The sequence below is a fragment of the Poecile atricapillus genome, chromosome 2 (genome assembly GCF_030490865.1).
Source record: "Poecile atricapillus isolate bPoeAtr1 chromosome 2, bPoeAtr1.hap1, whole genome shotgun sequence".
NCBI lineage: Eukaryota > Metazoa > Chordata > Aves > Passeriformes > Paridae > Poecile > Poecile atricapillus.
In genome coordinates, this window is record NC_081250.1 from 8789909 (window position 1) to 9895419 (window position 1105511).

At 38.5% G+C, this 1105511-nt stretch overlaps 6 protein-coding genes and 1 long non-coding RNA gene across 13 annotated transcripts; 3 read left to right on the top strand and 4 right to left on the bottom strand.

Annotated features, from left to right (window-relative positions):
* The first annotated feature begins 10800 nt into the window (after nt 1-10800).
* On the top strand, nt 10801-82322 carry UBE3C (ubiquitin protein ligase E3C). Its single transcript, XM_058830816.1, has 23 exons — nt 10801-11138; nt 21449-21502; nt 24215-24289; nt 24937-25083; nt 25725-25840; nt 27290-27447; nt 29465-29618; nt 30399-30619; nt 30900-31054; nt 32926-33113; nt 40116-40202; nt 40813-40970; nt 41524-41756; nt 45530-45634; nt 46451-46538; nt 49835-49932; nt 53172-53304; nt 54067-54314; nt 66618-66830; nt 74000-74188; nt 74286-74352; nt 75214-75344; nt 78825-82322. Exons 1-23 carry the CDS (start codon nt 11073-11075, stop codon nt 78993-78995), a joined length of 3255 nt encoding a protein of 1084 aa, XP_058686799.1. The 5' UTR covers nt 10801-11072; the 3' UTR covers nt 78996-82322.
* An 8112-nt stretch (nt 82323-90434) lies between these two features.
* DNAJB6 (DnaJ heat shock protein family (Hsp40) member B6) lies at nt 90435-176795 on the top strand. 4 transcript variants are annotated; one of them, XM_058831911.1, is made up of 16 exons: nt 90435-90583; nt 99431-99539; nt 100245-100354; nt 103034-103093; nt 103479-103589; nt 115309-115443; nt 116258-116402; nt 117848-117918; nt 139336-139542; nt 151162-151187; nt 163186-163407; nt 165559-165626; nt 167970-168188; nt 172145-172236; nt 173880-174152; nt 176734-176795. In XM_058831911.1, the coding sequence occupies exons 2-16, from the start codon at nt 99475-99477 to the stop codon at nt 176778-176780; spliced, it is 1851 nt and encodes a 616-aa protein (XP_058687894.1). In that variant the 5' UTR covers nt 90435-90583; nt 99431-99474; the 3' UTR covers nt 176781-176795. The 4 variants fall into 4 exon arrangements, with proteins under 4 accessions (XP_058687894.1, XP_058687897.1, XP_058687895.1 ...); XM_058831914.1 differs by lacking the exons at nt 163186-163407; nt 165559-165626; nt 167970-168188; ... (1 more) ...; nt 173880-174152; nt 176734-176795 and adding an exon at nt 151983-152282; XM_058831912.1 differs by lacking the exons at nt 151162-151187; nt 163186-163407; nt 165559-165626; ... (2 more) ...; nt 173880-174152; nt 176734-176795 and adding exons at nt 146696-146781; nt 147431-149042.
* LOC131575875 (uncharacterized) lies at nt 104243-120865 on the bottom strand. Of its 2 annotated transcripts, none has more exons than XR_009276875.1 (3): nt 120244-120865; nt 115143-115196; nt 104243-104393 (listed from the first exon to the last, which is right to left on the bottom strand). It is a non-coding gene; the product is annotated as an uncharacterized LOC131575875 (long non-coding RNA). The 2 variants fall into 2 exon arrangements; XR_009276876.1 differs by lacking the exon at nt 104243-104393 and adding an exon at nt 113308-113415.
* Nucleotides 176796-239143: 62348 nt separating the features above from the next.
* PTPRN2 (protein tyrosine phosphatase receptor type N2) lies at nt 239144-874460 on the bottom strand. Its single transcript, XM_058833496.1, has 23 exons — nt 874252-874460; nt 808181-808231; nt 712592-712705; nt 651945-652062; nt 647001-647163; nt 633669-634155; nt 627136-627387; nt 625770-625810; nt 623896-624269; nt 604920-605006; nt 589349-589428; nt 475912-475976; nt 345035-345247; nt 324447-324641; nt 301086-301233; nt 293595-293668; nt 285388-285465; nt 273468-273587; nt 272154-272320; nt 266456-266509; nt 264384-264448; nt 248489-248562; nt 239144-243864 (listed from the first exon to the last, which is right to left on the bottom strand). The coding sequence occupies exons 1-23, from the start codon at nt 874370-874372 to the stop codon at nt 243793-243795; spliced, it is 3213 nt and encodes a 1070-aa protein (XP_058689479.1). The 5' UTR covers nt 874373-874460; the 3' UTR covers nt 239144-243792.
* Nucleotides 874461-892380: 17920 nt separating this feature from the next.
* On the bottom strand, nt 892381-935056 carry NCAPG2 (non-SMC condensin II complex subunit G2). Its single transcript, XM_058832290.1, has 28 exons — nt 934941-935056; nt 934119-934213; nt 930722-930913; nt 929600-929714; nt 928967-929124; nt 928138-928272; nt 922360-922454; nt 921438-921507; nt 920674-920760; nt 918413-918508; nt 914062-914187; nt 913086-913265; nt 911972-912124; nt 910129-910351; nt 908718-908848; nt 908078-908251; nt 905756-905826; nt 905354-905507; nt 905011-905184; nt 904412-904522; nt 904161-904304; nt 903273-903372; nt 902799-902983; nt 901865-902008; nt 899925-900028; nt 896682-896779; nt 896357-896462; nt 892381-892519 (listed from the first exon to the last, which is right to left on the bottom strand). The coding sequence occupies exons 2-28, from the start codon at nt 934191-934193 to the stop codon at nt 892468-892470; spliced, it is 3453 nt and encodes a 1150-aa protein (XP_058688273.1). The 5' UTR covers nt 934194-934213; nt 934941-935056; the 3' UTR covers nt 892381-892467.
* Nucleotides 935057-944937: 9881 nt separating this feature from the next.
* On the bottom strand, nt 944938-1026315 carry ESYT2 (extended synaptotagmin 2). Of its 3 annotated transcripts, none has more exons than XM_058832044.1 (23): nt 1025818-1026315; nt 995289-995330; nt 994566-994700; nt 992882-992958; nt 987096-987168; nt 986143-986232; nt 974971-975026; nt 970103-970223; nt 969291-969467; nt 968782-968864; nt 967476-967524; nt 966737-966826; nt 966106-966201; nt 958511-958573; nt 956546-956620; nt 955817-955903; nt 954932-955081; nt 953515-953903; nt 951266-951364; nt 950597-950728; nt 949166-949271; nt 948197-948246; nt 944938-948076 (listed from the first exon to the last, which is right to left on the bottom strand). In XM_058832044.1, the coding sequence occupies exons 1-23, from the start codon at nt 1026169-1026171 to the stop codon at nt 948031-948033; spliced, it is 2640 nt and encodes an 879-aa protein (XP_058688027.1). In that variant the 5' UTR covers nt 1026172-1026315; the 3' UTR covers nt 944938-948030. The 3 variants fall into 3 exon arrangements, with proteins under 3 accessions (XP_058688027.1, XP_058688026.1, XP_058688028.1); XM_058832043.1 differs by lacking the exon at nt 958511-958573 and adding an exon at nt 963127-963228; XM_058832045.1 differs by lacking the exon at nt 958511-958573.
* Nucleotides 1026316-1034235: 7920 nt separating this feature from the next.
* Nucleotides 1034236-1061012, top strand: DYNC2I1 (dynein 2 intermediate chain 1). The gene is made up of 24 exons (XM_058833538.1): nt 1034236-1034333; nt 1036857-1036910; nt 1037749-1038169; nt 1038695-1038747; nt 1039328-1039654; nt 1040972-1041030; nt 1042801-1042858; nt 1044371-1044448; nt 1045611-1045806; nt 1047434-1047536; nt 1049663-1049792; nt 1050332-1050443; nt 1050815-1050909; nt 1051233-1051359; nt 1052237-1052409; nt 1052965-1053127; nt 1054332-1054445; nt 1055498-1055559; nt 1056601-1056652; nt 1057866-1057926; nt 1058184-1058280; nt 1058543-1058674; nt 1058969-1059192; nt 1059704-1061012. Exons 1-24 carry the CDS (start codon nt 1034319-1034321, stop codon nt 1059873-1059875), a joined length of 3078 nt encoding a protein of 1025 aa, XP_058689521.1. The 5' UTR covers nt 1034236-1034318; the 3' UTR covers nt 1059876-1061012.
* Nucleotides 1061013-1105511: the final 44499 nt, after the last annotated feature.

Sequence of the window (1105511 nt, forward strand, 5' to 3'; positions counted from 1 at the left end):
GTCTACCAACTTTCAACCAGAGAAGACAGAAGCCAACGCTGTTGCAAGAATAAATGGACACAAACTGGCCATGAACAGAGCTGGGCTGCAAGAAGAAGAGTGGTTTTAGGCTCCATGCCAGCCAGATTCTGCAGTTTCTAATGGGATTAGTCAGGAAAATGGGAAAGGCATAAACACTGAGGGACACCCAATAAACACTCAAGTAAAAAACTTAGAACAGAGACCATAACTTTTTCACCCACAGAGCATTTATAAGCATGCAGCAGCAGGATTCTGATGTTGGAGGATGGTACAGAGGCCATAAAGATAAATGGCCTCAAACAGGGAATGGCCAAACTCCTGAAGGAGAAACACATCAGTCTCTGCTTCCAACAGTCTAAGTATTCCTAGAATGGAGCTCCATAAATTTGTGCAAAGGATTATATGTAAGGAATGTGTGGTAGCAGGGAACCAGAATGCATGATGCAGGATGCCTTTTCATGTCCTAGATCCAAAGTGTATGGATCACTGCAGAGGCAGATGAACCAAATTCCATGTTCTATGTTCCACAAAAGACAAATAAGCATTCTTATCTGGCCAAAATATTTCCTTGCTTAAGACTAGGGTATCAGATAGTGTAAAACAAACACAGCTTGTAGGCAGGTTTTCCATTTCTCAGTTAAAAACATTTCACTTTTATTCTTCACCATCCATCACTTTGCTATTATTGATTTCAAATTCTGTAAAGACTAATTGGTAAGCACAGAACATTGAACTGATGGAAGTGAGTATTTAATACAAAATCCAGTTTTATAGATCTTATATCCATTATTTGATTCAAGTAATTTAATTTTAATATTACAGGTTTGTGTTCCAGAGATAAATAGCACACAAGATCTAGCAAATGGTTGTACCTCTGTTACAGAGTTCCACAAAATACTACATTGCCAAGCCAAAATATTCAAAAATTTTGAATCAGATTCCAATAATCAGGACACATCCTTAAAAATATATTTCAAAAGGAATCAAGAAAATTCTGACTACATTGAAGTCAATGACAAACCTTTTGTAAAGTCAATGACAAAATCCATATAGGATTAGTTTTAACTGCCTTTTGTTTTTTTATGAGCCTTCAGGACTCACCTACTTGCCATTTCCAGTCTCTGTAATCAAAAAATTAATTTTCCGCTTTAATTGACTGATGGAGTTTTCCCATAGTATAATAAGTCCAGGAGTTGAGGCAATAAGAAGAGGACAAGTTATCATAAGGTTTGTGCTCTAATTGTCTCCAGTCAATTGGAGAACAAATTTTTCTTTTAAACTCACCCTGCAGGAAAAGGGTAGTGTCTCACAGGGTGATTTGATTAATTAGACAGGAGTGCTCTGGAATTAAAGGCTGTGAGTGTAGCCCAGACAACCCTGAGAAGGTGGAAGGACCAAGCTGGGAGGAAGAGTGGGGTGCAGATCCCAGCTGAGCTGTCCCTACCATTGTGCCTCAGGGGAGAGGTGGGTGGCAGCAATGATGTCTGCTTTTGAGACTGTCCACCTCCTTCCTTGCTGCTGCCACCTTTTCTGCCCTGCAGAGGCAGGAGCTGCTGGTCCTGTTTTGCAGATGGCACAGGCAGGGGTGCAGTGGGAGAAGAGCTGTCAGATTGTGACTTCATCTGTGCCTGGTGTCACCCCTGCCTGCTGGGCTGCATGTGGGATGAAAGCAGAGGATTACCCTTGGAAAACGTTTAATTTCAGGCCACTTGTGTTCAGTTCAAGCTTGACACCTCAAACAATGGCAGCAGATGATGCAATTTACAGAAGATGGATGTTCACTGACTTTATCTTTTAGACTTGACTGGCTTCATTCCTGGGAGCTGCTTCATACAGGAATGGTGATAATGGAGGAGTGAAAACTTCTCTTGAGGCTGGAAAAACCCATGGAAAATAGCTGGAAATATCTGCTTGGAAGATAAGAGCTTAGCCTAAGACGGGGAAAAAACCCACCAAATCTGCAAGAAACAGGAATGACAGGAGGGGGGCCAAGAGGGACAGAAATGTTTTAAACTAAAAATAAACCTCAATTCTGAAACTTAAATATATAAAGCTGTCTATTAAAAAATAGTACCAGATTACATCTCTACAGTGCCAAATAATTAATAACTTTTAATAATAATCCTTTTAACAATCCTAATAAATTTGGATTTCATCAAAATCTTGTTGTATATCATTGTTTCAAGCAAGGACTGTGAGTTCTTAAGGGAGACCAGCACCTGTGTTAAAATGTACACTGCTGACATCTTTCCCAGGTACATCAATTATAATTAAAGTGTAATAAGAATGCCAGGATGGACTTCTCAGGCACTTTCATGCTGGAGCCCTAGCATTTAAAATTAAATCCATTAATTGTAACTACTGTACGTTTGTGATCTCTCAGATAGCGTACAAACTAATTCATTGCTTTTGCAGACATGCCAGTCTTTGTTAATTAAGGTTTGTGATTTATTTAATTTGAGCAGGAATGTATCAGAGTGCCCCAAACTGGACTGATAAAAGTTCATTAGTTCGTACTGTTTAAGACAATTTGGAATCTGATAATGAAAAATGTTTCTAGGCGCCTGACAAAAATTGATTAGCAAAGTGGGCTCTAATTGTTTAAAGGAATGCTCCATATTTTCTTCAACCCACCCTTCTGAAAGTTCATATGTTAAGAAGCTTTTCTCACTCTGAAGTGTCTCTGAAATACATTTGAAGATAAAAGGCTGATTTAAAATTATTGTTGGCATTGCTTAGGGGAGGAGGGAGCCACTGTGCTGTCATCATCTGGAAGGCTTTATTTCTTTCTTTTTCCATGCACAGCAGCCAACACCACAGTCTCTCAGTGTGAGTCAAATATTAACAAAACTGTTCCTCCAAAAAAGTATTAAGGTAGGAGTTTCTCTGCTTTCAAATGTGAAAGAGAGCTGAAGCATGTGGGACTGATATGACCAAGTTGTGGCTTAGAGAAGACACCCCTTTGTCATCAGAAAGATCTCAGCAATAGAGCAATAATCCTGACCACAGACAGGTGAGTCTCATTGTGAGGTTGGCACTGGAAGAGTCACAACTGATCCCAAAAGGAGCCCAAAACAACCAGATGAGGTGCAAACAACCACACTATAGCCAGTAGTTTGGTGAACTTAGTCACAGTTAGAGAAGAGCTGGGGCTGGAAGGGACCTGTGGACAAAGCAGGACAACAGATTGCTCAGCACACTGTGCAGTATAGGTTTGCATGTCCCTAAGCATGGAGCTTTCACAAGGTATCTCTCTGGGTCCTATCCAGAATGTTTCACCACCAGCAGCATGAAAAGTTTCTTCTTAGTATCTAGCTGAAAATAATCTAAATTCCCTCATTGTTGTGTCCTTGCAACTTGTGCCCATTGCAACTTGTGTCCTCAAGATGAGTTTGGTTCCACCTTCACTATACACTCCAATTAGATGGTAATAAAAATGCAGAGAGGTCTTTCCTTCAGCTTCTGGTCTCAAGGCTGAACAAATCAAATCCTTTCAGCCTCTCTTTGTATCATACAGTCCAGTCCCTCATTGAGTTGTCAGTCCTCTGATGATTTCCTCCAGTATTTCAAAATCTTTCTTGCCCTGAGGAGTCCAGGTTAGTGGAAGTACTTGGCATTTAAACTACATCCCCTGAATCCTGTGGCAACTTCCTCTCTTCTTAATGGCACTTTGAAAATCCAAATTTACTGGGAGAGATCAAAAGAAAAATGTCATTTCTGTGTCTTTTTCTAGAGTAGATGTTAACTACAGTCCTTAGAATTGGCAAAATGAGAATTATTCAGCAGTCTCTGACACTTTTCTCAACATCCTTCTGTGACACTAATAATAATCCTGAATAATTTTATTGCTCATTTGTCATTTAGGTCTTAAAATCTGTTTAGAAGTGCCTAAGCATCATTGTTCCTACTTTAAAGGATAAACTTTTTCTTTATTGTTTTATTTTCCTTATTTCTTTATTTTCTTTACTGGCTTGTTTTCAGTTGCATGGAAAGTGAATTGACTCCAGCTAACTTCAGTCTTGCACATGGCAAGTGCCCAACCTCATAATGAACTTTATCAGCACATCAGTCAATCAGCACATCCAGCGACCTGAACCCTGTATGAGGGAGGAGTTTAGAAGAGGAAGGAAGTGGCTGTCTGTGTGGAGATGTCTAGATGAAGAGGTTAGACCAGATGCCTAATATTTAGACAGCTAAAATTAGATTACACTGAGGTCATGTATAAAGAAATATAAGAGTAGGTAAGAGTAAAATTCAGGAACTTTACTCTAAGGCAGCATAAACCATCTTTACTCCTACTGAATTCTGTGTACCCATGCTCATTTTTATCAATGGCAAACCTAAATGAATGGATCTGAGCCATGCAAAATCTAAAATTAGAAAAGAACCTATACAGCTCATATAGGATTAAGCCAAAACACCCATGCAGAAAATTAATCTGAATAACTTGAATGATACACAGATGTAAATCAGAACAATTTTTCAGGATCTCACAGCTAGCTGTAGTAAATTCTCCAGAGTAATTTTAAATATCAGAGTACTATTGTGTTTGGGGTTTTGTTTGTTTGTTTGTTTGTTCCATTTTTTGTTGTTTTTTCCTTTCTTGTAATTATTTTCTGCCAGATCATAATTTGTGTCCCTTAAACACCTTTTGAACAAGCCTTCAGAATATGAATTTATTGTCTGCTTTTAATTTCAAGCTGCTTCCAGATGAAGACCACTTCTACATCATAAGAACTGGTTAGGGAAAATCTTTTAGGAAAGTTTTTAGGAAAATTTCTGAGTGGACATGGTACTGACAGGTGTTTTAATTTTTTTGAACTGTTACAGGAGCCCAGGCCTTGTGCAACAAATAACCCATCTGAGTATTCATACTTAATGAACAAAGGTTGGGGTGTACTGGGATCTTCTTCAGACATTCAAGACTGTTGAATTTGTAATTATGAGTAATTTCTTATGAAGGACCTCTTTAAAGTCTTTTGTGTATTCCTGCATGAAAACAGATCCATAAATCCTTGTATCAATACATGCACATGTATGTATGTGTGTGTGTATCTGCTTTTCTGGATCACAGGGAAGCTCAGGTGACCTAATTTGAAGAAATAATCTGGTCTGTTTTTTCTCAAACCACATAAAAGATTTTACTTCGACAAGGTTCTTGTTTACACGGGCACCAGGGGAGGGTGAAAATACTCCAACCAATTTAAATAGGAAATTAAATGGAACATGTTTTAACAACAGCTAGATGTGTACTCACCCATAGCACACGTGTTTCTCTCAAGATAAAATCAACATGTTGGAGTTGCTTGGAATGCCAATTTTTATAGTGCTTATGTTTAGGGAAAGCTTCCAGGTGTATCAAAGGTGAGCCAAAGATAGTAAGGTAAATATGAAGTTATGTTTGTGTTCACTTGAGGGTAATTATTCTTTAAAATTGGACTTTCAATGACATGTAAGAATCCTGAATGCTGCATTCCTATTAAAATAAATAGTTCAGTTTTAGGCAGACTTGAAAAAGATGATCCTAATCTTTACTATTTAGCTGAACATCTTTGCAGCAATAGTATTCAAATTAAATATGTTTATATTTTTAAATCCCAGAAAAGGAAATAGGATTTATGGTTAACTAACATTTGCCAAATAACATAATAATGCCTCACAACTATAGCTCTAAAACTATAATGTGCCCTTACCCCCAATGCTCCTCAGAAGACTGGATTCTGAAAATAAATGATCTTGCTCCATCAAAAGACGTGAATGAAATGTAGGCACCTCTGGGGGTGGAATTTTGTTATGTAAATGTCATAAACAAGCTGAGACCATAGGCTAATAACATCTTTCATCTTAGAAACTGTGGACATAAGGTTCCTCATCTCTTCAGCTCAGCATGCCTTTAGAGGAATAAGGTGTCAATGCTGAGAAAGGTAGCACTTGTTTGACTTTTTTACATCCTTAAGAGTAGGGACAGCAGGCAACAAATAGGTATTTGTAGATTTCTAACTGAAACCCCCAAAATCTCACTGAACCAAGCCAAGAAAACATGGAATGACAGCCCAAGACTGGAATCCAAATGCATCACTGTAGTTTGCTGATGTGATTAGCTTTGTAGTACAGGATGGAGCCTGTCCATTTTACAAAACTGGGCCAAAGCCTTGAACAGTTGTTTTGGTAATGTAGATGAGCCTTCAGGTCTTAATAGTTCCTACAATTACTGCTGAATCTGGCCTTGGCTCAGGAATAAACTCCTTGTATTGAAAAGATTTACTATCCTAACTATATCTGTATCTCAATTTAATGAAAATGTTAAGGATAATTTGATGGTTTCTTGCCAGTGTAATTTTAAATAAAATGTCTTCATTCCTTGGCAGTGTCTATTGGCATTCAGGTTTAACTAAAGGAAGTGCTTAAGTGAAGTGCTTTTTACATTACAGTCTTGCCAGTATCTTCTCTGATAGAGTAGATTTAATTTTCAGTGTTTTACCTTGAGTAAATAAATTAAAAAAAAAAAAAATACCACCCACTGTCATTCCATATGGTAGCAAACCTTACTAAAAGCATTACTAAAAATCAAATATTGGCCTATCACAGCATTTGGACTCATCTCAAGCCTCATCTCCTGTAAATTAAAGTATTTCTAACTTATTTACTGTTCATTTTTATGCACTCCTGTAAAAAAAATCTTTCTGTACCTTGGGAAATAATGTAGGACATAATGAGGCGCTGTCAGTGCATCTTAGATTTTCATCTGAGTTCAGCAAGTCAGCAAAAAAGTTTAGGACACCTTATTATAATTGCATAGGGAATGGAAAGTAATGGTAAGGTGCTGACAATTTGGCCATCATACCCTACAGAACTTAGCAATTGCCAAATGCAGTCTTGATTGTTTACCCTGTCTAAATCAGGAATGTGTCTACAGAATGAGGCCCAAAGGACAATGCATCAGAACTTAAATTGTTTGGGGATAGTCTGAGAATAGAAAAAAGATTGTAGATATAAAACAGTGTTCATTAAAAGGGTAAAACATGTGTAATATTTATTTTCCTTCTAAAATTTAAGTGCCATTGATTTGTTTTAATATGTAGAAAGAGCATTTACAAAAATAAAAGAAATCTCCCTGACAGAGACAGAGTGTGCTGATACTTACATTAAGGTACCAGGAGCTCATAATTTTAAAAGTTCATAAGTCACCTCAGTAATGTTATCCTTGGCACCCAGCACAACAACTCAAGATCTTTGTCACTGCTGGGAAGGAATGATTTTTCTCACTATTATTGCTACCCACCAAATCTTCATTCCTCTTTTTCTTCTGCTCAACAAGAGACATTCAGAAGTGTCAACAGGAGACTTTTAGAAGATGGTTTTGCTCTGAGCCACTCACAGTGAAAAAGGAAAAACTTACAACAGCCATATGGGCACCACAGATTTTTCCTGTCCCTAGGTAGGTACCTAGAAGCAGGCCCTGGAGACACTCTAGATAAGTTTCTCTGTAATGTGGACTGAATCACACTTTACCCATATTTTCTACAACTGTGACTGTCTTTGTGTTGCTGTTTTAATTTCTGTGGTGTGCATTTACAAGAAAAAAGTGGTATTTGCACACACTTGGGAAACTTGATTTCAGGGAGTGAAGAAAATACTGAGGGATGTTAAAGATTATTAAAAAGATGTCATTAAAAGATGACATATTTTAAATAGACTGCATCTGATAAACAACTGGACCAAGCCACCTGTACCTGGGACTAGTGTGTACACATGTGTGCAGAGGCAATCACAGGGCACAGAACTGTGACTAGGAGAACACAAAGTCTTGTGGAATGTGTAATAAAGAGATGAGAGGGAAAGATTGGAGCAGGTGAGGCAGGTGAGTTAATACAGCACACATACAAGAGCAGTATTCCTACATCCTTGAGTATGTGTTTGTCAGGGCCCTGGATTGCTCTGAACAGCTTCATCTGGGGCCTGCTCACCCCACTGCTCATCGGTCCATCCAAGCTCAGGTGTACCTGTCTCCAGCCCTTCCTCCTGGAGGAACTGTGGACCTACACCACTGTCTGGCCTGTCAGGACTCATCCACTCACCCTGCCTGGGGCTGTCAGTGAATCCTGTGTAACCACTGCCAGGCTCTGCCCTCTCTCTCTGGATCCTGTGGAATTATGTTCTGACCTGGGAGGGCATGGCCTATGCTGGGGTCATGCTGGGGGCATCCGCTTTGCTTCCTTCATGGAACAACCTGTTCTTGCTGCTCCCTGAGAATAGTAAACCAGTCATGGCCTTGAGGGCAAATCACAGAACCACAGGATGGCTTTTGTGTTGGAAGGGACCTTAAAGATCATCCAGTTCCAATCTGCCTGCCATATAGGGACACCTCCCACTAGACCAGGTTGCTTGGAGTCTCATCCAGACTGTATTTGAACACTTCCAGGGACAGGGCATCTGCAACTTCTCTGGGTAACCTGTGCCAGTGCTCACCACCCTCACAGCAAAAATTTCCTTCTAATATCTAATCAGTACCTACTATTTTTGGTTGTCCTGTCACTGCATTCCATTGTAAAAATTTTCCTTCCATCTTTCTTGCAGGCTCCCTTCAGGTACTGGAACACAAGGGGGTCACTTCAAAGCCTTCTCTTCTCCAGGCTGAACAACCCCAGTTTTCCAACCTTTCCTCAAAGGAGAGGTGCTCCATCCCTCTAATCATCTTGGTGGCCTCCTCTGGACTCAATCCAGCATGTTAATATCCTTCCTGTGCTGAGAATGCCAGAAATCATCAAGACTCAGATGCTCAAAAGTTGGGCCTGTGTAATTTACCAACCACTTCTGCAGAAGGTAATGGCCAGGGTCAGAAGAAGACCTTGTGTCCTTCTGACACTGAAGCTGGAACGTGTCAAATGTATTTCAGTGAAAACCCTTCTTCAAAGAAACTCTGTTCTCTGTAGTTTCATGTTTCTTTGGCTTCTTACATGAGGAGGGATTGAATCACTAAGTTGTCTTTGGTACTGATAAAGATGGCACAAACTCATGACCTAACAGATTCATTCTGTGCTAATCAAAATTGATTAACTGCTAGGGTCACCTAGACTAGTCCTTTTTTGTAGGAGTCTTACAAAGTTTATCAAGGCCAAAGCCAAACTGGAAAGAATCTTGTCATGTTTGGAAAAAAACCTTACTATGTACTTCAATACAGAGTGGTAGGATATTTCATCAGCAATGCAATGTGTTGAAACTATGAACAAACATTTGAGTGGTATTTCACAATTCCCTAAACCCCATCTGCATTTGTAAACAGTATTTAAGGCAGCCAGGCTTGCTTACACTGAGACAATGTTATCTGGGGAAATCCCAGGTTGATGCTTACTCTTGCCAAGCACTCATTCCCATACAAAAAGTCTGAAATTTTAAAATTTAGACTCTTCTGAACCATCCAAATCCAATAAAATCTGAATAAATATTTCATTTGCCAATCAGCTTACAGTTACAACAGTTAAAGAGCATTGTGCTCTTGGTATGAACTGCAAAGTGCATACATCCTCTCCTTGCCATTTGTTTGCTGTAATATGCTGATGTGAGAATTCATGAGCTAGAGCTTGTGAAATCAGATTTCCACTGAAGGGAATGAAAGCTGGATTTGGCCACCTATATTTATTTACCACCTTGAGCTGCAGACTGAGAAACTGCTTTTTGTTACTGCTGTTGTCTGTGCCACTTTTGTATCTGGAGGAATGCAGTCACTATGTTGAAAAAATGAAGAATGGGCTAAGAAATGTAAAGCAACCTCAGGTGTAGTTTCACCATTCAGGTCTGGTGCTTTTACATTATAGCCTTTTTCCACTCGTCAGCTGAGGTCCCTGAGCAAACCTCTGTCATGGAATTTTTGGGTGTATTTTCATGTATGTATTGTCAGGACTACACAGAAGCCTGTATTGGTGTGTTCAGTGTCCAGTCTTCACCTTGATCACGAAGTCTTTGCAATGGGGCCATGTCCATCACATGCCCATCTCTTCCTGGAGAAGAGGAGGCTCGGGGAGGACCTCATCTCTCTCCCTACAACTCCCTGAAAGGAAGCTGTGGCCAGAAAGGGTTGGGTCCCTACTCCTAATACAGAACGACAGGAACCGTCCTCAACTTACACCAGGGGATGTTCAGCTTGGGCAATAGGATTTTTTCACAAAAAAGGGTGATTAAACATTGGAATGGGCTGCCTAGGGAGGTGGAATCACCGTCCCTAGAGTTGCTTTAAGAACTGGATGTGGCACTTGATGGAGGTGTTTGGTCAAAAATTCGACTCTATGATCTCGGGGGGCTTTTTCAACCTTATTTACTCTGTGATATGCTTTTGCTACTAAAAGTAAAAATTACATATATATATTTACATGTGGGTGTATGTGTGCAACAAGTGTGTTCCCATAGCCAAATGACGCTGAGGAGGGCAGCCCTATGCCAAAGCCCGGCTGCACCCTCAGCTCGGTTCTCGCCCCCAGCGCGGCCCGGGCAGGATGCGGCACCACAGCACAGCCCAGCCCCAGCCGCCCCTGCACACCCGCAGCAGCTCCCGTGGAGCCCGAAGCAGGGAAGTCTCCCGTGGAACACCCGCAGCCGAGACAGCCCGCCCAGCCAGCCGGGCCAGCCAGCCGGGCCAGCCAGCCGGGCCAGCCAGCCGGGACAGCCAGCCGGGACAGCCTGCACAGCCGGGCCAGCCAGCGCCGCTGAGGGCCGGCGCGCCGGGGGCGGGGCGGCGGGCGCGGCCGTGTGTCGGGAGCGCGCCCGGCGGGCGGCGGGCGGCCGCCATCTTCTCTGCGCGGCCGGCGCGAGCGCTCTCTCTGCCCCCTCCTCCGCTCCCTCCTCCTCCTTCTCCCTCCTCCCACTACGCTCCGCCGTGGCCGCCGGTCAGGAAGAGGGCGACCGGGACAGCGAAGGCCGCGGGGAAGGCGGGGGACGGGGGAGCAGCCCCGCGGGGGCGGGCGGGCCGCGGGGCGCCAGCCCGGGGGGTTCGTGCGGCCCCTCCGCTCGCCCTGCCGGCCGGCCGGGCCCCGCTCCCCATGGGATAAGCTGTAAACATGTTCAGCTTTGAAGGGGATTTCAAAACAAGGCCCAAGGTGTCCCTCGGAGGAGCGAGCAGGAAGGTAAGGAGCGGCGCCCACCCGTGCCCGTGTCTGTGTCGGTTCCGCCGCCCCCCGCCCTGTTATCGGTGCTTTTACCGTCGGGCCTTCAGAAATGGGAGCAGCGATGACTAAGGTTTAATCGAGGGGAAAAACCCTCCCTTCCTGATGATGTGTTTATCTCTGATCTCCGTGCCTCTCTGTTATTATTTTTTGTATAATCAGGCCACACCATCCCAGGCTTATAGTGTAGTAAGAATTGTGGGAAGCGAGGAAATGTCTCCTTGGCTCGTCCCCCCGCAGGCAATCGATCGATCCCGGGTGTCGTGGCCGGTGGCACCTCCCGAGCAGTCGCTCTCCAGATCTTCCCTAGGGAAAGGACTCGGGAGACTTTCTGTCATTTCCCTCCAGAGGGAATGTCTGGCGTGGACCTGCCTCGCCGGAGGGATGTGGGACACACACAGCCTCAGACAAGCCGAATTTCTGGGGGAGGTTCATCCACGTGAGCCGGGGCTGCCGGGTTGGTCTCTGTCAAGTTTAGGTTCAGTCAATTTGTCGTGCGCAGGGTGAGTAGCAGTTAACTGTCAGACTATTTGATCTTCTTGTGTTTATTGATGGGAAAGAAGCAGAATTATTTATTCAGATCTTGCTGATTTAACGTGGTAAGCAAATGTTTAGTTCGAGCACTGAAGGGCACAGGACTTTGGAAGAATGACAGAAAGGACAAAGTGTTTTTAGAAGCAGCCTGATCTGTAGGGGTCACTTTAATTCACTGTGAAAATACTGTGGCTCCCCGTTGTCATTGGAGATAACTGTGTGGGAAGCTGATGAGTGTTTCCATTAGTGTTTTTGAATTTTAATGGGGTAAAAAGTCTTAAGTTTTTATTACTGTGCACTAAAAGCAAGTTTGATTCTTGGAAACTTTTAAGGTTTGGCAGTACAGTGAAGAAATGAGCAAAAATACTGCAGTATGTGATACTAAAATCACAGTGAAGTTTGCATTTGGGCATATTGACTAAATATGAAGAGATTACTGTATTTAGATTATGTAGCTTTTCCTCTGATTCACCTTCAGTTTATCTTAAGACATTTCTTTTCATTAGGCCACGTAAAGTGGCATTACATGAGTCAAAATGCCATAAATACTCCCCAGCTTAAGTAGGAGTTGGCAGAACATGCCCTGGTCCTCCTCAACTGTACACTTCAGCTACTTTGCAACTTTTGACCCTGACTTGCTCATAGTGTTTCGTGCTGAACATGTTGCCTCCTACAGAAGTAAACAACTGTCATACCATTTTATTTTACACTTAACAATTCATGAAAATGTATCAGAATTATGTCTATTTTAATTATATGGGACAAAATTATTAATGTTATGCAGGCATAAATTTCCAAGGGCAAATATTAGCATGTAAAGGACTGGAAACTGAAATTGATGCATAACCTTCACTCTGTGCAGTAGAGGTTGTGGTTCATGATGTGATTGATACTGACTGGTGCACAGATTTTGTGATTTTACATTGGATCACTGAAGTGCTTGTGCTGCATCAGTGCAAATCAGTTACACACAGCTTTGGGCATCATGGTTACATAGACATCCTAGAGTGTCCTTGAAATAGCTGCTTATTTTCAGAAGCTGTGTACAGTACTAATGAAAGAATTTATTTAAACAGTACTAAAACCTACTAAATGCGGTTTACCTGAATTTCTGTGAAGACATACTACAACAGAGATTGCTGTGGGAAGTGTTTATGTGGGTTACATGTGATGCCTTAAGATTTTAGCTCTTATATTTTTTCAAATCCTATACAGCATTAGTGCATAGCTCTAAACCCCATATAATTGTCTTCACATTTTGGTTAGACAAAACAATCCCTTTGGGCCTGTTATTGAAGGACACCCTAGAGCCTCAGGCCCTGAAAAGTACAAACAAAAGTTATTTCCATGGAGGGAACAGACTAGGGGGAATATGACTTTATTACTTGAAGCTGTAATTGGAGGATTAATGCCTAATATGTAAATAGACCAAACTTATATCTGTCTGAAAAACTTGTGACCATCATCCATTTTGGGTGTAGTCCCTTGGAGAGGCTTCATCTGCCCTTAATGTACCTGAAGGCCCTTCAGTAAATAGATCTGCTGTTATCTTTTAACTTTGTCTGGTTTCTGTTTCTAATTCTGTAAGCCTGCATTAGGCATCACGTGAGTTTCTCATTATTTCACATCATAGGCTCCTTGGGGTCATGTTTCTCATATGTATTGGCTTCATTTTTACAGAAAGCTGAATTATAAATTATTTCCTTTCAGCTTTTGGTACATATACAAAAAAACCTCATTTTTTTGACAGATGCCCTTGCCCTCTCAAATTGTGTATAATTTTAGAAAGATCCAACACTGTACCTCTACTATGCTTTCGGTAGCTAGCTGGATACTTAGTGCTGCCTATTGTGATTCCTTTGGTAGAAGGCACAGAAACACTGGGGCCATGCAGGCTGCTTAAGAATAACTCTGTACCCAGTTTGGGGAAGTATCCCAAATGTGGTTGCACCACTGCAGAGCAATGACAAACCCCCCTGTACAGACATGGGGACGCTTGTTTGAGGAGCCAGTCAGTGCTGAAGATGCCAGTGGAGCCTGATGTGAGTATAACTAGACCAAAATAGTGATCAGCAACACTATTAGAAGTGTGGTTTTGCTGATGGAACTGCAGGTGCAAACAGTAAGTGTGTTGGTCATGGCTCACATGTGTCTGTCTGGCACTGCCATGTGTGTATGTAGTGTTCCCTTAGGCCTCACAAGGGACTGACTTTAGTAAGTTCTATCAGTGGAAGCACAATGATAGAAGTAAAATTGGGGACTTGCATAATTGTGACAGGCACTGAATCTAGTGTGCCTTCTCATCACTAGCTTGTATGGCATTTTTAAATTACAAAAACAGCTTTGGGTCTGTTTTTGCACTGTTGGCATTTTATATTCACGTGTGTTATGGTCTGAATTGTGTATGCTCTTGAGTGGCACTTCAGTCCACCCATATCAAGCACCACTTGTTTTTGTTCTAGTCACAGGCTGCAAATTAATGTTCTCAAAATTACTATCTCAGTGAGTGATCCTTTCAGAATATTACTGTAGCATTATGATAATACATTGTACAAAAGTGTAAAATTGTCAGTGGTATTGTCAGTGCTTGGGCTTTTCCTTCCATACCTACTTTCAAGAATCTGCTGATTCATCTGGACTGTTGGCCCTGTGTTTTAGGGTGTAGATACAGGATTTTATTTACACTGTGACAAGCTAATTTTAGAGGAGTTTATTTATTTATTTTTATTTTTGGGGTAGTTTATCGTCACGTTTAAAACATGGTTCTTTGCTTTATGAGGCTCTTCAAAAGAAATTTTCAAATTTAGTTTAATTGTAACTGGCAAACCAGTTACAATTACAATACAATATTTTTGTGCTTCTTAAGTAAAGTACCCTCCAAAAATGGATGCTGTTATTGGAGTTCAATACGGGAATGTCTTGAGTTACTCATGGACATTTTGTACAGGACAGTAATTGTTGCCTGGAAGGCTGTGGCTGCAGAGTCTGTGGTGTGTTAGGCAGGAAATGCAGAGCTGTGGATGGCTTGGGGTGCAGCTCAGATTGGCCTCACAGCCCAACTGTGCAAGGGACTGGAGCAGATGGTCCCTTCACCTGGCAGCTTCCCAGCCCATCCCCCGTGTCCCGTGCAGTGAACATATTTCTGCTAGGTGGAGTATCACCACGCCTTCTGGGGACACCTGGCAGCTTTCACTGCTTGTAGCATGACATTCAACACAGCACAAAATTGATTGAGCTGCATCAGACTGATTTGGGACAGTCAAGCCTAGTGTTACTTCATTCATTTCAGTAGTATTAAGAAAAATCTGAGGTAGCAATGCTTTACTACATCCATGCAGGGGATCCCCAGGCCAGTGCTGAGATGTATGAGGGGCTCCACATTGTGGGGCTCCACATTGTTTGATCATGTTGTGAAACATATGAATGACACCTTGGAAGTCTAACCGGAAAAATGGGTGAAAGAATATTAAGTCAAACGTATAGTATCACTTGAACTATCTAAACCATGCTTTTACATATCATAAGACTGTTTAAAATAGAGTATTTTTAAATTATAATGTATTATGAGATGATTTTAAAAACCCTCTCCTTTTTCAGAATTTATAATACAGATGAATTAGCATGGTCATGAAAGTGAAAGTGAAAACAATTGAGTTTGGGGTTTTTTTGATCTTTGGCTTTTTTGTGGAAGCCATAGAAGCTTACTAATGAGCAAATATTGATGACTCCAACTGTATTTTAAAAAGTCTCAGTAATTTCTCTTAATATGGACATTTTTACTAATCAGAGACCTTCAATTTACAAAGTTTTTTTTTTATTTTAATTTAGTAGTTACTGATTTGCTTTCTTAAATTAATAGCGTGACATTAAACATTAGATCTTGTTTATATTTCCCCCTGCTTTCAGCTGAACTGCAGAGGTAGAACTCCAGAAGCACTTTGTTTGCTCTTTGTTGTCTGTATTCTGCACATAAAATAACTTCTTGTGGAACTAAAATTTTAATTTTATGAACATTAGGCTGTAAAATTGCCAGTGTATGGAGAGAGCTACCCATGTTTGGATTGTTGTGGTAGATGCCTGTAGGATGTAAGTATTGATGGGACAGTTAAAAAACAGTTTTGTTTCTCTCTTACTGTTTGATTGATTGATTGATTGAGGAAAATAGTTAATAATTTTAGGAAGGAAACATTTTTGCTTTATTATAACTTGTTTGACCCTACACCATGCCATAAAGGAAGTGAAATGATGCTAAGGGTTTATAGCATGGGAATTCTAGATTGGAATTACAAATTGAGTGTTTATTTTTGAATGGTAGAAAAGAATTTCAGTGCTTTGCTCCCTAAGAGCTTTGTCCCGTCACACAGGCACACACATAGCTCTGTGTGCAGGTACATACTCATTCTGAGTCAGCCAGAATCTTGCAGTGTCACAGCATAAGTCTTGAAATACTCTCAGAATTTCAGATCTGTGGCATGGAAGTATGGGCAGACCATCATGTTGTAAAATAATGACTGCCTGTCATTATTTAAACTGCACAGTTAGTGCATCCTTTATTCCTAGGCATTTTTTCTCTCTCTGTAACATTTGAAATTCTCCTCATTTGAAAGCAAACCACAACAGATGGAGTTGTAGTTAGCTGACAGCAGCGATTATGCTGTTGTTTTCAGTTACATGCTATTTTTTTTACATTCAAAACAAAAAGTTTCTGCTTTTATAAATACATTATCCCTGCTTGTTCCTGAGAAAATGATGAGTCACAGAATGGTTGGGGCTGGAAGGGACCTTAAAGATTACCCAGTCCCAACCCCCCTGTCAAGGGCAGGGACACCTTCCACTAGAAATGCTCACCAACAGCTCTGTGTACAATATACATCTTAAAAATCCTGATAGGGACAAACTGAGCATAAATGTAAAAACAACTTTCTCGCATTTCATTTGGCCTCTAGAGCCTCCAGTCAAATTCTGTTTCCACCCTGTGTGGTTTTGTGGGTACCAAGGTAGAAGAGGTTCCAGATCCTCCCTACATCCCACAGTAGATTTCAGCTGAAATGCCGAGGTGTTTTCTAGTAAGCACTGTGACATTGACTTCAGCAAGGCCAGGCTTTGCCAGGTCAAATGCCTTCTCCTGGGCATAGATCAAACTCCCTTCTGCAAGATTGTCTGCTCTACATATAAACATAGCTCTGATTATTTACATCATTATTAAGAAGAATCACAAATTGGTTAAAAGCAAAATATTTCATGCTGCTGAGCATACTCAGACATGTTCAATGGAATTTAAATTATTGAGGTTCATTTCAAGACACTGTAAGCCTTTTAAAACGCAAATTTCTTTTACTATTCAGATTTAAAAAAAAAACCCAATTAGAGTTCATCTTGTCTAAAATAATAATTCAGGAAATAGAAGCATTGTTGAGAAGGAGGGGATATCTCCCAGTGGCCACATTTGTTCTGTAAAAATAAATGTTAGAAAATTTTCCATTTATTTGCTGGAGTTACTGAATACTTTGTTGAAAGGAATTTTATTCCATTAATTGCTTAGGTCACTTCATTTGTTTTGGGAATTTGGTTACTGATTTTTATGTGGTTCAAGTTAAATTCAGCTGTAAAGTTGAGTTCCTCATTTTAAAGGAAGAAAAAAAGATTCAAGTTCCTGGAATTTGTAGATGAAAACCATACAAGTTTTTGTAATTGTCTCCAAAAACTAAAAGATCAAGTGTTTATTTGTTTTTTAAAGAAAATTTCATATAAAGTCATGCCTTGTACTTTGCATGACCTCTTGTAATGTGAAATACAAAACATTCTTAGCTACTAACCAAAGTAAACCCCATTCATTTATAAAGAAGCATCAAACATTAATTAATTATTTTTTTTTGCTTCACTGTGTTATTATTATTTTTTTTAAATATCAGTGTTTAGCTAGTACCTGAAAATAATTACTCAGTTTCATCTTTGCATCTGGGAATGTTTAGATTTCAAATTTATTTGCTATATGATAGCTTGATTAACATAGCTGTCCAGGAGTGTTCAATTTCAGATTTTAAGAGTCATAAAATATTAGAGATGTTGAAAAGGATTTGATTATATACATTTTGTTTTTCTGAATCTGGATTTTGAGCCAAGAGGGCTGAAAGTTTATTTCTTTCAAGACAAAGTGTTCAAATGCAGAAGGAAAAGAATAATAGTTTCTGTATTTGTGTACCTTATTCAGTCTTTGTCTAGGATATGTGAAAGCTAGGAGTTGTGCAAATATACTTTTGCAACCACAGGGTGTATTTCAGCAAAACAAGGATAAGAAAACAACTTTAATTCAATTTTTATTTTTTTCATTATGGATTGAAGTGCTGTTTTTGAAGCACTGACATTGACATCGTTCCACTGTCAGATGCGGCTGATCTCAACTGCTGCCTTGTAGCAGTTCTGCCAGCAGGAGCTTTGCTGTGCTGAATAGTGTGCACGGAAGTGTACGTTATCCCCATCTGCAAATTTACATTTCACATGTTACCCAACATTTCTTTGGTGGCACCCACACGTTTCCCTCTCTGGGTACTGTCCTCCATCTGCTTCCCTGTTTTCACCTCTTTCCTCCTTCTGCCTTACCCTTTAAGTGATCGTCTGTAATGTCACACTGTATCGCTGTCACATAGGCTTTCTCTCTGCTTTCTTTCTTTTGCCGTGCCTCACAGAAAACTTCTCAAATTGGGTTTTCATGGTGCTGCAGCTCACACGCTGGAGCAGAAGGTCGGTTGTCTTTTCTTGGTTGGAGAAAGCATCAGGTGGGAGAAGGACTGCCACATGTCTCCCACATTGTATGAGAAAACACATGGACGGTCTATTCCTCTTCTGCACTTGGGAGGGCAAGCCCTGACGGAAGGAAGACCACATCATAAAAAGTCAGGACTATGATTCAGGGAATGACTTTTCACTCCTTTTAAGGTAGGGGTGACAGAGTCAGGAGAAGCTCGTACCTTGTCTGCCTGCCTGCCTTGAAAGGAAGACTCAGCACCTGATGTGTGCCTGTCTGGCAGGTGGAGAAAGACGGTGGCATGAGCAGCACAGGATCAAGGAAGGTGGGGAATAGGAATGAGCCTGGAGTGATTTTTGGGAATTGCATCTCCTACTGTGAGGAGCACTGCCTGTCGGCAGCAGGAGAGGTGCTGGAGCTGCTGCTGTTGCTGGCAGCAGTCAGGAGGCTCTGGGTGGGAGATGTCAAACGTGCGTCACTTGAGTAACGCTGTTGTCATTCACAACCAACCACAGAACAACAGCTACTGAGTCTGGCTCCTTTTCACAGGGCTGGTTGTCAAAGGCCAGTTCAGGGAGGGTTTCAGAGGTGACTGCAGTTAACACTCTTTAAGAAATTATTTTGGTAGCATGCCCTTTGTATTGGAAGATTATTTCATGGTTTTTTCATCTCTTTCCTACTGCAGGTTTGTTTTCTTTTGCACATGCATGGTTACTTTTTAATTTATGCAGAGACATTGTATTCCAGCTTGCTTTAGTAACTCTTTAAGGGGTTATATTTTACTTGAATTTAATTTAAATGTGTTCTTTAGTCATAGTTATGATCTGTATCATAACTGTGTGTATCTTGTGAACATGAGTAACAGTATTATTTTACACATAATAATTAGCTATAGGTGGGATGTGCATACCTGAATATTTTATTGTCTTAGGACAGTTCTTCTATTTTATTTAATTTATACTTTAACAAGTTGGTGTTTTTCTTTACAAGCACTCAAAGCAAGTATGTGGCTGACTAAAAGCTTTTGTTAGTTTCAGAGTGGATTCGATAAAAGACTGATTGCTACAAAGAGATTCAGTTCCTCATTAGTGAAAAGCTGGTGATACACTAAGGATATGCTGCCCTGTTATATCTCCCTCCCTCTTCAAAGATTTGAAATTGTTTCTGTTAAACCCTCTGGACAGTTATTTTCCTTTATCTACTAATAATACGTGTTTTCTGTCTTTGTGTTTTTTCATACCATTCTCTTCTCTATTCACACGTAGCAGTTTATTTTCCCTTACCTGTATTTTGTTCTGCTTTTTCTTCCAATTCTCTCTGAAGTGTAAGGACAAATTACAAAATGTTGTTTCTAAGCAGAAATGCACTTTACATGGTGCTGTCTGCAGAGTGATCACTTCTAAACTGGGACATTTTGCCAGCTTCTTTCAGGTATCATCTGTTGAAAAATACCTGAAACTTTAAGCCATTTGTTGATTATTAATTTAGTACCTTGTTTTGTCTTTGTGTGTGCCTTTCTGTACTGCTTGAGTGGAGATACATCATCCTTGTGTATGGACTTCCTTAGGTTTGTTTGTACTGTGTTTAACATGTGGAACAAACCCTGTCTTTAGAGGGCAATAGCTGTAGTTAGTGGTGTCCTTGGCCATAAATACTGTCTTTAGAGGAAAGATGGTTAACCTTCTTGTGGGATTTTTTTCCTTTTTCACTCTCTTGGTGGTCTGTGTTAGAGTATTTTCCATGGCAAAGAAATGAAGAGAATCATGATTTTGCTTTCTCTTTATCATCAAAAAAGAAATTCAGAAGAGTTTTGCTATAATTTTTTTTGTATCTGCTGATAGACATTGGAAGTATTTGAGCGCAGTTGTTTCAGTTGTAGTTGAGTATTTTATAAACATTTGTTTGCCAACTTCAAATTGATTTTTCTGTATTAAAATACAGTACATTTTCAGCTTAAGTGTTTTTTAATTTCTTAGCTTCTCCAGGCTAATAGGGGCATACAGAGAAAAATGAAGTTGTCATATGTGTCATGGTGTCAAAAATTGAAAATAGTTTCCTTAAATCTGCTGTGTGTTTTTGACTGGATTTGGGAAGGTGCCAGGGTGCTTTCATCCCCTGTTGCCTGCAGTGGAAACTGAATACTGTGCATCAAAATTGAATTATTTTGTATATTTCCTGGGAAATTACCCAGAACTGTCCAATAAGAGACTCTTGCAGATAAAGCTTTGATTATACGTTGTAATCTATGATCACTCATATAAGATTGTGGTATAAAAGCTAAAGCAGGGGATTTTTTTGTTGTAATAATACTGGGTCTTGAGGCCTCATAAATAGTTTAGGGTTCTTGTCTTGGTGAGATCACTGTCCTGAAAGTTTTGATGCGTAGCCTTAATTTGGGTAAAGAGTTCAAAATTTTAAAAGAAAAAAATCCTGTCGTTTATGCTGCGTTTCTCTTGACATCTTTTCTAGATAAGCTTTGAGAAAAATGATAAGTAAATATTACAGCTTCATGCTTTTTTGCAAGTTAGACAAAAGCGTGGGGCTTTGGAAGAGGATGTGATTGCTCTGAATGTGCCACAGCTTGCTGTGTGCACCTGGGCCAGGGATTTTTGTACCCTCCAGGCAAGGAAAACACTCAGACCTCTGGTATGATCTGGTGGGACTGGGACCTTACTGTGCACCACCTCTGGCATTTGTAAATGGGTGATGTTTGCAGGCATGCTGAGATCACAAACATGGACAGGGATCAGTACAGTTTGCTGCTCTTTGCTGGTCCCTTTTCATAAGGACATAACTTCCCTCCATCACTGTTCTTTTGGGAGGGCTGCATGCCATGTGTTTGTGAATTCAGAAAATGATTAACACCTACTTTTCTCTGTGATTTACGTGTTATGCATTTTGAGCAATCCCTGAAGTCTGCATTAAAAATCCTGAACACTGTTGAAGCACGTTTGAATGAAAATGCAGTAGTATCTTTATTTGTGTCTTATAGGAAGAAAAGGCTTCTCTCCTTCATCGTACTCAGGAAGAAAGGAGAAAACGAGAGGTAAAGTAACCTGTAAGCGTTTGCCTGCCCACTGGATTTTTCTTTGGTGTTACACTTACAGCGCACAGTACTTCTGCTGCAGTCGTACTTAGTTCAGCAATGTTTTCTTTCAGTTTGCAAGTTCTGCGTAGTCTTAAAGTGTGCTTTACTTGGCAAAACAATTTGAGAGCTTTAAGATGTTCCTTAGAAGTGCTTTTCATCTCAAAAGAAGATAAGCATACACTGGCTGCAAAGGGAAGTTTCCCTTCTGTTTTGGTGTTTATTTGATCTAGTCTTTGTTGAGAAAAGATAAAGATTTAGCTAATAAATTGCAAATTTTACCTTCTCCATAATCTACTAAGGGCTGGTCTCAGCAAACTTTCTTCTGCTTCTGCTATGGTTTCTTGGCTGACCTTTAGTACTTCACTTCCCCAGTGTGTGCCTCAGTTCTGTGAAGGTAAAAATCAGAACAATGATTCTTGAATGCTTTGAAAGTGCTCAAATGCTTTGAAATCAGTTGATAATTAAGGAGTGGTGAGAAGCTGATGTGTGAGGCTTTAAGCAACCTTAATACTGATTTGTAGTGGAAGCTTATTGCTCTGGAGAATTCAGTCTGGAATAATGCAAAGGAGGAATAGGCACTGAAATGAAGATCCCAAAATTTAGTAGTATGGAATTTGAGTCCATGTTAATTTTGTTATTTTTCCCCCACCACTCCCATATAAATTGAAAAAAAAATTAGTGTTAAATACTGATTTAAAAATATAACTATGCAGGTTTCATGCTCACAAAGAAAACAGCTCTTTGGCCCTTAAAGATGTGTTTGACCCATGCTAGATTAAGCACAAGTTCTGCAGTGGCTCCTCAGTTTTAGTGGACTGCTTTTTTTGCTCTCCAGCTTGGGTGTGCAGTTATGGACTTAGTCCAAGTCTGAATGTACCAGGATTTCACCTGTTTATTTAGAATTCCATGTTATGAATCAGCTTTATCATCAACAAGTCCTTAACAACACATGTAAAAGTTCTTCTTTGTGGTCCATAAACCCATTCATTTGCCTGTCTCTCTCCTTGGCAGTGCCGATGCAGAGCCATACCCTCATCTCAGTAGAGGTACACATGCACTCAGTGATTTGCTGTGGTATGGAGCACATTTTTACCAAATTAATGACTCCTCTGAGAATAAAATCAGCTATGGCTTTTTAAAACTGCCTGTAGCAGAATCTTAGCAGTGACCTCAGACTTAAAACCTTTGCAATTAGGAGTCTCTAATAAACAGTTATGTGTTCTGAGATAAAATCAGTACCTAGATAGAAGGAAACGTTATCTGTGTTTCAGTTGAGCCTTACATTATGGTTATGAAGAGACACCACCTCTCTGAAACTCTCTTCTGATTGCACTTTTACTGTCAAAACTTTGGAGAAAGAAATACCCTTTGGCTTATCAAAATTTTGATTTTGGCCCATGATTTAGAGGCAGTTTGAGTCTTCAAGAATCTGCTTATTCAGATAAGTTGCTTTAAGAACCCAGGTTTTCCAAGAAAAATAAATTAGGCCTTGAGTAGCAATTTTGTCTGGTGTTCTCTCTGGTCAGTTCAGGTTGTGCTTTTAAGTTGAATGTGTCTTTATAGGACAATAAATTGGAAATCGAGGTTTTGGGACTTGGAAGTTTATGTGAACTTACCAAAAGTATTTTAATTAAATTTATGAAAACATTTTGGTGTTTTGTTTTGCCTGGTGACCCTCAGAATTACAGGTTCAATATAGTTTAAGGATTGATTAGGTTAAAATATCTCTTTTTAAAGCTGGTTTCTTAAGCCTTGTACTTTTCCTTTAACCAGAAGTTGAAACCAGCTTTGTAGCTCTATGTTCATGAACAGCTCTTTATTTCCCCTCTTTTATTCCCTAACAAACCATATGGACATGGTTAGAAATATAATTACAGTAGCCATTTCCCATAGATACTTCTTGTAATGGGATATGCCTAGGGTGTTGGCAGGGAACCCTCCAAGAACTCTTTCCATAGCATCTCAAGCTGGCTTTCAGTTCCTCCAAGCCATTGTAAAGGGGTGATTTTTGCTACTCTTTCCACCTACTGAAGAAGATGTCATAAAAGGATTCACTAAATATGTCTGGTTTGGAAAAGAGACTAAGAATTTTTATTAATTTCTATATTTTGCTCCTGGGCCACAATGAACTTCAAGCCTCATTATCCTTTTGACAGAGGTATTGTCTCCAAATAACTGATTTTTTTGATGGTTTTCGCCACATCCAAACTGTGCCAGAATCATAATGCTTTTATATTATTTGAATGAAAACAAATAAGTGGGTTGTCAGTGTTTGCTGCTCTATGCAGAAAGATGAATGGTGTCACTGAATCTGGTGAATCCTTCAACATTTTTCAACATAGTATTAAGACACTGTCTAATGAAATGCATTAACAATAAAGTGATGCAAAGTAATAAAATATTTATGTTGATTTCTGTAGTATTACATACTTACTGAGTATTACAGATTATTTTGCAATATTTAATGGTAAATTTGCATTTAAAAGCATAAAAAGCATTCTCACTGATTTATGTGTATTGGGTACAAACATTAAAATAATTTATTTTTCTAATCATTACTGCATAATTTTCATTAAAAGGCCATATTGAATACAAATATATTTGATAAAATGGTAGAAATGAGAGTCAGTTCTGTGGTGTTGATTTCAGTTTTCTTGCTTTGTTTTACAGGAAGAAAGGCGGAGGCTGAAAAATGCAATAATAATCCAGTCGTTTGTAAGAGGGTACAGAGACAGAAAACATCAAGTCAGTACCTGGTTATTTAATTAGAAAGATGCTAAATAGTTTTTCTGAAGATGAGACTTTCTAGTAATAAATAATTTCATAGAAAAATCACTTTGAGTAGTTGAGAAAATGGAAGTTCCTTTTTCCCTCGTGACATTTTCATTTCAAACTCAATATTTTAGTAAAGAGATGTATATTCTGCAAAGCATGGATGTGACTGGACCTGAGTGGGATCCTGCAATTTTTTTTAGCTGATAAATTGGATAAAAAACATTAGGTATTAAGGGCTTTCACCCACCAGTGGAGGTTTTAATTTTTTTTGCAATATGGCTAAGGTGGTAGTTTGAGTCAAAAAGTTGTTCTAAGTTGGTGTTGGGTAGATTCTTCTGATAAAGAGTTTTGTTTAAGTTTGTTAATTTGAGTAAACTAGACTAAAATGTTTGATGTGATGATGCTTGATAAGCAACAGACTTGTTGCAACTGTACTTTCTGAGTTACAGAATGGAGTTACGGCTTCAACTATGGTATGTGTATATTTTGATCTCTTAACAAATGTGTTATATCTGTTTTACTACTTTGCAATCTCACTGGATGGGAGGCTGAAATTTTATATCTCTGTTTTAAATCATAACCATTGCTGATACATTGATGCATGTTTTGTTTTTAAGTACTCTATCCAAAGAAGTGAATTTGATCGCTGTGCTAATTTGGCCCAGTCTGGAGGAACCTTTTCCACTGCTAATGGAGCAAATTTGACTCTTTTAGTTCGCCAGTTACTCTTTTTCTATAGGCAGAATGAGGATTCAAAGCGTTTGGTGAGTACTGTTACATACTTTGATCCATAGTCCTTGCATTTCTTGCACTTCTAATGTAGTCTTTCACTTGAAAGTGCAATTTTCACTGCACTCTGCTGTTTGTCATTTTGTCACAATAACTTAAAATTAGATTTTACAACACATAGTATGTGAAATGAAGTCTTGAAAAAATCCTATGTGTATTATTCACAGTAAGTTTTTAAAAATTATATACTTCTATTAGGATTTTAATTTTTAGACAGTCTTTCTGCTTAGCCCCATGGTCATTCCCAGGGTGTTTGGGTGATTTTTTTTTTCTCACTGTTCAATATTGCCAGCATACTGCCAGCTTCCCTAATGTATGAGTAAGTATGATTCATACTGGCGGTTAATAATGGACAGGAAAGACTTATGGCTGTTTGAAAACAAAAAAAAACCCACCAGGTGTTGTAATGCAGTCTTTGAAAGTTTAGTACTAGTGGTCATGGAGTTTATAATGACTAACAATTTTTTTTTCTCAGCTGAACATGATTCAATCTGTGCTTGTGTTTTTTAAGTCGTCCAAAGTTATCCACAACAGCATTGAAATATTACTGTCTGAGTTGCCATAGATAATAGAACTTGTCATTATAAACTGTAAACTTGTGCATATCTTGTTGCAGGTATGGATGTGTCAAAATTTAATTAAACAGAGTTCTCAGTTTGTTAAGCAATTGGATGGTCCAGACAGACTTACTTGCTTATTCCAAATAAAAAGACTGTTGGGGCTGTGTTGCAGGTAATTTCTTTCTTTCTATATGCTACTATGTAAAAAGTGTTCAGAAACTATGCTGGGCACTTTTTTGTTTCTTTTTGCAGCAAGTGAAGTATTAAGTGCGCATTAATTTTATGTGGAGGACTGTTTATATTAAATATCTGTTGGCCATGGTATAGGATACCTGTTCTTTTGTAGAGCAAATCAAATGTTCTTAGGCTCTGTTGACTTTCAAGTTCAGCATGTGCTTAAGGGATTCTCTCCTAGGAGAGGCCTGAGTATGCTCTTAACTGTTTTTGTATAGTGATAACGTTGGCAATATTTGTGGAAACCAGGTTTTCGTGGGAACTGATAGTGTTTAGGTATTATTATCTGAAGTAGACTAATGTTCCGAGGATATGCTTTGGATAGATGTTATTTTAAAACTAATATAATTTAATATGCCTTTCCTCGCTATTTTGAGCTGAGGACATATTAAGCAGTTACATTATTGGCTTTAGCATTAAATTTATTATTTGTAGTGGGAGGATCGCAGGAAGGTAAATCTGTTAAGGTGACTTGAATATCTGGCAGCTATTATTATTATTATTATTATTATTATTATTATTATTATTATTATTATATGTATTTGTTCTTAATAATAGGGACTAGTTACACTCTGCAGAGCTTTAGAATACTTGCTTTTTAGAAAATTGTTTCATTTAAGTCACTGAAGCTTGTGTTGTTATAAGTGTGTAAACTCACAAGTAGGATAAACCATGACACAAGATACTAAAGAAGATTTGGGTGTGGGCTTTAATGTCCATGTGCAATGGGACACAGCTGTGGTGTACAATGGAATTGTACATTTTCACTACAGTGGAAACTGTGTTTGTAATTGCAGCTCTTAATATGGGTGGGGAAGAAAGCACATTGTTAGGGCAAGTTAGGCCATACACATCTCACACTAAAAAATACTTTGAATTCTGAACAGGCTCTTAATCATCAGAATTTCTGTGCTTACTGGTAGCTGTTACATAAGTAACTTGTTAAAAGGGTGGGAATGGTTGTAATTTTAATATTTCAGTCTGTAATCAAAGATGTATTGTGAGAGTTATGCACATGATGTTCCCTAGCACCTATTCCCAGCCTGTGTTGCTCTGGGGCTTTCACGGCTTCACTTGTAATATGGCTAGTGGTACATGTTGGTAAAACATGTATTACTCTTTGCTTCTCTTCCAGTTTATGCAGTAAACCTCCAAATTTTCAGATCACTCAGAGCAAGAATTTAATAGGATTTAAAGGTAGAATGCCATATTTGTAGATACTCTAAAATCAGGTGTTATTATAAAGATGCCAAGATGCCATCAAAAAGATGTAGCTAAACCACTGACAGCATCTGGAAACCATGTAGATAGAAATAAATTACTTTAAGGTGAATGTGTGGTGAAATACAAAAAATACCTTGTAAAATAATTGTAATTTCATTTATAGGCTACTGCAGAATTGCAATGATGACAGTCTGAATGTTGCACTTCCTATGAGAATGCTTGAGGTATTTTCATCTGAGAATACGTATTTGCCTGTTTTACAAGATGTCAGCTATGTGACATCATTAATTGAACAAATTTTGCACTACATGGTTCAAAAAGGTGAGTAGCTAGAACCAGAAGTTCTGGAAAAAAATCAAAAATTGAGCACCTGAAGCCTATATTGTTTAATCAAATTTTGTCTTTACCACAGACATGATGAATAAAGTGCTGCATTCACTGACCTATACATTAGGTGGATATTGTCCTTGTAATGAGGTCATGGCTTGAGAAATTACTGCTTGATTTCTTTGGAAATTCTGTTTATAAATTGAATATTCTACTAAGTTATTTATACAGACCTGTAACACAGATTTTGAGAGTAGGTGGATATTGCCTAACAAAAGCTTTATTCCAGTACCTGTATAACACTCTCACATGGACACACACACTGTGGCAGATTTAAGCTGCAGTTGTGTAGAAGCTGGCCATTGCGTTGCAGTTCTGTTCTCTGTAAATGTTAATATTTGTTATTATTCTAGATTGGCATTACCTTTTCATCCTGCACCTTAGCAGAGATGTGGCCTGGCTTTTATTTCTCTCCTACCATCATCAGCAAAACTGTTCGCTAAACTGCAGTCAGTTTGCACACCTGTGCAAACATACCAAAATTGGATAATGAATTGGATAGCTGGTACCAAAATGATGTTTAGTTGCAAAGAAACGTTATTATTTTGGAAATGTCCAAAATAAATTATTTTGCCTTTTTGATATGGTGGCTTGAATTTTCAAAAATTGTGGATCATGAGGAAGGACAAAAACATTTTGAAATAAATCTCTTGGGTCCAGCCTCTTTAGTATAAAATGCAGAAAGAGCGTCTTCCAATCATTGGTTGTTGGAATATGTCTGTATAATATTTAAAGTACAGTCAGTGGACTTGACTACCTAATCCTGTTACTAAGGACTGTATGTTGAAGTTACTATGAGAAAAAAAATTACTGTTTTTGTAGCACATTTATTTTACTTGTCTTGGCATAACAAAAACTGTATGTTTGTCTCATTGATTTTTATATAATAAATATGTCTTCCAAAATGCATGTATTTGTTCTTTTAGTATAATAATCTGTCCTCACAAGTGATATATAAAGTTTGAGTTTATAGAATCATACATGTTTTACTAAAATTTACCTTTCTGATTACTTATAATGAGGACAAAAAGAAATGGTTTTGTGCAACTGCAAATGTTCTATCTTCTAATTATATTTGATGCTTGACTTGTAAAGAATCTGTTACCAGTTTTCATTATTGTATGTTTTTGGATGTAATTTGCCTTCCATGTGTTTCTGGTCAGCATTGCTGAGTTATTCCTTTATGGGGACTGCTACTGTGACAAGTTAGGTGGTCCCTGAGAAGGGTTCTTAGACTGGGCTCTCAATGATGTGACACCGTTTATGTGTTTACAGTGTTCCTGTAATTGTGGAACTTGTGTCTTAGTTTGGGAGTTCATTGAGCATGAAGGAAGTTGGTTTAAGAAGAATGAAATCAGTGGTTTCGTTTGTACTTCAGTGAGACAAAAATAAATTACTCCCTATGCATGTCTTTATGGCATGGGTGATAAAGCATTTTATTATTGTCTGAGAGAACCCTGTTCTGGAAATAGTGATTGTATTCTTCAGCCTGCTAAGGCAAGGTGGTCACAGAATTGGGACATTCTGCCAGCAGACTTCTTGCCTGTATGATGCAGTCATGTTTTGGAGTAGAGTGGAAAATTGTTCATTTCTGGAAGAGTGGAAGGACAGCATGACTAGAGTCACTTAAAGGAGAAAGAGAATATCTTTTTCATAAATCATTATTTTAAAATCGAATTATTCACTTCATCAGCAAGAGTTGATTGATCTTTGAAAATCAAACTGACTCTGAATATGGTTATTTGTGAATGATTTTACAATGTGATGTTTCCAAAGAGATTGCTCATATAGCCTGTTATGTGAATATGAATGTGATTTGGACAATTGTAAAATGTCTTCCTAAGCTTCATGTAATGAATTATAAAGTATTTCTCAACTTAATTTGTTTTATTTTATATGGGAAAGAAGAAAAATAATGCTGTGTTTAAAAATGAATTTTTTTCACTTGCAGGCTACTACAAGTCGCTTTATTTGTTAATTAACAATAAGCTTCCCTCGAGTATTGAGTATTCTGATGTTTCTCGTGTCCCTATTGCAAAAATACTTCTGGAGAATGTTCTGAAGCCATTGCACTTTACATATAGCTCCTGTCCAGAAGGTGCAAGGTAAATAAAGATAATATTAAACATTTGTGTACTCATTTGCTATAGTCAGAGGTGCAGTTTGTTGTTGTCTGGTGTCCAGCCATTCTTTCAGTGCAGTTTGTTGATTCATTTGTACAGTAATGATTTTTTGGTAACACTGTACATCACTGAAACAATGTAGTTTCAGGTGTGTTTAAGAAAAAGGCAATAAAATGCTGAATGCTGCAATAAACAGAGCACAGAGAATAGCAAGTATCACAGTACATAGGAATGAGGGTGTGGAAAAGGTAGATGAGAGCAGAGATGCAGCTAAGGGTAGATGAAAAGAATTTTAGAGTTCAAAAGAACTTCGTGACAGATGGGCTGAGGTTTATGGAGAGAAATTACTAAGGTAGCTTACAAGCAGAAAGAGTCAGGTATGTAGACAGAGGGAACATAAATTCAGGTTGTATCACATGCAGTAGTGTGTTTTGTTAGAGTAAGATTTTGTGTAAAAGGGGTTTTTCAGATATATTTTTTTTTTCAATATTATAAAAAATGTATTTAACTTCAGAATAGTTTTCTTCCAGTTAATGAAGAGTTTAAAGGATAAAATTGCATCTATGATCATCAGGAGGAGGATTTAGTGTAAGGAGTTAATTTTTGAAAAATCTGATGTAACAGGATGGAATTAATGGAGAACATCTTTGCAGTCCTCTTGATGGATGTGTTCATACTTGCAAAATGATCTATTATTCCATTGGTATAATTGTAGGAATTTTTGCCTGTATTTTCTATAGCAACAATATTTCTTCCTTTCAGGCAGCAGATTTTTGCAGCCTTCACAGAGGAGTTTCTGGCAGCACCTTTTACAGATCAGATATTCCATTTCATCATTCCAGCGCTTGCTGATGTGCAGACCATTTTCCCTTATGAACTCTTTCTGAATGCACTATTATTAGCAGAAAGTGGATGTTCAAGAGGAAGTGATCAAGCCCCATGGCTCTTCTACTTTGTGTTAACAGTTGGAGAAACATATTTGGGTGAGCAAGCTGAGTGGGCAGTTCATAGTTTTTTTCGTATTGGAATTGATATGTTACATATTTTCCCAACATGTCTACTTCCAAGTAAAAAGGACAGTCTGTGGATAAAAGTGTTGGAGAGATCTGTTCTGTTGCCTATTCTTACCTTTTCATTATAAAAATGCACTATTTTGGTAAGATTTGGCATAACTTGTTTTGGTCAGGTATTTCTGGTAAAATACTTTTTATGGCACAGTGTGATCTCACTGACGCTCTTTTGTTTCAATGTATGGTGTTCTAGGATCCCTTTCAGAGGAAGGACTTCTTGTGTATTTGAGGGTACTCCAAACTTTTCTCTCTCAGCTGCCTGTGTCTGCTGCTGGTACAAATTGTCAAGATGCAAACAGTGATTCTGAAGATGAAGATGAAGAGATCAGTAAAATGACAACTACACTGGTAAGCAGTGCAGAATTCCTGTGAATGGATTTGTACTGCAGCAGCAGCAACAGCAGATAGGCAAAAACATGATCACTCTTAAGTCCACTATTTTTCCATAGGTGTAGAAGGAACCCTGTTTGCTTCTTAAAGATTGATGACTGTACACTGAAAGCAAATGGAACTGATTATTTACATTTAAGCAAACTCCTTACTGTAACAATAGACCCTAAATTACAGATAGCATGTCTGTGGAACTAGAAAGCTTTTATTTTAAATAAGGCTTAAAACTGCCTTTTCACATTCATATTTTACAGAGATTTTCTTACTCTGTATTCTGTAGGTCCATGATGATGCTGAGATATCATGAAATACACTGATACTTCCATTTAGTATTTTAATTTTTTTTTCTCGTGGAAAAAAAGCTACAAGTTCAACTAAAGTCTTTATCCTGTAGAATAGATCTGTATATACCCATTAACTCAAAAGTCCTCAAAGGGAAACACCTGCTTCCTGTAATAATACACAGAGACACTGTTATAAATAGAATTTCTTCACTATAGTTTAAACTTAGAATAAAGCTGTGCTAACTTTAGCCTCCTACTACTCATATCGAGGCTTTGACTAACCAAAGTTGGACAGATGTAAATTCAGTAGTTTCTTAGTGGCCTTTACAATCTTTCAGAAGACACAGCCAATCAAAGGCTGACTTAGTGTGCATGCTTTCCTTCTAGAAAATTGGTGAGAAATTTTTACTATGTTTAAAGTTCATTAAAAAAGAACTTAGGAAGAGCCATGTTGCCAGGGAGTACCTGCAGCACTTTACTTGAGTTTTTTTAGATGCTGCATGTTATTGTCACACCAAAATCTTTACCAGTGTAGTATGAATAAAATACTTTAATTTGCCAGGTACACACACTGTGTGCAATGTAAATATTGGAAGATTCTACTTGTGGCTTACAGATTGGTGATGCTTAAAGATGTGATTAGATAAAAACAGAGCAGTAATTTCTGTTCACAGATAACGTACACTAATTCATAAATTAGAAAAAAAACCTGCTCTGAGAAGGCTTTATATAAATTTTTATATTTATATAATAAAGGCTGAGGAGGCTTTATATAAATACTATTTATTGCAATATAGTTTTTTATGTGTTTTTCCTGTGATTTTTTTGTATATATTCTATGTTTTCATGCATGCCTGTCTTAGGAAAAAAAAATAGAAAGTGAGTGGGTGGGGAACCCCTCTTTCTTAAAAATTTATAACTGGTTAACTTATGTCCTTCAGTGAGCCTGACTGCTTTGCTCAGCTGGGGGCAAGATAATGATAGGAAATTAGGAAAAGCAAAGGTTGAGGTGGACTCGGTTGTATGCCAAGAGAAAGCATTCATCTTCACACACTGCTGGTATTACCCAGACATGTACTGACCACCCTGAACTTTGTTTTCATTTGTTAACCCAAGAATTATGAATGTGAAAATACTCCTTGTAAAGAAATTGAGTCAACATCCGTTTCTGGGTTTCATGTCCAATGCTGACTCATGTCAGTGGAGAAGAGATGATTGTTCACATGTTTCATGCCAGTAAGTGATTTTGCCTCATTGTATGTAAGTGTTGCAGAGCATACTTATAGTAAAGGCAGTATTTTCACTGGCCTCAGTGAAGGATGGATACCAAAGCACAACAGTTAACCTTCCTGGGGCTTTAAGTTGGCTCTTGGGTCTGATATTTTTAAGACCTGGATATACATATGTGCTTTTGTTTCATTTATTGTACAAGAAAACTTCATTCTACTTAAATTTGAAAGTTTTTTGGTTTTTTTTTTTTTTTAATAGAAAAGGAGATATCATTAAAAAGAATTAAAAGTAAACTTTCCTTTGATGTGTTTGTAGGGTGATGGGAGAATATCAGTCCAGTACATAACTGAGGAGTGCCTGAAGAAACTGGACACAAAACAGCAGACAAATACTCTGCTGAACATGGTTTGGAGAGATTCAGCTAGTGAAGAGGTCTTTACCCTGATGGCATCCATCTGCCACACACTAATGGTACAACACCGAATGATGGTGCCAAAAGTCAGGCAAGTAGAAATAATGGTCATCTTGAGCTGTAGTACATACATCTAAAATTAGTTTTCTTTGATAGACTTGTTTTAAATTCCTTGTGGAGTTTTTTCTATGTTTTCTTTTACAACAAATTGAAGTAAATTAGTATTTTGGAATTTAAACAGTAATTCCAGGTAAACCGAAGAGTAAGTTCTTTGTTTCTTACTTTTCTTACTGTTCACTGTGCCCTCTCAAGATTATTGGAAGCCTTTTATTTGTTCTCTTGCTCAGAGGCAGTGGTGAGTGTCATTCTAGTAGAAATTTGACTACCTTGTTTTAAAACATTCAGTGCTATGAATTACCCAGTCTCTCTGACTAGCTGAGCACTGAAACCAACTTGTTCACACCCCTCTTTAGTATATGGCAAAATCTCTTGCTACAAATTAAAATAATTCCTAGCTATTGGTAATCACTATTGCTTGGGGGGGGGTTGGCACCTGAGATGAAAATAAAGGACATGTTCATTTGTGCAGTTTGTACAAAGATTGCAAACCACAAATGTTGGAACAACAGGAGAAGATTCTTGACCTTTTTATTATCAAACTGAGACCCATAAGTATTAACACTGTTCTGGTGCAAGTAGTTTTGAGTACCTATGTCGTTGCTGGTAGTAAAGTAAGTATTTAGGGAATGTTGTAAACATAATTCAAACTGCATTGTAAACAGCGATACAGAAAACTAATTAGGTGCTATCTTAGCCCAGTGGTGTTTATAGCTGCTAGAGGAAGTAAGATGTCAGTGAAACTGTGATTGCTCGATTAGGGTAATTAGTTCTTTGTAGACTAATTGCATTAGAGCAGGATGTGAGACCTGAAGATCATAGCAGCGGTTGAATTAGTGTGCCAGCTTTATTGTTGCAAGTAGTACATTGCCTTGGATAGTAATTACTGAGCTGAAATGCATCACTGCTTTGACTGGAGGCTTGCTGGTGAACTGTGTGGAAAAGGGTGTTTAATGAATAAAGAAGTCACCGAACTTTAATTGTATGAGTATGGCATCTATTTCCTCTGAGAAGCTGTGTTGGGTCTTTGCACTTATTTGTGATAACAAGCTATTTACACATTGGATAAATTCAGGAGTTATGAAAGTCCTACTCACTATCTTCTAGTAGAAAATAAATGACAAATTGTAACCTTTGAACAGCTGAATTTTAGAAGTTGTAGATAACAAGATTTCTGCGATACCAGTGCATTTACTTCCATGGTCAAAATGAACTTAATTTACACAGATATTTGGTAAATCAAAATAGGCATTTAATTACTGGTTCTGACTTAGAAGTCAGCCGTAAGTGCTGGGTTTGCCAGGGATCATCATTTCAGCAGATGTCAATCTTTTGTCCTATTCTCAGTGCATTTTAGACCTGGCCTAGGTTACCAAGCAGCTATTCTAAACATAATTTTTGAGTGTTTTTTGAAGGACAGATAATGCTTATTTGTGGAATTTAAAAAGATAGTTAAAAGACTTTTTGTCATAAAGCTTCATTTTTCTTATGTGTCTGGTGATTTTTTTAATGCCCATATTTTATTAAATTTAATTATAGTCTTTTGGAAGAAGCTACACTTGCTTTGGAACTTTTACATTACTTAACAGAGTGAAGTGTATCTACTTAATAAAACAATGTAGAAATAGGTAAGAAAAAATAATTTATCTCAAATTATTTTTAATATATTCTAAAAGCTTAGTAGTGCTCTTTTATTTCATGTTTGAAATCATACTGGGTCAAATGGCTTAAAATAGGAGTTGTTAAAAAGACTTATATTATTTAACAGCATATACATCTGTAATATAAAATAATGATAAAAACATAGGAGCTTCAAATCTGAAAAATGGGATGATAGAGTAATAATTGAAAATAATTTTTCAGTAATAAAATTGGACTAAGATCAACACAGGCTTTAGAAGGGAGCAAATGACAAATATCTCAGTATTGTTTTAATAGTTCTGTGGGTTTTTTTTACCTTCTTAGGCAAAGATGAGCTTTTCAGAATATAGACTTGTGGCACTCAGTTAAATCTGAGTGCGTTTTTTTTCTTGATGTTTCTCAGTATTTCTGTGATTTGACTGATGAAGGTGATATTGTGTGGTATTAGGAACATTGGTGGTCTTGAGACAACTCGTCATTTTCCTTGGTTTTGCAGCAGAGACCAAGACCGGAAGAAGATACCCACAAGTATAATGTAGTTTTGAAAGGAGCAAGCCTGTAAAGTTACTTTCTGATGCTCTAGACAGGGTGGTGAGATCCAGAGTTGCATAAATGAAAAAAAAACATTGCTTTGGGTTAATTATTAGGAAATTTGGTGGACACTGAATAATTCAGGGAATATGCAGTCAGGCTGAATTAAAGAAGGTCACAATACAAGAGAAACCTGACTGTAGCCTGTGTTCAGCAACCTGGATTGGAGGTGTAAAATAAATCCTGATTGTAAAGAGCCATTGGGAGTTCTGCTTCTTTTTAAAAAGGCTTTAATCTTTTTACTATGAACTTGATACATATTACTGAATACGGTTAGTAAAAAAAAAAACCCAAAGAGAAAACTTTTGTCTTGGACTGTAATTCTCATAGAGACTTGCAAGACTTTTTTCATTAAAACTATACTTCAAATAAATAGTAAGTTCTGTTTCTGTAAAATATTTTTGACTTCTTTTTTGTTACAAATATTAGACTTTATTACAGCTGAGTATTAAATAGTGATGAGAGCTGTGCTGATACTGAACGTCGGTCGCTGTCAGCTGTCTGATCAGTGCCCCTGGGTCTGCTTGCCTTGGGTTAACAGTTCCATAGTCACTGTTTATCACTACTGCTTCCTTACTGTGGCATTGCTCATCTTAGCCTGTGGTTCAGAATTGTTTAGCAGAAGCCACTCTGGTGTGATCTGAGCAGTCTGTCTTCATATGTGTGCTGAGATACCCAGGCTTTACATGGGGCTGGTGGGGTCATGCTTTAGGCAATGTTCTGACACTGCTGTGTTTTGCTTAAAGGCAAAAATCATTGTATATGCAGTTTTAACCTTCTTTTTTTAAGCTTTGCTCTACATTCTTGGTCCAATACAGAAAGAGACAGAAGCATAAAGCAGCCTAAAGGGCAAGACAGTTCATTTAGCAGTGGCTGTGCTGCTGTCTCATACCTGTGACACCTCACAGTTCTGCAGTGACAGAATCTGCAGCCCCAGCAGCAGTGACCTGTCGCAGGCTGTGTGAGCTCCTCTCATTCTGCTGTATTCTCTTCATTAACTTAAATGGTCTCAGTGGGAAACTGGGCCCAATTTATGACCTAGACTGAAAATCTTGCCTTTAACTAATTAACTTGTAGTGGTGCCTCAGCTAAATTAAGCTTAATGGGTCATTTAATCTGTCCCATTGCACAGGAGGAATTTGACACTTTTTTTAAACCAGAGGTGCCCAAAATGCTGTTCTGGCAAGTAGACATAAATCATATGGCCTTTGTGGACAATTAGATACCTAGAGAGAGAAACAAGGTTCTAAATAAATGATCGTTATGTACTTACTTTTGGGAACAGATAATTTAATTTGGTATGATTAAAACTGATACTTAACAGGAATCACCAAAGTGAATTTAACTCTATCACAGCCTGAGGCTGAGGCAGTGTGTGTTTTTCCACTTGAAAGTAGAAGAGAAATAGGTTTTTTTTTTCTGAAATGACCATGCTAAATCTTAATGTTGGGCTTTATAGAAAATCTGTTAATGAATCCATTACGTAAAACACGATAATAATAATAATAATAATAATGATTTCATAATAAAGAAGTTGGTGGCATTCAGTGAGATTTTCAAGAAAATGCAAAACCTCATGGTTGCAATGAGGAATTTAAACTGCTTGGCTTGTTTTTAGAATAATGCAAATATCGAAAATGAAGAGTTAGATTTTGCAAGCTTAGCTAAAAATCAAAAAGTCTGTAATCTTTTTTATTTCTAGAGTGGTGTTTTTTTTTGTGTGTGGGTGATTTAGTTTTTTGTTTGTTTTTTTTTTTTCCTTTAAAGGAAAAAGTGGTCAAGACTATATAGACACTCAAGCTTTATATTAGCTGATCTCTAAACTTTGTGTATTCATAAGGCTTTTTCCTTAGGATATATAAGCCATCCCTATACTCTTCTGCAGTTTATCAGGAATTCTTGTACTCTGTCATTTTAATGTAGCTCTACCTGGAAAGGCTGTTTTTAAGCAGATGAACGTCTTTTCAAAGAAGGTAGATTTTGACCTATTTTGATTCTCCAGGGTTTTGTTTGGTTTTTTTTTTTGCTTTTTCACAGTTCTTTTTTTTGTCAACGTGAAACCAAAAATTTTGAAACTTTATTACAGCAATTTTGTGTTGATACAACTTTTCAAAGCCATCCTTGCATTTTGGCAAGGAGGTGGGTTTTTTTGGTATTTTTTGGTTACAGTTGTCATTTTGAATGTGGAAAGCCAATTTCTGTACTTGGAGTGGGAAGGTAGCAGGTTTTTTCTGCCATCTTTACTTTTGCAGTGGATTAAATTTCAAGTGAATCTAGTGATACAAATATCTTTTAACACATGGCCCAATTCACCATTCTATGTTCAGTTTGCAGTTCTGTGTTTGTGTTCCAGTCACAGTATGGAAACTTTAGAATGGAAGCTTTAGAACTGAAGAATCAACTTGCTTCATATTTACAGTTATTTCATACTAATGAAACAGGCTTTAGGGTACCATCTCCTACCAAATGTGCATTTTTGTACTTAACCAGATTTTCAGGAAAGGGAAATGTGAAAGTTGAATGCATTCAGTATTTCTGGAACTGAGCCATGAAACAGAGCAGTTGCTGCAATTGACTGCTTGAATCACGGATATGGAATAAAAATGTCTAAAACTTAGGCAAAGGTTATTATTATAAGCTCTTAAGGTTTGTCCTTTTTTCCCCTTCATTACTGCTGAATATTGCTAGACTGAAAAAATGAATTACATTATGATAGGTTCATTGTCCATAATGTTTGTTCATTTCTGCTCAAACTGTTACATAATTTTCAGGGATGATTGTGAAATTAACAAGTTTTTACTTGGAAGCTGCATGAGACCTGAAGGCAAGGTGCCAAATTACTTTTAGTTTTTAATATGAAACTGAAAACTGAAGGTCACTGAGGAAGTTTCTCATTTCAGAAACCAAGATATCTCAGTTATCGTTCAGATACTTAAACATTAAAATACAAATCCTTATTCTAAATCAGCTAGGATGAGACTGTCCTTACATTTTAATGCATAATTTTCACCAAATGTCACAATAATGTGACTTAGAAAGGAATAGAATTCTCATGTATCAAATTCAGGTTGATTTTTTTCAAAAAACCACATAGTTAAAGTAGAATATAACAGCAAAGCTTATCTAAAACTGGCATTAGCTGCAGTTGTTTCAAATTTGATTCAGACTTGGTAATGTCCCCAATGTGCAATTTCTTTGAAACAGGTGAAACTCCCATCTCTTTTTAAAGGTGCTGATCTATGCATTTAAAATTCAAAGAGGCACTCTGCAAACTCAAGGTTGCTTGTTTCATTTCCCATTGTTCTGCATGGCCTTACTCTATTTTCAAAAGTCCCTGTACCTGTGAAAGGGTCCTCTGTACTTAGTGAGGAGTTCTGCCCGCCTCGTGCTGCTTTACCCTGGCACAGATCCGTGTCCATGCAGCTGGTTCTGCTGGGGGCAGGTGAACTGGGAGCCCGAGGAAGGGACCAGCTGTGGGGTCAGGTTTGAGACTGTGCTTGTGGGAAGGCAGCAGGAGGAGCAGCCAGTGAGCCAGGACCCAGGGGTGTGTGGCACTGTGCCCTGGTTTGTGAGAGGGTGTGTAGGTGTTCTTGTGTGGGTGTTACACCATTCTCCAATGTTTTTAAGTCTTTATTGATACTTCAGTTTTTATCCTTAATGAAATGTGTGCTTCTTTTCCTTTTGCCATCTGGCAAATTTTAATTTCCATGTGGTCCACAATAAATTGTTTTCTGCTCCCTGCTCACACTTCCCAGCCTCCTATCTCTTGTATGCCTGGTCACAGAGAATTTTGATGCTGCAAAACTATTGACCACTGAGAGATGTTGTGTGTTTTACTTACTTCCTAATAGCAATTAGGAGACCTAGGAAGGTAGCATCTTGAAAAATTAACTGAATACCGTTCTTTGATGCCTGAAAAATGTCTGCTTGGTCAGTGAAATCCAGTTTGGTTCCTAGAAGACATTGTTTCAAATGATTTTATCTTACATGTTGTTTCCTGCAGTGGGAAGAAAATACACTAGGGGTGACTTAGTTTCAGCAAGTTTTTTCTTTCTCATTTCTATAAAAAGTTTATCATACTGTAATCCTGTCTGAAATAATGTGATAAGGTAAATTCTCTATATAACTGACTTGTGAAATTACATATTTATTTTTACTAATTAATAAAAAAAATTCGAACAAACAATAAACAATTTTCACTCTACATATGGGTTCATTTATGTGTAGCTGTTCTGACATTGTTCCATTTATGTTTGATTTCTCTCTGCCAAGCTGAGTATACCAGTAAAATTGTTAGTAATTCTAACATTAATGAAGGTATTTTAATCTGCCTTTTGCAAAAAAATTTCTGTGTTTCTTACTGTCAGAAGAACCGCAGAAGTGACTTGTTAACTAGTTTGGTGTAATTAGAATTTAAAAAAATCTCAGATCATTAATTCAGTGTTACATTACTTTTATTAATATCTGTTGAATTCTGTGAACAACTGGAAATGTGGGTTTATATTGTATTATTTGTAGTTGATTTAATGAAAATCGTTATTTTTGGTATAAGGTTTTGTATGGCTGGTTTTCAGCTTTTGGGGCTTTCACCAGATTTAATCAGAGTAAGGCCTGTCATCATGAAAATGTAAATTTAAGTTGTTAATTTCTGAGAGATGCTTGACAGAAAAGTTCTTATAGGAACACTGTGTTTTGTGAATACAGTATTTTGGAAGACAGAACTAAATTGAACTTCTTCTTACAGGCTTCTTTATAGTTTAGCCTTTAATGCCAGATTCCTGAGGCATCTTTGGTATTTGATATCTTCAATGACTACACGAATGATTACAGGGTATGTATTGTACTATTTCTGGAACTGATTCTTTGTTAAAATAGAGCATATCTAGTGAAAAGGTAATTGCTAGTGATTACTAATCTCCTGTGATTTCATAAAACTGAGGAAAATCTTGGGAATCGGACAGAAAAATACTTCTTGTTTTAAATGAGTTGAACATTTTGTAGTTCTTGGAGTGATTACAAACACTGAAGCCCCAGGTCATTCATCCCAAGTGTGTGAGTTTTATCTGACATGCTCTGACTAGTTCAGAAAGAGATGGTGGCAGAACCACTTTCCTGGGAGCTGAGGTACTGGACCTACAGATGTGTTCAGTGCTGACATGCAGAGAATTATTCTTTTTGCTTTGTGTCTCCAAAGTATCTGCAGTCTGTATTCGTTAATGCCCAAGTTTATTTGTCATGGAGACACTGAGGTACCAGTGACAAGAACTTGAGAAAAGTAACCTTATTTTCCAAGAATTGTAAATAATAGTTATTTAACTGAAAACACTCTTTTTATATTGCTGTTGGAGCTGATACTACATTATTTTACTAGAATGCTGAAGATAGAACTTTCTTAAAGTATTTTATTAACCCTCTCTTTTACACTGCATTTGTATTTCAAGGTCTATGGTGCCACTCCTTCAAGTGATTTCAAGAGGCTCTCCAATGTCATTAGAGGACTCTAGCCGAATTATCCCTCTCTTCTACCTTTTCAGTTCTTTGTTTAGTCACTCACTTATTTCTATTCATGATAATGAATTCTTTGGTGACCCAATAGAAGGTGAGTTTTGAACATACTAAATGGCAGTGCTTTGTAAAATGTTTTTGTGCGAGTCTGGAGAGTTCCCTGGGCAATGATTTGCGGACATCTGGGAGGAAGGATCTTCTGGGCTGGCTTGCTGATGGTCCCCTGAGCACTCAGCTGTCAGCTGGCTCTTTTATGGTGATTGCACTTAGGAAAAAGAGGGAAAAATTAATGGTCTGCACCTTGGGAACCCTAGCTTTACACAGGGTCTGATATGGAAGTTCTTAATCATGATAATTTTAATGAGTTAGTGAAGAAAGTGAACTTCTTCTGGACTGAACCTGTAGTTTAATGTATAAATTTAACATAGCAGGAATCACAAAAGAGATCAAGGGGATATAGTAATTAAAATAATTGTGACTACAAACAATTTGAAGATTTGATCTCCTTTCTAAATTTTACTCATTCTCTTTTTGGGTGATGTTTCTTTTCTCTACCTTTAGATTGTGTTTGTGAATATTAAAGTTTAATTAAACAAGTGGGGTTTTTAAAAGTCATTTAAGGAAACTTAAGCTTGTGTTTCATGTAGTTGTAGGTCAAAGACAATCATCAATGATGCCTTTTACACTAGAAGAGCTTGTAATACTCTCCCGCTGCCTTCGAGATGCGTGTCTAGGAATCATAAAGTTGGCTTACCCAGAAACAAAACCAGAAGTTCGTGAGGAATATATTGCAGCCTTTAGAAGTGTTGGAGTTACAAAAAACGCAGAAATGCAGCAATGTATACAGACAGAACAGAAAAGGTGGATTCAGTTATTCAAGGTAAATTGTGTCAATTTTCAGAATGTAGCTGAATAAATCTTCATGATTCTGCTGAAGATATGAAATTGGATATTTTTTTCTCTAATTTTATTGCTGTTGCAACAAGAAATATGGATTTGGGAAGATTGCTGTTTGGCATATGTGCTAAACTTCAAGTAACTAAATTCTGGTAACTGTAACAAATTATTTTTTTTCCTTCTGTCAGCTCTCAATTTTCTTCTTGTCTTGTTCATGAAACAGTTACTGTGTAAAATACGGGGTTTGACTCCGACTCCCATTCAGCAAGGTGCTTAAGCATGTAGTCATAATTTTGTATAGGTGTGAAATTCTAACAAAATCTAATGATTACTCAGGTATTACTGTATTAGAAGTCTGTAGAGACTTCACTGTATTGGTACCATGCTGTATTAGTTTTGTGGGTGTTCTAAAACCTTTTGGTGTCCCCTCATTTTGGGTTTGCTGGAATACTAAAGGGAAGGTGACTCTAGCTTAGGAAATGTGAATTTAATGTATATTCTTTCTGGATCTCTACCAGTGTTTTTCTGCTGGTTTCATCCTAGCTAAGACATGAGTTAAGAAAAGCTGAAAATGTTGGTGGGAAAAAAAAAAGCCCTAATATAACTGTTGCTGAAAAAAAGGAGTGCTTGACTTGTCATGAAAATTCTGCAGCAAACACATCTAGTCAGCTAAAATTGCTCATTAAAGAAGTGGGAGCAGAAGAAATGCATTTTCCAAATTGAATGCTAGATTTACAGTCTGTTTAATACTGGCGACCTCTCGCACACTAATGTTCAGTTCGAGTCATCAGCTGTCCCTTTAGGTCTTTTATCACTGCTTTTGTCAAGCTATCTATTTAATTGAAAGAAGTTAATTGAATGAAAATGATCAACTAAGCTTGTATTAATATTGCTAATGGAACTTTCTTCTTGGCCATGTTTGGAGAAAGATGTCATGCTAGACTTTAGGAAAGGCCCATTAAGGCTTGCACTTAACCTGATGGGCTAATTAAGGAATGCTTATTCATTCTACAAGTCTAAGGTAGCCTCTATCCAGCCTATTCTGCCTGATTTTACAACACATTTCACTTACGAGCATAAGCATTAATAGCAGGGAGAGTAACTGATAATGTTTTGATTGCATTGAATACAGTCCTAATGCACCACTGAATTTGTAATTTGCACAGATTTATCTAATATATGTTTGCACAATATAATTTAATTCCTTGTCTTTAAGTTGCCAAATAAACTTTTGATTTAAAGGTCACTGATGAAACCCCCAATATATCTTTTTTTCTGAGAAAGATGTCAGATTGGGGGTATTTTTATGCATGCAGTTCATATCATGCCTCCTTCTTTCCACTTGTTTTAGTTTGTTATGCTTAATCAATCTTTGTGTAAATTGGTGGATTTCAGGTGAATTTGATCATATTTTGCTGTCATTCAGAAAGCTGTAAAATCCTGAGTTACTTTGTCCCACTTTGGCTGTCAGGAATTATACTCGTAGTGGAACTGTCAAAACTGGGTGTACTCTTACTATGTTCAGGAGCCAGGGTTGTCTTCCATCAGCTGAATTGGAAATAAAAGTCTTGGGGATATCTGAAAGGCTCCAGTTCTACCCAAAAAATACTACCAAAGTTTCCCTTGTTTGCTTCTTCAGAAGCATGTTTGTTGTTACAGATAAAAATTGAAGGCTAAAGTTAATGTCATTGAGAAAACTACTGTTCATAGCACTGAGTCTTTCCTGAGGGCAGCAGCAAAATTGCTTCCTGCCAGTAAGCAGGCAGCAGTACCTTCTTCCAAATCATTAAAACAAAGCTAAAGTAGTTATAAATTCAAGTAGAAAATGCTTTTTCTTTCTTTTGCACTATATCAAATATATCTATCAAATATATAGGATTGATCTTTGCTAAAGCTTTTGCAAGCTGCTGGCCAAAAAAGGGCACATTCCTTCCTTATCAGTTGTGCTTTTAATTTCTTTTTCCTTTTTTCTTTTAACTCCTCACTTCTTTAGCGTATTTTCCATGTCTGGTGTTTAGTGAAATACGTATGTGTATGAATGAATACGTATGTATATAGAATGAAATATGTATGTATATGTAGACACACGCACATATATGTATAAATATAGGCTTTGCTTCTGCAAGGTAATGGTAAATCTGGAAACAGGCTACTGACAATGATGTGCATATTTGCTAACAGATTGGAGGTCTTTGGTTAGATTTACATGTGCAAATGTCTTCATTCAACAGAATCACCCATTTTTGGCTTGGTAGAGTGATGAGTAGTGTCAGCTGTTACAGATTCCATAGAAAATCTTAAATTAATCTGAGTACATGAAAATGGATTTAGTTGAACAAAAGAATTATTTCACTAATATTAAGCTAATCCTGTGAAATCAAGTTTCTAATTTTGTTGAGTTTTAATTTTAAATGCTGCTTGCACTGGACGCTTTATTGGAAGGAAATCCCCATTTTAATGTTTATTATTGTAGTACATCTTCTCTTTCAATGGAATACATACTTATGAAAATTTTTACAAAGAATTGTTGAGTTAGGGTGGCAGCTGAGGTAGTGTTCTCAGTACCCATACATTCTGCAGGAGAAACTTCAATTTCACCTACTCTGATTCAGCTTCCTTTAGGGTTTCTTTTAGCTGCTTGTAAAATATTGTATTTTACATAGTCTTCATGTGAATAGTCTTTTCTGATCTTACTTTCCTCTTTAAAAACGTTTGCCTCACTTACAGTGGTAATGGGACCAGAGAGCTTCAGTGACTCATGTAACCTGCACTGAATTTTATAAGGGAAAGGTGATGAAAATTCCCATGTAATCAGACAGTTCCTTTAATAGCATTCTTTGTTCTCTCTTGAATAAAGACATTACCTTAAAAACTGGATGTTAAAAGCTCTTTTGTGTAGCATCTAGACACAGAATCCTTTAGAAGACCCATTAAACTTTGTTACTCTTGACACCTGTCTATTAAGACTGTCTTTTAGCAAGATTATTTCAGAAAAGCTCTGTGTACATTTTTTTCTTATTCATTTTCCAAGTGCCGTACTTTAAAGTTGCCAAACAGATGGCTGTTCATTGTAGCAGTGATAATGTCTTTTTAGCTTAGTAATTTACTATTCTATTGATTGCACTTAATTATGTTTTATGTAGTGGTGAGCGAACTTGATTCAGCTTTGGGCAGAAGGCATGCAACCAAGTATGGCAGTTCTGCTTGAGGTGGAGAACTTGTTAGCTTGGTTTCTCTACTTTTATTTTTTTTCTGTGTTGGAGGAAACTGCCAGGAAAAACACTAAAATTGCAAAGATACCCTAGTGACCATGAAAACAATTTTTCTCAGCCTCTCAGTTTTGCTAGGAAGATAAAAGAACGTTATATACATGCATAATATACATTGTGTGTATACTTGGTTAGGTGTTATTTTCTTTAAATAAATAGTTTAATGTTGATAATGATTTGTTTGGGCTTCCCTGAACTGGCATGCAGCACTTTAGGTGTGCAGTGCTGCTAAATCCTATGTAGTCTCAGTTTCTAGATTTTGGAGTGAGACTGTAATAAGCCAGTTTTTTTGATGTCTTGCAAGTGAACCATGATTACTTAATTTCTCTCTAAGGTATTTAAATCTAAAAGCAAGTTTTTGTGAGTTAAAAATAAGTGGCAATTTTATACTTTACTGATTTTTTTAAAAGAGCTTCTGCTTTGTGAATTACGTAATTTCATGCACAGTGCTAAATGTGTATTAAATGTCTATGTTTTTGACACCTAGGTCATCACAAACTTAGTGAAAATGTTGAAATCTAGGGATACAAGGAGAAATTTCTGTCCACCAAATCACTGGCTCTCAGAACAAGAAAATATTAAAGCAGATAAGGTAAGAGTCATATCCTTTTCCACAAAGCCTTACAGGGGACAAATCATCAGTGGTGAGGTGTTTGATTCCTGACAGTATTAGTGATGTTGATGTTGCACAGATTGTGTGGTTTGAAACCTGTAATAGTGTTGCTTTTCTCTGATGTAAGAGTCTTGCATCTGTTAAGAAACTTGTGTGTTAAACCATGTTTCCAATCCAAAAAGGGGAACTTGCCCTACAGTGCAAGAGTGTAAATCACTTGCATTTATAGCAGAGGAGAATTGGAAATCTGGTAGCATTTAGTTGCATCTTCTCATAATAAAAATGCTGAATGAAAGAATCGCTCTGTAGTGGGGAAATTTCTCTTCTGAAATACAAGAAAATTCTGCAGCGTTTTCTGTACTTAGCTCACCTAGAAATTACTTTTTTTTTTCTAGAAACTTTTGAAAAAAATGACATTGATCCCAAAAACTGTGTATGTGTGTGCAAAAGAAAAAGCTAATACCTGCTGTGGATTAGATTTCTTTGAATCGTGACACATGCTCAATACAAAATAGACAGAATATTTGACATCTCAAAATTCAAAGTCAGCTTCTTTAGCATCCTAAGTATCAGCACTGAATGTAACATTGTGTGGTATTTTTAAATGATCCGTGGGATTTATATTGTTGTTGGTTGTGCAGTTTGCCTGTAAGGCACAGGGAGGGATCAGCAGAAATGAAGATGTTAAGGTGTTCAGACAAACTCCTGCATGTACTCCATGTACTTAGCATGCAGTAGTAAATTGTAATGTGTAATTAGGTGCTGTTTAACTGTGAAATCCTGTTAATTTGTGAGGTCACACAGCTGTATGTGCCATCAGCCAGACACGTCTGGAGAGTCAGGAGGATGGGGAGAATAGGACCGCTGCAATCTACTTTGGATGGTAAGACACTGTCTATGCAATTTCAGCTTTGCTAAGTCAAAATGAGACTTTGCCTTATGCAAAGAAATCTGTCTTTCCTAGAACTCAGTTTTGTAGTAAAGTCTTGGCAGCCAAAAGCAAGACAATCTTCAATAGTTTTGGTTAAGATATTTTTAAAAATTGTGTACTTTTATGCATGTGTGTATATCTTTAGAATATTTAATGTTATTAATTTAATAATTTCTTTGCCCAAGCTTCTGCTGGCATTGATAAGGGAAAGGATGAGGTGGAGAAATTATGTGTTTTTAAAATAATGTGTTAATATGTATAAAAGACAGTTGCATAAAATAGAAAATTAATATGGTTGCAGAAGATGTAAAACATTGAGATTTTGCTTTTATTGTATACTATAAAGAAACATTTTCATTATGTATTAAACTGTAGCAAACAGTCTTTGCACGGTAAATATTAATTCTCATTTATAAATATTGTCTCTAATTAGATAAGGCAGAAACTTAAACCTCTGAATTACTCAAAATATCAGAATTTTATGGAACTTGCAGAGAAAGATTAGAGAATGGGACAAACTTAGCAATCAGGGTAAATTTACACTAGATTAGTTGTGCCAATATGCTTTCTCATGTAGACAGTCTGTTTTTGCCAGCTTTTCATACCTTTTCAGCTTTGCTATTCTAGAATTTTACCTCTCTGTGATCAGGTAAAATAATCATTAAATCACTGGCACTTGTGAAAAATTAAGAACTAATTAAAAATATGGCCTTTAAGTGGCAGAATGATTCATCTACAAGGGTCTTTACTTTCTTTCAAGATGATGCAATCTGCTTGAGTTAGTTTAGCCAGATACAGTAGATCATGCAGAGATTGTAGCCTTTGAATGTGGCTGTAGGGTTGTACAGAATTAAGAGCTTTGTCCAGGGTTGAAACCTAAAGACTTCTAGTGATAATTTTTATTTGAGTGGCTATGATGGTGAAAGTTCATTTTGATTACCTTATTAGTGTAGTTGCCAGATAATAACTAGTTGGCACAGTTTAAGTACTGCTGAGAATTTTTAATTACATATTTTTTCAGTTTAGTTTCATTCTTTGGAAATCACCTCTTCTTCACATCAGCAATCCTTGTTTCTTCCACTCACCTATATGACTCTCCACAGCTGTTCATACTGTCTGGATATTCTCCACTGTCAAACCTATTCCACATTTATCACATTCTCCTGGTCTCCTTGCCCTCATACCTACAGTACCTTGAGCTCTCTACTGGGTCTTCCTTCCCCAGATGTCCCCAGTTCCCTCCATTTTGTGCCTCCCATGGTGTAGGCAGTTGGGGGATGAGGATTGCCTGTGCTGTGCTGGTGTGAGCAGCTGTGTGCCCTCCTTTTCCTGGCTGGCTTCAGGTCAGCTGGCACACTGAGCACTGCTTTCCTGGCTGTGCCTGTATTCAGGGCGCTAAAAGAATTTCTCCTCTCTGGCCCATTGAAAATTTTCTGGACTTGGTATTTTTGAATCTCCTCTGTCAAAGTTGAAGTTCAGCTGATGAACTCAAGAGGTGTGTTGGAGGCAAGATGGTGAGGGGAGGTGACAGTGTGTTCTTGTAAAGCTCGTTTTCATATGAAATCAGGCTAAAAAGAAAGTGCAGTCAACATGAATGTGTGAAAACAAGCAGTAACCTTGTGCACATGACTTGTTTAATCCCTCTTGACTCCATATGGGTTAAAGCCAATTAGCATGAAAGTACTGCTGAATCACATATGGTCATGTTTATTTGTGCTTTTTCATTTACTTAAATGGCAGACTTGTGAGTTCTAAATGCCCTCTGTATTGATGACTCCATCCCATATTTCTCTTTAAAGAAAGAAGCTGTGATGGAGAAATGCAGATAAAATTGACTAATTGACTGAAATAATTGAACTGTCGAAGTCATGTAGTAGTTTACCTTTGCTGTACATGCACTTTTCATTTAAAATGCTTTTAACTGTTAGCTTAATAGGCTTCATACATTGACTTTAATTAAAAATGTTTACTAAGTAAACTAAAGGTAATCACAAATAAGCATTTTATCAGGAATTCCAAAGGCTTGCGATGTTGAAACGTGCCCCCAATGAATATATATCAAGAATAGGGATGTTTAGGGTCATATCCTATTAAATTGGTGCTTAAAATATCCCTTCTTAAAGTGCTTTGAGAATTCATAAAACCAACAAAAAAGGACATTGAAGTGGTCAGTCCATTTGCAGAAGGGCAGCGAGATGCTTGTCACCATGGGTAGAAGCCAAAGAAAAAAATCTTGAAACTGTCATCAAAAAATTCCAGAGAGGGTATGATGCGAAGCATTTACTCATTTTGTAATACACTCTATGAGTAGTCCGGATTCTGGAGTCTTTTTTCAGAGAGGTGGTTATTAAACATGAAAATTAAACAGCCAAGGAACTGTGGGTGGTGTTTCTTCTGTAGACTGAAGCCAGGTGGAACTTGGCCACAGTTGCTTGTCAGTGAGCAATACTGAGTGCACTTAGTTAATTTACAGTCAGATATGTGCTCACCAGCTGAGTTTCCTCCCATGAAGTTAGAGCAGGATTATCTTTTCTACTGTGCATCACCAGAAGTTGAGTAGTTTCCTAAAAATGCCCTCTGTGGGTTCAAAGGAGCTGCACAGTAATTTGGGAACTGCATGAATGAGCCTCTCGGCTATGGCTTCTCGAATTCTTCTTCAAGATTTTTGTCTTAAGTACATTATACAGGTTCTTGGTGATGTTCTCACTGTTTCTGCAGTGATTGTGATTTAATGTGGTTACTGTGCCATTGCTATTACAAGAGAAACCTCATTGAAATAAATACTATCTTTCTGTTGGTTTCCTTAGATTACTTTAATTCTTAAGGTTTTTACCTAAAACAACTTGATTGAAGGTAGATGACATAGTAGAAAGCACAATAACTGTAAACTATTTTGAGCATGGGAGTAGGAATATTGTATATTCCTGCAATGAAAATTCTAAATCATCACAGTTAGTAATTGTCTTCTATCATGCATTTTTTCTTAATTCCTAAGCTAAAATGTCAATAAGAAGTATTTTTTTCTAAATAAAATACAGGTATGGAAGTATGTGTTTTTATATGCATTTTGTTGTCGTGTGTAGCAACTGATGTTTAAAGAAAGGTAAGGCTTTGAGTGAATATGCAGTAAATAAACTATTTTAATGTATATATTTCTGTACAAAGTAGATTGAGTCACTTGATACAAAATAAATTGTTTAAAAAAATGTTCTTTCCAAAATTTTTAAAATTATTATTTCTATTTTAAGTGGGTTTGGAACCAGCACCTCTTTCTGTATCTGAAGAACGACAACTTGCAATTCTGACAGAGCTACCTTTTGTAGTTCCTTTTGAAGAAAGAGTAAAGGTACCTAATTTCTAATTTAATATGCAATTGGTTTTTTTAGCTTTTTGTTTTGAGTAAGAAGAGCACTTAGTGAAGTAGAAATTGGGTTGATTCCCTACAGAAGGATATGGCAGTCTGCACTGTTTTTCTTCAGCACTCATGCTGCAGCTGAACATTTGAAGTTAATGACTTCTCCCTTACTTACTTATATTGCCCTTAATAATATTTGCATTATAATTAGAAACATTTATTCCAAGACAGATGAGAGCAGTTTGCAGTCCCTGCTCAGAGATGGTTCTGCATGATTGCACCCTCTTGTGGTGGCACAGCACCGGCCGGTTGTGTGTCTGTACCAGAGGGCAGGGTCACAGCTGGAGACTTGGGAGCACCGAGTGGGTTTGCCCCAAATGAGATAATGGATCTCCATTTTGGGAAATTAACACCTAGAGTTCCTGCATTCATAGCTGAGTAGCTGAAGTTTAATAGAGTGTATAGTTTAAAACTAGCAAGGTTCTTGTACTTGATTGATTGAATTTGCTTTTAAATGTTTTTGAGATTTTATAAATGTAATTGTTAGCTCTATTACCTATTTCAGTTTTCATCATGAATATTATTAAATATTTTTTTCTGTTAAGCACTTTTTTTTTAAGCTGTGTTAGTTTTCAACAGTATCAATTAATTAAAAACTGATCTCTAAATTGTCTTGGAAATGCTACGTTTCAAGACGCTGTCAAGGGAATGAAGAGTAATTCTATAGGGAAAGTCAGTCTTTATTTGTCAAAACAGATAGAGGCAGCTTTGGTAGATAATGTGTGTTTTTTTCTCAACCTTCTGTGAAACAGTTGTTGTAACAAAACATCTTACTACTGAATGGCAATCTGACACTAGGATTACAGGGAAATGATAGGAGCTGACCTCAAGCAGGGATCTCTGTGTCATGGCTTAGTCACTGCCTTCCAACTTACGGACTTCCTAAAGCTGTGTTGAGATGCATACATGTTATGTTTTTGGAATTTATAAAGCCTTTTTTTGTGCAATTGGAATTCATAGAACCTTGTGTGCTTTTATCACAAAAACTGAAGTAGCAATGTCTTGAGAGCTCTGAGATAAAGATGAAGCTATAACTGAACCTCTGTAGTTCAAAGAGGAGATCCTGTTACACTGTGTTTTGGAATAAGTGTGTATGGTCCTTTCTGTATAATAGTGTGAGTCAGCATTCCTTTGGAGTCTCCCACTACCTCCACAGAGCAAGTTGCAATAATTTGCATACAACCATAATAAGTTTTTTTTTTTCCCCTTTTGGTCAGTTGCTGTCTATTTCTCTGTAATTTAATATGGTAAGCTCAATGCTGCTTGTGTGTATGGGTTGTTCCATAAGCCCTTTCATTTTCTGAGGTCCTTATGCTATATTTACCTTGACTTACCAGATAACAGATACTCCTACCAGCAATTGCAGAGTCCAGTTCCATGGTAGGCTCTTCAGCTTTCTGGCCACAGGGAGTGTTTTCCCCTTCAGCCTTAAGGCACATTGGGGTGCACCTTTCAGTCTGTGGGAGATAATGAATCCAATCTGTAGCAAGTGCCTTAGTTCTCACCTCCTTAGGCCATATTTTAGTCAGATTGCCTATGGTGATGCTATTTCCCATGGTGTGTGCTTCAGTCAGTTCAAATCAGTTGCTTGTTTTTCTGTGTCTGTCTGAAGTTGTTGCAAATGATTCAGTTGTGCATCAGAGTTCTCATTTCCAGGACTAACATATCCATGAACATTGGGTTATGTAGGGAGTCAGAGTCAGTACCAAAAAGAGTTTTGCTATGAGATGTAATACCAGGTGATGTTTTGCATCTAGAGTTGGGTAACAATAATTAATAAACTGTATGTAGTTTATTAATTTATTAATACTTCAGGAAGGAGAGTGGTGCTGAGCATACTCTCATGCTCTGTACATAAAGAAAGGTACCTGTGGCCACATGTCTTGATGCTACAAAACTGCAGAAAAATTTAGGCCAGAAGGGACCTCTGGTGGTACTCATTCCTCACACATGAATAACTTCAGACTCAGGTCAGCATCCACAAGGACTTGTCCAGATGAGTTTTGTCTATCTCCAGAAATGGAGATTTCACAAACTCTCATATAACCTTTTCCAATACCTAATCACTTCTCCTACGAACTTTTCTCTTTATGTCCATCCCTTGTTTCTCTTTCTGCAGTTTAGGACTATTTTCTCTTGTTTTTCTGCTGTGTACCTTAGGAAAGTCCTGCTTTGTCTGTACTGTAATCTTCCTGGCTGGAAAGCACCGTCTCCACTAGCAACAGTTGCCCATAAAAACAGTAGATTTGAGACCTTACTCTGCCTTTGTTTGGTGTGGTCAGATTTCCTGTTTCATGGTAAATTTGTTGCTTTTAAAAATCCCTGCAGACTCTTATTTAATCTTCTTCATTATAAAATGGCCTGACATATAACTGGAGATTATATTCCTTGGAAAATGAACTAGACTATTTATTGAATGATGCCAAGAGAGAATATAGTAAACATACACTCCCTGGATAGAGGGACTATTATTATACATTGGGCAACCCCCTCCCATGCCACATCTTGGCATAGAAGCACAGTTAGCTAGTTACTCTTCAGAGGAACAGATTCCTGGTGGGAAGATTTGAAATTGAACAGTGTTAAGCTCAATTTGCACTTCACCTGGCATAATTGCTTTGACTTTTTATGATGCTCTGGTTATTTTTTTAATATGGCAGTAATATCCATGATTTTAGCCTGAATTATTTGTTCACTGCTTATGCAAGGGGAACAAGTACCTATATTCTTATTACTGAGAATGTTCCTCACCATTTCAAACAGCAACAAAAAATTATTTACCAGTATTGAGAATAACCTCTCTGTGTGTGAAATAATCATGGGACTTTTTTCCTTTGTTTTTGAATACTTTGCATTTCAGAGCTCTGAAAGTTAGGGAGAGGAAACTGGAAGCACTGGCACAATGTCTGCAGATGTGCCTCTTTATGTAGAGAGAACTGAGGATGGTATCTTAGCACAGAAAAGTTCTTCGCATTTCTGTCCCCCTCCTTCCCTTCCAGGGGTCACGGCTCTGTATTAAGTTTCTGCAGCTCAATGAGAGAGAAGACAAATCACTTGAAAGTGAGTGCCAGAGGCAGCTCAGAGGACAGTAACAGTAGTGAATAACCATCTCTTGTTGAATATTTAGATCTGCACAATTATGTGATTGCTCTTTTCACTCATTTTAACAGATTTTTCAAAGACTGATCTATGCTGATAAACAAGAAGTTCAAGGAGATGGGCCATTTTTGGATGGAATTAATGTCACCATCAGAAGAAATTATATTTATGAAGATGCTTATGATAAGCTTTCTCCTGAGAATGGTAGGTTTACAGTTATCAGCTTGTTATAACACTTCATTGTTCTTACCATGTAGTTCTATATTTGTTTATTTGACTGGTATGCTACAGGTGTATCAGCTCTGAGATGTGAAAGTTCTTAAGAGTTAAATTCCCTTGTTTTTTACAGAAGTAATTCTCACCCATATTCTTTATGATTATTACAGCCTAAATAATCTCTTTACAACCTATTTTTACAGTGCTTTTGTTCCCATTTGCTTATCCACATAATTGTAATTTGTATATTTTTCTATGTAATTCATTAGATATCATCTGCTTTGGTAATCTTTGCCAACAGATACATATGGACTGAACAGGATTTTCTAGGTACAATGTGTCTGATAATAGTGCAGGGCTCTGTTTAATGATGGGATGTAGTACTATGAATTTTACTACATTGAATTAAATCACATGTTCGTGTGAATCTTGCACTCACAATATTTTATATAAATAAATTTTTCAAATTATTCCTGAGTTTCTTTTAAATATTTTGTAGGATTTTTTTCTTCCCCTGCCTATGGTCTTATCCCCTTCTGTTTTTTATGTCTTAAAACAAGACTTTTTCTACCAAGTGAGTGTTGCACAAACTGAATATTCCAAAATTCAAGCCAGTAGTAAGAGTTCTGCTGCTATTTACTAGGTCAATTTTTATTCTAGCATATATAGTTTGTGTGTGTAGTTACAGGTGTTTTTATGCATACAGAACTGAAGCACACAATTGCATTTGTCTCTCTCCTTTCTCTGCAGAACCTGACCTAAAAAAGCGCATTCGTGTTCACTTGCTTAATGCACACGGCCTTGATGAAGCTGGTATTGATGGTGGTGGAATTTTCAGAGAATTCCTGAATGAACTCCTCAAATCAGGATTTAACCCCAACCAGGGTTTTTTTAAGACCACCAATGAGGGACTGCTTTACCCTAACCCTGCTGCACAGATGCTCGTTGGAGACTCATACGCCCGACATTACTACTTCCTTGGAAGAATGCTTGGAAAGGTAAAATCAGTGTTCTGTAATACAAAGCTAAAGCAGTACTGAAATTACTCAGTGATGCTTTTTCCTGATTAGGAGGAGTGGATGGGAAAAACAAAAGATTTTCCCAGACTTGAAAGATAATAACTTTCAGATGTTGGGTATGAACATTACCACTGAATTTCTGGTTGATTTTAATAAATTATATGCTTGGGAAGTACAGGAAATTTGTGTTATCCTGACTGCCAGTTGAGCAAAGTTTGCACATGTTTGCTTCTGTGTATATCCTTGTGCTTAAGGTTAAGTTGATTGAAGCCACCAACTCTACTCTGCATGTAGTGATTTTCAACCTGGAGCTTTTAGGAATAGGACTGCAGTTGCATTTCCCTCATTTGGAATGTATGAAATGGATGTTTTAAACAGTTGTATGAGGTATGCAATTCTTGGTAGCATTTAAAATTTGCCATCAGCATTTACCATATTTAAGAGCCACGTGCAAATTACTTTTCACAAATTCTGTTTGGTGTTTTGTACCTTTTGCATATTTCTTGAGTTTTAGTGCTTGGTAATTTGGTGATATGAATGTTCAAAGGCTAATAGATGCTTGTTGAGCTAGATGAAAAATGAAGAGCGAGGAGCAAAGAGAGAAACCATTACAAACATTAATTACATTCAATTTTCTTTTATGGGCAGGTTTAATACTGAGGCTATTTCATTCTAAGCACTTGAAATAATTTTTATAAAGCTAATAACTGTGAAACAAAATTTGGAATACAGATTCCATTTCAGAAAAAAAAAAGTATTAACTGCTACTTAGCTGTCTAATACTGAAGGTATTTAAGATATAAAAAGTCCAATTTAACTGCCTGAAGCATTTTGGAGACTAAAATCCTGCTGCTGCCTTGCAGTGAGGTTTGATGTGCAGTTGGATGTCTTTGTAGTGTAGCTGGAAGCAGTTTCAAGGGATGTTGTTGGCAAACAGCGAATTGTTGGAACAGTGCTGTGCTTGGGAGTTGCCAGTCAACTGATATAGATAAAGCTGCCTCTTTGTAAGCAAATTCCCTGCTCATGCATCCCAGCTACTGCCATATCCAAACTTCTTAAATAATGGAAATTACAAATCAGCCATTTCAATAAATAACCTTTGAGTGATGTTTCCACTCCTGTCAGGAGATGGATTCACTACTAATACAATAGTTGGTAATTATGTCTGATACTACATATTCAAGCTTCATTTTCTTTCTGCATGTATAGGTTTTTAGAGTGAGATAGAAAATAGTTGTGGTATTGTTAAGGAAGCTACTTCACCACAAAAATGTTTTGTGTGTATCTAGGAAGGAGGCAGGGTTCAACTGTCATGAGAAGTTTAAAACATTATTTTAAAAAAAGATTGTAATTTTGAGTCTTCAGTTTCCTCTGTCAAAACAACACATTGCCTTCTGTAATTGAATTTCAGGTATTAGCATAGAGACAGAAGCTGCAAAATGTGTTTTATCTCACAGAGTACTACAAGTAAAGTTGTTTGTCTTTTTAAAATCAGAGAATCTATTATTTAACATTTTGAAAGCATAAATTGTTTTTGTATTTGCAGTATGTTTAGATAAGGTAAGAATTGACAGTGCTACTTAATAATTACCCTTGCCCAGGTGCACAGACACCTTTTTAGTAGTGTATTTAGAGACTTGATGAATTAAACAGAAAGATAAGGCACGACCATACTATTCAAAACCTGCCAGCATTGTGATCTTGGTTAGGTTATTGAATACCCACTCATCCGTTTTCAAAAATGTGTCCATTTTATGCTTTGCACAGGGCTATTTGAGAGCAATAGTGAGTTATTAAAAGCCCCTTTGCAAACAAAATAGATATAATGCAAAGGAAGTAATCGGGCATCTGCAGCAATTTCTTATTTGTGGAAACCAGTATGTAAAGAGTGCTGCCACCGAAAACTCTCACGTAAGAAGCTTCAACGTTATCAGAAAACAAATACATTAAAATATAATAATTTATAGAAATTCTCTGTCTCTTAGTAACCACTTCATACTGATATCCAAATGCATTTAACTTTCAGCACCATAAAGTTACACCTAATTCAATTTTTCTTCTCATCGGGAAGTTTCTAACAGCTTGGCATCTTCTTTGTTAATTAGTCAGTTCAGAAGCAGAAACATCTAAAAATTTAAAACATCTTGAAAAATGGTACATCAGAAAATATAAATAATTTTAATGCTGAATAAATTACTGACTTCTGCATGTATTTTTCTAGTTAATGAAGAAATTTAAATCTGTGTACAAAATGCATAGCTTGTTCATGCAGCTTTTGTAGTCACTGGATGAGCAAAAGGTCTTGTAGAAATAATACTGCGTGATCATGTAATTACATATGTTGTCTGAAATCATCCTTAAAATAAAAAAACCAACCAGAAATGAGTTTGCTTAAACAGCAGCTACTCAAACACTTCCAAAGTTTACATTTCTCAACTGTCAGTGACTTTACTCTGAAATGTAAATATTACCCTAGCACTGGTGCCTTTTAAGCATTTTCCTTTCTTTTCCTTACAAGCTAAAGCTCAGCTTGCTGTGCACACCTTTGGTGAGAGTCTCCAGCTGCCAGAGGGGTTAGGAGCTTGAACCTCTCAGTGGTGCCTGCTGGAAGCACAGCGGGGATCCTCTGGGTCCCAGGCTTTGCTTGGGGGCCAAGGCTGTCCTGGGCTGTCAGGAACGCTCAGGCAGAGGAGTTCTAGCCCCAAATCCTCTCTGGAAAGTGAAGTTTTCTCGTCCCAAGTGGTGTCCCAGAAGGGTGGATAGTCCAGATGCTGTGATTCTTTTGCTCTCCTGGTAGTTTTGGGCTGTGGGCAGGCTTCTGGCTTGGTTCTACTTCCTTTCAACATGCATTAATTGTTGTTCTGGCTGCACTAAAAATCTCCCCACGTGCAGACTCTGCTGCTGCAGGTTTGGCAGTGTAGTGGAATTTGCTCAGGACAACACAAAAGGTGCTTTTTTGTCAGGCTGCCAAGAAACAACAAAGCAAGGAAATTTGGAAGCAACACCTGAGAATATTAAATGAGGGATTTTCTCCATGATGATTCTTGAGTGGTGTGCTGCAAACCTGAAAAGAGGGAAACACCAGTTAACCATCCAGCTGAAACAGTGCTTGGTAGAACAGTGATGGAGAATTAAAATTTGGATTTCACCATGTTCTGACCTAAACTCAGTCTAATATGCACCATATTTCTCCATTTCCAGTTTACATTTGCATTTATTCAATGATGTTTCTGTGACAGATGTTATGGAAAAGGACATTATTTGCATTTGGAATTCTTTGACAAGCTGTTAATCAAGCTGTTAATTCTTAGGAAAATTTACTTAAATTTCATGAAGTATCAGCATTAGATAAAGAATATGGCAGGAAATCCATAGATAGATTAGTATGATAATTTTTATGGTTTCCTCTTCTTCCCTTTTGACATAAACCTGCTAGTTCTTGCATTTATTTTGTTTTGCAGTGACTGTCTTTGCATGTTAAACAGACTGACTCTGACAGTAGAGATTTTTGTATAATACACTCAGTGTCTTTGAATTTACTGAATTCTACCACCTCTTATTCCAGAATATTAAATAACACTTGTGAGTCACACATTCATGTTGCTGAAGAACATCTATTTTTGAAATATAATATTAAGTCCCCTTTTCTAAGCAATAGAACCTGCAGTCCTTGGAAGACACTAAGGTTTTCTGGAAAGATTTAGATTTATTTTGCCAAGACCCAACTTCTGTCTTAAATGATAGGGAAAGCAATATGGAGAACAAAATGACTTTTGAGTTGTTTTGAACTGAGTCCTTTGAGGAACCAAGTGAAGAAGTTTCATAGAAGAGGCAGAAATGATTGAGAAAAACTAACATTCTAATAATAACTAGCGTTATTTTGATGATGGATACAATCTAGGTTTGGTTCTTTGACCATTAATTTTAATGGTATATAGGAGGTCAGTAATTTGGATGGACTTGTGGATATTATATTGATGAAAGTCAGAGCTGTTCATTTTCCTATGAGTTTTTGTAGTTTACTAATTTAAGATCTAACAGACTGTTCTTTGCATGTATCTAAATGCTATTAAATATATATAATTGGAAAAAAAGAGTTATAAAAAAGTCCTTGGTTAAAATGAAGGTTTAGAAGAGTAATAGTAGATCAAATACAGATTTTACAAGTAAGTGTGGGACCTAGTTATTGATTATTTTTCTTTATATTAGAGAGTGTGCCTTACGGTTACTGATTGTAACTTTGAATATTATGCCTGTCTGGAAGGTACAATTCTAAGATGAGCAGTATCTGTAGAATCCCTTCTGCAGAAAAACTAAATTAGTTCTTAATCATTCTCAGGCTTTATCTAAGAAGTATTGAATCAGGGGAGTCTTTTCACAGCAAGATCTGCATTAAATCCTAAACTCTTAAATTATAGATAAGCTGCACATATGGAGTCAGAACATTCAAGGAAAGGTTTCTAATAACATATTTGAGTGCCGTTTGTGCACCAAAAGCCTGTGGAAAGAAAATAAAGCAAGAAAGCTGCACAATGAGAACTGAATTTCACATACTTGATTATTTGGTGGGATGGTGTGTCAAGCACTGCACTGCCACTCTGACTGTTGGAGGGTGGGGTTTTTTCCTTCTGATTTTTAGGCTGCCCTTTCCTTTTTCTTATTGTTCACTTAATTAGATCCACTTTGGCTTGGTTTAAGTCAGTATAACCTTAATCGGTTTGTGCTGCAGCTACAGTTGATACTAGTAGTACCTGGAACGGCAGGTATGGGATTGGTGATACTGATTCAAAGAGGAGGTAATTGGTATAAACTCTTTGTTTTATTAATTTCAGTTACCTCACACATGATTTTGTAGATTCAGCATTTTGCTTAAAAGCAAATTAGCTGATGATCATTTGTCTTAGGAAATCCTGAATCATCTGATATGGAATCAAAACATGAATTGACCATAGAAAGTGAGTGGCATGGTCCTTTAATAATAAACTTACAATGCAGAAACACAATCCTGAGAGAGCAGAATTGATACTTTATGGAAGTTGTTTCATGATTTATGAATGCGGATGTAAACTAATCAGAATCTATTTTCTGACACAGTTCTTCAGCTTGACAATTCCTTTGTGTACTGCTGCATTTAACAAAACCAATTATCTTTTGATTACAAATAGCAGTGTTAGTAGTAACCTTGTAAATATATGTCTAGTGCTAAAAGACTACTGAAATGTGGTATTTTAACTCTAAATCTTGAGGAAGGAAAAGTGTTTATTGATGGATTGTGATATTTATTGGGTCATAATGTATTTAAATTTTCTTTAATGCATATGTTAGTGATTGTTTACCGTGATAAAGTGCATAGAGGTCTCTGCAAGGAGTTCTGCATGGAAAGAATTACCTCATGTCAGTGGTCACTCCTCAATTAAAAGTTCCATTAGCAGATGATTCCTGCTTCTGGTTTGTGTACTGATTGCATTTTATTGCCTCTAAATCAGGTTCCTAGACAGGGAATAAATAAACAGTTAGAGTGTGTGGTAATGGTATCCTGATCTTTTTTCACAGTTAGGAACACCTACATCCATTTCAATCAGTTAGGTCTGGAATATTTACTGAAATTCTTAATTGGTTTGAACTTTAAAAATTGCTAGTTTCACTGCTATTAAAATACAGATCTATCTTAGAAGCATATCCAGGGGTTAGGTATGTAGTATTAAGTGTTTCAGTATGTCAGAAGATTAAACTTAAATAAGGAGAAGTTTTTCTTCTACCTTCAATTCTTCCTAAATTATGTTTAAATTTGAGACAAGAAAAATCTATTATGCCTTTAGTGGAACTTTAGTAATGAGTGATAACTATCAGTTATCCGGTGCATCCACAGGTATCTGTGGTGCTTTCCTCTCTCATCCCTCAAAACCCCCCAAATGACATCGATAGCAATTTATATCCTATTTATGACATAAGTTACAGAGGTAACTGTTCCTATTAAATGAGAAAGAAAGTATCAAGCTGATGAAATGGTAGTTTTCTGCATGTGCTGGCATTTCTGAAGCACTCTGTTTTGGTAATAAATGTTAATGTAATTAAAGACATCCTAAATTGCTAGAATAAAAATACTAGCATGACCTTTCATTTTTAAATTAAAAATTAACTCAAGGTTATTAAATAGTATATTGATGATATTGATATTATTGATGATATTGATATTATTGATATGATCCAGTGAAGTAGTTGTGAATGGATCCTTACATTTTCCTGGTCCTGTGTTCATGAGTTAGGAGCTTGGTCTGTGCTGCCACACCCCTGTCATCCATTTCAGAGATTTGCACCCACTGCAGCACCTGTGGCAGGCAGGTGCTTCACACCTGAGTCTTGCAACACCAAATGTCTGAAACTTCTATAAACTTGTACTTATTAGCCTTCAAATTCCCATTGAGTGGGAAATATGAAGTAAAACCAATTTACAAGAGGCATTTTCTATAAAAATAATAAAAATAATTTTAAAATCTGATGATATTCACACTGTTACAAGGGCTGTTAAAGCTTGGAGAAGCCAAATTACAGGCATCAAGCTGTGGAATTTTGGACTCCTGTTCTTTTAAAAGACAGAAAAAAGGCAAGCTATGAATTTTCATAGTAATATAGGGAAGATAATGCACCAGATTTTCCATTACTATGATGATACATATGCATCTAGACATCTGCTATTGCTCAGAGGCTTGGAAACAGTGACTTAGAGTTCCCAGGTAACAGGACACATTGCATTGAGACACATGCCTAGGATAAATAATTTTATTTTACCAAAATGGCTTTAGAAACAATATAATTTGGGGTTTGTTCACTTTAAAGCACATTATTAAGCATATATTAAGAAATTATTTCATCTAGAGATTGCTGAATGTTAGCTCTAAAAATTCTTCAAAAATATGAGTACATGTTAATTTTAATTTAAGTTAAATTTTTAGTTTAATCTTTTTCATTAGGGTTGAAAAGACTCTGCTGCCCCCAAAGGCTTTGTGAGTGTGATGAGATATTTCTAGGATATAAATAATAAGGTCGAAGGAAGTTCTAATGGTTTTGCTATTTTTCGATCATTTTTATTAATGGTTCTGTTACAGCTTTGAAGATCTATTGCACTCTGTAAGTGCTAAGTATTATTTAATAGTAACTGTTTAAAATTACTGAAATAGAAAGGGTTATGGTCTTGGGGGCTGATTATGGAAATAACTGAATTTAAGTCTGGTCATTTATTGCCTTATCCCAAAAGCTGTGCATCTTTGTAGGGATATGACTTTAGCATTGTTTATGCTTTAAAATACAGTTCTGGGTTGTGAAGGATTAATGGAAATTAGAAGCAGTGACAGATTATTTTTCTTAAGGGAGATTTTAGTTTAAATAATAAATGAGAGAATTAGTTGTAGACCTGAAAGTGTAAGTAAAGGCACTAAAGCTGCCTTACAAGGGAGGGAAGTTTAATTAGTTCATCTATGAATTTGTTTACGCATTTTGGACCTCATTCAGCACATTGTAGTGCTGTTGTAACCTCTGCTGTGTATAGCTAGTCTGGCTGAAATGACTCTAATACTTACATTTTGTCCAGATTTAAAACATGGTCTTCCTTCTGAAGAGCAGTTTCTTAAATCTTGGGGTCATACCTGAACAATACTTTGTATGACTACATAGTACTTAAATGATACCTTGGTAATTACCATCTCTTGTCCCTGTCTGGCTTATTCTTATTTTGTTGAAAGAAGAAGAGTCCTCATTGTCCACAGAACTGTCATCCTTCTCTTTCTGACACTATGTAGAGCTGTCTTTCAGCCCAGATCCTTCTTCCATAATACATTACAGATACTAATTGCATGCCTGTATTCTGAAGGGTGCTTGCCTTAAAGAACTGTTTCTTGTTCCTCCACATCACACATGTGTAGTGAGTGCATTCAGTATATTTGTGTCTGAGCATCATCCTTGTCATCCCTTCAAATGCCCACACTGTGATCCGTGTCACCAAACTGAGTAAAGGCCAGTCCCTGTAGCAGTCAATTACTGTGGAACTATACTGTAATCACAGGTAGCTGAGATTATTTAAAAGAGGACAACAGACTTCAGATTGTGTGTGAAGTGAAAACTTACTGACCACAGTAGGCTTTCTGTTACTTTGGTGGTTTTTAATATTCTGGTGTATTTTGCAGGCATTCACACAAAGGGGGAGACAGGTGGGTGAAGTTACTTTTACTGAATGCTACCTTTTCCGTAGTGAAATAATTGCTCTTGGCCTTTTAACCAGAAAAAAAAAAAAAAAAACACCTTATTTTAACCATCTCTTCAGATTCATTACTAAAATACAATTTTTTTTTTGTTTAGTCATTTCAGAAGCTTTTAAGTTATTTTTTCATATCTAGAGATGTCAAATTTAACTGAAGAGCATCTTTATCTACATGAATTTGAAAGAGTGCTGGGAAATCCAGGTTGGCCTTTTCAGCAGATACTACTTTTTAGCTACTTGGGAATGTCACCCTGTGAGCATTACAGTGCTTGTGGGGTTGCTCTTGATGTGAACATCATTGTCTCTGCTTCAGACCCTTGCCCCAAGCTTGTACACGCAAATGGCACTTCTGTGCAGCTGGAGTGTTCATATCCCAGCCTTTCAAGGAGGCAGAGCTCTATGGGATTGGGTCAGGTTGTTTGTGTTGACCCCCACATCTGAATGTTAAAAACTGCAAGTCTGATGCCATATGTGACCACTTCCATGACTTCCCATCTGGACTTTTTGCCTTATGTAGGCCTGCTGGAGTTCATGGGCTGCAGGGTAGAAACAATGGAGTCAGGGGCTCAGATGGGAAAGCTGGAATGGGAACTGTCAGAATTCATCATAGAAAGGCATTGGTCTCATCTGTGATTACCAGAGAGTGGAAGAAACTTGTGGAAATGTGAGAGTACTTGAAGTTCGAGAAGATACTAGTTTTAAAATAAACATTGGTTAAGGTTGCTGGCTTTGGTCTCCTGAAGCAGTGTATGAACAGGAAGCTCTAATTTAGCCAAACAGAAGTAGACATCTCTGTCCAAGGGCAAGCCAGTTTCTCCCATCAGTGTTGTTGCTCATTTGCTGTGAGAGGAAGGAAGAGGACAAGTTCTGTGTGGAGAGCATGACCATATATTGTATTAAAGGACTATATAAGTATACTCTAATGACGCAGCTTCATGCTGCACTGATTAATCTGGCAGCTGCTTTCCTCTGGTAGAGGTGGTCACCATTCCCTTGCCTATTGCTGATGCTGGGCTCCTGTCTCCTTGATGCTGATGTTGCAGAAAGCCAATTCAGAGAGTTCAGACAGGCAAAAACCTAAGCTTAAAATAGGGTAACTTAGAGCTCCCCAAGGCAGTTCAGTGTGGAAAAACAAGGAAGGAGAAAAGTCTCCCTCTTGGTGATTAGATTAACTTTAGTGAGAAAAGTCCCCATCAGGGTGGGCTTCCATGGGCAGCTGGCAGCTCCAAGGTTGTGCTCCTAGTGAAACAAATGATCCTGCAATTCCCACCCCGTTTCAGCCATGGCTGTGAGCTGGATCTTACTCTAATTTAAAAGAAGCTTCAGTGTCCATGCTGTGGCCACCAACACCCACCCACCCTGCAAACCCCAAATCCAACAGCCCGGTCAAAGCACAGCACAAATAATGTGCAAGTTTTGAACCTTATTCAGGTTGTAAGGACCTCTACTGTACAACTGCTCTGCTTGCAAACAAACTCAGGGGAATCAGCAGCTGATTGGTTTCATTGCCTTGGCAGGAATGTGTGGAAATCACATTTTTTAGCAACAACAGGTAGTATGGTCAGTGTATGCTGACTGAGAAACAGAAAGCTTAGATGAAATCCAGAAAATAAAGTTACAGTTTATTTACTCATATTGTACACAGCGTTTCTCAGCATCTTTGCATGGTGCTGGGGCTGTAATGGTGGCATTCACCTCTTTGAAACAAAACCAGAGTTCATCATGACTTTATTCACCGTAGTTTTAGTGCATTTTTTATTAAACTTTATTAGGATAGCTTGACTTTCAAACTAATTAAAACACTACTGTTTGTCTTCTTTCCAAAAATACTTTATTTTGAATATTGCAATCACTTAGCTAAGAGAAGGAGTAATTAAAGTTATTCTCAAGTTGCACAATTTAGTTTATTTAAAAATGCTTTATATAGTTTTTAGATGAAGTTATAAATGTTCACTTTGGAACTACCTTAAGATTAATAGTGATGCATTTGAAATGCATTATTTTTTTATTGATTCTTAATGTAGTAAATTACTGAAGTTATTTGGCAGCAAACAGAAATAGCCAGTGATGTTGTTCACATTTATTTTCCTGATAGCATCACAATTTGCATTAATTGCATTGCAGCTGCACTCACTTATATTAAAAAGCTTCTACCATAATTAATCCTTTTTATTTCAAATCATTTTGGCACAATTTCTAGCAATAAACACTCATAAAAGACAGACACTTGAAAAATAGCATACAAGTTTCTTCAATATACCTATTGCTGTTTTTTCCTGACAAGGAATTATTGATAGGCTTCTAGGATCAAGTGTTGCAAGTGGTGAAGACTTAAGACCAGTTTGAAAAATGCTAAGTGGATTATTTTGCATAAAAAATAGACAGGTTTTGAATTTGTGTAATTAACCTGTGTTTAGAAAATACCTTGATTTATGTCTACATTTGTATTTCAGTTGCATACATTATGGAAATTTAATTTATAATCCATTTAGCTGATGTGATCATAGTTTTTAGTGCTATCATTTATTAGTCCTTGTATATTAAATGCTCTAAAGGCTTAAACCTGCCTTGTGTAAAAAATTACACCTCTGCATTTACATTTTATGAGTCATAGATGGAATTCCATTTTAAATTCGGGTAGCTTTGATATATTTAAGGAATTACAATAGCTTTATTGTTACTAATGCAGGAACAGCAAACACTGACCTTACACATTGCAAATTAATGATTTATCCCTCTAGTTTGCTTTTAAAGTCAACTATACAAATGAGGATTTTGACTTCTACACCTTGAATAAATCATGGCTCTAAATATAAAGCCCCCTTTGGCTTTGAACTCGTTATTCTCAGGTTTTTTTGCAAGGTCTAACTCACCTCATAGAAAAACGTTCTTTCAAAAGTTTAAGGAATTGTGTATATTTTTCTTCAAGTCTTTGTTGGAATATCATTGAATGATTAGAGCTACATCTATTCGTCTTTTTTCAGTTTTGGTTTTTTTTCCCCCCTCAGTGGGATTCCTTCTCTAAGTTTGCAGCAGATTATGGAGGAATTAAGCAACACTGCTCTTGGGGAGTTAAAAGGGAGCGAACAATGATGTTACAATGATGTTATGTTGGTTATGCTGCCTTTTCTGATCAGCCTGACAGTGATATTAATGTTCTGTAAGGATTCAAGAAGTTGGTACTGACTTAATAAAAAATATTGCAGAGATACTTTGCATTACATGGAAATGTGCTCATACAGTAGATGAACCTAGAATGGTGTTGCTAAAGTTTGAAAATTCTTGAGGATAATTTGAAGTTGCAGTCAAAAAACATCTTTTGTGAGTGCTGCAAATGTAGGTCAGGTACATGTTTGTTTCAGTAATTTTTTGACATCTGTAGCAGTGTCAAACATAGAAAGGATTGGACCTGTGATACAGTCAGAGCTGCTAAACTCTTGGCTTGGAAGTGAAGGTGTTTTGATTAGAGCTGTAGAATTCACCAAAAATGAGACTTAGCAATGAGTCTATATAACATGCACGAGATAGTTTTTATTAGTATAAAATGTACTGGATTTACAGAATTATTTTTAAGGGGATGAGGGGGGTGACAGTTCCACGTGTTTCATCATTGATATGAATGGAATAATACTGCTTGTGATGGTGCTGATGGAAGTAGAGATGTTAACTTTGTTGTAAGACATTCTTGATGTAGTTGCATTGTCCTTTAGCAAACATTGCTTTTCCTGAAAATCTGCAATTTGTATAAGAAGAGTAACGACAGATAAGCAATGACGTGATTTTAAATTACATCATAATTAATTTGTGATATTTGAGACCTTGATATTTCACAAGAATATTCATATTTCAAATTTTGGATGAATATTCTTAAATTTATGCAGCATCTGAGCTATTTCAATGCCAGAAGAACCTACTCAGGCACCAGATTAAGACAAAATTACTCAAGATGAGAAGTAGACAATAACCTTCTGAATTCCTTCATGTACAACAATAAAATCTAATGTGCTTTTAATTGCTCTGTTTTTCAGGCTCTTTATGAAAATATGCTGGTGGAGCTGCCATTTGCTAGTTTTTTCCTCTCAAAATTACTAGGGACAAGTGCTGATGTTGACATTCATCATTTAGCTTCACTAGACCCAGAAATGTACAAAAATTTGCTTTTTCTCAAGAGTTATGAAGGAGATGTGGAAGAACTTGGACTAAACTTCACTGTGGTAAATAATGACCTTGGGGAAGCGCAGGTAAGAGTGGCTTTGATTTTTTTTTCTTTTATCTATGACAGAGGAATCTTTACTATCCTTACTAATTAACTTTTTAATTTAAATGTGATACAAAATAACTGTTAAAGGTGCTGTGAGGCATGAGTTTGGATGCTGACTCAATATTTGGAGTAGAGATGAACTAACTGTGTACTTAAAATAACATTTTGATGATTAATTAAAGGTAAACAGCAGTGATTATTTTCTAACAGTTATGCATATAAAGTTGTATTGCCTGAGAATGTTTCTTGAACAAAAATATGTCACTTCCTCAATTGCACTTGTAATATTAAAAGTAATAAGCAAAATCTAGATTATACATAAACTACAGAAGTACTGCCTGCTTTTAAATTGCAGTTAGCTGTTTTAGAGGTTTTAAATAATAATAATAATAATAATAATAATAATAATAATAATGTTAGTAAAGACCTTGTTATTGTGAGATAAGCATTGTCTCCCTTATCTGGAATTTTCTAAGGAAGAGAGCTTGAAGTTTGACCAACCTTAATTTATTATTTTTTTTAATCCTTGCCCTTTTTTTTTTAAGGGTTGAGATACCAGATTAGTCAAAGGTGATAAATGGTGTTCAGTGCTTCTGAAAAGTAGTTACTTAGGTCCTTAAATCTAAATTTTTAGCACAGTTGCACCATATAATTTGATTACAGCTTTTTATTTGCTCTGTGTGCTAGTACTACCATAGTAGAAAATAAATGTCACTAGAGCTCTAAAAGCCTGCCTTAGGATGCTAATGCAGGTAACCTCCTAGGTAAAATCTTCTGTTAGGCTTCCTCTTTCATTTTTGAGAATTTAAAATTGAGGATTTCAAACTTACACTTGATTATGGCATATCATTGGATGAGAAAAGTAGACCTGACCACACTGTGATGAGCAGCAGCATCTGAATTCAGCCTCCTCTCATGAGGAAGAAACAGATTCCAGAAGGGGGTGAGCAGCACTCTGGGGTTTGCTGCTCAGGGAATGTGCACATCTCCAGTGCAGCAGCACCACTGAGATGCAGTAACTTGTCCTGGAAATTCGTAGCTTGAATTCTCTACTGCTGCTTAAGTCATAACAAGTCTGCTGGCCAAGACTTCTGCTTGAAAAGTGTCAGGCTTGGATTTTATCTTACTCTTCTGTGTCAATTTCCTGCTGTTTTGGAAGATTCTAAAATTTGGATTGCATTAAATTTTAAAACAGTACCCTCAGATCTGGGGTTCCTAAAGCATACTAAAGGGGAGAGGCAACAGTTGCCTGATGGAAGTAATGTTTAATATTAAACATGTACCATATGCCATTTTCCTCCCTGGACTACATTCCCAGTATGAAAATATCTGACCTGCACTCTCTAGAAAAACACTCAAACACTTGAGATAAAGATGTGATACAGAGGTACCCAAAAGCACCTTCTTGGAGTGCCTGCTCAGGTACCGTGTGCTCTGTGTGCCTGGTACTGAACTGAGGTCTGTAGCAGCCAGAGGTTGGGTTCTGGGGGGCAAACCACACCAAATGGCAATTTCCAGTATTACCTGGGATTTTTAACAAGGGAGGAAAGTCTGAATTCTAAAACTGTTTATTTAACTCTGCTTAAAGTAATAGCTTTGTCGGTCACAGCTAACACAAATCCAGTTTAATACCTAACTAAAATGAGGGCTATGGCTGCTCTTTTCAAGACTTCTGATTTGTAGTTGTTTGGCATAACTTCAGAAGCAAGTTTTAGTGTATTAGTGAGTTACTGAGTGACTAGATGAAATGTAAGTTAAAATAAATATTCTGATGCTGATTTGCTGTTTTTATACTTGAAAAGAGAACATTTAACCATGAGGTATCGTCCATCTTTTTATGAGGCTCAGTGCATATTAGTGTAGTTCAACAGAATCCATTGGTTCTTGTCACTGTCTTCTGCCTTTCAATGCAACAAGTCTCTTTTGATACTTCATTTCATTACCTTAGTAAACCTCATATGGATAAATACATTTTGTCTGCTATTTGACTTGTAACCATTGCATACTAATTGACTGTGCCAAGGTAAGGCTAATTCACTTTGGGAAAAGAGCTTAATTTGCACTCCTTATGTTGAATGTACATTATATGTAGTTTTCAGCTAAACAGCCACTTTAGTGTTTAATGAATTAGTGCCTAATAAATGCATCATAAATCTATCATTGTAAATAGCTGTCCTCATGACAGTGTCCATCCACCAATTGTGGCACAAAAGCATTATCTGCAATGAAAGACACATTCAAAAGGGGCTCTATTGCCTCTGTCAGTAGTAGAAGGTAGAAATTCTATTATCAGTGTATTGATTCCAATCCTGTAATGTGCTTTTAGACCCCATTAAACTATTGTCAAAGTGCATTCACCAGAAGTTGAAAAAGGTACTTAATAATTTGCACATTAGACCTGCTAATTAGGGGAGCTATGCCATCAACATATCTTCCAACCCCAAATAGCTTTTGATAAAGATCTATCTAATGCAGTGATACCAGCCTGCATTTCAGCTCTTGGGTCTCCTGCAGAAAATGGTGGCCAGTAGCAAAGTCTCAGAGGAGGTCAGCCTGTGGTTACAGGTCTGTATATTGATTTAATTTTTCCTTCTGTCTTGTAGATGAGATGGTTATGAAAGGTCTGTAAGAATAAGGTTAACAAGTTCAAGAAAATACCTTATCTTCTTAGACCTTCCTCTCTCCCCTTTTCCTGTAAGGAAGGCGAGTTTTGTGGCTGTCCAGGGCAAGAGGGAGATGCAAATACTCATTACTCTTCCTTCAGAAGTGTGGGATGCTGTACTCGAGAAACTCTGTTTGAGAGTATCAGTGTCAAACACTGATATGTGAGAGTACGTGGATCACAAGTTGACTGTGACCAGAAGATTCCATAAATAAAGTGTTAAAGCACAAATCCACAGATGAGCTTTTTAAACAGGTGTAAATGCCATTGCTATCACTGAAAATAGGCTGACTCACCAAAGGGGAGTTCTTTGCCTTTAAATTTCTTTGGGGGAATATTTTGAATTCTTAAGAAGAGTTTTGAAGGTTTCGGTCTTGCCAACCTCTTTACTAGTATATAGTAGCCTAGATGGATGACTTTAGAGGTTTTTTAGCAGCAAAGTAATTAAGCTGGGGCTGAGCCTTCTCAGGCAGACTCATAATACTTACAGAAAATGCATTCTTAAACATTCATATGCAGTCTGATACCTGGAATTCCTGCATGAACATCTAGAAAGCAAATGACAGGGCAAGGTAAAAAAAACTTCATTGACTTCTTTTCAAAATGAGGAAAAACTGTAGGGGTGGTGTGAACAAAAGTGATCAGAACCCTAGAGAAAAGATAAAAGATTCTTATCTTGTAGGAGTTCTTGAATATCTATAAGAGCTTTATGAAATTGCACTGGAGGTTCTGTGATTTGGAAGAGATACAAGTCTCGTGTCTTCATACAGGACTTTTCTGTCGCCTTTTGGTATTTCCCTTCATTTTGAAGATGCACTTTGTGAGTAGGGCATCAAATTTGTCTGAATGATCTGAATACTTACATAAATGATATCTATGGTTTTATTGCCTTTAGTACATGCGATTTTGATTACAAACCAAGTTGAAATGCTTTTTGTTTGTTTAAACTTAGATGTACAGGATAGAGACAGATGACACAGGGCTGCAGTTTCCTGTGGGACCCGTCCCGGGTAACCTGGGTTATTGTCTTGCCCCATCTAGTGGCCAAAACTGGATGGATGAAAAATGAAGCTGATAAAGTGTTTTAAGATCTATTAAGTTGTGCTATGGCCTTTTTGGAAAGGAACTCTTCAACAGTAATTCCTAACTTTTAGAATTAAGTGGGAATTCTACAATAGTTCCTTTAATGCCATGAAAATACTGAGTGCATCTACCTTTACTTTAGTCCTATGCTTACCAAATGTTACTGTTTTCTGTTTTACATCCTTCTTAGCCTTTTTGGAATAATATATTTATTATTTGTGTTCTGTTATCCCTTTTGTTTTGGTCTTGGATGATACTTTGACACAAGAGTGGTAAAATTAACCTCACACTGAGTTCAGTCTCTGGAAGACCCCAGGAAATGCACTTAATTGAGTGCTGTACTTGTACTTGTGGCAGTGCAGGGCTCTTGGGATGAAGGGGAGCTAAAGAAATGTTGCTGGATCAGAAATCAAGATTTGCTACTTATATATATATATATATATATAGGAATAATAGGATTAAAAAAAAAAAAAGAAACCAAAAACCTTTGTCCTGTTTTCTAAAAATAGGAGTCAGAAAGAATGTGACATCTTTTTTTACTTTGTTTTGCTGGAATAACTTTATGGGGAGAGAACAGCTTTTTTTTAATAGAATGAATACAGGTTTCCTGAAATCCCTAGGACACTGTGGAGACAGTGCTTTTACAATGCAAATGTAAATTAATCTGTGTCCTTATTCCTGTTTGCTGGCCTGCAGGGAAGTTGTGACATTTTACTTCACCTAGTGCTGGGATGAATCTTAAAATACAGAAGTTTTCTAGAATGCCCTGCCATTAGTTCCCTTTGGCTGTTTTAGGAAGGAGGTCAGTTCAAGCATCTTTTAGTGTAAATACTGAGCTCAGAGAAACTGTTTTATGTACATGGAGTGATATCTCCTAGTATTGCTGGTGACCATATTCTTAAGAGATGCTTGATGAGTTAGGTGATACAAATATACTTTAATGCATTTTAATGTGGCTTAATTCAGTGTGTCCATACCTCAGAGAGAGGGATTGTATTAAATGGTGTCAAAAACCCAAGGGATTCTGCAGTTCTGAAAAACAAGTAGAGAAGGTTTGTAAGAGGGCAGATAGTGAAGGATTAGTAATATTGAAGTCACAACGCTGATCTGTTCATGTGGAACACCACTGGTTGCTCTGATCTTGTAAAGCTAAAGAGGACAAGAATTTAAGAAATAAGAGCTTTCTGGTCTTGTTAGGCTTTGTAAAAGGTATTTTATAAGAGAAAGTTAGAAAAACTGTCTTTAGTTCTGTGTAAAAGTCTCTGGGAAGATTAATGAAGTTGCTGCCCATAAGTAATACATCATGGATATATTTGAGGAGGAAGGAAAGAGCTGATTAAGCTCTTCAACACTGAAATAAGGACAATGGGTATGAACAAACTTTACCCAATTACCATTGGATTTGAAATGAAAATTAGAATGTTTCTTATAATAATTGGATTAATCTGATGATTAACTTTCCAGTGTCAGTAGTAAAATTACTACAGTGGGATGAACACAGAGAGCTCAGCAGTGCAGGGGCCCCTTCCCATCAGCTGTTCCCACTATGTTATGGAACATGTCCCACATTTCTATTAATATTCCATGTGGACTTTACCAGTAAAAATACCCTCACCCTCAGGCCAGCCGGTGGCCCCAGGCACTGGCTGAACCCTCTGGAAAGGGTCCCTGGCTGTGTCCCATGCCAGGCTCTGCCATGGGTGGATCCCAGAGAGAACCCTCCTGGGTCTTGTGTTCTTGTTGAAGGGAGCAAGATAATGTGTACAGGGTGTGAAATGGTGTCACCTACACTGACACCTTCCTTTTGCTTAATTCTTGCAGGAGTAGGGTTTAAGCATAATCAGTACCTGCATACAGACATAGTGGATTATTGATGAGTTTTTTTACTGTAGGCTCTAACAAAAGCCAGAAGCTTGCAGCTGAAGGATTAAAGTGGGAAGTAAGACATATTTTTAACACCTATTGTAATTCAGGTTGCGGTAGCTTATCAGAGAAAGTGGTAGATACTCCATCACAGGATTGCATGTCTCTAAAAATGTGCTCTAACTCATCTGTGGATTTATGGAGTTAAATCCAGGAATCTCTAGACAGAATCCTCTGACCTGTGTTAGCTGGGAGGTCAGAATTCAGAGATCATAATGGTTTCTTTTGCCTTAAAGACCTATGAATCAAGAAAAAATCTGAATGCTCAAAAGCACTATGAATTTTTAATCATACCATTTTGTACTTTTTGCTTAGTAAAAGAACAGCTCGCATTATTAGATTATTAGTGTGTTAGAAGAAAAGCTATTCATGTGTTTAATTCTCTGTGCTCTAAAGATGTCACCATTACCACATACTGAAGTGCACAGCTGGTTTAAGTGAAGAAATTGCTGACTGACAGAGTGTATAAAAAAAAGAAACAGTTTTTGGAAGAGTTCTGAAGGTGACAGTATCTCAGCTTTTCAGTTTTTTTAATTCTTCTCTTAAGTAGTCTAATAATACCTTCCAATTGGGCTGCTGCTTAACAAAATTAACCTTATGTAGTAAAGAATAGAATGTGTGAAGGCCTATAGTGTTCTAATAAGAGCTATTTTTGAACCTGGTTTATATCTTAATGCAATTACAGTATCATTAGTTTGGGGGTTTTTCTTTTAAAATTCTGCCATACTGAGGTACCATGGTGTGCTTGAAGTAAAAAAGTTGAGCTTTACAGTAGAAAAACAGCACTTAGTACATTCAATTAAAGTAATAAAACCAACCAAACAAATCAAGCCTAAGTATCTACAACAGTACATTTTTCACAGGATGAATTGTGAATGCTGAGCATTCTGCAAATCAGGCTTGTGTCAGACTTCATATTTTGACTCAGGGGACATTGCTTTTACCAAAAAGTGACCCTGCAGAATTCACCAGCAGCAGTTAGGGAAGAACCCAGCCAGTCAAGCACAGCTTCCCTAATCTATCTGCAAGGAGAGAGTTCTTTTGTGAGCTCTGTGGTATTACAGGCTACTCTCCCTTCCAAGGCACTTAGTGAAGCTGGGGGAGGCTTGCCAAGGAGGGTATTTTCACCTCAGTTCTTGTCTGACTCGCATTGGTGAATTTGGTGTTAGAGACAGCTCCTATGAAAGAGCTCTGCCTGTGCTTAATCTGCTTTCTGGTGATAAACCGTGGGGCTGTGTGATGGAGCTGCACTGGCAGCTGGAGGTCTGGATGCACAGAATGTGCTCTTACACATAACCAGAAAAATCACCTACCTTTTAACTCCTCGTAATCTTCTGTCTTCCTTTGAGGTGAATATTCCTGAGTGTATTCTAGTCAACTTCAAATGGATACATCACTTACTAGAACGTTTTGCAGCCCCATTTCACGGTTAGAGCACAGAAGTGCAGTTTGCCAGGTGATGAGAATGGCTGTGTTTGTAGGTGGTTGAGCTGAAGCCAGGTGGAAAGGACATTCCCGTCACCAGCGCCAACCGGATCGCGTACATCCATCTGGTGGCAGACTACAGGCTGAACAAACAGATCCGGCAGCACTGCCTGGCTTTCCGTCAGGGGCTGGCCAACGTGGTCAACCTCGAGTGGCTTCGAATGTTTGATCAGCAGGAAATACAGGTACTTCTGCTTACAGCTGCACAAAACAATTGCTCTAAACAGAGATAATTGCTGATTTCTGCCTCTAACATAATGGTCTAATTTCCTTTGCTGTTAGGTTTTGACTTCTGGTGCACAAGTTCCTATTAGTTTGGATGATCTTAAATCTTTCACAAACTATTCAGGTAAGCATATTTTGCTTAAGTAAAAAAATCTGTTATGGCTGACTTGGGAATAACTGAACTTGCTTTTTATCCTGCCTTTTAAGAAAAAGTTGCAAGGTCATTCGTGTTACCTTTGGCCAAATTTGGTGGATGTGCCTGAATTTCAGAAAATTGGTTAAAATTAGAACGCAGTTTTATAAATGGTGGGAAATTAAGATTTTTATTAAGTTCTGCAGTTTATTTCATTCACATGCTCAACTGCAAGTTTATAGCCAGATAATTCAAGGGTGTTTCTTTTCTAAATTAAAGTTAGTCACTGACAGATTGTTCTGAAAATAAGTCTGCAAATGACTTTGGAATAGTAGTTCCTACTACCCCATTTAGATATTTACCATTTCTCAGATAGTCTGAAAAGAGAGATCGTATATTTTCCTTGTGAGAAATGCAAGGTATCTTCCTTCATTTGTCCCCTGCATTTATCCTGAATATAATCAAAAAGTAGCTGCCAAATCATCAGGTCACCTCTGGGCTTACCTCAGGATAAGCAGGTTCATTCAGTAACATCCTGGGTCTTGCACACTCTTAGAGTGAAAGGCAATAATCTGAAGTTACTGTCTAAATGCTAAACTAACAAAAAATTAATTTAAAGTAGGATTCAGTGAAGAAAACTGCATTTAAGAAGCTGAGGGGTATAGTAGCCATAGGTAAGCAATGAAACTGAAATTGCAATGATGACAGATCTGTAGGTATTGGAAGTTAGCAATACAAGTCTGCTGGTTACATTATTTTCCCCAAACCTTCAAGATGGATGCTAGATTTTCTGAAGAATTTATATCTTACATAAAACTATTCTAGCTGTAAATCATTTAAATCTCATTGTAGGTGGCTACACCGCAGACCATCCTGTAATTAAAATATTTTGGAGGGTTGTAGAAAGCTTCACTGATGAAGAGAAACGCAAACTACTCAAATTTGTAACGAGCTGCTCTCGACCTCCCCTTCTGGGGTTTAAGGTATGTCCTCTGACTTCCTGGCAAGCTTTTAGAAATGCTGCAGATGTTGGTACAAGTTTTACTTGTCTAGGAATCTACAGTCTGGGAATACTTGTCCGTGACTACAGAAACAGCTTCAATGTTTGCATTTGCATGTATAAGAAGTACAGTTTTAAAATATGTAATGAAGTGTTCTGTTGCTTTCTATTTTAACTGTGAAATTTGGTAAGCCTGCAGATCACTGATTAGAGCAGTTGCTGTGTGTGATGGAAGGTCCTTGCTGCCATTTCATGTTGTGCAGAGGCAGAGTTGCTACCAGTTTCAAGCAGCAAGTTAAGTTACGCCTAGTGCCTCCTAAGTCACACAAAAGAGAATTTAGGGTATAAAGGCAGTTACAAAATTATATTTTCTTAAATTAACTACTTGAAGCAGGACATGTACTTTCTTTTCTTCTAATTCTTGTTTATCTGCTTATAGCTCACAGCTCATTACACTTAGCAGCAAAATATTTAGCTGCAGTCTCCAGATTGCTATTTACAAGGATGCTTAAGTATGAAGAAAAATCTGCTGTACTGCTGATAAAACTAAAGAGAGGCCAAGGCAAGGTGAAGACATTTTGAAACTAAATTCTGGGGTTGTTCTACCCATAAATTACAGTGGACTGCAAAATTTTGGCTAAAAACCAGCCATCACATCATTTCCTCTAAAATGTGGGAACATTCAGTGCTGTGTGGTGCTGTTACCATGTGGATGGGCAACATCCTCCATCTTCAGTATCTGTAATCTATAGCTCAGCTACACTTCTTTTATAGACATGTAGGATTGGAACTGGCACTTTCAGTTGGTAATTGGTCTGACTGTTCCATGTGTCAACTTCAGGATTAAATGAGTCATGTCTTAGACTCACCAAAAAATGCTAACCAGATCCCCTTTAACAGTAAAGAGTGTCCATATATCTAGATATGGAGACAACGGAATATGGCTGTTGAATCACATGAATCCTGGTATTTGTTGATTGATCTATGTGATTTCTTATTAAAAGTCTGCAGGCTTTTCTCCTAATTCCCCCCCCCCCCCCCCCAAGTCCATGCAAATATCACTGTACAGTACTGTAGCAATGAATAGGATTTTACAGGACAGCAGGAAAAGTGACTGGAAAACTCCAGCATGAGACCAAGATAGAACAGTGCACATCAGTCACATGAGGGAGAATTGGGAAACAGCTGGGGAAACCAAGTAAGCAGAAGTTCCCATTTGTTGTCATCCTCTTTAATTACAAAGGGAGAGGAAGAAATGCAGATGTAGGTACTCAGCTTTGAGGTAGCCGGTGTGACATTTGAAGAGATGGAGGAAGTGAATCAAAAGTCTAAAAATATTAGGGCTGACAGTGACACACTCGAAAGAAGCTAAATGTGGAAAGCTGCAGTTTGTGTGTTCACTTGGGATATGGGCCACAAACTGCCTGTAACATACATGGCTAGGAAAAAATGAAAGCAAATTAGTCACCCAATTTTCAGCATGAAAGCAGAAGTTAAAAGGTGAGTTCACTGTACAAGGGGCTTGCATGCTCAGCCACACGCAGCAGTGTTGGCAGAGAAAAGGAGCTGAAAGGGCGTTAGAGCTGCTCCGCTGAGCAGGGACCTCAGCAGTACCACAGGGTGGCTGCAGCAGGACCTGTTGCTCTATTAGGAATGGTGAGAAGAACGACACAGACTCTCTCAGGACTCAATCAGGAGAATTTCTCTTAGTTTATTGCTTCAGATCATTTTTATAGATACAATACGTGGAAAGTACAGAAAAGAAACTCTTATTGGTTAGTAAACTAGCACATCACCATCATTGGTCAGTGTGGCACACCACCCCTCGACCTTCTCTTGCCAGAAAACAAGGAACAGACAAACAGCACCTGCAAGGCTGTTTTCTGTCTCTGAGGATTGTTTTAATTCCTCCCCATGAATTCTCAGGCCACTTTCTCAGGCAAGACTGAGAAAGCTATGTGGCCTGCAGTTTCACATGCTCTCTGTTTCAGAGTTAGCATCCATACAGGACCTGTTAACAGGGATTCTCCAAACCAGGGGCTTGCCAGGAAGTGTCTGCCAGAAAAGGCAGTGGGTGACTGGTATTGTCATCAGGAGTGTCTTGGTAGCCCGTGACAGTGCATTGTTCAGAGCTTTCAAGGTGCAGAGTGTGAAGCCACAGAGTGCTGAGTATTACCAGCCAAGTATGCATGAGAATGTGTTTATATTGATGGGAGATGTGAACACAAACCATCTTCAAAAATTGTTTGCACTTTGTGCGTGTGCTGAATTTTTCTAGGAGAAACACAATTTCTGGTTCTCACTCTGAAATTTTTTGTTTATGCATTATACTGTGGGACCAGCATGTTTTCTTCAAGTTATTGCATGATGATTTAAGATTAGGAAATATCTTGACAGTATCTTATAGATAACATAGTCTAGCTTTGCATCATTTAAAAATTTTAAACTTTGATTGCCAGAGTCAGGTACAGAATAACATTTACTAAAGCTAATTAAAGTTTAATAAGTTTAATAAATGTGATTGTTACAGACAAAAAAAAAAAATCATTAAATAGTGGTTGAAAATTGTTAAGTTCCAATCAGGTCACATAATAAATTGATTATACTTTTCCCTTCCAAACTATTGCAGTTTCCCGCTGTACAGTATTTAATTATGCAACAAATGGTGCCCTTGGCGTGACATTTCAATTTAGAACTCCATTTTCCCATTTTTAAAGCTAGAGTAGGGGAATTCAATTAGCATTTTGAAAGGAACACTAAAAATGCAACATTTTAGCTATGAAATACTTTTAAGGCCTCCATTTGAACAATAATTTAGCTTAGAATCTCATTGACCTTTTGCCTTTGGAGCTGGAATTTTTTTCCAGTTTCTAAAATCAAACTTTTTTACCTTAGGCAAGCATTTGATAAAATGAATACTGTCTTGCCAGCCAAAGCAGTGCTTTGGAGGTAACAAATAAATATATTTTTCACTAAACTACTTCTTGGAAGAAGATAAATGGGTATTACTAAAACAATTAAATATTACATACAAAATGTCTTTAAAGTGTGTTCTTCAGATCCGTAGTTAACATATCAGAAAAATAATCACAGGGTTTGACAAGTTTATATCATTACAGACTCAATATGCACATTGATTATGCTTTTGTAGCATTGTAAATTCGTACCACAGACTGTATGAACAATAACAAGTCCTTGTATTTTCCTTAGAATCACATAAATTGCTTTGTGTATTCCAAATTAGTGGATCTTGTTGGGAGGAGGCAGAGGGAGTCACTGCACAATTCAAGAGTGGTTTTGGTGCTAGGAGGAATGAAAGAAATGCCATTTGAATGTCATTGTGACAGGTTTTCATCTAGTGATTTTCTTCATGGAAATGTGTGCCAGCTACTGAAGGGTAGGTTTTGGCTGGTATACCTTTCTTTGATATGTGATTGTTTTTTGTTTTGGTTGCATCTTCCAGGAGTTATATCCTGCATTTTGCATTCACAATGGAGGATCTGATTTAGACAGGCTGCCTACTGCCAGTACCTGCATGAACTTGCTGAAGCTTCCCGAGTTTTATGATGAGAACCTGATGCGAAGCAAGCTCCTCTATGCCATTGAATGTGCTGCTGGATTTGAACTCAGCTGAGTCCAACTGATGCTTATTTGGATGATCTGCAGAAGAATGAACCAGTGCCTACTCTATAAGCAGCACCCATACCCAAGCAGTTTTAAGGGATTCTATCTACATTTCTGCAGTTCTTGTGTCTTACCAAATGCCCTCAAATAGGTTTCATTTCTAGACACGGTTTCTTAGTTAGCTTCCATTACTGAATATTGCATTGACACTGCTTTATGACTCAAAACAATGAATGCTGTGTGCAGCGTGGCTGATTTCTGTGTTTATGTGAAGAAAGAGCACATTTAAAGAGCAGTGACATCTCAGTGAAATTAACCAAAGATGAAGCTTTGGCTTTGTGCTGTTCAAACATAAATAATTTTGCAAACTGGCAATAAAGTTGTGTACTGTGCGGTGCATTGGGATGAGACAGGGCTAACATTCTGTAATTAATCTTTTAGAAAGAAGGCAAGCAGATGTTTGCAGATATGCCAGAACTGAGAGGATGAAAATGCTCATTACTGACAACCTAACACATTAACTTACATTGTAGAGTTGTTTACAAATCTTAGAGAGATGGGCAATCACCAACCCCATGAAGTTCAACCAGGGCAAGTGCTGAATTCTGCACCTGGGACAGGGCAGCCCTGGCTGTGTGGACGGACTGGGGAATGACAACCTGTAGAGCAGCTCCACGGAAAGGAATCTGGAGGGTCCTGGTTGATGGCAAGTTGATGAGCCCTGGCATCCAGAAGGGCCAGGCGTGTCCTGGGGGCATCAGGGACATCATTGCTGGTCAGGCAAGGGAGGGGATTGTCCCGCTCTACTCTGGGCTGGGGCAGCCTCACCTTGAGTCCTGGGGGCAGTTTTGGGTGCCACTGGGTAAAGACATTGAGCCATTAGAGAGCATCCAGAAGAGGCCACAAGGATGGTGAAGGGCCTGGAGGGGAAGCCATGTGAGGAGTGGCTGGGGGCACTTGGTCTGTTCAGCCTGGAGGAGACTGAGGGGAGACCTCAGTGCAGTTACAACTCCTCGTGAGGGGGAGAGGAGAGACAGGCGCTGATCTCTGCTCTTTGGTCAGCAGGGTTGAGACCTGAGGAAACAGGATGGAACTGGATTGGGGAAGATTCAGGTTGGGTATCACAAAATGGTTTCTCACCCAGAGAGTGGTTGGGCTCTGGAACAGGTTCCCCAGGTCAGTGGTCACAGCCTCAAGTCTGCCAGAGTTCAAGAAGCATTTGAAGAATGTTCTCAGACACTTGTGATTCTTGGGGTGTCCTGTGCAGGGCCAGGAGTTGGACTGGATGATCCTGATTGACCCCTTCCAGCTCAGCATAGTCCATGATTCTATGATAGTTGCAGAATTGATTTTGTTTCACACTACCTTCCCTCAAGATGGTAGGCACTGAGATAGATAAAATTGGTGTAATATTCCATTTGTGCTTTCTGAAACACTTTGAAGAAAATGGATTTGCATTATTTTAAGTTCAATCTTTGCTGCATCATTATCACTTGGATACTGTTCTGAATGGATGTGACTTTCCAGGTTTTTTCTGTCCTGCTTCTGTCTTTTGTGCCTGTACAGGTTTGTTGATTGGTTGGTTGGTTTTAAATGAATCAGTCTCCTATTGCATACACAGTACATACAGAAACCACCACTTTGGAAAAATATACATGTAATAATTATTAAAGTTATTTGAACCAAAGTTATCAGGCTTTATCTTTTATATTTGAAGCCTGTGGTGTTCACATTCCTTTTCTCTGTCATTTCTTTCCATCCTAAATGCCATATCTGTGCTGTAGACACTAATGAAATTAACTTTTTTTTGTGATTAAACAGCTTTTATATACATTTCCCTGCAGTATTTCTGCTGAGAAAAGTAAGTGGGAATATGCTGCTTAATATAATTTGATATCTGGGGAAAAAATTGCTCTTGTATGGAAGGAGCTGATCCTCTAGTAGTAGGCACATCGTAGGGTTTCATATGCAAACTCTAGTCTAGAGTTTAAAAAAGGAATTATAGTTCAGACTGTAAGATTCATCAGTCCATCCCTCTGAACTTTACTTTTATATTTTAAATTATCAGAAAATACAATCAAATTTGTATTCATCTCTTATGCAAAAAAATACTTTGCTGTTACTGGAAACTCTGCTGGATTTCCTATTTAATAAGCAGTTACCAGCAATATCCTTTTAAATGTGGGGAAACTGAGTGGTTTTAAGATGTTTACTAGTAACCATATAAAAATGTATAATTTCCTAATTTGGGTAATAAACGAAGTGTTAAAATACTATTTGTAGTCTTGATGTACAGAAATAAAATGATTGGTTTTCTTTTTGGTTTTGCTTTAGGCTTTTTATTTATGTTAAATGTTACATACTCAACCTATTCTTTATCCCAAATTCTTTTCTTGTATATTTTTCTACATAAATTATGAAACTTGTAAAGAAGTTGAAAAAGAGATCAGTAATAGTGAAACTGCCTCCTCCTAATTGCAAAACCTGAACACTTCTTTTAGATAGCATTATTTATTTTAGAACCTAATGCTTTAAATATTTTGAAATTATTTTTCAATTCCATTATTTTGCTACATTGGGTAGTGTTGTATTTGTATTTTGTAAAATTAAATTAAATTTTTCTATTAAATATTTGTATTTTGAAGATTGTGTTGGAGTCATGCCAAGTACTGGTGACTGGTAACGTCCACTTTGTACTTTAGAAAAGGAGCCAGTGCCCACTATTGCTGTCTGTGGCCAGGGAAGCAGCGGGTGCCACAGAGAGGGTAGGCTGGGGGAAGTGTGACTTGCACAGAGCTGTAATTGCAGGCATCACAGAGCTGCAGAAACCTTCAGGAGAGAACTTGAGTTTGCTCAAAGTACTCTGATGTTTTATTTCTTCCATCTGCAGCGCTCGGTGATGTTTGTGTATCCTGTACATGAAGTGTGTCACTGGCACAGGCAGGGCATCAGAGCAGCTGTAGCCCAAATTTCACTGTGCACAGGCTGGAGGTCGGTGCAGCTTCACCACCTTCAGAATCCAGGCTGGAGTGAGAGGAGAATGGGGCTTCCCTTTGGCAACCAGTGCTTCCAGCTCTGCCAGCTGTGTTCAGAGAGGCAGGATTAAGCACGAGTACCTGCTCAATGGTATTTCAAGGCACAGGAGATAAAGGTGTGAGAGGTAACAGTCATGTCCTGAGAAGCGGCGGGTTGAAAAGATCTCTCGTAGCACTTACATAGCAAGAATTGTTTCTATATGAAGCTGGATTTTCTGGATTTTAAAAGAAAAGCAAACTGTCCCCCAGTGGTGTCGCTCCCAGAGTTTAGGTAGGCAGAGGCAGGAGCACTCTGCATGCAAGCAACCTGAAATATTGTTGTAGATTTTATCATCAGAATTATAGCAGTAATAGTTATGAGTTTGGGGTTAGTTTCTGTACAAGATAACCCTTCCTTAAAGTAAGTTTCTGTACTACAGTGTTTCTTCCTCCTAGTTCAGTATTTGCTTTTTGAAAAAGCAAGCGATTTCTGATTGGTTCTTGTTTTCAAGTAAGTTTGGGTTTGTAATTTTGTAACCTGTTCTACAAACATTTTTGTCAAGGTCTGTATGATGGAAGAGTTCACAAATTTTTCATCTCTACAAAGATCAAAGGCGTTAAAAGTGGAATAAAGAAATAAAGTTAGCACTTGGTCTCTTTATTTCAATGAGAGTTGCATGGGGGTTCAGTCCTATTAGGTGGATAAAAGAAAATAAAGCACAGCAAACCAAACCAGGAGTTTACTTAATCTCTGTTGTCTTCCGTCATGGTCTTGAAAGCCAGACTTGTATAAGTGTCACAAAACCAATTTCTAGGGAACATTTATATATCTTCAAAAGAGGAAAGATTTTCCTCCAGTTTAATGCATAAACACTGAGCTAACAAAGTTTGATTTGAATAAGAAGGATATCTTCAGGTATTTTTTGGGGGAGGTGCTCCATAAAAATAATAAAAAATGGGCTTCCTGATACTATTAGAAGCAATGTTGACTTTTTTTTTTTTTTTTTTTTCATCACTTGAATAATAGAGCACAAATGTCCTCATTTTATTCTATAAAGGGGTTTGGAATTCAGAGAAAACACTTTAAATGCAGTGAGTTCATACATTTCAATTTTGACCAAAACCTGCCAGTTAAATACCAGTGAGCACATATTCTTACCACCACTGAAAAATAGTTCTGCACAAAAGAAGGGGAAAAAGAGCAATGTTCATTGGACCTGTAATATTTGCTCATATACATTAATCTGTGTTAATAATGGTTTGTGATGTAAATGCTTGTTACTTTTTTTTCCATCATGCTTTTGCCTATCACTGAAGGAGAGAAGAAATTAACTTGTTCTGTAAAACTGATTAGGATATCTATATTTTTATTGACTTCTGCTTTTGTGAATAAAATAATTTGAGTTTTCTTGAAACTCTTCAGAAACACTCTTTCATTTTTGCAGTAAATTGGGAATTCTCTTGTTGAAAACTCATAGTACTAAACAGGTTCTAAAAGATTCTGGTATTACCTGCTTGTTGGTCTTGAAGTTAGTCGTTGGGACTGGCCACCCATGGCAGTGATGGAGTCACCATTCACAGAGGGATTTAAAATTCCTGGAGGTGTGTCACTGAGGGATTTGCTTCAGTGGTGGGATTGGCAGTGCTGGGTTAATGGCTGGACTCAATCATCACTGAGGTTTTTTCCAGCCCAAACACTCCTGTAGTTCTGCTGCTTCAGGATGGTTATACCTTCAGCTTTTGAGCTGTGATTTCCCACTCTGCCAGGGAAGCTGCAGCTCTGAGGTTTACCTTTGTTTCAGGGTGTCTTTCAAAGAATGCACTTGCTCTGCTTTTTAAAGACTTCTTCAGAATCTTTGGAAAGAATAAAACTCTATGAATAGAAGTCTGAGAAGCTGTAATTCATAGTGAAGGATGCCACTCTGTCAGCAAACACAAAAATTTCTCTTTCAGCTGCTTCTGGAATTCTGGCACATGTGGGCCCCTTTGAAGGTGCAATTTAGTTTTTCTCTGCTTTGATAATTAGATTTACCTGCTTCTCTTTGCCTATTTATTATTTTCTTTGCTAAATACAGTTTTAGTTCTACTTTAATATTTATAAAGTTAGTATTGTGCGTATTTATTTTTGAATGCTTAGAAATCAATATATAAGCTTCAGTTTACCTGCTACTAAAAATGTGGTAAACACAAAACTACAGAAAACTCCCCTGGTAGGGCATTTCCTAATTTGTAACATTAATAAAAACACAAATGTTCATGTATCTGACCTGTTTTTCAGTGTGTATCTGGTAGTCTGGGAAGGACATTCAATTTCTCTTGTGTGTAGAGAGACAAAACAAGGCAAAAAGTGATCATGAAGTTAAACAAGTTGAATCCATTACAGAGAACACAGAATGGGTGAAGTTGGGAGGAAAGTCTGGAGATCACCCACCCTCAACTCCCTGCTCAAAGCAGGGTCACCTACAGCAGGTTGTGCAAGATCTTCACCTGTGGAGTTCTGAATGTCTTCTTGGATGGAGAATCCACAGTTTCTCTGGGCAACCTGTTTCCAGTGTTAATTAACTTCATAAAACCTTTTTAATCCGATTTAAACATTTCTTGTATTCCAGTTTGTGCCCGTTGCCTCTTGTCCTGTGGGGCATCTGGTACGGAATCTGAGCCTTCTGCAGGGTGAACAACATCAGCTCTCTCAGCCTCATATGACACAGCATCCAAAACCTTAATCATTTTTCTCTCTGCCCTGCTTGTTAGTGAAGCCAGCAGCATCTTCAAAATAACTTTTGTGGACTTTGATGTCTTTGATGGGGTCTGAGTTAAGTGACAGTAAATCTCTTCCTTGTCACATTTCTGTGGTTGTTAATCAGTGGCACTTACCAGGTAGGGTTGGATTCAAGATTTTGTGGCTTTGCTTTTTCAATTTCCAGTGCTGCTTTGACTTTCCAAGGATTTTGCAAATCTCTTACCAATGCAAAATAGCAGACTTGGTAAAAACTGAGCTCTGAATTATTTTCACAATTTTTTTATAGATAGGATGCTAAACTTTGATATAAAAACCATAGGACTAATGTTAAATCACCTAAATATGTATTTGTTTTTGTCACCAACAGTATCAAACACCCAAGTCCAAGCTTTTTTTCAAACTCCTGTATTTTGACTGTCTTCTGAAGGTGGAGTAGCCCAGAATTCAGCAAAACACATCAGACAGTCAAACAGGAGAAACATGGGAATTCTAAATGGCAAAAAATGGGACAAAAAGGCAGGCACAGATGTCCTGCAGCTTGATTTCACACTGTCAAGGGATTAGCTCTTGTGTGATGCTTAAGTCATTGCTACATTTATTGCCAGAATAGGTGCTCTCCAGTCTGGGACTAAGCTTCCCTGTCCACAGCTCTGCAGAATCATACGTTCTATTTGCAAAGTTGGTTCATGTATTTATAGGAGCAGCATGCTCAAATTTCCTACTATATTTAACATCATTCTTTTCTGCATTCCCAGAGCAGCTGTTTGTTCATTCTGTGTAACATTTAACTGAAAAGGAGTTTTACATTATTTCTGTTTTATTCTTTGTTGATAGTTACACATAGTTCTTGATTGCTGAAGAAAGAAACAGGCATTCACCAGATGGTGTTATTTCAGATCCTCCTGCTACTGCTGCTTGCCCAAATGTTAGACCTGGGAAAAGCGTCTCTCCTCAGTTGCTATGTAGTTTTGCTGTATGTTGTCAAACAAACCTTCTGAAGGAATTGTTTCCTCCTAGCCCTTGTATCTTTACTTAAGAATAATTATTTTCATTACAGCTCTATTTTTCTTTTTTCCCCTCTTCACTTTCAGACAAACAGCAGCAGAGCTCAACGTTCTGCAGAGATATTTTAGGTATAATTATCTGGTAGATCTATCTGGCCATTGATGAAAAATTACATAGAATTAACTAATATTTGGCATTGCTGCATGGACAAAAAAAGCATATCCCTGATCAAGTTAATGAACATAAATGCTGATCAAGCTGTCTTTGCAAAGAATAAGCACTTGGCATAAGCTGTGAGATCGTCTGACTGCCCCAAATAGTTCCTGGGTTGTGTGCAGATCCCAAATAATCAGCAGAATACATCTGATATTTCAGGAGGAATTAGCGAAAACATCAACTATGCTGAAGTGGTTTAACCACTTTGAAATGCATCCACTTAGCTCAGGCTTCTGCACACAGAGGAGCCCAGATAAACTTGCAGTCTCTAGATTACCTAATACACACTGTACTGATGAAAGCTGAAGTTGTGCTCGGCAGGAAAACACTGGAGAATGCAAGTGAAAATGGGTTATTTTGTGCTTTGAATGCTTCTACTGAAAGTTTTAAACTCTAGGTGTATTGCCTGTATTTCAAGTCTAATTGTTTCTGATAAGCTATCAGCAAAAATTTAATGCTTATATTTAATTAAGTGGCACTTTCCAGAATTAGTTTGCCAGCAGTACTATAATTAGATGACGTGAGAATACTTTGATACATATGCTCATATTCTTTGTTAACACCAAAAATAGAATCTGTAAATCTGTAAATAGAAAAACTGGATGCATTAAGCAGCAGGGCAGAGCAGCAGGCTGGGAAGGCTACAGCCATTACCACCTCAGAAGGACTAATATTAATGTCTCTCTAATGCAGCATTTTTAAGTGTTTCTTGTGTTCTGATGGGCTTTATATAATTGACCTCCATAAATCATAAAAGATGGTTTAAAAAAGAATCTGGGAACTATGTGAATTGCTAATACCTCCTGGAATGCTGCCACATTATTTCCATCATTAGGTTATAGCTACCAGTTAGACCTGAATTCATCTCACTTAACTTCAGGCATCTGTGAGGTGGCTGTCGAGGTGCCTGGGGAGAAAAGGCAGCCCCGGGACAGAGCTCTGGCAGGCTGTTCCTTCTTTATTGAAACACATCTCCAAAGAGGGTGGAATGAACTGTGCCCTGGAAGTGCCCTCTCCTCCTCTCTCTCTTCACAGTCAATGGACTCAAACTGGATGTTTGAGACAGCTGAAGTTAGGTGAAATGACAGACCTCTCCCTCTTGTTCCCAGAGGAGAGTTGAAAATTCTTAAACAATTAAGATTCTTTGATAGCAGCATTTATTCTGACTCAATGATTCAGCACTTGGATATCAGCCTGGATCTCTGATACCAGCTTTAACAGACCCACCAGACCTTCTTTTGTTATTGGAATGTTGATGCTCTGCCAGCAACATCAGATTTAATGCCCCTTAACACAGTGCTCCAGGCTTCTGCTACAAGCAGCAAGCCATAAAAACATAGGACACTTCATACTTTTGCAAATACCTTTGAAGGTTTTCTGAATCTGTAAGTTTTTCAGTTTTATTAGTCCTATAAATAGATCTAATTAAAAATGTTCATGAGCCAGTTATGTAATCCTTTTGGATTTCACTAAAACTTTCGATACTGTCTCTCCCAGGACCCTTCTGGACAAAATGTCCAGCACACAGCTGGACAAACATACCATGGGGTGGGCGACCAGCTGGCTCATGGTCAGCACAAAGGGTTACAGTGGATGGGGTTACACCAGACTGGGGTCCTGTCACTAGTGGGGTTCCACAGGGCCCCAGCCTCAGCCCTGTGCTCAACATCCTCATAAATGACTTGGATGCAGGACTGGAAGGGACACTGAGTATGTTTGCCAAGGACACTAACGTGGGAGGAGTTGCTGACTCCCTTGAGGGAAGAGAGGCCCTGCAGAGACCCAGACAAATCAGGGGGCTCGCCAATCACCAACCATGTGAAGTTCAACCAGGGCAAGTGCTGGATTCTGCATGGGACAGGGCAATCCTGAATGTATGTGCTTCAGTATCCCCTGCAGTACCTCTTCTGGTGGGCTTAGCCACCTGCTACTTTAATTGAAATCACCTGCTTTTCCCTGTAACAGAGAACAAAAAATTAAATATCATGTGCACAACATAAGCAAACCTCTAAAAAGTAAATAATTCATGTTATTGTTCAGTGTTAGAGATAATCTGAGCTATCAAAGATCCTAAGTTAAAAAAAAAAAATAGGTGCCCTAATAAATGATATTTGTAATTGGTGGCTCTGTAAACTGCCCGTTATGCAAACTCTTGGGAAATGTCTTCATATCTTCTTCAAAGACAAGCATAAACTAATATATATATATATATTATAATTACACAGTCCTCTGTTTTCATCTATAACTTCATTAGGAAACATTTATTTGCATTCTTAGTATTTTGCTGTAGAAAATGCCAAACTGCCCTGCCCTCAGCTATGAGCAGGCACTTTACCTTCTCATACCTTCCTTTCTCCAAATGCAAAATTGGTCTCTAAGCCTTCTCAAATATTATTCCTATATCTGAAGGATACTAAAGCAGGCTATGCTGTCTAGAGTCAGAACAGTGTCAGAAAATCTCCAGGCAGATTAATGTAATGGTAACAATTGTGTTAAAGGAGCCATGGTCCTGATTGCATTGATGCAGGCAGTGTTTTGATTCCAACCCTCTAGATCTACATAGAATCGTGCTTCTTTGCCATGTTCTGTTTGCTTGGATAAACAGAAAGTTTTATGGTTGGCATCCATCATACCTTAACTGTAAATATAAAGTCTGCTCTTTAAATTATTAAACCAAAGAGACTGCCTTGTGCAACTTCAGTCTTGCTTACTGCAGCTCAGGTTTTAGGACTCTTCACAGTTTTTTCTCCCCTGTAATCAGTTATGAAAGGTTGGGGAAAAACCTTTCTTTCCACATCAAGAAATGTTTAAAGGATTAAATCAAAATTTTATATGGTCTCCTCCCACACTACACAGTACTGACCTGCCTTTGCATTTACCAGGCTGTGAAGCCTCTGAGGTCTGAACCTCACCCATTAGGAACAGCCAGTCTAACCTACTAATCCTTTGAGTTTTTTTTCTTTCCTAGTGGATCAACAACTTGGACTTCACAGCTTCTTGCTGATGAGAAACTAATAATGGAGTGAAGCATCTCTTTGCTCTGATTTTGAAGAATTGTTTCCACAACCAAAACTTTGCATCAATAATCAACAATATTTCTTTTGAAGCTTGCATTTCCCCAAAGCACCAAGCCTATACTTAGGGTTGTCCTACTACTTGTCCTTCTGATTTGTTTTAGGTTTTCCTCTGCCTTATTTCAAGCTGGCTTTTGTCTTTTTGAACTGACCCCACTCCCACACAAACCCTTCCTAAATAATGAGTAGCCTTTTAATTGACTTTATTTGGGAAGCATACATTTTAGACATGGAAACTCTCTAACTTCACTTTGGTGATCTAGAAATTAATGCCTCCACTTTTTAAATAAGGGGCAAGAAATATAATTTTACAGCAATTTAAAGCATGATAAAGTCCATATTTTAAAAACAGAATAATAACTTTGCTGCCCTATAGTTTGTTCTCAGCCATGGCACTCAGAAAAGCACATACTTGAATATAACACAAAGGATACCCTAATGCATTCACCCAGTGCAGGGCTCTGTCCAGGTGCTACATGTGGGGAGAGGAATCTGACCTCAAAGGAATTGTATGCCAGAGTTACAATTTTTGAGACTACAAATTAAATACACATGGGGGAAAATATTTTGTCATCTCACCTCTAGCCACCGATCTCACCTATTCAAAGAGTGTTTCTTAAAATTATTTGTCGTTTTTTCACCTTTTCCTACAGCACCACACCCAAGCATCACTTTTTGCATTTTTCTTCACAGAACCTAGACCGGGTCGGGTCAGAAGGGATCACAGTGGGTCATCTGCTCAAGCAGGGTCATCCCAGAGCACGTGGCACACGATCGCATCCAGATGGTTCTGGAATATCTCCACAGCTCCTCTGGGCAATCTCTTCCAGTGCATGGTCACCTGCACAGTAAAGTTCTTTCTTATGTTCTGGTGGAACTTATGTGCCTCAGCTTCCCCTCATTGCCTCGTGTCTGTTGCTGGGCACCACCGAGCAGAGCCTGGTACATCCTATTGGCACCCCCAGTTTTTGACAGTAAAGACACAAAAGAGGAAGAAATTTTGTCATCTCACTTCTACCAGCTAAACTCACCTATTCAAAGAATGTTTTTCAACATTATTCTTTTTCCTTCTCCTTTCCCCTGAGCTGCACACCTGGGCAGCTGCTTCACAAAATCACCTTGTCAGGTTGGAAAAAACCTGTGAGAGTCCAGCCTAGGACTGAACACCATCATGCCCACTAGACATCCTGTGATTCTACGGAGCAGAGAGCAGACATCGCTGGTAGGAAACGTGCGGCTGCACGAACACACACCGGGCCCGCGCCGCCCGCAGCCGCCTCCCCTCACGAGGCCCCGCCCCCAGAGGTCCCGCCCCCTCACGGAGCCCCGCCCCCGCCCCGGCGCAGCGCCACCGGCCGCCCGCAGGGGGCGCCCTCCGCTCACACGGGACACCCGGCGAGGCTGTTCGAGAAACTTCCGGAAGCGGCGGGGCGGAAGTGACGGCGCGCGCTGGCGGCGCTTCCTGTTTGCGGCCGCTGCCGTTTGTCCCGGCGGGAGCCGCGGGAGGGGACGGGCGCGAGCGGCGGCCGCGCTGAGGAGCCACCGGCGGGTGAGTGCGGGGCAGACGGGCCCGGGGCCGGCCGGCCGCGGCCGTGCGGGAGGTAGGGACAGCGGGCAACGGGCGTTTGGCCGGGCCGCGGTGCTCGGCAGCGGCGTCCCTAGTACCGGGGCCTCGCGGCGCGGCCGGCGCAGGCCCCGCAGTGCTGGAACGGCCCCGGCTGCTGTGGAGGCTCTGCCTGGCCTTGGCGGGGCTCGCGGATCGCAGGGAGTTCGGGGAGGGAGCGGCTGCCCAAGGCTCCCTCCGGGACTCGGAGCGGGACAAATCCCGGGACGTTCGGTCCCAGCTCCCATCGGCGCATGTTTGCCGCAAGGGGAAAAAAAAAAAATAATCCGAATTTCCATTTCTTGCTCACGGTGGTGTCAGTTTCCAGAAGGTGAGGGCGAGCCTTGGTTCATTAAACAGGCCTTGCTCTTAAAGCGCTTTTCGTCGCAGGATACTGCCTCGGCGGCTTGTGAGCATTATTGTGTCCTCCTTTTTTCCGTTCTCTACAGCTCCGTGAAAGGAGGCTGTAATGAGACACGGGTTGGACTCTTTTGCCGTGCCTGCAGTGAGAGAACCAGAGGAAGTGGCCTTGAGATGATACGGGAGATTCAGATTAGATAATGTAAAAAATGTTTCACATTTAGGACGGTTGGAAGTTAGGCTGGAATAGGTCGCCGAGGGAGATGGTGGAGTCACCAGTGTAAGGAGGTGTTTAAGGAGCGCCTGGATGTGGCGCTGGGTGTTGTGGTTTAGTGGTCAGGGGACACAGTGGCGGTGTTGGGGGAGGATGGTTGGACTGGATGATCTCAGAGGTATTTTCCACCCTTGATGAACCTAAGCCGAACGCGCTGTTTTTCTCCCCCGAAGGAAGCGGTTTAGTTACGTTCTGCTCGGTGTTTGTTACTCGCGGTAGGGTCGGGGGCAGGTTTGTTGTGGTGAGGTCGGCAGAGGTCGGGTGTTTTGAACTCACTGTTGCCAGGTTCCGGGCTGAGTTGAAAACTGACGCTGCCAGGTAAGGAACACTGTTTGTCGCCAGTATTTGCTGCTCTTCAGAGAGGGCAGTGGGCTGGGTTTCCGATCCGCGTTCCTGTTTGCACCAACACTTTTTGTTGTATTGCTGTCGGAGCTGAAAACATGTGCTACAGCCTTCAGCCATGTTAACAAAGGTGTTAGAAATGATTCAAAATACTGAACAAATCTGTTTTAAATTGTGATGATGATAAATTGCTATTTCTTTAGACACGGTAACATAAAAGCTAATTTTATAACCGTGTTAATGTGCAAGTGGTCAGGCTTGTGACGTTGTGTAGTCAGTGATCAAACCCAAGAGTTTTTAGGGTATAAAGTGTTAAAAAGTGATTAGAACAAGGTGTTGACACAAAGGGAACAACTGGGATGAAGCAAGGCTGTGTCTCTTCAGTCGTACAGCAGAGGTTGCAGTCACTGCTGCCTGCTGACCTTAATTTCTGTTTACTCTTTGGAGATCCTTGTACTCCAGTTAGGGATTTTATGTTCAGCTGGTGATCAAGAGCCTGGTAGTTAAAATACCATTTAGTTTGATGGATTATATTGTCAAAGAAGATTTGTTTGGACCAATGAGTAAATGTATTTACAGATCTTGTCTCTCTGATTACTTTTTTTTTTTTTTAAATTGCGCACAGCCAAAATTTTAACTATTGCACAACGCTGGTCTAACTTTGTGTACTCCCCTTGGCTCCTGTGCTGACTTCTCAGCAGAGAATAAGGGTGTGTTGAAAATGGAATTTAAATTAGTATTAAATTTTCTTAAATAATCTACTGGAGAGGAAATTTACATTGCTACTTTTATTGGCAGCACTATTTAGGCTGCAATACTACTAATAATGTCTTTATCTGTAAACTGTTCCCCTTGTTCTCCATCAGACTTGTCTTTTTAGTACTTGTGCTTTTAGACTACAGCAGATTCCTACCCAGACAGCTTCTCTCGCTGGTGTTTTCTTTGTCCTTCCCAGATCCATGCAGTTGGCTGATTTATCGTGGCTGGGCTTGGGGAGAAGGCATGCAGGGATTTAGTTCTGTGAAGTTATAGTTAGAGGGCTAATGTGTTTTGCTACTGATTTTTTTTTTTTAATAGATAAATACATGTCTTTACCGACTGTATTCTTTCCTTTATCCATTAGAAGTTTTGGAATGTATGTGGGGAGAGGGAACGACTTAGGTTAAATCATCATCTTATGTAGGATGTAGGAGTTCCTAACAGTACACGGGCTGTCCTGAGGAAATAAATAGCAGAGTTTTGGTTTGTTCTGCATCTGTGCCGAGCTCATTGGCGCTGTGAGGTCTGTGAGCCGAGCTTGCGTGGGACGAGGCCGCCGATTGCTTTGTCGCCGGTCCAGAGGCGGTCGCGGCCTGGAATCGATGGAAATGTCAGCGCGGGTTGGGCGCCGGGCGCAGCCACCCGTGTGAGCCGGGGCCGCTCTGCCGCCGGCTGTGGAGGAGGTGCAGCCCGGCCGAGCCACTGCGCTGCACTCGCGCCCTTCCAGGGGCACATCCACCGCTTCTTCACCGTGGGGTGATGCTCTGAAGGGAATTCGTTGCAGTAATTTTCAACTTAGCTGTGTGAGGTTTATGTTTAAGCATTGTGCTCCTTAAGTAGGAAGTGCTCTATTTCTCTAATAGTATTTGTAAAGAACCTCGTCACTTGTGTCCTGGAAACATTTTCTGCCAAAGCTTTTCCTTTGTCTTATTCAAGAGATGGAAGGATTAGTGTGAAATTAATTAGCTGTGTCAAAACTTGTTGGATCTTGCATATGAGGATTGTTTCTTTCAAGATAGATTAAAAATAAAACTATAGTTGAGGGTATTAGTAGGTTTAAATTATATTTTCTTTTGAATGGATGTTAGATTTTCCTTACTTTAGAATTAATGAAATCATTCTGCTTTATTTATTTAACTGCTGGGGAAGAAATAATTCATGCATATGCATTTCACTCCTACAGTTACTAGTTGTAGGTTTTATGTTTTCTGTTTGTTCTGAATAGAAATCTCACTGATATGAGTGAGGACTCAGTACTTAAAGAATCTTAAAGGCCATATAATAAGTCTGAAGCCATTCATAGCTACATTACAGCCAGTTTTTATTAAAAGTTTAATTTTTCTGATTAGATTTTTTTTCTGTCTTGAAATGTAGTCTGAATCTGTGACACCCTGCCAACACTCTGAGAAAGAACTTGATCTTTGCTTTAATGAAGATTTTTTTTTTCCCCTAAATCAAGCTATCATGACTCCAAAAACACTTCAGGGGAAATGTGTAGAAACTTTAAACTATTTTCTTTTCCTTAAAGGATCATCTGATTACATGCAATTATTTGCCTAAAACTTTCTGGGCCTTGTCTTTCAGTTGAGGCTTTCACTGTTTTTAATTGCTTAATCATACACAGATCATACTTTTTTAAAAATAAGACACGAATTTTACTTTGAACAATATAGCCTTTTATGGTTAGTTTTAGGAGAGTGACAGTGTTCCAGATATTTGTGACACTATTCCAAATTTGGACACCTGAGTTGTCGTGTTTTGGAAAAATGCTCCTTTGCTTTAAGGAAAGATCATGAATAAGTCCCTCTTTATCAGAGATCAGATGGATAAGCAGGAGAGTCTCAACCAAGGGAGTGCGGGTGCCCTATTGAGTGACGAGCATCCTCCTCTCCTGTTTTCTGTTAGCCAGTTTACATTTCTTTCACGGATGAAGATTTTGGATTTCTTCTATTTCCATTTTTGGTTGGTTCACTCTTTTTTTAATAGTTTCTTACTTGTTGCCCTCTACAGGCTCTCCACGTGCCAGGCAGCAGTACAGACCAAGTCCTGTAATTTGTGCCAGAGTTGTGTCTTGCTGCCCTTGGGGAGGAGAGCAGTGGACAGGGTTCTTTGTGATTTCCTGCCCTCAGGCGTGAGGGTGTCCTGTACAGGTGTCTCTTGTTTGGCTGTGCTGGAGTTTTATTGTTCCTGGCTTTTCTACAAGGGAACATGAACTGCAAGGTAAAGCAGTCACCCCAGCTGCCTTCTCCCTGTATGAACTGGTATAATAATAACTGTATCCAAATACACTCTGCTGTCTGACATACAAGCAGGATGTTTGCTGTAAACACGAGATTAAACTAAGCTTTTTGGAATGTTCATTTTATTAAATTCATCTCTTGGGGATGCTGAGGGAGTACTAAAATAATGAGCATAAACACGGCTATTTAAGTACATTTTATTAATTTTAATTATATGGTAAATTGACATTTTTCCATGAAACAATAAATTTCAGGAGCCTGTGAAGTTAAACTGTGACAGCTTTTCTAAGCTTAGGTAAGTAAAAGCTTAAAGTATTGAAGTTGTTAATATGCTTTAGTCTGTACTGCACTGTGCATGTATAAGCAGGAGGAACAGATTAATGCTGGTGCCTTGTTTAAATGTATTTGTCAGGTTTATTAATTTTAAAACTTACACAAGTTTTCTTGCTCTGTGTTCCTGCACTCATAAGTAACTTTATTTGCTCCTTAGCATTCTTACTCTTTAAAATTTTTTTGTAAACTGTGGGAATTTTTATGTTAGCACAGTGGATTTTTGTGAATTCAATCCAAGTGAACTGGGATTCAGAGCAGGGTGTTTGTTCCTCCAGAGTTGCCAGCAGGATGCAATCCTTTAGGTAAGTCCATGGAAGGCAGGCAGGTGCTAGGACCTGGGTGGCTGTGGGACTTGCAGAGGATGTTTATGACTGCCTGCTCTGTGAACTGCATGAATCAGGAGTTTGGAACTCCATCCCGCTCTCCAGGTGACTGCTGTAGTCACTGAGCTCAAGCTGTTATGGCATCTTTGAGGGCTCTCTGTGCTGCCCATTGCTTCATGGCCAGAAATAGATAACTTTTTCTGACTAAGCTGACTGCAAAGGTCGCATGCCCCTTGCTGTCTGAATTCCCTCCTGGCTGCTCTAAAGAATTTCTTGTTTGGATGCTTTCCTCCGTTCTGTATTTAGTTAGGGGTGCTGCTTTGTCATCACTGCTGGTTGTTTGTCTGATTATTTGCTTTTCTCTGTCATCTGTTCTTATAAAAGTTTAGAGCTCTCTACATATGTTTCCAGTAATACTTCTTGTGCTATTTTTGTAGCTGAGGACTGTGCTGTAAAGAGAGTTTTTGAGTCAGGTTTTGGGTAACTGGCCGAGTGCTGGGCTGAGCTGTGCAAGGAGGGCCTGAGCTTGGTCATGTGGCCCTTGTCACTTGCCTTGAGTTCAGGGCCACTGCTCCATAACCCAGAACACAGCTGCCTTCTCCTGTGATGACTGAGAAATCTATAAACTATGGAAACCTTTCATATAAACATTTGTCTGTTTGGTTTTCATGCCCCAAAGAAGGAGTTGGAGTAGCTGATAGCACACTGTAAACAGTGCAGTTCCCAGCTCAAGGAACTATGGATTTTTGCAAGCAGACAAGGCCATGAAACGCCTCCTTTCAGCTGTTTTTGTTTTTTTTTTTTGCTTGTCTTTTCTTCTGAAATTTTGTAGATTTTCTGTGGATGGAGGGAGGAAATCAGCCAATGTGGGCTGGATTCTTCATGGCTTTAGAGAAAACTCTAAAGTGCCTAATTAATGAGCCTTGCTTGTATATTTGGAGACAAATTGTTTTGACCGATTGGTTGTTCGGAGAAGATTTTTGTCATTTTGGTTAGGACAGTTGAGTGGTTTCTAGAAGGGAGGTGTGTGGTTTGCATCTTTGAAACATCTAGGCATTTTTACCATGCATGTTCCTACTAGCCTTAAAACTACTGTTTTATTTGTTTTTAATTTGCCATCTTCTATTTTCTAAGTCAGTGGTTATCCATATTCTGCTTTATTATAAGCTGATGGTGGCTGTTTTCTTGAGTGAATATTTTAAATCTGTCCTGAAAAGACTGCAGATTGAGGTCTTTCCTAGTTTGTGAGTATTGTTGGATTTTTTTTGGGGGGAAGGGGGTTTTGTGGATGTGTGTGGTGTTTTTTTGCTCAGTCTTACTGGCTGTTGAGGGGCTAAATATTAACTGACATTTTTTCTTAAGCTGGACAAGAAAAGCTGCAGATGAATTTTTTTTTCTTGTAAATATTTTTAAAACCTTTTTACATACAAAAAAAGTTCCTATGATAACTAAAATTTCAGCAATACAGTTTATATTTTATAATAACTGGCAGATAGAAATAACAGTATATCAGAGATGAATTCTTGCTGTCACCTGACTGTGGCGATACTTTGATTAGGAGAAGGAGAATAATAAGAATTTGTTTTCTTTAGATAGTTTCTGGCTTGTTTTAATTCCAGACTTTATACTAGTGGCAAGTAAAAACTGAACAAAAGCACTTACTAAAGACAGAATATGCAATCCCCAGACATTTCTTTGAAACAAATAATTTCTGTCTTGAAGGAGTTGCTTTTTAGGGTCAGAGTCATCGGTTAAGACGTTGTCGTGTTGCTTCAGCTCTGTTTTTTTGTCCCAACTTTAGGTTTCTGTCATCTAGCATATATGGTGTTTGTATTGAGTTTAAACTTAACAGCTCTGCAGCATTGCTTTTAAACAAGCAGGAAAGTTTATAAAAACATACTGTGTTGAAATCAATATGACTACCTGTGTGCACAAAGTTCTTTAGGAAAGGAAGTGACTTATTTTTTACATCTTAATTGCTTTTCCTACATGCTTTTTCTAATTAGAAGCTTGATTTTTTAATTCTCCCTCTAAGATAGGTACCAGAATTGAGAGGAGAGCTAATGAAAGCCTTGTATGTAAGAAAAGGAGAATATAGAAAGAACACTTAGTGTTACGCTATATGCTCCTGTCCTGCTCTTGCTGTTTGCTTACTAGTTTTAGGCTAATACCTCTTGTTAGGAGGGACTCTGACCTCCAGCCTTAAGCTTGACTCATACTGGATTCCCACCTTCTGATTTCTTTTCGTAAACTATACCTTCCATATATTCTATTGCTCATAAGGGTGGCTATGGGATTTGATAACATACTTAACCCATACTGACTTTGCTCCTCACATCTGTGTTCACAGAGCAGTTCTAATTGTTGTGTGGGAAACAGCAAAACTAGAGAGGGCAGCTGATAGCAAATATCCTGGGATATTTTTGGTAATCTGTATGTTTGCATACTGAACCCTGCCATTAGTGTATTATTACTGGCATTCTTAATGTTAATTTTGATCCACATCCCCCAACTTCCTTTGGTGTTGGTCACAGTATTAACTATACCCTTATGTTTTTTTTGATGTGGAGATTTCTTCAAAGGGCTATTTACTTGCTACAGTTTAATTTTGTGTTTGTGGACTCTGTGGTTAAGTAGATTGCTAAAACCACCCAAGTTTTAAACACGTGGGTCCTCCAATGCGTTTGCTTCTGTAAGTAGTTTGGAGAGGGAAGGAAGCATGGCAGGGTATCACTTAAACTGGTTTTGCCATTTGAGGAAATGTATGTATGTAACCACAATCCATAATTAAAGTTAATTAAGCTTTAACCTACAGCAAGAACATATTTTGAAGATGTACCGATTTATTTTAAAAGGAAGTCTTTTTTCCAATGTTTATATCCCAGGATGTTGAAAGATACATGCAGAAGTAGTACAATAAATGAATTTCAGATTATTTAACTAGGCTACATCATACTTGGTTCTTTCTGCATTTATGGGAAAGAAAAGGAAACTGAGACTTTGCCTAGGCTAAAATGAAAAACACTGAATGACTTGAGGGGGGAAAGGGTATTTCAATGAATTTTTGTTCTTGCTGCATGAGATAAGAATATGTGACTAATAAATTGCTGTATTGTTATGTTCTGAGTATATTTAGGTGACTTTCCCTGCAACAAGTTGATAAGTACTGGAAAAAGTCACTTGTTGAAAAGTTTCCTTGTTCATTAAACTTGAAACAAACCAGCAGTGGTAGGATGGAAAGGAGGTTGGAAATTTTGCCAGAGTGGAGACTTTTTACAGTAGTGGAGGGAAAGGCAGCATTGCATGAAGACACAAAACATTTCTTGAAACTTTTTTGGAAAGGTTCTTTCATCTTAGTGGTCATTTAGTTGGAGTAAAGATCAGTGTAACTGTACCTTGTAATTATTCTCTAATGTTGACAAGAAATGGTCAGTATTCAAATTGCTTTTTCAACTTCTAGGTTTCTTAGGACTCTCATACTAACAAACACTAGGTGCCTCTGCACTTGAGTTGGTTGGTTACCTTGCAGTTGGAGCTAGCTTGCATAGTTATGTTCCTCTCTTGGTAAATATAAATAAAGGAGGCAAATGGTATTCAGTAGCTTTGGCAACATGCATGTTTTTTGTCATAGTCTGAGTGCAAGAAAGGCTTATTTGACTCAGTAAGGTTGAGTTTTAAATTTGCAAGACTTGCACATACGTTGCTGTTCTGAAGGGAGCATCTCAGTGGAAGTAATGTACTGAAGAAGAGATGTGAAAGATGGGTCCCTTTGTTTATGCCCATATGTGCTTAAGACATGACAGGTTATAGATAACAGGTGAACTTTTGCATTCAGTTACTAATATCTACATCAAAACTGATCCAGATACACTTATTAAAATACTGAGTGAATTTAGCTTATCAGTATAATCTGTTTCAGGAACTGCTGTACATCTCTGTGTTTGTGTACTGTGTTTCAGTGGGATTAAAGAACATAAAAATCTGAATTAAAGTAATTGTTTGATCTCTTGACTTAAAGTGGTTTTATTTTTTGGGGTTTGGAACATTTTAACTTTGTCTTTCTTTGATCAGGTTTGGTATAAAGCAATACTAGGCTGTTACCTGACTTTTATGAAGTAGCAATAGCTGGACAAGCTTCATTTACAAGTTGTTGCTGTTACAGGACTTGAAAGACTTGGCTGCTGTTACCAAGACAACTTGTGAAACATGGTGGATTACTATGAAGTTCTGGGAGTGCAGAAACATGCCTCAGCAGAGGATATCAAAAAAGCGTGAGTGTCACTGGTGTAGATGTTAGGGATTTTAAGGGACAGATACAATTACGTGGTTTCTGGATTCACACTTTGTTGCCTTCCCATGTTCTTTTGCAAATTCCTGCACCCTACTTTATCAACTCAAATGGTTGAACTGTGATCTTGGATGATTGCAAGACACCTCAACCTAAGTGCACGCTTAGCTTTGCCCCTCTAAGTAAGAAGTGATGAACACTTTGCCTGAAATGTTTCATTCGAGGATAGGAATTGTGTGCAGGTGTAGCTGTCAAAGAAGGCATTGATGTTAGGATGTCGCAGTCAGTGTATTCTTGGAGCTTTATCAACTTTTAGCACATGAGATCGTTCTTGATACTTCCCTTGGTTGGTTGTAGTACTGAATAATTATAGAGCTCTAAGGAGAAGCCCACAGCAGAGATATTTTGGAATGTTGTGCTTAGGTTGATCATCAGAAATGCACAGGAGTAAGTAAATTCAGAGTAAATAAAGAACCCCAAACTTACTTTGTAATTTAAAAGATGAGTAGGTGGTTCTTAGTGTACCTGCAGGATCTGTTGATCCCGACATCTAGATGCAAGATACAAAGCATCAGGAATTTCTTACTTCAATCCCTGACAGCCTGTTGAACCTGACAACATTGTGTTTATCTGTATAGCATATCCCATTATTTCAGAGTAAAATATCCTTTCTTTTCCTTCCATTCAGGTACCGTAAATTGGCACTAAAATGGCACCCCGATAAAAATCCAGACAATAAAGATGAGGCGGAACGGCAATTTAAGCAAGTAGCTGAGGCCTATGAAGTCTTATCAGATGGTAGGTATTTTAAAAGGACTCTTGAACTGCCTGCATCTGTTCTGGGGATCAGAGTGAAAATGTTGATCAATGGTGCTTTGAAGGGATATTGTAATTTTGGTTCACCATCCAACTTGACTATTTGTTTTCAAAAGAAAGAGAAAGAAGCTTGCAGCTAAGAAAAATCAGAAATTTTGAAACAAAATTGCAGGATTTCCTAGATATGTAACCAAACTACTAGAATCTGAAAATCAGTGTCTGCCAAAAATTTCTGTAGAGATTTCTGTGATTCCCAAGATAAAATTAATCTTAGCAGGTGCGGCCGGTGTTACGATCAGTATAGGGGTATTGTGTTTATGCTTTAAAGTCAGGCTGGACCAGCTCTGAAGTATCCAGCGCTGGGCCTACAGCTTCTAGTTTTTATAACAGTCAACTACTCGTGACAAAGCCCAAGCATACTGTAAACCTTGGTGAAAATTTGAATTGCCTTTGAGTGAGTTCTGTAAATGCAGTCAGCTGTGACACTAAAGATAATGTTTATTTTGAATTATTCTGAAAGAGGTGGTTAGCCTGACCCATGTAGTGTAGGAATGCATTTTTACAGTTCACTCATGTCTTTTTGCTTGAAGAGTATCATTAACTTTTGCCAATGTTCTGACAAAAGCAGCCTGAATCATAACAAAGCGATTTAAGCTACTTTGATTATTTTCTTCTGTAATTGACTGCAGCTGTCTATATGCTATTTCTGAAGTGTCCTTGATTTCACCTGAGACAGTGAGCATGGGAAAGCTATATTTAAAGCACTAGCAGCATCTAGATTACCTCTCAGAGTTCAGCCTGATTTAGTGAGCTACAGTCCTGTACATTGTGTTTCTTTGCTTGGTTTTGATACTTAATTGACAGGGGAGAAAAAGAACTTAATTTATCATTAGTTCATTGTAGTACTTATCTTCTAGAGTACTTTATCCTTCTTAAGCTTATTTTTTTGAGCAGGATAAAAATAGGATACTGGTCTGGTTGTTAATATGGATCTCAAAGTTCTTTGGAAACAGTACACTGCCAGAATTTTAGAATATCTTCTAAAAGGGCTGCCAGGTTCTGGATGTAGGCCAAATCCTAAGTTACTAGTGTCTTAACAATGGTTTGTGCAGCAGGGATACCAGAATCCTGAGCCCAGTGGTTAAGAGGCAGTCAAATATTCTGCAAACCTAATGAAATTTTCTGACACCATTACAGGCTTGAATGGTGACAGATTTTTGGCAGAAAAGTAGTTTTGTAAGGGATTACATAAGCAAAGAATATTGAAATTGGGTGATCATTGAACACACTTCCCGTGTGGGAAACCTTGTGATTTCAAAAATGGAACATTTTTCAAGATGAATTTTGGTTTTTGTGAGCCTGCAAGGCATCTTTGCTGTTTCATGCCCATGACAGTTTGTCTACCTTCCTGCTTCTTCATAATTTGATGAGTAGGTTAGATCCTTTCTTTAAAAACTGTTCTCTAGAAAGTCAGTACAGATAATGTATCAATCTTTGGGGATTTGTCTGCTTGTGAACCTAGTGCAAGCTCCTATTATTTGAGATGATAACTATTATATAAAATTTTAATTTGTTACTAAGAATTTTTTTTAATTTCCAGCATCTCTTTGAGGTAACTGCATGTTTTTTCAGTGATAATCTTTAAATTTAAAAAACATCTTTCACTGAAGAGATTCCATGGGAAAAGCATGATAATATTAAGAGACTAAAATCAGATGCCCTGATTGGTTTTTTACTAATACTTCCACACCTTTTGCACCTTTGCAAGCAAAATGAGCTGTCTTTCTGTCTTTTCAAGGTCTTCAGGTTCCCTTTCAGTACTGAAGTGCCATCTGATCTTGTGCAGTAATGTAGACTAATGTAGACTTCATTTTTCTCTCCTTTCTCATGAATACTGTAAGGCTGGTCTGCAGCAAAATTAACAGTCATTCCATGCCTTCTAAAATAATAGAGAGCAAGCAGTTTGAGTCACATCCTTCCGTGGCATTTTGGAGCATCACTTCATTCTCCATTAAGCTAGCAGAGGTGATTATAATTAATTTTAGGGGATTTGCAGTCATTCATGTAAACACCGGTCTTCTTTTCTCATAACTCTCCCACAATGAGCTCGGTTTTGTGCAGTAAAAGGAAAAGAGGCAATGGTCAAGGTTTGCAAGTGGGATAGAAGGAAGGGAATGCTTGAGCAGTGGAACTGTTCTCCAGAGAGCCTGTCGAACCTTGCCTCAGAAGTTGATGCAATTGCAGCTTTATTCAGGCAAGATGTGACCAACTCCACAATTAGGCTTGTGTGGAGGAGCAGGTTGAAGTCCAGAGGTCTTTCACAGCCTTAAAGATTTTCATGGTAACTGTCCAAAGAAGAAAACTGCCATATTCTTCCTAAAGGCAAACTTTCATGTGAAATTTGTCCTTAAACCAAACTTTTTCTCACACATCAGGACCAGACCTTGTACAACTTAATAGTTTTAAGTTTGAAGTTCAGTAACTGTCCTTTCTGAGCTAAACTGCTTTGGCAGTCCTTGTTAAAGATGTTCAGCAGTTATATGCCAGAACTTCCTGGAACTAGCTTTAAGATGCTTAACTGAGAATACCTTTCAGAATACTGAAAGGTTTCACCAAACCAGCAAATTTGTTTACTGAATAATGTACAACTTCTCCTTACAGCTAAAAAACGTGACATCTATGACAGATATGGAAAAGAAGGCCTAATAAATGGAGGTGGAGGTATGTTGACAATCAGCAGTTCTTTGCTTTCTCTATTTTCTGTAGCTTTCTTTTCAAGACAGGACTCTGGAAAGGTTTGTACTAAAGCCTGAAATTTAGTCTTTTGAAAATTGAGATTACAATTGGTTTACAGTTTTTCTAGTTATTATAAAAAGTATTACTGTTATCTGAAAACAGAGAAACTAATTTAAAAAGTAGTGAAGTAATGTGTGTATTTAAGTTGAATGATATCTGAAAGAGAAATTTTGGAAATAATTTAAGTTTTTAGATGATTCAAGTACCTTATAGGCCTTAACTTTCTTATTAGTAAGAATATGTGAAGGTAACAAAAATTTAACTTATTTTTTTTTGTGGTTTTTTTTGTTTGTTTGTTTTTTGTTTTCAGGTGGAAATCATCATGATAATCCATTTGATTTTGGATTTACATTCCGCAACCCAGATGATGTCTTCAGGGAGTTTTTTGGCGGACGGGACCCCTTTTCATTTGACTTCTTTGGTAAGTGATCCCCTGGTTTTTAGTTATGTGTATCTAAAGTTTGGCTAAAACTTTACTCATACAAAACAAACATAGCTAGTGTACTTGTATTAGAATTAGTTCTGAAAATTAGGCAAACAACTGGTATTTTGCATAATATTTGGAATCTTTGTTTCTTCATACCTGCTTCTTGATTAATTTTATAGTACAGAAAAGATATGGCTTGCCAATTCATGTTTTGTTGGAAGGCCTGGTTTGCCAAACCACCAAATGATATCTTCAGTGTCTCTCTAAGTTGAAAAGAAGTAATGTTCAACAGAAAAAATGCATACTGGAATTTCTTCTTGAGAATTTGAGCAGGCTAACTAAGTCTGTTGGATTTCTCTTTTTTATCTGTAAATAAATTAAAAAATAAAACTTCGAGAGTTTCTGAATGGGACAGCTTAACTGTAACTGTTACCAGCATAACTCTCAATGTGAACTTGTATGTGAACTTGTGTCCTAGGAGGACTGATTTTCTTCTATCAGAATAGGAGCAGTTGCATACATAATCTAAACATTCTCCCAAATTCATGTCACTTGTTTGCTTGGGGTGTAGAGCCCCTAGAGACTCAGATAAAATAGTTCTTGAGGCCTGAATTCTTCATGTAGGAAGCATTCACTAAGGGAAGCAATATGTGATAAAAGTTGTCAAAGTAATATTTTTACCCTCATGCTGAAGGTCTTCTGGCTTGTGACGTTGTTTGCTGTAGTGAAGGTCTTTTCAGGGGTGCTGGGATTCTTATGCAATCTCTCTGTGTATGTTCAACTCAGCAAAATGCTGGCCTATAAAGCAGAACAGATCCTGTGTTCAGTATTTACTGTGAGAAAGTTTCATACTGAAAGCTGCAAGAAATGTACTTGAAAAAACAAGCTTTCTTTCTGTTCAGTATGTAGATATTGATTTATCTCTGTAATAATGTTTGTAAATGTTTTAATATTTTTAAAAGTAATTTATTATCTTTGGCAACATTAAGGGGTAATTCAGCTCAGCTTTTAATTATATCTTTATATATAATCGTTTGCTATTTCAGGATCATCAGCTGTTAGATGACTAATGAAGGATTAGAAAAGAGGTTGAAGGGCTAGAGGTTGAATGCAGTAGAATGCTAGTTGGTGAATTAGATAAGTAGCTAGAGGAAAGGTCTGGTAGGAGATAGGCAGCTGAACTGGGCAATTGGATCCAGTGTGAAATCAACTGAAAATAGGAAAAGGAAGATTGGAGGAAGCATCTAGCAAAATACTGATGAGTGAAACGGGTGGGTATGGATGCTGAAAGCAGGCAGGGAACACAGAGCCTGTGTGAAACTAAGTCACACAAGGTTCTCACTCTGGCCTGAGAAAGCATTAGGAGGAATCCAGACAGTCCTTAGAGAAGGACAACAACCTTGCAGGTGCTGTTTGGATCCTTGTTGTTTACTTGCAAGAAACAGTCAAAGGGTGTAGTTCCTATTTGTCCAATAATAGTGATGTGTTGGTTTAATGACCAATGAGAGTTTTACCTCTCGAAACTATCTATAAAATAAGATCTGGAATAATAAAACTTGCTCTCTTGGGCAGCCCAGCTAAGAGAGCGTGTGTCGTACTTTGCCATTCCTAATATAGTGCAACAGGTGGGCTCTGAACTGGGTAGGTGCAACTTCTTCACTCTAGGCAGTAAAATAAGAATCTTAGGAAGTACTAGAAAAGAATTTCAGTTCAGATGAGTGATCTCAGCACTGGTTAGGACACATCTGGAGTACTGGGTCCACTTCTGGGCTCCACAGTAAAAGAAACAGAGCTACTGGACAGAGTCCAGTGGAAGGCCACTAAGATAATTAATTATAAGAGCTTCTCTCACATGAAGAACAGGTTGAGAGATTTGCTGGAATTGTTCAGTATAGAGAAAGTCCAGGGTACGAGTCTCATCAATGCATTGGGAAGGGAGAGGAGAGATCAGAGGCAATGACCACAAATGGAAGTACAGGAGTCTGCCTGATCATAAGATAGCACAGCTGTACTGCGAGGGCAACAGTGTTGGATCAGGTTGTCTAGAGAGGTTGTGGAATCTCCATGTTTAGAGATAGCCAGAAGGCATCTGGAGTGGTCCTGGAAGTCCCGCTCCAGTTGATCCTGTTTGAGCAGGGGATTGGACCAGATGAACTCTACAGATCCCCGTCAAACTCAGTTGTTTTATGATTGTGTGATAGAAAACCTGGAAAAATCTGAGCAAGATGTTGAGTAGGAAGCTAGTGTGAAGAAGATGGGAGAGAGCGTTCAGTTCTTTTGATTATCTTTGATTGAAAATCTATTAAACAAAATAGTTGGTTCTCAATCAAATGCCTTTATCACAAATTGTATAGTTGAGATGTTCTAGCTGCTAGTGGGAGACTGACATTGACTCTGTTTGATTTTGATTGTACTTCATCAATAGTGGGAGCAGACTTAACTTGGTGTCTCTGAAAATGTCAGTATTCATGATTAACCTTAAAGCCACGAAGTTTAGTTCTGCTGTTAAATAAAGTATAGGCTTAAAGAATACTGAGGCCCTGCCCTTTGGGTTCCTTAGAAGTAAGGTTGTACAGCACAGTGCACAGAGCTATCCAGCTTATCAAATGGAGGTACCACTGCTGCCAGTGTTTCCATGGGATACTGCAGCTGCCATAGCCCCTCCTGTAGAGGCAGTGATCCATCTTGCCTTGGGGCACCAGTGGACTTAACAACATACCTCTGCACTAATGACCTAGAGAGACATTCTTCCTCTGTTTAACACCCAGTTTTATTTATTTATTCAAAAGCAGGTTATCTACTTCATGCATTGATCGCTGCCTTTGTCAGCTTGAAGTTAAGAGTATTGAGCACAGGCTCTGCTTCTTCCCAAGGTGCTGGCAGTGTCAGCAGTGTTACGTGCATGCCAATTAATGAAAACTAATAGTTCCTATGCTGCCTCTCTACTTTGTGGATAGTTGCAGTGTCAGTGACCAGAGGCCTAAAACCCTCAGTTAAGCTTTGGATTTGAGCATAAGTTCTTGAGTTTTTTCTAGTCAGAAGGTTCCAAAGTAAACACTTTTTTTTTTCTTTTTTTTTTTCTTTAAGATGTTTAAGACATTCTTTAACATGGGTAGTTGTGACTCCAAACTATTTTTTTTCACAAATTCCTGTAAAAAGTATTTGAATTAATCTTTGCACATACATGAATATTTCAAGATAGTACAACATAAAAATACGTGTGCTTTCAGCTGAACGTAATGCATTTTATCATTCCTAAAGCAGGCAGTAGAATTGCGTGTATAGCATGCACATTTCTGTTGGTGAACTGCAGCCCTTGTAGGTTCTGCTGTGTTGAAACACTAGTGTAACAGTTCTGTCCTGAATAATAAGAGAATTTATCTTCTAAAATGGCGGTGTTTTCAACTTGTTGCTGAGTTTTCTGTGGAACTAGTAACTTCTTAAGGAGGTACTCAAGTTGTAATTGATATTTTAAGCCAACTAAGGACTGAGGTCAGGTTTTCTAAAAATGTGCACTGGTAGAATCAAAGATGAAATTGAATAAATACTTTAAAACATTTGTACTTTTTATACAGTTTGAAGTGGCACGTAGTGAAGCCCACAGAATGCAGGTGGGACTCTATACCCTGATTGTCATTGATTATGTGAAGAGCAGCATTCATATGCATAATTCCTGTAAATTTATGGATGTGAAGAATTTTTGAAATTGTGCTATGAATTGAGTCTGTTCAACTCTACTGAGCTATACTGCACTGCTCTTGCAGTTACAGAAAGTTTTCTTTATAAACAGAGGCACCTTAATTCATCTGTAGAAAAGAGGAGAATGTATTAAGACTTCTGTGGCAGCTTTAAAATGATGAGTGCCTTCAGACTTAAAATGAAAATCTGTAATACTGTTGGAAACAGCTCTGAACACTTCCAAATGGAGCAGAGTTAATGTTATGTGCTGTGTGTTGCACTGGAGACAGTCACAGTTTCTTTTCACTGTTTTTTTAAGGAAAATTCTTTGTAAAACTAGGGGTGCATGAAGGCAAGTACTTTTTAAAACTTGATCTGGTACTATGACAAATGCTAAACTTACTCTGGGATTTGTGAGCTTGCTTTTTGTGAAATGCATGATTACAGCAGAGTGTGTATTCGTGGTGAGCTCTCCTAGGGGTAGGTTTTAGCCTCTAACATACAGATGAATGGTGATCCTTGTGACAGGAAGAAAAGTTGGTGCTTCCTATGCAGCGCTACAGTTTGCATTGCAAAGTACTGCCTTGTTACAGCAGTGTCTGGTGATCTGGTGTTCAGTCTGTCCCATGGCTCTCTGACCATTCTTTGACGTTGGAACTCACTGTTTACTCTTAATGTAGGCATTGGTTTCTCATGTCAGTATACTTAAACTTTCATACTTCAGCTATATCCTACTCCATTTATATGTAGTGCTTGCCTTGATTTGGTTTGAGTTCCTTGTGTTTTATTTGTATTTTACTTGTAAACTTTTCAAGGACCTCTTTTCTTCTCGACTTCAGCAGGAGGGAAGGATCCCAGTGTTACCACTGGTAATGGAGGTGTGTTGATTAAAGACTGCTGTTTCACGCTGAGGAACAGAAATTGATGTGCTTTGGTGTAGGGTGGGCTGTGTTTCTGGGCTCTTAAAGAATTGATTTGGTTTCGGTTTAGAGGCTTTTCAGATTCTCACTTCAGGAGTGGGTTTTGTGTTGGAAGGTAGTGAGGAGTTACTCTGAAAGATGGAGTTGGTATAACAAGGTCATAACATTACCCAACAGAAACTCTTTAAGGAGTTAATTGTTTGGTTTTTTTCTAGACTCAAAGCTTCATGCACACTTCAAACCATCTCAGCTGTCTCCAGATGTATCAATGATGCTCAAGTAATTTGTGTAGGGGCTAGGAAATGCAACTCAGGGCCTACAGCAGACCAATATCCTCCTGCAGCAGTATCTAAAAGCTTGACAGGATGATTTAGGGCATTTCAAACTGCTTCCAGTGCCTGTGTGTGTAGTTAAATGAATCCCACAAGGAACCAGGCTTTTCTCCCTGGTAGAATGTGTTACTAATGTGACACAATAAATTGCTCCTGGTGGATGCCCCCTCTAGACTTTTGTGTCCCAAGAGACATCTCTTTGTGGGATCTCTTTAAACATTGATTATAGTCTTGACAGTTTTGCTGTGGTTCCTAAACACTTTATTTTTCTCAGTGTACATTTGGAGATGGTAATGTATAAATGTCCTAAATATTTTTTTAGACCGTGAAGTAGAATTCATGATGTACTTTCATCTAATGCATATAAACCCATAGGGATTCTATGGAGTTTTCCTTTGAGAATTCTGGTTACCTTGTTTAGGTGATACTTCAAAATCTATACTCTTGGAAATGAAAGGTAAAATGAAACTTAACACCTTTATACAGTTAGTTAGATACAAATATTTGTCACAGAGAATGTCAGCTAGCTAGTTATCTTGTAGGTAGCTTGGTTCCATCAAAGGTCAGAATTACTTCAGATTGACTACTGTAATATTGATTATATAAAAAGAAGCAGTACTGTTCTGGAAAAGTACAGTGAGTTACTTTTAGTATCCAGGCAAGAGTCTGAACCTGACAAGAGAGGGGAAATTTTATGTGCAGTAATCATTGCAAACTCTACATGATACATATTTTAGGATGTTTTTCCTGAATGGGACAGCTTCATCAAACTTTGTCTCAAGGATAGAAAGTTGTCTTGCTGTGGCAAAAGATTCACATAAGAATCAGATCATGGTTTTAATTCACATACTGTCCCATTTCTGGTAATTGGTTGTTTAAATGTTCTAAGGCAAAATGCATTTGTTAGTAAAATGGGTTATTAAAACTGAAAATGGAGGTGGCTTTCAGTTAAAGTTGTCTTGAACAGCAGTGCTTTTTTTGATAATTATTCTTCTTGTTGACGTAAATTTGCTGCTTTTGGTCCAGTTTATGAAGTGCTCACAGATTTGTGTGTGCATTCATTGCTTTGGTATGAATGTGCAGTTTTATTTCATAACCATCAGTCTTAGGTCATAATTATCCACTGAATGATCCAAATCTCACTATTAATTTTTCTGAAATAACTTGATAGGTTGAAGAGGGTTTTTGAAATACAGGAATTGTTTTACCCAGACAGCATTATCAGAGAGGAGAAGGTAGTGCTGTGGCTCCTTGGCCAAACTAATAATAATCCCTGCTGAAGGGAGGAGGCCTTGCTCCAAATTCTTATGTCTATCTTAAAACTTTAATATTTTTCTAATGTCCCATTAGATAGACTGAGAAACTGTTTGATAGCGTACCAGCAAAAGTTTGTCTTGGGAATCCCAGTCTAATTGAGGATGTTAGTCGCCAAGACAATGTTTTGATTTGGTTTTCCTGGACAGGTAGCTGGTTAAATTGGTCAGAGCAAAAATGCTGAACATTGCCTAAGGAGTGCAGGTCATACAGAGGCAATGGAAATTTCCTCCATTTTTAAGGTGTGCCTGAACATTTGAGCATTCATTTAATAAGTATGAAATGCTGATTACTGTACTCTAACATCTCTGTAATTACCATATAGATGTCATGCAAAGGTGATGTTTTAGGTCTCCTTTTCTAGAAAATAACGAATCCCAAGATCTCTGCTGTGTATCATTAGAAGGACTTCCAAACGCTTCTTCTGGTAATTTATTAAATGAGTGGGGCAAACAGATCTATTTGACGTATAATTTATGAAAGTGAACAATTACGAAGACCGTGCTGTAACATTAGGCTGGTGAAGCAACAGTGCTTGCAACACCATCTTAGTGTCTCCCCTCAGTAAGGGGCATCAACAGTGTGCTTACTTTCTAAGGAAGAAAATATTTCCATGCAAAAGTGCTTGCAGGTTTCTGTAGCCCCTTCAGTTCTTACAGTGTGTTTTTTAGTGCCTGAATGCTCTCCAGAGCTGTTAGCATGAGGTTCTGTGTGTGTTTACTGCAAAAACATCTACTTTTTTCAGATAAGGATACAAGGTATAAAACATCTACTCCAAGAATTCTGTTGTATTGTAGGTATTGTATCTGTAGCCCTTTGCATAAACGCATTGTTCAGACCTACATTTGAGATTCTCTTCTGGCAGGATGTATAAAGTCATTACAGGATGCTTTTGATATAAAGAGAGGATGGGGCAGGCAGCCCTTGCTTACTGCAGCAATGCTCAGTGCCCTTGTGTTTGGCTGTGCCCTTCCATGGTGACTGCACAGTGTCCTTTATCCTTTCTCCATTATCCTGTGTTGCAGGGAGTGCCACCCTCCTGCATCTGCAATAGGAGCACTTGGCTCAGGTGTTGTGTTTTGACACAGGCAGTAGTGAGGCTCTGGTGGCAGAGCATAAAGGAAAGAAGGTCCACTGGTTGGGAAGGTGGTTCAGTGAGTGGGGCCTGAGCAGTGGCCCTACTTGGACAGGGTAATTCCCTTTGCACACTGTCCCAAAAAGATTACCAACATCTGATTGTGACAGTACATGCATGGGAGAGCATTTGCTGACAGCTCACCTTTTATTTCAACACCTTTGATTCTTGGAGGTGAATGATGGCATTGCAGTGGAATGTGGTCAGCAATAGCATCCTTCTGTGACTGAAAGAATCTTCTTGAGCTGCCTTTGTCCCTTGGGCACTTCTGCTCCTGCCTGCCTTGTAGCCAGCACAGTTGCTTTTATAGCCACACTGTGAACTCTAGCAAAGAATTGATGTGGCTGAACTTGCTTTCATCTGGAGATGCTCTTTTCAGCATTTCAGTTCCTGATCGAGTTCCCCAAGCATCAGCCAGGATACAGGGGTCTTGGTAGAGGTGACTGCCATAGGAAAGACAGCGTAGTGACTGCCATGGGAAATGTGATGCTTGTAGTTTAGCTGAAATTACAATACATGATAATGTCTTACATTGCTATAATGAATTTTGAGTTTTAACTGCATTGTGGACTGCTTCAAATTGTGGGGTTTGCCTCCTTTCCTCCCTTCCCCTGTTGTATGGTGCTTTCCTGCCCATGTTTTTCCCGAAGCACCAGTTGTTCCAGTGCTGAAAGAGATTATTAGCTCATGGTGCAACAGAAAGTAACAACTCAGTGTTTTCTTTTGGATCAGTGAATTAGTGCAACTTGTTTGGTTCCATGATCACAAGGCAGGAAAGGAAAACAATCACATCTTTTAAGCAGTATTCTGCCATGAACTGAAAGGGAAAAAATCCTGTTTCTGTGTTACAGCTGGGGGCTCCTCAGAGTAGAGAGATCATGACCTGCCTTATTTTGAGCTGCAGTGAAATATTTATTACAGTAGTTGTTGTTATTTGACCTGTTTAGAGGTGAAATTCTTTTCCTGTGGCTACAGAAAAGCAAGGTAATACTGCATGGTTTGCAGGTAGCAAGTTTAATGTTTTACCCAGAGGAACAAGACAGTTGTTGCACTTGAACTAGCAATGATTTATCTAAAGAAAGTAAATTTTCCTGGAAACATTACCTCCAATACAATTATTTTCAGACAGGTTTGTTAGTATACAATCTTGTGTGTTGCTGGGGGTTTTCTGTTCCAATCTGTACATTAACTTCTTGACTTCCAGATCTTCAGTCTTCCTACCTAGTAATGGCAAGAGTCCTGAAGTCCTTCATTTTGCCTGATGTTTTGGCAATGGGCTACCATGAGTTCTTTGCTTAAGCATTTGCCTTTTTCCAAAATGTTTTGTGTCATCTGCTGTTGTTGATAGATAAGAAGTCTTTCTCACTGGCATTCGGTATTAGAAGTGTACTTCAACATTTTTATTGAAACTGAATCTAATACTCTGTCCTCCCATAAGCTTCTGGTAATACCTAGATTATAATACACTGAATTTATCTCCAACCAGTAGATAGTAATACTCTTTAAGTATCACAGGTTTAGCATTTTGATTTTCTGAATCTTGGAAGTTATATTTATGTATGTATTTTTGCCTTCTTAGAAACGGCTTTGTCTTTTTTTTTTTTTTTTTTTTTTTTTTGTGTTTTTTTTATTTTTATTTTCTTTTTGCTGCTTAGGATTCTTAATCTGATATGCTGCTCACATTCAGTAAAAAAAATGGACTGGAATTACCAAAATGACTGTAATAAGAGGAATAATTAAACTCCAACACCTTGCATTTGAACTGTTTGGAAAAGGCCTTTTTTGTGCAAAGGTTATCAGGGATGCAAGGGTTCTGCTTAAATAGATGTACAGGGCTGAAATGTTATTATTTTGCTGAGTGGTGCTATTAATCATCCTGATTTAGGAAGTAAAAACATAAACAGGGTCTGAGTAGCTGTGAGGTTGTATTAATGTGTATTTGTTGCTAGAAACAGCAAATGATAGTGCAGCAGCCTTCTGCTGCTTTCTCTCAATGTGTTTGATATTTTTTTTCCTTCTGCCTGCTGTACTTGGCTGTCAAAATCATAAAGGAATAGTTTCTCTGACAAGTCCTGCCCCTTTTCCTGTCTGGGCATAATCCATCTTGCTGAGCATTCTGCAGTGCACTGCGGAAGAGTGGTTGGTCTGTCTCACTTGAGCGAATTACAGGGAGAGCGCTGGAGGATGTTCCCAGGGCTGCTGACAGCAGTCACCTGACGTGGTCACACGTGCTGATACCAAGTGTTGACCTCTTCCTTTGCTGTGTGGGCTGATAAGGCATGGCCAAGTCTTGGTTAGGCTTTGGTGTGGCAGTAATCCACTGAGAAGCTGGGTTGATATCAGGGATCTTTAGGAGAGTCCGTGTTCTTCCCTTAAATAACTTTGTTTCTGCAGCTGTTGTGCCGGGGAGGAGAGATTCACTTGCAGAATAGGCTGATACACTGTGGGAGATTAAAAACTCAGAGTTTACATGACAGGTTGTTTTGTTTTTATTCCAACTCCAGGTAACGAGAAAATTTGGATTATAAATAGAAAGCTTAACAGTGGGAGTAATATAGTATAGATCGTTTGTACACGTGAATGAGTGACCTTCATAACTAACCTATGAGTCATTCCTGTGAGAATAAATTGGACTACAAAACAATTAACTGCTGTGGTTGTACTTGCTGGTTGATATGCTAGACTGACAAAACTGGCCTTTTTAAAAAATGGACATAGTGCTTGTTTTGGAAATTATAATAATTCCCATATGTCCATGCTCAAGTGTTGGTTAACTTCTATAAAGGTACTAACAGGTCATCTTTAAATTGGGAAAAACTTGCTTTACTTGGAAAAAAACTAGGCTACAAAAAGTGTCTGAGGCAGGAAAAAATCTTGCTTGCCAGTGCATGTAGAATAAAAGTTTGGTCCTGTGTTGTTTTAATAACTATGGATGTTAGGAGAGGGGTAGGGGTATTTTTTAGCAGCTGCCCTTGTTCAGCATAAATACATTGTGACATTTCACATTTAAGTAATTGCACATAAACCAGATGGTAACTTATATATTTTTATTACCATATTGATTGCTTAATGATGCTTAATTCATATTGCATTAACTTGGTATAAATTAGATAAATTACTTATCATAAATCAGCTTGGATTTTTGTGGAGGTACCAGAAGTGCATTCTGATACAAATACTGCATTTCTGATCTTCTTTGTCAGTTGTAGTTCTGAACAGTCAGGCAGTCACAAGTCTCTCCTTGCTTTCATCACTATGTTGCTGCTATCACCAGGTTCTGCATTTTTCTTTAAAAGCTTATTCTGAGCTTTCAGTACTGAGTCAGTATGTGCAAGACTTGGTGAAATCATTTGTGTTCTTAATAACACTCATTCTGGGAGAATTGTGATTGATGAAGAGAGTGGTTCTAGTTCCTAAACTTTTCTGGTTTTAATCCAAGTATTATGTTTATTGACTTTCTGGTTTATGATTGCAGATTTCTTCTGTTGCTCTTTGTCTCAAGAGAATTAGAAAAAAGCAGTTTTCTGATAATTCTAGTAAATAAAGACTGCTTGTATAGGTGCTGGTGTTGTACCCCATGGCCCAACACCTCCCCCATCTTATTTGTCCTTTTTGGAAAGAGACTATTGTCTTCCTGGTGGGATGGAACAATAGCTCTTCTGAATGACATAACAGTGGAACTTGAATTTGAAATAACATTTTATCCATGACCCCCTTTCTCTGTTTTTGCCCTCTTCCTTCTGCTTGATACAGACCGAATGCCTCTTTGGGACACTGTGTGTAAACCTCCATACTTTGCTGCTAAATGTGCATCGGAATACGTGTTTGGAGTATCTAATGTGGCAGGTGCTAAATTAAACACTTGGAACACTTTAGGATTATGAGTCATCAATCCCTGGCTGCTGTTTTTAGATTTCAATAATTAATACAACCTATCTGGAAGTTACTTTTCAGATCATGGTGATCCACAATAAATCTTAAATAGAAATAAGCTGGAAAGTTCAGGTACCTGTATATTGCATTATAAATAATGCAGTATTTTCCATTAGGTTTAATAGTTTTTAATGCTAAACAGATAAAATAAGGAAATCAACTATTTTTTATATATAAAATTACTTTTAGGTCCAGAAGCAAGCAGAATTTAGACCAGAAGGGGCATAGGAATTACCTTTGGGGGAGTCTTAGTTCAGTAGCCTCAAATATTTTAAAGGAAGAATCTTACCTGTTAAAGAAAAACGTTTTGTTTGGTTTTTTTTAAGTAAAGAATCCCTAATGATTAAACACAGAATCACTCAGTAATATTGACCACTTAAATGTTGTCTTCTGTTTTGTAGAAGACCCTTTTGAGGACTTCTTTGGAGGCAGGCGGGGTCCAAGGGGAAGCAGAAACAGAGGCGGTGGAGGATCATTTTTCTCTGCCTTTGGTGGATTCCCTGCTTTTGGAAGTGGTTTCTCTCCATTTGACGCAGGTAAATATAAAAACATTTAAGAAAGAATGCAATGTGGGCTCACAAAGCATTGCAGTATAATAACCTGGCTTCTCCATTCATGCAATTCTGTGACTGATTTTTTTTTTTCCTTTTTTTTTTTTTTATTAAACTGTTCTCTCTAAGGTGTAAATGTAAATAAAGCCATAGTTAGAGTATTTGGTATTTCATTTCATTTTCCAATTTCATTTGGTATATGAACTGAAAGTTCATAAAGAGTGAACAAATCTCTAAGAAATAGAACTTTCTGTTTTCTTTATTTTGGTGCTACAGTTTCTTTATGGCTTTAGAAATCTTTTGTTCTGTTTGCTTTCAGGAGTGTGATGGCTTTTATTACAGGTCCTGAAAAACATGTACCTAAACCCCATGGTACTACTTAGTCAGTTTGAGTGCTGGGAATCTGGGTATTGGTTGGGATGTTACTGACACAGGACTTGTTCTGTCAGCTCGGGGCATCCCAACATCTGCACTAAAGCTGATGATCAGAGTCATTAGAGTTGCTGGCTTTCCCCTGAGTGCAGAGGGTGGATAAAGGCTGAATGCCTTTTCAGGAGAGGAGTTGACAGATGGTTTTTGGGCAATGCTGTGCATTTGAAAATTGAACTGTGGGTCCATATGAGAGAAATGGATGGGGCTGGAGCTGTGGTTTTATTCTCATGCTGGTGTTAATGCCATCTAGTCACTGATGCTGTGTGATGCAAGCAGCTGAGGGCTTCCTTAAAAGTAGGATGTAGTCTGAGTGGATCCCACAGTCAAGCAAAATTGCATTTTATTCAAATGCCTTCTTTTTCAATAGGTTTTACTTCGTTTGGCTCACTGGGACATGGAGGCCTTACTTCATCGTTCTCCTCTACATCATTTGGTGGCAGTGGGATGGGAAACTTCAAATCAGTATCAACCTCAACTAAAATAGTTAATGGCAGAAAAATTACTACAAAGAGGTAAGTGATATAAATATGTTTATATGAAACTATATTTACATGCATATAAATATACTGTATCTTTGCGCACACACACATACAGTGACACATGTTTTTGTTTTTTTACTTTTGTTACTACGTTCATCATATTATTTGGATTCCTCTGAATGCTTAAAAACATTTTGAAATATTTTATTGGGTTCTCTGTATCTTCTTGGCATTGTTGAGTTACTTAGTGCTGGAGCTCTTTCAGGCTTCAGAACCTGCTGTGTAGTGCTGCACATTTTACTAAGACTACTTGACTACTGTCTGCCCAGTCAGCTTCAGCTTCTGGAAGGAAAGTGTGCTTGGTGTCTACTGGTTGTGAAGCTTTTAGCTGGGAATTGGGAAGGATTTTAGATTTCCAGACATTATGAAAGAATTTTCCCTAGCATCTGCTTAGTGTACTTTCCTAGGCAGTGTTTGAGTGAAGTAATTTTTTTTTCTGTCTGTTAAGTGAAATAAGCAACTGAAGCCTGCTTTGGAGAAAAATGTGCCTGTTTGTTGGAAAGTGAATTTTCAAGTCCTGTGCACAGTGTACTTTCTCTCCATTTCATGCTTGTGGTGGGGAAATCATTGCATTTGGGAAACCCAAGTCTTAGTTATAGAATAACGTACATGGAATATTATAATCAATATAGGAGTACTGAACAAGTAGTTCAATGTAATTTCATTACTTAATAAAAAATTATGGAAAAGCAAGGGAGGATGGATTTTTGTTTGTTAACTTCTGTCCCATACTTTTAAGTGCAAGGTTCTTCTGTGAACTTTTGTGCTGGAGAGCTCCTATCATCTTGACCACTTAAAAACAGCCTCTGGATCAAATGGTGGTGTGGTCATGATATTTTTCTGTGAGTGTATTCCAGAAAAATCTGAAAACTCAAAAGCTCTTTAATAATCTCTCTTTTCAGTCAGGGATACTTGAATTTTATAACATACATGCTGGTCATAACGTTCGTGTATAGTGGGTCTACAGATTACTTGGTCCAATCAAATTGAAAGTGGATTAAAGTCTGTCTTGTGTTCAAAATTGTGATTAGTTCTGCAATATCATACATTTAACAAATGGCTAGGGACTAAATGCACTGACAAGATTGTGCAGTTAATCTGTCAGAGCATTTAGGCCTAGATAACAGTGTGTAGTGTGAGCACAACTGTGACAGTGTATGAGGTGGCAGCTGTAACTGTGAACTCTACATCCTGGAGGATTCCAACTTCCAGAAGGCAATTTTCCTGACTAAGCAGTGGGGAAATGCAGATGGTTACTGGTGACAGCTCCAGCACTGGTAAATACCAAAGCTTGCCAAGTACAGTTGCATTAAGCAGGTGGTGCTCCCTTACAGTTTGTTATCTAAACCCAGGGTTTGATGTGTGTTTAAAACTGTCTGCAGTGCTCTAAAATGGCTCATGGTGTTTTTGTCCTGCAGAATTTTTGAGAATGGACAAGAAAGAGTAGAAGTTGAAGAAGATGGCCAGTTAAGGTCGCTAACAATAAATGGTAAGGAGCAGCTGCTACGCTTGGATAACAAGTAATTCAACGCACGCATTTAACAGAAATTTTAAGCTATAACAGCCACCATTTGAGGATTGACAGGAACATTTTTTGAAGATTTCAAACGAATTCAACTTTCTGTATATCCGTACTCAATCTTAAGTAGTATAAGTAGCTCACAGAAGCTCGTATTTGTCATAGACTTTTGAGTTAATTGTTGGGACCACATCAATCGGACCATTTTTTTGTCCTTAAAATTGTTGTAAACTTCTGTATGCACTTTTCTTTTCTTATCTGTGATCAAGGTGAACCATGATCCTTCAGTAGTGCTAGGGCAAGATGTACACTAACACTAGCATGAATCTTGCTTTTTCCAATTTGAAATGTGAGCCAATTAGTAGTTCAAGTCTGCTGTGAAGTTAACAGTTCCAGGATAACCTTTTTAATAATTTCAACTTTTATTTTTAATTTTTTTTTTTTTTTTAATGTTTAGTAGTGAACAATGTTAATACATTTCTGGTAATGCATTTCTGGTTTAAATAAATTAAGGATGTTTTCTAGTTGTGCATGAATGCAGACAACTTTAGTAAGTTTTGACAAATGTTTAAATGTGTAATGTAAGCAAAAGGTAAACAAAAGTGAAGCCAGTGAGCTGAGTCTTTTGTCATTTGCTAAAAAAAAAAAAAATTCAAAATGAATAAATGCTGATGTTTGTGGTGCATTCTTTCATGAATGGCATTTGTAACCTTCCTGTGTCTGTGTGTGATTTGGGCAACTTGGGAAAACGGTGCTTTTTTTTTTTTTTTTTCTCCTTACCATCTTTTTCTTCAATCTTAAGGATGAGGGCCTTTTTTCTTCGCAGATGTTTTCTTCAGTGTGACTGAAAACATGGTTTTTAATTTCATTTCTAAACCTGTATTCAAAGCACCTATTTTTAAGAAGCATTCAGAGGCTGACTCTCTAACTCCATCTTTTGCCCTAATATGTAATTATTTTAGGTCTAGCCCTAAAGCAACTCTATTTTAAAAAAGCTTTCTGAAGTTATTCTGAGATCTGCTTCAAAAAATAATCTGTAGTAAATATAAATACACATTTGATAAATTTATTTATTTAACATTTAATAATTACAAAAATGCTTTGAGAATTATGAGATTTTTTTTTTGCTGTTTTGAAAACAAATAGTAATTGTTTTGAAGATTTGGACACAATTATTAGGATTATGATATCTCGCTCTTATTTTTAGTCCTCGACCAAAAATCAAAAGATGGATTAATGCCCTTTGTTAAATTAATGGAGTGAAGTAAAGTGTTTATTTTTAGCTAAGACCAGATTTTCAAAGTTTAGTGAAAGATGATTTGGTTTTGATGTGAGAAAGCATGCAGATAACTAATGGTGTATGATAACACCTGCCAGGTTCTGGATAGTTCCATGCAGAGATCATGGATGTGCAGTTTTCATCTGTGCACCAGCTTTGAACATCTGGCCTTCCAAAACTTCAGGGTGGCTTAGTGGGTTTTTTTTTAAAAAAAAAAAAAAAAAAAAAAAAAGCATGGTGTTTTCAAATGTTCACATAATGCCTTCCTGCTGAACACCATCTGCTTTGTACTAACAAATGTGTTGATTATTAAATACATTGAAAAGATATGCTCTTGTTTTTCATGCAGGAGAAGCATTTCAACTTAAGCCAAAACAAGCTAACAAACTGCTACAAGAGAATTTGTATTTGCAGTAAAGTTAGTATATTGTACTTTTGTCCCTCTACCATTAATGCTAATTTGATAGAACTGAAAAAAATAACATGTAGAAGAAAAAATTAATATGTACTTTGGTTTTGGGACTAAGCAGTTATATACCTTTTCAAGTTCTTTGCAGAGTTCCTGTCACTTCAGTGTTGTGTTTTTGATGTAGAAGCACAAACTTAGTTTAGAACTAAACAGTGTTTTCTTGTTAATGCTGTTTTTTCCCTCCCCATGTATGTTACTTCTTGATCCAGATAACTAAACATGAAATTTATTTAAAAATTTGGCTTTGTTGTGATGTCTTGAGTTATTAAAAATGTTAATTTATATTTATAGGATGCAATGTGCTCCTTTAAATTATGTAAATTGTAAAAAATGCTTTAAAATTGATTAACCAAGTCAAATAAAATTAGGACAATCTGGAGTTGAGTTTGAATGCCTTCCTCTGGATACACATAGGCTTTATATTAAAGTGCCAAACTTCACCTTCTAGGTTTATTCCAAGTCATCTTCTTTAGAATTTAAATTATCTTTCTTAGGTTAAGAACACAGTTAGGGTGGCAAATCTGTACCCACATGTTTATCTTCTTACCTAGGAAAGTGTGGTCCTTCTCACAGTGTTACACACAAACAGGTCACACCAGGGTTCTACAGTGAAATTTTTTTAACACTAAATGTGCTCAAGATCCAGTTTTTTGGATAGTCTCTCTTCTGCCTTCAGATCCCCAAAGCTGCTTGTCAGAGCTGGCCAAAATGCAGCATTACAATGGCAGTGCTGCATTTCCTTGGTAGGAAAGCAAAACACAAGGAATGAGTCAGCAGAAGGCAGAATTTGGCAGATTCCTGCAGGAGTGAGATACCCACACACCAGCATTTCCATAAACTGGTGGTTGAACTGGATATGTGGTCTTGATCCAAATACATCATTGGACCAGCAATTCCAGTTCCAGGTGCAAAAAACAATTCCAGCTCCAGGTTTCTGTCATCATTCACTTGACCTAAACCTAACAGTCTCCATCTCTTTCGGTGTGGTTTTTGAAATAACATCACAGTCAACATTTTTTTTTTTTTTGGTGCAACTTCTTGCATCCAGCTCCTTTTCTTAAAACACAAAATAAATCCACACTCCATGTTATATTCAGAATTTCTTCTGATTAATTTAGTTATTTTCTCCTTAAAACCTACTTGCTAGGTTGCTTTTAAGAAAATTTCATGTTGTTCCTTTCTAATACATAATTTGCATGGATGTACGAGACCTGTTTATTGGAAGTGATAGGTCATCAAGGGCTGCACATTTCCTTAAACTTCAGTTTTGGCCAAAATAGTACAAAATAATAACAGAAAACATTTTTGATAGCAAATGCTAGGTACAAATGTACAGTGGGATGAGGCAGCTTTCAAAACCAGGTTCTATTGGATTAAAAGTTCCATCTTTTCATACAGGAGGGATTAATTTTGTATGTTTAGGGACACCATCCCATTTAAATTAAGCTTCCTGGAAAAACAGCAGTTTGGAAAAACCAAGATGGAGTTTTTGAACCTGCTACGTCATTTACTCTTTCATGCTCTGCTTCAAAGTTCATTGGTGGATACAAGAACTTTGTAATGCTTTCTCCTGGTGCAGCCTCTTTCGGGTCCCTTGTGCATGGCAGTAATTCCAGTGCAGCACACTAACCCCAGTTTCTCTGTAGATTGCATGGCACCTACCCCTTCCACTTGGCTTTACTGAAGGAGTTTGGAATTTTGTGTTAGAATGCTTCACATTGTAAAATGGCTGCACTCCTGCAGTGCTCAGCTGTCACAATACCTTCTCTGCTGAGAATCAGAGGGGTTGATTTGTGGTGTAGGTGGCAAAGCTGCTCTGCAGAGAATGTGTACGTAGCATTTGTAAGGTGGATCCTGTATCAACTTGTGATTAATTGATGAGCTGAGTTAGAATGCTGAAAACAAGATTGTAAAAGATTTAAAAACCCATCATCTCTAAGCCCAGAGGGTTTGTATCTCTTCTCAGTGTTTGTGTTTGGTTATCCTGTTTCCTTGACTCCTTCAGTGTTTTGGCATTAGGTGTAACTGGAGGTGTGTCTTTTGTATTTAGCTGTGCTGTGTTTCAGACCATCTGTGGGATGGTCCAGTGATAAAGTTAGATTATTTTTTTTATTTTTGGAAATGTGAGTTCGTGAATATGCTTCTGTTCTGAGAAGTGAGCTTAATACCTCCTCTTTGCCTGAGTTTAATCTGTGATTGTAACAGGATAGTGCTTCTGATAGATGGTTGTGTTGCAGAATGAATGCTACAGCTGTTTGATGCTTGTGGTCAGAGAACCTTTGAAAAGGGTTCAGTACTTAAAATACTTGTTAACCTTTTTGTGGAAATGTTTCTTAGTATTTTTGGAAAATCTGCCTCTTTGGTTATGATTTTCAGATGTTCTGGTATTTAGGCTTATTTTTAAGTCTTGGTATTCTCATGGGCTAGTGGCAACATGGACATCAATAATTTGCCAGTCAGCAGTAACCAAGAGTTGAAACTTTCCTTTTTTAACATAAGAAAGCTTGTTTGCACTATCTGCTCCCTCAGGGCTTGTTTACTTTAGGATTGAATTGTGATCACAGACTTGTTTTGCCTAGTACTCAACATAGACAGTTTGGGTTTTCTTGTTATTATTTGTCAAGTGGTTGTTGTTGGTACAGAACTTCTTATCTTCCACCTGAATGCTGAAATGGTCCTTACATTGCACTAGGGATGGAATGAAGAATGTTGACTTTGTAAGTGTTACCAACTGTACCTTTGAATTTATAATTCTAATGGGTTTCCTACTTGGTTTTGAAAAAAATATCTTGGCTAGAGTTGGTTGTTGAGTGAAGTGCGCTGCTGAAAGGTTAGAGCTGAGCTCTGCTGTATAGGTCATACATTCACAAAATAATAAACCTCATGTTTGAGATGCTGCTGTCAGATTAAAAAAACCCAAAAGAATTAAAATTTTGTGGTGATCAGAGCCATAACCCTGAACCTCTGCACACTGTGCTGATTTAAACTCATGGAAACTTCTCTGAAAGCTCTGTTCTGGCAGACTCAGTGCTGCATTAGGTGTTATCTCACTTACAACAGCTGGTAGAAAGTTAATCAAAACCCCACATGAGTACTCTACGCTCTGTCATGCTGCTGTGGCCAACAGATACGCAGGAGTTTGGAGGTGATAGTGCCCAGGCCTGAAAGCTGGGCTCTCCTGGTGTGAGGTAGTTGCACTGATGGCCTGACTGCTAATTACCTTTTAAATAAGGGACATGGAAGACTTTCAGATGTTGTCAGCTTCAAAATGTTGTGGTGGGAATTAAAGTATGCTTAATTGAGAAGATTAGTAGAACATTTTACCAGAAGGACACTGTTAAATAGAATCTCTTTCATTTCTTTGGCTTTACAATAAAGTTAACTTTGTAGCTAGGTAATTTTTGAACCTGACTTAAAACTGACAGTCAAGAAAATGTATTTCTAGAAGCTTCTGGTAATTACTCTTAAAATTTAGCTTTGGCCTATAGCTTATCCTTACCTCTGAATCCCAGATGAGGGCTCTTCTTTCTCTTCTTTTCAATGCAACCAACTTCAAGTGAATTTCATAAAAATAGGAAAAGCAAAAGGCTGTAGCTGCTAGAGATTAAATTGTAACACCTAATTTGTAAAAGCTCATGTGAGGTTGCTGGTCTGTTACATGATAAAACATAACATGGTACATTGAGAACCCTTCAGTTCCTCCTTTTTTTGACTGTTAAAAGTAAAATTTGAAATTTCCTGTGTTGTTTCTTACTTGTAAATTTATTTGAGTTACTAGAATGAGAGAGGAATACAGTCTGGGTGACTGGTCATAGAATTCATATTGTGGAATGCACATTCTTGATGGCCAGAAAGGAGAATTACTCAGCTGTGTCTGTAAAAGTTGCTTGAAGGTGTTACTAAACCAGCTGAAAACACAAAGAAATAGCTCTGGAATCTTGTGTCTTGGTTCCAGTCACAAGCTCGATTGAATTGTGGTACAGGAGGGGAGTTTACCTCCCAGTAATAAAAAAAGTCATCAGGCTTCAGAGGCTTAGAGACATCTGATAGAGAAGCTGGGCAGCCTCATCCATCTTTGGGTTTCCCTTCAGAAATACATGCCAAGTCTGTGTTAATATTTGTAACTGATAAATAGAGTAAGATTAACTTGCTTATTTATACACATTTGCATAACTGTCACCATAGCCACCTCTGGCAAAGTTTTCTCCTAGACATGTAGTTGGAGGCTGCCTTTTACTCTTTACAGGAACATTTTTCATCCTGTTGTGATACTTGTCATACTGAGCAATGGAAATATTGTGCTTTGCTTTTGTGAAAGAGCATTCTGCAGTATCAGTCTCCGTCATTCTCCTTCCAGGGGGAGCTGGACTGTGGATGTTCTAAAATTGTTTTGAACTTCTCTGTGAGAGTATTTTTGGAGGAAAATGGAGAAAACTCACATGGCCAAGGCTCAGCCTTTCCTGCAGAGTTTCTTAGCCAGAGGACTAGGCCTTCTGTCTCCAGAGAACTTGGCCAGGCTTTCTGTAATAACACTGCCTCTCATCAGAAGGCACTTTGGTGCTTTGAGTTGTTTGGACATCTCCTGTTAAGTAGTCTCTCGGACACCCCTGAGAATTACTTTGCTAATCTCATTTCTTACTGCTGGGTGCCTATGGAAATACAGTCAGGTCCTTATCACCAAATGTACTGCACTTTGATAATGAAAGGGCATTATTCATCTGTTCTACACAAAGTGGGAGCTGGGTGTCCAGGAGAGCAGTAGAGAGCTAGAAATTCACTTAGGGCTATTTCGGGTGTATCAGGTACTGTGTGCAAGCAGGCGTAGAATTCACAAACCTCCTGCCCTCGGTTTTTGACTGAGCTCCTGAGTAATTGCAAAGAAGTAGATTTTTCTCTTGGGGACATTCACCTTGAGAGTTAGGACAACCATCAAAATGTTTCTTTTATTAAACACCTCTAGTGCTACTTCTGTCTTTTCTGGAATTGGATGGTTTATCCCTGAGACGAACAGCAAATCTTAAGGTCCCTGAAGCCAGTAAGGGAGAAGCAGGAAAACAATGAGCTTGTTTTGTGCTGTTGACATAAATTTCAAGGACTTTTCTCCTCATTTGGCTTTTGCCTTTCTCATCAGGAAAACACGATCACGAGTTACCACAGTGAATGCAGAAGTGGTGGGTGTTGGTCTGTGTCTCCTCCTCCAGTGAACCCTGCCTGTTCTCTACTGCCCGGGCTCAGGGCTGCTCTGGAGGCTGTTCCCCTGCTAGCACAAGCAAGGGAGGTGCTTCTGCAGCCTGAGGATGGTGTGCCAAATTCCACTTTGATTCTAAAAAAATGTGTACACCAGTTAGAAAAAACTGTTCATATCAAAGGTTGCCTTGTTTGGAAGAAGAGTATAAATATTTGTATCAGGCTAGACAAATTCAAATGAGAAGATAAACATACATTTTTAACACATGGATGATTAAACGTTGGAAGAAGTTGCCAAGAGCAGTAGTTTCTCTGGCTTTCAGTGTCTTAAAGACCAGCTTTCTGAAAAATACCTCCTAGTGAGAAGGGAGTGCTTGGGCTTTACAGAGAAGTAGTGGGAGCTCTGGGAGCCTGGGGCGCAGGGCGAGATGCACCATAGAGCACAGTGTTCCTTCCAGCCCTCCTCCATGATCTGTATCTTGGCTTCTTCCCTCCTGATGTGTTGACATTAATGCACAGGTTATGTTCCCTTACTGTGGTTTTGAGACTGGGGGATGCTTTTGTGATGTGGGGGCCGCTTTGCCTCTCAGGAGGTGCTGAGGAAGCAGGGGAGCTGGGAAGAGAGGAGTCAACACCACCTGCATCTGGGGCAGCCTGATGACTATTGCCCTAAAGCATCCAGTCTGGGATGTGCAGGTGCCAAGAATGGACTTCATGTGGGAGAAGACATTCTGGATCTGTTCAGGTAAGTTGCTTTATTGTAATGAATGAATTGGATGTTAAGTGAGGAGGAGGAGGAGGATGATCCAGGGCAAGGTCCATGATGACTGTGCCAGGGAATTTGCAATACAGTGAGCCCTTGTGTATGTCCTGTCTTCTCACCAACTGCTGACTGCACACCTGAGGCAGCCTAATTCCAACTCCTGATTTGAAGATTAGGAGGTCTCTTGTTAATCAATGTAATGATACAGCAAAGATCCACATTTCAGAGTAACCTTTTCTTTTACTTGCATGTGGGCAATGTTTTGATGATCTGAAGTTTTTTATTTTTAGTGTGCATTAAATCTCATGGCTAGCAGTATGTGTGTTTTGAATTTTAAGTGACTGTGATGAAAAGAGCTGGCTTTTTGTTAATGGAGTCACCTTTGGTAGTGTGCTAAATGCCTAAGACTGCTTTATGTCAGATAAATAGTTCTACAGAATAGCCAGGGAAGTATCCTGCAGGGCTTATATGTGTGAAAATCCTCTCTGTGGATGCTTTTTGGGTTTTGTATATACCCAGAGCTGTGTTTGTTAGGTTTATGTCTAAGAGAAACTTAAGGAAAGGCAACTTACTAGAATTACAACTTGGCAGCATTTGGATCATATAAGCAACAAACATAGTTTGTAACAAAACTAAAATGTAAGCTATTGTGTGGTAAAATCCTGCTATGTCTTAAGGTTCTTCCAGATTTTCTGGGAAATGTGTCCTGGTTGAAGAGTGCTGAACTCCAGAACATTAGTTTTCAATGGTCAAATGAACCATATTTTGAGATCTAAGTATTCAGCCCTGAAAATAGCCTTTGTGCAGTCTCCTTTCTGAGCAAGTAATAAAAACTGTAAAGCTTTTGCCAGTCACCAGCAAGCTCAGAACCAGCTATAGTGACACAAGGAATCTTGTTAATGGAAAAGCAAACAAGTGTACGTGCTGTACTGCTCTGCCCTTCTCTGGCCTAAAAGGAGGCTCAGACAGAAATATTTCTGTAGTTTGCAAAGTGTGTAACCAGTGTGCACCTTGAATGTTCATTAGCAGTAAAGAGCTTCAAAACTAATTGTTTTTAAATGTACCAGAACTGGAACTTGTGAAAGCAAAACAATTCTATCAATTTTATCTATATTTTCCAAGGACCTTCAAAGATTTGAGTTGCATTCTGTGTGTAACCTATTTCAGAGGTGGAAAATGTAGTTCTGATTGCTGTACAATTCAAGTCCTCTGTTACGTCACTGCCAGAGTCACTGCCAGGTGTTCATAGACATTCATAAATGCTGTTTTCTTTTGGGAAGCAACTAAAAAATGACAACTAGATGATTGGTTTTACCACTGTTTAGTAAAAAGTAAATGGTGTGTGCTTTACTATGTATTTTCATATTTTAGAGGTGTTACATATCAATGTCAGCTACTGCTATATAGTATCTAAATTGCAGGATCTATTGCAAGGGGGGGGCTGTATAAATAATTTTGAAAATACTTTCAAAACATGGCTGTTGCCCTATTTTTGATCTATATTGAAAGGATTAGCCTGAAAGAATTGGAAGAAAGTCATATTGGTTAAAGGTTAAAAGAAAGTAGAATAATTTGTCCTGAAGCTTTCTCATAGCAGTTTCGTAGCCGTTAATAATTTATTTATTAATAGCTATAACTGTCTTGAAAAGTGTCATAGAACAGAAAGTGACTTTTAAGTGGCTTCTAACGCAGTGACTAATTGAGAAGATGCTTCTTGTAATCACTGCTAAAAACAAGAAGCTCAGCTTAGGGAAATAAAACATTTTTCTGAGAAGACACAGGTGTTTAAACTTCCCTGCTCTTCTTGATGAACCAAATTGAGAACATAAGATTAATTGATTACTCTTACGTGGTTTCCACTCTTCCCTCTCCTCTAGCACTTGCTCTGAGATCACATGTGCTTTTGCCCTCAAAATGTTTATAGAAGATGGTGACTACATCCCTGGTAACCCTTTTTGTGGAATAAATCACAAAGCTGAGTGCATGCTCATGCTGCTCTGTTGCAGGGGAGGTGCTTGTTGCCCTGCACAGAATAGTTTCCAGTAGTGGAAAGTTCTTTTATGAGAGCTGTTTGTGGGGGGGAATTTTGCTTTGTGCCTCCCAGCTCCCTCTGAAACCAAAAGCTTGCCCTTAGTTCACGCTGGCCTCTAGACTGAGCTCACTGTTGTTTTCTGGGTGTGGTGGCAAAATTACCCAAATTGTCAGTGTCTCTGGTGTTGAGTTTGGGCCTGTAAGTGGCACAGAGCCAAGCTGGCAACTTGCAGTGCAGCTTTCACGTAGGTTAGATGATAGATTGTTAACAGAGGTCAAAGCCTCTTGGGTTTTCTATTTTCGTGACAATTTTGGCTAACCTTTCCTTAAAATACAGGTCCTCCAGATTTTCAGTTGAAGCTGGGGTAGAAGTGGACACTCGGGTCCTAGCTGAACTATTTATTGCTGTTACAACAGCATGGTTTTGTTTATCGATTTACCTTCTCTATTGAATTCAGTGCTTTGAAGGCTTTTGCAAGCAGATTCCATCTCCTGGAAGGGAATATTGCTGCCCTTTTGGCTCCAGTTCTGTTTCCAGTCCACTGTTCAGTCTTGACTAAGCAAGTTTCTCCTTAGAAAAACAGTTCATGATTCTTTTATTTAATATTTTTAAATATTACTGTAAAAGGAGATTGTTTCTGTAGAGATATGAGGCTGTATCCAATACCAGCAGTTTAAGCAAGGTCAGAATTTTAATTGGAAAATGATGAAGTGTTTTCTAATGTGCAGAGTCTGGGACTGTTTCTGTCAGTCACTGACTTGCATGATAACAAGTGTTAGGTGAACATCAGCCTTACCTGTTGTGCATCTGTTCCAAGTTTCCTTTCTCTGTCACCGTGCTGACCTCAGGACATTTCCAACCCTGCAAAAGGAGCCACACTGGTTCACAAGGCTGAAGAGAAATTCTTTCATGTAAATGAAATTTGACACCTTCATACTTTGTAAAACTCCTGCCAAATGTTTCTGAGAAGATTCTGAGCTTGCTGGTATTCAAGGAGGAGGTGGAGTAGCTCTGCTGGATGCTGCACTTTGGGCTTCCAATACAAAATTGTACTTACACAGCTCAAACCACAGCAGTTTTGATACTTGTTTTTATAGTTTTTTAAATATTTATACCATGATATAGTGAGCCCACTGACAAATAGTCACTTAAACATTCTATCATAAAGCTTTCACTGCCATTAAGGAATTACAGGAGATGAGGGTACATCTTTATCCTGGGTGATTTTGAGCAGAAGCTGGTTATGGCAACTTCAGGTGTCAAGTTGTTGTTCAGCTGTGCAGTTTTGGTGGGTGCAGCTCTCCCCAGGTCACATCCACCTCTCCAACAAGAGCCAGTGGGCACTCCAGTGTGTGTTCTACCCTTCTGGAATGTGGAGTGCTCCAGCTTCACTGCCTTTATGGTAGTCCTTAAGTACCCCCTTTTTTGCTTATTTTGGTTGGAAATGGTTGTTACTGTCCTTGGTGCTTCGTCCCGTGGATCTCAAAGGTGTGTGAGAAGAGGAGAATGTGGGGTGGTGCCACTGCAGCAACACAGGATGGGAGCAGCCCTCGCTCCAGGCATGGGCAACCCTGGGGTGGCCTTTCTGGGAGATACACAGCCTTCCTGGGTGCCCCAAAAGTTACTAATGTCACCCTTCAAACTCCTCTTTCCAAAACTCACAAAGCTCTCTTGGTAAAATCTTGCCTGCTCCCACTGGATCTCTGCAGAAGGAGCGTATAAACTGACCATACTGCTTCCAGGCACAAAAGAGAATTGTAAGTATTGTTAGTGTTGGGTGGTAGTCATGTTCCTGGTTTGGTGTTTGGGGTTTTTTCAACTGAGATCTTTGTTTCTGTGCTCTCTTTATTGGCTGTTTGGGTCAGAAGTTCAGTTTGAGAAGCAAACATGGAACAATTAATTTTTGTCTGTTTAAATACATGCATGTACATGTGTGTATACATTTGCATTTATAAGCATTGTTATTGATAGGATTTGAAAAATTAGTTGTATTTCTAAACTGTGGTGGGTTTTAAGGCATAGATCTTGACTGTGGGTGGGAAAGGAAGAATGTTTGAAAACTTAGAGAGTTTTGTGATGGATTGGAGACGCCAAACAACAAAAGGTGGTGCAGCTTGGGAGTCATGTCTCCTGTAAGGCAAATTTACAGGTTTCATAATTAAATATAGTATTTAGTCAAAATTACCATGAAATGTCAACTTGAAACGCTGTGTTTTTAAATTCAGGCTTGTCATTTTTGGGTCAGAAATTGAACAGCAGCTAACAACTTAATGTTCCTGTTGTTGGGAAGATGTCAGAAATGGGACTGCATTTTGTAATGAAGGTTCATGAAACACTTTGAAACCTAGTGAGCTGTCAGAAGAGATGTCCTGTTACTGTGAGCATGTGATGTTTTCAGGGTCATTTAAAAGATTATGGTCTCTGGAGCTCTGTAAATCAGGGATGTGTGCTCACACTGGATGATGGGATTTGCTTGCTCTAGTCCTAGTATTACAGGAATAGATGGATGAAGAATAAATTGCACATTGCGGGGGGATAATTGGAGACGGCAGGTATCTCTTCTTTTTTTTTATAATTAATACATGGAACCCTTAGTGTCAGAGCCATAGTGGCATATTTAAGCCTCAGGGTAGAGAGGAGAATGTTTTTCAAATGATTAACCTGAAAAGATGAGACCTTGCAAACTGAGCGTGGACAGTGCAATATGAAATGTGGAGCTTGCACTTACTGTCTCACGTCTGTGATATTTCAAGAGCACTAATAGCCATTTGATGAAAGTATAAACTTCGTGATTTTGTGCTTTTGCCAAATTACTATGGAAGTGTTGACAAAACAGCTGGGGAAGTCATTCATCACATTTTTCTGAAGTCACACATGAGATTCTTTTCTTTTTAAATTTAACTGCATGGCTTTTCCTTGATGTATCTTCTTTTAGGGTAATCTGGGTTTGCTGTGCATTAAGGCTTTGAAGTCTGGTTTAAAGCTGATAATCAATGGAAAAATGTGTAACACAGCTGTACAATGTGCAAATTAGGGCTTACTCAGAACTGTTCTGGAGATGATCCTTTAGTGGGGGCTACTAATGGGAACAGAAGATGACATCTTGATACTTTGACTCATTTAAGATTTATAACAATCTGTTGCAAAAGTAGAAGAGCACTTTCCCTCTGCTTGTGCTATTTGAAGAGCTTTTTAATTAGAAGCCAATTTTCCTTGACCTGGTGGTGGTAACTCCTAGAAGGGCTGAAGACAAGAAGCAAAGTTTTGTCTTTGGAGGCAGTGAAGGAGCTGTTTGGTCCAGAATTGGGAGGGTCTGGAGAATAAGTGTGAGAGGTGTGAAGGTCCATGGGCCTCTGCTTGGTCAGAGGAAACACTGGTGGGGAGGCACCTTGTGTCTGGGTACACTGTGGAGGACCTGGCAGGGCTGCAAGTAGTTGCACTGTGGAATTTTTTTTTCTTTGTTTTCCTCTAGTAGTGAGTATTAAGTTTCATTATAAGGACTGGTTCCTTTTTTTATTTATTTTTTTTTTTTTATTGCTCAGTAGGATTTTGGTTTGCCCTTCAAATACAATTTCAAAGTGAAACTTGGGCTGTGAGGCTTCCTTGTGGTAGAGATGAAACCCACAGGGATTTCTGTCTGAGGTTGAAATGTAGCTGAGATGGAAAACCCCTCTTTGTTTCAGGACAATTTGAATTGGAAGGGACCCTAAAGATCAGCCAGTTCTGACCCCCTGCCATGGGAAGGAACATCTTCCACTATCTCAGGTTGCTCAGAGCCCTGTCCAACCTTGAACACTTCCAGGGACAGGACAACCACAGCTTCTCTGGGCAGCCAGTGCTAGGGCCTCACCACCCCCACACTAAAGATTTCTAAATATCTAATCTTAACCTGCTCCCTTTCAATGGTTTAAAGCCATTCCCATTTGTCCTGTCACTATCTGCTCTTTTAAGCATCAAACCAAATCAAATAATTTGATGTCAGTGATACAATTCCTGGAGGAAGAGGAGCCATGTAAGAGACAGGGACAGTGCAGTGTGAGCTCCATCTCAACTACTTGTTGTGTGAGGTGTGTTGGAGAGAGATGCCCCAGGAGTAGGAGCCCCTGGTACAGGTTGTGAAAGGGGTCTGGTCACTTCATTGTAGTGCTGTTCAATGAGACTTGCAGGAAACTGGGGTAGACCTCTGACATGACCCTGAAAAGTGTAGAAAATACTATCTTTTAAGTAATCTTGATTTCTTTTTAAAAATCAGGTCCATTAGGTCAAGCTCCGAGCTTGAAATCTTGCTAATTTGTATTTATATACGTCAAGCTGTGAAGCTCATCCCTCATTCTTTGCTTCCTTTCAAAATTCATGCAGAAATGAATAAAAGGCCCCTGCTTGATAAAGTCTTTTAAAATTAATAAAATTCCCTTTGAGCTGCAGCATGCAAATTGGGTCATCTCTCTGCTTGCTTGAAACATGAGGATTCATGTTACCTCCTGCCATTTGTATTTCCAGCATCCCAGATCTTTAAGATGAGAGCAACTGGCATTATCCAAATGGATGCCCTGGTGTGCTTTAACAGAAGGAAAATAGCTGCAGAAACCTGGATGTGCTGAGCCTGTGCCTTCTGTCTTGCTTCAGAAAGAATGTAGAACAATTCACTGGGCTTTAAAAGGTTCTGATGAAGTTTTTGCAGGGAGAAGGTAACTCCAGACTCTCCCAGCAGCTCCTTCTCTTTAAGCCAGGCTCCAGAGCTCGATCTGGTCCAACAGGAGTGGCTGTAGCCATTGATCCCTGATAGCCACCATGGGGAACAGTGTGATCACATTTCCTTTCAGAGCAGCCATTGTGGTTGATGTGTGCTGAAAAATCACTTTATTTTACCAGTTTGTTGCAGATTGGGGAATCTTTGTGGTAAAATGTTGCTTGTGATGTGCTGGGAATGCAGGATTCTTGTTGGTACATGCTGAGCTGAATGCAGGATATAATGGGGTTCTTGGGTGTGGATGGGGGTGGAAGGTAAAATCCACCTAAAAAGAAAAATCAAAAGTTTGAACTTTCTAAGGGAGCTACTGGAGGGCAGGGAGGGTGAGCAAAGCCAGCGTGGGGCCTTCCCTGCTCTGGTCTGTGCCGCAGGGGTACAGCTGGGCAGGAACAGTGTGAGCTGGCACTGGAGCAGATGAAAACGAGGGCAAAAATAAAAGGAGCAAGTTCATTGCCAACTTTTAAAGCCAGAAGGGCAGAGGGTTGCTCTGTGCACTGAGCAGAAAGCATTGAGCCCTGCCCTTTCCTGGACACTGGACGTGCTGCAGCCAGGCCTCTCCTGTGACAGAAATAGCACTCCATCAGTCTGCCCCTTTTCCCAAATCCCACACCCTTGTTTTTTCCATCACTTCCCAGGACTTTGCCACCTCCCCTGCCGTCTTCTGTCACTTCTGGATTTTTCTTCCCCCCTTGCAGGAAATGCCTGGCTTTCATGGCAGGCGAGATAGCTGGTCCTGGCCTGGGAAAGGCCAGCCCAAATCCCCTAATTATAAACTTATTATGTGTTTTTTGGGTTGAAGCAGGGAGACATTACCCATTATTCAAGTGCAGTGCCGTCGGTGCTGAGAGAGCTGAGCTGTTAGAGCCAGTGCAGGGTGAGAGATGGGAGAGGAGGGGGTGGGACACTGGGAGCAGAGCAGGGCATGGATTGGGAGCTGCTGGCACCTTCATTTTCTACCCAGCTGAGCATTCTAGGGACCACTTTGGATAAATATTTCCTTGAATTTTGCAGGACAAGAGTCTCAGACAGACACCCTGAATCACCTTGTGTTCTCTGTAACCCTGAGTGCATTTGCTCTGGAAGGAAAATGATTGCCAATAATTGGTGAAAGTCACTGATCTATAGGAGCTGACTCAAAACCTCATTGTTTGTCCTGTGCTTTGGCTGATAAACCTCACTGTTAAAATAAACTCCCTTTACAGTTTACAAAAGCGATGGTGCAGATGGGGCAGCTGCTCCAGCATTCCCTGGATAGTTTTGGAGTGATTTCAGGCTCTTTCAGCTTTCAAAACTATGTGAGGATTTTAAAATGGCTGCTTTTTCTTGTAAGCATCACATCAAATAGCAAGAGAAACAATTTTAAGGGCTGTCACTGTCAAACTCAGAGATGTTTTCCACAGAGGGCTTGATGCAAATTTTGGTTTCTATCAAGTTTGATAAACCCCACTGAGCACAGGCTGAAAGAGGTTTTTATAACTCCTGCTAAGCGTCACAGTGTTAGTGTATAGTGGCATTTAGAAACAAGTTGAAGAACAATTAATCAGAAGAGCTTGCTCAACATAGCCTCTAGTCATGGTGAGGGAGTATTTTCTTGGCTGAGCATGTTGTCTACAGTTTCAGAAGAGGTGAGGGGTGTGTGTGCACACGTGGTTTTGGAAAATACCCTGGGCTGGGTGTTTTATAATGAGCATCCGTCATTTCCAACAGGAATTAAAAGAAAGTGATGATTTGGCAACTTTCTGAAAACAACTTTCAAGGTGTGGCCCCCCAAATTAGACCATTTGTGTTTTTTAGTAGAGTCACCTTGTCTCCTGCTGTCTTCTCTGTGCTGTTATACATTAGATATGAAGCTTTCATGAGAAGAAACAAAAGATCCAGTTAAACTCCAGGAGTTTTTCAGCCCAGGGTAATTCAGGCCTGTAGACAGATCTGTTAGATGAGCTCTCAGATTGAACTGGTTCCTGTAAAACATAAAGTTTCCCAGCAACTGTTGGACTTCAGTCCAGGCAGAACCCTGGTAGCTTCTGTCAAGGTAAATATTAATATGGGAGCTGCTGTAACAATGGAAAAGTTTATTGGTAGAAAAATCTTATCAACAGGTTACAACGACCATAGTGTAATTGACTTCAGATAAATGTGTATAAATGGGGATTTTTTTTCTTTCACTTTTGATTGCTCCTTCCGTTGCAGTTCAGCTCTCTGCAGCAGCAGCAGCGGATATAGTTGAGTCATCAGAAACTCCAGTGTCCTCTGTAAGCACAGGGTAAATTCCAAACCCTTGTAACAGGAGGGGTTGAGAAATTCAAGAAAAGTTCTCCCTGTCCCACTCTGCTTTCTGCACTGTCTGTGATGTCAGCGTGCATCAGGAACAGCTCAGGTGAACCTCAGACTTCCAGCTGAAGCAGCAATATGATGCCTTGCTCTGAGTTTACACTGGCCCTTAGAGTCTTGGAGTACTAGAAAGACACTTTGCAGGCCATCATTCAAGGAAGATTTGAATGGAGGAAGCTTCCTTCAAGCCATCCTTGAATGACTGGGTGGCAGGAGCTTAGCTCGGAGCTGTTGTGTCATTAGATACAGCCGGATGTCCCTCACCGGGTGCATCTCCTGATGCTGCTCACGGGACCAGGGGCTCTCTGGTGTTTGTGGCCTCAGGGATGTGTTCCTTTGGACTGAGCAAACTGGTGCACCTGCTTTTTATTTCATAGGACAGGGGAAAGCCCCGATTCTAGGTGTATTCCTTCGGTGAGGTGTGTAAGAACACAGCAGGCAGCAGTAGGGCTGCCGTGCGGGAAGTGAGCTGGTAAATGCAAATGAACAGCTCCGTCTCCTCAGGATGTTTACCCTTGTTTGTTCTGCATAGTTCTGTCATTGCTGTCTTACCATTAATTACTGCCAATTCCTGCTAGGATTTCAGTTCAGTTCCTGGACATACATGGAAATTATTTAAACGTAACACTAAATAATAAAACATTTATTAATAATTTAATTTAATAATATATAATATTATATATATATATATATAATTTAATAATAATAATAATCTAAATAATAATGGTAGCCCGTGCAGCACTGCTTTTGGTGTGAAGTGCTCCAAGACTTACCTGTCCCAGCTCACCTGGCTCATCTGCCGCTGTTTTTAATCCAGTGTGTTATCTTCATTTTCCAGGATCACGCACAGACCCTTTGGTGTAGCTGGTGGCTCCCCTTAGCCCCCACCTAGTCCAGCTTTGGACAGCCGTGCAGAATCGCTGTGTGACCGCCCCAGTCCGGGCTGGCAGCGGCTGTTCCGCCAGGACACCTCGCCACAGCCAATATTGCCCTCTGCTGGTTTACTGCAGCTCCAAGGAGCCCTGCTTCCCACTGCCAGGCAGCACCACTTTGCTAGAAATTGTTTTCCAGCCCTTCTTGCTTGGAGCAGAAGGCAGCTTTCAGCACTAACACAGCTTTTCAGGATGCTACAGCTCATGTTTGGTTTTTTCTTCTCTGGAAGCTGCTGATCATTTTGGAGAACCTGGTGCACCAGAAAACCAAATCTTAATTATTGTTTTTAAATGTTACGGGTAATACCAAATCTGTAATTTTCAGAACTAACCTTTAGAAATATAACTTCTCCAAACTGGTTTTGCAAGTGAAAGAACTGCTAAGTTTTTAATCATTATTTGCATTAGTAGAATAAGTTCTTTTGCATAACACCATAACCTGGATGCTGATTGCAGCTGCCCTCGATAATTTCCCCCTTGCCTGCCCCAGCTGGGGTGGCTGCATGATGAGCTGGCTGCAGGCCCCGAGCCAGGTTAAAAATAAGCTGGCAAAAGGAATTATTTTTAGCTGGGGTCAGTCCCTGCTTGGGGTCATGGCGTGGCTGCCCAGGCTCTCGCATGGGTGTGCTGGCGTGGGGGCACAGGGGACGGCAAGAAGGAGGTGCTGGGGGAACTGAGGGCTGTTTAAAGCCTGAGCACTCCTGGAAGGTGCTCCTTGGGTGAATATTCAGAAAACTCAGGTATTCCACACCCAGCCCCCACCCCCAATACCAGCTGTCTTCCTGAAAGCCATTTCTAGGACAAACTTCACTGCTGACAGAGCTCTAGCAGAATTTAAGCACTTTTTGGTGGTGATGTCCTTCGTGGCTAAGTTGTCTCAGAGTAAATTCTATTCAAGTTTTATATTTGCAGTGGGATCATCTGCTCAAGTGTTTCAAATATATAGAACAGGAGAGAATAATTGTCACAAATGACACTTTAGTTTTGCTGTGCCAGGTGTGCTAAAGGTGGAGGATCAGAGGAAGATCTGACAGCTCATGCCATGCATAGCACTGGGGTTGATTCAGTGTTTAAATCACAGCTGACATGATATTAGATCATTTAACTAATTTCTGGTGCCATCCTGCTTTCCCACAACTCATAAGGGGGGAAAAGTTTGGGAAAATTTTGGGGTCTACTTGTTGAACTAAAATTTGCCTTTGCTTTGGGGATATGGAAGACTGAAGGATTCTTACATGATCAAGATGGATCTAATCCTTCCACATACTTGAAGTGAGCTAATAAGAAAGATGGAGACAGACCTTTTAGTAGGGCCTGTAGTGACAGACAAGATGTAGTGGTTTTAAACTGAAGGAGGGTCAGATACAAAGACGAAATATTTACAATGAGGGTGGTGAAACTCTGGCACAGGTTGTCCAGGGAGTTGGTAGGTGTCTCATCCCTGAAAACATTCAAGGTCAGGTTGGATGGGGCCCTGAGACATCCTGATCTAGTGGAAGATGTCCCTGCTTATTACAGAGGGGTTGGACCATCTGAGCTTTAAAGTTTCCTTCCAGCTGAAGTGTTCTATGATTCCAAAGGTGTGCTGGTTCCCTGAGCCCAGTACTGAGAAGCTGCACGAGTGTGCCTGCTTGGGGTGTCTCTGTGATGCACAAACACACCCTGAGTGGCCTCAAGACTGGCCTCAGCATATTTCCCATTCCTGTGTCTATTTGCAAATGTAAATTTTAAAAATACATTAAGCAAGACTTCTCAGATGAAAAAGAAATCCATGCACTTTGTGTTTCCATGGGAGAGGAGGGATCTCCTATTTCTGGTGTACTGTAATTTGTTAGGAAGTGAACTCTCTTGACCAGTTTTTGTATGTGCAGCTGTTGTAAATAAGTTCCATGTGCCTTGGCATTTTATAGGCTTACCTTCACAGACCTGGTATCATCAGCCTGAAACCTGCTTCAGTGCTGTTTGGATTGTGTATAAAATCCTGTAGCCTCTTAAGGGTAATGATGACAGTTCTTCACCTGTCATTCCCTGAGCTTTTCCTTGCCCTCTGCCTCTTGTAGCTGAAGTCCTGGTGCTCTCCTGGCAGCCCTCTCCTACTGCAGGAGAGCCATACACCCAGGGTTTTACACTAGCATGATGCAGAGACTAAATGCAAAAATCCTTGTCTCTCGTGTTTTTGTGGCATTTGCTTGTGCCTTTGGAAGTGTGGGAGACTCCAGGTTACAAAAGCAGGAGTGTTGAGGTGGGAATGGGAATTTAACCACTCGGGAGGGAGCATCCTCTGCAAACACCCAAGCACAGCCTGTCGGATGCTCGGGCAGACAACACGAGGCACATCCTGGAGTCCTCCTCTGCTGCAGGGCCTCTGCTGCCTCACTGCACTGTGAAATGACTTTTTAAACATACCTTGCCTCCTTTTCCTCATGCCCTCAGAAGCATCTCCCCGTGTACAAGGTAAAGACAATGCAGCCCGTTGTGTTTGGAAGCGGCGGTGTGGCGCACACACAAAGTGGGTATTCCTGCTCTGTCCCGTGTTGCGTACGTGGTGCCTTTTTCATCTTCAAAGCATTTTCCAGCCATGAACTAAGAGCACACGCCAGAGCTGAGAGCACACACCCCTCCCTGAGCAGCTGATGCTGGGCACATCCCAGGAAAAACTTCCAGAATATGACACACAACTTTTGATGAAAATAAAATGATGCCATATTTCATCAGCTCTATTAGATGTACTTAAGTAATTGAACTAATGAAACTTTAAGAAGCCTTTAAGAGATAAATGTGGTACACACCTTTGTTCCCAGTCTTTCCCCCCTTCCCCCCTTATTTTCCTTGTTGAACATTTTTTGTTGACTTTTTGGGATCTGTTTGTTTTCCAGTGTGTGATTTTGCTGAGTTTTGTGTGTGTTATGGTAGTGGTTTCTCTGCTTTGCAGCAGTGGTACTATTACAGTTTCTGCAGCAAAGGAAAGTGTTCTCTGCAAAACAGCATGAGTATGATGGGAATACATCATCTTTCATACCGGTTTTTGCAAACACTGGGTTTTATTTCCATTGTGTTCATTGGCCTGTGCTGTGTGTGCTTGCCTTGCCTCTGGCATGTTTACCTCTCACAGCTTCAACATGATTTCTTGTCTTCATGTGTTCCTTCACACATTTCTACCATCCTTCCAGCTGTGATGTCCAACATCCAGCCCCTCTGAACCCATGTTAGCTTAATTCTTGTCCCACCACCCCTGTAGCCAGCTTGGGCTTATCTCTCCTTTCCCTTTACCTTTCCCTTGAGCGGGACAGTCCAGGTGAGGTGGGATGTGATGACATGCTCTGCACAGGACAGAAATCCTGCCCAGGGCCATGTGCTCAGCTCCCTCATCCTGCCTTTTGGAAAAAAGGGAACAATGGCCCCTGACTCATGATATCTGGTGGACTTTTTTGGGTGGTTTCAGTGTAGTGACCGGCCACTGATGGAGCTTTCTGCTCCAGACACTCCTCAACCTGCATATACACAGGATTGTCTGTGACCAACCACAGCCAAGACATTAGTATTGTGACCCCTAACATCCAGCCCATTTCTGAGGCTTTTTTTCCAGGCTAAATTTATGCATTCTGGGCTAAGCTTACTTTTCTTGCATTTTTTGCTTTTTGCAGGGGAGGCAGATGAAGAAGCGTTTGCCGAGGAGTGCAGACGGAGAGGACAACACGCGCTGCCCTCCCAGCCGACCCCCCTTCGCCTGCTGAAGTCTCACAAGTCTGCCAGCTGCCCCCGCTTTGCCAGCCATTACAATAGTGATGAGGTGGAAGAACAAGATAAAAGCCGGGTTACGAGCAGCTTCGAGGCCCCTTTTTATTTATCAGGTGTGCACAAGCGTGTTGGTGAGAAACATGCAGAGAAGGACCCATCACATAGTCAAAAGCCAAACCCAAAAAGCCAAGCGAGCAGTTGGTGCTGTGTGTTGACTTAATGTTAGTTCCCTGGTAGATAATAAATAGCAGCTTGTTTGCCTTCATCCTGCTTTAGCTCTGATCTTCCATTTAGCCTAGATTCACTAACACCCTGGGATATTTAAGGATCCATGGCAAATACTGTTGTGCTACTGAAGTGCCTCTGCTCTTTGTTGTTAAAAGTGAAGGCATTTTAGAGGTTAACTCATCACAAGACTTTGCACATTCATTTACTTAAATTGTGCTTGGCTTCATTGTCCAAGGAGAAGTTCAGCAAGTTGATACTATTTCTGGAAGCTGCAATTTTAGGCAACTAAATCCTAATAGAGGAGGCTGAGAACGTTCAGGCTAACGTGGCAGTGTGGCAATTGTTTGGGTTATTTTTGGAAGTAATTAGTCCTTTGATATATTCCCAGTCTGTAATTTTTTGGCAATGTAGTCCAGAGGCTATCTTGGACAATGAAGTCCTCATAACCACTTGATTTAATTGGAACCTGTGGTCAGAGATTATCCAGGACTGCGAGGACAGGTTTTTCTGATACGTGAAGGATGCCTTTCTACTTGGATGCCCAAACCAAGGGCCCTTGTCAGTAGTGTGAAATCAGGTGAAGTGCTGGGAGGTGTGAGCTTATGAGGCTTCTCAGGGTAAACACAGCACATGAAAAACATGCACTGTATCCCAAAACAGGCACTCATGCACTCCCAGTGCTGCACCAAATTCCACTGTGTTTATGAGCCTTTAAACCTAACCCTGTCTTTTGTATGGAAGACCTAAAGGTATTATGATGGATTACAGATTGAAAAAATTAGATTATTGTCTTCCTGCTAAATTGCTGGAAGCTTTGTGTCTTTAAAGATGGCCAAGCTGAATCTTTTGTTTTAGAAAAAAAAAAGGGGAAAAAAAATAAATAAAAAATTACAGAGGCCTGAATGTAACCTTTGGGCTGACGTCGTGAAGCCTCCCATGCAAGGGTTACAGGTACGGTCTCCTGTGCCTGTGGCTGGCAAAACAAAACAAAACAAAACATTGTCTCTGCCTTTGGACTCACAAGGGTTTCTGCAATTGCAGTATTTTGCAATGGATTCAAAGGCGCAGCTGAGTTTGACACACACCGTGCAATTTTTGGAGCAATTTTTAAGACTGCCTAGGACTTTTTGCTGTGAATTTATTTATGCTCCAAGACGCACAAGTTTGCAATTAAAATTAATTTCCAGAAGTATTAGTGCAATCACAAAATGTTCTCTTCTAGCAGTAGATTGTGAGTTGCCAAAAAAGACTCAGGGTGAAAATTTGATTGCAGTTAGACTAAGATTTTACTGTTGCTTTAAATATTTTGCCTGCTGTTCCTCTGATGGACAGGGCTGCTGAAGGACTGGTCGAGTCAGTCATAAAAACCTATGTGAGTGTCTTAATCCCTTCCTGGGGAGTTTGTGCACGAGCCCTGGCCAGTAATGCCATTCCCCTTCATGGGTGTTCACCTCTGCCGACTGCCTTGCCCAGCAAGCAGCTTCACCAGCACAGCTCTGTAATTACTGAGACCACTTTACTCACTTGGCTTCTCATCGATCACTGCCGTGCGTACACGGGCTGGTGTTGGGAGAGAACGGCATCATTTCTGCCTTGCTCCAAAGGCCTCTTAATTCTCTGGGAAATAGTTAAGTTCAATGGCCTCAAACCAGGTGCAGTTCCACCTTGAATCTGATGTTTTTGCCATCACCAGCGTGGGTGAGAAAGGGTCCCCCCTGACAGTGGGACCGTGCAGCAGTTTTAGATGTCCCAGCTGGAGCATCTCAAGCAAACCCTCAGTCATTAATGATTCACCTGCAGTGAGGTGGTGTCTTTTTCCCAGCTCTGCAAATGTTTGAATTTTGATTTGTAAGTCCATAGGAAATTTAAATGAACGAGAAGGAGATAGGTTTCATCTTGACTATGTGGTGGGAGTCCCTTTGGAAGTGGCATCTTTCTGATGTCCAAGAGGAAAGGCTGGCCAACTCCTTTAGACTGGCAATATCCAGAGGAGAGATGAATCCTCTTCTTAGTCAGGATTGCCAGTTATCACAGTGGGTATTCAACAAAACAATGAGAGTTTAATTTAATTCTCCATCTACCATTGACACTTCATGTTTTAGTGGAAATTGCTCTGGAAACTGTTCCTGGTTTCATAATGGCCTTTTAGAATAAAACTTCACCTCTTGTGCTCTGAAGTTGCTGCATATCTGAAACAGTTCTCTAGCTCCAAACAAGGAATTTCTGAAATAAGAACTCAGATAGTGCCAGTGATGTGCTCCCCAGTAGTGTGATACACGGCTGACTGGTGGGACCTGAGCTGTGTCAAAGTGCTGGTAATGCCAGCAGAGACCTGGGCATGGCAGCTGTTCATGACAGAGGTAGTGGTAACTGCTCCTTAAAAACTACTGCTTTGGATTTGAGAGTTTTGACCTTTATCCAGCAAGAATGATTGAAATGTTTAATTGTTAAAATAGTGAAAAAATATACAAATTTCATTATTTGGAAGATAATATTGCAAGGTTTGCTCTTCCTTTTCAAAGAAATAGCTTTCATTAACCTATAACTTACAACAAAAATAATTAATTTTTTGCTGCATTTTCATCTGCTGGCATCTGTGAAGAGGAAACCATTCTAAAAGAACTAGCTTAACTAATCTTGATCCTTTCCTGGCATGGATTCCTCTGCTGGAAAGTTGAGCTGTTTGTACTTCATTTCATCTTTAATTCAGTCTCTGTTCTTTTTACCAACATGCAGTTTCCTGAATTACACTTTACTAACTAGTAACAGTGATGTGCTTTGTTATCCAAACTAATTACTTTATAATTCCATCATAAACTTCCTTTTTGGGCATGTAACAGAAAGAGAAAGGAAAGCAAAGCCACTGGTTTTTGTGGAAATCTAATACATGAGGAATGCTGGAGGTGCAGAGATGGAGTTCCCCCTCCCTTTGCTCCACATCCCCTGGCTGTAACTGTGCAAGTGGGATGGACCTGTGTGGGGCAGGGGCTGGGAAGGCTGGCTGGTGGATTTGGAGACTGGCTGGTTGCCCCCAGGCTCAGCCCAGAGCTGCCTTCACGCATGGTGTTTTGGATGCTGGTACGAAATCATCCTGTTACCCATCAAAGACAGCTGGGCTGTGTGTGGAAGGGCTTTCATGGCTGCATAGCCTTGCAAGCTTTTGCTTGCCATTTGGGAGTAAAATCTTGGAAATCTATTCAGTGCTGGTGTTACTGTAATTAGCAGGAGGCAAACAGGTGGTATCTGGCTTGGTATGTTCTTGGTATGCTAGGCAGAATTGGTAAAGAAAACGGCATGGTGAGCAAGCATGAAGGAGGGCCCCTGCAAGTTGCTAAAGCTTTTCAGTCCCCTAAAACATCAAAGTTGGGATTACATCACTGGGCTGGCCAGTGAAACTGGAGAACTCACCCCTTAGATTTAACAGTGTGGATAATTGAACAGTGGAACAGCATACCTAGACAGGGTGGGATGTTTTGTCACCCCAGTCTTGACTAAAGGCTCCGTCTCCATGATGCTCCATGGCACAGGCAGGAGCTGTGGATGAGGAGAGGGAAGTAGGTCAGGTTGTGCTGTGTGCTGAGCAGTGGCTGGGGGGAGGGGATGTGAAAGTGTAAAGTTGTAATTGCAAATTGAGTCACCCATGAAATTATACTGAAGCTGTGATCTGGGGTGAATTTTTACAATGGCATATGTGAGTGTGGTCAGTCTAAAATAACAGAGGGTGGCTGCAACTCGGAAATAAGCCAGCTGCCTTTGAAACACCAGTTTATTGTTTTGACTAGAGAGACATTTCTAAGAGCAGAAAATTAGAAAGAGCACTGCAGAACCCAGCTTGAAAGTGCCTCACTGCCCTTTTAAAGCTTTGTTGGGGCAAAGGCTGCTTCCATGCTTTGAAGGAAGGCCGCAATTTTAGCAAAAAGTTGGTAGATCTTGGAGAACATTTTCTCTCAGACTTGAGCAGAAATGTGAATCCCTCCTACCCCCAACCTCAATGTTTCACTCTGAAAGTGGAAGGAGGCTCCTTCAAAGTCTTCACCCTAGCAGATCTCATATAAAAATCAGGCTGTGGCCTTTATTGCTCACTGATGTGGGTCAAGCAGCAGCAATGCTGTGTGTTAATTGTCAGCTGTGCCTGGACACCTCGTTTCCTCCTGCTGACTCCTACGCTTCTCTGTGCCGGCAGAAGGAAGCTGGAGCAGACCCGTGGCCGCTCTCTGCATCCTGGTAGGGCGGGCAGGTGTCAGGCAGGGCAGGAAAAAGCAGGATACCAGAAATGTGTTGGGTAGGAGTGTCTTCCCAAGGGACACTTGTGCCTTTGGATCGGCCGCCTGATGTGCACACCCCCCTTGCAGCTGCCACCCAAGAATGTGATGAGTTTCACGGTCAGTGACTGAACAAACTCGTGACTTTGCCAAGTGCAGATGGCAGGGAAGTAGAAAGCCAGAAGGAAAGTCAATCTGGGACGCAGCAGAGAAGCTTCCCAGTTTGTTTGGGTCCTTGCTGAGTGATGGTTGAAGGAGCTGCACCTAAGTGTTTCTGGAAGTTGTTTTCAGCCTTCAGCAGCTTTATGAAAGCTGGAATAACTTCTGTGCTCCCTAGAAGTAGAAAAGAAGGGGATGAAATGGAAAGAGTGGGTTAGCTGATGCTGTTTGTTTTAGACAAGAATTATTCTAGTAGTAAAGCAGATGTAATTCCAAATGGTGTGGATTCTTGCTTCACCCATCTCTGCTCCTGGCAGCTGACAAAAGCAAGAAATACCAACTTAGGGAGATTTCTATCTGCATTTGAGTGGATATGTTTTCCAAACGTCACAGCTTGGGGAAGCTCTTGGCAACCTGTTCTCCCTCTGCCCCCTGAGGCATTTCTAGAGTTTGGGTGGCTAAAGATTGCTGCTAAGGGTGGAAATTTGAACAGCCTTCTCCAAGGCCAGCACTGTTTGGCTGAAGCCAGTTCAGCCTGGCACTTGCTATGGGAAGTTTCTGTGGACACTTTGGGATGCTGGCGACTCGCCAGGACATGGGCTCACTGCAGTGATCAGTCATGGGGCTGCTGCTTTCTAATTCAGATTTTGTTGTCTCATGACTTTGAGGCTAGTCTTGTAACCAAGGCAGCTAAATATGCTTTTAATTAGTGCTGGTTGAAGTATTTGAGTGAAATATGCACCGAAGGGTTACATCTTCAGTGTGCAATTCTTATTTATGTCAGGAGCTGCTTCACTTGTTTGGATCACGTTTTTGGCTGTTATCACCCAGCATAGCATCGCTGGAGCAACAGACTGGCAAAGTTTGACCTATCCTTTCTTCTTAGGTGGGGGTAGAAAAGGAAATGGCAGACAGTGAAATTATTTATCACAGCAGGCTCAAAACAGAAAAGACCTGACAGTTTTCTCTTGAGGAATACTCTGTGTTTGTGTGTTATCTCCTACTCTGGGCAATCTCTTTCTGTGTGTCAGTGATAACGCTTGAAAGATTTCCACTTTTCAGCCTTATCATTCCAGAGGCTGGTAGGAGACCATGTTGTCAAATGCCTAAATATCTTCATACCACAATATTTTAACATTTGAGTTGTTTCATTTATAACACAATAGATTATGTGGTATTCACTCCTAGTCATAATTTACATTGACTCAGTATTTTTAAGAAACAGTTGCTAGAATTGCTTTCAAAATCTCAAAAATTTGAACAAAATGGACTATTGAGAAAAAAAAAAAAAAAAGTATTAGATATAAAATAGCAGCATCAGATGCTATCATGCCTGGATGTGGAAACCTTTTAGACATACTAACACTGTTTTAAAAATGAAAAATTAAAAAAATTATGAAGCTAATACCTGCTAGGGTTTAATGATCCTTTCCCAAATATCTGTGTTATTGTTTCAGAGTTCTTACATGAGCTGGTTCTGATCAGCTGAAATGATGATGTTCTTCCCTCCAGTAAAGGGAGGAATTCTTTGAATAACACCCCCCCAGATGACTGATTCTCAGGAGTCAGCATGTCTCTTCCATCTCCATTGACCTCCGTGGGAAAGCAGGGAGATGCTTGAGCCCTTCAGGGATGGGTGCCTTACTCAATGAATTGAATGCAAAAGGATCCTATTTTTGGTGATGTACAGGGCTGACGTGGAAGGAAACTTCCTGGATGGATTTTTTAGTGAGGAGATGTTCACACAGTGACTCCAGGGACAGGAGTTTATCTCAGGGGGTGACAGAGTGCAGGGAAAACCCAGCATCGTCTGCAATTCTGCTAAACACTGCCAGTTTTTCTCTTCCTTAAACAAGAAAACTGGTTTCCACTCCAACTTCGTGCAGGCTGATCACTCATGGCAGAATTTCTAAATAAATATCCTGCCTTTTGACTCAGATGATTGCAAAAGATGAAGTCATGCTGTGGGTACAGCACAGGAGCTAGAGTGATAACCTAGAACAGTTTCCTGTTGCTACAAGTGAGTGTATTTCCTCTAAGCTTTTGATAATGTCTCAAATGGTTTAAGCTGAAAGACTTACCTCGTGGTTCTCCTCAAGTCTTAGACTGAAGAACTTCAGCTCTGCTGTGGGCACATGTCTAATTGTGCTTGGGAGGAGCTCTGGTGAGGAGCAAACTGCAGCCACAGTGTGGCTTTGTGCTCCCCTGGCCTCCCACCACTTCCTTTTCCCATCTTAATTTTGCGGTTGATAAATCGATGGAGAACCAGGTGCACTGGTGAAACTGCTTCCTTGGGGTCATCTCTGCCTGCCCACTGACAGAGCAGAGGAAAAAAACAGATTTCCATACAGGCAGAGCTGTGCCTTTCCAGGGCCATTCCTCTGATGCCAGCCCTGCCTCTCAGCTGGACTCAGGGCCCGCTCCGCTCTGTGCTGGTCCCGGTCACTGGACTGTGCTGATTTCCAGTGACAGAGCACCACTGAGCTGAAAGATCCCTCCAGCTGTCTCAAAACATCACAGGATGATTGTCTGAGCAAAATGTTTACTGGCTTTCAGTTTAGATTTATGGGTGCACCTGGGTAGATGTGGTGTTTTACACAGTTCACTGCCCGTGCAGGCTGCCAGCAAGTTGGATTTTACTGCAAGTTTGGAGGAAAAGGTGTGATGCCGAGCAAGAACTGCTTTTCACACATCTCCGTGGGGGTAATAAACCATTGGAATGATGATCACGTGGCTGGAAGCTTGTGCCTACTGAACTTGTAGCAAATAATTGTTGCTTGAACTCAATGCTTTCATGCACCATTGGGGCTGCAGTTGAATATAACCTGTGGTGCATAGTTAAGCATGAGCAGGCTGATGACCAGCTTATAAAATATATATTGGTAAACACTGAGCACCTTCTTATTTACTCAGGATTCTTGGCATTCCCTAGTCTTAAAATGGAAATGCAAATATCGTGGTAACTCTGACTACCGTGAGCAGGAAATGCTAGTACTTAAATTGCTCCTGCTGCATAAGTCTTATTTATTGCTTCCTTTTTGAAAATTATTCTGGTTTTGCATGTGCTCTAATTTTGAAGCTTTTCCTGAATGGCTTTGAAGGATTTTGAAAGTTCTCTCAGATCTTTTCAAACTTCAAAGTTTGCTAGTATTTTCTTTCTATCCTATGTCAGGGATATAGTAGAATTGGGGATATAGTGAAAATGGCAATTAAAAAAAACAAACAAACAACACATTAGGAAGCCAGACCTTTTCTTTAATATTCTTTAAACCATTCAGAGAACATGTGCTTTTGCTAGAGAGAAAAGTCCATAAATGCTGTGAAAAGTGTTTTACAAGCCATGTTTCCTCAGGATACAAAGAAGGCAGCAAGAGGAGGAAGCAGAAGCAGAGAGAGGAGCTGAAGAAGAAGAAGTCAACCAAAGCGAGTTACTAAAATGGACTTCTCTGCTATGCCAATACCTTTATAATAATGACAACTTCATGTTACCTTCAAGCACACCTCTTTTGTGTATATTTTTTGATTGTTCACACTGCTACCAAGGAAGTGACTCATGTTTAAAACTGTACTAAAATTGCACTATGTTATTCCTTTTAGTTTCACGGAGTGGCTTTCTTGCCCGTTCAGGTTAGGGAATTCAGACAAGGCTGGTCGTGGTTAGAAGTGTGTTGTTTGAAGATTGGAAAGTGTTACAGGATTTCTTACCTCTTCCTTCCCTGGGACTAAGACAACACTAGTCTAGTATTTGTTATTTGTCCTGTAGGATATAAAAGGCAAATGCCTGCTTGTTTGGTCACTGGCATCAACATCAGGTCTGTTGAAAGCAGAGTCCTGTTCACTCATGTTATTGGGAGTGGGACTGAGATATGAGCTCTTTTAGGGTAATTTATGCAAGATTAATAAGTGACTTTTATGGTTGGGTTTTTTGGTTTTTTTTCCCCCAGGCTGGGCAGTTCTGCCCCTGCTATTATAATGTTCCCTCATATTAAGTTGTACCATGAAGTTATATCCTCTGATTTTAAGACATGTAGTGTAATGATGGTCTCCTGTAAGCACTCCTACTGATTTTTCTAGGCTTAGTTGACTCCTGATGAATCATTTAGTGAAATCATTCCTTATTTTAAAAGTTTATTTTCAGAACCTAGAGACAAATCATCCAAGTGCTACTTTAAAACTGCTCTTGGTTTCTTCTGAGTAGGTTTTAGATAACAAACATTTTTTCAGCATCCATTTTAGATTTTATCAACTTGTTTCTGCAAAAAACTTATACCTTTATGTATGAAGGCATTTTACATCGGTTTTATTGCAGGACTAATTTTTTTTAGCTTGAAAAGATGTCTTAGATCTAAAATAAATACACATTTCCTGGCAAGATGACTTCCTTGCTTCCCATACTTGTCTCATGTGCATGACACATTGCTTCTCATAACCTTTTAGTGTGTACAGAGCCCCTCTGTTGCCTTAAGCATTTACCTGCATGTTTCTTGTCAGTGTGTTGTCTCCTTTTTTTAACCTCCAGGTAGGAGTTAGCAGCTTATGGTTTTGTTTTGTTTCTTTTGTCTTCCTCTTGCCAATATGTTGTTGATGTAACAGCCTTAAACCTGGCAATATTGAAAATCCACAGTTCCTGGAGAAGCTCACTCATCCTAACGTTTCAAAGATGTAGGAATGCACATAATTGTGTAAGAGAGGAGCTAAACAGAAAAAGCCAAGTCTGCATTCTAGCATGGTTTGATATAACAAATTCTGGTGTCTCTGGTATTGGAATGGTTTAGCTTCAATTCCCCAATGTAACCCTCTGCAGGCACCACATAACATGCAATAACCATTTGTGAACTCTCTTAGGGTCTGTAAATTACGGTTAAGATCAAGTAAGGACCGAGTACCGGTTTTCTGTCACTTAAGTACCACTTTTTTTTTGTGGAGTGTTACTAATATTTAAAAATAAAGAAAATCTTCCTTTATACTTTGTCCTCTTGCACTGTACTGTAGACTGGCATTTGTTTTTTGTGGTTCATTTCCATTAAAGTTCAGGCTGTAAGCACAGGGGGCGAGTCCTCATTCACACAGCGCTCACAAGCATTCCAGGTAATTCCTTTTGTAAAATCCATGAGCAAGTCAATACAGTCCCTGTGTCAAATGGCTGATACTGGAAAATGAGTGTTCTTTCTGGCTGGAAGCATCACTGTGATGAGAGTATACTTCGAGCAGAGCTTGCACATTTGCCACACAAGGAATATTCATCCTGGATAATGCACAACATTGAACTGCATCCTGGTTAGGCTGCTCTCCATACTCCAGGAGAAATGCCCCCCATACATATGTTAGTTCAAAGCTCTTACACTGCTCATTACTTGCTGGGGACACGGTGCATGCTTTGGAAAAGCAGCAGAGGTGGAGGAAGGGAGAGGTGACACCAGCACAGGGCTGTCCCTGTGCTGTGAGCAGCCTCACGTAATGGGACAGAGTGGCTCCAGATCAGGAATGTGCCTTGAAGAGTTAGAGCAGACAGGGATTTGGTACATAAATATCTCCTTGACTCAATCCCTGTGTTAGGCTGGATGGAGGAGGGTAGAGCATTAATTAGGAGACCTGCAGGCAGGCCCTAAATTAGTGAGGAAAAGCCTGTCTCAACAAAGGCACCCTTATCCCACTGGAAAGGTGCTGCTGTGCTTGCAGGTGGCCTCCTACACCCAGCACCTTCCACTGGGAGAAACTCCTGGGAAACAGAGTCCCCAGAGGAGGGAACCACGGGCGTCACCTCTCCCACAGCTACCTAGAATCTGTCCAAGCTTGCCCAGAAATTAAAGAGATGTGGGCCCATGGCCACTGAGCCTAATTCCTTCTTTCTCAGCCTAATTATTTCTGGATTTTAGCTGAAGGGGAACTGCTCAAGTATAGTGTGGCTGTAGCACTGTGTTCATGGGGCTGTGCTGCTTCCAGGACAGCCTGGAGCTGGTGCTGTGTCTGCAGGAGCAGGCACATGGTTCTGTATCCCAGTGCATCCATCTGCCACAGGTGAAGGCTGCCTGATGATGTGGGTACTTAAATATGTGTCGGGGTAGGAAAAAATGCAGGTGGGTGTGAGACACCACAACTGATAACAGATGATGCTGGCCCAAGGGTTGCTGTGAATAAATGTATTGTGAAAGTTGGGAAATGATTCCTGCCCATCCCACAATACTCCCGTGGAAGAGCTGAGAACAGAAACAGAGCTAGTTTAAATATGGGGCCTAGTGTGATGTATAAAATGTATTGCAAAATTATTCTTTATGGAGAAGATACCTGGGCTCCAAGACCTGAAATGTATCCCGTAGGAAAGTAAGTTTACTAGGGTAGATAACAGTGGAATGTCAGGATAGTTAGAGACAGAGATACTGAAAGGTATCCCTTAAAAAGATAAACTGAAAAAACCCCAATTTTTAGAGATGGCACAATTGCAAACAAAGACAATGCTGACAGATAAATGTTCCTGCTCCTTGGAAGCTGCCACTATGAAAATAGTTTAAATTCAGTTGTTTTTCCACACCTTTCAGAGATGTGCTGTCTAGCCTTTGAACCAAGATTTTGTAAGACTTTGATTTGAAATAAATTATCTCATAGTGTGTAGGTGTCAGAACGACATAAAAGTATTTTTCAGGTTTTTCCCAATCTCTGCTCCATGCTGGTGCCACCTTCATGAGCAGCTTGCAGACCTGTACATCCTGCTCCTAACAAAGCTCTGTTTCCTTCTATCAGCTTGGCTGCCTTTACAGCGACTTCCCTTTTCCCCAAATGTCAAACTATCTCATGAGCCTTTGTATGTATTTCTTGAAATAACACACTGAAAAGATGATGAGTCAAATATCTAGAAAATGCACAGTAATAATCAGGTAAGCACTAAGCTGCTTGTTTTCCCAACCACATCTGAAATGTGTGACTTGTACCCACTTGCTCTTCAGGAATGTTCCCCATCATGTGCCACCAAACTGGTGCCTATCAAGTGGTGGGATTAGCTTGTTACTATATCAAATGTCATTGTTTTATTCTACATGTAAAGAATTCTATTAATTCCCATTTTTCCCCTTTTGTTTTGTGTGCTAGTTGCACAGGATTCCCTGGATGCACAGGTTAGTCCTTTCTGCATTTCAGATCCTGCTTATCTTGTGCAGTTCTGCTCTTTTATGTCCAAGCTGAGCTCACATTTTAGGGTTCTCTCATGTTTCCTTGCCCAGGGAGCACCTAGATGCCCTGTAACCCACACATTGATGGGAGGCTGGGGGTGGCATATTAGCCCATGATTAGCTATATTTAATTATCTTCTTTCCAAGGGGGAAGTTGGTCTTAAGAGACTTTTTATCACTCTTTGCAGAACTTTTCTCATTGCTACCTGTTGCACTAAAAACTCTAGGCAAGGCAATTTTCCTCCTCTCAGATGACAATTAAAAGAGGGCTCTTACAGCCACATACAGATCTCAGTAAATATTATATTTGGAACTATGGTCGATTCACCTGCCCTGTGTCAGCACACTTTGTCTCTTCACAAGCTCTTCTAGCCAAAAAGGATTAGGTGGGGTGTTAGGAAGCATCAGATCTATTATGTACCTTGGTGCCCTATTAGCCACCAGCTGTTAACTCCTGACAGCAGGAGAAACATAAAGTGGCTGAGCTGACAAGAGATGATGACATTTCCAAGCAGGGGATAGGTTACCTCGCTGCTCTCATCATGACAAGAGACTGACCATGTCATTTGGCATATCTTGAACTACAGTTTCAAGTATCCCAGACTTGAGATAGGCAGGATCCTGCCTCTTCCTGAAGGCCTCATGCTGTCACTGAAAAACCAGCCCAAAAAGTAAGATGTGAGTATGAGAGGGAGATTAAAACACCTGCACTGATAATGAGTCTGAATGCTTTGATTTCAGGAAAACGCCTCAATATCTTCCTGGAAGCGATCATGGATTTTCTAGGATGTCTTCAAGGAGGGACTGGGACCTCACTGTGCTGGCTGGATGTCTAATTGCTCTCTTCAGTGTCTGTTTCCATTGGCACACACATGCACCTTTCTACTGAAATAGCAGTTGTCATTTTTTCCATCCCTTGCTTGGGAAGTGCTCATCCTTTGGTCAATGCTGAGCAATTTGCCTGTTCTTCAGGCTGCTGGTGGTTGAAATTTAATGAAGTCTTATATGGCAGGTGTTATTTTTACATTATTTCAGTGTTAAGAGATTGCAGCTGGGAAAATTTCCTTTAACTTAAAAAACAAAGCTTACTTTTAGGCTTTTGAGATGAAAGCTGAGATGATAAAATCGTGGATCACACCAAAGCTTTTATGCATATACACCCGTTACATGTAACGGGGTTAAACCTATAAAATATGTGTTTCTACCTTTTTTTTTGGGTTCAGATGTGTGGCATTTTTGGACTGTTTAATATGTTTAGATGAGCAGTGCTATTGCTATTGCTACATCAGACCAGGAGGCTCTTTGCAGCCTCTGTAACAGACTGCACACTCAGAGCCAAGGAAGGGAAGGAGCACTGAGGAGAGGTTTTGGAGCACTGAAATAAACACTTCCCACGGTACCTGGAAGGGACATTCACCACAGGTGGTTGACTTGATCCTGGCAGCAGGGACAAGCTAGAACCTGCCATACTGGTGGAGCTGTGACAACACGGGTTTGAGCGCTGCGGGATGCGAGGGGAGCAGGTACCGCGCTGGAGCCTTCCCTGGGCTGTGAGTCATGCTTTGTACCCATGAAAAGGATTTGTCAGCTGCCTGGCCCACTGTCCTGTCTTTGATAGTGACTAATGGTGGCTGCCTAGGGGAAAGCACACGAACAGGCTAAACGTGTTGTACCTCACCAAAATGTTTTCCCAGCCGTGGCACTTTAGGGGTCAGAGGCTCCTGGATCCAGAAATGGCCTTTTTGTTACCCAGTATTTTTTTCCCCATTGACTTGTTAACCTAGAAAGCTTCTCAATACTCATTGTCCTATGACAAGGCATTCCTCATGTGACTCCACTGGGTAATGAGATAGGTGCTGTGTTTTAAAGCTCTCTCCTGCATCTTCCTTTGCTTCCTCCCCTCCTTCATCCCATCATGGGAAGAGACGCTGCCCACCACATCCTCACTCACCTTTTCCATGGCACTCATGATTTGACACATCTCACTCATGCCAGCCTTTGGTTAACTCTTTTGTGGCTCAAGAGGTTCAGCACATTGAGCCATTCCTTGCAGAAAGCCTTTCCCACCTTAGATCACCCTCTCAGAATGGGGAAAGATGGTTAAATAGTGGCTCAGCTCCATGAATTGTGCTGACCATCTGGACAAGCATGAGTAGCAGGTTATCAGCTTGCTAATACTCCACTGACAGAAAGAGAAGTGGGCCATGCACAGCCAGGAGTGCAGGGAGGGCAGACCTGGGGCCTGGCTCTGCTGTCCTCAGTCTCACCAGGCTCTCAGAGGCTCTGGGGTGCGAACGCATGAGCTCATGGCAGTGATGGTATCTCCAGAGCGTGGTCCCACACACCTTCCCTCCCCCTCAGCTGCAATCACGTCATGGGACATTCCTTGGCAGCGTTTGGGATGTGCTCCTCCTGACTCAGGCTCGGCTCCTGCCACCACTCGTTGCTCCTCCAAGCGTTCGCTGTCCGTGCCTCTGCCTGGCCTGGGGGTCTGTGGCCACTGCCAGGCCCTGCTCCCACAGAAAGCTGGCACTGGCTGAAGGATCAGCCAGGGAGGTGAGCCCAGTAACCTCGGGAAGGCACCGTGCTCCTGGTGTCACACATCCCTGCAGGCAGTGCCGGGAGGCCTGGGCGGTGTCACCCCACGTGTCCCCGATTTCTGCAGCACTGCCCGTGGCACTGCAACAGCTTTTCCACTGCCAGCCCCTTCTTGTCCAATATACAGAAGGTATTTCCCATCTGTAGCAATCTGCGCTGTGAGTTTCCCTGTTCCTGTCAGCATCTTTTGTGCAGGGACAGCTGCATGCAAGTGTTCACTTACTGGGTTTTTGGGTCATCCACGTCATCTGGGAAATCTTAAATGTCTGAGGAAATAGTTATGAGGAAACGTCAGTGATGGGAACATCCAGAGAGATGGGAGGGTGCAGGACAGCAAACTGATAGTTAAAGTGCAGAGGCAAAACCAGCTCACTGATCTGAGCCCCCAAAAGGTTGTGCCAGGACCTGTCAAAGCCCAGAATGTGTCTGGCTCTGCAGTTCTGGGTCAGATCCAGCTTCACTGTAACTGTGATTTTGCCCAATATGTTTTTGCCCTGAGTGCAGACAGACTCAGGTGCTGGGTGACCCCTGCATGCTGTGCCTCTGCTCCAGCAGACAGCCCTGCTGGGGTGTACAGGGAGGAGGTGTTTGGGTGCACCTGAGCCCCTATTTTCTCAGCAGGACTCAGGTTTGGTGGTGGCATTTTCTTTAATCTAAAAAATTACTTCCCTTAGAACCACAAATTTTTCTATCATGATTTCTTAGGAAAATATTATTCAGCTCATGTAATGCAAGTCTGAGGTTGCATTATGAGATGGATGTGATAGAACACGATGGTAATGAGTCACCTCATATCATGTTTTATTGTGATGTGTCAGCTGAGAAAGGTAGAGAGCTATAGGTGTTTCCACCAGCCCAATTATGAAATAACCGCTGGTTGCAGGAATTAGTAAGTTTTTCCTAGGTTAGTTAGCAGATAGGTTTTGTTTTTTTAATGTGTTTTTTTAAGTTGCTAACAATGAGCTGCCTCAGAATCTATTTTCCACCCATAAAAATCATCGGTCTCTTGCTAGAAAGGGCTCAGAAACTCCAGTCATCAGGATGAGACTGTCTCTCTTGGCAGAGGGGAAAGGTTCTGAGATGGCCTTTATTTTAGAACTACCTTCTGCTGGCATTGACTAGAAGGGGGTGATGATGCCATCACCTGTTGCTGCTGAGAAGTGAGACTACAAAGGCATGATTTGGAAAACCAGGAGGTTACAGGACAGGCCCTGTTCTGAGTTTAATCCAGAGAGTGACAGACACCTGCACACAGGCAGAGGTGTTCAAAGTAGGCTTTGTATTTCTGTCCCTGCTGGCTGTGTTCTTGGTGGTCATTCACAAGAACAAAGGACATTCCTTCAGGACATTGCAGAAGTCTGAGTGTGAAATCATGTCTGTGGGATGTGGATGGAAGTGGTGGAAACCAATAGGTCTCGGTCCCTCTCCACCACTGGTCTGGTGAGACCTTCAGCCAGGTGTTTTGCTTCCACCTGAAATGCCTATGGATTTGCCAAGGCTGCACAAGCAGCCTCTCAGCTGGGCAGTCAGGAAGTATCTGGTCATAGTGGAAAAGTATTTATTCTTGTAGAAGTTCAGGTAAATGTCAAGAATAAGGATGTGTATGTTCAGCTATTCTTGTTGTGCTATTTGTTTTGACTACTATTGGACTCAGTGGAGGGGGCCTGTAGTTTCCAGCCCCCTACACAGGGGACAGGTTTGGGGCAAGCATAGGTGTCTTCTGCCCCACAGCCCTGTGCCTTCTCCTGACCACAGCTCTTCTGCAGACCCCCTCCCTTCAGCTCTGCATCTTTTTGCAAAAGGTCAATTCAGTGAAATGCTCTGGGGCTTTTGCTGTGACAACAAACAGAGGCCAGGGCAGGACCTTTCCCTTCATTTTTGTACAGTGCTTTGAACTCCCCTTCTAAAGTGTTGGTCTCACACCATTAACCCCTTACGGCCCTAGTTTGAGGAGAAGGTTTCCTAGTGGGGTCATAAATACTTCAGAGGAGGCATACAGGGAGGGAAGTTGAATAATGGAAATGTTAACAGACCTTTCATTACACACCCAATACATCATTACTTAATTTCTTTGCTTTTGGCTCCTGTTTTTATAGTTTTTTTCCCCCCTCTGATCAATAACATTCATCCTACTCAGTGAACAGTTTTGATACTGTTTTTATGGCGTGAAAATTACTGTTGCTTTGACTGGCTCCTATTACCAGGTGACACTGCTTGGCAGAAAACAATGAATCTTCCTATTATTTGGAAAATAAATGTGATTTATGGGAGCAGCAATTGATAGTGGTCTGTGTTTTGCCATCAGCGTGCTTGCTTTCCTGAAATAAGGCTTTTACCTTTGGAGCGTGAAGGCTGTTTGTCTAGTGCTGCAGAGCAATTATATATATATATATTTAACCTCAGCTTTCATGAAAAGTTTTAAACATATGATAAGGAAAACATCTGTTGTTGTTTTAAGGGTTGGGTGCCTATGCAGGAAGCATAGGCACCAAACCTATGTGTAGGTGTGAAGATAAGCAGGCTGGCAGGGAAGGACGTGTTGTGGATGCTGGAGATGGTGGAAGGAGGAGGAGAAAGGGAAAAGCTGACCTGAGCACCTGCTGTTGCTTCCTTTCTCTCATGGTAAAGATGATGGCCAGCCCTGAGGATTTATTATTAAAATCCTATAATACTGATAACAAAAAATGGATGAATGTAACTGCAGGGAAGGAGAACCTCTTCCCCTAAGAGCTGTGCAAGACATTACCCAGAAATGTCTGGGGAGATCTGTGAGGCTGTTTCTGTTTTTTCTTTCATTCTTGCCCTTTTCAGCAATCTTTGCTGCCAGCTGGTTGGCCTTGGCTGTCCTGGGCCAGCTTTCCCCCAGCCAGAACAGAAGTGGGCCCTCTCCTTGTTAATGCTGAAAATGTCTTGTTCTTCTTGTAGGACAAATAAATAAGGGTCTCACCTATTTGGGAACACATTTTTTACCTTTCATAGGGCAAATGAGCTAAGAAATCCCCTGCATCACTTTGGATTTTTCTTAAAATTAAAAATAGCCGTGGTGTCATGGGTTGACCCTAGCTGGATGCCAGGCACCCACCAAAGCCATTCTGTCAATTCCTTCTACAGCTGGACAGTAGAAAATACAAGGAAGGGCTCATGAGTTGAGATAAGGACAGGGAGAGATCACACAGAGATTAACAGCCAGGCAAAACAGGCTTGACTTGAGGATGTTAATTGAATTTACCAATCAGAATCAGAGCAGGATAATGAGAAGTAAAAACAAATCTTAAAAACACCTGCCCCGCTCCCTCCCTTAAAGTCCCTCCTCCTGCTCCTTCTCCCTGTGCTCTCTCTACCCCCTGCCAGCTCTCAGGAGATGGACAATGTGGGTTACAGTCACTTCATCCACATTGTTTCTGCTGCTGCTTAGGGAGAGAGCTTCTTCCCTTGTGTGAGGTCTGTCCCAAGGGAGAGGGTATTCCATGAAATGCTCCAGCTCTTGGGTCACTCTTCCATGGGGTCACTCCTTCAGGCACAGCCTGCACCAGTCTGGGTCCCCCACAAGGTCACGAGTCCTACCAGGAAGCCACTCCAGCGTGGGCTCCTCTCTGCACAGGTTGTTAGGTCCCTGCCAGGACCCTGCTCCAGCACAGGCCTTCCATGGGTTCCCAGGCTTCTTTTCAGGCATGGGTCTCCTCCTCGACCTCTGCAGTGCGTGAATCGCCATGGGCTGCAGGGGCAGAGCTGCCTCACCCTGGTGTCACCATGGGCTGCAAAGGAACCCCGGCTGTGGTGCCTGGAGCACCTCCTGCCCCTCCTTCTCCACCAGCTTGGTGTCTGCAGAGCTGTTGTCCTTACATATTCTCACCCCACTCTTCTCTGCCCACAGTTACATCTGCCCAATAACTTTTTTTCCCCTTCAAAGAAAATACGTCATCCCAGAGGCATTATTATCATTCCTAACTGGCCCAGCCTTCGCCAGTGGCACGTCTGTCCTGGAGCCATGTGGCATTGGCTCTGCTGGACACAGAGGAAGCTTCCAGCAGCTTCTTACAGAAACCCTCCCTGTAGGGTGGGAATTCTCACCTTATAGGAATCAACAAATCAGTCAACAACTTCTGTTCTACAATGCACTGCATAAGGGGCCACATTTTTTTGCAAAATAAAGGTAAAAAAGCTCCACATCCAAAGAGTTTCATCTGCATGTTTGCACAGGAGAGGCTGAACACTGAACTCATTACCACTGCACAAAGGAGCAAAGACACAGGGACCAAATTATTCCCCTATACAGAACTGAGCTACACAGAAAAACAGTTAATCAAGATATTTTCATTAAGGTATTTTGACAAAGATGAATGTTCCCAGAGGAAGCAGGTACATCAGACAGGAAGAGTTTGACCATTAATTTTAAAAAGTCAATTTTCTGTTAGGTGAAGTTGTATTTTGGATTGGTTTTACTACTCCTTCCTGCCTGCCTGCTTGCTTTGCTTTGGGACCAATTTCTGCTCAAGCTGAAGTGAATACCTTAAAGTTGTTTCTTTCTTCACAGAAATAAATATTCAAGCATACACATCCACATGTAGATGGACCTTAAGCATCTTTGGGATGTTTTTACCTACTTTCATTAGGCCAAGAAGATGGATACTGTCCTAGTATCTAGGAAGCTGAAGCAAACTGGAATTGTCTTTATCAATCCTAAAGCAATAGAATCAACAATTTTCTGAATATCTTTGAGCAGAGCCTTTATTTTTCAGGGCTCTGAGTTTATGTTCAGGTAGTGCTAAACATTGGTGTGATCTAAGCCTGATTTGGGATTCCTCAGTGGAACTCCTTTGTTTTATGGTCAAGAGGAGAATATTAGGAAAATCTGATCTGCCACATTACATGGGACCAGATTATTTCACTTTATGATTCCTGCATTGAAGTTATGATCTCATGGCAAGCCCAGAGTGTATTTCACAGAGAAACACTCATCCACAATTGGAATACGTATCTCTTTTAAGCATCATCCCATACAGAAGGCACTTCAGTTTGCTCAGTTCCTCAAACAGCAGCTTCTTCTACACAACTGTCAGACACAAACAGTATCTGTCTGGCTGCAGGGTCTTTGCACAGGTAGGAGCATCTCTGGCCAGGACTAAACACGGGGTTTGTCCTGAGTTAGCTACAAGGAATGGGTTTTAGTGGGGGGAAATGGCATAAATACAGCTTCCAGGGTAGCTGTAATTACACAGACTTTGATAAATATAATTACACTGTTGTTAAGGGGATTTTGGTGTATTTTATTTCTTCCACTTGCAAGAGCTGGATAAGAGATAGAGAGCTGTCAAAGGGAGTGCACAGTTTTGTTTCCTTATCTGAAATTAGAGCCCCAGGACACAGCTGTATTCTTGCACTTTGAAGATTAATTTAAAATAAATACCATGCTTTTTATAGCAGACCCTTCCCTTCTGTCTGGGATTTCTGTCACATGGATGCATTTCCTGCAGGTGCAGCTTTTCCCACTTTGCTGCCCTTTTTTGGAGGGGATGTATGTGTGTGTGTATTTGTGTGCTCACCTGGTGCAGGACTCAGCACTGTGTGTTTTAGCACTGCATTTCTAGTGATAAATACCTTTACTGGAATAATGACACGTGAACTTAAAGGCGTGTTCAACATTAATTATACCAACACAGATTCTGGAATTATTTAAGGCTTCTTGTATGTAACATAAAGTGTTGTTATGTGCATCATTACGTTGAATCTCACTCTTAAGGATATTTTATTTTGATCAGAAAACAGAGAAGCCAAGTAACAGAAGTACCATGTTGCAACCTCAGAATCCAGTCATAATCTGGTGACATTATCAGGATGTGTCCTCTATGAAAGATCCCCAAAAGGTCTTCCTATTTAAATTAAACCTTGTGGAGTGCACAATGCTTTTCCAAATGGAGCTAACCATTGCTTAATTTAGTCCTGGCAGCTGCTGTGTTATTTGCACTAATATATGCTGATATTCAGTGAATTAAATCTTGATGCAGCCCTTCCAAGTGCAGTGGGGAAGAAATCCCATCAAGGCACTTTAGCCTAAAGCAGCCTTCACCAACTGATTTGTATCGCTCCAAACGTGGAGCACTTTGCTGTGATGAGTGAACTCCAATACCCACAGTAAACCCCCAGATCCTGACACCATTTATGAGCCTATAAGGAGCTTTGCTCCACCAAGCTTAACGTACTCCGGTCAGGTTCCTGACTTCATAAATAAAGCAGAGGTCTGCCTTCCCCCTGGGAAGAGGTTTCTGTGTTCCTGACTCTTGTCAAACAGAAACCAATACTGAAACAGTTTTTTGGCATCAGCCAAGTGCTTTCTGCTTTGTAAGCTACTACCTCAACCTTGTTTTTGATACAGCTGAATTTCCCAACATATTGGCCTGATTTATCAGCTTTGTAAAAAAAACCCAGTATCTATTTCTTTAGAGTCTTTCTGGTTTTCTGCAATTCCTTAGCATTTGGGGTTGCTGAACATATTATTCTGGAAAAAGCTTTTTTTTTTTTTTTTTCTGGAGGAATTTGCCCTTACAGACATGAAAACAAAAGCTTCAAATTTGCTTGAGTGAGGCAGAAAGTGGCTTGATGTGTGATGTGCAGCCACATTACAAACAGAACTCTGTCCTTGACAAGGTGGTGTTCTAGGTTAAGAGACCAGAACTCAGAGGATTTTCATACAGTTCCTGACTCTGCTCCTGATCTCTTGAGACAATCTTAGAGTGGTTACCAGTCAGCCTCTCTGTTCCTCCTGTTTATCTCTTGCACTTCATTCAGTGCATTTAGCTAATTAAGTTTTCAGGAAACCAAAAAAACTGCTTCACAAGGCAAACAGACAGGGAAACAATGTGGAATAATACAGAATAAACAGCCTTGTTTCAGCTTATAAAGATGAAATTAAACCCTACAGGGTATTTCTCCTTAGAGCCAGCACTGAGACAGCACATTTTTCCCTGTCCCTGAAATCTAGAAATACCAAAGATGGAGACGGGTGAGGTCTGCTAAGTGCCCTGCTCCACCCTGTGCCTGTGGCTCTCCTTGCATCCCCTCTCATTCTGAGTAATTGTATTTGCAGTGCAAGTATTTGTACAACCAGTCACATCCGAGGGCTTTCCCACAGATAAGGGGCTCTATTCCACTTCCATCCATAGCTATCTGCAATATAATGTAATTAATTTATCTCTTGTTTGTCAAGAGAAAACAAAACTGAACAGCTGAAATGGTATTTGGAGGAGCAGCACATTCCTGCCCTTTGGCATAATTTCTGTGACCCTTTGTCCAGCTGGTCCTGTGCCGTGATGTCCACCACTCTGGGATGTGACATGGAGCAGCACTATGGGAAGACATCATCTTGATTTATAGGAAAACTTCAGCACATCCATTACCTATAAAGTTATTAAACTCCTTCAGTTACTTATCTTCTGTATTTGTGACCTGTCCTTTTGTAGGCACACGTGTTTTGGGGGCATGGGCTAGTGCAGAGGCAAAGTACCCAGCTGTCTTCTGTCTCTCCCTCAGCTCTGCCCCAGCGCACTGGAAGTGAGTCCCACTGGAGTGGAACAGACCCTGGGACTGTTCTTTCTGAAGGGTTTAAATACATTTTCCTGCTTGTTAGACAAATGTAATGGAACTCTAACTATCCAAGCCAACTAGTGTGGTAAAAAGATGTGTAAAATCTCAAGAATCCAGAGCAAAAGGAGGAATGTTTAAAAAGACCCTCAAAGCAGCTATCTTTAATGGAATTAGATATCTTAGCTAAATAAATAAGAAGCTATTGCTTGTAAAAAGCCCTCAAAACCACAGTGATTTCCCTTGAGGTAAAATCAGTAGAGCAAAAGAAGGAAAAAAAAAGGACTAAAAAAAATTCCTCACCATAAACCCCAAAGGGACTTGTCAGCTCTACAACAGAAATTGGAGAGACTACTCAAGCAAGAAGAGGATTAGGCTATCTCCTATCAAAGCACCCAGGGACTGGATTTTTACAGCAACTTAAATAGAAAGTGGTGGAGTTTTGGGTTTGGATTTTTTTATCATTTCCAGCTGTGGCAAAGACTGGAAGAAAAAATATACACAATATTACCCCTAAAGTGATGTCTTTCCAGCAAGACCAGTGCCTGTGTCCTCTTTCTAGGTCCATCAACTTTAACCATTTTAAAAGTGCTTTGCTTTGTGCAGTGACCAAAGGCAGCATGAAACATTTACACCTTTGGGTAAATCTCTGAGGAGCCATGTCCCACGCTGCTGAACACGAGAGTGAGCTGGCCTGGCCCTGAGAAGGACAAGACACAGTTGGTGATGAAGGGTCCTGGATGCTGCCTGCTGCAGGAGAGCTGGAGGCAGCCACGAATCCTTCCTGCTAATCCTCTCTGACCTGGGCTCCTGATCCCAGACACATCAGTGTTCAGCTATTTGAATCTGCTCAGGCTTCCAAAAATACCAGGCATGGCCCAAGCAGACCCCTCTAGCACGGATCTGCCTGGAGAACATGGTCCAAGCTTGTTTGCTCCGTGCAGGAGCCCCACACTCACCCCCTGTGCCCCTTCCTGCCCCACAGGACAGCCTCACTGCATTTAAAAGTAGCAGAAATTGGGCAAATTATCACCTCAGTGTGAAGAGATTATTCCTTATTACAGCTCAACACTTTTTCACTCAGCCCTCAAGCTGGAGACTGTGCCTCTGCTCATGTGTGTCCTTGAGCCCAAGTGGAGGGAGAGCATTGGTTACATTGCTGCTGTGGAGTCCTGCTCTGCTCTGGCACAAGTCCTCTCCTTACTCTGATCCTCTCCTTTACAAGGTGCTTCCTAGGACCATCTCCTCTAGGCTCAGCCCAGCTCCAGCCCTCTCTTCTTCATTTCTGCAGCTTCTCAGGTTGGGCTGGTGGCAGCTTCCAGGGACACAGAGAGGCTGGTGCATCCCTTATCTTTATTGTTGTATGGCTTCTGCTGTGATTTGATTGTAAACTGTGCCGGGGCTGCATAACTGAGCATCTTCACCTGCCCACACTGAAACACCTGTGTGTTCAGTGACTGGTCCCTCACCATCCCTCTGAGGTTCAGTCCTGCTCCCACCATCTGCTTTGTATCTTTAACCAGTTTTCCCCCTAAAAAGAGAACAGAGAGGGTATTAATTTGTAGTCTACTTTTGGGCTTTCAACTTGCTCTTCTAAAAGTTATTAATTCCAGGACAAACACAATTTTCTCTCTCTTTTTCAGCCTCAGATTCTGGTGCTGTCGAGGTAATGTGTCTCTGTCTGTCTAGCCTTATATAACTGTCTTATTTTCTCTTTCTTTCTTTTTTTTTTTTTTTTTTTAAATTTTCTTTGCCACTTTATCAACAGCTGGAGAAAAAACTGTTATCTCTTTCCTACGGGCAGGGCACGAAAGAGATAAAAAAGCAATTCCAAAGCCAAAGCTCTAAGTCTACCTGCCTAGCCTTCAGCCACCAACCCTCCTTGGCTAAATCTGACAGTGTCCTAAGCCTGGGGCCTCACCAGGTTCTCCCTGGAGATTGCCTTCAACACACCCCTACACGTTCTGCATGGAGAGACACACAGCACGAGGTGTGTGCAGCAAGCTGTGCTCCTGCTGGGGGTCACCACTGAAGTGTTCTGTGCCCATTCTCACCTTCAGAGCCACCCTGAAAAGGCCACAGACCTGAAGGTGGTCTCAGTTTATGCTCTGGGGATGAAACCTCCTGCTGGGGTGGAGTAGTTGCAAGTTCACCTCCCTCAGCAGCCTGAGGGCTTCAACAGCATTATCTGCTGCTCACAAGGCTCTGCAGCTGTAGGGAAAGAGTAGCTGGGCATATTTCAAACAGTAATTCCAGGATTTCATAAATGTGGGAATGCTTGACCTTAACATCTGGCATCAGTGGAGTCCTCTCCATTGGAGAGCTTCATATGGAAGTGGTGTTTTTAGCCCCTTCCCCTGTACCACTTTGTGAGGTCAGTTTACCTTATCTCGATGCCATTCCTTAAGGTGTTTGACTTGCAACAGTGCTCTTTTAAGGTATTGGAGAGCTCAAGTTTTGCTTATAAATCTAAGTAACTCATCCAAGTTAAAATAGGAATTTATTCTAAAGCCATCAATCCAATTGGAATTTACATCGCTTCTTTTTAACCTCAAGACTTCTAAAAACAATTGCCTCAATATATGAATATTATGTTATCAAATAATTCTCAAGGATGCTATTGGTCTAGATAGGGCTGTATCAAGGCAAACTGTATCAAAGAATCCACTGCTCACTGCTCAATGTGTGATTAAAATGGATTCCATATCTTTACAAGTCTACATGTTTAGCTCCAGGCATTTTATTATGACTGGCACTAAGGATAACCTTCCAAAATAAACATATGTGTATTGTTCCATATTGTTTGTAAAGTGATTCTAATCCCTACTGCTCCTAATTTTCCTGTTTTAAAAATCCTTCTAACTGGGATTTTGCAGACCAATACTGTCATCCTTGAATTATTTCAGATAAATAATTTTGATGGCAGGGAAATATTTTACTCACTCTCTGGAAAACCCATTCATATTTTAAAATCTTAGAAGGAAAGCAGAAATTTGCCAGTTCCCAACTGTCATTTGCTCATTATAGCCTACTTTTGGAGTGTTTCCAGAAGCTCTCATCAGTCTGCTCGTGATGTATACGTGGCTCTTTCAGCATCACGTATGGCTGGGGACAAGAAATAGACACACGGAAAGGACGGCTGCTGATTTCATTACAAAAATGCTCTATTACCTTGACCCCTGCCTGGAAACCACAATATTGTTAATTCAAGTCTCATGTTGTCTTTTCTAATCTGTGTAGGTTTTATTACTAAATAGAGTTTACAGATTTCACTAACTCGGAATAAAATCACGCTGTTAGCGGGGCACCCCCAAAGTCTGCCTGCCAGGGTCCCCATGGGAGCTACTTACTTTTTGCACGGCCTTGGAACCTTCCTACTGACCCAGCACAGCAGCAGAGCTAATATTAGAAAGCCCTAAATTCACTTTTAGTGTAGAATAATTGTACTTAAAACCATTAACCTGAATACCAATTGAATTAATTTGGCAAAACATGTGTCCTTGGAGTAGCACAGATACCATTATTTTGTGTGTGTGATAGCACAGATTCTTGCTTAGGAAGATTTATCTGATATAATGACATAGCTGCATTTAGATTGTGTGAAGCAGTATGTGTCATAAACTGCTTGAACACTCGTTAAACCTGATGAATGAAATAACCCTCCTGGGCTGGAGAGAGATGTTGCTGTTATAGATTATGATACATCATATATCACATCTGGTTGTTATTGTTCTACCCAGGTTATTTCATGTGTAAAAGGGATAGCACCAGCAGGAATAAGTCCTGCTTATTTTGGAAGAAACACATGCTCTGCAAACAGGAGACAGAGGAAAAAACTTAGAAATTGGGAAATCTGCTGGGAATTGGGAAATCTGCTGGAAATCTCTCTGACAGAGGAAATGCAGGAGGACTTGGCTATATGGAGAAAACCTAAAAAAACATGACTATAGATCAGTTATTATATTGTGGGTTGGTTTTATCCTGAAGTACACCAACTCATATTCTGATTTTAATTCCTTTCATTCTGAGTGCTCAGCCTCTGGAAATGTTGCCACAGGGGCTGCTTATCCCTTGCTTGGGTGTCTCAGGCTGGAGTCTGGTACTCGATGCTGCTGATATGTGTCTCTTCTTCTGTCCCCAGGGTGCACTAGACTGGGGCCCAGATCTGCATTTCAGTGTCTCTCTAAACTGTCTAAGTCTTGGACAAAGGTAAATCCTCCTAAAATTGCAGGCCAAGCACTGTTCTCTTTGTGTAATCTGTATAAACTCATTTTTTTATTAACTGGTGGCACAATTCTTCCAGTTCTCAGGTTTACACTTTTGGTTGGCCGTGTATCTGTTGGCAGGCAGGGAGCAGCTTCTTTCAGCTGGAGCCAATTCCCGATGGAGTCAACGGGTTCTGAGCCAGGCCAGCTGCCCTTGGCTGTGAACTGTAAGATAAATATTTCTCTTAAACACAGAGCATCTTGACTATTCCAAGAATGTCTCAAAAGCCGATCTAAGCTATGTCAGCTCTTCTTCATATGCAAAGGGGAAAAATCCCTTCAGAACTGAGGCATGGGAAGTATGTAACACTGAGATGTGTCATTGTCTAAACTCTGGGCAGGGTGGGATGTTAGGGAAGGTTTCCAGGGAACCAGAAAAACTTTCACAAACTTACTGGCTGACATCCATGGCAAATGTCATTCCAGATATGGCAGAGAATAAGCAGCTCTAAAGCAAAGTAAAAGCACATCCAAAAATAAAAATAATAAAATTTATATATTAATGTTGAAAGCTAAAATATCAAGTGCTATAAAAATTAGTGAGTGTAGGGAAAAGACTTACAATATCTGGTAGTATTTAAATGAATAATTTTTTGTGGTTATGATTAAAAACAAGTTAAGTTTTTAGATGCATTCAAATGTATGAATTGTTTCCTGGCTTTCAGAGGGACCAGTTTTTAAGTTGCATGCAGTGTGCTTCACTAAACTGTGGTCAAAACTTCTCTCACCTGGCCAGTGATGGGTCATGCTGTGATGTAAAAACAGTGTCTCTAGCTTAAAGTGTCTGTTTTAAATCTAATAAATAGATAAACAAAGCAAGCAAACTAATGAAAGCTGCCATTCAAAGAAGCCCACCTCGGACTCAAAAGCTTCTCACTCAAGCTACATAAAATTTTAGAACTAAACATTTTCCCTTATTGATTCTCCTGTTTTACATCCATTTGCTTCTTCATAACCTCTCTTTCCAGTCCTCTCTGGGGCATCACTGGTTTTGATAGCAGTATCCTCTCAATGCTGACAGTATCTGGATTACTGGGTTCCTTGGGTGGAAAGCACCATAGATAGCTGTGTCCTTGGAGCTACTGCCTAAGCACCTACAGCAGACAGTGGAGCTCTGGTCAGGGCAATCCACTCACCCACAGGAATATTGGAGATCATCCTGAAGTTCTGACCTGCCTTTGGCCACATGATTGCCCCTCTGGGCTCCAGAGCTCACACTGACAGTGACTGTAACAGGGCCCTACACACAGCCACCCGGGCAGATCCCTTGGATTCTGTGTCCTAAGCAGGATCTGAATCTTACATTTGCTGTCCAGACTAAAGACTCTGGCACATCTTTGTGATTGGTCAGTAGCTTTTTGTTCAGTTTTTAATCTTTCCTCACAATGTTTCCTCCTTTCCACATCCCTTCCTAATCATGGCAGGTGCTAAGGCTGTCACTCAGGCTCCCAGCCCAGCCATTGTATGAGCTGGGATTTGGCTGAGCTGTGATTACTGAAATCTCAATGCTTCTTCATTTCTGACTTCTCTAGCAGCCAACCCTTCCCAAACCTCTCCTCCAGGCACCCCATTTTCACACTTAGATCCTTGCAGGTTTCTTTCTGTTACCCTTGAGAAATTCAATCCTACCCTGCTCCTACCCACAGGCTACAAAAGGTCATTCTCCAGCCTGGGCTGCTTCTCACCTTTCTTTTTCCACAATGACACCTTTTTCTCAGACACTGAACATCAGCCTCTTGCCTTGGCTCTCTGGGCACTGCCTGGCTAGCTCCTGACCTGCCTCAGCCTCCACTGCCTGCCAAGGCACTTCTCCCTGCCAGGGTGCCTTCATTCCTGCTTCACTTTTCCAACAAGAACATGGATACTTTCTTCCATAGGCCCTGAGGCTTGGGAGAGACATCTTGCAAACAGCCACACACTGACATCACTACCTGCCTTCAGAGCTCTTATTTTAATTATACTTTGCCATAAGGCTTAAGAAAAAAACTCCCACTTTTGACATAGTACATTATATAAATATTTTATTATACAGAATAAATGTAGTTGTTAATGATTTCTTTTATTTCCTGTAGATTTTGGATTATAACCTCCTTGGGGTATGAACTGCATTCAGGAGTTTGTTATCAGAGAAAACCAAAGTACACCATTAGGATAACTTAAGGGGGGGAATAACTTTTTCATTCAACAGGACAGGCCTAAATTTCCTCTTAGTTGGATACTTTGAGCTCCCTTTGGACCCGTGAATGTTGATAACAGTTTGCCTCATTCATTGGGGTTTTTTTTCTAGGGTAACAGAGCATGGGGTTAGCTTTGGGAGTTGTGAGAACACCTTATTTCAGTCAGCCTTATTTCAGCATAAAATCCCAGCTGCTTCTTCAACGCTGCACTTCTTGGAGAAGCCACTGGAGGGAAACCTCCGCTACAAAACCAAACCCAGCTGCAACCTGCTCCAGCACTTCCAGCCTCGTCCCTCCTGCTCCCTCTCGGATGGAAGACTCCAAACAAGGTTGTTATTTTTCCGGTTGCAGATTACTTCTGGTTTAAAAGCAAAGAACTAACATGACATATAGTTATTAGTTCTAAAGACACAGGAGTAAAACAAAGAAAGAAAGGAAAAATATTTCTGTCACTTTGGACCACTGCTAAAGCTCACAACTTTAACAATGGGGAAACAATGCTGGAATTCCTGCTCTGGCAAAGCCCTGCTTGCAAAAACCTGTGCTGACACAAAAAAAAGAATCCAAGACTGAGTGGAGAACAGCCATAGCTTGAGTCTGCAGCCACCAGACACATGTAGGCAACCAAATAATCTCTGATGGCCAGGCTGCTCCTCCTGCTGCTGCGGGTTTTGTGAGTGATAGCCACAGCAAAAGTGAAATTATCTCATACTGGGTCCTTGGAAAGCTGCAGAATTTCACTTTTCTGCACCAGGTCTACTCCTGCTATTGAAATCACAGTTTCTCTAATCTAAGTGAAGCAGTATTTATGGCTATCTGCTATTTTTCCAGAAAAAGTAATAGTCACCAAGAAAGTGGCAATCTGGGGAAAATATGCCAAATGTGTCTAAAACATATCTCTGTGCAAACATGATTCTATTTTTGTCTGAAACAGAAGGCAGGAAGCATTTATGTTCCTGAGTACCTAAATTTATCTGAAAAGAATATTTATTAAAGTCACCATAGAAACAGAAGTTTGGAAGTATTAGACTTATTCCAGTTGTTGCAATTACTATTTCCTCCACAGCAGGATCTGTTATATTACAAATAATGAACAGTTCAAGATCTGTTATAATCTTATTCTAGATATTCTTGCTCTTTAATGGAAAAACCCCAACTTTTTTGACATGAAAAACTTCTCTTCCATGTCCCTGCTTTAATTCACTGATCAAAAAGAGGAAAAAAATCTTGAAATATTTACTTGGAAGCAAAGATATAAGGAAGAAGTTTGCACGTGCAGTGCACGATTTTTGGGCAGTATCCAGGAGTGTTTTTCAGATTTAAAAATGCTATTTTTTTCTGACTGATAAGCAAGGTCCATGACTGACTGTACACAGAACAAAGAATGTGCTCAGCCTGGTGGCCCAGTGGTCACTCTAAATTGTGTCATCAGTTGTCACAGCTGCTGCTTGCAAAGCCATTTTAAAAATGACCCCATTGCTGGCTCGCAAAGGCCATTTTTGTAGGCTGACTTCTTTAACCACAGCATCCCTCAGCTGACCCAGCCATGAGCTGCAGCCCACGCTCTGGCCATGCTCAGAACATTCCCTCTGGTTTTCCAAGGGGATTTCACACCCCACGTTCCTGCCTGATTGCCTCACACTGACCACAGCCGAACCAATGAGCTCCATTCTGGAACTATCCATTAAGAAGCATCCTACAAATGCCAAATTCTGAATCAGCTGGTTCTGTGTGCTAAAAACCAACTTAAACCATGAAAAATGTTAAGTACAAAACAGTCTCTGCCCTCATCCTTACTTTGTGCTGCTTTTCACACCAGCTCCTCAGTGCAGTGGCTACTCCAGAGTTCCATCATTTCCAGTATGGATGTCACAAATGTCCTATCATGGAAGCTTCACCTTTTCTCACTGGATGTATTTTCTAGAAGCGACAATGTAATCCTGTATGCACAGGTTATATTTATCACAGCTGGCTTAGACAGCGACAGAATTAATTAGGAAGTGTCTCAAATGTCAGATCATTAAATGAAATTGTAAAAAGGTAAATTGTAGTCTTCAGCAAGCAGAGATCTCAGAAAATGATCCTTGAAACAAATTGCAATTGCCGTAAAATATTAATTTCTTCTTTACAATAGGGACAGTGTATATGGTTCCACATAAACACTATAACTTTCTAATTTGATGTGAAGGTCAGTATAGAGGTCATGATGAAGAATTTCTTTTAGTCTCTGAGGAATAACTAAACACCAAACAAATATTTAATTTGCATTTTACATTACTATTGAATAGACTTTTCTTCTTCAAAAAATCCCTGTAGAGCTTATTTCAGTTCCTGTCAAAAATTTACAGGATTAAAATGGAAAAAAAACAAGATATACAACAGCTAACAGTTGACAAATTCTTCCTTTTTTTACTATTTTAATAACAAAAAAAGAGAATGTAATAGTCAAAAATGGGAAAATGCAGCATATTTCTCTCTCTTTATACTAACATGCAAAATTTTCTAGCCTGAAATCAATATTTAGACTCAGTAGTAATACATTTTAAATGGCGAAACTCTTATAATATAGTTTTAAAATCATGGATGTGAGGTCTGTTATTTAATGCACTCTTTGATTCCAGGGACTAATAGGAGATTTCTGTATCAGGATGCCAATTCTCACCCACATTGCTAAAGGTAGCAAATTAAGACAGAAAACAGCATGTGGGGAACAACACATTATTTTCCTCCCTTTTGCCTCTTCCCAAGTCAATCTGTTTGGACTGTGTCAGCTGTGGTGTCAGAGCAGTGTGTTATGAAAAGGGATGCTTTGAAGGGGCAGCCTGTATTATATTAAATTTTAACATAGCTTCTGTAAAGCAGGGGTCTGAAATATGGCAGGATTTATTAAAGGGTCTTGTTTCTTCTTAAGATTACCCCCATATCCACAGCTTCTGTGTGGGCACCCATCTGCCTGGCCTCACTGTGTTAAAATCTGTGGTGCTTACACCTCCCACACTGATAACTGATAAGAGGGTCTTGAGACTGGCCATCCTCACGGGAACCCTTCCCTGGAATTTCAGCTCAGTTGGTTGCAGGGTTGGTCTCTACTCCCTCTCCTCTGCAGAACAGTTTGGACAACCTGTTCCTGAACTTAGTGAGTGCTTGGAAAGTGAAGCCTCTTAAGTGGAAGGCCTCCAGTATCTTTTCTCTATAAAACATTTTTGACAGCAATGTTGCTGATCCCTCTACAGTCCCAGAAGAGTTTGGAAGAAGGGAGTTCTCAGCAGAAAAGTGAACATAGATACCTGTATTGCTGTCCCTGTCTCCTCTGCACAGTGATGGAGAGGGGAACTCTTTTCCATCTGTTTTCCCGGCCCCAAATTCAGTAAGCGAGAAGTGAGCGTGGCCTGGAGCACAGATGTGCCTCTCCACATCACTGCCTGGGGCTGTGCTGGACATGGCAAGGGACAAAAGCAGTCAGTGGTGACACCTGCAGATATGAACCTGGATAACTTTGAAATTCAGGTTTCAATGCTGCCCTTGTGACTCATCTTCGTTAAACTGCATCAGCACATGAACATTCTGGAGCAAGTCCAGAGGAGGGTGATGAAGATGATCAGAGGGCTGCAGCACCTCTCTCATAGACACAGACTGAGATAGCAGGGGTTGTTCAGACTGGAGAAAAGAAGGCTCCAGGGAGTCCTCAGGGCACCTTCCATTGTCTAAAGGGGCTACAGGACAGAGAGAGACTGCTGACACGGACATGAAGTGATAGGACAAGGGGGAAGAGGTTCAAACTAAGAGAGCAGGTTAAAAAGAGGTATTAGGAAAAAATTCTTTACTGTGATGGTGGTGAGGCACTGGCACAGGTTGCCTAGGAAAGTTGTGGATTCCCCATCTCTGGAAGTATTTGAAGCTGAGTTGTATGTGCCTCTGAGCACCCTGGTCTGAGTGGAAGGTGGCCCAGCCCATGGCAAGGACTTCAGAACTTGGTGGTCTTTTAGCATCCCCTCCAACTCAAACCATTCTGTGCTCCTGTGATATTTGTACCCACAGACATGAATGGCAGCTTCACCTAAGCTATGACACATCCACAACCTGCTGTAACAGAGGAAGTGTTCCCACCTAGAACTTGGCAATTCTCCACTGCACCACCAGACTCACAGAGCTCAGTGAGGCTGGCAGAACACGGCAGCCAAAATGTCTGTGTCCCTAAAGGAACCCAAAAGTGACTGACCATCAGTCTCTAATCCTCCACCAGTCCTGCAGAATTTCCTTCATTCAATCTTCCTTGTGTTCTTAGCTGGTATCACATGGATTCCTTTATGCATGCTCCTCCTATTGAAAGCACAAGCCTTGGTCATCTGTTGGGAGGGCACAGTGAATGTTACATGAGTAAGTTCCTGGATTTTGTTTTCTTTGTGAACTGTTAAAGTTGCCCCTGGAGGACTTAAATGTCTTTTCTGATGCCTCTGGCCTCATTTTTGGTGCTGAGGACATTCAAAAAGTACAGGTCATGTTTCATAGGATGTAGGAAGCTTAATGTACAAATCACAGACCTGTTTCATTCATAAAGAAATAATAGGAGATTTTGTTGTCTCTTAAATAAATCTTTTGATTAACAGGAGGATGATGGGCATTTTTTAAAAGGAGATAGCCATAATAATAAAAAGGTCTGTTTGCTTTTTGTTTCATATTATACAATGATTTGCCTGAAAGAGATATCAATTATATTTGTATAAGAACATTTTTTCCTCACTGGTTTTAGTCCTGTGTTTTGCACTGATTAAGGGGAATTGATCTTTGCTGCCACAAGGAAATGGGAAAACAAACACGAGCTCAGTGGTTGTATAAGATGTGCTTGAGGGCCACACTTTGAGCCAAGAGGAACACTTTGTGGCTTAGACCATGCAGACAAGTCTATCAAATGTACAACGTGTCATATACAGATTTCTGTTTAGTGGACCTTTCTGTCCCAGCCTCCACATTTATCACTGTCTCCCTGACAGGAGCTCTGCCCTGTTATCCTGACTTGTATGTCATTTATCAGTGTTAAGTACAACAAAAGAGTATCTCTTTAAACCCCCTTTACCCTTTCACATGCTTCTACCCTTGAATAATGATATCTGTCTCTGCAGCCACAAATATTCCATTTCACCCTTTCCTTTGTATTACATTAGTTGCTCAAAAAATGATTAAAATGGCATTAGTGCACTGTAAAACGAAAATTATTATATTATTGTTGGAGTCATGTGTAAGAGAAGAGATAAAAGCATTTGGGTGCTTTTGCCCCCTTTTTAGGCCTGTCAAGGCAGAAGAATTTTGTATATATATATATATACATAAAACCCCCATCCAGAAAGTCAAAATTTGCAATGCCACTTCAGCCCAAATCACGCAGCCCCAAGGCCAAAGCTGAATTTTCAGCTGTGGATATGAATACTCTGTCCAAAGGAAAAAAACATAAATTATGACATAAACACAGGCATTAAAATAACATTAACAGTCTTTGAACATACTTTCACATATGACTGTTGCATTTATTTTATTCAAGAACAAAGACAAAAGAGATGAAAATGGGCCACAGAAACCTTACAAAGGCTACACAAGAAGTGTAGCAACACTGAAAACATTTGCTAGAAGAGATGTTTTCAAGCAGCATTTCATAGCCATGCCTGCTGCCATGTTTTATAACAACAGACTGCTTTTATAGGAAGTTGGTAACATGCTGGGAATCATAAGCTTCACAAAATTTATGTTTAGCTACTGCCTTGCTAGACATTTTATAGAGATGTGTTAGCAACTCTCTATTACAGGTATGGTTCAGGCTCAGGTTATTAATTACAGCTTGGAGATTCAATTTATAATCAATAAAAAACCCAAATGAATTGCCAGTTTGAAACTTTACTTCTCATTTTCTTGTGTGTACATACGCATAAATCATCCAGTTCTCACACCTCCTGCTCTATTTCCCAGGCTTATTTCCCAGTTCTCTTTCTGAAAGGCAGAAAACACCTCATCCTTCATGTTTTTCCCAGCCTCCTCATGCTCCTGCACTGGTTGGGTGTGCTCCCTGGCACTCCTCATCACTGTGCTGGATCCTTTCAGACACCACTTACAGGACAGTGGGACCTGCAGTCTTGGGCACAGCAGTGAAGGAATATCTGCAGGGGGAGAGAGCACTGCATGGCACAGCTCCTGCAAAGTGATGGCATGGGAAAGGATGAAAGGATCCCTCTCACTACCCCAGATCCAGATCCTGAGACAAACCATTTGTGCAGCACATGGCAAAGCCTCTGTGACAAAGAGGGGTAAGTTGCTGATGCTGAAGGAAATCCCAGGAAAGAATTATTGGATAAAAAACAGGTCACCCACTCCTGAAGCTGGTTCAACACCTGAAATACAAGGATACATGGAAATGGGGGAGAAATTTGGAAGGGAGGGTGTCTCCAGGAGCTCTTCATTCTCAGGTCTGGTAGCTGAAGAGGCTCTTGGGGTGTCTAGGAGCTGGAGGCTTATTGCTATCCCTGAGTAGATTTGTCTTTTGTAGTTGTATCCTTGTGACCATTTGCTTTCAATGCAGTAATTAAGAGACTGGACATATATCCTGCTAATTGCCTTCTCTTGTTTTGCTATTGAGTTTACTTGATCCCTTACATACCCTGGTCTTAAATACACTTAGCTGAAAATCACTACATTTCTACTGTGTAGAGAAGGCAGGTTCTGGGCCAGGTTTTCAGCTGAGGGGAGAAAAAACCCCAATAGGTTTACAAAAAGGACCATATAATGGTGTTTGCAGCAGTTGTGTGCTGGCATGGCAGACTCTGGATTCTGTTTCTCCTTGACGAGATCTGGGAGATAGCCTCTCACAGAATCTGCCAACTGGCACAATACATTTTCCAACTGGCAAGCAAGTCCCAGCACCTGACTGTCCCAGGAGCATCTCTGGAGAGCTGTGAGGCAGCCTGAACCTCCTTTCTCTGGCTGCTCTGCAAAGACACCAAAAGATCCATCCTGGTGTGACCATCACATGTGTGCAATGCTTCAGATGAGCTCCTCTCAGACAAAACCTTACTCAACGCCACTATGGTAGCAGTTTTCTAAAAATGGGATAAAATGACCTAAGAGCCACTTCCCAGTAGATCTGTGCCTACTCTTTTCCCTTTCCCCTATCGCTGCTCTCTGTTACACACTTGTCATTAACCAAGTGGTAGGTATGTGGCTCTCTGAATGCCTCTGCAAATAGAAGCAGCTCATTCACTGAGAAAAACCCCATTTTTTGTTCTTTGGTTACCAAAAGTTGCAGGAGACTGGACTGACAGGCAGCAGAAGACCATGAGAAGGGACCAAGAAGAAGAGTGCACAGGAGATAGTGGGAACAGTGTCTGAGTGCAGGAAAATGGCACAAGGCTCATGTCTGTTTTTAGGGCAGGAGTGAGTCATTAGACCAGCCCAGAAGATCATGACTTTTACCTTGATACATCCTTAGCTCTCCTAGGAATTTCACTCCTGGTACAGCTGAAGGCAGCCTTCTCACAACTAGGGCTGGTGGCTCATGGCTGCCACACAATCAGCTCCTGACCTTTCAGTCTTTTCCAATGATGAGCTCCCATCTTATGGGAGCTATTTTCTGGGTATTAGTTCCAAATGTATTAGTTAATATTTTGCACCTTGAATGAATTTTACTGTTTCCATTATTTCAGTCCGAAGCACCATGCAACCCCTCCTTGTACCACGTATCAGTTTTTCTCTGTTGGGAACACCTCCCAGCTTTGTGCCATCAACACACACTATCAAATGCTCCTGACATTTGTGCCAACTCAGGGTTTGCATTTAGGATATGTTTTCAACAAACCACATGCTACTTCACATACCCTGATGGAGCATGGCTTAACCCCACGTTGTCACTTAGTGAAGCCTTTGATGCTAACACCCTCCTGGCAAGATTGTTATAACTCCCACTGAAATCACATGGGGTCTTGGCAGGGATGAGAGTGCGTCAGGCCACTGTGCAGAACAGGCTGGAAAGTTTGGGACCGATAAGTGTAAGTTGTGAAGAAAACAGTTTGAATATGCCAGTGTTTTTTTAGAGTAAATTTTGTAGCTTTTTATTGATCGATACAATGGAACACCCCCCCCCCCCCCCCCCACCACCACACACACACACACCCTGTGTTTAAACAAAATTACAGTGAATTGCTCAAAGGCAAAACAAAATTCTCTGCTCAGCTGTTTGGCTCACATTCATCTCCCTTTACTCCTATAGAAGTGACATTTTAATTAACTGTGTCAGGTGGATGTGTAACATCTCTGCTGAAAAGCCTGTATCTGCTCAGCTGTGTGTCATAGTTTCTATACCACCAAGATCTACTAGAGGTCACGCTTTTGTGGCAGGAGTATCCAAATTCTAAACAAATACTTCCTAATACATAATCTGTCTAAGCTTTTCTTCTACTTGAACAAATGTATGGAAAGTAGTGATTTACATACACAATTTTTTCTAAAAGCAAGCAAAAAAAATTCTATAGCAGGATCAAAAAACAGTTCTTTGTGGGTAATAAACAGTTTTGCATGGGACTGGCTGGCTAAATGGTAGTGATTTTGTTCCTCGAGTGAGTGCTTTTAGCTATGAATACCTAAGTGTGCAAATGTAAACCGCTGCTTCTGCAAATATATGTGCAGCTCTGAGGTTCACTTTCTGTGAATGTTAATGGACACAGAATTCAATCACATGAATATTCAAAGAAAGTGAACACAAAAGCAGCACAAGGGTGGTTGAAGCAAACAGATGTAAAAATGTTAGCCCAGAATCATGGTTTCCCCCCCATTGCCAGTGTGAGTGCCTTCAACTTTGAGAGCTTTACAGTATTGACCAGATTCTGAATTTTTCAGGTAAATATAATGCAGTACAAGCCATGACACTCCACAGAGTCTTGTGAGGAACATATCGGTTGTGTCAGGAAGTCTGATTTGGATCTGAAGCTTTCCTAGTCAACTGTCAGCTTAAACCTACATGGGAACTGTGTGGTGCAGGAAATACTTCTGCTGGGATGACAAGGATATGGTCAAAGAAGAGGATCAGGAGCTTTATGAGAATCCCTTGTCAACCAGGAGTGAGGGAGATGATATTTGTGAAATTCTGTGAAAGGGAAGGGATGAAGGTGAGCAATATTTTTATTATTTTACAAAATAACAATGTATGGTGGGGTTTAAATTGAAAGTGTATGATTTTAACATCAGTGAAGAGGAGGAAGAAACAAAGGAGGAATGTAAATCTATATATACACTTATACATGTACTCGAACATATATTAACAATCTATCACCTTTAGATGTGCCCACTTAGCTGCAGCTGTGAGTGGGAACCTCTGAAAGAGTCACTGAGGCAGGAGTGGGCATACAAATAGAGTAAAACTCCAGGTGGCTGGAGTGCTGCATTTTGTTATTCAGGAACTTTCCTGATGCATTTTAATTTTACCCATAAAGAAATCACACACGGACGCAATCTACAGGGAAAGAACATTGGAGGTTATGAACGAAACCAGTTAAAATTAAAGAGAGGCAATTCAGACCTTTGCAAAAGAGAATGGCATTTTCCCAAGCACACCATAAGCACACAGTCAGTGGGAGCTCACCACGCATCAATAATGTGAGTAAATGGCAACTCCCCTGGGGAAACTGAGGAGAAACTGAGGCACGTAAGTGACTGACTGGAACCCTGATTCTGCAAAGCACTTAAATATATGCTTCAAACACAGGCAATCCTCACCGATGGCAAATGCTGTTTTCCTGAACTTAATAAAACTTTGGCTCAAATCCCTTTTCCTTAAGAGAGGGATGATGTGATGTCTGTGCTTAGAATCATTTTATGATTAGAAGTATGCATCAGTTTAGTTTGGTGAGAAAAAAGCTACACATATGGCTGAAGGCCAGAGCAGGAGAAGGTCAGAGCTGGGCTTGAGACAGAAATATTGAGAATACCAGGCACAACCATCACTGGGATTTGATGGCAGTAGGAAGTGAGGAAGAGCAAGAACTGAAACTGGAGGTGACAGATGAAATACAAAAGTATGCAGGAAGCCTCAGGAAGATGCACTGTTGAATCTGTGTTGCTGTTTCAATGGAAATTAAATGTAGTGTGTTTACTTACCATGCAGAGTACAGGAACCAGCCTGGAGGTTCCTAGATAGCCTTGTACTGCATCATCAGAAGTGAGGAATAGTGAGAAAGGCTCATCTCCCTTCATTCACTTTGCAAGATGGGAAAGACTTGGCAGGGCAGAAATCAGCACATTTCTTTTCAGTATATTTCCTTAAAATCCTCTCCTTAAAAACTAAGACAAACCTGCTCAGTGACTCGTGCAAGCTCTATGCTCAGAATCCTCATTTCTTTGTGACACCTTCATTTCTGCCACACAGCAACTTGTTTCTTTAATAGCTACAGAGGAATATGGATTATATTAATTTATTTAGCTAATAGGAAGGGTTTGGATTATGTAGTCAATCTAGCAGGTCTTGAAGCCTGTTACAGCAGCTTAACAGCTGATGACAGACCCTCAATAATCAAATCTAAATTAATTTTCAAGGAAATTAAATACTACTTTTCATGATACTATCTTATTGCCACCATGTCAACTGCTATTTTATTGATATTCCTCCAGAAAAATGAAATCTGATAAAAATTTGCATTTCAGTTTACATTATTTATCAGAATTTTAGTTTAGACTTTATAAATATCTCATAATGACAATAACTGCAACTCCCAGCACAGTTGCATGAAGACCTACCAAAACGGTAGCACACAGCATCACTTATTCTCTGTGGTTCCAACTCCCTCTCTACTCCACCCGGTGTCAGCACCTGCCTCTTCTGGAAATGACACCAAATGATTTGGAAATGGTACAAACATTACTGAAATCAATTTAATCAAAATGATCGTGCACACTGAAATATAGGGAGATCCTCTGTGGTAACTTACGGAAAATTGTGGGAAAGGCTGGTGCTGCCTGAGTGTTTTTCCTTTTTTGTTCAATGAGACAATCTGGTGAAAAAGCAGAATTTCAGTAGGTTGCAACTCCCCTAACTGGAGTCATTTAGGAAGCAGGCACATAGTCTACACCAGCCACGTGGGGTCCCTCTACATTCAGTGAAGAGGAGAGACACCTTCATCCCTCTTAATGTGGCCTCTCAGAGCTTATGCTGAGGGGCCACTGTGATTTTGGACAATCCTTTCTCAGGAAGACTTAATTTTCTTGGCTGGGGTTTGCCAAAAATGCTGCCTTAAAAGAAAAAATCTCTTCGAGTGTATTTTTCACAAAACCCCATGGTCTTTGAAGATTTTCTGATCCTTCACTTTGAACAGTATCCAAACTGAAATAAAACCTAAACAATATCTAGTTGCTAGTTTTCTTTTTCCATATTCCAATACTCTCTGCCTTGTCTCCATTTTTCTCTTTATTTTCCTTTGATTTTCCAATGGAAGGAAAATAGAACAGAAAACACAGAGAGTGTGAGGATGATCAAGTCTATTTAACTAATCTGTTAAAGGCTTTCTAAACATACAGCCAGAGATCTGCTCGGGACTCTCAGGGCAAGTATGGTTTCACCATAAAATATTCTCTGCAGAGCTGTATGGGATTAAGTGAGCAGGGTTACCTCTTCACTTTCTTCTGAGCCATTAGCCTGCAGCAATCTGCTCTCCACACTCTCAGGCTGCAGAGTTGAAGGGACATGAGAGAATTTACAGTAGTGGCTCATTTCTGCCAGGTCTGTGCCCAGGTAGCAGACAGCTCCTCCTTCCATCAAGGAAGCTCAAAGCAGGCAGGGTGCTGCAAGTCAAACAGAGCAGCCTGGTTGATTATTCTGCAAATATTTTGCTTTTTCAAATTTGCTTGCATACCAAAATATGGGTTTAGCAGATAAAAGCCAACAGCTCCATCAGAGGCCATTACAATCTATCAGGCAAATACTTGGTAATTTCAGAATTAGTCCATGGACTACAATACATTCAAATCATCTTCATAATCTCTCTTGTGAAAAAGGCCCACCGTTATAAGAATTACCTAAACATGGATTTACCAGACAGATAGCTTGCAATGTAAATGACTTGTGTTTGGATAGGTAGAATGCATATCAAAGTGCATGCTCAAATGAGAGACCATATTGACTCTCTCTGAGTTGTTATGGTCTATTAGATAAATATTATCTTGGTTCAGGATAGTGTTAGTTTTCTATATGCACAGTTTCCTGATAAGCCATATGGACTCTCAGATAAAATTGTGCCTTCAGATTTCAAAAGTGATATGGCTGAATAGCTGTAATGAGTATGAGGAGGCTCCTGTTAACCAATTAATCAGAATGTGTCACTGAATGCCTCCTCCCTGTTTTGTGTTAGGATGTGTTACAATATACCCACACAGCAAACACGCACTGCCCCATGGTATTTTGGCAAAAAACACATGCCAGGGGCTTGGTAGCCAATCCCTGTATGAGAATGGTGGTTGTATTAGTATCTCTGCATTTCAGTGATTCCAGTTATCTTTTTATTATTTTTCATCCTGTTCACACAAATGAACACAGACTTAAAACCACTGCTCATCAAAATAACAGAAAGAATTTTAATGGTATCAAAGACATGGATTTCCATCACACAGTGTTTTTTCTCAATAATAATGTACTAAACACATTTTTCATCATCGGTGGCAAAAACTCAGTGGATTTACATTTCATCTACATGGAATGTGAGCCCCAGGGATGTCTGCATAACCTGTAAAGTGTTCACATGAACTAAACAAGCCTGGGACACAAACCAAGACAAAAACCATTTGCTGAAGCCCAGTCCAAGCTTTGTAGGTGAAACTGCAAGCAACTTCTCCCTCCTTAATAAACATGGGGATTTGTCCAGTGCATTTGTACACTACACTGATGTGGAAATTTATGTGGTGAATTCTAGTTTATTCCAAGTGACTGTGTTTCCTAGAGCTGGCTGTTTTTTTTTTCCCTTCTGGCTACACCTTACAAGAGATCTCTTGCTACCACATAAAAAGCTGTGACTTCAAGAGGACAAAAAAGGACATTATTTCTGGATAAATAAAATTTTGTTCAGCTTTTCCTCATCATTATGGAGTAAATTTTCTCCTGATGAGTAACACAAAGATGTGCCTATACAGCATGGTTCAGCATTATGCAGAGATAACCGAGGCAACCTTAGGGTATCACAGGCCTTACAAATCACTTCTGGTGTGCTTTTCCATAACTTTCCCTCAGACTGGGCAGCACACCAATGCATAAGTCCCTGGTAAAAAGTTTTTTAAAAAGATGTTAAATGGTCTCCCAGCAGAAAAAGCTCCACATGGCTGCTGTGCTGGATGCTCCCAGATGGCTGCACAGGGTGAGTCTCACTCTGGGAAAGGGATGGTCCAGATACAGGCAAGACCATGAGAGCCACGACATTATTCCTCACAAATGGGCTAAGTACTTTTGGTTTAGACCACTGCTTATTTTACCTGTAGACCTCAGAAGCTAAGGCAGCAGACAGCATATTATAAAAGTAATTTTAACAGGTGAGAAATGTAACTTCATTTGGTCCTCTGTTCCATGTCTTCCTTGTTATCTTAATATTATTTAAAAGTAGCTCTGCTTTGAATGGCTAAATTCATTCTCTGAAACATGCTGCTGAAATGTAAACATCATACAACTTTGATTTCCTCTGAATAGAGAACACACGCTGTTCCTGCAAAGAACATACAAGATTGCCACACTTTTAGAAATCAAATGTTAATTATGACTGGGGATTGGAGGACACAATAACATTGTTGTCCTAAAACACAGTTGGAGGACATTGTGGCCAAAGATAATTTCCAAACCTCTACAAAAATTGTATTTTGCAGGTCTGTTTGGACTCTTGTATTTTATTAGGAGAGAAGTACTTCCAGCCTCTCGTCCTGGCAGAGGATGCTGTGGCTGCAGGCACTGTCTAATGCTCTTGCCTACCTTTGCAAAGAGGACATCAGCATCTTCCCTGTGCTCATGTTCACAGCCATCCTCCCATGAAGGAGTGTTAAGATTTTCAGCTTTAAACAGCTCTACTGTGCTGTAAATGTGCTGTTGAATCTTTCATAGGCCAAGTTACACAATGATGTTCTTCTTTCTGTGTACATTAGTTTGTATGTCAAACTTCCAATGTGAAAATAACACCACTGTAAGCCTGAAGCATTAAGAGGCGTCAAAAGAAAACCAACTGCAATCAGTTGCTTTATCTTCCCAAAAAACTGACCACAGGCAAATGAAGATATGGCCTGGGTTTCCACTAAAACATGTAACTTACTAAACCAAAGCTGCACACTTTGTAGAAGTTTTGGATTCTTTTTGCTTTTCCAGTTTTTAATAGTTTATGCAGCTCATTTTAACAATCAAAGAAAAAAAGTGGGAAAGAGCTGAGCATTGACAGTATTTCAAAATTTTGTTTCTGCACCCTGTATTTCAGTGCACCTTTGTCACTGCCAGACTCTGAAGGCAGCAGACCATGCTGTGGCCAGCCCTTCTGAAGGTAGCTCTCCCTTCCATTCTCTAAGGAACGCTGCTCTCAGGAGATTTCCAGCTCAGCCCAGGCTCTGCTCAAAAGGCTCAGATAGGCTTGAATAAACATCTGACCTTCTCAAGGAAGAAAATGTAAACTTCCCTCCCCTCCCACCCATGCTGGGATTCTTTTGAGGTTCTTTTCTACTATTTGTCTTTATTTATCAAGCAAAGAAAATATGTTTGACCCTATATAAGAACAGAAGATTTTCACACTTGAAGAAGTTTTCAGCTATAATGGGAACAAGTAAGGAGTTCAAATTTTTGAATAAATATAAAGTTTGTGGGAAGGAAGTTTTTAAGTTTTTTCTATACTGGGAAGAGTAGAAAGAATAAATAAGCCCCCAGGTACACAGCACATGATCGCCAGCTCTAGGTGACAACTGCACTTATATTGCAGGTTTTGTGGAAAAAGTGCAGAACGATGTAGCTTGATCAGCCAGGATTTCATGTTTTTATTTTATCACAGCACTGCTATTTTCAGTGAATTTTAATGTGTGCCATCAAACCCCAAAAGTAACTTAAGCAGATGTCGGTTTTCTTTTTTATTAAATGCATACTTTTTCTCTTGCCTTTTTCAGTGAACACTTCATGTCCTCCTCCAAATTGTTCTAGGTTCAGCCTCCAAGAGAGTAGCGAGGGAAAATCAGGCCATTTAAAAATAAAATAGATTACTTCTGCACAGCTTTCTTTAATCAAAACCATTATAACTGAAGGCTCAGAGCCTTGATTACACCTCTTCAGAGGGCACCCCTTGATTTTTGCACGACATCCCTGATTATTTTATTTACTTATTTATTTATTTATCAGCTTTTACTTTCGACATTGATTTCTAGGTCACCGAGTTGAGGCTTTTTCTTGCTTTAAATGGACTTGCTTGTTTCTCAGTGGCAGGTTATTTTTCTTACAGGGACTGTGAAGTAAACATGCCTCTTTTTCAGAAGATGACAGAAATTCCCGTGATCACATATTCCTGGAGTTCTTTCTCTTTTGCCTTCCCCTAGCCCCTGTGGTGAGCAAGATTGGACCAAGAGTCATTCCTCCCGACCTCTCCCGAGCCCCTGCAGAGCTAAGGGCCAAAAGGTCATTTTCTCAGGTTCCCTCTGGAGGGAGAATCCAAAGGTCATTCCCTCCCTCCCCAACTAACCCCAAGTGCATCTGAGAGACATTTAAAACTCCTTTGAAGAGGGAGGGGAGAGACCGAATCCACGTGCTTTACCTACTGCCCCTCAACAGAGAGGAGATGTGAACCAGGGCTGTGCAAGAAATGTTTATCATACAATCCCAAATTGTTTAGGTTGGAAAAGACCTTTACACCATCAAGTCCAACCATTGGCCCAGCACTGCTGGGTCCACCACTAAACCATGTCCTTAAGTGCCACATCTACATGTCTTATAAATATCTACAGGTATGATGACTCTACCACATCCCTGGGCAGCCTGTGCCAATGCTTGATAACCTTTTCATTGAAGAAACTTTTTCTTAATATTCAATCTAAACCTCTCCTGGCATGACTCGAGGCCATTTCCTCTTGTCCTACCAATTTTTACTCGGGAGGAGAGACCAACCCCCATCTGGACACAACCTCTCCTATTGTAGAGAGCTATAAGGCCCTACTTTCCTTCAGGCTGAACACCCCCAGCTGCCTCTCATGGGACCTCGATGCTCAAACCTACCCAGGCCTGGCCTTGGGTTCAAAGTCGGGCACTGTGAACTTCAGCATGGATGGGCAGAGATTAATCACACAGCAGTGACATGGGCCTAACCACTTCTGCTTCCTTTCCCCCAAATCAGCCTTTTCCTTTTCACAGTCCTCAGAATCCTTCTTGTCCTCCTAGATCTGGGTTTCACTTGTAATTAACCAGATGCCATTGGGGAGTTCTGTTAAACAGCTCTGAACATCCTGATGTTCCTGGTTCTTGGGAATGGGGCCACAGGGATCATTTTATGAGTCCCCTTAGGAAACAAGCCCTGAGAGACTCCCACAGCCTCACCCAGAGCTCCTGCTGCTGCTGCCTGCTGCCCTGTCATCCGTGAACCCTGTGGACCAGTTTTGGATTTCCCAAGACAGAATAAATAGTTAAGGCTAGCTCCCCTACATTTCCTCCACATCCCTTTCAAGGAAAAAGTCTCTTCACTGCTTGCTCTTTGAATGATGAAGTAAAAGCAAGCGATTTCTCATCGTTAAGTTCTTTGAGCTGCCTTAGGAAGGAAGGAAGAGAAGAGCAACACTTATTTCACAAGGTCCCCTGCAGAAGGGGGGCACCAAGGGTCACTTCCTCTCAATCTGTCCCCTCCGAAGGAGAGCAGTCAGGCTGTGTCAATGCCATGGTCCCTTTGTGGCGGGTAGGCAGCCGGAGGTCATCCTGTGCCCCAGCCCCGCTCTCGCTGGGACGCACACACGCTGCTGAGCCCTGGCTTTCTCTCCCACACGGGGGGCAGGGGAGATTAGTTCTTTTTTCCTCTCTCTGCTTTGTGTAGAGGGAACTCACAAGTCACTACCTGGGCCCCTTTTTGGAAAGAGACAATAGCAAAAGGGCAGTCCTTAGGGTTTTGTTTTTTTTCTGGGGATTTTCCAGGCTGCTGGGACACAGTAGAATTAGCTGAGCAAAGCTTTAAAATCCAAATAAAAGTGAAGTGCTGAAGTACAGGTTTTGAGCCACTTGGAGGTTTTGGTGATACTCTCAGTGCAGTTGCAAATCCACAGCACATCCACCGACCTCTCCCTACACATCAGTCTGAAATTTGGATAAAACACTGAGCTTCCATGAAGTACTTTGAGAAACCAAGGATCATGTGAAATACACTGGAAAATTCAGATTCTGTGTCGCCAGACAGGAAACAATAAATAAAACTACCTATCCTGCTTGTTGTTTGGGGTTTGAATTGTTGCACGTGGCTCCTTTGGAGCCTGATCTCAATCTTTTGAAATAACTCAGGTATTCTGGCTGAATTTTATGGACTTTGGGTCAGGCCATGACTGGGCTTCTGTCCTTACATTCGTCTCTGGGCAGGTCTTTAAGAAGCTAATGTGGAATTCAGAGTCAAGAGCTACCTTTTCATAGATGTCTTCTGCTCTTTCAAGTCTCTGGATCAAATTTTGTTCAGATAGGGGCTTGCAATTCCCACTGAAATCAATGAGAAAGATTTTCTGCTTCCAAAGCAGACCCCAGAGAAATAAACATTGTTTAACTGCTTACTTTGGAACAAGAATTTGGACCTAAGATGTAAATGGTAAATACTTTTACCTTGTTAAGGTATCCTGCAATTTCAGCCCCGACTATTTTATATGACACAAGCAGCAAACTGCTCAAAAGAGATGTGCACACTCTATGTACTCCTAAGACAAGAGTAGAGAAAGTAATTATCCATTTGCTAGGCAGAGAAACTAATTCAGCAACATGAGTTAACATATGCCCAGAACCTCCATGTGAACTCATTGACAAGATTCAAAACTCCTTTTGAAACTCCAAGACTATTTACAGGAGAAGAAATTGTAGTCAAGCCTTCCTTCCTTCCTTCCTTCCTTCCTTCCTTCCTTCCTTCCTTCCTTCCTTCCTTCCTTCCTTCCTTCCTTCCTTCCTTCCTTCCTTCCTTCCTTCCTTCCTTCCTTCCTTCCTTCCTTCCTTCCTTCCTTCCTTCCTTCCTTCCTTCCTTCCTTCCTTCCTTCCTTCCTTCCTTCCTTCCTTCCTTCCTTCCTTCCTTCCTTCCTTCCTTCCTTCCTTCCTTCCTTCCTTCCTTCCTTCCTTCCTTCCTTCCTTCCTTCCTTCCTTCCTTCCTTCCTTCCTTCCTTCCTTCCTTCCTTCCTTCCTTCCTTCCTTCCTTCCTTCCTTCCTTCCTTCCTTCCTTCCTTCCTTCCTTCCTTCCTTCCTTCCTTCCTTCCTTCCTTCCTTCCTTCCTTCCTTCCTTCCTCCCTTCCTTCCTCCCTCCCTCCCTCCCTTCCTTCCTGTCTGCCTGCCTGTCTGCCTGCCTGCCTGCCTGCCTGCCTTCCTGTCTGCCTGCCTTCCTCTCTTAAGGCACCCCTGGCCTTGGGACTGCAGTCTGCACATCAGTCTGCACTGAAATAAATTAGGACTTTCTCTTCTTAGAAAACTCCTTAGATTACACAATTTCTATAGGATCAGTAGCACTTAAACATGGAACAACACAGTTTTAAGGCCTAGGTGAAATATATCTCTCTGATGCTGCAAGGTGTGACCAGTAGTAAATGGTTACAAAATGCTTCCAGATCCCTGTCTAAGTGTGCAATATTGTTGCTCTACAGCACCTCACCATTGTGAAGCTCAGGACTGATGTTGTTCATCAGTGCATCAGAAATCCCCTTACAAATTCAGATTTTAGCCTTTGCGCATGAAGTGACAGATTATTCCACACACTGTGTTGCAGTGACACAGCTGGGGGTCCTCTGCCAGCACTGAGCCTTCCTCCTCACACACAGAGTCATTCAAGGATGTGAGGGGGGACAGGGTCCTCTCTCCTGCACAGACTCACTTGACTCATTCAAGCGTGAGTTCCTATTTCCACCTGTGCCTGTGGATCCATGTCTTTGCCTTGGAGCATTCCACACTTCAAATGGAGCCACACAGCGCTGTTTGTTAAGAACATCAGAAATTTCACTCATTGCAGTATCCTTTCCTCCCCTCCCTCCTGAAATGCAAATACAAATCCACTTAAAAAGAGGGGATCTTTTGACTTCTAACAGAAACTTTTATCCACATAAGAGGATAAGAAATTCATTAGCTTAAGTTGTGTGATTGTAACAGCTCATTAGAGAGCACTGTGCCTTTCACAATGAGCATGCCTCCAGTCCTACGTGGAATCTGTCAAAGTTAAGGATAAAGGTATGGGACAACTTCACCATCTTGGAAGACAATTTCTGATTTTTAACTATGCAGACCACAGGGTTCATTAAATGATTTTAATTAACAGTCACAGGCCTGGTGTTCAAATCTTCATTTGTGTCTAATTGCAAGCAAAATATGAAATTGCTAAATTGATCGTTCTTGACAAGAGAAAAAAATTATGGTTGTTAATTATGTTTTCAGACTATTTGTTGTTGCGGTTTTTTAAGGTAAAATAAATATTTCGATCTCAAGTTTGTCTGCTGCAAAATACTGTTGTGAAAATCCTAACACAGCTTCTCTTCAAACAAGGGGGAAGCTGCCACTTCTGAACAGAAAACATAGTAATTAGTCATACTAATTTGTTGAAAGAAAGGAAAGATAAAGAAGAGTTCTCAGCCATTTATCAGATCAAAAAAGTTAGTGATACAGTATTTTTTCATCTGCGGAATCTCAGAAGGCATGGCCTTGAAAAGATAGGTAGTTTGCAACATTTTATAAAATATATGAGGGGAGATTGGAATGTATTTTTCAATCTTCCCCTGGCAGCCTTCAAGGCTTTATTCAATTTATGCATCATCTCTTGAAGTTCAATACGGGGCACTGGGTCCCAAAATGTACTTTGAAGCATCCATAGCAAATCTTCTGATCTCTGCTCTCACCATCTGAGCAATATATGCATTAGAGTGGAATTTGGGATCACCTTTCAGGTTGAGGGGTGAAGCGCTTACTTAGATAACCCACAGTATCTCAGCTTCAAGTGCAATGTTCAGGTTTGGATAAATGATTGCTTTTCATTTTCCCTCAAGATAAAAGATACAATTTTATACTAGGATTTACAGACCTTTGTACCCACATGGACATCAAGTATTTCTTTTAAAATGTATGTTAAATACAAATATTTCAAAAGCAACTATTTCCTTATGCCATTCTGAGAAAAATTATACACCTTTACAGAACACGATGGTAGCAGTAAGCCACCATCGTGTGCCTTTAGTAATCAACGAGCTTTTCTGCCTTCACTGCTCTTATTTAATCTAAACCAAGCTCAATCCCTTTCCTCCCCCTCAAAGAAGGAAAATTACACATTTTTGCGTGTGTAGCAGTACTACAACAAGAGTTAACAAAACTCCACAATACAATTGCATGTGGTGAGGCTCAGCGCTTTCAGCACTTTTTTTGTTTCCAGGTACAGCTTCTACTACAGCAAATTTTGGGGTTCTTGCCGCCACTATTCTGTCACTTGCATTTTTGTTTTGTTCTCCCGTTCGTCACCCGAGAGCAATGACTGTGTCGTGTGATAAGACAAGCCACGGGCTTGGAAGGGCAAAGCCACAACACAATGATTATTGCTGGAGGGTGCAGTGGAGGGAAGAATAATATGATTTTTAAGATGATTCTCTAAAAGTGATGTGTCATTTGTGGAGTAGTACAGCATGCTCTCAAAGAGCATTTCTGCCTCACGAAGACCTAATAAAAAAATTCTGTTTTCCCAAATTACACAACGATTTGTACTTAAGAACGTTAGTTAAAAAAAAAAAAAAAAAAAATAGAAGGGAGAAATTTACAGAGGTTTTGTGCTAGGTGCACATACGGCATTTTCCCTCTAAGAAATCCTCAAGGTGAAGGTGCTTTAGAATACATTAAAAAAAAAATTCCTAAAAACAAACAAGCAGATAAATAATCCGCTTGCTACTGCTGAAAGCCCTCAAGTTTCTCTCAGTTTTATAGAACACTCACAGCTGAGGATTGTACGGACACGCGTCCCGAGCCACGCAATTCCCTCACAACCCGCCCCGCCGCCGCCGCCCGCCCTCCCTTTGTGTCTCGCCTCCTGATTGGCCCGGCTGTGGCTGTAAGGCGCACGCGGATTGGCCGGGCGGCGCGCGCTGTTGCCATGGCTCTGTTGCTAGGGAGGCTCTGCCGTCTCCAGGCCCTGCAGGAAACATGTAATGAATTATGGATGCTTGCTTTGCTCAAAGAGGGCCTGATCTGTAATGCAGATGAGCTGCCAGGCCAACCACCCCCCCCACCTCCCCCACCCCCCTTTTCTTCTAGGTTCTTAAAAAAAAAGTTAAAAAAAAAAATCGGGGGGGGAAATCAGTTTTTAAATCAGAATCTGCCGTTTGCGCGTCCCCCACCGCAACAGAGGCTCCCGAAGCCGATGGCAATTCTCATGCAAAGGCTGGGCCAGAGGTCAGTATCTATTATTTGTTCAGGAAAAGCTTGTAGGATTTTTCACTGAACTCTGTGACCTGCTGGGGTATTATTTTTTTCCCCCTCTTTGGTTCGGAGACAAAATAGGATACAAACACCAGAAGTGGTATTTTCTAACAGTTGGAGAGGAAATTGTCCCCTCAGTGCGTGAGGAACGCAGCAGCCAGGCTGGCTTTTCTTGCCTCCTAAAAGATATCTTTGCCCAGACGTGACCCAAGACATCCCGTCGGTGTTGACGTGGCTCAGGCCTCAAAAATGGTGCCAGAAGCCTTTGGCTGTAGAGGTGTTCCCTGTGAGTGCCACAGCTGTAACATGTCTGCTTCACTTCTCTGCAAAACTGGATCTTGTTACCCACAGATCGCTCCCCAGCTGGAACCCCCCCACCCCACCCTGCTTGAACAAAGCCTCTGGTGCTTCATACCTGAATACACAGGTTGCTACAATTCATTTAATTCCCCTAATCTTCTTCGAATAAGAAGTACGGTGGATGTTATGCTACATAAATGATAATAATTTCCTATACCTGATGAATACTGGCGTCAGAGAAGACACCTCTCTTGTGCTCATGCATTTTAGTCTTGGTTGGGGTGTTTCTTCAAACTAGTGACAAATTGTTTCAATCCTTTCTGTGTCAAGCCTCCATGGACAAATGTAACTTGAAAAATTCTTGATTGTAGCAAAAATAATCAATCTGATCCTTGTTTTGAATCAGATGGTGTAATTTTGGCCAGACTTAGCTGAGAGTGGACACCCTTAGCTGTCCAAATATTGACCTCAGCAGAGAGGTCCCCTTGTACCTTGAAGATTCATCACTGATGTGAGAGATGATATAGCCCTGCTCCTCCTCAAAGCCCTGTTTTTCAGAGAATTCCACACTAAACAATTTACTCAGCCAGGAAATTACTGAGCAATTAGATTAATTTCTACATATTTTGTACTGTGGAATTTTATACCTTTTTTCACCTCAGATCCCAACTGATTCATGGTTCTTCTTCTAGGAGAAGGAAACGCTTGAGAAAGAGCTCTGACATGAAGATGAAAGATATCTGACACTCCTGTGATTCAGAGTAGAATGATGTCTTGTTTCTTGGATTGTTAAACAAAATGTTCTGTTGCGTAAAAACCAATGAGCACTTAAAAAATAAGAAAGTCTGTGAAACACTGCATGTAGGTGAAGAAAACACTTATGGTTAGCTCTGGCAATCAGACAGTCCCTAAGAGCTTCAGCTGCAATGGTCCTTATGTTTTATTATTTTCTATTATTAAAATGTTTTCTATTGAAGAAAATGATTAAGGCAAAATTTTAGTGTCTATCCCACCCATTTTTGACAGAGCTATCATCAAATTCCATTAAAAAAAAAAAAAAAAAATCCAGGCTATAGAATTAGAGAACCCACAGTGCTTAAAGCTGAGAAATGTCTGAGATATGTTTAGCTGAAAATGCGGTATTAAAATTTGTATATATGATTTTTTTTTTCTTGTGGCATGGCAGTGTTTCCCTGTGACATACATTAAAACAAAAGATATGTTAGCAGTTTGCACTTGCCGGAAACATAGGTCATGTTTTTGTGAACCAAATAATTGTAGCTTACTCTTTTCATTTATTGACCTTCATTTTTTATACAATGTTTTATGTCTAAGGCATTGGAAGATGATTATTCCCACACCTATACAAATACATGCTGCACGTACCATGAGATTTGGGATAGCTTTAATAGTCAGCAGAGAGGCAGCAAACATCTTCTTAAGCACATAAGCAATTTAAACAAATCCATATTTCCAGTGCTTTAGCATCTCTCCCATGCTTTCTACTGAGGAATCACAAGAAATTCAACCAGCAGCAGCCAGCTCTTTCTGTGAGTCTGCTGTCATGTTGTGGAAAGCTCTTGTAATGATGTCTGCAGCAGAGCATTTGCCTTCATGCATTGGTCCAAACTTCACCAAAATAGTGCTTGAACCTTCAGGGCAGAAAACCTCAACTCCAGCAAGCCTTGCATCTTCCCCAGGACATTTTATAAGCTGCTCCTCAGGAGGAACCTTGCTGAGTTCTCCTGATTAAGATTTTATAATTCCCTTTGCTGTGTTTGTGCGCTGAGGGGCGAAGGAGGGGCTGGAGGCCTTTGGGGTATGGACCTAACAACCTGACTAAAATGGATACAATAAATACTGGACAATAGTTCAAGTGTGAGAAGGTCTGGAGTCACCAACAGGGAGAAAAATGATGCAGGAAGCTTTCACAAAAGAAGCAGCTCTTAAGGAAAGAGCTGAATGAGGAAAGGGAACATTTTGGTGCATGATGAGCTGGAGGTTGGTGTGTGGCCAGGGTGAAGCAGGAGGGAATCTTCAGAAAGCAGGAATAGTGAAGAGAAACAAAGGAAAAATAGTAAACTGTATAACTGTATTTTTTTTCTTCATTTCTGCACCATCTGATTGAAAAAAAAAAAAATCAAATCTATTTCCATGGAAAAAAACAAATTTACATTTCCCCCAAAATTTTTAATGTTATTGTTTCAGTGGAAGTTTCTTTCTTGTAGAAACAAAGGGCTTCTTTCAATTTACTTAAAAAATGCAAACTTTCTAATGCTCCTTTTCTATTAGGACTGTATAAACAAAAAAGCTTTGCATTTTTAACAATAATAGTTTTAAAACAGTGCTTTAGCATAAACATATTTTTCACGAAGATCCTTTTTTTCTGAAGTAATTTCAACCAGTTTATGCTATCAGTAATCTTTATAGAGTTTACATTAATCCACAAACATTGTATAGTGTGATGAAGTTGATGAGAATCAACAAAGGATAAAGTAGAGTATTGCAGCCCAGATAAAGAAACCCTCTGTTTAATGCCAGCTGCTCAGGAAATGTCAAAAGTAAAGTGAGCTTCAGGTCAAGGGCACTGGGAACAGTCTGTTAGCACACCCTAAGACAGGCAGCTCTTGTTATTAGTATGAACAAGGATATGGTGAGTTCTTTTTAATCTATCCCTGGGCCTCCTTCTGGCTTCCCAGACATGAATTCATCCCATTTGGGCTCACCTCGGTGGGATTGCTGGGAGTTTTTCAAAACATACCCTCTTTGCTCTCTCTAATGTTCCCCATCAGGTTCGCTAAAGGCCAGGATTTCAGTGAAAATCCTGCTCCTAGGAGACCTGTGGGCTCACTGCCAGACCTTGAAAGGGAACAAAATTGTGGGCAACTGCTCTTTTTTTCACTTGTCTTGACAGCAAGGATTTTCTTCAGCCCTTGGTTTTTTGCCATGTACCTGTGAGTGTACCTTGTTTATCACCACTTAAGGGAGTTTTATCTCTTAATACAACACTAAGTTGACAGGTGGAACATCTGAGGAAATAGGACCAAAGTGTGGGAAGGGCAATAACTGGATGAACCTCTCTATTGGTAGCCCCTTCATGGAGGATGAGGCACTCTTTCATGTGACTGGGAAGCAGGGGCTGGTTTGAGAGAATGAACATTGTATATGCTGATACTGCTTGACAAAATGTCCCCAGCAAAGTATTGACAACCACTCTGGAATGAACAGGAAAGCAGCTTGGCTCTGTGAATTCAGAGCCATAACAGACACTTTGCTGTAGATGTCCCATGGATGTGCATCAAAAATACAAGGAATTTTGCAACGATTGTTCAGAATTGTGCACGGTATGATTTTTTTCCTGCTGATGTTTTTTGATCTCTTCAAATTTTCAAGGATCCTTTAAAATGCATGTTTAGTTCTTGAATGCTGTGTTTTGGACCAGAGGAAAAATCCTAGTACAAAACTTTCTAATGTATTTTATAACATGCAAACTGTCAACATGCTGTGGGATATGACTTGTGCATCTTTATGATACAGCACTAGGTGAAAAACTTCTTCAGTACAAAGTATGTAAGCTCAGCCAGAGCATTAGTCAAATTGATGAGACCTACTCATTTAGAAATTGTCATAATATGCAAATATGTTCTCACATTTTATTGTTTGAATAGTGGATATTGGGAGATATAGATTGGGAAGAAACAGATGAGTGACTCAGAGGCTGTTGGTGCCATAAAACTTTATGGTTATTAGAGCCAGACAGTCTTTCAGATTTGGTTCTGTTTGCAGAGTAATTGTCCTGTGAGAAAGAACAGCCAATATGATACAATCTACTATGGATCCAAACCTTTGTCTCCACAGTGGCAGCATTTATTTCATCATATGTTAGATTTTTAGAGAGGAGAAATTTACAGCAGATCTAGTGAGCCCAGGCATTGGAGATAAACATTATTTGGCACATAATTTGCTTGATCTATTTAGTTCTGTCTTCCTTAGATTGAGACAAGTCCGTGTTCCAGATGTAGGTGTGTTGGGATCACAAGGCCAAAATGAATATTCTGTCAGTGTGTTGTGGTGATACAGGCTCTCTAGGAAACTCACTTTATATCTGCTTCAAAAGATCTCTGTACAGAGCAGCCAGGGGATCAGGCCCAGCCAGTAAGGGTTTATGAAATACAGGCCTTGCTTGACCAAGTTCCTCCTATGGCAAGGTGACCTAAGTGGGTGAGGGAAAGACTGTAGATGTTTACCTGGACTCTAGTAAAGCCTTTGACACCATTTCCCATAGCATCCTTCTCCAGAAACTGTCTGCTCATGGCTTGAATATGTGCTCTGTTTGTTGGATAAAAACTGGCTGGATGGCCAGGCCCAGGGAGTGGTGGGGAGTGAAGTTACATCCAGCTGGTGACCGGTCACAAGTGTGCTCCCCAGGGCTCAGTAGTGGGGTCAATTCTGCTTAATATCTTTATCAGTGATCTAGGTGAGGGGATTAAGTGTGCCCTCGGTCAATTTGCAGGTGACACCAAGCTGGGTGGGAGTGTTGATCTGCTGGAGGGCAGGAAGGGTCTGCAGAGGGATCTGGACAGGCTGGACTGATGGACCAAGGCCAGTGGTCTGAGGTTCAACAAGGCCAAGTGCTGGGTCCTGCATTTGGGTCATAACTGCAGGGAGTGCTGCAGGCTGGGGCAGAGTGGCTGGAAAGTGGCCCTGCAGGAAGGGACCTGGGGCTGCTGGTCAACAGCAGCTGAACATGAGCCAGGTGTGCCCAGGTGGCCAAGAAAGCCAAAGGCATCCTGGCCTGTGTCAGAAATTGTGTGGCCAGCAGGACCAGGGCAGTGATTGTCCCCCTGTACTGGGAACTGGTGAGGCTGCACTTTTAATTCTGGATTCTGTTTTGGGCCCTCACTACAAGAAAGACGTTGAGGTGTTGGAGAGTGTCCCAAGAAGGGCAACAAAGCTGGTGAAGGGTCAGAAGCACAAATATAAGTAGCGGCTGAGGGAACTGAAGTTGTTTAGCCTGGATAAAAGGAAGCTCAGGGAAGACCTTATTGCTCTCTACAACTGCCTGAAAGAAGGGTGTAACCAGGTGGGGGTCAGTCTCTGCTCCCAAGGAATAAGCAACAGGACGGGGGGCTCAGTCTCAACTTGCACCAGGGGAGGATTTGACTGGATATTAAGAAGAATGTTTTCTCCCCAAGGGCTGTCAAGCACTGGGATCAGGCTGCCCAGGGAAGTGGTGGAATCAATATCCCTAGAAGTATTTTAAATATATATAGATGTGGCCCTTAAGGACTGGTTAAGTGGTGGACTTGGCAGTGCTGGGTTAAGGGCTCGACTCAATGATCTTAAAGGTCTTTTCTAACCTGAATGATTGTGTGAAACATCTCAGCCCTGCTACTCTTTGCTGTCTGCCACACAATCCTCTTTCACACAAAACCTGTTCACAAACCTGGAAAGAGCCTTTTTCTGAATGAGCCAGCAACAGTTACTCCAAAGCAACTGGTTACTGGCCTCCCCACTCTTTGAGCAGCAGCTGTTGGTAGGATCACTGCAAATGTAGCCACAGAATCTGCTTTAACAGCAGCTTGGTAGCTGCTTCAGCTTTCCAAGACAGCTGGCAGCTGAGTTGTGAAGCTGCAGCCAGCCAGCAGTGAGATGTCTAATACATGTCCAGAAATCACTGTGTATTTGCCATGATTACCATAGTGATACATCCCACTGTTTTGTCCATGCTCTTTGATCAAATAGAATCAGTCAAAAGGTTGCCATTTATCCAAAACTGACATAAAACAGTGAGATAAGAGGAGTAACAGCACTTTGGATGTGGATACTGCATGCCATAATTCTACTAGATTACGAATAACTTCTGTTATGTATAGGAAGAAAAGGTACCATGATGGATAGCTTCCTTCTGGAGAAAGGACTATGGTACCAGAATTATGGATGTTTCATAGGGAATAAGTGCCTGTGTTGCAGAGATGTTGATATGGTAACAGGTTGTGTGAATAAAAGCTGCATAGATAATTGGAGTGTAACAGTTAAAACATGACTCAGCTTATTTGCAAGCAAAAGCTCCAATTTACCTTCAGCAATGCCTGTGAAACGCAGTGGGCTGTTGCATTGTGCACTGTTTGAACTTTTCAAGCAGGTCTGGAACTCACAGCTACTCACACAGGTGGCAGGTTTGAATATCCCTGTGCATTCACAGGAATTTTGTTGGCATTGGTATCAAAACTCCTGTGATAAGGGAGAACAACACTGATCCTTGATTTCTTAAGAGTAATTTCTTCTAAGATAGGAAAGAGCCATAAGATCCTCCAGTTTGATCTCCTGTATAATATTGTCGATTCGATTTCAGTTGATATGAAAATATTTTCATGGTTTAAATGATGGTTTAGTTAGAGTAAAGGATTTAAGTCTTCAGGGGTGGCAGTTGCATGCCACAGGCATAACACAGAATGAACAAGCTGTAGTGATGATGGAGAGTTTATTAAATGGGACATGCTGAATAGATCACAATTAGCAAAAGTAGTGGTTTCTCCCATCTTTTAACTAATTTTTTTTTTTTTCAATTTGACCTGGGAAATTCTTTCCAACCTTTAATCAGTATGTTTCTGTGCATTTAAGCCAGAAATACATACGTAGTATCTAGGAACATTTGTCTCTGTCTGGTTAGAAGCCAGATCTTTGGTGCCTTTTTGTCAGTTATGGCAAGTCTGTAAGTTTGAAAACAAACCCCAACCCTCAAACAGTCAAATAAATAAAAAAAAAAATCCAATCTCCAAATGCCCAGTCATCTCCATCTGGCCAGCTGAGCCTGAGAGGGGGAGGGAGAGGGGATGCCCAGACTTGCTCTGAGGATTTTAGAATGGTGTGTGGTATTGCCTTGCAACCTCCAGCCAGGAGTGAGACCCTCACCTTTATTGACAATCTTTTAGTGTTTAATTACCCTGTCTGCTGGAAAGTTACATCTTGTTTCAAGGTTGAATTTGTCTAACTTCCAGCCATTCAATCTTGTTCAAGCTTTTGTCAACAAGATTGAAAGCGCTTTATTAGGTATCTTTTCCACCAGGGAATACCTATATAAACTGATAGTCATTGTATAACTTACCTGATGTTCTGCCTCTAAAAATCCCTTCCCAGCTCTTGCTTTCCCCACATCTTTCTGCCAGAGATTTCTTCATTCTATATGCTGGATGGTGAGAAATCAACACTGTCTTCTAATAAGAGATGAGGAAAGATGACGAAATTATCTAAGAAAGAAAGAAAGAGGGGAGGTTTAAAAGGAATTTATTGGAAGAGGCATTTTCTCTTGATTTCAACTAATTTCTGCAGTACTGATAAGCAGTGCCATGTCCTAGGGCATAAACCAGCCAGCCTCCAGTGGTGGGGTCAGCTTCTACCAGCAAAGCTGTTGGTCTTTATAACATTTGACTATGTAAAAAGTGCTTTACAAAGAAGCACATGGATGTTAAGGAGCACTGACTAAAGCAGGGATAACCTGTAGCATTCTGTGTGGTGCTCTGCAGAGTCATGGTAAAATCACAGAAAACTCCAACCACTTAATTTAGCAAGTCATGTTAAACAGGAAGGAGCAGTTACAATTTCAGTACCAATTTGTTGTCAGTAAGTTGTTTGTCACCCTATCTCTCCAGTTACTAATTTATATAATCAGCACTTACCTTTCATATTATGAAAACATTAAGAGAGACCTGCCATTGTAGAACATCACTAGATTAGGACAAAAATGTAATGCAGTCCCCACAACACCAAAATGTTGATCTGTAATATTAGCTATTTATACTGTAATATTAGCTGTTTATAGTTGACCAGGTCAAAGCATTTGATGTAAAAGGAGAGAGGAGTTCAAAATAAGAAGGTGAATACAGCTCTTCCCCAAGGAGGAGCCATGATCAGAATTCAACCTTTGCTGGTGGTGTAGTTTTTGTGTGTACCCTTGGCGTGTATGCTCTGCAACAGCACTTTATTTCAAACATCTTCATTTTTCCTCTCAGGATGAAGCAAATGTTTTAAATTACAGCTAGAGCATGGAGGAGAGAATTCAACTGAAGCACAAATATGAGTCATGAAAGTGTTTGTGCCTTATTTTCAGGGTAATCACTAAACACCTGCTAAATTACATTTTAAAAAATTACCCAGTATTTCACAGTGGGTTTTATCCTCTTGTTTATTATTTTCTCTCTTAAGCCCCACTCTCAATCCTTGATCTGCATGGAAAGAATGTCTCATCCATGCCGTGCTCCCAAAACTCAGCAGAGCTCTGAATGTACTGATGTTCTGCCCATGCAGGGCTGATTATAGGACAAGGACTGAGGTTTGTGCTGCAGGGACAGACCTTGGGGCCTTTAGGCAGAGTTCTGACACAGCCCTGGGTGCACAACACAGCATGAGAGAGGAAATCATTACCCAGAAAAAAAAACATAGACTTTTTTGAAAGCTAGTGAAGCAGAAATAAAAAAATAAAAGTGACTCATCCACGTTGATTCTGGCTAAACTTTACTTTCTCACATGTTGCTGTTTTTTTGTGTCAGCAACTTTAGTGCTGTAAAAGTGCCTCGTGGAGGAGAAGAATGTTGTACATGGGCACTCTCCTCCCTGAGATGTGTAGCATATACTTGGTTACTGAGCCTCCTGGGAACACGGTGGAGGACACATGCTCAGTTGTCTGTTTCGCTTTTATGTTTTCTTTAGTTGTTTTTCAGTCTGGCACTGAGTGGGCAGACAAGACTCTTGAACAATCTGTAATTACATCGTGTCACAGTTGATGAGGTTACAAAGGAGTAAATATCTAGTTGGTTTTAGAGAGGATATTTTTAACAATACTCACTCTACATCTAATAGAGTGCATCTGTGTCCTCTGTGGGCACTTTGCCTTAGATAATATAAAAGGAGAGCAATGGGGAAAAGAGCAGCATAATTATATCTGCATAGTCTTCAGCAGAATCAGTTTCTGCAAATACACACTTGACATTTCAACTATTTCATACCAGTGCTGCTCCTATTGATGCCAGTGGCATCTCTGCCCTTGAATAGGAATAGGGTTGAATTCTGACTGTTGAATCTCTTATGACAAGAGAGGTGGAAGTTTCCCAGCATGACCTGATTGCCATAGGGAAAGAGAAAAGTTTTATTAGACCATCATGTCAGTAATTCTTGACCTGGGGTCGTGACTGTGTCTTGAGAACTTTCCCTTCTTTTGGGTCACAAGGAGACACCAGAAATCCAATATATTTTTCTGTTGTAACATGGGTCACAGCACAGAACAGAATAAAATAGTTCCATCAGCCTGCTTCTGCTGGATTGTTACCTGCTGTGTTTCCACTTCTGCTAGCCAAATGTTGGCATCTCAGTGATAGAGAGCAGCCTGCTCCAGACAGTATCACATGTCTAAAGTCATATGAAATCATATTGCATTTATACCACTCAGACCTGAGGGAAAAAAAACCTTTCCTAGAGTCAAGGGCCACTTTCACTTTATAATGGCAATGTAGAAAGATTTGTTTAAAAGGCTGTTAGATACTGATGCCTGAGGTTCTTTGTTGAAGCAGTTACTAGACATACTCATGGTCATATTTATTAATTATTTGTGTTCCAACAGCACCTACTAATGCACATATCTGGTCCAAACATAGAGAGTGACATTGCTTGAAAGCCCATTATTTCCAGCTTTCAGGGCAGGTGTGGGAACAACCAGACTGACTTCCATGAAACAGCATCAGCTCACTCCAGCTGTTGCTGTGCCTTTGCAACCTGAGGATGTGACTCAGGCTATTGGGAACATCCCCTGCCTCTCAGCTTTAGCATTCAAGGTTTTGCAAGTAGATTGACCTTGAGCAATGACAAACTTCTCTCTGCACATTATGATGAAATTGCAGAACTCTCCTCTATAGAGGGATATTATCCCCTGGTTTATAGGTCAGGAAAAATAACCTTTAGGAAAATAAGATAAAATTGAGAAAAGGCAATAGTACACTTAGTTTGCTAAAACTGGGACTTAAGTGCAGACCTATTTTCTAGAGTCACTTGCTGAATTTTTGAAGAGATTACTAATAATTTGTTTTTGTTTTCCTTGCCTTGCTCTGTCTTTTCAGCATCTGACAATAGCACCACCTATGCAGTACAGCAGAAATTATCAAGAAATCAGAGGAGTGGTAAGGTGATCTGCCTCTTGAGCATCCTGCTAAGAACCATCTTCTGAATGAGAAAATTCAGACTCAGTGTAGGAGAAATCCATCAGCGCTTGCTTGCTTTTTCCCTCCTCTTTCCGCTAGCCAGAGGAGACCAAAGCAAATCTCTATCCCCTGGGCCTGTTGTCCTATGGAGGGATTATCCCTTCCTCCAGCAAGAAGGGTTATTTGTGTCTTCTTTTCATCTACCATTTACTCTATTTTCCCTGTCTTGAAGTTTTGTCCTCTCTTATTTAAACAGTGTTGCTCTTTTTTTGGCAGTAAGGAGTGCAGGACACAACAGAGCCAGGCCTGCCTTCATCTAAAGGGCAGAAAGAAAAGAGTTCTTTTCCTTCTGGCTTTAATATACTTTGTGAGATCTCTGCCTAATCCTCACCGTTCTCTTTCTCTCCCTCTGCTCCTCCTTTGGCTGCCCACTCAAACACTCCTCTTGCTACTCTTCCCCCTCCTTGTGATGTAAAACCTCAACATCCAAGTAATGAATGCTGTCTCACCTCTTTCTCTTCACTCATATGCCTGCAAGGTGAATGCATGCCCTCACAATGGAAGGAGGAGATAAGAAATTCCCCATGGAAATATCACAGATACTTAAAATAATTTGGAGCAAAAATCCCTGCAGGTTTATTGAAAACACCCCCCTCGGCACACAGAGATTTATTTATCTGCTTTACTGCATTTTGCTTACGTCAAGAGCTGGATTGCTCCTGTACAGCCCCCTCGCCAGGCAGATAATTGCTACATATTCTTTTGTACTGCTGCCACCACCTCCACCATCGGGCGTTTTCCCAAACAATTGCCTGCGCAGCCTCGGAGCAATCCATCTCCCTGCCGACACTGGCATAGCAGTGCTTTGGTATTAGGGGTCTCCCTGGAGCAGGTGAGAGTCTTACCTCTTTTCTTGAAAATCAAATGAAGTAAGTGTGGTGCATGTCTCCTTCCTTTTCCAGATAATTAGCAAAGATGTTAAAAAGAGCCAGGGTAGCTCTCTGACAGCTCCAGCCTCTCCTCGATGGTATCTTGTTGGCCGTCACTTACATGCAGACATCCGACCTGATGTAGTGTCATTTCTCTTTACCTTTTGTTTACAGCCACTCAGCCTGTTGTCACTCTGTGTGACAGTGCCTGTATTCAAGCCAATATGAATTTATTTTTCAAGGAAGACTTTCTGAGAGCAAAGCTTATGCCTCACTAAGGATCCAACTAAACTGCATTTCTGGCATTTCTGGCGAGACCTTTTCCTTCACCATCATCCATTACATTCATGATTAAACAAATGATAGCGTAACCTGGCCTTTCTTCTTTTTTTTGTTATTTCCTGCTCAGGGTTTCTTCCACATGCTGATGCTTAGATTTTCAGCTGAATAGTCATTAAATTCTATTGCCATGCACTTTAGTAATAACAATTTTTATGCATTTTTGATTTCCTTCACCTGTCTCCAGCTCCTCAAGATTGGTTTCCTTCTGAGCTCCCTGGACTGTCAGAGCATGGGACTGTCAGACTCCATTGGCTGTAGGCATCTGGAGACCCCAGGAGTGCCAGGACTAACCATGGTCCCATGTTTTGTCCCAGGAGAAGGGCACCTGACAAATGTGCCATCAGTGTGTGTGAGGCAGGGCATAAACAGCTTTTTGTATGTTGTTGTAGTCACAAGAGTGGGTCTTGGTTTTGGGCTTCTTCCTTTTTGTCCCGTCCCTTTTCCCTGGCACCCTGAAGGTGAGAGGAGAACAGCTGGATGCAGGGGCAGCATCCCAGGGCAAGCTGGGCCACATCTCTTTAGTGTGGCAGTGTGCAGGTAGCAGCCTCTTTGCCAGGGCCTTGGACAGAGGCAGGAGGATGCACTCACCTGCTGGGTTTCCTGCACTGTTTCCTTCTGGACAAAGGCAAAGCTGGATGGAGACAAAGTGCCTGGGTTTGTTTTCTATGGTGCATACCAGAAGCAGGTTCAGCAAAAGAGTTTGCAACACTGTGGACAAGTAATGACTCTCCCTTTTTACTCTTAATGTATGCATTGCCAAAGTAAATATTTCATTTTCCAGTACTAATGCAGCTCAAGAATCAAGAACATGTGTATTCCCTTCCCTGATGTCTCTTACCCCAACAGCACATAGTATGTAATTGCACAAAAAAGGCTGGGGCACTAAGGGGATACCTTAAACTCCTTCCAGTCTGTCTACAGCTTCAAAACTAGGAACCATATACTGGGCCCAAATACACAACTGGACTAACTATTTCATGCAAAACTTCTGGTGAACCAAGAAGTTTCCATGATACTAAATATTTACTTGTAAAAAAATGTTATCTCACTGTGAATTTTGCTTTCTAATTTCATAGGAAGTATGCTTCATTGTAATACTGTCAGGGTGGTATATTTGGGTTTTTTTAATTGGAAAGTACATTTTAGCTAGAAATTACATGAAAATTTATTCCAAAAAAGTTCTAAATTCTTAACATCAGATGAAAAATAAAATATTTTGATACATGATGCATTTTTGTTTTACCTGATATAATGGTTTTAAAATATTTTTCTGTTTGCAGATAAGTAACAAAGTAGTTTGAAATGAGACAGTCATTTCAATGCAATTTTTTCAGAGCCACTAGTGAGATAAAAAATCCATTCTCTGTAAAGCTTAGAGTAGAGAGATCTGAGTCATGAAAGTTATGTTGAAAGCATCTTCTTATCTTTAGATGGTAGATGCTGGCACGTATATATATATATATAGTGTGTGTGTATATATAGATATCGATTATATATGTGTATATATGCACACATATATATTTAGATATGGATGTGTGTTTATATATGCACCTATATGAAAGCATGAGCATGTACTTATAAACAAGGGCATTGTGCCACAGGGGTTTTCCCTCAGATGTAGTGGTTGCATATAGCTCATGGAGAGGTGTGCAGTGAGCATTATCTTGGATATTATTTCTTTACAGCTTTGGACCCAGGCCAAGACTTAAGCACACGGTTCTTATATTGATCACAGTTCAGTATATTGATACTTGCACTGAGCTTTGCATGAAAGTTTTCCTTAAGTCTTTCCCAAAAATCTCCCATGAATACAGTGTGGGATTTTGTTACTAACCCTTTTAAGAGTCCCCCAAATCCCTCATTGTTTTCTCTTTTGGAAGCCATCATGATGTAATACACGTGTGTGCTGGCAGTGGTATATAAGATGCTGAGGACAGTAGTTACACAGCTCTTGGAGAAGGCGTTCTTGCTGCCATCCTAGCAATATCAGGATAGGTAAATTCAGTTCCAAGCCTTCTATGGTAGGCATGGATCCATCAACCTGGCCCTGATCCTTCACCCTGACGCCGTATCTCAGTTTTGCCTGCCTTCTGAGTCAGGTTGAGCTGCCTTTGCCTTTATCTATGGGCAGAGTGTATTGAGCAAGAGGTGCAGCAGGAGCAGCACAACCTGCTCAGCGATGCCGAACGTGAGCGCTCCAGTGGGGCGCAGGTGCCGCCTCATGCTGTAGGTGAAAGGAAAGCCAGGGAAAACAAGCAGATCAGCCTTTGGCTGCACAGAGCTGCAGATCAAGTCCCCAGTGCCCTGCTTCCTGCTGATGGACAGCAGCGTGTTGTGGAGGCAGTGTAGCATAGCTTGTTTAATGCTGCATTATGGTAATGAATACCGGGGAGCCATTAACACAGGAATCTCAGATTTCAAATATAACGAACCACACACTTCAATGTTTTCTAACAGTGTGTTCTTTGGAACCATAAACACATGATTTTTTATCAACTTTCTTCCCAAAACAAATTTTTCCAGCTATGTACCTCTTTAATCAACCAATACACAAATATATTTATTTGTTTTTAATAACATTTGGTAATATTTGCCAGAAACATAACAACACTCTTATTTTTACCCATGGCATGTTCTTTATCTATTTAATGTTATACAACCTTTCTAAAGCCAAATTAAGCAATAACATTAGCATCAATCCATTGAATTCAGGTGCTATTAAAATAAAGTAGATGTTTTCAAACACTAGAATGAATGGAAAAATATTGCCTTGATTGTCAGATTGCATTTCTTTCCCGTTGTAGCTAAGTGGGTTGAATTAAGTGATTAATTAACTATGCATCTGCACAATTAGGTGGGCATTTTTATTTTGTTTAACTTATATATTTATTCCCAACTTGGGAAAAAAAGAGCTATAACAAGACAAAGGGAAAGCATTCCCCATAGCACTACTGTAGTGTGTGTTTTACTATCATTTCCATTGAAGTGCTGTTAATTACTTGGGTTTATAACTCAGGCATAAAAATTTTCACAATGGTGAAATTTCTCAGAGAAGATTTTGCTGAGTTTTATTAACTGTTGGTTTTAGATTAGAAAAACTGAAACAACATCCAACAACAATAACCACCTTTGTTGCAGGTGCTCAATCTCTCCTTGTGAACTGACTTGGTCCAGGCTGGCATTGGAGTACCATTTCCAAAACAATCTCTGGAGCTGCTGCCTGGACCTTTGCCTGTGGTTTGCATGAGGGCAAGGCAGGTGCTGCTTTGTAGCTGAGGAACTACCCAGATGCCCAAGCCAGTCTGGAGCAAAAACAGCAATCACAGTTTCTGCAGTTCCAAAGTGCATGTGGAGGTTCATAAACCCCCAGCAAACATTCAGAAAAAGGGCACCCAAGGCTTCTCCACTCAGAATGAAACTCTTCCTATCCTTTACGCTGCTCACCCAAAACTGCATCTGGCTGCAGCATTGTTTCCTCTTGCATTGGAAAACCAGAAGTGCTTTTTAGTGCTGCCATTCGCCAAAACTCCTTTCCAAGATGCTTTTTATCTTGGTTCTTGCCAGAATCCCGGTCACTGGATGGTACAAATGCTGTAAATGGACTAATGTGGGCCCAGCAAGCGCTGGGACTGCTTCTTTGAGCTGAGCTTTTGAAAATAATGAGCTGGATTGTCAGAGCCCTTGGTCAGCAAGGCGAGAGAATGAGAACCCTGCTGCTCCCCTGCTCAGTTTGCAACTCCAGCTGCCTGCAGTGGCAACTATTCAACTGAAATTCCCTCCAGTGAGAAAGGTCTTTGGCAAGATGGAAATGTTGAGATTTTTTTTCCCCTCCCCTGTAATTTTTGTGGGTTTTTTTGGCATCAGATTCTTTGTGTCTTCATACAAAAGTTCTTTTCTTTTTATTTTTTCCTTTATTTTAGGCTGACATTTTGATTCTGCCTTAATTAAACCACTTTGGAAGCAGCATGACTCTGTTTTGGAATGAATTGCACTGGTACAAGTTTTGTGCAGAGGCATCTCTGTTTCATAGTGACTACATCCCTTCTGACAGTCCTCCCACAGCTATCCCACCTTGCCTTGCTTCAGGCCTGCATCAGGGTAGGTGTTTTTTACCTGCATGAATCCTACCGCTCCACAAGCATCCTGACCAGATGTCACAGGGCACTTTTCATGCTGAGAGAAAACTGCTTTTGCTCCTTTGCTTTTCTGCTTTCCTGACAGCCCTCTTGCTCCATTTCCCTCTTCTCCCTTCTTCCATTCAATTACTGACCCAGTGTGTAATGCCCCAGGATTTCTCAGGGCTTTTTCCTCTCCCAGATAAAGAGCATGTCCAGTCCTCACTAAATCTGTTCTTTGCTGTGACCTGTGTCTGGTGCAGAGAATGCAGGAGGAAAGCACCTGTGGGGACAAGGGCCAGCACCCTAATGCATCCAAGGACATGTATGGCTGTACTGTGATACTAAGATTCTTTCTTGCTACTCCCTCCACCTAAAGTTATGCACATGATTTTGCAACGTTTTAAATAGTTATAAGTAGTGGTCGTTAAAAGATAACAGATTATTTTTTCTGCTGTTGCCCTTCAAACCCACCCTCCTCCTGCCCTGTTCATATGGTGCTCCTACAGCTTTATATTTTAAACAGCTTTGTTTTGTTCAAAGTGTCTAATTTTGCAGGAATTGGCCAAATATCCCACCTCTCCCTCATGGCCATGTGCTTTATCTTTCTCTGTCTTGCCTCCTCATAAAGCACTGTAGACATTCAAGTATCAATATTTTGTTTACCAAATTAAAAAAAAAAAAACCCAAAACACTGGATCAGAAAAGCCATGAGTGAACAGTTTTTTTAGCTGTATTTATAGTAGAGGAGGTAAATTGCCAAAATTAAACCATGACAACATGACAAAAACCCATGGAGATGATAAGGCAGATAGACATTCTCTCTTGCAACTCCACTTCCAAGCCCATGAGCCCATTCCCACCAGCTTGGGATGTGTTTCTGACTGGAAAGCACCTTCTTAAGGAATTGCTGGTTATTTTTAGTAAAATCCTTGGAAATTTTAACATTTCAGATTCAAATCTATTATTATTAAGTCTAGTTATTTGAAGGTGCACTTTTATGATCAAAACCATATGGGAGAGTATTTAAAGAAAGAAAATCAGTGCTCAGTTTTAGGGCTGGTTGATGGAATGATGGACAGCTCTTCATGGGGCTGTGTTGATTCAGTGTTTCCTTCATACCCCAACAGGCCTTTCTGACCACCAGCCTGGTACATGAGCATTGCACCATTTTCCAGGTTTAGAGAGCCTTTTAAAGCAGTATCTATTTCTATTCTGCAGCCCAACATTTCAAGGAAGCATCCACTTACAGAAAAGAAATCTGTGGAGGTTAAGAAATAATTACAAATCAACTGTTAGAATTACAAATATTTTTTCCGCATGCTGTTGCTTAATGGATTGAAAATTGACCCCACTTGGACAAATTAAATAAAATGTGGGAAGAAGACTTTTGGGTAGTGATTAGTTGGTCCCTGTGTCTTGGAAGTCTGGTAGGTCACTGCTAGAAAATTCATAGCACCCCTAAAGCCAAACAACCAAATACTGGATTCACAGGATGTCTTCCTAGGGCCTGCACAGCAACTTTAAAAAAAATCCAGCTGAACAATAAGCATTAAAATGCTCTTAAACTGGCATTAAAAGTATCACTGAATGTGTTTAATAAAAACTTTCTATCAAACGCATTCTTCTAGGAGTGGGACAGAACTACATAAGGACATGCCAGGCAGAACTAGGTAATTTCTGGAAATCTGGCTCTGTGATCCCTCCCTTGAAAGAGAGACAACAGAAGCAGTTTAATTCCAGGAAAAGAAGCAGATCAAATGTTTCTCCTTTGAGCAAGCAAAGAGAGGAGGGAAACTGTGATCATTCCCAGTTCTGCCTGGGCTGCAGGGCAGCTCGAAGATGTCTCCTGTGCAGGGCAGACAGCGGAATTACAGCCAGCATAGTCCAGTGGGCTACTCACTGCCCTACCAGCTATGTTTAGTGGTGGGTATTTTCAGCAGCAGGATTTTGTCTTGTAATCCACGTCACACAGCACCTGACTGGCAGATGTCTGGATACACAGGGAAGCTGGGAGGAATCTGTAGCTTGGGAGTGCTGGAGTTTTTTTGGATGTGACTATTTTGATCATATTGTCTTTATTCCAAAAGTAATTTCTAACTACACCCACAGTTCTGGGTGAGTAAAAAGCCAGACCTCGTATAAAAACAATCAATTCATTAAAGTTGTTGAAATGGCAAGATCTTTAAAAATCTGTCAGTTCATTAATATATAATAAACCTACTCCAGCTTGCCCTGAAATAATTTAGTAGATAAGATCTCATTTTGCTGAAAAATGAGTTTTAGAACACTCAGGGTATTTTTTTTTAAATATCTTGTTTTCATTTACAATTGCTTGTAACTGTTTATATCCATTTAATGACTAAAAAAGCATGTCCACAATCTGTCCCTGGCTGAATTCCTCTGAATAGTTCACTCCTTCAGAGCAGTATTGGCTTAGCGTGTTGGTTCAGTGACCAGCGTGATTTTTGCATCAATGTAACACAGGAGAGGGCTTACATTACTGCTGCCACAAAATGTAATCAACTGCCTAGCATACTTGTCTGAAGAATTATTAAAGCATAGAATGCAAAGTGGCAGAAATAGAAGTATAATTCAAGTAAAATCATCAAAGGATGCAATAACCGAGTTAGAAAATGCAGTGACAGATCTAATTAACGAACTAAATTACAATTCAGTCCAAAAATAATTGTCATTAGAAGTAAAATCACATTTCTGTCTGAAGCGTCTCAGCATGTTTGCCATAGTGATTGCTAAAACTAGAAAGAAACCCACTCTCATTATTTTTTTAATGCAATTATTACACACAAAAATCAGTCATGAAATCGAAAATGCCAGTTTAGCAAACGATTCTCAGCTAAGAGCTTTCACTCTCACACCACAAGGTACAGATTTAGGCTGGGGCTGCTGGCTTACAGCACTTTGTTTTTGTGCTCATGCTGGAGACAACATTATTTTTGGACTGACTCCTTCCTCCCAAAGACCTCTTTGTATTCTGACTTAAAACAAAAGACCATTTAATTTTAATATTGACCTAATTGCACATCTGAATCCATTGGAAGCTGTCTGAAAAACAAAAATACTAATAGGACATGTGCCAACTGCAGTTTAAGTTGGGCTGCTTTTAATATGAGCTGAAGAGCTTTTGTATTAAGCTCTAACAATGGCTAATACAGCTGCTGAGCTGATTACTTAAGCAACTTCTGGATATATTCACACATCAAATTTGAATTCCAAGTATTTTGCATACTGTTTCCACCTATATAATTGTCTGCTGGCCCTTATCATTATTTATTATGCAAAACTGATTTTTTTTTTGAAGCGTGAAGAATGAAGTGCTTTAGTATGCAAACAGTTAAAACTCTCATGTGGATTCCGATTTCGTATGTGTTGATAAATTCACTTATGATGACTGACAGTGTGAGATTTTTTTTGGGTCATATCGGTCACTCTTTCCATGACACTGATGAAAATGATAAACTAAATGCCAGAAGTGTCCCTGGCGCATCATAGGATGAAATGTGTAAAATGTCAGTGTCTAGCCTGTGTCTATTAATAACTAAATATGATTGTGTGTAATGAGCAGAGATTTTCATGTTGATTGAAGTATGATTTCTTTTGATCTTCCAGATGTTGCTGCTTAGAAATTCATATTGCTCTTTTGCTGCTAAATGCATAATGACCTTTTAAAACCTTTTAACTGTTAAAACCCCTATTATTTTCAACAACATCGTCAACTTTCCATCTTTTTTTAATGTTGATTGGAAGTTTCTCTCACTTCCCATTCTCACCTTCCCTTTTTGCTTTCTCTGGTCTCCTCTTCCTCTCTCTTTTTTATACCCTTATTTTCCTCTAATACAATTCTCTAGCAAAGCTCCTGACATCACACAGACTCCTGTGGTCAGAGGGGCAGTCAGCATGAGAGGGCAGGACCCTGTCGCCACTTGTGTCACTTCTACCCCCTAAATATCCCAGCCTGTTACCCAGCATTGCTGGAAAATTTGTCCTGAGCAACCATTTCAGGCAAACACCCAAGTCACCTCGCTTCCGAGGTAGAAAAGGAACAAAGGCAGGTGTCAGAAATGAAGAATCGTGTAGCTGACGTTGATAGTGGAGTGATCTGCTCTGAAGAAAAGAATTGTGGAGCATTGTAAGCTTTCTGCATGAATAATGCATTTGTGTCGCTCATTTTTGGGCTTAGTCACACCCTGCCTTCCACATTTGGCCCCTTTATGGTTGCACCTGTGCATGAATGGTGACTGCCTGAGAGCCTGCAAGAATAAAACGAGTCCCTGAGTAAAGGCAGCAGCAGTAGCAGCAGCAGCAGCATAAACATCTCTTCATTATTCAGCTTTTGTGCCAATCCCACGTTGGCAGAAGGCTGTCTCTGGCCTGTGTGACTCAGCCATGTGAATGCAGGAGCTGCTTCCGCACCCTGAAGGTGTTTCAAGCGCTTGACTGATTCGGTCAGCAAAGAATCTCTGCTCCCTGCACTTCTGGCAATATGAGTTTAGGATGCTTCAAGAGCTCTGAAGGGGCTTCAGAGTGCCCAGGTTTCCTCCTCATCACTGCACCAGTGCAGCACTGTTCACACCAAGAGGGCCTTGGGACACAACCCAGTCCAAACTCCCATTTCAAGCAGGGCCAGCACTGGCTTGAGACCTATTTCATCCAACCCATTTCAAGTATTTAGGAAGAGTCTGGAAGGAGAGCTGCACCTTGCTTGTTATGTTTGGAATGGTGTATGCTTAATGGGTCAAGGGCCAAATCTTCTTTATTGTCTCATTCTGAGTAAATGCAGTGTTTTTGAGAAGGGCTCATATAAATTAGCATGAGGATGAATTTACTTGAAACAGTTTGACTAATTCACTGTAAAAGGTCTGTTCTATCAAAATACTTCCAAACCCTCCTTTGGGCCCACTGCCATCCAGCTTAGGAGTTGCTTCAGCTCTTCTCATTACCTGGATGCTGGCACAGGGCCATGCCTCAGGTGTTTTGTGCTCTCTGAAATGAGGAGATGGCTCATGGATCTATTTAAGATGTTGGTAACAGCAGGAAAAATGTACCACTTCTGCTTGGGCAGTACATAGGTGGAAAAGACAAGAAAGCAAAGTAAAGCATCTAGCAAAAGAAATCCCATTTCACCAAGTTTTTTACACCTAGATCTGCTTCTGGAAATATTCAACATTAAAAACAAATTATTTTAGTTTTAATTTAATTTAGTAGATTCTGTGTCAAATATGAGCCAAAGAAGATCCTATACCCTTGAAGGCCCAGACCAAGTCTACCATGACAGGTAAAGAGTGTCTGTACCAGATGATTATTTAGTGATTGAAAATGCTGTCTGTCATATGGCATCTTTGCAATGTCCTTGTGAAAATAGATGCATTTTTACTGATGTCCCTGTGGTTTTGTTTGTCCCTAACTCAATAGTGACAGTCCCGGGGCCCTATTGCTCTCAGCTACCTCTGGTTCCTGTGCAATGTACTGTGTCCTTCATTATATATTCTGGTCCCATCTGGTCTGACAAGCCTTCTCCATCCTCAGAAGCGATTACAAATAATAATGATGACAAAACCCAGAGAATTTTTGCTTTATTTTGAAAATGATTGTTTTGTGTTGCATGGTGGTGCTTCCTGCCTCTCTCTGGGGTCGCCTGGCAACCATTTGCTAGCCTCCTGCCATCAGATTCCTATCGAGCAAGGGCATCTGGAAGCTCATTTGAGATGGGAACTGCTCCCTTTCACCATCCCTGCTGGCCTTCGGTGGGCAGAGGTGAAGTTACTGTGCATGCAGTGGATTCATGACCATCACTCTGATAGAGGCTGTTTAAGCATATTGTAGCAGTTTCATTTGTGTGTTGCCAAAATATTAAAAGAAAAGCTGGTGATAATACAGTATCAACCACCAACACTGCATAATTAAGTATGCATTATTTGCAGTTGATGTTTGTCTGTTTAATAGAATTAAGGATAATTAAGAGGAAGCACTGAGGAGATATCTCTGCACAATATAGCAGTCTACCAAAGCAAGTGAAACAGGGAAAGCAATGTCTCTGAACAGGATTGCTTACCCCGTGTGGTGTTTACTCCTTTGTTTCTTCATTGGGTCACTTATTATATATCAAAATTACATATTTGTATATGTGCATGCATATATACGTGGGTTAAGTGAAAAAGTGACAGATCATGGCTAGGGCACATTAGGATTTTATAAGGCCATGCTCAGATTTTGTGAGTTGCATTTGGTACATAGGGCTAAGATGGACACAACCCAACTTTCTCTCATCAGGCATCATTTCCTTTCGTTTTCTTCAAGATGCCCTGTGACTGTTCCTGTCTGATCACATTCCCCACTCTCCTCGCCCTGAAGCTAACATCTCTGCAATGGCTGGAGTAAGTCCAAAGGTTGTTAAACACTGGTTTGGCCACTGGGTTTTGCTACAGGAATGAAAGTGGATGAGTGACTTGTGCTGATCCACACCTTGGTAAGAGCATCTTCTGACATCCCACCTTGGGGTTAAGCCTCCTCCCCTGGCTGTGATGCTACAGATATAAATCACCTTTCTGTAGCTGGATAACCCTTTACTTTAAGGGTCTTTTCCTTTAACCAAAAGCAGTAGGGACAGTGGAGAGACTGTGGCTAAAGATGTATTTACTTGAAACATTCAGAGCTCTGAATATATCACCAGCATGGGCCAGAATGGCCTGGGGAACATCTGTGCTTCATCTGTGCTCAACAAAGACAAATACTTCTCACTGGGTGTTTTGTTCTTATATAAGTTTCCATATCAGTAGAAATAATTCAATGTATCTTGGTAATTCTGTTAAGGCAGGCTCACCAGTTTCCCCACTTCGGATTCAATAGTAATTGCGTTGATATTACCTGCAGGTATCTTTGTAAGATAATGCTGTTAATGTCACTACTCCAGAAGCTTTATCAATACATTAATTGGTACAGGAAAGTTGACAGCCTGCCCTTACAAGTGCTTGGCTTTGAGCAGCCTGAAACTAAAATGATTATTTGGAATTATTTTCATTTTTGAGGATAGTGCTCTGCAGAGGGACAGCAAGAAGCAGCATCCTTAAATGGCACCCAGGTTTGATGAATGGAAAAATAATGCAATCACTATTTTTGTTTGTTCCTGTAGTGACGGCACATCCAAGGGCTTTGGTGAGGATTAGGGTCTCTGTGCTCAGTACCATGTTACAAACATTTTGCAATCAAATATGGATTCCTGTATAAGAAAATGAAACTATTCCCTTTCAGAAAAATTGAATTCCTTTCCTAACAGGTCAATAAGCACCCTTAGACAGCAGCGGTTGAGAAGCAGCTGCCATGGTGTGGAGCAGAGCTTTCTGATGAGGATCCTATACCTCTAAAAGGCTCCAGCAAGATAAGTCCCAGCACTAACACAGAGGTTTGGGGGAAAAATGTCCTACAAGATAGAAACTTACATCTCTGTCTTCATTCCTCCAGCACTGCATTTGCAGATAGGCAGAGTTGGTGGTTCCCTGTGGCTGGCAGACTGCCTTGCTTGGACAAGGCACGTGGCAAAGCTCTCCCCAGTCCCTAGTCCCCAGTCCCTGGTCCCCAGTCCCTATTGTGTCTGGCCAGTCTCTATCGTGCAGATCCTGGCAGATACTGTTTGAGACAATGATTACTAATCTGTTTCTTCCTCCTCAGCAACAATTAAAGAAGCAAGTCTAGTTCTCCTTCCCAGGTTTATGCCTTCCCCCACTCACCTGATCGAGCATCTCCTGTTCCCACTCACAAAGTTTTCAGATAGATAGCTCAGGGACAACTTAAAAAAGCAATCTTCCCCCAAACTAGTGTCTCCCAGCCTTTTTAACAGTCTTCCTCTTTATATTTTTTTTGGTTTTGCAGAATTGAATTTTACCTGTAGTAAGGATCAGCCTTGAGCTGACTTTGCACTCTTAAGCTCTGCTGAGAGCTGATCCTGAATTGCAGATTTTGCCTGGATTTTGCAGAGTTCTCTGAGGTCGAGACCTACTGACACTGCACAAAAAGCCCTGATGAGGTACCACAAAGGGGTAATGAACACTACTGCCTGGAAAGGTGGTAGAGGCCCCATCCCTGGAAACAGGGATGTTGATGGGGCTCTGAGCAAACTGATTTAGTGGGAGATATCCTTTCTCATTCCAAGGGGGTTGGACTAGATGAACTTTAAAGGTCCCTTCTAATCCAAACTATTCTATGATTCTATGAATCTATTAAAGTGGCCTGAATCCAGCTAGTCTAGCTTCCATGTATGGTTAAAATTTTAAGGGCCTGGGCAGAAGGAAAAAGAGATGGATGCAGCTACCTAAATCTTTTTGGCAGTCAATGCAAAGGCGTAAGCAATGATAAAGAATTCCAGAGGTTGCTGCTGTCTCCCTTATTTGTGATGTGTGAGGAAAGAAGAGAGGACTCACTGGAAATGTTAGTTGTCTTCACAACTTTGAAATCTGCTTCATCTGCCCTTTCCATAAAGGCAGGATTTTAGTACTGGATGGTGCCATTTGTTGTGTTCTGAATTATGTGGCAGCAGTTAGAGCACTGATTTAAGATGGAGATTATCTAGCTCTTAGCTGTCCTCTGATGCAGGAAGAAATGTTCTCCCATTTCCCAGATCTCCAGCCCTGATTTGCTGTATCCTGGTCGAGAGCAATCACCAACTCTTCTTTCCAAGCCAAACCAGGGTACAGCCTGTGGAAGAGAGAGCAAGCAGGAGGGAACCATGCATGATCAGTCATCAGGCATGCACAAGTTTTGCTATGGCTTTCTCCTAGTTTTTATCCAGTCACACTGAACTCCACCAGATCTGCCCCAACATGGTGCAGCCACAACAACAATAGGGAAATGTCTGCTCCACCCTGATGGTATCAGGAATCCTGGCTCATATGGAAGCTGAGAGAGGGTGCAGGTGCCTCTTGGTTTATGCTTGGGTTGCTTTAGGATCAGTAGCCTCAACCATGCTGCCTGCACCAGCCACTGCAGCAAAGAGTGTGGGCAAAACTAAACCTGTGTGGATTTAGCTGTCATCATCCAAATATGAAACTGTTGAAAAGGAGCAGTTTTGACAAACTGGACCAGTGTCTGATATTTGTAAACCAGCATGTGTCTGTGTTCATATTTATTCACACCATTCTTCAATGCTCTAGTTCCTAGATTGGTGTGAGGATAGTTCCTTGGAAATTAATAACTGTTAGAGCTTTGTGGCTCAGTGAGTTGTTTACTTCCTTACATCATTAATACTATCCTTGTAGGGAGGAGGAGTGTTGAAAATAATAAACACTCTTTCCTTCATTAACATGCTGAAGGCTGTGGAAGCAAAGGCAAGACATGACTGCTAGCTACTGTGGGGCCTCAAAATACACCAGCCTCAAAGCTGGTACTTCAGTCCACGCTCAGGTCTCTTCTTCTTGATGTAATAAAAAAATGATAAAATCACACAAGCCCAAGTTTCTATCTTTTCTGGCATATCGACTGTTCTGCTGTCCACCTGTCTATCTGTATATATATTGTATATGCATCACTTAGAAAACATGCTGGATTTTACACATTGGGTGTGGGTATTATTCACTACAGGAATGCACCCTGAGCAGTGGTCCTTGGTGGGGTGCTGGTTCAGTAGGTGGCACTATTTCCTCTGGATTTAGGACCAAATCTGAATCCCAGCACCATGTGTGGGAGCCTTAAGGCCCAGTCTGAGTCAGTTATCAGGGCTGGTTGCCTCTGTGCAGGACATGAAGCAGCATCTCTGGTTATGGGTGAGAGGAGAACTGACTTTGGCACTGTAGTCAAAATTAATTTCTGTAGTTTCATTCTGATTCTATAAATCTCTTTTGCACATTCAGCTGGGTATTGCATAGTTTTTTATTTTACAGTCTAAAACTGCTGTCTGCTATTGAATATGTTGTAGTAACTCTCTTAAACTAGTTATTTACTAGCTATCCCAGAAATGGCTGCATTCTTACAGTAGAAAATAAATGTCCCTATACATTCCTCCCCTCATAATGTTGAATCTTAATTAATTGCAGCTTATAAAGTGCTTTCAGATCCCCAGAGGGAAAAAAAAATTGTATGGAAGTGTAAAGTATTGTTAATTGTTATTTTAGCACTTTAAAAGCATGAACCTGGCCCTGAAAACCAGCCAGAAAATAATACACTAATTCCAAATTCTGCATGAGAAAACTCGAGGCCACCAGGGAATTTGAAAGGTTCCTAATTAGGCAGAACTCACAAAGCAGACAAAAACTGGAAGACAAAGGTTAAACAAAAGAGGCAAGAATATATTTCATAGGAATCCAAAACACAAGTAGAGAAATGCAGTGACGGACAGATAGTTGGTGTGGACCCGAGGCCAGGTGCAGATGCACCCGGGGAGATGCCTGCACATTAGCATACATCACTCTGCTAAACGTGCTGGGCAAACCCAGGCCTGAGGTAACTCCAGCAACTTCCTTGGAGTGACACCAGGGATTTGCTTGGCCCCTTTTGTTTTGCTGATATCACAAGAGTGGAGACTGGGAATTAGACTGACATTGATAACTGCCTGCCATGCAGTCAGGGGAGAGGATGATCATTTGCTCTGCCCTGTAGGGTTTTCGGATTTTGTGGTTTTTCCACCCATATTATTATCCTTACTATTTTTAGAAAATTCTGTAGGGAAAGAACAAGTTGTTAAAAATACTAACTTAAAATAAAAAAAAAGTGAGTAAAAGCCTTGGGGCCGGATTTACAAGGACAGATCAGGATGCTAACAGCCGTTTTATGCTCTAAGTCTAAATATAATTTTTTTAACTGTCACTTCCTCCCTTTAATTAAATTTATTAAAATTGGAAATGTTTAATTTCCCGAATACAAAAGTTTCCACTGGTCAGTTTTGCCAGGTGCCATGGTGCTAGGCTCACACAGATAGAATTTCACCTGCAATTTGATGACATCTGTTTCACTGACAAATTTTCTCTCTTTCCCAGAGTAGCAGATGCTGAACCTATCCTTTCCTTCCATATCCCTGCATCTTCTCACAAAACACAGTCAAACACTCCTTCCTGCTACACATGCAAACCCCAGTTCTTTTGAGTGTCCCTGGGACAAAATCCCTGCTTTGTGTGTTTTGGGACAGAAACTCACATCCAGATCTCCCCTCTTAATGGGAACTTTCTGCCAGTGGGGTACTGACTGAGATAGGATGTGGCAGTCTTGGTCAATCCCATAAATTATTCTCAATGTAATAGAAGCCCTTTCCTTTGCATTTGCAATTTAGTATGTACAGATTAAGGCATCCAGCCCTGCCTCTCCTCCAGTGCAGGTACGGATCCAGCCCTCAAGGCTGCAGAATCAACCCTTTAAGGCTTCTTGTTCCCTGTGCCTTAATGAATATGTATGTTTTTATTGCAGCATGGAATAGCTCAGGTCCCATGAGCACAGCAAGCAGGGAAATGTTTGATTTGTGAGCCTGAGATAGGGAGCAGCAGTAGTTGAAATTCAGGTGCCACAGGGATTTCTGTACAGGAGAAGAGTGACGGTATCTATATAATTTAGGTACTGAGGAGGTCTGGAAGAGGGCTGGTTTGGAAGTTAGCACAGAGACCAGCAGTTAGACACCTCCAGCACCCCAGTAAATCAAGCTCCAGAGGCTTCAGCACAGTATGCAATCCATATTCACATATTTTCATTATTCAAAAAGGTTTTTACCTCACCTGGAAATTAAGCACAAAGGGCATAATTCTGGATGTCGCATGGACATAACCCTTGGCAACTATCACTGAAGTTGATCAGTAAAACAGTGTTTCACTTTTGCCTCTTTGAGAATGGGATTTGTTCCATACCTAACCAGATAGTTGTCATCAGTCTGATCTGATGCCTAAGAAAGTGTCTGTGTAAGAAAGTGTCTCTTGTTTTACCATTGCCACAGCATTTCCCCTTTAGACATTCACTGCATATCTGAAGGCTCCACAGTTTACACAAAATATAAAGAGCTACTCTTTCCTTGCTAGTCTTTTACTGATGTTGCCTGTACCCAGGATGCAAAAGTCAGTGTTCATTTTTGATCCCTGGAAGTGTTTCAGACCATGTTGGATGAAGCTCTGGGTGACCAGTTCTAGTGAAAGGTGTCCCAGCCCAGAGCAGGGATTTGGAATTAGATGCTATTTAAGGTCCTTCCCAACCCAGAACATACTTTGATTCTGTGATGAGGCTATGATTTTCTTGACATAAGATATGGTGTAAGATATAAGTGTAGTACTCTGAAGAGAATGCCACAAATCATCAGCATCTCTCTCTTGGGCTGATCTTTGCTTAGTACATGCATGTTTTTAAGGCTAAATATTCTCAAGAAAAGGTTAAGACCAGAGTCGGTTTTAATTTGTTTTCCCCCAGTTAATCACAGCCCGTATACTTAGAATCTAAGCTTTTGTGAGGTAGCTCAGCCTTCAGTTCACAGTCTGCAAAAATGGTATGTCTTCCCATACAGATCCTGTGGTCCTACTGCTTCCCTTGCATTTACTCTGAACTTTGGACTTTGTAGCAACCAGTCTGTATCACTACAGAGAAAGAAACATTAACATACAGGAAGAAAAGCAGAAATGGATGTTTAGTGTCCTAGCTGAGCCAATATGAGGAACATGCTGGGCCAGCACTGCCAGCAGCAGGGGGATGTGCAGGGACAGGGGCCAGAGCAGTGAACTGTGAGCTTGCCCTCTCTGCCTGTAGAAGATTCCCCCTTAGAGGTGAACAAGTGTCATTCCTCTGTAAGATCTACCCCACAAGCCTTCCAGCACAGCTCCCTATCTAGTATGCATGCCACAAACTAGACCCAAATGCTTTAATTAGAGAATGCTACCATTACACACACCACACAGCAGTCTGAGAGGGGAGTGGGAGAGAGGACCTAAGAAGTGATGCTAGCTGTGACAGGAGAAAATGGATTGTTTTTCTTCTGTGTTTCAGCCTAATTATTGTACTGAGATTCTCTCTTCACTGGTGTCTTAGAGCTTTAGGGCTCAGTGTTGAAAGCAGAATAAGTGCCAGTAGCCAGGGAATGGAGTACTTGGTGCAGAACAAAAACATCTTCATGAAGGCAGTGACCTGCAGGACTCTAATTAGCTCTGGTAGCAGCAGGGCCCAGCTGTGATGCTGAACATAGATCTGAAGCTTGAAGAGACTGGCCAGCCACAAGCAGGCTCCATAGCTGTGCCAGAAGAGAAGGGAACAGAGGAAAATTCTGCCACAGTGACATGAAAGATTGCTCAGAAGGTGTCTCGGGCTCCTGTGCCAGCTGGCTGCATGACTGCAGAGCCTGCATATAAAGACCACTTTCTGGGAAATGGAAAGACATCTATGTTTAATATTAGAGCTTGTGACTCATTTTCTCTATTTGCTACCCCAACTGCATAACCAAACAGAGTCTCCAATCTTCCTTCCTATGACCTTCAATCATCTGTTGGAAAGACACGTCACTCGGATGAAATGGAGAGAATTTATTCAGAAATTCCACTAACTGACATGAAGCAACCTCTCTGCTGCATTTGTCCATCTTTCCTGGAAGACCAAAGATGAGGTGGGTCACACAAAAGGCAGATTTTTCCATCAGTCTGACCTCACAGTACAGTCTCCATATTTTGTTGAATGCAGAAAGCTGATAACCTTATCCTTGTCATGTTTTCATGGATCTGTGCTTCTTTTCATCATGTTCCTCCAGGCAATTCCATATCTATTTTGTAGTTAACCTCATAGTTTTGATTTGCATAGCAGGTTGCCTATTCCTTTGCTTTTGCACATTTCTTTTGTTTAAGAAAGAATCCCATCCTAATCCCTTGAATTTGCCCATGATTCTACCATTAATCCCTCAAAAGAAAAAAAAAAGGTGCAAAATATACATAATATCTCAGAACCCAGAGAAAAGAGTACCCAAAGAACATCAGTGTTAAATGCTGTTGTTTACCCATGCACTCCAAATGCATTAATAGGTTAGAAAATGGAGATGAGTCTAGGTTAAACAGACAGCTTTGTCACTTTGCAAATGACAGGCCTTTAGAATTACAAGATATATAAGACAATTCAAGCATGGCTTTACCACTCAACATACTCCTCCTCATGTTCTTACAAAAGCTTATGCAATTGTGTATTGATGTAAAAGGCACTTTCCTGCCTGTGATTATTTATGCAATCAGTAAGAAAAAAATCATGATGAACTAGACTCTGCAGGTCAGCCTCTGATCATTCTAATTTGAATGTTGGATGAAGAAAAAATGTCACAGGCAGCCAGTATCCTGGAAAAGAGATCTGTAGGGTCACTGACAGGAGACTGGCAGTGAGTTGTCACAGTAGACTTAGCTGGTTATTTGCTGTCTTTCTGTGAATCATCTGGTCTTTTGCTCCTTGATCAAAGGCTTAGACTCCCCTGCATGCAAGACAGATGCCTCATTTGTGGGTACCAACAGGAGTCATGTCTAAGATGAATATTGAACTGCTCAGATCTGTTAAAACTGAGAAACTTCTGGGCACAGCTGAAAATACAACATGAATTGCCTCAGGAACACTGGTGTTCAAGACTGTGATGCCTGCAGATTTTTAGATGCCCCTTGATTTTTTGAAGAAATGGAGAGAAATCAGTGTTTTGATGTCTGGCTGATAGCTGGCAGTGAACAGAGTTCTGGGCTCTCATGAAATCCCATCTATGCTTTTGTGTCTGGTTTGGGCTCCAGCTGAAGAAGGATAGGAAGAAACTGCAGGAAGTGTAATGGAGGACTACCAAAATGGCACGAGGCTGGGAGCTCATGGCTCACAAGAAGAGGCCAAGGGATTTGAGTCTGTCGTCCCTTTCTGGAGACAAGGCTAAGGGACAAACTTGTAACTAAAAGGACTTGAATGGGCAGCTACAATGACAGAAGACCCAAACCTTTCTTGGTAGTGCCAGACACTTTATAGTGCCTTCTTATGAAGGGCTAAAGACATATAAAACCACAAAATGAGATTTGGGATTTCAGCCTGACCATTAACAAAAGATTTCAGCAGGGGAAGAGCTCACCAGAAATGTTTTTCAACCTCCATGTTTTGAACTTTGCACATCTCAGCAACAAAAACCACAAGGCTGGTCCCTTGTGGGTGATGAGTAGAATGATGGAGACTAGAGATCTCCAGATGTCCATTGCAATCAGCATTTCTGTGATTCTGTGATTTAAAGGATTTTTAGCATATTTTGTAGCTGAAATACAGTTCCAGACTTCTCAAGTGAGACTAAGTCAGAGCAGGAGACTAGAACACGAAGAACTGAGAGCAAAAGTTCTGCTCTAAAAACCAATGCACCAGAAAATTGAAAGAATTTTATCCATATGCTATTGTAAGCTGAAGAGCTGTGTGTTTGCCATTACATTGAATGGGCTGACTGTGAGTTTCTCATCATGGTGTGAAGAGTTAGGGATAACTTCAGAAAGAGCCTGCTGGAAGGAAACTCTGCTTGCTGGAGTGGTGCAAAGCTGCCTCTCAGCTGACAGCAGAACAAAGTCTTTTTATGCTCCAAAATTATTCTCACAGAGACCAAATAGCGAGTGTGTGCATGGGGCCCCTTCTATCTCTTGACAGTGGTTGTGCTCTGGATTAAAATGTTGGGGAGAGGGAAGGAAATACCTTGGGGAGAGAAGTCCACATTTAATTTTACTGTTACTGTGTTTTGGAGCAAGCAATACTGAAGTCTTAGGCTTGCAGATGTGGTGATAGCTCCCAATTTAGTCTGCAACAAAGAAGTCTGCTGTCCACACACACACACACACACACACACACACACACACACACATACACACACACAGAGACATCTACATCTTTCAAATACCCTCTAGCATCAGTCACCTCATACTTCCTATGTGATTAACACATTCCTGTTGAGTGGGAAAAAGTAGCACTTCCAGTTTTTGCTGTACTCCAAGTCTTTGACCGTCTGGACTGTCAGCTGCACAGGGAGCACAGAGTGCACTCCATGTCACCTAATCCCATGTGTCAAACTGAAGAAGGAAATTGCAGCTATGGCAGGCACACAGCGGTGTGCATGAGTATGAAACCTAAAAAAGAAATAAACTTGTAGATCTCTGTGGATCTATTTAAATACAATATTTTATTCCATTCTGTGTAGCTTTTTATACAGTTCTTGTCACCATAGCAACAGAGGTCCAGCTCTTCAAATGGTATTTAGGTATCCTTCAGCACCCAAATCTGTCAGCTGGGTGCTATTGCAGTCACAAAAAGATTATTAAGCTTCCACACACTGTTGTGTTTATTCAGAGTTCCTGGATACAGGTGCTGCCCATAGCTGAGAATATGCTAAGTGTTCCTGCATAAACTGAAACAGGACTTAAAAATCTCCAGATGCATAATTTTCCCACTTCACTATCCAATACCTTTGAAAACCTGGGAAGATGGTTAAATGAGCTGTGGTTCACCCAGTGGACAACCTAGGGACAAATATGGTCCTATATTTTTACCTCTGCCAGTCTTGCCACCCTGGCAGCCCCCTCCAGCTTGAACTGATGTGAGTCATTTGATACAGAGAAATACAACTCCTCTCCCACATTCTTCTATAACCCTACTGCCAGCTCCCCCTGTTTGAATGAACATGCTCAAGCAAAAAAAATTTCCTCTGCAGAACACCTTCCCCTCAGGGGAATGGTTTGAATTTTGCCTCAAATGAAGCAAAACCAGGGAACTGAGCTGGAGTTTCCTGCAGCGCAAGATTAACAATCATCTGTCATGGTTTGGTTCCATTATCTTTTTGTAAAGGGAGATATGTACGCACAGGGATTTTTAAAATATACATATTTCTGTGCATATAAATTGTGTCCCTCTTTGCGCTCTTCTACTTGGATGAATAGTGTGGGTATACTTAGCAGCATTGCACAGATTTTGCATGCATAAATATTGTTGTGTACATTTTTTATTCCCCCTCTTTAAATAGCTCGATATATGTGGAATGCAGTGAGGTTTATGTCCAGGCAGTGTGCAAGGCTGTGCATGGATGTGCCCTGTGTGATGGGGGAAGGGGATCTCCTTGACACAATACTTATTAGTATCATCAATCACTAAGAATGTCATTTCCAAATTCCCTTTTCCTTACCTAATTTGCTAAACCTAATTCTTTATCACACTACAAAACCCAGCATGAGAGATGGAAGTGATAATAAGAGATGGCTTGCTCTACTGTACAGAGGCAATGTCAGCCTAGCACCTTCTAGAGGGATTTCCCATTTTCTCTCTCTTTCCATGTAGGGTGCTCTAACTGCTCAGCCCAGAGTAATTAGAAGCTCATTGTGTCCCTATTTTACTGTGGCTTTATTTACTTCTGGCTCCTGAGTGAGCTCTTCAGTTGCTGGAGTCCCTAAGTCAAGCATTTTGCTTGATTTGTCTGCTGGTGCTTTCTTGGCTTATTTACTGATGCATCCAGTTCAGGACACCTCCAAAATGGACTTCATTAATCTCAACAACCTAAGGCTATATATTTTTTTTCCAAGTCTGTCACTAAATTAGCCAAGGACCTTTATCAAAAACTTGCCTTATTGAATTTGCCAGTCCTGTCCTACTTGTGCAAATAATTGCATGCCTGTAAAACTTGGAGAGAGGAAAACAGCAAGCCATGTGTGGCACCTAAATTACTGACTCAAAACTCCTATCCTTGACATGGACAGTGCCAGGATCTCATCCTATATGGGCTGTCACTTCCATTCCACATGTAAGTCCTCTTCCTGTCAATGAATTTAACTCACCAGGAATCATTGATTTCCCTGGGTTTGTTCACAGGACTGTCCTACACATGGACTCCTAATGGAATTAATGGATCTGCATCCTGCCCACATAGATTTTCACACTGGATTTGGGCTCAATTATTCATGGACGTGACTTTGTTTCAGCAGACGTTAAAAATACACAGTGTCTTCTCTCAGTTGTTATAGAGAGGATGCCAGAGAAAGAGAACAGAAACATATGAAAACTGTAATAATAAGGCAGGTCAGAAGCCTTAGGAGGAGATGACCTTCAAAATTTCAAGCACATTAAGGAAAAAAAAAAAACCAAACAAGCTCTGTTTTTCATAAAACAGGGAAGGTGCATCCAGTGTGTAAAGCTTTTAACACCAGCATAAAGAATCAGTGAAGCCTGACTCTTACATTTGATGAGAAATGAGTAAGACTCAGAATACAAAGTTGTCACCAATTAGCAGCATCTCTACTAAAAGTGTGAATATTTTTAGAAAATTGAAAAGATTCGAGACTTATTTTTAAAGAAGAGGTTTTAATCAGATAAAGAGATGGGTATTATGAGAGATGCTTTACAAAAATCCTTTGGGAATCTTGTTGCTTGCCAGGAGGAATGGTGCTTAACTAATTTTTTTCTTTTTTTTTTTTTTTTTTTTCATTTTGAACATCTGTAATTCCCCAAGTGACAACACAGTCCCTCTAGCTAGACCATTGGGACTCCCTTTCAGATGTTGTCATGATGACATCAGTCTTGGTGGGAGCATAGGAAATAACACTGTGGATCAAGGCATGCCATGCTGAAGATTCACCAAAACCAGAGTGTTTACACAAGTCCAGTACAACTGACCACACTGGGAAGGTCCTGCTCAAAAGATGAAAATTCACCAACTCAAGCTGAGAGCAGTCAGGATTTGCTAGAAAATTGGGAGAGAATGTTTCTGACACAGAAGCTGCAATGACAGGAGATGTGCAATGAAAGGTCTGCTTTGATACCTGGATTTGTGGTGCTGCCCCTCAATTACCCTGAGTGCCACCCCAGGCAGTCAGGCACAGAAAGCTTTGTTACTTTAATGCCCCAGGGACAGCAGCAAGAATTCAAACCATGAACTCTGCTATTTGCCCAGAAGTTCTGAGACCCCCAAAACTGCTGTTTCTTTGCATAGGAGGTACCTGTTTGCTCAGCTTCCTCACTGAAAGCCATGCTCAAACAGCAACAGCTAAAAAAAAGAGGCTTAAACAAGGTATTTGATATTGCAAAAGCTTTTCTGAGCAGGGAGCACTTACCCAGTGCTCAGTACTCAGTTCTTGGTTAGCTTTTTGGCAGCTCTGTAAAATTTATTCTCCAAGGAAAATATAAAATCTTTAAAGGCTAGAAAATTTCAACATTTCTGTGTAAGAAGCATCTAACAGAAGAAAAATCTCTGCTTGCTGCAACCCAGATATTTATGATAAATGTGCTCTGATCTTGTGATTTCACACCAAAAGGGATTCATACCACCACCAAATGTCCAAGGAAAGGCACCATAAAACTCCTTGTATCTCATTGAATACCCATAAACAAATCTACCAGATTAACTCTTCTCTTCTAGAGCTGTAAGTACCTAATGGAAATGCCTTTTAGCACAGGGAGGCTACAAGGAATGCAGCAAAACTTTTGCACTGAAACTACAAGTTTCTTTTCAATGACTGTTTGCCTTCCCAGATCCAGAATATAACTCTTTCCTACAGTAAATGCTCCAATATTCATGTTGTCTGAGGAGTATGAGCATTATTTTAGCTTTTTGTGGAAGAGCTAAGGAGTAATATTTTAAATAAATTTTAATAAAATTATATGTGATTAGACCCAGATAGTAAACTTCAATTCGTGCATATTTCGTGAAGGCTGGGAGAAGTTTTTTTTCACATAAAATCTGCTATGAGAAAACATTTAAAAACATTTCACTAAGTAATGTGGCCTTTTCTGCCAGAGGCAGAGGAGCAAGCCCTATACAGATGATGAATTTGAGAGCTATTTGTCTTAGCTAGACCATAACAACCAACTGCAAAGATGGATAAAGCTCTTACCCCCGGTGTCTGGGTTTCCATTCCTCCAGGGCAGGTGGAATTTAGCCAGGTCTCTGGGTTTTTTTCAATCTGTATTGATTAAAGATCAATATTAAAGATGCCAAATTGTTGCAAAGATACAACTTTCTTGCATACTTTGAAACCAAACAATATTATACTCCATGGCATAGAAATTTTTGGCAGTTAAATATCTTATTATTCACATTTGGCCTTCATCAATCACTGTAGTCCGGTAAAATCATTTAATACTGTGCCTGCTAAATTTTCTCAACAAGTCTGGAGGATTTGCTGTATTTAAATCAATACCACAGCCGTTTGGTTGGTCTGTACTAAGAAAAATATTATTTTTGCAAATCCACCAAGTTATGTACTGAGGTGCCATTCAAGCTAGGAAGGTTATGAAGGCAGTTGTCCCAATCTTCCTGCTGCTCAAAGGGCTGTGCAATAATTTTGGCCCAGGAGCCAGATGCAGGCTTATTTTAAAATATCAGCAACTTTCACCTTGGTAAGGTTTAGTGAAACTCATTGTTTTTAATTTGCAGCTTTGAGAAGTGTAACCATCTATGTTTTATAGATTTTTCTTTTCCTGTGAGGAAACTCATCAACTTTGATGTCTGTAACTATTGATTCTCTGCATTAAGGGATTGGTAAAACAGATTAACCACAATAGCATGTTAATTAAGACCATGTTTCAGCTTTCCAAAATTACTCTCTTTTTGCAGAAAGCTGATGAATTGACTGGCATTAGAGACCTTGCAGCCCAAGGAGCCAGAAGGTACAGATCACAGGGGAAATCATGCACATACCCAAGAGATGGTTTGGAGAGAGTGCAATCCCATTTTCACAATGTCCTGTTTGGTTCTGCTGTATCCAAATCTTTGGTGATGCTAACAGCATACTCTGCATATGCAGAGCCTGTCAGATCTTGAGCCAGGTTGAGACAGGATTTGTGATGCATGAAAATTCCAGGATGAGGGGTCAAGACTAGAAACAAGACCCTGCCCCACAAAAAGATGTTCTGACACAAAAAGCCAGTCTATCAGCCCAGGAACCTCTTCAGGTTTTCTGTATTACCTTCAACTATAGCAATATTTTGCCTCCTTTCATCATTAACTTTCATGTCTCTTGTGCAGTTAGGCTTTAATCTTTGGAGCAGAGCTTGTCGTGGCTTTGTGCCTGGTCCACAGAGTGCTAACCTGAGCTGGGACATCATGGCTACCCCTGGGTAAATACCAGTTTTCAACTGAAAGGAAAATCCAAATGCCTTTGTGTTGTGTTCTCCCACCTTGGTCCTCTCAGAGCCCTGCTCTGGAGATTGGATCCTCTGCCTGCCTTTCACCCCAGCTTTGCTCTGCCTTTCCTAAGCCCCAGTTTCTGACTGCACTCTAACCAATTGTTTTTTCAGAGGCTTTAAACTGCAGGGCCAGCTCAGCTTGCATTAGTGTCAGAGAAGTATCTCTTGGCAGTTTACAAAAGAAAAAAATGTGAAGTTGAGTATCATTTAATGCAAAATGTGCTAGAGTGCCTATGCTGTACTTCTCTGAGAAGCCTGAGGCTCCAGCTCCAGCTACCTGAAGAAGCTGATAAAAGCTGCTGTCATCCAGTGATTCAGTTCATGTCTCTACAGTGGCTCTGGCCCTGCTCTGTGTGGACAACTCACAACACACAGGAACTTTTTCTTTTATTTTGCCTTAGTCTTCACTGGCAATCTCACTTCCCAGACCTCCCAAGTGGATCATAAGACAGGGACTGGGGGAGCAAAGTCCCTCCCACTGTGCTAGGAGATCAGGCTTGTGACCTCCTGTGCAACCTGAATGTACATGTGTCTATGGAATCTGATGAGATGCATCCCACAGTCCTGAGAGATTTGGGTGATGTAGTTGCCAGGCCACTCTCTGTGATATTTGAAAAGTCATGGCAGTCAGGTGAAGTCACAGGTGACTGGAAAAAGGGAAATGTTGTACCCATCTTAAAAAAGGGTAGAAAGGAGGACCCTGGGAATTCCCAACCTGTCAGCCTTATCTCTTTGCCTGGGAAGTTCATGGAACAGATCCTCCTAGCAGATGTGCTAAGGCACATGGGAGACAGGGAGGTGATTTCACATAACCAGCATGGCTTTGCCAAGGGCAAGTCCTGCCTGATCAATCTAGTGGCCTTCGATGGTGGGGTGACTCCATCAGTGGGCAAGGGAAGGGCTGCAGATGTCATTTATTTGGACTTCATAAAGCTTTTAGCATGGTTCCCCAAAACATCCTTTTCCCTAACACGGAGAGATACGCACTTAATGGGTGGACTTTTAGGTGGATGAGGAATTGGCTGGATGTTTACATCCACAGAGTGGTGGTCAACAGCTCAATGTCCAAACAGAGATCCATAACAAGTGGGGCCTGTACTGTTATCTGATGTCTTTACCCATGACACAGACAGTGAGACTGTGTGCACCCTCAGCACGTTTGCAGATGGCACTCCTTGTTACCTGTTACTTATTGTAAGCTGCAGAAGTGGCCCGTGGGAACTTTGCAGTGTTGAACAAAGGCAACTGTAAAGTGCTGCACCTGAGTCAGGGCAACCCCCATCATCAATCTGGCTTGGGGGATGAAGGGATTGAGATCAGCTCTGCCCAGAAGGACCTGGGGGTGATGGTGGAAGAAAAGCTGGACATGACACAGCAGTGCACACTTGCAACCCAGCTGGGCAACTGTATCTAGAGCTGCATCAAAAGCAGTGTGGCCAGCAGGTGAAAGAATATGATTCTGGCCCTGTACTCTGCTCTCATGAGACCCTACCTAGAGTGCTGTATCCAGTTCAGGGTTCCCCAGCCTTGGAAAGACATGGGCCTGTGGAGTGAGTCCAGAGGAGACCACAAAAATTATCAGAGGGCTGGAGCATCTCTTCCACAAAGACAGGCTGAGAGAGCTGGGGCTGTTCAGCCTGGAGAAAAGAAAGCTTCAGGAAGACTTTAGAGCTCCTTTCAGTACCTAAAGGGACGTATAAGATGAGGACAGAGGTTTATCAGGGTCTGCAGTGACAGGACAAGAGGTAATGATTTTAAAAAATAAGGGTAGATTTAGACTCAATATAAGGAAGAATTTTTTTATGGTAAGTGTGGAGAAACACTGTCACAGGTTGCTCAGAGATGTGGTAGATGCCCCATGCCTGGAAACATTAAAGGTCAGGTTGTACAGGCTTTCAGAGCAATCTGATCTAGGTGAAGTTATCCCTGCTTATTGCAGTGGGGATGGGCTTTTAAAGGCTCTTTCCAATTCAGATTGTCCGACAAGTCAGTGATTCTGATGCAGGCTGGTAGTTAGTGTTGCTATTCATTCAAGTTTCATTTGCATTGAAGTGTTAGTCCTGCAAATGCCCAGTGCTCTTCTGATGTATTCAGTCAGAAAAAATGATGAGAGTTTGCTTTTTATGCAATGATGTGGATTGCTTTTTTAGCTATTCTGTCTGGGAGCAAGAAAAATTGAATCCATGTCCAAGGGGTGTCTCTGGTGGTAGATCAGGCTGGTCTGATCCACTGCCAGAAAGAGACAGTACCATGTGGGCAGAGTCACCTCCAGCAGCAAAATCCCCTCTCCATTTCTTTCCCACCCTCATTACCTAGTGCAAGGATACCCAGCAGACTGTTACCCCTCTTAACATCATGCATGCTGGAATATTTTTTGTCCAAAAAAAAAAATAAAATACTGTTAGCACAGCAGTTCAAGGTCATGTACCTTGCTGTATCCAGTTAATTCCATTTTCATTTGAGTGTGTAAAAAAATTGAGGAACATGAGCTATACAGCTTTTGAATATTGTTTAAAAATACACCTTTCCTGGGTAGATGGGAGTATGCTAAATGTGTGTATCTTTTAGAAGAAGCCTCAGTTTTAATATTGCTATGATTTCCCACTTTCACCATTTTCTGGAAGGAAGAGGGTTATTTTGTTCAGAGATTATTTTAGCTGGTTCTATCAATTTTTCTGAGCTGAATTCTTCCCCCCTCCCCAGGAAGCTTTCTTTTAATAACAGTTGTTATTTCTTTGCAACTGCTGGGAAGAGAAGTCCAATAAACCCCTCCTTGGATTCCTTCCAGAAATTAAAAGAAAAAAATCTCAGCTGTCATTCAGGCCTGCCTTTCCATTAATTCTATTTCAATGTATTCTATGTGACCGTGTGCCTGCCTTTGCAACAGCAAGGAATCTCAGTGGGACGGAGCAGCTTAATCGATCAGCAATCCTGGTCACCCAGAAAGAGTGTTAATTGGCCTCGGTACTTGAAGCATGTGACACTGCCTGACCTAATCATCAGAACTGGAGTAGTCAATAAATTAGAGGAGAAATGCAGATGGATAAAATAAAGACCCAGCTCTATACAACACGCTGTGAACGTCGGTCCTGAATAGAGCTATATGGAAAAGCCAAGTCAAGCATTTTCTGGATAAGGCCCAGGGGAGCTAAGAGCAAGAATAATTTCATGTTTTCAGAGTTTCACCTTTTAGTCTTCCATCACGTACACTTGATATGTCTCAGCAATTTGTCTGAAAGCTCCTAACTGAACCTGTGAAAATTATTCATTCTCCCACTCTAATAACCAGCAGTTTAGCTTGCCTCTCTCCTGAGCTCCCTGGGGATGGACTGAGGCTGGCCAAGCCAATGTGACCTGGTCAGGGGTTTGGCAGGGACATGCCCAGGCTCACCTCCCTCTGAGAGAGGAGCAGTGTTCCCACAAAATTTGATGTCTGGGTTAAATACTACAGGTGAGATCTCGGCTCCCTCTGCCACCATGAGAGCAGGTTTGCTTTGCCACAGGGTCAGCATTTAACTATTGATGAGAAAACTTCAGGCTGCTAATTTAGAGCCATGAAGAAGCTGGTGTGAACACCTCCCACAGAACAGCCAGTGAAGGAGAGTGGATTGCCCTCAGAGACAAGGCAACCCACTGTCTGGGCAGTGTCCTGTCAGCCTTTGAAAAAGAGCTCCTTTCCCTGTGCTGCAGGCAGAGGACTTTGCTTCCTGCAGCCAGCAGGGGTGATTTTCCAAGTGCTGGCTGCAAAGGAAGTAGCATATGCAAGCCCAGACAGCTCCAGTAAACATGGAAAGGACTGAAGCATGTGGAGTCTAGGCCTTCTGGTGGGACAGAAGGGTCCAGAGTCCCAAACCTGCTCTCTTATGTGGAATGGCTGGGTAGGGATAGAACCCTAAACACCCCTTCTGTGGGACTAGGCAGTGTCAGGATTGGATGTAGAATAACAAAGCTCTTCATCCTTCCTGCTCCAAAAGCAGTGAGTACTGTAGTGAAACCCAAACCTTCTCTTAAATGTTTAGAAAAAGAAGGAAATAAATATAAATGCCCAGTAAATGCATCTGCCAGGCAATGAATTAAAGAGAGAATGGTGTAAGGTGTATCACTGTGCTGGTTTTGTCTGGGGTAATTTTCTTCACAGTTCCTACTATGAGGCTGTGTTTTGGATTTATGCTAAAAACAGTTTTGATAATGTAGAGATGTTTTTGTCATTGCTGAGCGAGGTCAAACACAGAGCCAGGGCCTTTTCTGCTTCTCTTACCTCCCTGCCAGCAAAGGTGGCTGGGGGTGCACAAGATATTGGAAGGAAATACAGGCAGGACAGCTGACCCCAGCAGGCCCAAAGGGTATCCCACACCATATGGCATCATGCTCAGTGTATAAAGCGGGGGGAAGAAGGAGGGAGTGGAGAACATTTGGAGTGATAGAGTTTTTCTTCCCAAGTCACTGCTATGTGTGGTGGAGCCCTGCTTCCCTGGGAATGGCTGAACACCTGCCTGCCCAAGGGAAGTGGTAAATTCTTTGATTTGCTTTGCACATGTGTGGCTTTTGCTTTACCAGTTAAAATGTCTTTATCTCAACCCATGGCTTTTCCAGCTTTTACCCTTCTATCAAATTTTCAGTTTTGTACCAGTTAGAACCACCTTGAATTAGTGGAATCACTGGAGAGGACTGGTGGGGGAGGTACTGCTGCCAACCAGGTGTGGGGATGCCAGCAGATCCAGAATAACTCCCATAGCCCAGTAGAGCCAAAGCGATAGCAAAGGGTTGGATGTCTCCTACACCAAAAATTATAGACGTCCAACCATGAGTAATTGAACATGTGCCTGGTAGGAGTGCTGTGATGCTATTTTATCCATCACAAATGTCTGGAGGGACATTTATCCATCTGTTGGCTGTCCACATAGCTGTGCTCTTATTTATATTCTTTTTTTTTTTTTTTTTCTGCTGTTTATTTACATCTAGATCTGTGAGAGATATATATCTCTCTAAAACAGCTCCAGAGATAGTTGCACAGATAAACATCTGCTGCAAGGTATGGTCCAGGGGGAGAAAATACTGTGTTAGCAGAGAAACCAACACAAAATTGCAGTCAAAAGTCATAGGCACAGTCCTATTGGTTGCAACTGGTCAACAGAATGCATTTTCAAAAATAAACCAAGCTTAGAAAAAAATATCAGAGAGAAAGTTAGCAAGGCACTACAAACTCATTTAGTTGCCCTTCATGTGACAGAAGATGTTCAGAGACAGCAGAGCTTCTGATGTTAAGTCAAATATGAAAGAAAAGTAAACTAGATTATTGTAACCTGACAGATATGAAGGAACTTAAGGAATAGGAGCAATAAAGTCTCCAGACCAGCCGGGTGAAAAGTGAAAACCTGTTCTATCCCCTCTGTCCATAGCTTACTTTTTCCCAGAGCCAACAAAAATAATCTGTACCATATCCCTTACCTGCTGGCCTTTCAGTGGGGCAGACAGGATTTTAAAATAACAACAATTAAGCTTGCCATTTGTATTTTAATAAGGCAACATTTCTCCTTATCAGATTACCAGGACTTTCATGATTCACCTCTGAGCCCTTTTCTTGTCTAATGAATTTATGCCCCTCTCTCTCGGGGAAGAAGAACTTGTCATTCACAAAATGATGCCATTGTCAGCATATCTCATCCTGAGGTGAGGCAGGGAAAAGAAATCCCTGTTCATCTTCCTTGGTGCTGGTCTGTCCTTCTTCCTGTGTTTGATGCTGTAAGAGGGCAGACCACTGTTTAGCTCCAACCCTGTTCTGCTCAAGGGCTGTTGTCTGGTCTCAGAGCCTTTGAGGTCAGGAGACACCACAGTATGCAGTGGAAAACCTCACACTTTGTCCCTTCTCAGACCAGGGGCTGCCTATTCTGTTACCACACAAAATCTCCTTCATTGACTCAACTTGGGCACAAATTGAATGGAGTACACTCCCCTATCCTTCACCAAAAGGTTGAATAAGAGTGAAATTTTAGCTGAAACATGGTGAAAAGAAGGCTGGACTGTGGGCCAGGAGATGATTCTGCATCTCTGGAATGGACAGGGTGCTAACCTATATGGCAAAACCTCCCAGATGGCTTCAAACTTTGCTGAAGATAGTTTGCCTTCCATCCCCATCTATTCCTGAGCCACTTCACACCATGCCAAGGCAGCTTGTCTGCTCTGGTTCAAGATCCCAGAGCTGCTGCCTACCACCTTCACTCTCTTTGTGGGTAACTGGTGAATTTAAATGTGAAGATGGCTGAAGAGCAAACCTGTGTCACAGTACAAGGGGAAGACATAAGTGCTGAAACACCATCTGGTATTGGTTTTATAGTCTCTGGCTAAAAAAGAGAAAACAAATGTCTTTTTTTCCCCTAACTTTGAAGTGCCAGTTATTCATAATCCTCACACAAATCTGGCCTATGCAGGGGCAATCCCCACTCTCAGCTCCGTGCTGCAATCCTGGCACACCAGTGAGGATTTGTGGGAGCTGGGTCCAGCAGCTGCCTGTTGGCAGTAAAACATTCCCATAAGAGATGCAGAGTCTGTGATCAGAGCCCTGAACATGCTGGGGAGGGGCAACTTTCAGGGGAGACCTAAAGCCCATGGCCAGGTGGGAGTCCTTCCACATTTTATGATGCTTTCCTTCTGCAAGGGAGGCTATTTCAGTAATGTCCTGCCTGCCTAATGCCCAGCCTGTGTTTTCCTCTGGGAATAGTATTTTTCTGCTCTTAGCCCACAGATAATTCTGGGCTAAGTAATTTACCACTGTTTCTTTCTCTCTGCTGATTTGGAAGAAAGCTGAAAGGATTATCTGGGACTACTTCTTAATTTTTAGCTGTTTGGATTAGAGGAAGCAAATCCTACCTTCTATACCTACATTACTTACTGAAGAGTAGGGGAGCAGATGGTATGGGGAGAGGAAAGTGTGTGTTTAAGTAAATACTTATTAGAGGATTTAGAAAAATATCTGTTAGTGGTACACAGTGCTCTCACCTCTTGTCTCCTGGAAGGTCTAACCTGCCAGTGCATTCCCTGACCCTGGATATGGGCAGAAGTTTATCAAGTTTATCTTTATGTTTCCTCTCCTTCTTGCCCAACCCTCTATATCTCACTGTGCATTAAAGGGGAACTCAGACAAGTAATTAAATTACTTTTCCCTGACTTAAAATACTTAATAATATTAAATGAGCTTTCACGGAAGCCAAATGTAAAAGCTATAATGGCATTTTCAGCCAGCATTAAATTGTTAATTAATTGACATACATTAGAAATAGTGTAACTCATGCAGCTTCAGCCATCTATTCTGAAGAAACATTTAAAATGGGATGGTCTCAGTGACTCACACTGGTAAGATATAGCTACAGGAGTCTGCTTGGGGAGGGGGGACCAGCATTGGTTATGTATGGCAGGGCTGCTTGTGTCTGCCATTTACATAAGTCTTGCTTTTACAGGAATTCACCAGAGAAAATTGAATAAGCTTTTTCAAGCCAGCATTCTGGGAAAAAAAAAAAAAAAAAAAAAAAAAGACTTTTGTGGACATTTATGTGGTTCTGTGCATGTTAGATGTTGTGTTGGTAACTTACAGAAAAGCAAGTCAGATGCAGAAAAAGAAGATCTGTGAAGATCTTCCAGGATAAATACCTACGACACTGACAAAAAAAACATGTTCTCTTTTCTTTTACTGAGAAGAACAAAATTATTGGAGACTGGGACTTGCTCATCAACAAGATGACTGCTCTGGCAGATCACTACAGAGATGTCCATCCATTCCATTCCTTGGTGATTGTGATGATACAGGAACCTCTGCTGTAAGCTCTCTCCTGCAGAGCAAGCACCCACATCTTTCCTGCAAGATTCTATTCTTGTGCCTCACATCCTCATATCAGAGGGGGACCAGCCTACAAATACATCCATCTCCATTTGGCCTCTTGGCCATGGAGGATAAAGGAGGTGGAAGTTGAGCAGGGCAGGAATTTGGCACAATTGAGACTCCAACAAGGGTCTGGTTCAGCAAACAGAGCCATAACAAAATCTTCCAGGACAAAATACATGGATGTCTATGAGCCAGTAGTGTATCAAGAAACATTTTATTTCACAAGTCATCTCAGCTCATCCTGTTGCTATAGTGTCTTTATTCTCTGAACTGCAGAGAAAAAAATAAAGAAGGTAATTTAACATAAAAAACACAATCAAAATGTTTCTTCAAAAAGCTCAGCATTTAGTGCTATAACTGTAAGGAAAGCCAAATCCTACCCAACTACTTAGGAACACAGTTTGGCTTGGTTGCCTGTCTTGAGGGTCTTTGCAATGGAAATATATGGCATGGGTAGAAAGGTAATTAATTTCAGATGAATCCTAACAGATCCTAACTTGTTACTTCAGCTTCTATATTAGCATATTTAAATGAAATATAATGAAAATACTGTGTCTTCTTAGAATGAAGAGTAGAACAGATGATAAAGTCAATGGTAAAGACCTTCTCTCCCGCAAGGAACACCTCACTGAGTCAGGTCATTTACCAAGCTCCTTCAACCATGCACAGCTAGACACTCCAGATGTTAAATGAATCTCCCTTTTCGTAAAGCAAAGTGTATTTCTGTTTATGGAAAGAAATGTCTAAATAATCAAAAGGTTTTTCTGGAAAAAGTGGAAGTTTGTTTTTCCCCTTCAGCCACTTACCAGAGCTCTGGCTTTCTTTCAGCCTCGGCAGTGCTTTTCTCAGGATCAAAGCTGTGCGTCCACTTTGGCCTCTGCTCAACAGCTCAGGTGTAACATCAGGAACACCTCAAGAACTGCTCTTGCTGAGGCTCTCTGTTGTAATATCCACCTTCAGGAACCAACATTTCTAACTTGGACAACTGAAACTTGCTGGAAAATGGAGCAGATTTCCTGCCTGAAGGAAATGGATGCCACATATAGAAACAAATGTTACTGGAACACTGCTGTACACTAGGTTTTATTTTATGTGAACTCATGCTTTTGGCCAGTTTTCCCTTTTTTGCCCTCTTGTACTGGAAAGCAACAGTGCCTCTGATCCCACACAACGCTGTCACTGGCTGTGAGGTACACAAAGCCTTTTAGTGCTACCCAGCACAAGGGCTGCTCTCCAGCTGTGCCCTGCTCTGCTCATTGCAGCACCTCATTCCTGGGCTTGGCACACACTCAGGTAATGCTGCTGAAGTCACAGCCCTGCCTTGAATCCAGCTCTGACAACAAAATGAGGGTTTTCAGAAGCTGCTGCCTCTTTTGGAGTGGTGAGTTATCTGGGGAAGCTGCTGTCCTCTCAAATTCCCTCCCATACCTTCAATTTTGGTAGAAGATAAGAGTCCAACTACTGGACATGGGATGTGGGATTCAGATTCCTGAATGTAGGCATCCAACATCATTTGAGGCACTTAGGAGATTTAAGCCACCAGCACAGGGCTGGCAAACAAACCACAAACCTCAGACTCCACTGTTTGGCCGGAGTGCTGCAGGCTGGGCAGTGGACCCACAGCATCTGTAGTGACATCAACCACTCACCAGCAAGCACCAAATCCTGCCCAGAGGGTGGGATTCAGCTCATGGATTATGAATTTATCTATAAATCCTTCCGTGTGTGCTACTTTCCTGAGTGTGCTCCACAATGACAACCTTGGTGGTGGAACCTAGAAAGGGATTTATTTGCACACGGCCTCTAATCAGCATCAAGGGAAATTTCAACAAGATCTTCAAAAGGTATTTTTCACAAAGAAGACCCAGAGGAGTCTGCATCTCTGGAGATACTCAAAATGTGCCTGGGAATGACTCTGAGCTATGTGCTCCAAGTGCTGAGTGGAGGTCACACTAGCTGAGCTCCACAGCTCCATTTTTAACCCATGCCATAGCTCTCCACTGACTCCAAAAGGATACCAAAGCTATTTTATTGTGTCCTACTCTATAAACTACATCCACACCCCTGTGTCTAGATCCTGCATAACTGATGGTGTAAAGAGGGAGAAGCAACAAGGGTTTTTCAGGGAAAGTTGTGTTGCAAATGCTCCTAAGAGACTTTGAAGGAATCACTGAGTTTGATGATGTATGTGATTATTTTGCATTTGCCTTTCCTGAAGACATTTGGCAAAAGCTGTCTCATGCAAGGTTCTTACAGAAACTGAGTGGCCATTGCATTAGGGGGAAGTTTTTTGCTGGTTAATGAAAGACTAAAAGTTAAGAAGAAAGGGACAATTTTTGTAGTGCTGGTGATTCCCTACTTTAAACAATAGGAAAAAGGAGGAGGTGATACTGAGATGGCAGAGTGTGAATGACACAGTATTACCTACCGTTATAAAAGCAAAAGTAGCTGTGAAGTGTCATGGAGAGACCTTGTGATACTGCAGGACTGTAAGGATGGCAGATGACACCACTGGTGATAAAGTAATTCATATGAAATACACCTTAACAATAAAGATATAAAGATGACCTGAAGAAAAGTATTTGGTATTGCTGCAAGTAAATGTCTGTGAGCAGAACCTCAGTGGTCAGTAGTGGAGAAGGGCAACAAAATGTTAGACATTCCAAAGAAGAGAAAAATATTTAAAATATCTGAAAACATCACTGTGACACTGGACCACAGCCTGGGCCCTGTGTACCTTGGAATGTAGTACAAACAGAATTGGACAAGTTAAGGAGAAGGGGAGCAAAGGTGATCAAAGGCACAGGACAGCTTCTGTAAGAGGGGACATGAGTTATCCCTGTGCAACAGGAGAAACTAAGAAGGAATAGGAAAAGGATGCCTATAAATTCAAGGTTTAGGAAATCAGAAATCACTTCCCTTTTTTTCACAAGTGATCCAATGAACCCATTTTTGAGGGAACAGGCTTACAATATAGAAAGGAAATTCTTTTGTACTTAACATATAGTAAAATTTTTATGTTCCCTTGAACAGTGAAGTGGAAGCCAAACCAGGTAATTCCCACTCTAAAAATGCTCTGTTTTCCTTTATTGACCACAAAGGAAGCTTATGATGAACCCATCATAAGGTTTCTAGAAGTCCATAAAAAGCTGCTGAGAAGCTGGTTAAGCTGAATCCCACCTGCACTATATGCTGTAAATAATGGGAACAACACATTCCTGTATCTTTGAGTAGTGTGACCAAAGCTACTGCAGGAAAAATCTGGGGCAGGGCAGGACATCAGCCAAATAGCCCAAACCTTACTAAGTGTGAATTCCACATTGAATCTTTTATCTCTATTGCTGATTTACCTGCACGTGGGGGTTTAAATGGTGCACTCTCAAGGGGAGAAATTCATTTTTGATGTAAGCAAAACTTCCCCAAGGACTCAGTTGTTTCAAGCACACTGTGTTTTAAAGTTCCTATGTGTAGGCCAAGACTAAACCCAGCCTACTTGCTACCCCTCCCTCCCTGTGGGTGTGCAGTTCTTTGCTTAGCATCCAAAACAGAAATACCAGTCCCATCAGCACTTGTTTTACAGCTTTGTGCACCTGTGCAGTGTGAGGCCAGAGCAGCACTGCCTGTGTGAATGAATGAATGAATGAATGAATGAATGAATGAATGAATGAATGAATGATGCACAACTGATGGCTTTGGGTTCACCTAGAAGATTCACAATGCTCCAGTAGTTATACAGTTAAACACATTTCTCCTTTTGTTCTCCATCTGATGTTCCCAGAGTTTTCAGAAAGCTGTCTTGGAGATGAAAGACCTCCTAAATTACACCAACAGGAAAATAGCTGTAATGGTGCATATATTTTGCTTCCAAGATGAAAGTCACCTTCTTACACTGAGAAAGGCAGAGATACTAAAACATGCAACTACATAAACAAGGTTAAAGAATGTAAAATTTGATTCCTCTGATGGGAAGGAAGTGAGCTGGACCAGGATCACTTTACATTTCTGTTTACATTTTTCTAGTGATTTCCAGGTAAATGGCACACATATTTTAAGTCTTCTTCAAAACACTAGTGAAATTTTAACACATTGCACAGGGCCATGAAAACTGCTATGCCACGACTACCTAAACCCAGACTGCTCTGACAGCTAACAGGAGGTATTTCATGGGAAGATATAAACCCTTATAAAATGGACAGTGCTTATGGGAAAATGACTTCCTATGCCCCAGGAAAAAGACCCTTTATTGAATGCTGTGTTTGTGTGGTAACCTTATACTTTATTCCTCTTATTTAATATAACAGTGAGAAGTTTGCATTACCTGTTCAAATACTCCTATGAACTTCTACTATTTTAAATCCTTGGCCATTTTGTGATGGTCTAATCCACCAGCCTTTCCTTCCCAAAAACATTTTCCTGCCTTTCTTTTTCCTGAAAGCAGGTAGCATTTAATCTGTTTGTTAACTTGTACACTCTATGACACGGGCTCTAGGTGATTTTTTCCCACTTCCTGGCAGTACAAGGAGGGTCCCTGTAACTTAGTGATTCTTTTGCCTGCTTCACTTTTGGCCTGAACACAGGAACCCACCTCAATCAAAATCCTGTAAGGTGCAGTATTACAGGCCACACACCTGAGCCAGAGCTGGCTGAAATCTCTTTTCAGAGCAGATGAAATGTGCATATCCAAGCCATCAGCAGGGCACTTGTGCTGCTCCCTGTGAGCCTCCTGTTCCCACCTCGGATTGTCAGACTCCATCCCTCCAGCAAGACCCACCCCCCCTAAATAAAAGCAAAGCACCAGCTCTTAATGCTGTATTCACAATACCATACTCCACAGACAACGTGACTTTATTCACAAATATGATTTTTACAGAGGTAGAACAAAATACTTTGTATAATCTTTTTTTTTTAAACTATATACATATAAAGAATATAATAGAATGACAAGAAAGAAAACATTGTAAACAAAACAATATTATGCCATCAAATACAGTACAAACAGCATGCATGAACAGCTTCAAATGAAATCTTGCTGGTGTAACTTTATTTTTTTTCTCATGTGGTAAATGAAGAGCAGTAAAGAGTCATGCTCTAATTGGATTGAGTATGCCACAGCTCTGCAATTTTGTTTTAATTATTTTTTTTCTTTCTTTTACAATAAACCAACAGCATCACTTTCTTTTCACTGTGGTGGGGAATGCTTTTGTAATGCCCAATGTAATATTAACAGAAAAATATAATAATCAAATCTACAAAGTGTACTCTCATTTAAAAAGCAAAACCATAGAAACTGTACAGTTTTAAAAAGCGAATTATCGCAAATGCTTCTTAAGAGAATTTTCTAAAGAAAGAATAAAATATGCAGAATAAAAATGAGGAGAGCTATTGTTCTGTAACAAAGCTAATCAAATACTTGTTTTCTGTTCCAATAAACAGTTTTTTTAATTAATGACTATTCTGGAAACTATGAAGTGGGCCAGGTTTTATTAATGTTCCACTTGACTAATAAAGCATGAACTCCTTACAGGTACTATAGCTGTCATTCCCCTGGGAATGGATGGGAATTGGTTCTGCATGCATGCTGGAGACAGGGACAAGGTTTAGTCATGGGTGTAGATTCTAAAAATATTTTGAAATGTGTTAAACATTTAGTAGTTTATATAAAAATAATCTGGCTTGTTTTGCTACTGGATTGGGACTTAGATTTGTGATTTTCTGCTGAAATTCATTCCTGGCCAAGGACTTCCACTGGGATGGGTGTTACCTGGGCTGCAGCAGGTCCCACAGCTGTGGCCAACAGCAATGGTTACAGCTCACACCTGAACGTCTGAAGCCAACAGTAAACGCCACACTGTTGTTCAGCCCTGTGCCTTAGGCTGAACCTTGAGGATCTGGGATTTGGGGAATTCAGACTTAGGATGGGGAATGGTGCTGTCCTGCCTCTCCGTTCCTCTAAGTCCCAGCCCATGTCATGGGAAGGGCAAAGGCTGGAGAGAGCAACTGTGCTTTAATTCTTGTGACATATCGACTCTGGTGACAACCACCTTTCTGTCCCTCCTGTCTGGACACGCTGACTGCATCAGCAGGGGTCTGATCAGGTCCCTGCCCTGCTCAGGGACAGCAGCTGTGTGCTGCCTGTGGGAAAACAGGGATTTCTGCCTCTGACCAGTGAGGAGCAGTGGGGTTAAACTGCCTTCCTGCAGGTCGCCCCCTAAAACGTCATTTAAAGATTCAACCACACAAACAAAACCCATACACACCGTTTGTCAAGAATGTGAGCCTGTCCAATATTAAACACATGCTGTTTGTGGCCAAGAGTCATGCACCAGCCCCAGCTTCAATCACAATGAGTTTACTAAAGATCAGCAGAAAATTGAACAGAGAAGGATGGGTCTCATTGACTTTGAACTCTCAGGTGATCCCTGCTTCTGGAAGAAGCTCAACTCAACCTGACAGTGACATGGGGTGCATCCCATGTCCCAGTGCAAGTGACTGGGGGCTGGCCTGAATAACATCCTTCACCAGACCACAAAGATTAAATTAACTGCAGTGAAAGAAATACCTGCCCTGTATGGCAAATCCATCTCTGTGGCTTCATCCATGGCTTTGGCATCTTCCTGGGAAATAGATAGTCAGACCCCTTTAGATTGCCCTGGTGCAACTGAAACCTGCATTTCATTAATTGACCCTGCAGCAGATTATCACCCCCAGAAGCATGGTGTTTATTGAGAGGTGTGAACAGTGTGCTATGCACAGATGAAATATTCTGTGTGGTTGTTTACAGTCAACAGAATAAGCCTTGCACCTCTTTGTGGAAGAACTGTACAAAACATGGCTGAAATAACAAGATTGTCAATGATGGTCAGTGGGAGATACTCTAAACCTCTGAGAAAGACTGCATCTTTCTGTTGTGTAAACCGCTGTACAAGGATGGATAAAATAATACATTCCTGCCCCATTAGCCTTGGGGAAGATTAATGCCCTCTAATCTATGCTAAATAAACTCTGAAGCATGAAGTCCCACACTCAGCTGCTTGTGAATTAATAGGGATCACCCTGAAATTGCTATTATGAAATGCAAATATTTGCAAAAGAACAATTAAAAAATATTCCTGAAGTGCAACGAAAGGCTCGTCAGTCATGTTTGTGGTATGCACAGGGACAGTCAGGAGGCAAACACTAATGAATCCCAGGGCAGAAATCTGTGGTAAAACCCCATTAGCCCATTGGAGTGGGTGATGGCACAGCATTTCACACTGGGAAATCATTCCACCCAGTAATCAGAGGGCTTGGCTTAGGATGCCCCAGTTTTGATTCTTTGGACAGTTTGTTTGCATACAACTACCTGTATTTTCAGAAAGCTGCAGTACGTGGCTCACAGTAAATCTACTTCAAACACATGCTGATACAGCTCAAACTGATCTCATCTGCCCTGATCTGCAATTTTGTGTTAGCTAAAGTAATAAAAGAATCCTGTTGAACCTAAATTATCAAATGAAAAAGGCAATTTTCTCATTTATACTCCATTAGTTTTTTTAGTTATTGCTAGGAAAGCTCTAAAATGCTTAGGCCATAAAATAAACATGTGGCTTAATGTACAGTATGTGTACTTAAGAGGATGATGGCATCTGCAGTAACTGCTCTGCACTGCTATAGTAATGGGATGCACAAATTTAGCAACAGCATATATCAAGTAAAGCATACAAAAATGTATGGCAAAAAGTAACAAGCATTCTGCTTTTTCTTTTTTTTTTTTCCTTTTTTTTTAGTAACTCTTTAGTTGCTAAAAAGAAGAAATCACCAATATCCACACCTACAACACAAAATTGCAACATGGTTGATTTTGATTGATGCTCATCACCTCTGTGCCAGCAAAACTGTGTGATACTATTGTTTTTAACATTTCACTGATTAGAAGTCTATAAAAGCTCCCCTTCCCAAATTAAATTCAATGATATATTTTCCATTGTTGAAGTTAAACAATTAGCCTAATATGGTTTCAAGCACACAACACTCGTAAGATTTTGGGAAAAAACCACCCCCGATTCTTAAGTCACAGAGATGTAGGATAGCATATGAAAAAGCATCCAAATATTCACTTTTGAAAATGAAATTAATAGCCTAGATCACTTAGGTACCTTCAATATTTATTCTCTCAGGCCCTTCATTCAAACATATCAGAGTACTTTCTATTAATAATGTAAATTCCTTTAGAAGAGTTCCAGAACTAAACCTGTGAAATCACAGGAGCAAGATTGCATATCCAAACCATTTACAGACATATTTTAGTATCACTTTGCAACAGTAGGCATTAGGCTTTCGAGAACACATGAATCTCTGAAATTCAATCTTTGTGCTGCTTTACCCCTTCATGCTCAGTTCAAATAGGTGTCCTGCAGAACAAGAAGTGAGCAGAGCCTTTGCAGAGAGCTGCAACAAATGCCTGGATCAGACAAACTCAATGAGAGTCATAAAATGTAGATTGAAGATTTCTTCTTCAGCCAGGCTTTTACAGAAATATACTTTCCTGGCTAAAAAGGATGGCACAGTGGAGCTTTACAGAGGGAAATGCAAAGATATAAAGGGGAGAATCCCATTTTCTTCCTCAGTAATCCCATAAAACCAACAATCTCTTTTCATAACAGCTCTGGACAATTACCTGACTGCTGACAGGACCTTTCCCATCACCTGAGGAGAGCCCATGCTCTCCTTTTCTGTGCTGTCAGTGCCAGATACATGGTCAGAGTTGTGCTCATTATCCCTTTAATTCCCATTAATGTGACCAATATGTTTTCTCCCCAGTTGCAACAACCATGCAAGCCTCTTTTACTCATAGTTCAGATTTTCTTCCTCTCATGGCACAAAGCTGAAAAGTAAACAACAGTTAAGAAAACATTTGCTTGCCAAAGCCTGGCATGAGAAGGTGCAAGCTCTCCTTGCCAGAGCCTGGACCTGTGTTTGCTCACACCCCCAGCACTGTTTCATGCTTGAGCTTGGCACAGTATGGGATCAATCACCATCCTCTTCAGGCCCTCACTCTTATTCAGCCTTTGAGAAGTTACAAAATATAACAGAACACTGTTTTCTGAGACAATATTGACTGCACTAATTACCCACAATATTGTATATTTGCTATTAAGAACATGGATGTGTGCTTTCAAAGAGTGACATTCAGGGCTTCAAGGATGTGGGAGGAATTAGATGCGCTGTTCTGTCACTTAATCCGAGGCTTTGATATACTTTAAAAATTTTGTTTAAAACCCCAAAAAACAGAATACATATTTTAACTGTTGAACTTTTACCAGCTAAAGGAGTTTGTAAGGACCCTATCACTATGTGGTTACAACAGAAGATACACAGTTAAGGTCAGGTCACGGTTTCCAAGAACATTCACAGGGACTGAGGATGAGGAGAACGAGGGATGGATTCTGCGGGAACCTTCGGGAGTCTGAGCTGCTCACTGGGGAAGGGCCTTGAGTATTGCATTCACTTCCTCTGCCACCGCTGTCAAAGCAAACTCAAACTGCTCCTGCAGAGAGAACAAACACACACCCTGAATAATAAAACAAAACACCTTCCAGAAAGCCTAGTGCTCTATTCTGCTGCTGAACGTACTAAAGACATTGTTAAAAATATGAATATGCAGGATTAACTGTACACTGCAATGGAAAGGAACAAAATGTTCTGGGATTATTGATGTCATATAACATGTTTGACAGCATCTCGAAGCCAGAGTCATTTTAATGGAGAAAAATGTTAGTAGCAGAACCCAAGCTATCGGGACACGATGATATATTGCCATTGCATGGTCAGAAGGGTTTGGGAGTCACTGATCACCAGCCATTTCCCTCTGACACCGAAATGGGAACATTATTGAAATATGAAGTAAGTGAGATGCTGTAAAGCAAAGACTTTGGCTTTTCTCAGGACTGTTTCTAGTTGAAAGAATCTAAAATAAATATCTCCTCCCCTGATATCTATTATACAGAACAATATCTGGTTTTTGGCTTACCTGTCACTGACCTTTTTAAGCCTCTCTCTTTAATGTCCTTCCCACACTCACAAATTACTCAATTTTGTTAAGACCACTCCTATGTAAGAAATATTTGAGAAGGCTTTTCTCTGCTATTAATTTACTGTAACCTCAGCACCAAAATGATTTACAAGCTTCTGTGCTGGGTTGGCAGAGGTAGGAAGGACGCAGCCATGAACTCTAAGAGCAACCCTAGCACACTCCTGAACTGTGTAGTCCTACAGAAGGACAAAGCAGTTTTAAAATTAACCTCAAGGTTAACAGGTGCTATATTTTCCAAGCAAGATTTTTTTTTCTCAGTAATTTAGCTTACTGAAATAACTGACAGGGTGATTTGGAATTTGAGACTTTTCAGTGGAAAGTTTCCTCAAAATGTAGGCAAATCAAAGACCAGGTAAGAACTGTGGAAAAACTCCTGGATTTTCTGGAAGTACTCCAGAGGTTCAAGGCAGCTGGGGTCAAGAGCTGCTGAGGAATTGACTCTGAGGATGCAGTTTTGAGATGCACCCTGCAAAGCATCCCAAGATCACTGCTGGGATACTGTCTGTGTCTCCCATTAGGAAATTGGTGGTCTGTACCTCCAGCCCCTCAGCTGGTGCTGCCAGGGGCGCTGAGGGATGGTTACAGAACACAAACGCCCCCAAAAGTGATCACCAAACCAATAACATTAATTTTCCACAGTGTTTCATTTTACTGCAGAAATGTACAGGAAGGATGAAAGAACAAACTACAGATGTACAACTCATAGTTCAGAAAGGCAACTGACTCTTAATTCCTGCAATCCAGTGCCAGTCTTCTCTGCCTTGCCTTAGCCGACTGCAGTCAGCTCCCATGTGGAGATGCTTCAGAGAAGCAATGATGGGCACTGTGCCAGGGCAGAAAAAGCAGAACAAAACTCAGAATAATTTCTCAGCGACACTGCCATTCAAGAATTTTGCTGTCTGCTTGGTGCTGTCAAAGTGGCATCCGTGTACACTTGCTGGACTGCAGCCAACAGCTTTTAATCAGACATCAATTCACCCTAAAGAGTAGGACTCATCCCTAGTAGGCACTGAACATGGTGTGCATGACTGCCTAAGGCTCCCTGCACTGTCTAAGGTCTCTGCAATTAAAGGAAACACTGGGAATGCTGGGGGCCATCCAGGAGCATGGGTTGTATTTTAACTGGAGCACAATGAGTGTGTGAGAGAAGCTGGAGAGCAGCTGGGTCAGAGAGGGCATATATGGGACATGCTGGGGCAGAACCAAACTGGGTGCTTGTACCAGTTCAAAAAGCCTGAGGAAGAGTGTCTGCCTCTCCCTGGGACTGAGCAACAGGAGATGTGACCTTAATAACTGAGGCAAAACAATTTACAGAGCATAATCTGCACAGCCAGAGCTCAAAACTGACTGCAGTAAAGGGGATGGGAGAGCAGACATAAGATGTGTGGGGACATGGCCTGTCAGGGATGGTGCAGCTGAGCTCTTCCCCCTCCATCCTTCTGCGTAACACGCCCAGGTGAAAGGCAGGGAGATCAGATCCACTGATGTGCATCACCGCCCTCCCAGGAAAAACCCTCCCACACCTTCCACACTTCTCCATGAGGACAACTGAAAAGTTAGAGCAAATTAATGTCAGTAATTTTTAAAGGAGCTTGGTTTGTTGCTTTGTACCGCTACACTGCCATTCACATATTCTATTTGCAGATGCAAGACTGCCTAGAGATGAATTTTAACATCTAGCTTTGCCTAGAAAACAGAGCTGGTCAGACATTCTATGATGTCAGTTTACCTATAATGCAGAGGTGACAAGAATATACTTAATAAAAAAAATAACCATTGCTATGTTTCATTAAGTCTACAGATAAAAATTCCCTGGAAAACAAAGTGAGTTTATCTAGGATATATAACACAGTAAGGAATCTATCTACTATTATAGATTGTGAGAGGATATAGGAGACAGGAAAAAAAAAAGGAAATATATATTTTTCCATCACAGAGAATATACTTCCTCCTTCATTAGTTTTTCTTCTCACATGTGACATATCAATTCTATTTTACGATTCCCCTGCAAAAAAAAATCCAACAAACCCACAAACCGCTATTACGCTTCTCAGAAATGCAGAATGTCGTTATGATAATTTCATTACAATTTATTATATACAGTGCTTTTGAATTAAAGATCTCTTCCAGAAGACAAAATGCTGCAAACAAATCTTTCCCATGCCTCTTGGAAAGGTGGAGCGCTGCCTGCTGGAAACACAATAACATTGCTGAAGGAAGTTGGTGTTTATTTTGCCTAGGGATATTCTGTAATTGGCATTTCTAACCTGACTTTTAATCCATCGTTTTAAATTACTTCAAGAGTCTAATATTCCTCATTTGTATTCAGTCGGGAAAGCACAGGGGGTTGTTTAAATCCATCAGAAAAATTCTCTGGGGATCGTGCATTGCTAGCATATAACCAGATATTTATAATTTGCAAGACATTAGCTTGAATAAGTGAATTGGGTGGTTTTGAGAAAATGACAATGATGGAAGAAGGAGCAAGAGGAGAGATAAGCAACATCCTGAGAAAATTTTTCATCCTGGATGAAAACACAGGATGCATTTGTTTTCTGGAGCTCTTCCAGACAAATGTTTAGAGGGAAAAAACATGTCTTGAGGGAGATTTTCATGGAACTCAGGTAACTATTGCTGAGCCAAGTAGGAGTTGTTCACATAACCTCATTCTTTGGTTCTGGAGTGATGTTTTATCCTTCTGTTGAAGGCAACAAGCCATAATTTCTCTGCCCTGAAAAGGAAACTGGAACCTGAGCTCTATGTTGCCACAGAGCTGCTTTTTGAATGCATTCTCAGAGTAGTCCAAAATTTGCATCTTACCTCAGAGTAAATACAAATGACATTGTATGCTATTTGCCTTTTTTTTGCCAGTCTGAATAATCATAGCAGAAGAAAGACTTGTATAATTTTATGTCTTCCTTGCAGATAAAGATTAATTTTGACTGGCTCATCTTTATTTTTCAAGCTCTTACTTAATTTGTAAATAATAATTAACATTCCCCAAGCTGTTCTTCAGCAGTATTTTCCCCTAGTATTAATGGGAAATAGCATGATTGAGAAGAGATTCAGGAAAGAATTATAAACCTATGATTCCTGCAACACACATTTATTTCACCTTTGCCCCTCAGCAATTTCAGCTCCCTAAACACTGCAGAATTTCCTATCAGTCCAAGCCTGGCCAAGACACAGTGCTGTCACATTGCTCCTGTTACTCAGTTTGGGATTATAACTATCTTTTGTTATTTTATAAGGCCATAAACAGATTTATTTCACCTCCATACCATGAAAGAGTTTCTTTATTGTCATATTTGCAGCTCTTAACTTGCAGCACATATCCCAGAATATCATTCTATACATCACTGGAATTGTTAATAACAGAAAGTTTAATTTCTAATTTAAGGGACTAGAATTACACCATCAGCTACTATGTTTAGAAGTTTTACATTGTGGAAAAATGTCAAAACTATTACAACTGACAGGAATTTGAGAGTATGGCATTCATCTCACCAAAGTGTTAGAATATAGTTACAATTTTACATCCATAAAGGCTGTAGGCATGATGCAAGCTCTTCCATTCAAAGATACTAAAAATTACTTGATTCTCTGCAAAACTTTATTTCCTTTAATTCAAAACTTTTGGGTTCTTTTTTCCAGGAAAAAAGTATCAAATGCAGCAGTTACATTCTCTTTAATGAGTAGAAGCTTTAAAAAAAATATTACATGCACAGTTTAGCACAGATACTCTAAGAAAATAATCCATAGTTCAGGATGAAAGCAAGAACATTTTTTCCAATGCACATTTTCTTTAGCAGGCTATAGATTGTTGTCTTGACTGCCCTTCATATATGGTAATCAAGATAGATGTTGGAGATGTTACAAGAAAGAACAGTAAACACCGAAGAAAGTAACCTAGATAAATCTTCAGCATAAATAAACCTCAGTTGGTAGGGAGCCAAACTGAGTAATCAGCAAGCGACCTGCGTTAAATTAGGTCATACCCTCTCTCTTCTGTCATGAAAACAACTACTGTGAAAGACCTTTAATGTATTTAAAATCCCAGTGGATTTATTGACAGTACCTTTGTCTGGACCATGCCTGGTCTCTGGTCCCTCAAGTGCTCCAGGGTAGCAGCAATATCAATCTCTTTAGCACCTGCAACAAACCACAAATTGGGCTGAGTTCAGAGCACAAGATAATCCATGCTGCATCTGTCAATCTCTTGCTATCGGGTTCCCTTTGGGCTAACAGTCCAATTGAAAATTATTACATCCATCTCTCAGCAGACTAGGCAGGCAGCTGCAATTTTTGTCTTCATATAGAAAAATAAGAGGTTGGGGCACCTTTTACTAACATTAATTCAAGAGAAGCCAGAGAAAAACAAATTCTTCAAAATGTCTCTGCACCTAGAGCAGAATATGTTCTGTGGAACCTGAGTGTATGTCACGGCAATGCCACTGAGCATCCCTTTGTCACTTCTAAGAGTATGCACTGAATTAAGGGCCCGAACCACACAGAGATTAATGCTGTAAACACAAGATTTAGGTGACCTTTTGTCACCTGCAGCTGACATCCAGAAAGCCTGTCTGTGGCTTCCTGGTTCAGAACCTGTCAGACCACCTTGCTGTGTGGTCACAGTTTCACCTGGCCAGTCTATGGCACTTTCTTTAGGTTCTTCTCCAGGTGTCTGGACATGGCTGCCCTGTAGCTGTCAGCAGCACCAGGGCACTTGAAACAGGCACAGACAGCCTGACTGGTGTGGGACTGGCTCCCTGCCCCATGCACACAGAGGAACTTTCTTTCAATACATGAACTATGGAGATCAAAATGAGTCCTTGAGCCTCTTCCCTTTCTTATAATCCACAAAGACTAGAGAACTGAAGGGGACAGGGAGATGCTGATTTCCTCCTCAATTTCCTCCAGTGACTGGTATTTCAAGACTACCTTCTTAATTTCCCTTAACTGCCTAATCTGATGTTTTATGAAGGGATTGAGAAGGAATTGGGGTTTTGGTCCTGCAGAATTTGGCTTTCTTGTACCTGCTCCCTTCTGCATCTTGCAGGAACATCTCACAGTACCAAAGCACCAGGCAGATGGGCAGAGGGTCATCGTAATGCAAGTGTAACTACCCCATCTCTGCTCCACTATGCCCTACTGCCCTGGCTGGCTGTTCATTCTCCTAGGGCTGATGTGGGCCCATAGCTACAGGAACTTGGAAACTTGTTTACATCAAGTCTCTCCTCCTTTGTACATTCACTTTTGTCACTGGATGGTTTATCAAGGGCAGGGATTGGCCACAATTCTGGAATCTGCTCCATTTTAAGGGATACTCAGTGGTGTGCTATCAAGATTTGTCAACTGCTTCCCATTGCCTGGTCCTACAAATTTCCTGGGTCACCCTCTGCCAATTTGGGACTTCCTTCTGGAGGCATGTAAATATCCCCAAATATTCACGGGGGTCTCAGTGGCCAACCTGTGGGCCATGCACCTAGGGCACTGCTGCTGCAGTGTAACCTGTACATGTCTAGAACACATACTTGTTGAGTTCCCAGAACAGGATTTGGAGAATTGGACCCAACACTTACCACTCTTCCTACAACTCTTGTAATTTAAGGGCTTATCTACCTGTAGTTGGGTTCATATCAATGCAAACATCACACAAACATCATTTACCCAATTCAACTTTATAGCCCAGCACAATCTTTTAAAAAATTCAGAAAAGCAGTGAATAGTGAATGATTTAATCTGGTTTCCTTGATAAAATATATGAAATTATATTTAAAAATAACATCAACTCTACAAGAATAATTGATTTGGAATATATTCTTCAACTGTATCATAAATGGAATTAATTCATTCAGTAAATATAATAGCAACAACTTAGAAATTGTATCTGACAGACAGTTTTGCTAATTACCATGGGTTGGGACATTGCATGCCCTTTGCTCCCCACCCCTCCCCAGGATTTACAGGGATGAGCTTTGAAAAAAAATTGAACGTTTCATTTTAAAATTAAAACCCCCCAAATCTTCTTACAACAGAGCAAAGCAATACTTACATACCCTGTAAAGTCTGATAACAGTGACAGTAATTATACCTTAAATCTGTTGCAGGTTTTGCAGTGGCAATTCATCTGGAAAGCTTCACTAAAGGAACGCTCTTCACAAACCCTAGCACTGGTGTAACACAGTAGCTCTCTTCAGTGTTTACTCTCACACATACTTGTGCAATTAGGTGGGATTTTCCTGTTCCACCACGCTGTGGATGGAAGCAGAGTACTGCAGCGTACTGCAGCCTCACTTGTAGCCTTGTTTGATTACCAGGAAATAAAACATTCCAGTAGCATCTTGGTTCAAAGATAAGAGGAATTCTCCTTTCAGAAATTAAGATACGAAAAATATTTAAGACACTGTCATCCACGGACAAGGTTAACCACAGTTCTGAGCTTCCCATGTGTACCCTGCAAGGATGAACCCAGAGATCCTCCCACTGCAGCTGGCACGCTCAGGTACTCATGACTGTAAACATATATGGCCTCCCACCACTGAGGAAAGATCTTTATTTGAAAACACTCTACCCTCAGGACAAAAAGAGAAAAGGCTTATGACAAGACATAGATACACTCTTCAATGGCCAGGCTTCAGAGTTTACCTTTGAAAGAGTTAATTCCTCCATTTCTGTGATGCAGATTGCAGGCATTTACTAGTGAACCGATGTCTGCTTTTTTATCATCATTAAGGGAATGACATGACTAATAGTATGAACAACACTTGATTAAAAAATCCTGATTTAGCAAAACACAAAAGCATATTCATGCTCTGGAATGTAAGAACAGTCCTAGTGGGCTGTTGTGCTTAATGGGAAGCTTGTTCTGAATTGTTTTGTCAGTAAAATCCCTAAAACATCAGATTTTACTGACTGGTGTCCCCAGTCCATGGGTTGTGATCAGCAGGTCACCCAAAAGCATTTGTAATATCCCCAGCCTTAGGTAATTTTAAGGAAAAGCAGAGCAAATCAAGGGTCTCGTTGAGATGCCATTGGGTTAGAGACAATCCAAAGCAGACACATGGATTGGTTTGCTACACCATTTTTATCACCTCTGAATGCCTTGGATACTATGGTGATGGGAAATACGTAAGTGCCTGGAGAGACTGATCAATGAAACTTAGTGCTGCAAAGACAGGACACTGTTTCAGAAGAAAAACATCTCAGAACAAGAAAATTCACAGGACAGGAGATGAAATCAATGGCACAGGAAAAAGCCAGCATGAGTTATTCTCTCTCTACATGAGTAAGCCTCTCTTCCTCCTCTGCATCTACATGTTCTGCATCTATTCCCTTTTTGTGACTAAAACAAATGTGCTTAAATATATATTGCTAGTCCTCTATTAAATCTCATTTTGTGATGAGGGCTTTTTTCTATTCAAGCTTAGGATACTCTGCTGCTGGATTATGTAAATTCAGCTCACTACCACTGGCGTGTGCAATAGCCTGTAAAAAGTTTTCTGGTGACAGACACAAAGAAAGAGATTTTCAAGGCACAAAGGGAGGTCTGAACCCAACCTGCATTCACAGGTGAGAAGAGCTCAGTGTTTAAGTGCAGCGTGAACTTTCAACTCTCTTTGGAATTATTTTGCTGAAATCTGACACAAATTCAACACTTTCTTTGTCATGCTGAGGCTTTCTCTTTAATCTGGGAGTATGACAATATGGCATTACATTCTATAGTACTCAATAACAATTTATTTATGCTTTTGAGCCATTTCAGGTGACAAAACACAGCATATGCTACATGACTTTGGGAGAGAGGGATATTGCATCTAAGGACATTAGGGTCAAGCCATGCTCTTACTGAGATGGCCGCAAAATATCCACGCACTGCTAAGGCATTTGAAACACTGCTTATCTGGGAAGCCCACACACAAACTAGATTTGATGCAGTGTTTAGAGCAAAAGCTGGAAGAGCTTGATCCACTGATTCCAAGGATATCAAATTATTGGAAGTGTTTTGCTTAGGCTTCTAAACTATTAAGTCCGGTAATAGATGCAGATGTCAATTTATTGTCATACAACAAGTAATCTACAGAAGGGTTAAAAATACTAGGCTGGAGTGAGATCTGTAAAAGAAAACAAAATATTTCAGAAAGGCAGCATTTTCTATCTTTTATTTCTGTCTTTTCTTCCCACCAATCTGTCTGCTACTGGTTTCAGAAGCTAAAGAGAGGGATAAAAGAAGAAGAATTTAAACAATAAAGAACTGTCTTTTCACCTTTTGACTGTATTTTACTCTGCAGGGAATAAATATGGCTTGTATTTGTGACAGGCTTTTTCACAATGAATTTCATTGCTTGTTTTAAATGAACATACAAATGTAACTTAGTGTGAGACTGAGCAAATACTGTACCATCAGTATTGTGAAAAATGACTGTGCAATGTGCTATTTTTTTAAAACAGAACATACACTTGCAGTAATTCACTCTGAGCCAGATACTGCCAGCCTTCCCCTGCCCCTAGCAGCTCAGTGAGCTGGCTGAGTAAATACCTCTGAAAGCACTTCCACACCAGTGCAAGCCAGATTTTAACTTCAGTAATTAACTATCATCTTCCTAAAGGCTTGAAGCATTCACAGTGAGTGCACAACAACTCACATCAGGAACATTAACTGGATAAACTAAAGGAAAACAAGAGAAGATGCAAGCTGAATGATATTTTGCCCCCAAGGAGAGAAGCGGTTTCTGAAGTTTAGGGTCATATCCTTTGCAACCCTCTCTCTCCCCGCAGGCATGAATGCTGGATGCACGCTGGCACTTAACAGCTGGTGCTCCTGATTAGCAGATCTCAAGGGGTTAAAGTGTTTGCCCTTAGACAGTTGTGTAAGTGGAGTATCCAGCATGTCATAAAAACATGGGTAAATTCCCCTTTTCTCCTGCAATAAATAACAACCCAGCCTAATTCTGCTGCAATAGGCTCCATGAGGTGACCAGCAGCTCACAATATTTAAAATCACCATTAATTACCTAATGTTACTTTTATGACTATAATAATGAAAGCTTCCCTCTTTTCTCATTCCCCTAGACATGGCAGGGGTCCTATTTTGCTAAGCACAAAACACATGAGAAATACTCTGTGGAGGATGGTCCCTTCCACGTTGTAGCAGTACTGCTGTCACTATGATGGCACAGAAATATGACAATGTTTGTCAAGAGGAGTAAAATCTTTAAATGTATCAGCTGGGAAGAAAAAATGAAGGCATATAATTAAAAAGTTTTTTTTCAGGTTCAGCAAACTACAGAGTTTGTGCATCAGAAAATGTGCTGGCTTTTTTTTTTTCCAGTTATAAAGAACAATCAGCATTTGTTACATAAATGCATGAGAAGTTTTAGCTTAATTAAGGTAATCTTTGAGATTTTTATGTAATAGACTTGAACATACACTGAAAGCAAAGTCAAATGCTCTATTTTATTCAGTACTAATGAAAAGTGAAGTGTAGATTCTGTGAGACTGATAGAATTTTATATTAAAGCTCTGTCTTAAAAGGAATATTTTAGATTCTAGATGCTCTGAATTTTCTGTGTATTTATAAAAATAAAATGATGCTTAAATACTTCATCAAAGCAGTTATTTGTGGGGGGTTTCTTTTTAAATAATCCAAGCTGAAGAGTTTTCTTTGTGAATGTTTCACAAATACATTTTGTTCATAAATATTAAATTAAAAAGGATTTTTCTAGTTGGGAAAAACTTCCAGATCTACTGGCATATATTCTCAAAAAATATGATTATAACTCTGTAGAATGGCTACAAATTTGTTACTGTGACTCCTAAAGGATGGAGCTCCTAAAGGATTGGTCATTAGGAGCTATATTTAGATAGATTTCAGTTCTCTTCCAGACTGAGACTTTGACTTCCTGCACCACTTGGGCTAAATCATTAAATTCACCCTGTGTTTCACACCATCATTTATAAAATGAACCATTTTTTTTCCTACCTAATGAGTTGTTATGAAAGCAAATCCATTAATGATTATAAGGTACTTGGACACTAGAGAGGTGAAGACCTAGATAGATCCTCTTATTTTTTTTTCCAATACCCTTTGCACCTTTCTCAGCCCTCTTTCTGTTCTCCTTGATCATAAAGCGATCACAATACGAATATATGAGGTAGGAGTCATGCTGAGCAGTTATAAAGGGGGTGCTCTTAGCAACTCTACCATTTCTCCTTAAGGAAATTATGATGATCAGTGTGGGAATAAGCATTTACCCCACCAGAAAAAAATTGAGTAGTAAGGGCAATACAGAAATGACCTGTCAAATGTCTTTCTTTTTGTAGCAGAAAGTATTCAGCTTCATTCTAGTCAGATATTACCTGCCTAATGCATCTTTTTATATTTATTATATTGTATAGATTTTGAATTAGGCCTTGAAGGGCAAAGGGACTTGTTAGCTATGATTAAAAACTGGCTTGTTAAAATCTTGAAGGAACAGTGCCTACTACAGTTCTTTATGCTGTTGTTGCTAGAAGCTGAAAAAGAACCAATTAGTGTTTGCAGCCTTTAGCCTCAGATCCTGCACGGCTCAGTATTCCCAGGCAGCCGGGAGTGCTGTGGAAAATACACTTGTAATAATGTGAAACAACAAAAATACACTTGAGAAGGAAAATAAGGGGAAACAACACAGTGCCAGTGAGGACACTAAGCTGTCTCATCACAGTGTGCCTGTGTTTAGGAAGAATGCAAGTGTTTGTCATGTTTGGGTGATGGCTGCATGACTCATGTCTAAAAGTGGTGCGTCATGGTCAAAGCAAACTCGCGCGCAGCGGCTTTGTGCTGCCTTTCTTCCCTCCCCACCTGAAGACTGACAAAGAGGCTTTCTTTGGTACTGGATTTTCTGGGCCTTTTCTGCATTCAGCTTTGCCACAGGAAGGGGATAGTGAACTGTGGAGACAAAGGGACAGACAGTAAACAGATCCAGGTCTGTCAGGAGCCTAATACACAAACATACCCATCTATACTTCTGTCTGCCACAGTGTATAGAGAGAGAAGTGGCCCCTCTGGTGAGTTAAGAGGGTAAATCAGCACTCATGGACTATTACACTGTCACAGCCACTCTGTTTCCAATGTCTAATGTAGCTGGACATAGCACAGATATGCTGCAGATTTGCAAATCTCCTAAAGTCCTACATGCCTCCAGCTTCCCACTGACAGCTTCTAAAGGAAGGCTCATGTAGCTGCCCCAGCAAGTGTTTGCCCCATTGAGTACTTAATGTTGCAGCAAAACATTTAATCACACCATATGAGGGGCAAACTCAATCTGATTAAAGAGAAAAGGGTCATAACTAGGGGGAGTGTAACACCACTTCTTCACTGACCATTAGTTTTAATAGCAAACCGGTAATATTTACTAACTAGCTTAGTCTCAAAGGCCCAACCTCATCTCATCTACTCCAGCCATCCTTGAAGTTCGAATTGGAGTTAGTCATCTCCTCTCTCAACAGCTAAGAGAGAGAGGGGAAGCTCTGATGGGCAATTCATTTGCCTGAGAATTATCCTCCAGAGGTGCTTATCGTTCTCCTTGATGACTGAGGAGACCCAGACAACTAGGTTAGGTGAGGTGCTTAACACTAGATGTTTTATGTGCCTAAAGTTAGCTGGAATGAACCTGGGCTGAAAAGAGCTGAGTTTCTGCTCTTCATTTCTGGGTTCACAAGTGCTAGAATCTGCTAAAGCTTATGGTGTTTGAGATCTGTGCTCCCCTATTTCCCTTACCTCCACATTTGGTGATTTTGAGGGAAATTACAGAAGGAAGAGAACATGGAACCACAATGAAAAGATAAACCAGCAGTACAGTGTAGTGAAGGCCGTGGAAGTGAAAAATGTGTCCTATGAGTAACTGCTGCGTGTATAACGCTCTGCTGCAAAAAAAAAAAAAAAGAGCATTTTCTTCCTCCAACTTGCATTGACTAAGTGCCCACTAAATAAAAAACACTTGGAAGTATTAGAGATAAAAAAGGGGCCTGACCATCAGCTAGAAACTACAAAATTAAAAGCAATTTTCATTTGTAGTTATCCAGATGTCTGCTGCTGTAGCTCTGCTCTTGGCCTGGAGGATCATTGGATGCTTTTCATGGAAAGAGAAAAGTGTTAGCAAAATCCTAGTGAGGGGTACAGTTTTAAAGATAACAAAAAAGATTAATGTATTCAGGTTGGCATTTTCATGATAAGCTTATTCACTCTTTGAGCTGAACAAAATCTGTGTGCATGTGTGTGTAGTTAGGGATGGATCCAGCCTATGCCTAAGTCAGTGAATTGTCTGTAATTTCAGACAAAGTTCGTGCTTCTGTGCACCTAACAGCAACCCAAATTAAAAATTCATTACTTTTATTAAAAAGAAAACCAAACAAAAACAACTTCAACAAAAGTACCCAATGGGAAAGCAAGCCTGTAAATAGAGAAGGGAGTGCTTAAAGTAATAAAAGTGAAGTAATTAAAATTATTGTGACAGTCATGCACACAAAGAGTGTACATTACATATATGCATTACATAATGTGTTACTGTTTACACATTTTGTATTAATACTTGAAGACTGCATGTAATAAATGCACAAATGTGATATGGCTTTGTCAGTACACAATGCAAAGGAAGCTGACACTGAAGATGGAAGACCTAGGCACAATCCAATATTTTTAAAAATTATACAGGAAAATAATGCTTCTAAAGTTTTACATTGATTTTAACAGCCTTGAAGGGATAGAAATTCACTGCTGACATGTCAGTTTTTAAGTTAATATCCTTTGTCAATGCAGAAAAAAACATGCAGAAACCACTCACTGTAACTGAATGCAAATGGATGCTAATTTGAGGACCAATCCTTCCTCACTTCCAGTGTGTGAGAATTGTCACATTGCATTCTATACATGATAGGAATTGTTTCTCTTTTACAATTAGATTTCCTCCACCCTGCCCACAAGTTAAAATGAATATGCCTAAATTACTACAGAAAAATTGCTAAAGAAATGGATGTTAATGAGCTTTATTCCATATGGGATAAAATATCCCATAATCACCTATTGTCACTGTAGAAAATACCAGTGCACACATCTAAATTCAACTTACATGTTGAATTTAGACACGCACAGCACATACAGAGCAAGTATTGTGGATGTGCTGTTACTTCCTGCTAATAGATGTTCCCCAGGATCAGCTCCCGTGGAGTTTTACACAATTTGATTCTTTTAGTATCTCTTCCAGAAACTCTTGGTACATTACCTGAAATGCAGTTGATCTCCATGTGATGAATCAAACACGAACAAAGTTAAGATGCTTATTGCAAAAATGACATTTATGAAAACATGTCTCACTTGGCCTTAAAAAAAATCTTGCAGTCCCCTTTGGAAAATATGCATTTTCTTTCCAGGAGACACAGAAGTAGCTCGCCTACATAAATCTATTAAATTGTAAGAACTACATTTTACATTACTTTCATTTTACGTTGCACGTAGGTGGCAAAGCTCTCACAAGACAGTACATGGAGTGACCTGAATAAAAGATGCAACTGTTATGGATTCATTCTCTAAACTCTTTTAAGCAGAGTTTATCCTTAGAAGTGACTAAACTGGTCCAGCTATAGAAACTGTGGAATAACTACACTTCAGGTACCAAATTGTACCTTTTACAGCCAGAAGACCACCACTGGTCAATTGAACACTTCTCTGCTGCATGAGATTAGCTACCAGAAAAGAAATGGTTTTACCCTCTGTACATAAATTTCTTTTTCCAAACACATGGCCAGATGCCTTCAAAGCAATAGCACAGTACTTCTGTGACCTAGCTTTTTCACTTTTCCATATCCTAACCTACCCATTTGTGGGAAAAAAATGCCACACAAAATCCTTACCTGCTTGTCTCCTCCTCAGTTTCAGTCAATGACCTCTTGTTTTCAAATTAGTCACTATCTCAAGCTGCTTACTGACATCAATACATTTCTTTCAGGGTCTTCCAGTGCTCTATGGGGACCCCCCTTCGTGTTTCCTCTCCCAAGGAACAGCCATGTCTGATCAGTCTTTCTTCACAATTCATTTGCCCCTAACCCTGGATAATTAGGATTGCTTTCTACCATACTTTCCTACTCCCAAATAGTTTCCAATAAAATCCTCAGAATAGCAAACAACTCAAGAAATATGGCTCTTTTAAGGTAATCCCTGAGCACTAAATTAAAAAAAAAAAAAAGGCTAAAGAAATTGTATCAATAACATGTTTAATTTTTGCTTAAAATCTTTATATTCTGTAAAGGAAACCACCTAAAAATGCAGAACATACACCATACAGTGGGAAAAATCAACCAAGAACACCTTCCCCATGGTCACTAATTCATTTCAGAACAGAAGCTTGTAGAACATGCTATATTTTTATCTTTTATGAAGTATTAATTGATGACTCCATGAAGGCAATAACATGCAAAAAGCTTTAAAGCATCATATATGCAAATGTGTTTTTTGAAGGAAATAAACACTGTTTTAAACAGCTTTTTCTAAATAGTAAGAGTTCGCTGAGCATCTCAGGCTGGACTGTGAAAAACTATCCTACACATTCCCCATACACTTGTGCATGTAGCTGGGGGCCCAGCTCTCATTGTGATTAATTATCTGCAGGGAAAGGCTGCAAGAACGAGCACTATTTGCCTAATTGTGTTTCCAGGGTAACTCATTACATAAAAGTTACAATACATAAATGCAGCTCATTCGAAAAACCGGCCTTTTAACATACGATACATTTACATGGACACGAGCACCTTCCTTTGGAAATTGAAATTGCAGCATTTCAGATTTACATGGTTGGCACTACTGCTGCTGAGAACTGAGGCGCTCTTGTGGACAGCACAACAGTAAACAATGCAAACCCCAATTTTTTGGCTCTGTATTTTTTTCATGTGTTCCTAGAGATAATAATCTGTCTCACCCAAATCTCAAAGACCAGCCATGTAATTAATTCAAACTTAGAACTCAAAACAAATTAAATTTTTAAGTCCTGAATTTTTCTGCTGTGAATTTTTTTCCAGAATACCACCTATTTCTAATCCCACTTTTTGACCCTCTAACCATTAACTACCTTAAAAAAAGCCAGAAAAAATAAATCTCCCATTTACACTATACATTCTCTCAACCCTTATATGAAATGTAGTATGTTAAATTTCATTTTCATGGGAGAAGCTTGATCCTGGGCTGAGGAAATATTCTCTCATTCACCAAAAGCATGTCAGAAATAGTGAGCTCTAGACTTGTATCGGCACAACAGAACAATAGAATTTTCTCAGACTTTGCATAAGGACTCAAAAATAAGCAGATTGAATCCATTTTAACACGAGTATGGGCAAGCATTTCCTTTCATAAAATCCTTTCAGAGAGGAGCTAACCCCACAACTTCATTATGATTGTTAAATCCAAACAGCAGATAAGCAAAACCTCAGCAAGGGTTCAGATTAGCCCAAATCATTTGATCACGATGAGTCAGAAGGCGAATTAAGGAATCTTTTGTTTTGCCTTAAAATGTCACGGTATAAACTGCATCTGCTCAGGAGCTGACTCACAAGACCCTCAGACAATAGGGTAGCAGGGGCAAGGAAAGGACTTGGGGAGATAACCTCCATAGCCAGCCCCAGCCAGAGTGTGTGTGCTCATCAATTATAATCCAAGCTTTTGAATGCAAGAGAATAAACCGTTGGTTCAGCTTTGCTAAATCGAATCTTTTTTGCTGGGTTTTAGAATTTGGAAATCAATACTTTAAAAGGATTTTAAAATTCATATTCGCCTTCCCTTTGACTCATCTCGTTTCAGCTAGTTCAAACACAAGAAAATGGATGGTCAGCAAACCCTAAGCAGCTGCTGGCTGGATGAATATCTAAAAATCAAACTATTATCTACACTATCCAAGCCTCTCAGTTCAGAAAAATTAAAGTGGGAAGACACATAATCTCATCTTTTTTTTTTTTTTTTTTTCTTTTTTTTTTTTTTTTTTCGGTGCCAGAAACACTCAATAAAAATGTCTTGCAATATATCACACTTTTAGTCACTACAATAAGCCTGCGGGAAAGAGATGAAATGAGAAAATTCTCAACTTTTCTCTAGATCACAAAAAAACCCCAACCTGATCAGCTCAGCATTAGTGTGAGTTTGGAGTGAGGAAGAAATATCAAGTAGACTAAATCTAAATCATCTTATCTTCCCTAGTAACAAAGGATAAAACTTGTAAATACATCAAGAATGCTGAAATTCTTAGCAGAAATCAGCCTCAGAGAAACAGTCCCTATCAAAAAATCCAGCAAGCATTGTTATCTACAGAAACAATCCATTATCATTTTCTGTATTTATTTAAATCATGAAAAAGCACATGGGCTGAACTGAATCACTTTTCAGCTTCTAAACCAAAACTAAAGCTTGTCCAAAGACAGCTGTCACAGAAATGAGAGGTGATTTGGTAACTGTCTTAAAACTCTAGCACCCATGTACAAACAGTTATCATAGTTAAATAGGCGTCATAGTTGAAACATGTTAAATAGTATTTAAATATGTTACTGTAAGGCCAGATTCAACACTGTTTCATTTTTCTTATTGCCTTGATGGGTACAGGATCAGAGTCTCTGCATATTACAGAATCACAGAACACCAGGCTGCAATGGGACCTCAGCTGGTCCAAACTTTCTAGGCAACAGCATTTGAAGCTAGGAAGAAAAAAAAAAATAGTAATAACTACACAATAAATAACTACATTATACTTATTGGAACAATGAAACAAAAGGATATACTTTGCATTGAAAGCTTCTGCTGACATGACACAGGAATGACAGCACTGGATGGACTCTGCTGCTCTCTGACACTCCAGTATCTCAGATTATTTAATGTGGATCTTAGGAATAAGTGCACAGATGCAGTCATTGAATTTACGGCACGGAGGACAGTGAAATTCATTAAGAACCTGTCCCAACAGCAAATCTGTCCCAGTGCCCCTGTGAGATCCTGCACATCCTCGATCCACATGCTCAATTCACCCCCCAAGTACACCACGGGAGAATTTCGGCCCTTGGTAACAACTTTTACTGTCCTCCAAGTGCCCTGAGCTGAGACGCTTTGCTTCTTTAAATTTTCATTCTTTAAAATTCACTTCCTCAAAGGGGTTGGGGCCATCAAACTGATGTGGCAGATGTCAAACACAAAATCCTCCCCAACTTCATTTCTTTTTCCCTGCTTGAGGTTTTAGGAACAGGTCCCTTGTTGGTGGTTTTCAGCATCTAAAATAATATGAGGGCTGGAAACAGCAAGGTAGAAGATATGAATTTATAACGTGTTTAATAGACTAAGTGTTAGCACTAATTCAATGAGCAGTAGAAGGAATTGTAAATGACAAAGGCATTTACAGTTAACTGTCTAAGAGAATGCAGGGAAGTAAATCATTACATGAAAAAGGAGCTCCTTTGCCCAACCTATTAAAGACCCCACTAAAGAGCCAAGGCATTTATTGATTGCTTTCTACTTTCCCACTGCTGAAACTAAGTACTCCTCTATTTACTTTGATTTAAAAATGCATTATTGTCTACTTTCTAATAAACCAGACCATGGAACAAGAAACTCAAATTATTCTAAGTTTATTCTTAAAAGTCCGTGGTGTTTTTTTTTTTTTTTTGGTTGCTTTTTTTTTTTTTTGGTTTTTTTTTTTTTTTTTGAAAGACTGAAGACCTTAATCCTTAAAAGCCTTTTTGAAAGAAGGGTTCCTCGATGCTGGCCCTGCAGCTGGGCCCAGATTGAAAGTGCACTTACATTTTTATGTTCAGTGCTGAAGGACTCTGAAGTTAGCCCTCGCACTGCGCATAAAAGCTTTGGAAAGGGCATTCTTTGCCACTCGTGCAATTCATTCTCTAAGAAAAGGAAATGGAAAGAAAGATTTCATGTCCAGGGCTTCAGGCCTTTGATCATTTGATGAACATTGGATCCTCAACCTGGGCCTCCAGCTTCTCAGGCCAGACAAAGAGGGCCCCGGCCGCACAGGCTGGGCCGCGGCTCCCGCCCGAACAAAACCTTTGGCGGCCGCACAGTGTGACAGCCTGGGAAAGGCCCACCTCAGCAGGGCTGAGATGCCCGCTCTGCCCTTTGATCTTTCATTTAAACTCCAGCCAAAGCACCAGGTCAGGGGATTTCGCGTCGCACACCCCCACGGGCAGAGGGGAGCAGGTCAAGAACAAAATGGGGGTGACCGATCTCCAAAAAGCCCTGTGACGCCTTTCTCTGGCCAGTTTCACATGACTTGTCTGGCATTGTGAAGCGCTAAGCCCACACTTAAAATGGAATTTGACATTACATGGTACAATGGAGTCAATAAATGGCATTCTTCAGTGCTTTTACAACAAAGTCAACCCTCCCTTAAGTGGCTGAAAGCCCCGAGCTAGAAAATACTCCTCATTTACTTCTATATGCCAATAAATTGCACATACTTTAAATCTAGTTTTCATTATGGCTTCTCACTGCTGATGGCCGAAATGAGTGAACAAACACTTAACAAAGGTCTACGTTAATTTTACTATGTACCATTGCTTCTATTTTTAAAGCCTAGGTTGTCATGTGGCAAGTAACAAGCATTGGAAATATCTCCATATTCCTTCACAGAGCAAAAACCTATTTTCCAACGAGCATGAAAAACTAATCTCATCCCACTTAAAAATTTATTTTCAGTACAGCGCAAAGGAGAAGGCAAACATACAACTTCTTTTAGCATCAGTGGCAAGTTCCACATGATGCTTGCGGGCAGAAAATTCAGTCCATGTTTGATGAGACATGTTAACAGAATCTGGAGGGAAAAAAAAAGCTAAAATCTTCTTTCTAACGGGACCGGATGCCACCATGTCCCAGAGGACTGGAATATTCAGGATGCAGCAGCAGATGACTGCAAAGCATGGAGAGTATTTTTAAACTACATATAAAAATATGTCTATGTTAGAAGATATTAAACAAAAAATGTAAAGTGATTAGAATTCAAAGAACTAAATATTGTTTCTCTCTATAAATGAGTACATTTTTACACCTAATCCTTTTTCATTAAATACACGTGTGCATAATGCCAGATGTGGCTTAAGAACTCAGGTTAAGAATCAATGAAGGCAAATTTCTTTTTGTTTATTTGGTCAGATTTACATGCTCACTCTCACCCTCCTTATTAAAACTCAGTATTAAAATTTTTTTCAGTTCTAACAAAGATTATTTCAGAGCATCTCAAGTACTTCCCACCATGAACAATTTTACCAGTCAAGAAAAAAAAAACAACAAATGGTCCCAATCTCTAGAGAATCTATAGATTGCTCATTTTAACAAACAAGTTTATGTTCAGTTGACAGGTTATTTCCCACTTCATAAAATTACATATCACAGATGAGACTTTTAAGAAACAGAAAAGTTAAATACATTGTTCAATATCGATCAGATAGTACTAGAATTGGCAATGGAGATTTATTTTCAGTCCTCTGTCCTGTCCACTACAGCCTTTTTCCTTGTAAGAAACAAATCTGTGGCAGACATGAGGCCCTGTCTGGCAGCACCACTTCTACACACATTGGTGGCAATGGGCAGCTCCAAAAAGGAAAATAATCACATCTGACTGCTGTGGTGGGGTAGGTGACAGGGGACTGGGCAACAGCCATGACACAGCCCAGGCCCTAAATGAGGGTTGTACAGCCCCAAGGCATCTCTTGCAAAAAATGCAATAACTACTTTAAATGATACATTTAAAAATTCAAATACTTCTCAACAGCACAAACACACCTCTCATTCACAAAGCATTTGCATTAGGTATGAAAATAAAACTACAGAACATTCAGGAAAGAGTACAATTTGCCTCTAATTTATTCTCAGATTTTCTGTGAATATTGCTCCCCCACTGTTGTCATGGCAACACAAGCACATCTTTCAGTACTGAGGAAGTAACAAGCCTTTCAATTCTCACCTTTGGCCATTTTATTGAGAACCATGTCAATTAGAATGTAGGTTCCACTTCTTCCCGCACCATCACTGCCAACAGAAAAGGGAAAAGAAAAAATAAAGCCTATCAATGTGCATCTAGACTCAACATGAAGATACCTGCCCTTAATGTCATAGTGTTACACATGGTGGGAGAGGAGAGAATGAGGGGTTAAAGGAGGGTACTGAGAGGGTAGAGAAAGCTTACACTGAATAAACACAAGCTGGTTGTGGAAGATTAACTACTACCCTGCATGGATAACAGGGCTTTGTTTTGATTTTTAAGCCAGGTTGTATTTATGCAAGAAGAACATTTTAAACAATAGTGGAAAACCCTAAACCTGAATACCATTTCTATTAAAGAAGTGTACATATAATGACCTTACACTCACTTATATATGAGATGAAGAACTCCCAGTAAGTTTGACAAGAACATTATCCAGAACAGTAAAAAATGCTGCACATTGCATTTGAAAGCAGTGGTCAGAGGGAACGCATAAATCTGCTTATGAACAAATATTTGATTACTGCGGGACTGCAGTCTTCACTATATATGAGTGGTTTATTTTTCCTCTGTACCTTTCCCTTTAGTTCTTCCCTAGTAGCGATGGCCAGAAAGAAATATTATCTTGTAATTCCTAAGAAATAGCCTTAAATTTTGTGTATCAATAGCCCTTCCTCAGAGATGTGAGACCCAAGCCTTGGGAGGGGGAAAGCTCCCTAATCTGAATGCAGCTTGTGTCCCTTTCAGAGAGCAATGTGTAATTGCCAGCGTGATGCTCTTTTAGAGCTGCTGTTAGCAAACATAATTAAGACTTTAAGTAAAAGCTTTTTTTCTTTCCCTCCCCAAAATTTTTACAAAGGTGCATGTGTGACCCATTAGGCTGGTATGTAGTTTTATTAATTAGGCCATTATTTTTATTGATAGCTCAATTTGTGTACAAGAATTAACGAAAGAAAAAAAATAATAGAACAGCATGAAGCACGTTATTGCATTCTTTTTACGGGCAGACTATGAAACTTAATTTCTGTAGACAGAGATTTTTTTCTTTCAGTTACTAGATCACTGTTTAGAGAAAAGGAGCTAGTGGTAATAATTTTTTTTTCTCTGTCTATGAAGGGAACAAGGACCCAATCTTATTAGTTAAGCTGAATAATGAGAGAAAAGACAGCAATCAGGCCCAATAAAAACAAAAACTGCTGAGCTCATGGTAGATATTTCCATCCATCACAGTAAGGAAAGAGCGAGAAACTTGAAGGCTGTTCATTGTGCATCAAATAGTTCTTTTCTCATGTTTCCTGAAGGCAATGCCCACAAGCCCCCTCTGGAGCATTCAGCTCCTTACATCCTCACTCGGCTGAGCCACACGTGAGAAACACGTCCCCTCCCTCCTCACTCCCATCCAAAGTGAAGTGCCACATGGCAAACATCCTGCCACTTAGCAGGGCTGTTTTTCTGTCTTCATTATCTGCAAGGATATTTTTGGTAAATAAGTCAGAACCTCCAATGGCAAAACTCAACATTAATGTTATTATGGCCATTTATATTCCATTGAACTGCCCGACAGCTTTCGTGTGCATCTATCACATTCACATTGTCAGGCCTAAAAATACTCTGTGCTTAAAAGATTGCTCAATCCTTGGGCAGGTTTCCATTCCATGACATTGCACTCTTACCCTGATCACTAAAAACAAGCAAAGAAGAAATAAAACATAATTGAGTGTTAATAAAATAAAGCAGGTTAAATTAGGAGGGCATGCGAAGAACACCTCTAATTTTGAAGGAGATGTATGAAATTGAAGTGCTACTTATACTAGAAAGCATGGCCATATGTTGTTAAGTCATGGCTCAACATCTGAAAAAATCATATGGAAGGATAATTTTATGATGAAAAAGTATTAAATAGCATTAACACTCAGTTGAATTATACTTAAAACTTTTAGCCTACCTTACTGTAGTGATTCATGTAAAGCTTTCATTTGCCCACTTCGTTTATATCTATGTTAAATTCTTACACATACAGATCTCTCTAAAGCTATTTTAGAAATTGTACTTGCCTGCAATGAACAACTACTGGACAAGAGCGACCCCTGTAGCACTTGTTTACTTTTCTGAAATAAAACAGACACAAGAAATTAATTAAACATATTATAAAATGTTTCTTTAGCCAACTATTAAAAATAAGCAATAAGAAAATGCATATATTGCTGTCTTTAAAGAAATACTCAGGTTGATAATTTCCTAATATAACAAGCTGTTAGACAGATAATCTTGTTTAAAGTTTGATTCTGGTTTGATGCCTAAGAAATCCCAGAAAACATTCCATTATTACTGTTGTCTGGGCAAAACAAATGAGCAATTTTCTCAAATGGTTCATGTCTTAGCTCCAAAACTAAGATTATCTTGAGATCTCTTGATTTTGAGGCCAACTTTGAGTTCATAAGCTTGCTCAAAGAAATATCAAGGGACATCAAACTGAATAAAAAATTAAAAAAGGCGATTCCACTACACTTTGTACAACGTGTGCTGATCTCTAACACCACTTCTTCCCAGAAAGGCAAATGCCAAATCTCCTCAAACACTTCTTAAAAATCCTAAAATATAATCTAATTGTAGTAAAAATAACTAAACCCACCAGTAAGCTTTGGTTCTATTGCAAAAGTGTTATATATTTAATATTTACACATTGTTGTCTTTGACAGCTTCCTGGTTAAACATTCTCAGTGGCAAGAGAATATACGTGAAATCAATCAATAAAAGTGAATATATGTGAAAGCAATCAATAAAAGTACAGCCACAGAACAGGTCAGCTGATATGTAAACTCAATGAAGGAATTAACTAGTGCTGAAGCAAACCAAGATACTCAGTCTAAGAATAGAGCCTACAAAATTGGTTTAAATCTATTTAAATTGCCTTACAAAAACCCAAATCCCAAGCCCTCTCTTTTGCTCTAGGATATATTTTGCATGTCAAGTACGTTACAGGCCAAAAACCTATAAAATATGCACACATATGTTAACAAGGCAAGATGAATAAAGGCTAAAATGGGAAAGCATTGCTTCAAGAAATCAGAACCTTTCATTCAAATTATGTGATGAGATGTTTGAATTTACTGGAGCTAGGTCTCCTATGAAATAATTTCATAGGGCAGCTTCCAAGGGGTGCTCTAATAGTCCCCTAGCTCAGTGTAAATGCTACACAGGATCCTGATTAACTAAACTAAAGGGAGCTGCTGAAATTTCACAACAGTGGTGTGATGTTATTATGAATTTTAAAGCATAACTAACCTACTGAATCATTTAGTTCTTGGCTGTTCATCTATTCACTAACATCTGTGCTGTGAAAACATGCACATATCTTTAAACACTGCTTATAGTATAGCCTGAAGATGCCTAAACTTCTGACAGGGTGTTGGGATACCTGGAACTCAACCCAAATGGGCTATGGAGGTACTGGTGATATCCCATGAAACCGTGTTTTTACGTTTTTCTTTTTGTTACTGAAGATTCTAACCAAACCTGAGAATAATACTAAGTTCTTGTGGGGTTTTCCTTTAAACATTTGAATTCAAGGACTTTTCACAATTCTTACTCTCTTGCTTACTTATGTAAATCATACTTGCAGAAACATTGTCTCTATTTATATTCCCTGGATGTAAGTAATTAATGCAGTAGAACAATGTTCTTATTAGATGAGTGATAATTCACTGAGTAGCACGTGACTTCAGAAGTTAAATGGACCATTTATATGTCCATAAATATATCTATTTGCAGGCAGTATCAAACAGAAACTTCAATGATTTGGGCTACAGCAGAGTTTTCACATGAATGAACCATTCAACTCCTGATGGTCATATCTTGAGGATCAGCTCCTTCTATATGACATAAAGCCTGGTTTGGTGGGGGTTTTTTTGTGTGGGTTTTTTTTTTTCCTTTTTTTTTTTTTTTTAATTGTACAGTTATATTTGGAATGTCTGTACCAACATCTGATACAGTCAGCCTGCGTTCCCCAACTTGCAGCTGGTCACTCTCCCCCCACCCCACTAATGTGCATTAGCAAAGAGTTGTTTTTTCCATTTCAAGTATTAAGTAAAAGCTAATCACTACAGAGGGGTATTTACCGTTTCTCTTTCTGCTTGTGTGGTTCCTTTGTTCCTTGCGTGGCACCACTAATATGATATTTGCATGTTGTGACTAGCCATCTACCAAAGTCCTAATATAATTCCAATGACAAACTCCATCTAAATCTATCAGACCTCTCAGTAAATCAGACAGCCAGAGACACATGTTAGGGAAAGACACCTTATGTTTGTCAGTTTTATTCAAACATTTTCATTATCACACATTTCAGAAAACACATTAAAACAAAGGGTTTCAATCCAGCTGGTTCATAGCTTTGTCTATATATAGCTTATGAAAATATTTAGAAGTGCAGCAACATCTCATTTCATTCTTAGTTCTGGCTAATGAGAGTGAGCTGAAAATTCATCAGTAAGCAAAGTTCTTGAATGTTGAAGAAAATATATATTATATATATATATACATATACAGGAAGAATTAACTTAGAAAGAATGATTAGTAATACAAACCAACCCTTGGCTCATTGAGTGAAAAAGAAATCATCATGCAAACCATCAGCAAGCAAAGGTCAGAGGTCGTTAGAGGCTCAGAAAAGGGGTTTCCCACATTGTCCCTGCAGCAGAGTCACAGTTTCCAATGATCACTTTTGTGACTATGCAACTGGGCTCATATTACTAGCTGCAACATCACAAAAATGACACTGGCAACCGCTAATTAGCTGGCAAAATAAGAATTTGTCCATTTTTAAAGTGAGCAGTGTTAGTAAATGCCATTGCACACAGCGAGAAGTGATAGCATAATAGATATATATTTTAAGCAAAGCCCTCACATGTGATGCTAATTATCTTTTAGCTTAGCAGTCCCTCTTTAAAGTGTAAATGTGCTCCCTCTGGGCTCAAGAAATATTTAATGACACATATCAGTGCATGACTAACAAGCTAGTCCAGAGCAATAATGATTGGTCTATTGTTCAAAATGAAATTAGGACTCCAGAAGCATTTAAAACTGACCAGTGGTTTCCGTAGTAGCCTCACCTCTCAGGGACTGTCTTTTGTACAGATTTGTAAAGTATATAGAATAATCTCTTTTTGGCAATTTATTCCTACATTATGAAGGTATGATAGATTATTCAGCAAGGTTTAATGTATGTGCTAGATGCAGAATCATCTAAATCACTGTCTGATACAGAGTAAGAGAAATGTAAGCTTTCAAAGAGACTTGCAAAATTTACTTCAATAAAAATGTTTAGGTCCATATTTCCGCAGACTCTGGGCAAGGTAATTTTGGGAATCCAATTTTTCTTGGTGATGAATTATAAAAAATAGAGGGTTGGTTATGTATATGCTTAATTTCATATATGTATGTGAATATATAAATATACACACATATCCATATATATATATACAAACACACTGAATGCACATAAAAACATAGATAAGATTAAAAGAAATGAGAGCAGCCCCTTCCTAGCACTACCCTACTTAGAGTATGGTAGCACTGTCAGACATTTTTCTGGGGGCTTTATGACTCAGCTGTCGTAATCCAGCACAGTTTGTACTTTAAATAGAAAGCTTCAGGTGCAAAACATGTATTGTATAAATGAATTCCAAATACATTATTTTAGCAATAGTGCATTAGTTTTTTTGTCATTAAAAAAGAACAAAAAAAACCCAAAACCTGAAGATCAGATGACCAAGAAAACTGAGATTCATAGACCAGCTATTGTGCATGCCAAAATTCCTTTTCAGGAGGAATTTTACTATGCATTCAGCACTATGAGTTCATTGTACAAAATCCGCACGTAGCAAATGATTACAGTACCCTACACTGGACTGTGAATACATGTGAAATGAACACTCAGAATTCAATTAAATCTTAACAGGTTCATTCCCATACTGGCTTAAAATACAAAGAATGGCAGCTCTGCTACTTTTCTCATCTAGTTATCATTTTTCCTTTTCAAAGTATTGCACAACACTTCTTCAACACGGCTATTTAACCCTTACACAATGTCACTCTAAGAAGCGCTTTCCTGGCGATGTGAACTGTGACTTACTGTAGATCTAATCCTGCAGCTCACGCAGGGACCTCAATCCTTACTGAAACAAGTCAGAGGCGAGGTGCTCTGAACTTCAGAAGTCCTGGCTGTACAGGCTCATTTATGCTCTAGTTAGAATTGCTAGCAGATTTCCCACTAACTTTGAAAAGAGCAAAGCCGGACGCTGCACTGGCTCTGTGCTGCAGCCTCACACAGCTTAATGGAACCGAGTCACAATTCTCACTACAGAAATGCACTACAGGCAACTTCCTCGGTACCACAAGCAAAGGGAAATCAACCTATAAAAATCATATTAAAGCTGAACCCAGAGAAGAAACCCTTGAAAATTCAATTACAATTTCAGCTCCATCCTATGGCTGTGCTTCCTTGCTCCACTACTGCTTTTGTGTTGTGACTCTGTAGTATATCCTTACATCCTCACCTAGCCATAGCTCCAGGTGACTCAGAGCAGCTCCACTCCATTACCTGACCTGCACCGTGTGAGATGTCTCTCTGCTTTGAAAAGCCTTGCAATACATACAAGAATACTGAGTGGATGAAGGGTGGCATTTAGTCCTACATTTTTAAGGGTAAAATTTTGCCAACAGACAACTGCGCAACCAGCTCCTGTTGGCTGTACGCCAGCTCCTCCCCTCAGGTGCAGACGCACAACTTTGACTGGCATCAGTCAGAGCTCCCAGCACTCCTTGAAAGAAACAAGTTTGGACCTTTTGAGCACTGAGCCCCTTATAATCACTTTGGGGGGTTGTAGATAATATTGTAGAGCAGAGAGAACAGCACGCGATCCCACAGGCCGCTGGCGGATTGAGCACCAACTCCCCAAACCTCGTGGAGATTCTTTTCATTAGTCATAAGCGCATCGCTGTGGATTAGCTGGTACACGCTAACACCTACACGTGATGCACTGGGCACGGTTTGCAATCAAATGAAGATTATTTCGCTCCAGTATTTATCATGCATGGCTTTAATTTTCAAATTAAAATTTAGATAGGCACAGCAAACATTAGAGAAGATGGTAAGGACTTTCACCGCTTTTGCCTTTCTGTGTTTGTATTTTAAAGCCATACTGACTTTTTTTGAAGTTCCAAAGGGTACGCTTTGTCAACATTTTCATCTGCTTTCTCAAGCTTCCACCTTCTGCAGCCAAAGGTCTGCAGACCTCGCTGTTGGATCCTTATGAGCAAATGGTCCCATGGGAATGATGCTATCGTCATATGACTCCATTGTGATTCTTTTTTTCAAGCATGCTCATACTTCCTAATTTACTTGTGAGAGTCCTGATATAAGGATCTTGGGGGAGCCACACAAAAAGCCTGGAAGTTGCAGAATGGATAAATACTTGAAAAACAAAGAAATACAGAAGCACTGAGATTATATAAACGGAGGAAAAGTATTGATCTCTAAATGGGAAATGAATATGCCTTAAACCCAGGCAACATCTCTGTGTGAGGCAACCCTAAACATCAACCTACTGAATATATTTCTCTTAGTTTAGCATTGTGGCATCACAGGCTGAGGAGCCTCCTTTCAACCCAAAAATCTTTAAAGGACAAAAAAAGCACTAGGTTCCTCAGACCCATACAGTCTCAAAAGAAGCGCCATACTTTGTGCTTTACCTGCGGAAATCCAGAAGTGATCTGGTGGAAGCAGGAACCCTCTGATCGTTCCAGCTGAGGAAGTGGAACTGTGTCACTGTGCGGGTCTCGTTTGTCTGCAGGTTCTTCAGGTAGAAGCTCCTCACGAGGAAATCCTCGCACCAGATGTGCTCAGAGACAAGATTTACCTACACCCACAGGAAAGAACAAACGGAGATCAGCAATTTTGGTTGCAAGTCAGGTCTTCAGGACTGCAGGTGTAAGATTTCTGGGATGAAGGAGTTGCATGAAAATTTTATTTTTATTAGCAAATTGGCCAGTAATGGGAGGGGAAAAAATTGATGTAGCAATCAATGTAGCTGTCAGAAAGGGGTTAGCTGCCATTGGTACTGCATTGAAAACATAAGAAAAATCTTGACAATTTTAATGCAAAAGGCAAATTCACTGAATTTAATCTTTATAACATTATGTGAATACAAAAGATATTTTGTATTGAAAATGTGTTAGACTGGCAGCTCCTTTCTTTTCAGAAATGTCCACAAATGCATTGCCTAGGACACTCTCAGAGGTCTTAAAAATCTGAGTTGAATTCACATGAGAAGTGATAATTCAGTTTCTTTTGCTATGAAGAAAAATAAGCATTAAAAAATGCAGCTTATTTGCAGAGCTCATCTTTTCAGAAAATGACTTTATTCCCATTTTAGTTTAAATAACAGGATTTCTTCATGATTTCTCCACATTTCTTCGTATTTGGCATTGTGGTATTATTTTCTTCCTCTACACAGCTGGACCACTGGAAAAATCTGACAGTTGTTGTCAATGCTGCATTGCAACACAACTCGTGATATGATATTTTGGGCTAGAAATGCAAAGCAGAAAATAAAAATATATATTTGTTGTTGTGACTGAGGCAAGAGATAAAAATAGATAGGATTAATTACTACAGCAATATAGAGGTTTTTCTACAAAGATTTACATATGGCTATCCTAAGGCAAAATTCACTTGTTCTAAAAATGCTATTTTCCAATAAAATATAAATACATGCTTTCATAGACCAACCACTTGCAAAACCATTCAAGATGCAAAAATTATTGTCCTTTTTAATATCGCAATATTTCACTCATTATTTACTATATTCAGTGGAAACCACCTTGCTGTTAAAGCTGAGCTCCAATTTTTTTGCAAACGCGAAACTACCCGAAGGCGCACCAAGCGTATTTCAGAGTCCGCAGCTCGACCTCCAGGTTAGATCGTCTCCAGCATCATTCTGCCCCGTAAGGAATCAGCCCCTGCACTTACTGTCACGTTTGCAACCAGATATTTTGTGCAGGTACCTCGTAGATGTGGTAGAGGTTTGACCCTTCGTCTGGCCAATAGTGGTAGCACTGTTTGACTCCGTTTTCCACGAGGGGTGTCAGCATGACAATAACGACACAGCCGTTCTCCCAGACCATCTGCAGACAAAGAAAGACACCGTGGCCACATTGTGACTGCCTAATTACTGCGTGACATGTATAATTACTGCACTCAGACACACAATCAAAATTTATTCCATTCACAGGAAATTTATTTCATTTTCATTAGACACTTTTACTCTGCAGCTGCTTTCAAATCCCTGAATAAACTGGCACCATATTTTGCAGGCATCCATGAAATATTAAAGAATTTCCTGTGATTTCAATTCAGGTCATCCACAAAATCTCTCCTTGTTCCTGGTATCATGTTCAACTGCTTTTCTGTCAAACTTTTAGAACCACTAAAGGAAGACTGAATGGTGCTTGCAGAACACCCATCTATTTAAGAATTGATATTTAACACTGAAGCAGCACACACCTACTAAAGTCACATGTACTGAAACCTGTTTGTGTTCTCAACCCCATTTTTTTTTTTCAGTTTGTCAAGTAGTGAAAGCCATTAAAGTGCTGCATTGCTGAAACAATCATAAAAGTTGCATCTGAACAACAGTAATGAAGAAATGGCAGAGAAAATTCAAAGCAAATCTGTTTTTCCAGGAACAGTTTGGATGGGGAAATCATCCCTCCAAATGCACATTTATAAAAGATTTGTTACAAGTGTGCATTACTTTTTTCTTCCTTCTTCCTTTCTCTCCAGCTTTCCTTTGTTTTCTTTCTTCCTTTTTCCTTTTTTCTCCATTTTATTTTTCCTTTCCTTTCTCTTTCCCTTTTTTATACTTTATTTTTCTTTCATTATTTTTTTTCTCTTCCCTCCTCCTTCCTGTTTTCTGTTATGTTTTCCCCTTTTCTCTCCCCCTTTTTTTTTTTTCTGGAGGTAGAATGAAAGTCCAACTTGAGCTGCAGACAGTGCACTCACAGAGGTACAGCAGAAACAGGAAAACAGAGTGTCTTTGCTGTCAGCATGATCACTTAATAATTTAGACCAGCCACAGAGTAAGATACAAGAATCAAGCACATCCTCAACTAAAGGATTTGTGGATGTCTCTCACAACAGCAAACAAGCAGAGATGCTCTGGTCTGGCATATCTCTGTTCTAAACACAGCCCATGACTGAACAAAAAGGCTCCTATGAATTAATACCAAGCAGCATAATCACTAAAAACTGTTATTATTATGCTGTACATTGATGTTATATTTGCATACAACTTTCATTGTCTTTTTGCTAGCATATAAAATTACTAAATGAAGAGTAAACTGCTCTTTTTGTGAAGGGTTATGTTTATTTCACAGAAATATTTATAAGCAACTGTATTGACATGTAAATTTTGTCAACAAAAAAGGCCTTTGTCTAAACTGTGCAAAGATGAGATGATACATTCAATTCAAGGATTATTTTTTTTAATTACATATCAAATAAAAAGGTTTCCCATTCATGGATAATGATGTTGTCTTCTCTTTTAAGAATAGCTTGCATATAGAGAAACAAATAACGTTTTTCTTCCCTTTTTTCATTTTGCAACATAATTAAAACTACTTTTAAAACCAGCTTAGAATTATTTAGAGAAATTAATCTGGGGTTTAAACAAAATAGAGTTATTTATCATTTTGAAAAGAAGTGGGTTAAAAAATTTCAGTGGAATTTAAGAACAATCTTTTTTTTTTCTTTTAACCCCTTCAAAATGTTTTTTCAAATAAAGATGTCTGTAATTTCCTCATAAAACCTCATAATGCCACAAAACCATTTAAACATACTTTAAAATTATAGATGCTTTACAGACAGATATATATTTATAATTTGTATCTCTTCTATACTGTGTTTCAGGCCACAGCTGGAAACCTTCTTTATATGTAAGGAAGATGATACAGATTTCATTCATTCTAAAGTAGTTTCACCTTTTTCAGCCAGCAATCAGACTAAGATAAGAATTCAAAACATGCATCTTACTTTCAAACTAGCCCCACTAAATCAGTACTTTCATCACATAACGATTTAATGTGCCTCTAGAAGGTATAGAAGCTCATTGAAGCCATTACGAAAATGAGGAGAAACACAGTTTTTATGAGTGTAATAAAAATACAATGATCTAGACCATAAACTAATCATCGAGCACTCTGCTTGTGCCACCCAAGTGTAACATTATAAAAGCCCACTCATTTAGAGAGGAATCCTTACAGTTTGGCAACCCTGTTCATTGGTTCAAAGACAGAGCATTTCATTAGAGAGGGGCTGTCTGCATCTCTGAAGATTTCATTAAGCATAAATCCAAATGAAAGTTAATTTAAACAAACAATTTCAAAGTTACTCTGGGGTATAATATTTCTTTTAGGTCATTGTGTGAAAAGTAGAAGTCAAATCTACTAAATCAAGAAGGCAATACAATCTAGTGCCTTCATTCCTGTTACAAGCAACTGTCTCTGCATCTCCTGTGCTTACCATTGAGATGGGATTTCCACTAAGACTCACAGCCTGTGACTGGAGGACTACAACATTTTCTTTGTTTCCTTGCTAATTTAAATATTAGAACATCAGGCTGGGTATCTACTACCCTATATTTCCAAATAACTTAGAAGCAGGATGAGTCAAAGGCAGCTCACAGAGTTTTGCACATCATCTGTTCATCTCCCCATCTTTAAGAAACTGATGGGGTTTTCAGAAGCTGCATCTCCCAGCACTTCACACATGGCTGTGCTCAGTGTCCAGACATACCCACGAACTAGATAGTGGCCCCAAGAATGTGTCTTGGTAAAGAAAGAACAGGTAAGCCCAGACCTGGTCTGCACAATCCCAGCACAGACTCTGGAGAAGCACCTGTGGTTACCAGAGAGATCTTTCAGCTGGCCTCGGAGAATGAAGAAAGAAGTTCAATTGCAAATATGCAGTAATTCACATCTGAACTTTGTATGTTTGTACAATGTGATAGAAGAATAAAGGGAATAATCAGGTCCTCAAGGCAGAGGCTTTTCTTTTTATCTAGAACCCAACAAAATTAAGCCTTAGACTCCAAGTGTCTATAAAAGCTAAATATATTTATATAAATACATCATATAATAAACACATGTATGTATTTCCAATATATAAAACTAAATTTCTTTAAATCACCTAGCAGAGGCAGGCTCATGTAATTGTACCTGTAATTGCAATTCATGGCAATACTTTCAGTAAAGAAATGTTGAATGGATTCCTGTGAATGGGAGCGATAAAACCCGAGTTCTGTGCAGGAGCTCACTGCAGAGCCTGCAGTGTATTCTTTGCTGAAAAGGGAGGACACTGCATGATTTTGTGTGACATGTCCACCTTCAGCCTGTAGGTCTAGAGAGTAACATGTTAATGGTCTTTAATGAGATTCTGCTGTATGCATCATTCTCAGAACACTTCTTGGACAAGAACAACACCATCCTGTTCCATTTGCTGCAAATTAAAGGCTGAATCCTGCAATCCAAAGATGAGCAGAGCATCTCAGATCCTCAGAATTCCCTGTTTATGAAATCCATCAAGTGCAGAGACCTCCTGCTGTGGTTATCCAGCATTGCCAGCCTCATATAAAGGTCTCCCACATTGGGATAAATTATATTTAGTAAGAATTACTTGAAAAGGAGCACAGAATTGGTTTTCCATGTAGTGAGAAAAACAAAGTCACAAATAGCAGAACCAGTGTTACAACACTGCCATAAATCTGATAAAACATCAGTTTTTGATAGCTTATACTTTAAAATGTCCTTGTTTACTAGCTTGTAAATAAAATGGTTAACATGAACCCCCTTTTCTTTTTCAGGCACTTCATCACTTTGAAGTTTCTTTTTATAATAAATGATTCTCCACAAACTCCTTTTTCAGCCATTTCTGTCATTTTCATGATGGGGAAATGACAAGATACGAGCTCTGTCCAGACACTGTTTATTTAATGGAGACTAGTGGAGAAGTTTCTAAAATGCAATGATTTAAAAATAGAAAATAGATGGGATAATCAGTTAAATGCAGCCAGTTCACTAAATACAACATGCTAATCACACCAGCTGCTCTCTGGGAGAGACCTCCAGCAAACTACAGAATTTTCCTTTACAGTCTTTTAGACTTCCCATACAACTGGTATAACTTTTAAATGCAAAGACTTGGAAAAGCAGATGAATCAGCAAAGAAAACGCAAATAATTTCTAAGGATAAACAAAACTCAATATGAGTAAACATGACTCCTAAAAAAACAACAAATCAAGGTGCTAACCCTTGCAGCATCAGATAACATTCATACCATTACATATTGTGAAAATAATTAACTCAACTGTGATGTCTTTCAAGCAGTTAAAAAAAAGGGGGATCTTTTAACTGAAGGAAAAATTGGGTTGAATTTAGACTTCTGTTACCAAATAGAACTTCACAATGCATGCCAGCCAAAAAATCAGACAAACTTTTTTTTTTTTTTGCAAAATATTTTGTTTGTAAATGACATAATTTTAATATAAAATGGGTCAAATCTGGCAAGGTCAGAATTCCCATTTGCAAAATCATAACTGTGCCTGGCAGTTCAGCAAATCTGTAGGTTGAAAGATTAATGGTCAACAATCTGTATTGCATTTAAAAAGTATCTGACTGCAGCTGGAAAAATGTTTTCAGAGAGGACCACATATAAATACATATACATTGTATTATGTCCCCTGCTGTTGCAGCAACACTTGTTTGGAAGTCTTTGGGAAAGGCGAATTCAAGATGACTGTATGCGTTGCAATAATTTCTCTTTCTGCTTTCTCATAGAGACATAAACTGCTCTTATTCTTCTCAGTAGACTCCTAACTCAAGCCTTATTATTAAATAATTTAAATATGAGCTCTGTCTAGAGTTCTGCTACAAAACCACATTAAGGAGTAAAAGTCCACCAAAATCATCAGAAATTAACTTTTCCTTCAGTACTGAAAATACTGAAAATTTGGAAACTAAACAATGAAGGGATACAAATTTTTAAGTGCCTTCTCCAACCTGAGTCATAATTAGAAGAGAGCATGGTAAAAGCAGACTCCTTCACTGAACGCCTCTGGAATTTTTAATGCTATATTTATTTCTCATGGCTTGACAAGTTACTAGAGCTCTAGGGGCTACTGTTCTGTGCCTATGTCTCCCTTGCTGTTTTTCCTTTATTAAATTAAAATATGCATATTTTACACATTGAATTGCTTTCTGTTGGTTTTCATCTGCTCTTCTTTCTGAAGGTGAGAACTGATTAGACATGCAGGAAGTCCCATTCCAGGCAAAGAAAATAAAACTTGGGAATCACAACTGCTTGAAAGCACTGTGTCTGCACAGAACAAAATGCAGAAGAATAATTTAGTCTGTAAATTAATTTCAGCATTCACAAAATGTGCTGAACTGGGAGCACAGAAACCAGCATTTAGAGCAGAAAACAAGGGCTTGGTAGAGTTGTTCCTACTCAGCCCATGGGCTTGGAACACTGATTTTGCTGGAAGACTCATTCAGCTACGGGGACATGGTCCCCTGCTACTGGGATTTGCCCTTGGAGACTACTGTTGACTAATCCTTTTTACAGAGGAAACAGTCAACTGAAAGTACTTTGTATTTCTTTTGTTGAATTCCAAAACTAGAAGAGAGAAGCAAGTGTTGCTGATTAGACAAGCAAAGATTTATTATGTCCTCAAGACTGTGATTCAGGAATCAGTTCTTAATATGCCATTGTGATCTGGGAGGAAACCAACAGTCTATTTTTTTGACTGACGCTGATAATTTACTCCTGAACAGGGGTAGAGAAAAGTAAAAATAGATTTAGATTAAGAAATGCAGGACTGGGGCAATGAAAAGCAAATGGCAGTTGAACTCCCTGGCTCATATTAGGGCCATGAACTTTACTCTTGGGACCCTTTCTGCACTTAACATTTAAGACTTGCAAAAAAAGTAAAAAATAATCAGGGGAACAGAGATGAAGTTGCCCCAATCACTGCAGCCACAAACCTCCAATCCAGTGTGGTCTCTGTCAGCAAGAGACAGGCAGCATTAACAAGGAGGCTGAAGAGCATTTCCAGTTTCAAGACTATTTCATGTACTGACAAGCAGTGGAGGAAAGATGGGGTAAGGAACAGCACAGGTGTGATTCAGGATGTGTGGGATGATGAAGCTTTTCCTCGCTAGCATCCCAACCGCAGAGGGGCAGCACTTGGAGTCTGACACCTGCCTGACCTGGTGCTGCTCATGAGTGGTGTCTGCTCTGCCATCCTGCCAGCCTAAGGCATTGGGGGATCTATTTAGCCTGAGCTATGGATCTGTTTAGGCCAAAACCATGGAGTTTTCTGGTCTAAACTATGAGTGTGCCCACTAATAGTGTGGCCTGTATTTAACTTACTCTCATGACTTACTGTTACAGGTGCACTGTACCTTACTCAGCATTTGCAAAATGAGGAAAATCATATTTCTCTACTCCTTCTTCAGAATTTCTATAATGTTCAGATAATGATTAATTATGTTCTTCATGGAGGGAGGATATTACAGGAGCACAACAAATGCTTACAAAAGTATATATATCACATATTCATTTTCTAAGGCAACTAAAGCATGGCAGGAAGTGCTTGTTCCCTCCCCCTATTTCACTGAATGTGGTAAAATAAAAAAAAAACAACCCCATGAAAATCACTGATGACTGACAGCACAACTCCTGCACTTCCCTCCAAAAAGAAGGAGGGGAAAGAAGGGTAAACATGGGTAGATTCATGAAAGGAAGACATGATATGGGGTATTTTCTAGAGGGAAAATTTATGGCCTCCTACAGAAATCTCTATTTGGAGATGACGAATCGTAGCAGATACGCAATTTATAAAACCAGCATAAATAAGAACAATTTTTCAGTGAAAGGACAGTTGGTTCTAAGTATCCCAACTCTTAGAAATAGTTTCTTGCATATTATCATCCCTTGCTACTTAGAATACTGCAAGTTAAGACATGTACCTCATGTCAAATATTTTGTGGAATTACAACCCAGCACATACTGAAAATAATAAAATTTTATGCCTCCAGAATTATTCACAACATGGAACTCCTGCTGCGAAAACTTGTTATAGATCAGAAATGTTCTACATCCTCTTTCTTTTGAATTATGTTCAAAGAGATGTTGAATTTTAATAGCGCTATGTGAAAGAGCTGAGTGAAATCTCACTGAAGCTGCTGGACAAAATCATCACCTTTCATTCAAGATAAATGTAAGAAACAAGCAAACTCTTTTATGAAGTCTGATAACTGAAATTACAGAAGTTATCATCAAAACCAAGAGAAATATAAAGCATATGGACCCGTGAGTTTCTCTAGAAACTGATATGCTTAATGCAGAGAGAGAGCATTAATCAAGGCAAGATGATTAATCCCGATAAGCAGCATAAATGTGTAAAAGGAATAAAGAAATAACCAGCACAGCTTGACAAACTAGCATTGTGATCCTGGTAGAAGAAAAGCTGAAAGAGAGGTTGGGGGTAAAACACTGGGTGAATGAGGTTTGGAAAAAATAAGTTATTGACTGTTATTTGATTCTGTCTTTGTTCAAGGAAATAAAACTCTGCTCTTTCTTTGTAAATAAAATGGGACTCCATCAAAGCAAAACCCTGTCCTGAGGATGAATTTTCTTTCCAACTGAGAGAAAACAACCCACAAACCTGACAAATTGTTTAACCACTCAGGTAAAAATGGATTAATACCATGTGAGGACAGTCAACCAGTTTCGAGAAAGGGAATCGTGAGGTGGAATTCCCACTGAACAAAAATAGAATCAATGAAGGATGTATTTCTCAGAAACAGTAATTGGTAAAAAGAGATGAAAACAAGACCAGATAAAATTAAAAGAAGACAAATCAGCTGGAGGCTTTTCAAAATTAATTAAAGTAGTGGCTGGAAGATTTCCAGAGTGGTCCAAGAGATGACAAGCGGGTAGAGATGAAATCTCTGCTTGAGCTGCAAACACAGAGCATCCAGACAGATTAGGAAGCCCTGTGGCAAAACAGATCAATGAGATGACTGACAACACAACTCCTGCAGGCTAGAAAGTTTTCAAAGAAATAGGTAAGCCAGGAAAGTTGGAATGAACTTGGCACTTGCTGACTTAGAGAAGCTATGCCAAGAATTGAAGGAGCTGGAGAAGTAAACTGGAGGGACACAGATAACCATGGAGGTTTTTTGCCATTTGAAAAGTCAGTGTAAGACTATTGCCTTTTTTATCTTTATTTTTCTTATAACATATACAAACACCATTTGCAAATGACCAATATCCAGGCATTTGGACCATCTCCAGCTCAAACACTGTGCCTTTGAAAGAAAAAACTTCCATCAAGTTCCGGTCATCTTGGGAACCAAAATTAATAGAAAGTTTTACAGAAAATTCTGAGACTAATGGGCAACTCTAGTGGCTGAAGTTAAATGGCACTGATGAATGATACCTGCTCTTCTCCACCCTACCAAAAAGACACAGAAGTGGTCATTAGTGAGATCAGTGGAACTTGTGCCTCTTCAATCCCATAGTGGTACCAGGCTTGGATCTGCTCACCTGTACTAAGAATGCTAAACTACATGAGCCTGGACCAAGCACCAACCATCAGTGTTGTATGAAAAAGCTCTGCCTAGTTTGAGAAAGAAAAAGGCACTGAGCTAACTGTGATCTTTGTTTGGATCTGGGCAACTCGAATACAGTAAATGTGAATTTGATTGCTAAGTGTCTAATTGCACTTGCACTAAAATTCTGGGCACTGGATCAATGTAACAGGTTTTAGAGGGGCCTGCCAGTAAAACTAGAAAAGAAGATTGCCCAAAACTAAATTATCTGTTTGGTAAAACCTACTAAGTACTGTGACATTCCACAAATCCATTCATAGCAGGCCAGACTGCTTGCTACTGTAGAGGTAGTCACTGACTGGTGGGAGAATATAATGAAAGTTTAAGAAAAAGCTAGTTTAGAAACTATATCTGAAATGAGAGCATGACATGTAGACAGTGAGCACAGATCAGAAGCAGTTTGGATTTTGTTGTGGGTATCAGCTGTGTTATAAATGCCAAGAAAGTTGCTTTACACTTTCAAGTAAAACAAATGCTCTGTAGACAAGAGTTTTCTCGAAGTCAACTTGAAACGTCTACAGGAGTAGAAACAATTACAACAGGTTCTTTCTGGGGCAACCTCTCAGCCAAGACACAACAATGTGGCTGATGCCCACTGTGCACCCTGGCTCTTGGGAATCTCAGCAGCTAAATCTCTGCAAAAATAAGAAGCAATACATCCAGTAAATATTGCCATGGAAGGTGATGCCAAGCTCCAAGAGATTCTGTTGGACTTGCTAAAGCATGACGCTGTGCATTTAGACAAGGAACAGCAGAACAGTCCCAGATCTCTCTGGAGTCAGTCAGAGAGACTGACTATCAGTCAGATAGCTGCTATCTTCTCACTATCAGTCAGAAAACTGCTTCACTGAGCACAAAGCGGGGAAAACAGCAACGCAACTCTGCAACAGCTGGCACTGAGTGGAGGAGGGAGAGGGAGGAGAACCACAGAGAAGATGTATCAGGAACGAATAACTGAATCTTTAAACAATCCCTGGTGGCAGCATCATGGTACCACCAAAAGCTACAGAAAACTGTATCCAAGTAATTATTAACTGACTGTGCCCTGACAGGAGTTAAGACTATTTTCCATAGCAAGTTCAGGTTTCCCACACTTTACATCAAAATAGGTACTATTATGTGAAAAAGAGAAATAAACTTTTCTTCTGCAACTGGGCATAAACTGCAACATGTTCAAGCCATGGCTTTTGACTTTTACACTGGGTCTCCTTCATTTCAGTGGTTGTGGATGCAGTGCTCTACAAAGAGCTTGTCTCTCTTGGCCTGTTTATTACATCTGGTTGATACCCTGGGCTGTGTAACAGGTTTGGGACAAGAACTGGCACACTGAAATGTGATCTGCAGGAAGTTTAAGAAAAATGGGTAATGGATCAAAACAGGACAGCGGAATAGGTAGATTGTTATGTTGAAGTGACAGACATTATCAAAATAAATGTCAAAAAACACCTTTTCTATGGAACCTCACAGAAGAAATAGTAAAAGAGCATCACATCAGAAATGCACACAGCCACACTCAAACCAAAGCCGAACCACATCTCCCAAACAGTTTCTGAGGAGACATTTACAGCAAATCTGGTGGGGAGCTGGAGTGAACTTCCACTGATTACTGGAAGAGAAATAGCAAAAAGAGAAGAAGGAAAGTGAAGACTCTTCCACACAAAATAGCATGAGGAAAGAAAGAGATCTTTTAAGTACAAAGTGGAATGAAGAAGATGGTGCCAGAACAAAGAAACAAAAGTGTAGTCTCTGTGACCATGCAAACAGGTTGCTTAAGTTTTCAAACTAGCGTGGGAGAAGAACAAAATATATCCTTCATACTATGTATACTATCATACATATAGATTCTGATTTGTGCAATGCTTACTCAAAGTGAGCTTTTTAAATGCCTTATTTAAAAACGAGAACATAGATTTTTCAACATGAAAAGGGGCATTTACAGATCAAAGTATGCACAAAGTAGATGTACAAATATGAAAAAATAAACAATTAAAAACCTGGACCACAGAAATCATAAAATGTCTTTCAAGAATAGCTAGCATACTATTTGATTTTGCATGTGTAACTTAACAAATGCATTTTCAAGTATCATGCCTGTTAGAAGGAATCCATGTGCCAAGCAAAAAAGATCAGTCTTCTCAATTCTAGCTAATTACCAAATAGTGAAGACAAAAATCACAAGTTACTTGAAAATTTAAGCCAGACCAAAAGCTCACCTGACTTCAAGCAGAAAACACTTGCTCTGACCCTCTAGAAAACAGCCACAAAATATCTTGGACTGAGCACTTCAATATCCACGCACCCAAAATTCAACAACTGTTTTGAAAATGTCCTGATTTCTCATCAGAAAAATTGTGACATGAAGAGTGTTCATTAGGGATCAGTTAATACTTTCTAATGGTAGGTCAAGTGATGCAGATGAAGAGATGATTTCAACTGATGCAAGCTCCTAAAATACAGTGACATTTCTGAAACTGTCACACAGACATTCTCTTCAGAACAAAAACTTCTAAATTCATAATGCAAAACAAAAAATAAAAGCATATGTTCATGTTGATAATAAGCCCCAGTTGTCCTCCTCCCCAGTCAGCTTCTGTAAACTTTCAGACACAGTTCTGCACTTCCAAAGGAATATCTAACACTCGTCTCTACCACACCATCACACACATCTCCCTGGCAATGTGTGCTGGTCCAAATCTGCACCAGCACTGAAACACCTGCATGCAAAGTAAGCTCCTAATTGTGCATCAATAACTGCTCCATTTAGACCCAAATCCTGCAAAAAATTCTGCCCCTACTTAAATTTATGCATTTGGGTCCTAACTGCCTGTGGTAGGGGAAATGCATAAGAATTTAAGCATATTGGAGAACTGGGACATGTGTGGAATAGATTTCAATGGAAAATGAATGGCACTCAGTGCTAGGTCCTTTCTGATCTGGAGAATGACAATGAATTCTGGACACACTCTTCAAGCCCTCTGAAAATCACTGAATCCTTGGCAGTAATTTAATTACAGACACCAGGCACTAAAACATTAATACTTTGCCCTAAGGTTTTCAGTACAATTTTCAGATACACTATTCCTTAGCAGGGCTTGTCTTATACATTAATGGCTTGAATATCCATGTACTAGATTTTAAAAATATGTAAGAATTAAGGTTATTCCACCTAGAGTCACTCAAGCACAACATACTTTTACACAAGCACAGGAAAACTTGTGACATAAATCCAGTTTTCAAATATGTTTAACTTACCTGCCAGAAGTCAGCAACAGTAGCAGGGAGAGGGCCCTGGGTGGCAATATATGCAGGGTTTCGGGGGTCATGGTCCATCTGGAATAAGGAAGAAGAACACAGACTAGATTTATTTAAAGGAAATGCCTTGCAGTGTTAGAGACAGAAGGTATATGAGGGCAGAACAAGGGACTTCCTAAAGGACTGTCATGTCCCTCCATTCTCAATTGGCAAGCAAAGTGTTTTATTTCTATTTGTAAGCTCAGAGGAGAAGCTTTCCTCCAAAAGACTGATGACACCAGATGAGTATCAGCACATGTGATGAGCAATGTCCCATGTCCTCAATATGCAGAGTAAAATCATTTATGGATCATTTATGGTGGCTGACAAAGGCATTTGAGATCAGTACTTGTGGTTTCATAGCAACCTAGGAGCCTTTTGAAACATTTTTCTACACTGAATGTTAAGAATGCTCCACACATCTAAATATGTTCTCCATTTCCACCATGCCAGTCAAGGGCACATGTAACTAAAAAACAGCAAAAATGGGGAACAAATTCAGTTTCTGGCTTTTTCTGGTTAGCTGATTTATCTAAATGCATGGATTTGGCCTCAATGGAGGAAGTTCTGCTTAAAGACCTTAATGATTACATTTAATTCAAGGAGCAGAAAATTCACTGAGCAGAAAAAATAAAGAATCTAAGAAACAAAGCCATCAGGAGTAAATAGGATTAGCAAGTTACAATGAATGTTTTCTAACTGATGGGTGGTTTTCTTGGTTCTAAATCTTAGGACCCATTCTGCCGAAAAAGAAGATCTGCTGATAGGATTAGAAAACAAACAAACTCATTCTAACCCTGAACTGGGCAGGACAAAACTTTGAACATAAAGAAAAGAGACCCATTTCAGCTCTGAGATGTGAGGGTGTGACTCGCTGACACTGAAGTCAGGGAGAGTTAACTTATACCCATGTAGCTGAAGGCAGAATTTGTCTCAATACACAGTTCTGTTCTATAAGTAAAGATCTGAATAAGAATGAATGTGAGTCACATTTGCATTAACAGGCATCTCCTGAATTTATTCATAGCCTATCAAAATTTTCAGTGATGGTACATGTCAGCGTAAAAGAAGGCACCTCATAATTATGTGCAACATAAAAGAGGGAAGAACCATAAAAGAACAGATGTAAGTTATTCTAACGGAACAACAATATGATGAATGTTGCAAAAAGGAAGAGAACACTTTTATGTTTCTAATTTTCTGATGTATAATTAAGCTGGACTTCATATTAAAATTCTCCATGACAACACAACACAGGTAAAAGTCACTGAATCCATTTAGATTAAAGCTTACTTCTGATTCACCACCCATAGTTATAAAAAACCTTGACCACAATGTCTGTAATACCATCATTTTATTCCAAGTTTCACTGGGATGCTTCTCATCAGCAAATAAATCTTCCCAACAAGCAATTGCTCACAACAAATTTCAACTTTGCTTTCTTTGCCTTTTGACAAAAGCAGTTCTGATAGCAGGACATTTACTACTGTGGTATTTTGAGACCCAGGAAAAATAGCTTTCTTCTGAAATCAGTATTAACAAAAAAGCCCTAAGGAAACATTTTAAAATGGGCAACTTTTTTTTGTTTTGTTTTGCTTTGCTTTGTTTTGTAAGACACTGAAATAAACACAACTGAAAACAACAGCAAATGTGATCAAGCAAAGTCAAACTTAAAAGCCAGGGTTCTTTATTCTCCATTACAGTTGAAATGATTTGTTGTTGTTTTGTTTTGAGTCCCAAAGATCGACAGGATTTAAACTTAGGGTGAAATGGTTCCCTATGCCAGAACTAAAAATCTTAGAAAAATTGACCTACACCAAGGAGGATGTGCTACTCCCAGGGGAAATTGTTGTGTGCTGCATCCACTCTAAAATGACATCACTTCTCCAATCACTTCTTCAGGCTAGAACTTGGCTTGGAAATGTATCCAATAGAAAATACATCAAACTTTAGAAAAAATATAATTTACTCTGCATTCTTCCTAAACATTTTTTTTTTTTTTTTAAATGTAGACATGGCAGAAAACAAAGGCAGAAGAAATTAAGGATGATGCAAATAGTGCTGTCATGGAGGAAATACGTCTCAACATTCAGCTGATAAATCAGGAATAGGCCAATCTTGGCATTTCAGCATTAATCAACCTCTGTCACAAAGGTGCTTGTTGGAACGTGGCAAACATTGCAATAAGCACAGAATGGGAAAGTATATCAGCAGTTTAACAATAATTCAAAAGACAATTACAATTATTACATTCCAAGCACATTGTGTTGCACAAAAAACAATTATGAGCAGAAACTCTTCTTGCTTGGAGCAAATAGAAAATGGCAGAAAATGCTATCACACTATTAAATGATCTTTAACTGAACAAAAATAAGAGCAAAGTTTAAACTAATTAAATGAAATTCCAGGTTTCATCACTTTTGTATTAAATGCACTGTTTAAAAGACCACGTATTTCAAGACAAGTGTGAAAAATCCCGTCTGGTCACATTCAATTTAATATGAGTAGGTGATAGCAAGGGACAATTCTTGAATGTTTTTGATTTTTGTTCTTTTTTATTCTCTCAAGGTCACCAAGAACACCAAGGGCATCTTAATCTATCAAAGTTAACAGAAGTTTGAATAAAGAAATAAAGTCAGTAATGGGTTTTAAACTAACTAATCAAGGATCAAGTAAAAGGGTTTTTTTTTAATGTCAGTAGTCATTACCTTCTTCCAAGGATCCCTCAGATTTCTCACTTCATGAAAATAAAATAGAAAATGTATTCTCCAGAGAAGAATGGAGAACTCCAGACTCCACACAATCAAGTATTAAAACAAAAATTGTTTGCTAACATTTTACATCAGAACAACCTTCAGAAATCACCCTAATAGTAATTGTTCAAAAAGAACATGTTTTTCCCCTCTATTTCCCCATCAAAGCACAAAGTTCACGAGGCTTACATCAGAATGGGATCAAACCATTGTTGGAAAGAAAAACCTGCAATTATTACAACTGTTCTGCTATGGTGGAATTCTCATTTTTTGCTGCAGTACAGCAAAAGCATGTCTGGTGATAATGTTTCAATCTATTTTCCCATGATTTTATATTAGGGGTCAAGGATTACTATAACTGGCCATGCAATTGATTGTACTGATTTCCATCACTACCAGAATCAAAAGCAAATGAAAAGAAAAAGGAGGAACACTGAGTTTTATTCTCAGAAAAGAAAATCTAGAGAAAACTTTAGTGGCACAATTTGTGTTTTCCTACAGGGCTTTGTAGTATAAGCTGACTTACAGTACCATAAAGTAGGAAAATATGTGAACAACATTATCATAATTGGTTGAATCTTGTTAATACCAGACCAGGATTACACCTTTGCATTACTAAAGAATAAAAGCTGGTTCTTCCTTCAAGAGTTCTATTATCCAGCTGCCTTATTCTAAGACCTGGTGAGGATTCCCTGAAGAATGCTGAATTTTGTTGAGTTTTTGATAGAGATTGTGCTGCTGCATGATTTCACTGATAATGCTGATGAAATACAGAAAAATCAATACATTATGGGAGTAAATCCTTGAGAGTGGTACATGTAGATTCTTGTTAAGCAGTCTTGTAAATTGCAAACTGAAGTAAAAGTGTCAATAGGCATCAATGACCATTTTGAAATTTAAAGTAAATGGTGGTACTGATTAATTCCTTCCCTTTTTCCTCCCTTTCAGCTTGTCAGATCTTTACTTTCTACAGAGAAAGATGCTGGGTGAGATGTGGTCTCAGTCACACCATGTTCACCTTCATCTAAATCATCTGAGTCCATCTGAAATATTCCTGAATCATGAGATAAGAATGAAATCCAGTGTAGACCAAATATGACAGAAAGGAAGTTGAAATCTGATTAACACGTTAAAAATTCTTATGGATTCAAGCTTCTATGTGGTCCAGACTTAATGTGTTTACAACACCAAGAAAACCTACTTCCATGCATATATTTATTACATAAAGTATAGACAGTCTCTAAAAAAGGAAGTGTGTTTGTTTTTGCAGAAGAAAGCATATCCAGCAAATGCAGATGAACTTTGTAATCATTCATCTCAGCATTAAAATTAAAAAGGTAGACTAGACCTCATCTTCATGTTTCAATTAAAATTTAAAACAATTTTTTAAATCCTTCCTCTTAAGCCCCTAATGGAAAGAAAGAAGCAAATCTGGTTGCCTATGCCATTATGAATTTCAGTCTATTCTTGCTGATGAAATTTGTATGCTGTATTTGAACAAACTGTCATGCTAATGACATTCCTCAGTCTGGTGTCTTCAATAATAAGCAAACTGAGTTTTTAAATGTAGTTGATGGGATTTTTTCTCTCTCAGACATCCTATGAGGAAAACCAGAATTTCCCATTTACTTTCATGACCTCTGATTTAAAAGCAAAGATTGCACATTATTTACTACTGGATGATTTTCCTGAAATTTAATGAGGACTAAGTACAAATATGACAGAAGTAATTATCACAGTTTTATTCTGCACAGTCAGGGTCTCCTTGTGCTGTAATTGCAAGCCTTTCATTCAGCTGCCAATACCAGAGTTATTATCATAGTACTTTATGTTATTTCAGAGAGGAGGGAAACAGATTTCCACCTCACTTTTACCCTGCAAATTTATCCTAAGGACTCATTTTGCCTGGCCTCATGCTACAGTGAAATAAAAGACATATGGGGAAGAATTTGGACTAAATCTTTCCTGATTCTCTTCACCCATTCCCAGCTGCAGAGAGGCCACCAATATAACCCCAGTTTTCACATCCTACTGTGAGGTATTGAGGTATTGAGGGGGAGCAGCATTTTTTAAAAGGAAGAAACATGTGGGCAGGTGGCCAGCTCATTGTCTAGCACGGGGATTTTTTTACGGTGTGCTGCTGCACTCATTTAGACTTCAGTGAAGGTTGAGTGAGCCCCAGCTGGAGACTGGACCACTGACCCAGAAGCTGGAGATACCCAGCAACATGTACAGGACTGGCAGCCTCCCTCTCTGAAACTTAATTACTTTATTTTACACTCTTCCTGCACCAGACAGCTCCCACACACGGGGAGGAAAAAGCCTCTTCCAGTCAGCTCATCCCATCCTGATCCTGCGCTTTCAATGGCCATCTCACAACAGTGCTCACTCCTCACCCAGGCACTGCAAGGAACAAATGCACCAGGAGCATCACTGTATTGACAGGATAATTACTGAGGTTACTTGAGTTGAAACAGTCTGAAGGAAAGAAATGGTAGGATTTTTGCAAGAGTGAGTGAAAGCAGTTGTACTGATACTCCACATCCACTGTGTGCTTACATGGACACTGACTAAATGTGTGCCTGCTACCAGAAAAGATCTCAAGTAAACAGCAGCAGAAATAGCACATATGTCCAGCTTAGGCTTCACTAGCTGTATAAACACAGTAAATATTGCAGAATCAAGTGCCCAATTCAACATTGCAGTAGGCATTTGAAGTGGGGAGAACAGAGACTGAATATCTCTGCCACTTCTGTATTTGACCTCATTATATGAAAACTACACCAGATTAACAAATATGTTTACACTAATCTGAGAATATTTAATTTGGCTCGAAATTCAGTAGTTTGCCAGGAAACTTTCCAGACCATGAGCTTGCAAAGCAGGGATTTCCTCCTATCAGTCCCCCACTGGATCACCTTCAGGAAACACACTTTGATCTATTGCTTTCAAAATAGCAAAATGGCTACTGGCTCAGTGGAGCAAACTCTTGCAACTAACTGGAGCACCTCTTTCCTTGGAACAGCAGATCTACACAAATGTAGCTGTGGCACTTCTCTCCTCACAGCAGGGTCTCTATCCTACCATGAAAAGAGGAACTTAAATTTTTTTCCTGGCAGTTTTTCTTGGCTATGCAAGTTATTGGGCACTTGTCCTGATCTAATGAAACCCTTGTGAACCCACTTATTTCTGGGCATAGAAGTATTTCTGAAAGAGATACAAAGACAGCCATAAGGATTTGTGGTTCATCAGGGTGATTTGTTGTATTGAGCAGAACTCTTGAATCTGGGAAAACTACAAAAAAGAAATATGTTCTAACCCTGCAGAAGGACCCTTACTAAGAGCTGGATGGAAAAGCAAGATTACAACTCTTTGTAAAAACACAGGAGTTAAAGCTGTGGGAGCAGAGACCCTGTGCTTGCATGAGCTTTGGGCACCCTGATAAAGCAAACCTCTTCCCAGTTTTGTCAATGGGATATTTTAGTCCTGTTTCTTCACTTCCAAGACTACTTAATCTAATACTTTACTCTTCAGTGCAATTAAAGAAATAGTTAAACTATAATCCAAAACTACAATTGCAACAGACATACACACACATGCAAGATTTTACCCCCTTCTCCAGCCAAATTTGTGTACTAAAACTAGTTAGGCTGTGTCTACACAGACTTTTGGGCAGGTTGCAGAAGCCCAGTTGCTGTCAACACTGAACCCGACTTAGCACTGTCTACAGAGGCTGTAATTCCACTTTGATGCCATATTGTTGCCATGTGAATTACAACCAAGCTCTTGCAAGAATACAATATCACACTTCCAGTTATCACCTCCCACTCCTGTCCTTCCCACAAAACCTCTCAGATTCTACTATCAGATGAAGGCTTGACCAAACATAACTCACCAGCTGGGTCCTGGAGACACAAACAGAGCACTGAAGCCCTGGAGCTGGACCTCTGTGCACGATTTTACAGGCAGGATGCATATTCCTTGGAACATGACTTACTGTGATCCCCTGATCCTGGTGCCAGGTAGAGCTTGGTCTAGTCAGAGACATACCTAAAAGCAATCTAAAAACTCAAATCTGTGCCTATCTACCCTCGTCCTCTGAAATGGAAACTGGCAATTCCTCAATATGCAGGTGCTTTGGTTTCCCCTCTACCCTAAGCCAAAGACAAAAATATCCCAAAGGAGTTTTTTGGCTTCTGTGTGTTTTTTAACTCTTTGAATAAAGCACTTTCATGTGTTGAAGAAAATGAAGCTTTGAACTCTGCTGAAACAAAGATCAGGGAACTGTTCCTATGTAGCTATAATTGGGATTTTTTATGGAAAAAAGGTATTGTCAACAACATTGGAAGGAAGAAGCCTGTAATTTCATGCTGTTGCAAATTGTCAGCTGCCTAGCCCACACAAAGTCATTTAACTGGGGGAGTGATACTCCCCAGGAAAATGAGCCAGTAATGGCAAATACAGCCCACTGCAGTAAGATCTTATTCTCCATCCTAAATTCTTTCTCACAGTTGCCCTATAATAACTTTTTGGAGCCTAATTAATGTGAATAAAAACTGTGAGAAAGAGCGACTACAATCTCAGCAGTCCCACAGAGGTGATGGACACAGTGCCTTTTTCCCCCTTCACATGGACATCCTGGCACTTCCACTGAGATGCTGTGACAGGGCAATGCCACTGGCATTACTGTACCTGTTCAGTGTCAGCAAATAGAGACCTTTTCTCCCTATCACCTCTCAAGGACAAGAAAAGGATTCATGTTCAGCTCACACAGTCATGGGAAATGGCAGCTGAGCCACACTGGAGTATCTGGACACAAAAATTGGACTGACCTAATCTGCAGTTGGAATAAATGCACAGGGCCTAGGGGATCCTGTTCATGCTTTCAAAACAGCAAGTGCAGAGAAGAACCAGGAGAGCTACAGAACCACCATGCTGTGCATCACTAGGTCAACAGAAGAAGAAAGGTAAGAGGAAATGTCACTTCCTAATGCAGAAGAAGCTCAGAAGTCAGTGGAGCTCAGCTCTCCATGCCCACACAAACCATTCCTCCTACTGTAGATACTAGGACAATGCAAAAAAGAACAAGCTATTTTTACCTTTTGGGAGAATGAAAAGCTCCGCTAAAGTAAAGCACTGAATTTTATAATCTGTAAGTTAATAATATCTAGTATCAAATACAGAAAAACTGACAGTACTACAAGGTAGAACAAGGGTTATCTAGTGACTTTTTCTTAGTAAATAAACTTCAAGGGTATTGCACACAGATACATTTCTTTTCAATTTGAAAGGACAACCAGCATTGTAAGGTGCTCACAACCTGAGATTAGCAGTGAGTGCCTGGAGTCTATTTTGACATCAAGGAATGGCAAGGATCAGCTACTTGGAATACTTCTCATAGGTTACCATACTTACAATTGGACTGGCATTGATGTAGTCTGAATTGTCGTGGCTACTTTCACCTTTCAGACATATCCTGGAATGGTCATCTGCAAAGGAGAAAACAAGAGAAGAAAGTTTCTATATTACCCACTTTATGTTAGACAATTCAAAGTCAGATTAATGTGCTTTTCAAGAGAGGTAAATATCAGAAAGGATATTTCCTTCTGATGCCCAACCTAGCCATAGGGTTGATACAGCCACAGCATCACAGCCTGACTCAGGAATGAAGCAGTGGGATATTCCAGAGGCTCAGTATCACAAAGCCTGTCTTCATGAGATGCACTGTGATGTGCTACAACTGCTCATAGGAAAAAAGAGAATCTCTTCTCTTCAGGGAGTTTAAGATTTAAACTAGACAAATCACTAAAGACCTCCAGTATTATAGAACACATTCCTGACCCCTTGCAGGGTCATGGAAGAGGGAAGGTGATGGGACTTTGTCCACCTGGCTTCTCTAAAATATGAACAGCAGGATGGAAGTACAGCTGAGAGATAGACAGTAAGTTATGGGGAGACACTATGACTTGCAGATGATCATGGGAGAGAGAAAATGCCAACAAAGTACAGCTGGAGCACACACAGACATCTTACACTGCTGTTACTATAGCTACTTCAGATACCAGTAAAGAAAACAGCAATTCTGGACATAGGAGACTTTCTCATGTTGCTTGCCCATCATCAAGATTATTTTATCACTTTTTAACTTGAAATTTTACCAGGGCTTGCTCAGTTGTACTTAAAGCTGGCACACCCCAAACTCCAGTCCTTTTTTAAAAATAGTATTTCTACATCAGAACATGCATAATGTATGGATTTTATTTGTCTCAGGCAGAGACAATGCAGATGTCTGCATCTCTTCCAATCATCCAGACTCACTTTCTGTTAAGAGAAAAGAAACGTTCCTATGTGATGAATAATTTCATCCTGATTTAGCTGTTGCCAACAGGCCAAACTGTGTACAAGAAATGCCATTTCTTTCCACTGACTAAAGAAAGAAAGCCCCAACCACACTCAGATAATTTGAGAGGTGTCTAAGTCTACATATGAATCTCAAACAACTTGTACCTGATTTATAACCAGCAAATTTATACTTCTCAGGAAACCTACCCTGCGCAGTATATGGTAGAAAGAGGCTGTAGAGCTGCCCTTTCTGTTACCCTCTACAACTGAACACAGATAACTGATGTTTTTATAGGACTGAGGATCTTCCCACTGATTTTTCAAATAGACAAAATAAGAATACATTGTCTAGTGGCCTGTGACACCACTCAAACAGGATTCCCAGTTGGCTGTTAAGAACCAATCATTATTTTAATATTGAGGAATAATAAATGAATTATCAAACATTATAAGGACCTTACAGAAAGGCAGAGACAGAGAGTTTGGGCTCTGCTTAGTTTTATTCAACAGTAATGCCATGGCAGTTCAATAGATGAGCAAGACAAAGGGATGTTTCCAACAGTGTTGTTTACAGCCACTCAATCTCACCCAACAGTGCCAGCAACCTTCTCCTGGAATAAGATTAGTGATGAACAAGTCATGCCAAATAACTGAAGTGAGATTCTTTACTATTCACATAAAATTACTTTCCCTGCTAAGGTTTGAGGATGAAGAAGACAAGGAAGGGAACGTGTTCATGAACATTATTCATTTCCACCCCACTCTGGCACCACTGCACAAAAAACATCCAAAATGTAAACAGGAACTTTTGACACCTGAGATTTTGGGCTACCCAGTGTGTTTTACAGGAGGCTTTGCAAGGAGCATTGTCATAGAGTGCCTGAAGAATTGCAGCTCTGAAACTTTCTGCCTTTGCAGGAGATACACAGATTACATTCAGTAAATGTGGTCTCTCACATACCTTAAGCTAAGCAAGCACTCAGGATAAGCCCTGCTCATTGAATAGCAAAAGTGTTTGAACTAATCACCAAAGGAAACGTGTGAAATGTTTTTAAATGGATGAAGGAGGGAGAGCAGACAGTGATTCATCAGTATTTAGCCAACAGATGTCAGGGTGACTCTCCAATAAGAGTCAGGTGTGAGATCAGTAACTTCAGGATCTTTTTTTTAAAAACATAGTGTTTTATCCAGAGCCTCTGATTTAGTGTGCCATGCCATTACCTGTCTTGGAGGGTTTATCAGAGGTGAGACATGTTAAGGCTTTGGTATTGAAAAGGTGTTGAGACTTTGTATTTGCTATTAGAAGAAAGACATCTACAAAGAAGGTTGTGCATGTTTTTTCTGCATATATCAAGAGTTTGCACCCATGTGTGCTTCAGTTGCAGCATCAAACATTCATATTGACAATGAACAGATTGTGCTTGTCTATGCCTGTTATCACCTCAAAGCTTCTAGGAACTAGCATAATAGCTCTTCTGAAACAGGCAGGGAAGAAGAAAAAAAAAACCCAACAGAATACCATAATATTATACAGTATACAGATAGTTGTGTTAACAATGAGCAACTATGGAGAAAATGCTGAAGGTACAGCACCTTTTTTGTTTTGTTTTTTTTATTTTGCAAACTGCATAGTGATTATGTGAGAAGCAAGAGAAGCAGGAAATACAAGTAAGGAAGGAATGTCTGAAAATGAAGATACATAAAATCAATCTGAAAAACAAGAAAGAAAGATGAATGAAGAAACAGGAGAGGAGAGGGGTGGTAATAAGGAAGTGAGAGAAAAGACAAATGCTGTTACTAGCTACTGCAATCTGGCCAAGCTAAAACTTGTCATAAATTTAAGTATCTACAATAGCTGCTGCTGAATGCTGAGCTGCTTTGCATTTGCTATTGCTCCAGCCAAGCCACAGCTGAAAGAAAAGCAAAATGTATAGATGGATACATGTGGCAGAGAGAGGCTTCCAAGCTTAATATTCCTGTAGCTCTGGAGAAACACAGCCGATGCTGCATTTTATATACATGTAAAATATAAATTATAAAATATAGAAGATAGAGCATCAAGGACATGATATAAGCAAACACACATGAGTTTGCAGTATATAAATCCCAATTTATAGACTGAAAAAAAAGTGTTTTGGTGTCTACACATAGACATCTTTATGTGAAGTGGTTAATGGAGCTTGACTTGGGTGGCCAAACGTGAACATGGACTGTTTGAGAAACTGTAGGGTAGATGAGACATTGCACAAGGAAAACGGGCAGCACACCAGACCCCAAGTATTTTACCCTGTTAGACCAGCATCTGAAGCTCATGCAGGATGTACAGTGGCATCCTAAAGTTACTCATTTCACTATAAACCAAATAGCAGCCGAGGCCATTGCACAGCTCTCCTGATGTCACTGCAGTGACTGGCTCCTCACTGGCTCCATCGGGGGCTTTCACACCTGGCTCATATCGAGGCTGCTACATGGAGACTCAAACTCAGGCATCCTGACACCCAACCTCACAGACTCGTGCCCAGAAAACTGGGTTTCAATGCCTCAATGTAGGTTTCTACTGATATTTGAGAATCCTGAAGACACTTGGGCTAGCAGGCAGGAGGGCCACAAGTCTCTTACAGAGCTGGTGTTACACCTACTAGTTCTGCCTGGGTACCTTGAGGACTGTAGGCATCCCAAACAACACTGGATTCCTGTGCTTAAACGACTTAGGGGAGCATAAAATGTCATTACTATCTGAAGTATTAAACAGTGACCAATACTACAGTAGTATGTCATCTCAATCTTTTACTTCTCTCACAGTGGCCCTGCAGCTTAGTGAAGATTATTTTTGTTGTTAGATGGAGACTGAAAGCTTGTAACAGTAAGACTTACATTTTCCCTCTGTCTTTTGTTTCCTTTTAATCAGATACTTCTGAAGGAACAGAATCAACAAACATAAGGTTGAAATCAAGGAATATGGGTAAATTTGGGTTGTCTGAATCCAGGCATCACAGAATAAGGAAAATCTTACAGCAATCAACCTGGCACATTCTGCCTGGATCATCATTTTCTTCCTTCTAGATTAAGACTGATTTTTTTTTTTTATACAAAACCCTACACAGGCCTCCACTGAATTAAGAAAGTGAAGAACTACTGAGGAATGGAAGTGGTGCAGCCTGAAAACTATGAAGAATTATAATCTGATTATTATTATTATTTTACCTATAGATGATCTGCAGAAAATGGAACTTTCCTTTGCTCTGAACTGCTCAAGTTTGTTCATTTCAGAACACTATTTGCACATGCATTTGTAACATGGAAAATGCACACAACCCTCTGCTCAGGTGCTCCCATCTTTGGTGCACAACTCTTTAGGCTCTGCTCTAAAGGCAAACAAGCCTCAGACCTGGGTGCATGTTCTGCCCCTAAATGCTTTGCTCTCCTTTTGAGGAAAGGCAAAGCACAGAGGTAAGCAGGTTGCTTAAATATATACCACAACCCATGGACATGGCTGTGGTGGACAGTTCTTGATAGATGTTCACTGCATAAAGTTGTTTGCCAAATGTTTAAAATACCTGTATATCTTAATGGTGTACATAAATAAAAACATACAGTGTTGACTCTGTTGAGATGGGTTTATTTTTCAGAGACGCAAAAAGAAAAAAAATTTGGAAGCCTTTTCTTGAGCTGCTCATGTATTCATAAAGAAAATAGGCATCATTAAATCATAGCACTAAAAATAAACACCATGTGCCCTAAATTATAGCAATCTGCTTCTTGATTGGATAAAAGGTCACAGTTTTGTTAATCTAGAAGGTCCAGGTAACTTGAATTGTTAGTATTTTTTAAACTAGTAATTAGTTAAATGCAGTGTTAAGGTGTTCTGCTATCAAGTACTTTAAAAGCTGTATAGAACAGAAAATAGAAAAGTTAGGTACAAGAGTAAGCTATGATAAAATTGTGATAATCATTAAATCAGTTATATAATCAGTAAAAATAATATTGTGTTACTTCAAGACAGGTTCAGAAAGAAAAACAGAAAGCAAATACAACATGATATTAAAGCTTCTTTGAAGCCTTTCTAAGAGGAAATCTTCTACATGAATTGGCAATCTTGTTCTACCTTGTCAAGGTGATTATGAATATGAAAGGAGTAAGGAAACACTAACAAGCCATTACTCTGTGAGAATACACTGAATGTAGTATAACAACTCTAGAATATCAAAAGCATATCAGGTTTGCTTTTTCATACATTATGAAGAAATCTATGGCTTTTTTGCTATAGTTTTAATGTCTAACAAAGTTTAAAAAAATGTGGGCAAGCTGGGCCTTCTCATCTCAGGCTAATCTTAAGAGTCTAAAATAACCACCACCTTATCAAAATTTAATATTGTTTAAACTCTGTGCCATATTTTCTACCCATCAACAAAGCAGTAACTAGTTTAAACATATATAATATGACAGCTGTTTACCAGTGCACAACAACTTCAGTAAGTGAAGACAGGTAATTTTGTGCAATTCAGTCAAAAAGGAAAATTCCCAGTGCACTAATATTTGTAATAGAAGTCTCCACATTGAAGAAACAAAGCAAATGTATTATTTTACCCTTTTAAATGTACTAAAATACTTTTAGCTAAAACTTCAGATAAACTGCAGTCACCCTATCCATGTCCAGATACCTCCACTTCACCAAATCACCCTCAGGCAGTGCTGATTCAGTCTAGATCCAGATATGGGGAAACCAGGCATAACAACATTCCATGGAATGGCAGAGAAACAAAGGCTGGTCAGTGCTGGCTGATACATCCACATGGTACAGTTTGATGAAAAGAGACAGACCACCTGTCACCATCCCTGAGTGTATTTAAAAGACATGTACATGTGGTTTTCAGAGATGTGGTTTAGTGCTGACTTGATGACTGAACATGATGATCTTAGAGGTCTTTACTGTTTCTATGATACTCAAGCTAAAAATCTCTGTTCTTCAGCACTGTCACAGCCATGATACTTCTGGATTCAGAGGTATACAAGTCTAGTCTGAAGGTTATAGCTCATTATATCACAAAGACACAGCTCTGCATCAGTCAAATAGCCAGCACCAATTTCTGGCAACATCTGTAGCTCCCATGCTGTCTCTGTGGCAGCAACCAAAACTAGTCTAGCTTAATTTATGAGCACGAACTTGAAATATCTTAAGATGGTCTGACTCTAAGTCCATATTGATAGAACACTTTAAGCAGGAAGATTAACTTGGATCAATACATATTTTCATGGAAAATTTTCACTGCCTATCATGCCAGTTAAGTGCTGATTTTTTTTCATGATGTAAAAGGGCACAGAAGGTTTGCGTTACTTTAGACTTCTTTAGAACTTCTCAATAAGCCTTATCCCAAAACACATGGAAGTCAGCAAACTGCTGCTGTTTCCCCAAAAGGTTTTTGACCAGCACCATATTTACTCAGGAGAGTTAATACTGCCAAGTTGCTGTAATCCTCGCCTGAGTAGAAAAGTATTGCAGAAAGAGCCACTACATAAACAAAAGAGACAAACCCTGCTTAAGAAAATATGCAGGGACTGATGGGCTCAGTTAAACTATCATGTCCTTCCAAAGAATCTTCACTCTAAATCTGGCTATGACATTTACTTAACGTGTTACCTGTCATTTCTCCATTTCTAAAAGAGGAATACTACTTACTCAAGACTCTCTTAGGGAAAATTAATGTTTTCAGGGCACTTTAAAAATTAAACCAGCTATATATGTTTGCCAAGATATCCAGCTGGATTGTGGGCACACTGATTGAGAGAATTTTGGTTGCTGTGTACTGTGCATATATTCTCAGTTTCATTTTTGTTTCATTGGTTGCTTAATGAAATATGTGTCCATACACTACCGATGTATTCTATGAGATATATATATATATGTTTGCATAGGAGAAATATGTTACTTTTATTTCAAGCTCAAAAGGTGGCTGCTCACAGGAAAGAGCAGATTGTAGGAATATAAACATCAGTTCCTTTTTTTTAATCACTATTTTTATTTCTGTCTGTTTAGAGAAGCCTTGTAGAGAAAAGCCAGTTTGCAAACTTATTCACTGAAGCCTAGAGGGGCTCCTTCAGTACAGCTGAGTATCTGATAAACAAATCATCTAGCTCTGCCTATAGCAGAGTAATATAGAGTAATACCTTCTGGTATTACTGCTGGATGGACAAGAGACCAATTCGTCTTGGTCAGAAGAAGAAGAGACTCCTATTGAATAGCTACAGATGCCACTCCAGCACAGACAGTATATTCCAGCACTGAAAATCACTCTGGCTATGGAATTCTGTGAGACAGCAACAGTGTTATGTGGCACAGGTGGGCATTCTTGTAACAGATCCAGGACTTACAAGGAGATAAACAGGGTCTGATAAGACAACAGGACATGCACCCAGCCCACAGTTGTAGCCACAACTTTCCAGTACACACAGAAACCACTCCACATCATTTACCTGCCTTCTGCAGCTTTCACACCACTGTGCAAAGGATACTGGGGAATGTATCAAGAACTTAAAATGTCATGATCCAAAGGGAAGTGTACATACATGGTACTACAGCCCGCGAGCGGTTCTTCTGGACATTTTCCTCCTGCTGCGCTACGGTGCTGTCGTTGGGCTCAGCCTGGTAAGCACACAGAGCTTCCCACTCCTTCTCCAGACGATTCTTGTTCTTCAGGTGATCTTCCATGTAGGACTGGAATGAAAATAATACTGCATGAAGCATTGACTAGGCTGAAAGCTAAGCTAAAAGGATGTTTCTCAAAGCATGGGAATCCTGAGCTTTGGGGAAAAAAAAGGCTCAGTTTAAAGGTTCATTTATTTACTTAAAACAGTTAATTTCAAGCTTATTTGTGCTAGAAAAAATGAGAATAATAAAATGTAACAGTGCTAACAGAGAGGAAATGCATGAAACATCCAGTCACTGAGCTTTAGGAGGAAATTATTTCTTCTTCAGTACCTAGAAAACATAAGTCCAAATGTCTCTTTCATCAGGCAATGGAAAAGAAACAAAATCCCACTGACAAAAATTACTACAAACAACAACTTCTGTCAAAACAGGATTTTACAACAAAGTTCAAGCACATATGCACATCACAACAGTGATAGAAAGGTTGAAAATAATTAAAAGATTGCCAGGCTGAACTGTTGTGGCTCAAGCACTGGGTCATCAGAAACCCATCTTGCAGATGAACTGGCACAGAGAGGGCTTTGAACTGAGGAGGTGCTGTTAATTAATATTAATATATGTTGTTAAAGATTGTACATTGTATTCAGTTAGCAGTATTGGGAAAAGCATCACCAAAGAAAACCACCTGTGGTAGGAATGATGTGCCATCAAAGTGTATCAGTGCTGGTCTTAAGCTTTTGCAAATTCCCAAGGCTAGACCTGCCCAGCAGTGGATAGGAACTCAGTTCCAAAAATTTGAGAAAAGTGAACTAAAACCCTTTTCCTTTACCCCGTGGATCAGAAAATAATCCAAGTATGTGAGGGGAGGAGAGCAGAAAGGAGGTAGGGCAGGGAAACTCAGAAATCTTCCCCTGCCTTTAACATGAAAATTAAGAAAGTGATCACCTACTGTAAGCCTGCTTACACAGGCTCATTACCTTGCAGAGCCTGCCATCTTCTCTTACAACAAGCAAGAGAACCATCTCACATTACACCCTGTTCATATTTGTAAATTAAACTCCATACTGCCTTTACTAGGTAGGTTGAAAATAACATTCCTAAACAGATTTAAAAAGGACAGACTGTTTAGGAGACAGGCTCGGGGCTGAGGTCAATAGCAGAGCTTCTGGCCCGAATCAGTCACAGTGGTTATTGCTGGAACCTTCACGAATACAGCCCAATCTGTAGCAACCTTGTCTAGAAAAAGCTCCCAAAAAGGATTCACTGTAAAGTATAAAAAGCACTTTGGTTTGCTTAGAAAACCTTTTCCATAGACAATCTTTGTGATGTCGAATTGTTCCTCCCAAATGTGCTTTAAAGAAGAAAGGCTCTGATGCCCTCTCAACAGGTTTAACAGAAGGTGTAAAAAGCTTGCAGCTTGTCCTCTGCCAAACAGGAGCTCTGCAAAGCTGTTGTGCCACTGTGCTTCCCACCTGGCCGGCAGGGCAGGGCAGGATACTGCTCCCTCTTGCAGCTTGAACAATTTTTTGATGACAAAAGAGCCCCTGACACACAGCTTTGTTTGGCACAGGGTTTGTTGGGCACCTGTGTCTTTACACAAGGTTTGTAAATCAAACCTGGTACTGAAAAACCAATTCAAGAAGCGACGCTTCCAGAACGGCTGTCTTTAAGGACACAGAAAGATACTGCATTAGAAGAAAGGTTTCTAAAGGAGGTAAAAAATAGTGGTGGCCTAGATACAATCAAAACACCCACTGTGTGATTGCTTCTTTTCTATAATGAAGGAAAAAGCACTGCAGTGGACAGAGCTGTGACCTGACAGCCGTGGAGCTGGGAGAGCGGTGTGGACCCGCCGTGTGTCGGGGTGTGGGTCAGGTAACATGTTCCCAGCATCAGCTTGCAAGTTAACAGGAGGAAACCATCCCCTAATAATTTGTTTATCCTTGTCAAAAGGCTGTTGCTACCGGGAAAAGGAGAGCGGCTAAAGATCTTGTTCTTTTCTCCTAGCAAATCTGTGCCTGGATATGTATACTGAAATCATAGGGAAAAAAAAAAGATAATCCCTCCAGAGCAGAGAGTTGCTGGTATGTAAGAATTTTTATGAGGCAAAGTGAAAAAATAGCAAAATCTTACAATAAGACAGAGCCAAGACTGCTGGCTTCAGAGCAGCTGTTGAGCATGCAGCAGAGATCAGGCAGTCAAGGACCAGTCTGTAGCATCTTCCCATTTTAAACCACAGTTTTATAATTGATAATAAATGATTCATTTTGACATGCCCATCACCAATGTCCCACAGCTTCAGGGACATTTTATGCAGATATACAGATCTGCCAACACCGAATCTCTCCGAAATACTGGGAGGTCCCCCAAGCTGTAGGAAAAGGGCCATGAACATTTGATTCATAAGGCAGGACTGAAGGTAGTTAGGAGCCTGCTGTCGAATCTAACTTGTCTCTTTGATGATTTCAAGGATTGCATTTTAAAAAGAAATTTAATTTCCTCTTTAAATCATAAAATCTGACACAGTTAAGATAAAGTTTACAGCTAAGGTAAATTGACCGCTTTTATTGCACATGAACTTTTAAATAATTCAATGCTTTTTGAAAGTTTTAGTTTTACCTTTATTTTTCAGGTAATCTTGAGTGTAAAGATGCATGAATTTTCAAATGATAACACACGGAAATCTTTACTTTAACCAAGCATTTTTTGTGTGGTTTCAATTCCTCTATCACATGGATCAGATTCACAAGGCACTTTCTGACAGACCTTGAAGAGGTGTTCAGCTATTTGAATGGACCCATGGAAGGCTCTGCCCAATATTAACATCTGCTTTACACACATTTTTAAAAGCTACTGAGAAAGAAGCTTGCTTTAAAACATTCAGGAGCCAGACAATTCCCTCAGAGTTAAGTAATCTTTCATTTACAGTCCTTCAGAGGCTCTATGCTCATCCCCACTTTGCTAAACAGAAGCTTAGCGATTTTGAAACACTCTCCTGGGAGCTGCTGGATGTACATTAAATTGAGTGGAACTTCTGATATTTTAGAGATTGTATGTCTACTCAAATCCACTCCTTAATTAGGATGTTTTGATGAGACATTCTGCAGTGTTTGCCTGGTACAAAAGAAATTCATTACCAACATGTCAAACACGCACATGATTGTCCTTGTCCCAGAGCAGCAGGTAAAATAAATAGAGGTTGTCACCACTGTTATTGCAATGCTCCTCAAGCCTGCTGAAAAAAAGCAGAGGTCTAGCCTCACCAATATGTGCACAACAAGGCAAGTCCTGTAATCCCAAGTATATGCTATTATTTAAACAAACATCATCTGCTTGCACAGGTCTTCTGATGCACCTTAAATTCCATTAACCTTAATTTTCCACCCACAGGGCCTACCTAACCTGTGAGGACAATTGGTAGCCCAGTCCATACTTTCTCTTGTTCAGACAAAAGAGATACTCCTGCTACCAAATATGCTGTGGGATAAGGAGGATGTGCTGATGTTCTGTGGACAGAGTGGATGCAGTACAAAATCTATTATTACTGTGTGAGAAATGGCAGTTTTAAGGCAAAAGAGGAGCTTTCAGCCAGAGGATAAAAGCTGTCCCAGGGACAATGGATGGGCTAAAGAGACGCTGCCAGTGGCACATATTAGGACAGATTCCATGTGTCTGAACACAGGTGCAAATACAGAGCACAGTGGCCTGGCTTGGCTTTGGTAGAACATGGCTTTGTTAGAGCTTCCTGTGTGCTCAGTTAATATTGTAATAGGGTCTAAAACTCTTTGGTTTTCTTTATTTTTTTTTCTTTACTCTTTTATCAAGAGGGGTGTCCAATGCATCCTCTGTGACTAAATAAGTCCAAATTCTAATTGACTGGTCAGTCCTTAAATCATAGCATCACAGAATCATTTAGGCTGGAAAAGCCTCTCAGATTATCAAGTCCAGCTGGTAACCCAGCACTGCCAAGTTTACCACAAAGCCATGTTCCTCAATACCACATCTATATGTCTTTTAAATGCCTCCAGAGATGGTGGTGACCCTACCACGGCCCTGGGCAGCCTGTTCCAGTGCTTGACAGCCCTTTTGGTGAATAAATTTTCCCTAATATCCAATCTAAACCTCTCCTGGCACAACTTGAGGCCATTTCCTCCTCCTATCACTTGTTACTTGGGTGAAAAGACACAATACTTTCTTCAGAGATAGTATGGTTGGCATCTGTCAAGACACTTGTTTTAAAAATGCCTATTTTATTAGCTGATGTTCAGTTGCCACAATTATTTCTGACACCATACTTCCAATACAGTGTTTGAGTACGAACCCTTTCATGACTGAGGATGCATCTTTCAGTGAAAATATTTGCAGCTCTCAAATTGACAGACCTTGACAGGTCTAATCGAATTTCAAATGCCAGCTGTAGATGGGGATGTGAAATTATCTTAATCCTTGTGAATGGTGACTGCTCAAACCCACACTTCACCCAACAGTGTGGGAGCCACTGCTTTCAAACTCCTTCTGCTTTTTCCAGAGATGCAGAGGACCAGGCAGTGCTGTCGTGCTTCCCAGGGTTCCACAGAAGGAATGTATAGAGGACAGAATTTGTCTTAGCTATTATATAGCAAATTGTGCAGTAAAAGACTATACTTAAAAAAAAAAATAAAATTTGTATTCTCGTCAGTTAATTTAAATAATGAGTTTTATTGCCTTTGTTCCTTGTTAACTTATGGGTTGCATTGTCCTGGCCCAGGACGCCTCAGAATTCTTGCTACTCTGTTTGAACTTCTTTGTGTTCTTTAGTACACATTGCATTGACTACATGTAACAAGAATACTTTTCTGCATAAATCCAATTTGCTTTCAACACCACATATGGTTTTGTCCTTCAATTTTCTGGCTTAATACCTTATCATTAGTGGCTTCACAGTAAACTTCTCTGTTCCCACTCATATTACTCACAGTGCTATAGAATTCAGAGACAGAAACAGCCTATCTGATTACTTGCTTCCAGATCTTCAAATAATGTAATTTCTTGTACTTCACTAGAATCTTTCTAATATTTGGCTGCTCTGTATCTAAAGCAGAAGCCTAAAGCACTGTTCATTACCACTTTTTGGGACTCCAACTGTTCTGAACTATACATTGTATACCTGGAAATAAAAAAACATTTTCAATAAGGAACACTAATTCTCATATGAGATGCTTTTTTCATAAGGATGTCAACAATATTGCTTTTCTATTTCAAACTTAATTTGCTAGTCATTTTCACCACCACCATTTATTTCAGCTTTAGTCTGCTTGCCCAGAATACTGCTGTTCCTCATAATTTCTACTTTTATATATTCCAGTGTCTTCACACATCATGAATTAATGGATCTATGCAAATTATAGATGTCTTCTTGTGACTCTTTTCTTCAAAGACAATTTATTTGTTGCATGAATTTTCAGGTTTAACATTTTCAAACTTTTGAATTACTTCTCTGTCATGAAGTCTGTGCAGAACTTTAGACTGTGATGAAAGTCATTGTCACTTTCACTCATTTCCACATCATTATTTAAAAAGTTAAAAATAACTGGATCTAAGAGCAATTCCTGTATTCTGCCAGACACTCCTAGACACAGCTTTCGATCATTACTTTTTGTATATCAATCATTCAATCCACATAATTGTCCTCTAAGAAATTGGCATTAATTTTTCAATTAACTATTCATAAGACAGTGTCACGACTTTATTAAAATCTGTATGTATTACATCCGTTGTTTTCACTTCATCTACTGGGTTTTGTAGTTTTACTTAAATAAAAAGCAATCAGGTTTGTCCAGGCAAGATTTGCTCTTTATAAAATTATGCATATTCTTATTCATTGTTCAGCTATGCAATGGAAAGGGTGAAGGAGATTAGCAAACACACAAAGGAAAGACTCCAGCCTTCCCCATCCTCTTAAAAGACACCCTTACATTTATTTTCCTTTTATGCCCTTGAAAAAATCCCCCTCTAGATAATCAGCAACTCCTTTTTTAATATGTACTCCATTATCTTCCAGGGCTGGAGTCTGGACTTGGGGAATAGCAACAGAAAGGTTCATTTCTCTTCTCTTTTCCTTCTCCCCACTCCTCTTTTACAAAATGATTACTTTCTTCTTTTATTTTGGTGCACCCAAACTTGTCCAGAGCTGATCAAATAAAGCTCCCTGAGATCAGTGTCACTATTACAACTCTGAACCATATGCAGATCCTGCAGAGCACCACAATGTTTTTTCCACGCTTTTTAAGCATTTCTCACTTTCCAGCACGGTTTCATAGTAACACTGAAGTTACTTTGGGGTCTTGCTTGCAGAAGATCAGTCTTTCTCCCTGAGCTGCCCTGGTGTCCTTGCACAGACAAAACGCTGGGAGCTCATCACAGAGAAACTTTCAGTGGGGCTGAAACGTGGCAGCAAAGCCAAACCATGCCCATGCTTTCCTACTTTTTTTCCTAGCAAAGTAGACCTTAAATAAATAGAGGATGCACTATTTCAACCAATTTCAGTCTTTCCATCAACCAGCATGTTAAGAAAATTGGTTTTTTCCAATAGTTAGTTGTTCCATGGAAGTCCCACAGTTGTTTCTGGTGCTCTAATCCAACCAACCTCCAATAATTCAGAGCCTGTAACTGGTACCAAGATCAGCTCCATCTCTGAAGCGTCAATTCACACCAGCTTTAGTCTAAAATATCAAGTTTTCGATATTAACTGCAAAGAAGTATGACTTTATTGGGCTAGCTATATTTGGCACATATAGACATATAAAAGGAAAAATTCTGTTGTGGCAGCTCATTGTCAGTATCTCACAGAATTTGTATCTGGAAGAAATGTCTGGCTATAAAGTCTCACATGTTTTCAATCTCAGGGAGTGTTCTGAATCCACTGCCTTACTGGAACCAGGATTTCATCACCTGATTAGTCAGTCATTTCAGCCTGAAGGCTCCTTTCTCTTTTCTAACTTGTCCTTTGCCATCCCAGATCTGCTGCTTACAGTAACCACAAATGAAAAAATATGGGAAATAAAAACTTGGGAACTTGTATTTTCTCTTTGCAAAAAGACACTGAGAAACTATTTTTCCTCCTCCATTTTCAGCCATATTACTACATGATGTGTTTTGATCTTATAGTTCTTGTATTTCTCAGGACATGATTACACCAGTGAAAAAAATAGTTTTGAAGTTTTCAGTTACATACTGAAAAATACTATGGAGCTCTACTTGTAATTTGGCATGAAACACTACTAATATCATACATAATGTGGTAGGTGATGAAGGAAAACCTAAAAAAAAAAAAGCCAGAGGGAGGTAATTCACTGACAAAGCAACTATTCAGTGTGGTTGAGAATAATATCCCTAGATTACTTCAAATAGGTTGTATTATTCAGAAATAATTTAACTTCCATGGTGATGCCAGCCAACAATAAAAATGACATTCCATAGTTTCAGTTTCATATTTTTAGATGTAAAGCTCATTGTGGACACCTAAGCATGCACACAGAGAGCAGTTGTGCTTTCAGCATGCCATCTCAAGTAATGTTAAATTATTGCCCCTGGTTTGCTAGAGAAGTACCTTTGCACAAGCAGTGTAAGGAATTATCTACCAGTGTGCAGCTCTGGTGAGAATGGCTGCAATTCACAAGCATATTAGATGGCAACCTGTGCTCTGTTTGCCTAAATTAATGTACCCTTGATGCAGCTACATCACCACCTCTCCCTCAATGCTCTGATAATAGAGTTTTGTAACTTGTAAAAGGATTACTTCAATCCAATCAGCAGGTGCTGGGATCAATGTGTGTCACACAAACACTTGCTAATCCCTTTTCTTACAGCTCCCAGCTGCCAAAGGTGCTCAATGAAATCCCAGTGAAATGGATGGATACAACCTGGGCTGGACTGACACAGGTTGTCACCTCTGGAGGAAATCTTGGAAAATGCATGTGCTGCTAAGCATTGCTTCAGCTGGACTGGTGGAGGCAGGTATACTTTAAAAAAAAACGCAGCTAAGAATTTAAACATTAAATAAATGGAATGCTTAATTATGAAATATTTACTCTACCTGGCTCTCTAAATATAGCAGAAGATAAAGAAATTCACTCTACAAGGAATCCCTTCTTAAGGAATATCAGCTACTTAATGGTGTCTTCTAGGTCTTAAAATACAACCACCCTCATCTCCTCCTCCTTACCCCCTTTCTTGAAATCTAAATTATGCCTATGAAGTTTCACCCCTGCAATTACTTTGCTTTAAATAAACCTCGACAAAAAAGAGAAGATGATTGCCATAAAAGGAATATAATTTTCTCCCTTACAATCCCTGTATTTGTACACCTCCTTCTTGTCCAACTGTCTCAAAGTGCTCACATTACTTCTGCAGGGGAGGCAAGTATCACTGCTGCTTCACAGATGGGAAATGAAAGGGCAGAAACATTGAAATTAATTTCCCAGAGTCACAGAATATGCTCCTAAACCACTGATTTTTTCAGGAATATTCTTGACAGCTGTTTTTTACCCCATGATCATGTTTACAGACATGGCTAAAAGTCAGGGCACCTTAATGGATCCATATCTAATAACATTTTTGTAATTACAAGTATATTACAAATGTTCTGACCGTGATGGAATTAGTACAGATTTGGGTTGGGGATTTTTATAAATACATGGTTTAAGTGTCTGGTGAGTAGATAATTCATGCACATACTGAATGCTGTTTACACAAAGACATGCCAAGGTAAATAATATATATGTAAAAGATGAATTATCCAGAAGCAGTTTCTAAAATTTCTGTACTTCTTATAGTAGATTTCACTACAAAAGTCTTAAGTAATAAATAGTCTTCACAAAAAGGAACAATATTACTTCAAAAAATTAAGGTCTAAACCTCTTAGCCATAGACTGCTATTTCACAGGATGGGATATGTTGTGACACTTCTTAAAACCAAAAATAAATCCAAAACAAGAAAAAACTCAGCCCAAACCTCCCTATTAAAGACAGCTCTGCAGTACAGGAACTGGCGCCAAGGAGAGTGTCAGCTGAATTCATCAACTGAGACATTCTGGGAAGCATTTCTGGTAGCTTTGTTAAAATGTAAAAGCACAAGCATGTAAAAACTAGCTGAAAAACTGAACAAAAATATACAAATCAAGTCCTTTGACTCTTTGTGATAAATATTGACACCCAACACTATTCTCAGAGAAAACTGCTATTTTCTTCTTACACATTAAATCAATTTTTCAGATGATCCCTTCTCACTTCATTTTTTTACTAATGTTTTAACACCATACCACAATCCAAGACATATTTGTGATTCATTTATACGTCTGTTGTGTGTCTGAAATGAAAACTTTAAAAATATATTACTGCACATTAATTACCTGGCTGAAAACATAAAACCAAATTCCCTGGCTTCTTCTCGTAGCCCTGCTAACTCAATTAAGCATCTAAATTTGGGTTCCCTGTTGGGTACTGCATTTTCAAATTTAAATTTTAATGAATTACAGTCTGTGTTTCTTTTCAGAGCACTTGTATAGTCATCTTCCTTTACTACATATAAAAAAATTACCAAGAGATAAATAAGGAATTCTGAAAATGTCACGTTTAAAAATAATCCTCTCTTCAAGCGTGGTCAAGTTCTACAGAGATAATGACACCAGTAAAACCCAGGCAACCATGACCAAGTATATCCAAGTGATACAGAAGATGATGTGATTTATAGATAGTCTGGAAACATATCACTATGTTAGACACTGGCCTTCTTGAGGGCAAAAAGGAAAAAATTACTTTTACAGACATAATACCCCTGCTAAAGTAAAAGGATAAATACTTACTGCTACTCTTAAACTTGTGAATAAAAGCCAAAAGTGCTTCTCCAGAAATAAATAATAACTCATAAAGGAAAACCTCTCTGCTTTTCAGTGTGGGTTTGGGGTTCTTTTTGGGTGGTGGGGCAAGGTAAGATACTGAACTGGTAAGAGTTTCTACCTAAACACACACAGAGGCTGTAGAAAATTGAGAACAAGCAATATGAAATCCAAGAAGTCTTTCAATTCATGCTGTACCCACAGCCCAGAAGCAGGCTATGCATATAAGCACAAGTGACCATTAGGTTACTGTGAGAAAAATCAGGGAAAGAACAGACTGGATAATCAGGCTTTTCCTTAGAAATCTCCTGTAACAGCAAATGGACACTTCAAACTCCACCAACATCTTCAATGATCACATCCTTGCACTCGGGACCATTCTGGAACCTTGTCTACTACCTAGGAAGTTCCATGTTTGCACACAGAGAGGCAACACAATTATTGAGCTAGCAGTCTCATGGATGCAGAGCAAACTCAGTGCAATAGGAAAAACAAACAGTTTGACTATAAAAGACAGCTCAGAAAGCAGGCTGAATGAAATACTGATTTTTTAATGGTTGGACTTGATATTGGAGGTCTCTTCCTCCAATAAATGACTAACCTAAATGACTTTATGATTTCATGACAGTAAGAAATGAAGAAATTTTTTTCACAGAAGCCCTTTCAGGACTTAAGAGACAACTGTGGGAGAAGACACTTCTGCCCTACCCCTTCCATGTCACACTCACAGCCATGCTGAAGCAACATGCAGTAGGAGAATAAGCAATGCTGGCTGTGAGAAAGATGCAGCTGGCATCTACCCAGCTCCCAAATCTGGAGGAAGTGTCCCATTTTTCAGGTAACCTTTTATCCACACACCATGGGATTTTCAACTGACGCTGGCCTAGCTCAGTGATTCTCAAATATTTTTCTCATGAAAGCATTCAAAAGGGATTGTGAAGTGATGGTAGAAAAGCTTTAGAAGTGCATAAGCTGAAGACATCCTGCCTACTCCTGGGATTCTTGGGTTTCCATGGAAGCCAGTAAAGGATAACACTTTAAAGAAGTTTGAGGAACACTGGTCTAATCCACAGATGAAAATATTTGAAGTGACAGAGGGCAGAATAAGAACAAGGAAAAAACAATGTGAAAGAGGACAGAAGAAGAAGCCAAGAACAGACTGTAGAGGTCAACAAAGAAGTGAAATGATGAAAGAAGACACTACACTGCAAAGGAAGAAAGTCAGAAAAACAAAAACGAGAACACAGCTAAATGCTATGGGAAGAAACAAATTTTGGTTATAGCTGGTAACTCTCAACATTTCCTCACATGCTGTTTCTTTTCCTTGGAACCCTTCCCTTCAATTGCTGAACAAGGAGAATACATTGAGGGAGTGACATTAGTAGTTTTGAGTAGACAGTAAAAGTACAGCTGACTGTTAAACAGAGAGAAAAAGAACCTAAAATTTGGTGCATGTGCATGATTGCTAAGGATTTAGCAGATTGGGCATATACACTTGAAGAAAACTGTTATCAATTCAGAAGAGACTCAAAAAATGTGTGGAAGGCATCCATTTCCAACATAGAGTTATTTACTATAGACTGCACAACCTCAGTTTGGTTTTCACAAGCTTTTTCAATATGTATTTAATGTCTTTCAGTCAGCTCTCCAAATATGGAATACTTGCTCTTAGATAATGAGGTGAAAACTAAACTCATAGAATGACATCTGACAAACCCAAGTCCAGAATTCCTTTATACTTTCATGTCATAAAAAAGAGTAATGAGTGACAAAAAAGGGCAAAAATAATATCCTTTGATACAATCCTTTTTCTGTTAAAGCCAATATGGTGAGCTGTGAGAGCACAGCACTGGGACACCAGGGAATGGGGGTCTACTCCTGGCTCTGTTTCCAACCTTAAGGCTTGTCTTGGTCAAGATGCTTCCCTGTCTGTGCCTGAGTTTCCTGGACTAAAAAGACAGGATAATGACATTGCCCTTTAAACAGAGCTTTGAATCTACTGATGGAAAGTAGTATATAAGCATTGGCTTATTACTATTTTGGTTACTGAAGTTAATTGAAAGGATCCTGGTGACTTTAATCAAAATTTCTTTTTTCAGGCCCCAGAATCCTACCTGAAGGACAAAGTTTCTCAAAATTCAGTTATGAGGACACACACATGGTAAGCCAAAGGCTGGTGGATACTCTCAGATACCAGAGTTTTCTTGACTACAACAGAGCTTCAAATGACACAGAAGCCATTAATGGACTTCCAGAAGAAATAGTGTATTAGGCACCATTAGTACATTTACTACAGCAATGAGACACTATCATGATGTTTTCAATCAAACTGGTCCAATGCAAACAAAGACACCAAAAGGTGAAAGGAGGCAATGAAGAATGAAGAAAGCACTTTTCTCAGGCAGGTGTGTGACACACACACACCCTTGAGAAGCAGCAGGACACCCCTCTGCTGTGAGCCAGCACTGCCCTGGGCATCTTAGGTTGCTGTGGTTAATAAACCCAACCCTTCCAGGTGCCTTCCCCAGCAGCACATAAAGCAGTAGATAAATAGCTGCAACAGAAATAGTCCTGCATTTAGAAAAGCTTTGGGTTTGGATTCTGCATTAGCTTCATCCTTGAAGAAGTTCATCTTTTAAGCCCACCCCAGCCCACCACACTGTCATGGTGACTGTCTCTTAGTGCCATGGTCTACACAGTTTGTTATGATTCTTACAGGTTAAGAAGCACCCTCGATGCCTTTGACCTAACACATAATTATAATACATACAAAACATGATTTTAAGATGAAAGTGCTTCTCTGGGTATCATTACTGCATGCTATCTACCAATTGCTATGTTTGAGCTAAAGAACTCCTTTGGTATTGTCTGATGAATGAAGTGAATGTACACTTAAGGACGCCTCCTGCTGCAGTACTCCCTCTGCAAGAGTGTTCCAAGGAACACTGTAGGACCACAGATAAAAGGTTAGTTCTGTAACCTGCAGTTTTTGGGGTGAGCCCAGTGAAGTTCCACATGCTCCACACAGAGGTGAAGCTTGGAGTAATCTCATGGTAGAGCAGGTATATGAGGGTTTGTTGTGTTGATGGTACTTCTATACACAGTCCATCTATTCATGCAAATAATGCCTCAAAGAATTTAAATGATCTCTATCTGTTCTACTGGCAAAATATATCACTGGCAAAGACATGTGACATCTTTTCCATTAGCTTTTTTCTGTAATGTGACACAAGCAGATAAAAAGGGTTCTTTAACATACATCTCCAGTACTGATGTGGCTAAGATCACTGCAAATTAAATTTTATAAATTATCACTGCTGTGCTTTTCACCATTTATGTCACCATATATTCACAATTTCCTCATCCCAAGGAGCACAAACAGCCTTGTCAGCTTCATTTGTGCACTGCTGTAAGAGACAAAAATTGCAAATATTGCAAGGAAAAGTTTTAAAATTTAAAACACTAAATGGTTTTTCGTTAACACAGAAAAGTTGTATATATTGTATCTCTGCTCCCAAATATTTATCTATACCTGCAGAGGATACCACTGCTGTTCATGGTATTTGTACACAAGCATGCGTGTGGGCATAAAGCACCCACCACTGAACAGTCATCTCAAAGCACATGATACTAAAAAAAATACACAAACCCTGAAAATATACCAGTATTTAAAGGTATAAGAAGGCCTAAATAAACATGAAGTAACACTGTGTCATAAATATATCACCAAGATCTAGGGCCTGATTCTGACTGGGCTCCCACCTGCTAATCACTCGTCTGCAGACGCAGCCGTGGGTGCAATTTCAGCTCTCAGATTTTCCTGCTGTAGCTTTTTTCCCCTTGTTATCTCAGTAGACATCTCCACTTTGGTGAGATGGATATTGAACTACCGTCCTGCTACACATTCTAGGAATATGCACACAGCAAGCAGCTCGGCATCAGCTCACACATGAACAGCCTTAGCTCCCATAAAATATTCATTCATTTAAAAAATATTTGCACCCTGCTGTCAAACTTAGACAAATTCATACTGAGCCTCAGAAAATAGCTGTTTTAATGGTAAATGATGTTCCAGAAACCTCTTTCAGGCTAAACACTCTCGTCAAAATTATTTTAATAAGAAAGATTAACAATTTCAACATTAGCTGCTAATCCCCTTTCATTTGAAACTGTGCTGATAAAATTCTTTGCTTGTCATTCAAATAGTAAGTAATAATTATAGATTTGGGGCCTCCATCTCTTGCTTCATTAATAGTAAATTGCATGGAAGTCTGAAGCATAAAGTCAGCTTTGATACATCTCAAAATGCAATTTCCATAGCTTTCCTTAGCTATGTACAATTAATTACAGAGTTAATAAGAGGAATATGTTAATGAAAGGGAAATTATTCACTCAGACCACCTGGTCTTATCAAATTTCTTTAATATGTTTCCTTCTTTCTGTGAATTTGCATGACAGCAAGAACACAAATCATGGTGTGCATTGCTAGTCTTTCAGGTTTTTTATTTGTATTTATATTTTTATATTTTATCTTATTTATAAGCTAAAGTCCACTTAAATTAAATACAGAAAGAATGAAAGAAGTAGTCAGTAGTAAATAACTGACTGCATTTGTTTTCTCAAGTTCCGTACCTTTATAATTTTAAAATAAAATCGCTTAAACAGCTTTCTGATTACCAGACTCTCTTCAATGCTGAAGTACAAATATAATGCATCCAAAAAGGAAACATTGTCATCTACTATTTTCTTTAAAGAAATGTCCTGCATGTGCACATATTTAATAAAAGATGTACAGAAACATGCTTCAATTCACTGCAGCCTGACAGCTACTAGAGCTTAGTTTCTATGTGCAGTAGGGTTTTTGGATGTTCACAGGAATATTTTAGTTGGTACAAAAAGCCCAGTCAGAAGGTGGCAAACCTTCACATAAATCTTAAAAATAACACAGTTGTGATACACAGAGAAATATTTTTTAAAGATGGGTCAAATCCAGAAACCATCTTCAACAAACCTTGATGGATTTACTACTGACCAGACAGAGGACAAAAACGTTTTAGGACCTGGACACCAGCCCTCATAATCATTCCAGAAAGAAAAAGGCCAGAGAATAATTCCTAGAGCAGTGGCAGGTTGTGTTTGGAGGAGGTGATGCTTGTGAGCAGTTTATCACCCCTCCCTTCTATTCTTAGTTCTATGCAAAGGTCCAACATACAGCCAGCAACAAGAGGCAACTCATAATTCTCCCTTGCTATGAATAGGGTTTTCTTGACCAGCTTGGCAACCTAAACCAGCATTAGCTCATGAGTTTAGGAGAAGAGGATAAGGGAGACATGACAGCATTGAGGGAGAGCTGCCAACTAGAAAAAAAGATATTACTCTGGTCTGAAACAAAAGGACAGTTACATAAAGGAGACAAACTCAGTAAAATTATGTCGTTTATAAAGACATACTGGGGTAGGGATGTAATATTTAAGGGTGGAATACTTTACATGGTTTTGACCAAAAGGTAAAACAGTCCTCTTTTATTGAAGAGCAAATACTATGTCATCCACTTCCAAGCAAACTTCAGATTATTTTAATGTTTATCTCCTTATTTAAAAAATCTTTCCACAGCTGCGTCGTGGGTGCATATGCAAAATTTGATCATCACAGGAGCATTCTGTCTGTGTCCTACACATCAAATTTTCCAAATACCACCCAAATTCTGTTACCTTACTCAGAAAACACTGACAAATTATGGTCTAATCCCAGAAGAAGTTTACAGAAAGCAAAGTGTAAGTTTTTTTAATCTTGCCCTGAAGATGAGCATAACCAGACTTTGTTGAATCAGTGGAGGGACTGAATTGTCTTCATTACAACTAACCAGGCCATGTTCAATAATTTTTGCTGTCATGGCTCACACAAAGAGCTCTACAAAACACTGATGGGAGTTGTCCCGGGCATCCTAAACTGCAGCTGGCACAGCAGTGCAAAAACATAGTGCACTCTATGTTTTTTATGTTTTACTGTATTTTATTATGTTTTACTATGTTGATTATGTCTTACTACGTTTTATTATGTTCTTCTATGTTTGACTTATGTCTCTTTGGAAGTATCATGAAGCAAGTCCCTGTTTCACCCTGAATTCTTACACATTTTGAGAAGGTCTGAAGCTGTAGTCCCATTTAGCACACATTATTTGATTTTAGCAGTGCACCCTGTCTATCAACCCATGTGACTAATTTTTTAACCCCATAGTGAGTCAAAACTCACCACCTTCTCATATCTGAACTCTTCCACCAGCTCAGAAATACTCTGTAACACATACTATCATCTTGGGTCTCCTGCCTGAGAAGTCTTCCTGAATCACCCTCTTTCTAGTATTCTTCTAAACAGGCTTTTCCACCTGTTAGATCCAAAATATGATTGACTGCTGTATCTGCTACAATGAGTTATCAAGGATTTAATGCATGATGTGAGCATGCACAATAGGAAAAATACAGCAAGAGCACCTCATCACTGAGGGTGCATTTGGAGCCAAAAGCCAAGACCTTCCAGATAAATGTTCATCTCCAGGAGACTCCACGGTTCATGAGACTCAGGAGCAGCTGAATATTCAGTAACATTTCTTGTCTGAAGTGTCAGAACTCAGATATTTTTCATTACATCCCCATCTACTGCTACTTGCTACAGCCAATACTTGTCTTGCCTGGACATTACCTGGATGTCCTCTAGAAATACAAGAAAGCTGGGTGGAACAGAAAAAAGTCCAGATAGCCACTGAGATTTGTTTCAGCCAAGAAAATGATCCTTTCTTTTCACTTGGTTCACACAGTTGCATAACCTCGTTTTGTGTCACATATTTCTCCCAATGTAACACTTTTAAAATTAGTACTTCAGAATATTAAGAGAAATGTTCTCTTCATCTTTCTACTAAAAGCCTTAGGGAATGATGTAACTTGGATAAAAGTGTTCAACCAAAGCAGCTTAAACAAAGCTGGAATAAACACTTTACAGTCAAATGACAGAGCAAGATGTAGTCACAGAAATTTGGTGAGTTATTTCCAATCATGAATACATTAGAGGATAACAACTGCCATGGAAGAATTTAGGAAAAAAAAAGATTTTGAAATCAATTTCATACCATGTTCAAGAGGAATGTTTTTCTTGATTTAATACTGACTGCAATTGTCATTATTTCCTAAGGCCCATTCACCAAAATTAATATAGAAAATGGGGGGCAACTTATTATGAAACAAATAAAAATGGAAGAATCAAAGAGTAATATGTTCATGAATATTTTTTCTGAGTCTTATTGATGTAATCTATGTAGTACATTCTTCCATTTATTAGATTTATGGCTCTATTAGTAGAGCTGTTTCCATATGCCAAGAGATTTTTTTTCACTTTTCTTCGCGCTTTTCTTTGCTCCTGTATCTCAAGTCCCAGCTTTAAACAAACACAGGCAAATGTTTCAAAACAACTTAAACATTTGGGGAGGGGAAAAAAAAAAAGTAAAATGATGGGATAAACACTGTTTCATCAGCAGAGGATCTTTCAGGAGGCAGCCAGCTCTGCTTGTCCCTAAAAGCATGACAACTCAGGGAGAGATGGGTAAAGATTTTCCCATCCACAGTGTTTATGTCTTTTTGGGATATTGGCTATCCTGTCACTGAGTAATGCAATATACAACAGCCCTTTCCCTTGTGACTCCTCCTGTCCAACTGCTCATGATGAAATGGCCTTTAGGGCCAAAGCTTTCTTGGGACTTAATTTTGTGAGACTGCTAAAACTATTTATACTGGCACAGCTGAAAGATAAGATGGGATTTAGATCCACTTAGCACATGTGTAAGGAGTTTATGCTTTTAGCTAAACTTTGCCACTGACTTTTTTCCCTTCCCATATGAGGGAGGATTTTTTTTCTTCATTTTCTCAGTTGCAAGCTTTTTTTAAACAAGGTATTTATATTCTTGAGATGCGTGAGGAGGTATTAATGCTGGTAGAAGGAGATGGTGGGAAAAGGAAAAAAAAAATAAAATTAGAACCCATTTAATACTCAAACAAATGATTGGGACAAAGAGCTTGCTTTCCATAGCTGCACTCCTCACCTTTGTCCCTGCCAGCATTAATCACCTCTGCAGCATCTGTGTCCCCAGGCAGTGCACTGCACTCATGCTCTGCATGCTGCTTTGCTCAGGAGATGTTTAGAGTGCATATAGATTAAGGTCAAGGTGGAAAGTACACCTGCTTCTAGCTCAGTGCTATTTGTCCTTACATGCTGGAGCTTCTCTCTTCATTTAGAGAAGTGTGTTTAGATGCCTTTTGCTCTCAATTTTATTGCAGATTTAGGGATAATGTGAAGGAATTTCAGCAAGATGTAGTACAGGATCTAACAAATACCTTTTATTGTTGCTATGTGCCTTCAGTCACTCAGTTCTACACTCTTCCATATTCAGTTAAAAAAAAAATCTATAGCTGCTACCCCATAGAGCTCATTTCAAAAGGAATTCGTTTCAAAAAATGAGAGTGAGGGGGAAATTGCTAAGAAACCTTCAAAAAGTTGCTATTCATAGAGTACAGGATAACAATATTATCAAAAAACCCCAGGATTAGTCTTGGAAACTATTCCCTCCTTGTCACCCTTCCCAGTCCTACAGCAATCCTGCCAGTGATTCAGCACCAAAACTGAAGTAGATGCAAAATTCAGCACCTGGGGTTTGTCTGTTTTATCAGCACCAGGTACCCACCCCAGGCCCCCAGCTAAGGTTGTGTCACCTTCTGGGACACAACCTGTCCCAGGACTTTGGCAGAAAGTTCTCGTATGAGGCCATCCCTCACTTCTCTGCGGTGAATGTCCTGGTTTTACAGGCATATTGCCAAAGACAAGGGGATTAAGCAGACTTACATCTCCTAGATAAAAGGCCATAGATTTCAGGCTGTAGCTCATCTGCTCCCACCAACTCATTCAGCCCCAGTATGAAACTTTATTCTCTTTCTGACAAGAACATCATCACAAAAAATCCCATATTGTTATTATTTCCAATTCATGAAGCATTTTCATACCCTCTGGGAGAAGATTTCTCAGATTTCAGCTTACAAAAAATACTGAAAAAGACCTTTTGTAAATTCACACTTTCTGAAATTCTAATTGATGCATAATGCTCCAAACTTTGCACATCTGTCTTTACAAGGAAAAAACCTGCAAAACACAGAAAATCCTGCGAAACACAGAAAATCACTTCTGCTTCTGCAAATTCCCTCTTTTATATGGTATTCAGATAACAACCTGATAATGCTATCATCAAAAGCATACATTCCCTTCTTGCAGTACTGTTCTTCATTTAAAACCCCATAAAAGATTATAATTATTCTAACCAAAAAGCATGGTAATACGTGAAGCAGGTGTAGGATCCAATCCACCTCAGTGCTGAACTTGTGCTACAGCACAAACAAAAGAGACTCCTTCATGTAAGCTGCAAACATCAACCAGATTGTGCAGGCACAAAGGAGGCATCTCAAGACAAATCTGCTCTCTGCCTAATTCTCTGGAGACCTTCATAGCCACCTACTCCATCAACTAGAGGGGGAATTTATGGACTCAAGTCAACACCAACACTTCATTAAGTGCCTAAAATATAGGAGCCCAAGTTATGGAGACTGAATTTCTCCTGATCACTTTTAAACCGTCTCTGGTTTTCTTGCTGGACTGCAATCTGAATTGTTTTCCTTTCTTAGAACTTCTCTTGTCAGCTGAAATATAGACATTCACATGAGAATAAAGGGGGTGGAAATTTAAGTTCCATTCTTTCCCTTGTTGCATTCTTTCCCTTCTGAATGATGTTTTCTTGCTAAACCAGTGGTGACTAAAATGAGGGCACACATCCTGAGTTGTTGCTTATGCTGAAACCAGCCAGTCAGGGCCACAAACATGACTGCATTAAACATGCTCCTCTAATTACACTTCCCAAAGTGCTTGGATTTTTCAGAAAAACAGAATCAAAATGTGCCATATGCGCCACCCTCCTGTTAGAAATGTGATGAAAAAGACAGTGAAAAGGAAAAAAAAAAGAGCTCTGAATGTTGTTATCGCTGTCCTTCTGGGCCTCCTGAGCCCTCCCTGCTTCCTCCTGCCAACAGCTCAAACCACCTCACAGTGCTGTCAGCAGTGCAGAGGCATCGCCTTTGCTGCACAGGGGAGTGGCAGAAATGCAGGATTTTCCCCTTTGAAGGCTGGTTTCAGCCTGAGGAGGCTGCCCCACACCCCCAGGGTTTGGAAGATTCCTGGTTTCTGCACACCTTGGGCTAACAAGTGGAAAGTCCTCCAAGAAAACAGTACCTGTGGCCAACTCAAGTTCCAACAGACCCTAAGCTGAGGTGATTTAGATATGACGGCAGCTATGACTGATAGCATTTTCCAGCAAATTAAACAGCTTTACAGAAATATTTCTGACCAGCGCTACCTCTGAATAAGATTACATGGAGTCATTCAGCAGTCACACACTTCTAAGCTATTTTCATTAAAGTTTTATTCTGTTTATGGATCAAAAAATTTATTTCCTGCTGCCACTTTACGCAGTAATCCATTGTTTTATTTTCTCTAGGGAGATCCTGGCACCTATGAGCAATAAGGACTGAGGAGCCTTAGCTCAGCTAACTACCCCTTGACTGCACATTGTGGAGCTCAAAAACACATTTACAGACCTGTAAGTGCATTTACCCTACAAAACAGAGGGTATTTGCCATTCTTACTAGGCCCCTTGCTAATATTTCTCATTGCTTTTTTGGGCACAAAAAAGAAAATATCACAGAAAATATCTACAAAATTTAAAAGGTAAGAGGATTGTGGGAGAGGGAAATGAGAAGAACTGAAAAATGTCTTGTATTGAATGGTATAAAAGTTGCAAAGTGTTTCCTCACTCTCCTCCACTTATATCTGCAAGGCAAAGGAAGGGTTTACCTCTGGTGAGCTGCTTCTGTTGCTGATGTCCAACAAGCCACAGCATCCCCAGAAAGAGAGAAACTCAGGTAAATAAGGCATTGCAGAGATGTGCATTTAGTGCTGAGCAGAACATAAACTGGGTCAGCTCTCTGGTTTCATTGTGACCCTACAGTGACACAAAACATGATCAAGCCAAATCATCTGCTTCTGTGCTGTAGCTGAGAGACGCTGATCCTTCCATGTAAACCTAACCCAGCTTCGCCTTCGGCAAATCTTGTATTTATGGTTTAACTGCTTCCTTAAGTAAACATCCCCCTGCCTGCCTGACCCTTCTATTAGACTTGCCCTGATAGCAAAGCTAAATGCATCCTTTCGATGCTAATACATATTTTCTTCCTAACTATATCATCTGAGTCCATTAAGAACAATTTTTCCCCATCCTGTATGCCACAGCACATAGGCAGACTGCCCTGAATCACTGATTTTTGTTTGTTCAGGCTAGACTTAACAAATTAAGTGTTTTTACTCTCTCTCTGTGGCTCTGTGTGGCTTGTGACTCTCAAAACACTACGGCATTTCCTTACCCTTCTTTGAACCCTCCCCATCTAAGATCTAACATCTGCTGTTAGATAGTTAACACACGCATGAGTTCATCCAGGGTTAAACAGGATTGACTGGATTATGGACACTGAACACTGTAACAGTGATCTTGACCAATCTGACTATTTTTTAAAGTTTATTTACTGCCATATGAAGACAACACTTTCTTGCAATTTTGAAGAAATTTGCAGAGCCAGAATAAGTGGTTCCCATATGCAACTTTCTCTCCTTAAAGCATGATTTTGAGATTAATTTTTCACGTTTCCCAATAATATTACTGAAAACAATTTTGCTCAATTTGAAGTAGTTGAAACTGTTTGCAAATGTTAAATGCATATTTCCATCTACATAGGAAATTTTGCTTTTATGTCCATACAAATATATTGCCTCAGAACTTTTTGAACCTTGCCTCAGAATTTGTACTTATTTTGAGGTTGGGCAACTGGAAATGTTTGGGGCTCCCCATCCTCCTCCCCATCCCCCAAGTACTTTACTTAACTACTAAAGGAAATTGAGTTAATTTTAATTATGTTTAGGCAAAATTGGAACAGTCAAAACTGTAATAAATGGTTTTCTGTCATGGGAACAACCCTTCCAAACTGCACTTGTCTACCAGATATTAACATAATAATTAATTAATTACTTTTGAGAGGGGGATGGCAGAGATGTATTTACACGGGATGAGATACTCTGAGGAAGTATCTGATTTAAAATCCTGCCCTGCTTTTGCTCAGTTTTATAGCTGACCTGATCAAGGCTGAAGGAGGTCAGTAACCTGGCTGAGGTCAAATTAGGTTTTCGGGTTTTGCCTGCCTTCATTCCTTTCTCCGTTATGTAAGGTTGGCTTGTAAGAACTTGAAAAATACCTCAGAAGGCAGTACTTTCAAATATAAGCCCAGAAAAATAAAGAAGTTTAAAAATTATAACCCAAAAGTATGACATGATGGAGAGAAGTTTCCAAAAGCACAGCAAACTATCAATTGGAAAGGATGCTTACTTCAGGTAAAAGCAGAAGTCAAATATATAAAGCAAAATAACCCAACTTTTGGTCAAGTTCTTCACCACCACCTAACTTCTACTCAGTTAATGTCAATGCACTCCTGAGAGAAAGTAAATATTTAAAAAAAGATGAAAATAAAGCACAAAAATTGGAGGATTACTCTACAGCTCTCCCAACAGGACAGAAATGAACTCCACCAGTCCCAACCACTGGACTCTGACTCTTACACACGTAACTCTTCATGTGTCCATCTTCTGATACTGGCCTCAAGCTGTGCTTGGAAGTAAGCCAAGATTTCCAGCATAGACTCCATCAATAGAATATATTTGGATCATTTCAAACATGAGAAATACAGCTTGGAAGAAATTCATCCAAGGACAAAAAAAAACATCCAGGCAAGGCTGAAAATTCAGATCCTTTTTTTTTTTTAAGGGTGACAGAAACAAATTGCTCTATATCACTAATCTTCTGTTGCCTTCTCAGCTCAGATACCTCCACACGTTGGAGACACATGAAAAAAAGCAGTGAGCTGATCAGAAATCTGGCAGATTTCTTCAGCTGTCCAAGCTAAGGTAAACATAAATTAATAGGACAAGAAGACACCACAAGGATTTTTTTTTAAAAGCAAGAATGCAAACAATTCATATGTCCAAGATAAAATAATGTTCCCAAGAGAAGAAAAACAAAGATATAATGAAAAATAAATGGAAATAAAAATGCCTTTAGTTTTATACAAAGTTAAGATTACTAATGAAGCTCAAGAATATTTTCCACCTGTGAGAAGTATTCTTCCCTGTCTTTTAGAGCTATCTCTTTCCAAAAACTGAGCAGGTGCCTAAAATTCTGTCGCAGTTTCTGGTGCCATGAAGACGAAGGTGCCTTACCAGGATCATGTGACCGGTGGAGATGTCCATGTTGGACTGGACCGGCTCCTCACACCAGGACGAGGTGCTGCTCCGGGCTGAGGGGCTGGGGATGGGCCCATCGCTGAACTGAGAGGAAACGCTGTTTATTCGAGACGAGTGCAGGGGCTCGGGGCGATCAGAGGTTTTCACTGCCATGCGCTGGCGGCATAGCTCCTAGAGCAGGAGAGAGAGAGAGGAGGAAACAACCTACGGTTAAGAGTAATTACAGGATAGAGTCTACCAAAGACATGTGATTTACAATATGTTTCCAGGGCTGGAAGTGTTTTCCCCCTCATTGCAGTAATTTTTGGGCGGCTGTCTGTTCTGTTAAGCACAGCTACAAAGGGATGCTCAATGAAATTACTACACAATGACTACCCTAACCTTTCAAAGGTGCAATTATGACTGCGTGCACATCTCCATACAGATAACCAAAAATCTTATTTTGGAGCTTGACTCCTCTAACAGATGTATTATTTTTTTTTTCTCTCCCTAATATCACCCCACATTCTGCAAAGCCACTTTTGAACCACACAACCTCCTGAAATTAATGGCGTTGCACAGGAGTAATTGAGAGCACTGCTTGGCCCTGGATATGCAAACTCAGCAAGCTCAAGGCAACTGAATTGATGTGCTCTCCAGTGTAAATCCTAGTTGATAGATGCCTCATTTCTCTTCATTAAAATAGCAAACTCGCAACACTTCCTCCCTGATGTGGGGCAGAGAGGATGAAGAATGACATTAACGAAGAATAAAAGCAGAAATCTGTCATTGTATTGTTTAAGCAGCTTTGGCGAAGAAAGAAAATTCAACCTATCACACACACTAATGCAAGTCATGTTGAAACACCAAAATAGATAGCACTGGGAATACGTATTTTCAGTTGCTCTCATGCATAGAATTCATGCAAATATACAGAATTCTGGTTAGGTAACAGAAAATCCTGCTGGTAAAACCAACTTCTGATAGCATAAAATTCTGTTTCTAACAGGATGAGCAGACCCACAGTTACATTGTCATGTTGTAATGCTGTTAGAATCAGCTGTGGTGGTGAGATCACAGACATTGTAATAAAATGATTATTTTTTTAACATATGACTATTGTCCATGAGAGGTCCTTGGCTGCCTGTGCCACGCAGTGACACCGATGAGTCTGTAGGATGTGGCCACACTGCACACGCGGTGTGGGTACACATTTGTCTCAGATTACTCATTCTGCACAGGCGAGTACTAAGAGCACAATCTCTTGCCTCAGGCTAACAAAATAATACAGGCTGAAAAATTCATACCATTGGAATGCCACAGCTTCTGTGTTCTTATTCATTGACAATTTAGTTGCAGCCCAAGTGACCATCAGTAGGGTGATCTGAAAGCCATTATTCATGAACTGCAATAAAATCTTTTCAGACAGGGGTTCGAAACATAACTTAAGATTATGTTTGGGATTTTTTTAACCTTGCTAACTTTAGGACACTGATGGGGGATCCTAAACCATGCATCAGCAAGCATTCAAACAAACTCCCTGAAACCACCATATTGAGTCACCTGTTGTCACCCTGTGACAGTGATTACAGGCCCTTCAAATGCTCTTTTCTCCCAAAACTTCTGTCTTGTCATTAGAGATGCTTATGTGGACTCCTACTATTTGATGGTGTTTAATATGGCTGGCATGTGTGTGTGTGTGTGTGTGTGTGTGTATGCACACACAAATTTAGATACACTGAGATCAAATTCATATAATTTATAAATGCTATATTTCAGTTCTGTTACAAAAATTCAGTTAACAGAAGCTTGGGAAGCAGAGATTACTACATGGTGTCAGTTGTTGGGATAACTGCATAGAAGACTGTCTCGTGTGAAACTGCTACTCCATCACTGCATTTTTGTATCTTTATTAATTTTGTCTAGGCCATGAAAGAGTTTTTCTAATTTTTACCAAAGGTAGGGGTTTTCCACACTAGAGTAGTATGTATTCTGTCACTTGGTACCTTTGTAACTTCCTACTAACTTTAACATGAAAAATATTAAAAAAATAAATTAAACTTCAAAAATACATTGAATTGAGTCACAGATATCAGTGTTAGATAGGTCAGTTAAACTATCAGTATTAAACATGACTTTTTAATAAAGGAAAAGATGTCACTGTATCTCTTATTTTGAAATACAGGAACAAAGAAAAAATGCTTTTTTTCTTCTCTGGAGGATCACACACTTCATAAGAAAAGATAGCAGTAGTCCACAATGACTATTACTAACCTCAGAATGACCTTGCAGTAGTGTAATTTCAAATCCCTGCTTTTAGCAGATTTTGGGAAAAGTAAAACAGCGGAAACTTTTTAGACAGAAAAATAAATCTACAGAAAACCAAAAAGCTGCTCAGATGTTTAGATATCAGACATTCCCTCTGGGAATGGTTTATTGGACTAAGCAAAAGTATAATAAGTAAAGGTATAAAAATAAGAGGTTTATCACATAACTGCTAGAAGGATGTGGCTTCTGGCTAGCATGCCATGTGGCGTTGATATGAATTTATTATATTCTAATAGACATCCTGCCACTTGACTCACCCCAACTCTGTGCTAACAATAGCATTTGTACTCAAACAGGATCTTTGTTTTTAAGTTGATCTGTTCCTGCTGTTCATATCCTGCCTCAAGTCATAATCCTCTGCTTTTACAAGTGGTTGCTGTGGAAAGGATTATAGACCTCTGCTAACAAAAAAGAATTGAGATCAAGTGATCTCTAAGAAATTAATGTACCATTTTTGCATGAATTATAATGACAAAGGAAACAATATTATAGACAACTGGTTCTGGAACAGATTAACCTCTAACCAAAAAGATCTTTTTGGATATAAAGTATTTAATTCGTTGCTAAGAAATGTTGCTTTAACAATAAGTTTAACATGTTCATGGTCCTTGTGGAAGAAGGTGAAGTTGAGAATCATAATGAATTTAAATATTTTTTTTAAAAATGTACCTGATTTCAAATATTAAAATATTTCTTTCTTGACATATATAGAACCAAAACAATTATTCCCAGAACTGCTGTAGCTGTCAAATACCTCAAACAAAGGAACCATGTCACTGCACTCTGCCGTAAAAAATGTTTAATGTAAACAGGAAGGTCAAATCATAGCTAAAGCAAAAACACCACTAAATTTCTTGATTGGGGTTTTAAATCTCCACGACAATGGGTCTTCCCCTGCCTGTAAACAGAAGTTTTTGGTTTGAATTTATTTCCAGATCAGTCTGGCATCCCTCAACAGCTCTTCCTTCCCCCTCTTCCAGCCAGCCCAGCCCCAGCTGAGGAACCTGTCCCATCCCCTCCCACACACATCAGCCAGCTCAGGACAGCTACAGCTTCTGCTTCTCCAGAGCCACCTCTCTGTAGCCCAACCACTGCAGCTCCCACTTGGGTTTCCAGCCTGGCACTGCAGGGATAACATGTTCAAGACCACCACATATAAAAGCTTTGAAGCATGGGGCATTTTGGGGAGCCATTTGGGTTCTTCCAGGACATATGGATAAGGGGCATCCAGCTCAAAGCAGGGAAATGTCTTTTTGAGGGATTTGGCCTTGAGATGGGTCATTAATGTTCCATTCCTATGAAAGGCATCGGGAATAGGGGAGTCTCAGAGTGGGGTGTTTCACACCATCCCATGGCATTTACCGAGCTGGCATCTCTTCCCAAATGCACAAAGCCCTAGATGGTTCAGACTGTCACAAATACAGTATCTGTTACCTGTGCACTTCTCTGCATGCTCAGGTATGCTCTGCCTTCCTCTCCAAAATCTTCCCTCTCACAAGCATTTTGCAAATCAGCCATTTACCAAACCACAACTAGAATTCAAACTTGACTAAAATGTCAAAGCTTCAAACTGTGAGAATGATATGAACTGTATTTCTGTATTGTCTCGGCCATTAAAAATATTTTCTAAGAATGAATTCAATTTACTGCTGCATTTCTATATTTAGCAGAGTGGCTGAGGCTATTTCTGCCATGCTGCGACTCAGTAATGTCTAGCCATTGTTTGTGTATAGTTCAAGTGCCATTCTTCATTTAAAAACATCATTTACACCTAAAAAAGCAACCATAATGCATACAGTGAAAGATGAAGAAACGATCCTCCTGACCTTCAGGCTATGATCTAATGGATGGGTTGGACATAAACATTTATTTAAAAGGTAATTTGAAGTTTATGACATTATTTCCCATCACATGGGAATTGCTATCATACTGAGGCACGTACTCTGGTTTTTATTTCCCAACATTTATTATCAAACTTATATGGTGGTCACATGCAGTATATAATGGAGAAGTAATATCGCCGTATGACAAAAACTGCCATAACCAAGACAAATATTCTGTAAATAATGTTGAGTTAAATGAGTTCAAAGTACTGCACCATGATCATCTGCAGTGAGCTTTTTATTTGAAACACAATTGATAACCTTAAACAAACCATAAACAGTATTCTTGGAAACCTCCCAGTCCTCTTCACAATGAGGTTCTAAAATGTCCCTAATACTTGGCTGTCCACACAGGGACAGGGAGAAGCATGAAGTCCAACTATTTCCTCAGGTACAACAAACAGATTTTTGAATTCATACATTCCACTTGTGAATGAACCACTCTGCAGCAAAAATGTAGCTTATCCACATTTAAAGAAGGGCATTAAGAGACTTTGTTGCACCTCCTGGACAAAACTGGGAGCTGGTATGGCCACCATGTTTTGTTAGGTGGGTCTCTGAACCTGAGGAAGTAAGAAACTCTCCTCTCAAACAAGGAGGCATCAAGTCTGCTCAGAAATGGAGCCCACAGATACCTGTCCAGGCTGGTCTGGAGATGTGACTCGCTTACCAGCAGAAGTGTTAGGCCACATCACCAGGCAGTGACAGGAGCTGCACCCTCTGCCACGTGGCTTTGTGTCACAGAAGGGCAAGACAGCAAAAGAGAACTCAGAGAAATTTTTATCTGTCATCTACTGGAAAATCCACTTAAGGAAACTGGAAAATCCATCGAAGCCACACGGTTTACTGAAACGTCTGGTTTTAGAAAGGAATATGTGTATATGCCCTGGTAAAGATTATGGGTGTAGGTAAGTGTAGAACTGAAACTAGATATAACTGAGGATAATAGGCAATACTGAATCCTTTCCCTTGCTTTATTTGCAAAAATGGAATTTGAGAACCTCAGGGTGACACAGTACAGGCAGGAGAGCTGACTGGAGCATCTCAGTTAAGACATGGCCAATGTTCACCTCAGCTTTGTAAAAATTAAAAGACAAGCCATTCCACCTCAAAGCTGCCTCCAGAGAGGATGTTCAAATACTTAATGCGAATTCTCTAAGCAATACCTTCAGGTATTCCAAGTCCAGCCAGTGACCACAGTAAATGAATCATTCTCTTCTAGCTGGTACCAGATGTATGATAAATGTTCAGTCCACAGCAAATGAAAATAGCTTTGTATCTAAAACACTGCTCTTCTTCCCCAGCCACTGTCACCTCAGATCTGACCAACAGAAGATCTGGGATGTGAGGGAAATGTCAGCTTTTCAGTTTATTTAGAAAAAGAAATATAATTTCATTATTACATATAAATGAAAATAATTTATTTTGTAACTGATGCCAAAATTTACACAAAACCAAAAATTGAGTCCAGGAAATAGGACTAACATTTCCATGCTTTAAAGAATATTTTGGTAAGCAAATTAAAATGGAAATCACTTGAGTTAGTCCAGAAACAAGTGTGGCACAATTATTCTAGAATTAGCAAAATGTAAGAGAGAATAAAGCTTTCCATGGATAACTATTAAGAAAATGCAGAGACACTAAACAAAGAAATTACTGTTTATTAAAAGTGATAGCTGAGTGTACACCAAGCCCTTCCAGCCTGACCTGCCTAATATTCTATCAATCAAGAAACAAATCTGCCTAAGCAGGCATGATCACAAGAACACTGTGTTAATTTTATACGTGAAACAAACATATTTAGCAGAAATTTTAAATTAAAATGCTGACACTTAATTCTAAATGATTCAAGACTACACCTTTTAATAAAAGTTATAATGAAGATTAAGAATATATATAATCTATATGCTAGGTATGGAGGAATAAGACCTTTAAAATGCCTTTTTTTTTTTTTCCCCTCAGCTTTAATACATTTAATTTAACAGTGGTCTCATTCTCCTTTTCAGGAGGTATCTTTCACAGGATGAGCAGAGGTCTGCACCTACAGCCTGGATTTCACTGTTCTGGGATGGATGCAGTCATAAGACAATGAGATTTAAAAAAAGGAAAAAATAAGCTCTTTTTTTTAAACAAATGACTCTACGACTATAAACATCATTATTCTCTAACTAAATTTGCTTAGTGTTACTACAGGGTGAAGCTAAAGTCATTTGTGTGCCTTTGTTTTGCTTTTGCATACTTGATAAGCTTGCAGGTGCTATAAATTTAACTTTAACTTATTTACTGTATTTGTAGCTTTGGGGATAATTACAGCTTTATTACCATTTATTTTTGAGTTATTGAAATATACTTTCAAGCTTTAGCTTAATTTTAGCATGTTTTTTGTCCAGGAATAAAAGAGCTGCTTACATACGTGGAATATTTACATTTATATTTTCTATTCTTGTCAGAAAAGGCAACTATGTCTGATATCTGTGTCCCTTCAGAAAAGCAATAAAGGGATATATTGGAAAAATGTTTGAGAGTAATATTTTGAAAGACACAGCATCAAACGTGTCATTACACATCCATACTCTGGACAATTCGTTTTTATCTAGACTTATATGTGATAGATCTTGGGAGGAACAGAAATAAAAAAAAAGAGAGAAAAAAAGAAGAAAGTAAAATATATTTCTTTGATTGTCAATGCAGCCTTCATGTGTCCAGTTCAGTTCACTATGTGCCCTCTGCACCACACTCTGAATATCTGAATATAACTCTGAACCTTGAGAAGGGGTGGGGGGTTGCTTTGCTTGATTTTTAGATAATCCAAAACCCAGGGATGCTGTTTCTTTTTGAAAGCATCACAGCCAAACACAGGCTTGAGAATCGTTCTTCTAACAAGACCTCAATTTTGATTGAGGCCTGGAACTTAAAATTTCAATTATTTTTGCATTGTGTATGTTTCCTAGTGATGACTCAGAATTATGTAATTATGTATACAAAGAACGTCGAGGCCATGCAGAAAGGGAAAGACAAAGGAAACATGGCTAACTTTAAATGGAAAATTACTTTCCTTTTTTTCTTAAATTTCTTTAATTTCTTTGTTTTATTCCCTCTCTTTAAATTCAAACATTTGCACAGTCTTCTCCTACCAAATCTAATGAAAAGCCATCATGGTCTTGTACACATCTCCAGGTGTCCAGCAGACATGAAAATTTCTTGCTTGCACAGAACCAAAGGTGCTGTCTATGCAATACAGCTTGAGAAAGTATTTTTACTTTAATTATTTTAGCAACCTCTCATCAATGATGAAGCAACCTGAATAGTCCAGAAGCTCCTGAAGGAAGCAGGTATCTCCTACATGGCTCACATTGCCAAGGAAGACACGACAGCATAGGTCTAATGATATTTCTCTGAAATAATGATAATATTGCCCTGCAATCCATGCCAGGAAAGCATGGATTATCGCTGGGGATAATACTTTGCTTTCCAGAGGGTCAGTGATATTTGAAGACCATGTTTAGGTTATTCAGCTGGGGAATGTTTTCCTATACAAAAATACGAAAGACCATTGACTGGGACTGCATTAGTATGACAGTTTAGAGCATTTATTTCTAAAAGTTCTGTGAAACAGATGCTGGACTAAACAGGACTGCAGCACCCTGGTCTTCACAAACAGGAGATACACAAAGAAAGGTCACGATTCTCTAGACTGATTTGAAAGAGTATCTTCCCTGCATGATGATAACATGCTGGCTTCCCTAAGAATTTAAAGGGACTACCTGGATGACTCCAAGGAAATCAGTGTCTGTTTCAAATATGATATATCTGCAAACTGTGTACCTGAAGTCACCTGATATCTGCTGGTGTAAAAACACCCAGTTTTTGGTTTGTTTTTTTTTTCAGATTGTTCCTGACAATGTCAGAGTTTTACTGGCCTTGCAGTTCAGACAAGTGCAATTCTGGTAGTGATGGTTTATCAGATTGACCTACCTGCCATGGAAAAAGAAAAGGGAAAAAAAAAAAAAAAAGAGGTTTCAACCAATGCTGGTTTCTAAAGTGCATTTCCACATTTCTGCTGTGCCTGTGTGCCTGCATGTAATGTTTTACAAGTATATGAGTATATGGCAAGTATGAAGCTGGAAGAGGAAAGATTTCTTAAAGGAGTAACCAGAGAGATAAAAAAATAACATGTAAAACAAACTTCACCTTTGCCATGTTCTGCTCCTCTTAACTAAGTCTAATACATGCTCATGAGGGCACAGCTGCTCCTTAATATGAATTGGCACAGAAAATTCACCACTGGCACAGCGAGAGCCACACAGCACAGTATGGGTTACAAATAAACCATAGCAACAATTGAATTAACCTGAAAGGCCCTGCAGAACCACATGGTGTATTTTGACTTTGTCTAACCAACCCAAAGCCTGACCAGCTTCCAGCCAGTGCTCTTAAAGATAACTGCCACAAATGTTTCCTTTTTCACTCCCAGCATTTATAGTTGCCTGGGGCCCAAAGTAGGCAAAAAATGCAGTCCCAAGACAGCTGTAGTTTCTCAGGAAAGCTATACATTAAGGCTGTGTAGTCCACTATTTTATTGCCCTGCAGGACTGAAAACTGGAGATCATTTCTGCGAGAAATAAGAATTCCCAGCAGCCAGCAGGACTCAGCGTGCACTTCCAGCCTGGAGAGAAACAAAATAGCCACTAGTTTATGTCTAAAAATGTTATTTTATCCCACTGTAAAGATTAGTATTGCTTCTCCCTAAGTCTGTGTAACTGCACTAATGGTAACAGAGTTTCTAAAAGCAGTCAGAGAAATGGGAAAAGTCCTAAAAACCTCAAATACCTTATTTTTTTCTCCACAAAAGGCAACTATACACCAGAGGTGATGCAAGGATAAAGGAAGTATTTACCAAAGATGGCCATCAGTGACAAACTTTTTTTTATAACATCATCTATCATGACAGTCAAAATTGCCAGTCATTACCCCCTCCTGATCTGAAAACTAAACTCACTGCTTTTTACCCATTCTCCACTGAAAAAAAATATAAAATTCCTCTTCAGCTCTGCTAGGAAGAACAAATGCAAATTTAGTGCACAAGTGTTAAAAAAGGATCTATAAAGAACAAAGCTGCTAAGTCACAATAGGTTATCAAGAGCCAAATCTTTGGTAATACAGAGAAACCCTAATAATGATGGAAAAAAATAGTACGTATGAGTTTCCTCGTGTCTCTGAGTACAGACATTCTTTCTATCACATCACAAAAGCCTCCAAGGATTAAAAAATGGTCAATATTTATACACTTTCACTGTATTGGTGTCATTGGAGATACTGGAAAAACTAACGGGGATTTAATACTTGGTACTGGTGGTCAGAGATACAGAGAGACATCATATTTTGGAGAAGACAGCAACAACAGCAAAAATGCACAATTTCTCTTGGGCTCTCTCATGTCTCTCTGTACAGCTGTGCTCACTGCTGGATCAGGGTTGTGCCCTGAGAGTGCCTGGCCAGAAGAGAGCTGCAGCCCTCTCTGCTCTCCCTGACCTGTCCCAAGGCATCAGTTCCACTAAATACCCTGCAGCAGCAGCAAGGGATGTGTGTGCCAGGACTTCCCTGGCCATTACTCAGCTTCCTGCATTTTCTTTTCCTAACCCATACAAGCACAGGGGGTCACTACTCTGCCTTGGACCTCTCCACCAAGCACCAGTCTGTCTGCACCATGAGAACAGCACAGGACAAGTTCAAAGTAGACCTATTTCTTAAATGGTCACACTTCATATTTACATTATTTTAAGACCTGGGGCATGAAGCTGCAGGTATCTGCTGAAACATTATTAGCTGTTTTATCACAGAATATTTTTTCCTCATGTAGCTCCTTTGGTTTTTGATATTCCTGTTAACAATTTGTGCATCAACAACATTCTGCAGGAAGTGTTGCTTGTTGCAGTTGTATTCTGCTGACAGCTTTTCTTCTATTAGTCTTTTATTTTACATACTTAATATAACTGAAAATCTTTGTCCTGGTGCTTGGCCAAAGTTCTACTATTTCTTCAGTTTCTCATTTTATGTACCTCTTTTTCTTCTTTTCTATACTACTACTTGTTACTGTTTTAGAAGAAATGTCTGTCTTTTCAATCTCTCTTCATATGAATTTTCCATGCCCTTAATCATTCTTGTCACATTTTCCCTGCTCCCTCCATTTCTGTGTTGTCCCTTTAGCAATGGAGTGACCAGCACTCACAGAAGCCTTGAGCATTGATTTATACTTAATTAACTTCTAAAGCCCTCAAAGAAGCAAACAAAATTCTTAGTTAACAATGCCTGCAGAGCAATTGGGTTGACCCAGACCTCCAAAAAGAAGCTGAAATTTGGAACAGCTTGCTAGGCAACCTTTATGTATGTTTTAGCTTCACACCCAAGTGCTTTCCAGTGAGGTTAACTAGGAACTACAGCTCTTTATTTTGTTCTTGAGGGTGACAATAAACAGAATTTACATGCTCAAATTCCCATGTTATTATACAGTACAGAGGGAGATGTATGACATAATTTCCCTATATAAAATAAATTTCTATGTGTACATTGTTTTGCTCCCAAAAATACATTCAGCTCCATCACATTTCTCCTGCTATCTGATGTAAATAGCCAGCCACTGGCACCTTGTGCTGTGAGCCACTGCAGCAAAACCTCTTCCAGCAAATCACAACATTTCACTCCACTCAAGGCATTTTTCTCTCCCAGAAAGCCAGAATGAACTCCAGTTGAGAAGCTGAAAAAAGGCAATCCAAGTTTCTTTTCCCCACACTGTCAGAAAGGCACCAACATAGTGAATTTTACCTTTGCACCTTTCCCTTGTTCTTTTCTTAGTAGTTAGTGGGAAAGATCAGTATGTGTCCAACATGTGAATGCTCTCCCCAATTCACTTATGAAGACCAGGGGGATGTTGAGACCAGGAGTAGCAGAAAATAAATGAGTGGTGTTGGTCCTTGGGGCTCTAGTGCAGCCCACATCAAACCAGGCACCTCTGCTGCTGTCAGTATGACCAAGGACAAGCCTTCCAACCTGCATGGAGTGCACATGGCCCCCCAGGTCAAGGCAGCACTTGATGAGGGGAAAAAGAGTGATTTTAATCAGCCAAGCTAAGCATGTAATCCCAGTACCAAAAGTGAGTTTTATGAGGATAATGTTGAGCTGTTCTCACTTTGGAGAGCAAGATCAGCCGTTTCTGAGATGTCTTGAGAGGCTGCCAGAACGGGGTTCTGCAAAACAACAGCCGTCCTATGTAAAAGGAAAAACCTGGAATCATCAGGAAGCCTGCAACTATGTCAGCTAGAGAGGAAAACAGAAAAATAAAAACTGCACTGAAATTCAGCAGGGTTTTATCAATATGAAAGATTAAAAATTAAAATAAACCTACTGCCCTGGTCAAAATCTGTGCTTGTTCAGGATGCAGTCATCCCAAACAACCATCAATAAAACACCACTCATTTGTCTTTAACAAAAAGTACAGAAACGGGTCAACAAAGCTAGAGAAAACCTCATGGATTTTCTCATCTGGATAAGCCACTTACACTAAATTTGATTTTCTCCTATTCAATAGCTATTCTCTCTAACCCTCCAAATTAATTTTGTTTCTTTGAAGGATTTAAGTTTTAGGAACATCCTTTTATAGTCTCCCTTCTTCAGTCTTGGTTTGGTTGTTTGCTGAGAATACAAGTGATGAAAACTGAGAGCCTGAACTGGAATGGCAAGAGCTGCAGTAATGCCCCAATTGAATTCAGGTCCAGGGACAGACACTGATGCTATTAGACCTTAGAACACATCACAGAAAAAAACAGAACAAAGAAATCAGGTGAACTCAGTCCTTTATCATGCCTTGCTGGTGTGCATTAAATCACTCAGATTATCTTTTACAGTTCTTTAAACTGCTAGAAAGAATTTAGATCTGTTGTGCATGAAATTAAAGAGAAAGAAAATATCTTGGATAGAAGGCCCCCATCCCTGGAGCAAAAGCTTTTTTTCTGTTGAGAGAAATGAAATTGGGCCTCTTGTCCAGCCAACACAAATCATACCCTCAATGTCTGACTTGATGTAGCTCAGCACACAGGCCTTGCATGGATCTCCTTGCCCTCACATGTCACACACACTCATGAGGCTGTTTGGGATTACACCTCTCACTTGTGCCCTTGAGAAGACTGGAGCAGCAATGGCCCCAGGAAAGCTCCAGCCTGCTCTACCCAAACTTGTCTTACAGCTTATATCACAATAGAACAAGCAAAACTATCAGTCTGCTCTGAATATCCCACTTGGCATCTTCCCTACAAGAGTCCCTACAGGGCTACAGGCAGAGGAGAGTCGAGGATTTGAGACTCACTTTTGTTCATATGTCCCACAAAGCAGCCAAGTCCGTGTGGGCTTGCCAGGGTAAAACCTCAGGTGGCTGTGGTCAGCCTCAAACCCTTCCCAGAGGTGAAGCACAAGCACACAGTGCAGGAGGGACAAGGTAAGATGGAGGTAAGATGTTGCTGTTTTGGGCAGGACACAGACCTGCTCTGCCCACCTGGCCAAGCACAGCGCAGCCTCCCTGCACGTGCGGAGGAGAAAGGAAGTGATACACTCCCCGTTCCTCTTCCACTGCCCACCCTGTGAGACTGGTGTGCAGGAGGAACAGATGTACCAAGAAGAAAGCAGTAGGAAGAATGCTTTTATATACCTTACAGGCTTCAGAGAATAAACTGCAACCTGTTCCTGCTCACAGGCAACATGGTCCTACAAGAACTGACAAACATCATCTACCACAGTTCTTTACGTACACAAAATTATTTCTACTGCCTTTCAGAGGCCCTGGTATAAGATTTATCCTGCAAAAAAAATCCCAAAACTTTCCAGATAAAAACTTAATATTTTTTTCTTCTAGTGCAGCACCCTGGAGGAATATGAAAGGATCAGCAAGCCAGATTGCAGTGTTAGCTGCTGAGCATTCAGAGAATATACAATAGAAAAATGTGTCAAATCTGAAACATGATAACAGAGCTACTGCAAAAGAAAAAGGAAAATCCTAAAACTGAAAAAAGGGTAGAAGTGTGTAGGAAAGACAGGCCTGATTATCCTCTACATTACACAGGGGTGGGAAAAAAAAAAAGCCACTGAAGACAGTATAGTTATTCCAGAAAGAGATTGGGACACTTGAGATGATGTACAGCCTGGGACTGCAAATCAAATACTCTCCAGCCCATTAGGCAAGGCTGTGGTTATCTTTGGCTTCTTTATAATGTACAGGCACTGGGACATAATCAATTTACCAGGGGGAGACAATCCATTGTACTTATCCAGAACCAGCCCACGCTCAGCTGGCAAACAGCCTGTGGCACTACAGGGATGGGTGAAAGGAGCTCTGAAGCAGGAGCAGAGTGCTCAGGAGCCGGGCCCTCGGGAGCAGGAGCCTGGACCTTGGTGGTCCAGGACAGGGAGTTAGGGCAGATAAAGCAACAAGATTTCTGACCCTCTAAAACCAGGTGGCTGCAGCCAAATTATTAATAAAACCTGGCTGTTGAATAAACGTATTTATTTTTCTTTGTTTGTGCTTATTCTGCTAAGAAACTGGAGAAAGTTGGGTGGCCCAACCTGAAATAGTGCCAGGACCATTTGAAATATTTACCGGTTTAATTTACCAGGCAAGATGCAGCCTGCGAGTCCAGAGCACCTCCAGCACATTTTCTAAGAAATGCCTGTTTGGGTAAGGACTCTGGATTTCCCAGTAATTAAAAATGAGTCACTAAATTAATTTCACCTCCTACTATTTTTACTTAGCATTTTCTTACATCCTAGATACACAGAAATTATACTGTGGGATGCTTGGGGCATGTTTGTCCTTGTTTCACTCAACACCAAGCTCAAACATCGTACTTTTGAAAAATAAACAAAGTTGGCTAAGAGGAGAGGGTCAGCAAAACCAGCACAATCACTCTGCCACTTTGAAATAGTCCTACCCAGAAAAATGGACAACTACTTGAAAAAAAATAGTCTTTTAATGAAAATATAGACCTGCATGGCATCTTCTCGTCCAAGCACTCCAGGAGTTGCATATGTGTTCATTTTCCTTCCACACCTGCAAAAAACCTTTCTCTCACCTGCCTGCTCTAATGTAAGGAGTATTTTACTCCTAGGTGTTGCTGCATTGCCACTGCTGCAGCAGCCCAGGGTCTGGGCTGTGAAGGTGAAACGTTCTTTAGTAAGGGCTAGTCCATTTCTCCAGCACTGAGCAATTCACAGAAGTTATTAATGTAGATGGGAAAAGGCTGGGGGAGAGCCATCAGTACCAAGCCCAGTAAGACCCTTTCCTATGGCCTGTGGCTCCCCCAGGGCTGCCCCTCAGCCAGGCTGTGTGTGCTGGAGCAGAGGGGAAGAGCAGGGACAGGAGGTGACAGGAGAGCCCTGCTCATCGAGACACACACCACAAGCTCAAATAAAGATTTCCAGAAGTGCCCTCTGAAATCTCTGCCATCAAGCTCCAGCCCTTAAATGGGAATTTCTCATTGAGCAGTATTTTGAAGTTGATTTTAAATGCTGTGTTAGCAAATACACCCCTATTTATTTGTATCCTGATTTATTGTCCAAGCAAGTTTGATAAATTTCTGCTGATTTATAAATTCATACAGTATTTTGTAATGCTATTTTAAACACTGCCACCATTTAACTAAATTTTATGGCTACCACAGGAGGGTAAAACAGGGTCCACTGCACCACAGGAATTGTGGCTAGCTCTGAACACAAATCAGATAAAAATTCGACTAAAAGTTAAATCCAGATTTGTACACATCCTGTTTTGCTTCATTCTGCTTTGGCCATCCACTGTCTGACTTCAATGAAGTGTTTGAACATAAGGCAAACTCTTCTTCTAATTACCTTGAAACACTCCTCCCTTCTTCTCCTTTCCCAGAATTGCTATGTGTGACTAATGTGAATTCTGTGTAGTCACACATATTTTGTACACTGTGAAAACTGTCTCACCTTCAAGTACAGTGGTTTATGTAACTACTGTACATACAAAGTATCTGCAGGTTCCTGAGAATTTATTCTGAGACAAAATGCTAATCAAAGAGAGACAAAATTGTTCACATAATACACAAAAAGCAGACGTAAACGGACAAGAACAACTCTTCTAATTCATATACCACACCTTGTGTGCTTTATCACAAACAATTACAGTTTGTCCTGTAGCTTTACCTAGTCATGAGATAATTTCTTTTTGCCTCTTTAAATAAGGACACAGGAAAAGAAAAGATTAAAAATGCATTATGCCCTTTGTTTTCCCAGAAGAGAACACAAACGAGCCCTTCACAGTGTTCTGCCTTAAGGCAAAATTTTCATCTATCCAAAATCCTTACAAAATGTATTCCTTCTGAAATGTTTACTAAATACTCATGCACTGAATAACCTCATCCTCAGTGATATCTTTGTGTTTAAGTGTATGAGGGTCCTTGAAAATTAAGTTTTATAAAGACAGAAGGTAATACTTTATGATATGGATTATCCCAAATTTACCAGCTTTCCTTAGTACTAAGGGTGATGTCAATTGGAATATTACTGAGAACTTGATGAATAAGAACAGCAAAATTTTCCTCCCCGCCCCCCAGCTCCTGTTTTACTTTGTCCACAAAATTACAGTTTCTAAGGAGTTGACATACACTATTACCATACCATTAAGTTCTAATATTATAATAACAAGTTTGCTTTTGAATTTCAGTCTAGAGTGTAAAATATTAAGCCATATTAGTAGTAATGAGTTATCTGTATTTAAACACACAAACCATGCATGATGGTTAAGTAGAGGGTTTGTCTCCAGCAGATTCTTTCAGTTGGAGCCTTTTAAAATATTTGCAGCAAAATATTTATTGTAATTGTTGCAAATAGTGTGTTCTTAACATCTCCAATAAAAAATACCAGCGGGATCAAATCTGTAAGAGCACGGAGAAGTTCTTAGGGGCTTTCAATCCAGCAGGATCATGTAATTAATAAGACTGTATTTGACAAAGAAATATATAATTTATACATAATACAATACATGTAATAATGTAGAATTTAACATATAATTTACAATTATATGCCTGCCAAATCAAGTTAATTGGACAAGTTTTTAAAACAGCTGATGATGTAATACATCTGCATGTAACCTTGAATACTTCAGGGAGTTTAAGAAAGAGCTTCATTGTAAACTGTTTGGTCTTTTCCTCCTCACTTTTTAAAGGGAGTTCTTTTGGCTGAGATGAAGGAAAATTAAAAAGAATGTTATTGACATAAAATATTAAAAGGCAAGCTTGCTGAAGCCAGCTTCAGAGCATTTTAACTTTTGCCTTTTAATTCCATTATGGGCAAGGTTTCGCTGAGCAGTGTCAGTGATGCAGAAGACCATGCTCATAGGAAAGTTCTGCAGTGCAAAGTATAAAATATGCTGCTGATTTAACATGCACACCCCAGCGTTCCCCGCACGGGTCAAAAGCCAGGGTTCAGCTGGACTCACAAATACATCACCCCAAATCAAACAGAGCATCCCTAAATCGTAGCAGTCACTACCACACACTCATTACATTAATAAATTGCTTGCTAATGGGAGCAGTGACAAGTAAGATGTGCACTTAGTGGCCCTGTTTGCCGCCCGCTCCTGATGCCTGAATGCCCGTTTTTCCCTGGGTTATGTTCTAAAGTCTTCAAAGTGCATGAAGAAAATCTGCTCAGTGCTGTGAAATAAATCAAAGAGTGTCTGCTGAAAATTCCTAAAACGCTTCTGCCCTAATCTCCTGGACCAGAGAGTGGGCTTGCAGAATGCTAAACTTGCTTTTCAAAGAAGATCAAAGCAACGGCAGCAACAATTAAAAACAGGGGTGCAGGTGCACGCATGCGCGGGGGCTCCGCGGAGGCACCAAGAGCCTCTTTTTAGTCATCCCTGAATGCTAACACTGACTTATCTAATCATTACACGTGTGGTTTGAAAGGACAGGAGATGTGCTTGTGAGAGACACAAAAACTGTCCGCCTTTATGTACAAAACGTAACATTTTACAAGCCACACTATTTCCATTAATTTTGAATAGCTCCTCAGCTACCGTCTAATTAAACCAGCCTGTAATTTTGTTGTTTAGTGATTCAAAGATAACTGAAGTTGCAATTGTGTATCTATCCTTCCTCCTGTTACTTAGTCTTTCAATAGGGTTTCCCTGCTTCAACACTTGGAGGGCCAGCTGCTTGCCTTACCCAGCACCTGAATAACCAGGTTTGGCAGCTTATCAGGAGCACTGCAGTGATTTAATTTGCCTGCTTCAACTTTTATACAGTACTGGCTGTCCTGCCCAAGACAGGTCCCTTCTTCACGCAGTTACACAAGAAATACTTGTGTTAGTAGCTAAGTGTAAGGAGTGCTCATGCCTGAGGAAGGGTGATGTTGCATGACAAGTGCTACGCCTCCAGCACTGGGGGAGACTTAGCAGCCAACCTGCTGTTTCCCTGATAATATGGTTTGTCTGTTTTCCCCTTCTCAAGGTGGCTTTTCACTGCACAAACCAGAAAGGGAAGAAAAAAAAAACCCAAGCCCCCCCAAAAAATAGCCATGGGAAAAAACTCTTCAAAGTTCACAGGATGAGTAAGGAAGGAGTAAAACCCTGAATGAACTCTCCCGGCTGAACTGGGTTAGGATGAAAAATGCTTCTGCTAAATGCTGAAAATTTAGGTCAGTCTTGTTTATGTGAAGATATAAACCACTGACATTTGGAGAAGCATGTGAATCAAAGTGATATTTCTGTGTTTTCTCTGAATCATATTGGGCCACAAGGCCCTTTTATATTGACCAATTTCTCCCTGTTCAAAGAAAAAAAAATAAATTTGAATTGTCATGTCAGCTGTAAGCAGCAACACGAGTACTGTGCTTTAAAGCCTAGTGGCAGCAGCCCCTGAAATATTCCATATTTTTAAAAAACATTGAGTTAACTGAGTGGCTACTTGGGAAACATATAACAGAGGAGAACCAAGTAGGTACAGCTTTGAAAGCCTGCTTCTTTCCTTCCCCCATACTAATACAGGTTGCATTATTTCCCTACAAGAGAAGATGAGGAAAAAGATAGTGGATGCCTTTCTGGGACCTAATTGATGTTATCCAAGCCACACATCACACCAGATATCCATTACATTTAACACAGCTCAACATAAGGCGATTCTGACAAAGCCAATAGGCTCAATCCTATTTCTCTCCAAATCCATGTGAATAGTTTATTACATACAGACCCAGCCTCAGTGATTCATTTTGATAAAATGCTACTTAGCAGCATCAGAACTGCCTGAGCATTTTGTCTGCCTATACTAGGGCTTCCTACTGCTGCCATTGAAACAAATGGCAGAATTCCCATTTACTTCCATGGGAGGAGAGCCAAGCTCTTAGAAACCTTTGTTTTTAAGGAAAAACGTTTTTCCTCCCACTCATGACTACAGCTCTCCTGAAAACCCAGTGGAACTGTTTAAGAAGTCAGGTGGTTAGGACTAGGCCCAGAGGTCAGGAACAAAGAATATTAATACAGTCTTGCAATTGAAAAACTGAGCAGCAACCTCAAAGCATTGTTGTTGTTGTTTTTAAAACAGAAAATGTCATTCTCAGATCTAAATATGAATATTTTAAAATATATATAAATCTGTGAGGAAAAAAGGAAGCACACATTTCATTCAGTGTCTGGATTACAGATTCTTATTAAACAAACCGAGCTCATTATAAAATCAATATCAACCACTACACTCCCAGGAGAAATGGCAAAAAAGGTCACTCCAAGAAATTCAAACAATTTTCCTGCTGGAAGGGCACGATTTTAATTACAGATACTATTAATTAGAGCTGTCAGTAGGAAGATTGTCCTGTTAATTATCACAAATTCAGTTTCAAGTGTAGTTTTGGAACCTGGAGGGCTTTTCAAAAAAATTAAGAATTCCTGTATTCACAATTAATGGAAGAAAAAAAAAGCCTACCTATTGCTTCTGTGCTTTAAATAAGCCAACAGCAAGTCACCTATTAAAATCAAACAAAAATATTTATGGCCACAGTCTCACTGGCCAACAAAACTGATAAACTGCTGTTTTGTTCACACTTTATCCCAGAGAACACTCCTTTTTTTTTTTTGTTTACAGGAAATGCTCTTGCTCTCTGTCTTGTTTTGGAAGTCATTAAATACAAAGATGTAATTTAATGATTTTTTTTAAAAGTAAACATTTTTTTTAAAGTAAAAACCAAAACCATTCAGAAGATACTAATTGTTACAGAAACATTAATATTTATCATTCTGTACTTAATTCTCTCTAGACCCAGCCTGTGGAGATATACTTAATACATTACATCTTTAACATCTAAGAGGTACAGACAGACCCAAACTTTGTGAGGAAATATGAGTTTATTCCCATATGACTCTCAGCTGCCAATCTGAATCTATCTCAGCTCCAGGATACAGAAAGGCCAGAATCTCTGATCCTAAGCAGGACAAGAAAGTAAAATAAAACTTGACAGAAAAGTGCCATTAGTGAGGCCCTATGGGTGTACAACAGACAGAGATACTACAGAGACAATGTTTACACATTCTCAGATTCTTTTTCCTGGTCACACTCCAAATATTTTTGGATAGCAGACCACGGCTGTCTGGTATATGACCATAACACATGCACTACCACACCAATAGCACACCAAGAAATAAGTGCCATATGATCTAAAACAAACTTCAGGAAGATGCAGTGTCTCTCCACCCAACACTTTTGAAACTGAAAGAGAAAGCTTGAGGTTTCTGATTTATTTCCGAGAAGCTGAGTGCAGTCCTCCAGCATTACTGGATACACATCTGCTATCATTGTTCTCCTAGAACCAGTCCTGGTTTACCTCCCATCTATCAGCATTAGATTTCATTTTATCTGAATAATGGCACAAGATGGCAACAGATCGGGTCAAAGGCTCTTTTCATATCAGACCCTGAAGAAGTCGATTACTCAAAAAGAGAGACATCTTCAGATAACCGTGCAATCCATTCCTCATAAATGTTAAAGATTTTTCGTTATTAATAGTGGCAGGGGTGACAGATTATGGATATTAATGTTATTTTTCTGAGAATTTCAATGGCGAGGGCTGCTTTTTTTTTTTTTTTTTTTAATGTTTCTAATTAAGCACGAATTTACTGCAGCTACCAGAATAGCCAAGATTAATAGCCAGTAGTAAAAAGCTGCTACACCGAATCCTCGGGACTATGAATGGAACGGGGGCGGGGGGAAAGCGTCGGAAACAAACCCACCCCCGCGACTCCCAAGGCGAGCAGGGTCCCCCCGGGTGTCTGCCGGGCAGCGGGGCAGGGCCGGAGGAGGAGAGCTCGGTCCTTACCTGGTAAGCAGCGGGCGCATCGGAGCCGGCGTCAGCCCCCAGGGCAGAGAGCTTCTCCTTCAGGCGGTGGTGGGCGCGGTGGCGGAGGCAGTAGGCGACCCCCGACGCCGCCAGGACCCCGGCGATGCAGGCGAGGGAGAGGAGGGTGAGGAGGAGGAATTTCGCGGACTCTGCCTCTTCCCCGCGCTGTGCGAGCGGCGGGACGTTGCTTTTCTGCAGGGGAGGAGAGAGAGGCAGCGCCTGAGTTGCGCGGTCACGGAGCAGCGCGGAGGGGGGATCCCGTCGGGGGGAACACCCGGCAGCCCTAACTTTCGGCCGGGGAGGGAGGCGAACAGAGGGGCGCGGACGGGACCGGCGCCGTGCCCCGCTCCGTGCCCTCCCCTCCGGTGGCTCGCCCCTGACTACCGAGAGGCGGAGGCGCTGGATGCGCGCAAGCACCGCGGAGCGCCCCGCAGCTCCGCACCCCCCGCCAGGCGCTGCGAGGGGCGCAGCGAGGGAAAATCCGGTATTGTTTTTTTCTTAGTGAAAAATAAAACACAGGAGAAAAAAAGAGAAAAAAAGTAGGTGGCGATCCTTCCTTTTGTCTGTTGTAGAGGGAAGCGGCTTTAAAAAAAAACCCCGATAGTTCCAAACTCCTTCAGATTACTATTATTTTTGCAGCAATAGGAGAGAATCCTTCTAGTGCATTTCACTCGTCTCCATGAGCTAAAAAGTTGTACAATAATTTCCCATCATTAGCTTCATTATAAGCTATATTAGCAACAATTAAAAACGCAACATGAAAATGAAAAGACCAGGCGCGCAAATTGCAGCAAGACTCATTTGGCCTGCATTCCCCCTTTCACAATTACCAGGGAAATGAATTGAAAAGCACGCCCCTGCCTCAGTCCTGGTTGCTACAAGACGAGAACAATTAGCAAACTCCTTTCCACCACCTAATTTCGCGTGGTAACAAAATGGATTTTTCCCCATGAATGCCTAGCCGGCCTATTCATTATCTCTCCTCTATTAGTAATTTTCTGCTCCGTATTCAGCTAGCCAGCTCTTAATTTCCTCCTGTCTTGCAGTGTACACAGTGGCTCTTATGTCAGGCCCGGTCCATTTTTATCTTGTAATCATAAAGGCCACCAAAGCAATTATCGCTGGTCTTGACTGTAAAAGCTTGTCATTAATTAGCCTCCTTGCCTTCAGTGCTAAGGATTAGCCGGGGCTGAGGCTGAGTTAATGGAAATGCAGGTTCAGTCAAACTCCCGGATTTTCTTGCCTGGATGCGCCGTGCGGAGGAGGATCGCCGGTCCGTGCGCCCCGGCGGGGCGGCGGGGGGCGGGCACAGGGCTCGCCGCGGCCACCGGCCATGTGCCGCCCGCGTCCGCGCAGCCACCGCCGCGCCCGCCGCCTCCCCTCCCCTGCACGGCAGCCGGCCCCTCCTCCAAATCCCAACAGCCACCAGGAGGAGGGGGCTGCACCCCCACCCCACCCCGCCCCGCCCCGGCTGCGGGGGGCTCCGGGGCCGCCTACTCGCCACCGCCCCCGCGGCCCCAGCCGGGCACCTGCCCCGCGGGGAGCGCGCCCTCGGCCCGCACCGGGCGGGGGACACCGGGAGGGGCAGCACCGACGGCAGCCGCCTCGGCCCCGGGGGGGTAAAGGGCTGCTGCGCTCTGCCATTAGCATCTCCCTGAAAGGCCCTGTCCCCCCGGGGCCAAGGGTCGCAATCTGCATCTCAATAGGCGGCTCCCGCCGAAGTGCCGGCGCCCCCTCCCCGAGCGCTGCGCCCCGGGACCTTAATCCCCCTGGCCGCGGTGTTTGTCCCCGCATCAGCCAGGCAGGGACGAGCCCCCTCCCCCAGACCCCCCGCGGGCCGGCCCCGCTCCTCGGGCGGCTCGGGCCGCCCCGGCCCCCGGCTGGGCTCAGGGGGAGCGACGGGAGGAAGGAGGCTGGCGGGCAGTTTCGGACACTGCTCCCGAGCCTTACTTCTCTGCTATCTCTACCACGGTTTTAAACGATTTTCTTTCTCCGGATGCCGTGTGACTGAGCCGCACCAAGCACACGGGGAAAGGGCTATGCGAGAGAAACGATGACAATGATAAGAGCAAAGAGCTGTCAAAAGCTCCAAGTAAACATGCAGAAGAGAAAAGGCGGCAGGCTCTTTCTCCCACTGGAGTTAGAGCGATTTTAGATGTTGCTTCCAAGTTCGCCAGGCAGTTTTCCTCGCAAAGCCGGGGCTGCCGTCCCCGGAGCTGGCTGCCCTCGACAAAAGAATTGTTCGAAGAGCCCCCCGCTACGTATTCTCAGCGTACAGCTGCACTCAGGAGCCTGAAACACGGGGAAGAGTTAGAAACCTTCCGTGGGGCGCTCGGCATTGCTTACACCTCGGCAAGCGTCTGCCCTGGGGGAGTCAGCGGAGCCGCGTCCCTTGTGACAGGCTTCGGGCAGGCGAGGGCTTGCAAAGCCCCTGCACGTCCAGGGGGAGCGGTGCCCACGCCTGCCCCGGCCACCGTGCCCCGGGAGGAGATGGAGGCCCCGCGGCGGGAGGGCAGGGGCGAAGGGCCAGGGGGCACGGCCGCTCCTCGCTGCCCGCCGGCGCCTGCCGCGTCCGAGCAGCCGAAGGGGAGGGAGAGGGGCTCTCCGCGGGCCCTTGTCCCACTCCTTTCCTCCCTCCCGCCCCACGGGGAGCAGCTCCAGAGTCGCGGCCGTCGGAAGACTCCTCTCTCCCCTCCCTGCCTGCGGGGGGCTGGTGCTTCGGACCACCTCGGCCAGCCCCCACGCCGCCCCGGGAAACACCGCGGGACGAGCTGCTGATGCGCTTTGCGCCGTCCCGCAGGAGCCGCCGGGTGCGGCCGACGGCAAAGTCCCATCGCCCGGCTCCGGCTCCAACTCCGCATCAGCGGCATCCCCGGTGGATGTTCCCTGCTGGGAACACCCGCAGCCGCAAAGGGTAGCCCGGCCCGGTTCCCCCAGGTACATCACATCAGGACAGAGCCCCCACTGTACCCACGGCGGTTGGAGGAACCCGCTGCCCTTTCATCCTGCTCGATGCCTGACCAAACATCGCATTATGAAACGGGTAAAAATTAATCCGACGTGTTAGTTACCAGCTCCCTCCCTCCGCCCACCTCTCTCCCCCAGCCGCCCCCGCTGCCTCTAGCCAGGAGCACAGATTTCCCCACCTCGCCTAACCCCCTGATTCTTCCCTGCAATAAGGCCCCAGCCTGAAACGGAGCCCAGGGTTAATTAGAGGCGTCCTGTCAGCCTTGACTTGAAATTGAAAGAAAAGTGTTTAAATATTTATGAATTTGACATTTACAGTCGGATGTCTTTTAAAGCAGAACACCTCTCCCTGTGCTGGTTGGGGCTGCCATGGTGCATGTGCCGTGGTGCGTGTGCCTGGGGTGGAAGGGGAACAATAGCTGTTGCATAACAAGAAAAACAAATTACCTCCCCACCCAAGGCTTAACAAATAAATAGACCACATAAATTACACGCAATTAAATATTAAACTCAGCTCCATGTAACTATGCATTTTTTAAACTTCACATAACAGAATATATTGACATTCCTCTGAATGATTTTCTCCTTTGAAAAGTGTGGAATATCAATTAAGTCCCAATGAAGGAAAAACAACTAATTCCTAAATGAATGGCTTAGAAAGTGAATCTGAATGAAGAGGCTTTGGAGGTGTTCATCCAGTCTTGCTTTGAAACAGTCTGACCTAGCTTAAATGCTAGAAAGCAAAGAACAACAGTACACCTAAGACACAGTGTTTACTTGAAGTACACTCTTTCTGTGAGAGTCTGTGGGTTTTTTAAGAGGAAAGAAAATGTTTAGGGTCTGATCTCATGTAGGCTTTCCTGGTCCCTCGACAGAACACATTTTATATACACCCAAAAGTGAGTCATTAACTAGAGCAGCCATAACACTGGAGTCACAAATCACTGTTCTAATCAAAGAGCAGCATCCCGTTCCGCGGTGTCATCCCATGATGCAGCAGAACAGTCGACATTTCAAACGAATTCCAGGCAAATGTCAGTAAATATTTAATGTACGCTTTCATGTAAATAAGTTCTCACACCTATGCTGGAAGTGTGGGAGAAAGTCTTTGTAAGAGCAGAGGAGCTCCCCATGCAGTGATGTAGAAGCTCACCATCCAGATGCCTCAGCAGAATTACACTTCATTATTTACTTTAGGACACAGGGCATGATTCTGGTCCTTGCAAAACTCTAACTGAAGTTGAGGTTTTGTTTTGCTTCATAAATTTAAAAAGATTTAAACCCCAATTTGCCGGTTACTGCACCTGACCACTCTTACAGTTAGCAATGGAAAAATCACTACAATTAATTTTTAAACAACTCAACATTTTAATTTTTTCAATTTTTGCATGCTTCAATTTTCACACTTATATTACACAGTTCTGTTTCTGAACAATAATAAAAAATTAAGATTTCTTAGTAAATATGGGCAAAAAGAGGAACTTCAGAGTATGATTTGTTTCAAAATATTAGAACGTTAAGAAACTCAAAAGGTGCTATTTTTAATTTAGAATTCACTATAGAATCTAATAAATGAGAGAAGTGAGGCGGAAATAATCATGTATTAATTCTGTGCATTACAAAATCTTTTCAGAAGCTATTATCAGAGCAAGAGGCATTGTGGTTTGGATTCAGGGTGGGAGAAATCCTTTGTGCAACTGAAAGCTATTGTTCCTCAGTGCAGATGAAATTGTACTTGCAAATATGCCATTCAAGGAGGGAAAAAAGTACCTAGGCAGAAAAAAAAGAATTCTACAAGAAAATCATTAGTCTTAAAAATAAAGTTCACTAAAATAAGTTTTGGTTCATTGCTTGTTTGTTTTCTAAGGAATATCCTGTGTTAACAGTTGCAGCCACTGACATTACAAGAAAATATATGTGTATTATTTCCTTATATAGAAAGCATGAAGAAAGGGATGTGTGTGGGTGTGTATATATATATGTGTGTGTGTTCATATATATATATATATATATATACATATACACACATCTGTGATTGTCTGCTCATTTATATAAATCTAAACTTAAATTCACTTCTAGTAATTTTCCTCTCCCAGAGGTTATCCGAGACATAGGTTGATACACTCTGCTGGTTAAGTTTTGATAGGTTACTAGAAAACCAGAGAAACACTTTACGTCAGGAGGAGCCTGGCTACCATAGTCTGTCCCCGGGAAAGCTACAAAGAAGATTTTTTAACTTTTCGTAAAGTAAGAAAACAAAACAGAAGGGAAAGCAGCATCTCCCTCAGTTTTGGTTGATGTGTCTCCTCCCATGCTGTGCTCCCAGTCAGGGTAGGCTAGGGCAGCAGGGCCTGGGGATGTTCACCTTTTGTGCATGTAACACTCCTTGTGTTCAGCACTGCACTCCCAAGCTGTTTGGTCCAGGCTACTTGTTGGTGTTTTAAGGTACTATCTTTAGATTTACTGAGAGATTTCTGAGGCCTCTACCTTCTGCCTCCCTGTTCACACCCCCTCCTTCTCTCCCCGGAAAGCTCACCTGATGCCAGGATCACTTTCAGCAAATGTCAGTTCATCACCTGAAATGAGGTCAATTTAATGCTTTTACTCGGGAGGATGAAATCGGATGGGAAGGTACTTTTTGCTTCTTTAAGGGGTCGGAAAGATTAGACAAATCGACAAACACAAAAGGCAGATGGATTTCTGGGAACTGCAGCTTATTCAAATCACTGAGAAAGGTCACTGCAAAAGCCACAGATCTATTCATCTGTGGGGGTACAATGATCTTTCCACAACCTTCAACACCACAAAGCACTCTGGAGCATCTCTATACCTTTTAGTAGGATTAATACCATGAACAATGACTGAATACAATCAAGAATTCACTGAGTTCAAAGATCCCTTGATCAATGGTAGATATTTTCTTCTGGCATCCTAAAGGCAAACAGAAGTGAAGTTTCTGGTTAGAGTTACAAGAAATTAGAGCCATTAATCTGAATCCCACTACAAGGTGATGCTGAAATGCCAGAATGGCCAAGCAATCCCGAAGAAGTTTGTGGCATGGAAGGAATAAGGTTGTGAAAGAGGGAATTCAATGAGCTTCAAGATTTTCATGAGGATCTGGGCATGTTTTTAAGTCAGCAGTTAGATAAAGAGTAAGGCACAAAAGCCTACAGCATCGCTGAGACAGTATAGGGATGACACACAACTCAGGAAACCGGACAGCCACATCCATGCCTGTGGAAGAGGTAGGTGAGTTGGAGATGGAGGAGCGTGGCCCATCCTGTCCGAAGCCGCACAGTGCACCTCTGAGGTGGCAGCAAGAAGAGGAGGGCGCGGAGACGGTGAAGAAACCACGGTGAAGAAACTTCGGTCCCCGTCTCTAAGGGCTCGGGGGCAGTTAGGGCAAAGCATCAGAGCGGGTGCACCAGGAAGCAGGTTTCCTCCGCAGCCCAGGCTTTGTTAGTCAGAGGAAAACCGTGAAAGAGAGGGACTCGGCAGGTCTAAGTCAAAGTGTCAGAGCCCGAGCCAAGCGGACGGTCAGCAATAGCCTAGCTTAATCAAGTATCTTCAGCTAGCAAGAGAAACACGAGCCGCAACGCCAGCGCTGATCTAATGCTGATGCTGAAGGCACATAATTCAGGGATTAGATAAGGCGCCCTTACAGCCGAGTGCCAGCAAGCGAGCCGGCTCTCGGTAACGCTGGCAAACGCCGGCGGATCCGTCGGCGGAGCAGCCGCCCCGTCTCACAGGGAGCCGGGCCGGGCCCCGCGGCCGTCCCCGCCCGGGGACGGGGCTCGGCGGCCGCACGCCCGCACCCGCCGCGGGGTCCCGTCCCCGGGCCCCGCACTGGGAACACGTCCTCGCCCCGCCGGGCCCGCTGCCCCCTCCGCCCCGCGCCTGTTGGACGGCCCCGCGCCGGGGCATCCCCGGGGCTGCCCGCGGCCGGGGGCGCGCAGCGAAGCGACCCCTCCGTCCGCCCGCGCTGCTCCGCGGAGACCCGGCCCGGCCCCGACCGGCGGCAGCGGCTGCCCCATGCCGGCCGCCCCCGCACCCCACGCCGCGCACAAGGCTCTCCCGAGTCCCGGCCGGGCCGCCTCGAGAGACGCGGGCGCTCCCCCCACCCCGTCCTCCGCCGCATGTACCTGCTGCCGGCGTGCCGGGACGGGCCCCTCTCTGCGAGGGCTCGGCGCACCTCGGCGGGCTCCAGCAATCTTCCTCCGATGCCAAAACTTCCCCCGCTCCCCCCCCGCCCCTCCTCAGCGCAGACAAAGGCGGCGGCCAGCACAGTCGCCCCTCGCAGCCCGCAGCCGCCTCCCGGCGCGGTGCGGCGGGGGCAGGCGGCGGCCCCGGGCGGCCCGGTGGTCCCCGCGGGGCGCGGGCGGAGGATGCCGGCGCGCCCCGGCGCTGCCCTCCTTATATCGGGTTGCTCGCAGCCCCTGCCGGCTGCCGCACATGGCCCATCCACCGGTTGCTATAGCGATGCCTCCCCTCCACATGTTGCTGGCAGCAATTGGCTAAGGAGGTCTGGGCTGTGCAGAAACCCTTCGCCGGAGTGCGGCGATGAATGGACACGGGCTGTGTCACTCATTTGGAGAAGCTGTTTGGGGTTTCTGTTGTGGATGTGTGCATTTTTATTTTTTTTTGGATGTTTTTTTTTTTTGTTTGTTTGTTTGTTTGTTTGCTTTTTCTTTTGGTTGATTTTATAAGCGCACCCTCCCCCATATTTTTCTTTTTCTTTTCTTTTCTCTTTTTTTTTTTCCTTGGTGTCTCTCTTGCAAGATGGAAGTGGAGGGTAGAACAATGAGAGAAAGCCAAAAATACAATCAAACAAGGACAGCAAGGAAAAGCTACAAGTCATTTGCATTCACAATATGGCAAAGGAGCCCACAACCCCTCTTCCTAAAAGACTTTCCTCCTTAAAAAAATATCCACACATTGCCAAGCAAAGGAGACCCAAACTTTCTCCTCTCTCGTCCTCGTTCTCCAAATGACACACGAAATTAGGAAGGAGGAGTGTGCTCCGATCAGCCCCGGGACAGTAAGCAAGTCCGGTTCCATAAATCCATAAATGAGGCACTGCTCAGGGCCGTGCCCGGCGCTGCGCACCCGCAGCTCCCGGTCAAAGCCACGCTCCCGCGCAGGTGCCCGGGCAGCACCGACCCTTACAACGAAACCGACCCCGCAGTATTCCCCATTTCCCTCAAATTCCCCCGTGCCGCCGCCAAACACGCTGGGCCCCCCTCCCCATCCCCCGCAGCACCGGCCCACGAAGTGCCCCGGCTGCGGGAGCGGGACAGGAGCGGGCGGGGAGCGGCAGGGGGGTGCCGGGCGCGGGTGGCCGGTCCGTTCGATCTCCCTTCCCCCGCCGATGAACAGCCCTCCCGCTTCCCTGTCCCCATTGTTTCCCGCTGTCACTGCGTCTGGGGATGGCAGGCAGGGCAGCGCCGGCTCTCCGCTGTCCGTGGAGGCGGGCAGTCCTTTCCCTTTCCTCTTCCCCTTCCCTTTCCCCTTTCCCTTCCCCTTCTCCTCCCCAGCCGTCCCGCCCCCACGCCGCCGCGGCCGCTGTGCCCCGGCCTGCCCCGGCCCGAGCGGCGGCGGCTGCTCCCGGGCAGAGCTGTCCTGAGCCCGGCAGCTGCCCCAGCTGCCCTCGGCAGGGACCCCCAGCCCCGGAGGGAACGGCGCTGGGACGCTGCGGAGGAGGGACGGGACGGGACGGATGGGAGGGACAGGCCAGAACAGGCCAGGCCGCCCTTTCCCACACTCCTGCTGTCCCGGCAGCCGTCTGGGGCTCGGCCACTGCCGCCTGCCAAGCCCCGACGGGCTTTGCCTTCCCGGCTGGAGCGGGCGGCCCTGGCTCCCCGCGGCTGTCCCGGGGACGCCGCAGCAGCGCCGTGTAGCAATTCCCTTTCCTCCTTTTCCTCTCGACAGTATTCATCCTTCCAGAGCCCCTCGGCAGCCGGCACCTGGGTAAGGGACATGCACCTGTGGAGGGAGCCGAGGGAGGCCTGAATTCCCAGAGCATCCCCGCCCCGCCCCAGGGTGACGCTTCACTTAAACTTGCAGGACAGCACCGAAATGTCATCACCATCCCCTGTACAGTGTTGTTCTGCCGTGCCCAGAAAGTGCAGAGTGCTTGTGCCATGGGCTCACCCCCAGAAACATCTCACCCACACTCAGACTTCCCATTCCAGGGCAAGAGGAAGATGCTCTTTACATCACCACGGTTTCTGAAAAGAAGGTTTGCAGACAGGAGAGGTGCCCCTCACCTGGCTTCTGCTCATGCAAAATCCTTCACGTTCCCACAGTTTAACACAAATTTGGCTTCTCCAGACATTTCCTCAGCCACATTTGTAGTGCTTGGTCTGAAAGCATTGCTTTGTCAGTCTGTCAGCCTGAGAGAACCCTCTCCACCTGATATTCTCCTGCCCACAGAAGAGCTAGAGCATACATAATTTGCCCACTAACCTGCATTGCTTAAGTTGAAAGATAAATGAACCCGCCAAGTGATTTCATTAAAAGGACACGTGTGTTTGCATATTGATCCTTCTAATGAACTGTCTGAAACTAATAAATACTTCCACTAGATTTGTAGTTTGTGTTTAGTATTTAAAAATATATTCATTAACATTTCCTGGGAAAATATTGTATCTTTTCAGAACTGTCAGGTGCTGAATGGGTTGAACATGAATTTTGACTGGCCAAGTGTCAAGAGACAGCAAAATATTAGTTAAAGCACATATTTATTTTTTTTTTTTAACAGTGAGATTTTGAGAAATTTGTGTTGAAATTTAAAAAAAAGCTTTTAATGTTTATATAATTTTCATTACTTTTATCCCATTCTAAATATGACCTTTTGAAGCAATGACAGATACTTGAGAGGGTTATGTCACAGGGAGAAATTATTTAAATATAGATTGTTTAACATGATATTAATTAAAAATGTAGAAGGTGTTGAGAGAAGAAATAATTTTCAATTTTCACTAATTTTAAATTTAAAATCTGTTTTTAAGTATCTATAGAACTGTTGTTCTCATATCTGTGAATTGACTTACTGATAAATTTTCTCATGATTTAATTCATTAAAATGGGAAAACAAACCCTGTCATCAGCAGCATTTCATTATAAAATTGCTAGAAAGTTTCATGTCTTTTTCTCAGGAAAAAAAGTTGACATTGAAAGTATAAATGACTTTGAGACAGTTTCTTTGGGTTTGGCGCATCTAAAAATACCGGTATTTTGAAGATTCACATTAACATTCATCCAAATTCAAGAGCTGTATTTGAACTATGCCTAAACTTAAAATATTCTAAATCTTGCAATTTCAGTGAGAATGATGCTGAAATGTATTTCCATTTTGCACAGAACAAAACTCTTGTCTGAGAACCACCACTGTTTGTCAAGACTCCCTAAAAATCTGTTCTTCATAATTGGGCACTGAAAGCCACACTGACCATTTTGCCTTGATTTCTGACTACAGATCTGTCTGCACTTCTAAGTTTAGCCACATCTTTCTGCAAATGCATGCACAATGTACAGCATGAAATAGATTTTCATTCTTTTAAAGCATGTATGATAAAGCTAAAACACCATTTAATCTCATTTGTTGTTTTAAGTTATCCTTTGGAGCCTTGCTCATTAAATACAGAGCCAAATATGTTGTAGAGGATTTTCCGTAGATTTTCTGTTCATGTGGATCTTGAAATCAAAGTTGAATTTTCTTTACTCTGATGAACAAAACATCTTTTCCAAATATTAACTTCCTATACCACATGCATTTAAATCACTTTGTATTAAGAAAGAGGAAGAACTCCCATGTCTTGAAAACATCACAACTTTCTTATAGATAAAACTAACACCTAGGACCATAATTTAAAAGTAGAGTTAACAGAATTTTAACGACTAGACTCAATTGAGTTTTATGTCTTATCTTCTCATGCTCATCTGTGCAGATCAACAACAGACACATTCTACTTCCAAATAAATTCTAGAGCTCTTAGCTTTATTAAGAAAATTATTTCATTCTGGCTAAGATTTGAATCTAATTAATCTGTCTTGCAATTTAAAAATGATAACTAAATTCAAGCTGCATACTATTCTTCAGAGACAGCTTAAAATATTAATTAAGTAAAGAGTGCATTTTCCATTTATTTTAATTACATTAATACAGTTTCAATAAATAAAATAGTTCTATGCTTCATCAAAACAAACTTGGATGCAAATTTTCCTATTGATTAGTTCTCTGTTCACATTGGCCCTCTTGAATGTTTATTTTTAAATAGGAAAGAGATGCAGAAATGTTTGGGGGCTCTCATTAGTGAAGTGAGGCCCAACAGTCTGAAAAAGTGAGTTCAGTCTTCCAGGAGGCTGATGTAGCCCTGTAAAAGTGGCATTTTGATAATGTATTGCTTATAAAGGTAATCAATGAGATAAAACTGGATGCATTTATAGACGTTTTTAAACAAATGAAGATTTTACTTTATTACATTTTCCCAGGTAACTTAAAAAACCCCAAAGCTTTTAGATATCTCTGATCTACTTGCCTGTGATGCTAACTGATCCACAGACAAAATATTATAAGACCAGCGGATAAATTGCATTTTTAATATTCAGTTTAATTAAAGCTGACGTGTTCTAGATTTGCAGATGCACCTCTTTCTTGAGATAAAGCACAGGACAAGGCAGAAGAGTCTTGTTAGTAGCTATGTCAAAAAATAAAAAGTGTCATTCTACCTAATTCAGTAATAATTCCAGCCTTCAAATACTTGAGCAGCAGCATCAGCTAAAGGAAAAACTAAATACTGAAGATGAAGTTTCAAAATACCTTAGGAGTTACATCAGGTGTTTTGAAACTTGTCCTTTATACAGAACATTTTGAGTGTCTTTGTAGGGCCCAATCCTGCCCCCTTCATTCTAAGAAATCAAACATAAATCAACAGAACCAATCAGAATAGCACCTGGAACACAGTAGTAAATGTTTTCAGAGTGAGGCTTTATGTAAATTGGTATTTCACAAAAAAAAAAAAAAAAAAAAAAAAAATTGCAATATTGAAGCCTTAATTCCATTGTGATCAGGTTGATATTCACAGAATATAGATAAAGTTATTAATCTAAGTTTTAACATGAGACTAAATACTATTATTATGATAGCCTGGTTAAGAAGCTTTTATAAAAATGCCAACTTAAAACATGTTTAATGACAAAACATGATGAGAAATGCATGATTTTACACTGTGATCTTGTTATAACAAAATGTGGCTATCATTGAAATGCTGGAGTCCTTTTATACATCAGTACTCTATGTGCCCAGAAATCAGAGAACTGTGAGGTATCAGTTTTCTCTACTGTAACACCAGCAGATTAGTTTGTTAAAGTGCTATTTTAATATCATAATGGAAAGGGTATTTGTTTCTTCTTCCCTGAGATGAAAACAAACTAGTACAGTTTAACTACGAAAAAGTGTCTTCAGAATAGTAGTCAGTGATGCAAATCTGAAGGAGATCTGAAATCAAGATGTGTTTTTTCCTGCCTTTGACACAGATACTGCTTTCTATCTTATCTCCTAATACTGGTAGCCTCAGGACAAGCATAGATTATGTTAGAAAATTGTCCTTCATTATATTGATTGAAATTTACTTCCAACCTACCTCAATCTGATGTTAGAACATTTTTATTAGCTTTAAATTGTTTGCATTATAAATTTGAATTAATAGAATACATTTATAAATACTTTAAAGTTCTGGAGCAGACAGTTTACAAAGTTTTTATGTACTTCATACAGACCCACTGAGTTTCTTTTGGCACCAACCTTCCATTTCTGACTGCAGAGAACAACCATCTCTGTGGAATATTCAGCAATGCCTTCCATGAAAATGGATGGAGACACCATTTAAACTGGTATACAAAGTTTTGAGAAAAGTCAGAATTGCAAAGCACTGTTTGGCCAGCTGAAGTTCATGTACTGGTAGAACTTCACTTTAGATTTCTAGTTGCTGCTACCATTGGTTTAGGGTACCTGATAAAAGCCTTGGTTTTATGTTGTGACACACAGAAATGGTGGAACTCTGAGCAGCATTAGAAATATCACCAGAATACTGCTCCTGGAGCTGGGCTTCAACGGATAGTTTGGCAAAGATGGCAGACACCCAATAAAATCCTAAATGTACTTTCACTGTATCTAATAAAGGCACCACCTCCACTCACACCCCACTTCTCTATTTTAGAAAGCAATTTACCAGGGTTTTCCTCTTTTTCTCCTCCTACTGAAGAAATGACAAAATGTCCCTTCTTCATTGGAAGCAGGCCCTTAGCCAATAAAGCAAGTGGGCACTATGTCTGTGGCATTTGTAATATAACGAGAATCCTGAAAATATTAACACTTACCAAAAAGAGAAGGAAGATCCTGACACTTATAGGAAGGAGGATGGAGACTGCATAACTTTCAGAAAGTCCCTTTCTTTTCTGAGTCATACAAGCATTTGAGAACATTGAAAAATTTCACCTTTTCTGGCTACTGAAAAAAAGAAGGTGACTGCATCAGTTTATGCAGCCCCAAGCTATGAAACCTAGACAAGAAATCGTGTGTGATAGCATGAATGTGTCACATAGTCATTTTAAAAATACGTGCTTTAAGTATGTAGCTTCAGATTACATGTGAAATCAGAAAGGTTGTTGAAAAAGCACCTATCCTATGTGTTCCTCTTAATGAGGCACATACACACACTCCCAGCAGAGTTTTTCAATGGATTTCAAAACTGGGTTCAAATTCAAAATTCCAGTTAAACCAGTAAGACTTTAGAGTCACTGCTTTACTGACACAGGTATGTCAATCCCCAGGAGATGTAGGTATGGTCCCTGAGCTTTTACCTGGACTCAGACACTTGGTGCTTGAAGTGATTATCATGAAGTCTCCTTTGTTTTAAGTGGAGGAAGAAGAACAATGGTGTGATTTATATGAACAGAAGCTTTCATCCTCAGCTGTGATCTTACAAGTGACACCAAGAGCTACATCACTGTATTCCCACAACTTTGTCAGTTTCTGAAGAGTGGACGGGTCATGTCAAAGCTTGAGAAGACCTGCACTGGCAGGCCTCTCATGAAAAGCTAATTGCAGAGTAAAAGCCAGAGTTTCTGACAAGATGTTCTGTTTATCACTTTATTTTTGTGATTTGCTCAGCCCTTTGAAAGAAAGACCTTCTTACCTTGTCTGTCTTTTAATCACTCTGTGTATGATGACTTTGTACAAAAAGTTTTTCAATAAATCTTAAAGATTTCTCTTAATTCAATAACAAAGTTTAAATTGCCAGTAATACTTACGATGCAGCCCTTTCAGACATGGAGCTCAGGAAAATTTAGGGGTTTACCATCCAAAACTATGTATAGAATTTAGTTTTCCACAGTGAATTAGACAGTCTCCAATACAGCAGCTCCTAAGCTTTATGTGTTACATTTCCTTGTAAAATCAAGGAAATTAATGGGGAATAGTTCTTATGGAAAATTTTCATCTGGAAGTCCTTCCAGCCTCCCTCTGGTCCTGGCCTCAGAACTCCCAAAGGCACCATGGAGATCTCAGGATAGATTTTAAATATACCCTGGGAAGAGCTGCAGGCTTGGTGCCTGGATCAATTGTTTGGTGCATGGAAGTGTAACTCTCCCAGAGGCACCTCAGAGGCCAGGAAATACGCGCCAAGATCAAAGCTTGCACCTTTTCCTTCCACCTAGCCCTGCTTGTAGGAAAAAAACCCAAACACTAGGGTCTGACTTCCCAGGTGAAAGGAAACTATGCCTGAAAGTATTGCTCTGTTTTAAAATATACATGTACAGGAAGTTTTAAGAGTTGTAGCTTAATTATTAATTAATAAAGTTAATAAAAAAATTCTGCTGTTCAGCTCTTCAAGGAAATTGAGAAGATGCTTTTGAGGAAAGGATGTGTGAAGATACCCTGTAAGGCCTTCATGTTCCTATGTCAATATCTCTAATTCACTTAAATAGTTTAAATAGTTTTGTTTCTCTAGTTTGTAAAGCTTTGGGACTGATTATCCTGTCTTCACTAAGTTTCACTGGCACTAATGGGGATTTGTTGGCTGTAACCCCACTATCTATGTTCCCCAAAACATGCTCGTGTCTTTCAACGTGACCTCTTGGCTCCAAAGCCCCAAGTTAAGTCCATGAACCACAGAAAGTTCTTTAGGCCCCCAGCTGTGGGCTTAAGTGAGGTGCAACCATAGCCTTGGTCTCTTGCTGGTCTGAAAGGGATTGTAAGAAATACAATTTCTTTTCTTTTATGTTCAATATTTTAGTTACTCTACTGTTGATCACAATTAAAAATCAAATGAAAAAATATCATCCCCTTAGAAAAGTTACCATAGAAACAACACCAGAGAATTCCCTTTAAAAATGTCAAGATTTCCCTCACATTTAAATACAGACTCCCAGGCATTACTCATGCTCCATTAAAAATTGCAACACATCCAATGAGTCATTAGTTTAAAAATACATCTACAAACATACACTCTTTTAGGATAGAGATGTTTTTGTCTCAATAAATGTATATCATGACATGACCCAACTTTTGATTTTATCTTCTTCTACCTTACATCCCCAGAGAAAACTTGAACACTGTCGTCTCTTGTTCAAACACCTGATTGAGGAAGGAAGGAACAAAAATGAAGAGTGACAAAACACACAGAATGTAAGCAATGCCAGCAAAAGCTACTTGGAAAGGAAGAATAACTTTGAAAACATATTTACATGGTAGTAGACAAGATGAATGGAAAGAAAATTGTCTGAAATGAGACAGAGTGCAGACATTCTCAACACACAGAGAGAATTTTAATGTTGCATCTTAAAGTAAGAAAATTTTAAATTGAAAAATGTCCTAATTTAATGTTATCCAGGACATGGTATTGGGCTTTTTAACTTAGTTTTCATTTCTTTGTACCAATCTGTAGCATAACATTAACCTCATGTATGATGCTGCTCCATCCTCCTTCCATGGCACAGCTGGCAAACTCTGACATATTCTGGCAGAGCAGAAGAAGGTCCTTCTGCATTAGACACTTTGATCATATGGAAGGAGAAGAAAATAAGCTGTAGTCAAAGTGGAAGGTGCTTCACAAGTAATAATAATGTAAATCTAAAGAAAATTCAGAGCTGGTCACAAAGAAAGCTGATAAATAGTTTATTCATAAACTCTTGCATATTTAGAGGAGATAATAATATAAAGGCATTGTGCCTTCCCTTTGCATTACTGGGTCTGCTGTAGATAAACAGCATGGCTGAATGGAACCAGATTAATGATAATAATGACAGTTTTCTCATTTTCTTTGTAGTAGAGCCAACCTGAAAATGAGGAAAAACAACAAAATTGAACTATTTTTTTTGTTCTTCAGGCTCTTAGAAAAATGTTTAGTTTCTTTCATTTTCTTAATGCAGGGAATCTTAGGAATTTACTTCTGAATTTTTAGTGGTAAAAGTGCTCCTATTTTTGCTTAGCCTTATTTCCTCCTTTTTTCTTTTTTTTTTTTTCTCTATTTTTTTCTCCTTTACTAAAAGAGAGAAAAAAAAATAATTAGAGGACAGATGTAAGGAAAACAAACCGAGTTAAAAAAAAGCACCAAAATTTTTATTTTTCTTTCTTTCAGTATTTAGCTTCCACTGAGCACTTAGATTTGCCAAAAGTGCTGCAAACATTTTCCATATTAAAGAGAATTTTCAAATACATTATTTTATTGGTGGTTTTGGTTGTTTTTTTTTTTACACAGAAGCACAACATGGAGAGGGTTGGAAGGGACCAATAGAGGTCATTTAGTCCAAACTCCTGCTCAGGCAGGTTGTGCTAGAGTATATTACTTAGGATTATGTTCAGACAGCTTTTAAATATCTCTACAGAAGGAGACTCTACAATCTCTCTGGGCAACCTCTTTCAGTGCTCAATCACCCTCACAGTAAAGTTCTTCCTCACATTCAGGGGGAACTTGCCACTACCCACTTGTTAATTTATATAGTCATCATACTCTGATTGTTAAAATGTAGTTTTAGCTTTTCTGCTGTCAGAATTTGGTTTCGTGTTCCCGCTTCAACTGTATGACATGGAAAAAGAGAATGAACTCAAGGAATTAACTGAGATGATGTGAAGGTGAGGAGCAGTATTTTATCAGGACAATGTATGTAGAAGACACCATCAGAGGAACATATTCTGGAAGTGACCCCACTCTTTAAATTAATTTAAAGATTGTGATTATAAATTTCCTGCCACTCAAATAGATAAATGTAGTATTTTCATCCTACAGCCAGGAAGGGCAGTGCATAGCACAGCTGTAACTGAGGTATCCTTGATTTAATTTATTACTATTTCTAGAATGAAAGGTTTTGGAAATATTTAGATATCATTTATTTACTTGGATATAATTTTTCACCAGCACCAGTCTCATGAAGGGTTATAGTCTGAGTTTTACCCCAAATTATAGCCCAGCCACGCTGATAACAGGCTTTGCTCATTAGGCATTAGCAAGAAGGAGAAATTTGCCACTGCCAGCATGGACTGAAGGGAAAGGTTTAGTTATGAAACACAAGCATATTGTGGCAAGTTTTCAGCTGGGAGCTGATTTCAAATCTTGGTAATTATGCTTCTATTCAGTGCCACAGAAGGAGTTTCACATAGCAATAGATCTGTTTGTTTCAAAACGCAGCTCAACATTGTCTGGATCAGCAAAACACATTTTTTGGTTTATAGACTCAGTGCCATAACATTGTGGGGTGCCTATGAGAGCTGGACTTCGTGTCTGGGTATCAAAGGTAGGTGACTAGCGTGTTGAAGCTGTCCTGGCAGAGAGCTCCCCACTGACCACACACCTGAGCATAGGCTATTTTTACATAAAGTGTGAAATTTGCTAAAGGGAGGTGCTAGTTTCCTCAGTAGCCCTCCTCACCTTGTTTCTTCAGCAGGATGTATTTAATTTCTCCATTGTGAGAATTTCTCTGTGTTTACCTCATCATTCATCTGCCTTTAGATAGGAACAAATATGAAATGGGACTAACTCAAAGCTTCCCAGCCCTGAAGCCCCTTTTGCACGGTCCTGTACCTCTGCCATGTATGAGTAACAAACCTTGCCCTAAAACCATGACAAAAATCTCTATGCCACTTCTGTCTCCTCTCTGAGAGACAAATCTCTGGAGCTGTAACAGTTTACACTGGGGAAGGTCTGTCCTCATCTATTTTTATTCACACGTATGAATCACACTTCCATGCACCACAGCTAGAAATAAAACCATAGTCCACCTCAAAGCTTTAAATTACTTAGGGCTTAATTAAGAGGATGATTGAACAGATATGAAATTTAAGATGCAGTCAAGTGGGTAAATTAATGTAGACATAAGCTCATGTGTCTGCTGTATACCTCAATCTGGTAGTTTCACACAGAACAAATTTCCTACCCTTTTTTCCCCCTAGACATAACACAGTGTAACAACCATGATTACCATTATATGACAATTACACAATTTTGAAATTGCAGGGTTTGGAAACATGACTATCATATGTATGACAAAGAAAAATGATATCTTTCTGCATCAGTTTATTTCATCCATGAATGAGTGTTGGATCTTGGCCCACTCCAGTTGTTTTGTGACACTGCAATTTTCAACTAACTGCAGGTAAGCAGGTCCTTGAGGATTCCCTTGTATCAGAGGCAGAAGAGTGGCTGTGTATTGATTCCTCCCAGCCTTTATAGAAAAGCCATTCCTTCAAGATAGGAATATGACATGAGTGCATTAAAACAAGAAAATCAAGCTTCTTTGTAGAGATCCCCCTTTTCACTTTGAGCAGTCCCTCAAAATGGGAAGTGTCTCAGGAAGAAGACCAAAACTCTGAGGCTTCTGAGTAAAAGCTTTGGCAGAACCAAAGTCCTATCAAGGAAACTGGGTAATATGCTGAATTTTAGCCCAGCTCTGCATTTATTGCAAGTAACCAATTGTGGTTACTAAGTGCAGTGGTGAAATTTCTTGTTAAAGAACCCAATTGCAACAAGGAGTCCTATTGAAAGAAGTGCCAGATGAAATGGTTGAGATGAGAAGTCATTTTCAAGCTAATTCTACCTCTTGTTTCCATGCGGATGAATGCTCAAACTCCTGAAGAGTATGCAGGATTCATAGGATTCATGGATAAGACTCCTGTCTTATCCATGAATCCTATGAGCTTGAGAATGACTTCTCATCTCAACCATTTCATCTGGCACTTCTTTCAATAGGACTCCTTGTTACAATTGGGTTCTTTAACAAGAAGTTTCCCCACTGCACTTAGTAACCACAATTGGTTACCTGCAATAAATGCAGAGCTGGGATAAAATTCAGCATTTTACCCAGTTTCCTTGATAGGACTTTGGTTCTGCCAAAGCTTTTACTCAGAATCCCAGGTTAGTTCAGCTGATGGAGCAGTAGAGGGGAGATGCTTCAGAACAATCTCTGACTCTTTGCCCTATCAGACAAGTTCTAATAGAATATCAGACCAGTTTCTAATTTCTCTTGGCAGTTCCCATTCTGTCTCACCATTTACATCTTTGAAACAACCTCTCCATACCACTTTAGATTTTAAAAGGCAATTAATCTGCCTGAAGGAAAATGAGCAAAAAACCTAACAAACAGATCATCAAGGTCATTATTTATTTTTAAGCTGCTATCCTTCTGTGAGTTTCCTACAGAGCCCTTTTGCTTTCTGTTGTGAGAGCAGAATTTAAGGAGAAGACTATGGATCCAAGACTATGAAGGCTTTTTTGCCTTATACCCTATTACAGCACCGAATTAAGAGATCCAAAAGTTAGGCTTTAGTCCTGGTTTTGTGTCTAACTAATGATGTGCTAAGGAGGAGAAGAGAATTTCTGAAGAGTGTATTAGCAAAATACAGTTTTATTGCAATTTGTTAACACATTTATCAAAATGGATGTTAAACAAAATAAACACTAGGTTTGGCCAGAGAGCTGGATCTCATTGTAATCAAGAGCTAGAAAACAAGAATGTTATAAATTGCTTCCCAGTGGCTGAGAAAGGGAATAAATCCAAAGGGCTTTTTAAAGGAGACGAAGTCAGACAACTGTACTATCTCACAGTTACAGTGTATGGTTTAGAGCTACAATTACAAATCATAATTTTCATGGGTGTACTCCCTGAAGGGTGAATACAGGCTGAGCTACTGCTTCTCAGGTTCATGCTGAGGACACCTGGACTGCCAGCATTGGTCCATCAGCTCTGTGGCTGCATCAGCAGGTCACTGCTAATTGCAGAGCTGCAGAGCGATGCTGCATTCCTGCCTTCCCGCTCCCTCATGGAGTTTCCTTGGGGGAGGGCTCCTTAGGCACTGGAGCTGTGCCCTTTCTCAGGAGAGAGAGAAGGTTGCTGGGAGCAGATGTGATGCTGCTCAGAGAGAAGGGAGTCATGACTTCCAGGAACTCGCACACCTGAGATTGACACGATGCTGAGCAGGGTCTGCAGCTCCATCCCCATCCTGTTCCCAGCACATCAAGGCATTTAGAGCAGAGAAGCAAAGGATCACCTCAGAACCATCCTCTGTGCCTCTAAAAGCTGCTCTCAGCCCATGCTCAGACCCAGCAGTGACTTTTTGTCACATGCTGAGACTCATGCATGGGAAAACTGTGTAAGGGTGGGGTGGGGAGAGCTCGTGCCTTAGCACATCTTAGATCTCACCCTCAGAGATGAGTGCTGGAGCCCATCACCAGCTCTGAGCAGAAACACTGCATGGCCATCACGGGGCAAACTGGCCAGCCACGCTCACTTGCAGAGACCTGATGTGGATAACACAAGTAATTGCAGATGCAGTTAAAAAAGTTGATATTGTCTTATAAATGCACAGATTCAGACTGGATGCTGTGCTCTGGACTGCTGCAGACAAGCTTTCCCAAAGGCACTGGGCTGCCCTCACCAGGCACTGACTGCATGTGACTACTGAAGAAATCAAACACAAATGCTGCAAGATCTTTATGATCACACAGAGCTGTGTATAACTGAGGGCAGCAGGACTACAGTTTTGGATGTAGGCTCCTAAATCCTGCACTGAATTCAGCTCCAGATTTCAGGGGCAGCAGCTGCATTATGCATTTTCCTCAGAGTGTCAGCTCTCAAGCTTCTCAGAGTACGGACATTCATCACCTACTGTACTACTGGATTATTTATCATTGAGAAAAATCAAGGACTTTTAGTTATACATTAATTTAAAATATTAATATCAATCTATTTGTCACTATAACTTTCTAAATAGTTATGAAATATGTGTAGTGCAACAGATTTTACTTAGAGGAACACCAAGCCATTCCTTAATATCTCTTCTGCTGGAATTCAGCTTTAAACCCTGTGACTAAGATGTGCTATGTTTTTAACACCTCTCCAGCGGCTTGCTGCTTCACTTTATTAAAAAGGATCCCAGCAGAGAATTTTTTCTTGCTGTAGATCACTTTTGCCCCTCGCAGTAGAAAATGTGTGCTCACACTAATTTCTATATAACAGATTATTATTATTTTATTGTGATGATCAGACCTGAACAACTTGTCCTGGCAGAATGATTTATGCACCTCATTTCAATAAGAATAGGCTTCCATTTGATTTTAAGGAAAATACAGGTTTTTGGTTTTTTTAACAACTGAAGTTAAAGAACAGTACAGAGACCTCTGGAAAAATAAAAGATGCAAACTTTTTATTTATTTCCTTACATATGTCTAATAATATCCTCAGCATAACAACAACAGGTTTATTTTAAAGCCTTGAGGATGATATCATAGGCTTTTATTGGTAGGTATAGGCTAAAGCTGATAGCTGGGGGGATTTAGGCAGATGGGGGGAGCTGTGAATTTTATGGGCTGACTGGGACACCAGCAGGAGAAATCAAGATGCCTGCCTGGGGTCAGGACAAGGCACCTTCATGGAGAGTCCTGTTCATCCTCTTGTGGCCTGGGCACACAAGGCAAATCATGCTGGCATAAAACCATCACAACAGCTGGACCAATAAATCCACGGGTGCGGTTGGTACCAGTGCACCTACTCCAGATGAGGGGGAAAATCAATACCTTCCTTAACTACAGGGTTTATCAGCCTTTTCTGAATCCTCCAAGGTGCTCATCCCCAAATTAAAATATTTAATTTCATACATTATCCTCTCCTTTTCAAGCTAGAGTATTTTGTTGGCACACAGTGGGTCAGATGGAGATGAAGGGATGAATGGGAAGAGGACAGGCTGATTTCCATCTTCAGATTCAAGCCAGATCTCATCAGAGCAGCATAAAAAGCCCTACAGAGCTAGCAATGACAGCAAAGTGTTTTGTTCTACAGATTTCCATATGTTTTTGGACCTTGGGAAGGTAAAGTGATAAGTGGGCATTGAGTTTCTAGTTTTCTTCCCATGTCTGTCCATGACACTTGGTATAATCTTTCTCAAGTTATTACATTTATCAGTTGCTCAGTTTTCTTATTTGGACATGGCAGAACTTCAATCCCTCACAAGGCTGTTGAAGAGTTCAATTCATTAAAATTTATAAGATGCATTCAAGTTTTTAGCCAAAAGTTACCGTATAAATTGTGAAGATTGTAACATCTGTTTCCCTGCACAGCTGAATACAAACCAGAAGGAAAAAAACCCCACACATACAGGTCTCCTTGTGCCACCATAGTAATTTTCTACATTTTTCTTTGTGACCCAAGCGGAAAAGTTATAGGTGAGTATTTGAAAATGGCACATCCTTTTTGAAGAAAGTGTAACTCCCCTCTGGGACTACCAAAAGAGAGCTGGCTCTGGACTCTGTGGATTTCTAGCAAACAGAAGTAACATGAACTCACTGAATGCAGGGTCAGATCTCCAAGCTTACTGAAAGACTTTGGTAGAATACTACTAACAAAAATTTGAAAATAAGACCAGGCACAGAAAAAATAAAATAAAATTGAGAAAGATGTCCGAGTATTTTCCAAGCATTTTTACCCTGGATAAACAATAAGCAAGAGGGACACAATGCAGTCAATTTAAATATCACAGCTGATAGACAGATGTTCAGTTAGATTCCTGTAACAAATGCCACAAAGCAGGAGTAAACAAAGGTGTATTCATGAAATATACCAAAACCAAAACACTAAGGTACAAAAAAAAATTTTTTTTTTTTTGGTGGGGTTGTTTGTTTTGTGTCTGAGGATTCTAAGAGTTCTTCAGGATGGCTGAAAGTATCACTGTATCACTGCAGTGCCAACACTGCAATTTCATAAACTTCCTCTGATCTTAAAGTATGTCATGGATATGCAAAGTCAACTCCACCCATAAGACAAAAAAAATTAAAGTTTAATGAGATGACTGCTAAGGGATAGTAAGTTTCATTAAAAAATGACAAAAAGAACCTTCTCTTTCAATGCAGTCTTGGAGAGAAATAAAAAAATGAAGAGAGAATAATTGCTTGGCAAACCCCAAATATAAGAATATCTGAACAATGGATTTGTTACCTGCAGGCGGGTCAGAGGGGTGAACTGCTTGGTCTAGCTAGGAAAGCCTGGTATCTAATGACTCTTACATTCCAGTACCATGACAAAAAAACCCAGCCCCAAAACAGAGGAGACATCAGATACAATGAGCAGAAAATTTAAGTTTGGATCACAATTCTCAGGCTCTATTTCAAGCTCTTGACTTCTCCTGGGAATGCAATTTAACCTCCCAATGAAAGATTTTTCATAAGCACCCAAGGGATTCGGAAGTGCAACTCTCTTTAATTTTTATTAGTGGAACCCTTGTGTAACTTGTGGAACCCTCACCCCTTGGGTACTTTGAAAATCCCCTTCCCTCTGTTATTTAGTTGACTCTGCTGTTAAATAGGGACAATAATTACAACTGATCAACCTGTTTAAATAATACAGTTTTAATATCACTATTATTTTCATAGGTTATACTCAGCACTGAAATAAATGCATTGTAATAAATAATGCAGAACTTTAACATCTGTTCTGGTTAGTAAATAATTCACGAGTCAATAATTAATTTTCGAGCTGTTCATTTATAATTCATAAATATTTTCCAAATATTCAGAGCCTGAAAATTTTTATCTGAACCATTATATGAACTTTTCCTTCTAATTATTACATACTCACAATTTGTGTCATTTAGTTGGGCATTTAATTAACACAGTATTATGTTCCTTATCCTGACTGAATGAGTAAAATTTTTCAAAGGTTGGAAAGAAAGTCACTGTCAACACTGAATCATGAATATTCACTTTGCATGTGACTTTTCAGTGCCCACAAAAGCTCACAATGCTTTGAGGGCTCACCAGCATTTTCATGAATAGAATGATTTATGGAGTCATCTTGGTGCAGTTACCCTTGTAATGTACACTTGTACTATGAGACTTCATCAGCCAACTCTCCTACTTCCCAGTTGTTCCATTAGCCAGTTCTCCAGTTTACTCCCAGAGCTTACCTACTTCAACTATTTAATATCTGTATGATAATTTGGAGCTGGAGAATCAAAATGTAGGTGGGATTTTTTTTTTTTTTTAACAGAAACAGTTTTTGCAGGATTAAAAAAAACCCTTTAAAACATTAATTTAATAATTCCCCAAGATCTTAAATGCCTTTTACAGCCTGCCACATTAGGAAATGGGACAACAGTATCTGTGGCACATCAGACTGTGACTGTTTTAATAGCAAAAAAAAAAGAACCCAAAGCTCAATCACTGCTTTTTATTCTGCAAAACAGGCAGCACTAAATATTGCAGGTAATCATTACCATCAGTTTGCATTTGCAATGGAGCTTAGAAGCAAAAGACCTGAAAAACTGAGATTATCCAACCTGAGACACCTTTCCTGGCTGGTTAAATTGGGAAACAAGTTTCTGTAGGCTACTTGGGCTATGGAAAATAATGAGTCTACCCTGGCTGTGGGCTAAAGTGTTTTGAGGACACATACCTTATTCTTTCTCCAGAGGCTCCACACAGGGCCAGAGCAGCTTTGCTCTTTGATCACTTCATGACAAATTGAGCCCTTAACTGCTGCCTGAAGAAGGTCTTGTTGTTTCAAAAGCAGAACAAATAAATATTCACTTGTTATTTTCCCCTTGAAAGGGATCTCTGCATTTACCAAATGGTCCTGATTAGGCTGCTGAAATATTCTAGAATCAAAATTGGCAGTTTTTGTCTGGTTCTCCAGAGGGTGCAAACCATGAAGCTATTTTACATCTGGATTCAAATGCTTGTTCAGAATAACATTCTGCATGCAGCTCGTGCCTGTGTGGGTGCATGGATAAAGGTACAGGGGTTAAAAATGTGTCTGGAAGACAGGCTCAGGGCACAGCCTTCTGTCTGCAGCACCAGCGGCTGCACTTCTTTCACTAATTAGACCTTGATCAGTTTAATCATGGATGCAGTCCCACTGAATGCAATGGGACTACTGCTGGGGACAAAAGTAAAAAGCAAGTTTAAGTGCTGCAGGTGGTTAGATCATCAATAACCAGAGCCAGAACCTTTCATATAGCAACTCAAGTAGGGAGAAGCTATCTTCTACCCAGCATTTCCATACCTATTACTTCACCAGAACCATTAGGATTGTTATACAGTGAATATCCCTGAAACAGCAAAGTATCATTATAATGGATTTTTTGTTAAGAGTTCATAGCATCCATAAGCCTATTCACACGGCAATGTGCAGCCACAAAGCTTTGAAGAGTGAGGTTTAGAGAGTGGAAAAGTAGCACAAAGGTAATTCAATAAGATGTTGGTCTCACAAACAGTATCAAAAGACTAACTTTTACATAGATCGTGACATTTACTTTTAAAGCTAAGAAGATTTTTTCTTATTCATATTATTTTCATTAGGGAGTTGTTATTCACTTGTTATGGATTTTTTCCCACTCGGGCCAAGATGAATGAGACAGAAAGCCATATATTTAAAACATTAATATAATGGCCTGATACCCTGTAAATAAAGCTTTGTTGATTATCCATTTGCTTTAAGTGTCCCTTTTGTTAAGCCACCAGTTTTTAGGTCATCTCTGCCTTTTAATCCAAAGTAGCTGGAACAGGTACTGGTCCTTGAACATAAGCATCACCTACAGGTGTAGGAAGCAGATGGCAGGTGTGTTCATTTTACTCTGCCAGGAGGATCTCTGCAACTTTTAAAAGGGATTTGGTGACACACAGGATAGTGTCTACATTTTCATCCATGCTAGAATGGATTTTGAAAGAAAAAATAATACTCATGGAGATGCCACTATAAAGGCTGTCAAAGGCACTGCCTCAGTTTCCCACCTTACCTTGTTTTAGCCATATGTATACTTGTTTAGCAATGGACACATATGGATCAGGGGCGTGGAGTTCCTCTCCTGTGAGGAAAGCCTGAGAGAGTTGGGTTTTTTAGTCTGGAGAATAGAAAGCTCTGGGGAGATTTTACTGTGGTCTTTCAGTACTTGAAGGAGACATTTTAAAAAGATGAAAAAGGGTTCTAATAATAGGAAAAGGGCCTTTAAATTTTTAAAATTTCTTAAATTTTAAAACTTTTTAACATTTTTAACTTTTTAAAAAATTTTCATTTTTAAAAGATTTTTTAAATTAAAAGAGGGTAGATTTAGATACAATATAAAAAAGAAATTCTTTATGATGAGGTTGGTGAGACACTGCAATGGTTGCCCAGAGAAGCTGTGGATGCCCCATGGCTGGAAATGTTCAAGGCCAGGTTGGATGGGGCTTTGAGCAACCTGGTTTAGTGGAAGGTGCTCCCTCTGTACCTGCCCATGGCAGGGGCATTGGAATTATGTAATCTTTAAAGATGCCTTCCAAATCAGTCCATGAATATATGATTTTATGATGTTGGCCCCTTCTAGCACAACAATAATTTAATTTTTCCATGTACAATGCAACAACTTCAACAGGACAGCTTGAAGGAAAGCACCTGAGAACATACTGGTGAGTTACAACAGCTTCCAGGAGGTCAGACATATTTCTCAAAGCATGGAAATTGAATCTAGCTGTCCTGTGTCCTGGGTGATCTACAGGTCAGAAGATAAGGCATTGTCCATGGACAATGTCTCCAACTACTATTGTTTTCTTTTTATTGAAATCTGTCTGGTGGATAAAAATCTACAAGTAGAAAAAGCACCAAGGTTTTAATTCCCATTCAATCTCCTGATGTTTTGTGTTTCCTTAAATATATGTGACTTAATCCTCTTTGGCTTCCTTAGGCAGTTCCTGGTCAGTTTTACGATTCATCTACTGCATCTGCAAACCCTGCGCACTGAATGAGTACCCTGCATGGTGAATTTCTCACATATAAGCTTGGTTAATAAACTAGTTGTCATTGCTGAGAGATTTTTAAACTAATAACACATAGAAGAAAGTTACTTTCAGAAACGGTGCCTATGAATTGTGTTGCCATTATTCTGACCATGTTGGTGAGAAATTAATTCTGCACTGTATCTAAAGAAATAATCTAAGTCACAAAGAGATCATTTACTCCAGCACCTAAAGTATCAGGAGTTTTGTGAACAATTGATAGATCCTGAAAATAGGCAAACTTTGACAGAGAAGCCTATTTCAGGCAAAAGTATAGGCAGGCTGACTGGGAGTGAAGGAATCCAAGACAGTTTTCCCAACCTTTTCCTCTTGATTCTCAAATAATGTGTGATTTGAAGTCAGAGCAAGTCAGTATCTCATTATGTGCTGGGCGCTCCTCTCACATGTCACATCAGCATGCAGATTCCCAAAGTGCTGATTCTCAAAGGTGCACCAGAGTTGTCCAAGCTGTTCTGAGCATCAAGATGCATTTTATATAACATGATATTAGAAATAACTTTACCCAAAATGTCAAGTTTATCCTAAGCATATTTGATGACAAGAGTTCCTAATAAATTGCAAGACTAGAGAAGCCTAAAGAAAAGGAAGCTTTGTAAGTCCTTTGTTGCAAAGGGACTAGGTTTTTAATTTTTTTTTTTTTCCTGAAGTTATGACAATTTGCCTTTGGATGAATTTCTTGGCAAATACTATAGACCAGTGTCAGAAGGGGAGGAGAAATAGAGTGACTGTACAATACTTTCTATTATATGCATCACACACTGCTTTTGGTTCAGTAGACATAAACAGCTTTAAATTTCAAGGCTAATTCAAATTGGATTTTAGAAACACAAAGTCTAAAAATATTTGCACCAAACTAAGGGATTATACTCTTATCTTATCCTTAGAAAAGCTTTTGAAAAATATATGGTATCTCAGATTTTAAATTGGGTCTTCAAAACCCTCTTGTCTGTAGCTGTGTCATCTGCTTGGTTGCCTATTGTCAAAAGGTAAAATGTTGTATAGAGAAAAGGATTTGCATAAATTGCTATCACCTGCTGGCCATCCAGGTTAATGAAAGGCGGGGGAAAAATAAGGCAGGAAGCCTTTGAGCCTAATCTTTCTTGACTGTTTCTGTGCCAAACCAGATGAGCAAAATATTACTGTGGTGTTCGTAACTTGCATTTACAACCTGGGCCTGGCCTTTCCTATTGCTATCACTGAAATCTTTATCTCCACCTACTGAAATCAGTTATCAGAGGGTGGAGGAACCTTTTGATTGCACAGATGCTTTTAGCCTTATGTTCCCCACAGGCACCAGAAAAGATGTAGTACAGGAAACTGTGGGAACAAGCTGCACCAAGAGAAAATTCCCCTTAGTGGCTTGATCGGAGCATACACAGCAATTGAACAACCAGGCCAGAAACAACATGAACAAAAAGCACATTAGGAAAATACTTGTACTCCTAAATTAATGGAACACTTGGTAAAAGGGAAACCTATAGCACCCTTCAGCTACCCTAAGGGTTAATGAAAGAGGTGGCAAAACCAAACTCTTTTCAGCAGTGCTAGATGACATATCAGGACAGTGGTCACCAGTTATGGCCTGGGAGATTAGGATAGCCCAAAAGAGGCTGTGGAATTTCCACCCTTGGTGTTTTCAAGACTTAGGAGGACCAAACCAGGATAGACCTGAGAATGCATTGACAGTAGCTGCAGTTTGAACTGGAGTTTGGCCTGGTTTGGACTGCTTGTGTCTCTTCCAGTCACCATTTCTGTGACCCCAAATAATGTTAAGTGAAAGTTAACATGGTGAATATAACTATTTACACAAAAGATAATAAAAGGCATAGCTATTGTGAAAGCAGTAATTTTGTTCTGAGGGATAAAGAATAGTTCTGACAAATTACTACAGCATAAGGAATTTTTCCAGTCATGTCAAATGAATTGGTTTTTATAGTGTCTGTTCTTTCCTGTTTAGACAATTCTCAGGAAAGTACCATTAATATTCATGGGGATTTTGTATTTACATCAGAAGAGCAGAAAACAAAATGATAAGCAACACTCACCTACAGGTGAGTCTCATTTCAAAAGGAGTCTCCACACTGAACTCTATTATCTAACATAGTTTGCCACATATGACTTTCCAAAGTATACTCTTTTGTGTAGCTGAAGAAAAGGAAAGTTGGCTTATTGCTGAGGATTTTTCAACAGTTTCTGAGATTGGCCAAAACACAACCTGGAAATCTGAGACATAAAGTAACTGCACACATGTCAGGCTATTCTGGTTTATGTGCTATAACAAATACATTACCACATATATTAAAACACATTTAACCAAGGATGATTATAGTAGTGAAGCCCTGGATTATGCTCTGTAAAATGATCTATAAATGAAAAAGGTGTTTGAGGTACATCTGCATTATTGTTCATGGGCAGATCAGCTATGCTCGGTTTGTCTCAGCTGCACCCAGCTCACTGCTCAGGCTGTGCAATGCAATATTTGGATTTCTTTCAGGGAAATCTCTGATTGATCTGCAAGGGACTTACACCTGGCTGTATGAATGAGCACAAAAAGCAGTGCAAGGGATGCCCACAGAAGGTTAATCCATTCTCAGAAGTTGCTAAGTAACAGTACCTGGAGCTCAGCATCACCCATTACTTGACAGCTCATCCCAAAGACTTGTACATGCATTTTTTTTGGCTGAAAGCCACTATTTCTTGGTAGTCTGCTTGAGCAGTAAAGATTGAGGGGGAAAAGAGAAAGCCCTCAGCTGATTTACACCAGCAGAGAATCTGACTTGTCTCAGGATTGTGAAGTTTGAATTAACATCTCTGTAAAAACTCCCTAGTCATGAGAAAACACAGTGGCTTCTGGATGAGTATATGCTAATATACCAAATGTTACTCACTCTGGCTACAATAGCACTATCTCTTTAGAATGCAGAAAAATTCATTAGAAGGCAGGTGAAGTAAATTTGATTTTGTGAAGCCATCATGTGAGTGCAGTATTACATACAGAATGGAGAACACTTATGTTTTGCATATCCTAAGTACATAATTCTTGTTTGCTGGAGGTTCTTTTCTGTCTGCCAGGGATTTTTCCTCCATTTTTTTAAAGAAGTAATCAATCAAGTCCCCTTCCAGCACACAGGTAAATAAACATGTACCAGCAACTGGATTAAGGTCAAAAACATAACCAATGTTCTGTAAATACCCAAGATTAAAAAAATGTATTTTTTATTATTTCTGTTAGAAATCTCTCCAATATTTGAATCTTGTGACATTTGAACAATAATAATCTTTTGGCTCTCAGTGACATGTGCATTTTTGTCAGCAAATACTGTAATACATGGCTTTCAGATTCAAAATAAAGTTTTAGCAAACCTTTATGTAAATTTAAAAAAGGATCCACAAGGCTCTACATTTGGTTCAGAGCTGCCATTCTAATATTAGTGAGTAATGATGTACGAAATGGAATATTAACTAAAGCTTATTTGATGTAAACAAAATGGCTATTTCAAAAGCATTTAAAAACAGTATAAAATACATCAATTCATGTAAAAACATATTGAACATGCAATTCCATGTAGTGAAAAACATATTTTACATGACTTTGGCAGACAGCGCGTGTGTAACTGAAATAAAAATCAATATAATTTATTGTATAACTTAGACATGGCTTTATCCTCTTCTACTCGAATTAATATATGGGTTAGCAATTTATATGCCAAGTCTCAGTTCTCAGGGATTAAAAACAGCTGAGATATACTGCAACACTGAGGTTTATGATGTGAAAATGCTGACAGACTCAAATAAAACGGCACTGCTGCTACGTCAGCTTGGAAACCTGATCCATGAACTATTGCTGGTTGGGTGTAAATGTCTGAATCCCCAGCTTCAGTCTAAAGGGTTCATGTTTTCCCAGAGGGTGTTGCCTAGCCTATATCTCTTTGTTTACAATGCTCTTCAAAGTGACACTGTACAGTAAGTGAGCTTCAAATCGGCTACTTGTGGAAATATGCTGTAGTGGATCACCAGCACAAGGCTTGCATGACAGCTGAGCCTGCTTAACACCTTAAAGAAGGGATTAACAGATGTATTTTCTCAAGCACTGTGAGTGAGCCTCCTTCCCTCTCCTAACCTTCTGTCTCTGGGTTTGCAGCACTGTGGTCCCTGAGCTGCTCTGATACACCAGTACCCAGCACACCTGGTTACTGCAACCAGCTTTCCAATTCAAAAGCATCCCAATGGAAAAGTACATTCTTTCAAAGTATGTATTTTTGCTGTAGCATTACCCTGAAGCTGAAATGCCTAGATTATGCAGAAGCTCACAGCTAGACCTCAGGCTAATCCCCCTCTGGATGAGGGGATGTTGTGGCTTTCACTCTGTAAAGCTTTTTGTCAAAATTATTTTACAGTGCAGCATGTCCCTCTCACTGAGGAGCTCTTCTCATGAGCCCTGGCCATCCTGGGCAGTTATAAGGGAAAACTCAACCTCAGTCACTGCATTTGATCCCCACAGAGATCATTATGTTTTACTGGTTCCTCAGGACATGGCTAAACAGGGTTCATAATGCCTTGGGAGTATGAAGATGCATTTTTCTTTCAAGGCATATCTCTGCTCTGCTTTCTACAATACTTCTCTAAAGTACAAAAAAAGTAGGAAAATAAAAACAAAAGAGCAGGAAGTAGACTCTGAATGCTGTACTAAGCATGAAAATCCCCAAGGTGTGAGGTAATTGCAGCACCTAGCTGTCATGGTAACAGGCAAGACTGCAATTAATACAATTTAAAGTGCACTATATGTGGAAGATGGTAGGAACAATCTCCACGAGCTTGTTTGTTTATAGCTACTGCAGCCTTCCCACTTATCCTATCTGAAAACTTTCCTGATGCATCTCGGCCGGGCATCAGATTTCCTTCAGGGATTTCAAACCTTTGTGCAAAGCGGCTGCCGGCTGTTCATAAACAGAATGACACTAAATTTCCCTGCCCTGAAAAATAACACCAAACACTTATAATTTGGAGAATGGAGCCTTAGTTTTTCCGTAATGTGTGCTCTTGAATACCAGGAACCAATCTAATACTGCACAAACCTCCTTCCAGCGCTTGGCTCGGCAGCCATCACATCAGCATGGCTCTCTAGCCAATGTCATGCTGCCCTGGAACTGCAAAAATCAATGAAGGTTAAAATCACACACATGAAGGCATTGTGTTGATCTGCACTGCCATTAATTTAAACCATTTGGGGAGGCTAAAAAAGCAACCCAATTATTTTCTATTTGCAATTCTAGTGTAGGGCTAATACACAGAGTAATACCTAGTATATAAGGAAATGTAAACCTGTCAGTTTGCTGCTAAGTGACCCAGCTTATACAGATGTAATTAGAAAGTTATTAAACCAGAGTCCCTTTAGCCATGGCTTCAGCTGAACAGCTCTGCTACTAATACTATCCATTAAATTGCATCCATTTATAGCTGGAGCACTATCACTTTTTAATAGCACTACTCCTAACAATCAGCCAGCATATGCTGCTTTAAGCATTAATCTTTGCATGCCATTGACTACTATAAACACAAATATATGTTAAAATTAAAAGAACTGCAGTAGCACCACCCTTGCAGGTTATGATTAGGAGGTACTCCTCTCTCTGAGGTGTGCAGTCACCAAGAGCCAGACCTGATCTCTCCTGGTCAGAGCAGAAGAGGTCAGGGGGGCTACATCGTGACCCTGGTTGTGGAAGCTCACCTGGGGTGACGGCCCCCCTGAGCACAGGACTATGCTGTGTCACCTGCAAGTGACCTTGCCAACCTGGGGTACCACTGAGGACTTTCTGTGATGCCTTCACACCTCCTTTAAAGAGTCTGTGACCAAGATAAGGCAAAGTTTAACAGAAATCAGAGACTTAAACCTTACATCAAGGTGCAGCTCTTTTTTGGGGGGGGTGAATTTTTTGAGTATTTTTGCCCCATACCCATCCTTTCTGAGAACAGCCCATGAGATCACAGAGGAACCTGATTCCAAGTACTAGTTAAACTTGGGGATTTGTGGCATGTAATCAGATATCAGGTTTCCTGTGCCTAGTCCTTGAGAAAGGTTGAATCCATCCCCAGGAAAGATGTTCTCATTCCACTGAGCCCTCTGGACATTTCTGACATCGACACCTCTACACAGGTCTGTACAAGAGTTCATTAGATTCACAGAAAAAAAAAATCTTCAAAATAGGTTCAATTGGAATGCAAATAAAGGCCTGTGGCAAGACGACAAATTTCTTCTTTTTGAGTTGACCTTTTCTATTTCCATCCATACTGACTGATTTGCATTAGCATGAGATACAATATAATTTCAGTTGCAGCACTTTTTGAAATCAGGTATTTTCTAAACTCCTTGCTCTATCAGTGGGAAGGTACATTTACTAGAGATTGAATCTAGAAGCATCCAGGCTTCTGAGGTTGTACTGTGTGAAATAGTTTAATTAGGTAATGGTACATCAGTATTTTTAGGAGAACTTTAATTTATTACATGGAAGTGATCATAAAAGTTGAATGAGTTCTGAAAATAACTTGTTCTTTTCTGAGACTATTCACAAACCTCATCTTTATTTTTAGATTTAAAATCTGTCTTAATTTTAAACTGTATAGATACAGTGTACTTAGAACATATATAATTAGAAAGGAGAAGTCTAGATTGCTCTAGATCAGGAGCAGTAAAATTTTCCTTAAGCCTGGTAGAGGCACTGAGTGTGGTTTAGCATCGGAGAGAAAATATTTATTTATCATAAAATGACTTGCTTCTCAAATTCTTTCAGGTATAATCTTCTGTGCACTGGGTCCACTGGATCTAACCTCAGTTCTATAGATATCAATTATTATTATTATGTTCTTATTTTACAAGAATAAACTAAGTAACAGAAATGGAGGAATTCCCACTCTTTAATAGTCTCTATGTAGTCTTTTCTCTCCATCTTCTCTTCTGCATAGGATGCGATACTGAACTCTAAGCCCAAAGGATACATCAAGGGACAGTGCCCACAGGTCCAATGCACTGACAGTCCCACACTTTGCACGCATCTGTGGGGACTTTCACTTCCCTGGAGACTGCAGGAACTGTGTTTCTGATCATGTAGCTTTCTACATGGATTCCACCTGAAAGCTTCCTCATTTTGAACGAGGCATCTTTAAAATGAAAGTGTTCAGCTCCTATACTCCAAAAGTATGAAACATTAAGGGGCAAAGAGAGACCCTGTGTTTCAAGCATTTCTAAGAAAGACCATGAGTTCCAGCAGGTAAGGCTACCTGGCATTAGACAGTGGAAGATCTCAGAAGTACCAAATCAAAGAAGTTATGCAGTGCTAAAATACTAATAAGTGCCCAGAAACCAAAGGTTTTGAAGTACTAAGAAGTATATGTGAACTTCATCAGAAACATGTGTGTACTGAAAATATTAAAGTGGAAAGAATCAGTACAGACAGACCTCAGCATACTGGAGTAGGCTGTCTTTAACAGTGGAGAGGAACAATCCTTAATCACAGGTGAGCAATCTTAATTGCCCTGATCTTTGAAATAGCAGAAAACTACAGCACAGAGCACAATATGGCATGATTTCAGATAAGCTGCATAAAATTCTTGCACTGTTGACTCACCAGTACATGCTCTAGATGAGGCAGGTATTACAAAAGAAAATTTTACCTGGAGAAAAGTCTCTTTTTCAATTTCTATTTGTTGAGCAGTGATTGTATCAGCACAGAAGATGCTGTGTTTCCTGCTGAATTTTATGGTTCCTCGTTATAGCAGTTGACTACATATATCTGTATGTTTTACAAGTAAAGGACAGAAAGGGTCCTATCCAAAGAGAACTCCTGAGCCTGCATATTACCCCATTATTATCCATATAACCAGGTCTGACCCGGTGTGGCAGCTTGCTGATATATTGCAGTAACAACTACATATACACATTGTAATACAGTTCAGGCTATTACCAATAAAAGTCAGTTATTTGGCCTCTGACATTTATACAAGCCATGAATATCTAGAAATAAGAAAGCTAGATCCTGCTTTCCTACTTCTTGTCTTCCTAATGATGCAGTTTTTTTCAAACTTGTTAACAGCCCAGTGTCCAAGAGCTGTTCAGTTCTATGCAGTCATTGTGCACATTTCCATTTGCCTAAATAAATGCAAAACTTACACTGAAGCTCTTTAACAACGATTTTTCCCTCTGTGCTTTTGACACCTCAGTTATACTCTCTCTGCATTCTAAAATGAAAAATCTTAGATGCTCTGACAAATAGTCCAGTTTTGATGTTTGTATTGTGACGTGCTTTCCTCCCAGAAATAATTAATAGTATAAAGCAAAAGCTGGTAGATCAGACCAAAATTCTTTTTTCATATAATGAGCTTAACCATTTCAAACTGAAAAATAAATACAAAACAAAAATATATTTTCATATATTTTGCAAAGTAGAAACACAAGTCTTTTTAAAAAAAACCCTCAAATGTCCTTTATACCAGACACACTTGGACATATTCTATTTTACATTGACTTCAGTCAATGCAACTGTCTTCTAACAGGAATCTATGAAAAATTTAAATACTTCCATTCAGCTTTGGCACAGGAGCTCCTAGATGCACTTGCATGGTTTATTACCTTTACTAAAACATCTTAAGTCACTTGGTTCAGATAAAACCTGTGCAAATGGAGAGAAGCCTCATGCCATACTCAAACTGTCCAATCTCAGCAGTCTGATCTCAGCACCAAAACTCACTCAAATGTGCCTGATTTCTGATTTAAGGAGCTGTTGGGACCACACAACTCATCTAACTTTAGACATGGGGTAATGAACACTTGGAGAATTATGCCTATTTTAACACTTAAATACAAGTCTTACTGCCCAACCTGATTGCCACAGTTACAAATGTGGGCTTGTAGCTGTAAATCCCACTGACCAGGCCTGAAAAAGACACAGACCTAAAGTCAAAACTGCACTCATGATCAATGGGGACTTTTGACTTAGTCTAAAGACTGTGTAGGGACAGTGAGCAACAGCCCAGAGGGGTAGTTGTATAGCCTGGTCAGCTGGGGCTGACCCATCTTTCCAGGTGGCCACTCTACCAAGTTAGGTAAGGTACGAGTCACCCAAGGACAATCTAAAGACAAACACAAAACCAGTATCTATATGACAATCACCCTAAGAATTGTGTCCTGCTTTAAAACCTGAAAAGGCTTTGACTGCCAGCTTCAGACCATAACATGTTTTCCTGCAATGCCAGCGTTTGGTCCCAGGCCCCCTCCTATCTTGCTGGTATCTGAACTACTTACCTTATGTCACACTCCTGCCTTGCCCTTGTCTTTCAGGACTTCTCCATTTCTGGATCTTGTTTGTCAAAATTTGTCTTTCACTCTGATTCAGCTGAGTTTAACCAACAGGCAGGACCACCTGTTGCCCCAGTCAACACAAACTGAATCAGACAACAGCTTGACTTCCACCAAGTTTGAGAATCCTGACTACTGTAAACTTATAATAAAACACTTGTTGAGACTGGGACAATCTACACTCTGCTCAGTGGCATTTTTTTGTTAATTGAATGTAACATGAAGAATTCTGGGAATGGCACATCTCTCCTCCACAATTTCAAGGCAAATGTTGGAGGTGAGTTGAAGGGAGAAAAAAAAATGTATTAAAGGCTATTAAGCACAAAGATACCATCTCTGATGCAGGAAGTCCCTGGACCACAAATCACCAGAAGATGGGAAAATACATCAGCAAAGTGTCACTGGCCCTACTCCATCCTGCTGTTGCCTGCATCTGGACACAGACTTCCATGGTCCAAGAAAGATGTTTTTATGTGCTCAGGTAGCCAGGGGGAAATCATCATCAATATAATCAATTGCATTTTTTTCTGGAGTGGGGTTGGGGTATGTGTGGGGGAAGAAATCGGGAGGACTGAAGGTGGGAGTCCTTCCATCTGCTTCATAAAAAAACTGCTTCAGGTACCTGGCCTGAACGCCAAAGAACTGATCGATGGCACCAGTAGGCATCTTCCAGAACAGCACTATCCCTGCATGAGTGTCTTCCCACAAAGTTTAAGGTAGTGCCTTTCCAGATGACTGCCTCCTAGCCAGAGACAAGATGGTGGTGGTGGTAAGCATGAGTAACACCGAGCACTCTGTCAGAGCGAAGGCAACAGGGGATCTAGAGAGTCCACCAAATTAACTGAAGGGGAGAGAAAAGGGGACAAATTGGAACAGCACCCCCTTCCCTGCCAACAGAATACATGTCCTTTGTTAGAGGCACCACAGAGCAAAGTCCCAGGCAGAGAGGGAAAGCTGAACTTTTAAGGCCTCTAAGAAAGAACTGAGCTGGGCCATGAGTTTAGATGACAGATGCCCCCACAGAGTGAAGCCTCCTGATACAGCTTAAATGCAGAGTATATATCCCTACTGTCAGGAGATGTCACTTCTTGAAGCCTCTCTAACAGGGGGTGCAGAATTAAGTAACACATGGAAACTTGCTAAAAGGCTAAAGAAGATCACTCCATTTCTGAACAACCTGAAAATTACAGGGCCAGACTGTGCACTGACAGAGCAGTGGAGCCTGTTTCAGCTTTTCACAAAGACGGACAGGAGCAGTCAGTGTTTGAGCTGGGGTAGCACAAACCCTGAGCCCTAACACTGTTGTTTCAGAAAGCAGATGTGTTTCTTTCATGCCCTGAACGTGCTTGCTCCTCATCTCAGATCCTAAGTGCCGAGGAAAGGAGGGTGCCACCAGGCCCAGACACATGGGCAGGAGCTGCCTGAGGCAGGTGCGGAGACACCGCAGCGCGGGCGGCTGACACGTACCATAGCCTGGAGCTGCCTGGGGATAACCTGAGCATCTGGCAAGTCTATCTGCTGCAATGTTCTACACCATTTGTCCAAGATATTCTCTTCTCTCCCTCTGTGCGACTCTGTGCAGTGACCTGGTGGACCCCCAGGAAGAGTCCAGCTCCAATGCAATTAGCACGAACATCAGCAAATGTCTCCCTGCTGCACAACTCCATACAGCCAGGGCACAGCTTGAACATGTTTATTCTGTGCAAAGCTTATGAAGAATTTGCATTAGAAAACAGAGACAAATAGAAATTTTGGCTTTCACTGCTGTTTTTAAAGGAAGTGCCACCCAAAGAGCTATTTACCTATTATCTAGATTCTGTTGTTGATAGTGCTAGCTTTGCAATATGAATTTTTAAAATTTATTTAAAGCAATATTAGGAAATGCATTTTACACCATGTAATTATATTAATAAAGAAATTTGTTTGATGTTAAATATTTAACATCATTTTACAGGGATCTTCTCTCCCTGTAATCATGCTTTTCATGCCGCACACATTTAAAATTAAAAAATGCAATTTCAAATGTCTTCAACCTAGTTTTCTAATTGTTTGTCAATCACAATCTATAATCTATTAAAACATTTAGGTTCTGAGTGGAGGGTTTGGGTTTTGGTGTTTTTGTTTCCTGGTGTTTCGTTTGTTTTTTTTTTTAGTGGTCTGTTTCACTTTGGTTGGCACAGTGAAGAAAGTAATTTGGGTCTAGCATGTAGAATTTAACTAAGCTTTATTTATTTTATTGTCAAAAGTAATAATAGGGAGTAATTTAAGTACTTTGAAGATGTGCATTTAGTGGTCTTTGAAGCATAATCCCATTAAGATTAATAATGAATTACATCTGAGAAAGACTATGTCCCTTAATGCTAATGTATTTTACAAGGTGGATAAATCACTCAATTTAACAGCAAAGACAAATGTCCTGAGGAGCTGTAGTTGCACTGGTTTATTTGATGCTGGGAGGGTCTAATTTTGTTTGTTTTGTTTTGTTTTTGTGTAGTAGTGACTCCTGATCATTGAAAGCAATGAGGTGCATCAGGCTCAGCATCACTGGAAGAAGAGGGGACCGAGGGGACACCTCACTGCAGTCTTCAGCTTCCTCATGAGGAGAAGCAGAGGTGGAGAGGAACTGATCTCTTCTCTGTGATGAACAGTAGCAGAACCTGAGGAATGGCCTGAAGTTGTGCCAGGGGAGATTTAGGTCACATAGGTTTCCTTTTTTTAGGAAAAAGTTTTTCACCCAGGGGTTGGTTGGGCACTGGAACAGGCTCCCCAGGGAAGTGGTCACAGCACCAAGGCTGACAGAGCTCAAGAAGCATTTGGACAATGCTCTCAGGCACACAGTATGACTCTGGGGTTGTCCTGTGTAGGGCCAGGAGTTGGACTGGATGATCCTTGTTGGTCTTTTCCAACTCAGGAAATTCTGTGGCTTTGTGATTTGTGTAAAGTCATTCCCAGAGATGATCAGCTCCCTCGAATAATCACCATCCACATCCCATGACTGCATACCTCACTGGAAGAGTTCCACCATTACCAAAGATTTCCCTGCAGGTCTTGGTCATGGTGTACACAGAAAGCCTGAAGCAGGCAAGATGGGCTGAAGAGCTAAATGATGAAGACAAAGTAGCAGCCCTAGTTCTAATTTGGCTCAATAAACTGTGCTCCTAAGCAACCCATGGGGTTGACACCATGTACTCAGGATACCAGCTTCAAACTTCACTCAGAGGTGCTGCAGTAGCCCAGAGGAGAGAGATTCTGCATCTTTGCCAGGAATGCCAGCATGTTTTGTGATGTGCAGTGGCTATGAAGTAAAACATAGATCAGTGTTCAGTGTGATCTGGCTCTTGTAAGAGCAAGAGGAATGCACCCAAGGACTGACACAGAGATTGCAAAGGAAAGCCCTAAGTTATGGCTCACACCACCCTGAGGAAGAAGCCATTTCCCATTGGCATCCTTTCAGGTCTTTGTAGCAGAGACCTGGTGGGACAGCTCTCCGTTGCCACTCAGGGAGGATAAACATCACTGGCAAGACACCAGGCAATAGCTCCTCCTGTGCCCTGGCCTTACATTTGTGTCAGTCAGCTAAGTGTTCATCCTGTTTAATTTATAAGAGCTAAAGAGATCACATTACGCACTAGTACAACCACAAAATCAGTGCTGCTTTGCCCAGCAAATATATATGTCGCTTCTGATTACAATTGGTTCAAGGGGGCAACAAACCTCACAGTATGTGCAGCCCTCAAAGCACCTATTAAAAATACACTTTTATGTTGTAATTGCTTACTAAAAAAGATGCATCGATTTCTTTCCCTCACATCTGAGAAGCAATTGCACAGGCCTATTCAGAAGAATGCACATAATATACTTGAAAAACTAAGCGTGAAAAATCAGTTTAGATTTCACTGAGTGTGAATTTGGGGAGAAAAATTATCCCTCCACCATCTCACTACTAATGCAGTAGGGTTTATTTTTGAATGAAGGCAATATGAGCTTAAATTAAATGTCAAATATAATTTAACATTAAAGCATGAAGTGGCTGAGCATGTGCGTGTCAAAGCTAGCAGCTCTTCTGAGTGGTTAATTGCTATCTACAAAATAATAACCTATAAAAAGATCTCTCATTTTCAGTAGTGAGGCTTAAATTTACTGTACTGGAATAATTCTAACAAAATAAAGCTTAGAAGCCTTTATAGTCACCCATGCCACATGAAGACACACAATGACAAATAAAAACATCTGCAATCTGGCTGCCTACTTCTCCGGGAGATGTCTAGACTCCTTTTATAATCAGCAATGAGAAATAGACACTTCTAGGCTGTAGTTCATCTTGTCCTAAACTAGATATCTAAAACAGGCCAGAAGAATCACATCTGAAAAATGCCCATTTCTCTCCACTGACTGTAAAGGGAGCCAGCAGTGATTAATTCAGAGGTAGAAAGCTTCAAGGCAATGTGTAGTTTTGATTATTTTCTGCCAACATGATCAACAGACCAATTCGGCAATTACATTTTTTTTTTTCTGACATCTGATAGGTAATTATTATTAGCGTTAGAAAGCGACTATTTAATGCAATATGCTGCCCACTTTAGAAAGTAGTGAAATCCTTGCCAAAAGAAACTGAGACTTTAGCTTTGGGGCAGAACTCCAGAAAGACATCACAGCAGCCAAAAAAAGCTAAAACTGAGCAAAATAGTCCCAAGGGACTTAACCCTCCATGCAGTTGCTTAATTCTAGATACACAAAGAGTCCCATGAGGCAGATATAGACAACTTTTTAAATGAATTGTTGGTTACCAGTGGGCAGAGTTCTCTGTGCTGTAGTACAGTGGACTGGCTGGAAACCACCAGTAAACTAGTCGAATTCTACTTGAAGGAAGGGGCAGTTCCAGTAAGGGAGAAAAAACAGAGAGTATAACACAAGTTTTTTATCCTGGTACGTTTCTTTCTCGAGGTTAAGTTATGAACTAAGTTTCCTTTATTTATTTATTTTTTTTTTTTTTGTTTGGTGGTGTTCCTAAATATGTAGAAGTAAATAATACAAAAAATTTGAATCAAATGCATTTGGAAAAGCTAAACAAAATCCTGATGTATGAAGTTAAGAGCAAAGCTGTTACTGATTTTAATTTATTCACAACTTCAATCCTTCAGTGTTTAGAACAATTAAAAATCTAGGACTTTTTTCCAGAATATGAAATAACAATATGTCATTATAATATCTCTATGCAACTATATCTGCAAGAAGAAGAAGAAGGAAGAAATTTGAGATAAGGAAAACAATAAATGATTTTTATAAAGGCATTATCACTGCTGTCAATGAATATGAAAACAATAAACTGTGATTTTCGTCATGATTTCTTGTTTGCTTCCAAAGGGTTATATCCACCAATACATAAGTTTTGATATAAAAGTTGATAAGGGTCATGCGAGTTACATGATGGAGAGTGTTGGGAAGTTAAATTAACAAAGAAATCTGAACACTAAATACACCTTAAATAGCAAGACTTACTATATAATCATAAAACATGAAGTTAGGCTCCTAAATGCTAGACATAATAAGGAGTGAATAATATGGATGAAAGAAATGGAGGCTAAGGAGGAATTACAGGGGAACAAGTACACAATTCTTGTCCGAAACTTCCTAGTGAAACAGGTGCCTCTAAGAGCTACCACACTGCCTTTTTACTTTGTGATTAAAAACTTTGAAACCTAAGCAAGGCCTAAGTCTCATTGAAAATCAGCGTGTTTGCTCTCCAGTGTCCCAAGTCAGCACAGACAGTGGGCAGGAGCCCAACACGGGACAAGGCCAAGCTCGTGCCCTTGTGCCACGGCCACACTCCGCACAGACATTGCCAAATGTGCAAATCTGAGGGAGGCTTTTACACAGTGGCACAAGCCTCAGGCACGGTGCTGACATCCTCCACTGCTGCCAGCCTGGCCACAGCTCGCTGTCTCTTCAGGCAGTCGGGTGCCATGAGCTCCTCCTGCCCGCTGGCTCTGGGCTCGGGGCCTCCATGGTGGCAGCGGCCTCTCGGCACCATCAGGGCAGCCTGAGCCCCCCACCTGCAGCAGCGGGAGCACAGGCCTTGGTCTGCCAAAGCAGCAGGGCCTGTGCACGGCTGGGGACGCACAGCAGCCATGGGGGTGAGCCCTCATCCCTGTGATCTCTGGCCCATTAAGACACTGAGGCCCAGAGCGTTATTTCTAGCCCTGGCACAGTGTGACAGGACACTCCTCCTCTGCTGCCATCCCTCCCTCTGACACACCATGAGCAAGCACAGGGCTATTTCACACCCCCAGCTAAGGTCTAAGTTGGTGTGGGCCTGAAAGGGAAGCCTTATGAAGAATGGCCTGAAGGAGACTGAAGGGAGACCTCACTGCAGTTCTAACTTCCTTGTGAGGGGAAGAGGAGGGACAAAGACTGATCTCTGTGGTGGCCAGTGACAGGACCCAAGCCTGAAGCTGTGTCAGGAGAGGTTTAGGTTGGATATTAGAAAAAAATCTCTAGAACCAGAGAGTGGTTGGAACAGGCTCCCCAGGGCAGTGGTCACAACACCAAGGCTGACAGAGCTCAAGGAACCTCTGGACATTGCTCTTGGGCACATGGTGTGACTCTTGGGGATGGTTCTGTGCAGGGCCAGGAGTTGCACTTAATGGCTCCTGTGAGTCCCTTCTAACTCAGTTTATTCTGTGATTCTTTGTATTCATGATTTTCAGTTTGATTACTGCTAGGAGCTTGTTGATGTGGCTCCTCCTCCACATGTAGCTTGTGTTAAGCTGTTTATAACCTCAGTGACTTTCTTGTTCTGTGACTTGTGCCAGCCCTCTGCTGATGGGCTCACAAAAGGACATGGGAATATCTGCTGTGGTAATAGGCACAGGTCCACACCACAGAAAGCAGAAAGCTGTGATAATTATATCTTCCTCATTTTAGAGGTATCCTGTATTTTGATACCTTTTGCCACCCCAAGACAGGAAAAAACAAAGACTGTCACTTTACTGGGTATAAAAAAACACCAATTCAGTTTACTGAAAAAGATAGTGAAACATCTTTTATGTTTCACTTTTATGAAGTGAAATCTTTTTGTTATGGGGATGCTTTACTCTGTGGAGTGACTTGCATTGAACTTGCATTTCAAGAGAGACAAGAATGTACCTGCACAGTGACTCAATGATTCCATGGTGAGAACAGAAAGTGGGTCAGAAGAAAAGGTCTGTGTGGAAACAATGGCAGTAAAACTTGGGCACGACAAATGTTACTTAACCTGACACAATGTCTGCTGACAGCAGTTCAGCCAGAAATATTATCTGTTTAACTGTTAGTAGTTAGGAACTGGTGCAGTGTGATGTAATCACTGATTTATATCATCTGGTTGCTCCTTTTTAGCTTTGGTTCTCAGGCTACTCTACAGACCTAGAGATCTCTGTACCTGTTACCTGAAGTCTGCTAAGCTACTCCCATGCTGTGCCATGATGCTTCATTAACATAATTTACCAGCAACTGTCTTCTGTATACCTGAGGTCATAATGAATGTTTAAAAATAAGAATACTTTGCCTGGCAAGAGAGGATCTGAATAACTTACAGCTCATCATATTAAAATCTACCTGCAGTATTTGTGGTATGGTCTCCTAGTCTTCCACAAGTTAAACTCCATCATAAATAATCAAGAACTTTAAAACCTCAGGATTTGCCGATCTAACAGAAAAGATATGTTGTAGCAGATGCACTTCAGCACATTTTGCTGAGGTGGTTTAGATGTTACTTCTCAGTTATTTTTCCCATCTTTCTGCCAAAGCTACTGCCCCTGGACAGAAGAACAAACAGAAACCTGGGCCCATCTCAGACAGCCCCTTCAAACTGCTAAGACATCAGTCTGCAAAGGGATGTCCTTGAAGTACAGGTGCCCGGTCTTTTTCTGATGCCCTTGACATCGGGCAGAGTTGAAATAAATATCATCATCAAAAGCCTTAATAACAAAATATAGAACCCCAAAAATTTATAAAAACTACCTCAGTTTTCTCTCCCACTTGTTCTCAATGAATTCAAGTCACAGCCTCGTATCTCTACAACTGTCCTCTCTCTGCTAGCTGCTAATTTTAGCCAGGGTACTCCATTATAGGGCAAGATGAAAAGCAAGTTATGAAAGCTATGTGAGGCATAGCTTTCCTAAACCTTTTATATTTTTAAGTTCTGCACTCAGCTCCCAAATACCTTTTCTAGTTCTCTCACAATTCTAGCATACAGAATGGAAACACAAAGTGCCAAACAGATGCAGCTATTTGTAAGAAAAAGCCAAAACCTTGTGTCCTCTCTCAATGATCTCTGACTTTCAGAATCTTGCCTTAACATTCATCAAATATTCCCTTTGTCTGCTGTCATCCCTCTTAAATACATAAAGAGCTCATTCATGAATGTATAAACTTTTGTCAGTCTCTAAAGTAAATGGAGTTTTCTTTTAAAATGCTTTAAATCAAACTCACTCAGTGCATGGTGCTCTGTACTGTTATCCTCCTTTCTTCAGAGACTGTGTCTGCTTTTGATCCTTTATTCCTGACTTCTACCTAGCACTGATTTCTCTGTCAATTTGGGAGCTGTGCCCTGTGTTAATGTTTAGGCAGAGTATTTTGATGTTTTTCCTGTCTAACTTTTTAAAAAATTCTCTCTTAAAACTGGTGCTGATAAAGGTTAAAGATACTCGAGGATAATGTAATTGAGACTTTTGTTCTCCCCCCATCAGCACTCCATCTTCTGAATAAATAGTCAAGTAAATGTTGAAGGAACAGAGATTCCATTTGAGATGCATCAAGCTCTGCACCTGCATGGATAATAAACTTTGGTTCATCCCACTACAGTATTAGGGCCCAAACTCACAAAGGACCAAAGATCACAGTCCAGGAAAAAGTTTCTCTTCAGGAAGCACTACTCAGTTTCTAAATTTCCTACGTGAACCTACTGCATGCTGAAGGAAATATGATCTTGCCTTGCTAAACCATTGCTGTCATGCTGTGCAGGAAGACCACCACTTCAAATTCAGGAGTTAGGCGATCTCCTCCCAAAAATCATTCAATATTCTTTGGACATTGCTTCATGTAATACCTTTCTCTAATGGTTAAATCATCTTTATTCTTCTAGTGAGAAGACCAGCAACAGAGCAGCAGACAATGAATCAACTTTAAGACAGAACATAGCTGAAAGAGCAAAGAAATCTTTCTGCGGTGTATGTGTGTATATATACACACATTTATTTTTGTATAAACTTTTGTATTACACTCGCAGAGATAGTGACATCTCTGCTAAGAAGCAGCGGAGAACTCTGAGATAGAGTAATTGGAAACGTGTCCTTCTGCAGCTCCTATTCACTGCTGGTGTTCAGCAATAAAAAGAGAATTGCAACCATGAATCACAAACACTACTGTGCTGTCTTAATACTGCCTTTCAAGAACTGAAAAGACAAATACCACTTAGTCAAGGAGAAACCCTCATATATCTGATACACCTCCAAATGCTCTGTGATTAATCTTTTTTCTTAAAACCAAACAAAACCAAACAAACAGTGATTGAACAAAAAAATCCCACATCCGACAATCTAGATTTCTAAAGCTTTGATGGAATGAGGCCACTGGTGAGCAACAGTAGAACTTTACATAGGAAAAAACCCCAAACACTTTAATAAAGCTATGAAAAGAGCTATTCTTTTAGGTAGTTTTGGAGTAAATAAAACAACACTTACTCCTTTAAGTGATTTGTTTGCATTAAATGATTCATTTGCATTTATTTGTCTAATCCCAGAGAGGTTATTGTGCTGCAGCATACTCACATATTCAATTGGGCTATTCTTTAAAGCCAAGTGGTGTGGCTTCTAAAGTGGGAGTGTGGATGCTGGATTGCAGCAAAGTTGGAATCCACTACATAAATTAAAAGAGTTGGCTATTCTATATTGTCCGTATCATGCTTGCTTGTTGAAAGAATATCAACCTTTCAGCAGTGGGAAGAGGGTGGCCTGGGGAGCAGGAGGGATTCCTGAGGCACTGTGCGGCCTTTGGGAATCCCTTTGAGATGTGCTTGCAAAAGCTCTGGTGGCTGCCTCTATTCTCACTGTGAGCCCTTTTTGAACAGCTTCCATAAGCCTTTTCAGGATTATGGTCTCATAGTGCTTAACTGGAAGGCAATAAGAGTTTGTAGTGCAGATCCTCCCACAATGCCATGAACAGCCCTAATGCTTCAAGGTAGGATGGGAAGGTTTTGGTTAGCCTGGCTGCCACTGCCATTTTTGCCTACACGCTCTTGCTGTTTCTCTTGCTGTATCACCAGCCCTCATCTGGATCAGGGAGGGAACCAAGAGACTATAAAGAATATGAAGTCAGCAGATTTTTGTTCATTTAGCATCCTGGACTGGTTCACCATGGTTGATCGTGGGTTTGATGTAAGAAGGAAAAAGAATTCAGATAGCTGGCATAGGTCAGAAGAAATTTTTTACAATGATTTAACTAAATTCTTAAAACACACTGTCAGTCTATCTATCTATCTATCTATCTATCTATCTATCTATCTATCTATCTATCTATCTATCTATCTATCTATCTATCTATCCATCCTCCCCCATGTGCCAGGATTTAGGAGCTGTGGTTGAAAGAGACACTTACGTAAGTGCTAATGCAATCTGAATAAATGGTGGCATTTAGGCAGGGGCAATGTGGGGGTGAGATAACCATTACATAATGTAATTGGAGATTTAGCCACCAAAGCTTTACATTTGAAGTGGGACAAACTGGATGTCCCAGAAACCAGCAGTTAAACAAACAATGAATTTGTAAACCCATTCAGAATTTGTAAAAAGTATTGTTGTTTTATTACTGTTATTTATCTTGATCGCGTTTGTTCTGCTTAGAAGAAATAAAACACAGGCGCTCTTTGCCTTAATTGCTGGGCCTATTCTTTAGTAAACAATAAAAAGTGATTAGAGATGTTTTTTGGCATGCACAGTCCAAAACCACCTAGTGAGAGTTCAAAGAACAAAGCAAATGCTTATTGAAAGAAATTACTCAGCTAACTAAACTTGTATATCTTTGAGTCAGACATTTTTTCGGCATCTTTACCCCATTTATCAATGCACAATTACTGTCACTATTGTGTTGTGTCATTAGGCGTAAGGTTACAAGTGCCAGTCGGAATAAAAAAATTGCAGTAATGTTGGCATAATTTTTCATTATCATCTTCATTAACCGCAGCTAGTGGGAGTAAGAGTTTATCCTTGCTGTTGTCATTGTCATGACAACGCTTCCAAAGCTTGTCTGCCGAGAGTTCACCAGATACAAAAAACTGAATGTCCTCATTATTCCACTTCTCACACTCTCACCCATGCCAAGGGTGATCTGAGATGCACAGGGCCCTTGATTTATCCCCTGTGATTTCTCTTGACAGCCTGGTATGGTGTCTCAGCTTAAGGCAATCGGTCTGATTTCACAGTTTAATTACTGCTAATCTGAAGGAGCGTGGCCAATGCTAATGAGCCAGCAGCAATCAAAGCAGTTATGGCTAAACTCACCCTGTTTCATTCTTCTTTTTTTTTTTATTAAAACACCCCTGTCCTGAAATAAGCAAGTACTTTTTCGGCACAACTGCAGTGAAAGAACAGATGAGCTTCATGTACAATTTGGTGTTGTTTCAGAAGCAGACCATAAGATTCCTTTATATTTTGCCCTTAAACCTCTGCTTAATGTTAGTTTCCAAAGAGCTTTGAGTCAAGAAAAGGATCAATAATTAGAAAAGACTCATTAGCGGATCACTAGCTCATCTGCAGAACATTTATACTGGCACACTAGGGCCAAATTTTGGATGTAGGTCTCCTTGATTTTTGCAGCTGGGCATCACTAAATTATGCAGCAAATAAAAATATCTATAATAGCACTGCAAAAGAGAACCTAGAATACCCAGAAAGGGTTTTATTATAATTAATTACAAAACAGGATAAAAATCTACCCTGCAAAATGACCTGCACCTTCAGGTGGCACCATCTGATAGCAGCAACTTGCACATATTTCCTTTTCTTGAGCTTCTCTCCTATTGCTGAAATAGACATAGAAAAGCATGGAAAAAAATCTTCAGAACTGATTTTTTTTTCAATCATGACGGACAAATACCTGGAATAACTATAGGAAAATATATGGGATATATAGGATATATAGGAAAAACAATGGGGTGGGCCTTGCATCTGCATTTTCATACATCCTGCAGCTGTGTTATAAATTTCTTCAGAAATTTTCCTTGTTCTTTTTTTTTTTCCCTCAGTAGAACTTCAGTTTAAAATATTTACCAATCTTCACTGTGATGCTTTGATTAACATACAAAACCTTTCACTCTTTAATGATTCTCCAAACAGGAAGTCACTTATTAGAAGCAAGAGCCCCCACACCAGTGTAAATCCAGGCTACTTCAGCCACCTTCATGCAGATAGTCCATGTTTGCTCTGGTGAGCCATATGTAGCTCATTTGAATGGAACTCTTACTCTTTGGAATTAAGAAGAAAAGCTGTGTTTCAGTACTATTGTATGTGCTATATAAACAGAAGGTTAGGCAATATTTTGCTTATTAAATTACATGGGAGGAAGATGTATAGAGAAATCTTCCATAAAGAAAAGGGTTTAGAGCAAATTTTGAGGAATATGAACTGCTTGTCTCGTGCTTGTTTCAAGCTTATCTGCCATTACTTCAAATTTGGTGTTGCTCAGTTAACCTGAAGGAAAATAGGTTTTTCATGATTTTATGGTGTCTAGGAATACCTGACCAGTGCATAAAATCACATCTTCCTTGCAGAAAAAGGTGTTTAATAAAACAGTAAATATTAGGATGCATGATTTGCTTTTTACAGCATCATCATTTAAATGTATAATATGGCAGGACAGTGGCCTTTGTAAGATTAAGTCTATTATAAATCATTTAATCTCATCCATTCATTAAAAAGCTGTTCCACCACTTATTGTTTCACACTTGCAATGTTGTATTAAAAAATACAAAAGTCCAGATTGTAATGCTACAAAGATCTGTTATTTTGCACTATTAAAAAAATTATATAATTTCTTTTTTCCTTTTCTTTTTTTTTTTTTTTTTAATCTCAGTAGAAGGAAAATAATGCTATGGGTACTCACAAAATATGGCTATTTCCATAAGATATATGAGAGAAAGAGAGTGTCACAGGAGGGGAACATCAGTCTAATAATATTTTGTACTTCATCATAGCACTGTCAGAAGATGCCAATGGAGACTCTAAGTCATTTTAAAGAACCACTTCATTTACAGGGAAGGAGTTCACTCCTAATTAAGTTGGAAAGCCTCCAGGGCTTTCTCCAGCCTTTGCAATTCTGATTTCCTTGGAGAACTCTTGGTAAATCTAAGAGATCCAGAGATTTCAGTGTGATTAAGACCCTATTGACACAGACATTAGAATGGCAGTAGCCAAACTATGCCATAAACCTTACACAAAAAAACCCCACCCTGTCGACAACAGCTCAGGTAAACTGAACTAGAAGTCTGTTGGAATGACAATAATACAGCATAATAATGAGGAACAAATAGCAAAAAAGGAAAAGAAGGAAAAAATTCTCTGTCCAAATCACTTGTCTCTCCTAGTACAGCTCCTCCTTGATACTCATCTGTCTTAGATGGCTCAGGAACTGAGAAACCTTGATGTAAAGTAAAAAAAAATAAAAAAAAAAAATGGAAAGAGAAAAACGAAGTCAAAACGCAAGGAACAAAATTCAAACTGTGCATGAAAGAGTTATAATTCTCTTATCTTCTCACTTAGAATGGTTCTATATGGCAAGAATTTCATCAGGTACCACCAAACTGATGTTGTATAACTACATGAAAGATCTCAAGCCCTGTAAATAAAACTAACATTTCCATATAAGGCTAAATTCCCTGTTTTGGTTCACTGAGAAACTCTCCAAATCTATCAGTACAACAGGCAGAAGAGAAGAAAGGTGGCACAGTAATAATAATAACAATAACAATAATAATAATCATTTACAACCCTAAGATGAGACTCAAATAACCTGATTTCCACTTGCACCCCTATTACCTCATTCTGAACTAAACTGCTTATGTCTAACAGTAGTGGACTCTCCATATATACCCACTCTGACACAGAAGGCGAGGAAATATGCATTCTTATTTGTAGTTTGTCCTTTTTTATTGAATATCCTTCAGAAGGTCTAGGTTGATAAGAAGTTGTCAGTCAAGAATAAGTAGCAAACACAGGGACTTGGGCAAAATTGAGGCCTTGTAAATTTGGGTCATAGAGAGCAAGCTGCACTGAAAAGAAGTAATTTTATGTCATTCTGAATAATGGAAAGTATCACAGCCATTGAATTATCCTTCTCTTCCCATAAATGGGAATTACTAGCAGAAGTGGAAAGGCTTTTTGTTACAAAAGTGATAGAAGCATCAAGTTAGAGATGTCATTAACAAATGTAGGGTATTTTAGTGAAGTGTGGTGTGATGGACCCTGTGACAAAGGAAACAAAATGATGAGAAAAGACTTCTAAAAAACGATGCAGGGACACATTAATCACATGGAGGCAATGAAAACCAAAGAACAGACTGTCAAGAAATCTCAGTTGATTTCCTTCCGGATGTGCTGAATTAGGAGGTCATCTGTTTTAGTCAGCTGTGGACTGGCATCCTGGTACTCTCCCCCAAAAAGGAGCTGCTCAGATAATAATGTACCATAGAGGCTAGACCCAGAGATGCTGAGTCTGCGCTTCTTGCATAGTTAGAACTACTCAGTTTTGAAGTTACAATAAAGCAACTGCCTTCTATTATTCTAAAATAATGTTACTGCTGAGGTTTTTTCAATGCAAGACAGGAGTGAGACTGCAGTATCAGGTCACTGCTGTGGTAAAGAAGGGATCTGAGTAATCACACAGAAGAGTCAGGAGAGGGGGAATTTGAAGTGAACACAAAGGGAGGAAACAAAAATGAATAAAATTGGAGTGATCTTCAAACAGAAACAAACGTCAGAGGCAAAGCAAAATAAAAGAAAGCAAACTTGGTTTGTTTAGCCACCAAGACTAATTCCCCTTCCTGTTAGAAAAGACCTTCATAGATCAAAGTATTAGAGCACTCTGAATTTCACTTGGGCTACCAGTGATATCCTGATTAGATTTGTATTTAAAGAGAATTCTCATACATTTCAATTATTAGAATCATTGGAGCCAAGTGCTCTTTCAAGTTAGACCTAAATTATCCATTCTCTAACAAAAAGTGAAAAGGCATACAATATTGATACCCAACATTGCTCTGCAGAGCCATATATACTTTTAGCAGTCATGAGCATAAAGAGAAATGTTCTGTATTCATACAGTTCCACTGGCAAACTTAACATTTGCTACAGCAAACAAAAGCAAGCTCATTCTTGGCTTTTAATTTTTTTTTAATATCCAAAGGCTAGGCTTTCATCCTAGTCTTCAAAATTGTTCTTTGGAATAATTCCTCCTGTGTGCCCAAAATGATAAAAGAAAATTAAAAGATACTACAAAAGGTACTGATTTTCATGTATTTGGGGTAGGTACCTTCGTGCCCTTGATGGTGTGCCATTTGGGGGGTAAAACCAGGGGCACCCCAAAACAGGGGTCCCTTTAAATAATGATGTGTGATCTAGGGAGCTGCACATTTCTATGTTCCTAGCAGTAAACAGGAATCTAATATCTATTGATACAGCCCTGAAAGACAAACATATTCAATGCTACTGACAAACACTGTGATACCACCCAAACACAACAAAGAGAAATGAACTGTATCTCTATAACAGGTCTGGGCATCAACGGGAATTGTAGCTGTTACTTAAATGCACATGGACATATATTAGGTGAGAAAACTCATTTTTCACTTAAAACTCATCAGATTATGAATTTTGTAAAATATGTGCTATTCTGTTTTAACACCTACATTTTGACTCTAGGATTTTATAATCATGAAGACATTTTTGGTTTTTTGCAAGGTGGTTTTATATTGTCTCAACTGTTGTTCAGTATACCCTAGGGGTCATGCTGTTACTATGTCTTATGCTGTCTATCAAATTATGAAGAGCATGCAGGATAATAGGGAGAATTAATCAACACAGTTTTTCAGCAAATAATCTTCCAGATTATACCATCCTCCTACCTTCCAGAATCCTACTACTTAAAGATGATTCTGAACCACAATACAGCAAGAAAAATTTCATCAGTGCTTGATGCTATCATGGACCTTTGACTTTCTCCCATCCTCCCTGCTCTGCTGCTGAAAGCAGCCTCTTTGCACTCAGTGTTTTCTCACAAATCCCTTACAAAGTATTTGCACAAGATCCTCCTTCTACTCCCAGACACTTTCCTTATTACAGCAATTTTCTCTAAAGGATAATGCTGTCTACCTCATCTGCAAGGCACAGTAGAAAGTAAAGATGCTTAAGAATGTCACAGTCATCCAGATAGATCCGTCTCGCGTATCTCCTGCTCAGTGTCATTTATAAGTTCCAGTTCCTGTGTGGGACCACGTGCAGTTTCCTGGGACAGAGATCAGCTACTTCCCCATCTCACAAGATGTATCTTTGAAACCCTAATAATAATGATGCACTATAATACCAATTAAATTCCAAAGACTGCTTGCAACTTTACTCTTATCCTGGTGAAGTTATAAGTGAAACAAATCTACAATGTATTTCTAACATCACACCACCAACATACCTGAATTAATGGTTTTCTCTTGTTTGATAGTTTAAATAATTTTGGAAAAATGTTAGGCGAAATGTTAGATGCACACCTGCTGTTTCCGCTGAATACTTTGTCTGGAAAGAAAGATAACCCTAACCCATAATTCACAGTTATTTTGCACAGAAAAATAAACAGAAATTGTAATATGAATTTACCAGTCAGGTTCAGGTCTTATTTCAAATAGGTAAAATATCTGGGCTGGAAAATTTAGATGTAATTCATATGTGCAGTGTGTCCTTTTGGGATGTTATAGGGTGTAACTGTCCATTACCCAGTTCTACCTCACCAGGTGACATTCCAGAGTCAGAACCTCACTTTGCTTCTCATCAGTGAGAAGGAAAAACATCAAAGGACCTTCCATCGCTATAGAGAAATGAGGTCATCATCATTATCAGTGATAACAGCTCTAAATGGATGTACAAAACTTTTGCAGAGTTGGAAATGTGGCACAAAGAAGCTCAGATGCAAACTGTTTTGTATTATCCAAAGCCTCTGTGCACAGCATATTTCCTTTTTAACCCTTCTGCACCAAACAGCAGCTTTTTAAAAGGATGCCAGCAGCCTCCCTGCCATTTTTGTGGCAATATTTAGTATTCACAGAGTCACGTTTCGAGGTGTCAGTAGCTGCAGCTGTCCTTATTTGTGTGGTCCCAAAAATAAGGTTTGAATAAGACTTCTACTTATATGGCCTGGTGAGTCTGTCAGCCTGCAGCCCCAACATTTAGCAGATGGCCATGTTTAGCCAGTGAGCCACAGGAATGACAAAGAGCAGGAACCCTCTCTCCTTACACCATTCAGAAGGCACTGAAGCACAATGCTGAGCAGGGGCTTCAGGGTATTTATACATATAAAGGAGGAAAAAAAAAATCATTCTTAATTCTAAACTGTTTAATCACTTGAAATCAGTTGAAATGATGAGCTAAGTCAGGCCATTCTACCTGCCCCTCCTGTTTAGTTGTCTCACATGACAGCCAGTGTCAACCTCTACAATAATCCCTGTAGCACAGGAAGAAAACCAAACACACACCTTCCATTTCAAATTATTTTTAGTAAGTTGTATGAGTCATCTTTGTCAATACAACCCAGAGGATAATGAAAGCCTTCAGAAAAGCTAACTCAGGTTACTCTTTCCATCACACCATTAAGCATGTCTGGAATTCTTTAAGTCATGCTCTGTAATATTTTTTAAAATGTAAAGCTTTGAACCCATATTCCTCAAATAAGAAGAAATACGATTTTTCTTATATATGTTATTTGCAAACTGGAAAAAGAAAAAATGTGCATGAGCAATCTTTAGGCTCCCTGTTTGGGAGTATTTTGTATATTCATTTGATTCAGTACATAGCAAGAGATGCAATACATATGTTTAGAACTAGCTTAATTGCTACCAAGGAATTATTTTTGTATTACTTTTGTATTTGCTCTTTCCCAGCTACGCTAAAACAACAGCAGTGGATGGCAACAGGCAGTTTCATAAACATTTTATACTTGATGTATAAAATGCTATGTATTAATGTTCTCTACTTGTTTCCTTTAAAATCTTCTTTAGTAGAAAAAGAGGCAATATCATCCTAGCTGGACATCAAGTAACTCGTAAGTGCAATGAAGGCAGTCTGCTTCCGTCTTGTTTTAGACCATCTTCTGACTCAGACAATCTCATCTTGTTGGTTTACACTTAATTTGCCTCATTAACTTTTCAAGCATAAAAAGATGATAACTTCTTTGCTACATAGAGACTCTGGATGCAACAAAACATTCCCCACAGACAAAAAAACCCCAAACCATCTCTTTGTTAAGATGCTTTTAGTCTGTCTTTGCCTGTGAAAACCACAAAAAAAAAAATCCAGACCACACTGTAAGGAAATTTCTCATTTCTCCTTTGCCTTAGGCCAAAGGCACTTGGGCTACTGAACAAGTAAATGGTCCCTCACTGATAACCAATTTTAGAGTTTTACCCCTTTGTGGTTGTTCCTTGAGCCAGTTTAACTGCTTTTTAGCTCTAGCCTGAGAATATTCCTGTTCCTGCCTCCAAGACCTCTTCCAAGAATCCCCAACTTAACATAAAGAAAACAAGGGAGTGTGATGGACAAAAAAATAAAAAAATAAAAAAAAAAAAAATAAAAAAAAAGAGCCCAAAACAGCTGTCTGGGAAGCCAGAAAGACGGGGAGAGGGAGAACAAGTTTTGGTTTCTTGAGGTTTACCAGCAGAGCACACACTGGAAGCAGAGGGGGATGGGAACTTCTTGCCTTCAGAAAGATGGAAAATACGGAAAAATAATAGCAATGACATTTTACAGGCTTGAGCCTCAGTGGTCCATTCTCATGGAAGTAAGCATGTAAAATATCCAGACAATTGTAGATAAAAAAAGGATTTTTTTTACTAATCTGTCCTCATTTAGCCCAAAGATGCCAGATGATATTCCCCTAACATAAACTTCCAGTTTCTGTCAGTTAAGGTTTTGTGTTTCCCTGAGCTGGAAGTTGTAACCAAACCATTGTATTTATTAAACTTTGCTGCATCTTTCTGTCTTGAATTTGTCCAATCTTTTCTTAAAGCTCTTTAAACATGTGGTATCCAAAGTGTCCTGTATCAATGAAATCCTCAATTTATTTTGCATTAGGAATTAAAAGCATTTTCCTGCTCCCTAGCAATTTCATGGTGCCCCTGCTTCTTATTCTGTGGTAGCAGGGGATGATCAACTCCTTCCTGCATTCTCTATATCATTTATAATTTTGTACATCCCTTTACATCTTTGCTGTTCGCACCATTATGCACATCATGAGACTCCTTTTTTCCACAGGATGAAGAGATTTGGTGCATTCACCTGTACAGATACTGCTCAATTCCCTGTTCAGGCTGGCACCTTCTCTGCAGCTCTTCCAGTTCCATCACATCCAGCTGGAGACAGGGTAACAAAAGCTGCACATAGCTTATGAAGCACAGGAACATCACAAGTTAGAGCTGGAAGGTATTTTCTTTGTTCTATTCCTTTTCTGGTAACTCCTTTTTGTCCGATGAAGTTGCATTTTTACAAGCTTCTGGGCTGTGTGCCAGCATGATGTGAGATGACTTGATGTTTTTAGTGTTATTCTTCTAAACTCTGACTTCTCAGCAGTCATGTGTCCTGTGGGATAACTTCCTGGGAAAGAAACGAATTGGCCACGACTGAAGTGTCACTGCTACCTGTGTACCAGCCACCTCTGCTACAGATATCATCTCAAAGCAAGTGTTTCTGCTCTGGAAAGGTCCCTGTGGGAGAAGGCAGGTCCACACCATGGCTGAGCAGCTGCATTAGACACCACAGTATTCTAATGTAATTAGAAAACAGCTGGGAAGGAACAGTCAATTGTTTTTTGGCAGTCACGGCCAATTTTACACCAATGCAAATGATGAATCAAATCCTGCAAGTTTACAATATCTGCTGAGAGCATAATGGCAGAAGCCATGCTAATGATTTTAAATCTTGTTTATGCCATTTTTGGCTGATGGAGTAGTCCCCTGTCCCCAAGAAGCCTCCAGTGTGAAGGAATTCCCACACACTGCACCTTAACAGCTATTGGGCAGGGGAGAGGAGAGCCTATCAGTAGGGTATGGAAATCAGGCGGCCACTTTCAGCCACAGACTAAACATAGTGTGTTTTTCCCTTTCTGGAGCAAAACCCATGCGTGTTGAGCCGTGCATGACCCAGCCTCAGCAAATAAACATAAAATTTTCAAGAGAGAATAACACAAAGTACCCCATTACTACCAGACTGCTCCTCCCTGACTATCCAGCCCACTCCACCCACTATATAGTAATGCACCAGAAATAGTCATGTACAAGATTTTTATTCCTTTAAACACGTCCCTCATACCAGCTCTCTCAACAAATATTTAATTATCTTAAGGCTATCAAATACAGCCTGTAAAATATCATCTGCTCCTAAAATGTGTGCAACTTTACTCTCTCAATGATGATGATCATCTCTAGGGCCACGTTCTCTTGCTGGGGCCCCCACGTGATCTTTAGAAAGTATGTGTCAGCTAGGGTTGAAAATGCTTCATAGGAGGATAACTGCTGAAAACATATTTTTGTGTTTGTAGCAGTTTCTGTTAACATGAACAAATGGAATCCACTTAGCAATGTTTGCATAAGTGCAAACTTTTAGATAAAGATGTTAGAAACAACATTTCAAAATGGCCCTTTGCCCTTCTTCTTCTGGCCCAAAAATAGCTGCATGAAAGTCTTGAGACAGCAGTACTTTTGGCCAGATAGTCAATAAGTTTAATAGAATTAGCATGGGACAGAAATGCCATCCAAAAATGGATTCATGTTTAATCTGGTAATCTGATCCCATATGGCACTTTAGAGAGTGGGACGAATTAGTGTTTGCTGCTTAAAGAAATTACCCAGAAAATGACTGCTGAAGACAGACCAAATAGTACCTCATCAGCATTCAGTGTGAAAAAGGCAAACAACACAGGAACAAGAGAAGTTAAAAGGTGAGCCAGCAAAGAAAGCCAAAATTTGGTCCTGCATGGCTGGGAAAGGGATAACAATCAGATGATAAAGGCAATCTCACAAAGTACTGGATATAAATAAAGAGGAATTAGAATATATTGCACAGGAGGGTAGAAGATAGTTTTAAAACCAAAGCTAACAATAAGGCAAGCTCCATCCTTAAATGCCCATTCACCTTCTCGGCAGTTCTGAGGTGTTAAGAATGCACCATTTTGCATTTTTGTCCCATAGTTATTCCTAATCATTCTAATAAGGGAAGCAAAGGCCTGGGGCACAAGGATCATAACAACACTTCACTGTGCTTTACACCACAGTTTCAGGACACATTACTGGGAGGCAAAACAGGCCAATGTGGCTCTTTCTGCCTTCCTCCATCAGTCCTGCAGATGTTTGTCTCTTTGACCTTGTGGTGAACTGCATCGAGAAACTGAATTTACAACTAATCCTGTTAAAGAACTACAAGAAAGGACTGGTATAGTTTTAATATAGCTGAGGTCAACCAGTTCATCTATTGCCCTGCAAAAAGCAGCAATGGCACAACTGAGGAGCCACCCCTGGAGTGAACAGTTGGAGCTAAATGGAATAAACAGATGGAGCTGAAGAGGAGAAAAGCGGGAACAGCTCATGCTGCCTTTGATGCCAAGAGCGACGTCCGCAGAAACACAGCCTCAGAGCTCCCAGTTTGTGCTGTCTCTGGATGTGTGTTAATATCTGCATAAACACAGTAAATACAGCCTTTGTGCTAAAAAAGAATTGTAATGGCCAGAGAATAAAAATAGCTGAGGGATGAAATGTGATGAACATCCAAAACACTTCCGATTTGGGCAGGCAGAACAATAATGCCATGATGCCTTTTCTGTTCTTCGTCTGTCAGGAGGCTCAGCTAGCCTGACCTGCCCCATGTTGGCAAAACCTCCTTTCATGACATTGACCTTTCACTTGGCACATCCCCAAAAATCCTACAAGATATGAGGAGCCCTTCTCTTTTACTGAAATGATGGAAACTGAAAGGCACCAAAACAACAGCTAGTGAAGTTGCAGATAAACCAGTGCATGGTTTGTGGCTTGCAAATGTATTTGGTGTTTCTGTAACTTGACACAGACGTAGCACAGGTTAAAATCCAAAGAAAAGCTGGTTTTGCCCTTCACACCTCTCTGGAAAAGAAAGCATTTAGCAGAACAAAACGGCTGTTGTAAAATGAAATAAGATGTGACTGTTCGCATATGGGGATTACACAAAATACACCCCTAAAGAATTATTTTGTTGCTTACTTCTGGGGCAAGAATACAGGATTTATCTGTAAAACCAGCTCAGACCAGGGCAGTGCAGTGGCTAATGAAACCCATGCCAATATATGTCCAAATCCTTTCCTTTGTGTCACCAGTTCAAGCACACCAATTTGTGACAGAGCTCTGAAATGAAAAATCACAGCCCAGTGCACAGAGATAATATAGACAATAACTAAGCTTTTGCTGCGTGCTTATGCACACATGCAACACCCAGCATTCAGCTCAGGCAGAGCTTGGCTGGCTCACCAAAACCAAAAGCCCTGAGATAAAGAGTCAAAATTGAGGGGAGAAAAAAAAAAAAAACTCTTAGGTGCAAACTATAAGTACAAAAACTCACAATATTTTTCAACTTTCATCCTGTGGTTCTGAACAGGCACAGCCTCTGTGTTCTGCACCAGTGTCCAATGGGAGGACTAGCACTATGGTATTATATCCTTAATGGATATAATTTTCTATTTTTATATACATTCTCTCTTTAGGTAATATTTTATTTATATATTTTCTATATTTTCTCTTTATTTTATAAAAAATAAATTGCATAATAAAACTTTTTTCTTTTGTTTAGGTAGCAGATGAGGCAGAGGGAGGACAACATCCTTTTCTCTCTAAAAAAATTACAAATTCTTGAGCGGGATTCCCTAGAATTAAATATAAGTGTGCATAGCAACTTAAGTGTCCTCACTTAATCACCTGGGTTTTCACAACCCATGGCTAGTCTGGGTGTCAGGAGCAGCAGCTATCAGCCCTGCACATTTTAAAAACTTCTTTGACAAATGAAAAAAAAACCCCTACCACATTTAGGAGACCAGGATTTACTCACCAAGGGGGTAAATCAATACAGGTGTCTGTGCGTGTTCTGCCTTGCCTGCCCCTTCATACAATTTTCTATCTGTGAGATGCAAACTGCAACAGACTCTTGGGGTCCCTTTCACTAAGGACTGGCCAGTTCTGGCAGTTCCCCCACTCTCATGCCACACCAGACACATTTACATGATTTTATGTGGCTGTAGACTAAGGCAGAAAGGTTACATTTTGCTAGGCTGGGTAGAGCCAGCTTAGAGGCCTTCCCTAATTAAAAGCACCCAGGGACATCTTCCAGGCTCTACTTGATTTCCCTTCTTCCGTTTCCCCTTTCCTTCCTCTAAGTGCCTTGTTTAACTCTTTGCAGAAAAATAACAATAGGTGAACTGAGCTGACATAAAAGCAATTTCCCTACACTCACATTCTTTGTGCTCAGTTCAGCCAAGATTTCCTTATTTTACCCAAGAGAAAGGCAAAGAACACGTTCCTAAACCCAGCATTTTATTTGCCCAGCAGTCTATTGGGTTGTGCCACTATTAGAACATTCAGTTCACTAACAGCACAGTGGTCACTTTCCATCAGCTTTTGCAATAAAGTGTTTATTGACAGGTCAGAAAGGAAACATGGCAGATTGAATAAACCAGAGCAACTGCAACCATAATCCTTTGCTAAACATATCCCAGAAGTGTCCTTCACATTCTGCAGTGTGATTAAGTTAAAAGTGTCAATAAATTATGGTTTTTATTTCAGGATTTGGCTAATATAAGGATGATATCCTGCCTTTTTGACTGCAGTATTATTTTTTTATGGTCTTTAGATTGTGTTCCTTGTTTGTGTTCTTTCCAGTTCAGAAGTTCAAGTTCCAATGACTTTCTGAGTGTCAAATAGAAATATCACCACTTTACATCCCTGAAAGGAATCACATTTAGAAATCAAAAGGTTAAACTCTATTATCTGGAAAGACCAAGTTCCCCTTGTATCTCTGCAAGCTGACTGCTTTTATGCATGTTCAGATTATTACTTAATATGAAAAGCACAGGCTAGAAATGGGACAGGAGATGTGAAAGACATTTCATGAAAAAAAGTTGGAATTAATGGATGGGTCTCATCAATCTCATCTTGTATTTGTGATGAAGACAGTGCAAACTGAATATACACCTTTAATAAGAAAGAGAATGTCAAAAATATGACAGTTATAAATTCAAGGTCAACTGCAGCTTTCAAAGAGTTTTCTTAAGCAGTTGTGATGGATTTCCAAATTACTGAAAGTTTTGCATAAAACAGCTTGATAATATAGTGATATTACCACATGTTTCACAGCGTAAGAATCTCAAGGTTTTCAGCACATACATCTGAAGGAGATTATGGAATCTTGGCTTCATTCTCGATAGCCATGTTAGTGAAGCCATGAAGGGGTTCCCAGAAACAGGAATGCTAAATTTTGCCAAGCAACGGCCATAATTTTCTTCTTTTGACTATTTATAAACAACAGCTTAGTCTAAGCCAAAGCCCACAAATCTCTTGACAATTTTACCAATGACTTTCTGAGAAAACAAATAATGTCCTTTTCATCTCAGAGGCTGTGTAAGCATCCCACACCTTCATACACTGGTGAAGTTCAGTAGCTTTCAGGCTACAGTATATAGCGACTATTTAACAATTTAGAGAAAACCTACACAAGTCTTTAAGAGCAAATGTGAAGTCTACTCCAAAACAGCATTTCCAGGGTTATTTTAGGTGGGTACAATGTAATCACTTTCACAGTTTAACAGCGTACGTTTTGCCTTCAATCTCTATGTAGTCCCTCTGAAAGCATAACCTTACACAACTTTTATTTTAATTATTATTTTAGAGATTATCCCTGAGAAAGCTTTACCTTGCTCTCCCACAGCTCTCTCAGTGAATCCCAAACTCTCTAAAATCCACATAAAGTCTCCAGCTTTCAGGAATGACACAGCAGTTCATAATAGGTTTCCCAGAAAAGAGAGCACCTTCACGCTGCTGGCATTAAGCACTGCTCTTTGCTTCATTTCCTGCAACTTCTTCCCAGTTTCATCTTCCTCCCCAAATCACCCATCATTATCTACACTGTTAACACTTCAGCTCATTAGTTGCAGTAGTGGGCAACCTAGCTTGTATTTTTCTCCTTCCACTGGTTTTCCACTATTCTCTGCCCATCCAAGTATGTTTGTTCATTTCCAGCTCTTCTACAGGAGCTCGTTCATGCCAAATCAGAGGACAGATGTTAGGTACCAGAGCAGACAGACACACAGATGTATTTATATGTGGGATTCCTCCCAATCTCCTTTATGAGAAATGATTTTTTTTTCCCCAGCATACATTGGGAACTAAACCAGGAAAAGAAAAAACCAAAAAACAACCCAAATATTAACTCTGCAGAATTACTAGAACATTTACATTTGTAAATGTAAATTACTAGAGCATTTACACTTTCACTGTGGCTCACACTGGCATGAGTTATAAAACAGCACATCCAAGAACTGCAGCATGTGTCATGGTCTTATTTCTAGCCATAGACTCCAAATTTTAAATTTAGTCTGAAAGACAATTTCAGTGGGCAACCCATCTCCTGCTTGAAGGAGCACAACTTCTGGTGCAGTCTCTTTTCAGGGGACCTGATCCTTTGCTGCCTTGCCTCCCTATCGATACTTTTGCACAAAAGGAATAATGTGCTACACTTCCTGCTGTAGCACTCACTCCACTCTCCTCTCCTGCTGAGCAGGTGAAAATGAACAAAGAAGCTGCAAGGTTGCAGCAGTATAAATCCTTACACTTGCATTTCCAAATAATTTCTACCAGGAATATGGCATTTAAAAGTCCTAGCAGAGAAGAGGTTATTTTTAAAGACAGAGAAATTAAAATTTTCTGTCAACATTTCAAAAATTCAAAGGGGCCTGTGTAATTTTAATACTATTTTACATTTGATGAAATTCTGAAAATAATAGTTACACCTTTGAAAAAATGCAATATTATTAGCTTTAATAAAGTTTTTCAAATGTTTCCTTTCTTGGAAATATATTTTAGAGTTTTAATTTAAGGAATAAATAAAGTACCCTTTCCTACTTTGACTTCTCTCTTGAATGAATTTGATCCTCACTCCAACCACTGTGTCCCCTTTGCTTCTCCTCGAAGCTCCTGAATGAGCTCTGAAGTGATCATGGGAAGGGGCTTGCCAGGTAATGGCAGCCAGAGGCAGCAGGGGGGGCTCACACATAGGGTTACTTTGCCTGCCTTGCATATTTTCATCTTCATTTTCACTCTTTACTGATGGTAATGGCAGAAGACAGAATATCCATAGCAGTATTAAACTTTGGAACCTAAATTTTCTGATAATTTTCCTTGGAATTTCTGTACATGAATGCTTTTGATGATAATTTATATCTATTTCTTGCATCGAGACATTCATCAGTAAATCTCAAAGCACTTTAGAAAGGAGATCAATGTCATTATCATCATTTTGAAATTAGCTTACCAAGAGATTATTATTTCTGGTACAACGTGATTGCTGTATAAAAGCAGTATGAGTGCAATGGCATTTGCCTTTGTGCCATAATCTTAACACTGCTATCTAAAGATTTCTTCAGCCAAATCAGAATAAGACTGCCTTAGTCTTTTCTTCTATCTTGAAAAACTACCCCTCACAAAAGCAACAAAGGAAGGATTGAAAGAAACATGAGTTTTTTGACTAAAGGAAGAAATACAAGTTAACATTACTATATATTTTACTTAAATCCAGATGTATAATTCCAAAAAGACAGACAGACATCAAAAAGAACCACATTCACTAAAGGAAAGCTTTGCTGCTTGAAGGCTTGCTGAGCCCTGTCCTTCACAGAAAGGGCTTCACTGATATATTGTGGAAAAACTGGCCCAGGCTTGAATAACACTGTGTTTTCTCTCTCTAAACACAGAAAAAACAGAGGCCTTCCGAGAATTTCATGGTAAAATGCCATATAGAAAATTGTTTGCTGTTTGCCATTCTGCTGCAATGTGTCCATGACAGGGCTTAAATGTGTCCATGCAGGGCAGTGCAATGCAAACTCAGGGAAGCCCCAAGAACTCCTTGCAAGAGAGGGAAGAGGAAACGAAAACAAATAATTAACAGCAGCCAAAGGATCTTGGAGCAGTATGTCCTTTTATGAACACCCTTAGTGCAGCACAGATCTACACTGAATTTTTGCATATTGTTTTTGAAATAAGTGCATGAGAAAAAATGTTAGTTAAAGAGAAACCTGTAATGGTTAGTCAGAAATCATAATTTTTGCACTGCCCAAAGAAAAAATGTGGACAACTGTGTGTTTTGAAATGAAGATATATGTATTGTAAATAAAAATGAAAGGTGTGGGGGTTTAATAACTTGGCTGTTTCTACCATTCAGGCATCAGCCTCAAAACAAAAAGCATGCAAAGCAAGAGAAATTTCTGTAACTTTTTCAATATTCTTCATTAGACTCCACCATTCACAGCCCCCAGAGTGAACTGCATCATCAAATCAATTGCACCAAAGCCTCCTCTGATTTATGAAAGGCCTCACCATGGAGTTTTCATATAGCAGTTATTTAAGTACTGGAAAGTCTTACCTATAGATCCTCAAGTAATTACACACTGAGAAAGCTCACGCCGAGCAGACTTTCAGCAAAGGGAGGCCACTGTAGGAACAAAAGCCTTTTTACAGCTGAAATCAGGCATGTATTACAGGTTTGTGTTTTTATAGGGCTGCATTAAGGGCTGAGCTCCAAGACTAGCACAAAATGAGAGCAAAGGGACTTTTCCGGTGATAAATCTGAACAGATACAAAGGCATTTTCAGGACCATCACTATGATAAAATCCAGGTACAGGTTTTTCCTTTTCAACTCTCTGTTTGAATAATTTGGTGACCTGTAATGGCACACATACATACACGTATAATAGGTGCTACAAACATCACTTTCTACAGTTCAGTTTGGATTTTTATTTTTAATGTTCTCATCACCTTTATTTCCCATCCTCCACCAGCACAGTCAAAAAGAAGTTTCTGCTTGCAGGAGTAGGAACTGCTGCACTCCCTCTTATGGGATTTGGGCAATGGACTTCCAGGGGAGCCTCCACACTCATGGAGCACTGTGTCATAATGGTCTGGATAAAAAGAATGCTCATTCCTTTTCTCTGAAACCTGTCCTTCAAACACAGCAGAAATGGAACTTTACCCACTCTGCAACAGAGTATAAACAGCAAAAGCAGCATCTTTCTCTTCACCAATGGAAACCATTTTTTCCCCTTTCCTTCCCCCTGTCCGAAGACTCTCTAAAAAATAAATTGGGTAAGTGAATCAGCCCTCACCCCTTCAGAGAATGTAAAAAGACCATGTTTATGTGCTTTATCCCCTTTTAAAACATTCATACAGTTTATAAGCATTGACAAATGTTTATGCTCATTTAGGAGGATGGGCAAACAGAAATTTGCAGGATCTTTGTGCCAAATTCAAACAAACATAACCCCTCTGGTCAGCTTCCATCAGTTCAGATGGCAGCTGTACATTCACTGATACTTTTGAAAAATTGCTGTATATTGTGTCTCCCAAAGAAACCTACACCTCCTCAACAGTAACACCTAAATTGATATATTCTGCTTCAGCAAAGTTAGCTGAAAAATAGTTACACATCATGAAGTTATATAGAAATATATTTTATATAAATTAAATCTCTACCAAAATGCAAATGTAATTTTAATACAGAAGAGTGAGCTATTGCATCTCTGATGCACCTCATGGGGGCAACTCATGTGAGTACAGTCACAAGGCATTATGAAGGCACTGGTTTATTTCTTACCTCTGATGCCTATATACAGTGATATATTAATAAAGTTACCATTTCATTGCTATCCCAGGACCTACAGCTACTTATAGGTGTCCTATTGTTTACAATTATTCCGAGTAATTAAATATCAGAAAGGTGTATCTTTGATTAAAACCTACCAAAACAAAGCCCCTAAGCTGCTGCATCCTAACCATTATCAAATAAAATCTTAACCTAGGCCCTGTTTGTTTAGAAAGCACATACTAGTGCGCTATGGAGAGATTAGGAGGAAGATGAGGTACTCAACAGAAAAAAAGTCAAAAGATCTAAAACTGCCTGCAGGTGGGCTTAATAAGACATCCTTGAGTTTTAGCCTGCATCAAGGCTAAGAACTAGCATGCAGCCAACCTGATTGTAGTTAGCAGAATACTTTTATTTTAAAATATATTTTTTAATAAAACTCAATTTTGAATGAGATTTTTTTAGTCAAAAGTTTGAGAATACCAGAATTAATATTGCTATCCTGAACAAACCCCCTTCTTACATACTGAAAAGGGCAGGTATTTTAAAATGGCAAAATACATGAATTTGCAATGTACTTGTGCTTACACAGACCACTGTCTTCTCCTGGGTCACCTAGCAGATGTTCTGAATGTTTATGAATATATTGTCCTTTGGAAGCTGAAACCTCATGTAGCCTTAAGATAGGATTTTCAAAAGATGGAATCCCTAACTCCATTTAGGATCTTTCCCATCAACCCTAATCCTAGCTGCTTGATGGGGCTTTTCCCTGGATACCCTATCTTTACTATTTTTAAAATATAAAGGCAGCAGAGCTGAGGTTTGAGCTCACCTAATAGAACTCAGAATAAAAATACTGCATATGATCACCAAGATTTTTCTCTCAAAGGTGACTGATATTTCTGATTTGTCATTGATCAATGTGCAATTTATCTTGGGGAAATAAGAATGACACAGTATTTTCCAACAGGTGTGACTCACTCATTGCTTCCTCCCAGTGAACTTTCAGCGGCAAAATCATCATCAGCTTTGGCACTGGGTGTACTGGCTTTCCTACAGCTGCTATTCCTGCAGTGTTAATGACTTGTGCTTGTGTTGGATCACACTGAATGGCTGTGCCACAAGGCTCTCTGAGTCCCGAGGGATGCTGTAGCTTTCCAGCAGCACATCTATTACCTGATGTCAGACAGCACTGTCTCCAAGAGCAGCAGCATCCATCAGCTGCCACGAGCAAGGGGAAAAAGCAGCTGTTTCCAAATCTTTTTGAAATTATGTGCAATACACTCAAGCGAACCTCCCTTCCTCTCCCCTGAGATATATTATAAATATTATGAATTTGTATTATTAATACTGTATGAGTGTTGGAATATTTACTGTAAGTGTGGGGCCTTAACATTTGTACAACTCAAGTGTGTCTAGGGAATCTCTCACTTAGTGCTGATATGCAACTGCTTCTAGATAAGTGTAAATATCACAGGACAAGATTGCACAACAGTTTAAGACAGAAAGTAAAAAAAATGTCATATTATCCTACGGGGCTGATGCTGGAAAGTGTGCAGCTGTATGACAGGCAGCCAAGGGTGAATTTTGACAGGGTATTAGGCAGCCAGTGTAGCAAAAGTGTAATAAGATCGTTAACGAACAAGAGATCAATAGCCTTTTAATTTCTCCACCTGAAATACTGTAAAATGCTCTCTCTAACACGAGGTTTTTCAGGGAAGGATGTCAACTACTCACTAATCAAAGCTACTTTCTGCAGCAGTGCTGCGCCTCACAAACCACCCTTTAAGAAAGTGTTCCTGATTTACTTGCGAATCAAATTGCTCTCACAGTCCAATGTGGGATCGCTGTAATAGGAGAAAGCAACAAGGGAGGACACCTACTGATACATTACTTTTCTATTTTATTAGCAGGAACCGTGTTAAAGCCAATTAAATTTCATAGAACTGAGATCAGTTGCGCTCTTCTGGAAATTCCTGTGAAGGTTTAAAGCTAAAATGAAGAGTCTCCCACAGAAACCATTAATTATAATTGTTCTTAATAAAGAGGGAGCACAAATGCATCCAGAATTTGAAAGTAGTGCTGCTGATTTGGCAGGTCTGCTAAAAAAGTTTTGTCTGTAAAGTCTGTTCTCAAAACTGACTTTAATAGTCCAGTAACATCAAAGCTTCTCATCTCAAGCAAGACTATTTTCTGATTTCCAGTGCACATAAATGTACGACATTTTTAGTTAACTAGAAATTTCTGTCAGAACTTGGTATTTCATATTTCCAGCTACCAGGACCAGGGAATGGCCATTGAAATGTATTTTTCTCTTTTTGATGCAAAGCACAGACTGTTCTGCTGGATCGTTCATAATTGTGAAACAGGTATATTCTCAATTGTTTGTAGTTTAAAGCGTTGAAGAAAACTTCAACCTAGAAGAGAGAAAATTTAACCTAAATTCCTTAATATATAGTTCATTCTTTTGGAAATAGCAACCTTTTTGGTTTTATTTATAATTAAAAACCCTCTGTTGTAAAATCTCCCCCCCCACCCCCTCCCAAAACAAAAAATTGCATTTTCCAATTTTTTGAATGGCATTCCTGAGAAAATGTGATCAGTTGTTGCTCCAGGAAAGAGTAGCCATCCTTGTCAAGCTGCAAATGTTTCATGGCTGACACAAAATAATGATCAGGAGAAGGAAAAGCCAGACTACCCCAGTATATTATCACCAAGTTGCCTGCAGTCTCAACAGCTGCAAAATTTTTTTCTGACCTCAGCAATCTCCAGATTTTCAGCTTTTGGGAGCTGCCACCCACCTTCTCACAGATGCCAAGTCATCACTTCACACAAACTCTCCTATAGTTTCAAAAAATCAGTCAAAAAAACCCTCTCACTTTAAAAATTGTGCAGGAATTTGTTTCTATCACCATCACAGTCTCCCTCTCTTCCCCTGTTTATTTCCCAGTTTGTTCTGATATTTTTTTATTACTGAGCATATTTCTGCTCTGTGGCACAAGTTCTATAGCCTTAAACTGGAGTCTTTCAACCCAAACCTAATTGCCACATCAGCGTCCTCTTTGGATTTCAGACACTTAGAGCTACTCCACTCTGCTTTGTCTTGGTTTCCCATCTTTTCCCTCTGCAGACTTTTTTATTTTTTCATTTATATATATATATATGTATGTATATATATATTTTTATATATGTATGTATTTGTATATACATATTTATATATGTATATATACACACATAGAAAATATATATAAAATAAATATATATCTGAAACAGCCTGATTTATTTTCTTGTGAATAGAACATTCATACCATTAGTAGAGTTCAGAACAAGATTATTCTGATGCAACTCCCAATTCAAACAAGTGAGTGGTGGTGAGAAGAGGGGTAGTGTCCCCTTTCTGCTCTGTCATAATCTTATTTCCCCTACACAAAGAGTTCACACTGTAGCATTCTGAATGTACCATGTAGTGGTATGAGCTCTCCAGCTGCCACCTTCTGGAAGAACACATGCAACAAACTGCTTGAAAATTGGTTTCTATTTATTCATGCATTTGGCACTTTAAAGCCGTGATATATAATTTAATACAAAAATATAAAATCAATACTGATTTAGTTCCAACTATAAAGCAAGTTGAGCACAGATCAATTTTCATAACATGCTTATAATCATTTAACCACCAACTGGTGCCTGATAAAAAAATTGGAGAAGCATTTTCTGGTTGCTGACTTATGGAAATAGATGAATTCTGTGAGATAAGGACTCTGTATTCAGTAAAACAGAGCCTTCACCCTACAACCCTTTTCCTCCCCAACCCTGCTCCGTTATGGTCACTGTACAAGAAGATCTGGATTAGGACTTCACAAAGAACAATTATACTCCAGTATGGCACACAGGATTAGCAGTTTTTAGTCCCAGAAGCTTTCACAAAGCTGTGGACCTGAAGTTACATAATCCCAAAAAGGCTGGATTAGGTGGGCCATACAAACTTTACCTTTTAGGGCCGCCAATGCTATGGCAGGGACAAAACGGGTCAGCCTCCACCAGCACTGCCAAGACTTGGTGACTCTAAACCTTGCACTGTTAAGTATGAATTCATAAAATGGAGACAACTGGGCTGCTTTCTGGGCAAAGGGACCCATTTTCATGGGGTTCTCAGTTCTTGTAAAAGAAGTAATCTGAGTACTAACAGAAATGCATTCCATTACACTGGAGAAAGCCTCGTGAGATGTTAAGTTCAGAGTCAGCTCCAGTAGGGACCACCTTGTTCTCAAACACATCATCAGCCTCTCACTTGCTGTATCTGCTGTAGTTACAACAGAGTCCTGGGCTTCTGTGCCATCCCTGAGCCTTTTTGGGCTGGACCCTCCCTCCAGCTGATCTGGGACATGGAACCAGAATCAATCCACACGGGAATATGTGAAGGAAGCTGCCCAGTGGTAGCTCATCACCTCTTGCTGCAAAAGGCAGATGGTTGCATCTCTGAGCTAGGTGGCTTAGACTTAAAATTAACCCTTGAAGGTGACTGTGATGGATGCCTGGGCAGTCAGAGGAAAGGGAACACCTGTTCACCAAGATGAGCAGAGACAGCAAAAGGTTTCAGTTCTTCAAGATTGATTTCTATGACAGCACAAAATACAAACCCCAGTGCAGTAACTACTCATCATGTAGTGAAAACAGCAATGGTGAGACTGAGATTTTTGGAATGGGTGACTTTCAGGGCCTTACTGGGTCAACCCAGCCCTGACAGCTCCGGATAGATCATTTAACCACCAACTGATGCCTGATAAAACAATTGGAGAAGCATTTTCTGGTTGCTGACTTATGGAAGTCAGCAGCCTATAGACTCAGTGTCCTTGCAGCAGGCAGGTCTCCTCCTCTTCCCAATCATCTCTCCTTCTCTACCCTCACAGTAGACCTCTGTTTGCAGTTCCTGACCCCTGCTTCACCTGCAGTCCCTGACACCTGAGATCTGGTGTCTTGATTTCTGCTAGTGGAAAAGAAAACAGCCTTTATGGAGAGATCAGAGCCAAGATGAAGACCTCCAACTTGTCATTCATCTTTTTAGTAAAGCATACAACACAACACAGATAGCCTACAATCAAATAAACCAGCTAATTACACCTTTGCCAGAGTGAGACAAATTTCAGATCCTTTCTTCAGCAGTGTTTCATTTTGAGCTAATATAATAAAGGATTAGTTGCTAGAGGAGTGGCTATTCAGTTTTGGGTAAATTTGGATAAGTGACAGCTAACTGAAGTCTAAAGCTGCCTCAGACATGATTTACAACTAATCAGATATCCTGATAAAGAGTCATCCATTTCAGACCAAACTGACAAGCTCAGATCAGGGAAAGGCAAGATTTTGCATAAGCAAAGTCTTTGCTGGAAGCCAGCATTCCTCCATGAAGAGATGTAAGCTGTGTGGAATGGAGCAGCCACGATCCTCTTCTCCCACTGTTTCCTAAAGCTTTAAGTGTGACTCCTTATACTTTAATTAAAAAATTGGCAAAGCTCCCAATACCCCAAATCCATTATATTATCTTTCCCTAGTGAACTGTGTTTTGATTTACTTTGGGGACAGAAACACGATCAAAAGTAGCAATCATTTCCCTATTGCATTTTTTTTATTTTGATCTTATTTCAGATTAAAAAGAGGAACACCTTTTTAAACCAAGAATTTCAATAAAGACATGTCACTGCTGCAGCGATATCTAGTGACATAGATATTTCTTTACATAGAATTGTATTTAGAGATGACAAATTATTATCTCAGTAATGCATAACTATCCTAAAGAGGCAGCTCAGCAAATTATTTTGTTAGTGCTGACAATTTACAAGTTCCTCATATTAACACATGAAGTTGTGTGGGATTGTGTGAAAGCATTTTTAGGATCTATTCTGCTTATCTGCATAATAAAACTCACTTTTATACATTTCATGTCATCTAAAAGATGTCAAAGTCCCTCACAACTTAAACTAATATTCCAGCTAGAGAGACAAAGACTAATTCCTCACTGAAAGTCAGCACTGGTTTAACAACGCACACCACTAAATAGGAAATCATCTTGTTGTCTCATACCTGCTTCTGGAAAATGTAAGAAACCACAAATGAATGAAAAAAAGGTGAGTTTGTTAGAGTGCAAGGGAAAGAGTTAAGTTAGTGTGTTGAAAATATGAAATAAAGTGAGATATCAGCACCAGGAAAAATAAAACACTTCAGTCACTGGTGACTTACCAGAATTTACACCCCCTTCTAAGAGTCATATTTTTCCAACTTTGATGGAAAAGAGATGAAACTTCAACCTTTTGTGGGATTTATTCTCCCACCGATACTGGGGTATCCCAATCTAAGCCTGTAACAAGTTGCACTTGGAGGAAGGGAGGCAGCCCTACAAACCTTCCCAAAGTGGAGGCAGAGCAGGTGAATTGAAGCAAAGCCTTGGCCAGCAGAGGGATATGAGTTATTTTGTTCTTTCAAAGATCAAAATGGGAATTGATCTTTCCTGGGTTTACAAACAAAGGACAATAGGACCTAGATTTGTACCTGAGACCTTGTTCCTCATGGTATGCAGGATACATGCTCCAGACCCAGCGCTTTCAGTTCAAGCCTTGCTCATTCCATCCTTTTGGAGTAATTACTGAACTACATAGTTTTTTTCTCTAAATTTTAACAGACCTGCAGTCTTTGTCAAGAGTGCATTTAGAATGTGAGGGGTACTTTTAACAGAAGCTTCCCAGAAGTTTCCCAGAGGATGACTATTTGTTACAGCAAGCTAGATAATTCTTGATAACACTTGCATATTTTAAACATTTTCATGCTTAAATAGTTATTTAGAGATACATTTTGTTCTTTATTAACTATTTAATTACATTCAACAATATTAAAATCAGTTTTTTTTTCAATGTTTCTTGCCCTTTTGCAAAATACACATTTTGGACAAGAAAGAAAAAGAAAACTTTTAAAACTTTGTTTTTGTTGTGTAAATCCACACCAGTCATATGGAGGGCATTTGATTAATGCCATAATCATTCTCAGAATGTCTGTGTTTCACTTAAAGTGCACCACACAGAATTTCAACATTTAAATGCAGAGCAAATATTGTCATATAATTTCATTTCCTAAGCATCAGTGTGACATTTTTCACCTCTAAATAATACAAATGAATCCAGGAACAATCTGCTTATAAATAAGCATGAACCTCTGGAAGCTCTGAATGATGAGCTACCACTACAGGCAGTGGATGTGTTTTCATTCACAACACTAGGGGCCTGACCCAGACCCTTGATGAGTATTGTAATTCCCTGTGTACACAAAACAAAATAGAAGAAGAGTTAGCGACTGGAATCAAGTTTTGTGTCATAGGTTGTCTTAGGAGATGGCATTTTTCAGTTCCTTCCCTTTTTGGGTGTTCAAGCCATACCTCTCTCTCCTTGTTCCTTTCATCTCCCTCTTGAATTGTATTTCAGAATCAGAAATGTTTTGCTCAGTCTATTTGAAAAAGAGTTGTCTCTTACAGCTAAAGTTGCCTCCCACAGCTACAAATCCACATTTGACCTTCACACTGCATTTCAGTACAGCACTGCTTCATTTTTCACACATAATCTGATTTCATTATACAGGTCAGAATTACTCATAATGAAAAGTTGAACTAATAACAAGGGGCACAATTGATGCCTCTTGTCTCCTCATTAAAACACAAGACTTTAGTTTATAATAAATGGAACCATAACCAAATACACATGCATAGGTATATATCACCAGATATTTTATGCTTTTTGTATTTTTTTTTCTTTGTATTCTTATTTTCTGAGTAGAAAGTAATCAAGTTGGTTTATTTAGTTTTATTTAGATTGGAAAGACTTCCATTTATCTGTTTGGGTAAGATGTTCTGCTCACAATACAAGAGCAGCAGCACATTTTTTAATGCACAGCTCTGCATGAAAACAGAACACAAATCCCCAGCTCTCCACCCACTGTGCAGTGGAATCTGTGGGTGACAAAGTGCAGTCAGAAAAGCACATTTTCAGCCTGTAACAAAACAAATGTTATGATGGAGAAGAGAGGAAAAAAGGAAGCAATTTTTAGAAAGGGTTTAAACCATCATTTACCCTAGCGGGAGGATGTGACTGACTTGCCACTTTAAGGCTTTATTGATTAATAAGATTTGAGGATACAGCATAGTAAGAAAAGTTTTCTTCCTTTTTTAAAATAAAAATAACTTCAAAAGATGGAACACAGCTATTCAAAGTTTCTCATATTTGCTTTGGGATTGAAATGAAGCCTTTGAGCATCAGGAATCCATTCCAGAGGGAATGAATGATGTATTTTGATTTTTAGACTTCCTATTGTACTTTTAACACATCTTTTGGCAACAATTCAAGTTGTTATTAGTTTAAGTTGGAATGACTTGCTTATCTGTGGTTGAACAGACCAAAGCCAAGGAGCCAGTGTTCCTATATGCTACCGTGGAAAATGGGATGCTTACTGTTTTGAAAATACAAAACAAGGCTCCAGACCTGCAGTTGACTCCAAGCCTGGAGCCAGCATACATTGCAGCCAGTCCCATGATCAGAGGCTACATATTATTTAAAAGCTATGGGTTTTTATTAACCTGAAAAGAAAAAATAATTGTAAATGTGTGTAAATTGTAAATTATTTTCACATGAAACCTTGATCTTTATTGGATCCAGTCAGTGTACATCTTTGTCTGAGAGAAGGCTTGACTGGCAAATCTAAGACCTCAGTCTCTAACAAATAGCTCTAGAAGGAAAAAATTAAATTAATAGATATAGAAGAAAAATGTGTCATTTAATTCTATTCCAATTGAAGAAACAAGTGTTTTCACAAATGGATTTAGGAAAAGCAAATTCTAATGTGACTGCCATTGCCCAAGCTAAGCTAGAGACTTGCCCTGATGGAAAGCTGAAGCCAGAGAAATCTAAGACTAAAAGAGTTTTCATTTCTTCCAGCTATATTCTGCTTCACTTATTATTTCTTTTATGTCATGTACTAGAAAGGACTCCCTTTTTTTCCCCCACAACACTTTCATTAAAAGAGAAATAAAAAAACCCAACCCAACAACAGTAATTCAAAGCTCAGGCAAAAAATAAAGGATGCCAGATATCAAGAATGAAAGATTTTTTTTCCTTCTTTCCCTCTTAAAATGTCTTGGTTAAGAGTTCAAAGCCATTTTTTTTCCTTATAGGCTAAGCTGGAATAAAATGCCATGCCCAAGATTTGAAGTACAATTTTGAAAGTACATGTAGAATTCTAATTGGCAACAGCAGGAGATACTGCATACCTAAGAAAAATATCATTTTTCTTCAGTCACTAGCCTTTGCAATTTTCATTCTTTAAAGAATGTGGATCAGAATTTAAATCACAAAAACTAAGCTGCATTTTCCACCCACTTAATTTAAAGACAGTGACCTAGACCTATTGTTTTCAGCAAGGATGCAGCCACAAGCAGCTGCATCTTTGTCATGTGGTCACAGGCAGGCCAGTAACAGAGCTGGGAAGTGAATGAAATCCCGTGCCCCAAAACAGAGAACTGCACTTATCAGGCAGGGCAGCATTCCTGTTTGTAAGCAGACCCTTGCGATGCTTCAAGTGTTGCATAAGAAACGGAGAGCAACCAACATACCTTAGAAATTTGAAGACTGTCCCTACATTGAAATGAAAACGGAAGAAATAACAAAAAAAAACTGTCAAAGAATAACTACTGACATGCAGAATTTTCTTTGAATTAAACTGAGATGGCATAAACCCGTCCTGATGGCTGTCTGTCTGCTATATCATTTCACTTACCAAACCTGATCACTCTGTATAGAAGGTGATATTTTCTCTTTGATATTTAAAACAGTCCAGCCTCTTACTAAGGGTCTACACCAATTTTTAAATCATAATACAAGTGCCACAAGAAAGGGGCACATTCTAAATGCAAGAATCTCTTAAGTAAAGATGTGTGGTACTAAGGTTGTTTGCTGCACTATGGACTTTACAAGGGCCATTATTTGTAAAAGCCCCCTATGGCCAGCATTCAAATTTCAGCTATTGATCAGTATTGAGTCCTTGGGGAAACATAATAAACAGCAGAGTTAAATAGAGGTTTTTAAGAGCCTGGGATTTGGGTTATGCCCTAATTATGAAGTTTGAATTTGTTTCTGTGTCTGGCTGTGAAAACAAAGCCCCATGCAGGCTATACTATTACAATCCCCACCAGCAGCAGAATGAGCAATCTGCACATTTGCTGTGACTCCGTGAGTGTTGCATCACTTCATAAAGATGCCTGTCATTTCTCAAAAGATACAAGAGCATCCTACAAGAAACCTCCACCACTCTGATTCAGATTTTTTCTCCTGTGGAATTTACTAAAGCCTAATGTATTGCTGTATACAGACATACTTTGGGGGACAACATACATTCAAGAATGGTTACTGTTTGCATCCCCAACTTGGGGGTCAGTGATTCAAAGCCATTTATAGATTCAAAAAAGAACTGTTTGTACTGTAAATTCTGGTGAGCAGCCCAGTTTGAAGGACTGCTTTTAAAGATTTTCATAACCTTTTTCATTTGTGGGGTTTGTTTTACTCCTTTGGATATTTTGGCTGTTGTGCTATTAGCTTTCTGTTAACACATGAAGTAAATTGCTGTTGTGCATTAAAGCAACCAAATTTGGCTATTTGCATGCTAAAATGACCAGCAGTTTCTGTTTATTTCATAGCTGATTAGAAATCTGCCTTTTGCACCAAAGCAGTATTTACAGGGTATTCATGTAGCAGACACACAGTGTAATCTTCTTTCTCTGCAGCTGACAGCACACAGAGATGTTCAATGTAAAACTCAATGATGTACAAAGAATTTGACTGCTATGAGATAACTGGTCCTTTTCTTAACCCTCTCCTGATGGATTATGGGAGGCAGACAAAATAGGGATCTGCTACCAGGCTGATAAGTCATTTCTGTTCTCTAAAATAGGAAAGCAGGGCCATATTAAAGGTGAAACCATTTATAAATATAGTCCTGTGGAGAAGGAGATGGACAAAAAGGTTGTATGTGATGTTTGAGTACCTATCAAAAGAAGCAGGAACACAAAACCTGAACAGATCAAAATATGCCTGTTTGCATATGCCTATTAATTCTGAGACAAACTTTTGAAGAATACTAGCCAGTATATTCCAGCCTGAGTAGCAGAATTGGGCTAAGTTCACAGCAAAGCACTTAAATAAATCACTTGATTTTCAGAGGATATTTGAAACTCAAATACAAAAATATAATTGCCTACCTTTAGGCATAAAATAATGAAGCTGCTGACAAAATTACTAACTCTCAGCAGCCATGAGTTCAAGGAAGCTCATACATTCAAACATTCATACACAGGTAATAATTATTTTTCCTCCCCCACCATGTTTCTATACAATGTCACATGTGATCCAAACTTTCAAAAAAGAATAATATTGTCTTGGGCACATCCATGCCTGACACTTAGCAAATCTGATGGAAAAGTTCAGTGTAACTGGCTATTGCCTCTGACCTTAATCCTTCTTTTGGTGGAGGTTGTCACACTAATATAGATTTTCTCCTTTAGATAAATTTGCAGGACTGGCATGTGCTCATCTCTCTAGGATTTAAGAGTGTTAATGAGATGGTATCTTCCCAGAAGGCTTTATACAAGCAAAGGTACATGGGAAAGTTCTAATATATTTTATAAGATTTTACCTTGAAATTATTCTTGCTGAAAAGCATTTAATCCTCTGAAGAAGCAATTGTGATGTTTATTTCAACACAATAAACCAATGATGTAATAGGAAGTTGATTTGGGGTGCTTTGTTTGGAGGCCCACCTCTAGCAGTTATTGCCAATTTTTCATTAATCTCTTTTCTATAGTTTTACAGAGGAATGGAGATTCTGAAAGTGCCATAACAACTACAAAAAAAAAAATAGGGCAGGCCCTGTTTCTAAGTGAAAATGTAATAAAATTATTTATCAACAAAATATTTTTATAAGAATACTTTAAAAATAGTTATGTGGGTATGTATTGTGATTCTGCATTTCTCTTATCCTCAGTTAAACAGTTAATCTCCTTACTGCTCTGTCCAGGATGGTAGCATTGAGAGAGACCTTGAAAATCTTATTTTTCAATGTAAATCCTATTAAAAAAATGTGGAAAAAATTCTCTGTCTTGAATTTTTATAGAAGCCTGTTCTGACAAAACCTTTATATTTTAGATCTAACACTTTTTCTGAGGTGCTCTGATTAAAAAGGACAAACTTCCTCGACACATTTTCTTCTCCACAGGAGCCAGGGTTTGTTTTGGTTTCAAACTTCACTTGAAGCATCAGACATCAAACCTTTGCCCTAGAAATTACAGGCTGCACAGACAGTTTCTGAAGGACGTGCAGGAATTTTATTTGCATGCTTTTTCTGTTTCTAGTACTTTGCCTTTACTACAACTGAAATAACCACTGTGCAGAGAATGTGTAAGCCTAAATAAAGGGAGTGATTAAGATCTGAGGTGATATTTATTGGATATTTATAGCCATTCAGTTTAGTAATTAAAATAAATCTGGTGACATCCACCCCAAATTTCCTTTTAAGATGCTTTAGGTAATCCCTTTCAATTCTGATTGCTGACATCTGTAAGATAACTTGCATGAGAGTGGAAAGAGACAATTTCTGTGAGCTGGATCATGGGGTAAAAAATTCCATAAAACTCTTCCCTCTGCCTTCACTCAGGAAGGATAGTCCTCATGGGCTGACTCTTCTGTTGGAGAGACAAGAAGTCAGTTTTGGTTGTTACTTGGTGCCCAACAGCCAGGTAGGCTCTTACAGGCAGCAGATTTGGGAGCCACTTGTGTCTTCTGCTGCCCACACTGACTAACATGGTACACACGCAGAAGAAATGTTTTAAATATAAAGATTACAGAGACAAGTACTCAAAACTTAGGAAACACCAAAATCCATCTAGCTCATAAATATGTATTTTGCTCCTGTCGCTAATTACATGATCACAGACCCCTTTTTCACGAAGTCCTCAGCTGGTGCTCTCTCAATGAGCAACTGCTGAGTATTTTATCTTTACAATGTAGTTTTTGCACTAAGCCATGGGGAAAAAGTGAGAGAAGGTAACCTGCATTAGCCATGAAGTCAGCATACTCAAAATGACTGGTGTGGAGTAACTGAGCATGCTTTTGGTGTGTTCAGTTGTGGTAACCCTTCTGTAACCTACCCAATTAATTGCATTCTTGGGAAGTATCAGCTGGGCCCAAAAGGGGTCTCCTGGGACTGATACTGGGCCCCATGCTGTTCAACATCTTCCTAAGTAAACTGGCTGATGGGATTGAGAGCACAAATTTTGCTGGTGATGCAAGGCCAGGTGGGGAGATGAACATGGCAGAAGTGTGATCCACCTTACAGTGGGTGGACAGGGCTGGGAGAGTGGGAGAGAGAGAACAACGTGAAGTTTAACAAAGGCAAGTGCTAAGTCTTGCACTTGGGGTGTCACTAAAGGACACAAAATGAGCCACCTGAATGTCTCTCAGTGTTAGAACAGGAAAAGGCCACTTTATTCTCTGACTCCAGTATTTATAGATTCTTGAAAATGACCAGGGATTGGACTATCAAGTTACCACCTTCCCAAGCACACTGGTCATGCGAAACGTCCATCAAAAGATGTTTCTTAGAAGGCATGTGATAAACAACCCATGTTTGTAGAACTTTCATGGGAAAGTAACTAAAACTATGAAAACATTATCAGAAGGCCTTCAGTCTCAGGGCGACACTGGGGTGACATAACCGATGAGCTCAGCACACGCCAGGTTCTGGGGCTGAGGAGCAGCCTTGCTGAAGGGGCTAGAGATCCTGGTGGGTCACACCCCAACCAGGAGTCAGCAGGGCACCTCTATTGTAACAAAGGCAAAGCAGATCCTGAGCTGCATCCACCGGGCAATACCAACAGAGACAAGAGCTGTGATGATCCCGCTCTGCTCAGCACTTGACAGGCTGCGCCTGGAGCACAGCCCAGCTCTGGTCACCTCTACTCAAGAAAGACACAGATAGACTGGAGGCAGCCCAAAGGAGGGCCACAAAGGTGATCAAAAGGCTGGAGAGCCTGCCCTACATGGAAAGATTTAAGGAGATAGCTCTTTTGTCCCTGGAAAAGAGAAGGCTCAGGGAGGTACCTTGTCGCAGTATTCCAGCACTTACCGGGCAGAAATAAAGAGGATGGAGTCTTTCTCTTCACAAAGGGCCATATGAAGAAGACAAATGGCAATGGGTAAAAGTTTCAGGGGGAAAGGTTTCATGTCAATATAAGAAAGAAATTGTTTGCAATAAGAACAATCATTAACTGGAACAGCCTCCCCAGGGACATGGAGGAGACTCCATCACCAGAGGTTTTCAATACTGGTTGGACAGGGGGCCAGATAATCTCATCTGGGTTCCCTTTCCCATAGAAGGATAGACCAGATGATCTTTTGAGGTCCCTTCCAATCTGGACATTTTAGGTAATTGCAATGGTAGACAGTGTTGCCATCCATTTTTCCCTATGAAATGTCTTGAATATTTTGGTTTTATTTATTCCCTAGAATTAAATCCAAATGATAAAATAAAAACAGAGACCTACCTAGAGGCAGGTAAATTAAATTAATTTGGGGAAAAAGAGTAATTAATGAATCTATTTTAATCTGAAATGCTAAGACTTTTCAAATGAAAACATGTTGCTGCTGTTCAATGTTCAATGAACACAGAAAGGAGTTTTTATGGGGAGAGGTAATTGTATAAAAGTAATTTAAAAGCAAAAGAAAATTAAAACAGCTTCAAACTAGTAAATACAGATTGCTGGTTTTTGGAGACTTAAAGCTGTCTTTATGAATACAAAAGAGTTATCTGTATGTAATTGAGATTATTACTGCTGAACTATGCATAACATAGTGATTACAACAATGCTTCACTGGCCTGGTTAGTTGTGTTGAAATACTACTCCCATTAAAGTTGTTAAAAAGTTACAGGTTTCACTTCAGCATTACTGAATTTCTAAAGAAAATTTAGGAGTACGGTGACTCACATGGTGTTCAGGCTTGATTTGCAGTGAAGATGCCATTAGTGAAACAGAAGATGGAGCCCTAAATTGCTTTAACTCTTTCCAATACCTGATTCTTCACTACATGACACACAAACCAGCAGCACTGAGCTGGAAACAGTCCTTTTTACCTGGTGAAAAATTAAGGGGTTTCAAAAACCAAATTGTATTCGTTAACTCAAACACAATAATCCACATTTTGCCCTACGGCAAATTTTAATAAATTATTCAAATCACAGTAAACACTTCATATAAATAAGGTACAATGATTCATTGTTATTTTGGCAATCTTTAAATTCTAGATTAGACTTAAAATTTCAGAAAAAATATTTATGGAGTTATGAAAACATACCCAGGTGTGCATCTCGAAATTCTAAAGCTTATTTTTCTAAAAAAAAAGCTTGAATTCAAATAATTCTTTGAAATTATCTTCCATTAGAAAACTTTAAAAAACATTCCTTAAAACAATTTAAAAGGAAAATGTTTGACTAGTCCTGTGAAGTGTACCACACATGGCACATAATCCTAAGTATTAATTCTACCTTTTTTTACTAAGCTTGGAAAGTAAAATTCTGACTGTTTCATTACTGCATTTATTTTATTTTTTATTATCATTTTATTTGGGTAAAACATACAGAAATGCCTGGCTGGGACTTCAGGTCACTTCCAAACACTCCAGGCTGTCGTGCACTTGTTGCACAGTAAATATCAACATCCATGTCCTTCCTGGCAAACTGGAAGTCACATGAAGAACACCTGATTGTGCACCACTCCAACAAAAATCTTAGTTACCAGCAGAAGCACTCCTTGCAATAAGATCTGGTGCTTTCCTAATCTGCCTAATTCCTAATGAGCCTTCCCGGTGCCCAATTCTCAGCTACCTCAGGACTTGTGGTAAAATTAAATTGAACAGATCATAAAGAAAACTTCTGTTGGTCACACCGCTGAAGAGGTAAGATCTTCATTCTGCATGTAGCTCTGTTACAGTCCAATGGAAGCACAAGGAAATATATCCAATTTGGGAAATACTGTTGAAATGCAGAGAAGTTGTTCTCCCAGCATGAATAAACGTTAGCAGATTTTGGCTAATCTGAGTTTTCATTAATAAGGGTTAGCAGATTTAGGGTGTATTGTAACTCACAAGTTTAGACATTGCACTATTTATTGCCAGTCTCTTTCTTCTTATTTTTAATTGCAGTGCTAGAGTTAAGGTAATGAACAAGAGCATTTGCATACCAAGGACAATGTCGGGGACTTCTCTTGTTGCTGTGCCCCTGCAGCCTCCAGCTAATCTCCTGTCAGCACCAACCACCCAGAGAATGCCACCTCCCTCTCACACACAAACACTTCACAACCTGTTGATATTCAACAGAGGAATTAGAGCAGACCATTGCCATTTGCAGCTGTAAATCAGAGCTAGGGAAGCAATTAGAAGTGCCCTAAAGTCTGACTTAGTTAAGACCATAGGAATTACCCAAGAGCAAAAAAAATCTTGACTAGCACAGATCTATTCCAGCAGAGCCCTCCAGCAAGCATGGATTCATCAGTGCCTTCAGCAGGAGGACTTGCAAACACAGTGTGCAATGTCACATATAGATGATTGCTTTTGTTTGCAAATAATCCTGTGTGCAAGATCTGAACTGTGCCAGCACACACATCCCCCCCAAAATACAACAGAAATAACTTTGTACTGTAGCATTGCAGCTTTGGATGCAGTCTCAGCTTAATTAATAACCAACCCTTACACTTTGGAGGGCCACCTCTCAGCGCTGTCACACATTTCCTTCAGCACGCTTGCTTGCTTTTGGAGAAATAGCTGCAAGATTGACAAGTGCATGAAACAAAATTACCCCCCTCAAACCAGAAAGAAGGTGTCCTCTCAAGGTCATGCTCAGACAAATGGCATGAGCCGTGTGCTAAATCTCCAGCAATTTACCTGGGCTCGGGGTAAACAGAATCCTTCAGTATCCTGTGAAGCTCTAATGCCAACTCCTCCTCCTTTTCCTCCTCTGTCTTCCATATCAAATTCATTGTGAAGTTTCAAGGGGGAAAAGTACTCACAAAGGTTATTCTAAAGCTCAAATCTAAATGCATTTTTAAACACTGCTGAACTCACTGCAGATGCCACACACCAGACAAAGAGCTGCAGAAGGCCCACAATAATACGCTAATTCCTTTCCTAGAAGAAAGGCAGAAGACTTCAATCAATCTCGAAATTAACTTTGCATTTAAAAATGTAACAGCCTCTGCACTGCATAGAGTGTCAATTCTTTTATCATGATTACTTGTTATGTGTCAAACCATTTAGCCTCACCTCCTATTGTGCTGTGATTGAGTTCATGACAGCAAACATACTGGCCATAAAAACAATGGAAGCTTGAATGCTGTCTGAAATATTTGTTTCATCGAAGCTGAATAATCAAATGCACATTATGATTTTTTGTCAACAACTTTAATTTAGTTCTGTTTAATTGATTGCCTATGCCTTAGCCATTTTTTTCTCCATAAAGGAGGCCTGTAGGACAAACAAGAAGCAAGAGAGCTAGCTCAAGCTCATATTCTGTAAATAAGGAAATCACTGAGAGCATTTTTATGTATTTGTTTCAGAAATCCTCCTCTTTTCTTCTAGTATCCCTTTTGTCCATTTAAAGCTTCTGTATCCAGCTGGTGGCTTCAAACTTTATGACCTGGATGCCTAAAACATTTTTGGTGAGCTACAAACCATTACTTGGATGGCTTGTAACATCTATAAACTTGTTTCTCTTAGACAGATTTTGGTGATCCAAAGTCCGAAAATGTCTGGACTTGCTGGAGCTTACTACTCAGTCAGTGTGCAGGATGTGTGGGATGGGAAAATGTCCCCCTCAAAGGGGCTGGAGTAAAAATGGAGACAAAACTCCCTAAATCTGCTAATGAGCACTGATGAGCCTGGGAGAGAGGATGTCAAAGCCTGAAGGTCACTGTGCTGCCTGGGGACAGAGCTTGTGAGCATCTCAGTGCTTCTGACATCTGCTGTAGGACTGTCCCAGTCTCACTCCACACCTTTGTGGGTGCAGAAGGTGGAAGAGCACATAACAGACAGAGAGGAAAGTTTATAAGTGAGGAGGGAAATACATCTTCAAGTACACTTGACCATGTTATTGGTCTTCTGATAATTACTATTGGCCACAGTAGACATGGGATCTTATGAACTAAGGTTATCTTGGACTTATTTGTTTGTTCTACTCTTTTAAACCATTTCTTTTTAAGATACAGAAAGCTCTGAAATTTGTATTGCAACCTTTTAATGAAATCCCTTTACTTGAACTCTTGTGTGAAAATCATTAAAGTTTTGATTTCTCTAACAGCTAAAGAAAGGCCATGTCCTGTAGCATACTTTTTATCAAATTCCAGTTTGAGAAAAAAATATTTTACTCCTTCTTTGAAGTTAAGTGCAAATCTTCCCTTCCCTGTTTATTACAAAGACATTTTCACCTAGAAAACAAAAGTTATATTTTAGCCTTTTGGTCCCAGTGTGAATATTTGAATACAATCCCACAACTAGATGAAGAAATATGTCAAGGTGAATAGAGAAAAAAAAAAAAAAAAGGAGAATGGGCTGTTTTGGCTGTGGTTAAAAGCAGAAAACAGGGGGCAGCACAATGATGGAAGACATGCATTGTTATTCACTGTAATTTTGCAGATCATTTTCTCTGCTTCACAACCTTTAAATGCTAGTCCACTTTTTAACCTGCTCCATAGATCTGAGAGCACTGCAGATCTGCCCACAATACTACTTTATTAACTGCAGATAATGAGGTATGCAGCACTTCAAATAACAATACATCAGTCAGCAGAACATGGAGCCAAATGCCTGGCTTGGTTTGGCTTGCTGTTTACCTTCACACCAGCAATTATTATGGCTTGAGGCTGAGGATGGAAAAATATGAGAGATGGTATCATTTATCTTCTTTCTTTCTTTTTTTTTTTTTTTTTCCCAAAGAAAACCTTTGTAAGAAAGAAAGGTAATGTTATTTTAAAATTTAATTCATGTTTCTTATTTATCCTTTATTGTGAGTACATTTTTGTCCTACAGGCAAAGCCAGGTAAGTCAGCCACTGTCAGGGACAATCAAAGAACTTTGGTTCTTCTGCCCACTTTAACCCTGGCACAGCACTGACCATCCAGGCTCAGAAGGGGAAAACTCAGAATGAAAACTTCCTGCTGAGGTGAAGGTTGGAGGACACTATTTCCACTCTGACCATATTTGTTCCTCACATCTCAGCAGCAAAGGCTTCATCCTCTCTTCCCATCCCTCTGCCACACTTGGCCTGTCCCCTGGACGCTGGATTAGCAAAATTAACTTTTTTATTTAAAAAAAAAAACTTAAGAAATTTTGACTAAATGGTGACTTTGTTTTCTATGTATTAACCTCTGAAGGACAGGATGGAAGGAACTAGACCATCTAATTTTCCCACTCAGACAATCAGGCCCCTAACTTGCTGTGAGAGAGTAAAAAGTGAGAAGTGTTGGGAAGATGAGTTTAAGAATAGAGAGCAACCACATTGAACATTTTTCTACCTTGAGAAACTGTAATGAAAAAATATTTTCATGTGTTTACTGGTTCATTTTTGAAAATAGGTATTAAATTAAATCAAAACTGTCCCCACTCATACTGCCCAAAACTGAAATATAAAACAAATATTCCAAAAATAAAGTATCAATTGTATACTGATATTTCTAAGGTCTTAGAAACAATGTAAACAAATAATTGTCCTTCAGATCATGCCATGTTCCTCATGAAAACTGAGAATATGCTCAGCAAAAAGAAAAAGGCAGTTAGTATTTATTTTTGTGCCATTAATGTTTTCTGTCCATCTACATTTATAAATATTTTAAACCAAATTCAGAAATTACATAAGTGAGGGGATTATTTTAATACATTCACAATTTAGTTACAATACACCTTAAATTACCTCACTGAAGAAAACTATTTCCCATTTTTAAAAGGGAAAATTAACAAAACCCATCACACATCACCATCCACATTTTCTGTCTTACTCACAAAACCCATGATTAGAGAGAAAAGAATCCTCTGTTTTGCTATGATTTTCCATTCAGAAACCATGGCATAATCTGGACTGTGTTTGCTTTATAAGCATATATTGATGAGTGAAAATGGTTCCAAGACTGGGATTGTTTCAGGGGAAAAACCGAGGATAAGCTGGAAATGCTCATTATATTATTGGGATTAGTTACAGAACCAGAGAGCTGTTTACCCAAAGTGAGACATGCTGATATTCCTCCCCAGAGGGGCTGGAAAGGGGCAGTGGGTCCCTGTAGGTGATGTGGGATGCTGCTGTCATCCTCACATGGCAGTACCAATGTCTGAGTCACTGATCCCCTTTATGATCACAGGACAGGTCTTTCAACACCCTGGATGCAAAATCCCACAATAAGAAGGTCAGAACCTCCCTCTTAAAGAAGTTTCAATTCCTAATTCTGCAAATCTGGTCTCAGAGGTCAGACATGTACAATGTAGTTACCCACCATACAAGAGTGCTGGGATTCCCTCCTTCTGTTGCAGCCATGTCTTGATGTCATGAAACACTTCAGTAAATGAATTCCCAACATCAAAAACACATCAGTTACAAAAATGTGGTTCAAAAGCCCAACCTAATGTGCTAGGTTGTCAGTGCTTCTACAAGTAGCACACTTTATAAACCTGTCTGAGAGACCAGAGCTATCTGTTTGCCAATATCTTCATATTAATCTAATATTTATCCAGTGGTCACTAGCTGAGATTGACAGTTTTGTGACAGAGGTAGTAGTAGTTCCAGATTCCAAATCAATTTAAATAGCAACCACAGAAAGATTGTCTGGAAATGACATAAGGAATGGTTTGTAGCATCAAGGTTTGAGGCTAAAAAATGTTACTTTCTGCCTGTATTGAAATGGAAAAATCTTGTTGTATTGATATGGAAAACTCCTCTTGAGCACCTAAAAGCAGCTAGGGAGTGAACAATAACTACAGATTGCAAACACCAAGATCAATGGCAAATGAAACCTATGGTAAAAAAGGACAGTTACAGTCTCCTTCAGAGGAACACTGAGCTTGGCCTAATTTCCATTCAATTGGCTATTGTGTTTTGAATTCAGACTGGAGAATTGCAACTGTCTTTTTGCCCTTCCAACCTGCTCTGTTTCGGTTCCACAGCTGGAGCTCAAAACCAGAGATCGACCTCCTGGCTCAGAAGGGTGCTGCAGAGCAAGCAGGGAGACAGCCAGACACCTACCTGACACTAGCAATCCTTCCTAGCCATGAACTGGCAAAATGATGTCTCTTTCCAAAAGGATGGGAAGTCAAGGAGACTTCAAAGACGTTTTGTGATTAAATATGTGGAAAACTAATTTTGCATGGAGCTTTGTCCCAGTTAACTTCAGGACTATGAGATCTGAGGGCAAGGTATTTCCAAATGTGTGTATAAACTTAAGAATTTAAACAGTTATTTTCAGTTTCTAGATAGCTGCAATTCTCATTCACTAATCATTGCTGGCTAACTGTTGCCATTTACTGAAGTCATTTAAATTAAAACGAGTGAATTTGCCTAAGTTAAGTGTTTGCCTAAACACTTAGCAAAATTTGGACTCACAAACTTACGTCCACAGTAAGGAGCACTCATTGTGTGTTAATAATGATAAAAGGAAGGGCTAAAACCTGCTTTCCTCCTATAAATGCATTATTGTGCTGTGCTGCATCAAACCAGCGGTTGGTGACATTTCCAATAAGCTGCTGCAAAACTCAAACTAATTATGGAGACAGAAAATACTGACTGAGAAAAAGGAGAGGTAAGAAAGACAACACCAAGGTAAACTTCTCACAAAATATATATTTTGCATCATCAAGACCTTTCTTGAGAAGCTCCATCTTTGCTCTTTATATACATAGAAAATTAGCATATCATTTGATAATGACCTATCAAAACCTATGCTTTGATTACAAGCAGCTGCTTTTGATTACAATCAATGAATCACTAATTTGTGCTCAACCACATAGCAGTTGGACTCCATCTATTATTCATTCTTGAAGTGGGGATCCTATTTAGAACTGGATTCCGAATTTGACTAGAGCTTTTTACCCTCTTGGCTATTAATAATTTTGTTTTGAAGTTAGGTCTCTGAGGTTTCATGATGGCCTCTTTTGTTGTGATTAAACTCTGAAATAATATTCTCAGCTGTTGCCCAGATCTATACACCTTTCTCCTGGACTGTATGTGTAGAATCGGCTTATTTACGTTTTCTGACAATCACATGATACTCCTTTGATTTACAAAATCTTTGGCTTTTATTTCCAGTATAGACTGAGCCATATTCACAAGGGACTGATATGACATTTATTGTCAGTCATTGTATGACATGAGATATGTAGATCTCTGAATTTCTTTACAATGAATATATTTATATAGATATATATATATATATGACATGATGAAAAGATATACAAATGTCACATGACTTCTCAGTTTGAGGTATTTAGCCTGAAGTCATGGGATATAATCCACTTTCGTCATTATATTCTGTGTGCATAGGCAACCACATTCTTCAGATAATTCCAAACCTTTCAGGCTCCCAGATGTCATGTTCAACAACTTTGATTGTATTACTGCTAGTTCAAGATAAGAATGTCTTTTTCTTAGATTACCCATGATATTGTTTATAAAAATGTATGAATGATTTCTACTATGGAAAAAAACCTCTCTGGTCTGAGCTCCTTCCAGAGTAAAACTGTCTGGCCCAAAAATCTGTGTGACTCCATCAACCAACACAAAGTGACACCTCATTTGATAAATGAACGATGATTAGACTCAAAATGAAACTAAAGTTCAATGTGTGCTGGTTTTCTATCAACCCCAAAATAAAAAAAATCACCATCAAGCAAGTCAATTAATTTACAAGCCCAGAATGTCAAAAAATGCCCTGTCATTCTGTTTGGGTGATGGGACTGATAGATGGATGCCTGCAATTTAAAAGGTTCCATTCTAAAAACTGTTCAAAAACATGTTCAATCTATGCAGAAACACTCCAGAAAGCAGCTGATACCTCAGAGCCTGAGTACTGTCCTTAGTCTAAATCTGAAGAAGGCAGCTCAGGATCGAGGCTCAGCCTTGCAGAGCATCACCAGTGCTTGGTGGGGGTGAACACAACCTTGCTTCCCTGTCATGGGCTCTCTTGCTCCTCAGACCCCTTATGAAATGTGGCAGAAACTGTGACCCTGAAATGCAGCTGAAAACCAGTTCCAAGTACCCTGGGATGATTTCCCAAACTGTAAACATGAGGAAAGAAAATATTAATATCTTGCTTATAGTGGGGGAGTACGGAGAAACAAAATCAGTTTTTACAAGACTTAGAAAACAACATTCTTTCTTAGATTTACTCTTAAATTGCACTCTACTTCTGTGTGTGAGATTAACCACCCACGAGAAAAGGCTGAGTGAAAGTGAGATACCTTTTCAGTTCAAAATGATGGGCAGGAGTAGTTGCAAGTATAAAGTGGCACCCACAAAACCAAAGATGCAATTTAAAAATCACACCTCGAGCTTGACAAACACAGGCTCCCAGGGACCCCAGTGTAGCCCATGGCTCTAATGAGTGCTTCCTGCTCCTCCAACTTCTGCCCATTGACTTCAATATGAATCATGTCTCATGATTTTTTAAATAACCAACAGAATGCTGTAATCTGTAACTCTTACTCATGTTAATAAGTACTTAATCATCTCAACAGGATCTGGATACACATTGGGACTGCTCCTGAGAATAAATTACTTCCCATTGAACATAAGGACTCAGGCCCATTTTTATTTACACATTGTATGTGAGATTCACAAAAAGCCTGTGAAAATTCAGCCTGAGGTCTCGTTTTAAGAATTGCTGGGAGCTGAGTGCCTCTGAATAGCTGGCATGTAGCACCAAGCAGCTGACAATCAGTCAATCCATGAGACAAATTTTGCCCTCAGATGTAGGTTGCTTCCACTGAAGTCAGCAAGTTACACATACTTCACCAGGGAATTTGATCATAAAATAGCTGCTAAAGCAGACTGGCATTTTAGAGTTCATTTTTAAGCAAGGTGGTTCATTAGAAAAGTTGCCATGTAACTAAATGTTTAACCACAACCACATAGATTTGAAATGTCGGGGAGGAATAAATCTTTGCAAGCCTTTTTGCTTCCCAGGGAAAGCTACATAACTCACTAGCCCTTTTACAAACCAACAAAGTAACAAACAAACAAAAAATTTAAAAAAAAAAAAGGAAAATAAATGGCTGCCTGCTCTGTGAAGGAGAATGGCTGAGTGGAGCCACACAGCAACCCACCTACAATGGCCAGGAGCTTCAAACAACACAAACTCATATTTCCATTAACTGGTAGACTGAAATCTTTACAACAGGGCTGTTTCCATTAAGACTCAACATCATCATACACTCTAATTACTGTTAAAATGCAGTTTATCATGTCTGAAATCCTTCTATTTATAAACACATCCCGAGCCCAAGGCACAGGTAGGAACACAGTGGCAGCACACACTGAGATGATTATCAGCAAAACAAATGTAGGATGGAAAAAATCCTCACCAAAGTGACAGAGTTTTGGTGCTCAATGCCCTCTATGCTGGACCAGACCCAAGGCAAAAATCACAGCCTCTGCTTTGTCAAATATCCCCTAGAGAGTAAATTTGATCCTCTGTGGCTCATTGCACAGATCTAGGCTGAGGGAATCAAGTTAATGACATCTTTGTGTTGAACACAAAATGCTCTTCTAAATGTTTTCTGGTTTAGCTGAATTTGCCTGAATGCAAGTGAAAACCAACTTGAGACCATGTAAAACTAAACTCAAGGATTCTTGAGTGGCTCATGCTGTTTCAAACATATAAAAAATATAAAATCATGGTGTGACTATAAAGGTGCTTTCCTATGGAGACAAAACCTAAGGTGAACAAAGTTTTCATTGATGTGATAGAAGCACTATGAATTATCATTATTTGCTATAGACTATATATAAATATAGACAGATACTCAATGCTAGAAAATATATATATATATATATATATATATATATATACTAATTCTGTATACTCAGTAGTGTGTATATATATATATGCTCAATGTTTAAAAATTGACATCAGACAACCAGGACCAAGTGAATTCATTTGGAACCAGGTTCCAAATTTCTGGTTTGCAGGGGCACTAAAGAGCTCTGGTAGTTTGCAGTGTGGGGTTCTGCTATCAAAACGTGCTACCAAATGATGCAATACAGAAAACACTTTTGTAGAAGAAATGCACTTCATTATTAGGATTTTGGATTATGGTGAATCATACCCTAAATTTCTAGAAGCCTGTTGTTGGTGAGATGTGGCTGTCTCTAGAAATTTCTTTTTGTTCCTTTAAAATCCAGTTTCTTTAAATGAAAGGCAGATACAGAAATATCTACACACAACATCCATGTACTCTTTCATTCAAAGTTAATTTTTTTCTCCTAGTTTTCACGAGCATAAGCAAAGAACTTAAGACAGTGAAGAAATAACAAAATCATGTAATTAAAAATTCAGTAATTGCTAAGTTTTTTGAGTGCTCCCTTAGAACATGAGTGGGGTATATTTTAATGCAACTATTAATGAAAGAAGTCCTATAAGTTGGATGACTATGACATGCAGTGCTGAAAGACAGATATTTTCCAGCAGTAGCAATTATCTTGCATGAGATTTAAAAAACAGCAGTGAAACATATGTGACTTGACTTTCACATGAGAGGTAATTGCACCTTCTCTAAAGTTCATTGTGATTCCTGGTGTTCTGGTGCTTTCCCCTGAAAATTGACTTCATCAAACTAATGATATGAAAGTCAGAACCTTTTATTTAATAGCTTTCCATTAACTATCATTTTGTCATCTTAGTATAATCTTTGGTAACATGTCTGACCAATTTGCCATGGGAATGAGAAATCGTGAATTGGGAGAGGCTACTGAGAGGAGTAAATAAGTTTCAGAATCTACAGGTATCTCCATAAGATATTGCCCAGTCTGCTCTATGCCAACAGACTTCATCCCTTTTTTCCCCTTGCATCTTTACTTCTATTTAGAGTTTCCTTCTGAAACTAAGATCTAGGGGTAAACCAAGATGTGTGTATCAGATATTTCATAAGAATGAAAAAGAGGACAGGATAAATGCTGTGTACAATAAACAGCATAAAAGCACAAAGCAATATGGCAGGTACCTTAAAAAACCAGAATTATTCCCAGAAAAGCACTTTCCTGCACCTTAATGAACATTAGTCTTTCTGCCATCCTGCAGCCCAGAGCTGGCTGGTTTTCCTGGTGCTGTATTTCTGGAGGCTTCTGAAGGAGACGCAGTGCCATTGCACAGCTATGACACAATTCTGATTTTAAAAAACTCCAAAACTATTGTTCCCTGACATCCAGCTGGATTGGACTGATTGTGAGTGAGAAGGATATAAATTAAAGATGAATCTTTAAATATTAAACCTGAAAAGATCTGAAAAGCTGGGCAGCAGGTATCATCAAAATGGACAGACATAAACTCTTCAGGGGTACCATTCCCAGGGGTGGCATGCTGCTCTTCCTACTGATTTGCATGTCTAGGAGCACTTGAAGAACATGATTAAGAGTTCTTGCTAAACTGTCAATATTCACTGCCTACTGCCCAGGGGAGCAAAGTTAGTGTAGCTGCATGGGCAAAAACCTGGTTGTGACCTTGATTTTCCAAAGTTTAAACCTGCAAAGAAACCCAGTCACCATTTTGTTTCACCTTTCTGGAAGCATAGATGAGAGACAGCCTTTCAAATTCAGCTATGGTAAAAGTTTAATTAGCATAATGTCAGCATTTAATCTTGCCTTTCCTTGAAAAAATAAGATGCACCAACTAGGAATCTTGAATAACCTGATAGATTTTTATTTTTTTTTTATTTTTAAATCAGCTTGTATTCTGGTGCTTGAATTGGTCTGAGAACTATCTCCCTTGTATTATAATTTTCTTTAACTGAGGGAAAGGAGAAGCAGAAGGCACAGGGTTTAAGAGAAAAACAAACAGCAGAGACTAAACTTAGGTCTGTGTATTCTGCCTGTGATGCCAAAACAAGCTATCAGATTACTGCATAGAGGGAACTAAAGGCATGACCTATACATTTATTTTTGCTCGTGGTTTTCACTGTTCTGTTGGTTTTTATTACAAGACTTAATTAAAATTAATAGCAAGTCAGACTGGCTTCAGATTGTTTGGAAACACTACAGAACAATTGGATTGTATCTCCACCTACTGTTAGTACTCAGTTTGAGAGGGGTATAACTATGGCATTTTAATGCACAGGCACAAATGCTGTTCTGGGATACAAGCCGGGCATATAATGAGCAAGAAAACTGCAGACTGAAATAATGGAGAAAGTTGAGTTTTGGCTAAACCCCATATTTTATTATTACTGTAAAAGGGATGCAACTGGGAGCTTTGAGCTTCTTCTGTATATGGTTTCCTTTCTTGTGTCAAAATCAGGTGCATTCATGCAAAAGGAGCAAACAGCCTTTCTTCTTATTTCCATACATTACTTTGGAGATTTTCTCCTTCTTTGTATCTATGGCAAAGTTTCTTGTGAAGCCAGGGCTCACAGAAGCACCAGCATGCTTTGAAGTGCATAGTTTAAACACACTTCAGAAAAGGTTTCTCAGGAGCAACCTTGTATTTTACATTAATGAAAAACTTTCCTCTGAGATTCTGCATATTTCCCTGCAGATGCTGCCTAAGAATGTGTAGACTCCATCTTGCCATCCCTATATAGCCTTTTTTCCCCTTAGGTTAAAGTAGCTCATGGGCATTTGGTAATTTCACTGCAACAACAGCCTCCTAGATACCATCCTGCCAAGGGCTTTTCCCAGCTCTGAATTAGGCATTTTGGGGTAAGAAAAAGGTCAGACTACATCACTGGATCTGCCCAGCCTGGCCAGTAGAAGATGGATATGACTTCAGCCTGCCTCATTCAGGCACAGAGGCACTTAGCTACATTGAGGGCTCAGGTAGCAAAAGCCATTCTTCAGGTAAGCAAAGGAGGTCTGGTCTTGTCTAAGGCCAAGATGCCCCTTTTCATCCAGTAGCTCAGTATTTAAAGCATCTGACCATATGATGTGGGCCTTGATCAAACATCTCCTCCCCCATCCCAGGGATCCCTCCAGCCAGACAGCTGAAGCCACCAGAGCTGGTGTGTCCCATGGAAACTCCTCTTGGTCCATTCTGATGGAACTCTTCCACTTTGTATGGCCCAAGTAAATACTCCTTGGGCCAGAGAGTAGTGAGCATCCCACTCAGCTCTGTAGTTAGTCCCTAGTCAGACCCTAGGGACACAGTCCCATCTGTGCCCATCACAGAAATGTTTTCTGTGATGGATTTCCCAAAACAGACATGTTCAGGTCAATGCACACCCATGGGGGCCAAGCACATGGCTCAAGTCCTGTAATGGAGAGGGGAATCTGGGCTCTGCATCCTGGATCTGGGGTGCAGGTTGAATCAATTTGTATGCCCAAGGAATAAGGTTTTTTTTAGATTTACCTGCTGTTCTCACTTGGACCAAAGAATCCTGAGAAGCTTTTTTTTAAATTACTGGGCTAAGTTTGGGAAATAAAGCACTCAGTGTCAAGAAAAGCCAGGATTATGGTTACCTCTTTAACTCCATTTTACCCTCTACACGTCTTTTGAAATTGTGCTTTATAAGGACTCCTCTTTGCTCAGGGAACAGTATTTTTTGTGCCTATACTTGCATTTGGCCTTATTTACCCTGTGTTACAGAATACCCTCTGTGATAACAGATGTCAGCTCTAAGGATAAATTAATAATTTTCAATAATTTAATTTCATTCTTTGGTACTCATTTTCCCAGTATACAAACACTACATAATTTTAATGAATTTCATATCCTGCTAGGACACGTGGGTATTATTCCCTCTGTACAAAGTGGATTTGAAGCACAGAGATATTTATGTCAAAAGGTACTCATTAATTTTGGGAACAGTTTGAGCTGTCTCTATATTTTTTAAGTATTTCATATATTCACATACACTCTTCAGTTCATACATTTGTTGTGTGAGTGCTCACCAAACCCATGGGTCAAGCCCTGCATGGAAGGTCTTGTACATCTAGAAAATGAGAAAGAATTGGCAAAACTGGTGTAAGAAAATTGCCTACTGTCATAAAAGTCTCTCTAGTAAAAACAAAATGAATTTTGCTGTTTTAACCAAGAGACTATCCTGTCTCATTCACTCTATACTTGCCTTACTTAACACAGGAGGTGGGGGACTCTTAATCATTTGCTTTACTGTGAAGTCCTAGTTCACTGCCAGACCTGACTCTTCCTGCATATGAATGAAGCATGATTCTGTAATTAAACATGCTAGCTTAATATACATGGAAAAATGAGACAAATTAAGGATGTACAAAAAAATGTAAGTCAGGCATTAAATTTTGAAGGCTTAACTTTGCATTTTTTTTCAAAGAAAGTATTATTTTTAGAATAAAGAATTATATTCACAAGATTTTGATTCTGAGAAAAAAGTACTCTCCCCTTTGTAGTTTAAATCTTTGCCTTCATACCGACTCCAATATAGCTTGTCACTTGACTTAATATCCATCATCCAGACCTATGTCATTTAGGCTACTGGAATAAAGTACAGAATCAAAGAATCATGGAGTCCTTTAGGTTGGAAAATACTTCTCAGATCATTGAGTCCAGCACTACCAAATCAAATACTAAAACGTGTCCCTGAGTTCCACTTCTACAAGTCTTTTAAACACCTCCAGAGATGGTGAGTCCAGCATTTCCCTGAAAGAGAGTCATTCCATTATCACTGGTTCCACATCTCTCTGCTGATGCAGGGAGTCTCTCATACAAAAACCAGTGACTTCAGAGCACACTGTGAAGGAAGGAACTCTATGTAATGTTTTTCAAATCTGAGCCTGTTTTTTTTTTCCCAGACGCTTGGTTCTTTGCCTACCCAGTCCCAGTGTGAAAGTTTCTCTCCATGGCTGTCTTGGTTGTATCTTTCCTGGCCAATTCTCCTGCAGACCAAAGTGTGTATTACCCCTGGTGGACTCGGTACATTTCTTGTTACAAGATGTCATCCCTGACACCTTCCCAAAGTCTTCTTGACTGCTGTGGCCTGTGGAATTGCTGATGCAGCAGGGAGATTAAGGTGCCCCCTACAAACCAGGTCTGTTACAGAAACTTCCTTGATTTACTTAGAAAAGATCTCTTCTATTTCTCACCCTGATCATGCAGTTTATAACAAACTCTCTGGATCATGGTCCATAAGCTCTCAACATAATTTTTGTCTACCTTGACCAATGATGGGAAGTATTGTCTGGTGAATTCAGATGCTAAAATGCCAAAAGCTTCTTCAGGGTACGTGCAAACCATAGATATACATGGATTTATAACAGTTTTGGAAAGGGTTTCTGGGATTTCCATAAAAAAAGGGCTAAAGATAAGTCCTTGTAACATGGCTTCCCCTACCCATCAGCATCAAAAAAATGTGAAAGGGATGAATCACTGGGACAGTTAAAAGAAAAAAAGCACCATAACGTTTTCATACTGGCTTAAGTTCAGTTTTCAGTTTCAGAAATGACCGAGTTGTTTTTGTTGTAATTTGTTGTAATTTTCCTAAGAAAATTCAGCCACAGGCAGAGAGTACATTAGGTATTTTCAAATTATTAAAGTTTGCAGCTGAAATTTCTAATAAGAAGTGCCAAGAAACTTTAATGGTTGGTAATGTTGTCCAAGGTATAAGCTATAAAAAAAAAAAAAAAACCTAAGAAAGAAATTTCAATATGCTTGTATGTGGCATCTTTTCACCATATCCTGAAAGTTGCCATGAATAGAGACAGTCTGTACCTCCATCAAAAGTGCCTTTTATCTTCCAGAGAAAACACACAGCATACAAATGTATTCTCTGTTCTGCTTCCAAAAGCAGAAAAACTTAAAAAACAGATTTAAAATAAAATAAAAAAAAAAAACCCTGAGCAAATACTCAATAGAATTGCTCAGTTTTGAGCTCATGTGCTGCACTGTTTCAGATTGAAGTGAATACATTTAGCAAAGGCAGTTGTCCTAATTAAGCTCTCAGGACTGGTGAGGACAGCCAGCTTAAAGGAAGACTAGAGCATGTGTAAACACCAACCTGTACTTCTGTCAGTCCCAAAATTAAAAAGAAAACTTCATTAACTTTGTGAGGCCCTCATTTCATCCTGGTCTTTAGTATAAATATGATAATAGGTTTAGGATTTTGATTCAAAATGGGTGCATACCTTGCTTTGTTATTTACTGGTTATGCTTTCTGGGTTATCTCTTTTAAATTAAGTCTGTGATTAACTTTGATGTGTCTATCAACACTAGATCATAGGCTTACTCATCCAGTACTGCTAGGAAGCTGAAATATTTTAATGACAATCTAGAAATGAGAAAAGCATTACAGAAAAAAAATTACTAAAGCTGCAAGAAGGTAACATTACATTAAAGCCTACTTCTGAGTTGTACTTCCATGGGCAAGTCAAACACGCATTCAAAGAGAGATGAACTTTAAACTTTAGTATTGATACAGAATCTGTCAGTTATTGACTATCATTGGTATCATGAAAAAAAATGTGAATTGAATGACTAATAGTCCAAAAATTTGATCTTTGCTACAGTATTACCAGATCACTACAGAATCAGCTGATTATGAAGGTACAACCCAACTGTCACATCACTTGCATTCTCAGATATTATCCAAGCAAGAGTCTATAACTTTAAATAATTTTTGTGAGAAAGTCAAACAGGTTGAATGGATCTACTGAAGTGTCTTGGAACATGTATTCCTGATTGACTGCAGCAAAACATGAACTGTCCTCACAAAGAGTTATTTTATAGTCCCAGGAGTCAGTTTTATCTGCATAGCACTTTAAAAGAAAGCTGAAAAAGCTAATGACAGTAGGAGAATGTATTTTGTGTCTCAAAAGTGATGTAAAGATTATTATATTATTATATTATTATTATTTAACAGGTTTTTTTTGTTTTTGTTTTGTTTTTAATTTCTGCTACATCTTTTAATTTGAGCATTTGGTATGTCCCAGCATGCAAGTCAGGACTTCCTCCTCCCGCAGCCTGCTGCTCCAAAGCTGATTCAGAGTTATGTGCTGGAGCCAGGAGCCTGTAGGAAATGCAAGTCCTTAAGAAAATTAGCCTTGTTCTTAGGAAAAAAGTTCTGACTTAAAAGAGCCCCTCCCCTGATATTGTAATTTTAAATGTGTATGCGATATCTCCTTTTATGTTTTCCACTGATTGTGCTGATAGCACAAGATAAAGAAGAATGTTGTGTTATTGCAAACAACTATAATTTTGATGTATATAATTCATTTTTAATAAGGACAACTTATTAAAATTTCCCCACATATTTCCCCTTAGAAATGTATTTAAAAGAGCCTGCAATAAACTACATTCTACAAAGCAAGGCTATTTATAGGCAAAAAACTGAAACCCAAGTATGCTGGTTTCAAAGAAATTGCTTAAGGAGGTGCATACTAAAAAGCTGAGCTTGTTTGTGCACAAAAGCTCAAACAAAGATTTTTACTGGTAATTCAGAAACTTGGTGTGCATGTAGGTGGGCTAAAAAATAGCAAGCATACAGTATTTCCATATCAAACAAATTTTGGTATCAAAGATTGCTTCTGCAAAATGTAAAAAAGCAACAACTTTCCCTATAAATAGATATCCTGTCTTCAGAAACAACTTTTCAGGATTATTTTACTGGAAAAGGAGGTAGGGGGACAAAGGATCTCAAATGAGGTGTCTAGCTAGAGCAGCTTAGTGTGGCATTTCAGTCCTGCCCCTTTGAAAGCTGCCCCTGTGTTTTCCAAATCAGAATCCCTCTGCTTTCCTCTCCAGAGTACCTGATGAGAACTGTATTTCTCCTGTTCACAGCTTCCACAGAGGATGTAGAATACAGTGCTTTATGCCATGCATGCCCTTCTACTCCCACTGATACCATCAATAAACTCTCTTTACTGGCACTTGAACAATCAGGGGGTTTAGATTTGGATGTTAGCACAGAGAGAAATCAGGTGTTGCTGTACATCTATCTGCCTGTAGGTCCATGCACCCCCCTGCTCGTCAGCATTGGTTAGGATTTCATCTTCTGATGAGTGAGAAAAATGGAGGAAATCCTTTGAGGAAAACCAGCCCTTTTCAGCAAATCCATGCAGCCTGTGCTGGGATGACTTCCTCGGTGGTCCATTCCTTGCAGCAAAGAGAGAAGGAAAAATGCTACAAGGGCAAGGAAGGTGTCTCTTTTACCCCTTCTCAGGATTGAAGAAATGAGAAATGTCATACTGGCAGTCTAGTTCTGACATCCCCCTTATAACAACTGTATAATACACTCCAGGACTGCCTGCTCTCTGTGTCCTGTTTCTAATGCCTGGACTTGGCCCCCTGCATGCCGTGCTTGTATGCAATAATGGACAGGAGCTCAGTATGTGATATGCAGGGACAGCCAGCAAAAGTACATCAAGTTCCTTGGAAGGAACAGAAATGGATGAAACACCCATTGTGGCCTTCAGCATCCATTTAAACTGGAATGATAGCAAGAATAAGAGAATAATAGAAATTTAAGAGTGAATGAATGATGATTCATATGGGTTAAACTTGACTTCTAAATAATACATACTTGACATATCTGGCCTGTAGCCTACTGTGCATTTTTACGTTGTGTTTTCAGAAATAAGAGGATTTTTTTAGGTTGATCAGAGGCAGCTGTACTTTTTGAAATGGCTTATACTGTATCTGTACTTCACACTACACTAATGGACTTCTCTGATGCAGCAATCCTAATCCATTTGGGCTGCTATGGATGGCTACATTTCTGTAAACTGGAGATAGTTTTGTTCCCAATTTAAACATGGATTTGAATGAACATTAGTGATGGGCAAAATGAAATTCTGGAGCTGCAGTTCAGTTCAAAAAGGACTGACATACTCGTTTATCCAAACTTCCTGGCTTTACGCAACGCGCAACTGCAAATGACCTCAGGAAGAGAAAAGCCTCTCGTGACACTTTCAGCACTTCATGTATTCAGTGAAAACTAAACCCACGGATGAAGGAAGTGCAAGAGGATGAAAAGAGATAGTTCAAATAACTATTTTGTTAAAGTTTTGTTGGACTACACTAGTCTGCCCAAATTGGAATTGTTACTGTTTCATTTATTCATACTTCTATTGAAATGTGAAATCTGCAGGTTACCAGAAAGTGTGCTGACAGTATTTTCATGCTGCTTGGCTGTACTTTCTTGTTTCAAGGGTGTGCTATTTTGCTCTGAAAGCACCTTCTCAGAAATACCAACAAAACTTCTGAAACTCATTCTCTGAGGACAATAAGTAATTTTCTCAGCACTAAACACTTTCAGCACAGCACTATTATAACAGAATCATAAAATATTCTGAGTTGGAAGGGATCCACAAGGATCATTGAATCCAACCCCTGGCCCAGCACAGGATACCCCAGGAGTCACACCGTGTGCCTGAGAGCATTGTCCAATGCTCTTTGAGCTCTGGCTGGCTGGTGCTGTGACCACTGCCCTGGGCAGCCTGTTCAGTGCCAACCAACCTCTGGGGACAGGAACTTTTCCTAATGTCCAACATAAACCTCCCCTCACACAACTTCAAGCTGTTCCCTCAGGTCCTGTCACTGTCACCACAGAGAAGAGACCAGGGCCTGCCCCTCCTCTTCCCCTCACAAGGAGTTGTACCTGCAATATACATAGCAATAAAATAGTATAGGACTGTATAAATATACAATATTAAATATATAAATATGTTATATTTATTGTATTGATTGTTTTTTTAATTGGGTTTTGGTATTTTTACAAGTTTTATTTGGAGAGGGTTCATGATACCCAGGAACATATGTCCATACAGTGCTGTAAATTTTTAAGAGGGATCAGCATTTGATCCTATAATACTTGATTTGAACCTTGACATGCTATAAATAAAGTAGATCTATTGACTTCTAAACTCCTTAATCTAGGAATGGAGGCAAGAGTTCTTCTCAGAGAAGAACTCTTCTGCCAGAAGAGAAGGAAGGTTAGCCTGTAGGCACTGTCTTCCTATAGAGAAAGCATGTATAAGTCATGGGCTCAGCCTTCAGACAGACAAAGGACGATTTGGCCACTTGTGGACAGAGTAAACAGAATAGAATTTAAAAAAAAAGAATTTCTAAACGTCTTTTGGGAAAAATGTTGAGTCTGATTTTTGTTTTCAAGAGAATCCTTTTTGCCTTGTCACCAATAAAAACTTTATACAAGAACAAACCTAAATGATGGCTTTTTTCCCCCTCTGCCTTTATTCCAAATCCCAAAATTTTTCTTGCTTCAAAAACAGCAGCCAAGTATCTTTTATCAAAGACAAAGAACCAGAAATCTTTATGATTCTAATTCTTGTTTTTCAAGTTAGGTACAACATTTGGTGCTATCTCACTGCCTCCTGTGTGTATCACTTTTTATGAATGGCTAAAAGAAGAAGTGTGCAATTCAAAAAAACCCAGCAATTAGAAGGAAATATTTATGATTTGATTATTGAGTTTGACACAGCCTGGAAAGCAGACACATGGAAAAAATACACATTCATCTTTTTGGGTTATTGAAAATATTTCAAACAATTTATATTGGTTATTAAATAGAAAACATGAGCATAATAGACAGATTTATGCCTAAAAATATTTCTAAAGACATGAAAGATAACTGCAGCTAGTTAGTGAAGTAGTGAAGATATTGTCAGTTGTAACTAAGGTGATTGCAACCTCTGGACACAACTGTTCCTGACCTTGTAAGGCAACAATCAGTGCCCCAGAGTCCTCTGTTCTCTGGCCTGGCTGCCTTCTGTATTATACAAGACAAAGTGGGACCAAATGAAATAGATTTAATAGATCTCTTAAAAACAAAAACATGACAGAAAAATAAAGGTTAATCAGAAAATCTGATTTTTTTTCCTACAATAATTAAAAAGTTCAATTTTTTATAGAGCTTGAGGTGCCCTTACTCATTATTACAGGAACACTTTCAATTTTGCACATTTCTCAGTGCTGACTTGCTGCCCACAGGGTGCTTGTAGAACAGCATATGGTGCACTCTGGACAATTTTTCCCCCTACTAGAGAACCACAGTACAGCTTTGTCAAGCGAGCATTTTAAGGCTCAACAGAAAAGCTGGGAGTTTATTTTCTGTGTTGGTCCAATTAGAGTTTCCCTGCAACTCCCAACGTCTTTCTATTCTCTCACCTGCCATAGCTGTCAGGAATTTGGAAGTGCGTACTCATTTAAATCGATACCAGATTGCCTTAAAACCACTCACACAATATGCTCTAGACTGTATTATTCTCTTCAAGAAGGTCTATGAGTCAGTTCCCTGTTTCCTTTACATAAGGCCCTTTCTCAATTAAATTCCTTTTAGACATCTTCTCTGGTGTTACTTATTAAATGAAATTGCTTTTACGCTACAAAGATCATGAAGAGCATGCATATGAATCTCACACTAATATTTGATAAACCAAGCACACAAGTACATACACAGAAAAAAACCACATACCAAGATGAACATTTGTCCATGTATGTGCAATATGGAAAGTAAAACCCATTTTTAGCATCTGGTTTTGTATTTCTGTGGTTTATGCAATATTCTCATCTATAAATCCCCTAAAGCACCTCCAGGATCTTCACCTAATGTGTATAGGCATTAGCATAGTGCCACTGCAGCTGATAGGAGTCCTGTTTGCTGAAAGTCAAATGTGTATTGAGTCAAAAAGTTGAGACTTCTCAGCATCTCAAGGATGCAGGCTACAAAATAATTGGGATGCAGTCAAACTGGGATTTGGAAATTCAGCTCTATTCAAACTTGTAGTCCCACTGATCAATTTTTTTTTTCCCTGAGTCTTAGAGAGCCTCGTGCCTGTGTATCTGATTTATGATGCATGGGAGGCTACTTTTAAAAATATATACACAGACCCAGAGAACTCTATAGAAGAAATTAGACTAATATAATCGAAGACCAGCTGGCAATACATGTTGGGCAAAAAAGGAAGATGTGACAACTTCAGCTAAACCAACAGACAGAATCACTTGATTTGGTCTCTGCACATCTTTAAAATCATGCTCTGTGAACATTGTTATGACAGGGAAAAACAAGATTTTTTTCCCTGTAAAATTAAATGTCACTCTTGATAGCATAATATCTGAAACATCATCCTTCCAAGTCCATAGCAATACTTTACACAGAAAATTAAACTCTCTCTCTGTTTATTGAGTGGATAATGCTGTCTTCGAATGTGTGAGAACCCCTGCTAGGTGAGAAATTAAAAAAGAAGCACTATAAAGTCTAATGGTATGTATGAAATACAAAAAAGAGAGAAAAAGGTAACTTAATTGGTAATCAGAAGAAATCATAAAACTAATCATGCAATTAATGTCTTAAAAAGCCGGCATATGAGGTGTGTATAATTACCAGAAAACAATGCAGTGATGGTTTCAAGGATTAATGAATTAATGATTGTTGGGGGGAGGAGGATTTGATCTGCAATTTTAGATGTTAGCGTTAAATCCATGCTTAAACTATTACTTTACTTTGTTTACAGGAAATACCCTCACCATACACATAGAAAATTTATCTCTGAAATTAGTATTTTTTCAGTATTACATTGGAAACATTTTCCTTGATAAAGATGCAGATGTGTTCCCTTTTCCTTGATACAGCTCCCTATCCTCCCCTCTTGTTCATGAAAATTGAGGACTCTTGGCAAGGAGAAGAGTTTGGGCAGCACATACATCAAAATGACACAAAGCCTAGAGAAATTCACCAATTGCAGGTGCCAGAATAAATTAAAAAATATCTTGACATATATAAATATTTTAATTTTCTCTTTAAAATGTAAAGTGCTACACCACATATTATCAATTGTCCTTTGTTTTGTACACACATTAAAAATAAATTTGTGTTCTGGTGCTGATTGCTAATTTACTGATGATCTTATATATCAAGATGTTAATTTGTTGATAAAATGAGGTGATAGAAAATTACAAATGATTTAAGACTGCTGTACATCAAAACATAAGCATGCCTTTGATTTAGTTGCCAACTACAAAGATTATAAACCATGGTACGTAAACATTGGTCTTTGTTCCTTTTTTTTTTCCCTGTCATGTGGTTCAAACGTGTGCATCTGCTGCTAGACGTGATAGCAATGCATGACGGATGGAGGGATGGATGAAAGGATTCCTTTCTTTATGACAACAGAGTCCCAGAATTCAAAAACCTTCAGGGAAGGGCTGTGAAGATGGTCCAGAGAAGAGGATGCTGGCTTAGGACTGAGATCTGGATTACCAAGTGCATCCCCAGGGCCAATAGCCCATCCCCGACTTGACCCCACCATTTGTAATTGAAGGATACATGTTAATTCCCTACCTTAATGAACTTTTATAAAAGTTAATGCCTTCAGGGCCACCAGGTAGATGGATGCTAAGACAAGAACAGAAAGATGAGTAGTACAGAGAGGTTTAAAAATTGCATGGCTAGTAAGGTAGAGCTTTTTAAACTAAAAATTGGGTGAATCCTTGTAAAATGTTACAAATGTGAGCCCCTTCTGTGAGAAGTTTGGCAGAGGCTGGGTTCACACGATGTTTGTGGTGCTGCAGGACTGACCTGCTCCTGGGGTAGCTCAGGTCTCAGCACAACTCCTCTATCACCTCCAGATAATGTTCTCAGTTGGGGAAAGGAGGAAAGGAAAGAAAAAGAACAAGACAGAAAAAACAAAAAAAGATTCAGAAATGAGACTGAGAAGATATCAAACAAGTTCTCAAGTCTGTTGCTGTCTTTCCACATGGGTTATGGACACTCACAGTTCATTTCTACGTTCCAGCTCCCAGCTGCAGCAGTGGTTGTGATACTTGGCTGCACCTCAGAGGGGTTCCATCACTCCTCCTTTAATGGCTGAAGAAGTCACTCAGTGGCACTGATGGGGCTTTGAGACAGGTAGAATAAATATCACAGGTGAAAACTGTGTTTGCACATACAGTGTCTGTGTGTTGGAGGACTGAGGTGTGGCTGGGCAACAATAGCCACTTCAGATCTAACATCACTCACATCTCATAATCTCTGAAGTCCCTAAATCCAGACTGACCCAGCCACTGCTTGATGCAGCCTCATTCTCATGTGTCTGCAGGAAGGCATCAGAGGGAATAGAATCATCACTTCTAGGTGTCAAGGCCCCAGGGCTGTCAGCTGCCCCAGAGCATCAGAATTTCTTTCAAAAGAAGTGTGATTTTGTTTTCCGTCCATTTTTTTCCTTCAGTGAGTTTGGGACTGGTTTTACTGCAAGCTAGAGAGTCTTACAGTAGTTTTGGTATTTCTAGATCACTGCTTTTCTATTTTGCTGTTGCTGAAGCTCTGTTACCCCCTGTGTGAGACACTGACTGCCCTGTCATACCAGTGAAGTTAGTGGCACAAGGCTGCTGGGAGGGCTGGACAGGATCATATTTTGGTTTGGCAGAGTGATGACTTCACTAAACCTCACTACTGAGGGCAAACAAATGCCTTTGTCTGATTTTGCATAGAGCTGGACTTCTGCTCTTCTTTGAAATCACAGTTTGTGTTGTGTAAGTAAGATGCATTGTTGCTCTTTCTCCTATAATACAGAGGAGATATTTGGAGACAAAAAGACATAGTCTAAATCATCAGTTTTCTCTTTTGCATTCTGCAAGATAAGCCTTGTCTTTTCTATTTTTGCACCAATAATATAAACACTGGTCTACAATAATAGGATCTTATCAACAAGAGAAACTATTATTTTCTTAATAGCTAAAGAATACCTGAGATATGGATTTCTGAGTCTTTAAAAACATAGGAGTGATCTAACCAAATTAGACCAAAAATGCTCATATTGAACACTCCTCTTGCAGCAGCAGCCACAGGTGGGTGCTCAGAGAAGAGTAAGAACAGGTGGAGAAGCAAGTTAGGACACTTGCACTCAACACTGGCCATGTGATGATTCTCTCCCAGTCTCCACTCTGTAACATGGTGGGATTTAATTGGAGGTTTCAGGATCTTGAGCTCTTCTTTGAGCACCTGATCTGAAACATGGTCTGACATCCCTGATGTGAGAGCCTCTATCCCTGCAGAGGAGAGGAGAGGAGAGGAGAGGAGAGGAGAGGAGAGGAGAGGAGAGGAGAGGAGAGGAGAGGAGAGGAGAGGAGAGGAGAGGAGAGGAGAGGAGAGGAGAGGAGAGGAGAGGAGAGGAGAGGAGAGGAGAGGACAGGACAGGACAGGACAGGACAGGACAGGACAGGACAGGACAGGACAGGACAGGACAGGACAGGACAGGACAGGACAGGACAGGACAGGACAGGACAGGACAGGACAGGACAGGACAGAAAAGGACAGGACGGGACGGGACAGGATGGGATGGGATGGAACAGGATGGGACAGGAGAGGACAGGATAGGACAGGATGGGACAGGAGAGAAGAGAGGAAGGGTATTCCTGAAACTCACACTGCAGAAGCATCCCATTTAAATTGTCCTCATGTTTTTGAATCTCTTGACTAGTCAGAGCCATACCAACTCTTTCCAAGCTTAAGATGCTAAGAGATTTAAATCAAGTTCTAATGCATTTGCCTTTATCTCGCCTAATAAAAGGTCCAGGAAGATCTGAATTTTTTACTGATGGAAATTTGGTTGCTATGCTTTATCAAGGGAAGCTTGGATTCAATATTTAAGCCCCAAGCATAATTTTGCATTTCCTTGAGATGAGAAAGCAGGGCAAGGAAAAGCTGAACCAACAAATCAATGGCTCCTGGAGTTCCACTGTCTGTCTCCTTATCCATATCCTTCAATGTGACACAAAGGTATCAAGAAATTTGACTGAGTTCTGCTTTGTTCTGGCAATCCATAAAGTCAACAAAAATTAACTCCCTAATCTTGATGAATTTCCCTTGACAAATATCCAACATCAGGAAAATTCTACTTATAGTACTAAAAGAAAATTTCTCAGTACAAATCGTTTCTAGGCATCAAAGCCACTGACAACATTCAGAAATAGTCAGATTGATTAATTTTCCTTTTCATAAAAGTTATTAAAGTCTCAAAATTTCTAACTGTATATTTTATAATCAGAAATGTTAGCACTTCATCTTGATGTAACAAAAAAAATCAGATCAATTTTAGTGAACTCATTCTTAAAAGTTAAAAATGAAAATATATGTTTTGATTAATATGACTAGGTAATGCATGAGTTAGAAAAATAGATTACTGGAATTTCTACCCTAAACCCACAGTTTACTTTATAAAAAAATTATGCTGTAAAATTCCAAAAATAAAGCCTCATTTTCAAAATTTCCTGGCATTTTGGATCTTATCTGATTCAAACTGTAGCTTTGAGTACTCACTAGTTTGAAAATCAAATGACAGTGACACATGCTAAACACTGAATCCTGAATCCAAATAATTCAAAATTAAAAGTACTTTTGAAACTCTAGTAAGAGCCTTGATAAGGAGTGAAATAAAGTTTTCAGCACAGCGCAGAAGAATTTATGAGTCTTCTAACTAGAAATATTCAATCATGTCCACAAGACTGCTCTTACCCCCCAGTCATGATCTGCTTTATGCTAATTTCTTTCACCCAAGCTGTTCCGTAAACCCATCTTTCCTGATTGTTTTTTTTTTTTTACAAAGCAATTCAGCATTATTTAATCTTACATGACACTCAGACAGTGACTTAATAATTAATATGCCAAGTAAAGCAGGTAAACTAAATCACCTCTTAAATTAAGAAACCAGATCCTTTCTATTAGAGCATAAACATAATTTAAAACATTGGTCTTAATAACTCATGCACTATTAAGGAAAGAGCAGGTGGCTTAGCGTTGCTAATGCTGAATTGATATTATAGAAAAATATGAGAATCTTAGGTTCATGTATTATGTACTTCAGTTGCTTTCTAGCTGTACCATCAGCATTTAAATCATGAAATTAGATTCCTATTCATGAGACACACTTTCTGAATTTTAACATGCATATTATAATTGTTTTTAGAAATTAAGGGATAATGTTTATTCCCAGTGGATACTATTTTTTTTAAATTTTATTATTAAAATAGCATGTTTTTAGACATTAACTACCAAACTGCAGAAAGCAGGGCAGGTAATCAGTAATCAGACATGCTCTTTCCATTAGCAGGTTGGGTGAAAACAGAGGCTGAGCTGGAGTCAGTGTGCACTGAGTGCCCCAGCATTAGAAGTTCAGCAAGGGTCACTGATGGGACTGCAGGCAGTTTTGTTTAGCTCTGTTTTGCAATTGCCATTTAAAGTCCATATTAAGTTGGGTGGGGTATTTTTTGTTTTGGTTGTTTTTTTTTTTTGTTTTTTTTTTTTTTGTTTTTTTGTTGTTGTTTTGTTTTTCCTCACAGACCTGCATCATAAAGCTCTTGTGCACAGTTTACAGCTCCTCAGCATCCCTTCCAGGCAGAAACAGAGAAGTTTGTCTCCTGCCTGCTCCCCAGACCAGAATTCACCCTTAGTTTCTGCACAGTAACATCGTACATCCTACACTGAGAGCCAGGAGCTTCCACTGTGATACATTCAAGGAGCTGAAAACAGGGACACACTGTCTCCTGCTGCACTAGGTGCCAATTTTGCACTGGTTTTTTGCACTTTGATAGTGAAGATGTAGCATTTAAATACATACTGCAGAACAAAGCTGAAAGCAGATGCCTAATAGAATCCACTGTCACATCTTCATAAATTATGAAGGTAAATTTGTCACAATGGCCACTTACTCATAGAACTTTCCTGATTACCCCTTGTATATTTTGAACCTTTAGATATTCATTCATTTTCCCACTAGTCAAACAAAACCTTTGTTAAAATAGTGGTAGTATTTGCATCTAGACCTCTTTTTCACATTGGGCACATTTAAATGATGGATTTAGTTACACAACAACAGAATGAAAATATTGGGGAAAATAAATGCCACAGGAGGAAAAATCTTTACACTTTGACCTGAAAACCAAGATTATTCATTTAGATAAATGTAGTTAAAAATGCCTTACATCTTAATGTAAGATCTGCAAAGACCCTGTAAGAAATAAACCCCAGACCTGAATGCAAACTCAAGCATCTTTTATGTTAACAGAAATACCAGTTCAGGCCAAAGTTTACTCTTTTGGATTAAAAAATAAGAAGAAAGAAAAAGTAAAGATCTCTACAAGCAAGGATGTGCCCAGTAGGAATTCTCTAGTTGATAAGTTAATGGTATGGTCCAGGGCTGTCTTCTGACTCATCACCACCTGTGCCAAGATGATGTAGTTTTACTGCTGTAAGAGTTTCATTAAATGTCCTTGTTGATAGTGAGGGTTGACAGAAATTGTTATGAATTTAACACTAGGATAGAGGCAGAGTTAGTGATCTCACAGATAATTTAACTTGTGACAAGTCCTTTCACAGTGAATACAATTTTCAAAAGATGACCACAAAGAGCTCAGGAGTGCATGTGAAGCATAGGTGTCAGGGGCAGGTGCTGCTCACACATGCCAGACAAGCATTTGTGTCAGAGCACACAACACAGACTTCAGATAAACCACTTATTATTTAGATGACATTTGTATCTAGAATGGTTCAGGTTTTGAATATATAGGCTCTATTCTTAAAATTATTCACTTAGGTGCTGTAAAACGGGGATGTAAAAGAAGGGAATGAAACCTGCTGTTACCCAATGCCAATGGATGCAGAGGCTCTCAGTTCAAAGCTTTTGTTGAGTGTGAAATGTGGCAATAAAAGAGGATCAAACATGCAATAAAATACTCTTCTGGGAGCTTAAAAACCCTTAGTGCAGTCAGTGTTAAATAATATGCTCACATCAAATTGAAAAACAATGTGACCAGTGCCAGAAGAAGCGTGCATGTGACGTTGTCAACTAACAAGAGTGCTCCTCCAGCACACAGCCCAGGGCTGTGCGCTCTCCTGAGGATGACAGGGAGGCTCCATTCGAAATGTCATTAGTAACTCCAAATCTGCCTGCTAGGATTTGAACACCACTTCTGTGAAAAGAATAACCAAGGATATCTGAACATGAGAGACAGGAGTCTTTGGTCCCAATTTTGGTCTTATTAGATTAATTTAACAAATAATTTTCTATATCTTCATGCTGCTGCTTGAAAGCTGCTTTTGATGAAACCAGAAGCAAAACACCTCCCTGTACTTTCAAGCAGGGCTCACATTCAACACAGTCAGTTAAAAAGCTAATGAGGCAGGGATGTAGCAACAGCTTCTTTCACTAGACTGATCAACCACTTTACAAATGAACATGGTGCTACTTTAAGAGACCCAAACACGCTGAAATGGTCCTTCAATCAATCTCCAGCTATATTTGCCCCTGAAAACACAAAGAAAGAGATGAATGATTTAAAGTTGCTGTGGAGCTGACTGAGAGAAAGAGCCAGACACATGAAAAATGCTATTTTTGTAGAGAATGGCAGCTGCCATGGTGTAGCAACTCTTTGTGGTCTGGGGCTGCTGCTTAACAAATGACAGCACAAATCCTGCTGCAATCCTTTAGGAAAACTTCTGCAAGACAAAACATCCTGTATACATGCAGTGATAACCACACATTAGAGAATGAAGCATAAATGGATTGTATGGCAAAAGCCATCTGTTGTACCTGCAGTTTATATTTAGTATTATATGATAAAATATCTCCAAAGTCTCATAAATCATTGTGATATTCTAACCCAACCTCTACGATCTCTATTCAAAAAAACACAGCAGCTGTCTTTAAAAGGGTCCTTTCCAACAGTAACAAAATCTGACCCTACTAATGAGATCAAAGCTTAAAATTACTGGATACTAGATGATTGCTCTGTTACAATTAATAAAATTCAACCCTTGAACCCCCATAAAACACTTTAAATTTTATTAAGCTATAAAAGGATTGGGCTTTAGCTTACACTAACATGTCAACAGGAATTTGGATCATGTGATGCAGATATATGTAGTCCCATTTAGAATGGGAGTATAAAATTTATAATAAACTTATATTTTTGTCTTCAGTTCACAGTAGAAAAAAAATTTATTTTGTACATTTATCCCTTTGTGAATTCTCATAGACCTTAAAATCATTAATAGCAGATTTAAGTCCCATTAAAAGAGACAAACAGAACAAAGCCCTTTCCTGTGCTTCTAAAAATAATTTGCACAGGTTTGTGAGATACCAACTGCAATTTGTTGAAGCTTTAAAAAAGCTCTGAACCTGAAGCAAGTTATGTGAAACCTGGTCTGTGATTTTTAAGACTAACAAAGGCTATGTGGTAGGTGTTTGAAACTCAGACTAAGGTTGTATGCAAAGAGTCTACACCAACAAAATCCCAGGGGGATCCCTGGCAATGCCATGGGCAGCTAAACCACTGCTTTCAAAGGGGGCAGCTCTTCTTAGCAGGGCACTGGCAAGCAAGGCTGTGTTCTTCCTTTTGGGATAGCTGCCAAGTGGTGCTTATGACATGGAATTAGACCAAGGAAGTGAACCCAAGGACTATAGGAAAGCTCCTTAATTTTCTTTGTCTTTTCCTTGTATGCAGGAACAGATGTGTGTAGTGGACTTTCTACTATCAGTGCTTTATATTCCATTCTAATGATTCCAACGTGTTTGTTTCAGACCTAATCAAAGCATTTCCTCCATTTGTTTCTCAGCACTTTGAACCACAACTGTTTTAGGCACATGGTCCTGAGCTCCTTCAGAGCTGGAAGCAGGAAGAGGGGAATAAGCTCTGTCACGGGTTGTGTCCAGAACACAATCAAGTCATTTCTAAAGGTTTCTCTATGACCAAACAAGACTGCAAAGCCCCTGCTGATACAGAGAAGGAAAACAGCTGTGGGGAACTTTAAGTTTGTCGGTCAAGGCAGTTCAACCAGCCAGTCCACAAGGTATAGAGAAAGACACGCCATTCCTTACCCTGCACAGGCCTGGCAGGACAGGGAAAGAGGCTTCTATGTGATTATGGGTGATTGCCACCCCAAAAACATCTGTGGCAGACACATTTATTGCATGCATCACATTTGATGCATGGATTTGAGCAAGTGATCGAAGACAAAGAGAACTCATCATTATTTATCATGTGACAGATGGCAGGAATGCCAGAACCAGGATGGTTCTCCTAGGGACATACCAATATTACCAGCAGTCAGCAAAAGACTAAGAGGATAGAAAACAAACCCTTGGAAAAGGCATGAGACAGGATTGCACAAACAAGTTAGTAGCATCCAAAAGATGATATTTTCTTACAGCTAAAGTGGTAATTCCTGCCTCTTTCTTTTGCCTTCAAAAATTTCTCCTCATTTTCTAATGCTGGAGCTCAAAGTTCCAGTACAGAAAGGAAATCTGATACAGTGTTGGCAACCACCCTGTTTTGAGCAGGAGATGAGACAAGATGGATGCAGGGTCCCCTCAGACAATGTTTTCAAGACTTTGTTTTTGCTTCTCCAAATGCTTGTAGAAGCAAACAGTCATATTTGAAATATGACAGCAATATGAGGAAACTTGACCATAAAAACAGAAACAACCTTCCAGTCAGCATGGATGGGCGTGACAGTCATGGTCATTTGGGCCACTGGATGAATAAGGCACAGCTGACAGTTCATCTCTGTCCCTCTTTGGAGCTATGGACTCCATACAGAACTGAATGATGGCTGGCTCACCGGGCCAGTACAAACATGTGCTTTTCCTGCTAATCTAGAGAATGCACAGTTCCAAATTTCATAAATTCATCATACAGAAAAGAGGGAGGATTTAGAGGATTTTTAGATACTAAATGAAAAACATGTTCAGAGATAAATGGTCTTTGCGAAAAAAGAAAAAAAAAGAATAAAAAAAAGATAGAATGGCATGGCTTTAATAGAAAGTTATAAGGTTTAAAAAAGGGTTAAAAAGTACCCCAAAGAAAAATACCATGTGAAGGGTTGTATCCAAACACTCAAGCACTGCTGAAGGCTTGAGTTAAGTGTGTGGCAGTCAAGTCCTACTTACACCACGTTGTAATATCTGAAATAGTGGGTCATGAATGCGCCCCATGATACTGCTGCACCTGAAAGATCTTTTCTCTTGCCCAGTCCTGGTATGACATGGGAGATGCAAACAGTCAGTTCATCATGCAATTCGCAGGTAAAATTTAAATTATAAAAAGTCCCAGAAAATTGCACAGATGTCTTTTTGACACTTCATAATTTTCCCTTGGTAATGTACTTCAGTTGTAACAATCATCTGAAAGACATAAAATATGATGGGGAAGGTGGAGGAAAGGAAACACTTATTGCTAACTCTATACTGGAGAGATAAGCACCAGTCATAATCTGACCTGATATTAATTTCTGTATGAGAAGGGGTTTTCAGAAGAAATCAAATGCTAAATACTTCTATGTAATTGTAAAGAAAGTAACCTGTGAAGTCATGGGCTATTAACTAATCACTATACTTCAACTAACGGCAGCATACAGTTGCTAGGTAACCCCTGATAAGATGTGTGCATTGGCTGGCTGAGAATTGCTGGAGAAAAGTGATTCCCTCTGCCAGCACCACCACCACCCAAACCATCACAGAGTCAAACAGATTACAAAGGAGTTTCTGTTTTGACTGATTTTATAGGAGATAAATGGTGGCTATATTGTGTTTAGACAGACAAAATCTGCGTGCTGGTTGATAAAATCTGAAAAAATGCAATCAATGAAGTGCATTTGTTGCTTTTTCAATGGGTTCATTTACCTCTGACATCATAATGCCGCATGCTGCAATCCAGCTGATTTATTTTTATATATTGCATTATATTTCATAAGATGTAAAGAGACAGATGACTGGAAGCTGACTCTGAAAATCAATAAGGAACAGATACCTATTGGCATATATGAACACTGTTTCCCTTCTACAATTTTTTAATACTCTTTACTCTCTATTTCACACTATCACATTTATGTGTTTGATAGAAACCTGAAATTCAATTCCATTTGAGCACTTTTTTTTTATTTATTTTCATTCACCGAGTTAATATTAAATAAAAATGAATGCTAAGTCAATTCAGTAAACAGCTTTTGAGGAAATATTATACTGACCTATTCTGAATAGAACAGAAATGAAAACAAGTCTAAAATCAAAACAGAGAAGACATCCCCAATACCAAGAACTACATGGAAACTACTGGCAGAAAGGAATAGTTTTATTTTTTTTTTTATCCAACTGCTTAGCATTCAATGTAGTATCCATAAACAGCAAACTATCTTGGCAAACAGCGTTGATGACTCCTAACAATGACCTGTAATGCTTTCCTTGCCCTGGAAAAAAACCACTCAAGTAAATTATTTAAAAGCAATAAAGATAAATTCAAAGGTATTTAATTCTTCTAAACTTCTGAATTTTACGGTGTGGGAGAGTTGTCTCCCTCTTCTGGATAATCCAGACAACCTGAGGGAACTACAGCTGCTTAAACACAAGAAGCCTCAGGTTTGCAGTGAGCACTAATAAGAGCCAGCTGCTCTCATACAGACATTTTCTTCACAATAAGATCTCCTTACCAACCCCTAGGAAGGGGTGAGGAAGCACTGGAAAGAAAGAACAAAAATAAGAAATGACAACATTATTATCTTTTTCTTCTGAGCTAGCTCTGAGATTCGTGGACCCACGAGGAGTTTCTGCATTACCAAAAGAGAACCACAGCTGTTTGCCCACACTTCGAGTGGCATCACTGTTTTTGTATCCCCATCACACATCTCCTGTGCTGGCATCAGCCAGGGCTCTTTCCATGGCATACATTGCTCACAGCTTGATGCAACAAACTGCCCGACAACTATATTGAGAAACAGCTTGTTTGGTTTTTCTAATTTGGAAAACAAAGGCACACTGCAAGCTGTGCTGACTGGGAAGTCATACATCTTTAACACAAAGTAAAAAGGAAAAGAAAAGAAGGAAATATCCTTTAGATACTGCAAACGCCTTCCTCTTCCCTTGCAAAGTGCCCTGTCAGCATGGCCGACCCCATACCACTTCTCAACATCAGCCAAAAAAGAATGAACTCTTTATTCTCTTTGTGTTCAAAAGTTAGTATTAGGGAACTCGCCTGTAAAGAGAGGGTTTCAGGCTACTAGAAAAGACTCTTGATCAGCTATGAAAGTAATGCAGACTACAGACTATTATTCACTGCTTAGGCCAGCAGTTGTCAGAGGGTTGCCCTGGAAGGTAAATCCCCCACTGGGCCATCAATGCATGGGCTACATGAAGTGTAGGACAGAACTACAGAGCTCTCATATGGACTCTTAGAAATGCACAGTGGTTGGGAGACCTGCTGGACTTTGAGATCTGACTACTCAAGCTCAGTGTGCTCACACACTCTGTGGGCACAGCCTCAGTGCTCTGTTGAAGATGGCCACAAATGGTTGAAGATAATCAGGAGTCCCCAGGACAGGTTTATCAGACTGGCATGGAGTTTGGTGAACATTATTTGCACCATTTGCATCTTCAGCCAACACTGAAGACTGTGATATCCTAGTTTACCTAGTTATTTATATGAAAGAATCATCTTGACACCTTAGGTGTAACAGAGACCTATTCAGTCCTAGCTTTTAAACTAAATTCCATTTAACTATGCAGCCCCAGCTTTTGGCTTTCCCTCTAATCAGCGATGGGAAATAAAAGGCAATTCCAATCATAGCTGGACTCTGCTGATTATAGAGCTCAGCTGACTACACTCCTATCACAGATGATTCAGTTAAGTGTCTGTACAACTAACTTTGGGGTGGATAATGTCTTTCTAATGTTTTCTAATCAGTCTGTTCATATCTCACTGGAGGGTAAGGGTGCAGGAAACTGTGAGCCAGTCTTTCAAAGCCCTGGGAAAAGCCAGAGCCAGTCTTAAGGACTGAGATCCTGGAAACCACAGATCTGCCATTTCCCACTCCTCCAGTGTCCCATGAAACAAGAGCTGGAGTAAAGTTTCTGTAGATGAGCAGGATTGCACCCAAGAAATAATTTGCATGTACCATTTACCTTCTCAGGAAATGATCCAGCAAACCCCTGAGCATCTGCTAATCTGTCAGGTATTTAGCATGAGGGAATTCAGCTCCGTGGTTCCCTGTACCTGCTACATCACCTTAATTAATAATAAGCATATTAGAGATCTGGCAAAAAGCAAGGAAGAGACCTTGCTCTGAAAGCTGTACATCTTGCATGGGCTGGGCAGGAGTACTGAATTCAAACCCTTCAAATAAGCCATTTTACTACAGAGGAATTCTGTGGTTCCTGTTCTCCTGAGCCAGAAAAGTCACAGTTGACACAATTTTTCATACTGCTCTCCTGACTTGTGGTCTGATGTCAGATTTTTTTAGACTGTGTTTTAAATTAAAGGCAGGCACCAACACAATATATTGTGACATATAGATATATTAAAGATGGCTTCCTTCTTCTGTTTCTTTGGGTTATTTGCATTCTTAATCAGAGACAGAATTTGGCTGAGAATCTGGGAGTCCCCAGGATGAAGCAGAAAATTTCAGCAGAAATTGCTCAAAATGCATCAAGTTGCCATATTTTGTTTATTTCCTGAGATTCAATTACGAAAATTGCCAGTCTGCAACTCCAAATTGCATGACAACTGTTGAACTTACAGTCTCACAAGGATAATCACCCCAGAGCACAACAACACACGCCTTGCTCCACTACCATCTATTAATATAAGCTACCAGAAATTAGAAAGGGCAGAATAAACTCCACATTTCCTTTACTCCCTGACTGGTATAAGGAGGATGTCATTCTATTGTCTCCTGGGTGGGATCTTTTGGCACCTCTTTTGTTACCATTTTTTCCAAGGCACATTGGGTACAAATATGGTTTCACTTCACAAAATGTCTCAGTGCCCTCACCAGTCTGTTCATCCTTGTCAAATCAGGATTTCACACATTGTTTTCTCCACATTCCCTAATCTTAGCAAAAGTTTCATTTCCCCAGCCCATTGCCACTGGCTATTAGTCTGGCACAAAACTCGAGCTCAAAATGAAAAAGATAAAACAGAGAAAAGACAGCAGACACAGCCACTATTGCTCTGTTTTGTCTTGTCACACCTAACAAAATGTGGTTAATAGCACTGTTGTGTTATTGGTGAGCCAGAGGGACAACCAGGTGTGTCTTGTCATGCCCTGTGAACACTCCTGAAATATTCTGTATCTGCCCATTAGTGTTTCCAAAGTTCAACATGTCAATAGACAGAGGAACATTTCATTGTCTGATGGATAAAAACAACATGGTATTAGCTGCTGTGGATGTTACTGACCAACAGGGTCACAAACAACACCTGGAACTACTCCAAGCTTTGACTGTTGAAACCAAAATAGTAAAGTAAAAAGTAAAGCAATTTAAAATTTCACACATTAATAATGTTTTATTATAATATTATGGCATCCTGATATGATCTTATCTATCTGAGAGACTTTTGGCATTTTTGCCTACTTGGTACCAGCAAAGTAGAGAAATTGAACACGTTTAGAAAGGAGATACAATTATTTTTATTTTATATATTTATTATATGTTTAAAGATGTAATGAAACACCATCAGTATGATAAAAAAAATTATCTGCAGATTCTGGCTTATCTGGGTGTAAAATTCTCTTCTCTGGTTTAGAAAAGAATGACTTTCCTTTTAGCATTCAAATTTGCATGCCAATATACTTTGCATATAATTTACATAGCATACAGTACCACAACCACTTTGCCTCTTATTGTACAATCCAAGATCAGCTCCTAGCATTTCACAGCTAGGATTATTAAAACATTTTGTTAAGTCAAGTCTGAAGATAAGCTTCCATCCTGATACTTCTGGAATTGCACACTAATGGGCAGGAAAGGTGAGTTTCTGGTTCCAACACTTGATATTTGGGCCCTAAAAATTTCTCAAGGGCTTGTTTTTAAATCTGGGTAATTTCATTTAATATCTTTATAGCTTGTATACTTAATTTTAAAATGAGAAAGGTGATAATTTTTATTCCCTTTCTTTCATAATGTCTTTTTCAGTGATTATCTTAATCACTCAAAGACACAGCTTTCCTGTCACTTTATGTGTGGGCAGGTACCCAGTGAGATCCCAATCCTGTCTAGAAAGCATTACTTTAATGCTCCTGTTAATCAAAACTACTCAGCCTTTTTTCAATTAAATGATTTATGCAAAGAAATATCAATTTGGCACAGAATTATTTTTTTAATAGGTCCACGTAAGTTTTATGGAAACTTTGAATAGGGAATCTGTTTTTATGTCAAAAGCATGATTTTTTGTTAATGTTCAGTTGACAGTAAGCTTTACCACCATTTATAGTTTAGTGTCAGAGCACTCCTAAGGGAAACCAAAGTCCAAGCCTTCACCCATCTGACTCAGAACAAGAATCTTGATATAAACCAGGAGCTATGTTGAACAAATACCTGTCCCAGGATCTCATAAGCTATCTGAAATATTAAAATAGCTAGAAAAAGAGGAACATATCCAGAAAGCTAATGCTCAGTGTAGCTAATGAGGTTCAGCCCACAGAGGAGAGCCATGCAGAAAGTCAGGATGTCCCTCCTTCTGCATGAGGGCCTACACCTCCCCTCAAATCTGGGTCTCTGCTGTGTTTCTGTCATGAAAAATATTCATCCAAATGGGAAAGCAGTAATGCTCCACAATATCAACAAGCTCTGCAGCACACAGAACTGTCTCCTGCTGAGCGCTGCCAAGTGTGCATGTGGTACTTCTGTGGGGAAAATCAGAGTGCACATCCTGCAGCTGCCTGTGATACTTCAGCAGTGTGCAGTAGCAGCTCCCTGCATGAAGGAGACTGGAAATGGGACCCAGGACCACAGCTGAGGTCCATGAAGCACCTGAAGTCTCTCTCTTACCTGTGGTAAGAACCTGAAGCTATTACTTAATACACAGCCACCTTGAAAAGTTCAAACTGGCTGCAGAGTACTCACATGATGTTGGATATATTGCTTACAGGTAGCACAACATTGCTTATCTCCAGATACTGCTTGGAGATGTACTATGGCTTAATATGTATGTGGCCTAAATATTTAAGATGAGGCTGGATGGGGCTTTCAGCCACCTGGTCTAGTGGAAGGTATCCCTGTCCATGGCAGGAGGGTTGGAACTGGATGATCTTGAAGGTCCCTTCCAACACAAACTATTCTATGATTCTGTGATTCTATGATTGATGCTTCTCTAATCATAATCTCACTACTTAAGACAAACTCTAATCAGCATTTCAGTAGAAGCTACTAAAACTGGTTTGGTCATTTTTTCCTCTATAACCATCTATTTTAGCCAAGGCTGCTTATTATATATGAAGGATTAGCAATTTTCTCCATGAAGAAACAATTGTGAATTATGCAAAAATTGATCGTAAAACATGTAAGATGGTGAAGAGAATAAAGAAGAACTTGGTTCAAATGGTGCTGCCTAACCTCAATGCAGGCTGCTGTTCTGCTGCAGAAACTGATGAACTTCAGAGTCAATTTAGTGTCTTAGGAAAAGGCAAAGAGAAAAGAGGTTCTCTAAGAACCACTCTGATCAAATGGGAAAGAGTTAAGAGGAGTCATTAATACTCCCAGTGTCCCAGTGTGCATCTTGCTGGAGCAGGTAGCACTAGAAAAATGGATGACTCCTTCTTTTTGGAACAAGTAATGGAATTTCCCAGAAAATATCTAAAGTACCTTACATTATCTGGCACCTGCACACCAGACACCTGTACAGCTGAACACCCATCTGCTATATATGCTACATGCATTTCCTTTCTCTTTTTTAAGCTTGGCAAAGGAGTTGGTTAGGAAGATAAAGTCTCTGAAAAACATTTTGGACAAAGATGCCAGCACAGATTGTACAGTTAAAGATATCAGGCCTGCCAATACATGCACACCACACTCTGCAGGCTGCTTACACTTGCCTCACAACAATTTATTGCACAAATTAGTGGAATTCTGAAACAAGCCATATCTCCATATCCCTATTTAGTATATATTTCATAAAGAATGGGTGCAATCCCAGGACAAGCAATATTTGTCTATTCTAGCTAGTCAATACTCTAACTATTCTTTTTTCTTGGTCAGTAGGAATTATACTTTTTTTTAGAGCAGGCTCTGCCTATCTTTCTGCTCTCTCCTGCTACAGGCAATATAGTTGAATGTTGCTGATATATTTTTTGCCCAGTTCCAAATCTAAAAAAATATGCTTTTTGTATGGAAATTTCTCCAGGAATTCAATAAAATCAGTGAAGGCATTTTGAGTTTAAAGAGGACTGAGTCACACATTGCTGATGTGTTCACAACCATCAGGAGCTGAATGGAACTGTCCAGTGTGCAGTAGCACCCACAGGTCAGTCAGGTAAATGCCAGAAAACACAAGACACTTCCACAAAAGGATGTCCTTTATACACATATATCTATGTGTAGGTGTATATATGTATATATATAGGGTTATTTGTAGGATCAGGATCTTAATGATGTGTCTAATTTTTTAAAAAAAGTCATAAAACCCCTGAGAAGAATAATGAAGAACAAGATACTGTTTGCAACTACTTACAACAACAATAATATTAATATGAATACTAATGCTATTACTAATAATGATAATAAAATAGTAATAATAGTAACAGTAATAATAATAGGTAGTAGAGTATTTCAAGGCAAACACTTCTTTTAGGACAAACCAGATTTTCAGAGTAGTAAAGACAAAAAGAAGTATGAAGAAATATTTTAAACTGAATATTTTAACATCCAAGTATATTAGTTGTACAAATTGACTGATACAGAAAACATACTAGTCTCACTTGTGGATAAATTATAATACATTTTTTCACATGACATGTTTTTTTTAATATGTTGTCCAGTCAGAGACTGCCTGACTCTTCTGTTCAGCACACAAAATACAAGTTATCTCTTCAGGCTGTGCATGTGCACGCACAGATACAGAGATACACACACAAAATCCTAAAGCAGCAAACTGCACTTATCTTCTTCCCATTTTTATATCATAAATATTTCATTAAGTTTCATGCAGAGTGTCTTCTGATTTATGGTAATTGTCAACAAAAGCAAAAAATGCCGACAATTTTAACCCTGCAGTACTGAGGATTTAACTGGGATAAAATTAAAATGTTTAGGGGGGAAAAAGCCCCCATAATACCCTAAGCCACTGGGAACTTGACCCTTGAGATGTTGTCAATTTTTTATTTTATTTTATTGTGTTTGTTGTCTGTAGAGGCAGATGCCAGCAGCAACATCTGATGTACCGGACACCTCCAGTGTTATCCCAGCATGCTCATGGCCTGGAGGACTTGGAGTAAGACTAATTTCCATATCAAACCCAATTTAGATGAAACATCTTGGTTAAAAAAAAAAAAAAAAAAAAAAAAAAAAAAAAAAAAAGCCAGCGCATCAATAGCCCCTTGATTAGATTTTCATCTCCTGAGCAGACAAATATGAATATTTATTACCATGAATACAGATTTCCCTCTTTCCATTGCTCTGATCTTGAATATTACCCACTGCTAATTTTTATGAAAATTTGGGCAACATAATGTTTTCACATAAACTGACAGTTCTTGAGATAATCCCGTTATTGTTTGGTGGGAAATGACAGTTTCCGCTTATTCATGTGTTAACGAGGGATTAAATATTGTTTTTCATCACCATAATCTAAGATGGACTGGAAATTAAAATTCAAACATTGTGCATTAGCAGAGCTTTGAGGACCAGAATTTGTTTGCATTCACTTAGTAAAGATCTGTAAATTAACAGTTTAACAATCAAGTGAAATCCATATCATAAAACCAGCATTGACATTTGTAAAATGAAGTCATTACCTCCTAAAGGTAAAGAAGCAGACAGACAAATAGTTTGCAAAATGACATCCCTTTGTGAGAGCAGAGTGCACAGTGAGCTGCTGTCAGCCGCAGTGGTCCCCGGGCATTAATGGACTAGGTCACTTTTCCGTGGCACAGAATCACGTCCCTTTGCCTTGTCACAGGTGCTGATACTCACACTCTCGATGTGCTCAGATCACATTGAAAAATCCCTCCCTGACAGATCTCTGCACAGCACTAAAAGCAGTCACACTGACCCTGGAGCTGTTTCCAGGCATGTGCTGCGCTCACGGACTCCCCACGTCTCGGTGTGCAGTGCAGAGACACAAACAATTCTTTACTGAAATGGGTGTTCTGCTGGAGCTGCCCTGTATCTACCACTTCTCTCCTTATCTATCTTATATACAGGATATATCTGATGTACCTCCTTATATATCAGTTATCTCCTCGATGCTTGTGCCTATGCCCAGCAATGCAAATCAAGGATACCTACGTTCCAAAGTGAGCACAGAGACCTGCTGGGGACATTCTGCAGTTCAGGAGCCACTTCATTGTTTTTTCTACAGAAACTTTGAGTTAGTAGTTCCATGAAGTATGCTTACATTCTTATAACAAAAAACCCCAACATTTCTCTTTGTACCAGTCAAAGTGCACGCAGAACTAAAACTGTGCTTAGTCAAAGCAAATCCAACATTTTTCACAACTACATCTTAAAACTTATCTCAGTAGGTTAAATTTGCTGATGAATACAAAAAAGAAACAAAACAGAGCTCCAACAAACTAACTTAATAGGAATCATCATATTTAAATTTAGAAAATTGTTAAAAGTTTTCTGACAAAAATTTGCTCTAATACGTATAACAGGTAAAGCTTTGCATTCTGAAGGAGTTTGAAGTGATGGATACTAGAGCCATGTTGCCTTTGAGGGTGGAAACTTAGTGTTGTACAAGTGCAAAACAGTTCTGACAAGGATGAATAAGAATGTGCTATCAGGCCTCCCCAGAAAGCAAAGATCTTAAGTTTTACTTAAGTACTTAAAGCTTAGTACTAAAAAACCTTTAATAAATGACATAATTCTTTTAACCCACAGCTGACATTTTAATTCTATTATTCTTTAATTTTAACATGCTTTTACACCCGTGCTCCAAAGGTGACCATACAGAAACTGCCTGCTTCGAACAGTCCCTGACCAGGATCTTGCTTAGATGGAGAAGCAAACAGCCTGAAGAATCCTTACTGGCACAGGACACAATGTGAGTGACTGACAAATGTGGGACCATGACAGGCTCTGGGTCCTGTTCCTGTTCATTTTACCAGCTCTGATGCAGCTACAGGGCCCCTGATGTCAAGGATTCCTACAGGAAGTTTGGATGTCTCACGGTTTGGATCCTAGAACCAGACCCTTATTCTCCTATGCTTACAGACCCAGAGCAGAGGTCCTGACGGGGACTTATATGGGAACATTTCTTGCCCAGGGTCTGCTAGAGAGAGGGCTGAGTGACTGGGATCTGCCACTTCTTCCTCTCCTTCAATAGTTAAATATGTGTTTGAGATTCCTTGAAATCCACATGTTCCTGCCAGCATCAAGCTCCTATTTGTGGAGATGGAAGAATCTCCCTTCTTTACAATTTCTGACCCTCTCTATCCCTCAAACTTCAGACAGTTTAGGAGAATTTAATCTGCAGCTTCCCCAGCTGACTCATTACATCACCCAAGATTTTGTTTTCCTTTGAGTCATAATAACCTGGCTGCTGGTAGAAAGAGGTTGCTGAATTTCATGAATCAGTAAGATACCTAGTACAAACAACCATGTTCTCCTATTTAAAGATTCTTTATTAATATATTAAATGCTGGCTGCCAAATCACAGTTAAAGTGAATAATAACATTGATTCTTAAAGAGAATCACCCTGCAGTTTGCTCTATGTAGCCAGTGCTAGTATCTAAATCTCTTTTCTCTGAGGATTTATGATGGTTTGTAAGGGAAACTCTGCTTTAAAAACAATGGCATGACATGGCCTAAACAGAAGATAAATCCTTAAAACAAACACATGCTACTTTTTAACCAGCACAATGTTAAAAAAAGACAAAAAGGAACAATACTGGTAGGATGCATAAGTTCCTGAAGCCACAAGCAAACCGTATCTTGTTTCATTTTACATGATACTGAATAAAAATTGAATTGCTGTGGTTGCCATGGCAACTGCCACATCACTTGGCACTTCTGCTCCTTTAAATCACACAGTGCTACTGTAAAGGAATTCATGAACCAATGTGACACTTGAATCCTTGTGCTTTATATACTGTTTCAGGAAGAAAACATAAATCAATATAGACTGATAGTTGTCTCTGAAAATCAAGTTTGTTGTATTTTTCTTTACATTATAATCTCCTCATTTCCTTGTCGTTTTCTTTAAAAATTTGTAAAGAAGATGGAGGGCGTTGTCACAATCAGAGCACAAGAAAAGAAATTACTACTGACACATGATTTCCAAACTGAAGCTGTGACCTGTCATTCAGATGTCAAAATACCTCTGCTATGCAATATTCAAATCAAATACAGGGGATAAACATTGGAACTTTGCCCCTCCACAACCAGAGACGGTGTGATATGTGACAGAAGACAGTCTCAGGAGCATCCAGGCATCTCTTTAACTCTAAACTTAGCAGCAGCTTAAAAGGAATGTCTAACTATATACTTAAAGCTAAGCATATTCTAAATGTTTGTAGATTTGGGGCCATGACTTACATTGCCTTAGTATGCTCTGTATATAACATGCAGTAGCAGAAGATAGTTGACAAAATAATGTGGTAAAATGATTCACAAATTTCTGCTGCATATTTTTTGTTTTTAAACATTTAACATGTTTATTAACACTCTGGATGCAATTTGTTTGAAAAGCAGCCCTCTAGTGGGCTATGTACTGTAATGAATAGTTAATAATAGCATTAAGATTATCTCTAAATATTAGCTAGAATGCATTTTTCAAAAGCATACAAGGTCTTAAATAAATGAGCCAGTAGAGAGAAATTTAATGTTCTGTTTTGCTTTATTTCTCAAATTTCTTTAAGTGTTACTTCTAAATGCAACTGTGTGACTAAGTTCTGATCAGCATAACTTTACTATTCATGGGGACTTACAAACTGTAATAGCGAGTTGTTATTCACGGTTAGTAAAATTTCACGTAAGTAGTATATTACTACTAGAATTCTATGTAAAATACAATCTACTAATTTTTAAAGGTTACACAGCTATAGAATCTGTAATTCATGTGTGTGGAATAAGGCAAGTCTTTCTCATTATGCCTTCACTAAGAATATTTCAAGGATTGTACACCTAAAAGTTTTTTATTTAATGTTTATTGCTCTTATTTCTATATATAGACTTAGAGTTGCATGCCTTAAGGCAGAGAACCTGATCCATGCCTTGCCCACAACAATGTGTGTGGCTCCAAACACTGCCCCTCCTGGAAATCTCTGTTTGGCTGCTCATCAACACAGCCACAGCTATCAGCAAAAGCCAACAGCAAGAGCTGTCTGTGGGAACTCCAGTCTCACATAACAGGGGAAAATAAACTTGTTGGTCTCTAAGCCATTGGGTTTGCAAGTAAAAATGCTGAAGGCAGGCACGGGGCAAAAGCCCTCCCTGGTGTGCCCTGGTCTAAAAAAGCTTACCCAGGAATGCAGAGGTGTTTGACCTCACATGTGCCTGTGCCTGGCTTCAGCACAATTAGTTCTGGTAAAAGAAGGGTGGGGCTCAGTGGGAGTTGAAAAATGTAGCTGTGTCTTGGGCTAAAACTTGAGTATTTGTACATGTACAGCTGCTGTTCCTAAACCATGGTCAGTCTCAGACCCACCTCATCTAAATGATCCTGGGTAAAGCATCCCTTCCAATCCTGGGTACCCCTGGGCAGTACCTGCTCCAGGTCAGGAGCGTTTGGCTTGCCAAAATGAATCCAGAGAGAGCTGGAGGAGATCGCAGGGTAATTTGGTCTTTACAAGCCAAAAGCTAGCACTTAGCATTTTACCTAGTAGTCAAAATCAGAAAGAAGGTTTACACCTTATTCTTCAACAATTGAAAAGGAATTGTCAAGTTCTGCACTACAATTTTTTATGGATTTCCAATGCAATATCATTCTAGGTAAAATCTGGATATATAGACGTGACTAAATCTGGCAATATTAAGGAAGATAAGAAGCTAGAAACCTGACTGCTGCCTCAGAAGCTTGCACATGACTGGAAAGTCTGTCTTATCACATCCTCTAGCTTCACTAGAATTTTTAAATGCAGATTTCTTTATTGTAGTAGCATCACTTTCTGCAACATCAACATAATTCTACACCTATCAAAATATCTATAAATGAGACTATCCTGAAACATGTCAAAATATCACTGCTTTATTTTAGAACATCTAGAGGTATGGTGAAGCACTCATTTTGCATATATTTTGGGTTATTTCCATTTGCTTTAGAAAACTGTTCTAATTTTTATGTCTGCCATATGAGAGCCATGATTCAAATCCTACAGACGAAGTTATGATTCCAATGATTAGTTTCTTCTTGCGCATTCTTACTGAGAAATTGAAAAAAGTAATTTAATATAACTTATTCTGAAGTGGGTGCTGTTTTCTCAGTTCAAGACATCAATAGTGCCATTTCCTTGGTTTGTTTCAGGCCTTATTCATTGATTATTCAAATCACAGACTCTTATACCCCAAAACCTGATTACACTTTCTTGAGCCACTGGAGAGCCTGACTTGTTATTCTGAAACTGTGGTTGAAAAACAAATTTCAGCCAAAAGCTGAATAAACATTTATCCATGTCACAGTAATTCTAGTCACAGCCAACCTGAGCATGGAATTGAACTTAAAAATACTGTGCTCCTATAATAATTCACCAGTGCTTATGTGAAGAGACAGAAGTAGTTAAGTTCCTGAAAGATGCTGAAGGGATACCTGACATGGTGACCCCTGTGCAGGGCTGTGGCTCGTGGTGTCTGCTGAGCTCCCTGGGACTGGAGAGAAACTCCTGGGTACAAGCCCAGTTGGAATAATGTTGGTGTGGGACTGAGGCTTCTGCTGCTGCTGATTCCTGAACTTGAGAAGGGTCAGGTGGACCTGTGCAGCTGCTAAGGAGCCTTTCCCTCTATGTGAGACAAAATGTTGTCCCCGAGATCTCACAGGAGTTCTCAGCCATGCAAAGCAACAAGTTATACTCAAGTAGTGGTTCACATCAAGTTGGGGCAGAGGAGAACACAGTTATGGGTCCTGCTTAAATGCTATTTAGATCTTCAGTCTTTTTAAAAGTGTCTTTCATGGTCTTAGGCAAATAGACATCTAAACATTGCAAGCATGCATTCATACCCTCATGGACACTCAGCTATAGGAAGTCCTTGAACAGCTGAAGATGACCTCAGGACTTCAGAGATTTATTTCATGTGTAGGAGATCAAAATAAAATATCTCAAAGCTTCTTTGTTTCTGAATAAACAAGAAGGTGTGAAGCGCTCGTGATAGATTTCTGTGGCACAAACATGCATGACAATGAGACCAACAAATCTCTCATGGATACTGTAGAGGAGTTCTACAGGTTTTTTAGTTTTAGTTTTTTGCAGCTCCTACTATAGGTGCTGTAAAACTGCAAGTGAAAAAGAAACATCTTGGCAAATGTAATTCCAGAGATAGGCAGTCATACAGCAATGCATAGATCCTCAAGATTACAACCTCAGCACTGGTTTTCTCTACAGCGGAGTTATTCTGGTTTTCTGGTATAACAGCCTTCCTGCAAACAAGATAAGTGTCACAATAATTCTCATTTTAAGAGTGATACACATCATATCAAACTCTAATCTACCTCTCTGGATCTCCGTACTGTTGAATATTCTAGTGCAAATGTTTGATGTTGAGGTGTATGTACTGTGGAAATACCAGTAAAGTCTGTTCTATAATGGCCTGGAAGAAGCTCTGCTTGCCCACAGTCCAGACAAGGCTTTTCACTTTATCACCCACACCTTCCCGTGAAATGTACAGAACTTTTAAGCCAACATCTTGAAACATGAGCAGCTTCTGAAGCTGCTGTTTAGGAACTAATTTTTAATCCTGCTAAAGCAGAACCTACCCTAAACTGACACAATGCAGCTAACTCAGGCCTAGCCGAAAGAATCAGAAGCTGTGGAAATCTTTCACATGACATAAAGATGATGAACTGCATTGCAGCTGTGGTAGAGTCCAGACCCAAGCTGTTAATGACTGTATAGCACACGTTTATGCAGTGACGTGAAAGCAATTCATCAGCCCTCCCTGGACTTGACCAAATGGCTCAGTAAGCTTGGTGTGAATTTTATAATCTGTTGTTGCTTTTGAAATGTTTTTCTTGAGATAGGGGAAAGAAAGTGAGAGATTGAGGAGCTCTGAGAAGCATTCCCCATCTCCACAGAGGAAGACACGGTTTCCTTCTAGCACAGCCAAGGAAGTGACTAGTAAGTCACTAGTGTCCACACATTCCTTACTGTGACACAAATCCTATTATCATAGACTGACATCTAAAACAAATTCCATTGTCCAGAGCCACACATGAATTACTGCTGAGCTTAGGAGAGTCCCTGCGTTTGTTTGGACAGCAGCTCCATTTGCCACTACCTTCTGGGCTAATTTCTCTTGAGGTATTTCAGATATGAAAATTGCCTTGCAAAATCAATCCTTTTTATTTTACAGGCCTGCATGTGAAGATTATATATCCATTAACTTTGTCATGCATCTCACCTGCTGTCCAAACAAAAAGGCCATTTCTCATTCTCTATTAAAGTTTTTCTAAGTACTTTTGATTAGAACATCTTGACTTTGATTTACTGTCACCATTATATATAATTCCATTCCTAATTCCAGTGTGAAGTAACAGGAATTCAACAAGAAGCTCCTTCATTATCTTTAAATACATACTTTCTATTATTTCAATAATAATTATTCATCAGGGTGAATAAAACACAAACTGCAAAACTGGGTTACCATAGTTAAATTTAACCTGAAATCACCTGAATCTGGTACTGTATCAACAGAGAAACAGCTTGGCTACAGCACTCTTCTTTTTTTTTGTTTATGTGAGACCACAGAAATGTATTCATTATGTACACTATCATGTCTGATAAGACTTAGAAAGGGGAATATGCACAGCTGGGAGAATTCACATCCAACAAAATACATAAGCAACTGAATAAGTGTTCTTCCATCCCCTTACTTGGTCCAAACCACTTGGATTTTTCTCTGCTGATCACCCTCTTTTTGATATAACCTGGAATATATTTAGGCCAAAATGTCTGCTTCACTTGTGTTAACCAGTTTTCACTTTTTGACTTTTAATAACAAATATTTGGTAGAGTGTAAAGCACAAAATTCTGTCAAAGTCTTCATTAATCCAGTCAGTGGTATTTTTAAAAGAGGTTATGACAGCCTAAATATCTGGAAGGTGAGTTCTACAATGACTTTTTCTAAACCAAACACAAGAACCAGGCTGGTGAGGTCTCTGGCCTAAGAACCCTTCATTTTTTCCCACTCTATTAGCAGGTCTTAGAATTCAGGAAGTCCTTAAGGTTATAGCTGCAGCACATCCTTAGACTACCATGGTTACAGTAACCCTATTGCTACAATGGGGATTAATGATACATTTAGCAGGTGAAAACTTCCTGCATTCCAACAATTTAAAAGGGAATTTTTTCTCCATTGACCACATATAATACAAAAACTGATTTAACAGAAAGCATCTGAAGTGGACTTTCATTCTCCAGCTGATTTCACAGCAGACTGGAATCCATTCAATGACTGGAATTGAACAAAATACATGGAGGTATTTCATTAGCATGGGTGAGTCCCCTTGGGTAAAATGATACTGAGTCTGGCTTCCAGAGCCTGCACCCCAATCCTGGCTCTCCTGCTATTTAACAGAAACCAGGGGCTGCAGACAGCACAAGAACAAACTTCAGCCTGGCTTGAAGTCAGGACACAGCCTGAGGTGCACATCATGCCCCAGGATGGACTTCCCAGTTTCTAAGGCTATGCACCCATAAGAAATATTCCTAGATAAATCAATTAAGGAGAAATGCTGGCTTTCATCTTCTGATGATTTCACCTATTTTTGTTTCCAAGTTCTAATTCTTTGAGCTTTGGCCCTCAGCATCACATCAGGTCTCGGTGTTATTTCCTCTTCAGGACCAAGTCTTTCAATAATGTGAATGAAGTTGCACAGTGAACCTTACAAATCTTGTCAAGTTAAGTTCTTAGGCATGAACTGATAAAAATCAGAAATATAAACCCCAAAAATCAGTAAAGATAGAAAACAACCTATTCCTTCAGTATATTAGAAGCTGGTAATTCATTATTTTTAATACTTAGAATAATGCAATCATGACAAAAAGGCATTTGCCTTGCCCTGTGAGCATTCACCACTAGCAAAATTACTTAAATGAAAAGGAAAAAAAGAGATAACTGTGTACACAAAATTAGCACGAGAATTAGCAATCAACTGTAGTTCATACAAGGTTCTTAGCAGATAACATCATGTTTATTAATAAATGATGAACTGCTTAGTGGAGTTTTTGCTTAGTGATATCACTATAATAACAGACACATGTTTTATTTATGTTTCAAGTTACATCCAAAATAAGCGAGACATTCAGATGTCAGATTTTCTCTAATATCTAAAGATTCTTTATCCCAAATTTAAACTTTCACTGATCTAGATGAGATAGCACTCCATCACAACTAAGGGGAATAATATGATGACTTCAGTTGCTGTGCTCATCTTTGGGGATATTTTTTCTGTGATACAACAAAGCAAAAACTGCATTTCTTAAAGCTGGCTGCACTTTTCTCATAAGGATGATACTTTTTTTTCTCTGTGGGATACAGTGCTATTTGTGCAGCAGATTGTATTTTGACAGATGCAACTGTATCATAAAAAGGCCCTTAGCACTATGAGACTGGTAGCTCACAAATGTTCATGAGCTCCAGAATTTCTTAAGAATATCCCAATAACTAAAATATTTTTGAGAATGTAAAATGCTTGAGAGCCACTTACCTCCCCCACACCAGTCTGCAGAATTTTGAGTCCAGTTGTTTTTTCAAGCTTCTCTTTGTTTATGGCTATAAGGAAAAATTAAGATTGAGAGAATTAAAGGAAAGCTGGAATATGTATGATTTTACAGCATTTCCCACCAACCTTCTTTCCTTCATCAATATATTCATGACAGTTCCTACCTATTCCATCTATGGAATACCATTCCCTGAAAGCAACTCTGCTAGTCAGTTTTTTGAATGCATATTTATGCTATTAATTGCTCATTATTATGAGAAAAAGAACACCAAGCTAATTCTATTTTACACAATATTACAAACATTTAGCACAGATACACAATTTGTTTGGAAAGTTCTTTTCTGAGGATACTCCCCACTTCCTTGCATTGAAGAGCAGAGCATTGAAGACCATGAGAACAGCACTGTCATAGTGTAGGACTTTTCACAACAAATACAGACTCACAGGTAATATCTCACAGGTAAAATAAAGAGTTTATTTCACACCACCAGGATGCAATGCACTTTTTTTTTTTTTTTAATTTAGTTTTTTCTCTTTATCAGCATCTATATCAGTAAAAGCATTAAAAACTAAAATAAAGCAACCCAGCATAAAACAGTTAAATAAAGGTAATAATCACTAAGACTACAATTATACTTGCAACCCAAGCATCTCAGGGCATGAGCGTGAGCACTGTTGTACAATTGCCCATTCTCTTAAACCTGCAGTGTGATATGATTTTGGCCCTGTGACTGTTAAAACATCAACAAAACAGTGCTGAAACAAAGTTCTGGGAACAACACAAGGATGAGATTATTCCTAGCTGGGTGTTTGGGTAATGCCATCCCATTCTGGAGGGGAAGATTTTAACCTTCTAGATTCAAACTTTGTCAGTTGGACTCGCGGCCAAAACCCAGACGTCTGATTTATTTATGAGGAGCAATGAAGCCTTGCAGCCTTGTTAACCTCTCCTTCCTTTAGCTGCCTGCAATCCAAGTGAGTCATCTGGGTTCTCTCTACTGTCATTGGAAAGGGATGCACATTTACTGTGGTGAGTCATCCCACAGATCTTACACGTATCTGCAGGCACCTACCTCTTTTCTTTGATTATGGACAAAATTTGATAGATGCGGCTTCTCAATTTTGATTGCCTAAAGCAAATCTTCCAATCGGAAAGGCCAAGAAGTGCTAGGACATAGTGCACACTGTAAATTTACATGAAAATACTTAAAGGAATTAACATATTTTTCTTCATTTGTGATAAATTGCCTTTAATTGTTGCCATTTGAAACATTCAAAACAGCTCAGATTGCAGCAAACATTTCTTGAAGCAAGATTATTGTGAACTGATACTTTATTGAGTTTGTCCAAAGTGCAACACAGATGACTCACATTTATTCCAGAGGTAAGTTGGATCATTAGCCTCCACCTCAACACTTATAGAAAGATTTTTATAACAGTTTTTACATGCAAAGACTCAAGAAATTACACCTCTAGCAATTCTAACACAGAAAAAATTTTCTGACTGCCTTTTGCAAAGGGTGAATATTGCCCTCAATTTAAACAAAGAAAGCTCTGTACACCTTTTAGACCCAGACACTTTTATCTTTTTAATATGCTACTGATGAAGCAGAGAGGAACATGGAGTCCCAAGGTAAGAAAGCATAAATGCATGTTTTACTGAATGAAAACCTAAACCCTGCATGAAATATTCACATACTTAACACCTGTACCATGCTTCACACATTCACAAATGTATTTATCCCACCCAGAGCCAAAGGGACCATGTGAAGGATAGCTGACTAAAAAATGCGATTTGAGACCATGTTTTGCAGTGTTGTGTATTTTGTGCAGTTTGAATTTCCAAAAAAACCAGTAAATCTTTGCAAAGATATGCCATTCTTCCACACTGACCACCTCACACCCAGCAAACATATTAAAGGCAGATTTCTACCAAGTGCAAAGATGTAGAAGATTTATAAAATGAGAAAGTTCCACAGCCTTCTTCAAAGAAACTGAATGGTCCAACAAATGATTCTTTGGCAGATTAGGATAAAGAAAACTGCACAGCAGAGTGGCTGCAAAATAAATGGCTATAAGTAAACAACAAAGCTCAAATCCCACTGTGTAATTTCTTACCACATGAACAGTTAATAGAAAATATTGGGTCTGCTGAATCGCTGAATTTTATAATTACTATTACAGATTTGACCTCCTTTTCATAGGTTTCCTGCAGACATTAATTATTGAAGCTTTGATATTAAAAAACAACAACAAAAAAGGTTTATTTAATACCCCTGCTTCCCCCCTTGATATTGGCTGAAACACAAAGGACAGGTCTGACAGCCATGCTAACACAAACCCTGCCAAAATTAGGAGGCATGAAGGCACGAGGTGTTATTGATTAAATCATAAGCGGAAAATGGTCAAGCCCAGGCTCTGTCAGACTGTGGAGAGACACAGCCAACAGTCTCCGGTGTGCTCACTCCAGGCCTGTGCAGGAGAGAATTTTTTCTAACCTTGAACTCCACAAGCTGCCCAGGAAGGTCAAGAAATTCTGTCAAAAATGGTGCTGTAGCTGAAGCAGAGACTACATATCAAGCAGCTGCTTCAAGCTGTGGAATGGTGACTACAACCATTTAACCTTTTCTATGCAGAGCTCTAATGGAGAATTTAAAACAAGAACACACAGTCAATATAATTAGATGGAAGAAGTGGGAAATGTATTCCAATATTAAGAACAAGCTACTAATTCTCTGAAAGTTGGCCCAAATTTTTGAAAATATTTTAGGGTTCTAATGGCTAGCTTTTATTCAAATACCAGTATACAGCAGCTGAAGCTTCAGCTGAAAATTTTATGAAAGTGGAAATTATAATTCTGGGTAACACGGTATATTGCACATTTCATCAAAGTTATTTTTTTATGGTTGCAGTTTAAAGTCTTATAATACTAATGGAGAACTGACAAACTCATCGCCAAAGAGGCATAATAACAGCTATTCAAAAAAAAAAAAAGAGAAGAAAATGAAAAAGAAAAATACCCCAACAAAATCCCCCTCAAACCAGTTAGCAACATATAAATCCATTTTTTAATCTTCCATTGAAACAAAAACAGCTTCCAAACACACAGAAAGGGAGGCCTTTAAATTAAATTCACTAGATGAAGGATATGCAAATTACCTGAAGAAGCGGAGCCCTATAATGTTCTGAAAATTCTGCAATAGCCTATTTAATTAGTATTTTAATTTATCAGAATAATTCTTTGCACTTGACAATTTATGCAGTATTCCATATAATTAAGCACGTAGCTACAGTAGAATAATTTTGCCTACTCTCTGTATACCAGTTATTTTAACCTGAAAGAATCTGTGGAAGTCTCTTCTGTGATCTAAATTACAATGGGGACAACTTAATGGCTTTGCTCTATTAGAGAGCATGATGAGGGTGTTACTGAGTGTTTAAGGGTAGGGATTGTCACTGCTCAGTCTTCACTAACCTGAGGGAGGTCTGATGTGTTTTCTGAGGGCAAACATTTATTTCCTTTAGCAAAGTTATCTGTCAGTGGCACAGTCAGGAATTGGAGTGTGTGGGTTTGGCAGGTTTAACCTCAGAGTCCACCAGTTATTAGAAGGAGCAAGTTATGGAGGGCTCTGAGCTGAGCTCCAGCCTCATTAGCACACTTCTGGAAAAAGGTTTTCTATCAAGCAGGCTGCCAAGCACAGCTGCACCCTCCAGCTGGCTCATGGGAGCACACGCTGGCACCAGGGAGGGAAAGGGAACCAGGGTTTCAGCAGGAAGCCTCCCATTTGTCTCCCAGGCTGTTGCGGGATTTACCCACCCCAAAGAAGAACTACCCTTAAATATGAAAAATGTTTTTGGGAAGATGGCATTGCTCACCAGGAAAACTTGATTTTTTGTGTCTGACTTTGCGTGTGTTGTATTTAATTGAATGTAGGAAAAAAAGTACTTAGGGGCATATGATCCCCCCTATTACTTGCCCATTTTATAATGAGCAAATTCATGCTCTAGACTTGCTAACTATATTGACTGGACCTCCAGTCAATAAATTGAGGGCAACTAATTCAGATTTACTGTAGGCTGTCAGATGAGTCCTACAACCACTGCTTTCTTCCCATCAACTTGTTGCAAAGCTCCTTTCAAAGAGCCACATTTAGAAGAATTTCATTTATTTTCCTCTCTGAAAAAAGGAAAGAAAAAAGGAGGACAGAAATTCCAGAGAGATGGTGCTTATTATAGTTTTTAGCTTTTTAACAAGAATCTCTAAGAGAAGCAAATGTTACATTTATTTACATCAAGTTAGGCTTTTCTTTCTCCTCCCCTACAAGGAACCCTTGAATATTTGGAAAGTTCTTCATAGCAGGGTTCAGAGAGTGTGCCTTTGTCTTTGGCAGGGCCACACACTGTGCCACACATATGTACAGCACATCAAAAAAGCATAACATGGAATATTCAAAATGCATCAGCTCAGGACAAGAATGACCAACTCAAGTGGCCAGATAAAGTGAGAAGAAGAGTGCTTGTACTAAATTTTAAATTTTAAAATTTAAAATTTTACAATTAGTGAGGAACAAGTACACAAGCTGCAGGCTCACTCAATAAAACAAAACACAAGGTATATTGTCCTTCAATCTTTACAGAGTGATGGCATGAGATAGCTGCTTCATGTGTAATTTCTATTTAACTGGCAGCCAGGCCTGGAATGGAAATGGTTGCAGAAAAGTCAAAGCCGCATCACTGTGCTAGCAACAGCCTGCTAAATACTATGTCATATTCAATTTTCAAGTCATTTTTCAAGTGATTTTAATTAGATATTGTTTCAATCTCATGTGCATTAATTTAATTTCTGATATCAACATTTCAGCTTTCAATCTGTTCAGATGCAGTACCTTGCTGCCTGGAGTAATTTAAAATATTGTTTGCATCTCCAGCAATTTTGAGAGCACACATCCTTTACAACCTGCTCTAGCCAATAAAACCTGCAGATGGAAATTCAGACCATGCTCACCACTCCCTGTGCACCTTTGCGTTCTCACAGATTTTGGTATGAGGCAGCTAAATCTCCATGCTCACAATCAAGGAATTTTCCACCTCTGTTTGTCTTTAATTCTGTACAAAAAATACACACAGAGGGAAAGGGAAATAGCAACTCTGCATGTTTCCCTAAGTGGGAAATTGGGCCATACTTGAATAACTGTCAAGAGCTGTATATTTTTTAAACTTATCCACTGAAACAATGTCACTTTTCCCATTCTAAACCACGTACCTCTTACACCCCATGCCCAGGTAATATTCAATGACAGAGCAGCAATGATTTTATACAGCAGGACCTCAGATACCTGTGTCTTTGCATAGATTAGGGATGTATTTTAAATACATTCTTTCTGCATGACTACTTGCATTGACTTATTTCCACTTCTTCAATAAATAACTGTTCAATTGTATTTCTTCCTTTAACCTTCCTTTAATATGAGGCACATTGCTATTCTAAAATCTGATATTTAAATTGTAGTAAAGGCGTTTGGGATGTATGCAATGACATTTTTTTATTTCTCTGGAGCTTTTTTTGCTTCATGATGGGATCCATCTCTACAAATTTTGCTGTCTCAACTAAGAAATCTGTCAAATTTCCTGCATTGCCAAGAGAAGTAAATAGATATCACCAGAGGTTTACTTATCCCATCCTGAGATAGGTATAGTTTATTTATGATATATTTATAAATATATGCCTGGAAAAGCTTTCTGATTCAACCAATCCTATTTTTTTTCCACAGGCATTCCCTTGTAAGAAACACATGTACACAAGCTCCAGAATACTTAAGCAGTGAAACATTTCAATAGACAATGCCATGGCTGCAGAGAGAGATTTTCGTGGTGTGGTATGAGGATGATTCTGTTTCTGAAGCATGAACAAACCCAGTTTATATGAATTAGAGCTGTAGGAATGAAAAACCTTTATCTATCCTAAATACTTCTTTTTGGCAAAGCTTCAAGAACCCGTTATCGAAAATATTCTCTTAAACAATATAAGCAGATTGGTGTCCATCAAAAGAAGAGTTTTGAGGAATATCAAAAATAACTATGCTCTGGATATGTATATTTTGTTATATGTTGTATATATGCACATGTGTGTATATGTATGTATATATGTATATAGGTATATATATATTGTTATACATTGTATATGCTTTAGAAACACAAAATATATTTCAATGAATGCTTAACAGTGACAATTTTTAACACTACTGACCATTTTAACAGTGACCATTCAATGCTGCACGATACTTGACAGAGTGCAGTACATGTATGTGTAACAACTTGCTTGCATACTTAAAACACTTATCAATTATTTATAGCAAAAGTTGTACCAATTCAGCCAGTGTTAGCAGAAAATGAAAAAAAAGAAGTGTCATTCCACTTTTCAGATCAAAATTTGTTCACTTAAATATTCCTTGACAAGTTTCAGCTCTGAACAGAAAATTCAGATGAAACAAATTGCAGGATGTTGAGCTGAAACTGGAGCAGAGCAGTTTCAGGTAGACCAAAGTGCTGTGACTACCAGTGCAGTGCTTCTCTGCAGAGGTAGTTCTGGATAATTGCTAACGTGTAGATCAACTATTAATTGTCCTTTTTAAAGCCCCCCTTAGCTTAATGTCAAAGTTCACCATCATTTAAACCAACCTTAACATTTAAAAACCAGAAAGCAAGATTCATGGTCCCAGGTTTGCAAGAAAGACCACCTGGAGCTTTCTTAGCCCTTCCCATGAAGAGCACTTTTGGCCTCCTCACCTTCACTGCACTGTGAAAAGCAACAGTCCATAAGACAAGCTTAAGGCTACATCTTTTTTCCATTTAAACAGACAAGGTTTTGGAATAGCAGTATAAAAGAACAGGTTTTCTGCCTTGTTTTATTTTTAGTCAAGAATTCAACAGATTGCTTTAATTTTCTTGGGCTGAAAATACTATTAAAAAAAAACAAACAAGCAGAGAATAGCAATAACTCAGCTTTTCAAGAGTACCTAATATTCTAGTTTTGTATCTACTTTTCCTTTCTCTTTGAATAGTCTCTTCTTTCATATAACTCATTTTGATCTCTCAGGATATCCATTGCATCTCCTCTTTGTGATTAATTCTTTTTAAATAAGCAGAAAGAACCACTGAAGTAATCCAGAGGTTGATAATTATGGTTGTAGCTTTGTAGAAAATCAGGAAATCCTGTTATCTGGAACTTAACTGACCTTCTGTGGTTTCGTTAGAATACATGATGTGTTACTGGGGAAAAGGAAAGGACTAAAGCATCTCTCCAGAAGTCTACAAGATACTTTTTCTAGACTTTCCATTATTTTTTAACACAAAAGAAACAGCCAGACTCAGGAAAACAAATCCAAGAATAGTTGTTGCACTTTTAAAGAAGCAATCCACTCCTCCCTAGGGTATCCCTGGAAAGTATACTGACCCTCTTTCATATTATAATAATACATAATATTTTAAAATACCATATTAGCATCTAATTATTAAGCCTCATCTTTGTTATGCTCTACTTTTTTTAGCATTCTCCCATTTGCACTGTTTTGAGTCAGCCTGAAACAGTAAGAAATGTATGAATTATTCTTACACTTATTTAAAATCTGTCAAAATCTTTGGATGGACACTGTGGTGTATTTGCACTGGTTTATGAAAAATTTAACAGACACTACCACTAATTCTCAGCATGCCAAATGTTATTTTTAATAAATACACATTCAAGAACTGTCATTTTTTTCCCAGTCATTTCCTCAGTTAATAAAACAGCACCCTGTAGGTTCATTTCTTTAATGATCCAAAACACAACTTTGAGACACATTATTTGTTATTCATCTACGACTACACTTAATGTCATCCTCGTGGCACAAATGTAACAAGACTGAGTCACAAAAAACATTAGCAATATTTCAACTGACTGGCTCACTAAATCATGAATAGCACAGCTAATGCACAAGGTCATTCACTAACAAAATCTATTTGCTGTGCCTCAGAATAAAATGAAAATATTTATTACCGAGGATGTCACTAGTAACAAGAGTCACAATAAAGCTTTCAGAGGAGAGTGAATAGGGACGATGTTAACTTGCCCATTGTATCTCAGAACAGTTTTTCATAATTCTGCTTACATGAAAATTCTGGAGGCTACTGCATTACCTTTAAAAGGAATTCTTGAAAATCAGAAAGAATGGAAGAACCCTTATATTCAGAAATACAGGCCAAATATTTTTTGAAGAATATAAACATTAATAATTTAATGAAAACACATTATTTTTATCCTTGGATGGGTGAAGTGCAAAATGAGGAAGATAAATGTTTGCCTACAGAGATAACTCTGTCCTAAATGCATTTACAGGATTTGAATGTGCCTATGTGTGCAGGTATGCACATTTGATGGGAATGAGGAGAAGGATTTAACAGGAAAGATCTGAGTGTGTGAAGGATGGCTTCTTTGCAGTACTCAAAATATGATGATTATTACAACCTCACCAACAATGCTTTTCATGGTCAGAATCACTGGGCCAAAGGCTCTGTGCAAACATGCTGCTGAAAGGTGGCTCCTATGCAAAAGAGCTTATATCTACCAAATGAGTAAAGACAGTAATTGGTGGCAGAGGGGTAGAGAAAACAAGGAATGGATATCAGACAAGAGAACAGCAGAATGCCAAAGCTGCCTCCATTCACACAACATTCTCTCATTTTTTGGCATGGGAAGTGATGCGTTCAGCTAAGCCTTATAAATCCTTTAAAAGCTGCAGCACTTTCACTGTTTCACTGTTAGGGGGAGAAGAGACTTATTGGCAGGGTTTAAAATAAGGAGAAATGGCAGAAAAGGACACCCTGATCAACTCTCCCAGAAGTGCTGGAAGCAAGGGCAAAGCTTTCCCATTCTGTAAATGGTGATGGAGAGGTCTCTCCTTTGCAGTAGGTTTAACCCAGTGTTCATTGGAATGAGTTTCTGCTGGCATCATCCCTCCCCTAGCAATGCTATGGAAACATTTTTTAGGACATCCCTTCAAAGCATAGAAAAGGCTACCTGGGCTGTGCCACACCCCATGGTGCCAGCTCCATCTGAGCAGGTTATAAATCCGATTATAAACCTCTCCTTGGGAAAAATGCTGTTCTGTGTCCCAGATCTCTGTGTGCTTTGTGTGAGAATCCTACATCCCAAAAGAAGAGCATTTTGTCATGCTGTGTTTTTATAAAGAAATCATAAGCAACTGCAGAAATATTCAAACTAAAGATGGGTGAATTGACAGTGAGAGGCTGTGGACTAATGCTGTGAATCAGGAGTCTGCCCTGCTGATCAAACTGTTCACTGTCCATCAAAATGCCAGCTACACCCTCTTATGAGTAGCCCCTTATCCTTTGTATTTTCAAAATGTGCATCATTAGCAAAAAAATCTGCTATTTAAACTAATTGAGTCTACTTGGTAAATTTTGACTGACGTGGTTTAGAGTGACCACAGGAGCAGCTCCACCAGCAGACACACGACAGCAGTAACCTCTCCCAAGGGTATGATAACCTCTTTCATTGGCACTGATACATTCAAAAGGAGACATTGGCCCACAGCCTTTGTAAGACTGTCAGACTTGTATGGATTATGCAATTTAACACATAGGAATCATTACTGCATACAATTTTCGAGAAATGTAAATGAAATGCCTATCTGCTTTATGCATACATGGGCTACAGGTCACTATTAGAGTGCCAGCAATTTCAAGCAATTTCTGCATGCTATTTTCGGAAAAAAATTAGCACAATAGCATTCTTATGGGGTGAAAATCTATAGGAGAGTTAAAAGCTCAGTGAAACCTTTTCTGACTTCTGTCTGACTGCTGTGTTTGTCAGGCAGACACTGTCGTACTCAAGACAGGCTGTAAAGTACCCCTAAGACTGAATAAAGCCATGCTTTTGCCTCCCTGACACTGTAGCCATAGCACAGGTTTGTTTCCAGGGCTTCCTCTTCATGGAAATACACGGAAACTAGCCTTAAAATAAGTATTTGCTACTGAAAAAGAAAGGTGGCTATTGAAAGAACAGTATAGATAATTACTTCCTCAGGAAATAATTTTGTGAGACAGTTGTTTGCATATTTCCTGATCCTCTTCCTTTTGTAGACTGCTGTATCCATGATTAATTTCTAAAAAAGAGCATGCAGTTGTGAAGGTATTTTAAAATTATTTTATATATCTATTGATATAGATATCTATATACCTATATATCTATATTACACACCAGAGCCCTGTACTTTATAAATACCTTCAATAATCTACACATATACACATAACATGCATGTCTTAACACAAGATGCATATATATATAGCTTATTCCAGACTCTACTCTTCAAAAAGGAATACAGAGCTGTAGCATAAACATAAATTAAGTATGAGGTATACATCTCCACCCATCAAGATTAATGTATATTATTATCCCTTGACCCCTTCTTAATGTTCCATTTTACCACGTTTCTAAAATATTTATACCATACAGGGTGTTAAATTATAGCAATTAAGACCATAGTATGGTTTTATTAATATTTCATCAAGAATGTTTCATAATTTGAATTTCCTTGGTGCCCTTCTATTGCTTTGCTGAACATTGGGAATGAAGGGCATTTCTGTCTTGTTCTTCATCTTTGTAGAACTTTACCAGCATTTTGCTTCATTTAGCCAGATGCAGAGCTTTGCAGCTACTGCGTTTTTACCTGGTGACTGATTCATGTGACAGGTTCAGGTTTGTTATAGCCAGTTCTGTGTCTCCAACAAAATAAACACATCAGTAAACCAGGGATGGTCCAGAGAAGGGCTAATAAGGGAATGGAACATGAATGCAAGGAGAGGCTGAGACACATGGGTTTGTTCAGCTTGAGGAAGAGAAGTCTAAATGGTAATTTAATTGATGCTGCCCACTGCTTGGGCAAGATTATAAAAAAGATGTGGCCAGAATTTTGAAAAGACTCATACCAAAAGGACTTGAGGCAAATTACTACAAAGGAAATTATAGAGAGGCACTTCCACAGAGCCTCATCCTCTCTGAGAAAGAAATAATTCACATACACACACAATGTCTCCAACCATTTGAGATGCAGCCATGATACCCCAAAAGACTCCAGGAACTGACTTCCTTGATACAGAAGTAGGTAGGTGATTTTTCGAGGAAGAGGGATATCAAATTAATGGGTAGAAACTCAACATGGAAAGAAAGGAAAAACTCTCCTAACCACAGGATGAGTCACCCAGACTAAAACAAAAATGTAACATTTTAGAGTGGTGTTTTCCTATGATTCTGAAAGTGTAATTTCAAACACAAAAGTAATTTTGGATTTTGTCCTAAAAAAACCCACAAACCACTATTTTTTCTCCATTCATATGTTTTTTACGAATTTTATACAGTCTAAAATATAACATGGTAGTAATACTAACATAGAGTGATAAAATTGACCTAGAAAAATTCCAAGTGAGAGAATAGAAGACTTAAAATGACAGTTGTAAAATATTCCATTAATTTTAAAATACCGAGAATGTTTTTTACTAAGTACAGACTACAGCATCTTATTTTTGTTTTCTAAATGATTAAAGTTCTTTTCTGTACTGGAATTATGTCACAAAATACTTTAATATATTAATTTTTTCATTCAGTACTCACAGCCTGTTTTGAAACTAATTGAATGTTAAAGTTTTTTGTATTTCTACTGGGGGGGGGGGCGGGAAAAAGAAAAAAAAAAGAAAAAAGAAAAAAAGAAAAAAGCAGAATTAAGTGTATTACAAGAATCAGTTTTGATTGATATGCGGTACAAAAAAATTCCAACCCCATAAAATCTGCTGAACAGACAAAGTTGACAAATTATCAGGAGGAGCAAGTACCTCCAGGGTTATGCTGAAAGGACTTGGTTGTTATGGGAATTCATATAAATGGGGGCCCAAGCAAAAAGAGCAGTTCTCTATATTACATTGTCACATCACAGGAAGGCTTGATGCTCCTTCAGGTAACATTGTGCCAGATATAAAAAACGAGCAATTTCAAGCAATTAGCTGCACCAAAGGTTGAATGAGAAGCTGAATGTCCTGCTGCCTTACAAGTGGGGATAAGAAAGAGACAGGAGGGTTGTTTTCCAGGTGTAGGATGGGTGAGGAGATAAAGGCAAGATAATTTACAGATTGCTCCATCTCTTTTTGATGGCTAACTTAATTATGTGCTCTTTAATTTTGTATCTGGATAATTCCTTGGGTCAAGTTAGAAACGCAAATCCTATAAAAACTCATCTTTAATGGATAAAAACACCGAGGTCCTGTAAATACAGATAAATGGAGGATGGAATTATATGTAAGGTGTATGTGTTTTGTGTGCATGATGTATGGTGCTGCAATAGGACTTGCATATATTTGAATATTCATTAGATCTTCAATATTGTGTGAAATAAAATGCAATAAAGGAAGAAAGAGAAACAGAGATAACAGGGAGAAGATGCATCTCTTTCATTTCCCTAATTTCACAGTGTATAATGATCTACCCATCTATTTTCTTATTTAAAAATATCAACAAGATGTTTGGTATTATAAATTACATTAAATAATAGACATTAATAATGCATTATACTCTTGAATCAATTACAATCTTTAAATTAAATCCAAATATATTAATACTTAAATAATAATTAATATAAAATTAACTTTTAAATATAGCACTGTATTTCTCAGTGGGAATTATATTAGGAGTGTAGAATACTTTAGGACATAAGCCTATCTAAATCAAATTACAGGCACTTCTGACAATTCATTAAAAGGAATTAGAATATACCATCTATTAGATAATTGCAACATATAATTCCATTATTATATTGATCACAGTATGGTATCTACCTCATTCTTTTAAGCTGCCACACTATTACTTGTGCAATTTTACTGTGTACTGTACCACACTTTAAAATTATTTCAACAGCAGTAGTGCTAAAGGAAAACAGCAATTTTATAAAGCCTAATACATCTGAAGGGGAAAGCACTCAGAGTATCTAAATAAGTTTTCTATGCACATTTTGAACTCCACTTGTTCAAAGTGAAGCGTTGCCTTTGGTGTGGAACATGAAGTACTTGGGAGAGAAGAGCAGAGCAGCATCAAAGGAGGCCCCACCATCTGATGCCACAGAATGCATGTATTGATTTCATATTTTGAAAGGCTTCCTTTACCTCGAATACTTTGCAGATCCAATGAAAGTCTGAACAGACCCCAATGAATTTAAATCCTGCTCTAACTAAAATGTAGTATTTGAGAAGGACATACAAGTTATTCTATTATTAGGCTTGTTGTCAGCAGGCATGGTAGTCATTCAGAGACAAATATATTACACACTGGGCTTTTGGACCAGAGAGACTACAAAATCTACAAATATTACTTGTATTTACAATTGTCAGTAGACTGTGAAGAAGCTACTCCAAAGTGTCTTTTATGAGGTAGGCATTTTAACAAGAATTAAGTTAAAATACTTAAATAGCCTATTTTTCTGACCAATTAATATTATACAATGTGTTTTCAGTCTTCAACAAGTCACAAAGCAATTAAAGTGACTTTTGGATTTCACTTTGGCATTATGTCTTTTTCACACTTGAAGCTTTTAATTTTATACACTGTTTAGTTTAATTATTAATTAATATTGATTTTAAAAAGGACCATGATCATTTTTTCACTTGTAGCAGAATCGGGAGATTCTTGTCATGTTCAAAATGCCGATTCCATTTTAAACCTGGGTGCTAGATAATACCACATGTGAAAATGCTCCCAGTAGGGGAGGGAGCATTGCACACACGATAAACAATTTTTTTTTTTGAGTACCAGCAAAAGTGGTTCTAAAGTGAAAGTAAAGAAGTGAAAACAAAATAAGTTGGTAACTGTCTTTTACTTCCAGTTATTAGATTTTGCTTCAAATTTGTTTTAAAATACCTGTTTCTAATGAGCACAATTCTTCCCACTGCTCATGTAATCAGCATCTGACCCACAGTCAAGTTCCCTGGCACAGTCTAGAGCAGATACTTGAAGGAACATAAGATGTTGCTAATAAAAGTTGCAGCTGGTACCCCTCTCACAGAAATTGCTACTCTAGAGCAGAATCTGTGTTTGTGTCTGGGTTGCCAAGGTGGAACGCTGCATCTTGGCATGCTCTGCCCTCCTTGGGCCTGGCAGTGACAAGGGACAGCTGGACACATGCCCCAGTCTGCTGAGCTGCCATGGCAATGACAGCCCTTGGCAAAATGAACAAGTAGGAGCCATACATAACATTTCCCATTTTGCAGCTAAAGCCATCAGAGCATGTCTGCCTCAGTCCTGTAGCTGAAGCCATCCCTGTGCATCCCTGCATCTCAATACAGCCCAATTAATCTCACTTTATTAAGAATTCAACTCTGAAAAAAGCATATTTTCCCTACTGAGCTTGCATTTTTTTCCTGTTTTGCAGTTTTGCTTGAGCATTCATGAACTAGGCACAGTGTCGATTACTTGGCTGATGATACTAAAGGTGTCTGAACATTTTTTTGGTTATAGTCATAGTATAAAACAATCATAGTATAAAATATAAAAATATACATTCATACAAAATTCTTTCACGCGTTTGCAAGTTGTCTCCAACATCTTGATCTTATGGCTTTGCCACACTTAATTTGAAGAACAGTTTCCTGTGCATAACTCTTAGGTCATAACTCAGAAGTTCACCCGGGGCTCAAACTTGGAGTGAGCTTGTAACCACCTCCCAGTTTCACTGCCATGCTCCATACAGGTGCTGTCGAGGGAGAACCACTTGAATCAAGCACGTTGATTTTATAGGGTCACACTTTCATGGGCAGCTGGTTCGATGCCCTCAAAATATCACTGCTGTGCATCAATTTCAGCTAGACATAAAAGTCATATCAAGCTGCTTCTGCTTTGTGATTGAAAAGAGATTGCATAATATAGACACATCCCCTTTATACAGTAATACCTGCATCAGTAAAAGTCTTTGTCTTCCATATAAGACAGGAAAGTTGTGAAAGGGTGAGATAAAAGTGATTTGTGTAAGTCACCAAGGAGCCTGCTGCCAAAACCAGAACCCCTCAATTGTTGGGGGGAACTGATGAAAACTCTGATTTAAGACCCTGGGAAAAATCCCTGTAGTCATGGAGAGCAAAATATTACCCACACTGCCCCCTGAATACTTGTATGTAAATGTTGCTAGAAAGTTCTATAGTTTCTATCTTGTTATTGGTTAGCATTTGGTGCATATTTTACATATTCCTAATCCCTGGTTCTTTCTGGTTCCTTCTTCTCAAACTCTGCCCTCAGCCTACCTTCTATAAATTACTTTCTATGCTGGACTCTGGCATTTTTGGTGCACCCTATACTGTTGTTTGGTTTATGTGTTTTTTGTTTTGGTATTAAAGATTTTTACTTTTTTTGGGTCACTGTATTGTGCCTGTCCCTCATTTATTCATTGCCCTCTTGAGAACCTCTCACCGAGGATCCCAAGATAGCATCCAGTCAGATCATCCAGGCCTGGAGTGCTACACTCAATGTCCTCTCAGCTGGGAAAAAAGATCATATTTCTAAAAATACTCATAGTTTAACATGTCCACTCCAAAATGGAACCTGTAATCAAACATTACCAAGAGTGCAGGATAAAAATAAATAAGTGAAAGTAAAATAAAAGTATCGAGCTAAAGAAATCAGATGGGATAAATATTTTATCTCTTTTTACCCTCAGCTTTTCTCCAAAGAAAGGCAAGGAAATTTTCTGTGGGAAAAAGAAAAACTACCTTTGGGAAAACAGCAGCAATCAGTGCAGTATAAAACAACAGATTAAGTGAAAGATTCTTTATTATAAATACATCTAACAATTCATTGTACTTGATACTTTGGCCCATTTAAAAATGAGCTGATAAAGCAACATTATTTCTTAGACTGATAACCAGCTTATTGGATTTCAGAGAGGTCAGAGGCTTCCTTGTTTATTTAGCTGAAGTAGTCTTTTAGCTCTCTGATCTCCTCAGTCTGTCGTTATTATTAGTCTTCCCTGAGTTCTGCTTTTCAAATACCTTGTCTCCAGCTCACTTTGCATTTCCTATTCAGCAATTTAACCCTACAGACAGTTTATAAAACAAGATAAAAATCCATAAATTAGGCGTCCATGGGTGCCTGTGCCCTATATCTTTGTCAAGGATGATCACAATCAAACGCTTGTTTCTCGAGACAGCCTGTCAGCGAGCACAATTACAGGTTTTCAACTTGCCCTGCCATAGCACAAGGCAGGAGACTTGTGTAGCAAGGGAAATAGCTTCATATCATTCTTCACCTGTCTCTTTTCTGTTTCTTTCCTTATTTCTACTTATTTTCTTTACAGGTTGTCATTAATACTTTTTTGAGGAACTAAGACTTTATTAACTATGAAATATTATTTATTTATATTCCCATATGGGAACAGTTATTTAAGAGACAGTGTAAAAATGGAGGTTTTAACACAGGGAGTTTGGCAGCTCTGCCATGTCACCACAACAGCATGGGGAAGCCAATGAGAGGCACAGGGCTAAGGTACCACAGCTAACTGTGAGCATCACCCCCAGTAGTGCAAACCCTTTGAAACACTGACATCCTCAGAATTCTTTATTTCTACAGCTGAAGGGAAAGTCCTCACACCATTGTGCAGAGCAGAAATTTTGCCATGGACTTCACTGAAATCCTAATTGTGTAGGAGTGTTTTTGTGTTTTTTTGGTTTTTTTACTGTTGAGGAAGATATGCTAAGGACTGAGAATGTGACTTACAGGTATGACTCCTGGCCCTAGGAGAGTAGGAACAGGGTATTCAGAAATATCTTTCCTGTGAGTAGTGGCAAGTTTTGGATTAATGCTGTGGACGACTCATCATCTGAAACAGCACCTATTATAATAAACTCCAAATTATGCTCTGTTGAGCAAGGAAAGATGGTAATGATATATTAAAAGCCTGTACACCTGTCACTGTTTTGGAAGTCCCTGGTTTAGTGCCTCCATTGAAACTGTGCTGCCAGTTGTTTGCTTCCCCCTTCCCTTCACTCTGCCCCTTGCAGTGGGATGGAGAGGAGAACTGGAGGCACAAAGGGTAAAGATCGTGGGTTGAGTAAGGACAATTTACTGGAAACAGCAATCACATAAGAAAAAAACAAACACTAACAGCAACAATGCTAATAAAAAAAGTTGGGAGAGTGTGTGTGTGTGGGTGGGTGTGAGTGGGTGTGGGTGTCCTGGCCAGAACCAGGAAAACACCACAAGTCATTATGATAGAGTTTTGTGTCAGGAGAGAAAATGTTCAGATTTCTGAGAGAAATGGATACATAAAGCTTCATCCTGAAACAAGCCTTAGTATATTGCTGTAAGGAAAAACAGGATGATGCTGTATCAGTTTAGTGTCTTTTCCTCTTAAATTCCTCTAGGAACCATGATATATTAGAAAATTCTGCCATGGTCTGAGGGCTTCCCTATGCCTCAGAGCCTCCTCCAGGATGGTTCTGTCTTGGAGCTCTACCAGGAGTACCCACATCACATCATACTTTGCTCCTATCCCTGATGTGTCTGTCTCATCACCCTCACCCTAATTTGGTCCCTGAGGAAACCAGGCTCAAAAGTCTCCCATCAGAGCCACTGTTCCAAGGACCTGTAGGTACATGTGTATATTTAAGACACCTTAACTTCTCTCTCTGCATGCAGCAAAGAACTCTATATTGCAGTAAGAATCCCACCTTAATTTTCTATTTCTTTCCAAAAGGAAGCAGATCTATTATCCCAAATATGGGCAAGCATCTAGACATCTAGCATCTAGCATCTAGACAGCCAGGCAGGGCACTGACACAGTGGTACATCTCAGCCAGGAATTCCAGTGCTGTCTCCTGGTTGTCACATTTTCTGCTTTTCTAGCAAATATTACCACAAATGTTATTCCGCTCATAACAGGCCTCCAGGCAGATTACAAACAATTAATTAGTTCCCTTTGATACCAAAAATTCAGGCAGTTTTTCACCTTTGTACTAATACACTCATTCAGACAGAAATGTCTGAACTCAAATTCACGGAAGCTGCAGGAGATCACATCAAAAGTCTTGTTTAGGTCAAAGTAGATAACAGCCACTCTTTTCTGGTTATCCACAGAGCTTGTCATTTCCTTGCAGAAAGCAATGAGGTTGGTCAGACATGGTTAGCCCATGATTAACTCATGGTATTTAGTCCCAGTCATCACCCTGTCCTTCATGTCCCCAGTAATAGATTCCAAGAGAGCACACGCCATAATTTTCTCAGGGTTCAAAGTGAAGCTGACCAGTCTCTAATTCCTGGAGTGTTCCTTCTTGCTTTTTCTGAAGATGTGTGAAACACTGTTTTTTCTGCAGCCTTAAACCACAGTTTTCACAATTTTCAAAGAATATAGAATATAGAATAACATCAACTACATTTCTGAGCATCACTGTATGCATCTGTCTTGACCCATGGACTTTTCTGTGTCCAGATTTTGTAAGAGCTCTTTGACTCAACTGTCTTCTAATATTGCAGATTGTAGTTTCTCCCCTTAAAAACTCTGCATATATTGGCTTGGGAGACCTTATATATGCTCCAGGTCACAAAGATGATACTGAGCAGTTCTGCCTGTTCTGCATTTGCCTGTTTGTACCACCTGCCTTGCTTTCTTTTTTTTAAAATTTCTGTTACTTCTAATGCAGTGGTAGAAGCTCTTCTTCTTAGCATGTCCTTCCTGTATACACCCATTTTGCACTGGAACTCAGTCCTTACTTCCCAAGCCAGTTTCCTGGTACCTCTCATTTTCCACAGTTCCAGGAAACATTATTCTTGAGCTTTCTGTCTTAGATACCTGCAAGCTTTCCTGAGTTGATTTTTATTTTTGAGTTCCCTTTCACAAGATTTTTACCAGTGTCCTGAAAAGCCAAAGCCTGACCTCCTGAATTCTAGGGCCGGGTACATATTTTCTTCATTCCCCTCAGTCTTGAACTCCCTTTTTAATAGGTCACTAATTAGCATAAGTTTAATACAATTACATATGTTGAGTGCAGAAACATGATTTATCACATTCTTTATGGATTTTCACTTTTACTTTTCAATTAAAATTGAGTTTGGACTGGATTCAGAGAATCCTGTGCCTAGGAAGGACCATGAGGTTTAGCCATCAGGTTCCCTATGTAACTTACTTACGTTGTACACGGGTACAGTTCTGGGATAGCCTCCTGTTGCCTCATCACCCTGCTTGTGAACATATTCCTTAACTCTGACTGCACACCCTCTTTGATTCAATGTTCAATGTTTGGGCTCATTCATTGCAGTAGTCCACACCTTGGCACCATGTGGTGTCATTTACAGTTTCTGCAAGATATTTGCCTTTAAATAATACAAGCTGCACAGCTATAAATTAATTAGATGTGAGGCAGAAGAGGATCAAATCAATGAAACACAAGGCTATCATGACTGGTGGTGTCTGTATTTCAGAAAGTCTATTTTTTCCTGGTGAGGCTGAATCCATACAGAATTGCTCACCGTTTCACTGCTTTAGTGATTTTATTTCTTGTCTTTGTAAAGAGCTTTAAATAAATTTCTGTAGCTCACCATAGCTGGGGTATCATGGATGTTATTCTCCCTAACTTAAAGTTATCCCTTGTGAGGATTTTAAGATTTTTAAGCTCAGCATCATCTAAATTACTTCAGGCAAATAACCCAAAGAAAGCAAAGCAAACAATGTCTGGGGTCTCAGAGCTCTTGTGGTCATACAGCATTGTATCATCTCACAGCATTTCAAAGTCTTCAAACAAGTATTCAGTCCAACTGAAAAATCACCTGGTTTTCAGGAACCAAAGCTCTAGGGTTTTTCATCTCAACTCTTTAAATCCTTAATCTTAAAGGCTTTATATTTGGAAACTCCTTTTCTTTTGATGGATCTTATTACTAGAACATGCAGGGTCAGAATCTGAGATGACTTTTTCTCATTTTGAATAACTCCATCTCCTTATTTATTTATTCCTTTTTTTTGTATTCTGAGGACATCAAGGAACTGCTGAAGTGTTAGTCCTTTGGTCTTTCATTACATGAAGCTTGCCAAGATGTCATTAAAGCATTTGAAATAAATAAATGTATCATTACAGTTATCTGCATGTGACCCTTGCTTCTCTATCAGTTCCTGTAGCCTTTTCATCAGAAAGGAATAAATACTTGGAGAACTGTTGTAAAAGGAGCTGCTCAAAAAAGACAGATAAATGACCTTTAAGACAATCTAAGAATTATTTTTTTATTTTTTTTAAGTTAAAGAATTAAAATCTGTAAAATAAACAGTTTGGAATTCCAATCTGCAGTATGTAAAGAATTGAAGAAGGAAAATATATGGTCCCCTCCCTATGGATCAAGGAGGAATTGTTCCATGTTGATCTCCTGCTTTGACTTTATAAACACCAATCCCCTTCAGAACTTATTTCCCTCCAACAGTGCTCCTGACTGATGGATCTGTTCCTAGCTGGATGAGCCAGAAGGGGAAGAAACAAAAGGCACAATTTCAAGATGCAAATGAAGGACCGTGAGGTTGGTTTGGGAAAGGAGAACCTTTGCTAGTGATCTGAAAGATACAAGTATGAAGAGAAATTATCCAAAGATATCTATAGAGATTTCTATAGAGTCTTGGGGTGGAATTCAGATAAGAAGCATTAAGTTCAAGAAAAAAAAAATTCCTAAAGGTGAGATCTATCAGACTATGGAACAGTCTCCTACTAAAAGTAGTGAGAGCAGAATGGTTTGAGTTACATTGTTCAAATCAGGCTTCACATGGTATCATATTTACACTGTCAACAGAAAGCATTTTCATGAAAAAATTGCTGCTATATATGTGTGTCAAGCACTCTACATTTAGAAAAGCAAAAGACAATATTCACTTTTTTATTTGTTCTATGTTTCTTGTTATTATTTTCTTACTATTGGGAACACTTGTATTGCTTTTTGTATGTTTATTAGTTTTGTTTTGTTTTTATGCAAGTGGCAAACAGAAGAATAGGAAAATGTAGAGTGTTCATAATGTGGAGTTTCAGAGGTGTTTTTTTCATCCTTCAGAGAGTAAAGATCAGAATGAAATTGTCTTCAGCAATTTGAATGTTCTATTTTTCCTGAATGGAAGAACACCTGAAGTGCTGAGGTGTAATTTGGTGCAGAATATGCACTATTACATTGCCAGGAATATATTTCTCAATAGAAATATATTCTATTTTCCTCTTATGGCAGATAGAAGGACACTAATGACAACAGAAATTACACATCTGCCATAGGAAACTGACGATGGTTTTTGCCCTGATATGGCCATTTTGCTACACTGGTATTTCAAACACTCCATATCTTACTAACCACAGGACATTTGATAAACACGATTTTTACTCACCAAAAATATACACATATGGAAACACAGACATTTAACATTGTTGTATACCAATGCCTAGACTTTAGTAGCATAGTTCCTAAGGGAAAAATGCCTATGTGTATATATAAAAACACATTCAACATAAAACTGGACTAAAGATCAACAGGCCCTTCAAAGCATGTATCTGTTTGAGCAGGGATGTATCATTCCCAGTATACAGCCCTGGACAGCTGAGGCCTTTGGTGAACCAGAAGCGTTCCAGAGACAAAAAACCAAGTGTATCTCAGCTCCCTCTGCCAGCCTGGCTCCCAGTGGCTGGCCAAGGACCCCAGCAGCACTTTGGTGGTACCTGGTAGCCCAGATGATGTCTCACAGCAAATTTGGAAGCAGAGATACATGAGGTATCTTTTAACATGCTACATTTTGTAGCCAAAGCACTTAACCTGGTGCTTTGCCTGGGTTAATTCATCCTGCAGAAAAGATGGGCAAACCAGTTCATAACACCATAATGCAGCCAGCCTGCTCCTTGAACCTGAGCTGGCTATGAAATGCTATCTTAGGCTTCTGTTCAGGGTGCAGCAATCATGGGATATTAGTTAGTGATGTATCCAAGGTCGTCAGCCCACAGACGAGGGGGCAAATGAAATGAGCTAATGAGAATGCACAAAAGGAATTAAAAAAACTAATTTTCTATTGTGTTCAATCTCTCAAAAATATAATTTTCTTTCAGTAGGTACCGCTTGACAGGACAACCCTATTTTCAAGTCTTAGGGTTATATGAAGGCCAAGTAGCGCAAGAAGTTCTATGAATATGTATCATGGTCATGTAAATTACTTATCTCAGAAAATCACTAGAGCTATTTCAAAAAAATTCATAGGTCACATATTTTCACGTACACGGATCTTGCATTAGCACCATTGCTAGTTCTTCTTGGCTTATAATGCTGCATTTTTTTCAAATTCACACAGAAAGCTGGCCAGCAAATGGAGAAAAAATATTGTAGAAATTGAATATAAATCAGAAATGTCTTTTAGCTAATACACTTTCTACCAGTGGAATTTCACTGTAGTATAAGAGGATAGGCTGGACATAAATGATTTTGAAGTCACAGTGACATCAATGATGAGCACAGAACAGAAAAGATATCACTTTAAAGTTAAAAAACACAGTTAGTACTGTAAATATTAACTCTAGTTCAAAAATCACAGAAGGGAAGAGGCACTAAAAGTGTATTTCTAGGACATATACTTACCTTTATAAAATGCAAGCATCCTATATGATACTGCTGAGAGAGAAACATGGAATTAGAGATGGCTGTAAATGGTAAAGTTTTCCTGCTCCAATCTTATGCTAAATTATCCTGGCAATTTTTTTCTTTCCTTCTGCATTTGCCATAATAACTATTCCTTAAAAAAAAAAATAAAATGCTGGAACTTGTAAGATTCTTTGGTTTAACTTCATGTTTGATTCATAGTCATAGAAAATATACACTTAGAATGGTGGGTCACTCAGCAATTTGTAAGAACAAGGTGATTCACAACATGACAAAATTATTATTTCTTATTGTTTCTGTAACCTTTCTTTAAAAAATCCTTTTTCTCTTTCTCTGATTCTGCTGCATTTCTTCTGTATTTTTCTTTCTCTTCCTGGATTTCTCAGTCTCCTTTGGACTGAATTCTTTTGGGATCTTCCCTCGTGGGGAGCTCTGCTTATCTTAGTTCTCTAGGTTTGAAGAAAATTCCCGAGCTCGTTAGAATCTTGTTTCCTGCGTTTATTAGAAGGTCATCACAAAACTTGGCAGGTCTCTCCAGACTGGCTGCACAAGCTTAGTTTTTTGCAATCTGGTATATTTCTTTCTTCTGATGGTACAACAAGGCCTTGTGGCTCACTTTGTGTTTGATAGCACAAAATAGCCCCGAACAACACCGCTCTTTTTATACTTATTTTTACCCAATTAACAATAGACACATATATTATTTTTCTTAATGGCCCAATGACCCACCACCTGTGTGCTCCACTGCAGCATTTTCTAACCAATCACTTACTATTACCCAAAAACCTCTAGAAAAAGAACATGAAGAAGAAAGTAGAAGGACAAGAGACAACACCCTAAATCCTCCATCTTGTCTTCTGTTCTCTAAACTAACTTTTTCACCCAATGACTTAAGAAAACACTCTAATCTATACACTTACACTTTTAGCTTTTCTATCTGACTTTAACAGTTGTTTTCATGTATCACCATGAAAACATGCTCATGAATTTCATGTTATATGGAATTCAGTGTTTTTCTGGATCTTAGAACTAAGTATCAGAAACAAGGGCACATACTCTGTATCCCAGACTCCAACAGTTTCTGCTGGTATCTGTTCATTATTTTAAAAATCCAACTACTCTGCTAATTTGTACACATTTTTTAGTTGTGTGGATGAAGCATATCTTTCAGGGATCATCCAAACCTTCCTAAATGCTTCCATGCTTTTCCTTCTGGTACTTCAACTCATAATGCAACAAATTGCTTGGAACAGTATTTAATCTGTTCATAGTCTTTAATTTGCTTCAAAGAATGTTCTTGTATTAGAAGATAAATGCTATAACTCTCTAAAGGCTTCCCCAAAAACAAGGCTTTATACCTCAAACAATATGGTTTCATATTTCCCTTACTAGCACTAGCATGCACGCACACTTATGAGTACCAATGTATTGTGCTCACCAAACTCAGAAGAAAATGGAAATGCCAAGAAATCTTTGGCACATCAGATATTAGGGCTTTTAATGGATCACCTTTGACTCAAGCTTTTGCATGAGTTATGCTTGGCACTACCCTGGCCCTAGGCAGAGGAAGTGTGGAGGGGCAGAAGGAGAAACCTCACAGAGATCAAAGCAAGCACATTTATGTCCTAATTTCAAGTCTCCTGCCAAAGAGTGGGGCATAAAAAGACCACATGTGAAAACTGGCCCTAACTAACAAGTATGGCTGACATTTTAAATTCAGCTGTTTTCTACTGTTTCATTCCTTTCATAGAGAAAAGATACTGCCACCACCATAAATTTCTACTGCACTCAGATCCAACGTCCTCTTGTACCAAGTCATGCAAAGACCAAAAAAAATTTCTAACTTTAAAATCTGGATCATGGATTCACAATAGACCACAGTTCAAAAGATGGATGTTAAAGTTCACACTTTATCATCTGTATAAAGACTTATGTAGATGTAGAAGGAAAAGCTCTGAAATATCCTGGATACCTATCACAAAAGAAAACAAATAGAGGTATCTACCTCTCTTTACAGACTACAAGGGTATATAAAGTGACTAACTCCGACTTACATGTCTAACTTTTGATGTGTAGATTAGGGCAGAAAAATGTGCTCCATACTGTGAAAGAAAAAAGTGACTTAGAAGAATGGAGCAGAATACAATCAAATATATGCATCATTATTTTTTATTACTATATGAGAAGAATTGTAAACACCATCTATATTCATCTCTCTGCAACCTGCCCACTGTTAAGTGATTTATGTTGACACGAATTATGAGACAAGATTTGTAAAAGAAGGCAACAGCTTTAATTCAATAGATCATATAGTTGTGTTTTTTGCAGGTACAAGAGTGGGCCCAAGAAAAGTATTTTCATCATTAGAATCCTTCCTCCTCTCACATCCCTAAGGATCAGAATTTTAAGAATATTACCACACAGAGAAGATGTATGATGGCAGAAAATAATTTGAAAAACAAAATACTGGCTAAGGGGTTAGTTCTAGGAGACCCAAGTCATGAGTTAGCTAAGGAAAAGAGTTATTTTTATAAAAAAATAGAAAATTATAAAATCAGAGTCATTAAAAAATAACAGGTCAGGATAAACACTGATTATACAACCCTGTGAGAATGATTTGCATTCTAGCACATGCACACAGTAAATTAGAGATTGGGGTGCTATCAAACACAAACTCCTAAGAGGAATCATTGCATTTGCTGGTTCTCATCAAGTATTCAATCAGTGCAGAGCTCAAACCAAGCCAAGTCTTGACACAAAAATATATTGTTAGTCCATTACCGAAACAGCTCAAGTGAAGGTTGACCTTCTGGGAGTTGCACTTCCAGTCATCATGGCAATCTCAGCTGGAATCAGAGTTAACCAGACAAATCATAACATCCACTCTGAATAGTCATGCACCACTTCCTTATCTCTGCAATCAACGGAGAAATCCCTTCTGTATGCCTTCCCATGGGACACGTGAAAAAACTGCATGCCCTTGTAACAACCTGCATTTGTTAGAACTGCAGAGTCCAATAAGCTTCAGTGCAGAAGAAAAAGCCAATAAAAATACTGATTAAAGTGAAAGAACTGGATTTGCCAGTAAAGCACACAGGAGAACCAGCACTTCAGTCCTTGTGTGCTGATTGCCACATGTCTGATAGAATCGTGCTTCATCATTGGCTTCTTTATTGTAAAACCATAAGAAAGGATAAGAGAAAACAGCTGGGACTTTGGTAAGAAATCTAATATGTAAGAAGAATTGGAGCACAAAATCAAAAATAGTAACATACAGAGAAAACTCTCTGAACCTGCTTTAAAGGGGAAGGTACTGGGTTGTGGGGTTTTTGGCTCCCAGTGTAAACTCAAAAGAAGAGGATACATTTATCTGCTTTAAACCCGAAAGATGCTTGTGAAAAACGGAGATAATAAAAAGATCCTTCAGCATTTCCTGGAGAAGGAGTGTATTCGGTTTGCATGGCCAGGTTTTAGCAGAGGGGGGCTTCAGCGGTGGCATCTTCAGAACCTTCAGGAAGCTTCCTCCACGTCCAGCAGTAAATTCCAGCCAGCTCCAGGATACATACACCACTGGAAAAGGCTGGATCAATCAGAAATTGTGGTAATACCTCTGTGCTAACATATTTGAGAGGGAAAAAATTAATTACTGTGCAGGAGTAATTGCAGACAGAGAAAATCAGAATGAGAACACGTGAGCAGAACAATTCTGCAGATGCCAAGGTCACTGGAGAAGGAAGGGAAGGAGGTGCTCCAGGTACCAGAGCTGAGGTTCCTCTGAAGCCCGTGGTGCGGACCATGGCAAGGTAGCTGTGCCCCTGCAGTCAATAGAGGTCCCTAGGGGTGCAGAGATGCACCTGCAGCCCATGGAGGAGACCATGGAGAGGAGGCTGTGACCCTGTGGGAGGCCTGTGCTGGAGCAGGGTCTTGGCAGGGATCTGCAGACCAATGGAAAGAGGAGCCCATGCTGGTTTAATGGTAGGACTTGTGACCCTGTGGTGGACCCATGCCAGAACAGACTGTGCCTGAAGAACTGCACCCCATGGAAGAATGACCCATGTTGGAGCAGTTCCTGGAAAACTGTCACCTGTGGGAGAAACCCCACACAGCAGCAGCAGCAGAAACAACTTGTGATGAACTAACTGTAACCCCCATTCCCCATCTCCTGAGGGCTGGTGGGGGGAATGGAGGACTCAGGGAGGAGGGAGGGGTAGGGAGAACGTGTTTTTAAGGTGTATTTTACTTCTCATTATTGTGCTCTGACTTTTTTAGAAATAAAGTAATATCCCCAGGCTGAGTCTGTTTTGCCTGTGATGGTACATGGTGAATGACCTCTCCCAGCCCTTATCTCAATCCATGAATCCTTTGTTATATTATCTCTCCCCTGTCCAGCTGCAGAGGGGAGTGATAAAGCAGCTTTGGACAGTGGCTGGAACCTGGAAGAGCAGATCAGTGATGGTGTGGGAATCTCTTACAGGGACCAGAAGCAGCAGTGGTGGCTGTGCTCTGCTGGCTGTTGGTGGCCCATGGGACACCTCCATCACCAACACCTGGCTGCCATGTACTGCTGTTCAGTGACTTGCACTAGTGGTGCTGAGGAACAGCACTTTCTGCACTCTCCAATGGGTTATACAATTTTATGCTTCATCCCCCTACCTCACATCCCAGGGTTGACATCCCCCAGAGAACACAGAAGCAGATAAATGTGAAAAAAGTTACTGTAGGAGGTTTGGGAGAAGAGTTTTTTCCACTAGTGTCAAGTTAAAAGAGGTTCCAGGTGAGAGGAAACCAGCTGCGGCTGCCAGGATAAAAAGGCAGCTATTTGAACCTAATTTGATATTTTAATTCCAGCAGCCTAAAAAGCTTTCAGTTAACTAAAGGCCAAGTGATTCTCAGCAGAAGAAAATTTAAAAAAAAAACTGTACAGAGAGAAGGACGCTTTTTAGTCCCTCTAAAGTGAAATGCTGTGAACCATACAATTCCAATTTCAACCTCCCACTTAAGTATTCATGTGGATATCCTTTGCACTGCAGTGGGAGTAAAGGCACTCCCAAAGTCACAGTAATATAGCTCTTTTTCATGGCAATGTACTTCAAAGGAATAGGTTTACAGATCTACTTACAGGTGCTTAGGATCGATTTAAAAATGTGTGAGGCATCAAGGCTCATGTGACCTCACAGATTAAACATGATATGTAATTTCTACAATAACTTGCAAAACCTTCCCATGGATGCTCCCATCCCCATAAATCTTGGGGTTAGCTAACCAAAGAGTGAATAGGAACTTCTGTTTGCAAGGGTCTCTGTAGCATATTCAATCATCAGGGGACTGCAAAGCCTTTCACAAAACCATTATAACAACAATGCAAGAGAAGAGAATATGGAAACCTGAACTGAGGAAGTACTGGTTTTTTTTGTTGTTGTTGTTTTTGGGTATTTTTTGTATGCAATCAGATCTATTAAAAATATATATTTGTGATCTAAGAGAATGAGGTTGGGAAAGATGGATATAATAGGAAAGAAAGGTTCAGAATTACAAACTTTGTTGTGTTATGTTCTATAGTTTATGACATTACTTCTCACAGGTAAGTAGAAGGTAAAAATGTTTACACTATCTAGAATTTAAAATTACTTCAAGTATTTACTTTAATAGTACGAAAAGTACTACCCTGTAACTTTATTAGTACTCTTGAAATATGTTTTTAGGCATGTAAAGAAGGAAGACATGGATCAGATAAGAGGAATTCACCAAAATTAAAACATGCCTGACCAACCTCACTGCCTTCTGCAATAAAATATATGGATTTGTATATGTGCAAAGATCTGTTTCTGACTTTTAAGTGCAGCATTACCAATAAAGTGAACACACTTGGAAATAATAGGTATCTTCAAATTGTTGGGTGTGATTTACCTTATCAAGATTTCAGCATCTGTGAGATATTACAGAAAGAAGCTCTGCTTCATGGCACCCATATGGCAATTCAAAACTTTAATATATGTCACCAGTATGATGCTATTGCACAAAAGTACATTTAATTCTGAAACACAAAATCCTGTTTATATTTTTCCTTTCATGAACACTAATACTAAGGAACTCTGATGGCTGGACTGGATGATCCTGAAGGTCTCTTTCAAAACAGAGGATTCTATGATCCAATGGTTCTACGAATGTGAGTGGCTCTACTCTCCACTTAAGGCAGGCCCTCCTTTTCCCTAGCATGTGCAAAACTTTAGGTGTTACCACTCTCAAAAATGTAATTTTGGATTGTATGAAACATATTATTCACTCTTTTACAGCCTTCAAAGATTGTCATTTCATCCTAGACAAGGTATTAGTCATATATATGAGCCTATTGTGTTGGTCACCTCTTGGCTTGGCTGTTTTGATTTCCTGGGTCTGAAACGGAACATGACCATACAACACTGTCTTTGAGAATTAGAAAAGTATTCAACCACACATCAGCTTATATGATATTATTTTAAATACACAGTATTTATTAGTAATTGAAGGAATAGAATGGAATCACCAGAAATGTTGATTATTTTGCACTGTGAGGGTGAAGCAAAGCACCCACCATTTAAAAACCTTGTCTTCTGCAGAACAACATGGTGCAGGATCCCCAACAGAAATGCAAATGTTTAATTTACATAAATCTAACTTAAAACATAACACTGTAAATGTTATTCTTTTTTTAGAGATATACAAGATAACACAAATTAAGAAAAACAATTTTTATTTTACATTTGTCAAAATTCCTCACTATTATTGTAGCACATGCTGACCTTGCAAAGACTGAAAACTGTGAAGAGTTGCTTTGCTGAAGTAACAAGAGCTAAAATATTGTGAAAATTAACTGAATGGAAGGTAAAAAAACTAGTCTCAAACCATCAGCATGAGAACACACTCTTTCTGATGGCAAGGAAAATAAAATTTAAATGAACAAATAACTCTGACTTCCTGTCACTATTAATGAAATTTCATTTACCTTTTCTATTTAGCAGCTATCAGTCTTCATATATCAAATTTAATTTTGCACAGTTATACATTATTTTTCAGTTGTATCAAGAAATTAACCTCATGGATTGTAAAGCCAGATGGGACCACTATGAGTATCTAATCTGACCTAATAAACCCAAGAACATTTTTCTTGATTAAGTTCAAGCTGAGTGTGTGTGTGTGTGTGTGTATGCACACATATACATATATATGCATCTTTTTTAAATTTAACAACTCAAGTCCTAATCTAAACCCAAGTCTGCTTAAACCACTGGATTATGGATAAGACCCTTAAGACTGACACTTCCAAAAAATAAAAATGGTTTCCTTTTCTCTTTTTTTGGTTATTTGATCGCCAGATTGGAAAGATGACGTCACTTGCCTTTTAGCATTCAGCAAATGTATTTCAGTGTGGGAAAATAATCAACGATTTAAAATTAAAATTCATCGTTACCTTTTACTTACAGCACCTGAATAATTGTTAAAAACAACTAATTACCTGCATACCAGAAAGCACATTTAATTAGCTGCTCATAAACAGAATACATTTCGAAAGCCCTCCAGGGGTATAGGTGCAGAAATTCCATTAACCAAAGTTGTGCGTGAATTTGAGCACTTGGAAAATATACTCTGGAGACCGCTTTTATGCATATTAGCTTTTCCTCTTCAAAGTACTTTCCCCTCTTCCATGTGTGCATGAATGAGAAGTTCTGTCCACCTACAGGGGTATGGGGTTTTATGAATGAAGGAAGAGTGGGGCTTTTGGCTTTTGTAAATTAGAGAAACACTGATATCCAGGGTATTTTCTTTTACAGACTCATTGAAAAGTTATGGAAATCACATCAATAGAAAATGGGAAATTTATATGCAAGAAATGAGTTTCATTCAGAGAGGGACAGAGTTGGCAGTCACTGGGTTGTCTGGCTTTGCCAGGCAGCTCTGCCATGAAGCAGGAGTCATTCAGAACCTTCTCTTCCTGTTTTGCTACAGTATTAAGACAATAGCAGGGTAGTGGAAAAACACACCACCCCCCTCTTGCCCAACAATATTACGGCCGCTGGGAGACACGCACAGACACAGACACACACCCCCGCACTGTCTCTCACATGCATTCACTCCGTCCAATTTTCTCTTCTCTCCAGCCCGAAACGAAACTGCAGCCAACTTATTGAAGCAAACAAATGCATGGTCTCTCTCTCTTAAACAGAACAAGTTTTCTGGGTTCCCTCTTGAAGTAATGTCAACCATTGTCTAACTTATTTCTTTACTGCAGAAATTGTCACCTTCAAAATTAATGGTCCTTTTCAGAGAAGAGTGCCTATCGTAAAGCATTTATCTGATAGAGCTGGCAACACTTTTCCCAAGAACCATCCTCCATCAGGAAACACTTTTTCATTGAAATGGAAAGTTTTACATGAACATGTTGATTGTTATAGCATTTGACAGAAAAATTTTAATGCTTCAAAAAAAACTGGAACATTGAGCTTTTATACTTGATTTTGTTGTGATGGTAAAGTCTTGTTCTATTTCTATTTGCACTTGTTTTAGAAATTAATTTCTAAATAATTCAATATTGTTTCCTATAATTCAATATTATATTCTAATGTTCTGAGATTGCCATGCTGAACTGTTTTGACACTGCTGAAATGGAAGTTTTACTAACAGTTATAGGGACATCTAGAAATATGTTTACTTCAAAGTTTCTCTTGGTTTTTCAGTTGCAGTGGTTTTATTCAGTGTTAAAATATTAATATTTCACTGAAGAAGGAATTTATTTTTTGATCAAATGTCTAATAACTATGTAAGTAGGTAAGTGCATGCAGACAGTTTTATACATAGTGGGGTTTTTTTCCTCTCTCATGGCACAGGAATTTCAACATCTTCAGAAATATATACAACAAAAAGAAAACTTTCACATACACATGTTCCAATATAAATTACCTGAAGGCAACACTCATTACTGGTTTTCTTGCTTAAAGAAGGATTTTGAAGTGAATTTTCTTGTACTGATTGTAGCAAATTGTTTAAAGCTATAGTACATTTATTTGCATTTGTGTGTGCATCTCTGTAGAGGTATTCATACTCATCCAAACACTTATAGTTAGGAGTTTTCATTATACATTTATTTACTTTAGTAAATATTTCCCTCACAGTTTTATACATCATATAGTAACTTGTGAACTGTGATGACTTAGGAAAAAATTAGGCAAATCCCATGTAGAAAGTGTTGAGGTTTGACTCCCGAAATGGTATTTCAGAAGCTGAAGCTGAATTTCTTCCAGTATTATTGATCTGCTGGAGCCAAAGCAGCTGCACCTACAGGATCACGTAGGTAGTTTGTCTCTTGTGATTTCTGCATTAATACACAATTTTATGGTAGTTTTAGACACTGCTTATATTGCAATAACGGTGTCAAATAGCCTAATCATAACGTGATTGATTCCCTGGTCAGAAGAGGTGAAAAAGATGTCGAGTAGGCAAGATGATGAAGGGATGAGACCTCACCATGTGCCTGGAAATACTAAATCCCTCAGCAGACTCCTGTTTTATCCTAGGTAGCAAATGGTGATAACATTTGGGGAAAGCAACGCATTTAATGCATGATTTTGCCAAGTTTCAGACACCCACTGATCGAGCTGTGGCCCAGTCTCTCAGTTGGTACAATGTAAACAGAGACAGCTCTGTCACCTCCTTTACTTTGCCTTTGAAACATTAAGCTCTACACATATGAAGCCAAACCTTCCCATCCTTCAGAGGAGAGATTTGTTTTACTGCCTTTATTGTGCCAAAATTCATGTTCCTTATCCTCAGAAATAAAAATTAAAAAAAAAAAAAAGGAAGAAATGAAAAAAAGAAAATAGAGAGAGGATGGGTCAGCCCAAACATGTCTCTGTCCATGAATTTAAAAAGTCATCTTTCTATCACAATCTAGATAGAGCTAGTGAGCACTCACAGTCTCTAAATTGAGTAGAAATTTAATTTGAAAAGCTTTACTATCTCTTTTGCATAATAGAAAAAATACAGTAGAACACACAAAAAATGTTTCTTGACATTTTTGAGCATATATAGTAAGGAATAATGAGCTTTTCTTTTATAGCAAACAAGGAGTTCCTTATGAATACCTTCATGGTATTTCCATCATTTCCACAGTATTTCAGCTTTAAGTGACTGTAAAGTATCAGAATTTTTAGCATCAGCTGAGAGACAGTACATTTCACATCTGCATTAAGACACATGGATAAAATAAAAAGGTGTTTCATCGTTGTAAGAAAGTCTATGGTAAAACAGCAAGGCTTTTCTTGCCTCAGGCTACAAAAGCTACTAGTTTAACTCAATGGTCACAGCACTCCCTGGAGAAACAAAAAGCCTTAATTCTATTGCTGGCAGTAACTTCCTCTTTGTTAGTGGCACATGTACAAAATTATTTTTAAGATAACACCACATGTATTAAACACTCACTCCAAGATGACTTATAAAAACAATATTCCATATGTGCAAATGAGATTTTGGCAAGCACAAAATTATATGCAGAAATTACATTTGGGCATGGAAAAGGCTCTTTTCACTAACCCAGATAGATATTTAATTTCTATGGGATAAATTGCATGCTACCTATTCACTAACATAATTTTCCTGCTGATGATTGACATTTAGATATCAAAGAGGAAAAAAGATAGCATAACATTAGATTGCACATCTCGGAGGAGTAAAAGGTATTCATTAGACTAGGTATGCCAGCAAATGGCATGCTAAAGTCTTGACAAAAATCATGTCAAAAGTCATGTCAATCTTTTTTTTTTGCTACTTCAAAAGCACATCTGTCTGCAGATGACAATCACTCATTCTGGCACCTGAACTATAACAAATAATATCCACACTCGAAAAAATGAAAGCTGGAATCAGTGTGCGATACCCGACATTGCTGACCGGTATTCAAGGACATGAAAATGCAAATAGGGAGGGCTTGCTATTCCCACGGGGAAGGTGTGCAGCTGAGGGGCAGTGTGGAAAGAAGGAAACCATGGCAAAGGAACTCAGGCCTTCACGGGCTGTTTAAATCCCCAGAAGGGGTGTGATGCACAAACAGCAGCAGAGCCCTGGAGCAGGGGGCAATTGGCACACCCTCCTCCACAGGGCATCTTTCAGCCTGCTCAGAAATTGTGTATCCTGGCTCCAGAGAGAACCCCAGCCAGTGCCTGGAGCTGAAAAGAAGATGGTGTCTCTGATGAAATACAATATTTGTGTAAGGGTTAAATCAGAGGGGAAAATGAGGAATAATTTTTTCGACATTTTGCAAGGATGGAAAAAAAAAAAAATCAGACTGCTCCCAATGGGAGAAAGCCAGGACCTGCACTGAGAAAATTAAGAGAGCTGCATTGCAGAGCAACTGGACAAAAATTACTTTCTCCCACCAGCCAAAACTATTCAGAGGAGATGCACTATATTTGAGAATGTGTACCCTGCATTTGTGTCTAGTTTTGCTTGAAAAAGTTTTCCCTTGAAAAGAATAATGCTAACAATATAACAATAGCAAAATAAGGGAAGGAGGAAGATTTGCATTATCTGTATTCATTAACCTAAACTATAATGCTTCCCTTAAATATTAAATACCTTTCTATGATTAGAAATACATTGTGAAAGGCTAAAGAAATAGATGGCGGATTTTTTTAAAGAATATTTCTCTACGAGACAATGAGAAAAGCAACACAGCTCCTTTAATCCTGTAATCTCTCTGGTAGCAATCAGCTTGGGGTACATTTCAGTTTGTTCACTTGTCATCTACATTAAGAGTCCTTCAATGAGCTTTTCTTTTAAAGTAAATACAGAATGACACATTTATAATTAGATCTCCCTGACCATTCCTTTCTAGGTTTGAAGGATATGAGATGTGGACATGTCATGCAGACCCTGCTCCTGATCATTGTGCTAAGGAGCTTAGACTTTCACTGTTGATTAGTGAATTGTAAAACAACCAACAAAATACACTGTGGGTGCTGTTGGTTCAGATATTGTAGCCTCAGTTATTCCCTGCATTCAGGAACAGTCAGACACTCAAGAAATGTTTTGAATCACGCTGAAAAATAAAAGGAGTTCAAACCATTCCTGAATTTCAAGTAAAGATTATTCAATCATTTAAGAACATAAGCCCCTGTGAACACAGCAGCAAGAAAACCCCCTGCTTCTGTTGAGCCTAAGAGCAACAAATATGTTTTAAGATTATTAAGAATACAGTACAGTATTATAGGTTAGTGTTTGTAATTCCTCTTGATATTCAAATAATTTCTTAAACTTCATGGCCATTCAAAATGTCCATAACATTATTTCTTACTAAGGGATAAAATTTGATTGTCTTGTTTGTTCCCTCTAATTCAGATTTGTTTTTAATCATTCATGTCTTTGGTATCTATGAGAAAATTTTTCAACAAATGTATTGTATAATTTTCTTTCTAGGAATAGCCTAATGAAGCTGAATTTTCATTAGCTTTTCAAAATTAGAACTGTGTTCCAATATAGGGATCTTTGTTTTCCTGCTTTCTTTCTTAATATATATATGATAAAGAGTGGGTTTTTTTACAGCCTAAGAAGAACCAGAGATAATTACCCCACATATGTTTCTTGGTTGTATATATTCGCTGATTAGAGGAAAATACAAGAATCACTCCTCAGTACTTCAGCTGTGCAACACTAACTTTACTAAGGGAGGACAACTTTGGGGATTTAGTGAATCAGCAATGTTCTTGAGCTTTCTGATTTTTAACATGGCTATTCAGCACTAATGTGGACCTCCTGGGGGCCCGACTCTTTCACTTTCATCACGATTATAATGTTAAAACAGACAATATTTGCCACTGTTCTGATCTCCCTCACTTCACAAGGAAAACAGAGATAACTTACACCTTTTTCTTCACAAAGTTTTCTATCCCAATTTTCTACAGTTAATAATAAAATCTCCCTTGTCTGTTTTATTTTGTTCTGCTTTGTATACTTCATCATGTTTTTACATTAAGTGAATCGCTGTACCAAATCCCCACCCACTATCACCTAGCATTTAAACATCTATGTCCCGTTTTTGACTCAAACTGACTATTTACTAGCTCTTGTCCATCAAACCTCTTTTTAAACAATAATACTCTTGCAAAGTCTAAGAATCCTAATCCTTCTATTCTCTTAACTGTGGCTACTCCAACAATACTAAATAAAACATGGCCAATGGTTCAACTTTAGCCTTGAGGCACTACTTATCTCCTTCACACTTGGCCATGGGCCTTCTTTTTGGCCATTGCACTACCCTGTGACCATAAGATGTAACTATTTAATATTTGTAGGGCAGGTTTTGAGATATCTGGAAAAAGGACTGTGTTGTAGCTCACCAGAGCTTTTGCAGAAATATCTTGGTTGGCACCAATTCTCTCTCACACCAACTAGACCCTGGAAAGAATAATACACCATCATTATGGAGATTAGAAGTCATCTAATGTTTGGGATTCTGAGAATGCTGCTGTCAAGTCACTAGTTACAACACACATTGTCAACTATTCTTAATCTAGCATTATGCTGCAAAACTAATTCTCAAGCAAGTAAATTTTACCACAATGAAATATTTTACTTCTAGTTCACAAGAAGCAAGAGAAAATTGTTCACCTGTCTTGTGTAGTATTGATTTCCTTGGACATTATAAGTACACAGTTCCTCAATACAGGAGGATTTCTTCTAAGATGTGGATATAAATATGGATTTGGAAGCTTGATTTCAGACACTTAGCTTTACAATAGGAAGACTAAAATTCTTGGAAGATTATGAAAGTAAAAATAAAAGTAAGAACCATTGTCAAGAAAGTTGTAAGGGATATTACATGACATAGAGAAAATAATACAATCAGATAAACAGGAAAGACAAGATCAAGAATTATAATTGTGTAATGGAACAAAGGAAGTCAGTAGAGATACTTAAAGATAAGAGTGAAATGGTCAAATCACAAGCTACAGAAATAAACCTAACAGATACACTTGATAAACATTGGAGTTATGGAGTTAGCTCTGACAACAGATGCAAAGAGAAAATTATTTAGAATTAGCAAAATTTCTGCACAGCCTATGGACTAAAAAAAGAATAAAGGAATACAAAGGAAAATGACCCAACCCAAGTCTATGGGGAAGATGTTGTCATTAGCAGAATGCCTTGGCTACCTACACATATCAACTTCCTGGAAGTTACAGGCCATCATCCAAGAGAAGAGGTTCAATACATTTTAATTTTACTGTTCAGTCGATTGTAAATCTAAATTCCATAAATGAAATACAATAACTGAGCCAGAAGATTTCCAGCAAATACTGAGGAGTCATTCCATGGGAAAAGTATATGTAGTAGTTCAAGTGAAATCCAAGATTGCACCACTTGTCAGCAGGACACAGTCTGATTACACTAGTCAAGGCTCTGTGTTAGCAGATCTGATAGTTCTTTCCAAACCAAAGCAGTAATTGACATTAAAATAAAAGAATCAGGAAACAGAAAATGAAAGAGTCCAGTGACAATATGGCACGTAAAAAAGCAGCTATTTTCTCTTCAATATCTTATTTCTAGTAAAAACAGTAATATATTTCAAAGGACACTGATTTTCTGAATTAATGGAATTACAGATGAGAAAACATTGGATTTTATTTTCCCTTCATAGCATTTAATATGAGATCAGAACATCTCATACTGTTAGAGCTCCATTGATTTCAATTAATTTAACTTTCTGGCTAACTATAAATCAGAAACCAGAATCAGGACCAATTATCCTCAATGAGTGCAAGTATTGCAAGGAGCCAGCAAAACTCTCAGGACTACTTTTAAGGAAAGAGCTTTCAATCTAGGGAATATTTAATGTGTCTCAGCGGAAGTCACCAAGCAGCTGTGTAATCTTTGCATGGATTTTTATAAGACCATGTACTAGGAAAAAAACAAAATACCTTAATTGAGCTAATTTAGAAATGTTCTCTCTGATCAATGTATTGATTTAGTTATAATTTGATTCTTAGCCTGGTGATCATTTTTATGTAGCTCTGTAAGTGTATTGTGAATTTGAAATGGACACAAATACGTAATGAAATCCATTAAGTAGTAAAACAATGATCAGTTAATTCATGAGAAATGGGGCAGATTTTTAAGATGAATGGCTGGTTTTACACAAACACTGCATAATCTGTTGCTAGAGCATTGTCTTGTTTAATAATGAGAGAATGGTGGTGGTGTAAAGGACATGAATTTGATATTTATCACTACTTTTGGAGGAAAATACAGTAGCAGGGGATTCCTGCCAAAGCCAAAATGAGAGCTGAATTTGTTCTTTTTACTGAACTCTAAGCACTCACCAAAATACTCTATTTCTAAATATACACTCTCTCGTCACTGGACCTTTCATCAAAAAAAATGTTGTTTTGAAGCATTGATGCTATATTTTGACCCACTCACAATTGATTACACACATGTAAATCTGGTTCAAAATCTTAAAGCCTGGTCTTCTGCACAGGACAGCATCTCTGTAAGATGTGCCACAGAAATCTTTTCTTAGAAGGAATAAAGTTATTCAATTGATATTTAAAGGATGAAAACTAATGAATACCCTGTGGATGTATTCTCATCTCTTACATAACTGCAATTCAAATCCCTCACAGTCTCTGGAATGAATCCAATTCAAATTAGATAATGTTGCTGTCCTGATTTAAATTAGATGATATTGCTGTCCTGCTGTCCTGATCAGTGTTCCTGATTTATTTCTGCATGGTGGACAATCAAATGATGTCCTGAGAAAATCACAGTGACTGCAGATCTAATACTAGTTCATTCTTCTCTTGGGAACACTGAAAAAAAATTTACAAAAAAACAATTTTCTGTGACACACCAAAAGCAGAAATACTTTTTTTTTTTTTAGTAAACTTTGTATTTATTGTAATAAACAGTGGGATTCACTATAATTAGAGAATTTACTTTGAACTTCCTGCACTGTGTTCCAAAATCTTAATTCAGCTTGAGGTGGAGGCAAATATTTTCATTTGTCCTCATCTTTTGAACATTTATTATTTCCTTGCTGGCATGTGTTAGCCTATTGTCAGTTAGAATCTCCATGTTTTTACATTTATAAATAAAAGTTAAACAATTCAACCAAACCCATAATTTTTAATTTTTTTTTTTCTAGGGACAAAAGTGGCAGCTTTCTCATTACATATCAATTTACAGCTCAAAATCAGGAGGAGATCAATGCAAACCATCTGCACCTTGCAAGTTTTAGCATATCTCCTTTTCGTCACTCTGAGTAAAACAGAGGAAGTTATGCGGAGCATGTGGTCTGCTTTCACAAATAATTTCTATGGAAAACAGCAGTCAGACAGTAATACAGGCCCAAGGTGACCTCATTACTGAAATTTGTTCTAGTTGTCATTAGACATATCACACTGTGTCACTCAAATCGGGAAAGGAATAAGAGATACTGACATGCAGCACCAGTGATTAGAGATGAAAAATACTGTTATGCCATAAGAATCCCTTGGTGGAAAAGAAATATGTACAGTGTTTAAGATTCATTCACCCCCCCTGATCTGTCACTACTACCTTCATGGCTTTATTCTTTTTCTACTTGTTAGTTCTCCTTCACAAGGGACAACACCTTTTCTTGAAGGATATTTCAAAGGCCAATGTTCACTGGCTGACAACATTGCATAAATATTGCTGAATTTTTGGTAATGACTCCCTCACGTTGTGTGTGGATATTTGCTGAAGATGCAGCAGGACAATTGGGCAGCTCCTTTTGATGTGCATCAGTGCAGACACTTGTCCCTGCCCAACTGCAGTCATGGTCTCATTCCTCACAGTTACAAGTTGTGGTTAGATCAAGCCACATTTTTCCATGATCCTCTGTAAATTGATAAACCACAAGGAATGACACCAATGAAGACGATATCTCCCTGGCCAGAAGCCAAGTATGGTTGGCAAAGGCCCTAGTGCTCCTACAAAATTCTGATTTTCAGCTTTACCACTTGGAAACCAAAGATTTTGGTCAGTCTGGCTTTTGGGCCCTCCTGCCCAAAGGATGCACTTCCACCTTGGATAAATATTCTACTGCTGTGACTCCCCACAGGGACAACATCCCTTGGGAGTTTCAGGACACACCTCCTGAAGCACAGTAGTTTGGATGAGATTAATGCCACATGCTAAAGATTAGTCAATCAGAGGAAAAAAAATAAAATTTTCACCTTGGTTACTCAAACATAAAGCTCAGTTTTGAAAATTTGATCTTCCATGCCCCAAATATATATTTAATTATTTTGTATCATGTATTCCCATTTATGTCCTGCCAAATTCTTAATTTCTTTCTGATGCACTTTGCACTTTGTTAAATCTATAGTGAAGAATGCTGAGGCCGAGTCACCTATTTCCTTGGAGAAATTAAAATATTTGCCTCTTCATTTTCTCTTGAAAATATTTTTTTTTTGTCATTCAGACATCTGCCTCAGGTGCATGTTTTCTTGAAACAAATGTATTTATGGTTAACCCCTTCTCTCTGAAGTCTAACATTTTAATTACTGTTTAATCACAGCTGTTTAATCACTTAAAACTGAAGTTTTAATCACTGCCTTCAGAAGGATCACAAATAAATTTTTTAGTCAAATATAAATAAAATATCTCTTAAGCTTATCATATTGTAGAATTTCCCTTTCACTAAAATTCCTTTCAGTGCTAACAGTACTTAATACAGAGTGTGAAAATATGTAATTGCATTCAATCACGATGTTGATAGGTTAATTTTTTTCTCAAGATGTATACTTTTTTCCCATATACTTTCAGATTGTTGCCTACTACATTTATTAGTAATTTCTGGAATAGTGGCAGTCCTATTCTACTATTAACTTTACTGGTAAAAGAAATAGGACAATCTAAAAATGAGAAGTCCAGCCCGTGACAGCTCATCATCCATTATAAACCAGCCTCAGCACATCTGTGGGTAAATTGTCTCTTGTGAACTGTTCTACAGCTGTTAGAGTTCATGTTGTTCCCTTATAAACCAGAAATAGGAATTTTTATTACCTCTGGCCGTAATTTAAATTACATGAGCCCAACTCCATGATGTAGATTAGTGTACTGTCATGCAGTTCAGCTTTTATTTTGGCATACTACAATGCAGCTCACACATGAACTCTACCATCAGTGGACATGTGATAGGAACAGAAAGGATAAACACACACACAGTATTAAAAATGCTAGAACAAAACCTTAGATCTATAAAGAATTATTACTGTACTTGCACTGATTCTCATAGGTTATATTCTTGGCAGCTTTACATCACCAGAGTGAATGGTTTGAGCACTTTGCTCGTACTCGACAAACACTCTAAAGGTCAATGCTGTCACCCTTTCACTAAACATCACCAAAAATAGCTATGTAGCTGTTCCAGGAGCTCTTACTTTATTTATTAAATAAAATTTGAGCTATAAGGTTTTTTCCAGGCCTTACATTGCAAAAAAAGAAACTAGGTTTTTTAACAATTATTAAAAGTTAGTATTTTTGAGTAATCTGTCCAAATAAGAACTGTATTCCACTATAATATTTTAAAAATTAAATTTACTTTTCAAATTTAAAATATACCACATTAGGACTAAGCATTGCTTTGCTTGTCATAAAAAATGTCACATACTCTCCCTCCTCCCTACATATATTTTTTTAACTAGAAAAAGGGGTATTTTAGGGAGAGGAGATGTTGCAAAATAAATAAAAATTTACACACCCAATAATACAGAGTTTGAAGAGGGGAAAAAAATAAAATAATCACATAAATTCCAGCAAGAAGCTGAAACTGTCCCTGACTAGATTTAAGCAGAAACTTGTACTCTCCCAGTAAGTGGCAAGCAGAAATATTCATTTGGCACATTATACTTAATTATAATCAGAATTTTTCTCTAACAAGTCAAATTCTTTACATTCTTCTGTTAAGTCCTATACTTTGATATACTTTAGAGTAAGCTGCAGTTTATAAATTGCCAGGACACAAAAGAACATGAATGTTACTCTAAGTCTGTTCCAGCAACTTGCTTTAGAAAGTCATAAACATTATGGCTAATTAACAGCCTAATAGAATGCTGAGAATGAAGGTCTTGCTTCTCTGTGCACTTCTGGGCTTGCCTTGAATAGGTAAGAAATTTCCAGGGCTATAAACAACATGACATCTAAGCAACACTCAAAATTTACTTCTGTCTTTTCATCTCAAATAAAAATAATAATTATCATTAGGTTTCTGATTAATTTTCATAAGTCATCATGGCTTGAATAAAGAGTTGCTCAAACCCAAGACTTGAATTAAGGATTTTTGCATGTCTCTTCTTTGATTTCATTCAGTTTGCCATTGTAGGAAACTAAATTGCAGGAAACTAGTCTCTAAATAAGTAATTAATCTTTCATTTTGATTGCAGCACAAAATGTATCAGACAATCATGATATCATATCAAAGAGCTCTGATGGTTAAAATGTGGACCTATATTCAGAAGCTCTCAGGAGTCTCCTTTCCTGCCATGCCCCAGATGGAACCACATAACCTTGAGCTAACAGCTCAGCCTGCAGGAAATATTTCCATCCTTAGTCTCTTGACACTGAAAGCTCAAGAAAAGAGGTGGTGGTGACATCAAGCCTGGATTTGAATAGAGCTCTGGACAGCCCAGCATACTACTAATTTTATTAATCATTCCTTACTCTCACCCTCGCTATGAATAGTGGATTAATTTGAAAACTTAGTCCATGGGAAATGTTTCCCAGTTTTTTGATCTTTCAAGATGTGACATACAACAGAAATAAGCTGTGATTACTTTTGGGACTGAATAAACAGCAATGCAGCCCCAACCAATCAAAGGAATTCTTCCAAGGTTTGAAAATAAAATACTGTTTTCAACTTTAGTTTGGGGGCTTTTGTTGGGCTTGTTTGCTTCTTTTTCTCCCCACAAAGAGAAACACAACTAGCTGTTCCAGATGTGAGCTTCCTCAATACTTGTTTATTAAGTGTGAGGCCTTGCTCCAGCAATTAAAACCTCTGGGACTGTATGCAAACCAGAACATTTGCATTTGGCCTTGAGCAATATACCTCCTGCACAACAGCATGCTCCCCACAGTTCTGAACATGCTGACAGACTAAAATAACTAAACCACCAGAGAACCAAGGACTAGAACCTGCAATAATCCAATGGGAAGGGTTACAGGCTTTATAAATAATAACACAGTGAACTAGCAGTAAGTCTGTGAATGAATCAGGCTTGAGGTGACCATTACTGTAAAGTTGGAAAGGTTTTGCCATGGATACCAGCCAGCCAAAGGCAGAATATTTAAAACAGGGGAAGACTCATTATTTTAAAGCTGATGAATGTGATTTCTGTGATTGACCTTTCAGGGCCAGATTCTGATCTTGAGGGAATAGGCTGGGTGTTATCAACTGCGTGGGCTCATGGAGATCTAATGATAACATGCCCTCATGACCCCTCTGGCCAGCTGCTGTCCCTAGTCTTGTACTACATATCGTCTCTTGATATTAAAATACAATTAAACATCTTTAGAAATAATTTAAATAATTTCTAAACAAAATAGCTTGCATCACCCTTTGCAGAATCTTAGCAATATCATTCATTTAAATACAAATAAAAAATAAATTTTGAATATGCAGTTATTCTAACTTTTATTTGTTTACATGTTAGAAAAATTGCTCTTTTTTCTTTTCTATTTTGCAATCTGTGGACCTCAAATGGGTAAACTCTACTCCTAGATAAGATTAATTTTATTCCTGAAAAATCCAGCAGAACATCATCTTCCTCTTTTCACAGCATCTTCAAAATAGGACTTGAGCGGACACAAGTGCTGGCGGCTGTGCCAGCAGCTTATTCTCATATCCATCTAAAATATATCTCTGGGGGACAGAATTAATTTTTATGCAAACCATTCATTTTTCTCATGGTTTACCAAGAATTTTATAGTATAAGGTGAAATTTTAAAAAAGAAAAAAAAAGAGAAAAAAAAGAAAGAAGGAAAAATCTTATTGGACCAGAATAAATCCCTTAAAGAGATTTGAAGGTATGATATTTTCTAAAGTTTACAATGAATTTTTGCTAATTTTCTAAAAATTATCTAACTGGACTACAAACAAAGAAACGGATGTCAAAAGCACAGCAGAAATCAAGATAAATGTGGCTTTAATCCCTGAACATAAATCAGGAGAAACTCTGTTTAAAAAAGCCAGCTAAGTTATTATGAGTTATTAGAAAATGTAAAATAAATCCTCTTTGCAGGTGAGCTACAGCTGCAGTAGTCAAATGGAGAAACCTGGGTAAATGTGATGGAAAATGTACAATACACAAACAAGCCATAGCTTCTTTTGTGATCTGACATGCACTAATAGCTAACAAATGAGAGGCTCTTTCAAATGAGCTGGTCCTGCATAGCTGAATTATGATAGGCAAATGGGATAGGAATGAATTAAAGAGCAATGCTCCCAGTCACAATATGCCTTTGCAAAAGCTACTTCCCTTCAGAAGTTATCGGCACCTGCCAAAGCCACAGGGGCTACCCTTCCAGGATATTACAGGAGAGGAAATTTTGGCTCCTGACCAAGAAGACAGAAGCTGAAAAATGTCCTAACAAATGAAGTGAGAAAGCTAAGCAAAAATTCTTTAGGAAAGTAATAGATTTATCCCTGCCCAAGCCTGACTCCTCATTGACATTTAGGCTTTGCACTGCAGCATTAGAACTGCTCACAGAGAGCTAAAGAAAATGGCAAACAAATCTGGGCCTAACAGGGTATGCTTCATCACCCAGCCATGATTTACTGAAAAACAGCAAATGCATAGAGAAATTTGACCCACCAGTATACTCTGTCCCACTGTCAAAAATTGTCAATGTAGGTGTCACATGGCCCTGAAAGCCAGGAGCCAAAGCCCAGAAGGAAACCCTGTGCCGTGGAGAGTACAGACTTGCAGTGAAACCAGTCCAGATTGCACCTGGAACTGCTGCCTTGAGTTGAACAAAATACCCTGACACAGCCTGGGACATGTGTCCAAGGAATAGCTCTGATTTGCTGGTCAGGAAATAGAGACCTTGGCTCCCTTTGGCAAGAATAATAGTGGGAATCCCCACCTGGTTGCCCAATTCCATTTATACTCCTCTACATTCTAACCTCCTGAAGGTCCTGAATAACCTCAAAGTTCTTCAGCTCCATTCAGTGCTCTTCCTAGTGTCCAAACATGGGTATTACTTGTAATGTCTTTGTACCCCCTCTCTCTTTACCAGCTCTTTTAATTTGCTAACAAATAAAAACACACAGCCACAGAAAAAATATTCTGTTCTGAAGTGTGTGATGGCAAAAAAAACCAGTGAATAAGGGTCAGAACATGTGCAAGACAAAGGGACAAACATATACAAAAAGAGAGAGTCTAGACATACGAGAATTGATGGGTGTGCTCTGTAAATATACATCAAGGTCCTCCCTAGACATTTATTTGATGGTAGAGATTTCGTACTTTATGGGTTTTTTTGTGAAAATAAGGTGAACTTTGTTTTTACTCTAGTGATTGATTCTCATAAAAGTTAAGTAGCCATCTCTGAATAATGTTTACTTGAAGACCTCAGGCACTAGTTGTCTCTACTATAAAGATGAAGATATAAATTCTGATCATCTAAGCTCAAGGTCAGTATTATTCATCACAGCAGAAATTCTGTTTTACTATTTCTTTTCAAAATCTTGGAAATAATTACTGGAGACACCTTTAAAATTCAAGTATTCAAGAGGTGGGAAATGCCAGATTAAAACTGTTTATGGAACACAGTTTGGACCTCTTGAATATATCTGCCATGAAACCATCTTCTATTATGTGATTACAGACTACTTTTGCACAGCCATAGCTGCAGTGCTTTTTGTGTGTACTGTGCATGGTATTCTGAGAGATGGTATTTGGGGAATGAATCAGGTTTATCTAGTGAATGGAGCTTTCATTTCTCTCTGCCTCATTTGTTTCAGGAACTGGAAGGTATATAATGAACCAGCAAGGGACTACAGAACGAGAAAATAAGATTTAATGGTTAAGGCAGCTGCCACCGAAGAAGTGAATTCCATTTCTGGATCTGCCACAGAGCTCCTATGTGATGTTGGACAAATTACTTCACATTTCCCAGAGATGACCATTAATTTGATGTTCCTCGTTTTCTGGTCTCTATACAAGGCAACTGAGCTGAGCTATTGAACACTTATAGCTGCAACTGATGTAGATTAAAACTGGATTCACATACACATAAAGATTGATTAAAATTATAGAGACTATGAAAGAAATGCTATTTAGGAATTACCTGATACATTGTCAACTATTTTCCTCTGCCACCTATAGGGACAACAAACCCATGAATGGCCAGAGTATTATGCAGGTAATTTCATTACTGTGTATGAAGCATTCAGGTGTGATAGCTGTGAGAACAATGAAGCAACCAATAATTTTATATTCAGTGCAGGTTTTGAATGATGTGATGGTTAGGAAAGCCCTGGGGCCACATCCTACATGAAAAGGATGGAAAGAAACACAAGCTAACTGCTGAAGAAGCAGGGTCATACAGAAACAAAAGGTATTAATTTTTAGAAGTATGTCAGAGTTCCTGCACTCCAAGTTCAGGAGAAGTTTCACAAGAGCAACCTTAGGCCTGGTAGCACATAGTTTCTGCATGGACTTGCTTTTGTTTTTTTCATGTAGATACAGAGTTGTGTTATAGAATATCTATTATAGATTTTTTGTAAGAGAAGAATCCAGTCACCTTCCTCTCTCCCATTTCTAACCTAGGCCACAGATGAATGGCAGACTGAATCGAAATCCATATCTCAAAGAGGTGTAGAAGAGGTAACAAATGTGATAAAGATTAATGCCTTGGATTTGGGAATGAACTTCAGATTGACATGGCTTGAAATGAACATGCAGACGGATGTGGTGCCACTGTCTGAAAAGGCTGCATCCAAGCTTGTCCTCAGAAACAGGCCTGACTACAAAAATGAGATGTTCCTGCAGGAAGAGAACAACCACTTGTTGTTCTGGACAGGACCCTTTCATTCTTCATCTGGACAGGATCCATTGTCTCAGCCCTTTCATTCAGGAAATGCACTCAGGCTGAGCAGCAATGCCTGAGGCCACCAGAGGACATTCCCTGCTCAGCTCGTGACACAGAAGATGCTAAACCTTAACTGGTCCCTGGGAGAAGGGCAGGCTGAAGTGTGCCATGGAGCTTGGCCTTTACCTCACTGCTCATCTGAGCTGGGCAACTCCACCACTGTGTCTGCCCAGCCTGGGACAGGACACGTGGCCAGGTGACCCTGAGGTGTGACCTGGCTGACTTTTGTACATGCACCGATGCTGTACTTGTACAGACTGAAAACACAGGGAGACTTGTTCTTTCCTATTAATACAAAAAGATTCCGCTGGAGGAAGAAAGGAACTGGAGATACTTTGGCAATTCACTAAAACTTGGAGTTATGATAAGGAAATCACAGTGCAGGGAAGTCCTATCTTGTTACCACCTTCCCTATTATATGAAAGGCATGAAAGAAATGAATATTGTGACAGGGTCATGACTTTGCTTATAAAACCTGCATATTAAGTGGTGGAAAAGATTACTGCCAAATGCCTTGCTTTACTGTTCACCCTCTCCTGCAGTCTCCTATTTTCTGATACCTGCTATAGCTGACACTCACTCGCCAAAATATATTACAGGCCACATGGAAGATCATATATCAGCAAATAATGGAATCAAGTTAAAATGCAAGTTTCCTATAATGAGCTGAGCCAGCCGATTTCAGCATTATGTTCAGGTGTTACACTGGGAGAGAAGATAGGCTTTAAGGTACATTTTAAATTTGATTGCCTGTGAGAAAGAAAATATGCAACTTCAAAATTTCACAACAACATGCCTGCTTTTTAAAGCTTAAAGCAGTTTCATTCATGAGGTTTATAATTTGTCAAAGTATTTTCACTAGATTTGCATGCAAATTATGAAATACAAAACCAATTTAGTACAGCAAAGAAAATGATTTCAATCACTAAGGGAAATAAAAGTAACTTTTACTTAGAGCATGAGAAGAAAAGAAAAGCAAACAAGAGATTAAAAGTATCGTCTCTTGATGAATTCTATTGTTTGGCCTAGAGAAGATTAGCCAGAAGACTAAAAAACATTTAAGAATTTATTCATAAATATTACCAACCCTAAATCCACATTCTGAATAAATTAAACATTCCTAATCTTTCGTATCTTCCTTCTAAGCTTTCCTGGTCAGAGCAGAAAAGAAGTTATGACATGGACCTTAAGACAAAGCAGGGGTGAAATTTCCCCTTTCCAAACTCCAGATGACATAAATTTTCATGGACTCATTGAAGTCATTTCAGTTCTTGTAGTTTCCACTGTGTTAAGATTCAGCTCCACATTATTTACCTCTATAAAGTAGTTTATGAATGCTTATTTTGGATCTCACCAGACCAATAGATACAAGTTTAAAAAGAAGAGAGTAAACATAGCCATGATACTCATAGATTATCAGGAAGACATTACATACAGCAATTCGATATTGAGGGGCAAAAATAGTGTTTGTCAGGTCTATTTCTGGTCACCTGCAGATTAACTGCACCTTAATGAAGTCAATTAAGCCCTTTGTGTTCATGCCTCAAATAGAACAGCATTTCAATGCCAAGGCTGCATATTAAGGTGATCAGTATAACAAACAACTGAAATCCTTCACCCAAGTATCTCACCTGGTACCTTATTGATATCACAAAGAAAACAGAGTTCCCACTTTAAAAGGAGATCTTAGAATCACAGACTATCCTGAGTTGGAACCACAAAGATCATCAAGTCCAGCTCCTCCACACGACACCCCAAAAACCACAAAATGTGCCTGAAAGCACTGTCCAAATGCTTCTTGCACTCTTGTCAGGCTTGGTGCTGTGAGCACTCCCTGGCAGCCTGCTCAGTGGCCAGCTACCCTCTGGGTGTTCCCAATGTACAAACACCTACATGAGAACTCTGAGCACAGCAGAACCCAGTGAGGGAACTGAACAGCAACTAGGCACCTCCTGCCTTAGAGCCCTAGTGAGGTATTTTGGAAACAAATATTTTTAGATATTCAATAGGATCTTTCCTGAAGGAACTACATAGTTAAAAATATTTTGATACATAAAGACTTAAAAGAGCCTTGAGTCTCATTGCCATTTGAGTATCAGGAAATCAGAAGTACATGGGCTATTTTTGCTAATTTGGCTGATCACCTTGCAAGCAATGAATGATCCATGATCAAGAGGTACAGTTCCTTCAAGGATGCACACTAGCTATTTTTCAACTGACAGAGTCAGATCCAGACAAATAGATTTCTTTGATTCTTGATATTCTTTCATCCAAGAAAAATTATCTGAAGATAGAACAAACCAATTTCAAACTCCTGGAAAGAGCATAAACATATTCAGATATAAATTTCTAATATCTGGGTTGGTTTTTTTTTCTTTCAATAGACCAAAAAGACTTTCCTTTATTAAATCCTTTTTCATTTTCTATTACCTGTTTATGACTACAGTCCCCAGTGAGCATTATGGTTACATTCTGGTATCTTGTAGGAATATAGAAAACCTCAAGATTTCTCTGCACAATACTCTCAGGATTCTTCCTGATGCACCTGATACAGTAGAAAAGGAATGATGCTAATTATGATAATGATGATGGTGAATGATGATGATGATGATTTGGCAAACATCTTAAGAAACAAGATCACAACAAGTAAATATTAAGAAAATGAGAAAATTAAAAGAAGTAGAGGGAAGTCTGAGAAAATGATACAATTACATATGACAGTAAATGCAGAGCAAGAGCAGTTTGAACACAAATGAATAATTTTGTATGGATCCAACACAAATACAGTGAAGCAAAAAACACTGTATTCTACCCCAAGATGCTTTGAGGACCAAGAGTAGGGTGTGATGCAGGGAAGACTCACATCCCTGAGCTGAACTTATTCTGAAAAGGAGAGAGCATTTCCATACAACTCCAGAGAGCCACTCGAGTGGTGCACAGGTGTTTATGTGGCACATAAATGTGGCACAGCACTGCAGAACCCTGATCTCTGTGCACCACTGCAAGGTGAGCTGGTTCCACAGGAACTACTTACACTTGGGGGAGTAAGGAGGGGAAATTATGCTTTCCTCATAGCTGAGAAGGCAGAAGAACTTTGACTTTGATTTTACCAACAGCAGGATAAAGAACATTTGGGAAGCTTCCATTCCAATAAACAAGGTAGGAGGTAGTATTTGCAATAATTAAATATAACATTCCAGCTTATGCACATCAGTCTTAAGAAAGACATATTGTGACCCACTCCTTCAGGCAGCACCTTATGAAATGACACAGAGGAACTTGCAGATACAGCAAACCATCACCCCACCTCAGGAAAGCAACAGATTTTTGTTTCATCAAAGCAATTTCCTTAAGATATGCTTCCTAGAATAGTGCTAATATCTGATAAATGTCTGGAGTGATAAACAGAAAGTCCTGATGTGCAAGTGCTCAAGCTCCTTAACACAAACTCTCACATTGTTTTGGATCCACGTGAAGAGAAAACACTGCACTGAGGACATTTGACTTCATTGGATAAAGCCATGATATTCACCAGTTCACAAGGATAACTTCATGTCTAGGGTAGCAAACTCCTAAAATTGTTTCAGAAAACAGCTTTCATACATTCAGGCTACAACTCTGATCTAAAAAACTGGGGATAGGAGCAACGTGCACTACCTACTTTGAAGTCTACACCAAGCCTTTGTATAACTCTGCTTTCCAGGAGTAGAGTGGGGACAATTTTGTTGTTGTTTGTTTGTCTGCCAACTTCTTGTTTTTCTTTTCTAGTTAAGATACAAAAGCTCCTGAATTCAAGGACTATCATCATCTCACATACCTGCAGCTCTCAGCCCCATCATGCTGCAGCCTTGGACTGCTGGAATACAAAAGCAGTATTTTGTATTGAAGTGGAGGGGTAGACAGCATCACGAGGATCTCAATATGCATACAGTCCTACAACATGAGCAAGCAGTGTTATTTCATGCATGAATTAAGCCTGCATGACAATAAGGAAGTTCAGTTCTTCACTACTTTTAATACTAATGCTGATATTCAGTGCAAAATGACAGCAGTTTTCCTTTTTCATGTGAAGTTTACATTGGAACGTTTAGCAGTAATTCATAATGTGATTTATGGTGTGGATGTATTGAAATATTTCTAAATGCTCGTTATTGCAAAGTGAAATTGAAGGGAGAATTTTTTTATTGAGTGTTTTGCAGTAACTTTTGTGTATTTTTCATTGTTAATATTCAACCAAAATGTTTACAAATAGGGCTATACTTCCCTGAGATGTATTAGGCCAAGCCTTTTAGTTAAAGTGGTAAAATATTAGGAAAAAAATAGCAATTCCTACTATGGAACTTAAATATAACTGCAAAATGATTTAATTTTCATTTTATCTTAAAGGTGAAGTAACTTCTAGAACTGCAAAAATTAACACCAAAGTGAGCAGTTTACTTCCCTCTAAGTAGATACTGAAAATAGATTTATTCAGATAAGGAGGTGCTGAAGTGGGACTTGAGTGGTATAACTTAAAAAAAATCATAAAATGTTGCCAAAAATAACAGCTAACACTCCCTGAAGTCAATGCCTCAGAAAAATACTAATTAAGTATAATACCATTAATGGAAGTGCCATTTTTCATACAAGAAATAAAATCTTCAGCTCATTGTGTAGACATGAATGACCCTGGGTATTTTTTGCTAATGCTGGAGACCTTGGCCCCTGAATTTGTGCTGAACTAATTTGATTTAATTGCATTCTTCACACCTACTTCCTCTCTCAAACTTCTAAACTATTCTGGAGTGCTACCTTTTTTTCCCAAATACCTGTTACCCTCCACTCTAGGAATTTTTGAAATTCTCTGCCTGTATTTCTGGGTTTGATTAAGTGTATTTCCTTTATTTTCTGGGGGGAAGGTTTCTTTTGAAACAAGTTTTTTAAAAAAGCTTTTAAGGAAAGAACTGTGAGACTATCAAACTCAATACAAACAGAGAAGTCTCATAACACAATATGTGTGCAAGGATTTTTAATTCAAGGATTTGTTTAACATTCTCCTTTTGTGTTGGCTGTTTCTTAAAAAGTAAACGGTACCATCTGTATAGACCATCTGAACTGAACTGACCCTGAACAGGAACATGAACAGAATCAACCCATAGATAATCCACAGCACTTTGTTAAACTCAAGGATAGCTATTTTACTTCCAGAAAATACGGGCAGGCAATTATTACCTGAAAATTTTAATGAAAAAGAAATGTGAAGAATTATTTTAATTTTGCAGACATTACTTTCCACAGGAGTTTGTTCTGTAGCATAGTTTTCAGCAGTTCTAAATTATAAAGAAATGAGTCATCGGGGCTGGTTCTGAAACCAGCATCTGTTTTCCTGCTCCTGTCAAAACCGTTTACCTTTATTTATGTGAAGTTTGGCTTCTACATGAGCAGAGCCTCTGATACAGGGTATCAGTACATGCCTGTGAGAATTGTGTGTGCTGCTCAGCATCTCTGGTGAGCTGCCCGTCCAGTCCCACATATGCTGCTGCTTCCACATATGCTACCAACAGCAGCAAATAACAATCAAAGAGTGGCAGATGAAGAATAATTATGTTTAAGGAACAAGGCAAGAGGCTGAAGAAAATCCGAACGCATCGGGATGTCCTTGAGGAGATATTGGCTTCCCAATCTTGCTTTCGTGCCTGCTTGGTCCTCAACAGCTCCATCCCCACCTACCCTCTTCCAGCATCCTGCCTTTGGGCACTGGCCCCAGCAGTGCTGGAGACACGATGGAAATCACTGGTATGACTCGACATCCTAATTTGCTCCAAGAGCTCAGCTGCTGCTGCAAGACCAGCCCGTACACTTCTGGAGCTTGTCTCCCCCGCAGGGAAGTCAGGATAACTCGATTTGCTGCTGTCAAGGAAAGGGGTGCCAAGCCAAGAGATCTGCTTCTGCTGAGCCCTTGGCACTGAAATCAAGCCTGTGGTTCTGTCATGCCCTTTTTGTTGCTTGGATTCATGAGGAACTGCTTCCTCTCCCTGCACAGCTAAACTGTACCACTGTGGGAGGCTTGAACTGTGTTTTTAAACAGGCTCCCTGCTGTTCTGTGTCACATTCTTTCTTCTTCTCTTTCCACAGCAATTTCATATATATTACATTCTAAAACAGAGGGCAAACTCCAGAAACGAGCATCCTGCACACAATTTTCCAACGTTCATGGCCAATTTGCTGCATTCGGCTGCGAATTTCATGACAAGGAATTCAGAAACTATTAATATTGCATTTGATCCTTCCTCCTTTTTCTCTTGTACCCACTGATGCTTGTGCATTCACAGTATGTGAAACAAAGAGGGGGGGATCTTCAAAAATCTTCCAACTTACTCATTTTTACATAAATTAGATTAACCCTGACTTCTTGAAAATGCTGACTTCAAGAAAAAAAAAATACAATTTGAAGATATAACTGATAGCACTACAATGGAAACACAAATTAATGTATTTAGTCATGTCCAGGGATTGATCTAATGAAGAATTCAGATTATTTATGTTACATTCCCATTTTTACTTTTCAGTCATTTGGGTAATGTAAAATAAATGATGTGTTAGATTAGCTTCTTGGTTTGCACTGAGTATTACCATGTATTTTCTTACAAGGAAGTGTTCTGAAAGAAGCACTAATGATAATCATTAAAGGTAGGAAAAAAATTAAATTCAAAGGAATCTCTCTGTCTTTAAGTCTCTTTCTTTGCCAAATGCACACATACCTTTATACACATATATATATATATATAAATAAGAAGCAGTGAAATAAAGAATGTCTTCGATTTCATTTTAAGAAAAATGTCAAATGCAGAGATGCATCACTATCCTTTCCTAGATATCAAAACTATTTTCAACAGAAGGGTCTCTGCTCAGCCAAAAATATAGTCTGTTTCCATACTGCAGATGAAGTCTGCAAAATCTCAGAGAAAAGAGGGGGGGAAAAAAAATCAGTTTTCATGGCTATGTACCAATTTCTACAGGATGAAAGATGAAAGCATTTTTGGATGAATCAGTCGGTATCTTTTAATTAGGAGAAGCATTTCCAAAAGTGTCTAGTTGTCTCTAGGAACACAAGTCTCGGTCACTGACTTCAATTTTGCTACAAATATTATACTATGACTTAGTGACATCTTTCACAAAAATGGATCGATTTTTCTTTCATAAAAAATGCAAGAAAACCTGACTTTCAAGTCATTTGGCCTTTTATTATAATATATTACATCCCATGCACTGTCTTGATGACATTTACTGTTTCCTATGCAGGATCCCACAGTATGTATGAGTTGTCCGAAGTTCAAAGAGGGCAATCATTAAAATTTGACATTTATGTCAATGTGTGCACAGGGAGTTTACCTTTTCATTAGCTGCATATATATATTTTATTTTTTTTTTTCTGTTGGAAAAAGCTGATTATGAAGTCATGAAAGACTTGAAGTGATTTTGTGTGATCCCAGTTGAGACTAATGGGTAATTCTTTATGATCGCAACTGAGATTACTGGGCAAAGGAATTGATTAAAGATAGGATTTTTTGTTGTTATTTGCTGAGCTGTCAGGAGGTGTTGAGTCATGCTGTGAGAAGTTTGAGTGCTGAATCTTCTGCTGTCACATTCAGAAATGTCATGTTATATTACACAGCATGCTGAACTAAGTTAAAAAAATTCTTTGTATATCATATGGTCGTTTGGTAAACAAAACCTATCAGCTTCACAAATCTGGTTCCCCATCAAATTGTATCTTATTTTTCATGCCTGATAGGCTCAGATTTTTTAGCAGACAAGTCCCAACATTTGTCCTTCTCCAGATGAACAAACTGATTTAAATACTGTAAGGATATGACTGTAGACAGCCAAATTGTAATAGGTCTTTCTTTTGGTGCAGAAGTGTTTATCAAACTCCTCCTGATAACAAATTTCATCTGCTGCATATTTTCCTTGTTTAACCAGGATACAACAGTCCAGAAAACTTCTGCCTCTCAACTCATCCAAAATTACTTTTTGTAATTGCTTTGTAAACTTCCTGAGAAGACCAAAGATGATGTGATAGCCAGAATCATCTTACAGACTCAAGGGAGTTTTAGATCTGGTCATGGCATGAAGTCAACATCAAGAGGAATGAATTAATTTTTGTGCTGAGTTTTAATATTAACCAGTTTAGCTGTGTTGCAGTGAAGCCAAAAATCCCATGCAGGTAGGTCTTGACTGGCATACAGCTGTGGTCCCAAACACTTGGGAGAGAAAAAGAGAGCCACTCTGAGAAATAAAACTGCCTCTGAAAAAAAAGCATCCTCACCACTTCCTCTCCAAAGCCCAGCCTGAAGGAGGCCAAGGACAGATGATGACAAGACCATCAACATTCCACTTAAAAACTCTTCTTGAAGGGTTCCAGAAGGAAGTGGCAGTGAGACCATCACCCAGCAATATCAAGCCAAAATTTTGGCTTTAGCTCTTATTTGATCTCATTATGATCCTGTTGTTCTTCAATCCTGTGATTAAAAGACAGCTAGACTCGCTGGGCCTTTAGGAGAAGTTAATTATCTCTGCACTCAGTGGAGGCAGTGAGCATTAAACTTGTGGCATTTTCTCAGCACTGCAGGTACCACCAGCAATCTCATGTTCTGTTAAAAGCAAGACCGTGCAAGAAGGGGCCACATATTTATGACAGTCAGAGGTTTTATGAGGAGTAGGACAGTCAGAGGTCTCAGTGCTTCTTCTTCAGGAGCTTGCATTTAGTAGCTCCTTTTCAGGCTCTTTGAGGTCAAATTTTCATTAGAAAAGTGGACCTAAATATCTTTTCAGACAGCATGAGAAGGAAAAGCCTACTCAGGTCAAGATAAAGAGGAAATTCCTACCTTCTAAAATTTAAATAAAAAATAAATTTTGTACCCATTACAGCTGTACAAGTGTCTTCTAGATCTCCATTCTGAACTTGCATCTCTGCTAATCATTTGGATGCTTAGTTAAAACAAAAAAAAGGACTTTTTTTCCCTCTTCATCTTTATTGACCTAATTCACCTCAGGAATGAGAGGCCCTTGATAAGACTATTTCATTCCACAATGCAATGTCATTAAGGTATAATTTGGGTCAGCCCATCACATGGGCTTATGTGTTTTCCCATATGTCTCTTTACAAATATACAATGTAATGTTAGTTATGACATTTACCAGAAGACTTCTATTGCATCTGTGTTGAAGTAAATATTCCGAAAGCACTGTTAAACAGTTTTTATACATAATTATTTCTGTAAATATTTTAAAAGCTTCCCAAAATGGGGAGGAGTTTTAAAAGGTTTGTTGCTTCAGGTAAAGGTTTTGCTTTGTTCAGCTTTCCAAAGCCCTTTTTACTAACCAGCCTGCAGCTTCTAATGTGCTGCTGACAGCCACCTTTCAGATTTCTGTAGGTCTTGTAAAGACAATTACTGAATTTACCCAATGAGCCAGACTAGGAACATCCTAATAGGTGTGTGAAAGGCTAACAAGCTGGAAGCCTTTGAGGTGGTGTCACTGTCTCACATCCCTTGATGTCAGTGAGTTGATAAAATTGTTACTAGTTCAAGAAGGCACGCACCCATGGTTTCTCCTTTCAGTTATTCCCTTCAACCAAGGCTAGATAGTAAAGGTTTTGTATCTCAGATGTGGTAAGTGCGCTGAAATGCTAGAATTCACTCCTTAGGAACTTCAAGGAACAAACAAGGGAGTTTGTGTTACAAGGAGGACTGAGCTGTTAACAGGGGAAGAAATTCTCTCATTTCCAGCTCACCTGTTTATTATTATTATTTTTAATAAAGGAGATGCCATCCTTAGCTCTCTTTACCCATAACTTGAGCAGGATGTTGATGAAAAGGTAAAGCATCTTTAAAGATTATACTTTCTTGGAACCACCAAGCATGATGCAGCTGTTATTCTGTCACATATGGTCTGACCAAATTGAGCAGAGATATCCCACTCCTTGCTCAGTCCAGGAAACTGCTCAAGCCTGGGGAAAAAGTTCAGGATTTAACTTCTCAGAGCTGTCAGCCTCCTAGCACTGAGTGGAGTCAGCCATTCTCAATTCCCACCAAGCTGAACCATACCTAGGCTGAACAGGATGATTTCAGTTACAGGCAGCACTGGGTGAGAGCCCAAACAGAGCAGAACTCAGCCAGAGCTACCACTAGTAATCATTACAGCAGTAACAATAAACTCACCAACTTTTATGTTCATAAAACCGTGAGTGTACCCATTATCACAGAAGAAATAATGCAGTAATGAATATCACCATCACTACAAGCCATTAAGAGTTCAGAAGAACACAGCACTACAGTGCAGTAATCTAGGACAGCATGTAGAGATTAAACAGTTGAGTCTGAAAGTATCATTTGCATACAGGCTGCCTCCTGAAATTGAGTGTAAACAAAGATACCGGTCCTGATATCTGTATAGAAAACCACTTGCACTGTGCAAAGGCCTGGGCTCAGCCACATGCAGAGCAAAGAGTGCCACCTACAGAACTGCTGGGAACAGTCACTTCAATGTATTAGGTCCCCTTTCCATTTGCAGACCATCTACGATGACGTTTAGTTACACGTCTGGTGAGATTAAGTCCAAGCTGCAGTGCTCTCAGAGTCAATAAATTAACTGAAAAGTGAAACAACATAAGAGCAAAGCTGCTAAACAAAAGAGATGTTTGAAAAATTTGCTAATACTGCAGCTATAAGAAATCATCTTGCCAGCACAGGACAAGCCTGCTTTCAATGTACACTTCCCACGTGTTTGACATCCTAATACAGCTCATTTAATACTTGCACAGAATCCACAATGCACAAGAAAAACTCTGAAGCGCCACTGCTGCCATTTTACTTTCATAAGGGTGTCCTCGATGAAAAGAAGCACAGAAGTTAAAATCTGTGCATTTCTTCCTACTTTGCCTCCATCAGCCAAAGTCCAGGAATGTGCTGCTCTCTGGGGTTAAAGGGATGGCAGCTTTTTTGGTAACTAGGGGCTAGTTGGCAGCTCAGAAACAGATGGCAGCTTAAATAGTCTCAGCTGGAAGGAATTTTTGCTTCGGCCTTGTCCACCTCCCTTTAGAGTAACACGTGACCATATTGTGACGGGAAGATTTTAGGCGGTGGTCAAAAAGTACAACAGACATTCTTTATCCACATGCAAATATTTCCCTATCCAGCCTATAAAGTGCTGTCATGCATTTAATGATGGCCATCCAGTTGGCTATAATAATATGGCTGGACTGTGAACTCCCATTTCTATTAAGAAATATACTTATTCCGGGAGTGTTAATACCCAGGTATTGTATCTACAGTTACAAATTAAAGGAGGCTGCTGTGGCAGTGGAGAGAGTAAAAAACATTTATTTTCCTTTTGCACCTGATATTTGTAAAAAGTTTTAAAACCCTTGGGTTTTGTGTGTCAGATGGCTTGCATATCCTGAAAAATCAGACTTTTTGGGGCTGAACCTGGTCAGTCTGCTCAGCTCCTGTGCGTCTGCCAAGGTTTGAGCCAATAACATATTGCAAGAGCCAGTGCAGTAATTACACAATCTGATCTCTGCATGCTACCAAAACAAACTCATAGCTAATGATGGCAGTGCTACCATCATTAAGCAGGTTGAAGAAGTGTGCCATATTTAATGCTTCCTCATGAGATTGCCCTCCTAATCTGAAAGAGATTTAAGACACTTACTTAGAAATGCACAGCTTCTCCTTTTCCTCTTTCCCAACCGCTCCTGGTCACATTGGGCCTCTCTGCTCTATCCCTCAAATAAACAGAAAAGCTGCTTTCACAGCTCATCTCCAGATACGAAATTACTTTCACGGTGGCTGAGTGCTCTCTGCTATCCAAATTTCTCACAAAAAACATTGCTTTCATTTTCTTGTGCTACTGAGCTGAACAAAGATAAAAGAAGTCAAATAAAGATTATTGATTTATTGTTATCATTTCTCGTCCTTTCTCCTCCTTAGGAGCATCACTGTGTACTTTATACCAACATATGCAGCAGCAGCAGCAGCAATGCCACAAACAAGTCAGCTTTGTGACTCTTTGCAAGCCTGAGTTATCAGCAGCCACCTGTGCCATACGCTGTACTGAGGAATTAGTGATTTGGAAAATTATCCAATCCATACTATCAAATCAGGGGAAAGATCTCTTGTTTGCAATTACTCCCTCAGAGCTTGCTGCTGCTCCTTCCTGCATTTGATAAAATTTAGGTAGTGGAACTACAGCACTGGACCTTTACAGTGACAGTTCACTGGGCTTTATAAATATATTCTCAATGCCAGAAAAAATGATAGAATTATTACTAGAAGGTAATTATATTGATTTATTTTTTTTTTTTCTTTCTCTCAGGTTGAAGGTAGGTTGTATAACTGGGAAGTTACAGTTAAATTCCCATTCCTACCATGCATACAGACCAAAAGCAAGGGAGGTTTGAAATTCAGTGTAGCAGAAGCTAATGCCCTCTGCCATGGCAATAACTACAAAATAGCAGCTTTCTCACATCTCCTGTAAACGTATCATGAGGCAACTTCTCCAGAACCAGAGCAGACGTGAGGCCTTACAGATGCCTTTTCAAAAGAGTCATTAACATGGATCCATAAAATATCCTATGAATGGCAGAAAAATTAGGCCCAGTCCCCAGTTCAATTTTTTGCCCTTTTCTTTTTAGATATAGAACTAACCAAACAAAATGGCACAAAAAAATGGCACAAAAAAATGGCACAAAATTATCTCATAGCAGCAAGACTTTGATAGAACCCTAACCAGTAAAATGCACCAGCAGTAATTCATGAATGCAGAATACCTATCAACATCTTGGAAACAACTGGATGCACTTGCTTTCAGAAAAAGAGTTTACATTACTGTAACTAAGTACACAACTTATCCTGCAGGATGTCTTTTATGACAGATTGGGGATAGAAACAGGCTTACACAGTTCCCCGGTTAGGACAGACACCTCAGGCTGTGGTAAAACATGACCTTTATAGATATCTAGCAAAAAAACATTTAAGAAACAGATATAACATCATGACCTTTTTAGATACATAGCATAAAACATCTAAGGGAAAGTCCTGCCCCTCTTCCCTTCTGCCACCGAAGCCATGGACACAGCAGGAGCTGCCCACGGGCCGGTGGTGGCACACGGAGCTGCGGCTTTTACTGAATCCTGAGCTGACAGTAATGGTGGCACTGATTACACTCAACTTTGCCACCTACCTGCCTGTTATTTTGGCTCTCCCTGCAGTTGCTGGAGGGCAGGCAGGCAGCTCCAGAAGTGGGGTTTAAAATAAATGTCTCAGGTAGAATACAGGAATTCTAAAACACACTTTATGAATTCTTCTTCGGGGATACTTCCATTGCTTTAACTACAAAGGGACGACTAATTACTAATGAGAGTTCACTTGGATGAATGGCTCCTCAAGGGATGACACACATGCTCTGCGGTGACAAAGGACTGCTTCTGTGTCTCCAGCACACAGAAAAGATCACATTTTAGTGGAATTAGTGCAGGATACAGGATTTCCTCTATCAAACAGAAGCCAAGGCTTAACACTATTGCGCTGCACTTTTGCTTCTTAATGGAAAATAATCTTGTAAAACTGGAATTCTCTGACAGACTTTCGTTCTTCTCACATGAAAATAAACCAACATAAAAAGCAAAGAGTTGTTTTCATTAAGACTGAGTAATTAAAGATGTATCACTGCTAAGGACAGTGTTTTGCTACTCCTATGGTCCTACCACAGTCAATCCCATTCTAGACACAGTCTGTAGGGTACTTTTAGCAAAACAATGCCATGTTAGTAAACTTTGAAAGGAGAAGTTTTGGAGGAATGATAGCCCAAAGGCTAGTCAGAACTGGAGAAACAGAAATTAAATAAAATCTCTAGGAAGGAACCAAGTACATTGAGGAAATCAGGAAGAAAAGAATATTTTTGTAATAGGAAGATTCAAGATGCCAGTTAAGTTAGATGGAAGTTAATTAAACTGGAACAAAACTGTAAAGCCCTAATGGAAGTCAAGAGCCACAGCCAACACTCGAAAAGAGGAAAATCTGAGTCCAAAACTATCTTACAGTGAAAACCAAATAAGAGATCCTCAGAGGACACTGGAATGGGGAGAATGAGAACAATTTGCTGAAGACTATCACAGGTTAATGAAGCAGTTAAGGAAGAGAAAGGTCCATCTGAGAAGGCAAATGATCCTTTGCCTCAGTGAAACAGGAGACCCTTGGTCCTTTCCACCAATTAAGAATAAATTCTATCAAAAGAGAGGTGCCAGGAATTCTGGAACAAATATCAAGCTTCTGAAAAAGCATCTAAAAGTCATTTGAAGTGTATAAAATACACTCTCTGTGCTTCTCTGATGTGTGCAGCACAGTGCAGCTGTATTTAAAATCAGCGCAGAGATACAGAATCACTCCGGGGGATTACTGACCAGTGAATGTAAATGGAAGCTCAAATCAGAAAAACAATACACTTGGAAGATGATGATAATAAAGGGGCTAATCAGTGCTGGTTTTCTGAAGAAACACTGTATCTTTTCTCAGCACTATATCTCTATGTGTTATTTTTCTAGAAAAGCCATCTTAAATGCCCCCAAACCACCATTTCCACTCCCCTCACATATATTGTAATGTCCCTACCAACAATTCTGCCACTGTAATTGTTGGAGAAACTCAATTAGATTACAATTACAATAGATTTCCTTAAAAACAATATTTATATTTAATAACAGACTGTATAGCCCAGCTCCCATAATGTTTACTGTGGAGGAAGCAGCAATAGGGGCACAACAGAAAAAACCAAGATCTTCAAGAAGAAAACATGTCTTAGACTTACAATCTTAGAAACCTTGTGATATGTTGAAAAACTAATGAAGAAAGAAAAATCTTTTGACAAACTTTATTTGGATTGCCAAAATTATTTTTCAAGATCTGTTACAATAGATGAGTTTTGGTAAGAAGCTAGAAAGTAAAAAGAAAAATGTTGCCCCCGAGAAAAAATGACCAGAGGAGAAAAAACCCAAAAGATATGATTAAATGATGCATTTTTATCATGGTGAAAGGCTAATGACAGGGCATCTCGTGGTTACTTTCTAGGTCACTGGCTATTTAATAGATTCATTAATAATCTAGGAAGGGATGGTGGGTATATAAGCAGAAAAACAGGCACAATGTAATTTTTCAGGTTATCAAGACAGAGAGGACTGAGAAGTGAGTTCACAGCTTTGCCAGAATGTAGATCTGACTTTTTTTGAAAATTTTGTTTTAATTTCAAGTTATTCCAGCTAATACAGTATTAAAACCACAGGCCATATAGAATACAATAGTTTTATCATCACTTTATTCTTTATAAGTTAGATGTTATTTTTATTTTACCAGATAAGTCCACAAGTTACACATTTTTTCCTTCCTGTTCTCGTTTTTTTCTTTTAGAAAATCTCCCAGGAAATAATGTGGAGTTTAGCAGTAAGACTAGTAAAATATCAAGAAACCCCAGAAATCAAGCTTAATCCAATAATGTAAATTCATCAATACTGAGCTTAGACTTATTTTTTATATACCAATACTTCTCAGCTGGCCTATCCTTCTCTCAGTGGAAGGGAAATATATATATATATATATATATTCAAAATTAATCTTTTGTCTTTCAAAAAAATAAAGAAGTAATAATCCTATTTTTAATTAAACACAAAAATGAAGCTTGTATGCCTAGTATCACCTGGAAGTTGATTTTTCAAAGAAATATTTACACAAAATTGTTTTTACAATACAAGATTTGAGAGATTCGCCATCATTCCATTTTGTGCAAACGCACAGGTGCTAAAGTATACCTAATTTCTTTGTCCCTCACAGCCCTAAAAGGAGAAAAATTGTCAAGGTCTTGAAATCTGCACAGCAGCCGTACCCTGTATACAAGTGTGGAATCATAAGACTGCTTCTTAAGGTCAATGCAGCTTATGGTAATGAATATGGAAAGGTTACTATTGTTGTCTTTTGTTGATTTCTCCTCAAAAAATGCAAAGAACAAAAAGGTCACTAAGCAATGTTTCTAAGCTACTTTGGAATTTACTAATCTATCACTGAGGAAAATAAAAAAAAAGAGTTAATAAAATATACTCTAGACACAGAAAAGCAGATTAGAAGTGGCATTTAACTGTGAAACCGTCTTTAGACAGAGAAAAAATAACCTCAAAATCAGAAAGGAAAGCTACTTTCAGACTTTGATCACTAAATAAATATTTACAAACTGAATAAAGCTTTTTAAAGTACAAGGCTGGAGCACCGTAAGACGTCATTGAGGAATACATCTGTGACAGCAGAGCTGACATCTATCACTGTAATGAGTGCTAGATGCAACAGTTCTATGAAAACTGTACTTGTCCAGACCAGTGACAGAAATTACTGTGATTGAGTTTTGCAGCCAAGCCTATACTGGAAGTGATTGAGAAAGCAAACAGGGTGACAGTGCAATGGTGAGAAGAGACCCCAGCATGGTGTACTGAATTACCAAATTGTGAGATATCCAGGGGGGATACAATCCTGCATTTTCGAGCTTGGATAGTGAAGTGTTTGAATTAGGGGAGCTTAGAGACGAGAGGAGAATCCCTGTCAAAGGCAGTCTGGATTGGCAAAGGGATAAGGGAACCAGGACTCTGCAAAATGTGTCCAAAGGCACTGCTCAGTCTTGGGTCCAGGCTGGGGAAACTTAGATGTAACATAAATTTAAAACATATCTCTGTCCTCTGACATGCTTTGATTCTAAACAAATTATGAACGGGTTTTGAGTCATTATTTGGTTGCCACCAGTGTCTCCAAGTGGAGGGTTTTCAAGTCAGATCCACTGTGGAAACCCCTGGTGATGAGTAGGAGCTGTAGGGTCAGGAGATTACCTGAGAAAGGGATAAACTTGTAATTTGATCTCAATACACAGAGCTAGGGATAGAGAACCAGAAGGGCACTCTGAGATGTACATCTGAAACAGCATGAAAAAAAGGTAATTTTTTTTAAAGAAAAATTAGTAAGAAAATAATGGTGTTTCTTTATGGATATTCCAATATATCTGTCAACAGGATACACACATCATAGATTCTGAATTATTACACATATTTGTATTTCTGTGTTTTTTTCATGTTGTGTGGCCCTTTAGCTCAGCAGTAACTTGTCTATAGTGTTTGTGCAGTGTGATGACAGAGTGGAAGAAGCAGCATAATCTTGACATTTTGGCATTACTCTTCATCTATCTTGCCTTTTGTGGAGGTTACTATATTATTTAAAATGCCAAATGCTCAGAACAATATAGATAAGCCAAATTCTATGAATTTTAATGGGAATATTTTATACTTTAAATTCAAAATAGGCTTCTTGTTTGAGAGGAGGATCAGCTTTGAAGATAAATGTGCAAACAGTGACATCGCCACATTGAGCTGTTTGGTAGAGTAAGTTTTGAATGAACAAGAACATGTAAGAAGTATTTTCATGAAACAGCCCTTTCACTGATAGGGGATAGGTTAATCTGTTGTAGAAATTTTGAAGTCACAAAGCAATGGATGTTCCCTATGTAAGGGATGGAGATGCTGGACTTATGTGATCATTTGTTCGTACTTTAATAAAAACAGAGATTACAGAATTAAGGGACATAATTACGCATGTTGCAGAGGAAAGAGGCACAACTAATTTATCCATTTTCTGTTACAGAGAATGACATCTTTAACAAAAGGAAATTCAAATAGAGTTTTAAAATGGTAGGGCCATTTTCTCATGCTGAGCATATTCTTTTGTGTGGGTGCTTATATAGGCAAAGGTTTGAGTCTGAATTTGCTTCTCAAGACAATTTTACATTGAAACCACACGTGATGTTATGTCCAGATGGAATGCAGAGAGAAAAGAATTTCAGATTTCATCTGCATTTTCATTTCAGTATATATGTCAAATGCTTTGCCTTCTTTAAATAAAGGTCAGGAAAACACAAAGCTTTTCTTTTTATCCTAATAGATTCTATAAAACAAGGAAGATGTGGGTGGAATGATTTGGAAACTAGTTCTTTTTGAAATTCTCTACTGCAGTCAATTCAGGACTACTGTGCTGAAAAGACAGTCTAACTGTTGGAAAGTCAAGCACACAATTAAGAATGAGATTTTGGAGAAAGTTAGCCTTGCATATCATTAAATAGTATCCAAAAATAGGGGAATTATTTACTTAATAATTTACAAGGCGTTGTTTTTTGGCAAAATAAAGGGTATTTTAAAAAAAATTGGGTGGATTTTTTTCACCCAAATATTTCAGGCAAATATGTAAGAACATAGCTGAAGGTCAGCCACATTCTGAAGACAGATTCTCTTCAGTTTAACTTCATCTCTACGAAATGACAAGAGGTCATCTCACTTTTCCCTGAACCAAATACAAGGTTGGTACCTGTGGTGGTGGTTACTCCAAGGGTGCTGTAATGATTGGCTAACTCAGCCTTGCATGGAAAGGCAGAACACCCAGGCATTAGCTGGACAAAACCAGGAAAGCTCTGCATAACTGATGATGGTAATGACTCAGAAGTGATTCACTACCACAGTAGATATCAAAGTAACAAGGAATGAACAAACTACTCCAGTATTCCTGAATGTTACAATGTCTTTCCACTCACTATGGGTAAAACAAAATTTGGGAAAAAAAAAAGTTATTTTGGGTCTTCTCTGGAAAAAAAACCAAAACCCCACACTGTATAAAATAAAGACCTAATCCTCTTTTACAGATTATTTTTTTTCTGTCTCTATGGATAAACTGGATTGAAAGCTTATTTTAAAAGGTTTAACTAATGAAATTTCTAGAAATAATTATCACCAGCCAAAGTGAATAACAAACAGATTACTCAATTTCAGTGATAGCTAACATAAACAAAAAAACTGTTCAAATGAGAGCCAATTGCCAGAACAGACTATTCAGGTGGACTAGAAACAGACTTTTTCTTTCCCCTCCCAGATACTAGGGAGTTCTATAAAAAACCTGAACTACTGGAAGAGTGAAATCAATTGTGTCAACAAGTACATGCTCAAGAATAAGAATACATGACAATTTGACACAAATTCTTCCACAGAAAAAATGTATTTTTTACATTGGATATTAAAAAAGGAAAAAAAGGACTTTTTTTTTAATTTTGAAAAATGACACTTTTTTTCTCAGCAGCCTGAAAACGGAAAATGCTTGGAATGCTTTATAAAAGTGGCCTTAATAAAATACTTTATATTAAATGAAAGAGTTAATTACTTTTTCATTCTGTTCAAAATTATTCATTTTCTATAAAAACACAAGACCAGAACTTTGAGTGCATCTTGATGCATGTATCCTTATATTTTAAAAATGGTTCAACTGTGGTCTGTTCAATTAATAGCAGCAGAAATATTTACAGCAATAGAGACATGGTACACAAATATTTTAGAATCAGATACACAGGAAAGATTTTTTTACTGAAACATAGTATACCCTTTTGCAAACTGCAAAAAGCACTAGTACTCACATATATCCTTTTCTCATTCAGGGGACAAAACTTAGCTTTCCATTTCTGCTCCTTTATCGCTTTTAAAGTGCAAATACATTTTCTGTAACCATGCTTTTCAAGCAGAAAACAGCCAATGGATTGTTTTTTAAAAAGGGACCTTTTTCAGAGCCAACCCTAACTAAAAGAAATGGGACAATTTAGAACTTTGTCCTTCTGCACTGAAAATTTTCAATTGACTTCACTAGCATTGGGATTGGGGCTCTAAAGGAGATGTAGAAATTAGCTTTGAACAGCTTACTAAGTACATAGTCCTAACTGCACTCCTTACTGAGATACAAAGCTGATCATTAATAACTTGGTAATTTAGGGGAAAAAAATCAGGGTTCTCAAGCACCTTTCAGAAGCAGACTGGAGGACTGCATTCAAGGAATAATGACAGAAATTAAAGAATAAAATTGCAACCATCTTTCTTCCACTTAAAAAAAAAAAGAGAAAAAAAAGAAAATCAATTTCTGGATAAGCCCAGGGACTTGGATGCTCTTCATAAAGCAAAACAGAAAGCATTGTCATTATTTTTTTAAACATATATGAAGATAAATGCCTTAGCCAGTGAAAGAGAAGCACATGATGGTGATTTGAAGATTTTCGGTTTTGTGAACATAAGTCAGCTCTTGTAAAGAAATTCAGCAAAACTTCAAAGAAATAAAGAAAAAACAACAAACCAGTCTAGCATTTACTTTATGTTTTTTTTACTATCTCATCAAGAGAAGAATCAAACTCCTGCATGAAAGTACCAGTTTTGTTCCAATAGCATATAGCAGGTTCCTTCCTGGATCCCTTACACAGACAAACAGCTCGGAATTGCCTCCACGGCTAAGTTAGCTCACGGCTCTGCTCGACTGGAGCAGCTGCAGCCAACGGCTTAAATCAAATTCATAAAATGCAGGGACTGATATTTTCAAAAGAAAATAACAGCTAATATAGATGAAAATAAAAGAAGCCTTGATATTAATCTCCAAGTTATTTAATTTTTAAAGATCAAAGCTTGGAATGGAGAGAGGGTCAAGCCTAGAAATGAAGCAATCTGAGGACAAGGAAATTTGATGCCACACTCAACAACCAAATTTTGGCAAAGAAGACTAGGAGGGGAATAACCAGGAGGGATAGAAACCTCCTTACTGAAAACATTTTAAAATAAATTCTCTGCATTAACTCAGTTTGAAGAACTGACATAAGTGACTGCAGCTCAGTTAAAGAAACAGCTGATATCCTAGCACAGAGACTGGTTTTACACCTTTTACCCAAGAAGGTGGTTTTGTAGCCCCATGGGAGAGGTGCAGCAGGAGACCAGTGACTGCAGGACCATAGGTTTAGGCTGGTGTTGCATGGTGAGATCTGCAGATGTCAAGACCTCACCATCAGGAAGGTTTGTAGGTCTGTGCTTTCACTGTCCTAAGCTCTGACAGCAATAACAAAAGGACAGAAGAGATCACAATAGCAGAGACATAGCCTCAGCATGCTAATTATCTTATTTCTTCATTAATGACCAAGATCAAAACTTTAGCATCAAAGATTTTAAAGAAAGGAAATCAAACTTCAAACTTCTTGGTAGGCAAAATAATTCAGATAGTTCCCTCATTTAATAACAGCTATCTTTGAGCCTTTTTTTTTATTTTTTCCTTTGCTTCTAGTTCTTTCCTTCATTCTTTTTGGTGGTCTTCACCATTCACACTCATTGAATGTAGGTGGATGCAGGTAGCTTAGTCACTTCTGAATTTTTAATATTTCTTGCCTGTTTTCATCTACTATGTCCCTGAATTTGCCTTTTTATTCCTGTCTTAAATCCTCAGATGGAACTCTCTCCCTTTGGAGCCTCCATCTGCCCCTTGGGAAGATGGGCCTACAGACCACTCAGAGGGAAGGAGGACAAGCATGGCAATAGATTTATTATCTCTTCTTGTCTGGGCAGAAAGCAAAAACCTCAAGGGCTGGCAGTAGCCCAGGGCAGCAGCCAGCCCATCTCGTGTATCTCCAGCTTTCCCACCAGCTCCATGCTATGCATCCCCCACGTCCAGGAGGCAGGAGATGCACAACCTGGACACATTTACCTCAAAGGGGAGGATTTTTACTTGGTTAATGCTTAAGTCCTAAAGGTCAAAATTATACCTGGTGGAGGTTGAGACGAACAATGTGCACAAACAAGGCCGAGGTGTCATTTGGTCTCAGGATTTGAAAACAAACCCACAATCCTTCTCTGTATGACAGCTCCTGCATTAATTGGCTATCGTACGGCACCCATGCATGCAGTGCTGGTAATTAAGGCAGAGACAACACCCCCAGATTTAAAGAAAGATTGCTTGGTTAATTAGGATACAGTTTGTTTTTGTACAATTCTAGAAATTGCTCCAATGATAAGTTTGTGTACCATTATTGCAAAATGAAAAACTGTCAGCAAAGCCGCTATAATTAATGTCTCTGACTTAAAAGCATAACTCTTGAATTTTGAGAATCACCTTTTCTAATAGCAGGAGGAAAAATATTTCTTAGGTTTAAAAAATTGAGTTTAAATCTGTTTGTTTATCAGGAAGATGAATATCACATTTCCTCCTATTCTCCCAGGATAACACATTCTATTAAATTCATCTTTTTTTTTTTAAACTTTTTATTTAGAATCACTGCTATTTTGAAGTAACCCATTATCAGAGACAGAAAAGTGACAAATTCCCTCAGCTCAGCAATACAAGAATTTCTGGCTTAAAGACCTCACGCTAAAAACTTTACATCCTGTATCTGACACAAGGTATCTGCTACTAAAGCTATGCATCTAGGCACTACAAATTGTCATTTTTGGGGCAATGCATAGCAGGGAACAACAATAAAGAAGGGGAAAAAAAACCCCAACCCACCTGACAACACAATAAGCTACAATAATAGAGTTTAGGATGTAATCACTTAGCTGCTGTCTCTGACCACAGTGGTAGAATACTACTTTCCAGCTGAGTTTAGGCTCTGAAGGTCATTAGAGATGTGTACCAATAAACATACACTCTGCTATCAGATTAGCAGACAAAACAGTTTCCATGGCAACCCCTGGACCAGAGAGCTTGCCTGCATTCAGCATTCATTTAAAATATTTTTTTTTTTCCTCCCTCAGTCTCCTCGGAGTCAGTCCTGTGAAACACAAGTGCTTGCAAGCTCTCTAATCTGCGGCTGCCTTTGAAAACCCATCCAACGGGTGTTGAAGCTGAGCCAATTAACAGGACGAGAATTGGGTGAATTGCAGAGAATCTGGCAAGGCTGTGTTTACCAATTAGGGTTTTTTTTATGATGCAAATGTTGCACACCATGCAGCAGGAATAAAAGCCAGCTATGCTGAATATGAAACTGTTAATTGCATTTTTCAGAGACACGGCTACAAGGTGAAACTAATCATACAAATGATAACTGGGTTTTACCACCTACAGTGCTGTGGTATTGCACTTGCACTAATCTGTATTAAAATAGCCCATAAATTTTTACAGCAAAAGAAAAAGCAGGCCTTAGTATACCCTCCTGAATTTTGGGGGAGATAAGGAATCAGGGAAATTAGATATAGGTAACAAGGAAAGCAAACAAATTATTGCTAACAAACAAAACAGTTTGGTTTTTTTTTTTAAGAAAATATGCATTTGCTACAAAACAAAGAGAAGTATAATCTAATCAGCTCAAATGAAAATCCTCCTGGTAAAAGAGACTGGTAAGGATGCTGAGGAATCGGAAGTTTTCTAAGGAAATAAGTCCAATGGAAAATTTGGGATGAGGACGGAAAATCCTTGAATCAAAAGTCCTAAAGAAAAATGTAGAGAGTATATTTATGGAAAGTTTTATTAGATACTTTATAAATAGCAGGATAGTCCAATATGTAAGACCCTCTATTGCTGACAGGATTTGGAAATACTCTAGTCTGAATAGAGACTTATGAAGAGGACATCATGTTTAACTGGTCCAAGTTTAAAAACAATTATTCAGTATAGGAAAGGACAGGCAAATGAATTTTTTCATCTAGACTTCCCCATGAATTAAGCTTTATTTCTCCAAGGGTAGAATTCATCCCAGTTATGGGAGCCCTCAATGTGGAATACTTAGAAAAAATAGTTCAATTAAATCCTTCCATAAAATTTTTGATGATACAGCAGTACCTGGAAACTGAAATTTGATTTTATCCTCAAGGATTTCCCAGTATTGAAAAATAAACACAACAAATTTTCTTCCATTTTCTCCTGTAAATTAGATGATGAAGTTTTATCATTAGATAAAATTATGAGATTACATTTCTGATCTGCACCTGATGAATATTTAGACAGAAAATCTTGCCATTAATAACACTAAACCATAAACACTGCTACTACCATCACCTCATCCAGTTGGAAGTACAAGGTACTTCGAGCATAGTTGGCTAATTTTTTCCTGTGACAAATTAAATCAAACAGTAATGAGAAATAAAACAAGGTCCTAATGACATCTGAATAAGTATGTTCAGTGGTCTTCAGGTAGGATAAAAACCACAATAATTTTGGAATCCAGATTCCCACAATGCTCTAGAAATTTAATCAGTTCTTCACTGAATCCTTATGAGAAAAATAAAAATAATTATGATCTTTCTCATTACTTAGATAATTTCTGTCAGTCACACAGAGTTAGAGAGACAAAACCTCCTGCCATCAATTAGTTTGTCATAAAATTATCTCTATGCCTGTATCTTTGTCTCTTAGAAGACAAAGCATGCAGCACAGCAAACATTTGGAGAGCACAAATATTTGCTAAACTAATGTATTTTGTGGTCAGCAATCATGTGTACATGACACTTAGATGGAGAAGAAAAGCATCAGACAGAGAGGGTTTTCAAATGTTGCATTTGAAGAAGAGGATCAAAGTAAACGCTGCAACGAATAACCACAACTAGAGTAATACACTAGACAACTTCAATTGAAAGTGGCATGGCTTAAAGTAAGATAATAGGGTTGAATAATGCAAATGACATATCCCATGTGGGTTTGCACAAGAGATCCTAAAACCACAGAAAATTAGGAAAAAGGCATTGAAGAGCAGATTCTTGAAGAGATTTTCCTAAAAGAATAGAGAAAATGAGGACAGCTGGGAACCTTGAATGCACAGCAGGATGAGGGGCAAAGGAGTGATTTGCTCTGTAATAAGAACTGAGGGAAACAGTGACAATTGTAGAAAGTGCACGAAGAAAACTAGCCAGGAATGAATGGCCCATGTGTTTCTGAACTGCACTGGCAATCAATCATCTGTTTTCCAGCAACAGACAAAATAGAAATTTGAATCGCATCTGCAGCCAGGGTGTGCTTAGCCCACATCAGCCCAGCATTAAGACAGCAAGAGAAACTCTGTCAGACATGATAAAATGGTTATTAGAAGGGACGAGTTTTCATGAGCTCCAGAAGACAGATGGGTCATGTCAGAAACGAACTGCATCTAAATGACATGCTTCTCTCCATTCCTTTGTGTATTTATTTACCTGAGCTTCTCATGTTCGTGGTTGATTCACAGGATGCTAAAGACATCCAATACCACTGGCATATACACATCTGATTGCTGAACATCTGAATTCTCTTCAGAAGTTTCTTCTAACCAAGAATTTACCAAAGGTCTGTTCACTTCCACTGGCCATAATGTTAAATGACACAGATTTGTAAAATTTGTTTTGCAAGAATTTAGCAGCTATTCATATGTGGCCAGAAATCATTTTGATTTCAATTGTTGCAATGTATAAATTCAAAGACCTTGGATCTTGGGATTAAAGTGAAAAGAGAAAAAATAAAGTAATTGAGATAATGATCAAAGGATAACAAAACACAATTGTTACTGAAGATTATAAAGTGCTGAAAAATCTCACTGATTATCTCTGCAAACAAGCTATCAGATTGCTGGAAATTGTTGGAAGCGTGGAGGCTATTAGGAAAAAAAAGATAGCTTTGCAATGAATGACAAAATTAGGATCTGCCTTGTATCCCTGAAGATGTAGATAGATGAGCAACAAATACTCTGATTCCTGAGAAAGAAACATTACTTTAAATTACTGCATGAACAGCAGTTTAGTATCACAGTATAAGGAAACTCATCATTTTTGAATAAATCTACCTGGCCACAGTAGGCAACTGTGAGGGTTAGGAGCACAGAGCAAATATTTCAAGTTACAGTTTTAGAGTTATAAGTGAGACATAGGACAATTCCCAAGCCTTAATTGACCAGTTGGGAATACTTTACATGCTCAGATTAATAAATTCAAGGAAAAAATTTAGGACACAAGATCTCAGAGATTAAAACTGGAATATTTTTTTTTCAGGCATAACTGTTGTTTAGTTTTTTGTTTTTTTTATTTTTGCAAATAGGAAAATTCTGTTTTAAACATTTTTAATCCTGCCTTTTAAAGCTGTAATGTAGAAATAAACAGTTGCTACCACATTCAAAATACATGTGCTCAAAAAAATATACTCTTCCTTGAAGACTCTTTGATATTATAAAGAAAATAGAGGAGGGAAAGGGTGAGAATGAAACATGAAAGTCACTAAAATGGTAACTGGACAAGGTTTTGTCATACTGTTTCTTACCCTTGAACACACTTGGCTTATCCACCTGTCTGGGGATATACTGCCCCTAGTTCTTGCTATAAGTTAGTGGGGCTTCTTATAGAAAGGATTCAAAAGCAGAAAATAATTCACATTAGTGACCTAAATTAGGAAGAGATGTTCATCCTCCTAAAGAAGTCTGAGAAAGGTGTGGCTACAATAACATCTCTGACATTGATAAATCAAATAACAGTAATATTTTCTACTGCTGGAACTTATACTTCATGTTGCTCCAGGTTTGAATCAACAAATCCCATCCTAATGAAGTAGGTATATACATAACAGGTACACATTCTGAGTATCCTGGAAATCTGATTTTTTTATTTTTTTCTTCTCAATATTGCTACTTTTAAGATGTGATATCACAGATGACAATCTTTACTACGTGAACAGGGAACTTCTCCAAGTTGGTATCATATAGAGATGTTTTCTCCCTCCCAGCCACCATGGTGACTGCAGCACTAAAAATAAACACTGTCTAAAGAGAGATGAATGAAAATCTGAGCATGGCATCCTGCAAGCCACAGCCAATAAAATTACTTACAGTTGGATTAAAATTATGTGGAAAAAATATTCACTGTCATTTTTTAAGAAGCATTTGATATGCAAGTGTCACAGAGCTGGAGCCACAGCAGCATGAGTCAGGAGTGTCCTACCTGTCCTTCAACCAACTGGGACAGTTTCAACTTCTAGAGACTTCTACACACAGCTGCCATAATTGTGCTTGACTCAAAGTCCAAATGCTGTGGTAGCCTTAGGGGTTCTAGAATGCTAAGGTTATTGTGCCAAGCTTTAGCACAATATAATCATGATAAACTGGTAAGTAAAACACCTGGACACACTGCTGGCCCAAAGTGAACCCCATTGCTGTGACACAGCTGCTTCTCCTGAATTCTGATTGGCTTGAAAAATGTGAATTTTCTGAATTACAATATTATGTCTAGTATGTGTTAGAGTAATTGATCTGATTAGATAACTCCAAACAACTACTGGATGTTAATTTGGAAAGAAAAGGTGAGGACTGCATATCTTGAGAAACATTTCAATCAGGAAGTATTTGGATTTTTAATCTGACTCATGTTATTCTGTGTTTACTACTTATTTCTTTAAAAAGTTTTCATAATCCTAATGTGAAAAGGTTCTTCCTCTGGGGATCATTGTAACTCCGGAGAGTGTAAAATCAAAGTCCATGATGTCTGAATAGTATCATTTACAATAAAAAACAGTAAAGTATTTCTTAGATTTACAAGATAATCTTCTATACCAATGTAAGGTAATAGAGGAATTGGTTAAAATTAAAAGCCCTGGTTTATCCTTGTAAGGTTTCTGCAATTAGAATTTACCACATTTACCCCCAATAGAGATTACCTTTATTTCTCTCATAAAATAGAAAAAAGAAATCCCTTCTGGGTTGAAAACAAATGAAAAGAAGGGATGCAAGACATCCTTCAGTCTGTGTTCCTAGACTTGGGTTAACATTCTGCCTTTCATTCCTCCCAATGATATGGCTGCCATGTCTAAAGCAAGCCAGTGTGCACAATACCTGAATATATGACCGAGACATCAAGAGTCTGAAAGGCAGAAACTCTTCAGAGTGACATTATTTCCCATCCTAGGCAGACAAAACTCTATACAAAGTGATGCAGTGCTGACTTGCAGTTTTGGTGTGATTGAGGGGAGAGGGGCAGCCAGCTCAGACATCCCTGTGAATGTGGAGATTTTGGTGCAAACCAACTCTGAGCAGGAGAGGACAAACCAAACCCAACCTGAGGGTCACTACAGGGATCTTCCAGCACATGTGACAAGCCTGGTGATTTGGTTGTGTGGGCTCACTGTAAACAAATGAATTCATTGAGTTGAGATCATCAGGTGAGATGAGAAAGACAAAAAAAACCAGGCTTTACAATCGGGAGCACAGGTAAATTCAGTAATCTAGTTGGGAATATATCTGTTCAGGTGTTGGTATTGAAGATTTAAATTTGCATTGTAAAGCTCTGAGATAACTTTAGAGTATATAGATACTTTAATCTATTTTATAATAGATCCAGCTAAAATACATTGGTTAAATATAATTGTAGCTATTGATCCGGCAGATAACTTAGATAACATCCTGTAACACCTTTTAGACTCAGAAAAATGCATGACATATAAACAGGGAAATTTTAGTGCAGATGTCTCTAATTATCAATCTATGTTAATTATACAAATAAACAATACTTCTTCATTTTAGTCTTCCCAAAGCTACCAATGAAAAGAATGAAAAGAATGGAAATGCACAATGTTTAAACAGCAAACTGAAAACAGACATAGAAACTAAAAAGAAAGTCAAAAAGGGCAAAATATTCCCTGTGACCACTTTCTTTCCTTTTTCTAATTCATTTAAAACTATCTTCTCAAATAACAGCAGAGTGCACAGTCATGATTGCTAGAGTGGTTGCTCAAAAGTTGCAAAAGTATTTTCCAGCAATGGTCATGAGGTTTTGGAAGTAAAAACAAGGAGATGTACAGTACATTTCATGTATTGATTGACCTTTGTATACGACAGACAAGTACCTTCACTTTGTGAGCACAAATTACAAGAAGAAAGTTTAAGGCAACATTTCTGCCTATGTACTCACAGACCTCAATTTTCTTTTCAAGACTATAATAAAGTCCAACCTGCAGTTCCACTACCCTAGTGTAAGCACAAATTGGCTGAAGTTTGAAGTTTCCTAGGGCTTCCTAGATGTCATGGGGTGGCTTTACCTTTAAGGTGGTTTTGGGAGCTAAGGAAGCTGAAGCTGCTGGTGGCTGATGGGAGTCTTTCCTCCTGACCAATTATCAGTCATTTCTAAGAAGAAATGGGAAGAAATGCATTTATCACCTCCCACGTGTTCCACTACATCCTGGCCTGGGTAGAAGTGAGGATCACAGCCTTCTTCAGAGAAATAAGAGCAGAAGAAAATTGTATGTTCCCAGGGCACTGGAGCTGCATGTTGGCTGTGGCCAAGGTTGAAAGATGAAACTCGCCCTCCTCACGATATAGAAGAGGATACTTTCTGAATAGGCAGGGCAGGTTTTTTGAAATCTGGATCACAGGAAACAAGTTGTTCTAATTCACAAGTTTGTAGCTGGAACATGAGGTTATATACAAAACACATCCTCCATTTAGTGCCATGGGCAGGGAAACTTCCAGCTACTCCAGGCTGCCCAAAGCCTCATCCAGCCTGGCTTTGAACACTTCCAGAGGTGAAGCATCCATAACTTCTCTAGGCAACCTGTGCCAGCATCTCACCACTCAAAATAGTTGTGTGGTTCTTTAAGGAATACTCTGAGATTTAATATCTACTTGTTCAACCACACCAGCATGTCTTAAAAAGCAGGAAGCAGACCTATTTCACCTGTTACAAAGCTTCTACCCAGTAATATAACTATTGTATTTTGCAAGAAGGAAGATTTTCAGGCTCATTCTGTCCCCCACACATTTTCAGCCCTGGCTGAAAAAAGCATAACAACATATCAGTTAGGAAATCCTCACCAATCCTTGAATTTCAGACAGAGCTAATATTATTACTGCAGCATTTTGTAAGACATGTCGCTAGTCATTACATTTTATTTCCCTGTTTTCATTTTTAGTACTGCATAAAATAATTCAAATTTCCTCATATTTCCAGGAATGCAGTTAGGTAAAGAAATGGATCTGTAGCTATACTTTTAATGATTGGCTCAAAACCAAACTGTTGCTGTAGATATGGATATTTCCTCAATATATTTCTAAAAAGGGGAGGGAGGGAAAAAAAAAGCAAACCAAAGCCTGGGACTAAAATAATTCCAGAGATCAAATCCACTTATTTGTAGAAGGGATGAAGTATGTTGTGAGAAAACCTTTATATAGTAACAAAGGTAAAGACCAGAAAGAAATGTAAATAAATAGAGAAGCATATATTACCAAAGTTAAGCTTTCTGGATTAGCGAAACAGAAACCCCCTACGGATCCAGAATAAAAATTTCCTTTCAGTTTATTTTCTGTTGTATTGGTTACTTTTCCATTTCAGTGACTTCTGTAACAGAGGCAATTGGTTGTTATTGACCATTTGTATGGGGTTTCATTGGCACTAGTGTTTTGAGGGAAAAAATGCCTTTCCAAAAGATCCTATGTTGCTTTAAAGCATGTAACAGTTTCAGTATGCCAAATGCAGGTCGTGCTGTGAGCCATCACAGCAGTACACAGATATTGATTTAGATAGAGACTAGAGAGCTGGGGAAGATAGAAAGGGCACAGTGTGCTTTCTGATGCGTATGCATTATTTAGCTTTCATAGTTTCATCTGAAGTTAGTGCCTATTTAGATAAAATTATAGAATCGGTATCACTGCGTTCAATACAGGTACATCAAATTACCTCTGAACCAAAGAGATACAGATGATATGGCTTATTTCTCCTTGGAGCTACTACAAAAATGGCTTTTAGTGATGATCCGTTTTTTTTTTCAGCTTGAAAATATACCTGGAAAAAGTACCATGTTGTGACAAACAAAGAGAAATAGCATCTTACTTGCTTGGTTCCCAGAGTGTTACAGTAGAAAAATCTATCACGCAGATTCCACTGATTCTAATACCTGTAAATGTCAAATGATTGACTTGAGACAACTAATTGGGAAATTCTCCAATACTGAAACGTTAATTTTTACAGAGCAAGGAAGACAAAGGCAAAAGAAGAATGCAAGGAAGATGTATTCCAGTAACAAGTCTAGAAAAGAATGGAGAGGTCACAAGATCATAACATTTTCATTAATAGCTTGGAATAAAGTCCCAATGTTTTATTTTTATTTTTACTTCCATACTGTCCTAATATGTATAAACTGGGACAAAAAAAAGAGGAGACTCATATCACATAAATCATAATTTGGGGGGCCAGATCTTGTACTTGAAAATGAAATTACAATAATTTGTGCAACATTTTCCACATGCAGAAATAACCATGAGAAAAACCTGTGACCCACATATGCCACCGAGAAATATTTTAAATAGAGTTTGCTGTTCAGAGTTTCATATTTTGCAATTCTTTCCAAACTTGTGTACTATAACAGGGCCATGTGGAAATGACTGACAAATTCTAGTTTCAGAAGATGGCCTTTATCCTTATATTCATCTGTTCATTCTGATCCTGACCTACCAGCCCTTTGCACAGGAACATCCCTAATTAGCAGTATTATTATCAAAAGGATTATTGTGTGAATAAGCACTTGCAGACCAAACTGAAACATGCACAGTCTCTGATAACAAGCTGACAAGTAAATATATTCACACAGAAAGACTTATTTGACTTAACAGTGCAGAAACATCGACTTCCAGTCAAACATATGCAAGCAGAGGATTCTTACACAGGAACCTCTGAGAGCTGAAACCTTCTAACAGCAATGAGCCATTTTCTAATAAACAAATTAAATGTTTTCTGTTGTATTTTTCTAGCAAAACATTAGATATTTAGTTGATTTTAAAAATTAGCTTATGCTTCACTTGACAAGTAAGCCCCTTTTTTAAGGAAAAATAACCCAACTACACCTATCAAAAGCATCATCACCAACTGTACTGCATATATATATTTAGTATGTTAAAAACCCCAACACAGTAATTCCACCAAAAATGTATATAACGGCAGGTGATTTTTTCACTAACAATGATTTATTTATAAACATGATAACAATAGGAATTACTATCATTTTCTGAATATAAAAAACCCCAATTACAATGGCATAAGAACAAACCTAATTTAATTTAAAAAAAGAGTTTCCAATTATAATTAATACTGGTCATTTTATTTTATAATGTAGATGATACTTCAAGAACACAATATCGTTCTGGGCACATTTGAAGTTTTATATTTATATATTATATAAATATCATATTATATATAATATATTTATATTTAAAGTTACTATACTATAAATATATTTATATTTAAAGTTACTATTATATATTATATAATATATATATTATATAAATTATAAATATATATAATATATTTATATTTAAAGTTACATAGTAAAGTTACTATGTTTACAGAAAGATTACATGCAAAGAATGTTGCTATAGTGGTTTGTTTTCTATTTTCCATTGCTTAATTTAAAAGTTCCTTGAAGATTTGGTAAATTCATGAACTGATATCAAGCAAAATTTCAAAATGGCATTTAAAATATCAAATGAGCTGTATTTTATTATTTAAATGTGGGTTAAATCCCATTTTGTCTAAAAGGATACCATCAAACAAATCTCCTGTGTGCTACACACAAATAACCACACATTGGATCTTAGCAAAAATTTATAGGGAGAATATTTCTGATAACAAGCCAAAGTCCTGAAAGCAGTGCTCTAAATAAAAACTAAGGAGATGGAAAAGTCAGGAGTGGAAGAACACTCATTCTGTCTTTAGACCTTGGAGAAAGAACTACAAGGGACAGTTCAGCAGCATCATAATTTGGGGCCCAGGTCCTGCTGGTCTTTTCTGCACAATTTTCCTGTTGAAAACATCACAAGGACAGCTGCTTTCACAGGATTTTTCATGGAGTCTCAGGAGATCTTCTTGTTATGTTACCACAATACTTTGAATGACAGTCAGACAGCAAAAACAACAAGAACAAGATCCAAAGAGAGGAAAGAGTGAGGATTGGGACTGTAAAGAGGTAGGGAAGTATAAAGAAAGATAAGGAAAAATGGATTATGAAAAGGGAAGGATCATAAAATATCCACAAAAAAAAGGGAATTGGGGAACCAGAAAACTAGACAAAACTTTAAATTAAGTGAAAAGGTTTACAGTAAAGAAGGTTTTAGGATAAGAGAAAGGAAAAGGAAAATAAGGAAAATAGGGAGGGAAGGAAGGGAGAAGGAAGGGAGGAGGAAGGGAGGAGGGAGGGAGGGAAGGAGGGAGGGAGGGAGGGAGGGAGGGAGGGAGGGAGGGAGGGAGGGAGGGAGGGAGGGAGGGAGGGAGGGAGGGAGGGAGGGAGGGAGGGAGGGAGGGAGGGAGGGAGGGAGGGAGGGAGGGAGGGAGGGAGGAAGGAAGGAAGGAAGGAAGGAAGGAAGGAAGGAAGGAAGGAAGGAAGGAAGGAAGGAAGGAAGGAAGGAAGGAAGGAAGGAAGGAAGGAAGGAAGGAAGGAAGGAAGGAAGGAAGGAAGGAAGGAAGGAAGGAAGGAAGGAAGGAAGGAAGGAAGGAAGGAAGGAAGGAAGGAAGGAAGGAAGGAAGGAAGGAAGGAAGGAAGGAAGGAAGGAAGGAAGGAAGGAAGGAAGGAAGGAAGGAAGGAAGGAAGGAAGGAAGGAAGGAAGGAAGGAAGGAAGGAAGGAAGGAAGGAAGGAAGGAAGGAAGGAAGGAAGGAAGGAAGGAAGGAAGGAAGGAAGGAAGGAAGGAAGGAAGGAGAATATGTGTTGAATTTGTAGAATATATTTATAACTTCACTAAAATCTTTCAAGAGCAGGTAGGACTAATAAAAGCTTGATTGACACAAATCTAGTGAACAATGATTAATTTCTCTGTATTCACACATTATATTTTGGGTATGTGTTTCTTCCCTTCTTTGCAATAATGTTGACATCAAGCTAAAAATTACTCTCTACATGCACATACAAACACAGAAAGTCAAGATGCAAAAGTTGGGTTTTTTTTCTCAAGTAAAAATATTCATATTATATAAATTATGCCCATGGGAGCCTGTTTCTCCAATGAGACTGCATTTAAAATTTGATTCTCCTCCTTTCCAGGCACTGGGGACTCTGCCGTTTACGTGTGCAGTGACCATAATGGTGGATATTCAGATAGGAGAGGGAAGAGATGAGTCATGGTTTGAAAAGAGGACTTAAAAAGGAATTAAGGGTAGCAGCAATCATTGCGTGCTTTAAGCCTGAACTGAGGGCCAGGGATGTCAAAAGGAATGCTTTCATTAGCTTCAGTGCCCTCTGACTCAAGTTCTTTGACATTCTAGAGGGCAGGAAGGATTATGTTTTGGGAGGGTGAGAGATTGAAATCATACACAGGCATTAAAAATGCCTCTTCTCTGCCTCAAGTGTGGCACAGTAACAATTGTGTGATGGGGGCTGAAATAAGACTGGCAGCTCATAGTCATGAGAGCACAACCACACTCGTATCACTTACCAGAGTTGAAAAGCATTCTTATGTCTTTCCTCAAGTTACCTCACTACTTGTTTTCCCTATTCTTTTCATTTTTTTAGGATTAAGCACAGAGAAAAAAATACTAAAATGCCTAGTATTGTGATATTTCTATAAAACAATCATTCCATGTAGACTCTTACAGTTAAGCAATGTTAACTACAAGGCAATATTTTGATTCATTGGCAAAATTACATATCCCCAATATTACATTCTTCCTTTTTCCCCTCAATATTGCAGAAGAAATACATGATTTCAATAGATAAAATTTATCAAGTCTCCACAGGAAAAAAAAAAACTTAATAAGATGCAAAATGTTATACTTCTAGTCTGTCTTTCTTCTGTTTCTCCCCATGTTCAAATCCCCAGAATACATGTGAAAAAAAATTAGTAACAGCATGAACAAAATAGTATGACTACAAGTATGCAGATGTGTAATTTTCACACTTTTTTTTCTCATGGTTTTCTAAAATTAGCATTCTAAAGGAAAAAAAGGAGATGCATTATAACTTCTAAATCTCTCTTTTCCATATTAAAATATTAAAATATTGCTAGTACATGAACTGGGAAGGTTATGTCTATTTTTACTTTAGAGAACATAGATAAAAGGCAAGCAGAGCTTTTTTTTTTTTTTCTGGACTGCTTCACATGCACATACACCCCTTTCCAGTGTTGTTTTAATCTCAACTGGAGGTGACTACTCATTTGTAAAAGAAAAGAGGTTAAGAGGCACTAAATAAAGATGACAGATAGCTTCATAAAATAATTTAAATTACTCTGAAAAAGGACTGGGTAGAAAACAAAGATGACGCTGTTTACAGTAACAATATTTAAAATGTATTAATTAAACCCAGAGCAGAACTACAAAAGGGAGAGGTGCTTTGAAGATGGAAAGCTCTGAATGCCACAGAAAGCTTTGAAGTTTCTCAGTTTCCTTTGTTTCTCACTCATAATACATGAGGACACTCTGCAGTAGCTAAGCTTTAACTTTCAAGGGACCTTTTTCTGTTTGTTCCACCATTAATGAGAAAAAAAAAAAAAAGAATCATACCCTGCTCTTGCTATCCATTTTTAGAATTCATGGCAGAGCGATCCACTGCTGCCATGAGAGTTTCTGGTTCCTGTTTGGGAAGGCTGATTTAATCTGCTGAAGGTTACACTGCCTCAGTTGTGCCAAATCTGTGCCAGGCTTTAGCACAAATTAATCAAAGCAGTCACTTAGTACAACTCCGTTACACGGCAGAGGCAAAGGCAGCATAGCCACAGCTTCAAACCTGCTCTTAAAACTGAATCTAAAAGTTTTAGTTTCATATTCTACTGCTTGATGCTCTCTCTGTTCCTCTCCAAAATGTTTTCTCTGACAGCTATTTTAGCAGAAAGTTAGGTCAATGGTAGGACATATTTTCTACTGCTACCTTATTCATGAGTGGGGATTTACAAAAGGAAGAGTTTGAGGAGTTTTTCACTTGGTGTTCCTGGAAGCTGTCCTTGAGTCCAATATTTGACTATACTGAATCGAAAGGATAATTCACACACATCTGTAGGTTTCTTGACCTTCCAAGAAGAAAAAATAACTTAATTTCTTGCTCAAGTTTCCTGAAGCAACAGAGGTGATTTCCCCTCCCCTCCTCCATCACACTCTATAGATCTAGGTACAGCAGTTCCACTATGTATATTACGTACATTATCTCCTGAGATAACACCATCACTTTGTCATGCAAACATGCAAATCACCCCTTCTAGTTGCCATGGTTTTAAATTGAAACACTGGCATCCTTTTATCATAGCCCAGCATAACTTACTTTATTAAAAAAGGCAGCATCTACAGGCCCAGCCTGCATTACACCAGAGGAATTCAGAAAGCTCTAACCCACCTACTATTTAGAGGACTAAATCCTAGGTATATTTTTTTAAATTCCTCTAGAACTTCTGATGCTGCATCTGGGTCCTGTTAATTAAAACATTTTTACATAAACTGGCTCACATTGCCTCTAATTTAAAACTAAATGAAAGGAATGAACGTCAGGTTCCCAGCCACAACACAATACCACTGGGAATGTGCAGCCCTCCAGTTTTAGCACTCAGAAAATACTGCATTAATGTGGTCAGAGCAGATTTATGTTAAAAAGGAAATTAAAAACAAAGTTTTGCAAGTCTATTCATTGATTGCTTTAACAAAGGCTTAGGAATGAAATACCACAGAAAAGGTGAAGTCCAAGGAGGGCCAGTACAAAATTCTGTGTCACCCTGCTTGAGGCTCTCCTGTAACCCCCATGTCTGAGCCAGAAACAGAGGTTCACTGCTCTAACTTGTGCCAGCCCTGTATGAATGGTTGGAGACATGTGAATACATCTGTTGGAAACAACATGAAGACCCCAAATTTTCCTGTATAAAATTACCCAACAGCTGCTAAAAGTTTTGAGTGTGTGTCAGCAAAATACAAGTTCAAAAGAAGAAAGCAACTGCTGTCTCATGTCCCACCAACCTGCATTTCACTGCTGAACAACTCATTATTGATTAATTAGATTAACTCATTAATCTAACTTGTGGTGTGTTTATGAGAAGGTTAAATTTCCAAAGACTTCTGCAAGAGAATGGAGAGAGAGAACCTCCTACAGAGGGTGAGTCAGAGCTGCATCTTAACTTAGATGCTCTGAATTGTCCTCTGGGGAATCTTCTCTCAGCCTGAGATCTGTATAAGGTGATTGTGCTTCTAATTTAGCCCTATGAACTGTTTGGTCTGAATTATGGGGTCATCAACACCTTCCCAAAAACTCACTAATACCTGTCTGGACTGGACCCAACACACAGAATCAGCCAACAGAGAAATAAAATATGAAGGCTATTTTCAGACAAGAAAATCCTGCTTGTGGTAAGCTTCAAGAATGAAACCTGAGAGCCCTGGTTGTCTTCTTCTCAGAATAAGGGAGCCTGGAGTTGATTCTCTGCATTAGTGAGCATGGAGGAGTTGATGTTACTCACATGGATGTGACTGTGGAGGGATGATGCCTTGTTCCTGCTGCCTGTCCCAGAGCAATGTTTTCTACAGGTGTGTGCCTCAAGTATAGGAGTTGTTGTTTGTTTGTTTGTTTTTCACCCAAGATAAAAAAAAATAATATCAGCCAGGTGAAAGTCAATAAACCCCAAATGTTCTACATTTAAAAACAGAAAGTAAACAAAGATTTAAAGTATTTGTTACACAAGAATTCTCACCGTTATCATCTCTCCCCAAAATTAATATTTATTGCACTTAATTAAACTCTTTTATATCCATGGATACTCCAAGCCTGAATACTAAATATTATTAATTACTATGGTAGTACACTGACTCATGCAAACACAAGTAACACACCTCTGGAGTCTAGAAAGGCAGTCAGTTTTCATGATGGGAAGTCCCAAGATACGAGCTCTGGCACTCCAGATTTTATGGAAGTTTCCTGTGTGTTTGTGACTTCTTTCAGGAACTTAAAATGCATTGTAACTTCACCCCACCTTGAAGTCTCTGTAGTTTATCTACAGTAGCTCTAAGGTAACCATTCCACTGCCTGTGTCACCCTCATGTCAGTGCCACAGAATGGTTGTTGCTGTTGTTTTATTTTGTGATTTTTTGAGAAATGTGATCTCTTTGTTCACTATTAAGACCAGAGAGCATAGTCCAGAAGTGAGTATTCAACCAGTTATTTCAGGACAAACTATTTGCTTCCACCACAAGAAGGCCTCCAGTGGTCTTTTCTCTACATTTAAAATTAGGAATTAAAATAGGAAAGATACTAGGAAAAAAATGCTTTTCCACCCATACTCTCTCATTCACAGGTAGCTATATGCTTCAAATGTATCTTTACACTTTTAAAACAATCTATAGCAAGTGCTATTCTTAACAAAATCTATAATATAACATAATCTGTATTTCAGAAAGTCATAATTATATTACAAATATAATTATTATTATTTTTAAATAAAATTGCAGCAATTAATATTCATGGCTGTGAAATCACAGAACCCCAGCTACAACCTGGGGCTTTTTATTACTACCTTTGACTAGTATCCAGTTGCTTTCAGTTGTCATCTCTTCTCTGTAAATAATTTGATTGACAGTCAGATTAAACCAAATACTTCATGGGGCCCAAAAGAAATTCTGATTTATGGAGGCTGGGCCTGGTGCAGTCAAGAAGCCTCATCATACTTTTAAAGAAGAGTTAATGAATTTTTCACACCCAGGAAACACACATGTAAAACCCATACATCCAAATACTAATTTATTCTACTTTTACTTTGACATATGATACTTTCACTGGGGAAAAAAAGGAAAAAAAAAAAAAAAAAAGGTAGCATATGATTTGTCTTAAGTAGGAAAAGCAGCATAATTTTAATGCCTATTTTCGTATTAAGTCTCCTAAGACAAATGTTCTGGCCCATCTGCCAGCATAAACTGAAAGGCTCCAAAGTCCCTTCCTCTCCATTTCTCACTGCTATTTATCCTCCTGTGTGTTTTCTGCACCTACTCTTTCTCTGCAAATTGTGCTGGTCCAATGATTCCGAAATATGTAACTGCCTCGTGGCTACTTTGTTTGAAGTAGCTTTGACATTCACATTTCTGTAACATCTTAGTCTTTGGAATCAATAGAGGAAAAAATATCCTAAAGGAGACTTTATTACCATCGTTACTTCATTGATTTCAGATAAATCCAAGTAGAAATAAATCTGGACCAAGCATCCAAGACAGCATTATTCTGTTAGGAGCACTTAAGAATGTACTAATTAGTCTCAATTGTTTTTGTGAATTGTAAATTGTTATATGATATCAAGCTGCAAATGCAAACATCCCTTAAACACAGAGACCCAAATGCAATAATACAGCACTAGAAAGCCAGAAGCAGGAAGAATACAGTAAGTCTGCCACCTGATAAAACACCTGATGTCATAAATAATTTGCTTAAAGCCCCATCCCCAACAGTGACTAATCCTAAATACTGAGGAAGGTCTATGCAGAAATGGGGCCTAGTAGAAAGAATTTCAAGAACAGTGCTGCAAAAAAAGTCAGAAAATTTCTAAGTCAGAGGTGATGTTTTGCCTTTTAGCAATTAATGTCTTTTTCTTACACTAGCTTGTGCATCAGGGATTTTTAGTCAACATAAACTTTAGTGTTAAAAAAAATCTTTGGCAAGGTTTTTGATTGCTTAATAATGCACTGTTTGCAAAGCCCCTTCTTTCTGCTTGTTGACAGCTTGGTTTCACACAGTTATCAATGAGGACACTGTATATGCAATGTTAGGACTGTTTACTATAGAAAACAAAACAAAATTGATGGTCCTTGGTTTCTGTTCTGAAGACAGAAGAAATATTCAAACACTACACAATGACTCCATGGCAGTCACAATTTCACAGGCCTCTAGCATATCTTTCCATCAGTCATATCACTTTTAGCAGGCTCCTATTCTATTAAATCTTTCCCTGCACACCAGATGTTCCATACCTTTGATCTTCCTTGTCACGCCTCTCTATATCTTTGCCCATAATAATATACTTTTTGGAGGGGAGTGGAATAGAGCTTCATGCATTTAGGAACTCAGGCACAGCATGATTTTGTATGATCTGTTCTCTTTTTTTCTCGCTTTCCTTCCCTAACAACGAATTTCCTTTTGTTGCTGCTATTGAGTACTGAACTGGTATTTTCATAGAACTATACATTAAAAGCAGAAATATCATTCCCAAGTACTTATAGTTAGCTCACTGTCCATCTCTGTGCATGCACAGTTAGAACAGAGGGTTTTTTCACCCCTAAGTGTCCTATAACAGTTATCAAAATTGAATTTCATTGGCTAATTTATTGCCCAGTCACTCATATATCCTTCAATGTTAAAGAGTCAGCCCTTGTCTTGAATATCTTGAATATCTCAACATCTCCACAAATTATTCTTTCCTTTTCACAGATCACTTATAAATCTGTTGAAGAGCACAAACCTCTGTGGAATTCAGCCAGCAACACCTCTGCATTGTGAAAATGGAACATTTATTCTTACCCTCATCTGCCTCTTTTTACTGACTATTTATCCATGTGAAGACCTCTCTATTACCCCAGAGCAACTTAGCCTCTTTGTTGAGAGATACTGCTGAAAGCCTTTGGAATTCCATGGGACCCATTATCAATAGTATCTGGCTCTAAACACATAATTGTAACTGAATTCAAAACCTTGAAGCTATGAGGAAGGACTTTTCTTTTTAAAAGTTGATCCATTCCCAATGTGCCACACACACCCACGTGCCCACTGATTTAGCATTTGGAATAATTTGTAATTTATGAAAATACAGATATTTGGTTCAGTGATTTGTCATTTCTGTCAATCTCCTCTGTGACCTTTTCTACAAACTATTGTTATATTTACTGTGTTCCAGTCTGTAACGATGAGGCTTCCCCACGTCACCTACTGACTCAGATATTTCATTTTGGAAAGTCTGAATTATTTTGAGCAATTATAATGTGGCAATGGTGACTTATTATTCTCAATTTTGTCTGTTTGTTCCATAGATTCAATTTCAGACATTGTCTGAGGAGTTTCCCATAAAGAAAGATTAGTTCCTAAAAGCCTTGATAAATACTTATATAGTGAGCATAGACTTATCAAATTAACTTTTTGTTGTTGTTTTTGCATTTATGGCGTCCTTTTCTTAGAGCTACTTTTCAAAACCTTTGAGCCTATGGTATCTGTGAAAGGCTTCCTGTCCCCAGTGAGTTTGAAAATTATTTACTATTGGTTTCTAATAATCTGCAAGTTGCTTGTTTGATCTTTTTTTGCCTACTTTACCCCATTTTAATACTTTATTTGTTATTACCATCTTTTATAATTTTTCTCTTCATCACACCTCAGATTTCTTGACATATCTTCAAGTAACTTCCATTTTCATTCTGTTTTACCATTCTGTTGTCTGGATTTCAGTCTTCTTAAAGTATTTTTACTATTTATAATTTACTCATAAGAATTTTGCTGGAGTTCCTAATATGATGTCTTTGAATAATCTCCATAGAACTGGAACTCATCTAATATTTTTCACAGCTCCTTATGTATATTTTTAGCTACATTAATACATATATATTATTTCCACTTAATGGGTTTTCTGTTTCTGAAATTAGGCACAGGAACAGCAGATTTATTTTTTTTTTTTTTTTTTTTTTTCCATTTGCTGGCATGCTGAATCTGAGTAAAACACAGTTTCTCTTATAGAGCAGTTCATTGAGAGAAACATTATTAATCAAATCTTTCACCAGCACTCAGGACCAAGTTGAATTGCTCATGGATTCCCTGACTGCCTACTTCCATCAAACAGTCATTAATGGGGTCAAAACCCACAGATTTGGCAATTACTCCAGGCAGGACAGAGCATTTATAATCTCATTCAGCATGTCACTGTATCCATTGTAATTCTATCATATACCCCCTACTATCTTTCTTATTTTATTGCTTGTTTATGTATTTTGATTTTTTATGTTTATTCTGTTTTCTATATTAATTTTCATATGTAGAATGGCATTTCAGTCATAACTCACTTACATGGCTTTTCATAATGTGCTATTCTGATTTGATTATGAGCTTCCTTTAATGCAAAAACTTGAAACTAGAACTCCAAAAAAAAAACCTCAACAAGGGTTGAACTGTCCTTTGCACATTTGGTATCCTAGAGTCTTAGAATCATGGAATTCCTTTCACCAGATCAGGCTGCTCAGGGTCCCGTTCAGCTTGGCCTGGAACACTTCCAGAAAAGGGGCATCCACAACTCCTCTGAGCAACCTGTGCCAGTATCTCATCAACCACACAATAAAGAATTGTTCCCCAATGTTTAATCCAAATCTGCCCTCTCTCAGTTTAAAACCCTTGTTCTATCACTATCTGTTTGTATGGAAAGTTCCTCTCCCTCATTTTTATTAGCTCCCTTAAGGTACTGAAGGGCTGCAATGACGTGTCCCCAAAACCTTCTCTTCTCCAGGCTGAACCACCCCAGCTCTCTCAATCCCTCTCCCTAGGAGAGGTGCTCCACCCCTCTGATCATGCCGATGATCAATGCTAATTATCTAGACACAATCCACCAATAGAAACATTTAAAATATTATTTACAGTTCAGAAAACTATAGCATGACACATAGAGATTTTAATAAGATTGCAGTCAGGCAACAAATATGCAGAAGCTGAAGCAGGGGTGTTGAATACAAAGAAGCCTGAGCAATTTTGTGCTATTACCACGCTGTGGAAATCTCAGTGAGATCCAAATGGTAAAATATATTTTCCATACATTATACACGTATACACAATGTGCAATTTTCCATAACTTGAGCATCCTCACTTTTCAAGGGAAAAAAAGTGAACACATGTTCTGGCTTTACCAGTGTTCAAGGAGATCTAGACTGTTCACTGCAAAATACTAAATTGTGTAGCAAACCTTCCCTGCACTTTGTGGCATACAGAGGAAACGCTTACTTTCCTGCCACCTGAGAAGGCTGACACATCGACTGCTGTGAGAAAAGAAATGTAACCATTTACTAACCTTGCTCCTAGATGGTGAGGAATAGGAAATAAAAGCCAGTTACTGGTGGATATTAAGCATCTGGGAAACCAGAGATGGGTTTTTCATCACCCCATATTACAGTTTCTGCTTCAGAACTCCTCTCCTCTGTGGACTGCACAGCTCTTTGCAAACCTTATTAAGGCTCAGAAAACTTTCTGTGTTAGGCCTTCTGTTATTTTTCCCACTCAAAAGAAGATACAGGGACTTTTCTAAGGCCACACAAATGACGCTGGTTAAATTAAAGGTGTTTGTGACAAACTTTTTGAGTTTAGTATGTGGAAGACTGTGACAACCACCAAACATTTACTGTCTTCTCAGCTTCTCTGTCCTCAGCCAAAATGCAAAGGGACCTATTGTGAACAAAATAATAGTGTCTAAAGAAAAATCCACACCAGCTTAACTAGGTAACTTTAAAAACACTTCATCTTAATGATTTAAGCCAATTACTTCTTTACCTTATATTTCAAATAGTCTTTTACTTTCCTGACACATGTATTGGTAAAGAGTAAATTAAGGCAACAACAAAAAAATTAAAATTATATGTATTCAGCTTAGCATATTAGTGTTATTACCAGAAAACACTGGAGTTCTCCAAACCAAAAAAGCACAAATGTACCAACTCTCGTCCTCCTTCTGTGTTAGTAAGATATAAGAAAAAGTTCTTCCTAACACTCCTCTAACTATAATTAGGGTCATTAATACAAAGGCTACATATGTATTCACCTGAGCTGTTTATATATTAAAGTCTGATCCAACATACACATAAATAAATTACTCACAACATGAATGTGAGACTGAATGTGGGAGGAACTATAAGTATATTCAAATATTTGGTAGTTAGGATGCCCCACAGTAAATAAAAACATTCCTTTCTCCAGGAGTCTCTACATATTGTTATGCTCCATCATCACTGAGAGGTACAAAAGCAGTAAACACAATAATCAAATTTCTGAGTTCTTTCCTATTCCACTTTAACAGCCCCAGCCCCCAGGCCAGTGTCTGGCTGGGCACCTCTGGTACTGCCCACAGCAAGGACAGAAAAGATCTTTTCTCTTTCTCTTTTCCCCCTGTAAACGCCAAGTAGTCTGCTCTCCAGAGTCAATGTCAAGGCTGGGAAACTGTAGTTTCCAGTCTCCTCAGGGTGGGATATCTGTGGACTCTTGAGGAACCCAGTTCTTGGAGAAGAATCATTATGTTTTCTTCCTTCTCCTTACTCTCAGTAAGAGCTCTGTTCCCAGGATTCTCAGTAAACCTAATTTTCAACTCTATCTAGGTAGCTAAACTCTACTGAGGTAAGAAAAATGAGACAGCCTATTTATCCATTTTCCCCCACTGGCCAGAGGTGGTGGCTTCCAGCTCATTATTTAAAAGTTTTGCATAATTTTCACTGCTTCTCCACTCTTGGACTAAATTCAGGTAAAAGGCTTCCTATTCCTCCCAAGGTAAATCCCTTAATCTGGAGATCCTGTGGCCTTACCTGTATCTGTAATTGTCTGTTTCTCATGCAGTCAAATCTAAGTAAAATATTAGAAACTAAGATTATTTTCAGTAAAAGCCAGAAATGAGTAGCTGAATCAGCCTGGGAATCGAAACCTGCTAAACTTATTCTTATGCTGTGTTATGCCAGAAATTATGTAGGCATAGTGATCCACAAGAGAGAAATTAGAATGAGTCTGATGTGACCACCAAAGAATAGATCCAAGGGTACATTTAAAAAAAAATTATAAATATTATCAGTTTTAAAACTTTAATTACCAGGGAAATTCAGGTACATGAAGAGAAGAGGAACGGGAAAGCATTATAGGCTCATACATGTGGAGTTGTAGTAGTGGTTTACATTGGCATGGCTTGCTTTTGCTTGAAAGTGAACCACTGGCACTTGAAAAAAGTCAGGGCTGCTTATAAAAATATATATTTTTTAAAAACTATATTCACAATGCTTGAGCAAATCCCTAGGGCAGACAGAGCTGAAGTCTAAATGTCAGTGCTCTTTTGGAGACAAGATCAACCTCTAACCTTATCAGAACACAAATTATGTCAGTGAACAACATCCAAAACCTGCAGAGGCATTTGAGAGATTTTTGGCATTCTAATTTATGGATTTCAGTTGCTGTTTTCTAACTTTCAGGCTGCTCAGAAAAAGACAGTTTTTTCTTTTGTTCATTTTTTTTTTAATTGGTTACAAAAGTCCTGGAGATCTATCACTTTTATCCTTGTGCATTTTGATGATGCATAATACTGATTAGGAAGTGTCTCAGCTGGTAATAAGTTCCCTTCATAATTTTTTTTTTCAAATGCTGTTTTTATGCAGTTCATACAGGAATCCAATTAGCATATCATTTTGACTGATTAAATATGCCTCATGTAAATTTACATGTCAAAATACATACTGTACTTAAACAAACAGTCAAGGATGCCAGTCTTCTGTAAACAGCTTTGCATTCATAAGCTAACTCAGGAACACAAAAGCTTATATTTAAATTCTCAATGACTACCTGAATAGAGTGAAAGGAAGATAGAAAGGTAATGTTACTCATGCATGAAGTGAGAGAATGAATATAGACATTTGTTTCTCTTTGTCTCTGAAGAAAACTATTGACAAGAGATTCCCCATCTGCATATGAGGCTGTCACGTCAGATTAGCTCATCAGGTAATGGAAATTTGGCCTCTGATCCAGAAAAGGTCCCTATGCACTAAGAATCAAGACTGTTTCAAAGAGATTGTATTATCTTAGACAGCAGGATTAAATTAATATGGGAATGACTTCTACTGGAGGAAATTTTTTGTTAAACATGTGCTAATGTTTATTATGCAGAGTATCCACTTCTCATAAATGATCTTTCTTGACATTTATTCATTACTTGTTGACCTTCCTTGCAACTGAAAAACAAACAAGTAAGTGGACCCCCTCCGAAGCATGGAGCCAAGACCTCTAAAGATGCATTAATGCTAGCACAGATTATGAAAAAGTAGAAGAAACTACAGTGTTGTCAGGTAGATGATCCCCCAAAAGTGGAAAAATTCTTGGGGTCAATCAATAAGGACTGGGCTGACAAGTGGACGTTGTAGCTTTTCTCCTTAACCAGCAAAGAGAAAAATCCAGTTGCAATTATTTTTTTCCAATGAATAGTCCACTAATTTACATTAAATATACAATAAAAAGGAAGGACTTGGAGATGGCTCATCAAACTACCACACTGCAGTGTTCCCTTTGCTCTCCTACACCCCAGGTCAGTGAATGTTCAATTATTCCATGCAAAACGTAACAGCTTCTGGAGGAAAGGCTGAGAAGCTCCTCCCAATGTGATTAAAGGTATAGGTTCAAACTGGCTAAGGCACAGGATAACAGTGAATTCATATATTCATCCTGACCAAGTGAATTTCTGATAACAGACTGAGACTTCATCCATAGAAATGAATCAGGAAGAACTGATTATACAGATTTGCACGGTGGTTTGTAGTACAGGCCAGAGGGAATAAACACACCAGGAAGAGTGTCAAGTACTTGTACAGCAAAAGTCTGTGTATATGACTAGATATATTCAGCAAAAAATTCAAGTTGAAGTCCAGTGTTTTCAATGGAAATCAGATTTCCACTGAGCATGGCAGGAAAAAACAGCCACCTTATCCCTGACTTTAATATCTCGCATGTAAATAAAATGTGGTTAATTTGATCCATATAAATCTCCTTCTGATTTCACACAAACCAAAAGAGGGAAGGGAAGAACCAAACATAGCAAGGAGATATTTTCTGCACAGCAATGGTGTGTCTCTACCAAAGATAATCTATACAATTGCATGTGCTTATTACTCCATCTTATGTGCACTGTAGCACGGAGAGGTGAACTACATAAATCACTTGAGAGTCTGAAATACAAAAATGTAATTGAGAGGCATTTCAAAATAAATATAGGATGTTGAAATAGTGAAATAATAGAAATATCTGGACAATGAAATGACATATTGATATTGAAATTCCAAAAAGCACAGGTCTCATACAGTATAAAATAACTGATAAGTGCCTGTGGTTGCTATTGATACCATATACTGTTTCTGTTACTTCATTTAATATATATTAAAAAGTTTAAACAGATTTCTGCATTTTCCAGTATCTAAAATCAGCAATTTAGAATGTTTCTTTGACAGATTTAATATTGACAGAATTAAATTCAGTTTATTTTTTAACCCAAATCTAAAAAAATGTCTTTAATAGGTTTCAATCTACATCACAAGCTTCAGTCTATATTAATAGGAATCTGAATTGTGAATGTACTAAGTTGAAAACAGGAATTTGTTGTTTAGCTCAAACTGCTGTTGAAGGGACAACATTATAACATTGATCATAATAAGTGATGTAAAGTTTTCAAATACTGTGGCAAGAAGAAAACTTTTATTTTACTAGATTCAAATCAACTACCTATCCATTTATTTTATGTTTGCTAGAAACATGGTACAGATGCTTAATAAAGTACAAACCATTACTGGAAAACAACAGGAAAGAAAAATCATCCAAAGAAAACTTTTTGCTTCTTTTACCTTCCTAAAATTTAAGAATATCTCCTTATGAAACTTTATCACTATTTAGCATCATCTATTATCAATGTTTTAATTATTGACAGCCGTAAATGGGTTCTTATTTAGATAATTATTTTCATTCCTTAAGCCTTGGTTATGGCTACCTTGCAATCTGAATTGTGTCTCTCTCAGTTTGTGCAGAAAAGGTAATGATGATCTACACTTCGTAAACACAGCCAGATTTTTAGGTACTTATAACTAAGAAACATTGAAGTGCCAGGACATCAAATTCAGAGGAAGGTAGGGGTGAATTCAGTTCTCAAATTAAGACGTCTAAAACCAAGTGTCTGCAGAGACATGCTGAAATATCAGTTGGTTGCATAAGCTCCCTACGTAGTTAATAAAGGGCAGAAAAATGGTGGAATGTATCAGTAAATGTCCTTAACTAAAAGACTTTTTCCTTTTGTTTAAGAGAAAAATTCTTCTATTACCCATATATGCTGTGAAAAAGAAGTATAAACAGCCAATTTTCTAGAGGTGTTTTCTCTTTCACAGCATTATGCAATTGCATATCACGTGGATAAAAATGTCATTTCAGTTTATCTACAATCATGATTTACCTTAGTGTATGTGAAAGAGAATTTAAAAAAAAACCAAACAACAAAACCAGCTTCATTGGAGAAAAAAGTCTTTCACATGTTAATAAAGCTGTATAAGTTGTATAAGTTTTAACTCTCAGTGCCATAAGAGTCAGACTGTGTACTTTTCAGAGAATGTATAAATTTTTCAGCTGGTGACTTTCAGACTCCATTTGCTTGTAATAGGGAGATGATTTAGTCACAGTTCAACCAACAATGCATGTAATATTGTCTCTATTAAAGCTGAGAAAAATCACAATAAAATACTGAAAAACTGAAAATCAGATTGAGTAAAAGTGACAAATATCACATCTGTGATTTAGTGGCATATGGCTTTTTTCTTATTTTTAAAAGCAATGACATTTAAAGCTGCTAATTAAGATATGTCCAAAATGGCATTCCTTGAAATTTTCATTCACAACACAACTAAAATTGAAATTATTCTTAAAATAATGAAAAATATTGTTTAATAACACAGTAGATATTTTAGGAAGTGGTACAAATAAAAAGATGTTACATACTCGATGAGGCTAATGGTCTAAGTTTAGCAGCTGATAGAATCACATTCACCAGAAATCTTTGTTCTCTTCAAGTAGAAAGAACATCACTTTCCCTCCCTCTCCAAATTTAATGTTGTTGTGTTTGGGTTTTTTTTAACAAAGCACAAACCAGAAGGTCTCACAGAAGGTGTGCTAACCTCCAAATGTCTCCCTAACAGAGGCTGAGCTAGACACACTCCTCCAACAGGTTTGTAATGATGTAAGAATAGTTTTCCTTGGCAGCCTGCTTTGTGCCCAAATATTCTTCAATATCCAGGAAAGGGGATAGACAAACCAAAGTTTCTCATAAAACAAACAAACACGATGGGAATGCTATGATGTGATGATGAGCAGAGTTACAGTCTAGTTAATCCCTGAAGGGATCTCCTTGCCTCTATTGCTATTAATATTGTCAAGAAATAACAAAATAAGGATTTTTTGTCTTTTAAAATCACAAGAGCCTTTGCCAAGAATCAGGAGCAAGTTGGGAGGAGAATTTTAGAATATATGCATTTTGGATTTCAAGTTTCACTGTTGTACTTTGCTGTTCTTGTCAGCAATTTAGACAGAGATTTGCTTGTATGTATGCAGTTTGTGCAGCAAACAGAATTATTTATCTATATTAAATAATTTTGTACAATCAGATGCTCCTAGAAGAACACTCAGAGATGCTCCAGGCCACAATAATGCAGAGCACTTCTGCAGAGGTGGAAGGAAAACAGGTTGGGGGAGAAAGGTAAGAGTAAGTGACAGTTTATATCAAAACCAAGGTAGCCTTTAAAAGAAATCAATTTAATTATCAGTTGCAACCTACTGGAAAACATTTTTTCAAAAAGACCTGCTGTTCCCATGCACTGATGTGCAAACTGGTGACATTACTTCCATCACAAACTTCACTTGCCAAAAAATGGCAGCCTGCTTGGAGAGGAGTCAAAGGCAACAACTGCTGCAGAACTGAAGCTGCTGTTTCTGCAGTCATTTCTGTAAGAGGGTTATTAAATGCACTACTTAATTTTTTTAAAGTGAATGGAGTTTGCTCTTTGCAGAAGCTAGATGTGCACTGAAGTAGAATAAACACTTGAAAATTACTTTTAAAAGCTACCAGCAACAAAATATTACCCTTTGCCCTTTTCCCCCGCTTATTTATTCTGTTGACTAAACACAGCAGCACCTGCCCTTTGAGGTGACCCAGGCACCTAAGATATCAGTATGGGGTGGCCAGAGGTGACTGAGGGCCATGAGAAAACACCACTTTTCTGAAAGAGCTTTTGGCAGCCAAAGTATTGCTCAGTGCCCAAACTGCTACCAGATCACACTGGGTTTAGTGAGGTACAACCTGTCCTCTTCACACAAGGGAAGGTGGAAATACCTTGCTCCAAAAAATGCTGCCCTTCCCTTAGTAAAAGATTTCCACAGCCATATTAATTCTGAAATGTGCTCAAAGGGTGCTTGAAAGAGATCTGAGGGATTTGCTTTCACTGGGAGATGTTGTTTAGTCTGAAATCTAAGCAAGAGTCCTGTTGTAGTTAATGGAGAATAACAGGATTCTCAGGGGGATGATATATACTTGACCTGTCTTAGACACCAATCATAAGTGTGATAGACATGTATGAGATAGATGAGATAGAGGAGCTCCAGATGAGACAGACACCTCTCATGGGATGAAATGTATTACCCTCTGGAAGCACTTATTACACTGCACTGATTGTAGCAGGAGCCAAGGTTGACTGGCTCGTACTTAAAGCAGCTAAAACAAAAGACACCTGAGTTAGAGGAGACGAAATCCACTCTTACATTTAAATTTGATTACAAAGAATTGAGTTAGCTGACACAATACTGACCATGACTGATTGGGTCTGTGCTCAGAAGGACAAGTCCAACTCAACACTGAGCTGCAAGGTAGCCACTGTAATTAGTTGGCATGATGCTAAAAGCACTTGTTTTTTCCAAGGCATTCAGACAACTCATTTTTAACATGAGCAGAATCATTTACCAGCCAAAGGATGGAGTCTCAGAAATATGGGACAGTTAAGAATACTTGAGGTATTTATGGAAAAAAAAATTACAATTCTATTTTGAACACTTCAAAATATCCAATGGCAATGAAGAGAAAATATTAATTTCCATTTTAAAAAAGGAAACTACATATGTTCTAATGAATCTATGAATGAATTAGTTTGACATAAAAATTGGAATTCTGCATTGCTCAACTGAAAGCTTTGTGTATGAATGAAAGTGTATGAAGTGAAAAAGTCAACCAATTCTGCCAATGTAAACCAACAATATTTGAAACTGTTTTCTTTAAAATAAAATGTGAAATTAGACTGTATACTGTCATAAGTTGAGTGAAGCTATCTTGATTTCAACCACCAAAATTATGTTGCCATAAGGACAGACAAAGGAGTTTATGCATGTGTTGAAACTTTTAAATTCCAGTACCATTTACACATATGAAGATATTTATGTAAAATAACAGGCATATAATTATAAAGAGAAACAAGTGACAGCAATAATGCATGAATGGTATTTTATGTTTTGCTAAAGATGACTAATGAACTGAATTTCTATGGAAATATAGTGTGCCTGACATTCTCATACCTACCCAATGAGTTCATAATGATTACTGCTATTACAATGAATACAAAATTAATGAATAATAAATTAAATCCTTACACCAAATTGATATTAGGAGCCTCTTTAAGTCATTTTTGTAACAGTCAAGTCACAATCCATAATAGCCTTCTGAGAATAACAAGTTACGGATTTAATTACAGATAAAAAGAAATATCTTCTATTAAAATGTGGGAAATTATGCCCTAAAAAAATTAAAAATGGAGCAGATTTTGGAAAGCAAAGAATGTTCATAAACTAAAATAATAATATTAATGAAAAAGGAAATTAGAATGTCATGTTTTCATTTGTAATGTTTTCAAAAGAAATATGCCGGGTTAGGGTAAAAGATGAACTAGCCAAGCCTACTTATAAAAATTTGACAGGTTTATGACATATAAATTTAAAGGAACTCTCTAATTTCTAGATACAAAAATCCTGTCAGAAGAATTTAGCTAACAATCAAAATAAGTGTTATATCTAAATTTGGTAATCATCACTAGGAATTCATCAGAAATCTGAAACACTGAAGAGAATTTTTGTTCTATAATCTTCCCAGAAATCTTCTGGAGAAAAGATAATGGTCAGCTCCACGGATATATAGCATTTTCTATGTTTAAAGACTCTTGGAAATAAAAGATGGAAGATATTTTAAGGAGACACAGCCTTCCTCTGTGTCTTACCACATTTAGTGTTAAAGGTTCTGTATGTCAATATTTCATTAATCTGGAATCTTTCAGAATTAAAAATAACTATTTCACCATAAATAATAAACATTTTGATTTATTGTGATAAATATCAGCATCTAAAAAGTGATTCTGAAATAGTCACTGCTTGGGCTCCCTGGCACACAGCTGGAGACCTGTGACTTCCACCTCCCTTGGCACAAGGACAGAACTTGTCTGCACATTTTGGAACATGTTCAAGAACTCTTTGAGATCTCCACAAATAGAAGATGCACTCAAGTGCATTTCTATCTGGTACAACAGTTCCTGAAGAGAATGGTGAAGAATGGAAATTAGTCCTACAACTGAAGTTTCAGACATGAAAAAAAGAATTCAAAAAGAATTGTGTGTCTCAGCACAGAGAAAGACACAGTACATTTAAAATCTGTATAAAGTGATTTTGCCCTGAAGTTGGTTTCTATATGAACAGCTGTATCTGTTCCTTTAGCCATGTATCATATCTCCAGCAGTGCTCAGAAGGAAAAGTATGGAAATCAAATACAACTGGTTTCACCTTTTTCAGAAAATATGTAAATTGACTTCTAGGAATTCTTCTAGGAATAAAGAACTCTTTAATGTGATAAAGGTGTCAAAAGAATGCAGAGTATCTTCAAATACAAAGGGTATAAATGTACTATCTAACTTTAGCATGTGTAAGCATCAACAAAGTCTATACCACATAAGTGCCTGGGTGAGGGTAGGGCTTGACCAGCAAAAGATTTCATATTCCTGAAGGGATCTACCCCAAACTCAGTTTTACCACTTATGACACCACTGTTCATTAAATCAGTAACAGTGGCTTCATGAACATGTGTGAATTGCAAGTATTTATCCAGAATAGGGACCAGGAGCACAAAGGATGCTCATCAGTGGCACCAGTGATAACCTAAAAGGCATTATTGGATGCACACTAAAAGCCACACTGAAGCCTGTTCCTAGGCATATCAGAACTTGAAGGTGTCCATGTGATAGCAAAAACCTGCTGTGGATTTCCTGCTGTGTTACTGACCATTCTGTCGTGATAGCTTCCATTTCTGCTTTTTCTCAGTGAAGAAATCTGAGATGTAAACATCTTTTGGAATGAGGATTCTTAGATGCTTACTGCCTTCTGTCTAAAGCAAAGATTTATTTAACTGTATGGCAATATTCCACAAAGTTTGTTTAAAACTCTTAAGGGCAAGTTATAATTCATTTTGGTACATACGCCTCTACACATAAATATCTGCCAACTGTAACATTTATGGTTGTTTGCTGCATAACAGATATCAGTATATAATGGATATCAGTTTAACAGTTTAACCAAATTAGAGCTCTTAAACTCTCTGATGCTCCTTACCTGCACCTAACACAGCAAGAAACCAATATAAAGTGAGAGATAGATGCACTTATTCATACTGGCAGAGTATCAGAGAAGCAGAAACAATAAGTAGAAAAATATGTAAAAAATATCCAAACACTGCCTCATCACCACTTTAATAACCAGAGAAGAGAATCAGCTTCCTTGTCTATACTGTCACTTAGGCAAACATCTACCCATACCTGCTTTTCTAGCCTTACCACATCTCCCTTTCACCTTCCAGCTCTTTTTTTTTCCCCACTGCTGATTTCAGATATTTAGTTATTCTATGACAGCTTTGCTGCCAGTAGGAGAAAGAGCCTTAGAATGAGAGGAAAAGGGGCCTAACAAAAAGGAAGAATTACAGGAGGACTGAGAAAACTATTGCAAGTATTTGGATCCATCCATGTTTACATCAGAAAACCTGAGAGGGGCATCTGATTCTTCAACATAAAGTTAAAAAGATACTACCTTACCAACAAATAATAGTCGTTAACATATTTTACTGAACCTTAAAGGAAGCAGAGTATTGGCAGCTGCCAAGTGAAAACAGCTGACTAGCCTAAAATGTGATCTAACTTTGAAAACATTAAGTTGCAACATAAAATAACAGATTCTATAGCAGGTGGGTTTCTCAATTTGAAACACATTAAAAAATAATGTTAAAATAATCTTAATTTAATATAAAACAACGTAATAACCTCTCTGACATGCCAGTTCTCAAGTGGAAATCATTCCTGTTTGAATGTGCCAATCCATTTTACAGCCAAGGGTAGTAACTACACCCAGTGTGGTTGATTGTAGCTGCACATTTCCCATTAATGTTAATGTGAGTTTCACAGCTATATTGCTGCACATGGGTGCAGGATATAGCCTCAAGTTGTTAAATGAATGAAGAGAATGAATACATAGTGATTCCCATGAAGAGGAAAAATGCCAAGGAAAGAAATGTCACAAGGAATAATATAATACACAAAATCCATTCAGAGAAGGAAGGATGGGGATGGAAAAAAATGAAGCATTTTCTGATCTGTTCCCAAAATCAGTTGTGTTGTGGGTTTCCTGCAATGATATAAGAGTTGAAAAAGGCTTAAACATCCACTAGAAAAGCTCAGTAATGAAATCCAGAAGAATAAAGAAATCTTTTTCTTGATTAAAGTCTGTGTTTCAGATCAACCTACTGTTCTTTAGACCTAGATTTAAAGCTTTATCTCCTTTTGTTCTGGATTATATGTAAAGTCAGAAATTGTCAGAGGAGTATTTTCCTCAGTGCTGCAGCCCCCTGGCTCTTGATTGGTAAGAGTTCAATGTGTGGCAGAGCTGATCAAGGTTCAAAACTACTCAGCAAAAGCCCAGTGTGTTTTGACTGCTACCAATGAAGTTCTACTCCAGCTCCAACTGCAACCACTGAAATATTGCAACCTTCTCTCATTAGGTTTAGGTCTAAGATTTGGCCATCAAATCCTGGCCTCCATTTTGGCAGTACAAACCAATCAGTCCCAAACCATTATTTTTTGATGATCTGCATTCTTTCTCCATGTCCAGTAGGAATCTCATGGTCAGCAAATACCTATATTGGGTATTTTAGTTCATGAAAAAAATCAGCAGGAATGAGCACTTAATTGTATGTGAAATCACTGCAGACCTGAGGGGCTGTCTGGAGTTTAGGAGCACAGCTGAACACCTTGAACTCCTCTGAAACATTCCCTGCTTCTGTCTTATATGCATATATATATATATACAAATATATAGACACTTTCAGTACAACAAAGAACACCATGATATGTGAGAAAAATAATTTTTAGTTTTGTCAGATAAAGATATGAGTATAACACAAGGAAAAGATAGCCAGCATTATAAAACAAATTGTACATATTATAAAAATCTTCATTGTTTTCCTAATTGCATAATACAATTATTTGTTTGGGGCTTTTTTTCTTCCTTATTTTCTCATATCTTGCTAATGTACTTTAGCAGTTTAAAAGCCCTCTCGATTAAACAAATCCATTCACAGAGTAGTGCTGGATGAAGTGAAAATGCCCACAAGAAAAATAGGAATATTTTGCATGCATTGAATTTTTGTATTTGGAATTTCCAGAAATTTTTTATTTTATTTCCAGCACATTTATTAAATACAGTAAGTGCATTCCTTTCCTCTCCTCCCATCTTTTTTTATTAATATTTTTCAGTGTAAATTAAAAGTATTATCATTATTTATCTATGTGTACATGTATAGCCAAATACACACATACATAATAAAAATGTCTGATGTAAATATAAATACAAATATAAATATAAATATAAATATAAATATAAATATAAATATAAATATAAATATAAATATAAATATAAATATAAATATATAATACCACACATTCATATATACGCATACAAATATACATTTACTCTGTACCACAGATTTCCCATAGTTCTCCAATTTCATATTGGATGTTTACTCCTAAGCACCCATTTAGTTAATTTTTGTGAACTATGATAAATGAAATTACTCTGTAGTATCAGTTCACTTATGCTCAGTGCAAATCTACAGTGAAAACTGGTTTCCACAACTTCTAATTACAAAACATTAGCTACCTGAGACTTCTCCAGCTGAGCAGATTAGCATAGATCTTCTCTGCTGACAGCTTTGACCTTCACTCCAGCAAACACTTGTCAAAATGCCAAAAGTAATTACCTGGCTGTTTAGGAAGGAGTAATGGGGTGTAGCTACCTACCTTTTCTTGTTACTGATCTAAAATGCCTATAAAACTTTGCCAAGAGGCACCCTCTGGATTTTGGCATATACATTTTTTTCTCATCTGTCTTTTTTTTTGTCTTTTTAATCTTTTTTTTTTTTTTTTTTTTTTTCCAACAGACTATCACATATTTGCTATATGATCTCCTGCCAGCCAATCCCATCACAATTCTGGGGGACAGTCTAAATAACCCACTAGATGGATCTTGCAACAAAAAACATTTCATGACTGCTGTCATCCTGATTTTGTTGCACTGATGCAATCAGAAAAAAATATATTTAAAAGCAGCAGAAGCAGTGCAGGGACAAATGACCATAATTATCCTATGGTGATGGTACTGTCTATCCTCTGAATTAACTTATACATTATAGCTTAATTTTTCTCATAAAAAGCCTTTTACTATTCATATTTCAGATTTACAATTAAGAAAACTGAGCTGCAGAGAATTTACAGATGCTATTTGAAAAAATTATGGCTAGATTAAATCTAGAGATGTCTTTTGACTTCAGCCAACATAAAGTCATACAGTTTCTCTTAATCCAGAAGATTCAAATTTATGTAAAATATCTTTTACACATAACAAAGGGATTTAATGTTTTCCTGAGAACTAGGCAATGCTAGAAAGATTTAAGTATTTGCAGATTATTACAATGCTCAATAATCTCTAAATCCTGCAAACAACTTTCGTCAGACAATGGAAAACATCATCCCCAACTAAGAACAAGACCAAACGTGGTAAGTCCAACTTGATCTTATCTTGCATGTCAGAATGGATATGTGGAACTCAGAAAAACTCAGGGGGAGAAAAAAACCCAACCTTCTTTGGCCATAGATGGCCCAGAGAACAAACAATTCATGCAAGTCAAGTCTCTTGCCTTGTAGTTCCAACATTCCCTAACAACAGTGCACCGGGCAGGAGCAGCTGCTGAAGTAGCCTTCCATCCATAAAAGACTGCTTACAATGAAGGCAATGTTAACACACAGATCTGAACACTGCTGACAAGTGTGCCCTTGTGAGCACTGCCAAAAAACTTCTCTTATCTTCAAATACTCTCCCAAAGCTCTCAAATAATTCCTAGTCCCACTATCAAGAGCTCATTACTTTCCCTCTCAGATACATCCCTCCATGAGCTATCAGTAGTAGAAGGTCATGCAAGTGCCTATTTTCAAGACAGATGATACGTGAATCCCCTGGACCTTCTAACTAAGCCTTTTTCAGCCAGAAACACCCCCACCTGCCCTTTCATCCAGGGTCACATTTGTGCCTCCTTCCCAAGATGTCAACCTGTAAATGGTGTTCTCCCGAGAGAACAAATTGCTCCCAGGTTCAGGGCAGCTGTCCTTACACACTGTTACCAAAACACCACACTTCTGGAGAAGGGCCTTTTCATGTTATTACTTTTCTCCAGGTAAAAGGGACAACAAGCTGATTCTAAGATGAGTATATTGATTTTCTGGTTTTTCTCTTGTGCTTTAAATAACAACTATTTTTCATAGACTCCTGAAGTAGCACTGCTCTCACTAACAATTTTTATTCTTTGGTTGATATGGAAGCTATCAGCTGAAATCACAAGACTGCTAATCATCCAATTTCATATATTAAAAATAGGATATTTAGTTACATCAGATAAAGACTATTTTCCTGTTTGTATCAACTAAAATAGAACACTATTTGTTCCACATTATCCCTGTTCCACATGGTGCCTAGTGTTTATTTGCATGCACAGTTTAAAATCATTAGGTTAATCTTCTTCCACATATTGAGAAGTTTTAATCAGTCTGTCTAATAGGTGGGAAAAAAGGTACTGACTGTTCTTTCCAAGATAAAGATGAGGTTACAATGCTATCTGGCCTAAATCAGGGTTTCTTCAATTCCTTTCTTTATGCTTACCTAGAAAGTTACATAATCATCAAAAAACATTACATAGCCAAATTCTTCTTTATATAAAAGCTGCCTGCTGTATGCTTGCATTGCCAGATTTCTTCTAACTGTTGCATTCCTAAACAATTTGTTTTAATATGTTTGGGATCTGCTGGAAACAGCAATAGCTTCTTAAGTGTACTGCACAAAAATACATAAAAATTTATTAAAGGACTATAACATTTAGAGGTGTCTGGAATTGTAATTATTATTGCTGGGTATGTCATATAGCATATATATTTCAATTTTCCTGGAAAATGTGCTGCTTCTCATAAAAATGTGAAATAGAAGAAATTTGGCTAAATAATATGGTGAAATACAACATTAAGCAATTGTCTTGGGTTTGGGAATTTCTGCTTGCTTTAAGTCAGAAATAAAATTAGTGCTCAAATATTTTTGTGTGGGAACTTTTTGATGCTATGTCCACATCAGGACGCCCTGTACTGCTGCTATACAAAAAATAAAAGTGTTTTGTTTCAGTAACACGTTTTCAGTGCCATGGATTTTAGAGCAGCTATTTGTTGATTTGCACCAACTGAAAACCATCCTACACATAAAATACACAGTTTCAAACATCTGTGCATGGAAATCTTTAGCAAAGTTAAATGGAAAAAGACTTTCCACTTGCACAGTCAAAAATGTATTGGGAGATTTCTTTGGCTTAAAAGAAAACCACTTTTCACCCCAACTACAAGGCAGTATGATCCTGGATTATCAGCTCTGTAGATGTGAAGAAACCAACTGCAGGAATTTGGTTATTTAATGGTGTCACACATGGAAATTATCAAAATTTAAATTTTTGTATATTCACTTGATCTTAAAATAATTTTGAATTTTTAAAGAGCTTTTAATATGTTAGCAAAGGACAATGTAAAAAAGGAGACTTATGTAGAAGAAATCAGGATTTGCACCAGAAGATTTTAAGAAACCTATCAATAGAAAAACAAATATTTTTGAGTATGTTACCAAGAAACAATTACAGGAAGAAGTTTTCCTAAAGTGTTTAAAATTCCACCATCCTGACTTCCACCAACCTCCCCAGATTTACATGCAAGATCTACGATGGCAGGTCTATCATCAACAATGTCTCAGTGATTCTGTTGATATTAGTGATGATTTTTCTCTCAAACTTTTAGCCACCTATGATAAATGTCACTTCATATAATATATCTTTTCTCTTTGAATCTAGAGGCAACCTAGGCAACTATTTTTGAATAAATGCCTAACATTTAGACAGCTGCAACCAATTTAGATGAATTCTGCCCTCACTACTAAAACACATTTAGATATATTACCAGAGGGCTCTTTAAAATATTCAACTTTAAAATCTCTATTAACCTCTAAACCACAACATAAATTACTTAAATAGAAGACTTATTTTTACCAGTCTCCATAGACCTGCTTACAGATGTCAGAAAAAAACCCTCCTAACAGAAAGACACGAGTTTCAATCTAAGCTTCAATTCTATTTCCATCGAACCTTTGGTATAACTGTGTTGTTCAGGTACTAAATATTGTATTCCACAATATTCTAATAGCTATTCTACACCAATAGTGGGGTTCTCTTTATTTTCATTTAATTGACTGTTTTCTATGAATGGGTGTAAATAAGAGGCATGAGAATGCAATGACATAAACTATAATTGCTTTAAAATAAAGACTATTAACTACATTATGTTACTGAACACTTTTTGTTTTCTTCCCCAGGTCTACAAAATTACTAAGTAGTTTAACAATTCCCAATATTTAAGCAGCTGGATTTATGGGTTTATGCCAGAATAGATAACATCACTTTATAAACTGAACAGAAGGAAGTTCTGCAGTTTTCTATTAAAACAGAAAGTGGTTTCAAAGACGAGAAATATTTCTCCCTAAAATTAGATACTTCACCGTTATTCTTAGAGGAGAGGAGTGTATGTTAAAATGAATTCCATCCTTACTAATCACAGCAAAGAATACCATAATTAGAAGTCCATGGAGAAGAGTTATAACCACAGGTACTTGTTCTTCAGGATTGAGACACATTTTCTGAATGGTAGCACTTCTCACTTGTTCTATTTCTCAACAGAAGAACGAGGTGGGAAAGAAATGCCATCTTGAAAACTCATTAATCGTTGTATCAGACATTTGGTACTGCAGGAGACAGTTCAGTTTCTGAATAATCTTTAAAACCATAATGACATCCTCTATTCAGCAACAGAAGGATTTGAGGAAAATAATTCAAATAGTTTTGACGATGCAGCAGGTGAAAGGAAATCAATCCACTACAGAGGGCTCAGGAGGTGAAAAAGGACAATATGAGCTAAGGAGGCTTCTGTAGAAGAAACCAGGATTTGCACCAAAATACTTAAGAGTCAAATCTTTATGTTTCACATTATAGACTGAAGAATTGTAATCCTACTTAAATCAGGGACATGGCAAGTGAAATCAGATCTACCTCACAGCCTCCTGGCTACATTGTTCAAATTTTCTGACACAGAAGCTGTCAATTCTCTTCAAAGATGAACTTCAAATTATTCACAGACACACTCTTTGTTACCATCTCAGAGTGCAAGATATCTAATGCATGGTCTACAAAAACCTAGATAAAGGGAAGGAAATAATCTGAAGACTTTAAACTTCTCTTTACTTCATCACAGCTGAATTATGTGACTGACCAATTAATATTTTCAAAACAACCATCACTGCTCACAGTTGTGGGGTAGAAAAAGGAACCAAGACACTCTGCCAGCATGGACATGTTGGTGCCTGAAGCAACAGCCTTCATCTTGCTGAGACTTCTCTCAAGACTTCCAAAGCTTACACCAAAAGTCAACAAGAAAAACATGGCTGGCTATAATGATTTTGCTTTTTGAAATTGAAGTTTCCTCCTTTTGATGACACAGAATTCCTATCTCCTGCACTGACAGTCAACATGAAAAACAAGGCGGATGCTATTAGCAAACCAGCACAAAAAAAAATTGTCAAATTTCATGGTGCCAAGAGAAGCAGCACATTGGAGGCAGAATAAGGCATAAATACTGTCTTCATCAGCTGGATCCAGGCTCATGAAGAACTTGGCCATTTAGTTATCCTGACTAAGAGCTATGACATCTTGGACCACTCCAAACCAATAAGACACCAGCAGCTGAAAACACTGCGCAGGGTAAGTTAACCCTAAGGGGTTTGAGGTGTATGTTTCATTCAAAAGTGCTAGAAGCTAAAGATGGTGTTTAGTATGTTCAGAGCTGCCAACTTCAACAAAACTATTCATGTTCAGTGTCAAAAAGTTCTACTGCCTTTTTTTTTTTTTTTTTTTTTGTTATGGATATTTCAGCTCAACTGTGATATGACCAAAGTTTGTAAATGCTAAATCTCAAAATCTGTAAGACCACAGATTTAATCATTTGCAGTCATTTAAAACTGCTGAGAAATTCTATATGGCTTTTTTTATCTCTTCCAATAAATTTGAGGCACTGTCTTTATTTAAATTAGCTTGTTATATTGCATAAGACAGTAAAATTTGAATAACAATATATTATTTTGCATTTTTGTGTTTCAGCAGAATTAATTTTGTGATATTTTATTTTCAGAATTAAATTGCTTGCAGAGAAATGATTTTTAGACAATAAGTTTGTATGATTCAACAACTTACTCTCTAAGTCATAATAATAGTGCCTTTCAGACCATGTGCAGAGTGAAAATGTGAATTTCACCAACAGGGCAACAGGAAAGTAAAAAAAAAACAAAAACAACAAAAAGCTAACCCCAAAACCATCCAAACCAATGGTTTAATTTAAAGTTACAGAAATTAAGAAAAAAAAAAAAAAACAAACTGAAAACTTTTCTTTGTGCTCCTACATACACATTAAATAAATCAAAATTTCTGACTTTCCTTACTGGTGTGTATCACAAGATATCTGAGGCACACAAGACCTGTTAATTCCCCAATATCTCGTTATGCATTGCCTTTCTTTGTGCTGTTTATCCCCGTCACTACCATGCCTACACCACACACACAGCCCTTTGCTTTTCAGTCTTCACCTAAACACCTAAAATGTTGCACTTCAATACAAGAAGAAATGTAAGCATGACTGTAACACTAAAAGGCATCTCAGCAGCGCTGAGTACCTGTGCCCAAAACCTCTCTCCTACATCTCTTCTTCATGTGTATGATCATTGCAGGCACCTGATGCCAAAGTTTGTTTGGAAACTTCAGAAGTTTCCACTTTTCTAACTATTGTTAGAAGTTATTGTCCTTGCCTAAAAGGATTCTGGACTACATATAAAGCAATTTCTTTCCTCATTTCTATACCAAATATATTGAAATTTTATATAGAGTTATCTTACTGATAATTGCTCTCTGCTAGGTTTCTCTTGATTTTTAACTGAAGAAAAAAGAAATACACATTTGTTTGTCTAAATGATGTCGTGCCAACTGTAATTACTCCTAGAGCAGGTCACCTACGTCTTGAGCAAGCTTATTTCTTCAAAACATTGAGATGAAATTACACTGCACCACTGAACCTGACTTATTAAGCAGAAATAAGCCAGAGGACAGCTACTTGAGGAAAGATGTATTCTATCATTTGAATGTCAAAGTGTGTGAAGCTGACAAAATCTTGGGTGTCCAGCTCTAGAACAAATAAAGGCATTGTTAATGTGAGAAAGCAAGCTATTCACAATTTTAAATTACTCTGTTGTCAGCTTCCCCATATAATTATGTAGCCTTAGAAACTGAAAAAAAAAACCCAACCAAAAGTAATCAAAACATTTACTCAGAATTGGAAGCGCAAATTGCTGGAGAAAAACAGTTTCATCAGCAAGAATGTCTCTAAAGGATTTTAGAGAGCTTTTTTTGCTTCAAAATATTTTGCTTCAGGTCGTGTGTGCACCAAGAAGAATGAACCTCAAACTCCAAGACAACAGAGGAGACCGTTTTTATTATCATACTTCTTTATCTCTGGTTTTTACTGGATATTTTAAGTCATTCACCTCCTTGAATAATTGTTAAATGGTCCCATGTCTTCTCTAACCTGAACATTTTTCAAACTCCACAGAGGAGGATGGAAAACTTTATATATAGTTCCCTATATTTAAACCTTAAATAGTGCAAGGAAAATATGAAGTGTATCCATTTTGGTTATAAAAATATATGCTACATGAATAAGACTGAACTGCTTCACAGAAACTGTTCCTGTGGCTATCAGTGAGACTTGCACATACATAACACCTGCACAAATAGATTCCTTTTTGCAAATCTGAATAATTTACATTCCTATAGTTATTATGGCATCTGATTAGCTCAATTTCCAAATGCTTTTCATTTCTAAGGATGTGACAGATTGTGAAATTCTTCTGTCCATTTGGTCTATCCATTTTCTGTAAACAAGGTCTGCTTTCTGAGCTCCTGGAGGAATGTCAAGTTACCTAATAGCAGTACAGCATGGAATTATGCATTTACCTGTGCCTACCTTGGAAGTATGCATTGATTTATTCTCCTTTGGTTTCCCTTGGTTAATTAAGTACTTGGAATACTTTTCTTCAAGACACGGTTGACTTTAAAAATTTATAATTACAACTAGAGCCTGAAAAAACTTCTTATGTAAGTATATATTGCTGTTGATTTTTTAAGAGAATTTATTTTTGGCTTAGAGATCTGGATGTAAGAAGTTTGCTTAAAATAAATGAACTGATTAGTACACGGACAAGCACTGAAACTTCATGAGTTAGAAAGGAAAAATAAGATACTTTTAAAATTTAAAATATTTGATGGATGGATAGAATTGTGAGATCTTTTTCTTTCTTTTTTTTTTTTCTTTTTTTTTTTTTTTAAGGACAAACACAAGGTTATTCACAACAATACTATGGCCACACTGAAATACCAAGAGAAGTTAATGTAAAACTCCTATAAACCTCTTTCTGCAGCCATCAAAACCTGAAACTTTTAATTCAGTAAGCAAACAAGTTAGAAAATGCCTAGGATATTAATGTACTAAAGAGCAGATAAAATTACTGTATAAAATATGAATTTAGATTGGTGAATCTGCAGAAATTCATTGAATCATAGAACATTATGGTTGGAAAAGACCTCCAAGACCATGAAGTCCAACCTTAACCAAATACCACCTTGCCCACTGAACCATATCCCAAAGTGCCATGTCTGTTTGGTTTTGAATACTTTCAGGGATGGTGACTCCAATACTTCCCTGGACACTCTGTTCCAGGGCTTAACCACCCCTTTTTTCCACATTTTTCCTAATATCAAACCCAAACCTCCTCTGGCACAGCTTGAGGCCATTTCCCCTTTTACTGTCATTTGTCTTAGAGAAGAGACTGACCCTCACCTGACTGCTCCCTCCTTTCAGGTCATTGTAGGGAGTGACAAAACCTCCCCTAAGGCTCCTTTTTTCCAGGGGTAGCACCTGCAGCCCTCCCAGCCACTCCTCACACGGTTTATGTTCCAGATCCTTCACCACTTGGTTGCCCTTTCTCTGGGGTGGCATTATTTTATCCCCAGAACCTCCCTACTTTGTCAGCAGCATTCAAGTTAAAGTTGAAAACAACTACTTTGATTCCAGCAGTAAAAAAAAACCCAGAATGTTTAATCTTGAGTTTTGCTGAAATAAACAAGTCACAGCCTTTTTACTTTTCAGAGTAGCTTGTTAGGAACAGGCCAAGACACATCAGGAATTTCCTCGACTTGACAATGTTTCCACAGTCTCGCTAAATTTCAGTGGATGCCAATTCCATTAATTTCCTTACATGTAAATTTTTGAACACATGCAAGCCACATTATGCACAACTGTAAAAAATATAAACTGCATTCAGATTTTTTTAAACCCGCCTTTTGCCAGTTTCATCTCTTCTTGCATTGCAAAACCAATTATACAGTCCTGTCCACATTCACTGTGCAACTCTAGAGCTGACAGACATTTCTTATAACATATATTTTTATTTTTTTTTCCAAAATAAAGTTTCCTTTCTTACTGCATCACTTGTTATATGCAAGATGTTCCATACTTACAGTCATGCCTTCTGCTTTTCCCTGAATCTTTCCATTTCAGCCCGAATTTCAAATCTCTGAGATATGAAAAGCGGTACTATATGTGGTATTTAAATACAGACAAAGGACATATTTATGAAAGAACAAATGATATTATTCTATTTTCTATTCCTTTCCAAATAATTCTTAAAACCACTTTCCTCGTTCAACAGGTAATGGAGACAGAACTGTCATTTTCATCAAATTACTTATTACTATACTAACTACATTACTACGTAGACCTTGTATTCAAAGCTATTTTTTCTCCACATGAAATTTTTTACAGTAATTTACAGTGAAATTCATCTGCCATTTTGAGTCAATTCACTGAGCTTTATACATTTCTAAAATCAACTTTCACCTTAATACTGTGAATAATTCAGTATTAGCAGGATTTCTTACCTTCCTGCTCACTCTTTTCTAATTCACTTATAGCTATGTTGAATATTACAGTCCCAGCAGAGATCCTTCCACCTTTTATTTTCACTATCTTAGCCTTTCAGAAAACTAATACTTTATTCCTAATCTCTGTTTCTTGCCTCCTAACCAATTAGCTATTCACCATTTTTCTGTTCCATATTCCACATTCTGAGAAACTATTTGTTTCCTTCAAAACTTCTGGGAAGACCTTGTCAAAAGCCTCTGGCAATTCAGGCAGGCTCTACCAACATCATCATATTTGTTGATCCTTTCAGAGAGATTCAACATGTTTACAAGACAGGGGAAGTCATTGTTATAAAAGCCATTTTAATTTTTCCCAGGAAAAGAATCATACCCATTCATGAGTCACAAAATTCAGTATTTATTGTAATTTTTGAGTTCTGACAGTACACATCTAGGGCTTTTTGACATGATAAACCCTTGCTACTCTTTAATCACCAGTTAACAAGACCCTTCTCCAATGCAAAGGGTTCTGCAAAGGAAAGTTCTGGCATAGGAGCCACCCCAGTTCTTTCTGTCACTAAATTCATCCATGGTGAAAGCAAAAGGAGAACTTAATGAACACTGGGGACCCCAATCCCTATTTACATGAACTTTTCTTGTTTCTGTTTTCAAGTAATATTGCAACATGTTCATTTCTGATTTTTAAAGCCTATCAATTGAGGAATTTGGAGGCAAATCAGTTATCAATTCAGATACCTTGCAGAAATTATTTCTTGCAGTCAACAACTCCGTAACACAGGTAATAGCCAAGCTAAAAAGGAGTCATTAGAACAGTGGTACTTATCCAAAAGCAGCTTAATTCTAGAAATACAACCTTTACTTCCAAGACCAACTTGTTATTGAAACTGTTTAAATAGCACACTGACAAAGGCATATTTCTACTATTTTTTTGCTCCAGAAATTAAGGCTAAGGTGTAATAACATTTTTGTTTCCTGAAAAAAACTATCAGAAAAGGGAAAGTATTACATCCTCTTTTACAAATGACTAATGTGGTTTTTTAAGTTTTTGACAACACTTAAGAGTTTTTCACCATGCTGGAACTTGACTATAAGCCTCTATTTAATTTTCTTGACAAACAAGGAAATCTCAAACAGTTTTAATGGACTCAAAGACGTTAAACTTCAGTTTATCATGTGCCACTCACCTCTGAACTGTCTCTCCCTTTAAATGTCTTCCTCTGGGGAAACAGGATGTGTCTGTGCTGTCTGCAGTGGCACTGACTGCTAAACAAACGTGGGTGGTCAAAGTTTGGGAAAGGAGGACAGGGACTTACCTGCTTCTTTGGCAACATCTGCAGTTGAAATATTTTGGAGGTTTGAGTGCACTCGGAAGGTCACAGCTGGTCCCAGCACGCTGAAAGAGATTATTAAAAAAATGTAAGATTCATAATCAAGAGACATGGCATAATATTCCTTATCAAAATAGGCTTTTAAAGAGAACCTATTAAGACACCATTTAGCCCTCTTCCTTTTGCTTCATTAGCTACATTTGCATACATTTTTATACCTCTTGTGGTTTCCTGTGTGTATTTTGTGCCCGTCTGAAAGAATTTCAATGACATTAACTAAACTTCAGAACACTCCTGTAAATAATATTCTTATTATGAAGATGGCAAAATGGAGACACTGAAATTGCTATTCACTCAAGTACAGCATAGATCATCACTGGAATTCAGAATCCAAAGAAGATTACATGTATTTTCACATTTTATATTCCTAGTATCAACACAACTTTAGTTCCTCTTGTCACAACTGCAAATCTGAGGGACAATAGAGAAACTCAAAATATTTATCTTAATCATATTCTGCAAGAATATGTGTGGAGAAGACATTCTGGACATATCTGATCCAATAGGTGGTTTTGACCAGAAAAATACCACAAAGTATTTATAATTTAACAACAGAGGTGATCACCTCTTGGAACAATTTCTGAGGGGAAATTATTTGACTCCGTGGAGACCTTCCTGCGTGTAGCCTGATGGTCCTTTATGGAACTAAAATCTATAAGACATTTACAGAGGAAAGTACTGATTAGCCAGATGTAGAGTGGCATTGTACTCAGAGAGTCACCAAAAAAAATCATTGTACAATTTTAAGGCAAAATAAATCTGTAATGGTAATGTTGCATTAATTGTCCATCCATCCCAATAAACACCTTACATGTACATCTGATGAAAGGAAAGAAGAAATTTCAGGCATGATGTCCTTCAAACTATGCTTAAATACTTATTTAAAATCATGTAAGAAAAATACACATAAAAATACAGTGAATGTATTTTTGAAGAAAAATTTCTGGGGAACAGGAGACTATATAAATTATAATGCAAGAATTTACAGAAAAGAAGAGTGAAGGGTCTCAAGAAAAACAAAAATTTGCACTATTTTATAAAAGTTTACTTACATAATATGTATTATGCAAGTTCCTAGAGTTGTTTTAACTCATAATGTCAGTGAAAAGAATTACATTTATACTGTGATGAGCAACCCTGCTCAAAAGGTGAAGTGCATGGGCTGGAACTGTACATGTAACAGCTTTTGACATCCTATGGCTGTGGCTTAGGAGAGAATAAAATCAGAAGAACTGCTGTATAAAAGAAATAACTTGAAAAATATTTTCTTGCAGGGCTTGAAACGAAGTATTTAGTTATTCTTTTATTAAAATGTTCACCTCTTATAATCATAGAATGGAGAGCACTTAATGAAGTGTGCTTAATTGCATCACATATATCCTAGACAGAAATGCCTTTAAACTTTTTCCATTTCAGGCAGAAAAAACCTTTTCTTAACTATAAGACTTTGCTTTGAGGTCACAAAGGGAATCAGAGTAAGAATAAGGATAAGGAATATCCTTTCATCTTTTACTAGCAAAGCATGCACTGCACACATTTTATTCTGGAGTTAACAGGGACTGCCATTAATCAATCATTTTTCTCAAAGTACTCTTAGGAGGAGGGGAGAAAAAGAATACAGATTTTACTGTTAAAGGACACGCTAAAAGCCTGGTCACTGATGGTCAAGAAACACTTTAAATAATGCCAGGCAATTATAAAACATTTTTCAATACCATATTAATGTTATAGATTAAAATAATCAATGAGTGCAAAGTACTTTTTATTTGAGATAACTGTTTTACAAAAACCCAGACTATTCTGCCACTTAACCCTGAGATAATCAACCATAAAATGCACCTGAATCAGGATACCAAACACTAACTAATCTTGCACTGTCCTTCTTTCTGTGTTGCAAACATAAGAGAAATGCTGATTCCTCTTCAGCTGCTCAGATATTTACAGTGCCATTAGCAGTCTGCTTTAAATAATAGCAGCACCACCCCAGTACACAGCTCATGCATGACCAAGATAGCAGGGAAAAAAACCCTAATTTCAGATATTCCCCCCAAATCTTTACGCATAGCCCATTATAGCTGAGAACGTAGGACCAACACAAAATTTCAGCTCCAATGTAATTGCACTTCAGCTCTATCCACAAAGACAGAAAGTTTCCTGCCCTCCTTCCCTTACCTGAATATTTTACTTTTATCTCTCAGCTGCTCCCCACTTCCTCACACTTCTGTCTTGCTCCATTCCCTGCAGCCCTGCACTTCCTGGCATCAATAAAATCATATAGATTAAAACTGGATCATTTCAGTGACCCAGCCCAGGCAGCGAGAGACAGGGATTTCCAAGGAGTGAAACCTGTCAGTAACCATCCCACTATTCTCTACTGACTCCACCTGGAGAACCCAGGAACACGAGAAGATCCAAGTCATGCCCACATCAGTGTTGCCACAACTACTGTCATTTCTCCTCACTGCTCAGGGTAAACAAGAACAAAAAACAAGACGAGGAAAAAAATTCCTTATGCAAGTGGGATGATACTGAGTTAAGACCATCCTCTTGCAGGAACAAATAAATCTCAGAATCATTTAAAACACCCACTCATATGTTGCTCTGTGGGACATTGTATTCCTCTACTGTAGCAATTGAATTCTTGTATGTAAGAAATCACCTGAGCACCACATCAGCATGGATTCACTAGGAATACTTGCAAAATACAGAAAATAAAACAGCTTTTGTCATAACTTTTTGCACATTGGCATTCTGTTTATTTAAAAGCAAACAAAAGACCTTGAGATTACTTGGTCAAAATTGCATTTCTACTTGATGTTTTGGGAGCTGACTGCTTCAGGAGCTCATAAAATGAGATTTTTCTCATGGGGGGCTTCTGGCAAAAGCACTCAATAAATAAACATTTCAATAACAAAAGATGCCCTTTAGGGAATTCCTCACTGTTCATTATGTCTTGGATGAGAACATTTAAACAATACCATTAATTATTTGACTGCAAAATATTTTTAAAAGACTTTTTAACAAGAGGTTGACCAGCCTGAAAAAAGGTTCCAAGATGTATAAAATGCACCCCTGATAGGAACTTTAAGTTGAGTAGATGAGACTTTCCTGTGTCAGACCCTCCGAAACCTGCCTAACACTTATTGCAATGTCTTCAAACTGCTCTAAATACAGAGGCTCAGCGAAGTGCACACATTTATTTATAAGCTGCTGAACTGCAAGCAAACCATTCCCACAGACGAGAGAGGTGCTGGAGGAGCAGAGGCATCACTGCTGCCTGGTACCTTACCCCAGGCATCACTCACCAGCTGGGCAGGAGAAAAGAGTCACAAGGAAACCACATTGTCCAGGCTGAAACCTCACCCACATCTGACATCTGCTGCAGCTGAGGTTAAAAATGTTAGATGGCTTTTTTTGTCTATCCCTACCCTGAGCTGCGTGCTACTACAGTTACCCCCATGTAAAAATGTAGTAATTTTTTTTCTGACACAAAGGAACTTATACTCACTTAAGTAAGTGAAGATTGTGAATTTTAGAAGGACTCTGGACTATACAATGTAATTGCACTTACCACTTTTTTCTTATACTTCTTTATAATTTTTTTTGAATAAAGGTAAGCAGTTCTAGCTTCAAGGCTAATAAATAGTGACTTACCCCCACACAAAATGTAATGTCTGTTGCAATGACCTGCTAAATTTATTATTCAAACTTTACCAATTAATTTCCCCCCCACTGGCTGTCACAACTTTTGCCTTATTATTTTTTTTTTACTTACAACAATGTTGCCTTCAGTCATAATAAGGGGTTATTTTACAAAGACATTCAAAGCATATTGCAAATTGTCACCCTTATGTGCTGTTGTCTTTTATTCTGTTTACTAGAGATGAAATAATTACAGTGTTTATACCAAAATGACTTGAAGGTTGATTGCTGATTTAATAATATCCCCTCCCCTTGGGTTTATATTTCCCATCTGAAGGTGGGAGGGTGCACAATACACACAGAAAAAAAGAATATTCTTTGTGTAAAATACAAGTATTTCCTTTTGTTAATTGTTTTACGACTAACAGCATTCTTATATTTTCCCTGTCAACAAATGAATGATCTGAATAAACAGAGCTGGAGCGTGATCAATATGGCAAGGTCCATATCACTTTCAAGCCGTAGGTTATAATTATATTTATGAATGACAGGATTTAAATCTCCATAAATTATGTACCAAGCTTTTCATGCCTGCTCCTCTCCCTCGTGTGCGTGTACTTCAGCATTACAGTATCACACCGCATGTTCTCTGAGAGATGCAGTCACAGTCTATCATACCCCCTAGTGGAAAAGGATTTGAGAAACAAGTGCCAACACGGGTCTGTGTACTCCTGAAGATGAGACATAGAGCTGATGCCAGATGGAAACGATCTGAGGTGGCATCTCATTTTTAAGATACAGGCAGAGTGCAATTTCTCAAGACTGGGGGAAGATGAGGAGATTAGAATTGGCTATTTCCAACATGAAACATTCTCTTAATGACCCTATTTTATAAAACAGGGCTTGCCTTAATAAAGCTTAGATTTGAAATTAAAGTCACTACTTGTCTATATGTTCATTTCAAAATCCTTTAATCTCTGGAGGTTAAGAAAAGCAATTAGCAACGCTCCAGAGGACTGTGCAAAGCAAATTTTATAGCAGTGAAGGTAATTGTCTCAGGAAACGTTTGGTGGCCTTGAACTAATGACTTGCAATGTGTACACATTTCTATGCTTTCTGTGTTTAGGAATTTGAAGCTTATGTCCATTGTTTATACTGCACTGAAGCCTCCTTTTCACATTCTCAATTCTGGAAAAAACAAGATGCTCTTGCTGCTGTAACTGTTTTATATATTATATTTAGAGGTATATAAACATATTTATGTCAAATCAAATCAATGGGGAAAAACACATAATTAGCAGAGGCATTTTTATACTACAGTATGTTTCTACAGCATGATTTACAGAGAAAAGCAAAGGCAAAAAATTGTAGCTGGACACTGACACATAATACATTAATGGATTAAGAAGTGTACACTGGCTAGTTTGTTCTCCTTCTGACACTCAGAGTACCTGTAAATCAGTTTACTACTTGATTCAAGTTTGACCAACATTTTTGACCAGAACTGCTGACCAGAATTTATTTTGTGAATCATTGCATCTTACTGTATTTACATTACACAAGCAGGTACCTGACTGAGATTCGAAGATTCAGGAAAGCTTGAAAAGGATGTGCTGTGCTGACCCACTACAAAATAACATCCCTGAACTGTTGAGTAGAGAATTATTGATCATCCCTCAGACTTAATACTAAAAAGGCACGCATCCCTCACTTTTTAATATCTTTACTGTTCAATGATTTTCTTCACTTTGCACCTGGACTGCAGAAATATCAATGTGAAGCTGTATGTATTCTCACATTCCTATTGACAGGTATGTATGCACAGCCAGTGATCAATTAAAAAAAAATCTTTTTCTTTTTTAGCAAAATGAGTTTTTCGAGCCCTTCTCAGGAAACTCTCAACATGCTCCCTAAAGTGCAGAATGATGCAGTGTTCCAGAAAACCCTGCAATACAGCAAGTAATATATTATCTATTAATATTTATATCCTTCATATACCCTAAGCATGAACAGTTTACACCATTCTCTGAAGTGTTCCTACACTAAACCCAGCATGGAGAGAGAAAGTTAAGGACTTGTTGTACTGGCATTACACCTGGTGACACCTGGTTACACAGACAGTGACCAGGTGCTAAAGATGGAAAAGCAAAATCCTTGCTAAGGGAGACACTAATTGCAGTGCCCACCAGGTAGTGGCTGAGTTCCTATCACTGCTTGCATTTCATTAGAGGGGTTTTCACCAGGCAGCTGGGAGGTATAACAGGTAGACCACAAAGATTAGAAAGACTGACAGTTTCAGAGCAATCACATCTTGCAAATGTAGCTACATAGAAACAAAACTTTGGTCTGGATTTGATGGTTGCAGCCCAGATTCACTTCTGCTAGTTACATTCTTCATAAACCAGGCAAGACCTTGTGGTGCCCTCTTCTCTCCCCTGTCACAATAAGCGCTGAGGAGTGACTGCACAGAGCAGCATTTCAGGGGCACAGAAGAGGCTGCAAGGTGTTCAAATAATGACACACTACCATCATTAGAATGGTTTCCAGACTGAAGTCACAGAAAAGGGATGACTGGCCCAGAAAGGGATACTTTCCAATAACAGCAGTCCATGGCTGGTGGGTCTCTGATACCGATACTAAAAGATGGAGCTTTAATTATTTTACATTAATCATTAATTTTGTATTAATCATTTAATCTATATGCATCAAAATTGCGCTAAGTACACTGATCCTAATTTACATTGCAAAAGATGATGAAAGAGTATTTTAAAGATTTTACAACTTACTTCATCTGAGGTGAAGATTATTTTGCTAAGCCTACAATTTAAATGATTTTAAAAAGAGACAACGCTTAATTTAGAGATTGATGCTACACTCAGTTTGCCCTATTTTTATTCTTCACAAAATGCAACTTTTGATGATTACTCAATATCTATGAATAATTTGCAGAGTTTTAAAATAATTTTTCTATTAATCTGTCACAAGCCATGAAACTTGACATTTTCACCACACTGAGTACATGAAAGTTGCCAGCTTTGCCTGCCATGCAAATAAGGTTCTTAATTACAGTATTTAAAAGAACAAACCATACAAGCGCTATAATTTCTTATGGTAAAAAAAAGGGTTTGGACCCTGTGAGGGGGGGACAAATGGTCTCAAAAAGCTTCTTAAATGTACAGTGATTTTTCTTCCACTCCCCAAGGATTAAGCTAAAGGATAAAATTTATGTCATTAAAAAAAGAAAAAAAAAAAGCATTCTATTAATATTTCCATTCTCCTTCTTCATACTTTTATATCTACAAAGAGCAGACATTTTTAATTTTCACCCAGTAAGCCTTCAATGTGTTTTACTGGCTTCAGCCCTCCTCACCCACTACACACCTGTGTTGTTAATGGAAATGGTATAAAATTTGTCTGCTGGGATGACAGTCACCTTTTGCTCTGCTTGCACAAGTGACTTTTAATCCTTAACGAGGAGCATGACTCACATGTTAGGGTTGTTACAGAGGTACAGGTTCGGAAAGCTCAGAGCTTTGGTAGGATCCATGCAGGACACAAGTTTCTTGCATCAGTATTAGGCAGCACAACCAAAGACAAAAGAACCCCAAACTTTGCTGCAGTCTTAGCTCAAAAGGCTACCAAATTCTGAGTGCTGCAAGTACAGCTTTCCTGCTTGTCCTCAGAAGGACCTGTTGGCTTCTCCTTTAGCTCTGAGAACACCGATAAGATTTGTTCTTGAGGCTCCCCTGCCAGCTCTGAGGTCGAGATATTTCCTTGGCAAAGGAGGCACTGCAAGTGGAATTTACTGGTCTTTTTCAGTTGTACCTACCTATATTTGCTCTGTCTTTATGGCTCTTAAGGAATACAAACCCTTCCACAGGCAAGTTATCATTCAACTTATTGGCCTGTTTATGCAGTATTTACTGGCTAGGCAGTAACGAAAATGCTAAAGAATTGTTTATCTTTTTTGGCTGGGTCAGCAGGCATGTAATACTCATAAAATCCAAGCATCCAAGTCACAAAATGAGAGAAGAAAATGTGTGTTTGTACTTCTAGGAGAATCAGGTAGCCAAGGGCAGAAGGATCAAGACAGACATACACATAAAATAATTTTTATATTTCTTCTAAGAGGTTATTCTTTTAAACAAATCCCTAGATGAAAACTTTATTTTTTTTTTTCATTTCTAATATTAGTAATTCTATTTGTGGATGAAGTTTTAGTTCAAGAGTGAGAATCACAGTTCTCTGTTTCTATTCTCATATCTGTCATCAAGTCCTGCATCATTTTAGGGAAAATGAAGCAAACTGCCTTGGGTTTCAATCGACCCATCTGTAGAATGGAAATTATTACCTGCAAATAATATGTAAAGTGTTAAACAAATTAAATACAATGGCACACACTCAATGACTTCCTTGAAAGAAAGGAGTATAACCTACCTACCCTATAATGTTCTGAACTTTGGCTTTATTAAAAAAGGAATATGATGGCATTCTCAGTCACACAGAGAGATAAGTAGTAGAGAAATATGAAGTTAAAAAAAGATAGACTTCAGGAGTTCACATATCTGTAAAAACCTTCTCTTGAGAAAGGACCCAGAAGTTCATGGAAATGTATCAATAATAGTGGATTCATTCTGCTTTTGATTATGAAGGTGCAAATCCTCTGTTTTAATGAGATGAAATGTTGTAATGGAAAGCCAAGCACCATATATATTATTTGCAAAAATCTCCTTAGATTTTATGGTTTTTCTCTTTTGTAACTTAGAATTCATAAAATGCTGCAGGCCAAAATCCTTCCTGTTATTTTAATGATTTTTATGTTTTTTCAAGCAGGAAAGTTACAGTGGAAAAGGCAAAATTATCTTGGTTATATGCACATTCATTTAAGAAAAGAACACAAAATGTATTGTACCTCAGGGGGAAAAGCCAAAAGACTAATGTAATGCTAAAGTTGTGGAATCACTCATTTTTAAGTAAGGAAATGCATAGTTTAAATTTTTACCATTTTTTTTTTCCTTATCATCATTCTTCTAAAAAGTGATGAATCTTTATATTATAAATTAGTTGTCAAATGAGACAATATGTACCAGAAAACACAATGTAAATTCTTATAAATGCCTGCATGCAATGAGTTACAGCAATACATTTTTCACATAATTTGTTTCCCAGACTCATTAAATCTGTGGGAAAAGTCAAGTTTGAATCAAAGCAGTTCCATTATTTCTGAGTTATGTTTTTATAACACTTTAAACATTATTATGTCAAATAACCACAGTTATTTGTTTGCTGTTTAAAGTCAGAGAGCAGATGACAAATACTGCTCAACTTTCTTGAAAGGTCTATCTTTTTATTGAGACTAAGCATGGTACAGTTCAAATTGAAATACAAATCTTGCTTAATTTCTAGACAACAAATAGGGTGGAAATTAAAAAAACAAAATCTACTTCTAGTTAATATTACAGCATCTTAAAGAGAGCAGGATGAGTTATAGAACATTCCTTTCAGTAAATTTAAATTACATAGCAGAATCCAGAATCTGCAAATCTGGGAAAAAAACTTTGCAAGAATATAAATCCATACATGTTCAACATACAACACAAGAAAAGATTAATCACACCAAACCAAGGAATCAATGGAATCATGGAGAATCTGCACAATGGAGGGAACTTTTTAAATACAAACCTAACAGGACCCTGTGCTACCTGTCATACCACTGCTCAGTGGTTAAATAATCCTCCCTCACACTATGCTGCCTCTCGATAATTTCTCGAGTTGTTTACATTTAGAGCATACATACTCCACATGTCATAACCCATCAGCACAAAGGAGTGAAAATGCCAAGTACTGTTCCAGTGCTTAGGTTCTGGATGACTGAGTATGATTAACTGGTCAATTGACTTTTTCAGGTGTTATAAAAATAACATGGCAAACAATGAACAAAAGCTACAGCGCGTGATTAGGACACTACAGCCAATGCACGTTTGTAATAGGTGAGGCTGGGAGATCCGCTCACCACTCTGCCTGCCCAACACTTCCAATTTCAAAGTGTTTTAAGCTTCTCCAAACTTTTACCACTTGGTTTGATTTTCAGATATCCTCCTCAGTTCAAGTTCTTTTCACTGGGATGGTTGGCTGGCTTTTCAAATTGTATTTATTCCAGCCCAACAGTTCCAGCTCTTCCTAAGAGCAGGGATAATGACAGGCAGGGTTTGGTTTGGTTGTGTGAGGCCTGTTCTTTGAAAAGGAAGAGCAAAATGTCTCTAACTCCAGTACTTGCAAACAAGAGATTTGAAGTACAAAAAGAATGTGCTTGTAACTGTCCTCATGATAAGCCTTCCAAATTCAAGCTTTTGTTAAAATCACTGTTTACACAAAACTATTAAAAAATCATGATTAATGGTATGGCAATACTACTGTATAACAGGAAAAATCAATTTTACTTCAAATACAGAAATGCAGCCTGTCTTTTAAAAGTTTTTTTTTTCAGTAGGATCCTTAAAATCCAAAGATGAATGATGGTCAAATAGTAGAGAAGACCAATATTTTCAATGTTTTGGGGCCTTAATTTCAATTTTACCAGACTTCAGCAAGTAAGTAGCAAATGAAGTCTAGAATAACAAAGATTTAAAGCCCTACTGTTAACTTTAAATTGTGATGGAATCTATCACAGTTCATTTGAGGAAAAATAATTTCAGGAATTAATTTATTTAAAGGCCAAATACCAATGTCTGAATGGAGAGCTGACTTCTGGGACTACTGAATGCTCAGGAAATTAAATGCTCAGCAGACTGAAGCCAATGGGATCTCTGTCTCAGTCAGGAAAGTTCATTTCAGAAAAGGCTGAGTAAGTATCCACTGAGACACTGGACACCTCATAGTGGTAAATGCTTTGACACTAATCTTTTCATGCATTACTCCAGCTCTGGATGGTCCTAACAAAATCCCATATCTCATATGAGTTAAATACATCAATTCATGTTTGCCAAGCATTTTGATAGTGTAGTGAAGAGCACTATAGGAAAAAAACCCACAAACTAAAACAGAAGGAAATGGGGTTTCTGACCTCAAAGCAGAATTTGAATAAAGTGCAATAAATAAAACCTGAAGTCACACATTGAACAATGAAAATAAAATGGAAAATTGAAGAGCTACTCATTAACTGAGGATTTCTTTTCTGCTCATGAAATAAAACAATTGGCTGTAGAAAAATACATAGATGTGATTCAATATTTGAGAAGTCTATCATAATTAGTGTTACTCAAAAGATTGGTCACCGGAACAAAACAAAATAAAAAAATGGATGGAGTTCAGCCCCAAGTCAATGTTTTGTTTATCTTTATCACCTAAATAAAAGCATTTTCCTTATAAGTCAAGCTTAGTTAAATTTTGAATTATTACTTTGAATTTATATATTTTCTTTTTCCAAATGTCAAATCACATATCTGTGTCTGCTAGAAAATTTGAAAGGTATTTCAGCTGAAGTCTTCATATGGTTTCCTTGTATACCTTCAGTTAACCCAAATTTTTCATTTTTCATATGATAAACTATTTAAGTAAACACTGAATTCACCTGTAGTTCCAGTGTGGTAGGGAGCACTGTGAGGGTGAAAGCTGAACAACCAGCCTGAATCCTGAATTTTGGAGATTTAGACTCTGAAAGATGTGGGATTTGGTCTTTTAACTTAGCTCTGGATGCACAATATAGATGCATAAATTCATGGTAGGGGAATAATGGTTAAATTAAATGTCTTTGCAATCCAGGACATTATATTAGATAATCAGAATCAACCTTTTCAACTTAAAAAAATCTATTTATATTAGCATTTCAAATTTAGCCTAAGTGTCCTGTTCACTCTCAACATTATATATATAGATTATATGGTCATACAGTGAATTATTACACTTCAAAACAACAGCAGCAGATTGAGATTAATGTAATTTTAAGGAATGAATATAGAGTGCTCTGCTAGAGGTTTTCTGCTGAAAAATTATACATGAAAATGGAAATGCTGGTCAAGTTAGCACATCTCCTGAAAGTTCAGTTCTTTGAGTAGTGAGCTTTGGTATATTAGACGGCAAAAATGAGGAAACTGCCATTAAGATAAATGAGTGGAGGAAGCTAAAGCAGAACAAAATGGGGAAAAAAGAGACACCTAGAGCAAATGATCCTCAGTGGCAATTGGGAAAATCATATCAGTCTAGAGAGAATGTAATACTCAGCTGAAAATCTCACTCTTAACTGGAGGCTGAGAATGGTATAAGACCTGAAATACTATCAAATCAGAATAAGCTGTTTTCTTTCCATACAAAGGTGTTTACCTAAGGTCAGAGCTGAAACTTCCCCTTTACTATGTTGGCATACCCCAAATGTGAGAACATTAAATACAAATTCAAAAATTTGTATTCTCATCAGAAACCAGTTTGTGCTCTAATCAATGACTTTGACTATTAATTATGTGTCCGTTCCATGTCTTTCAAAGTTGAGCTTAGAGATTTTGGTATTTTTATTTTATTATATTTGGATGTTTCTTTATGAAGTCCCATGTTGTGAATAACTCAATTACATGAAGAAGGCCAATGCTGGAGATTGCAAAGTCATATTATTTTTAAAGACAAATAGATACAAACTAAACATTAGTACACATCTGACTTCAATCCCTGATACCAGTCCAACAATCAATCACCAGGGGCATTGGACACCCATAATTAGATTATAAAATCATAACTATAGTAATTTTACGTCTGCTTGCATAATTACATCAGCATGCTAATATCCTTTTAATGGTCTCTAATGATGTAATAAGAAATAATGGAATTTATTTGACAGCTACATAACCATTAACAAAACATATTAAGCATAACTATTACTTCCATAAAGATCCAGGCTGTATCCAAAAGTGACAACTAACATGCTGGATCTTTTTTTAACATTGAAATATTTCTAATTCTGAATTCCCTCAATCTATTCCCACTCATCTGCTTCATAGAGTGAGCAAAGTTTATGTCAATGCAAATTTGACAACAAATCGGCTGTAGAAATGGACTGGATGCTGTGGAAGCCAAGCCTGGGGATATCCTGTGAACTGAAGCCTATCAGTTAAAGTTGGCAGGATTGTGAAAGACAGAAGATAAACTGATTACTACCAAGCAGCAGCTAATCAAGAGCTAACACAGGGTGTTGGTAGGAATCCATGGCAAAAGCAACTGTCCACTTAAGTAACTCCAAAGCACATCAAAAAACTAAAAATATAGAGAAGAATGAAAAATATTTGCAGACAAAACTAACTAAAGGCAGTAATTTATTAGTGAAGCAGTTCCTTTAATTTTCCTTTGTTTATTTTTTTTCAGAGAAAAGGACAATAAACTGGTAACTGAGTATTTAAAGAACTTTAAAAGAACTCACCACTTACCCTCTCTACTCAGTTTTTCCACTATTGCTATTTCACGTGATGACTTTGTCTATACTCTTAAATTAACCCCATGATTCTCATTAACATGTCATTACTCTTTGCAATAATCTAAAAAATCCAAGTCTACACTGTTACTTTCTAACCATGGGGAATTCTTGGAGGAAAAAGAGTATTGAGAATTCCAGACCAAGCAAATACTCAGGTCAGAGTTAAAGTAGGCTAGTATGAGAAATGCTCACCCTTTTTATAACTCCTCTTTCTCCAGGCTGACTGATATTTTTTTCTACATAACTTCCCCATTTTTACAAAAAATTGAATCTTTAAGAAAAGGATACTTCTAGCTGCCAGTGAAATAAAATAAATCACCCATGATGCCTTAGCCCATGTAAGAAGCATATTTCCTGAGAAATATTTCCTGAGAAATATTTCCTGATATGTCCGTGGTGACTATGACATGACATCAGGTTTTTCCTGAAACCCCTCTCCATGAGACCACTGAGGAGCTAACCAGAGTATTCAAATTCTTACTGTTTTCCACTGACAGTGGTGCAATGTCAAGAAAACAAATCCAAAAGGTGTTAACACTTTTTGGCAAGGCCTTTGTCTAAAACTTCTACTACTGCTTTATCTACTGGTCAGCTCCACCTTCCCTTAAGTACTTTGTGGGTTTAACCTGAGCCATCCCATTCTCCCGAAAAAAGAAGATTTATTATGGATGAATTCTTTACTGGTTTGATATTTAGGATAACCCTTCACAGATTTATAGATTTTTAAACAGTCAAAGACTGATAAAAACATTGTATGGATGGAAAGAATGCTCAGTCCTGTTTGGTCTTCCTGTAATTCATACTACATTTTAAGGTACTGACCATACAATTTTTTTCAATACAGTCATGTGACTGCATATTAACAGATGCGAAATAAGCAGCTAATTCTGCAGTTTAAAAGAAAGGTCCATCACAACTGGCTAAACCATTGGAAGAATGTTTTTCATTACAGAACAAATCAACTGCAATGTGTTGTGATTTATCAAATGATAAAAAATAACCAAAAGGCTTTATACTAACAATAAGAAAGGTAGGCGAAAGTGCTCTTTTACTGTAAATGAATGAAGCTAATGAAGCTGAACCCACTGATTCCAGCAGAGAAATTGTTCCATGGGATTCCTCCTTTAAATGTGCAGTAGACTTTCTCTGCTAGTGTTCAAAGTCAAGGGTTCAAATTCTCTTTACAAGATAGCAGAATATATATTTATGTTTTCAATTTAAAAACTCAGTATTCATAAAAAAATATTTTATTAAATACAACCAAAAGACATTAATCAAAACAAAATATGGGAATATTTTCCTTCTCAATAATTAAAGCCAATATGCCTGGTATTTTCCAGGTTTCTGAAAAGATTTTCTCACCAGGAGTCCATTTTTCCATACAAATACAGTAATAGAAGGGGTACAATTTTTTTTATTTTATTTTACAATCAAGAATAAGCACTTCCACATGAAAGAACATGATCAGGATCACGTTCCAGATGAAACATGATCAGACTATGATAAAAACAGAGTATTAAACAATGAATGCCATTCTGTAAATGAGGATCAAACAGTACCTGATGGCAGCACAGGTGAAGCTAAGAAAGATGCTGCACTTCAGCAACCCAACTCATGGGCCAAGGCAACCAGTCCCAAACCTTCTGAAACACAGGCAGGAGCTGGGTGCTACCCAGACATCAGCTATTTCCTGTGTGCCCAACATGTGACTTCTTTTCTCAAAATCCTCCTGCACCTGACCTTTCTTTCAATTACCTTTGCATCAAACTACTTCTGTTTTATACAGAGAGGATGAAGTTTTGTGAAGAACATGTTTCTTCCAAAATGCCTTCAGAAAATCTTCAATCTAAAACACTTTACTGGACATGGCAGATCATAACCTCCTAGTTCATGAGATTAACATGCAGAGCATTCATCAGTATGAATCATAGGAGGAAAACCAGTATTCAGCAGAGTTGAACTCCCTGTGACTTGTTAAATAAATAGCTGACCAAAAAGCATGACCTAGTGTGCCATGTACCAGACTCAAAGACAGACACCCAAGTTTTTTCCATCTCTGATGTCTTTTTTCCCCCTGGTAATGCTGGGTATAATGACCCTTCAGAAGGTTCTCCTTACCTAGAAATTGTTAAATAAAGTTGGCAATATTTGTAGAGCATTTGGAATAGATTCTTTTTCCCTATGAATGCAGAAAAAAATTCATCCTTTATAATTTTCTCAAAATAATTTGTTCCCATCTGTAGGGAATGTTACAAAGATCATCAGTATTCTTTTTCCCCTCTTGCCCACTCTCCTTAATTTTGACAGTAAAGAGCAGATACTTCCTTGTAAGACAAACTATTCAAAAATAATGAGGTATCCAATAAAATAAAAAAGAAGAAAATCCCATGTACATACTTGACATCATCGAAGACACTCATCTGCAGCTTCAGGAGATCTGCCACTTCCTTTATTAACTCCAAGCCCTTTTCCACACTCAGGGGGCTGTTGAAAGGGAGCAAGAAAACAGAGCATTAAAAAAATGGAACTCATCAATACTTGAGAGGCTAAAGGTCCCAAAAGAGTTATCACCTTGGCCTCTTTGAGTCTGAAAGCCACCACTAACTGTATTCCTGTCACATAGTAATCGTGATATCAAGGGAATTGGGATCAGGTGCTTCTTCAGGCATGATGAATCACCTGAATTTTCCAGCAATAAGACAAACAATAAGGTGCAAATGGAATTGTTAGGAAGTGTAATGGGCCCATGATGCAGCAACCAGTTCATCTCAGTCCTCAATAAAAAATGTAATAAAGTAAAAGGACAGAAAGAAAGAAAAGGATTGACGAGACAAGGAGGGAAACAAACAATGAAAGTCAAATTTGAGGCTCGGTATCAAATGGACAAGTGAAAAGCATATTTTTAAATTCATTAGATTTTAAAATGAATCTTTGCCCAGTGAAAGGATACAAAATTATTATGGATTTGAAAGTAAACAATAGAGCAAGACACACAGTCCAGAGGACACTGATTAGATACATAGGATTTAGCTTGGTGTGTGCATACGCTGCTGACAGAGCCCCCTTTAAATCTTTTTAACCTTTGTCAATGCCACATTTACATTTTTTAATTTGGAAAACAGGTTGCAATCAAGCCTAACATAAGATGACTGCTATCATTTTAAAAAGCACTTACCTAGATGCAAAATTTATATTTGCAAAATTTTGGGGTTATTAGAGTTGATACAGCTCTAAAGATGTATTAAGAACATTCCATCCCTAATATACTGATCATACTTTGCTTAGTTGTTGTTCAGTACTGTGGAACCAAATAAAACAATATTAAGAAAGAAGAAGGAAATGTATTAAAAAGTATTAAAAAGATGCAGAAATTATATAACAGTTAAAATAACAGAGACAACACCCTCTGTCAAAATTGTGATCATACATTTAGTCTCAACATTGTTAAAGCCTCAAAGACCATAAAATTATACCTTACAAGCTTATCAAACTTATGCCATGGTAATGCAGAAACAACTTTGCTGGGATTAACCTACAGGAAAAAACATCCTGTATTTTTTCCTTCAAGGATTTATAATAAGTAGAAGAAGGTGTCAAAAAAGGCTTGTAGTATTAGACACAATCTTTTCAACTGGACTAAGGGAAAACAATTTTTTTAAAAGCTTTTTTCAAAGGTCACTATTTCTACCTCAGAGCTGAATTTTTTAAAATTAATTTTACATTATGGTGATCCATTGTCACTGTTTTATTTATTATCTGCAATTAAGACTGGGAGTTTCTGTTTTGGTTGTTTTTTGTTGCTGTTGTTGTTTTTGGGTTTGCTTTTGGGTTGTATTTTTTTTCACTGGTTTCTGCATGCACTGCCCTAAGGGCACCTCTATTTAAATAATGGGATATCTCACATGGATCTTGGCTAGGATGGAATAGTTCAGCCTCCCTTCATGCTACTAGCCCAAAATGCTCAAGAGACCTCCTGTCATACAACCAGAGGTAGCCCCTCAAGGCACCAGTTAAATATAGAGTTTTTCTAGATATCTAAGACAGAAATGCTTTCCTGTGAAAGTAACAAAAGAATCTGATTGATTGTGTAAGGAAAAAAATGTACTATAGATTATTCATAAATCTGTTATATTTCAAGGACTGACAGTGGATAGAAACGTGATTATTCCCATCACTGTGAAAGCAGATTGTCATAGTTACTCTGGGGTTTATGTGTTAATTAAATCTTTTCTCCCAAAGAGGTTGGCTTAAATTTTACGGAAATGATTGGTGTCAGCAAGTGGGCTTTTACTGTAATAGCAAGTCTGATGAAGGCAAAGGCTGCTGTGTACATTGGTGCTGCCTTTTAACCAAGGGGGCCTCCCACTCCCGGCTTACCCCTCCCTATTCCCTTGAAAAGCATTCCCCAGCTTCAAAAACAAGATATGCTGCAACAAGCCCATGCAGCAGCACTAAATGAGGGGTGTAATAAGAGCATTTGAATGCTACAAGCCAGTAATAATGCTGGAGGGGAAATGGGTGAGAAAATGGTGCAGGAAGGCCATTGTTTTGCAAGCCTGAGCATCCAAGAGAAGTCTTTGTAACTCTCATGCAATATCAAACTCAAACACAAAGGTTCACAAACTCAGATGCAATTTGATAGGCTAAGAAATTATCATTCATAATAGCACAGGAAAGCTGCAGGATGAGTATTTTGTGGTACCAATACTATTACTGATCCCACAGTCATATTTAAGGATTCCCATTAAGAATTATTACAATCACAATATTTTCCAATGCAATTTTTCCAACTTCCCAACATTGATACAATCCAGTACTGTTTATTACAGTTCTATGACAGCTGTGTTGTAGGACAGTAGAATATTCAAAACCTTTCTCTAAAAACACCAGACCATGATTTTCCACACTCAATTGATGCTTTTGTTTAGTGTTTCATTTTGCTCAGTGTTGCATGGTTTGTATGGTGATTGCCTTTAACTTTGTTTCCATGGAGAGAATCACACCATTTCCACCAGCACAGTGCTTAGCAAACCTTCAGCAGCACTGTTCACCCACATCACTCACCTGATTTCAGGCTTTTACAAGGAGAAGGAAGAAGACAATCTTTCAAACATCATCTCTTCTCCTGCCTGTGGCCCTCCCACACACCCCCAGACTCAATACTTGTAAAAGATATGACATTTGTGGTCTTTCATGTCCTATGCTTAGTTTTCAGCCTGCTTGATTCAGTTTCCGTATTAGGGAGTGGGGTTTTTCTTAGAAATATGTTTCATCTATTGATTGTTTGAGTTCAACAACTACGGAATTAATTCAATGAGAAGCATTAGACAAACCAAGAAAGAAAGACAAAAAAAGAAGTGTTCAGATAAGGAGCAAATAGTGAGACACTCCAGACTGAAGATGTAACAGTAGAAAGACTATTTAGACAAGCCCAACAACTGAACTATTTTATCAAGGCCAAAGACTTTGAGAATAATTATGGTCGGGTTCACACCGCTTCGTCTGAACTGATGGTCATTGCAGTTCCCAGTGGGAACTCCTTTGGTGCTGGGCCTTGCTGGCACTCCAAGCTGTACAGCACACAGAGTGAGTCCCTGGGCTGTGGCCCCTCACATTCCAGGGTCAAGACAGGTCCAACTCATATGCATTTTCTTCTGGGAGTCTGTGATAAGGCATTTCAGTACTCCAGTAACAGTGAACCCTTAAAAGAGAAATCACAATTTGCATAGGCCTCAGAGATACAAAGCATGAGCTGGAAAAAAACAAAAGCAGAAAAAGGACCTCTCATGGATGCTATTTATATGTTCCAAGTTCTCTTGAGGCTGGCTAACCCTTTCTATGTCCAAGACAATTAATGGTTTCTGCAGTGCCTTTAATACCCTGCTTGATGGCCACCAGAACAGGCTCCCCAGGTCACAACACTCTCAGCAGAGCTCAAGAAGTGTTTGGACAATATTCTTTGGTACATGGCGTGATTTCTGGGGTTCTTGTGCAGGGGCAGGAATTGGACTTCAGTGATCCTCATGGGTCCCTTCCCTCTTAGGGAAGATTCTGTGATTTGAATTCTACTATTTGATTTTATCACTACTTTTTTTGATTGCCTTGAAGGCTTCTGATCACTTTTGGTCTACATTTTGGCCATAGGAAGAGTCAACTGCTGGATGGCAGAGCACCTTTTTGCAAATAATATAGATGTTGCCAGATGAGATCAGTGCTTACTTTGGGTTTCCTACCTTTGCTCTCATTCCATTTGCTGTAGATTTCTCTTTTGCACCTTATTTCAAGGTAACTAGCAGCTAAAAGAAAATGTGATACATATCACTGTTTAAAATAATTCTTTTGAGGTCCTTTTTAGGTTTCCATCTCAAGTTCACTTGGAAGATGAAAAGAGAGTCAGAAAGTATATAAAATTAATGTCTAATGTACTTCCTTCCATTACTTTATCTTCTAATACCATCTCTACCTGTGAGTGCTACCCTAATTATTATTTTTTTAGTTGACAGATTCAGACCCTACTGAACCAGTAGCAGAACTGTCTCGCTCAGGTGCCAATCTCTATCTCATTGGTAGATTATACTTTGACACGCTAATGACAATGAATAAATAAGTGGGGAATGAAATATAAATATTTCCTTTGGGCTTTATAAAGATAGATAGATTGATAGGTACATCTTTGAAGCCTTTCAGAGTGTCATCTGAAAAATATTTCACAACTGCTTTTGTTTGATCTCAGTTTTCAGGGCATGGCTGTTGTACTGTTATACCTCCTGGAGAATATGGTTTATATCTCTGCTAAAAATAGCCAATATTATATGGTAGTTCTGCATTATCTCTTCAGATTAAATGACTCCCCATCTCAGTTCAAGACTGTGATTTAACACCATGACATAGCCATGAAAACTTGTATCCACTTTAATCATGTCAAAAATAAGTCTACTTGGTTGACCTAAAATAATCCTGAGCCAATCAGTTCTCCATAAGTACATTGGGAGTTTTGTCTAACACACACACACACAAAAAAAAACAAAACCCAAAACCCACAAACAAACAACCAAATTTAAAAAAGGCAGGATCTAAGCAATAAAGCCATTTTATTTACAGATGAATCTGAAATGAAAGCACAGGAAGAAAATCTCTTAACTTTAATGTGAGCTGCTGACCACTTCTGAAAATTAGTGCAATCCATTTAAATGCTCAGGAGTGGATTTGGAAGCCCAACTTTATGTAATTGTCAAAGTGTTTCCACAAAGTGTACTGGACATGGAATAGAAGAAAATTAGATTGTCTGGTGAAAATAAGATTTTGTATCTTCCAGTGTCTAGGTCCCTCCCAGTGAGGAAGCTGAAAACAGAAATATTTTATGGAACAATCCACTTACAGAGGTAATTTAAATAATAGAACACTGAATGATAATCTTCCTCTGCTATTGACTATTAAGATTTAACTTTTCAATTTACAAGAAAAATGCAATGATGAGAAGTAATTTTTAAAATCTGCTCCAAGGAAGTTGGCAGAACTTAGAACAATCCCATTAAGTGAGTTTCTCCTTAGTTCCTGCTACAAAGTGTATAGTAATACTAGCCATAATTTTTTTCATCTGTCCATACAATCCCACTGTCTCCAGTGGTTTTATGCATAAATTAGAGAATACCTGTAAATAATTAATGAGGAACAGATTATGTCTTAATCTGGGAGATGTCAATCAAGTTACCCTGGTCAAGACATCTTCCTGACCTGCAATTCCACTGTCCATAGAATGAAGGCAATTACACCAACTTTCCTTGTCAGGTGCCTGGTATTGTTATATAAAAGACAATAATGTTATTATCCAACTTGCATCCATTCTGGATCTAAGAATAAAGACCAGCACTATTGGCTCTATATACCACTCCCTACCAAACATGGAGGAGATGTAGTAGCAAATACTACGCAACCTGAAAATTAACTTTAAAAGCTTCTCTCATTCCCCTATCAAAAATTTTGTTCCAGTATTTCTTACCACAGGTGCTCCTACCAGTTTTAGAGCACATTCTGATGATTTTAGAGCATAATTGGAGCACCCTCATCCCAGTGAAGTTAATTTCTGTCTCACTGGTGAGTTGGAAGTCTTGTTAAAGGCCTGCTGTGGGCAAATAGAGTAGGAGACCAGAGTCTTATGCACCAGACTTGCTTCATGAATGGCCAGTTAGACCACTTTAAAAGTGAAGAGTAGTGCTGAATATTGGATGCTGATCTCAAGCCCAGTTCAGCTTCATGCTCCAATCTGAACAATGTTACAAATGGATTCCACGTTTTCAAGAAATTCCCAAGATTAACTACAGATTTGATGAGTGAGAACAAACATTTTGAATAATGGCCTATTTTTGACCTGGACCTAATGATTTATGCATTCAAGGCTCAAAGTTTCCTCTCTGGTTAAAGAACAAAAAGGAAACATGTAAATGAAGGCACAGGAGGAGTTCTGTGGGGAGCAACACTGGCAGCATGGCCAGCTCTGCATGCTGAGCTAAATGGAGCTCAAACTCTAATATGAACCAGTGGGCAATGTCAAAGGGAACAAGAGGAAAAACAGAAGTAAACAATGATGAAAACTATATGTTCTGTATTTCCCAACATGCCTGTCAAAACAATTGCATAAATTGAACCATTTTGGTAGCAAAGAATCTGATGCAGTTATGCAGATGGCTTTATTGCTGGTGTTTGCCAAGCCTGCTCTCAGCCCAAGGAGAACAACATGTAGTTCAGTGTTATGCTGAGGTTATGTCAGTCTCACAAGCAGTTGCTCTCACTTGCTTTTCCTCCTCCCAATTGCCAAGTGCTTTTGGAAACCCACTCACTGAACTCTGAAATGCACCCTTAGTGCCATCATTTAAATTATGTATTGTCTTTACCAGACTGTACCTAGTGCCCTTCCAGTACTCTGTTTAGCAATTGTAATGCAGCACTATAATGGACATCCAGTCAGCCCTGTCAGATTAATTCAATTGAATCATTTTCTGCAAAAATGAAGAATAATATACAGTACAGAAATGGGCCTGACATTGGGAATTGCACTCTTTAAACCTAAATGTCAGTCTAATCCCCAGTAAAATTTCAAGTAAGGTAGGGTTCAATCCACCTAAAATTCGCTTAGATCAGAACACAGGCAATGATGGCCAGTTTGCCCATTTTCAAGAGTGATGAGCACTACAATAAAATTGCAAGGCATTTCTCTTCAGACTGAAAGTTGCCTGAATGCTTAACTACAGTATCCTCCCAGCAGTATCAGTAAGTGTATTTTCTGGGCAGGTAAATGTCACTCACACCCAGCCTCTTTTGCTGTCCAAACTCGAGCACAGTGTCAGGTACATGCCATTCATCTCCCCTGGAGATTTTTCAAAAGTTTGGCTACACTTGAGCTCAGCTTGAATAGTATTTAATACACATCTAAATCAGGGAATGAAGCAGAGCTCAAAACTAGCATCTAGGACTTCTGGGGAGGAGACATTTCATTCAGACTTAAGCTGATTTTAAAGTCACTTTCAATGCACACATGCTCAAAAAACTAAGTTTGGATCAGCAGTCTTCCTTACTCCTGAGTGCTTCAAGTTAAGAGTCAGGTTCTCTTCTGTGCTTTATTTATCTTTCTTTTTTGCTTTTAGGCCTAAAGATGAACCACTGGGCCAACAAGAGGATGATGGACTGTGTTATCTCTCATTTCTGGTACACAGAACACTCTTCCAGCATGTGGGAGTTAAAACTGCTCAGACCAACTTCACGAAGGTCTCTTCCATCTCCTGCTTCACTTTCCAAGCCCCACAGTAATAAGCAGAAGACAGACAGAAGATCCTAGACACAGTGCCTGTCAGCAGAGCAGCACTAGACACACTGGATCCCCAAACATCCTACTTGTTTGGCATGTCTCAGTGAAACAGGGAGATATTTTGCAGTCTGGGCTGTCTTCTGGAGTCTTCAAAGGTCCCTTCTAATCAGCGGAGGAAAGAAGATGTCTAACCTCCCCGTGTGGGTATGTCTTCACCTGTCTCTCAAGAAGCTCAGTGATGTGAAATGAAGTGCATGACATCCTTGGGGAATATGTGCAGCATCCAGCAGTTTGGTACCTAAATGAAGCAGTCTGACTTTCACTCTAAATTCTGAAATAACCACATTTCAGCTTTACACCTAGAAATATGCCTTAAAGGGAAAAGATATTAAACACATGGGTAACAAGACACATATACAAAGCTCTTGAAAACAGAAGCTAAACGGATGAAATCTATTGAAGAATTTAATTGCAGTAATTAGCTTTTATTAAACAATGGGAGCTACACATAGATTATGCCCTGCAGGCCGAAGTGTTGGGTTAGAATTGTAAGATTTTTTTTCTCATTTGGCTCTCTATCCCACAGATTCGCATGCTAGCAAAAAAAAAAAATGTCTACCAGAAGACCTGCCTGGATGGACTCACTGAAGATCCATGGCTTCTTGTGGTAGTACTTTACTGTAGGAGCTAATCTGAGTTTTGATCTGAAAAACATAATTCTGTTGATCCTTCCTACCACTATATGTATTTCGAGTGTTTATGTAAGACTTTTTAACAGCCATTCTCTTAGTGGACACAAATAGGAACTTTTATACTGAAGATTTTTTTTAGTACTGGTCTGAAAACTGAAAGAAATTTTTTTTCCTCTAGACCTTTTAAATACTGAATTTTAAGAAAGAAGAATTCCACAGTTTAAAATAATTATTTAAGGAAGTTCCACCTGGCCATTTCTCAGTAATATCTTTGTTTTGATTGATGTTAAATCAGCTTCCTGTCACTGACAGAGCAACAGTCTATAACAGTATCACTTTCTTAATATGCAGGACAGTCTCCTTAGTACTGAAGATAAAAAGCTAAACCTAAAAAAAGGAAAATCAAAGTTCAGAAATATGAGTCTGGAATACCATATGGACTGCATTAGAGAGTCAAATAAGGAGTCTGTCTTTAGGATGAATAACGTTGAGGACTAGTTTTCTCTGGCTGCTAACACTGTTTGGCAGCAGTATGGACATTGACTGGTGCAGGCAAAATCCCTGCTGGTGGGAAGCTGGGAGGAGCAGCCTGGCCAGCTCCAGCCAAGCTGCCATCCTTCTTCCATGCCTGAAAAAGAGCAGGAATGTCTGTCACGGGCTGAGGCTGAGTGACGAGACTCTGAGGTGTACGGAGATATTTCAGATCTTCTGTAAAATCATTTACAGATGTGCTAGGAACTGTCTATTTTCTTATTACTTGCTCTAATGAATACAAAATATTAAATCCAGTAGAGGGAGGCTGTTGGAACAGGTGATTTTAGCATTTTTAACCACCCACCTTCATGGGCCAGCATCAGGCATGATTTCTTTCCCATGCTATGTCTCTCCTCAGTTACCTGCTTGGCAAGGAGAAGCAGAAGAGCAGGAATGCCAGGACTTGGGCACTGCCTCTCCATGGGCAAAGGGCTGGTGCACACCAGCCTTGAGCACCTTGCCTGCTAAAAGCAGTCAAGAGAAAAGGATAAAGGAAAGTAATTTCCAGTTCCTGCTGCTGGGATGAAGGAGTGAGAAGCACCATGCTGAAAGAAGCACATTCCCAGCAGTGCATGCTAACCCCAGCCCCTGAGTCAGTTCTCAGCAGCAGCCACCAGCACAAGACTGGAGGTTATTTTAGACCACCTAGGACATGCTACTGCCTGATTTTCTAAAACTAGCACTAAATACAGGATAGCCCAAAAGTAAATGCCAAGAAATAAAGTCCAAGATAATTCTGGAAAAATTCTGAGGAAGGGCAAGAGAAGTGGTCAGCTGGGATCTGCCTCTGTAAGGACCACCTAAGGATCCATGTATCCTGGGAAAAACAGTGCTTTGACCAAGAAATAAATAAACAAATAAATAAAAAAATAAATCAGGGTTTTGCTTGTTTTTTGTTTGGTTTTTTTTTGGTTTGTGGGTTTGTTTGGTTTTTTTTTACTTGGGCACTGTTGTATTTACACCACCAATAATCAGGAAAGAAAGATGAAAAGGCATTAAAAAAGTTATTTGATAACAGTATTCAAAAAGCAGTATTTCCTCAGTTCCCTGAGGGAAAACTTAAACAGTGAAAAGGTGTCTGTGAAATTGCCATTATTCAGGCACTTGCCCAAAATCAGTCAAAAAGTAGCAAAACACAGATATTCTATCCCAGCAGAACTAGGAACACCAGACCAAATAAATGAGAATATTATACATGAAAAAATCAGTCTAACTGAATAATTCTTTGACTCCAGAGGTCAGGAATGGTGCCACGTTTTCCTTACATGATCCTCATGAAACACATGAACCTTTTGTTTAAAAATAATATCAGCCAAGCACTTTCCATATGTCACATGTGCACTGCAGCCTAGGCCAAGAACAGATATCAGAAGTGAATTCCTCTTGCCTTGTACCCTGCAGCAAGTGTATTCTTTCTGAAAATAAATAAGATTGGTTATAATTCTACAAACAATCAGTTAATGTGATTATGTATCTGCTTAACAATTAGAAAAATCTCTCTTTTGAAAGGAATCTCCTCCTGAACTCTTGACCTCAGTGATACGTAATAGACTAGTTTGCGTTAGAAATGTTGAGAAATGGGCCACTGCCTTCAAGATTTGCATGCTTTCTTTTAAATTTTCAAGTCTGAAGATATTTTCTACCATATGAAGAGCAGGATTCATGTATATAGATATTGAAATCTTTATTCAAATTTTCCACAGCCTCAGAGCACAGACTGAGGAGTTTAAAGAATACCTTTGTGGTTTTTTTCCCCCTCAAAGTATTATTTTTGTTAATGTCTATTATTCTGTCACACTTATTCCAGCTGAATTTCATCTACCATTGTACTCCTTAATCCCTCAATGTATTTAAATCCATCTGGAATTTTTCTAAATCCTCCATAGTTCTTCCTAACAGAGACAATTTGCCGATGGGGTACCACTAATCTCTGTACATGCTGAGGAGCAGCAGCTCATGACAAATCTTTCTCTTCTATCTCATAACCAGCTCTTAATCCGCAGCGACACCCTGCCCCTTGCTCTGTGACTCACTCTCCTTAAAGACAGTATGAAGAGCATCCCATTTATCTCCTGTTGATTTGAAGGGTAGGTACAACTTGTGGTTTTGCTGTGACAGCAGCTTTTCTCCTGGGAGAGTCTGATGTATATCAGCAGAAGGTGCTGCAGACCTGAGGGCCTTCCATGTGTGGTGCTGCCACAAAGGAGAACAGAGGGACCCTAGCACTGCCTCTGGGAGGCCCAGACTCAGTGGTCCTCAGATATAAATAGCCAGGACTTAAATTGTGTAGCTTAAAAATAGTAGAGTATCATCAATGCGGCCTCAGAGTCTGTGATCACAGCACTTCTCCATCTCAGGGAAGCTCTAAACAACAGTAGGGAAACTTCTATTTTAAGGACATAGTTTAATTCTTTTGGATTTCCTTATTTTATATATTTTTTTCTCCTTTTTTTTTTCTGCTAAGATTAGTAAATATTTTAACAAGCAACATGATGAGAAACTCAGCTACTGATGTATGAAATAGATTGATGTGAAACTACTTGTGTGCAAATTTCAGTAGTAACTGAGGCATGGGAGATCTGCTGATGGTACTGAAACAAATATATAATACAGATATAGCTTTACCATGGTTTCACTAGAGATTTTCACTCCCCTCTTCCCACTGACTCCTGCCTCCTGGGAATTGGCTTCATGGCACTTTTTAGCACAGCAACTGCACTGTTCTCTGATGTTAAAGGTCATTTTCCAAGCCTGGCTCATGTAGCTGCTACTGCCAACAATCCAAAGGAGAGATGTCACGTTTGCCTGAGGAGGGAATAAATGGAGAAGGGAAGAAGATTCCTGCCCCAAGGATGGAGCAAGTGCTCCTGCCACCTTAGGCAGCACAGCCTATCAGAAAAGACAACAGACTCTGACATTCTCATCAGGTTAGCTACCACCAGCATAAAGCTATTGAATCCAGCCTTCTCCAACTCCTACTCCCCTTTTTCCAGACACAAGGGAAGTCTCAGTCGTCATAAGAACAATGCATATTATTATCCATGGAATGGAGAAGAAATGGAGGGGTTCACTGCAGGTCATAGAGGAGGTAAGTGCCACAGCAAAGACTACACTGGGAACATTTTTACCAAATACCAAATTTACAGTGTTGCTCTTTCTGAGTCTACCAAGCCTAAAGAAAACATTTAGAGACTGAAATTGTATTTATTTCTCTTGTCTGGAAGTGCCCCTGAGAGTAACCCATCTGATAATCTATAATGAAAGTCCTGGGCACTGATGCTTTAAGTCCATGGTGTTAGAACAGCCTGCCTTGTCTGAGTTTTTTGTCCATGCTTCAGTGTAACTTAATGCATCTTGAAGCATCCAGTAAAGACTTTGGGAAGGGATGCATTTCATGGATTTATTTTAGTTTGAACATGGTCTGTGTCTTACATTAAGTCAAATAATGATTAATTTTTTTAATGGTTCACATTTATCCAGAATTCATGAGACCAACCAAACAACTTCGAAGCACAGAGCTATTCATTGGATTGTTTGAGAGCTGCCTGACTTCACAGCACTGTTATTGTAATCATCTTAAGGACACTGCAATTTTATTGCATTGGGCTACACTTTCGTTTTTTCATGCTTGTTTCCTCAAAGGCTTTATTAGCCATAAAACCTTTTTAAGCTTACTTCTGTTTTGACAGCTCAGCAAATTCCCACTTTCTGTAATTTTTTCCCTCTTTTTCCAACATCAGTAAGTGTGAATCTAAACCTCTTAATACAGAGAGATTCAAGTCCAGACCAATTTGTAACACAAATGACACTTGCTAAAAATCAATGGCAGTGGTTGAGCTATGAAGGTCAGAGGAGATAACAGCATCCTGGAAACAGGAGAGTGAGAGAGAAGTTGAGAAGGATCAAGTCTCTGGAGTTATAATCAAAGTGTGACACTGTGCCAGCCTGTGCTTGCATTACTTCAAACATTCAGTACCTCCAGCTGTGTTAATAGTAACAAATTCATACAGATGCTTTGTCGCCTGCAGAAGCACAGAAATAATGGCAATAATCTGTGCCATGATTGTGTTGCCCTCCCTTCTGAGGCTGAAATGGACCCCACCAAAGTACTCCCTAATGCATTTTAAGCTGAATGCTGGAAACAGCTACAGGGTTCAGTTGTCATGCACCCTGAATCTCTAATACAAAAAACCCTTGAAAATGCAAACCTGTTCTTTCATATCAAATTACTTCTTCATACAAGTAATTAGTAAATGAGATTGAGGACAAATGATGATACACATTTTAATGCACTTCTGACTTCTCGTTCTTTCCCTTCCTTCATATCTTCCTTCAAGGCAGCATAAAACCCAGACCAATTTATAATGCAAAATGACAAAGAATATCCAACAATACAGTGTTGAAAAAAAGGAGTTGAAGAAACACAAATACTAGTTCATAAAGGGACTAAAGCACCTCTCCTATGAAGACAGGCTGAGGAGGTTGGGGTTGTTCAGCCTGGAGAATGGAAGGCTGTGTAGGGACCTGAAGGGGGCCTACAGGGAAATCAGAGGAGGCTCTTCATCAGGAACTGTAGTGACAGGACAAGGGGGAATGGCCCCAGACTGAAAGAGAATAGGTTTAGGTTAGATGTTAGGAGGAGATTCTTTACTGAGACCCTGGCACAGGTTGCCCAGAGAAGCTCTGTTCAAATTTATTCACTGATTTTCTACTTGGGAAATTACCTCATTCTCATTTTCAATAGTTAAGCATTTACATTTTGTACACATAATGTGAGCTAAGAAATTAAAAAAAAATAAGGCATGAAAATTAAATGATGGCATTTTTACATCTGAGCTTCCCAGGACTGGGCAGAACAGCACTGATGAAAAAGTACTGTCAGATAATAGACTGTGCTATGATTCAGTATGCTGCATTCCCAGGAATCCTGATCTTTGGCTTTCTTGTTCTCACTCATTTCAAAAGTTTAAAATTCATTACTGTTTCATAATGACCTGAATGGTAATTACCCAAAAAGTATTGTGATATCCTAGAAGAACTGGCCATATGTTATTGTGAGACACTACAGCATCTCAGGGTTTTAACGACTCCCACTGTTTATAAATCAAAGCACAGCCCCCAGCCCCATCCTTAGTTTGGGTGTATTTAATGTGCAGTTCTATAGCCTGGAGTCAGCAGAGTGACCTGAACCTGCCCACTGAGAGTTTGTGGAGCACCTGAACCAGCTGCTCTTCCAAAGACCTGGCACGTAACACCCAAACTCAGGATGCTAAGGCAGCACAGAGGAAGAGAAAGAGGAATGAGAGCATCTGGGGATGTCTGGTCTGGGAAACTAGGCCAGCAGCCACGCCTGTCCAGCAAAGTGGAGTAATACAGATCTGAGGGAGTCCTTGTGGTGCTACTGGGGACTCCAGGCACACTCCCAAAACTGCCCATTGCATCAGGATCAGAGTGAATCCTTGCTATTACTGTCATCAGTGCAGCAGATTGGCTGCTCACCAGCAACATCAATTAGAAAATTTTCCCTCTGTGTTCCCCTAGAGGTAAAAATGCAGAGCTGATCCCCACAAAAAATGAGAGGAAAACATCTGGGAAAGCAAAGATCTTTGAGAGGGGAGGGATGGACACTGGGAAGGACTTTTCTCTTGTGATCTACATCAGCAGGTGACAATCACATTCTGTCACAATATGTTTCAATAGATTTTGAAAACACAAAAGCTAAGGACCTCTGAAACTGAACAGATTATCATATTATCTCTACACATATAACAGATAATAAAAATATACAAAGCTGAACATGCACATTTAAAAAAAAAATAAGCAGTATTTACTGCTCTCTGTGTCAAAGCCACATTAACTACTGCTTTTCTGTTATTTTCTTGTGGATGAATAGGAAGCATGAAGTATCATTTTCCTGTGGGAATATATACTATCCAAATTGAGTCAGTGAAGCAGTAATATTCCCATGATCCCAGAGATCAGGGATATGATCTCTGTCACTTTCTAAGAATCACAAGAAAACTGAAGAATTATAGATGGAAAGAAGATTTTATGTCTAGAAAACTCTAGGGACCATAAATAATTATGCACGAAGAGCTGGTAACAGAAAATTCTAGAATTATGTTTCTCTACAAGTTCTGGTGTTGAGACACAAAGACCAAATTGTGCCTACTGGATAATTTCACAGGAAAGGATTTTCCATGTGTATTATTCAGACAGGGGGTCAAGCTATGTTGTCAGAAACAAAACCTTTGGCTTTAAAATCAATGATGGACATTTATGGAACTTATTTTTACAAGGGAAGAGTTATAAAAGGGAAATAAAAAAGAGATAAAAATTTTACATTTAACTTCTTTTCTAATGTCAGCAATGCCATACTTTGGTCATTTTAACTGGCTTCAGTAGCAACAGATTTTCTGGATGTGTGTTTATAATTTCTCTTAGTTTTTAAAGCTAGTTGTAGAAATTAAGTAAGGAATATGCACAGATCTCTTTCCCTTGATAAAGTGCACTTTTAAGAGGGATAATGATTTCAAAAAGGACAGTGAGATATACAGAGAAGGTCAAATCGGTGTTTCTTTATGAATATATGTATTAAAAGACAAGAACATACTGTTATTATTTGCTAAAAAGAGCTGTAAAGCCTCATGGAATATAAATGTTTAGCTTCTAAGAAACATCAAGATCTTCTAGTAACTGAGAATGATAAAACCAATCAAGCCTGTTTCATTGCTGTAGATATTGTGATTAATTTTTCCTATTTATTTCAAATTTAATTTTTAAATGCAATTAAAGTGTTTCCACCTGGTAGGGGAAAAAATAATTAAGATCATAAAAATACAATTCTTAAATGACCTGCCTAGGAAAAACTTGAGGAATAAACCAAGACTTCTGCACAACCCAGCTTCAGGGTCCTAACCCAAATGCCATCCTGAGGAAAGTAATCATTACATGCAAAGCAGTATCATTTATCACATTTGTAAAGGTGGAGAAATACTATCAAGCATTTGCAATTAACCCAACCCTTCAGCACGTTAAATGGGTCAGACTAATCATATTCCACAGCAATTTTACACTATGAACACAAGACCCATTTTTTCCCAGCACCTGAACAGAATAGCAGCTACCTCCAATGAAATGCAGAGCCATGCATGCAGGATCCAACCTGATTAACATGTTGTGAACAGATTTACAGCCTATACAATTTTACATAGACAGTCTGGAATTGAGAGCTAACATATGACAAAACATGAACTATCCTGGAAATGCATAATACAACAATGCCAGAAGTTGGCTCACAAGCTAAGAGAGCTGCCATGAGCTGTCTGTGATGTAGTATTTGTATGAATAACTTCAAGTACAAGCCTTCTGATAAATCACAAAACAGGACAGGTTGCTCTGCATTCGGTGTCCAAGCATGGCTTCAGACAAGCTTGACTTGATTCTGAAGCTTGAAAGACTGCAATAAGCAGTGGAAAGAGAGGAACTTTCAAACTAGGATTTTTCTTAGTGTGTTTAAGTCCAACTACTCAATCCATATTTGAGAAATTGTATGCCAGCTTGGCTATTTAAACTGCTGAGCATGCAGCAGCTCACATTTAGATTTACTGGAGGTGGTAAGAACTACATGTTCTGGAAAGTCAGGCTTTGGGTTTCCTCATGAGACACAGGAGACTAAACACTGTGTAAATGTTTTGATTGTAGGATCTAGGCCCTCATTTTACAGCAAATACTGCCAAACAAATGGGAGAATTGGCATGCTTTTAAACAAAAAAAAAGTTTCCCAAATGTGAAAAACTAGAATTTCAGAAAATAGAAAGAGTCCAAAGGCAAGACTTCTCTGATTAGAGAGCTCTGATGTATCCCAACTATAACAGAGTTTCTTTATAACTATGGCAAAAGTAGAATGCAAATGAAAATAACATCCCATAGATAATTTTTAAAAAATAAGATTACTTTAGAATTTTAGAGTTAAAATTAATAAAACACTTCAAAGCAATTACACTGAGAAAGAAAAAATCTTACACAAATGTTCCAGTGGTAGAATAGCAATTTTTTGAAAGAGAAGAGAGTAAACAAAGTAAATCACCAATTTGATTGGTTTCCCAGAATAATAAAATACTGAAGCAGCACAGCAGAGGATTTGCTAGACAATTTTCTACACTGAAAGTGTCAATTCATTCCAAAGCTTAGCACTGATGGATAATATGGATTGGTATGGATTGCAGCACTGCAACCATCTGAAAGGTCACTTGACAAACACAGCAGGAGTAACCTGTTCTTGCCATTGACAATCACTGCCATTTTGACAAGTCTTTAAAGTATCAAAAATCTTTACTTCAGGTATTCGATGAAAATGTTTATCTTTGGTTTGTGGCATGATTAAATGCTGGCGTCTTCTTAGCATTTCATGGAGTTCACTGCAGCAGTGCTAATACCTCCTTGGATCATATTTGCAAAACCTCAGAAGCTGATAGGGAATAGGTCTCCCCATAAATGTCAGCTATGAGCGATGAGTCTGCACTGAGCACATTCATAGGATCATAGAATCATTTAGGCTGGAAAAGACTCCTAAGATCATTGAGTCCCACTGTTAACCCACTGCCAAGTCCATCACTAAATTGTGTCCCTAAGTGACACATGTACAAGCCTTTTAAATATCTCCAGGGATTGTGACTTCCCAGGGCATCCTGTTTCAAAGCCTGAGAACTCTCTCTGTGAAGTTTTTCCTAATATACAATTTGAACATCCCCTGGTGCAAGTTGAGGCTTTTCTCTCTACAGTCTTCCTGCCCTCCAGAAGACACACTCCTTCCTAACTTGGTTTCTACCTGAAAACTGAGGACACACTTGATTCCTTCATCCAGATCATCAGCAAAGATATTAAACAGAACTGGCTTCAGTACCAAGTCCTGGGGTATACCACTTATGACTGCCCAGAGTTACAACCATGGACGTTAACTCCATTCCCCCCCACTCTACATCTGGCCATCCAGCCAATTAAATACCATTAAAAATTGTAAAGAAGGTAGATTATATTTGTATATATGGACTCCTCTAGAACCAGTAATCTTTGGACGAATGACCTTCTTCATTGAATACTTAAAGACATAATTCAGGGAAAAACCATCATTAGGGGACTAGCTAGGAAGAAAACCAATTAAGATGATACTGTGAAGAATGTCCAGGTTGTGAACACTGAAATTCAGAATATCTCCCACTTCACAGAGTTCTGACATTTCTAAACTTTACCATTTATGAGCCAAATAAGTCTGGATAGCCAAAGAAGATTGTGTCATTAAGATACTCTTTGGAATAAAGGAGTCTTCCAGACTGATATGAGTTAAAAGAGCTGGGGGATGTAGGGAAGTAGTTCTGAGCTGGGGAAAAACTGTCTTCTACTGCTTCACATAGCATTCCTAGGCAGGAACAAAGAAGTGCAGTTAAAGGGTATTCCACCATTTTCTGGTCTCTTTCTAATATGCAGCCACATGCATTTCAATGCAACACATTATAGTAAAAACAAGAATCCTCCACAATCCTATTGCCTTCAATCCCATTAATAAGTTTAAGACAGACAAAAGAATCAACACATGCTAAAGAAATTTCTGCCTCAGTTTCCCTATGATGCTGGGCAGTGATTTGTAAGCTCATCCTAAAATTTCCCAATTTCTCACAGGAGTCAGGATTGCTAATCAAATATAACATTGTTCTACAAAGGGGAAAAAGATGTAGAAGTGCCTACATGGTTCTAAAATCCCAAATGCTGTAATGAACTGTGTATCATTAGGGGGCTAAAGTTGCCTTTTTGAAAGTATAGTATTAAATGTCAAATTCATTAGTGGCATGACCTGAAATCACTAGGTCTTTCTTTCTAAACTAGCTGCATATGTGATGTTTGGATTCCTATAAGTGTTATTTTCAGATCAAAATGAAATCACAGAGAAAATACTGCACTTTATTATTGTATGTCGTTTTTTTTGAAAGAATGACTCAGGCATTGATATTTAGACTACTTTCAAGTCAAATATTTAAAGCTCACATCCTAACCATAAGCACACTTACTGACATATTGGAAGGTCACTAGAACATGAGAAGATAGAGAGAGGTGTAAGCAAAAGACCTACAAATTTAATGTCTTCCGTAAGGGAGGAAAGGCAACTGTAAGAAAACGGAACTGTTTGCTTGTATTTTCATCAAAGTACTGAACAGGTTCCAAACAGTTTCAGATTTATTAAAAATCAGGCCTGTGGCATTTTCCTCTTGTACATTCATATTTCATTGGGTGCAATGACTTTATCTTTTCCCCAGTTAAAAATGCCATTCAAATTGGCTGTTGTACTTACTCTTTCACTGTCACAATATAGCCATATTCTTTCTCCTCAGAAGACTTCACTTCAAGTTGTAAGCCTTGTCCTGTGCTTTTCTGAGGTTTTTCATAGGAATTTCCTTCCTGCATTAAAGCATTCTTAATCCAGTAGCTGCTCTGGCTTGGGTCTTTGGAGTCAGATTCACTGTTCTTTGCAGTTGTCAGCTCCCTTGAGAAAGTCTCACTTTTTACATTTTCCACACCAGCATTTGTTTCTTCTGAGGACAGCGGATTAGTTTCTTCAGATTTCTTAGTTTCTGTCTTTGTAGGTTCTTCAGGAAAAAGGTCTTTATGCATATTTTCAGCTAATGCGTTCTCATTCAAGAATCTAATTAGTTTTGCAGTGTTCTCCTGTATCAAAAGAATAATATTATTTTTAAAACTAAACACAGGAAGGTTATACTCACCAAATCTGGATATAATTTTTCAAGCTCTTATTGATATGGTAGAGTCTACTCATACAACTGTTGCATGATCATTTTCTTAACTTCTATAAACTGCTAGACTATATTAAGAACATGCTGTTTATTCAGTAATAATAATAGAGCACTAAATTATGCCATTATATTTTTCCTGTTGTTTCTGTGTGTCTGTGTGTCTAATATTAATGAAAATTAAACTTTGTTATCAGGTAAGTTAATGAAAAGGAGAAAAAAAAATGTCCATCAATATGCCTGGAAACTTTCATCCCTCCTGGGTCTCAAAAGTTATAACAGTGGAAAAGGAACAGATATTATATGACCAATTCTGTTTCCCTTCTTCATCTCTAGCATTGATGGCACTTGTACGTGAGTGATCCAACAAGCTAAATATAAGATCACAGAAAACCAAAATCTGTCTAATAAATCAACAATAAGCAAATGAGCCAAAGTCAAAACAGGTGCCTGAAAAAATTCATTAGCTAGTTTCATTACATAACTTTATTGCAGCCAAGCATTTGGGAGGAAATGATGGTTAATGGGCACTTTGTGCTCTGTGTCACAATAAATTCTATTCAAACATTCCCTATTCAAACTGTCACAAGGAAATTTATACATGGGATCCTCTGTAAGTCTCTTGTGACTGCAGTACTTCATTCCTTAAAGATTTTCCTGTGGGTGTTCAAAGCTCCTGCTACACTGTCCATGTGTGCTTTCCTTGCTTGGTAGAAGGGCTGAAGAGATTTTATTGTGAACACAAGAGGATTTGCCCCTTTATGAGTCTTGTAGTATTAGCTTTTGATAGAGTACAGAGTAGGAGAAGTTTGACACAGTTTTTTAAAATATTCCTTTGACATTTTTCTGCTTCATGAAGCTGAGAAAAAGATGAATATACCTCAAAAATGGCTAAATATTGGACAGCAGACCATAGCATATGATTCAAAGCTCAGGAGGAAAATTGTAAAAGTAGTCTGGATTAAAATGCTAATTTTGATGTTACTAGCTAAGGTACAAAATGTAATGCCTAGAGCTTTTGAAATACCTCTGATGTTCCCCAGAACTATGAGCCAAAGGACAAAGGGGAAAGAATTCTCAAAAGCTCAAAATTTACTGATTTGAGGATAAGCTTGAATTTGTCTGAACATTGTGAATCTATTATTAATTCTGTCTATTTAAAAATTAGAGAAAGGGTAAAAAACAGACTTGATTTTACTTTTTGAACATCAAAACTGATTTTGGTTAAGGTTTCAACAAGTGCTCATTTAATATTTAAATGCATCAACAACAACGTGTCTATGTGTGACATTGAATCACAGCCACACAATACATAGAACAAGTCTTATATTTCAGAAGTGTGAGTTTGTCTTTCACTACACAGAAACCTGATATTCTGAGATGGAACACTTGTTTTGTTAAAACACTGGTACTCTACCTCTTTTTGAGTTCTCACGCTGGCTTCATGCATTCCATTGTCTGTAGGAGATGAAAAGCACAAATATATAGTTATGAAGGGCAAATATCATATAAAAAACACAGACTTCTCATAGGCTGCTTTTTAGCAGTGGCCCTTTTATGTAATTTAAACATTGAGACATCAAAGCTGAAAGGGCAGAGTAAGGAGCAGTGTATAATTTGTTATTGTTATTCTAACCCCACTTTGATAGCAAATTAATGCAAGATCAATAGACAGAGCACTTCAAGAGCCAATGTAATAGTGTTATTTTGCTAACTAAGTGTCAAATCATCATATCAGTTTACCAATATCTGAGAAAAAAAAAAACCAGAATAAAATGGCTCTAGCTTGCTGCATGGGCATTTACAGTAATGGGAAAGGAAACATAGATTTTCTTCAGACATATTTTAGTTCAAGAAAATGACATATTTCAATAGATATCATTCACCAAAATAATGTTACAGTTTAACTACAGTGATAATATTCAGTCACATCCTTAACCTCAGTCAAGTAACACTGGCTTTTTTGCTTTATAAACTGAATGTCACTCATCTTTCTCAGCATGATTCAAGATAAATCCTCAAGTTTGACCCTTTTAATCAACAACAAAATCTGGTAATCAGAATTACCAGGATATCCCTAACTAGTAAGGATTTCAGTTTATCACCATGAAAACAGACAGTTAAAAACATTTTTTATGACTTACAGCATACATTTCTGGTGTACTAGATAATATACCATTCCTAAAATAGAAAATGGATGAACAGTAACTTATTTTCCACAGTGGTATTCAGTCATTAATGACATTTACTGTGGCTCCTGAATCTGCATCACCAGGAAAGTATGTGTGCAGACAGAAACAAATAACCTTAGATGAAAAGGGAAGGAGCAGGTTTGTACCTGTACTTGTCACAGATTTTCTACTGCAAGTAACTGTGGCATGTTAAAAAATTATCTGTAAAAAATATTTTTTTTCTCTGCATATTTTGAAATGCATCTTGTAATAAAGTAATTTCCCTTATCATTTTGCTTAAACATCTCATTTTCAAGAATAGAAAATTAGACCACACAGCATAAAGCAATTCTTATTTCAATATAATTGGGTTTATCTTGTTTGTGAAGCTTGAACATCAAGTGTTCATAAACAGATTTTCTTTTGGTAAATTAAGAACATGCTGTAAAAAGAAAACAACAATCTAAAAATTCCACATCCTTTTGGGAAATACAGAAGCTTTCGCTCCCATCTTCTTTAAAACTATTTTTTAGTATTCTAGCATTAAGGTGAAGCAATAGAGGAAAATTAGGGTAGCTGTCTTTTGCTGTACTTAACTTTTAAAATTAATACCTGGTATATTAACACTGTTTTCCATTAATCCAGTCTGAAGCTCTGCCCTTCCTTGAGCATCTCCTTTCTTCATTTGTGCTTCTGTTTTGTCTTCTTTAGTTTTTCCAGCATTTCTTTCTGTTTCTTCCTGAATGTCAACATTTTGAATTGCAGTGGCGATAGTATCAGCGATTTCATCCAGTTCTGCTGAGCTGAGATTCTCCACATTCACTTGGTGTTTCTCTAGGTCCTTCAATACATTTTTAATAAGTGCCTCTGGATCACAAAACAACATAAGCACATGATTTAGTTGCGTACATGAAACACATGTGCTTATATCTTTAATTTTTCCTAAAAGATGGTTTTCTTTTCATGAAGTGTATCTGCTTTTTAAAGGGAGGCACACTCATTCATGCTGAATTCCTTACAGAAAGCACAGTATTCTTAATGGATGTTAAAGTTTATCATGAGGTGAATCTGTGCCAGGACAGAGGTATATATGCTATTATATAACCCAGCAAGTTCTTCTAGAGAGAGGGCATGAAATTATCATTTTTTTTTTACAAGAAGCACATCCTTTCCTAGTCTAAATTGACTCAAAATACTGAAGACAAGTAGCCTAATTTTAAAGTAGCCTAACTTTTTTTTTAGCTGAAGAACAGTACAAACAACATTACTGTTTCCTAGAGATCAGTTTTCTTTGGTGATTTGCTTTCACAAGCAGCTATACAGAGTCCTGGGAAAAAAATGAGAGTCAGATATTTTGTCTTTCAAACAAAAAGCACCTCATTGATTAGAAGGGGATATAAATCTATGTCCATTATATATATGGATATGTAAAGGACAAAATTTCTAAATTGTATTAATTTTTTTTGGAACAGATGTAATTTTTAAATATATATTTACAGATATAGATGATACAGATAGATATACACTATATATATATATATATATCTTTAAATACAGATATAATCTTATAGATATAGAACTTGTTTTGGTTTGCCAGCTATGAATGTTTTACCAGTCACATTGAGAAATAAACAACAAAACAAAATAGCAAAACACCTTTGATGTGATAAAAGTTTCGAAGATAAGGAAATTCAAGGACAATGGATATTAAAGGTGAGTCAGAAGATGGAGCATAACAGCTCCCCAGGGAAGGCACTTTCCTGACTGCATATATTGCATCTCTACTTTGTCAGTCTGTAGAACTCTGTAAAACTCAGCCTAATGTCTCCTGGAGTGTAAGACACTAAATGTGGTGTTTACTGTAGCACACCAAAACCATTTCCAATCATGCCTCTGTTCTGCTTATTCATTTTTATAAGAAATTTAACATAATTATACATATGCATGCAAGAAAGAAAACTCTTTCACATAGTATTGTGGAGAAAGAGGATAATAAGGACTGCTTTTAAATCTCTATTGAATGTATGAATTTACGTATGAGCAGTTTGAAGACACCATCCAAACTTTTTTCTCAATACTAACACTGCCCAGATTAAGCCCGGTAGTTGGACATGTTCATCTGTGAGCAAGGCTTTTGGACCATGCTGTCAGCTTTCAGGCTCACATAAAAGTGAATTTAAAAGTAGGAAAAAAGGGGAAAACAATGCCATAAGAAGGGCTAAAAATAAGGATTTTTCTTTTTCCTCACAACAAAGGAGGAAGAAGTAGAGACTAAGAAATAAATAAAAGTAGTTAACAGACTTCTGCTTCAGGGAAGAGGCAGTGGAACATCTGTGATTTTGCAGGGAAACAAGCATCAAAGATTATTTTTCATTGGGAATAAGAGGCCAAGACCTTGGACATGTCTGTGCTTTCTTGGATCCCTCAGTTTTAACTGAAGAGCTCACCATCAGCATCTCATCATCAGCCTCCTAATTCCATCTCAAGGCAAAGACTAATTTCTCCTGACTTGACCAAAATTCACGAACCAAAATAATGCCATTTTCCCTTAACTAATTAGTCCATAAAAAGCAAAAGAACTTAAACAGCTTAAATAATAGGTTTACTGTGAGTCTGAGAGGATGTTGACATATGGGGAAGGTGGTTCTTTTATTTTCCAGGTAAAAAGGAAACATCTTTCCAACAATCCACCATGATGCTATTACAAAATTCTACTAATTCAATTATAAAATTCAGTAATAAAAAATACAAGCTAATCTTGAAAAATGTGAACTTTTGAAATTTCCTTTAAAAAACCACAGTTTTAAGTACACTTAATTGTGATTATCAATAAAAATAGACAGGTTATATCTGTGATGTTACTTCAAACTGACAGTCAACAAAGATTTTGGTACCATACTGGAATAGCAGAGTGCTTTGTACAGGAAAGCAAGTGCTCAGAAATGTGAATCAAAGATGTAAACTCAATCTGTGCCAAACTCCCCGGGCCAAGATATGTGGAGGCAGCAAAATTAATACTGAAGTTTGACGGAAGCTTAGCAACACTTCAGAGAATACTTTGAAAAGTTTCCTTTCATTTTATTGTATCCACTCCCTGTTATGAATAATATAGTATAAGCATGGTGACCAAATGTTTTTGTTTAGGAAGGTAATTTGCAAGAGCAAATTAATCCAAACTGCAACAAAACTTTTTGATGCACTTTATCAACCTGAGTTCAAGACATATTTTCAAGAAGCAGAAGAGCTACCTGGCAGAGAGGTAAGAGGATGTGCCATATAGCAGAAATGCAGAAAACTAAGCTAGAGGAAGAAAATATTACTGTTGCATTGCCACAGGAGCCTTGTGTCTGCTTAGGTATCATTTCTGATCTTATCTTTTATAGAACTATTGGACAATATCTTGACAGGAAAGCCTAAATTATTGAAGCAGAGCTAATAAAGTCAGCAATGGAAAGACAGAATATATATCAGATTCAAATCAAAACTAAAACTTTACAAATAAAACATCATTTGAAGACAAATCTTAAAAGAGAATTGTATTTCAGGACATATATAATTAAAAGAGTTATATTAATGCAACACAACTAGATTCTTGTTTATTTCATTTGATTCTCAGCCAGCTGTCAAGACCAACTACTGAGTTCCTCAACAACATGTAAGCAATGTAGTCTTGTCATTTCCATTCCATTTTTTCCAAACTAACTTTTTCTCTTTACCTATATTCTTAGCCCAGTCTTATCTCTCCAGTCCATCTTCAGACTAATCTTTAATATCCTCTGTCAACAAAACAGGTGTCTTAATCTCAAACAAATGGGAATGGGGGAACAAGGCAAGGAATAACAGGAAAAAGGAATGGCCACAGACTCTATTCCAGATAATACTGGCAGGCTCACTGCAGGTTCTTCTGGTTCACTAGAACCTCCACATTATATAGAGGAGCCTCCTGCTCCTCTAATACTGACATTCCTGGCCTGGTCATTGCCACCTGGGCACAGTTCATCAAACAGACTCCTAAATACTGCATTGATATGAGGTAAAACTTTGGCATTATATCTACTTTTACTGAACAACTACAAAGTGACTTAAAATGTCAAAGACTAAAGGCAATAACCAAAGGCAATAACCAAAGCTGGTAAGTATGAGGAACATCATGTTTTTAGTACCCCAGGAGGTACAGTCACCAAAGTGTCTGTAAAAGCCTGGTAAAAGGCAGGTCTACATAAAGAGTGTTGCTAACTTCACATGGCTACTGATATGATATTAATCCTTGTCCATGGTAAATATGGATATTTACACATCTTGTTATGGCACTTGTCCATGTTTGCAATAATTTGTAAATTACTGGATAACACTGATAAACAGACAAATATCACTGCATCTGTTTACAAACACCTTTGGGTAATATGATGAATTTATTAAAGTCAGAAAATATTCTTGGAGATAAACCAAAAAGCAGATGGATACTGCAATGGCACAGCACTTAAGCAGCACATGTACTTGAACATACATTTACCTGTGCACAGCTTTTATAGTCTCCCATGGACTCCCTACTAAGTAGACTCAGCAATGCTCAGTCATGTTTCACAGGGCTTGTACTGCAAACCAGATTTCTCCCTTAGCTCCAGCTTTCCAACTGATGAATGTAAACTGCCTTTTATAGTTACCCTGGAACCATAATGGCAGTAAAGGCATATATGTCCTAGAAGATGTAATTTTTAATATAAGCTCCACCAGTAGAATTCTCTAGGAGGTTAACAATAGCACCTTATCCAGGGAAGGCAGCTTTTTATTTTACAGAATATAAATGATGCCTCATCCTCTGCTGGCACAAGATCCAAAGCCAGCTTCCCTGAAAACCACATGGTATGGGAGCAGTAACTTTGTTAGAAATTCCACAGAGTGGTCTGTCTTCTTCAGCTCCATCACCCTACTGACCACATGTTAGATGATTCAGCAGCTGAGCACCACATGGAATGGTGGTCCCAGCTTTGTCAGAAAGAGGATGTATATAAAAAAATATTTTTTTTTCCATAAACATGGAAGTTTACTATTTTTTTAAGACATCTGAATTACTAATTCTGTGACCTTTTCAAAGGAACAGAGAGACATATTCTGTAATATTTAACACACAAAAAATCAGTAGACTAGAACAAACCACATCAAACTGAGCCAAATTCTAAATACGGCTGGTGCAGAGGAGAGATTAACAATTCCAGTGTTGCACAGTGACTACAAAGGCAGTACCCACGCACATCATGCTACTCCTAGAGGTAACAACTTCCAAATCTGATAGAAAAATAACTCCACATTTCCTTCTTTTGTATTTGTCCCTCAGGGTGCCTTTTTAGCAAATTTACCTGCCACTGTTTTGCAGCAATTCTCAGTACTAATCTGCTGAGTACCTTCTGGATTGTTCTCCCAGTCCAGTGCCTTTGTCTAATCCACTATCAGATGGATCAGAGACTTGAGCACCCCATGCCTTCCAGTTTTTTTACAGTTCTGTCGTTCACAGAGTGCAAGGGAAAAACAACCCACAAGCCTTCAATAATCCATAAGCACAAGAGAGATTGGAGAAAGGTTAAAAGCAGGAAGAAGTTGTGCGGTCAGCCTGGGAAATCTGAATCTAAACCACTTTCATTCCAGTGGACAAGATTTTAAGCAATGAATATGTTGGGGTTTGTCCTCACCACTTTCTTGTGAGATTATTAAGTGGCTCAAAAATACAAAGGAAACAACATTATTTCCTACTCAAACAATTCATAATGTCTTGTCTATTCAACATTTAAAAGCAAATGCAATAGCACAAGTTCCTGCAGGGCATATTATGTATGAGAAGTCAAAGTAGTACAACCCAATGAATTGTGAAACATGTTATTCCCTGTAAGTGTTAAGCATTTTTTTCCCAGTTGGCTCCTACCAGGAAAGGTGAAGTGGAACAGCTGGAGGATAATGAAACCAGCATGTGCCTAGTTTGTTTTGAGGCTAGCAAGAAAATTGCCTAACCTGTGCAAGAGTCTTACAGTGCCACCTGGATTTGATTTTACATTATAGTTCATTCCTTGAAACCTATTATCTCTGGGCACCATACCAAGAATGCTTTCGCTCCTGAGCATCCTTTAGACTGCAAGCATTATCCTTCCTCTGCTAAAACTCTGACATTACTGTGTGTTTGTGTGTGTTCATGCTTTGGAGGATATTTACAAAAAAAACAACAAAACAAATCAAACAACACTACACTTTATGGATGATAAAAAGGGCCTCTTACATATCACCAAAATCCATTGGGATAGTGGTGACTGCAGTGTAACAGATACAACTGCTTGACAATGGCTGGGGATCAACTCTTTCATTTTCCAAGCGTCTAAACCACTGGAATAACATTGACAGATTAGTTTAAAGAAACAACAAAATGAATCAGAGTCAAAGTCTACACGATCTCCAAGACTCATCTTACAAAGCAGTGCTTTAAGCGTGTCACAGCATGGGGATGTTACCCTCCATTTTCATTTAAATATTTGTTGAACTACCACATTCAGAATAAACTGCAATCCAGTCAAAACAAACAAGATGAAAATCCAGGAAATGGGTTCTCTGTTACAGAATGTCCAGGCAAAACTAGATGCAACCCCACATTCTTGTCCACCTCTCCATAGAACTGACAGATTCTTCCCTTCTCTGTGTTCTGCAGCAGAATTCATCTAACAGTTAATTTCTGTGCTTAACTTTGAATTTTACCCATGATCCTTGAATTTCTAGTTAAATGAAGAGATGTGGAACAAAACCAGGCATTTCTGCATTATCTATATATATAGTGTGGGATGACTGCATAAAAACAGATTTGGTAGTGAAGATATACCCATAATTATGCGTTGTTTGTAAAATGCTTTGAAAATATAATAAATTACATAAATGCTATGTCTTACTAAATGCCATATATTTCTGCACACATATGGAAGGTGGGCTGAAGAAGGTGGGTAGATGTTTGCAGGGAAAGAGTAGCTGGAATGGTGAACATTATTACTGTGTTATGGCAGATATAAATATGCCAATACTAGGAGATATATTAAATGTCTAATTTTATTTTCTTTTTCTCAAAAATATTCAGTGAACAAAAGGGAAACTTTAGGTAAGCAAAAAAAAGTAAATATCAGCTTTACCATCCACAATGCTCAGAGGGTCCTTTGGATCATCCTGGGAAGGAGATTTATGACTCAGCATCTCAGGGGTTGGCCTCAGCACTCCAGGCACAGGCCTCGGCTGGAACAGCTTCCTCGTTCTGAAATCTTCCGCTTTTCCTTTGGCTAAAGTTCCATCAAAAGGACTGACTTGTGTAGAGTACAATCTCTCAGCATAAACCTGAGACCCTTTAGTCCTGCTGTGAGGGCTTTTCTCGTTGCTCTGTGCAGACAGGTTCTGGGTGATGTAGGAGTGCAGTGAGGCCATCAGGCTCTTCTGGCTGAGCCCCATTCCCGACTCCGGCGAGAGCTGGGCTGGCTGCCGCTGGCTGAGCGTCCTCCCACGGGGATCCGCAGGGAATTCCTGCTGGGATTTGGATGCACGGGCCAAAGGAGGTGACAGCTCTTTGAGGTTCTGCCTCATGTAGTAGCTCATAGGGTCATTGTAGATGTAGCTCTAGAGAGAGCAGAAGGTGGACAAAAGGGGTCAGAATTGCTTGGTAATTATTGTTGTGCCAGGATCTGAGGCATAACCCTTAGTGTTTACCAGGAAAACAATAATTGGAACCAGTCATGCAAATGTAAACTGCAAACCTCAAACTGCTAAGTGTGCTTCAAAGAGGCACTACTACATAAGCAAAGATACCATTTATCAAATTATTAAAAAGAAAGAGAAAGAGGTTAGAGAGAGAATAACACAAGTCACTGTCAACTATGTGTGCACCATTTGTATTCAGTCAGACAAAGGAAATTTAGTAAATCCACTTTGCCTTTGGTTTTTACTTAACCTGTAAGAATAACAGTTTTTCAGATTACTTACCAAAAATTAGCATGTCAATTTAAAAATACAATTTTTAAAGGAACACCAAGTAAAGCAATTATTTTGCATACATTAAATACTTTGTTCTATTTTATATGAAATATTTTTCCACTAAATTAAATCTCTAATAAATATATCATCTGACACTCTGAAAAAAAAAGTATAAATAAAGTTTAAATTGTTTTTTAATTAAACTATTATTTTCAGGAAAAACACCACAGCAAATTAAACAACAATGTTAAAAACATGTCAATCAAGCTCAAACCACATTTTTACTGAAAAAGTTCTGGGACTATAAAGTGGAAAGGTGGGCTTGCAGTACAGTTTTCTATTTGCAGTTTCTATTTCCATGGACACACCAGATGGACATTCTTTTTACTATGATTTAATCCTAGAGACATTTTTGCTTTGATCACAACCTAAAGGCAGGCCTTTTCATTTTTTTAGCAAACCAGTTCCATCCTCCTAAATAATTTCAAAAATCATTTTCCCTCAGTTCTTGCTAAATACTACTTTGAACTGAGAGGTTTACTTCTATCCAGAAACATTGCAATTATATTCTTTGTTTATAATTCCCTCAGGACACCTTGCTGAAGTTACATCCCATACTGTATGTGTGTTGTGGGATGGGTCCTGCTTCTCAGCTGCGCTTTCTTGGTTAAACTGTCACACAAACTACATCACAATGTGGCAGCCTTAGGACAGGGACTATTTCAGCTCTCACTGCTATAAATTATAGTGAGTCACTGGTGTCCCTGTGCACTGATGACACAATGATTTAGGATAGATGGAGCTGCAAAAGCTACAGAGCGAGTGAAGAGGCTGCACACTCTGGAGGAGAGCAATTAGAAGGATACAGACAGAAAAATCATTATTTATGTATTTGCTAATGTACTTTGTAAAAACAAAATAAGTAAGATTGATATACTCCTCCAGAGATGAAGAATTACTTTTAGATTTCATATTGTCAGTTTCTGGACAATAATTTTGCTCTCTGTCTGAACAATTTTATTTCTTTTGATGATAGCCAGTGTATTTTACAGTACAAATTAATATATTTTACAATACATATTCAAACCTTCTTTTCAAGAGGGTTTTCTTCCCCTTAAGAAATTATTTAATAGGTTCATTCCACAGTCCATATCATGATTTAAAGAGAATTATGGTATAGGCAATTTTATTACAGAGACAAAAGGCACTTCTTGGCTTGTGACCTACCAATGCAAGGCTTTGGATTTCTGCAGTTGGTCTTTAACATAGAAATGCGTTTTGTGAAATCCAAGAAATCGGGCTGCAGTGAAGCAGTGTCAAAAAGCACAGAGCTAGAGATCAAGCAGCTTTGTGTATGAAATATTTCAGTGTCTCCTGGGAACTGTATCAAACAGCAGCAGTGCAGCTCTGGTTCAGTGCTCCAGCTGCAGGGTAGGCATTGCTCTGATCAGCTCCAAGGGGGAGCCAGTTGTCAAAATGCAAGTTGAACGCTGTTCACATGCTTAATAGCAAAGCCTAAATGTGAAAAACTTACAGTCAGATGCATTTATCTCCCTATTTAAATGGGTCTTTGCCTGGGGTAATTAACTCTCTAATGATACTCCAGAGTGAGGAGGAACTGCAGAGGGTGACACAAAGCAGCCCAGGACACCACGAGCAGTTCACTGACAATTCACATAAGCTGCCATCTGCCTTCCCCACTCCTGTTCTCTCTGCCTTGCAGCCTTCCAGAACCCCTCCTGGGATCAAGGGAAGGAAGAACAGGGAGCTGGGAAAGGGAGAAACGCAACAGGGGGAAAAGAACATTCCCCATTCAGCCACTGGAAGATAAATCTCTCAAACCAACTTGGTAACTGCACCCTATAATTTGGATCTATGTCCCATATCCACCTCTCTCTTTTGCCTCTTAAGCTTCACTAGTAAGTGTCAGAGGGAAAGAAACTGCTGGACACTCTCAAACCATGTGAAATATTAGGGTTAGGAGATGTGGGCAGGCTTTTGACAAGCTATTTAACAAGTCCAAGTACCCTTTAGCATTAATAGATCAGTGATTTTCTTTTCTTGCAGACAACGAGCACATCAACAAAGAAAAGACCACCAACCCACTGAGTGATCATACACAAACTGGATATGTGTGTGCCAGGCCTGGGCTCAGAGCTGCACCTCTGTCAGGAAGGGGCAGCCTCTCAGCAGCTTGACAGGTCACACTTCGGGCAGTAAGGGATGAAATATTAAAAGTTCTAATTAAAGCAGAGCACTGACAGCTCAGCTGTCTTCACTGGGATAGCAGCTCTTCTGATGTAGTTTACTCTGGCTTTAATTAAAGGTAACGTACACAGCTGTATGGCAATCCTCCACTTCCAGGAGAAAAAAAATCCTCTTCTTTGCTGCTCCCACCTCAAACAAAACACTAGAAGTGTATGTGCCACCTGACATTTGCAAGATGAAATCCAAGTAAAATTGAAGCACAGATAAATACAGTCCTAAACTATGGGTTTGCTTAAGTGGTACGGGGGAAAAAAAAAATCTAATTTTACAGAATTTTGTCCTTATTTTATAGGACAAAAATATCAGTAATATGTAATTTAGAATCCAGAGACCATTTACATCCCAAGTTATTAATAACAATTGCAGAGCACTGTGGTTATCTTATTTGAAGTGGGTTTTGCAAAACCCACTCCTGAACACGTACATTGCTAGTTTGATTAATGTCAAAGTTAAATGGCATAGTCCACGGTTAGTGAAAATAATGTAAATTCCCTTATTGGTGCCTTTGGAGAATCTTCTAACATTATGGAGAAGCAGAGGGAAACACGGAGCTAGAAATTTTTGAAAGAAAATACATTTCTGGATTGATTACACAGGACTCATATGAAGTGCCAGTAATAGAACAAAAAAAAACCACCCTAAACAAACATTGAGTGAAATGTGCAAAAATAAAGAATGCACTAGTTACCATATAGATGGTTTATACTGAGTAAGGTTGAAATACAAGCCCCTGTTACTATCAGGAACATTTCCTTTTTTTAATAGGTAAAATATTGTTCAATTATCTCATGTCACTGATACAAAGCCTTTGAAAAGTTGCCAAATGAATTGCCAAAGCCCTCAATTTTTAAAAAAAAATCTTATTTCTCCGTCTGCACAGGGTTTCCCTCTCCTTCACCACCTTTCAGATAAGCTATCTCAATAATTCACACATTCAAAAAAGCCACACACACTAAATTTTCTGAAGATGGAATTGTTAGAGCAATGTCTTGTATGGTTTAGGTATTTTCTGCATGAAAATTCACAGAAGGGCACATTAAATTACACTGCAGACACACTATGCAAAAGTCTATGGACTGCATGTTTTATTAAAAATAAAAGCAAATTAGAAGAGGAGTGCAGGTTTAGATACATAAAATACAATACTGTTCAATTTATCCACAGAAGGGTAAATTGACTTGAATGTTTTGCCCAACTGCAGAAAGAATGGAATCAAATGTATGACAAAATACTTCCTTTCTTGCACATACATTTGCTAAATCTTGAAGGCATATAGAGCTAACAAAAATCCCTTAGAAATGCATAAAGAAGAAATCTTCTGCCCTCAATTTCATATGCTTTTCTGTTTGATGCATTTTCAGATATTAACCCATTTGCTACCACCTAAATTTGGTTGAAGCATGATTCCACCTACAACTCTTAATTTATTGTGCCTATTTGAGATATTGACATCATGGTCTCTGAAATTAGAAGATAAAACCACAATACTGGAAGGCCCATCTTACGCATGGGGGGATAAAATAACATTTTCCAAAGACTACCAGAAATGAAGTTACCTCATACCTTAACTCACTGTGTGGAGTGAAAGAAGTTTAGCTTTTTGTACCAGACACAGTCTAGGTACTCTGTGACTCACACAGACCTGCCTCATGCAAACTCACTACATGGGAGACACATGTACTCATGTGAACCCCCAAAATAAACACCAGCACAAGTGGCACTGCCTGATTGCTGAATCAAAAGTTAGACTGTGAATTTGTACCATTTCATTTACCTTTAAATAGATAAAAATCCACCCAGCAATGAAACCTGAGGGCCAAACAGGTGGCATGGAGTGGATGACAGCAGGAAAGTCCCTGGGATGGGGCTGAGCAAGCAGCACAGCTCTGTTCTCAGAGCATCACAGCTAAAGTAGCAAGTCCTATGACAACAAAGCCTTAATTCTTTCAGCTGGGGAGCTGCTGTGCCCACACAGTGCTGTCCAGTCAGGATATCTCAGCAGGCTTCCAGCCAGGTTCAAGTGGAAAGGGAGGAAGTCCCTCAACAAGCTCTGCGTGCTGTAGATACGACCTTACATACTCTGCACCAAATTCAGTGTTAGCTTTAGCTGAAAATAAAACTACAGCCAATGAAAGCTTTTAATTGTCTGAGTAATAATGAAACAAAAGCCTTTTCTACCAGCTGTTTATAACCCTTTCACTAACTATATGATATTATACCATGCACAAACCCCAAGAATTTGGAAAACTAATCCAGAATCCAGAAACTGGAAAAGAGGCCAAACCAGTGTTTCCTGCAGTGATGGGACAGCATCAGGCCATGGCCTTTCACAGGTTTAAGATTCACAGGTTTAAGGCAACATGAAAGTCATCTCACCTGACCTACTATTTAATTAATAATTTTCTGTAACTATCTTCTATTTTCTTTCTGAAAAATACAGTAGCTTTGAAACCATTTAAGAACTCCATCAGATAAGGTGGCAGAGATTGCTAATTAACATCCTGCAGTTTGGACTGTCAAAAACTTGGTCAAGCAAAAGGAGCTTTCAGACCCTGCTTTGACTGAAACTACTCATGACTTTATTTCCTAATCCTTTTAGTAAAATCACAGTGAAGCAGGACTGTCCAGGCTCTGACTCTACAGCATTCAATAATCTCTACTGCTGTAATATCAGTTGATTTCAGAGATTTAGCTTCCACTCTTAAGCAAAACAAGCTTCAAAAAAGAAAGAAAGAAAAAAAAAGAAAAAAAAGAAAGGACAATACACTGGCTTTTTTCATGTATAAGTTGCTATTTAATAAAATCACTTTTAAGACTTTTATTTTCCCAGCCATTCTTAATCTCCTTTGGAATGATCATATCCACTTACCTACCCTTCAACTATCTACAACAGATTCTCCTACATGAATAAGATTTATTGTCAGTTGATGTAACTTACTGTCTTTAGTTTTCATAACTACTGCATTTTCTCTTTCCTTCTGATACATCTCCATCCTATGGGTCAAAACATTTAATTTGGTGTAGAAGGAGTTCTGGGTGATCTTTCCTCAGCATTCATGACTACCTCATCATAAACAAAGAATATCAGTTTTACACATTGGGATACATGAGAACCTGGCTTGTCTCCACAAGGAATAAAACACATGGAGAAAAATGAAGGGTGGGGGACCCCCAGTAACCTGATCAATGGCAAGGGGCCCCTGCCCTGGCTCCATCCAGGGCCATCACCATCATGTCCAGGAGTGCCACCCACCAGACAGTTGATGGAGAAAGCTCTCTGGATCACCCTGCAGACTGAAAGGGGTTAATGCCTGCAGGGCTGTGGGACTCCTTAAGAGCTGCAGGACTCTTTATGGGTGCCAGCTTGTCATTGTCCGAGGCATACCATGGGATGTTTAGAAAAAAGGGATAGTCTGGAATGGTAGCATGTAAGCAGGCTCACCAAAACACCTGTCTGACCATGTCTTGTGCCTGTCCTGTCTTCTCAACAAACTCAATTTCTAACAATTCTCCTGGGTGGCAAGTTCTGTTCTGTACCTTATGTCCTGTGGTGCCTCCTGGCAGTACCTGCTCCACTTGGCCACTGCCTGGACATAGGGACACAAGACTTGGGACATCTTTACCTCTGCCAGCCCACTGCATCCAGGGGCTCCTTGACACCACCAGCAGGAACCAAAGAGTGACACTCAGCCCACAGTGGTGATAGAAATTGTGCAGCCTGGTGATCAGTGCTGATAGATCTACAGGGTGTACCAGCTTCCCTTGCCTGAGAACATTTTGCTCATATGCCAATAAGTCTGTTACTCAAGGATTCAGTGAATGATGTTTAAACACATTTTCTGTAGGCATATGCTGGTATATTGAGCTATCTCATTATCTAAAGATGATTTTCATAGAAACATGATGATCTTCATCTGCCAAAAGTTGAGCACATTAACACCAATTCAGTATATTTATAACTCCAACACATGAATCTAGAAAATACTTTTATCCTAAGAAATGCAAGTGAATGGAGATCTGCAGGATCGATGCCCACAGCATCGCTTTAAAACCCTATTGAAAGCAACCTTCCATTTGCTGGACAGCAGCTTGAGGACAGCTGAGGTCTTTTCCCCTATTAAAAATAAAGAAATTATTGTTCCACTGTCCTGAAATGTCTACACCAACATACTCACACAGAAGTAGATAAAGTAAGTTTAAATTTCTGTGAGCTCTACCCTCTCATTTGATAAGTATAATGGAAAAATAAAAATGGACTGCACTTTAAAATTTGTATCAGCTCCATCATCTTCTATTTACTGATTGCAATGTACTGAAGTACCAGGAGTAAATATTTGCAAGACAAGCAGCAAATTTTCAGGAAAAATTACAGAAACAAACTCCAAACACATGGTATTTGGAAAAAAAAATAGCTCATTTTGAAGGAAAGGGGCTGAAAAAGAACTAAATCTTATTATCCAGTCAGTATTTGAGATTTTAAAAATATCAGTCTATGTTTCATCTGGGAATTACTAGAAATTAATTAACTGCCCTTTTAAATATGACTCCAGACTTGACAGAGATCATTTATAATAACATTTCAATGGCACTTGTATCTTCTAATAATTGAAAAAATAATTAATCCTTACAAGATACCTGTGTGATAAGGGAAATTATGATTTCTATGTTAGATGTTGAAACTCTGTCATTATATCCTGCATAAACTGATGGGCTGTAGGTAAAAGTATGGTTTGGATCTAAGACTTGAGCATGATACTAGCACTAGAATGCTCCATTGGTGAATTACTAGTTCAAAAGATAAATCACAAGTCACATTATGTCACTAAAGGACATGAAATGATTCACACTACTACCTTCAGTGTTAGAACAAAAACCTGGGACTTTATTTTCTGACTCCAGTATTTACAGATTCTTGACAATGACCAGGGATTGGATAATTAAGTTACCACCTTCACAAGCACACTGGCCATGCAAAACATCCATCAAAACACGTTTCTCAGAAGGAATGTGATAAACAACTCATGTTTACCAGACACTCATGGGAAAGCAACCAAAACTATGAAAACATTATCAGAAGGTTTAATTCTCAGGGCAACACATTAGATCACCAGGCTGTGTATTTATGCCACACACAACATGATTGCAATTTTACTAGGTTTTGTAGCCATGATTCTATAAGACCTTTATGTGTGTGAGTACCAGTCCTTCCAGAAAAAATTGCAATCTACATTAGATTCCTGCAGAAAGGCCAAAAGGATGGGAATTACAGTGTCTCATTTTATATATTTATATTAAAACAGATGGGTCACAACTTGAAAACTCTCTTTTTCCCTCCATTGATCATTGAAGCAATACAGACATATTTATATGGTCAAATGATTTCTGCTCCAGTACTTATGGGGATTTGTTTGTTGGGTTTTGGAGTTGTTTTGGTTTGGTTTTGGATTTTGTGGAGTTTTTCATTGGTTAGTTTGGGGTGTTTTGTGTATGTGTGTTGGCTGCCTTTTCTTAGGAGGATTTAATGTTTCTATTTTTCTATAAAGAGCAACAAAGAGGAGAATGATCTGAAAGATGAAATACTTTTCTGGGATTTGAGGCTTAGCTTTTAGTCTACACTTTACCAAAAAATTATTGCATGACCTCAGAAAATCTGTCTAAACTGTCTGTGAAGTAGTGGGGTTAGTTCTTCCCCACCTTGTAAGGGCTTTAGGTAAATGAATACACAAATGCTTGGGAAGTGTTCAGATATCATTTCATAAGAATGCCAATAGAGAGGCAGTTCTGTAGCTTCAAGGAGACATTCCTTTATAAATTATTTCAGAAATATTTTTATGAAAGTGTTCATGTACAGCTGGATTACATTTTCTTATACATAGTCCCTTATATATGAAATATTAAATTTTACCTTTATATAAATAGAGTTTAAATATATACACAGCACAAAGTTTTTTGACCTTTTGTCAAAATTCTGATAAATTTCATTCAGTCCTGTGCTTAAATCAGTGTTAGATAAATAAGTGTGCTGTCATTTTTTTGAATTAAAGTTCTAGGTTAAAATTTGCAATGACTAAGTAATTTCTTATAGTTAATCACAGTAATTATTATTTGCAGATAAGCTCAGGGTGTATCTTTGAGCATTCATATACTCAGATTTTCTAAAATAAATAATAATCCTTTTAAATAATTATCATACATCTTAGTTCTTTTGGTGATCAATTACAAAGATTCAAACAATTGATTTTTTTAGGCCAGCAAATATCTGAATTTTTATTTTAGATGATTTTTACTTGCAGGTTCTCCCCTTTCTGAATCACTGCACTGCTGAGCCACAACTCTCTAGCACTAACCAGTCACTTTACCTGCTTCCTTTCCCCCTCATGATTTTGAAAAGGCCTTTATTAGCCCCTTCTTTGATGTAAAGATTCTGTGGGGTATTTCCCCAGAAATATTTGCTTCAAAATTTATAAAAATACCTAAGATGTGGAGATTTCTGTAATCACAATATCTACACAAGAAGTCTACCACGAAAACAAATGTCCCTAAAACACAAAGAAACAGTAACAACAGAAAATTCATTAAATTCCCTAATGTATCTGGCATAATTTTCTCTTTCCCCCATCCTACCCACGAGGGCCTGAATGGCACATTGGCAAAGACCTCAGCAGCAGGTAGGACCAACTCTATCCAAAGCCCTCACAGGGCAAGTCAGAGAGAAGGAGAAGAATCAATTCCATGAATCTTCAAGCCACAAAACCCAAACCATAGAACAGAGATTCCTGCAACAAGAAATACAGCCACAGCACAAGTGTGATGGCAACTACCTTATTCCTACAGCCTGACCAGCAGGAAGTACATTCAGGTCAGGTTTCAAATAAGTTCTCTTTCTGTCATGATTAAAAAATTTTCTCGGTCAGATGAAAGCAGCACAATTGAAATCTCCTGTAACTATTCAAATACAGGCACACAGACCAGCAGCAAAGCCAGCAAGTTCTCCTTTCCAGCCTCTGAGCTGAGCTTTAGTAAGTTTTGGTAAGACCAGCTACATGCTATCTTCCACATCCAACAAAACCGTGAGCCTCGGTTTCTGTAGGAATGTAAACAGTTCAGTGGGTTTTTCAGGGGTTTGGGTGTTTTGATATTAGAGGGGTTTGCTCCAGCTGGAGGGGAGAAGGGCAGGGCTATTCACACTTGATTTGAAGCCTCTGCATTTCTTACCTCTGTAGCTATTTGTGGCTATTTGTTATTTTCTATACTGCATCCAGGTTTGGTAGAAAGGAATCATGAAGACTGATAACTCAGCATTTTGTGAATCGTAAAACTTCCATAAAGCCCAAGTGTGTGTGCGGGGAAGACCAAGGAAACCAAACACAAAATCCCACTAGCTAATGCTTAAGTAACAAATGCCACCAAGTGCCCATTTCCTGAACAACTCTTTTCAGCTAACTAAAATGAAATGTTCTTTACAATTGTAATCCTTGGGAAACAGACCCACCAAAGTTCTGATTTGCTGCAATTTATTCCCTGGCAGAATCATTATCAGCTGGCTAGATTACAGCCTACAGTAGATACTGCCTAAATACTGAAAAATAATTCCAAGTTAGTGATGAACTTCTAGTGCTTCAAAAATTACCCAAAGAAGTGCTTGCAGTAAGTGGTAGACACCATAGAAATTTTGGTCAATCACACGATTTTAGTTTGCTGGTGTTATTTCTGTTACTGTTTTATCAAGGCTCAAGTTCACAGTTGTTTGAACAAGGGAAAAAGAGTTACCTGCTTTAAGTTTTGTGATGTTTTATTTTACAAATTTCTGCATAACTGTATGTGTGGTATCTATTCCGTAATTTTGAAGCTCTGTAGGTTTTTTTCTGGTAAGACAACTGGAAGAGAGTAGGGTAAGTGAAGACTTAAAGTTTGTAAAATATATTAATGTTAAGATACCAAATAACACGTTAAGAGTGTAAGTATTTTAAAACCTCTTTATCTTTTATCTTCCTTTGTTTTACATTTGGCCAGAGATCTCTGATGTCAGGCTTGAAACCTGAATCCACACAGGAAGTCTGTCAAGAAGCACTAAATTTCTGCAAGATTCAGCTACACTTCACAGCACGTAAAGCATCAAAGCAACCAGAGCAGTGTTACATCTTCTACTCCCCAACAGCAGGAATGAAGTGACAGAGGTAAATATATACTTGAAAGAAAATTATTTTAAAGAAGGACAAAGCACAAAAGCTGCAGTTCTAAGTTGGGTAAAGTACCTCTGGCTTGTGCTTATTTTAATCAGAAAAGGACAAGAAAGTTTAAAAGATCTTCCTACAATTATTTAATGTGCGTTTTTAATTTATTTATAAATTAAATACAAAAATAAGGTACCAATATTTTGTTGAATCTTGCAATTAAAGTAAGGTAGCTATCTCCAATTTCAAGAAGTACAACCATACCAGAGGTAGCTCATTCAGTTACTTTCCACCTTCTCTTTTCAAATTATTAAATTTTATGAGGTTTTTTCTGCTTTTTGGAGCAGCAGAAGTGCTGGCTTCTTAAATGCTATTTCACTAATAAAACAATGAATCAAGACAAAATACTGTGTCCCTCTTGCTTTTTCAAGAGCAGTTGCATTTTATTTGCCGAGGATAGGGAAACATCTTCAGGATCATCTAAAATTCATGGCTGATCACTAGTTTTAAAATAATTTTCCTTTTCTTTTCTGCTTTTTTGATTTTAAACTATAGGTAACACATCTGACTCAATGTCTGTTGTTTCAAGATGCTCCTTAGTAAATAGACGTGTACAGTTTGCTCCTATATGTGCTTCATTTCCAGATTTTCTCCTCTTTATCCCACTCCCCCAGGCTTCAGAGTACCCATCTCCATGGCAACACTCGATAAGGTTGGTGGGTGGTGTTATCACAGCAGGCTTCCCCACAGAAGGTCTCAGCCATATGGATTATTTATGAACTTGCATGACAACACCAGCCCCACTGAAATACTTCTTGAGCAAGTTTTTGTTGAAAGCTGGTGATTCAAAACAGAGCATCCTCACTGCAGCAGAGAGTGGAGCAAAAGCACCATCAAGGTGGTCCCTGATTCCTCCTCAGAGCTGCCTTGCCTCTGCTGGAAAGCTCCTCTTGCCTCAGATGAGCACCTGATGACATGTGCCATAAATCATAAGTGCTGTATGTAAGTCAGTCAGAAACTGGGAAGTTGTGCTTCTGACAACAATAACAACCTTGACTAAATGGTTGCTCCAACTGGTGCTGTCACCAGGAGTTGTTGTTGCAGATACCACAGTGGCTTGGTGTCTCTGAGTGAGTCCCTGAACTAAACTAAAGCAGTTTGGCTTTGATACTGGAGTCTCTTCACCAGATACTTTTCCTAAAACTTCAGTATATTTTTTAGCAAATTTTGCATTTATACTGTATGCATTGAAACAACACAGACAATTTCTTGTAAAGAATTGCTGTAATAGCAGCCTAGTTCTTTATAATCAAAGAGTGCACATCTCAGCAAAAGATACAGGGCCATAAGGGCCTGTTGTATGGAAGCTCTTCATCCAATAATTTTAATAAATTTATCAAGTTGCATCTTGGAGTGAGACAGATTTTCTCTAGGAAGGAAGAGGGAAAATGCTTTAATTCTCAAATAGACATGTTTGTGGCTTTTGACATAGTCAACACTCAAGATTTAATAGTTGTGATTTATCTATCTTCCCAGCTATCTGTACATTTATAATGTATACATATGAACCTTAACTGGTCACAGTTGGCTTTCCTTATGATCAATAAGAAGTAGGAAATATTGAGGCACAATTTATCAGACCCATTATTAAAATCTGCTAAAAGATTATGTGAACTGTACCCTAAGCAACATAAACACCAGGAAGAATTCACATGGTAGTTCAGCCAGGTTTTTGGAGAGGAGTAGTTCAGATGCAGAGTTTCAGATCAGCCAGTCAAGATGTTACCAGTTTTACCCCACTCTTCCTTCTTCATCACATGCAATCCATCCCTAATTAGGGTAAAATGCTCCAGATTTGATGAGCTGAAGCATTTACAAGGCTGAAGGTGATTAATTTTAAGAAAACTTAGTGCATTTATGATAATCAATTGGAGGAGGCAGTAAAAAACAATGTCTGGTCTTCAGACAGAGGGGAAATTTCAAAGATGAGAACTCAGAGAAAAAGGAAGCCAAAATCACAAAATGTAATAACCACATTAAAAATATTACCTTGACAGAAGCTTTGTCACTTGTCTTCCTTGGATACAAATTTTTAGATGCAGACTGGGAGAGAATTCTGAGATATTTAAGGTATTGCTGAAGAGACTTGGCCAAGTTCACATCATTTTCTACATCATAATTTCTTTCATTATCTTCATTCTGTCCCAAAGTCCTGCACAGCAAAAGGAAGTAAAAGAAGGTTACCAGCCTGTCCAATGGACAAAGTGGCCAACTAAAAAGGTACTGCAAGCTGCTGTCGTTCAATACATAACAAAAAGTCACTCAAAAGCTTAGCAACCACAAAACTATAGAAAAGTCAATGTTTCAGCAAAAACAGTCAAAAAGTCTTGCAATATTAACAATTTATTTCATGAATCAAAGTTAACGATTCTAAAGTAAATCAAGTAAAATGCCACATCAAGGCAAAGCCATATTCAAAAGAAAAGAAAATGCTTGTAAAAAGAAAATGCACATGATTAAATTGCACCCCAAAGAAATATGAGATTGTTCTAAGATTTAAAAAACTTGCTGGATCATGATGATATTCAATATCCATTTGGCCCTGCACCAATGTAAAGAATAGAAGAAAGACTACTGGATATGCAGAAATAATGGAGCAAGTAAACTCCAATGAAAGGCTTGAAAAGGGAATAATGAGATGGAACAAGTATCTCTTCTGATCTTCTCATGTGCCTGGGATTCACAGAATAGTGGTGTTTCCTGAGTGGTTTAGACAGATTTTGGTGACATTTGCAAAGAAAAGCTAGAAATGTGATTAAACGATGGCAGTGTGGAGGTGTTTATATGGGATTCAGAGTGCTGTGTGCAATGAATCTGAATTATTACCAGCTGTCCTCATCCATCTCAACAGCACGTAAATGGTGATGATAATTTAAATGTCAGCATCGGTAACTATTTCATTCCTTGTGCAAGAAAGCAGAGAGAAAGTTCCCAGCCCTCTTCCTTCCCTGTGAGTGAAGCTGTTTGAGGGAAATCACCTTTTGGTGTCACCATTTCCTACTCACATGCCCACACACTTCTCCACTGAAGAATTCCAGGTGGAAGAGCTTTACAGCTCAGTGAATGAATTTGACTTTCAACATTTCTGTGCCACTGTAAATAAAATTTTATTCTACCAGCCCACATCCTGGCGTGAATGTAGAGGCACAGCCTGAGAGAGCACCATTATATCATTTTCCAAAGCTGGGGTTTAATTATATTACTTTAATCAAAAATTAAGAGACTTCCTTCCATGCTCACAGTTGTAGCAAACGTGTGTCCCTACTAATTCAGTACTAATAGATGTAATTAATAAACTAATTTACTGTGGTGGCATTGCAACCAACAGTGCTCTCAGGTTTGCTCACTTTGAAACACCAGAAAAATCCTCCATTTCTCCCCAGTGTCTAACAGCAGGTTCCCATCAGGGACACAAACTGTAGGAAAAAGAAGGGTTACTGCAGAGAGAACTATAGCAAACCTGATATCATTTACCATCAGTCTTGCTTCCTACCCATGCTGTTTGTGTTTTTCTCTTATTCCAAACCTCTAAAATCTGCCTTCTGATGGAATGTGGGCATGCAGGTAACATTATCCACCTTCTTTTCAGCTTAAAGCCAGACCAAAACTATTCTGCAGTTTTAGGGAAACCTGGGTGCTGTGCTTTCTGCTCCAATAGAGATGAACTAATCCAAACAGGCTTTCTTCATAGGAAGGATCGCAGTTGCCAACACTCATCTTTCATTCATTGATTAATTCCAACACCAATCTTCTGCTTTCTTCACTAATTTTTAAAGGAAGGGAAAACAAAAAATAAACAGACCAAATTCTGCCCCAAGGATTTCCACTAGAGCTAACAGGAACTGGATGTACAAAGGACAGTATTTAGGTTGGCTTTTCAAACCATTATTTTCAATACATAGTCAGCATCACTGGTGGTGGAAGTAAAATCTGGGATCCAAGATTTCTCATTTTTCATATGGAGACAATAATTGCAGTCATATTTACATTCCACATGAAATGTAATATTTTATGCTATAAACATTTAAACAATTAAAACGAAAAGGCTACAAAGGTTTAGGTTTCATTTGATGACAGCTTTAATAAGATACTATGAATATATCTGAAAGATTTTAAAAAGTTTTTGTAGCTCACCACTATATCACCTCGTTAACTCAGGAATGAAAATGACCAATTACTGCAACTAAATTAAAATATTTCTTTTAAATATGACAAAGTCATACTGATAAATGGATGAAAGACAAATATATAAAAGAGCTTGGTGAGTAGGAGAAATGACTGTCAAATGAGTTCTTTTTGTGCACTTATTTGGAAGTTTTAATTTGTTCTGAGAAATGACTTTGCATACAATGAACTTAAGAGTATAAAGACAATACCACATATAATTATTTATCTACAGAAATAATTATGTATTTCCTACAAAATCTAGTATTTCAGAAGCTTTTCTGTGGATTTATCTAAACCACTGCATCTCTGCTATTTCTGGAATGTTCCCAATTAATAGCTACCACAAATTTTAGAATAAATATCTCCCTTTTAAATGCTGAGAGTATCTTATTACTGAATTAATGATGGTTTTATTATAGAAATAATACTATACCCCATTTCATACATTGAAGTTTGCTGGAAACGTTTGTGGTGTTGCCTAATTGCACCAATGAACACAACTGACATTTATTTCCTTTGTGCAGAATGGACTTTTTTCCTTTATCTTGAGTCCTCTTTCAAGAGAGGGTTTTTTGAAATTTAATAAGGACCCAGGAAATACCACGTACACTCCAGTTAGCCAAAAAAGAAAGAACTTTCATCTTGAAATCAAACTCCCAGTTTCAGCATTTTTTTTTTTGAGATGAAATCCATGTCTTCTGTTTCATCAGATTTCTTATGCACTAATTTAGCCTAAGTCAATTTACCTTTCAAGTGTCTGAGTCTATTTTCCTGCTCTCACCAGCTCTGTGGGGATTAATGACTCATTAGTATGACTTCATATTGTCTTATTACACACGTTACCCTTAATAAAAGGTATTTCTGACATAATGTTTCTTTGATAATTAGATACCTACTCTAAGTTGCTTTTTAAATTATTTAATTATTATCTGATAAGATTTTAGCAAGCACACTGAGCACACTGAACATATAACACACTTGATCAGAATCTACAAGACACCAGATTTCCTACTGTTCTCTGACCTACAAAACACATTGCAAATGGACAACCAAAAAAATCAATTAATGCTTTAAACTGTTGGCACATAAGATAATGCTTTCAGAAGCACAGCTTGGTGACTGCAGAAAATCTATCCACAATAGGAACTGCTTTACGTGAACACATTTGAAATTCTGATGTTCCTGAAGTATCAATATATAAAATGTTGCAGTTTTTTTCTAACACATAGTAATAGTTAAAAATGTGAAACATCTCAAACTTGTTAAAAACAAGAATTCCTAAAATTGAGCATTTGTTTTCAATCTAAATCTTACATAATTTCTTATGTCTTCTTATATTTTTTATATTTATATAACTACAAATCTGGAACACTGCACAATATGACCTTGATCTGGTGGAAATTTTGCCTATTTTGTCTTACCCTCATGAATAAAAATTTTAGGTATTCCCTTTAAAAAAAACATCCCCAGAAGATATTGAAGATCATTTCTGATACCATCTACTGAGAGTAATCCATTCAATACTGACATTTTGTGTATCTAAGCAGTGAAAACATGTTTATGGATTCAAGCACATGTTCTTATCACCTTTATGGGAATTTTTAGATCACTATCTTCTTTAGAAGTTAAGTTTCTACCTTACTGCACTTCTGAAATGGTGCTGTGGTTTTAAAAATGCTTTTGAATCAGCAATCATGTGAAATACAGTCAAAGTCTCTGAATTAAATAAAAAAAATGAGGCAAGCACAGTTGAAGACACTGGCAAGTATCAATTACACAGCATTTTATTTCCAGAAAAAAACAATTTAGAAAATAAATTATTCTGCAGTATATGCAAACCACATACTGCAGTACATGAAGATCTGAATACTAACATTCAATATTTTGCCCATCAAGGCTCAAAGCTCAAATTTATCCCACTATGATGAAAGCGGTTTTAACAAAAAGCCCTTTCTTTTAATTTCACTACTTTTGAGAATGCATTTCTTAAAATCATGTAAGAGAAAGCAAAATTTGCCATTTTTAATTATTCCTAAAATATCATTCTGGGGTTTGTGTGGTTAGGTTGCACTTAAAAGCCTGTAGGACAGTACATACCAGGTAAAAGAGTCTCTTCATATGTGTCACTGTATATGAAGATGATGTATATGCAGGTTCTACAACCATATAACTCCACAGAATTACTGATGTGTCTCTTGCAACCAATTTCTGCAAAGTCAGCCCTCAATACCTTTCAAGCCATGTCCCAACATTATTTTCTGTCATGGGAACTTGCTGGAACCTCTCCTTGCTGAACAAATTTTGCAGCTACCACTAGGAATCTATGTACTTCAAATCAACTATAGGTATGTTTCAGAAGATTTTGACTTTGAAAATATAATTAGTCCCTCAGAATGTCATTCAATGCTTAGACCAGAATAAAATATCTCCTGTAGTTGAACTATTGTAAGTTTGTCTTTTTAAGCCAGTCATAGGGCTGGCTGAACTGACACTGACAGTGCATAAGCTGAATGAAAGGCCTGATGTTTTGAATTCTGACACCATAATTAACAATAGAAAGTATATTTCCTTAACTTGATGATAAACAGAAGAACAAGGTTCAGGGTTTCAATTTATTCTGTCACCTGAACACTGGTGGACACCTTTATCATATAGATAGTAGCTTTTGTGATTTTTTTTTTTTTTAATTCTGCTTCTGGGCCAACCTCTTTCTGACCATTGGCAAATCTTTCCAAAACCCAAGCAAAAACACTGCAGAAGACTCACCTTCCTGTGTCAGATCTTTCAGATGCAAATACATCAGGGCGTCTGCTGTGGATTTTGTGAATGGTTGAGAGTTCCTGACCAATAACATGCTGTGTGTAATCGTCTCGCCAGGTGAAACCTGATAAATAATCAAACAAACAAACAAAAACAGAATTAAAAAGATTCACTATTTGATAACTTGGAAGTTTGGCAAAAATGTATCCAAATTACACAACATTAAGAAAAAAAAAAAAAAGAAGGTTCACTCAGTTGGAACCTGAGTGAACTAGAGATTCTTCTGTATGAAATTCTGTTAATGAAATTTTGCTAATGAAACCTCCTTGCAATGGAAGGCAGGTAGTAAATCACACAAAGACATTTTGGAATCCTTTGGTCTTAGCAGAATCTTAGCTAGTTGAAAACCAGTTCTAATAGATAAAAAAGGGTTATTTTGGACAGCTATGGAAATTATCCCACTAGCTGGAGTCTGTGGAAAGGTTGCTTCATTTCCTCCCCATTCCCAGCACACTGCCCTCTCTCTGTTTTCCCCATGAAACATTATTTAGAACACTGAGGAGCTAGAACTGCAACTAAAACACACATGGAGGTCAATTTAAGTTAAATTTAAATGTTGTGACAAACTTTTCAACAAAGGGGGAGCACAACTATGTAGGCAAATTACAGTGATTACTTGTTGAGCACGTGCACTTCCAATCTCATGGTAATTATACTTGACATAATGACATAATCCCAAACATAAATGTTACCTGATTTGTAGATTTTTACATGTTACAATAACACTTCAGATCATAGAATTTGCCAATGCAATTATCTGTATATATCTAATAACTGAATATCACACAGCTGAAGAGAATCTCTGCTGCTCTGCCCTGTGCAGCCAAACACCACAAATCTCTCAATGAATATTGGTACAAGTTCCAGATATGGTTATCTTGATAGTACCTTCCTGTAAAAAACACCTAAAGAAAAATCCTCTCTAGCACCAGATGCAGGCAGTTGGACATGGTTGGTAGAACCAGAAAGGGAAGTTGCTAGAACTTGGAAAGAGGATTTCTGGTTCAGTCCCTATTTTATGTAAAATTATAAACTTCATCATCTGGAATCAACATGAGATTTTTTGGTGTAGGCAGACCTTTAGGGTAAAGATAAAGCATCCTCAGCCTCAGAGGAACTCTGCCCCTTCACTACCTGGATGGGTGCTTTATCCATGGCTCTTCAGATTTTTCCACTGTATTGAAGAGGAATTATTTCTCTGTTTACTAAATTCTAGAATTAAAAAAAGAAGCCTAAATAGGACATTTCTCTGATCTGCCAAAGGAGAGAATTCTGAGCATGCAGAAGTAAAAATTACATTAATATTTATCAAATTTTCATCCTGGAGAGGAGACAAATAAATTCAATATACATTTAGGCAGGGCTGGGAAGCACAAAAGCTATGCTGTGGTCTTGATTTAGACAAGATTTGGGGAAGCGGGGTGGGGGGGGGGAAGAAAGACTCCATTTGGGCAAGATTTAGGTGGACTGCATCCCAATTTTTTTTTTCAATAGTTAAAATAATAATAATAAAAAATCTGAACCAATATAAGTATGCATGAAGGCTTTAACAAACAAAAAAACTCTCTAATATTCCACTTGTGATCCTTCCTTCTTCCTTAAACAAAAATGTTACTCAAGTTTATAGAAGAAACACTTCACCTGAAGCCATATTAGATGTTAATGGCTACAGTAAATGACTCCAGACACTTGGGAGGGGAAATAATATCTGTCTCTATGTAATCTGGTTTTATTTCTGATTCATCCTTTTCAAATGCAAATATCACCTTTTCAAAGATGCCATGTAAGAAGATGGATTCAAATAGTTTCAAAAATCTAAATCTAAGGCTGCTCAGAGCATGTTTTTATGTGAACACACGAAAGTGAGTCACCACGCACCTATGATCACTTTGAAGTAGTGTAATTAAAATTATTTTTAAAACAGAGTTGAGATATATTCCATACCTATTTATTTTTATATATATGTATGTATATATGTTCAACTTTACTTCTCTGTTGTTTAGCACTACAAATTTCTGTTTGTTTTATAATCTCATGAAGAAGAAAATAACTAAGATAACTTTCAATTTTAGGCGAATGTGCAAGGTAAAAAGTTCATCTAAAATACGTATATAGTAAAATCATTAGCATAACCTTAAAACTACTAACTTATGAACTATGAGTCCAAAATTAATACAGTTTCATTCTCTACCTCTAGGCCAATACCAACCCTATTAAAGTCTAAAGAATACACAATAAATAACATAAACTTTGAAGAAAAATACATTGGAAAATTCTGAAGAGCTCTTTTCAAATTAAAGCAAGAAGAGTTTATCCATGGTACCTGCATACAGATGAGAAATTGATCTCTTTGAGTCCTGAGTAATACAGACTTTTGTGCCTACAAACCCCAATGTTTTCTCTAAAAGAGCATATGGAACCATTGTGATGCCTGTTCTCACTGGTTGAGATTGTCTGTTACCTTCAGTGTGGTTTTTTCTCCTGCCTCACTATTTTAACATCTTTTCCTAATGCATTTCAAACCAGTAAAGATGCACTATCATCCTTAATGCTGTAAAAAATGTAACTGTGGCACTAAAAAAGAGTAAACAGATGAAAGAAAAACAGACTACTTGTTACAAAGCTAGAAAGAACTAGATTTAAGGGAATATACCTTCTCAGCTGTTTCTCTAGCACTCCTAACTCACTTCAGTTTTAGAACAAGAGAAGGATGAAAACCACAAATTTTAACTAATTCAAAAATTCCCTTGTCAGTAATTTAATATTGCTGTCTCTTATGCAACGATCTCAGGAGCTGCAGCTTGCCTAAAGTTAACCTCATGCCAATCATTTTCCAGCATTGTTTCAGTTTCAAAAAAATATCTCCCACACACTGAGCTGAATAAAACAGCACATTCAAGAGCCATAATGCCTCACTGACAGCTGCAATCAAAATGAAGGTTGAGAAGGCGCATATGACGCCGTATCGCGATTTCCTGTTCCCTTTGTCCGTGCCGTCACACCTCGCACCAGCCCCGGCCTCGCCACCCAATTATTATGATTTATGTCCAGTGGCTGAGCAGGATCACAGCTCTTGTGCATGCATTACTTCCATGTCACTGACGGGGAGCGGCGCCCAGGCTCTGATTAACCGTGCCCCCCGCGGCTGCAAGGCCCAGGCCCTGCTCTCCCAGCCCGAATTCCCACAGAGGGACAATGTCAAGGGAAGAGAAGGAGCCTGGCGGACACTAAAATGACGCAAACACCGTGACAACAGCAGCAGCAGACACAAAACTGCTCTCAAGTTGAAGGTTATTGATAGTACTGAGACCCCACAAAAAACAGCCATTGGTACAAGTTTTCCCTACAGAAGTATGTTGTTTAATTAGAGTATTCAGTGTTTAGAAGTACAATGTTTAATTTTTTTTCTTAAATTTAATTGGAACTCCATAACCAAAATGTATGTGAAAAGGGAATGCCAGTATAAAGACAGTGAAGACAAGAAATGAATACCTTTATCAAACCCAACTGGAAGGTCAAATCTAATGGAGGTCATCTGGATATGACACAGTCTTTCATATCATAAAGTGTCTCCCCATGTCTTTCATTTCCACATCACAGTTTATTATTATTATTATTCTTACCCACAACCACAAAATTAATAAAATTGCTTATGTCTCCATTATATTCAATACTTAGCAATGGCTATGTCGACAGAGAGTACTCTTCTAAGAATTATTAGTTGAAATCAAATCAAAAGCAAGCAGTTTAAATAGTAAAGAAGGCAGTTTCTCATTCACAGTGGTAAAGATGTTAGCTTCTGTCTACAAAATTAAAATAAAAATGATTTTCAAATTCAACATAAAATGTCACAACTTACTTATTGCCTTTGCTGCTGTAGCAATTACAGAGAATTACTGAAAAATACTCAAAATTCAAATATGTATTTCTTTCCAGCTGATCAATTTTTCTTAGCAATTGCATTCTTTTGTGTGGTTTTGACTCTGTTTTCCGTCTTAGAAAAACTTGATGTCTCTCCAAATATACCTGACCACATCTTTAATTCATGCAAATTATAACAGCGGCTTTTGAAAACATTTATCTGCTACTTCTCTGTCTAAACTTATTCTAGTTCAGACTTACTCATAGAAATTAATTTCCCTCCCTCCGAAGGCCTAAGCAAGAAAAACAGTTGGAGGAATTCTGGTGTGAATCAGAAGAGCTCAGTATAAGTCCTTTTAAGAAACAACAGTTCTCACTGCCCAGAGATCTGGCTGTGTAAATCTTCCTGCTGTTGTTCCTGACCCTTTTCCTGACCAGCATGGCTGAGGCTGAAGAGGGCTCTACAAACAAGTCCAGCAGAACCTTTGTCTGACTCTTCCAACTCTTGTGCCAATCAAAGTCTAAATTACTAGTTTTGCATCAATTATTAAACTTATATTCATTAAATTTATTTTTACATACCAAAGTAAAAAATTATTTTTACATGCCAAATTCATTGAAAATGACAGGAGATTATTCTAAATTTTCAGAAACCTATATACTAAAACTTGATCCTTCTTTGTCAGGAAAATCACCTTTGTAAAGCCCCAAAACCCTCAGAATTATTCAGAATTAAAGTCAGGATGGGTACTGTTTTTGAGTGGTCTCAGTATTTTTTTCTGCAGTTTTTGGTAATGTTAGGTATTTTGTCCAGATATGGTAGATTAAAAATATTTTTTTTTTTCTCTGACTATCTTCAACTGCTACTTCATTTCAGCCAGGAAAGTCTCAGCTGTAGAGCTCAGAGACTTTCATCCCCCATGCCATGTGTTTCAAATTGTTAATGCCTACTTTAGCTGTCAGAACGTCTGCAGAATTGGGAATGATTTGCTTTCTTCCCTATTTTCACAACAGACAGGTCAATGTAACGTATAGACATGCCTTTCTGCAAACTGCCTTCCCACATTCTCCAGAGGAGCCGCACTTGTTCTCATTCCAGACCTCCCTTTTCAGAGCTCAAGGACGTACCCAATAATGTTCATGTATTTCAGCTCTGGCTAAGTCAAAATTGCAGCTTTAATGCTGAGGTTGCTGTGTACAACAAAATTCAGTCTTTCAACTGCTATTTCTGTATTTCCTACCTAAGACTGCAGCCGAAAGATAAAATCCTGGTGTTTTCTCTTAAAATGAAACTTAATCCAAAAGCAATTTTGCAATACAACTTGAAATGACAAGTTAATGGCAAAAATAGAGACAGAGAAGTTAAACCCAGCTCTTAAACCACAACCTTTTAATTTCCCCATTTCTTTGTATTGGAATATTCATTTTTAGCGAAAATTTTGACTAAGACCTTTTCTATAAAATTTGAAGCAAGTCTGCCAAAACACACTGTATTACCCTTCCAGAAGAACTTTAATTGGATTTTTTTTCTCTGGTCTAACTTTGTGTTTGCCTTCCAGATGACAAGAAAATCTGATTCAGAATTTATTTGAAGAAATGACTGGGGGTTATAAGCAGTCATCACCACTCTTGTCCAGTCCATTTTAGCTGGTGGTCATCCTCTCCTGAAGGCCCTCTGGAGCTTTTTTCTTTCATTCCCTTTTTCACTGGTACCAGGTTTGCACTGATGACTTTGTTGCCTTCTTTTGGAGTTTCTAAGTGAGACTTTTCTAATATGGAAGAATTTCATTTGCTGCATGCAGCAGCAATTCACTCACAGGCAAAGAGCTTCTGTTTTATTGAACAGATGAAAGGGCTGCCTAAGGATTAAGGCTTCAATTTTTCATATATTGTTTTATTATACATAAAAGTGATAATCTCCATAGAATTAAATTACAACCATGATCTGCTTACAGTCCTGATTTTAATTTACTCTAAGTAACTATCCCAGAAGGTAGAGGGAAGGCTTTTCTCTTCAGTTTTTGAAATTTTTCTATTATTTGAAAAAGCCAAATGAGTGCTTCATTTGCCAAGGAGATTATAAAATACTCTCACAGGACTCAGTATGTAATGTTTCCTTACCTTTCTTTCAGCTCTTGCAGAGAGCTACAAATAATTGGGTTTCTACAAGAGAAAGTTTCTAAGTGCTACATAAGACTTTTCTGCCACCGGATCTGATAGTAATAAAAGAATAATATGATAATGCAAAATATATCTGCAGACTTCCACACAGAGCAGGTTACTTTCCAAAGACTACAGCAGAATGGATACAAGATTCCCAAATCCTTGAGATGAATCCCATGCTATTCACCATGTCATATAAACCTTCCCACAAACTGTTCACCCTCAACCCAAACGCATATCACTCTATTCACGAAAATGCTTTTAAGGAAGGGGGGTTGTCTTGCATCGTTACAACTTTATATTGATGTTCAGCTTTAATTTAACTCATGGCCAATCCCACCTTTAACTTGAATATCTTTCTGCCCTGTCTAGGCTGTGACATATTTATTAAAAAAACAATCAATTCTAACCCATGGTGAGTAAAGGTGCACCTCCTAGTCCTCCATTTCCTTCTGTCCCTGGACTGTGCACAGACATTTCCTCTGTGCTGTCAGCCCAAGGAGTTTTCATGAGCATGAGGAAATATTCACATGCACTCTAAATAGTGACTCTAAAATAAAGATGAGCTACTTCGCTTGTTTCACCGAGCTTTGAACCCAAATGCAGTAGCTTGCAATCACACCAAAGATGCATGTAACTATTCCAAATTTAACCCAAAAAGCTCTGATGTTAGTTCCACATTGCAAAACAGCTCTTTAATACATTAATCCTCTGACATCTTCTTTTAGAATAAGTGATGATCTTTTTTCCTGTCAAATTTACTTTAATTCTTCTGTTCCTTTCTCTTTCCTTTTCTATCTTATTATTCCTTTCCATGATATCTTACACCACTCTTCACTTTCATTCAAACTCAAAGTTTCTCTCAAACACAGGATCTCTGTAAGTGTGCAGAAATTGGTTGTAATGCTAGACTATAAAATTCTAAGAATGGAGATTTTGTCCAAATAGTAGTTATCAACACATTTTAAAAATCAGCAGGTTTTCCTTCTCATTTTATTTTATCCAATTCATTTCATGCTATCTCTAGGAAGACAGCCTTATTTCACAAAAAATATAGTTCCTGAGAAAGGACTTCTGACGTGTCTTCAATCTGGGAATTAAAACATCACCTGTAACAAGGTAGAATTGGTTGAAAATGTGGCAATTTAATGGCAATTAAATCAGTACAGAAAATTAAGTGGATACATTTTCGCAAATTCATCTCAGACCTACAGTTCTTTGTGTATTTTTAAAAGCTTACGAGCAGGACTGTTCTTTCAGCTCCACATAGTGGTTTTCACCCCCATTTTATGTAACTGTTGGACTCTCACTGACGTTTGTGAAAGATCAATTTTGGGCTGTCAGAGCAGAGCTCTCAGCTGCACGTGCAGAGCCGGTACCCAGGGGTGACACTCTGGGCTGGAAAGAGAGGGCTGCAGCTGCAAGGGCACCTCCACCTTTGGTTCTGAACAAAATTCCCTCTCACCAAAGTACAGCAATGCACCAGCAGCGTGGAGGGAGGGTTAAAATGAGCCACAGCAAAGGCTCTTCCAGGACACTCACAGTCTACCCCATCAGGAAATTGGATATTCCTGACACACTTGCCCTAGGAAGGGCCTTAGGTCTACTGCTCATCTCACTGTGTGCTGCATTACTACAAATACAAGTCAAAGTAGGTAAAAGGTAATTTGTTTATTCTAAAGGATTGGAAGAAACTCTACACAGTTTGTGCAGAACCATATCTTTCATTTTCCACTTTAAAGCCATTTCTCTGAGACTGTAAATTCCTCCTGGGAGAGGACATATATTGCATGCATTTGCAGAGTCTCTTTCTACAGCAATAACAATAACAATAATTGTTATTGTTGCTATTATTATTAATAAAAGCCCAGCAGTTGCAGAAGAGAGGGTTCCCTTAGGAACCTTGTGAGGATCTTGGTGGCTGAAAGCTCAGAGTTTTCCAGGGAACTGCATTAGCTAAGTCAGTTTGCCTGCAGCAAAGATGAACAATCTGCAGGTCATGCTGTTCCCCCAAAATCTGATTAGAGCTCAGGTTTCATTTTTAATTCACCCCATGTAGAGAAAATACACACATGGAATTTGTGCAACCCTGAAAGGCATTTTCAGCTGCAGAAGTATTTGAATTATCGTCTTTTTTATTTTCTTGTGCACATACAATTTTTGGGTATTGACCCTCCAAGCAACTGCAATGGAGGGTGCAATTACTGTGCACTGAATGACAGATAAGTTTTTAATTAAAGCCTTTTTAGTCTTTACATCTCAGGGCTCTGATTTACAACTCAATTCCGATTAAAAAATTACTGTACCACTTTCATGAGGGAATCTCTGACTGACATGATTTCCAACATGGTGTTCATTTTCCCTCCCTTGTTTCATGCAGTTAATACCCCAGTAAGCTTTAATAACATTTTTAGACAATTCATATAGTGCTGATTCATGGATTCACACTGATTCTTTGTCAGCTGCACACACTATTGTTTCTTTACTGCTTTCCGGGGTTGAGCTCTCTGAACACTTAAAATATGATGAAGCTGTGACTCAGTTTTACCACAGTATACCACAATGCTACTAAAAAAGTTTTTTTTTAATCTCTAAATTAATTTTTGAAAAACACTGTCAATTAATTAAAATATTTGCACTGGAAGAGCTGGAACAAGTTCATTAGATATGAACTTAAAACCCCTAAAATCTGAGTCTTTATGAGAAAAATTTCTGTTGACATCTACTCGTAACACATCATTCAAAAAAACTTTATCAGTTTTTTGCTCTTAACTCTAAAGAGCAGCTAGGTTTAAATGTAATTTACTGGAAACTGGCCTTAACAAAATGCTTCCAAAAAAGAAACAATGACATAACACGGAAATAAAACATACAGAGGGGACATAAAATTCCTGTTTGTCCTGGGAGAAATTTTATCTTTGTGATTTCTATGCTCAGCTAAAATCCAACTATTCTGAAATAAAAGCTCCATTAATTTCATGCCACTAAGGTCTAACACTAATTGCACAGACCTGCTACTCCCATTGTGCTCACTGTGAACACAGAGAACTTTCTCTGGGCACAAACCAGGGTTTGAGGTGTAGCCTGGACATGCAGGCTGAGCCACAGAGAGGGAGCCCCAGGAAGGGCAACCAGAAGCACTCTTGCTTCTCTTGGATCTGCCCTTCCACTTGTAATGCGATACCAGCCCCATGGCTCATTTCTCTATCTGTATTACAGATAAAACACAATTTCAGGGGTTAAAGTTGCACTGCATTTCACGAGGCATTTGAAAATTGTAGAACTGGGCTAGCATAAACAAGGAGCAGTGGCAAAAGCAGAATTCACCAGGAGCTACTGCAGTGTGGCACGAACTAAGTGGCAGGTATTAGTTAGGATTTTTTCCTAACTTCAGTGTATTTTTACTATTTAAGGACTAGTAACTAATATCAAGGAATTTAATATATTTTCAAAAACACCATGTATCCTAGAAATTTGTTCATCAGCAGCTCTGAATGCTGTGAAAAGCAGTGAACCTGCTTTAAAGCAACACTGAAGTGAAGCAGCAATGATGTTAGAGCATTACAAAATCACTAGTGGTGCAGCTCTTATGTCTCACTGTTAGTATTGTTACAGATGTTAAGTCTTCTGATCAGTGGCTCCCAGCTTTAAGAAATAATGATATATTTCTAGATAATCGACTGCTACCTATTACCATACTTTTGATGTGGTGGAACAGTCATGTGCCTTATTTTCCACGTCCTCAGGGTATCCTGGTTAAATGTCACATGCATTTTTCTCCTATGTTAAGAAAACAAAACCTGCATATTAATTCTTTTTAAGGGAGGCATAAAACGCAGTAAAAAAGGAACATTGATTATTCTATTCATCTATAAACTACTTCATAGACATATAAATAATACTGGAAAATGTAATGTAGCTTTAATTAACAGCAGTGCTCCCCCCATGTTTTATCAGTCTTGATAGATGAAACCTGCAGCAATCAATCTGATTGCTCTGAGAGCAGTTTAAGCTAATTCACAACAAAAGACAAAGTTAAAAAGCCAGAATACTGCACCATTTTTTACAAGTAGTTTGTTATTTAAATTAAGATCTGTGTCACTGACCAGGTTTCTCAGCAGAGAAATTATAAACAACTCTCTCTGTAAATGTAACCAAGAGCTGAGGTGTCTAAGAGTTCTATATACTCCTCCATGTATCAGTTCCAAATATCAGAAAATGACAAAGAACTGCCCTCATCTGACTCCAAAGTGCTTGTGGTTCAGTTGTCCAAATATATAGCTCAGTAAAGCAATCTACCTACAAAATGTTTGCTATGTTGGCCCCAAAAGGCACAAATCTTTGAAAGGAAAGAGAAATGACTGAATTTCACACAGTTAGCAGTTTCAAACAGAAAAAAATACTTCATCTAGAGAAAAAATTAGTTTATTTTACACTTCAGGACTATTTGTTGAAAGGAGGAACTAGGATTAACTTGTTTTATTTACTATGACAAAAGAGAAACACTCTTTGCAGCATTGCAAATTCAATGATTTATTGCTAATTTGCTATTCCTACTCACCATTCATTTCTATGTCTATATATAAACAAACTGTATTTATAGATTTTTCTTTACATGCATTATATGAAATTAAAGAAAATATTTCCCTCTCTCAATTATTTCCCAGCCAAATGCCAAAGGTTCAAGCATATAAACTGAACATGTCTTTCTTGACAGCCGGGTAAGACTGAGCTTTTGTACTTTACATTTTATTTATCAGTGGGTCAGGTTTGGTTCATTTTGCTCTATGCAGTATCAAGCTATGCCATTAAATCTATGACATTTTTAGAAGCCAAATATATCCAATGTTGCTCAGAAAGATAATTTTTTATCAACCCATTTGCTTGAAAGTACACTAGAATTGGTCAAGATTTCCAAGATTACAGCAAAGATGTTCTTACTCAGATTGATGTCAGAGCAAAGACAATTAAGTCGTTTTCACATCTATTCTGGATTTAGAAAGAGTTTAAAAAACTCTTTTTAGCTAACTGTGATGTTTATATACTTTGTGGATGTTTTGGGTTTTGGTTTTTTGGGGTTTTTTATTGCGATCCCCGTTACAACTGAAGCTAAATAAGAGGTGCAACCACACCAGATTACAATTGGGCAGACACCACCACTGCAAGGCTTGATGCACTCCCCAGGTGTCCCTGTTCCTGAGTGCCTCTCCTGCACACTCAGATGTCATCTGAGATTCTCCCAGCAGTACCTGGCACAGAAGCAGGACCATTTATTTCCCATGGCTCTCCTAGAGACTGAGCAGGTTATACTGTGTGGATAAATATGATCCAAAAAACCTTTATCTCCATCAGTACAGAAGTCTAGCTGGAAGTGTTGCCCAGAACAGGTCCTGCCCCAGTTTTGGTGTAGCCTTGGATTGGTGTGGGGCTTTGCCAGAAGTGGTTGGATGAACATCCAAGGAAACATTCCTGAATACTTGTGTAAGTTTTGTACTGAAAAAGTTCAGCTAGACCCTTTCCCACTCTCCCCACATTATGGCCTTACACTCATAACAGTAATAAGAATCAGAAAGTAATTTTTTTATTATTCATGTTATCATTCACATTAATGCCATATCAACAGATCTGGTAGTCCAAATCATGACTGTAATGGCTGTAAATCCTGTTTACAGTACAAGCTGTTACTGTTTTTAGTGCAAGCTCCTCAAACAGCCTTGAAGAATGCAAAGCATTTTCCATAAAACAGAAGTCAGGTGCAGGAAAGAACAGCCTCTAGTCAGGTGTTTAGGATTCAGTTATCCCTAGTTATTGTACAAATCACCCTCATGTATACAGCCTGGATCTATCCCTTCTCCTACTATACTTTGCATCATTTTTGTTGGCCAGGGAAAGTTTCCCTGACATAGTTTTGACAATCCCACAATTAATTTGTCTTCATTTCATTGTGTCCTTAATAACACTATGTAGGCAACAGATTTCAAGCCTTTCCAAGTGGAATGAAGCAGAAATGAGCTCACATCCCTAATAAATTGTTTATTGAATATTTATTTTTACTTGGATGACACAGCGCTTGCAAATCTGCTGGTGGTAAAGCCCATGCTTACATGCTCCAGCACAACGTTTATTGAAGCAGATATTCTTGCCAAATCTATATTGCATTTATAAATCTTCAAAACAAGCCCTGGTAAATGTCACTTCTTCTTAAATGCTTGGCAGAATCAATGACAAGTGATGCTGCCTTTGCCCTTGAAGGATTCATGTGTTTGGATCTGAGTCCAAATTCTAAAAACCTGTTCAGAAACACACGCAGCATCAACACACATGCAATGCACCAGAGGCACTGAGGAAGGAAAGGAGAAGTTACTCTAAATGCAAAAGCTCAGGAAAGCTTGTCTATGGATTTTTAAGACTTTCATTGTAAGCTCTGTGAAATGCACTACTTAAAGCCCATTACCGTCTTTCTATGCTGCATTGGAATAGTTTGCACTGGTCATCCATACACTACCCAAAAGCAATCAGCTCATTTTGATGTGGCTTTAGTACCTCATTAGACACTTTTCAACATAAGTATATATAAACTAAAAATCAAAATATAGACTTATAATATCTAAAAAATTCTAAAAAAATGTAGAAACCATCCTGGCATTACATCAGGCAATGTTATTTGCTGCATATTTGTGCTTCCTAAGTATGTATCCTTCATTTTCTAAAAGATAATTGTGAATATTTTTTTAAACAGTATCTCCAACTTCCAAGAGAAACAAAATGCAAAAACTGAGCAATACAGTACAAAAATGTTCTGTGTCCTCTAAGTTCTTGCATGCTGCCAGTGAATTGTGGAACAGTCTGCTCAGTGTCAGTGGGATGCCCATCTCCAAAGAGTGGAGCTGCTCTGTTAGCAGCACAGTCCAGATTTGCTGTCATGCCTGACATGGCACAACCCAAATGCTTTTCCATGGAAAGAACTGCAGCGTCCTCGTTTTCCATCTGGTTTTCTAACAGCAATGGTTTAAAAGGGTATGGGGTAGTCTAGTCAGGGCTCTGAATTATACAGCAAGTAGTGCTCTTCAAGAGCATGTCAGCTGGCTTAGGCTAATGACATGTTTCTGTGGCAGAGCTGCAACTATATCATCTTTTTGCCCACGGTGAATTTCTCAGACTTCGGGGAATTTCCCTGAGGAGAAATGCTGTCAGCACTAGGGAAAGAAAGAGACCAGACAAAGAAAATCCATAGAGATTCAGCAGAGAAAAGTCTCTCACCTTTGGAGTTATAATCCCCACAGCACCTTATACCCTCCAGCCACACAGAGTCTCCTTCCCTTCATAGGAATCTTTCCTTCTGGGGAGAAACTGGATATGTGATTCTCCTGACTTGACCCACAGCTATCTTCAGGGCACCTCCCTCACTACCAGCACCTCTTTTCTTTCTAGCAAAACCTACATTTGTTTCACTCCCAAATGGTGCTGAATGTGTTAATTAAACAAAAAGTTATTGGCAGAGCCTGTCACAGAAATGACACTGCAATGATAGATGAGATCTTGGGGCAATATTAATTGATAAAATACAAATTGAAATGAAAAAAAAAAAAAGATTCAAATCAGGACTTTCTGCTTATTGGTAGAAGTCATCAGAGTTAAAAAAAATAGTCTCCATCTTTTGGCGGCTGTCAGGCTGCTAATTGCTTCAGAATGCAAAACTGTTTTTGAAACGGGAGTAGTTCAACAGGAAACAAAAAACCCATAGCCTAGATGGTGATGATGAGTAAAAATGACTTCTCCCGCACACATTTAGGAAAATGAAGGACAAAAATATTATGAGATACTTTGCTACTTCGTATTTCCAAGTTAAACAAAGAATATTCCCCCTCTATCCCCCCTCAAAAAAGGATAAATAACCTGTCAGCAATTTTGCCTTATTCAGTAACATCACTGGGGATGGTTATGTTGTAGTAGGTATGAGAAGGTTTCTTGGGCTACATGAGACTTTAGAAAATATCATTATTACATAAATGCATTGTTTTATTCTAAATAAAAGATAAACCCATTGCTTTTACAGTTTTGATTTGTGTTTGATGTCTGCACACAGTGATTTGTAAGGCTTATAAAAAATGGTTAGGCACACACAACTGCTTTTTCTCTAATTCCGCTATGCTTTGTTAAATAGTTGTCTTAATGCAACAACAACAAGATATTTTGGATCTTAACATGAGAGATAGATTACATGGCAGACACTAAATATTGGCAAAAGCATCACACATTGTACAAAGTTTTCAAATGTGTAATGCAAAGAGTCTTTCATTTCATCCACCAACCCTGAAGATACCTCAACTGATAAAAAGAAATATTCCAGCTCCCTGTTTGAAAATTACTGAAAGCCAGGTGTCAAGATGTTGGAAAGCTGCCCTTTCATCAGCTCTCTTTGGCTATGTGACAGTGAAGTGAGAACCTGTTGGAAGAAGGAAATGATTCTCTCTAAGTTCCTTCCCAGTCTGTGGCATTGACTCCATACAACTGTAACTGACAGCCTTGATTTGGAATAATTTGGGGAAAATAGTTAATATTAAGTAATGAAATAAGGGGTTAGAATAAAGCATGAGGGAAGAAACACTACCTGTTCATGCTATGGATTGCAATGAAATCTAAATCTGATACAGTACAATCTAAATGATACTATTGCCTATTACATAAGAATGTGTTTACTCATCTCATATTCTTCACATTGCTCCCTGTATCTCCCTAAAAAATGTTTAGGGTTGTATGACAGTCATGAAGTGTGACAGGTTCGTAATCTGCAAAACAACTGAAAAACGATATTTTTTACAGAGGCAATCCCACATTTGCCTGCTGCCTGATTTAGAGTTTCCATCTGGGCAGTTGGCAGTCATTCCCTACAGTTCAGGCTACCTCAAAACACAGCACAGAAGCTTTGGGCAAACTCTGAGTTAGATACTCAGTAAGGGAAGATTATTCTCCCTAAAATAACTTCAATTTTCAGATATTTTAATCAAATTAATATCAGTTTCACTTTGATAATTCCAAAACAGAAAAGTAGAAAACCACTTGGAAGCTGAAATCATCATCATTGGAAGTTTTCTGTGTCCTAAATCTCTAGATACAATTTGAAATAGACAGTTTTTTTCCATTCATTTCTCCTCTATCCTTTCTTCATCTAGAAACAGATTTTATTAGGAGAGTTGAAAAAAAAATGAAACTAAGAAACCTGTGTAATGAAGAGAAAAAGCCCTTATTTCTAGAAACATTATTTCATTAGCAGCATTCTCTGAACATCACTGTTCTCTGATTACACACACAAAAATGGAACTGTGGTTGCCTTCTCCTCTTCCTTCTTCTGTCACCATGTTGTTAATTCCAACTGCGAAGCCACTGACCCTTGAAATTATTTTCACATGCCTGGAAAACCTATGTGGCTTTTCCTTACCTTCATGTTTCTAGAATTGTTCATTCAAAATGTAGTGTGCCCCCTAGAAAATACTAATTCGCACAGATGAATTAACAAATATCAAAACTTGGAGTTTGTTTTAGCCTTAGAGACCTAAAACCCCTAATGATGGAATTCTGAGTTCAGCTTGCATTATTCCTCACTAGAAACATAAAACCAGATTCAGCACATGTAACACTGCTGCAGCTTAAGCACAGCAAGATACACCCTGAACTTGCAAATCCCTTCCTCTTATTTGTACAAGCCAGGCTATGAAAACAGACACCTCTAATGAATTCACTGAGAAATCCTCAGTAGAAGGAGCAATGGCAGACTTAGAGCTATAATATTTAAAGCAACTACAAAATTGTGCTTTCATCAGGGAAGGAACAAAAGCTTTGTTAGTTTTGAAGCTTACATTTATATTCAGCATAATAATTCAATGTATCATTGCCTGCCACTATTAGGACACAGAGGTCAAATATGGCAAGTAAAAAAAAGATTACATTCACAAGCTATACAAAAGAGAAAATAGGCTCAAATTGTATGAAGTGCAGTGACATTATTTAAATGTCTTTGTTAATCAGGGTCCTGACATAAGAGATGGTGCTGAGAAGAATTTGCTCTTCAGACTCTTCTCAGCATGGGTCAAATCTGCTTAATATTCCAAACGCTGAGTCTAGCTGAACTGCGTTACCCCTTTATGATCTCTCATCTATTTTTTTTTTCTCCTTTGAATTCAAGATGCACTGGTATTTTCAGTTTTCATCACTGCTAAAGGGCAGGCAAGTTATAGTATAAACAGTGAAGTTCCTTTCATGCCTTGTTTATAATGATTTATACATTATATAGCTGTTAGACCTGCAGAAATTTTTGTAGAAATTCAGCACACACACACACAAAAAGGAAGTTTGGGAATGTTTACCTTCAACATTATGCTCTTTTTTTTCAGTTTCTCGATGAGAGACAAAGAATAGGACTATCTGCTGATTCACACATGAGCAAATAAGAGTAATCTAGTTTCCATCCTATAGAGCCACAAGAGTGTGAAGCCCATGCAAAGCAAAGACCAGTGGGGCCTGAAGAGCATTTAAGGTACAGATGCTGCTGTTCACTTATCTACACCAATATCCCACTTTAAGTACACCCATGTGGGCTATGAAGGACATTTCAGGTGGTCAATTACCACCCTGACATGGAATAACAGAAAACAAATAAAAAGACCAAAGTCAAGCAAGTGGTACATGATAGGCAGAAAACTGGTCCCCCCCATTCACCAGCTCTGTTTGTGGGGAGCAAAAACAGATTCCTTAAAATAAAAGTCAGCTCTGGTCCTCCTGTTGGCCCCATACTGAAGAGGATGTGCTTTGCAATCACAGGAACAAGACCTTGTGTTCTTCAATCACTCCTGTAGCTCCCCCAGCCATCCACAAGCTTTATCCCTGCCAGCTGCTTTTCCATCACCCAGGCTTGCTACCTGGAGGCTTTGGAGGCTTTTTTCCTTTCCCTGCCAAAATACTCAATCCATAAAAGACTTTCTCCCATTTCAGACAAGACATACAGCGCACTGAGGGGACATGAAAGAGCAGCTGGCCAGTTTATTTTGATTTATTGGAAACATTATGGGATTGCCCAAAGGCCTTGGTCAGAGTCCAGTTGTGCTCAGAGCTGTTCCAGCCTGTCTGTAGCAGTGCAAAGCAGGAAGATAGATGAGGTTGCTTGAGACAAGAGGAGATCCAGCCCACCAAGGACAACTCTTTTCACAGTGGGGAATTAGGAAGGGCATATTACTATAAAGACCAACTGCATAGCTGTTGAAGATTTTGATAGCCTGACCTAAGTGCAAGATTTGAGAAAGTGCAATGATACAAATCAGACTGTCTGATATGACCCTTTCAGGCATTCAGCTAAATGAACTAGGTTTTCACACTGCTGACCAATATTTGTTAAAAGCTGGTTTCCAAAATGTTCCTGTTCAGAATCAAAACCAATTCAATACTAACTACTCACTTCCCAGAATGCCATATCCTGTATTTACACTTAATGGTTATTTTTTAAATTGCAGAGAGAGTGGAGAGTGCCACTTCAGCTTTGAGACAAGCTTCACCAAACCAGTGTAGGTCACAAGGGTCTCCATCCATGATGCAAAAAGATGGTGGCATATTCATCAGGTGGCTTGGGTTAGACAACAGAGTATTTTCTGTGTTTTCAATAGGTTTAAAATATAGTTCATTATTTCTTGTCTGTGGCTCTGATCTCTGCTGCAGACATCAGCCCCAGTGAGAGCTTAGGGTTTATAATTAGAGCTTTGCAAGTTAGAAGGAGACACCAGAAGTGCTGGAAAGGCTGAATATGTTTTGTTACCTTCTTCCATGACCAAGAGAGATGGAAGCAGCCAGGTGCTGTAGCTGACACTTCTGGGAAGGAGAAGAGTGCTCAACACAGTCTATATACAAGATAATATAAATGCACTGTGTTTTACTGGAGATCAGATACTTGCACTTCATTTGTTTGAAAAGCGCTCAGAAGAACAAAGTAAAATATAAAGAATAGATCACAAGGAGAAGAGAGAGATAACAGGAGGAAGGATTTTGAAAGAGAGAAAAGAGGTTTAAACATAATTCTTTCTCTCCTTACAATTTTCTTCATGGTGCTTTTACCTTTCTCAGGACCAGCTTCAGATGGGGAGCATTTAAGTATCAAAAAAGAACTCTTCCCTTCAGAGAACCAGTTTCACTAAATGTAATGTTGACAGGCACTGTACAGCTACGGTGTGTATTTGGGAAGACATAATAAATATGATCTGAAAAGGTCACATCTCACACAGGCACCTTTGACGACTCATGCAGACTCTCAAAATACAGCTCAGAAGTAGATACAGTAACACATTCCTTCCCTCCAGCGTTCACAGTAAGTAGGGTTTCAAAGCCACTTAAATTTCCTATTAAAAATCTCAATTCAGGAATACACCTCACTTTGATTTAACACATTCCTAGAAAGGCAGTTGTGCTCCTGTATTCCATCCAGCAGTCCAAGTTCAATATGGAATTATTTCTTTTCATAAGAAAAAATTAAAATTACCATTTCCAAAGGAATAAACAAAAAGGCAGCAATATATTTATGAAGTCTTATTCCTTCTTGCTCACAGCCATCTGCCATTAAATATTTAAGAGATCAATGACACTTCAAATTACAGAAAAACAATAAAAGACAGCAGTGATTTTAAAAAAAAATAATTCCGACTTAATTTCTCTTCTTTTTTCAGTTAGCTATTGGGATTGAAGGGGTTAATTTATTCCCTGAGACAGAAGACCTTAGATAAGCTTGCTGGTTATGTAGGCATGTCTGGGTTGCTAGGAGTTTAAACTATCAGCTTGCAAATGGAGCTATTTCAGATCCCAGGTGATCCAAAGAATAGGTCTCCTCCTGCACTAAACGATGCAGGGATTATGTGGAGAAAAAATTGTATGTGATCCTGCAATCAGACAATACACTGCAACATGTAAACAGAAATATGCTGAATTAAGGCAGTGTAGGAAATGCCAGAATTACATTTGTCTACCTTCTGAACGCTTGATTTGCAGTCTCAGATGGTTTTTGTAATATTATTTTTAAGATTCACAAGTATTGTGTATGACTCACACAGAATATGATACAGTACTGGGTAATAATGATACCTCTGGTGTGTAGCTCCTGCTTGTTAACTGTCCCGGTATTTTTCTTATTTGGGCATTGATATTCCAGTGGTTAATAATATAATATCTTCTGTATATCAGCTCACTCATGCATATGACCACTTGATTGCCTCACAGACACTGTTTAACCTAATTATCATGAACACTGATGTCTCAAGAATTTTCTGTGCCTCCAAGATCTGCACTGTGGCAACCAGGCATTACTCTCTAAGCAATTTCTGAGCTTGGTCACAAGACAGTAAACCTGTGCCACTTGGCTAAGCCAGATGCATCCTTGATAAACACTGCTGAACCACTGCCAGCAATGTCCTGTGCCCTGTGATATAGTCTGCATTAAAGCAAAGGCTAAAATTTCTATAGAATAAGAACAGCAGGAGCTTTGGGGGGAAAGGGAATTGATGCTGTGGGGGTTTTCTAATCATTTCTACAAGCACAAGAAACACCACAAACTACTTCATAAATGGGGGGGGAGGAAAAAACGTAAGTTTGAGTTAAGCTGACAATGAAAGTAATCAGAACCTGACACACAGTATATAAAATATGTGCAAACACATAGTTGACTTTAATTTATTGGTGCTAAAGCTCCCACTGAATTAAGCTGGAGTTCAGGGTGCTAAGCACTCCTGTAAATCAGAAGCTCCGTGCACGTGCAATTGCAGTCCCAGGCTGCCTGTTCAACAGGAAATCACTTTTATCTTCACAGCAACTCAAGGAGAGAAGCCCATGACCAGAATGCTTTTCATATCTTCTGAATCTGTGACTCTGTGTAAACTATTTCTACAGGAAATAAATCTGTAAAGGTGGCATCAATTATTTCAGTTTCAATTAAGGTGTTGAATGGCAGGAGATGCCATGTGTAACAGAAATGACTAATTTGAAAAGGGAATAATGTACATTTTTTAGATAAAACTGAAGTAATTTTTTTTTTTAAATATTTTACCCAGGATATTTATTCTCTTTTCAACAAAGGAGATGACAGTATCCACACGTGATAAAAATCTTCTTTCTTCCTCTTCTAGACAAAGGTAGAGACACAAGGCTGGTTTTCATATTCAGGCCCATCACTTATTAGTTTTGCTACATTCCTAGCTCTTCCCAAAAGCCCCAGATTTCTCCTTTTCCTTAAAAATCAATATAAAAATCCTTAGTATGTGATTCTGAACTAAGAAATTACACAGAGATTGACAATATATGTGTGCTTGCCCAAGTGATTCGTTCACCAGAAATTAATAGCTTGTGTTCAATTATGCTAAAACATCTTCCTGTTTGCCTATGTGATACATGATTGTTGGGTTTTACATGAAGCAAAACCACAAACTATCTGATTTGAAATGTTCTGGGTTAATACAAGAGCTCGAGGAAAAAAGAAAGGATGGAAAAATTAATTTTCAGGAATTCCACAGGAACTGATCCAGTTTCTGCTGAACACAACAAAACTACCCCATGTGCTAAATGCACTCCATTTACCCACCTCCCAGAATCATCAGCAAATTGGTTCAGAATGCAGGGCACTCTTTGCAAATGAGTAATTGAAGTGACAGTGCTGCTCATAACAGTGTCCTACATTTATATAGCACCTGCCACCCCCAAGGATGCTGGAATATCCAGACCCCCTGCATAAGGAGTAAAAGTCACACAAACAGGGCTGTCCAGTCATGCCCCAAGCACTGACTTTGGTTCAGGACAGCAGACCGTTTCTCTCGAAAACCTGCATGAAATTTTCCACTCAAACAAAAAGGGAATCTCTCTGATCTCTCAAGACATGAAAGAGCAGCCCACATCTAACTTCATACAAGTCAGATTCCTCTCATGCCCAAGTCTTTTTCCTGCCTATATTTCTCTGCTTTAACTTTTCTTTCCCTCCAGTCAACTGTGAACATATATATGAAGATTAGATTTTCGGGAAGCACCTTCAACTCGATTCACTTCAGCTGAATCTTCAAATGCTCAGCCTCTTTGACTATCAGGCCATAAATAAGAGAGAAGTAAATATCTGTACCCTGCAAACTCTCCCCTTCTCTCTTTGTGACAGTGCTGCTCAGGGCTCCCCCAGGGACTGATTTATCCACACGACTGGTATTTTAAATTCAACAATATGCAATTTATTTCATACTGCTCAAAGATAACAAATACTCAGTTTTAAATTACTGAATCATTCATCTAACTTAGTATGCCTGAAAAATATCATTTTTATAGAAAGTAATAAATTGTAATTGCAAGTAATAAAAACGTAAGTAAAGAGAATGCCTGGACCTGCCACAGAGAAAATACTGCATTCTGTAAGTGAATGTCATTAATTAATGATGGTTTCTAATTGTAACACATTATTTACAGAATTAACACGTTTTGTATCTCTCTGTTACCCAAATGTTTAAAGTTATTTGAGCTGTGAATGATAATACTCATTTCTCTGAGTCCAGCCTCCCAGAAGCAGCAGGAAGCAGCGAGAGGCTCTTGCTGCTCGAGTCACTGCACAGAGCATTTTCAAGTGGGCACGTAACTGGCTGTCTGGACTCGTGCAAAGGTCCACGTTCAGACCTTGGACTGTGAGGTGATGTAGAGACTCCCAAACACCACACAATAAGTTAATGTGTCTATTAAAGTGGCAGCTGAAGTTACAGCAGTGCAATCCAGCTCAGCATCCTGCAGGTGCTGCAGTGACCATTGCTGCCCAGTTTGGCCGGATGAAGCTGCAGCATGGGACACGTGCTGGAGCACTGGCCTCGTTGTAAGGACATGGGCACCTTTCCAGGACAATAAAACCCTTTCCAGACTCTCCCAAGGGATCTCATTCAAAGGCCATATCGTGCTTAAGAGACCAGAAAAGCTCCAGTTATATGGAGTAAGCTGTTCACACTGGTTATAGCCACACTGCTTGTACAAACAATAAAGTATCATATTTATCAATGCTGCTAGTCTGGTATTATGATTTATTACTGCAAGTTCAAAATTAGAGCCTATATGGTCTCAAAATTTACTTGTGGTGATATTCTGTCAATGTAGAATAATTCTTTGCACTGTTTATTTCCCAAGTTTGGCAATAATGATACTGCCTCATTAAAAAAAAAAAACAAACCAAACATCTTGGCTCTCGTTTTTCATGAAGTATTATTCTGTGATTAAGACTACCTTTGTTTTCTGTTTATTTGTTTCTACTTTCCCATTTGAATTCATCTGGATTCAGCTTCCAGCCTACTTCAGCCAAATCTTGTCTTTCTCTACTAGATTATAGAGGTAACCAATATTTTGAACACTTTAAGGCCCTTCTGAGGTGTAAACAAATGGTTTCTTTCCTTGAGAAGAGCAGAACAGATGGAGCTCTAAATTCCTCACTATAAGCATTCTCTCGAATTATTTTTCTTGCCCATTTTTTTTTAACTTCTTCAATTTGTCAACATAATTTAAACAAATGTGGACACAAAATTGAAAAAGATAATCCTGTAGTTGCCTAACATGACATATATAGACGAAATCACTTCCCTCTCCCTAAATCACTGCTTTAATCTGTGTATCCATTATTCACATGAGCCTTCTCTGTCTTAGCTCTCAAAGAAAGCCCCAGTGAGCTGCTGGCCTGGTTTGACACCTTTCTCAACAGAACAGATATCCTCATTGCAACTGCCAGCCTCCATTCTCCTTATATTTTTGCTTTTTGAATGGCCCAAGTTGGCAACAATTCTAAATTCTATGGTAGAATTCTCAATTACTATTCACCATTCCAATAGTCTATTAGTCATCTGGAAGTTTCTTTACTGGCAGCTAGAATATGTATATCTCCTATTCATTGACGAAATTGTGGATGAAAATTGAGCCAGCATCTAACCCCAAGGAATTTCACTAAAACAATCCTACTTAGGTCTCATTATTATTTTGGGAGGGGAAAGCATCATTCTATCCAAATAAAGAGTAAAAAACCTAAAAAATATTTTAAAAATACGCAAAGCAAATCTTTTCAAGGCATAGTGAATGACAAGCTTAATTATGTAGAAATAGGAAGGCTGTGTATGAAAATACCATTTGTGAATCAAAAACTGTCCTTAAAATCAGGTTTTCAGAAAAAATCTTGTGTTTTCCACAATTCATTGTGCATAAGAACACAAAATAATTCTGTAAAAATAAAAATAAAAAAAATATTACATGTTTATACTCATTTGGACTACAAAGGCAAGAATCAACAAAAAAAAAATTAAATAACTGCAATACAGTATAGTAGGCATAGTAGATAGAAATGCTCCATAACACTGACATTTTTTCAACATGGGCTCTGTCAAGGATATAAATTCCTTCTGCCTGTCTCTGGGGTCCCCAGGCCCAAAATAGCATAAGATTAACTTTCATAACAGACTTTTTATTTTGAGGAGGGGATAAAGAAAGAGGGAAAAATGCTGTGTCACTGTGACAGAGGAAGTCTGAAAACAGATAAGAGTTCATAAAAGAAAAAAAAAAATAAAAATAGTTACCATTTTTCAGGTTACTAGAACTGCAAGATTCAGGAAAGCACTGAAACATGAAGCCCATTCATTCCTCTGAACAAATGCAATTTGTAGTAACACTGAAATAATTCTTGGAGAGAAAAGCTTCTAAGGGGGATTCATGTTACCCTCCTGACTCCTCCTGTATTCCTCCTCCTTTGCTCTCTGCTAACCTGGAGAGGTGGCCAAAGCAGCACATCTATGGGTGAAATTTGTAATATAATCAGTAAGATGCCACAAAGCTGAATATTTGATGCTGACTTATTATTCCCATTGTACCCAACCTCTGCAGGTTGAGTCTCCCTCCCCCCAGCCTGCTCTCTTCCCTCTCTTCCCCCTCCAGAGGCACAAACAATTTTAGCTCAAAAGCTGCATTACCTCTCATTTTATGAAATTTCTGCAAGGAATAACCTTTAACCCATACTTTGCCTCCTCCCCTTCCCTGCCAAAAGCTTTATTCACTCAATCCTTTTTCAACCTCAATTACTTCCCATTTAACAAATGGTTGGTGTAGCAGTGAAGCACTACAGTAAGAACAAAGGTTGGTGCTCCATTGCAATCTCTTCAGGGTAGAATTAAAGGCAAATTCTCTATCAGAGAAAGCCACCTCTCCTCGATTTTTCTGTCACCACATTATTATTATACAGCTTGTCTCTGAAAAGAAGGCTCTCAGGGTGTCATGAACTCTCAGAGAATTTCTAGTCTACAATGCCTTTCAGTAAAAAAGAGAATGCTCCAGAGAGAAAATAACCTTTGTGTAAGGAAAGGTTTGTTCTGCAATATTGTCTGAGCATTGGCTTTACAGGGGAAGAAATGAGCCTTTGCATTTGCATTGCCAGAGCGTAGGAACTGGTCCCAAAGAATATGAGCTGTGCTGCTCTCTTCCCTCTGTCCAAGGGATGGGGAGGCTTGAGCAGGTTTAGGCAGCACAGGCAACCCCTCCTATTGATACATGGCCACAGCAGAACACAAACAGCTGAATTCAGAAAACAGGAATCCTTTTCACTTCAAACGGTATTCTTTAATTACACAGAAAATGCCCTGTCACTTACATCTCTTTCCTGATCTCATTTGAAGGATAAGGAATGAATATATTCCTATTGCTTGTCCCTCATTCCTAAATTATTCTCCTATTTTCACCCTGATTTTAAATACTTCAAATGGAGGCAAAAATTCATTCCTTTTGCAAGCATGTCTACAGCAGCAGCCTACATCAACAGGACAGCAGCATCTTCATGGAGACAAATTAGTGATACTCCCAAAGAATCCTAACGTGTCTTGTCCAGAAAAAAATAAGGACAGCTGATGGCAAGTATCATTCACACAAATACAAATATACACAGCACAGACAGAAGTGAGAGATATTCTTAAAAAAAATGGAGGAAATCAGGAGGCAGATTCCAAGCTGTGCAAATTGTTAAATGCCCTTTAAAATAAAATGAACTCTAGTAATTAATTTCAGCTAAAGAACTGCCCCTAAGAAACAAAAAGCACCTCTTAACCTGCTCACATCCACTTTCCTGAGTTATTTTAGTTATTCAAAAATTTAGTTATTATTTTTATTTCATATAACTTTATGTATTCCAGCGGTCATTTTAAAGAATTTTGTGTTCCTATTTTGTTTTAAAGTGAAAAGTTTCCTTCACCCAAATAAGAACAAGAATGTTGAAAGATAAAATGAAGGTTAAATGGTAATAGATTAAATGACTTATAAATACATAGGAAAAAGTTAACAGGAAAAGAAAATTAAATTTTGTAGTATTCTGACTCAGGTTCAAGCTCAACAAGAAGTGTGATCAAAATGTATCCTCCCTTGAGAGTTACAGATTACTGAAGACAGTGGCACTTCATATGCTTTTCTTAATACTGTTTACAAATTACATCCTTCTGGGAGTTGAAGAAAAAAAAAAATTACTTCAAAGGCATGCAAGTGGGTTATTAGCTAAAGTTAATGGCCACCATTCCCACATATCTGAAAGATTATTTTTCCCCCAAAAGAAAAATAAACCAAAGAAAAATCATGCTTGATGTTCTGCAAACATTTTAATAATACATAAGTCTGAGTTAGAAAGGAAAACAACTCAAAACCAAATCAATAAAGTCGGCAAAACTAAAAAATTTCAATTTAGCCTCCAGTTACTCTATGTCAGTGTTTACTGCATGTCGTACAGTCTGCTTCACATACCTGCATGCCTAGGATATTCTTAGTGCTGTAAATCCTTTAGATGTATCCCAAATGCTAAGATAACACTATTTAAATCTCTGGAATAATAAACAATTAAAAAAAAAAACCACTACTGCTGTCATTCAGTGATACTTTAAAAATAGCACAGCTAAGCAGGTGGTGAGTAGTGATTACTGCGCTAGCTGTCACCGACTGACTGCAGATTGTGCACACAGCACATCTATACCAAGATATCCAGTTATTTTTGTTACTCATCTTCTCCCTTCCTACTCATCAACTTTACCTAAATGTGTTTTTCAGCTGTAACATGCTGAGTTTTAAACAGTAGCCTCCTCAAGGCAGGGATTATCACGCTAAACTTGGCTGCTACCCCTAGAACAGGTCTTAGACTGTAAACTAAACTTTCAGCCTATGACATTGGTAATCACTCTGTGGCATCTTTAGAAACAGACTGACCCTTAAGGGTAAATACAGAAGTAAAGAGTTAAGCATTTTAGTTTCTGAAGACTTTTTGACAGTCATAAGTGCTGAAAAAACAAGGAAACTGGATTTGGTATGCAGTGAAAGGAGCAACCCGCAAAACCTGTTTAAAATTTTAGGTTAATCATTTGTTAAATTACCATGTATTTTTTAAATTATATCAAGTTTGAGTAGGATGAAAGATGAAGATAGACATAAATTAAGTATGCTGCAGTTACCTGCAGCATTTCACAGTTCATTTCCAGAATATTTTGGGTCTTGTACTCTGTGGCTCTTTTTTATAAATGGTTAGTACACTTGCCCATCTCATCATGACAGTACTTCTCCACTATGATGCAGGAGAAATCATAAAAGGCTTTTAAAAAGAAAGAAAAAAGAAAGAAAAAAAAAAAAAAGAAAGGAAAAAAAAAAAGGTTTTCAAAACCATTGTCAAAATGAGGGTCCAGAAATCAATTTGTAATTATCTGCCAACACATATCTAAAGGCTTTTCTGTGATAAGGGTGGTAATACATTGGGCTGTAATGTGAATTATTTCAAAGAATAAAAGACTGATTGTCTTCATGACCTATATAGCTTTTAGTGAGCTTTAAAACAAAATTACATTTTATACTTCTCATGAATGGTTTTCTCCCTCCTCTTTCTCCCTTTAAAAATGCAGGGGTTTTGTCCCATCTAGTAGGCTTTCAGCTTTAAATAGGACTTGGTTTCTTCCAGTGTTGATATATTTCACTAAAAGTGAAGGCTCTGGATTTGCAAAAGAGCTGAAGCTTCCCCTGTACAAAGGCAATCCTTTCCTGTGTTTTAAAAGCAAATTACAAACCATATGATCATGTTATTTTTACACAGATACTCAATGCTAATAATCATTTTTCTTTCCTAGAAAACTTTCAGCATAAAAATATGATAAAATAAATATCTCACAAGGTGCAAAACCATCAGGAAATAGCTCCTCTTAGGTAAAATAAAAAAGTCAAATGAACATGAGGGGGAAAGAACGGGGCTGAGTGTTTGCAACAAATTGAAGAAAAAGACAAAATGCAACATTTTTAGAGTATAAGGGCCCTATTCAGATTGCAGTCCTTAATCACCTCTGCTCCTGGGCCTGCTGTCACCAGGGTAATTCCAGCTGTAAGAGACTCCAGGCCTGGCTTTGGACCAGCAGCACTCAATGTGCAGCACAGCCCTGCAGATCCCAACCCCTGAGAGATTCTGCATGCGCCACCAGTTGCAACCTCTTATGCAAAGTTGCCTCTGCATGGTTTTACTTGTGCCTATTGCTGGCTTGGGAACTGCTTTCCAGGAAGTTTCCATGGTAGTTTCAGTGAATCATTATATCAAGCATATCAAGCATCTTATACAATGCATTGTGTAGAGGGTATATTTCTATTAAATCATTTAAATTTTGGAAAGAATATTTGGTTTTCTTCCATTGGCTTATCCAGAGATGCAAAAATTTTATTATTAACTAAGTGTATCAGTCTGAAAATTTTTTGAATCTTGGGAAATATGAGCTCCCTGGGATGAATACCTACATCCCACTCTTATTAACAATAAGCAAGATTCTTAACTCAATTACCTGTTGTTGTGTATGTTGGGATTCCTTTGTACTAACAGCTAGGTTCTATTTTCAAAATGTGATTAATTTATTTACCAACCTATGATACTTAAAACTGCGCCAAAATTCATAATTATGGATTTTTAACAACTGTTCCTAACAAAATAAAAAATGAATCCATTGCCTGTTTGGTTATTTTTTTCTGCTAATTGACCAATATTGTATAGTAACTACCAGAAAACATTACAGAATGTTCTCTGCTTTGACTTCAGGCTAGGACCTCAGACAAGGAAATCTTTCCTATACATAGTTTTAATCTTAATTAGAAACCCCTTTTCTAAAGGTGAGGTCTTGTCATTATTATATCTACTGATTTTTCCTGAGAGGATTTTTCTTAATGTCATTCCTGTTTCATTTTGTAATTTCTTCCTGCTTGTAACACAGCACATAATTTGTGCATTGACCCTGTATGTTCACACCCTGCCTCAAATTTTAAGGCCATATTCAGAGGCCCTGCATGAGGCCTTTTAAATAATAAATAAAAACTACAGTGCCAAGGCATCCCTGCCAACTTTTCTGCAATTGGCAGGCACTGCTCATTTAATAACTTTACTTTTCTCTAGAGAATAAACCTGTCCCCATAAGCCATATGTCTTTTTCCAACATGTTTTTTCACTTGAACCTAAATTCTAAAGGGAGAGTAAAGTACATAATGTTACACCAACTTGCTGATATAGTTTCTAATGCTGCAAGCAAGGTTATCCAGTCTTTTTTCAAGATCCAAATAGTTTCTATTGGGTTAAAAAGGTGGAAAGAAAGCAAGGAGGAAATTAAAACTGCTCGGTTCCTTCTTATTTCCTACCCCAGTAAATTAATGTTGGGTTAAAAACATAATAAAAACATAGATTGGGCAATTCATTTAATCTGATGCAAAACTACCCAAGAGATTTTCACCAATTCTCTTCTGGGTTATGACTCTTTGGGAAAGGTTGTCTCCTGAACATGAATAGGGACAGCTCAGAGGCTTTTCTAAGCTATGCCACATAGAAGGAAAGATGTATATAATCAGCTGGCACAAACATAAGGACACAGAATTACCTTCAGCACTTTATCCCTCTCTCTGTTGCTCAATCTGACCATGGCATCTGGTCTTTGAACCAGGCAAATGTGGCTGAAGAGAAGAGACAAGTCCACAAACTTCTCAAGAAAACTTTGGAAACATAGAAGGAAAATTCACTGCACTGTTAATCAACTCTTATCTTTTAGGGGGAAAAAAATGCAAATGTAACATCATTAAAAAAATGAAAACTTTTAATGAAAACAAGAATTACTCATACTGTTCCACAGAGGATAAAAGATCTCTCTTTGGATTCCACTCTAATCTAGTTTCAGGGTAATTGTTAAAATGTTTGAAATATCTTATCTCTCCCTCCTCCCTGTTTATATTCTTGACTTCTTTAACATACGGATTGCTTTTAATTTGGTGGTTGGGATGGCAGTTCTGTATGAGGCTCTCATTTAAATTCCAGTTAAATGAGCATTTCTCAAGAAATAACCTTCTGTTCCTTTTTCTTTCCAACGCCTTCAGCCCAAAATGCCCACCCCAGTTCTCACGTCAAAGGAAATTTTATTGCCTTCTCCTCATCCCATCTTGCAGGTTCTTTCCCACAGATGTGCAAGGCAGTGGGTGCTGTTCTCAGACTGCAACCCTCTGCTCATGGCATGATTCTGGTCAGAAGAGCCATCTGGCTCCAAATCATGGTGTTAGATCCTGGTTTATTTCTCCATTTCCCTGATTTTCAATGACATTTCTGCGCTAAGCAGCTCCGATTTTCTCTTGATAAGAAGTGCTTATCCTGCGGAGTGACTTGTATGGCCTTTATGTAATTGTCAAGAATGTACACAGTAAACTGCATATACCATAAGGATTTGTCACTATGAAATCTACTGTATTGTTCATTTCAGTTACTTTCCTGAAGTTCTCACCCTTTGTGCCTTTCAAGAGTCCTGTATTTTTACATTATTTTTCTGACTGCCTTCAACCAGAGATCAGGGGAACTGAAACTTTTGTGTCCCAGTGAGAGACAAGTGAAAGTTTCTCAACTTATCAACAATTTCCTCAAAGCAGTCACCCCGGTGCAGAGGAGAAACAATAAGGGCAGTGTAAACTACTTGAAAATATTCGTTCTTTTCTCTGTCTGTATCTATCTCGGTAGGAAATGATCCCAACAATACAGAACAGAAAAATGTGTTAGGTCTGAAAATGCATCTTGTAGTTTGGGGTCAAAGCCTTTTTGACTTTCTTTTCCTTCAACGAGATGCTGGGCAGCATGTGGCAGCTCAGCATGCTTGTCACTAACTTCTCACCTCCAGCTCTCCAGTTCGTAGTAAGATCAGAGCTGAGGAACACTAAGGAAAATTCTATCACATGGATCCTGGAGCATGACCTGGTGTTCATGCCCTCTGTATACAAAAATCCTTCTGGGTGATGCCACTTTGTTCAACTTCTCTTCCCTTTTTTCAGACCCTGAAGTATTGATTGGTAAAATGGCTACAAAGAAGTTCATTCAGAAATGAAATTTTGAATGAGAACAGAAGAAAACTGCTGATAATCACAAGAGAAACTGTAATAATTACCAACATTTGAATGGACTCAAGTATGTTGCAACACTTGAGGAATCCACTGATTCCAGGGTGATTGCAAAAAGGTAAACTATCCTACCTCTGCTGCACACTCACAGTACAAAGCAATCTACATTACTCACAGAAATTGTAAACTCAGTGATTCAACCCACTATAATACTAATTTTTTCTACTGAACAATTTAAAAACAGTGTTTTTAAATGTCCCATTTGAAGGTAAGAAGTTTTTTTCCTCCTGTGTTTTCATTCATATTGACCCCAAGCCAGTCATCTCCTCGTAACTCAGTCTCTCTCAGCAATCCACCCTGGCCCTCCACTGCTCTGAAGTCACCATTAGCACACAGCAACAGCTGAGAGGAGTTACAAGATCCAAGGTCAGGCTGTGCTTGTGATTCCCAGAATCCTTAGAAAGGAGAAAACAGCAAACACCTTCACTCAAGTGTCCTCTCACTTTTAGCCTTCATCACCTCTCCCTTCTGCACTAGAACAGGCGTCTTTATGTTTGTATCATTGCTGGCATCACACAATGATTATTTAAAGCTTTATACTCTTCCCAACAATCCTAATAACATGTTTTGACAACTTGAATTTCATGACAATTATCCTTTGAGGAATCAAAAGAACATCCTATCATTAGCTGGGAATGTAACCTTTCAGAACTAAAATCCAGGACTGTCATCAATGTTGGGTTTTTTTAATGAAACATCTGACTGAGATCTCAAATAAGGACTAGTAGGAGAGACACTGCTGTTCACTGAACAAGTGTTGGTGACCTGCTCAGTGTGTCTGACAGCACCACTGAGTATCTGGGGTTTTGGAACATCACTATCATGATGCCTACAACAAGTTTTTATAGATTCAGTCAGTGAGGGAGAAACAATCTCTCATTATGTATTTGTACCACGTTTGACACAAGGGGTTCCCATCTTCATGCTAAAATGAACACTATTTACATCAGCAACTAAACCACTAAGAGAAAAGGGGCTACTGCTTCCTTCATCGTCTAGTAAACACTTTCTTGCAAAGTTATGATTATCTTATCTTCTCCATCTCAATAGGAAAATTGATCAGACTGGTAAGAATCACTGCAAAACAACAGCTGATTTTTCAATTATTTTCATTTTAAGTATCTTAGATTCTGAAACGACACTCTGGAATCACTGTTGCTTCAATAGGGATTGTGAAATCTTTTTACTGGTGAAAAATATCACCATAAGATCACAGAATGGTTTGGTCTGGAAGGAACCTTAAACATCATCTAGTTCCAATCTGCTGCTGTAAGCAGGGCCACCTTCTACTAGACCGGGTTGCTCAAAGCCCCGTCCAACCTGACCTTGAACACTGCCAGAGATGAGGATAAAGTGCTAAATTGTGAGGAGATATCTGAAAATTGTCACAGGAAGATATTCCTACTGCTAATCGACAGCTGAGAGGAACCACAGTGGTTCACAGCACCAACATTACTGCTGTCAGATACTGCCAAGTAAGAGGAACTCAGATTATGCAAATAGCCCCAGGGACATGGCCCACACTCAGGTCACTGAAAATTTAACTGCACTGCATCAAATTTACCAGAAAATCACAAGGGCAATCACCAGATGATCACTGGCCATTACTAGAGCATGATCATTCTTTCTAATGACATCCCCAAGCCATACAGGATGTTATCTGTTTTGGTCAATTGCCAGACAAAATAGTTTAACCAATATTAATGCAATTTAGAGTTTAATGCTCCCTCACCCAAATGCTTTCCCTCTCCACTCCAACAATCAACAATCTCTTCTTTCCATCTCATTTGAAGCAGTGATTTTCTGTCAGGGAGGTATATATACCTGGGATGACGACTCAGCTGTGTTGGAGGATATTTCAGCTTTATGTTTGTAAGATGCCTAATGAAACAATTCCACGTACTGAGAAAAAATGTTGGAAAAGCAAAGCTCAGAGATTTATTGTAGTGCTGTTGGTTTTGAACAGGTAACAGTGACTACTCTAAAGGAAGCATGATTTGAATGTTGCATTACCTTAGAAGTTTACAGAGACGGAGGTTCTGTTTAGAAAACATTCTGGAAAATACGTCACAGGAACCTCCTTTCCTACCCTTTCACCTAGAAAGAAAAGCTGTACAAGAAGTCCTGGGAGCTACAACCTGTCAGCTGAAAGACAGGAAATCCTGGCAATTCTTCAGTTCACAGGAGCTGAAACTCCCAGGACTTCCAAGTAGATGGTGCTTCTCAAGCCTCTGGGAGTTCAAAAATAATGAGTTATATGCAATTTATTTTGGAATTATCAAAGATTCCCCCCAAGCATCAATCCATATCCCCCAAGACAATGTCTTTGAGATGTGAGGATTTCTTACAGATGAAATTTTCCAGTATTTGATTAGTTCTACTCTAAATCCATTGTCCTGCAATTTGCTCTGGCTCAATACTGCTACAATGACATTCCTGATTTCATTTATTCCAAGTTAGGATTAGAAAGTGGTGCATTTTTTCCACATTACTCAAAATTTAAGAAAATAGACAAAATAATGCAATTATAACTTCCTTTCCAGTGCATCTCACTGTAAATGCACAGGTTACTTAAATATTGGTTATTAAGGTTGCACAACCTTAAATATGACAGTTACACAATCCATTGGAGTGAAAATACTTTCAAAGAATTTAAACAATGACCAACATAAAGCTTAAACCTCTATTAGAGTCTCACATTTCTCTGAATTTCTTCCCATCCTTCCCATAGCTGTCAAAAATTTGTATCATTTTAACAAGACAGCAGGAAACAGAACCACATACACTTATTTTTCTCGGATAATAATTTCTATTCTGAGCTTTAACCCTATCCCCATTTCACAGAATGTCAACTCCTTTTGGAACAGTGTTTTCTAGGTTTAGGGTTCTAAGATTACTCCTTTTTCTTTCTTAAAAATAATTTCAGTACCCTAATTGGCATTTCAAGAGAAAGCCAAAATCCCACCATTCCTTTTATATGCATACTTGGCTCTTTGGAATGGCACTAAAAATGAAAGAACGAGGTCTGAAAATAGAAAATAAGCCAAAAAATGATTCATCATGCTATCTTGTACTGAAGGCAATTTGGTTTTAGATTTGATCTTGCTAGTAATTCTTTGGGGAAAAAAAAAAACAAAAAACCTGGCATTGAGCAGTTCTTTCATCTAACAATGCATCATCTTGCAGAAAAGTCTGTGGAATGTTTCAAAGAACTTGTTTAGATATATTTACTTTACTGCCATGTCCAAGAGAGAAGAGAGCGTTTTTCCCTGACATAGATTTCTATAATTCAGTTTAAGACACAGAGGCTCCCTCCTGCAAAATGACAAGCAGTTTCTGCTAGGAGTTGATGTTCTTTGCTCAGACTGGAGTTAGCCTGCACCTTTCAGAAACAAGGTCTTGCTCAGTCCCAGTCACCTTAATCACTCATAACTTTCCAGGTAAGGAAATAAATGTCTAGTTCTGAATTAAGACTGTAAAATAGTAAAATTTTATATGTGTTCATGCAGTTAAAAACACTGTTATGCAAGCATATGAACATGATTCCTATGCTGGCAGTACCTGATTGAATGAGTGTGATGTTTTACAGCTATTGTAATTTTGTGGTCTTTCCCCCCCCCTTTCTTTCCTGCTTAATCAACAGCCACCAGTGGTGGTCATGCTGGCTGCATCTGGCTTGAGCTGGACTCTGGGAAGACAGGAAAAACCAAAATAGCTGAAGGCCAAACATCTTACTTGACAGCTGAGGGCCAGTTGAGCACACGCCAGCTGAAATACATCCGGAATGAGAATATGACTATAAATCAATCATCTTATTCCACAAACAGGGACAGCCCAGGGCCCACTGAGCTCTGCACAGCAGTGGCCTTCATGCCAGGATTTGCCCTTGAGTAGGGACACCTCTCAAGGCTACACATCAAAACTGAGAGAATGCTTATCACACCAGGTACTCAGTAAGTGAATTGGAAATAAGAGAGATGAGACTTTGGAGTCTTAGCTAACTGATATAAAGGATTAATGTGCACATATAATCCTTTAGAATAAACTATTAACTAAGCCTGGGTCTAAGTCTTGAACCAGCCACACATGAACTCCCCTCAGAAAGGAGTTTAGAACACAAGGGGGTCCTTTACAAGTCTCATTACTCAATGGTAGGGTCTTCCTGGCAGATTTGTCTGACCCTGTCCTCTATGCAGTAAATTATCAAGTGTGCTTTGCCATTGAATCCTGTTAAACCACTGTTGCACTTACTATTTAAATGCTACATTGCATATTTAAATACATTTACTATTTAAAAGTTACTACTTTAGCTTTGTTAAATCACTGCTTTATATCAATAAACATTACGCTGCTTCTCCTACAAGTGAAGTGTGTCACTGCACTCATGACAATGTTGATTTTTTACTCTTTTTGTGAGGCCAATCATTTTTCCCACAATATATATATATTTTCCTTAAAATGTATTTAGAAATAACTGTGGAGAAATAATGTATATTGTACAATCATTTATCTGAGACTACTTTGACAAAATTCACTTGTGTCCCTTAAGGCAGATTAGATGAACTACCATTTAGTGGTACCGATGATGGATGCAGTAAACAGCTTTAGGCCTGGGAATATAATCTATGACTCCTAGAGAATGTTAGTGTAGCAAGGATCTCATTTGCAGCATTTAGACAGCACTAACTATCAGTCTATGCCATGTAAATGGGAGGGAAAAGGTTGTGTTTTGGGATACAGAATGCTCTGTGAAAAGTAAAAGGGCTGTGACTCTAATCACAACCTCTTCCTGGCGAGCTCTTCTGAACCACCATGGGCAGTGCAAAGGCTTGGATCAATTAGATAGCAATAACATTATAATCCTTGGAGACATAGGCAGAAGAACACTTATCACTGGAAGAACTTATTTTTCATCACTCTTTAAAAAAACAACAAACAAAAACTCATTTTTATGTTTTTCTCTCAGTTTAATTTCTCCTAAGTCTACTAGGCAAAATTCCTGCTTGTGCAAAGGGTGATACAAGATTAATTTCCCCCCTCATTTCCCATTTAAAAGGCATCCATGGGGAAGCACCCAATGATAGCCCAATTCTTCATAGCTGGAATGGCAAAAAAAAGTTGTTTTAGAGGGCATTTAAACCTTGAATTATCTACTCACTAGAGATGGAAGAAGAGGATTGTGTACTTCAGCCAAAGCACTGATTGACTAACTTTGAAAACAGTGAATTCAACTGTTCATCATTCAGTCCTGGGATTGTTCATGCACTGCCTTCTCTACCAAAACCAGCTGCAGACTTAGGTAGGGAGGTTTTTGTAAATCGGACAGTCCACAGGGAACTGGATGACAAATTTTAAAGCCTACAAAACAGCTACTAAATAAAAGGCAAATAAATCTCTTGTGTGTAAACACAATATCACACTAAACAAACAAACAAAAAATTCTCAGAGAAGTACCAGACACAATATACATATGGTGCATTTGAAGACACTGGTCTGGGTTCTTTGTACACAGACTAAATTTTATCACAAGTGGTTAGATTCCTGTGGTATATTAGCAATAAACTCAAAATATTTCCTCTGTGAAAAGAGAAGAAAACCAGCAAACTAGATAAAGCTGCTTAGGTAGTTAGTTAGTTAGTACACTGTAAGGTACTTTAGAACAGGAAGTCAATACATGTAGGCCTTTTACAGAAATCTGTTTAACCAGTCATACTCAACCCACTACTTCTAATGATTGACATGATGAAATCACTAGAAGTAAGCAAAGCTTCAGTAAATAAAAAAAACATGGCAAGCAGAAATCTGATACCCTGAAAAATCAGATAGAAATTTAAGGTAAGGACTTAGCATTTATAACACCAAGAGAATCTAAAATTGACCATAAATAGCATATCTACTCAATAAATGCACTACCATGACATGATACTTAAGTTGGCACTGTCAAAACTATAATGTATACAAAACAAAGCCCTGCAGATGTTAGCAGGGCTAATTAACCCAGGAATAACAATATGCTGACACAGTTATACTGAGTGCCATCCAATCCCACATATTGTCAGTGGCTAACCAGGATACAAAGACATAAAAGTACACTCTACTTTTCTAACAAAAACATCTTGGACATTTTAGCTAATTATTTTAACATTACAATTTCTACCTGGATTCACTCACAAGAAGTGGCTGAGCATGTTGAAAGATGAACCTGGTGACCTGCTAATAAAAATAGTAGGGTACTCCTCTCTGTGGCAGTAAAGGGGAGGAATATCAGGAATGAGATGGAAGATGAGAGTAGAGACTTCATTTAGAGTGTTCTGAGCTCATCCCATCAACCTTGCAGCCCTATTGCAATCACAGTGAGATTTCATACAGCTGCCCACTGCTTCTCACCTGGCTCTTCCAAATCTTCTGCAGGTGAGCCTAATTAAAACTAAACTGAGGTTTAGTATTGAAAGGGATCAGGTGCTTTGAAGCTCTCTTTTATCATATTTCCCTTTCCTAGTTAAAAGCTGAGTATGGTAATCTCTTTCCTTTACATATCTCTGTCTTTATTCTGCCAGTACCAGACTTGGACTTGTTGCTTCTCAAGGAACAAAACCTTTCCTAGAACTGCATCAGGATTTTGTTACAAAAGCAACCAAAGAGGCCTTGGGAAGAAGATTTGTTCATTAACTGCACTAACAATTAGAACTTCTTTGTAGCTCTCCATGATTGCCTCTCTGTCTGCAGTAGCCAGCTTAGTGCCCTTGATTCCAAATCCCTGGGCCCCAACTAAAACCAGCAGCTTGTATAATGCAGGCATCGATTCTTAGACAAGACAGGTTTTGTTCTCTGTTTGATATTTGGTTTCTGTAACATAATATTAAAAGACTTTAAAAGCGAAGTCCACGTTGGGAGTGTTCTGTAACAACCATGGCGATAGTATTAATTTTATTTCTATACGTTTTTCTAAAAATTGTTCTATGTTTAAAATAAAATGCACAGTTGCATTTAAAAATTTTATAGACATGGTTTTCCACCCATTTTTTCCATACAGGAGCTTTTAAAGACTTTAGCATGGATAGGTTTCTTTCAGAGCAGCATAATGTTCTTTACCACTTCCCTTTGGCAATGACAGGTCATTTTAAATGCTTGCCCATCCCTGCCTAGATCTGATGCTCTTGACACCAGACACACACATTTTAACAGAATTTCTAAAAGGGCTGTTTGAAAGACAGGGTAACCTGACAGTAAAAAAAAAAAAATGTTACTAAAAATCTTTCACAGTACTTTTCACATGAAAATCTGTTGTGTAGTCACATTGAAGCTATGCATACTGTTAGAGATTCAGTAAAAATGAAAAACAGAAGACGGGAAAAATAAGAAAAATCACTTACGGGGGAAGTTTACAGAAGCCTAGAGGATAATATAACATTTACCAAAGAAAGCAATCGCATTCTTTGTTACTGAATATGCTATTGTACATAAAATAGTTTTCAGTGAAAATATTTTGAAATAACAAATATGCGATTTGGTTTCACTTTAGATATATTTTAGCAAAAATGAAAGGAGTAAAGCAATTTCTATGGATAATGTGGGAATGAAAAATAAGCTGTTAGTTGGACCTTCAAAATACTACTAAATCAAACAGTATTAAGCATAAAATAATTTTTATTACTGTTACTAACAACTTTTAGTATGAAATCACTGGAAAATTATAAATCCTTTTTTTTCAGCTGAGATTAATATGTTGCCCTCTGAGGGCTGGAATACAGTGCCTGTCTGATAGCATAAAACAAACCTGAACAGCTGATAAGGGCTACAATTAAATAAATATAATGGATTTTATATGGGTGTGGGAGGAATTCAGTAAAGAAAATTGTCCAAATTAAGTTTGTGTCAGTCACTGATACTTATGTGCCCTTTCCTGAGAAAGGTGCCTATCATCTTTAAAATCCAGAGAGGATCAAGGCATTGTACTCTGCAGTGGCATCTGTGTCTGAAACAGCACACTCCTCTTTAGAGCCACGCTGGATTATCAGTTTAATGTTAAATAGACTCAGAAAGAAGAAAAAGGAACAGCAGCAGGATGACTGCTTTGTATATCATCTTCAGTTTATCACTGGTAGTCTCCATTCAAGAGCTGACTAAACTCAGCTTCAATAATTAACTCTTGCATTTGATTGGTCTGACTTACTCAGAATTATATCAAAACTCCAACCCACCAGAAGAATTATATTTCCTTTTCCAAACTGAAAAAAATAATAACCAGAGCCATTGAATCTCTTCCTATCAGTACAGATGATTTTTAATATTCCATACCGTTTGGGGATTTCTCCTTTCCCCCCTTTATGAAATCATGACACTTTTTGGTTTTGACATATTGCTCAATACCTAACGAGAATCTCACTAGAAAATAAATCCATAGTTGTTTTCATGACAGCAAATTACATGCCATAGTGTGACATTTAAATGTTGAATTTTAATAGCTTGTCAGCAGAAGTGAAATGCATTTAAAAAAATTAATATGTGAGAGAACAATGTGTCTGTCTATAAAATAATTCTGTTCATAGTAGACATGAATGGTAAATACAGTGTCAAATGCATTCTGCTTCTCAAAGAACATCTTCATTTAGTGAGAAAGAAGCTATATGAATAGGGGTTAAACTTGCCTCTCCTGCTGCTGCAGTGATACAGGTTGGGAAACTCCTACCAATATTCCATTTCCAGGAGTCTCCACATGCAGGATAATTTTAGCAGAGGCAGTAAATGGTGAACTGGGCAGCTCTGGCTGAGCTGGGATGTCCCTCTCAGTTGTGACTGCCACTGGTTGCCTCTCTTTTTCCTTGGACTGTAAGTAGTGACAATGCTGATTTTCAGAGAGTAAATTCAAGAAATGATTGGCCAAAAGTATTCTAACCACATTTAGTCACATGCAAGCATTTCCTCCTTGCTATTTAAACATTTCCATCAATAAATTTTTTCACTTGCTACCAATAAACACTTGTGTTATGGAAAATGTTGATATTTAACTTAAAAACAGCAGAAGAATTCCATTTTCATCCTGCATGTACAATTATATACATTTTGATTCCATTTCAGTTCTCTTGCTTACATAGAAGGTCCTTTAGCATCTTTGGATTATTTAATAATGGTCTATAAAGGAGCTGTGACAGGTGGCATGGCCATCTTCACAGTTTAGTATATACCCTGAAATTAAGGGAAATCTGAAAACATTGTGAAAAATCAGCTTCTTGATAATATGTGGGAATCTGAGAAAACAAAGTTAACTGCTGAAAAATGGAAATTTGTATACATTGGACAAAATAACCTATAGCTATACTTTGCTGGAAACAAATGTAATTACTACTTTTAGGGGGAAATAAATGGAAAGCTTCACTGTGCACAACTATGAACACAGGAGCACAGGAAGGCTGTTGCTAGTCCTAAAATATTGAAACATCTGAATGCCCCCACTAAAATACTCTGAGCAGTGCTGGCCTGCTTATCCAAAATCAAACAAGAAACAGATTCTACACCAGACAATGAGACTGTCTAATGAAACAGAAAAAAGCTGAAGCCTTTATTCCTTAAGGTTCATATCCCACCTCCACAGAAATACCAACTCCCTCCAAGACAGGAGGATCTCTCCTGCTTTCTCCTGCAATTCTGTCCTATTCTCCTTAAGTCACCACAGATCCTACACCAGAATCTGTATTTCTCACCTTTATTTACCGTTCTAATTCTTCTAAAATGTTCTCTGTCTTTCAGGTGGTCCTCTGTATCTCATGGCTGGTTTCAAAATATCTGTATCACCCAACCAAACACATCAAGGAAACCCTCTGTGGGGGTGTTCACTTAGGAGCTCTCCTTGAGCCAGCCATCAAATGTATACACTGAAGGTATTTCAGACCTTGGCTTTTTGTCAAAATTCAAAACTTAATGAGTGACTGAGCTAAACAAATGCAATGGGCAGGCAGTGGTCATCCTTGAAATGCTGTGTTAAACCAAACAGCAAAGTCATATCAGGTAAATAAATAACTGAGAGGAACTCATTTCTACCTGACTCAATGATACTGGTAGGGGACTAAGGTAGGGTATTTGTTTGAGTAAATACAAAGGTATTCAAGGTTCTGTCAAACAGGAACAAGGACTTCCTTTGTACAATAGGAGACACCTGCCCTGCAGCACTTCCTCAGTTACCACAGGAGGGGGAAATGCCCAAATTACAGAATCTATAGAATCTCCAAAGTCTCTTCACATATCTTGTCCTGGCACTGTCAGAAATGAGATACAAGCTTAGATAAAACAACAAGAAATGGGAGTTTTCCCACCTCCCTGGACAAGCAAAGTATACAGATTTAGGTGAACCAGTGCATTTATCTGATGAATTTGCAATTTGCATTTTTATTCCATGCACAGAATTCCACATACAGAAAGTTGCTTTTTTTTTCCCCCTAACACTTAAACAGAGACATTCCTTCTTCCCCAGGAAGGTTCATATGACTTCTGCCAGACTGTCAATATTAGAGGCTAAAACCTCACCCACAAAACAATCAGTGCAGGGGAAATAGCGAAGTGTAGCTCCTTCAATGCCTTGACAGTATGTCCCCACCTAGGGGCACATCACTTCAACTCCCGTGCCTGTTGCCCTTCTTTATTTATTTTAGAAGAAAGGCTGACTTGTCAGAAACTTAGGGCTGGTTTTTATCAAGTATCTCAGCTACTACAGTAATCATATTATGCCTTTCTCTAAAGTGTACCTCACTCAAAGAGATCTAAACTTCCATCACACTGCCCAAATTACATGGCAATATGGAAATACAGATTACCAGCAGTAAATCTAAGCATGTTAACCCAGAAACAGAAGAGTTGCATTCATACCTAGCATCACCCTAACATATTTGTTCTTCTGATAGCTGTTGACACTCACACTTTATGATGATAACTTCTTTTGAGTTAGTTTCAAGGTGTATTTTTAAAGGAGACAAGGACCAATCTGTTTTATTCTTTAACTTTTATCTTTTCTATTTGTGGGTAATACTGAAGTTTTGTAGTCGGACTGTATAACCCTGTCTCTCTTCAGGTCTACAGGCATCATTTGCACTGCTCGCATTGAAAAGCCAGATAAAAAAAAAGGTGGCACTAAAATCATATCCATTGCATGGCAGTGAAATTAAATGGCTTTAATCAGTCAAGCTTCTTTAGAACAGATGAAATGAGATTTAAATTAGATTTAGGATTTGCAATTAAAAATATTTTGGTCTGTCAATCAAGCTTCAGCCAATTAGTTAGCAACATATATATTTTAATTCAAGAAAACATGTGCAAACATGTTTCAAAATCAGGCAAATCAAAACTCTCTATACTGCCAGTTTTCTAACTGAAAAGAGGACTTTTAAAATCATTCTGAGTATCTGTACACTGAATTTTCAGAAATACTCAGGCTGGAGACCATGCTACACGAGTCACAATGTACACGGGTCCCTCAAAAAGCCTGGAATTTTAAGAGTACAACTATTGAGCAGGACTGTTGAAAGCAACATTGGCTAATTAAGCAGCAGTGATCTGACAGAAATGTCTTCACTACGGCTTCAGCCTCCAACGTTTCAAGAACGTCACATGGAATGGTAACATAAATACAGGCAGCTCCACAGCTAGGATGAAGGGTTGTCAATACAGTGACATTAGCATGCACTTTTGATTTTCTCCAGCTAAACACTTAGTTTAATAAATTGAAACCATTTTACTGCTCTAAGTGGTAATATCAAGATATCGGATGAAGGGAATCCATAACAGAATGGTAATGAGGCTTCAGTATTGAATTTCCACCATTAAAATCCCCAGATAAGTTCTCAGTTTTCTGGACTTTTGATGGAAGGAAAAATCAGTCAGAAACTCCAGGTATAACCTACTGATTTCCTATCACCAATCACTTGGAAAGTACAGAAGTGATTGAACTGAGAAAAATGCCTTTGTACGTAGCAGATTTGAGGTATCTCATATTCTTGCCTAAAGCTGTATGTTCAAATCTTGACAGAATGAATTGGGTGTGCAAGGACATATGCATGTCCTCACTCCTATAGGGCTCCTGCCATAGCAAAATTACTGTCCATGTGCAGACCATCCTTGCTCCAGAGTTTCCATGTGCTGCACTGATGCTCTTCAGGGTCTGGCTGTTGTCTCTGAAGCTGTAGGTTCTCCACACTCTGCCTGTACTGACCCTATTCTGTAGCAAACAACACAAAGTCTGCCAGAGGAGCTTCTAACATTCAGCAGAGTTTGGTTAAAAGAATTAAAATTCTATTATTTGTAATGTATTAGTTTAATTTTTCACTCACCACTTTTGATTAAAAAAAAAGAAAATCTGCCTAATTGAAACCAAAAAAGTCTGCTATGCTTTTCACAATTGTGTTCGCCACAGGAATCAAAGACCTATAAAGATATAGATGCTAAATAAGTAATTATAACCTTATCCTTCAAGATGAAAAGGACTACAAAAAAGCTGTTCTTAGGACCAATCCAACCTCAATTTAAATCAGTAAGCCTGAAACCTGTACTACCTTCTTGAACTCAGAGTGCTTATATTTGATGGCAGGCAGCGTTTTCTATAATTTTTTCTACTGTTTTTCCTACATTGTTTTTTAAACAGTCTTTCCTTTACTCTTTCTTTTTATATTTAACACAGAAAAGACTATTTTTTTCATGCAGGAGAAGAAAATACCCTTACTCTAACAATCAATATAATTATCCCGTTATCCTACACTTTGGTATTTACATTCCTCTCCAGAATTAATTCAAGTAACCTTTGTTGCCACATCAACAGCTCTTACATCAAAGGCGAAGAAAGAGACCTTACTTATTTATTTTCAAATCAGATCTGTGTTCCCCAGTGGTGCAACTGAAGAACAGAGTAAGTTCTTCATCACATTTTGGAAGGTGCTTTGACCCCCATGTTATTGCCAATGCTGTGAGTGTCAGTGCACAGGTGACAAAAATAGCAGCAATATCTTTTTTATTGATACTGTATTCACTTTATCCCCCAATGTTAAATTTACAGCTCTCCCTAGAGAACTGATATCACATTCACATCCCCAGCATTCCAGCTGTATGAGGACCCCTCTAGAGCCAATATCAATCACACCATATGTTGGCCTGAAAAGCAGATAGTGCAGACAGGTCAACTTACCCTCTGACCTGGAGAATTAGAGTTTAATTACGAACACAGGCTCCACCTCCTTTGTTTTCAATTGTGCGACAGCACAAAAGAGGTTATAAATATTCAGAAATTATCACTTTTACCTACACTGCTTTCCCCTCAGCCACCCTCCCCCCCGCAATTCTTCTGATACTGATTCTTTTAGCAGTACAGAGAGATTTTAGTTCTGTCCCGAAGCTGTATCTCCTCTAGCTTTTGATCCAGCAGCAGTGCCCATCTCCCAGAAAGCACTAGGTCACTTGTAAATGCCTTTTTAAAGTCAATTCTGTTTTATAATGCCCAAGGCAAACAGCTATCAAAGCAGCTTTCTCTACCTCTGTCCCATTATGCTAAAATCAGCTTGGTGAGAATGGAAGGCTTAGACTTCTCATAATCTCAGCAAGCACACAGAAAAAAAAGATGAACTCAAAGAACACTAAAGGGTTCAGATCCCTGTGTCATTACTGATTTCCTGTAAAATGTCAGCTAATCACCAAGGTCCGTGACCAAAAACATATTTAAGCATCTTATGTAGGTAGAAGACTTGCTACTGAAATCAATGGAAATATAAATATTTACATATCTCTGTGAACCTGACCCTTTAGTCTCCATGTCCCATCTGTGAAATGAGGATAACATTAATTCTTCATCTACCAGAGATAGAGAACCCAAATACTGAAAATTAAAAGGTGCTCAGATTTTACTGTAATTAAAAAGAAAAAAAAAAACATAATAAACAAACAAACAACAAACGTTTTAAGTGGGTAAAAGCCTTAAAATTGGGGAAGAATGGGGATAAATACATTCAATGATATGTTAGTCTTCAGTGCAAACTTTCTAAATACAAAGGAAAGATTCTAACTTCACTCGTGCTTTTATCTTACTGCTGCTTTTCTGGAATGTGCTGCCCTGATTCCCCCGCAGAGGCTGGCAGTATATGATACAGCAGATGCTGAACCTTTTAAGTCTTTGACAGTTAAGGTTTTTTTCATAAATTGTAACATTAAGCCCAAACACTGCTTCATGTTTATGCTGCCTCATTTAGATGAACCTGCTTCTTCAACAGGAACACAGAAGCAAAATAGTCAAACTAATTCAGTTCTGCATTATTTGCCTGGCAACATGTTTTTATGAGATCCTGGAATGTTTTTTGACATCTCTGAGAACAAGGGAGAGAGACCCTTAACAGTCTACCTCAGCACTGTGTCTCCTGTCCACATGTGTCTGCTCTGCTGTGGACAGCATCAAATGAATTGATGCCACCTTCTCTATCACTTCTCCCAGCAGAAGGGAGGCAGAGCACATGCCCAGCAAGTCTTGATCATATGTGGGCTCTTCAAAAACTCATTGGACAAAAAAAAACGATGAAAAGACTTTGAGAAGAGCACCTGTTACCAATTTATGCTTACTACAGCTTTAGAGAGAGTTAGTGGGCAAACAAGAAAGTATCTTAAAGAGGCATCTTGTCAAAATAATCCCCCTTAGCAATGACCACACAGAGAATTTAAGTAAGGGAGATACAATTAGCCCAGATCCTGCTAAACCATTTTGGGACAGCATCTGGAGTATGCTGGCACGCTTCTTCTGGCAGGTTCAAAACACTGCTTTTCTGCTAGTGTAATGCTTCCAAAAAATTTGTCTTAAGCATCAGCCTTGTCACTGATTTCATAAAGAAAGAAAAAAATATAGAAAAAAAAAATCCCATTTTTTTAGCATAGTAAAAATTACATTTATTTTCCTAGAGTAATGAAAATTCACTATAGAACATTAAAAATTAAGCTCAATCCCAAAGACATCAATGGGAAATGGGGCCAACAGCAGTATTTCAATGCAGCCAGAATTTGATACTAATTAACAGCAATGTAAAAAATTAAAGGGTAAATGGAGCTATTAGATTATCTACTAAGTATACTGTTCATAAACAGCTTTTCTAACACTCAAATGATGTATCATATGGCACAGTCACTCTGAATCCCAAAGCTGTCCATCTTTAGAGGCTGCAGAGTTTCTTAGTGAAAAATAAGCCAAGACACAGATTTCAAGGCAGATGGAATGCAGCTTCCAGGAACTTAGTTAGAAAAAGATTAAGGGGCAAATAATTGGGTCCTTTCCACAGCTGGATCACAGTTAATCTTGGGCTGCCAAAAAAGGATTTGGAATGGATCCACAGCAGATTTGGTTTTGCTCTTAACTTTCTGTACTTTTCCACATCATCATCATTTCAGTGAAATCAGTTCATCTCTTTCCCTGCCCAATCCAGAAGGTGCTGGTGTTTTCCTTTTCCATTGAAAGCACAAACATATGATGTATGAAAAATTCATAATGAGAATCAGTGCTGATACAGCCAAAAGAAGGATCCATAGCTATCCAGTGGATATAGCTATGTGATATCCCAAAAAGTGATGCTGGGACAGTGGCCCAGTGGTCTATAACTGCGAAAACCTAAAGCAAGTCTCCTATGAAACATGCTCCTACTGTGCACATCGCCACTTACAAACCTTCCAGATACCAGTCGGTTTAATTTATTAAGAAAATCAATCTTTACTCCTGATAGGCATAAAAATTTAGGATAAAAACATTAGGATAAAAATACTAGATCCACGTTTCATTTACGTCATACTGCAGTGATTACGATTAAGGAGAAAGTGTCCTCTAGTGTAGAAGGTGGAGGAGTAGCTCTCCCTGGGCTCTGGCACCAGTAGTTTGTCCTTGGAAATGCAGAACTTTTTCCAGCTGTGACTCTACTTTAGGATAATTTAGGCTCCTTTGAGGGATGCCAAGAGGTTGTTCACAATGAACTTTGGAAGCCCTGGCCAAAAGAGGAAACGATTAACAATTTTAGAAGTTATTTTAATGAAAAGCAGAACAGCCATCCCAAAAATGTGCTGCAATTTTCTTGAGAGGACTCAAGAATCAATACAAATAATAATGATTTTTTGCTTGAGGAAAGGGAGTATTCAAAAAAAAAAAAAAACCACTAATATTCAGAGACTAAATTTCAGAGACTATCACTGCTCTTTAAAGCAATTTTAAGGGAAACCTCTGCTGACAAGATGTAATTATTGCTTATCTTTCCTCCTATTTCATCACATCATGGCTTCTTTGCCTTAACAGCAAATTTTAGTTGCTTCTATGTATTGCAAGTAGTTTTTCCTTAGTAAAATACAAGAATTGTGAAATCCCTAAAAAATCTGAGTTTCAGAAGTGATGCAAGGGAAAAGCTTATTCTATACTTGCTCTGTGTCTTACTCTTCTTCACTCTACCCCGAAGTATCTGCTACCAATCACTGTCAGAGGAGGATGTTCAGCTGGATGAATCACCTGAGTGAGCTAACACTGCACTTCATCATTTACCAGCCCGGAGCAATGGGTTTTTACACTTATCCAGACTTGTTAACTGGCTAAACCAGACAGTTGCTTCTGGACTTTTTATTTCAGTCTGCAGAAATATGTTAGCAGCCTAATGGCTTAACAAGGAAGGGCAGGACAAATGTAAATATTTGTTTACATGTTTACATTTGTTTACAAATCCCTAACAGTGTTTTCTTGCCATGGGGTAATGTCAGTGAAAGCATTTTTCAGACTCATCTGCAACCAAAAAAAGCCAGCTACATGATAGGACTGTGCTTTTTGCATCTTCCAGGTATCATCTGACATTTCCCTGGCTTTGCCAAGACAAAAACAAGTTGGATTCTGTTCTGAACCCCATAGGAAAGCCAAACAGAAATGAGTCACTCAAGGAACTCAAAGATTCCCTTTGAAGAACCCTATTGCAGGTCAAGTTCACAATGCTCAGTATTAGAAACACTAAATGCAATGCTGGACAACTGAAGGAAATGGCCAAAGGTTCAAAGACTGCTCATCTTTAACTTGTAAGCAATGCAAATAGATACAGAGGTTAATAAAAGTGATTACTGAGTTTGAGAATGTAATTTTCACAGTCTTAAAGCTATGACTTGCAAGCTAATTCCTGGCACAAAGAGCCACGTAGCCTTAACTGGTGTTGTGAGTCCAGTCCTGATGGATGAGCTGATGTAGCTCTCTCACTGTGCATGGCCCAGCTACAGCAAACCCACTGATAAAATGAAGCATCCTCCCAACACATAGCAGCCTACAAATGTACATGCACTCTGCAATGATTGACTTTTTATTGCCTAACTAACTCAATAAAACAAAACTGAGCAATTCTGCTGCCTGGAAATGAAGGATGTACTGTAATTTGATCTAAAGTTCCTTAAATCTCATATTTATAGGAGCTGCAGAAGGCATTTCATGAGTTGTAAAGAATGTAAATATCACTTGTGAAACAACAGACCATGCTTAGTATGAGAACTAAATCTAGAAATACAGAACTTAAATCCATTAATCAGCACTGTAGCAAAGCAGGTAAGGAGACTGATTGTTGATTATTCTCTATATATCTGTGATTCAACCTCAGATGAGTAATTTTTCTCTCAAAAATAGACCCAGACACCTGATGAATCCTCCACAAATTGAAAGAGTATATGTAAAATATAAAATTCATTATTCAGAGTATACAGTAACACAGCAAGCACCACCAGGAAGGAAATGCTAAGTCCACACTACAATTCATAAGAGGGATGATAGCCTCAGGATATTTTTTCTCCATCTCAGAACTGGTGACACTACTCTCAGGGCTCCTGCATTTTGTTTAAATTCTGCTTTGTGGGATTCAAAGTCCTGCAGTGACAAAATCAATCCACATGCTCCACCTGCTGCTCGCTCTTCATTGCACCACTGAAGTTGTAGCATCTGTGCAGAGTGATGGATGTTTTGGAAACTCCTATAAAAGGTTATAAAATCTCTGACTCAAATGAAAGGATTCATCGGGTTTCTGATATCATACCTGATTTTCATACCTGGAATTACCTCTAAAAGCATCTTACCAATTTACATAAGTACATTTTCATAGGACACAGAGTCAGCTAACCAGACAGTAGATACATTTGGGAAATTATTTATGCTGGGGAAAATTTTGAAAGAGAAATTATTTTTTTAAAAAAACCTGCAAAAATTGATAAATTAATACCTGTGCAAAATAAATAAAGAGAAGCCATTGCACTTCTACCTTGTTCTTGATGCAGTGTCTATGCCACCAGACATTGGAAGCATAATAGCAAAAAACCGTATTTTCTTAATAATATGCTGCTTTCCAGAAAAAAAAACATTGTTACACTTCTTCAGGAAGTTACATATTAAAAGAAGAGCTTGTTGGCCTATTGCTCAGTCATCCAGGAAGGAAACCAAGAGACTCTTAATTCTGGTCCTTCAATCTCTCAAGCCCTAGGTGGTCACGCCACTGCAAAATGCAGTTGGGAACAGGCAGTTCACCCAACCCTTCCAATGCCCTAGCAAAAATCCTCCAGAAAATAAGGACCCTTTTTTCAGGCATATTTTGATTCTAGCCTCCTTGGCTTGAACATCAGAGTATTTTTCTCCTATTTTTCTTGAACTCTTGAAAAAGAAAAATTAAAATAAAGAGGAACATCTTAAAATACTCCTGTATGACAAAAGTAGAAAATCAATGTAATTTCCGTCTTAGCATCACCCACTCTCAGCTGCACCTTGCTCAGTGAAACAGCAGGGAGGTGAAAGTGTCTGAAATGGCAGGTTTTGTTATAAAAATTGATGCTTTCCGTAGCTTTAGCAAAGAATGATTAACATAGAAGCAGGTGCTGTATTTTTCAATTAATGAAGCAGTACTAAATAAAGACATTCCAGACCTACTTCCTTTTTAAGAGGGAGAATACTGCAGTTTGACTATTTCAACAGATCTTCTACAGCATTTTTGTGAAAATTATGAAGATAAAATAGCTTTTTCTCCCCATGAAAAACAATATTACACAACATAGTCACTAAAATATGAAAGACATGCAAGCAGGTATATCTTGTCTCTAGTTCATAAAAAAAGCTGTGAAGTACAAAAATAAGTGAAATTATAAGACCACAAGAATGTTCTCAAGGCTAAAAGCAGAATTCCTTCCGGTGAAGATGAGTTCATACCATCAGTTGTCAGGCAAGGACCTGTACCATGATCTGTCCAACTGAAGTTCAAGAAAAAAACAGGATCTATTCTAGCATAAGTTGAACAAAGTTCATGCCAAAATAACACAGCAGGATTAGAAACTGCCTGAGCCCCTGCTATTCAACAAAGGTCAGAATTTGAGTGCTGATTAGTTTATGCTGCTACATGGGTAACTGATGAGTGCCAGAGGATTCCAGAAAAATAACTAAAATGTTGCAAGAGCAAGGGCCAGAGCAACCTGCAGCAAAGTTGATTTTTAATTTTTTTTTCAGTGACCCTGGAATGGGGAATTTGAAATTGTTTGTCAGGTTCTGCTCAGTCTGAATGGGATTACTGAAGCTGTACCCAGAAGCCACTTATCCTGATAGTACAAGGGAATTCCTCTAAACACCTCTCCACAGGGCCTGGAATATGGCTGAACTTAAATACTGCTCTCAGTGAGAGACAAAGGACCAAATTTATGTGACTAAATGAAAGACAGAGATAATCAGCCAGGGACTCCCCAGTCAGGGGACAGCTAAAGAAATATTTTTAGTGAAATCAAAGATATGATTCCTTTCATCCTACAATTTCTGAATTTACACCCTTTTAGACACCCTAAAAGAGTCTGTTTCTCTACTGTTTATAAAGAGCCCCAGGAGAGAGAGGCTGCAGAGCCTGTGTGTGGGAGCTGGGGCCATCCACCCCAGGGGAATTCACAGTGTGGGTTCAGCAGCTGCAGAGCCAAGCAGAAAAAGGAGGCAAAGTGCTTCAAGAATCATCTTGGAAGTCACTGTCATTAAGAATGGGGTGAGTTGTGCCAGGGATGTGATGGGAGGAGTGGGATGGGGAGAGGTGGAAGATTTAACAGTAAATTTCCAACCCCTTAGCTATTTATATTGAGTCAAGCTGGTCCCCATAGAGCAAATGTAAGTCTGCTTTCAAGAGAGTTGCTAAGAGCAATTGAAATAACATCTCCATCCATTTAACATCTGCTGGAATTACTAGAATGTGGATCACCTGTCTACACGTTGAGCAGGCTGGCATAAGGAAGAAGATCTGCTTCCTTAACTGGAAACAGCAGGCTTTGTGCTACAGCTTTCTGTGACACCGAGCTGCTGGCCTCAAAATAAGACGTGAATGTCATGTCTTGCCAAAGTTCAAAGGAAGACAATTAGTCACAAGGAATCTGGGATGAGGTGAAGGATTACAGAAGAAAAGTAAAGACCAGGCCAACAGAGAGAAAGGCAATGTCATGTGCAAGAAATAAAAAAGAGATATCTGCACATTTCGTTCAGTCACCATAACCTAGGGAGAAAAATAGAGTGGATTTTACAAACAATGAACCACCAGCCTTAGAACCAATGTTTTTATGTTGACATATTTTTATATATTAATTTTCACACTGAAGGAATGTCTTTAAGACACCCCAGAACAATGCCAGTAGTGCTTTACTGTCAATGGTAGGCTGAGCCTTCAAATAAATTTTTTTAGCATAATGCAGGAAGGAAATCTGTTGTTTCCTAAAGGAGAGGAATGCAGTAGTAAAGATGAAACAATAAAAATTATTCAGAAATATTTCAGCAGAACAGGTAAGTGACCAATTTAATCTAAAATCTTATCAAAATATGAAGTGGGATTGCTTATATACTAAGTGCTAAAGTTGAGCACTTAATTAGACTGTCAAATCTGAGAGGACCAGAAGCAGATTAAACTTTGGATTCTTATACACAGTGATCAGACACTCCAGAGCAAAGGAAATATTAGATGATCATAATTAATCTAAGTTTTAATTAAAATTTAAAAGCAGACAGGTTTTGCACTGCCCACAAGGGAGAAAAAGTAGAGTTACGACAAGATGGGTTCAAGAATATTTTTCCCATTTCTGAATTGAATTTGGTATCTGCGTTTTCTAAGGTTATTCTTAGCTAAAAGAAAATTCTCTCAGTTTAAGTAACTACCACTGAGGACCACATTCCATTTTCATTCATTTACTGGTGGAATTACCTCACAGGTTAATAAGATGGGTATTAAGAAGTTTTCTGTGCTGATGAACATTTTAATTTTAAACTTAAATTTAGTGTCTTGATTTCTGAGCATTTCCTGTCCTCTGCTCAAGTCTGCAGGCAATGTCAGAGCAAAGTTCACTTTGATGCAAGAAAAGGGAGGAATAACCTAGCATTGTCTCTCCACATATATGCAAAAATGCTAATGCCCAGTCCTGCAGTTTTCAGTGAAGATTTTGACGATGTCAGAGCCATCATAACACAAAATATAAAATAATGTACTTTCCTTCCTATGTAGGGCTGATTGACTTATTTATTATGATTTAATTAGGTGGAGAGTTTAACCCTTCTTCTTATTAGAAATTGTTTGAAATTAATTTCTAACTTCTTTAAAAGTATTTACTACCCATAAATATTTTATGGAGGGTTAAGGTAAATGATTTTTAACTTAATGAATTTTTTAATCTCTATTTCTTTTTCTAGAAAAGAGCAGCCTGGCCTAAGTCACATAGAACTGACCTTACCAAATACTTTCAGTGCATGATGATACTCATTACAGTTAGGACATATAGAGAGCTTTTTCTGAAATGAGGATAAACATAATCAGTCTATCATGTTAGAAATTTTTAGGTGATGAGTGTCAAATACATTTGAAGACTCTAAATATTGACATTTAAAGAGAGATTGTCAAAACCTTTAGAACTTGCCTTTTACACTTAATTTCCAGTTCAGTTTGATCCCTTTAGATCAAATGAGAAGTCTGGAATTTGGAGAGTTATAAAGAGAAAAGGTATGTGAGTGAACAAAACAACTGACCTTTTGACCACGTAGAATTTTGAATTAGGTTTCACACTATTTTGCAGTGTTGGCTGGTATTAAATCCTCCCAACAACTTGAATGTGACTATGAGGTGGATGTTTGCTAAAACTTAAGAACTATGAAAGCAATGAAAAACTCAATGTTTAACACTATAATGAACGCCAGTATCATTATCAGAAGAGAACACAGTTCAGTTAGAATTTACCTGGAAATACTTGAAACTCATCAGCAATTAGAAAAAGCTGAGCTGGAATGCTGAAGTCTTTTCATTTTATTACTCTCTCTACTGAGGAAAGGATGAAGGGACATCTAAAGACTCAACACAGCTTTCTAGGAATGTATCAAAGAACTAGAGGATGCTCAGGCAGGAATTTTAGCTCTTCAAAAGAGACACATAAAAATAAAAGGAACAAAAAAGTTAAGTTTCTGAAACATCACAGACTCAGGAGTCTTATACTTTCTCTCCCAGTCAGAGGTTTTGCATTGTTGAGTAGCTCACAGATAAAGTAAGGAAAAGAAAATCAATTACCTTACCATGTTAAGAAATGTGAGAACACAGCATGTGAGGAAAACCTCACAAACCTCAAAGTGGGGTAAAGAACAAAATGTAGTTTAAAAGCTATATGCATGATCTATGCTCAGTCAAGAAGGAAGAACATTCAATGCCTTCCTAAAAGACTGGAAATCATTTAGCTATAAATGTAGTGCAGGTCTATGCAATGTTTAATTAGAAACCAGAAAACAACAGGAATAAAGACTAAAAATGGGGGTAAACTCCTTTTTAGCCATTTAAAGACTGGAGAAGATGTAAAAGAAAAACTGAGCAATGGAATACCGGAGGGATACTACGATTTCATTATCATGAACTGCTTTGTCTATCCATGTATAGGCAAAACAAAACACAAAGGGAAGCTTAAAATGTAGTGAGTATATGCTAAGAATCAGCATGAAGAAAAGCAAAAGTAGAATGTAAAAAGAAATTTAACCTTACTCAGCCTTTTCAGGAAACTGCTACGCACTCTGCCACAGCCATGAGGTAAAGAAAGAAAACACCTTAAGTGGAAAATAAAAAGCCATCAACAAATTTTATCTGTATATATATATATTTACTTTTTCTACAGAGAAGGGAAAAAGAACTTTTGTGGGAATTCACACTTGTTACTAAAACAAAGTAAAGCTTCAAGCTTATCATGACTGTGTGAGGGACAAAATCTACCCACTGAGGTTTTGTATTAATAAATTAAATAATGATTTTGAGAAAAAAGCCTAAAAGTTTCAGAATTTAGAGTACCTATTAAAAAACTAAAACAATATGTCAAACACTGGGCATCACTAAGAGTTGATATCTTAAAAGAACATGAGGCCATGTAGAGAGAGATCAGAACTGTCAATAAGGATATGCAATGAATATAGAAATAGAAAAGGAAAATATTCCCTGGTAAAAAACAAGTCAAGAAGAAAGCACTGGTAGTGCAATGATAAAAAAAAAATAGGCTTATGTTGAATATGGAAATAGGCTATAATTACAGATTAATGGTACAAAATGGCATAATTAGTCTGGATATGCTATATTGTTATTCACAGTTTCCAAAAGTGGTGTTATTAGAGAATATAGCAGCTAAAGAAGTAATCTCATGCTTGAATTGAGACTTTCTGACATTCCAAGTGTGGGAACAACTGATAATGAACTGCAATTTGATTGATGCATTTCCAAGTGTGTTTTTAAAACAAATATTATGCACCTATTTCACTTCATGCCTGGTGTTTGCCCAGCCCAGTGGTCCTGTGGAAAGGGTTAATTCTTTGAAATTACCTAAGAGGGTAAGAACGAAGTTCAGAGCTGCCTGTGTCATCATTAACAGGGGAGCACATTCATGAACATCCCTAATACAAAGACTTTCAGCAGTCGAGCTGCTGCTCAATCCAATGCTGAGAACTAAGCAGAGGATGCCTGTTGAGCTCAGGGAAATCCAGAAGGAAAAAGAAGGGGCATCTGCAGTTTCTTCCACAGAAGGAAGAAACAAAGACAGTCCTCAGTTTCCAAAGGTCAGAAAGAGAACAAATTACAGAAGAGCCAGCACTGACATGGAAAAGACAAAACATGAATGCAAAGGTTAAAATCCACAAGGCGCCACACAGATCCTCTAAACAAAGTAAGCAAGGCAGGAATTGATCAGCAGCCTTAGGTATTTGCAGTATATTATCACTGATTTCTAATTTCCTTTGGAAGAAGAGCTGCAAAGTTCCAAAACTTCAGATGATGCAAAATCAAAAAGCTGTACACATTGCAAAAAGCTTTCCTCTGTACTTTTTCATATCTTTCCCAGGATAGACAGAATTTCACTCCCATAATAATTTTTGTAATTCCAATGCATTCGTCATAAATACCAATTCCCTGAAAAAACATTGGTATCAGACAAGTCAGTGCCATGTCAGATTATGTCTGGTACACAGAGCAGCCATACAAAGAACCAAACAGCAAAAAAAAGTAGAATCTGTATTTTTTGGTGCTGTGTGTAACACATGGGTGTTCCAAACTGCATCTGCTGCTCTATAAATAAATCATTTTGCTTTGTCTGAAACTCATTCTTTTCTGAACTTCCATTTATGTCTTTGAAGACCAAAAAATGTCAGTGGTGCTTCAGAAAAGGAAAAGAAGGCAGGAATTTTTTGCAACCTTTTCAGCACGTTTTTTTCCATTGAGGCAAAACATTAAGGCAGCGTGACAGTGATACCGGAGAAAGTAAATATGTCCAGTCCCAGCTGAGTTCCTCTCGTGCTGCTCATCATGGGACTTATGCTTCAATTCCTGGCTTCAGCAGCCATCTAGGAGAAGAATTTGCTCCGTAGACAGATGTCTGGAGGAGGCTGATGCCCAGGAAATTAGATGTAAGCACACTACTCTCTGCCAAAGAAGAGTTTGCCTTCATTTATATCAATATTTCAGTTTAAAGAAAAACCTGCTTTCTCCTATCTCTCAGGGTTTCAGCTTTCTGTATTCCTCCATAATGATGTGATAATCACCTCACAAATATGTGCAAGAACTGCATTATTCCTTTTAAGTTTATTTCAAAACTGAGCTTATAAAGGCTTACTTTCAACTCTTACCTTTCTTGGAGTAAAAAAATTATACTTTTTCTTGAAAAATAGTCCTGACTGAAAGAAATATTTAGCAACCCTTTTGTAATTCACAAGCTATATGTGACAAGTCACATTCATTTCAATTTTCAAGTTAACTGATTGTAAATCATTTCAGTTTTTTAAACCAGTTTGCTGTAATAGTATAAAATTATTTCTAGCAAAGTTATATTAATCACTTTACACTTAACTGGTTAGAATTAATTTAAGACAGATGACAATTTTTTTCCTCCTGTCAAGTGATTCCTGGGTTGCAAAGAAAGCAAATAAGAGAGAAAAAGTACTATTTTTTTCAAGTAGTCTGTAAATATGTTGACTATTTCCACAGCCCATGAATCTCTCCAGAATTTCATGCTGACTTAAGTTACATGAATTTAAAAGCACATCCTACTCTTTTTGTTTCTCTTAATATTACTGTTGATATCTGAATATCTTAAGCAGGACTTTCTTCATAACAGAGTAAAATAAATTGCTTTCTTTGAAACTATAGTTTTGAACAAGGTGTTATTGCAAAAATTAAGTAGCAGCAAGCATGCTGAGGAATTATTTAGGAATGACTCGAGCTCACATAAAAATAATTTAAAAAATATATAACTGATCTGTTTTTCAGTCACTCTGAACATTTCTTGAAGAAAAGTGAAAATAGAGGTGATTCAGTTACATTTTGAGTGAAACAGAAAACAGAAGCTGAAATACTGATTATTAGTCTAACATAACTGTGTATTTGTTTCTGATACACAGCAACCTGTCAAGCTGTGCTAGAAGCAGTGTCCACAGAGGATGGAGCAAACACAAAAACACAACTTCCAGCTCAGGAGAACCACATGACACCAAGGACATAGTGCTGAGAAAGTCTGAACGCTGCAAAATACCTCTCTGGGATTGGACTCTTAATACATTCTTTTCCCCAAACACACAGTGCCCTCTGTCAGAGGCACAATCCCAAGTCAGATGGGCATTTGTTGTGACCCTGAGCAAATCCTCTTGTCCTGATGTTTTTAAGGAAGTGTGTCCTTCAGCCTCCACCTCTGAGCTCCTCCATCAGGGAATGCTCATTGCTGTGGCAGCTTCCCGTTCACTGAGTTAGTACCACATTACCATGGCACTATTTCTAAACACTGGTACGATCTCTAATCTCATGAAAAACACATAAATGACTCTTGGAGCATGCAAGTTGAAAAATACTACTGTTCTTATTTATTATTGCTTATGGTGGTATTTTCAGTACTATTTATGCTTCATGCTTGGCTCTCCTATCTCATCTTTCATGGCTCTGATTTACAGGTCAATAATCAATGTGGAACTGTTTCCACAACCTTGGTAAGAACCTTATTCTAGTGAATACTTTGCCTTTAAAATATAAATGTGACTACTGTAGGGACAAGAAGAAAACAAACAAAAAAAAATAATCTATAAATGTAGTGCACTAAAATAAAAAAAAAAAAAATAGGAAGTATTTTCTGCATTTTAGCTCAAACCAGGAAAAGCACACGTTTTATCATTCTTGTATACTCCAAAAAGTATCTTCTTCCAAGCTGGACAAGAGGATGCAGAAGACCAACCACAGGGATAAGTATCTCCCTTTCCTTCAGGCACTACTCATTTACCCCTCTATGCTGCTACTTCCTTCACTTCCCTTTTCAAATGATTCAGGCCCATCTACAGGGCATCCTTTGGACTGTCCTGTTTATCATACAATGAAAAATGCTTCAATTGCTCATAAATTATTATGAATCATAATACAAAATACCATCAGCTTCAGAAAGTGGTTCGGCATGTTTCAGCAACAGTGAGAAGGGTTTTTCCCATATAGAGAGTCCCATTTATAAACACTGAACCTTCAGAAAATCTTCATGAGGATTTGACTGACTCAAGGGCAGTGTGAGTGAAAATGACAAGAGCAAGGGTATTTGAATGCTAACAGATCATTTCTTTGTAGGGAACTATCTAATATTCCAAAGCATTCATTTCTATCATCAATCTACCCAGTAGATAGTATAGACAAAGATAGACTCAATGTGTAAAGAAGACATAAAAACTGTATCATTATGAAATCTCAATTCAATTTTAGTCAAAGTCCTTTATTAAACAGATTATCATCAGGTGTGTCACTCATCTAAGCCTCTGTCTTATTCTTCCCCATTGTAGTAAACATTTCGAGTTGGCAGAGTCACAAATTCTATTTGCTATTCACATCACATTGTCCTTTGCTTTACACATCTCACCACACACTCTTCCATTTGGGCCATGATTCAAACATAGGCACCACTTACTTACAAGCAATCAGCAAAGAGGAATGAAAAAGAATGTACTTTTTACAAGGTTTTCTATTGATTTTTATTTTCTTTTAAAATCATATGGAAATAGATGTCAACAGACTATTGTCAAGGTTGGGGAGGGAAAGGAAGATCTCAGCAATTCTGTAAGAATAAATCAGGATGGAAACTAAATAGAAAAACCAAGTCACATTAGAAAATTAAATAAATAAGAACCTAGAAAACCACTCAAGTTAATTACCCTCAGAATATCTCATCCTTAACTGTATATACATCTAATAAAAATAAAGTGTTCAACACAGGCATTACTAAAATTTTTAGTAATCATGAGACCTACTGTAGTCTTTTAATGGAACACTGTCCTGCTGATTACAGAAAGTAGAGAATAGATGCTGTCCCCTATCCTTTCCAGGGAAGGTGGGCACAACCAAGTTGAGCTAGATGCAAGTCTTTTGGAGATGACACTAATGGGCTATCACACAAATAAAGGAAATAAGACCTCTGAAAAAATTAAGCCCTTACTGGTGGTTGCCTGAAATATTTGTGCGGTCTTGGCAATGTTTTGTCTACTTCTACTGCAGAAATGGTTATCCCATTTTGCACACCATGTGCAGGAGAACAGCATTAACTGTGTGAGTGACCATCACAGCCAGAAAACATGACCTGAGGCTGGATGTTTTACATCTGATGGCACCAGTAAGCAGCAGAGTGTTGTCTGAGCAACCTTACGTCAGTAATCCATCAATCTGATAGCACTGATTCTACTTCTTCCATATTTTTGTCCCCACTAAACAAAATTTGCAAGATACTAAGAGTAAAAAAAAAAAGTGATTTTATCACATCAATGATTTGAGAAAGAGCATTCCAGCATTCTCTTACGTTTCATAGATATATTTAAGATTCCCTTCACTGGGATACCGAGATGACAAAAACACCTTGCAGAAGTTTTGCATCAGTTTGAATACAGATACTTGTGTATGCACCTCTCAATGATAAAGGTAAAGCAGATAGAAGTCCTTTATTTCCACCATGGTTTCAATCTGTGTTTTCCTTGCCATTTTCTTGCTATAAAAAGGTATGAGACAAAGCAAATTTCAGCGTTCAAGTTTCCTTAAAAGCATACTATGATTTCCGGCAACAAAAAAAGTGAAATTCAGGGAGGTGGGTTGTGGATAACAAGGGTCCTAGGAAGGGTTGTTTTATTGATCAGAGGAGCACTTAGAAGGGGAGGCCACATCAATTCCATTCCATTCCATTCCTTACCAAAATGTTATGGTAAGCAGGGAGATGGAGGCAGGTGAGCATCCTTTGAGATGGCTTGGGGTATCCCATCCCTTTCTGAATGTTGTCTTCACAAGGACATCAGTCTCCTGCAGGTCTTTATTTCTAACATCCTCACAGGAGAAGCTTTACATAGGACACCTGGCACACATTCAGGCAATGTAAATAACTGCTGCCTGTCCATGTGTGCGTGATCACTTCAGGTATTAATTTAGGTGACTTAATGAGAAGAATGTGTCCTCTCCTCCTTCTTCACTATATTCAAACAGAACCCACACACAAGTTTTTTCACTCATACAGAGCCTGGAGAACAGAGTATTTTTATCACTTTGCTTGCATTATTTAGCCTTTAGAAAATGACAAGTGAAGGAGCCACAAGTACTATTCACATGTAACTGTTAATCAGGCAGGAGCTACTACAATCAAATGTTGCTGAGTTTGGCTCATTTGGATGGGCTGCTGGACAGCAAATAAATCCCTGGAAAATTTTTAAATGCTCTAAATGAGTGCTGTCCAAACTACAAGTCCAGTCTCTAAGCAGAGTCCCAAACTTCTGTGAAACAATTTTTTCTCACAATTGAATTAGCATCATGCTAATACAATATTACTACTTTGTCATTGAGATTGTGACTGGAAAATATTTAGATACAAACATCCATACAGATGATGCAAGTGCAGAGTTAAACATTCCAACAATATTCTTGGAACAATTTGGATTACAAAAACATCTTGGTCCAGTGATTGTCTACAAGAGATATTTATTTCCTGTATTAGTATCTGAAAGGTTTGTTCACCTTACTGGCTTTCACTTTATTCAAGTTTTGATTTGTTAGTTCAAGTTATGCCATTCAAAAGCTAGAAAATCCTTTCTGGCTTTGCAAAGAGCAGAGAGATTAACATTGGAAAGGTGAACAAAAATTAAAAGAAACAGACCAGCTGCAGCTGGTAATGAAATCAGAGCAGTTTTATTTATCTGAATTCATTAGAAAGTTCAGAACTGTTTCCAGCTAACTGGAAGTTTTGTGTTTTCTGCCCATGCACCCTAAAATATGCTGTGGTGCAAAAGGCAAACTCTTTTTCTTTCCTGCTGATTTATTTATGTGACACCAGGATTCATAGACACTAACATTTTCTAGTACAGTGTCAGTCACAGACATGTGCTACACAGGGAGGGAACACCTCTCTTGGAGCTGCATCCCCAGGTCCTTCTGGCAGATTCAGTGAATCCAAAGGCTTTTTACTTTTCTAAAGTCTGCACCAGCAAGGCTGAATCACAAATGTGTTCAAAAACTTCTGGAGACATCACCTCAGAGGGAATGCAAATAATTGTAACGCCCAGTGCATCTAACCCCACCCTAGAGTTTTGACTGTACCTCTGTGTGAGAGCTGCTCCAGGACGATCCTCAGGTGCTGCAGAACAGGGGCTGAAATGTCATATTTATAGATGTCTACTACTGGCACTCTCTGACATCTCCCAAATATTCCATCTGCAGGAAAGAGAAAAAGAGAAAAGGAAAAATACACATTTCGTTTTCTGAGAGGAAGAATGGCGTGATGAGATGCGCATTTCCAATGTATCCTAATTATATACTGAAGGAACCTTTCAAAAGACACTTTAAAAAGTTATCAAAGGACCACTGAAGTCATGAAATAGAATATTTTCTATCAAAATAAATAAATACGGGAAAGAATATTAGTTGGAGGAATATCCTATTGTATGAGATAGGCATACAGTTTATTTTATAAAGTATTTTCAGACTTCTGCTTCCCAAATCTTTAGACGTAAGACTTCTTTACTGAAAATTCATTGAGAGAAAACCTTAACGTCCAATGCCTACTATGTTGTGGATTAAAAGTGCAGCATCCAGAAATATAAATATTAATTTGCAGAAACTATGTGGATTTGCTGAAACATTTTTAATGCAGGAGCTGTGTGTTAGGCATTGGTAAATGAGAACTGAATCCATAATGGCTAGTAAAGGCTCATTTCAAGAAGTACTCTCTAATGAATGCAATAAAAGAAAGCTCCTCACAGAACAATGAGATATTAATGTGGCCTAATTTATTTAACTCCATTCCATTTGTCTGAAATGACAGACTCTTCTCATCAATGTCTTTTCAAATCACACCTTCTAATTAATTTAGCTTCTTATTAGTCTTTATTTAGAGAATTGTTCATTTCGAGGCAAGCTTCCTGTGTATGTGTGGGAGGAATAGGGAGTTCAAACATTCAAATTACCTTTCTCCCTTTCATACAAAAGCCTAATTCAGAGTCTAGGTGCTTCACATACAATCTGACCATCTGCAATTCTGGGTCTCGGAGAAAGAAAGTGGTTTCATTTATTGTTCAAAATAGTTCTCTTCTATATAGTGATCCAAAGGAAGCAATTTAAATGCAACAAGTTTAATTAGCAAAATATTCTGCTGCAATCCTAGTTTTAACACAGTAATTACTTCTGCTCTGATACTACATCTATGCTCCAAAAGGAGAACTACATCAGATGAGCAGAAAATAAGGGCAAGCATTAATTTGCAAATGTCCATTACTTTCTGTGCTACTTCACAGAGCTAAAAGACTACAAACGGGAACTACTGGCCCAGCTGTTCACTAAACACAAATAATGGCATAAAAGAAAATAAACCAAACCAGGATGCAGAAAAAGGGCATTATTAGCCCTCACTATTAAACACAAATACCTCATTGAAATTAGCCAACTTTTTCTTTCTTCGCCTTTCCAATCCTCCTGTCACTTACAACTGCCAAATTAAGTTAATTCAAATTAAAACCCTACATCTGAATCTAATTTTGCTATTGGAAACTAGGTTTAATTTAGAAACCACATAGACAGATATGGTTTGGTTTTCTGACATGTAATGTGAAAAGCAACCTAACAGCAGATTAAAATATTCATCTCTGTTTAAAAACCTGCTGCAGTTGAAAATAAGCAAAGTATATAAATATCAGTCAACTTGTAAATGGATGGATAACAGGAATAAGGTTTTGATTCAGAAAGGAACAGAAGAACATTTCAGTGTTTAGGAACAAGATTATTCAAAATGAAACATAACCTGAAAGAGCCAGTTCTATTTTGGAATACCACCATTACTGGCTACAAAGAATTAGGACAAAATCTATGTTTACATAAACAACTAATACTCCACACACTTTTTAGAGATAATGTACCTTAAAAATAATTCTAACCTTATTTTAGAATACACTAAAGCATACACAATCAGTAAAAATGAAATATTTTTGTGTTAAATATCACTTAAGGATATCTCTGTGGATGGAAAAGCTAATTCACTCACAAACTCTAAAAGAGACCAAACCATTTTCCTAAACTCAGAGTTTTCAGAAACCTTCAGCCTATTTCCTTTGAATAGAACAAAACCTATTTAAATTCTAAAATTGACAATTAGCACATGAGCCTGAGCTGTATTATACAATCTATCCAAAAACACTGGGACTGCATAGGGAGAAACTGCAAGTTACTTTGGCTTTTGTACTTGAAATATGGGCATAATAAGCTTTGGAGGGGCTGCAACCACAAATAGCGCTCAGCTCTGCTAAATGCAGCATGAGGAGAGTGGAGAGAGCAGAATGCCCCAAGGAGGGGTTGGCAAATACCAGCTCTAAAATACAGAGGATCTTTGTGCTGGGGATTACAGTTGGACTGGAGTCGTGCAAATAATACATTTCATAGTTCAGCTGCTTTTTCTAAAAAGTAGGAATTTTCCCAGATTTTTCTGTTTGCTTGGCGCTTTCTTCTTTTTGGTTGGGGCTGGTTTGTTTGGTTTTGGGTTTGTTTTGGCTTTTTAATTATTTTTTTTCAATTAATAAGGTTTCTGTGGCAAGATATAAGATCTAAAAAATTAAATTAAAGTTGGGCATTCCATTTTCAGGGTGCTTTTAAATAAACTTGTTTTCAATTACAGAGATTGCAGGGGGAGAAAAGGCAAGGGAGAGACATTTTACCAAGAAAAAATGTCAAAGGTGCCCCTCTTTTACTTTCAAGAAACCTAAATGGCAGATGTGGGGTCAGAAATGGCTTAGGTCCAGCACAAAGCTCATTTTTACTTAAAAAAAAAAAAAATTAATTAAATTACAGCTAATTTTAAAATGTCCAGCTTAGTCTGCCATGAACTATCCCAGTCACTGTGGTATTTACAGCAAGTAAGTACATGGTGCATCTTTCTGGATTCTAATGTGCACCCAGCTGGCCTCACAGAGTGAGAGAAATGCCCAAAGCTGGGCATACAGCACAAACAAAAAGTGGAAAAGCTCCCAGATTGGACAGTAGATGTACTGGGGCAGAGGAAGTTCCAAGAGTGAGTGATGCTTTAATAACACCATATGCTCTATGCCTATGGCTGCTGAGAGTGCTCATACTGAACTCCCATTAAAGTTGTGTCAGGAGAGGGAAAGTAACACACAAAGGACATCTGCACTTTACACAAGCCCACAATGAGAGAAGGTTGAGACTGATCAATAGGGACATACGTTTGCTATTAAGGTGTTATCATTTGCTGTAGGTAAAAAGTAGAAATTTCCATAATAATATCTTAAAAATTAGACCTGGAAAAACCCACATTAATAGCATGCTCATGCTGGCTTTTAGAGACATGCTAGATTTGTTGTCAAGAGACTAAACCAGAAGAATCATACACCAAGGTAACAGTGAAATGTTTCTTTATCCATTTGGCTCTTTTGCTGATAGGTTTAGTATTTGAGAAGAAATTCACATAAATGTTTACAAGCTTTTATTTAAAGTCTTGAATTTTGACAAATATTTATGAACTAAAGAATTAGATGCTAAGATTAAAAGACAGAAACTCAGGTGTCCAATAAGATCTCAAAGAGTGTCAGATGTCTTTTATTAAAGACAACACCCTGGAGCATAGTATATGTATTTACACTGAATATTTATCAACTTCTAGTGAAAAAATTACAACTAATAGATTAAACCATGAGCAAGTCAAAACACAAGTTCTGGAAGGCTGATTGTTGACAGAGGTTTAAAAGAAAATGGAAAACATCCATAATTATTCATTATTATTGCCCATTTGTCACGAGTTAGTGCATATTTATGACCTCCATTACCTACTGAGGAAGTACCACATTACATTAATGATTGACATCCAGGTACTGAATTATGTAAAAGGAGACCACAAAAACCTATAGTTTGAAACAGTTTTGAAGAGCTGATTGCACCAGTTTGTTCACTTTGTAAAGAAGACAGGCATCAAGTGCTTAAGAGGTACTAAAAAATCTTTGGAAAGTTACGCTGAGTGACAACCTTCACCTTGAAGGCAACACTATTTGTGGGCAGCTGATTAATGAAGTTCTTTTTGGGCAGTCTTTCTCCAAAAAAATAAAAAAAAAAAATCAAAAACAATCTGTGTATATAAAAAAGCAGCTATCCTTGGCAAGAGAAACATATCCCATCCTGGAACCACTAAGTATTGCTGATCTGGTGATGGAAACCAAGACATGGCACAGTGTTGAATAATACCAGCAAAAAAAAGAATGAGTTCCTGTTGGGTGTCTTTTGCTACTGAGCAAAGTCATGAAGACTGGTAGAGATACTGGAGTTGGTCTGCAGGCAGCTGAAAGCTTGATATATGTAAATTAAAAGATTGTGCTGTGCAGTAATTAATTATTTAGATCTGCATGCAGTGAAACTTTCACACAGCACTGACAAGTGACCTTTGCAAAGGAGCCTTCGAGGAGATGCTCTGAAGCACCTGGTTCTTCTGCTCTTCAAACTTCCTGCAGCAGCCAGAAAGGAGCAGCTCTCCCCTGTCAGTACTCACATACATGGGCCAACCAACACTTCAGCTTCCTTGCACTAATTACTAATTTACTTTAATTTGTTAGCAAATTAATGTAAAGCTTTGTATAAAACTCAAGTTTTGCCCCATACTGCAGTCATTGTGATTTTTTCCTGTGTTATGTAAAAAAGAAAGTCCACAGACCCAGTGGTGTGTCAAATGGCAACTTCTGCCACCTTGGCTCACATCATCTGTGCTCTTGCAGTTAACAAGAGAACTTACTATAATGTTTTCAATGGGCATCATTCTCCAGCAACTTAACCTTCTGTAAGAAAAAAAATCCTTTCTTCTCTCTGGGCATCACTTCACACTACTTCCCCTGGCTAGTTGTTTAAGGTGCTAAAAGGTCCAGGACTAATAAAAAGGTCATTGTTGTAACCCACAGTTAGAGCCTGAATTTCCTACTGGAGAAATTAAATCCTTTTCCAACAGGAAGCATAATATTTGCATCTCAAAAGTCTCAAGACACTGAACTTCAAGGTCACAGATGGTAAATGTTTTGGAAGTATGAAGGAGATTGTTACAGTATTTTCCTCTTCTCTCCCTGCTGTTTTCCATAGTATGAAGCTTGTTTTCAAAACTTAAAAAGAAAAAAAAATTAAACATTACTGTTCCTTGAAGAAGATGTTAAGTTGTATGTCAGGAGGCTTATTTCAAAAGATATATTCTACAAATCCACATTCAACATTTACAAGTAAGGCCTTCAGCAAACAACATATTTTTAATATTCCATCAATTAAAAAAATATTTTTTTTTCCTAATTTATATCTCTACTTCTATATTCACTTTGTAAGTAAGGTAGGGATAATACAGATAGAGCAGCAGTGGCTTCTACAGTGTCATTTCTCATACAATGTTTTGAAAACGTGAGTCCAGTGCTTCCATCAGCAAATCCTGCAGGGGCTGAACAGAAAAGCTGTTTGCAATTGGGGGGAGCTGCACTGCAGCCCTGCAGCTCCGCAGAGAGCGCCCTTCCGAGGGGCAACCTCCCCCTGCTCAACTTCTAAAACCTCTTTGGCACTTCATTTTGCTCATCTCTGTAGTCCTGGGTTGTTTTCCTCAGTGGTCCTTGGTTATCCCTGTTTCAGAGCAGTAATAGTGGCATCTAGTGGACAGGGATCAGTCCTGGAGCACACGCTGCTCTCCTGAATTCACTGCTTCCAGATCCATTTGGCTTCATCCCAACTGAGAACTCAGCAGCTCCAGCCACCCTCAACCCACACTGTCCTTCCCTATCCTAATGGAGACAGGCAGGTGGAAGACTTTAATGCAGCTATTTAAAATTAAGATATACGATTTTAAAATTAAAGGCTACAATATTTGTTTCTATAAGTAAAGCATTATAAAGGAAAGCACATTGAGACTGTTTAACAAGAGTATGTGGTGTTTGCTACTTAGTAATAATTTGCTACTGCGTGAGGCACAAAACATTATGCAATGAAAGTAAATCCACAACTTCAAGTAAAACACCACATATTTTTGTAGATCTATTTTTTAAATATAATAGAAACACAATAAAATGCAAAAAACAATGAAGTAGGACACTCTAAACATGATTTTTTTTTCATCCAACGAAAAAAAGTGCCATGCAGTGGATAACTAAGAGTCCAGTAAATCCACTCTTCCTCAGCTACTGAATAAACTGCTGCCTGGAAGGCAAAGGTAACTTTGAAAAAAATTCTGCTGCAATCCAGGTCACCTAACAGTCCTATAAAAGATCTCTAACAAGATTTCATGCCTCTTCTCACCTCTCTGGACTCAGATATTGAAGGAAATAAAAGGTGGATAGCTGGTCTATTTTGAAAAATTCCCCACACCTAAAAGCCCTGAATATTTCTCCTGATTGAGAGACTTGGGTAGGATGTTAGTGATTATGAAAGTGCTCATATTAAAAGATAAAAGCTAACATTAACAGCAGCATTAGTTAGCTGTTGTGCAAATATTGTGATAGGGCTGGGATTTGCAAAGCTCCAAATCATTCTGAGGCATGAATAGTTCCTCTGGGCATTATGGTCCCCTTGTCTCAAGGAGTAATTCTGACTGCAAGTGCTGGAGGACTCTGTGCTTCTTTAAAAAAAAAAATATATATATATATATATAACCTTCAACAGAAGAAAAATATAATTTCAGTAACTATTTCTGTGCTAACCTGCTAATTTAAGTGGTGGATTGTACAGTCCTGAAGCACTATGCACACTTAGATTTTATTTTTTTTTAAGTTACAACAGAAATACGTAAATTGTAGAGAAAGTAACTAAAAAATCCTCAGTACAGCAAAAGGAGGGAAGGAAAGGCCTGTGAAAAACTGAGTTCCAGCCTGACAAAGCAAGAGGAGAACAGACTTGCCATGAAGGAAGTACTGCTTCAAAAAAGTACTGCTTTCAAAAAACTCCTAAGTTATTCAGCTAAGAGAATGAGAGGTCCAGATTTCAAATCACTTTATGTGATTCAGAGCACAGAAATGAAGTTCAGCCTTAACAGGTCATACTTAGCTCTTGCAAACATCAAAATAATGGCCATGCCTTGGGAGGAGAGGGCAGGAGGGACTTTAAGGAAAGGAAAAAGTAGACATGAAATGAAAGCAAGTCTTAAAATTTTGCTGCTAGAACATTCAAGTTGAATAACGCTTCAATAACTTGGTACCTCTTAGAGAACCAAACTTGAACTTCCCATTGCGTAGGTAACTATGTGGCATGAGAGTTATGCTTTTGGCTCTGTGATGAGGATAATAAAGGATCAGAAAACAGTGACTGAATCAACATCTTCTACATCCAGATAGCCACTACAGTCTGTAAGCCACAGGAACCATCTGCCTCTAATTTTGATAAGAGGTAAATCTAGAAAACCTTTGAGGATAAAAGCCCAAGAACTTCTAATTTAATATGTTGAGATGGCTTTCCTAAGCAAAACTATGCCTACAATATTAGTGATGCTTCTAAGAAAAAAGAGCTTACAATCAAAATCCTCTGAGCAGCAACTCCCTTTCTGGTCAATACTGGCAATAAACAGAAAAGAGAGGAAAGATTTAAACATATAAATCCTCCTCCAAGAGGATAAATACTTTAAATTCAAGTATAAACCAAGTATTAGCAGGCTTACAATAAAACGATCTCATCCCTTAACATGTTTAGCCACTGGACTGCAAGATTAACGTGTAAGTTTACAAGACATTGTTATCTCAGTACTGAGAAATCTAAGCCATGTGCCCTTGCCTACTTAAAAAAAGCCTTTTTTTTTCCTTAGAAAAAAAGACAGAATACTGCATCAAATTCTGACCATGTCATTATAGGAAAGATATGAATAAACTAGAGAAGTTCAGAGAAAAATGAAAGAAAGGAGGCAGTCACATAGAGCCTTAAGCATTGAACTACCTGATTCTTTATAAGAAACACTAAACGTTTATGCAACCTTGCTGATTAATTATTTATGACATTATTGGGAGAAATGGAGTGAAAAGACAGAAATGAACATTCTGAATCAGAACAAGTTTCAAGCAGGGAGAAACTATTCTGGAGCTGTTCAGCTCCCTCCTGGAAGAGTAATGGAGCTCCTATTGCTTGCACTGTTTAAAATTAAGCCAGAGCAACACGGAATGGTGAAACATGAACAAAAATTCTTTTTTTTTTTTTTTTTTACACAATATGCATTTATGAACAGAGGTTACTGGAGGGACTAAGAATTTATTTATGGAATCAATGAGATGCAAATATACTAATGCTTATTTATGTACACTAATTTTCCAAGTATGCCTGAGATGTACTTCAGTCACTTCAAGGATCCCCATTACATTTTCGCTTGGTGCCAAGAACCACTTTGGTGCTGGCAATGTCTTCACTGTGTGATCAGACTGTAGCTGCTCTTGCATCTGTATTCCCAAGGCAAAAATAACCCTGCAAGGAAACATGTTCAGCAAAATGCATTTCTGCATTAATTTTTATTTTGTATTAAAAACAAAGTAGTGAAAGTTTTAACTTACCCTAAGTGCCAGCAGCTTATGTTTTAAGAGTTAGTTATTATGTGTTTGCAGGAGACTCTGTTCTAGTGAAAACATGACTAATGACCGTTCCATTCATATTCACCAGCTGCAGTGTCTAATAGAGCAAACTGGGTTCATTTCTGTCCTTTGCCAAACTAGAAGCTTGCTAGATCTTTGCAGGAAAATATTTATTAAGACAGCAGACAGCTTTTGTAAGAGCTGAGTTACTGAATTTATTCCTAAATGGAACTGACTTCAGACGTGCATGGAATTACAGTGATAAAGATCTCCATCTTGTTTCCTAGCTGTGAAATATTAAAAAAATAGGGAAAATTATGTTATGTGAACCTGAAAACATCAGCAGAAAAGTTAAATGCAATCCTGTAGGGAGGGTAGGGGAAGGGAAATCCTTATATACAGGGATAACTTCAGAGTGCTGCACCTGTGGCCTGATTAAAACTGTTTGGAGCTATCTCAGAAATCCCTACGCCTTTCTCAAGTCTGAACTACGCCTACAGAAACCACAGCACATCAAGTTGCCTCTGGCAGCTTAGGCTTGGGCACTGGAACAGCCAAAAACCTCACTCAAACTTTGACATCAGGATGCCAACAGTTTCAACTGAACAGTTTGAAGAGCATGAAAAATCTGACAGTTTTCAGGGAAACTGTGCTTTGAAATAGCTAAATATGATGCTGCATACCTCGGATCACCTATCAGAAGCTGTGTTCAGAAAAGTTATTTCTGTTACAACTAATTAGAGGTCCTGACACAGCTTTCCCCCAACTGTGTGACAGATCCAGAGCACTGCCCGCAGCTTTGCTAATGGCAAAAGGTGAAAGGCAGCACATGTTACAGTCCTCCTTGTCTGATTCAAACCCCAGTGCTCAGCCTGAGACAATGTGAGGGCAAAAGCACAAAGAAGGTTTGGGGATACATGAACATAATGGCAATAATTGGGAACAAGGAGGTGACATCATTCAGCATGCAGCACTGGTAAATCAGTGTGGGAATGCAGAGCTCCGGAGTCCAAATCTGAAGATGAATGATAAATTTTGGAAAGGGCACTGAGAGAAGCAAAGGAGATTATTTATGGGCTGGAAGAAGCCCTATGGTGAAATGCCTTTTCCAGCACAGAAGTCTTCAGCACAGCAGCTATCTTTTGTCTTAAGTAAGCCTGCAGACAGATGGAACGATATGGGAACAGGGATCAGGAACAGGGCTGGGAGCAGTTTCAGAAGTATTTATTCTCCTCAGTTTTATGTGCTACTATTCAAAACAACTTTTATGACCACCAATATCTGAAATTACAATAAGAAGGGGTGGGAAAAGCAGGACTTCTTTTGTTTTTGCAGTGGGTACAGAGACCCCTCAATATTGGTGATACGTGCAATCCCAAATTGCTTCCTATTTTACTCACAGAACACATACAACTCATATAAAATACTTAGCATTTATGCATACTTATAAGTTGTAATGGGCTTTTTAAAATACTGTATACAATTAAAACCCATTATTTAACTGGACTTTGGGGGCTGAATTTAAAATGCTCACACCCTTAGAATATCTTGCAATTGGAGAGGTTAAGTACAGAAGTTGTACACTCAGCACATATACTTAAAAGAAGATAGAATAAATAGAAATAATTTTGAACAAAATATTCATGCTACAAAAGAAGAAAAGAAATGTTCATCAAAGATACAAAATAAAAAACTTGAAAACCAGGACTTTAGAATCACCAAAATAACCCACTGAAATGATATTTTGCTAATGAGCATCAATCTTTCTAAATATCTTCCTGATACTATATTGCTTATGAGGTGCCAGATTCTTGACTGGAGTAACAAAACCACACAGAAAATATTAATTCTGTTGTTGCTTCCTCCATTCCAGAAGAATGCTCTTCCAGCAGAAGCCATCACTGTTTTTTAGGATGTTTTGATAGATCTAACAGAAAGGGGTTGCAATCCTACATGAAGGAAAATGCGTCTACCCAAAATCTACTATTCTGAAGCCTCTGCTGCATTATTGAAAATAATCACACACATTTAAATAATACTGCTGAACTTAGGACATTTTTATTTATTAAATGGATAACTATTCACCCAGACCTCTGCACACAGATGACTTTTCTTTAGCATGTCAGCTCAGAGTTTCACTCTTTTGCCAGTGCTTTGTCATTCCCCACTTATCCAACAACAAGCCCAGCCTATGCTCCTCTTCTGGCCAACTGAGAGGTTTGCAAAGGACCAGCAGATCCAGGGTGGTGGTGTGGACATCACCAGAGACCTCCCCAAGGTCAAACACACAAACAGAATTGCAGACTCACTTATGAAAGCGAAGGGATAAGCTGATATTTTCAAAATGGGAAAGGAAACAGTAATGCAAATCTCGAGGAAGGAAAGTCACCAGCTTCTCTCCCTAGTTATATTTCAGCTCTAATTTTCCAGTCAGCAACAATGCTTCTGTCATGAAAAGCAATGTGGATATACTGAAACCAGAAAGACTTCCAAGCCAGGTAGAGAGAAGATTTAGATGTATCCAGATGTTTTTTGTTTAATATACAATGGCATTTTCTCCTAAAGACATCAACCAAAACACTCAATTTTTATTTTTTAATCCAACTTCTGCATGCCTAGTAGTTGCAGTAATTTTACTTTGTAGCTCATGTGTTCTTTCAATGTCACTGAGAACAGCAGCCAGAGACAACTGTTATGAATATTTGCTACTATCTTCAGTGTTTATGAACATTCAGTGCAGCAACAGGACATCCCATTTCTCTCACATCTGGAGCACCACCCTCAAATAAAAATGTTCATCCCCAAGTCAAGGAACTACAGCCTGTAAAACAACCTGCAAAATTTTAATAAATTCAAGATATTAACGTCAGCACCCGAAGTGTTTTGCACAAATTTCATTTGCCGCAAAGTTCATATTCTGCCTAAACCACTGACTGCTGTCATATTTGGTGCAACTTGTTATGGGTGGAAAGATAAGCAGCAGGGCAGCAAAAAGAGGAGGTTTATCTCTGGCAGCTAATCTCCTCAATCAACAGCACTCAGCTCTGCTTAACAGCCGTTGCCAAGGAACGGGGACCAGCTTTTCTTATCGGCTTCATAATGTTTCATTGACTATTCAGACTAGAATAGAAAGCTGTGACACTCAGGGTTATAAGCAGCACAGAATGAAAATGGCATATTATGTGGTATGAAGAAGAGAAGTCTTTTAGCCCTCATCTTATCTGGACAGTGACTGTTACTCGCAAAAAAAAAAAAAAAAAAAAAAATCTATAATTTTCTGCTCTGCTTATTTTAATATCACAAAACAAACAGAAAAATATACTTACATAAATAAGATTACTTTTTTAACATTGTTGTCAGGTCCTCAGCAATGCACTGACATCCCTGATACCTCTTATACAGAAAGACAAGGGTTGTGTAGATCCCCTATTACATTACTGAAAAGCAAGTGTTGGCTGCTTATTCTAAAGCTATTGCAGCAGCTTCAACGCTTTGAGGGACTTCTTCTCATAGGAACAGGGATGTTCTTCAGACCTTGATAACCATGACCAGAATAAGAAAATCCATGCACAACCAACAACATTTCTTTAACAGTATCACTGCTCTTCTCTCCTCTCTTCATCTCTGCACAGATTTTGATTTTCAGGCTGAATATTGATACTCTTCATGTACTTGAATAGGAATAAAAAGTCCTTATTGCATCTCTTCTGATTATGAATATCATGAATTTTTAGTATAATAAGCTTTCCTGAGAATCTGGCTACTAAAATTTAAATCTGGGGCCATCCAGATTCATGATGAATTGTAACTGTCATTGCATTTGCATCTTATAATCAGCATATAAAGAATTATATCATTATCCACCACAGGAAAAAGTGGTAAATAAGTAAAAGGTGCTTAGACACTTCACTACACCAGAATAAATCACTTAATGAAGTACGTCCAAAATTATAAAATAAACACGTTTACCTTTTTTCTATCATAATCAATGAACCATCCTCAAGGCTACGTATCCAGTGGGCTATGTGCCCTCATAAATGTCCAGAAACTGAAAGGAATATCCTGGTACAAATTGTACACTCATGGAATTCTCTGCTTTTCACAAAAAGTTTCGGTATGGACTTAAGACAAATATTCATAAGCATTTAAGGCTGCAAGTACTTCTGAAGGTTGTCAAGTTACCCTGTCTCTTTCTGTACAAGCTCCAATGCATCCAGTTTCTATTAAAGATATGCCTAAATTTCCACTTATTGCAAGCCTCCCAGGGGCTACTGGGAACATTTTTATGCTTAAACATAACTACTTGCTTAAGCAATTGTCTTCACTGAAGCCTCAGACTAGCAAGGCTCTCTTGCTTTTCCACAGTTTTAGGAAAAAACACAAAAAATTACAAGCATTAGTAAAATGCTTCTAGGATCATACCACGTGCTTCAGGAAATATTAAAACTTTGCTGTAACACAGAGCCTGTGGGATGAAGATATTCTGAGGTAGAAACACACTTTTTTTAGCACTGAAGCTTCCGCTGCAAATGGGATTTCAAAGTACTGGCCGTGCTTGGGTTGAAGTGTTTTGTGTGGTTATGGTACAGTGGGATAGGACTCTGGGCTCTTACATTCAGGCTGGGATAGATGAATTCATTTCACAAAGGCGTAATTGTTGTCCTTCCAGTGACAAATAACTTCTGAAATATTTTCCCAAAGCTCACTGTACTAGTAAATCTGCAGTTTTATCTAGACAATGTCCTTCAATAATCTGGTACAGGCTTATCGACTTCTTTACTTCATTACCTTCCATTTTTTACTATTAATGAGAATAGAAAATTTTCAAATAAGAGAAAGTATTCCTTATAATAAAAAACAAAGGCAGTGTTTCTTTTCATAGTAAATGGCCTGATTTTTATGAAGTGTTTTTAAGTCTGACACATTTTGCCAAACCTTGCATACGGGATTGGAAAAGTAATTTAGGGGTGTATTTGTGACAGATTTACTCCAAAGATACCAAAGAGGCACATGCTGTAGGTGATTTGGCTAAATTAAAATCTAAGTCAATAAATTAAAGAGATACATGCCTTGATATGAATAAAAGCATGAGGTTAAGATGACTGGATTAACCATAAAAAAAGAGCAAACTCAAAAAAAAATAATGGATTCAGCCTTAGCTGAGGTGCTTCTCTCAGTTTGTGTCCAGTTTAGCTTTTCAGCTAGTGAACATTAAGAGGAGGTGTTACACCTATTTCCACTTGCTTGACTAAAATCATAAAGTAACAGAAGATTCAAGTAGAGAGATACTGGGTTTTCTTCTATCAATCAAATAAGTAAAATCATAAAGTTGAATATATAGCTTTATCATTAACTGAATATATTTGAAATTATTACTATTTAAATAATTTGGGTTTATTTATGGGGTTTTTTTTTGGTGTGAAAACACCAAAATATGTTTCCAAATACTTACTTTTTCTTCACAACACTTCCATGATGATATATAAACCATAGAAAAAAAACTCACATTGTTAATTTTGGTTCTTCAGACTTTTGCTTTTTGCATTGAGGTAGGGAGTGACCGTGAGGATCCTGGTCATGGAGGGCTGACAAGTTTCACTGGAAGCAAATGATGGTGCAGACTGAAAGAAGCAGGACATGTTTCATCTCTTCAGCTCAGGAGCAAATGCAGCCTGAGAGTGGAGAGGCCTCCAGCCATGAACATAGTGCCATACAAAAGCTCTGCAGGTGATTGCAAGACTCAAGTTTCAAGTCCCACCAAGAAAGGGTCCCATCTTGGGGCCAAGCACTGTCATATAAGGATGGATACATCCTGAAGTTGCTTTTTAAAATATTACTACCAGAATAACAACTAATTCTGTGGCAGTTCATAAACAGTATCATATCTCAAACATCCATTTAAATTTCTTTCAATAATGTATAATTGTTCCCTTACTCCTGTGCCATATCAGTAGTGACATTCCATCTGAATGTTCACATCAGGCTCCCTAAGGGCCAGGTCTTAAAAGCTGAGCACAGACACTTAAGGAGCAAAGGAATAAAAAATATCAGATAAGCACAGACATGGAAATTCACAATTTTGTGTGTGTGCATAAAATCAGTCACACAGGTTGTGTCACAGGCAAGTAAATACTAACTGCAAACACAGATATGGGAAGGGTTTCCATATTATACCCATAGAAGATGGGTAGACCAAAACCAGGACAGAGGCTACTGCTATTGTTTTCACTTCTATCTAGTAGAGATTCTGTTCCAAAACTTTAATTTTAAAATCCCTGTTGTGTTGTTTTTGTTCGTTCATGGTTTTGGTATCTGAAGTAAGAAAAAGGGGGAAGGAATTGGCTATATAGAAACTAATAGTACTAAACAGACAGTGGAATAAAAATTTTGCAAAATAATTTGGGAAAAAACTTACTTCATCTCGAGTGCAAAATATTATACTCAAACCCAACAGTAATTAGAGAGATAAAGTTTTCACACAGATCCATCATTAGACATTATTCAAGCAGAAGCATTAGAATTGCCCTGTTTTTTCCCACAGGCAACAGCTTATGTTAAGCTGCCTCCCTACTTTTAAGGAATTGATTCTAACAGCACTCTGGGCTTGTGTTTCTTTTTCTTTTTTCTTTTTTTTTTTTTCTTTTTTTTTGTGTGTAAGAAGGCTTCAGAATAATTTCTACAAAACCAACATGGATCATCTTTAATTACTGCATTGCAACCATGGCTATTTAAAAACCCAGTCTCAGCAAAGTAGATGACAAACATTAATGAGCAGTAATGCACACATGGTATTGTAAATGAAAGGATAATGAAAGCAATTTATTTGAAAATTAAAATATGATTAAGAATGGCAGTCTGTTCTAGGACACAGATGCCAACAGAAAGCAACCAATGTGCAAGCAGACTGTCATTAATTTGGGAACCATACGAAATTGCTTTCATTTCTTTGACGGTTTTTAATATAAAGTATCTTAACTAATAGGCAACACATATACCCTGGAAGCTACAAGACCTATGGAGATTTTTAGAAGAAATTAAGAACAGCACAGGGAAAGTCTCCAAGAGGAGACTCTCCAAAAGAGAAAGAGAGAGGAATACACTTGGAAGCAATTTCCAATTTTAGGAAGGATGAATTACACTCTGCAAAAGTGCCTCTCTACATTGGCTGTGGAGGCCCTGTCAGTTCCCAGCTCACACTCAGCAGAGTGCCTGAAGTGAGGTCAGGTGAATCTGGAGCAGATGTCCAAAGCAGGTGCTCACATCAGCACAGGAACAGGATGGGGTAAGCCCATAAAGCAGGTGCAGTGACTTAGCTAAATGCGTGCAGAAGAGGTCTAGAAGCAATTTGACCACAATACTTTGCTCCTTCACATTTGTTAAAAATCCTTTCTGAGACATACATGTTCAGGATCTAAATTGGTTCCATCTGTATGGTGTGGAAAGCTGGTTCAAGTGTCTGTCACATCAAGGACCTCTGAACTTTTCTCTAAATCTGAGTATAAAATACCATGAAAACATGAATTATTATTATTATGTATTAAAGTGAAAATGCTCCTTTCTTTTTTGAAGTATGTGTCTACCCCAAGTTGACACAGACACAACAGCAAACCAAACTCAGAAGATTCCTATTAAGTTGTCATGTATACTCATATTTAAGCATTTGAATTTGAAAATTTCAACTAAAATAACTTCCTCTGAGACAATATGTCAGATGGGCTTGAGCGCCGTGACCAAGTACTAGACTGTATGTCTCCAAGACCTACAAATATATCAGGATGCATGGAAAAATTCATTCAGAATGGTTTCTCTTTTTAAAAAAGTCTGATTAAAGACAAGTTGGAGCTCTGCTGAGCAACGCCAAAGGACTGCTCCATCTTGAGGAGGCGACTGGTTTTGTTACAGATACAGCTGGTCAGGTATGAAACATCAGTCCAATTTCAGAAATTAAACACATCTGTTTGGATAGCTGTTCTCAGAAAGCTCAAGCTCTGCAAAGACACACCTTCTGTTACAAAAATCCACTTCATAAATGTATTAACCTGGACCTAACACAGCACAACCAGCTGCTCAAAACAGACAATTATACCTGGACTGCTGTGTGCAGTTCTGGGCCCCACAACTTGAGAAGGATGTGAAGGTCCTCGAATGCATCCAAAGGAAGGAAATGGAGCTGGTGAAAGGGCTGGAAGGTGTTTCTTATGAGGAGCAGGGAAGGCCTTGGGGTCACCAAAAAGGGTGACCTTGATGCTCCCTACGGCTTCCTGAGGAGGGGAATTGGAAAGGGACGTGCTGAGTTTGTTTTCTTGGGATCCAGTGATGGGTTGCATGGGAATGGTTCAAAACTGTGCCAGGGAGGGTTAGAATAGACATTAGGAAGCATTTCTTTGCTGAGACGGTGGCCAAGCACAGAAACAGGCTCCCTAGAGAGATAGTTGATGACCCAGGCCTGTCAGTGTTTAAGGGGCACTTGGACAATGCCCTTAACAACATGGGTTTTACTTCTGATCAGCCCTGAAGTGGTCAGAGAGTTGGACTGGATAATCCTTGTAGGTCCCTTCCAACTGAAATATCCTATTCTAATGTTCACAGTAGAACAGAATACTCTGCTACTATGAACAGCATTTTGTCATATATCTACTGAAATGCTTGTACAGTGTTCACAAGATAGGTAGACTATGGAAAATCAAGGTAATCAGTCAATAGCTTCTTTCATTATCCTCTTTCTTGAATAAGATTATATTTTATGTACATAAATCATTTATTCCCCTAACAAAAGACACAACAGAAAAAACCAAATTTCATCAATATGACTTCCAAGAAATGTTATTTTCCACTCTCTCTAAGGTATGAGGAGAACTCAGGCACAGTAACACAAATCCTCCTATCAAGGATGTAGACTACAGAACACTGCATCAGACATATTCCATCCATTTTTGGCCTGGATATTACATAATATATTTATTACAACTGCAGAAGTAAATATTTAATTAGCTAAAACAAAACTGGCAAGATTTTAGAGGTAAGTGCTGTACCCCAGCTGAGCTGCATTGGTATCTTCTCACCACTAATGGCACACAAAAGACAAAGAAAGCAGTTTTATCTGCAGAACTCCTTGTGTTAACAAAAGACTACTCCCTGGCCAGAATAGATTTCCCCCCACACCTCTCTTCTTCTTCTTTCTTTACTATTGCATTGCCTTAGATATTACTAAATTTTACAAAGATTCCTAGAATTTTCAGCTTCTAATTATTTCTTTTCTGTCAGTCAAGCCAATCACTCATATCTTCTTAAAAACTGCTTCGGTCTCTGTTCGAACAATGCCACTTTTGGGTAGGTGACAAGGGCTAATCATCAATGAAAAAATATAAATAGGACCAATGGCTGCTTAAAACTATATTTTAATCCTTAGGAAATCCACTGGGATATTAACAAAAGATGGTTTTGTCTGCAAAAAGGCATTAACATAGCCATTTATAAAACTAATAGGAAAGCGAGCAGTGCTCCAGTAATAATGAAAGTACACTGCAGAATAACATTATGGAAATAGGATACCAAATTGAAGAATTGACCTTGGGGCCCTGGCTTATCCTGGATGAAGATGACTTGTGAAATGAAAATTTGGCTGTAATTTGCTCTAGCTTTCCCTAAAAGGTTGAAGGCATTTCTATTTCAAATGAATGACTGTTAATTTCCTAGCATTAAGCAGAATATTCTTAAATATAGTTATTCAAGGGTTTTGAAATATATTTTCTAGTCTTATTCTTAGAAAACTTGAACTGGTTTTCTGTGATTTCTACCATAGTCAATTTCTAACAGTTAGTTTTTAAATCACTTCAGGGAGAAATGTCTGCTACAGCTGAATCAGTTGGATGCACTAAGTATCAAATGTTTATTCTTAACAGATACATTGGTCTGAGCATTTGATACTATAAGTGAACATGAAATACAGAACATGAAGATATTCCTTCAAATAATCATATCACTTTCAAATAATGGCAAAAAATTATAATCTGTTATAGAAGACAACAACAGCTAAAAATAACGATCCTGATAGCTCTGTTTAACATGAGACATTAAATTTTGGGCACCACATTTCAGGGAATGAAAAAATCTCACAATATGGTGGCTGAAGCCAGAAATGAAATAATTCGAAACGAAGCAGAAGTTACAGAAGGACAATACTGTATGCAAAGTCAAAAATTTGCATAAAGTATTGTTTGTGAAGGTACCAGGTATATATCAAATACCACCAAGAATCACAAAGGAGAGGAACATGTACTGTAAGATCCACAAATCTTAAAACATGCCTTTTACATCAGTAGTTTTAATTACTGGTATCATTGTAGTGCCTAGCATCCTCAATAATTGTCCAGGGAACCTGTTTAAAATACAAACATGCAACAAAAAAACGCCATCTCTATCTATTGACATATGTTATATGTCATATGTATGTTATATGTCTCTATATATATAGACATACAACATACATTTATAACATAAATATGTAATTTACATATTTCATATCCATATAAAATAAAATAATCTAAAATACTCTCCCCCAAGGAGTATTTATGGCATTCAGCCACAGATACATGAGGTAAGAGCTTGGCAATACCAGGCAGAATGGCAAGTAATACTAAACACAGTTCAGTTCCCAGAACATACTTTGTATGCTCCATGGAGGAGAATTTCAAGAAGGAATCTGAAGGACATCTTTAAGTCAGCTCATGAATGGTTATAAACAGCATCTGTCAAACATGGTGGCTATGAGGGAGAAGGGCAAAGGTGCTTATTTGAAAATGAATACAAAGAAGACAAATCCTGAAGTAAATGGTAAAACAGAAAAAGGAATTAAAACCTGTTTAACTTATTTTTAAAAATAAGCCTAATACATTCAGAGTCTGTATTCAATATAAGAAAAAAATCTCCAATTAAATGTCTAAACACAAACAAATTAAATTTATTAGTATTTTACCAAATCTCAAAAAAAACCCCATATTTATCAAATCAGCAACCTCTTTTGAGATCTTGCTATTCAGTATTATTTTCATTTGCTCACTAAAGTGGAATCAAGCATAAACAGTGAAAACCTTTCAGAAAGCCATGACTTCTAAGACAACAGTATTCAGTAGCAGCTTACCAAACTCTCTTAAAAAATGTAATTTTTTTTTTGTTTTTTTCCACAGTAGACTAATATTTGGTCTACTGCTTTACACCAAAGCTGACTGGATAGTTCATGGGCTGCAGCATTTCAAGGCACACCTGTAGGAGTCAGTGCACCTCTGGTTGGCTTTGACTGGAGGTGGATCACTGTGCTGCTCAGATGCAGGGCCACACAGCAGGTCACAATCATTTCTGTAGCCCCTATGGCCATGTATTTTTAGGAAGACAGCATAAGCAGCAGGGGATATTGAACCTCTCCAGAATGTTTTCCTTGAAACATTATAAGCATTCTCACAAGTAACTGACACAATTAACAGGTGCAATTTTGTGTAACAGGCAGCATAGCAACTAAGTTTAAATCCAAGCATAGGATAAGAAAAATGAAAGGAATTTCCTCCGTGTCGCATATAACACGTTTCCTCTGATATAAACATATCAAGCTTTGCCTTCTCACTGTTTTGTTAAAAGTTCCTATCTGGAAGGTGGCTCCAGAGCCAAAATCTTGGAAGAATCCTCTAAGTTTGGCTTTGAACCTACTCATGAGTCATCAGTTCTCATGCTAATGCTGGCCTTAAACAGACCTTTTATCTCCCTGGTCTTTTATCAGCCATGTACTGACAGATATCAGCTACATCATCCTGCGTCATCTGCCTATCTGGTATCATCTCTCAAGGTGTAAGGTGCAAGGCTAACAAGGATGCCCTCCTCTAGTTTCCTCATTGATTAGAGAATTCACCCTCTAACCTTATCATCAGCCTGTTTTCCCATCCTCCACCTTCAACTAAACTTTCTTCAATATATTTAAAATGTCCATATGTGTATTACAGGTGATGTTTTGTTAATGTTATGCACATTGCTTCTTGTTTCTCTCTTCCTCCATGTCGCAGATAGATGCATTCTAAAATTCTTCATGGTATTTCATAGTAACACTGTAAGTAAATGAAAATTACATGCAAGCCCCTCTCCTCCACCATTTCCAACTGGGAATGTTCTAATAATAGTCAAATTTTTAGTCCCTTGCTGTATCAACTTTCATTCTGTACTTTTCATATGATTTTATCATTCGACTTCTCACAGGTGCTCATTCTTTTCATTGTAATATTCTTCTTCTTTTTTTATCAAGAAAGAAGCACTGTTTCCAGACAGTACTGTCTTAGTATTTGCTCTAAAGTCAATAGTAAGAATATAAAGAGAGATCTTTTATAAAATCAATTATTCAGAAATTCTTTTACAAAGCTCAGTCCAAGTACTTCTCTCATTAATAGTTCCCATTGACATTCTATTAAGACATTGTATTCACTTTACAATTCCTTCAATAGACTTTGTACTCTGAAATTTAAAGGAAAGTTTCTTATATAGACCAACCAATGCTCTACAACTTCCAGTCAATGCCATTTCCTCCATTTCCATTCTAGAAACTTAGTTCTCCTCCAAAAATAAGAGGACAAATCAAATCAAAGCAAATCAAAGCTTTTCAGGTCATTGGTATGATTCATCTTGGGTAGATTTATATTATTGTCTTCCCCTTTAGCTCAGATCCCATTCCCCAGCATGTGTTTGCCCACCTCAAGCATCAGCACTGCTAACTCTGCTCCACCTGTGCTGCTGTGTTCACAATACCTGCTGCCAGAACCACCATTCCGGAATGTGGAATGGAGAGTATACAGCATCAACATCCTTAAATGGGTTTTCCTTTACTTGGAGTAGTATCTGGTTTTGCCAGCATTGAATCAGCTCAGTTAATGTCAATCTTGTAAAAATAAAAGGCAAATCATTGTTAGAGCCATAGTATTGTCTCCTTTGAAAACCTTCATTGGCATGAAAGCAGTCCAGCTGGCAAATCTGTTGCTGTCTTATCACCTGGAATGTTAACTGGTGATTGTAGGATTTGCAGCTTTGGAGATCTCCTGTCCACTTACAAGGCCTTGTTTGGAATAACTACTTCCAGATATTTTATTGACATGTGGTCCACACAATCTCAGCCATTAACTGGACAACAGAAAATATATATAATAGTATATAAATCTTTATTCAGATAATACATTTCTTGACTAGTATTTAGAGGATTAAACAGGAAAGCAATAAGAGAGAAGAATCAGAAGAGGTCTGATATGCTACCAATGGTGTCTTTCAGCAGATTTCACATGCTAAATGAGAAGCCTAATACATACATGCCCTGAGGAGATTTTGTGCTTCAAACACAGGCTCGCTCTTACTCAACCAGCAAAAACCTCTCAGTCTTTTCCAAAATACAGCAGCTGAGCTGATGTCAAGAGGAGCTCACAGCTCTGCACACTCACAACATCTCCTTTCCAAAACTAGCACATCTATTAGTTTTTAAGGAAGCCACAACAGCAAAGAATACTACAATAGTGAACATGATTTTCGAGCCTCTCCTATACGGCTGCACTTAGAAATATGTTAATAATTTCTTTAAAAAACAGATGTAACTATTAAAAAACAAGAGCATGTCTGTAGAGAGATATAAATACAGGTATTTCTTTTATCAGTTTATATAATTTACTACCAGATAATGGTATTGTGTCAAAGAGTTCTTAAAGAAACACTTCAGTTTTGATTCATGAAACTACAGCACATGCAAATTCCTAAATAGGATTAAAGTATATGAAGTCAATCTATCATGTTTCATGATAAAGACTAGCAATGTCATTAGGAAGAAATTTCTGCACTGAAATTAGCATGTGGACTGACAATTGTATTTGTTGAACCTCAAAGTGCTCCCATTTTATTCTATCAGGAGGAGAATTGTTAAAGATAAAAGAATACATCCATTTTTTGCTGGCTTGCAATTTCAAAGATAACAAACAAGTAAAGAAAAAATCCTGCAGTTTGTTAAAAGTCTGAGATATAGAATATTTCCTTTCTACTTCAATGTAATAGCATTTTTATTACTAGACTTAAGCTGGAAGTCTAACTAAAACAAAAAAAAAAAGAAAAAGAGAACTGACAAAAATAAATGACACAAAAAGCTCTCACTCTCTTCAGTGTTCAGAAAAGTGAATTAACATATTTATTGAATTACATTGGCAATGAAGACAGCAATATATTGAAATTCATTGATTTTTTTTTTCTTGACTTAAAAGCAACACAGATGCTTATTACAAAACAGCGGTTCCTCTTCTCATTTTTATCAACCCTTTTTTAACAGCCACTGACATTGACAGTTTCAAGCTTAATTGTACATTCAGCATGTACTGTTAATGACATTAGATAAATGGATCACATCAGAATGCAGTATCGTCAAAAGAGACCACGTGCCAATCTTACAAATTTAAAATCAAACAAGCTACTCTGTAGACCCTGACTCTTCAAGTTGTTTATCAACTGAGTACTAGAGAATATTTTGAATGTCATTATACATCAAAAGATGAAAGATGTGCCTACCACAACCCATGTTCCATTTGTACAATGAAATTTAATTACATGTTATAACTATGCTGTCTTAGAACTACGGTAATTAAAGGGGTACAGTACATTGGTGTTTTATTCATTGTAAGCCCTTATTTTCAGAGGGCTTAACTCAGCCATGCAAATTTACTCCCTTATCAAAGGAGGAGTCTGTCACAAACACAGCAACACTTGCTGCAACTATGCTAAAACAGAGTTGAAACTTATTTGCAACATCATTCGGGATGTTGTGAGAATGAGCCTGAAAAATCTTTTCCACTGCAATCTCTTAAGTCCTCAGAATAATACCTGTTTAAAATACCAGTTTGTGCTGAGATGAAAGTTTGGTTTGTAGACATGTCTAATCAAATCTCTGAGAAAAATACACTCAGCCTTATGCAAAATGTTTCTGCGAGCCCATTATAAGCACAAGCAGTGAGCTTCCCAACCACTCTGGACGCAAAAAAAATCTATGTCCTTAAGCAGCAGGATGTTTGGATAAAATTTTCACCTGTATAGGCAGTTGCAAATTGCAATCCTCTGCATCCACATGGGCATCCGAGCAAGACGGGGTGGCTGAGTGGAGGCAGCTTAATTGGCTGGCCGCTCTCCACAGGAGTGGTGGAGACTGCCTTGGAGAGGTGCCGAATTAACACATCTCACAGATTTCCCAGTCCTCATTCACTGCTCTATAAAACCAGCCCTGCCACCACAAGTCTCCCAGACACCCCAGATTACGCAGGCTGCCACCACATACGTGCAGTAGCACGGAATATACGGATCTATCTTCCATGGTGTGTGTAGATACACCATGAAATAAGCACTGTGCTTCCTCCCCAGACAAACGCACTGTTCCTGGTCTCATTTCTTGGATCTTCAGAGAAATTGAAACAAGTTCATAATATCAATTCCCCATGAAGTATTCAAGACTCAGGTTACCTTCATTAGCCAAATCTAATATTTCACCTGTTCACTATGCAAGGATACATGAAACATGTGGGTGAGAAGTTTTCAGGAAATCTAATCTCACTAGACTTATTGCTTCCACTCAAGTTATGTAGTGTAAGGTGTGTGGCATTTCTTTGTGTATGTTGAGAAAATGCTCCTTTCTCCAAAATATAGAAGCACAAAGCATCAATAAAAATCCCTTTATCCTCAATCCACTGAAGGAGGCATATGATTTCCAATAAGCAGTCATCCAGTGTAGCAAAATCCTGTGACAACCAACAAAAGGGGCAATTTAAGGATGGAACATTGCTTTGCTTCTGCAGATCTAAGACTTATTTTAAGCTTTTTTTTGTGTGCGATCAAATCAGCATCAACCCAATTATGCCTAAGGTCTATCTTCTTGTTAGATGGCAGGGTCAGTCACAAATGAGCAGCCTCTTGCAATTTTCCATCAAATCAGCTCTGTAATTTGAGAGCTAATGCAGACATCTCATGAAAACAAATCATCAGAGAGTGTCGGTTCTCCCCCTCCTTTCCAAAATGAAGCGTTTGGAGGGATTTGGGCTTTTCTTTAAAAGCCAATTCTCATCTCTGTGAAAGCCAATACAATCTATAGTAAACAAAAGTCAGTAGTCATTTTTAGGCTTCCATGAATATTTCAAACCTCTGTGCATCTTTTCTCCAAAAGCTTTCTCACTTTGTTCACTAAAAGACAGACTATCAACTTTAAGTAAAAAATACACCCTGGAAGTAAAGGTATTTTGCAAGAAATAAGACATTTTCATGAAACTGCAAAATGCAAATCTGTTGTCATAAACTTACTTGCTGAGAACTGAGAAGTATTTAAATAAAAACAAAAAAAAAAACCCTTTATGTAAAGGACCCCTCATAATTCATAAATACCAAAAATCTACAGAAAACCCTGGTTATTTCTAATGAGGGGAGAAGAACACTGTGCATAATGAACTACAGACAAAGTCAAACTTGAGCTGTTCCAGTCACCCAACCTCTGACTTCTTTCTGACAAAATAAGGCAATGACTCTGTACATCTAAACTGCCAAGGTAAACAGTAGGATGATAAGGAAGACCTCTAAATTATTCAAAGTAGTTTCTGGGCTTCAAAAGACTCTTTCACTTTGTTCCTTTATATATCTACAGCTATTTAAGCTTGCCTCTGGCTCTGACACAGACAGCATTGTGCCTGTGATGTTGAAAGAGAGGAGCAATTCTGTAAGTTTGGGCAGACACGTCTCCACCAGAGTGCAGGAAGAACGAGACGGCCACTCTGGCGGGCGTTGGGATACAAGGATTGTGACCAAAGTAGTTCCCTTCTGTCTGATTTTTTATTTCCAGTTTCCTGCACACTACAGCACTTCTATGTGTGCCGGACAGAGCTTGACAATCTCTAAGGATCAAAAATTAAGGTGGGATGATGGAATTGTTTAGGTTGGAAAAAAACTCTAAGATCATTAAGCCCACCCAGTAACCCAGCACTGCCAAGCCCAAAGCATGAGCAGTGCTGCCTACAGGGCAAAAATCTCCGCCCTGGTCCTGCTGGCCACACCATTTCTGACACAGGCCAGGATTCCTTTGGCTTTCTTGGCCACCTGGGCACACCTGGCTCATGTTCAGCTGCTGTTGACCAGCAGCCCCAGGTCCCTTCCTGCAGGGCCACTTTCCAGCCACTCTGCCCCAGCCTGCAGCACTCCCTGGGGTTGTTGTGATTCAAGTGCAGGGCCCAGAACTTCAGTTTGTTGAACTTCATACAATTGTCCTCAGTCCATCATTCCAGCCTGTCCAGGCTCCTCTGCAGTACCTTCCTGCCCTCCAGAAGGGCATCCACTCAACAGGGCATCATTTGCAAACTGACTGAGGGCATACTCAATCTCCTTGTCCAGATCACTGATACCGATAGTAAGCAGTACTGACCTGGGGCACACCCTTGTGACTGGCCACCAGCTGGATGGAACTCCATTCCCCACCACTTTCTTGCCTCAGCCATCCAGCCAGCTTTTTACTACCAAAGAGTACACCCAGTACAGAGCAGCCAGTTTCTGCAGAATGCTGTGGGAAATTGTCAAAGGCTTCACTAAAGTTTGGTAGACACACCCACAGCCTTTCCCTCATCCACACTAAATGGGTCACACTGTGATGGAAGGAGATCAGGTTGGTCAAGCAGGACCTGCCTTTCACTGTGAGGTGCCCCCACCCAGGGAGGCAAAGATTTCTTTTCGAATAAGCATTGTTAAAGTGAGAGGCATGGTTTTAAAGCCCGGGAAGAGTGAATTCCATCTCTCTGTCTCAGGGGATGGGCCCTGTGAGTTGCCCCACCTCGTGGGTCCAGGGTTTTCAGATTGGGTTTGAGCCCCTGGGGTTTCTCTCTTGCTATGTTCCTATTAGACCCCAACCTTAAACTTCACCCTGGTTCAGTCCCATAAAACCCACCACCCTGCCGCTGTTCTGGGCTCTTTGTCTCTGGATCTAAGCTGAGTTTGTTTCTGTGCTGAATAAATGGTTTCCTGAGCAGAAGCTCATTTTGTTGGTGTCCCATGCCAGTCACCAGTAACTGTAGCCTCCCTGGACATGATCCTGCAGCCCCGGAAAGCAACATTTCACAAACTCATGAGCTGCTTTCCCCTTCTCCCAAAGGTCATAAACTCTCCTTTTTTTTCTTTCCTGAGTTCCAGTAAAAACTTTCTGTTCAGCCAGGCTGGTCTTCCTTACACCAGCAAAGATCATCTTATGGCACACTGGGATGGTGCACTTCTGCAGCTTTAGGATTTCCTTCCTGGACCCCTTCTCATTTCAGGACAATCGTCCAAGAAACACTTTCAGCTCCTCTCACAAACAGGACGAAGTCAGCCCTCTGGAAGTATAAAAGGCAGCCATTCTGCTGATCCCCTCCTTACTCTTCTGAGAATCAAAACCTAATCAATGCTATTAACAGGTTCTTTTAACTGCTTAATAGAATATAGACAGCACTTCCAAAGGGGGGCTTCTAAGGAGGGAAGAAAAAAGATATCAGAGTCAACATCCTGCCCTAATTCACATGTCTACTGCTGGTAGAGCTCACAAGTGTTATGCTGCTTTTTTGTGCTTCTCTAATGTCAGCAGCCCCATTCTTAACAGCAGAACAATAGGCTGACACTGAGCTTAGGCAGGTTTCTAGCACGTTGCCTCTTGGATAAAGATATCTTTTTATTCTCATATCTGCAGAAAAGGAAATATCCTTCTAAGTCCTGCCAGCTGCTGGCAAAAGGCTCCAGAGCATACAGCCTTTCATACAGGCTCCCGCTGAAGTCAATGGGATCACTCACATGAATGCAAAGTTGCTAAACCAGGCACTCCAGAGGAATTGAAAAGCCATCTGCTAATTAACTTAAAAATCTATTTTCATGAGATATTGAATATACTTTATGCATTTCTCTGTGTGCCACTCAGATTTAGATCCCAAAATGCAGAAAAGGACCAGGACCTGAAAACTGACAGTCAGGGTGAGGATTGGGGCCTCATAAGAAAGAAAAATGTTAATGCAGAAGCTCATAAAAACTTTATTCACTAGCTAACCACTCACAATGCAATGCCACCAGTATAATAAGCCAATGCCACTAGTTTAATAAGAAGTTTCCAATTTGACCCTAAATTCATTATGTGCACAGTATTGCTGACACAGGGATAGCAAAAGTGGAACAGCAGCACTGTGGAGAATTTTGATGCCATTGCCCTTGGAAAGATCTTGGAAAATCAGTCATGACTCAAGGTCAAATCACAAGTAGTTAAGCAAAGGATATGATGCCTTGCATAGCAACAGATACACTCCCCTCAACTACCATCTATTCCAAATTTCCATATCTACAAAACAAAAATGCAAGGGGCAACAAGAAAAAGAAAAAACCCTCCTCCAGCCCCCTGGAGAATAAGCATTTTATTTTCTTCCAGTTAGAGCCTTTTAAAGCTGTTTTTCAACAGTGGTCTGGCTCTGTCTCTGCTTCCACTAGTAGTAACATCAGTGAGCTAAGACTTATAAGAAGTGAAGGTTGCTTTCTCAGATAAAAGGGATTTTCTAATGCCTGGCCTTCTGGATGTTTCCTATGAAGTTGTTTGGCATTCAGAAATACTGTCTGGTTATTTCTATTCCAGAAATCTTTTATACTTTAGCAAAGATACTGCCATGTTCCATACACTCACTGGATCCTGTATGCTCTCCCTATAATTCTGTGATATATTCAGAATAAAAATATTTCTCTGCAAGCCTTGTAAGCAGGATTAACCTTTCCAACACATCTGCCACAGTAAAGTTCACATGTGATACCTTGGGCACTTATTAATGTGATATGATATTGTCTATACAAACACACGTTATCTATTGCATAATAGCATTGCTAGAAATACTACATACCTTTACCATAATGCAAGCTAACACTCAATGACATCAGTTTTGGAAATACCAGTTCAGCATCAGCAGCTACTGGCTATATGTAAAAAATCAAAAGCTTTTAAAAATCAGCTTCTTGGTGGGTCTGCTAAGTTGGACACTGCAGATATCTACCATCCAAAGGAGATTCTGATATATATAGATGACAGATGTCAGACCTTCATGTTGTTTATTTTTAAAAATAGATTTGAGGTTCTGAATATTTTAAAGATTATAAGTCTGTGACTGTAACAAGTACAGTAACTAAGTATTTATCATTAATTTCTAATAACATTAATGATTAGTGAATTCTTTAGTAATATTTTACAACATACATTTTTCTGAGTTTGAGGCGTTACACATAGGTTAGCATCATCCATTTGGGATGATCTCTCCGTCTGCATCCCAGAATTACTCAGTAGCAGCCAAAAGAGGACAAATCACCCAAGTGAAGATGTAGCTGTGGTGCAATTTCCATCATGACTTTATTCATGTGAAAGAGGGGTAAGAGGAGAAAGAAAAAGCAACAGGAGCTGATAAAGCCTTTACAGCCAGGGCTGTGCCTGTGCCTGCATTAAAAGTCATGTCTCTATTTCTAGTGCCCTGGATTAAAGCAGATACTGTCTGACTTGCCATTTATTTATTCGCACTGGGTTTCAATCTACCGGGTGCAGCAGGAGCACAGTATTGGAGGGTTATTTAATGTGGGAGCTAACAAGGCTTCCAGGGGGGGAAAAAAAAAAAAGTTTTCTATTCAGTAACTAAATCAGTAAGAAGTGCACTTAAAATTACCCCAAACACACTTCCTTCTCTTGGGTATTTCCTTTCCGTGTCAGACATCCGACTTTTCTTCTTACACCCTAAATCTTTGCATCAGATTGTGCTGATAAAATCCTGCAATTCTGCAAAGGCCGTTTAAAACCAACAAAGCATCACAGAGATTCCCTCTTGCAGGGGCTGAACCAAGGCTTTCAATGAGGCCCTGACTAATTCCAAATTGGCGAGCAGCAAACCGTAACTAAGGGCTGACAATAAGGAATATTGCTACGTAGGGCAGGAAATGCCAAGGTCCTGCCACAAAATCCATTTATTGTACACCTCGCACAGCAAGAGCTGAACCTCAGGAAGACACTGACTTTGACTGCATACTGCAAACCACCAAGTAATTACCACCAAAACAACCTATGCATTTCATTACACAAATGTATGAGTCCTTAGCACACAAAGATTTAGAATGAGAAATTATCTGTATTGTCTAAATGACAAAGGTGCAGGACTGAGGCCTTTTGATATTATGTTTGAAATGGGGAGAAATAGTCTCATGAAAATTCAAAGTTCTCACCTAATGAAATGCAGAGTAAATTATTCTTCTCTTGCATGTTCTTTTTCTATCCTCTAGGAAGACAATGAGAAAAAAATCTCTAAATATAATAGTCATATATGGGATCTAGAATGTACTCAAGTTATAGGGTAAGGAAATCCAAAATACCTGCAATTAAATGCACTACAAAAATATATTTTCAGTTATTCTGAAAGCATCTTATAGAAAATTTGCAAAGATATGCACTTTGTAGGTTATAACGACAAGTGAAAGAAAAATAACATTAATCTAGGAAAAAACCCTAACCCTGCCATTGTCAGAGCCATGATACAACTGTAATTTGAGCAGGTTAGGATGAAGATATAATACAAAGCAAAGCACTAATATTATTTGCTTTTTCTCAGATCCTTTTTACTTCTCAGTGGCTTATGCCACTACAGTTGCAATATCAGTTATTTTCCAATCTTCTGCAAATAGAGAAGGGGGAAGGGGAAATAAAACACCTCTTATTCACTCATATTTGGATTTTCAGTACTTTTTTCCCTTGATAGCTTCTCCTTTGAGCAGCAGCAGTGTCAATTCCCCAAGGGCAGAATTCAGGTCTTGGAAATATGTACACAGCATACAAATCTTCCCTAATGCTCTTTCTAATAGTTTGTTAAACTCTGAGAAATGTTATCTGTGGAAATTCATATATGCATTTCATAAGCCCAAAGCCAGGTACTGATGCCATCTGCATTGAGCTATAACAACCATTTATTCACTTTATAGAAAATGCTCATAGTTTATACAAATAACTAAGTTTGAATGGCTCCTGCCAAGATGAATACAACATCTATCAACGCATAGTTGCAGTCTCCAGGAGCTGTCTTCCAAGTCCACATGGAAGTGTTCACAAGCTACAACTTTGTGAAATGTTTCAGAAATTACTGGGCAGGCCTGACCTCAAACTTCCAGCTTTCTACCAAGCTGAAGACAGCCCTTTTTGTACAGCTATCCACCAGCCTGCCTCGAGCCCGAATCTATTCCCAGTGTCACTGAAGGGCAGTTCTGCTTCCATCAACTCTGAAGCTCAATCATTTTGCCTATTAGGATAAAAGGTTGTGCTGAATTTATGGTGTGGGGTATCAGAAAAGAGTAGTCACCACAGTCACGGTGGTCAAGAAACACCCAAAACCAGAAAGAACTTCTAAGTACTCCTGATAACAGATTAATCTGCTGATGCACAAGAAATAGATTATTGAGGTCATGAAATTTAACACAGCAGACTTTTACAGAGTACATGCCAATGTTACACTGTCGGGAGTGAAGATAATTTACTGGGCACACTGCTATTATATCAAGTCTGAAGGTCTGCTGTAACAAAAGCACACTGCTGACAAGAATTTCACCTGTATGTATTGTTCTCAATTTTCAAAATCACCCACAGATAGCTACCATGAGCAAAAATGCAAACATTAAGCAAAATGACATCATCTACGTAGGTACAATTCCGGCTTACCTCTAAGTAATATTTCAATTCTAAACATTTTTGTTCTATAAAACTGTCTCAACGACCATCCCAAGTCCTGAATATCTATTTTTTTTCTCCACATGTACTTCTAACAAGCATTGAACTCTGCTTCCTCTTTTAAATCTTACCCTTCTAGTTTATTAGTTTAGTATGAAATCACAGCCTACAGATGAGCAACATGAGTCTTTTATCAACCAAATGTTATTCTGGTATTTTCTGAGAGAAGTTTTACAAAACTGAAACATTGTATTGAAATTATTTAATGAGTATCATTTATCACTAGCAATGAATTTGGAATTTCCATAGTCTCATCCTTTATAAGTCATTAGCTAGAGATAGCACCACATACACGTCAATGCCTTTAGTTTTGCTCACCTACAGGAACAGTCCTTATGAACTATATCCCTAAAAGCACTTTCTTACTGTAGAGTGGAATTCATTTGCAAGGCACTCATTTAGAGCCAGGACTGACAAATTTAATAAAGCAGCTCTCTATACAATGCTTTCTCAGAGGGATCTCTGAATACCACCTCCCTGCAGAAACAAAGTTCACAGCATGAATTAGTGTTACGTAGCTGAAACACAAAGCACAATGCCACTAACAGCAGCAAAAGTTCAAAATAGCCATTAATTCTGTAATTGTAAGCCTGGTTATCTGCAAATAGCATATATACTCAGAGAGTGAATGCTTTTTGGATGCCTTCCTCATTCTTTGGCCTATAACTAATATACTTTTAAATTTTATTAATGTATGATATGCAAACTAGATACAGAGATAGATACCATGGGTGTGGAGTACAATAACTCATGTGATAAAAGTGCAAAGTCTATCACCAGTTACTATAAATACCTATAGGATTTTTTTATTTTTTTACTTTTTTTAATTGGCCACTTTCAGACAAAGTGCTTGCCAGAGGTATGGCTTAGACTCACGTGGCAGAAAGGATTATGGCCATAAGCACAGACTGAGAAGAATTGTATGTTCCCAGATCTGCTTTCCAATTCAAAGAAGCATTTGAACTTTTCCCGGAAGTTTGGTTGAAGCCCAAGATAACAAATGCTAAAACACTATAAAAGATTATGCTGTTGATTAAAGATCAAAACTTTTAAACAAAAATAAAGACTACAGTTATTTTATATTGGGTTTATGAAAATAGCCACACATAACAACAGGATCAGTTGAGGAACAAAGTCCATATTGCTGACAGAACATGCTTAAAAACACATCATCTAAACTGATGCGCTAAATAAAGCACGCATTCCTTATATACTTTCTAGATATATTATCTTTCCTTACCTCCATTTTACATACAGTGCTGTCACAAGAAAAAATTGGCTAAGTCACATGGTTTAAATGAAATCAGAGTTGAAGTGTTTTATTGATTTATTAATGGGACATAATTAACTGGCAATCAGCAAGCTATATATTCAGGATCGATACCAACAAAAGAACAGATAAACCACAATACCAGGCACTTAACAAATGATGGCAAATGTTCACAATTTTCTAAACACTCTTCTACTACTAGACTTCCAAAATTTGTAATGCCCACAGCTCATTCACAGTTCCCTGCACACACACAGCCTACTCACAGGCAGTGTACAAGGACATCCCTCTTTTGGGGTACAGATTCCTATTTATAGGCACCTCCTTCAGGAGATGGGGGGGCTCCAGCTTAGCACAAATCTGTCCTTTCTTCAGCTGCATAATTTGCAGGCAGTGAGCAGAACCTCCCAGAGCCAGGTGGGAATGCCCAAGGTATGTCCCAGCAGTGCCTGGCAGCCTCCAGCAGGGAGGAAGCACAATCCAGGACAGCACAGGCTGTGACAGTGGTGGGGCAGCAGACAGCACTGCAAACACCATTCTGATGCTGCTCTCTTCCCACTTCTGTCTCCCTGCTGTAGCAGGTTTTCGTGCTTCTTTTACACTTCTTTCAAGCTACCCCTCTTGTTTGTTTGTTTTGAAGCTCCCAAAAGTCTCTAGGTAACTCCCTAGTTACCATTTCAACCAGCTAATATTCCTGTTAAGCAAACTTTGTTCTTTTTAATTTTTGCTTTAGTACTACCAGGTTCTGGGCAAACATCCTCTAAAGCAGTTTTGGGTGTTCCATTGACACTAGTTGTTTACTCTTGCATTCCTCTTTGCAGTTCTGCAGGCCATGTTACTAAGAGAAGGAGCTATGCTGGTCCTGTGTTACCAAGAGGTGGTTATAATTATAAAACCATTTTTGCTGGGCATAGGACAAGATGTAATAAAGGAGACAGTTTAATGGTTAAGTTCAGCCAGACTGCAGCAACATTTATGGCTAGACCCGTTAGCCCTCAAAAACTAATAAATAAGAATTAATATGAGAGCAGCCCTGAGAAGAAGGCTGTGGGTGGATGAGAACTCAACGTGACCTGGTAATGTGCACTCACAGCCCAGGAAGCCAAACGTGTGCTGGGCTTCATCAACAGCAGTGTGGACAGCAGCAGAGGAAAGGGATTCTGCCTCTCTGCCCTGGTTTCATGAGACCCCACCCCCAATGCTGGGTCCAGCTCTAGGGCCTCCAACATAAAACCATGGAACTGTTGGAGCGAGTCCAGAGGCCACAAAGGTGATCAGAGGGTTGGAGCACCTCTCCTATGGAGACAATAGTTCTGTCCCAGCCCAGGGGATGGGATTTTTGTGTCTGGAGACAAGAAAGTTCTAGGGAGACCTTTTAACACTTTTTAGTATGTAAAATGGGCTTAGAGGAAAGCTGGAGAAGGACATTTTGCAAGGGCATGTAGTGAAAGGGCAAGGAAAATGGCTTCAAACTGGCAGAGGGCAGGTTTAGATTAGATGTTAGAAAAAGATTCTTTATTGTGAGGGTGGTGAGGCACTAGAACAGGTTACCCAGAGGAGCTGTGGATGCCCCAGCCCTGGCACTCTTCAAGGCCAGGGCGGATGGGGCTTGGAAGATGATGTTCCAGGTCTCTTCCATCCTATTACATGATTTCATTAATTCTAATCACATTCTAAGTGATGCTTTTGTGGAAATCCCCTCTCATGTAATGTACCCATAACCCTCAAAGATCAAAAAAAAATTGTTTGTATATGCTCAGTGTTGACAGTTTCAGCCTTATACTCCCCAGTCCCCATTTCTCAGTTGGTGACAGATCACTTTTCCCTGTTGAGTAAACTAATTAATCATGTTGAAAAATGTAAATAGTAGTGTAGTGATTGATATTGCACCATGTGACAGTTAAATAATAATTATGGACTTAGCACGGGGTTTGGATAGGCTGTGAAGCTTACACAGGCTGATGAAAATAAAAAGATAGCTATGAAATACAGAATAGGTACTATTTATTGAGCACAGAGACATACCCTCAGATGATTAAATTCAAACAGCTTCTTAAATGTGGACTTGCATAAACAGAGGTCTGGTATCATGCATGAGTACTTTTGGGGACTTGGTCCACTGATTCTCAGTCTCTTCAAAGTATGAAGCCACAGTTCAGGGAACTGCGACTCTCTCTCCCACTTATGCCCAAAATAAGTCAATTCAGAATGTTAGATAATAAATATCACTTGTGACATCATCCTAAAGGGTAAGAAGCGATTTATATTTATATGAATAGACATGGAGGACAAATATGACCTATGGGAATATGTTAAATGCCTTCATGTGAAAACTAGAACTCTAATATTAAACAGAAAAATTGTCTCTCTGAAAGATATCTTCTTGCATGCCAACTAATATAAATAAACACATCTGCTAACATTTGTGTTGAGTAACTATATTCACACACCTGATCATCTTTCAAAAGGGCAAATGCCTTGGTTTCATCAACAATATACAAATACTTGAAAGAAAAAAAAAAATACATTTAAGATTCCAGATCTACTATACTGGTTTGGAAGCCAGCAATATAAAAATTCAATTTCTGAAATTCTCTGTGGTTTTGAAACAAAGAAATATCATTGTTGTTACCTATTTAAATAGACTTTGCGGCTTTATTCATGTTGGCAGGGAAATGGCTTCAGACCATGGCGTATGCCTGGTAAGTAAACATCTCCGAGGAAAGAAAGCAGGTCACCAGTGCAAAAAGTAGATTTGGGAACTGTTTAACTACGTTTCTTCTCGATATTCATTACAGCAAAGCACCCAGGGCATCTGTTTGACTTTACATTGTTCATTGCAATTTCCTCTCCTGAGAGCTTTAGACCTTGACAACTGAAGCCACAGCACCAGCCCTCAAACCAAAGTCCCTCACAAAAGAGCAGTGTCCACATTCGATGTGACTGTGGGATCCCAGTGACTCTCACAATACTCAGTCCTGAAATGAGACTGGGTTTTGGTCCCGACACTCAGCAGTCACAGCAGCACAGCACACAGAAAGCTCTTTGATAAACTGACTTATGGTGAGTTTAATAAAAAAATAGTTCTGCTCATCCCAAAATATATTGTGTGACATGACTGACTTTCATGACGTTGTATATGGGTTTGACATAGAATAATTTTGGTAATTCTAAATTTTGTACTTTCATCAATAGAGTATTCAGTTGTATTTTTTTCTTTTCTCTATTTTGATTTGTTTTTTAAATGAGTTTGACCTTAATTATCAGAATGAAGCTCTGGTAATTGGGTGATCTCTCTAATGAATAATAATTCTCCTAAATTCAAAGCCCTCTTAATGAAAGGCATGGTAGCCAGGAAAAAGTGTCAGTATTGAAACTCAACAGAAACAAATCAAAACACTACTGGAACTCTTTTTCTCCTGTATATTCTTCATCTCACTCAGGAAGGACTTATTATATTGTCAGTGAATGGACCGCTTCACTTTCCACCAGACGGTGTCGGGCATTTGTTCATTTCCAAGAACTAAATAATTTCATAACTAGAAAACAAAAAAGTGCACAGGATTTTGTAATTGCTCTTTTTCCCCAATGAGCAGAGAGGGCAAGAAGAATGAATAGTAAGAATAACAGAACAAAAAATTAAAGATTAAGAAATGGTATACACAGATAATGGAAGATTAATATGCACAAAAGAAATTAAATATTTCCAACAAGAAGCAGCACATGCTAGCACACCAGCATGACTAGATGGAAACAGGCCAACTCAGGAGTCTCAAAAAGGAAGGAAAATATAGGTTTCAGTGATCTGAAAACTTTACTAAGGTAGGAAAGAAAATTAAAGTGGTAAGAGAAAAGCTCTGAGAGTAAGTTTTGTACTTTGACCTTGAATTTTCTTGCCCATGAAGTTACATCCAGCTTTTGACTTTTACTTAGTAAACTGATGTCATAGTACTGAGATTTTATTCCCCAACACATACCTGAAAATAACCCTGTATTTTCTGCAGTCATAGATATGAATGGTTACCTGAATTAATTCTCCTGATGCCTTCTGACTATTCTTTAAATTGCTTTTTGGAGAGTGTATCCAGATTGGGGGCTTCTAAGCTATTAATGGTTTCATGGAGCAGCTGGGATGGCTCATCTTATGTTTCTTCAGGCACTCAGGGCAGACAAAATGGGGAAGGCAACCCCATGCAGCCTGTTACTGACAGAGCACTTCCACAGAGGGAAGACAGAGGAAATGTGAGAAGAACTGGGCAGGCTATGCTCCTAAAACTCTAAAACTGTATTAAGATTCAGGATGAAAATCAGGATGCTGTAACTCATTCCTCCATAAACATAATTAAATATTCAGGAAAAAATCTGGTTTTTTTGAAAACAAATACAGCTGTACAGCCATGGAATTCCACCATTAAGTATTCACTAAGAATTTAGCACACTCCTAAATACTGTTCCTGAATATTTAATAGATTTCCAGTATTTTACTCCCATTCTCCTCTATCCCAATTAAAATACTACACTCGGCTAACTTTATTTATTTCACATAATGTCATAAAAAGACTCTAATTTAAAGACAGAAGCACAAAATCTACTTTCTTTCTTGCAAAATTTAAATTTGCCATTCCACCACTTAAATTCAAACAGGGACATATCTTCAGGCAGATATGAAGGCATCAGCAGTAGAACAACACAGTATTTGAATCATAAATGGAATTTTTTGACTGTTGGCATTAGAAGGACTTTGGCACAAAAGCACCATATTTTATATTCAAAAAGCAGTAATTAATTCCACACAAAGCCAACAGCTCACTAGTGATACAGTTTTCTCTAAATTTTCTTCAAAATCTTCATGGTAAGAAAATAAGCTTGTTTCATTCAGTAGCTGCAAACATTTCTACACAACTACGCAGTGTTAGTCAAACTGACAACAACTGACTCAAGTATGGCCAGCAATTTGTGACACCTGCTATTCACAGAAGAGAAAAAAACCCAAACCAACAAACCACTGATCATGTCTGCCTGGGATGCTTTATTTCCAAACATGTCTAAGCTTTACAGGTAAAAGAATCTCCAGAGGGAGAAAAAGAAGCATGAAATAAAACTCCCAAGTTTGCATATTTGTTGTGAATATATTAAATACTATTTGTATAAAGATGGATTCTTGTTGAAATTTTACCAGCCAATCTGCTAAAGATTTTCTCTCCTGCCTTTCATTTTCTATGTGTTGTTGTACAAGGAGCAAAGTTTGGCATGGCAAAGGTACCCTTGTGATCTACACATATAGAAGCTATAGAAAAAATATTGACTTTAAAAGAACTGGCTGCAGCAGAATACTAGTGAATTCACTGCCAAGATAATGTCAAACCTAACTTGTATTAAAAGTGCCTACAGCTTTTGGTCTAAATTTCAGACATGTAAGTTCATTAGAAAATGATTTATAATGCTTTCCTCATACCTTGTCAGTTCAATTAATTCCTTGGCTGAAAAATGGAGAACACCAGACTGTGGAACTTTTTTAATTGTTTAAGATATTAAATAATGTGGCAGGTCACAAACTTGAGTTGACTTATGAGACTTTCCTTCATCCCACCATTAGACCACCCTTCTGGCTATATATTTTATTGAATTATCTATTTTTATATCTATATAATATATACATTATTTATGAAATTATTCCTTTAGATCAAACCAATATACAACACTGAAATGTTCCTGCAAGAATCTGTGCTAGTTTCCTTCCATTTCATTAGCTGAGGCTTAAGACTAAATACCAAAGTTACTGAGGATCTGAAAGACTGACTTGGATTATCATTTGGAATTTCATTACTAAAAATATTGAAAGTGGCACTGACTGACATGAAGAACATGCTTCCTCCACAGGATTACTCTTTTGGGTTTACTACCTATTTAGAAACATTTCCTGTGTAAAAATAAGATTAATCATTAACTCAGCTCAAAAACCAAAGGGTAAAAGTCAAAAGATGTGGTTAATAGGTTTTTTCTTAGCTTTCTGAAGTTTTGTTACCATGTCCAGAATGGAACACAATGACAATATTTAGCAAGATGCAAGTTCTGGTAAACTGCTTCCCCCTTCAGCTGGCTGGGATACCAACATTCCATGAATTTGACACATTTTCTTTGAGTCTGCTCTAAAAGCAAAAGGCACAAGTGAAATGGGAAAAGACAAAGGCTGCAGAAAGGGAGATCAAATTATAATAACTCCTCCCAAACTTGTATGTGATCTTTTAAGTAGAGCTTTCATTCTAGGGCTAACCTCAGAGCTACATCTAATTCAGTCTTAGCTTGATCCATGTATCCACAATGCACATCCACATTCAGCTCATAACCACTGCAGTTGTGCCCCAGCTGCCCAATATGCAAAGGATTCCATTTATTATCCCAAGACTACTGGCACCAGCTACATAACTCAGTCAGCTGCTGCAAATCTTCATCTTCTTCACTACAATTCCAATTTTCCACCATCAATTCAGTTAACTACTTCCACCTTAAAATATTCTAGGAACTGTGTTTCTCTGAGTTGGATTTTAGCTTTTCACTGAGAATTATGATCTTTTGGAGAGCTGGATATTAGCACAAGCATCCCTTTGGGAGGAAGCTGCCCTAGGGCTGGGCACAAGGAGCACATGGCAGTAACACACTCATTCCCTCTCTGGGTATGGAAGAGTGTGTCTTGCTGAGAATAACTCATGGGGCTTTGCTGGATTTGACCTGTAGAGGAACAGCCTGAAAGTTTTGGAGAATGACCACAAATTCCCAGTGTCTGCAGTGGATTGAGAACTTTCGTGCAGAAGGATCCATAAGTATTTTTATGAGGAGCCTGTCCCTGCTTCTTGGTGACAGAATTACAGATAAGCACAATCATGCCATCCATCATCATTTACAATAATTTGGTTTTATATTTTTATCTGTAACTTGCTTACCTCATATTTCTACAGATCAGTAGATCCTTGTTTAAGTAAACAATTATTTGCATGGCTTTCTGCTGCATTAATTTATTCTCTCAATCCAGTGATGCACTTCCAGTTACTGTCCTCACTGAGTTTCTTAAGGAAATCCAGCACCAAACCTTTCATCACCTGGTAGGTTACCAAAACTATTTGCAACATAACATTTCTGCTGAGGTGCTGGAAGATACAGAGGGGACAGACTGTCTATATGTTGTGTGCTGCAATCTAATCCATTTACCAGCCCTGAGAACACTGGCCTGCATCACCCCAACAACATTAAATGTTAAACTTTAAAAGCCTTCCAATTCAATATAGAGGTTTTCAGACTTGGACAACGAACGTGCTGGGGCACACAGTGAATGCAGGTCCGTATTAACCTTGCAATGCTGTTGCAGTGATACCTTGGATCAATTAGGTTGCTTTTATTTAAAAAGCAAATGTGTTTGTTCCATAGCAAAGGTGTCAGTAAAGCCATAGTCTTCAGTCCTGTATTCTGCTTAGAAATAGAAATAATTGTAAGTTTGTTTTGTTTCTGTTAAAAGTCAAGGCATCAACAACATTTGAAACAGCCAAAACGCTATGACAAAAATGTCTGAAGTCTTTGAAACAGATCAAAAGTACAGTGATTTGTTTGATCTAATTTGCTTTAAAAGTGAATATTGAAATATTTAACATGCTTAGCTCTCACATAAGAAAATTACTGTGCTGTTTCACTCTTTCCTCTCCCTTTAGCTTTTTTTTTTTCCTGTAAAAACATTATTTCCAGATCTAAATATGGTAATCAACAGGAAGAAACAAAATTAGAATTGCACAGCTATATTCCATTCCACAGTGCCTAAATTCACTTAACCTCATGATCAAGATGTACAGTACATCTCACTATTTGCTCTCATGTTTGTAGGAAATTAATATTCTAGCTAGGTGTACTCAGTCTGTGACTGAATTCACAAATGATGTTATCAAGAATTAAATAAATAAATCATGTTTCATACGAAGATATCATGGCTATTTTTTAGATGAAAATTATCCTTGAAAACAGACATGAAACATAATCAAATAGAGCAAGAAAAGAATGAAAGAAAATCTCAGAAGGGTTTAAGTATTTGAGATAAAAGACTTATAAAGCAACTTTGCATGTAGGGGGAAAAAAAACCCACTTGAATAAGAACTGAGAGAAGTATTGAACAGGAGCAATACTTTTGTGCTTCAGAGTCTCTCTCTTTCTTCCTTTCAGTGATCCCAGTGAATCCAGTAAGAATTTATACAAATATGCATTGGAAGAGCAACAACAAAATATGCAATAAATGTAACAGCAGAAACCCAAAGATTGCAAGTATGCTCACTATGTGATAAGGTATTTCATTAAAGATAATTCATAATTTATACTGGTATTTTATAAAATTCTGTCAACAGTAAAGCAAGAATTACAATGAGAACATTGAATCAATTTTTCTTACCAATAGGTAAACATTTTCATAAACCACCAAAGAAATCCTACCATTCATTTTTCAGACTAGATATTGTAGCACTACTGTACTATTTTCTTTTAAAAGTTTTGGCAAGTAAACATCTTCAGTACTTGTATCTCAGCCACAGAATATGCAGTCACAGTGAGACTCCATTTTACTACTAAAAATTTGGTTTATAAAATTCTTCTCAGTCACTGGTGAGGTTTGGCAGGGCTCCATTTATAGTCAGTGCTCCTCAACACATTCATGAAGAATTTGGATGCAGAACTTGAAGGTATATATAAAAAAAATCAGCCCTGCATCTCAGACACTGCCATATTAAGGCACTGTCACAATCTTTTCTCACATAATACCCAAGTTCAACACAAGACAAGTTTCTGCTCAGTGCATGTGCAGTAGGTGGTATTTTTTACAGATGTCAAAAAAGTCCCTCGGTTCTCTTAGGGCTGAGGCCAGAAGCAATGTCATTTCTGCACTGGTGAGAGACAAGGACTCAACTGGCCCAGCAAAATCAGCACTTCAGTGGAAATGACAAGTGTTATGATATTGTCCATGAATTAGATTCAGAGCCTGGCAAAGGTATGGAAAACTACTGCCTTCCTCCCTACCCTTCTGAAATAATTTTGCTGGCATTACTCTCAGAGTCAATTATCCAAGTGGGAATCGTGGGACAGCTTGCTGGGAAGCTGAGAACTCAAAGCCTGGACAATGCCCAGCACCTAAGCTGGTGCCCTGCCTGTGCTGTTCCCTGTTCAGGAAGAGTCTGGCCTTAGGGCAGAGCAGCATTCCAGCACCAAATGTTTCCCTTTGTCTGAATAAAGCTTTAGAAATTAATTCACAAAGCAAATATCTGGGGATTACTTGAGTCGTCCCATCTCTCAGGGCACTTCATTCTACATGGGACTAGTTTTAAATATTTTAGAAAAATGTTCTAGTAACAGCAGAAAAAAATATAAAATCCAAGTTGAAGCTAAATCATCCTCAATAATCAGGCTTTTGAAACAGAAGCACAAATTAATCCAATAATCAATAGGCACCAGAGCAGGTATTTTTCTACAAGTCTCTGGCAGAAGAGTTATGGAGAACAGGAGGAATCTACAGGACTAAAAGCTGGGAACAATGATGAAAGACAGGCTGCACTCAGACTAAGTCATCAACAATGCCTTTCAACTTGGCACAAGAAAAATTAGTGGAAGTTTTCTAATTGGCTAAACCACATCTGCCTAACATTTTGACAGAATTAAAAAGAAGTCTGTTGCTGCCACTGTGGCATGTTAACAGAGACCAGATAGCTTGCATGATTATAAGACAGTCATTTTTATATATGGTTCTATAAGAAGTAGCATTTTTGTAAGTCTAAAACTCTAAGATCTTGGATGACACAGCTCTTTCCTGAGTGAATTATAAGCAATGGCTCCACTGATTTATTCCACCAGGATGCTCCTAGTGAGCTGGGATGACAGAATAGTATCCCACAGATATAAATAAATATTCCTTCATACACAAACAAACAAACACAACAAAACAAAACTCCAAACAAACAAAACAAAACCGGGGGGAAAAAAATAGGAAAAATTCTTTCTGGACCCTTTTTTGCCCCTTCAAACACTTACTTACTCAGTGCAATGCAACATCATGTCAGAACCAAGCTCAGGCAAACCAGTACATTTATACAGCACCATGCAGGGATATTTAGCTGAGGTCTCAGAGAGAATATAACCTCGTTAGAGCAACATTGTGCATGGGCTAATTAGGCCTGCCTCTCAAGCAAAGCTAATTATTCCCAGTACAGCACCATACTGATACCACTCTGCTGCTTCTGGGTTCTGGAGCTCGATTTTTCAGCAGTAGCTCAGGGATCTACACTCCACACTGCATTCAAAATGATAAACAAAATCATGAGAAATGCATGTATCCTTCTGAGATAGCAGCTTGATGCACTGCACTGTCTCAATTCATCTATCAAGGACATCAAAATGAAGGATTAACATGTTTGTGCACCAAGATCTTCACTTATGTAAGAAATTCCAGCCCTAGACCAACAACTGTAGCACCGAGAAAAGTTGGGAGCAAATATCCCAAAGTGATTCAGGAGCGGGTACAATCATCTCATTAGGTACATGTCACACTCAGTAGGCTTTAAAAAGCAAACAATAGCAAGGCTAGAGAGAAGCTCCAAACTTCTGTTTTCCTTAGAAGACCAGCTTTGAGTAAAAGCTAGTGCAAAACAAAAGGTTTCTTTTCCTGCTGGCAAGGCTGGCCTCAAAACTTTACCAATGCAAGCAGAGCTCCTGTGCTGTGTGAAGCATCGAGCACAGGTAACCGAGGAACCCCAGGACATCTCACCACAAATTTCAAGGCTTAGGAGAGTTTGCCTTTGCTGCTTCAGATGCCAAAGCTGAGAGCAAATCTGTGTCAGCATGAGACCTCACAGAGTCCAAACTAAAAAACGAGAGCTGGGACCAGAGCCAGCTGCCCTGGGAACACAGGTCCCAAGTCTGGATGCAGTTGCAGATGGGACTTTGTGCACCAGGTGGATTTAACAGAGAACAGAGTGATCTGCACCAAACAGGGAAGAAGGGACCATCTGACACACTGGATAAAAGGAAATTCCAGGCTTTTTCATAAAATACACACAGAAGAGTCAGCACAGTTTTTGTGCATAAGTTGGAAGTTTTGTATTTATTCAGTGGAGAAGTTTTCTTTGTACCTTAATTCAGCTATCTTCTAACAAAAACAAAAAACAAAAAAAAATCTTTGAAATCAAAAGGCAAGGTGAGGTCTGTCACATCACCACAGAACTGCACACATGTTGTTTTCACACATTTCTATGAAGCAGGCTCAGGAACAAGAATGAAGACTTAAACTCCTCCAGGATTTGAGCCTTGCATTGCTGACACACACTTCTGTGATAAGACCGAATTGCCAAAAGCCTTCTCTCAAAGAAGCTTTTTTGTTCAGTTCTTGCATTTGTTGTGATGCCAGGTAGCAGCAAATCTAGTGTTCAAAAGAAGCTCTAACAGGAAACGTGAAATAATAGAAATGTGATGCCAGTATCAAGATTTGAAAGTACAAGATCTTCTAATGAAAATTTAAAAAAAAAAAAAAAAGAGGAAAAAAAAAGCTGATCTGAAAATCTAGCTTGGTCTCTAGCATTCCAATAGAATTAAACAATCAGTTTTGATGAGGGCAGCACAGGGACAAGGCAGAAAGGCACCATCAATTTAAAGTCAATTTACCTTTGTGGTTATTGGGCTGTAAATGAACACCTCTAATAGCATAAGCAAAGAATTAATTTGGGGTTTTTACTTAATACCTGCTTTTTATAAAATACAGTAGGCAGAAATTCGAAATCTTGTCAATACATAACAAAATAAGTCACAGAGTATCTGGATTAATTTGATCCCACCACATCCTTCTATTCTACCTGTTCATTTTAAATCTTTTTTTTATCTTTTGTTTTTGTTTCACCCGTGAATGGAAGACCATGCACCACATTGCCCACATCTCTCATGGCACAATTTAGCCCCCTACCAATGCCCAACACAGCATTTCAACTTCAGGAGAAGAGTGGAAAATGCCATTAAACCACCAGTAGGGAATGGACTATTGCAAATTAACACAGAGGCATGAAAGAAAGATCATAAACCCTCTGACATTAGGAATCACTGATTTAAAGAACAAAAAGAGGAGAAAAGTAGTTAAAAAATAATTAAATCACAAAGAACATTTTAAAATCCCAGCCTACAGAAAGATAAATATTGATAACAACAGAACATTTAATTTTTAACGTGTGTATCCATTCTCCACCACATTTTCAGCAATGTTGACATCTATTCTGTATCAGTTGAAAAAATACAAAGGCTTAGTAACTCAAACCTTATCCCATCCAACCTCTGCACTTATATCCTGTTTAACATGCTAGTGCCTGATTGTTCCTGATAGAAAGATATCCTATAGCTTGCTAGAGCTGGTGATGTGCCAAGTACTCAGTGACACAGTGACAAATTACCTTCTCTATTCCTGACAAAATACTCCCTCTGCTGTACAATGCACACTGTTACATAAAGCCTAATGCACAGCTATACATATTTAAACTATGAGCAGGTCATGAGTAGAGATAGCATTCATAAACCAGAGAAACAATTTAATCTTCCAGAATGGCCTTGCTGAAAATAGAAATAACATTTGTATCAACAGAAATGGAAATTTATTTGTGGCTTAGCAAACAAACAGGATTAATATACAGTTTAAACTATATGGATGTCTGGGCCCTAAATACCCCAAAGTTACTGAATTTTGTAGTGAATGACAGAAAACAAAAGGTCAGATGTCCTGTTAAGATGTACATTAGTCAAAATACAAATATTTAATATAAGGAATGCAGAACGAAGGAAGTAATTCAGCCACAATTTTGTTTTCCTTTCCTTGTATTTTACTGCTTTTATTATATATCCAGAATTTGCCTTGATTCAAAACTGCTCTGTGCCTACAGTCTTATTGTGCTTCCATATGAGAGTAAGGTGGCCAACAAGAGTGGAAAGCTTAGCAATTCTTATGGGCTGGAACAAACCTTTTGAGCTAAATTTTCCAACCAGAAATGATGTGGCGTAGAAGACTTGGAAAACCCAAGGCTTTCAGGACACCTCACCTGGATTGAGCTGAATCAGCTGTGTCAAGGGCACCCCAATGAAGGCTTGTTTGTGTCATGTAAAGACCAGGCTACAGAACTCCTGGAGTGGCATCCACATGCCATCCATGTCATGGAGTCTCTGTGCAAAAAAGCATGGAATGACCTCTCCAAGTTTATATCACAAATCTATTCTAATGCTTAAATATTTAAATCTCTCCTCTTCCTAGAGTGGAACATTTCTAGGACAGCACCACAGTATGTACATAGCCACAGAATAAAACATTACCCATAAACAGGGGTATAATTTTCAGCTTTTAAATAAGTTAAAATTAGTTTTTAAGGGTAGAGATTAGGGGTTTTTGGCATTCAGATAGTCCATTCATCTCTTTCAATTTATAATAGTAGTGCCTGACACAAACACTTTCTCTCTGCTCCAGGCTCTACCACTCATAAAATTTCAACTCCTAGAAAGGTATTTAAGAAAACAGTAGTTGGGGAAGAAAATCATTTACGTCTCATGTTTACGTTATGTATGTTTTCAGCTTATTCCACAGAGGTGTTAATAAATTTAACTTCTGAGGTCTATCTTAAGGCATATTGCCATTAAAAATTCGAATTTTTATCTTTCATTAAGACAGATAAAAAAATGTTTAAAGAAATTAACCATTCCAGGGTAGAAAAATTAATACACTGCAAGAAAAAGAACACTGGCTTATCTGGGAATATAAAACAAAAAAAAAAATTTCTTTCCAGAAATTCCATTAAAAAGATTCTTTTCAAAGTAAAAGCTAAAGAGAAAATATTTTAAGCATATTAACTTGGAACTCAATTGAATGAGGTTTCCTTTTAAATTTAACATTAATAGTTAATATATTAACTCCTTTTTGCTTCAGAAATGCATCAACTACATAGAATTATCCAAAGAGCTGTAGTCAGAAGAAATTCACATTTTTCCCACTGGAAGCACAGTAATCATTTTCTCATGAACAAGAAACAATTGCAGCTAGCTGCAGTGTGTGCTAAATTGCATATACAAGGGGGGAAAAAAATCTATATGGTTGATATCACAAGTTTGAGTACTTGTGTCATTTATATATACAAATACATAAACTTATACACCGGGAAAAACAACTCCACTCAAAAGAAGGAGCGGGGTTCATTACAGAATCACTCTACAGTCCATGTTTAAGCAAGCCAGGACAGGCCCTTTGCAGTGTATCAGGATTGCCACGGGATGGCAGAAAGAACACCTGATAATTCACTGCTTTTGTCAATTCCCAAGATGCTGCTGAAAACCTTTAAGCAGCTGAATCCTCAGCTCTGCACTGCAGAACAAGCACCCATTCCATGCAGGGTCTCACCCGCAGACACTCAACACGACAGTGTGCAAAGCCTGAAACACTGGAAAAATTATGAGTGGTTTTAGTGCTACTCATTTCCATTTTATAATCACTTCAGAGCTACAAAAACCTAGTTGCAGTTTATATCTGGTTAGGAAAGAGGAATCAGTTGACTTTTCAAATGTTATCAGTGGATTGGTGTCAAGTCTTGCAGCAAAATTGCCCTGTGATGCACCTCTGAGCACACAGTCCCACAGATGGAAAACTCTGTCAGGGAAATCTTCAGGCCTCCTGTTCCAGGGATGTGTTGTGTGTACACAACACAAAGGAAAAGCAGGATGCTATGGAGAACAAACCAGAGCTGAGTGCTTCTTGCCCTCAGGCAGAAACCCATCTCAGGAGGTATTTATTTTTCCTTTTCAAGCAGTTTTCTACCACTAACAGGTATTTAAGAGATGTAGAGCAACTTGGAGACAGACACTTGATAAGAGCCTGAATGAAGGGTGCCCTAAAAGAAGAGCTGGCTTGCATGGGACATCATTGCTCCCATAGTTTGTACGTTCTCCCTGCGCTCACAAAATCAGCAGCAGCCTGGGGATGAGCAGATGTGGCTCTTCACTTACAGCACTGGGATAGGGAGCCTCCAGGATGCTGCAGTGTCTCAATCCACAGCAACATGATGTCCTAAGTCTGGGGGGAAAAAACTGTGGGAAACTTCTAAAATTCAGAAAAAGGAACCACAACTTTGTTTGTTTAAGCAGGGATTATTGGATCATACTTTTATCTTTCCAGTGTAGCAAGCCAAGGAGAGAAAATTTTCATCACAGATCCCATGGGAGATTTTAGACAGTTTTTCCCCCTTACAAAGGAATATTACAAGATTTCATCTCAGTGTTTTTGATCCTCACTGAAATTATAAAGGGATTTTTTTTAGGATGGATAAAGTGTGTTGTAACAAACACAACAGCTGAGACTCAATTCTTTCTTGCTGCATCAAGTAATAGCCTGAATTTCATTTAATTTCTATCTTTTCCCTTTGTTCTCTACCTACAAAATCGAAGACTTTTCACATTTAAATTGCTGTCTTTTTCCTTCTGAAAGAAAAAGACAAGGAAGTAACTGATATTGCAGACAAGATCTCTGCTTTGGCTGAGAAGAAAACTGCTGCTTGCTGAAAGAAATTACTATATCCTCAGAATACTGATAAGAACAAAAAATAGTTTTTTCCTGGGTTTTGGACATGGATTCAGCAATTTCAGTCAAATGAACAGTTCTTGCATTTTAGCTAAATCAAAGGAATGAAAGTGCTGTTTCTACCACTGAGCTGGAGAAAAATGTTAACCATAGCTCCAATCCAATCCTTCCTGCAGCATTTGGAGTATAACACATTTCCAGTTGTTTTACAACTGACTTGTTAGATATGTTCAGCTGGTTCTAAAATTCTTTTTCCCCAGCAGAAAATCCATTTCTGGATTTAAGCAAGCGGAATTAATGAAAGCCTCTAGAGCAGCTTTTATTTTTCCAGACTCTACTTGTTTCCTCTTGCTTCTTCCTCAGAAAGTACTGCACTCTGCTGTCTGCTTTAATAGGGCACCAACTTAACTAATGTGATGCAACCCAGCAGTGGTCTGAAATTAATTCCAGTGTCATCCATCCCCTCCCCTGACATCTGAAGATGACACCTCGTGGCAGGTTCTCCTTTAGCAATGTCTTTTAAGAGTGATATATTATTGCAATTTCTTTCCATTTTCTGGGACTGCCAACTTAACAGCAAGCCTGGGGACTTTTTGGGTTTGTTGATACTTCTGACGATGACAGATATACAGTTTTAACACTTATGGTAATATCAGACACTGTGGTAGGAAAGTACCCGATTTTGATCTGTTCTGCAATTCTACCTAGAACTGTGTCTTCATTTTAGGCTGCACTACTGGCAAAGCTACTGATTTTTACATCATTGCAAACCCTAGTTTTGTTATCTAACTAGGCTTGAAACTTGCTATGTTTGGTTAAACAAACATATCCTGGATTCCAGCTGGCCCTCTGGGATCTGCAGCTGCACAGTGATATGCAGACCTTTTAGGGTACAGCCATGTCTAGAACACAAACCATGTGGGATATTCACTTCTCCCTCTTCTTTTTTTATATATATATTTTTTTTTTTTTAAGAAAAGACAGTGAATCTCAACATTTTCAAAAATTCTTTTTTGATTTGCTAGATCAGAGAAGTACACAAATGGGCACTGCAAATTGCTTTTTCCTTCTTTCCTTCAGCAAACCTTTGAAATTGCACAGATTGTCCTAAAAGCAGAAGTTTAAACACCATCTCTGGAAACAACATCTTTGCTAACTGCTTTTTAACCATGTTTTATTCATAATTCAGTGAGGGTTTAGATTTGCATTTGAGCAGTCTCACATGCTTCATAATGGTTTCACAACCAAAATGTCTTGCTTTTCTGTTACCTGTCATTGATTGTTTCAAGGGGGTTTAATTTATTTAGTGACTATGAAGACAGCCCATAACATTAAATAAGTTTTCATGTTCCGCCCCACATAAATTTGTGCTAAAAATAAACATGAAAGAAAAAGCATCGCAACAGTACATCATACACTGGTGCAGCTCTGTTAAAATAATAACTGTATCGTGAGCATGGATGAATCAAGAACAATTGTAACACCTCTCCACTGAGTGTGTCACATACACTTTCTTTTTCCCCCCATACATGAATCAAGACTAATTTAGTCCTTACATCATGACAGGTGGGGAAAAGTACCACTTTGAAGTGAATTTCTAAATATCACTTTGAGTTTCATTTCAGAAAGATAGATGGTAGATATTTCAGCAAGGTTCTGCTTAACTCACTCTGTCAAGAGACCGGGACTGTTGTAAAGAAGCACAAGGCAAATCAGTTCTGATAACTGAAAAATACCCAACACCTTCCTGTTCCCATCAACTTTCAAAAATCTTGCTCTAGCATTCCATCTGTATGAGATGTTGAAAACTTTTCTACGCATTTTCTGTGATGTTTGCACTTTTCAGAACGAAACTCACTTCAGCCTATAAATTAAAGATAATGCTCAGCCCCTTTACCACCAAAAGGTAGTAGATACAAATCTGCTGGATTCTTACATTTGAGGCCTCATTATGGGTCCCTCCTGACCCACAAAGCTCTGAAATATCCTAATTTAACAATCTAACAATAAACATGAGATAACCTTTGCATTTCCTCATTCAACTTCTCACACAAGAAAATATCCCAGAAGACAAGCTAAGCCTAAAGCTAGAAGCATGTCTAAAACAGTAAAATAGACCCATCTTAATGAAATTTGAATCTGCATTTGAATTTTCACTTTTCATTTTAAAATTTTTGAGGACAATTTCATGGAGCAAGCTGGAAGAGGTATTCCAAAACCACAGTATTTAATATCAAATTCTCTATATCTCACACTTCAATTATCTCTAAATAAGAACTTTACAAGAAAAATATTTGTAGTGACCTCACATAAATCTACAAAAAAATGATCTTTCAGTATTAAATCCAACAGTCTGCTGCAAAGTTCTTCACATCAGTTGTCTTTTCAATGACCAGCAATGGGTTTCAGAATAAAGATCCTTCGAAGATTATTGGGATCACATTGTTTAAAGCAAGCCAATTACTATCTATGGGTTTATCTGCTATTTACTCATTACTGTAAATACTGTTGCATTTACCCTCACTGTTCACAATTTAATACCCATTTTCATAACTACAGTGGTTGAAAGAGTAATCATGGCAATGGAAATTTTGATTTCAGAACACAAGATGGCAGCCTCCAAAAGGGAATAGGAAATCATCCCAAATCATTTCCAATAATTATGGACCACAGTGACTGCAAGAGTTCAAGCTTTATCATTTCCTTCGTATGCATTCATCACTGAAATCATTAATAAAAGCCAAGAAGTAAATATGAAGCTAATATATATTCATTAGGAGAAATGCATATTAAAAGTAGCTTATGGGAAATATTTTGCACATTCCCATCTATGACTTCTCAAAAGGCTTTGCTTCCAAAGGCAAAAAAATGCATATTAGTATTCCACAAGCAAAACTGACAGGTAAAATTTACTAATATGTGTAAGATCATCCAAGAATGATTCCCAGATTTGCCACGTAAAAAGCTAATTCAATAAATGCTTCTTCCCATAAACAGTCCAATTTTTTATGTGTATGACTATATCACGATTTACAGGGAAGCAGCTAAAAGCCAGATTTCAGCTACAAAGCTGGATAAAACTAATCCCAAATAAACTTCATTGACATTGCTGATTAGCTCAGACTATGCTAAGTATGCTATAAAGTAGCACAGTTTACTTTCCTCCTTAAACCATATGCAAAATATTTGTATGCAAACTCCATGGATGGACTTCATCTTCTGCAACTTCTACCTACCAAAGTCAGGCAAGTTCTTTCAGACCCTCATGTACCAGAGAAGAAGATTAAATTACAGGTGTTATAGGAAAGCTGGGGGAAAGAGAACCTTAAAAGCTTTTTTTTTTTATCTTTTTAACCTCCATCCAGCTTATTTGCACAGTTCTAGCTCAGTCACAGGTTGAATATATGATCCCACAACTAAGTGCAACTATTAATGCTGTTCCATTTGAATTCATATCACAGTAATAATAATGACTTAATTATGTCCTGATAAGTCAAAATATCTATAAAATACATGTATGACTAAGTCATAGCAAAATTATATTATAAAAACTACTCAGCTGTTTTTCATGTCCTGAAGCAATGTATATTCCAAAACTAACAAACTTTTACAGCAGAAAATTAGTCACCCTAATGGCTAATTAATAAAGAATAGGCACTTTCCACATCAAACACAAGTGTCACTTTCCCATTCTTGTGTAACCAAAGCTTTTACTCTCTCTTTTCCTTCCAGATGAAAAGTCCTTTCCTTCAAAATTAAGCACTAAATCCTCATCCAAAGACACCTATTGCCATCCACTGCCTGAAGGAGAAAACTAGAGTTGTTTAGACTAAATACCTAAGCCTCTAAGTTGCTAAAATTATGTGAAATTAATCCCACATTCAAAGCTGGAGCATCCAACTGGATAGGTCCTGTGGTGGCAGTACAGAATACCAATGTCAGTGACCAGAAAATTAGATTTACTGTACTTAAGACATCAGTTTAGAATACACAAGGAAGCAATGAGAACAATCAGGAACCCTACAAGAACCACTTTATCTGGAAGATTTCTATACTTCCCCCACAAGCCATGTGACACCTCAAATGAATTGCAATGTGAAAGACCCAAGCTACAGAAAACTTTCTCATGAAGTTTAAGGACAATTTAAGCTGGAGGCTGAGATACAAGAGGAATGTGTAGGCAGGCAAACCCTTTGCAAGAGCAAGGCCTGCCGGATGCTGCAGCGAGGCTCGTCACTAATGTGACAGATGGCAGAGCACAGCACACACTCCTGTTCTGGCACACTGCAGGCACTGCCTATCATTCGGTCGCACCTGTGTCTTTCTCTACTCAAAGATTAAAGTCCTGGGAAGCCGAACATATTTTGCTTCCATTTTTTGTCTCTTCCACACAGCTCCTCTGGCTCTCGATTCTCCAAGGTCTCCACCCAGACCAGCTGGCAGCTCAGAAAAAATAGGATGTACATTCAGACCTCGTGAGAGCAGACAGCCCATCACCCACCTCCAGGCAGATGCAAAAATTCCTAATCCATTCCTATAGATGATGTCTCACCAGGAATCTACTTACATACTCACTGTCTCGAGCTTTGGACATTTACCCTGGTGCCTCCTCTTTGATATCCCGTGATGTAGCTTGAACTACAAGATTTTGTTCTCACTGTGTTTCTTCCTTATCAGGCTTTTTTTCTCTTTCATATCACTGATTCTTTCACTGGTATTTCTTCACATCGTTTCTGCATTGCTCAAGCAGATCCCTTCCAGCACCTAAACAGTATTGCTCCAGAATAAGCCTCCCAAAAGTGCTGACTGAAGTGGAAGTATTATTTTCCATACATTCATCATAACATTCCCTGTTAAACATACCTTTGGGATGCTTAATATTAGTGCAAAAATATGACAGGACCAACTCCAGCACAGCTGGCAATACATTTTACATCCCAGAGTGTTTATTCCTTCTTAGTTAGTCTTGGCCCTTTTCCTTTGGGCTGTTTCTCCAAATATTTTCTATGTCATTTTTGATTTCAAGTGTCTCCTTTCGCATGCTGACAGGCCCACCCGTATCTTACCAGCAGATTGCATATGCACATTCTGAGATGTATCATGCAAATCATTATAAAATGTTGAAAAGCACCAGGTAATCATCTCCAACCAAGCTGAAGTTGCTGTCAGTGACTGCCCCCAAGAGGACATTTGCTCAAGTCACAGAGTGAAAGGACTCAGTGCCAGCAAAACCAGGGGATCCTGCTGCCTGTGGCATCTCCAAAAGTAGCAGGTCCCCTCCCGGAGGGATTTTTCTGTACCAGGTCAATGATTGCATGCACCAGGTTAAGGACTTCCACACAGACAATATCGGTATCTTTTTGAGAATCCAAATCTCAAAAACCTCAAACTCATGATTTAATTATGTTTACTGTGTATGCTTAGCCCAGTCAGTGGATAAAATTAAGTCATGAAATCCTTTTGAGGTTTTTTTTTTTTGACAAAACCATCTTATCTGTTTGTTACTATCCTACATTTTTCTTTTTTTTTTTTTTTTAATCAGGTAGAGACTTATAAGGAGACAGATAAAGTACATGTAATTTAGCTTTTTCCCAGAAATTAAGGTTATTTTTTTCTGGAGCCTTTCTGTGACTTCTCAAAAATTGCTGCTCTAAGACTGTATTGAATAAATTTCACTGCAAAGCACCTGGAAAATAAGGTGAGGCAATCTCAAATTATCTCACTTAAACAATTTCTGGCTTTTGCTGCTACCCAGTTCAGCAGTGTTGTTACTCTTCCTTTGCTTGCATCAACTATGCAGAGCTAATCTTTTTTGCAGACATAGTATTGAAGGAGGGAGAGCAAACCATTTTAGTCTTCACAATAAACTTCCATTTTTATCTCTAAACTTTGTGGCAAAACAACTTTACATTAGTCCATGCAGCAATGTATGAGGTAAGAAGTAATAAATATTCTCATTTGATCTCATTTTTTCTCAACTATTCACAATTTTCTTGCATTGAAAGGTTTTGTTTGTTTGTTTAGCTTTGCTTTTATTCCTAATGAGAAAAAGTACCTTTAAATGGGTAGGGAAAAACTAGCTAGAAAAGCTCTAGGTGATCTGCCAGAATCTCAGGTCCCTGCCACTGCAGAGGCTACACAGGCTGTTCACAACAGAATATAAAGGTTAAAAGTGAAATCAGATTTATGTACAAACCTGCCCAAAGAAAACAGGCAGAAACAGAAGCTGAAGAGAGTGTTGTGGGAAACAGCTCAGCTCTGATTGTGGAAAACAATCAATAACCCTGAGAAGGAGGAATACTGCTGAAAAATATTGCAGTAACAACAACAACAAAGCACCTCAGGAACTGAGGAGTGCAGCAGTAACTGTCAATAATAACTTGGTTTTCAAAGCACCTCTGCTTTTGCTCTGTTTTAGAGGATATTGTCAGCAATGACTAAAAAATGCTGACAATATATCATGGTTAAAAAAATTATCCAAACAGACAAACTAGTCTTCACTTCTTCTACAAAATGGTCATATAATAGTTTATATATTTCAGGGTTTGGAGAATACTGTCACCATCACTGCTTTTCTGTCCAGGAAACGCCTTTGATTTCATACTAAGAAATGTATTTCAGACAAAACCAATGATTGGATGGGGTTTCCATAAGAAATTTCACATTTCAAACACAATCTTTGGCAGAAAGACTTAGAAAAATGGAAGGAGGAAGGTGCATTTACAGCACTGTTTTATTTCACCAGACATATGTTTTTACAGCAAATCTCTTCTTCACCCTTACTGAACACACTTTGGTTTCCATAGAGGAGTGCACACATTTATCTTTCTCTTGGAAATAAGCACTAGGGGTTTTCAAGTCCTGGCACTGGACCAGAGGTCCTCCAAGGGAAAGCACCTCCTGAGATCTGTGCAAGCCTGGATGTCAGGTTTGCAAATCAAGTGTTTTGCTTGGTAGGTCTGCTCCAATTGCACCACATTATGTGCAAACATAAACACAGCCAGAATCTAGCTGAGAAACATTTTGTATTCCTTCAAAATCTATAATCACATTTACACAGTCTCTCTCTTTCCTTTGCAAGAAAACATTCTGTCATACCAAATGTTCCCACATTATTGATATTTACTCATTCTGTGAGTTTTGTTCTCTCCAGAATGATAAAGTTCCTTGCTAATTAGGAACTCCTCATAGCAAATACTTTCTTCCTTCGATTCAATCACACTTTCTGTCTCCCTCTTGTGGGAGAAGGACTGAGGGTATATAGGAGAGTGCAGGACAATATTTGAATCCAATACCCCTTTTCACACTGGTTTGAGTGCAGTAATCCTGTTTGCTCACATTTCAGCACAGGAGCTATCAGCAGTGTGAGCACCAAGCTGTAACACACACACAGTTCTGTCCCACACCAGGGCCCCAGGCTAAGGTCAAGGCACAGGTAGGATAAATGGAAGAACAACCCAGCACGACTGTGACAAACACAGTTTCCACAACATCCACTCCAGCCTGCACAGACGTATCCTCAGGGGTTGTGGCATGGACCAGATGGCTTTCCATTCACATTTCCTGCTGTTCTCATCACATGGCAATCCTTAAAAGGATTCATTGCCGGGTAACAAATGCACCTATTTTCCTCAATAAACTCCCAAACAAACATGTTTTAATATTCCTGCTAAACACAGCCCTACATTACAAATATAAAGCTTTGTTCTTTGCAAAGAAAAAGAGAGCAAGAGGTGAAAGTGAGATTAACAAGGTATTAGAGAGCTGCTAAGAGATTTCCTTCCTTCAGTGCAAACCTTGGATGACAACAGGGATGGAACTACTCTTGACCTACTTTTGTCAGAAAATAAGAATGGAATTCTGTCACGTACTTTGCTGTACAGAGATGAGGTGCTGGAACAAACACGTAGGATAAGAAGCAATAAGGCATAAGCTGGGTAACATCATCATCAGAACCAGGATTCAAAAAGACAATTATGCTTGAGGTGTCACAGGCAGGCATGACAGGGTGAGAGAGACAGCAGGTGATATTTTGACTTTGCTGAAATCAGTAGGATTTATGCATCAAATTCAAGGTGTTGTTGTGCTTCAACATTTCCACATAGTAAATCTCATGGACTAAAATGTATTGTTTGCTATTTTTATGATAGATCACCAACCCAACTTAGTATGGGAGACTTAAATACTTTGTATTACAAAGCTTCAGTGCAAGTATTCAAAAGCTTATTTTGCAAATAAATTGAGGTCAAACCCCTACAAAGCATAAAATGTTGTACATGATAAAACCTGAATATCATAGCATCTCCTATGTCATACATACACCTTGTAAAGTGAATTACAAATATTTTCAGATATTACACACCTGCTCTAAAAATGTCAGATCTTGCTGACACTAGGAAAAGCACGGGAAGAGTTATGGGAGCAATATGCCACAGATGAAAATCCTCCAATGAGTTCATTTTGATTAATGCTGCTGCTGCTGCTGCATTCACTAATGAATGACAGGCAAGGTCACAAGTAATTTCAGTAGTCCTGTATACTACAACCACTGTATTAAGCAAGCCCCATACCTTCCAGGAGCTTTTCCCTGAGATGTACTAAAATACTTCAGAAACTATAGATACTGTTGTATCTATAAAGCTGTGGAATTTAGCTGTGGATATTTGGTTATATAAAGTCATAAGAAATCATACCTCATATTTTCATATGAAAGATCAAGAAATCTTAAAAGTCTCAAAGTTATTAAACTCATTTTTCTTTCTACAGTACATTGCCTTACTTGCAAAATCTTAAGAGCTAGAATGAAATGTTCAGCTTTAAACCAGTGAAGCAAATTTCTAAGGACAGGGACTACCTGGCAAAGCTGGACCATTATGTTACTTCACCTGCTGAGACAAGCTTAATTAAAATGTGTCTGCAAAAACTCTCTACTAGTCTTTATTTGAAAAGTAAATTATAAAACACCAGAAATCCATTAGTTACTTGTACCTTCCTGCCACTCAGACAAGCCCCACTTACACAAGACTTAACTCTGGATATTAGGTGAGATGAGCAGTGAGGAGTTTTTAGTTTTATCCGCATTTCACCAGGTTAAATCCCCATAAGGGAAATACCAATTTCATACTGTAGCTTTAGCAAGTCCACAACAGCATGGTTAACTATTTGAGCTCCCTACACATTCTTCACTCCCATGCTAAAATTCACCTCAATTCATTAACAGCTGAGAATAATTTCTGTCACATCAGCTCTGAACCACTCCAGCTTGCTTGTAACAGATGTTATTACCAGCTAAAGAAGAGCTCTACCTCCAAACTGCCCTCTCCCTGCAGTCAGCATGAAACACACAATGAATAAATATTCTCTCTTCAGCCAACAGTTTTATTTACCACTATTCTAAGCAGCTTAAGAAAGCTAAAAGTTGCTTACTTTTCAGACATATTCAGTGCCACCTGATTTTATTGGGGTCTATATCAGCTGCAACTCTTGCTTTTAATCTCAACCACTTCTATTTGCATAGCTAAACAGAAACAGGCTGCTGCAGAGGAGGGAAGGAGGAAATAATGCATTTTATGCATTTAATACCTGGCCATCTGGTACCTCAGAAATGTGTTCAACTTCAAAACAGCAAGAAAATAAAATGAGGGAGCCAAAAGAGGCTTTGATGAAGCAAAAATGCGTGTATTTATATAAACGGCAGTTGGCAGCTGATGCAGAGGACACACAGATAAATCCAACTGCTAATGCACAGGGATTGTATCAATAGAAATGCCATAGGTAAGCAGTAGCAATGGAAATTAGAACAAACATTCTGTCCATGCCATCTCTATCTGATTTGGGGTTTTTTCCAATTTTTTTCTTCTATTTGTCAGTGGAAGAGGGGCAAGAAAACGGAAAGGTGTTTCCCTTCACCTAGGGAAGAAAATACAAGAAATGCAGTAAGGTTTAGCAGCTTCAGCATTGTCAACATTTGGAGGAGGTCTCAGGAGAAACAGAGAGTTTAGGTGAAATTTCTCATTAGTGAGACTACATGACTGTGGTACTGAAGAGAGAGGGAGTCATTCTGCTTTGACCAAAAGCCAAAAGTCAGGTACAGATAAATGGGTTTATCTGTTGAGAAAGGTGGTGACAGCATCACAGAAAGAACTCAGATTGGAGAAGGCCCTTGACAGCTTTCAATAAATCCCTGAACTTCTCTGAAGCTCTTTTTTCCCCCTGAAGGATGCATGGGAGAAAAATGCACCAAGCTGCGTTTGATATGAAGCCACAAGTTCCATCATAGCTGCAAGGGAGCTATAATTATCCAATTTCCCTATATTAATGACTTTTAGATACAAATGGCTTTGAATTTTTTTCAGCTGTCATCTGCACTAGTCAACAATTGAAGTTCTTTGATTCTTGCCACACAAAAAAGCCAGTAACAGCTGTCAAAATGGCAGAAACAGAGTGGTGCTACTATACCTGCTTGGGGCAGAAATTATTAAGTAGTACAGGGTGATTCTGGAGATAAAAATGAAATCTGTACAATATCTAGATTAGTTACTAGTTGTAATAAAAGAATACTATGTGTTATATGAGTTCACCCAGATTAGGAAGCTGTTTGATACTTACAATTTTTATCAGACATGCCAAAATATTTTGCTATTCTCAAACTCAAGTCCTGTAACATTTCAAGTTGAGAATCTCAGTTTTTACTGTCAAATAAGTTCATACCTGACTCAGCTGTTCAGAAATTGTATGGAAAACTAAAATGCTCAGAGGAAGGCAAAGCATCAGCATACAACCTTTTCTACCACAAAAAATAAAAAAATCATTGAAAGACATTGCCTTAGTGTTTAACTCTTTAGGTTCATTGCAAATGATAAAACTTGACCAGATACAATGAAAATACACAGCCTTCAAGTAACACCATTAGATTGCAAAGCACCTTTGCCAATTCTGAACGCAAAACAAAGCTAAATCAACATTCTCCTTGCAGTTTGTTTGCACTTTGTAGGCATACACAATTCTCTAGGCATGTATTTGTATGCATACATACACTACCAAACAGAATTTTATAGGTTTCTAATGCTTTATAATCAACTACACCAAAAAAAGGAAAAAAAGTCAAGAACACTAAGTACAAAGTAAGAGAACTACCAAATGCTCGCTGGAAGCAGAATGCAGCAGGACACTTTGGGCTGGCTATTTATATAAAAGCATGTGACAGCAATAGAGAAATACACTTAGCAGCTTGTTCTGGCAGAAAATAAGGGCTTTTCAAGACCTGTCAAAGGAGCTATGGGTGCAAGAGATGGCAAAATGGCAAAGGTCCTGATTTCCTCCTAAGAGAGATCCAGTGAAGACTGGATTCTGGAAAGTCTAATTTCCATGTGCCTATAATTGTGCCTAGAGATGTGGCAGGTAGATAAATCACAAGGTCTTCAAAATAAACCAGTCTAGAAGCCAAATTAGTAAGTAGTAATATAAAAATAGCAATACAATGGCACAAAAGTCAGAAAGTGTAGCATATGACATAAAGGAACAGATAAAAAGGACATGCTATAAAGACACAGAAATAGTATGAAAACACTCATGAAACAGATGGCCCAATCCTTCCCAGTTTCTCTTTCTGTGGTTGCTAAACACCTAGACTTCCCTCAGCAGACAGTCCATCATGTATAACAGTAGTGAAAAGTGACAAGGGGTAATGGTTCTAAACTAAAAGAGGGTAGATTTAGACTAGGTGTAAGAGAATTTTTTACAGTGAGGGTGGTGAAACACCGGCACATTTCCCAGAGTGGTGGTGGATGCCTGATCCCTGGAAAAATTCAGGGTCAGGTTGGATGGGGCTCTGAGCAATCTGATCTGGTTGAGGATGTCCCTGCTCATTGCAGGGGGGTTGGACAAGATGTTTTAAAGGTCTCTTCCAACCCAAACCATTACATGATGAAAATTACCCATGTAGACTTTTTCTGGGTATAAAAAATAGAAAAAGATAAAAAATAAAATTCTGCAGTTGGTTCATAAATAATAACCATCATAGTTATACCACAGGAAAAATACATGGATTGTTTTTAAATGATTAGGTAATGCATGGATTTCTCTGGGACCTTTTTTATTAAAATATGTGCACTGAAAATAAGAATTGCATATTACTCAGGAAAATTACAAATAGATGACCATGAGAAAACACTCAAACTGCTTCACTTTCATCTTTTATTAGAGAACTGTGATCAGGCAATTAATCACTATGCACTAAGAAAAAGATGAAAACAAAAGCTAAAATTAAGTGAGCATATAACCATATTCTACATTTTCAAATCACAGGCCTGAAGAAATTAATTTTCAGAAAGTACACAGAAGGAAATTTAGAGCACTTAAGAGGATGTATGAAAAAGAAATTTAACTCAAGGAGGCTCGAAAAATCAAATCAAAATACTTTGCTTCAGAATGAGAGAAAATTTAAAGTTTTGGGAAATATGAACTACTTGGTTTAAGCTGAAGTCTCAGAAAAAACACTGGCACAAATAAAAAGCACCCAGAAGATAGGACAAGTTACTTAAGTATTGTCAACATGAATTTTTAAATAACAGATTTCTGAATCAAGTTGATTTTCTTCCATGACAGATAAGGGCCCTTGTGTAAAAGGAACAAGTCCGTAGATGTCTTATTTTCACCTTAGTAAGGCTTTTGGTACCATCTCACATGACACTCTCATTAGCACATGACACTCTCATTAGCAAGTCTCAATGAACCCTCTAAAATTGGTAAAACTATTTTGAAAAACATGTTTAGACCTAGCAATGGATAAATGTCAAAAGAGGATGGCAGAAAAGGCAGTATCAAGAAAGATTGTGAAGTGGGTCTGCCCTGGGTCTAGTAGTACTTATTGAGTAATTTCATGTAATCATTTAGATTTAGAACCGAGTGAATGCTTATCAAGTGTGATATTTCTCTGTACACATCACAGGGCCTGCAGCTTCTTTCAAGCTCCTAGAAAACAAGATTAGGATCAAAATAATCTTTTCAAATTGGAAAAATGGCATAATATAAAGGACATGATTCAGGAGGGAGAAATTTGAGAACTTATTCATGTACCTAGGAAGACAATCGGCTGTACAAGATACAGAACAGTCATCTTGAATCTTCCTTTGAAATGAGAAATTTCATGATGAGAAATTCAGGAATTTTGATGGACTACCAACATGAGACTTCATTATCACGCCTTTACAAAGAATAAAGTTTAGTAAAATACTACTTGTCTTTTCTTAAAAGAGACATTGTTACGAGTCTTTCTGTATTTAAATTTTCAAAATATTTAGAAATCCTTGGATGGAAAATAAAACACAAGTTCATAATAATTCTATATATTTTTTGTCAAAGACTTTTTTTCTTTTCTTCCACAACACAAAAATACCAGGTTCATGTGAGGCAGAGAATCATATAATTATGTAAAACTATCAGTCAGAGATGAATCATCACCAAAACAAGGTCTGACAATCTCTTTTCACAAGTAGTTGGAGGAGTAGCTAGTAGCCATCTGGAAGCAGCAATTTCAGATGCTCACTTGATAACTCAAATCAAGTACAAGACTTACTTTCCCACCTTTGGAGCAGCAATGCCATCCTCCATATTACCAACAGAGCATGAGCACACTTCCTTATCATAAGAAATGTTTCCAGCTGGATAGCTGTAGCTTTAAAAATCTGAACAAAACTCAAGCGATCAAAGATTTAAATAACCTTCCTCATAACAAATGAAGCAAAGTGGATCCCTCCTGCTGTTACAATTATCATGCTTATAAATATGTGTCTATAACTTCCATGAAATGTCCCTTACCTGTTTTCTCTACAGTGAATTTTTATTCTGTAAATGAATGTAAATATTAATGATCACAATTTTCAGATACCTGTGAATTAGCAGTTTGGGTTTTACGTAGACCAAGGGGAATGGCAAAAGTGGAAAAACTAGTCTCCCTCATATCTTTAATTTCTACAGCCAGTGTACCTTCCAGCTGCCTCTCTGTAAGATTACAACTCCCAGGATTCTTTAAGAGAGAAAGGTTTCTGCAGAGAAAATATTTAGTCCTGGGCATAAAAAATGACAAAATCTTTATAAATTTGCTAAATTTTTTATCACACAAAAATAACAAATGCAAGCTCACACCTAGAATTTTAAAAGTTCTTTTTCATTATTTAATGATCACACATCTACACATCATCTCTAAACCTGTTCTAATTTCTGGTCTTTGCTGAGTTTTAATCCCACACACAGATATATTAGTACACACACAGAGCAACCTGAAGCAAAGGCAAATGATAGATGAGCTGTGGGGCCGTATTGATTCCCTCTGCTGTAGCTCAAGTCAGGAGTGAAGTACAGCATCCTTATTAGAGATGCTGCCCATTAACTTTTCCTTGCTCTACAAGTCCTTAATTATAACATATTAGCAATGTATGCCTGAGTGAGCACTGCTCTAATTTGAAACTGAAACAATGCTTGCATCCCACCGTGAGCAATATTAATTAACATCTTTCTTCTGTTTTCCCTGAACTCTCCTCCTGACATTTCCAGGTAAAGTTAAATAAAAATGTATGTCAATATGTAAAAGCTGACTATTGGCATATGCATCAGGCACTTGAAGTACTGGATGTTGAACGTCAATTAAAATAGTTTCCCTTTGGAAACTGAGTGTGTTTATCCATAATATATCATGTTATGGTCTTTGTTAATAACTATGATCATAGCAGGCAGTCTTTGCACATTTGACAAGTTGATAATATCACAAAACATAGATGTGCTTGCTTAAGTGAGCTCATAAGTAAGGTAAGAACTCATCTGTCCATTTAATGATATATCAGCTAAGTCAAAAATAGAAACACATAATTACAAAATTGCAAATTGAGGTGGTCCATTACTGTTCTGATGACAACCAGATTAAGCAAAGTCTGACGGTGAGATGAAAAATTCAAATTATGTCAACTTAAATGTTTTCTAGAACTGCCTCATATTTGAGAGAATTTATCAGTTGGCCTTGAAGTTTTTTGTTCTTTTTTTATGAATTTTCTTTTCTTTCAGCTACCTGGATAAAAGATATAAAAAATGTAAAAACATCATACTGAACCACCTTCTAAAAATAGTTTTTCCATCAGAAGTATTGTATTCTTATGTAGCATATAAATTGTACAAGCATATCAATCAACAGTAGCAGCCACTTCTAGGTTCTTTCTTTTCTGCTGTCTGAAAACCAAGCCAGTAGGTTGTTTTAATGGAGCACCCTTCTATAGCGAACAGGTTCTTTTTAATATAATAATCTAGTTAAAAATACAGGGGGAGTGTCAGAAAATAGGTTCTGATCACCTTTAACAAGAGAAACTCAATTTGTAATTTAACTGCCCCCAGTGTAACTTAATATAACTTGGCAATACATTTTCAATTAACATGTAAGTACATTAAGCCCATGTAAAATTCAAAGAGCAAGAAACTGAATTAATACATAAATACAGTTTAAGATGTGGAAGACATTCCCATGAAACAGAGCCTTGTGTGTCACCTGCTGTTGAGCACATATTCAATTCCTTACTATAATTTAGTAAACTAACAGATTTCCCTCATTTCCTGTGTAAGATATCAGCAAAAGGAGGCAAATGTATTACAGCCAGTAACACACACTGGCTTGTCACCCCAGCTGCAGGGTGCCACACAACCAGCTCCCAGTTCCAGCGCTGGCTGAGATGACAACACCACCAAACTACAGGTGGTCAATGTCCACTGCTCTCCCATTACCAGGTGAATATCACAGCAGACTTCTTACACCCAGCCTCTGAAGGGGCCAAGGGATATGAGCACCTGCAAGCCCTGAGATACAAGAGCTGGTCCTATCTCATCCAGGCACGATCCCAGCTTTTGAGACTTCACCTGTCCTCTCAAATCAAGTCCCAGCTGGAAGACTGTGGTTTTGTGTCCTCAGGTGGTTTACAAGCCAAACAATTATCAACTACAGCAAATGAAAGAAGAAATGCAATGCCTAAATATTGACTGGAGGTAATGTTTTAAAAACATGAGGTGGCAGAGGTTCCTGAGCAGATCCTGGTACAGTGTCAGCCAAATTTTACTGGAACAGTTCCAGCAAGAGCTCAGGTTTTTCTCATTGTGAGGGCTGTTTCTGCTTTATTTTTCTGTTTCAGAGGCAAGAGAACTCTTGTGTTTATGTGGCAGAGAAGCAGATTCTCTAGAAGACAAGTGTCAGAGCTCACTTTTCTTCTGCTTGGACTTCACCCAGAAACTTTGCAGGGTTTCTAGGGGAGTGGCTGGAAGGATTTGGACCTTCATGTAACACAGTTTCTTAGGTGTTTTCTGACTGCTGGTGGATGACCACTGCTAATTTACAAAGAACTGTAGAAAAAAAAAACAAACTAAATCTAAAGTCACACTTTAAAACCTCATCCACTTAAATCAATAAACCAAGAACTTAACAGAGTCTGACATTCTATTAATTAGTGGTGGTAGGACAAAGGCAAATGCTTTATTAAGTAGTATCCTTTGAACCATGGCAACAGTACTTGTTATAAATAAACAATACTTTGTAGGCTTTGAAAAAGGGTGTGAGAATGTAGTTGAAGGAAGGAAAAATTGAAAACAAACAGAAACTTTGGTTAGTGTTGTGGCAAACATCAGTGGAGAGTTACGACAGCAAGTTCTACAGATAATGGTGCAGTATTTAAGGTTAAATCCAACCACCTTCAAAATATAAAATGATTCAGGCTAGTCAGAAATATCAAACAGCTTTCCACAAAATACTTCAGTATTTGCACAACAAATTTTCAACAAACCCACTTATAAGTAGGTGCAATTCCCACAATACTGATGTCCATGTATTTAGCATAAAGCCCAATGATTCATAAACAAACATGTTACTAGGTGTTGTAATTGCTGTCCTTTAACTCAAACTAAGAAAATACTTTTGAATCAGATTTAAACATTTACCAAAACCCAAATCAGTCTGTTCTGCAATCCCAAATTAAGGCACAGCTCTACTCAGGAATTTCATCATGTACTGAGCACAGATCCTTGCACCATCCTCAAACGTACCCAGACGTACCTTAAAAATCACCTGGGAATGAGTCAAACATCAAACTCATTGTGTTTTGTCACTAAAAAGAGCAATATATTTCTTTTCCAGCTTTACATAGTTATGTAAAGAATATCACCCAGTGTGCTGTATGTGAGGCAGGACAAAAGATAGCAGGAAAAAATCTATTATGTTAAATTTATTAATTAATTATTTATTAATTATTTATGTTAAAACATAAAATGCACTACAAAAGGTATTTATCACCTCAGTATAAAAGCCCAGAACCACACAGTCCAAGCCATTCATTCTTACACAGGTTATTTACTTTTTTAATTATTCCAACCTGCATTCAGTACAAAAAGCAGTATTATGAATCAGACGAATCACTTTATTTACAATATTCTCATTATACGTCTGAAATCATGCCCTCCAGTCCAAATCTGTGATATAAAAGCAAACCTTTTGAAGGACTGCAGAATGTTTAACATCAAAAACACCACAGTGACTTGCAGTGTACCAGCAATGCCCAAGCCAGTCACACCCCATGGGCGTGCTCAGAAAAAGGCATTAAATTCCTTTTCTGTATCTTGTCAGGGCAGGAATCCCAGCATTCCCCAGTGGGCATAACCAGACAATTAAAACCACAACACACATTTTTACACAGATGCACCACAAGTATCACCTCATTTACCTGAAGACTATGAGTGCTGTGTGCCAATGCAAACCCCCAGTATGAAGTCACAGGGAGCCAAAGTGTAACTGAAAATCCATCCCACACCCAGAAAAGACCAGCAAAGCCCTGTATTTTTCCGCTTTGAAAAGATATGATCCCCACCACCATCATTCTTGGTGGCAAACAGGAACTGCCTCTGAACATGCCAGGAGCCCAGTTCACCGAGTGTGCTGAGAGAACCAACTGCATCTGGGTCCTCCAAATGCAAGAGGGAGGGCATTCTCAGTATCTTTCTTAAAAGCAGCCCCTGGCTAGTAGGAACTGTGAGGAAGTTAGACTTAGGCAATTCTTTTTCTTTTTAGTTTTTTTTTTATAAATATATTTTCATACATATAGAGAGAGAGAGTACTGACTAGCACTAGTACTCAGGAAATAAGAAATCTCTGTTCTTCATTCTGAAGGTGGTGCACTCCTTGATCTGCCATATCACAGGATGGTCCCAGGCTATTAGGTTTTAAGAGGGATTGGGACAACTGTCATTTTTGCTGAAGCCATGTCAGTGAATAGAAAAGCTGCACAGAGCCAGAAAGGGAGCAAAAGGAAAAGTATGACTCTGCACCCTAATAGGATATTCAGCTGGAGAGAATGCAATTATAATTTCCAGCTTCTTCCCCCAGGATTGTTAATGTATTGTACATTGAGTAGCTATTCAGTGAAAATTTGACATAATCTTGGGAATGGGCCTCAATCACAGCATTACCACAAGGGTACAATCCTGTTCCCTTGTCTTCTTTTTCTAGCTCCAAAAATCTTCTTTTCTATACAATTGCTTTAGCAAAAGGCAAAGTCTGTCTTCGCTCCATGCAGCCTGCAGCTTAGTAATTATTGTGCTGCCCCCAGGAGTTAATAAGATCTTAGGCTGTACTTGTGGGTGTTCCTGCTGACACTTTTTAAACTGCTGGCATGTCTAATCAACCACGGTTTGAGAGGGGAAGGGTACAAGGTAACAGCTCCCAGTGCCAGCAAAGGTCCTCCCTGTTCGCTTGTGGTGTCAGACTGGGTGGCTGAGGTTACACTGTGTTTTGCTGCTCACTTGCCCAACAACTTCACCTAATTCGAGCAAGTTTCCTTCACAGGGGGTAGGTTTTCCATTTCCCTTTCAGACAATCAAAGGAAGGAGGCTGGAGTTGTCCTGGGGAGTGCTGACTGCATTAGGTACCTGGTAGCTGCCAGATCTTTTGTTTTCCCTGCCAGTACCAGGAACTGGCCATTATCCAAGACAGCATGGATGGGATTCACAAGGTTAAAAACAGGTCTCAACGACAGACCCAGTCATCCTAGCCACTGTGTTTGCAGAACTGTAGTCAAAGGAACAATTTATCTTCTCTTACTGAAAAGGTCTAAAGCATGTTAGATCAGCCATCACCTAAAAGCTGCTTGTTTTACTCTCAACTATATGGCAACATCTGGGCAACCAGCTCAGAGGTTGACATCCAAACTGCAAATATCTGAGGTTAAGGCTGATTAATCCCCCTCCACATGTATGTTTCTCTGGCTTTATCCTTTCTCCTCTGTATGCTGACATGAACACACTGACCACAATCCTTCTTTGGGGCAATGCAGAAAAAACAGTCCCTGAAATACACCGGGTTATTTTGGGTAGACTTCACCTTCAGTAAGCACTACATCAAATCTTATAAACTTAGAGGTTCTCTTCTAATATCTCACTCCCTACTCAGCTCTCACTAATTTAAATAGAAAATTGAAGTAGCTCTCATCTTCAGAAAGTCCTAGTACTCATCACAAATTTGCAGTTCAACCATGAACTTAAATCTCTATGTTGTACCCAAAGGAAAAAAGAGAGCACAGTTCACCCATTAGATCTAATGAAAAATTTCAAAAACCCATCACTAGTTTTGCAAAGGAAATTAAACATACATACCTACTTTTTTAACTGTTAAAGATGTTTTTGAAACTGGAATGTCAGATTGTAACTTGCCTATGCCATCGGTGTTCTGGAATAAAATTCTCATCAGTGGAAATTTCTTTTCAACAAAGCATAATTGAATGGACTAGGCTAGGAGTGGCTATCATACATAATCCAGACTTTTTAGCATGGCAAGAAAGCTGAAATAAACCCATAAATTATTCTGAGACAAAATTTATGCAGAAAGATTAATTAGAAAACCTGACTAGAATGCATCCAAAAGTGAGATACCAGACTTGGCCAGGATAAGTGTTCACTCCAAAGAAAGCAGTGAGCAGAGGAATGCTTTAGAAAGTGACCCAGGACTGTAATCTCCTAGTCTTTCTGCTCTGGGTATTTTCAAATCTCCTCTGCTCAGGGTATTTTCAAAAATCCTCCCCCATGCTCGTTATTGTGAAGTGCAGCCCTGCTGTCAATGGCAAGGTTAGGATGAACTCAAGAGCTCTGCTCTAGGAATTGAGTTAGATGGGAGGTGGTCAGATCTGATTAGGGCCATGTTAAGAATTACAGTGGTGGCTCAAACTCCATAACAAGCCATGTCACCCACAGTTGTATGCAGTTCAGAAACAGGCCAGAAACAGTGCAGAGCATCATTTGTCTTGTTCCAAAATTATATTCCAAATGTCCTTTAGTGCAGTTACAGAAACCTTTATTCCTGAATTGCAGTCTGTGTGCTCCTATGCAGTGATATAGCAAGTGACCCAAACTGCTCCTTTGCTTTGTGAAAATTGAACAGCCAGAGTTCAGGCCAGAAGAGATGACTTGGACATTTAAACCAAACTGCTCATGCCTCTCAGACTCCAGCTTCACTCCTCTCTTCTTATCAACTGCCCAAAATTGCAGAAAATACACATTCAACTCAAATACATTTAAAAATAAAAATAAAAAAAGACAAGCCAATGAGGGTTATTTGAAGACAAATGATAAATAATCTATTTACCTAATCTGTCTTTACCCACCAATTCTTATTTAGACTCTTCTTTCTTTGAAGAGATATTAATGTGTGCTAAATGCTGAGCATTAAAATACTATCACACAACATAGTCATGCAATCTCACAATATTCCTTTAAAAAATTAATGAACTGAATTTTATGTATTTTATTGTTTTCTCTAGCTTAAAATCATTTCAGCTACACTTGTCTGTCTCCATTTCAATTTTTGACAGCAATTTAAAATGCTAGCATGGCAGTTTTATGCAGCATTCTCATAGTGGCCTTATCATTAGACTTGATTAAAGTTAAAGCCAAACCCCAAGTCTCCAAGTTACTCTCTCTCCTCATGAATCATGTGTAACCTTTTTTTGCCATAATGCCGGAGTAAAACCTGTATCAAGCTCTTTGCCCCTGTATCCATTACTGAAGACCTGCCTGGGAGACCTGTCCTCACCAGCTTTGCAGTAGCCCTTTCCCCTTTGAGAAGCACTTTTTTCCATTTGGGTGCTTGGAAGAACAAAAACAGCCATCATCAAAAACCCATTCTGACCATTACCTGAGTCATTCACAATTATTTGGTTTTAGGAAAAGAATTATATATTTTTTCCTAATTGTTTTCTAAACAGAATAAAGCTGAATCCTACTTTAAAATCCAGTTCATTACTAGTCTGACATTGGTCAACTCTAGCTCAGGTGTCCTGGGGTGACTTTATGATACTGGTATCCCCAGTCGTCTGGTTTATGTTATATATTAAGTTCTGCACCTTTAAGACTGACTCTGAGAGCAAGAGAGGGGGGTAGAAGAAGCCGCAGTTTGTGTTAAAGAAAACATCACTCCCACACATCCCGCTCCTGGACTGTGGTGTCTGCAGCACGGACAGACAGCGGGACAGAGCTTCTCCCTGGTTTTTAGTTAGTTTTAGCTAGCTGAGGCAGAGTTCCCCGGACTTTTGTTTTTTCCTTTTTTTCTGGATCTGTGCAAGCCTGCTCTGGACTGAACACCCAGCCAAACCCCGGGAGCTCACAAGCCTGTGGCCCACCGGGGCCTGGGCCTCGGCACTTTCCAGCGCCGGAGGGACTGATAAGAACCTGAGCGAGCCGAGCTTCACCACATGAAAAGGACTTTTCTTCCTAGATTTGCCACCCCATCGAACAGCAAGAGGTTTTATTACTATTATTTAATATTACTCAATTTCTGTTAAATAAACAGCTTTTTCCACTTCTCTCCAAAGAATTTTTTTTTTTTTCCTCTCTTTTCCCGGACCAGAAAGTGAAGAGGGGCATTTCCCTGGGGAAATCCCCATTTGGAGTTTTCCTCCCTAATTTGCCCTAAACTAGGACAAATATAGTTTTTGGCGCCCAACGTGGGGCAAGAGAAAGTGGAAAAACCTGTACTGATTGTTGGTTGTATTTATTCTGTATTGGGATAAAGCAGTCAGCAGCCATGTTACTTGGATACATAATATCTCTCGGGGTGGAAGCCTTCATGTCGATCTGGTCCCTAAAAGTTTTTGAGGTTTTAATACCTGTCTTTGCCCTCTTTCCCAGTAGAGGGGCACGGATTAGAATGGTTATTGTGCTGGGCTCGGTGATAATGATTTATAAGAAGTTTATAGAACTACTGAAGTTTCTGTCAGGTATGTTTGGCTTATGGTTTCTTCGCCCGACCCTGCCTCCCAGTCCCAGTAGCACATTTTGGGAGTTTATTAGTAATTGTACCCAGTTTGTTAGAGGAAGAGCAGGGGATGAGGCTTTCCAGCCTTTTCTTTCCTTCTTCTCCTTTGAATCTGTTATGTCCCTCTTTGAGAATATCCAGTTTCCCCTGAGTGTTAAGGATACCACTTTCTTGTTAGTTCAAGGCCAAACCAATCAAGCCATATTCCTACTTTTTTCCTAGCTCCTACTTCAAAATATTTTTGTGGTGTAATTCAAAAAACAGATATCTATCTGTCAAATGAACTTATATCATGGTTAGATTTTTTTCTCCCAATAGTTATACTGGATTCATATCCCTAAAGCCCTTTGGGAATTTTTATTCCCTTAATAGTAATAATAGTGACATTACAGGTGAGTTTTCTTTACTTCACAAAAGATCCTGGAAGGCAAGACAGAGCACAAAACATGAAAAGATAATTACATTCTACATAACTAGAAAAATTTACCTTCATGAACAGGTTGAAATAATTGCTATTTTAAGTTAATTTAATTAATATATTTAGAAGTATTGAAGAAGTAGAAGTTAAGAAAAATCAACAAAAGCTTCATAGACCCACATTCTGGCTTAAACAACTGTATTCTCAAAGTATATTAGATTATTACTGCTTGGTTTTTCTTATACTTTCCACATCCTCAGAATCCCTGCCTGTCTCCTTTTGTTTTCTATGTCCATTGGAAGGAGGCAAGAAAGCTCCTTTTCCTTCCACCTGTTTTGTATTTACTGCATGACTGGATTCCCCTGCTACTGGAGCTGTATGAACAGTAAAAACACAGAAGCGTGCAAGATGTGACTATGTTGATTATTCATTTATATAAACACGTACTATCCCTGCAAATTCACATGTTTACAATTGCTTACTATTGAATTGTTTTAAAAAACCAAACAACAAACCACAAATCCCTAAGTCCATCTCTGTGTTCACTACAATCTCTGTTGCAATTACAGATCTAGTTAGCTTCCTAATTTGCTTTCTGAGAACTTAGACTACTACTTAACTTAAATTTAGATGCCAATTTCATTGCAGATGTTCAGCTTGCTGCTTGGTTAAAGGATGTGCAGTTACATTCTGTAGATTTGTTCTTAACTGTCAGCTCTATTATCAGTAAAGCAGAACTAAGTTCTGGCTCAGTGTCATCCCTGCCTTCTTGAGTTATGCATGAACCTGAGTTTTTGTCTGTTTGGGAAGAAAAACAGCTGCAATATGGGAGCCTAATTTATTGAAAATGAAAGAAAAAAATCAGGAAGTTAAGGAGTTGTTTTGTTTTTTTTTTAATTTGAGCTTCTATAAAAAATAAAAATTTATTAATTTCTATATAAACTTTGTGTTTATACATGTATTTGCTGGGGTATTTTTAAGTGTTTGGGTTGGGTTTTTTTGCTTGCAACACCTGGTCATTCAATATGCAAACCTTGCTAAATTTAATTATGATTCTGTACACCTGCACTTCTTTCTGTTGCCAGAAGGCATCCCTCCCTGAAAATTAAAAATCTAAAATAAAGGAGAGAAAAAGCTGACCCTTCATTTCAGAAGGTTTGTGCTTTGGCATGGCTGTCCCTTGCATTACCAGCAAGATTTTTTCATTTATTAAATTTTACAGGTTTTATTTCAGAAGAACTCAAATAATTCCAAAGAAGATTAATGATAACCATTTTGTAATATTTGTAAAGATTTCATTTTTGGCACTATAATGAAGCAATCCAGAGCCTACAAAACGTATCAGGAGTAAAAGGCATTGCACAGTTGGCACTTCCCACACTAGGACACCTGGATTTTGGGTTTTTCATTATATCATTGTACTAGGGCTTAACAACCTGAAACATGAAGACTACTGCTTTATAGGAAAGTGATCTGATGAGTTCTGTCCAACCTTTAGAGGACAGAAACAACTTCCCCTACATATGACATTTAACAATCCCAGCTAGAGTTATGGGTAGCAGTGAGATCGGCAAATGCCTGGACAGAGACTGATTTATTTTTTTCATACCCAAGATCAGCTGAATCCAGCCCTAATTAGCCTGAATCCTCTCTGAAAATCTTTTCCAAAACTTTCTTCAAAATTCAAATGAAACCATAAAATCCACTTTAAAACTATATATTTACCTATTCCAATACTACTGAAATTGAAGCTTGGCCAAAGTCTCAGGCCCATTTCATTGCCCAAACTCTGACCCACAGGAGTTCCAATTATGCACTAGACTTTTACCTTTACAAGCCTTACTCACTGCAAGATAAAAGTAGCCAGCTAAGTGCATCCTCCTACACCACACACCTTACAGTGAGTCAAGCACACCAAAATGGTTATGTAATTTAATTACACCCGTGGATAATCTCTTTAAAAGCATGTTGAACTTTTAGAAGTTGGAAGCCACGTAAAGCCTTCATAGAAATGCCATGAGTCCAACACTCATTGCATGGACACACATTGGCTCTTTCTCCTGCTAGGACCAGGCTAGCAGATCTGTGAGGTGAAGCATTTCAAAAGAATTTCAGTTATCTCCCATTTTGCGTACTTAACTCAAATTTAAGCAACAAGAACAAAATCTATTTCTAGCAAATATTAAACCTCCATATATTATCAAAGCAGAGAAAGTTTAATACAGTACCTTGTTTGTAAACAAAAAAGCTCAACTCTTGCATAGAAGTTCAAGTTTATTTTTATGTACTTATCCAGTTTATTTTTATTTTTTTTTAGAAAAAAGCTCCTCTTTTGGGGAATCATTAGATTTTTTTTAATTGTACTACTATTTATTCCCTAATGATATCATTAAAAGGACATATTTACTCTGTGAAGAATGCAGTCCAGCTAAAATAGTTTATTATTACAGACAATGGTGAGCTTTTCCACATTCCCAACTGTGTTTTAGGTTGCTGACTCAAACACATTTAATAAAAGATAGTAAAGACTTGATTTATTGCTCCAGTTTCTCTTAATTATCTCCTCTGAAAAAATAAAAATACCAACCAACAAAAACAACAGAATAATTTTATTTTGACCTTCTATTCATTTATATTTTTAGTTTCTAATGTGGAAAAATTGATCATTTCAAACACCACACTTGCCATAGCAGCGCATGAACCACAACACAGACAAGTTCATTAAACTCCATTATTTCAAATGAGGTTGCAGAATAGTAGGAGCAGAGGCCATGGCTCAGACCTCTGCAGTGAGAGCCAAACTGAAATGACCACAAAGCATGGAAAACTAATTCTGGCTCTGGAGCTGAGATAATAAGGAAGCTGCTTGGCCTCACAGGTAAGGAAAAATTGCAGGCAGTGTTCCCTGCTCCCCAAACAGCCTTTTGTGGATGCCTCCCTCACATATCTGTGCAGGCATGGTCCTTACCCACCAGGCAAGCATACTGAATCCCAAAGAGCCCTAAAACCAGAGAAGGGTCTGACCCAAGGAGAACTCCGGCTGTGTAGCAGTAGGGCATGGCGGCTCGGAAGATTTCGGGGTGTTACGGAAAGTTAGTAACCCCACCCCTCCATTAGGATAGTAAGGCCTCCTGCAATTAGCCAATAGCACCTAGCTGTGACAAAAGCAGATGGGAGTAACATAGTGACCCTAGGTTATAAAATGTTAAATTCTCCTGCAATAAATGCCATTTTCACCATCCATCACATTGGTGCTGTGGGTTATGGTCCGAGTGGCCAAGGGGGGCCACCGTGCTGGCTGCTGAACCAGGGTGTCTGCCTTGCTTGAAAGGCTACACAGGTGCTCAAGGCTGGGGAGGAAGATGAGACAGGAATCACCCCAGGAATTCACCCCAGTGGTGAATTGCACCCTAAAATTCACCTCTGAGGAGAGCTGCTTATGTCAAGTACAACACAACGACACCATGAATCTGCACAGGATCCAGTTTCAAGATCTGTATGGTCACTTTAATTTTGCTAGAAAACAAATTAAAACAAAAGTTTTTGTGTGTTGCTGATATAATTTGGTGTGCTTACTTTGCAAAGGTAAATAGAAAATCTAAAGGAAGGTCTGAAATTAGTGAATGTAGCACAGTATTCATAGAATTCCAGCGAAGTGCTTAATTTTGTGAAATTTCTTTCACAGAAGACTTTCCCCCTCAGACTGCACTGTGCATTGTTTCCTCAGCTCATTTTTTTGTGCTGTTTACAGAGTAAAATGGACAGGGAATTAATCCTCTACATGCTTATAACGAAATCTTTAACTTTTCTGTTGAGAAAAAAACACAAAACAAAACAAATGAACATCTGAATTTGTCACAAAAGTATCTACATGTTTGGCACAATTAATTTTCTCATTGTAAATTGAGATGAATGGTTTCAGATGGATTGATCCACGATATTTTTCTCATTTAAGGTATTTACCAAACTTCATAAAGATACATTATACATGCTAAAAGTACAACCTCCTCACTTCTGCTCTACAGTTTTCTTCTTCATATGCAATGCAATAATCCCATGAAAGAGAATTTGGAAGGTGGAAACAACCCCTGTTAGGCATTTGCATGTAGTTCAAGTGTCTTACTAAGAGAGCAAGCATTGCAAATTAAAGCATTTACTATATAGATGGTAATATGACTGCTGTAGCTCTTCAAAGTATCTCTCAGAAACACAACATTGCACCTAAAGATTCTATGTGCTATGTCAAACACTGAAAAAAAATAAAACTCATATAGGTTACACTCCTTAAGCCAGTCCTCTGTATCTATGTGTTATGAAACAGTGTTTTATCCCTCTAAAACTATTTCCTCACTCATAATTTTTTCCCCATTCATCTCGATGTAGCTATAGAGGCTGTGAACTGATTTCTTGCTGAATAAAACTTTTGTGAATTCAAAAGCAGTATTTCCTTGTGGATTTCCACTATAGCATCCAAGATTGAGTGCAAGATTCAGTCATAAATGAACACGTATAAGCAGGGGTTGCAATTCCAACAGCCTTAGCAGTAAATATTCTCCCATGTGGTTTGAGTGAGGTCTCTAATGGTTATGACACACTCTCCATTTCTGCTGATATATATGACACATACCTGGTATAACTTTGTGCTGATACACACCTGAACAAGTTTTTGATAAACACATACTGGCACTGCAGAAACCTGGCCCATTACACGCTTGTGCTAGTATGAATCAAACTACTCATTTCTGTATTCTGTGCTCTCCTACCGCCTGACTGCTAGCTAGAGAGCTGCATTTTGATATCTAGCATCACTGCCAGCAAAAAACACCAACTTGAATCCTCACCTCAAAACCTGAAAACACACTTACCACATCAGGGCATCTAGAAGAACAAAGTTTCCCCACTGAAACCCCTGGATTTCACATACACAGCTAAATAAAGGCAAGTCATGGTAAAAAAGGACAAGCCCAAAATGACCCACTACCCTTTTGAATCCACTCCTCCTTTGGCACCTGTGACTGATGGGGTGTTAATTGACAGCCTCCTCACACCATTACAAATCAGTCAGAGCTCACTGTCAGTTTTCCAACTCTTTTGGCAAGTTCCTTGCCTGTAAGCTGGTGCCTTCTGCAGGATTTGCTGCTCCTGAGGAAAGGTGCTGCACAGCCACGATGCCTGGGCTGCTCTCCAGTCAGCTCATCCAGAGATGCTCACAGTGAGCTCATCACGCCCAAGCCTCTCAGCCCTAGGTTTACTTTTCAGTCTCGTTGCCTTTCTCTGGCACAGGTACAAAATGTTTTCCATACCATCTGCTCATCTATGATATAAGCAGGGTCAGCAAAATGTTACATCAAAGTAATTTACACCTATCGGTGCTGAATTACCAATAAGTAACACATCAGTATTAAGATGAAGCCTTCCTAGGGTGGACAAGCCTTTCTGAGAGGCTCCACTTGCTGCACGTGTAACTGCCAAACACACACAATTAAAAAGATTTACCTGGTACCATTTGCTCCAGCTACCTTTGAACACTTAAAGGCCAGTTATGCTGCTCTTATGCTGTAACAATCTCAGTTTTAAGAACTCAGCTCTGCAGCCTTTTAATAGGTTGCTTTTCTATGAAAATCAAAACCAAAAGCCAAACAAATTAATGAAAAATGACCAAACCCCACCCCTTCCCTCCTCCCCCCAGCCAACAGAAGACATCAAGTCTTTCTTAAATAACTGAACCAAGATGGGTTGTGGGGAGAGGTGGCTGATTTGTTGTGGTTTTAAACTGGAGCTTCAAAATTCCCTCTCCTTGTGCAGTTTCAGGATTTATCAAAATGGCCCAGACTATGAATTCTGCCATTGAGTCAGCCCCACCCATGACACCCTCCAATGACATTCACAGAGCATATTTGGTTCCTGAGCTGTGGCTCCCCTGTTCTCCAGTCTTGCACTTGCTTCTGAGGGATGTCTGCCTCAGCAGGGTACCAGAGGGAGAGGCTGATGAGGAGCCAAGAGACAGAGATGCATTAATGCAGAAACTAAAAGGTCAGTAGTCAAGGAGGGACTAATGAAAGGGAACAGTAGGAGAGAACAGTTCATTCTGGGGGAGAACATACTGTTTGCTATTTAAATTTCATGTGAAGAATTTTCTCTTAAAATTAATTATTGGAGTTTTTTTCAAGACAACAGTACTGCTACACAAATTCCTTTTCAGTAAAAGTAGTCCTCTTATAATGAAAAACTATGAAATAAAGCCCCACTAAATAATTATAATGCAAAACATCACTTTTTTTCGTAATCATTCATCATTGTTTATCAATGTTTTGCTGAAATATTTCATTTCCCCTCTACTACTACCCAGAAAAATATTAAAAACTGTAAAATTATTGATGAATTTCAGTTTTATTTGCAACTATTTCTCATAAAAAATAGCAAATAAAACATACAATTTTGATCATATAAGGCTTTATTCAGCCTATTACTGACCAAGGCTGAGCAGCTACTTAAAATAGTTTGTGCATATCCATAACACCTTGAAAAGTGCTGACAGACCCTTAGCAACAACAGACCCCCTAAACACCTCTCATATAAATTCATCTGTTTAATAAGAATGTTCTCTAATAAGCAGGTCAGAGAACTGCAAAGCAAACAGGGCAGCTCTGCTGCTGCTACTGCTCCCCAGACAATCCTCTCATCTCTTACAAGACAACCATTATACTATATACACAATTATTAGCAAATAAGTCATTTTAGATGTACATTTTCTGGATACTGAACACTGATGTATTTTCTCCTTTAGAAATCAATTAGTTTGTTAAAGCCATACTCTTGGACGTGAGCACTGCATCTCCCTGGACGCTCTGAAAACGGGTCCTTTATTCTGCATTATTATTACGCAGAAGAAACCTCTCTATGCATTGGAGAGGGAAAGAAGAGCCTGAACTCTCCCCCAAAAGGTACAAAAATATTGACTGGCTATCGACAAGGTAAAGTTATGGTCCAAATTATGTTCCCAAAGTACCTTCAGCAAAAGTCTTTTTGATGGTTTTCAGTTTGGTGCTGGAAAAATAATATACATGAAAAATACCTCCTCTGCTCTGTTCTGAACATGGCTACAACAGCCTCGTGCTGTGGGCACATTTCCAGGCACAGGAGGATTTCCCAAAGCCACATCACCAGCCTGCAGCTGGGAGATGCCTCCCACCAGCAGCACAGCAACAGGCACAATCCAGAGGAGCTTCACTAGCCAGTTCCATGACTCCATGACCCCCAACACAAATCCTGGCCCACCTGGCAATCATACTCCCATAGCCAGAGATGGGCTGCAAATCTGGGTCTTTGCTGGGTCAGGAGAGGAAAAGGACATTCCCCAGAGCAAAAATGGGATTTGTGCTTTTACTCGTGGATTTTCTGATCATCTGGATCATCATGGGGTATGGAACTGTGTGAAAGGCAGGACACACTCTTAAAAGCTGGGTTTAAATCCCAGCATCACCTTAGCTCTGTGCTCAGGGGTTTCTGAGGTCAGCACACTCCACAACACCAGATCTTTGGCTGGCACAAATATCACATGCAAGCTACATATGGACACATTAACCTGCCTCTGGTCAAGCAGAAGACACAACCCAGCTTAATAATCAATCTTATTCCACCTTTTTTCAATGAAATCCAAAGTCTGAAAGCTTGGAATATTCCTAGGATGAAAGAAAGAGGCCCACATCAATAGCCAGATAGGTTTTCATAAGGTGTGTCAAGCCCAACAGGCAACCCTCTTCATCCTAATGCCCTCTGGACTGCACAGCCCACACAGGACATGACCCTTGCAGGGTACAAGGTAAAAAGGTGACCCCACATCCTGCCTGCCAGCACCAGTCACGGACACTGAGATGGACAATCCAGCCACAACAGTCAGGGAACAGGAAAAAACAAGCGCTGCTTCCACGTTAGCAATATTTCTGACCAGAGAAAGGGGAAAATAAAAGGCAGAGACTCGTAAGAACAGTCAGGCTGCCTGCTTTTGCTCATAAAGATGGCAGGGAGGATGAGGAAGGACAATCTGGAGGTTGGAGAGAGCAGCCAGGAGTCTCAAACAAAGGTTAGGATTTAGAAGGGGAATCCTGGCCACAACAACAAATAAGATGGGTTTGAAAGAATCTTATCTGCTGAGGCCATGCCCAAGACCACAATATCTTGCCCAGGTAAGAACATCTTTTAAATATGAATTTTCAAAACCTGTAGTAACTATATCATGCATGGATAACACAAACATAACAGTAACTTCTCTTTTGTGTAGTCAGAAAACATCTCAATACCAACTTTCTTTGACTTTTTGCACATCACATTCGTCCATTTTTATTTTACTTACAAGTACATATAAACATTATTGTAATAGCAGTAGCATGACACACACAAAAATAAAAATCACATTTCAACAAGTTATTTCTAAGACATTAGAAACCATAATTTTTTTCTGATGTACCAGTAGCCTTACACCTTACAAAAAGATCCCAAATGCTTTTGAACAAACCATAAAGTATCAGTCACTACTGCCCCTTATAGCTGATGCTGAATCATTCTAAACAGCAAAGATTTGCAGAGTTGCAAGTGTCCACACAAATACTGTAGAACTTTGCCATTTTGAATTGCCTAAGTACTGGTGATTTTGTTCTTTCTTTTCTTTGTTATCTGACAGGTCTATGAAATTTTCTGAATATTCTGCAGCTATGAAATTCTTTGCTACCTCTACTGCCTATTATGAAAACCACACCTGAATCCATCGGATTTCCACATTCCATTTTGTCATTACTCCTTGCTATTGCACACCAATTTCACCAATTCACTTCCATTCTCTACCAACTAATTTTAATGGGAAAGGTACATGGCTGAATATGTGACAGATTAGCCAGCATTTCTAGCTCTCTCAGGCTAATCTTAAGCATTAAGATTTCTTTGGACTTCCTTTCTGTCACACATAATGCCGCTACATCTACTAATACAATTATGTCACAGGAACAGAAAGAGAACACACATCAAGTATTAGAAATTTAGTACTAAAAGATACTTTTGAAGCCATATTATTGTTATTCAAGCTCACCTTAAAGCAGGAGACTACATTTATTTAGAAATCAAGACATTCTTAAGAGACTAAAATTTGTTAGGGTAGTGAATTCACCTTTGCAACTTTCTTTCTTACAAGTTCTACATTGTCTGCCACTGAAATAATGATGGACACGCCAAGAAGGCCATTAGGTAGTTCTGGAGTAGAACTTGGCATCTGGCTGTATCCATTCATCCAGAATTTCCCACAATATCAATGGAGCTGCCACTGTGGCACCCATCCACCACTCCACATTGGCACCAACCCCTGACAGAATACATTGCTGCTTAAGTAATGGGCTTTTTTTCTGCAGACTCACAGGTTATGTTGCTCCATTTATGCTTCTCTTTGCAGTAATTTCTGTCCTGATATTGTGGGACTCGAGCCTCTCCTGCTACCAGCTGTACCCTACTTGCACCCTTCAGCCTAACCTAGCAACCTAACAAGGGCATGGGGCTAATGGCATTGAGAGATTGCCCAGTTCATCCAGTTGCTGTTGAACCACGCTGGTTACGGCGAGGCCAGGAGAGCAGACTAAACCTGTCTGAACAAGAGTGACGATTGACAGAGGCAGACAGAAAATGAACCTGCTGTGCCTGCTACTGCCTTTACCCAGCACTGGTGACAAACAGACCCCCAACTGCCCACAAACCTGGTGAAAGTCATTTAAATACAAACAACCACCTCAGCTCATCATATAATTTTTCCTCTGCTGACTGACTAGGAAAACAAATGAGCTAAAAAACCAAACTGACCTCCCACAACACCTGCAGGACAAGAGGGATATCCATACAAATGCTGGATGTTACATCCTTTTCTGACATGTTCTTGTGTAAGCTCTCACTTTAGACAAAATTTTAATTTGCTATTTTTTCATACTTCTTATTCTCTCAGAATAAAACTTCAAAAGGATACAAAAAGATTCAGGAAAAGAAACTTTCTTCTCCTTATGCATCTATTTTGGATTATTTTCCAGTCTTCTGGCTCATAAGCTCATTCACTTCACCCAAGACTTTTGACTCTTTCCTTACACAAGCACTCTTAAACCAAATGAGCAATCAGTGGCTCATGGAATAAAATTAGGAACCAACTCCATAAATTATTTTTCCCCAGTGCCTTGTACTTTTCCTCCATAAAATGCAAGTTCCCTATTATAAAAGTAAACATCCTTATAAAAAGATGAAAAAAAAATACTTGGTATATTTTAAAATGATAATAAATTATGGATTGATTCAAACATAAAATGGGAGTTGGGTTATTAGGTTCCAATTTTTTACAGTTTTTTTTCTTGAAAACTGCTGGTGAGGCATAGTTGTACAAACATTATTTATCTTTCAGGTCCATATAAGATTTTAGAAATGCCTAAGCTACTCATATTCCCTGACACTTGATTCAGAAGTCAAGACCTAATATAGCAAGATGTGTGGAGGGCTCCTTTCAACTTAAAGAACAAATATCTGAAATTAATATTAGTTTGGGTTAGCAATTAACTCCACAGATCTGGGGATGGAAGCAATGTATAAGGGAGTGTCAATGGAAACAGTGTCCAGTGTTTACCTGTAGAGATCTGGTAGGCTAAACAGTTTCTGTGCCTTTGACCCACCTGGCTGCTGCAGAAGTCAGCAGGTAAATTTGTCTGAGAACCCAACAGAAACAGCTTCTTTATGCCAGTCTTGATGAAGAAAAAAATAAAAGTTACTTACACTGGTTTCACCCCCACTCCACCATCAGGTTTTCTCCATAGGTGCCCTGTGTCACCTTTCCATGTTTTTTCCTCACCCAACTCTGAGGATCCTTTCAGTGCTTCAGAGTTCCTCAGCTATGGAGGCAAAACTAAATTTCACTGCTGGTGACACCCTGGGAAGGAAGGATGACGATGTACATGGGAAGGAGGCTTGGAGGAAACCAAGGTTTCCCCAACCTTTTATAACCTTCGGGATTCTCTCATCTCTCCTTCTGTCCTGTGCATGCCTCCAGGTGCCCTCCACAATCCTAAATAACCTCTTTTCCCCTATTCAGGATCTTTTCAGCATCCCCACACATGGTTTGCAAAATAAATTGTCTTCTCTTCCCTCAAGTAGCAAGTGCTGCTCACAGGAGGATCCCAGGCTCTGGCAAGGAGAAAAGGCACCAGGTCACACTGCTCTGATAAGGCAAGGACAGCATGATCAGATGCAGAACAACGCTGAGCTGAGCTCTGGGGGACAGAGCTCACTGTGACCCAGGTGAAAGAGCAAACCACAACTTCTGCTGCCCCTGTCCCCAGTGCCAAATCTGCTACAGGGACAACTGAAGTCGGAACATCTCATCCCCTTCTCAGCCTTGAGAGAATGAGCTGCATTCCTCAGTTGAAGCTAAAGTTGATTCAGATATTGTCAACAGCAAAAGATGAAATTATGAGTTGTTTAAGTCTCACTCGGATTCTTTTTCACCTTCCATGAAAACAGCCACTAATCAATATTTTCAGAGTTACTTCAAGTGCATCAGTGTGAGACTGGGGGAGAGTCAGCTCTGGGCACACAAAGCTCAGACCTGTGCACAGCACGGCCCCAGCCCTGCCAGACAGCACGGCTCACGGGCACAGGCAGTAAACAAGTAGAAATAAATCAGTCTGTTCCCCCATAAAATTACTGCCACTTGAACTGCACTATCTCACACACCGATACTGTAGATAATTCGGTTTCATCTTGATTATGACCTGTATTAACACCCAAAGTAATAAAATCTTTCACATTCTCATTTTACTGAAGCCAAAGGACAAACCTTCTGCAGTGACATATGGCTCTGCTCCTCTGCAAGTATGTTAGACTGCTTACAAAATCTCCTTGTCTAGCAAAGGATAATGCTTTTTAAAATAAATTACCTGCATTAATTTTTATTTTCCACCAAGAAAACCTCACATATCATCATAATCATCTATCTACACAGATATATGAGTTTCTCACATTGTTTGCACTTTTTTTTTTCCTTTAATGGGGTGATTTTGGACTATGTCATTGATTATATAGCTGTAACATGCAATTTTTTCCAGCACAAGAGGCAGCTTGGGGCTCACAGACTGCAGAGCAATTCCTGCATAGTTCAAACAACATAAAGAACAGTCTAGGGGACACAAATTGAGATGAGACTAAATTCTGCAGAACTTCAAAAACAAGAGGTATTTCATAACTGATTACTTAAGCACAACTTTCAACCTCAGGGAATTTGGTATTACATATATTACATACACTTTTTAAATCCAAAAGCTTTCTCTGTAGTGTGTGTATTGAGACACTGTTGCATAAATTTGGGGATCCTCAGTTTGATTAAAGACTTTCCTGCCCTTTCCCTGGCTGCATATTGCCTCCCCATGCCCTGCAAGATGCCATGGGGGCAGAGCAGAGATTATTCTAGATTACTGTTCTAGGAGCAAGAACTGACACTTCCACCTCTGTGAGGCAGAGACAAAAAAACATGGTCCCCAATGTCTTGCAGGAGATCTCTATAAATGGCTCCTTACAAAATTTCTTTGTGGAAAGGGATCAGATTTTATTTTGGTGTGATGAGAAAGTATTTCTTTGCTTGAAGAGGCAGGTTCAGATTAGAAAAAAATTAGGCAAGAAAATGCAAGAATAAAACTATTTATGCCTCCACTTGCTTCTCATCTAAAAACTAAACTTCTGAAAATAGCCAAATTAAGATGAAGAAAATTCTGTTTATTCACTGTTTTTAATAAAACATCTTCTACCTGTGCCAATGACTTTTAAATAGCAAACAGAATGTGAAGTGCATAACATACAGGAGCGGATTTTGTTTAGCAAATGCTTAATGTCATTGTCATGGCTCCTAAGAAAGCAGCTTGCAGTGGCACTGAAATTTGCAATTACTGCAGCTTAATTAACAAATGCCCACTTCCCTTTTACATCTACTGTGGAGATTTTCAAGTTTAGAAAAGGGAGATATTTATTCCTGTACTACTGTACATGAATGAAATGCATGATGAAAACCCTTTAACCCTAGAATTTTGAACTGTCATTTCCTTTGGTCTATGATGAACTAATGAAGTCATTCTCCCCATAAGGGAGAAATCATAAGTTATTATTTGAGCCAGCTGATCTGCATCATTTGTGGGAATCTTGTCTAAGCAAAGCAGGAAGGAACCACAACATTAACTTCCCAAGCCATTGCAGCCCCGTGAAACCATGTCATGTTTAAACGCAGCCAGAATTTAAGCACCAAACAGCTGCCTTTCACTGCCCTCCCAGAAAGATGGGGGGGAAGAGAACCAGTAGGGTAAAAGCAAGAAAACTCCTGGGTTTAGATAAGAACATCTAAATAGTTGAAATAATAACAATAATAAATTGTAATGAAAAGAAAAATAACAAAATCATGAGAATTAAACACAAGAAAGATAAATGATACAAATGGAAACACTCTCTGACCACCAACCAAGTGATGTCCAGCTAGCCCCTGAGCAGCAGCTCCCAGGTTATGACCCTTCGGGGTGTGGGACATGCCTGGGGCCAGCCCCACCAGCTGGGTCCCAGGCTCCAGAGGTCTCCCAGACTTTTTGCCCCCCAGACTCCTCCACATGGGGTTGTATGAGGAGCAGGACAGTCCTTGATACCATGCAATCCCTGCTCACCAGCACTGAGAACATCCCTGAATTGTCAACACTGATTCCAGCACAAATCCAAAATAGCCCCATACCAGCTACTGTGATGAAATTGAACTCTAGCCCAGCCCAAGCCAACACACTATGGCCTCTTCAGAAGTCAAGAATCAGTTAATGTGTGGGCAAAGAGATGCCTGGGGACAGAAAAAGAATTCTCTCTGTTAGTCTGATTCTTTCCACACATTTTTGAGATAAAATAGCATTTTTGAAGCGCCAGCTTTCTTGCCTTCTAAAATATGCCATTAACCTCTATGCCAGTTGTAACTTATTTTCAATTACCATACCAACAAAACACATTGAAACAAGTAAACCTTTTTTGGCTTCATATGTGAAGGGTAATGTTTCACAGAACAAGAAAATTTTAATCAAATGACCTTATTCTTGGGAGGGGAACAACCAAAATTTTGGGGCTAGTATAAATCTCTTCAGATATTTGAAATGAAGCCCAGAGAGAAGGCCTGACTTCTAATTGGGAATTAGTGGATCCAGAGACATGAAATGAACACTACCTGCCTGATTACCTTTTTTAGTGAACATGGATTTATAATTTGTACTGCAACATTAAGTACATCCATCAACCCTTTGCCACTGAGCAAAACACTGCTGAAAGAGGGATCCTTTTTTGCCCAAATTTCTTTCAGAGCTCTCCATTTCTTCAGTTATAATAATTTCTGCCTCAAGTGTTTGGGTGGGAGAGCTCTAACTGGAGGAGCAGAAAGACAATGGAGAAATCTTAGTGTTAGAAGACTTCAAACATTTGTAACAAAAACAGTGTGGAAGTTTGACATCTAAACTTAGATTTACCATAACAAAATTGAAATCAATAAAAAAAAAAGAATTTGAGGCATGGAATAGGACTGGTATTTCTTAACTGTATATTGATCCATTTTTGTCCAACTATTATTCCCAGAAATTCTTAACTAAGGAAAAAATAAGTGAAGTAGTTGAAAAGTCAAATATTTCAAAAGCAGTCATTCACCAAACACATCAATCAAAATTATAGGTAAAAATTGAGAGGAATCTTTTCTAACAGGTACTGTCAGTGAGAGAACAGTTTGTTCCATTAAATTACTCAGCATAAGCCATCACCAAAATTCCACTAATATGAAGGCAAGCTGTCAGCCAAGTAGGAAGTCTTAATTATTGTAGAAATCTAGTAAATCTACATATCTCTAACTTGTGAAGCGAACCAACATTCTAGAAAGAGAGATTAAATCAGAAGATTAACAGGAGACTATTACAACTTGGAAAGGTTTGGGGTTGTTTTAAATCACAGTAAACAAGGAGCAGTCAAGTTTACTACTTAAAGCTGGAAAATTAATTAAAATTTAAAAACAAAACACTACCATCTTGAAAACCACTCCTCCTCCAAAGAAAACAAATTGATTTAATTTTGGAAATACAGAAGCCATTTAAACTGCTTTCACTGTGACTGGGTATTGCAGATTGCTTTCTTTAAGTGCTCAATAAACTATGAAACCATTAGCAGCCTTGCCATCCAAAAATCCATTCATAAAATTGTCCCCCAATACCTTTCCTATCTTAACCTCAAAGAAATAGAGATGCAGCAGCATAATGTGGAGTAAAGAGAGAGGAATACAGGACAAAAATCTGAAGGAAATCTATTTCAGTAGATTTCAACTCTCCTCAATTTATTTTCCCCCATCAGTACATTATAGTTTCTGGTTGGGTAATACACCTCTTTCCCATCTACTATAGAATTTATGATAGAGAAAATATCAATTTCAGCTCAATGACAGATAGAGAGAAGCAAAAATAGACATTTTTGCCATTGAAAAATCACATTGTGCAGCTGTTCACAGTCACACCTGTCCTGCTTCCATGAAAAAAAACTATGATACAACCTTATCTCTGGAAAACCCAGTAAGATAATGGAGCTGAAAGTCTAAATATAATCATAAGAGAGTTAACATTAAATAGAATAAATTAGATACACATTTTAAACCTTATGATAATATTGCAAATTCATTACTAACACAAATGTTTACTGCACTACATCAAAAGCATTTTCCATTGCACCTTGAAGAGTTACGAGTCCAAACATTAATTGTTGTATTCCCTTTTTTGGCCTCAACATCCACTGCTGTTACCAGCCTTAAATCACACAGGGCGCTGGAGGAACACCCTGACACAGCAGCAAAAGCTACCAAATATTCTAAACTTATGCAAAGCAGCAGCCAAAGCTATTTCAGTAAATTCAAATTACAATAAATAGTTTGGGACCATAAAATATGTTTATTGTTTTGTCTACCTCTAGAGCAACTTTTGTTGCTGTTGCCATAGGATTGGAGGGAATGAAAAAAACTGTTTAAATTAAAGGCTTGGAATGTTATATAATGCAGGATGACTTTTCATTAACAGGTCTTTACCTGTTAATCAACAGCACCATAATTAGTTCACTTTCAGGTTGTTTTTGTTTATTAAATGAGGACATATAACAATAAAAGCCTCTCACAGTTCTTTATTACAAAACATTTGTTCTAAGCACTAGAACAAAGAGAGGATGTATTTACATGTTCATTTTGGAAGAATCAATCAAATCAAGGACTCTGAGTAGTAGGTATACAACCTGTGGAAAAAAATCTACATTCTTTATATAAAAATATTTATTTTTGAAAAAGCCGATGTTGAACCTTTTTAATGCATCTAGTCAAAACAATAATGGTAATTAAAAGCTGTTTTTGTATATTATGTATTTATGTTTTTCATGTGCATATAAATTGCATCTCCTTTAGAAAATTATAAAGTAATACCTTCCTCCTTGGCTTCTCACTTGACAAAATGGATGTCAATAATTACTGCATATATTTTTCACACACAAGCTATCTTGAGACAAAACAAATCCCTATTTCATGCAGACTTATCACTTTTGCTCTGCTGCAGCAGATACACTTTCAGGTGAACCATGTCGTAAGATTTTCTTCTACTTCTCCTATTGTCTTGTCTCTGAGAAGCTACTTAGCCAGGACCCCAACATCCTCCCTTTTAAAACCATAAATATTTTTTCCTTTTATATTTACTGTCTAAAGGCAGATTGAGAGTCAAAAGACTGTTAGTGCTTGTCAAATGCTATGAAGTCAAAACCAAAATGATGTTCACTAAATGATTATCGTAATGCAACAGCAGTCAGCTGATGCACAGTTTGTGTAGCAAACAGGGGAAAGGATTTTAAAAAGAATATTTGAAGAAAAGAAGACAGAAAAGCAGGAAAAAAAAATATATGGCATCTTCTGCACAGAAAAACTTGTAACTGAAAACTCGTCGAAAAGAATGTTATTCAGAATATACTTAAGAAATCTACAGCTTTGCCTCCTACACACTCAAGAAAATGCAGAGTGAATAGTCAAGTCATTCATTAATGTCCTTGCAAAATTGGTACATTTTGAAAATATATTTGATTCATGACCTCATGTCTTAAGCTGACGTACTATCAGACATGATTACTGGAGTTTTCAAAAAGAAAGACACAAGCAACATGAATATTTTAAGAAACACAATTTTCCCAAGCAGGGGATGGGTTTAAAGTTTTCTAGTTTGTCTTTTTAGACATTCCCATCAATATCTCAGTTAATTACCAAAGTACCACAGTAATTAATCTGATTGACCCAACTAACCACTGTTACACTGAGACAATAGTCACTGATATTTAGGGGGACAAAGGCAAACACCAGTTTCCCTTCTGACAGGGAATAGTGAAACCCAAAATAAGGAAGCAGTTAAGTGATTCATTTTTGGAATTACACATTTTTAACCAATTGAAATGCTAAGTAGAAGGTATCCTTTAACACCAGGAGAAAAGTTCCTATCTCACTCAAATCTGGGGCTGCCCAATAATCACAATATGGTTGTGTAGCCATCACTGCCAACTCTCTCTTCTCTTTTTACAATTTTTATTACAACCTTTTGTTCATAAAAAAAATTATGCTTTTTCTTTGTTGGTGATGTTTTGGTTAGGTTTTTTTCTTAGTAAAGGTGAACAGTTAAAGGAAAACTGCTTCTTATTCTATTTTTTTCAAAAGTTGTAACCCAAACACCTTAATCATCATGAAGTGAACCACGCTCGTGAATGTCCCTTGACACAAGAAGGGGACAAACTATGATGGATTTAGAGCAGAGGCACACTGCTGCAGTGTCACTCCAAAGCAGGATTCATTTGCTTTCCACCTCATTGCCAGAACATTATCCCTTGGTGTTCTCTTCTTCTCTCCAGACCACACTGTCCTTTTCAGGCTCTCGTGTTTCATCATTCATCAGGCTCGAACCTTACTGAGACTCCCTAATGCCTTTATCAAAGAGGCTGTACTTTTCCATGGCCTCTCAAATGTTAATTTTTGTTTTAGTGTAATACAATAGTGAAATAGGGAACATCTCTGAACATGTCCAATGAATGTGCTGCTATGTAGCTTACCTAAAAGGAGTTAGCAAAAAGGTCCATCACACACTGATGCATGATAAAGATACATAATAAAAACAGTATCTCTAATACACAAACATATTTTCATGGAACATTTAGCATGCTAGTATAACATGCAGGCTCAGAGTTACCTTAAATTGTATACATAATGCCTAGTACATGTCCAAAAAATAGCAGAAAAATAAGATTTGGTTGGATATTTTTAATTAGCACATCTCATAGTGCTGAAGACTTCACATCACCTCAAATATTTCAGGGAGAAATACAGACTCAAAAAAAAAGAAAAGGCAACTCCAAAAATTTCAGAATTTTAATCCTACTTAATATCAGATCATTACATTATATTTTAGAGATTCAACCACTATATCACCACAAATGCACAATTTTGAATAGAGAGATACTGGATAACTATAGTTATTCTCCAGTGATATCAAACCTTCCACCACACAAACCCCACATCCCCCCAACCTGCTGGTAGAGAGGTGGACTCTTGTAATCAAAATTCTTGAATCAAACACAAAGTGCCCCCAAAATCACTCAAAACCACACTGGTTAAAGCATTTTCTTCCAGTGCTTGCCCTGGTTCTGTGGAAGCCAAGAAAATACATTACCACAAGTTACAACACGAAGAACTAAAGCTTCCTTGTGACAGCACAGCAGAGTTCTTGCCTGAGCTCTGAGCAAAAGCAGGTCTGTCCACATGAAATAGCACTGTGCAGCACTCAGCAGCTGCAAAACTTATTTACTAGCACAGGACATGGGAATATAAAGGATTACCTATGGCTAGTGGGAGATTTATGGCTGCCTCTCATGCCAGGTGCTGAACAGCACACTGCCAGAGAAGTCTGAGTGATGCTTTTCAGCCCTGCAGGAGCTGCACCTTGAAATTCCCCACAAAAAAGTTTTTATTGACAGCTGGGGCAGTAGATAACCACACTTGCACTATCATGCCAAACATCTTTTCCTAAGAGGAAATTTCACCTTTGATCACTACCCCAGTTCTAATACCAGTTGTGCTGAGCATTTCTATCATCCCACCATCACACAGGTATCTGTTTTAACACCACAATGAGACAAACACAAGACAAAAAGACACAGTTTGGAGGATAGATGGGGCTATTTTCAATGAGGAAAAGAATCCCACCACACTGTTTCAAAATAAAGGAGATGAAGTCATCACTGCACTGACATTTTAACCTCAAGACTTAAAATGTTAATTTTTTACCTCCAATAGCTCAAATAGCTCAGGGGAAGTGAGAGCTAACACACAGAACACAGGCTAATGGCAAACTGAAGTCTTCCTATCAGACCAACTGCATTTCATGTAGCTGCTCCCATTACACAACTGTCACATAACCTAATAAAGAACAAGTGTGGGGAACAAAAAAATTGAGCCAATTTCAATCCTGGTGGGTTTTTTCACAGACATGTTTCAATAGGTGCGTGCATTTCCTTAAAAATTATAAAATATTCCTAATAGCTGAGACACCATCCTCATATCCCCAGATTCTCAGGAATGTTTAGGTGCTAACTCACCCTTGATTTCAGTTCAATGAAATGCGTAAATACGTCTAAAGATGTGGCTCTTCAGAATACCACTATACAATGGCAGATTTTAAGCTTTGCTCCTTTTTGAGTACCACATAAGATTGTGACTTCTGACATTACTTATTCAAAGCATATCTTAAAAAATTAAGTGTCAGACAAGAATGTCCCATTATTTCTTTGAACTGGTAAGGAAGAACCACTGGAAGTAAATCCTAATATTTAAATAATTGGTCAGGTTCTTAATGCAAACATCTACCCACTCTCATTTGCTTCAGAATTCAGGTAAGAAATTACATCAAGTGGTATTTGAACTTCAGTTATTTGTGAAGAATCCCCACATCCTTGAAAAGTATAGAAATGCTCTACAAACAGTACAGCAAGTGCATACAGAGGTACTTAGCATTTCTCCTCAGAAGTCTGAATTTAGTTATAACAAGCACTGATGCTCACTGAAAGAGCTCAGAAAGCTTAGGCCCAGATTTATAGTGTCATTTGACAAAAATTCAATAGCTTTTGGAGAGCAGTGCCTTGCAAACGCAGATGTTGCTGCAGACATCTGTTAGCTAAACAATGCTGAGGTGCATCTCCCTCTGCAATCCCACCCTACCAGGCAATGGTCTGGAAAACCTCAAAGCATAACACACTAAGTTCAAGAAACCATTTCAGGGATCCTGACTTCTCTCCCTTATCATCTGTAGCACATGTTTACCGTTTATGGCTCATCACCAGCACAAGCAATCACTTATATTCCAAATGTTCGAGGAGCTCTGTAGCTGAGGAAGGAAATGCGTTAATATTCTGAACTGGCTGCAGAGATCCGGCCTTGGAAAGGTTCACGACTTTGTACTGCAATGCCTGGGTGCCTCTGACACACCGTGCTGACCTAAGTCCCTCCTAACAAGTGCAGCTTGCATACATAAAGCAGTATTGATTCAGCTGTGCAGTGCTGTTTGCCCAGCCTTTCAGAAGCACAGCTTCTTCAAACACTGCTGCAGACATCAGACCGTGTCTTCCGAGGAGAAGGTTGGTGTTTGTCAGCCAGGCTTGACTTAATGATGCACTCTGCGCCCACAACTGCATTTAATTAACTTTTCTTGGTTGGCCTCACAGAGTTGTTTTCTACTATCTGATCTTGTCTGCATGAACCCCATTATGATTTCATGCAGGAAGAAGGCTTGCAGCCACAGCCTCTTTCATAAATGAAATTGCCCTGATTTGTAAAGGATCTGTTGATAGGAGCAAAGATATCATGGTATCCACACCCGCATGAAACACAGCACAAAGCTGCTTTCTGAAGCAAAATATCTGCAGAGTAAAGCTAAAGGAAAGAATGCCACCCTTCTAAATGAGCAGTTCAAACAATTTAATGAAGAGAGGAAAAAGGCCAGCAAGGGATGGTTATTTTGAAACAAACACTTTTATCTGTACCCAATGGTGTCTTTCCCAGCGGCACTGCTAGAATTCAATAGCATGATTTCATGAGAAAGAATAAGAACTTGCCTTTGTTTTTGTGTTTTCAGGAGCCAGATTGTTTAAACCTTCCAACAAGGAAGATATACAAGCTGATGTTTTACATGAACTGCTTTATCTATCACTTAAAATGCAAAATAAAACATGACATATTCCTACTTATCCGGCTGTACTAAATTTAGTATATAAACACAAAGACTGTTCAAGGGTAAGCAAAGGATTTCTGTCTCAGAGATCCTCTAAGAATTCCTTCTTGATGCTTTTTTCTTTCCTTATCATACAAACACATTCTAGGCAGAACTGTTAAGGCAAAATTACACACGTGGCCAAACTCTTTTGCTTTAACTTTTAACCCAGCCAGCAAAATGTATGTGAAGATGTGAAAGCCCCTCTTTACCCACCCAGCTGTGTCACTACACACACCTTCACTGCAAATACTATTCATCATATTATTATTTTCCTTCTATATATCTTCTTTAATTAAGATGTTATTTGCTTCCTGTTATATCTGTAACAGCTTCTCAGCATTTATTGGAGGGGGGGGCAAGCATTTCCAAGCTTATAGTATGCCAGATTACTTTCCATCAGAGTCTGCAGCTCACAGGCATATTCACCTTTCCCATCAAGTCTTTTTAGCTGCAGGCTTTCAAGCTTCAAGCATTTTAGATGGGTGAAAATGCCAGTTCCTCCAAGCCTAAGAAAGAAGCCATGATGTACCAGAAGATAAATAAATGACATCTAAGTCACTTTACCTCTCAAAGTTCTGGCTTTGCAGAGGAAGAGTCCAGGAAAATTAACTCAGTCTTTTTGCCTGGCTTATGCTTATGCCATTAAAATTAACATAAAACAATATGTTCTTTTTTAACCACTTGATGAGTCAGTGCAGCTCAGACAGCTGATAAAAGGTTTGTGGAAATAAATTAATATTGCATGAATGCTGCTGGAGCTATCAAACAAACAAAAGCAAGAACCCATCACTCAAGCCAAAAGAGACCTTTATACGATGAGGGAAAGTGGCAGAAAAGTCAACAATCATTATTGCAGCAGGTCCTTTGCCCTGCAAAAATGGCATGTGACCTAAACAGATGCAAGCAGTGCTTATCTCAGATCTTACAACTCTATTACATTGCTTTTAACAATACAAAACCCATTCTTTTAACACCATTTTTTTCTTCATGGAAAGGAAAATTTATCTAAATATTTCAGTCAAAATCTCTCTTCAGAAGAAATGAGAAGGGAAGAAGAGTAAGGTTGGTTTTTTTTTAAGCTTTGAAATAGCTCAGTTATTGGTGTTTTGGTTATGCTTTTACAAGTCTGATGCATGAAATGCACTTGAAATCTACAGCTGATGACAGATATGAGGCAGCAAATATTGTGACTTATGTTTTCAGTAGGCAAACCTAGTTTTATTTCTGAAAATGTGGTCAGTTTAGTTGCCTCTGCTGGAGACAGAGAAAAAGATCAAAATCATCAGCCTTCCTGCAGGAGTCAGAAGCAGATATGCAGATCACAAATGCATCAAAGATGCTATCGAAAAGCAGCTGCTGTTTCTTACCCACTTTCACACTGTACTTCAGAAATGCCCACTTTTGTGACAAGAAAGGAGGAAAACCCTTTCACAGCCTTGAAATACACAAAGTAATTTCTGCTTCTGAGCACAGTGACCTCCACTGACTTCAGTTCCTGAGCTCTCAACCCAGGAAAGCGCTCACATTTTAATATAGCAGAATTTCTGAAAAATTTCAGAGATACAGGTGAATCAGCAGCAGTTTGGACATTTGGAAAAATGTGAAGGATTACTCAGAAGCAAGAGGCTCCCTTCCCTTCTGCTACATATAAAAAAAGTAAATTCTGATCATTTCTTAGTACTTCAGTGTATGATCTTGCTATGATCCTGTTTATTTTCTCAAGAATGCTTTCTCTTCACTTGCATCAAGGACAGCATTTAAAACACACCCTAGACAACATTAGCCCAGAGGGACAAAAATGAATGAAAAATGTTGCATTTACCTTAAACACATTATCAGAATCCCTGCAAGTATTTTTGTAAAACAAGATCAGGCATTAGGAAATGTTATTGATCAACTGTCTTATTCATTATTGATGTTTCTTTAAGTTAGTTATGCCAAAATACAAGTACATCTACAGAAAAGGTCTACTCAAATTCAAAGATACAGCTTCCATAATTTAATTTTCCATGCTAATGAGTGTTACATGGAGATTTTACAGACTGCATCTTAATTTAAGAAAACAGGTAGAGCAAGAACTTAGGAAGTTATAGGGACAGCAAAGTCTTCAATAGAGAGATCCCTTAAAGCACAGAAATTACTATCATCTGTTGCCTAAATTCCCCATTATGCCACATACAACACTTGTCTGTGGTTCAACCTGATTAAACCTGCTTGCACTGAGGAAGACTCCAGCCTAGGCACTGGAAAATATTGATAGTCAGCAAAATTCACCCTGTAGAAATCTGTCACTGCCCTTCTGGGTGACAATCATGGGAATTGTCAATACAGAATTCTTACAAATTTGTCTTTGTCTGATGTTAAACAGTACTGGAAATTTAATCTCATTTAATCTTAAATGTTCATTAGATAAACTTTATTAATATCTTCATTTATTAATAGACACATTGTTTCTGTGTTTGATGGAAAACAAAACTTCTCCTTTACAATATGAAGTCACAAACAAAAAATTCATATAAAATACTTAATTTAAAAAATTACACCCCCCTTATTATAGATCTACATATTGCTGTATATTTCCATGTCAAAAAACACTATTAAAACTACTTCCTCCCTCCTTTCATCACGCACACACATATTTTCTAACAGCTATTGTTCATATTGTAAGGATCTCTCTCAAAACATCCTCTGTCCTTCATTGGGAATTAAATTATTTCATATAGCACATTTACAATCTTCATCTATTATTAGAAAACATCTTTCCTACTATTCCATTAGCTTCATTCATATGTTGTGTTGGCTTTTCTGACTTGCTGAAAATAAATTAGGCTGGACAGCAGAAGAAGGCTGTTTCTGCATATTTCAAGTAAAATCACAAAAAAAAAAAGGAAGCAGTATAATCAACAACTGCAGTGTTCCTTTGAGATCTTCTTTATTATTATAAAAAACAACAATCTTTTGAAGAAGAAGAGACAGATAATTACTCAACATCATCCTCTACAAAGAGGAACAAACTGAAGGTAACAAAACAGTTATTTTCACCCATATTAAGACTAATTAAATGTTAGCATATTTCAGTGTGCTTAATTAAATTAAAATCTATTTCACATAAAAGCAAATGGTTTTTCTCAGGGTTAAGAGAATATTTATTTATTTTTAAATCTATTATATTTTTAATAACTGCTGACCAGAACACTCATACCCTGATACTTTTCCCCTCCTTCTTACTCACATATGTATTTGGTTTATTGAATCAAACATATAGGAATTACAGAGTGGAGGACAGACCAATCAGCAAACAAAACATGGAAGACTTACCATTTACACAGACTTCAAAAGATTTGCAAAGGTCATCCTCAAACAGGCAGCCTGAAAACACAAAAGAAAGGTAAAAATTAATACAGGTTTCAAACTGTGGATAATTAGTGCATATTGAAGACCTATTAAATGCTCTGCAAGAGTCTGACATTTGGTTGGCCTTGGGAGTTCAAACTGGGCAGTAGAGAAAGTCCAGAACAGCTCTGATTAGCCAGCACATCCTACTAAGTGGCTATGTCCAGAATAACCTTTGATGTTTTTCCTCCCCTTATTCCTCTACGGAAGGTTCAGTTTTTCCATGCTCTCCCATTTAGTAATTTGAGGGACTTCATGTTCTCTTAATTTTGAGTACATTATTATACCACAGCACAGGAATGCTTCAATACACTACAAGGATATACACCAAGAAACCAAGAGCATCCTGACAGTACTGCCACTGCGATGAGACACGCCTATAAATCAGCCTATCAATTGCTCAGATTAAGCTTGGATTTAGTAACTGCAACCACAGACCATGACTAAAACTTCAGGAGTGCTAACTCCTTGAAGAAAGGTTTCCAAATCAAGCATCCCTACCAACACCCTGATACATCAAAGACAGCTGTCAAATCAGTATTGGTCCATGAAAAATATTCTTGGATTTTTTCCATTTAAAATAGGAATTTTGTTCCCGAAGTTGCTGCTTGTTGAGCCCCTGCTGAACAAGCTCCACTCTTCACCCTAGAAACCTCATCCAGGCTGGCAATCCCAGCTCTTTCACTTGTACACATCTTCATGGATAAAGTATTCTATTCCCTCATCACCAAACTGTTCTGTTCCCTTGGTGTCACCCAACCAGGTATTAAGACAACAGTGACTATTGCCTTTATCCTCAACCAAAATGAGTGCCTGCTGATATTTGTGAGAACAGCAGGGAAGTGGGCAAGATGTGCCTCAGCAATGGTCACTCCACACTGGGGCACAGCAACAAGGATCAGGTTCAAAAGCACTGTGAAATATCCTGCTACTGTAAAGGGCTCACTCACTTTGTTAACCCAGACAGTAGTTTCTTTATTTTCTGACAAAGTTAAAGAGCTAGTACTGGACAAAATCTGAGGAATAAAGCTGTATGTTGGACACAAACATTGCCCTTAAGAACACATTTTCACAATCAAGCCTTTTAATTTTCCTGGGAAATATCTTCCTTATAAATGGACACACGGAGTTAGAGATACTAAACAATATTGAACTTTTTTACACTTTGCATCAAGAAACCAGCCAGGAACTACACCAGATCCAAACAAATGAGCAAATCCTCTCTCCCCAGCCATGCCTGTCTCCATGAAAGCACAGAGTAAAGCACCTCCATTCACCAGGGAATCCAGTGGATTTTGCAAGATGTCCCGATTGAAAGAAATGAAAGGCTCAAGATCATCTGACCATGAATTACCTGGCTCCTAATCTTGCTAAAAGAAAAGTTTTGGTGAGATAAAGTGACTTAAGAATTTCTGCAAAGCCTTTCAGCAGATAACTACATTAGCACATCATTAAGCCTGAACTCATATGCTGGGTCTCTGAGCAGGATTAAGTAGCACATGCTAGGTCTGAGCTAGGCAGGCGCAACTACGTGAATTCAAGACATGTTGGAGAACCAACAGAGTCCTTCACGTCCATCCCACAAGTGCCTGCAAAGATCACATACACATAATCTTATGCAGATTTACAATATCCACATGCCTGAAGCAGATTTACAATATGCACACGAATAAAAGAGAATTCGACAGAATTCAATGACTGGTTAGGAAGAGACCACCAAGATCATTGAGTCCAACCCAGCCCTCACACCTCACCTAGACCACAGCACCAAGTGCCACATCCAGTCTTTTTTTAAACACATCCAGGGATGGTGACTCCAGCACCTCCCCGGGCAGACCACTACAGTACTATTCCAGCTCTCCCATCCTTTTACCCATGCCCCAGTAATCTGTGGATATGTATTTGGTACCTTTTGAAAGGGAAGTTTCAGACCAGGAAAGCTTTTCACACAGAGTATGGCAGAATGGCATGTGCCTACACAGTGCACAAACTGTGGTTTGTAACATATTCTTGATATGTGGATGATTTTGCTCCAGACAAGTCTGCTGCAAGAACCATCTGAGCTGAAACAGTCTCTGGAAACTCACTGAAGATACCTGACTGCAGCCCTGCTACTGACCCAGCCAAGCAAGAGGATGCCTAAACTGTACATTGACTCTTAAACATCAGACAAGAATGATGACAGGCAGTGACCAAAACACATCCACACAGAGCTCACAGCACAAGAGTCTAATTAAAAGAATAACAATGACCAATTTAGAAAGGCATTCTTGCAGAAAAAAATAATAAAGACTTCAAGCACCAATATAAACAAGATATGGAAAGGTATGCTTCAGTGCTTCTGTTTCCAGAAATCTGAAGTTATCCCTTCTAAAAACAGGCCTCATAGCTAGGAAGAATCAGAGTTCCTTTTCTTGCTGAGATACTACTAAGGAATTAAACCAGAAGCCTGAAATACCTGTTTCAGGCAAAATGCTGCTGAATTTGTCCTTTGATGGAGGGAAGACAGGCAGTTTCATAGTTACCTCCTATCCTGCAGTGCTGTGGATCCAAAAGATGTCAGATGAGAAGTTTCAGCCAGGAATATTTCTAGTGGCGTGGCACGTTAAAACAGTGACTGGTTCACCTAGACTCTAGTGATTCTGAAGCACCTGGGAGCTGGAATTACAACCACCTGCTGTCTGTAGCCACCTGCCACAGGCAGGCCATCCTATAATATACTGATATTCTCAGAAGCAGAAAAATACAGATACCAAATGAACAAAATGAGTCTGCTTAGGTACAAAGAAATCAACAGCCAAACTAACTCTATACAGAACTCTGATTTTGCTTTATTAACTAATATATTTTCCATGAAAAGCCCAAAAGAAAACTGGCATTATCAAGATTAGTTTCACTTCTAATAATTGTTGTTTATTCGATGCAGCAAGGAATCTGATGCAATTAGACTTGGAAACCCATGTCTTGGAGAGCAAATTAATAAAGTCAATGCATAGTAAACTATATCCATGTGGGATTACTCTGAAATAGACAAGGACTTTCAAAATGCCTTGAAAAATATTTTGCTTCAAGTTATTTATTGCTAGAGTTGATTGTTATGCATATTTTACCCAACCAGTCAATATGCTAATTTAGTTACTAATTTATCTCCTGCTATTTTCTGGAACATTAAGAAGCATCATATTTCATTCTAAATATCATCTACCTACCATTAGTAATGGTGGTAATAAGTCAACTCTGAAGAGTGAAGTGGTATCATCTCCAAAATATATTTAATTTATATATTCAGTTCATGCCTTATGGGAACAAAATTATATTGCATTTTCTGTCAAAAAAAATCTCCCTACCACAAGTAATCTCCCAGTACACATAAACTGTTGATACAATACTTTCAAACACCAAACCTAAAGCCCCAATCTCACTTCACACAGCAGCCCTGAAATAACAAAGTCTCCATATAATTATCCAGCATACCTTGCCTCGCTAAATGCAGAATTTAAAGTTTTCTTACCTAACTTGCACTCAAATTGAGCTCTTTACTAATACTTGCATGGTCTCCACATGTCAGTAGTGACAAAACAGTGCAATGTATTGTATATAATGTATGTACATGTACATGGTGCACTATTAAATAGCCATAAAAAGAGATTCCATAGGGCCTTGAAAATTCTTCTGCCTCCCTTTCCTCCCCCTCTATATTTCCAGTGCTGTTTCTCAGAAAGGCACTAAAACGTAATCACAAAATACTGCTGCAAGTACAGGTCCTAAAAGTTTAAATTTCTTTTTTTCAACTTATTCTTGTCATACTACACTAATTAAACTATTTCCTTCTCTTCATCATACAACAGTTCTGCTTGCCTAAAGTAAAATCAGGAAAGCTTAAATTGCACAGGAACATATTGTTTGTTTCAACTTATAAGAGGAGCCTCTGAAGTCAGACTGACAGTCAAGGCAGCAGATTAAATCACTTGAACTTCATCTAGAAAAAACTGTAAAAATTCACTTATCAGGAAAATATATTTTACAAATTTGAGAATGGCTGATGTTTCAAATAGATTATGTTTATTTCTCTGTCCTTTGCCCCTGTTAACCAACTCATGATGATCCTAAACTAAACATCTCTCCAAAAATGCCATAAATCCTGTAATCATTTTTCTAAGTTTAAATTAAAAAGTAGGTCATAGACCCTGTTTATCAAAAATTGTCTTATTATCATCAAAACAAAAAACCAAACAGGCAAGAACAGCTACATTTCTTCAGAAACTGGGAAAATACAAACCTTTTAAATCTTTTGTATTGTTGAGCGTTCCCTACCTTTTCTTTTCACTCTCTTACTACAACATTCATGGAAGAACTTAAAATCTCCTCACATCTGCAGACCTTAACAACCCCTCCCCATCACAACATTTTAGCCAGTATATGTTCCCTTCATCAAAACATGCCAACAATCTTTAATATTTTAATAGTCCAGAATGGAAGTGCACCCCACATTTACCTGTTTATTTCACATTTGGCTGCAGGATAAGCTCAGGAGACCTTGAAGGGTGAGCTCATGACTGCTGGTGAGGGTAAGAAACAAGGGAACACCTGGGCAGGTCAATTCCTCCTTGGGTCTTTAGCCCCAGCTGTGGAGGACTCTTAATAGGGAGACACATGTTTATTCTCCTATGGTAGGATTAATAAATATGGTCCATTAACTACATTTTAGAAGCACCCAACTCACACAACTGGGATAGACTTAACTGAAAAAACCAAGATGATGCCCAACAATAATGAATGATAATCTGAACACACTGGTAGGAAAAATCAAACAAGGTTTCTTGCAGAAAATTGATGGGAGAAGTCATCTGTTTGAGAGAGAAATATTCTGCTCACTAATAGAGGTGAGAGATAAATTTGCTCAGTCTGCTAAAGCTGTGATCTATTCAACACATCCTCATCTGCCTGCCATACATGTGTGCTTAACAAGTTTAGAATTACCTAAAATTGCAAGAATGTCTGGGGAAAATGTACTTTAAGCTGATCACAGGCTTTAAGCAAAGTTCATCTCATTTTCCCAAACCCTGGAGTTACATAGGTATGTGCACATGCAATGTAAGTATATATATGTATTACTCAAAACTTATCAATTGGCTGTGAAAAATCAATTGATCAACTGCCTTCCTGACTTTCGTTTCATTTTGGCATTCACTTTGATAAAAACCCTGGATATTCCCTTTCAAATTTTTCATTCTCATCCCCTTTCTCCCTTCCTCTTTTTTTTCTTTTCCAAACTGTTCCATTCTCTTCCTCAGAAGTTTTTTTTAACTCCTACTCTCCAAGGAAGCATCGTTCCCCCTCCAGGATGTCCCTTCCAGCCCCTCCCAGACAGGCACACGCCGTTCATTCCCGGGCGCTGCCCTTCTCCTGCAGGTGAGCGGCTCTCACCCATCGCTGTTGATTCCTGGCAAGGGCTCGAACTCCACTCCACCCATGTCCACTCCACTCCCCTTCCACACATTCAGCCATTCCTCATTTTCTCCCTGCTGGGGTGTGACCGGCACAGAGAGAGACAGGAGGTAAAAGCAGGGTGGAGTTTGCTCTCTCGTGCTGCCTCAGTTCAGAGCTCTTCAGAGCAAGAATATCTTCAGTTACATTCTGGTTTGTCTTCGCCAGGTTCTCAGGATATCCAGAATGTTCTACACTGAAAAAGGTATTTTATCAAGCCTTCAGAACCTGTGGTGGTTTATCAACAACTGCTTGGATAATAGTGAAGTGATGAAAGAACAGTAAATCAATGTGGTCAAGAATAATATTGAAGTGGCACATAATCTGAAAGGGGGTCATTCTCCCAAGAGGAAAAGTGAGGAAAACATATGACAGCATAAAATGTACTGAGCTTTGATCTTTCTTTACTCCACCTTTTATGTTTTCTGAATGTAGTATGGGCCTGCTGTTTTTGAAATACAGCAAACTCTTGAGAGAAGAGTTTTGTCCTTTATTTTTTAATTATGTGCATGTACAAAGCTTCATACAAAGGAGCACTCATCCCTGGTGAAGAATCCAGGCTTTACTCTAATCCAAATTAACAGTCATAAAGGTGACAAAAGAAATCCCTGCAGTGGTTAACTGCAGAACTGTGCAACCTTTTACATGAAAAGTTTCCAATGTAAGGAAAGGTTTCCCATAAGTGTTACCATATGGTGCTAACACTTCCTCATCTCAGATTTACCCTTTCTTTCAATCATTTTTCATACACACTGATTTGTATGTTGAAATATGACTCTAGCCAGAATAATTCATCACAGAATAGAGTTTTCATTCATTTAGGGCAAATTTCAGTACTGAACTTACAGCCAAGATTTGCCCCTGAAGCCTCAATGACATTACATAGCAGTACTTCAGTTACCTTCTTTATATCACTCACCATTCAACACGTATGGATTGGTGCATGAAATAGCATAGCATGGGAATGCTGTGGTGTATATTATTATTTTTCACTATGTAAATCTGTACTTTTTCCTTTCTGCATTTAGGGAAAAAATAGATCTTTTCCTTTGCATGTAAGTAGTCTGAGCATGCTCACCACTAAAGAAAATAATTGCTTTGTGGTGAGAATACTATTAGCTTATCTGATTACTAATGCCATGATTGCAATGATGTAGGGCTTTTCTTCTGGGGAGCACTGAGAAAAGGTCACTACTAAGAATAATTGAAGATGTGAGCAGTAATAACAGGTCATGAAGAGAAGAGACACTGAAAGTCCATCACGAAGAAAGCTTTAGAACAGCATTTGCATTTGCCCAGGGCTCAGAATGGGGCTCATATGCTATTTGATGTGCCGTTTTGTCATTTTTTCACAGTAAACATTAAAAGAACTTGCATTATCTCCTCTGAAAAATTACAATTCTCTCACTGCTACATTGTCTAACTCTGTTTCTTTAGCAAGACCATCATTCACTGAAAGGAAAATGGGGAGCACAGATATAATCTGCCAAACAAGTAGCTCCACTAATATTTAGTTATACTGAACACCAACATGCTCTGTATTCATATTTAAAAAATAGGAGATGAATCCATTATTGGAGAATAAATAGAAGATAATTTTAAAACATTGCAAATATTACCTCTTAGGATCACGACTGAAATCTTTTACCTTTAATTGTGGCAGAAGGGCTCAAATGTGATTTACTCAAGTGACACAGCCCCAAACAAAATATTTTTGTCATTTTGGTGTCCCACATTGGGAAAAAACCAGCATCTTTACAATATAAAATGTAGGATTTTTTCCTTCAAAATTACAAACTGTTCATTGGAGTACTCACAAACTGTAGACAAAGTGTCATGAAGGTCAGAGCAGGGCTTTAGGAACTGCCATTCAATACCTTCTGGTCACCAGTTGCTAAAATTAAATTCCTTACTGGGCACAAACTGACATCACCCAACACCCACTAAAATCCCAACTGCAACTGAGCAAAACTTTCTCTTGTGCCTGGCAGAGATTTTGAAGGCTGAACACCTTTGAGTCTACTTCACTGTTTAAATACATCAGCAAGCAGCCTGATTTTTTTACCTGCCATGGCCTGTTCAATATCCTTGCCCACAAAATCTGTTGTGAGCAAAACCTTCTGGTATTATCCATAGCCAAAAGATATAATATTGAAGCATTGAAGTATGCCATTACCAGCAATGCCTTCCTCAATATCATTGCACACGAGCCAGCAAAGCATTGCACTGCAGAGGCCTCTGTGATATTTATTCTGTGAAAGAACTGCTGCCATCATTATATCTGTCAACCTCATTTCGCCCATCACTAACTGCCAGTCTATTCCAGCATACTTGTTTTACAAAATTGCAGTACAGGAGTGAATTATAAATCCTAATTATAACATAATTCTAGGTGTCTTCCACAGTGAGGGTTAAGACAAGCTGGGTCATAGAAATAATGAACCATTAGCTAGAGGAAACAGGAACTCTGTCTGGGAGTTATGTGTTTTGGAAGATAACTCTTCTAGGTAAAATATCCAAATCACTTACATGGTTAAGAAACTTATGTCCTATTCTCTGAAACCACTCAGTCTTCAAGAGCTGGATTCAGTGACAGAGAGGGTTTTTTTAAATGGTTCTTTAAAGTTTTGCCTCCTGTTTTGAGAAAACTCCCATTATTTCCATAATCAAAGGAAGGAAAAGAGACATGTTTATCATTTCCCTCTAACAAGTACCAAAATGTTATTTTCATTATTTGGCAGACATTCTTAATGAGTATCTCCTTGGTGTTTAAAAACATAACTGGAATTTACAGCAATTCTTATCCACTTATATTGCCACTAAAACTAAGCAATTACCCAATATTTAGGTGTAATACTCCTCTCACAGCAATATCTTAAGCAGACTTCAAAGGCAGAAACCATTTTTTGCAGAGGTTTTATTGCTATTATTGGCTTTTCTGTTCTGTTTTACTTAGAAAACAGTACAGCATCTTTCAGCCAATGATGTCTGTACCAAGAACTGCAGTATGACCAAGTGCCTGTCATATAGGGTCCCCTCTGTTTTCCCTCCTCAGACTTTTTAAAAAATCCCTCTCCGCTTTGCTTCATCTCTACTTCATAGTTAATTTTAGCTGAATAAAGTGCCATGTGGACTTGGCAAAAACAGCTTGGAAGGAAAAAAGAAATATATAACTCTGAGAAATCTGAAGTGCAAAGGGCTAGTTCAGAGTCATTTATTGCAAAGAAGTAATCCTAATCTGGACAACAGCACCCATGGGTGTGGGAGCTACAGTTACAGAAGAGCTCCAAAAAGGAAGGCAGGACCCAAACACTGGGCTAAATCTGTCTATTTCTGCATATCCATATGGAGGTCTGATGGATGTAGAAAACAGTAAAAATTTCTGTTTGGAAAAACAGCTTCCTGCCTTTATCATGCACTTCTGATTCACATTATAATGTTAATTTAGTGTTGAAATGACCTGTGTTCATCTGATGGAAGAGACACTATTATATACACTTGGTAATTTCTTTAATAAAGAGTTTAAACAGTCCAGAGTAATCCACATTAATTATTCATGTACTGGAGAAACATAATGAAAGTCAATGAAGAAAGTCATAGTCTCTTGGAGTTCTTGAGGGAAAAATAATAATATTAGGTAAAATTCAATGGACTGTGACATCAAGATTTATCTCTACCATTTACCCTGGGAATTTGAATTGCGAATGAAGCCACAGCATCCTCCAGGATGGGACAGAGTTATGAGAAACAGGTCACACAAGGATATTGGTACCACATCAAACTTAACAGTTCTTACTAAGATGCCCAAAACTTTTCCCGTTCCACAGAAAAGAAAAATAAATCAAAGAATTGCAAAAGTGTTTATCTACTCAATATTTTTTAAAAGCTATCAAGAACTCAGCTGCCCCTATCAATACAAATTATCTCTTGACAAACAATCCATGTGCAGCACCTTGTGGCTTTGTTCAAGTCCTTATGGGCTGTAGTGTTTGCACCTATATGGGCATCACGATGACAAGGGACAGAATTAGGACAATGCTTTGCTATGCTGATAAAGAATTAAATCTATTCTGCATTGATTCAAAACTCATTTAAGACAGATGCTTAAATTTATCACAGAGTAAAATGATCTGCTTCTACTTACTTTTGTAAAATTACATCTATTTGAAAGAACGAGAGTGAATGGTTCTGATTTTGACCAGTAATTGAGCTCTAATTACTCCTGACTCACCCTGATGTTTCTGAGGCTGGCAGTAGAGCCAGCTGTCCTAGAATACATCCTGCTGTTGTGTCTGTGAAGCAGCTCTGCCTACTCTGTGAGACCAGTGAGATGTTTTTTTCCCTAGGCTAGTTGTTGAGAGGCAGCCACAATAATGACACACATCGGAGATGTAGTTAAGAAAAAGCCTAATGATTAAAGCAATTCGGGGAGGAAGCCAAGAAAATTGGAGATGATTCTGAAATATGACAAATACTGTGCATGCTGAGTAGCACCAGAATTCATCTTCTGTTTCCTTCCTAAAACGTACACATAAGACTATTTTTCTCCATCTGGAAAAGAATTAAAAGATCATTAGAAGATTAAACCTCTCAGATTCTAGTTCATCTGCTACACTGCTTTAAACACCAAGGAGAAACTGTACTTAAGAAAATTAATTTAAGAAGGAAAAAAAATCTGAAGGCTGGATGCTGTCAGGAGTTTATACAGGTGCTTTTCCCCATTAAGAGTAGACAAAAGCCTTTGCTACACTGTAGCCATAGAGACACCAGCTCTCATTAACTTAGCATCCAACGCCTGTTGATTTTGATGGAGTTGAAATATCTGAGCAAGGAATTAGGGTCCAAATGCCTAATTTTTTCTGTGTAAGTTTTTTGTCTTTGCTGGTTTTCCTTTGTAAACTTTATTTCCCTATTACAGACTCTTCTGTGCTTATTCCCTATTCTCTCCTGGATATTCTTTGCTACTGAGAGCTCCCAGGTAGGAGGCACATAATGGAAAAGAGAAAGGAATGAGGATTTTCACATCACTATTCACTAATCAAGAACTTCCTCCCAGCTTCCTCCACTGCTCCACCAAACTCTTCTGAACTCCAGAGCTGGTTCTGTCTGCTGAATCCAGCCTCTCCCTGGAGATTAGCCTTGAGCATACACAATGAAAAAAAGAATGAGACCTATTAATTCATAAAGGAATTACCAACATTTACTTCAGAGGGGATTTTTTGTTTTGTTTTGTTTTGTTTTTCCAGTATGGAAATATAGAGAATCAAAGAGGTTGAGGAAACTTAGAAAATTTGAAACAGTAAAAGGTACAAATTCAGAAGAAAATACTGGAGGGAGAACAGAGGTAATAGTGAACACTTCACTGCAACACCTGAAGAAGAGAAATGTACAAGAGGAAATGGGAGGAAATAAGAGGGCCTGAGAAAGAAAGAACAGGAGAATTACCTCCACAGAAATGTCTGTAATGCATGATGTGTTAAAAGTGATAAAAAGTCCAAGGTAAAGAGATAAGCCAGTGGCAGAGATAAAAACATTTCCCTGCATTTCCCTGCTAGAATCTTATTTTACAGGATGCTGTCTTGGGATTTCTGAGAATTTAGAAGAAGTGGACTCTCATTTCTTGGAGGCATCCTGAGAACAGAAGCTGTTTTACAATAATCCCATTGATAGTTTTGCAAGTTGATTCCAAATATTCATTAATTAAAGACTGGATTTTATTTTTTTCTTCCAAAAAATGCTTGATGTTAATATTTCATGAAGTTCCACACATGAGTTTTCAGTCTGCAGTTGACCAGCATTTGCATAATTCTGTGAGACATGATATTCAGCAAGGTTTAGAATCAGTCTGGCACCTCATATGGGAGCCCTCTTAAAAATTCTTAAATTATTCTAATGAACCAGTATTATTCAAAAAAAATATTTTTTTCCTTCAGGATTTGAACTTCAGCCAAAACATTAAAACATAATTTTTAAAACTATACTTGGAGACTTTCTATTTGATGAATATATTACAAATCTAATTTTGTGTTATTTCTGAATCCAATACCCTGCAGAAAGCAAGGAACGATGTGTATGCAATGCTTTCTACATCAATGCAGTATTTACAAAAAATCTTAATTATAATGCCGTAAAAAAACACACACCAAAAAAAGCAACAAATAAATCAACCTAAAAATCCAAAGCCTTGTGACCTTTATTCTTTATTCTATAACCTATATATCATGCAGCAGAAGTAAAGGCACAAGAATATATATTAAAATTTTGCCCAGATGACTAAATTAATTATTTTTTTTACTGTGCAACCTCATTTGAAATATTCTTTCAAGCCAACATGGGACTTTGACAAGAATGCCTGAAAGATCTGAAATTGTTTCATTAATGGTATGTCAAAAAAGCAAAATGTGATCTGTTATTACACACTACTCTGTACAATGAAGCAATACTCAGCTACTTCATTTAGCTTTATTCAAAATTAAACTTAACTATCAGATTCACATCAAGCACTGTCCTGTTTTGAGAAGGTGGCTTCGGTTTCCTGCAGGCAGTTGGACCAGAACAAGAATCTCTGTATCTACAGTTCTCTTCCTTTTGTATAACTTCCTGGAACATTTTTACAGAGGGGGTAAATGGGGGGAAAATGCTGCTCATGGATTATGAGCATATTGTTACTCTGCTATTGGAAAACATTCACTGGCAGACTCTTGGCTAAAATTTGGTTCAGGAGACACTTGGGATTTTTACAGCTAAGACGTTTTGGCTATCAATTCAACTTGCCTTTAGCTATTCATGTGATGGCGGAACAACAAAATCAAAAAAACCTTTTGTGCCATTTCTTGAGTAATTGCCATAATAATTTTTAGCAATTTTACATAACTAAAAACATTAAGTTAACATGTAGGTTCAATGAAAAAACATTCCTCAAATGGCCCAAATCTGCTGGAGTCTTACATCAGAGTAAACCACCTATTCAGCTCCCCAGTTTAAACAGCATATGAGGACAGGGAGCAACTGTGAGGAAGGGGGAGAGAGCTGCTCATGGCTGACGGTATGTGGACACTCCTGCATCCTCCCTACCTCCCAGAAAATCCTCACTTTCCTTACACTCAGCAGCTGTGCCCATTGACATCTGATGATGTAATAACACACAATTTATGTCATTCTGGGTTAAAGGTAGAACACATATAAGTTAATTACTGCTCAGTTAGTGCTGCTTTTAGTTGTAATGCTTTAATTCCATAATGGATATGAAAGTGTATGCACGTTTTCAAACGATACCACGGTACTGGAGCCTTTAATCATTCCAGATCTTCCAAGCCTTTAGCTGCACTGTAGGTAAAACCTTCTCTAAGGATGCAATTCCCGTGTCATTTTTTGACAACACCATGACTTTTTCTAACCCATTCTCTATCTCCACCAACCACACTTGCTAAGCCCAGACCCTACAGTTACCAATAAAGTCCTTATGGGCAGGACAGTGACCTTAGGCCATGGATACATGGACACCAGCCCCTACTTCCCCAGATATGTGAACACCTTTATTGCTACTACTGATACTCTAAGGTAGAACTACAGAATGCTACAGCCAACCTTAGAAAAGATTACCCAGCCTTTTTTCCTCTTACAATCCACATAACTCACTTCACAACATTTGCGTTCCCAGATGGATAACTGATTCTTTACCCTGAAGAAGTTAAAAAGAAACATTAAAAAAGCTTCTGAAATATGTCACACAGAAAAACTTATGACTTCATTACTTCATAGAAGCTTTTTTAATATAATTTTTACTAAAATATCCTAAGAGATTTAGAGTGACTCACAAATGCCTAAAAATATGGAAGCTATTTTCCTCCTGTGTTCTTTTTTTCTTTATGATGAAGGGAAGCTAAAAGTACTGTGCTTTTGTTTCTTGTTATTTTTTGCTTGGTTTCTCCTTTCCCTTTCTGTGAGAATAATAAAGTACATTATGTTTTCACTTGCAAAGCTCCTGAGTGTGCAGTGCCTGCCCCAGCAGGAGGCAAGGCACACAAAGGCACGAATCACACAGCTGCAATTACAGATCAAAGAGGATTGCTAATCTCACTAACTGCTGCACCTCAGTTCTTCCACCTTCAGCCAGTGCCAAGCACTCTGCAAAACTCACTATCAGTGTTTGTCTTTGCAAACTACAAGTATATATATATCTATTATACCTGCATGGATACAAATATATTAAACATGTCTCTATGATACAAGTATTAAAAACATATTCATTATTACCGTAATTGTTATTATTGTAATAAAATGGGGTTGAAATTTGTTGCCAAAACATTGTCTTCTACTGCCATCTGAGATACCACAGACTAAGGTACCCACACAGCACTGAGAGATAGATTTAGTCCTTCCTGGAGCATCAGGGACATCAGGCAGATTACCCATAGCATCTGAAACAACTCAAGGTGCTCTTTGTCAGGCAACTGAACCCAGACTTCTTTTCTAAAATAATCTAGAGTGAGCCATGCCATAAAATTATTATTTTCTTCAACTGATTTTGCAGGTTTCTCTTAGTGATCTTAAAAATAAATATCAACTGTCTAAGTACTATAGCTACCTGAGATGAGACCTCTCTACTGTGTTCCTTAAAATGTCAGAAAACCAAAAGTCTACCTCTTCAAAACTAGTAATTTTTTCAAGATTCAATCATTTGAACACCTTTGAAAAATACAGATTCAGACTATATTAGGACTCAAAAGGAAGAAAGAACTAAAAAAAGGAGGCCCTGTACATTTTATTGAACTACTTTGTGAGGTTTCAAGGTTTGCTGAGTGTTTCTGCCTGGCACTAGTTCTGTCAGCATTGTAACCTTGGCTTGCCTGCCCCTCTGTGCCTCGTTTTCCACTGTTGCAGGTGGTCATATTTCCACAATACAGAGTGGAGCAGTCACCAAGGGAGTATCTTGTTCCTGGTATAGGCACTGACAGGCCTTCGCTGATTTTTGAAATAAGAAGTTTGGATCCTAAATGTTCAGGACAGGAACAGGAATTAAAGCAGTCTGGGAAAATGCTTCTGCTGCATTATAGAAGAGATGCTGTTCCTCAACTAAATTAGGAATATAAAAGTGAATTAACCTTTCTTTCTACTTGAAAAATGAAAAATATGCTTCCCTTTCCCTATACTTTGTCCTAGTCACACAGAATGCCTTCTGTTATTAAATGAGCAACTCTGTGAATCAGAAATGACTCCAGGCTGGAAAGTACACAGTTTATCCTGGAAGTATGCTGGTAGAGACGGGGGCCTAGGACAAGAGAGAGTAGCCCCACATGGCCTTTTAAAGGAGAAGGTAGAAATTGGCTAAATAACTTTGCATTATATATTTAGGATCCATTCCTAAAAACACTTGACATTATCTCCATATTGTTGGATATTTTTACAAAAAAATAAATCTAAAATATGAAGATTTTCCATGGAGACCTAAGGCTCAGAGATACAGTCACCATGCCAGGTCACAGGAACATACTGAAAGACAAGTTTGTGTGATAAAAACAAAACTAATGGGTTTATTTTTAAATACAAGCATTTCATAATGAATATTCAGCAGGACAGCTGCAGCCTAAAAATCATCCTGGATACAGACAAGACATTTCAAATAATCATTGCACACATGAAAAAATCCAGAACATTTCTCAAGTTTACCTCTAGCTTAGGCATTTGGGATTATACATTTTTGTTATCTGTGATAGCTATATCTAAACAGTATTTAAAGGCAGTTTAGAAAAATAAAAAATAACACATCAGGAAGCAGTAAGATTCTTGATTCCAGAAAAAATCATCTGCCACATAAAAATGATCATCTGTGGAAGAAAGGTGATGATTTATAAACCTTAGCTAGGGTGTTTTTCTCCTTTCAACTCAATGAGAAGGTAAAATCTCATTCTATACTTGTGCAGTCAGTATTAGAACCAAAATTATTTTAATGGTGTTTACCCTACCTATGCTGGCCTCTTAAAGAACAGGAGAACAAAGGAAATTAACATTTCAGTCTTTCTTGAATCACCACTAAGTCATTGTAAAATCATGGGGTAAAAACCATTTGTGAAGAAGGCTGTCATCAAGCACACACACAAACACACAAATACACACATAAAGAAAAGTAATTAAACTGTGAAATTCAAGCAGGATAGCACCCACCTGCTCAAATCAGGATGGATGGCTTCATAATTGTGTATGATAAGGCACTGATGTTCAATATTTCTCCAATCTATAAAGTTGTTTTAACCATATGTAGAGCAATGGAATTCAGTCACCTTGATATTAATGTCAAACTTCTACTTGTTGCAACTGGCACCAAGAATGTTATTTTGCAGATTTATACTGCTGATGAGAACATGAAATTTCCTTGCTGGCCACACTGAACAGGTATGAACAACAACGTGTTTTTAGACCATCATCTATGCTGGTAGCAGTCAGGCTTAAAAAATGACAAAGATCTCATTAATAGAAAATTTACAGATATTTCTCTTTTAAAATTATAAACTTGGATATCACTTATTGAATTATTCATTCTGCACTTTCTGTGCCACACAGAAAGCTGGCATGAAACTGGGGATGCTAGTTATCTAAAGCCATCTGAGTTCAGAAGGTTAATTTTCATTTCGACAAGTGAGAGATTCATTCTCTATTTCTGTGCCCCACTGCATCTGAATCCCTGAATGATCCCTACAGAAAAAGTGTAAAGGAGCAAAACTGTAAGGCTATTTCAAGTCTATTTCAAGTACTGTAGGAGTTTGACAGTATTTCATTTTTCAACATATGCTAAAACACCGTGGGATGACTTTAAGCTTCTGCAGCTTCATGCAGATAAATATGGCTAGATAGGATCTGGATGTTTCCTGCAGTCAGAGAGATGTAAGCACAGCACCAGCAGGCTCCTTTCTGCAGCGAGGTCCTAATAGAGAACAGCCACGCAGGAGCCCTCCATAACCAGTCACAGCAGCTGGAACCCAAGCACAAAGAAACAGAGACCACATCCAAGCTCATTTGCCCTGTTCACAAAGAAAGGCTGCACAGGAGCTGAATTATACTTTACTACAGCAGGTTAGTTCACTTGGGGCCAATACCTCAAACACTAGAGGATGACTAATTTATGATGACTAACTGAAGAGGTCTCATTTTTAAAGAAATCATTCAAAGCCAGAAAAAAATAATGAGAAAGGGAAAAAAAAAAAATCCTGTTATGTGACCCAGTTCAAGCTTAACTCTGTATATGCTATTCCTGAACAGTGGACTTTTTGGTCCCATTTTATTTCCTGTTCTCCTGTTCTGTTGGAGGCAGTGCTGTCAACCATTTCCAGCTGAGACCTTTTCAATTCTGATACTCCAAGGGCTCTTTTATATCTCCTCAGCTCAGCAGAAGGAAACACAGGCAACAGAAGATAAAATGTTTTTCTTCCCCTTTTATGACTGTTGCCATTCAGTCAACTGAGGTGGCACTGATGGCACAATAAAACCACCAGTGTGAAACTTAACGGGTCCCACAGTAGCGTGCAAATTTTAAGAACATCAGGCTGGCCATTTGCAACAGGGGAGTTCTGCCTGGACCTGGATTCTGGCTATGAAAGTGGCCATCAACAGATGTTCAGGGAGAGAGCATTAGAAAACTGTTCCAGTGAGAGGCAAGACACTGTTTAAAAACCTAGAGTTAGAGGCTGTTTCTGGACTGTGGTGTCTGCAAAGTATCAATTCCCCTCCAGGGCTCATTTATTCCTTTGGTTTCCATGAGACTCTTCAAAGCCCTGGTGACAGGCAGGTAAATAAATATTATCTGCTTTTAACAGGCAGAAGAAAATGTGTTATATAATGTGTGCCAGATGTTGTGAAAACTAAGCAATTAACAGTCCTAGCAGTGGTCTATGTGCCACTTGTGTATCTCATTCTGCCTTAAAGATCTTACAGTCTAGACAGATGGCATAAAATACTCCAGCAGAACAGAAAAGTGTCTAGCCTGACACTTGGAAAAGTTTTGGGTTGTTTTTTCTTTGTGTTTTTTTGTCTGTTTGTTGTTGTTTTAGGGTTTTTTTTAAACCAGAGTACTGACTACTTTTTTCTTCTATTTTAATGCATTTGGCCTTCTGGTTTCCATCTGATAAACCCTATTAGATCAAAATGCTTCCTTGCTTTTCTTTTACTTTCTCAGTACATTCCCTTTCCACCATAAAATAGTCAGACAGTTTTTTTAAGCCATGAGCAGAAGATGAACTACTTTACAGACCAGAAAGCATGGCAATCTTCACTACAGTCCAATTACTTCATCAGTAAAGTGAATATATTCTTATTCTTCAGTCACAAGTAAGTTCTAAGGCATGAAAGAGCCAAATACTAGAATTTCGGCTAGGCTGGAAATCAGGTTTCAGTGTATTTAACTTTCTAACTTTGAACAGCAATTTTTACTTTCAGTTAATTCAAAGGCAGACTTCTGGGAACTAAATGTCAAGGAGATTTAGGTGGGGTAGGGTATTTTGTGCTCAAATAGGAAAGTAATGCAAACATGTATAGGTTATATTCAACAAGCAGCATTTTTCATGCTAATGTTATTTGCTTACTTAATGCACAAGCAATATTTTCAAGCTGAGTATGTTAAAAAAAAAAAATCACACATTTTTACTTTTCTTTGAATGATTGAAAAATTTCTGGCTTTTCCTTTCCAGTGGGCAAACACAACATACTTCTAATTAAAGTACTTGAAAGAACTTGCCATGGTTTTTCCAAGCAGATGAATCTTCTTGAAATAACAAAACTTTTAGTTTAAGTTCTAGAGATGAAACTTCTGCAAATGTATTAGCATGTGATATAAGAGATCAAGAACACACCTTTTATACTCCCCACATAACCTGTGTCATCAACTCTCCCATAGAAGTGCTCACTCTTCTTCTTCATTGCTTCACAAGTTTTAGATGAGTAGAATCTTTTTAATACACCTGAGGATTAATTAATACTGCCAGTATTTCTCATGTTTATAAAGCATAACTCCTAGTGTTTATAATTGTGCACTACAGGTCTATCACTTTGTGGAAAGACAATTTATCCTGCCATAGGACACAGAGCACCCAACTGCAGCAGTACTGATGAAAAATATCAAGGGGTATGAGAGCTGCCTGAAGCTGCTTTCCATGTGACAATGAATAAAAACCATAATTAATTTAATTGCAAGAATAATTACAACTTACATATGGATTAAAAAAAAAGTATCTGAATGTTTATTTCCAGATAAACAATAAAATAATGACTGCCATCTTCATTGCACCTATGTTTGCTATATAGATTTCAAAATTTCAGCTTCAAGCAAAACTTATTATATTCAGTCAAACAAGGAAGCAAGACTCCCACTTTGAAAAGGGATAAAAGTTATTTGTCACATGCTCTTCAGAACACTCTCAACAGCCTCCCTCAGCAGAAGCCTCTCACCCATGACAAAAAAATGACTCTAGATAACATTTAAACTGATTAACATGCTTGTGCCTTCCATTTCACTCAAAAGAAGTTTCCATTCTGCAGAGGATGACTTAAAAAAATTATACATCAGTTCCTTCATTTTGTGAGCAGTAGTGGTCATTCTGTCACCTGATTAGAATCACATTTGAGAACCCTGGATAAAAGGCATAACATTTTATTATCAGCAAATGTCTCCTGCTGGAACTCCACCTATTTTTAGCCTATTTGTGCTATTAATCAGCAGCATGGATCCCCACCAGGGTAACAAGCCCAAGCTCCTGACACTCGCCAAACAAGAAATGGAACAGAAAGCACAGCATGAGCAAACTGAAGGTGACAGCCATAATACAAGACACAAAACAGAATGTGAGAGAGCCCTGCTTCACAGAACGAGCAGGACTCAAACCCTTCAAGTTTACCTTCCCTGTAATAATTGTGCACAAGTGACCAGAGGCCAAAGCAGAGAGATTTATACAAAATTAGCCAATCCAAAAAGAGTAGTCTGGAGGAGTGCTAAATTAAAGCAGGAGTATTATTCAGTGCTTTGGGAGAAAGGATAAGCACCCAGGAATTTGCAACTAAGAATCCAACTGACAATCTGCAAGAAGCCTACGTATTTTATCAGATTTTTATGATTTTTAAGAAATGCTTAAAAAGTTACTTTGCTTTTACTTCTTTGTGAATGAAAAAAATACTCAAAACTCATTTTACTATCAGGTAAAAAACTTCATTGACGATCTTGTCTCCATCTTGCAGCTGTATGACCTCCAGACTTTCCTTCACACTGGATGCATTTGATGGCACACATCATCTGTGCAAACTGAGATAAATACACAACAGAGAAACGGAAGATTTTTACCTGAACTCTTATTCGTAGTAATTCTTTTTTTCATTAATACATAATCAAAATGCAAGCAAATTTGTACTGGTATTTCTTGCACCTTATAATTTTCCTCATGAACTAAAACAAAAATTAAAAGAGATTTTCACTGCCTTATACAGTTTTCTCCTAACTAGTCCTCACAGTCAATATACTGCTTGAATGAAACAAAGCCACATGCTAAGAATAGCAGAAACAGAACACCGAGGATGATAAATAATACACACAGTATGAGCACAAGTCAGGAGTTCTACCATTGGCTTCTGTCTTAAACTGAATTTACACTATACATTTTCCGGTCATATTGATGTGAAAGGAGACTTTTGAAAGAAAAACTGCAGTGTAAACTCCCTTGTAAACAACATGTTTAAAGCTCATCTTGATTTAATTAAGCCATATAGTTTTCTAATATGCAAGAAGTTAAGTACCATAGATTCAACTACTTTTTCATGTCAAGAGGAAAAATTACTATATAAATAAATAAAGACACAAGTTCTCTGCTCTGCCAGAGAAAGAAATGCTTAATGAATCCAAGGCTATTTAAAATATTTACACCCTAAGTAAAAATTCACCTGTCACCCTAGCAAGTTCCTAAAATTGCCAGGTTGCAATGCATCTGGCTGCACACATCTTTTCCTCTAGAAAAAAGGATGTAGCGACATGTTCACCATGTGTCATTTAACACCATCATAATTTGTTAGGAATATCCATACGGGTTCTTTGATGCTAGACTGTGTACTGGAATCCTGATAAATTACCCCATCTTGTGCACTTTGTTAGCATGTAGGTGTACTGTTCCCAAATCCCAAGCTGGGCAGTAATATCTGCATCTGATTATAAGTTTTTATCCATAAGAAGGAAGGTCAACACATCACCTGAAAGGCTTTCTGTGTCCATGGCTACTGTACTACTGAGCAACAGCCTGGGACAGCCAGAGAGGTAAATTGCACAGAACTATCAGCAGTGCAGGTAACTGCAGTAGCTTCATTTCTCCTACTGTTCTCACAGCCTGGCAGAAATCAGCATTGGACCAAAGACCAGATGGTTAATCCCAAAATCCAGAAAACATGAAGGAAGTATTGTGAAAAACACATCATAATTTCCACTAGTGTAGAAATTCCAATACAGAGAAGGACACAGTAACTAACAGTGAGTCCCTTCCTAGCATGTCTCAGAGAATATATATATATTAATTATACATCAGCATTTCTGTAAATTTAATTTCCAGGTACTCATTAAGTCAAACTTCTAGAAGAGTAGTAGATGTGACCATGTAATCTTAAGTAAAGTCTTACTGAAGAGATGCTGAGAGAGAGATCTGTGAAAAAATGGTCTTAAAGCACATAATTAAAAAAGTATCCCGGTGTATGTGTCAAAGGAAGCAATTTAAAAATAGGTGTTTTCCATCCTTAAGTGCCAAAGGCTGCCAGAAGAGACCTGGTCCATATCACAAAGGAGGCTAATGTTGTCCTGAGCTACATTTGAGGAGTGTTGCCAGTGATTCCAGGGGTGATTCTTCCCCTCTACTCAGCACTGGTGAGCCCACAGCCAGACTCCTGCACATGGACATATGGGAGAGAGCCCAAGGAATGGTCACAAGGATGATTAAGGAACTGGAGAATCTCTCCTGTGAGGAAAACTGAGACAGCTGAGATTGATAGCCTGGATAAGGTTTGGGGGAGATCTTATGCATAAACATCTGAAGGGAGAGTGCAAAGATGCAGCCAGGCTCTGCTCGGTGGTTCCCAGCGATGGGACCAGAGGCAAAGGGGACAAACTGAAACACAGGAGGTTCCCTCTGAACATCAGGAAAGTTGCAGCATGAGGTGGCCCAGAGAGATTGGGGCATCTCCTCTGTCAGAGATACTCAAAAGCCAACTGGACACAATCCTGAGCTCCTGCCTGAGCCTCTGGGTTGGACAGGAGGACCTCCAGAGCTCCCTGCCAGCCTCAACCTTACTGTGAAGAAAAGGCTAAGTCACAAGTTAAGCTGAACTCAAAGAACATCACTTTACATCTGAGTGCCCACACAGAGTGTGGGTGTTTAACAAATGTGGCACAACAAATCCTCTTTAAATTCACACTTTTAATAATTCAGGTTATCTTGTTTATGTACGCACATGCAGAAAAAATCCCTAAGCAGCAATATTTTCATATTTGGGGGATGTGTTCTCTTTATTCTTTTTTTTTAAGGAAAATAAATCAAATGATCTGCAACTGGTGCAGATCCTGTGCATCAGCAGCTGAAGAGGCCCTTACCACTTAACCTGTAACACTATAGCCTTTGGTAAGAGGAGTAGAAGATTGAGAGCCTGGCACTGCTTCAAGCTGACCTTGAGCTGGAAATTAATTTTTAAGAATCCCTTCTTTCCCCTCATTCTGCTTTAACAAATTTTAGCCTTTCCATCTTCAAGGATTGTTATAGCAAAGCTGGTGTGCAGTTAGACTAGGGTGGTTCATTGTATTCTTCCATACTGGAGATAAAAGTGCAAAGAACACTTTCTGAACAAAAGACCTGTCTAAAAAGTTTAATTAGATTTCTAACTATATCAGGTTAATTATTCCACACATTGGGGGACCAGAGCAATTCTGTACTTCTATTTTAAAAATACCAAATAGTGCATGATTTTATGCATTTCTTAAAGACAGTTTCTACCTGAAGGTATAAGCTACAGGAATTTAATGAAAGCAAAATGAAAGCCATGTGCCAGCTAATGCAAGAGAACATCAGCAAAGACTTTAATCAAGTAAATGTTGCAATGAGACTAAAACAAAATCACAATAAATACTCCTTATTTGCTAATCTATTTTATTTTAAATGTCGATAAAAGACCCTTATTATTTATAAATAGAAACATAATTTTCCAGTTGAAAGCATTTCTTCAGCTTTTCTTTATATCAATTAATATAAATTTTCCTAAATTTCAGTAATGAGAAGGCAGATGTACATAACTAAAAGCCTGTCACTATTTCAATTCTAAGACTTCTCAAGGAGAAGGGACATCACACTTAGGGGGATTCCAAGTTGTCAGCAGTGCCTTCTTTTCACAGCTAGGTCCTTGCCAAGCCATTTAAAGGCAAGCTTGGTATTTTGCACATCACTAACACCCACCCATCCTTCACATTTCCCTCCACTACTGCCCTTTTGTATTATACATCAAAGCACAGACCGCTTAAGTAGCATGATGGAAAAAAAAAAAGAGACACTAATGTTGCTTACATTCCATCACACTGTTACTCCTTGCTTTTACTTGTCATTCCCTTTGAATCCCCTATTGATGTGACACATTGGGACGTGGATGTACTACAGATGCAGCATGATTCATCAGGAGTATATGGCTCCACTTGCAGCACAAAAATGTTTTTAGGAGATACCCAAGTTCATTAACTCCGTGTTTCTCGCTTGGAGGCCACTTTAACAATTGTTTTTTTTTCTCAGGCCACTTTGCCTGCATCTCTGCCCAGCAGTCAAGGACTATGTTCTTAAAGAGCTGTGGGCAGTAATGCAGATGTAATGTGTGTTGGATTGCTCCTTTCATTCTGCCTTCAAGCACTCTGAGTTGCAAGGGACCCACAAAGATCACAGAAGTCCAGTTCCTGGCCCTGCACAGGATGGCCCCACAAATTACACTGTGTGCCTGAGAGCATTGTCCAAATAACTGAAAATAACCTAGGTGGGAAAAACTGGAGCAACCTAACCAGGATAAAGCAGTAACAAGAGATAAAGGACAGAGGGCAAAATAAAACAATCCTGACAGTTTGAGACAATAACAATATGTAATTAAAGATTTTAAAAACACATTGTTGGCAGAAAATGTTCAGAGACAATGAAAATTGTGACTAGATCTGATGATCTCCTGAACTCCTGACACCTGGTAAGTTAATTGAGTCATTTGTGCCCCTTTACCAGTTCCAGCTACTTTCATTTTCTAAGAAAAATACCTGTCCTGGATCAAATCTTTCTATAACACAAGAACATAGTATCTCCTTGATGATGAGTGGCCTTGAGGAGCTCATATGTGCTCTGTCTGAGGAAGAAAGAGGACATAATTATCTGCAGAGCTAGAGAACTAAAAAAACACTGGAAGATAACTTCATGAGCATTTAATACTGGCAGAGTGGCATGATCACAGCCCTGACTGTTCATTCCTGCCTCTTTCACCCCTGGCTAGTTTTAGCTGGGTTTAGTTCTCCCAGCCTGCAGAGGACAGGGCAGCACGAGGACAGCAAAGGAGCAGAAGTGATTTCCAGCTCAGAAGGCAGATCCATCAGGCAGTTTTTTGGCATGAGGGAAACTTTGTGCTACCCTAAAATGTGCATGAAACTACACTGTTAATACTTATGTGTTGCCAGAACTGAAGAGTACTTTTTTTTTCTGTTATCCACTTTCTATAAAACCTTAGTACTCAGATGTACTATTCCAAGTACTTGACTGCAGGTTGTGGCCAAACTAAAACTGAAGCCCAGCTGCATTCCTGGAAAATTACCATTTCTACTGAAAGCCCTGTGCCTTTCTGCTGCTTTGCATTTTCATTACTCTCTGTAGTTTTCTCAAGTTTGCTACTGCATATAAAGAATATAGGCTTTCATGTTAAAGCAAACATACATTACTCTGTAAAGCTGTGTGAATTTTGCTGTTTCAAATAACTGAGGACAAATCTGGCTTCCAGTTCCTTTTAAAAGTTTGCCTAACACTCTCTGCAAGCTCTGAAGCTCAAGCAGTAACTTGTCGAAAGTTTCACAATTGAAAACTTTTTGAGAGATAAAAATCTTTTAAGTTACACTACACAGGCAAAAATCACAGCTATCCAAGGAGGCTTTGGGACAAACAAGATGGAGAGAGACTTCTTACAAGGACATGTAGTGGCAAGAAAAGGGAGAATGGTTTCAAACTGAAAGGGCAGGTTTAGGTTAGGTATTACAAAGAAATTCTGTACTGTGAGGATGATGAGGCACAGGATCAGGTTGCCCAAAGGAGCTGCAGCTGCCCCATCCCTGGAAGTGTTCAAGGTCAGGCTGGATGAGGCTTTGAGCAAGCTGGACAAGTTAAAGATGTTCCTCCCCATGGCAGGGAGGCTGGAACTACACGATCCTTAATGTCCCTTCCAATACAAACCATTCCACGACTCTAGAACAACAACTAGTGCTGCCAACACATCAGATTGAATTGCCAGCAATGAAATACGACATAACAAAAAACAACACAATTTCAGTTTTCAACAATAAGCTTCCACTGTTCAAAATTATGGAAGAAATCTGTAAAACATTATTTAAATTAGATTACAAAATTGATCCTGATTTAGGAAGCATCTCATAATATTTCCAATTTTTGCAATATTGAGTCTGTATTATTTGCAATCCTATTTAAATATTTTAAGATGTTACCTCATTTCACTTCCATATTTATTAGAATGGAATTTCTAAATTCCTAACACATCAGGGCATGTCTATCCCATTTCTGTTTGAAATTTATTATTAAAAATTACTTCATGAAAAAATGGTTATAATGTAAAGAATGTACCTGTATGGCATTCTAAAATGTAAAAACTAAAAGTTTTATGAGGAATGGGAAAAGTAACTGGACATTGAGTAACTGCAGCCACAGAAAAAGAATTCAAGATTAGAGGGACAAGCATTGAATGAAATGGAATGACAGAATTAATTACAGTTTAGGCCTCAGTTTTTACTAAAATGCTAAATCAAATTTTAAAATTGTCCCACAATTTCTGTCAAAATAAAACACTCTTACAATTCTAGAAACCTAAATAAACAAGTGAGAGTGGTAGTTACTAGCACATTTATAAACCTCAAAAATTCCAGGGTGCAGACAAGAAATTACTTTTTGTTCCCTCTGGTTCACCTCAGTAAGAGTCTGGAGCAGTTGCTTTAAAAGCTGTTCAGTAACTAAATGTGACAGTCCCAAACTGCAGGATAAATGATAGCTGCTTCTTGCAGGAGATCAGTGATTTAACTCATCCCTGTATTTCCATTAAATTCAACCACTAAGTATTGCACATCCATGGGACAGATCCAAAGGAAAGAGAAATGTGTCACCTGGTTTGAGATATACCCAAACAGAAGACAGAGATGGCTTAAAATTGTGATTCTGAAAGGCACTAAATAGCACTGTGTCATAATACCTTTAGTAAGTGATGATACAAGACACAGAAAGTATGTTCAGAGAATGAAGAATACATTTTTTTCGTGGGATGCTTGTAAATATTTAAAGTTAGGGAAAATACACAGTAATTTATTGGTGATTGTCAGAGGAACAGAAAAGGAAATTTTCTCACCAGTAAATCACTACTCTTTCTGCAAGAAGTAATCAGTTATTCCACACTACTACATCTCAGCTGCTCTTACTTGTCACTGTGATGAATCTCCACTTTGAAAAAAGTTTCTAAGTACAAAATTTATAATACTTTGTAATTAGAGCAGTTTATTCTTAAGTTCTCATGCGGAGTTACAATTGTAGCTCGGTGGAAAAAAATATAATTGGCCAAATTCTATCCTGACATACTTTATGCAGAATGCAAATCAAAGTAGTCACTCAGGCCCTGTGATGATGAAAGGGAACAGTGCAAACCAGGAAACTGAATCCTTTGGGATGGAACAGGTAAGGAGGACTGAGAGTGTCTGGTATCATCCAGAGCTCCAAATGAGAGCTGAGAAATCCCAGATCACCTCACTTCAGAAGCAACTGGTATATATCATTTTAGTTAAAACCTTTGTTTTCAAAGCTGGCAGCTCTGCTCCAGGCTATACACAAAAATGAGCTACTTGGGGAAAAGAAAAACAAAAAAACCTACATTAATTAAACCTAACATACTGTCATGAAAAGAGAAGTAAAATATCCTGGAAAAGCAATCAAAAAAAAAAAGATTTTACATTTTTTGTCTAAAACTTTTCTAGATTTTTGTACATTTTAAAGTAGAAAAATAAAATTATAATTGAGGTTTTTTTTGCTATTAATGAAAATTTATTATTCATATGAATAAATCTAATCATAAGCATGGCAACAAAAAATTTATCATCTTGAAAGGGAAATTTCCTTTCAAGATGACAGCATTTCTTTACACTTAGAACCCTAGTTTTTTATGTTTAAACTTTTGCCAGAGCTATATTCCTACTCCCATTCAAAAGCCTCACAGATTATATAAGCCTTTTTTACCTGAACTATTTTGTCTGTCTCAGGCTTTTCCGACCTACAGCTACTCTAACAGCTAATTCTACTCAAACAGCTAATTCTACTCAAATAGCACACACCTACTGTTTTCTACTTTTTGCAGTTGTCAGCAAATTTGGAGATTTAGAACCACATTGGTTCAGGACAGGGCATTATCTCATTAATTTATAATTTAATTTTTCTTAGTATGTCCCATTCATCACTCTTTAGTTACCATTACTATCAATCATGAAAAACTGATCTTTTGTTATTACTATAATGCAGTATTTAAAAAACAAAACAAAAACCATTGACTAACATGTTCAATTTGTATAAATGGTCTTAAAAAGTCTTCCTAGTGTTGAAATGAGTTTAAATTTTCCACTTGTCTTGATGCCTATGAAATTGGATTTGGGTAAAACTGCCCTCCAAACTCAAGCAGTTAATCAACGTCCTCTGCCCCACAGCACTATTTATTTTAGAGCTGATTTACATAAACATTACAAACAAGGTAATAAAGAAGCTTCAGTGTGGGAGTTTTCATGGGAATCACATCTGTTTCCTATTGATTTAGAAAACCTTTGTTACCCTTAATTTTTTCCCCTCAGAAAAAGCAGCATTAAAAAATATTTCTCAATATTACTGAAGTCCAAAAGGTAGAATTACCTTTATTGTGAAAAATTGCTTTTATTAACAAACTTCTTATGAAGTTTATTTGACATCAGTGCAAACTAAGATTAGAATTACAAAATTTAGGATATAAATGGTATTTGCCAACACAGAGGTTAGTTGAACAGAAATTCACCTCTCCTTTTAGAATTATTATTAGACAACAAAATCTTAGGCTGCTAGGTTCCAAAAAAATATGTTATGGTCAAATAACTAAATCCAGTAAAAACAGTGAAAGAATTCAGCTTGTTGTCCAGCTGGAGGAGGGAGTGTGTAAAATAGAAGGATTAAAAATTCCTAAGTAGCATGGAAAACATAAACATGAAGAACTAAATTCACCATCCTGTCAACACACAAGAACAGTTTTTTAAAGAGGACTCACAAAATTCTATAAATTAGTAAGCAAGAATGTGAGATAATTTTTGATCTAGCACTTTCTGAGATGAAAACATCTGAAGGCTGGAAAAGCAAACTAGAGAATTGTGAATATTTGATTGGCCTATTCTTTTGTACTCTTTTAGGTAAATGCTATAGGCCACCAATGGTAAATGTTAAAAGCAAAAGAGAATGTATGGGCTGTGTGGATCCTGAGTGTGGCCCAGAACTGCTTTTATCAGGTTCACTGGTAAGTACTGATGTTCCACAGTTAAAAATAGGACCAAGGTTAAACCAAAGAAAATATAAGCCAAAAATAGATATAGGAGTTCCATGGGATATTCTGGTTCCAAGTTCTATTTCTATAAATCACATGGATATAGATAATAAGCTGGCTACAGATCTTGTAATGAAGGGATTTATATTTTAATTAGAAGAAAGAGTCAATAGGGTGACCACGGTATGCTGGAGATCATTCTAAGCCCTTTGCTTAAAATGCAAATGTTCCAGAAGTTTCTCATGATGAATTTAACAAAAAAAAGGGCATATTCTCACAAAGTATGGAGCAGCTGTGATGGGTGACCAGCAGACAAGTAATCACAAAAGTCCATAGCTATCCAGCTTACTCCAAGCAAACTCCCCACATCTGATCAGCTGAAAATGCCTCTGGCCTTGACAGATCATATTGACTATAATGGGAGCTTGGTTAACTAATTCATTATAGGCATCTACGCAGACACATTTAAACATGGGTGTCATAATCTGAAGCTGAAACCAGCCACACTTAATTCAAATGTACCTTGACTATTCACATTTAAGTAATGCATATTATGATGCTTTTATGATTTTATTATCTTCCAGCCAGGCTTGAATTGCTGACCCCATTTAGCTTTCCAGTTAAATAGCTGTTTGATGATTTGCCAAAACCAAAATCATGTGTACAGATTGTTCTTCACTGAATTGATTGATTTAGGATTTATTTTCAAGATCATGTCTGCCCCATTTGCAGATGTTCTGTTCGCCTTAATAAGGAGAAGAAAACTGACAAGACTTGTTAGAAAATTCATATCACTTCTCTTCTGTTATTCCAGTCTGCAGCTTGTCTGAAAACTTGTTGCTTCTATCCTTTTTTTTGTTTTTGTCAGAACCAATAAATCCTACACTTCATCACTTCATCCAATTTTTTATTTTCAGATAGGATTTTCAAAGAGACCTAAGGGATTCTCAAGTCTTATTAGAAGTCCCTGGGAACTGGGCTTTTAACTTTTTGAAACTTCTTATCTTGCTCCCGTAAGCTTTCCCATTCGACAGCCCTGAGTCAACACAGACAGCAGGTAATCACTAACATGAAGCAAGGTTTAAAGGATGGGTTTTAAATCAAGGAGCTGCTTACCTGACCACAACCAAAGCTGATGCCTGTGTAATCTTGCTATCAAGTCTTATGATTCCTCTATATATAACTTCAAATGTCATGATAAATCTGGGATGCTGCTACCTGTCCTTTCAGGCTGCTCCTAAAAATAAATTAAATGGTCCAGCAACAATTCTCTGACCCTGGTATTTATTACACAGCATGGCTCACATGCATTTGGCTGACTTCTCACACTCTGTCTCTTCTTCCTCCAAAATAAAACAGCTGCATGCTACCTCCCTGGATCCTTGGCCCATAATGTATTCCCAGACCGCCTGGGCATTATCTGCAAATGTGCTTAATTAACACTCCAAACTGCACCAGGGACACAACCATGCTGGCAGTTCAGGAGTCTGGATGAACTTATACCTGTGATCAGGCCCAAAGTGTGTCCAGGATTAATTTATCAACAAAGACATAACCTCATGCTCCTAGAGGATGATGAACTTTGGGGGACAGTTGGATTCTTTTTGCCTGGAACTGTAAGGAAAAGTGGACTTCTCAATGGGTGCATTTCACAGAAGACCTTTTTTTTTTTCATAAAGCAATTATATTCTTCCCTGGGGAAGTAGCTTTCTCTGTCCTTTCTTAGCCTGAAGACATAATGACATTCTCTGAGAAAGGAGTAATCACTCAAAAATTACTTAGTCGTCTCTTCAGTGTGGCAGGCTCTCTCTGCCAAGGGTTGGCAGTGTGAGTTCCATAAAACAGCCTTAAGAAACCTTTTAAAAAATATATTTTGAGAGATGTCTCTTTCATTCACCATCACAGTGTAAGTGTTGAAGTTAAAAGGTGAAGGCTTCCAGTCTCAACATGGAAGTTTAACCAAAACTTTGAGACGGGTGACAAATCCAGATGAGAGTTTAGAGTGCTGCTCTTCTCAGCCCCCAGTTACTGATGTGTATTTCCATTCTTAAGAATCCCATTTCTATCAGGTGCTTAACTTCCTGTTCCTTGTTTGGAAAACTCTGTTGCTTAAACCTAAATTGGTTAGCCAAACACTTAATTTATATTCATGTCTGGCACAGGTGGTCCTAACAGTGACCAGATTCTTTGGGTCTGAACGTCAACATTTTTGCTGTTTTTTCATGACTAATCCAGATATCACCTTCCACTTTTACTGTGCTATTCTCATTCTCAGCCCCTTCTTATTTCTCTGGTTACAATTCTCTCATTTTGAAACCATCAATCGTTCCTTAAATAACATCCTGTGTTATCCCACATTCTTCCTTTCCCCTCTTCCTTCTGCAACTTTCTTGGGGGAAAGGTGTTGCTTGTCTCAGGTCTGTTAACTGTCTCTCCAATTAATCTGTTGCCTTATTATATTCTTTTTTTATCCTTCACTCAATCTTCTTCTAGATATCCAAATCACATATTTTATATGTGAGTTATTCCTTATGCAAACCACCTGTGATGTCCTCAGGGTTCTGAGCTGTCTCCCCTCCTAGAAGCAGCTCGAGGCCAGTTCACTGCTTTCAGCTGTTACAGGAAAAAAAGCTGGAACTGGGGATGCCCCACTCCATCTCTTGGGAGCTGCTGTCTAGCTGAGACTGCATCTCCTGGTCTGAATTGCACTGCTGCTCTGGTGCCACCATATCAATGCCTTGGCATGCCCTCCATTGATTCGGACCCTGACCCAGAACTTCAGATTTATTATCTCAGCCTGATCTCAGGCCTTCCTCATCACCACAGGCTTGCTGTGGCCCAGACTCTCAGCTAAACCTGGTGGGGTCATCAATCTGCCCTGTTTGCCTTGCTCAGGTGGTGGGACAGTCTCCCTGTCCGTGAGGCTCCTGTCTGTGCCAGCCACGTTCCCACCCTCAGCTGCCGGCTCCCTTTCCTTCTGGGAGCAGACTGCCTCTGCTGTTCCCTGGCAGATTCTTGCTGGGCCATTTCTCATTCAGGCTTTTACTTCTGCTGAAATAGCACTTGGCTTCTACTGTGTGAGAGATAAATACATTCAAAAAGCTCTTGCTTCTTTCATTTTTCTTAATTTAAATTCTTTATTTAGATATTGAACGTTGATGATAGAAGGTTTGGTTTTTCTCTTTTAGCAATCCTTCAGGAAATATGGAGATTATAATCTTTTTCCTTTATTAATAGGCATCTCCCCCGAGTCTAGCAATTTTCTTTTTAGCACTTTCTAGTGCTTTCCTTCTTTCACATGCCTTTTGTAAAGTGGCTTTCCTCTTCAAAGTTACAGCTTCTATTCTTAAATCAAAAACATACCTTTCTAGTCTTCCTATACTAACTTTACTACTACTTCCTTGCTTACTGGTATTGACTCCCTGGAGAGAAATAGTTGAAGACAAACATAAACTAGGAAATATGTTTAGAACTATTTAAGAGGTACTCTGTATACACCTACACTCTTATAATTCAAATGTGAAGATGTATTATAAGACCTGGCCTTGCTAGGAACTGTTCAGTTATTTAATATTGTTATAGATATTTTCTGTCTCTCAGTTTTTACTATTTTTTCATATTTTTACCATTATTATTCTATTTCAACAACTTCTATTCCCTTTAATATCCATGCAAAAGACTGTGTGCTCACCAACTTACTTTGTTGCAAAAGTTATTTCATTGTCACACTCTCCTATTGTTCTTACCTAATTTTTTAATTAAAAAAAAAATGAAACAGATCACAGAATCATAGAATCACAGAACAGATTGGGTTGGAAGGGACTTCAAAGATCATCTATTTCCAATCCCTCTGCCATTGGGAAGGACACCTTGCACTAGACCAGGTTGCTCAAAGCCCCATCCAATCTGACTTTGAAAACTTCCAGAGATGGGACATGCACAGCTTCTCTGGGAAACTTGCCAGTGCCTCACCACCATCACAGTAAGGAATTTCTTCCTAGTATCTAAACTAAACCTGACCTCCTTCATCTTAAGGTCATTCCCCCTTGTCGTATCATCCCATACTCTTGAAAAAATCCTTCTCCAGCTCTCTAGTAGCCCCTTTAGGTACTGGAATATGCTATAAAATCACCCCAGAGCCTTCTCCAGGCTGAACAGCCCCAAACCCCTCAGCCTGTCCTCACAGCAGAGGTGCTCCAGCCCTCTGAGCATCTTTGTGGCCTCTGGACTCACACCCACAGGTCCCCCTTACGATGGGGGCCTCAGAGCTGGAGGAAATATTCCAGGTGGGGTCTCAGCAGAGCAGAGCAGAGCAGAGCAGAGCAGAGCAGAGCAGAGCAGAGCAGAGGGGCAGAATCCCCTCCCTCAGCTGCTGCCCACAGTGCTGGTGACCCAGCCCAGGATGTGGTTGTCAATCAGGTACAAGCATCTCATTGTTTACTCCACCTGAAAGCCTGAATGGTTCTCTAAAGCCTCTCCTGCTCTTTCATGTCCAGGAACACATTATTCTCCTTCATAAATTTACTATGGAGCATGCAGGAGACTTATGCAAAACATGAGACTAAATTAGAAAGTACATGTGATTTTAGTTTTTTTTAAACGAGGTCTTTGTTTCTCAACACAAAGGTTGCATAAAAAAAGACTGTGGTAATTGGGCCCTTGGAATACATCTTTATTAAGAACATTTACTGAAAATGATTCAATCTTTTTATGAAAGAATTTATACCGTCATGATCTGCATTTATGTAAAACCCTTTACTCTGAGTCATTCAGCTGATGGCTACTTTCCAAAATGCTGAAATTACTCACCACAAATCTACTGCAGTGACAGAAATGTAAGTTTTGAATAATGGATTTAAGAAGCTTATATTACATTTTGGCTCATAAGCTGTATTACCATAAAAGAGATATTAAATATATGTGCACAGTACAGCAAGCTCCCAAAACTCATCAATAGGGTGGCAAATGACATGAGAAATTTAAGGTTTTGAGTTTCAGGAGTCAGTTGGGATCCAGTTTAGAAGAAGTTAGTCTTAGGATCACAGAAACCCAATCTTTAATACCAGAAATATTATTACATTCAAAGGGGATTTTATTTGAAGCTTTCATCTACTTTTCAGAGCAATGAATAAACCTGGTGACAAATTTGAGATTTTCTTGATGAACAAACCTAATAGAAGGTGGGGTACCTTCTTTCCATTTTCTACCTTATTCTGATATTTCAACCTTCTATGTTCTGCAAATTAAATATAGACCAAGGGAAGGCAAAGGAGGACAACCCTTAATAAAACCCAACAGGTTTCCTCAACTTTCTGAGCTCCAAGCAGTATATATATATATATATATTGTTTTCTGAGTACAGGAAAGGAAGAAGGAACTGGGAGAAATTTTGACAGACCAGCAGTAAAATGTTGAGGGTCTCATGTGCAGAAGCAGCCCTGAGGGAGTGCAACACTGTTATTGTTGGGTTACTGTTAATGTTCTTCTATTGCTTTTGGTGTTCAGAATGCAGCTGGGCATTAGTAGGCAGCACTCCTAAATTTACTTAATTCTGTCAATAATTCACAGCAAAGCACAGAGAGATGTTCACCATAGGAATTAGTGGCCTCACCACAATGATGAATCAGCCTCTCAAATGTTTTAATATGGGAGAATTGTACTGACATCAGGGTGGGTGGGGTCTGGGGGGAATCAGAGAGTGGAAAAAAAATAATAAGTAACTTTTCCCCAAGGGTGAAGAAAACTATAAAACCTATTTGCAAAATATTAATCCTTTTAATAAGTCTTAAATAAGTAGCCATGGACCTCACCTGCAAATCATATGGTGACAATCATGAAGATAATCATGGCTTGGGCTGGCAACTTCACAGCATTTTATTGTATTAGTATAATGGTAAATGCATGTTTCTGGCAACATAAGTGGTGAAATGTATTCTGAAGCAGAGCAGTACTGCCAATCTGACCAGTATAGTTAGTATTATGTCCTATTTTCATTGTGCTTTTTGTCTTTGGGCAGTAAGAAAAATAGAAACTTATTCTAATGCTAGACTCATCATTCTAGAATGAGATCTAAATATCCTAGATGTATTGGGAGGAATAGGGCCTTCTGCCTATACTGGGGTTTTTTGGACACATTGGTGGAGTTTTCATTGAAACAGTCCTTTTCAAGCCACATATGCCAATAACAATAAGAAGGCATCTAGAATGCCATTAGTCTTAGTCAAAGATTATAATAAAATCAGGAAAAAACTTATAAGAATGTTGTAAAAAAGGGGTTTGGCAGTTCTTTATTTTAGAAAGTAATTTCTATCATTTCAAGTCATGAATAATCTCTCACTATACACTGAAGAACCTGTCTACACTGCAGAAAGAAGACAAATATAAACTCATTACTCTTTTCTGGCCTTTGGAGGACTTACGCATTTGAGAAGTTTTTTAATATAAGCTTACAAGCACTGTCATAAATTATTCAGAGTTTGATTTTATATTGGATTTGTTCCACAATGCAGTGATCAATCTGGGCTACTTTCAGAAATGAGAATGGCTGTTTCCGTGAAATACAGAAGTTAATTAATCCTGTTTTAATTGTCTATAGTGTGTCACTGTGGGTCAGACAATGGGTCAGACATTTGGTTTATTAGTGAAGACTCTGACCATGGTGTTTTGCCACATAGTCAAGAATTAGTTTCTCAGTTCACTTCTAGTTTTTCATTTAATGAGATACAGAAAAGACCTTTCATGTGTATGTGTGGTTCTATAACCCCACTGGCTTGCAGGTTTTGCACAGGATTTCATCATTAGCAGATAATTATCATTAACACTTTCTGCCACATTGCTCTTCTGTTCTCACTGCAGTCAGAGAAAGGCAATTTATTGACATCTACTTCACTTCCACAACTTTTGGTTTTAATATCAAAAACTTTTCTAATTTTCAGTGGGTTAGGAATAGTCTATTTTGCTCAGGAGATAGCTTGCCTACAAAGCAGTATGGTCAAAGAAAATAAATTAGTGAGCCTTCCAGCTAAGAATAGATGGCATCTCATGTATTTGAAGGAAATTTGTCAGTAATACACATTATATACACACATGTAATACACAGTAATAATTACTACTAAAATAAGAAAAACCTTTTTCACTAGGCAACACATAGGCAAAAATATTCCTTATCAATTTTGATGAGATGTAACAACATATATGTCAACATTTCTCTTTTTGAATACTTGTAGATTTTCCTGTATGTTTTCCAATATTGTCATACTCTTAGTATTTTTACTATATTACTATCAATCTTTCTATTTTCCCTCTATCCTCAGACTTCTCTTCTTACTATTGGTGATCTGGGCTTGCCCTCTCTCATGATTTCCTCATTGATCCTTTCAAAATTTGCTTTACTTAACGTTGATTTTAACATTCAGCAGTTATACAGAATAGAATAGAATATTTCCATTAGTAGGGACCAACAAAAATCATCTAGTCCAACTGTATGACACACAGAAAGTTGCCAGTTAACCTTCTAAAATCTCAGAATACAGAGATTAAATCACAGTCAGTATCCACGTTAACAACTGCAAGTAAAAACTACATTTTTCCTTCACTGTAAATTAAACTTTAAATGGAAATAAAGCAACATAAGAGAACCATATTAATTTCTTTTTCTGTTCTTTTCAGGAACAAATGCAGCCCATCTGCATGAGGAAGCTGCACGTCTGAATGGGTATGACATGGAAGTGGCTGGATTTAGCAGTTGATATAGATTGCTTCATCCCTTCAAATAACCTGTACCTAATAGTGGTGCCAAAATCCTGAACAGAAAAACAGATGTAATAGAATCAAAACAACAGAATGAAAGCATGAAGAAAGGAAGCAAAAATCTTCTTAAAAATAATAAAGGGATATGATGAAAATTCCTCTGGGAAAGTAGTTAAGGTATTTCTGTGCTTGTACCAGAATAATCCTCATGCACAATTTTTTTTGTGAAGATCTTGGAATTTACCATGTAGCATTTATTGATTTTGAATGTCTGTAAGGTAAAGGGATTTTGTAAAGCTTTGTTCACTGAAGTGCATTGCAACTAATTTAAATGGGATAGAAATATATCCCAGAGATTTCTACAGCAGCTGGGTAAAACCAAATGAAATTTTAAACCAGTCCAGTTTTGCTGGGGAGATGAGGCTTATTTTATCCATGTTGAAGCATGTATAAGTTAGATCACCAGTATATGATCTCTGTGTGGTACAGAAGCACTTCAGAGAAATATTCATCAATAGAAGCAGCAACAAAGTTGTGTTTATGAGCTGTCTTCCACCCAGCATTCACACATAATCATTTTGCACAATTCATCTCCATGACTTGTGCAACTTTCCAGCATATAAAGCTATGAATCTTATATTTTACTCAAAGTCTCTAAGCATTCCAGGCTGCCTGGAAAAGGTATGGGATTCCCAAGATTTTCGTATGAGTTTTGCTGTTGTTTGTTTTTTGAAGTGGAAAATTACTGACAAAACCTCCAGCCACTTGCACTTGATAATGGATACAACATTTACCTGCCTTATCCTCAAATCCTGTTTACCTTGAACTGTAAGAAAAATGCTGACCAAGCTGGGGATATGTCTATGGTACATTTCTCTTATAGGTATATTTTTAATTGATTTTTATACAGCCGTTCAAACATACTTAAAATCTTCCACCTGATTTTAAAGATACAGATGTGGGGCAATCGTCTGCTGTCTTATTCCAAAAGTCAGACCCTCTCAGAAAAAAAGAACCTCTCAGAAGAAGGCTGCTGTACTTCTATCAGATGCTCTGGCCTTTTGCTCAAGTCCTGGTATGTAAGATAAGCTTTTCATTAATGCTCCAGTTTTCCAGAAAGCTTCCTTATGCTCCTGAGCCAACAGGACTCTGGTCTTCTGCCTTGGATTTCATCCAAAGTATTAACAATGATTGCTGAAGTTTGCTTAATACCTCAGTAAATAAATGAGTTTTACGTTCTACCTCCCATGGCTGTCTGCCATTGCCTGTGCTCCCAGACACTGCTGCAGCAATGGGCCAGCAGTAGGATTTAGCTGCTACCTTGGAAGAAATGGATCTGTGAGTATCTCTTCAGAAAAACAGTTCATCAAGGTGTCCTCACTTGCATGGTAGTCTTAATGCTGGTTTTACTCCAGTGTTTCTCTTTGAACTCTCTATTTCCAGAGCAAAATTAGATTATATTAATTCTAATAAATTATTTTATTATCCTCTGTGCTCTTACTAAGCCATATATTAACTCCATGAGTTAATATAAATTAACTTATGAACAGCATTTTTTCATATTAGCAGTAGTCAGTAAGAAAGACAAACTGTTTTGGATTCCAAAGGAGAACCACAGGATGATTTATTCACACTGATTAAATTAAACCCTGAATCTTCACTATCTTTTATAATTAACTATGTGATATATCCAGACTGGTCTATTGGGTTGTTTTTACTGAATTCATTTTTTTCACTTGTGTACATTTTAGATCAAACCCAGTATGTACATTTTAAGGGATCAGGCAAGCCAAATGGCTCTTCATAGTTTAGCTTTTCTTTTTCATTTTAAATTGTGTGCTTCTTCCCAGTTGCTATGTGATGTTTGAAAACCAATTCATTAAAATGCACACTTTTCTAATGCAACTGCTGCTTCATATTTGAGTGGACATATTTGAAGGGCTTTTTCAGCTGAACAGTGCAGTGCTTCCCCAGCAAAGAATCTAGAAATGGTTTCCAGCTTGGAATCACAGACACGTCACGTATGTCAATGTTGATTTTTCAACTCACTGCTAATAAAGCCTGAAATGAAAAAACATGTAAAGATAAGAGATGGAAAAACTTACATCTGTGGAAAAATAAACCTTTTCTGTCTGCCTAGCCAGATCTGCATCTTCATTACTACTGCATCAATGAGAACAGACATTAAATCATAAACTGGCTCTAGTAAGATGCTCAGCACTTTCTGTCCAAAGATAAATGTAATTCCCCATTAATTTTAGAAAGGGTGGGAATTGTGAAAGTACTAAGATCTAGTTGGATGAGGAGAAATAGAGAAGGCTGAAGCTAGAGCCAGTAGTCTTGCTATTTTAAATATAATCACTAAAGACATTTTTCATTAAAATCCCCAGTAAGGATGGACATTTAACTCTCTTACATTCCTTAGAGAACCAGTCCAATCTTACTGTTCTCCTAATCCATTTTACAGGTAATAAAAGAAGACTGACAAATCCCACATTACAGAGATTATAAACAGTCAGTCTGCTACATATTTACTATGGAATAGCAACAAAGACAGTTGCTGAGATCATTCAACATCTGCCAACTAGTTAAAACTAAATCACAGGAGATTTTCTGGGTATTTTAGCCTTTCAAGTGGGAATCTAAATTCTGTGCAAAGAAGTCTGTCTCACATTGCTTTTGTATTAGGTCTCACACCTCAACAAGCTGTATTTTGCACTTTTTTCTATTCTTAAAAGAAAAACTTAACACATAAAGCTGCATCAAAATCCATCTAAAGATTTCCTTCTTTAAGCAAAAGAGGATGGATAGTCCAAACTGCCAGTTTTGGCTTTCTACATTTTATCAGTGTCCCTCACTCCAAGATGAAAAGAAATATTTGAATTAAGAATGTGTTTTCTGTAGGATGAGAAAGGCAGAGGAAAGCACATGGTACACAGCCACTTACAATTTTATACAAATCAAAACAATTGACAAGTACACACTGCCTGAACAAAGATATGCAGCAGAAATAAAACATAGCCTGTTTTTGACATTTATAACAACACTTTCAGATGGTCAGAAACACCATGTTCAGTCCTCAGCCAGTAAGGTGTTTCTGGCTACATCTGTCATCTCTTACAAATCACTGATTCAGACTGCCACATATTAAACTCTTTCAGTGTACGTTCATGAATCAGTCATCCTGATATAACTGCTCCAGCCATGCTCTGTACATCTATTTGTCTCCTTCATACGTGCCTCCTTCTGAGCTGCTTACACTTGGAAAATTGACATCTGTTCAAGTCAGGGATGGTAAATCACTATTAACATTGCAGCTAAGTGCAGCATGAGTGTGGATTTTTAAGAGTAGTAAAATCTTGCTTGGAAGCTAAAAGAGCTCTGTTTATTGGGGGAAAATGCATATACTGCTTTCATACAATTCAATTCTTGCTCTATATTATATCTATTATAAACCAAATACACTTACTTAGTCTTGGACAGCACACTCAAATTGGTATGTCCACACTACCAGCTCATCAAAGAATTGCATGCATCCACAGAAGGTGGAATTTGTTCTGTAAGGCCACCTAAAATAACCCTTTATTGAGTTACTCCTTTTATCATAAAAAGCTTTTGAAAAAGAAAAAAACAAAAAAAAAAACCCAAAGACTGAGACATTTACTATTCCAGCCTGTAAAATAACTAGATACAGCATTTTCACCTATGTATAAAAATCTCATTCTGCTTTTTTCTTACTGTCCTAGACATCAACCAGTGGAGCTCAATGTCTCTTCTAATCTTCTCTTTCTTCACCGTGTTCTGCAGGTAAGTTCCTCCTCATTATATAAACTCAACAACCGTCTGTGAAAAATTGTATTTGACAGCTCGTTCCAATCTGTGCCTCTAGGACTGTGTAAAGCAGCAATTCTCAAACTTTTTGGAAATGCAGCCCTCCTTTGGTAGCCTGTCTTGGGTATGATAGCTCCCCTCCTTGACAGCTACTTAGGTTTAACCTAATATGCAACGTGATCCAGGAGTGCCAGGGTTCATAATTGTTAGCAGAGGACAGGATCCTCCAGGACTGAAGGGTGGGAAGAGGCTATAATTACTAGCTATAGCTCTTTTTCCATTTCCCATGGGGTTGTTAACTATCAGCAATTAAAAATAGGTACTGCTTCTACTGTGAAGAAATGGAAACACCTGCTTCTAGTAATGATAGGTGCTTGTAGTTCTCTTTCCTGGAAAAAAATGAGCCTCTCCTGTCTCACCTTAGTGGTACACCCATGCCATACTCCTAGAATCTCATCACAGTGCAGCATGGCAGAATTACTGCCTGTATGAAAAACATGGGTTTATTCCTCAATTTAAAAGTAAAAAAAAATTAAAAAACAAACCAACAATCTCCACCTTGTTTTTAAATGCTAGATCTAGTGAATTGTTTCACTGAAGATAGATCCACCAAAGATATTACTTTAAGCCAATTGCAGCTCCATGAGAACAGCTCTAGTTCAGTAATTTCAGAACACTGCAAACAGTCCTGATGGAGAAATCACAATGTTGTTGGTGTTTACTGCTATGCTGCACCTTAGTAGTGAGGTCTGTCAAGAAAATGTGAGGATTTTGAAAAAAAAAAATGTCCTTGCAGCCTCGTTGAGACAAAAGACCTGCGCCCCAGTTTCCACTGACATCCCAAACCTGGTTCATGCAGACCATAGGAACAGATTCAAGAGGGCCAGCTCAGCTCTGAGTATCTTTAGACCTCAGAATGAAACAGACCAGCTGAAGAGTCTGGTGAGAGAAACAGAAAGCACCATCTTTACTATCTTTACTATTCTGGAAATTATGCCTAAAGCCACTTGATAGTCCAGCTCTCTTAATTTCTTTTCGTTCTTACTTGTATAAGGTTTGCATTTTTTTCTAAAAGTACATCTTACAAAGCATCTTTAAAAATCAAACTATTTGATTTCAGGATGACACAAGTTTGTCACAACTCAGTCCCCCAAAATTTATGTTCTTCTGGCCAGGCTGTCTTTTACTTTTCACCTAAAGCAATTTTGTATCTCAAATTTATGGATTCTACTATAACAATGTCCCACCCTCACATCTTACTTTGTATCTCCAGTGATCTCATGTTCCAAATAAAATAATAGAACTTTCAATGATGTTAAGTCACTCAAATTTTGACTACCAGAAGCAGAAATGTCTCCTCTAGAAATAAGTGGCATCTCTGTCAAGAACATGGACTTTCATCACAGGTAGTTGCACCACAAATGTCATTCTATTCTGGAAGTAGGTGAGCTTATTTTGTAAGAATTTACAAGATTTAATTCACTAGTGTTAATTAAACCAATAGACATGGAAAGTTTTCAAATATCCACAATTATATACATAGAACTACCCACATGTACTTTAAAATTCAGGTTTTCCATAATTCATTTTTTAAAAAATTCTTCTTTTCTCTCTTTTCCTACACAAAACTGCCCTCCACGATGTTTTTAGCCTTCATTTGGTGAGCTGTGAGAATGTGCTGTGTCACAGCAAAAATGTCAGTAAGACTACCCCATGATTCTGAAAGGAAATCTCCCAACTCCTGCATCATCTCACTCCTACCAAGGCAATTCCCTCACTTTCAAGTAACTCTCAGATCCTGAATCAACACACTCTGCCAGCAAATCTGGCTTTGTAAGCCTGTGTAGCACCAAGTACTCTGAGACGTGAGATAATTTCTAAAACATAAAACCCTCTAAAAGACATGCAATCATTCCTAAATATTGGTATTTCTAATGTTGCTAGGAAAAATTAATAAAATAAATATTCTAAAATAAACTAAATAATCAGTCTTACTAGGTGAAATTATAAATGATCCCCATAAAACAACCAGCAACTACTCTTGTCTGACCAAGAGTAGCAGAGGTAGGTCAGTATCTGGGTGACATGGGGCCATCACCAAGAGCTGTCCTCTGTCACCAGCCACACAACAGCATTCTCCACAGCTCCAGTCACACACAAGCAGATATCAGCAACAGCCTTCCTCAGTGATTACTGAATATATTCTTTCTTTGCTGCCTGTGCTGTCCAAACATTTTCTGGCTCTCTTTTGTTTCCTGTCATTTGGCAGCTGTGACACTTTTGCACCATGAGCTCACCCCAGCTGAAGCTGCCCATACATTAAGACTGGGTCTATAAGGACATGCTTTTCTTAGGACAATGTGCTAGCACAGCACACTATTTGGAAGCACCTCCTAACTATGACACTTATCTCTTAATAATTTTGAAAGGACAGAAATATTTCAGTAGCTTCATTACTTCAACAGCTATAACATAAAAAATTTCAACAGCTAGAAAAAATATGTGCAAGAATATGGAATGAAAGAAACCCTTGCTGCTTGAAAAATAGCTGTTCCTGTCTTACTTTTTACCAGATACCTGCTGTATCATTTGGCATAAGAAAATCATACTATTATTTTTTCACAGTGAAAGCCAGCAATTTATCTCTTTATTGACATTTTAAGTTACACAAATTTCTACACCATAAAATGGAAGCAAAATACAGTGAAATTGTTTTATCCAGTTTTATTATCCATGCCACAATAGCTCCTGCTCTCAACAAGAAAAGTTTAAGTTTAGTGCTATTGAAAAGTGTGTAATCTATTTTTACAAAACACAACATGAGCTGAGTGTCAATCAGACCACACCTCCTAATGACTCACATTCTGTTTATCTCTACAACACCTATGTTTTCAAGGAAAATGTTTTTAATAACACAATTTATTTTTTTTTCTACATATGCTTTTGTTGTTACATATAAGATTCTGCTTCAAACAAGCTAAGGACAGGTGATCTTTTCATGCTTCTGTGGTCATGGCCACTTTTTTTTTTTTGCTATTACCATATTGCCTACCAGTTATTTTTCATATAATTTGTATGAAACTTAAAGCCAACTGCAGAGGTGAGTCACTAGGAGTAATTTTTTAAAATAAGAAAATTTTATTATATAATCATAAAAAAAATCAGAGGACAAAGTATGGTCTGAAAAACTTTCTGTTCATTTCTGAAAGATGACTGTCAGCCTCTTCTTGGTCCCTAAAAATCTCTGCAGCAGTTGCAGAATATGAGTAGACAGAAGCTCTGATAGAATTCTCCCCATGCAATAGGGGGAACACCTGCTGCCTCCCTTTTCTTTGATGTCGAGTTTGGCAGTGAGCAAGAAGACTAAAGCTCTACATGAGCCAGTGATACAGTGTCCACTGGGGCATGATCCTGTACTGACCTAAAGTCACAGGACTCATTCTCTCTTTCTTCAGTGAGAAACACTGCAGAAGAAGCTGAAGAAGGCAGAGAAAGCTGCACTGCAGCAAAATACCAGGCCAAAACCAATAACAATCCCTTTTCCATCAAAAGAATAAAAATTCATACAGTGCTTTGGGGTCAAAGGCTATTATTGCTATATTTTAAATTCAGATTACTCAGATTTTTCTCTGTGCAACCTCCTTCCCAGTTACCATAAAATCAGCTGGGCTGATTTGGATCGTCTGACCTCAAACACTGCAGGGGGAACTTAACAGACAAGTGCAGAAGAATCCAGAGGTAGCTCTGATGCTTTGTAATGCTGGTGGTGAATTGCAACCAGGACTCTCAAGAAGAATTTGGTGTGGAGGGGTCTCTAATGAAATGAGTATCTGAGGACAGTTAGTAGCAGTGAGCACTGCTGAACCAGAACATGAAAGCATGAGAATCTATTAATTCTCATAATATATACATGTACATACACACACATATATGGAAAATTGCCACAGGTTGAGGATTGTACTATCCCAAAATGTATCAGCTTAGACTGAGCACTACTAGTGACAAGTGATAGGAGGCTACAAGGTGCTGCTCATTCATTCTGATTTGCAATATAAAACAACTATATGCCCTCACTTGAATACTATCTTGATAGTAAATAACTTAGACTATTTTTTCTGGTTGAAAATCCACCAGAAATGCCACTACATTACTAAGACAGAACAACAATAAAAGACTTAGTAACCTAATAAAGTTCTAGTGGTGCTGGAAAACCACTGTTCTCAAGGGCAAAGCTGTCCTTGGAAAAATGAACTCTTCTCCAAGATTTGCTGAGATGAAAAGCAAGAACTAAGAAAATGTCTTACAGCAGTTTATTTATGAAATAATTTCTCTGGTTTACTACTCAGGGATTTGATTTTGTTACTTGAGTACTTCAGTGTTTCACATGCAAGTTTCCAATATTAATTTTAAAACAGTACAAAAAGTAAAAAAAAAAATCCACTTAGTTTTCATTATTATATATAAGGACCTCCATCCTTTCCTTCTGCACTTGGTACAAAAATAATAAGAAACATTCAGCTATGTTTTCTTATATGACTACAAGCTATAAATGACAAAAGTATGAATACAAAATTGCCATCCACACCAACTTCTACGTTTAACCCATTAAAAAATACTTTCAATAAAACAACATTTTGCATTCAAATGAGATTTTAACTTGATAAACATTTTTGTCTTTGTATGCAGGTAAGATTGGCAAAATTTTCTTAGACCTTATTATTTAGCACAATCAAAATATTTTTTTAAATAATAAAACCACCATAAAATCATTTTACTCTAGAATTAATAGGTACCACCATTCACACTGTGTGAACAGTAGAGAAACAGTGAGGAAGAAAAAAGATCTGTGCAGAATAATTTCACAGTAATGCACTGTGTCATATGAGAGTGACTGATAGATTTTAAGTTCAGAAAAGACTACAGTGAGCACATTCTACATTGAAAACATCAGAGAATGTCATCAGGTGGTCACTGCAATTAGTCCACAATTTCTGTTTGAATAAAAGTATTGTATTGTATGCTCCATTTGAATAGTTTTAATGGCTTATCATCCCAGTGATTAAAAAACCGTCATCTTTTAGCAATAATTTATTCAATTTCAGGTTAAATTTTCCACCACTTATTAAGACTTCTTTCTTGATGTTTATGAAAATGATGTCTATATTAAAAAATTTAATGATTTTTTTTCCTTTACTAGAACTACAAAGCTGTCAAGTAAACTCCCCAAACTCTCCTCAGTCCAAATCTCCATGTTTCAAAACCAATGTTTTGCGTAAGTACAAAAAGATTTTATTACATTGAATATTATAAATATGTTTTGGGTCATAGAATCACAGAATAATTGAACGGTTTGGGTGGGAAGGAACCTTAAAGATCACCCAGTTTCAGCCTCCCTGCTGTGGGCAGGGACGCCTTTCCCTAAATCAGGTTGCTCAAAGCCCAATCCAGTTTGGCCTTGAACACTTCCAGGGATGGAACAATTTCTCTGGACAACCTGATCTTTGTCTCAGCATCCTGATAGTAAATAATGTTTTCCTAATATCTAATCCCAACCTACTCTTCTTTATCTTAAGGCCATTCCCCCTTCTGCTGTCACTACACGACCTTGTAAAAAGCCCCTCTCAGCTTCCTTATAGACCGTGCTTCAGGTACTGGAAGGATGCTATAAAGTCACCCTAAAGCTGAACATCCCAACTTTCTCAGCCTTTTCTCACAGGAGAGCTGTTCTAGCCCTCTGATGATCTTTCTGGTTCTCTGGGCTCCCTCCAACAGTTCCATGTCCTTCTTATTTTGGGGACCCCAAAGCTGGATGCAACACTTTAGGTGGGGTCTCACCAGAGTGGAGAAGAAAGACAGAATTCCCTCCCTCCCCTGCTGCCCTTGGGGCTCTGGATACAGCCCAGGATGTGTTTGGATTTCTGGGCTGTGAGTGCCATGGCTGGGTCATGTCCAGCCTCTCACCCACCAGCACCCCCAAGTCCTTCTGGGCAGGGCTGCTCTAATTCTGCTCATCCCACAGCCTGTGCTGAAATTTGGGTTATCCTGATCCAGGTGCAGCATCTTGCACTTAGTCTCATGACATTCCCATGGGCCACTTCTCAAGCTTTTTCAGGAGCCTCTGGATGGATCCCATCCCTCGGGCACATCAAACACAACACTCAGCTTGGTGCCATCTGTAAACATGCTGAGGGTGCTTTCAGTCTCACTGTGTCATTGATGAAGACATCAAATAATGCTGGCCCCAGTACAGGCTCCTGAAGGCACCACTTGTTACTGATCCCCATCAGGATCTCAACCACTGACCACTGCCCTCTGGATGCCACCATCCAATTCACTGTGTACAGTCCACACATCATGGGAGAGAGAAATCCTTCTCTCCCCAGTTTAGAGGAAAGGGTATTGTGCAGGACTGTGTCAAAAACTTTATAGAAGTCCAAAAAAATGACATCTGCAGCCCTTCCCTTGCCCACTGATGGAGTCACCCCCCCATCGAAGGCCACTAGATTGATCAGGCAGGACTTGCCCTTGGCAAAGCCATGCTGGTTATGTGAAATCACCTCCCTGTCTCCCATGTGCCTTAGCACATCTGCTAGGAGGATCTGTTCCACGAACTTCCCAGGCAAAGAGATAAGGCTGACAGGTTGGGAATTCCCAGGGTCCTCCTTTCTACCCTTTTTTAAGATGGGTACAACATTTCCCTTTTTCCAGTCACCTGTGACTTCACCTGACTGCCATGACTTTTCAAATATCACAGAGAGTGGCTTGGCAACTACATCACCCAAATCCCTCAGGACTGTGGGATGCATCTCATCAGATCCCATCAACTTAAGTATATTCACATTCCTTGGGTGGTCATGAACTTGGTTTTAACCTACAGTGGGAAGCAGTTTGTTTCCCCAGTCATAATCAATAATAAGTATAATCTCAATAAAAACACAAGTAATATTAGCAGCAAATTGTTTACTTACTACAGATGAAATATCCAAATACCTAAAGAAAGAAAAAGTACTTTCATTTTAATTTACCTAAGCCATCAACTGACTCAACAACCCACAAACTGACTCATTCAGATATAGGTTTTCTCCAGATCTCTCAATCGTTTTGCATAAAATATTAACTTTAGAAAAGATAAGTTTTCTCAAATGTCAATATAATTATTGCCATCTTCAAACGTGAGCTCCATGGTATTTTTATAAAGAACTTTTTGTCATTATGTGTTTTCAGATTGCTGTCATATCCAGTGCACTGACATGTGCAATTGACATGACTAATATGTAACTTTTTGAAGGTTTCTCTCTATTGCTCTATTTCTGTGTGAATTTCTCTCAGTTTTGCCTATTCAGTTCCAGTGGTATCCTTACAAACAAGGGTCTAGGCTTTGAGCTTGATCTGCAGGAAACCAGTGTTCAAAACAGAATCCAACTCACCTCTGCCTGTGTTGCTGAATTCACCCAGTGCCTTTTTCTGAATTAGCAATCCTTTATTAAATAATGGTGACTGTAAACCACAGTGTATTATCCTACTGAAATCCAGATGAGAGGCAGTGAAAGGATGTAAAATTCACCTTTGATCATCATCTACCAGCATGAGACGTGGTACTATAGCCAGCTGGACATGAAGGACAGAAATTCTTAGAGATAATATGGTGTGAGATCATCATGGATATAACAACAATTCTTGAACTTCAAACAGATTCAATTCAATTTTTTAACCTTCAAGAAAAGGAATACCTGTGTAAAACTGAGTATTCCCTCCAGAAAACCGTAGTTTCTCTGCATAATTTTTTTGCTTTTTCAAAATGTACCACCCTGAGCATATCTCATGTGGTAAGTTCTTATTTGGAAAATAAAATCAAAACATCCAAGGGTTGCTTCTGCAGCTGGCAATGGTATTGCACATGTTTCTCTTATGTAATGAATGGGGACACTAAATATAACAGTTGGTGACACAGTATAATCTCCTACCTATATATTTTAAGAAAAAGCTTAGGATCATGAAGTACAAAGGGAAGGACACTTCCTCATTACCTATTCACTATGGCTAGAGATTAGAAAGAAAATCACCTTGTAGAAACTTGCTTTCCATAAATAAAAAGCTTTGTATACAGAAATCAAGCTCTGTAGAAATCTTGATTACAGAAAAATATGTTAATAAGTACTACAAAAAGTAAGTTCAAGGAAAGTGTGAATCTAATGGTTTTATATCACTGTGTTCATTTAGGAATTTTTAAAATTAGTAAATTAAATATCTCATTTACATTGCACCAAGATCAGAACTGTCACCACAGTTTGCTACTTGGTATGCAAGTATTATCTACATCTTCGACTCATAAAAAACAGAGAAATGTCATGATTTGCCTAATGTCACATAGCAGGAAACAGGAATCAAATCCCGTTGTATGACCACTTGACATTCAAAGCCCTTCATAATCTGCTTCCTAATATTTCTCTCTTCTCCCATCACCCCCACCTCTCCAGTCAAACAACTTGAGTCCTCCAACTCATTTTACTCTTGTTTGCTGTTGCCTTCCTGTTCATACATTTGGAGTTCCCTTTCTGAACCAAGTTACAGCTTCTTCTCTATTTATTAATGCTCATCTTGAAACCCAGTCCCTCAGGATTGTCATGGGCCAGCACAGATGTCCCTGGGTGTGACCAGTTCTCAATCCTTCCTTACCCATATCCGTGGGTTTTCAGCCCAAAGTGACTTCAGTATTGCTCTTTCTTCAATGAGTTAAATATTTTTCTTCCTACTACACTACAGAAAAGAATTCACTGTCTAATTAACTTAATGTAACCTGAATACTGTTAACCATCTTTACACTACTATTAATTTATGCAACCTCAAAATACTTGCACTAATTATACGTCCTACCTAATTTATCAACCCATTCAGGCTGGAAGTTCACCTTTTCCAAGAGGTTTAAAATTTCCAACATGTTAGGTGGCAACATAAAATAAATAAGCACTACATAGTTCACTATAGATATTTGAAAAAAATGCAGTATTTTTATATACAAAGCAATCTATATCAGATTAAAGAAAGGTTTGTTTTCTAATAAGCACAGATTAAAGAAAAATCCCTAAAATGTATCTCTAAACTTTTTATTGTAATCCAAAATAAGTTAGCACTGGGGGAAAAAAAAAAAATCTATGCTGAATATGAGCAAAGTATGATAAAATAAATAATCATCAAAAATTATGAAACTTGTTATACTGTAGCAGAAGAAGGAAGGAATGTATTTACAGCCAAGTGTGTCTATGCTGGTACATTTCCATGATTATATACCATGGCCAAAAATTTTTTGAGCTTAGAAACAAAAAGGAATTTAACTGCATCTTTTCAGTTTATAGCGATTTCTTACTGCTTATTATAGTTTCATTGCTTATTTCAAACTAAGACCTTTTTACAAACAAGAAGATTACTTTTAAAAAAAGTCAAAATAATGGACTTTTCAAAAATACCATTTAATCCCAAATCCTAAAATATTCCATTACTGTAGAGCCAAAATGTGCTTCAAGAGAAGGAAGACAATGCTATCCTTCTACAGAGTTCCTATTACTGCAGTTCTCTTAGTTTAAAAAACTTTTCAGGAGAATGTATTTACCTTCTATGTGATACGTTTTTACGTGTAACAAAGGCACCACTAAAGATTATAAACCTTAGCAGTACAAAGTACTCTAAAGACAGAGGAATTGGAAACTGCCCCATTTGAAGCTCTGCAGATCTGAAAAAAAGTTCATGGAGATATCTCAGAAAGTTTGGATGGGAGCTCCTACTCCTCTACATCTCTCTAATACAGCCTTTGCTCACACTTTGCTGCAGTTGAAGGAAATTTAGTCAGTTTGCCAAATGTTCTTGGAGTACCACTCATCTCCTGACGCACACACGTAAAATAGGTCAGATTGAGTATGTCCCATGAGTACCTCTTCCCCTTCAGTGACTATAAATGGGACAAATGACTGACTCAGCTGCAGAGATCTGAATTAAGACAAATCCCACACCATACAACTAACAACCCATCAAGTTTTCTCAAAAAAAAAAAAAAAAAAAAAGTTGAAATCAAAAGTTGAAATGAATCTCATAAAAAGCAATTTAAGAAAAAAACACCCAGACTTTTATATATCAAATCTAACACAGTCTTATTTCTGAGAGAGTACTAAATTGTTAGAGGTGAAAAGGAATTTGGTACATGTTGCTATTTCCCATGAGGTTTGTCATAGGTGTAGATTCCAGTCTGTCTAGGATTAGAAATTAATTGAAAAATTGTGCAGAACCCATTTTGCTGTAATTCTCACTAGAGGACAGATATCTACACATTTTGTGATATTTTGTAAAAGCTGAAGCTTTTGAAAGCACATAAAATCACACATTTTTTTTTAGTAAAATCAACATATTCTTTGAAAACAGTTGAGAAACAGGATTTCTTTTCCTGGTATTAAAAAAAAAACAGATCAGGTGGCAGACAACTCAATAGGGGAAGTAAAGAAAAAAAAAAAAAAAAAAACCCACCATTTTCATGAATATTTCACTCACATTATGCTCTTGTGTAAGAAAAATTAAAATATTGCCTTTTTTTGGGTTGTTTGGGTTTTTAACAAAAACAATTGACTTCTCTGAACATTTTGATCCTTATATAAACTAAAGTTGATGAAGACTGTCAACAGATCTTTCAAAGAAAAATGTAGTTTTCAGAAAATTGAGGTTCTACAAGATACTTCTAATTAAACAAATAATAGAATCAAAATATTTAATTTGGGGTAAATTTGACACTACAATACATCTGAGCCAGAATGAATGGGGGGACTTTAGATAAAAGAAAGAATATGGTTAAAGATGTCCCTGCTCATTGCAGGGGGATTGGAGCAGGTGACCTTTAAAAGGTCTCTTTCAACCCAAACCATTCTGTGATTCTATTCTGATTTTGTGACTTTTGGGTATTTCAAATGCCCCTTCCAGAGCTTGGCTCCTGGATCAGGTAACAGGGAAGCCTGGCCCAGTGACAGGATTGGGTCATGCTGCCCATCATGGACACATGAGCTCGGAAGATACAACTTCTAAGATGAGGACTGGCAAATCCTTCACTCTGCACTTGGGCTGACAAATCTGGCAGTTCAGGCTGAAAAAGCTCAGTGTTAACATAAAACCCCCAAATTTTTAAATATTTCAGTATTTTACCTTCTGCAAAAATAGTATTTTTAAGTGGTTTATTCCATTATTACATTTTAATGTACTATTTTATCTTTGCCCTGATATGGAGCAAAAACAAATGTTACAATATGAGAAGCTCCCATAAAGAAAAAATTCCACATGTTGAGCAGATAAAATGAGAAGCTCTTCAAGGAATACTCTGCTGCACTTAAGGAATGAAAGCAAAAAAGCACAAAAACTATACAGGCAAGAACATCCCAAAAATGTGATATATTTCCTTGTTCTGTTGGGTCCTGTAAAACATAACTTTAGTATCTGTACTACACGTAAGAGTTACAATCTAATGGTCACACAAAACCAGTGGCTCAAGAAGTTAAATACAGCAGCTCTATGCAGCCATACTGGACTAGGGAGCCATTTGAGATCCCTTTGTCTTCAAGCAAAAACTCACAGTCATTGCTCAAATAATCTATATACAACTGCCAGAGATTAGAGAAACTGCCATTTTCTGTCACTTTAGTAATTTTTGAGGAAGAGTTAAATGTTTCCTTCATTATTTTAATTTTAAAGAAAGTGATAAACACATTCCTACAGGCTTGTTTTACGACAAACCTGTTCTGATGGCTGGAAGACTCCAGGAGCTGTTCTGTTTTAAACTGCATATCCAAATAACTAAAAATGGTATTAAAAGGAGCAAAGCAATCTAACTTTTTAAAAAATCTTTCACCTTCCTCCTTTAAAGTAGCCTTCAAAAGTTATGCTTCTTTAAACTCTGTGACTTCCATGTTACAAAATAGTAACAGATCTTCTTGAATCTGAACTGCCTTTCTTGTTAATATTATCATCCTTGGTTTGTTTGTCTCCACACTTATTTTTTAAGACTTTGTTCATTTGTGAAAGTAAGCCATGGAAATGAAAAAAAATGGCTCAGCTGTGGTTATAATATCCACCAATTTGATATAAGATCATGATAAATCAGCACACTTACTATACCTCTTTCTACTTTATTCAATTACCTATATTCTGAGTGCCCTATTGAGCTATTTTCTCTTAAAATTCAGCATGCTTGCAATTTGATCTTTCCTCTCATGCAGATGTCATGCACAAAGATGCACTTTTATTATTTCACACCCAAGAACTAAAACAAATCATTGTTCTGTTCCTTCCCATCGCCCAGAGCACAGAAATCAGCTGAAGGCCACACTGAAATCCCACTTGCACTTGCTCACTCCAAAGTCCATGTTTCCAGCAGCTCTCACACGCAGGTGAGTACAGAACTGCCACAGCCTGAAAGCAGAGGCAGAAGGATGCAGGGGAGGGCTGGCTTAGCTGGGTAGAATGACCCAGCCCAGCAGCCCATAATACTGTGTGTTCTTCCTTGATTTGTAACATTTACACTTTCTTATCTGGACTGAAATATTCAATATGCAAATACACAGCTTTTTCTCTCACCAGTTAGCTACATACTTTCCATGGCTGCAGGAACCCAGTGGGAGCACTTTAATATAGAGACTTTTGGCCAGAAGACAGTCATAAAAAACTCATTTAACTACAGTATTTTCTGCCCACACTTAGCACTGCATTAGCAGCTCAGTAGCAAAAATCCATGGAATTTTGTTTCTTATTAAATATTTCTTATTCAGGGCCTGATGAGCAAATACTAGCATAATTTTTGATTCATGATTACTGTGAATATATCTATTTTTTTTTTCTTCTAAGGAAAGTTTCTGAATACCTGCACCTAGAATTTTTGTCCACAGGAGAACTGTTCTATCATTCTCCAGAACACCCTCAGCACTGCAGCCTCCTGCCCCATCAGTCTGTAGGGGAACCCAAGCATTATTCATTGACCAAGCTAATTGTGCTTATTCAGTTTGCTCCTGTCAAAAGGGGCAAGCCATACAAAGAATCAAATCAAATTAAACCAAAATCATTCTCTAACAGAAACCAGTAGCATTTGCTGAGGGAAAGAAGGTAAGAATGGGGCAATAGATCATAACACTCACATTGCTGTGACCTTCCCAGCTGCCAGCCATCCATCACTTTGGAATACCCTCAGATCTGCCAGGCCTCATCCCAGCCTGGAGAGCTGATCCACCAACAGTGTCCAGCAACAGATCCATGAAAAAACAGGAATCATCACTTTATTAATATCTTAAAGCCTCATATAATGGAATGGCAACACATTACTGTAGGTAAGATTATTTTCTTAAAATCACAATCTGAAATCATCCTTTTTGTCTTTGCACCACTTGACTATTTTTTGCTCATTCATCCAACAAATACCATATGTGACTTTGAAAAAAGTTCATACTGTGAAATCTGGAAGATACAGTCAAGAAGGACACTAAAGCTTTTTGTCAAATCTGAAAAATACTACTTTTCTGTTGCTACAGTAACATCTTCCTAACAAGTCCTTTAAATTTAAACACTGTCTTAAGAGAGTTCTAGGTCAAGTTAAAAAGCACAGTCAAGCTCTTCAGAGGAATCCAGTTCATATTCAGCATGCGTAAGGATGGAACAGAAAAGGTGAACTGAAGTTTTTATCTATTTCCATAATGACTTCTCACTTGCTGTGGTCTGTCCTACTTTCTTTCCCCTTAGCCACCCAGTAGTCTCTCTTGTGAGGAGAGAATTCTCAATGGTCTCTAAGGAAAATTCCCTAATAATTTTTTATCCTAGAGCAACTTATCATCTTCATTAAAAAAAAAAAGAAAAAAAAGCTTACATTCGCAAAAAGACATATTTGCAGAAATAAGTTTTCACCTCCTGAGATGAAACCAAGAATAAAAAGCTATTTCCAATTTGTCACATATGGAGAATAACTACACACAGATAATATATGAACTGAGAAATTGCAGAGTGAATACAAAATTCATTCATGAGGCACCTGGGGATTCTGACAGGAATTTATATTTGTTTTTTTCTGAACCTATGCAATTATCTCACTGGTCTGTAAGGTAAGGTCCAGAGCTCAAGTCATTCTTCTGGGGAAGCATTGGCAATATGCATACTGAGGATCATCTTTGGAAAAGGAGGAATCACCTTTTTCACTTTTCATGCAGTTGTAAGCCACCAGTTAGTGGATTTTTTGGCACCAATCTGGTTTCAGAGAAATATTCGGTTCATTTGCATCTTCCCAAATGTAGGTTTTACAGTCCTTCCTGGATGTCAGCAGACACCTACTCACTGGAGAAGAATGAAAACCAAACCTAGCTCATCTAGATTTGTGCCATATCAAATTTTAAAAACTAAGTGAATAACACAAAGTATTTTTATTGCACGAGGCACTCCAAACAGCAGATTCAAGGCAATTTTAGGAATTTCTATCTAGTCTCATTTTAGAAACCCTGCTCTAACTATCTTACTTGGAAATGCAATGAATTCTTTGAGTAACCTTGAACATGTACGCAAGTGACAGCACTATGAAGTTTGAATTACAAGTTTTTCTAGTGTGTAAAATTATCATCAGAGTGCTCAATTACCAACTAAATGAGTGAAATAAAGGTCCAGATTCTACAAAATTTCAAAGAATAATCAAAACTGCTGTGACCTATACTTTTCCATGCTGAAAGCATAAAGGGTGAACCCTCACGTTTACTACGTGACAACAGCATTTACTGTTGTAGTAAATAGTTGGGTACATGCTTAACTCTTTGCATGGGCAATCAGTACCAAAATTAAACAGACAGACTTAATGACAACTTTCAGGTAATAAACTACTACAGAAATAGCTCTCCTTTGATTTATGAAGAGAAAAAAATATCATCATAATACCTGACACACATTATTCACAAATGAAACATGACTGAAACTAAATTATGAATAAATATAATATAAAATACTGTGGAATGAAGATGCAGTACGAAATTACTGAAATTAATCTATTTTCAACAAAGCTGCTAGTTCAACTTTTACTTACAAAGACTAGGAAAAAGAGCCATTGCATACTGACTCCAACAGATAATATTAGAGTACTCTGACTCCCAGCTTAATAATGTGTGCTCAGGAAGAGTTGTATTGGCAGTCTATAAATGGTTGAGGGGATTCTTTTTTCGGTTTTTGGGTTTTTTTTCTTGTTTTTGCTCAAACTGGTGTTTAGTTGACATCTGTTCAACTGGGAAGGGCTTTGCAAAAGTTCCATGGCAATGACAAAGCTGGTCAAACAGAGTTCTGTTAGCACAGCTGAGAGGAGCTGAAGGGCTGGAAGGGGGTAGAAACCCCAGGTATGAATGAGAGTTCTCCCAAGAGAAACCACAGCAGAAAGGCAGGTTCTTCATGTAAAGTCACTATGCATTTTGGGGGATGAGACTTGACCAAAAATAATCTGTCTCTAGGAAATGTAATTAAGCATTCTGATAATTACTTTACTTGAGGATAATTACTTTCCTTTTAAGGAAAACATAGGACTTCTGAGCCAAGTATATCTTCCAGACTGCAACAGAGCCAATGGAAAACTGACTTGAAAGAAAATGTTCAAATATTTATTTGGTAATGCTTTTTCTTAAATAAAGCTAAACATATTCTATAAAATCAGGCAAACCCTGTTTAAATATTTGGTGTCTTAAATCCCCTTAAATCCAGGAACCAGTGGCATCAAAAGGAACTGAACCTGCAACCCCTGTAATTTACACCAAACACAGAAACAAATTCAGGAAAACTGGTGAAGCTACTCATTAAAGGTTGTATTTTATACACCTCTCTCGATAGCCAAGTCTCCTCATGCAGGGATGAACTTTAATCTGAAAGCAAGTTGATATTATTCTAATTCCAGATGGACAAAAAGACACTGAACGACAAGAGTGGTGGCCAAACTATGTGACATAAGTTCAGATTCCGGCAGTTTCATGAAGATTTAGGTGAAGCTCATCCCCTTTAATGCACTACTATTTAATTTAGTCTCTCTGGCATGAGCCTCCCTAAACTGCAAGTTAAGAGGAAAGAAGCACAATCCCACTCCTTTTACAACCTGCATAGCCACCCCATCAGTGGGTAGCTGATCCTTTCAGTGCTGTTCCCTACCTGCTAAACTGTGAAAATAGTTCCATAATCTGAAGAGGATAACATATTGTTCTAGAATTCTCCCAAGTAATTCTTCAATTAGGAAAGTTTGACAACTGGGTGTGATCAGTTCCTTCATTCAAGCTGAATCAGATCCTCCATCAAAGCAGTGTGTTGCACTTTCTGAAACAGCAGCCATTTGACAGCTGTTCATTCTCAAGCCTGTGCGTTGTGTCCATTTCCTCCTCCCTGCTCAGTTATTTACTTTCAGATTACAAACTCGTTAGAGCAGGTGTTACTCAGAGAAACAAAAGCAAATGGAGAGAAAATAACCCGCCCTCATCCCTAGATCTTTGTTGGGCAGCAGAAAACCCAGCACATATAGTACTAAAACAACCTTCCCATTCTGCTCTTCAAATGCCACTTGATTATAGCATAATAAATTTTATACTGTCTGAAAGTGTGAATGATTGCTTCCAAAGAACACAATTGTTTTATTTTTCTGCCGCTCTTACAATGGAAATTCACCAGATAGCATCAGTTAACTTTGGGTTTTCCTTCAAAATTTCAGTTTCCATTCTTGTCACTTTTTTATAGCTGCTTTTTGTCCTTGGAATTTATCCCCTGCATCTAACATATGTCAGTAAACTGTATTTACAAGTGACCTAGTTAACTAAAATAAATTTCCAGGTAGGTAGTACTAACAAAAATATTTTAACAACTTTAAAATTGAGGTAAGACAAATTTGCAGAACCAGACTCGAGTTTTCAAGAGGGGAAAAAAAAAGGAGCAAAATAAAATAAACACAGCCAAACAGATACTTCTTAAATATAGACCAAGTAAAAATCAAAATTTAATGAATGCTCTGGAAAATATTTGGGAATTGGAGTTAGGTCTGTCGACTGTGTCGCTACCTCCAAGGTGACCTACCTAAATGCTTGCTGATATTTAGCTTGGTATCTTTTTTTCATTAATATTCAGCTATGTCCAAACAGTCATGACAGATGACTAATTCCCAAATTTCCTTTAGGGCATTAAAGTAAGAATTGGGATAGTCACCAGTGAGCACAGCCATCTCCTACAAATGGAAGGAGTTGCCCAATCCACAGACTGATGCCATGGAAATAAGAGCCAGTGTTTAGCTGAGAACCTGGGCTGGGAGGCGTGGCCAGGTGTCAGAAGAGGCTTGGTGGAAGATTTTGCTAGTCTGAGTAAGGCATTGACTGACTACATACTGAGACCACTGAGCTTTGATGAAATCTAGGACAGGAAGGAAGATTTCATGAGTAATAGCTCATTGAAAGTATTTGATAGTAAATATCTATCACATCAGATATCAAATAAAACTGAAACATAAGTATTTTACATATAAAGTATTCCACACTACAAATTAAAATTATAACAAACCATTTTTCCAAGAAAAATAAACAATACATACATTCTCCAAAAAAAATAGAATAAACATTCACATTATTCGGTGGTGGTTTATCCACATTAATAAAGGCCTATAATCTTTGATGTTATTTTTTTAATTCAGTGCTAAAGTGCAAATACAATGTAATGTCTGACTTATAAATCTACTCTTTAAGAGAGGCCAGATTAATAGAAGACTATGTTTTACACAGACACAAATTTTATGTCATTGAGACCTTAAGAGAAACAGCAGCATAAACTAATCCTACCCCCAAAATCCATCTCCCTGTTGCCATGTCATGGACACCAGCACTAATAACAGCACTGGTTTCACTGCTTGTGAGCAAGGCTGTGGTTTAGGTCCATTTTTTTTTTTATTTTATCCAAACCAATACCCTTTACAAAAGCAAGATCAATAGTCACTGTCAGGAATAGCATAACATTTTGTTACTGCCATTCTGTACTGCAAAGCTGCAGGCTGGTAGTAGTTGAAGAAAACAGACAATTTCTTAACACACAAACTCTTCCTCGGGCCTGAAGATGAGGTATGACCTTCCAGGTAAAGCTGTTGCCTGAACCAACCGCTCTGAGTTTAACTGAATTTTATCAATCAACTGCAAAAGTTCTAGAGAAAAGACAACTGCTCTTGGTGTACAGCAGAACAGTAAGAAGAGAAGAGGTTATAATACCTTTACCCCTTTTAGGAAAGCAACAGACAGGTAATTATCTCCTGCTGATGTGAGCAGAAGATTTCTGTGCACCAGAAATTCAGAACACCTCATTCACCTCATCCACGACTGATTTTCATAAGGTACTTTGGAAAATATGTTGAGGCTCAAACTTGACAGATCAAAGATTAACTAGGGAAGAGGGAGTAAAAAAGGGAGGGTTCCATGTATCTGGATATTTCCTGAGTTTTGTTGAACTTTTTAAGTTCATTGCAATACATAGTGTGTGTTTGGTCCCCGCTGCATTGTCTTCTATGAGGACATCTGGAAGTGACATTTTGGAAGGCAAATCTATCTCTGCACATTATCTTGTGCTTGCTGGCTGTGACTTCAAGCTTATGTAACCATCATTGCATGCTGCTAAGCTATGACTGAAAGAAGAGACCTTACACCCACTACAACCAGCTGTACTTCCCATAAAACTTCTAGTTACTCATTTTACATGTAAAAGCAGTTTGTTTAATCAATGTGTTACTTGGAGAAAAATAGGTAGGCATTGTAAGCACTAACTCTCCATCTAGAGACACTATGTATCAACAAACTATGTTTGGTATTTAAGTACCATTTGCTGAGACAAACTATAGGAAAAAAAACCCACAGTAAGATGCAGTAATTTACTAACCTAATTCTCAAGAAATTCCTTCTCTAAAGGAATAAAATCTATAAAGTTAAGGTCCTCTAGTTTTTTCAAAAGTAAAACTCTCTAATTCTTGGATGAGTATAGCTGTTCTGAATGGCAAACTCTTACTGAGAATGCAGTAATGTACTGGCACTGTGGAATGGTTAATATATAGAATAGAGAATACAGTGGTTGATGAATAGATGAATAGAACCCTACCACCACATCACAAATAAAGGCCTTAAAACTCACATAAGAAAGCTCATTAATGTATGTACACATAAACATCTATTCCCTTCATGCTTTCACTTGACTGTCCATAACTCATGTCTTCATGCTCCCCTTCCTTCAGCTCTCTAATACCAGACTCCCCTGCCTCTGTCTTGCCTGCAGACCCCCTGCACATTTGCCTACTCTTTTCTCTTTGCCTGCTCATTCTGTTATGCCCATTTCTCCTCTGCCTCATTTAGAGGTCACCTTCACTTGTTTGCAATTACCAGAGGCTAATTTTCTCAGAGAAAATTTCTTTCAAGTATTACAAATATCCATCAGCCACCTTACTTCAGTCCCTTATGTGACAAACCTGTTTGACTACTCACAGAACCTCCCTAAACAGCTCACTGGCAAGACATATAGATCTCAGAAAGGTTTAGAAGAAATGTAGCTGGTGATCTCAAGCAACCTATCTTTAGTTTAAGCTACTTCATTAGTCTCACCTAGTGAGGAAAGACAGGTGAATCACTCTCCAAACATGTTTAACTCTCCCCAAGTTTAACCTGAACATCTGGTTTTTGAAGAGCTGAAGTGCAGTACCTACCAGGTAGATATTTACAGATACTTGCCCTAACCTGGGAAATATATTAAGATAATAGTAAGTGGCAAGTAATAGCTGCAGTCAGGGAGACATTTCTCTGACCTGTGATAGATATGTACAGTTGGGTAAAATTAATTGAAATTTATAAGCTAGAAACAGGTTAAAAGGAGCCTAGAATGATTAGCTCAATTAATTACATTTAGTTAGATGATTCCCAAACCTTACATTAAGAGAAATAAATCCTTTCTATTCCCAGAGCAGTTTCTCATAGTGTATATGCATTTCTTGACTCCATTTTTTGGCCACAGCTTTGGCCTGAAAGCATGAGTTAATAGTTTTATTTTGCAAATCCCTTATCCTTCTAGTCACCTTCCTTCATTTTTCTCATGCCTCAAACTGATCCACTGAACATCTCAGGTTTGCTGCTGCAATTGACTGTTTCTTCCAACAGAAAAAGTAATTCCATTTAAGATTAAATTTATATCTTTTCAGATCATATATAATTCACTAATCTCCATTTCCAATATCCTGTTCTAAAGATTTAATTTCTCATTCTGTCCTTTGAATATCCACATCCCAACATGACCCTCTCTATTCCTTGACTTCTCTTCTGCTTGCTTCCTTTCTTCATCTGCATCTTCACCTGCTTACTCCTCATTTGCAAATATAAAACTGTTTGACCAACAACAATATTACTCACTGCCTTCCTAGATTAATTAATAATGACCATGCTCAGCCAAATCAAATACCCATCCAGCTCAGCACTCCTGTGATGGAAGCTAGCAGTGAACTTTGCCTCTTGGAGACTTTTCATCCTCTACCAAAGTTATGACCAAAACCAAATCAATCTTTCCTCCAGTTACTGAATTTCTTCCCAAATCTGCTTGTAAGCAGCAGCACAAGTTTTAGCAAGAGAGAAGACACACTGATTTTGTATGAATAACTGCAGACATTTTAGCTAAATTTTAGGCTACATTGTCAGTGGGATGAGACCAAAATCTGGAACATACGCTGCCTTTTGACTTGCACAAGTCCTCTTATGGATTCGGATACATATGAATGATGGCAACCACCTACATCTGAGCTCATGTTCTTATGCTCTCTTTCCAGGCAGTGGAAATCTGTCTGACACAGGGGACCTCAGCTGCTGCTTCTCAATAAGCTCAGCAACCCCAGGGACTGCAGCTGCACTTTCCTCTCCATGGCAGTCTCATCACAGTGCTGTCTATAACCCGCACTGTTGACAGTCACAGAGTACACAGGCCACTGCCTGTCATCAGCAGTGTGTCAACATGACCTGCCCTGGGCTGTCTTAGAGGACCTGCCCAAATGTTCCGGGATCCAACCACCAGGAGGAATGCAATTCCCTCTCAGCAGGCTGACTGGCATAGTCATGGCACTATGATGGGGTGGTGCAGTTTAGAAGTGCTGGGGTACACCCAGGTAGAAAGCAGAGATAAGCTTATCTTGCCAAAAACTTCTCTGTTTTCTCTCAGTCAGTAGAACAAACAAGAACATTAAAAAAAAAAAAAAAAAAACAAACCCCAAGACATCCCATCTTATGAACAACCTTAAGAACACCCTGCAACTGCTTCCTTTGACTGATAGAGAAATAATTCACTTCCTGTCCACGTGCAACTTTGAACACAAACAAGTTATAGTAAGAAAAGCTATTGTAGAATAGTCATGGCATGATGGATTAATAATATTAATGCATGTTCTTACCTGTAATTCAGTGGAACTGACAGATAGACATGCCTTGATATCAATCTACCTTAAAGCTGCTTTTTAATGTAACTGATAACTTAAGAAATATTTCTAGGATATGCAAAAATATTTTTGATGAAGGGAAAAATCCAGTTTCCTACACTGAATCCTTCACATTCTGAGCACACAGCCTTGTCTTAATTAAATTATTTTGCTGTTATTTTTATTTTCTAATTTTATGTCATAAATTACACTCCACCATCAATAATTACATCAAATAAAGATGTTATTAAAAAACCGGAGTGCCTATGAGAAGTTCCAAATTAACGGAGCTGGTAAGTCAGGCAATTTTTTTTGTACTGAACAGATGGTAACACTCTAATTCTCCTACTTTCTCAGCCAGTCTGCTACAAGCCTCAAACCAGAACTTTGATCCAAATGCTACTGAAGTCAATGGGAAGGTTGACATTGACTTCAGTGAGCTTCAGCTCAATTGCTGCAAGAAGCAAAACTTCTGTCCTCATGGATCTTCAAAGCAGTTAACAATGATGGCTGAGAACAACAGCCATGGGAGTTTTAAGGTAACATCCATCCAATAAGAACTAAATCACGACACACCTCTTCACTATTCCCCATGAAACATCCATAGACAAATGCTCTCTGTCACTGCCTCCTTTGGCAGTTGTTCAAAACACTAAATGAAATGCAAAATATCTAAATAAATAATATTTTCACCTGTCCTACTCTTTATTTAACTCTTGCAATTTAAGAATCAACACTGGAGAGATGTCTTTCACCAATAGCAACTGAAGTCCCTGCTCTTGCAGTTTCTTAATTCTGATCAACTTTAGCTACTTGGAACTCCTAACCCACCTCTCAAATATTTTCTCAGGGGTTAAATATGCACACAGTACTTTGTGAAAGTACTAAACTTAACATGCAACATTTTTTAAGTCTTTGAATAAAATTTCTATCCTCAATTGCATTTAAATCCTAGAGAAATGTAAAACACTGTATGTGTCAGGAACTCACAGCTAAAGGTTTAGCAGCAAATTTCATATTTATAAGCTGAAATTGACTTGTCTTTTTGTTAGCAAGTTAAAAACTAAATTCACACTCATTTGACAGACAAATATTCTGCCTGTGATTACTTCAATACAACTCTGAAGGAGCTTTTACACAGTGTATGGAACAAATTTATGTTGAGTGTGGAACAAATGTTTCTGGAAATCTCCACAGCATATCAATGTACTCATTTAAGAGGAAAATGCATACTGAAAAATGGGATTGCACACAGCACAAAAGATCAAATTATATTGCAAAATTATATTCACTGAAGGTTATAAGCATCATTTTACACATTAGAGGTCAATGTGATGGTGCTGCAGCAAGCACATTTACTCTTTTCTGAAACATACGAGTACAACTTCTGCTATAAAATACTGGTGTTTTAGTACTAATGAAAGAACTTGATTAAGAATGTTCACAGCTTACTTTGTTATTGAGTTCTCTATCTCACCCTACCTAAAATGAAAATAAAGTACCACTGCAACTTTCTGAATCAATGGGTCTACTTAAAAAACTGTACAATAAAAATATTTTAGTAGTTGGAGCTGCAGTTACAATTGAAGCTTCTTAGTGTTACGACCATCAAGATAAGAATGGAATAACCCAAACCTTTAGAACTGAGCAAACATGATCAGAATGTATTTTTCCACAGATGATTACTTTGTAAAACACTTAAAAAGAAGTTCCATAATCTTAACTTCTAAATGTGTCTTTTAAATTAATAAATATTTCTTTAGAATATTAAACTCCCAACCCCATTGTTTCATTAAAGATCAATGAATACTACCATGCACCCAGTCAATTTTTTTTTTTTTTTTTTTTTTTTTTTTTTTTTTTTTTTGTGGAAAAGATAAAAATCTCTCTCCTGACCTAGACCTAGGCAAGAAAAAGAGAGGGGGAAAAAATGTACTTATATTTATTTGTTCACATTTAAAATGCTACTATAAATCATCACAGAATGATGAATGCTAAAAGGTAAATGTCAAGAAATGGAAGAGTATGTGCTTCTGTTGGTAATTGCACCTTAACAAAACACCTCCCCACAGGAACAATCTAAAAAATTTCATCAGTTATAGAGGCAGAAGCAGAAGTTAAAATCTTGTATCTTTGTTAACTCCAACTTCAAATCTTCTCATTTCTTTAACAAGTCTGTAAAAGATGTTATGTTGCAAAAGAAAGGTCAACACTTAAAGATGCTCACTATACTGACAAAAGTGCAGACAAAAGTTGACCATAAAAAAGTGGGAAGGAATCAAATTGGATTAATCCATCCCTTGAAATGGTAAAGGTCATGAACTTCTGCTTCTGAAACAACTTTTAGGAAGAGTTCCTGAAATAATGGGGGAAAACAAAAATAATAAAAATACGTTTCTATAATTACTTTGCTTTTAAGGCAGTTTTCAGCACACATTCTAGATCTCTCATAATCCATCTGTCTTCAATTTTCAATTAAAGAAGATGAGACTGTCCACAAGAAGAAGAAACCAAATTAGTATCTTTCACATATAACCACAAATAACCCCAAAACTCTGATATCTTGTGCAATTACAGTTATGTCTCCTGATTGTGTCTAAAAATTGTAGTCCAAAATTGAACAGAATCTACAATAATAAATAGTTTGAACTCAAGATTAATGAGATCTGAAACACTGGTCAATAAAAGAAATAAAGGTATTCTAATGGAAGAGACAGCTAAAACTGTTTCACTTCAAGTAATGCAAACATTTTTCTGCATCTTGTCAAACACAATCAATCTCTTCCCATCTTTCACAGAGATCCATGAGATAACAGTGAGTTCCCTATCCCAGCAAGAAGTAGGGAGGCTCAGCTTGTTTTGCTGCCTTTGAAATGCCTCCAAATTATAGCTCCAGACCAGTGGATTCACTGTGTAAAATCAAGGCTGCTCTTCCCCCAGTCCTTTCCACTCAAGGACGGCCTTAACTGGCAGGCAGAGATCCTTGCCGAGGCAGGAGCACAGGGAAGTAACAAACACACACATTGCTTTTGTGTTTCAGCTACAACAAACTGAAAAAATACTGTGACACAAACTGATTTGCAGGTTGTGTTTAGGGAGTGAGAATCAAAATCTGACTACTTCGAAAGCACAGTGCAGGCTATTGCATTATTAAAAGTAAAAATTACAGCTATTACTTGCAATATTTTTATGCAAGCTTTCTATTCAGCAGATTAGGAGAAACAGACTATATCTATAGCAACCAAGAGAGAGGAGGGATGGATAAATCCAGTCCAAACCATTTCTCCTTAAAACCTTGCATCACTACCTTCACTATAGCAAGCACAATAGCTCATTTTTATTGCCACTTGACTGAAGCCTCATTAAAAACACGGTCAGCTGATTTTAATTCCTTCTTAATAAACAGAATGTACATGAGTAAAACAGCAGCAATATCCCTCTGGAAGGCTTCCTTTGTTTCTTAAAGGAATTTAATTTTTTTGTCTTAGAAAAAGATTTCTTAGGGATAGTTTGTTTAGCTTTCACTCTGATCTCCATAACCGCCCTAGGTAGATATTAAAATGGGAAAAAATACAAAATTCTCCTGTTCATGACCTTCTTGACTTAAAGTGAGCTTTGGGAAGATAGTGTAAGTAAAATGAGATTAACTCTATTAACAAATATGAGTAATAATACACAATTCAGGTGAGCATACAGTGCTGAGTGTCTCAGTGCAGTCAGGAAAGGACTGCCAGGGAGAGTGTCACAAGAGAATTGCATCGATTTGAAACACACAGAGTTTGTTTTCAGGATCCCTTCATGCCGTTGCGGGTCACTTCACAGGTGGGGATGCTTAGTGCAGATAATACCTTCTAAATGGAGAAGGGGTCGGTGGAGAATATCTCAACAGAAAGCAGCTGTTCAATGGTCTGCACTGGACAGCACTGGGGATTTTCTGACAGTTCTGAAAGAGCCTTAACCCGGAGGCAGTGCTGATTTCCACCTCCAGCACCATGAGTTGGAGGGGGGACTCCACCACAGGCTGCACCTGGGGGATTGTGGCCCGGAGATTTCCTGTCTCCTTCAAGAAAAAGGGCAGTTCAGTGGGCTGAATACAACAAACCGGGAGAAGGGTTGAGGAAGCATTTTCGTGGACTCGCCACTGGCGCACCTCGGTTCCAGGGCCCTCGTGAGCCCTGGCGGAAGTTTTCAGCATGCGGGGACAGCGGGGGAGAGCGGCCCCGCAGAGGTGTCCTCAGAGACGGGACACGCCGCTGGGGCAGGGGCTGCGGGCGGAGCGGGGGCAGCAGGTGAGAGGGACCGGGAGCGGGTTGTGAAAGACCGGGGGACGGGGACAGGCAGCGGGAGGCGGTGCTGAGGCACCGGCGGACGGGGCCGCTTATCCGGAGCCGGCGGTGAGGGACCTGCGGACGGAGCTCCGTATCCGGAGCCCGCGGTGAGGCACCGGCGGACGGGGCCGCTTATCCGGAGCCTGTGGAGAGGGACGGGCGGCCGGGCTCCTCAGCGTCCGCCGTGCGGGCGCGGCCGCCGGGGCCCTGCCGAGCTGCCTGCGGGGAAGCTCCGGCAGCAGCGCGGGGAGCGATCCCCGCCAGCCCCGCGCCCCCCCGCCCCTCGCCCCACTCACCGATCCGCGCCTCGGCGGCGGCCCCCGCGGAGGGCGGCTGGATGCGCGGGGCGGCGGCGAGCACCGGCGGCGGCAGCAGCAGCAGCAGCAGCGGGAGGACGGAGCCGAGCGCGCCCATCATGCTTGGCCCATCGCACGCCCCGCTCCCCTGCCCGCCGTCGCCAGCCCTCACTCCATGCCGCCCGCCCGCCCTGTGCCTCCCGCGGCCGCTCCCCGGCTCCGGCAGCCGCAGCAGATTCAACACCCAGGACAGCGACCGGCGCCGCCCGCCCCCGGCCCCGCCCCGGCCCGCCCGGCAGCCGTGAGGGGGGAGCGCTCCCCGCCGCCCGCTCCGCCCCGCCGGGACCCGGGGAAGCGAAGCGGCTCCCCCGGGCAAGGGCAGCAAGGCTGGGGCTGCCCCGGCCCCATGACCCGCACCGGCCCTGGCGGAGGCCGGGATCCTCGCCGCCTCCGCCGGCAGCCCCGTAAAGATGGCTGGGCATGGGAGGGGAGTTAATGTGCTTGTTTCACACACCTGTACGGGGAAACAATGGAGCCGTACAGGGGCAATGGCCATAAACTGAAACGCAAGAAGTTTTACGTTAACAAGATGGAGAACTTATTTATGTTGAGGGTGTCGGAGCAGTGGAACAGGCTGCCCACGGAGATCATGGAGTCTCCCTCTCTGGAGATATTCCAAACCCCCCAGGACATGTTCCTGTGTTACCTGCTCCGGGTGACCCTGCTTTGGCGGGGAGGTTGGGCAAGGTAATCTCCAGATGTCCCTTCCAACTCTAGAAATTCTGGGATACTGTGAAACCAGTTCACCCTATCAAAGTTTTGTCCTGAAACATGTGCCAGCTGAGTGGATCCACCCTGTGGTCTCCTCAGCAGCTGTTTGTGTACCAGTGCTTCCTCCACAGAAAATTACTGGCTATTCCAAAGGATTTAATGAGCCTTCAGGTAGACACCTCTGTGAGTTTGCCTGGGAGACATCCACAGATGTGACATGTTCATCCTCCCCGTCCTGTTCCCAAATCACTCCATGCAAGTGGGAGCATCAGTCCAGGCTGCCAGGAGGGATCAGGAGTTTCAAGCTCATGGAGTCCCTCCTGGTTCACAGGCTCTCCTTTTCTCACAAATTCACTGTAGCAACACTCAGCCTTTAATGCAGCAGTCAAAGCCACCAAGGTGACACAGCACAGGTGCCATGTCTCCATACAGGGGGATGTGCTTTTGGCCAGGGCAGCCAGCTCCATGCCACAAAAAGTGATGCTGGTCGCAGCCCCCTCTGTCACCTAAATGTCTACTTTATTCCTCCCTGAAGTTTCAGGTTCCTACAACCTTCTTCATACTTCAGGTAAATAGCTCTAACTATACCTGACATGCTTCATCGCTGGCTTTAACCAGACTGAGCACACTCGAGATTCTTAAAAAGAGTAAAAATTGTAGTACATGAAGTGGCTATGCCATAGAGCAGAAAAGCAAATAACAGAAATCCACAGATCAGACTAACCCTGGAAGAGCAGAGGTCTTCCTCCTTGCATACTTCCAAGACTTGGAGCAGAGGGGCTGTGTGGGAGCTCATGGGGAGAACAAGGGGCACTTACAGACAGCTGCAAAACACACATCCTCTCAGTTTTGCTCTGAGGGAAAGCATGAATCTCTGTGCTGGGAAAAAAAATATCATTGCTTCTAGAACTGGTGCAAAATCACCTCCTTTGTGGTTAAGGTTGGTGACTCAGATGCAAAAAAGAGCAAAACTTCATTCAGAAAACAGAACATTTTAAAAAAATGTATTGATACTGGATGGTCTTTTTGAAGATTACTGCTCTCGAGGTCTGTTACACGACTGTTTATGTCTTGCAGGAGAGTGGTTTCACTAAGCCAAAAGCTCCCGTTACCTCAGAAAAATCAATTTTGACGACATTGAGAGAAATTTGAGCACTAAAAGGGGAGAAACAAAAAAGGAGGGAAAAGCGTTCTGTGGAAAGGACAAGATGAGAAATGAAAGTGCTGAAACATAAATTAGTATATTCTCATGGGTTATGCAAACCATCTGGCTTTAAAAGCTAGTAGTGGGAACAAGGAAAAAGGTCATCAGAATTAGCACAGAACTGCAAAACAACTGAAGGTAAGAAAGCAGCAAATGGCAGGCACAGCGAGAGAACAAGTTGTACGTCAAAATACAAAATAGCAGTGATATTACTGGTAGTCAGTGCAGCTCTGCAAGGAATGATTTGCATAGTTCCTGTGAATTTATGATCAAATACTATGCAGATTTTAAAAGGAAATTAAAATTCTCATAGCCACTCTGTGCAGAGGATTAGCAAAATAAGGACATTTGTTCAAAAGCACTTGAAGCAATGTGAAAAATCAGGACAAGAAAGGGCATTCATCGAGGACAGGAAGAAATCCTTGAACATACAAATACAGTAAAGACAGGAGTCAGGTGTCAAGGAAAGAGTAAAGAGTCAATCAGTAGGTGAATTAGGCATTTGGAGATAACTCAAATAGCAATTCTCAGGACTGGGAAGTGCAAGGCGTTCCCTGCCTGGATGTATTTTACAGTTTTGTATTAGGCTTCACCTAACAAAGATACACAGATCTATCTTAAAGCCCCAGGAGCAGGCAGATTGAAGTAATGTGTATTAGGTATAATGAATTTTGTTAATGAAGTGTAAAAACTGCAAGGCTTGAGTCTGTGTGCAAATTAGATGAAAAACAGTATCAAAGTGTAAGTAGCATGTCACATGCAGCTTCCTTGCTGGTTCACAGTCTTTTTATCAAGACAATTATAAGTGCCAAGGTTTTCAATACTTCATATAAAAAATTAAGCATCCATGTTCAGGTCTACCAACCTTGTGGGGTTGTTTTGATTGTGGTTTTTCTTAACATGTTTTCAGTAAGTTTCTAAACTATGGAAAAAGAAATCCTGAAGTGTGCAAGTAATTTGTGAAAATTCCTAGAAACACTATAGAAATTACTGCTTTCCTGAAGTCAGGGACGTTGTGGGGCTCTAACAGAACTGTAGGACTTGATAGTTTTGAAAAAAAACAGTATCATCAAATTATTTCTGTAAGGGCATATTTAAATCTTTTTGGTAAGGGATTCTAAAGATATTGAACGGTGGCTGAGAGGGTAGAACATCAGCTCTCCCTTGCTAATGTGTCTGGAGGTGAGTGTGACACTTCATGAAATAATGACATTGGAAATCACAGAACTGAAGAATTCAGCCCAGTGAATAACACATTGAGGTTTAGCATGTCCTTAATTGCTGGAGTTAAGTCTTTTTATGATGCCCATTTAGATGTGAAAAACATGTTAGGCAAAGTAAAAGGAGAGCTGGATAATCTATACGATTTTATGCATGTGAAAGATTTACATCCTTATCCATGGCAACCACAGCTGAACAGGAGTTTTTCAAGGGAACATTTTTCTGTTTGAAAATGCTGTGTTGTCTGACTAAGGTTTTTCATGAGAAATATACATGTTTTAATCAAAAAACCACTAGTAAAGGCTAGAAAAAAAGATACAGAAGGGGACAGAAATGATCTCAGGATGGGTAACTAGCGCAAGTAGCCAGGACACCTGTGTGGCCTGGTATTTTAAGGTTCAAATTTTTGCTCTCGTTGATCCAAATACATGAACTAACCACTGGATATTTAGGTCAGCCTCCCTCAATTTCACTGGGCCATTCAAGATTATACTAAAAGCAAATGGCCCTGCTAGAAAAGACCTTGTAGGTAACAGTTTAGCATGGGAGAGGCTAGAAGATCATTACTGGATTTATTTTGTTGATTTATTACTGTTTAGAATGAAATATTAGGAGTAGTGAATTAATCAGCTGGTAATTGAGTTAATGGTAAATTTTTTTAGAGATGTAAGAACAAAAAGTGCCAAAATTGCACAAACCAGATATTGACTGGGTGTATGAAAAACCACAGGATTCAGTTTAAATAGAATTTTGCCAGAGGATAAGTTAGGCATAAAGATACACAAAAGGAAAATACTCTTAATACTTACTAATTTGTAAATAATTGTGATATGAATAAAATGTTGTAAACAGAATTTAAATGATACAGGACAGTTAGAGACTAAGTATTAGAACTTAGAACACAAAGGTAACATCTGAGTTTTACTGTGTACTTAGTTACTGAGGCCATGTCTGAAAGCCTCTGCAGGTCTGTTTATAAGCATAGGTACACCTATGTAATTGTAGAAATTGTATATTTTTACTGGATAGAAGTGCATATTTCATCTAAGGATCACAGAGCCATTTGTCAGTTTATCCAAGTATAAAGAAGAGCCTGAACAAAAGGTCAGTTCCAGCTATGCTAAATACACTCTACCTGCACAGACAAACAAGCCCTTAGAGAAAAAAGCAGCATTAAAATTAGCTTCTTCGTTTTCTTTCTTCCTCTCATCTCCCTGTCCCCTCCACTCCCCCCTGCCCAAATCAAGACTTCTGAGCGTGTTAATTGAAGATCATTTGTTCTGCTAATGGGCCTAAAGTCCACAGGGAACAATACCTACCAGGCAGTTTATCTCAGATCCAGTAACCTAGATATCTTGGCAGAGCTTTAAGATGTATTGGGGGGTTAAGGGTGAAAGAAAAGAGAAAGAGATAGATAGGCTTTGTGCTATATCCGTGCCCAGAAAAGACAGAATTTATACTGTTTTATTATTCCCATTTTATGGCTTGAGAGGATGTAGGTAAAATATTCAAAACCTGTAGTTATATCTACAGACACTGGCGGAGATTTTGAAGGCTCTGATGCACGTGTAACCTTCACCACACCTTTCTGAGGGCAGAAAGAGCTGCTTGAGCAGCAGTGAGCCTCCTGCACCTTGAGTGTGATTTGAGGACTTTCACAAGACTGTGAAAAATGAGGCCACAGAAACCATCTCTAGAGCCATATCTTGGGGTGCCATGGTTACAAGAGGAGCAGCACCAATTGCCACTTTGCAGGTTGTTGGTGAGAGCAGTCATAAACTCTGCTCTGGCAGTGACATGTACTGGACACTTCAGAGTCATCTTGCACAGACACTCAAACAGCAACTGCAGAACTGTTCACACGTTCATATCCTGGCATATTTTAGTTACATTTATTCACTATTGTTGATGGAAAGTTTAAAGTCAGAAGACTTATATTCAAATTATGTCAGGGGAGTATTGCAACTGTATTGCAAAAGCTGTAATAGCCCTTGGTATTAAAACTATCAGGAAAATTTAATAGAAATTTTGTACTATGCACTTGACCAGTAGCTTCTTTTACTCATGTATGTTGAAAAAGTACAGGTGTGGTTATATAGCTTTGTGTATTTGATCCTTTCAGTAAAAGAAAATGTATAACTGATTCCATGTACACATTTTTTAAAATACAAATTTAAACAGTTAGTATTTTAAAGTAATTAAGAAGGAGGGACTTTACTCTGCAATAGTTATAAACAATAACTATTATATATTATGTTATATATATTATATATTATACTAAATATAAACAATAGTTATAAACAAAAAGCCATCCAGTGCCTCAGACAATAAGTTTAAAGCATGAGAAGCTCTACAGAAGCCTGGATTACTGAGACCTAAAGTCATACCACTCTCTCCACAGCAGTACAAATACTCACTTCCATTTGGTGGTTGTATTCTGAATTCTGGGACAAAGTTTTGGGACAAAGGAATATAAAATTCCTAAAGGGAAAAGTGTTTAACTGGTGTGAAAATGTACAGTCCAAGGTCACATCAGCAGTGATTGTGGTCTTCCTTTTTCAGTTGTTGAATAATTCATAGTGTAACTAAAAGTACTTGAAAGGATTTTAGCATTTGACACAGAAATTACCCATTTTCAGTACTTTTCATTTAATGTCTATAAAACTAGCAGAGCCTTAGAATTTTTTAATTAATTCATACTGAATACAGTTTAGCATGAAAATAAGTATTTGCAGGGTCTAGAAGATATCAGATTGCTTGGTGGAAGATAGTGGTATGATAGTGGACTTTATGAATATCATGGCAATTCTGTTATATCTAAGAACCATGTTGTCTGGCTGTTCTCAGCTGTTTTAAAGATTTTTTCCTTGTTTCCAAAATTGTATTAGAAAATGTCTTTGCTCTGGTGCACACTAAAAGTTTTACTCTAGATATTTCAGTATCACTGAGGAACAGGAATTCAATAGAGAGCCAGAAGGAAAAATCCTAGAGAACTGTACAAGTGCACAACTGATGAAGTTTAAAAAGGGGAAAGAAAAAAAAAAAAGTAGGTTGATTTTAGTTATGACTGCTAAGATGTGAGCCAGTCTTTTATTCCCTGTGCTATAACTGAATGATAATGTTTTTTATGTGTTTCTGGAAAGGAGCCTAAAGTGGAATGTTCAAAGCCTAAGAGATGAAATGCAGCTAGAGAAAATTACCAGTGAGAATAGCAGGAGATGTGACTCACATTAACTGAGGACCTAAACATCTTTGTACATGAGTGCTCAGGGCTGACTTCCAAGGCTGTAAGAAGCCTTGGTACCAGACCAGCCACTTCGGTGTGCATGTGTGAGGAAAATTTACATAATCTCTCCTGCTGGTTTGCTTGGGATGCTGGAGAGAGCAGCTTCTGTTAATGTAGGCATTTGCAGGTCTGGATGGAACCCAAATTCATTTAAGACTCATCTGAAATTCTAGCTGACTTGTTCAAATACCACTTATAGTGATACCTACAGGAAACAGGTTGCTGAAGCTGCATTTGGTCTGAAGTTGTTGGAAGAGAAGGCAAAGGTGGAATGTGTGGATGTCCAGAACCTGTGAAGAATAGACCCCTGTGTCTCAAGGGAGGGCTACAGTAACTCATGAATCCAACTCTGAGGCCATTCTGACATCTTTATATCCGGTGTCAAGCTATAAAAGGGAATTTGGGCTTCCCTGGGAGAGGGATGGCCTCTGTGAGAACAAGCCCAGGTGAGGTGCTCTAGAGCTGGTCCCTTTTGACTGAGAAAGGCTGTATTTCCTGCTAAAACCCACTGTCACCTCAGTTCAACACAGGCTGAATGGTGACTTGCCTGTTTTGTAGTTACTGAAGACAGATTTCAAAATGAAACCACATGAATTTCTGCTGATTTTCATGGCATTTAGAGGCCTCAGCACAGCTGAAAAACTTGCTGTCTGAGCACACCACGAAGGGATAGCCAAGTGAAAGGATTAGACAATTGTAATGTTTTTTGATAATAGGTTCTTGTTCTTCAAAACCATCTTGAAACCCTTAGGTGAGCAATGAATAATTAGATTTGGTTACCATTGATCAAAATTGATTTGAAATGTCAGTAGGGAGACAATTTTTTAAACTAATTAGGCTCTTTTAATGGGAGGGAGTTCAAAAGCAGTTTAAAAATTCTGTTTTCATCCAGCTTTGCTAATCTGTAAGACTTGATACTTGGTGAATGGATTTTACAACGAGTAACTAATCCCCTGGGATACCCACTCCTCTTGTGCTCAATTAAAGAATGAATGAGATTACTGCACTTTGTCATGCTGAAAGAATTGGCCTGTAGTGGATTGAAGCTGCTGGGGAGGCTCTGGTTATGTGTCCCCCACCTGCTGTATCCAACTCACAACCCGCAGCCTGGTTCCAGTGCTGAGCACCCACAGCTGGAGATGGATGCCTTGAGGCAACAAGTGTTATAATCTGACAAACATGGGAAAAAATCCATGACATTTTTTACCTTAGTGTCACTCTGCATTTTTAAGATGGTGATAAGTAAACCTACAGGGAACTGGAAAGAGACATGAATCACTGTGAAATTCTGGGACTGCAGTGAGTAGTGCCATAGTAACGCCACTGCAGAAGGAGCTGGGTACAAACAGCAGGCAGCAGGCTCAGTGTGGAGCTGTGTGCTGAACCATGAGGGGATAAAAGCACTGACCATTTGCTGTCATCAACAGCAAGGGGTTTGCATGATCCATAGAGAAGGTACAGGGAACACTTTGTGTAGAATGAGTGACTTCTCTGAATGTGATTGAAGATGTGTCATTTGACACACAGTCATAGGAGAGATTAAAGCTGTGCACATCTTCATTTTAATATCACTTGACTTCAGAGTGCCTGACTTTTCAGCTCTAATAACACTCTTAAACCATGTCTTTATGTGTTTCAAAGAATCATAGAATCTTTAAGATTGGAAAAGACCTCCAAGATCATTGACTCCAACCATTAACCCAGCAATGCTGTGTTCACCACAAAACCATATCCCCAAGTGACACATCCACAGATCTATTGAACGCTTTCAGGGATGGTGATTTCATCCCTTCCCTGGGCAGCCTATTCTAATGCTTGACCACCCTTTCAGTGAAGAAATTGATCCTAGTATCCTAGTATCAATCAAAATCAAATTGATCCTTACCTGGCACAGCTTGAGGCCATTCCTCCTATCCTGAAAACATACAAGGGAGGATCTGGTTTCACAAAGCACAAAGTGCAGATTCTTGCATGTTTTAGCCCCTTGCTGTGCTGGTTAGAGGAAGTGTGGGACAGCAAACTGTCAAGAAGTCACCTGTGCTCCTGTCCATTATTTTCTCCAGCATCTCTCTCTCTCTTTGGCTGCCTATTACTGGAGACAATCTGTCTTGGGGGTAAGCTCATCCTCTCTGTTCTATCCAGGAAACATTGTCCTGCATACTGTAAAACACAGAAGCAAACCTGGTGCTTGCCCAGAGGTTATAACATCTGCTATAGCTGCTGTGTGTCCGTAAGCTTAGCGTATCCTTGAGGATGTTTTCCTCCTGGTACACTGTAAAGGAAATGTAGAACTGACCAATATGTTTGATTGCAACTCAGAATGGAGCAGGAGCAACTGAGCTCAGATCACTTTCACTGCAGTTTTCTAACAATGCTTATTGACATGGGTTATTTTGAATAGCTAAGAATTAATAAAAAATAATTAAGCACATAATTTCCAGTTTAAAAAATTAGAAAGTCTTGCTGAAAGCATTCTGATATCTCAGAGTACAAGACTGCTTGCACCATTGCCTATGATGTGTTTCTTTTAAAGGAAGGTCACTTTTTGAGAGTATGCTGTGATCAGAAAAAAAAAAAAGATAGGGAAAGTTCATGGTAATGACAGCTAGAGAGAGGAACATTGTTTGGACTACACTGAAATTACATTATGTGTCTCTGCAAGTACAAGATTATGTTGAGAACAATCATGGATTTTGGAGAAAGTGTTAAGAGTTGAATAATAGGAAAGACAATGCTCTTTTTTCTGTTCTGAATCGCTCCTTTAAAAGTCTTCCTATCACTCCCTGTTGTAGTTCAGAGTGTTCCAAAGAAGCATCAAAAGCCAAACAAAAACACCTACTTTGCTTCTTAAGGGAATCTTCCTCCTAGGCTGGGCATCTCCCATGAACTTTTCTTCACAGCTTCTACTGTGCATAACAAAGAGGTACACAAACAGATGAACAAGGTTGTTGCTCTGAGGTGTATGATGGACACTTAATATTCTATCATTTAATCTCCTAGATTGTGAATGAAAAAAGGAAAATCATGGTGAAAAATGGTAAAGGAACAAAATTCTATTGGCAAGAATTACATTAAACACAACTAGAAAAAATACCAATACAAAAATAAACTTTTAACAGGCATTTTCTTTCATTAGCAGATGAATAAATTTAGAGATAGAAGAGCTGTCCTAAACTGGAACTGCAGCAGCAAGCTTGAGAGCCAAGAGGATGAAGATGGTCTTGACAAATAGATTTAAGAAAAAAAAATTACTTGCTTCCTTCTTGCTATAGTTAAAAAACAAACAAACAAAACCTCCCCATCCAACCAAAAAAAATGCTTCCATGTATTTTTTTCTACGAAGTCAATTTATTTCCAGAGTCAAAAGCATCACACCTGTTCAGATGTGCTAATTGCCCAGGAGAGTGTCTCATCAGATAGCAGAGAGTGCTTTCTAATATTAGATCACACTGAAACAGGCCTGCTTTTAAGCATTCAATCAATGCATCATGATCCACTGATAAATTAAAAACTGCAGGCTAGGTTCCCTGATCTCTATGTGCTACTCAGGCAGTTTAAGGCTCTGTGATCTCAAAGGGAAGATAAGAATCCCCCAGAGGCTGGCTAACCTGTGACGGATGGCTTAGGAGCCAAAGTTTTCTGTCAATTCCAGTGTAGATCAAATCAGGGAACCAGGAGGCTGTAATCAGATCCCTTGATCTCTTTCTTGCATCAAACAGTTCTCAATTTCATTGCAGATAGACTGGTTTTATATCCTTTTTGAGCCCTAGCATAACATTAACTTTTAAAATTCTGACAATAGGAAACACAAAAGGAAAAAAAACTGATCTGGAAGATGATAAACCCACCTTTAACTTCTTTCATTTAAAAATCAGATTCTTGGGACATAGAGTGCAGACGTCCATCTCAGACGTTTTTGCTACTGTCCTTGAGTTTGAATATAGATTGTTGAGGTCATTGCACATTTCCCAGCAGCTCTTGTACACAAGGCAAACTCATTTGCTGTGCCCAGTGACCAGCTCAGGCACTGGCAAAAAAGTGTTTTACACATTGTGGGGGGACAGACCCATGAAAACCACTGTCCTGCAGACCAAGAGAGCAGCCCCTGAAAGGCAAACTGGGGATAGAAGAGAAAGGTAACAATTTTTGTCAGGAAGGACAATCCCCTTTAATAAAGGACCACTTTTAAACACAGAACAAGCCTTAGAATTTCTCTTTGTGCAGAACTGAGAAAATACTGAGAGTAAAAGTCCTTTATCTTGTGTATTGGAGAATTGGAGGATCCACAGAAGACGGTGTAAGAAAGGACAGTTTTTGGCAGTGTGATCAGTAAAAAGAGCCTATCCAGTCAAAGGAGCTTTTCCCTCAGTGCAGGACAGTCACACTGTCCTTAAATAGGCAGAACCAGAGCAGGAAGTAGAGTTACTTTGGGTTTTGTTTTTTGTTTTGTTTTGCTTTGGTTCTTTTTCTAAGTACTGTCCTAGAGTGGCCTAATTGGATTTGTAGGTTTTTACAGATGCTGTATTTTTCCCTTAGAGGTTGTTCTGAGAAAATAAAGTTGCAGTCACCTATTTTTAATAATCATGGCAAGATTTCAGAAAGGTCTGTGCACAGAGCCTGAATTTCTCACTAAGAAGCTTGTTGCTCAGTTACCATTTTAGGCAGTGGGTAAGGATGTCAATAGTAGGAAACAACAACAACAAAAACGCCAAATCAATATTCTTTATTTAGATGGCAGCTGAGCTAACACAAAGTTTATCTAATTTAATAATAATTTAAGTTTAATAATTACCCCAAAAGGCAGGAAGCACACGCCATTGCACATTGCAAAGAAAGGAATTAAAGGAAGCTGGGCTGGCTCTATCCTCTATGTCCTTTGATGGTGGCATGGGGTCACACAGGATTCACCTACCTCTCCAGCAAGAACTGCTAAACTGTACCTGCTTAAAATGTAAGGCTTAATAGCAGAGCATCTGCTACTGCAGCAGAATAAAAATGTATTGACCCAAGACAGGGATTTATTGTAGGTGTAGTAAAATGGGTAAGGAACCAACTGAATGGAAGAAGGAACTAGATTAGGATGAAAAGTAGTTACTAATGATGTTTTGGAACAGCATCTTATTTGATATTTTCATTAATGACAGCATAAAAAAAAAGCATGAACTAAAGAAGTTTGAACATATATTTGAAACTGGGACAAGCTGACAGAATATGAAACAAAATACCAGAATTTTACATAGGGAGAAACTAGTAAAGTGACATCTTTAGTAATGTAAGCACCATGAAATAAACGATTGTCAAGTCATGTGTTTGAGAACCAAGTTGTTTTGCTAAGAAAAAGTGGTCCTCTGGTTAAAAAGAATGACACAAGAGAAAAAGACTGGTAACAGTTTCTGTTTACTAGAGTCATGAGCAGTAACAAAATAAAATTAACAGAACTCCTACTGCCACACTTTTCAAACAGTGGTGACAGATACAACAGAGAACGAAATTTCCTCAGTGCCACAGCATATCATTTCTACAGCTTTGCTACAACCATGATGCAGAACTGGAGAGAGTGGAAGTTGACTAGAGAAGACCCAGAACACATCTATGCTGAACACTCCAGCCAAGTGAAAAACCCCCAGAGACTGCAGAGTAAATGAAAGCCAAAGCTACAGCACTGCTGGAAGCCTGGGGCTGTGCCTCAGGTCATGCTCACACAAGCAGCCACACAGAGCCCAGAACCAAGAGTTCTTATCCAGAGCAGATTAGGCGAGACCTGTGCCTATTTGCAAGGGCTTAATGAACCTGAAGAACTGCTGGCCTCCCGTGGAAAGTTCTGCAGCTGTTCCTGAAAGCTGTCCTTGGCCAGCTGCTTGAGAAGGTGCCAGTACTAAGCCAGGCTCTTCTCTCGGACATGAGCAGCTGTCACAACAGGGGCTCCTGGCACAGGAATGGCTGGACTCTGCAATGGTTTTGGTTTGCAACAAATTGGAGCAGATCAGCAAAGAATATGCAAAGTTCTGTGTTCACAGTTCAGTTCACACTGCTGTGTGTCATGGTTTCACATCACAGTCATTATCAGGAGTGTCCTTCACTAAGCATCTTTCAAAGAAGGTGAAAGATTTTGTCAAAATTAGTCTGATTGCCCTCAAAGTCAGGAGACCTCAGAACACTTGAGAGCAGCAGCACAGGGGAGTTTAAATATAAAGTGAGTTGCAGCTCTCACTGAGTAAACAACAGGTACAAGCTGAGTTTTTTTTAACTTCCCTGGCTATTCTGAAGGTTTGTATGCTTGGATTTTATATCTCGACATTTATTTGCTAAGGAAGAAGCTTGAGAATTTCTCCTGTTTTTTCTTTAGCTCATAAGTTGAAGCTGTGATAGGTGGCAGATCCATCCAGACAACAAAGCAAATGAACACTGTCATTACAAAAAGGGCCCAAGTCTTACAAACAGTGATTACTGAAAGTAGTTTAAAGTTATTGCTTTCTCCAGTCTCACTGATCCTGAATGCATATTCACAAAGGGAGGAGCTCCAGACACGGCATTCACAGGTACAACTGTGACCAGAACACTTCTTCTGCGGGCAGCACCTGCCAGTGCCAGTTGCCCAAAGGAGTGCCATGGACTGGTGTTTTCTCGCTCATTTTTCAAGCAATTTTATTAATCAAAGTCAGGTTCAACTTCTTCAAAAAGCTGAATGGATCTCAAAGGGTCTGTCTCAAGACTAAGGGAAGTTTTCAAACATACCAAAAGAACAACACCTCTTCCCCAACAGCACTTCTGATTAATAAGATGAAACAAATCTGTTTTACAGGTTTACAAAAGATAACAGCAAGAAATGTCCTATTTATTTGGATCTTTCAAACATAAGGAAAATGTAGATTTAAATCTTCGCAAGAATAAAGTTTGGAATGAGAACAGCAAATGAAACATAGAACTCCTTCGATATTCTTGTGAAATCTGCCACAAAGGCCTAAGGAGAAAGCCCTGACAGACCTTGGCTCAAGGAATCCCAACACTGTTGCCGCTGAAGATGAATAGATCGCACGGACACAGGTCGAGGTGTGGTGAAAAGAAGAGCAAGTTTATTTTTCCTCGCAGGATTTATAGGCTTCTGACCACAGCCAGGGATTGGATGGTCAGGATAACACTTTCTCACTGCACTGGCCATGAGAGATGCCCATCACAAGACATGTAACAGAAAGAATGTACACATATCTATGTTTACAGTTACTGTCCTGGGAAAGTCTTTAGAAAACCATGTCAGCAAGCTCAGAAGCTGAGTTTTCAGGGCGACACAACACCAGTATTTGTGTTGCAGAAAGACAATGTTTTTTCATGGCAGAGCAGTTTAGTAGAGCCAGACTAGAAATTGAGCTGAAATATGTTCACCAGCTGCAGGACTAACAGAAAATTACTTCAACCCTCTTAAGAACCACTTGAGTACCAACCACCAGGAAGACAAAGGTTTTTCTTTAAATTTTTTACCTTTCCTAGCAGTATCACCTCTGAGCTCTTCAAAGGAAATCCACATATTTCTGATGTTGATGGAATGACTTTTATTTTCTTCAAGCATAGGGCTATTGCATCTGTACCATGAATTCCATGAAAAAAGCAAAATTATACACTGAAGAAAAACAAGGAAGTAAATTTGGATTCTTTTCTAATCTAATGATATGAGCAAATACTGAGAGACTGAGAAGCAGAAAAAAGAAACTTATTTACATATTCATTGAGTAATTTGTATAATCAGAAGATTTAAAAGGTCATTACCGGAACACCTGCCTGTTAACAGATGTAGAAGAATGCAGGCCAAAGAACACAGTTTTTATAAAGATGTTGATAGATAAACAGTTGGCAGATCTGCAGCTACCTGCTGGGGCAGCGTTAGTTCTTTTGGTCAGGCCACTGCTGTGGATGAGGTAAATCTGGAACCTATGAATCCATGCACACACTGTCTATCCTTTTGCAAAGCTTGCCAGTTGTTTATTAAGAACTGCATTGCTTTCAAACATCAACATTCCAGCTAAAACAGCTTTTATCTAGTAGGGAAGTTTTCTGTACCGAGGGCAACTATGGCTCTGATGTTTGCACTGACAGCAGATATTGAGAAAAAACCTTAGTCTCTTACCACAGAAAGAAAACCAGCAGAGTAGATGCCTGTTTAGACAGATGGGAGGTACAGCTTTGCACAAATCTTAATCAAGAATGAAGAGTCCATCTTAATTTGGCCAAATTGGTTAACTTTAATGTCAGTGCCGCTCAAGTAACATTGGAGACTCAATAGGCATTTGCACAGGCCCACGCTGAGAATCACTTCACTTAACTGTAGACAACCAAGTGCTGCATGTCCAGGTCTCCGGGTCTAAGCTGAAGGATGTGACTTTGGCCTGTGGCTGAATAGTTTTTTGGAGATTTCTATGAAATCTCCTAAACCAGACAAAACTAAAGCATCAGGAGCTGTAGTTCCAGCTGAGAGAAATTCCTTCACAGTAGCTGGCATAGGGCTGTGTTTTGGATGTGTGCTGATAACACAAGGATGTTTCAGCTATTCCTGAGCAGGGCTTACACAACATCATGGCCTCTCTGTCTTACCCCACCCCTACAGAGGCTGGGAGTGCATCAGGAGTGTGGAGGGGACACAGCTGGGACAGGGGACCCCAAGTGACCAAAGGGATGTCATACCACATGGCACCATGCTCAGCAATTAACTGGGGAAAGGTTGTGAGGAGGACACTGCCTAGGAACTGGCTGGGTGGTTTAATTTCCTTCTCCTTTTATCTCTTTTCCTCACAATTTGAAAAAGTACTATTATTTTTTCCTAATTATTCAACTGTTTCTTTTTGATTTGTACCCTTCCAGTCCTGCCCCCATGTCTGAAGGGGAGGAGGCAGTGAGGTGGTGCCTGGCTGCTGGCTGGGCTTGAACCACCCCATTAGCTCTGACAGGTAATTTACAGGTATCGCCATTAAGGCAAAATAACATTGTGCAATCAGCATTCTTTAGACAGATGGGAGGTATAGCTTTGCACAAATCTTAATCAAGAATGAAGCGTCCATCTTAGTCTTGGGAGAGCATGAAGAAAATTAAATAAGTGGTTTAGATGCCTGCATTATCTGCATCATTAGTACTAACTTATCAAGATAGCCAAATTTTTTAAAAATAGCTAAATATAAAACAATTTATATATTACTTAAATCTGTATTTAATAGTTAAGACACTTTCCCCTAGTGTAGTGGGTACTGAATCACCTGAATATTCAAATTATGAGGAAGCTCAGGGAGAATCTGGTCTAATCCCCAGCTCAGCAGGGTTAAGTCCAAAGCTGTGATACCATGGAAGGTCAGAGTCCTCCTTGTCAGCCAAGTTCTGCACAACTCCAAGGATGGGTATTCCACAAGTTTTCTGAGTAACCTCTTCCAGTTCAGATTCACTCTCATAATGATTGTTTTTCATGTCCAACAGGAAACTCTTGCTCAAGTTGTTTCTGTAGCCTCATATTCTCCTCCATTCATCTCTGGGGAAAGTCTGTCCTTTATCCTCCTCCAGGCAGGTGCAGGCAACAAGAAGCTGCCCTCATGCAGGTGCCTGTGTGACTGGTGCAGGATTTGTCCATCAGGTCCAGGTCTTTGCTGAACAGCAGGAGATGCCCCTCGGTGTCAGCAGTGGCTCCCAGCTGCTGTCATCTGCCATCAGTCCAAGGCTGCTGCTCACCCTGTCACCAATCAGCCCTGACAGCAGGGCCTGCCCGCAGCAGTGCCACAGCCACAGCTGCCAATGTGGCAATCTCACCCCTTAGCAGATTATTCTTCCACTCTGATGGCCCAGCCAGTTTCCCACTCATTTTCCAAGTCTACCCCTCCATCCCATCTCCCTCCAGTTTGGCTCTAAGGATACAAGACTGTGTAAAAGTCTTCGCCAAGGATAGTGTCATGGGGTGGCTTTACCTTTAAGATAGCTTTGGGAGCTAAGGAAGTTGAAGCTGCTGGTGGCTGATGGGAGTCTTTTCTCCTGACCAATTATCAGTCATTTCTAAGAATTGACAGCAGTTTTGACCATTAAAAAGTGAGATCAACTTGTGAACACCCCCTTAAGATGTAAAGTCAGAGCTCTCTTGTTCTCTTTGGGTTTCTGGTTTCTGACAAGGTAACAAGGCTCTGTCTCAGCTGCCTCTCCCCCCACTCCAGGCCAGACAAGGCCGCAGAGGGTGGGGGGGGGAAGAAGCAGAGCCACCAGCCTGGTTTAGTTTGCAGTTTCTGCTGCTGGACTGAAACCTGACACCATGAACTCTTGCAGCTTTTCTAAGGCTTTAATTCTTTTACTACCTGGATAAACGTACAGATTACTCCTTTTTCCCAGGGAGACGAGAGAGAGAGAGACAATCAACATGAAGAAGACATCATAAAACTATCAAAGACAGTGAGGAAAAGAGTTAAGTTTTAGATGGGGAAGAGAGAATAAGGAGATGCTTTATAAGCTGAAATATTTTTCTGTTTAAGCTATGGAGATGGACAATAGTGTTCTGAAAAAACTCCTTTAATTCATGACAGAGTATATTGGGAGGAATGGAGTGTTCAAAGTGTGGATTTTGAGCAAAAAGTAGAGTAATTGTGATACAGTGAGGTGCTGGAACAGTGAAGCAAAGATTTGAGGCCTTGAGAGCAATGAGAAAACTGTTTTTCCAGAGAAGCTCACAAAAACAGATGAACTTTTGCCTTTGAATAACTCATCCTTAAAAAATGACATCCCTAGACTCATGGCCCATACGCACCTCAGAGTGATGTGAAATGGGAGGAGTGAACTGATGACCGATTTCCGGGCAGCTGGCATCAGAGAAATGGAAAATTATAACAAAAATAGTTTTCTAGTGAGAAACTCCATAGATTAGCAGAAGAAGACTTCTCTTTCTCTACAAAAGCTGATGAAAAGACTCCAGCAAGAACTGGGACTGTTTTAAACACCAAAGTTTCAAAGTTGCTTGTCTCTATATTGTCATGTGAACAAGAGAATGGTGGGTAGTGGGGGATAAAAGGGTTTTCTGGAAGTTTATTCAGGTGTTTTCATTCTTGTAGTTTTGTTAATAAACTTTCTTTATTCCTTTTAAGTTTTAAGCCTGTTTTGCTCTTGTTCTAATCCATATCTCACAGCAAGAAATAAGTAAGTTTTCTAGTAATTTTTTTAGTTACTGCCTTAAAACCATGACATTTATTTGGTGCATTGGCCGGGAAAATGAAATTGACAAATCTAAACCACTACAGATAGGAAACAGGACATTCTGTGCTGTCTCTTCTTCTACAAAAGGGAAGGAAATCAGGTTGATAAGGCAGTTTGCTCTTGGTAAAGCCATGATGGCTATTCCAAATCACCATTTTGACCCTCACATATCTCCAAGTAAGACTCATTTCCATAACCCTTAGAAATATGGTCTAGTTCTCCCAGGGACTGAGTGACCTCAGTCTCAAGAGTATCTATGATACAATTTTATTTGTTTTAAAAAAACAAAGATACAAAAATACTGTTTTTACACTCCCCCCAAGAAGACATTTTTATACAGAATAATAACTTTGCAGCTGTTGAAAAATCTATACTATTACATAATTTCTTTTATACATTTTTATACATTTTGCTTGCTTTAAATGTACAGAATAATAGAAAACAATCTTAAACAACTCACAAGTTTACAATATAAGTTTTTTAAAAAGCAATACATCTTCCTTCAGTTTTCATGACAAAAGCTTCTGCGTGCTCAAGGATTCAAAAACTCATCCAAAATTTTCAGAGATGATTCATACAGGAATCTGAAATGCCATAAAACAATGCATAACAGAATTAGAAATGCTAAATGCCAAATCAATCCTCAACTATTTGAATCTCCGAGGACAGCTACCACATGATTTCTTTGACCAGTTAGTCCATATTAGCTTAGTAAAATGCCTTTACAAAATACTTTTGAAATAGCTGGATTCTTTTTCTTTCAACTTTTCCATATTTTATGCTGATCAGCTCTGTCTCTAGAATAACCAGCAGCAAACCAGTTTAAATTACTGTGTCAATTCAAGCACATTTTCTAATATTTCATCATCTAGTTAAAGAACCCACTCGTTTTCTGCACAGCATTGTTACTCTTTTGTTCAAACAAAACAGTGAAATCCTTTACAGGTAATTCATTCTAAGATCACTTTTCATTCTTTTACTTTCTTCATTTCTCCCTCTCTGTTCAGTCTTTATAATTTTTGTTCTCATCCGTGGCAACTTCTTTCCCAGCCTGAGCTTTCTATCTTATCCTTATTAGCAGCTGCCTCATCCAGCTGCCCTCACACTCCTCTTAGTCCGGCTCTGACTCTAATTACACACTCCTCTCTACAGTGCCACAGCCTTTAAACCAGAATGAAACTCCAGTGTCAAAGTAAGGTAGTGCTACAAGGTACTGCAGAATGTGGATAATTAATTAAGTTCTGTGGGTTTAGGTGCAATGCTGCTTTGTATAAATTTTATTTCGTTACAGTTTAAGGCTAAAAAAACCAATGGATTTTTAATGTGGGACCATTGGAACAATGACCAAAAGCCATCAATTGGGATAACTGTGCTCTTCCCAAATAGACAATCTGAAGTCAGTTTTACCAAGTACCTTTCTAGGGAATTTAAAGATGGGAGGCAGAGAAATCATACCCAGTTATAAACCAAAACAATTCAAGAGCCATAATTTACACATGCAATGAGAGTACAATTAAGAATTTGGGAGCTAGCTAAATAATAATTTTAAAGAAATATCTTTCAGCACAGCCATTAGCTAAATTTAATTTCTAATACTCATATATCAAAATGCTAAATAAAGTAAATACACAGTATTAAGTAAGAGTTATTATCCTATAGCACATTAGGTTTTACAGAACGTTAGACATTTTTCTTTAGCCTCCAAATGACTGCATTGACAGCTTTATCTGCATTTTTTGTGTTAGGCCTAAGTATTTGCATTTTATAAACCAAACTAATGTGCGTGCCATTACTTTTGAGGAAATTCTCTCAATATACAGTATGTTGTCCAGAATTTTTAAATGCACTGAACAGCATTTTAAAAATGCAGACCCACAGGACCATCTGAAACCACTAACTCAGCTGAAAAGGGAAGACTAAATTTCACTGAAAAGTTTTGCTTCTGAATTAGTGCGACAATTCCTTGTATAAGGCAGCACCTTAATTACTACACCAGACAGCATTTTTTACTTTTTTCTTTCATTGCTAATATGTAAGAGATTACTCCTAAGTCTGAAGTTAAGATGCTGGCACAGAATACCAGCTCTCATGGGAAATTAAAGAATGTCACCATTTCCTGGTATACCTGGATATTGAATAAAATAATCCCTCAAGGAGTTATTAGGAGATAATGCATTCAGAAGCAAAAAACAGTAATATTATTAAGAATGAGTTAAAACCCAGTAATGTATTTTAGCAAGCAGCAGCACGGTAGTGTGTGTTAGAGGTCTGTCTTCATATTAATGACCAGAGATATAGCTTGCAGCATACCATAACTAAAATTTGGTAAGTTGAGTAGGATGATAAAATAGTTTACAAACAATAGGGCACACTTCAGACCATGTATAATCACATTTTAGCTGTACATTAGCACACAAGCAGCAAAGCACTACAAATGGCACATCAGAAGCCACCAGAGGCCCAGCCTAGTCTGACACTCTGTCTTAGCTGTGAGACTGCAAGTACACTTTAATTCATCATGTAAAACCTAATCACTGCAGAACTTCCTCCAAACCTCTTTCTAGCATCAATTATTTTACCTTTCTGGAGAGGAAAAATGCCCAACGTAACGATACAAATATGAATCCCCCCCAATTCTGCAAAGCTGTGTGATAGCTTCTGGATTTCATTATAGCACAATTCCGATTCACAGAAAAATTCCTATTCCCATTATCATATTCATATCCCTAATCCTTGAATTTTGTCTGCAACTGTCTCCTGGATTGGTATTATACAAAGGTAGCCACTCATATATCATGAAATTAAAACACTGTGTAGCATCTTATACTCTTCATCTGCCCCAACATGCAAGTTGATTTGTCCCAGTTCACTGGGCAGAGACGATCATATAGATTCATAAAGCAATTATCTGTGTTCTCACTGAAATTTATAGTCAGTAGTGCTCTCAAGTGGCAGCAATTATTCACTTTAATGTGCCTATTTATTTAATCATGTTAAGATTCACTTTAATTTCACAGCTTTTTCTACTGTCTTGATTAGAAGTGCAAACTGAAACACGATGCCCTGCTGCTCTCCCTCTTTTCCAGATTATTATTATTATTATTGTTAAAAATATTCTAGTAGGATTCTTGGAAACCCATCGTAAAATAATTTCATGGGGAAAAGAATGGGGTTTTGTTTATTTATGTTTGATTCTGTTTCTAAGCTAGATTCTGACCAAAGGCCTTTTTGTTCACAACCAAGCAATTCTCCAGCTTTCCTGCAGGCCTCTTTCAAGTAATGGAAGGGTCCCCAGAGCACCATCCTCTGGATGGAGGCACAGCTCAGCCACCAATGTCTATGTCAAGTCACTAAAATGCCAGAGAACAACGTGCCTTAGGCCAGGGATCCACGAGAAGAGCACACCGGGGAAGTGTGCACAGGCTGGGAGAGCTGTGCAAGACACTTGAGTAAATGAAGCTCCTATACAATGAGGTTCCTGTACAATGGGCTTTTTGGCTTGTTTGGGAGTCTTTGGTTTGTTTTTTTTTTATTTTAGTCTGTCTACTCTACAGCCATTGTTTGACTGAATAGTAAGGATCACCAGTTTGAAGAATGAAAGACTGCAAGGGCCTATGCATGTTCAGGCCTCCGTGGTGCATTGCAAACTTTCTCAGTAACTTTGGATTAATGTCCATAACCTCAGTGTGGTTTCTTCACATTCTGTATTTGTGCTTATAATGGTTCCTCTGCACACTTTTTGATTCCATGGGCTATTCAATAACTAGGCTGAAATCAGATGTTCCCAAATTTTAAGACTTAAGTGAGACACTAAAGGCTAAAGCATTCATCATGATTCTCTAGACAGGGCTGAGATAACTGATTACAAATACAATGCAGTCAATCACTTTCAAAAAAATTTCACAAAAGATATACCAGATATGACATTTGAAATCCCCCCCACCAAAAAAAGCAAAATAAAATCACCTGTGGAAAGGTCTCAAAGTCATTGTTATACTCAGGTAAATATTTCCTGCCAGCATAGGTTTGGATTCATATATCCAATGCCAAAGTGTGGGAGAAAAATCTTCTAGTAATAAGAAATAGTAACTGGACTATTTGTTTTGTTCTACCCCTGCTGCAAACAGACCTGGACTTCAGAAGTGAATCCTGCAATATACAGGATCAAGTGATAACACATTCAAATTAAATGAAAATAGCCCGAAGCTAAATATGTAAAGATTGCAATCACAGCAGATATAAGGGCAGGAAATTTAATACTGTGCAGGGCTCAATACCTCCCACTTCCCCCCCTCAGTGTTTTAAACCTTGCAGTCGATCGCTCAGAATGTTCTAACAGTGTTATGTAAGTACAGAACAGAACCAATTACAGCAGAGAGGGGATAGGAGAGCTCAGTGCTCCTTTCCCACTGTACACCCACCTTTCAGTACTGCTGAATTCTCCTGTGGCAGCATCCTTGCATACTATCAATTTCCTTTGAATGGCAGGTGCAATATCCTTTAGAAGTGAAGTTTTGTGCTTACCACCTATTTGAAACGAGTTGAAATGTTGGACAACAATAATAATTTTTCAAGAAAACAACACCACCCTTCCATATTTTCGTAGACTAACTTTAACCATAAAAGATTGCTTAATGGAAGATTAGATATTAAATTGGATTTTCACTGTCCTGGATTAACTACTGTGTGTTTCAATGTAGTACATAAAAAGGAAGATGGAAAAAGGACAAAAATGTTTTAACTGACCTTTAATTATATTCACAATGCAGACAGTAGCTGTTAGACTAAAAATCCCTTCAATTCCTTCAGAGTGAATGCACTCCATTAATTCATTTAAAATTGACCTAAGGCAAAAAATAAAGAAAAAATGTGTTATAAACCATATTTCTTTCAAAATAGAACTGAAGAGAACATATTTGTAATTATGCTATCCTGACACCACAGCTTCAAAGATACCATGCAGGACAAAGCAATGTGACTGGGTAACTGAAAACTATGTGCCTCTGGAACTGAGAATATCAAAGCATGGTAAATTGCTTGGGAAAAAAATAAAAAAGTCTGCAAACAGAAAAAGTGGCTGTTAAGAGAATTGAAGAGTTTGTGGTATATTTTAGGAAAGCTGATCCAAGAAAAAAATACTGGTTCTACTGGAATTTAATTCACAGAATTTGTACTGAAATTTCTAACTCAAATTTCTACTGAAGTTTGAAAAAATATATTCTATGACTCCACTGGTTTGCTAGTACCTACTCAGACTTAATTAACATTTTGACCTTAAATGTGTTTCTCATAAATATTAAAATGGATGATCTTCCAATTACAACCCAGTGAAGATCATGTTTAACTAAACAATGTCCTGAAACACTTCCAAGCAACATTTTAGTTACTGAAACTAAATAACTGAATAACAGGACCATAACAGCAGCTCCTTGTAAAATACTAACCCAATATGTACCTTAAGAGATTTTTTCACCTCTAGCATGAGATGAAAGTATTACCAGCAAACTCTAGTGGTGTCTTGGGATATATGTCAAGGTAAGAGAAATGAAATGAGAGTCACAGATGAGGTCTAACAACCAAACTGAACTGCACTAGGGAATAAGTCAATACCACAGGATGGAAACAGCAACTGGTCATTAGTGTTTGTGGCAAAAATCCCAAATTTAACTCAGAAGCAATTCTCAAAACCAGAGAAAAATAAAAGAACAAGACGGATAAAACAGGAGATGGAAGAGATCCTGGTACTCCTCAGAGCACATAGCTAAAGGTTCTGTGATCAACTAAAGGGAAAACTGAGAGCAGCAATGTTACATTACAGTAACTTTCCCTAACATATTTCAAAATACCTTTAGCAATATTATTATCTGTTATGAAAACAGAACATCATGCATTGCCAGTTCTGACTTCAATTGTTCTTCAGGCTTTTATTGTGCTAAGATATCAAAATGAAATATGCAGTTAAGAACCAATTCAGTAAAAAACTTCTGCAGAAATTCAAATATTGCTTCTAAGAGCTGAGAAAGATGAAAAATCTTTAGCTTCAGGAATAAGCATTATGAAGTTGCTCAGGCATAGCATCAGTTTCATTGTATCATTGTGGACTAACATGACCAAGCACTGATTCCATTTCACCTAGGCCTTAAATTGCTAACAGACACTACTGGGATCAGGGTCCTGACTTGGTTGTTAGCATTGTTTGGGTCACTAAGCACACTCTTAACCTCCATGAAGGAACACTGGAATTTCATTAACCTGTAACAAGACTCACTGCAGCTGCCTTTCCCCACCTCCCTCCAAAAAAAGGTCATATGAGCCTGCAGGCAAAGAAAATAGAACAGAACAATAAGCTATTTAAAAATACATATAAGGTTCAGAGGTAAATTCAAAAACTAGTTCTTCAACATTTATTTGAATTTAAAAATTAAAATTTTAATGACAACATAAAAACCATTCTATATTAGCAAAAAACCTTGAAAAAATTAATATACAACATTAACTGACTTCAAAATTACAGCCATTAAACTGCTTGAAAGAGGGGGAAGGTCTGAAATAGTCTTTATACAGATAGTTTCCTACTAAAATGGAGAATACTCACACAATTGGACAGGCATTGCCAAGCTTCCCACTATTATCACTGCTATGGAGATTGAAATTCAGTGCTAGAGGCTGACTGGTTAGCACTGAAAATAAAACAGATTCTGCAGAACTCAGAGCAAGATGACTGTGACCTCACAGAGAAGACACATCAGATTTCGTAAAGTCAAAGGTGTTCATGTTGACATAAAGATTTCTGAAATACCAAATTATTTGCTACTGGATTCTGATTATAGTCTGTCAATACAGATTTATGAAAGAGCCTTAAAAGCAGTCTCAATTCTGAGGCACCAGTAGAACCAGATGGAAATTATCTCCAAATCTTTGCCCCAAGAAGATAAATTACAGAAGATACATTTTTTCCCAAGTACTCAGAAACAATTTGGCCCAAACTTGCAGTTTTTTACACCAAGAATGGACAAGATTCACGTTGATTACTACAAGAAAAAGTTTCAGAAGAATTAACTGATTTTCTGCATCTCTTTTGAAAAGAGATGTGTAAAATAATTGTTTCACTATAAGAGAAGACCTTGATGGAGAGCTGCTGCCTCAAGCAAGTGCAAGATTTGGATTAGTTAGACTGTTGCTAGAGTCTCTGGAGTCTTTTGTTTTGCAAATTCAGCTAGAATTAGAGAAGGACTGAGAAGAAAAAAAACACCTCATGACAGGAGAGACAGGGATATTCAATGCCTGTCAGATGAGGAAGCTAAGAAGAGGAATTAGTTGTGGTAAGTCAGGGAGAGGAATAGGACTTCTAAGCCCCTTTATATTTTAAAACAAGTCTAGTGTGTACAGTCATGTAAAGAAAAATTGAGTATGAACAAACCATGCAAAATGAAATTCAGTTGTGATACTTTTAAAAGACATTCAGAGCCCTCACTAAATATAGCAAATACACTCCCCCTCAGTTTAAATCTTAAAAAATAAATAACACAAGCTCACTTTTGGAGGCTTTTAGCACTCAGATACTTTCTATTTTGAATGCTGTGACTTTAATACAGCCATAGGTATCTCATTGCAGATGTTCAACTAAAGGATTAATTCTATTTCTGGCACATATTTTATCTCATCTTAATATCTCTGTGTTGAGGAGACTCAGCTTTATAAGTATTATAATGAAAGAAGCAATCCAAGATGTATCATTAAAAAACTCATCATGATTAACAGTCTTGTAAATAAGAAGAACTCTTAGTTAAAAAAATGGACTCAACCCCAGCAATCAATATCTACAGGCAGTATGTCAAGAAAAAGGGATTATTAAATAGTCCAAATAAATTTAGAAAGAAACTAGTTCTTCAAAGTTTATCTGAATTTAGAAATTAAAATTTTATTGACAACATATAAACTGTTCTATATTACCAAAAGCCTTGGAAAAATTAATATAGAAACATTTACCTGACAACATTAACTGACTTCAAAATTACAGCCATTAAACTGCTTGAAAGAGGGGGAAGGTCTGAAATAGTCTTTGGCATAGTCAAGTCTTCTTCACTGGAAGCCTTAAATGGAAAAAAAAGTCAACAACCATTATAGCTCAAGAAAGATATGCATGCAGAATATTGTATTTCAATAATTACACTAACCAGGACCTATCCATAAATAATTAAAACATTCACAAGTATCCTTTGAATAGCTTTAATCCAACTCTGTTGTGTCCAAATAAAAACTAATTTAAATAAGAATGACTGAAACTAAACCACATAAACAGTAATTGTAACAAGGCAAATATTCTCTGCAGTTACTTTCACCAGAAATTTCATTTAACTACACTGGGGGTCACCCTTTATAAAGGCACTGCCTATTAAACACAAATGAGTCCCCTCTGTGGGTCCAACTTGAAGTGTGCATCCATGATTTCTAAATGTAACTTCAGAGACAGTGATTTTCTGGATACCTGCTCTTTTTGGTATAAAGGTCTGGATAGTATGACAAATATTTAGTTACAACTGAATTTTGATTTACAACAACCTGGGGGCAGGGAAAACACCAGCTCAGATGAATGACTGGAATAAACAATATATGAGTATGAACCTCCAGTATATTCAAGCCCAGTAATGTTTCCTCTGCATCATCTGTAAAGAGCACCTGTCACCCTACAGTCTCTCAGCTGATACATCAATATCTGCAGGCAAACAGCTGGTACTCCTTCAGTGCCTGCTGGAACAGAACCTTGGAAGCTGCTCTGTGATACTTTCTGGCAACTGTTTCTTGCTCAGTTTCTGACACATCCAGAACCCACAACAAAAGTACAGCCTCTACTGAAAAGCTTCTGCTCTTCCTTTTTAATTCTCAAAGCTTCCAATCTCACTCATCATATTTGCTCCTAACACTACCTGCATTAGAAAAGTGGGATGTGAACACTGCCCTTCTCCTTCAAGGACAGTTGTGGTTCCTTGGACTTTCAGAACATGAAATAATCTCTGTCCAACTTTCTTTCCAATATTAGAGATTCTTTCTTTACTTTCCAAAGCAACGCAGATCAGATATTTGGAAATTCTCTGCACTAAAAACCAAAGGAACCCAAAAAAAAAGATGCAGCACGTGAAATGTCTCTGTATGGAAGCAGAGAATGCCAAGCAGGACATCAGCCTGCTTTGAAAGAGAACTACAGAACCTTATGGGATCATTCCAAGAATAGGGAATGGGAATCTGTCACACATCAGTTCACTTCCAAAATTCCCTAATCTGGGTGAGATGAAGTGAGGTAATTAGAACAAGACCCTGTTCTCTGTCTTTCCCTGAGCTCTAATTGCTGAACACACATTGTATGGTGTGGCATAAGCCTTTGATCAGTTTGGGTCCACAATCTTGGCTGTGTTGCCTCAGCCTCACACACACAGCCTTTTCTTCAGAGTGAAGGTGAAGGAACCAGGAGACATGAACACTCTGCAAGCACTGCTCAGCAACAGCCAAAACAAACTGGTGTGTCCTCAACAGTGTCTTGGCCACAAATGCCAACCACAGCAGCACAGGAACTCCAGGGAGGAAAGCTGACTCCTTCCCAGCCAGTCCCAGTACAAAAGCACATAGGGAATATTCCAGAACCCACGTTGTTAATTTCCAACACTGCCTAACTGCTAAGTTCTCCTGTCAAATGCAGATACTGAAATAGGTACCCAGACAAGTCTGTCCCTACACAACTGCAGTCAGAAATCTGAGCAATGAACTCTAATATGAAATTATAGCAAATTAAATTTCCTGTTTATTCCATGCCAACACACACAAAAATCCTCATCTGCAATACAAAGACCAATTTTCTGAATAAAGCTCTTTTGTTCCAACATAACACATAAAAAGTGAAAAGTGTTAAATAGAAAAATCAGAATTAACTTTACCTTCTGTAGCACACAATTTATCTCTGCTACTATTGAAGCCAAGAGAGTGGAGAGTACACTCTGGTGAACTGCTGGGAACAAAGAATTCCAGCACTGCAGTGAATGGATAAATTCTCTGAGAGGCATCTGAATAGAGTGAATCAACTAAAACCAGAAAGAAAAACATATATTTTTTTTCAGATTGCTTGAGTGTAATTGAAATATACCAACAAGTCTCTCTGCGAAGTGCAGACCACACCTTGAAATCTTTTGAGGTATCCTAGTCACTTGGGATCAGAGGGGGAATCAGCAACAACTGGGAAGTCTACTCAGAAATTTGAGAGAAATTAACAAGGCAGTGGTTCTTACAAAAAAGAACTGAATGTTTTTTGAGTCCTGAAAAGTAGATTGTCAGATTTCCCAGAATGATCCACCCATTTCACTACTACACATTTAGTATCTGCTTTAAAATACAAGAAGTCAACTTTTCTGTTAAGATGTGAGATTTTCAAGAATTTTAGAACATCATACATATTTTAAAGTTGGTATCATTCTGGCAAAAATAAATAAATAATAATGAAAAATTCTCCTCCCTCCAAGATCATAACATATATAAAAAAATCCTTTGCTCTGGACTGAGGAAGATCATCTAATTGCAGATAAGATTAACAACCTAGAAGTACCAGCAAGGTCCAGGATCACTGGAACAGAAGGAATTTATTCTGCAATTTACTGGTTCTGCTGTCATGATGAGACCAAAATAGAAAAAAAAAAAAAAAATTGGTAACAATAAAACTTAGAGAATTCAACTGAAAATTTAATCACGTGTCTACCCAAACAGTAGGTCATAGAGAGGTAACAACCCCAAAGTGTCTAAGTATACCCCTTTGCATAAAAATTATGGATTCATCTACACATTAGCAATTACATAGCAATGTGAACTGTAATATGATACCTGAATCCCTTCTTCCTGTTCTTTCTTAAGTCTATGTGCCACACATTCTAAAATTTTCTGAAAGACGTTCTGTAGAGTGTGGAAAAGGTTTGTCACTTCCTCTGTCTCAGTATTCTGATTTAAAGACGCTTCAATAATTTCTTTTAGAGTACACAGCAACACTGGAGCACAAAAGCCACCTCTCTCTAGGGAAAAATAGCACAATATGAAAGTTGTGATATTCATCAGGTATAAGCTTAGAATGAAACTCAGATACAACACACAGTGATAGTTTACAAGTGTAGACAATACATTTAATTTCTGAGAACCCTTAGCTGAAATTTTCATATTATTGATTATCAAATAATTAATATTTTAAGTATGAATCCAGTGTTCCCTCCAACCCTTAAAAGTTAGGGATTAACTAACTTGCCAATACAAGAAAAGTCAGCTAAGTATAAATGCAGTTGTTGCTATTAGTACAAAATAGGGTACCTGTTTGCATAATCAGAAGAGTCATTTCTAAAAGGTGTGCTTGAAACGTGACATTTCCCAGACCCACCATTATGACATCTTTACACACTGTCAGGTAGGCCTAGAAGAGAGGTGCAAAATTATAGGAAAGCCAAACTTTATGTAAAGTAACCATTCAATAAAACCCAAACATAGTAAAACCATGAACTCTTAGCCAAGATGCCCTGAGAGCTGGTGTAACTAACTGCAGTTACTCAGTTCACACCTGCTGAAAAGCACAAATTCCAAGCAGTCCTTCTAATGTTTCCATTGCCCTTTCCCAAGAGTAAATGGTTTCTCAAGAGGCAGTAAATCCCCTTTTTTTTACTCAGGCTCAGATCAAAGGCATTGATACTTATCATTTACTGAGGCAAAATATGATGTCTTACCTGCCTTTAATAGCAAAATTGAAACCAGCAGACAAAAAGAGCTTTTCTCTACAGACACAGCTGTTACATGCTAAAGAGATTATTATGAGACAGCCATATAGACAGAGTGAGAATTTTTAATCAGTCTGTGTATATGTGAACTGAGTTGTTCAAGGACACTGACTGGGACCAAAGTTAGCCAAATCTTTCCTATCATCTAATCTTTCCTTTCACCAAAATCTGGTAAAATCTCAGTGCTAAAATCCACCTTGGGTTAAATGAAATGCTAGAGGAATGCAACAGAAAACAATTCAGAACTAGCTAAAACGTCACCCACATTATATCATCAAATGCTTTCTCTGAAGGACAAATCAAGATCAGGGGTAAGGGACACTGTAAATGATGACACAAGTGCCAGTGCAGTTTGTCTGCATACAAATTGCTACACCTACACCTTTTCAAACTGAAGGCAGCTTGATTTATATTATAAGAATCTTCTAACCTGGATAATTAATTCAGAAACATCACTGTGTTTTGAAATGCCATTCTCTTGATCACTTGCTAGTATAAAAGGTACAACTTGACTTTCTATCCAAGCGCCTGTCTCCTTCAGAAGTGAAAGGTAATCTTCTCCTTCTTCAGAAAACTGTAAAAAAACAATGGGAAGTTTACCAATTGTGTCTCCAGTTGTTTTTGAATTTTCTTATACTGTCAACTGTAACTCTAGCTTATTCTGGAAAGCTATATGCATACCTTGTGCTGAAGATGAATACTCAATCTGCAAAAGAGACTGAAGGCTCTTAGGCTGGTTGCTTGATTCCAGACACCAGAATCTGTTCCTTTCAGAACTGAGCCAAGAACCCGCTGAAATATCAAGGTTTACATTTATATTTTTCAGAAAATCTTTTCAAATGTTTCTTTCCTCAACAGCTTTAAACAAAAGGTTAAAAAAACCTCCAAACCCATAAAAACAGCAAAGCACCAAGCCCAAAAAAGGAACAAGCATACTTTAATACTTCCATTTTGCAGTGCCATAATTTATTTTCAGACTGTTCCTTATCTGCATATTCTGAAAGTCAGGTGCCTTAAAAAAACTCAACATTAGATCACAAAAATTTTGAGATATCTAAAACTGAGAAGCTGGTTAAAATCTGCTATCTATAAACAATTCTGAACTACTATACTTCTGTTTAGAATATTTGTTGGACGTACAAATAAAAAGGAAAATCTTTTTACAAAGGGAGAGGGGATCATGAATCTCATTTATTTGTTCTTGCATGCCTTTAGTTTGACTCAGGTAATATATGAAGTACTGATTTTATAAACACTGTTTATGATAAGGAGAAAATTACCTTTGCAGCACCAAGAATTTTCAAAAGGTTCTTCAGTTTCTTTTTAGGAACAGAAAGGAGGCAACCACGATTGACAGGATGGGTCAATAAATACTCAATGTAGTCAATTGCTAAGTCTGGCTTTGATTCTTGTGTTACGTGGATACGTACTCGACGCTCAGATGTTTTAGTATTCTGAATAGGAAGGAAGCACAAAACCAGTACAAGTCTTAGTATCTGACTTTAGAACTGATTTCAAAGCAGAATAATATAGCATTAAAAAGTCTTATTCTATTTTAAAAAAGTATGATGCCTTAAAGAAGTCTGGCAATTCCTATACTCCCTGTCATATGCATATGCAGACCTTTGTTGGGGTGAGCGAGTCAGACAGCCAATCGCAGGCTACTTCCATAATGTGCCCCACTTGACCCCAGCGGCACAGGCAGTCGATCAGGATAGAATATTTGCCTTGGTTAGCTCCACTGTCAATATTTCTGAGTCTGGAAACCACGCCACAGCTTAAAAGCAAACAGACAAAGAGATACATTATCTTTACACCCTTAAGTGCAGAAAACAATTAGTATAATACAAACAAATGATTCACCAACAACTTAGACATGAACATCACTAATTTTACTGATTTACCACAGTTTTTTAGGGTCTTAATTTATCCAAATAGGCATTTAATATATCAGACTGTGAAAAATGAACAAATACACCCAACAAGAAATTCCTTGTCATTGCATTTTGGATTTCCAAACAGTACCTGAATGTAGGAATAGCAGCAGGGGGCATAAAGGATGCCAGAATAACCAATGGAGTCATGCACCGCTCATCCTAGGATAAAAGAATTACACAGCATGACATAAAGGTAAAGGTACACACATGCAAGCAAAACTAAAGAGAGTACTGAAAAAGTATGATTACATTTTCTTAGATTAAAGATTTCCCTTTTTCACTACAAATGAAGCTGAAAGAAACTCAAATCAATATTGGCTTGCAATCTGAAATGTCTGATTCTTGGTTTTGGAGGTCAATTGTTGTATCCTTCAGCTTTCTGACAAACTGCCAGAATAACTACCATGAATAGTCAGTCATGGATCCATTAAGTTAATACTCATTGCAAAAGAAATAGCAGCTCTACCTAACTTTTTTTCCCAGTGTGACTAAGATTTAATTGCACAACCATGACACCATCTAACTCCTCTCAAGTAACCAATGCCTTAAATGAATATTCATTCACACCACAACTTATTAAAAAGACTGTAAAGGAAAGGGTTCTTATATAAATAACAGTGGTAATGTTTAATGCGCTATTATTCATTACAACATGAAATAATGCATGGTCGGTGCCACAACATCATCTCACTCAGGTTATACAGAAACCAGCCTATGTTAAGAACTCTTCAAAAATAGTTTATCTCTATGTCCAAGCTTCATGGAAACAGCCAAATGAAATTATCACCTACTTGGCCATTCCAAGATATAAAACAGTTTTTAGAGCTCGTATTCTTAAAAGAACTTTTAAAATATATTTGTAGCTTTTTCAGGAAAGAGACAGGCTGCTTCAGTATGTTTGTAGCCTTTTAGGAACTAAGCCCCTTGATGACAGGTCCTCTTACATCCAAGCTGCTTACTCACTATAAGAATATCAAAGTCAAAGAGGTTGTTTGCTAAAGCTGGATATCTTGTCTGTTCACCAGGCCCTTTCAGAAAGGATGTTACATCCTCAACCCAAAAAGATTTGGAATGTCTTTGACAACTTCCAAATGCTTTCAGGGTCAAGAGCACTCATATATCTGTGCTGCAGAATAATATGTTGCAATGAGCTGCTTTTCACTCCCTGATTATCTAAAGCAAAGTTGCAGTGGAACAGCCACCATACTTCAGGATACTTCAACATAAAAGCCATCAACTGAGAAAAAGATATCCAGTATGTAATCCTTCCAAATTCACTCTGGGAGCAGCAGCCACTACTGGCCACTCTTAGGATGGCATCCTCCTCAAGAATAACACTAAAAAAACTACAGCAAGGAGACTGACAATTTGAAAATTACTTATTTTAATTAACTGCCTATATCAAACCAAAGCAAAAAATAAATGCATCAACAAATCATTAGACAGTATTCAAATTAGCAGAAACCTCAGAATCACAGAATGGTTTCGGTTGGAAGGGACAAAGAGATGTTGTTCCAACCACCCTGCCATGGGCAGGGACACCTTCCACTTAGCCAGGTTGTTCCAAGCCCCATCCAAGCTGGCCTTGAATACTGCCAGGGATGGGGCATCCACATCTTCTCTGGACAACCTGTGCCAGTGTCTCACCACTTTCACAGTAAAGAATTTCTTCCTAATACTTCATCTAAAGCTACTTTCTCCCAGTTTGAATCCATTGCCCCTTGTCCTGTCACTACACTCCCTTGGAAAAAGTCCATCTCTGTCTTTCTTGCAGGCTCCCTTCAGGCACTGGAAGGCAGCAGTTTAGGTCACTACAAAGCCTTTTCTTTTCCAGGCTTAACAATCCAAATTCTTTTTGCCTTTCCATTTAGGAGAGGTGCTCCATCCCTCTCATCTGGGAGGCTTCCTTTGGACTCACTCCAGCAGGTCAGAAGGACATGTTTGGCTTTCTGGGCTGTGAGTACACTCTGCCAGCTCATATGCAGTGAAAACAGAGACTCAGCTGCTTCAGTTGCAGCTGAATCATAAGTGGTGCTGGTGGAAGAGTCTGGGGGACAGTGGGTAGAAAAATATGTGGATTCTAATGTACAATGAGTATTTATTCTGCAATGGCACATTTGTGATTACTGTTTCCCAAAAGTTCTAAAGCATTCAAAAGAATAAAACCCTAGAAAAACCTTACAAGGAGATCAATTAATTGCATAAGTATTTCTGAGCTGACTATTTAGATAATGGTTGATCAGTCAGATGCTGCAGTTGGAGAATAGTTTCTACCAATTTGTGCTGTTTATAGTTTATAGCAACAATAAAAAAGAATATTTAATGCCACAAAAATAGATAAAAGACATAAAACATGAAAGCATCTGAAGAAAATACTGAGAAAATACAGGAAAATCTAGGCTTTCTTTACCTGAAATACTTTAAAATATTCAGGAAGTACAGAAGCAAACTTCCTGATAGCATAATCTTTGGCATCTTCATTGTGATCTAGTGCTTTGTGGATACTTCTCCAGAGTATTACAGTGATCTCCAACAAGCTTGCCATGCTGGCCACGTCGTCTACTGACAACACATTATCCAACACCTGAAATACAAACACTTAGATGATATTACCCATTATGTTTTCAAATAGAAATTTAAATCAAAATAAGGCTTAAAAGACACTGAAAATCCTTCTAGTCCCTTTAAAAAAGACATTGTGGTTGTCATAGAATAGGAACTCCACAATTCAGTCTTGATCTCTCTAACTTCACATATCTTGTAATGGTAATTTTTAAAATAATTTAACTGCAAAACAAACCAATTTATAATCAGCACTAGAATTAGGCAACTAATAATTTAAAATACGCTTCATATTTCTTCTATCTTATTCTAGCTACTTGAAAAAATTTCTGCTGCTGCAGGACATGAAAATCCAGTAACAGTGGTTCCCCCCTTCCAATTCCAGAGATGCCCAAGGGCCCTCCTTTAGACTTTCTTCATATTCTGTGTGACATTAAGCAGCACTGAAAACAAGTTACCAGAATTTAGCATAAAATGTACTGTCTTACACTGCTGTTCTCCCTTTTACTTCCATGTTCTTCATCATCACCATCATCATCCCCACTATCATGAAGACTCTCCTTCATTGCTTTCTGGATGCAGGCATTCAAGCAGCGCCGAATAGTGAGCATCAATTTAGCTACATTTAAAATGAATAAGAATAGACATTTGATATTTAATGAATGTTGGTAATAAATGCTTCTAATTATAATTATAAATAATAATATTTTAATAATAAATAATCATTAATAATAGTAAATAATAATAAATAATTATAAATAATAATTATTTTCATACTGTAAAGACAGTATGAAAAGTAGGCAACAGAATCAGAAACAGCTAGGAAAAAATGGAGAAATTTCCTTGTAAAGAAAATGAAAAAAATGAGAACTTGTTTTATATCCTCAAGTATGAAGAAGAAACGACAACATTATCTTCAGGGTCTGTAATTTTATTGTTAAAACAGTATACTAAAAAAAAACCCAAATAACCACCACCTCATCAAAATCAGAATTAGAGGAAGCTCCCACAACTCCTACATTTAATCTGGCATAGGTGTTAACCTAATGACCCAAGTTCTAGAACACATTCCCTTCTATGTCAATTCCCATTCTTTGGAATAGATGTCGTAGCCCAATCATTGTACTCCTGAATGAGGAGCTCAGCTCTAGAAGAAGTGAAAGGGTTATGCCCACTCTGATGGAAGTACAAGCTGATTTCATAACCTTATCAAGATGACCAGCTGAGAGGCAATGGTTTGGGCATTTCACCCAAGTCACTCCATGCTCATTACTTGGGTTTTATCAGAACTCTTCTGGAACAAAATTTTCCTGATTTTACTTGGTTCAATAGGACTTTTCTAAAAAGCAGTGACATTATGGGCAGTACATGCCCTCTTCACTGACACTTTCTGAAGCTTTCTGAAAGAGGACTTTTTAGATTTTCCCTGAGCAATTTGAAAATATTGATCCATAAATCCCAGATAACCAGATTATCAGATGTAAACATTTTTTCAGTTTCTATATAATCTTTCATGTGAAGATCTCAAATCACTTAAGGCACGGGTACTTGCTACTCTTTTTCTACATAAGATATAGGTATCAGCTGAGATAGCTGTAAGGTCTGTGTGGGGAGAAAGGGGAACAGAAGGAACCAGTGCCACCATGGCCTGTGGTGTACAGCACAGCATCAAAAAGCAGAGATGAAAATCTTTGATCTCCTCACTGTTGAAAAAGCCAATGACTTCGCCTGCTGTGCTTATTGCTGGTGTCAAGAATTTCAAAAACTACAAACTAATATTATACTAAGCCCCCAAAAAATCTAGCAACAATGTACCACTGTTACAGAAATAAGAAGAAAAAAGCATTTACATGGCATGATATCAGTAATTCCAAAAGCTCACAATGTTTTGTACTTTACCTATATTGGTGGGGCCAGTAAATTCATAGGCATACTGATAGAACTTCCTGGCTGCTGCTGGGTTCATCTGGATCAGAGTGACACAGCGCTCACACCACACCTCCTCGGGCTGGGTAGTGGGGAAGAAGGAGTTCAGCAGGAGGTTCACAATGCGCCGGGACACCGGCCTCGAATCAGCTTCAAGGCGAGACAGGAGATGCTCCATGGGACAGATATTCCAGAACTTTGTAAAGTGAGAAAAAGATATTCAAAGGAGTTAAATAAAAACGGAGAAAAAAACCATCACCTTCAGTAAGTGATTTCCATGTCAATAGTCTATACAAATGTAAGGAACATTAACTTGGAAAACATGAGAATTTTTATTTTTTTTTATTTTTACACCAACGTGTACTAAAGATCAAATTCTGCTGCAATAATGGTATTTGCTGTGCTGATGTTTTAAATCTCCTGGTATCTCTGACTCACTGGAAAAATTGTGGTTCAAGCAACTCCAGTTCAATACACCTGCAATACTAATGCAATTCCGTAGATACAGGGAAGAACTATTTACTTTTACAAGGATATCACCATAAAATACAATTATTTGTCACTATGTGCCATGTTTCATATTCTCCTCACAGGAAAAAGTAGGACCAAACTATTTACAAGTATTGTGTACACCTTAAAAACCTGTATGGATCAACAGTCTTTCCAAAACCATCCCAAACCCCATATTACTAAATACTGAATGCATCTCACTCTTAGCAGAGCTCCAGTTTATTTGTAACACAGAAATCAAAGGCTATGAAATTCAGATGGACTACACAGCTATTATGCCAGCGGTAACACTACATTTGCAATTTTTTTTGAGAAGATTCTGAATTAATTATGCTGGACAATTTTGAATTAAAAAAAAAAGTATTTTTCAATGCCAAGGAATCTATTTTACTCTTGAGTAGAAATATTTCCAGAAGTTAATTACCCTGTGAATTTGAACCATGGATGTCCCTATTAGAACTGTCATAAAAAGTAAGTTTAAGGTGAACCCAGGACTGACCAGGGATATACATTACAGTTTCTAAATCAAAAGAAGTTACTGAAAAACATCTAACACTTACTAGGATCTTTTTTTTTCCTTATGCAAACCTGATCTTTCCTTCCCCTAAAAAATCCCTGACACTGAGAATTAACTTTTTTCTCTGTCTTTAATGGCAGCAAACTTAGAATAATTCACAAACCAAGTGACCTCATCCACTCCTTGTATGGCTTTCTCTCTACACCCTTCACCATCTTCAGAGCCCTCCTCTGGATGCTTTCTAATAGTTTTATATCTTTATTAGTCTTAGGAAGGGACAAAAACCAGTTAAATTAAAATATAAAACTGAAATTAAGAAACTATTAACATTAGAGAGTGGAATAAGAGCTCAAAGATGCTTTAAGACCTGTAGCTGGACAGTATCACCTTAAATAAGAGTCCACAGCAGAACACAAAATACATTAAACATCACTATAAAAAGACACCAAAATCCCAAAGGATGTGCCCTCAAATTAGGAAGAGACATGATAAAAATATAACAATCAAAGCAAAAAAGCTAAGGGTTAAGGTGTTAGGCATTTAGAAGAGTTGGGCAGCTGAGGGAAGTGTGGCTGTAACCCACTGCTCTCCCCTGCCGATCCAACAGAGAGAACAAAGGGCCCACAGAGCACTCGGGATACCACAAATATTTAGAGTATAACCAGAGCAAAGCAGGTTACTTCTTTCTTTTTTTAGGATCATGCAAAAGTCTCAAAATGTACTTTTTTTTTTTTAACATAAATTCTTTGATTTTGTCTCCTTGCTATTTACTGAGTGTCATTATCCTACCTTAGCAGCCTTGGTAGCCTTCACTTTGAGCAGCATTTCCACAAAAGCCACTCGCACTTTCTCAGAATTGTCATGAAGACTGTGTTTGGTTGCAGGCAGGAGTTGTTCTAGGAGTGGGTGACTTAGTTTGTTGTCCAAAATTATTGGTAGGCACTAAAATCAAAAAAAACAAATCCCGAAAGAGTAGAGCTGAAAAATCTGTAGCTAAAAATTGTTTAAGTAGACCATGACACTTCTCATGTCAAATAAAGAAGGGGCAGACATTGTGCATGCTTGGTTTTTCGTAATATTTTTTAGTAAAAACTGCTTTGATTACTTCAAATTTACAGGGAACTGTGTTTGGTGAACTCACCTCAGCTGAATCAGCTTCAGACCTACACTAAGACCATGGTCTTGTCCTCTACCTGAGGGCACTCAGCTTTCTAAAATATGCTGATTTCAAATTAAAAATATATTTCTTTTTACCAATTAATTTTAAATCAGCACTTTCTACTTATCCAGGATAGCTCCTCCATGAAGCAGTAGTGGAGAAAGTGAGGATTAACAGGATAACGGCTTCAATTTAAGTCTCAACTGACACAGAAGCTTCAAGTGAAAATGCTGCTTAGGGAGTTCATTTTTCTGTCCAAGCTATCAGTTATTTCTCATGTGCCAGAAAGATGTAGATGAACTATTTCTAACACAGAGAGCAGTACATGGGAGGAGGCATCACCAGACAGACTGTGGAATTATATCCGTCCAAACCTCAGACACACAAAGTGGGGTACAAAATCCTAATTGTGCATGTCTTGGGATGCATTAAAGCCAGTGATGTAAGAACATATATTTTCAAGTCAAAGCATCATTTCTAATAGCTAAAAAAAGTAAGTGATCGGGTTCAAACAGTGTGCATACAACCGAAACTGAAAAACCTTAGAGAGTCAGAAAGCAAATCAGTTACTATTTTAAAAGACATGTGGCTTTTATGAAATGTGCAAAACCTCCATGCATTAGGAATTCTATTGCCTAAGACATTTTGAAAAACAAGTAATTTCCTTGATTTAAAGTAGCCTATACCAGAAACCCATATATCAAGTAAAATAGAAAAATGACAACCATGATAAAAAACATTTACTTTAAAAACAGAGCATCGAACATCAGCAGATGCTATATCACATGACAGCTCTCCAGTTATCTTTTTTAAAAGATCAGCAAGAATTGTTGGAGGAATCATCTCCCAGTATTTGGATACGATTTGAGTAACTCCAAGTATCCCTGTAGAGCGGACAACTGGATGAGGATCTTCTAAGAGACTCTAAAACAAACAGAAGAATAATACTGTAAGCATATGGATTATTGTAACTCTACTGCTGTTTGACCTGAGCCTACCATAAACAAAATGCATTCCATTACCTTTTAATTATGAAAATTGTCAGAAGTAAAGTTAAGATAGCTATTGGCCAATTTTTTTAATTGGACTTTTGAATTTTTTTTTTTTTTTTTTAAATAAAACAAGTCTGGCACTTGTGACTTAATTAAGAATATTTGGACTTCTATTTCTATGAGTCTACATTGATCACTGTTCCTATGGAACAACATAAAAACTCTGAAATTCATTCCATTATCTGATGTTTACTCAGGAATCCCCAAACATTTTCCTAAGAAATATACTACATTCATTTTCACCCATCTGGACTGGTAAGGAGATTTTTAGGTTCTCTCCATTGTACTTAATTTAAGAAGTAGTTAGTAATACAGCACTGAACTTTCATTGAGTACTTCCATAGTAACTGTGAAGCTCTCCCCCCAGTCCCAAGTTAAGCAAGGACCAAGATCATTATTCATGCATTTAATCTTTCAAAGGCATGTCTCATTCACAGATCAATGAATAACAAACCAAAATATTTCCTTTTTAAAGTGGTGTATAGCATCTGCAGAAAGCACAGTATAGAAATTTAAAATATTAGTTTACTCTGTATTTTCTGCACCACAGACCTCTACTTCCTTACAATTAACCAGAAATTCCATAAATTTTAATTGCATCAACAATATTTTTTTTTAAATTTTGATAAAAGTTTCATTTTTAACATTTCAGTTTTATTAAAACTTACAAAAAGTTCTTCAAACTGTTTCTGAATTTCACTGTCCATCTCTTCAGCAGTAAAACTGGGATCGCGAATAGGGAAAGCATCAACAAACAAAAATGCTGCATTTGCTCGAACTTCTGAGTTTCTGGCCTGTTACAATGGAGGAAAAGATATTTTTTCCATAAGGACCAATTGTTAATATCCAAAGGTGTATCCTGTCAAATACTGTTCTCCAAACATTTTGACAAGTGTTTATAATTAAGTGGGTGGAAGAGATGAATTTAGAAATGGACAGAAGAACTTAAAGTCACATGAGTTTTAATGTTTTATCTTATATTTCTGGCCCATTCAGTAAAACCTGAGTTATTGTCACAATCAGCTTTCAAAGCATATCAGCTTCAATGACCCTGAGGAATCACAGTCAGAGCCCTTCTGCTTTCTGTAATGCTGAATAAATTAAAAGCAGTTGGGATTTCTCTTGGTGGCCTAAAAGCTCCTCTTCAGGACAGAAGACTCTTAAATTCAATCAGATTGGATTAATTAATTTGCTTGTCAAGAGACAGGTGATTTAATTGAAAGTTCAAGCCTATTTCTTCAAGAAAATAGCATTTATTAACTAGGTACTAGAAAGCTTGGAGAGTAACTTATCCAGCAAAAACATACTCAGTTTGCATCTCTGCACATAAGTATTAGGACCGTGTTCTGAGCTCCAGGCAGCTCATGAAAAATCTATGGGAAGCCTCACAACATTTTACCATATTTAACAATTTTCAGTGTACTCCACCATATATTTTAGTGGTTGTAGATCCACAAATGCAAAAAAGGAAAAAGGTGCATATTCAGCCACTCATTCAGGGAAAGATAATTGATCCTGTGGACTCTTAAAGGACAGAAAAAGAGAGCAGACAATGAAACCATAAAGAAATTCAAGGCATCTCAAGGACAAAGCTGAAATCTAACCACCAAACTGCATTTTATTTATCAAAGATAGCAGTGTAGTGATTAAGAGCCTCTGCTGACTTCTGTTGGAAAGAGAAGGGAGAATTTTGTCCAGATTTTTGGGTCCAATAAAAAATATAAAATCTCTCAATATAACAAGCAAAGTAGGCGTAATTTTAGCAGCAAGACAAGACAGTTCAGGGAAATTCTTGACTATTCTAATCATCTAATTTTCTTCTTCCCTTGTCATAAAGCACATTGAGATCAAAGGCAGGGAAAAGAAACATGGCAATAACTGTGTAATGTTTAGACTTAAACTAATGACAAATAAAACCAGAAAATCACAAAAGAAATGAGTAACAATTACTTCATTGACAAACTGCTTTGGGTTTCTCTTCTTGATAAATCCTGATATAGTGGAGTAGAACCATAATATTCCAAATTCTTCAAGTCAACAAAATTACTAGGAATTCTAAATTGAATACTACAAAAGCAAATAAAGCACATACATACATTCTTTAATTAGGGACTTGTATTTTCCTTTATTTATTATGGATAATGCAAACAACTTAAAGGTGAAAAGACTGTAATTCTCAATGATCCTAAAAAGTTGTAGAAAATCCTTTAACTCTGAGCTTTCTATATTTAACACCTAACAAGATAATATGTGAATTTAGGGTGAAATAGCTCTTCTGCACTAACATTGCATGTGAAAATTAATTAAAATGTGTTTTTGTGCAATAACCTAGACCTTGTCTACCACAGCCATTGCAGAAAGTTAATTTCCATAAACTTTCAAAGTGCATTACACTGAATTCCATCAAGCTCACTTTTAATTCTGAACTGAGTACCCACAGTTCAAATTACTGCCTTTTATTAACTGGAATTTATCCCAAATGTATTTGCATATTCAGGCTTGTACAATGTCTTCACAGAGGTAGAACCTAAGACTTTAAATTCATGGCCTTTTTTAATCCAAACTGACTTTTCCATGCCAGAGCCTGCAGTTATTTAAATGACTAATACTTCTTTACCATTATGCTTGTACAATTCTTAGGAACTTTCAGAACCTTTTCAAACAATATTTTAATTTTCTCTTCAGTTAATTTTCATAGCTTTCTTTTACATTTTATCTGGTCTTACAGGTTCTGAAATTCACTTCCAATTATTTAAAACACTGCTTCCCCAGGACATGTTAAGTTTAAATGCATGGGAAAAGAAAAAAATTTTAAAAGACAACCAAATACTTCAAAGGAGTCACTTCCTTCTATGGATTGAATTCCTGGAGGAGTGGTTCTTGACTTTTTCAGCTTGATAAGAAATAGCTTAATCACTACTTACCTCACACTAAATATCCTTATTTTTATATCTAAATATCTTCTCATACTAACAACCAATCACTGCACATCTCTTTTATGTTTGCATGACACTTGTTTTTCATAACAAGAACATGAAAAAAAGATGAAGCAGTTACATATGGGCTTATATTAAAAACATAATTACATAAAGTAACATAAAATACGTGTTGGTAAAAGCCCCAGTAGAAGCTTGTTCAATCTAAGTACTTGCAAAACAAGCAACTGAAGAAAAACAGAGAACTGTATTACAAATGCGCATTCTCAGTTTAAAGATTTCAGAGATGAAATCAAGTAGTTTCAGCATCAACAGTTCTGGAATTCATTGTATTCTTACAACTGAAGCATTTTTGCTTTCTGTATGAAGGAGGAATAAACAGGTCTTGTGTGTCCTTTCTTTTTCATAACCAGTGCTCTAGAACAGAATTTGTTCTTCACTATATTAAATTAGGGATTTGGCTAAAATAGGAGCATCAAACTGGTTAACTAAAATTAAACTGACATTACAAGCTTTGGAGTAGAATCCTTAACAGTAAGAACAGTTATAACCTTCCCTTCTTAGTTCTGTATCTTAAACTACTGGTGTTTCTGACTCACAGTGACAGCCAAATACTTCATGCAGTACTGTATGATTTGTTCTAGCAATGGAACCATTAGTGAAAATTATGAATAGCAGCTGTTAAATCATTTCTTGAATCAGGAATTCTCCTGCTGTCTTGCTGCAAATCAACCATTAACCCTTTTTTCCCACATTACACACCTTCTGTTACATTTCTCCAAATAAATGTATGCAGATTTTATAAGGTTTGACAGAATCTTCCTCCAAAAAGTAGTCTAGTCTTACATTTGAGTCCTGAGCTTTGGAAAGTGACTATGACCCTCCACAGACAGGCAGCAACTCCCTTAAGAATGGAATACTGTATTTTGTTAACTTACCAAAAAACAGTTAAAACCCCTATTCTTTTTAGAGACAGAAATGTAGAAATTAAAGGAGGCCATGCTTTGTACCTATCATTCTCTGGCACTAGTATATAAATGTTTCATCCAGAAGGCTCATTGTTATATTAATTCTAAAAGGATGGGATCTAACCTTTAATGTAAGACCAAACAAGATACTGGGCTAGCAAGGATTCTGTTCATATTCCCACCTCTACCACAGGATTCTGTTGAAACCAAAAAAGCTCTCAACTCCTTCCTGTAACTCATAAAATCCACTGTAAACAACTTTTGAAGTTAATAGTAAATACTTTGAACTTTGAGAATTTCAAATACCTTTCTCATATCTAGAGAAGATGCTTATGACCAACCAGTAAATGAAATTGTGAATGCTTACCAGAAATAACTTGGCTGTATGTGAACACCCTCACAAACAGGGATTTCATAACTTCAGATAAAATAAAAGCTGTCACCAAACAAGGAAGCTTAGCTCCTCTTAATCACAGAGTGTAACTGAGCAGACAAACTGCAGTAGGTCACCTTTAGTCCATGCATGTAATCCACAGAAGGACATACACGCACACCATGAAAGAACTACAAGTAAGAAATTTCATTCTGAGTGCACATGAGTGTACCATGAATGTCTGTCCATACAATCCAACTAGAATAAAAGTTTCCTAAATGAATACTCTAATAAATTAATTGTGCTGTATTCTAAGGCTGGTAATTAATCAACAGGTGACACTAAACCATCCTCTGAACATTTCTGCCTTTGATCAATATTTTTGATCAATAAAACATTGATAATTCCCTAGAGATCTTGGGAAAGATAACACAAGATTACACAGAATTTTCAGGTTGAGAGGATAAGAATACCAGCTGCAATCCTGGAAAGCACTCATGTACCTGTAAACAAAAGTGAATTTTACAAGTAAATTATATTAACAAACTAGAATATTATTGTGCATGCTATGCCTAATTACAACTTGCAAAGTTACTCAGCTACATCTGTGATGTTAAACACACATTTTGGTTTTTGTGGCCATTTAATTTTAAAAGCAAATAATAAAAACAGAAGACGTGGAAAGGACCCAAAACTAAATAGTTGGAGAAAGACAATTGTATTTTCTGAAAAGGGTAATTACCTTCAGTGCTCTCCAGAGGATGGGCTGATACAATCTATAAAGCATCTCTTCAACTCCTTGACGAACTTTACTTTGTTTATGAAAATAACTCAGCACCTAAGGAAAAACAAATAAAACAGGCCCCAAAGCCATCTTAACATTCTACGTTCAGGAAGTGGTAAGGGGTTGTCTTATTTCATAATTAAGTAAGACCAGAGTTTTCATACTATGGAAATGAAAAAAACAAACATTTTAATTGACCCTATATCTTATTAGAAAGTCTCAAAAATAGTCAAATTAAAATCATCTAATAAATATAATATTTTATAACTTCATAGAGTCAGTAAGTTTATATAAAGATCTACAACTAAGAAAAAAATATGGCTAGAGAATTTCACAGCAACACCTCCTTTTTGTTACTGTAAAAAAATATTTTTAAAGTAACTGGCAGAAATACTTTGAAACCATGAAATTATAAACTACAGATAAAGAAGCCTTTTCTCTGTTAAGAACAAAGGAACTTATCTGGTAAGCAGAGTTATCCAAATACACATGTACAAACCTAATACATTTTTTATGCATTGATGAAAAGCAACTATCAGCACTCCTCGGGACTCAAAACTGTGCTTAATTAGCTAAAAATCCTGTTATTTTTGTATGTGAATTATGCAGAAAAGGAAGAGAAAGTGGAAGACCAGACCAGAATACGTGAAAGGACATCATGAACTTGATATGAAGAATTCTTCCACTTGAAACACTGAGCAGTTTCAGCTATGTTCTAAGGTTGGTAATTAATCAAAAAATGAGACAAGATCATCCTCTGAACATTTCTGGCCTTGATCAATACAGCATTGATAATTCCCTGAAGATCTTGGAAAACAGAATACATGATTACACAAAATTTCAAAAGAAGCTGACCCTCAAATTTATTCCAAGACCTACTCCATTTGCAGCCCAAAGACATATTTATTCACTGTCCTGTTTCAAGATCATAAGCCTCAGAGTCTGAAAAACATGAAATGTCCTGTCAAAAGCCTGTTCCATCGATCAGGAATCACACAACAAGGAAATCCTATAGCTATGAGAAAACAAAACAGAACAAACCCCCTAGAAAACCAACCCCAGAAAATACAAACCAAAACAAACAAAAAATCCACTATAGCATTGTACACTGGTATGTCCAGCTGTATATTGCACAGTACACACTCTAGAGTCTGGGTATTTGGAGGAAAGCGTGTGAGAGGAAAGGGCATTGATCAAATACAAATATTTTAAAAAGCCTTGTGCAGTTCTCATTCTGTTTCAAATGTTCTGCTCATGACTAAACACCACAGACAAACAACTAGATTCAAAGCTTGTCCCTATAAACATATATAAATCCCATCGCATATAATAAAATGAAAAAAGCCAAGTTTCATCTCAGACCCATCTACTAAGCTTGCCTCAAGAAGGTTATGACTTTTCGTCTCTGTGATCATCTATGGAAAGGTCAATTCTACAGGTAAATAAAGCTTAGACAACAGACAGCAAAAACTATTTCTGGCACTCTGGAAAATCCCCTTCTATTTCTACTATTGAGCAGCAAAGACAAATCTAGTGCAAAACTATAAACAGGTTCCTCCTAAAATTATTTCTAACACTGTTTTTCAGAATATGCTATTTTTTAAGCATTTGTGGTAGGTTGGCCCTAGTTACCAGCTAAGCACCCACAGCCATTCACACACTCCTGGCTCAGTGGGGAAGAAGAAGAATTGAAAGAGAAAGTTCATAGGTCAAGATAGGGACAGTTTAATAAATGAAACAAAGAGGACCAAAATAATCCCCAAGAGAGTGATGCAAATGCAACCACTCACCACCTGCCACAAGCAGACCAATACTCAACCAGGCTCCCAGCAGTGGCTGCCTCCCTAGACCCCACCTTCCCACAGTTTGCTGAGGGAATGATGGTTGTATGGCATGCGATATCCTTCTGGTCAGTTTGGGTCAGCTGTCTCTGCTGCTCTGACCTCCCAAGCTCTTGCTCATGCCCGGCCCACTCCCAAGGGAAAACGTGGGGAGAAGAAAGGCTTGAGACCACACAGGCACTGCTCAGCAGCAGCCAGAACATTGCTGTGCCATCAGCACACCCCAAACACAGCCCCATACAGGCCGCTATAAAGGAAAGTATTTCCGTTCCAGCCACACCTGGTATTGTATTTTAGTATGAAATGGAAATTTTCCACTTCACAGCAATTGGTTTCATTTTGATGCTACAGTTAATGTCATGCTTTCCTGGAACTTACCTCTCTAACTTTAGAATGAACAGAAGAACTTCTGGGAAGATGAATTCCATGATGCATGAAATCCTGAATGCAGCTACATTCAAGTATCTACAGTAAAAACACAAACATGCTCCTGTTAATAAAATTAAACAATAAGTACTGTAGCTGTGCAGAAACTATATTTTTCCCTAAAACAAGCAACTGAAAATACTATCTGCTATTATTTCTTACTTGGCTTCTGCTTGGCCCAAATTTTTCCAATCTGGGGGCCTCAGTATGCCTCAGCTAATTTTCAAAATTTCAGAATATACAATTAATCCAATTGTCAGAAGCTAAAAGCAGGGTAAATAAGAATATTTTAGTATCTGAAATTTTGCTCTAGCATTGTTGTGATCTGTAATTATGCCATTAATCATTTCCATGGAAATCCACAAAAACTAGATAAATACTTGAGCTATCAACTATACAGACTTGCATATACTGAATAAAAGCTTCAGTAATTCAGCTAACGGGTATGTTTATGAAAAACATTGTGTATATGGATATTTGTGTAAAGCAATACTTCAGAAACAGAACTAAAGGTGTTTAACTGCAGCCAAGCTGATCTCAGTGGGAAAACATTCAAAGCATGACATATAGTTACTTGACAATGCTGAAGAGGGTCTTTCCTTAGGAAAATAATTCTTTAAGGCTTATTAATGGAACCTCTCTGAGGTTCAAAGTCATGAGTCTTTCCTACCTTGAAATTCAAAACTATCCAAATGAAATTTCAAGCACAGTGTTACCTCTATGAATTCTTTTGACACCTTCTTCCAAGCCCTGAAGTAAACTTCTGAAATGTATTCCATTAAGGATCTGTATTAACACATAGGAAACACTGTCAAGAAAGCATACTAACTATATCTATATACAGTTCATAAAGACAAAACATGAAGTTTTGTATAAAAACCAATATGGATCTTAATTCTGTGCATCAAATTGGTTTTTAGAAGAAGAAATTCTCTTTTCAAGTCTATACCCTTAAGTACCATGTTAACTCTTAATGAATCCAAGCACTATTGCATGATACTTGAAAAACCTCTCATGGTGGGAGAGACAAAACATTGAGGGATACTTTACCAATTATGTTATGAAGAATGCCTTAAATTCTTTATAGACATGTACAGGAATACCTTATTCTACCTGAAAGCATTAGAAAGCCTCTGATTTTAATATATAGAATTACTTCTGCAACATTTCACTGAATAATCAAAGGAAAAAAAAATCTCCATAATTTTTATCCATCAGCCAAGTTCTCAGACTATGATTTACCCTGTAAGTCACTTCTTATTAGAATGTCTTATACAGAAACCTAGAAAATAAAATTAGAGCTTGTTTGTAGGAAAAAATAGAAATACCTCACAAAAAGGAGAAATGGACCTGCAACCCTCATATAAGCACTGCAAATAATGCAGTCCAATTTTTATCAAAGTCATTCGCTTTAGCTAATGGCAAATAAACATTTTCTACTCCTATAACTGTACACCCAGGCATGTCACAGCTACTGTTAAATTAAGTTTCTGAAACAATATAGCAGTTCTCTTCAGAAGATTTGTGGGTTTCTGAATACTGATATATTTTTTTCAATATACAATATATTTTTAGAGTGAGACAAACAAGATTTTAGACAAGCTCTTACTAATTAAGCACTTTAACTGGGATGCATACCTTGGAAAGAACTGTAATTGATTTTTAACGGTTCCATGTATCATTTTAATGAAGTTTACATTCCAGCTGAACAAAAAACTCAAGAGTCTTCTTCCCTGTGGGGAGGGGAAAAGAGGAAAAAACAAAGGGAACTCGAAGTTCAGAAGAATACCCAATTTAAAAGCTATCTCAAAAATCAGTAAAGGAAATTATACCTTTAATTTTAAAATACATTAAATGAAAAATGGTGAAACGGAAAAAACTATTCAAGATTCTTAATTATTTAACAGAATTCAAGCACAGGACAAATGAACAGACATAGATCACATATCTGCATTCTCTCTTTCAATGTCCTTTCTGCTTTGGTGTGCCTTCAAGCCACATTCCAGAAAAATAACAGACTGTGCAATCAGCACCCACATCAAGGCTGGATCACTGAGCTCTGCCAAGTGCAATATCATCCCAGGATTACACTGGAATGATGGTGAAGGCATAAATAGAACACCACAACAACTCCAGCAGCACTGGACAGAGAAGCATTTTTAACACGGTCACAAAGAACAGCTGGGCCACTGAGGAAATTAAATGTTCTGATCAGCAAATTCCTTTCCTCTTGCCACATGAAAGGTAATATTGCAAATCTACTGGAGCTGTTTTCATTCATGAAAACAGAAACTATTCTTCCCAAATTAGTTTCCTTCAATTTTAACAAGTCAGGAACAATGACGACAAATCTGATGAGCAATAGAATTTTGCAATAAAAGGCAGTGGAAGGCTGTGGATGAAGGAAATAAGCAAATGCACTTCCAGTATTAGCAAGATCTGCCCCAGAAATTGGAACCTTATACAGTATCTGTATAGGCAGCCACACTCTGACTTAGGTTACAGATGAAGGTCAGACTTCAAATTGTTTGATCACACATAAGGGTGACTCAGCCAGTTGTAAGGGTTCTTTGTATCTGTCAGCTTTCTAGCCAAAAATAAATCAGGAATATTAAAGAAGGAAGTGCAATAGTAAAGAGCACATTGGCAGAAGTGCAAAGGGGTCACTGAACAAACAGCAGAGGTTCAGATGCATTTCCACTGAGACCTGGACCAAAAGTTGTGTTCACATCTAAGACCAGAGAAAATAGAATGCCAGTCACACTTGGAGTGGGAATCTCACAGAGTAGGGGTGGGAGATGGAAGCACATAGTGAGAAACTGCCCTGTAGTGCAATTGATAGCTGAAATGCCTTTGGGTAAAGGAGTAACTCAGCAGCTCATAAAAATCAAGACCTAAAGGCTAAATACAATATCAAGATTCTTGTCTACAGGTCTGATGGAATCCTTCCTGTTGTCAATGACAGTTGTTTCTATCTCCAGCTTTGGTGGCCTTAAACAGTCCAGTCCCACTTGGCATGTCACACATCAACATCCTTGACAAAACAAAAGATCAAGGGAGTTTCAACCTACAGTTCTTTCCTCAACAGAGCAAGGATGAGGACAAACTTGAGCTCATCTCATCTTCTACAACCTCAGCAGCAAGACAGATTATAAAAAGAAAAAAAATACCTTTCAACCAATTATTTTTAGCCTTAGGTTTCAAAAGATTAAGCCTGCTCCTGAAAATTATGATAAGTGTCTCTAAATTAATCTGCTGCTTGTGATTGACAGATCCGAAATAATTACTGGTATGAACATTCTCATTATGGTGAGAGGTAACCTGGTGATAGGCGAATAAGACTGTGAACTTGTCATCTTTGGCATTAATGCAGTATCAGAGTGTTGGGTGTCCGGTACTGCTGTGCTTGTGGACACAGAGCACCTGACTTTGTTCTATACACACAGAGAAGGTTAGCAAGGAAAGAGTACAACAGACCCACCTCTAAAACATAACAGCATGCTCTCCAGGCTCTGCAGCTGTTTGACTGGGAACCACATATGAACAAGAATGTTTTCCTAAATCACAGAGATATAAATTCAGGGGATTACTCCACTAATGCAGCCTGATAATAAGCCTTTGAGAAATATTACTCTGTGTTGAATAGTACAGCCTGAGAAGGCAGAAACACTGTACTCCCTGATCTTGCAATGAGGTATAACTGTGCACTTCTCTAATCTGATTTAGAACTGATACACTGGTTTAATCTGATTTAGAACTGATACACTGCATTCCTGACCCTTCCCTTCCTTCAGTCTTGCAAATGATGAACCATTCCAGACAGTTAATCTGTCTTAAAAATAATCTTACTAGAAGAAAACAGCTACCTCCTTCAATCAACCCATGACATTGCTGCTTGAACATTACATTGTGGAAAGGAAGAGGAACACTAGCCCATGGCAACACAGGATCACTGCAACCTGGAGTTATAGCAGCTTAAGCTGCTATGGTGCTGCGCTCTGAGACATGTACTCTAAAAAAACTAGGATTACTTTTCTTAGGAACTGTTGGACAAGTCTGCAGGCATTAAAGGGAGTATTATGCCTGATATACGAAAGCTCAGTTTCATCTCAAAGCAATTCATACATCATGTTGATATCTGGTATTACTACGAGCATTTTAGAAGCAATACAGGATGCAAAAAAAAGGTCCAGCAGAGATACTGGAGGAGCATTGGTTGGTTTCTTGGATGCTACAGGAAATCTATCATTAGTGAAATGAGCCAGGAAGGGAAATTAGAGAGCACACATGAGGTGTGTTATCACTGCAACTGAACTCCCACAGCACACAAACCCCAAACAAAAGGACTTGCAACTGAAGTACAGTGGCTTCATAGCAACAGGAAAATGCTTTGAACATTATGAATCTCCTGTCTGCAGGGCTAGGAAAACCCAAATTCATTACCATTCTGGATAAGTACTGGAAGCTCATATAGTGAAGTTGGATTTCTGCTCACAAACTGAGATATGTGAACTTGGATGTTTAAGTCTCTGAAATGTTAATTGTTTGAACAGTGATTCATTCATGTGGTCAGGTGTTCAGTTACTCTTTTATGGAGCTGAATTGCTCTGTTGACTCTGCTGACAAGGGTTAATATAGCACAACCTAAACACAGCAATTTTACATGCCCAGATGGTTTTCCAGAAAGCAGAGATCTGTGTATTATGTGCCAGCCTCACATGGATGTCTGAGGCAACTCAGGTCATTAAATGTAGCATGGGTCATTCACTTAAGCAATCAAATCCTTCCTAGGACTTGAACTGATTACGCTCCTTCACAGATGTCTAAATTTATTTCAGACAATTTAACTGAGCCCTGTCCTGGGATCATTCCAGAATGGGTTATGGTTCTCCTTTTATTTTGAACTGTTATCCTCCAAGATGTAAAGTGATTCATGTATTGGGCTGGCACGGCAAGGTTTTGGTAGTGGAGGCCTGCAGAGGTGGTTTCTGTGAGAAGCTGCCAGAAGCTTTCCCCTTGTTGATAGAGCCAATGCCAGCAGGCTCCAAGGCAGACCCACCACTGGCCAAGGCTGAGCCCTCAGGCTACAGCCAGGAGCTGCTGCTTTCCAGACAGAGTGAAGAATCCAGAATTAAGGATTGAAACCACTGATGATCAGATGACAGAGCAGAGAGTGCAGTAAGATGCTCCCTGTATCTACCTAGAAAGAGACAGGCCTATGAAAATGCGAAATGACAAAGTATCAGGAACCAGAAATCCCTGGGAGAGCAAAGAGAAAAATCTTGGGCAGAGAAACAAATGCGCAAAGTGTGGCCAAATTTGCAGATTCTCATGGAGCAAAGTGGATGAGTTTTAATATGCCAGGAAAAATGTTCATTACCAAATCTGATTACCACTGCTTTTTTTCCCCTCTTATTAAAAAAGCAACACAACAAAACCACAACTTTTATACCAAAGGATGTTCCATTCCATGATTCACAGTGCAAACTTCCTTTAGAAAAGCTGTGTAGTAATTAACACATTATACTAAAAGTCTCACACGACACAGAAGAAAAAAAGCACTACAAAAATTAGCTTCTGATGCCTAGATAGCAGTTGTATTTTACATATATAATTACCAATTATTTGCTGTGCCTATATGAAGATGAAATATTAAAACAATACAGTGGATTCAAATATAACAGAAGAACAAAAACATATAGAATCAAATATAGCTAGTACATATTACTTACTGTGACAAAGAACACACACAAGTACACACTTTTTCCAGATGACAAAAAATGGCTTAAAATGAAATACACCAAGGACACAAAATTAATTGTAAACTCTGTCAATAAAGTCTTGCCTGTCTTTCCTCTTTCCACCCACATTTTCTCTTTTTCCATTCCCACCTCTCATATTGCCTTAGTACATCATAATTTTAGTCAAAACTAAGATAGCTTAAAATATGATATGTAAGTAACAAAAACCCCACTAACTTTGTGGCAGGTAACCAAACCATGCTCTATCAAGCATTTCACCTAACTCCTTTGCTATCTCCATTTTTAAAATGCCATATCCTTATACTGCCACAATCATGCAGCAATCTCAGGACTTATTTTATGACAAAAGTTCATATATTCCACAGTAATAGGAATATATATATTTTACACATGCAAGTAGGAGTTAGAATTTCACAGTGTCTTAGGCTGCAAATGCAAAACGTAACCAAACGTTTGTATGCTATTACCATCGGTTAAAACCAGGAGTGGCAGTGTTCTTTATCTCTTCCACGACTCATCCTCCCACCAGGGGGATATCTTCTATTAATTGAGTCTCACTGAATGACTGATAAAATTACATCATCCCACTGAGAGATGCTCCACCCAGGGGGAGGAGCCAAGCACTCCTAGCTAGAGAAAATCTGAGACTTGGAACACCACAGTCAACCTTTTTCCACTAAATTCCCAAAAGAAAACCAGACCATTCTACATCACCACTAGACCTTCAGAAAAAAAATTACACCCTTCTATAGGATCACTGCCTCGACAGAACCAAGACTGTCACTCCAGGAAAACTACAGCCACCATCAGACTGCTACCAACACCCTGACCAACAGTGTCAAGTTATAATATAACTCTATGAGTGCTTTTGTACTACTGCATTTTATTTTCATTTTCCTATTAAGTTATAGGGTTTCTTTATTTATACATACTAATAAAAATCTCTTATTCCTATTCCCATATCTTTGCCTAAAAACCCTTTAATTTCAAACTTTTAATAATTCAGAAAGAGAGAGTTTACATTTTCCATATCAAGAAAGGCTCCTGCCTTCCTTAGCAGACACCTGTCTTTTCAAACACAGAGATGAAGTCGGGTGGTCCAGTCACCTAACCAGAAAAAAGGCTTGGACACCACTATTCTGGTGCACAGGCACAACCTAAAAACAACAAACCAGCAACTGTTCACTGAGAGAAATGTATGTAGTTAAATAAAGTAATTCTCATTTTTCTGTAAAGTTGGGTTCTTTTTATGCTACTTTTAAAACAGAATATGGCAACACAATCTCCTGGATGGAGTCATTTAGCAGGAAAATTATTTTGCTACAGTTACTTGTTTTCTATAAAAGAAAAACTACTATAAAAAAAAAGAATTACACCAGGGAATGATTTTAAGTATTGAGGGAAATGCACTGATTCTCATTGCCTCACAATAAAAGAACTGGACTGAAGATTTAGACATAAACTTTCACACTTTAGTCTGGGATAGAAACAAGTTTTCCAAACGAAACAGAGTATCAACCATTTCTAGCTTGGAGTCAGAGCTGATTTGTCTCATATTGCTACCGACTATACAGTAAAAAAGACAAACTGCAAAACTATTAAAAGCAACCAAAGCTCACTGGCACAAAACCAAGTAAGATAAAAGCTGGCTTACCTCTTCTTTCTTAATGTGTTTTACACTCATAAAACACTGAAGCAACAAGTCTTTGACTTCATTACTCTCATCGGAATCATAATCAAAACAAAGTAATGCCTGATGTAGATTCCATACACGAACTATATCTGCACCCTAACAGGAAACAAGAAGCCCACATTAGAGTGGAGTAGGCATGGTTTTAATGCAAAGCAGCATTGAAAGGATTTTAAATAATGAACTTGAAATGCATTGTTATGGATTGTGAAATTATGAGCATTCATTTCATCACATTACTGGGAAAAAATATATGTAACTGCAGAAATTCTTACTTCCAACAAATGAAGACATGCTCAAGTACAGAACAAAAGTTGCCATTCCATGCAAAATATGTTAAAACCACATCATTCCACTTTTTAAACTTCATACAACGCATGCAGTTAACCGGGAAAAACAGAGGAAAAAAATAAGGATACATCCATTGGGATAGAGCAAAAGATGTGTATCACAATACTCCAAGTAACTAACACATTTTGTAAAATGAAAGAAAAATTATTTGTAAAAAGATAAAGAGCAAGAGAAGAAGAAGCTTTCCACAAAAGCTGTCTCTATGCTTAGCTGAACATAGTACTTAAAATCTGAGTTAACGAAAAGAGTTAATTAGAATAAAAGCCTTGGTCATTGGACTGGACAAAAGACTGAAAAGATGAAAAGGAATGTAAAAAAACCCAAAAACCGTTCATTTGTGAAACTGATGTCAATAATCTTTTAAACTTGTTCTAGAGAAGGCAGCGTTTTACTTCTTGAAGTATTCAATAATAACCTGAAAGTCAATATAGCCTCAGCATACCGTAGCAGCTTTATTCAGGCTTTTTCTCAGCAGAATGACAAACAGAGTCTTCCCCAGCTGCTCCTTCCCTTCCAGTCCCTTCTCCCACCACATCTGACACATGCGTTCGATAGTGTCACGTAGGTTTTTTTCAGATGCAGGTAATGGAGGAAGAATACCTACAAGAATAATGAAATGATTATTTACTGCAATGAACTAAGTCATTCCTGTAAAACAGCAGTCTGTTTGCACACTAACTACACCTCAGTGTCAGCTAGCTCCTGCCACATTTACACACCTTCATGGCTTATGTTCACTGCAGCATTATGGCAACTCTAAGGTTTGGCCCAAGTTTTTGGGTCAGTGACAATGGAATATTGAGTTTCCCTTAAAAGTAATATAAGTCAAAGGATAATCAAAGTTATCTTCCACTGGATGAACAGCTGGGAGAAAGAAAACTATTTATATTCCAACTTTTAAATTGTGCAGCTAATTTTCAGGTAAACACTCCCTTAATTTTGTCTCATAGATATGAGCTCAAACCAGTACCAACTTCTCTCCTGTGAGTTTTGTTTCATAGGCCAGCTGGATTTCAGTCAGATCAAACAGCCTCTGTAAAATGCTGCACTCTGTACAGTACAGAGAAGTACTCACCGTTTAGTATAAAAACACATTCTACAAGAGCTTTGTAGTTCATATTTTCTTCCACTGCAGGTATGGAAGCAGTAACGACAGCCACCACTCCTTGGATCACTGCTACAGTTTGTTTCTGAAAGAAAGCAATGCTGTGGAAACACTTCTGCAGTTTGTTTTGAACTCAGAAATTAATTCAAACAAGAAATAAACCTTAGCAACAGTGAGCAAAGCTGAATTGTTATTACACTTCCATTTTGAAGGAGCATACTGCCACCCAAAACCTATCAAATAAGAGGCAAAACAATAGATTTTTAAAGTACATATTTTCAAAATGTTTGAAAAGGGTTTTCAGCTCCAGCTAGTAGATAACTTTGTGACTGTGTATGTGCATCCATTCATGCACTGAAGTCCTCATCTGCAACAAACCCACTCAAACACATATCCATATCAGAGCTGACAAGCCCCTAACCAGCAGGGTCTTGTGTAACTCAGAGATGTGTACATCTGGTGACTTTCAGTCTAAGTGTGTGATTCTACAGGCCTCTGAATGGATGATTAATTTTTCCAGAAGCCTCTAGGTTTCTCTAATGATTTTCCCATTGCATTTCTTTTCTTCCCCTAAAATTAAATAACCTTTTCTGAATATTCTCAAGGCTACATAGACTACAACACAGAAGGCAATATATAAGGGTCTGAGTCAGAAAAATTCTATATATTCTAAATTTGTGGAAGGTGCAGTCAAATCTAGATTTCATGACCTTCATTAAATAAAATGATATCACAAATCAGGTAGTGGATTTCTTATACTATATTCCAGCTACTTAAAATTGAAATCTGCAATATTAACATCTGTTTATTGAAATAAGACATAGAAGAAGCTCATTCAGCTCTACCAAGAAAACTAAGTCAAATCTTTCATAATTAAAATTATCAGCAGATCTAGTCTATTACAGTATAGAATCATAAGTTCAGCTTAACAGAGGCATAAATTAAGTCATTTAAAAAATGAGCAGGAAGGTGATATTTGGAGCTGATCTTATTTGATAACCCTTGCATATTTTCAGATGTCATGGCAGTATTCCATTTTATGTCCCAAAAACATGAAACACTCATCATATTTTCAATTTACAAGATTCTTACCATTTCTGGAACTATCTCAACTTCCATGTCATCATCACCTTTATCATCTCCACTCCTGTACCAAGCTTCCACAGGGTTCTCCATCAGGCTCTCTGTCAATAGCTGTGTCAGTCTCTGCCATAGCACTTCTTTTTGCTTTCTTGGCAATTCTTGAAGTAGCTCATTCAAGTCAAAATGATCAAGTGTATTTTTCTATAAATGGTCAGAAGATACCACACAATCCTGCATCAGTGAAGTGGCTTATACTTCATCATCATATTTTCTACATGTAATGTGGGTTTTTACATTAATGATTAACTTACATTCCTCAACAGTTATAGAGATAAAATACCTTCTAGAAGTTCTATTTTTTAAAAATAGCATAAGGAATTCCTGCTAGTTAAGTCTATCATGAAGCAAGAGCGCTGCCTTTAAGACAAAAGTCTTTAGCCCTTGATAGCAATGAAGACAATTCCATACCCTCAGCTAAGAAGCTCAAAACTGCACAGAATTTAAGTCCCTGATTATATCTTTACTTTCTTATATATTGATTGATGACGGCTGTTGAAAGAAAATCCTTAGCCATGGACTGGAAACATAACGCTGAGAACCATAGGTACAGCACTAATTTGGGATATGAACTGCACACAGAGCTCTGCACACTGCAGTGGTTTAAAGCCCCACATCAAACCCAGCTCCTGAGCTGACCCCACACCTCCTGCTGAAGCCCTGCTGACAAGAACACCACCATCAGTCTCCAGCAGAGACTGCACCATAAGGCTGATCTGAACTATTTCCTAGTAAGAACCTTTCTAGAAGAATTTACCTCAGAGACAAGGAGTCTGTTAGCATCAAAGAAGGATAGGCAACCTGCTAGGAAAGGGAATATGCAGAGAGAAAATGAGAAGGAAAACCGGGCATAACCAAGAGAAAGAACAGATAATTTCTGAGATGTAGTTTGTAATACTGAAGTGAAGACTTACTGGATCAAAACCACTTCAGAGGAAAGAGAATGTCCATGATCTTGAAATAAATATATTTTTACTCTGCAGATACACTGCAAGGCATCAAAAAGAAAAAGTTGAAGGTAAAAACAGAAAGGAATGAAAGAAGTGGCAATAACTATTAGAAAGTTCCCAGAAGGGTATGAGAAGAAAGATCCTGTTACATATTTATAAGAGAACTTCTATTCTATTCTACAACTGAGAACAAATACAATAAACTAAAGGCCTTACAGGGAGTTCTGCAGCCCTGTGCTTCAAACAAACCCAAAAGACAGGATATTAAGATTGCACCGTTTTGAACAGAAAGAATGAATTCATAATAACACCAGAGCTTTTAGATTTTTCTTTGGGATGATATGAGATACAATTATTCCAAAATCTATGAAGGGAAAGGATGACAGTGAATGATAATCATATCTGTGATTCCTATTTTTCTGTCTAAGAAATTATGTACTTTCTTGAATTGGAATGGGATTTAGTGGAAAAAATTATCAGCACCTCTTGAAGATCTCAATGAACAGCATTACAATATGATGTTTTTAAAATATTACAAAGGAAAAAATGAAAAGCCCATGAGAAACCTTGAATGAAAATTAGCAAAGCCCTGGAATTTTAGAAAGCACTGATCAATCTAAACATTGAGAGTGCAGAAAAGAAAAAATTCAAGGAGGAAGTAAAATGGGGGTCGGGGCATGTGTAGAAAACAGACTTGGAAAGAAGCAGTGATGCTAAAAACAGAACTTTCAAGAGAATTTAAAAGGCCTATTCTAAAGCTAGAGCACCAACTAAGTAGCAAATATAATGCTTTTATGACGATTTATTTAACCACAGCCTCCTCCACAAAAACAGCCAAGAATTTTTCAAGGGAGATCCAAAAAAGAGGATCCTCATACTAAGACAAGACATGGTCACACATCCTCCATCGCTGAAGGTTTCAAGAGGAAATTAATAAAATAACTCGAGTCTCTTGGACAGTCAAAAAGTCATGTGGATATTCATATTCCCTTACACTACAACAGCATGAAGACAATTTTTTCAATATACTCATCATAGCTGGTGACAAAGTTTCCAGAGATATTGGCAACAGCTAAAAACTGTTGCAAGAGAAATCCTGTGAATTGGTGATGAAAAATAAAAGGTTGAAAACCCTCCCTATTTTTAATCCAAATTGCCCATGGCAGATTAAAATAAATTACTGAATACATATGGCAGAATCAACACAACCAAATCAATTGAAAAGGAAACACTGCAAGCGAAAACTCGAGTGAATAGTTTTTCGCTAAAGTGTTTAGATTTAGGGAAAAATGGGAAGGACACTTTAAGCAGAGGCAATCTGGTAATAAAGTTGTCATATATAACTACAGACAGGCACACAAATGAAAGAAATAGCAAATATCTTGGGGAAAGATTCAAGGATGTTTGGAAGACAAACTTTGTAAGCTTATATAGAACATGACTGTGGGTTTAGTATAGTTGCTACATTAAATCAGTTCATGCCTCTGTGTACATAGAGGTCAACTGATCCGCTTTATCCTGATACAGGTACTACTAGGAAAATACCCATTAGATAGCTTAAGAAACTAACTTGACAATACCATTTATGGCAGCAAGCAAAAAGATGCTTAGAAGAACTCAGGTATATCTTAAAAATAGATTGAAGCTGAGTGGAAAACACCTCAATGCAAATTATTATTTCTCATTATTATGCAATATATACACATAATGAAAATGAGATTTTAATAGCAGATTTCAGGGGATTTGTTTTGTTGTTCCTCCCTGTTCTCTCCACACTTCATTTAGAGAGAGTAATCTACCCCTTCTCTAAAGCATTCAGAAATAGAAACCATTCAAGTAAAATCAAACAATGACCAAAGAACAAGTGGACAGCCAAAACTATCAAATGAATTAACAAATACTAGTGCAACACAATTCTGCTACATTTGTACATTAACTCACATTCATTATCTACCAGTAAACTCTTTGATAGGTTGAAATTTAAAAATGTAATACTTCAGCAACATTAAATTCATAATTTCTTTTTAATTACCACAGTACTAGTAATTTACTTTTTAAAAACAGTATGTGGAACAATCGCATATAAAATATTATAAATATTACATAATATTATAAGAATAAATAAATTATTTATTAAATAAATAAATATTATATAGTATTATTAATATATCATAATATATAATAAATATTAAATTATTATAAATATTCGTATTTCAGATTCCACAGCTTTTTCAGCCTATCTTCCTTCAAGTGCCATTTGAACTTATTTTCAATAGTAATTATTCCCACACATCTGCAAGTACCAGAGAAACAGTTTCTGTCCCTTTGTCACACAATTTCTGCACCTGTAACAGACTTATGACTCCAGAATTGAAGTATGTATACACTGGCTCACTTACAGGATTCTGAGTGTAACGCAGGAATTCTTCAATTGACTCTTTAGACACAACCTGCAAAAATGCTTTGCGTTTCATCCTGGAATTGGCCTTCCCTACTTTATAAACAAAGCATAACATTAGAGAAGGTACTGTATATCAAAACAAGATCATTTTGGTCTCAGTTGTAGTCATATATCAGTTATATACATAGCATTTATATATATGTATGTCATATATTACAGTAGTTATACACGTATTACATAGGTAAAGTAGTTTTCCCCTCCAACATATTTTAGTTATCTGAATCAGCATTTAGATTCACAACATCACGAGGCTGCAGGGCTTGCTTTCTTTTTAGGTTTTTTGTTGTTTTGTTGTTGGGTTTTTTGTTTGGGTTTTTGTGTGGTCTTCTTTTTTTTTTTTTTTTTTTAGTAAGTAAGTCTTAGAGTAAATTTTTAATGGATATTCTGATTTAAAAAAACCACAATGGATTCTCCAGAACACACCCACTATTTAAGCCGGTCATCATTCCCAGCAGTATTTATTTGTATCAGAAACACAGAGGTGTAGTAAAATGGTCTCTTTTCTCGACTGTCAAATGAAAACCATAGGAAATGGGCAAGGCCACCAAGAGCCTTATTTGCTCACGTAAACATTCCCTCCATCCTATGTATCTCCTGACGTGCTTTTCCAGTTGGGAAAGTGACTTACATATATTTAGAGTGGGTGAAGCCACACCACAGAGCAGGGCAAGGGCCGCTCCTGGGCCCCGTCCCGAGTCACCCGGGGGCTCCCGCCAGGCCCCGGCAGAGGAGGCAGCGGGAAGCCGGAAGAGCCGCTTACCTCGGGCTCCCTCAGAGCGGCCGAACCCTCATGGACCCGCGGAATGCGATTCCAACACCGCGGCGCCGCCCCAGCGGAGCGGAACGAAGCCGGCGGACACGAGCGTTGAAGATCCCACGGCAGTACCGCCGGAGGAGGCTCGAAGGCGACACCCGTGGACAGCCCGGGACACCCGTGGACAGCCCGGGACACCTGGGGACAGCCCGGGACACCCCTAGCCCGCTCCCTCCCTCACCCGCCACTTTTCGAATCCTCCCGCGGCTGCCGTTGAGCGCGCGCCGCGGAACTCCCGCCTCGTCTCGCGAGAGCTCGGCCACCACCCCCGCCCCTTCCCGCGCGCGGCACGGCTGAGGGCGGGGCGGGAAAAAGGCGGTGCTGGTAACGCACCCGGGCCCGGGTTTCGTGTTCAAAACTCAGGGAACCGGAGTCGGCTAGGCTGGAAAAAGCTTCCCAGGTCATCGAGTTCAACCGAACATCACCAGGTCAACGAGACCATGGCACTGAGTGCCACGTCCAGTTTTTCCTAAACACCTCCAGGTACCGTGACTCCACCACCTCCCCGGGCAGCCCATTTCAGTCACCCTTTCTGTGAAGAAATTTCTCCTGATGTTCGAACCTCGTCTGGCGCAGCTTGAGGCTGTGTCCTGTTGTCCTGTCGCTGGCTGCTTGGGAGAAGAACCCGACTCCCAGCTGGCTACACGCTCCTTTCAGGGAGCCGTAGAGAGCGATAAGGTCCCTCCTGAGCCTCCTCTTTTCGAGGCTGAGCCGCCCGGTTCCCCAGCCGCTCCCTGTAGGATTTGTGCCCCATCCCCTTTTCCGGCCCCATCGCTGAGCAGCGCCTGTGCCCGCAGCGCCCGGCCCGGCCCCGGCAGCGCCCCGCGGGGAGCGGGGCTGCGCTGCTCCCGGCAGCTTGGGGGCTGAAAGGCTCCTTCCTCCTCCGCTGCTTTCTGACACAGGCTGGCTGGACACACGGCTTGTCCCAGGGGAACATCCCATCAGTTACTGAGAGGCAGCTGCCGTGGTTCAAACCCACCGCCCCGCTCACTGTTCCCTTTTCTTTACCTACCTGCACTGTCAGTGTTTCCAAATGGGGGTAAGATAAGACATGCTCAGTTAAATTCATGTTCATGCTTAAGAGGTAGTGTTTCTTCTTCCCTGGATCTCTAGTAACCTGGACAAAATTGCTTTTACAAAAACATCACTGTGAAAAACAAAGTTGACTCTTTAAAATATTTTAAAGTTTAATAAAGGACAAAAATCCAGCACTGGGGTGCTGGGCTATCTGCCAAAAGCACACCCTTCGCTTAAAACAATATTTTTTATATCCTGTTACATTACCGGGGGTACATGCATATTTATAAGAGCTTATACATATTCAAACATTCCTTTGAGTATAGATGTTCTTTTGCTTAGTTTTAACCTTTGACTTGTCTTCATGCCATCTTGTAGATTAAATTTATATATTTTATTTCTTCTCGTGGTTCTGTCCTGTTGTTTTTACACTCTGATAACGAGGAGTCAGTAAATTGGGTTCTGGTTTTTGTCACTGTTATCACTCAGTCTACAAATGTGACAAACTACTTAATTATCTTACACTAGTCTCTGAGTTAGTTACATAAAAGCATTTTAACATCACATAGTCTATTTTAATATTATGCTACGGCCTAAGACATAATACATTTATCAAATTACTATTTACTATTTATATAAGCTATATGGTGCATATATAAAGTCCCAGATTATACTATCCTAAAAAGCAGTTAAAATATAAATTGTACTATATCAGCATTTTTGTGGTTAATAATATTATGCAAAAGCTAATACATAAATGGAAAGCCAATACTATATTGCCGTTTATAACATCATACATTTGATTTCACTGGTGGCTTTTTTCTCCAATAATGTTACTGATGCTCTTGCTGACAGCTGTGCTTTTACTCACAGTCCTGGTGAACAATATGAGTACTTTGCACTCTTCATCCAAAGCAATCAAGAGTTAAACAGCCTATATGCCTGAATGTGTAGGAGACTATGTAAGGCAGATGATAAGAGTTTGGATAACTAAGGATTTTTTTTATTATATCAAGAAATTATGTCTTCTGTTTCTTCTTTTCAGTGTTTAGAAATAGAGTCAGATCTTGAATTCTGTTATATTCCTCATTACATTTGTTTGAGCTCTTCTGCAAACCAAAACCAGTAAAAATGTCTTGTTAAGGGCTTAATTTATGTCTTTCCCTTTGGCATTTTCTGTAGCATTTCTCAGTGTTGGCTGTTCAGAAGAGAGAGGTGCATAACTGAAGTAATTTACTTTCAGTCTGTAGAAGCAATACAGCACATGCTGGTTTACTGTGCAAACAAAGAGAAAACCAACTATAATTTCTATAGAAATTTTCACAGCTGGTTAGACTTTTCAGGATTGTAATTTTTAAAAATATGATGTAATTCAGATTTTATTTAGTATTAAATGTAAAGATTCACTCCTTTAAAAGTAGCATTTACGTCTTCTGCTGTTTTATTTTTTAACATATAACCTTCCCTAATGGCCCTGCCTTTCACAGTTTCAGTTTATATTAAAAATTAAGATTTTTTCATTTTCTGCCACATTTATTTGATATAAGAGTCCGGCTTGTTTTAAATGCTGTACACCTGACTTTATTTCCAAAGTTAGGTATTCAACTAAGTGCAAGGAGCCTGTGAAACAGTTTGCTTGGAGTAAGTTGTGTGAGCAATCAGCATACCTGGAGAATTGTAAAAACAAATAAAGAAGTATGCCACCTGACATTAATACACTGTGTTAATGTATATTATATATACATATAATATATGTCTGTCTATATTAAATTTTTTGCATGTATTAAAAATCTTTGCCATTTTAGATCCAAACTGATGGATTTATTTATCATGACTCACGTAGACTGAATATTTCATTAATACCTTGATTAGTCTTTTAATTAGATGCTACATTAGTCACCTGGTTACTGTTTATTTAGTTGGGCACGTATCCATTTAGCAAACAAACTAAAACATATTTTAGCTTTTAATTTCTGTTGCATAGCAACCACAGAATGGTTTTTTTCATAGTATTGAAACTAGAAGTTGATACAGATAACGACAAGCTGAATAACACCAAGTGATTCATTTGAAAGGACCACATAGAGAAACAAGAGTGGCAGAATAATTTTTTCTAGGTGTTTTTCAAGAACTGAGCATGAACTGCAAGCCAGTAATAAACCTACAACTCTATTTTCAGTTTCTCTAATATTCTCCCTTTCAAGAGGACCAAATTACATGCCTCTCTTTGACATATCTGTTCATCTGTTCAAAATAATCTATACCCTGTGATAATAATCTAATATTTATTATCATTTTCCTGTCAAGTTACGGTAAAAATGAAAAATGGGCCTTTCGCACATGGTTGCTGAGCAACAGCAAATAAAGATTTGCTTTTGTGCTACTGATTCATGAACCAGTCTTTATTCTTGTTGGTGGCCTGCATTAGAGATCTCGGTTACAGATGGCTCACACCAGAATATTGTTGTTTGGACTACAGCAAGCATTCCATTTCAACCTCTAAGAGTCAACAATATAAATAAAAAATAAACAAGTAGCTCCCTGAATGTCAGACGCTTTCTTGACAATATTTTCTTATATTTACAATGTTATTTTGTAGATAATAGTTTCTTATGAGATTATTTCACTCGTTATTTACTACCACGTTGCATTTGTAACTTCTATTTCTTTTTCTTTGAATATGTAATAAAATTTGTTATAGTTAATACAGTATGAACAAAATCTGCTCATCCTCTGAGGCAGGCTGTTAATAATTTACATGCATGCATTTCCCTTGATTTTTTTTTGATCTTCACATACTTTGATAAATAATCCGAACAGCATGGGAGAGAGATGAAGTTTCACACTATTCCACTTCTCCAGATCTCCCCTTGCCTGAAGGTAATCCTGCCAATCATGCCATCCTTTATTCAGAGGCAACTGTCACTTCTCAATGCTGGTGTGATTAGACCGTGAAAAGGCTTATTTCCCTTAAATTATTAATATTAACATGAATCAATTTTAGAGTTTAAGAGATTAAGTAGGAAAAAAAAAATCACTGCAGAAGAAAAAAAAAATTATCCTTGTTAACTCACACAAAAATAAGGAAATAAAATGCGCAGAGGGAATGCAAAAGCTGTTCGGGAGAGCCACTCCCTGGAGTCGCTGCCAACGGTACCGAAGTCCTGAAGTGCCACCCGGCGGGAGCTCCCTGCTACTGCCTGGGTCTGCAGGGATCCACACCCTGCTCAATTTAAGCCGGGAAAACGCAGTAAATTCATTTTCTTTGCTTTGTTATGACAAAATACTTAGTTATTATATCATGAAGAGGGCTGGAGCACCTCTCCCATGGAGACAGGGTGAGAGAGCAGAGGGTGTTCAGCCTGGAGCACTGAAGGCTCTGGAGAAACTTAGAGCATCTTGCAGTGCCTAAAGGGTTTACAAGCGAGGAGAGGGAATTTTTGTAAGAGCATGGAGAGATAGGACAAGGGGAATGGTTTTAAACTGACAGAGGGCAGTTTTAGATTAAATACTGAGAAGAAATTCTTTATTGTGAGGGTGGTGAGACACTGGCAGAGACTGTGGAGAAGCTGTGGATGTCCCATCCCTGGAAGTGTGCAAGGCAAGGTTGGTTGGGGCTTTGAGCAACCTGGTCTAGTGGAAGGTGCCCCTGCACATGGCAGGGGTATTGGAAATAGATGATGTTTAGAGTCTCTTCCAACTCAAACTGCTCCGTGGGCCTATAATTATTATTTGCTGTATTATTGTGCCCTTACTGTTATCACTTGTTCCTTATAAGCAGTGTTGCAAGTCATTATAATTTTTCTTTGCTCCCTATTAGTACCATGAAAATGGAAAGATTTCTGAAATGTTATAAGATGCTCACAAAAAGAAATTACAATGGCAGTATTTGCATAGCTGAATCCATCCCACTGTAAAAAAAAGGAGTGTAATTTTTCATTACAACTAAAGCAAACATCTTCTAGTATAAAGTCACTGTCATCTCCCAGAATGTTATGTATCATTGAGTAAATTTATAATACTAGTTTGTCAGTTAATTTCAGATATAAAACACTCCAATTACAAATGCCATGTCTGTATTACTTTAACCCCATTAAATTACATTCTGATAGAGATTTACTGTTCTTATAAGTGTCCTGTCTCCTTGCAGCTCTCATTCTATTTTAGTCTTTAAGAGAAAAAATGCTTCTAAGGTACAAAATCACTGTTATTATTAATTTTAGAAGTGCTCTTAGCGGTTTCATTGTGATAGACATGCATCATTTTGGTATGACACCATCTCTCTTCCATCTGTCTAGTACAAAATATTAAAATACTGTACAAATACCAGAATGGACATGATTTGCTCATCCATATTAGTTTATACATCTATAAACACACACAAATGCACAACAAACTACTTTACATTGCTTGGACATTATCCCAGCATTCACTTGTCTCTCACATCTGTGCTCCTTTGTCAGCAAGGGTGTTCCCCATGTCCCTGATCCAGACTAGGAGCCTGACCAAGGCTCATTGGGGTTTTTTACAGACTGCATGTCCTGCCGCCTTCATGCAAAACTGACAGTAGTGCAGTATCAGCCTGAGGGGAAATGGGGAGTCAGACACCTGGGAGGGCTTCCATATCCACTAAGTTTATACTTGTCATTTATTCCTGTTCTGGGCATCAAACAGTTTTATCATCACAAGACCTGTGTTTTAGGAAACTTTCTAAAGTATCACGTCCTTAAACAAAGGAAAATTGATTCTTACCTTATTTTTTCTAGTAGAATTTTATCTGTCTTCCCTTTACCCCTGTGTTTATTGTACTGCTCCATGATGGATTTCATTGTTAGCTATCCCAAGTTTCTAGTCACATGCTTGAATCAACAATAAATACTTAAAGCATAGGGATGTTTCAGATGTGCTAGTTAAGGCCATTTTCTATGCCCTAAACTGTAATTTCACTTCTGCCTGTTTCTGATTAATTTTAACTTTTTGCACTTAGTCTCATTAAAGTTGTGTCAGCAACTCAAGGGAGTTCTAGAATCAAATCTAATTTGGTATCTAAAGCATGAAACACCTATGTATGGTATATTGCGGACAGAAGCATGCAGAATTTCTGGTGAACTGAGAGCCTTAATATTCCAGAAGTTCAATGTTTCCTGACATCATGGACCATTTTTTTAATTTCCCTGTGCTTCATGACTAAATACCTCTACAAAACCATATTGGCAAATGGAATCCCCCATTATGAAACTAAATTCTTTTAGGATCTCTGGTGCCTCAGAGAAAAGGGGAAGAGCAGAGCATGGTGAGGACCATACCTGTTGTTCACCACTTTTGAGCCAGGGTGACTTGAGGCTGCACTCCCAAACATGCCTCTCATCCAGGCCACTTCCTTATTGTACCAGAAATGAAATGCACAGGCAGCAGCAAAAAGGATTCTGAGAATAGGGTCTGCACTACCATCTAGTGGAATATACCAGTACCTTCAGAAATAAACATTGAGCACTAATGACTATACACAGAAAAACTTTAATGACTCAATGTGCAAAACAAGATATGCAAAACTGAATTTTTTTTATAAAAAAAAATTAGAAATTGAGCATTTTTTATGTTTCAAATAATCTGAACTTGAAAAAACATATTGAATAAAAAATATGGCATAGAACAAAGTTGCCTAAAACTAAGATTGAAATTTGTCAGAAAGCTAATCTTAGTATTTTAAACTTTTGATTCCAGCTTATTTTACATGAATTTTTTTTTAATGATTTACCAAATAAAACAAAGAACCAGCAGTGCTACCAATGCCATTCGTAAGTCATGAATATCCATTTCCATTAACCCACTTCTACCCTTTATTTCATTGTCATCACCTGGATAAATAACAAGTCTAGTGACAGTCCAAGTCCTTTGTTTGGATGCTGTTGTCAATTCATCAAATGTATCCAGTGGGACTCTTGAGCTGAAAGTTACAACAGAACAGCCGTTCAGCAGCTATCATAGTTACTTGAGCTCAGAGAATTTCATTATTCATGCAAAGCTAGATAAACTTTTCCTATAAATTGTAGGTGGAAAACATTGCAACACAGTAACTGCAGCTTAATCCAAGAGACAGCAACAAAAATCATGCAAAATACACAGGGGTTTCAGCCCATCAATATTTGTTCCATAGGAAGTCTGCATGAAACTGTCATGCAAAACATTCTCTATTATTAATCATTGTGACATGCTTAGTAAGCTCTAGCTGTCAGGCTCTCAGAATTTGTAGAATAACCCACCAGCTTGAAAGTTCAACTAGAATAAAAGATAAAAAAAACTTGTTTGAAATTTCATGCTGGAAACAATCTCTCTTAAATGCACCCTTTTTGGGTTTAGGGATTTTGTCCCAGATATTGGCCTTTGTTCAGTACCTACAATTACCATTTTGCTAGAATTATCTATGTTACAACTCAAGTTCTGTGCACATGTTAATGTTTAATTCCTATCAAATTTTTGCATCCGGACTCAGCAAAGCTTGCAGCTCCCGGCTGTGTGACTCCTTGTTTCTGCCCAGCTGGAGTAGCTACATGTCCATCCTGGAGAGCTTGGGCTCAGGAACAAAAATGCCCAGGAAGACCTACAGCACAGGCCAGAAGCACACAGAGCTCCAGCACATTTCCTGAGCTTACCTTAAGGTTTAAAAAAAAATATACTTGAGAGCCATGGAATTGAGGCTGGAAGAGACCTCACCAGGTCATCTAGTGCAACACCTGCAGAAAGGATCTACTTTGCTTAAATAATTAATAAATAAAATTGATCATAAATTAGTTCCTTACCACACAGCTGGGTGCAGGGACATCACAACTTGTGTCATTTCTTGCACAGAGGTGCTTGGTGCCCAGCTCTGAGGGTTGGGTTACCAGGTCCTGCAGGAATGGCTCACGTGTCTCCAGGCCACAAACCACCCCAGGCTGGAACCAGCCCTTCCACTGCCGGGGTGAAAGGCTGGAATCTTGCCTTGCTCTGGGCTTGGACATGTTTCTATATGGATCTTAAAGGGAAGAATGATCATTACTAGGCCTTAATTCCCTTGCTATAAAGTTTACAGCTACTGAAGACTCAAAGATTAACATGAAAGACAGGTTGGCTTCATTTTAGTGGTGTCTGCGAAAACAGAGATGCAGGACCTTGCTCAAATTGGATTCCACTGCAGATGACTGGCAAGCAATATTCCCTGCAGTCAGTGAGAACAGAGAGTATCACCTCTATCCCATGAATACAAATTAGAGAACTTGCCTCCCAGCTGCCATCTACTCTGGCAGCTAAATTTACTGTGTAACACTGAAAGAAATACAAGTGGATTTTTGCATTCCTCATAAAACATATTTCAGAAGGTGCCCAAGAATATTGTTGAGAGCCTGACTTCCTTAGAAACCAGTAGGAAAGCACACAACAGTTGGACTGTTTAGAATATATAAAACCACCATTTGGGATTAAATAACCTGACTGCTTCGGCAGCCAGCTAAAACCACAAATGGGTCCAGGATAATCTGCAGTTTTGGTTCTTTCTACTAAAGGTACCATCCAACATTCAGAGTTTCTTTGGGGGAGAATATAAACAATTAAACTGATTAAAAGAGGTACTTAATAGGAAACAAATTTTGTATTCAGCTCTTAGCTGAGAAAATACTGAAAATAGCCACATTGGTAACTTTATCAGCAAACACTGCTCCTAGGTGGAGACTGGATGAACTAAAAGCCCAAACCAGTTTAAACAGTACAGCAAATACAAAGAATCCTAGGCTGGGGTGAGCCCATCAAATTAATACCAAAGCCATCTGCAGGAATGTCTTGCAGAGTTATTTCTGCTTTCTACTAAGATCTGTGAATGCACAGGCAGTGCTGATCCAGGTACCACCTGTCTTGCAGGACCAAACAGAAGGTTTCATCTTGACCCAAGTCAGGAAAATGCTGACACCTGATCAGTACTGGCACTGCCAGGGAGCGTGCAATCCAGAACCACCTTGCCATGGGTGAAATGTGGAGACAGCCATGCTTGTCTTTAAGTGCCTTCCCACTGATTAGCAGACACTTTTTATTCTACTAAGAAAGGGATGTATCTCCTCTAAGGAAAAGAAACCCCAAACCAAAATGGAACATAATTTTGTAGTTAGTAACATCAAAGATTATCCAGTGGGGCCCATTCTAAATGGGATAGTGACGAAATTTTGCAGCTTTTATTTATGGCTGATGAAAACTGAATATTATGAATTCAGACAAGATGTAGCTGTTTATGGGAAGAGGTATAATTAATTACAGAATTATAACTAATTATAAATGAATATTTAATGCAAAGAGCATAATATTGATGACAGTTTCTCTGGAATGGATAGAGGATACAACACCCCTTTTCTTATTTATGCAGTACATCACTATATTTTCCATCAATATTTGCCTTACCAATCAAAAGAAAGAATAGGAAAGAATGCTGCAGGTAGAAATCTGCTGATTCTAAATCTAAGGCAATTAAATACAGGTCTAGGTCCTCTTAAAAGCATAATTATTGGCAATTAATTAATAAGGGCTAGAATTATGACAATTTGTGCATGTAATTTATCAATTTGAGAGAAAAAAATTATATAAGAGAAATTATTTAAGAAATTTAAGAGAAAAAAAAAATTAGACACTGAATTTGAACAAAGGACCTACTAATTCTTAGGTGTGGATCTGTTCCAGAGTAACAAGCACAGAAATCCCCATAAAGTATCCTGCACTTCTCACTCCACTTTCTCTCATGTAAGATCTGAAAATCTGCCTACAGACATTATAGCAAGGCTCCCTGGGTTACAAGAGGCTGGATACAGAACTATTTTAAAATTTTACTTCATTGTATTATCAATTAGAACAGAGATATGTAAGAGAGGAGAAGGGGTGTGTGTGTAGAGGGAAGCAACACGCTGACTTCCATATGAACCATTTATTGAATAAATACATGCATCATAATGTAGAATTACATGAGCAAAAAAGGCAATCTGTACAAAATTGATTACCCTTTGTTCTCATTTTAACTCTCACCATTTGCTGCAGCTCTGATAAAGGATTCAAGACAGAAAATTAAAACTCTTTTAGTCCACCTCCAAGTGATATGCATGCTGATTTGAGTTTGAGTTATACCACTGCTATAATTAAGAAAGCTGGTTTTCTTGTCAGTGAAGCAGAGTAATTCTAAAAACAGTTTCAATAGTACAGAACATGTGTTGGTACATACAGGTAACAAAGCTTATTTTTAACCATTTCTTAAACATCTTCGTATGTTCATATTTTAAGGCACAGAATAAACAAGAACTACATGAAAAGCTGTCAGTTGATATTGAATAAATGACTTGATAATGAGGTGCAATTTTTGCCCGAAGGCAAAATTGTCCTTCCTACTTCCATATAAATGGAACAACTGGAATTTGGTAATAGAAAAGTTGCATCCACTATCCAAAGAATCGATCTCATCTAGGCACTCACAGTCTGATCCAAATTCACTCAGGAGAATGTTTCTGAAGATCTGGCATCCAGAACTGTTTATAGACTATGGGAATTTTAGTTGCTGAATTGCAATGACAGTTCTCTTTATTTCAGATTCCTAAATGGAAAATGGGATCTCTACGAACCAATCCCTAATTTTAGGTAGTGAGCTAACCTGCCCTATATTCTTTATTCAGTTACTCACTTTGTGCTATCCTTTCACATTTGCCTGAACACGGCATTATTTTCCCCCTTGAAACTTTAAAAGACTTTTTTGTTCAAGTGAAGTTTTCTGTCCCCAGACTTCACTTAAGACTTGAAACACTGAATCAGTTGAACACCCTATTTGTTTGCTGCAGATCAAACTGTGCAGTCACTGGCCGTGATGTAGAGCAAAAATCCTTCCACCTCAGACTGAACCAAGGCAAAAGATAATTATGTTGAACGGCTACTCTTAGACCTCATTTATTCAGATTAGCATTTGGTTTCTGCATTTTCATTGCATTAAGAACAATTCTCTGTCTTTCCATTCTTAGCATCTTAATGGAGAATTAGCAAAGAAAGTATGTATTTCATAATATATTTTATATGGATAGATGAGTGAATATACAGCTACTCATACATTCCAACATACAGTGAAGCCTTCAAATGGAAATGTTTTCTTACAAAGAATCTCTATTGCCCAGCCCAGTACCAGCAGTTACAGTACAATTTACAATGCACAATTGTTTGATTAAATTGTCTTGTATAAAACGTGGCAATGAGAAGGCCATCACTGTATAGAGGTGTATGGTGCAGGTCACACGTATCCATAACAGATGGTCACGCTAAATTGAATTGAGACAAACTTAAATTTTTAGACTTGAAAAAGACAAAAAGCTACATCTATGGTAGGCACTTTGGTACATCTAGTAATGTAGACAAATTCTACACCTAGAGTTAAGGTTCTGTCAGTAGTCTTACAATAAAGCTAATTTCAGGAGCTTATCATTCTGCTTTAGAATTCTTTCTTGGCTGAGACATCATTCTAGAATCTTATCTAAATAATATACTTTGTCTAATTGCATACTTCTCCAAGGATGAGGACACTGGCTCTGCAAAAGCTAAGCTGTTTGGATTCTTAATGCACAATTTTCTAACAGTCTGAAAAAAACTGACCAGAAAAAGAAAAATCAATTCTGAATATAAAAAAAAATTCCCATAATTCATAAAATTAGAGTTAGGAGCTCAGCTGTTGGGGCTGATACTCTCCCTTCAGATCCTGCCTGCTTGGATCAGTTTGTGCTAATGGTGTCCCTGCTGCCTCCTCCCCAGCCCACAGCAATGCTTCAGGACAAGGACAGCATTGCTCAGAAACCTGCGTGGACCGCTGAAGTACATTTTGTTAATGCACCAAACATACTAAGTAGCAATGAAGCAACTGTCACAGACAGTCAATTTCATTTCAGTTTCCCACTTTTTTACCTACTGGTGTTCATTTGAGGATTACAGAAGGTATCGCATAACATACTATTTTAGCACAGTACTGTATAATAAAAATAACATATTTCTTGTACATATGCCTACTATATGAACTTAACTCGCAAGCTGATTTGTCTACTTATAAATCAGTGAAATATCATGGTAAGGACAGTTTAAAGTGGTTAGACATCTTCTGTATAATACAGAAAAATCCATGTCCTCTTACCTTCAAAAGGTCACATGTCTAGTACTCCAGAGTACAGGAATAAATAACAAAATCCAACTGAACCTGTATAATAAAACTGTACTGTTTGTAATGTTTACTCCATTAAATGAAAACTCAGATGTAGAAACTGTGATTTGTGGACCTCATCCTCTATTTATACAATATTTATATAACTCTCATTTTTATTTATAATATTCTATAGCATGATTTCCCAATAATACATTTATATATAAATATTAAAATGTCAATGTTTTATACATTTTAAGCTAGCCCCATTGGGCCAGAAACACAATAAAGTAAAAATGTTTTTCTGCAGTTTCTTTTTATAGAGTATCACAAAATGATTAAGACCATTGTGCTGCAAAGACAAAAGAGATTGATCTGAAGAAATTAACATGCATTTAGAAGAAAATATCTGTATCCTTTATCTAATTTTGTTCTGAATTCAAACCAGCATGAAAGAATTATAAAAAAATAGTATATATTTACACGGTACAGTATACCTTGGTGAGATATAAAACAAGGCAGGAAAACAGCAGAACATGTTCTTTCCACTTTCTAATAGGTACAGCTCTCATAAAGATCAATTTAAACACAAAAGGTTACTTTACTGTACTATTGCACATTACAGTAATACACAGAACTGTTTAGCAAAATAAAATACAAAGTTTAACAATGAGGAAGGCTATGACCACATAAAATGACTAAGTGTTATAAAATTATTGGGGATGTGTCTAAGAACTACATCAGTAAAGCTATAAAAATAATATTGGTACATCTTTGAAAACAATGCGTTAAAAATATATAAAGGTTGGCAAAATTATGTGTGAGGAATTCCTGGTGTCCATGGGCCTAACTTGCACCATGTGGCCTTGTACCATCTTCTGTCAAATCATACCTGAAAAAGAAAAATCCGAAGGATTGGTTTTTAACATTTAGGATGTGTTATTAAAACTATTTTAACACAGTAGTTGTTAGTATGGAGTATTATTGTTAATAAAGGAAATGTTATACTTACCACTGGGTCCAGCCTTTAGCAAGTTCTTCAGATGCCAGAGGTATTAGTAACTGTGGAAAGTTAAATTATCAATCAATGCACTGTGTGTGCCTTTCATTCTAGTTCTATTAAAGATCAAATCTGATAATCCTGTAGTGTAAGCAATCCTTACAATGTAAGCAATGCCATTGGTAAATGATGTATTTTACATCCTTGTCATCACAGCTCTCTGCTATCTGCCTAAAGTTTCAAGTTGCTGTTTTTGACCTTAAAATCCAGTGGTACAGTCCCAAAACAAGTCACAGCATGGCAGGGGCAATCAGCAGATGCATTCCTACTAAACAGCCTTCTGTATGAACAGGAAAATTGAGGACACTGTTCACCATGAACTGACCATGATTCTGTATCTCTCATCCTCTTCACAGAGCTCAAATATGGCAATCTGAAAGGGTGCAGAAAGTTACTATTCCTTTTCCATGCTCCAAATCATGTGTGTAGCAAATCAGATGACTTTATGTGTGCCCATAGAACACTGAAGTTACAAACAGCACAGCTGGTGTTGGCACTGGGAATGTCTCCAGTAGCAGCTCTTTTTCATAGATTTTACAAACTGGGAATTTAACTATTTGTGTGGTTCCCTAAGTACTTCTTTGTCTTCCCAGTTTTGTCTGAACATTTTCTGAAATATTGCCTGGTTTCTACTGGTTCTTTCCTTTCTCTGACAGCATCATTAGTAAGTCTGACAAGCACATTCCTTCTGTTACTGTGAACTTGCCACTCTCTAGAAGAGATTACTGCCTCATCTTTCTAAGTCTGGCTCTGCAGTTTTTCCCTTCGCTTACTGAAGCCTGACATCTAAAGCACCTATAATTTTTGAAAGCTTCATACCTGAATCAAGTGCTTCAATCAACACTAACTCCTATGTCAAGAGGATTGTTGTTTTATATAATAACAAGCTGTATTAACAGAATTTGCTTATTGTCAACTTACTTTGCCAAGCAGCCCTTTATCTTTGGACAAGAATCCACCACTGTTCTTCACTGCTACATCTAGTGTTCTTCTCTGTACTTCAGGCAGGGAAACACTGAAATCAAACCTGACAGACAAAGAGATGCTTTAGAGGGAATTCTGTACCAGAGGCACAAGATCAGTTCCTATAGCTAAACAGCCACTCAAACCAAAACAAAACCATCTCCCTCCCTAAATTAAAAACTGAAGTCTGAGACAAATCCCAATGCTTTGCCTAAGATTTTTCTTGAAAACTGTGATCAATTTCAACATCAAACATTTACGACTTCTGTTACCTTTGGCATCTAGAGGCCACTGGTAAAACAAAACAAACACATGAACAAGACAAAAGGAGGCAAAGGTCAAGCACTGACTAGAGAAAGGAGAATGTGGAATCCTACTGTACCAACAGCTCAGTATTAGTATTTTTCAAAAGGGAAAGACTGACCAGTCTTACCAATCACTGGTACTTGATAACCAGAGCTCCTTTTCTTTCCTGCCTGGCTAAAGAAAACTATCAAAGATAGCTCTTTGCTAGAGCTGAAACTTAGACAAAGTCAGGACAAGGTTATACCACAACCTACATCTATTTCTCACTACTGTTCTTAAACAGCTTTATTGCTTTGCAATATGTTTTCCTTGGAAAGGCATGGTGAAATAAATATATAATCTGGAATGAACAGGAGCAAGCTGCACTACCAAGAAAATCTGCTGGAGCCTTTAACTAATGATTTACAGATTTGCCTTGGACAGAAGGGACTGAAGTGGTGTTTTCCCTGACTTCATTTGCTGTCTGTAGAGAAAGGTGACTAAAAGTTGATGGGTGGGAAAGTAAGGGGCAGAACATGTGAGGGAAACTATTATCAAAGAGATGAGTGCAAGGATAAGGATTTTTATGCACTATAATACTGCACAAGCTGGTACAACTTCCAACATATGGGCCAGGATATCATCTACAAAGAAATTTCCTGACTCCCTGGATGCTGAGTGCCATTGAGTGCCTGAGCAATATGACCATGCAGAGGCACTGGCTGGCAGCATAAGCCAGGCATTCAGCCAGCCAAACTTTCTGGCAGGAAGGGAGATGAGCAGCACTGGCCAGCTAAAGGCACTTGTGTTCTCACCACCTGCCAGGAGACTGAATCCTGCAGCTGAGCTACCGGCACAAGGGACATGGAACTGGTGTAGGAAGGCAGGAAAGACAGAAGTGGCTGCTAACAGCAAAAAGGGCTGTAGTGATAACAGGGAATAGAAGGATGGAAGAGCTGTTACAGCAGAAGAGAGAGGTATGATCAAGAATAATGGTGACAACCAGGAACTACAACAGCTCACCCTTCAGTAAGCACAGAAATCTTGATTTAACAGCTTTGTAATTACATAATAAAAAACTAGTACACATAGTTTAGAACCTACATTTGATCAAACACTGGGTTCAATGTCTTCTTTGATACATGTGTTTTTCTTCTTCCCGATCGTCTCTTATCAGGCAATAAATACATTCGCACATAGGGATCAGACCCTTCTTCAGAAAATGCTATTAGATTTCTGTGAAAGTGAAAAACAAGGAAAAGCACTTAGAAAATCGAGGAGACCTTGCTGAATGTAAGTGTCTTCACTACCATCACTTAATTTAGTACATGAAGTAGTTCCCCTGCACAAAATATGATGTGGAATGATTTGTACAGGATCAGATGACCAGTAAGCAGAGAGCAGAGGTAGGAATGCAATGTTTCCTAAATTCCAATTTGAAGTTTAAATATGGCTTTTTAGAAATTGTGTGTTTTGGTCATTCTGTAAAAAAATCAGCCTCTTAGAAACAGCTTTCAGATACTGCTGATAAAAATCTAAAAGTTGTTTTCATTTGAAATCTGACAGAGGCATAATAGACAAATATAAAATCACAGCAGAATCTTCCAGAAAGTTTTTACTGATTCTGAATACAGCTCTGTGTATTTTTGTATTTATGCATACGTTGTTTTAAAAATAACAAAGATTAACGAATCCACTTAAGAGTTAAGTCAGGATACGACAAACTTTATAAAGAAATATGCCCAGATATGAAATTGTGTATTGTATGCTCACCTGCAGGAATGCACCACCACAATCAGTTTGTTTCTTTGTGAACTGTGACGAATTGTTAGCTGAATCTGTCCTAATGGAGACTGCCCCAGAGTTGTTCCACTGCAGGAAAAAGCAGAACATTATTTAGTTTAGTTTTTAAAATGCACATTTGAAGTAATATTTAACTGAGCCATTTTCCCAGAAATCATGTATTATCCATTTAAATTCTCTAGACCAATGTGAAAGAAGAAAGTATATGTAAGCATGTGAGCATATTCTCGTCAGCTTCTCGTACTTCAGTTCCTTGGCCAACAACTCTGCTCTCCAAAACAGGCCAGGTATTCTTGTCAGTTTAGAGGTCAGCTGCTCCTTAGTACTTCAAAAACCATTATGAGTAATGAACTTGCTTGCCCTAACATAAACATCAAAGCAGCATCTAGGAAATTGGAAATAATCGTGCTAACTGCAATGAAAATCTCAGCCATGGGCCACTCTTACCTAAGGCCAAAAGCCAATTAGAAGACCAGCTCCTCATTTTCTAAATTCTCTTATCATAGAAATACAGATATTCTTGGGATTAAAATAGTGATAATTTAAATCCACTTGCTGTTGTAAAAGCTCAAATCACAGTATAAACACAACCATTTTACTTTTCTATAGCTTATGTCACCATGAAGGTAAGATTAGAATAAATTTACACTTACAGGTCATGTTTAAATAAAAAGCAAGCACCATGCTTAAGAATTTGTGTTTTGCAGAATGGCCAACATGTGCAGTTCCCTCATCTCCATGAAATGCTCATTTTAGTCTGAAATGACTACAAGTATTTTCCATATCACACAGAACAGTATGTGCCATATTTGCCATTTCTCAGCCACCTGAAGGATATCTTATCTTCAAGGGAGAAGAGTGCCTGTTTTGTGAATATCTACTACAAAGTGATTGCTCCATTAAAATTCCCAAGTCATTCACTTGAAAAAAATAGAATGAAGACTTAATTTCAGTATTTTCTTAGTTAAGATATTAAAAAAAAAAAAAATCAGAGCACCTAAAAACATGTGATCTGCAATAAAGGACCTCACTACCTGTAGCTTTACCTCTTACCAAATAACAAAGTATGACATTTGTATATTACATGAGGAGTAGTATTTCAATCCTTATCACAATTAAACTCTAATTCAGTTTGGGACCAGGAGAGAGACTGACAAAGTCAAGAACAGTTAGCATGTGAGTATGAAGATAAAGGGGGGTCTGGAGAACATAAGCAAGTGGTGTATTTGTACAAATTGAAAAGAGCCAACAGCAAACTCAATTTCAGCCCTTCCACTACTTAAAACAGATATTTTAGAGAAGACCAAGTCAGACTCCTCCCAGCTGTACACAGTAAAATAACAAGAGGCTAGAGTGAAGCTGCAGCAAGATAAATTTCAATAGAAATAAGAAGGAACATTTTTTAACAGTGGAGTGGTTAAGCACTGGAGTTGCTGAACAGGTTTATGGCATCTCTATCCTTGGAGATGAGCAAAATTTGTTTGGACAAGGCCCAAGAAACGTGATCTAACACTGAAGAGGGATTTGCTCTGTGCAGAGGGATGACCAACCAGAGATTCTGTCCATACTCTTGTGACTCAGTTGATTCTATGAACTCTGACAGAGAAAAAGATTAATTGGTTCAGTCCCTTGAAAATAAAAAAATAAAATCTATTTAGATTTACAGAGAAGCTTCTGTAAAGCTCATGAAGAGGGAATGAGTAGTTTCCAGTCTCCTATTCAGAGCAGGATGGCTGCTCAGCTGTCTGTACTTGGTAAGTATAGCTGCCCACTGAGACAAGTTAAAAAAATTCAAGAATTTAAGAAAGCATGGCTGCAGCAATCTTCAGTGACTGCATAGTAACTGACTACCCATTTTACATCCCTTATAGTCAAACATCCCTCTGAGTTATTTAAAAAGACCAACTATTTTCAGCTTAATTTGCTTAATTAATGCTAATAATTCAGGATTCAGTGGTGAAACAAGCATGAACTGTTTCACTGCCATGAAACTACAAAGTGCAGCTATGAAACAAAGTGGGACTTTATCTTCCAGACAATCACAATGGTAAAGAACTTCTAATTGCAGCTTCTGTCTGAGATACCAGGAAGAAGCAGAAAATCCCAATGACTGAACAGTAAAAAACATTTCTGAAATGTGAACTAAGCATTCCTGCTTTGGTGACATCCTTTGTAAATCAGGTGAGATGTGCTGCAAAAGCAAGCAGAGAAGGCCGTACTTCTCAAGCTGCCGGAGCCTCTGGCGCAGCTCCTGCGTGGCAATGGGCAGGGAGATGTCCGAGGCGATGCTGGGCGTGGGCTCCTTCACCGAGAGGTGGCTGGGGGAGTAGGAGAAGTTGGAGGCGTGAAGACTGGAGGAGCTGCGGCTGAGATCTGTTGGCCACTGCGGGCTGGCATTGGGAGGCTGACTTTTATCAGATGTATCAGTCTTTTTATCACTGTCAGTCACTGGGGATGCTGGAACAGGCTTGTTTGGATCAGATGTTGGCGAGACAGGAACCTGAGGCTTAAAAGATGATTTTCTTGCATCTTTGGAAAATGACGGCCTTTTTACTTGGGCTGAGTGTTGATGATCTGGAGATCTTGCCTGCTTTTCAAGGGAAAGGACCTAAATACAAGAAAATACACATAATATTACTATTTTGCAGTATAAGAAACAGGAACCAGTTTGCTTCTACAAGAGTACTGGTTGGTCACAAGTTGTAAATTTAAGACATGAAAGCAGAACCAAAAACATTCACTCTTACTAACTACAATATGAAATGCTTTGCATGACAAAACACCTCCTTCAAGGCAACCACCACGTTCTTCATGGCAACTGCAGTAACTATAAAACAATGTGAAATTCTCCATTCATTAAGAATTATTCTCCTCAATAATAATTCCCTTCCCATATTCTAAGCACTTCTGGTGTAAGTGCTATGTACTTTGCAGCTTTAGCCATCTGGAAAGATAGTCTGTAATTTTTTCTTCTACATTACAATTTTTTTCTCATTAATTGCCCTTACTTTCTCTTTTATAGGTTGCTTTCGTTCATTAATGACACGTAAGCAACAAAGTGCTTTAGAAAGAAAAAAATACAGAAGTTTGACAGTGTTTGAAAATATAAATGGTACCTTATTAAACCAAGCAATTTAGATGGGGAAAAAAGACAAACCAACTTTCAGGTATGCAAGTTTTGTTTTCAAATCTCCAATATGCTTGAAAGCTGATTTGAATTTTCCAGTACTATGCAGGTCCTTCCTTTCCTTATACACTTTATTTTTTACAACCACCAAAACCTCAGTTCCATTTCTAGATAGAGGCTATTTCACTGATCTGTAGCCCACTGGGTTCAAAAAGAGATTTGAAGGACTTCCGATTCCAAACATGATTTCCAAACCTAAAATCACAGGGGACCTTGGTTTTAATTAATGCAGGTGACTACTGTTTCATTTTGAGCACTGTACAATTTTCAAATGGAATGTATTTAAATTAGAAGCTATCTCTGTGTACTGATGGCTCTGCACAACCAAGGACACTTGGCAGGTGACATCAAAGGAAATGTGCTGTCTTCTTCAAAAGCTGGCAGACCAGGAGTCACCACAGCCCTAAATGTGCTTTCAGGTATTTACAATGGGAAAGGTTTCAGAGTACCCTGAGTGCAATCTTCATGTTTATAGTGCTGTTGGGACCAGAGTTGCTCAGCTGGAACCGCTGATGCATAGTTAAATCTTCACTCTCTAGCAACTGGCTTAGAGGCAGCTTGAGGTTTCCCAAGGAACACTGGTGCTGTTCATCCCTCACCTGAAGAAACACAGAAATTAAGTTGCTTTGTATCATATGCTTTGTAAGAATTCAAAGAAGGAAGTTACAATTTTATTTAAAAACAAAAAATACAAACAATATTGAAAGTAGTTTGTTCTTAAACCAAGTTTCCCTGATTTTAAGATTACATTGAAGGAGGTAAAAACAAATATACTCAATGCCTCGTTTCTTCAACCTTACCTACTACAGCAAAAGACAGGAAAGTAACCATGACATCTACATCACGAGACCCTTGATCAAAATAATTACATGGTTTTCAAACTGTCTGTGTGAAAATGAATCCCCACAGCTATCAGAGGAAGAGTGACTAAGACAGTCCTCATTTACACTTCAGTCTCTTAGATCTGTGTAAAGGACATGTCAACGGTGTAAAGGGATACAGTATTTGGACAGAATGAATACTTCCTTGGTATGGGAGACAAAAAATTCCTAATTCAAAACTGGTAATACCAAATTACCTTTTGGATTTTTTTTTTAAACTAGAAAAGACAACCATTAACTGTGTTATTCATATGAGATTCTGGTAGTCTTTCTTCCTTTTAGTAGTAAATGGAAATAAACATTTCATTGCCTGGTCTAAAAAAGTAGTTTAAATATCATTTTAATGGTGTTCACATTATATTCAGTCTCATTTCATAAATGGCTTTAATGTGTGAATGTTACTACTGCAACATCTTAGAAAAGAAAGGCATGTAAAGAGAGTGGGACACATACCTCAACTTCAAGATCTTGTCTTTTGGGATTGTGTACAAAGAAGGTAAAGTTTTCCTCCCATACTGGTTCATTGGTCTTGTATCTAATCTGAAGAAAAAAGGAAGTACACGAATTATAAAACAGTTTGTCTAATAGAGGTGGTGTCGAGATGAGCACTTTTTTCATTCTGGCGTTTTATTTGGTGTGTGCTGAGGAGGGCAGCAAGGCTCAGGAAGGGTCTAGAAAACAAGTCTGATGAGGAACAGCTGAGGAAGCTGGGATTGTTTAGTCTCAAGAGGGGACCTTCCTGCTCTCTACAACTCTCTGACAGGAAGCTGCCTGACAGGAGGCTGCAGCCAGGTGGGGCTTGGCCTCTTCCCCCAGGCAACAAGTGACAGGACAAGAGGACACAGTCTTAAACTGTGCCAGGGCAAGTTTCGGCCAAACATTAGAAAAAAACTCTTCACAGAAACAGTGACTGGGCACTGGAATGGGCTGCCCAGGGAGATGATGGAGTCACCATTCCTGGAGGTGTTTAAGGAAAGACTGGATGTGGCACTTGGTGCCATGATTCAGTTGATAAGGTGGTTTTACATCATAGGTTATAATCCTTAGCTGCTTGTTGCCAATTTCAGTTCTGGTGGCAACCTACTGTTGTGTATATGCTCCATGGTTTGGTAGCCAAATGCCAAGGTCACAGACCTACCAAATATGTGAAAACAGCACCAAGTCTAAAGAGCTGGAACTTACCTTACTTTCTTGCGCCTTGTGTCCAACTGACAGCAAAACAAGTGGGTTGGGATTGCTGTTTATTTTCTTTCCTGACTGGTAAAGAAAAAGTGAAAACTTTGCCTTCAGAATAAAGCAAAACCTCTCCCCTCTGAAACTTAATGTTTGCATCTTAAAAATAGAAATCATATGCATTCTACTACATGCTTCTCTATTATTCTCAGTATTTTATTCAGCTGGCTGGAATGGCAGACTGGCGAGTAGCTGGTGAACACGTCAACACGAAAGCATCCAACTACCTGAATATGCTGAAGCAAAATGCTACTAATAAGCAGGACTTTTAGACTCATTTCCATTTTCTTTAAATGAAACTGGTAAGATGCAAATTCTTATCTTTTAATGAGCATTACAATCCCCAAAGCTAATGAAGCATAGTTAAAACTGCAAAATGAGTATTGCATGCAGATGGGAGATATGAAGAAAGCACAGACTCAGTGCTGTAGAACTATTAAATTGGATGTGGTATCCAACACTGATGTTCCCTACTTTTCAGTCTGGGGAGAAAGAATGCACTATAATGTATGTGAGGGATATTTCTATAGTTTACCAAATACTCTTTATTAGAGAATCAACCATCTGCCATATCTGAGCCTTGCTCACCAGCTGTATAGCATTACATCAAACTGTGAAAACAAACATCAGTTTAGAAACAAATTATATATGCAAAGGAACATTCCAACGATATGTCTTTCATGAATTTCAATTTAATCTAACAAAAACTCAATTCAGAAAGAAAATTTAGACATGAAAGTTAATCATCTCAAGCAGGTGTTAATGCAGTTTAAAAAGCCTAGAAAATATAGGATACATGGTTACTTTGAGTTCTACCCTGTAGAAAAATCAGGTATATCAACAGAAAGTTAGTTAAAATTTTCTTAATGCATGTAAGGTCACAATTTCATCCAAGTGATTCAAATATTTTATATTTTTAAATTATGAAAGTGCATAATTTAGATATATTTTTTTGATCTGAATTTACATTCTGGACATCATACTTCCACTAATAATTCTCAACTGTAATGTGATATGTTGCTTAGAACCATACTTTTCTTCAGAAATAAAGCTGTTAAGAAAGCACTCCTTTCTTGGATGAATGCTGCCTTTTGTTTTAATGATTTCTATGATTTAGCACTCAAATAAAACCCAATACAAAGGTTCACAGAACAGAAAGAAAGCCACATTACACTGCTACTGATGGCGTTTTAAAATGGTAGGTGGCATTATCTGCATTTTTTCTTAGTCCACAAAATGGTGCCTGAAACTTTCTTCATAAAATGATGAAACTACAGGAGTTGACAAAAAGACCCTGTCACTTATGATGATATGTAAATAGGAATAATTTTAATTCAAATTAAGCAGATAGCAATGTGCACACACATATAATGCACCTCTAACAGCAGGTACTGACAGACTCGTTGACGGCCTATTGAAGTCTGTCTCTTGTTTAAGCTCCTCCAGCTCAGCACGTGGCTTAGCCCTTTCCAAGTTTGTCTACCAAGAAGCTGGCCTAAATTTCTCTAGCAGTCATATAAAAGATGTAAAACCTTCTAAAAACATCTACCACGAACAAGATTATTCCAAACCAATCATTCAGAGTTGAGTGATAAGGTATCAGTATGTAAAAGATGTCTTAGCTTTCATGTCAGCTTCATTCTTTAGTTACTACTACAAATTAGATCTCAGCACTCTTCCCCACTTAAGCAGCCTGTACTCCACTAATCTGACCTAGAGTTCAAATTACCACAGATCACAGTATTTTAACAACATCTTGACACCGGCTTCTTGAAATCAAATTCAAGTAAAACAGAATTACACTATGTATCTGGCCATAGAAATCCCATCCAGTGTTGGAAGTTGAGTGTTGCAGGCATTCGTGCATTTCCAATTACTTTTGTGACCTTAAATGGACAACTATATTAATGTTACCTTTAGGGCTTTCTGAACAGCAGCCTTCTTCAAGCCATCAGGGTTAAATTCTAATGGATTATTCTTTTAAGTCAGGAGAGAATGAACATAGGAAGGGTTAATAAGACATGCAATGAAGCAATTTCACTAGGTTAATTAATTATGAAACTACAACATAGGACAAAGCGGGGGGCAAGGGGAGAGGAACAACCAAAAAAAACCCAAAACAAAACAAACAAAAAAAACCAAACAAAAAACCCAACAACAAAAAACCCAACATCTTTGAAACAAAACAATGAAGGACGGCCACAACAACAAAAAAGTCTGACAAAACTTTTTTTTCCTCTTCTCCTATGGATATTTTTATTCTGCTTTAAAACTAATATGCCAAATTTAAGTCTGATTGCATTTCTCTGATCATGTTTTTTTTTAACCTAATAAAGATAATTTATTAAAATTTTTTATTTAATGCCTGATGCCCTATGAACTGCCTTCTGAATGAACCTTTTTAGAATTTGGTTGAGCATATTTTCACAACGCAGGAGCTTCTCTGATGGTAAGTCAAGTAATTATCCAAAGGACTCCTTTTATGGGAGAAATTGCAACATCTAATTGATAGGGACTTATATCATTATAAAAGTCAAAGTTCTTTAAGCCTCTTCAGAAAAATGATGCAAACACTGCATGCTAACTAGAATGAAGGTCAGCTACTTTACTCACTTGCATAAAGACACTCAAATACACTAAAAATAGGAATTTAAAGTTGTTTAGCAGGACAAAACCTCTGACTGCTCTCCATTAAATATGGAAATTCTAGAATTGTATTTTAAGATTAATACATTGTTCTTTAAGTGACACAACGTCTAGGAAAATTTGCATTCAATTCATAAGAAATCATTTCAGGAAGTAAGATTCGTAAATAAAACAGACTTCAAGTTAATGTACTTTTGGCTGGCTTTTTTCTTTGGGGATACATTTTTGTTTCATGGGAGAATTCTGTTTTAGAAGCGGTAGATTGTGGCAATAAAATTTTGTAAGTGGCCATTTAAAATATTCTGGTTTATGAACAGGAACTGATACTAATGCTTTTCCAAAAGAAATGCCTTTCCGGAATGAAAATCTAAGTGACTAATATTGGAAGAGATTTAACCTTTATGCAGAAATATTATTTTGCAGCTTCTTTTGGGATGTCATATACTCCAGTTGGACAAAATATTCCAAAGATTCCTGGCATCTTGCTTGAAAATTTCTATTTCAGAATGAACATACAATACCTAGCACAAAATATCAGAATATTTTGAGTTGGAAGCAACCCACAAGGAACATCAAGTCCAACTCTTAAACTTGAGTTTACAAAACAAGAAATTTGAGAACCAGAAATAAGGTTTGACTACTTTTGTGGGGTATTTTTCTTGAACAGTATCTTTCTTAAAATCAAGGAATTGTCCACAGTTATTTATCTGACACATTAGGAACTTAGTATTGTACTTACAGAACTTCAAAGATGGAGACTGCACACTATGCCGAGCTGAAACTAATTGAAACTATCCCACACTGAAACTAATGTTTAACTGTTTTTCATACAGAAATCTTTAAATGCTCAACAGGTACCTTCTTTGAGTTTAAGCACTGTTCCCTGTTTTGTGACAAAGATAAAAGTGTCACTTTGTTTGCAGCAGCTGTGGATTCCCCATCCCTGGAGATGTTCAAGGCCAGGCTGAATGAGGCTTTTGAGTAACCTGATCTAGTGCAAGGTGTCCCTGCCCAGGGCAGAGGGGCTGGAAGGAGATCATCTCTAAGGTCCTTTCCAACCCAAACCTTTCTGTGGTTCTATGAGTGACTTCCTAAGGCTGAGCTCCTTTTCTCTGCCAGCCATGGTTACTGTCAATCTCATCAACAGTGCTGTGCTCCAGACATTAAATTGCTACAGCCAGGATCAGGGCCTTGGTAACAGCTAAGCAGAACAAAAGGATTAGGCCACACATCTCACAGGCTGCATTCCTCTTTTTTACATAGAGTAGAGTGTTTTCTCTCATAACAATATGACATAGCATGACTACAGATCTCTTTCTGTAGAAAGATCTCTTTTTAAACCTCTTTCTTTCTATTTCCATCCCACATTTATAAGGATGCAATGACTGTCCTCTACAGAGAAGTACCTGATTTTGTTAGGTGGCATCCACAACTCACTAACATAATTTTGAATCTTAAACTGCCACTCAACTTACTGGACTTTTTTCCTTCCCATTTGTGCCTGCATATTCAATACAAATCTTTCCCCTCCTATATTATTATTTCAAAGATTTTTAGAAGTCAAAACCAAACTTATGTGATCATACATAACAACAGGCAACCACTGACTCCTGGATATTGAACATATCTCAATTCCTCTGGAATCATAGCAAGGATAGGCCAAGAGGGACATCAGCTGGGGCAAATATGTTTAAGCCAGGCTTCAGGTTTCAAGGGAAGAAGCTGCACGTCCATGAAGATGGTGGCTGAAAGGCTGGGAAGAAGGAGACGCAGAGGAGAGAAGGGGGCGTCCAATATTAAAAGGGAAGATCTTGCTTTGGGTGACAAAATAGTCTTGGTATGGTTTTGAGTGTCTCTGCAGTTACAGGAAAAGAGGACGGGTTATCCAATAAATATACTGATAATGACACAGTGGAATTCTCTAACAGCCAGTGACATTTGCAGTAAATCCTAATAACAAACCCACAAGTTATATAAGTAACAAACTAGTTTTTCAGCCAGCTCCTGATTCAATATGCTTCGGTGTATTACTCATTACTTCTTTTGACTCACTAAGTGTTGCTTGGGGCATCTCTGAGTGCATCCTCACCCGATAAGCAGAAGATAGTCACTACTTGTAAGAGCTAATTTTAAATATGAATAATTTATATATTATAGAGACACCAAAATTGTTATGAACTATTGATTGTCAGAAAACTAGTTACCTTTGGAAATTAAACTAACACTATTCTTACACCTTAACTTCAGCTAAATCAGATTTAGATGGGTACACTGCTATCACAAATCTCGATTTACAGCAGTCAATAAACTATCTAGAAAGGAACAGAGAGCACTCAGGATTTTCCTCTCCCCATAGGAAGTGAGGTCCCTTATTAACACTTCCCCAGGAACTGGTGTCAGGCATTAGTTAGACACTGAGCTTGCAGGTGTGAATGTTTGTATAACAGCCCATGTTTAAGGATGCCCTGGGAACAAGTGCAGTTCTAGGGCTGCTGAAGCTGGTTTTATCCCTGGGCTACCACAGACCTCTCCTCTCTCCTAGCCTCCAGCCACAACCCTCCTCCTCTTGCTTGCAGCATGATCAGCATCCAGGAAACTGCAGAGCCAGGCAGTTCAGAGCGCTGCAGAAGGGAATCCAGACCTGGCTTTCTTAGAACAGTTGCTGTTCCACTCTGGCTCACAAATCGATTCGGGGATTTGGGAAGCTCTGTCCAATTTCTAAACATTCTATAGTTGTTCTATATAGACAACCTGTCCTAATGCAAAGAGCCTAAGATCCATAAAAAATATCAGTGCTATACCCTTAATCCAGCATTTCAATCTATTTTTTAAATAATAATTACTTTAAAGACGTATCTGGTAAAAGAAACAGCAACTCCTTAAAAGTTTTAACACAAAGATGATGGAACCATAGGTTATAAATTGCCTTTTTTATTCATTAATTTTTAACGAAATTTTAGAATGGTTATCTTTTTAAAATACTTTAAAATTAACCTCTACAGAGAAACTAACAGAAAGGGTTTTTCTGGGCTTTGGAAAGGTGTTTTAAAATTAAGGATAATGTTGTAGCCAGACAGTAAGAAATTCATCTGCACAATCTCCAAAGCCAAACCCACCTCCCTCTGGCAAAACAATTCTTATTCTGAACGGATTGTCAATCTTTTTGAAGATACCAATGTTGTACTACGAGATTTAAGTGTAAGATACTTAGAGGCTCATCAGTTTTTAATAATTTTGTAACATTGAATTCAAGCAAAAATTATTATTTGGTGGTTCACCCTAGCCTGGATTCTCCCAACTACAGACTAATTTGAAAAAAAAGAAAAGGAGCTTGGGAATTTGCAAAACAAGTAGCATCATGAAGTGAGATAGAATTTACAAGGGAATTTATAGTTTGGGAAGCACAAAGAACTGCACCCATTTTTAAAGCAATTTGAACCAACGTGGAGAGGTTGCAAGTTCTTATAAACATTGAGTGTGTCACCTTTTAAATAAACTATGGGGATGTTGGTTGCAATATTTATTATTTTAATTTCTTTGCAATAAAAGCCAACAATTAACCAGCACACAGTGTGCTAGTAGAGTATGCATTTTATTTTTCAATGAATCAGCAATTTAAGTTAAATGTAAAGAGCTTTTACAACAAACTTATCTTGGGTTTTTATCATAAGAGGTTAATTACTTACCCAATGATATGCTGATCAATGAAATTTAAGTAGCCTTTAAAATGCAATAAAAATAGCACAGAAACAATGCACACTTGTTGAAACCATGCAGGAAGACAAATTGCATGCTCTCATTCCACTAGAGTGAGTGGCTTTAGTAGCACTAATCCACACTCTGGCAGAGAAAAGGTACAATACAAACAATACCAGAGAACTCACAAATAGTGCTCTATAGAGTGAGGTAGTGTTTTCACAAAAGACTAGTCCCGATGCTCTCCTCTCTTTTAAGTATCCACACCCAAAGTTTCCCTCGTAGATACTCTTAGGAAGATGGAAATGGAAGGAGAAAGCAGAGTGATGGGATTGTGGCAGAATGAATGCATAAGCAGCTTTACTACACAGAAAAGTTAAGGAAAATAGTCAAAGGATTCCAGAGAAACAGCAGGTAACAAAAAGCAAGTATTTGTCATTACAAATAGTTTCATCCATTAAATGACTTTCTGTAGCACAGCAAGGTGGAATGCTTTTTGAATTTTATTTTTTTATTAATTATTCAAATGTATTAACCCACTTTCCAGGCTCACTCTTGGTAGTTCAGATTCATATGACAGATCCAAATAATGTTTACTAACTTAGGGACTAGCCTTCTACACAATTTCTATTTATTTTCCAGATAAATCATCCCAGTGTGCCAGAAACTCACAACTATGATGCACCTGTGCAAAAGAAAGGCCTATGCTGGGGTAACTCAACACTGTAACTTGAACAAAATAAGGCTGATGGCATGAACTAAAATGTACCAGTGATAAGCATTCACTTAAGACAATTTTCAAGGTAATAAAAAGTAATTATTCATATAGAAAATATCTCACTGTAACAGTAAAGTTGTTCAAAAAAACCTTCAAATTATTAATAAGGGTCAGTGTAATTTTAACCCTTCATTCTCTTCGAATTCTCTCTTCTCCATTAACACAAGCAATCCAAGAAATTAATTTGCTATTGCTCTACACAACCCCTACCACTGAACTTGAGCAGAACATGAGTAACCAGCAAATTTCATGTTTAGTTTTGTAAATGTTGCTGCATATTAGAATCCTGTGGCCATTAAAAAGCTATATTTACTCCAATTAACTGCAGTTCATGTAGAAGCTCCATGACATTTGTCTTTCTAGAATGTACAGGAACCTTTTCAGTTCTGCATAAAAAAAAAAAAACATCCCATGGTATTTCCCCCCTATTTGACATAACTGTGAAGCCTTTCGGTCTCTGGTTTTCGAAAAATTAATTTAATACAGTATCATATTATTCTACTGTAGCTAACTTGTACATGGAATTTGCAATTGTCCCATGTTACTTTCCACTATATTCTTTACAACACTAGAAAGAAAATTACTTGAAGTTAAATATTGAGTCATTTGTTGCAACTGCATTTCTGGGCTGGTAGAGGAAGAAAAAAGTAAGAGGATTAAACAAGTCCCACAATATGACCATCATTCTCAACCCACCCAGGCAATTCTTGTACTGTAGACAGAATGTCAGATGCGGCAACAGGAAATTCAGGATGCTGTTCACAAATTTCCTAACTAGTCAGCTTTGTGCAAAGAATTTCCCCTTTCTGTGCCCTAGAGAGTTTAGAGATCTACTGATTAAATGCATTGCAATTAAAATACTGTCTGCAAAAATAAGTAGAACTCAAGACTTGCAATGTAATCTTTCCAAAGAAGGGAAACCATGTTAGAGAATGTTTGTTTAAAACAAAAAAATTTAATTTATGACAAGGCCTCAGAGTATTTGACTGAGAATGTAACAGAGAATCAGAGCTGTATGGAAGAGACTTGAACTGGTGCATGAGAGAACTTTACACCATTTATTTTAAATAAGAGGCTTTGGTGTATTTTACCAAACATATTAAATTTATAGATGTTTCAGTAAAATTCAGTAGTTGAACAAGGAGATGCATCAATTGGTTCAACTGAATCTAGTACATGAAAGAGATGGAAGAGACTTTCTCTTGCAGTACTCCAAACCTGATGTTAAGCACACCAGAATTCTATTCTCTTCTGTTACTGCTTACTCTGTACTGTAGTAATTCTTTTTTTTTTAATCTGCTAATTTACAGATTTTGCCTGAATTCCATATACAGTGAGGTTAATGTGAGAATCTATTCCAAATGAGTATTTTTAGATTTTAAAAAAGCCTAGAAATACTACTTCCAAACGCTGCTCTATACACCCTTGAACAGATATGAAATCACTAGTCAGTCATGTAAAATGTTTGGGCTACTAAGGTCTCCTTTGTTATCACTCTGATTTAGCTTAATCTTAACTTAAATTTCAGCAGACAAATCTTCAAAATGCATGCAAAAAAATCCAAAGCTTGAAAACTTTTTTTTTTGTCTGATTAATAAAAATAACTAATATTTATAATTATTTATAATTAATAAAAATATTTAATATTTTAATATCACTTCCAGAACCTCTCATCTAATACCAATGCTGAAAACCAGCAAAACTCAGTTAAGCTTCACATGCCTCTCCATGGTAGGGTTAACTTTATTACTGCCACGAATTACAACCAGAAACAGTACTTTACTAACCTGAAATAAACTCAAATAAAGTTATTTCACAGTCCCATCAGATAAATTAATAGATTGAGAGAACATGATTTATTTCTATGTTTTGCACAAGCAAATAAACCACCCTGCAAAAAACAATCTGATAGAACCCTGGTGCAAGTATTCTGGCACTGTAACATCAACTGCACAGTATTAATTTCATGATGAGGACTTTGGTACCTTCAAACCTCCAGCAATGCCCTAAGCCAAAGCAAGAAAGTTTACCTGATCTCATGGAAGTGGGGTTTTTTTCCCCAGTTAGTTCCTTAAAATTCCTCATGCTAACCCCATACAATTTATAGAAAACATTGTATAATAAAAACATGCAGCCTTTCAAGTCCAGGAAAGGAGCATTCTTTGAAAAAAAACCACACTGATTAAAGAGTAATGTATTATTAAATATATAGCTATAATACTAGGCTACTAGAAAAGTGGACCTTACATTACACTTGAAAGGAGAGGAATTACAGAGAAGATGGCACAATGCATGTTAGTAAAGCAGTGTGTCACACTACCAAGCAAGACATGCTGGGAGTACAAAAGAGACTCTGTGACAAAAGGGTATCCATGAGAATGTAACTTACAGGCAGATTTCTTGCTGAGTCCAAATACAATATAAGCAATGCAGATGAAAGCCCATCGTTAGCTTGGTCTTTATCAGCTCTAATGCTTGTTAAAACCTAAAACAAAACCACACTGTAAGTCTTTCTGGAAACCAAGTATTTCTGTCTATTTCTGTCCCATTTCTGAAAAATAAAACATACCAAAAAACCATCTCCCAAAAAGCAAACATTCACAAATTCACAGCATGAAGCATAAAAGGTAAGTTTTCAAGGCTCATACAGACATTTCAAAACTATTTGCATGGAAATTTGCAGCCCATTTCCCACTTCTTTTTTTTAGATTGAACAGATTGTTATATCATATCCAGCTTTATTTCCCAGACTAATGAAATGTTAGCAGATACTCTCAGAAAGTAACATTAAGAGAAAAGAAGAAACCACAAAAGCATTTGAAAATCTCATTTAAACCATTGACACTTATGACTGGTGTGAGATTTCTACAGACAGACAGCTTGGAATAAAGTTACAAGTTTCTCCAAATTCACAGTAGCTAGAGAACTGGTTATATTCTTAACAAATAAACAGAAAAGTCACAACAAAAGCATCCCAAAACAATTAAGATAAGAATGAAAGTAATGTATTCCTTTAATACCTTGTCTAGATTGTCAGCAGTTGGCATCAATGTGAGCCACTCCAGTTTTAAATGCAACTTTCCTTTGGAAACTTCATCCAAAGTAAACCACTGAAAATTAAACAAAGTAATGTGAAATAATCTGGCAAACAAATATATGATTGCAATTTGCAATTGGTTCTTCAGGACCTTTAGGAAGCACTAAAGGCTCCTAAGAATCTCTCAGAGCTGAAGTCCACATAATCTGAAAAGATCTGATCCATTAAAATATCATATTTTACATAAAGTATTACAATACAGAATGATAAAACCACCCAGACAAACCTCTATGTTATACAATAAAAGCATCTTTAAAATACAAAAAAAATTCTTTAAGTTCTGTAAAGCTGTTCTGGGAAAACAAACCCTGCACAATGTTCCAATAAAATCTCTCTTACATATAGGACAAAAATTAGTCTGCCCAGCAATTAACTATTCACTTGCAAAAAACCTTCTCATCAAATATCTAAGTTACTATTTTTTGCATTTGCATAGGAGTTACTTTAAAACCCCAAGACCAACAAAGAATGTCATTGTTTTTCAGATTTCACCAGTTTAGATATCTCTTAAAGCACTGTACTGATCATCAGGGAATCTATTTCTACAGTATTAAGGTTATTCTTGCACATACACGAACTACGCCCAGGAAAAAATAATGCAAGAACAACAGCATGTACAACATATGGGCCTTTTAAAACTAAAATTTACTGAACCTGCTTACCTCATCTAGAAGACGCTCCTTTTCAACTTCAATTAAATCAATCATCAAACTAGGAAAATGGAGAAAAAGAAGCAGTATTTTAGCCAAGAAACAAAGATCTAGTACAGAACTCAAGCACCACCACCCTGTGCTTGCTGAGCATCCACTGAGATCAAAAGAGCAGAATACTATTCTTTCAGCACCTAAGAAAAGAAGTAGGGAATGAAATGGCTGAGCCAGGATGAGTGCAGGATAACAGAAAAATGCCTACACTAGAGCCCACTGTGTAGTAACTGGCACAGTATAACTCACATATATATGACCCAACTCTCAAAACAGAGAGCACATCCAAACTACCCACTGGAAACAGTGCCTGGACATAAGCTATGACCAAATTCATACTTTGGCTGTGTCTGGGAGAGCTCTAGTTCACACAAGCTAAAAATGTAGCAGGGAATTAATATGCTAAAAATTAAACAGAGCAGACAACTGCATGCCAGTGTATGAACATTTGTTTGGCTTTTTATTTCATTAGTACTGATGTACACATTATGTCGCTTCCTCCCACCATCACTTCAGTGTAAGACTAGGGAAGTGCGAAGTAAAAGAAGCCTTTGTACTACCTGCTTCTTTATTTTAATAAGAAGTAGGTACTGTTTTTCCTGTTAAAAGAGAAGGAGCTGGAAGGGTAAGGGAACTCTACTCTGTACAGAAAGCAACAAAGGGAAGTTCCAAAATTCTTCAAGAAATAAAGGTGACAAATTACTGGAGAAAGAAGCTGGCTAAAACCTTGAAATGTTTATGAGTAAACACCTATGGTCTATAGAATAAAAGAGTGGACTAAAAAGAATGTTTGCAAAAGCAGTACAGCAAAATTTTTTCTTTAATCAAATAGTTAAAATCAGCTTTTAAGAGAAAGATAAACTCGAGACAGTCATTAGAAGCTATGAAGATGAAGAAGATACAGAATTATAAAACTATATTAACTTTGCCTGAAGAAATAATTAAGACTTAGTGCTAGCTCACAAACATTAAAAAATCTAGGGCACAATTATTCTGGGTACATGCAATACTTACCTGTTTGTTTTTTAAAAAAAAATGTAAACATATAGATGTTTATATACACACCCAAGCATATTTTCATATAAATGTATTTACACACATGAAGTAGTTAGGGAATTAATTACTACCAAGATAATCGATTTATATGTACAACTAGATAACAGAACAACTCCAATAAAAAAAAAAAAAAAAAAAAATATTGAAGAACAATTACAATATTTATTCTCTTTCCAATACCTACAAACATATTCTCCAAAACATTTACCTTCCCAGGAAGTCATCTTTATCTGGATCTTCATCAAAGAGCTCAATCTCTAGCTCCTGTCCTGGATGTTCATACACTAAGGCCTGAAAGTTCAGTGAGAGGGCATTATCAGTAAAACTGACCAGCTTGGTTAAATGGCATAGTAACAGTAAAACACTGAGCTGCAGTACCTTGGTATAATAAAATACATCAGTAAGAAAATGCTCTTAAAAATTGCAATTTAATGAGTAGAGCAATTTTAAAAGGTTCTTAGATAAAGTTTGTCAGTGCTGGTTCTAAAAGCCCACACTGCTTTTTCAGAATTACTGATGCTAATCCTAGACCAAAAAAAAAAAATAAAAAAGGGAGAATTTCTGTTTTGTTACAGAACTTTGGGTTTCTAGAGGGAGACATCAAGAAGCTCCTTAAAGGACAGCCCCAAAATAACCTCTTTAACAAAAGAAAGAGGGTATGTCGTCTTTTGTTTTTTCTGTAAAGAAGAACATACAAGGTAGTTTTATCAGCCATACCTCATAAACTTCATTCCATTTTGGATTGAGATTTTCTTTGATGACCTTGCTTTGGAAAATTTGGTTGCCCACACGGATGATTCCATAAGGATCTGACTTTCCTTTGACAATCCCTTTTAGGTAAGTATCCTTCCCCTCCAGGTCCTGAGCTTCAATAAAATGTATCCTTAGAACACCCTGAAAAAGGAAAAGACAAGTTTGTATAGTAATCTGAAAGCTTCCATGTCATCACAATTTACACAAAAGATGTTTTATAATTTCCACTGTCATTTCCTTAATACGAAACTTATTTTGGACATACTGTAAATAGAAGATATCAGTGATGATCCACACACTCAACAGACCTAGCACTCAAGAGACTCCCAAAAAGAAAAACTGTCATCAACCATCAGAAACATGCCAGTTACACCAAGAAATACCAAGTTTCTGGAAGTGAGTAGCAAAAAATAGCAACAACAGCTTAGTGAAGCACACTAACAGTAATTTTCCATGATAATATAAAACACATGCTACTTTATTTTTAATCTATACAATTTAACTAGATTGTAGCAATCTAGTAATTTTAAAAGTAATATGCCTAATATTCCAACAAAACAGAGTAAATAAATAAATAAATCTATCTTGGTGTTCTTTTGAAACATTAACTTCACAGAAACTGTTTATAAATTAAATCAGTTATTATCAGTGATTGAATTCATAGCAACTTGTAGCAGTGCAGTAACTGTATTTTAAAATTCACACGGATTGTCTCGAACAGTTACTACAGAAGAAACTAAATGCCCAATTATTACTGCTAACAGAAATTTGCTTACCTTTGGTATAGGAAACCGCAACTGAGCGATCTGCACTTCACTGACAAGGGGGACTGTAATTCTATTTGGAAGGACCAAGTAATTGGATATTATATCCAGTATTATTGTATCTGATAAGCCACTGTTGGAGAAAAGAATCCTCAGTTACTTCAAAAAAGTATTCCTTTTTGCTGCGTAACAACCCAAATGGAGGAAATATTTGCCTTTCTTGGGGAGCAGAAGATATCTGGTTTGTAAACTTGAAATAAAGGATTTTTACCCGAACGGCCACCAGGTGGAAGCAGCTGACACCGAACAGCAGAAACCGCAGGGATGAATACAAAGTTCCCATTTCCCTGCCACCACCAAATTTCTCCCTCAGCCTTGTCTTTTTTAAAACCAGCCTCGGTAAAGGGCTATTGCATAAATTCTCTTGCCTGTAATGCACATAACCAAGCAGATGGTAACTGTTTATTTACTTTTGCATTTCAACAATGATTCATTTGTCCGTGGAAGTTTGGCTACCCGTTCCTGTATTGTTATGAAACCAACTATCCTCTTGAGCTGGGAGGACCATCACTTAAACCACAGACACAGAGAACACAAGCTCATGGCTGAGTAAAATGTAGCCTAGGGAAGCAAAACAGGTTTTGTTCAGTGAAAAGGGAGTGGCAGTGCAACCACACTGGTAATGATTCACATAAAACCCAACCCCACACCCCTCCACAAACACAAAGAGAACGATTTCCTAAGCTACAAGGTCACCTGGCTCAGGTCTGAACTGACAACAAATCATTGTCAGACCAACAGCACTGGTTACACACGCTGCTACACAGGGAAAGGGCAGAGCACAGAACACAAGTACCCAGGATGTCTCAGGAGGATGTACAGAGGTTCAGAGAGGTAATTACAATACTTGAAATACTCTGAACTGCAGAGGTGCATTCTCACTAAAGCTGGTGGAGCTGTGATTTCTCCTCCTCAATATACTCCATGATTCCCTTTTTACAGTCATTGTGAAATCAAGATGCAGATAACGTTTGATTACTTTGAACGTTTTTTGAATGAAGCACCTGTGTGTAAGGACCTTGTGAAGTTTTTCTGAGACTGAATCTGAAGCTGGGAGTAGCTCTGACTCAGGAGCTAGCATATAAAAACACAAAAGCTGCAGTGAAATGTGGTATGTGTTACAGTTTCATTTGGAAAGAAACTGCAGTGGCGAGCAATTAACATTATGCTAGAGATGGGCAACAGAACAAACCCATTACATCAAATCCAAACATCATTACATACAATCTTGCCCATTAGAAATGCACACTGATTTTCACAATAGAGATATGCAACCTGCATCCCCTTGGCTGCCCACTTCCACTGTAAATCCAGATAACTGCAATACCTGATGGAACACGGCTGACTTTTTAATGGTACTCAGAACAAAAAACCAGAAGGAGCTCAAGGCTGCATTAAAATCAATGAACAGATCTCTGCATGCCTCTGGTTAGAGAGAAGAAACAGTGGATACTGCTCAGAGGGAAAAAAGTTTCCTCTCCGCTTCCCTGAGTTAATTCATATCTGCCCTAAAGAGTCTTCCTTCCCCTCCTCTTCATGCAGAGCTTATGCAATCACATTTAGATATTTTCATTCTAGGTGAACCCTAGAAATTCAGTTTCAGTAATTCTAAACACAAATACAAGACAATCATGTTATCTGAAGAGTAGCTTCATTTAGCCATTATTTTAACACATTGCTTTTCAATCTTTAAAGTTTCATTTTGCCAAACATCCAGCTTTCAATTTATGTATGCTAAAGTCTTTGAAATGAGCCAAGAAAATAGAATTCATTATTTTTTTAAGAGCTGACAAAAAAATTGAAGATAAACATCTCAACCAGTCTTAGCATTAAAAGCAAAAGAAAAACCAAACCCAGGCTGAGGTGAGGGCAATTACACAAGCAACAATCACACTTTTCAAAATACAAGTCTAATGACAAAACTCTATAGTATAGAGATCAGGTAAGCTTTTTTATTTCTGCTTTTTTTCAGTGTCCCTACTTGGCAAGAAGATGCTCAGTCCCTTAAGAACAGATGACTAATGGAGAAAACCAACTGACCTAGGCTGCAGAAAGCAAAGAAGCAGTACAAGAAAAGCAATGGTACCAGAGCTGCCTTGAAAGAAAGGCTGCCATGCTCTTCTCTACTCAACTCTGATTTCTTTAAGATCACAGACTTTGGGATCACAGGCACAAATAAACCTACCTAGACTAGCATAAGGTTCAGAGACTGACTAATGTTCAAATAGAGCTACAGCAAATCTCCTTAAATAAGAGAAAGAAACACAGTCCAAGCACTGGGAGGACTCACAATCCTTTATGCCAGAACCAAACCCCAACTCTGATTCCAATCTTCAGTCTCACAATTTTATCCCAACATTACTACTTGAATTTCACTAAAACACCTGAGAAAAATGAGGCAGCATTAATGAAGTTTCACCAAGTTTTACACAGAGAAACTGGACTCCTAGAAGTTAGCAGATGCCCTAACTTTAAATATAGGGAGCTGAAAAAGAATACTGAGGATTGCATGCAACTAACTAATGAATTAAATGAATTCTGAAACAACATGATGCTTTCAAGCTGTTTAAATCTCATCTAGTATGAGCCAGCTGGGGTGCTCTCAAATGCAAAGTATTCTCCATGAATACAAGGCAAAAATTACAATCTTTTGCATTTTTTGTTATCTAAAGTAAGTGGTCTTATCTATGGAAAACAGAGACAAAACACTCTAAGCAACAGAGAAAGATGCCTTAATATCAACCCTTATGTTGATCTGTCATTAGAAAACAGCTTCCTAAGATCATAGAACTTTAGTCAATGGTTCAACTATTTTTTCAGATCAAAAAAATGAAAGAAGCGTGAAATGTTGCATATCTGTCTTCAAAAGCTCAAGTTCATTGCAGAAAAGTAATTGTTAGTTGCCCACTGTTTTGTATTGCTCTCTTCTTAGTTCTACTTAATTTTTATAGATTTTTATCAGCTGTCTATTTTTCCTGCACTGTCTTTATTCATACTGCAGAGACAGCACATTTCATACTGCACAGAGTGTTTCCACTGTATCTCAAGCAACCCAAACATCTTCCTATCGTCCACATCCCCTCCTGAAAGCACTTGAGTCTCCTCACAGCCTGGTTCCTCCTCACATGGAGATTTTAATTCCACTTCTCCGCAAGCTACACTAATGATGGAATATGAATTACTTGTGTGTCCTTCTCCTTGTGAAGTCATATAGGAAAAGCAGTGAAAATTGTTAACAGCTGACAGGGAAGCTTCCAGCAGTGAATGCTGAAATTCAATTAGTAGAAGACATTTGCAAACAGAGCAAATAAGCAGTTTAGTGTGCAGCTAACAGCTCTAGGACTAAAAAGGTACCTGTGGTGGCAGCAATCTCTTGTCCATCATTGTTTATAACAACTACAATATGTCAAGTCGTCAGACCAAAATACACAACTTATCTATACAGGTAAGAAAAACAAATACAGCACTAAAGAAACCTCTTGGCAAGGCAGAGCATGAGTCACCTCAGTTACAGTTACTATAGAAACTATACCACATCTAGATGGCACTGGTTTGTGCATATGTGGCCAAGTTTGGTTGCTCTGGAAACCATAAACTTGAGATATTTAGCGAGACTTTGTTTACATCTGAGGTTTTGTGTTTGCAGTCAGGCAAATATGTAGCAGGATGTGAGTCTCAGGAGTCTAGTAAAGTTAAGTACTAAATGTAAATTCAGTCATGTTATATCAAAAGAGCGAATTATTGCTCAGGAGTAATGGAAGCCATTTTCTCTCACTCATCAAGAAAACCTCTTTCCTCAGAGACTTCAAACATGTGCGATTCTTGCAGCCATTAACCTACTTAATGCAAGTTCTAATTTCAAACTGTTCAGCTGGGATTCCATGCAATAGCTTCATGTGTCTAAGGAAAGCAAAACCCACTTCAGTCATGCAATTGATTACTAAGGGATTAATTTAATACCTAAATTCAAACTGATTTTGAAACAGTGAAAAATAAGTCTGGAGTCAGCCAACTCTTGAGAGTATGAGATCTAATAAAAGGGGTAGTCACAAAATCCAAGTGCGTATCAGATCCACCATTATCTCCTTTGCCATTGTCTCCCTATTAAAAAGCCCCTGGGAAACTATTAAAACCTGATAAATATGAATATATTCATGGACTTAACTTTATCAGGTTTGTAATGATTCAAAGCAGCCTGATTTGTACCTCTATAGATGCTTCTTAATTTGGGATTTTATCATGTGGTATTAGGAAAAGCTCAAAATAAGCTAGGCTATTTTATAGCTATATACAGACAGTATTTTTGCTACTCCAGTTGATCTTCACATAATAAACTGAAAGTGTTAAAAGTAAGCACTTGAAGATACTAGAAACTTTTTTGAATTTGAATAATCTTAAGATATTTGTAACTACCTTTACAAAAGCAAATAGAGATGGATTGGCATATAAAGCCATGAACCAAGATGTCATGAACCCATTGGCACGAAAGGAAAGCTCTGGGTCTGTCTGCTGTGCAAGCAAATGGCAGACAGGAAATTCACAAGATTCTGGAAATCTGGAAAGGCTGAGAACACCAAAAGAAGTACATTATAAATTGTATTTTCATAGTATTTTTAACAAGAGCTACTATATATACTTTCAGCATAACTTTGACTTGTGGTGAAATCACTCCCTTCTGCAAATTGAGCAATTTCATGTAACTCTACATTAAGAGAGAACTGCTTAGAGTCACATAACCTAGAAACTATTCAGCTGGTCTTGAGATTTTCTGGGCTTTACTGGGGTGCAGATATATCAAACACTGCTTTAGGTATACTCACTTCAGTCCTGGAACATCCAGAAGATTGGTCAGTCCAGTCCAGTTAATTTCCAAAAGCTGTGAATTACAGAGGAGGGAGGGGAAAAAAAAAAAAAGAAAAGCAGCTTAGAATTCATAATACTGAGGAAATAAACACAATTGTTATAGATTCTGATTGGTTGAGAATTAACCAGTTTCCAGGATTTTCTTAAACAAACAAACAAAAACAACCCTCTACGATTCTGAAGAACTTTTAGACGCATTTTTTTAAAAGTTGTAAAAATTTTCACTATTCTCTTATCCACTCTTCCACCATTCATATAAATACACAGCCTCCCAATATACACAGATACACAGGATCTACTCTGTACAACCCATACAGAATAATGAAATGTGGTCCTATTTTCTGGAGAAGTATTTCTGGAGTCACCATAAACCTGTTATAGATGAACAGTCATTAACATGAATTTGCAAATTATAATAAACTGACAAAGAATCCCACATGAGACCACGAAAATAAGAGAAGACACAACCAACAGAAAGAATGAAGAATTGGGATTAAGAAGGTGGAAGGAAGATGTGATAACAACTTGCAAACATAAGGGGCTGTTTTCAAGGCACAAGCTCATCATTCTATCACTGTGAAAGAAGAAAGAAACAGGATTAAGTATCAAAGTGAAAAAATCCTTAGAAATAATTAAAAGGGATAACTCATTGCTAGTTCATGCATACTTTCTTCATTGAAAATCTTTGCAGAATACTATGCTGTATAAAAATACCCATTCTGTTTCAGGATTGCTGGCATTGAAAACTAACATTCTTTTTTGATCTTATAGTATTTGAATTCCAGACAACAAAACCAACAGACCTGAGTTCCATTAGTTCTGTCTTCACTGAATGATTTCTATTAACTTCACAGAAGTTAACAGGATATTTAAACAACAAACAAATCCAAATCCACTCAGTTACCATCATGTTTCCAAATCCAACTCAGTATAACTGCATGAGAAAAGGATTTTGATATTCCTCAGTTAAGCAACTAATTGTGGTGGTTCAGCTAAGCTAAAACAAAACAACAAATCTCTACAAGAACAAATGTTGCATATTTTCACAAACAGACAGGAATCATTACCCTACCTTCACTTTCTTTTTTAAAAAGAGCACATACCATTTTTTTACAAAGGATCTATTAACAGTTTAATTAATGATTTCCTTTGTGAATACTTCCAGTAAAGATAACACATAATAGATTTACTCATAGAAGGAGCATTGTCACTTAATATACTTTTGTAATGGTGGTAAATATTTCAACAATGTTACCTATGAACATTACCAGGCCTACCTGTAACAAACAATTCAGCAGGAAAAAAGAAAATCCTTATTCTTTCAATGGAAAAAGTAAGAAGCAATAACCAGGTATTCCAGAACAAAAGGCAACTCATGTCATGCGACGCACTGCAAGAATCTACATGAGCTAGCACCATGCCCTTGCCACAAACACGGCTCAGGCTATCCTGGGCGTCATGATGATGATGAAGGGACTGGAGCATGATGTCATGGGAGATGCCCAGTACCTTATTATCTTTGTGGCACTTCACTGGACTTATTCCAGCATGCCCCTGTCTCAGTTGTACTGGGGAACCCCACACTGCAATCCAGATATGCCTCACCAGTGCTGTGCAGAAAGGAAAAATCTCCCTCAACCAGATGGCGACACTTCTCCTAATGCAGCTCCGGATGCTGTTGGCCATCTTTGCCATAACTGCATATTTATGACTTCTCCTCCCCTTTCTGTCCAACTGAACAGCCTGTATCCTTTTCAGCAAAGTTGCATTCCAGCCAGTCAGCCCCCAGCCTGTCCTGGGAGACAGGGTTACTCTCTTCCAGGCACAAGAATTTACATTTCCATTTGCTGAACTTCATGAGATTCCTGTTGGCACATTTCTCCAGCTTGTCAAAGTCCCTCTAAATAGCAGTACAACTATCAGGTGTATCAAGAACTCCTTCCATTTTTAAGCAAGCAAACTTGCTGAGAGCACACCCTGTCCCACCATCCAGGACAGCCATGGATTTGTGCTGGACCTGGGGAAAACCACTATTGACTGTCCTCCAGCTAAACTTCATGTTGCTGACAACAACTCACTGAGCCTGAAGAGTTCAGCCACTTTTCAACCAAGCTGTCCATTTATCTACTCTGTACTTAGCAGTTTACCTATGAGGATATTGCAGAAGAGTGTCAAAAGCTTTAGTGAAGTTAAGAAAAGCTGTATCCATAATTCTTCCCTCATCCACTGAGCCAGCCTTCTAATCACAAAGTTCACTGTCTTGGTTAACCATGATTTCCTATTCATTACTCCTTCCTGGCTACTCCCAATCACTGACTTGTCTCTTCAACCTTACCAGCAGGACTGAGATCACCACTTGAGCCCCTGAGTTGCCTCCAGAGCCTTGCTGGAGTCACATTTCAGCTTTCCAGATCTCCCCTGGAAGTGGTGTTGATCCCCATACAGAAGAGCAGCAGTGGGTAATAGTCTGAGGGCCAGACAAGCTTTAACAGTTGACAAATGTTAAATGCTGAGGTCCAGGCAAGCACAGACCTCATGAGGTCAGGATGGCACATGGGGCCAGGAATCTCTCAGTGGTGACCACTTCCCCCTTTATCCCAGTGCTTCAGTACAGTTCAGGCCCCGCTGGCTTGAACACTCCCAGGCCATCCTCTGCTACACTGGCCCCAAATCTGTTCCACAGCTGCAAATCTGTAGATGGGGTAAGACTCATCTTCCTTGTGGCAGAAAATTTGCATTTTCCCCATCCTGGAATAATTGCACCCAGTAGTTTCTCAAGAAAGTCAGACATCCTGTTTCAGATGTCTCCCTCTCTACAGAGAGTCATGCTATGTGGGGGAAACTAAATTCAGATTAAGCCATCTACCTGATCATATACATTTATTATGCATGAAACCAGACTATAAGAGTCTAGAAGGAAAATATTCTTCAGTAGTTCTAGAGAGATTGCTGCCTTTCTTTACTGATTCCTTCTTTAGGTGAAAGCACAAAGCTATCACTGGCTGTAGGACCATTTTTCAATTCAATGTATTTTTTAAAAATACCTCATTTACAACTAGTTTTTCCCACTTTCTATTAGAGTACTAGCAGGATTATTTTATTGAGAAAAGGTTAATGTTCATCTATTTATGGAATACTAGCAAGGCTAAATGGCAGTAATACCTTTCAGAAGAAAATAAATTCTTGGCTACAACCCACACTGTATACTGAACAATTTTTTTCTTTTTTTTTTATGAGGTGCTGTCATTTTTTTTCCTACATGATTATCAATTTAAAGCTATGAGATTTTTAATTTCCGAATGTAAAAAACCCCTTGTTGAAAATTATTTGTTATAAAATGGGTTCTTTCACATTGGTATGTAAGCTTTAGTTGTACAGTTCTACAAAAACAAACTTTGAGCTAGAACACAGAACATTTACATTCAGGAAAACTAAGATAATTTCAGTATATTCTTCTCTGAAAATTAATTGTGCAAATTATTAGTTCTCAAATCTCTTCCTCATCTTAAATCTGGAAAAAAAAATAGTTAAGAAATAAATAATTGAACCAGGACGTAAAGACCAACTTATTGTAAATTAATTTCAGTTTTATACTACTTCCTCAATCATGAAAACCCACAGATGTTTAAGTAATATAGCAAACAAGTAGCTTGGTAGTAGCTGATAAGACTAACCAAAATTTGAGTATTCAGACTAATTCTCTTGTTCTGATCACAAGTTTTGACTGTACATCATGAGACACTTTAAAAATCTATGCATTCTCCCAAGCTTCTAGAAGAAATAATTTTATGCTGTTTTAAGACAAAGAATCCAGTCTATTATGAGTTGTTTTTTCTTTATTCATAGGCAAAATAGAAGCAAATGCATACCATAAACATCCCCAAAAATGGTCCCTATCCAGCAGGTACTCACACCTGCATCCTGTTTTTAACAGTTTTACATAATGATGTTTTCAGATTAAATAGCAAATGAGAAAATATTTGCATTTCCTTTTGTTTTCACATTTTGTTCAGTGCATTGCATACAGCAGTTAACACAGCAAAGTCCTGCACTGTTTCCTAAACAGACTTCACTGAATAAATGCATTGAGCAACACAATGGATGTTGAAATTCAACATTGAGAAACATGTCTTGCACTGGACAGAAACATTTATCACAGTGGTTTCTGTATTAACTGCCACAGCCCAAAAGAATACCAAGAACAACCTAAGAGATGCCACTGAGAAGTGACACTTCCCATTGATGTGACTAAAAAGCATTTCGGAAGGTTGCAACACAGCACATGAAACACAGCCAGGGCCCATGGTACAACCTCACTGTCAATATTTTGATTATTACACACCACTGCTAAAAAACAAGGCTACCTATTCATGCCATCAACAGTCCTTACAGCATGAAGCATGGAAAAACAACTACACCAAAAACCTGAGATTTGTGCTACTAAGAGCGGTTATTTAGACAAGAAATGCAATTAGTACATATAATATCAGAAATTCTCTTTATCCACTTAATGTACAGGAAATAAAGACCAATTTTAGAAATGTTAAAGAGAAATCCTCATCCATCTGAAGCAGAAGCTAAGAAATTAAAAAACATTACTACGGCTAAGCACTTCACAGGATTATTAGAAAAGCTTTGCAAATAAATCTTAAGCCATTAAATGTTTTGGAAGGAATCTGAGCCTTCAAATTCCTGGCATAATCAAGCTCTCACTGTTTGGGCTTTGAAGGTAAGTTCTCCTCACAGATAAAGTTTGTTGCATTTGCCCACCACAGAGCTTTGTTTCCAGTTCTCCCAGAAGCACCCAGCAGTAACACATACTCTGATTTCAGTCTACAGGTATTAGGGAGAAATTCTGTTTTCTCCTCTTTTTTTTTTGTTTTTTCCTCTTATGTTTTTTTTTAGTGTTCTATCTCCCCCTGCCATCACCCCATCCCTCCTTGGTGTTTCAAGTCTGCACTTGGTTTCCAAACATAATCAGATCAGCAATAGATACAGTTTGCAACTTAAGAAGAGTTTTCCAAAAGACAACTCGTAAAAAAAAAAATCCTTATATCTGCAAAAGTATAGAAATAACACTGACAGCAGAAACACACACAGCAGAGTGAGAAGAAAGGAGGCAAAGAATGTCTTCATAAGCAGGAGGGAGCCCCCCAGCCAGTCCAGTGAAACAACAAACAGTTTCATTCTATGTTTTGGGCACTGGAGAAGAACTGGACCCCCAAGTGTGGTTCTGACAGAAGATACAGCAACGCTGCCATTGTAACTAACTGAAGAGTTCTATGGAAAAAAAGGGAGCAAAGGACTGCCAGCTGATGAATCTTCTATGAAGCACCAAATCTAAAAAATTTCCATATTTAAAAAATAGCTTAACAATATCATTTCCTCCTCTGTCACCACTTTAAGCAATGCATAATTCTCTTAGTTTAGCTAAATTCAGAGAATGCCAGTTGGTTCTCTGCAGCAGAACTAACAGGGCACTGGAAAAACTGTGTGCAGGATTTGTCACTAAATGAAATTCTGCCAGAAGCCAGAGACGATGGTGTCTTTCCACAACACACTGCAACTGAGAGAGGTGATGTGCCTTGCAGACTCTACCAAGCAGCTCACTGGACAAAGGCAGGATTCCAGACACCAGTTACACTTTCCAATGAAGTAGCCTGTGTGTCTTGTTACTCAAACCTCTTACAATTCTTCCTCTGCTCAGAAAAGTGAAAACAAATTTTGATATCTCCCTGAAAACCAAGAAATTCACATCTTAACAAAGCTCTGTACTGAGGACTAATGCAACACATACACTGGAAGAGGTTTAAAAAAAAATAAATTAGAAAATAAACCCCTTCAGCCAAAAAGAAAAGACAGACTATAATGAGCATCTCTATACACATTGGGTGTTCTCAAGACTGTAGAAACCCTTACAAAGAGAAAAATACATACTGGAATGCAGAATATACAGGGCCATAAATAAAGTTCACAGAAGTACAAAAAGTAGCCTCTAAACATTGTCAACCTTGTGGTTTGTTTTGGCTGCCATAAGCAATACTAATTATCAGAAGAGAAGCCACAGAGTATTTTAAAATGCTGATTAACAACTTCCTGCTAAACAAGTCATGGAAGTGTAAGACTTTTGTAGGAAAACTTAAGCTCTCCTACAGGCCACGAGGATACAATTCCATGGGATAAGGTGTGATTCCTCTCAGGAATGTATTACAAGGAGGGGACTAACTTGCCCTCTACTGTTACTTGTGAATGGCTGTACAGAAACATGGTACAATTTGTTTGTTAGTAGAGCAAAGCCCATCACCACCCACAATACTGAAGTGCTGGCATTGTTGTAATAATTTAATATGTAACATTATCCAGTGTATCTCCCAGGAAATACATAATAAACTCAACCTCCCAAACAATACTACAGAGAGCAGGTGCTGTAGTATTCTCACTGGTTGCTATAGGAAACACAGCATATCTCTGCACAGAAATGGTGTTTGAAAGCTTCTCAGTTGTAACTCTCTGAAGACTTCAATGAGACAACTGCTAGAGAGGTGAGATGTATACTTGAGGGAGTAGAAGACACAGCAGGCAGCAAGTGAGCTGAAGTGACCAGAAGAAGGATCACAGCTGACTTTGCACAAATCCAGTGCACCTGCTGCTCTCCACAGTGTCAGCCACTCAAAACTTCATTCAAGCCAATTCTCTCCACCTTCTCTACTCCCTCCTACCCTTCTACCAGCCTGCATTTTGGTTCACACCCTCACACCAGTCTTCACACTCTCCCGACTTTAGTGAGCTGGCTCAGGCAAGTAAAATACATCTGAAGTACAGGAACCTGGGCACTTCTTATGGTGCTTAATATCCTGCCAGCTCATGTCCCTTAGCCAGCTTCCTCCAGCAGCAGAAGTTCCAACACTGGTGGTGACCACAGGGAGAAAAGAATAAGGTACTGTGGAAACAGCAACTGTGATCGCCCTTAAAACATCCCATAAGCTACCAAAATCTAAAATCACTGAGGAAAAATGTAAGTTATAGCAAACTGTAAGTATGCTGAGTAGCAGTGCAAATCATTCACTTCATAAGCAAAAAGATCAATTCTCAACAAACATTATTCTAACAGTAACTGTGCATCAGCATTTATCCAGGTGTTCCACAAATCTGACAGGCCCGTATTTTCTAAAAGCATTCTACACATTCTACATAACCACTGTTTATTTCCAGCCATTTCACTGGGACTCATTATGGCTGTAAGCATTCCTTTTTAAGTCTAATTTTCATCAGGACTTATAATTTTGAAAGTCCCATCCAGCCAGTTTTATAAAGGCAGACAATATTAAATTTAATTAAACCTATATAAAAATTAATCAAAACTACAGGACAGAACTAATCTGTAAAGTGAGTAGAAGGAGAGTAGTACTCAAGTCAGCAAGTGGAAGGCAAAACTGTGAATCTGAAAATGAGAGCTTTGGAAGAGCTGCCCATTTTTCCTGGAAGACATCCTGTTTTTTCCAGCCATTGTTCTTTTTAGAACAATAGCATTTTTATGTGTTTGTCTTATTGGGAGGGTTTTGGCTTTTATTAAGAGAACGGCTGGGTTAGAACACACCCCCAATTCTGAGTGTGCCACTGAACAAGCTTTTGAAAATTACCCATTTACAGTACAACTATAAGCCATATAAACTGCTATAACTGAACCATAAAACAAAATAACTATGCACTGATTTGTGCTAAAAGTAAAACGATAACTAAAACTTTGAGAACCAACTATCTGGTAAACATACATAATATTATTATAGTGAGAAATATGCAAAGAACCTCACAAATCTTGACTGTTAATCCAGTGCTATCATCTCTCTAAGCATGGACACTCAGATTTAAAAGACTACTTCAAACATTAGAATGCACATTATTTCCCTCCGTTGAAATGTCCTACATATTTGGACTTATTTTATGAGCTGATGAAAATTTTAGAACCTTCTTGACAATAACAACAACAAAATACAGTATATAGAAACTTTCATAAGATGTAAGAACTCTTGAAAGATCAAAAACTTTATGTATTACTCAGAAATATGAGATTGGTAAACTCATAGGCCATGTTGCCTTATATAGTCATTAAGTCCAGCAAACAGATGATACAGAGCAAGAGGAATTGTTGCCAATTACTTTAGACTGGAAAATATGAGAACAAAATCTAATGCCAGCTGCCAGCTAATTCCTCTTCTCTTCTAACAAAAATATTTAAGAAACGCTTTCTTTGGCTGCAGCCACTTGCTCTCTAGTAAGAGAAAAGAATTTGGTTCTTGCTATAATAAGCATTATTTTACATTTTTCTGCAGAAGTTAGAAAAATAAACACTGAGAAAACACACTGTGGTGGGGAGAAAAGTCTGCTTAGAAAAAGCTGAACAGCCATGGATAACTGTCAAAGACATGGGCTAGCCTGGATTATTTTTTGAACCATTCACTCTTAGGTTTGCTCAGACCTTGAGCATTACCTTAATTTTTAAATGAGAGTGAAAAACAGTTTTTAACATTTTTGTAACTGAATACTTCTGGGGAGAGCTTGACTTTTTAGTCCAAGCTGATACTCCACTCTACTTCCCATCCTTTTTTGTCCCACTAATAAAGTGTCAGGGGGGTAGGACAAAAGAGAAAATTACTACAGACAAAGTATTACCCAAAATTCAGAAACTGACCCCAAATGAGAGGTGTTTCACTCAATATGTTTTCAGTTTCTTCTCTCAGGTGCAAGTTGTCCCAGTTAAGCACTTTGCAGATGCATCACACTTAGAAAAGAGTGGGTACAGGTACCAGAGTTAAAATCCACAGGAGAAGGTTCTGGGAGTACCAGAAGAGGAAGGTTTGGATACCTCCTACCAGAGCAGGATGCCAGGAAGCAGAGCAGGACCAAGAACTAACTGCTTCTAAGGATTCCTGCTGCTGATCTCCCCTCCCTACCACTGCCAACTTTCCTATCTCTCCCCCAGAAGGCACCAAACAGAAGCATCTGCAGGAGGTACTCCAGGGCAGCAATCCAGACATACTGGGTTAGCTCATGGCTCCAGCACAAAGTGTGTCAGAACTGTGTCTGCAGAAGGACTGTACAAAACAGAACTGAGGGAGACAACACAAACACCATCTAGACAATGGAGAAATGTTATTCCTGTAGGAAAAAAAAAAGACAATGCCTCCATCCACACAGCTATGCTTTTTTCCCTGCTCCTCTAACCCAGAATGTTTGCATTTAACTTGTTTATTGAGCTAGGGCTGGAATGAGCTAGGGACTGTACTGAGTATGGAAATTGTTTAGGAGAGGATTAAATAGCAAAACGATATCTATCAGAAAGTATGCTAACAATTACACAGTGCAAACCAGCACAAGACAGCATTCAATCCTTCTCAGGGCCATGCTTACTTTGTTAGGATAAACATGAAGATTAACAGCTGTCCTACACTCACTGCTCAACCAGAGATTAAAAATTAGGTGAAACTTAAGGAGACATCTCCTAGTGTTTAGGTTCATTTCAAAGAAATCCAGATTTGGTTCATCCCAACGTACTTCCTCAACTATTTCCGAATAAGAGCAACGATGTTTTATCAGTTTTGCATGAACTAATTCACTTTTAGAAAAACACTGACTAACTTGGGCACCAAAAATTTCCAAATTCTTGCCTATTTTACTAAGATTTAAGTCTCCATTCCTCTACCCAAGCACACATGGTTTCTCTAGACAGATGAAACAAGCCACATAAATCACACAAGTGACGGAAGTTTTTTCTAGGCCATAACATAAACACCTAAAACCAAACCTATCTTTTCAACATGGTAGCAAAAAATTTATCATGGGACACTTGCTCAAAAGAACTGCATCACAAGAATGTGATTTCTTTGAAGAAAGTAACAACATACCTCCTAAAGCTGTTGAAGAATTCACTCTTATTCCCCAAGCCTAGATCAACTTTTCAGAGTTTCAAACTGCTGATGAAATCAAGATGATCAATTTGAGATGTTTCAAAGTGTCTAACCCCATATGCTTGTAATTTGTGACCTGCCAGTCTGAAACTGTTAGACCTTGACATAATAAGTTTTAATGTTTAATAGGAACATATTCAAGGAATGCTTCCAATGGATACTATACTTTCAAGTACAAGATGGAAACAATTTCTTTAAAGATCTGTGGAGCATAAGAATTTCCACTTTGTTCATATTTTCTGTTAAGCTCTTATGGATACTTACTAAAAGCAGTACCAAACTTCAAACTGCAGAAACTGCCTCACACATACATATACATCAAAGAATTTTCCACCAGCCAAGTGCAATAGGTATTATGTTATCCTTTATGCTTTTATTAAAAAGATTTGTTGAAGTGCCATGCTTAAAACTGAAAGCATTTGAGGGGCTGTACTCTTGTTTACACATGCCAGTTTGTCTGTATCATTTTCATAGCAGCAAGACCTTGTTGGCTCACCTTTGTTTCACTATTATTACCAAACATGCACTTTGGCCTAGAACATCTTCCAGCTGAATTCTTTGACCTTCTCTCTGCTTTCCACTTTTGCTACTATCATGATCATTTTGAATACCAATTCCATCTCACTATGTGCTTCACCCACTCTCACATTTGGTGAGAGTGGTAAATGTAAATTTGGTCACTGGTAAATGTAATGGGAATTGCCCACTTGCTATGTAGGACAAAAACTTCACAGTAGGTGGGAAATTCCTCATTCTAATTTATATTGTGCTAACACCAGCATTGGTTTTCTTAACAATCGTGCACAGATTTTGTGAAATTTTAGGTTAGACCACGCTTACCTAGAGAGTATCATGAGAACAGTAACAAAAGCTTTTTTTATAACCTATCTAGACAGTTTCTCTTGATCTTTCCTTACTCAAATGACTTGCAAGAAAAGTTTGACAGCTTTGACAAAACACACTTCCAAATTCCAAAGTAATTATTATCCATCTTGGTTCCTGCTAGCATTCATAAAATTTTTCAGTCCTTATCTGTCAAAGTTCAACCAAACAGCAGTGACTTCCCAAACTCTTTCCTTTTGCTGCTTAATTCTTGCTCCATCATTTCCTAACTACCGTCATCAGCACTCTAAAAAAAGTGGAAAGGGAGATAAAAGTGCTTACAGGTTTCCTAAGGAAAAAAAGGGATAGTGCTCCAATTAGGGGCATGTCTCCTATTAGTGGTTCCAGGATAACCCTCATAGTGCCATGGATCTGTGAAAGGAGAAGAAAAAAGGACAATGAAATTGACTTCAGTCAAGTTTTAAATAAAATTTATTTGATGGCAATGCTCACACTTCTAATTCATTTAATTGTTTCTTATGAAATTATTTATATATATATAAATTACTTCTTTATATGTCATCCAAACCCAAAAAAATTCATATGAGCACTTAATAGTTGTGCTTAAAATTTCATTACATTCATCTATATCATGCAGTGTCATGTTGGTGGTAATTTCTTAAAAGTGTGAAGATTATTTCTACAGCTTCATATAAACAAATATATACAAAGCACAGTGGAATCCACAGGTACTGGAGCTAAAGCAGGTAAATCCTTATTGGTGTATTAAGACACGTGCAAAAGAGCTAATTCTGCTCCTTAGGGAGAGAACTGTTATCAGAAAGTTAAGGAAATCTCAGAAACAGTATCAGAAGGCAAAGCTTCTAATAGTAACTGTATGTAAACCAGGAATTCTATCTGATGCTTAGGTATTACATGAAATAAAATTTTAAGCTCTGTGGTGCCTTTATAAACTGACACATCACTCGGACACATGACACGTCACATTGGCTTGATGTGAAATTATCTCCATTTTTTCCTGTAGTAAATGTTATATATTTGTTCTACGTTCTTAATTCTTAATTCAACGTTCCTAATTCTACGTTCCTAATTCTTAAAGGATTTTTTTTTGTTAAGTCATGTTACTGAAATTCTAATGCAGTATCAATACTATTCAAATGAGAAAAATTAGTAAGCTACAAAGGTACACAATTACTGATGCTTTCTTATAGATTATTTCATCAGAGAATAGTGATTTAGTGATATGAAAATCAAAAGAAAAAACTGAATTTCACCTGTATACTTTTCACACCAGCTCTGCAGAAGTATCTCTTGATCTCCAAATCAATTTCACAGTTTCCAACAAAACTAAACCAAAAAAGAAGGTATACATTTCACTTTTATGGACTAAATTGCAATAAACTGTTAGTTCTCTTTTGCACTGTCATGACAATGTATTTTTTCTCTTAGCATATGCACAAAAAACCGAAGTTGAAATATTAGAACATAAAACAATATCAGTTTGCTAGAACATCCCCTTCAAAACATCATCACTGTCATCAAAATCACTCAAATTAATACCTAGGTTTGCTACCATCTCCAGAAGGATGCAGAACAGGAATCAAGCAAGAGGCCCTGCTTTTGGGAAATAATGGACACAGAATTCACACTCCATTTCAGGAAAGCTCTCCACAGATCTCATTGATTGTAAATGTATCCAAATCCACTCTCATCTAACATAATCATGAGAGGCACTAGACAGAGATGGTGGTTATGCTAAAAATGAAACTTGTCTGAAATATTCATAGACTCGCAAAGCCAGTGGTATTTAAAATTTCAATAAGCACGGCATGCTGAGCTTAATGATCTTCTAAGCAAGTTTTAAGCCAAAACAGTTGAGCCCTTTCTGAAAGGAGAGAAGGCAGGAAGCAAACTAGGGAACATACAAAAACTATGCAAATTTTTCCCTGAACAGTTCTTGCATCCCATTTTTGGGGATGCAAGGTCAAGTGATTGAAATTTTCCAGATGCTGCCCTGTATTTCAGATTTGTTGAAGTTGGTAAATCTATTTTTCCCATGCTACAATGCTACAAGATTATTCACACACAACTTGGGCTTAGAGTTTTAGCTGCTTTCCCTGAAGCTTCATGCAGGTCAAGCATGTACCAGCAGAGCTAAGCAACCTTTTTTTTCCAAGAGCTGGTACTGCTGTTAGACATCGGTTCTGAAAACAAACAAATTTTCAGACTCAACAAGGAATTCAGGAAGAAAGCTTGAGACTCTGATTTAGCATGGAATTGATCAATGATTCTACAGAATGAGAGCTAAAAGCAAAACCCAACAGGCTGAATACCATGCTCCAGGTAGGGAGAGATGAGCTGGACGAGGACACTGGCTAAGATAAGAGGCTGTTAACAGAAGGACAAATGAAATCTGAAGACCTTTCTGAACAGACTGCCCAGGTAAAGAAAACTGAAAGAACCAAGGGGTATAGAGAGGAGACAGATTAAAACCAGACACTGCTGAAAGGAGGGAGAAATTGTTTCCTCTGCAGGGCATCCTGTTCCAGATTCTGCAGCAGAGCCCAGCTTTCTGCACATTAATTCCTCAGACCTGGCTTGCACAGTGAAACACTCTTAGCTGTGTTTGGGAGAATGAAACAATCTTATTACAAAAATGTTTGGGGAATTGTGAACAAAATGGAACTGCTCTCTTCATCAGCCATTCTAGGCTCAAGTCAATATAAAATAAATTACAGTAAGAGCAGAACAGTAGGATTGCTGTTCCCTCCCCCCAGAGCCTGATGGACACAAAGTACTACCAAAAGAAAAAAAAGGTGAGAGCTGCTGCACTCCACATATCCATTATCCAAAATCATCTATATGCTCCTCTGCTCTGTGTGTAGTGGTGCTGTCTTTGGGATTTCAACAAATGCAAATTTTATGAATCCCTTAAACAGAAATAAACAATAGTACCAAGACTTTCCTGTAAACATCCATCACTGGAATTTATTTTTGAATATTTAAAAGATAACACTATACAGAATCTTTATTGTTCAATGGCCAGTTTGGGGAACTGGAAGACAACAACATGATGGGGTCTGTGTCAAAGGAAGGTGACAGTTGCTTTCCCTGGAAAGAATGCAGTGTGACTGTAGTTTAAAAATAGGTATGTAACTTTTAATATACAATTTAAAACTATGTAATTTCTATTTTTAAGCTAACTATATATAGAGATACTAGAGATATATATAAATACACTCCCACATATATATATATATATAAAATTGCATAACAACATGACACAGAGAAGCAAGGTCAATTAAAACCTGCAACTGAAACCTCAATCTTGGCACTCTGCAGCATCAGAACTATTTGTGTTATGAAGACCGGGAAGCAATACGCTTGTTTGAAAATCCATAACAACATGATGACAAACTGAAGTAAAAATAGCAACAAACTGCATTTGAGGGGACTAAGTCAACAACATTTAACTTTATAATAAAGCTAAATATGGTTTTGTTTCCTAAGATATTTGGCTGTGTTCATTAACAGTCAATGCCTACATAGTTGCACTGTAATATACCATACAACTTGAAAGTTCATTTAGTAAGCATATTCTATACATTCAGATCATAATACTTCAGAAATATTAATGATCCCTTTAAGGTACAGAACATTGAGACAGATTACAGTTTAATGAGGACACTCTTGAAAGAATATTAACAGCAGCTGTACTGAATCAAAAGAGAAGTGCAATGTGATCATTGTAGCCCATGGAAGATACCCAGAAGAAAAAGAAGAAAAAATAAAAAGGTTATAGCAAATATATTTCCTACATTACTGTGATATGTAGTTCTGTACACTAGACTATCTTATTTGTTTTTAGAAAGTCTTTAGACCCTATTTTTACATCTGCCAGTAAAATGTAATGAGTCTCTCCATTCAAGTATTCCATGTTTGAAAAAAATCACCCATGTGTTTCAATCTGCAGCCTAAAGATCTTTCAGTGCATCAATTTTTTTGTGTCATGAGAAGCTGAAAAACTCAGGCTATTAACAACTACTTCAATCTCTCAATCTTTTTTGCTTTCTTTGCTACAGGTCTTGTTTAAATTGACAGAGTTTATCTTGTTTTCTGATGATCCATAGCCTTTACCCAAGTATTTATGACATTCACGTACTTTAGCAAATATTTCTTTTTATTAAAATTTTATTTAGATTTTATCTTCATTTGCTCAAGTGGTAGGAATTTTTCTCTTGCCCATATTTATCATCAAGAACAGGACTTTTAAACTGTAATGAGTTTTGATAATTTTTTAACAAACTCCACGGTAAGAGAAAGGAAAAGCATTCCCTTCACAAATATGGCCCTCAAACTGAACCTTGAAATACATCCTCCAGTGAGTGCTTTGTGGATTAGCTATTCAAGCTACTTAAGAGTAAAGTTCTTAATTGGATCCTCCTGAGTGATGCACAAAACCTGTTCCAAAGAGTTCTGAAAAATACTCTGAAGCAATGATTATTATGCACTCAATATCCTCACAGAAACAACAGAAACTAAACCAAAGAACATGCCTTTTGAAGTTAAATTTAAAAGCAGGCCAAAAAAAAAACCTCATCAAACTCTCAAGGATGATGCAAAAAAATACTCTTAAGAGTTTTGGAGACACATTGAAACTACTTAAATGCACTATGCAAGGTCCAAAGTAAATGCACACTCCCCACCACAAACAGCTGACAGTAGAAAGGGCTAGAAGAAGATACAATAGTGAAGCTGCAGGATTAAAGAGGATTCTTAAAAGAATTAATGTATTTTAAATTGAAAAAAAAATATAAATAGACTCTTTCCTTCCTTCCCTCACCACACACCCCACAGGGCTTGGCTTCCTACAACTATTCTTATGAATGTTTAGAGAGGTTGTTTGGGAGGTCCTTCTCAACTGTGTTTAGAGAATGAAGGGTTTATAGAAAACTCCTAACTTTAAACTTAGAAATAAATTAAAATTATAACAAACTAATTTAACAGGAGATTAAAATCTACAGGGATAAATATTCCAAAGGATGGACTTTTCTCCAACAGCAAGACTGTTCTTTATGATCTTGCAAAACTGCAATATAAGACAGAATTTAGGGTTGGTATATGTATTTTAACTCTGTATCTAAATGTACCAAGAGATGCTTATTCTTCCTGTTACAACTGAGACAATCCCAGTGATAAGACTCACAGAGGATATATAAATCAAACTACATCAAACAGTAACAACTGGTACAGGGGGCCAGGAGGGCTCTCTGTCTTAAACTTGCATATTAAAAGCCTTTGAAAAAGAGCCCTTTCCAAATGAGGTGCCAAGGACAAATCTTAAATATGAAACAGGATTTCCTTTGATGATGGTTTTGTCTAAGCCTCAATTCCTAGAAGCTGTGATAATCACTCCAGAGCTCTCGTTTCCATTTTCTTCCTGGAAGTCTGTGCCACTGGCAGTAAGGATATGCTGTTGGGCTCAACAGGCACCCAGTTCACCCAGCACTACCACTGTTATTTAAACCACTTCAAGGAATTTAATTTCAGCCTTTTAGACTGGATTCTATTGCAGCTACCTACCACTTCTCTAGGTAGGTTGCAAGGTAACACAATGAGACATATGGGTAAAGATTCCCTTCAGGTCTATGTAAAAGGACATTATTCCTGAAGTTTTTGTACAAACCTACTGGCCTTTTTACTTTTATCTGCTTCATGAGGATGAGTGGAAATTAAAAAAATAAATAAATAAATACTTGATTTACTCCGTCTTCCTATGAATAGTTCTGCCTAAAAGGGAAGAATGGTCTTGGAACAGAAGCAGCTTCTCAAAAATCATTTCTATGGACTTTTTGGTCAGACAAGATTGTTTTCCTGAGGGCTTATCTCTGAAGAAGTGAGGCTGCTCTTCCAGATGCTCTCAAAAGTGGCAACAAAGAGAAAACTGAGGGAAATTGCTCCATTAGGGCTAACATATTCATCCAGTGAAATAAGCTCTCAAGAGTCAATCCTGCTGTATTTTGTCCAGCAACACAAATACCTGATTTGGACAGCTGTCTTTTTCCCACAGAAATAAAGTGATTCAATTCAATAAAGACTGGGCTCTGCTCACAGATGCAGCCCCCACCTGCTCTGGAACTCAGGGCAGCCTTTTCTCTTATCACTCTGAGGCCTGCCCAGCTCTGCCAAAGCAGCAAAGGCTTCAGCATAGGTGAGCTTTAGACAAATAATTCAAATTTAAGAATAACCATGTTCAAATTTTGGAAGTGCCTCTGAAGCTGAGGTGCCTGATGACACTCCTGGCTGCTGCCAGGGAAGCAGTGGGGAACACAGAAGGCTGCTCTTTTCTGGACTGTCAGTGACTGACAAATTTGGCCTTTCCATAACCCACAAACAGGCAAAAGTAGCCATGGTAAAACAGACCTATGATGGTCAATTATAAAAACATTGCTGGGTTCACTGACTGAACTTGCAAAAAACTCTGCAACTGTAGATTGTGTTGAGAATGACTTGGATAAATGTAGGGTATACCAACTGAGAAACCTATATAAAAGGGGTCATGATGAAATGGCAAAGAAACCTGAAGCAATGGAGCACAATCATTCCGGCATTTTGTAATACACAGATTTACTCTGGTAAAGTAAATCCAAATTCTTCAGTAACTACCATTATTTTTTTCTAATACTATGCTTATAAAGAAGAAATCTAAGTAACTGAGAAAAGTAAAAAACTCAAAAAATCTAACATCTTATATTTCAGACTACATTTAATAGCACAGTATTAATACATTAAGGAAAAAAAGTCAAAGATAGTGCTTTATCTTTGGAAAGTATTTTTTTATTAACGAACATGACTTTAAAGATGAAACCACACAGAGTTGATACTCCATTTCCCTCAGATAAATGCTATTTACAGCATGCAGTTTCTTCCATACACAGTCAAAACTCACAACATTTGCCTAATGAAACAATTCTCCTTTCAGGCCAACTTAACTGCCAAATCAAACAATGTGTAGATTATAAAGCATGGACCCCCCTTGTAATATAGTAATAAAGTTTACCTGATCTGAAGATCTAAAATGATCTGCCTTTTGTCCACATTCTCAGTGTACACTTTTACACCATTTATCCTCAGAGGCTGGAAAAATGAAGCAAGTAAAAGTTGGATTCTTCTACAGAAGTATATTAAACTCTTAACTTTGAAATAAAGGTGGATATAGGCATATCCATGCCTGAAGTAAAGAACCTACTATAAACATTAAAAGGTGTGAAGTAAGGCTAAAAATTTAGTTCAAATTCTTATTTTAGAGGTAAAAATTAACTTACTGGGATCCAATTAACCACAATCCTTTCAGCAGTTACCCTGGGTACAGACCACTCAACTTCAAGGTTTACAAAATATTTAATAATCAAGTTTTCCCTCTCCCCTGAATTAACATCTGATTTCTCTGTAGATATGTATGTCTAACACTCCCAAAGCATTTCTTTCTGTGTAACTACAACAACAAGCTAAATGTAGTTCACAAAATGACAGTTGCCTTAAGTGGAATTTAGTGAGAATAGATAGAAAAAAGTTCTGTAATTCCCATAAAGAGTTGTGTTGAGGATGACTAACAATTTGACTCTTGAGTTTCTCCTTTCTTGAAAAATGTTCATATTTCTATTTGCACATTTTTGATAATTTATGTGAAATCAAAATCTTACTGCTGTGTTGGGGCTGTGCAGCTCAACCAACTCAATCAAGGCTGCAATATAAAGTAAGAATAGCAGTTTGTCATGTCCAAGGTTACTCAATCCAGCTGCAGAACCATACAGAGGTCTGGGAGCTAATCTAAATCCTACTTAAAATTAGTATAGCTTAAAAGAATGCTACAGTCTGTAATACAAATATATCTAGGGCAGGACAGAGGCCCTGTGTAAAAGGACTTACAATTTTAAAAAAATAACCCAACATACAAAAGGTGCAGTAAAGCATAATGAACTGTAACCTACGTGAAATATAGTCACAAAGAGAGGAAAAACAATTCCCCTCTATTACACCTGAAAATTAATTTCAGGTTTCCTAACATTTGAGGGTGTGTGGGGGTGTTGATTTTTAAATCCTTACTTGAAATTCCATTTATGACAAGCAATAGAAACACGAAAGACAGCTTCAAACAAAAGCTGTTAAACTACATCTCAAAGCAGTAAAGTTCTGGTTAATGCAGGGAAGATTAAGTAGTACTGAACTTGCTGCAAGTAGAGGGAATCATTCTCAGCTTGCACTGGTCAAACAGGCTCTCCTGCAGGCATGAGACCTCTTCTTTCATGGGATGGAACAGCAGACAAATATCTGTATGCCCCTTGATACTGTGTTATGTGCAGTCCTTAAAAAGCCAAGCCAGTAGCCTTGACATTGACTCCACACATAACAGGATTAGAAGTGCATCTCTTACAAGAAAACTGCACTTGGATCATTCTGGAAAAAAGGATAATGGTCCCTGCTCACTTAACATAAAGCATTGCATGAATATTAAAATCACATGGCTGTGACCTCTTCATGTGACCAGGCTACACAGACCCCAGGAAATGCAATATAGCCTCTGCTAAAACACCCACACATTTTTATTTTAATGCTACAACAGAAATCAGAATCAGGCTTATGACCAAGTGTCACAGAGAAATATCTCTGTGTAGATTTGAACTGGCTACATGAAAATGCTATGTAAAACAGGGTCTCTCAAAAAAACTTCACCAGACACTGACCTGATGACCAATATCAATCTTTGTAAAACTGAAGGTGCTGAGGTGGTTGTTTGCGCCTCTTACTGCTGGTTCTATGGTTTCTCGGAAGAGTTTCTCAATGAATTGACAAATAAAAGGCCACATCTGTTTTACAGTCTAAGGAGAAAAAAAAAATCTACATGGAAGTACAGTTCTTAAATACATGAATAAGTTATAAATGTAAAAAAATCAGAACTTCACCGCATCTGAATATTCTATCTGAAAATTCTATATTGCTTTTTTCTTACTATTTTCCAATTAACTCATGTTCTGCTATGCTCTTTGAAAGAAAGATATTTTTTAAAAAGTAAGCTACATAGATTTATATCTTAGATTATCACACACACAAATCAAAACTGCAAATTTCATTTATTTTTAGATTGTAGGTCAGGAACTTACAGTAACTGGAAAGTATCCCAGACAAGTAGAAAATTAAAGATTGTGTTTACAGCTGCTATGACTTCCACACAATTATAGCTGTCATTACTCTAATGCCACTTTAAATCATTCATAAAACTCATAATTTAAGGACCATGAAACTAAATTTAATCATTCTTGTGACTAACTGGATCAACAACCAGAGACTTCCAGTGCATAAAGCAAAAAGTTAAAACTACTCTGTTCTCAGATTCTTGCCTCACCTTTAATTTTAATCTCAGCTTTCCATCCTGCCCCTTCCCATTTGGGAGCAATGCTTCTTCTTACCTTGTTGAGCCATTCTGCTCTCTCTGTATCTGGAAAATGCACCTAAAAAAGCCATAACAAACAAAAAAAATTAATACAAATACAAAACACTTTTTAGTTAATTGTGTCCAGTCATTTATAATACCAGAAAGCTTAGGAATCTTCCTAGACAGTGGACAACATACTGAGCAGTTAACACCCTTGACAAGAGAAGTAAAATACAAACTCATTTCCGAACCACATAAATATATGCTTGGACTTGTTTCTAATAGTAGCATCTGGAATAAAGCATTGCTGTAACACCATGAACAAACTGAAAAACAAGCACAGCCAACACAGCTTGTGTCAACCAATATTAACACGACACACACGACTGCCAGAGTCCCAACTGCACTTCTACTTCCTTTCACTGCCATTCATGCCAAATATTTTTTAATGTCAATAAATCATTGCTATAAGTATTTAATCAGTGAAGTTGAAGTTCAGGAATATGGATTTAAGTTCAGCCAAAAGCCCTTTGAAAGACATTTCTAGTAATTTCTTTTCTGCAGAAACCAGTCAGAGACAGCGTGACAATTTATACACGGGCTAGAAAATACCCATAGCAATAGGAAAACATCAATTAAAGCTGGAAGAACAGACACAATTTTCTAGACACAGAAGGAGAGTACAGTTAGTAGCTTTACCTTTTACAAACACACACACAGAAAAACCCCAACCAAACTTCACCACCAAATAAAAATAAAGCCCTGAAGAAGCATAGCTAACGAGAATTTCTTTAGAAACTCACAGGCTGTAGAATAAGATGCAGATCACACTTCCCAAACACAAAGAGCCTTTGAACACACTAAAAAACCGTGACCTACATATAGTGACTTTCGTGAAGCAATGTCTCTACTTAACCGAATTGCAAAGTCTTAATCTCTTCATAGCACAACAGATTGTACTACTGGCTTCAACAGCAGTTATTTTTATTATGCATATCCCAGATGTGAAGAGTCAGTAAAAGACCTATTCCTTAAACTGTATTTTCAACAAGATGAATTTGAAAGCAAGTCCCATTAATGACTTCTTTCAGTTTTTATTCACTTCTTGCAATAACCAGCACTAACATAATCCTCATATACTCAATCTACCTTCAGAGCAGTCCTTAATTTCATCTAATCCCCCAAATTTTTGCTATATAGTTTTTGCTATGCTGCCCCCCAGCAGCATAATCAATAGTGTCACAATTATTTCTCCAGTCTGTTTCTTTTTCAACAACCCCAGGTCAATAACAAAGGAAAACCTCACGTTTCTACAGATTCATGAAGAATTACAAACGCTGCTGTCTTCCACTGTGAAGAAAGGCTCTCAGCATCTTTTTCAAGTATATCACATATCTCTCAAAAGCATTACAAATGGTGCAAAAATGTCCAGTGATGTGCTTGACTGTGAGAAAAAACATTCAACCTCGTTTATTTTACTAAATGAGTTAAAAGAAGTCCTAATAGCAGATGGAACGATTTGGGAGCCATGTTATTTTATTCAGAATTAATTTCCTAGAAAATTATGGTGGGTAGAATGTCAGAACTCCGTACTTAGAGTGTTGGGGGTAGTGTCTGCCTTTTGAAAGCAAAAAATACTTAATTTTTTTTTTTACTTTTGCAACACAAGCAGTTAAAATTATGTACATTAACTTACAGCTGAACAGAGCTTACACTCTGTTTTTGTCTTGCAGGGTCCTCAAGTTGCTCCCAATGCTCAAAAAGTTAAAGGGACAGAAAGAATGAACACTGTTAACCCCAACACTAATAAATAACATTTTGATCTTTCTTTTAAAATACTTGCCTTCTGAATCTGCTAAAAGAAAAAGTGCCAATTCTAAGTAATGACTTGTCATGATGTTGGATCAACATGTTTCATTCTGATTTGCTTAGGTGAGCAATCAGTGATGCTCAGTTTCCCAGGATGAGAGCTGCAGAGATGTTTCACACAGGGGAATCAACATAATCCGAGAGGAAATGGTCAGAAACCTGCTATACTGTTTAGACAAGCACAAGTCTCTGTGGCTGGAAGGGATCCACCCAATTGTACTGGGGCAGCTGGCAGAAGTGATCACAGAGTCACTTCCCCACCAATTACCAGCTGTCCTGACTAACTGGTGAGGTCCCAGGTGACTGGAGGTCAGCAAATATAACCCCATCCACAAGAGCCTTGGGAAAGACAGGCCTGTCACTCTGACTTTGGTGCCAGCAAAGGTCATGGAGCTGAACCCCTGATATGACAGCGTGACTTACTTAGTGGTCGAGAGAAAGGCTGTCGATGTGTTGACCTGGACTTTACTGAAGCCTTTGACACATTTTCTCATAGCATTCTCCTGCAGAAACTAGCCACTCATGGTTTGGACTGGTGTACAATTAGCTGGGTAAAAATCTGGCTGGATGGCCAGGCCCAGAGAGTGGTGGGGAATGGAGCTACATCCATGGTTTTAACACTGGCCAGTCACAAATGTGTGCCCCAGGGCTCAGCACTGGGGACACTCCTGTTCACTTACCATTGTTATCAATGATCTGTATGAAGAGATTGACAGCACCCCCAGCCAATTTCAGGTGACACCAAGCTGGGTGGGAGTGTTGATCTGCTGGAGGGCAGGAAGGGTCTGCAGAGGGATCTGGACAGGCTGGACTGATGGACCAAGGCCAGTGGTCTGAGGTTCAACAAGATCAAGTGCTGGGTCCTGCATTTGGTTCATAACCCCAGGGAGTGCTGCAGGCTGGGGCAGAGTGGCTGGAAAGTGGCCCTGCAGGAAGGGACCTGGGGCTGCTGGTCAACAGCAGCTGAACATGAGCCAGGTGTGCCCAGGTGGCCAAGAAAGCCAAAGGCATCCTGGCCTGTGTCAGAAATGGTGTGGCCAGCAGGACCAGGGCAGTGATTGTCCCCCTGTACTGGGCACTGGTGAGGCTGCACCTGGAATCCTGAGGCCAGTTCTGGGCCACTCAATACAAGAATAACATTGAAGTGCTGGAGAGTGTCTCGAGAAGGGCAGTGGACTTGGAAAAGGGTCTGGAGCACAAGTCTTAGCTGGAGCACTTGATGGAGCTCAGGCTGCTTAGTCTGGAGAAAAGGAAACTCAGAGAAGACCTTATTGCTCCCTACAATTACCTGAAAGGAGGTTGTAGCCAGCTGAGAGTCGCTCTCTTCTCCCATGTGAAAAAGAGAGAAGATAAGAGGAAATAGCCTTAAGTCGCACCAGGGAGGTTTAGAATGGATATAAGAAAAATTTTTTCATGGAAAGAATTAAGCATTGGAACAGGCTGCCTAAGGAAATGGTATAGTCACCAGTGCTGGATGTATTTAAAAAAATTGCAGCTGTGGCATTTAGAGACATAGTTTAGTGGCAGATCTGGCAGTGTCAGATTAATAGTTAGGCCTGATAATCTTAGAAGTCTTTTCCTAAATTCTATGATTCTACAGCCATTGCAATGAACAGCAACAAAATAAAAGAAACAGAAATAGCAAATTAAACACACAGATGAGGAAAGGAAAAGAAAATTCACCGAAATACCAAAAGCAAACCTGTCTGCTGTGAGTAATGCAAGATGTAACAGTTGTCATGTTCACAATTCATTTTTAGTCTTCTGTACAAGTATCCAGTTGACATTCAACAGAAGAGACATACTAGACTTGAGAGAGGCTTCCCACTCTAAATATAACCTCAGCCCAGATGAAATTCACCTTCCTCCAAAGGGTGATACAACTTCCCAGATTCAGAGCACAAACTTCTGAAGGCACAGGCCACATCCCCTGCACCATGCACAAAGCTGACATCCAGTACACCTCTGTGGAATGAGGAAAAGAGCAAGCATCTCTCTTGCACCTATCAAGCACTCCTCATATTCAGTCCTAATATAAGTTCGGAAACAAACAAGAGGCCACAGATACTCAAATCTCATATATGCTAATTTATTAATTTTTAATTTTATCTGCTGTACAGTCTTTATTAACACCTTATTTAACAGACATGACTCTTAATTTTTCCACAGATTTAATAATTACTTGTCCTTTAGTGCGCCACACCTATCATGCTCCTACAGTTACAAGGGTTGGCATTAAGCCAGCTCCTTGATATGTAAGCTTAGTTTACCCCTACATTTGCATGTGACAATGTGCAACAAATAATACAGTAACTTCCATCCCTGTTTCTCACCCCTTTTCCATTGTTGCTTTTCTGACTGCTCACTCCAGTGTAATTCAGTTTGGTGCCTATTCTGACACTCAAAGAGCAGAGAGCCTTACATTTTCAAGACTGAAATTTTCAGCCAAGCCAACTTTGAATCAAAAACTGGGCTTTGCTTAATCTTTCGATGCTCCAAACCCAGCTTGTCTGAACACAAAGAATAAAATATTTATCCATCTACTAATCCCATATATTTTTACCCTGCTATATGAGACTACAATACTAGTGGCAAAATTATGTTTTGCTTTAAGAGCTTTTGACTTCAAATACAATCTCATGCATAGACAACAGGAGAAAGCCTGAGGGATAGAAGCTGGTACGCTGGATCAGTCAGGACTGACACAAGAATATTGAAGCAACTGCACAAACATTTTTATGGCCAGAAGCAAGAATCAGACTAACTGATGTGCAAAATCTGTTAATTCTTGTATAAAAATCTACTGACAAGCACGACAGAAAAAGACAGGAGTCAAGATTTCAGTTAAGACAGTTAATGACTACCAGCGTTTTCCTCTTGGCTTCTGTCAGTAAATTGCTCATGTAGGTTTGGCAAGTAGTGTCATTTCAACCACTTGGTATAGTAATTTATTATTCAAAGTATAACAAGAGAGAACTGTTGAAAGAAATGCCCTAATGACTATGTTCAACACCAAAAACAATAAAATATTACATGTTCCAGGAAAGTTCTGTTATTAAACATTATCTTGCAAAATACTTGCAAGTGCTCAGAAGATGCATTTCTGCACATTAAAAAGACACTATTTGGCTTTCTCACACAACTACATGTGCTTAGCTTTAAACAATTTTTATATTTACTTTCTATTTCTGATCCTGCACCTTCAAAAACTCACTTCAGAACACAGTATTTTTGTAACAATCAATAAAACACCAGAAAGAGCCCAAAGAATGCAGTTCCTTGTTCTGCCCTGGAAGACAATAAAAGAAAAAAGAGACAAAAGAAAGCCACTTATAATAACAGTAACAACAGTAGAAATGTTTCTTACCCACAATTATTTTATTTTTCAAACTCTCTGCATACTCTCTTCTATTGGCTATATTGACTCAAGTGTTCCGGCCAGACTATCATCTGCATCTTTCCAAGGAAACAAGGTTAGACACAGAATAATAACTATTACACTGAAATGCCATGGACTAAGGATTGGTGGGAAATTTTGAGAAGTCAAATAGCAATCAGCAAATAACATGAAATGATGTTCAAAGTGCAAATGATAACATTAATGCCTCAAATATAGTTCCTCATTCAGATAAAGGAAGTTTCACTTATTTTCGTGTCACTAAAAGCAAGCATTGACAAGAAATTCAGAAGGAAAGACATGGCAACATCCTTCTTTAAGTAATGTTGAATTGCTCTCAACACAAATCACAAGTACTAATAATCTACTTTAAAATATAAATTGCATAATAGCTATTACTATTTACTGATCCCTTCATTGTAAAACATTTTTCCTTTAAAAATTATCTTTGAAAGCTTTCTCCATCCTTAAAGATATTTATCAAACAGCCCTTGTTAAATTTAACATTTATTTGATGATTATGGTTAACATATAGGTCCTAAGTATTATCTACATAACTCAAAACCAAGCACCTACACTGAAAGTACAAAACTACAGGTATTGACCAGAGCATTCCAAAAACTGAAAACTAAATTTGGTACAAACCAAGCACCTTCTCATTAACTGTGTATTACAACAATGGAATAAATGAAAGCAAAAAAATATTATATTAAAAGGTAGGAAAAAAGAAAACAAAAAACAAAACAACAACAATAAATAAAAAGCCCCAAACAAAACTCCCCAAAACTTTGGGTTTCTTCTATTTTACACTCAAAGATTAAAGGTAAGAATTCCAATACTTTCAGGCACATGGTGTGATTCTTGGGGTGTCCTGCATAGAGCCAGAAGTTGGACTCAACAATGCAGATGAGTTACTTCCAGTCGAGAATATTCTACATTAAAAATAATGTATTATCATAGCTATGTTTAATAGATACTTATCTGAGTCAGCATTACTTAACTTATGCTTAGTTCCTTCCATTTGCACTGATTATTTGTTGCTCCAGATTTAAATCTTAAAAAAACTATACCAGTCATTTTAAGGTCACACAATATAATCAAGTTTCTTGATACAGTTACAATGCAGCAAAGTACTACTGAGCAGCTGTCCAGCTATTTCACAAATATCTCTTCTGTTAGATACTGACCCTTTCTGCTTATTTTGGAAAGCTAAAATTACATATAAAAATTCTCCTCTCTATCAAAAGTAGGTTTGTCTAGTTTAAATGTGAAAATGTATAAGGGTATCACAGTAACTTTTTCATAGTCTCCTCATGCATAATCAGTGGATAGGGACACCATACCACAGAAGGAAATTCAGGACAGAAGCCGAAATTAGCTGCTCTAAAACCCTCTGAATGTACAGCATAAGCAGTTATTTAACCATTAAGCCTAAATCCAGTGGTGTGGCAAAAACCCAAAACACACTAAAATTAAATTATCCTTTGAATTATAGCTGACAGTTTGTCTAAATTCACAGCACTTGTAACTCAAAAAGGCCACAGAAAGTTACTAAAAGAAGAAGCCCAGCATGGATAGAATAAATCGTGTCACAGAGTGATATTCAAGCTCAATTTAACAGCTATTCACTCCAGTGTTTTCCAGTTGGTAAAGCAGGCTGGCCTAAGGACATTTTAGGTAAAACAGAGCTGAGCAGGGCTAATAGCTTAATCCCATGTATTCCAGCCAGCAATCCCCTCTCACTCTGAAGCAACAAGGAGCAGCAATATTTGTTCCTTTCCACAGAGGAACTGACCCAGTCTTCTGCTGCTTGACACAACCTGAAGAGGCTTCTCCTCAAAGGCAGACTGAAGGGATGACCACTCCTTTCTGACAGGAGCCGAAGAAGGGGGGCTGTGAGCGAAAGCAGAGCAGCCAGGCTCTGTCACTTCAGTTATTCAGCTCCAGGGCTAACTGAGCAATGCTCCTAACTTCTATCAATACCAGATATACCCTGCCTCTCTCCTCTTCTAAATAACAAGGAAATCCCACAAAATATTTACTATTGCAGAACTGCAAGATTCGGTATTTCTGAAAGAAAAGTTTAAATGCTAATAGTGAGGGTTCCTTAAAAATCCTGCAGGCCCTTGTTACTAAACTAACAATCAACTGCTGTTTCCACTAATTTTGGTAATTCATTTAGTTTCTGTTTAGCATGCCTTGGGATGGATTTTATGTTTCCGGTTTTAAATATATTAAAATTATTAGCCTTTGCACAGCAAAATTCATGCTCATGACTACAAATACAGTGTGTTTGCAGTATGAGAATTAAGACAGGACTCTTGAAACTGTTTCCCTGAGAATCATTACAGATGAGCTGAATGTTCCTCTTCTTTCAACAGAAATATCTGGAAGGTCCAGAAGCAGACAGAATATCGGTTTTGTCAAACTATTTATGTCCATGGGGTACTTCACTAAATAATAATTAGAAAGACCCACTTAAACCAGTATCAACTAACCTAAAAGTGTTACAAAATAAGAAGTACAGGTTTTAACAATAATTGCCCATAAATAAACAAAAAAATGTTTTACAAAAATCAAACATCAGAAAATTAAGGGTAGGGGAAAAATAAAACTACCCCTCTCCAGACAGAGAGTACACATACACAGAGTAAAATACAGTGATAGAAAGAAGGTGGGGAAGGGCCCTAGAATTTTTGCCATGTCTCTATGATCATGACAAAACCTCAAAGTAAAACGGAAATATTGGAAAAAGTGGAAACATACTTAAATGAAAGAAACAGTTGTACTACCAAGCAAGGTTAAGGACTGTATTTATTTATAAACTGGAACATAAGCCATTTAAGTGCTTGGACAACACACTGGAAAACAAAATAAACCTTTATGAAAGAAGCAATTACATGCCCTTTGAGTCAGATTTGCACCTATAAGACAAGAGTGGCTTTAGAAACACATACTTGGTACCCCACCAAATGTTCCCAAAACACTACCAGCACAAACACTGTCAGCCCACGTGAGCTGCCTCTATCAGTTCAAGTCCTGTGAGGTGCCACAGCAAATTACAGACAGCTGTTCAGCACGAGTTTTCCAGGGTGATCTCTGTATTCCCCACTATCTTGAGCTATCTGCTTCAGTCACTGTGAGCATGAGGGTGAAAAGTAATTTATTCAACACAGCAATTAAAGACAAAACAAGCTGGTGCTTGGAGAAATTGAAACAAACAGCTTTTCAACACCTCCAGGGCTCAATGCTAGCACAGGAAAGCTACTACAATAGAATTCATACACCTCGAGTAATAAACCTGACATTTTTTATAAGCTATAGAAAGTTTAATTTCCTTGCAACCTTCTGTTACCTCTGCTCCTCTTCCCCTTCTAGAAGGTCTAAAGAAAAGCCTAACATACGGAGTAGCTCAAACCTGGAATAAACAGCAGTTCACATACACAGGACATTTCAGCATCCTGGTATCACCTGAAGGACATTATCTCCTAATATATATTCATAATATATCAGGATTCACATCATATTGATATCTGGGAGACAAGGAAAACAACTAGCAGCACATAGACTTTGTCTTGTAAAGTCAGGCTAAACTAGCATAAACTAGACCTTCCTAAAATGCTGCCAAGAGCCACCACTGCCCATACACACATCCTCTGAACCTCACTAGAGCCCAGACTCCACAGAGGGATCCCATATCCAACCTTCCTTCTGTGCTTAAATTAAAGCATACCATTCATTCAAACTCTAAAATGCCTTTATTACAATTTACCAATAATCATAAATGTTATTATTATATTATAATCATATATATAAATAATTATTACATATCATTATAATATCAAATATTATCATATATGTTATAAATCTATATTTCTCATTTAAGTAATACAAATACGTTACTTTGCTAAGATTATTTTTTTAAATGTATTATATATTAAATACATATACAGGACTGTAATTGAGAGCACTGCCCTCTGTTTTCCTTTTCATTGCAGAATTCATTGGAACAGCATTTAGGAAATTAACAATCCTTCCATTTTTGTTAACAGCCTAGCAAAAGCCTGATCAGTTTACAGTTTTGGCAGCTGAGGATTCAGAATGCATCCTTATGCAGCCCTGCATCAACACCAGAATATTCTCACCTGGATATTCTCCCCAGTTTCTATGGCAAACAGAGTCTTTGGCAATGCAAAATAATGTTGTATTTGCAAAAGATAAACCCTGCCTAAAAAGAGGTTCCAGAGCTCTGATATGACTGAAAAAGCAGCCCAGAACTAAGTCCTACAACCCAAAAGTTAAGGATGCTGAGCCATTTCACAGCACAGCAGTTTCATTTTTTCATGCACATCTTTCACTTCAGCATCTATTAAATATGCTTCACTCACAGTGGCAGCGTGACTTGTCAAAAGCTGCATTACTTTTCAGCAATTTAACTCACCAATACCAAAACTAGATAAAATTTGCCTAAGTGCTGCTATTTTTGCAGAGATGGAGCAAGCATGCCACAATAGAAAGTTACCCAGAGACCTCCCACTTAGCAGCAGCTTGCTATAACAAAATCCTCCGGGATAGGCATTATAAGCAGCTGCTCTGGAAGAATGACAGAACAGTAGTCTGCTAGTAAGGATGCTGGGAAATGCTGCTTCTAGCCTGACACTCAGCCTCTGCAGCCCCAAATGGAGGAAAGAGGTTCAGCCTAGAAATTAAAAACCAATCACCATTAACTTCCAGAAGCATCCAGGCTTAATCACCAGACAAACAACATGAAACAAAAATTCCTTTCCTTACCAGTAAAGGTTAGAGTTTCCTTCCAAATACATGGAATTACATTAGCATGGTTTCCTCTGGTATCTGGGTGCAGAATCAACAGCACAGGATGTGTGCCAGAGGAAGCCACATGGATTTGCCTTGCTCAGCTGTTACCTCCTTCTGCACAGAAAGCTTGAAGCTTTTAGTCCACTACCACAGGTTCATCATCTAGCACAGCCTAATTTAAGAACTATCTTCAAGTATGTATATATTAGTAATATATATCATAACTCAGGCTTCAATACAGAGATGACATCAACTCTGTAGCCACACTGATTTATTTTCACTGCAGTTTAGCATCTTGTAATTTTTCCTGAACTGCCACGTTCACATTTCTTTTTCACTTTCCATCTCAAAAAGGACAAAGACAACTTTTCACTGCATAGCTTGGAGTGAGACAGGACAGTAAAAATAATAATAAAGAAGTAGAAGGAATAGGGGGGCATTAGGTTGCAGGAACCTTTTAATGGTTTCCACTTCTAAGGGACTGACATCCAGAACCTCTGACTGATACCCTGAAGACTGATATCCTGACACATGTTTTCACATGTAACACACCTGTTGAGCACATCTTAAAGTGAGGAGACATAAGAATTAAGGTTTAACATTTTGACTGTTTACTATCCAGATTTACAACAGTGTTTTTATATACCACTTCCTCAGAAGACCAGAACCCAACATGAACTCTTAGGACAACAAGATGCCTTCTTCCAATCTCACCTCTACAGGCATTTATAGCAGTAACAATTGTAGTTTATAAATGCTGATGTCCATCAGAGGGCCAGGACATGCACCATTTTAAAAAAAATAAAAATTCGCATATTAGCATAAGACTCTATACAAACAAAATATCAGAAACTGGATTTATACTGACCAAAGTCTTGCTCTCACACCATGTTACAGAGAAGTAGTGCATTCAAGGTTTACAAAATGAAACACTTAATAACAGCCTGCATTAGCACATCTCCAAATTCCCATGAACATTGCAATTACTGAAAGCAAAGACCCAGATTTTAAATGTTTAAACTGCTAAAAGGCATAAGATGAACAATAGCTCTCAGAACCAACCAAATTTTACCACTTAAAAAATCCTGCACAGTACTTTTTTGACATTATTGACTTTACCCTTTAACTCCCAGGAGTAATTTAATTTCTTCTCCTTCTACAAATAAAGGCTAAATACCTTGAAATTCCAGCTTTTGGCTTTTAAAGTAAAATTATAAAAGCATCAGCATGATATTTTCAATTTGTCACATTTCAAAAACATTACCTCTTTCGTACTTTCAAGTCTCTGTAACAAATTCCTTTCCAGTTCCCTTGAGAATCCAGGCATGTTCCCACCCCACTGCATGCCAGAGTGTCTTATTCTCTTGACAGTCAACAGAAGACAAATTTTCTTCTCTGGACTGCTAAACATTAGCTTTCAAAACAGCTTATACAACCAGTGTCACAGCACAACTTACTACCCTTTGAACTGCCTACAGCTGTGAAAAGAAGTGCTGGGCTCTGCACCAAATTGTCAGCCATCCTTGTTGCTGGTATCTACAATAAAACATTGAATGTTTCTTTGCCTTTTACTCTACTGACCCGCTGCCTGCTTCCCTAAGCCCGCAGTCAGTCTGATCCAGTGACACCAAGGTTCCTGCAGCAGGGAGAGCTCACTCCTTCAGCACTCACTAGATTACACAGTTCATCTCGCTAAGCGAACTATGCAGGTGTTCTGTGAGGCCTAAAATGGCATCAGCTTCCAGAAAAGGCAAGTGTTAAGAAGCAATGCAAGACTCCTCTTCCTCAGGCAGATTAAATCTTCTCAGGCAAATTAAATCTTCTTCCCTGTCTTTAGCCTGAAACATCTCCATGCACTAAAGCCCAACCTTCTATTCTTTTTTATGTAATCTAGTATTCACAATACATTTGAAACAAATCTATGTGTATGACAAGTATTACTCACTTTGTATTGGCTGGGTATGAGCAAGCTGCAAATTTGTATTTGAAAATACAAAAAAGCAAAATGGAGAACTTAGATTTTTATTTTTTTGGTGGTATCCAAAAAAATGCAGTATCACGACATAAAAATTCAAGCTAGGTTAACCTGCATCCTAAGAAGTCAAACAAGTCTGTAGAGTACTCTCACTAGTTAAAACTTAATGCTTGTTTTGACTGACTCTGACTCAACACTAGCAAAGATGTTTAGCTTCTACACACTGCACTGCATCCAGTACTATCCAGCCAGAGCTTATTCTTAATATTAAAACATTTTTGAAATATAATCAGAAATCATGAAAGATATGTCAGGCATTTTAAAATTCCCCTTTCATCTCTAGCTGAAACACTAGAAACTCACTATGTAAAATCCAGAGAATATAGAGAATGTAGACCCACAGTCTGGGAGTTTTGTGGAACCTGTAAATAATCAGTGATTAGCCCTTTCTGAAACTATAAAGCTCTGCTGACAAAATAACAGAAACCAGAGCATTCTAATAAAGTGAAAGCAAAAAAGAGCCCAATGTTTAAATCGGGTCTCAAGTAAATGCAGTGACAAATGGTGGGGAGGAAAGCCCCAGTTAACCTGGCAGCATCAGGTATCAGATGACAAGCTTACATGTGTAACTCTTTCTGGGTCTTTCCTTCAAGCATTTAACCAAATTCTTATACCAGGTTCATATACAAAGCTATGTATTTCTAATAATTAGGTAGCCACTAAAATTTTTAAGGTATATAAGACTTGTTCTCTCTTCTCTCTAGAACAATTCTGTCCCCCTCAATGGGCTGTTTATCAGCAACAAACACAGAATAGTGTGATTTGTTAGAAAAAGACACACAAAGTACGTCATACATTTCACTGGCAACACATAACATAGAAACTTCTGCACTAAGCAAGATCAAAGGTCCAGCTAACACAGCAATCCGAAGTGATGTCTAAGGAAAAATCAAAAAAGTTTCTTTGGTGGTGAAGTTATACTTCCCTGAATGTTCTCTCAACTTCTGCAAAGGATGGCTGTAACCCTTAGCAGCTGTTGGCATCTTCCAGCACCCCTTCTATCGTGAGGCATGCTCAGCCCCTACCAAAGAAAACAAGCAAAAAAAAAACCCACAAGCAATTCCATTTCATGAATACTCTTCAGGTAAGTTTACTTAAAAATGATGCTCTGGAGTTTCAGTGCAGCCTTTAACCTCATATATGATCATACTGAAAATGCAAAACCAACAAAATACGTAATTGGAAAATACTCTGACCACTGAATTGCAATCCCCTACAACTGCAGGACTCATTATCCTATTTTTGTTTATAAACTCCACCTTAAAACCATGGAGTTTGCTACTGTTCCTCAGAACAGAGCAGGAAGGGCAGTTCTGGTGTGTTTTGGTAGGCTGGGTTGCTAAGGAAAGACACTGAAAGCACTACGTGCTAAATCAAGTTTCTAAACTCAGGAATGCTACATCTTACGTTTGAGCTACAAGGTGGAATCCAAACCCAGACTGCCTCCCCAGCTAAATTAACTATTATCCTCATCCTTAAATATCAGTCTTACTTACTATTTTGACTTCTCTCTAAAGTATAAAAGATACTTTAGAGGGGGAAAAGTCCTCAAAAATGTTAGAAGATAATGTTCAACAAACAAAAATCCCCACCCAGTAATATCACTTTGTTTTGAAACAGAAAAACTATTTTCATTATTTATTGAAAAGATTTTACAAACACATGAAAACAATTTTAAATTTGCACCCACAGCTTTTAATTCTTGTACTCACACAAATCACATTTGGACAGCCCATCTTCCAGCTGGAGTATCTATCCCATGACTGAGCTTAGCACCTCTTATCCAAGAAGCTATTTTAGAAAAAGCAGGGTAAGTGTACTTAAATCAAACCTGCAGAAGAACAGGCTGCTACTGAAACTGCATCCTCTGAGGAAAATTCATGTGCTTATGTTACTGGGTTGGCACATCCAGCATCTGCACAGTGCAACATCCAGCAAGTTGCAAATCTCCTGGGCTTGCAGTGTCTCTCTAGAACTGTACTATAATTTTCATCAGAAAGTGAATTTAATACCAAAATACACCATCCACAGCACTAGGAGATTTATGTTCATCCACAAACAGATTGACACTGTCTGGCAGTCACATCACAGTCTGCAGTATATTGAAGTCCACACATAGAAACAAGGAAGATGAAGCCCCTCAAGTAGAATTGTAGCAAATGAGTAAATGAGCACCCAAGGTTGTCCTGTTCCTTTTTTTCAACAACATATTATTACATGTTTTAATATTTTAGTTAAAAAACACCTATTTGACAATCCTGTTGATACTTTGATTTGTGTACACAGCAACATTTGTTCAGTCACTTGTCCCACCACGCAAGTTTTTACAACTCAACAAAGACAACGCAAAAGAAATGCTAATAATATATAGGAAATTTGGAGTTTAAAACCAACATTTCATCTTTTGGGGAAAAAAAAAAGAAAAACAGTGATGAGGTTTCAAGTTGTTGATGTCTTTTAAGACATCAGTCTTACAAAAATACAAAACACTAAACAGAAAGCAAAAGTCCAGTCAGTTTGCAGTGCTCCCCTTTACCCTACCAAGATTCCTCCAGGCCCTGCTTCCAGGAAACATCTCCTAAGATTCCATCTTCCTACAGACACAGACACTTTCTCTCACGTCACCACTGCAAACCATCACTGACACAGTCTTTTGAAATTGCTGTCTTGCAATGCTCTGCATCAAAACATTCCTCAGATTCTGTTAAAAAGTTTTTCCATCTTAAAAAAGTAAGCAAAGTAAGTGATCATAAATTCTAAAAAAATGTAAATCCTCGTTCTAAATTAAGCTCTTTTTAAAACAATACTGGAAACTAAAGAATCTGCTTTGTCCTGTGTTTTGGTAAGTTTAACATTTGGCCATATATGCCCTAAATGATACTCCATTTCAATTTCTCTGCTTCTAATCTAAGGTCACTTATTTTATTTGTGTATGTTTGGGGAGGAATTCCTGTGGTTTTTTGAGATAATATACTCTAGTTTTCACAGAAGCGGTTATAAAACCAGGCCTTCAGCAGAAGCACAGACTGTGGACAAACTACTATCTGGAGTCTACAAAGATTTTCAATAATGCCATCAGTTCACCTCTAGAATGGCCAATCAAGTGTGCAGTGCTGACCTGAATGAGATAACCTTGCTTCCTTACACAGCCATTGCTTATGCTCAGCACCACTTGCATGAAAACGTTTTACCCACACCTGAAACCAGCCCTTGCATAAAGGCAGCTTCTGCCCTTCAAACAAACAATGGGTAACAAGTAGCTCAGTGATGCAGATTCAATATCTTCTTGGCCTTGGAGGAGGAACCTTCCAGCGTTAGAATTGTTGGGTGTTTGACAGACAGGATGGAGAGCTAACAAGAGTGAAAAAATAGGAGTTGGACCCATTACCCTCTTACAAATTCAACACAGAACTGTCACCTCTCCTATTATTGATTATCATTAATGCTGAAGATAACCCAAGCATTCGGGGATCTCTTGAATATTCTTTACTCCTAATTCAACTATTACAAACACGCTATGTTCTTTCACTTTGCCATTTAGCAGCAAAAATAGCCATGATAAATCAATATAATTTTAATTAATGATAGCAGTAGGCAGTGTCACGTTATAGAGATGCAGCCTACAATTAATCATAACATTATGCATGTAAGAGTCTTTTAAGACTGAGCTTAACTGATACTTAAGCTCATCATTTCTGCATTTTAAGCATCTACTGTCCCACTCTGTGTATTTGTACAGTCCATAGCTGGAACTGTGATAATCAGATCACATCCACTAGATCATCATTGTAGTTTATGACAAAGGAAAGATGAAAAAAAATCTTTACATCACAGCAACCCCTTTTACCTACACATGGTTTCACAGCAATTTCAAGGATTTCCAGTTCTTAAGATTCAAACAGTGTAAATCAGTAGGCAATTGCAACTGATTAATTACTTTTCTATAATGCTCAGAATTCTGTCTTTTATATGGCCAAAAATAAACAAGTCACTCTACACCTGCTTTATCATCAATAAAAGAGAAATAAAGGCCTCTAGAGAGATATATCTGGCAACTTGAAATTTTTCTTAAGATCAAATACAGTCCTCTGGAGATGTGTATACTGACCAAAAAGATAAACTCCACCTAATTGGCACCAATATGTTTAAATTTAAGTTCGGCAGATTCTATCTCTGAGAGGAAACCAAGCACCTACTGCCTAAAATCCAACTTAGTAATAATTCTGTAAATGAAAAGAAATCTCTGTCAATTTTAAGACAACTGCCTGAATTTCCAACAACCACCAAGTAAGTCAGTTGTCAAAAATCTAGCTCTAAGAAATCTTGCCCATGGCAATGCCAATTTATTTGACTGCTCCTAAGCAGAGCCTTCCTTAAGCTGAATTTCTCTTGGAGAGGTTAATCTTTTTGCCCATGCAGGGAATAATATATGCAGCCAAGTCACTGTCAGTTCTGAAACTCTCAGCAGATTTTACAACAGATGCTAGTAATTTTTTTAGAAGTTCTACCACAGAATATTTACTACATGTATTAATTAAAATCTATCAGCTGTGGCCCAAATTATTCCTTGATAAATTTAAGTATGTAAAAAGTAGCAGTGTAGTTACAACCTCCTTACTGTAGGTTCTTCTTATACAGAGAAAAGGGACCTCCTGCAAAGAGTTCTGTTCATCCCTTTCACCAAAGGCAGGTGCCAGGGAGAGACCTTTCTCTGGAATGAAGTGCCCAAGTCTGGTACCTAAATTTCAGTTTGCTACAGGAAATGTGACTGTGTGTGCTAACTGGCAACAGATTCTCTTACAGGTTTTACTGTTTGTTGTGCAGGCCTGAATCCCAGCCCTGTACAGCTACCAGATAATTTTCAGCAGTCTTAGATATGTACTCAGCTTTTAATCACATGTAATAACTTTCTTGCAAAAGACATCACTTGAGTTAGAAGAATGCAGCGATGACAGTTAAAATGAAATCAACCCCCTTGAGTAAAATGCCACAGTTATTTTCAGAAATCTGCATAAATAGCAGCTAATTTGCAACTATATCTTCCCAGCTCAAAAAAGTATTTTCAAGAATTTTATAAAGTCTCTTCCATGTACAACTAGGCCCTGAGAAGAAAAAAAAAACCAAGTATTTTAATTCTTTTCAACATCAAGGGATGCTGAAGTGAAGTCCACTGCCCTTGTTGCCACATATGATTTGCCTTATCTGATACAGTCCTGACTGCTCAACATATTTGAGACATCATTAGGACATCAATGCTAAGCTGCTAAACTTCATTTTTTAAAAACACATTAAAGATATCTCTTTTAACTGAACAGTTTAAGATTGCATTGGGTGTGTGTGACAAGGTTTTGAGAGCAGGTGAAAAATTAGGGCCACAGAGGTGGCTTCTGAGGGAAGTTGCCAGAACCTCTCCCTATAGAGTTATTTTCCTATTTCCCTCCCAAGAAAGCCAATGTCAGCTCCAAGATGGACCAGCAGCCAGCTGCTGCTGGACAAGGCCGAGCCCAGCAGCAATGGTGACAGCACCCCTGTGAAAATTTCAGAAGACAGAAGAAAAAAAAGTAATTATTGCACAGAAGTAATTCTGCCCAGGGAAAAGTGAAAACATGAGAGAAACAACTCTGCAGACACCAAGGTCAGTGAAGAAGGAGGGGAAGAGGTGCTCCAGGTGCCAGAGCTGAGATTCCCCTGCAGTCCATGGAGGAGAAGGTAGTGAATGAGGAAGAAAGTGAAGCTCAGGAAAGAAGTAGGGGTAGGAGAAGGTGTTTCTAAATATTTGTTTTACTTTGCATTATCCTAGTCTGATTTGATTGGTAAAAATCTCAGTTGATTTCTCCAGTTTGAGTCTGTTTTGCCCATGTTGGTAACTGATGGGTGATGTCTCTTCCTGTCCTTATCTCAACCCTCAAGGTTTTCCATTGCATTTTTCTCCCTGTCCAGCTGAGGAGGGGAGTGATAGAACAGCTTTGGTGGGCATTTGGCATCCAGCCAGGGTCAAACCACAACAATTGAAATTAAGTTGTAAACTATGGTGGGGGAAAAAAAGGGTTTTTAATGTATTTATTTCATTTGTCATAAGCTCATATTGTTAGTTGCTTTTAAAATAGTGACATCTCAAATCCGTTGCCACTGACTAATCTGATTCAAGAGTTTTTTCTATTTTACTTTCTCGGTGGGAGATCACAATGTAAGAGCCTTATTTATATATTGTCTTCTCCACTGGAACATCACAGACAGCAATGTTATTTCCATGTGGCTGACAATGCAAACAACCACAGTAGCAGAAAGCAGAGCTGGAGTTCATAACTTTGCTGGAAAAGAAAACTAGAACAAATGAAAACTCAAGACAACTGTGGTTGACAAAAAGAAAAACCATTTCCCCAAGCGCTGCAAGTCTCCACCAAGAAAGTAAATGACCTTGTAAGTTCTTACATGTTAAAACTAAACTAGAATCTTGTGTGTTACATGGGAAACAAGAATCAGAACTTTACAGCAAAGGAATTCCAGAGTGATTTGTCAGAGCTTAAAACCCATTAATTTTAGGAACACTGATGAACTAATCTTCTCTCTCTGGCAAGTGAATACATTCTACTGCTCTCCAATAAACTGAACCTACAGTTAATCAGCTTGCTCCCTGAGGACAGAGATGTGAATCAAGCTTATTTCAGTCAAGGATAAACGCTTTAAAGCTGCAATCACTTCCATCCCTTGAACAGGGTTCATTTCAAGCACCAATAACCCCACTTCGAACACTAAAAAAAGTTGTACAAAATATCTGCTAAATAGTCTACATCCCAAATATCAAACTCACTCAAAGTGAATGAAACTTAGGTGTCTCCCACCAGAGCCAGTACAGACTGTCTTCAAGTATCCCTTCTAATTTTCCTATTGCCCATTTCCCTTGGTAAATGTTTTAACATCATCTAAAATTGTCCATTAGCCCTCAATGGTCCTGTCTGCACTTACTCCCAAACAAGAACTGCCACCTACAATTGTCTGCCACTCCTACATCGTATCCAGAGCACCACTGTGCATACCCTCTCCCCAAACCCAACAGAGGTTCAAGCACTCTGTCAGATTTACTGTCATGGTGTTAGTACAACAGACTTCCTCACTGGCTGTGCCAGAAAACCAAAGAGTTCAGTATGAAGGCAGCAGGTAGCAGGCTGACCAGTAACAACTTCTGTGCACTGAAAGCAAATCACTGAACACTGAAATATTGTTTAAAAGAACACTTTTGTAATTTCTCACCTCTCAAATAGCAAAATAAAAGTACAAATTCTTATATGAAAACTTTATTTGTAAACTGAGCAACTTCCAAATCAGATCTACTGTCCGGCTGTCACTATGGTTCTGTGTAAATGGATTACTTTAATGAAAGAAAAACAAAAAACTTCATTAGGGCTTTTGTTGTTCAGCAAATCAAAAGTAACAAAATTAACAGATTGGTAACATTTTGGTTATTCACTTGAATACACAAAAAATGGGACACATAGGAAAGAAATGTCAACTATAATTGCAAAACTTTCAAAACACAAAGGACTTGAAAAACAATTGTTTGGCAAGTATATTTGGTTATTATATGTCTATGTTAGGACCTGAAAACAACACAGGCATATATATGCAACTTTTCAAAAAGCTTTATACATAGCCAAACGTAGCAGAAAAGTATTTCCCATTATAAACACTTGCACAAACATGACAGAAATAAGTGACTTTATCAAATGAACATGGACAGTTTAGGCATATTCACATCAACACTGTACTCATACCTAGCACAATCTTAAGAGAAAAAAGAAACCCAAACACTTTCAATAGTCCGAATATCTTCCCTAAAATATAAATCAATATAAAGATTAGCATGAACAAATAGAGAACAAGAAATTACTACAATTTAATCTAATATATCAATCTCTATTGAATATTCTTTTAACACATACAAGTCAGATGACTGAACACTGGTTTTCTGCTCCCCCCATGAAACACTCTCTTATCATTTCCTGGCTGCCATTTGATATTTAACTGGCAGAGGGTGGGTGGGTGGAAAGCGTTCTTTTTCTAGTTCAAGTATTTTAGGAGAAAGTCATTGAGTGAGGAACACCACATTTTAAGATATAAATTTAGACTGCATCATAAAATTTATTACTAGACTAAGGCAACTTCCTAGCCACACACAAGAGAGAATTTAGCATTCTACTTCAACAATTAGCAAGATGAATCAATAGACTGGTGGAGGAGGGAAGACTTGCCTCAAAACAAACTACAATTTTTCAAAATTCTGGACCAGCAAGATTACTGCATCAGGAAATACTACCAAATTAAGAGAAAACATTTCCTTATTTGAAGTATCACTACATTCATTACATTAACAGTCAGCTTGAAACATACAGAGAGCTCAAACATGCTAAATACCAAAAAGTCCTGAGAGTTTGCCCTGTTAAGTCACCACAAAAACTCACAGCTCAGAACATGTCTTCTAATACTCTTTCCTGCAGAAAAAAAATCAAACCACAGGAGTCGAGTTTTTGGATATGAAGCTGTAAAATTATTCACTAGTCTACTGCACTCCTTTCCCAAATGTCAATCAATGTAAAACCACCACATCCACAGAGTAGGGTATGTGAAGAAAGGCATCTAAAAGGGCACAGACACAGGGTTTTTTTCTATCAAGCTATGAAGACCTGAAATAAAGCATGAAGAACCACACAGTACAAAGAAACAGTAATAATGCTTAAATGTAAAGCAAACTCTGAGTTCCCTGATCTGTGAAGTTCCATTCCAGTTCTCCCCCAAAATGTTTTCCTCCATACAATTAATTTGTTTTTAGTAAGCTGTTTTTAAAAAGATCACCTACAAACTTTGAAAGCAGAATTGTGAATCATAACACTGCGTAATTAATTCAAATCAGAGCAATCAAGGTTTTACAGCTACCTTCATGCTTCAGCATATCCTGAATTTACTTTTAAAATGAAAAAGGAAGACACTGCATTCTTAGACATTCACCTTCTCACTAAGGACTGACCAGACAGTGCATTGTAAATACATTTAATTTTACATTCTGTGTAGCATCTTTCAACATTTTCTCAGAGGAAACTATTTCAGACTGCTTGGATAATTCACTGAGCCAGTATCTAACTAAAGGAATGCAAACAAAGGTTATGAAAACAATAGTGTAGTCTATACTAGACTCAACTGAAGTTTTCACATAAACAGATGCCAAAAGTTATGCAATTTACAATGCAAATATAAATCTCTCAGGTAAAAGTGCTGCAACTGAACTAATGTAAACTCGACTCATGCTGCTATATGATAAGGACAGCCAAATGACAATGCAATTCTTGTCTGTCATATGACAGTTATTTTCAGCCAAGTAAAACTAGTTTAGTGTTTCTAGTATAGTAACAACTTCTTGGTACATAAATCCAAACTGCTTCAGCTGAAAACCGTTAGTCCTGTCTCAGATTTTCACCTCTTAAGGAGAATTTTGTAGTCACATCAGGGTGTAGCAGACAAAACTTTGTACAATGACTCATTATATGGGAACGTTGGTCTTACAAAGGCTATTTATGTAACAGGAGTTCCATCTGAAAAATAGTGTGCTTTAACATTTGCTGCACAGAACTTTTAATACTATCTATTTCGCTGACAGGTATCCGAATGATTTAAAAGGTGCCACTACCTCTCTAAAGACAGCCTCTTTGAAATTTTTTTTCTTGCTAGTACACTTCATATTTAAGCAAATACTTGTATTTTATGCAGAAAAGATTTCTTACCATTTGTAAGCCATAACTCGAGACTGAAAGCTAATTTAAATGACAGCTTAAAACAAAAAGGAAAATGATTGAATAATTCAAGTAAGAAGAGACTTCTGGAGCGCATCCAATCCAACCATGCACTAAAAACACGGTCAACTTTTAAGCTTAATCAAAATACTGAGAGTTTATACACCTGATGATTAGATATCTTAACACAGCTGTTAAAATGTTATAAAATAAGTTAGATACGCAAATTGGCATTATAAGTAGCTCCCATTCAAACTTTGCTTCCCCACAAAGACACCTCAGCAGCATTATTTGCTATCCGTTTTCTAAGAACAGCCTCTTTGTGCAGGCCAATGCTCCCTCTCACTTTAAACCTGAGCACAGGCTTCCGCCACCTCCCTTTTGTAGGCGCTGGCACTTGTGTGGTCTCACAGTAAACTCATGAAACTCATCCAGCTGAACATCCAACTTGGCAGAAAACTCACAATTAGCTGGCCAAGTAAATTCTAATGTTGGCACAAGGTGGCACTGAGAAAGTGCAGTTGGATGCAGAACACCCTTTTTGTCAGGAGTGCACATTTACTTCATTCTGAAACTGCAGAATCAAGCCCTTCACTAACTCCCCTGGATCCTCTCTGCTGCAAGCATGAACGCAGAGCAGGGCCTACAAATAAAATTTAAATTATCCTAAATAAGGACCCAGTAGAAAGAAGCTTTAAAATTCCTATGGCTGCTCTAATTTTTAACTGTATCACAGGAAGCACACAGAGAGAACAAACCAACCAACCAAAACCCATGCCATTTAAAATGAAAGGAAATAAAAACTCCATCAATGTAACGAAGACTAAAAGACATGAAACTTGGTAAAGCTGTTGAGAATAAAACACTAGAATTGGCTGGGGATAGGTATCAAATGATGTGCAAGAAGGCTTAGGAATACCTCTTTTCCTCCCTCTTCCAGGCACCCTATTAATGGGATTCAAGAAGAGATGGGACACAGCTTCTTACCTGAACCCTGACATTAGGATGGAAATTATAAGGTCTTTATAAAGGAACCAGGGATCAAAAATCCTTTCTTTGATCTTGAGAAAAGATCTTGAAAAGCTGAGGTAAATGGAACAGACTTCCCAAGGCTAGTGTGCTCATTTAACACAGGCCCCTAAAGCCAGGAAATGAGTCCTAATTCTTGAACCTTGCTTTTGTAATGAGGTCCTTACAAAGCAAGTTAAATCTGAATTAATTCTAGTCAATGGAGTGGAAGCCTACTACCAGATATGTCCCTAGCTGATGGAGTAAGTTTGTACAACCCCTCTTTCCACTCCCGATGATCCATTATTGGCAGCTAAGAAATAGAAAGAACGGCTTATGCCAGAAGAAAACCCAACAAATTTAAGTTAGTTATTTTTAAAAAATAAACAAACATCTTTAATTACACTATCATCTTTTTCTACCCACCCCAACAGAACTTTATGAGAGGTCAAGACCTTCTCAAAAAAAGTTAAGACTGTCTAAGGAATGAAAGTTTAGATCCTCCTTTTTTTTATTTTCTTCCCTACAAAACAAGAAAAGCATTTAGCGTATGGCAGATGGAATCAAAGAAGGGTCCTGGATCAGTTCATGCTATCTTGGACAACTACAAAGTCTGTCAAACACATAAATCTGGCAACTGGGTTTCACCATTTTACACACTTTTAGCAAATTCTTGGTTTAATTCCTCCCTCTTTTTTCTTATCAAACATTTTCTTTCTCAACTTCACAGAACTCTTCCCTCACTCAACTGAAAAAAGTCTTACCCAGAATCAAAGTGCCATATAATCTAAAAGCTATACAAATGATAAAGTGTCAGACTTGTCTAAACAGTTCAGCTTCAGAATCTACTGAATTCAGTTGTTTCAAATAATAATACATTACTCTTATCAAAACCCCTTACTCTTATCAAAACACTTTCCTCAGTGTTATTCACATTTAATTCTACATTGAACAAACCAACTCTGTATATATATATCCTTTATTTTCATTGAGTGTTCACAAACAGCAGCCAAAGATAAGAATTTAATTTTTTTTTTCTTTGAAGTGGCACAGTATTTACCCTGAATGTGCAAAAGCAGCCCTACACATCCTACATTTGAAATTCTGCTGACCTTTCAAGCTTGGTACATAACCCTTAGAAGCTGGACACTGCTAGGCCACAGGAAAGCTCCAAAGCTGCTGGTGTGGTGTCCACTCTCCACTTCCTTAGGAAAGGGTAGTATCAGACTTAATGATATACTTATATAGTATGTGGTATATATATACTTACATTATACATATACACATACACATATATATATATATATGCACACACATATACATACTTATATGTATACATACACACACACTTAAGAGTCCAAGAGTAGAGAAAAGCAAAGACAAAGATAAGATACCACAGGTCAAACAACTCTGTATCTAAACCAGTAATGTCTCATATCAAATCTATTATTCCTGTAGTATGTCCAGATTCATATTCTTTTACCAATTTCCTTTTATCTACATAACAGAACATACTGTATCAGTGGTATAGATCAATTCATAATCATTAACTTTTGTTTTCAAAATCTTATATATAGTTATAAGACTCTGACAAACTCATTTCAGTCACTACAGAGGATATTTAGAAATTAGCATTCTTTTGAAACTTGCTATTATTTGAAGTTTAAAAAAACCCAAACCAACAGATTCAGTATGGGTATGTGGCCAGCAAAGCTCAAAAGAATTTATGCCAAAGACAATTTCAGCAACTAGAGAAATAGTGATGAATTGATAAATGGGAGATAAAATATTTTGGTTTATATTAAAATTTAAGTTAAAGAATTTTATCTTACCAGAAACAACACGCCACCTCTTCTTTCATTTTGAAGAAAAAGAACAGGACACCAAAGAATTGTTTTGAACACATTGAATGTATAAAACAGGCTTTCATTACTATAAACTGCAATGAAAATGTTTTGACAATAATCCTGAGTCAACTTTATTTCCCTGAAAGCTCTAATGTTAAAAAATAAATAAATAAAAAAAATCTTAGATTGCATACTCCACCACAATATGATATGCCAACAATCTCAAAAAGCAGTTGTAATTTGAAGTGAGAAGAATCTTGTAGAAGAGGCAGAAAAGGTTGACTGTTATCCTAGATTTCTTTTTCTTCCACAAAACCTCAGCCTCTACAGACAAGATTTTTCTGACTCCTGCATTTTCAAGTATGGTTAAAGATGGGCTGCTCCTTATACGCAAAGGCACTTAGGCATGGAAATAACACTACCAGACTAAAAGGTAAAACTAAAAAATACCAAACAAGCAAACAAAAAAAACTTAAGAGACGTGTAAACATCTTCCATAGTTATTCACACAAACTACATATTTAAAGAATATTTACAGTAGTCCCAAAACTCAGTAGTAATTTTTATGGAATAATAATTTGTTAGATGAAAAAATAACGCATTATACATACATATTTAGAAAGCCTGTGTCACCTACATAGAGTTCAAGAGGTGTACTAATACTTGCAGGCTGCTGTTTTTCTTCAGTAGTTTGGTATGTTCATAAACATGAACTTAACATGTGGGTTTCTACCAAAAATATTTAGAAAAGGGATCCTTATATATGAATCATATCGTGAGGCTCACCACATTACTACCTGAGAAAAGGTGTTTTGGGACATCAAATCACTCAGCACTCAAATCACTATCATCTCAGCATAGGTTTAACACACTCAACTTGAAAACTGAGGAACAAGGAGATAGGATCTATTGTCCAATATCATTTCTTTTTTCCCCCTTTGGTTCTCCATTCCCAAACCCATAATTTAGACTTCTCTTAACTATGGGGGGCTCTTAAGATGCCACCCAGGTTACCTAAATTTCAAGAAGTGATACTGAACCAGATAAACTTCTTCCTTTAAGGAAAAAGCCCAACCATAAAAACACACACAACCCACAATACACATATATGCATATTCCTATACTGTGAATCAGCTAGTACAGAATGCAGTTTAAAATGAAAAATAATCAGGCAGAAGAAGGACACAGAGTTCAGCTGTTAAGTATTCACAAGTTACTACTGTAACCGTACTCACACCTCTTCACCCTTTCTCGATGCAGGCTGGCAGCCCAGAGCAATGGGCACCTACAGTAATCTGCACCCAAACTGATTAGACCCTGCTTAACATTAAGGTACTGTACATGAGAGTAATTTTTCTTATAAATCACCCCCTGGTAAATTCCATCTAATATGCTCAACTAAGCTGGAGAATGGATTAGAAGTATGTGTCATAATGTCTCAGTATGCTGTAGAAAAACCCCCCTACAGTTCCTACAGCTGCAGCAATAACAGCAGTAACCAAAGGTATAACGAGAAGAGGAACATCTTTTTCTTCCAGAGCAAATAGCACACATTGTACTGCTGAAGTCCACCTGTTCGTTAAGTTTACTGAGTACATAACATCCCCCAGCAGGGATTCTTTAGAGACTCCTGTCCTGAACCATCTAAGATCTAGTTAGCAAGTTTGATTCTGTATCATCAAGAAATCCACACAAGAGCATAACCACCTGAATCTTCTCTGCCAATGTCACTCACTACAGCTGTGATCCTGCAGTTAGAGCTACTGAACCACTTCCACAAATGCTGGCTCTGCCTTTCCAATATCAGTAAAAACCAAAGACTTTGTTACTCTAACCATATAACTGGACATTAACTCCTTTCTCTACGTGTAGCAGTGGTATAGTAGTTCAGTGGTGTCACACAATACTCACAATCTGCAAAAACTTCACACATATTCCAATGAGAAACAAGACCTATCAGATCTCTTCACAATTGTACCCCAAATAAGTTTGATTAAAAAGGTGATGACACCTATTTAGATTTAGGCAGGCTTTTTCCTTTCTCTTAAGTAGATGAGAAAATAAAACAAGAAAAAAAACAAAAACAACAACATAAAATCACTTCAAACTAGAACAGAAACTTAAGCAAGTGTGGAGGACCCAAAATGGCACAGCAGACTTGCAATTAAAGTTCTAGCACGTCACTACTTTTACTACAATCACACAGCATTTCAATTTCTGTATAATACATATTTAGGATTACAAAAAATGGTCTAAATCTGTTTTCAGAATCAATTCTTTAAAAATGCTAAGATTTGTTCCTATTTTGGTCACCTGCTGATTGTTGACAAGACTGCACACAGGTACAGTTCCTGGTACCAGGCCAAATTTACATTTAATCTAGGGAAAACAAATTCAGCATGGCTTTTTATCTGTATATTGAAGAAAACAGCAACCAAAGTTTCACTAATCCAAAAGCATGTTGAACACGATATGTTGGCATGTTATGAAAGTGGCACTAGGCAACAGGAACCACTGCTAAAATGGAAAAATTAGATAAACTTTTTGGCTGATCTGAGAAAGAACAAAGTAAATTTGCTATACTCCTTGGATTATTAAACTCCACTGCCGCTTTTAAAATAAAAGACAACATGATACCTGACCTTTAAAAACTTAAGAGTCCTGCTGTCCTACCTTTGCTCCTCTATGTAGTGGTACTTAAATTGCCACTTTCCTTATATACACATTTGTGTCTAAATGACATTCATTGCAGTATAAAATACATCTGGTGCATAAAAAAGATGCAACTAAAGGGGAAATGTCTTTCTTTAAAGACCTTTTCATGTATTAAAATGTCTTTAAATAAAGACAATTTTGATCTCCAGTTCTTTCTCATTGTAAGTTCTGCTGCATAGTTCTGAATTATTTGGAAAAGCACCCACCTCTGCTCCCTCCTACCCTATATAATCCATGACACCTTTCAAACATGCAGCAGAGCTATAACTACATGTTAGCAAGTCTATGAGTACAGATCTTGGTTTTTTAAGACAGTAAACGCAGTATTTTTCACTGCATACTTATTTGTAGTTAATTCTGTGTTAACATTTTAAGTAACCTAACTTGTATTCACGTTGAATTAACTCATTTTACATGCACAGTACAGAATATTCCTGACATATAACCACCTGCTCGTGGAAGAAGTAAATCTAACTTAGGAAACTAAAAATTAACATTACAAACTCTATCTAGTGTGGTGGCACAACAGCATCATTTTCAAACTGCAACCGAGCATACTGCCAGCAGAAAAACATTCTCCTGAAATAATCACTTTCTTAAAAATAAATAACGAAATGCAGTATTACTGAGTTCTTAATATGAACCACCAAAGCAACAAACAATACCCATGTGTGTGGGGAAAGAGAATCATACTTAACACACAAAGCTAAAGCTCTTCTCCAATCAAAGGCCCAGGAAGATACCACACATCAAATAAGTCTTTGATATACCACACAATTTTAGTTGAAAAATTATTACACCTCAGTATCAGTCCCAGAAGAGTACAAAGTTTCCTATATTTAAAATACAGCATTGTCCTATTCAAGCAACTTAAATTTTATTTCCATAATTAGAAACCAGCAGAAAATACTTCAGTTTGGAGTTCACACTGAGATGGAGAAAGCTGATCCCTATTAGACGTGTCAGGTTCCATCCAGTAGCTGTTATTTCAAATATGACCGAAATTCATAAATCTCCAGGAAAATACACATAATGCAGAAGGAAGAACAACAGCAGTTTTTCAAGACACATTAAGGAAGCAGCATAAGACTCATATAAGTCTTAAGGACTATGACAGCAGACACTGAAAACCATTGTTAAGCTAAGCAGACCTTCAGTTTTCAGATGTCTTCTGTTTTCTAGATTACATTCATTCTGGAAGCTACTGTTATTTTTAAGAAGGATGCTTCCAGAACATAGCAAATACATCAGCAGAAAGAAAAGAACCAAGACCTTTAAAATTTAAGAACATGGATAAAGAGGGAGGAAAAAATAAAAACAAAAAAAAAAAAAATCTGCTGAAAGAAAATTCTACATCCATTTGCCAACAGTTGTGTGAGAGGGTCACACTTTTGGGAAACCCTGCATATTGATCAGTTGGTTTCTCACGACAACATAGGATATATTCAGTTGCTTGCAGCCAGCACTTAATTTTTTTTGCCTCTGACTTCAATCACAAGGCCCCTTTCTAAATCTTTAGTTATTTGGACAACTCCACACATAAATTAATTGTCATTTTATCAAATGTAACAAATTGCAACTTAAAATAAAACTTACACACAGTACTAAGCTTGAATACCTACCACTTAGTCATCAGCAGATTGTTACTATATACAAACCTCCACTACAAATCTAGCTTCAATTAATTAATTTTAAATGCATCGTCAGAACATTTCCATTATAATGCTGTGTGATTACAGGAAAAAATCAAACACAACACACAGGTAATGTAAGAGCTATTAACTACATTATTTGAGACTTACATCTCTGCTTCAAGAGGTAAAAACATTTAATTTCTCCTGCACACTGTACTCATTTTTATCATGATCTTCCACCAGAACTTTGACAAAAGATACGATGAAACAGGAGTAAGACTCCAGTCTCACACCTACCCACTCTATTCTCTCCTTTAACTTCCTTGGTAGAGCTAGAACAGGTCACATCAGGTATTGCAATCTGATCACATGAAAACAGCTACTTGGACTCATCATATCAATACTGCTGGATGCACAGTCACTGCAGAGCCCCCAGGAGAGATGTGAGTGACTATAGTCAGGAGCAGAGAGTAGTCAATAAAGGAATTGCACGCAAAGAATCAGCAGAAACCCTCAAGACTTCAGGTATGGGCACTAAGAGAGCAGCAAGCTCTGCACAGCGCATCACAGGGGCAGAGCAGGGCACAGGGAGGCCTGGATGCACACTGACACTGGCAGCTGGCAGCCGCATCAAAAACATCATTAATCCTCCAAAGCAGAAATTACAAACAAAACGTATTCAACTTTGAAGCTGGATTTAAGCTTAAAAAAAAAATAAAAATAAAATAAAATAATTAAGATTAGTACTGAAGACCTAGGAGAAAGACTAAAACTTTCAAAGAAGATTCGGAGAAAGCCTTTTGAAAAACCCACCACAGCCCCTGTACCTTAACCCTCATGTCACAGCCCCAAAACCACTCAGGAACACCGCCTCACTTCTGGTTCATCCCCCATTTGGTAACACTCTCCTGAAAGACCTAACCGCATTAAGAACCCGATTCTATTTCCCTCTCATCTCAACTTTGTAGGAACGGCCCATGCCGCGACATCCGCCTTCTGCTGAGAGACCGCGCTAGAACCAAGCCGCGCGTGTCACTGGCACCTGAGGGGAAATAAAGCCAAACCCCGCAGCAAAGTTTATTTCTGCGAGGGGAACCCCGGCCACGGCAGGCTCAGGCTGTCACCGCCGTCAGCGCCGCGGACACGGAGAGGCCACCCCAGCGGAGGGAGAAAGGGAGGGAAGGGACACGCTGCCCGTCCGCTCCCGCCGCTGCACCGTCTCGGAAGAGGCTGGCTAACCGGGACAAGCAGCCACAGGGCGCGGGAGATGCAATGTCCTCACCCCTCCCGCCAGGCCGGCTCTGGGGCTCCGGCCTCCGGCCTGTGGCACAACCCCGCGGGCCGGGGCGGGGGGCACCGCGGCGGGGCCGGGTGTCACGCAGGTCCCGGAGAGGTAACAGGCCCCGGCCCGGCGGGCGCGAGTGCCCGCGGCAGCGCCGAAGGGTGTTGGCCACTCACCCACGCAGGCAGATCCGCGGAGGAGACGCTGAGCCGCACCGCCTCCTCCTCGTCCTCCAGGAAGGCGAGCGCCCGGCCCAGGCGGGAGCTCTTGCCGCCGCGGTGCCTGCGGATCCAGAAGAGCCCGCACAGGGCGATGAGCACCCAGCTGAAGCTCAGCCCCAGGTAGCCCAGCACATACACGGGGAAGATCAGCACGAAGCTCCTCGCAAACTGCGACACCAATCCCGTCACGTCCACGCTCAGCAGCGGTGGAGGCGACTCCGGCACAGGGTCCGCAGCCGCCGCGTTCTCCGCGGCGGGATCCGCGGCGGACCCCGCGCCAGGGGGCTGCTTGGCGGCTGCCCCGCTCATGCTACCGCAGCGGCGGCTCCTACTGCTGCTGCCGCTCCTCTCGCTGCTCCTCCTCCTGGGGCGCTGGCTGCGAGCGGGCAGGGGGCAGGGCGGCGGCGGCGCCTCCTCGCATCCCGCGCCCGGCCCCGCTCACCGCGCTCCGGCACCACCCGCCGCCGCTTCCGGGCTCGGCCGGCCCAGCTCCGAGCGCCGCTGCCGCCGGGAGGAGGCGGCTCGGCCCCGGCCGCCGCTATTGGCGCCCGGCCGCCGCACGAACGCCTCTGCTCGCCGCCGCCCCCGCCCCGGGCAGCCTCTTCCCCTCCCCTCCGCCGCTCGCTCATCCGTCCCTCGCAGGCCTGCCCGGGAAGCGCGGGTTCGCGCTGTGCCGGACCCGTGTCCGCTCCGGGCCACGGCCATCGCTCCGCGGCCTCAGGGAATGCGGGAAGACGAGTGCGGCTCCGAGGGCACCGCCAGGAAAGAGACTCTCGGTGGGTGGCAGGAGCAGGACGAGCGTGCCAAGGCTCGTGTGCGCTTCCTCATGGGCAAACCACACCGTCTCCCATTCTCTTCAGTCACGTACGAGGCTGGATGGTTTCTACCTGTTACGCCCTTCGATAATGACCTTCGTGTCTCGTTTTGTTCCCTGTTGATGGGTGTTATTAAAGGAGAGACTGATCAGTGCCTCAGAGGAGCCAGACGCTGGTCACTCCGCGCCTTAGTTACAACAGGTGTTTCCTGAAGCTTTGCTCACACATCCTCCCATAAAGCTGCCTCCTCTGTCATGTTGTTAACACACGAATGCCGAGGGTGGCACCTTGGGATTTGTTAAACCCAAAAAGCTGATTTTATAACAGGCTTGTGTCCTGTATCCCTTTAACACCTGGTTCCCACACCACTCCTCCTATCATTCTTTACCTTTTCAAGTAACTTCAGTATACTCGGCAGTTTCATAAGAGGCAGCTGGTGCTTGTCCTTAGTTGTGTACTAATCCGTTTGCTGGTACACACTCGCAGATTAAACTCTGCATTCACCAGGAGTTTGGTTTTGGTGTTGATTTTTATTATTATTTTTGAGGTTTTATTTTTTTGTTTCTTTGGTTTGTGTTTGTTTGTTTGTTTTGTAGGTTTTTTGTTGGGTTTTTTGTTTGTTTGTTTTATTTTTGTTTTAAATAGCTAACCTTTCACTTAGAGGGAATAAGGATCTTTTTTCCTTTCTTCAGATGCGAGATTTCACAAAATGTGTAGGACTTTGAAACTCGGTATTTCCACACAGTGAAGAGGGGAGAATGACTTTATCCAATAGGCTGAAAAATTATGAAAACACACACAAATGGTCAAATAGGAAAGCTGTATAAGCTTTATTTTATTAGGAAGTGAAAGTGACCTCATCTCAATCATCCAGAGAAAGGGAAAGTCAAAAAGGCAATGGCATCAAAGGAAAAGTTGTTTCCTTAGTGTGGCACAGCAAACTTGGAAAAGGAATCAATACTTTGACATCTCAATGTGGTGTTCTGTTTTCCCATCTTTCCAAAATCCCTCCATGCCTGCCGTCAGACTCAGTGGACCACTCTAAAGTAAAACAATTTCTGGCCATAGACTCTTGCTTATCTTTACTTCCTCTTTACCACTGACACTGTATGTTCCCCATCTGTATATTTTAGATTCAGAACAACCAAATGATACAAAAAGATGTAATAAAATCAGTGATTTACAACTAGGTGGTAATCCAAGATTTGAAATTATAATTTACTTTGGGTCTTCTAGAGAACCCAAAACACCTACAGGCCATAACCATGAAGGAACTGAAGAGCACCATAAGATGCTAGGGGAGCTTGTGACCTTGAACTCAAGGTATCAAGTATGATGCTGTGACCCCTTTGGACACCAATGAAATAAACTACAGTAAATCTGAGTGACTTCTTGCATTTATTGAATTCCTCTTCTAATTACTTACTCTGCTTATAGTGTGACTTTAATGTCACTCACTCCTGAGTTTCAGTGTAACACCTAGTACAAGTGGCCAAATTGTATGTTGGCTCCCTCCATTACATCCAACATTATTAATACTCTCTCATTTTTTCCAGTCTTTTGTTCTCAGCCTTGGAGTCCATTGTCCATTTTATTTCCCTATCTGGCCTCACAATGTCTGAATCAGAATACAAGTGTACCACAAATTAAAATGAAAATTCAAAATGAGAGAAAAAAAAGTGATTGAATTAATGTGATATTTGGCAAGTAACACTACCATAAGCTACATATTATTCTGCTCTCATGTATGTCCATCATGTACTTTGAAAATGAGCTGGATATAGAATTTAGAGGACTACCCCATACAGTCAAATTTAATACAATGGAGAAACACAACAGAAAATAAAAATTAATCTTGTAGGAGCATTTAGGATGACAAATGTAATATAATTGTAGACCAGCAGCCTAGCACTGATCCTGTGCAGTGATTAATTAATCCATGTCAAAGTTTGACTAATCAGAACTAAAAGTGGGTGATTATGTGCCAATCAAATAGGAAAGCAGAAATAAGATCTTGTAGCATGAATTTGATAACGTTTATCTGTAACATCAAGAGGAAGTTCTGATAAGGAGGTTACCACTGACTTCTAAGAACTTTTGTAGATAACTGACTTGGGCCCACACAAAATTCTGATGAAGACACTGAGTGGTATGAAATTAGCATAGCCATTGTTGTAATAGAGAAAAAAGAGTCACGTTAAAATCAAGATATAAAGTCTGCTGCTAGGAGATAAATTAGGATTAGTTACTCCATTATAAATTTTTTAATAAAATGTTCTAGATAAACAATAGTTATTTGTTTACTCTAATCTTTTGGTGCAGATAAAGACTTTAATAAATTGCTCAAGAATTTTGGAAATGTTAATTCACATATTTCCTGATCCTATATTTTAATATTTAAAAAGGTAATATTTTGTGCATCAGGATCTCCTGAAGATAATCACTTACAGCCCAGAGATTGCTCTGTCTTCTCCTTAAGTATCCAATAATCAATTGTATTAACTACACAGCTGATTATATATATTTAATTTAGATAACATTTATTCTTCTCACATCCTGCTTTTTTTAGGCCTGTTGCATTATTAGAATTTTAATTAATACTTTTAGTTTGCAACATTCCTTTATACCCATTCTTAGCCATATGTGTTTGCTTCACCTTTTTGCTCCTTCACATGCCATAGCTTTCATTGCAAAGTAGTATTATCCTAAGTTTACCTTTACATTACTTCACCATCAGTTTGCCATGATGGTTTTTTTTTCCAGTAAGTACCAGCTCTACTCTCCAAAATAACTTCCCAAAAGATCTTGTTTGTACATCACTTCTGACAATGTGAAAAATTGGGAAAATTCAGTTTATGTGGTAAAAAAGAAAACCAAAGTTTTCCCAACTTCTTTGGATTTCACACAAGAAAACACGTTTTGGGAGTAATTTTAATTGTTATTTCACAACCATTTTCAGTAACAGTTTATTTCCCTGAAGGACAATATGTGGTATTACACCTTATTTTACCTAACAGTGTTATTTCAGTCTTATGGTTCTCTCTAGATTTTTAGCTACTGAAGAGAATTTTTATTGAAAAGAAATATGAGAATTTTTGCTGAGGAACTTTATCCTTAAAAAAAATTTGAATTATTAATGAAAATATAATTTACATGAAATTTTATCCTAGTAGATTCTCATGTTGGAATACTCTCTACTTCTGTGTTTGATTTTATGCAGCTGTCTCAACCTGCTCCAGATTATCTAGTGTAGACCTCAAATATTTTTGCCTGCTTCAAATTATCTAATATATAGCACAAGGAAGAGTCAAAAGACTATAACATACCTGAGCTTCTGTTTGGAGAAAAACTATGTACGTCTGATCCCTGCTATCACCCAGGCTGGCTTCAGTTTCACTGAATGCATAAATTGTACTCTCATGACAAGAGCCTCAAATATTTATTGCTCCTGAAGACAGAAATACTTTCCACTAAAATGTGTTTCTTAACAAGTTTTCACAATAATTATAGTCTTTTTTTCCCCTCATTGGATTCTTACAAGTTGAAAACTAAAGACATAAACGTAACTGCAGAGATACACATTTTTGCTGTTTTGATTTATGAACCTGGAGGACTAACAGAAGCATTTTTGCACTTTACAGGAGGTCATTTATGTACATCTGATAGTAATATTTAAATTTTGTTCTCATCTTCAAAAGGCGTCAGCAAAAAGTGAATTTTAAAAAGGGGGGGAAGACCCTACAAAGACTAGATCCTAACAAGTTCCTTTCTTCATAAAAAAAAAAAAAACAACAAAACAAAACAAAGGGTTTTTTTCTTAATAATAGAAGAATTTTGGTTTTTTTATTTTTAAACCTGGTGGAAAGTTGCCATTTTGTCCTGTTTTCCCTCTGAGGGGTAATATTTCCAGTAACTTTTTGGTATAATACTGTGATGTGTCATTCCACAGAGGTGAAGACAAACGCAGTATTACTCCACAGGCTTAGAGGAACAACATCAGAAGATAAAAGCAAACAAACAAACAAGTTTATTACTACAGAATATGAAAAGCTGTGCTATTTTATCTTCCTATTTTTCAGATAACAGTGCAGGTGGAGAAGGAGATATATGTACCAAGGCAGACAAGAAGAAAAACCTATAGATGCTAAAATTGTAATAAAATTCTCAGGGCTACCAAACCCCTTGTTTACAACACTTTTCTTGGAAAGAAAATCTAGGGCATCCTTTTATGCTGGCTTTACACAACAGATGTGTGTCACTTTATTGCTCTGTCCACTTGAGTCTAGCCCACATTTTATGAAAGCAGTCAAACCACTCATGTATTTATTTTGCCCACCACATTGGTGACACATTGTAGTTTATTTTAATACATGGTGGATACATTTAAGCACGAACAAATTTTAGCATTGTTATTCTAAAAGTGCTTTTCTACTGTGTAATCTCATGCAGCCATTAAACTTCAGTTTGATCCCTAGGGTTAAGGTTTGAAAAGTTCTTTCCAAACCCTCTATTGGCACTTTCCTACAACTGTATTTTTTGTCTTAGACAAAACTGTCATAGGGCTAAGAAAAAAAAGCTATTAGCAGCCAAAACTGATTTTTTTTTTTCCCCCAGGAAATACATATGCATGTTCTAAAGAGTAGACAAGAGAAAAAGAACTTGAAAAAAAGCTGCTTCTTCTATCCAATTTTTGGTATCACTGTCACATTTGCTTACTTAGTTATATGTGTTTGCTCTGTTGTTGTTAAAAATAAAATTCAGTTTGTTTTGTCCTTCAGTCCCTATACATAGGACAGCATTTCTGTAGAGATCCCTTCCTAAGCAGATGCCTAGTTCAATATGTTTATAACATTGTCACTACTATGGCCAAAGAGCTCTTTGAATTAACCCAAGATGGCTTTTATGCCCATTTTCATTTGTTCAGAAAAGAAAATATAAAATCATAGAGTTATAGGAAAGTTTGGGTTGCAAGAGAGCTTTAAGATCATCTAGTTCCAACTTTCTTGCCATGGGCAGGGACATCTTCCACTAGTCCAGGTTGCTGAGAGCTCCATCCAGCCTGGCCTTGAACACTGCCAGGGATGCAGCATCCACAACTTCTCTGGGCAATCTGTTCCAGTGCCTCACCACCCTCCTCACAGCAAACAATTTTTTTCTCAATATCTAATCTAAATTTATTTTCTTTTAGTTTTCATGCATTCTCCCTTGTCCTATCACCACATGGCCTTCTAAAAAGTCCCTCTCCAGCTTTCTTGCAGGCTCCCCTCAGGTTCTGGAAGGCCACAATTAAATTACCCCAAAGCCTTCTCTTCTCCAGGCTGAACAATTCCAATTCTCTCAGCCTTTCCTTGTAGGAGAGGTGCTCTATCCCCCTTATCATCTTGGTGACTTTCTTAGGACCCTCTACAAGAGGTCCATGTCTCTCTTCTTCTGGGCACCCCAGGGTTGGATGCAATATTCCAGCTGGAGTGTCGCTAGAGTGGAGTTGAGGAAGAGAATCCCCTCCCTCCCCTGCTGCCCATGGGGCTCTGGATACAGCCCAGGATGTGTTTGGATTTCTGGGCTGTGAGTGCCATGGCTGGGTCATGTCCAGCCTCTCACCCACCAGCACCCCCAAGTCCTTCTGGGCAGGGCTGCTCTCATTCTGCTCATTCACAGCCTCTGTGAAATTAGGGGGTTCCTCCAAACCAGGTGCTTATAGATTATTATTGTTCTGCCAAAACTAGATAAATAATGCATAAAAGGCTTATAAATATTTTAGTATCCATAGATGTTTATATTTAGTGGATGTAATTTAGCTCTTAAAAGTCATACTTACTTTTAATGGTGTGTTTGGACTTTTTGTTGTTGTTGTTGGGTTTTGAGTGTGTGCTTTGTTTGTGTGTTTCATTTTTTTCCAAGAAAAGATGGGGTTTTTCTGCTCATAATTGCGTGCTTGATTTACTTTTCTGCTACATGAGAAAGGAAAATATTTCACAGTTTGGATAAGTGAAAACTTTTACAGAATTTTTAATTTATTATAGAAATATGAATACATGACAAGATATCAGGTTTGTATGTACTTGTCAAATGACTATTTAAGGCCAATATAAAGGGTTAAATTTTATCTCTTTGAAGTCAGCCACAAACTCCCACTGAACTATGGTAAGAATGTTTCTCAAATGCAAAAACGCATCTTCCTTTGCTTTCCCCCCCCCCCCCCCCCCCCCCGCTCCGTCATTAGCCAGCTTTCTACAACCATCCACTTAAAAGTAACAGTTACATATTAACTTTTTTTTTACACTCTGAAAATCGGGAACAAAGTTAAAAGAACCCAGAGGAATTTTCACTTGGTCTTTTAAACTGCACGTGTAAATGGGTTGTAAATATTTGCTGTGAAATGGCACACACCTTTCCTGCAGGCAACCATCGAGATCACTCCAGGTGTGTTTGGTAAGCTGCCACTTGCGCTTTGTTGCAGAAATCAGTTCTGGTACTTGTCACTGGGGGAAGATTATTAGCATTTAAATTTATTTACACAAGTGTTCTTCATACCTGCCTCTACCCAGCATCTGGATAAGCGGCTGATTAAGCACAGCACCCTTTTACAGTTTTTTTGCCCTGCAGTAGTTGTGCACAACTTTATTAAAAGTGAGTCAGCCACGATGAAGGATGGTTTCATGATACATTTCACCTAGAATAGGTCGGTGCTGCAGGAGAACAACAGGGCTTTAGGGCTTTGAGGGTGCCCCGTTCCCAAGTCACAGGGTCCGAGCCCTCACCTGCAGAAACCCAGCTGGGCACCAACTCAGAATCACAGAATGGGTCAGGCTGGAAGGGAGCACAGTGGGTCATCTGGTCTTTCCATCACAGTTCATTAACTTACCTGTTTTCAGCAAAGAGGTGATTGATGTACTACAGTTATTGAAATTACAGTATGACCAGTGTGTCATCTGCTACAACCTCTCTGCTCAAGCAGCGCCATCCCAGAGCACGCAGCACTGGATTGTGTCCAGATGGCTCTGGAATATCATCAGGGGCAGACTCCACAACCTCTCTGGACAAACTGTTCCAGTGCATGGTGATCTGCACAGTAAGGAAGTTCTTCTTCATGTTCATGTGGAAATTTCTGTGCATCAGTCTCTGCCCAGTGCCTCTTGTCCTATTGCACAGCATCACCAAGCAGAGCCTGGTCCATGCTCTTGGAACCCTCCCATAGGTAACTATACACATTAACGAGGTCCCCTGTCACTTGTCTCTTCTTGAGACCGAACAGAGCCAGCTCCCTCCCTTTTCTCAAAGCAGAGATGCTCCTTCTTCTACTTCGTTGCCCTCCGCTGGAGCCGCTCCAGGAGCTTCATGTCTCTCTTGTACTGAAGAGCGCAGAACTGGACGCAGGCTCCAGATGTCCCTCAGTGGGGCTGACGAGTGGAGCAGGACCACCTCCGTGACCCGCTGGCAGCGCTGCTGCACCCCAGGCCTCCCTCGCCCGCGGCCCCCCGGACACCGGGAGCGGGAGTCCCTTCCCCCGGCCCTGCCGCCCCGCAGGCGGCGCCGGCGCATCCATCGCTCGGCGAGCGGCTGCTGGCCCTGGTTGCCGGGGCGGGCCCGCGCGCAGCGCCCGATCCCGGCCCGCGGCGGCGGACGCGGCCTCCCGGCCCCATGGAGGGGGACAAGGTGAGGGGCAGCGGCCGGGAGAGCGGGGCAGGGGCGGGCCGCAGCGCCGGGGTCTCGCCTGCTGCCCCCGAGAACCCCCGCGGCTCTGCTGGGGCCGGCCCGGTCGCTTTGTTTTGTCGGCACGGCGGTGAATCCCCCCGGCAACAGCCGTAGCGAGGAACTCCATATCCCGCTGGGAATACCGACCGCACATCCCCCTGCAGAAGGGGGTGGGTGCTTACGGAAATACCCTTTGTTCAACGTTCTAGATAAAAGTGTGTTTAATAATTGATGCTTCTGTAGCCGCTAATTGTTCGAGCTCCCGAATTCTTCGGGAAAACACGTAACTTTCGCATTAAGGTGTTAAATTATTGAACGTTTGTAAAGCTCCGGAATAAAGGAAACAAAACCACGTGCGCTAACATCAATTACTGTGTGACATTTTCACTTGAAAAAGTAGAAGTGCCAAGGCAGTGAGCTAGTGGGTTGCGATGGAAAAGTTAAACTTTGATATAAAATATTTCAGGTGTGTCTCTGTAAGAGTGCCAAAGAGCCAGAGGCAGTGGCAGGAACAACCACACTGAGTGAGAGCCCTCCTTCTGCTGCTTCTATCAGTCGTCCTCTTACCTATTTGAGGGCTTTCAAATTGCCAACTTATACTGGAAATAAGAAAGATAAATGTTTACATGCAAAAAATAAAGTAGTTTAGCTTAAAAATTAAAGTCAGAATTTTGTCTTACTGTTCTTCTGTTTCTTGTTCTTTGGAATCACATTTAACTGAGTTCTTAAATTAGTTAAAAAGTCTTATCTTTCTAGTTGTGAAAGAAGAAACCCCTGCTGATCTCTTTCAAAGTTTATCTAAAGCCACGAGGTTTCTTTTTTTACCGAATGTTTTTTCTTTAGATTAAAGGACAGATTCTTAGCTGGTAAAAACATTAATGGCACTTTTTGAGTTCAGTAAATCTGCGACATTTCATGTGAGCTGAATGCTCTCAGGTGGATGAATTAAGACCCCAGTGTCATTTAAGTAAGTAATCTTAATCTGGATTTAAATGAGTATATAAGTACTTCTAAATTAGCAGACAGGTGAGAAAGTTTAATAAATCCTTTGAAAGATTGTTTAAAACATTATTGTGTAGATATTTACTTACAGAGGGACAGAGGTCTCAACCCTTTATAAAATATCTCCTTTTCCCTGTTTGTTTATTATACTTCTGCAAAAGCAGAGATTTAAGTGGAAAATCATCATACACAAAAGCAATAGTTTCTGGTTGTGGTTGGGAGGTGAAAACTGCAGACCCCAAAAAACTGACAGATGTATATTATTGGGTGCCAGAGAAGCACCTGTGAATGTTTGCTGTGTGCTTTTTGCCTCAGCTTTGAAATAAATCTGAAGCTGCCTTTGCTGATGTTGTCTGTTGGCTGTGCTGATTTTATGCTATTAAAATAATTCTTTCTTTGCTGCTATGTACCTAAGTATTGTCTAAAACCAGAATATGATTTTAAATAGGTTATTGTTTGAGAGTATAATACAGCATTCTTCTCTCTTCCCATCCATATCCTTCCTTCCAGGTTACATTCACAAAAGTTCTGTTGAGTTTCTTAGGCTTTGTTAAAGGTTGACTTAAGAAAACTGTCAGCTTTGTTTTTACTTTCTCATCTGACTCTCTGCAATAGTAAATATTTGTGTTTTTTGCCTTTTTTAAGTATCAGAAGAAAAAAACCAACTGTTTGTTGCAAATACTGCCTTCTTAGGACTTCCCATTGACTTTAGAAGTTTACCAGTCCACTACAATTTTCTATAAAATCTAAGTTTGAAAAGACAAGATTTTTTAAATGTAGAATAATTTGAAAAATATATATACTGTTAAAATACTGCCTCCATATGATGAATTACCAAAAAAAAAAAAAAATATGGGCACCATATGTTTATTTTCTTCCACCAGTGCAGCTCACCATTACAATATTTATCAATGATTATTTTGTTCATTTTCAGTAGCTTTTGCCAAGTCTAAATTTGATAATAAGGATAGTCTGATCATGTCACTTTGGATATGGTCATCATCCTTCAATGAACTAGTTAAAATTTTCAATAGATTAAAATTCCTCCTTTGTGACCTCAAACAATATGATTTTTTTATTTAGGCTTTTTGACAGCAGTCAAGCAGCCAAGTGCAGGAGCTCTCCAAATGCAGATAGAAGAAATATAACCGATTTTACTAGGGAGCACTCTAGTGAAACAATCATGTGTACTTTGATTAGTTTCATTAACATATTATTTTTACCTTCAGTTCTACTTTCAAATATTTCATATGCAGTCAACTTGCACATATAGTCTGAGCTTCAGGCTTCTTCCAGGTCCAGTCAGGTGAGATTTACTGTAAATAGGTACTAGATCTAAATCAAATTAGTGTTTGCATGATCCTTTCAGTAATATTTGCCATGTGTACCTTGATCCTTTCCTTAGAAATATGATTAATTGTTAAATGATTTACTTCTCTGTGCAAATTAGTTACTCAGTCTTTTCTGCACTTTCTGTTCTAGAAAAGAACCAAAGAAGATACTTGGAAAGCAGAAGAACTTAGGAAACATCTAAAGGTGATTTTATTTAATTTCTGCTAGTCTTGATGTTAAGCTGCCTTTCAGCACTAGAATTTATTGGTGGTCTAAACATGAAGAGTTGACTCTTTGTTCTACAAGCCACTCTGCCTTGTGGAACCTGCAGTAGCTTTTTAACACTTCCTGGTGCACCAGACACTTTAAATCTGCATCACTGAATATAAATGATACAGGGCTTTAATGTGTAGCTGCTGAGTTCCTTGTCACAGCTGACTGTTCTGGAATCTCTCCAGTCCAAGGTTACCCAGAGGCTGGCCCCACTCGGCTCTTCCTGGCTACATGAATCATATAATACCCTACAAATTTCTGTATTAGGTAAATGGGAATAATGCATTTTTACAGTAATCACACAGCAGTCAATGGGGTATGAATTGCTGGTCACCCAAATCCAAGTGACAGCTCTGCTTTATATATATTATTCACTTTCTTAAAATGTATATTATCTATTGTATTTATTATCATCATCTATCATGTTTGTCTTGTGTTTTTAAACTGGTTGATTACATTATCCCCTGGTCAAATAGTCATTCAAGCTGCAGTCAGTTACATCATTGATATTTATATTGGGTTTGTGTTGTATTTTTTAAAAGCTGTTTTCCAATATATGTTATTATTATTCCATTTATTAGGTTTTTTTCAATAAGCACAGACATAATGTTAGCATTTACAAAGTAAGCCCAGAACTAAATCAGCATTTTAATATGGTTTGGGAAATTAAACATACATTTAGTAATTCAGCAATTTTTTTTTCACATGAATATGCTCTTATCAAAATAGATTGCTGAATTACAATGATAGATTTTCTATTTTATTTCAGGCATCACTACCAGATAGTCAAAATGAAGACCAAAAACACAGAGAGAAGAAACTGCAGAGAGAGAGGACTGTTTATGACATAGACCCTAACAGACGTGAACTCAGAGGCAGAGAGAAGAGCAAGGAAAGAACAAGAGAGAGAGAAAGGTTTAAATCCAGTGAAAGGAACAGGGATAAACAGAGAGAAAGGGAACAGGAACACCAGAGAGAAGACCGAGAGAGACACAGAGATAAGGTTCAAGAGTCATATTTGGAGGAGAGACATGGTATACTAAAACATAAAGACAGGGAGACTGATAGAGAACGAGACAAAAAGCACAAGACATATGAGATAAAGAAAACAGATCCACAAAATTACCTGAAATCATTTGAAGGAAGAGATACAGAGCATCACAGAAGAAGAGAACTCAGGCATCGTTTGGGTAAGTAACTTTGGGCTGCTGTTGTACTTGGAAATATTTGATATTTAGATAGGAATACTCTGAAACCATATCCCATCTGTGCAGAGAGGAGGATGAAACAGGCAGGTGTGAGTACCTACTGGCATGTGTATTTTATGGAATGTTTTGGTAACCTAGTTTTATTTGGATGCTTTACAAAAAAAATGATGCTTGTTTCTCTTCCTCTGAAGAGAGGATGGATGTCACTGGTTTTGCTGGTCAGTGCCTGGACACTCTCTACTGAGTGATGACCCATTCACCTGCAGGGTGATGGCTGAAATCAGTAGCATGTGTCATTACTCTTACCATTACACAAGACTAGAGGGATTCATTAGGAGAGAAGAAGGAATAACCAGCTTTGGAGAGAGAATTTCAACAGAATTCCTTTTCAGAAAGCTCTTACATTAGAGAAAACACATTGCTAAAATACTATTTTCTACATGCTAATTATGTGCAGAATTTGTATATTATAAAATCTGTTCCCTAATTTATACATCTGTGTTCTAGAGGAGGAGAAAGCAAGAACTGAAGAGCGAGAAAGAAGACATAAAGCACAGAAGGTAAAGGAAGTTAGTGAAGTGTTTCCATAACAGAATAAGGTAGAATTGTAGAATAATGAAGAAGATGGATCAGACTGTTTCCAAAGAAATCCAGGAGATACATAGATAGTAAGGTGATTACAAGTGTACAAAACACAAACAAAATATATCTCAGGTACCTGATATTTTTTCCTTTGTTTTTTTAAGCAAACATGAAATCAAATTTTCATAGCAAACTGCTTCATTTTTCAAATCAAAAGTTTCCATTTTGCTATTTATGCCTCTATGAAAAAGGTAATTGATGAGTGTATGTCCTACTTTAGACCTCCTAGTAGATAAGAACTAATTTTTTGTGTGAAGAACATATAATTCAAAGATTTGTCTTTAGCAAAGTGAGTAGTGTCCAAGAAGAAACACCAAAATCTTAAGTGCAGTCATAATTTGAAACTTGTTATCATAGGAAATAAAAAAAAATCTGGAAATCCATGTGACAGAACAATTAAGTTCCTACAATTAAATAATTTTAATAATCAAATATGGATAGATTTGTGAAGATTGAACAGTCTTGGAGAACTTTTTAATATTATTTTCCCCTTTGCAGGATAATGATTTAAGAAAGAAAATTGAGAAAGTTTTAGCCTACAAAGTTGAAGAAGGTGAACATGTACACAAGTTGGAGAAACATCAAGAGCTGGATAAAGAGAGAGAAAGAAAACACAGAGAAAAAAAAGAACATTTAATTGGGACAGAAAAAGAGAGGCTTTCTAAAGAGAAAAGTCGCAAACATTATGGAAAGGGAGAGGAAGAAAAACATAAATCGAAGAGATCTAAAGAAAAGTCTTCCCATGGAGACAGAGAGGGGCCAGCAGCAGAAGCTAAGGAGAGAGTAAAAAGTAGAGAAAATGAGAGAAAGAAACATGATCTAAAGGTAGGTTTTGTTAAAACATTATCTCATCACTTACTTTAATTATTAGTATATTGTCAATAGGGGAATGATAAAAATGCTAGGATTTTCAGTCAACATTTTCTGAAACTTGAGGGTAAGGTGGTACATGAAAACACTGCATCTGTATTTAAGTATGCTAATTTAGAATTGATTCCTTCCATAAAACTTAAACAAAAAACCCTGCCTATATGTTAGAAACATCTTTTATTAATAAAATTCTTTCTTGCTATGATTTTGAAATTTTTGCGAACACCTTGGAGTGGAGATTTCATAAGGCTTGAGGTCCATTAAAGTTTATTGTCTGCCTTTATAGCAAAAAGTGTGATTTAGTAGAAACTAATTTTATGTTGTCTATGAAGGGAGAACAGCTATCCAGCTCATAAGTAGGCATGTGAATAAAGATAATTTATATTTGTGGGGTTTGCCTGTACTTCTGAAGCCATAGAATATCTTTTATGTTTCTAATATAGAATATGAGGTTATATCCTAGAGACTTAATCAATAATTTGTAATTTTTTTTCCTGATTTTTCTAAGTATTTATTCAACAAAACTGAGAGAAGGAATCTCTAGTAATTTGTAACTTAAATAAATTTTATGAGACATACAACAGTTGAGATGGTCTAGGATAGTTTCTTCTGCTGCCTAAAGAGTGAAGATGTACAAGCTTCTGAAATAAAAGTTGAGAAATATATTTTCTAGTGACAATATGGGTAATTTTCAGTGTAGGGGGCTCTCCATGAACAATTCTTGTAGCTGACTGTCTGCAGCAGACAACAAAAGTCTGTCAGGGGCTTGCTCAATGTTTGACTTCTTGGAAATTTGCTCAGGTAGCTGTTAGACAGCACACACACTGATGCTTCTGTTTCAGAGTTATATTTTGATGTCTGTTTCTGAATAGAAACAAAGATCTTTATCTTAAACAGCCTACTGAATACATTTCCAAACTTAAGAAAAGCCTTCATAATACAGAATTTAAGATTCAAGTCCCTCTTCTGGGGATTAAAACTGCCTGAGACTGTTCTCTGTCCCTGTGTCCAGTTTGTGTGAATTGTAGTACATGTTGTTAAAAGTCTCATGTTTTGGAACAGGCTTGCCACAGCCTTCCAAGGTCAGCCTGCAGCCCCTGCCAGCTTTTCAGAGCGTCTTACAAGCAATGACTGAAATAAAATATAGTCTGTAACTGAAACAATTCATTAGGAACCTTTTTTACCATTTGATGAGAGTTCAACTAATACAGGTTCATACACATATTCCTTCCCAGCATTTCTGACTCATGAATGTTGTGCTTTCTTTCACAGAACAGTGAATACAAAAAGGAGGACAAGATTCAAGAAGAAATGAGCCATCAGCTTATAAAGTCAGTTCAGAGATTTAAAATAATTATAGACTAAATGGTGCTTACTAAGATTCGGTCATCACCAAACCAATAAGCATAAATTCTTAATCTCACATATCTGATATCACATATTCTTTTTTACACAGGCCCAATAATACAGCAATTACAAAAAAAAATCTGTTGCCTCTAAGATGTTTCAGATTAAAATGTATGTATTTGTATTCCTTTAATTAGTTTTCTTCATCAGGGTAGCAAGAGATACTCTTCAGTCCTTGTAAACTACATATATATTAATCTGGGCACTTAGTTTTGGAGACAAAAGTGCTGTATTTTACCACCTGGAAATTCACTATGTAGTCATGTGGACATATGTAAGGTTCATGATGAACTACATAGGGCTCTATTATGTTGTTTAGTTTAATTTGAGTATCAATACTCAGTTCCTATCCTAGATAGTATCTAAAACATTATATTTATATATATAGCAAGTTTGCAGTTGAATATGAAAGGAAAATTTCCAGATACCCTCAGTAGGATCAGTTAAATTTCAGGATTATATTTTTAAGTTTTATTACTAGCAAATATAAGTCTGAGAGAAGTTTCCTGTATATTTTAGTACTTTGAATTCCATAATTCTTAAGCCTTGTGAAATTCTTGAAGAACTTTGTGAAGTCTAATTCTCTGGGTACATTGTTGGCTTCAATTCTGACTCTTAAACCCTAGTTTAGCTTCCTGGCTCAATACGTGTCTGGGTTGTTTGCTTCTGGGGACACTGGCAGTGAAGTCACTGCCAGTGTTGGCTGAGTATTACTAATGTTAAGTGTGGGACAGACCACTTTGGCTGAAGTGAATTTGTGGAAGTGTATTCCTGTTGAAATATTTCAGAATACACATGTTGGGATGCTACCTGGCAGCAGCACTCAGCTGTGTCAGCAGTGCTGAATATTCAGGCAATGTTTTGAGGCTGTTGCTGCTGGGGTTGTGGCTGAGTCATTGTTTGTGCATAGCTGGGAAAGAAGAGTTTAGCCATTCCTGAATGGCAGGGAAGGCAGCATGGTTTAGAGAGATGTCCTGAAGGCCTGCTTCAGTTTCAAGCGCTGTTAATGTTGAATCACTCCAATTTGTTAGGACAAATTTTAATTTTAAAAATTTTTAATTTTGTTGCTTTTTCCTATGTTTGTCAATCCCAACAGCAGGATATACAAATACTCACACAAGAAGTAAAAATACTCTCTTCTTGAAGTCTGATACTTTCTACTTATTCTCAACTTATTAAATAATCAAATATATTACTGAGTAGCAAAGCTTTCTGTTGATTTGCTCCTGCTCTCTGACCCTGATTGTCTTGTCCTTACAAATAAGACTCCTGAATGAAAAAACAGGTTTGAAATCTGTCTTTGATTTATAGCTTTAGAGTATATTGTACCAAACTGATCTTGATCTCTGGTTTGCTGAAAATATTAATACAAATAATAAATGTGTGGCGTTATGAAATTTTTTTCCTTACTACTTTGTCTTGCCTTTTTTATGCGATTATGTGTTAAATTTGGACAAAGTTTCTGAATTCTTTGCTGGTTAATCACTTGGTTATTTAATTATCCTTTTGTTCCAACAGAAATCTATAAAAATACTTGTAGAAATATTTCAGTTAATTGGAAATTTCCAACTGTTTTTCCTTTTCAGGAAAAAGCCTTTTTTTTTTTTACTAAAACAAAATCCCCAGAAAACAAAACAAACAGAATTGTTTTCTTATGAGTTAACCAATACATTGATTGTTCTCTTTCTGAATAGGACTGTAAAAGATAAAGGAAAACTCATCGAAAAAGAAGAGATGGACACAAGACAAGAGGTAAAACTAAGGAAGAAGAAATTATTTTTATATTTTGAAATGATTTATTTTAATATTTTTAAATGAACAGGTGCAGACAGAACCAAATTTTCAGCAAGTCTGAAGCTGTATAGAGTTGGGTTTATGTGGAGCAGTCTGTGCAGATACAGCCTAACTCTACCATAACAATTTTAAAAAGTTTCATGATATTTTCAACTAATTGATTCAGCTCATCTTTAAGTTTGAATTTCTGTGGTGAGGACCTAAATTTCATTTTTAGTTTGTGGAGAGAAATGGGCAGTTCAGTACTCTTATACTTGGACTCCTTCTCCATTATCTTCTCTGTGTTCATTGGCAATGGGACGCAGCTCAGGAGGGTGAAATTCCACTTAATCCCTACCTGACTCAACACGGAGACTTAAATTCTAGGGATTTGCATTCTATGCTGTTGATTTTTTTTTATGTTTATTTTTCCAAATGCCACAGCCTTCCAGGTATTCCAGCATGATTTCCAAATCCTGTTTTGTATTGGCAATATATAGATTTTCTCTATAAATTCTTTAAAATAGGAACCCAGGCAACTGCTGACAAGTGGAGGTTTTTAGTGTGTAAAAACCATATATGTACCAGATGCATCTGTGTTAGCTGACAGCTCTGTGGGCATTTCTGAGATGATCATAGGTAATAAAAATGACAAAGTAGCCTAATAGCTAATAAAGACTCACCTTTGTTGAGTGTGTTACCAAAGGCGTCTGACTAAATGGAATTAGGATTTTTTTTTTTTAATTATATGAATTATAGTTACTGCTGAGTACCTGGAACCTTGCAGAAAGAAATCAGAGAAATTTCTCACAACCAGTTATACTGGGGGATTCAGTCTGTTAATGAAAGACTGCAAATGTTGAAACCAGGAAAGCTGCCATAAATAAATGTCATTATTTTAATCAAGTTAATAATCTAGAGAAAGGAAACATATTTGGAAGTTACTGCAGGGATACCATAAATCTTATTCCATGTAAATAACGTAGAGGATTCAATGCCAGCAAAATTATTTACATATAAAAATTATCTTATTCTCCTGTTATATCCATGTCTCTGCTTTCCTGGTTTCAACATTTGCACTATTTTATTAAAGGATTGAGTCCCTCAGTATAACTTAGATGTAGGGATAATTTTGTCTAGTCTTCAAAAGAGTAGGGCAATCTTATTTTGTTGTTACCACCAGCAATGAAATTGTAGGAAATGCACCAGTTTTTATGTTTTTTCCAATAAAAATACTGGAAAAACCAGTTTCTTGTCCCATGATAAGTTTGGGTTCTGTTTTTCTTCTTGTACTATTAAAGTTTGATTCAGCAATTTCCACTTGATAATACAATTTTATTTACCTGTATAAGCTATATGCTATATGTTTGCTTGAAAATGTAGAAATCTCTGAGAACAGCAACTATTAATTTATTGTATGATAAGATCTGGCAGATAAGAGATTTTATTTTGTAAGATTATTTAATGGTTTCATTTATTTTTCTTATTTAGGAAATGAAAGATACACACATCTCTAATCCAGACACAGGACTTGAGGATTTTTCACCAAATTATGAAAATGACTTTGAAGTAAGTAAAAGCATACAGTTGTCTGTCTGAAGTAATTCTTAAGTATCAAAATAGAGAATAACTTTGTTCACAGAAATAAACAGGTTTTTAGTTATTTTTTAGGTGACAGTGACCTTAATTTGGCTAACAGTAGATAGTGAATAATTAAAATGTTAAGTATAAAGTCTCTGCAATGTATTTAGTTAGTTTTCATCAGAGGTTAGAAACCAACCTCTGTTTTTTTAGTTGAAGTGTTCACAAAATGTTTTCTCTGCCTTTTTGGATTTCAATTACTTAAATTACTTTCTGTGAAGAATGCTGAATTTTTAAAATAATCAGAGCTGATAATTTTAGGTAAAAACTTAAAAAAGCCGGTTCCTTTATCACTGAAAAAATATCATAGGAAAAAGGTATTGATACATAGCATTCACTTCACTAATTTGTTTAATTGAATTCCCTATTTTTAGGGGAATTCTCTTTACTTTAAAGTTATTAAGATACGAGAGTGTGTGGGATGTGCTTTCATGGTGAGCTGAACTAGAATCATCTTTGTTCAGTGAGGGTAGAACTCATCTCCTCTCGTGTCAGGAGTGATGTTTTCCACTGTTGAGCTGGTCACTTTGCCCTTTGCCATTCAGTGAAGATAAATAAGCACATTTAAGATTTGTTCATATCATATGTGTTAGGTGATTATTTTAGCATGACATGAATTGTCTTAGTTAAAGGAATTAATTAAAGGGTGACCCTTAGGCATAGACAGGGAGTGTGGCAGTTTAGTAAATTTGAGTCTGCCATTAAAGGATAGCTTGAATTAAAACTGTCAAAAGAACAACTTCATACATCCCTGAAGCATTTATGCCACTGAACACTGTTATTTAATTTCTTATAGATCACATAATTCACCTAAACATATAGTATCTACTTTAGGATATTAAATAAAAAGACTATTTTGGGCACTGTAGAACAACATTGAGATTATCTTCTCTTGATTAAAATTATTGCACAATCAAGAGATGCCATTTTCTTTCCATCAGTTATTTTAGAGTGCCTTTCAGTCAGAGGATTTATAGCCATCTGTATGAGATTTTTATTTTGACACCATTTTATAATTTCTGTGAAATCTTGAAAAATACTTCTAATAGTCTGCGTTCACTAAGTATGGAAAGTTCCATTACTTTCAAAGGACTATGAAGATGATTTTGAAGATGATGAAGACAAAAGTGGTGAAGTAGGAGATGCAGAAGAAAACCTAAGAGAGGTTCCATTTTCCAGAACTTCAGAAATTGAAGAAATTCAAAGAGCAATTGCTGCAGAAAATGATAGGATTTTTGCTCCATTGCCAAAGAAACTGGAAAATGAAAAAAAGGAACCAGTCATCGGTATGTGACTAGTACCAGCCCTTTTTTTATTAAATGTATGAGTAACACATACAACTTACAAGTCAGCTGGCCACTTTTTCTAAAAGTCTGCCTAAAGACCAAAATCTGGTCCTCTGGTTGAATCATGTAGATTTGTGGTAAGCACTGTAACGTCCACATTGCTAAATGATTCATAGGCATTACTAATCATTTAAATTGTGAAATATAAAAAGTACAGACTGACATTTAATATGTCTTATTTTGGGTAAAAGGAGCATATGAGAGTCTGGATTTTGAAAACTTAAAGAGTTGGAACAGTCTGCTGGAACAGTCTGGGGCTTCCGCTGGCATTAAATTCACCTTTTTCTTTTAAGCAAAGTTGAAGCAACTGTTTTGGTGGGAAGGCAAAAAAAATATCAATACTACTCAAATATATAGCATTTTATCACTTTTAAATGCAAGCTCTTTCTGAAATGTCTGGCATTCATTGATCTCACACCTGTGAGTGCCAGAGCTGCTTATTTAAGTACAGTTGTGGTTCTCCTTTGCAGTCTGCACTGAAGTGAACAACCACATAGAATCATTGTGTAAAAGAATATTTAATAGCTTTTTAGTCTGGTTCAAAGTTAGTACAGTCATGAAAGAATAGCATGGAGTTTCTATAAGTCTTTACAGTATCTATTAAAGGTCTTTTCCAGCCTAGAAAATCTGGAATTCTGTCAATTCTGGAATTCCAGCTGATTCTGTCAATAGATTTTCAGTTAATGGTCATTGCAGCCAGAACCAGCATACTATTATGTGAATTTCTTTTTGCAGAAGATTTATGCAATTATTATTTTTCTAATGAAAAGTACAGAATCAATAAAGATTTTTAAATTTCAGAATTGTGAAGCACTTGGTGGTTCATTCTTAATTACACGACATTCTTTTTTTGATGAACTTTTGATCTCGTTTGCTTAAAATGGTGGCTGATCAGTCTGGCAATTATTTTTATAAGTTTAAAAGCATTTTACTAGTATTGCCTAAAAAGGTGGTCATCCTTTGAGAAGTGAAAGCACCATTAGTCCTGACTGGAAGTTGCATCTTAAGGTCAATTAGATACAACCTAGCCAGGAAAGATAGATGTGACATCAGTTGTTGTAGTTGGTCTGTTAACTGTGGCTTTTCAAGGAACAGTTTTCAATGTTTTCTTTATTCATTTAAGGACATTAGTTCAGACTGTGTTGATGAGGTTCTCCTCTACCTGAGTTCTTACCCAGAGGTGTAGTGTGCACGTGGTGAAGTCTGTGTGACTTTAATGCAATTTTTAGAATTTATCACAGTGTGTTTTACTGTGCACAGAGGAGCAAGGCACCGGCTGATAGCAAGAGGAAGAAAGAGACATGTTCTGCGTCAATCTTCTAATATAAAAAATTACAATAGTCAGCAATTTTGAATTGATTTATAAAGAGCCATTGTAAAGGTCATATGCTGGCCCATTACTGATGTTAAACTCACTGCTCTGAAAATAGTGATAGAGCACTTTGTGTAAGGTGCATGAGGAACTTTTAGTAGCTGTTTTGTAACAAATCTGCTGTTTTTTAGACTTACTGCTTAACATTTTCATGCTCTTTTAAGAATGGTAACACTGTGTTTTACAATATCACAGAAAGGCAAGATTCTTCTGTCAGAAGCTCTTTTTGTGGAATATTCATGGATTTCCAAATGGCAAACCAAAGACAAAGCAGCCGAAGTATGGCCAGTAAGCAGAAGTAAGTGTATTTTAAATAGCCCTCACAAAATGGCAGCTCTCCATGTAAGATATTTGAGCTATGTGAACTTTATAAACTTGAGGCTTATGGAATCAAATATTTTATTAACTAGCAGTAATTAGTTCTTAAGTATATATAATTTACAGGTATTGCTACATGTCATTTTATACTAGAAATGTATCTATATATCAGTTATATTATTTTATTCAGAACATTTTATTACAGAACATGTTGCCAGGATTGTAATTTCTTTGTGTAATGCATCAGTCGTTAAATTAGATGTAGACTTAAAGTACTGAAAAGCAAGCATTTTACCTACCATCAGGTCTCTGCAGAGCTCTAACTTCTTAAAATAATCAAGAATATATCTTGCATATAGTTGCCAAGATAGCATATTCCCTTTCAGGGATAACATCAATTGCTGTAAAAACATATTATTACCGATCTAAAATTGATCTAGATTTGAGATACCTAAGACATCTCTGTATTCTAAAGAAACAAATTGTTGCCTGCTTTTTGTGGAACTTGCCAGGAGCTCCAGATTTGTCTGAAGCACTATATATATTTCCAGTTTTCTGTTACAATGTTTGGATGCATAAAGCAAGATTATTAAATGTTATTGTTAGTACCAGATTCCACTGTTTCATGGCTGCACATCAGTGGCTAATTTTCACATAAGGGAGATTTTATTGTCTAAGTTATTTAATTCACATTGCCTAAAATTATATGCTCAAATTTTACACAAGTTCATTATCTAGGCTTCCTCTCTAGACTGTGGAGACATTAAGAAACTCACAAAGGCATCTCTGGAGAATTGCCTTCTGGAATGTTTGTCAGCCTCTGCTGATTATGTACCATGACTGATTATGACTATATTTATAACTCTGCGTGCATGCTAATAGCATACACAGCCTGTGAAGATAATGAGCATTTTCATGGGTAAAGGAAGGAGTTGTGGAATTTAATGCTGTGATAATACATTACTACCAGTAAATAGACTGAAAGCATCCCATAAATAAATTGTGGCACTTGGGAGTTGTAAATTATAAATACTTATTAATTTATTTTAAGAATCTGTCTGCATTTATCATTAAGATGCATAACTAGTTAGCAACGTTCATATGTTTGAGTTAAATCTCAGCAGTCTATACCCATGTTTGTGAGGAGATGATGTATTAGGAAGTTAAAGTAAAATGTGGTTAAGAGCATGCAATAGATGTCATCAAGTAGCAAAAAGATGTGAGAATTGTCCTGAAGAATAAAGAAAAATTTACTTTGAAATATTTATGAAATTCTAGCTCTTGTTGCTCTAGTCTTTTTTCAAATACCATCTTGCCTCAGCAAGAAGCTGTAACTAGAATATGCATCTGCAAGGATTTTTAGATATGGAATGGCTATAGATCTATAATTTTATCTGGTTTGTATTTATGTACCACATTTAAGTACATTTAAAAAAATCTGCAAGAGAAAGAGAGAGAAAGGGAGACTGCAAAAGTTATCTAATTGTCAAAGATTGTACTACAGCAAGAGCCTGGAATTGACTTGTAAGCAGACATCTTTGTGAATTCAAGCAGTTCATGTCTCAACAGCCTTATGGCATTAAAGCAGATAGACAGTTGTGTGAATTGTGGCAAAGACTGTCAGTCTTTTCCTGCATATGTGTAACAAAGCTAGGACATCATAGAAGATCTTTATAAAGCACGTACACATATGAGTGATGTGAGTTAATAAAATGAGTTTAGGAGAATTAGCCACTGTCCTAACTATAGAAGAAAGAGACATTCATCTGTTACCTCACAGAACAGCTTTGGAATACTTAGGCAAGTTGATCTAGTGAGCTTTTGATAGTTTGGCTTTAGTAATAAACCATATTAAGTTTGCCATTTACAATAAGTATTGCATTTTCAAATATGATTATTACCTCAATGTAACATTAAATGAAAACTCTTAAAAATAGTCTATCTATTTCTATTGATACATTTTTATCTGCCAATTAATTTTGGTTCAATTTAAATCCCCACAGATTAAAGAATTGTTAGATACAAAATCAGGTTGTCTTTCTTTAGGAATATCAAATATTTGGTCTTAACCATTTTGGTGTTTCTCTCTTGTAACTCATCCTGAAGAAAACGGAGTTCAGAACTTCTTCCACTAATTGACCTGGATTTCTCAGTTAGTTTTTCATTGCTGGATTTGCCCCCTGTCAATGAGTATGACATGTATATCAGGAATTTTGGTAAAATGGACACCAAGCAGGTGCGTAACCTTACATAGTAATATTTAAATCCTCAGAGGCCTGATTTTCCTTCTGGAAAATAATTTTCCTTGAAAAATAAGGTTGCTAAAGCTACCAGGACATAAAGTAGTAAATTAATCGTATTCATCTCTAAGCCTCAATTACTATAAAGCAATGATCTTGAAACTTTCGGCCAGACATGCCATTTAATTTCTGTATTTAATTTCTCTCATTTCCTTCCCCATTTTCTAAAGGGCTTTTTTGCCTGTCTGTGGCTCAGTGTCCCCAAATATGCTGGGTTTGGTGTTTGCACATCATGGAAGATATTCTGTATTTTTGCAATATTATTTATTTAGCACTCTGGTGTGAAATGTGGTAAAATGTGCATGCATGAAATAGTGACACTGTGTCAGTATGCTCAAGTCTGAATTCACAGACAGAAGAGGTTGAGCTATAAATTTCAATTTTAAAATTAATAAGTTCTGTTCAATTATGTGCTGTCATTCTTAGCTGTGTCGCCCCATATATTGATAATTTTATCAATTTTATTCTACTTTAGGCATATGTTCAGTGTAATGAGGACAATCTTGATAGAGACATTCAGACTGAGGAAGTTGAGACACTGGAGAAATGGACACAGCATCCAGGAGAAAGTGCTCTTGTATCTGGAGGTGAAGAACACTTTAATCTTATTCACTCATGGATGAGTTCATGTCATGTAAACTTTCTCTTTGGTGCCCATTACTTGTGTGAGTATGGAGTGGCAAGCTGCATTGATAGCAAGCTGATACAGGCACTCTGAATCCACATGTGGAAGATATGAAAAATACGTGGCAGAAATAATTTTTCCTTCTGTCTTGATGTTTCTGTTGGCAGCAAAAATGAGTCTCAAACAGATCTTGTTCTTCAGCACTGTTATTTCTGCTGATGATAAGTTGATTCCTGCCACTCTTGCTTAAAAATTAAATTGTCCTTACACTTTTCTTAACTGATTCCCTTTAAAAGCCTCAAGTTTGGTTTTTTGTTTTTCTGTTTCTCATAGGTCCCATAAACAGCCAGGATACAGCAGTGAATGGAGCTCTGACACCTAAAATAGATTCACAAAGATTAGCAAATTTTCTCCAGTCTGCTTGCCAGGTACATTAGATCCTTAATATCCCTTATGAGCTGTGTGTTTAAGTATACAGTGGGATAGATCACTTACAGTTCTTGTTCTGACTAATTTAAATAAATTACTTAAATAATACTTGTTATCAAAGAGAATAATCTCTCTGCAAAGGGATGGAACCAGAGCTGTGCAACTTCTATGTCTGTAAAGCTGTATTTACAAAGTTACAAAATTAACAAGACAGTTGATAAAGTTTTATGAAATTAATCCACATAACTTTAGAAAGCTACAAATAGCAAGCTGGAAGATAAGATGACCCTTTTATTTCTATAAATGTAATTATGTTTGAAAGGTGATTGCTGTTTTGCTAGAGGAAGATCAAGTTGCAACACAACCCAGGAAACTAAGATCTCGACAAACCAGTCTGTCTATTAGTGATAGCTGTTTCCAGTTAAATACTAACCAGCCATTCCTCCATGGTAAGGGAACTTTATTCTACACTTTTTAGTGTACAGAGTGATCTCTTCTTTCTTATGCAAAATGCCATGTTCTCTGTCATTACTGTGCAAACAGCACATATCAGGATACACAGATGATGTAAACCCCACTTTCCTTTTAATTGCACTAATCTTGCTGGAGCTCTGTGCAGATTGGTTTCACATAGGGAACATCAGAGCATCTTACAAGAAATAGATTCTATCTACTCCTACCAGATAAAAAGTCAGCAGTTAACATGATGTGTGTAATGTCTTGTCCCTGTTGTTGAAGGGCCATCCCAAGGGGTGTAATTCTGTTTGGGATCTTATATTGACAGTAGAGCTCAAGTTGCAAATAGGTGAGGTTATTCAACAGGGACACTGTAGCCTGATGTATTTGAAAAGCAATTATATCTTCTCCATATAAACAGTAGCTGTTAGATAAAAAGTGAAAAATACAGCATCTGTAATTAAGTTAGGAAAGCCTATTATAACACAGAACCCTATGTCATCTGACACGAACACATGAGATTAAACCAAAAAAGCCTGGCCTGTGCTGTTTCCTGTTTGAGACTCAGTTTAATTTTCAGTATATGTACTGGCATCAGATCAGATTGGCTTGCTTATGCCCAGAATAATTATCCTATTAATTTCCTGAGTCTCCTCCTATTTGCTTTCTACTTCTAGTATTTTGAACTCCTTCTCTAGTCCCTCCTTTTTTGTTTTATAGCTTCAAAAGCAACACAGTGTTAATAGAAATATTCTTCATAATTGCATCTTAGTTTATTTGTTGCTATAGCAGCTGAATATGCTTTTTCATCTGCAGTGAATTTGCTTTTTCATTTATTGCTTTTCTTTCTTGGCTTTTTTAATGGTTTAGGCCGAAAAATACCCTGCTTGTATGTCTCTCAAGTTCAGAGGCAGACACTACTTTCTGTCCATGGATTACCTGAAAAGGCAGGTGCTGGTTTGCTGAGTAGAAAGAGCCTAATATGTGTTTGGAACATCTGGCAGCCCTCCAGTCCTCAGAAAGTTTTAATATGTGATTCAGAGGTATGTTTTAATAACATTGTGTATTTGTCCACCAATTACAAGACTTTATTTAAAGATTTTATATTTACTTGGGGTCCTTTTTTTTGTCTTGCTGTAAAATATCCCATCTTCTGTCTTCTGAGAAACATATTTGAGCCTAATCAACAAAGACTATTCTCCTTCTGTTCTGTGCTCCAGAACCAGATTGTAGTGATGGTCATGGTGATTTGTTGGTTGTTGTGATTATTTAATTTTGACTGTATTTCATGGTTGAAAAGTAGTGGAAGTAAAACATCTGGTTCAGATGTTGTTAGGACTTCTCTCTACTCATCATTCCCATACAGCTGAGTCACCTCTTTCAGCTTCATGACAGTTGATACAGATTACACAATGATTGTTTTGAAAAGGGAAGGCCTACTGAAGGTCTTGTATCCTACTTCCCTTTTAAAGTAGATTTTCCTTCTGCCATAAACACATGTAATCCCTATTTTCTGTGTTTCCATGCTCACAAACCTATTTCAGGCTCATCAAACAATCTTTATCATATCATCCTTGCATGTTTTTACTGTTTTACAGGTGATATGTTGCTGCTTTAGTCCCAGTAAAGCAACGTTAGTTTTTGCTGGAACAATAGATGGTTCACTGTTGGTGTGGGATCTTCGAGAAGACTCAAGAATGCACCCTTGTATGATGATCACTGAAACCGAGTGGACATTTAGAGTTCCCACATTTTCCACGGGTGAGCATCTGTGCATCCTGGTCATTCACTGTGCACAGTGGAATTGTAACCTGAGTCTTCATGTTTCTGTAATGTTCATGCAAGATATCCTAGAGTGAAGAATAACATATAGCAATAGTTTTGTAAATAATTTTATTAGGAGTGTACGTTTAGTTTAGTTATTAGGAAGACATTTTTTCCTGTGGGAGTGGTGAGGCACTGGCACAGCTTGCCCATGGAAGTTGTGGCTGCCCCATCCCTGGAAGTGTTGTAGGCCAGGCTGGATGGGGCTCTGAGCAACCTGGTCCAGCAGAAGCTGTCCCTGCCCACAGCTGGGGGTTGGAACAAGATGATCTTTATCCCTTCAGTCCAAATCATGCTAGGATTTTCTGATGTAGCTCTGGCTGTGGTACTATTATTTTTCTAAAACACCCCACTACACACATTCACCAAATCCTCTTTGCTTCACAAGTGTTTCTAATTGCAGCAGCCATGTGAAAGTAGTTGGCTGTAGATAGACTTTTTAGTTCTTTTAGTAGGTCAAAGATGCTTGGTATTGTGTTGCACACTGGTAGTCAAATGGATGTGTACAGTTTCATGTGGTTGCTTATGTAAGCAGGCAGGTTTAATGCTGGATACTTAGGAAGATTTAATGCCTTCAGTCTTAAATGAGATTGAGTTCAGTGCACAGGGCAAGTCCAGGAATCATGGGCGTCTGACAAAGAACACACACTGAAATTACTCTAAACATACACTTGCCTTAAAATGTTATTAAATGGTAAATACATATTTTCTTGTGGTGAATACTTTGTTTCAGGATTTTTTTGGATATTTTCTACTGAGAGTAATTTTCCTTCAATTCTGTCTTCTTTTATAGTAAACAGTGATTTATTTCTACCCCTTTTGTTTATGGAGCTTGAAATAATTCTTTCCATGCTAACCTGAAATTGCAGATTTTAATGAAATGTCTGGTACAGTGGAATAAATCAGTCATTTGGAAAATGAGAAGTGAATAGAAATATTGAGACATTGATTTATCTGGTAGTATTTTGTTAATTTAGCAAACGGTTTGCAGTACTGTAGTTGAGATTTGTGCAAAGGTCATTCATTATTTGCAATTCTTTCTTTGTATCATCATTCTCCCATAAGCTGAAAAGTGATTAAGATTTTGTTGTTGCTTTTTGTGGAAAGTACTACGTTTAACTTTCATGATCCTTATTTACAGATGGCATTCTGACCTCAGTAAACCACACCTCTCCTATACTGGCAGTGGAACCTGTCTCAACTTCTCTCAACAGTGACCAGAGTTATGGGCTCTCAAGCCTCTCTTACCAGGAGGGTATGTAAACTGCTCTTCTAAGCATCAGTACATCTGAGTCTTTCTTTTGGTATCTAGTGAAACAAATATCATAGCCAAAATCCTGCCTCTTTAGTTGTTTGTAGTATCAACTGCATGCAACATTCATATTTGTTTTCTGCTCTCATTTTTATGTAATGTTCATTCAGTGCAGCTTCATATCAGATGTGGTTGCGTGCTTGCTATAATGTCTGCTTTCTAGACCATATTTCTATGATAAAACAACTCATCACTCAAAAACTGCCTTTGGAAGAATCTTAGTGCTTTTCTAATGTCCAAAAAACATACCTGTCTGAGTCAGTGGAGCAATTTGCTTATATCTGAAAGCACTTAAAATATGTGGCTCTAATTGGTGTTTTTTCTGTGCCTTTTTCTGTTCTTTTAATGACCAACGTTTGCAAAGAAACTCTAATCCTCACATCCTCAAATTCTCAGACAGTGTGCTAGGGAAGATATTATCACTTCCATTGCAGATTTGTACTTTGAAATCCATAGTGGTTTGAAGAAATGTGCTGCCTATTGCAGGTTTTACAAGATTCCATCTGTTACGCTTTATGTCCCCTTCCAAAGTCCATGCAGAATCCAGACATTTTAAAAAAGATGCAGACTGAGATCATCTGCCTTTCTGGTAGGACAAGCTGCACATACTGGAATAGACAGAAATATAGAACAGACTGTTTAAGTTGGGAGGGAACTGCAAGGATCATCTAGTCCAACTGCCTGATCGATTTGGGGCTGACCGACTTAAAACGTGTTAAGGGCATTGTGCAAATGCCTCCTCAACACAGACAGGCCTGGGGCATTGGCCACCTCTCTAGGAAGCCTGTTCCAATATTTGACCACCCTGTCAGTAAAGAAAGTTTCATGCCTTTTTTTTCCTTTGGTAGAATTAGGACACTTTCCCTTTTTATTCAGCTGAGAAGATTGTAGAAGTTTCAGGGGATGTATTAGTGTAGGAAATGTTTCAAATTCTTCAGTATTGTTCAGGAGGAAGGTCAGTGTATGAATATAAATTGTTGCCTTTCTGTCTATAGAAACGTCAAGCTCTCCATTTCAGATAGCTTCAATGGATGAAAATGGAATCCTCAACATGTGGGTGAGTATGTATGAAAAGAGAGAGTATAATGTGTAATAAAATACTTCAAATACAACAACCCAAATTCAGAATTTCTGATGAGTATTGCCTCCCTGAAAAGTACACCAACACTAACCATTCTGTTGAAATTCTCCTTGAAAGTTTTGATCTGACTCCCTTATGTTATCTTTAGGCAAAAATATTAACAGGTACATGAATTCATGTAAAAAGACAATCAATTGTTTTACTTCATAAAAATACGTTCACATATTTCCAGTAGTCGATTAATAGTCCTCAGTTATCTCTCACCCACCTACTTTATTTTAAAATCACAGTGATGTCAGAGATGATACTGAATGTAAGGGAGAAATTAAATTTCTAATTTATGTAAAGCAAATGCTAAAGACATAAAAAGTAAAAATCAGAAGGTAAGATTTCCTTGCCTAAAATATGATAGTCGGGAAAGCACCAGGTCTGCTGCTGTTAATTACTGTCCTGAAAACTCTTCTGTCACATGTTTCCAGTGGTTTTTTACCTGATGCAGCTTTGGCCCAGCAGCTGAACCTGTGGATAATAAGGCATAAAAGAATTTCACCTCTGTGTCAGTAATCAAGTTCCTTAAAGCCTTAACTTCAGTTACTTTAGTAACTTGCGTAGCAACAGATTCAGACCAATTGATCTACCCTTTTTATTTAATGTACAGTTCATGTATAGTTCATTTCATTCATGTATAGGAAAGCACTGGAAATGTATTACAATTCCTTGTTTGGGGTGGGGTTTTTTTGTGACTGACCAAACAACAAGATACCAACTAGCAATTAAGTGTACAGTGTAGCTTCCCATATTCTGCTTTCCATCAGGGAACATCCAGCAGGCATAAGAAGCTATTTTTAGAATTGCAGACATTGATAGGGAATAGAGAATCTACCTGTAACCATTGTAATGTTAGACCTGCCTCTCCAAACTGTCCTTTACATTATTACTTATTATTACAACTTGTTAAAAAACTTGGAAGTCTGGTAAATTTTGATTGCTTATAAATGTTAAATATTGACTTTTCAGGTAGTTGTTGAATTGCGAAAAGTGGATCTAGCTGGTTCACAAACTGACTTAGGTGAGTTCTGTACATTAGAGGTAGAATAAAATGCTCCAGTTTTGAGACTATGAAGTTAAAAGAGAGAGGAAGAGTCAGTGATGCCAAGAAGTAATTTAGAAGAAGGCAAAATTACTAAGGAAAAGGTCAGTCCTGAATAGTTCATAGCTGATGTTTGGGGTTATTGGTTAGGTATGAGAATCATTTTCACTGCTATCTAAATCTCATCTGCTAATTCTGTATTGGTAATTGCCACTAGACAGCCACATTTCTTACGATGTCAGAGTAGTTTTTTGTGTTGTCAACAGCTTTTTTTTTTTTCAAAGAATGTGTGGTTCTATATATTTGGTCCTCCTCTTTGTACCTTAGTTTTAACCAAACCTGATAAAGTGCTTCTGTTGTTGCCTGTGTCTCCATTTTGAGAATTGTCCTGAAAGCTCTTTTTTAGGTAAGATACGTAATTTAGTGTGAGAAAAATTTTCTGTGAAAACACTGAAGAACCAATTCCAATCAGCCATTTATGAGTTATGTAAATGGAGAAAATTACATTCTTTGTTCTTTAAGCAAATTTACACTTACATGCTTACCTAACTGGAAAAGGCTGCGACAAAAATCCTTTTACATTTGAAAATACATAAACAAACAATGAAGCAATCCCAGCAAACTAGAATTTTTGATCAGTTTCTATAAGATCATGTGCAATGCAATGTCAGGCTATATTAAGCTGCTAAAGCTGGGTATTATGTCTGTGGAGAGGTGCATCTTAAAGCTGTGGTCATATGTTGACACATTTTTAATGCAACCACAAGTAAAATTTTTTCCTCTTCAGAAAATAATTGTCCTTGAAGGATTTGAAGTATTTATGTTGTTTTCTGCTAACAAGCAACATACACCAACTTTATGGATGCATTATTGCACTATCTCATCACTATAATTAATTGTCAAAGATCCAAGTAACATAAATGTGTATTTGAACCACTTCTAGAATTGGGTCTTACAGAGTGCTGAAAAACAAACATGTAACTATGTTTCTATTTTTGTCAAAGATTGTAACTTCAGACTTGAATTCTGAAGCAAATAGCTCTAAATTATATAAGATTCTTACATGTCAAAGGCTGTAAACTAATTATGAATTATCCTTTTACTTATTAATTTACTATTTAATTTGTTGATTGCACTTTTTTTAATGCAAAGTTGTTCAATCAGTTCAAATAATAATATTTTATAATTTTAGGTTTAGTTCCTGGAGGGAAAGTGAAGTTAGTACACAGCTCTACTATGGAATTGAATAACAGGTAAGAAAACTGGGGCATTTCAATTTTACATATGTTATCTCACAAAGCCAATTTTTATTATACCTTACTAATTTGCTGTTCTGTAAGACATATTTAACATTATTTTCTGTTTGTGTTGTTGTTTTTTTTTTTAATACACATTTCTTCCTATATCTAGTCATAGACATTTTAGATCAGAGTTTCTGTATGTTCTTGCACAGCTTAAGGAGACAAGTTCCTGTGTTAATGTCATCTTTTGCCTTTGCCATTTTCCTCAGCCTTTTCCCAAAGGATATTAGCCAGAGAATGCCACAGACACTGACTATTAAATTTCTGTCTTCTAATACCAATCACTTCATTGTTGGAACAAACATTGTGAGTACCACGCTGGAATTCATCTTGTTGTTAGTTTTTTGGTTTGGAAACTGTCTCATTTAGTTGGAATTTGACCAGTAGACTGTATATAAAATTTATAATTTGTGCCTATATTATTAAAATCTTTTAGATAATAACATTTGTTAGCTAGTAAGGATCTTTTAAAGTATCAGTTCATGAATTATTTAACTTTTTCCTATAATACCAAAAATGCAACCTTTGTTTCATTTTGTTTAATTAATTTTCTTTATATTGTTCATAGGGTCTGGTAGGTCATGGTACAAGACATGATTTAAAAGTTGTTCCAAAGCTATTCAGGCCCCAGGAGAGCAGACTGAGATCAATAAGCATCACTGCAATTGATTTCTTCCCTTTTGGAAAGCCACTGTTTTTGGTATGAAAACGTTTTAATAAAAGTTTGATTTTTAAATTATTTGCTGAAGCAGTATTTCTACTTTGATGTATTTAATTAGATGTGATAGTTGATTTACCTCACTAATTCAAATCTGCCATGAAGAGTGACAAAAAAATCATAGAATAATAGGATCATTTAGGTTGGAAAAGACCCCCCAAGATCATCAAGTACAACCCTTAACTCACCACTGCCAAGTCCACCAGTAAGCCACTTTTTATATCTTGCTTAGTTTGTTTTGTTCCAGAATGTATTTTCTTTTCATCTGTGGTGTAGGTTGGTTGTTCAGATGGAAGTATTAGATTACATCAGATGACATCAGAGTATCCCCTCATGCAGTGGAATGGCAGCACAAAGGGCCAGCCAATTATTGCCCTGCAGTGGGCTTTGACAAGACCTGCTGTGTTCTTTGCCCTGGATGCATCATCCAATATTTACATTTGGGATCTTCTGGAAAATGATTTGTTGCCTGTGGCAAAGCAGACTTTCCCATCAGAGAGGTAAGTCCTCTCTTCTTTACAAAATATTAATATTGTTGCATGGGTTTTTTTGCTTGACTTTAAATGGTCATTGGAATTTGCTTTTCTAACTCTATTTTGTGAACTACCTAAGGTGAGGAGACAAACTACAGCGAGCTAAATTTTGACTGTCTTCCCTAGGCTGAAGTTAGCCTTTCTGAATATCCCTCTAACTAAAAGTTTTCCTTGGTTCCTTGTAAACTCTAGTAACACACTGCTAGTTTTTTGAGAAAATATTACAATTTTTAAATTTATTACACTGTACTGGAAAATACCATCAAACATTGTTCATTTTTACAAGCTTGAAATAATTTACAACCATGATTAGAAATTGATGATGAAATGCATGGGGGAAGAATTGCATGTTATATACATGAAATGGTTGCAACTGGTGAAAAGCTAAAGAACATGCTGGGACTTGAGCAGAAAAGAAGAATAATTTCTATTTATTTTGCCTCAATTAAAAAACACTCCCCTGTTCTTTTGATTTCAGGGTTGTAACTATGACTCTGCTGGGAGAGCCAGAAAAAGCAAATGGATTGTTAGGCATCGTGCTGGCCAAGGAATCTGGACAGATAGACATCCAGTATGTAAAGAAGAAGTGGGCATTACCTCAGCCTGAGGAATCTGACAAACTGTATTCTATTTTATTGCAGTCTTTTTAGAAACAGGGTTGTACAATTTATTGTGCAAAATGTGTAGTTTATTTTTTACTTCAATTAAAAAAATTGTAATGTAATTTGTATATTATTTGTATATATTTTAAAGACTATCAATACAGTATTTCAACAAACAATATATTTTATGATAAAAATGACAGAATCAAATTTACCATTATTGTATTCAAAAATATGATGGCTGTGTTTCATTATTGAAAGTATTTTACATGTACATATACTTTTAAAAAATACCAAAAATGCAATCCTATAAATTGCACTGCTGTTTTTCATTATTTCACTCTGAAAGAAATCAGCAATTCTTTGGCAAACATAAAATTTTTGTTTCTGTACAATCTGAATGTGAGGAGATTTCCACCTCTGGGCCTCTTAAACATTAATGCTTTGGAAAACTTTCTTGTGTCTACCTAAAGACCATATGCAAACATACATGCAAAAAATACACATTACATCACACTTATCTATCTTCTGATTTTGACCCTGAAACTGTGCAAAAGGAATACCTGACTAACTCAGGTTCTGAGATGTACACTCCCTGTTTGGATTGAACTATGTGAACAATATCCCTGAGGGATTTACTGAAATTCTAAATCCATTGGGATTTCTGATGTAAAACAGAAAATACTTACCTGTTTAATTCTGCAAATATTTTCCAAAGCTCTTGTAGAGAGGAAGAGGACAGCTGTCTATAATATGATACTAATTTTTGTACACTTTTAGTAGGGGTTAAACCAAGATGAAGCACTGAAAATGTCTTTTGTAATTTAAGAAAACCTGGCTGAAAGAGCGTAAGTAAAAAGTTGATTAAACAAGCTCAGATTTGATGAAAAAAAAGGATAATTGAGAGACAATCTATTCAGTATTTAGTGAACATATATATTTAAGGTATATGCCTTCTCCTTCTAAAATAGATTGAAATATTTTTAAGTTTAAATTAATTAATTGCAAATGTTTTTCTATGTAAATTTTTATTTAAGTTGCAAAAACTCAAAGTGGCCACATGATGGTGCCAAGTCACAGCAGTAAAAAATGAGTTTTTTATGAAAACATCCACCACTTTGGCAGTGAGTCTGTTGTCCATTGCACAAATCCAGAGAGCCCAAAAAACTGCTGGAGAAATTAATATTTCAGAGACCATTTTTGCAGACTTTCTTTTTAATGTCCATAAAGACAAGTGACCCTTCTTATCTTCATTGCTGACAATAATTTACATTACAAGTTAAATAAGAATAACTTTAGTATACAGATGAAGAAAGGGCAGGTAGTTTTTCCAGTAAGGTATCAGAGTGTCTCTACTGACACCCATCATAAAAAAACCAAATCCAAATCTCTCACTCTTTCTATCCCAAAGTGAGAGACACATACTCCACTACTCCTTCCTGCCAGATCAATCTTCTGAAAGAAATCCAATAGAATTTCATCACTTTCAGGATTTCGCATCCTGAATTTTCTTTACTGTACTCATTTCTGTACTTGGAACCTGTAAGCAAAGGGTTGGGATTTTTCTGCATTGTGCTGTGTGCAGGGGTGGTGGGCTTTTTCAATATGAAAAAGAAAAGAATAGTGTCAGGCTTTGCACAGAAGTACTTGTCGCTGCTTTTGAGCAGCTGTTGTTAGGTTTGCTTGAATTCAAACGTCCAAATATTTATTATCTTATGCTTGTACTGCCTGGAGAGTCGGTTCCTGCACTGGGCCTGTGCTTCTTGCCTAAAGGATTTTTCTCTCTTGAACTGGAAACTAATGTAAGAATATCAGTAATAATAAAAGTATCCTGGGCTGACAGTTGCTGTATAAGAATATGAGGAAAAAAATTGTTGCCCTTTTTTGCATGCTCTGAATGGTAGATGCAGATCATTAGAGTACAGGCCATGCAGTTGGACATTTTGATAGAACCATTTTGGAGCATGTATCAGCAAAGTGGGAAGTATTGGCAGGCCACAGTACAAGGAAAGCAATTGCATGCATAAGGATTTTAGGAATTGTTTCAAACAAAACATTTAATTTTCAATCAGCTACTTGTAATGATTGTCAAGTTATATAAGATACTGGATTTTATTCATAAGAAGGCAACATGATTAATTAGAACTGATACTCTTATGAAAGAAAATAGTTCACTATTTTCATATCAATATAATTTTTACTCGTACCTCTGGTATGAGTTCGCAGGCGCATGCATTCTATTGAATATTCTTTATGTAGGATATAAACATTGCTATCACAAAACATCTCAACCAGACCCAGTAAACATATTTCTTCCCACCTGTGGGCAATTTTGGAATACATATTCATAGCAGTATGAAATGTAGTTGAAATTAACTGATCCACAAAATAGAGACCATTCAAACGATATAAAAATTCACCTACATTAACAACTTCTATGAAATATGATTACCTGCTCTTAAACCAACAAATCCTGGCAGCAAGGCTGATAAATTTTAAATTTGCAAAAGGCCAGAAAGTTTTGGATAAACTTCTGCTTTTATTTTCCACTTTGTGAACATGCTTTGAAAGCCTTTTCTATTTGCAACATAAATATTAATGCTATTTTCATTCAATTTTGTCATCTCACAGATGGGAAAAATCAAGTTTTCAGTAGCTGAATAGAAAGTTAACCAAGGAACAGAATTCTTGAATCAGATGGCTCATTTCTTACAACTGTTTAGAAATGCTTCTCTTAACCTGTCAGCCTAAATTTTCAGCAGAGCTTGGGAGAACAGGAATAAAATGACTCTTCTTTAGTCCCAGAACATTTCTTTTTAGTGGTACTGAAGATGACCATCCTACCCAATGCAATTTTGCCTTAATCAAGTATAGCTGTCATTTAATTAAGTAATATTGAAGGATACAGATGCTTTGCAGCCTCCAAAGGGAGGGAATATTAGGGTGCAACCTGGAATATTTTTACCAGAGCAGATTTAAATTGTATAAGTAGAAACTTTTTTCTGAGGAGTTGGAAAGTCTATCTAGGTCTGTTCTAGGTGTAGAAATTGGCAGGACTAAAGCAAATACTGAAGTGTCATTAAATTGTAGAGACTGTTGGAATAGGCCCATCTAGAATTCACTTAGGATGTAACCAGAGTGTGGCCATCAGTCATGAAATGTAAACCAGGAAAAGTTGTGAAGAAACCAGGACAGGGAAATGGCTAATGAGCCATATTTTCATTATTAACTTATCATATATTCTATTTACGGACAATTGCTTGTTTGTCGGTGTTTCTGAGCCTCCTCAGCTGTGAGAAGGGAGGCAGACGAGTCAAATTGTTTGATAGCATTGATGGGCTTGATTTTGAGCACAAGGAAATCTGCTTTTTTACTTCATATTGGTTATTGACATCCTGTCAAATACAGACTCAAAAGCACTAACATTTGCAGATACTTAGAAAAATCTGTATTTTTAATGGATGTAGCTTAAACATTTTAACACTGTGCCCTAAACTGATGGAATTTTAGGCCAAAATAATTTATACCCTATTATAAATTAAAGCAGCCTAAGGGCTCTGTTTCCCAGTTTTACACTGATGCAACCCAATTGCAATGATACCCTATTAGAAGCAGGAGTAAAGCCATACAGTTATAGCCTATACTACCCATTGACATTTAAAATGTGATTATTTTTCACCTTCAGTTGAACCCTTCCTTCCCTTGGATTCATTAAATTTTGTGATATATTTGCTGCCCTTTTTCTCTAGGATGTCAAGTGGGTTTTACTTTCAGGAGTCTGAAATATAACAGCTACACTGGAAACTAATCCCATGCACAGGTCAGACAATCTGAATAGGTTCAATACAGTAAATAAAAAGCAGGTAGACTATATTATTGGTCTTTTTAGTCAGGCCTTGAAGTGCTACAGTGTTTTTAAGAGGTCTTTCTTAGCCAAAAGCTCTGCTCCACCAGCTGATAGTTTCACTGCTGTTCCTCTTTTATATTGTCTGTCTTGTGACCAGACAAAACCGTTCAACTCGTCCACCCCACAATTGTTGCACGTCAGGGATTTCATAACTTTCCTCGAACCCAACTGCAATGTTTTCTCTCTCTGTTACACAAAAAGAGAGGCATAACACAGCAATTCATTAAGCACATCTTTTAAAAGCCACATTTTTAATCTGCTTGGTACTTCTTGGGAGAGAGAAGGTGAGAAGGTGAGCTGGGAAAAAAGTGTTGTTTAGGGAGATAGAGGAATTCTTTTAGAGGCTTAGAGAACAATCCAGAAGTCCACAATCAGACATTTGCTATAATTTTTAAATAGCAGAGTCAAACAGTGAACCCTTATAGTGAGCAACCTGAAGTTGTGCCTTACCCTGACTGCACTCAGAACTCCAGATTTTTAATGCCATATCTTGAGGACAAAGAATTAAGAGAAAAATCTAATATCTAGAATAACTTCTATCAATCATTTGGGAGTCAAGTTCTGTTGCACTGTTGAAATAAGTGACCAAGAAAAGTCTTTGTCTCACAGAGCCTGTATGAGGTAGGGTGGAAAAGATGTTTTTTTTTAATTGCTCTGTTTATTTGCAATGGTGATGATACTCTTAATGCCCCTGCAGTTGAGCCAAAGGACAGGCTGATTTATACCAGAAAAGTAGGATAAAGGAAAAAATGGATGTGAAACTGCCCTTCTAACCTTCACTTAGAAAATGAACAATTACTTAGCTTACTTTAGATATCCAGCTATTTTTTATGTTATCAGACAAAGGGCTTCATTTAAAGATTTAGTCACCCAAAATAGTGAAATTCACATTGAGTAGAAGGAAATTCCTTCATTGGTGCTGTGGAATGCAGGACATAGGTTAGGCACTACATTACTGTAGATTCCCTAAATTCCCTGAGGCTTTTGCTTCACTTGCTCAATATTTAGCATTTTGGCAGTTCTGTAAAGTCGATTCATTAAGCAAATTCATGACTAATTATGTGGGTGTTGCATGGGGTCCAATCAAAAATTACCTATCCACGATCTTCAAAGACATTCAGTATAGTTTGCATTTGTTTAAGTTCTAATTTCCATTCTTTTTATCTTACAAAGATAAGGATTTCACAATATACTGCATTCCTTCATATCATTGCATCCATATCTTTATAACCAAAAAATTTAATTTCTTTAATGTCATCACTGATCTCTGAAGTTTAAGGTCTTTCTGAAAAATCTATCCATACATGAAAATAGCTGTATTATATAAGTATATATAATATATATAATATATACATATATAAAAATATATACTTATATAAATATACATTCATATATAATTATATAAATTATACACATTTAATATTTTAATTAATTAATTAATTAATAATAAATTGTATCAATTAATTAAATTATATAAATAGACAACAGGTTGATCTTACCCCACCCACAGGGGCCAACAGCAAATGCTGAAGGAAAAAGAGTAATAGGGGAAGCAAGAGGAACATGCAATGTCACTTTTCTTCCAAGTATGGTGTGTCTTCCAAGCTTCTGGCAATCTGGAAGGCAATTCCTTGGTGGCAGAGGAATTTTCTGACTCAGATGGTGGCAGATCACAGTGCTTAAGAGAAAGGAAGGAATTTTTTTCCCAGTGATTCATCCAATAGCTTTTAAAAACTATTTTTATTTTGTCCTCAAAATATTTTGTGGCAATATATTCCACCAAATAATTAGGCTCTGTAAATAAATACTTCTGTTTCAAGCCCGCTGGCTGATCAGCTCAGTAACTACATCCTACATCTTGTATTATTTCTAAAAGAAAATTTTAACCAAGAAATAAGTAGGAATAATGTTATTTCTCATATCTCTGTCCATTTATCTGATTTTAAAAAGTCTATTCTGACTTTCTCATAGAGAAACTTTTCATGTTCACCTCTATGTTGAGGTGAGTTGCATTTAGAGCATGATTTAGGCTCAAATGTCTCGCTTCCAGCTACAAAGGTGCTTTCTGTAACAGTCATGCTTGGGAATACCAGTAACTTGCATCATACCCTGCTCCAAAGACACTTGTTTAGATAAAGAAAGTAGATGTGTGTTGAAGTTAGCCTCAAGCTAATTGTATCAATTGATGGAAGTTTTAAATATAAATGCTAATTGAATAATATAAACATATATATTTCTTTGTATCTACATCTTAGACACTTCTGCCCAAGCAGACCTAGCAGAGGAGAAACCAAACGATAATTAAAAAACCAAATTTGCTGTTGAATGATTTATAATATCAGGTTGAGAGATCAAACAAGTCCCATTTACTTGAAACACTTTGAATCCTTCATCATCCTATGATGCATGATCACACCATCTCCCATCATTTGCATTTATTAAAGGGGGAAAAAAACAACCCACACTTGAAGTGCCTAGAAACTGGCTTTCAGAGCAACAAATGTATGAGCTGAGATCTAGTGTAAGAACTCTGAAGGAGGAGGTGGACACCAAGTCTCAGATAGCTGGGACACTTAGAAATACTGGATTACAGAAAAAATGCACCCAGACAACTGGAAGTACCCACTATTCTTAAAGTTGAACTGGTTTTATATTTCATTTACCAGTATCTTTTTGTTGTCACATTGTAATGAGAAATCTGTCTGCTCATCCAGCCCAGATGAACCATTGCTGCCCTTGCCTTGGCTGTGCTGATGGTGACCCTGAAGGAGAAGCCACAATTACAAACCTCACTATTATACTGTGTAACAATCCCCAAGGAACCTACGTGACCCAGCAAGTGTCTAGGGTGTCCTTAGCCCAAGAAGGTTTGAGAAGGAGTCTCCTTATGGATATTCAGCAGTGCTGCCACAGCCCTGAGTTCCACGTAAGCCTTGAGCAGTGACATGTGCCTTAACAGTCCCTGGTTTTACTCTGTGGTTTTAAGGCAGGCTCAGTACTTTGCTTGGGATATAGAGAAAAGGCTTGCTGCTCCTGGAACACAAGCTCTCCAGTACTTTTCCACAACTTCATCCCTTTCCACTTAGGTATGTGCAAACTATCAAAGCAGCTTTTGGGTACAGAAGTCCATGTTTGGTAAGTTATTTTTAGTTATTCTATCTGTTGAAACTCATCCAGAATCTAATCTACTCTACCAGCAATGTAAGACATGTTGTGAGAAGAGGTTAAGCACAGCATTTCTGCTCAGCTTGTATTTCAGAGCCTCACATCAAATTCTGCTGAAGGTTTTCAGGGTTTTACAATATCATTATTTATTTGTGCCTATTAAAAAATTCCAAACTACCTGTAGATCCTTTATGTGGTGTCTCTGCTGTCTTTCAAAATTAAGGTTCTTCTTGGGGTTTTGCCCTTGCTGACACTCAGCCCAAGGTTATTCACATTCTGTCAGAAAAGAATTAATGTATTTGATTTCAAGCACTTTCATATGTTGGTTAAATTAGTTGTCATTCATTATTTTGTCAATCTATTGCAATCATTGCATTCAAGGCATAGCAATACCCAACCAACCATGTTAGTGGGTAAAAGTTTGATGTCTGACTAGAAGATGACTATGGCTCATAAAACTCTGCTACTCTAAAAGAATTATCAGCTGCTGAAATCACTTCAAAGTAATTTTCTGTTTCAAATTAGAGTGCATCTTTGCAGCTTAATCAAGTAATTTAATTAGCAGTTATTATTTATGGCTTATCATTCATATATTATAAGCACTTTCCTGCAAACTACATTTGTAATGTTGATAGGTACATTAACATACATAATTTAAATCAATACATTTTGAAAACTAGAACATCCCTAATGGACTAGTTAACAATCGCTGTGACGCCTTCAAAATGTTGTCAAAAACACAGGAGTTGTCTCACAAGCTGTTTGCATTAGAGCACATCTATCAATTTGCAATAGTAGCAATAGCATTGCTTAACATTTTGCTAAAATACGCCTCTAACACTGATTAAATTCATTAACAGCAGGAAGAAAAGAAAGGGGAAATATTTTATCCAGGTTGCTTCAAGGATAGGTTGATAAATCCAAATAGACAAAGTTGCCCACAGAGTTTTAGAGTTCAGTGACGTGTGTTGACAGATACATAAACTAAATTACTGCAGTGCTAGATCATGCATAAGGACATCATGGAATTTCTAGTGTTTTTCATCTGCCCAATAAACTTCTGACCATCATCTGAACAAAAGTCCTTATGTTTTCAACTCCTGACTGCAGTGACTGCCCAGCTGCCTTGCAAGGAGCTTCAGGAATGTCACTCACTGTACTTAATGCTTAAACACCATGGAAACAGCTGCCTCAAAAGACTCATCCAGAACAGCACAGTCATCCCTGCTGATTGAATCTATTATTCCAACCACCAAGTTCTGAGCCTGTGAAAATAATTAAGGACAGGTGTTTGAGCAGTATGAATGTGCTTCTCTAACAGTGTACACACCTGTGAAAAATAAGGATAAAATACCCACAAATAAGTAGAAAATAAGCATAAAATCCTACCAGTTCTGCAGGAATGCCAGGGCCAAGACAGGGTGGGCACAGACAGATCAGGGCCTATGGGCTTGGCAAGATTCAGCTCTTTGTCTATTTATTCACCATATCAGTATGCTGGTATCTATTATTCTTCCATCTGGACAGCAGTTTTCTTTGTTCACATTCACATTCATTCTCCTTGTTTTGTCTTCATTCCACCTTTCACTCCTTTGCCCACCTTCTTGCAGCACACATTGTGTCCCACCATCCCACCTGTCAGGCTGGTCCCAAACCTGTCAGTTGTCTTTCCACAGCATCCTCCAACCATCCTCAAAGTCAGTCTAAATGAGGCTAACAACCCTCTAAGATATAATCTGTCCTCTCCTCCCATACAGCTGCAGTGACAAAAATCTATCCTCTCACCATTTTGGATCTTGCTTATTTAAGTTCCTATTATTTTGATATCAGTGAAAATAAGTAGATGAATAAATTAAGTTGTCTAAAGAGATAAAAATTGTTCCTGATAATTTGGATGATAAAATATTTGTGAAGTAAATCAGAATTTGCCATTTTGATTTTTTTTTTTATTTTAACAAATTTATGTTTTTTTCACCTCAATGAAAAGCTGATGTTCCAGCCTACTGCTGAATTCCAGAATGGGTGTTCAGTGCTCTTCCATCATCAGCAAATCCTGAATTTTCCAAGTATTACTCTGTTAAGGCTCTAAATACGTTTTTGCTTTTGCCCTCAGGTTACAGATATTTAACTTTCAGGCATCCACCCAAGCTCACAAGCCTCCATCTGTGGAGTGGGAGATATGTCCCTCCTCAGATCTGCTGATTTAACTGTGCCTCATGACTGAAACTTTATCTCTGGGCTAGCAGAGATAGATAGGGTGGCAGCCCTTCGCATCTGGGGCATTGAGTGAAGCTTGAGCATGACATTTTTTGGAAGTCCACAATATATCCTGTTCATTCTCTCCCAAATAATGCCCAGCAGCACTGAGTGAAGGCTGGCATGGGCTGCTGCTCTGCTACAGGAAAGCTCCTGCTGGGATACTTCAGCCTCAGTTGGAAAGGGTAAGCGATAGGTACCTCCTGCAAAATGCTGCCAGCTCAGTGCTGCAGCCTCAGGTGGTAAATATATTATGGATAACCTAGAGATATCTTCTGGATTAAGGGCTGGTTCCATAAAAGAGCACAGATAAAAAGCCCTGCCTATCACCTCTGAGTTTTGTGTGTTTGCATTAATTCCATTTATAAAATGCTAATAATAGGATCAAAACCATTGGCATAGCTGTAAAGATGTGTCACCATCCAATGGCTTATCAGTAGCGCAGCTCTCCTGGAACTTTTTCCACTCAACTTGCATAGAAGAACCCACTGGTACTCCATTACCCATGCAGACATCTTTGGATGGTGGACCAGGCCAACTTTGGCTGCACAGCTAGGCTGCTGCAAAGGATATAAAGTTTTGGGGGGTAGTGCCCTTTCCAGGAGGGGATAGAAATACCTTCTGTACTAACTTGACCCCAATCCATCGCCATCATTTCTTGTGTGTCCCTGCAGTATTTTCAGGGACAAGAGACAGTCACAGGGATTTAATTTCACATTCCATGGTCAGTTTTGTTTGGGCTAAGGTGATCCCTTCATCTTTCTATTTGTGAGAAACAGGAAAATCCATAATCAAAGAGCAAATACACAGTCTTGACCAGGAGATGGACACTTACTGTTAATTGAAGCAATCAAAGAATACTGGTATGAACTGATGGAGATAAATATTCTAGTAAAAAACACAAGTTCAACTGGGAGGAACATGAAACTTATTAGGAAAACCTGAGTCCTAACAGGCACTAACTGAACTAAAATGAAAACTGGCACATGGCTATGTGCTTGGATCCAATTCCTTATTTGACATATTGAGAGTCAAGAAAGTCTAATCATCAATCTTTCTTTAAAAAGTTTTTGCTTCTATATCCCAGCTAGTAAGGTTCCTGGGAAGATGAATTGTTAGTATGCAGTATGGGGAAACCTGGAGTTATGGAAAAAGTGCACACTGTGGATGGAGGGGAGCATCTCAGCTACTGCTTTGTGAGAGACAGTCTGTGCCCAGTGAGGACCAGGAGAGAAGACATGAAGGGACCATGGAGACAGCTCAGAGGGAGCTCAGGAGCAGTTCCCAGGGTCAGGATGAAGAGCTCTGCAGGGAAATGGACACCATCTATTCAATGCACCAGGCCTGGCTTACCCTGGTACTCATAACTTGCTTTTAAATTCAACATTGCTAAAGAATGCTTTTATCCCTTATCTGCTCTCACAGCACACCTGTCTTTAATTCCTGGGGCCAGCACTGGTTCAGCCACCAGAGGACACACAGGGAAGGAGCTGCATGCAGGATAACTCCACTTGGATGGGTGTTTTCCTCCTCCCAGCCTCTGCAGGTGGAGCACAGGGGAAGAAGCAGCATGTGCAGGCAGAGAGGGGCTACTTCATGGTCTGGTTTCATACATGTGGCTTCCTTCATCTACAATCCCAGACAGGCAGGATTTGTGCTGCTTCTTTATTCTGATGACAGCTGCTCTTCCTTTGCACTTGCCTACCAAGTGATTAAGAACCTTTTATCGCCAAAAATGGTGTCATTGTCACGAATAAGTGGAATAACATAAAGCAATTAATTGTGCTGAAACCCACACTCTGAAATGTCTGAAGTGATTAAATGTGTTTTTATGAAGAAATTACCTCAAAATATTTTCAATACCATGCAAGCTGATTTTGAGGAGGGAGGAAGCCAGTTGACAGTACTCATTAATGTTTATTATGTGATTTTCAAATGCTTGAGAATGGAGGTGTTTCGAGCGGGCAGAGGGGCCAGCATGATGCCTGCTGGCAGAGGAGCCGTTCCCTGGGAATGGGTGGATGCCAGCTCCCTGTGGTGCCTCCTGCAGTGACTTTGCCTGGATTATTGCCATCTCTTTCTGTTTCAGCAAGAGCACTGAGTGCACCTCTGGAGCAGCCGCTGACAACAGAGACAGCAGAACATGTTTGCAATTCAATATTTAAGACAACTATCTTTCATTTAATGACCTTGAGACTGAAAAAAACAAAAGTGGTAAATTGGAGAAAGACAGAAAAAAGCATTTTCCTGAAGTATGGGTAAGCAGAAGAGGTGGGCAGGTAAAACCAGGCAGGAATTTCAAATGCATTTCAGTGAATTTTGTGCCATTTTAAAGGTGCCACCCATACTTAGAAGATCATGTGAGGTGTGAAGACCTGTCAAGTTGCCAACAGTAACCTGACAGTGACATTTTCTACGGGACCTGCACAACTCACTCTTTCTGGTTTCTCTTCAGGTTTCACTTTCAAAGCTTTTAGTTAAACTTACTTTTGTGCATCAAATGTTGCTGTATGATGTCTTGGCTGTACCAGTCTTGTGGTGAAAGCTGTCTGGCATTTGGAACAAGATATTTAGAGGTGCAAGTTTGCTAAGAGGAATCACAGGAATCGTGGTGTCCACTGACATCAGCAAAGCACCAGTGGTTGCAGTCACTTCACTCCAAAGCTTAGTGGCTCCCTCAGCCTTCTGCAAAGCCAAGTACTGTTAAAATATGAAAAAAATCCACTCCAGTAACAGATTTCTGGGGTCAGGAGAATTCTGAGATTTGCTCTCCTTTACCCACATCATCCCTGCACCAGCCTTTTGTACTCAGATGTCAGATACTGAGGGGTAGATGACTTTCCTCTGAGCATCATAACCAGAGGGGAGAGATTGCATGTCAAGGTGAACCAAATCCCAGAGAATGGTGCCTATTATCTGGGCTGTGCCTGAAGAGATTGTTATAAAAAAAAGAGGGGGGGGGGGGGGGGGAAGCAGTCATCTTAAATAAACTGTAATATTCTAAAATATACACCTGGAGCATATCCACTGTCAGGTGGAACAAAGCTAAAAGACCCTTATGACAGATAAATGCTGATCCTATTCAGCCAAAAAAGGAAGGAAGGAGGTATCTTCAACATCTCTTTTAAGATAGGATAAACTGCTCCCTCCTGTCTCCATGATGACTATCAAAAGGTCTTGTGACTTCTGTCTCAGATGGGTGAAATCAGAGTGTCTCCTCCAGAGGCCAGGTTGCATCTGTGAAAATCTAATAAGAATGGGCAACATTTTAATAACAAAGTATGCCTGTTTCCTTTGTCAATACCCTCATGGAAACCAAAATGCCAAGATAATACGAAGAAGAATGAGGATGTGTCCCTAAATTGACAAAATACTACTTAACATCTTCAGAGAGGCTGGAAAATGGAGCTGACAAGTCTCTTTAAGTGAACATCAACATAAAGGAAAAAAACTACAGGAAGAAATTTTTTCCAGTTTTTGTTCAAACGCAGCACAACAGGTGATGGTAAGTAATGTTGGACAGACCTCACAAAGGCATGGGTGCAATTTGAAGTAAATTCCAGATATTTCCATCAGCTTCATGTGAGAATTCCATCAGTGAGACTGTGATTTGGTTTGTTTCTCTGAAACTTCTGCCCAAGGGACAGAGGATGGTGAGAGGCAGGACCTGACCTGGTGACTGCTGGGGGAGAGCAGCTCTGGAGCACAGGAAAGGAGCTCACTTTAGGAGTGTGGTGGCTAAACTCTGCTAATCTGACTTCTCACACCCAAATCCTTGTCAATCAGGCTAATCATGGCTCCTAACTCAGGTCCATTGAAACTCAATGAATGTTTTTCCCTTCGGGGAAGTAGGGTTAAGTAGAGTGAGTAACCTCTGCTTGCAGGTACACTATTTGCTGCCAGCAAGTGTGGCCTTTGCTTGTCTCTAGGAATAGCACTTGTTGATAGCCTGAAGTCCTAAATGCAATTATTTTGCATGTCATCACCACCCCTCTTGGCCATGACAGTGCTGCATCCACCTATCACACAGAACTGCTGCATGATGCAGTGCTGAGTGCTGACATTCTTCCCTCTGCAAAAATAACACACAGGTCAGCCCACTCGTTTTCAGCTCAGTGCTTTTCACTGCCCAGCAGTACAAGCTGAAATGAAGCATCATTTAAATGCCTTTTGACACTTGTTATTAAGAGCACAGCATGGTGCCTTTGCTTCTTGCTGGTGCTTGAACTTCTTTAAATTGTCTTCCTCAGACCACAGACTCCCAGGAACAGGGAACTGGCCCAGATGCTGTGCACCCCTGTGGCAGAACAGAATAGCCCAGATGCAGCAGCGTAGCTCCAGATCCCATCAGCTACCTTTGTAGACTGGTGATATGGTATGAGAAAGAAAAACTGGATAAGCTCAACAGGAATTACTAAGGATGAACTCACTGCAGACTGAGGAAGTGAAGTTAGGTTGCCTTTGTTTTGTGTGCTGCTCTCTGAACAGTTTAAACACAGCTCATTTCAGGTAGTTTTTTTGTGCTTGGTAATATCACTGATCATTGTTGCAAATTGAAATATAAACTGAATCCCAAATGTCTGTACATTTTGTTTCTATAATCAGTGCCTGGCTGGGATTGCTCTGTACAGCCCTTTAATTGGCTCTTGAAAGTGCAGTGCATTAGTGCACATAAAAATTGGTTTGGGTAAAAGCAAGGGAGAACACATTTTTCTCTAGCTCCTTCTGAGTCCTCAGAGCCAAGTTATCTCCCTTTGACATTAATTTAGGTTAGGATCACCAAACCCTTGGTGAACTTGGGCTTTGTTGGTTAAGGGTGAATTTCAGAATTCCCTTGAAAAAAAGTCTTAGTTGCAGTGCCTGACTGAATCATTGCTTGGTCTCTATTAAAGAACCAAATCTTAACCAGATCTCTGAGTCTCTTCTGATGTTTTAGGCTTTTCTCTGCCCAAGAGAGAATATCTGCTCTTGTACATTGGTCACCACTCACACACATCTTACTTGTAGAAGAGAAATCTCTGAATGATCCAACCTCCAGTTCCAGTTGCCTTTCCCTGCCCAGAGCTATCTGACCTCTGTCAGAGAGGAGCCTGAATGTGAACCAGCTCATACTTTGTATGGACAGTGAGGAGGGCAGAGTCTTGGTGCAAAACTGCCATGTCTCACCATGACAGAACAGAGCAGTTTTCTCAGTATAATTTTGCACGTGCTAAAGCCTGCTGATAAGCTTCATCTCATTATCTTACTGTTCATAGCCACAGCGGCAGTTTGTGTGGACTGTTCACAGGAGAAACAATACTGTCTAACTCTCACCATTGGGCCAGAGAGGTCAAAGAAAAGGAGCTCAGATAAAAAATTAGTCTAAGCATCTGCTTCTTGTCAAATGAGTATGAGAAGACATAAATGCTGAGTGTGTGGATAGTCCTTGCATGAGAACAAGTCACATTACATGTGCGGGCAGCAAAGTAAATTTCGGCTTCTGGAGTTGATTACTGAACAGATTATTGAATTTGAGACTGTCCCAAAGGTGCTGGGACAAGTCAGGCACTCTAAGTTAACTCATTTCACTGTGCAGTTAAGTAAAAGGCAAGTGTTGGCTCAGCAGCTCTGTGGAGATGGATGGAGAGCCAAGCAGCAGTAGCTCAGTTTCTGATGGCTACAGAACATCCCAGAGGATTGTGAAGGAAGGAAGGTCAAGCAGAGAAATATGAAACAGTTGGGTGTGAAAATTCAACAACTTTTCCTCTTACTGATTTGATTGTTGTTACAGTAAAGAGATGGGAAAGCTAGTTCAAATTTTGCTGTATGATTTTGCATATTTTCTGGAATTTACAGGTTTTGGTTAAGAACCAGGTGACCTCATAATTCATATGTGTCCTGCAATATCTTTCTCTAGGATTTTTTTCCCAGTATTTTATAATTCAAAAGTGCAGTAACCACTCCTAAAATGAAAAATCCTTTCTACACTATTCTTTTGTGTCTGGCTATTTTAAAAATACCAACAACATTTTCCTATTAACTTAGCTCAGTTTCTGCTCATCTTATTTTGCTCTGCTATTGACATATCTTCTACAGGCCTGGATGGTTATTTTTATATGCCAAACTGCTGTTTACAATTTTATCTTAACTTGCTATGTTCGATTTAATGTATTTCTATTTAGCAATTTCCATCATCAGGACACTATTTAGCCAAGCTGACCTTTGCATATTTATTATAGCTAATTATAAAAATAGTATCTCCTACCTTGTAAACAGTCTGTAGCTCGAATTATTAGAACAGAAATTAATAAATAACATGGGAAACCCTTTGATATAACTCTAGTTAAATTATTTGTAGTAATAATAGTGCGGGTAGACTTTTAAAAGAGTTGTTCACGGAAATAATGCAGTGGCTATGAATGTATTAATATACAACAGTAAGTAATGGAAAGTTAGAATGATTGAGGTTTACATCACTGCATGCAGACATACCAGTTTAGGCAGAAGTCAAGAGCTCAAACAGAGCATAAAAGAGCATAAAAGAAAGACAATAGAAAGTTTAAAAGTGAAAAGGAGTCAGTAAAATGTACCCAAGAATGCTGAAAGAAAACATTCGTCTTCTGAGCACTCCACAGCACCTTGAGGAACCTTAGAGAAGAGAGCAGGCTTTTCAAATATTCCTTTTTATACCATGCTAGGGAGGATGAAGAAAAGTTAGTAGGTACTTCCTGACTGGCTGAGTGAAACCGAAGGGAATACATACATGGCTTGTGATGACAGATCCTTAGGAGGGTTTAAGAGAGTCAGAAGGTCTGAGGTGAGTACCACAGTATTTCTTTAGTCTCAAAACCAGTTTAATCAAGATGCACCTTTTGGAAATCTCACTTGTTTTCAAACTCTGGGACATCTGGAATTGGTAAGAAAGGAAAATGGTGGGTGAAATCCTGAAAAGACTGCCAGGTAGAGAATTAAAGGCCAGTGGCATAATTAGCTCCAGGCAGCATGCTTTGTATTGAAGGCTGACCAAAAATATATCTGTCCAGTGATGGAAACTGCCTTTGTCTCGGGCTGTGTCACCAGCTGGCACAGGTAAGGTGTGTGGTGCTGGCAGGTGTGGCACCTCGTGTCACTCCCTCAGCATTTGCTGTGCACGGATGAGATCCAGGCTGGGCCATTTGACAGGGGTGACCTCAGTGGAGCTGCGGGAACTGGGACATGAGAGGGGATGAGAGGAGTGTACAAACCTGCACAGGGCTGCTGTGCCATTTTAATGAGCATATTAAGGGCCAGTAAGGGAGCTAAGGAGGATCTCCAGGGACTTCTAGCTCCGGCTCACTTTCTGAAATTATTCCAAATGCAGCCACTGCTGGCAAAGATTGGCAGCTTGGTCATATTCCAAACAAGGACCTGAAGGTATAGTGCACAAGCCCAGTATTCCTCATATCAAGCAGTGAAAATAGTTCACAGCTGTCATGTCTGGTCAGATGAGCTTTTAAAGACTGCAGAGAGTCAGATTATTCTTTTAGTTTAAAGCAAGGTTGTGTTCCCACAGCTGAAAGTGATGGAATTGTTGCAGACAGTTTGCAGTTAATTGTCCTCCATTCTGGAAGTTATTCAACCCTGATGTGAGAGGAAAGCCTTCATTCTGCCAAGGCTAATGGAAGAAGTTTCCGTCAAGTTCAGTGGTGGTAGGGTTTCAACATGAACTTTCTGAGATAACCTGCACAATTTAGAGAGTGGGTGTTACTCAAGGGGCAGTTTTTACACTATAACATGCCCATTGTTCCAGTTGTTGGCTGGGAAGCCATGAGAAGAGTCAGCCTTTTCAGCTTAGGAAAAACAACTCGTCCTTCATGACCTTTCCATCAGCTCTAATTAGAGTAGTTTGATTAGAGTAAATGCTATGGGAGGTTCAGCATAGACAACATTTGCATGCCTTTATGTTGCTTAAAAAAATGGCAAACTAATTTCTTGGTCACTCAGCAGCTGTGTAGACATTGATTCTGTTAGAGAGGGAAAGCTGGAAATCTCCTCTAAAAGATTTATTATGATTTATGAGCCTTTCTAGCTGCAGAGTGGCCAGATTCTGTTTGGAGATACTCTGTTATAAATTCAAATAAATTGTGAAAAAGACCTTGGGAAAGGCCTGTTGATTCATTGTCCCATTCAGCATCTGTTGAAATCAAAGCACGTTTAGCAGGTGTATATCTATGACATGCACACATAGTGTATAATCCCAGACATAAATCTTGATTTATGAGTATATTTACATGTTGGAGATTCTTTCATCTCCCTTAGTGATCTGCTGTAGGATTTATAAATTCCTACAGCACCTATGCCTTCCTAAACCAGAGATTCCTCTGACTGCAAATGAAGTTGATTCCATCTTGTTTTACATTAGTGTAAATGAAAAAATCTGGATTATCCTATCCTTTAATAATCCCTGCATGTATATGAAAAATATTATCATGTTGCTGCAATATTTCTTTATGCTAGAATGAATAAAGATAATTCTTAAAAATTTTTTGAGAGGTTGAGGATTCTCAGGATTTTTGAGGACTTTATTTCTTTCTTATAATGTACTTTTCTAGAATATTAAGTGAAATGTCCAGGGCAAATTGCTGTACTACAGGAACAACACTGTGAAATAAATTGAGCTGTTTAAAGGGAATTTAAATGTAGAATGACTCGCACTAAAAAATAAAATTATTTCAAAATAACATTAACTATTTCTATTACAATTCTCACTGAGCAAAGCAAATCTGTCATTGATTGACCCACTGCCAGTAATACCACACCTCTTCATATATTACTATTTAAAAGACAATTAAAAAAATATTTGTCCTTTTTCTCTGTTTTCTTTGTGTTCCCATCCAGCAAGACACTTTTATGGCATCAGTTTGCGTGGTGCCATTTGGCTCCTGCAGAGGGAAAAAAGGACCAGTTTTTATGTTATTCTGACTACCATTTAATCCTGATTTATTTTCTACCCTAAGTCCTGACAGCATCTTTTGGGTTTTGTGGCCTTGCAAAGACAAATTGAAATGCAACTTGTCTGCATTTTAATACCTGCATGTCTTCCACCGAGTGATTTGGCTCAGGTCCTGACTAACTTCACTGGGTGGCAAGGAAGGGTTACTCACACCACAGCTGGGGCTGGGGTCTCACCTGGTCTAACAGAGCGATGAGGAAAATCAAGTGCTTATGTCCTCCCAAAGATTAATTTCTGTTGAAGATGAGAACAGAATCTTTTCAATTATTAGCATTTGTACCTGGACCGAGAGGAATATCCTTCCCTTTCTGTGCTAACACTTATTCTCTGCAGCTGCCTGAAAGAGAACATTTACCTTGAGATGGATGATAGTATGAAGGAAAATCTTATTTCCATTTAAGTATAGAAATTCTGCTCTAATGCTAAGACTTTGAAATATGCACAGGAAGCTTATGTGCAGTAGGACAGAAGCCATCTCCAGCTGTGGAATTGGCCAAAGTCATGAAATAGGAAGAGCTTGTTTCAAAGTGTACGAGACACTGTCTTGGCTCGTAGCATAAATTATGCATCTTCCCCTTCCTGCAGGCCTGCACTGTGTGTCCATGGCTGAACACACAGTCCTTGGCTACAGTGTCTGGATAACAAAGGAAATGGAAGATTTTCTACTAGGCAGAGCAGTCATTTCTCACTGAGCCTTACTTTTAAGGATGTGGAGTGTTCTGTGGGGATGGATGCAGCTACTTTGCTGAGAAAGGAGCACTAGCTTAAAACAATCACTGCTGCACTTCTGACAGCCATCCCTTATCACCTTGGTAGATGAAAGGGAAACAAAAGTCAAAACATTTGAGGATAACTCAGTGCTTGAAAAAAAAAAATTCTTTAATGGTTTGTCATTCCAAACTGCACCATCTTATTGACATTATGGTCAAACTCACCCAGACCAGACTCTCTGCTCCTCTTCCTCTCCCATATAAATACACCATTGGTTAAATGTGTTTCCAGACCTGGTCTAAAGCCCAGTTCCCTTTAACATTCACAGTGTAGAAATTAGTACTTAATATTACTTGAAATTATAGTAAATGCTGCCCAAGGGAGCAGTTTTTCACTGGATAACCTGCTGACTTGACAATTACTGTGAAATGCAATTATAATGAGCAAGGGGCAGCAAAGGCATGGAGTGACTTCAGGGCACAGGAGAAGCCAGTGGATGAGTTGGTTGTCCTGGCTGGCTGAGCTCTGTGTCTGTAGGGAAACCATCAGAACTAAGAGAAGCAAACTAAAAGACAAAACGTGTCTGTCCTTGGCTCCTGGCTACAGAGCTGTGTCCTCTGGAAAACTGCCTGGGAAGTGCAGCACACCTTCAGGTGTCATGGGAGATATATGATATGTATTTTACAGCCAAGAGAAAGCTGTAAAGTATAAGAAATAGAGAGCAGTCACTATCAAGGCACTGACTAGTTTAAATTAGAGAATAGTCAAGCTATGGCAGTGATACAGATCATATTCCTGTAAAACACAAACCTATCTCTGACCGTTACAGAGCTGCCCCTTTATATTTCATTGTCATAAAAGTTACTAACTGCAAAATACTTCTTGGCCCTCATAAAACTGTACTCAGTTTTTGAGTGCTTTATTTATGGGATAAGTGGTGTGATGACATTTTAAATGCTTTCTCTCTGAATGGAGATAATGATCTAATGATTATTTAAGTGATTTTCACAAACAGTCCTGCACTGAGGAAACTGAAATATATGAAAAGTATTGCCATGTAAATGTCAGTGCAAGTAATTAAGCAGTGAGAAATTTAAGAAGATATAATTTGTTTAATTTTCCCCTCTTCTGTGGAGATTTTAAAAATGAGCAGAACAAAAATGTCCTGGGAAATATTATGGGATAATAATATGGCATGATTTAAGGAAAGTTTTCCGTCTCCATTGCAGTTGCCACATGTTATTTCTGTAAAAAATTCAGAATGAAGTAAAAATGAACTGTACAGTGGATCCCTAAAGTAATTTAATGGCATATGTTCACTTCTGAGTGTAAACTGCTATATCCACTAAAGCAGAAAAGAGTCAGGGGACTACTCACTTGGAAGTCATTGAATATTTCAAAATAAAAATAAATAGGCTGGTAAAAATGTTGTCCAGTGATTCTATGAATTTCTGTTAATGGCAGATTTTTAACAGAGATGAAGCTATATGTTTCAGAAATTGTTTGGCAAGGCTTATCAGAGGTCCTTCAGCCTTCACTCCACAAAAATGATGAACAAATGGCATAGATCGAGCTGATCCTTGAGGACAGAAGCTGCAAGTCAGTTATTTTCATGAGGTCATTTACAGAAGATTGGGGGTGCCTTGATTCTCTGATCTTAAAAAACCCAGTCAAGATAAAAAAATGACAAGGCAGAAGTGTGTAGAACTAGAACAGATTTTCTAATACTCTTTCTGTGAGGTTTTTTTTAGGTTTTGTGTGTGTATCACTGAGAATTTATCTTTGTTTTCTTGTATCATAGTGCTGATCTATCTGTATCTGATTCATTTTTATATATGCTGTGTTCTCTACTCAATGAATTCACTCATTAATTTTCTATGCAGCAACTTGTATTTCATTAGATATTTTTTCCCTCCTGCAGGCAGAAATAGCTCTGAAGAAACATTTATCACTGATACTGATTCCTGCAGAAAATAATCTTGAATTGTGAGCTTTCTTCTGATTTCTTGACTTTACTATGTTTCTCATGTAAAAGTTATTTCCATGACAGAATTTCCTGTGTGGCCCTTCATTCAATTACAGCTGATTATTATGTTCAATTCTTTTTCTGCCATTAATGAGGCTGCATTATTTTATTAATATTTTCATTACTTTATAGTGACTATCATGCAATTTTTTATTGAATAAATTATGGCTTTACTATTTGCTCAAATAGATATTTTACTAACAAAACAAAATAGAATTAGGAAACAATCTATTTCATGTAGGTAGTGTTTTTCCATTGTTAAGGTAGTGTATATGTGTGTATTGTGAATATACAACATCCAGATATATAAATGAAAGTAGAAAGCATCTTCAAAGCTGAGATTTCTGTAGCTGATTATGGAATTTATATTTGATATATTAATACTTTGCTTCAATGCACTGAAATCTGCATGGCCTTAATTTAAAAGAGAGTTTATCCCATCACTAATGGGAGTGCACTGCAACATCCTTGCTAAGCGTGGGATTGCAGATCCAGGCAGGGCATGTGAGTTACCTATTGAGTGTTCTGGGAAAAAGAGGTGGCAGGGATTGGAGTGGTGCAGTTTAGTGCTGCTGTAAAGGCACAGCTTCTCATCAGGAGATCAAACTCAATTTTTATTTTCAGGTCACCAACCAACCAAAGAAAAAACAGTGATTTTGAAAGCTGAGCACTTCCTAACATCCCCAGAGTCAACAACAGATAAAAAGATCTTCATCACAAGAGATTGCAAAAACATTTCCCCATGCCAGTATCTTACAGTTGACCCCAGTTCCCTATGTCCTGTATATCCAATACAGGATATACCAATCTATGTATCCAATATGGATATACCAGACTATCCAATATACGACTATTTTTGACAAAATTGAGAAAAAACTGTTTGAGCACTCCTCTCATCTGTAGCAAGGCTTGGTTCACTGGGCAGCACTTTTGGACCTGCCATGTCTCAGTCTGCAATTGCTCATGGGCAGAGAGTGATGTTTCAGTTCTCAGCTAGACCCAATGTGCAAAAGTATTCTCTGAACTTTGATTAACAGAAAACCCTTAGGAATATCTGCATCTTCAGAACGGATCTGAATAATGAGTTACTCAGGACTGGTGAGAAATGCTATGAGCCTCAGCAAAGAAACCAAATTATTCACTGCCTCATCTTCTTCTTGCCTCATAGCCTAGCCATGACTCTGGACATCCCATTCCTACACTAATGACATGTTTACCTCCTGCTCTTGGTACAGTGGGAGTGTCTCTCACCCCACACTTCATTTGGACTGCCAAACAATCCTAAGGCCAAGAACAAAAGGTCTTCTTCGTGTTTGATTTTCTGTGAGCATATTTTATTCAGTAGTTTCAAAACTCTGCATATTTTAAAAACATTAGTTGGATTTATCGCCTGTGACTTCATGATTTTCTTCCAGGAATTCTCTCTTTGAAGTGCTTTTCCAGAGAATATTACAACTATGTCTGTTCCTTTGTAAACTCACTGACACTACTCTGTCTTTTCAGATAGATAACGTGAGCAGTTCCCAGGCTACTATAATTTAAACTCATCTCTTAAGCATGCACCAGAGCAATATAGTGAGCAGATATCCCTGATATCCATGGTTTGGAGACTCCAGAGTCAGTGATTTCTATGAAAGTCAATGATTTCTAGGAAAGGAAGAATCCCTGCCAAACTTGTACCTGGTCTAAACCCTGTGACTTGTCCTATCCATGTTCACATGTTGGTACTCAAGGATATGCGCTCCTGAGTGTAAAATTGGAGGATGGAGTTGGGGTTGGATATAAACTCAGAGCTGGGATTGTTCAGCCTGGAGAAAAGAAGCCTCTGGCTTCCTTTTTTTTTTTTTGGAGGAAAGAAGCCCCATCCAACCTGGCCTTGAACACTTCTAGGGAAGGTCCAGCCACAGCTTTTCTGGCCAGCCTGGGCCAGGGCCTCACCACCCTCACAGGGAGGAATTTCTTACTAATATGTAGTCTCTGGATATTATAAACTTAGAATTTCTTTGATGATCTAAAATACTCGATGGAGAAAAAGAAAGGTCCAGGGATTCCTGTACTCATGAGGACAACAGAAAGGCCATAGTCCCACTCACAGCATTCCTGTCATTCCAACATTGGTGTCTATCTTATTACCTCCATTTCTATATTTGTGCCTTGCAAAAGAAAATGAGAAAAGAAAGATCTCCCTCTCTCTACGTGGTTTCTTGAAAGCAACTTTTCAGGAGGTGAATCACATCCCAGTCTCCAGTTCAGTTTAAAGGACAAGGGAGCATTGGCCAATCATCATGATTCCACCCTGAAGTACTGAGCTAACAACCTGGGTTCTTGCTCTGCAATTACCATCTTGGCATATCATCTACTTCTTCTCTGAGAGCCTGTTGGCTTTATGTGTTTGGTCTGCCACTACAGCAGTAATCACAGAACACCTGATCTGATGGAAACAACTCATGAAAGAAACCCAAAAGACACATAGTAGGGTATTGAAATACTCTTCCAGGACTGAACATAGAACGGGTTGGGATGAAATGGACCTTAGAAACCATCTAATTTCAACCGCCTTGCCAGGAACACCTTTCACTAGACCAGGCCTGTCAAAGCCCCATCCAACCTGGCCTTGAACACTTCCAGGGAAGGGCCAGCCACAGCTTCTCTGGCCAGCCTGGGTCAGGGCCTCACCACTATCAGAGAGAATAATTTCTTACTAATATTTCATCTGAATCTATTCCCTTTCTCTCCTCTCCCAATAGTTTTAAACTATTGCCTCTTACCCTATCCTTCCATGCCCTTGTAAAACATCCCTCTCCAGCTTTCTCAAGTAGCCCTTCAGGTACTATAAGGTGTTCTAAGGTCTCTCTAGAGGCTTCTTTTCTCCAGGCTGAACGACCCAAACTCTCATCTTGTGTCCATGGGAGGGCTGCTTCATCCCTCATGCTCCAAAATTTATTTTGATGGAGCCTGGGATATTTGAACATTAAGACTTAGCAGGATAAAACCATTCTTCTAATGAGGGAATAAGCATTACTAAAAATATCTAAGAATTTGATTGCAGAGGTTGTAGAAGTTGTTTTTTGTACTTCAAGACACTTAGATAGAAATTTGAAATATGCTAATAGTTCTGAAAATGACTAGGATTCAAGTCTTGACTTTTATCCCAAATGCTGTAATCCCCAACAGTGTTTAATGTGGATTTGTTACTCATGTAGGCACCCTTTGTGATGCTCTTACTGATAGCATCACTGTTCCCACAAAATATATTACATTTTGTTCTTTAATGATTAATCACTCCACTTTCCTATTAACAAAGCAGCAAATGGGATGCTAGTTTCCTTCCTCCCTGCTGAGCAGATCATTTTATGCAGTTTCCTCACAATGGAGAGTAAAGGAGAAATAGAGACTGGTTACTGTGAATTGCTGCTATGGATACAAGTATCTTCCCTCTCTCAGGGTTCTGAGACTGCATGGAGCGCTTGTTAGCATATTAGCCAAAAGGCATTCAGTGCTGACTATAGCTGTATTATATTAAAGTCTACTGCCCATCTTATTTTGTTATAGTCTATTCTGTAGAAACAAATGTCAAAGGTTTTTGTTTTCCTTGTAAACTGTTAAACTTCAAAACTAAGACATACAAAGCTTTAGTTGATGTTAATAAGAGCTGACAGCCTCATAGGGTGCATAAAAAAGACCAGAACTGACTAAAGAAGAATTTATCATACACATAAGCCTTTACCACCCATATATCAAACATTTCAAAATAACTCTTTAAACAAAATTTGGAGGAAATTAACTTCTGCTATTGTTTATACAATGATCCTTTTGCTAGTGCTGACATATTCATAGGTCACAGCTATTTAGCTGCAGAACACCAAACAGCGTATCTTGCCTAAAGACATCCATCTCTTTGATGTCAGAAAGCTCAAACATAAAAGCAGCAAGATAAACAGGCAAAAGAGATCAATTTAATTCAGCACTGGAAGGATATGTGTTGTACTTCTTAATAAGATTAAATAAATGAACACTTAAATGACTGCTCTGTGTGAAATGATTGGTTTCACGTATCCCCTCAGTGCTATGTTCACAGAAAATCTCACATGAAGGACAGCAAAGGAAACAGTTCTTGCATCTGTTATTTGGCTGTGGAAGAAATACAATACACAGAGTGAGAATTACTGATGTCATTCTGTAAGTCTCTCTGATACTTCTTTCATTTTAGGCTCTATGTAGGTGATGTTTTCAAGAGCCTTCACCACTGGGTAATGTAAATTATGCAAATTACTACATAATTACAAATTGCATACATTACTTGCTAAGTGAACTGTGCTCTAGCACAAACAAAGTGTGAATTATAAGATTTTTCAGTTTGCTTGAAAAAATTCCAGCTTGAGAGACATATACACAAAACATTTGCACCCAATGAACACCTCACACTGTTCTTGACTGTTACTTTTAGTGCCAAACCACACGCTTAAATAATTGGAAGATAAAACCAACAGAAGGTAAAATTTTAATATTATTTTCCGGACCTCTAATAACTAACCATATGGAGTGTTGTATGCCCTCTCTTTACTCTGTTGAGTTATGCAGCATTTATAAAATAAAATGTCAGGATCTTTTCAAGTTCTTGCTAGTTAAGATAGTGTTTATTGTAAGGAAGTAGACCACTGCAGTCTGGGACAGGATCCAAAGTCTATTTAAATCTCTTGAAAAATCAGGTGATGACTGGTCATGCTGTATCTTGGGCACATGCTTCATGTTCATGGGGCTCTTAATCAAATGGGTTTTCCCAGCAAAGCAAGCACAAGTGACTTGCTTAGTCAACGTCTGTGAAAAAAGAGATTATCCCATCAGCACATAATGGTAATTATTTTGTGCTGCTTGGTTTCTGAGGCACTTCCTTATAACTTGAACTAATTCAATACTAACTCACTGAATGCACTAACCACGTATATTCTGCCATGAAATTAACATAATATATTTTTGGTAACCCAGCAGCAATTCAGCTGGTATTGCAAATATCTTTATTATCCTCCATTGATTTTTCCTAGTGTCCTTACAAATTGATGTCTTTTACTGGACTTTTATTTGCTGGGATGCGTTAGTTTACATATGAGCTGCTTAATGACAGATTAACAGTCCAAATATTCTACTTGTTTTCTTTGGGCAGGGAATGAAATTATTTCAAAAAAATCAATGATTTTTTTTCTTCCCTTGATGTTTGATCTCACAATAATCTTCTTAATGCTGAGATATGAAATTACCATAAAACCAAGCTTTGGTTTAAACTCACTGAGCAAATTTTGAGACTGTCCAAGAAGCAATTTAATTACCTGCTCTACAAACTGCACACGGCAAACACAACTGCAGACCACAGGACACAATTACCAATTGCACAATTACAGGTTTTGTTTAAAAACTGTCAGAGCAGGCAGACTTGGGTTTATCTGAATAGATTTATTTACTTTGGAAATTTATGCCTTGACTTACTTCACTGATGTAGTCAGCATATGAGACATTTCATAGATTACTTTTGGAGCAACCATGTGCTAATATTTATAGATAAATGTCTGCTGAAAACATGCTCAGGTTGCAGTTTGGAAACCTTCATGAAGCAAACCCACTCGTGGGAGCTGCTGCTATGGCATAACACAAGATTAATGGCCAAGTGAGGATGGGCCTTGATCGCTATCAAGGGCTCTTAATGAAAAAGGCTACAAAAATTTATATTAAGAAGGACATTTATTATCTGGCTTTGAATAATCCTTACTAAATCCAGAAGAAACAGGCTGTCATGTTTCTGAGAGCCAGACCTCAAGACACTGACCCTGTGCCTGCAGCCAGAGCCTGCATGGGCAGATAGGAAAAATCAGTGAAGATTTAAAGACTTTATTTAAGAATTAGATACAAACTGGCCAGAAGGATCTAATGGACCCTGAGGGTACATCAGGCACAAAATCCCTGTCTGGTCCAAGGAGGGGATTGTCCTGCTCAGCTCTGCCCTGGCCTGAGGCCTAATCTCAAGCATTGTGTTCAGTTTTGGGCAGCACAATATAAGAAGGAAAAGCTATCAGAAATTGTCCAAATGAGGGACATGAAGATGGTGAGGGCCTTGAGGGAGAAACCAAAACTGTCCAAAGTCACTTGGTCTGTTCAGCCTGGAGAAGAGACTGAGGGGAGACCTCACTGCAGTTACAGCTTCCTGTGAGGGGAGAGGAGGGGCAGGCACTGATCTCTGCTCTCTGGTGACAGTGACAGGGTCCGAGGGAATGGCCTGAATTTGTGCCAGGAGAGGTTTAGGTTGTAATTACAAAAGGGTTTTTTGCCCAGAGGGTGGGTGGGAACAGGAACAGGCTGCCCAGGGAAGTGGTCACAGCCCAAGGCCTGACAGAGGTCAGGTAGCATTTGGACAATGCTCTCAGGCACAGGGTGAGACTCTTGGGGATTGTCCTGTGCAGGGCCAGGAGTTGGACTCGGTGATCCTTGGATCCCTTCCAACTCACAATATTCTATAACCCCCTGATTCTATGGAAAAGACTAAGAGTGCCAGAGGAATTCCAGACCACCACATTCTATTTAAGACAGTAGTATAGCATTAAGATTTTTTTGCAAATAACCGCTGCTAAACCCTGCAGAAATGAGAGAAGTATCTCAGATAGTCAAGTGGCTAAAAGATAGGAATTAAAACTGCAAAATTAAGGTTGATTTGAGGACTTTTATTACAAAGGCAAAGGTGGGAAAATCACAACCCTGCTTTATCAAAAGTAACAAATATCACTGACATGAGCCTGATGCTAAACACTTCCATGGCAATAGTGTGGTATGCTTCTTCTGAGAAATTATTATCTGAATGCCATACTTCCTGTACTAAGAAATACTCTAGAGAAAAGTAGCTCATTATTTCCATAAATGAAGGTTTTGTAAGAAATATTTATTTGAAAAGCACAAAAGCACAGAAGGAGAAATAAATGTTTTTGCATCAGAGAATTTAAATACACTTGAATGTATGGTACTAACATCTCTTAAAAGTTAAATAATTGTAAGTGCAATGGCAAAATATACAACAACCAGTTAAACATCAGCAACAAATGACTGTAGTGTCCCCAAATAAAAATAAAGTGAATTTTAAAGCAATTATAGAAAGAGGGGATAATAAAGTCTGTATTCCTCCCTCTCAACGTTCCTGTAGAAAATGACCTTTCCATTATTGCAAAGTTTGTTTCTTGCAAGTTCTGAAATGATGAAGTATCATCACTGTACCTGAACTGCAATTATGAGAAAGCCAAAATCAGAATAGCTATAGAAGTGTGTGTTGGAAAGATCATCAAATCCATCTTAGATATAAGGAAAAAAAAAATAGCAAGGAAAAAACCTGTAATATGAAAGTAAAAGTGAAGACAAAAACAGAATGGAAAAACCCACTGTTTTCATGATTAAGGCTTTGGGAGGACTTGGCAAGACAGACACTGGCTAGTCAACAAAACAGTGATTAAAGAGGTATCTCCTCAGCACATCAGTGCTGGCTCTGGCAGGTCAGTGGCTTCAAAGGCAGCGGTGGCTCAAGAGACAACAGGAATGGGTAGAGAGGGAATGCAACCACAGACACTCAATTGCCACAGTATTCTTCAAACTCATAATGGCACTCAGTTAAGCTAAGTTTGGGAAGCTTTAGGCTCTCTGATTTTCCTGAAGATAAGCTGTTGCCATATATTTTTACTTATTATTAATAATTATGTATGTGCAAAGAGAAAAATAGTTGGATTTCTGTTGGGTTTAAAACACTTAGCAACCATTCACCATGTGTATCTCTAGAAAAGTCCTTCTTTAGATGTTTTTATTAATTTGATTTAACTAAAAAGAATTCAATGAGCTTATTCTGCTCGTATTTGTCCATTTCTAAATTGTTCTGATAATCCATGATAAACTAATAAGCATGAACTTCTTTTAACTGAAATTCCTCTCATGGTCTCTTAAATATTTCTGATCATGATGAAAATGAAAAGACTAGTGAAAAGGAGTTATGGCTAGTATTTGAGAATTAGAATTTATGTTTTTATTTATTTAAATAAAATTTCTATTAAAGGAAAAGGCTTTGTGTTACAAGCTTTGTAAATACAACCATACCAAAACTCTGTAGCTGAAGTAACTGTTTTCAGTAATTTGGTTTGGGTTTTGTTTATTTGTTTGTGTTTTTTTGGTTTTGGTTTTGTTTTGCCTTGGGTTGTAGGTTGTGGGTTTTTTTTTAGTTCTTTAGGAATCAAATTACTCTAATTAAGGACTGCATTGATTTTACTTGACTGGAATTGCAAGCCACATAAGAAAAACCACAAAGAAAAAAAAAGTCTTGTAGGAAGATGGATGTGAAAAGAAATGTATACTATATACAACATTTTGCGTTCTGTTTTACACTGAGTATAAATTACTTTACAATCAAATCAAAATACTTCTGCTATGTCATGTAATGGAAAGAGAAACCAAATATTACAGAAAAGAATATTCTGCTGACAGAAGGATTCAGATTCATGTTCAGTAATTCTTTTGTCCTCAGGTATTTAATGTAAATTCACAAGACTTCTGTGCTGTAAAGCTTCTAAGGTACTGTGTTCTGAAAAGAAGAAATTGAACACATTGTGAATGAGATTCACAGAGTCCTGATGCATTCCCTTCTGTCAGTTTTGGTCTGGAAGGTATGCCTGTCAAAAGATGGAACAGTAAAATCCCCAGCTGTAGGTCTATATGGCATAAAATGAGCCACAAATATAGGAAACGTGTTCACTCAGAACGGTGCCTTTTGATAATTTTGTGAAAATGCTGTCTGACTGCTTAGTAACGGTCAGAAGTCAAAGAGACTATTAAATAAGGATCTTCAATTAAGATCCCTTATTACATATTTCTTAACAGAAAAGAAACATATCTAAGTCATATAAATCAATGGTGGAGCCATCTCTTTATCACTATGTGCAGCTCTGGCTCCCTCTGGGAAGGAGATGCAGCAGAACTAGTGATGATACAAAGAGGGTAGAAGGGCAGGATCAGAGAGACAGAGCGTCTTCTGCACTGGGATGTATTAAAGAGTTGCTGTGGATTGAGCCTGAGAGGCAGCTCAGTCCCACAAAGCCAGGCACTGAACCTCCCTCAGTGGGAAAGGGACAGAAACAGAAGGGTGAGGAAGAGAAAACTCATGGGTTCAGATAAAGGTAGTTTAACAGGCAGAAAAAAAGCCAAACACACAGAAGCAAAGTACAACAGGGAATTCATTCCCATGGCCAGCAGGTATACAGCCACACCTAAGAAAGCAAAGTTTCATCACACATATCAGTGACTTGGCAAGACAATCATTCCAAATGTACCCCCTTCCTCATTCTCCCCTCAGCTTTTATTACTGAGGTAACACGTGCTGTGGGACATCCCTTTGGTCAGTTGGGGTCAGCTGTCCTGGCTGTGTCCTGTCCCAACCTGCTGTGTGCTCCCAGTGCTCGCTGGTGAGGCAGTGTGAGAAGGCCTTGATGCTGGGTATGGGCAACAGCTGAAACATTGCTGTGTTATCAACACTGTTGTGGTCACAAATCCAAAACAGCACCCTACAGACTGCTATGAAGAGAATTAATTCAGTCTCAGCCAAACCCAGGAGAGCTTCCAGGCACCACCTGGTTTAGAGGAGTGATGACTGCAGAGAGGCAGTCACCACTCTGGAGCCAACATGTGAGTGGGCAACAAGGGAAGCGTTATTCATGACTTCCCGTAACAGAAAATTTAAGGGACCCACGATTACATTATTAAGTTACAGTGTTCAAATAAAAATAAATACTTTTTCTGACAATGCATAGCAAAATTGTAGTATTCAGATTTTGAGGATGCTGTGGCAGTCAAAAAAGACGTAATTGTATTCAGTTCAGGTGATGGAAGACAAGTCTAACACTGATTACTAGCACTGGATGCAGCTTTAACTCAAGATGCTTCCAGGCTTATCATAAGCTGAGAAACTGGGAGAACAGACACAGGAAAAATACATTTACCCATGGTTTTCTTCCCATTCCTTTTCCTTCTGCCTCCACCACAAGCTCCTGCCAGAGGCAGCCTAATCATCTGCGCTGATCTCTGGGCCAAGACAATATGGCATTTATGTTCTTCATAAAGTTTTTAACAGGTGAGCACAAATCAAGGCTGAGGGAGGGAAAATCATCACGTCTCACATGTGCTGGTGTGCATGGCTGCAACCACCTCGAAACATCACACTCTGGGAGAATAGGAAGCTCAGTTCACACTGCACATAATTGACATCTCTATGAAAAGACCGAAAATGCATCTGTAAAACTAAAAGTCTTTGGAGATGGGAATTAAACAGTGTCACCCTGGCAAGCAAATATTTAGAAGAACAGATAAATCCTCAATTTTATCCACACATTTATATAAGAAGTAAATGCAGGTTATGGGAAGATGTTATCATAACCCAAGCTCACAACCACCTTGCTATTCTCTGCAATTGCCTGGGGAAAACATTTCTGCAAAAATATAAAGATAACGGCTCAGTTAAATTTAGTAGACTATTTTAATCTTAAAATTCAGCCTCTAAACACATGTAATTGATAGTATATGAGTGAGTCATGGAAACTTGCTTTTTATGAAGAAAATTACTAATGTTCAGTTCTGGCTCTTTTCATTACTTTTTATATCACTAGCTTTCTTTCAGTATGCAATTTAGTGATCCTTGATCCACAACATTTACAGCAATTTAAATGTATTTCAGATGCTGGTAACATGGCTCCTGCCATTTCAAATGTTCATGAGTTTCCAAGCTATTCTGCTTCCATTTTCGTTCTTTATGAGCAAATCATTATTTATGAAATCCTTAATGATAAACTCCTGCTTTCCTTAGGCTGGAATGCCTCTCTTTCATAGACAGCTTGCCAAATCCTCTGCACTGCATTTCCAGTCCAGCACAACTGGGAGGGGCAGCTGTGATCAGCAGAGAAAAGGCAGTGGGAGCAGAAAGGCAAAGGAGTTTCTGGGTGATGCATGACGGGTACCTTGATGAGCTCAGACAGCAGCTGATCACAGAATCACAGAATCAGCTGAGCTGGAAGGACCCACAAGGATCACTGAGTCCAACTCCTGGCCCTGCACAGAACCATCCCCAAGAGGCACACCACATGTCTGGCAGCACTGTCCAAACACTTGAGCACTGATTTCAGAAAATGTGGGTTTCCAAGTGAGATATTTTATGCTGCTCATAGTGATGTGCTCAGGAACTTTAACTTAAGAATGGGCTAAAAGAGCAGAATATGACTAGAAGTCAGCCAGGATTTGGGATGTACCTACCTAGATCTTTGAATTGTAGAAAGTGTCACAAAAAACAATTTTGGGGTTTTTTCAACAAAAAATCAAGATTCAGTGGAAAATAATTTTAACAAATTAATATTGTTCTTAAAAAGTAAGATAGAGTGAAGTATCAAGAAATCAAATTTAGAAGGGATTCTGGGTTGGCTCCAGTCTGGACTCTAGGATAAATTACAATGTTATGTTTCTACTTTTCTTCCAAAGATCTGAATAATGTCAGATTTGAGAGACTCCAGCATGCTGATAAACTGATGGCAGATAAGGAAGGAATAGAGAGTAAAAAATTTCATCTTTCAAGAAAAGCAGGTTACACAGACTATCTCTTCTCCAGAATGATTTCATAAGAATAGTCCAAGTTGGTCAACAAAAGTTTTAGTCAACTAGCACATATTTCATGAACAGGTGAATGTCAGCAGACAAATGGCTGATTTAACCTTGTCATGTTTGCATGCAATCCTGCAGCATGTCCATTTAAAACTTTCAAAAATATCTGTATAGTTCTCAAAATTTCTGTGTTCTCTCTTCCTTTTCAGTGTCAAGCTAGCCAGTCTTCTGGTAGATTTGGGGTCATCTCCATGCAAATTCTCACTAATAGCTCCAAAAAAGTAATACCATTAATCTTCTTTGGAATTAAGGTTTTGGTTTTTTGGCTTTTTTTTTTGCAGTGGAGGGAAGGAGGTGGGAGAAGGAGACTCTTGGATTACGAATTATGACTCAAAACAAGTTAAGTCTAAGGAAAGATGAATTTATAGCTAAATACAGGGCTGATATTCAGAAGATCTGGATTATATCCTGGACTGCCACAGACTTCCTGTATGATCCAAGCATATGAGAAATATTCAGTTTTCTCCTAGGAAGAATATGATCAGTTTTATCAAATAATAAACTGGGATAATTTATTAAATGATATTTTTCAAGTGCACTGACATGTACATTTGAGACAGTATAGAGCCACAAAAATGGATTTAAATTATATTTCATCACTGTGCATAACAGGGTGTCTACATCTGGAACTTATTCACTTTTTAGTAGAAATTATTAATGCACAGTACATTTTACCATTAAATATTAGTATATTCTTATCTCTCACTTGGCAAAATTAAATTTATTTGATTTGTTTCTTCATCATTCATTTTCCAAGCCCTTTCTCTTGAAGCTACTAAATTTTCCCTATATTTATACTTTACCAATTGCTCCTATTCTGTGGAGATTCAACTTACAGCTCCTCAGATAATCCACAGGTAAGACTTCATATTGCCCCCACACATGGGCACAGATCACAAGTCTTCCTTTTTGGCTCAAGCAGCTTCTGTCCCCCTTTTTCCATCCCCTTTCCTTTGTCAACAACTCTCAGTGTGCCAAATTAACCATTTGCAGGGCAACATGATGAAACATGGAGTTGATCTAAGATAAAAATAACCATATTTTCTGATTTTCTTTTGGGATAGACATCCACATAGAGAAGGTGAGATTAACCAGCAGCACCTCTCCTGTCTGTGCTCAAAACACTGCCATTCCCTTCCCTTGCCTGCTGGCCCAGGATCTTGTGAAGATTGCTCTGCACCACCTACCTGCTCCAGCTTCTGAAGAGAGAGGCAGAAACCAACCCCCAGCTTTCAGCTCCACTTCAGTGAAACTAATCTAAAACATAATGAGAATTGACAGCCCCTACAGGATCATTAACCAAACAGTTTGATTGCTTAATTAACTGCCTGATCAGTCTTGCTCCTTTCCAACAAAAGCAGTTCAATTGTCCCTTCCAGCTCTAAACAGAAGCAAGCTGGTCTTTCCACAAAATCACTCAGAGCTGGCAATACCTGGGGTATGCCACATTATTTGAATTCTGGATGTCACTCTCAGAAATAAATGCTGTGAGCTGAAACCCACAAACACAGCCAACATGTCCATGATTTATTCATGAATTCAATAGGATAAGAGTGCAATGCGTCCTAAACACCATGTATTAGGGAAAGGGATATTAGTCAAATTAAGTAGCTTTGTTTCAATTTCACCACCTGTGGTATCTCTAGATCTTTTTACAGCCTCACAGGCAGAAAACAGCTTTGAATCTGGAAAAAATGTGTTTTGAAAATTATTCATATGATGCTACAAAAGGTTTTGCTAACCATTTTCTAAAGGACATGATATATGAAAGCAAAAAAAAAAAAAAAAAAAAAAGAAAGAACTACTACACATTTTCAAAGAGAAAATTTTCCTTACTGGGATAAGTATCATAAGACAATATAAGACAAAAGCAAGAAACAAACAAGCAAGATTTTGTAACTAATGGGTACAACAAGCTTGCATGAACATATGAAAATTCTGGGTTTTGGTCCTGTATATATAGAGGGAAAAAAAGCAAAGGAAGGCAGGAATCTTAAAATTTCATCTTAACTTCACAAAGTTAATTCCACCTTCACTGAAATTGGGATGAAGAAGCCAAAGAAAACATTTATAATTAAATACATTCAATTAATATTTTGCAATTTTATTTGTTCTTGCAAATCTGCAAGGTTTCTGAAACAGTAGAGTCTGAGACATTTGATGTGTGATGAAGATTTTTATTCTTCTGGAATTTATATTCTTCTGGAAATCTTGAACAATATCATCAGTACATGGAATTGATTTCATCTGTGTGAGCAGGTTGGGAACTGCTACCCTAAGGGCTGGGGAAAGGCAAAGAGCATCTTCCAGCCATCTGCAATAGTAAGAGAATGTCTTGGTGTGCAGGAAAGCAACATGGAGCTGCACAGGAAAATGCTTCAGCCCAGAATTCTGTAATGAAACACAATACCTTAATTTGGAGACTGCACTAATGCAACTACTGTGTTATTCAGCAAGGAACTATTGAACTTGGAAAATGCACTGATCAGCTCAACAAACAGAGCTGAAAAGAAAGTTACCCTTCAGAAAGGACAGTCTACAGTGGGTAGGATTGGCAAACAGAGAATCAGTCTCAGGAGAGTGTTAGAGAAGAGTTAAAAGTTAGCACAGGGAGCAGCTGGGTGTTGCATGTGTCTGGGTGTGGGTCTGGGGCTCTGGGTTAGAAAGAGACCAAGCAGAGGTTGTACAGTAAAAATGTTGATGGGTTTTTCCTGAAGCTTTTTCTATATGTGATCATTGATTTGATCTAGTATGGCATGCTGTACTATGATATAGCAATGCATTCAGAAATGTTTCCAAATAGATAAATAAACAGGAAAACCCTCCTAAGCAGTAGCAGACATCTACACAATTTATACTCAGTTTATAACAGGCAGTTGCAGTCTTTATTTTATACCAATTATTTTCCTTTTTAGGGACATCTCATAGAACCTAGTTGAATGATTTTTGGAGTAAAATGGTATTCTAAGGACATGGCTCTAGTAACAATATTGCATTTGAATTGTGTGACTTAGTGGAGATCCTTAAGTACTTTAAATGCACTGAACCATTCTCAAGTGCACTCATTAATTGCACAGAAACTTGTGTCAGTGATTTACACCCCATTTTTCAGTGTCCAGCATCATCTCTGGGGTTTGTTAATTTGGTATTAAAACATCATATCATAAATTGCAAAAAAATATTGCTAGGGTAGTGGAGAGACACAGGAAAAGACAAAAGAAATGTTATATATATATATATATATATATATATATAATATATTAGAAGAAAGCTGGAATTAATATAAATATCATTCAGGATTACTGTTCTGTACAAACAGTGTTAGAGACTACTGCTCTTATTGTCCACCCATAACATATAACTGTTTTAAAAATAGGTTTGCAATGGAGGTTGCAAGGAAAACCTAGTGGGCTTCTCTGTCCATTTGTTTGAATTCCTCATCTACATTACAATGTCTGATTTTTAAAGAATGGTAAATGATACTGGGACCGACATGGACTTGTCTAAATGTTTAGTGGTTTACTGTCAGTTGAAATTCAGCTATAAGCTTGCTTCAAGTTATTATTCACCAAGAAAAGAAACAAAATTGTGTCTCATGTCTGTCTGCATCTTGGTTGGTTTTGTATCCTCAAACTCTGAGACTGTTTTTAAATTACTCAGTATCTCTTCTTCCACAGTAACAAAGTCAGAGGCCTGGTAGGAGTATTCAAAGTATCTCTTAAGTTCAAGATTTTGGTAATTAACTATGATAAAAGCCATCTTGATTTAAGTAGCTGCCATGAAGTTAAAACAAACATTTGTGAGGAGATATCTGAAAGAATAAACAGAAAATTTGAGCAATGGTAGTGAGACTTTCTGATGTATGAGCCAGAGATCCTGCTGGAACCCACAGCTGGGAGATCATGCTGCAAGTCTGGAGCTGTCTGCACTGCTGTCCAATGGCCCCAGACAAGATTAGGGTGATTTAATCACTCACTGCATAAAGTCAGCTGAAGCCTTCAAAAGGGCTCCTTAGCACTGGTGCAGCTGATCCAAGCTCTCCCCTTATGCTCTTCTGGTGGGCTGTCAATTTATGTCAACACCAGGATCACTTAGGAAAGGGTTTCAGACCCTCTGTGGGAGGCACTGTGGCATCTCCTTGGCTCTGCCCATGACAGGATGGGTGCTCAAGGCTCATTCCTGCTGCATGTTGACACATTTGGTCTTCCAGCTCCCTGCCCTGCCACTTGCCCTCTTGGCTCAGTGTTCCAGTCTGTTTTCTTCCCTGAAGGGTGTCATGACTGCCTTGTCTCAGCTGTATCTGTGAGCTTGTTTTCCTCCTGCCATAACAATTCTGAAAATATATCCAGAGACCATAAGTGTTGTATCCAGAGACCAATGTCAGCAAACACGTCCATATAAATTAAAGGGATATATGTACAACATCATAAAATATTCACAATATTGCAAAAGAAGAAACTGCATCCTTGGTGAAATGCAAAAGATGAGTTACAAACATGCTGTAAGATGGGTAAGTATTGATAAGGGATTCTCAAGATCATATATAATTTACACAATGGAAACCAAAAAGCATAAGCAGGGATGAGCAAGCACTGTTGCTCTAAACTGTTTATGATCAGCAAAACACCAGATCAAAATCCTAAGTTCTGCTGATGTTTCAGGACTTAAGTATAGGCTTAAAGCTTGAGATGTGTGCAGCTGGGTACCTGAATAGGCATGAGAGAATGTGATTCTTTTGCAGGAAATGGGCACGTATTCCTAGCTGGTACCAACCTGTCAATTGTACCCACAACAGATACAATAATAGAGTAGCTGGAAATTTGAATACTTAAAAGCAATAAAAAATTTTGGTAAGCAGATATCCAGATGCTTTTGGGTTTTGCTCATTGCAGAAGATGAACTAAAACATATTTCAGAAGACTTATTTTAGAACAGCAATTAATTTCCTTCAAATGACTACTGTATGCCATGACATCTGTGGATCTCATTGGAGGAAGAATTGTACACAAAACATAGGTGTTTCTCCAGCCTAAGCTTGTGACAAAAGTCTTCCTTGAGTGGATTTCTGCCCTCTTAAGATTGTTCAGTGCCTGTTGCTGAGGGACATGAAGTACAGATTGAATAAATATGTCAGGAATAACAGGGACATAATTAGGCTGGGATACATCACAGGTCATCTTGCAGGAATTTGGCTCAGCATGTCCAAAATTCATGGTTTTACAAAGGCAGATGGCAAACTTTAAGCTGTATTAATACAAAAATCAAATGCTAGCTATTTTCAAGTAGAAAATGGAAGGGCAAATCAAACAGTTGTGTTCAAAAATCTACTTCCTACTTAGGAATGCTTTGATAGTTGGCAGCCTGTTGGCTACTGGGATTGTACCTTTAGTGAAGCATTTGCAATTAAATAGGTACAAACTTGACACTACTGGAAGAGTGAAAGCCAAAATTATTGTGTTTTGGTTTGGAAGAATCATAAAATAAATATTCAAGACATGAAAGTATAGAGAATATTATCTTTTCATTAGTGACTTTGACTGTGGAAATCACAGCACACATAATCCATCAGCTGACATTGTTAATGCCACAGTGTTCAAGGTTGGTAATGAGATCAATATTCATTATTTATGTTTAATGCCCCCAATATATACTACCTTATTAGCTTATTGGTGTAAAAATGTTTTCTTTGTCTGGTGGTGTGAAAGGCTTTGGCTCTTTCTGTCTTAGAAGATAAATCAGTGCTTTCCAATTCTCTTATTTACTCAGAGAAGTTTTCATTTTTTTATATGTAGAGCTAAAAAATGGTCTTCATGTAATCTAAAATGTGTCAAATTTCTATGTAAAAGGATAGGAATGTAGACCATCAGGTAGATTGTACCTGAACACCTGAATTTTTCAGACTGTGTTGTCTGCAAACTGGAGCAATACTGGAAAGGTTTTATATGCAGTGCATATTTCTGAAAATTTAGGTTCTAGTTTTGCTTCACACATACACAATGGAAAATATTTAGCAAGATCATTCACAGTTCCTCATGAAAATATTCCTCAAGTAGTGATTGACTCAAATGGGATCTCCAGCACAGCTCCTTGCTTCCTATCACAACCTTTTTTCCAGCCGCTTTGTTCTACATGGAGCCTCCCCCAACCAACACTCCCTTTCCTCTTCCATTGTCCTAGATCATAATAGTATTTCCTCAGAGTGAGATCCTAGCTTTTACCTCACTTTATTCCCCAACTTCACATCCTTTTTCTTGATGTTTTTCTTCTTATTTATCATTTTGCATTAATATGAATTTTTCAAATGTGCTAAAGCAGTGGAAAACCAGTCAACCACAAGTTAGTTGTGAAGGTCAGAAGCTGTTTTCCACCCTATGAGCCAACCAAATACTTCAGCATCCAGATTGTCCAAAGAAACTACTATTTTTGACACCTGATGACACATTGCATGAGGAAAGTTAAAACCACTTGAAAACATTGCCAAATGCTGAGATGAATAATTACAACTCAGAGGAAATAAACTATTCAGCCCAGACATTTGGAGAACATATATAGCAGTACAGTTGTACTATTCATGGATCATTATATGAATAGGAAATTGGAAGAACTTTTCTATGCTTGTGATGAATACAGGGCACAATAGAGGGAGAAGATGAACTGAGACTAAAAGTCTCTTTATAGTGATCACATTTCTTCCAAAGTATCTACGTCACAGCAGTTTCCATTCATCCAGACACAATGGAGCAGACTGAATCTACAGCTGAAATAAGTGACTGAAATGTCATTAATAGCGAGTTTTGTAATAGCAGTTGACAACAGATTAAAACCTAATGATTTTTGTGACTAATGCATCTGTCTAAACTCTCTGATTTGTATAAGTTTATGACATTTTTTCTTTCCAAAACTTTGGACATATTAATGGGAGAGTAGAAAGTTTAAGTGCATGGGTCATGAGGTCTAAACCCCTGTTGCTTTAGACTCATATCACGTTACTCCTCCTAAGCCATATAAACAAGAATTTATAAATGGAATTTTCCTGAGATGCCATGAAGCTTTTTCAAAACCTCACTCCTCTGTTTATTGCAAATAACTTTCTGGTTTCCTCAGTTTATGTGATGCCAGTCAATATCTGACTTATTCTTGACTATGTAAATTTGCATAGGTACCAGTACCATAAAAAACACCCACTACTGATTTTTGCGCTTCCAAGAACAGTTGTTAATCAACTTTAATCCTTTAAATCCATTATTATGTTTGAAAACATTGCTCTAAATTCAGTATTTCACTGCAGTGAAGCCAGAAAGGGTGGTAAAGTATTCTCCTACTGGATATCATGAGAGTTGGACAGTAAAATCAGGGATCTCATGGTTTAAATTAAGATTCAAATTTCTTAAGTGGCTGAAAGAGTGGGAAAACCTCAACATATCTATGGCACAGCCCTGTCAGACTGCCAGTGAGAGGGGAATAGTGTGTGAGGGGCAGCAGCAGACTGGCTGAACCCTCTGTGGGGACATGGGACTCCCCATGGCAGACCAGGCAAGGGCTCCTCTGGATATATGAAGTATCCAAGAGGCAGGAACACTGCTTGGGCTGGACTTTTAGCTCTGCATTAAGTCAAAAAGGAGAATTGTAAATATAAACCTTAACTGAGAAGTTTCAAGTTCGACAGAAACAGACTAGGCCTCAATGATAAAAAAAAAAACCCCAATATTACTCTCAGCTCATGTTTGGGACATCAGGACAAGCAAGCAGAGCTATACATTGATCATTGATCAAGGCATATGCTGGGCTTTTAAAAGATTACCCTCCCCCTCCCACTTATTAAAAATATTAATTCCATATGTTTCATGATAAAAAGGTACTTTCAAGTGTCTAAATTGATAAATTATTATTCTAATCCAATAAACAGGATGTTACGGCCTTCAAAGGCAAAATGAAAATGATTTTTTAAAGATGTTGTGTGTTTGAGGGAAACAGTGTTTTTCTTCATGTTTTTGCTGTTGAGTAATAAGGGCAAGTTAGGTGTTTTTTGAAACAGGCCATATGATTTTGGTACTTATCTCAATAACAGAAGCTATAATCTGCAGGTTTGATTAAATTGTCCTATTCATCACCTGGTTTAGGCACAGACATCCTCTATAGCACAATTTTGTGTTTTACTCAGATTATGTTTTAATTTTCAAATTGCTTCTCGTGAATGCAGTTCTGTATAACAAAATGTCCCCTTGTAGTCAGGATCCATTATTAATTGTACTGTTATAAACTTGCTTACTGATTCCCTCATTATTTCTCTCAGTATTTTTTCATATCCTACAGAGACAGGCAGGCAAAGCCCAAGGCACTAATTAAAAGCAGGTGAAGAATATAAGCAGGAAACCAGGGATAAGCAGTGGCCAAGGGCTCTTACGAAATAAAGCCTTTCTCAACAGAGAATTTCACAGCTTAACGGGATTTTGTTGAGAAGCAGTCTCAATTACAAAGGCACCAACTGAGAAATCCAGAAGGATTTAAACATGAAGCACAGCTCTTCATTTTGATTTCTGTTGTCTTCCAAATCCAATATCCATATTTAATGGAATATCCTAGGGTAATTTGTAGGATATTACATGAAAAGCATTTGCTTGTCCTGTTTGAAATATCTATAACTATGTTGATGCAACACAAAGTTATTAAATGGGTTGATGTAACATATGCTTACTTATTAAATGGTTTGATACAATAATTCAAACTAAATGGCACATCAGCCAGCTTGTAATATATCCCAGTCTATGTTAAAATAAGGATATTAAATATATTTTATTGTAAATAATAGAACTTAACTAAAAGGTAGCATTTTATTTTATTCAGTTGGACACATATGAAGTTGGACTTTTTTAACATTGTGCAGGGAACCCATTCCTGTACAATGACCTGTACCTCTCCAGAGTGACTTCTTTAAAAAAGTCACCCCCAAACTCCACAGACAGGGCAGAATTGCAGAGGGGCCACACACAGACGACCTTTGCACAACTGACTGCAGGGGGTGGGGGAGATGCTGCTTTTCCTGAACAGGGGAGAATTGCTTTTCCTGAGTTCTCTGCTCCTTCTCATGGTCTTTGTCAACCCTCTGCCACCAGGGATGACTTCTGCCTCGGTACAGGCAGAACTGGGGTCAGTGCTGGGAATAGCACTGCTACTGGGAGAAAAATGGGGATTTGGCTTCTGCACTGCCAGGGGAAAATGAGGTGTTCTCTAAAAGTAGCCTCGTTCTACAATTCACCCCAGACTGAAAAATAAGGAGTTTGTAATACCTTTTCTCTAACTGTCTTCCAAAGCTCTTTGGTTCAGCTCTCTTACAGAGATGAAGGGAAGACAGATGGTCTTTTCTGACTCTGCCACCCTCCTGTCCACTGATCTCCTGTACCTTTTCCAGTGTCTTAGTTAGAAGCTCTGTGGTGCAGCCAGAGTAAAGGGAGTGTGTGTATTCACATACAGTTTGTGCTGTATTCACAGCTGCCTGTGGGTTGCTGTGTATGAGTACAGAGCTAGGAGATTCCTGCAGCTGATACTGCCCAGTGTGATCATGCAGGAGTTGTCAGAGAAGTGTTTCCTTCTTTAAGCTGCTTCTGAAGTGCAGTCATTCTTATTCTCCTCCACAGTACACTGCTTGTATTCTGGGGATAACCATGCCTCTAATTATACAGAATTTTTGTAAGGGATCCACTTCTGCATTCGAGAGGACTCAGCTTTGCCATGGAAACTTGCAGGTTCTGTTGCCAGAGCTGATGGGAGCTGGTCCAGTGTCCTGTTCACCCTGGCAGTCCTGCACATTCAGGCTTATCAGCTCCAAGGTGGTCTGGTCGTGGGGCTGCCCCTTTAGCTCTGAGGGACAGAGGGCATGTGAGGGAGGTGAGGACACTCAAGCACTTTGCTGATGTGGTGTTAGTTGCCAAAGGGTCCAGACTGACGCAGCTCCTACAAGAACTCACATAAGGTGGGAGAGGATGAGAGCTCAGGTCTCCCAAAGGCTCAGAAGAGCCCTCTGGGTGGTGTGGCTTCCGTGATCATGGAGAAACACAGAAGGGGATGGACTCTCAGTCCATGAGAGACACCAAAAAAGGCTCCATCCTCTGTCCCTGCTTGGTGTCGCAGCAAGGGCAGGGATCGCCCCACGAAGTGCCACCTCCTCCCCCACGTACTCCCCTCTCTCTCTGGCCCCATCAGCAACACATCCCTGCCAGTCTCTTCCCTGTGCCCATTCCCATTACAAGTATAGAAAGAGTTACAAATCTTCTAGACAAAACCCCATGATATATGGTGTTGCCTCTACAGGAGAGACCACAGGTTTCCTTTGTTCTCACTGCATTATATTGTACTCCTGACAGACACCTGTACTTCTGACAGATAACTGGGCAATCAAGTTTTGAGCAAGCAAAAATAAATTAAAAAAAAAAAAATCAAAAATAGCTGCAGGCCATGGAGGATGGTGCCATACACAACATGTGGGATCACCTGGTTCTCCTCTAGCTGTGTGCCATTCTCATGCCCCTGTAAGCACATCTGGTTACAGAAAGCTACATATTCCTCAGTGAAGCTAGGGGCTGCTTTTCTTTGTCATGTGTGTCTAACAGCTGGTGAATTAAAAAGTGGAATATTAACTTATTCACATCCTTCAGCATGGCCATGACCCACTGAACCAGTAAAAAACTGCATCATTGTACACAGTTTTTAAAAAACATAAATAACAGAATTTTTGTGTAAAACTTTAAAAATTTTTATTCTCTGATTCCTCTTCAGTCCATTATGGTGTTATTGATTACTATTATCTGTAATAGCATAAAGATGTAAACACTTATTTGTTCACAGCTTTATACATAACATCTCAGAGAAGGCTGTTAGGTTTGTGACATTAAAAACTGAAACCGGAAAAGAACAAAAGAGCAAAACCAGAAGAAAACTATAGTGAATTACAGTATGAAATATATTTACACACATTAATCTATACAACATCATAATCTGTACATTTTGTAAAAAATAATCACATTCATTTACATAATCTTTAATTTTTACCATACTTGACAGATACAAAGTTATAACAAAGATGACAAAAGAGAAATCTGAAGTAATACTCATACTAATGTGCCAGGACAAAAAAACCTGCAGGTTTTTTCATAAACTTATTACAGTGCTTTGGGAAATAGAGGGGTTTGGGACATTTCAGTCACTTTTTTAGCTGACAATGCCTGACTTAGATTTAACTACAACCTGCTATCATTGGGCAGAACCAGATTCAACACAGAGTGGCTAAACCATATCATAGAATGCTCCTTTTAAATGTTGTCCTGATGTACTCTCGTAACATACATGTTACAACACTTCATAATTTTATTTCTTTTCAGCAACGGAATAGCACTGCACCCTAACTTCTGCATTTGGTCATGTCAGGGTAGTACTGACAGCCCACTGCTGATATAGGCACTCATGGTAACATGAAGGTACTCCTGTTGGTAAAGGTATTTGCTGTATCACTATGCACAGAAAATAATTGTTCAGATGATGACCCTTATACACATAGCAGCTTTGTTTGTAGGTTACTTTCCTGTTCTTTCTTTTTGTCAGACATATTTAGGGCTTGATTTTTCCTTATGTCTGAAAAAAATCTGTATAGACTGAATTTGGACTTTATCCCAAATCACTTTGCTGAACTGGACAAATTCACAGTTAACAGGAGATGATTTTTTGAAAAATAGAGGACAAATGATGCAGATGATTCATCTCAGTCTTTGCACATGGACTGTGTGACACATGCACCTGGCAATGCCTTATTTCACCACTCTGCCCCAGACAGAATCTCTGGTTTGCTGAGGGTCTATGGCTGTTGCTTTCCCCTTTGGCATGTTAAAGGCAAAGGGCTTCAAGCCTAGGGTGAATCAGGACATGAAGCAGATGCTACAGAGTGGGGTAGGATGGCTCCAACTTGTTTGTAGAAGGTTTTTTGTAATGCTATTTGCCACCAGTTATCAATTGCTGCTACAGTACAGTCCCATCACAAGCTTAGATTGGGTATTCCTCAGCTGGCTACTTGCAGTACAACATAAAGAAAATTTTGGGTACTGTAAAGCACTTTCTTTTAGCATATGGCTCCCCCTACAAAAGGCAAAAAGCCAAACACCTAACCCAAAAACACAAACATTGTCTGGAAGCTGAGGCCAAGGAAATCAAAATGAGATATAAGCCTGTGGGCTTTGTCATGGAAGGCAGGGACACCCGACCAACTGAACTGCAGGATCCTCCACTGCCTCAACTTTGGAATTACACTGCCCTTTTCTTGGAGAATAAGTTTGGCCAGCCTAAGGTAATTGGCTTAAAAATGGGTATCTGTGTAATATTACCCAGACAGCTTAATGATCTCTTCTGGAGAGATACATCTTACATGATTCTATCTATAGAGTGAGAAATCTAAGTACACACCAGGCTCATTCTATAGTAAGTACAGGGAAAACTAGGTGCAGCTTTCCTGCCTTAGATGCCCAGCTGAACTTGGAAGGAGTCATCTTCAGCTAGTGCCTCTTTCTTTATGATGACTGTGGAAAGCACTTTAAAAGTGTCTTTAGCACAAACATGCAGCTTTCAGACACCAAAACCAGGGCAGATGAATTTCACCTGAGTTTATCAAGCACCCAGTTGAAATTGACTGCAGAGGAAAATTTAAGTCAGTGTCCATATATATTTTTTAATTGTAATTAGTAAGTGGAGAGCAAGGTGTCACTGGGTTCCTCAGGCAGCAGCAGCAGGTAATGGTGACAGAAATCACTCAGAATTAATGGTTCCTCCAGGAGAGGTAAAGTACAGCAGTTAACCATGGTACTGGGAGTGAACTGTATTACCATTCTTATTCAGTAAGTACAAGCTGTGCTACTGGTTTTTCAGTGGGGATGGACAAAAAACCCCATGTTTCCT

Coding starts and splice junctions, on each gene's coding strand:
- UBE3C (XM_058830816.1), top strand. CDS start 11,073: ATGTTCAGCTTTGAAGGGGATTTCAAAACAAGGCCCAAGGTGTCCCTC. Junction 11,139..21,448: donor TCGGAGGAGCGAGCAGGAAG/GTAAGGAGCGGC, acceptor TGTGTCTTATAG/GAAGAAAAGGCTTCTCTCCT. Junction 46,539..49,834: donor GCTGCAATCTACTTTGGATG/GTAAGACACTGT, acceptor TTCTATTTTAAG/TGGGTTTGGAACCAGCACCT.
- DNAJB6 (XM_058831911.1), top strand. CDS start 99,475: ATGGTGGATTACTATGAAGTTCTGGGAGTGCAGAAACATGCCTCAGCA. Junction 103,094..103,478: donor CCTAATAAATGGAGGTGGAG/GTATGTTGACAA, acceptor TTTTGTTTTCAG/GTGGAAATCATCATGATAAT. Junction 116,403..117,847: donor AGAAAAATTACTACAAAGAG/GTAAGTGATATA, acceptor TTTGTCCTGCAG/AATTTTTGAGAATGGACAAG.
- PTPRN2 (XM_058833496.1), bottom strand. CDS start 874,372: ATGATGGGCGCGCTCGGCTCCGTCCTCCCGCTGCTGCTGCTGCTGCTG. Junction 627,388..633,668: donor TGTGGATGGTAAAGCTGATA/TTTACTTTTTTT, acceptor GTGATCCAGAGG/CACTTATTAAAAATGTATTG. Junction 285,466..293,594: donor ACATCAATGCCAGTCCAATT/GTAAGTATGGTA, acceptor TCCTTATTCCAG/ATGGACCATGACCCCCGAAA.
- NCAPG2 (XM_058832290.1), bottom strand. CDS start 934,193: ATGAAACGCAAAGCATTTTTGCAGGTTGTGTCTAAAGAGTCAATTGAA. Junction 929,125..929,599: donor ATGTGTTTTTATACTAAACG/GTGAGTACTTCT, acceptor TTATTCTTGTAG/GTATTCTTCCTCCATTACCT. Junction 905,827..908,077: donor AATATTTTAAAGTATTTCAG/GTAAAGAAAGCC, acceptor CTTTTATCCTAG/GATGAGCGGTGCATGACTCC.
- ESYT2 (XM_058832043.1), bottom strand. CDS start 1,026,171: ATGAGCGGGGCAGCCGCCAAGCAGCCCCCTGGCGCGGGGTCCGCCGCG. Junction 967,525..968,781: donor AAAGATGACTTCCTGGGAAG/GTAAATGTTTTG, acceptor CCATTTTCCTAG/TTTGATGATTGATTTAATTG. Junction 948,077..948,196: donor GCTAAAGGCTGGACCCAGTG/GTAAGTATAACA, acceptor TTTCTTTTTCAG/GTATGATTTGACAGAAGATG.
- DYNC2I1 (XM_058833538.1), top strand. Junction 1,039,655..1,040,971: donor GAAAGAAACATGATCTAAAG/GTAGGTTTTGTT, acceptor TTTCTTTCACAG/AACAGTGAATACAAAAAGGA. Junction 1,050,910..1,051,232: donor TTCTCCAGTCTGCTTGCCAG/GTACATTAGATC, acceptor TATGTTTGAAAG/GTGATTGCTGTTTTGCTAGA.